Here is a 1047951-nt window from a genome sequence, read left to right as displayed (position 1 = left end):
CAATCTCTTGACCTCATGATCCACCCGCCTGAGCCTCCCAAAGTGCTGGGATTACAGGTGTGAGCCACCGCGCCCGGCCTCTCTTGAGCTTTCTTATTGTCTACATTGGCCCTCTTTGCTTGTAGCAAACTGTAAGCCAAAAAAGAAAACAAAAATGACAGCTCAGAAGTAAAAGGATGCTTTGTCTATAAAACTCAGAAACTTGTAGGAAGTTTCTTCAGTGTGTAGAAGTAGACTTTAGGGGAAGCTTATTAAATTTCTCTATTTCTGTTATTGGACTGGTTACCACTAACATCATTGCTTGTATAATTTAAAAATATACAGTTTTTAAACATGAACTCAGGAATTAATGAGAATTTGGCATCATGAAGTACTTGAAGTACATTTCCTTTGTCCTTCCTCTTCCTTCTCCCAGGGAATAATAATCCTGGACTTTTCTTTCAGCCCTTTTCCTGCCACAGGTCCCAGCTGTCCTTTCCTCAGGGGGATTCTTAAAGTGTCTCTTGGCTTTTTCTTATTATGCAAAGTGAGAATTCATTTCCCTGTGTTTGTGTGGGCAGGGATGGAGTGATTTTGCAGTTTCATCTGTTTCAGGCTGGCTTGGACAGGCGCCCTGGGAAGCCTGTGGGCTGAACAATGAGGAGCTGGAGCCCAGTGACCTGGCAGGCCACCCCAGCTCTTTTTGTCATTTATTCCGCGAAGCCCTCCTTCTCTAGGGAAATCTTGTTTAGACCTCCAACGAAGAACTGGGAAGCCCTCCATAAACACTGGCCAGCAGGGTTTCATGGCCAGTGCTGTCTCCAGGGAGGCCATGGAGCTGCTTCTAGGTGCTGCCCGCTTCCGGAGTGAGGAGGAAAATGCAGCATTTTCCTGAAAAATACAATCACATTGGCTTTATCATGATGACACAATAAAATCGATAGAAAATATAGACATTGATAACGGACAAGGCAGTCAGAACCAGGGGATGGGGGGCGAGTGGGGGCAGGGTGCAAGGCAGAGAAGCCAAACTCAACGGGGAGCAAAGCCATCCTTAGACTCACCGTGCCTTTTTGTTTGGAGGGGTTTGCCACAGACAGTTTATATATAATTACAGTTTTAGGCCAGACGAGGTGGTTTACACCTGTAATCCCAGCACTTTGGGAGGCCAAAGCAGGAGAGTTGCTTAAGGCCAGGAGTTCAGAATTAGCCTGGGCAATATAGCAAGACCCCATCTCTAAAAAAGATTTTTTTTTAAATTGGCTGGACCTGGCGTTCCGCACCTGTACTCCCAGCTACTTGGAGGCTGGGGCAAGAGGACAGCTTGAGCCCGGGAGTTTCACGCTGCAGTGAGGTCTGATCGCACCACTGCACTCCATCCTGGATGGCACAGCAAGACCCTGTCTCTGACTTAATAAAATGACAGTTTTTAGGACTTCTTGAGGGATTAAGTACAGCTTGCTTTGGAGTGTTCATGCTGAGTGGTTCTCTTGTAAACTTGCCACTAGCGAGAGGAGACTGAGTTAGTCTCTTCCTGTTATCCATTAGCGAGGGCTAAACCCCTGGGGACCCGCACTGGCCATTGTGATTTATTCCTCCACTTCTGGGAAGTCCCAAGTAAAATAAATCTAAGGGAAGAGCAGGCGAGTCCACGGGTCTTTGCTGTAAATATGCCCCAAAAGGAAAGCAGTAGCAGGCTTCCCACGCTCTTGCCCCTCACCGAACGCACACTCGCATTCTCCGTGGGTGAAGCCACCTTTCAGATACAGAGCAGACCGTGGCAGCTCTTGCAATTACAGAGCAACTCGTTCGAACGGGAACGTTTTAACGGCCTGCCCTCTAGTGTCGACCGGGTAAAACCACTCCTGACTGGAGTTGGAATAATTAGTTCAAGGATGAAAACACAGTGTTGAGAGGCGCTGGCGCTTTGGAGAAACTTGAAGGTACACATGTTGCCTGCTTAGGGCGGGTAGGTGTTTTATTTCCTTTACGTGCAGCTGAAAATGGCAAGGCTTGTTTTGGAAAGATAGAGAACAGGATGTTTTGCTCCCGTCACCATCTATGCTGCTTGGGATCTTGCTACTGGGAGTTTTCCCAGTAGCAAGTAGCTTTTCAGAGGAGCGTGTGCAGGATGGAGGTGGGCCCTGCCCTCCCACCAGTTTTCAAATGTGATTTCTAGATGATGATGGTGACGGTCTAAAGCTGCTCCTCTTCCAGGTGGAGGCACTGTCCTGAAGGTGTCCTCCACGGGGCCAGGAAGACAAGGCTCTGCACCCTGCCTCCCATTGCAACACCACCCTCCATTGCAACTTGAGAGGTGTTTGTGACAAAAGGCCCCAGGGCCCTGGTTTGCATTTAAATTGCTCTTCAAAATGAGCAACTCTCCAGAAACAAGGAATAGAACATCTTTTTTTCTTTTTTGAGAGGGAGTCTCACTCTGTCCCTCAGGCAGTGGCACCATCTCAGCTCACTGCAACCTCCGCCTCCCAGGTTCAAGCGATTCTCCTGTCTCAGCCTCCCGAGTAGCTGCGATTACAGGCACCCGCCACCACGCCCGGCTAATTGTTGTATTTTTAATAAAGATAGGGTTTGACCATATTGGCCAGGCAGATCTGGAACTCCTGACTTCGCGATCCACCCACCTCGGCCTTCCAAAGTGGTGGGATTACAGGTGTGAGCCACTGCACCAGGCCAGATCATCTTTATATTTCCTCTAAAACCAACAGTGTATATTTAAATACACACATGAGTGCATACACACCACCACTGTGGATCACTTGGATTTTGCTTTGGTCTTGTCAGAAGTGTTTGAACCAGAACAACTCTATGATGAACAGGAGCTGGATAAAATGAGGCTGAAATCTACTGGGCTACATTCTCAGATAGCTGAGGTTGAGATGGAAGGTTGGCACAAGATACAGGTCATAAAGGAAGGCCTCGCTGATAAAACAGGTTGCAGTAAAGAAAGCCAGCCAAAATCCACCAAACCAAGAAGGCGATGAGAGTGACCTCTGGTCATCCTCACTGCTACATTCCCATCAGCGCCATGACAGTTTACAAATGCCGTGGCAACATCAGGAAGTTACCCTACATGACCCTTAAAAGGGCAGACATGAATAGTCCACCCCTCATCTAACACATCATCAAGAAATAACTGTGAAACTGGGCAACTAGCAGCCCTCAGGGCTGCTCTGTGGATAGAATAGCCATTCTTTAATTCCTTTGTTTTCTTAATAAACTTGTTTTCACTTTATTGACTCACCCTGAGGATGGCTTGAGCACAGGAGTTTGAGACCAGCCTGGGCAACATAGTGAGACCCTGTCCCTACAAAAAAAAACAAAAAACAAAAAAAACTTTTCATTTGTGTGCATGGTGACACAAGCCTATAATTCCAGCTGTATGGGAGGCTGAGGTGGGAGGATTGCTTGAGCCTAGGAGCTGGAGGCTGCAGTGAGCCATGACTGCACCACTGCAGTCCAGCCTGAGCAACAGAGCAAGATCTTGACTCAAAAAAAAAAAAAAAAAAAAAAAACCATCCTGGCCAACATAGTGAAACCCCATCTCTACTAAATATACAAAAAATTAGCTGGGCATGGTGGCGCATGCCTGTAATCCCAGCTACTCAGGAGGCTGAGGCAGGAGAATTACCTGAACCCAGGAGGCAGAGGTTGCAATGAGCCGAGATCACGCCATTGCACTCCAGCCTGGGTAACAAGAACGAAACTCCATCTCAAAAAAAAAAAAAAAAAATTACAAAGAAAGAAAAAACAATTGGTATTTGTGGAACATTTTAAACATAAATAGTGCTTTATTATGATTATGTCATGGTCAACATTCTGTATTTATTTGAAGTAAATTAAATTCAACTTGTTAGAGTGATTCAAGTTTTATAAAGAAAATAGCCATATTTCCACACTTGTGCTGTCTTTAGTCTTGTTACTTTGCGACTGAATCAGCTCACTAGTTCACTGACTCTGTGCTGTAGGCTGGGTACTAGGGGTGAATATATCATCTATCCCTTGAAATAACAGGTCACATTTACTGACTAGATGTTTACTGTGTTCCAGGCACTGTGTTATAAGCACGCTGTATAAGTTCCTGAAGAAGTGTAAACTAATGGAGGGGAAAACCCCACACGTGGAAAATTTCCACTTCACCAAAAGGTAAACTGACATCCCTCAAAGTGGCGCTGGCTGAGATACGGGAAGAACACAGGGGTTCATGGAAGATGGTCTCAAGATGGAAGAGAGGTTTGATCTGGGCCTCCAGGGAGTGTGGAGGGAGGCCATAATAAAGCCATGCTGCTTCGGAGGTTGGGGAGGGCCCAGAACCTCCAGACAAAAGAGTGGAGGAAAGCGCAGATAAGCAGTAAGGAGGTCCAGCGCAGAGAGTCTTGGAACTGTGGCCCAGTCCGTGGCATACACTAGGCACTCCAAAGCTTGCTGAATGACAGCAGTTGGTAATTGAGGTGATCAGTAACTACCTCATCTGCAATGAAGGTGTATTCATCTGCTCTCATGCTGCTAATAAAGACATGCCCTAGACTGAGTAATTTATAAAGAGGTTTAATGGATCCACGGTTCCACATGGCTGGGGAGACCTCACAATCATGGCAGAGGTGAATGAGGAGCAAAGTCACATCTCACATAGCAGTAGGCAGGAGAGCTCGTGCAGGGAAACTCCCATTTATAAAACCGTCAGCTGTCGTAAGACTTACTCACTTCCAGGTGAACAGTATGGGAGAAACCACCCCCAGATTCAATTATCTCCATCTGGCCCTGCCCTTGACATATGGGTGTTATTATAATTCAAAGCGAGATTTGGATGGGGACACAGCCAAACCATGTCAGAAGGTGACGTGAAGAGTAGAACGTTTTGTAAAATTGGACAATGTAGGTACAAACCCCGAGCTGTAAGGGTTGAAACCTAATCCCCACCATGATAGTATTAACAGGTGGGCCTTTAGGAGGTGATCAGATCACGACTGCAGGGCCCTCATTAGCAGAGTTGATGCCCTTATAAAAGAGGCCTGTGGGAGCTGGGAGTTCATTTGCTCTCTTCCACCATGTGAGGACGCAGCGAGAAGGAGGCGGTCTGCACCCCGGAAAAGAGCTCTCACTGGACTCCGGTTATGCTGGCACCCTGATCTTAGACTTCCCAGACTCCAGAACTGTGAGCAAATGTTATCGTTTATAAATTTCCCACTTTATGGTATTTTGTTATAGCAGCCTGAACAAACTAAAACAACAGCTGTTTTCTCCATCCAGTTCTGCTGTTCCTGTGAAATTCTAGGAGCTGGGGGCTGGCAGGGAGGTCACTACATGTTGCAGTGGGAGGACATTGTATCAAAGTAGGTAGGGATTAGGGTGACAATCTTGTTCTTTTTTAGATTCAAGCCAGGCCCCTGCATTGGAGCAACAGTTTCGCAGCCCTAGGTACACATTAGAATCACCTGAGAGCATTAACAAAGATAAAAAACAGCCAGGCATAGTGGCTCACACCTGTAATCCCAGCACTTTAGGAAGCTGAGGAGGGTGGATCACTTGAGGTCAAGAGTTCGAGACCAGCCTGCCCAACATGGTGAAACCCCATCTCTATTAAAAATAGAAACAAAAAATTAGCCGGGTGTGGTGGCACAGACCTGTAGTCCCAGCTACTAGGAGGGGTTGAGGTAGAAGAATCACTTGAACCTGGGAGGCAGAGTTTGCAGTGAGCCGAGATGGCACCACTGCACTCCAGCCTGAGTAACAAAACTAGACCCTGTTTCCAAAAAAAAAAAAAAAGAAAAGAAAAAGACAAGACAAAAAACATATGCTTTCTTCCACACTATTTTTAAAAACTCCCAGGTCATTCTAATGTGCCCTCATGGTTTCTCAAATTCTATTGTGCACACAAATCATCTGGGTCTTAATGAAGGTCCTGATTCAGTAGGTCGTGAGTGAGGCTGAAGAATCCATGGTTCTAGCATGCTCCCAGGTGATACGGATGCTGCGATCTGCAGACCTCACTTTAAGAGGCAAGGACAGTCTACAAGTAGGCCTCACTTAGAGCTGTGCAAAGCTAATACCTTGTATTGATATTTTTCAGTGATACCTTTTCTAAAGCTACTAAGCTGAAATTTTCAAGTCTTAGAAGGAAAATACAAGTGACATTAATAGGCATTAAGTATATGTTTGTTTAATGTGTTTTATTCTGATTACAAAACAAAAATCTCTGTCAGGCACTGTGGCTCATACCTGCAATTCCAGTACTTTGGGAGGCTGAGGTGAGAGGATTACTTGAGCCCAGGAGTTGGATACCAGCTGTATTAGGGTTCTCTAAAGGAACAGAACTAATAGGAATAGGATACATATGTGTGTGTGTGTGTGTGTGTGTGTGTGTGTGTGAGAGTGCACGTGCGTGCATGCGTGCACGCGTGTGTGTGAGTTTATTTAGAATTAGCTCACATGATCCCAAGGTCCCACAGTAGGCCATCTGCAAGGTGAGGAGCAAGGAAGCCAGTCCAAGTCCCAAAACTGAAGAACTTGGAGTCTGACGTTCAAGGCAGGTAGCATCCAGCATGGGAGAAAGTTGTAGGCTGGGAGGCTAGACCAGTCTCATCTTTTCACATTCTTCTTCCTGCTTATATTCTAGCCATGCTGGCTGCTAATCAGATAGATGGTGCCCACCCAGACTGAGGGTGGGTCTGCCTTTCCCAGTCCACTGACTCAAATGTTAATCTAATTTTGCAACACCCTCACAGACACACCCAGGATCAATACTTTGTATCCTTCAGTCCAATCAAGTTGACACAAAGTATTAACCATCACAGCAGCCTAATCAACAAAGCAAGACTCTGCCTCAAAAAAATAAAGAAAAATCTCAATGAAGAAAACAAGAAATAACTTGTATTTTCACCATCTAGAGGTATATACTTGTAAAATACTACAGTGTGTCTTTCCATTGCTTTTAAAATTTGTTTTGAATTGTATAATCCTATTCATACTGTGCTGTGGTCTGCTTTTTTTTTTTTTTTTTGAGACGGAGTTTCACTCTTGTTACCCAGGCTGGAGTGCAATGACGCGATCTCGGCTCACCACAACCTCCGCCTCCTGGGTTCAGGCAATTCTCCTGCCTCCGCCTCCTGAGTAGCTGGGATTATAGGCATGCACCACCATGCCCAGCTAATTTTTTGTATTTTTAGTAGAGACGGCATTTCACCATGTTGACCAGGATGGTCTCGACCTCTTGACCTCGTGATCCACCCGCCTCGGCCTCCCAAAGTGCTGGGATTACAGGCTTGAGCCACCGCGCCCGGCTGCTTTTTTAAAGTCAGGATTTTTCAGTGTCAGTGAATGTTTTATACAATATTGTTCTTGGTGGGATCATATTCTATCATAAATATAAAGGGTTTCCTAAGATGCCAAGGGTTCACAAGATCAAAACTTTTCTTTTTTTTAAATTGTACTTAAGTTCCGGGGTACATGAGCAGAACATACAGGTTTGTTACATAGGTATACATATGCCATGGAGGTTGGCTGCATCCATCACCCCGTCATCTACATTGGATATTTCTCCTAATGCTATCCCACCCTTAGTCCCCCTCCCCGCCGACAGTCCACAGTGCGTGATGTTCCCCTCCTTGTGTCCATGTGTTTTCATTGTTCAATTCCCACTTATGAGTGAGAACACATAGTATTTGGTTTTCTGTTTTTGTTAGTTTGCTGAGAATGATGGTTTCCAGCTTCATCCATGTCCCTGCAAAAGACATGAACTCATCCTTTTTTATGGCTGCATAGTATTCCATGGTGTATATGTGCCACATTTTCTTTATCTAGTCTATAATTATTGGGCATTTGGGTTGGTTCCAAGTCTTTGATATTGTGAACAGTGCTGCAATAAACATACGTGTGCATGTTTCTATAATAGAACAATTTATAATTCTTTGGGTATATACCCAGTAATGGGATTGCTGGGTCAAATGATATTTCTAGTTCTAGATTCTTGAGGAATCGCCACGTCTTCCACAATGGTTGAACTAATTTGCACTCCCACCAACAGTGTAAAACCATTCCTGTTTCTCCACATCCTCTCCAGCATGTGTTCTCTCCTGACTTTTTAATGATCACCATTCTAACTGGCGTGAGACGGTATCTCAATGTGGTTTTGATTTGCATCTATCTAATGACCAGTGATGATGAGCTTTTCTTCATATGCTTGTTGGCTGCATAAATGTCTCCTTTTGAGAAATGTCTGTTCTTATCCTTTGCCCACTTTTTTGATGGGGTTGTTTTTTTCCCCGTATGTTTAAGTTCTTTGTAGATTCTGGATAGACTGCAGAATTTTCTCCCATTCTGTAGGTTGCCTGTTCACTCCAATGATAGTTTATTTTGCTGTGCAGAAGCTTTTTAGTTTAATTAGATCCCATTTGTCTACTTTGGCTTTTATTGCCTTTGCTTTTGATGTTTTATTTATGAAGTCTTTGCCCATGCCTATGTCCTGAATGGTACTGCCTAGGATTTCTAGGGTTTTTATGGTTTTAGGTTTTATGTTTAAATCTTTATCCATCTCGAGCTAATTTTTGTATAAGGTGTAGGGAAGGGATTCAGTTTCAGCTTTCTGCATATGGCTAGCCAGTTTCCCCAACACCATTAATTAAATAGGGAATTCTTTCTCCATTGTTTTTGTCAGGTTTGTAAAAGATGAAATGGTTGTAAGTGTGCAGCACTCTGAGGCCTCTCTTCTGTTCCATTGGTCTATACATCTGTTTTGGTACTGGTACCATGCTGTTTTGATTACTGTAGCCTTGTAGTGTTGTTTGAAGTCAGATGACGTGATGCCTCTAGCTTTGTTTGTTTATTTTTTGCTTGGAATTGTCTTGGCTCTGCAGGCTCTCTTTTTTGGTTACATATGAAATTTAAGGTGTTTTTTTTTTTTTCCAATTCTGTGAAGAAAGTCAATGACATCTTGATGCGGATAGCATTGAATCAGTCCATTACTTTGGGCAGTATCTCAATTTTCATGATATTGATTCTTCCTAATCATGAGCATGGAATGTTTTTCCATGTGTTTATGTCCTCTCTTATTTCCTTGAGCAGTGTTTTGTAGTTCTCCTTGAAGAGATCCTTCACATCCCTTGTTAGCTGTATTCCTAGGTATTTTATTCTTTTTGTAGCAATTGTGAATGGGAATTCACTCATGATTTGGCTCCATGTTTGTCTGTTATTTGTGTATAGGAATGCTTGTGATTTTTGCACATTGATTTTGTATCCTGAGATGTTGCTGAAGTTGTTTATTAGCTTAAGGAGATTTTGGGCTGAGACTATAGTGCCTTCTAAATATACAATCATATTGTCCGCAAATAGAGACAATTTGACTTCTTTACCTGTTTGAATAGCCTTTATTTCTTTTTCTTGCCTGATTGCCCTGGCCAGAACTTCCAATACTATGTTGAATAGGAGTGGTGAAAGAGGGCATCCTTGTCTTGTGCTGGTTTTCAAAGGGAATGCTTCCAGTTTTTGCCTATTCAGTATGATATTGGCTGTAGGTTTGTCATAAATATTATTAGCTCTTATGATTTTGAGATATAGTCCATCAATACCTAGTTTATTAAGAGTTTTTAGCATAAATTGCTGTTGAATTTTGTTGAAGGCCTTCTCTGTATCTATTGAGATAATTGTGTGGTTTTTGTTTTTGGTTCTGTTTATGTGATGAATTATGTTTATTGATTTGCATATGTTGAACCAGCCTTGCATCCCAGGGATGAAGCTGACTTGATCATGATGGATAAGCTTCTTGATGTGCTGTTGGATTTGGTGTGCCAGTATTTTATTGAGGATTTTTGCATCAATGTTCATCAGGAATATTGGCCTGAAATTTTCTTTTTCAGTTGTGTCTCTGCCAGATTTTAGTATTAGGATGATGTTGGCCTGATAAGATGAGTTAGGGAGCATTCTCTTTTCTTCTGTTGTTTGGATGGTTTCAGAAGAAATGGTACCAGCTCCTCTTTGTACCTCTGGTATAATTTGGCTATGAAACTGTCTGGTCCTGGAATTTTGTTGTTGTTGTTGTTAGTCTATTAATTGCTGCCTCAATTTCAGAACTTGTTATTGGTCTATTCAGGGATTCAACTTCTTTCTGGATTAATCTTGGTAAGGTGTATGTGTCCAGGAATTTATCCATTTCTTCTAGATTTTAGGTTTCATTTGCATAGAGATGTTTATAGTATTCTCTGATGGTAGTTTGTATTTCTATGGAATCAGTGGTTATATCCCCTTTATCATTTTATATTGCATCCATTTGATCCTTCTCCCTTTTCTTCTTTATTAGTTTGGCTAGCAGTCTATCTATTTTGTTGATGTTTTCAAAAAACCGGCTCCTGGATTTATTAATTTTTTTTTGAAGGATTTTTTGTGTTTCTGTCTCCAGTTCTGCTCTGATCTTAGTTATTTCTTGTCTTCTGCTGGCTTTTGAATTTATTTGTTCTTGATTCTCTAGTTCTTTTAATTGTGATGGTAGGGTGTTGATTTTAGATCTTTCCTGCTTTCTCTGTTGGGCATTTAGTGCTATAAATTTGCCTCTACACACTGTTTTAGATGTGTCCCAGAGATTCTTTGTTTGGGACAAACAAAGATGGCCTCTTTGTTCTCATTGGTTTCAAATAACTTATTTATGACTTAATTTCGTTATTTATTCAGTAGTTCAGGAGCAGGTTGTTCAGTTTCCATGTTGTTGTGCAGATTTCTGCGAGTTTCTTAATCCTGAGTTCTAATTTGATTTCACTGTGGTCTGAGAGACTGTTTGTTATTATTTCCATTCTTTTGCATTTGCTGAGCAGTATTTTACTTCCAATTGTGTGGTCAATTTTAGAATAGGTGCAATTTGGTACTGAGAAGAATATATATTCTTTTGATTTGGGGTAGAGGGTTCTGTAGATGTGTATTAGGTCCACTTGGCCCAGAGCTGAGTTCAAGTACTGGATATTCTTATTAATTTTCTGTTTTGTTGATCTGGCTAATCAACAAAACAGTTGACAGTGGGGTGTTAAAGTCTCCCACTATTACTGTGTGGGAGTCTAAGTCTCTGTGTAGGTCTCTAAGAACTTGCTTTATGAATCTGGGTGCTCCTGAATTGGGTGTGTTTGTTGAAGTCTCCCACTATTATTAAAGTCTCCCACTATTATTGGGTGGGAGTCTGTCTCTTCGTAGGTCTCTAAGAACTTGCTCTGTGAATTTGGGTGCTCCTGCATTGGGTGCATATATATTTAGGATAGTTAGCTCTTATTGTTGCAGTGATCCCTTTACCATTATGTAATGCCCTTCTTTGTCTCTTTGATCTTTGTTGGTTTAAAGTCTGATTTGTCAGAGACTAGGATTGTAATCCCTGCTTTTTTTGCTTTCCATTTGCTTGGCAAATCTTCCTCCATCCCCTTATTTTGAGCCTATGTGTGTCTTTGCATATGAGATGGATCTCCTGAATACAGCACAAATAGGTCTTGATTCTTTACCCAGTTTGGCAGTCTGTGTCTCTTAGTTCAGGCATTTAGCCTATTTACATTTAAGGTTAATATTGCTATGTGTAAATATGATCCTCCTATTATGATGCTAGCTGGTTATTTTGCCCATTAGTTGATGCAGTTCTTCTTAGTGTCAATGGTCTTTACAAGTTGGTATGTTTTTGCAGTGGCTGGTACCAGTTGTTTGTTTCCATTTTTAGTGCTTCCTTCAGGAGCTCTTGTAGGGCAGACCTGGTGGTGACAAAATCTCTCAGCATTTGCTTGTCTGTAAAGGATTTTATTTCTCCTTCACTTAATGAACCTTAGGTTGGCTGGATATAAAATTCTGGGTTGTAAGTTCTATTCTTTAAGAATGTTGAATATTGGCCCTCACTCTCTTCTGGCTTGTAGGGTTTCTGCTGAGAGATCCACTGTTAGTCTGATGGGCTCCTCTTTGTGGGTAACCTGACATTTCTCTCTGGCTGCCCTTAGCATTTTTTCCTTCATTTCAACCTTGGTGAATCTGACAACTATGTGCCTTGGGTTGCTCTTCCTGAGGAGTATCTTTTTGATGTTCTCTGTATTTCCTGAATTTGAATGTTGGCCTGCCTTGCTAGGTTGGGGAAGTTCTCCTGGATAATATCCTGAAGAGTGTTTTCCAACTTGGTTCCATTCTCCCCTTCACTTTCAGGTACACTGATTAAATGTAGATTTGGTCTTTTCACATAATCCCTTATTTCTTGGAGGCTTTGTTCACTTCTTATCACTCTTTTTTCCTCTAATCTTGTCTTCTCACTTTATTTCATTTAGTTGATCTTCAATCTCTGATAATCCTTTCTTTCATTTGATCGAGTTGGCTATTGAAAGTTGTGTGTGTTTCATGCAGTTCTCATGCTGTGTTTTTTAACTCTGTCAGCGTGTTTATGTTGTTCTCTAAACTGGTTATTCTAGTTAGCATTTCATCTAACCTTTTTTCAAGGTTCTTAGCTTCCTTGCATTGGGTTAGAACATGCTCCTTTAGTTAGAACATGTTCCTTTAGCTCCTTTAAGTGGTTTATTACCCACTTTCTCAAGCCTGCTTCTGTCAACTCATCAAACTCATTCTCTGTCCTGTTTTGTTCCCTTGGTGGCAAGGAGCTGTGATCCCTTAAGGAAGAGGCATTCTGATTTTTGGAGTTTCAGCCTTTTTGCACTGGTTTCTTCCCATATTTGTGGATTTATCTACCTTTGGTCTTTGTGGTTGGTGACCTTTGTATGGGGTCTCTGAGTGGATGTCGTTTTTGTTGATATTGAAACTATTTCTTTGTGTTTGTTAGTTTTCCTTCTAACAGTCAGGCCCCTCTGCTGCAGGTTGGCTATAGTTTGCTGGAGGTCCACTCCAGACCCTGCTTGCCAGGGAGTGACCATTGGAGACTGCAGAACAGCAAAGATTGCTGCCTGTTCCTCCTTTTGCTAGCTTTGTCCCAGAGGGGTACCTGCCAGATGCCAGCCAGAGCTCTCCTGCATGAGGTGTCTATTGGCCCCTACTGGGAGGTGTCTCCAGGTCAGGGTACATGGGAGTCAGGGAGCCACTTGAGGAGGCCATCTGTCCCTTACCAGAGCTTGAATGTTGTGTTCAAAAACCTGCTGCTCTCTTCAGAGCTGCCAGGCAGGGATATTTAGGTCTGCTGAAGCTGTACCCACTACTGTCCCTTTTCCCATGTGTTCTGTCCCAGGAAGGTGGGAACTTTATTTATAAGTCCCTGTTGGGCTGCTGCCTGTTTTCAGAGATGCCCTGCCCAGCAAGGGCATGTAGTGAGACAGTGCCTGCAGCTGCTGAGTTTTGTTGGGCTCTGCCCAGTTCAATTTCCCAGCAGCTTTGCTTATACTGCAGGGTTGAAACTGCCTACTAGAGTTTCAGCAATGGCAGATGCCCCTCCCCACACCGAGATCAAATGACCGAGGTTGAGCTCAGACTGCTGTGCTGGCTGCGAGAATTCAAGCCAGTGGATCTTAGCTTGCTAGTCTCCACGGTGGTGGGACCCACTCAGCCAGACCACTTGGCTCCCTGGCTTCTGCCCCCTTTCCAGGGGAATGAACAGTTCTGTCTCACTTGTGTTCCAGGTGCCACTGTGGCATTAAAAAAACAAAACAAAACTACTGTGGCTAGTTCAGTTTCTGCCCAAATGGCCACCCAGTTTTGTGCTGGAAACCCAGGGCCCTTGTGGTTTGTAGGTACCAGAGGGAATCTCCTGGTCTGCAGGTTGTGAAGACCATGGGAAAAGTACATGGGTTGGAGTGTTTTTATCTGAGCCAGAGTGCAGGGGAAAGTCCCTAATGGCTTCACTTGGCTAGGAGAGGGAGTTCCCTGGCTCCTTGTGCTTCCCAGGTGAGGCGATGCTCCACCCTGCTTTGGCTCACCTGCCTTGGGCGGTACCCACCGTCCAACCAGTCCCAATGAGATGAACCAGTTACTTCAGCTGGAAATGTGGAAGTCACTTGCCTTCCACATCGATCTTACTGGGAGCTGTGCACTGCAGCTGTTCCTATGTGGCCATCTTGCCCAGGGACCCCCAAAAACTATTTCTTAATATTTAAGGCATTATTTCCCATTTTGTTATTAATTTTGGTTATACTGATGTGATGTCATCACTCCGATAGCTACATGATGTGATATCATCACTCTGACAGCTAATGGAATGTGGGCTTGTGTATTTCTGTGTCTTAAACATTTCTACCTTTTCATTTCTAATGTGGTAAGTATTCCTAGAGATAACTCACATAAACCAAAGCTCTTCTGGGGGCACAAACATTCTTAAAAATATAACGGGGTCTTGAGACCAAAAAGTTTTGAGAGCTGTTGGTATAGATAAACCATAATTTTGGCCAGTTCGTCACTAAAATGGTTTGACTCTGTGTCCCAATCCAAATCTCCTCTCGAATTGTAATCCCCATGTGTTAGGGGAGGGACGTAACCTAACCCCTCATTGTCTAACCTCTTGAATGGATTATGAGGAGAGTTTCTCCATGCTGTTCTCATGATAGTGAATGAGTTCTCACAAGATCTGATGGTTTAAAAGTGTGGCACTTCCCTCCTCACTTGCTCTCTCTCTTGCTGCCTTATGAAGAAGTTGTTGCTTCTCCTTTGTCTTCTGCCATGATTGTAAGTTTCCTGAGACCTCCCCAGCCATGTGGAACTGTGAGTCAATTAAATCTCTTTCCTTTATAAATTACCGAGTCTCAGGTAGTTCTTTACAGCAACATGAGAATGGTTTAACACAGTCACTGTTAGAAATTTAGGCTGTTTTGAGTGAAATACAGTTGCAGTGACCTTTCTTATGCATTTCCTATACTTTGCACATAGCTCTAGTTGTTTCCTTAAGATAGCTTGTTAATAGTGGAATAACTGGATCAAAGGATTAAAAACATTCAATTTGTGACACCTAGAGTTAAGCCTTATTGAAAGCTGTGCAAAAGTAATACTTTATCATTGATACTTATGTTTTAAATTGAAAATTGTTAATTTTAATTCAAGATTTGCACCTAGATTTAAAAAGGGAAAAAACCTTATTTATATCTTTTATGTGTTCTAGATTACCATTTCTGCTAACTTAATAAAATATTAAAATGCCCATTACATCTGTAGTGATGGAGGTATTTAATGACCACCAAGACATTTAGAGCAAGGAAGTACCCCCACCCCAAACCTCTCCCACAATAACTTGATTAGAGAACATGAGATAAGGAAAATGACCCTCAAGGGTATCTCATGACTTTTTAGGAAAGATTGTCTCAGGACTCTGGCTGCACCTTCTAATTTAATTTCTACTGATGTTTTCATTATTCTGGCTTTCTTGAACGATTGCTAGCACTGACTCAACACCATTCTTTGAGCTTCATGTATATCAAACATTGTACTAAGTTCTAGGGTGGAAAAGGGAAGTATTAAAACAAATGAGAGACAAGGATCACTCATTTATCTGCAGTGCAGAGAATGCCTTTACAAGATGTTGATTCCATTATTGACTCTGTCATCAAAGAAATTAAAGTGTATGGACTGCACATTTGAACATATGTTATTCAGCATCTGTGAAGGCTCTAGGAGGTTGTTCAATCACTAAGCCTGAAGGATATTGTACAGACTTTACAGGGGGAAAAAGCTCTTTTGGTAGCTTTTAGAAAAAAGGAAACCAATTTGTGGTATACCAGGTGAGTATCCCTAATCCAAAACCCAATATGCTCTCAAATCCAAAGCTTTCTGAGTACTGATATTATGCTTAAAGGAAAGGCTCATTAGAGATAGCAGATTTTGGATTTTCAGATTATGAATGCTCAGCAAAATGGTAACCGTAATGAAAATGTTTTTGACCCTAGAAAAATGCAGAAGGTAAAGATGCTGACCTTCATTTTAGTCAAAATGCCTGTATAACTTTAGATTCTCCCAAAACTCAACTACTAGATTTAAATAGTTAACTACTGCTGAACAAAAGCCTTACCTATAAGACAAACAGTTGATTAACCTGCATTTCATATGATATATATACTTATAATACACCATATCTTATAAGAGAGGGCACCAAGATGGGAAAGATAAAGTAACTTGTCTAAGGCCATGAAGTAAATAGTGGCCAAGCTCTAAGTGCCTCTCAGGCCTAACTGGCACAAAGATTAGTCTGAGAGTTTCTTAGGACCAAAACTGTTTTAGATTATTTTGAATTTTGAAATACAGCTGACCCTTGAACAACATGGGTTTGAACTGAGTGAGTCCTTGTGAACATGGATTTTCTTTATTCTCTGCCATCCTTGGAACAGCAGGATCAATTCTTCCTTTATCTCCCCCTCCTCAGCCTCCTCTACATGAAAATGAGGAGGATTGAAGACCTTTATGATGATCCATTTCCACCTAATGAAGAATACATTTTCCCTTTCTTTATGATTTTTGTATAACATTTTCTTATCTCTAGCTTACTTTACTGTAAGTAACACTGTATTCATTAGGTAACAAGCAAAGGCCATTAAGGTCGTAACTGGGGGGGCCTCATGAAAAACCCAACAATGCTGGCTCCCTAATCTTGGACTTCCCAGTCTCCAGAACCATGAAAAATATGTTTCTTGTTGAACCCACCCAGTCTATGGCAATTTGTTTTAGATAGAAAGCATATGCTTATCTAAAAGACAGACTTCTATTTTGTAAAATAGAATTATTTCTACCTGCCTGTAAGATTTTTTTTTTTTTTTTTTTTGAGATGGAGTCTTGACCTGTCACCCAGACTTGAGTGCAATGGTGTGAATTTGGCTCACTGCAACTCTCTGCCTTCCAGGTTCTAGAGATTCTTCTGCCTCAGCCTCCTGAGTAGCTGGGATTACAGGTGCATGCCACCAGATCCAGCTAATTTTTGTATTTTTAGTAGAAAAGGGGTTTCACCATGTTGGCCAGGCTGGTCTCAAACTCCTGACCTCAGGCGATCCACCCACCTTGGCTCCCAAAATGCTGGGATTACAGGCATGAGCCACTGCACCCAGCCGCCAAGATGTATTGTTTTAAAGATGAACTGAGCCTAACAACTGTCAGTCAACACCAGATGAACTCAGGCCTGCATCCTGAGTACAGCAAATGTCTAACCCCCTCTGGTTTGGATTTGTGTCCCTGCCCAAACCTCATGTCAAATTGGAGGAGGGGCCTGGTGGGAGCTGATTGGATCATGGGGCAGATTTTCCCCTTGCTATTCCAGTGATAGTTCTCATGATGGTTTAAAAGGTGTGTGGTACTTCCTCCCAAACTCTTTCTCCCGCCACCATGTGAAGAAGGTGCTCACTTCCCCTTCACCTTCTGTCATGACTGTAAGTTTCCAGAGGCCTCCCAGTCACGCTTCCAGTACAGCCTGCATAACTGTGAGTCAATTACACCTCATTTCTTCATAAATTACCCAATTTCAGGTAGTTCTTTACAGCAGTGTGAAAACAGACTGATACACCCTCCTAGGGCATCTCTGTCTTTCTCCACCTTCCTTCACCTACCTAATTGTGTTTAAGCATCAAATAGGAATTGCAAATGTGGGTAGAGATTTGGCCTTTGATTAAACTGTTTTTCTAATAAATTTTGAGTTTCTCCCAGGTTTGAAGGATTCCTTAACTGACCATATTTTAGCATGGCTATGTTACTAGAAGGTGAAATCAAGGTTAAGCAGAGAAAACTCTTGTGATATTATGAATAGAGATTCTTATGAATCTTTTTAGTTTAGGTTCAAATGGTAATAAGAATATGTGTGCTGAACTACATGGCTACCCATCAGGGGCCCTGCAAAGGAAAGGAAGGATAACCTTTTCTTTTTTAAAAAACTTTTAAGTTCTGGGGTACACATGAAGGTTTGTTATACTGGTACATTTGTGTCACGGGGTTTGTTGTACAGACTATTTCGTCCCCCAGGTATTAAACCTAGTACTTAATAGTTATTTTTTCTGTTCCTTTTCCTCCTCCCTCCCTCCACCCTCAGGTAGACCCCAGTGTCTGTTGTTCCCTTCTGTATTCATGAGTTCTCATCATTTAGCTCCCATTTATAAGTAAGAACATGTGATATTTGGCTCTTTGAGAGAGCAACCGTTTTTCCATTTTTTAAAATTTCAATAGGTTTTTAGGGAACAGGTGGTGTTGAGTTACATGAATAAGTTCTTTAGTGTTGATTTCTGAGATTTTGATGCTCCCATTACCTGAGCAGTGTACACTGCACCCAGTGTATAATCATCTCTCACCCTGTCCCACCCATTCCCTCTGGGTCCCCGAAGACCAAGGTATTATTCTTATGCCTTTGCATCCTCATAGCTCAGCTCCTACTTATGAGTGAGAAAATACGGTGTTTGGTTTTCCATTCCTGAGTTACTTTACTTAAAATAATGGTCTCCATTTTTATCCAGTTTGCTACAAATGCCATCATTTCATTTCTTTTTATGGCTGAGTAGTATTCCATGGTGTGTATGTATACATACATACGTGTGTGTGTGTGTGTGTACACCACATTTTCTTTACTAATTGATGAGCATTTGAGCTGGTTCCATCTTTCTGCAATTGTGAACTGTCCTGCTATAAACATGCATATGCTAGTATCTTTTTCATATGATGATGTCTTTTCCTCTGGGTAGATACCCAGAAGTGGGACTGCTGGATCTACTTTTAGTTCTTTAAGGAATTTCCCCATTGTTTTTAATAGTTTTACTAGTTTATTTACATTCCCACCAACAGTGTAACAGTGTTCCTTTTTTGCCATATCCATGCCAACATCTATTTTTTTTTTTAATTTTTAGCCATTCTTGCAGGAATAATGTGATATTTCATTGTGGCTTTGATTTGCTTTTCCTTGATCACAGGTGATGTTGAACATTTTTTCATATGCTTATTGGCTATTTGCATATCTTCTTTTGAGAATTGTCTATTCATGTCCTTAACCCACTTTTTGATGGGATGATTTGTTTTCTTTTCTTGCTGATTTGTTTGAGTTCCCTGTAGATTCTGGATATTAGTCCTTTGTCAGATGCATAGATTGCAAAGATTTTCTTCCACTCTGTAGGTCATCTGTTTAATCTGCTAATTATTTCTTTTGCTGTGCAGAAGCTTTTTAGTTTATCTAAGTCCCATCTGTTTGTCTCTGTTTTTGTTGCATTTGCTTTTGGGTTCTTGGGCATGAAGTCTTTGATACATAAGGACTCTCATAAACTCAAGGTAAAGTGGTAGAAAAAGATATTCCATGCAAGTGGACACCAAAAGTGAGCAGGAATAGCTATTCTTGTATCATACAAAAAAACTAAAGCAACAGCAGTGGCCTGGCATGGTGGCTCAAGCCTGTAACCTCAGCACTTTGGGAGCCTGAGGTGGGAGGATGACGAGGTCAGGAGATTGAGACTATCCTGGCCAACTTGATGAAACCTTATCTCTACTAAAAATGCAAACATTAACTGGATGTGGCAGCATGTGCCTGTAATCCCAGCTACTCAGGAGGCTAAGGCAGGAGAATCACTTGAACCTGGAAGGTGGAGGTTGCAGTGAGCCAAGGTTGTGCCACTGCTCTCCAGCCTGGTGACAGAGCTAGACTCCGTCTCAAAAAAAAAAAAAAAAAAAAAAGTACCAGGAGTTAAAAAAGACAAAGAGGAGCATTATATAATGATAAAAGGACTAGTCCCACAAGAAAAATCACAATCAGAGATATATATTCACCTAAAACTGGAGCTTCCAGATTTATAAAACAATTTCTACCAGACCTAAGAAGTGAGATAGACAAGCAGCTTAGTAACAGTGGGGGAATTCAATACTCTACTAACAGCACCGGACAGGTCATCAAGATAGAAAGTCAACAAAGAAACAATGGACTTAAGTTCATTTTTCTAGAGTCTAGTTTAACAGATACTTACAGAACATTCCACCCAACAACTGCAGAATATACATTATATTCCTCAGCACATAGAACATTCTGCAAGATAGACCACATGATAGGCCACTGAACAAGTCTCAACAAATTTAAGAAAATCAAAATTATAACAAGTTTTCTCTCAACTACAGTGAAATAAAATTGGAAATCAACTGCAAAAGGAACCCTCAAAACCATGGAAATACATGAAAATTAAATAACCTGTTCCTGAATGACCAGTGGATCAACAGTGAAATCAAGATGGAAGTTAAAATGTTCTTTGAACTCAATGACAATAGTGACACAACCCGTCAAAATCTCTGGGATACAGCAAAGTCATGCTAAGAGGAAAGTTCATAGCATTAAATGTCTGCCAAAAAGTCTGAAAGAGCACAAATAGAAAATCAAAGGTCACACTCAAGGAGCTAGAGAAGCAAGAACAAACCAAACCCCAACTCAGCAGAAGAAAAGAAATAAAGAACAGAACTAAATGAAATTGAAACAAACAAACAATACAAAAATGAAAGAAAATGCTGGTTCTTTGAAAGGATGAGTAAAATTGATAGCCCATTAGTGAGGTTAACCATGAAGAGAAAAGATCCAAAAACTGAATTGGAAATGAAAGAGGAGATATTATAATCCATACCACAGAAATACAAAAGATCATTGAAGGCTACTAAGGACACCTTTACACATATAAACTAGAAAAGCTAGAGCAGATGGGCGAATACCTGGAAATATGCAACCCACCTAGATTAAACCAGGAAGAAATAAAAACTCTGAACAGACCAATAAGAAGCAGCAATATTGAAATGGTAATAGAAAGTTATCAAGAAGAAAAAAAGTCCAGGACCAGGGAAGTTCACAGCTGAATTCTTTTTTTTTTTTTTTTTTTTCTTGAGATGGAGTCTCACTCTGTTGCCCAGGCTGGAGTGCAATGGCATGATCTTGGCTGACTGCAACCTCTGCCTCCTGGGTTCAAGCGATTCTCCTGCCTCAGCCTCCTGAGTAGCTGGGATTACAGGTGCCCACCACCACACCCAGCTAATTTTTGTATTTTTAGTAGAGATGGGGTTTCTCCATGTGGTCAGGCTGGTCTTGATTTTCTGATCTTGCGGTCCACCTTCCTGGGCCTCCTAAAGTGTTAGGATTATAGGCAGGAGCCACCTCGCCCAGCCCACAGCTGAATTCTATCAGACATTCAAAGATTTGGTACCAATACTATTGACACTATTCCAAAAGACAGAGAAAGAGGGAATCTTCCCCATATCATTCTATGAAGCCATTATCACCACAATACCAAAACCAGGAAAGGACACAACAACAGCATAAAAAGGAAACTACAGACCAATATGCCTGATAAATGTAGATGCAAAAATCCACAGGAAAATACTAGCTAACCAAATTCAACAGCATATCAGAAAGACAATCCAGCATGATCAAGTGGGTTTCATACAAGGGTGTATTCTGCATCCCTGAATACTTAACATTTGCTAGTCAATAACTGTGTTAAACCACATAAACAGAATTTAAAACAAAAATCGCATGATCATCTGAATAGATGCTGAAAAAGCATTTGACAAAATCCAGACTTTATTATTAAAACCCTCAGCAAAATTGGCATAGAAGAGAAATACCTAAAAGTAATAAAAACCATCCATGACAAACCCACAGCCAACATTCTGCTGATTGGGAGAAAGTTGAAAGCATTCCCCCTGAGAACCGGGGCAAGACAAGGAAGCCCACTTTCACCATTTCTATTCAACATAGTGCTGGAAATCCTAGTCGGAGCAATCAGACAAAAAATAAATCAATAAAGGGCATCCAAATTGGTATAGAGAAAGCCAAACTGTTGCCGTTTGCTGATGGCATGATCATATATAGAGAAAAACCTTTTCGAGACAGGAAGTCATGCCAGTGCATGGAAGGGCCATGAGGTACACATGGGCACGTGGAAGGTGAAGGAGAAAGGCCGGGAGCTAACCAAGCCTACAACCATCCCCTCTGCCTTCTCTAAGAGCTCAGTCTCAGACTATCAGCAAAAGACTTTGGATGTCTGAGAGAACATGGCTTTTAAAAGGATGGTGGCGGTGGGGGATGGTTGTGTCTGGGGCTGTGCCCCATATGCTGGGCATCAGGGTATCCTGATGATTAATCCAGAGGATGTGTCAAGAAGGACTCCAGAACGTTTAGGGGAGCAAAAAGGTCTCTGAACCATTCTGGGAGATAATGTCTACTTTAGAGCAACATCTGGGAGCTGGGTGGCTCGGGATGTCTCATCACTTGAAGTACAGTCAGTGCTTTACTTGGCAAGTGCTAATAGGTCCCTGAGTCAGAACTCAGTGGCCTCATAAAGGATGGAGGTGGAACAGAAATCCTGGGGTACCAATTCAGGAAATGGCCACCTAATTGACCAAATAAGGTGAGGACTGTTGTTGGCCAGGCCACGCTCTGAGGACTTTAAGGAAAGGAACATTGCCCTTGGTTCTAATAGCCAGTGATTTTCCACTCTGGCTGCAGATCAGAATCACCTTTGGAGCTTCACCAAAATTCAGATGCCCAGGCTGCAGCTCCAGGGTGATTTGATTCCCTAAGTGTTAGCTAAAGCACAACTTTTTTTTTTTTTTTTTTTTTTTTAAAAAGACAGGATGTTCCTCCGTTGCCCAGTCTGGAGTGCAGTAGCATGAGCATAGCTCACTGCAACCTCTGCCTTTCAGGCTCAAGCAATCCTCCCACCTTAGCTTTTAAAGTAACTGTGACTACAGGTGCACACTACCACATCTGACTAATTTAAGCATTTTTTTGTTTTTAGAAAAAAAACTGTTGTTAGTGTTTCCTGAGGACCCTGAGGTGGCACAATGATGTGTGAGTTTAGAACATGGCGAATGGACACTGAGGCCTGGGGGGTTCAGTTTGTTTATGGAGCATCCCCTGTACTCATGGCTCAGCTGGAATAAGAACCTACCCACTGGATATCTCCTCCTCAAGACCTTCTAGGTGCTTCCAACCAAATGTGTGAAAGCCAACTCATTTCACAGCAACCCACTTTTCCTCCTTTTGGTTATTATCACCACCATCTTCTGCCCAGTCACCCAACTCAGATACTTCAGAGTTATCTTCTTTTTCAATCTCTAGCCTCATAAAAGTATGCCAGAGCTTTCCTCTCAAAAAATCCTAGTTCAAGTATGAAAAATTGTGAAGTGTTGGAGATGTTACCCTTCTTGCAAGCTAGTAAGTTAGCCTGCCACAGCTTCACAGATGCTGAGAGAAGGCCTGAGACTCTTGGGTCAGGCTGAAAGGACTTTATTATGCATTCACCTCTGGCAAAATGAATTTCATGTTTGCAATAGTTTCTCTTGCTTCACAAATCCCACAGGGAACAGTGGCCCAGATGGTTACTGCACACACAGCGAGTTTATGCCCCAGCAAAGAAACTGAGTTTAGGAAACCCCCGTCTCATAAAGGGGTCTGCAAGTGATCCTGACCAATCTTTGCCCCTGAGGGAGACCTTATCTTTATTTCTGTACAGTAAAAATAAATCTGCCTGTCCCAGGGAGATACTGTCTCTATCTTACAAGGCTGTTTGGTATAAAAACATCCTTGGAAAGGTAGTTGAAAAGACAAAAACTGAAGCTGTCTTTCACAGAGGTATAGAAACAAAAGATATCCGTGGAGAATTGTCTCCCAACATTAGAAATTCATCACGATTACCTGTGAATTTCCTTTCTGCTAGCCTGCCCCACCCCCATTAGTAATAATTCTGGTTTATTATTGTTAGACCAAAACATAAAACAAACATACCCATTTTTTATGTAGAAACCTTGGTTTTTTCATTATATAATACCAAGTTTAAATGGCTAATGTTCACTTCCTGACCCTGCCATCTGTTCTGCTCTATTTTCCCAGCCTTTACTTTTGCTTCCTCCCTTCCTTCCTACGTATGTACTCTCTGCCCTAAGGTGCCCAGGTAACCCAGAGTCACTTCTACAGAGCCCCATAACTCTGATCACGCCTTGGTTAAAGCCCTCACTTGTTTGCTCAATAGTCAGGTTTACGTTTATCTTCTCCCAGCACCGTGCCTGACATAGTAGGTAAATCTTTGGGTAGTGAAGAAGGCTTTTGGGTTAGGAAGTCAGGCTGTTTGGGGTGTTTTGGATTAAAGCTGGTACCCCAGTTGTTTAAATCTTTTGGACTCTGTTTTCATGAGTTCTGTGGCTATGGCCTTTAAGCAGAACAAATTGTCCTGGGGCGATTTTGATACATTAATGACTGGCTTCATGAATCAAGATTTTATTCCACTTCAAATAATGGAAGACCCTGCATGAGGGCTTTCAACAGGCAGGTGTGTGTGTCTCCTGCAACCAGCGTGAAGGTTTTCAGCATAGAGCAGCTACTCCAGTTCATTGATGCTCCTGTGGACCCAGACTCTGTACCTTTCTGCTCCGCTGTCCTTGAGGTACAGGCCTTTATCCTCAGGTTTGTACCTAATGGTTGCTAAAGGGTTGTTGTACTTCTTGGGTCCATATTTGAGGCAAGAAGGGGGAAAAAAAAAGGAAAAAGTGAAAGGGCAAACAGCCTTTGCCCAGCAGGTCTTTGCCTTTCTATTCACTAAAGGATGCCATATCCAGAGATTTCTATAGAACTGTAGCACTAGCTTGGGAAGCTAGAACATTGGATTATTTTAAGCTTAGCATACTAGTTCTTGAACAAAATCGGGGTTGTTAATAAGGAGAGCTGAATGTTGAAAAAATAATTCATATCTGTTACCAAGACATTTTTAACACATTGATGCTATGTTCTTTTTCAGATATGGCAGGGATATAGGCGTTCTTGCATGTTTTTGGCTTTGGGTTGGCCACCTCTAGCAAACGTAGGCTTTGGCAACTATTCCTCTGCTGTTGCCATGTTCTAGCTCCTGGTCTATGCAACCCTTGTTGGCTTAAGTCATGGAGAATTATCTGGTCTTTCTTGAGTCTATTGGGAATTGCTCACTCTGGGGCATATAGGGAACATGCTGTTCTTTGGTACATGCTGTCGTTCAAACATTTAGGAGCAAAGTGTTTATTTTCATTGGGATCTCGGCTGGGAATGGAGCAGAACTTTTAATTGTATGAGCCCTTCAAAATCAGGAGGCTCATTTCTGTGGGGTTGGCTATAAAGAGGAAATTGTGGTTGGTTAGGTTAGCCTGGGAGGTTGGCAGGTATCGTCTGTGTTAGGAATTCTCCAAATGAAGGCCTCTAAGAGCAGAGTGCAAAAAGCTTGGGTGAGCAGGGTTCCATATTGCGTAAGAGCCCCTGACGCATGGGGATAAAGAGGATGGTGAAGATGCCTTTGGCTTCAGGAGAAGGGCTATATTCCTGACACAGCTAAGGGGCTTTCTAAATCCCTGCAGTTGCCACAGCTGCTGCCAGCCCTGTGAGAGGAGAGGGGATAGGAGGGCCAGCACCAGCTGCCTCCTATCAGCAGGATGTGGTGAGTGCAGGCTTGGGCGTGGCTTGCAGCTGTTCTCATGCTCCTGCCACTTGTCAGACTGCAGCTGTCACTGACCCTCAGGATGGCAAGTCTTTTCTCTGGGGGGTCTAAAAGCAGTGCAAGTTTGCATAGGACATACAGATGATTCTGGGTCTAATATTTGGACCTCCTTTAAACTAAATGACCTTTCCCATAGTGCTGTTCTCTGCCCCTAAAAATCCATTTTCCTTTCTCCTGCTCTGGAAGCAGGACAGCCTCCATCCACAGGGTCACAGATGCATAGGCTTCCAGGGAATATGCAGTTTAGGTGAATGACCAGGTAGGGATCTAATCTAAAGGGGGCCCCAGCCACATGCTCCTCTCCTGAAATATAGAGTCCCTGGTTGTCAGATCTCCTCTTTTCATTTTAAAAGAAAAGCCAGAGAAACAGATTTCTATGCAAAATCACTTACATTTTAAATGTTTAAAACTATTTTTTCTCCTTTTCTTCTTCCTTTTAAAAAAAGTAACATACGGACCAAACGAAACATGTGTGAGGGCCCCTAGTTTTCCATCCCTAGTCTATAGAGGAAGAAATGGGTTGGCCAGGTGACAGAATAGTCAAGAGTGTTTAATGATGACTCTTGCGGAAGAAGAGCCTCTCCTCCCTTACCCTCCCCTCTCCATGTGAGTGGTGCCTGGAGAGTGTTTATCAGCTTGGAAGAAATCAGAGTGGTGGTTTGCAGGTTTGGTTAGAGGTGCAAATATGTGTCTAGCAGTTGATGGCAGTGCTAAGAGGCAATTAGACTCCAATTAGCTAAACATCAGTTCCATGGGTACTTGTAGGTGTGCTCTCTACCTCTTCTGGTACACTCTGGTCCCATTCTGATACATTTGATAATAGGGTGGTGGTAGATGTTGAATACAAGTGATGTAATGCTTGGATGCCCAGGAGGAGGTGCTGTTGTGGGTTCCCTCGGGAGAGTGGAGAGGGCTTGACTGAAGTCGAGTGTCCAAGAGGTGACGAAAAGTACAGGTGTATCAGGAAGGGTTGCACACAGCTGGGGCAGCTCTGCCACACTGAGATACCGATCAGGTTCCCTGAGGAAGAAAGGATTGGGCCTCGATTTGGGATTAGGGGCAGAGCATAAAGGGACAGACAGGTCACATGGTTTTTAGTTGAGGAACTACCCTAGCACCTGAAAACACAACCTTGTATTTAGGGTTTGTTTTTTAAAACTCAGAAAATGTCTTAAGTGTCTAGATGCAGAAAAAGGTTAAGTAAAATTGTGGTGCAGCTATATAATTAAAGAATATGGGAGTATGGTGACTCATACCTATAATTTCAGCACTTTGGGAGGATCACTTGAGTCCAGGAATTCAAGTCTAGCCCGAGCAGCAAAGCAAGACTTCATCTCTGGAACATTAAAACAAAAACAAAACAACAACAACAACAACAAATGCTGGGAGTAGTGGGTGATGCCTGTGGTCCCAGCTTTTTGGAGGCTGAGGTGTATCGCTTGAGCTCAGAAGGTTGCGACTGTGGTGAGCCAAGCTCGCATCACTGCACTCCAGCCTGGGCAAGACCCAGTCTCAAAGAAAACCACAAGGAACACAACAAAGAACAAAAAATATGCAGCTATTAAAAATGAGGTTTATAAAAACTTCATTAGTTCTTAGTAATGTGAGAAATTACTTATTAAGTGGCGGAAAGAAAAGATATAGCCATGCATGGCACAATGCTTCAACCATGTAAAACACACACTGGGCAACTGCTATAGGAAGCATCTGAAGCTTTGCATCAGAAGTTAGACACAGGTGTAACAAAGCATGCTTTCTATGAACTAACTGTCAGATCAGATTATAACATACAAATGCAAGGCTGTTCTCTCATTAACAGGAAATGAATTTTTGTCAGATGTTTTTCTCAGGTCAGTGAACATCTTGTTTTCGCTTGTAGTGGCTTACGGGAAGTAACGGTATTTTAGAATCATGTGATGGGGTAACAAGAGGACAATAAGTAGGCGAGTAGGAAGCAGAAGACTTGATAGTTATTGCTTTGGGATATGATGAAGCTAAATGGACACTCTGCTGTTACTTCCTTTAACTTCTGCTGGGTACTAGTGGATGAGGCTGTGTGGGTGAAAAGAGCAGAATATGATTCATTAACACTTCTACTTTTCTTACCTACGCAAAAAAGGAAGTCATGGCAGAAGCATGGTGGAGAGTGGGTTGTATTCTGGAAACCTAAAACGGGACAGTGGGGCAACAGAACTGACTACTGATAGTTGGCTTTAGTTGGAATTAGGAACTATTTTGGGTTCCTGCAAAGATAGGTCTGAAGTCAAAGCTCCTATGGTTAATATTTCTTCACATTATCTTAGAATTCTATTCAATTACCCCTTCGTTAAGTGTTTTAGGTATTTGTCTGATGTGCCTATGCTAGACACAAAGGAACTAAGCACAGGGATGTTGAGTAGAACTTCCCTGAAAGGAGGTGAAGGTCAGAGGTGCTGTAATAACTACTGTAATAGTAATGACTCTCAAATATAATTTTGAATAGATTATCTATTTTTTAAAAGACCTGTCATTACATTTAAATTGTATGTACTGAAAGCCTGGGTTAAGATTTAACATTTTTTAGTCTGAGCACAGCGACTCACGCCTGTAATCCTAGCACTTTGGGAGGCTGAGGTGGGTGGATCACTTGAAGCCAGGAGTTTGAAACCAGCCTGGCCAATGTGGTGAAACCGTTAACACAAAAACCCTGCTAAAAACAAACAAACAAAAAGCCTGGGCACGTGGTGCATGCCTGTCATCTCAGCTACTTGTTTGGCTGAGACATAAAAATCACTTTAATCTGGGAGGTGAAGGTTGCAGTGAGCGCCACTGTACTATGGCCTGGGCAACAGAGTGAGACTCTGTCTCAAAAAAACAAAACAAAACAAAACAAAACAAAAAACTTAAACAATTTTAAAGATAAAGTCTAATAAAAATCTTTAAAGTGATATAATTTTTAAAAATTCAAAACCTGGAAACTAAGAACCTTCAAAGTGTGACAGGATTATGCTTTAGTTTCTTGATGATTTTAAAAAAAGAAATCTAGCTAATTTTTAAAAAAAATCTTGAAACAGAACATTCTCTATATATGTGCCCTTCATAAGTGATCAGCACTAAACACTATAAAGTCTACACAAGAGTGAATGGGGTTATCACTGTATATAATTAAGCAGATTAAAATAAGATTGCACATGTGCCTACCAGCAAAACCACTGATCTCTGGGCCATGGACTAGTTCCATAATTAATACTCTGCTTTTTCAGGTGGTAGTGGGTACAAAATTCAAGTCACTTGCCACCTGAGTCCTGACTAATGCCTTTGATAGCCTACTTGCTTCATTTTTGCTCCCTGAAAGCTCAATTTCATTATCAATTTGTGTTGATAATGCTGGAGGAGACTAGGGAAACCATTAGAGCCACCTGTGAGAAGTGGGTGCTGTTCATAACATCACCCTGGTTTTTTTTTTTTACAAAGTGGGAGCCTCTATATATCTCTTTGGGCAAGTATGACAATACTAAGGGAACAAAGATCAGAAGAACTGTAGGCAGCAGTACCTACCTGGCTTAAAGTTTGTTTGATAATTTGGTTCCAATATGTAAAAATGAATTGTCATCATATTAAGTAAGTTCCTGTCTAGTGTTATTAATGGGAGGGACATAGATGTGTATTGTCCATTTTCAAAGTGTTGTTAGATAGAATCTCTGTGGCTACAGCTGAAAAACTCAGTTTCATTAAAATTTTATTTTATTTTGAGATGGAGTCTTGCTCTGTTGTCCAGGCTGGAGTGCAGTGGCATGATCTTGGCTTTTTGCCACCTCTGCTTTCCAGGTTCAAGCAATTCTCCTGTCCCAGCCTCCCAAGTAGCTGGATTACCTAGGTATGCACCCTGACGCTTGGCTAATTTTTGTATTCTTAGTAGAGACAGGGTTTCCTGACCATGTTGGCCAGGCTGGTCTTGAACTCCTAACCTTGAGTGATCTGCTCGCCTCAGCCTCCCAAAGTGTTGGGATGATAGGCATGAGCTGTTTTGTTTCCACATTATAAACTATTAATAGGCACACTGTTTTCTGTTTGGGGTTGTTTTTTGAATCCTTTTAGTTGGGAATCCTGCAGCAGTGAGAGGGGAGTATATAGTTTCGTCCCTAAGGTATCACAATTCTGTTTAAAAATTTCAATTGTCATGAAAATCCTAAGGGAAGTAGAGATTATTAAACTTGTCATACTGATGAGAAATTGGGCCCAAAGAATTTAAGTAACTTGGCTGTGGCCACACAGCCAATATGTAACAGACCCAGGATCTGACTACGGATTAGACAGTATCCAAAGACCATACTCTGTGCCCTATATCACCCTTTTAAAGTATACAACACTTTCATTATACACACCTATAAAACATACTCTTAGGAAGCTACGTGGCATATATGTATTTGTATGTATGTATGTAGGCAAAGTTAGAGATCATACCTGTAAAAAAAGACCTCAGTTTTCTTGGCTATAGCTATTAAGATTCATGCCAAATATTATTACGTGCTTTTCAACAGACACTTACATAATACAAATGTTACAGTGGCTTTTAAGTTTACTGATTCCAGTTAACAGCTGGATACAAAGGGTTATGCTCACGTAAGTAAATGTCTTAACATCTACATATCCTCACCTGGTATGTTCAAGAGAATTACTATTAAGCCTCCTAATTACACCAAAGAGCATTTCTGTTTTGAAGTCTTCACATGTAGCATCATTCAGATCACTTCAGACTAAATGCTTGCACATGAGAATTACATTCTATTCAAAAATAATTTTAGATGAAAAAGTCTTCTCTATATCTCCATTCTTATCAGAGAGTATGCTCAAAACATGTTTTTATCAAGAAAAACACCGGGTTATGGGCTAGTGTTTGCTTTGAGCACAATGAGGTTATGGTCTCGGTGAGTGGTTAGCATGACTCAAGTTGCTAATGGGGTTGGAAGGAAAGGGGTATTCTAGTGCATTGCACTCAGGCATCTTCTTTGCTTGAATTCCTGGCCTTTTCATCTATGGCTCAAAATGACAGTTAAAGCTTTGTTGTGCTATTCCTCCTATCGTCTCCCTTAGAATGTACTCTTAGTGGGTAGCAAACAAATTTAACAGTGGCCTCTACAACTAAGATTAGGTGGCAGGAGATATGGGATGCAATGGCACATCACTGTACCATCTAATTTGGTGGCCCCTGTGATAAGGGGACAGCCTTCTGGTCTCTCTGTAGAATGATTAGTAATTTTAAATGCACTTTATTTTGCTGGAGATGGGAGTTCCTAACATATTAGCAAATTGATGGCTGGCAACTGGCCCAGATGGGTAACTTCTCTCACATCTATGAATTTAGGATGCTTTTGTTAAAATGTTTTCCCTAAAGCCAGACAAACTATCAAATCTCAAACTCTCTATCAGTCAGTCTATCTTTCTGGAATTAGTTCAGACAGTCTGGAAACTTCATGGATATAGGATTCATTCATTCATTCAGTCAACAAATATTTGTTGAGCATCAATAGCAAGCCCTATTCTAGGAGTTGGAAATACAGACAAAATATACAAACAAACCAAATGATGTCATTATAGCTTCTTATACTATTTATTAAGTTAATATGAACAGTTATGCAACATTAGTCTTTCAAAGCCTATAATAAAATATAGTCCACTATCCAGCCCAGGAGAAAGACAACAAATAATATCATTCTTATAGTAAGTAAGTGTAGCAGAACATAAGTCAAGATTCTTTACCTCCATAGGATTTTTTCGTTTTTATTTATTTATTCTCCATCAGGATTTTAACTTACTTGAATTATAGGTGTTTTAGAGTCAAAAGTCCAACTTGGATTACCCACGGAGATGTGTAGCATCTCATGTTAAAGAGGAAGGAGCTCCTGCCACCTCTGTGGCGGCCCTTTCTACTGTCCTGCAGTCCTTCTATATTAAAGTCCCTCTTGCCTCTTAGGGCAGTAGTCGTCAAATTTGGGTATGGGGAGAAAGGCAGGTGGGTTACAGGGAGGTTTTGATTAATTTACAAAGATTGTGTTTCAAAGCTCTAAAAACCCATTTGATGGTGGCAGTGGCAGTGAAAAGTACACTATATTTCGCCAAGGTTGGGGGGTCTTCTCATTTCTTGAATCTTGGCTTTCTCATATCCTTTAAAATTGCTGCAGTTCTCAGTGGGAAAGTGGAGGTGGGAAACTAACAGCGATTGGTATGAGGCCATCTGCAGAATCAACTGGACTGGCTACTATGGCTTTTATAACCTGCCTTCCTTTCTTTAGTCCAGACAAACTTATTTCTTCATCTTTCCCTCTGTGTCCTGCAAGTGTTAACATAAGATTTAAAAGGACTATGGAAGATAAAACTTCTCACTTTCTAGCTGAATAATGAAAATCAGCCAAAAAAAAAAAAAAAAAATCCATTCTTCAATGAACCATATACTCAATTTACTCAGATGAAAACAAATGCCAAATAAGTTTTACAGACAAGTGCTGGACAATGTTGATTGATTAACTGGTAGAAGTAGTTCCTGGGTGAAACAGCATATGTATCAGAAACTAAAATACAGGCAAAACACAAATGTTTTATAATAGGGATTGTAATAGCAATTCTTCAACCCCTTAGTTTCACACTGAAAACTACAAATGTTTTTCAGTATTGGGCTGGTCAATTAAATATGGAATCAGAAACCTCAGAAGGTCTTGCCAAGTTTGTGGCGGCAGTTTCAATAGTCTACAAAGGAAAAAGGAAAAACCATAGGTTAAAGAGTAAGAGCACTGGAATTTTATTTAATTCTAGGTACCGTCGGTTTGACATCAGTAGGAAAGACTAATGAATAAGCAGCCATACAGCTTTTTTTGTTCACTGTGCTTCCCAAGCACCAAAAAATGGAGCTATTTTTCCTATTCAGTTTCAACTTTAATAACTAGACAGATCCTGCTGCATTGTTTCTAGTTTACCAGTACATCATTATGTAGTTTACTGCATGTGTGGAGCAAGTCATTATGTAGTACCAAGTTTACGTCATCATAGGACTACAACATGCACATTCTACTTAATGTAGCTCAAGCAACAGGAATACGAGAGAACAGTTATGGGTGGAGACTTGCCTTTGACAAAGTCATGTTCACACTAACTATGGGTTTAGAAATCTTACTAGGCAAGTACCTACAGCAGTTCTTCAACTGGTATTAGAACATTACATGCATGCACAAGTGGTATGGTAGAGAATGAAGTAGAAGAGGCAGCTGGATGGAGGATGGAGGGGAAATCAGAGATGGGATGATGCCGTGTATCGGGCAGTTCTCAGCTTTCCACAGTAAGTCTCTGCTCTGTGAGAGAGGCCTGCTGGGCAACACTTTTGTTCTCATGACTGCGAAGTTTGGATACAACATCTAGAAAGGCCAAATCCTGCACTTCCTTATGTAGAGATTCTGGAAGACAAAAAAATAACAGATATGATTCTGTTAGGTTGTTTTGATATTATTATACAATGTATTCAAAACATACACCCAAAATGTTTATTTTGACAAGACTAAGCTATAAAACTAGGAACAATTCTGGAAAAAGACGTAGCAGTAGCCTAGCAATGTCTTTCTTAGGAACGTATTATAACTAAAAATAAAAACTTAATTTTTTTAAGAAATTAAAAACAAATTTAAAAAACTTTTTTAAAGGTGGGGCCTCGCTCTGTTGCCCAGGTTTGAATACAGTGGTACAGTCACAGCTCACTGCAGCCTCAAACTCCTGGCCTCAAGAGATCCATCCAGCTCAGTCTCCCAAGTAGCTGAGATGACAGTTATAAGCCACTGCCCAGCTACTTGCCCAACTTTTAAAAAGAAAAACGAGATATCAAATGCTACAGTGTAAGACTGCTTACAATGAGTTATAATTGAACATAGTTCATTGTATGATCTCAAGGTTTGGTTACATATAACCCTATCACCATTTCAAATATGAAGTCCAATGACTTATCAAAAACCTTAGGATATGTTTCAGATTAATTTTGTGGCAAAAGAAAAATTTATACTTCATATCCTTCAACAAATTTCTGTGACACTGGACTCCCTTTTAGATTTTTATCCTTTTCTTCCTGACTTGCTTTCTCCATTTAACTTCAATTATAAGAAAATGTAGGATTCCTGCTAAGATTCAGAACTGTTATATGGGAAGAGTGAAGTCTGATAAGCTTAACATAATCAGTACTACTGAAACTGATGTGTTTATTTTGATAAGACTGACATAAACCAATGAACCAGTGTTTTTAGTACTATTAGAAAAATCCGCCGGGCGCGGTGGCTCAAGCCTGTAATCCCAGCACTTTGGGAGGCCGAGGCGGGTGGATCACGAGGTCGAGAGATCGACACCAGCCTGGTCAACATGGTGAAACCCCATCTCTACTAAAAATACAAAAAATTAGCTGGGCATGGTGGTGCGTGCCTGTAATCCCAGCTACTCAGGAGGCTGAGGCAGGAGAATTGCCTGAACCCAGGAGGCGGAGGTTGCGGTGAGCCGAGATCACGCCATTGCACTCCAGCCTGCGTAACATGAGTGAAACTCCGTCTCAAAAAAAAAAAAAAAAAAGAAAAGAAAAGAAAAATCCATCCTAAAATTCATATGTAATCTCAAGGGATCCTAAATCTCCACAGCAATCTTGAAAAAGAAGAACAAAGCTGAAGTTCTCATACTAACTGATTTTAAAACTTAATACAAAGCTACAATAATCAAAATAGTGTGGTACTGGTATAAAGAACTACAATTTGGGCCAGGCGTGGTGGCTCACACCTGTAATCCCAGCACTCCAGAAAGCTGAGGCACGCAGATCACCTGAGGTTGGGAGTTCCAGACCAGCCTGACCAACACGGAAAAACACCGCCTCTACTAAAAAGACAAAATTAGCCAGGTGTGGTGGCGCATGCCTGTAATCCCAGCTTCTTGGGAGGCTGAGGCAGAAGAATTGCTTGAAGCCAGGAGATGGAGGTTATGGTGAGCCAAGATCAGGCCATTGTACTACAGCCTGGGCAACAAGAACAAAACGCCACCTAAAAAATAAAACTTCTTCAATTCTAAAAATGGACAAAGACTTGAATAGACATTTCTCCAAAGAAAATATACAAATGGTCCACAAACACATGAAAAGATTCCCATCATTAATCATTAAGGAAATGCAAATAAAAAACACAGTAAGATGCCACCTCACACTCATTAGTCTGGCCATTATTAAAACACAGCAAACATTGGTGAGGATGTTAAGAAATTATAATTCATGTGTACTGTTGGTGAAAATGCACAGTGGTCCAGCCACTATGGAAAAGTGTATGACAGTATTTAATCAGTACAAACAGTATTTAATTAAAAAAATTAAACACTGAATGACCATATGACCTAGTAATTCCACTTCTGAGTATATACCAAAAATAATTAAAACAGATACTCAGAGATATTTGTATACTAATGTTCACAGCAGCAGCATTATTCACAAAAGCCAAAAGCCAGAAATGACCCAAATGTTCATGAATTGATGAATGGATAAACAAAGTGTGTAAGTACATATGATGGAAAATTATTCAGCTTTAAAAGGAAATGAAATTCTGACATGTACTACAACACAGATGAGCCTTAAAGACCTAAGTGAAATAAGCTAGACACAAAAGGATAAAAGTTTATTGTAACATAAATATGTGGTGCCTAGAGTAGTCAAACTGATGGAGACATAAAACAAACGGTTATTGCCAGAGGCTGTGGGAGGGGTAAAAATTATACAGTTTAATGGCATTAGGGAGATTCACACTGCTGTGCAATCATCAGCATCCATCTCCAGATACAAAGAAGCAAATGGAAATTTTTATATTATAATATATAATTGAAATAAAAATAGGTTCAACACCACAACAGAGAGGACAAAGGAAATAATCTGAGAACTTCCAAGTAAAACAATAGTCTGCATAACAAAGAGAAAATAACCTGAGGGTGAAAAAGAAGAACAAAACCTCAGGGACCTGTAGGACTATAATTAAAGATCTCACATTAATGTCATCAGAGGTCTGGAAAGCCCCTAATGGGGCTGAAAAGTACGTGAAGAACTAACAGTCACAACATCCCAAATTTAGCAAAAGATATAAACCTACCAATTCAAGAAGCTGAGCAAACTGAAACAGGATAAACCCAAAGAAGTTCACACCAAGACACATCATAGTTAAATTTCTGAATACTAAATGCAAAGAAAAATGTTTTGAGAGACAGAAATGACACCTTACCTACAGGGGAAAAAAACAAATAGGAACACAGTGGATTTCTCATCAGAAACCATGGAGGCTAGAAGAAAATGGCATGATAGTTTTCAAGTACAGAAAGAAAAGAACTGTGAATTCAGAATCCTATACCGATTTTCTCTTGAGAATGTCACTTCCCTTTCATTACAAATGAAAAAAACATTTGGTAAAAATTTGTTGCTAGCAGACCTAAGTTAAAAGTATGGCTAGAGGAAGTTCTCTAAACAGAAAGGGAATTATTATAACAAAACAAGAAATCAAAAAATGTGAGTAAATACAGACTTCCCTTTTCAAAGAGTTTTCTGAAATATGTTTGGTGGTTGAAAGAAAAGTTGTAACACTGTCTAATGTGATTCTAAATATATGTAGAAGAAATACTTAAGAATGATATATACATGAGAGTCTGGGTGTGATGGCTCACACCTGTAATTCCAGCACTTTGGGAGGCCAAGGTGAGGGGAATCACCTGAGGTCAGAAGTTTGAGACCAGCCTGGGGAACAGGCGAAACCCCGTTTCTACTAAAAATACAAAAATTAGCCAGGTGTGGTGGCAGGCATCTGTAATCCTAGCTACTCACGAAGCTGAGGCACAAGAATCACTTGCACTCAGGAGGCAGAGGTTGCAGTGAACCAAGACTGTGTGACGGCATTCCAGCCTGGGTGACAGAGCAAGATTCTGTCTCCAAAAAAAGAAAAAAAAAGATATATGTGAGGAAGAGTAAATGACTAAAAAATGTGCAGATAACCCATAGGAAGTCAGAAATAAGAAATGGGACAAACAGAAAACAATAAGATTGTAGACTTACACCACATCAGTCATCCCATTAAATGTAAATGGTCTAAATACACAAATTAAAAGGGACTGGTAGAGTGGATTAGAAAATGTGACACAGCTATGTGCTGTATATAAGAACTTACTACAAATATAATAATACAGCAGACTGAAACTAAAAGACTGGGAAAAGGTCATGTGAATATTATTCAAAATAAAGCAGAATGGCTTCTTGTAGTGGGACATGAAAGAAAATAGTCATTAAAAAAAAGCAGGAGTAGCTGTTAAAGTCAGATACAGTTGATGAGAGCAAAGAAAAATACCAGAGAGAGGGACATTATACGATATAAGAGTCAATCCCTCAAGAAAGCACAGCAATCCTCAAAATGTAGGTACCTAACAAGAGAGCAGAAAATTATGTTAATCAAAAATTGGCAGAACTGAAAGGAGAAATAGGTAAATCTACAATTATAGCAGGAGACTTCAACACTCCTCCTCTTGACAAATGACAGAACAATTAGCTGGAAAACCAGGAAGACAGGAAATTCAACACCAGTACCAACAGAATCAAAATACAGGTGTGTGCCACCACTCTTGGCTAATTTTTATATTTTTGGTAGAAACGGGGTTTCAGCATGTTGGCCAGGCTGGTAATGAACTCCTGGCCTCAAGGGATCTGCCCACCTCAGCCTCCCAAAGTGCTGGGATTACTGCCATGAGCCACCATGCCTGGCCCACTAAACAAATTCCTTAGTTAATATCATGGCATACAAAATCAGAACCTGTACCTACTATAAAATAACATTTTAGAGTTCATGAGATGTATTGATTTTGCAATACTGAATGTCATCTATATTTGCTATGTGATACTTTCTATCGTAGTAAGAATCTTTTGGGAATATCTTCAGTGAAAAGTAATTCTATTATACAGTTGTGTGGCTAGAAAATACCAATGTAGTATATATTTCAAGACAACTAGAAGAGAAGATTTTCAATGTTATCACCATAAAGAAACGGTTAAGTGTTTACAGTAATGGGAAAAAAGTAATCTTATAACCTCCATAAACTAATTTCTACTGGTTTTAAAACCTAAAGCCATCATTTACTATTACTCTATATTTAATATTTAACGTGAACTGTATACTTATAGACATCAAAAAATAGAAGAAATACTTACCAGATCCCATAAGAGCACATATCAGGACCATAGAATTATATTTGATTTCAGGAGCACTTCTCTCATCTGCTAGCAGTCTGTGTAAAATCTGTACAAGTTTAGCACTTTCTAGATCTTTCTCAGCAGTGCCTACAAAATAAAACAATGTATAAGTTATATCTACTGTGTATGAACCCAGTACCCTCAGCATGAACAGTTCTTCCTTTTCCAGAAACTGATCATATGAAACCTTCCAAATGGAAGTGATAAATAATAATGACCTAGATAAATAATATTAAATTCAGACCATGTGGAAAGAGTGAATAGAAGTAGATTTTAGTAGACATTTCAGGTGTTTAAGCTTAATATTTAATATGAAAACATTTCTTTTAATATGAGACAGTTAAGACTTATTATGGAAAATGTTGAACATATACAAAATCAGAACAGATGGTATAACAATATACATTATGTATTTATCATCTTAAAGAATTACCATGGCCAATCTGTCTCATTCACCTACTCTCATCGCAAATTATTTTTGAGTAAATCTGATAAATCACATAATTTCCTCCACAAATGAAAGATAAGGACTCAATGCAATTTCAACCAAAATCCTAACAAGATTTTCTGTAGAAAATAGACAAACTTATACTAAAACTTATAATGAAAGCCACAGGCCCTAAAATAGCTAAAACAATCTTGATAAAGATGAATAAAGTATGAGGAATTCCTCTACCCAGTATTAACGCTTATTCTATAACTCCAGTAATAAAGATAGCATGGTATTACTGGTGGTGACACAGACACTTATATCAAAGGCACTGAATAGAAGGCCACAAAACAGACTCACACATATATGATCAACTGACTTTGATGATGGTACAAAATCAATTCAGTGGGAGAAAGACAGCTTTTAAACAAAAGGTGCCGGTACAAGTAGACATCCATAGGACAAAGGAAATGAATCCTAACCTAAACCTCATACCTTATACCAGTATTAACTCAAAATGGATTACAGACTTAAATGTAAAATATAGAACTATAAAACTTTTAGAATATATAAAGCATTCTCAAAACTCAATAATTAAAAAAAAAGAAAATGGGTAAAAGACAAAAATTGGTAAAAGACAAATATTTCACCAAAAAATATACAGTTGACCCTTGAACAATACAAGTATGAACTGTGTGGGTCCACCTATACTTGGAATTTCTTCTCTTCTGCCATCCCTGAGAGAGCAAGACTAGCCCTTCTGTTCTTCTCCTTCCTTAGCCCACTCAATGGGAAGACAACGATGAAGATCTTCTTGATAATCCACTTCTACTTAATGAATAGTAAATATATTTTCTCTTCCCTATGATTTTCTTAACAACATTTTCTTTTCTCTGGCTTTATTATAAGAACGTAGTATATAATATACAAAATATGTGTTCACTGATTGTTATTGGTAAGGCTTCCAGTCAACACTAGACTATTCAAGGAGACAGATATCCTATACACCTTCACTTGATCATTACACACTCTATGCACATAAAAAAAAAATACTCACATTAGTGTTTCCTCTTTCTGGAATCAAGTTGGAGGGTCTATTTGTCCCAGTGTGAAAATTATGGATATAAGTCATCAGTGGGAATTAAGAGGCTATCAGTTAACAGTATTTACCCAAATGGCTTTGAATTGGATAGAACATCCCTACTAAGTGTAAAGTACTCCTTTGTGTAAAGCAGCCTTAGGCCTTAACCACAGGACATGTGACTCTGTTACATTATCCCTGACTGTCTCGGGTTGGCTCCTAAGCCATCTAGTTTATGAATAGCATGCTATTCATAAACTAGATGCCTATGAATTAGCTTCTCATGAAGAATTCTGCTCATTAGAAATGCTATGTTAGGGTTGGGCATGGCGGATCACATCTGTAATCCCAGCAATTTGGATGGATCACTTGAGGTCAGGAGTTCAAGACCAGCCTGGACAACATGGTGAAACCCTGTCTCCACTAAAAATATAAAAATTAGCCAGGTGTGGTGGTGCATGCCTGTAATCCCAGCTACTCGGGAGGCTGAGGCACAAGAATAGCTTGAATCCAGGAGGCAGAGGATGCAGTGAGCTGAGATTGCGCCATTGCACTCCAGCCTGGGCAACAAGAGCAAGACTCCTTCTCAAAAAAACAAAGAAATGCTATGTTAGACCGAAACTAATTGAATTATTTAGCCTCTGCTTTAGGGGAGTTCTGAATGTAAAACACACAGGAGTAAGGCAATCCTACCAAGCAACAGAAATCACAGTGATCGAGATGCAGAAGGAGAACAGCAAGAATTAGTAGTAGATAGAACCAGCAGAGGTGGAAGAGAAAGTCCCGGTCACTGGGAGAGTAGCAGAATCTTCATGTGCTGTCAAATTCTAAATATTGTTTGGTTTCTCTGTGAAGCCTGCTGAAAATGTTTTCTCTATTCTCTAAGTGGCTGTAACTTGAAACACTATTTAAAAGTTAAACTTACCTTAATACATTGCCCTAAAAACGTTACCAAAAACACAACCAAAGGGGACAGCTGTAACAACCTATATAGAATGATTTTCCATAGATTCAGAGAATGGTACAGACACACTAGCAAAATGCTTTCAGTCAAGTTATGTTTGACTTCAATTCCATTTCTATGCTTCCTTTTATCCAAGATAAAAATAGAAGAAAATAAGTTTGTCACTGGGGTACTTACCCAATTCTAAAGCTGCTATTAATGCCAAAGCAACAAGGGCTTCATTCTGCATTATTACATGTTCACTAGTTGCCATGGTAACTAGATGCTTGATGCCACCACTCTGCACAATGGTTTTAATTACATCCTACAATAAATAAATATCACAGAATTATAAACTTTAATTTTAAACGTAAAGAACATGCATTAAAATCAGTCAACTCATTGTTGAGTGGTTTTGCGAGTGTCCTGCATGAATCATTTGATTTAATCACCGTTTTTCCCCCTCCACAGAAGAAAAGGAAAAAGCTTTTAGCTTTAAATAAATTCATCAAAAGATGACAACTTAAATTGCCTAAGTAGAAAAGACCACTGTAGTTCATATTAAAAAACAGGAGGCTTAGAAGCTACCAAAGCCAAATAAGTAAAAGTGCTATTGCCTCAAATTCTGACCTACCTTAGGACTGACAAACAAGAATAAAACTTGGAATTTAAAAAAGTTCTCGGCTGGGCATGGTGACTCAGGACTTACTCCCAGTGCTTTGGAAGGTTAAAGGAGGATTGCTTGATACCAGCCTGGCAACATAGCAAGACTCCACCTCTACAAAAATAAAAAAAATTAGACAAACATGGTGGCACACATCTACAGTCCCAGCTACTCAGGGTGCTGAGGTGGGAGACTGCTTGAGCCAGGGAGCTCAAGGCTGCAGTGAACTATAATCACGCCACTGCATTCCAGCCTGGGCAACAACAGAGTGAGACCCTGCCTTTTTTTTAAAAAAAAAAAAAAAAAAAAAGGTTATTTTTAAATTTTCACGATAGTGCCAGGTAGTTCTGGAGATGTTCCAGGTAAAGCTTTTATAAAAAAAATTATTAAGGACTTCTTACCCCTTGATTTGATCTTACAAATTTAAAAACTGAATTACATGCAAAAGGACTGAGCAGAAGTTAAAATTCTCCATCTGCTTTCATTTCTCACGGTGCTTAGGGCTCTGTCTTCTCTCCATGGCAGAGGAGGCAGCAAGCTCTGGCTTCAGCAAATCCTACTGACTGAGCAAATAATAATTTGCTCTCTTATCTCAGTAATATCATCACTGTCATTGAAATGATATAAGTATGTATCTCATAGACTTCTGTAATTATTACAAAGCTATTACACAAAAAATACATATTATCTGGCAACAGTAAGATAAAAAAAAAAAAACAATGTTCACCTTTATTTCTAGTACTTATTTTGGTCCTCATTCCACTGAGGGTTCTGTTATCTTAGAACTCTTGAACTAAATCTGATTTAGTGGGAGGTCTCAATTATAGAATATTTTAAAAGTAATTTTCTCGGCTATTTTCACTATTTTTAATAATCTGAATTAAGGTCTGGATATTTTAAAAAGCAGCCTGAGTCAGCTTCAATGATATATGTTGTAGTTAGAAATAATTTTAAAGGGGTTCCTTTATGCTTCCGTTTCATAACAATTTTTTGAGGAAACTGTTTTTCCACAATATCTTTGCTTTGAGCCCAAACTTGTTTAGTGATCAAACATGCTAAATCAATAGAGTCCAAGAACTAAGTTTTTATGGTAACTGTGTTCTGGCATTTAATACATCTTTTCCTATCAACCTGTTTTACAAAGCTTTTTCTAACTTCCCTAATTTACTGTTTACTCAGCAAAAGTTTACTCGAAACAGATACAGAATTCTTAGTAAAAAATTGCATAAAAATCGCAAAAGAGCTTGAGTAAAGAAGACCACAAGAGATGAACAGATATCTATGCAATCATTTAGGGAAGAGCCTTAAACTGTCATTTTGTCCTCTGTTTCTAATCACCCTTAAAAGATAAGTGAAGCCTAAGGAAGAGTAGGGAATGAACTAAGGAAATGTGTACATCAGAAATGAACAGTGCCCTCTCTTTGGCCCAGGCATAGTTTCTTTTCATCTCACTTTTCCAGAACAGACACCTGGGTATTTCCTTTTTAAAATTCCTGCCCTCTTGCCAACTACTTCAGCAAATCTTTATTGAATAGCTATTCTATGCAATCACTTTGCCTTATAGAATATGGGATAAAAATAGATAAAACACTGTATTTGTCACATGACAGAATAATACTGACGGCAACCCTATATGGAGCAATAACTATATGCTGGACATTGTACTGAGTAGCTTATAGATATTAGCAAATTTTTATCCTGCAGAAAATCCCATTAGCTAGTTATCATCTTCAGTTCATATAAATGAAGGAACTGAAGTTCAGATTAAGTCATTAAAGTTGCCCAAGTTCAGATAGTAAGTAAGTGGTAAAGCCATGGCTCAAACCCAGGTAGTTTTGCTGTTAGTTGGGTCTTTATTCTTAAAAATTCTGGAGATGCTTTATAAAGTTTGAAACAATGTTTTATTTTATAGTTATATATAGAAAGCTAAACTTTGGTTTATATAAAACCAAGGCAAATTATCCATGCTAACAATTTCACCTATTTAGCATTTAGTATTTGCCCTTGATTAGTGTAATCAACCCAGCTTAAGACTGTTGAAAACTATCACGCTGATCACAAGGGAATATTTTCAGATACACTTGGATTTGAGATAATTTATAAGATTGCAAGTTGGTATAGCCATTGAGGTGGTGAGCCACTTAAAAAAATTTTTTTCTTTTTCAAATTGTATCATCATAAGCCTTTTCAGTATGGGATTTAAATAAATATTCGTTGGGTAAGTGAGCAAATGACTAAATACATTTGTTTAAACAAGTTTTTAGCGTGGTAACTGATAGAGAATGCACCACTCTTAAAGGGTAAAGAAAAGTGCTGGCTTTGATAGGGAGTTTTTATATTCCTGGTATAAAGGCAACCTATATTTCCTTTACGTTTTTGATGTCTATAATTGGAAGATACAGGTAGTTGGTCAGCAGTCCTAGACTAGGGCACCCTTTCAAAGAAAGGTGTGACTTGACGTAATAGCATCGGCACAGGAATACACTGCAAAGGGCCGAGATGACCAAGCAGCATGAAACCGTATGAGTCAGTGCAAACTATTGGAGGTTTGAACTCTTAAGACAGAATTCAGGGAGGGGTATGATCTTCAAAGTTTAAGAACAACACAAGGAGAGGGCTGTGATTCACACAGCTGGCAAAGGATCCATAGGAATGTAATACATTTGAAACTGGTGTTTTAACTATTTTAAAAACTTATTTCCAGAACAGCATTTTCCAAAGTATGTCCAATGTAATAACAGATGCCACCTCCAAAAAGAATCCATGGTCAAACAGTTTTGGACTCAGTGGATTTAAATAAAGTTAAAGAGGTTTCTTTAGAATATATTAATGTGTGCAGTGAATCTCAAAGGCAAAGAAAAAAGGATTATTTCCATAACTAATCTACCTATGCAACTCTTTCTTTGTGGAAGATTTCTTGGAATTATAATTTGATGAAACAAACTTGAAGAGCTGCTGCTCAAAAGTAATGATACCTACTTTAATATTGGCTAAGTTTGAAAATAAATTAACAGCTCTGACCTGGAACTCATGCAATGAACACATTTTATAATTCTGATCATTAAAGTACAAGAGTCAAGGCTTCTTTGCTGCTTAGCAGCAGTATGTTCTCAATTTTAGGAAAGATATGTCAAAGTATTGAATTACAATCCTAAAGTTGTAATTTAACTATAAAGTTGCAATCCTATATAATTTCAAGTTGTTTTCTGCTACACATACCCCCACCTACCTTTTCCTAAAAAGGTACTATGCCGTAGTTCTCATCTTTCAAAGAACCTGCAGGGTGATGGATATTTGAACTCTTCTTTTGGGGTCTGGGGGAGAAGTGGGAGGTTACATGAGGGAAAGGGGAATATAAAATTCACAGAAGAGCCTCAAAATCTTCAAGTTTGTTTATTATAGCATTTAAATAGTTCTGGCTCCTAAATTCAGATGTTTTAAGAAGCTAGGATGCATCTTCCTATGGACATATTTTGTGTCCATGAATGGTTTGGTTATATAATTCTGTTAGCTGATACTGAGGATACTAGATTAATCAAGGTTTCCACTAGCCTTACTACCACATGTAACAGGAATTTATCTGAGAGTTCCAAATTCAGATGCCAGGATCATGTTTGTAAATTAGTTAATACAATTATGGTCTGCCAAAACTCTAAACCAAGTTTGTCCAACCTGTGGCCCAGGATGGTTTTGAATGTGGCCCAAAACAAATTTATAACTTTCTTACAAGATTATGACATTTTTTTTGTCATTAAAAATTTTTTTTGCATAGGTTATTGGGGAACAGATGGTGTTTGGTTACATAAGTTCTTTAAGTGGTGATTTGTGAGATTTTGGTGGGCCCATCACCCAAGCAGTATACACTGCACCCTATTTGTAGTCTTTTATCCCTCACCCCCTTCTCACTGTTTACCTCCGAGTCCCCAAAGTCTGTTGTGTCATACTTATGTCTTTGCATCTTCATAGCTTAGCTCCCACTTATAAGTGAGAACATAAGATGTTTGGTTTTCTATTCCTGAGTTACTTCACTTAGAATAATAGTCTCCAATCTCATCCAGGTTGCTGTGAATGCCATTAATTAATTCCTTTTTATGGCTCAGTAGCATTCCTTTATGTATGTGTGTGTGTGTGTGTGTGTGTGTGTATATATATATGTGTGTATATATATATATATATATATATATATATAAAATAACAGTTATATATATAAACAGTTTCTTTCTCCACTTGTTGATTGATGAGCATTGGGTTGGTTCCACATTTTTGTAATTGTGAACTGTGCTGCTATAAACATGTGCGCAAGTATCTTTTTTGTATAATGACGACTCTTCCTCTGGGTAGATACCCAGTAGTGGGATTGCCGGATCAAATGGTAAATCTACTTTTAGTTCTTCAAGGACTCTCCACACTGTTTTCCATAGTGACTGTATTAGTTTACATGACCATCAGCAGTGTAGAACTGTTCCCTATTCACTATATCCATGCCAACATCTATTTTTTGATTTTTTGATTATGGACATTCTTTCAGGAGTACGGTGGTATGGCACTATGTTTTTGATTTGTATTTCCCTGATTGTTAGTGATGCTGAGCATTTTTTCATATGTTGGCCATTTGTATATCTTCATTTGAGAATTGTCTATTCAAGTCCTTAGCCCGCTTATTGATGGGATTGTTAGTTTTTGTCTTGCTAATTTGTTTAAGTTTATCGTAGATTCTGGATATTAGTCCTATGTCAGATGTATAGATATGTGAAGATTTTCTCCACTCTGTTGGTTTTCTGTTTACTCTGCTGACTGTTCCTTTTGCCATGAAAAGCTCTTTAGTTCAATTAAATCTCAGCTTTGTATCTGTTTTTATTGCATTTGCTTTGGGTTCTTGGTCATGATATCCTTGTCTAAGCAAATGTCTAGAAGGGTTCCCCCCACCCCCGATGTTATCTTCTAGAATTTTTAGTTTCAGGTCTTAGATTTAAGTTCTTGATCCATCTTGAGTTGATTTTTTTTTTTTTTAATAAGTTGAGAAATGAGGCTAGAGTTTTATTCTTCAATGCCAATTATCATAGCATCCTTTGTTGAACAGGGTGTCGTTTCCTCACTTTATGTTTTTGTTTGCTTTGTCAAAGATCAGTTGGCTGTTAAGTATTTGGGTTTACTACTCAGTTCTTTATTCAGTTTGACTGGTCTATGTGCCTATTTTTTATACCACTACCATGCTCTTTTGGTGACTGTGGCCTTATAGTATAGTTTGAAATCAATTAATGTGATGCCTCCAGATTTGTTCTTTTTGTTTAGTCTTGCCTTGGCTATGTGAGCTCTTTTTTGGTTCCATATGAATTTTAGAACAGTTATTTCTAGTTATATGAAGAATAATAGTATTATTTTAATAGGAATTGCATTGAATTTGTAGATTGCTTTTGGCAGTATGGTCATTTTCACAATATTCATTATACTCATCCATGAGCATGGGATGTGTTTTCATTTGTTTGTGTCATCTATGATTTCTTTCAGCAGTGTTTTGCAGTTTTCCTCGTAAAACTACATCTCCATGGTTAGGAATATTCCTAAGTATTTATTTATTTATTTATCTGCAGCTATAGGGTGAGTTCTTGATTTGATTCTCAGCTTAGTTGCTCTAGGTGTATAGGAGAGCTACTGATTTGTGTACATTAATTTTGTATCTGGAAACTTTGCTGAATTTCATCAGTTCTGGGAGCTTTTTGGAAGAGTCTTTAGGGTTTTCTAGGTATACAATCATATCATCAGCAAATAGCGACAATCTGACTTCCTCTTTACTGACTTGGATGAACTTCATTTCTTTCTCTTGTCTGATTTCTCTGGTTAGCACTTCTAGTACCATGTTGAATAGAAGTGGTGCAAATGGGCATTCTTATCTTGTTCTAGTTCTCAGAGGGAATGCTTTCAACTTTTTCCCATTCAGTATTATGTTGGCTGTGAGTCTGTAATAGATGGCTTTTATTACATTGAGGTATGTCCTTGTATGCTGATTTTGCTGAGTTTTAATTATAAAGAGATGCTGGACTTTGTGGAATGCTTTTTCTGTGTCTATTGAGGTGATTGTGTGCTTTTTGTATTTAATTCCGTTTATGTGATGTATTACATTTATTGACTTGTGTATGTTAAACCATCCCTGCATCCCAGGTATGAAATCCACTTGATGGTGGTGAGTTATCTTTTTGATACGTTGTTGGATTTGGTTAGCTAGTATTTTGTTAAGGAGTTTTGCATTTATGTTCATCAAGGATATTGTTTTCTTTTTTTGTTATGTCCTTCCTGGTTTTGGTATTAGGGTGCTACTGGCTTCACAGAATGATTTGGAGATAATTCCCTCTTTATCTTTTGCAATAGTGTCAATAGGATTGGTACCAATTCTTCTTTGAATGTCTGGTAGAATTCAGCTGCTAATGGTCTGGTCCTGGACTCTTTTTTTTTGTTGTTGGTAATTTTTAAATTATTACTTCAATCTTGCTGCTTGTTACTGGTCTGTTCAGGGTATCTAATTCTTCCTGATTTAAGCTAGCAAGGTTGTATCTCTCCAGGAATTTACCCATCTCCTCTAGGTTTTCTAGTTTTTGCATGTAAAAGTGTTCATAGTAGACTTGAATGATCTTTTGTATTTCTGTGGTGTCAGTTGTGATATCCCCCATTTCTTTTCTAATTGAGCTTATTTGAATTTTCTCTCTTCTTTTCTTGGTTATGGTCTGTCAATCTTATTTATATTTTCAAAGAATCAGCTTTTTGTTTCATTTATCTTTTTATTGTCTTTTTTGTTTCAATTTTATTTAGTTTTGCTCTGATCTTAGTTATTTCCTTTCTTCTGCTGGGTATGGGTTTGATTTGTTCTTATTTCTCTAGTTCCTTGAGGTGTGACCTTAGATTGTCTATTTGTGAGCTTTCTGACTTTTTGATGTAGGCATTTCAGGCTATAAACTTTCCTCTTAGCAATGCCTTTGGTGTATCCCAGAGGTTTTGATAGGTTGTATCATTTACTGTTCAGTTTGAAGAATTTTTAAATCTCCATCTTCATTGTTGACCCAATGATCATTCAGGAGCAGGTTATTTAATGTTTATGTATTTGCATGGTTTTTAAGGTTCCTTTTGGAGTTGACTTCCAGTTCTATTCCACTGTGGTCTGAATATTTGATAAAATTTCAATTTTCATAAATTTATCAAGGCTTGTTTTGTGGCCTATTATATGGTCTATCTTGGAGAAAGTTCATTTGCTAATGAATAGAATGTATATTCTGTGGTGGTTAGGTAGAATGTTCTGTAAATATCTATTAAGTCCATTTGTTCCAGGGTATAGTTTAAATCCATTGTTTCTTTGTTGACTTTCTGTCCTGATAATCTGCTTAATGCTGTCACTGGAGTGTTGAAGTCCCCCACTATTATTGTGTTACTGTCTATCTCATTTCTCAAGTCTAATTTGGGAGCTCCAGTGTTTGGTGCATGTATATTTAGGATTGTGATATTTTCCTGTTGAATGAGGCCTTTTATCATTATATAATGTCCTTATTTGTCTTTTTGAACTGCTGCTACTTTAAATTTCATTTTGTCTGATGCAAGAATAGTACTCCTGCTCACTTTTGGTGTCCATTTGCATGGAATGTCTTTTTCCACCCCTCTACCTTAAATTTATGTGAGTCATCATGTGTTGGGTGAGTCTCTTAAAGGCAGCAGATGGTTGGTGAATTCTTACCTGTCCTGCAATTCTGTTTCTTTCAGTGGAGCATTTAGGCCATTTACATTCAACATTAGTATTGAGATGTGAGGTACCATTCCATTCATCATGGCATCTGTTGCCTGTATACCTTTTTTTTTTTTTTTTTTTTTAATTATATTTTTGTTTTGTAGGTCCTGAGAGATTTATGTTTTAAAGAGGTTCTGTTTTGATGTGTTTCTGGGATTTGTTTCAAGATTTAGGGCTCCTTTTAGCAGTTCTTGTAATGCTGGCTTGGTAGTGGCCAATTCTCTCAGCATTTCTCTGAAAAAGACTGTATCTTTCCTTCAATTATGAAGGTTAGTTTCCCTGGATACGAATTTCTTGGCTGATAAATTGTTTTCTTTAAGGAGATTGAAGATAAGGCCCCAATCCTTTCTAGGTTTTAGAGGTTCTGCTGAGAAATCTGCTGTCAAGTTGATACGTTTTCCTTTATAGTTTACCTTGTGCTTTTGCCTCACAGCTCTTAAGATTCTTTCCTTAGTCTTAACTTTAGATAACCTGATAACAGTATGCCTCAGCGTTGATTTTGTTTGCAATGTATTTCCCAGGTGTTCTTTGAGCTTCTTGTATTTGGATGTCTAGGTCTCTAGCAAGGCCAGGGAAGTTTTCCTTGATTACTCCCCCAAATACGTTTTCCAAAATTTTGTTGTTGTTGTTGTTGTTGTTGGAGATGGAGTCTTGGGAGTCTTGCTCTGTCACCCAGGCTGGAGTGCAGGGGTGCGATCTCGGCTCACTGCAACCTTTGCCTCCTGTTTTCAAGTGAGTCTCCTACCTCAGCCTCCCTAGTAGCTGGGGTTATAAGCACACGCTACCATGGCTGGCTAATTTTTGTATTTTTAGTAGAGATGGGGTTTTACCATGTTGGTCAGGCTGGTCTGGAACTCCTGATTACAAGTGATCCACCTGCCTTGGCCTCCTAAAGTGCTGGGATTACAGGCAAGAGCTACTGTGCCTGGCCTGTTTTCTAAACTTTTAGATTTCTGTTCTTCAAATGCCTCAGGTGTTTGAGTTTGTTTTTTTTTTTTTTTTTTTTTTTTTTGTTTGTTTGTTTTTTTAAGGCCATTGGCTATTGTTAGTGTTAGTGTATTTTGCGTGTGGCCCAAGACAATTCTTTTTCCAGTGTGGCCCAGGAAAATCCAAATGATTGAACATCCCTGAAAACCACTGGTGGAGATTTTCTTGGAGTAGAACAAAAAGATTAAGGATAATGACTCCAAAGAGCATGGGAGAGTGGACAACTTTAGGGAGTGTTAGCTGCACCTCTTCCTATCATGTTTTATTTTGATGAATGGCATGATAACCCAATCTGGTGGTAAGCCCCAAACTTGGAATTATCTCTAAAACCACCTCCTCCTTTAATTCTACTGTTGAATCTATCAATTCTACCACCTTCATCTTTCTCAAGTCTGTCTCTTCTTTTCCATCCTCACACTACTAGTTGAATAAACCATATGAAATTTGTGTCAAAAATGGCTGAATATCAGCAATTTCAAATTGCTCAACTCAAAACCTTAATTCAGTCCTTTATCATCTCTCATGTCTATTTTTGCAATAACTGTTCTTTCTACCCCCATTAAACCCTAGATACATCTTTCTAAATGAAAACCAAATAATGGCACCTTGCTGCTTAAAACACTTTAAGTGCTCCCAAATTCTATAAAGAATCAAATTCATATATCTTAACGTGGCATACAATTCACTCAATTCACAAACTCTCTGGCCACTGTCTCTCTCCAGACTCTATGTTCCAGCAATACTGCTTTATTTGCAGTTTCCTTCTAAAATTGTGCAGTTTTACTTCTCTGTGCTTTTGTACATCCTGTTGTCTTTGCCTGAAAAGGCCCTTTCCTCCATTCTCTTTCCCTCCTCCTCCTGAGAGATTTCTAGTTAACCCCTAAAATAGCACTCCTTCTATGACATCATCCCAGACCACCCAGACAGTGTGTTAGTCTTTCTTTCCTCTGCTACAACCGAATAGCATATGTCGCTTTAATGCTGTACTTTAGGTGTTTTTGTCAGTCCCCTCAATAGACAGTTAATTCCTTTACAGAAACACTACCTTGTAGCCTTTATACTGCAACAACTCCAATATTAACTGTTAAACAAAAAAATGGGCCTGAGAGAGCAGTTATGATGGAGAAGGGGTAGAAGGGGTACCAAGGAGGCCATTTTGTTACTCTCTCTTGATAAAATCCATCTTGCCAACATACTACTTGGTCCTGTATCAGTGAAAATGTATGAGCTTTTAGGGTGGTCTGGGTGAGACAGGTAATAGGAAGGTCCTAGTTAACAGCTGCTTTTCCCCAGGGAAAGTTCTCAAGATTTAGTATCTGATGGGGAAGAACGCTCCTGAGGCTAACCAGCTGGGATAGCTATTATGGCAAAGCCAATTATTTATATGAAAGAGATTTATGCAAGTCAAGAACAGCTTTACTTTTACGCTTTTTCTCTTGGCATCATCTTATCTGTTCTAAAAATAAATGAAAACAGCTGGTGGATTTAAGTTCTAAACTTTCTCTTCATAATCACTACTGAAGTGTAAAAGAGAAATGACTGAAAGGGTCACCTTAGAAAACAGTATTAAAGGCTGGGTGTGGTGGCTCATGCATGTAATCCTGAGGTGGGCAGATCATGAGGTCAGGAGTTTGTGGCCAGCCTGGTCAACATCGTGAAACCCCATCACTACTAAAAATACAAAAATTAGCCAAGTGTGGGTGGAACATGCCTCTAATACCAGCTACTTGGGAAGCTGAGGCAGGAGAATTGCTTGAACCCGGAAGGCGGAGGTTGCAGTGACCTGAGATTGCGTTATTGCACTCCAGCCTGGGTAACAGAGCAAGACTCTGTCTCAAAAAAAAAACCGAAAAAAACCACTATTAAAAAATTTTTAAAAGCTTAATATAATTTAGATACTAAATCAACTGCTGAACTACTGGGTACTCACTATTGTGATCTTTAAAATAGTTCATTTGTTCATTCATTGGTTCTCTACCATGTGCCAGACAGCTGCACAGCCATAAGAATGTATTTTTTTCTAACTTTCTGAGTTCTGGGCATCATATACTATCTAGCTATCATTTAATTTCTAAATATCAGTAGCCTGCATGGTCAATGCCTGGCACAAAAAAATGTTTCATGCTGATGCTGGTAATGGTGGTGGTAAAAGTAATAACAATAGCAGCAGCAACAGCAATCTCCATTTAGTGTTTCCTATGTCCCATGTACCAGCTGAGCACCTTATATACATGATCTCACTGAATTTTCACAAACTTTCAGGTAAATATTATCCCAGTTGTTAGGACCTAAAATGCTGGGTTTCTAAAAAAAAGACACTCTAAAGTTTTCTAGTGCAGAGTTTCCTCTGGAACTTACTTTTGATTTACTGTGTCGTATAAGGGCAGACAGCAGTCTGTTTGACTCCCCCATCACACCAGCATGATCTTTGGCTTCACACCATTCCACCAAACGCTCCACTAACTTAACATTCTTTCCCAGTTGTTCAGCAGCTTCTGCTATAGGAAGAAGGCAAACCAAGGAATGAATCACTAACAATCAGCTGAAATAATTTGTAAATATTTAAGAATGTGAAGGCGAAATGTGTCTAAAGAAACGCAGCAGCACAATAACTGCATTAAAGCTCGAATTGCAAATACTCCTTATGTGATGGGCTATTTGGCTTTTTCTGTAACACTGTGAAATTTGACAGAAAACGCAAAAACAAATGACTTCATACTGTTTTGGTTAAGCCTGCTAATCTGCCAGTGCTCTGGCAGACTACAGTGCGGAGTTCTTAGAAGGAGTCTATGCAATCAATATAGAAAGAGGTTTAGAACTTGGAATAAGTAAATCAACATAATTTATTCCTAGGAGTGGTTTTGACTGTACTGTTTCTGCAAATAGAAAAATGTTCTCCCTGTCTACAAGACAGATTTTTAAAAATTTTGACTGTCACAATAATGAAATTTGATTTCACAACCAAGGTAAAAATGGGTATAGAATGCCAAAGCACACAACCTTCCCACCCCACCAGAAACTGATAATAAAGCAACCTAAAACCAGGATTGTAAGTACTAACAAGTAGAGATATGGTATAATTTCTATTTAAAGTCAATTATAGGCTGGGTGTGGTGGTTCATGCCTGTAATCCCAGCACTTTGGGAGGTTGAAGTGGGTGGATCACTTGAGGCCAAGAGTTCAAGACCAGCCTGGGTAACATGGTAAAAGCCCATCTCTATTGAAATTCCAAAAAAAAATTAGCCAGGAGTTGTGGAGCATGCCTGTAATCCTGGCTACTGAGGTAGAAGTTGCAGTGAGCAAGATTGTGCCACTGCACACCAGCCTAGGCGACAAAGCAAGACTCTGTCTCAAAATAAACAGTCAATTATAACAAGCACACAAATTAATAAATGGAGTTCCAAAACCAATTTTATGATCTTTGATTTGCTGTTTATTTTTATGATTATATAATCCTGAAAGCTAAAAATGAGTCCTTTTTCAACTAGAGGCACATTAAGACTATTGTATCAAAAATACAAGTTGGGGAAAACATTTCTTTTACCTTGAGCATCTATTAACATTCTTAATGTTCCCAGAAGTTTGAACTGAACAGGGGGCATTTCAGATTTAAGAAATTTCAAAACTGTCTCTGTGACCCCAGCTGATAACATCTTTGCTTTATTTATAACTGGAGAAAAAGAAAGACTATGGTTAAAAATGGTATTAGCATTCCTGTTGATAAACATTCAATTCAATATATATTTATTGTGTGTCTTTAAGATCCGTGTTATATTTTTCCATTTAGAAACAATCCTGTTACTTTTCTGTCCATTTTAAGAATGGAATCTAGTGTTTGTGTGTCCCTATCCTATTTGTGTATAAGAGCATAACAGAAAATACATACTTTCTGGCTTTTTAAACCTAATTCGAAACATTTACTTACATAGTTTGTAAAGAAAATCTGAAAATGTTACCCTCTTACAACAAAAAACACAATTCTGTTTTCAATCCAACTGTATTAATATAAATGTTACAGACATTAATAAATGTTACTATCCTATATAAACCAAGTTGAATTCAACTGGATTGGATCATCATATAATTATACTATTTCATCTAACCAGAAATTTACTTTTAGAAAGTAGAATAAAAGAATAGTTTTAACTATCTTTTGTATTATTTTCCATAATAATGTGATTTCATAACTTCCAAAGACACATTAAGGCTATTTTTAAAAAACTGTCTGCTTACAGAAAAATAAAAACAACAACTGAAAGTCATTCTTCACTAAAGATGCTTATGGCCTGGTGAAGTGGCTCTCACCTGTAATCCCAGCACTTTGGGAGGCCAAGGTGAGCAGACTGCTTGAGCCCAGGAGTTCAAGACTAGCAAGGGCAACATAGTGAGATCAGGTTTCTACCAAAAAAAAAAAAAATCAGGCTGGGTGTGGTGGCTCATGCCTGCAATCCTAGCACTTTGGGAGGCCAAGGTGCGTGGATCACGAGGTCAGAAGATTGAGACCAGCCTGGCTAACACAGTGAAACCCTGTCCCTACTAAAAATACAAAAATTAGCTGGGCCTGGTGGCATGCACCTGTAGTCCCAGCTACTCGGGAGGCTGAGGCAGGAGAATCACTTGAACCAGGGAGGCGGAGGTTGCAGTGAGCTGAGATCACACCACTGCACTCCAGCCTGGCAACAGAGCGAGACTCTGTCTCAAAAAAAAAAAAAAAAAGTTAGCTGGACATGGTGGCACATTCCTGTAGTCCCTGCTACTCAGGAGGCTGAGGTGGGAGGACAACTTGAGCCCAGAAGGCAGAGGCTGCGGTGAGCAAAGATTGCATCACTGCATTCTAGCGTGGGTGACAGAGTGAGACCCCATCTCAAAATAATAACAAAAAAACCTAAACTTAAGAAAGCTTAACTATACAACATGATGAAAATCTTAAGAGTCCACAATAGGTAATCGCATGTCTGAATGAAGGCAATGATTATTCTTGTACCGTCTCACAAAACTTATTTAACATATTATCTCCACTTATTAGTATGAAAAAATGTGAACAATGTGAAGACTATTTAAATTTTCTTCATCAGAGCAGGTTCACAAATCACATACACAAAATGGCTTCCCCAAATGAAGGATTTTACTTTTTACACAGCTGCCTTGTATTCTTAAGTCTTACCTGGAATGGCCAGGTTTCTGAGGGCACTTAGTGCTGCATGCTGTACTGTTACATTTCCATCTTCTACATGTCTGTCCAGTAAATCCATAAGTTTTTCTACAATCCCATTGTCTACCATATGAATACAATTTCCATCTGAAAAAGAAAAAACATTTTTTCTTCTTCTTTAAAATTTCTATAAATATTTTACACTACTGATATCTGCCTATTATCTACATCAGGGAAAATCAAGCTATACAATAAAATGAATTCCAAATCTTTCTCCCATCAGATTTATAGGTTTTTCTATTTTCTGAGTGACAAGTATTATAAAAATTCTTAAACTAGATAAAAATTTAAAAATCAGAAAAATTACCAGAAAAATCCTTAGACATAATATATCAGAAGTAGAAACACATGGTTAGAATCTCCAATATTTTTCATTTATTTTGATGAATGCTTGCGTTCTGCCAATGTTACAGTGATAGTACTCTACCTTTTGTTATCATGGCTGATACCTAATTTCGTTTTCAAACACTTACAAAGCACACAGAATATTATAATGACTATATTATAATGAACTATTATAAATGTATCCCATATCTAGTTTCAATGATTATCCATATTATGCCACTCTTACCTTCATTATTAGGGGGTCACTCCCAAAATGAAGGAGTAAAAATGAAGTCAGCCATAATGATATATACCAACAGTGTGTACTGAAAGACGATTAAACTAAAAAGAAAAATAACCAATATTTCCTAGACGTAGTATATTTCCTGGGCAAAAGAGAATGAGTTTCTAGACTGTATTTGAGTTTTTTAGGAGTGCCAGATTTCATAAACATAGAAGTCTGGTACCCTCTGAAATATTATTAAGCTAAATTAAATATTCTACATGAAGTCAGAGGATCATTCATACTTAAATTTTATGAGCTTAAAAGTGTAAGTTGAGGCACAATAATTCTAGAACGAATACTCGGATAATTAGATCCAAAATAAAATCACTAGGCAAAAGAGAGCAGATGTATATTAGAAGGGATTCAAGCTTACTAAGCTCTGAAGCACAAAGTATTCAAAAGAAGTACTACTTCATGACCTTTAAACTCTTAGAATTTAGTTGAATCGCATAAAATACATAATTTGTTAGGAATGTCACTATAAGTATTTCAGATTTCTGAAAAATTAAGTTAGCAGCATACACACATATTACACAAACGTCTAAATTGTTCCAGTTTTAGTATATGTGATGGCAAAGCAAAAATAAACAAATATGGAATATTTGACTAACAAAGGAAGAACTAATATGCTTACCATTTCTGGCAAAATTTGCAATTGCCAATGCTCCAGCAAGCTGTAGCTGGTGGTTATTTGATGGAATCCAAGAAAGCACTCTTTGAAATACACTGCCTTTTCCTCCTTCAAATAACTTCTGCATGGATTCATCTGGAGGTAAATCAAACATTTAGGCAAGAGAAAAATAACTACGAGTAACAAATTCATATTCTTGGGTGAATATCCAATGGGGAAACTACATACCTCAGAAAGTATTAAATTCATAATGGGAAAAGTAATGATTCTTTTTATAATAATCTTTTAATAAATACTAGACAATAGAGTTTAACATCTTTCTAGTCCAAGTCCCAGGGAGCCATCTAGCTTTTCTTCAGTCCCTTGGTGCCAAAGCTACCTCTTCTATGTGACAGCTCTTCAAATATTGGAAGACAGTGAAGACACTTCTTTTTCGGGTTCATTATATCTGGTTCTATCAATGATGTGTTAAAAATGTCAAAATCATCACCTCAACAACATGTGAGATAGAAAAATAAGAAAATGCCTAGGGTAGTATTTACAGAAGAGATAATAAATTTAAAAAAATCTGACAACCACGTTATCTGGCTGGCATAAATTACAACTCACCTCCAAGTAGTAATAAAACCATGAGATCTGAACCAGTTTTGAGCTCAGTAATGTCATCTTCTTTGTCACTATCCACTTTTTGCTGAACAATCTCTAGTAGACACTCTACTAGGCCTGCTTCAACCAGCTGTAGTTTAATAGCATCTAAAGAACAATGTGAATAACCAAACTTTGAGATAAACAGGAGCTCTCGTGTAAGCAATCCATTATAAAGAATAAGAAATTAAGAAAATGCATGATTTAGATAATACATTTTAGATACTCAAACCTTCAAAGTAAACTATCTTGACAGTTCAGTTTACATATACAAAAAACTTTATTTCATTTTTCCATTTGAAATTATGTTGCATTTTTCACAATGTCTTGCAGCATCTAAGCAAACTGATACTCAACTCTGAAGGCAACTAATATCACTCCACTATTAGTCTAGATATTATGCTCACGTTTAAAGGGCAAGCTATAAGGAACTATAAAACAGGGCGGGGCATGATGGCTCCCACTTGCAATCCCAGTGCTTTGGGAGGCCAAGGCAGGAGGACTGCTTGAGGCCAGGAGTTCCAAGGTTACAGTAAGCTATGACTGTACCACTGCACTTCAGCCTGGGTAATAGAGTGGCCCTGTTTATAAAAATAAAAGTCATTTTTGTTTTGTTTTGTTTTGTTTTTCTTTTGAGATGGAGTTTAGCTCTGTCTCTCAGGCTGCAGTGCAGTGGTGCAATCTCAGCTCACTGCAACCTCTGCCTCCTGGGTTCAAGCAATTCTCTGCCTCTGCCTCGGCCTCCCAATTAGCTGGGATTACAGGTGTCTGCCACCATGCCCGGCTAATTTTTGTATTTTTAGTAGAGATGGGGTTTCACCAGCTTGGCCAGGCTGGTCTTGAACTCCTGACCTCGTGATCCACCCACCTCGGCCTCCCAAAGTGCTGGAATTACAGGCGTGAGCCACCACACCTGGCCGATAAAGTCATGTTTTTAAAAAGGGCTCAGGTTTTCATAAATTTAAAGCTTTCCTGAGTGCTGACTGCATGGTGGTTTACTAAATGCTGTTTCTGAATGTTTCAAAATGTTCATAATAAAAGTTAAAGAAAAAAAACACTCTGAAGCTCTCTGATGGCTAACCATAAAAGAAAGTATTTTAGAGACAGAATTTACATCCCAATTATATTTTTAAAACTGATCTTCATAGGAAACTCCATTCCCAGATCAAAACTTTTTATTATACTTCTAATATCTTTAAGTATTCTTTCATTATAACACATTTCATTGAAGACCTTTTATCTGCATCCATATGTGTCTCCATATATCTCCTGAGCCAGATATACCATAGTCATCTTTGTATTTTAACCTAAACTGGCCTATCTAAATGCTTTGAATGTACCTGATACTCCTTAAGATAAATGCTAATCAGCTGACCTTAAAAATACATTTGCAACACAGATTTTTGTTTGTTTGTTTAAGAGACAGGGTCTCGCTCTATTGCCGAGGCTGGAGTACAGTGGTGTGATCATAGCTCACTGGAGCCTTGAACTCCTGGGCTCAAGCAATCCTATCTCAGCCTTCTGAGTAGCTGGGACTAAAAGTGCACACCATCATGCCTGGCTAATTTTTAAATATTTTTGTAGAGAAAGGGTCTTGCTATGTTGCCTAGGCTGGTCTTGAACTCCTAGCCTCAAGCAATCTTACTGCCTTCACCTCCCAAAGTGCTAGGATTACAGGCATGAGCCACTGTACCTGGCCAGACACTTTTAAATTTAAATTTTTTTAGTTGGATTTTATTTTAGTCATTGGTTTCCCTAAACTGTATATGCATCCATATATGGCAACTGCAGCTTCAGCTTACTTAGGAAAAATAAAGGCTTTAAAAATAAATACTTAAGACTTTCAGGCAATTTTAATTTCTTAAAATTTAGCTTTTTTGAATCACTAGAATAACTGATCTTCTTTTAAATATTATCTTAGAATACACAGAGCATTCAACCTGGAATATTTCTTTAGAAGGTACACTTGCACTGTGCCATGCTAAAAGTAGGGCGTTTCCTTGGTTACAGAATGCTAGGGGTAGAAATGTGTGGCAACTAGAATTAAAAACTATGATGAAAAAGCCTGAAAAATACTAAAAACCTTGAACTATACAAATCCCAACTTATGCTGAAATCACTCTCCTTCCTGTACTGAGAAAATCAAGGATGATACATGCTAAGGATTAGTCCAAAAACAAGCCTTCAAAGGTATCATTCTATTAACTGCATAATTATAAAACAGATGTAAAGGCAGAAGGGAAAACAGTAATAAAATATAAACACATTGTTATTTTGAAATACTGCAAGGAAAGCTAGGGGTAATTTTACGGCATAAAATTGACTGAAGGTCACAAAGTTTTTACTTTGCCAAATCACCAATGTGATGAATAACAAATTTCTCCCTAAAAAATAGGACCTAAGACATTTAAAAATTTTTTAATGGGTCAATATTGTAGTTTTAAAATTCTAATTTATTTTTTATTTTTTTGAGACAGGATCTTGCTGTGTTGTCCAGCTGGTCTTCAACACCTGGGCTCTAGCAATCCTCCTGCCTTGGCCTCTCAAAGTGCTGGGATTACTTGCGTGAGCCACCATGCCCAGTCTAAATGTGTCAATATTAAAGTTTATAATCTCTTCTTACAATTTGATTGAAATCAAATATTTGAAAACAAATATATGTGGCTTAAACTACCTTAATTAGGATTAATAAGATATTCTGCCAAAGCAGACAGCGTAGCACATTTATCAACACCATTCTGTCCAAGGACATGTATCTATCACAACTGTTTACACACATATGTATGAATGTACACATATACATATCACATGTGAATTATATGGTATTTTAAAACCTTTTTTAAAGGGTGAAAGAAAATACAAATGCAGAAAAGTGGGTAACATATGCAAGTTAATTTTATTATTAGAAAGCAAATAACCATGTATCTATCACCTAGATCAAGAAATTCATTGCCAACAACACAGGAAGCCTATCTCTGCATTTGTTTCTGATTACAAACCCCTTCCTTCATTCCTCTCAAATCATCCCGATTATTTTGGTAATCACTTCCATATTTGCATTGTTTTATCAAATAAATAATAATTCTTAAAAACTACAGTTTAGTTTTACCTTTAAAACTTTATATAAATGGAATCATATAGCATGTATTTTTCAGTGTTAGCTTTTTCCTTTCAACATTATGAGATCCATCCACAGTAATGGTTATAGCTGTCTTCATTCCTTTTCATAACTCTCTATTTTTCCATTATATTAATATACTATGATTTATTCTACTGTTAAAGGGTATTGGTTGTTTCCAATTTTTCGTTATTGTAAATAATGTTCCTTTGAACATTCCTTTAACAGCTCCTGGTGCACATGTGCACAAGGTTCTGGGTATACTTCTAATTGCTGGACCTATTGCTTCAACTTCAATAGATACTACTTCACAAATTGTACCAATTTACACTCCCACTGTTCCACACCTTCATCAATGGTTGGTTTATGAGACTTTCCAATGGGTGTATAGTGGTATTTTATTGTAGTTTTGTGTTACCTAAGAGTGAACATTGTCATATCTATATTAAGTCTGTTGGATTCTATTTTTGTCAAGTGCTTATTCAAATGTTTTGCACATTTCCCCACTGGGTTTTCTACATTTTTCTTAATGATTTATAGGAATTTTTATACATAGTATACACGAGCCCTCTGTCAGTTATGTTATAATTATATTCTCTCAACCAGTCTTGCTTTTCACTCTTAATGGTGTCTTTAAGAAAGGAGTTTTAACTTTTGTTTGTTTTTGGTAGAGATGAGGCCTCACTATGTTGCTCAGGCTGGTCTCAAACTCCTGGTCTCAAGTGATCCTCCTGTCTTGCCCTCCTAAAGCATTAGGATTACAGTCATGAGCCACCAGGCCGGCCAGAAGTTTTTACTTTTAAACTAACCAATGTATCAATTTTTTTCCTTTGTGATTAGAGCTTTTTGTGACCTAAGAAAAGTATTTCAAGGCCATAGTGATATTCTCCTAGCTTACATTTTAAGACAAAGTTTTTGAAGTTTTAACTTTCACATTTAAGTTTGTAATCTATCTGGAACTAATTTTTTATATTTTTTAATAGTCCATAGTCTTTTATCTTGAAAACACCTATTATGCTATGAATTCATAGGGAAGAGGTTCCAACAGCTCAGGGTCCCTTCCGTTGGTTCTCACAAAATGAACTTCTCTAGGTTGAGCAGGCTGTTCCTTCCTTCTTTTTCTTTTCCTACTTTTCCTTCCTTCACGTGTTTCAGGTAGGTATTTTGGCTCTTGAGTGCTTAATATGCTCATTATCTACATTAATTCTTTTGGCAACAATCTTGCCCTTAACTTGTTTGTTTACAACAATGCCAATACCACGCTGGGTAACAGACTCCTTTGGTTTTCCATGGTAACATTTGTGGGGCATTCTTTTTTTGAACAGGATGCGTTCCCCTGATGTGTACAATATCACCTTTCCTGCAGATGTGATATGTGGCTAAAGGAACAACATCCTGTAGATGTGAATATATGTGGCTAAAGGCCTGTTTTCTAAAAGGCCTACAAAGTACATATCAGATGCTTCTCCTCTTTCCCTTTGTGTTCATCATTTTGGTAAATTACTGGAAGGTGGCAGTTCCAGCCAAAAGGGCTATCCAATACATTTTTCACATTTTATTTTCTGTTATCTTTGTATATAGAAATTCTTGTTTGTTTTTTTGCCAGTAATGTAACAAAATTCTGATTTTGAAAAATAATCTATAAAACGGATCTACATATCTTTTTGAATTAAATATGCATCTCACATCATATATGAATAATGACAGTTTTATTGCTTTCTTTATCTTAATTTTTTTTCTTCTCTTTAATGCACTGGATACTTCTTACAATACAATATTAAATGGAAGTGCGGATGATCCCTCTTGTCCCAATATCAGAGCAAATGCTTTTTTATTTCACCATTGAGTGTGATGTTTTCTGCAGGCTTCTGATAGATATCCCTTTCAGACTGAAGACCCTCCTAGTGCTGTTTTCCTAAGAGTTTTTATACCATTCATACTTAAAAATATATTGGCATCACGCCAGGTGTGGTGGCTCATGCCTGTAATCACAGCACTCTGTGAGCTAAGGAAGGTGGATTACCTGAGGTCAGGAGTTCGAGATCAACCTGGGTAACATGGTGAAACCCTGTCTCTACTAAAAATACAAAGAAAAATTATCTGGGCTTGGTGATGGGCGCCTGTAATCCCAGCTACTTGGGAGGCTGAGCCAGGAGAATTGTTTGATCCTGGGAGGTGGAGGTAGGAGTTAGCCGAGATGGTGTCACTGCACTCTAGCCTGGGTAACAAAGCGAGACTCCATCTCAAAAAAAACAAAAACCAAAAACTGCCCCCCCGCCAACACACATACATATATATATGGGCATCAAATTGTTCATAATATCCTCTTAATAGCTGTAAGAGATGTGGTAAGGTCTCCTCTGGTATTCCTAATTTTGGTTAGTTATGCTTTCTCTCTCTTTTCATTACTAATCTTACTAGGGGTTTACCAATTCCACTGTCTTTTCAGACTCAACTGTAGCAATTATATGTTTGTGTTGCATTGTATGTTTTCCATTTTTTTAATTTTAGCTCTATATTCCTTATGCTTAATTTTTTAAAAAAATTTCAATAGCTTTTAAATTTTAAAAAAATTTCAATTTTAAAAAAAAATTTCAAAAACCACTAAGTGGTACAAGTGGCTTTTGGTTACATGGATGAATTGTATAGTGGCAAAGTCTGATTTTAGTGCACCCGTCATCTTAATAGTGTACACTGTACCCAATAAGTAATATTTTTATCCCTCAACTCTCTCATCTCATTCCCTCCCTCCTGTCTCCAAAGTCCTTTCTACCACTTTGTATGCCTTTGTGTACCCACAGCTTAGCTCCCACTTATAAGTGAGAATATGCGACATTTGGTTTTGATTCCTGAGTCGCTTCACTTAGAATTAATGCCCTCCAGTTCCATTTAAGTTGCTACAAAGAGACATTACTTCCTTCTTTTTTATAGCTGAATAGTATCCCATGAAGTGTGTGTGTATGTGTGTGTATGCAGTCCATTTTCTTGATCTACTCACCGATTGGTGGACACATAGGTTGATTCCCTATCTTGCCTTCCACTTTTTAAAAGAATATATATTGCTTGTGGATTTTGTCAGCATTGTTGTATTTTATTCCAGTTAACTACTTAAATTTTTTTTTTGTAAATTTAGGGAGTACAAGTGCAGATTAACAAAATTAATAGACCACTAGTTAGATTAACCAAAAAAAAAAAAAAAAAAGGGAAGATTCAAATAAGCACAATCAGAAAAACAAGGGTGACATTATAGCTGATACCACAGAAATACAAAAAGATTATGAGACTACTATGAGCATATTCACACAAATCAGAAGGTGAGGGTTAAAAAATTACCTTTTGGATTTTTGGGCTTATATTTTCTTTCCCCTAAATTCCTGAGATGAATACTGAGAGCTCACTGATTTTAGTTATTTTCCTTTTCTAATACAAGCATTTATAGCAAAAACTTTTCCTCTGAATATGGCTTTACTTGTATCACATAAGATTTGAGATATAGTATTTTCATTTTCACTACTAGAAAAATTTCTAATTTCCATTAAAATTCTTTTTTGATCTCTGAGGTATTGGAAGTGTATCTTTTTTTTTAAAAAAAAAAAAACTATATAAACATACAGAGATTTTCTGGTTTTCTTTTTATAACTGGTTACTAGACAACTCAGGTCAAACAAATACCTTGTATGACAGCAATCTTTTGAAATTTCTTTTCTAACAAGTATACATGTTCTTGTATGTACTTGAGAGAGCTCTGCAGTTGAAGTGTCCTAAAATAGGTCCATTAAATCAATTTTCTTAATCATGTTGAAATTTTCTATAACCTATTTTTCTATCTGCTTATTGTTGAGGTATCAAAATTGCTCATGATATTTGTGGATTTGTCTATTTCTCTTCATAGTTCTGAATGTTTTTGCTTTGTATGTTTTTGGATAATGAATAATGGTTATTTTTTTCTAGGTGAATTGGACCCTTTATTACTCAAGTCACCCCCCCTCCCGGCTTTTTTTCTGAGATGGAGTCTCACTCTATCACCCAGGCAGAAGGGCGGTGGCGTGATCTCGGCTCACTGCAACCTATACCTCCCCGGTTCAAGTGATTTTCTTGCCTCAGCCTCCCGAGCAGCTGGGACTACAGGTGCCCACCACCATGCCCAGCTAATTTTTGTATTTTTTGTAGGGACAGGGTTTCACCAAATTGCCCAGGCTGGTCTCGAACTCCCGACCTTGTGATCCACTCACATCTGTCTCCCGAAGTGCTGGGATTACAGGCGTGAGCCACCGCACCTGGCCAACTCACTCTCTTTATCTCTAGCAAGTCTTTTCATCTTAAAATCTATTGTACTTGATATTAACATAACTACCCCAACCTTCTTTAGGTTTCGGTGATAAATTTTTTCCATCCTATTATTCTCAATATTTTAAATCTCATATTTAATAAGTGTTGCTTAAGTAGTATAGTTGTTTAAGACACAAGTGACAAATGGTCTTTTAACTAAAGCATTTAGGCCACATACATTTAACATATTTACTGAAACACTGCATCTTAAAACTGTATTTTTATGCTCTATTTGTCTTCTATGATTCATGTTCCTTTTTCTTTCTCTTTTTCCTCGTTTTACATTCCTAGGGTATTAAAAAAATCTTTCCATAAGTCATTCTATTAATTTGGTAGTTATACATGATTTTTAAAAATTATTTTAGTAGTCACCATAAAAGTTGAAGGGATTAAATAACCAGAGTCTTCCAGATAATACAAGCAGCTTAGGACTCTAACTCCTTTTACCTCTCTCTTTATTTATATGCTCAGTCTGTGGTATATTATTTTCAAAGCACATCAATGTAGATTTTAAACATCACAATAAGTAATTTTTAAAATATATTCAATGTTTGTAAGATTTACCTATATATTTACTAGTTTTTCTGGTTTTTATTCTCCCCTGCATTTATATCATTTTCCTTCTGACAAACCACATTTATAACATCCAACTTTCATTGTTGCTGTTGAGAAGATAGCTGTCAGCCAAACTGTTGCTACTTTGAAGATAATAATTTTGTCATTGGTTTTCTATATTTTCAGTATAACTTACCTAGATGTGGATTTCTTTTTTATCATATTTTGGATTCAAAGGGCTTCTTGGATCTTTGGTATTTTTCATAATTTCTGATAAATTCTTTGCCACAATTTCTTCAAATATTGCTTCTGCATACCCCACTCCCTACCTTCTCTGCTCTCCTTCTGGGACTCCAAAAAATGCGTATGAGAACCTCTTACTTTATCCTCTGACCCCTTATTCTCTTTTATGTAAATGGGTTCTTCTTTCCTTTTAGTTCATATTGCATTGCTTTCCAACCCATTTTCCAATTCACTGGTTCTCTAATTCAACAGTACCTATTTAAACTGCTATCAAAACCCCCACTGGATTCTTAATTTTGGTTATATTTTTCCATTCAGAAATTTCATTTGTTTTCTTCTTAAGTCTATGTCACTTTTTAAAAATAGTTTTTAATTCCTTCTAAATTTTTAAGCTTGCTTTTACCTCTTTGAAAACAATAGACATACCTGTTTTGAATCAGTTGTCTAATAATTCCAGTATCTGAAGATTTGCTGCTGTTGCCTATTCTTACTTAGTTTGTCTCATGTATTAATATCTGGTCCTCTTTGAATACATGTTAGACATTATATGTGAAAAATTACTAACATGGAATGAATGGTTTGTTTCCTCTGATTCATGCTTATTTCTACCATGTATCTCTTAACATTTTCGTGCCCAAAGAAAAGAGTAGTTAATCGGTATCTTCACTGTTGGCAGGCCTGAAACTCCAGCTTTTATCTCCTTTGCCTTACAAGTGTATAAAAGTAGAGTTTAGCCTCTCAGCTGCCTTTTCCAGAATGGCACAAGAATGTGTTAGCTACAGAAGTACCTTAAGATTTTAAAATCAAAGGAACCTGGAAAGTTGCTTTGACCAATGTAAATAACATAGCTATGGAGCAGGTAACATAGCTAAAATTAGAGATAAGCAAAATAAAACATATCACTAATAAAACAAAGAACGGTTTTTAGTCAAATAGCTGGCAATTAAATAATATTAGGAAAAAAATTTAAAGTATACATGACCAAAAATCCAAAGGTGCATTTATTTTTCTCACCGTTTTCTGCCAATGGAGCAAGAACTTCAAAAATCATTTCTCTCTTATCATGTTCTATTTGTTTCTTGAAGAGTTTAACCAACTCTTCAGCAATGTTTGTACTGGCAAACTGTTCTTTACTTGACTCTGTAAAAGAAAAAAGTAAAACTTAAACCAAATTAAACAGAGAAACTGTTTTCTATTACTTTCAATACTTGGTCATTTTGTACCATTACTGATAAATATAAATACTCTTCAAATATAGGAACAATCAAATGCACTCTTAGTGCCCCTGAAAAATGTCTAAGGCTTTAGAGAAAATGTTCTGACCCAGTTATATTTGAGCTATAAAGGAAGGTTCACTAGCATAACATATATGTAACCACAGTAACAATAAAATTACTAAGTCATATATTCATAGTTTTAAGGATTTTGGTCAAAGAATAAAAATTTCTCCTAACATTTTGTGTTCTACATGGATGAATTAAAGGTGACTTATCTTTAGCATCACTAAAGTAGCACCTTTTCTACACTGATCCTGACTTATCTACTACTGAAGACCAATTCTGCATGAGTAATGGGGGTTTCATTCCTTCCTGCCTGTCAGCATCTCCAATCTCTCCTCCTTATCCTAGAGCTTCACCATCAATCAGCATTTATATATACTTGGGTATTTCTCATGAAAAAAATATTAAAGACAAACGTGCTCCCCCAATCCACCTCTTTCAACTAATTTCATTTTCGCTTTTACAAACAAGTTTCTGATAACATCGTTTACATACACTGCCTCTACTCTCTCAACTCACATGCATTACTAAATCTACTATTTTTGGCCCACCTGCCTCTACACTCAGCAATCTCCTATAATTGTTTCTCCTTTTCCACAAGATCTCTATGAATTCTAGTTCTGTAGGATTTATCTTTTGCTTTCTTTACCTTCTCAGTCCTTACTCTCACCTGAGGAAATCTAATTCTCTTTCATAGCATCAAACAGCATCTCTGTGTTGATATTTATACAACATAAATATTCATAACCCTCTTCTGGACATCAGGCTATTTATTTAACTGCCCATTTGACATCTCTACTTGAGTGTCTCTCTAGTATTCTAAACTCAGTACTGAAAAGGGGCTTTTCATATACTCTGAAATCTTCTTCCTCTGGGTTTCCTCAACTCAAGTGTATGAACATTCCATCTATCCATGTACCTAGGCAGAAATCTAGGAGTCGTTGCTCATTTGTTTTCACTCAACTTCCACATTTAATCAATCATGAAAGTCCATCAATCTACCTCCAAAACCCAACCCAAATCCATGCCATTTCTCTCCAATTCTCCTCTCAATTTCTTTGGTTGCATCAGGTATCCTATTAATTTCTCTAGAAGTTTCTTTCAGTGAAATCTGGCTGAATCTTATACTGGTCTGTTTGGTGGTACAGCTGGCATTCTGGGTTCTCTTTATCATTTTCTTGATGGATCACTTCTCTTTTCTGTACGGGACACCCTGTTATCTATGCCCTTTATCCTTCACTTGTTTTGGTGGAGGCATCCTCCAGCAGCTTCATGAGAAAACTACTGTATAATGTGTATATAGGAGGTAGACATTTTGAAAATATTGACTGTCTGAAAATGCTCTTAAGAGTTGATGCTTCTAATTTAAATTAGTCCCTTATCTTACTCCATTACTTTCTCATACTAGCAGTTATCTTAACTTGTAATTATATGGTAGTTTATTTACAAACTATTTAAAAAATAAATGTCCATCTTACACACTAAACTATAAGCTCCTTGAGAGCAGGGACAGTACATACTGCTTCAACCACCAGAAATATAGTGCACAGGACAGTCCCCTATAAGGCAGGTATCCAAAATAAAGTTATTTATGAGTAACTAAACATGAAAATAAATTATCAAGGTTAGACTCTGCTCTCTAGTCTCTGGTAAATCACTTGTGTTACTATCAAGTAAGAAACATTGCAAATTCAATTTTAAAAGAGAAAGGAGAAATAATCATATGGTTAAATACAGTTTTGATCAACCTTTTATTACACTGCTTTGGCATACATGCCAATGGATCTATTCCAAAATGATAAAAATCCACTCCAAGACTTTTAAGTATGATTCTTCAGTGCCATAAAAATCTAGGACTTTAACTCTTCAGATGCCAAGGGAGAAAAAAAAGTAAGCGTAAGGCATCTTTTCCAATAAGCCACCTAATCACTCAGAGATCTTACTCGGCAAATGTCAGCACATTCCACCTCAAAAAAGAGGTTAGTTTCATTTAGAGATGAGGCTGGGCAAGGTGGCTCATTACTGTAATCCCAACACTTTGGGAGTCTGAGGTGGCTGGATTGCTTGAGCCCAGGAGTTTGAGACTAGCCTGGCCAATATGGCAAAACTCCATGTCTACTAAAAATATAAAAATTAGCCAGGTGTGGTGGCATGCACCTAAAGTCCCAGCTACTCAGGAGGCTGAGGCGCAATCACTTAAACCTGAGGCAGAGGTTGCAGTGAGCAGAGATCACACCACTGCACTCCAGCCTGGGTGACACAGTGAGACTCTGTCTCAAAAAGGAAAATAAATAAATAAACAAGCAGCAATGATTTATCACTGGAACTTTGTTGGTTATTCCTCTGCTTCAGAGAATTGTCCAAGTGAGATGAATTTCAGAAACTAATCATAGGTTATAAAGTATAGAGACATCATCATTCATCTAGTTACATGCTCTTACTCTTCTTTAGAATAATAATGTTGGCACTCTTTTCCCTCCAATCCACATTGTATTCCTCCAAACACTAATAAAAGAAAAAAATTATTGTTGCTATGTAACTCAGACTCTGTTTGCCAGCACAAGGAAGTAATGCACATTATTAATATAGGAACAATAGAACAAAATCTGTACTTATCCTGCAGGTGAATAGAGTGAAAAGACAGTATGAAGTATAATTTGGACATTTTATCTATCAATCAACTGCCATGGATCCTCAACAGGTCTTTAGCAAGAAGCCTCATTTACTAAGGTTTTATTTTTATTAAAACTCCATTACTCCATTAATTGAGTTAGCCTAGTATTATCGGCACGCTCGTTTCCTCTCCTCAGAAATACATAAAGCTCTTTTAGCTAATTCATACTGTTTACTTGCATATATCTAAATTACATTTGTACTGCTACTTCTTATTATAGGTATTTTTGATCAAATTCCTATGAAAGATGCATTAGTTTTTTTCTCCCTGTGTTCAGCATACTCTCCATCTTTCTAATTATATGTAATTTTGTTTATGCTAGTTGTGTTTTAGTAATTCATTTTTCCTGGAATAATGTTCTCTCATTTGCTTAGCTTTCTGTGTGTTTATTATTAATGCAACTCCAAACACTCCATCAGTTGTCTAATCTTCTCTTAATACATTCACTTTAGATATTAATTTCATTTCCTGTAAGAACTCTCCCAAGCCCCATCCCACCAGCTTTTTGACCTAACCCAACCCAGACTGGTTGCTCCTTAAAAACGTACCACTTGGAACGATAATATCACCATAATACTTGGGATTCCTGTTTCCTGTTGGATCTCATTTCCAGTTCCTGTGTAGTTTTTCTTCATTTATATCCCTTGTTTTGGTAGAACCCATCTTCCAGTGGCTTCCAGAGGAAAAGTATTTAATCTTGACTGATAATATGACAGAGTATAGGATTCTGTGTTGGAAGTCACTTTCCCTCAAAAATTAAAAATTTAATTATTTGACAAATGATAATTGTCCCTTGTTTTGGTGGAACCCATCTTCCAGTAGCTTCCAGAGGAAAAGTATTTAAACTTGACTGATAATATGAAGATTATAGGATTCTGTGTTGGAAGTCATTTTCCCTCAAAAATTAAAAATTTAATTTTTTGACAAATGATAATTGTTTATGGGGTACATTGTGATGTTACATATAGTGAATAGTGAGCAGATCAGGGTAATTAGCATATTCATCATCTCAAGTACTTTTCTTTCTGTTGGGAACATTCAATATCCTCCTGCTAGCTATTTGAAACTGTAATGTATTACTGTTAACTATAGTTATCCTACAGTGGTATAGAACACTAGAGCTTACTCCTCTTATCTAGCTGTAATTTTGTATCTTTTGTATCTAATCTTCCCCTATTATCCCTCTTTCCTCTACCTTTCCCAACCTCTAGTATCCTGGTTTTTTTTACTTCTAGCAAGTCAACTTTGTTAAGCTTCCATGTGTGAGAACACACGGTGTTTGACTTTCTATTCCTGGTTTCTTTCACTTAACATAATGTCTTTCAGTTCCATCCATGTTGCTGCAAAAAACAAGATTTCTTTTTGGTGGCAGAATAGTATTCCATTCTGTGTGTGTGTATGTGTGTGTGTGTGTGTGTATATATATATATATATATATATGTAGATATACACACACATATATAGTATTCCATTGTGTGTGTGTGTGTATGTGTGTATCTGTATATACAGATACATATTCTTGGTCTGATCCTCTTATATTTTCTTTTATTTTCTATCTCCCCCGACTTTTTTCTTGCTTTACTTCTACAAATGTTTCTCCAAATTTTGTCTTTCATCTTAGTGATTATTCTTAATGCTCAAGCTCTTTTCTGTTCTCCTTAAGAATAGCGTACTGTAGCTTTTTTCTATTTATCTTCCTTGTTAGAAGTTGCCCTTACCTCTTGAGTTGTCTGCCATTGATAAACAGTTAGGAATTAGGAAAATAAAATTTATAAAGAAAAAAACTGATTAGGCGCTATGAGTACCAATAGTCTTGTTGACTGCAAGATTCCCTATAGGGCAATCTGCTGGCCTTTTGTAGAGAACCCTCAATATACATAACTTTAAGTCTATGTTCTGGAAGACAAATAGGACAATAAAACTGTGGTTCTTGGCATTCAGATTTCACTCCATTTGTTTATGGATTGGTACTGTGGTACCTTTTACTTGAATTTAGTCTGATATTGCCCCATCAAGACGCCTCCTCTTTTTCATCTGTCCTGAAAAAAAGCAAAGTATTTTCCTTGGATAGCCAAGGAGTATTCATCGGAAGGTGTAAAAAGGGAAAGAGGGTCTAGAAATCTTTATGCCACCAAATCCCAAGCCCTCTGAAGATTGTGAAATGCAAAATTCCTGGTTTTTAATCCAGGATTTAGATGTCAAAGGTTTGAAAATAAGTTATTGCCCATCTTTCTTCCCAGGTCCCAAAATGTTCTTCTGTAATCCTCTCTTCTGTTTTTCTTTATTCTCTTTCCTCGAGGTTGTTCTTGTTTGCTTTTTGCTTTGAGAGAGTGGGTGGCAGGGAAGTCACACTATGTTATGTAGGCTGGTCTTGAAATTCCTGCTGCAATCAATCTTCCTGCCTAGGCCTCCTAGTCCTTTGGATCTTAAGCCTTTAAAAAGAAATATCTTAACCATAGAGTTTTAGTTAGTTTCCAACTACGTTTATAAAAGAGGTGAAGTCTCATTCTGTTTATTCCATGTTAAATAAAAATGCATAATTTAAAACTGTATTCATGCTATGATTTTTAAATGTGAAAAATTACGTACATACATCAATTGGGACTCAAAGAGGACAAAAAAAATATTCCTTGGTTATATTAAAGAGTGGTGGGTTGAAGACCAATTTCTCTTTAATATTGTGTAGCATAAATAACAATCAGGAGGAAAACAATCTTTTTACATTACTTTGGAAAAAATGAAAATATCCTTAATCCTATAAAATTTATGAGGCTTAATAAAGCAGAGCTATATCTTCCTTTCTGTCCCAATTCTGAAATAGACTGCACTTGTAAAATTATTTCCATTTCATCTTTAAGCTATTACATTTCATCACTAGTCAGCAAAAGCACACAAATTTGTTATTTAACACTTTTATTAAAAATATTTTGACAAAATAACTGTAGCATTTAGTAATATGTTATATTCAGAAATATGTGACATGAATTTAAAACACTTGATATTACATGAGTCAATAAAAATACAGTACGTGTTAACGAACGAGCAAGAAAGCTCACTCTGAAAGGAGAAACATTATTCTGGCTCATACATGTTCCACTCCTGTGTTGATGTATAACTTAGCTATTATATGGGTATAACAGACTCATGATAGAAACCCAAAAAGTCTTATGTAAATGTATTTTTCTTTTATACTTTCTTCCTCCAAATGGGTAGGACAGTAACCACTGACATTAGAGGATGAAACTGGGCTGAACTAAATTAGATGCATATTTATCTTTTAACATAGATGGTAGGAGACTAGGCTGAACAGAGGTGGTCTATGCAGCCTCTCAAATAAATCTGGTATCTTAACACAGCAACTCCTATCAAAGTGTTTGGAGCAGTTTTTCAATGGCATATCTTCCCTATACACCAGCGAAATCAGCAAGGCAGACAAAGTTGTTTTCGCAATTCTCTACTTACCTCTTAATCTCTCCTACCAGGTCAGGGCTCCATCAGTATACAGTGCTCTATGTTTGTCCCCAAATTATTTTTCCATATTTATTTGTCCAACTAAAACTCCCTGATGTGATTTGGCTGTTTTGTCTCCTCCAAATCTCATGTTGAAATGTAACTGCCAATATTGGAGGTGGGGCCAGGTAGGAGGTAATTAGGTCATGGGGGCAGATCCCTCATGAATGGCTAGTACCATCCCCTTGGTGATAAGTAAGTTAGTGCATGTGAGATCTGGTTGCTTAAGAGTCTGGGATCTCCACTTTCTCTCTCTTGCCCCCCCATCTCACCATGTGACATGTCTGCTCCCCTTCACCCTTTTGCCGTAATTGTAAGCTTCCTAAGGCCCTCACTAGAAGCAGATGAAGGTACCACACTTCCTGTACACCCTGACGAACCATTAGCCAATTAAACCTCTTTTCTTTATAAATTAATTACCCAGTCTTGGGTATTCCTTTATGGTAGTGCAAATAGATTAATATGCTCCCATTTCCCTATCGCCACTGATATTACTGTATTGATCTGGTCATTCATATCAAGCAGTATCCATTGAGACACCTAAAAGAAGCATAAGACTGGAAGTGTAAGAAGTAGATGGCTGATAACTTTGTCTATCCTAAAAAGTATTTATGTTTAAAAAGGTTTGGTTAACAAAGTTGACTGACATAATTATAGGGCAAATATTTCTGCTTATTTCTGTGTATTTAGCTTTTGAAAAACCTTTCACTTTTTTTCCCACAAGATAAAATGGCTGGATTAAATATTAAAGCATTCCCCACCTTTGACTCTTCCAGCAACACTTTTGCAGGTATCTCTGGAGTCCATAGGGCTCAATAAAAACACTGCTTAGTGAGAAAGCACAGGCTGGCATGGTATATATTATGGAAACTTTAAAACATCAGTTAGCAAGTATATATTACCTAAGAAAAAACTGTATCAATATTCAGCAAAGCAGACATAATCACTGAGAATTTGTCATATCCATTAACATTTTTAAGTGCCTAATTACTTTAAAAGTTGAATAAATCAAACGTTTTAATTACACTTGTAAGACAAGCTATGCCTATTATGTACACAGTAAAAATATAGATACTAAAATCAGAAATACTATTTGAACTATTAAAGATGCTTTGTGTGAGAATTCAAGTCTTCTATTAAAAAGACTGTACATCCTAGCCAGGCGCGGTGGCTCAAGCCTGTAATCCCAGCACTTTGGGAGGCCGAGGCGGGTGGATCACGAGGTCAAGAGGTCGAGACCATCCTGGTCAACATAGTGAAACCCCGTCTCTACTAAAAATACAAAAAATTAGCTGGGCATGGTGGCATGTGCCTGTAATCCCAGCTACTCAGGAGGCTGAGGCAGGAGAATTGCCTGAGCCCAGGAGGCGGAGGTTGCGGTGAGCCGAGATCGCACCATTGCACTCCAGCCTGGGTAACAAGAGCGAGACTCCGTCTCAAAAAAAAAAAAAAAAAAGACTGTACATCCAGAATTTTTCTCTAATACAAAAAACTGCTTTCCTAGTGATTTATGAATAATAGAAAACCTATAAGGCTATATTTTTCAAATGGCAGATGGAGATCCACTAATAAAATCATGTAATCAGTTCAGGATCAGAGTGCATGAATATGTTAAGGATAGTAAGTATTGTTTAGTTTCAAGTGTGTAATACACTAAGTGGTGATATGAGGATGTATTTATTATAGGCCATAGTCAAATAGTTTGAAAACTATTCCCCTAAGGTGAGCAATTTGCAACCTGGGTTGATGCAAGGCACTTTTGGAGACATGTTAATATTTTATATTTATATTATGTCTTAGACATGGAAAGATGTATAACAATATTTATAAATTGAAGTATTTGAGGGTTCGAGTATTTAAGTTGTCTTACAACTCTAAAAATACTTCAATATTCATTGTTTTTATGACTCAGATAAATGAATTTTCCTCTCAAAGCAGCTCTCTACTGTATGTGTGATCCTAAATTAGTATTCCTAAATAAATCACAGGATTGGGTTAACTGTAAGGATTAGGCCCAATTTACTTCATAGGGATGCTTGTAAAGGTGAGGAAGGTTTAATAAAGATCCAGGATCTTCTTTTACTATAAAATGTAAGACTCCTTATATGGACATGCTACAAAAAAAAAAAAAAAGACTCCTATGACTAAACTCAAATCCACCCTCTTCCATTACCATAGTTATTGTTATGTTTTGTTCACAAGAGGAGGTAATAATGACTAATACTTTTCCTGGACTCTTATTTGAGAAGTGGATAATGACTCTTTATTGGGGGATAATGTACCAACAGCAACTCTCTTCTCACAAGGTCAAGCAGGAGTTCTGCACAGTTCCTGAAGTTGGAGCATTTACAAGACTTAGACACAAAACCATAAAAGGGATGAAACAGTCCTCAGCAAACAACTACAATTATATAAGTTCTTATTTAGTACAGCCTATCCAAGAATTATTGCAATTTCCTTACTTGGTGCTGACTTTTTCTTAAGGTTAGATGAGATAAACTTCATTAATCTTTTTGCTTTCTTCGATGTACTCTTCTAAAATTTCAAAAGGGAGGGGCCCTAACAGGGTGAAGGATGACTCTCTGTTGCAGTTCATTTTCTAGAGCATCACTGTCCAACAGAAATTAATAATGAGCCAAAAATGGAACCATATATATAATGTTTTATTTTTTAGTAGATGTGCTAAAAAAGTTGGGAAAAGGTAAACATTTAATAATTTTATCCCGCTCAATATATTCAAATTATCAACATGCAATCAACATATGAAATATTGGTGAAGATATTTTATATTTTTCATAGTCTTTGAAATCTGTTGTGCATTTAATACTGAGCACATCTCATTTGAGATTTTATATTTCAATGCTCATTAAGCCACATGGCTGGTAGCTACTGTATTGGACAGTGCTGTTCTAGAAACTGCTCACATTAAAATTTAACAGCAAAGGACCTGCATCCTTAAATTTTCATAAGACTGAAGGCAAGTGAAGAAAGATTTGAACCAATCATGTTTCTGTTACACTATCAGTATGGGATTATAAAACAATTTGTTTTATTTCTGCCAACCATACCGAACACAAACTCCTACATTCCATTTTAATCATGGAAAAGAGTAATTTTGTCAAATACTAAATGAATGCTCTTTTATTCTTGGTCTCATTTGAATGACAGAAAAAATGTGTTAATTAGGCTAGTATAAAAAATAAGAAAAAGCAGATGAAGAGAGAAGATGAGAATTTACAAATACTAGGCTATGACCCACTGTGTAAGAATAATTTTTACTAAATATCTTAAATAAGTAATTCCTATCCCTTAGTTTGAAGACAAAACAATAGTAAAATATTAAAATCAAGATTTTAATATATAGTATGTAGGGATATGGGCTTTCAGTTAGAAAAACCAAGATCAGTGACTTCGTGCTTTTATTTATGAAATGTGGTATGTAACAACTGATGTATTTGTTTGTTGTAACTACTGTATTTAGTTATGACAAAATCATTTCATTTCATGATGCCCATAATAAATAATTTATTATTAACATAGTTGTGGGGTAGATTCAGACCCAGAGTTGTAACTTTCTGTCAAGAGTTATGGGAAGAAAGGAGAGAAATAAGATGGGCGGAAAAAAGAGAAGAAAGGATAATCCATAACAAAGAAAAAGGAAAAGAGATGGAGGTACTAGGGTCATCTCCTCCTCTGTGTTATGACTTGGATGTGTTTCCAGCATTAGTCTGGTTTTGTTTGCCTTCTGAATTTCAAGGGTTCCACAGATTTTGTTTTCTAATGCTGTAACATACGTATTCATAGAAAAAAGTCCTCTTTCATGTTTTGAGATTTTGTGAAAACAGGATGAAGAACCTTAGTCTGTTAGACTTCTCTTTAACTGAGAAGCAAGCAATTTATATAAAATGTAATAAATTTCTTTTTCTTTTCTTGAGACAGGGTCTGGCTCTGCTGCCCAGGCTGGAGTGCAGTGGCATGATCTTGGCTCACTGCAACATCTGCCTCCTGGGCTCAAGCAATACTCCTGCCTCAGTCTCCTGAGTAGCTAAAACTACGGGCACAAGCCACCACACTTGGCTAATTTTTTGTATTTTTTGTAGAGATGGGCCCAGGCTGGTCTCGAATTCCTGAGCTCAAGCAATCCCCATCCACCTTGGCCTCCCAAAGTGCTGGAACTACAGGCATGAGCCACTATGCCTGGCCAAAATGTAATACATTTCAATCTTGTTTTTACCCCTGGATATACAATTGCCATCCCTCATGTGAAAATACTAAAGTCAAGTGGAGACAATTTCAAATATTCAACTCCATTACATAATGTACAATGTGAGCTTTAAACATTAATACATAAAATTATTAGGGAAACAAAATAGCTCTAATAGTAAACAAAGCAACCATAAGAGCTAATTGGATTTACTTTTTAAAATATTGAAGCAGATATCTAAAAGGCTTAAAAAAATAAACTAATTCAATCGAAATGGGTTAATAGCTTCTTAATATCTAAAGAAAAATGTATTGTAAGCACATTAATAAGTTAATTACATTTTTGGTTCATGACTAAGACTTACCAAGTTCTGCTAAATTACCAAATGCAACAAGACACATTTCTGTAAGAGCTGCATTTTGGCAGTGGATGCCCAGTAATTTCACTAAGGTAGGAATAACACCCATATTGATAAGCTGAGCTTGAAGCGAATCTGTAAAAACAACAACAACAGAAAAGCAAGTGCTGACGTTATCAAATGAACATTACAGGAAGAAAACACCTCTTATTTTCCCTATTGGAAACTCAGTGTTATTTAAATTACAGTAATGGAAAATGAAGTACATTCATATGATTATATTGAACATTTTAAACATCAGTTCAGAAGAGTTTAGTTTTGAATCCTTTCACTAACCAAAAGGCATTTAGAAATACAAATAGTTTGAAGTCTATATCAAATCATTAGTTATTTAAACAGGGTCTTACACCATTAAAAAGCAGGCTTTTAATAGGTAAAAACAAACATTATCATTAGTTTTTGAGTGAAAAAGTTACAGTAACATTTGCATTGCAGGAAATCACAGAATATGAAAAGCATAAGAAAAATAGCAAGTTTAATAATTAAGACCAAAAAAGGAGAAAAAAATCATCTTAGAATCCTTTAAAAATACTTCCCATAATACAAAATTAGAAATATATAACAAATACACAAAAATGATTGGTTCTGAGTATTTGCAACCAGAGTGTTCTTGATGACTGTTAGAAAGAGAGGTACAAGAAAAAAAAAATGAGTTATCTAAAATATTTTTCTTTTTAAAGTTTTATTTAATTATAGTGACAGATTATCTCAGTAAAAGACAGGAAAGTCTGGCTTAGAGAGGCGAAGGGAATAAGGTTAACATGGCTTTGCCATCATTGTTTGCCTTCATTTTCTAGGCAACGAATTGATTCTGAAGCACTAAACATGCCTTGAATTTCCATAAGGGTTCTTCATGACAATGATAATAGAAAACCTGTAGCAAAGTTGAAGGTAAATAAACTAAAATGAAAACCAAAAGCACTACCTCTTAGAATAAGCTAAGAAAGGCATATAAACATTCATACGTTTATGCAAAACACTATAAATGTTGGTAACTGGTTCATCCAAAGATACAGAATGCTCTTTCAAAATTATTTTTCTCTTTAAAATAATATGCCATAAACAAGCTAATAATTTCCCCCAAATTCTTTTATCTCTATGCAATCTGAAGACATACAAAAACACATGTTCCTCATAACTCCAATCCCTTGGCAGGGTTGGCCTGCTAATTTTTTATTACTCTTTATAGTTCTTAATCTATAGATAAGAAAGTAGGAGGGTGATTTTCAGAAAAGAACATACAGAATTGAGCTATCTCACATGCCAGTTGATTACTGTCAGGTGGTCTTTGTTAATTCTTCCTGCTTTTAGCGTGAAGTATGAGGAGGTAGTCAACAGAGGCTTATTGTCCCTGAAAACTATGACTGGGTAATTACAGATAATTATCTGGTTTAGTTGTGGAAGCCCATCTATACTAGAAAGGGGTCTATTACCAAAATAAGAATAAAAAATAAAGATGGGAAAATGGAAGGTTATATTTAGAGTTCAAATACTTTAATAAAACAATTTCAAATTTAGTAATGAAATTATAAAGCTATACTAAAAGGAGATATGAATTAAAATGTACTCAACTAAATAATCTGTATTCATACTTTTGATGTTAAATTTTTTTTCTGAATATGCTATTTAGCAATTAATGATTCACAACACTTAAAGGTAAAATACACATTACAGTGTTATATCTATATTATATTGGCAGAATAGTTGCATTATGGTTATAGTATTTGTAATAATCATGCACCAAGGAACTTTCCAAGTTAGAAATTACTTAGGTTACTTACCAGTAGATAGGGCTCTTTATTAGTGGGTCACCTCTGCAGATCCTTGTTCTTTAGCAGTATTTTTATTTATATATGTATTCATTTTGACTACTTTGTCAAATACTGCAGAGCTGTTGAATCATTAAATTTCAGGTATGTAAGCGTGAGCACTAGCGCATGCATTGAATGTGAGTCAAACTCCACTATATGTCTGCATATATGTAAGCATCACACACCCCCTCAGTTCTGTTGGTACAAACTACAAAAAATCCAACAGTCCAGGGACATCAGAGGAATAACACATTTTATGAAGAAGATAACAGAATACCACTTAGAAGATAATGCTCTTCATGTTCTGCTAACTTGGCATATCTATCACTTTTTTGGACTGCTTTTACAATGTTACAAATTTTGGTTCCAGGGGAAAAAGAGATGAAAATTCAAGAAATGTTATAATGCTTAATACAATCTTTGGCATACAAATTGAAGCAGTAATATTTGAAATTGTGGCAGATTGGGAGAAAAAGTTAACATAGCCAAATGGCACATTATAGGTAATGCCATAATTCATGAAAATCACGTTGCCTAGTGAAAATGTGTTTTATAACTACCCAGGAGCCAAATTCATTATATACTCACATACAACACACATACTACACAAAAGAGAAAAGTATATAGCCATCCAACTGGATGAACTCACTGTGGACCAATTGGGTGCTCTCTTTTACATCTACTATGATGCTAACTAAACAATAGCCATCTCAAATAACTCTAAAATTTGTTCACATTGACTAAAGGCCTGCCATAAGTCTTATATAATGAAGGCCCCAGAGGAGGAGAGGCCAAAAAAAGAAAGACACTTTTATTTTATTTATTTTTTGAGACTGCATTTCACTCTTGTTGCCCAAGCTGGAGGGCAATGGTGTAATTGTGGCTCACTGCAACCTCCACCTCCCAGGGTAAAGCGATTCTCCTGCCTCAGCCTCCCAAGTAGCTGGGACTACAGGCATGTGCCACCATGCTTGGCTAATTATTTTGTAGTTTTAGTAGAAACAGGGTTTCACCATGTTAGCCAGGTTGGTCTTGAACTCTTGACCTCAGGTGATCCACTCGCCTCAATCTCCTAAAGTGCTGAGATTACAGGATTACTTTCATAGGTTGATACAAATTTTCATCCTAGAATATGGTTTTCAAAGCGACCCTGGAACCCTTTCAGAGGATTACAAAATCAAAGCTATTTTCATAAAAATGCCAAGATCTTATTCATTCTTGCCACTGTGTCGACATTTGTACTGATGGTACAAAAGCAATGGTAGGTAAAACTGCTGGCACTTTAGCATGCTCCAACAATGGCACCAAATTGTATTAGTAGCCATAGTTTTCTTCACCATCACAAATAATAAAACAAACTGCTATTCTTGGCAGCAATTTTTTGGGGAAAATATTTTTCATAAAAATATTACTTCTCTTAACATGTAATGGGTTTGTTACTTTAAAATGAAGTACTAAGTGATTTTAAAATTTTTCTCCACTTAAATTTCTAATTCAGTAAATACAAATATAACCCAAATACATAAATAAAAGTATTCTAGATCTTCCGTAAGTTTTAGACATCTAAAATCAAAAGACCAAAAATTTAAAAACCACTGTCAAAGGACTACCCTTTTTTTTTTTTTTTTTTTTTTTTTTTTGAGACAGAGTCATGCTCTGTTGCTCAGGCTGGAATCATCTGGGCTCACTGCAACATCCGCCTCCCTGGGTTAAGCAATTTTCTTGCCTCAGCCTCCCAAGTAGCTGGGATTACTACAGGTGCCTGCCACCACACCCAGCTAATTTTTGTTTTTTAGTAGAGACCGGTTTTCACCATGTTGGCCAGGCAGGTCTTGAACTCCTGACCTGAGGTGATCTGCCTGCCTTGGCCTCCCAAAGTGCTGGGATTACAGGCGTGAGCCACTGCACCCAGCCAGGACTACTTAATTTTTATAAGAGATTGGAAGGTGGGTGGGAAACATGGTAAATATTCTAAAGTTCAATGATGTGCTTAGCAGAAGTGATAACAGAAAAAAAAAATAAGATAAAAGCACAGTAGGAATCCCAGATTTTGGCACTCTTGATATTTTCGGAATAATTAAACCGATAAAGCATCTAACATCTCATCTTGCTTATTTGAGTAGAAACTCTACTTATTACTAAGAGATTATTCCAGATTGAGTCTGCTACCTATTTCAGTTACTATTTAAATGTTACAATTCAGTAGGTGGCGGCGGTTGTTTTTGAAAAGATTAAGTAGGGGTCCTGTTTGTGTAGGATAAGTTGGTATTCTTATTGACAGAAACAAATGATTAGTTTGATCATCTTTTTTGTTACCCAAAGAAAGCTTGCAAATGTTTTTCAAAAGATAATAGCTGACATCCATGATATCATGAATGTCAGCAGGAGTATGACTTTTAAGTGAAAGACAAACAGGAAAAAATTCTTAGAAGTAGAAATAGTTCTTGTTCTCAGATACATTACGGAGAGTAAGTAAAACAATTGCAAGACTACTACTGCATCCCTCAGTGAATATCAGTAACTCCAGGGGAGTGTTATCAGAGCTCAACAAACACATCAATTCACAAAAATGTAACCCAGGCCCATACATAGCAAACACTTATATGTGAAAGACAGTCTTTAGACAGCACAATGTCATAAACGTCTGAAGGCTCTGTTTTAACTGCTCCTGACACACATCACAGACAAATACTGACCAAATACAGATTTACGAAATTACATAATTTCAAAATGACACAGGCCCTATATGATCTATGGGGAGGAAGAGGAAGAAAGGCACTGAGGGGGTGCAATACAGATGCATATACAAAGAGATATAAGGCAATCAACGCATGCGCTGGTGTGAACACTTACCTACCTACATTTGAATTTCAATGGTTCCAAGTTCTTCAGGTCACACTCATGGAAACTCCAAAGAATGGAGATCTGGAGAGAAGATCTCAAGTTGAGGAACCTTTTCCCCCCTGAGTTTTAAGTTTAATGTTTAAAACATTGGTATAACTAGATTATAGGTCCAGAAAAGTAAGCTGCGAATTCCAGTAACTCAACTGAGGTTACTAAAAATAAGTTTCTTAAGATTGTAACAGGTTTATCTTATTCCTAAGGCTCCTACAGACAATGTTATAAGATTATTGAGCTTTCTGGTAAACTGAACTTAAGAATGAAACTGTCAAAACGAGACAGCACACAATTCAAAATACAGTCTCCACATTAGTATGTATACATATTATTCACAGTATAATGATATGATATTGCCATTTACAAGCTTGCATTAAAAATCTCATCTACAGTCAATATAGTTGAACATAATTGAAACAGTAAAAGCAGCAAATAAAACTCTTAATGAAAAGTTCTAATACAAATTGGCTAAAAAGCATTTTGGTATAACAAAGACTAAAGAAAACTACCTTTGACTTAATGATATATCTATATTTCCAAAAAAGAAAATGAAAATTAAAAATAATAAATGATTTAACAGTGAAGTAGAGCTTTGAGTTCAAGCAAATTTTAACTGAAAAGTAAACTGACTTAAATATGGCTACTAGGAGGATGATTATACAAACTTTATATACTCAAATGTACAGGTAAAAGTAAAGACTTCCTTATAAAGTGGAGAACTTTATTCTAAACCTAGTGTTGAGGATATAAAACTAGATTATTTACATGTGTTTAAAATTCAAATTAATTATTTTAAAGCCTTCTTTATATCAAACATGCATATGTGTTTTGCACGCAGATTGTTGCTTCAAGCCTCACTATGCATTTCAATGATACATAGAAATTTCTTAGAAAAAAGAAAATCAAGATGCATTAATATTGACAATATTGGAGGTTTAAAACAATATATGTATATATTTCTTCCTAGACACTAACAATGAAAAACTAGAAAACATCATTCAAAAGTTCTTTCTGGGTTCTGAAAATAAAAATTGTCTCTACATGGCAAAATTTCCGTTTTGTAAAAGTTCTAAACATAAATGGCAAAATTATATGCATGAGATTGATGTAAAACAAAAGAAGCAACAACAAAAAAAATGCCAAAGCAAAAATCCTAAGAGAAATAGTAAAAATTTTTATTAATCTTAAACAACTTACCCATTTACTGTTCTCAATCCAATGACAACTAGAGTGATTATGCCTTAATCTAACAGATAATTTTTCCCTTATTTGCTCCAGGTTAAAATTTGCTACAGATCAACTTTTGTTACAATGAATACTGCTACCAAAAAAAAAAAAAAAATTCTATAGATATATCTATTCTTATTTTAAAAAACTCTATGCTTTCATCTCAGAAAGAAACTGGTTTTAAGTGTGTGTGTGTGTGTGTGTGTGTGTGTGTGTGTGTGTGTGTGTGTTTAAAGAGGACTACTGCCAGCTGTTGCTTAAGCAGCATTTATTAAGAGAAACCAATCCAATCTCTGTTTTCATATAGCATTGCTCAGATAAAGGCCACATCTACAGTAAGTATGCATTTAAGCCTGAATTTTTGTACAGCAAATTAAGCTAATGCCAAATTAATTTATATCCCAACATGTATATCTTACAAACATATGCTTAAAAACATAGCAATCCCTTATTTTCAAAAGAACATATAGCTTTTTTTAAAAAACAAAAAACAAAAAACAAAAACTTTACTAGTTACCATGGGCATTATTATAATTTAGTTTTTAAACTTTAAAGTTACACAGAAGTTATTTGCAATGCACAAATGTGTTAACAAGATACATCTGCATATCCAAAAGAATTTCACTTTCTAGTTTTCCAAATATGACTTAAATTTTTTTTAGTAAATAAAACAGTATAGGCAGTTCAGTGTTAATTGGATTTTACTTATATTTAAAAACATAATTAATAATCTTTATAAAGGTTAATTTACACATGACACTTTTCTGGTTTCAGTGCCTCTCTGAATGGACTTTGTAAGTGGCCTAAATTAGACATGCAAATAGAGATATTTGGCCAAAAAATATTATTTACTGTTGGTGTGGTAAGGCCAAATAGCTCAATGCTTACTTCAATATCATTTCTGGAACCTAAAACTTTGTGCATGATCAATGATTATGTGCCTCATATCATAATATTTCAACTAGTATAGCAACAGAGTAAGTACCTGGTCTTTCAGATTTGTTACTATCCAAATATTTATTTTAAATATAGATAAGCATTCCATGTAAAGAGAAGATTTCCCTACATCATTTAATGTTGAAATTCTATCAGTTGTAATGTGAATATATATAACATTAAAATGGACCAATAATTAATGGTAATATACATCTTGTAAGGATAAAATCAAAGTCAGAAAACCAACTATTCCACTTCAAATTTTCACAATGAGAAAAATTTTGAAAATTATATTCAATAATGGCCATGATTAATCTTCAATCCAGACATAAAGCAAATAAAGATGAGAAAACCATGTTAGAGACTGAGCAGCCCCACACATATTTTGCCCCTTCACTGCCCTCAGTTAAGTGGGCATCAATGTGGTATTACGATATATTAAATGCACTATTGTAATTGCAGGAGCAATCTGGAAGCTAACAATGCTGAGAAAGTATTACTCCTGCAATAATATAATGCCAAATTTTAAGTATTAAGCTATTAAAATTATTGACAAAAAGCCTATAATAATTTTATTTTCCTGAGATAAAATTTCAGCTTCTTACATTCAGAAGTTCATTCTCTAATGGCCAAAGCTGAATATTAACACCAATACTTGACAATGTGGAATTAGACCAAAATGTGCATTTGATACACCTGTACTAAAAACCAAGCTCTCAGCCTGTTCATTAAGTAAGGGTATTACTGGAGTAATAGTCTAGGAAGATTATCGCTAAAAGCTAAACTGGTCTAATTGGTCAAATTTAATAGGCTGAATTAGCAAGAGGCACCAGAATAACTATAGTGAAATAATTTGTTTAAAATAATGCTTCTGGTAGAACTTTATGAAGGCCACCTGCTTTAGCAAACTGACTAGAAAGCTGTTGGACAAACAGCAAAAAATCAGAAATTTTTTAAACAGAGAACAACAGTTAGTATAATAAAGAATAAAAAAGCCTAAGTACTTTCAGCTGCCCAGTAAAAGTCTTCAACACAGTTCATTCAATTCACTGGAATATAAAGTGACAAACTGGGTTTCAAAAGGATGTGAACTTAAACGTATTATCTCCCATATCTTCATAGAGAAAAAAGTGAACAGAAAATACATGTAAGGTAGTATGACGGAAAATTAGTTTCATTAAGAGAAAAAGACAGTATCAGAACAAGAATCTCTGAGAAAGAAGAAAAACTTTAAAAAAGGACAAAATTGCAAAGACACAGTTTTACCTTTTAAATTTTGTTTTGTTCTTTTTCCTTAGAGTAAGGCAAAAATATTTTAGTATTTAGGAAATATATAAATGATTAAATGATTATCTTGTAACCATAGTAGGTAAACTTAAAGAATAGTTCCTCACCCATGTGAAGCAAGTAATTTTTCTAAACATCTAACATCTAGGAAATGCTCTTTTTCACCTGTAATCAAGTACTGTCATACTGAAACATAAGGATAAACATGCAGCTCAGGCCAACCTGCTTTTTAGTTTTTAATCACAAACTAAGAAATTGTTGCTGTTGACTGAAATGAAAGTAGCAGCTAACATTAATTACACATTAAATAATCTTTAATTAGGGGAGAAGAAATAAAGACCTTTTTTAAATGAGTGAATTTAAATAATGAGGTTAGTATTTAAATTCAGTTGTCATGCTTCAGTAATATACCACAGGTGTTCTATTTCCTTAACTATATACATAGCCTCCCTTCAACCATAGCTTAATTATCATCAGTCCATGCAATAAATAAATGTAAGATTATCATGTAGGTATTCAGAGAGATTTCAGGAACTACAAAAAAAGAAATTATTCAATAATGAGTAATTAAAACATTAGGGAAAAATCAGCTCTATTTGTAGAAATCATATATAGACATATCACACATGTGTATGTAAAATACAGGTCAGATGAAGAAGCTATAGACTATGTTAATAATTATAGAAAAAACTAATTTTTCCTTTCCTGATGGCAAATTTCAATTGGCTCTAGTTTTCTCTTTTATAGCATAGCTTATTTAAAATAAGTAACCTTAATTAATGCTTATCATTTATCACTTTCTTTAGAGTTATAACAGAATTTTCCCTCTTTGTCTCTCTAGCACAACTGTACTAAGAAAAAAATTAGACTTCAGTTACACTTTCCATGAGATATTTATTGATTAATTACGTCTACTTACAACAACGGTGACTACTAACAGATTCCTCAACAAAAGGGGTGTTGTGGTCTTTTGTACTTTGCTTTAGATCACTGGTTTGTTTCGATTCAAAGGTGCAGTTAACTTTCAAGTGTACATATGCAGACTCAACAAGTTTGTGGATCACCTATGGGAAATTTTTAATTACAGATCTGGTACTTGTTACTACCAGCATGTTTTCAATGTCCCTTTCTGCTGCCACCATGTACCATATATAGATAAGGAACATCAACTAATATAGTGGAAAAGAGTTTGTAATGCTTCTAACTTATTTAATGAAGCAAATGTATTCCAATAACATGTTTCTCTTCCAAGTACTGAATTTTTTAATGAAAATTTTAGACAATACTAAGTATCCAGAAAAGTTGATCAATGAATATTGTCCAAACTCCTATGTGCTAAAACAGTGTTATATCTGAAAACAGCTGGATGACTGAACAAAATTTTCAGTCATCACTGCAATGTTTTGGCATTGGGTAACCAAAGTAAGGAAACAGATAACTTAAGAAACTAATGAGATTAAAATACCTACAATTAAAGGTTTGAGTTCCTTGGATTATAAAGTAACTAAATTTGTAACTAAATGAAAAAAATATATAGCAAGTTCAACATAGTCTCTCAAACTCAATGTAAAACTGTCAACATGCTTTTCTACAGCCACAATTGCTAAATATTCAGGCTATTTTCCTGAGCTACAGAATCGAAGAGTGCTTTTATGCCATGTGAAAAACATGTATAATTTTTTCCAAAATGGATGAAGTTTTCTCTTATTTAAATATCGTTTTATTTATATAATATTATTGATAAGCTTATCTGGCTAAACAACTATAACTTTTGCTATTAAGATTATTTTACACTTACCTGAGTATTAAAAGTTTTAACTGCTTCACCAATAGGCAAACGAAAGCATTTATCCAGCTCCTAGCTTAAAAGTATAGTCTTGAGCTAGTTTAAAACTTTTAGAAATGATAAATTATGAATTATATACAGCTTTAGCAAATAGTACAAAAATTACTAAGTATTTTCATAACATATTTTGACTTGCGTGTGTTTAGGAAACTTGTTTTATTCCTTACTTAGTGGGTTTAAAAAGTGGATATGCTCTATTACTATATGAGCAGGAAACATCTGAATCAAGACATTCTAAGTTTCAGTTTTAGGACTGGTATAATTCAATTTTAGGATTAATAAATAATTTGAAAATATTCTCTTCAGGGAAATTATTTTGGTGGATCTTTGTGACCTCTCAGTACTTTTAAAAATCAGCATACTTTAAACATTTTATATACACAACTAAAGAATAACTTCCTAACTACAGATAAGGCTTAAGTTGTTGGGTCCAAGGGCAGTTAATTTTTCTGCTAGAGCAGAAAAAAGCTATTTGTCACTCAAATATTTGACTCAAGTAGCAGAGGCTTGTATACTGACGTTCTACATTATATATATATATATAGAAACTTAGTGCTAATAGAAAGTGCCTCCTGAGTTTCAAAAAGCTGTTATTTATCTAGGGGCACATGATCAACAGCAAACAATGTGAAGTCGGTAAAGATGATGTAATATTTAAGTCTTTAAACATAAATTTTAAGGAAAAGAGAAGTCAAATAATGGACACAATAACACAGATGCTTTAATAATTATGCCAAACAAACACAAAAGGATATAATTTCAGTGAAAGCACATTAGAAGAAAAAGAATCACTTCACAAACTAAGACACTCATGACAGACAAAATGTAAAAAGGATATAGAGGAAAGAGGATATAGTTACAAATTTTGCATTTGTTTCTTAAAAATACTCAAGATTATGTCTATTTTATTTGGTAAGTTTTAAAAGCTGCATTCAAACTGCAGCTTTTGAAATAATGAAAGAAAAAGACAATTTGTCCAATAATATTCAGAGAAAAGTTAATATAGCTTTCTAAAGTCTGTTATTTCTTGGGAATGCCTGAACTCTAGAAAAAGCCTACTCTTCAAAATTACATATATATATATATATATATAAAATACATTTTGACTGTGCACTCCACATGCTGTTAATCATAATCTCCAAACACTTCTCTATACACTGGGATACTCTATAATAGGGACTCAGTCACTGTCTGCTTTGGATTGGAATTCGTGATCCTTTTGAAGACCAGCCATCTGATATATTAATACTTCTATACAGATTTTTAACAGCTTCCTCAAATAACTAATGACTAGTTTAGATGCATAATAAGACTGTTACATCCAAAACTGGAGTAACTTCATAAAATTTATTTCATTTATATTTCTAAAACCTTTTCCCATTTAGTACTCTTACTACTTTCTCAAATGTCCAAGCCCAAATGCAGTTAAAAGCAAAGATAACAATATGAAAATCTGAACAATGATTTCTTAATGCAATTCAGATACCTGTGTATTATGGTTAAATTTTAATTATTTAGGAAATATGTATTTATGTTGTGGATTACTCAGGCTCTGTCCTTTCTATGTCTCATGTTTATATTTAGGGAATTTTTTCTTCAAAATTGATTCCACCAGAAGGGAGGAAAAATAGATGTAACTTATCCTATGAAGACTACCATTTACTATTAGCTCAAGTTTAGTAGATAAGCCATTTGATCAATAAAAACTCTTTTAACCTCTATTATTATAGATAATTTTAATTCAAAGGCTTAAAACTGGTAGCCCGAAGACAGGATGAGACCTGAAGATACTTTCTGTTTAGCTTCTATAGTATTAAAAATATGTAATCCAACATTTAAAACTCAGATGTTATCTAAAAAGCTAGATATTTCAGGCTTTCTCCCCGACCTTCCACCCCTAAAATAAAAAAAGACTGGGCAGTATTTGGCTAAACCGTCATACAGAAACAACTGGCGAGGGAAGAGTAGAGGTTTTCCTCTTTCAACAGGACACAGGCTCTTCAATTTACCACAGTCCCCACCATTCACTGTTGTCACTAACATCAAGGGCCAATGTCTGTATCCATTTATTGTCAAGGTTTATCTTTTTTTAAAAATTACTGATAATATTTACTTGGACCCACACTATCCAATGTGAAAAATAAAATAAAAAATATGCCAAAAGGGCCATGTGTTTCTAGAACACATGAAAGAATAATACTGTATGTCCAATATGCAAATAAAATGTCTCTGCCAAAATATCACAACTTAAAATGCCATTATGAAATGAACCACAGAAAAACCTTATTTGTGTTACATACCAAGAACATACCAAAATTTGAATGTCTGATTCACAGTGATTCATATAAGATGATAAACAAATGGATTTTGTGACACAAAAGTATTATGAAGCCTTAATATCATAGACTTATTTTCATTTAATTAACAACCATATAGGCTATCTGAAAATTATTGACATGTCATTTGTTGCTAGGGTCTAAAAACGTTTTACAGAGAAAAAAACTGCTGTTTACAATAATTTATTAAATTTCTAAAATGAGATCTCTGATCTCTGCAATTCCTCTGAACTCATTTCTAAAGGCAAATTTTACTAGTTTTAAAAAGATTATTCAAAGTAAACCTGGCATCTAGATAAAATAATTTTACTTCTGTAAACAGTGTTCATATTTTAAAGCTACTCCTGGTGTATATATATAATGAACATAAAACTATTTTAATATTGTTTATTTTTAAAATGTTCATAGTAAGAATGCTTAAATCATACCATAGGGCTGTGAAGTTTTTGTTTTTGATACTGATCAACACTGGCAGCCCTTCAAATATTAGTCCCATTTAGTAAATTAACCATTTTGCATTTTTGAAACACTGAAATTTAATGTTGGCTAATTATTAATTTTATATGCCACTTATGAATTCTTTGTTCATTTTTCAAATATTTTGTTTTGCACTATAGTAAAGATTTTAAATTTTTCCCCCAGAGACAAAGCAAGTTTTCAGTTTTGTTTACCATTCTCATTGCTATAGTTCATCAGCATGCCACAAAAGACAGTCAAGAGCTTCTCATTGGCGGGATCTGTTATACTGCACAGTGACCTTAAATGGTCAATTACAATCTGTGCACCACCTGCTTGGTCAACTGCACTTCTGCCCTCATCTGTAAAACAAAGAGTTAAATTAAAAATAAAAGAAAAAAGAAATGTACCTTACAATTTAAAATACAAAACATGACAGTGTTATTCTTTATTTCATGAATAAATAGAAAATAAACCTAAGCAGGACATTAAATACGTCTTTTTGGAAAACAAAACAAAACAAAATAAATAAACATGGAAATGGTGGTGGGATGGGGAAAAGAGACAATCACTTTTTAAGCAAAATAAGATTATTCTCATTGGCATCATACAGGAGCTTACAGAACTTCCCTGTGTCCTAGGAGTCTATGATGTGAAAACTTTCACTCTCTCTTTCACAAATGACAGTTCTATGTAAGAGAAAAAAATAGAAACTAAGTGATATTCTATACATTTTTGTACCTCAGGTTAAAAAATCACTATAACTTTTTACACTGGGTTTCAAGGTCAGCTATTATCAAAGAAAACCATATGGTATAATTCTAGATCACAATATGTAATTCCTGAATATAGTACTAGGGTCTTTGTTAACGGCAGTCCTATAGTCCAGAGGCATATTCCCTTTTTTCATTCTTGATTTGTGTTTCTATTTGCCTCATTCCCCCTATTCTAGAGCACACCAATGTAATTCAACATTACAAAAAGTAGTCGAGTGATGGCCAAACATAACTTCCATTATGCATACATCTACACTGCATAAAACAGATGTCACCTAACTGTTGGAACATATAAATAAATAGCTTTAGAATACTTTCTAACTTTCGAACACAGGAATGAAAAGAAATGAAAAAAAGAATATAAAGAATCTGACTCCTTATATAACCAGCCTCTAGAAGAGGTCCAAGAGAAATGTGTGAGCCATAAATGTGAGCCACATGTGTAATTTAAATTTACAAATAGCCACATTAAAAAAGAACAGGTGAAAAATTAATTTTAGTGATATTTTATTCAATTAAATATATAAAATATTATTGACATGTAAATCAATAAATTATTAACAGAATATTTTATATTATCTTCTTCATAATGTATCTTCAAAATCTAAGTGTTTTCTAGTTTACAGTTACATCTCAATTCAGACTAGCCACATTTCAATTGCTCAGTAGCTAAATTTGGCTAGTAGCTACCAAACTGTACTGTTGAGCTATAAGAAGTATAGCTCAAAGATCAACAAAAGAAGAGACTCACAAAGGAATGAAGTTAGTTATGTTACAAAATCAAAGATTTTCATTTTCCAAATATAAGAACTGAAACTACGGTTATATCTTTATAACTGTTGCTGAATCATATAAGATGATACAACTTTATATTTGTAATTTCTTATGGTTTATATATACACACACAAATTATATAGTAAGACATCAGATATATTATGTTCATAATTTTGAAAAATTTTGAGGAAATCCATACTAAAATGAAACAAAACAGTTTTATCCACTTACTGTATTGTTATAAAGATGGAAAACATGACCCTATGCTAATCAACTCACCAAATCACAGAACATTCTTTTTTAGATAGAGTTTCACTCTGTTGCTAGGCTGGCATGCAGTGGCATAATCTTGACTCACTGCAACCTCCACCTCCTGGGTTCAAGTGATTCCCCTGCCTCAGCCTCCCAAGTAGCTGGGACTACAGGCGTGCACCACCATGCCCAGCTAACTTTTTGTATTTTAGTAGAGATGGGGTTTCACCATGTTGGCCAGGATGGTCTTGATCTCCTGACCTGGCAATCCACCCACCTTGGCCTACCAATGTGCTGGGATTACAGGCGTGAGCCACTGTCCTTAGCCAGAAAACTGTCATACCAACAGAGCAACTAGTTAGATAAACCAGCCAAGAACATTGGTCAAATCTCATTTAGAAATCTAACTCCTGAATTTTTTGTTTTCCATAACATAGATAAGTTATCTATCTAAATTACTGGGAAATTTCAATGTGGATGATGTCTCAGAAAACTGAACATTAGGATTACAAATCTAAATGTTCAGACCTTCAATAATATGAAGGTATAGTACATCCCATCCCTAAATTGCAAAGCTCAAAGAGTATTTGATTCTAATTCCTGAGTAAATATGGGCTTTTGAAATATAAGTCAATCACATATGCTTAAGACTTAGAAGAAGGCATCTTAGAGAACAGCTAAACCAAGCCTTGTATTCATATACTAGGAATATCATATACTAGAAAACTAAGGCTTAGAAACTATGTGGCACCTATTTGCAGTGAACTATGAGTGAAAGCTGGCTTCCTATCCACACTAAGCTAGTAAATGCTCAAACATTCAATAATTCAATAAATTGAAATACAAACATTCAACAAATTTGATGCAATAAATAAGAACACAATTACAACTCAAAGCAAATTACCTACTTGTGTGTCAGAGCCACAGTGCTTTTCTTCTGTTCCCTTCCTTCCATCCCCCCATGCTGTTTGAATTGTCTATAACACAGGTTTTTACTCATATTTTATTGAGAATCGTTGGCAAGGCATAAACACAGCCTCTATACTAGAAATTACATTATCAAATTTGAGAAGAAAAGCAAAGCATATATTACTATAATAGTAATCTCTGTTCAAAAAATATTCACCACCACTATAGAAATGATTACAGACTTTTTTTCTTTCTTTGGACAAATCAGCCTGAGAAGCAAAGTAAAAGCATTTTATTAAAATATTTAATAGAATTTATGGATTCAAAGAAATAAATAATATTGTGTTCCTTTAGCAAAACCAGTGACATAAGTTATCTTCAAAAGTATCTTACAAGTCACTCCTGTTTCCAGTAGTATTTGGAAAACAAATCATTTTAAATACCATAGCTATCACTGCACAAGTCCATATAAATTGTTTTTCTATAGTTAAGGTAACTGTTTATCTGTATGTTACCTTATCATAATAAGTATTACTGTTCACTTAAAAATAATTTTCAAAATGTTTATCCTAGACTTGTGTATCCCTAAGTGTAAGCTCATCTTTCACTTTTCTCCTAAGTAACAGCTAACTTGTGAAGCATTCTGAGCTATCACTTCTAAAAATATAATTTACATCTCTGTTTTCCTAATATAATTATGAAGCATCCAACCACTAAAAAAATGTAGCATACTCTTTAAAGTCCTATTAAATCCTTTAACACAAAGGCCTTTCACACAAAGTAGTTTCCAGTACAATAGAATCATTCTTCACATTAGGTAAGAGCAGGGCTTTAAATCTAAAGAGATACTGCACATCCGCTGTCCTTCTATAAACAAAAGCAAGCAGCAATAAAATTTGTGTCATGGTTATCATGTCTCACAAATGAGAAAAAAAATGTTACCAAGTTAAACACTATTATCAGGTACAAGTTATACACTAAGGGTGAGGAAAAGAAGTAAAATACAACCACTGAATCTAACTACTGTGGCATGTGTTACAGTGTATTCTAACTTTTGATTTTACTATGTTTCCTCCTTGCGGACAGTAAATGCCTACTATATAGTAGGTGCTTAATTTTTTAATGACTGGGGCCTTTTGACAGATATTGATTAATTATTCACTTTGAGGATGAATGATTGCAAGACAGAGACACACACATACATGCAGAGAGAAGACTTTGCTTAAAGAAATGATGATTAAATATCAGCATTCTGAACTGGAACTTTGGAAACCTAATTCAATGTTCCCTCATTATGCACTTTTTAAAAAAGTATATTGCCTATGCCATTAAGTCAACAAAGTAACAGCACTTTCTCAGCATTGATTTGATAATCTACTTTTAAAGACTCACTTGTGGAAATTTGTAGGTATCCTTTCCAACAAATCTTTTCAGAATATTCATGAACTTAACTATTAAGACCAACTTATATCACACAATAGCTGTCTAAAATGCACACTAAGCAGAGAGGATTTGGTAAGATCTATTTCACGTATAACCGATTCAGGGTTTAAAGTGGCACAGTATAACAACAATTTTCATATCCATATCAAGTAACTCATGGACAGTCATAAATCCATGCACTGAGAGTGAAACAAATGTCTAAAACTTGTAAAGAATACACTTTAAATAACTAAATTTAGAAGCACAACAAAGAATGAACAAGATTTTGGGAAGATGGCAAATAGGAAGCAGGACTAGCCTGCAGCTCCTAATCAGACAGAGCAGCATGTGAAGACTCACAACATGAACTTTTGCTCCAACAACTACTGCAGGAACATACCAGGAAATCTGAGAGACCCTCTGAAGGAACTGGATCACCACTGCAGGCTATCTGAAATGCTGAAAAATTGAGTATGCTTGTTTTCTCAACACAGAGGCTCATGTGCTTGGGCAAGTTCTCAGCCCTGGTCACCAGCTGCCTAGAAATAAACTCAGTGCTGTTGCGGGAGTTGGGGGAGATGGTGGGAGTGAGACCAACCTTTAGGACTGTGGCCTATGTGGGAGGTCGCGGAGGCCCATGACTGCCAGCTTTCTCTAACTTCTGTAGCAACCTGTATGGCTCAGCAGAGGCAGCCATAATCCACCTGGAAATATAACTCCATTGGACTGGGAAGCACATCCCCATCCCCAACAGCAGCCACAGCAAGCCCCACCCAAGGAGAAGCTGAGCCAGATATACCTATCCCTAACTCTCTACCCACCCTGGGAAGTGAAGACAAAGGTCATAATCTCTTAGGAGCTCTATGACACTGTCCACCACCTGAGAAACTATACTTAATCAGATATCCCTAAGGCTAGTTTGCATCCTCCATAGCTGATGCACTGCTAAAAGTGCCACCTCCTGGCTGGAGGCCAACCAACAGAAAAGCAGCACACTAAATAAAAACAGAACTGAGGACCCTCACAGAATCCACTTTACCCCCATGCTACCTCCACCAGAACAGGTGCTGGTATCCATGGTTGCAAGACCTGAAGATGAATTACATCACAGGACTCTTTGCAGACACTCCCCAGTACCACCCTGGGGCTCAGTAACTCATAAGAGCAAAAACAATCACGATAGTTCAGCTCTCAGGAAGACCCATTCCTAGGGGAAGGAGGAGAACTCCCACATCAAGGGAGCATACCATGGGATGTACCTCAACAACAGTCCTTGAATCCCAGCTCTTCCCTCTGACATAAGACTACCCAAGTGAGAACTGGAAAAACAGTTCTGGTAATATGACAAAACAAGGTTCTTTAACACATGCAAAAGATCATACCAGCTCATCAGCAATGGATACAAAACAAGATGAAGTCTCTGAATTGCCAGAAGAATTCAGAAGGTCAATTATTAAGCTAATAAAGGAGGCACCAGAGAAAAATGAAGTCCAACTTAAAGGAATCAAAAACATGATACCAGATATGAAAGGGTTAGTAGTGAAATAGATAGCATAATTTAAAAAAAAAAATCACAACTTCTGAAAATCAAGGACTCATTGAGGGAAATGCAAACAGCACTGGAAAGTACCAACAATAGAATCGAACAAGCAGAAAACTTTAGAGCTTGATGACAGGCTTATGGATTAGCCCAATGCATTAAAGACAAAGAGGAATTAAAAATGAATGAGGCCGCCAAGAAGTTTGGTACTATGTTCAATGTCCAAATCTAAGAATAATTGGTATTCCCAAGAAAGAAGAGAAATCTAAAACTTTGGTAAACATATTTGAGGGGATAACTGAGGAAAACTCCCCAGCCTTGCTAGAGATCTAGACAGCCAAATACAAGAAACACAAAGAACACTTCGGCAATTCATCGCAAAAAGATCACCACATAGGTACCTAGTCATCAGGTTATCTAAAGTCAAGATGAAAGAATCTTAAGAGCTATGAGGCAAAGCATGAGTAACCTATAAAGGAAAACCTATCAACTTAACAGCAAATTTCTCAGCAGTAACCCTACAAGCTAGAAGGGATTGGGGCTCTATCTTCAGCCTCCTTAAACAAAACAATTATCAGTCAAGAATTTTGTATCCAGTGAAACTAAGCTTCATAAATGAAGGAAAACATCTTTTTTCAGACAAATGCTGAGAGAATTTGCCACTATCAAGCCAATACATGAACTACTAAAAGGACCCCTAAATCTTGAAACAAATAATCAAAATACACCAATAGAACCTCCTTAAAGCCTCTTACAGGACCCTACATAACAATACCACAGTGCAAAAAACCAAGGTATTCAGGCAACAGACAGCACAGTGACTAGAATGGTATCTCACATCTCAATACTAACATTGAGTGAAAATGACCTAAATGCTTCACTTAAAATACTGGCAGAATGGATAAGAATTCACCAACCAAGTTATTGCTGTCTTCAGGAGATTCACCTCATACATAAGGACTCAAACAAACTTAAGATGGGGGGGTGGGGGTGGGGTGGGGCAGAAAAAGACATTCCACATAAATGGACACCAAAACTGAGCAAGAATGGCTATTCTTACAGCAGACAAAGTAAACTTTAAAGCAACAGCAGTTAAAAAAGACAAAGACGGACATTATATAATGATAAAAGAACTAGTCCAATACGAAAAATCACAATCCTAAATATATATGCACTTGTAACACTGGAACTACCAGATTTATAAATCAATTACTACTAGATCTAAGAAACAAGATAGACTGCACCATAATAATAGCAGGAGACTTTAATATATCACTGACAGCACTAGACAGGTCATCAAGACAAAGTCAACAGAGATACAATGGAATTAAACTACACTGTACATCAAAGGAACTTAAGATATTTATACAACTTCTTACCCAACAACTGCAGAATATACATTCTATTCATCAATACATGGAACATTCTCCAAGATAGACCATACAATAGGCCACAAAACAAGTCTCAGTAAATTGAAGAAAACTGAAATTACATCAAGTACTCTGTCAGACCACAGTGAAATAAAGCTGAAAATCAATTCCAAAATGAACCTTCAAAACCATGCAAATACATGGATATTAAATAACCTGCTCCTGAATGACCATTGGGTCAACAATGAAATCAACGTGGAAATTTAAAAATTCTTTGAACTGAATAATAGTCACACAACTTATTAAGATTTCAGGGAGACATCAAAAGCAGTGCTAAGAAGAAAGTTCACAGCATTAAATACTAACCTCAAAAAGTCAGACACAGTGCAGACAATATAAGGTCACACCTCACAGAACTGGAGAAACAAGAACAATCCAAACCCAAACCCAAACCCAGCAGAGAAAATAAATAACCAGTGTCAGAGCAGAACTAAATGAAACAACAACAAAAAATACAAAAGATAAATGAAACAGTAAGCTGGTTCTTTGAAAAGATAAATAAAATTGATAGACCACTAGTGAGATTAACCAAGAAAACAAGCTAAATTAGAAATGAAACAAGAGGTATTACAATTAATACACAGAAATACAAAAGATAATTCAAGGCTATTACGAACACCCTTATGCACATAAACTAGAAGACCTAGAGGAGATGGGTAAGTTTCTGGAAATCTACAACCCTTCTACATTAAACCAGGAAGATACAGAATCGCTCAACAGACCAAAACCAAGCAGTGAGATTAAAATAATTAAAAAATTGCCAGCAAAAATGTCCAGAACCAGACAATTCACAGATGAATACTATCAGACATCCAAAGGAGAGTGGTAACATCCTATTGATATTACTCAAAGACAGAGAAAGAGGGAATCCTCCCTAAATCATTCTATGAAGTCAGTATCACTCTAGTACCAAAACCAGAGAAGAACATAACAAAAAAAAGAAAACTACGGTCCAGTATCCCTGAACACTGATACAAAAATCCTCAGCAAAACACTAGCAAAGAGAAACTGAATGTCATTACAAAAAGATAATCCACCATAATCAAATGGGTTTCATACCAGGGGTACAGGGATTGTTTAATATACATATGCCAATAATACATACAGAATTCCTTTTATATCACAAAATAGACTCAAAAAATTTTGAAAAAATTCAGTATCCCTTTATGATTAAAATCCTCAGCAAAATTGGCATAGAAAGGACATATCTTAATGTAATAAAAGCCATCTACAACAAACCCAAAGCCAGTATTATACTGAATGAGGAAAAACTGAAAAACTCTCCTTGAAAACTGGAATAAGACAAGGATGTCCACTCTTACCCACTTCTATTCAATATAGTACTGGAAGTCATAGCCAGAGAAACCAGGCAAGAGAGAGAGAGAGAGAGAGAGAGAGAGAGAGAGAGAGAGAGAGAGAACACAAAAATTAATGTACACAAACTAGTAACTCTGCTATGCACCAACAGCAACCAAGCTGATAATCAAATCAAGAACTCAATCCCTTTCATGATACCTGCAAAAAGTAAAATAAAATACTTAGGAATATGCCTAACCAAGGATGTAAAAAACCTCCACAAGAACACTATAAGACAATGCAGAAAGAAATCACAGACGACACAAACAAATTGAAACACATCCCATGTTCATGAATGGGTAGAATCAACATAGTGAAAATGACCTTACTGCAAAAAGCAATCTATAGATTCAATGTAATTCCCATCAAAATACCACCATCATTCTTCACAGAACTAGAAAGAACAATCCTAAAATTCATATGGAACCAAAGGAGAGCCCATATAGCCAAAGGAAGATTAAGCAAACAAAGAACAAACCTAGAGGCATTACCCAACTTCAACCTATACTATGAGGTCACAGTCACCAAAACAGCATAGTACTGGTATTAAAATAGGTATACAGACTAAGGGAACAGAATAGATAACCCAGAAATATACCCTAATACTTAAAACAGCCAACTGATCTTTGACAAAGCAAACAAAAACATAAAGAGGGGAAAAGACACCCTATTCAACATATGGTGCTGGGATAACTGGCAAGCCACATGTAGAAGAATGAACCTGGATCTTCATCTCTCACCTTATACAAAAATCAGCTCAAGACGGATTAAAGATTTAAACCTAAAACCATGGTTTCTAAGACCTGAAATCATAAAGATTCTAGAAGATAACGTTGGAAAAACACTTCTAGACATTGGCTTAGGTAAAAACTTCAGGACTAAGAACCCAAAAACAAAAGTAACAAAAACAAAGATAAACAGATGGAACTTAATTAAATGACAAAACTTCTGCACAGCCAAAGATATAATCAGCAGAGTTAACAGACAACTCACAGGGTGGGAGAAAATCTTCATGATCTATACAACTGGCAAAGGATTAATATCCAGATTCTACAAAGAACTCAAATTAGCAAGAAAAAAACAATCCCATCAAAAAGTGAGCTAAGGACATGAATAGACAATCCTCAAAAGAAGATATACAAATAGCCAAGAAGCATATGAAAAAAAAAAATGCTCAACATTACTAATGATCAGGGAAATGCAAATCAAAACCACAATGTGATACCATCTCACTCCTACAAGAATGGCCATAATCAAAAAATCAAAAAATAAATGTTGGTGTGGATGTGGTGAAATGAAAACACACTGTTGGTGGGAATGTGAACTAGTACAATCACTATGGAAAATAGTGTGGAGATTCCTTTAAAAAGTCAAAGTACATCAACACAATCAAGAATCTGCATCAACTAACCAACAAAACAGCCAGGTAGCATCAAAATGACAGTATCAAATTCACACATAACAATACTATCCCTAAATGTCAATGGACTAAATGCCCCAATCAAAAGACACAGACTGGCCAATTGGATAAAAAGCCAAAACCCATCAGTGTGCTGTATCCAGGAAACCCATCTTACATGCAAGGATACACAAAGGCTCAAAATAAAGGGATGGAGGAAGATCTACCAAGCAAATGGAGAGCAAAAAAAGGCAGGAGTTGCAATTCTCATCTCTGATAAAATAGACTTTAAAGCAACAAAGATCAAAAGAGACAAAGAAGGACATTACATAACGGTAAAAGGATCACTGCAACAAGAAGAGCTAACGATCCTAAATATATACGCACCCAACACAGGAGCATCCAGATACATAAGGCAAGTTCTTAATGACTTACAAAGAGACTTAGACTCCCACACAATAATAGTGGGAGACTTTAACACCCCATTGTCAATATTAGACAGATCAACCAGACAGAAAATCAACAAGGATATCTAGGACCTGAATACAGACCTGGAACAAGCAAACCTAATAGACATTTACAGAACTCTCCACCCCAAATCCACAGAATATACATTCTTCTCAGCACCACATCACACCTACTCTAAAATTGACCACATAATTGGCAATAAATCACTCCTCAGCAAATGCAAAAGAATAGAAATCATAACAAACAGTCTCTCAGACCACAGTGCAATCAAGTTAGAACTCAGAATGCAGAAACTAACTCAGAACCGCACAGCTTCATGGAAACTGAATAACTTGCTCTTGAATGTTGACTGGATAAACAATGAAATGCAGGAAGAAATAAAGATGTTCTTCGAAACCAATGAGAATGAAGACACAACATACCAGAATCTCTGGGACACATTTAAAGCAGTCTCTAGAGGAAAATATATAGCAATGAGTGCCCACATGAGAAGAAAGGAGAGATCGAAAATTGACACCCTATCATCAAAATTGAAAGAGCTAGAGGAGCAAGATCAAAAAAACTCAAAACCTAGCAGAAGACAGGAAATAACTAAGATCAGAGCAGAACTGAAGGAAATAGAGACACAAAACACTCTTCAAAAAATCAATAAATCCAGGAGCTGGTTTTTTGAAAAGATCAACAAAATAGACAGACCACTAGCCAGATTAATAAAAAAGAACAGAGAGAATAACCAAATTGATGCAATAAAAAACGATAAAGGGGATATCACCACAGATTCCACAGAAATCCAAACCATCATCAGAGATTATTACAAACAACTCTATGCACATAAACTAGTAAACCTGGAAGAAATGGATAAATTCCTGGACACCTGCATCCTCCCAAGCCTAAACCTGGAAGAAGCCGAAACCCTGAATAGACCAATAACATGGTCTGAAGTCGAGGCAGCAATAAAGAGCCTACCACCCAAAAAAAGCCCAGGTCCAGATGGGTTCACAGCTGAATTCTACCAGACATAGAAAGAGGAGCTGATACCATTCCTTCTGAAACTATTCCAGACAATCCAAAAAGAGGGAATCCTTCCCAAATCATTTTACGAGACAAACATCATCCTCATACCAAAACCCGGCAGAGACTCAACAAGAAAAGAAAATTTCAGGCCAATATCCATGATGAACATAGATGCAAAAATCTTCAATAAAATACTGGCAAACCGATTGCAACAGCATATCAAAAAGCTCATCCACCATGATCAAGTAGGATTCATCCCGGGGATGCAAGGCTGGTTCAACATACGCAAGTCCATAAATGTAATTCACCACAGAAACAGAACCAAAGACAAAAACCACATGATTATCTCAATTGATGCAGAGAAAGCTTTTGATAAAATTCAACAACCCTTTATGCTAAAAACCCTCAATAAACTAGGTATTGACGGAACGTATCTCAAAACAATAAAAGCTATTTACGACAAACCAACAGCCAATATCATACTGAATGGGCAAAAACTGGAAGCATTCCCTTTGAAATCTGGCACTAGACAAGGATGCCCTCTCTCACCACTCCTATTCAATATAGTACTGGAAGTTCTAGCCAGAGCAATCAGGCAAGAAAAAGAAATAAAGGGTATTCAAATTGGAAAGGAGGAAATCAAATTGTCTCTATTTGCAGATGACATGATTGTATATCTGGAAGACCCCATCATCTCAGCCCAAAATCTCCTGAAACTGATAAACAACTTCAGCAAAGTCTCAGGATACAAAATCAACGTGCAAAAATCACAAGCATTCCTATACACCAGTAATAGACTTCAAGAGAGCCAAATCAAGAACAAACTGCCATTCACAATTGCTACAAAGAGAATAAAGTACCTAGAAATACAACGAACAAGGAACGTAAAGGACCTCTTCAAGGAGAACTACAAGCCATTGCTCAACGAAATAAGAGAGGATACAAACAGATGGAGAAACATTCCATGTTCATGGTTAGGAAGAATCAACATCGTGAAAATGGCCATACTGCCCAAAGTAATTTACAGATTCAACGCTATTCCCATCAAGCTACCAATGACCTTCTTCACAGAACTGGAAAAAAACACCTTAAACTTCATATGGAACCAAAAGAGAGCCCGCATAGCCAAGTCAATTCTAAGCAAAAAGAACAAAGCAGGAGGCATCACACTACTGGACTTCAAACTATACTACAAGGCTACAGTAATCAAAACAGCATGGTACAGGTACCAAAACAGAGATATAGACCAATGGAACAGAACAGAGGTCTCAGAGGAAATACAACATACCCACAACCATCTGATCTTCGACAAACCTGACAAAAACAAGCAATGGGGAAAGGACTCCCTGTTTAATAAATGGTGTTGGGAAAACTGGCTAGCCATGTGCAGAAAGCAGAAACAGGACCCCTTCCTGACACCTTACACCAAAATTAACTCCAGATGGATTAAAGACTTAAACATCAGACCTAATACCATAAAAACCTTAGAAGAAAATCTAGGCAAAACCATTCAGGACATAGGCGTAGGCAAGGACTTCATGACCAAAACGCCAAAAGCAATGGCAACAAAAGCCAAAATAGACAAATGGGACCTAATCAAACTCCACAGCTTCTGCACGGCAAAAGAAACAGTCAGTAGAGTGAATCGGCAACCAACAGAATGGGAAAAAATTTTTGCAGCCTACCCATCTGACAAGGGGCTGATATCCAGAATTTACAAAGAACCAAAGCAGATCTACAAGAAAAAAACGAACAAGCCTATTCAAAAATGGGCGAAGGATATGAACAGATACTTTACAAAAGAAGACATACAGGAGGCCAACAAACATATGAAAAAATGCTCATCATCACTGGTCATCAGAGAAATGCAAATCAAAACCACACTGAGATACCATCTCACACCAGTTAGAATGGCAATCATTAAAAAATCTGGAAACAACAGATGCTGGAGAGGATGTGGAGAAATAGGAACACTTTTACACTGTTGGTGGGAATGTAAATTAATTCAACCATTGTGGAAGACAGTGTGGAGATTCCTCAAGGACCTAAAAATAGAAATCCCATTTGACCCAGCAATCCCATTACTGGGTATATATCCAAAGGATTATAAATCATTCTACTACAAGGACACGTGCACACGAATGTTCATTGCAGCACTGTTTACAACAGCAAAGACCTGGAACCAACCCAAATGCCCAACGATGATAGACTGGATAGGGAAAATGTGGTACATATACACCATGGAATATTACACAGCCATCAAAAACTATGAGTTCACGTCCTTTGTAGGGACATGGATGAACCTGGAAACCATCATTCTCAGCAAACTCACACAAGAGGAGAAAATCAAACACTGTATATTCTCACTCATAGCCGGGTGTTGAACAATGAGAACACATGGACACAGGGAGGGGAGCACTACACATTGGGGTCCGTTGGGGGGAAATGGGGGAGGGGCAGGGGGTGGGGAGGTGGGAAGAGATAGCATGGGGAGAAATGACAGATACAGGTGAGGGGACGGAAGGCTGCAAACCACACTGCCATGTGTGTACCTATGCAACAATCTTGCATGTTCATCACATGTACCCCAAAACCTAAAATGCAATAAAAAAATAAAAAAATTTAAAAAAAAAAGTCAAAGTAGATCCACCATTTGATGGAGCAATCCCACTACTAGGTATCTACCCAAAGGAAAAGAAGTCATTATTCGAAAAAGATACTTGCATGCGTATGTTTATAGCAGCACAATTTGCAACTACAAATATATGGATCCAGCCCAAATGCCTATCAACGAATGAGTAGCCAAAGAAAATATAGTTTATATAAATATACCATGGAATACAACTCAGCCATAAAAAGGAACTAAATAATGCCATTTGTAGCAACCTGGATGGAACTGGAGACTATTATCCTAAGTGAAGTAACTCAGGAATGGAAAACCAAACATCATATGTTTTCACTCATGTGGGAGCTAAGCTATGAAGATGCAAAGGCATAAGAATGATACACTGGACTTTGGGGACTTGAAGGAAAGGGTGGCTGTGGCGAGTGAGAAGAGACACACATTGAGTACAGTGTACACTGTTGGGTGATGCATGCACCCAAATCTCAGAAATCAAAGCTAAAGAACTTATTCATGTAACCAAACACCATCTGTTCCCCAAAAAAGTATTGAAATAATTTAAAAGAATAAAATAAAATGAACAAATTATACAATCTTTTAACTTTGTAAAATTATAGTTTTTCCTTCAGACTCTATTAGTACCCCACTTTTTAGTCTCTGAGAACAAATAGTTTATGATGATAAATTTTGAACATGTATAATGTATTCTGAACAAAAATTTCAAAGCAATGGGTAAGACAATTAGATTCATTTCAAATATAAGGACACAAATACTACTCTGTCTTTTTAGTCAGTATCAGTCGATTTTATAACAGACTACAGTCCTACATTTTAAACTTCAACCAGCCCATTGTTCAACCAGCCCATTGTGTACACTAGCCACACATTAGAAAATCTAGATGCCTTATAAAGCTAAATGAGAAATGTTAATGAAAATCCCAAACTATCATATCACAAAGTTAAGGAAATGACTGAATTATTTTTTACCAGAATTCTGTGTAAAGAATGCTCCAATTTATGAACAAATGGGATGGAGTTTCTAAATAATTTCATATTAAAATGTAATTTTTAAAAACTATTAGTTGCATCTTTAAATTTATATGAATTGAAAAGGAATCAAATATCAAAATTCTTTCTAATATCTTATTGTATTCTTAGCCTGACTTTTCATATTCCGTAGTTTAGTATCTTCTTCTGTAGGAGATAATGTTACTGATATGAGAGGAACAGATATCATTTCTATTTCCTCTGGGTTAAATTGTGTGCTCTCTCTCAATATATGTTTAAGTTCTAACCCCTAGTGTCTCAGAATGTGACCTTCTTTGGACACAGGATCATTGCAGATGTCCTTAGTTAAGGTGAGGTCCTACTGGAGTTGGGTAGATCCTTAATCCAAAATGACTTGTGTCCTTAAAAGAGGAGGCAGATGCGCAGAAGAGAATGCCATGTGAAGACAGAGGCAGGGATTGGAGTTATGCTACCATAAGCCAAAGAATACCAGGGGCCACCAGAAGCTAAGAAGAAGCAAAAATGTCCTCCTCTCCTATAGGTTTCAGAGGGAGGCACGGCCTGGTGAGCACCTTGATTTCAGACTTAACAACCTCTTGAACTGTGAAACAATAAACTTCTCTTATTTTAAGCCACCTAGTTTGTGATACTTTGTTATAGCAGCCCTAGGAAACTAATACCTTACTCCATATAATAGAATATAATAAATATAATACAACATGGTGAAATATTTAAGTTTTTTTTTTAAGTATTATTTAGAAAAAAGATTTTGCTCTACAGGCTAACTGTAATCGTGCTGTTCCTTGTTAACAGCAATTTACCACTGGGAGAAGAGCAAGAGCACAGAAAAAGCCCATAGTTGTGCGGGCATGGGTGCAAGGCTCAAGGCAAAGCAAAAACATTAAGGAAAGTCCTCCAACACCCATATTCTAAGCAGAAAGTAGCAAGAGCCCACTATTACAGGAATCTGAAGAACATACTGCATTGAAGTAAGGTGAACCAAAACAAAATGTGAACTTAGTTCAATTCCTGACTAGATTGACTTGACCTCTACCCTATTTGAACACCCTAAAATGAAAGAAAGTATGCTCAATTCCAGAGATCAAATACTGTTAATCTGTTTTTCTACAAATAATATCCAGCACGCAATAAAAAGTGATACATTTTAAGAAGAAAAACGAAGACCACTATCAAAAGATGAAACCAACAAACTCATAGATAATCCAGATGTTAAAACTATCATACAGGGACTTTAACTATGATGAATATATTACAGGATCTACTGAAAGATGTGAATAATGTCCATGAATAGATGTGAAATTTTGGATAAAAATAGAGATATAAGGAAGAGTTAAATGGAAATGCTAGAAAGGAACAACACAAAGATAAATAATTGTTTCAACAGGCTGAACAGTAGACTCAACAAAACCAAGGAAAGATGCAGTGAACTCTTTGATCAACAGAAATTACACAAACTAAAACATGAAGAGACTAAACAAGTGGGAGTGGAGTAACCCAGAGCACCCAAGAGCTGAAAGAAAACAGCAAATGGTCTAAGGTAAGTGTACAGTAGTCAGTAGTTCTCCATCCATGGATTCACTTTCTGCGGTTTCAGTTATCCATGGTCAATTGTAGCAAGAAAATAATAAATAATAAATTCCAGAAATAAAAAAATCAATAAGCTTTAAATTGTATGCTGTTCTGAGTAACACGAGAAAGTCTTACACCATCACATTCAAAACATGAACTCTCCCTTTGTCAGGTGTATTCAAGCTGGATACACTATCTGCCAATTAGTCACTTATGTAACTGTCAGATCAGCTGTCATGGTATTGCAGTGCTTGTGTTCAAGTAATCATTATTTTACTTAATGGCCTCAAAGCGCAAGAGCAATGATGCTGACATATTGCTATAATTGTTCTATTTTATTAGTTATTGTGCTAATTTTTTACCATGTATAACTCATAGTTTGACTTTATTACAGGTATAATATATTTATACTGTAACTATAGTATATAGTATAACTATATTATATATTTTATATTTGTAAACAGAAAAAAGACATGATGTATACATGTTTGGTACTATTCTTGATTTCAAGTGCCCACTGAGGGTCTCAGAATGCATCCCTTTTGGATAGGGCCATTACGATACCTGGAATCTCAGAAAATGAAGTGCCAGAGCAAAGAGTAGAAAAATATTTAAAAGAGTTAATGACTGAAAATTTTTCCAAAAATGAAAGACATCATGCTACAAATCTATTAAAGCTTAGAGAACCCCAAGCAAAGCAAAACAACTAAACACACCTAGAGCTATCATAGCCAAGCTGCCGAAAATAAACAAAAGGGAGAGAGAAAGAGAGACAAGACAGAGAGAATCTCTTAAAGGCAGCCAGAGGGGGAAAAGAAAATGACAGAAGAGCAAACATAAATAAAGCAGATTCCTCATCAAAAACTATGCAAACTAAAAGACAATGAAATAAAATCCTTAAAATTCAATCTAGAATTCTATACCCAGTGAAAATACCTTCCAATAAGTAAGGTTAAGTAATTTTTTTTTCAAGCAAATAGAAGTAGAGATAATTCACTGCAATAAATCTGTTATGCAAAAAATGTTAGTAAAAGTGTTTCAGTTAGATGTATACCAGAGAAAAATTTCGATCTACCCAAAGAATGTAGTGCACTGAAAAAAGATAAAAGTATGTTGATAGAAGACAGTTTTTCACCTATTTTTAAAAGATAATTGACTAAAGTAAAAACAGGCCAGGTACATTGGCTCATGCCTGTATTCCCAGCACATTGAGAGGCCAAGGCAGGAAGATCTCTTGAGCCCAGGAGGTTGAGATTAACCTGAGCAACATACTGAGACCCTGTCTCTACTCAAAAGGGGGGGAAAAAAAAAAAAGAAAGAAAAAAAAGAAAAGAAAAAGAAATTAGCCAGGCATTGTGGCATGCACTTGTAGGCCTAGCTACTCAGGAGACTGAGGTGAGAGAATCACTTGAGCCCAGAAGTTCAAGGTTACAGTGAGCCATGATTGCACTACTACAAACCAGCCTAGGCAACACAGCAAGACTGTGTCTCAAATTTTTAAATAAAAATAACATCAATGTATTCGGGATTCCTAATATATGTAAAATAAAATGGAAGACAAAAAGCATAAAAGATGGAAGGGAATGGAAGGATACAGTAAGGTTATTAAACTAATGTGACATAATATTTGAAAATAAACTGTGATAACCTAAAAACAAATAGTGCAAACCACAGGGCAACCACTAAAAACTTACAAAGAGGCATAAGAAGTCAATAATGGCCTGGGAATCTGAGATCATATCTGTAATCTTGGCACTTTGGGAGGCCAAGGCAGGCAGATCACTTGAGGTCAGGAGTTCAAGACCAGCCTAGCCAACATGGTGAAACCCTGTCTCTATTTAAAAAATACAAAAATTAGCTGGGTGTGGTGCCATGCATCTGTAGTCCCAGCTATTCAGGAGGCTGAGGCAGGAGAATTGCTTGAACCTAGGAGGTGGAGATTGCAGTGAGCCGAGATCACAGCACAGCACTCTAACCTGGGTGACAGAGCAAGACTGTCTCAAAAACAAACAAACCCACAAGAAGCCAGTAATAGAGGTAAATGTGAAGAATCCAAAAGAAGGCAGACAAAGTGGGAAAGAGGAACAAATAACAGTTCAGACAATCAGAAAACGAGGTTCAGAAATATACCCTCCTTTGTGGGAGAACAAAAGAGACAACTAGGAAGACAGTAGATTTCAAGCCAACCACAGAAAAATCACATTAAATACATATAATGTAAATGTCACGTAAAAGGTAGAGACTGTCAGATTGGGTAAAAAAGCAAGACCCAACCATGCTATCTATAACTAATCCACTTTAAATGTCAGAATATTAAATAATATTAAAAAGAAAAGGTTGGTAAAAGACCTACTATGTAAACACTGATTAAAGAAAAATTGGTGTGACAATGTAGATTGTCAGACATAGCAGACATCAGAACAAACAGTATTGACCAGGCATGGTGGCCCACGCCTATAATCCCAGCACTTTGGGAAGCCAAGGCAAGAGTTTGAAGCCAGCCTGGCCAACATAGGGAAACCCTGTGTCTACTGAAAATACAAAAATTAGCCAGGCATGTTTGCGTGTGCCTATAATCCCAGCTACTTGGGGGACTGAGGCATGAGAGTCACTTGAACCTGGGAGGTAGAGGTTGCAGTGAGCTGAGATTGCACCACTGTACTCCAGCCTGGGCGACAAAGCAAGACTTCATTTAAAAATAATAATAAAATAACAAGCAGTATTATCAGAGATAAAGAGGAACATTACATAACAATAGAAGAGTTAATTCAGCAAAAAAATAAAACAATCCTATGCCAGTAATCCCAGCACTTAGGGATGGTGAGGCAGGCGGATCATTTAAAGTCAGGAGTTCAAGACCAGCCTCACCAACATGGTGAAACCCTGGTCTCTACTAAAAATACAAAAAAAATTAGCTCAGTATGGTGGTGCATCCCTGTAATCCCAGGTACTAAGGAGGCTGAGACTGAGGCAGGAGATCACTTGAACCCAAGAGAGGTAGCTTTCAGTGAGCTGAGATCCTGCCACTGCATTCCAGCCTGTGTGACACAGCGAGACTCCATCTTAAAAAAAAAAAAAAAACAACAAAAAACTTCGATGATGTGTAAATGCCTATAAGCAGAACTTCAGAATACATAAAACAAAAACTGCTAAAATTAGGGATAAATCCACATGTTCACAATCACAGAAGAGATGCTTACTACATTTTAACTTAACCTTTGTGACAGACACAGTAGACACAAATAGCAATATAAGAAGACCTTGCTTTCAAAGAGTTTCTATTCCAATGAGGAAGACAGAGTAGTAAACAAAATATACACTTCAATATGGCTAGGCGTGGGGGCTCACATCTGTAATCCTAGCACTTTGGGAGGCCAAGGTGGGTGGATCACGTAAGGTTAGGAGTTCAAGACCAGCCTGGCCAACATGGCTAAACCCTGTCTCTACTAAAAGTACAAAAATTAGGTAGGTGTGGTGGCATGCACCTGTAGTGCCAGCTACTCAGGAGGCTGAGGCAGGAGAATCACTTGAATCCGGGAGGCAGAGGTTGCAGTGAGCCAAAATGGCACCACTGCACTTCAACCTGGGTGACACAGAGAGACTCCATTTCAAAAAAAAAAAAAAAAAAAAAAAGCTTTAATATAATTTTTTTCTCTAGTTCAATTATATTCTTTTTTTTTGAGACGGAGTTTCACTCTTGTTACCCAGGCTGGAGTGCAATGTCGCAATCTCGGCTCACCGCAACCTCCGCCTCCTGGGTTCAGGCAATTCTCCTGCCTCAGCCTCCTGAGTAGCTGGGATTACAGGCACGCACCACCATGCCCAGCTAATGTTTTGTATTTTTAGTAGAGACGTGGTTTCACCATGTTGACTGGGATGGTCTCAATCTCTTGACCTTGTGATCCACCCGCCTCGGCCTCCCAAAGTGCTGGGATTACAGGCTTGAGTCACCGCGCCCAGCTTAAATTCTATTCAATAGGAGTAAAATTTCCTTATTTTAAATATTGATTAATGACATGTATTACATAGCTTCACCAATGTATCTCAAAATCTGCAACCAAATTAGCATTCTCTCCCTCCTTTATTTATCAAACACTTTTCTGAATGCATAATATGTTTCATACATGGAACTAGATCCTGAGAATACAAAGACAGATAATTCCGTTTTATTTGGGTGAAGCGAAAAAGAGGGAAACGTGAGAGATGACATTTAATTTAAGCAGCAAACACAGTTAAGTGTTCAGAGTACAATGGAAGTACAAATAAGAAAATTACTTTTACCTCAAGGAGTCAGAAAGAGATTCACAGCCATGTTTTCTGGAATGTCTTTCAAGCCCTTACTGCAATTTAATATGTATATAAAAAGAAAAAGGTACTATGTATCGTACCTTTTTGTTTAGATTCTAATTGGATTCTCTTCCTTATTAGCTCTATTGAGGAAAAATGTAGGTAAAATAAACTACATAAAGTGTTTAACTGATGAATGCTGACAGTTCTATATACCTTAGCAACAATCAACACACAACCAATGTACGAGCATTTTCATCACAACCAAAAGAACCCTCAAGTTCTTTCGTTAGCCATCTTTCCTTCCACTTCCGGTCTCAGGTAATCAGTGTTTTCTGTCGGTATAGATTAGTTTGCATTTTATAGAATGGATTCATGCAATACATATTCTTTTATGTGTCTATTTTCACTCAATCTAATGATTTTGAGATGTATCCATGTCATGTATATAAGCATTTTTTCCATTACTAAACAGTATTCCATTGTGGATATACCACTATATCTTTCATCACTAGAATATACTGATTGACATTTGGGTTGTTTCTAGTTTTAGACTACTGTGAATAATGCTGCATTAAACATCCATGTGTAAGTCTTTGGGCAAGTATCTAGAATAAAATAGCTAGATCTTACCTAGGTGTGTATTTGTGAGTATATGGTTATTAAGCATTAAAAGGATGATGTACCACCAAAAAAATTATATTTAAGAAGTTCTCATATACTGTATGATATGGTCTGGCTGTGTCCCCACCCAAATCCTATCTTGAATTTTAGTTCCCATAATCCCCCCCACATCATGGGAGGGACCCAGTGGGAGGTAACTGAATCATGGGGTCTTGTTTTTTCCCCGTGCTGTTCTTGTGATAGTGAATAAGTCTCATGAGATCAGACGGTTTTATAAAGGGCATTTCCCTGCACATGCTCTCTTGCCTGCCACCATAAAAGATGTGCCTTTGTTCCTCCTTCACCTTTCACCATGAAACTGTGAATCCATTAAATTTCTTTTTCTTTATTAATTACCCAGATTTGGGTATGTCTTGATTAGCGTGTAAAAGACTAATAGGCTGTAAAAATGAAAAATTCTTAAAGAATGAGTGTATTTCTGAGCCTGTAAGAGGACTTCAGTACATGCATATGAAACTGGAGTGAAACTTTAGCTGATATCTATAGGTACACACAGGGCTTCTCCTTCTCCAAAATCAACAGAGCTACAGAAAAGAATCAGCCCCATTCTATGAAACAAATTTTAGATCTGTAACTTTTCTAATTAATTTAACAATAACATAATCATATAAATTATAAAATGATGAAAAAGTTAAAGGCTAAAAGAAATAAGGATTGTTAAATATAGATCTTCATGTAAAAATAATACAATTGATCTCACTCATAAAAAATTAAAATATTTTACCTAGAGGCTTGGTTGTTAATCAATTTTAACATAAAGTCACCTTTAGGCCAGGCACGGTGGTTCACGCCTGTAATCCCAGCACTTTGGGAGGCCGAGGTGGGTGGATCGCGAGGTCAAGGGATCAAGACCATCCTGGCCAACATGGTGAAACCCTGTCTCTACTAAAAATACAAAAATTAGCCAGGTGTTTGGCATGCGCCTGTCATCCCAGCTATTCAGGAGGCTGAGGCGGAAGAATCACTTGAACCCGGGAGGTGGAGGTTGCAGTGAGCCGAGACTGTGCCTGCACCACTGTGCTCCAGCCTGAGCAAGACTCCATCTCAAAAAAAAAAAAAAAAAAAAAAAAAAAAGTCACCTTTAAAAAAGCTGCTCATCATTCTCATTTATGACTTCCTGAAACAAATGTGAAACAAATAATTTGGCATATCTCCATTCCTTTCTCTTTTTATTATAAAGCAGTGCATAATATGGATCTCACTCAAGATTAGGTGATACGTATTATATTAGTTTTTTTCATGCTGCTGAAAAAGACATACCCAAGACTGGGCAATTTACAAAAGGAAGAGGTTTAATTGGTCTTATAGTTCCACATAGCTGGAGAAGCCTGTCATGATCATGGCAGAAGGCAAGGAGGAACAAATCATGCCTTACATGGATGGCAGCAGGCAAAAAGAGCTTGTGCAGGAAAACTCCCCCTTATAGAAACCATCAGATCTCATAAGACTTACTATCACAAGAACAGCACAGGAAAGACCTGCCCCTATGATTCAATTGTATCTCACTGGGTCCCACCCACAACACATGGGAATTAAAGATGAGATTTGGGTGGGGACACAGCCAAATCATATCCCCCCCACCCCTCCCAAATCTCATGTCTTCACATTTTAGAAACAATCATGCTTTCCCAACAATCCCTCAAAGCCTCAACTCATTTTAGCATTAACTCAAAAGTCCACAGTCCAAAGTCTCATACGAGACAAGGCAAATAAATCCCTTCTGCCTATAAGCCTGTAAAATCAAAAGCATGTTACTTCCTATACACAATGGGGCTAAAGGCATTGGATTAATACAGCCATTCCAAATGGGAGACATTGGCCAAAACAAAGCAGCTACAGGCCGCATGCAAGTCCGAAATTCAGCAGGGCAGTCAAATCTTAGAGCTCCAAAATGATCTCCTTTGACTCCATGTCTCACATCCAGGTCACACCGATGCAAGAGGTGGGTTCCCATGGTATTCAGCAGCTCAGTCCTGCAGTTTGCAGTATAGTCCCAATCCTGGTTGCTTTCATGGGCTGGCATTGAGTGCCTGTGGCTTTTCCAGGTGCACAGTGCAAGCCATCAATGGATCTGACATTCTGGGGTCTGGAGAATGGTGGCCCTCTTCTCACAGCTCCATTACGCAGTGCTCCGATAGGGACTCTGTGTGGGGGTCCAACTCCACAATTCCCTTTTGCACTGCCTTAGCAGAAGTTCTTCATGAGGGTCTCACATCTGCACATGTTTACTAACTTCTGCCTTGGCATCCAGGTGTTTCCATACATTTCCTGCAATCTAGATGGAGGTTCCTAAACCTCAATTCTTGACTTCTGTGTACTCACAGGATCAACACCACATGGAAGCTGCCAAAGCCTGGGGCTTCCACCCTCTGAAGTCACAGCTTGAGCTGTACCCTGACCCCTGCTTGCCATTGCTGGAGTGGCTGGAACGCAGAATACCAAGTCCCTAGGTTGCACAGAGCAGGTGGGCCTTAGGCCCAGCCCACAAAACCATCTTTTCCAACTGTGATGAGAGTGGCTGCTGTGAAGACCTCTGACATGCCCTGGAGACATTTTCCCTATTGTCTTGGAATTAACATTTTCTGAAGCTGGCTTGAATTTCTCCTCAGAAAATGGGATTTTCTCTTCTATCACATAGTCAGGCTGCATTACTTTCCAAGCTTTTAAGCTCTGTTAGCCTTTTAAAACTGAATGCTTTTAACAGCACCCAAGTCAACTCCTGAATGCTTTGCTGCTTAGAAAGTTCTTCCACCAGATACCCTAAATCATCTCTCTCAAGTTCAAAGTTCCACAAATCTCTAGGGCAGGGGCAAAATGCTGCCAGTCTCTTTGCTAAAACATAACAAGAGTCACCTTTGCTCCAGTTTCCAACAAGTTTTTCATTTCCATCTGAGACCACCTCAGTCTGGACTTTACTGTCCATATCATTATCAGCATTTTGGACAAAGCCATTCAACAAGTCTGTAGGAACTTCCAAACTTTCCCACATTTTCCTGCCTTCTTCTGAGCCTTCTAAACTGTTCCAACCTCTGCCTGTTACCCAGTTCCAAAGTCGCTTCCATATTTTTGGGCATCTTTTCAGCAGCCCCCCACTCCCAATACCAATTTACTGTATTAGTTTGTTTTCATGCTACTGATAAAGACATAACCAAGACTGGGCAATTTACAAAACAGAGGTTTAATTGGATTTCTAGTTCCACGTGGCTGGGGAAGCCTCGTAATTACAATGAAAGGCAAGGAGAAGCAAGTCACGTCGTACATGGATAGCAGGCTGCAAAGAGAGCTTGTGCAGGAAAACTCCCCCTTAAAATAACCATCAGATCTCATGAGACTTACTCACTATAATGAGAACAGGATGGGAAAGAACTGCCTCCATGAGTCAATTACCTCCCACCATGTCCTTCCCACAACATGTGGAATTCAAGATGAGATCTGGGTGAGGACACTGCCAAATCATATCACATACATATTAAATACTTACTAACTGACCTATATTATGTTGAAAAAAGTGAGAGAACCACCACCTAATATTTGCTTCAAATGACATTCTGAGTAAAGAATCTATTAGTTTTTGTCCTATTATTTGCTTCTTACTGTTTATGTTAAGGTTTCTCAGGTCACTAAATACTTTTTGTTGTTGTTGTTGTTTTTGGTTTTTTTGTTTTGTTTTGTTTTGTTTTGCTGCTCATGGACAGGTTAATATGATTTTGCCACTTTCATCCCCATTTTATTTCAAGCACAGAATGAGAAAAAATTTTGTTAGAGAGCTACTAAATTGAAAAGCTTACTTTGCTGTGCCAATAAATTAGAGATTTTAAAAGGGTGTATCAACAATCAGTAAAAATTGAACAAGAATGATATAAAGTAACATTTTAAAAAATGTTACATGTGTATAAATTCCTTTATATCACTATCATAGGAAAGAGTAAATTTATTCAGAACAATTAGAAGGACAGTATAATTTTATTTTTTTTTTTTTAAGACAGAGTGTTGCTCTGTTGCCCAGGCTGGAGTGCAGTGGCACAATCTCCACTCACTGCAGCCTCAACCTCCCAGGCTCAAGCGATGCTCCCAGTATCAGCCTCCCAGGTAGCAGGGTCTATTTGTGCTTGTGCATACCATCACAGCTGGCCAACTATTATAGTTTTTTGTTTTATGTAGAGAGGGAGTAGGAGGTCTCATCATATTGCCCAGGCTGGTTTCAAACTCCTGAGCTCAAAGCATCTGCTCACCTCAGCCTCCCAAAGTGCTGGGATTACAGGTGTGAGCCAATTTTAATTTTTCCTTATACATCTTGTGTGTAAAGAAAACAATACAAGACAATAGATATTTGTCTGCAAACTTGAAGAATATACCTGTATTTGTCTAGCTGGTTTACTGGGAACAGTAAAACTCTCAAACTTTTAATTGGGTTCCTTAGTTATTACTAAGAATCCAATAGAATCTGAACATCCTTTACTTCCCACTGAATTAAAAAGAGAAGTCAGTATTTCATACGCTTCTCTATATTTAGAGAAAATGTCAAGAATAAAGGCTCAAATATAATAAAGCATGTATATATACTATTTTCATTTTCTTTTTTTTTGAGACAGGGTCTTGCTCTGTCACCCAGGTTGCAGTGCAGTGGTCTGATCAGAGTTCACTGTAGCTTTGACTTTCTGGGCTCAAGTCTCAGCCTCTAGAGTAGCTAAGACTACAGGTGTAGGCCACCATGCCAGGCTAATTCTTTTACTTTTTTATAGAGATGGGATTTCCCAGTGTTGCTCTGGTAGGTCTCAAATTCCTAGCCTCAAGTGATCCTCCTCGAGCATTGGCCTCCCCAAAGTGCTGGGATTACAGGCATGAGCCACCAAACCCAGCCCTCACATCATACTTTTTTTTTTTTTAATGAAGCTTTTATACTTGGAAAAATGTAAAAAGTTTTTCCATTTTTCTACCATCACTTGGTTCTATTCAATGTTCTTTCAATTAGGTAAAATTTATTTTTGTGATCTTTAAACATATTGAACAAAACGTTGGCTTAAGAACAGCTTTTAGTAAAATTCTTAAAAACATTCCTAGACCTGCACGCTCAGAACTATTCATACTGAAGCATAAATGTATTTGATGACAGTGCATTTATGTATTTGACAGTGATAACTCCCTCAGATATATTTACCGACACAATGAACCTGAGACCTGGTTTTTAGATCAACACTACCACCAATTTAGCTGTTGATCCTAAAAAAGTCACTTGAATTTTCAGGTCTCTCTCAGTTTTTTTATCTGTAAAATTTGGCAGGGGTGGCTGAGATGACTTCTAAATTCCCTCCTATATAAAAAACTGACTTCAAGGTAGCTTTATTCACTGAAGTTTTCTAATTTCTCTTCATTCTTCTTCAATCTACATATTCCATCTAAGAAACAGTTAACATTTTGCTAAATGCAGTAGATTATTTTAACTTTTGAATGTTTACTCTCCAAATTTAGAAGAACATAAAGATATAGAAATTGCCTATGTGGCATTTCCTCTTATGTCTATAAAGAATCTCAAACTTTATAATGCCCCCAGCAAAACAAAATAAAAACAAGCAGCAATAACCACATAACCCAGAAACAAAAACCAACCTCTGTTCTTTCTTACATCAATAAATTGTCCCATATTCTGTCCAGGTACTCAAGCCCTAGAAATCACTCTTGACTTCTCTCTTTTCCACATTCCCAATCCAATCCATCAATCTAAATACTTTCCAAGTTCTTCCTCCTTCCACACTACCATAACTTAATCCAAGTTACCATTACATTGTGCCTGGACAACTACAAAAGTCTTTCAATTAGTCTCAATGCTTCCCTGCTTAACTCTTAATTTCCATGCTTCTCAACTCCTTTTCCATGCAACTCCATGAGCGATGTTTTTAAAATCCAAATCACATCATGTCACTTCTTTCCTTCAACAACTTCTCACTACTTCAAGATGATTCACAAGGCCTTTTATCATCCACACTTTGTCTGTTTCTTGAACTTTTTCACACAATACTCCCTGTTCACAGTATCTCACATACCCTGGTCTCCTTTCTGAAATTGTGCCAAATCCCTTCCTCTCTCAGGGCATTACAATTACTATACTTTTTTTTTATTTCTTTTTTTGAGACAGGGTCTCACTGTTACCTAGGCTGGAGTGCAGTGGTGTGATAGCTCACAGCAGCCTAGAACTCCTGGGTTCAGGTGATCCTCCCATCTCAGCCTCCAGAGTAGCTGGGACTACAGCCACCACACTGGCTCATTTTTTATTTTGTAGAGACAGAGTCTCGCTGTGTTGCCCAGGTTGGTCTCAAATTCCTGGCCTCAAGCAACCCTTTAGCCTTGGTGTCCAAAGTGCTGCAATTACAGATATGAGCCACCTTACCTGGCTCAATTACTATCCTTCTATAAGGAATATTCTTCTTCTCTTTACACAGCTAGCTCATTCACATTTTTCAGACCTCAGCTTAGATAACATCCAGAGAGAGAACTTTCTTCACCTTCAAATACACTCCATTATTATACATCACCTTCTTTATTCCCTTGATGTCAATCATCACAATTTATAAATAATCTTTTCTGTAATATTTACTTATTTATTACCTACCTCCTCCTGTGAAAGCCTTACAAGGATAGAGACTTCTTGCTCATTTTTCCCCTATAATCCCCATCACAGGCAGTGCCCCCTAAACACGGTTGGTTCAATCAATATTTGTGGATTAAGCTGTATGTATACACCAAAGAATACAAAGACATAGAGTGAGAATTTCCTGGCATTTACTCTTTATTGCCTATCTTCTCAGTATATACATTTTATAAGTGCAATCATTACCATAAAAAATGTGACCTATGTCCTCAAAGGGGGAGAACAATTATTTGTGGTGTTAAAAAGGACATCTTCACATTCAAAGAGATTAGAAGCCAATGATGTAAGTCATTAACAGAAATGTATTTTTCTAAGTCTGAAATACTGCCTATTCTAATCTGCATGATTATGAAGACTTTTTTTTTCCATTCCTATTAAATAAACTGCTTTTAATTTTGCCAAGTACTAAGTTAATTTCCTGAAGTAGGGAAATGGTAAATACATATATCTACATGTGTTTGCTGTTGTTTGTTTTCAGACAAGGTCTTGCTCTGCCACCCAGGTTGGAGTGCGGTAACACAATCATGTATCCCTGCAGCCTTGAACTCCCAGGTTCATGAGATCCTCCTATCTCAGCCTCCCAAGTATCAGGACTACAGAAGTGTTCCACCATGCACAGCTAACTTTTTTAATTTTTTGTAGAGATAGGATCTTGCTGTGTTGACCAATGAGTAATACTGTACTCCTGGGGTCAAGTGATCCTCTCCCCTCAGCTTCCCAAAATGTTAGGATTATAGTAACTGCACCCAGATCCTATATTGTTTTTCAAGAAAAAGTTAAAATGTATTTATGAAGCCTACTAGAAAATTAAATTCTAATGTTTACATGTCTCCCTATAATTCTGCCAACAGTGAATTTCTATTATGTACCTTAGACATAATCAAATATGTTTTAAGCATTCAAACTAAAAAGCTCATCAATATCTTTTCTAAAACTCAAAACAATTTATTCACCTTCCATATTTAGGCAAAATCCCTGAAAGACTAGATATAAAAGCAAAAGCTATAAATATTACATAAGTAAAATGACAAACAGTAGTCATGAAGAAAAATCCACCAAGACTGTTAAGTGCACACATCAAAAGAGAAGCATTCAACTTACAATTCTGTGACATTATATTCAGGTTTAAAATTGTGCATTTACACGGGAAAATTTCAAGGTGTATGTACATTTACACTTGTAATGCCAGATCAGGGAAAGAAAATGAATTAAATCTTTCATTTCCCAAAACACTAGTACCACCGATGCAGCATAAAATGAGGTTATGGCCCAGCATTTGATGGACACAGCTTTTGGTGTGCCTGCTGATACTAGTATTGACTTCTGCAGTCCAATAGATTTCTCACATCAGTTAAAACTGTTCAATAATTCTACTTTTTCAAAAACCCTTTCTCTAATAAAGAATCCAAAATTGGCAATACATTTCCTAAAGGAATTACTAAAGTTTCTTTACTCCTTATATTTTTATATTTCTATATCATTTTATTAGCAAAAGACAGAATATCTTTAGTTTACAAACAAATTATAGTCAATTCACTCAATTATCTCCATAAAAATTACCTAAAGCAACTTTTACATAGCAGTTAGATAACAATATATGTAATTTATTGTTCTAATTTATTACTCCTATTGTTAAAGATCAAAAGTAGGTTTAATAAATATTTTAAATATAAAAGTTGTTTTTGTAAACTATTTCATACTTAAATTATGCCAAGACTCTGTATATATATGTGTGTGAGCAAATATATATATAGTTATGATTTAGAATTTAATCTGAACTGATGGGAGCATAGTTTCTCAAAGGGTAAAAACATTTTACATTTTACTTAGCAAGAAAAATGTAAATCATTCACTTTTTTTTTTTTTTTTTTTTTTGGAGACAGAGTCTCACTCTATCACCCAGGCTGGAGTACAGTGATCTCAGCTCACTGCAGCCTCTGCCTCCCTTGTTCAAGCAATTCTCATGCCCCAGCCTCCTGAAGCTGGAATTAAAGGTGCATGCCACCATGCCTGGTTAGGTTTTTGTTTTTTTTTTTTTTTGAGTAGAGATGGGGTCATGTTGACCAGACTGGTCTTGATCTCCTGACCTCAAGTAATTCACCTGCCTTGGCCTCCCAAGTATTGGGATTACAGGTGTGAGCCACTATGCCTGGCCCTGAATTATCCACTTTTACATAGCATTTCTTTTTTGTATTTCTTCACTGCCAAAAAAAAAATACACCCAAATTGTAGAAAGGAAAAGGTTAATTAAAAGTTGAGGAAGTTCTCAGTACTTCAGCTTGGTTAAAAATAAGAAAATTTAAAAAATTTTAAGCAAAAAACACTATTAAAAAGAGCAGATGACAATATGTGTTGACAGGGTTCAAGAAGCAGGCTAGAAATCTTATGTTTCACATATCTAAACTTTGACTTTAACAGGTGAAATTAGGGTGGTAAAGTTAAGGGGAAAAAACAGACTTAGACCAAAAAATGTTTAAACCCCAAAATAGGCCTCTATAATTAGACTTCTCCCACCCTACCTAAAACGTGTTAATGGGGAAAGGAAAATTCCAAAGCCTTTCAGCCTTCTGACTCAGAGAATGGAGGTAGGGGTAGGGGAGAAGGCAACCATATATGACTTTTTATTGAACCCAAGAAAAATCATCTAATATTTTTGCCACGTGCAATACTCTCACAGGTTGCCTCTATTTTCATATCTATAAAATTAGGGACAATTACTCAGAAATTACTATTCCATGTCTTCCCTAAGACATTAGCTTTTTATAACATAGTACTTGGAAAGTAATCCAGCATGAGAAAAAAAAAAAGCAGTAATATGTGTTCTTTGTCCTACAAGTTTTAAGGTAAACTTTATAGAATCTTGGATTTCTGAATACCATTTAATAAAAGAGGGATTTAAATTTAATACCAAATTTAAAAATTGAAAGAACTTTAGTTTCTCAAAGTGTAAACTATCTGAAGAGAGAGAGTACTTAACATTGCTTAAACCTGGTGCAGTGTATGCAAGAACCAGCCAGACTGGTAATAACCTGAGTACTGTCTCTTACTTCACATTATAATTTCGTTCTCTCTGCTGCAGTCACTATTTACCACACCACACCTGGCCTCCTATAATGGCTTTCTGTTTTCTCTGCCTCACATCTCTGTCCATTCCAATCAGACTATATGATGCTACAAAACTGAAAATATCAATTTCTTCAAGTTACTTTCAGAGGCTCTCTCCTGTCCATATATCAAAGTCAAAATAATTCCTTGGCCTACAGACATTTTAAGTGTACACTACACATTAATGAATATACAATCAAGATCTCTACCATAGTACACCTATATTACTATTTGGCTATTTTTTTTTTAAATCGTATCTTCATGATTTACAACATGATCCACAGCCCCAATTCTGAACTTTCCCTGCAAACCACAAATTTCCTACCATCATTTTGCTGTTGACTTTTATGAACAGATGAACTTGACATCTACCCTACTAGGACGATAGAGCTATACCAAAAACACTCCTTTGACTGCTCTCTTTACTACTTAAAGGTCTTCTTTAACACTTTCATTTATCTTCTGTCTTTTTTCTCTAAGGCAGAAATGTCCATTCTTATTTTAATACTAACCTGTTTACTTGTGTTCATAATTTCACTTTATTTGGTCTATGATATTTCCCTATCAGTTATTCCCTCTCTAGGAAATTTACTCTGCTTTTGTCCCTAGCTGTTAACCCAACAAATACAAATTCTCTCTCCCTAACTCTTATTTTAGGGCTGATAGGTTTTTGTTGATTTTTTTCCCCATAAAAGCCAAATTTGGAGAGAGAAAAAATTAGAAGCAATTTTGTCTTTCACATTAATTGCATAAACTCAATTAAAATTACTGCTGTGAGCCATGCTTTAAAATTTTATGTGTATGTGTATATATACCTGCTGCCCCCACCTCCCACCTCAGATACTGCTGAAACAAACAAGGTCATTTCCCATAGAGAAGAAAATATATATGCTTTCTGGATAGGTGATGTTTTTAAACTATTTATTTAGAATTAGAGGCTCACAAGAAGTTACTTAAAAAAAAAAAAAAAAAAAAAAAAAAAGCACAAAAAGATCTTATGTACCCTTTATCCAGCTTCCTCCAATGGTAACACTGCATAACTCTACTACTCAATAACCCAACCAGGACACTGACATTGGTACAATGTCAGACCTAATTCATAGTTCATCAGTTTTTAGTGTATGCGTATGGGCATGTAGAGTTCTAAACAATTTTAAAGTATGTATAGATTTGTTTACCACAACTAAAGCAGTATTTTAAAATATTCACTTCCATGCTAGTCAGGTTTACATCAAACTGATAATGGGCTCAAAAATCAAAGATAAACATACTTTTTTGGTCTCAAGAAATAGAATTTGTATATATCTCACAACACAGAGAAAAGGAAAAGTACAATAAATGCAAACCAGAATTCTATTCTGATTTTAAACTAACCTAGGAAATACACTCAAGTCAAAACTTTTTCAAATTTATAAACTGAATCCTTGAAGCAAGTTTAACCGCCAAAAAAACAACATACTTGGAATATACTACCCAAATATAACTACCTTCTGTAAAGTCCTCAGTATTATTTCCTGGATTCTGTTGAAGATTCATACAAGAAACAATCACATGGAGAACATCTGGGCAACTTCTGTAGAAGTCTCTAAGGACACTGTAATACCAATAAATATCCTTACATATTTTAACTAGGTATGTGCACAGAATCACCTAGGGAATTAATGATACCCTGATAAGTCCCTTCTAGTATTTTTTCCCAAGAGTTTGTTTGACTAAAGAACTAGAATATTCCTTTTTAACATAAAATAAAAATTACAAGGCATGTCAAGTTGTTTTTTCACATAGGCTGCCAAGAGGTTCAAGTGAAATCAGTGCTCATACACAGTTAAGCATATTATCCTTGCTTCCCACCAGATTTATCTTTGCCTCTCTTTATATGGCTTCTGGCTTTTGTATCTTTATGTAAATATCTTTTGTATGTTACTGTATGTATTACACTGAGTCACACACAGTTTTTATATAAAACATACTTAATCCACACAAGCTTACTCTACCAATGAGAAAACTAAAATCAGAAAGATTAAATGGTAACTTGGTAGAGCTGGAAATCATATTCATTTGCAATATCCACTTTCTAGGGGTTATATTAAAATTTTATAATTTTATAATTGTATTAATTTTTAAACCAATTCTATTTTTTTCTAAGGAATGCAATATTTGGTTAATTTCTAAAAAAAAGTTAGTTAATATTTATTTTCATTCTGATAAAAAAACATATATTTATTGTGCGCTCTGTAATTGTACTCAAGTTGTGTTCCTTTGTTCATTTTATTTTCTCTACCATTTAAAAAGCTGCTTAATGGCATATGCTTGTTTTTAGAGCTTAGGACAGTGTTACAAAACAATATCTATTTCAATCTATATTTAGAATGTCTCTACAGTGGAATGCTTTCATGTGATAAGAGTCATAATTACTATCTCTAAAAGTAGCAGTAGTATATTGTTTATTCTTATATACATGATGTACTTTAATAATAAACTCACCATAAAATACAACAGATTAATTGATGAAAACTAAATAATCTTAATTTTATACTACTTATAGACTGATAATTGTTTTATTCTAAAACTGAATAACAAAGAAAATAGGGTAAGACTTGCGTGAGACTTTAATAACATAACAAATATAACTAATCAATTAACCTAATTGATCACTGAAATAAACATTTATTTTAAATGCTGGATATAAATAGTTCCCTTTTGAATGTAACTGCTGCAAATATACTTTGATTACTTTGGTAATTTCAAAGTAGTTCTGTATTATATTAATATATACTTTCTGATCAACCTATATAATAAAATATTGTAGAATTATTAGTAACTATTTTTCAGCATTTGCAGGAAGAACTATGAATTCCTTCTACACTATTTTTATATGAAGGCTTTTTATATAAAAATAAAGCCTTTGTATTAAAATAGTGTAGAGGCTTTATTTTTATATAAAAAGCCTTCATATAAAAATAGTGTAGTACAAGAATTATCAATATACAAATGGATACATGCATATGTTTCAGCATCCTTGCCATTTATACTTGGTATCAATGAATAAACAATATTTCACTTCACAAACACTGGCTTTGGCAAGCCTGATTACTACCTCATTTTAATATTTATTAACTAATCAGTGAGGAAAAATACAACTTTTTATCTCATGTATGATAGCATATCATAAAAGCTTAAGTGTGCAAATCTTTCCAATAATAGTACCAGTTACATAATAAACATTAATTTTATTTCTGTAAAGATGTATATTTGTTTAATTTTAAAACATCTTTATTTGATTTGTACATTATTCTTCCTCTGTGTATAAAAAGGCACAAATATTTCAAATATTTAATTTCATGCAATCACTTTCTTCTAGACTCTACTAATATCTTTTAACAGTAGATCAAGTAACAATTATTTCCTGGCCTCAAGCAGTAATATCCATAAACTGAACACTAGTCTCAAATCACCAATTTATCCCCAGGAATTATAAATACAGGATGGGAATTTAACATAAAGCTTTTTAAAACTAAAGGCCATTTAAGTATATCAACAATTTAAAATATGCAGTTATATAAACAAATCAATAAAATGAAGAATGCCACAAAGATGGCTATATAAAACATAATCTTTTTTATAACATCTTTGAAATAGAAGTGTAAATAGGCCAAAGGCATGCATTTCTGAAATACAATACTACTGGGCTTTAAAACCACATTTTCTGGTATATCCCATCAAATGCACAATTTTGATTATTTCTTTCCAAATTGAAATACAATTTTCCTTTCTTCTCTGATCTGAAAGATGTCAAACTTCTTATAGAAAGAGTTGTTTTGGCAAAGTTAAAGGGTAGAATTAAAAATATTGCATATGTCGTAAGTCTGGATATTTTGAAAGAGAAATCTACAAATAAAGTGCCTCACAGCCTCTCTGGAAGAAAAAAGACCAAGCATTTTAAATGAAAAACATTCCCAAGGCAATGATTCTTTCATTTCTATATGCAAGAGGGAGACTGGGATTCAAAAAGTTCATCAGCAACAAAGCCTTACTCCATCCCATTTAGCAGAATGTCAGTCTGTTATATCACGTTAGGATTATATAAGACTGTTTTCTTCCATTAGGAAGAGTTCCTAAAATGGGCACTGTCAGGGCTGGTAAAACTGAAATCTGACCTAGTTTTCTCCAAAGATTTACATAAATTTTATGGTAATTCCTTCTACAGTTGGAGCTTGTCTTTCAAATACACTATGCTAACTGAAATGTGCTAGGAAAAAAAAAAAAAGAATAAAAAAACAAAAATAAAAAATAAAGAAAAAAAAAATGTGCTAGGAAATACTTTACTTTTCATGTGTCAAAGTAAAAATCTACAGAACATGTAAGAATTTCTCAAATTTTTATCTCCAATAGTGAATTCTACACTTGATCTTAGCCAAAAGGCTGAGAAGCAATCCAATAGTGAATTCTTATAACACTTTCTATTTACATCAACTTTACTATCTGTTGTAAACCTACATTAAAAAAATTATTCATTTGGAGTACATTAATAAAATAGAAATCAGCTGATTAGCCTTACAGATAAGTTTGATAAAAGACAAATATATGAACTTTAAAACATACTTTATTTGAAAGATAAAGATTCTTTGTATTGATCACAAGGCTATCATGTAGTTTTCTATACTCCTTTTAAAAATGAAGCATTACATTCCTGAGAGTGAAGAAGGTTGGTGAATTAATTAAAATAGAAGCCACTAAAAACTTGTTTAAAAAAGAAACATTTCTAGTCACAAAATAAAATGTGAAATGCATTTCAAGTAAAATCAACCACACATTTACAGACTTTTATATTATTCTTGTAATTCAAGTATAAATACTGCAATTGTCCTACAATCATTCTAGAGAAATCACTGAGAAGTCCACAGAATTTAATTTCAAATAAAAGGGTAAGAAGGCATGCAGTCTATAGAAATTATATGCGTATGAAAGATTGGCACAACAAATACATTTTCATCATATATTTATGGTAAGCAATGAATCACTTCTCATATTTATTCAAGACTTCCAACTTCATTTTCCTGAACTGAAGTTTATAGGTATAAAAATATGACCTGTATTTACTATGCTTAATTAACCATTTAGCTCTGATTTCCACTGAACTAAATGAGGATAAGTTGGTTATAAATACTTACAATGAAATGAAAAAAAAATTAACTTCATAGCTTAAAGGATATCCATAGAACTTTATATTGTATATCTCATAAGATAAAGTAAATAAATGTGACAAATACTATAATAATAGACTTCAGTTTTAGCAAAAGAATGATCTTGTTAACTCGACATTTATTACCTTAACTTCAAGCTTCTTTAGAATACACAGGAAATAAAATTACTCTATGCCCACAAAAACCAAAGCAATATGAGACAAACTATCACTGTTTGTATTTCTCCTATTTTATCAATAGGAGAAACTCCAGGACAAAAGTTCTCAAAACAGGTAATATTCTCTGTGTTCAAACAATGTATATTCAAGAATAACTAACTGAACAAGGTTTAAAGAATACTTTTGGTACCCTTACATTCTAGTTATAAACACAGAAGGATAAGAATAAAAACAGTAATAATCAATACTCTCCAAGTACAGCCATTAATCTTTTACACAGCTGAGGTCTTTTTGATATATATTGCTAAAATTAATCATATAAATATACAATAAACAGATCATTCTTAAAAGTCGATATTATAAACTATGGTGCTTAATAAAAATCCTAAATATGAAAACACAAAGTTATAAACATAAAGTAATAGAATTTTATAAACAAAGCTAACAACCTATGATAAAAAGAACTGGAAGGAAGGAGCAGATAGGCAGATTTACAGGCTATATTGGGGATTAAAAACTATAAGTTAAAATTCATATTAAGACATTTATGTCCTCAGAATAATTACTGATATTTCAATACTTATGGCTATTATAACTCCTATTTCAGAAAAAGTGGAAAAAGGAGAATAAATGAGGCTAGTTTTACCACTCCTGCTATATGAGTTACAACTGTAGTTTCAATGCTTTTTCCTACTTCTTTCTTATATCATAAATGAATGTATTTATGTCCTTTCTTTCTGGCTCATATGCATAAATCACTTTTCTGAGGACTGGCTATTATAAAACGGCCATATCTTTTGTGTTTATGCATAAAATATAACTCATTTGAGTTAAACACTTACTTAAATTCTGTTAAATAAGCAGTGCTAAATGGGGAAAATAAGCATTAAAAGTAATCCTAGCTATAGAAATAAAACTAAATTCCTAGGAGGTTTTATAGGTGAATGATAAAATATGTGTTTTGGCTCAGAAAATAGAAATCTAAGGAAAATCAGGATAAGCCTAATTAGGCTAAATATACTTAAGATTTTTTCTGTATTTTGTTTACATGTAAAAAGGGAAAGCAGAAATGGTAACAGCATTACAATATACCCATACCCCAGTTCTTGCTTTTTGCCTAGTAAGAACAGTATATTATAGAAGGTGGTGAGGATGACAATGATATAATGACAAATAGGAATGAAGTCAATACAAATGCAATGGGCCAATCTAGCTTTTGAGAAGAGAATGGTTTTTATGATTGGTTTTACCGAATTGCAACTAATTAAAAATGTATTTGGACAGACATAGAAACTTTTAAAAACTGTGTCCATAAGCTTTCTCATTCAGAGATATTACCTCAGTGAGACCTAATTGAGAAGATGAACATATGTATTTTTTCTAAACTTAAAGCCCCAATTTCTTAGAAACTGACTTAATTTCCTCTGAAAATATCATTTGTGATAATAGTAAAACAATTCATTTCCTGTGATTTCTTAGGTAAGAATACAATAGCCCAAATCTCCATAAATTCTGTTAAATAAGCAGTGCTAAATCATACTGATCCATGTTAGTGTTTTAGCCTAGAAAAGTCAGTGCTAACACCAAAGTAGATTAGTCTGAATATCATAGTTCTTAAAAATGTACGTGTAGTACTTATATGTCAACACTTACGGCTATCGTAACATATGTTTCCTAGAGCCCTGCCCGTTTGAAGCAGCACTTCCTGGTCTTTGCTATTTAGCAGCTGCACCAGTGGTGAAATCAGTCCAGCATCCACACATGGAATTCGCATAAACTCTGAAAATAAGAGACATATTTAATTAAAAATCTAACAATTCACAATTTTTATAAATCAACTCCTCTAGTAAAATAAATACCTACTTTTAATATATGGTATTTAAAAACCATCTTGAAAAGGTAGCTGAATATTTGAAGAGTACATTTCTGTTCAAAAGTACCCTATTAGAGCCCTATTAAATGCTTCATAGAATAAACAAATACGAGTGGGGTCATATTTTTGTTTGCTGACAGCCTCTGCCATAAACCAAAAGGATTTTTAATTAACTTTCATTACAACTAGTTTATCACTATCTTCCTTTAATAACTGGATGAGCTTTGGAAGCAGTATGTGTGATAATGGAAACAATGGTAATGCATTTCTACGAGCCTGATAATTAAAGTACTACAGTTATAAACTAAGCCATCAAATTGCCTAATTTTTCACTGTTTTCTTAAAAAAAAAAGCATATATATATATATAAATATACAAATATATATATATATATATATATATATATATATATATATATATATTTTAAAAGGGTTCAATGACCATTAAAAAATAATATGTCCTTTTTGGTTGGTAAGATATGGTGGAATCATCCACTTCTTATCTTCATTCCTTGTCCTTTATTAAAAGGATAAAAGGTTTTATGGCTGACTCATATCTGCTGCTGTGCCCATACATTTACAGGTCTCAAGCACTGAATATTAAGATTTCTCAAATTTCAAACTCATTTTTTCCTTATATTTATGGCATACCATTCTCTAGGTATTAACTCTCCATGATACCACCACAGTCATGACTGAACATAAACTTTTTTTTTTTTTACAGTGTCTCATGATGGGCCACTACAAAACATAAGGACATATGTAACTGATCAAAGTTCTCCAATAATCAATAACCAAATTATCTTTTGGACATCACAACTCACCATAAGAATATTCTGGTCAATAAAATTAGTTAATAAAGAAATAATTTCTCTATCTATACCCTGTCCTACTAAAAAATCACTATCTTTTCACTCTCACTAACAAGGTGGTCTACCCCTTAGTTTGTTCCACAGGTACCCTCATAAGCAATCCTCCCTCTCCCTTCATTTTCAATTTCTTAGAGCACACCATATAGGTTATTCTGTCATCTGTCACCTCTGAGACAACTTCTTTTCCTACTAAGACAGCTGTAAGTCACAGAGGTATTTCTCTCTACCTAAATAAAGAATTTAATTCCTATCATCTCTTTCTTACTTATTACTCTATCACTAAAAATTCCTTGTAATATAAACTTCTAAGACTGAGATTATTTCCTATTTCAACAACTAACCTTTGAGTTTGTCATTGATGGCTTAAACTCAGTAATATTAAGTATACCTCTACTCAGAAAATAAATTATGTTATACATGTTCAGAGATTCAATGACCATCTATAGGAGATGACACATCAATCTGCTTATGCATCTCTTTAGTTAACGGTTACTTTAGACCCTTCATATATTTCAAATCTTTTTTTCCTTGAGACAAGGTCTCACCCTCTCACCCTGGCTGGAATACAATGGCATGATAATAGCTCACTGTAGCCTTGAACTCTTGAGCTCAACGGATCCTTTCTGACCTTAGCCTCCTGGGTAGCTGAAACTACACACATGTACCACCAGGCCTATATATTATAAATATATATAAATATATATATATATATTTATACACACACACACGCGCGCGCGCACGCGCGCGCACGCACACACTCTTTTTTTTTGAGATGGAGTATTGCTGCTCTGTTACCAAGGCTGGAGTGCAATGGTGCAGTCTCGGCTCACTGAAACCTTCACTTCTGGATTCAAACAATTCTCCTGCCTCCGCCTCTTGAGTAGCTGGGACTACAGGCGCATGCCACCACACCCGGCTAGTTGTTGTATTTTTAGTAGAGACAAGGTTTCACCAGGTTGGCCAGGCAGATCTCAAACTCCTGACCTTGTGATCTGACCACCTTGGCCAATCAAAGTGCTGGATTTACAGGCGTGAGCCACCATGCCTGCTCAAGTTTTGTTTTTTGTTTTTTTTTTATAGACAGAGTTTCACTATGCTGCCCTGGCTGGTGTCAAACTTCTAGTCTCAAGTGATCCTCCACTGTTGCCTCCCAAAGTACTAGGATTATAGGTGAGAACCACCATGCCAAGCCTAGATTTCAAATCCTAAATTAATATGCCACTAACTCGTATTAAAGACAGATTTCATTATCCTTTTCACTGAACGATGTCTGGTTCCCAACAGTAAGATGATTTCATTGACCACTAAAACAAAAAATTTAGGAATGGTCTGATTTGCACTCATTTCATAAATAAAACTTGTTTATCTTATTATTTTGTTTTGTTATTGTTATTCTTCAGGCAATGGCAACATTAATGAATTACTGTGTTTCTTTACTCTTATGTTTTATCTATATGACACCAATCTTTCAAAATTTTGTCTCTACAATCAACAGCTTCAAGTATTCTTGGAATAATGGAGGATAAATAATTAGAGAAAAATTATGGAATCAAAACTCTTTGGAACCATTTTTACTCAAAAACATATAAAGATAAAACAAAACTAATATATATATATTCCTCAGCTTTCAGTCACTGTCAGTCCCTGGATAAAGCAAAAAAAAAAAATTTCTTCTAAGAATTTTTAAGAGTGGTAGGCCTCACTAGCTAATTTTAAAGACATGAAGTTATCATGCTTCAGACAGATATATTTTTTAAAAATACCAGGGATGTATAAGAATATGTTTGAAATGTTATACATATTACATTAGAGAGGCTTCAGAATGGCTGACAGTCATCTTATACCTCTCTACATTCACACCTGCTACCTTTCACAGCTGGCTGGATTCTGACTCAGTAGCTAAAGAGATGGTCTACTTTGAAAGATTTCCTAAAAAGAGCAATGGTGGTGAACTTAAAAAAAAAAAAAAAAAGTGAAAATCAGATTCTCTCTCTTGGCAATCTGAAATCAAAGAACTGAAAATTTTGGTTAAGGGAGCAGAGCAGTACTGCAAGGGGGAGAGGCTGAAACTGAGATACATGACAGTGACTAGAAATCAGTGTTAGTGGATGACATTATGCTGCAGAAAGCAGGAGCTACTAAGTATTTCTGTATATGTGTATTTGCCTATACAGCATAGAATTCATTTTTTTTTTTTTTTGCAAAACACATATAAGTTAATACAGAAATTTAATACAGAGATTTGAAGGAATAGGCATTGCTCTATTTCAATATCAATAAATATAAAAAGTTGATTTCTGCCTAAGACTAATGTTTTTCCCTTTGACTGTAGTAATATATTCATTAAATAATTGTTGATTATTTCTATTCTTTTCTAAATCTAGAGTGTTAACACTTTACTTTTTTGCTTTTACTTTCTCAAACCTACTTGAATTACATATTCATCCAGCAGCATCATAAAGTACAGGCTGTGATGAAAACCACAAAATAAAATTATTTTCTTTTTATATACACTGAGATTTATATCCCTCTCACATATCCTCAAATAATAAAAAACCTGAAGTCTACTTTCTCCACTTTCAGCTACCTTAAAACTCTTTTAAACCAAAATTTTCAAGCCAAATAAAAACACTAAGTAGTACAGTCTACCTTAGTGTTTATGAAACTAAATCATAATATATATATTCACATTTCAATTTTCTCTAATAACCTCCCTGTATTAATTCTTAGCTTTTCTCTTCAAAAAACAAAGAAATCTATGAGGCATGAATATAAAAGAATGAGTGACATTTATATTTTTCATTCACACTTTGTACTGGCCTAGTTTTTAAAGAAAGTACTGATGATCTTTCTTACAAAATGACTAAGGTTAAGCTTCCAACCCTGAGGTCTCAAGGTATACTTTAAGCTACCTGACAACATAGGGCGTTTTTCTGGAGTCTCAACTTTATTCAATGATTTTTCTAGGGCATGCATGCATTTTATACTAAAGTAAACACGTACTACATGTATCTGTTATGGAGTACAGGGCAAAATTAAAATAAATAAAATTATAGGACAGAACAGGAGACTTCTGCATTTCTGGTTAGTGCTCACCCAAGGTCCTCTTGGGCGTAAATTTTCACTCTTCTGTTAAAAGCACTCAGATGGAAGTTTGATAAAAACTGCAATATGATAAAGTACACAGAAGAACAAAAAAGAGTAATGTTAATAGAAACTACTGATTCTGTACTGCTTTAGACTGAAACTTGGTTCTCAAGCTTTATACTCATCAGAATCACCTAGAAGACTTGTTAAAACAGATGGCTGGGCCCACTCCTGAGTCCCTGATTCAGTAAGTCTGAGTGAGTGGATCCAAGAATTTGCATCTAACAAGTTCCCGGATGAGTCTGCTGCTGCTATGGTCAAAGGCAGGGAACTGCTTTAGAGCAACAGACATAAAGCAGTTTCAACTTTTGCTGGTTTTTATACATTTTCATGTCAGTTACCAGCCCAATCTTTCAGGTTACATGCTACTACCCCTGTATTCAGACCACCTCTACACATTCCACTGCCAACATAAAATCTCATTTACTAAAAAAAAAAATGAAAGGAGAGAAAAGAACTAGTGCACAAAATCCAACTATTATCACATAAGTGTCATGACAGACAAGATATTTAGCTTCCATGTTTTCTCATGTATATAAAATAGCCCTAACTCACACGGGATTGAAATAATGTACATGACACTTTTGGTCACAAAATCATAGCTAGCATTAAGCACTATTATTATTATTAAATACTTTGAGAGTCCAATTCTGAAATATTCACAGATACATCATATCTTGCTTACTTGTCCTTTTACCTCATATCATTATTAAGTCTATTATATAAGGGAATAATACATTTAAAAGGTCTAAAAAAATCTTTTACTATAAGTTATGGTCAAAGCTACCCTCCCACATTGAACTCACCCATGGAACTTCTTACACATCCTCTAAATTTTGAATGTCAGTAAAAGGTGTGTTAATTTTTAAAGATTCTTTTTGTATGCACAAAAACCTATTTGGAGTTTATCTGAATCTAAGAATTATATGCTAATATTTCTCCTTTGTGCACAGCAGAGTAAAGGTGAACAATTTAACTTCCAACTTCATATTCTCCGGTTCATACAATCTTTTTCACTGTCAATTTCTAACAAGAAATACATGCCCAATTAGTATACTATGTTGTGTCAGTTTGCATTTCTGAAGGTAAAAGACTTGTTCTTAAAAACCAAGATGCATTGTATCTAAGCTAATTCAGACAGGGGATGGTCCAGCTTAACAAGCCATGTCTGGAAAGAATTCATTTTCAAACTACATCTGCTTCTTAGATGTGACATAGAAGAGTGATAGCTGGCCAATTTTCTAACCACCACCAAAAGATGATATGCCAGTATAGAATCTAACTAGAACTTGCAATGCATTTTGAGAACCTCTACACAAATGACACAGTTTCACAACAATTTTCTTTTTGATAGCACACCTAAAAATACATTGTTTTACCAGCCCAAACCAACATATTCTGGTACTTTACAAAGCTACTTGCCATGATAGTTACACAAATGAAGCCAGAATTTTTAAATTCTTTTGCTTTAAAGAATAATATATGAAACATATTAAAGGCTAAAAAATAATGTAAAACTGACAAACTGAGGCACATTAAAGGTATTATATATAGTATGACCTTCTCTTATGCTTAAAAATTGCTTTAGAAATTCAGTGTTTTCCTCAAAACTGACTGAATTTGCATGACCATATGCAAATATTTATGCTATAATTCATCCAAAGAATCTCAGTGTATACACAATACACAACATGATGGATTAAGTATTCTAAACTTTGTCATTATTTTTTCTCCAGAGTATTCTTACATGAAAACTTAAGAAAAATGGAACTTACATGGAAACTTAAGAAATATATGTTTTCCACAAAGGTGAGTGCAGTAAATAGAACATACATTCCCACTATACTAAAGTCAAGTGCCAATGTCGGAACAATAGGCAAAACTAAAAAAGAACAGTACGTTTATGTGGATATAACACAAATAAACATAAATATTTTAAAATACATTATCTCTTATGACAAAAAAGATAAATGACTCAGTGGCAAATTTAAGAATCTTATACCCAAAGTAATAAATAACCAAGTATAATCGAGAGTAGCAGAGCTTTCCCATAATTCTACTGAGAAAGAATGGGTTATCAAATGGGGCATGTGTGAATGACTGTAACTATAGTCATTTAAAACAATTACATGTAGAGTTGAACAAAAGATAAATAAAATTTAAAAATGTCTAATCTACAAAATTAAAACATAAATGAATAAAGCATACTGACAAGTAAGATGTAAAACTGAAGATGTTCCCAGCAGAAAAGTTCTTGAGGTAAACCTCACCATTTTTGGCTACTTCTGCTATGATGTTAGCTACTTTGGCTTTGAAGGAAGACTGTGGAGTCAACAGACTTGCAAACAGCTGAAGTATTCCACTTGCTTGGATTTTTTCACTTGTTTCCATATCTACAAGAGATACATACAAAGAGCTTCAATGAAAATCTTTAATGCTAACTGTTATCTACAATAAATTCTTCAAGAATGTTTCCCACCCATAATAGAAATTAGTTTCAGTATACATTCAAATATATATGTTTATATAAAATTACCTTCTGCTCCATGAGCTGCTTTTATCTTGAGTTTTAATCTGCACAAAACACTTGATAATATTTTGTTTATTAAAAGACTATACAGAAGTTCCTTCTGAATATATCATTTGTGTACCAAATTTACTTTCAATGTTAGTTCTAACCCTTTCTATTCAGAATAGAAATGCTTTTTTCTATATCGCTTCTGAATTCTAAGAGCGATTTTATCAACTCTATGGTTCCCTATAATGCTATAGCAACTTTAAAAAATAGCAATCATATAGACAAAAAACTCACCTCCTATCATTTTATATGGAATGAATAAGTGAGAGTCGAGGTGATTATATGGTTCCATGACTCCCATGTTTTTCATACAACTCATTCATACCACCATTAATGAAGACGGGAAATAGTACATTACAAAAATCCATGGTATTGTGAACTCTATTTGGTGATACAGAAATTCAAGAGGCCTCTTTTTTGTTAAAATACAAATAAAGGGCCTATTGAAGCAAACTACTTCATGTCTGTTATTGAAAGAATTACCTATTAAATATAAGATAAAAGTAAAGAAAAGCTCAAGAAAATAAATTATTTGTAAACAATGAAGAGAAATGGCATGTGTTGAAAGCTAGAGGGTTATAAGGCTCATTAAAACATTCAATTGTAATCTGTTTCTATATGTAGCTCCTCCATATCCTTTAGATCCTTAGATGTACATACAAATAACAGAAAACCCTAAAAGTTTCTTGTTAACTAAATGGCAGCTGCTATGATCAGTAAAGAGCAGGAAAATCATTTTTAACAATTTGAGAAAGTCCACAAAAAAGTAAGTAACATATTTCTTTATAATAAGTACTGATTGTTTAATACAGTTTTTCAAACTGTGGGTCCCAATCCATTAGTGAGCACTAAAATCTACTTAAGGAATGAAGACCAAAATCTGGTTAAAAAGAGAGAAAGAATTAACAACATCTACAACAACAAAAATGAAGAGAAAAAAATTGCACATGGTAAGGTCAAACACAATTATTGAAATTTTGGTTTGAATTACGTGTATGCAGATGTATGTGTGCCTGTAAGTATATATGTACTGTATGTAAAATGTATTTCTAATCATGGGTTTGAGGAAAGTGAAAAACCACTGTTCCATGTACCCCTTGATTACCAGGATTTGGAGTTAAAGAATTGTAACACTCCAGTTTGTGCTTTTATTTTATTGGACTAAAAAAAAAAAGTTTTTAAGGTATCACTTGAAAATGGGACATCTAAGATCCTTTTCTTTTCTTTCTTTTTTTTTTTTTAAAGCAAAAAGCCATAAAGAGCTAAACTTAATTTGCCATGTTAAAATCTTTCCTTCTCTGACCATTGCTACCAGAAAATACATAACCTTAGAACACTGGGTCATACTGCCCCAGGGGTCTAGCCCCACCATCTGCTGGTTCTGGGATGACAGCAAGAGTCTGGCATAAGGCATGAATCATGATTAGATACGAAGCTGAGGCATTTGTATGTGTGGAGGCGAGCAGTTAACTGCAAATCACCCACACATGTCTCATTTAACTATAAAAGAATGGCTTAATATCAGAGTAGAATGTCAGGGGCAAGACAAAAACAAAATAAAACAATGCTAACTCTTGCACTCAAATAATACTTTGCACGGATTAAATCCAGTGAACTGGGAGAATAGCTGTACTAAACATGAATCATAAATCTGACTTACAATTTAGAAAAATCTAACAAGAATTATTTTTACCTGCTAACATATAGATTTCTATATAGGTTTAGAATGTAAATGTCTGGGAACTACCATTTTTCTTTGACATAAAAAAGCAAAGGACAAATTTGTACTTTATCACTAAAATAACACTGTCCAATAAATTCTATTTTTTTATTTCTTAAACTTTTATTTTAGGTTTAGGGTACCTGTGTAGGTTTGTTACATAGGTAAATGGCATGTCATGGGGATTCAGGGTAAAGATTGTTTAGTAACTCAGGTAATAAGCATAGTACCTGATACGTAGTTTCCAATACTCAGCTTCCTTCCACCCTTTATTCTCAAGTAGGTCCCAGTGTCTGTTGTTCTCTTCATTGGGTCCATATGTACTCAATGTTTGGCTCCCACATTTATACATATATTTACCTATATATACATATATATATATATATATGTTTTTTATTTATATTTTTATTTTTTGAGACAGAGTGTCACTCTTTCAACCAGGCTGGAGTGAAGTGGTGCGATCCTAGCTCACTGCAACCTCTGCCTCCTGGGTTCAAGCAATTCTCATGCCACAGCCTCACAAGCAGCTGGGATTACATGTATGCGCTCCAACGTCCAGCTAATTTTTTTATTTTTTAGTAGACAAGGGGTTTTGCTATGCTGGCCAGACTGGTCTTGAACTCCTGGCCTCAAGTGATCTACCTACCTCAGCTTCCCCAAGTGCTGGGATTACAGGCGTGAGCCACCATACCTGGCAGCTCCCATTTAAGTGAGAATGTGTGGTCTTCGGTTTGTTGTTCCTGAGTTAGTTTGCTTAGGATAATGACCTACAGCTCCATCTATGTAGCTGCAAAGGACATAATCTCATCCATTTTCATGACTGTGTAGTATTCCGTGGTGTATATGTACTGAGAGTGTGTGTGTGTTTCTCTTTGTGTCTTTATGGTAGAATAATTTCTATTTTTTGGGTACATACCCAATAATATGATTGCTGGGTAGAATGGCAGTCCTGTTTTAAGTTCTTCGTAAAATAACCAAACTAATTTCCACAATGGCTGAACTATTTACATTCCCACCAGCAATGTATAAGCATTCCCTTTTCTCTGCAACCTCGCTACCATCTGTTATATTTTTACTTTTTAATAATAGCTATTCTAACTTACATAAACTACAAAATTTTTACTACATGTATTTTTTGCACTGGCATTACACTGTATCTCAAAATGTATACTGACTTGTGAACTGAGGATGTTTTCAGATATCTGTAAACACTCTTGAAAAAATTTTAAAACAGCATTAAGAAGTAGTCACAGGTTGATGTTTGCATATCCAAATGAATGGCTACTTGTTAAAAACAAACAAACAAAAAACAAGGCTAAAAACCATGCACTGTGATCAGGAGTCTTCTTTTTTAAAACAGGTAGACTCTTCACTATCTGCCGCCAGACTACTATTGACATTTTAACCACACTCCTTTTAAATGTTCAAAATCAATTTAACATCTTTCTCCTCCTTCACATCTAGGTGCAGTCATAAAAATGTTTAAGAATGCCGACAAATTAAAGGCAGCTGGCAGTCCTTGAATTTTGAAGGACCCATATATGATGGGCAATTACTACTTTAAAGTTTATCTGTGGGACCTGAGGCAGGAGTCATATCACATCCATCACAATAGCCCTTAGAGTTTTTCCAGCATTCATTCTGTCCCTGAAGCCCCGTGTTCTCACTCCATTTGACCTCTCGGTGGTAAGCAGGCAGCTTAGTTAAGACACTGCCAGATATAGAAAAGAAAAGGAAAACTGGGCAATCAGGCCAGAGAAACTTGAAAGAAGAGTAAATCAAGAAACCAGGCTAAAACTGACACAAGAGCAGAAAATCAAACACCGTATATTCTCACTCATAGGCGGGTGTTGAACAATGAGAACACATGGACACAGGGAGGGGAGCACTACACACTGGGGTCCGTTGGGGGGAAAGGGGGAGGGACGGGGGGGTGGGGAGGTGGGAAGAGATAACATGGGGAGAAATGACAGATACAGGTGAGGGGACGGAAGATAGTAAACCACACTGCCATGTGTGTACCTATGCAACAATCTTGCATGTTCTTCACATGTACCCCAAAACCTAAAATGCAATAAAAAAGAAAAAAAAAAAAGAAACCAGGCTATAAAGTCGTATGAGCAGAAGCTAAAGCACAACTCACAAAATTTCTCAAGGCCAATCAAAGTATTACAAAGGAAGGAGTAAGAATGGAAGGGAACTCACAATGTAAGGTTATACTTTGAGAAAGCCTCAAGTTCTAAAGCTGCCAAGTTAATATATTTAAATAATTGGCTTTGCAGTTAAATACCAAGAGGGAATTTCCAGGTATGCTACTACAATAAACTGAATTTATAATGTTAGAATAGAATATAGGTTTCATGAGGTTAAACTAATGAAAAGCATTTTATAACCAATTTATAGTAAGCTCCAGGTTAGAAAAATAAAAATAATGACTGCTATTATTAAGACCCTATTAGGTTAAAAGTGTATTTGGATTAAATTGGTAATATAGCTTTAGAGTAATAAAAAACATTTAAAGTTTTACTTAGCGTTATGAGAACAATAAAGAAGTGGTAAAATAGTGGCCTAGGGATCCTTATGGCAGACTGTGAGAAGACAGGTTTTCACTGAAGACTCAGACTTGGGATTAAGTACAAGGACCAGAAATATGACTCAAAGTAGGGCCATGGGTATCAAGGTTTCTGAGGAATTGTGTATTTCTCAAGGGGTAGATTTTTAAAGTAGGGTGTAACAAAGAGAGTTAGCCATATGCTGCTTTGGGTGATCTGATCTAAGCCCAAGGCTTCATTTACCACAGAGACAAGTCCCCAAACCTCTCCTTTTATGCAACAGAAAACAAAACATTTGCACTTGGATATAAGCTAAATATCTCAAATTTAACAAAATCAAAATCAAATTTACCCTTTCCTTTAAATTCACTTTGGTCTCTATTTCAGCGAATGGCAGGAAACCCATTTAAACCAGAAGCCCTAGAATAATTATAAAATTTTCTCTTTTAGTAAATAGCTCTCTGCCACCCACATTTAATCAAAACACAGGTCCATAGATTCCATTTCACTCTTATCTTTTGCATATATTTTTCCCCATATACATTCATGTTACTACAAGTTCTTGGTTCTGACCTTTGTTAAATGCAACAGCTTCCTCAAGTATCCCCAACTCCAGTTTGCCTCCCCTGCCCTGTCCCCATCTTTCATCTACAATAGTATAAGAATAAGCTTCTGGAAATGCAAAGTTTATGTCATTCCTTTAAGTTTTTAAGTAATCCTCCATATCTTTTCATTAAACATTCAAGCACATCCATATTTCCTAACCCTATCTCCTGATATTCCTCCATGGACATCCTACACTCTAGCCATACTAAATTACTTATAGTAATCCATATTAATCATCTATTTCATAACTCCTTTCTGCATATGATGTTCCCTCTCTGAAATGCCACCCCCCCACACCCTACCATTTTAGCTATTTCCTACTCATGAGACTCACACTGTTCTCTTTAAAAGGTATCTGATTAAAAGCTATTCAATCTTTTTAATGTTATCTGACTTCCATAAACACTGTCTTAATTTTTTATTAAGAGAATTTTTTTAAAATTTCAAAGCATTTTCAAACTTCTTTTTTTTTTTTTTTTTTTTTTTTTTTGAGATGGAGTTTCGCTCTTGTTACCCAGGCTGGAGTGCAATGGCGCGATCTCGGCTCACCACAACCTCCGCCTCCTGGGTTCAGGCAATTCTTCTGCCTCAGCCTTCGGAGTAGCTGGGACTACAGGCACGCGCCACCATGCCCAGCTAATTTTTTGTATTTTTAGTAGAGACAGGGTTTCACTGTGTTGACCAGGATGATCTCGATCTCTTGACCCCGTGATCCACCTGCCTCGGCCTCCCAAAGTGCTGGGATTACAGGCTTGAGCCACCGCGCCCGGCCAATCTCTTCGTTTTAAAAGCCATCTGAGATAGGGATGATAGTTCATGTTCTTCATTTAACAGATTAGGCCATATAAGATTATAGAAAAGGAATAAGAAGCCAGTTTTTGTGATTCCTTCTCCAATGCTCTTCTTCTTACAATTATCATTTAGAAGTTTATGTTGATTACTATACTTTGATCTGATTTGCCAAATTACTATGTGAAAAATATTTTTATGTAACACATTTTAGAAGAGTAAGAACCAAGGTAAGACAATTGCATGAGAAAGAGATGTATAGTATTTGGGGATAGCTAAACTGAGGCAGAGCTTAAATGAGAGAAAGGCAACTAAGTACACAAAGAATAAAGGAGGCTTAAACAGACTGAAGAATGGGCACAGTGGCTGACACCTGTAATCCCAGCACTTTGGGAGGCCAAAGCAGGCTGATCAGCTGAGGTCAGGAGTTCAAGACCAGCCTGGCCAACATGGTGAAACTCCATCTCTATTAAAAATACAAAAATTAGTTGGGCATGGTGGTAGATGCCTGTAATCCCAGCTACTTAGAGGCTGAGGCAGGAGAATCACTTGAACCTGGGAGGCAGAGGAGTGAACTGAGATCATGTCACTGCACTCTAGCCTGAGCAACAAAGCGAGACTCCAACTGGAAGAAAAAAAAACAAACAAACAGAATGAGAACACAGAAAAGAAATATGCTGAATATAAACAGATTAAAGTAAGGACCAGACAAATGAGAAATTAATGTTTCTAAAAGAAAATGGAAGTATATAAAGTAGGAGTAGCAGGGATGAGAATTTTAAAAATAACCATCTTTCACTGATGACAACTTTTTTCCCCAATGAAGAAAATTGATTGAAGGGCTTAAACAAAGGGAACAAGAAATGCAAGAGTTCTTAAAAAAGGACATATACAGTTAGGAAAAGAAAGATATCAGAACAAAGACCCATTTATACAATGATTCACCATCAGAAACAGATCTCACTAAAAAACTAAGTTCTGAGATTCATTTTATAAAATTACAGTAAATGATTTTGATAGTCTTGTACTCATTTCAAATCCAGGGATAATGTAGGATGTGGGAGTGGGAAAAATTATGTGTATGGAAATCATCACTAGAATAAGCAGGGAGATCTGCTAGTTTGACTATTTCCTTTAAAGTTACCACTGAGTAGGTCACAAAGCAGTTGCTAAAAAATTTAAGTTACATGGTTAAAATATAATACATATTTATTGAGAATGTAAACACCATGAGGAAATGTGTTAATGACTGTGGTATAAGCAGATTATATAACCAGATTGTTCACCAAGAAGTTGAATTACTGAAGATATGAATATTTGCCTATAAGAAATATGGATTTCTTACTGCAGACCAAGAGAATGAGGGTGCCGTAAAACATAGTGTAGGAATATTTTCATCAAAAGATCGATCATTCTACTGTCAAATCCCCCGGGGAAAAATATTAAGTGAATAAAGAGATTTGGCATCTGCAAGATTCTAAGTCCTCAATTTGCTAATGTTTACTCTGAGCCAATAGGATTATACACTATTTATCGACTAAGTCATTTCTTAATAGGGCATCTAAGAAAATGAGTAATCCAAGAAATCTATTTAAGGAAATACTACTTTATACAAATGTGATATAACATTACTCCACTTTTCCAGGAAAACAAAACAACAAAAAGGTACACAGAAAAGCTAAAAAAATAAAATAAAATAAAGGAGGGGGGGTGGGGGAATTAGTCACTTATAATCAAGGTTAACCTTCACCTAAAGAAAGAGTCAAGTGGCTCACAGTATCATCTTAAAAGATAACTATCACTACAGTCTAGCAATCTAAAAGAACTTACATAAACATGAAGAATATCATTTTAAAAGAATATTTAACATCATGATAAATACTCCAAGATAAGGTTTTTCAAAAAAGAAGCAACACTTATGTGAAATAATTCAAATTTTGTAAAATAAAAAATAAAAACTCTGTTTTTTAATATTTTCCAAATTCTATACAACTTGAAAGTTGTCCAAATAAAAATGAAGTCACCTGTGTTTAAAAACCAACAAAAAACCCTAATAGAGCCAGAAAAGGTCATGAAGAGAGTGGTCTCATGCATAAATCCCTGATAACAAAAGCTATCACAGAAGACTACAAAAACCACAAAGACCAATCACAACCTTACTGTCAGGCCTCCACGTGCAAGCCTGGACCCAGAAAGTCTGAAGTCCTGCCTGCCTTGGCTGATCTGCCCCCACCCCACCTTAGCCATTATCTCTGATCGCCCAGCAGAGCTTCCTCCAGACATTCAGCTTCTCTCTCCACCCTGCCATCTTAACTGTTATTATGATAATGTGAATATTCTTCACCCCACCCTGCCATCTTAACTGTTCTTGCTCTGTGAATACCTCTCTGCCATACCCTAACATCTTAACTACTCTTACCCCACCTGCCACTGTAACTGAACTTACAGTAATGTATACTCCTTGCCCTTATTCCTACCACTGTAACTAATCTTACTCTATAACACCCCTGCCCACCCCCAAATTGCCCCAACCTATAAAACCAATTCCCCCGCCAATCCCTTCTCCCGTCCTTTCTTGGATTCGGCCTGCTTATACCCAAACATGAAATAAAACAGCCTTGTTGCCCACACAAAGCCTGGGTGGAAGATTTCTTTATTAAATGCATTTGATATTCAGTACTACTGGATGCGAATAACACTTACAATCTCAGTGAGGACATATGCCCAGGAACTGCATGACCAACTTCAGACTGGGATCACTTTTATTATTGATCTTTGTAGCCTGATGGATACAGAATGATTAATTAAAAGCCAGTAGGGCAGTCACCATCACCTAAAACACCAGTCCTGACATTCCCTGAACAGAATCGATGAGATTTTTCCTTTCTTTTGAGAGATTAATAAGAAAAGGAATAGAATTCTCAAACATTAAGGCATGTCAGGTTCCAGGGGACTTCTGCAGGCTACATTGTATGGCCTATTCTCATTTTTTAACTGATAGCCCAAGTATGTACAGGAAAATCCAAAACTCAAATGGTCATTATTCAAACTCTCTTAAAAAACAAACAAACAAACAAACACAAACACAAACCCTGCAAATATTAAGCTGACAAGTAAAGTCTTACACCTTCTCCATCTATCTCTATTTTTTTTTCTTACTTTCATTTTGCTGATTTTCCTACTGATGATATTGTGACATGGTAATCGTCCCACAAACTGCATACCTCGTCCATACCTTGGCTTTCCCTTGAAACTGCTCTCTGTAACACTAATGTGACAGGCAAGGAGTCCAAACTCATGCCATCTTGGCCCCTGCAACTTGTAATAAGTAACTAAGGTATGTAAATGCCACCCTACCCAGACAGTGTATAACCTATTGCTTATCTTGACTTCTGCAAACCACTTAAGTAACAATCGGAATGTCCCAAGACCCTCACCCTCACCCCCACCCAGGATGTGGTTTGCAGGCATAAAAGGTCTTGACACCCTCCTTTTCGGGCCATGGGTCAGAGAGACACAAGTCCTCTGTGGCCGCCAGCAATAAAGACCCTGTAATTTGGCCTAGTCTTTGTCTCAGTGGTGATTTTGCACTCGCTCAGTTACAACATTTGGAGGCCCCAGTGAGATTTTTTTTCCATCATCACTCAGACAAAAATCCCTGGAGTCTCACCCAAGTGGCCACCCGCACCTCGGGGACCTCTAGGGAAGGCGACCCCTGAGACATTCCAGGGCCCCGAGTTCCGGCTCTGTGGTGGACGGGTGACTACCCAGCTGACATTCACCCAAAATTCCTCAGGGTCCAGGGAACCTCTGGAGGAAGTCAGGTCTGGAAATCTGGGGGGTGGGGGGTGGGGGGACAGTCCATCAGGAGCCTAGGTCAGAAGACTGGACGCAGTGGTTAATCTCTAACTAGGCAAGCCTACAGTGAGATGTCACTGGAGGCTTGGGTAATTCAGTTTTCAGTTGTCTTCCATAACCTGGGTGTGAGTGAGAGCATATATGTGTGGTCCCACGGCCAACGGGCTACGGAACCTGTGTGGACCTTCACCAGCAGTTCCACAAAGACGTCATAGGGCATAATGGTGATTCACCTCTGTGGTGATCAGGCCTGGGGTTTATACAGGTACACCTTAGCCAAGATGCTCTGAAATATCTCTTCGGGGTCGAGGCATCAGATTGGTCTCCCACGGGGGACACCTACCCTGTGTCTGTCTACCTTTCATGTGGTCCTGTCTTTATTGTAGATACTCTAGTTTTCTGAGGTGCTTATTAACTAATTTGCAGTGGTTTAGGCCTGCCTCACTAAGGCCAGAGGATGTTCTCAATTGCTTAAGTAATCATTGGCTGCAAGGGACTTTCACTGATTTTATGCCCCTAGAAATAATTTTATTCTCCTTCCTCTTCCTCTTTCACCATTAAGCCCCTCCTTTTAATGTCCGGGAGGCAATTCTGCCCCTGGTGACTCAGTTGTAGCTTTTTCTAGAACCTTAAAAGTCTACTAGGGAATGTCAGAACTTACTCATTTTAAAACCCTGCCGCTGCCTCAAGTTCCCCAGCTTCCCAGCAAGACCCCCTCCCGGGAAACTTTCCATCTCAGCAGGTCCCTAACCCTCCCCTTCTCACCATCTCAGCAGTTCCCTAGCACAACCCCCTCCCAGGAGCTATCAAACTCAGCAGTTACCCAGCCCCTCCCCTCCTGCACAGCCCCTCTTCTAATGTCTGAAAGAAATTCTGCCCTTGGTGGCTTGAATGTAGTTTTTCTCCATCGTTGGGAGCCAGGCGCTAGGATAGAATTACCGAGCCTTTCTGCCCGCCTAGAATGGAAAAGGAGTAATTGCCTCTTTTGCCAAAAGGAGATTCGGTGTTGCTACTAAACTTGTTCCAGGACACACCCCAATTCGGCATTCTGGCACCATCCTGACTGTTGGGAAGTGGGTTGCCATTGTACAATACAAACTGATTGGTAAAAGTTCTGTAATCTCTTTAAGCCGCGGTAAATTAAAAATTCATACCCGGTTAATTTGCTGGCCCTTTTGTTCATTTGTTTTGTCACTTTCCAACCTTCCCTAAGCTCTTGGACTTCAGGGCACATCGAAGGGAAAATCCTACCAAAGCGGTTTTTATCTCCTCATTCACCACTGTGATCCCATGAGGGTAACATCGACTTGCACCCCTGGCTGCTTCCGCCCATCTCCTTGCCTTGCAGGAGGGATAAGTCTATCGAGCTTGCTGCCCCTTCCTTACAGATCTTGCTGCAGAGGCATACTTAAACTGGTGCTGGAAACGGCAAGGCATGAGTACAACGCTTTCCAGAACTGGAAGTATTTTAGTAAACAGCAGGACGGCCTACTCAGTCCTTACTCAGCCTCTGGGTCCATTATCCAATAAAAAAACAGTCATCCAGGGAGCCACAAAAAAGCTCACAAGTTCATGGACCACAAATCGAGTCGTTAACTTACGAAACGGCACTGTTACCCATTACTTCTTAGTTCTTCCAGAATGCCCTTATCCGCTATTAGGGTGGGACCTACTTCACAAACTTCAAGCAACCATCTCCTTCTGCGAAAATCAGGCCTGCCTCTCTATCCCCCCTTTGCCCTCCATATCAAAAGCACCTCAGCAAATCCTCATCACTTGTGCTCTGTCAAACAAGTATCTCTTGCAGAAAGCTTTATCACCAGAAACAAATCAGGCATCAACATCAGACCTCCTCTGCCAATTCCAGGAGCGTGTACCTAGAGTGTGGGCTAAGACCAATCCCCCAGGTCTGGCAAAACACCATACCCTGGTTGTGGTCCAATTGTTGGCAATGGCAGCTCCGGTTCAGGTATGGCAATACCCAATAAATCAGGAAGGCAGGCAAGGAATCGCTCCACACGTAACAAAACTCCTAGAAGGAGGAATTCTCACCACCTGTAAGTCACCCTGGAGCACCCCTCTGCTCCCTGTTCTAAAACCTAGCACAAAGGATTACTGGCCAGTACAGGACTTAAGGAAAGTAAATAAAAGAGTAAAAACCGTCCACCTCGTGGTCTCAAATCCATATACCCTCCTAAGCCTCCTGAACCCAAACCACCATTTACTATACCGTCCCTATCAGAAAACCTTTTCCCCCTTTAAAATCATGTTTAGCAGGCCCCCTCCCTTACTCCCCAGACCCGAGGATACCATGCATGCTAAAGTCCATAACTATACACTCCTTAAGATCTTACAGGCGCTCCAGTCTGTTCAATCCCGAATATGCTAGCCCATTAAAAACACCCGTCCTACCCCATTGGACCTCGCAGACCAGCTGACACACCCCTTCTAGCCTGGAAACTCTGTCCTTGTTAAATAATTCACCACTTCCAACCTCACCCCCACCATCCTGTTAGAAGGCACCCTACACGGTTATCCTGACCACACCCACTGCACTCAGGGTGGTCAGACAGCCTAAATTCATCACACCACGTCAAAACTGCCCCACCGGAAGGACAATGGGGCATCAAACACTCATCCCCAATGCACTAAAACTAAAACTTGGGCGCTCTTCGCAGCTGCCACCCTCACCACCCTAATCTGTGCTGTAAATCCCTACAGCAAACCCCCCTTAGAACCCACCTACTATCAACAGGTCCTCACCAAGGGCTCCACTGAAGAAAATGTTAGTTCCTTAACTGGGAAGGGATCCACCCTAGTCAACTTAACCCTGGAGTACATTCCAAAGAATCCCATGACCTTCTCCTTAAACCTCTGTGCCCTCCTGGGCCCAAAACTAAATTTCAGAACAAGTGGAGGTGTAGCCGGGTACGGCAGTTCAGGGGCAGACCAACAACTCCAGACCATGGGATTATATCTGTGCCCAGAATCCACCCCACAAAAAAAAATGGAACTGTGAAAACTTAAATGAATTCTTCTGCCCCTGTTGGGGCTGTAAAACTATCTCCACTGTATCAGGGTACACTAAAAACATAGACTCCTTCATCTCTTTTAACCAAGACTCTCCCCCATCCCCTTGCTACACCAGGTCTTGTAAACCACTCAGGATAACCATAACTAACTCAGATGGTAGATGGACAACAAGGCAAACCTGGGGTCTCAGGGCATATAGGCATGGATGGGACAGGCAAACATCTTTACCATCCAGCATATAACCCCGCCCAGACCCAACCGCCCTATAGGACCCATTGCCAGGTCATACAACAATAAGAAGCACCACCTAAAAATACAAAGCCGCCTCATCCAAACAATCAATACACCCCATCAACAACCTTCCCCTACAACCCCAACTCGGCTCAAAAAGGACACAACTGCTAACCTCGTTGTCCTGAGCTCACCACCTCCTCAACAAATCTAACCGAGATTTAGGAAAGAACTGTTGGCTCTGTCTAAACCCTCAACCACCGTTTTATACCGGGTTGGCTTCCCAATTTCCTGCCAACCTGTCTGATTCTTCATGCTCCCAATCCACACTCCGTTTAACCCTGGGAGACAGAGAAGGGTCTGGGCACTGTTGCCACTCCCCAAATTACACCCTTGCAAGTTCTCCCTATGGACCTTACTGTACTATCTCCCACAATGTAACCTTTAATGGTAAAAACCTTTACTATCGGGCCCCAGATACCACTTGGTTAGCCTGCACTTTTGGCCTCACCAACTGCATTTCCACATACCAATTAAGCAGCTCTGCTCCCATACTCTGCACCCCAGTACACATCCTCCCCAGAGTCAACATTTATAATGGCCAACAGGAACTTAACCTCCTGGCCCCATCAAATATTATTACTGCCTGATGAAAGCAAGTCCCTATTGTCATCCCTCTACTGGTTAAATTAGGTATTACTGGCTCCACCACAGCTGAAATATTAGCTCATAACTGGGACCAAAATTTTAAAACTCTCTCTCAGCACGTAAATGCTAATTTAAGCCACTTTGAAAACTCCACTTCCCAACTCACTAATCAGGTTAAGTCTTTAGCTAAAATGGTACTCCAAAACCGATGAAGACTAAATTTGTTATCCTTAAAACAAGGGGTGTTATGTGCCACCCTTAATGAGCAATGTTGCTTCTATGCTAACAGGTCAGGCCTCATCCAAGAAAGCCTCTCCCTGGTCAGACAAAATCTGAAAACCAGAAAACAACTTCAAGAGGCTTCAAAAAGTTAGTATCGAAAAATGTTTTCCTAGTCCTCTTAGTTCACTTCCCTCCTTACAGGCCTGGTAAGACCTCTGGCCCTACTCCTACTGGGACTCATGTTCGGCCCCTGCCTCCTAAATCAACTGCTCAGATTCATTAAATCTAAGGTAAACTCCATAAAATTAATAATACTAAGGTCTCAATATAGGCCCTTAAAACAAACAAACAATACTAACCTGTTAAAGGAATCAATAATTTAATTCCTGTAAATAAAACAAAGGGGGAAACGCGACATGGTATTTGCCCCATAAACTGCATCCCTCAACCATACCTCTCGGCTTTCCACTGAAATTGCTCTCTGTAACCCTAATGTGACAGGCAAGCAGTCCAAACCCATGCCATCTTGGCCCCCTCAACTTGTAATAAGTAACTAAGGTCTGTAAGTTACACCCTCCTTTCAGGGCCACGGGTTAAAAAGACACGAGTCCTCTGTGGCCCCAAGCAATAAAAACCCTGTAATTTAGCCAAGTCTTTGCCTCAGTAATATTTTTCACTTGCTCAGTTACAACAATATGAAACTCATTGCTTAAGGAATTCAAGTCAAGTTAAGAAAAGTCTTAAGGGACTTTCTTTTTTTTTTTAAAAGATGGGGTTTCACCGTGATGGCTAGGCTGGTCTTGAACTCCTAACCTCAGGTGATCCACCCACCTCGGCCTCCCAAAATGCTAGGATTACAGGCGTGAGCCACCGCCCCTAGGCTGGACTTTCAAATTAATAGCTTTACAAAGTGTAACAGCTCCATGACAACTAAGAGTTAGGTATCTTTTGGAAATGTAAATTTAGGTTTGCCTAACAACTGTTTAGGGTAAAAACAACAGTCAACTGAAGGATTCATAGTCTAAAAAAAAAGAACTATATAGTGTTCATAAAAGTTAGGATCTCAGATCAAACACTTGAAAGTCTTGAGCTCAAAGTAGCAATATAAAGTATCTCCGTCCAGCATAAAAATTGCTTTCTCTGCCATGCAGGGGCTGAAAACAAAAAACCAAAAACCTATTAGACTTCCCGGCAATGCTGACTAGTCAAACAAATCAGACTGGCAAAAAAGAGACAGACTTGTTACTGAAAATTCAACACCACTGGGGTCTGTTGGAGGGGGACTAGGAGAGGGACAGTGGGAGTTAGGGGGTTGGGAAGGGATACCATGGGGAGAAATGGCAGATATAGGTGATGAGGATGGAGCCAGCAAACCACATTGCCATGTATGTACCTATGCAACAATCCTGCATATTCTGCACATGTACCCCAGAACCTAAAGTGCAGAAAAAAAAAAAAAATAGCTGTGTCTTCTGAGTTATTGGCAAAATACCAGTATATTTAACCATAAGTTTCTTACTTAGGTGAATGCCTTGCAGTAGCCTACAGAAATGGTTAAAAGGAAAATAACTTCAAATGATGACTAGTTTTACCCAGCATCTCAACTTTCGTAAGTAATCTAGGTATAACTGTTAAAGATAAACCAGGAAAATGTAGAGAGGATAAATATTTATCAATGAACTTTTCAGGCAATCTAAATTCTCAGTATTATGTTAAATTAAGTAATAGACATTCATTAAATGTATGAGTCCTTTCCAAATAAGATTTTTATAAAAATTAAAACATAAATTGCTGAACATAATTGTAAGTTTGCTCTTAGCTTCTTAAATTTTATAAAAAGACTAAATATATTTGGTCTATTTATAAAATAAAAATTATGGGGAAATTTTCTGAAATTACAAAATGGTTCTCATCTATAAAGATACTGATATGTGACAGACACTTCAAAATTTCTTGCTTCCTATGTTTTCTCTAAAAATTAAGGTTACTAAGAATTAAAAATCTAATTAATGGACACAGTGTACACAAAAAATGTGTTTATTTAGAAAAGCATAAAAATATACTCTGTATTGAGAAATTAATTTTTGTCTAATTCAGAGATTATTTAAAGGTTTCAAAATATAATTCAAGAAGGAAACAAATCAGACAGAAAGGAACCAATAAGTACAATAAGTAGGAAAGAGTTATGAAAAAAAATTATAAGTACACCAAGTTTTATTTTTGGTAAGAAAAGTTAAAAAGAAAAGAAAATAATTTTGTATGAGAAAAAAATCTGGTAAATTTTTTTCCTCAAGTAAGATGGTGTGTTATTTAAGAAAGAGGAAGTAAATATAGGATGAAACAAAAAGTCTAAGCATGTTGTCAAAGGTCTACGTAGCTCATCAAAGGGTTGAGAAGGATGAATTTAGGAAAGAAATTGCATGTGATCAAGTTGGCTATAATTAGAAGGGAATTATTTACAAGTCTTTCTAAAGATTGAGCTTTGATACTAAAAATACACTGATACAAAAGTAAAAGTTTGGTCCCCTATGTTAGAACAAGTTTTTCTTCAAGTACTAAGATTTTAATTTTTAATTATAAAATCTGTTTAACAGCCCTTTTCTAACAGATTCCATTTAATTTCCCTAGTTTCAAGTTGGAAATGCTGTCTTTTTCATTTAGAATGGTAATTTCATTTCTTGAGGTAGAGTTTTCCTCTTAAAGCTTCTCATATTCTTAGCTCATCAATTTTAATTCTGCTGTATCTCACACTGCACATGATTTGCAGGTCATGCATCAATGCCTTCTGCTCTCCCCTTTTCTCCTCTTGAAAAACACATCTTTTTACTTAGCTGGGACAATAACTGAGACACTCTTTTTAACTTTTTCATCATCTCCTTTTTTCTCTGGTTCTAACTCTGCTGTTGTGACCTAAAACTGAAATGTGCTGTCTTAAAGGCCTACAAAAGCAATGTATCCTAGTATAAGTTGATTTTGCACTCTTGTGTTTTCTTGATGTATCTGAATTATTCCATGTTACCAGGAAATTTCTCATGCTGTTGCTAAGATAAATGTGTTCTCCTGCTCAAGGTACTAATTTTATTGTTTACATTCCTCCATAATATGGTGTAGAATCATAATCTTAGATACACTTCTCCTTTGTCTGATTAAACTGAAGTACCTTCAGTTCAATTTCCAGGCTATCTAAATGGGTTTACCATAGAAGCAATTATACTGCAGAAAAATTTTCTTTACCTTTTTGGTAACTAGCCAAAGAAACAAAGACTTTGCATTTTATCAAGATAACTTCATGTGGTCTTTATCAGATTTTTGATTGGTTGGGGAAACTGAGCTTCAAAAGTGTTAAGATTTTTTAACTCCAGGTAACTTTCTGTACTGCTTTTGAAGTCTTCTGATTATTACTCTGGTTTAAAAAAAAAAAAAAAAAGACTGATTTCACAGTGATCTGTGCTACTGTTCTGTTTAAGTGTTTTGAACCTTTTGACATCTTTGGCAGGCTTTCCCAAGCTCAAAATTCTAAATTAACATTTTTTTGACCTAGAATTAATTTTAGGATTTTCCCGTTGGGTTCCTAGAGAGCATCAAAGAATGTATCTCTCATCTTATAGAGACATTAAGTGATTAGGCTTATTGGATAAATTGAATAAGAAACATTTTCAAATGGTAAGTGATACTAGATCTTCCAGTTACATGTATGTTAGTGATAATGAATGTTCCAAAATTATATAAAATGCAGAAATCTAATGTTATCAGTCTTAATTCTAGATAATACGTCATATGCCACAAATATAACTAAATTTTCTTGTCAATTGTTAATTATAATAAACTTCCATTGGATTTTTGACCACAGCTATTTAAGTCTGTGACATCCATAGTTATTGTTTTGAATTTTTCTCTAAAAGTATTTACAATCAGATTAATAGAAAAGACTCTAATATGTGCTTTTTTTTTTTTTTTTTTTTTTTTTTTTTTTTTTTGAGATGGAGTCTTGCACTATCACCCTGGCTGGAGTGCAATGGCACAATCTTGGCTCACTGCAACCTCCACCTCCTGGGTTCAAGTGATTCTCTTGCCTTGGCCTCCCAAGTAGCTGGGATTACAGGCACCCACCACCAAGCCCAGCTACTTATTTGTATTTTTAGTAGAGACAGGGTTTCACTCTGTTGGCCAGGCTGATCTTGAACTCCTGACCTCATGATCTGCCCACCTCAGCCTCCCAAAGTGCTGGGATTACAGGTCTGAGTCACCATGCCCAGCCCTAATGGGTACTTTTAAATGCAGGTTTCTAATAACTTTAAGATCAACGGACTAAATCTTTTTTTCTAGAACACTAATAAACTGATGAGTTCAAAAGACTGTTAAGATGAAGCAAATATAAAATACATGGGATTAAATAAGTGATAAAGATAATGTTCTCATGACTTTTATTTGAAACATTGCTAGTTCTTTACTTAAATGTTTTGTTTTCCAGATTTAAGGAAACTTTCTCTTTAGCTCTCTATAGTTTATGGCAATTTAATAAAGTGTACTTTTATAAACAAAGGTAGAGATATTTGCATTTTCTCCTTATTTGATTGCCCTCCCCATTCAAAAATTATTTGTGAGTATTCTTATGGCAATATTATTGGCAATAGTATTCTTATCTGCAAAGGTTCAATAAAAATCTATTATCTTTCTATCAAGATAAACTAAAATACACTGGTTGTGTTCCCAAGGCTTTCACTGAAATATCATATTTGAGAATGTGTATACAATGCATGGTTTCAAGGGCTCCCAGCCTCACAGTGAGTGAGTAAAAACTGTCACTTCCCACAAGCCCAGGAACCTTAAAAGTGTAGGTAAAATCTAAAGTCTGCCTTGGTTTAGCTTGTAGCCTTAAGGGGTTTGTAAATCTGAGAACACTGTGCGATCAAATCACTTCTTACAGGCAATTTTTGATAAAACCAAACTTATTTTACAAACAAGTTTGTCTTACTCTGATTATCTTTGATAAAAACCAGGATGACTATACAGAGAAAATTACGTTTATTTTTTTTTAAAAAACCCTATAAAACACATGTTTGTTATTATAATGTAGTTCTGTGCACTGTTTTAAAGTAGTTCTTATCTGCCTGTAGTCTAAAACGGATCCTAAATTTTCCTAAAGCTTTGTAAACTGAAACCACATGGATCAGAAGGAACAAGTCCTGGGCCTGATGAACGAGTCATAGGGAAAGTTCAACAAACCACCCAATCCCCTAACTAGAGACATTCAAACTGCAAACCAAAACAAGAAGTTGACATTTTTGCACTGTAGACAGCTTTTTCCAAGGCGTTGGAATAAGACTTTGTATCATAATAAGACTCTTACCCACCTCAATGCTACTTTTTTACTTGACAGGAGAATGGCATAACTGAAATTTCACAATCGGTAGCTTCTGCTGGTAGTTTGAAAGAACTCAGCCCTAAGAGATCTTTTCATATCAACCGGTTAAATAAGAAAATGCCTGTGCTGCTGTTAATACCACATGCTATAATTGGATAAATCCCTGTGGGAAAGTTGAGACCCCATATACATAAAACAAGAAAACAGGCCGCATGGTTACAATAGGTCTCCCTGAATTCTCTATGCACACCGGAATTATTTAATTAGTTGTCTTTACACTAGGTTTCATGGCTCAAAACCATTATGCAAACTGGGATTGCCATACTACTATAAATTTTACTTTGTATTTTCCTTTCTTAAACTTTATATCTATTACTTGTTAAATTTTTGCAGAAGTACAACTCCTAACAGAATATTACTTGATCAGCACTTTAAGATGACAGCAAACACCTACAAAACAGACAAAATTAAACTTAATGATGGTCTCCAGATAGGCTTAGACCAAGAGCCACTAACTTTCAACCTCCCTTATTGCTCAAACGTGGCTAGAAGAATTTTAACACTGACTCCTAGTCAACAATCACCCTCTCCAATGTGGGACCAAACCAGTCCATCCCAGCACCAAAACCTAATTACAGGAAGACTGATCATCAATGCTTTCAAAGAAAGATCTTGATCAAATGGAGAAAAGTGAAAGGTGTCAGAATCAAAGGAGTCACTTGTGTTATAAACAAAAACAAAAAACCCCCTAACAAATAGAGTCAGCAAAGACCACGAATATAGGGTTCTCAAGCATAAATGCCTGATAAAAACTATCACAAAACATTCTTCAAAAACTACAACCTAACACAAAGGCCACCACAATCTCACACAAAAAATACTCTGGGAAGACATCTGCCCAGCAACTGCCTGTCCAACCTCAAACCAGTGTAACCATTGTTACTGATCCCTGTGGCCAAAAATAATTATCTTTAAACAATGATGTAATACTCCTCATTTTTTCTACTAAAAACCTTTCTTTTCCTTTACTTCTATGAAAATACACGGTTTATCACGGCACATGTATTCCCATAGCAATGCCCTATTCCTAAATAGCATTTCTGTTAGAGAGCCTCTCTCTGTTATTTAGCCTGACAACAATATGCTTACTGTACTTCAGATTTTTTTTTAAATGTTAAAATTTGTATATACCAGTTAGGATATACTGGAAGTAACAGAAAGTACTGTACTGTACTCCAGTAGAGGAATTTATTAGATCAGAGATCATATCACTGTAAAGTCTATAAGTAGAATGAGCTTCATAAACAGGTTCATCAAGGCTCCTGCTCCATTTCTGAGATCTCCTCAACTTTCTTGTCTTCTGTGTGTGGCACTGTCATCAGACTAGTTCATATCAGAGTAGAAAAATGATTATACTCATTATAGCTCTTAAAGGAACACACCACACAATTCAGAGCAAAACAGAAGTATTTTCTTCCACCTTCCCTCCAAAAAAAGAAAAAGAAACCAAAATCACCATAGCTCACATGACTAATCTGTATAAATGCATCCTGTAACCCAGTGAGTGGAGGTGAAGGTCATCTCACTCTAATCTTACGACCTCCCCAAAGCAGAAGGGTTGTGAAAAGAAAGAAAATGGATTTCAGAGCTGAGGAGGGGAAGAATTTAAGTATTGATAAAGAAAAAAATAAATGTAGAAACACAGGGTATAAAAGAAACCGAAGTGATTAAGATCTGTAGTGAAAAAGAAAGCAAATCTAAATAGAATCGTATTGGCTTAAGTAAAGCTGAAAAGCTTTTAAAGTTTTATGGGAATACATGAAAATTTCCTGTCAAGTATAATCCTAGAAAGAAAAATTCAAAAGTTATAAAATGAGGTTCAAGAAAGGGGTTGAGAATGGGGAACTAAAAAAGGAGATATTATTGACCAAGAAGAAATGTGATACTAATTTCCCAAAGGTTAAAAGATGGTCTAATGCTGAAATGACAACAAATAATTTTATGTAACTTTTGAAAGAGGTTTTTGATTTATTGGGAAGGATGGTTAAGACACTGGCTGCATTGACTATGAAATATTTTGAGGAAATTCAATATTTAAAAAGTGTATCTTTGGAAGAGGAAAGAATTAAGTTCTATTTTGAGAAATGAATGAAAGAAATATCAAACCAAAGCACTTTAAAAAAAAGTAATACACAGGACTGTCAGACAAAATTGTAATTGTTACTTAATAGAACAATGAACAACTCTGAGAAAAGATAAATAATTATTCATTTTTGTTTAAGACATCAGGAGTACTATTAACCCACCTGGTAAACTGCTGATAATTCCATATAATATATCTAGCACTACAACTGCACTGAATCATTCTGATAAAAGAGAATCATGTAAACATTTTCAAACAGCTCTTCTCAAGATACTTTGGCTACAACAACCACAAAACCCATCAACACTAATCAGAAAAGAGAAACATACTTTAGGCCACCAAATCAACCAATAAAAAAGATAAGTACATGTGTTGGACTTAATTATTGCTGATAAAATAATAAATTAAAAACAGTTGGCCTTTGAACAATACAGGAGTTCCCCTCCCATAAGCTGAAAACCTGCATGTATCCTTTGACTCCCCAAAACTTAATAGCCTATTGTTAACCAGAAGCCTTACCTATAACAATTAAAATATATTTAATATGTTATATGCATTACATACTATATTCTTAAAGTAAGCTACAATGTTATTAAGACAATCATATAGAAGACAAAATATTTTACTATTCATTAAGTAGAAGTGGATCATCATAAAGGTCTTCATCCTATGGTTGTCACATTGAGTAGGCTGAGGAAAAGAAAGGAAGAGGAGGGTTTGGTTTTGCTGCCTGAGGCAGCACAGGCTTTAAGAGGTGAAGGTGGAAGGGGAGGCAGGAAAGGCAGGCACATCTGGTATTATTTCATTGAAAATAATCTGCTTATAAGTGGGCCTATGTAGTTCAAACCCCAATTTTCCTTTTTTTTTTTTTTTGTTTTCTGAGACATTCTCCCTCTGTTGCCCAGGCTGGAGTGCAGTGGCATGATCTTGGCTAACTGCAACCTCTGCCTCCCGGGTGCAACCAATTCTTGTGCCTCAGCCTCCCAAGTAGCCCAGACTGCAGGCGTGCACCACCACGTTCGGCTGATTTTTGTACTTTCAGTACAGACGGTTTCATCAAGTTGGCCAGACTGGTCTTGAACCCCTGACCTTAAGGAATCCACCCATCTCGACCTCCCAAAGTGCTGAGATTACAGGTGTGAGCCACCGTACCCAGCCACAAACCCCAATATTCCAACAGTCAACTATAATGGCTCTTAAAATACACAAGATTAAAAAAGTATCAGCAAACCAACACATATTACATCATAAAAAGTATTACAAAACCTATACCATATTTCTTGAGAAAACTTCTTGTATTTTTAAAGACATATATGCTGAGTATGATATTATCACCATTATACATAAATTTAAATTACACTATTAATTTTGAGAGGTTTCTTAGCCACTCAAAATAAAGTTACTAGATTCATATAATTACTCACCATTAAATACTTAGTTAAGTGCCTAGCATGTGCTAAGCAAATGGCTAACAAGACACAGACTCTGCTATGAAGGAATTTATAGTTTAGTAAGAGAGTCAGATATAGGAAGGGCGCAAAGGTGGCTGAGAGAAGCCAGCACCAGACTGCAGCTCCCAGCGAACAAGAAGAGGGCTAGAGGCCTTCAGGATTCCAGACGAGGTGCTGGGTTCTTTTCTGTAGGTCTGATAGGGCAATGGAACTAGGCCCAGGGAAGGAGATGCAAGGCAGAGTCGCCCAGGGGGTGCAAATCAAGCCGGGGGGATGGGAGGGCATCCTCACCTGAAACGTGCAGCCGGGGAGAGTCGGGAAACTTAACCCCCTCGGTGCTCCATTTCCGATCCTGTGCTTACCTCATCCCTCCTGCAACCCTAGGTCCATGAGAGCCCTGCCAGAAGGTGGCGCACTGTGGGTAGTCCATGCAAATCTGAACAGCGGCTATTGCCGAGCTTGGCAGGTTGTCACAGGGACCTGGGTAGGAGTTTGGACTAACGCCAGCGGGACGGACACAGAGGAAGGCTGAGTTGAAAGCAGGGAAACAGACCACAAGGCCTGGCAGGCCCCACTTCCACAGAAGTCAAACTGAAGCACTGGCTAGAGAGCTTGGCAGCAAATACACCAGCTTGACCCCAACCAGGAAGTCCAAGCTCTGCGAGACATGCCATTGGGAAGGCGGGGCCAATCTCACAGGCAAACAAACTCCAGCAAGGACCACACCCAGCAACCTGACTGAACCCGAGAGAGCCCAGTAACGCCCTCCATAGGCCAAAAAGAAGCAGCTCTGACCTCAATAGAAAAAAAGTCCACTCAGAGACGCCTCGTAAAATCACCAACTTCAAAAATTAAAGGAAGATAAATCCACGAAGATGGGGGGAAAAAAACAGCGCAAAAAGGATGAAACCTCCAAAAAACAGAACACCTCTTCTCCTCCCTGGGATCAAAACTCCTCACTATCAAGGGAACAAAAAAAGAGAATGAATCTGACAAATTGACTGAAGCAGGCTTCAGTAGGTGAGTAATAACAAATTCCTCTGAGTTAAAAGACCATGTTCTAACCTAATGCAAAGAAACTAAGAATGTTGAAAAAAGGTTACACGAAATGCTAACTAGAATAAACAGCTTAGAGAACATAAACGACTTGATGGAGCTGAAAAACACAGCACAAGAACTTCGTGAGGCATATACAAGTTTCAACAGCCGAATCGATCAAGCAGAAGAAAGGATATCAGAGACAGAAGTTCAAATCAATGAAATAAAATGAGAAGGCAAGATTACAGAAAAGAGTGGAAAGAAACGAACAAAACCTCCAAGAACTATGGGATTATGTGAAAAAACCTAATGTGTGCTTGATTGGCGTACCTAAATGTGACAGGGAGAATGAATCCAAGTTGGAAAACACTCTTCAAGATATTATCCAAGAAAACTTTCCCAACCTAACAAGGCAGGCCAACATTTAAATCCAGGAAATACAGAGGACACCACAAAGATATTCTGCAAGAAGAGCAACCCCAAGGTACATAGTTGTCAGATTCACCACAGTTGAAATGAAGGAAAAAGTCCTAAGGGCAGCCAGAGAGAAAGGTCGAGTCACCCACAAAGGAAAGACCATCAGACTCACAGCTCTCGGCAGAAACCCTGCAAGCTAGAAGAGGGTGGGGGCCGATATTCAACATCCTTAAAGAAAAGAACTTTCAACCTAGAATTTCATATCCGGCCAAACTAAGCTTCGTAGGTGAAGGAGAAATAAAATCCTTTGCGGACAAGCAGTTGCTGAGAGATTTCATTACTACAAGACCTACCTTACAGGAGCTACTGAAGGAAGTACCAAACGGGGAAAGGAACAACCAGTATCAGCTACTGCAAAAACATACCAAATGGTAAAGAATGACAATGCAATAAAGGAGCCACATCAATTCACGGGCAAAACAACCAGCCAGTAAAAAATGGCAGGATCAAATTAAAACATAACAATATTAACATTGAATGTAAATGGCCTGAACGCCCCAATCAAAAGACACAGACTGGCAAACTGGATAAAAAGTCAAGACCCATCGGTGTGCTGTATTCAGCAGACCCATCTCACATGAAAAGACTCACATAGACTCAAAAGGGATGGAAGATTTACCAAGCAAATAGAGAGGGAAAAAAAAGCATGGGTAGCAATCCTAGTCTCTGATAAAATGGATTTTAAACCAACAAAGATCAAAAGAGACAAAAAAGGGTATTATATAATGGTAAAAGGATCAATGCAACAAGAAGAGCTAACTATTCTAAATATTGATGCACCTAATGCAGGAGCACCCAGATACATAAAGCAAGTTCTTAAAGACCTAAAACGACACTTAGACTCCTTCACATTAGTGGGAGACTTTAACGCTCCACTGACAATACTGGACAGATCAATAAGACAGAAAGTCAACAAAGGATATCCAGGACCTGAATGCAGATTTGGACCAAGCAGACCTAAAGTCATTTACAGGACGCTCCACCCGAAATGCATGGAAAACACATTCTTCTCAGCAATACATTGCACTTACTCCAAAACTGACCACATAATTGGAAGTAAATCACTCCTCAGCAAATGCAAAAGAATCGAAATCATAACAAACAGTCTCTCAGACAACAGCGCAATCAAATTAGAACACAGGATTAAGAAAAAGCACTCAAAACCGCACAATCACATGGAAACTGAACAACTTGCTCCTGAATGATGAATGGATAAACAATGAAATGAAGGCAGAAATAAAAATGTTCTTTGAAACCAACGAGAATGAAGACACAACGTATCAGATCCTATGGAACACATTTCAAGCAGTGTCTAGAGGGAAATTTATAGCAATAAATGCCCAAATGAGAAACAAGAAAATATCTAAAATCGATACCCTAATGTCCAAATTGAAAGAGCTAGAGGAGCAAGACCAAAAAAACTCAAAAGCAAACAGAAGACAAGAAATAACTAAGATTGGGGCAGAACTGAAGGAGATAGAGATATAAAAAACCCTTCAAAAAATGAGTAAATCCAGAGCTGGTTTTTTGAAAAGATTAAAAAAACAGACAGGCCACTAGCTAGACTAATAAAAGAGAAAGAGAGAAGAATCAAATAGATGCAGTAAAAAACGATACAGGGAAGATCACCACCAATTCCTCAGAAATAAAAACTACCGTCAGAGATTACTGGAAACAATTCTATGCACATAAACCAGTAAACTTGGAAGAAATGGATAAATTCCTGGAAACTTGCACACTACAAAGACAAGCCAAGAAGAAGCTGAAACCCTGAATAGACCAATAACAAGGTCTGAAGTTGAGGCAGCAATTGATAGCCTACTGACTAAAAAAAGCCCAGGTCCAGACGGGTTCACAGGTGAATTCTACCAGACATACAAAGAGGAGCTGGTACCATTCCCGTTGAAACTATTCCAAACAATACAAAAAGAGGGAATTCTCCATAACTACTTCTATGAGAACAACATCATCCTGATACCAAAATCTGGCAGAGACACAACTAAAAATGAAAACTACAGGCCAATATCCATGATGAACATAGATGCAAAAATCTTCAATAAAATACTGGCAAACTGAATCCAACAGCACATCAAAAATCTTATTCACCATGATCAAGTAGGCTTCATCTGGGGATGCAAGGCTGGTTCAATATATGCAAATATATAAACATAATCTGCCACATAAACAGAACCAAAGACAAAAACCACATGATTATCTCAACTGATGCAAAGAAGGCCTGTGGCAAAATTCAACAGCCCTTTATGCTAAAAACTCTCAATAAACTAGGTATTGATAGAATGTATCTCAAAACAATAAAAGCTATTTACAACAAACCCACAGCCAGTACCATACTGAATGGGCAAAAACTAGAAGCACTCCCTTTAAAAACTGGCACTAGACAAGGATGCCCTCTCTTACCACTCCTATTCAATATAGTACTGGAAGTTCTAGCCAGAGCAATTAGGCAAGGAAAAGGAATAAAGGGCATTCAATTAGGAAAAGAAGAAGTCAAACTCTCCCTATTTGCAAAGGACATGATCATATATTTAGAAGACCCCACTGTCTCAGCCCAAAACCTCCTTAAGCTGATAAGCAACTCTGGCAAAGTCTCAGGATACAAAATCAATGTGAAGAAATCACAACCATTCCTATACACCAATAACAGACAAACAGCCAAATCTTGAGAGAACTCCCATTTACAATTGCTACAAAGAGAATAAAAATACCTAGGAATACAACTAACAAAGGAGGTAAAAGATCTCTTCAAGGAGAACAAAAAACCACTGATCAAGGAAATAAGAGAGGACACAAACAGATGGAGAAACATTCCATGCTCATGGTTAGGAAGAATCAGTATCATGAAAATGGCCATACTGCCCAAAGTAATTTACAGATTCAATGCTATCCCCATCAAGCTACCACTGACCTTCTTCACAGAACTAGAAAAAAACCACCTTAAACCTCATATGGAACCAAAAAAGAGCCCTCATAGCCAAGACAATCCTAAGCAAAAAGGACAAAGCTGGAGGCATCATGCTACCTGACTTCAAACTATACTACAAGGCTACAGTAATCAAAACAGCATAGCACTGGTACCAAAACAAATATAGACCAATGGAACAGAAAAGAGGCCTCAGAGGCAACACCACACATATACAACCATCTGGTCTTTGATAAACCGTACAAAAATAAGCAATGGGGAAAGGGTTTCCTGTTTAATAAACGGTGTTGGGAAAACTGGCTAGCCATATGCAGAAAACTAAAACTGGACCCCTTCCTTACACCTTATACAAAAATTAACTCCAGATGGATTAAAGATTTAAACATAAGAACACCATAAAAACCCTGGAAGAAAACCTAGGCAAAACCATTCAGAACATAGGCACAGGCAAGGACTTCATGACCGAAACACCAAAAGCATTGGCAACAAAAGCCAAAACAGACAAATGGGACCTAATTAAACTTAAGAGCTTCTGCAGAGCAAAAGAAACAATTATTGGAGTAAACCAGCAACCAACAGAATGGAAAAAAATTTTTCACAATCCACCCATCAGACAAAGAGCTAATATCCAGAATCTACAAACAACTAAAGCAGATTTACAAGAAAAAAACAAACCCATTCAAAAGTGGGCAAAGGATATGAACAGACACTTTACAAAAGAAGACAAATATGTAGCCAACAAACATATGAAAAAAATGCTCATCTTCCTTGGTCATTAGAGAAATTCAAATCAAAACCACATCAAGATAACATCTCATGCCAGTTAGAATGGTGATTATTAAAAAATCTGGAGACAACAGATGCCAGAGAGGATGTGGAGAAAAAGGAACACTTTTACATTGTTGGTGGGAGTGTAAATTAGTTCAACCATTATGGAAGACAGTGTCGCGATTCCTCAAGGATCTAGAAATAGAAATTCCATTTGACCCAGCAATCCCATTACTGGGTATATATCCAAAGGATTATAAATGGTTCTACTATAAGGACACATGCACACAAATGTTCACTGGAGCACAGTTTACAATAGCAAAGACCTGGAACCAACCCAAATGCCCATCGATGATAGACTGGATAAAAAAAATGTGGCATATCTACACCATGGAATACTATGCGGCCATAAAAAACGAAGAGTTTGTGTTCTTTGTAGAGACAAGGATGAACCTAGAATCCATCATTTTCAGCAAACTGACACAAGAACAGAAAACCAAACATTGCATGTTTTCACTCACAGGCAGGTGATGAACAATGAGAACACTTGGGCACAGGGTAGGGAACAATACTCATATGGATAGGTTGGGGGGTGGGGGGTGGAGGGGAGGGTGGACAGTGAGGGTGGGTGCAGGGAGAAGGGGGAGGGATGTAGGCAATGGGTGGGTAGGATGGAGACAGCAAACCACCATGGCATGTATGTACCTATGCAACAATCCTACAGGATGCAGGATGTGCACATGTACCCCAGAGCCCAAATACAAATAAAAAAAAAAGAGAGAGAGAGCTATGTTTAGAAGCAGTTTTAATATTTTGATAAAAATTTCACAAAATACTTCATGTGCAGAGGCACATAATCCAGTCTAGGTTTCTATCTGCCTAGCCTTCATGATGCTCAGCCATGGTTCCAGAATCTCATTTCCTCCAGAGAATTATCGAAGTTGCCCCTTATTTGCAGTTTTACTTTCCATGGTTCCATTTCCATGGTTTTGGAAATTTTCATGGTCAACTGTGGTCTGAGAATATTAAATGGAAAGTTCTGGAAATTCTAAGTTTTAAATTGCATTCTGTTCTGAGTAGCATGATGAATTCTCACAGTTCCATCTGACTCAGAACCTGACTCATCCCTTTGTCCAGTTATCCACACTATTTATGCTACCTGCCCATTAGTTGTTGACATAGACATCAACATTACCTGCTCCTGAAATCTAGCCATCAACATTATCAAGGCTCATCAGTCGCAGATCACCTGAGGCAAATGATCCTTGTTCTGACATAGGATTTTGTTAGACTGGGGATATGGTAATACACAGCAGCCTAACATGAGTAATGAAAGGTTTTCAGATTGATCTTGGATCTACAAATATCATGGAACTAGAATAATTGCTTAGGTCTCCCTAATACCTAAGAGAAATACTGAAACTGTAAAAATCCTACAATTTGGCATGGGGAAAGGCCAGGGAAGATGTTGTAAGAGAGAATGCATGCTATCAGAGGGTGACCTTATTTAAATGGTAAGGGTAAAAAAGTGTGATGAAGGTCCCTCAACAGTACCTAATTCAGGGGCACAAAGAGGGAAATAGTATTGGTCAAACCAGAATTCACTCTCCTAAGCAGAGAGGAAAAGAAAAGATCATAACGACAAAATGAATCACAATGAATCCAAGCCATACAGGCAGATCAAAGCAACTGGGAAAAGATTAATTGTACAACAGTCAATGAAAGACTTTCTCATCCCACAGCCGCATCCTTAGACTGGAATTTTCCTCTCAGACTTAGTTTTGAATACTTTTTACTGTACCCTTTGAATCTCTTAAATCCAGACACTCACAAAACTCTTAGCTCCTACTTTTCACTTTTAGCTAGGTTAATTCCTCTCAGAAGACTTCCCTTGAAGTACTCTCAAGCAGAACTTCTCAACTCTGTTTTTTTCACTTTCTACCCCAAGACCCAGTCTTGGAGCTGAAGTTGTATTTTCTTAGCTCAAAAATATCTGAGACATTTTGTCTGCTGGCTTCATTCAAAAACAGCTTCTCTCTTTTCAACCTCCACCATCTGGTTACATTATATTTTCCCCATTCTCATCATTAGTACCGTAACAACTCTCCAGTACACTGGACCTTACTCCCAGTTTTTCTCTCCCCTTCAACCCCTGCCATCATCCTGAACAACTCTGAATCTACATAAAGGGGTTAATAATTTGGCCCCACACTCCCTGACTTTAGTAATTTCCACTGCTCTTTAACAATCCACCATAAAATCACACCCAGGGCCTATCATTAGAGGTAGAACTACCCTATGGTTGAAAGCTTAAATTTAGAAATCACTTTCTGATCGGTCTTCTCTTCTACTATGTCTTTTATACCTATTAAACATTTTTTAAAACTCACTGAAACCTCTATTCTTTCAAATTCTTCTTTCTCTATCAGCGCACTTTGCATAATTCATGTCATGCTTACCTACACTGGAAAAAAAAAAGCCCAATGATTTCAACAACTCTAGTATACCACAGTACCCTAAACCCTATCTATTTATTTCACCTTGCTATTAAATCCCAGCACTGGATGAATCTAGTCATATACTTGGCCTGCTGTTATCACTACAAATTCATAATTTATAATCTTAACTGGACCCTTCAACATTGGTCAGTTATCCTTTCACCCTTAGTCATTTCCCTTTCACATTTCCTGGGCTCGGGAACTCTAAACATTTATTATTCTCTAGATATGCCATATTCCTACACTCCAAACATTTATTATTCTCTGTATATGCCATGTTCTCCATCACTGTCAACAGATCACCACTCCTGGTCATTAGATATGGCAACATTTTGTTCCTTTCCACCAAAACTTATCTATGATATTAACTATCCTTAACTTGTGTCTCAGAAAAAGATAGCCTCTTCTTCTCAGTTTTCCTTCAACCCATCTTTCACACTGTCTCTACAGTGATCTTTTTAAAACACAAATCTGATTTTTACTCACTTTTCAAGTAAAAGTTACTTGCTTTTTACTTGCCCTTTCCAATTTTCAGCTTTTGACCCTTCCTTGCATGTACCCTTTTTGCTAGCCATTCCAAGCTTTTCAGTTTCTTACTGGACTATATCCTTTTCTTACCGCTATGACTTTGTACATACTCTTCCTTTGCTTAGGAGTCCTCAGGCCCCCACATTCCGCTCGTTAAAATACAGTGTATTTTCAAAATTTAGCATCCCTTGGTTCTGCTTATCAAACTTACCCCACTTCAATACTTACACACAGCATTATAATTGTTTCCAAGTTGTCTGAGCATATTTAGTAGTCAGAGACATGGGAGTGGATGAGATCATCCAAGGAAAGTGTATTTTTACACTGAGTCCCAACTATGTTGAAAATATAAAATAAAGAGGATACAAATCATATCCTCAGAGAACTAACTCTCCGTAAGTGAAAGAGAGAAGTTAATAAATTATCACAATTCAATGTGATTGATACCACTATGGAGGTTATGTACAAGGTATAATGAGAAACAATCAAAGATGTATAAATATCATGAAAATGTCTGCAAATAAGGTAACGTTTGAGCTGAGTTATCAAAGAAAATAAAGCATATTCTAAGTCAAAAAGAAAAATACATTTTACAAGGAAGGAATATGTAAAAGCACTACCAGCTGAAACTACAGACACTAAATTTCTAAAAGCAACATTCTCTACTACTGGATAATTTTTTGGCCAGCAGCTGACGGCTACCAGTAATGAGAAGCTGTAAAAAATAGATGACTGGTATTATCCAAGATTTGAAGAAAAGCTAGGTAGAAGGAAAAGGACAACAGTATGCCTATAAAAATGCCTACTTACCCATTAGGACGCAGATAAAATGTCATGCCCTCTGTGACACTTGGAAAGACTCTTAAAAATGTGAGTTGAATCCATCTCTGTTTCTATAACACTTTGCAATCAGCTCCATTATACAATGTATTATACTGTATTAAAACTTATATATTACTTATCTATGTAGACCACTAAAGTCTCCAGGGTAAGATTACCAACTAATGCATAGTGGTACACAATTAATGCTAGTTGAATAGAACTGCATACCTGCTCTTACAGAGTTATAACAGAAGAAATGAATAAAGCATATACAAAAAATGAATACACACTGACATAAGTTCAACTGGAGGGATGTATAAACTGCTGTGGGAATACTAAAGATGAGGCAAGTTACATGTATTGATGTTGTAGTAGTTATAATTACTCCTAAGAGAAAAGAGGATTGAGTTTATAAAGAGACTGTCTTATATTTTAAGATTCTTTCATCAAGTAATCTTGACTTCTTTTGAAGTTAAGAATACAAGTTTTTCATAGAATTACCAATCACTAGCTCATGCAGAGACTAAACTTTTCAATTTGCATGAAGCTAATGAGCTCCTGGATTATAGTTTTTTCATAAGAAAAGGTATGCAGAAATGTTCTTTTAAGCCTTCAGACATCATTGCAGAAAATGGCCTTGCCTTTGTATTATCCCTCCCACATGCACACATCAGAATGAAAAGATGATCAATCCACAACTAAGTTATTATGAGCCAAATAAAAACATTCTGCTTGCTCCTTTAGTACAATGAAAAGATGTGTAACACTTAACCATGGAAAAGAAAATTATAAGCATCTAAAATGGACTCACTTCACAAAATATTGTGTGATAAAACCTAGACTATGAATCTGTATGTCTCTTAAGAAACAAAACAACAACCCGATTTCTCTGCCTTTTGGAGCCTCCTTGTAAGGTTTAATATTAAAAAGTAGGTCATGATCATAAAAAAGACTCAGTAAAATCAATTATAGATTCTTATTTATCTTTTCTTGAGACAAGGTCTTGCTCTGTTGCTCAGGCTGGAATGCAGTGGCATGATCATGGTTCACCACAGCCTCAACCTCCTGGACCCAAGTGATCCTCTCACATTGGTCTCCCAGGTAGACGGAACCACAGGCACCCGCCACCATGCCTGGCCAATGTTTTAATTCTTTTGGTAGAGATGAGGTCTCACTACGTTGCCCAAGCTGGTTTTGAACTCCTGGGCTCAAGTGATACTCCAGCCTCAGCCTCCCAAAGTGCTGGCATTACAGGTACCAGGCCCAATTGTAGCCTACTGTGTGTAAAGTTCATATATACACACACATATATATATACATATGATGGGTTATATAATTAACAGTCTTTATTTGAGTTAACTTTTCAAAGAAGTCCACTCAGAATATCTGGTGAGTACAGGTATTGATCGACTTATATGCAACTTACGACCATTCGACTTCACGACCACAATCGCTAGCCACGACTGCTCCGCCTCTGGCAGCGCAAACGTTGCCCAGCTGGGCGTACGACAGTGCGGACCAGCTTCTGGCAGCACTACCAACTCCGCGTGCACCATTATAACTGTACATATAGCCTACTCAACTTAGGATCAAATCGTGTTACGACTGTTCCGCGGTCCCGACCGTGGTCGTAAGTCGAGCACTACCTGTATTCAAATAGAACTGAGCTCATACTGCTGTGCTATGTCATACTGCTGTTAAATACTTAGTCTAACATTGAACGTAAATGTTAAATACTTAGTTTAATGTTAGATTAGGAGCATTTTATACAGTTATATCATGCTTTGATGGGGTGAAATTTAGACTACACACCCCTCCATCTTCAGGTCTCATTCATTCATGTATTCAACACTTAGCATTTATTTAGGATGTATCAAACATTGTGCTATCTCCTGGTAATGACAGAAGCTTATTTCTTTTGTGTGGTGGAGACTGATAGATAAATGTTAAATTATAATTTGTCATAATAAGTGCCATCATAGAGGAATATTGAGTGTCTACACTTGGCCTTAGCCAGACGGCTGACAAGCAATCAAGTACGTTCAGTGTCTAATGGGACCACATGTCTACTGATCTTAAAGTAAAAATTGCAATGTCAATTCAAAAGGGAATAATCATAACATAATGAAGGGCAAAAGGAAATGATCTGACTCCAGTACTTAATTCAGCTTATTAAAAGTTCAAAGTTTTGATTTTTGATTGAATTGTTTTTTTAAAAAATTGTTTTAGAAGACACAGAAGTACTGTATGTAAAGCAATTACCCTGACAGTACGCATGCTAATGTTCTTGGATCATATACTAGTCTTTGAATAACAAGTTCTAGATGTATGCCATCAAGTCCAGTAGCCACCAAGCCACATGCAGTTGTTGAGCACGTGAAAGGCAGCAAGTTGAAACTGAGATAAACTATAATCTCAAAGACTTATTGCTAAAAAAAAAATATTTGATTTTTATATTGATCACATTGTTATTAAACATTATTAAACTTAATTTTGTCTATTTCTTTTTACCTTTTTAAATATTGCTGCTAGAAAATATAAAGTTATATATGTGGCTCATATTATATTTCCCTCGGATAGCAATGGCTCAGACAAATGCTTCTCAAATTTTAGGCTGCATAAAATTATTTGGAAAGCTTATTAAATTATAGATACTTAAACTCTAACCCCAGAGATTATGATTCAATAGTTTTGGGGTGGGGCCCAGGAATTTGCATTTAATTTTCTAGAGGATGCCAATATGCTAATTTATGGATGGCGCTTTAAACCATAAGGTTTTAATGTAGACAGTATCTTCTCAGTGGGTTGAAAAGAATACTGCCTAGGATGAATCAAAGGCAATACCAGTGTTCACACAATCTGTTATCTGGTCTAATCTGTAAGTAAGATATGTCATACTGTCTAGAGGAATATAAATGTAAGCATTTTGCTAGGCCTCTGAAGAAAAAAAATGTGGAATTCTGTCAAAGACCATAAGTATTTTTAAAAATAAGTATGTATTTGTTATTATATATGATATACACACACACACACACACACACACTCGAGTTATATAATTAAGAGTCTTAATAGAATATTATACATATAAATATATATAATGGATTATATAATTAAGAGTCTATTATATATATATTTGAGTTATATAAATAACTCTTAATTATATAACCCATTTTATATATATATATATCCCTAGAAAATTATACCTGAACCCTACCTTATTAAAAACAAAATATTCGTATTTCTTCAATTATTAGATTTAAGAGAGAATAAAATGACCATGAACCATACAAAATTAAGAATATGGCATTTTCTAGCCAGGCGCGGTGGCTCAAGCCTGTAATCCCAGCACTTTGGGAGGCTGAGGCGGGTGGATCACGAGGTCAAGAGATCGAGACCATCCTGGCCACCATGGTGAAACCCCGTCTCTACTAAAAAAATACAAAACATTAGCTGGGCATGGTGGCGCATGCCTGTAATCCCAGCTACTCAGGAGGCTGAGGCAGGAGAATTGCCGGAACCCAGGAGGCGGAGGTTGCGGTGAGCTGAGATTGCGCCATTGCACTCCAGCCTGGGTAACAAGAACGAAACTCTGTCTCAAAAAAAAAAAAAAAGAATATGGCATTTTCAAGATATTCTTGTATAGTAAATAGAAAACAATGTAGTATCTTATATTCAGTTAAGAATATATATTTCTGGGCCAGGCACGGTGGCTCAAGTCTGTAATCCCAGCACTTTGGGAGGCCGAGGCGGGTGGATCACGAAGTCAAGAGATCGAGACCATCCTGGTCAACATGGTGAAACCCCGTCTCTACTAAAAATACAAAAAATTAGCTGGGCATGGTGGCATGTGCCTGTAATCCCAGCTACTCAGGAGGCTGAGGCAGGAGAATTGCCTGAACCCAGGAGGCGGAGGTTGCGGTGAGCCGAGATGGCGCCATTGCACTCCAGCCTGGGTAACAAGAGTGAAACTCCGCCTCAAAAAAAAAAAAAAATATATATATATATATATATTTTTTTTTTTTCTGATAACTATATTTCTTCAACTAGAATCTATCTAATTTTAATGTGCTTCTACAAATTCTTTTTCAATTTAGGATCATTTCCATTTCTTGGCTATCCTTCCCTTACCTTGACTACTTCAAGCCAAGAGCTAATCTTTTATTCTCTATTTCGTATCTAATATTTGCATTATTCATCCTATTTCAACAATTTTGCATTTGGTTGTGCATAATCACACATATTCATGAGTCAAAAAAAAGTGAAAATTATAGTACATAAATGAGTGACAATAAAAAATGAAATAAGTTTTTATTTGTAAATTCCCATGGTGTAATATCTCTTCCAATTTAATATAATGGATAAATAACAGATTTGTGTGAATTAAGATTCATATAAAATTCTTCCCAAAGTAGAAGAAATTACTTGAATTACCTATTTTTCTGGTTACATGTGTTTCTCTTTTCCTCTAGAATCATAAAAACAGTCTTTAAGGCCAAGTATTTTAAAAATTTTGTTCTAATTTATTAAAAATTTATCCAAAGAATAAAAGTTTAAAAAATAAAATAAATAAAAATAAAAATTTCTATTCATATATTTTTAAATATTGAAATACCAAAATTCTTTTGGCATCATTAACTTATGTGAATCTGTGTAAAACTACATTTTTTTTAAAGTAACTGAAATCTTAAGCAATTAAGTTCAGTTTCAGAGTTGAATAACATAAATAGAAACTAACAAATAAATGCTTATTAATTTATAGGCATACAGATAGACTTAAAAGGCTGATATAATATGACCTTGAAGTATAACCAATTTTCTAGTGGCAAAATCAATACTTTATTGAATGTAGCTTTAAAAACTTTTGAAGCTATATATTACTAGATTAAGAAATGTCCTGTTTGTCAGATGTTTGAATAATCATTTTTCTAATACATACACATATTAATAATTGCAATCATTCTTTACATACTAATTCTCATTAGATAAATATTTGTCCCTAAATATACAAAAGAGGATATAAATTATATTGAACTTCATTAGTATACTAAATGACTTTGATTCAAATATTATAAAGCTTTATTGTATTTTCCTTCTTATAAAAATGTTACCTTATTTTTAATGCTCCCAACAAGTAATTTATTATAAACATGCTTTATAGCAATAAAACGGTAGAGATTTACTACTTTCAACACTTAGTAATCTGGCAAAAAAAATGTGGTTTAAAATCTTTTTTTTTTTTTTTAAAGAAATTATTCTTTAATTATTTTCCCTTCTTTTCTTTCTGAGACAGGGTCTTGCTCTGTCACCTAGGCTAGGTGCAGCAGCACAATCATGGCTCACTGCAGCCTCAAACTTCTATGCTTGAGCATCAGCCTGCCACATGGCACCACCATGCCTGACATGTATACACACACACACACACATATACACATTCTCTCTCTCTCTCTCTCTCTCTCTCTCTCTCTCTCACACTCTCTTTGGTAGAGATGGGGTCTCCAGGCTAGTCTCAAATTCCCCACTTCAAGCAATCCTCCTGCTTCATGCTCCCAAAATGCAGGGATTACAGGCATGAGCCACTGTGTGCAGCCTTATTATTTTCTTAAGATGAAAAAGAACTTTTACATAAAATCAAGAGATGTTCTATTTAATGGTGAAACATCAAAAGGGGCATACCATTAGTATTTGAAACTAAAATATGGCACTAACCGTATCACTGTTATTTACTATTTCACTGGAAGCTTAACCCAATACAGTAAGTCAGCTTTTTTTTTTCTTTTTTTTGCCCTTTTGTTACAAGGGCAAGAGGAAACAAAAGTATCATTTGTAGATGTTCTGATTGCAAAACCTAAGAGAACTAGATAAAATTTTAACTAAGAACAGAAGGTGGCTGAATACATACAAAAATATAAAAATCAAGACACCTTTCACATTTATCTCTAACAAAAATCACTTAGAAGTTATAACAGGAAAAAAATCCACACCCAACAACAAAAATGCAAAATATGAAATATTATTTTTTAAAAGTAATGTATGGAAAGCATATGAACCAAACTACCTAATCTTACTGAGACATAAAAAGACTAGATTAGCAGAAGATACAATCCATGCCCCTAGACTGGCGGACAAAATAGAGACATTTTCAATTCTCCCCAAATTAATTTATGACTTATTACAATTCCAATAGGATTTTTCAGAAATATGACAAAATATTTATAAAATTTCTGATATAACAAACCCATGAAAACAATAATACTTTTTAAAAAATAGATTTATATTAGGAAATTTCCTCCATAAAGCTACCATAATTAAAATAGCATGGTAAGGTAACAGCACAATATTAGACAAACAGATAACAAGAATACATATACTTTACAAAGAAGCTTCCATAAGAAAAAAAATTGACTAAATTTTATTATTTCCAAGAAATGTCTTATTATAGATTCCAAGGCACCCAATGATGAAACCTTCTTTGTTTTACAATGCCAAACGGGTACTCAGAAAATCTGAAGAGTAAGAGGTAAACATTAAAGCATTTAGACAATGTAAGAAAACTTTCTAGAGGGAATACAACCTACTTGGACTGTCAAGTACCATTGAAGTAAAAAGTAGCATGATACTACTCTTGCCTTTAATTTCAAATTCAAACATCTACAAACACAGTGAAGATAATGAAAACACATTTATCTAACCTATTTATTACTTTAAGCTATTTTCTTTTACATCAAACTAGCATTCTGTTGAGAATACATAATTCTTATGCAGATACTGATATTAATTCATTTCCAACTCATTATACCAAATAAAATGCCAATTTACATGCCTTATAATCTTGAACACATTCAGGACATACTGGGTGCTGTGGTTTGAATGTTGTGTCCCACCCAAAAGTCATGTACTAAAACTTCATCCCCAGTATGACTGTAGTAAAAGGTGAAGCTTTGGATTAATGGATTAACGCCATTATACAAGAGGCTTCAGAGAGCTGCCTCGCTCTCTCGATCTCCTTCCCTTCCCGCCATCTGTCGTGAAAATGCAGTAATAAGGTGCCAGCAATGAGGTATGGCATGTCACCAGACTCTGAACCTACTAGTACCTTGATCCTGGACTTCTGAGACTCCAGAACAGGGAGAAATATAAATCTCTACTATTTGTAATTTACCTGGTGTGTGCTATCCTGTTATAACAGCACAAATGGACTGACACACTGGGTTACTGCTTATACGATTAGAGAAGCCAATTAACTTCAATCAGGTGTATGTCCACAGACTAGGCTGGCTATAGGTACGGTGACAGACATGGAACCCTGATGAAAAATAATGTCAGAAAGACACAGAAGACTGGGCACAGTGGCTCACACCTGTAATCCCAGCACTTTGGGAGGCCGAGGTAGGTGGATCACCTGAGGTTGGGAGTTCAAGACCAGCCTGACCAATATGGAGAAACCCTGTCTCTACTAAAAATACAAAATTAGGCAGGCATGGTGGTGAATGCCTGTAATCCCAGCTATCCGGGAAGCTAAGGCAGGAGAATCACTTGAACCCAGAAGGCAGAGGTTGCAGTGAGCCGAGACCATGCCATGCACTTCAGCCTTGTTTTGCAACAAGGGCAAAACTCCATCAAAAAAAGAAAAAAAAAAAAAAAAGAAAGAAAGACACAGCAGGAACAAACTCATCTCTTCTTCCTCAAGTATAATTTAAAATGTAGTCTTTAGTGATAGTAAGTCAGGACTGGTACTATAAATACTGAGAGTGGCAAACCTTCAGTATGTATTTGGCATACAGCATCATTTCAAATCACATTTCTCTCTTACACATTTACTCTGTGTTAGGAACATAGAAAGTTTTTCAAATGTAGCAAACTTAAGAAGCAAAAATGGTAACATTCATTAGCTAATGTTAGCAAACCCAGATCTTCTGCCAAGGCTTCAATCACTAACTGCAAATACCAATGGAGATTTGTATCCTTCTGGCAACTGCACATCATGAGAGTCCTTTTTTTGCCCTTTATAAAGTACAGTGCTTCAAAGCATATCAGGGGGCAGACAGCACCCAGTATCACTGTTAAATATCTGGCTTCTGTTACTAACCTCATGGATTGTGGAGAGATTTGATTTTAAGATGGTCTTTCTCACTCTCCCAGTCATATTCAAGCCTTTCCATGCTCCCACTCCTATAAATTCCTAGGTAAGAATATATTTGAATATACACTGTTTTCTCTAGATTAAGCACATAGAACATATCTTAGCTCCTTTATATCACCATCTCCTTAGAATGTAACCTTGGAAAAATGAACCTAAAATTCCTTTAAAAATGTTATCTACCAACTACAAATGACCACTCAAGAAAATCAGAGAGGACATAAACAAATGGAAAAACCCTCCATGCTCATGAATAGGAAGAATCAATTATCATGAAAATGACCATACTGCCCAAAGTAATTTATAGATTCAATGCTATTCCCATTAAACTACCATTGACCTTCTTCACAAATTTAGAAAAAATTACTTTAAAATTCATATGGAACCAAAAAAGAGCCTGTATAGCCAAGACAATTGTAAGCAAAAAGAACAAAGCTAGTAGCATCACGCTACCCAACTTCAAACTATACTACGAGGCTACAGTAACCAAAACCATGGTACTGGTACAAAAACAGACACACATACCAATAGAACGGAATAGAGATCTCAGAAATAAGAGCACATCTACAATCATCTGCTCTTCAACAAACCTGACCAAAAAAAAAATAGCAATGGGGGAAGGATTCCCTATTTAATATATGGTGCTGGGAAAACTGGCTAGCTATCATCAGAGTTAACAGACAACCTATAGAATGGGAGAAAATTTTTGCTATCTATCCAATGACAAAGGTCTAATATCCAGAATCTACAAGGAAAATCAAACAAATTTACAAGAAAAAAACAACCCCATTAAAAAGTGCGCAAAGGACGTGAACAAATACTTCTCAAAAGAAGACATTTATAGGGCCAACAAACATGAAAAAAAGCTCAGTATCGCTGATCATTAGATAAAAGCAAATCAAAACCACAAGATACCAACTCATACCAGTCAGAATGGTGATTACTAAAAAGTCAAGAAACAACAGATGCTGGTGAGGCTGTGGAGAAATAGGAACACTTTTACATGGCTGATGGGAATGTAAATTAGTTCAACCATTGCGGAAGACAGTGTGGCGATTCCTCAAAGATCTAGAACCAGAAATGCCATTTGATCCAGCAATCCCATTACTAGGTATATACCCAAAGGAATATAAGTCATTTTATTATAAAGATACATTCATGTGTATGTTCACTGCAGCACTATTCACAACAGCAAAGACATGGAACCAACAAAATGCCCATCAGTGATAGACTGGAAATGTAGTACATATACACCATGGAATACTATGCAGCCATAAAAAGGAATGAGATTATGTCCTCTGCAGGGACATGGATGTAGCAGGAAGCCATTACCCTCAGCAAACTATCATGGGAACAGCAGCCCAAACACTGCATGTTCTCCTAAGTGGGAGTTGAAAAAAGAAAACACATAGACACGGGGAGGGGAACAACACACACTGGGGTTTGTTAGGGGGTATGGGGAGGGAGAGCATCAGGATAAACAGCTAATACATGTGGGGCTTTAACCTAGGTGATGTGTTGACAGGTGCAGCAAACCACCATGGTACAAATTTACCTATGTAACAAACCTGCACTCCCTGCACACGTATCCCAGAACTTAATTTTTTTTTTAAAGTTCTCTTCCTCTACTGAATAACCCTATTATATTTATTATATTACATATTATAATGTTTATTGTATATTATATTTATTTACTATTTTCTTCTAACCTGCATTTTCCATCATATCACACCGACTGGCCCAAGTCTTAAAAGCACTTTGGGCCAGGTGCAGTGGCCCACACCTATAATCCCAGAACTTTGGGAGGTCAAGGTGGACAGATCACCTGAGGTCGAGAATTCAAGGCTGGCCTGACCAACATGGAGAAATCTGTCTCTACTAAAAATACAAAAAATTTGCTGGGTGTGATGACACATGCCTATAATCCCAGTTACTTGGGATGCTGAGGCAGGAGAATCGTTTGAACCCGGGAGGTGGAGGATGCGGTGAGATTGCGCCACTGTGTTCCAGCCTGGGAAACAAGAGTAAAACTCTGTCGTAAAACAAACAAACAAACAAAAAAACACTTTGATCAGTTACTACCACAATACAAGAAATGCTGGCCTATAAAACTTCAGTAGAAACGAAGCACTTGTAAATATTTCACGAATTTTTAAATAAGATTTAATATGTACAGACACTTTTCAAAAGAAGACAAATATGTGGCCAATAAACATATGAAAAAATGCTCATCACCATTGGTCATTAGAGAAATTCAAATCAAAACCACATTGAGATACCATCTCATGCCAGTTAGAATGGCAATCATTAAAAAATTTGGAGACAACAGATGCTGGAGAGGATGTGGAGAAAAGAAACACTTTTACACTGTTGGTGGGAGTGTAAATTAGTTCAACCATTATGGAAGACAGTGTGGTGATTCCTCAAGCATCTAGAAATAGAAATTCCATTTGACCCAGCAATCCCATTATTGGGTATATACCCAAAGGATTATAAATCATTCTATCATAAAGACACATGCATATATATGTTCATTGTGGTGCTGTTTACGAGAGCAAAAACCTGGAACCAACCCAAATGCCCATCAATGATAGACTGGACAAAGAAAATGTGGCACATCTACACCACAGAATACTATGCAGCCATAAAATACAGTAAGTTCACGTCCTTTGGAGAGACTTGGATGAACCTAGAAACCATCATTCTCAGCAAACTGACACAGGAACAGAAAACCAAACAACACATGTTTTCACTCAGAGGCAGGTGATGAATAATGAGAACACTTGGGCACAAGAAAGGGAACAACACTCGCAGGGCTAGGTTGGGGAGTGGAGGGACAGCAGTGAGGGGGCAGGGGCAGGCAGGGAGGATGGGGAAAGATAACACCGGGAGAAATGGAGAAACGCCTGATGTAGGCGATGGGTCCAGGGGGAGGGGAGTGGGCAGGATGGAGACCACAAACCACCATAGCATGTATGTACCCATACAGGATACAGGAAGTGCACATGTATCCCAGAGCCCATACTACAATAAAAAGATTTAATATGTAATAAATATTTTTAAACTATTAATGTCTATTTTACATGTTTTAATTTGTACTAAGTCTTTGAAACTGATATGCTTTTTAGACTTACAGCACATCTGAATTTAGACTAGCTTCATTTCAAATGCTCAACAGCCATGTTGAAGAGTGACTACTGTATTAAACAGTGCAAATTTTAGAAGCTTCTTCTGGAAGGCTAAGAATACAGTATTCCCTGGGTTTTTCTATGTTTAACAGGATTTTTCTATAGCCTTGATTTTTGCTGGACAGCTTGGTTCAATATAAAGTTCTTACTCCTTCAGTTACTTCCCCACTATTAAATTCTGTATTGCTCTGTGGAAGTCTGATGCCAATCTGACTTTCTTTCCTTTTTCTTTTTAATTTGAGATGGTGTCTCACTCTACTGCCCAGGCTGAAGTGCAGTTGTGCAATCTCTGCTCACTGCAACCTCCACCTCCCAGGCTCAAGCGATTATCGTGCCTCAGCCTCCCAAGTAGCTAGGATTACAGCAGTGCACAGCCACATTCAGCTAAGTTTTCTATTTTTAGTAGAGATGAGATTTTACCATAGTGGTCAGGCTGGTCTCCTGACCTCAAGTGATCCGCCCAAGTTGGCCTCCCAAAGACGCTGAGATTACAGGAGTGGATCACCATGCCTGGCCTTTCTTTCCATTTTAAATATTATTTTTGCATGGAGACCTTAAGGATTTTTATTTGTATTTGTTTTTCTCTTTAAAGTATAAAAGTTTTCCTATACTATGTCTTTGAGTTGACTGTTACAGGTCAATTTTCACAAGCATATAGTAGGTCCTTTCAATAAACAGATTCTGGTTTTCCTTTATTTACAAAAAGCTTATATTTTTAAATACTATCTCTGTTTCACCATTTGTTTTCCTTTTTAAAAATTCCAGTTGAATGTATGCTGGATCTTTTTGAATATCTTCTGTATTACAATCTTTTCTCTGATCCTTTACCTTCTCATTTGCCTGTTTTCATCTCTTTCCTCAATGCCCCTTATTAAATTTTCAATCACCTCTAGTCTTCCTTGGGCACCTTGAAATTTAGTCTTAATTTTTACAACAATTTTGTCATTTTCTTCAATTTCTTCTGGTCAACTCTAATTATACTTCTTCCTGGTGTTTACTTCGGTTCTACGTTTCCGAATGTATAACTTGAAGGTTTCTTCTCTTCTTATCTGCAAAGGCTTATTTAAGAATATTTAATATAGGTCATGGTGTTCTGTTAATGATAACTGCCTCATGAATGGCTTAGCTGAAATTTTTTTTTTTTTTTTTTTTTTTTTAATATGGAACACTTCACAAATTTGCGTGTCATTCTTGTACAGGGGCCATGCTAATCTTCTCTGTATCATTCCAATTTTAGTATACATGCTGCCAACGCGAGCACAGAAAATTTTTAATAGCTAAAATGTTTTGATTCTTATTTTCTGCTTTCTTCTTTGTAGCACCTTTGTATGTATCTTATATGAAATTTCCTGTTCAGTGTATAATTTTTTCCTTCACCAGCAATAAAAATTATATGCAGTAAGGGTAACAATCTGGAATAAGTATCTAGGATTTTTAGTTCAAATGCTCCCTCTTCTGAACTGAGGCCAAAGTGGGGTGGTTAGTTTGTCTTCTGATTTTGTGGTTTTCTTATTTCTACAGAACACTTCATTTCTCCTTCTTGCTTCTTTCTTTTCAGCACCAGGTATTAAAGGGGAACAACTACAACCCCAAAGTGGTACTTTCCTGACCTGTCACCTGGAATCCCATGTACTTTTGAGTAGCCAATGTTAGAATCTAATCTAAGACCAGATAGTACTATTTTCCAACTAGTGTAGGAATTTTTCTTTCTAAAGGTTATTTTCATTGTGTGCTATTACCGTTCGGCTCCTGGCTCCCCATTTCCCTCTCCTCTTCTCCATGTAGTTTCTGCAGTTTTAACTCTCCCTGCAGTGCTCTCTGAGGTTGTGTAGGCTATATTTGGTTATTTATTTATCTCTGTAATAATTTGAAGCGTGTCTACTGGTTATGCTGAAGACACAGATTGTGGTTAATTGGTTTTATTTTATCTCTTTGTTGGTCTGTGTGGACTTTTAGAGAATGCATGTAAAGATACAGATTTAGGAAGCCACAACCATCCTATGACAATCCAGGAGTCTCAACTCATCAGGAATTGTCGATGTCTTTTTAAATGATGCTTTAGTTGAGAATCTCCTATATTCTTCAAATGCTATCTTTGGTAAAAACTGAATCTTCGATAGTTCATAATGAGCACCAGTGCTAAGCCCTCACGAACAATTCACTAAAGGAGGCAAACACTATGAAAAAAAGCAAAGGAGGTAAAAAATAATAATAATGAATTCAGCTTGTAAAAGAAACATATTACTTCTGTGGAACATTTGATAACTCTAGATAAAAAGGTAAAAATCTATTCAAGATACTACTATGAAAGAATAAAGTAAAATAATGTTTTTCATCTCTACTAAAAGAGCAGGAGTATGTTCAGAGATTGCAAATACTGAAAACAATTGATAATAAGAAGTCTCTTACTTAGGAAGTAACTTTGCTACCTGATAGTGAGTCTGTTCAAAAATAGTAAATGCGTAAAGGAAATGACAACAAAAGTTTTTACTGTTAGAGAAGACTCATGGAGTAATCTAGATTAGCACCTTGTATACATAAAGGCATACCTCAGAGATATTGCGAGTTGGTTCTAAATCACTCCAATACAGTGAATATAATTATAAAACAAATCACACCTTTTTTTTTTGTTTCCCAATAGACATAAAAGTTATGTTTACAGGCTGGGTGTGGTGGCTCACACCTGTAATGCCAGCACTTTGGGAGGCCAAGGCAGGTGGATCACCTGAGGTCAGGAGTTCAAGACCAGCCTGGCCAACATTGGGAAACCCTGTCTCTACTAAAACTACATAAAATTAGCCAGGCATAGTGGCAGGTGTCTGTAATACCAGCTACTTCGGTGGCTGAGGCAGAATAATCGTTTGAATATGGAAGGTGGAAGCTGCAGTGCGCCGAGATCGTGCCACTGCACTCCAGCCTCGGTGACAGAACAAGACTCTGTCAGAAAAAAAAAAAAGGTTATGTTTATACTATACTGTAGTCTATTAAGTTTGCAATAGCATTATGTCTAAAGAAACAAGTAGCTTGCTTTAAAATATTTTATTCCTAAAAAATGCTAGAGATTATCTGACCCTTCAGTAAGTCATAATCTTTTTGCTGCTGGAGGGTCTTTCTTCAATGCTGAAGGTTGCTGGCTAACCACCACCTAATCAGGGTGCTGACTGCTGAAGGTTAGGGTGTGTATGTCAACTTCTTAAAATAAGATAAAGTTTATCATACTGATTGACTCTTCTTTTCACAACAGATATCTGCAGCATGCAATGCTGTTTGATAACACTTCACCTATAGAACTTCTTTAAAACCTGAAATCAGCTGTGGCTCACGCCTATAATCCCAGCTCTTAGGGAGGCAGAGGCGGGAGGATAGCTTGAGCCCAGGAGTTCAAGACCTGCCTGGGCAATATAGCAAGACCCCATTCTCCACAAAAAGGGGGGGAAAAAAAAGACAAAAACAAAAAAAAACCCTGTAGTCAATTCTTTCAAACCCTGTCAATGCTTTATTAACTAAGTTTATATAATATTCTGAATTCTTTGTTGTCATTTCAATGTTCATAGCATCTTCACCAGGAGTAGATTCGACCTCAAAAAAAAAAAACTGTCTTTTCTCATCCATAATAAGTGACTCCTCATCCGGTCAAGTTTTATCATGAAATTACAGCAATTCAGTCACATCTTGAGGTGCAACTTCTAATTTTAGTTCTCTTGCTATTTCTACCACATCTACAGTTACTTCCTCCACTGGTTTTGAACTCCTCAGTCATCCATAAGAGAGGGAATTAACTTCTTCCAAATTCCTGTTAATGTTGGTATTTTGACCTCCTCCCTTGTATCACGAATATTCTTAAGGGCATCTAGAATGGTGAATCCTTTCCAGAAGGTTTTCAATTTAGTTTGCCCAAATCCACTGGAGAGAAATCACTATCTATGGCAGCTATAGCCTTATGAAATGTATAATACTAAGACTCTGAAATTATTCCTTTATTCATTGATGTTGTATTAACAGGCACAAAAATAACATTTACCCCTGTGTATATCTCTGTCAGAGGTCTTGAGTGACCAGGTGTACTGTCAGTGAGCAGTAATATTTTGAAATGAATCTTTTTTTTTTTTTGAGACAGAGTTTCGCTCTTGTTACCCAGGTTGGAGTGCAATGGCGCGATCTCGGCTCACTGCAACCTCCGCCTCCTGGGTTCAAGCAATTCTCCTGCCTCAGCCTCCTGAGTACCTGGGATTACAGGCACGTGCCACCATGCCCAGCTAATTGTTTGTATTTTTAGTAGAGACGGGGTTTCACCATGTTGACCAGGATGGTCTCGATCTCTCAACCTCGTGATCCACCCGCCTCGGCCTCCCAAAGTGCTGGGATTACAGGCTTGAGCCACGGCGCCCAGCACAAATCTTTTTTTTCTGAGCAGTATGTCTCAACAGTAGGCTTAAAACATTCAGTAAACCATGCTGTAAATAGATGTGCTGTCATCCGGGCTTTGTTGTTCCTTTTTCAAAGAACAGGTAGAGAAATTTAGCATCACTCTAAGGGCCCTAGGATTTGCAGAATGGTAAATTAATGCTGGCTTCAACTTAAAGTCACCAGCTGCATTAGTGCCTAACGAGTCAGCCTGTCCTTTCAAACCAGGCATTGACCTCTCCACCACAGTTATAAAAGTCTTAGCTGGCATCTCTTCCAATATCAAGCTGTTTTGTCTATATTGAAAATCTGTTATTTAGTATACCCTCCTTCATCAATGATCTTAGCTAGATCTTGTGGGTAACCTGCTTCAGCTTCTCCATCAGCAGCTGCTGCTTCATCTTTCACTTTTGGTGTTGTGAAGATAACTTCTTTCCTTAAACCTCATGAACCAACCTCTGCTAGCATCCAACTTTTCTCCTGCAGTTTCCTCACCTCTCAGCTTTCTCAGAGCTGAAGACCATCAGGGCACTGCTCTGGATTAGGACATGGCTTAATGGAATGTTGTGGCTAGTTTGATCTTCTATCCAGACCACTCAAACTTTCCTCCTAACAGCAATAAGGCTATTTTGTTTTCTTTTCATGTGTTAACTGGAGAAGCACTTTTAATTTCCTTCAAGAACTTTTCCTCTGCATTCACAACTTGGCTAACTAGCTCAAGAGCCTAGCTTTTGGCCTGTCTTTGCTTTCAACCTGCCTCTGCTTTCATCATGTCTTCCTCAGAAAGCTTCATCATTTCTAGCTTGTGATATAAAGTGAGAGAGATATGACTCTTCCTTTCACTAGGATTATTAGTTGACCTAAATTAAACATTGTGCCTTAGGGAACAGGGAGGCCTGAGGAGAGGAATAGAGACAGGGTGTAAGGGGTGCAGCATAGCCAGTTGGTGGGGCAGTCAGACACAACATTTATCAATTAAGTTCACCATCATATATGGGCATGGTTCATGGCACCCCAAAACAATCACAATAGAAACATCAAAGATCACTGGTCACAGATTACCACAGTAGATATAATAACAATATCGGAAACATTACAAGAATTACCAAAATGTGACACAAAGACACAAAGCACATGCTGTTGGAAAAATGGCACCAAAAGACTTGTTCAACTCAAGGTTGCCATAAACATTCAATATGTAAAAAATACAGTATTTGTGATGTGCAAAAACTAAAGTGCAATAAAATGAAGTGTGCCTATAATTACGTATGCTTAGGATTGCTGAAGGGAGACAAAAATCAATACAACAAATGAAATAAAGAACAAGGACTAGCAAATTCCTTATGGGTAGAAAATAAAGAATTCAACATGTGACTGAATATTATGATAGAAGGTTAAAGATGTGGAACTAGAAATGAAATGCTTTTTCTCTTTAAAGACAAGTAAACCCACATTATCTCACAGAGTTGTTCTATAAAAAATAAACAATAACGTGACTGTCCAAAATGTATGCTCACTATAGTGTTTGCTTGTCTTGTTGGGGAAGAAATACTTACTATGAGAGTATACAGATTTTCCCTGAAGAATTAGTAATCAGGTAACAGGTTTATACCTGATGAGTTAGATACTTGCGTTTAATGCCCTTAAATTTTAACAGCCTTGCCTCTGTATGCCCTGCTCAACTGTGTCTTACCAACTTTGATACTGTTTTAAAAATAAATATTTGAAGGAAGAAAAAAAAATTACATGACTGTCATATGAAATGGGAATTGCCATCAAGCAAGAAACTAAGCTAAATAAAAAAAAAAGAGAGAGAGAAAGGGAGAGAGAAAGAGAGTAAGACAAAGGAAGATAACTCTTCAGGAAGAGAGTTTAAAGCTGTATGGCATCACTTTATGGTATACCCGGAGACACAAAATGGTCCTCATCCTCAGAATGAAATAAAGTAAATAGCATTTTTATTACAAATAGAATGTTAATTTTTCTTGTCATTGGGCCTTTAATTTAAACTAATAGTTTCTCTTGCAAGGTGATTTAGATGCCATATTCTCCAAAGACAATTCCTGTCTTAAATGTTTAGGGATGAAAATAGGTGGTCCATTGTTTTACATTTCCAAATAAGCATAAAAGAGTAACCATACTACAATTAAATAAGCATTTACTGAGGATATTCTAACTATAATCTGAATCAAAAGAGACCAAAATAAACAGAAGCTGATTTCTTGGCTGGTATCCTTCACACATTTACTAAAAACATTTTAAAACTGAAATCTGATGTATTTATATGAGTGAATGAATGACTTTATATTAATTTAGATCAAAGATTTACACAAAATGCTTGCTTTAACAAAATGTTTTCATAAAATCTAGTAAGTATTCAAATCTTCTTGTCTCTTAAGACAGACACATATACTATAAACGTTACAGAGAGAAATATTGCCAATGGTAAAAAAAAGAAAACCACTCTAAAGCAATACATCAAAGTAAAAATTCTAATTTCAGATTACAGTCATTTATAATATGCAATTCAAATGCACTAAATTCACACAGCGTAAAAGTTTCAAAAGCATTATTATTTTGTTCCTTTCAGAAATAACCTTTCCAGTAACAGGGTACTGGAATGCAAAATAAAATTTTGTTTATATTTCCATTATATACATTACCATCTTATATTTGTATAAAATGGAGAAATCTTTCTTTCCTGCTCAGGTGCAAACAGTGATTATTTTTAGTTAAAACATCTGACTCTAAGGAAAAATTATGAAACTTGAAGCTCTGTTTTGTTTTTTGTTTTTTTAAAAGCAAGTACAGATTCTTCTAAGTTAAATGTTTTATAATTTTACATTTAGGAGGACAGAAGTAGCAATGGCTCAATCACCTTATTCAAGGAAGAATTGTAGAAAATGAACATCTTACTAATATATTTTACTTTTTCTTGTTAAAAAGCCATATTCTCACTTTATAAAGTAGATCAATAAATGTCTATGAAATTACATCTATCACTTTATAGTTCAAGAAAAACAGGCTTATCCACTTTAATAAAAATTTGGAACTTTTTTTTTAAAAAAGCAAACATTTAAGAAAATATTAAAATCTAGCTGCTTGGAATGGTTTCACATTATATAAACTCAACAAAAAGCTTCACTTTACTCAAATTATAATTTTTTATTTTGTAAACCAAGAGTTCAAATCCAAACGTTGGCTTCTTCCAGAGCAAGGCAAGTAAGCTTATTAATCTGTTACCTCATCCTTTAAATGGTGATAATAACACCTATCTCATAGGGCTAGAGGAAAAACTAGACAGTGGCTATAATCCCCAGCCCAGTGCTAAACATCCAGTAAGTAATCCAATGACAGATATAACTCCTAAATCAAAGACTGGACATCTGCATGGACTCATTCTTCCAAAGTCAAATTCTTTTTTGTTAGCAGTCTTAGTCATGAGGACATTTATAAATTTTGTTTCAGATTGTTAACAAGACATTCCTTTTGTTCCCTTCTGGGTTGTCATTGGTTAAATTTGTGAGAGTTTATTGTTTTAACAACTTGTGGTTACATGGCCTCAACATTTCGTGATATACAATTTCAAGACCATTTTCAACAAAAGGTATACTGAATAAGCTCACAATGGTCTGAAATGTAATCTACTAATTATGAACTTGTCAATATTTTTGAATCTGTTCTTTAAAAAGGTATAAACTTTTGCTCCCTTTCCTCTTCATTTCCCTTCAACTTCATCTCTGTGTCTTCCAGTCTTTCCAGGAGACAATGGGCAACCTTCCACAGATGACCAGGAATATGACCCTTCACATGTTCTTCAGTTTCTAAAACAAATGGTCTATTTAAAAGTTTACTGTTTTCTAACAGAGAAAAAAAAGGGTCACTGAAAATAGACAAAGGTTATCATAAAACAACTGTTTAAAAAAACATACCTGAGATACTTAATTTACTTAGGCTAATTATGTTACTGTGAAAAGCTGCCCATTCTGGCACATGTAAAAAAAAAAAAAAAAAAAAAAAATCAGGTCATTGTGTGGTTCTTTCTAGTTTCTAGACCAGTGCTATCCATAAGAATTTTCTATGATCATGGGAATATTTTATATCTGTGATCCCCAAGAGGGTGGTCATCTGCCAAATATAGCTACTGAGAAGTGAGACTAAGGAACTTACTTTTAAATTTTATTTACTTGTATCAAATCTAAATAGTCACATTTGTCTACTAAAACAGATAGCAGTCTTTGACGCTCTCCTTTCCTGTCCTTTTTCTTTACCATTTTGAGCCTTATCCAGATGCTCTGGTTAAACTCCTTGTTTCAAATCCCTTCTCTGTTATCTCCAAGATTAAACAGCTTGACAGAGTTATAATGTCAAAATAATTACTGAAAAGAATTTTAAAAGCTAGCTCTAAAATGCGCTTTTTTGATGAAGAGCATGGCAATCATTTTATATTTTTCTAGTCCAGATTTACTAAAAATTAAAAAACACATACATCAACAAGTGTTGAAACCCGACAATTAAAACTGTAATATACACTTGCCCCTCAATTATTTGTTAGCTACATAATTAGTCTCAGGATAGGACAAGAGCATAATTAAAAACAAGTACAGAACAAACCATAGCACAACCAAGCACAAGTAAGATAACAAATGAAAATCACTCTATACCGACCTGTTAATAGTGATAATACAGAAATTAGCGAATAAAAATAAGACAAATAAAATGCAATACAATGTGTCAAAGAAGAATTGTGCAGTTTCTATCTCTAGCGTTATTTACCACATCAAAGATAAAATCTTACCTCAACTTCAAAAGACTTTTGATGACTACTAACGGTTCTTTTCAAATCTATGCATACATATTATTTTAAAGTACAATTATTTAAAAATATGATAATATCTCAAAAAATGTTAAATGTTTTAAGCTTCCCTCTGTTTCTCTTCTCTCTCCTTCCCCACTCTCCCTACATATAAAACAGTCTATTTTTAAAGCACAAATGTAGGTGTTAAGAAAAACAACTATGATGCTTTGCTGGTAGGAACAAACAATGCCCTCTCTCTGGGACTGGTATTAATGTCACCACCGCCCATCAATTCCTCCTTTCTTTGCCTATCAATTTGGCTTTGAGGATCCTGGGGGGGCGTGGAGGGTAGGAGGATGGAACATGTAAAACAATCTCAGTATTCAGGGATATGATTCAAAAGAATTCAAGTTATATGAATACAAAGTTATGTGCTTAACTACACGCCAGTTTCTGAATGACTACTGAATTTGATTTTCTCGTTTGGAATTTGAGTAAACATAATGAAACTTACTGTTTTGAGCCAGGGCTTGAAGCAGACAATCCAAGCATCCTTCTAAACTATCCTCAGTCCTGTCAACAGCTGTTATCTTCAGCTTCTTTAAGGTATCACTGAGATTATCTGCTTAAAGAAAAAAAAAAAGAAAAATCAGAAACTCACCAACATTTTGACCACCATATGTTACATGATAAAAGGATACAGTTATCATTAAACTGAAGAGCTTTATATAATAGCAAATTAACCTCTACATACATTCCAAAATGACATTAGACAGTACTATTAAAAAAATTTTTAATATACTTTGTTCACTTAACTCAGATATGAAATATTGTTACATGTAAGATACCAGGAATATTCCAAAGATTATCAAAGAACATCTTTTTTCTATATTCTTATAATGTATCGAGCTTGTTCAGGAAAGCAACTATGGTTTAGAAAAATTAAGTGTTCACAAAAAATATATAGTTTTGCAAATATTTTATTTCATTGTTGATTTCCTCTGTTGTATATTAAAGACAGAAAATAAAAAATGACGGTTTAGAAAAATTCCAAAATAATAAGATTCCAAATAATACAAAGCATGATAACTACAAAACTTATCTTCATACTGTCATTTGAAAAATACTTCATATTGAAGTACTGCTTTCAGCCCTAATATGCATATTTTGGACTATACAAAGCCTTGCTTTCTTTCTAAATTATATGTGAATTCCTCTAGACCACAGATTCTCAAAACCTCTCTACACTATTAAAAGTTATTAAGCCTTAAAGAAAAGAGCTTTCAACCTAGAATCTCCTATCCAGCCAAACTAAGCTTCATAAGTGAAGGAAAAATAAAATCCTTTGCGAACAAGCAAGTACTCAGAGATTTCATTACCACCAAACCTGCTCTACAAGAACTCCTGAAAGAGGCTCTACACATATAAAGGAACAACCAGTACCAGCCTCTCCAAAAACATATCAAATGGTAAAAGAGCATCAACACAATCAAGAATCTCTATCAACTAACCAACAAAACAGCCACACAATAATAGTGGGAGACTTTAACACCCCATTGTCAATATTAGACAGATCAACCAGACAGAAAATCAACAAGGATATCCAGGACCTGAACTCAGACCTGGAACAAGCAAACCTAATAGACATTTACAGAACTCTCCATCCCAAATCCACAGAATATACATTCTTCTCAGCACCACATCATACCTACTCTAAAATTGACCACGTAATTGGCAATAAATCACTCCTCAGCAAATGCAAAAGAACGGAAATCGTAACAAACAGTCTCTCAGACCACAGTGCAATCGAGTTAGAACTCAGAATGCAGAAACTAACTCAGAACCACATAGCTTCATGGAAACTGAACAACTTGCTCTTGAATGTTGACTAGATAAACAATGACATGAAGGCAGAAATAAAGATGTTCTTTGAAACCAACGAGAACGAAGACACAACATACCAGAATCTCTGGGACACATTAAAAGCAGTCTGTACAGGAAAATATATAGCAATGAGTGCCCACATGAGAAGAAAGGAGAGATCTAAAATTTACACCCTATCATTAAAATTGAAAGAGCTAGAGGAGCAAGATAAAAAAAACTCAAAACCTAGCAGAAGACAGGAAATAACTAAGATCAGAGCAGAAGTGAAGGAGATAGAGACACAAAAAACTCTCCTAAAAAAGCAATAAATCCAGGAGCTGGTTTTTCGAAAAGATCAACAAAATAAACAGATCACTAGCCAGATTAATAAAAAAGAACAGAGAGAATAACCAAATTGATGCAATAAAAAATGATAAAGGGGATATCACCACAGATTCCACAGAAAGCCAAACCATCATCAGAGATTATTACAAACAACTCTATGCACATAAACTAGTAAACCTGGAAGAAATGGATAAATTCCTGGACACCTGCATCCTCCCAAGCCTAAACCCGGAAGAAGTCGAAACCCTGAATAGACCAATAACAAGGTCTGAAGTCGAGGCAGCAATTAAGAGCCTACCACCCAAAAAAAGCCCAGGTCCAGATGGGTTCACAGACGAATTCTACCAGACATACAAACAGGAGTTGGTACCATTCCTTCTGAAACTATTCCAGACAATCCAAAAAGAGGGAATCCTTCCCAAATCATTTTATGAGACAAACATCATCCTGATACCAAAACCCGGCAGAGACTCAACAAGAAAAGAAAATTTCAGGCCAATATCCATGATGAACATAGATGCAAAAATCTTCAATAAAATACTGGCAAGCCAATTGCAACAGTGTATCAAAAAGCTCATCCACCTTTGATCAAGTAGGATTCATCCAGGGGATGCAAGGCTGGTTCAACATACGCAAGTCCATAAATGTAATTCACCACACAAACAGAACCAAAGACAAAAACCACATGATTATCTCAACTGATGCAAAGAAGGCCTCTGACAAAATTCAACAGCCCTTTATGCTAAAAACCCTCAATAAACGAAGTATTGACGGAACATATCTCAAAATAATAAAAGCTATTTACGACAAACCAACAGCCAATATCATACTGAATGGGCAAAAACTGGAAGCATTCCCTTTGAAATCTGGCACTAGACAAGGATGCCCTCTCTCACCACTCCTATTCAATATAGTACTGGAAGTTCTAGCCAGAGCAATCAGGCAAGAAAAAGAAATAAAGGGTATTCAAATTGGAAAGGAGGAAATCAAATTATCTCTATTTGCAGATGACATGATTGTATATCTAGAAGACCCCATCGTCTCAGCCTAAAATCTCCTGAAACTGATAAACAACTTCAGCAAAGTCTCAGGATACAAAATCAACGTGCAAAAATCACAAGCATTCCTATACACCAGTAACAGACTTAAAGAGAGCCAAACCAAGAACGAATTACCATTCGCAATTGCTACAAAGAGAATAAAATACCTAGGAATACAACTAACAAGGAACGTAAAGGACCTCTTCAAGGAGAACTACAAGCCACTGCTCAATGAAAAAAGAGAGGATACAAACAGATGGAGAAACATTCCATGTTCATGGTTAGGAAGAATCAACATCGTGAAAATGGCCATACTGCCCAAAGTAATCTACAAATTCAATGCTATTCCCATCAAGCTACCAATGACCTTCTTCACAGAACTGGAAAAAAACACCTTAAACTTCATATGGAACCAAAAGAGAGCCCGCATAGCCAAGTCAATTCTAAGCAAAAAGAACAAAGCAGGAGGCATCACACTACCAGACTTCAAACTATACTACAAGGCTACAGTAATCAAAACAGCATGGTACTGGTACCAAAACAGAGATATAGACCAATGGAACAGAACAGAGGCCTCAGAGGAAATACAACATATTTACAACCGTCTGATCTTCGACAAACCTGACAAAAACAAGCAATGGGGAAAGGATACCCTGTTTAATAAATGGTGTTGGGAAAACTGGCTAGCCATGTGCAGAAAGCAGAAACAGGACCCCTTCCTGACACCTTACACCAAAATTAACTCCAGATGGATTAAAGACTTAAACATCAGACCTAACACCATAAAAACCCTAGAAGAAAATCTAGGCAAAACCATTCAGGACATAGGCGTAGGCAAGGACTTCATGACCAAAACACCAAAAGTAATGGCAACAAAAGCCAAAATAGACAAATGGGACCTAATCAAACTCCACAGCTTCTGCACGGCAAAAGAAACAGTCAGTAGAGTGAATCGGCAACCAACAGAATGGGAAAAAATTTTTACAGTCTACCCATCTGACAAGGGGCTGATATCCAGAATTTACAAAGAACTAAAACAGATCTACAAGAAAAAAACAAACAAGCCCATTCAAAAGTGGGAGAAGGATATGAACAGACACTTTACAAAAGAAGACATACAGGAGGCCAACAAACATATGAAAAAATGCTCATCATCACTGGTCATTAGAGAAATGCAAATCAAAACCACATTGAGATACCATCTCACACCAGTTAGAATGGCGATCATTAAAAAATCTGGAGGTGCCGGGCGCGGTGGCTCAAGCCTGTAATCCCAGCACTTTGGGAGGCTGAGGCGGGTGGATCACAAGGTCAAGAGATCGAGACCATCCCGGTCAACATAGTGAAACCCCGTCTCTACTAAAAATACAAAAAATTAGCTGGGCATGGTGGCACGTGCCTGTAATCCCAGCTACTCAGGAGGCTGAGGCAGGAGAATTGCCTGAACCCAGGAGGCGGAGGTTGCGATGAGCCGAGATCGCGCCATTGCACTCCAGCCTGGGTAACAAGAGCAAAACTCTGTCTCAAAAAAAAAAAAAAAAAAATCTGGAGGCAACAGATGCTGGAGAGGATGTGGAGAAATAGGAACACTTTTACACTGTTGGTGGGAGTGTAAATTAATTCAACCATTGTGGAAGACAGTGTGGCGATTCCTCAAGGACCTAAAAATAGAAATCCCATTTGACCCAGCGATCCCATTACTGGGTATATATCCAAAGGATTATAAATCATTCTACTATAAGGACACATGCACACAAATGTTCATTGCAGCACTGTTTACAATAGCAAAGACTTGGAACCAACCCAAATGCCCATCGATGATAGACTGGATAGGGAAGATGTGGTACATATACACCAGGGAATATTATGAACCCTCAAAAACGATGAGTTCGCATCCTTTGTAGGGACATGGATGAACCTGGAAACCATCATTCTCAGCAAACTGACACAAGAGCAGAAAATCAAACACTGCATGTTCTCACTCATAGGCGGGTGCTGAACAATGGGAACACATGGACACAGGGAGGGGAGCACTACACACTGGGGTCCGTTGGAGGGAAATGGGGAAGGGGGATTCGGGAGGTGGGAAGAGATAGCATGGGGAGAAATGACAGATACAGGCGAGGGGAAGGAAGGCAGCAAACCACACTGCCATGTGTGTACCTATGCAACAATCTTGCATGTTCTTCACATATACCCCCAAACCTAAAATGCAATTAAAAAAAAAAAGAGAAAAAAAAAGTTATTAAGAATCCCAAAGAGCTTTCATTTATATTATTCCTATAGGCATTTGACATATTAAAAAATCAAAACTGAGACTTTTTTCAATTTATTTAGTAATTTATTTAAATGTAACAGTTATAAACCTATTGCATATTAACATACTTAGCATTTTAATGAAATAAGCTATTATTTCCAAACACAAACAATTTAGTAAGAAGAATGGCATTGTTTTAAATTTTTAGAAATCTCATCCAGGCCTGGCTGCTTGTGCCTGTAATCTTATCACTTTGGGAGGCAAAGATGGAAGGATCACTTGAGGCCAGAAGCTTGATACCAGCCTGGGGAACAAAGGGAGTCCTCGACTCCATGAAAAATAAAAATAAATTAACTGCATATGGTGGCATGTGCCTGTATTCCCAGCTACTTGGGAGGCTACAGTGGGAGAATCACTTAAGTCTAAAAAGTTTCAGGCCACAGTGAGCTAGTATTGTTCCACTGCACTCCAGCCTGGGCATCAGAGCAAGACCTTGTCTCTTTTTAAAAAAAAAGAAAAAAAAGCAATCTTTTTAACGTGGTTCAACAGAAGATAACTGGACTCTTGTATCTACTTCTGTATTCAATCTTGGTTAATGTTCTGCTTTGATTTGAACAGCTGAAAAAAATTTAGTCTCAATATATACAATATATATAGCCGGAAAAAATATATACAATATATATAGCCTTTTCAGATATTGTGGATATTCATCGATACACTAAAACTGGACACCTGGTAGTTCCTTAAAGGTTAGTTTCCCTGCAGAAGCTGAAACAATATCATAGAATGTTTCCATTCTCTAGAAGAGGAAAGATTTATCTGATTAAGGCTGAGGACTACTGGACATATATGGCTCAGCCCTTCTGCATTCCTGTTCTTAAGGAAGGGACAAGAATCTTCTGTTCTTCCACACCTGTGGCTGTCCAGGTGTACCAGTAACAAAATGAGTAAATATATATAATTCAGTAATAAAGTATTCGTAATGCCATTGTGGCTATATAAATAGAGGCCTTAACTCTATACTTTATCGATTTTAAGCAGATATTTTAAATTCTAGCAGACAACTCATCTGCTTTTACCTCCAGTGGTTCTAAATTTCGGCAAGAAACAGAGGATATTATTTTTGCACTCCTTCAAACCATGACAGTAAATTTCAGTAGTAAATCCTTAGCATGCAGATTACTTTCTGTGTAAATCCAGAGATCTGTATATTTCCTTAAAAACATTGAAATTGGTCTAATGAAAATGTGTCAGCTTCTGTCTTGTAATGAGGCAGTAAGTAGAGACAGAAATGGAGGAATATTAACAAATAAAATTTTTTCTTAAAACCACTTCTTTCCTGTACATCAACATATGGTCTAGCTTGTCTAGTGAAAGAATATGTGACATCTTCGAAGGGTTAAAGCAAAGTTTACTTGGTCATTAATTATGAGTCTCCCACTTCCTACACACTTAATCACTCCTTAAAACCTGATCTAACCAAGTTCACTAAAAGCTTATCAAAATTACTCTGTCAAAGGTCTTAAATGATATCTTGATGAAGCCAATGAATTTTTCTCAAACCTCCTTTGTATCTCTGCAGCAATAGACTGTTGTTACATTTCTAAAACACCGCTTAACTTAGAAACATCCGTCTGAACACTGTTTTTGGTCTTCTTCAATAGATCTTCCTTCTCTATCTGCCCCTTTAATATTAGTGTGACCCTAGTCGTACACAGAGCTCTTCTCTTCCTAATATATGCATGCCCTTCAGAATATTAGGATAGTACGCTCTTTCCTTTTGTCCTTCCTCCTTTTATCCAGCTGGACAGACCCTTGCTTTATCTCCCTATCAATATAAAGAATTGCCACATTTTAGGACTTGTTACATTTGGATAAAACCTGATGCAACTTCTGGTAACCCTGAACAGCTGTCATTCTTAGCATTTCTCAAAAGCCCCTGTTAAAAACACACAAACATCTATACTTTCCCATTAAAACTTTCAAATTTTGCCATGCCTTTTTTTTTTTTTTTCTTTTCATTTAGGCACCAGAGGCTCTTTATGCTCCAACCTCTCTTCTATAAACCAGAAACAAATTATTTACTGGTCTATAAGTACTTAATGTAATGGAAAAGTTGTTTTTTTTTTTTTTTTTTTTTTGAGACGGAGTTTCGCTCTTGTTACCCAGGCTGGAGTGCAATGGCGCGATCTCGGCTCACCGCAACCTCCGCCTCCTGGGCTCAGGCAATTCTCCTGCCTCAGCCTCCTGAGTAGCTGGGATTACAGGCATGCACCACCACACCCAGCTAATTTTTTGTATTTTTAGTAGAGACGGGGTTTCACCATATTGACCAGGATGGTCTCGATCTCTCGACCTTGTGATCCACCCACCTCGGCCTCCCAAAGTGCTGGGATTACAGGCTTGAGCCACCGCGCCCGGCGGAAAAGTTTTAATAAGACCTAAATTTTTAGCTATCAATCTAAGAAAAACTAATGAGGAGAGTGATGACGTTTTAATGTTCAAATAATTTGACTTAAAACTACTTAAGATCACCATCATCATCAAAGAATATACTTGACTGTGAACAAAGGATCGTCCCAAAGAACCAATCTCAAGACAGTATCATGTTAAACTAGGAAGTTATGAAATTCTTCGTTATTTGTGGTGGCATTTTTTCAGTTTATCTTCCTCACAATATTATTCAGAAATGCTAGCTTTATTTTCAAGGTTATTGGATCTAAAACATCATATTTTTAAATGTTAATCAATTCCACCACTTTACTATATGCTAGTAAGTAATATGTGAGTATATAGATAGATATGTGTTTGTTATCTTTGGACAATTATACCACTGTTGATGATAAAACCGACAGGAGACAAGCACATGGTAAGAACTACTAAATGTGCTTGTAAAAGTTCAAGACATTTTACCTCCCTTCAAATGTCATTCAATTTTTTTCTAAATCTATAATTTTCACCTATCTAGTAACAAAGCTTTACTAGCATCATTATCCACATCAAATCAAAAAAAAAAAAATTATTTCTATGCTAATGTGGTTTTCAAGTACCTAGAATACAGCCAATGCATGAAGGGAAGAATTTCAAGTTTATCTCAAAATGAATGGCATTAAGTAAATTTTGGGACACCTGGCTTAGCAGCTGGAAATAATAGCAAACTCTCATGAATATTATGTTTTACTTATCTAAACAGCTTAGTATCTGACTGAATGAAGCTATTTTTAAAAGCTTATCTAACGAAGTAGGAATAATAGTTTCTGTTAGCCTGTCAAGTCGAAAGGTCTGTGTTTAAAAATTATAATATTTTCTGTTTTACTTTGTTGTATTTCAGTTTCTTACTTTTCTTTTGTTTACAGAGCTGGTCCTAAACCAGTCAGAAACTTTTACAACTCATTATACCCTCATCTCCCATTACTTTCTCATACAACTTCATATGTGTCAGTCCCACTATGTTAATGGGTTTTTCCCAAGCACACTTTCATTTTTACAATTCTGAGAATTAAATTCTTATCTAAAATTCCTTTCTGTGCATTTTCCACATATAGCATGGCTATTTACTTGGCAAAGTCAACTAATATACCAAGTCCTACAGGAAGTCTTCTGTATTTCTGCAGTCAGAGGAAACTTCCATTTCTAGGCTCCCATATTTTGTTTATACCTGACAAACATGAAATTTTCTATTTTTATATAATTTCTTTATTGTTAAATTTATTTCAACATATTTTAGAATTCTGTCATTCCTGAGATTTAAATAAGTTGTCCTATTTTTTTTTTTTTTTTTTTTTTTTTTTTTTTTGAGACGGAGTTCCGCTCTTGTTACCCAGGCTGGAGTGCAATGGCGCGATCTCGGCTCACCGCAACCTCCGCCTCCTGGTCTCAGGCAATTCTCCTGCCTCAGCCTCCTAAGTAGCTGGGATTACAGGCACGCGCCACCACGCCCAGCTAGTTTTTTTGTATTTTTAGTAGAGACGGGGTTTCACATGTTGACCAGGATGGTCTCGATCTCTCGACCTCGTGATCCACCCGCCTCGGCCTCCCAAAGTGCTGGGATTACAGGCTTGAGCCACCGCGCCCGGCCAAGTTGTCCTATTTTCATGTGTAGGTGACATATCTACAGTAAAAGAGCTACCTTGTATAATTATCACATAATCAATCACCATTGAAATTATTTTTTAGCAAGCTAAAAAAGTTTAAGTATAAAAATCATGTCTCTTCATCCCTGTAAAGGAGGACTACTGTATTGTAATCTAATTCTCCAGTAATTCCCCATTTCACTGACTTCTAACAATATGAAAAAAAAATCATGCCTCTCTTCATTGCTACTGCTGCTATAGATGCTTGCTGTTAAGATATAAACAAGAAAGAAAAACATAAGAAAACTGGGAGCTTAGAAAAAGTATTTAAAGTTAAATCATTTATCACTACCTTCATAATTACTACTTGGTCCCAATAAAAAATTGAAAATTAAAAAGAATATGAAGCTAATGTGAATGAGCAACTTTGTTAAATTAGTTTCCACGATTAAGTTCCATAGAGGCAAGATCTAACAGGAATGTACGTAAATACTAAGTATGTTTTGTGAATATACATTATATATGCATGATCTGAAAAAGAAATATCTGAGCAAAAATGCAACTGTTCAGGGTGCAATATTTCAAAAGCAATTCAGGCAGTACTTGGATAATTAGAAATATTTCTAATATTTAAAAAGAAACAAGAGTTAAAAACTATTCTATTTAATGAAAATTCCAAACTAAATTTCAAAAATGTTACACACCCAACTTCTACCTTAATTAATTTATTACTTTTACATGTAATCACACCTATTCATATACATGGCCTTTGCTTCCAGTATGGCTCTCCAGGTTGCAATGACATTGAAATTCTGTGCCTATTCACCAGTTACTCACACATCTATCCACTAGATACACCTCTTTCATTCCAGGTTAATTATAATTCATTACAAATTAACTATAATCGCATGTCACTCGCCTACTTTACTTTAGAAGAATTAAGATTTCATAAAACGTAAGGGCTTATATGAATGCAATCAACCTGTCCTAGGTGGGTCAAGCAGTTTGAACTCTATACCTAGTGGTTAAATCCCAGAACTTAACTTCATCATAAGCTTGCAATCTATTTATGAGATTATTTTTGTAGAATTTTATATAGTTGTATTTTTTTCTGCATTTTTCATTTTGCTAGTTTTATAGTTCTAGGTAAATAAAATCCTGTTTGTAGTTCTACTATTAGACTGAAAATTCCTCTAGGAAAGGAAATTCTTCTAGGATACTCACTATAGTGAAAATTTAGTAAATTCTGAAAACCTACATTACTTTTGAGTTACTTGCACTTGCATGTTTTATTAGAAATTATGGCATAAACTGCCCTGATTAAGAAATATTTCTTATTAAAATGTGCTATATAAAAACAATGACTTCATTTCACTCTAAGTTATCTTAATTATTTTAGAAATGTGATAGAAATTTTCTGACCACTTTCATTCATTCTTAAATGGAGTTAAAAGTCTATTTTAGTCTGAACTAGAAACACTCCAGTCTTACTTGTCATGTTTGATTAGAAGGTCAAGACTCTGACAGATGATCTTCACAACTACAATATTAAACCATAATAAATAAGAGCAAAATACAACTTGTAAAATTTTATTTCACACAATGTCTAAAGACGTTTTCCCATACAGTTCAAGAATTATGTCTGTATATGATTAGGCTCTACACACAGACATCACATACACTGTGTCTGTATGTGATAGGTCCATAATGCTTTGGCTCCTGGCACTCACAGCAATATTTTTTCTTTCTTTTTTTTTTTTTTTTTTTGATACAGGGTCTCACTCGGCCACCCAGGCTAGAGTGCACAGGCACAATAATAGCTCACTGTAGCCTCAACCTCCGACGTTTAAGCAATCCCCCCCACTTCAGCAAACTGGATAGCTGGGGCATAGTGCTGACTACCCTGCCCAGCTGATAATATGTTTTTGGAGACACAGAGTCTTTCTATGGTACCCAAGCCGGTCTTGACCTCCTTAGCTCAAGCCATCCTCCCACCTCAGCCTCCCAACATGCTAGAATTACAGGCATGAGCCCACCATGCCCAGCTATAGCAATAATCTTAATAAAAAATTCCCATTATTATAATTATTATATTATTTTAGGAAATCATAATATGTACTATGTAACAGAAATCCCTTAGTAATTTTATGACAGAGTTATAATTTTATTCAATAGTGATCAGCCTAGAAAGTCCACTGTCTTCTAAGAAGTGACAGGAAAGGTATGACTCAAAACAACTGCCAAATATATTAGCAATAATGCTATTATTATACATTAACATTAAAATTAGTATCAGGGATAACAATTTTCAATTGGAGATATCAGTACAGATATTCCTTTGTTCCTATAAAGTTTTGTTAGGCTCCTATGTTAATACAAATACTAAATGTTTTGCGGAAATTATCCTTATTAATTCAAAAGTACTAACTGACATTTTTCATTCAACGAACTGGTAAAATTTATCATGAAGCTATGTTAAAACCCACAACATTAATTAAACATACATATTTCTTTCCTGGCTGCTAGAACAGTCAATTAATATTTCTTCAAGACAATGTCAGAATAAAGAACATGTAAAGAAACCAAATTTCTCTAGGCAAACTTCTTTTTAGGCTATCTTTATTTGAAATGAAAGAAAAATTCAGTAAACATTTATTTAGCAGGTAATTCCTACTTTGATGAATTTCAGTAACAACCTATCTCTCACTGAGAAAATGTATCGTTTAAGTTTTATAAGTTATTTCAATTACTGTTTTTATATAACAAATCACCCCAAATTTACTGGCATACAACAAAAGCCATTTTATTATGCTCATAAAGTCTGAACCAGGAATTCACAAAGGGCACATTGAAGATGGCTTGTCTCTACTTCACAAAATCTACAGCCTTGATGCAGAGTCTCAAAGGCTAGGGGTAATAGGGAGTAACTCTATGGCTGAAATTGGCATCATCTGAATCATCTAACAGTTCATCTGATATGGCTGGTGACTGACATGAAAGGAAAGACTAGGATTTTTGACCTGAAATCTGATATCTGAGACTTGGGACCTTTCTACAAGACTTAACTTCCTAACAACATAGCAGCCTCCAGGTACTTGGACTTCTCAGAGCTCCAAGCAGGCTGGTATTCCAACAATCAGAGTGGAAGCAGCACTGCCTTTGATGACCTAAGCCAGGAACGTCCCCAGCATCCCTTCTGCTACATTCTACTGGTTACATAAGTGTGCTCGGATTCAGTAGGAGAATTAGACCCCAACTCGTAATGGGTGGTAGCAGGTTCTAAAAAAATACGTGAGGTAAGAGATACTGTTGTGATCATCTTCAGAAAATATAACTGGCTACCATAACTTAATATTCACAACATGGTTTGGTTAAAAGAATACAATAAACAGCATTATATTATTTGGTTTTAGCTCTAAATACAAGATAAAGTTTTCTAAAAATAAACATATTTTTAGCTTTGGAAATGGAAATTTAAAATTACATGGGGTTGAAAAACTATTGTGTACTATTTAATATGTTCAGTACCTGGGTAATGGGACCATTTGTACCCCAAACCTCAGCATCATGCAATTTACCCAGGTAACAAACATGCATATGTGCCCCCTGGATCTAAAATAAAAGTTAAGGGGAAAAAACCTACAGATAACATTATTTTTAAAAATTATATGGATACTGACCAGGCATGATGGCTCATGTCTGTTGTAATCCTAGCACTTTGGGAGGCCGAGCTGGGAAGATCACCTGAGGTCAGGAGTTCAAGACAATCCTGGCCAACATGGTGAAACCCCATCTCCACTGAAGTAACAAAATTAGTGGGGCATGATGGCAGGTGCCTGTAATTCCAGCTATGTGGGAGGCTGAGGTGGGTCAATCACTTGAACTTGGGAGGCAGAGGCTGCAGTGAGCCAAGATCATGTCATTGTAATCCAGCCTGAATGACAGAGTGAGACTCCATCTCAAAACAAAAGAATTATATGGATATCACTTTACACAATATTTCCAACTCCCTTGCGAAATAGATATTATTATTATTAGATTGCAACAGATGAGAAAGCTGAATTCAGAAGCTGAATAACTTGCCCAGAATAAGTGCCAAAGTTGGGATAAATCCAGATATGTGTGTGTCTGCAAGACCAGGCTCTTCTTTCTGTATAGGTAGTTGAACTTTGCTCAGTTAAATGAAAGTTACACAGACATTGTACTAATCAGAACTGTGCAAAAGACAGTCTGTACCTTCCTTTATATATATGTAAGCTCTTGAAAAATGAATTTATAATCCAAATACGTTAGCTAGTTGTACTAGGTAACAACTGTCTATGTATCTGAATATGTGACTAAAAAAAAAAAAAAAAAAAAAAACAAAAAACCCACAATGAAATGTACCAGGAAGCAGTCTGTCATAGTATCTCAAGTGAAGTATAATGGTGGATAATACACGCTTCAGCTTTCGATAAGTGTTTAACTGAATAAATAAATTCTAGAAAAAAGTTCCAGATCATTTTAAGTAATGTGCACTTATATATATCCAAGAAGCTGTACTAGGTGCTGAAAAAGTAAATATAATGTCCTCTTATTTAAATTCTTAGTGACGTGTGTTTTTTCTTGGGAATCTAAATTATGTCCTTTTTTAAATCACTCATTTTCTATCATTCTTTATCTACTAGTTGGAGTTTAAGCATTTCAAAAGCAGAAAATGTGACTACTTGCACTACTACTTTGTCACCGTTTATAATGCCTAATATGGTATCCTCGTGTTGCTGATGTGACTGATGGTGATTTGTACACACCACATAAAAGCCAGAAATATGACACAACGGACAGTTTTTTTTTGGAGCTTAATACCACACCACCCTCCCCAGAAATGCATTTCTGCAACTAAAAGGAAAATAAACTAATCAGCTCACACAATTTTTTCTTTGCCCTAACTATATTTTTAAGACTAAATATAGCTTACATTAAAAACAAATCAACATTTTTATTTCTCTGAAGCATAACTACATCAATGTAAGTTCTGCATTTTGTAATGATCAGTTTCATCTTTTATGCTGAAGTCACTTGAAGAATTTTCAAATGGTAAATTTCAGAAGAGTTCAAAAATTGTTTTTAAAATCTGACAAATTTCTTGTTAAAAAAATCTTTGATGGTATGTTTCTCACAGCTCTGAAGTCAATTTTTTTAAGTACAATTTCTGATTTATTTTCCTATGAAAAAAAATTCCCACCCATAATTTAGAAGAATTTACTAGTTATCTGAAATTATTTTATATAATTTTTATATCATTAAAAAAATTAAATGTAATCTAAAATTTTTTAAATTATCACTTACGTAATTCTTTTGCATATAATTATTTTAAATAATTTTATAGAATTCTTATATATTAGAAAATGCTAAGATACAAGAAAATAATATTCATTAGAAACAATATAGTGGTCCTATTGTATTATGAGGACCTTTTTTTTTTAAGATGTAGTTTTTGCTCGTTACCCAGGCTGGAGTACAATGGTGCCATCTCAGCTCACTGCAACCTCCACTTCTAGGGTTCAAGTGTTTATCCTGCCTCAGCCTCCTGAGTAGCTAGGATTACATGTGTCACCATGCCTGGCTAATTTTGTATTTTTAGTAGAGACAGGGTTTCTCCATGTTAGTCAGGCTGGTCTCAAACTCCTGACCTCAGACTATTGATGACTTTTTAAAATGTAACACCATCATTTTCCCTAGAAGATTTATTTAATGCTACAAGGCCAAAAATAAGGAAAGAAAAAATCCAACAGATCTTGGTTTGGGTTAATGAAATCCTTATGAGGTAACTGAGCTTGAAAGTTTCCAAATTAAAATCTGCATTAGTTCCTTATAAAATAGGCCCCGCATTTCCTTCATTTAGAATCTATTCTGTGGTTCTTAATCAATGACAACGCTGGTATCTTAAGGATATATATGAAATGAGGATATAAGAGAGCTTAAGCAACTTGCCAAAGGCTATACATAGTTTATGGGCAAGCAGAGAATCTATCTCATATCTCTATGATTTCTTATATCATTCTGATTGATTAAAAATTCAGTTTAAGCATAATTACTGACTGTAAAGATCATAAGTAATTAACTGTGCTCTTGACTACTTGTACAATTAAATTTTCCCAATTAATCTCTTAATTTTAAAATAAATTTATTAATTTTCAAAAAGTAATAATAAATTCAACTTAATTTTGAACATAATTAAATATCTAGCAAAATTCAGATACCTGCAGGAACCAAATAAACAGCAGCTTTGTTGAGTGAAATTTTATTGAGTGTCCTATATAATAGGACAACTACAGATGATGGTCTATTGGGAATGCAGCCTTAGGGACCGTAAATTTTTTTACTTTTTTTGAGACAGAGCCTTGCTCTGTTGCCCAGGCGGGAATGCAGTGGCTCTATCTTAGCTCACTGCGACCTCCACCTCCTGGGTTCTCATGCCTCAGTCTCCTGAGTAGCTTGGACTACAGGCTCATTTTTGTACTTTTAGTAGCCACGTTGGCCACTCTGGTCTTGAACTCCTGGCCTCAAGTGACACTCCTGCCTTGGACTCCCAAAGTGCTGGGATTACAGGTGTGAGCCACCACTGGGCCAAAAAGCATATTTTCATCAGAAATTTTTTGATATTTAAGTGTTGACAGCAAATTCCAATTTCTAAAATTTCCTTAACAAAATCCATCTACATGGTATACGTGGACTACAGGTTGCTGTTTGACAAACTCTATTACAAACATTCCTATTATCAATGTAGGATACTATTGTTAAGAGTAGGAGCATGCCTAAATCTGTAGTGACTTTGTAACATCTACAAACAAGTATTTACTGAATGTCAAAAAGAAATATAAAACACTGAATGAACAGAACTATATCACTAAATGAGATTTGAAATCTAAGAAGTAGCAGGTGCCACAGAAATGAGGTCAGTAGAAGAACCCAGGAGCCATCTTAATGAGTTAGAGTATGAAAAATAATTAAGAAGAGGGAAGAAAACAGGATATTCTAGAAAAAGTAGTAACAGCATCAAAGATGTATTGGTGTTATGATGAAGAATAGAGGGGACAGTAAAATTTAAAGGAAGATATATTTCAGGGAGTAATAAGAAATAAGAGGTAGAAAATTTCTGTGGGTCTTAAAAGCTCAGCAGAGTTTAGACTTCATATGATATGCAACTGAATCAATATTAGATTCTTGTATAAAAAGTAATACAATTGGCATAGTGTCTTTTAAAAATATTTATCTGGTCATAGTATATAGAAAGGACTGGGGAGCAGAAAGTCTGGTATCTCAGTACTACAGAAATGAGGCGGTAAGTGTCTGGATTCTGTTAGTGGAAACGTTAGAAAGGGTCAAGAGTTTTCCATTAACTCACTTACTTGAATGAATCCTTATATTAGCTTATTCACGTTTATGTGTGTGTGTGTGTGTGTATGTATGTATGTGTGCACTTGCTTTTTTTCAGTAACATATTGGAGCTAGCCTGTTATAATAAAAAGAACACTAGCACAGGAGTTGAGAGATCAACATTCTAGGCCTGACACCACCCATAACTAAAGGCAGGAACTCAGAACTGTCTCTTGACCTTATTGATTATCAGTTCCCTAATCTAGCCAAATAGAAAATCATAGTATTATTTAATGTTCTGGTTATCACAATATGTTTCCACTTCCAAAACCAGCCATCTGAAGATTTCAGATTTAAAAATCTGGTTTCTGACTTTTGAAAAGTCAAAAAATCTGGCTTCCTAGGGCCCACGTTCCTAGAGCAAAACTTGTTGAGGTTCAGCAGGGAATCCTCTTTTAGTTTGGGCAAATGCTCTAGTTGCATAGTCCCAGCATTTCCTTCTGTATCCCTAGAATGATGTACACTGTTAGCTGCCATTCATCATGTTTTCATTCCTGTCTTTGTTACAGTAGCTAAATATATTTCTAAGCTGTTCTTTTTTATTCAAAGTAAGAAAATGAAAGACAAAAAGACATACTTCAAAAAAAAAAATAAGAGAAAGCCAGTATCTTCATAGAAATAAAAAAATTCTCTTCTACTCAATATGAAAAAAAAAAAGTATGTCAAAAAAAATCATCATTTAACTACCTTTAATTAGTTTCATTTGAGTCTGGGAAGCCTGCTCTAGGTAATGGAAAACCATTACAAAATTGTCTAACGAGTAAAACAATCAGATTTATATTTTAGAAAGAGTACTTGTCATAGATAGAATGCCTCCTCAAAATTTATATGCTGAAATCCAAACCCCACTGTGATGGTATTAGGTGGGTCCTTTGACAGATGATTAGGTCGTGAGAGTGGAGCCCCTGTGAATGGAATTAGTGCCCTTATTAAAGCAACCTCCAGAGAGTTTCCTCACTCCTGAGGTTAGAGAGAGAAGATGACCTATAAATCAGGAGGCGAGCCTTGACCAGACACTGAATCTGCCAGCACCTTGATCTTGAACCTCCTAGTCTCCAGAACTGTGAGGGGAAAAAAAAAAAAATCTGCTGTTTATATGCCACCCAATATATAGTATTCTGTTACAGCAGCCCAAATGAACTCAGATAGTACGTTAGCAGCATGTAAAAACTGATCAAGTATAAGAGGGATGTCAGAGGAAAGAACATCTGTTTAAAGAGTAGTGTAGTCTCAAGAAGAGATAATAAGGGCCTAAACTTACATGTTTACTGTAAAGAGGCAGGGAGGATTAATTCAAAGAAGTAGAATTGTTAAAACTTAGGGAACCCAATGATATTCAAAGAACAACTCCAGATTTTAGGAACGGTTGCATGGATTAATGGTGATATATTCACTTAGGGAATTCATAGTCTTGTGGAATTCACAGTCTTGTGGAAAGGTTAAACAGCCCAGCATTACTCTATAGCACGAATTGGCAAACTACAGCCCATGGCCATGTAAAATTTTTGTAGGGCCCACAGCTCATACATAATTTTATGTAATGGTTAATGCAAAAGTAATGTGAAAATAATGGCTTTTACTTTTATAAACAGTTGAATAAAATTAAAGAATATATTTCATGAAATGCAAATTATGTAAAATTTAAATTTCAGTGTCCATAAATAAAGTTTTATTGGAACACAACCCATTCCTTTGTGCACTGCCTATAGCTGTGTTTGCAACACAACAGCAGAGTTGAGGGGCTGTGACAGAATGATTCACTTTACACTGCTGCTGGATGCACTACAAATTGCAGTGACAGTTATGACTTGTCAAGTGCTTCAAGAACCATGGTATACTGTCATACCACATTTGATCATCATGTCAAAATAAGAGAACCATGTCATGCTTTTAAGGCATTTAAAGTAGTATGTGAATTGTTTTATTATTGAGTTAGATAGCAAACCATTGTACTATACAATATACATCAGCACTCATCACATTCCCAAGACATAGGAAAGAAATCATCAGAGATATCAGAAAAATATAGAACAAAATATCTCATCACAGAAGGATTTCCACACACACACAGACACAGACAAGCACACATACACACACTCACTCACAACTGCAAACAAATGAAATTTCCAGATGTCTCATTTGTTATCCAAGCAAGGAAATCCAGTTACCCATGGGGAGCTAATTAAATTGCATTTGGTTATAGCAACCAATATTTTGAGAGAAAATAAACTTACTTAAGAATAACCTTTCAGTGAGAATAACTACTGGAGATGAGGACACTGGGAACAATATTAACATTCAACTAAAACCAAGGTAAAAGATTTGTAGACATTGTCTTTGGCTCTTGATGAGCTGGCAGATATTAATGACACTGCTTAGTTGTTTCTCAAGAAGTCAATTACAAGCTTGAAATCACTAAGAGTGAGCCTCTATGAAGATTCTCCATAAAATAATAATAAGCAAGAATATTCCCCAAGTTGAGAAAGCACCAATTCAGTATAACCTGAAGTGGAATCTGCTAAGATGTGTTACAAATGATGGTGACAAAAATAAATGAAGATCAGAAAAAGGTTTAGTTGAACAAATTCACAAAGTTTGTGAAAGCATAGGTATTTAAGCTTATGGTACTTCATTCTATTATTCATCAATAGGGAAAACAATTTATAATGTATTATTGCACCATTAGGGAAAACATTAATTTATCATGTATCACTGAACCAGTAATGTCACCAATGAACTTCATTTGTTCTCACAGATTTAACCTTCATAAGTTCTGTGAATTTTAATCAGAAATGGAAAAAAAATCCTGGCTTGCCTTACTATACAGAAGACCAATGGTTTAGTGGTTACAGAGTTTTACTGTGATATTTTGAGCTCAAAGGCACAAATAAAATTTTCTGAACAACAACAAAAAAAATGTCTTCAATCACTGCTATGGCTTTGGAAATTTAAATTTTCTGCAAATTTGACAGTTTCCTAACAAATCTAACTTAAAAGTCAAGACAAAGAAGTACTTGTGTGAGAAAATATTGCAATAAAGTCATTTTGACAACATTGTTCCAATTATAAGCAATAATGGCTTTATACACTTCCTGTGCTGTCAAAAGTTAAAACAAAAAGATCTACCTCCATACACAAATTTGCAAGAGATATATTTTGCAAGCTAAAACTAGAGTTCCTGCAGTGCCTTTCAGACCTCACTGTGAGTGCAAAGGAAATTTCTATATTTCGAAATCCAGTTAAAGATACAATTGAGGAGCTCCCACCTAACCTTAAATTGGAAATGGTTAATCTGCAATGTAATTTCATGCTAAATGGCAAATACCAAGAAAAGTCTCTAAGAAAAATTTTTTTTTTGTCAAGAATTACAGCTGTATTGAGAGAATTCTCTTAGTACCTTCCACACAATGAATATGCTCATTGAGATCATATACAATTGGCAGTACTTATTTGTATGGGAAAATAATGCCTCAAAGATGCAATTTGTAAAATTGCATTATAGGTCTGAATTAACAAATGAACATCTACAATAAATTCTGGTAATAGGATAACTTTGAATCCTAATAAGTAAAATATTATCCCAAAAAAAGAACTCCAAAACAAACAACCAAAAAAATTTTTAAAAAGAGCTCCAGTCTTTTCATTTTGTATCACAGTAAGTTGTGTTCAATTAATGTTATCATATTTCAAATGTAGCAAAAAAAAAAAAAACTGGACATTTAAGTTCTTTATTTTTTTTCCCTTTTCCATTAGGCTGGTGCAAACATAACTATGGTTTTTGCATTTTTGAAATTTGCTGTTTCATACTGGAATATGCACATTCTTAAATAAATGTGATTATGTTATAGATCATTTTAATGCATATTTCTCTCTTTACGAGTGATTTTCTTATTTTAGTTCGGAATGGGTCATAAAGCAGTGGCAACAACTTGCAACACCAACAACACATTTGGTTCACAACTGCTAACGAATGTACAGTGTAGTGGTGGTTCAAGAAGTTTTGCAAAGGAGATGAGAGCCGTGAAGACAAGGAGTGTAGTGGCCGGTCATCGGAAGTCGACAATGACCAAATGAAAGCAATCATTGAAGCTGATCCTCTTACAACTACATGAGAAGTTGCTGAAGAACTCAATGTCAACCATTCTATGGTAGTTCAGCATTTGTAGCAAATTGGAAAGTTGAAAATACTTGATAAGTGGGTGCCTTATGAGCTGAGCGAAAATCAGGAAAAAAAAGCCTTGTTTTGAAGTGCTGTCTTCTCTTATTCTATGCAAAGACAATGAACTATTTATTGATCAGATTGGGACATGTGACAAAAAGTGATTTTATATGACAACCGAAAAGTGGATTTTATTCAACAACTGGACAGAGAAGCTCCATAGCACTTCCCAAAGCCAAACTTGCCCTCCAAAAAAAGGTCATGGTCACTGTTTGGTGGTCTGCTGCCTGTCTGATCCACTACAGCTTTCTGAATCCTGGTGAAACCATTACATCTGAGAAGTATGCTCAGCTAATTGGTAAGATGCACTTACTGGCCCACACTGGTCAACGGAAAGGGCCCAATTCTTCTGCATGATAATGCCCGACCACATTACACAACCAATGCTTCAAAAGCTGAATGAACTGGGCTATGTAGTTTTGCCTCATCTGCTATATTCACCTGACCTCTCACCAACCCACTACCACTTCTTCAAGCATCTCAACAGCTTTTAGCAGGAAAAATGCTTCCACAACCAGCAGGATACACAAAATACCAACAGGTTGTTGAATACCGAAGCATGGATTTCTATGCTACAGGAATAAAATTCTCGTTGGCAAAAATATGTTGATTTTAATGTTCCTATTTTGAGTAATAAAAATGTGTTTGAGCCTAGTTATAATGATTTAAAATTCACAGTCTGAAACCACAATTACTTATGCACCAACCTAATATGTAATATCCTTGATTCCTCTTCATGGCCTACAAAGTCTAAAATACTTATCATCTGATCCTTTATGGAAAAAGCTTGTCAGGGTCTGCTTGATGGTAGTGCTGTCCCCAGTGTGGCATAACCTGGGAAGGTCTTGACAACGCCAATTTTACAGCCCACTCCACATCTATTGAATCTGAACTTCTGAAGGTGGGCCCAGTATTTTTTAAAAACAAGCTCTTCAAGTGATTCTATGCAAGCTAAAGTCTGAGAAGCACTACTCTAAATCAGGATGCAGTGTTAGTTGTCCCCTTGGATACATTATTTAATTCTCTGATTTGGTAAAATGGAGACAGTATCACCTACTTCATAGAATTGCTGAAAGGAGGCCAGGCGCGGTGGCTCACACCTGTAATCCCAGCACTTTGGGAGGCCAAGGCAGGTGGATCATGAGGTCAAGAGGTCGAGACCATCCTGGTCAACATGGTGAAACCTCGTCTCTATTAAAAACACAAAAAATTAGCTGGGCATGGTGGCGCGTGCCTGTAATCCCAGCTACTCAGGAGGCTGAGGCAGGAGAATTGCCTGAACCCAGAAGGCGGAAGTTGCGGTGAGCCAAGATCGCGCCATTGCACTCCAGCCTGGGTAACAAGAGCGAAACTCCGTCTCAAAAAAAAAAAAAAAAAAAAAAAAGAATTGCTGAAAGGATTAAAATTCACTTTAAAAATATGTGTAAAGTGTAGCATAACTGACATCAATAATTCTTAATAAATCGTAATTATGAATTGAATGGTGTACTAGAGCTCCCTGTACTAGCCCATGAGATACAATTTTTAAATTTTCAGGATATTAATGAGGCAGTTATTAAAATAGCCATTATTGAAATTAAATTATATAAACATGAGTTATACTAAAAAAGAACACTCAAAACCATCACTACTTAATTACTATATTTTACTATTATCTGTGCTAATGAGGTTATGTCTAACTGATGGACATGGTATATAATGATGTGCTACCTCTTTTTTCTCAACTCGGCATTCAGTGACACTATTTTAGTAGCTTGAAAGGAGCCACAGTGGGAGTATCTACACCTCAGGAAACTGACAACCATCACAAATCAGGGCTATTTCAGAGATAGGCTTTTAGTTAAACATTTACCAGCACCCCTCTAATTATCATTATTAAAAATTATAAAATGAGGCCAGGTACAGTGGCTTACGCCTGTAAACCCAGCACTTTGAGAGGCCAAGGTGGGTGGATCACGAAGGCAGGAGATTGAGACCATCCTGGCCAAGACGGTGAAACTCCATCTCTATTAAAAACACAAAAATTAGCTGGGCATGGTGGCACGTGCCTGTAGTCCCAGATACTCAGGAGGCTGAGACAGAAGAATGGCTTGAATCTAGGAGGCAGAGGCTGCAGTGAGGTGAGATCACGCCACTGCACTCCAGTCTGAGCGACAGAGAGAGACTGTTTCAAAAAAAAAAATTATGAGTTATATTTTGAACTCAATGAGTTTTCATTAACCATGCATGTAGAGATGTCTACTAATCTGCTAAATACAAAGATGTAGCCCAGATATTAATACATTTAGGTACCAATAAGTACCTAAAATCATTTTGTGAATAAAAAGGACTTTGGAATTTACAAGTATCATTGACCCTTGAAAAATGCAGGAACTAGGGGTACCAATCGCCCTCTCACTCAAAAGTCCACACATAATTTTTAACTCCCTAAAACCTTAACTAATAGCCTAATGCTAACCAGAAGTCTTACCAATAATATAAAGTCAATTAACACATATGTTGTATATTTATATGCATTAAATACCACATGCATCCAATACCATATGGTTACAATAAGGTAAGCTAAAGAAAACAGAAGGAAGACAAAAACGTATTTACTATTCATTACATGGAAGTGGATCATCATAAAGGTCTTCATTCTCATTATAGTCACACTGAGTAGGCTGAGAAGAGGAGGGGTTCATCTAGTTGTCTCAGGTGTGGCAGAGGTGGAGGAGATGAAAGGGGAGGCGAGAGAGGCAGATTCACTTGGTGTCGCTTTTTTTTGAAAAAAATCCACACAGAAATGGAACTGTGCTGTTCACACCCATGTTATTCAAGCATCAACTGTACAACCAATCATGGTCACCAGCTCAATTTAACCACTTCCATTTATCACTATCCTAGTCCTTGGTTTTAACTCCTGAAATGCTTCCAGTAACAAAAGCTGTATAAATAGAAGCACTGAGAGAATTATTTCACCTGCAATTGGAACCCAGCATCCATATCTCAGCCAGCATGGGAAATGGTTTTATAGGTCATTTATTTAGACAAATCTAATAAGCTGGTTGGAACCCTTAAGTTGCTACCTCAAGTATATATCACCATTTGAACACTAAAGAAAAACAAGGTGTATAGATATTCATATATTTAAGATATCAATGATATGGAGTATATTTCAAACTTTATTTTCAAGAAATCACAGGCTTTTATAACTAAAATAGTATTTATAACTAGTATGGTTTGAATGTTTTTGTCCCTTCCAAAACTCAGGTTGAAACTAAATCCCCAATACAACACTACTGGGAGGTGGGGCCTAATGGGAGGTGTTTAGGTCATGACAGCTCTGCCCTCCCAAATAGATTAATGGCATTATAAAAAGAGCTTACCAAAGTCCAAGCAGGGTGGCTCACACCTGTAATCCCAGTACTTTGGGAGGCTGAGGTTGGCAGATCACCTGAGGTAAGGAGTTTGAGACCAGCCTGACCAACATGGAGAAACCCTCTGTCTACTAAAACTACAAAATTAGTCGAGTGTCGTGGTGCATGCCTGTAACCCCAGCTACTCGGTTGGCTGAGACAGGAGAATCACTTAAACCCAGGAGGCAGAGGTTGTAGTGATCTGAGATCGTGCTATTACACTCCAGCCTGGGCAACAAGAGCAAAATCCTGTCTCCAAAAAAAAAAAAAAAAAAAAAAAAAAAACAAAAAAAAAAAACAGAGCTTACCAGAGTGGATTCTCTCTTTTGTTCTTCTGTTGTGTGAAGACACAGGATTTCTCCTCTTTGGAGGACACAGCAGCTAGGTGTCATCATTAAACCAAAGACCAAACCTGCTGGCACTTTGATCTTGTAGTTCCCAGACTCCAGAACTCTTGAGAGAATAAATTTCTGTTCTTTATAAATTACCCGGTCTCAGGTATTCTGTTATATAGCAGCACAAAATGGACTGAAATAATAACCTATTCTAATATCTTCATTTATTATTTACATCTAGGTAAATACAGGTTGAGTAACCCTTATACAAAATGCTTCGGACCAGAAATGTTTCAGATTTTGAAATTTTTCAGATTTTGGAATATTTGCATGATTTAACTGGTTTAACATCCCTAATCCAAAAATCTGAAACCAAAAATCCAAATACTGAAGGTGCATTTCCTTTTGAGTGTCATGTTAGCACTCAAAAAGTTTCAGATTTTGGAGCATTTTGGATTTTGAATTAGGGATGCTCAACATGTACTTCAATTTTATTTTACCTATTGAGTTGTATGAGTTACTGATATTTTTGCATATTAACCCCTAATTTGATATATAGCTTGCAATTAATTCCCCTCATTATGTAAGCTGCCTTTTCATTTTGTTTATTGTTTCCTTTGCTATAGAGAAACAATAATTTGATAAAGTCCCATTTGTTTGTTTTTGCTTTTGTTGCCTGTGCTTTGGGGACCATAAACAAAAAAATCATTCCCAACACCAATGTTACGGAGCTTTTCTCCAGTATTTTCTTGTGGGCATTTTATGCTTTCAAATTCAAATCTTACATTTAATTCTCTGATCCGTTTTGAGCTGATTTTTGTATACGGGGTGAATAAGGATCCAATGCCATTTTTCAACATGTGGATATCTAGTTTTGACAACAGTGTTCATGAAGAGATTGTCCTGTCCCCATTGTATTTCCTTGGCTTTTTTTTGAAGATCAACTGACTGTAAATTCTTGGGTTTATTTCTAGCCTCTCTATCCTATTCCATTTATCTATGTGTCTGCTTTTATGCAAGTACCACACTGTTTTGATCACTACAGCTTTGTAACATGACTTGAAGCACGCAGCAATGATGCCTCTGGCCTTGTTCTTCTTACTCAAGATTGTTTTGGCTATCCAGATCTTTTGTGGTTCCATAAAAATTTTAGAATTGTTTTGCTATTTCTGTGAAAAATTTCATTGGAATTTTGGTAGGAATTACATTAAATCTGTAGATCACTTTCAGTAATATGAACATTTTAACAATGTTAATTCTTCCAATTTATGAACATGGGTTATCTATTTATTTAATTCTTCTAATTCTTTCATCAATGTCTTACGGTTTTCAGTGTTGAGATCTTTCACCTTCTTGGCTAAACTTATTCCTAGATGTTTTATATTTTTGCAACCATTGTTAATAGGATGATTATCTTGATTACATCCTCAAATAGTTTGCTGTTAGTGTATAGAAATGATTCTGATTTTTCTATGTTGATTTTGTGTCCTGAAACTTTACTGAATTCATTTATTAGGTTTAACAGGGCTTTTTTTTTTTTTTTCTTTCATGGAGTCTTTAAGCCTTTCTATATATAAGACCATGCTATCTTCAAGCAGGTCATTTTACTTTCCAATTTGGATGCTTTTTTTTTTTCTTTTTCTTGTCTATTTGCTCTGCTAGGACTTCTAGTATTATCTTAAACAGCAGTGGCAAGAGTGGGCATCCTTGTTTTTTTTTCCTCAATCTGACATAAAGCTTTCAGATTTTCACCATTAAGTATGATGTTAGCTATGGGCTTGTCATATGTGACCTTTGCTACGTTTAGGCATATTCATTCTACACCACATTTGTTCAGTTTCAAAAATGAAAGTATGGCCGGGCGCGGTGGCTCAAGCCTGTAATCCCAGCACTTTGGGAGGCCGAGGTGGGTGGATCACGAGGTCGAAAGATCGATACCATCCTGGTCAACATGGTGAAACCCCGTCTCTACTAAAAATACAATAAAACTAGCTGGGCATGGTGGCGCGTGCCTGTAATCCCAGCTACTTAGGAGGCTGAGGCAGGAGAATTGCCTGAGACCAGGAGGCGGAGGTTGTGGTGAGCCGAGATCGCGCCATTGCACTCCAGCCTGGGTAACAAGAGCGAAACTCCATCTCAAAAAAAAAAAAAAAAAAAAAAAAAGAAAGTATGTTGAATTTTGTCAAATGCTTTTTCTGTATCAACTGAGATGATCAAATGATTTTTATTCTTCATATTGTGATATATCACATTTACTGATTTGTGTATGTTCAACCATTCTTGTATCCCAGGGATAAATCCCACTTGATCATGATGTATGATTATCTTAATGTGATGAGAATGCAAATCATAACCGCAGTGAGATACCATTTCACACCAGTCAGAATGGCTATTAAAAAGCAAAAAAAAAAAAAAAAAACCAAAAAACAAAAAACAAAAAACAGATGCTGGTAAGGCTATAGAGAAAAGGAAATGTTTTTACACTCTGGTGAAAATGTAAATTAGTTCAGACACTGTGGAACGCAATTTGGAGATTTCTTGATGAACTTAAAACACCACTACCATTTGACCCCATCCCATTACTGGGTATATTTCCAGAGAAAAATAAATCATACTGCCAAAAAGACACATACACTTCTATCTTCACTGCAGCACTATTCACAATAACAAAAACATGAAATCAACACAGGTGCCTATCAACAGCGGATTGGATAAAGAAAATGTGGCACATATATACCATACAATACTATGCAGCCATTAAAAAAAAGAATGAAATCACGTCCTTTGCAGCAACATGGATGGAGCTGGAGGCCACTATCCTAAGCAAATCAACATAGAGACAAAAATCCCAAATACCGTATGTTCTCATTTATAAGTGGGAGCACTGGGTGTACATATGGACATAAAGATGGGAACAACAGACACTGGGGACTACTAGAGGGGGACAAATAGAGGGAGGCAAGGACTGAAAAACTAGTTACTGGATACTATGCACACTACCTGGGTGATGAGATTAGTCATACTCCAAACCCCAGTGTCATGTAATAAGCCCATGTAACAAACCTGCACATGTATCCTCTGAACCTAAACTAAAAGTTGAAACTATTAAAAACAACAACAACAACAACAAAAACTAATACCAATTCTCCTCAAACACTTTCCAAACAATGAAGAAAGGGAAATGCTTCCAAACTCATTTAATGAGGCCAGCATTACCCCGACACCAAAGCCAGACAATGACTACAGGAAAAGAAACTACAAGCCAATATCCTTAATAAACATAAACAGAAAAATCCCCAACAAAATACTGGCAAACTGAACTCAACATCAATATGTATTTTAAATTAAACTTTTCCCCTATCAGTTATCCAGACATTTAGCTATCTAAAATTACATCGGGTTCCCAAAGGAGATCTTCTTCCTTCATTCCTCCTGATGCTCATGACTGTATATTAAAATGTAGGTAATTCTGATGGCTGTTGTTAGTGCCACCAATATCTCCAGAATTGCCACGTTCAATTTCAGGTGATCAGGAATAGCGCATCCACACTATTTCCCCGAAGTCACCCAGAAAGTTCAAGATTCCACTACAAAAGCAAAATTGCTTTGGTTCTTAAAAAGAATTAAGGCTATTAAACCTTTTCAAATTGCAGCAGTATGGACTTCAGAATATGACTACCAAGGACAGTGAATTCAGCCCTTTTCCCATATTAAAAAAAAAAAAAATGGACAAAACAGGTATAATGTCAACATAAGAAAAAATTTTAAATTTATCAATCTATCATCTATGCTTTTTTGAAATCATAAATTTTAGTAATTATGAACCTTCAAAAATATTTTATCACTCTGCTAGACTTGCAAGATCAGGCAAAATTCGTATTTATTACTTAGCCATGAAAACCATTTCTGGACTTAGAAACACAGGCAAAATAAAATGACTATAAGTTTGATACATATCTACAGAGAAAAATACAACTCCAAGAAATAAAAATATAATTAGAAGCATAATCAAAATCTAAAGAAGTCTCAAATTCACAAAGTCTAAACGTGATAAAACTATGCATCAGTAAAGAGTATTATTTAGGCAAAATGCCGTGCAAAATTACAAAATCATTCTAGACTCATTCTGCATAACATTATAAAAATAAAAGTTGTACTATACTAAGTCACAAAGACATTAAAAATGAAATGTCAAAGAAATGTGAAGCACTATGGTGAAATTAAAAATTATTCTCAGACAAGAAAACAGCACGTCATTCTATGTAAAATGGAACACTTAAAAAATTTTATTTAGTATTTATAAATTAAAACATTTAAAATTTTTAAATATTTTCTAAAATATAGTATCTGTCATGTAGAGTGAGTTAAAAATAATTTTAAAACTCTATGTTTTCTCACAGTTCTTAAACAAGGTGAGAAATACAGCATGACTATACCTAGTGAACTGTTTCCACTTACTCATTATTCATTTAGTCTTTACAGCTGACCTCCATATCTACTAGCCCTCTTAAGGTTGCTTTTTAGAAAAATATACTGGGTAATATCCTAACCAAAGCACTCAGCCTTTTCTCAGTCCTTATTACCCTCCTATTATAAAAACAGACACTATTGACTATTCACTCTTTCTTAAAAACAACCATATACCAATTCTAGTCTTTCACTCGTTTTTCAGTGTCAAATCATACCATTCCTTTTTCCCTAACTATGGAAAACTTAAGGAATTCCATCCCTCAAGATTCTTACCATGGACAATTTTCCTCTTTTTCTTTGTTGACTCTCATCCTCTGACCTAACTTCAAATATCACCTCAGGATATCTGTGGATAACTTCCAGATCTCTAATTCAAATTGTACTCTCAAAAGTTAGTTGTTAACTAACAAAAATAGTTGTTAACTATTTTTCACCTCGTTTCAGTCAGTCAACAAATTTTTCTACATAGCTACTATGTGCCAGACACTAATGTTAGAAATGTATTCAAATCCTAATACAACAACATCCTTGTCATTAAGAAGTAGAGACTAATGGACAGAAAAGTTCAACGTAATAGGTCCAAAATTGAGTATCTACGTTTCCTCTTTCTGTTAACTGAATATATATTAGGAGATTTTAATATCTTCATTATCATCCAGGCTAAAACCTGTGACTCTCAATTCCATATTCAATGCGTTGCCAAGTAAATCCTATTCTTTGTTTGCAATATTCTATTCCCATTGCCACAGCCTAGTTCAGGACATTAAACATTTTCATCCAGACTGCAACAACCATCTTTGGAAGTGTTCTCTAGTTTCTCATCTAATCCATCCTGCACTCAACTGACAAATTTTCCTACACCACACATGCGATCTACCACTTAACTGCATAAAAATGTTAAGTGGTTGGCCGGGCGCGGTGGCTCAAGCCTGTAATCCCAGCACTTTGGGAGGCCGAGGCGGGTGGATCACGAGGTCGAGAGATCGAGACCATCCTGGTCAACATGGTGAAACCCCGTCTCTACTAAAAATATAAAAAATTAGCTGGGCATGGTGGCGTGTGCCTATAATCCCAGCTACTCAGGAGGCTGAGGCAGGAGAATTGCCTGAGCCCAGGAGGCGGAGGTTGCGGTGAGCCGAGATCGTGCCATTGCACTCCAGCCTGGGTAACAAGAGCGAAACTCCGTCTCAAAAAAAAAAAAAAAAAAAAATGTTAAGTGGTCTCTCAATAGGTAAGCCAGGTTCAAATTATTCTTCAGCTTGGCATTTAAGATCCTCCATTATCTGGTCATTAGCAATTACTGTACTACTTTTTTATGTCTGTTACCCACGATTTCCTTACCTTTTGCTCTGGCCAAGCAATGCTATTTAATCATATCCTGGAAACTCCTAAAATGTTTCCTATCTCTCTATCTTCATTTATGTCATTTCTCCTCCAACCCCAGACCAACTCCATTGTGATTAACAATCTCATTAGGAAGTTGAACCTACCTTTGGTTCTTATAACACCATTTCTCTAAAATCTTCTCTCCATTCCTTGAATCTATAATATATGTAAAGGTCTTTTATATACTTACATATTTATTTCTATTATAATTTGTGTATGTGTCATATTGTTCCTAAGATTCTAAACAACTTGAAGCGTGAACATCATTTTATCTCTGTCCTCCCAGTACACTGCAGTACAGGACATTGCATACTGTTGATATCCAACAAATACTAAATGTGTGTTGAATTTGAAATACAACATATACATAAAATAGTAGATATAGCCATAAAGTTATAAAGGAATTTTCTTTCACTCTCTTGTATAAGAAATTATTGCCATGAGAATATCTTTTTTTTTTTTTTTTTTTTTTTAAGACAGTTTTGCTCTGGTTGCCAGGCTGGAGTGCAATAGTACAACCTTGGCTCACTGCAACCTCCGCCTCCTGGGTTCAAGTGATTCTCCTTCCTCAGCCTCCCTCACAGCTGGGATTACAGGTGCCCACCACCACACCCACCTAATTTTGTATTTTTAGTAGAGATGGGGTTTCACCATGTTGGTCAGGCTGGTCTCAAACTTCTGACCTCAAGTGATCTGCCTGCCTAGGCCTCCTGCTGGGATTACAGGCATGAGTTACCACATCCAGCCGAGAGTATCTTTAAAAATCATCTTATTTATTTATTGAGACAAATTAAAAGGTACTTCTCCCTCCCCCATCTTTAATCAGTATATCTTCTTATGTGTGCATGAATTGTTACACTATCTTCCTTGACTCAGATATAAAGCTGTTTTCCAAGGTTTCAATTTTAAATTATCGTATGTACCTACTGATCATACATGAAACTGCCTTACCCTTGAAAACAGTTTAGAAGGAAATAGCTGGGCTGATATCCAGAATCTACAAAGAACTAAAACAGATTTACAAGAAAAAAAAACAAGCCCATTCAAAAGTGGGCAAAGACTATGAACAGACACTTTACAAAAGAAGACATATATGAGGACAACAAGCATATGAAAAAATGCTCATCATCACTAGAAGGAAACAGCTTGCCTGAGGTTGACTCAAAACCTACCTACAGCATGCTGGGAGGCCATGGTACAATTATACCTTTCTGTTTCTGCTTATCCCCCAACTCCATAATATGTACCAATCCAAATGTTTGTTCAGAGACTATACCTTCAGGTTCAAAAGTTGCAAATAATAGGTGGTTTTAAGTTCAACAATTTGCCAAAGATTTACTGAATTCCTTTTTGAAAAGCACTATGGGGACATGAAAATTAGTAAGACATTTTTCATCTTCTGGGACTCATGATTAAATGCATAGCACACACACATAAACAATTCCATTATATGGCAAATTATGTAAGTGATAAAAAGCTTCGAGCCGGGCGTGGTGGCTCAAGCCTGTAATCCCAGCACTTTGGGAGGCCGAGGCGGGTGGATCACGAGGTCGAGAGATCGAGACCATCCTGGTCAACATGGTGAAACCCCGTCTCTACTAAAAATACAAAAAGTTAGCTGGGCATGGTGGCGCGTGCCTGTAATCCCAGCTACTCAGGAGGCTGAGGCAGGAGAATTGCCTGAACCCAGGAGGCGGAGGTTGCAGTGAGCCGAGATCGCGCCATTGCACTCCAGCCTGGGTAACAAGAGCGAAACTCCGTCTCAAAAAAATAAAAAAATAAAAAATAAATAAATAAATTTTAAAAAAAAGCTTCTAGGCCGGGCACGGTGGCTCAAGCCTGTAATCCCAGCACTTTGGGAGGCCGAGACGGGCGGATCACAAGGTCAAGAGATCGAGACCATCCTGGTCAACATGGTGAAACCTCGTCTCTACTAAAAAAATTACAAAAAATTAGCTGGGCATGGTGGGGCGTGCCTGTAATCCCAGCTACTCGGGAGGCTGAGGTTGCAGTGAGCCGAGATCGCGCCATTGCTCTCCAGCGTGGGTAACAAGAGTGAAACTCCGTCTCAGAAGAAAAAAAAAAAAAAGCTTCTAACAAGGTATAAATAAATAGTGCTATGAAGAGAGATTAATAGTATCTGAAATGGCTTCAAAATGAGAAATAGGTCTCTGTTTGGCCCTTTTTAAAAAGTCAAGCAATAGCATTAAAGATTTTGAAAATTATTTTTAAGTAATTTCATTTATTTTAGGTATTTTTATTCACTAGCGTCATAACAATTGGATTTTTTCCACTGAAAATGTACGGAATTTAACATTTATGTTAAAACGTTAAATGGATTGTTTGAGGCTCACCTGGAAACGTGGGAAAATGTATTTTACAAGCCAAACTTGAACTTATAGTCCAGTTTCAGATAGGGTTACTGGATATACTGTGTAGTTCCTTTGAACATACACAGACAAACGTGCCTATGTTCAAAGGAAACATACCTTAACATGTGTATGTTCTAAGGAAATACACAGCTTGTCCAATAATCTAATACGTTATTTAAAATTCTACTTTAAGAGAAAAAGTAGACACATATAAATGGGCCACTCAATTTTTACAGAAATTTGTTAATCATATCAAGAGTCCTCACATAAAAGAAAAACAACTTAACAACTGAAAATAAAATTCAGAGCCCTAGACCTTTCTTGATTCATACCACCTCCTCTGTCAACCCTGGCCTCTTGATATATGGCGAAAGGTTGGGATCAAAGCATTTGCTGTCCCAGGAAACTCTATGGATACCATTCTTAGGTTTAGATACTTCTTGAAGATTCTGATTTGCACGATCTAACTCTGAACGTGTTGAGCACTGTATTAACAAATGAAAGGACCACATTCATCTCGCTTTAAATAACTCGCACAGGGGGGTGGGAAAAGTCCCAGTTGACAGATGCCAAGGGAGCAAATTTTAAAAAGAGGAAATTATGACAGATAGAAGTGGAAGCAAACTGGGGAACTTAGTTCAAGTCGCTACTATTAAAAGAAACTTTGAGCTCTTAATTACATGACAGCATTCATCAGACGTTTCTGTGATTACTGAATGTAACAGGTAAGCAATATATGATGTAAAAAAAATTAGGTTAAATTTATATATCGTTTAATAAAATATATTTGCTCCTAAATATCTCATCCAAAGCAATCTCTTCAGATTAACTATAAATACAAAGGAACTAAAATCAGATTATGCAGATTAGACAGGGGGACGCTGGGAACGAATAACTAGCATGTAAGTTCGGTAACAACGTTACAGGGAGCAGTTTCTTGCTACAGAAGACAGACGAAGGAATCCTGAAAACAGGCTGAGCACAGGAATATTGCATACTGTAGTCACCCAGCACTAATTCAACAGCTAGCGGCTCTATCCTGCCTCACGTTCCTCGTGGCCTCTGACAAGTCATTCCTTTAACCTGTGAGGCTGTCCGCTCTTTCCCTTGGAAAATAATGTCCGTGCAGGTGGTAAGATCTCCCTCACAAACTACTTACTTCCACTTCCCCGCCCCGGGAAGATGAGTCTCCACGACGGGGAAAGGTCGCACTGACAGAGAAGGAAGTTACACGAAGTGGTCTCTCCCGTGGTCGGACCCGAGCCTAGAGCTCAGCAGACGCGGGGTAAAGGAAGCGGGTGGCCTCTCAAGAAACCGGGATGGAGCCGCGGATGCGAGCCCGCGAGGCAGGCTCCGTGTGCCCGGGCACCGGCAGGAAGAATGGAGGAGGGGAGGCGAGGCGGCGAGGTGCCGGGGAGCCGGGCGGCGGTCCGGCCCGCGGCCGACCCCACCCCAGCCCGCGCTCGGGACCCTCCCAGCCCTGGCGCCCCGCGTGCGTTCCGCGTGCGCCGACTCTCCCCGGAGGAACGGCCTCCGTCTCACACCCAGGGACTGGAGAAATCCGGCAACTTTGCGCTTAAAATGCTTCCCACCCTGCAGCACGCCGAGAAAGGAAAAAATGTCAGGCGATGACGGGGGAGGAAGGATGACTTACCCATGTTGCTCCCCGAGGGTGAGGAACTGGCGGGGCGAGGCGAAGGTCTCCGGTGCGGGCAGCGCGGGTCCGTGTCCTCTCTCTACCTCCGTCTCTCCCGCAGCCAGGGAGGGACCCGCGGGGGGCGGCCGCCGGGGAGGAGCAGCTGGTGCTGCTGCAGGCGGCTCGGCCGCGGCGGGGACGAGCGGCGGGGGGCGGGGCGGGGCGGGGTGGGGCGGGGCTGGCGAGCGCAGCCTGCGGCGGGCGCGGCTCCGAGGGGGAGGGCGGCGGAGGCGCCGGAGCCGGCCTGAAGTGCGCCGGCCCGGACTCGCGGCCCGAGAGCGCCCCGCCCTCCCCAGCGAGCATGCTCAGTGCCTTTTCCACCCCTCCCTCGGTGGCGAGTGAGGCTGAGCGTGCAGGTGGGCGTGTGTTTGCGGAGCGGCTGCAGCCGCCGCTGAGGAGCCTGGTGGTGGCCGTCTTAGCGGCGGAGGGTGGGCCCGGAGAAAGCAGGGAATGGGGATATTGAGTCCGATCTGCTAGCAGACGATTCACCGCTGCCTTGCTTTCCGCACCCTGATCCACCCGGAACCTGGGCCCGCTTTCGTTACGGGACAACCCGGCCGCACAGGCCGGAATTAATCCGAGGAGACGCTGGGCCACCGCAGAGCCGGGAGGGGTGGTGGGAAGCCAAAGCGGACGCCCCGACACCGAGCTGGAAAGGATGTGTAGGCGACGAGGCCTGCTCCTCTTGGGGACACTGAGGACGCCCGCTGGGCAGCGGGCCGAGGGGCGGCCGCCGGGAGGGCGCTCGATGGCAGGCGTGTCGTTGGGACAGTTACAGCTGCTCTAGTTGTGGCCAGCTTAGAAACAGAGGTCCCGGCAGCGAGGAGAGCGCCCGCCCCAGCATGTTCCCGGAGAGCGTGTCGTTCTCTCTCTTGGAGGGCGCTGGAAAGGCCCTTTAACCAGGGTGCCGTCGTGCTCCACCCGCTGTCTATGAAAGCGGGAGGAGCAACGTTCCCCAGGCTTGAAAATAAGCGTCCTGCGGGGTTGGCTGCGGCACCGCCAAGCTAACCCAGCGGAGGTCCTGCGATCCCGGGGCTGCCGCCCGCTCCCACCACCCCCACCTCGGCGGCGGGGAGCACCTAAGCAGGGCGCTCCCACTGAGCGTGCCCTCCCCACCGGGCATGCGCGCGAGGCCGGGGCTGGCTTCGGTCCTCTGCCCTGGGGGGAGGAGGCTGGAGGAAACCGATTTCTCTGCACACGAATCTTGCCCCGGCCCCTCTACGAGTGGGCTGAGGAATCTGGTCGCTCTCCGACGCTGCAGCGACCGCAGTCCTTCAGAAGAGAGGGCACAGACAGCAGTACAACCTGTGGGAGAAAGATAGCTGAAGTGAGGTTCCCCTGTCAACTTTCGCTAGGTCAGTCCCATGTGGAGAAAGGACTTTTTTTTTTTTTAATTAGTCGCTCATTCTCACAGTCATCAGTTTCTGCTTGATGACTAGTATTTCGGGCACACAAATCAGAAGGAGCCCTGTAATTTAGTAGGCAAAGAGCAGGTTTTATGGGATTTTTCTAAAGCAAAAACGGTACTTAAAAAAAGGTTTGATAAAACAGAAAAATACAATCTAACTACTGAAGTCGAAGATATGGGACTTTTCTGATGCACAAGACCAGCAGGCACCTCACTCTCTAAGGGTGATCTTCCTGTTTGCCTCTCAAAATAATCACACTAAATTAGTTCCCTGGGGCATGCTGTAAGATACCAGAAATCAGGTGGCTTAGAACAACAAATTATTATCTCACAATTCCGAAAGCCAGAAGTCTAAAGTTAAAGTATAGGCAAGGCTGGGCTGTGCTCCCTCTGAGGGCATTGGGGAAGGATCTCTTCCAGGACTCTCTCCTAACTTCTGGTAGTTTGTTAGCTTGTGGCAGCATAACTCCAATCAGAACATGGCTGTTCTCCCTGTGCGCTTTGTGTTCGAATATCCCTTTTTAATAAGAACAGCAGTCATAACAGATTAGAGGCGAACCGTTCTTCACTATGAACTCATGAACATTAATTATATATGCAATGACCCGATTTCCAAATCCGGTCACATTCTGAGGTACTAGGTATTAGGGTTTCAACTTAAGAATCGTGCCAGCCTGGCCAACATGACAAAACCCTATCTCTAACTAAAAATACAAAAAATTAGTTGGGACCAGGCACAGTGGTTCATGCCTATAATCCTAACACTTTGGGAAGCCGAGGCCGGCAGATCACTTGAGGTCAGGAGTTGGAGACAAGCCTGGCCAACATGGCAAAACACTATCTCTACTAAAAAATTTTTTAAAAATTTAAACAAATTAGCTGGGCATGCTGTAATCCCAGCTACTCGGGAAGCTGAGGTAGAAGAATCGCTTGAACTCAGGAGGTGGAGGTTCCAATGAGCTGAGATGACACCACTGCACTCCAGCCTGGGCCACAGAGCCAGACCCTGTCTCGAAAGAAAAAAAAAATGAACTGGGGAGGGGTTCACAATTCAACTCTTTTTTTTTTTTTTTTTTTTTTTTTTTTTTTTTTTTGAGACGGAGTTTCGCTCTTGTTACCCAGGCTGGAGTGCAATGACGCGATCTCGGCTCACCGCAACCTCCGCCTCCTGGGTTCAGGCAATTCTCCTGTCTCAGCCTCCTGAGTAGCTGGGATTACAGGCACACACCACCATGCCCAGCTAACTTTTTGTATTTTTAGTAGAGACGAGGTTTCACCTTGCTGCCCAGGATGGTCTTGATCTCTCGACCTCGTGATCCCCCGCCTCGGCCTCCCAAAGTGCTGGGATTACAGGCTTGAGCCACCGCGCCCGGCCACAATTCAACTCTTAACACACCAGTGCAAACCCCACCCTCAGCCCTACTCACTGCCTCCACATCTGCCATGTTACACGTTCATTTTATTATACCCCAGAAGACCAGCCTGGGCCTTTGCATTGCTGCTCATCATTTTTTTGTCCATCTCTCCTTAACCTTCATTATCTCTTCCAGATTCTCAAGTTAACTTGCTTTATTTTTCCTACTTCCTTATCTAATTACATACTACAATAATTTCATAGTGTTTCCTATCATTTGGATGTAAGCATTGAAATTAGCAAAAGCAGCTTAAGTGGTTTTGTTACGTCCCACCTGACACTAATTTAAGTGCCTTTTTGTTCTGCCTCAATCTACAAGCCATCCCCTTAGCCCTCCTGCCAATTGAAACCAAAGGGTTGTTCAGGCTTCATGCATATACTGAATCCTAATGCTGAGAACCAATATGGATTGTTACACGTAGAAGTGAATCACTTCTGGACTGGTGTATTGCCTACCCCTTGCACACACAATGGCACCTCCTTCCCCTCTCTTTTCTTGTTCTATTATAAGAATATAATGTTTCTTTCTCATGTCTTTACTGTGCGACCCGCAGAGACCCTTCCCAAAGCAAATGAGAGCGAGGAGTTGTTAAGCCGAGTCCAGGTTTATTGGGATCTGCAGGCAACCCAGGCGGGAGGGGAGCTGAGCTGCACCCAGCAGCTGCCGGAGAGGGTTTTTATAGGGGCGGAGGCCTGTTTAGGCGAGGTGTCGTGCAGTGATTGGTGGAGGTTAAACAAAGGAGAGGGAAGAGCCTTGTGGCAAAAGGGGATTGGCTAGGTTTTGGCGGGCTGATGCCGGGGCGTGTACGGGTTTTGGCGGGCTGATGCAGGAAGGCGATTGGCTAGTCCTGTTGCTGGGCAGACCAACCTCCAGAGGCCTGCTGGATGTGGGCCCCAGATGTGGGGGATGGGCTATTTCTACCTAACATTTACTTTCTTCTTTTATCTCTTTTTTCAAAAGTTACCTACATGAGTTCTTCTCTAGTTATCTAAAATTGCAACACTTCTTCCCACTTCATATCCCCACTTCGTATCCCCACCAAGTTAAATTAGGTATTTAATAAATATTTATAATGATAATGATGACAACTGCTCTCTGTTGTTTCTATCTTAAACTCTGAGTCCTCTACTGGGTGGAGTATTTGTACTGACTTATTCACAAATTTAGTTCATAGAGATTTACTGAGTGCCTACTATGTACCAGGCATTATGATATGCACTAGGGATTATAAAAAATAAAATGGCCTCTGCCCACAAAAACCTTATATATTACAAAAATTATTCTGATGATCCTTCCAGTCATTGATTACAGAAATAGCTAGGAAATATTCTCCTGATGTCAAGAGACTCTTCCAAAATTAATCTACTAATACCCATACTGTAGGTTAGGCAATGGTCAGGATTTTATCAGGCCTGCTACAAAACAAAGGAAGTTCTGGCCCAATGCAAAGGCTTTCCATTTCAATCTAGGAAATGTTATATTTATAAAGTATCACAGATTTATTTGACTAACAATTTCTATTGAAAATTGGTTCATGATTAGCTAAGTGGAGGAGTATGAAGGAAAATGTCTTGTAGAAAAGATCAGAAGCAGTACATTTTGGCAAGACTTATAACTTACCTCATTGATGCATGTAAGCTTAAAGAGGTTAGAAGGTGATTTAAATTCTTTAGAGGAAATGTATTGGGAGGGGCAACAAGAATTAGAAAGAGAGGAGAGAATGTTCTTTAAAAGTATAATAGGGAACTGATTGCCTCCTCTTCACCAACATGTTCTGAATATCACTTAAGGGAATTTCACTGGAGTAGTTTACTGAACTCTGCAGTGATAGAAAATGATTTGGCAGTGAACAGCCTTCTGCCTAAACTGTTTACTTTTCAAAGACTTCATTGGTGAGGTCAAGTTAGTCCAGGCTGAACAACTGAAATGTCTTAACCTCAATGTAATCTCTCTCTCCCACTCCCCATTTATTTAATATTTTAACCATTTTCTAAAGGTTGTAAAATCTAAATTGTTTTCATAGACTGTCACCTCAAACTAATGTCTACATATTTCAAGCAACTACAGACCTAGATTATATACAGTTTTAAGATGGGACATACCACTTTAAAATCAGTCATATAGTTCTTGAACATTTCTTCTGAGCTCAGCACTGTGCTAGATGCTATAAAAAATAGCTATAAGTACATATCATGCAAAGCAAGAGAGTAAGACCAGTCTCTCTTAAAAGTCTCCTTTTTCTAGAAAATCTTCTAAGTTTGAGTGCTAACGTATTAAAAAAATAAAAATTAGTCAAAGATAGCTTTATAAGGAGAACATGCCTGAAAAATATATAAAAATTTTTTGAGAGAGGATGGGAAGAAAATAATTTACTCCAAGACAGGGAAACAGCAAGAGGTAAGGCACCAATATGTCATATTCAGAAGACCATTAAAAAGGGTACATATTGGGCAGGTGTGGTAGCTCACGCTTGTAATTCCAGCACTTAGGGAGGCTGAGGCAGCCGGATCACTTGAAGTCAGGAGTTCAAGACCAGCCTGGACAACATGGTGAAACCCAGTCTCTACTAAAAATACAATAATTAGCTGGGCCTGGTAGCACACAGCTATTTGGGAGACTGAGGCAGGAGAATCACTTTAACCCAGGAGGCAGAGGTTGTAGTGAGCCAAGATCACGCCACTGCACTCCAGCCTGGGTAAAGGAGTGAGACTCTGTCTCAAAAAAAAAAAAAAAAAAAAAAAAAAAGTTTGGTGAGGGGTACATATTGTGTCATCTTGAGAAATAAGATTAAAAATTTAGTATGAAGAACAGATTGTGAGGGGCTGAAAAAGCCAGGCAGAGGGATTTAAACCTGATAAGTTAGGAAATAAGAAAGCATTGAAATCTTCTTGAGAAAAGGAATAGGGTGGTGAAAACAGTATTGAAGGAGGAGAAGTAGTGCATCAAAGAAAGTCATATTGTTATTTTATGATACTATAATTTTAGTAATTATTGTAATTTAAGTAATATTGAGAGATGCATCATTCTGTCTAGGAATTAGGCATACAGGGTGAATTTTTGGCCCTGAAAGAGTATAGTGATAGACACAGAGAAGTAAACAGTTAAAATATAGTGCTACAACTACCACAGTGGGGCAATGTGGAAGAATATGGGTATAACATTTAATTCTATTATAGAAAGCTTCCTGGAGAAGATGCTATCTGAGCAGAGACCTGAGGGATTAATAGAGAGTCAACTAGTCAAGTAGGCAGAGAGCTAAATGTACATAGGCCTGGAGGCAGAAGTTTGAATCTTTGAGAAACCTGTAAGCAGTATATTCTGGCTAGCATGAATCATGCAAAGATGTAAGAAAAGAGAGCAGGTCACCGGACAAGAGTGGAGAAGTTAGAGGGATCAAATCTTGCAGGGCCTTGACATCTGAGCTGAGGTATTGGACATAATCCGAAGGGAATAAGGGAGCCATCAGAGGGTCTTAAGGTTAAAAGTGACATTGTTAAATTTACATTTTAGTAGTTGCAAAGTAGAAAATGGCTAAGAATGGAATGTGGACCGGAGATTGAGAGACTATTAAGAGACTCTTGTAATATTCCAGATGTGAGCTGAACAGTGGCACATAAAAGCAGTGGGGTTAGAGAGTAATGGACAGTCTTAAGAAATATTAAGAAAGTGATATTGGTGGCCTGTAATCCAAGCACTTTGGAGGCCAAGGCGGGCGGATCACCTGAGGTCGGAAGTTCAAGACCAGCCTGACCAACATGGTAAAACCCCTTCTTTAAAAGCAAAGAAAGTGATATTGGCTTGATGATTGATTAGAGGTTGTGTGGAATTATTTATGTGTCAGGTATTCTCATATATTACTATTAAATAATATAACAGTGCTATGTATGAGGTATTATTATGTCAGCTTTACAAATAATGAAAAATGCTCAGAGATTAAATAATTTAACTCAGGGTCTATAACTAGTAAGTTAAAAAAGCAGAAGTAAAATCTAAGCCTCTCTGGCTCAGATCCTCACAGCCAAAATAATATGCAGATAAATGTGTTCAGGGAAAATGCCTTATATTTTGTGTGACCTCCACCCATCAAAAAACAATACAATGTTATAAAATATCTTTATCTGAATCAAGAGTTTCATGCCTTTAAAATATGATTTATTAATATTTGTTCCTACTCTGAAATTTACAGATGTAAAAAGAATCTCTGCATTACTGTCATATCATTTTATTAATATATGTTTAACAAAGATACTTTTGATTAAGACATAGGTTTTGTTATTCTTGAAATAATATTTAGCCTATTTTATAATCATTTCAATTGGCTTTGCCATTCTGCCCACCTCAGTTCTTAAAGGGTTCTTAGGAGTGATATCAGCTCAGAGAATAATGATCTGTCATTTCAGAGCTCATTCCAGGTTCAAGTGATTCTCCTGCCTCAGTCTCCCGAGTAGCTGGGACTACAGGCATGTGCCACCATGTCTGGCTAATTTTTGTATTTTTAATAGAGATGGGGTTTCATTGTGTTAGTCAGGATGGTCTCAATCTCCTGACCTCATGATCTGCCCGCCTCAGCCTCCCAAAGTGCTGGAATTACAGGAATGAGCCACTGTGCCCATCCAAGCAATTCTTAGAGTTTACAAAAATTCTTTAATAAAAGCTGGCTTATTCAGCCTTCTGAATAGGAAAGCCTCATTAACCAGCATGTCTACTTACCTTCAGTTCACTAATAATTGATTCTCACATGATCATCCTGAGGGGCTACAAGATTCTAAAAGACTAAAGGCTGAATAAAGTTTGCTTAATGTAGTTGTATTAGTTTCTCATGGCTGCTATAACAATTACCCAAGATTTAGTGGCTTCAAACCACACAAATTTATTATATTACCGTTCTGAAGGTCAGGATTCTAAAATGGATCTCACTGGGCTAAAATCAAGGTGTGGACAGGGCCATATTCCTTTCTGGAAATTTTAGGGGAGAATCTGTCTCCTTGCCCTTTTCAGCTTCTGGAGGCTGCTCGAATTCCTTGGTTTGTGGCCCCTGCCAGCAAGCAATTGCATCACTTGACCTCTGCTGCTGTCATCACATCTTTCACTCTCCTGCCTCTTTCTTTCCCTTATAAAAACCCTCGTGATTATATCCAGTCCACCCAAATAATCCAAGATAATCCCATCCTTCTTAATCATATCTGCAAAACCCCTTTTTCCACATAAGGTGCCATATCACTGGGTCTAGGGATTAGGACATGCATACGGACATCTTAGGGCAGTGAAGCAGGGCATTCTTTTGCTTACCTCAGTAGTTAATATCAAATTTATTGTGTTCCAATTTTTGTAAATTAAGAAAATATGTGTATAGATGATACATATGTACTATGTACATATGAATTTACTTAATAAATTTATTAACTTTCTCTAATTGTACTGGAAAATAGACTTTTCTTACTTTTTAATGTGTCATTGACACACATTTCTGTCTTTTCAGGTATACCATAAATTTTTTTTATGTCTTTTTTTCTTTCTACAACATAATAAAAGTTCCATGATGTAATTTTTCAATAAACATCATTAACTTGACCCCTGTATTCTTGAAGTAAACATCTCTCTAAGGCATCTGCACTTTTAGAACTTGATTTTTATGGTAAAAATAAAAACAATTTCTATTTTTCTGAGAACAAAACACTGACATATGAAAAAAATCACATAGAAATGAATTGAAATACTTTGTAATTGTCAGGTCAGAAAACCAGGTATTAATTCTAAATTGCTGGTTCCATGTAATCATTCATATATTCAACAACTACTTATTACTAGCCTACTGTGATTTAAGTCCTGAAGATACAATAGTGAACAAGAAAGACCTATTTCCTCATTGACTACATTTGAGTGAGGAGGACAATCAACAAGCAAATTAACAAAGAAACCACACATAAAGATATGGTAAGTACTGTGAGAAAAGCAGATAAGGAGCTGTGATTGACAAAAATGGCAGTGGAGAAGCACCTTTCTGTAACATTGTACATAAGAAGGCCGCTTTTGCAGCATGATAATTAATTTAAGACCCAAACATAAGAAAGAGCCAATCACAAATAAGCCAGAGGAGAAACATTTCAGGCAGAGGGAGCTGCAAGTGCGAAGTGCAGCAAGAAAATCGTCGCTATGTTTTAGGAAATTGAAGAAGGCTAGAGTAACTGAACCCTAGTAAACAGAGGAGAATGGAAAAAAATGAAGTTACAGAGGCAGCAAAAAGTCAAATAATGTGAAAGTTGGCACTTCAGTGGGTGCCAGTAAATAAAAGCCCTCTGCTACTCCAGAATTTGGAATCAAGGTGGGAGATGAGACTCAAGAGTCACTAGAAAAAGATCAAAACAGCAGCTTTATTACTGTGTCTGCTGATTGGAGAATTGCAGCCAAATGGGATTCCAAATACTCCTCCCACTGTCATCACCCTGAATAAATTTACCTCTCTATTGTCCCAGGAAGAGCAGAACTGCAGGCTTTCCTTCCAGGGGCAGGCTAATAAGTAACTGGGAGAGAATTAAGCCATTCTAAAAGAAAGAACGCAATAAATAAGGCACACATGCTCAATTTCTCTTCCCTCTCACCAATGAGAGAATTCTCTCCCCCTCAGGGGAAGAAAGGAGTACTAAGGAATGAGAATAGATGAGGCAGTTAACGAGCCCGACCAGGAATGTTTATATGATTTTTTTCCTGTTGATAGAAAGTTCTCTACTCTCTATGAAATGTGTGGAGTGGGAATAAATATTATCCTTACACTCCTATCAGATGGGTCTTATAGGCCATGATTTGGAATCAGAAATTCATTCTAAATACTAAAAGAAAGCACCAAAAGCATTTCAGCAGTGAAGCTGCATAGACTGACCGACAATTTGGAAAGATCACTCTGGCAGCTATGGAGATAAGTGGAAATAGGTGAGCTTTCCAGGAGGCTGTTGCAGAGATCAGGGTGAGACATGCAGAGGCTGCACCAGGGCAGTTGTGGTGGAGAAGGAGAAAAACAAGAGGTTTCGATGTAATACAGGTAGAAATGCTAACGAATTGGATTTAGAAGAGAATGTAGAGGAGGAGTTCAGGCTAATTATGAAATTCCTGGTTTAAGTGATTGGATGAATGAAGATGTCATGTACTGAAATAAGGAAAACTGGGAGAGAAATAAGATGACAACAGAATCATACTCTGGATTTGGCAATGTGAAAATTGTTGGTGAGTCAGCAAGAGTAATTTCTGTGAATAGCAGGAAGGGAAGCTAGACTTAGAGTTTGAAGAGCTAGTAAATGATTATCTGTGTACATACACTTTTTTAAAAGAAGTTCTGCTGTGAAGGTGAGAGAGAAATGGCATATTAGGGGAAATATGAGATTTTAAAAGATTTTTTTTTTTTTGAGACAGAGTCTTGCTCTGTCACCAGGCTGGAGTGCAGTGATGCAATTTTGGCTCACTGCAACCTCCGGCTCCCGGGTTCAAGGGATTCTCCTGCCTCAGCCTCCCAAGTAGCTGCAACTACAGGCACTTGCCACCATGCCCAGCTAATTTTTGTATTTTTTTAATAAAGACAAGGTTTCACCATGTTGGCCAGGATGGTCTCCATCTCTTGACCTTGTGACCGGCCTGCCTCAGCCTCCCCAAGTGTTGGGATTACAGGTGTGAGCCACTGCGCCTGGCTTAAAAGTTCTTTGTTGTTGTTGTTTTACACTGAAGCAAACGATCTGTTGGTGACACAGGGTAGACAGAATAACTGGAGGTACAAAACTTTTGGAGAAGCAAGAGTGGGTGAGGGTCCTGAGAGGACACTCAACATGAACCTCTGTAACAGAAATGAAGACCATGCATATACAGGGGGGTTGGTAGATTGGATGGCAAGAAGATGGAAAGTCTCCAATGAATAACTTCGATTATATTTATGAAGCAAGAGAAGAGGTCATTAGTGAAAGGTAAGAGAAGGGGCACGGGAGATAGAAGATTTGAGGAGAGAAGAGAGCATGAAGCCATTGTGTCCAAATTTATGATTGCAAACCTAAGGCAGAAATAAAGTAGTATTTGCTGGGCAGTGTTGAATGTCCATTTGAGGTTTGGAATTATTGATGAAGAGTTTAATAAGTCAGCCTGGTGTGTTATTTTCCTCAATAATATTTCATTGTTTATTTGAGGTCCTGATGTGGCCAAGGAATGGCTGCAATGCAAGTAATAGCACATGTGAACTGAAAGGATAAAATGTTTAAAATTTATTTAGCTATGTGTCTCCCAGAAGACAAAAATAAAATAAAATTTGTATTTCAGAGGTGTTTGAGTTTATAAGTTTTAGAGTGTGACCATGGGAACAGGTGGTTAAGGAGGAGTAGGGAATAAATTAAGAAGTTTAGAAACTGAGAGAAAGGTTATTAGTTGAGTCATCACATGGGTATGAAGTACCGGGCCTGTAGTTGGTGGGGTGTGAGGGAAAAAGCAGATGTTGCTTGACAGAACTACCGGGTAAAAATTTGTCCTCAAGTGGAAAGTTACTTAACAGTCAAAAGTTTGAACGGGAAGTTCCCAGAAGATTGAGTACATAAGACAGGGTTTTGTTATGTATTGCTACCTAATAACTATGTGAAAACTCGATGTTTTAAAATAGTAATTTTATTATCCCTCGAGATACTGTAGGTTGACTGGGCCCAGCTGGGTGACTCTTCTGATTCACATGATGTTAGATGGAGCTGAAATCATTGGAGGCTTTGATAGGGCTGAAACAGCCAAAATGTCTCATTCACATAACTGGTACCAGCTTTAGTGGAGATGGTGGGAAAACCGGGCTCAGGTAGGATGGCTAATTCTCTCTCATGTCACGGTCTCTCTTTCTTCACATGAAGCTTCCAGCAGCATAGCTGGACATTTTACATGGCAGCTCAGGGCTCACAAAAGTGTGAAGGTGGAAGCTGCTAGGCCTCCTTGAGTCTTAGACCCAGAATTGGCATGGCATCTCTTCTGCCTTTTTCTCTTGATTAAATTGAAGCATGGGACCAATCCAGATTCAAGAGAAGGGATTCACAATGATATCAATACCAGGAGATGTGATCCAGTGGGAAACATCTATGGACGTTAGCTACAACAGGAAGTTTATTGATCCTAGATCCAGAATTTTTGAGGGTAGATTGGAAAGGCTGAGGTAGAATTGGGGGATTCAGTTTAGAAGATTACAAAGCAGTATAGGAATGAAAGTGCAAGTTGTAGTAGTCGACAGAGGGACTTGCACCTCCCAACATAACAGAAGTAAATAGAAATTTGAGACATGTTGGGACTAGTTCTACTAAAATAGTGATTTCCAAATGTCTTTATGATCATGCACCCCTTACTAAAATTTTTGAACATTACTCAAATATTATAATTACATAATTATTAATTATATATATTCAATAATATTTTGGCCGGGCTTGGTGGCTCATGCCTGTAATCTTAGCGCTTTGAGATGCCAAGGTGGGTGGATCACTTGAGGCCAGGAGTTCAAGGCTAGCCTGGCCAATGTGGTGAAAACTCACCTCTACTAAAAACACAAAAATTAGCCAGACTATGGTGGTGCATTCCTGTAATCCCAGCTACTTGGGAGATTGAGGTATGAGAAACACTTGAACCCAGGAGGCAGAGGTTGCAGTGAGCTGTGATAGCACCACTGCACTGCAGCTTGGGCAACAGAGCAAGACTGTTTCAAAGAAATAAGCAAACAAATATTCTACTGTAATATGTAATTGTAAAACAAGCAAAAACAAAAATTAAGAATGGTGAGATAAAGATCTAATAATAGTTTTCAAATTATTTCATATTGTTTATCAATGGTTTAATAACCTTTTTGCCTTTTCTGGTGAGAATAATTTGATTAAAAATACCTCATCAATTAAAAAAAAATCTTGATTTTATACCTTGTGATATTGTGGCTCAGAAATCTGGTTTTAAGTTCAGTGTATTCCCAGGTTGGTTTTAATGGCTATTTTAGCTGAAAGAGCTATCTCAGAAAAATAGGTACAGCCAGATGGAAGAAGTGCACCATTAGTTGTGCTTGCTAAATCATGATATTCAGTTTTTCAATCCCATCCCAAATTATGCCAAGAGTTTATTGAAATTCAGGTAGAAAATATATACCATCCCCAATATCAGTCAGTTTTTCTAATCAGAAATTATTGCATGTTTTATCTTTAGGAAATGGGTTCAAAACATATTGAAACTACTCATTTGGAAGATCTTTTACAAACAGTTTCTAAAACTCTATTATTTCCAAGTTTCTAAATGTACAGATATTAACAGTTTCTACATTTAAATTGTTTTCAGCAGTAAAATTAGATAATGATGAAACATTTCCAAGTTTCTATTTTAAAAATTCACTCTTCCTGCAGAAATAGTTCTTTTTTTTTTTTTTTTTTTTTTTTTTTTTTGAGATGGAGTTTCGCTCTTGTTACCCAGGCTGGAGTGCAATGGCGTGATCTCGGCTCACCGCAACCTCCGCCTCCTGGGCTCAGGCAATTCTCCTGCCTCAGCCTCCTTAGTAGCTGGGATTACAGGCACGCGCCACCATGCCCAGCTAATTTTCTGTATTTTTATTAGAGACGGGGTTTCACCATATTGACCAGGATAGTCTCGATTTCTTGACCTCCTGATCCACCCCCCCTCAGCCTCCCAAAGTGCTGGGATTACAGGCTTGAGCCACTGCGCTCAGCAGAAATAGTTCTAAACAAACAAACAAACAAAAAATTCTCTCTCCCTAGCACAAGTGTCTTTTGAATAGCAGCCATTTTCTCCTTCATTATTAAAAATGTTGAGGGCAGGCCAAGATGGGGGGGCACGCCAAGATTCGGGGGCACACCAAGACGGGGGGCACAAGATGGGGGGTCGCGCCAAGATGGGGGGCGCTAAGATGGGGGGGCACGCCAAGATTGGGGGGCGCGCCAAGATAGGGGGTTGCAACAAGATGTCTGAGAGGAGGCAACACCAGAATGTACTTCCCAGCGAAAGAGATGCAGAGGGCTAGAGGACTTCATGATTCCAAGTGAGGTGCTGGGTTCGCTTTGGTGGGACTAGTAGGGCACTGAAAATAGCCCTGGGAAGGAGCCACAGGGCAGAGCTGCCCAGGGAGGGGGAACAGAGACAGGGCCGGGGTATCGCCACCTGGAACGTGCAGCCGACTCGGAGGGTCAGAGACTTCACCCCCTTAGTACTCTGATTTGGATCCTGTGCTTACCTCATCCCTCCAGCAACCGAGGGTCCACCAGAGCCCCATCAGACTGAGGGGCGCCATGGGTTGTCCATGCAAATCTGAGCGATGGCAGAGCCCAAGTTGTTGGCAGGGACCTGCGGCCAAGGCACCAGACCTGAGCTTCAGCGCCTGCTGGGTGCGGCAAGTTGTCAGCGGAAGTTTGGACAAACGCCAGGGGGACGGACAGTGCCACAGAGAGGCAGAGTTGAAAGCAGGGAAACAGGACATGGGCTTAGCAGGCCCCGCCATGAGGAAACTGAAACCGAAGCGTGCCAGAGAACTAGGCAGCAAATACACCAGTTTAACCCCAACCGGGGAAGAGACGCCATTGGGAAGGCGGGGCTAATCTCACCGGGAAACAAACTCCAGGGAAGGACCACCTACCCAGCAACCTGACTGACTCTGAGACAGCCCAGCAGTGCCTCCACAGGCCAAAAAAGATATAGCTCCAACCTCAACAGACATCCACTGAGATTTCTCGGGAAATCACCAACTTCAAAGATTAAAGGGAGATACATCCACAAACATGGGAAGAAACAAGGGCAAAAAGGGATGGAAGATTTACTAAGCAAATGGAGAGAAAAAAAAAAAAAAAAAAAAAAAAAAAAAAAAAAAAAAAAGCAGGGGTAGCAACCCTAGTCTCTGATAAAACGGGCTTTAAAACAACAAAGATCAAAAGAGACAAGGGCATTACATAATGGTAAAAGGATCAATGCAACGAGAAGAGCTAACTATCCTAAATATATAATCACCCAATGCAGGAGCACCCAGATACATAGAGCAAGTTCTTAACAACCTACAAAGAGACTTAGACTCCTGCACAATAATAGTGGAAGACTTTAACCCTCCTCTGGTAATACTGGACAGATCAATGAGACAGAAAGTAAACAAGGATATTCGGGACTTGAACACAGATCTGGACCAAGAAGACCTAATAGACATCTACAGAACACTCCATCCAAAATCCGCAGAATACACATTCTTCTCAGCACCACATTGCACTTACTCTAAAATTGACAACATAACTGGAAAGAAATCACTCCTCAGCAAATGCCAAAAAAGGAAATCATAACAGTCTCTCAGACCACAGTGCAATCAAATTAGAACTCAGGACTCAAAACAACACAATCACATGGAAACTGAATAACTTGCTCCTGAATGATGAATGAATAAACAATGAAATGAAGGCAGAAATAAAAATGTTCTTTGAAACCAACGAGAATGAAGACACAACATACCAGATCCTATGGGACACATTTAAAGCAGTGTCTAGAGGAAAATATATAGCACACATGAGTGCCCACATGAGAAACAAGGAAAGATCTAAAATTGACATCCTATCATCAAAATTGAAAGAGCTACAGGAGCAAGATCAAAAATACTCAAAAGCAAGCAGAAGACAAGAAATAACTAAGATCAGAGCAGAACTGAAGGAGATAGAGACACAAAAAACCCTTTAAAAAAATCAATAAATCCAGGAGCTGGTTTTTTGAAAAGATCAACAAAATAGACCACTAACTAGAATAATAAAAAAGAGAAGAGAGAAGAATCGAATAGACGCAATAAAAAACGACAAAGGGGAGATCACCACTGATTCCTTGGAAATACAAACTATCATCAGAGATTACTCCAACAACACTATACACAGAAACCAGCAAATCTGGAAGAAATGGATAAATTCCTGGGCACTTGCACACTCCCACGTCTAAGCCAGGAAGACATTGAAACCCTGTATAGACCAATAACAAGATCTGAAGTCGAGGCAGCAATTAATAGTCTACCAACCAAAAAAAGTCCAGGTCCAGACAGGTTCACAGCCAAAACCAGACATACAAAGAGGAGCTGGTACCATTCCTGTTGAAACTATTCCAAACAACACAAAAAGAGGGAATTCTCCGTAACTCTTTCTATGACACCAACCTGTTACCAAAATCATCCCGATACAAAAATCTGGCAGAGACATAACTAAAAAAGAAAACTACAGGCCAATATCCATGATGAACATAGATGCAAAAATCTTCAATAAAATACTGGCAAACCGAATCCAACAGCATATCGAAAAGCTTATTCACCATGATCAAGTAGGCTTCATCTGGGGATGCAAGGCTGGTTCAACATACACAAATCTATAAACATAATCCACCACATAAACAGAACCAAAGACAAAACCCACATAATTATTTCAATAGATGCAGAGAAGGCCTTCAGCAAAATTCAACAGCACTTTGTGCTAAAAACTCTCAATAAACTAGGTATTGATGGAATGCATCTCAAAATAATAAAAGCTCTTTACGACAAACCAACAGCCAATATCATACTGAATGGGCAAAAACTAGAAGCATTCCCTTTAAAAACTGGCACTAGACAAGGATGCCCTCTCTCAGCACTCCTATTCAATATAGTATTGGAAGTTCTAGCCAGAGCAATTAGGCAAGAAAAAGAAATAAAGTCATTCAATTAGGAAAACAAGAAGTCAAATTGTCCCTATTTGCAGATGACATGGTTGTATATTTAGAAGACCCCATAGTCTTAGCCCAAAACCTCCTTAAACTGATAAACAACTTCAGCAAAGTCTCAGGATAAAAACTCAATGTGCAGAAATCACAAGCATTCCAATACACCAAGACAAACAGAGAGCCAAATCATAAATTAACTCCCATTTACAATTGCTACAAAGAGAATAAAATACCTAGGAATACAACTAACAAAGGAGACAAAAGATCTCTTCAAGGAAAACTACAAACCACTGATCAAGGAAATAAGAGAGGACACAAACAGGTGGAAAAACATTTTATGCTCATGGCTAGGAAGAATCAATATTGTGAAAATGACCATACTGCCCAATAATCCAATTTATAGATTCAATACTATCCCGATCAAGCTACCATTGATCTTCCTCACAGAACTGGAAAAAAACACTTTAAACTTCATATGGAACAAAAGAGAGCCTGCCTAATCAAGACAATCCTAAGGAAAATGAACAAAGGTGGAGGCATCACACTACCTGACTTCAAACTATGCTACAAGGCTACAGTAATCAAAACAGCATGGTGCTGTCACCAAAACAGAGATACAGATGAATGGAACAGAACAGAGGCCTCAGAGGCAACACTACACATCTACAACCATCTGATCTTTGATAAACCATACAAAAACAAGCAATGGGGAGAGAATTCCCTGTGTAATACATCATGTTGGGAAAACTGGCTAGCCATATGCGGGAAGCTGAAGCTGGACCTCTTCCTTACACCTTATACAAAAATTAATTCCAAATGGATTAAATATTTAAACATAAGAACTAACACCATAAAAACCCTAGAAGAAAGCCTAGGCAAAACCATTTAGGACATAGGCACAGGCAAGGACTTCATGACTAAAACGCCAAAAGCAATGGCAACAAAAGCCAAAATACACAAATGGGGTCTAATTAAACTCCAGAGCTTCTGTACAGCCAAAGGAACAATCATTAGAGTGAACTGGCAACCAACAGAATGGGAAAAAATTTTTGCAATCTACCCATCTGACAAAGGGCTAATATCCAGAATCTACAAAGAACTAAAGCAGATTTACAAGAAAAAAACAAACAAATCCATTTCAAAGTGGGGGAAGGACATGAACAGACACTTTTCAAAAGTACACAAATATGCAGCCAACAAACATTAAAAAATACTCATCATGATTGGTCATTAGAGAAATGCACATCAAAACCACATTGAGTTACTTGGTCCTAGGCAGAACAATTTAAAAAAAAAAAAAAACTAGAATGAGATACCATCTCATGCCAGTTAGAATGGTGATCATTTAAAAATCTGGAGACAAAGATGCTGGAGAGGATGTGGAGAAAAAGGAACACTTTTACACTGTTGGTGGGAGTGTAAATTAGTTCAACCATTGTGGAAGACAGTGTGGTGATTCCTCAAGTGTCTAGAAATAGAAATTCCATTTGACTCAGTGATCCCATTACTGGATATTTACCCAAAGGATTATAAATCATTCTATTATAAAGACACATGCACACATATGTTCACTGTGGCACTGTCTACAATAGCAAAGACCTGGAACCAACTCAAATGCCCATCAATGATAGATGGGACAAAGAAAATGTGGCACATCTACACCATGGAATAATATGCAGCCATAAAAAAGGATGAGTTCATGTCCTTTGTAGAGACATGGATGAATCTAGAAACCATCATTCTCAGAAAACTGACAAAAGAATAGCAAACACTGCATGTTTTCACTCATAGGCGGGTGATGAACAATGAGAACACTTGGGCACCAAGAAGGGAACAACACTCACAGGGCTAGGTGGGAGGGTGGAGGGGAGAGGAGGGACAGCGGGAGTGCGGAGAGGATGCGGAGGGATAAAACTGGGAAAAATGCCTGATGTAGGTGAGCGGGTGGTGGTGGCGGAGAGGGGATGGAGACAGCAAACCACCATGGCATGTATGTACCTGTGCAACAATCTTGCAGGATGTAGGGTGTGCACATGTACCCCAGAGCCCAAGTATTAAAAAAAAAAAAGTCACCTTTACCTTGGAAGAATTTATTAAGAATATTATTTTTAAAAATCTAACAGTCACTTGTAGTCATATAAAGGTCAGCACACTAGGAACACTTGTTAAAATTTTTAAAAGGTAGGCATTGCTACTCAGTTTTTAGTTGGACAGTCCTTTCTGCAATATAACCAGTGAACTGGTTACTATGTGGTAAAAAAATGTTCATGATCAGCCCTTGTCTTATTAGAAAATATCACAATGACTCTATTATTATTTCAAAAATCTTACTTTATAAAAAATAACCACATTGACAACCTTCTATGTAGCACATAAACTGTAGTACAGTATAAACTTAAACTATGGTACAGTGTAATACATAGAAGAGGAATGAATGTATGAGAGTCTTGCTGCCAAGCCCTTCTGGAACTACCTTCCATACTATATTTGACTTCTGGAACATGTGAGAACAATGGTGTTAGTTATTACATTATTTATTGGAAAAACATAACACCTTCCATATTTTCTAGATACAAAATAAAATACAGTCTATACTTTGTATGAAATTTATACAAATATAGTATAAAGTTCATACTTACACGATATACATTTTCTTCTTGCTTCCCATTGTTTTGTTTTGCACAGCCCATATTAGAAACTACATTCTTTGAGGAGGCGGAGAGTGGATACTTTGCTCTATCAACATGGTCCTACGTAAAACAGTAAAACAGTGACTTTAGGGTGACTAAAGTTTCCAGGTTCTCGAGACACCTGGTATGACAGATAGTTCATGCCAAAAAGTCTCACTGCAATACAGTTATTAAGTACTAACTACATAGAGACAATTGTTTAAACAATGACTTTTACATTGAAGGAATATAGACAGGAGAGAGAAGGATGAAGAAATTCACACTAGTGGTTTATTTTTCTCACACAAAATTTTTAACCACCATACCAGGGAGAATTAAAACTCTTAGTATTGGACAAGACCTCTGGATGATAAAGAGATCGGATATAACTCCTAGTCTTCCGGTATATATTACATATACTTATTTATTCACTCATTCACTTAATGTTTGTCCCAGAACTTTTGGCATGCATTTTATTTTTTATCTTTCTTTTGTTTCTTATAGTATAGAATGACATTTTAAGCATACATTTTAGAAGTGTAGCAAATGTGTTCCAAAGATTCACCAAATTTTACACTAGTAGTGCACAATAAGCTAAGCACCCAGGTTTTCTATCTAAAAATGCTTCTCTTAAGAAGCTCTTCAGTTACTGAGATGAAATTTAATCAGGCATAAAATGCTCAAAATAAAATCAAAACACAGACATCCCCCCAAAACAAAACAAAACAAAACAAAACAAAAACACAACAGGACTTGTGCCATGGAGGGAAAAGCATGACATCCAGCTTCTGAAGTCAGATAACAGGATGCCAAGTTCAGAAATGAATGGTGGGTGGCTGGCAGCACTGGAAGTATCACTCAAAAGAAGAAAGTTCTTGGAAACATTTGTCTTCTTAAAACAAATAAGCACATTGGATCAGTGTCTTACAGGCAAATCCTAGCCACATACAGTAACATAGGAAAAGAAGATCTTACTGGGTATGGTGGTTCATGCCTGCAATCCTAGCATTTTGGGAGGCCAAGGTGGGTGGATCACCTGATATTGGGAGTTTAAGACCAGCCTAACTAACATAGAGAAACCCCATCTCTATTAAAAATACAAAATTAGCTGGGCATGGTGGCACATGCCTGTAAACCCAGCTACTTGGGAGGCTGAGGCAAGAGAATTGCTTGAACCCAGGAGGCAGAGGTTGCAGTGAGCTGAGATCATGCCATTGCACTACAGCCTGGGCAACAAGAGCAAAACTCTATCTAAAAAAAAAAAAAAAAATCTTGTTGTGGTTGTTTGGGAGGAATTATAAAATTTATAAAATGGGCATTGGATGCAGGAGTCTGCAGTTTAGTGGAGGAGTTCATGCTCTGCTTTTTCTTGTAACTCAGAGGCTCCTTCTCCTCTGCTGTCCTCTGAATACTGGCGGCACCCTTCTCTTCCCGTTTTTTCTCTTTTCTTCTCTCCTCTACTCACTTTCCCTAATGTCTCCATTTACTCCGAAGACTGTATGTCATCTCTGATCTTGACACTGAGCTCTGGATGTGTATATCCAGTTATTTATAATGACACTTCCTCTTGCATGTCATAAACTATTCCATTTTTATGCGGTCAAAATAGAGATTTTGATTATCCTCTCTCCCTCAGTCTTTGCCTTTCCCTTACCTTCTTATTTTATTTAAACCAAAAACCTTGAAGTCATTGTTAGTTTTTTTGTTTTGTTTTGCTTTTTCTTTTGAGATGGAGTTTTGCTCTTGTTGCCTAGGCTGGAGTGTAGTGTCACCACCTCGGCTCATTGCAACTTCCACCTTCCTTTTTCAATTGATTCTCTTGCCTCAGCCTCCTGAGTAGCTGGGATTACAGGTGCACAGCACCACACCCGGCTAATTTTTGTATTTTTAGTAGAGACAAAGTTACATCATCATTTTGGCCAGGCTGGTCTTGAACCTCTGACCTCAAAGTGTTGGGATTACAGGCATGAACCACTGTGCTTGGCCTCAGAAGTAACTGCTGATTGATCTTTTTCTTTCTCTGTTGCCCTCACATTTGATCCATTCAATTCCTCCTTCTTTCACAACATTTTGTACCTGTCCACTGTTATACCACCTTGATCCAAGTCACCATTTTCTCATGTCTATACTTCTACAAGAGCCTCCCAGCTAGTCTTCCTTCCTTTTCTCTTGCCCACTTACAATCTATTCTCCATAGAGCGGTCAGAACCATCATTATAAAATATAAATTAGGTCCATCACTCCCAAGCTTAAAATCTTCCAAAAACCTCCTGTCTCACTGATGTGGTTTGGATCTGTGTCCTTGCCAAATCTCATGTTAAAATATAATCTAGTGTTGGAGGTGGGAGATGTTTGGATCATTGGGGAATATCCTTCATGAATGACTTAGCACCATCCTCTTGGTGATGAGTGAGTTCACACTTGATCTGGTTGTTAAAAAGTGTGCGGCACCTCCCACTCTTTCTTTCTCTCATTCCAGCTCTGGCTATGTAATGCACCTACTCCCACTTCACCTTCAGCCATGAGTGAAAGCTTTCTGTGGCTTCCCTAGAAAATGAGCAGATGCAGGAGCCGTGCTTGTACAGCCTGCAGAATTGTGAGCCAGATAAACCCTTTTATTTCTAAATTATCCAGTCTCAGGTATTCCTTTACAGCAACACAAGAACAGACGAATACATTCACTTAAAAGAAAACCCAAATTTGTTACCTTGCTAGTAAGACCTCAAGTGATCTATACTATGCTTGCATTTTTGTCATCATTTTCAGCATTTTCCCCCTATGCTTTGTTTCCTGAACATGCCAAGCACATTTCTACCTTAGATATTCTCTCAGTAAGAAATACTCTTTCCTTGCATATTTCTATAACTGCCTCCTCCTTGTCATTCCTGTCACAGATCAGGTATCTTGGAAGAACTCAGCTGCCTCGTTTTTATAATGTATGCAAACAAATCTAAAATAGTCATTTTATCACATCATCCTATTTTGTCGTTTTACAGCCTTATTCTTTTCTGATATTTTGTTATTTTATTAACCTGTTTGTTTTTTCTCTGTACTAGAGTGTGACAACAATGAAAACAAGGATTTTGCCTTTCTTGTTAACTGGCACTGTTAGGACAGTGCCTGGCATGATTTTCTTTTAAACATCAATTGCATGCTCTAATTGATTGCAGTGGAAGAGATAGCTTTAAAGATAGAATATTATAAACCTCATTAAAAGTATCATACCTAATGTTATTTAATGGGGGAATGGACCATATTCAACATTTGTTTGGCAGTGGGAGAGATGTCTAATGATATAACTGTTTTCTAAAATGTCTTCATACCTTTAGACTTCTGACTCAGAAAATGAATGAATAGGCTCAAGGAGCTCTTCTGAGCATGTGCCATGTTGGTGACAGTGATAGGTTTACACAGGAGGTAACATCGGGGAAGGGAGCTGCCTCACTTTCCCAGCAGCTTATAATATAACAGATTAGGAGAAAAAGATCACAGAAATCTTACTAAAATAGCAGTTGCAGTAGCCCCCCCCATTATCTACAGAGGATACATTCTGAGCCCTCCCAGTGGATGCCTGAGACTTCAAATAGTACTGAAGTCTATATATACTGTACTATTTTTTCCTGTATATACATACCTATGATAAAGTTTAATTTATAAATTAAGCATGGTAGGAGCTTAACAACTTCTCTTTGGCATATGTTTGGCTTCTCTTTGGCATATCTGAAATTCCAGCAGCATTACTCTTGTACTTTGGGGCCATTATTAAGTAAAATAAGGCTTACTTCAACACAAGCATTTCCATACCAATACCAAAACAGTTGATCTGAGAACTGAGACAAACTGATTAAGGGTCAGGTGGGCAGCATCTACACTGGACAAAGGCATGATTCACATCCCAGGTGGGATGGAGCAGGAAATGAGAGAGTTCATCCTGCTACTCAAAATGATAGTAATTTAAAAGTAATGAATTGTTTATTTCTGGATTTGTCTATTTCATATTTTCAGACTACAGTTGGCCACAGATAACTGAAGCCACAGAAAGTGAAACAGTGGATAAGGGGAAACTGTACAAGAGAAAAAACAGTATAGAGCTGAACAGAATTTGAATCAATTGCATAAAAGGGATCAGTTATTGTAAAATATGATTCATGCCTTTAAAGACGTTTTCAGCATAAATGTTGAGGCAAACATAGTTAAAAGGAATCACTTCACACACACCTTCAGGCCAGGCCACTAGGTTTTAGTTCTTAAATAAACTCAACTGTGAGAATACTGCTTAGAAATACAGAGTCACTACAGATTTAATGGGAAAACAGAGGAGGGGATGATACAGCAAACAGCATAAAACTGCTGTTTCTGTGAAGTTTTTCTCATATAATTGCCTTATTTTTTCTGGTTCTTGCTCAGAACCTCCTCAGCAGTCTTTCTCAAAATCTAGACAGTTTGCATATATGTCTTAGCAAGCAAAATCTAATTGCCAGCCAAACTATGACCATCTATTTTTCCTCAAGGGCATTGTAGGATGGTCAGCATAGGGGTGTGGGTGGGGAATATGGTGCAACTCTTCTGAACATAATATAATAGAAATATCTGAACATATTACAGATATGTTCAGAAAATAAAAAATAATCCGGTGCTATTGTAGTTCAAACTTTATGATGGCGGTTAGTTGGTAATAAATCTGAAAAGGTAGCTAGCTTAGAGCATTATCAGCCTTGAATGCCATTCCAAGTATTTTGACTTGGTAGGTCAAGGGGGATCTTGAAGACTTTTGAACAGAGATGTTTCACAATCTGATTTGTATTTTAAGAAGATAATTCTGGGAACAATATGAAAGATGAATTAGAGAAATAGCCCAACCAAAACAGGAATACGGGTTGCAGCTACTTCGAAGGTACTCAATGTTGAGTGTATAAAATAGTGTATTGGAAATGAGTTGGAGGAGAAAATTTCCAGATACATTTTAAACTCAAGAATTTTTAGAATTTTACATGTGGTTATCTGTAGATGGGGAGAGGTTCTCTTGTTTCTAGTTTTGGCAACTGGTAGGAGAGCAATGTAATTAACTAAGTGAGGGAACATAGACAATGAATAGCTGCACTATTTTTGTGTGTATTTTAGGATTTGTTTTTGTGGGCAGAGAGAATTTCTTAGATGTCAAAGCAGACAAATGTGAGTAGGAACACAATACACTCACATGAAGATTTACAGCATTTGGAAATGCAGGTGCGGGGTTTCAAGTAAAGGTTAAAGTGAATGAGAATTAGCTGTACAGAATGATGGTGAAAGCTGTGGAAAAAGATAAATGATGCATGAGCAAGTATGGAGCTGGAAGAAAATAGTCCTTAGAATATGTATTTAAGAAATCTGGCAGCTGGGCGGAGCCCACAGCAGCTCAGCAAAGCCCCTGCGGGCAGGCAAAGGCTAGGCTGCTGCTAGCTAGGCGGGTCCGACCTGAAAGAAAAATCAAAAAAGGCAGTAGTGCAACGGAAACTCATAAAGCTCCAACTCCCTGGGACAGAGACAGACAACAGGTGGATAAACCCACAAAAATGGGAAGAAACCAGCGCAAAAAGGATGAAAACTCCCGAAACCAGAACACCTCTCCTCCTAAAAGGGATCACAACTCCTCACCAGCAAGGGAACCAGACCGGATGGAGAAGGAGGGTGATGAAATGACAGAATCAGACTTCAGAAGGTGGGTAGTAAGAAACTACAATGAGCTAAAAGAACATGTTCTAACCCAACGCAAAGAAAATAGGAACCTTGAAAAAAGATTGGACGAACTGCTGACAAGAATGGACAGCATAGAGAGGAGTATAAGTGAATTGATGGAGCTGAAAAACGCAACACGAGAACTTCGTGAAGCATGCACAAGCTTCAACAGCCGAATTGACCAAGCAGAAGAAAGGATATCAGAGGTGGAAGATCAACTCAATGAAATAAAAAGAGAAGGCAAGAACAGAGAAAAAAGCGCAAAAAGGAATGAACAAAATCTTCAAGAAATGTGGGACTATGTGAAAAGACCTAATCTACGTTTGATAGGTGTACCTGAATGTGATGAAGAGAATGAATCCAAGCTGGAAAATACTCTTCAGGATATTATCCAGGAAAACTTCCCCAACCTAGCAAGGCAGACCAATATTCAAATCCAGGAAATACAGAGAACACCACAAAGATATTCCTCAAGAAGAGCAACCCCAAGGCACATAATCGTCAGATTCACCAGGGTTGAAATGAAAGAGAAAATGCTAAGGGCAGCCAGAGAGAAAGGTCGGGTTACCCACAAAGGGAAGCCCATTAGACTCACAGCAGATCTCTCAGCAGAAACCCTACAAGCCAGAAGAGATTGGGGGCCAATATTCAACATCCTTAAAGAAAAGAACTTTCAACCCAGAATCTCCTATCCAGCCAAACTCAGCTTCATAAGTGAAGGAAAAATAAAATCCTTTGTGAACAAGCAAGCACTCAGAGATTTCATCACCACCAAACCTGCTCTACAAGAACTCCTGAAAGAGGCTCGACACATATAAAGGAACAACCAGTACCAGCCACTCCAAAAACACACCAAATTGTAAAAAAGCATCAACACAATCAAGAATCTGCATCAACTAACCAACAAAACAGCCAGGTAGCATCAAAATGACAGCATCAAATTCACACATAACAATACTATCCCTAAATGTAAATGGACTAAATGCCCCAATCAAAAGACACAGACTGGCAAATTGGATAAAAAGTCAAAACCCATCAGTGTGCTGTATCCAGGAAACCCATCTTACATGCAAGGATACACAAAGGCTCAAAATAAAGGGATGGAGGAAGATCTACCAAGCAAATGGAGAGCAAAAAAAGGCAGGAGTTGCAATTCTCATCTCTGATAAAATAGACTTTAAAGCAACAAAGATCAAAAGAGACAAAGAAGGACATTACATAATGGTAAAAGGATCACTGCAACAAGAAGAGCTAACGATCCTAAATATATACGCACCCAATACAGAGCACCCAGATACATAAGGCAAGTTCTTAATGACTTACAAAGAGACTTAGACTCCCACACAATAATAGTGGGAGACTTTAACACCCCATTGTCAATATTAGACAGATCAACAAGACAGAAAATCAACAAGGATATCCAGGACCTGAACACAGACCTGGAACGAGCAAACCTAATAGACATTTACAGAACTCTCCACCCCAAATCCACAGAATATACATTCTTCTCAGCACCACATCACACCTACTCTAAAATTGACCACATAATTGGCAATAAATCACTCCTCAGCAAATGCAAAAGAACAGAAATCATAACAAACAGTCTCTCAGACCACAGTGCAATCAAGTTAGAACTCAGAATGCAGAAACTAACTCAGAACCGCACAGCTTCATGGAAACTGAACAACTTGCTCTTGAATGTTGACTGGATAAACAATGAAATGCAGGCAGAAATAAAGATGTTCTTCGAAACCAGTGAGAATGAAGACACAACATACCAGAATCTCTGGGACACATTTAAAGCAGTCTCTAGAGGAAAATATATAGCAATGAGTGCCCACATGAGAAGAAAAGATAGATCTAAAATTGACACCCTATCATCAAAATTGAAAGAGCTAGAGGAGCAAGATCAAAAAAACTCAAAACCTAGCAGAAGACAGGAAATAACTAAGATCAGAGCAGAACTGAAGGAAATAGAGACACAAAAAACTCTTCAAAAAAATCAATAAATCCAGGAGCTGGTTTTTTGAAAAGATCAACAAAATAGACAGACCACTAGCCAGATTAATAAAAAAGAAAAGAGAGAATAACCAAATTGATGCAATAAAAAACGATAAAGGGGATATCACCACAGATTCCACAGAAATCCAAACCATCATCAGAGATTATTACAAATAACTCTATGCACATAAACTAGTAAACCTGGAAGAAATGGATAAATTCCTGGACACCTGCATCCTCCCAAGCCTAAACCTGGAAGAAGCCGAAACCCTGAATAGACCAATAACATGGTCTGAAGTCGAGGCAGCAATAAAGAGCCTACTACCCAAAAAAAGCCCAGGTCCAGATGGGTTCACAGCTGAATTCTACCAGACATATAAGAAGGAGCTGATACCATTCCTTCTGAAACTATTCCAGACAATCCAAAAAGAGGGAATCCTTCCCAAATCATTTTACGAGACAAACATCATCCTGATACCAAAACCCGGCAGAGACTCAACAAGAAAAGAAAATTTCAGGCCAATATCCATGATGAACATAGATGCAAAAATCTTCAATAAAATACTGGCAAACCGATTGCAACAGCATATCAAAAAGCTCATCCACCATGATCAAGTAGGATTCATCCCGGGGATGCAAGGCTGGTTCAACATACGCAAGTCCATAAATGTAATTCACCACATAAACAGAACCAAAGACAAAAACCACATGATTATCTCGATTGATGCAGAGAAGGCTTTTGACAAAATTCAACAACCCTTTATGCTAAAAACCCTCAATAAAGTAGGTATTGATGGAACGTATCTCAAAACAATAAAAGCTATTTACGACAAACCAACAGCCAATATCATACTGAATGGGCAAAAACTGGAAGCATTCCCTTTGAAATCTGGCACTAGACAAGGATGCCCTCTCTCACCACTCCTATTCAATATAGTACTGGAAGTTCTAGCCAGAGCAATCAGGCAAGAAAAAGGAATAAAGGGTATCCAAATTGGAAAGGAGGAAATCAAATTGTCTCTATTTGCAGATGACATGATTGTATATCTGGAAGACCCCATCATCTCAGCCCAAAATCTCCTGAAACTGATAAACAACTTCAGCAAAGTCTCAGGATACAAAATCAACGTGCAAAAATCACAAGCATTCCTATACACCAGTAACAGACTTCAAGATAGCCAAATCAAGAACAAACTGCCATTCACAATTGCTACAAAGAGAATAAAGTACCTAGGAATACAACTAACAAGGAACGTAAAGGACCTCTTCAAGGAGAACTACAAGCCATTCCTCAACGAAATAAGAGAGGATACAAACAGATGGAGAAACATTCCATGTTCATGGTTAGGAAGAATCAACATCGTGAAAATGGCCATACTGCCCAAAGTAATTTACAGATTCAACGCTATTCCCATCAAGCTACCAATGACCTTCTTCACAGAACTGGAAAAAAACACCTTAAACTTCATATGGAACCAAAAGAGAGCCCGCATAGCCAAGTCAATTCTAAGCAAAAAGAACAAAGCAGGAGGCATCACACTACCGGACTTCAAACTTTACTACAAGGCTACAGTAATCAAAACAGCATGGTACTGGTACCAAAACAGAGATACAGACCAATGGAACAGAACAGAGGCCTCACAGGAAATACAACATACCCACAACCATCTGATCTTCGACAAACCTGACAAAAACAAGCAATGGGGAAAGGATTCCCTGTTTAATAAATGGTGTTGGGAAAACTGGCTAGCCATGTGCAGAAAGCAGAAACAGGACCCCTTCCTGACACCTTACACCAAAATTAACTCCAGATGGATTAAAGACTTAAACATCAGACCTAATACTATAAAAACCTTAGAAGAAAATCTAGGCAAAACAATTCAGGACATAGGTGTAGGCAAGGAATTCATGACCAAAACGCCCAAAGCAATGGCAACAAAAGCCAAAATAGACAAATGGGACCTAATCAAACTCCACAGCTTCTGCACGGCAAAAGAAACAGTCGGTAGAGTGAATCGGCAACCAACAGAATGGAAAAAAATTTTTGCAGTCTACCCATCTGACAAGGGGCTGATATCCAGAATTTACAAAGAACTAAAGCAGATCTACAAGAAAGAAACAAACAAGCCCATTCAAAAATGGGCGAAGGATATGAACAGATACTTTACAAAAGAAGACATAGAGGAGGCCAACAAACATATGAAAAAATGCTCATCATCACTGGTCATCAGAGAAATGCAAATCAAAACCACATTGAGATACCATCTCACACCAGTTAGAATGGCGATCATTAAAAAATTGGGAAACAACAGATGCTGGAGAGGATGTGGAGAAATAGGAACACTTTTACACTGTTGGTGGGAATGTAAATTAATTCAACCATTGTGGAAGACAGTGTGGCGATTCCTCAAGGACCTAAAAATAGAAATCCCATTTGACCCAGCAATCCCATTACTGGGTATATATCCAAAGGATTATAAATCATTCTACTACAAGGACACGTGCACACGAATGTTCATTGCAGCACTGTTTACAATAGCAAAGACCTGGAACCAACCCAAATGCCCAACGATGATAGACTGGATAGGGAAAATGTGGTACATATACACCATGGAATATTACGCAGCCATCAAAAACGATGAGTTCACGTCCTTTGTAGGGACATGGATGAACCTGGAAACCATCATTCTCAGCAAACTGACACAAGAGCAGAAAATCAAACACCGTATATTCTTGCTCATAGGCGGGTGTTGAACAATGAGAACACATGGACACAGGGAGGGGAGCACTACACACTGGGGTCCGTTGGGGGGAAATGGGGGAGGGGCGGGGGGGTGGGGAGGTGGGAAGAGACAGCATGGGGAGAAATGACAGATACAGGTGAGGGGACGGAAGGCAGCAAAGCACACTGCCATGTGTGTACCTATGCAACAATCTTGCATGTTCATCACATGTACCCCAAAACCTAAAATGCAATAAAAAATAAATAAAAAAAAAAAAAAAGAAAGAAATCTGTGGGAAAATTAGAGCAGAGAAACAGGTTGATCAGGAGTGGCCAGGAGAAGGATTGTTAATGAAAACAGAAAAAAGAGAGAACAATGTGAGAACTCAAGGAAAAGAATCGGAATAATTTACAAGTGGTTATGGAATCCTGATATGCCATAGATTTTTAATCACAAATTTTAATTACCATAAACTGTTTGCTTTTGATATAAATGTTCCAAAGTATAGAAAAAAATAAATGAACTGTTCACAGTTGTAAACCTTGATTATAGTGAAGTGAGGGAGAGGGAGAGTAGAGGAAACATTTCAGCTCTGAGAGTGAGATGGATGGAGCAAGAGAATTCTCATTTTCAGGGAAATTTTGTGTAGTCCAGACATCTAAATTAGACTTCTTTTTCTATACCTTTTTTATTAAGGGATCAGCAAACTTTTTCTATAATAGAGCAGACAGGACAATTTTAGGCTCTTTTTGGGCTGCACTGTCTCTGTCCCCCAACTACTCAATTGTGCCATTGCAGAACCAGTGCAGCCATAGACAATATAGAAACAAATGGGTATGGCTGTGTTCCAATCACCTTCTGTTTACAAAACTTTTGTTTACAAAAGTTGATTGGAACACAGCCATACCCACTTGTTTCTATATTGTTATTACAAAAACAGATAATGAACTAGTTTGTCCCACTGATTAAAACTTTGTGATCCCAGTGCTTGATCAGTAATAGCAGTGAGGTTGATACCTGGTTAGGTGGGGACATACTGATCTTGGTGTTTCCTATTTAAGTATCCGTCTTCTGCAGAGGCGGTTCAGTTTTGCCCAGGTAAAAATCACTTTTATCTTCAGAATTTGATCTAAGTATGGTTAACATCAATCTTGTGATCTCTGAAGATCCAGAAAGTGTGATGATCTTGTTACAGGGGCAAGAGGACTTTTGACTTTGTTGAGGTAGAAACCTGTTTGATTAACTAAATATCCACAGGCCTTTAATGTTTCTTGGGATCCTGACAACTACATGCAATTTTTGTGACTCATTCATTATCTTTTTAGTCTTCAATTTAATTGACAAATCAATATATGTTAACAAATAAATAATCCCATTGATAAATATTAGTTATAAGACAATTACGTCTTATTTGTTTGCATTAATAATCAATACAATGCTTATACAGTGTTGCTGATCTGCATTAAAATGGGCTCAAAATGCTCAAAACGGATAATTGTTACTTTTTCACTCTTTGCCAATATTTCCTGTGTGCTTTATTCAATTAGGTTTTCTCTTTTAGTCATAGTTAAACATACAATATGTATTCATTCATTTATTCATTGAAATCTTGAGTGCCATGTGTCAGGCAAAATGCAATGTGCTGGGAGTACAAAGATAGCCCTACTCAATTTTTACCCTCAAGATGTTCCCTGTCAAGAGATAATAAAGCTTTCAGGAGGAAGGAATGGTCAACAGTGTCAAATATGGCAGAAAATTTACGTGTGGGAAAGTAACAGAGACCATTAGATTTAGCAATAAGAAAGTCATAGGTGACCTCAGAGAGAGTTCGTTTGAGTAGAGTATCAGTGTAAGTGAACATAACTCTTAGATTCTTCATACCCTCACCTATACAACTATGCTCAGGTTTCCAACACAGCATGAGAGCAGAGTCTGTTTCTCAATAGAGCTTGTTTGTTGAACTATTTCTTTACTTTTCTAGTGGACTGGACCTCAGAGCTGCAGCACTAAGAATTCTTTGTTGTAAGCAATAGAAACTAGCTCTGCTAAGCATAAGTAGAAAAGAATTTTAGTAAAGTATATTGGCTACCTCACGGAATCTCTAGAATGGAAGTCGAACCAAGCTTGGAGGTTACACAGATAGAAACCAAGTCTGAAGTCTGAAGCCAGGCTAGTCTCATACAGGCACTACTGCCCAGATGCTGCATCTCAAATAGCTGCCAACATATAAGAAACACTATAGACCTGCTACCACTGCAGCTTCTGGACTGGATTCCGCACAGTCCCTGCTTCCTTGTGCCACTAACTCCTGGGTCAACGTGGAGCCTGGGTACCTGTTACTCTACCTGCAAGGGAAAGTAGGAAAGATAATATCTAGCTTCTACATGAGACAGAGAGTTTTTGTCTCCCATCAAGATTTATAAGGTATAGAATTCCACGAATCCAGAAAAGGACTCCAAAGCTGGTCAGTCAAAAGAAATGACAAGTATCTGCTACAAGAATTCAGAAAGACATATACAGAGACTTTCACTTCTCTAACTTCAGCCTTAGGCTTAGAGTCAATCCTTAACAATTCGTTCTGTACTTTCTCCATCCCTGTGTCTGTAAAACAGTAGCATTCCTGTCCAAGAGAGACAACGTCACCTCAGAATTCCAAAGGTCCAAAAGACCCACGAAGTTCCTCAGCCCCAAAAGGCAAAATTCTGAAAGCTCACAGGCTAAAAGATTTAAAGCCACAAAAACCGACAGAGCAAAACTCCATGACTCCCTCAGCTTCCTTTAATGCTCCTGAAAAAGTTTTAATTTAGTTTTTTACCCAAAGAGATAAAGGGAGAATAAAGAAAAATATCTGCTCCTTGTTCTTCTGGGCAAGGAGTTCTCCCCCATCTTTTCAGGATGTTTTCCTATTCCTAAGATTCACCTTTGCCGTTGTTCCAGGTTTGGGATATTTTATAATGACTCCATACTCCTCTCTCCAGACCTTCCTCTACTGAGTGATTTTAATGCCTTCTTCCTTCACCCTTTTCTGCAGTTAATGAAAGGATAGAATGTGGAATGAATAGTGACCACAATATTTAATTCAATGTAATATTCAATAAATACCAAATTTTAGAAAGGTAGGTAGCATTTGTTTCTCCAGATCCTCATCCCCTTATGGTGCAAAGTGAATTAAGTTGGATTGACAGGATTTTTTTTGTTTTATATTATATACAACTTACCCATAGATGGGAGTTTGTCTTTGCTTTGTGTACAAAGTTTCAAACGGGCATCCCTCAAGTCAAATTCTGCCTGCAGATTTGTTTTGTGCAGCACACAGGGTTTTTAAAATATTTAAAATACGAACACCTTTTGACTGGTGTAATGTCTTCAGTTCTCTACAGGCTGCACCATTCTCTGCTGCTTCACATATTTATGTTTTCCACTTTGATCTTTGAAAGCATTTGCATAGAGGCCCCGGCTAATGCTAATCTACATCAATCAGATCTCACTTCCACATTGCTGCAGTTAGATTCAATTGCTATGAGATGTTAGTCCATAGCCAATTTGCTTTTTAAATTACCCTTTTCATTCTTGGAATACTTTGCTAATGAGTATATAAAACTGTTTCTTTCTTTGGCTTTTTAAAATTGCCTTTTCATAGGATTCCAACTGTGACAACTTTGGATTTTCTAAAAATTATTTTTATTTAGCCACATTGTTTATCTTCTTCTTCAAGATAGATATCTTTATCGCTAGATAATTGTAGGTAATGTAGCTGATTGAATGTTATCAACTCCTCCTATGGAGCCAGTAAGAGGTCCAGGTTCAGTTTGAACACAGGTCCACCTGCCTTCAGAGCCTATGCTCCTTCAACACCTTCTTGCTTCTTGTCATCATTTTGTAAGCACTTGTGATCACTTCTTCCAGCACTGACACCTGTCTTTAGATTTCCAGTAATTCTTTCCCATTAGCAAGAACCAGATACATTGTTCACAGAGCCTTTGAAAAAGATGGATAAACTATGGTTATCTCAATTCCAGAGGAGATATTTTAGAAGTAAATATATTTTGTTTTTATGAGACATTAAAAAATAATTTTCTCTGGCTCACGCCTGTAATCCCAGCACTCTGGGAGGCCAAGAGTGGATCACCTGAGGTCGGGAGTTCAAGACCATCCTGATCAACATGGTGAAACTCCGTCTTGTTTAAAATAATAATAATAATAATAATAATAATAATAATTTTCTCCTCTCTCCATCGGCCGTAAAAGAGGAGGATCTTACACAGAGGTCTAGGATATAACATGCCAGGAGTCAAGTTATTCTAAATGCCGTTGGACTGTGACACATTTTCCTGTAGAACTCTTCACAGTGTCTTCTCTCTTGGCCCTTCCTTTGTGCTTTGCTTTCTTCATGTCATGTCATTGGAATAATAAAATGGAGACTGGATGAGTTTTCAGACCTCCCTTACCTTGAAAGGCAATATGGAACAGAGTGTTGGCCCACCTTTGATGTGGGCCTTAAGATAAAGTTGTAAAAGGAGTTCTTGAGGCTTTCACATGAGTCCAGCGTACTCCATCGGAGTGAGAGATGAGATAGTACATAATGAAGAGTGCCTTTGCCTGAAATGCACCTTAGGATTTGAGCATGGCAGCTGGCTAGGAATCAGCGTTCAGGATTCTGGCCATATGTCTTTCTTCAGAGATGGATCTAAAAACACATTCCATTTCTTACACTCTAAACCATGGTTGATTTGCTTGCTATAAAAAACTCATTTTGTCTTATTGTTTTAGACTTTCTACTCCGCATTTTTAATTTCTATTACCAAATAATAAGGTTACTCCACCATAATTCCAATGTGTCCTAATTGTGTTATTGAGCATAATTTTCCAATTCGCTATGCTGGCATTGCTATAAATTTTCAGAGAGCCATCGAATGTTTCTTTTATTTCCCTTTAATTGCCTATTACTTACATATTTTTTGTTTCTTTTTTTAAATGACAAAGGTGAGGCATACTGACTACTTAACATCATTTATTTTCATGGTAAATTCCTATCTCAAAATTTGACTTCTTCCAATGCAAGTTTTATTTTTATGTTAATCTGTATCTAATAAATTTAGGATAAAATTTCCGTCACTATCTTAATTGACCAGCTATAGTGTATAAACCAGTTTGGCTTTGAAAATAATTGTTGGATATAAATAACTAGATTTTTCTGATTTTTCTTATTGTAGAAGACTCCTGATTTTAATTTTTGTTATCTTTCTACTTTAAAGTCATAAAAGATAAGTTTCTCTCTGAAAAAAACATAACAGCACTGTCCAGTAGAATTTTCTACAGTGATGGAAATGTTCCATAGCTAAATGTTCAATATGGTAACCACCAGCCATGTGTGGCTACTAAGTGGTTGGATTGTGGCCCATGCAACTAAAAAACCAAAATTTTAACTTAAAGTTTTAACTAATTTAAATTTAAAAGCCATATGTAGCATGATCAAACAGTACTGACTAGAACATCCCTTCTAAAGTTAGTTTTGATAGAAGAAATAAGACCTTGTGTTTGATAGGTCAGTAGGGTGACTATACAATAATCTATTTATAATAATCTATTGTATATGCCAGGATAGCTAGAAGAGAATAATTTGAATATTTCTGGCATAATATTTAATGTTTAAAATAATAGGTATTCCAATCAAACTGATTTGATCATTGCAAATTATACAAATGTATTCAATTATCACATGTACCTCTAATAACTTTATTATTTGGAAATATGTATATCTATTGCACAGCAATGAAAAAAGTTAGTTTTTAAAAATGTATGCCTCCTATTTCACTCCTTCACATTTCAAAGTTAATATATCAACACAATATTTACACTTTGTTATCCTTGAGCTTGTGTGTACAATGGAAGTAAAATTCTAAGATTCCTTGACATTAAAGGCTGTAGTCTAAAAAAAAAGATCAAGTTCAGATCTGAATAGGTTCTTTTGTTTCTCTATATCCCCAAGAACAATTAAATTTAAAAGCATGAATAACTTTGCTTTAAAGTTGAATGATACAAGCATGGTTTCAATTTTTCTATCAAACTAGCATTATTTTACCATTATACATGATGTACCAGAAAGAATATTGGCTTAGTGTTGTAAGATTCATGTGCCATTTATGGCTTTCTCATCTAGTAACTAGGTGATCTTTGCCAGTTACTTACCTCAGTTTCAGTTTCCTTATCTATGACATGGAGAGAATGATCTCTATCCTACTAGACTTAGATGCTTGGTGAACTATTTTTTTTTTTTTTTTTTTTTTTTTTTTTGAGACGGAGTTTCGCTCTTGTTACCCAGGCTGGAGTGCAGTGGCGCGATCTCGGCTCACCGCAACCTCCGCCTCCTGGGTTCAGGCAATTCTCCTGCCTCAGCCTCCTGAGTGGCTGGGATTACAGGCACACGCCACCATGCCCAGCTAATTTTTTAGTATTTTTAGTAGAGACGGGGTTTCACCATGTTGACCAGGATGGTCTCGATCTCTTGACCTTGTGATCCACCCGCCTCGGCCTCCCAAAGTGCTGGGATTACAGGCTTGAGCCACCGCGCCCGGCCGCTTGGTGAACTATTAAGTGTTAAATAAATATAAGGTATCATTAACATTGTTTACAATTACTTATCTCAGTACTACATTAAATAAATCTCTCTGGGAGCCTTAAAGCTCTTAGGTAAAATCTACTAGACTTTTTTTTTTTTTTTTTTTTGTCTAGTATTTCTTAAACTATCTGTGGGGACAACCAAGTTTTTGAATTTCCAATTAGTTGTGGACCAATACCAACATATTAGAAATGAATTACTTGAAAAATTAAGTAAAAATAATATTTTTAGATTTTATAGACATAAAATTATTGTCAAATTGCTATAAAAGTTACCATAGCTATATTCTGAGTTTCTGAGCTACTATACCACAATGATTAAGTTTGTAGATTAGCACCAGTACATAAAACTCACTCTCAGGAGCATTGTTTTAAGCAATCCAGGGCTACATAGTTAATAAAGTATTTAATATAATATTTGCATTAACTTATCCATTACATTTAAGACATCACATCAATTGCTTGGTACAAAAAGTAAGAATTACAGGCAAATTAAGAACTCCTATCCTTAAAAAACAGTCTAGGCCGGGTAAGGTGGCTCACGCCTGTAATCCCAGCAGTTTGGGCGGCCGAGGCGGGTGGATCATGAGGTCAAGAGATGGAGACCATCCTGGCCAACATGGTGAAACCCCATCTCTATTTAAAACAAAAAACAAAAAAGTCTATTCAGCTCAGAGTCTTAATGATTTATATGTGTGGAATTTGTCATTGAGATAGAGATATATATTCCCATGTAAAATCCATAAGAATTGTGGAAGCATGTAGGACTAGATATATAGTCTACTTATTTATCATTTAATTAAGAACACATAATCATACCATATCAAGTAATGTGTTTGTTTATACAAAAATGTATATGCTTTATCATGTACAATTCAAAAGATGAGGCAATTGTTTGTGTAATAGGGCTTAACACAGTTTCTGTTAGTTTATTAAACAGACTTACCTCCCCTGCATTTTGTAATCCTTCCAAATTTAAATAAGTACTTTTGTGATTAAAATTTGTAGCTGGTTTAAAAGCTTACATTTTCACTGATTACAATATAGTAAATTAAACATATGCATTTGCCAGCTTCTTGATTTATTATGAAAAAACTCAGTTCTGATGACAGGACTATACAAATCTTTCCTTTTAATTAAAATTTATGAATTAGACCTGTTTAGAGAAAATGATGCATGTGTTTGATTTCAGTAATTGATTTGTCCCCTGTAATTAAGTTATATGGACTGGATATATTTCTTTTCTTAGATCCTCTTAGTTGTCTACCTCTAACCCTCCTTGCATATGGCCCCTTAAAATAGCTGTCTCTCACCAAAAAGAGATGCTTGCCAAGGTACAGATTGGGTGGGTGTGCTTATGGCAGTTCAGCCTTCTCAGATTCACCAAGAAGGCTAGGCTGTAGTTGCACTTTAAGGACCTCAGCTGAACTTTAGCATTTTAAAAATACTTAAGATGGGGAGCTGGGTGTGGTGGCCCATCCCTGTAATCCCACCACTCTCAGATTGCAGAGGCGGGCAGATAACTTGAACCCAAGAGTTTCAGACTAGCCTGGGCAACCTGGTGAAACCAAACCCTGTCTCTACAAAATATACAAAAAATTAGCAGAGTGTGATGGTGTGTGTCTGCAGCCCAAGCTACTTGGGAGGTTGAGGTGAAAGAATTAACTGAGTCCAGGAGGCTGAGGCTGCAATGAACCAGGATTGTACCACTGCACTCCAGTTTGGGCGACGGAGTGAAATACTGCATCAAAAAAAATGAAACTATTTAAAATGTTTTTAGTATGCCCAGGTCATTATTCAGAAAGACTGTAATGCTGGTTTTGTTGATTTAATTATTACAATATATTTGGTAAACACTCTAGATGAGAACTGTATTATATGGCAAGTGTAACTACTATCTACTTATTTGTTCTTTTGCATATTATTGTTCACTTACTAAAGGTACTTAAAGGCTATTTGTTTATTTATAAAAGGTTTCAAACCCACAAAACAGTATGAAAAATAGTATAATGAATACCTTTATCTCCATCACTCAGATTTAAGAAATTCTAACATTTTTTGTCAGATTTGTATTCATTATTTTAAAGTTATTTATTCTCTTTTCCTTCTCTTCTTTCCTAGAGACAACTCTCATTCCCATGCCTGCTTTTATATTTTTACTATTGTGACCAAGACATCTGGTGGGCTTGGCGCCTTAGTTACTCCTTCTGTACATTATTTACTCCTTGGGCATGTGGCCACATGAATAAACTGCATTTCCCAGCCTCCTCTGCAGCAAGAAGTGACTTGGGGACAATGGCATGTAAGTGGAAGTGATGATGCAAATTTAGATAACCTCTTTAAAGATGCTCCCTTTTTCTCACTAGTTGGAACGTGGTAACTGAAACAGCCTTGGAAGCCACATGTTAAAGCAGAGCCACCCTGCCAGTTAACATCCTTTGGTAACCTCATGGTGCAAGGTGCATCTATCTGTCTTAAAGGGAGAAATAACCTTTGGTTTTCTAATTAAAGAAACTTAGTTTATGTAAAATTTATATATCCATAGTTACAGAATTATATGAATCATTATTTTTTATATGTATGTCCATAAACAATTCTATGTATTTTGCATATTTAAAATTTTTTTATATAAATGGTCTCTGTACTGTCATTCTGCAACGTTTTTCACTCAACATTAGATTTTTTAAAGTTACCTATGTTAGTTTATGTAGCTCTAGTTCAATTTAATTGATGCGGTATTCTGTTATTTGAATATACACTTGATTTTTACATTCGTCAGATGAATTACATTGATACTTTCTTCACATTTTTTACTATTGTGAAGAATGCTGCAATGGACATCCTTGTACATGTCTCCCTGTGCACATACGTGATTTTCTCTAGAGGATATAAGTAAAAGTGTAATTGATAGGTTTATGCATCTTCAACTTTAGATTTAATCTGTTCTTCTATCATTCAAGTTTCTGTGATATGAATTAGATTTATAAATTGGCATATAAAGAAAGATGTCAGTAAAATCGAGTCACATTTCTCCAGTCTTTTAATGTTTTGTATCATCAAGTAATAGTACCTGAATGCAAGCCGGGCGCGGTGGCTCAAACCTGTAATCCCAGCACTTTGGGAGGCCGAGGCGGGTGGATCACAAGGTCGAGAGATCGAGACCAACCTGGTCAACATGGTGAAACCCCGTCTCTACTAAAAACACAAAAAATTAGCTGGGCATGGTGGCACATGCCTGTAATCCCAGCTACTCAGGAGGCTGAGGCAGGAGAATTGCCTGAACCCAGGAGGTGGAGGTTGTGGTGAGCCAAGATGGCGCCATTGCACTCCAGCCTGGGTAACAACAGCGAAACTCCGTCTCAAAAAAAAAAATAAATAAATAAAATAAATAAATAATAGTACCTGAATGCAAATTACACTGATGCTACTGCATTTGCAAACTGTGGGTGAATACAGTGTTGTACACTGTGCTCATCCACTCATATTCTTCTTCCCCTTGGCTTACATACTGGCTGTTAATGGTTTTTAGCTTTCTTATTTTATTAGTTTTAGTGGTCTTATCCTTATTGTGTTTTTATTCTTATGTCCTATTTCTTCTATGACTTTTTCATTTGAATTGCCTATAACTTTTTTCTGCTCAGTTGTTTATTAAAATATGTATATTTCCAAATACAAATATACGTTTTACACATATGTATATTCTTATACAGTTTACATACATATGTAAAACAAGGTTTTTTTATTTTAATAAAGTCAAATTTATCAGTCATTTCCTTCATGGTCTGTAGTGTGGCTTTTGATAATATCTTTCCCTATCCCCTTTCTCTGTTTTATTCTAAGTTTTGCTTTTCATATTATTCCTTCTTTAACTTAGAACAGATTCTTCTGTATGTTGTGTGATAATTTTAATTTTCCATATGGATAGCAATTGTACCAACAAATTCACTGACAGGCTCATAACTCCCTCACTAGTTTGTAATGCCATTTCTGTCATAATTAAGTTTCTATATAGGCATGGATCTGCTTCTGTGATCTTTATGCTATTTCATAATCTATCACTGTGTTTATGGCATGCTGTTTAACATTCATATTCTTATAAGAAGTTATGCTGGTACCTGCCCTGCAGCTCTGAATGGAACAATGGAGCTCCCAGCTTAGCACTTGAGCTCCTATAAGGGACAGACTGTCTCCTCAAGCAGCTCCCTGACCCCTGTATATCCAAAGAGACACCTCATAAAGGAGAGCTCAGGTTGACATCTGGCAAGTACCCTTCTGGGACGAAGATAACAGAAAAAGAGCTGGCAGTAACCCCTACTTTTCTGCAGCCACTACATGTGATCCCCAGGCAAGCAGGATCTGGAGTGAAACTCCAGCAGTACTATAGCAGAGGGGCCTGACTGTTAGAAGAAAAACTAAAAAACAGAAAGAAATAACTTCAACATCAACAAAAAGGACATCCACTCAGAGATCCCATCCAAAAGTCACCAACTACAAAGACCACAGGTAGATAAATCTACAAAGATGGGAAGAAACCAGTGCAAAAAGGATGAAATCACCAAAAACCAGAATACCTCTCCTCCTCCAAGGGATCACAACTCCTCACCAGCAAGGAAACAAAGCTGGATGGAGAATGAGTTGAATGAATTGAAAGAAATAGGCTTCAGAAGGTGGGTAGTAACAAACTTCTCCAAGCTAAAAGAACAAGTTCCAACCCAATGCAAAGAAACTAAGAACACTGAAAAAGGTTAGACGAAATGCTAATGAGAATAAATAGTTTAGAGAAGAATCTAAACGACTTGATGGAGCTGAAAAACATAACACAAGAACTTCATGAAGCATACACAAGTTTCAAGAGCCCAATTGACCAAGCAGAAGAAAGGATATTAGAGATTAAAGATCAACTCAATGAAATAAAATGAGAAGGCAAGATTAGAGAAAAGAGAGTGAAAAGAAATGAACAAAGCCTCCAAGAAATAAGGGATTATGTGAAATGACCTAATCTATGTTTGATAGGTATACCTGAATGTGATGGAGAGAATGAATCCAAGCTGGAAAACATTCTCCAGGATATTATCCAGGAGAACTTCCCCAACCTAACAAGGCAGGCCAATATTCAAGTCCAGGAAATACGGAGAACACCACAGAAATATTCCTCAAGAAGAGCAACCCCAAGTCATGTAATTGTCAGATTCACCAGGGTTGAAATGAAGGAAAAAATGCTAAGGGCAGCCAGAGAGAAAATTCAGGTTGCCCACGAAGCGAAGCTCATCAGACTCACAGTGGATCTCTCAGCAGAAACCCTACAAGCCAGAAGAGAGTGGGGACCAATAATCAACATCCTTAAAGAAAAGAACTTTCAACCTAGAATTTCACATCCATCCAAACTAAGCTTCAAAAGGGAAGGAGAAATAAAATCCTTTACAAAAAAGCAATCGCTGAGAGAGTTCATCAACACCAGGCCTGCCTTATAAGAGCTCCTGAAAGAAGCACTAAACATAGACAGGAACAACCAGTACTAGCCACTCCAAAAATGTACCAAATGGTAAAGACCATTGACACAACAGAAAACTGCATCAACTACCTGGCAAACAACCAGCTAGCATCAAAATGGCAGTTTCAAATACACACATAACAATGTTAACCTTAAATGTAAATGAGTTAAATGCCCCAATCAAAAGACACACACTGGCAAACTGGATAAAAATTCAAAACCCATCTGTGTGCTGTATTCAGGAAACCCATCTCATGTGCAAGGACACACATAGGATAAAAATAAAGGGATGGAGGAATATTTACCAAGAAAATGGAGAGAGAGAGAAAAAAAAAGCAGGAGTTGCAATCCTAATCTCTGATGATAAAATAGACTTTAAACCAACAAAGATCAAAAGAGACAAAGAAGGGCATGACATAATTGTAAAAGGATCAATGCAACAAGAAGAGCTAATGATCCTAAACATATATGTACCCAATACAGGAGCATCCAGATACATAAAGCAAGTTCTTAACCACCCACAAAGAGACTTAGACTCCCACACAATGATAATGGGATACTAACACTCCACTGTCAGCTTTAGACAGATCAACAAGGCAGAAAATTAACAAGGATATCCAGGACTTGAACTCAGATCTGGACCAAGCAAACCTAATAGACATCTACAGAAATCTCCACCCTAAATGCACAAAATATACATTCTTCTCAGCACCACATCACACCTACTCTAAAACTGAAGACATAATTGGAAGTAAATCACTCCTCAGCAAATGCAAAAGAATGGAAATCATTACAAACAGTCTCTCAGACCACAGTGCAATCAAATTTGAACTCAGGATTAAGAATCTAACTCAGAACTGCACAACTTCATGGAACTGAACAACTAGCTCTTGAATGTTGACTAGATAAACAATGAAATGAAGAAAAAATAAAGAGGTTCTTCAAAACCAATAAGAAAGAAGACTCAACATACCAGAATCTCTGGGACACATTCAAAACAGTGTCTAGAGGAAAATTTATAGCAATAAATGCCCACATGAGAAGCAAGGAAAAATCTAAAATTGACACTGTCTCATCAAAATTGAAAGAGTTAGAGGAGGAGAATCAAAAACTCAAAAGCTAGCAGAAGACAAGAAATAACTAAGATCAAAGTATAACTGATGGAGATAGAGACACAAAAACCCTTCAAAAAAACCAATAAATCCAGGAGATGGTTTTTTGAAATGGTCAACAAGATGGACAGACTGCTAGTCAGATTAGTAAAAAAGAAGAAGAAGAAAATTGTGCAATAAAAAACAATAAAGATGATATCACCACAGACTCCACAGAAATGCAAACCACCATCAGAGATTACTACAAACAACTCTATGCACATAAACCAATAAACCTGGAAGAAATGGATAAATTCCTGGACACTTGCACCCTCCCAAGCCTAAACCAGGAAGAAATTAAAACCCTGAATAGACCAATAACAAGAGCTGAAGTAGAGGCAGCAATTAATTGCCTAACAACCAAAATAAGCCCAGATCCAGATGAGTTCACAGCTGAATTCTACCAGACATGCAAAGAGGTCCTCATACTACTCCTTCTGAAACTATTCCAAACAATACAAAAAGAGGGAATCCTTCCCAAATCATTTTATGAGACCAACATCATTGTGATACTAAAACCTGGCAGAGACTGAACAGGAAAAGAAAACTTCAGGCCAATATGCATGATGAACATAGATGCAAAAATCTTCAATAAAATACTGTCAAACTGATTGGAACAGCACATCAAAAAGCTTATCCATCACGATCAAGTAGGCTTCATCCCAGGGATGCAAGGCTGGTTCAACATACACAAGTCTATAAACATAATCCACCACAAAAACCACATGATTATCTCTAGATGCAGAGAAGGTCTTCAACAAAATTCAGCAGCCCTTTATGCTAAAAACTCTCAATAAACTAGGTATTGATGGAACATATCTCAAAATAATAAAAGCTCTTTACGACATACCCATAGCCCATATCATACTGAATGTGCAAAAAACTGGAAGCATTCCCTTTGAAATCTGGCACTAGACAAGGATGCCGTCTCTCACCACTCCTATTCAATATAGTATTGGAAATTCTAGCCAGAGCAATTAGGCAAGAAAGAGAAATAAAAGGTATTCAATTAGGAAAGGAGGAAGTCAAAATGTCTCTATTTGTAGATGATATGATTGTATATTTAGAAGACCTTGTCATCTCATCTCAAAGTCTCCTTAAACTGATAAGCAACTTTAGCAAAGTCTCAGGATACAAAATCAGTGTGCAGAAATCACAAGCATTCCCATATACCAATAACAGACTTAAAGAGAGCAAATTCAAGAATGAACTGCCATTCACAATTGCAACAAAGAGAATAAAATATCTAGGAATACAATTAACACAGAATGTAAAGGATCTCTTTGAAGATAACTACAAACCACTGCTCAAGGAAGTAAGAGAGGACACAAACAGATGAAACATTTCATGCTCATAGTTAGGAAGAATCAATATTTTGAAAATGGCCATATTGCCCAAAGTAATTTATAGATTCAAAGCTACCCCCATCAAGCTATCTATGACCCTCTTCACAGAAATAGAAAAAACCACCTTAAACTTCATATGGAACCAAAAGAGAGCCTGCATAGCCAAGACAATCCTAAGCAAAAAGAACAAAGATGGAGGCATCATGCTACCTGACTTCAAACTATACTACAAGGCTACAGTAATCAAAACAGCATGGTACTGGTACCAAAACAGAGTTATAGACCAATGGAACAGAACTGAGGCCTCACAGGCAACACAACATATCTACAACCATCCCATCTTTGACAAACCTGAAAAAAACAAGCAATGGGGAAAGGATTCCCTGTTTAATAAATCGTGTTGAAAAAACTGGCTAGCCATATGCAGGAAGCTGAAATTAGACCTCTTCCTTACACCTTACACTAAAATTAACTCCGGATGGATTAAGAACTTAAACATAAGAACTAACACCATAAAAACCCTAGAAGAAATCCTAGGCAAAACCATTCAGAACATAGGCATAGGCAAGGACTTCATGACTAAAACATCAAAAGCATTGGCAATAAAAGTTAAAATAGACAAATGGGATCTAATTAAACTCCTGAGCCAAAGGAACAATCATTAGAGTGAACCAGCAACCAACAGAATGGGAAAAAATTTTTGCAATCTACCCATCTGACAAAGGGCTAATAATCAGAATCTACAAAGAACTAAAGCAGGTTTACAAGAAAAAAACGAACCCATTCAAAAGTGGGTGAAGGACATGAACAGCAACTTTTCAAAAGAAGACATATAAGGCCAACAAACATATGAAAAAGATGCTCATCATAACTGGTCATTAGAAAATGCTAATCAAAACCACATTGAGATACCATCTCATGCCAGTTAGAATAGCAACCATTAAAAAATCTGGAGACAACATATGATGGAGAGGATGTGGAGAAACAGGAACACTTTTACACTGTTGGTGGGAGTGCAAATTAGTTCAACCATTGTGGAAGACAGTGTGGTGATTCCTCAATGACCTAGAAATAGACATTCCATCTGACCCAGCAATCTCATTACTGGGTATATAGCCAAAGGATTATAAATCCTTCTATTACAAAGACACACATGTTCATTGTGGCACTGTTTACAATAGCAAAGACCTGGAACCCACCGAAATGCCCATAGATGATAGACTGGACAAGGAAAATGTCACACATATACACCATGGAATACTATACAGCCATAAAAAAACAATGAGTTTGTGTCCTTTGTAGGGACATGGATGAATCTGGAAACTATCAATCTCAGCAAACAGACACAAGAACAGAAAATCAAACACTGCATGTTCTTACTCATAGGCGGGTGTTGAACAATGAGAACACATGGATAGAGAGAGGGAAGCATCACACACTGGGGTCTGTTGGGGGGACTAGGGGAGGGACTGTGGGGGTGTAGGGAGGTTGGAGAAGAATAACATGGGGATAAATGCCAGATATAGGTGATGAGGGATGGAGACAGCAAACCACATTGCCATATATATACCTAAGCAACAGTTCTGCATGATCTACACATGTACCCCAGAACCTAAAGTACAATAAAAAAAATATATAGAAAAAAAACAAAATTCAGTGCAGCTGATACTAACCGGTGTTCAGTTTGAAATCTCATGTAAAAGCAGTCCAGGAGTAAGCTTGCCAGAGTGGACTTCACACTCAAAAGAATCTTCCATTGCCCAGGGTTTTCTCTGTATCTCCTCTTTAAAAAAACAAAAAAACAAAAAGAAGTTATGCTATCTGGGAATGTAAGTTTTCCTAGTTTGTCCTTCCTGAAAATTATCTTGCTAAATTATGATCCTTTGTTCTCTGTGGGAAATTTTAGATCAGCTCTCAGGGTCCATGAAAAATCCATTTGGATACTTTCATTAGAATCACAATGAATTTATAGATTAATTGGGTGAGGTTGACATGTTAACAACATTGAGTGTTCTCTAGTATGTGCATGCCGTATTTCTCCATTGAATCAGGTTTTCTTTGTCATCTTTCATGGTTGTTTTGTGTTGTTGTTGTTGTCTGAACAATAAGTGAAATTCTTTAATAGTTTTTTAATAATCTTCTGTAATTTCCTCCAAAATTATTCTCTTATATATTGATGGATTTATTCTGATATGTTCTTAGGCTAATATGTATTTTTAGGTTCAATATAAGTCTTTAGGCTTTTGTGACTACTACATTTTCTAATTTTTCACAGGTATATGGCAATGGTATTGATTTTTATATGTTGCTTTAATTTTTTTCCTTATTTTATTAATGTCTGCTTTTATCATCTTATTACTTTTCCTTTTTAAAAACCTTGTAACACTGTTCTTTCCCTAGGTTCCTGAGTCAACTTAAGACCTTTAAAATCAGTTTTACTTATTTTTAAATAAATGCATTTAAAACTGTACATTTACTCTGCAGTTATGGTTTTGGTTGTATGTCACAGGTCTTTTATTTTTTAATATAGTACATTTATTATCATTTAATTATAAATATTTCATCATTTCCATTTCTGTTTAACTTATGGAGTGCATCTTTTAGTTTACAAATGTTTATCTATTTTTACTATTATTATTGATTCAAAATTTAATACACATTGTGATTATTTTGCCACCTAATAAATGCTCAATTTTTGTAAATGTTCCAAGCATGCAAGAAAAGAACATATAAACCCATAGGGAGCAGGATTCTATGTATTACATCATGTTGTTAATTTTATTGTTCAGATTTTCTATGTTCTAATTTTTTTCCCTGTCTGTTGTAGTAGTTTCTGATAAAGAGGCATTACAATCTTCCATAAAGACTGTAGACTTTGTTAATTTTTGCAATTCTATTTTATATGTTTCATGGCTCTTTTGCTATTGTAACATGATTATTATAACATCCAGGTGGCTGTTTTCTGTTACTATTTTCTTATAACATTTTAATTTCTATTACTGTTCTATTTTTTAATAGCCTTTAATTTATTTTTTATTTATTATATTGCTAAAGCAAACTTCCTCTGGTTAGTGTTTGCATAGGATAGCTTTATCTTTTCTTGTCAACTGTGTGTATGTTCTTTATTTTAGTTTATTGTATTATTAGCAGCAAAAAGCAAGGTTTTCTGGTTTAATCCAATTTAATAATCTTACTTATTACAATTTCTGGTATATTAGTACTGATTTTTACTATCTTATGTTTTCTCCCTACTTTTTGTTGTTGCTTTTAAATTTTTTTTGTCTTCGCGTGAACCAAAAGTTTTCTATTTGCCTACTTTTCCTCTGCTGAGTCATGTAATACTGATTTTATACATATTACATACACAGTATACTATTTACATATATGTATTACATACACATCATACAGTTTTTATATATATGTATTACATACACATATATATGTTAGTGGTAATCCTTCGTTTTTCACGTAATATTTAACTATAATTTTTAATACATTTTTAAGTTATTTGCCATTTCTTCTTTTTTTTTTTTTAAAAAGTACCAGAGCCCAAGTTATTTGCCATTTCTTCTTTTTTTAAAAAAAAAAAAAACAAAAAACAAGTACCAGAGCCCAAGTTATTTGCCATTTCTATGCTTCTCCAAACATGAAAGCATTCTTAGCATGCTTGAGTTATTTACTGATTACACTTTCCCATCCTGTTATGATTGTCATTTATTATTATTATTATTATTTTTGAGACTGAGTTTCACTCTTGTTGCCCAAGCTGGAGTGCAACGGTGCAATCTCGGCTCACTGCAACCTCCGCCTCCTGTATTGAAGTGATTCTCCTGCCTCAGTAGCTGGGATTACATGTGCCAATTACCATGCTCAGTTAATTTTTTGTATTTTTGGTAGACATGGGGTTTCAAAAGTAGTGTGTGTGTGTGTGTGTGTGTGTGTGTGTGTGTTTACAGTCAATACTAACTTTATTTTCATTAATTTTTGAGCATATAATTTTTAAAAATCTCTTGCATCCCTGATGGTGATGGTTTTGGTTTTATTTTATTTGTTGCTGAAGGACATTCTTTATTAGCTCTTTTAGTGACACTCTTTTTTAGCTCTCTTGTATCTATGGATACAAACCTTAGTCTCTGTATATTTGAAAATATATTTTAACTGAAATAACACTTTAACTGGTTACTAAATTTTAGGTTCATAATTATACTTCCTCCTTGCTTTGCAGCTATTACTTCATTGCTTTTTGGTGCCTATTATCACAGAGGAGAGGCCTGTTGGAGGTTAATATGTGTTCCTTTCCTCTCTGGTAGCTTTTAATATTTTCTCTTTATTCTTGCTTTTAAAATTTAAGCTTATTGAGGTATAGTTTACATAAGATTTAATATAGTTTACATAAACTAAAATTTACTTATGTTTACAGCTTGATAATGTGATAATATGGAACATTTCCATTAAGCCAAAAAATTATTTTATGCCTTTTGTTATTTAATCCTTCCTCTACCTCCAATCTCTGATAATGATCTGATTACTATCTCCATGGATTTACCTTTTTCAGAATATTATGTAAGTGGAATCACACAGAACTCAGTGTTTGTCTTCTTAGTATGATGCTTTGGAGGTTTATTCATATTCTTACACGTACTGGTACTTTGTGCCATCCTACTGCTGAGTTGTGTTGCATTATACAAATGTACCACAATTTGTTTACCCATTCACTATTCACCAGTTGATGGACATCTGAGTTTTATCCAGTTTTGGGGCTATTATAAATACACTTGCTACAAACATTCTCCTACAGAAGTTTGTGTAGATAAATGCTTTTATTTCTCTGGAGCGAGCATTTTGGAATGTGATTGCTGGGTCATATGATGAAATGATGTTTTCCAAAGAGGTTGTCCAATTTTACATTGCTATCAATGACGGAGGAGGGTTCTAGTTAGCTATGCTAGTAGTGTGCAGTTGTATTTTATTATATTTATTTATTTAATTTTGAGGCAGAGTCTCATTCTGAAGCCCAGGCTGGAGTGCAGTGGGGTGATCCCGGCTCACTGCAACCTCTGCCTCCTGGGCTCAGGTGATTCTTCTACCTCAGCCTCCCAAGTAGCTGGTATTACAGGCATGCACCACTATGCCTGGATAATATTTGTATTTTTTGTAGAGACTAGATTTCTCTATGTTGGCCAGGCTGGTCTGGAACTCCGGCCTTAAGTGATCCACCTGCCTTGGCCTACTAAAGTGCTAGGATTACAGGCATGAGCCACCATGCCCAGCCTCTATTTTTATTTTATAAGTTCTACAGTAATCACATTTTTCTTTTTCTTCTTTTATTGCAGCCAGGGATCAAGCCTGCAATAAGCCATGACCGTACCACTGCACTCCAGCCTGGGTGACAGAGTGAGACCTTGTACCAAAAAATAAAGTAAATTATACTCTAAAGTTAAAAAATAAAGTTATCCTTTATTTTTTCTCCTTTTGTTTTAAATTTTTCATTTTGAAACTTAACCTTTATATCAATGAACTTACTAAGAATGTATTTTAATATCTTTTTTATACAGTTCTCTAATTTCTTTTGAGATGTATTCACCCGATTACTGATTTTATTGGGTGTTTCTGTTGGTTATATGCCTGCCCCCAAACACACACATATGTATTTTGAAGTTTCACTTTGCATTTCTCTCTTACTCTCTCAACCTCTGTGTTCACATCCACTTGTCTGATGATTGTATGGTTGCCTCTGCTCAGATCCCCTGGCTCCAAGGCCAAAATCAGGTTTCATCATATGAGTTTGGAGTCTTTGCTACACAAATATTGACTTAGTAATGCTGCAGATTTGTTTATCAAGCCAGCTGGTGGCTTCCCTTTGCTTCATATTCAAGGAACTATGCCTATTGTTCTCCCTGCCTGAGCCTAAAGCTTCAAATGGACTATGAACAAATTAGCAGATACAGCAATGCTTTTTTACTCCCATTTAGGAGGTGAGTTCCACCTCAGGGTTTAGCTTTGGGCAATGGATATGGTTTCAGTCCTTTATCTTGCATCATGTATTTTCTGGCCCTGTCAGCCTTCAGAAACCAACTTCCAGCCACCAGTGCTTATTCTTGGGTTTAGAATCTAGGGTTGTGGTATTCTGCCTCTTATCCATGGATATTTATCTTGTGTTTGGGTCTGAATAGGTCTTTTTGGGTTTCTTTCTTAATGTTTTTATCTATTACATATATATTTGTGGTGCTGTATGGTACATGAACACCTATATTTAGTGTCATCTTAACTATAAATCTCTCAACACTCTTTTAAAGCCTAAAACGTCACGCTTTTTCTGCAACGGGATGAGATGAGAAAGGCAGCACACTTAGAAAGATTCTCTGCTTAGACTACATTTTTCACTTGTATAAGAAGTTGTTCTGTCCAACTTTTGCAAGGAGAGGAAATCATACATTGGGTAGAAAGGTAAGGTTCCATAATCTAGAAAATTTCATTCTTTTTTTTTTTTTTTTTTTTTTTTTTAAGAGACAGGGTTTCTCCATGTTGGTCAGGCTGGTCTCGAACTCCCAACCTCAGGTGATCCCCACCCCCCACCCCGTCTCGGCTTCCGAAAGTGCTGGGATTATAGGCATGAGCCACTGTGCCTGTCCTCGTTATTTCTTATAAGCAAAAGTTCATTTTATGGCATCCTCATTGTGGCCATTGTGGTGTGGCTCTGGAAATTCTAAAAGTGTCAAGTACATCTATACAAATTATACTCTAAGTCCGGATGCAGTGGCTTACACCTGTAATCCCAGCAGTTTGGGAGGCTGGGGCGGGAGGATTGCTTGAGCTCAGAAGTTTGATATCAGCCTGGGCAACATAACAAGACCTTGTCTCTACTAAAAATTAAAAAGTTAGCTGGGTGTGGTGATGTGTGCCTGTCGTTCAAGCTACTTAAGAGGCTGAGGCAGTAGAATCACTCCAGTCCCGAAGGTTAAGTTTGCAATAAGCCATGACCATACCACTGCACTCTAGCCTGGGTAACAGACTGAGACCTTGTCCCAAAAAATAAAAAAGTAAATTATATTATAAAATTAAAAAACAATATGGATGCCCAGTCCTTAGAGTTATCTTCCATAACTTTCCATAGTACTGTTGAACTGCTTAGTAGTTGCCTCCTATCTTTTAATAGTTTTATTTGTAGTTCACTTCAAATATTTGTGCTGTTTTTTAAAGTTTTGGCTTTCTCCTTATTCCTTTATTATTTATAAATATAAGTGCTTTAATTGTAAGTAAATAGATAAAAGTAAGCAGCACCCTATATTAACCAAGTTTACTATTAATTAGAAAATTAATGTCACTTTATCTATGTCCTTGTTTGTAAAAGAAGGCATCTTAGTTTTCTATTACTTTCTCTTGTGCCAGATGCCTATTGCCTCCAGTAGGGATGGCACCATGTTCGAGGGGTGAAAGAAGAGACCTGGAGCCAGCCAATGAGACATAGGGCTTGTTGAGAGGACTTACATACAGGGTGGTGCAGTGGTGGTGAGCTGGACAGGAGAATTGCAACCAATTGTAAAAAGCATGCAGTTTATATTGCACTTCCACTTAGCACCCTCCCCCTAGCAACCTCCACCAAGCAACCTTCCTTTAACCCAAAACAAAGGGCCTTGATCCTCAGTATGGCCTGTGCTCCATGGGATGTATGGGGTTTCCCATGTCCTTCACAGAACAAGAAATAAATCTTCAGGTTGGCCACTCCTGGATTCCTTAGCTCGAAACTTGGAACACATTTTCTTAGATCATAGGGTCATTCTAAGGGTAGGCTTAAGTTAAGCAATTGTTATCAGGTGCATCTGTCATACATTACTCTATCAAACTACCGCAGACTTACTAGCTTAAAACAATACAAATGTATTATCTTACAGTTCTGGAAATTAGAAGTCCAAAGTGGATCTCTCTCGATTGAAATGAAGGTGTTGGCAGTACTGCATGACTTCAGGAGGCTCTGGGCAGAATCTGTTTTCTTACTTTTTCCAGCTTCTAGAGGCTGCCTTCTTTGTTTGGCTCACGGCCCTTGCCCTCATATTCAAGCCCAGCAGCATAGTATCCTCAACTCTTTCTCTGACTCTTACCTTTTTCCCTCCCTCTTCCACTTACAAGCACCATTGTGATTACATTGGGCCCACCTGGATAATCCAGAGTACTGACCACATCACAGATTCATCTGATTAGCAACTTGAATTTTCCTTTGTCATGTGACCTAACACATTTACAGAGTTTTGGGGATTAGGATGTGGGCATCTGTGATATATAATTTCTGTCTACTGCAGAAGATATTATCATTTCAAGGAAGAGGGAAAAAGTGACTATCAATGCTATTGAAATAAGTGACTAGACACTTGGTAAATTAGAAATAGGGCTATCTACCTTATTCCTAAAAACATAATCAACATAGCTGGATCAAAAGCTTAAGTTTTATTAAGCAAAATTATGAATGTATAAGATGAAAATGTGACTGAATAAGGTAGATTTTAAAAGAATATCATGAAAATTAGAAGCTACTAAATGAATCATCTTAAAGTCAATGTATAAAGATTTGTAGGAAAAATCATCTCAAATATAGTAAACAATAATCGATAAACCACAAACTAGAAAAAAGTTGACAAACATCTGTTAAACAAAGGACCAGTATCCATAATAAACAAAAAGCTCTTAAAATCAGTAGTAAAAAGGCACCCAACCCAATAGAAGAAGTGGATGAAGACAGTCACAGAAGTATAAATGAATATCAAACATATACTGTTTAAAACTTTTGCTTTGAGCGTGTTTGATTTTATAATTCAGAAACAAATGTTTAGTGTAGATTTCAGAGTAGGTAACTTATAATTGTCCTTCCTGGTCTATTAAGGATTCTAAATTTTGTAAGTCTTCTATGAGATTATTATTTGTACCAATGTAAGGAGATGGTATACGTACTGACTAATGTATAAGAAATTTTTTTTTTTTTTTTTTTTTTTTTTTTTTGAGACGGAGTTTCGCTCTTGTTACCCAGGCTGGAGTGCAATGGCGCGATCTCGGCTCACCGCAACCTCCGCCTCCTGGGTTCAGGCAATTCTCCTGCCTCAGCCTTCTGAGTAGCTGGGATTACAGGCACACGCCACCATGCCCAGCTAATTTTTAGTATTTTTAGTAGAGACGGGGTTTCACCATGTTGACCAGGATGGTCTCGATCTCTTGACCTCGTGATCCACCCGTCTCGGCCTCCCAAAGTGCTGGGATTACAGGCTTGAGCCACGGCGCCCGGCCAGAAATTTTAACTACTGTTAAAATTCACAAGTTTTTACATCTTGTAAAATCATCAGAAGCTTTTATATCTTGCTAAATTTGTAGAATAAGTTTTTATTGAATATATTACAATATGAAAACAAATATCACCGTGATTACTTTCTAATTGTAATTTATATGGTAGCCTAATTATCATATATTAACATTTAACTGTAAACCAAGATTAACAGGAGGATTCTTTATACTTTTAGAAAACCACTTAAAATTAAAAAGCTTTTTTCTGTGTTAACTAGATAGTGAGAGTATTTTCACAACAGTTTGGTAGGCATTCAAGAATTACAATTTAGAAAAGCATTTTTAATTAAATTCTCTCCATCTTATTTACAATTTCTTTTATTTTATTGCAGTGGCAAAATGCAAATGTTTCTCATAGCAACTTTCATATCAAACTAAAAAATATTCTCAAATCCAGTGGGATTTATTATAAATATTAATCTTGCCCTATTTTTTAGGTGGGTGTGGCCAAAGTAGGAGCTATTTAAATACTACTATGCATGGAGGAAAGTCTTTTGTTTTATTACTCTTATTAAGCTAAATGCTATCATGAAAATGATACTATGTTTTTGACCTAAGGCAGACAAAATAACTATAGCTTTCAGATTTCAGATAAGGAATATATTCTTGAAAGGAATTACTACAGTTCCCAAACAGAGAGAATGATTTAAAATGATAATGCAAAATAATTTTGTTTTCATGATCCAGTATTGCTTTTTTAGCTTTAACATTTTGGTTTAAATTCTTGAACACAATTTATTTGATACGCTTGTTAGGTAGATGTTCTTTTCCCCAGAGGATTTTTCAGAATATTGCATCAGCTTGTGTTTTCCAAATTCCCATATCTGAGAATTTGAATAGAGGCTCCCGAAAAGATTATAGCTAAGTAAGACCTCATTATCGAAATACATAATTTGAATTCAAATACATGATTTGAATTTATGCCCTGGGATTTGAATCTATTTATCATTGTTTCTTTTCTGACCCCAATTATCAAGGTAGCTCAATTTTTTCCACAGTTATCATTTTTAGTTAACAGAAACATTTTTTTAAAAGCACACCTTTGGCCGGTCGCGGTGGCTCAAGCCTGTAATCCCAGCACTTTGGGAGGCCGAGGTGGGTGGATCACGAGGTTGAGAGATCGAGACCATCCTGGTCAACATGGTGAAACCCCGTCTCTACTAAAAATACAAAAAAAAAAAAAAAAAAAAAAAAAAAAAAAAAAAAAAACTAGCTGGGCATGGTGGCGCATGCCTGTAATCCCAGCTACTTAGGAGGCTGAGGCAGGAGAATTGCCTGAGCTCAGGAGGCGGAGGTTGCGGTGAGCCGATATTGCGCCATTGCACTCCAGCCTGGGTAACAAGAACGAAACTCCGTCTAAAAAAAAAAAAAAAAGAAAAGAAAAAAAGCACACCTTTAAGAGATTCTACTCAAAAAAAAAATAAAAAAAATAAAAAATAAAAGCACACCTATCATCAGAAATGCAACGAATTCTATCTACATTAGAACTGTCATGAAAAGAGAATAATTGGTGACTTATACCTATCTGTTTACTTAATCATGTATATATTATACAGCTTCTTAAAAATACTTGGAATAAGCCGGGCGCGGTGGCTCACGCCTGTAATCCCAGCACTTTGGGAGGTTGAGGCGGGTGGATCACGAGGTCAAGAGATCGAGACCATCCTGGTCAACATGGTGAAACCCCGTCTCTACTAAAAATACAAAAAATTAGCTGGGCATGGTGGCGCGTGCCTGTAATCCCAGCTACTCAGGAGGCTGAGGCAGGAGAATTGCCTGAACCCAGGAGGCGGAGGTTGCGGTGAGCCGAGATCGCGCCATTGCACTCCAGCCTGGGTGACAAGAGCGAAACTCCGTCTCAAAAAAAAAAAAAAAAAAAATACTTGGAATAGTTTAGTACATAATTTTCCACAATTTCTGGATTAGACATTCACATGAATTAATTACTCTTCTGTAGATGTTCTATAGACCCTGTCTGTCTACTCTACAAAGAGATGCATGTGTCTATGGTCTTCAAACTATCAAGGATGATAGGAAAATAGCATGTCACGGATGCAAAATTGTCTTCATCTTTAAAAGTACCCCTCTTTAATTAAGTTTCTAAAAACTTCTAATCACCTAGGTTTTCTTAACAGAACTACCATGTGTTTGCAGTGGTATTTTAGTCTTGATATATTTTTTAAATGAAGATAGATGTTAAATTTTAAATTTTTATTTCCACTTGAGCCTGGATTGTAATTTTTTTTTGAGATGGAGTCTCTCTGTCACCCAGGCTGGAGTGCAGTGGCACAATCTTGGCTCACCGCAACCTCTGCCTCCCAGGTTCAAGTGATTCAAGCGATTCTCCTGTCTCAGCCTCCTTAGTAGCTGAGATTACAGGCACATACACCACGCCTAGCTAATCTTTGTATTTTTAGTAGAAACAAAAGTTCACCATATTGATCAGGCTGGTCTCCAGCTCCTGACCTCATGATCTGCCTGCTCGGCCTCCTAAAGTGCTGGGATTCAAGTGTGAGCCACTGCGCCCAGCTGGATTATAATATTTAAGATTTTTCTATTAAATAAAAGTAGAGTGTAAGAGTGTGTGTGTTAACTAGGATTTGGGTCTAGGGGCAAAATGCAGAAGTTCACACAAATTTTGGTTTTTCAAACTGTGAGTTAGAAAACAGTAGTGATTTATTTATTAAAATTGGATTTGAAATTTGATTTTCCAGTGAAAATTGCAAAAGATGAAAAATATTTCCTGTTTGTCCTGAGTTGATGGTATGACTCCTGGCTAGTTTTTTTTTTTTTTTTTTTTTTCCTATTTTTTTAAAATTTATCTTGACCAGTTCAATATCGAGTGATTTGAAGACAGATGTTGTGAACATCATTTGGCCACATTATAAGGATGAAGATACTTAATTTGTCCACAAAGTTTTCTAACTCATCAAAGTTCACTTTATGTAATGCCCTCTCTTTTGTTCTGATAATTTTTGAGACTTTATCTTGTGCAAAAAATTGCTCCACCGGCTTTTCTTCACAAGATATAGCTGAGGAGGGAAGGATTCCCTTGGGATACAATCTCCTTCGGGGTATGAGAAGCACTGGGTAATCTCAACCTTCCTGTGTACTGGCGTGGGCACTCAGGATTTGGATTGAGGACCTGCTAATTTTGCTGGAACTGGTCTGCAATTTTGTTATATTTGAGCCTCAGAAACATTGTTGGTGTCATACAATTTTTGAAAGAACCAACTTTCTTGTGGGCTGCCCATATAAACCAGGAAAATTGAAGTGGAGTTTTCTGAGGATGGTGGGAGGGGTGACAGTGAGAGGCAAGTAGACATTTCCAGATGTATTTGACGATTCTGTGGCGTAGGGATGCAGATATGAGGAGCCAGCTCCATGGTTATACATAAGACTTTTTTTTTTTTAAAAAAACAAGGTTTTGCTCTGTCACCCAGGCTGGAGTGCAGTGGTGCAATCACAGCACTCTGCAGCGTCCATTTCCTGGCTCAAGTGATCCTCCCGCCTCAGCCTCCCAAGTAGCTGGGACCACAGTCACGCAGCACCACATCCAGCTAATTTTTTCTGTTTTTTATAGAGACAAGGTCTCACTATGTTGCCCAGGCTGGTCTCAAACTCCTTGGCTCAAGTGATCCCTCTGCTTTGGCCTCCCTAAGTGCTGGAATTATAGGCATGAGCTACCATGCCTGGCAGTACATGAGACTTTTAAAAGACCAGTCACACTTATGGCCCCACCAAGAGTTAGGAATGTTTTGTAATAGGGTCTGAATTTACATAGGGAAAAAGATTTGTTTTATTTTTTTTCCCAATGAGTTCGATTGTGGCATTTTTTGTCTATGCAAGATGTAACAGCTCTGTTCTTTTTTTTTTTTTTTTTTTTTTGATACGGAGTTTCGCTCTTGTTACCCAGGCTGGAGTGCAATGGCGCGATCTCGGCTCACCACAACCTCCGCCTCCTGGGTTCAGGCAATTCTCCTGCCTCAGCCTCCTGAGTAGCTGGGATTACAGGCACGCGCCACCATGCCCAGTTAATTTTTTGTATTTTTAGTAGAGACGGGGTTTCACCATGTTGACCAGGATGGTCTCGATCTCTTGACCTCGTGATCCGCCCGCCTCGGCCTCCCAAAGTGCTGGGATTACAGGCTTGAGCCACCGCGCCCGGCCACAGCTCTGTTCTTATATGAAAGCCATGATGGATCATAAAGTTTGCAAGCCTGGCTTGAAGATCACAAGAAAATGGATGAGGAAATTGAACAAGAGGTCATTTCAATAATGTTTTCAACCAGTGTCATACTCTCCCAATGCAGAGGGACATACAAAAACATGGTTGAGAAACCGGGGAGCATAAGATTTGCTGGTGCCTTCCACTCAACAACCATCTCTTTACTGCCCAAACATAGGTCAGCCTTTCTCTGGATGCCAAACTCTTTATTGCACTTATCACAACTTCACTAACTACAATTATAACTAGAGAAATATGTACATAATTATTGGTAAGTCTTTCTCATTAGATGATATGTTTCTTGAGTACAGAGAACATGATTGTCTTACTGCTACAGACTCAGTACCAGGCAAATAGTCGATAATGCATAACTGTTGAATGAATTGATGATAGTAAATTGGGTGGAAGCAAAATCGCCCTGCAGTTCCTTCAAGCTATTATGTGCATGAAATTGAATTTAACTTGTCTTCTACCCCCATGTCCTTCAGATGTACTTTTTTCCTGTATTTATTAATATAATTAATAACATCATAATTTTTTGGTCTTTTAAATTAGAAACCTCAGAGCCATACAATGTTTAATCTCTTCCCCAATCTGTGTCTAATTAACATTCAAATATTTTTCATTATGCTTTAGACTGTCTAGATCTGTATTCTTCTCTCCCTTTGTAGTACATTGATCTTAATCTAGCTTTCATTATCTATTTTCTGAAGCACTGCAACAGCCACTGAATGGAACTGTTAGCCATTAATTTCCACCCATTTCAAACTCTATGATACCATTGGTAATATCTTCCAAAACATTTGTGTGTGGACACATTTCTGCTTATCATATTTTCATTGCTTCTGTACTAACTAAAAAATAGTCTTACATCACTTAAAGAGTAGTCCTCAGTAGGAGATGATCTAGTTCCCTAGGGACATTTGCTAATTTGTAGTTACATTCTTGGTGGTCTCAAAGATTAGAAGTACTACTGGCTTTTATTGGGCAGGGGCTGGGGAGGTTAGAACTTGCAGTGTGTGAACAGTCTTTCTCAACAAAATATTGTTCCACATCCTGCATAACTTTCAAATGTCTCCCTTGCAATTAATATAGGTGAAAATCTGTTTCAGCATATAAACAAGAATTTTCCAGGAAAGGAACTATTGTATAAATTGAGGAATGCATTTGTGCCATTTTGGAAAATCATGCCACTGGCAGTAGATGCTGCTTGGGATACTTGAGTTGCCAAAAAATGTACCTGCATTGTGGCTGTCACATTCATGGTGTGTATCTATAAATAGATGCAAGCATCTGACTGCTTCATGTTTTATAGTATAGCTGTGCCTAAGCATTGGCATACTGAAATACATATTATTTTATTACAAATTATTTTCCTCTAATTTCTCTTATATAGATATGACATTAAATATTATATTGATTTGTTTGAAACTATGCATAGGTCAGTTTTATTATGCATGAATTTCATTTCAGGAGATTAATAGGAGCAGATATTTGTTAATAGTAAGGATTGTTGCATTTAAAATTATATGTGATACAAGATCTTAGATTTATTCACATTATATTCATGTGAGCAAAGAAAATTGAATTTCTTTATTTTCTCTAGGGCTGATCCTGTATTTCCCATAAGCTCTCACTTACTGTGGGGTGGGTAAAAAATTTTATTCTAAATCTGTGGACATAATCTGGTAAAACAATTTTAAATATCCCTTTGGTTTAATGTATAGTTACTTAAAATAGCATGCTTAGTCTCTCAGGTTTCTTCTCTCTCCACTGTTCCTCTGCAGGAGTCTCTAAGGTGGGAGGAGAAGGTTGTGCATTTCACACAGCTTTGGGTAGGGAGGAAAGAAGTTGCTCACTCCCCGTGTAGTTGACCTCATCCTAAGTAAAACTTGGCTTTAAATGCCATTTATATGCTGCAGATGACCTGTAGACTGATCTCCCATCTCCAATTCTAAATTCCTCTTCTCTAGACTTGTATATGTGTCTCCTAACTTGTTATCTCCACTTGGATTAATTAGCATCTCAAACTTAACATAGACAAAGCAAAACCCTTCACTCCTCTTCTCAAATTCATTCATTTTCTACCAAGCCTTCCATGTCAGTAAAGGTCATCGTACTCCATTGCCCAACAACACAAACGCACAATATCCAGTCTCCAGTCCCTTCTTTTTTTTTTTTTTTTTTTTTGAGACTGAGTCTTGCTCTGTCACCCAGGCTGGAGTGCAGTGTCACTATCTCGGCTCACTGCAACCTTTGCCTCCCAGGCTCAAGCGATTCTCCTGCCTCAACCTTCAGAGAAGCTGAGATTAGAGTCATGGGCCACCACACTCAGCTAATTTTTGTATTTTTAGTAGAGAAGGGATTTCACCATGTTGGCCAGGCTGGTCTTGAACTAACCTTAGGTGATCTGCCCGCCTTGGCTTCTCAAAGGGCTGGAATTAGAGGTGTGAGTCACCATGCCCAGCCTCCATTTACTCTTTGTCTCACATACCAAGTGGATCAGTCAACAAGATCTATTGGCTCTACTTCCAAAATGTATGCCAAATCCAGCAACATCCACTATCTTTATTGCTACAACTTCATCTAAGTCTCTACCGTCTCTCACTTGGGTCACTATAATTGCTTCTTAACTGGCGTCCCTATTTTTACTTTTGTCCCTTACAGAACGTTCTTCACATGGCACCCAGAATTATCTTCCCAGTGGGTAAATAGGATCATGCCACCCCCTGCCTTGATCCAACCCTTTAATGACTCTCCACTGTAATCAGAATAAAATCTAAACTCTACCATGGCCGACATGGCCTTATATCTTCTGGCCTTCGCCTACCTTTCTGACTTCATCTTCTGCTACTGTCCTCATTCACAGTACTCTACTCCACTTCAGATCCATCCCCAGATCCTCCTGTGCTGACTTCACCATCTGGGACTCAATAAAAAATTCATCAGAAAGCTCTGTTTGTCTTGTTCATCTCTGTCTCTGTAGGTCAAAACGTCTATCATCAGCTGACTGGCTAACCTTTGCTGTGGAAAAGCTGCATGTATATTCTCCCTGACCTGAGGACCACTGAGGTACAATTTTGGGGGTGATGTCCTGGCATCTATTGCTGAAGTGTGGCTATTTGCCCTGGGTCTTCAAGTTCTCTCACAAAGTGTCCTTTCTTGTAATCCCAGGGGATGCTGGCCTCATGGCATTCTCAGCACCTTCAGGTTCCCTCCCTAAAGTCAAAATTCCTCAGGAATTTCTGGGATGTCTGACAGGACATGCTTCAGCCATGAGGGGCTAGAAGATATGCCTCAGGTGTATTTATGTGACTGTCATCTACCCCCACCCCCCATGCCCTCACTGTTGCTTAGGCTGGAGTTCAGTGGCATGATCTTGGCTCACTGGAACCTCTGCCTCTCGGGATCAAGTGATTCTCCTGCCTCAACCTCCCAAGTAGGTAGGATTACAGGCACCTATCACCACGCCCCTCTAAGTTTTTGTATTTTTAGTAGAGACGGAGTTTCACTGTGTTGGCCAGGTTGGTCTCAACTGCTGACCTTGTGATCTGCCCACCTCAACCTCCCAAAGTGCTGGGATTACAGGCGTCAGCCACCATGCCTGGTCTTGTTTTGCTTTTTTGAAGTGCTCTTCCCTCTCATGCCCCACCCTCTACCTCCAATCCCTCTGCTTCCTGGAAGCAGGAACTGGGAGGAGAGAGATGCCTGCCTTCCTCGCTTTCTTTTTCTCTTTACTTTCTGCTATAATCCACGAAGACTGAAAAGCTCTTCCAGTTTAACCTGTCTGTCTGTCTGGATCAGATCTCCCTCATACAAACTATGTAGACTGGATTTTGAAATATTAAGGGGAGAGTCCAAGAAATTTAGTAAATCCGTTTATCTCTCTTACAAAACCTTGCTCTCACAATTACTATCCTCTTGTGAAGGTAAAAAAGATCTGCTGTGAGACTCAAAGCTAATCAAAGCCCACTTTACAGTATTTCCTCTTCCTTGGTATGATAAATGTCATGAGTTGACTTTGAAATGAGAAGAATACAAAGGAGCATGCTTTAACAGAGACATTATAATGCATTAATTTAGTATTTGTAAAATACTACCTCTACTACATAGATAAAGTACATCATAGCCTCATCCCAATCTGCTTTACTATCTTATTCTCATTTCCTACTATGTTTCATCTGCTCACAAACTCTCTTCTTTCTTTTTGTTACTGAGTCTTGCTGTATTGCCCAGGCTGGAGTGCAATGGCGCTATCTCAGCTCAATGCAACCTCTGCCTCCTGGGTTCAAGCAATTCTTGTATCTCAGCCTCTGGAGTAGCTGGAATTATAGGCACATACCACCAAACCAGTCTAATTTTTTAATTTTTAGTAGAGATGCGTTTTCTCCATGTTGGCCAGGCTGGTCTTGAACTTCAGCCTCAAGTGATCCACCCACCCTAGCCTCCCAAAGTGCTAGAATTACAAGCATGAACCACGATGCCCGGCCCAAACCTTATTCTTTAGACACATAAATTTCTTACCATTTTCTGAACACTACTACTTCATGACTTAGCACAGCCATTTATTTTACCTAGAATATCCTTTTCCAACTTACTCTTTACTTGGAAAAGTCTCATCCTTTCAAATTTAGCTCAAATGTCACCTTCCAGTGAAGACTTCTCCAACCAACTTGTCTTCCATAATATCATAGCAATATATAAATATCACCACTGTATCACATTACTGATATATTGTAATTTTGTTTTTTTTTGTTTTTGTTTTTCTTAGAGACAGGGTTTCACTCTTTGGCCAGGCTAGAATGCAGTTGCACAATCGTAACTCACTGCAACCTCAAACTCCTGAGCTCAAGGGATCTTTTACCTCAGCCTCCCAAGTAGCCAGGACTACAGGCATGTACAGTTGCACTTGGCTAAATTTTTTTCTTTTCTTTTTAGATGGAGTTTCATTTTTATCTCCCAGGCTAGAGTGCAGCTGTGTGATCTCGGCTCACTGTAACCTCCACCCCCCAGATTCAAGCGATTCTCCTGCCTCAGCCTCCCAAGTAGCTGGGATTACAGGTGCCTGCCACACCTGGCTAATTTTTGTATTTTTAGTAGAGACCGGGTTTTGCCATGTTGGCCAGGCTTGTCTTGAACTCCTGACCTCAGGTGATCCACCCACCTCAGCCTTCCAAAGTGCTGGAATTACAGGTTTGAGCCACAGTGTCCAGCTCTGGCCAATTTTCCTAAATTATTTTTGTAGAGACAGGTCTTGCTATGTTGCCCAGGCTGGTCTCAAACACCTGATCTCAAGCAGTCCTCTCTCCTTGACCTCCCAAAGTGCTTATAGGTGTGAGTCACTGTACCCAGCCTATAATTATATCTTTACCACTAGTTTGTTCAGTCCTTCAATAGCAGGGGCACAGTTTTGCCCATCTCTTTGCCATCAGGCCCTTGTATTCTGGTGAAACATATCTCCTCTGTTATTATTTAATATAGGTAGCAGAACAAATTTAATCTTATTTAGGAAAAGATTACTGAATTCTTGCAATGATGTAATTTTTCCTTTAATTTGCTATGTGAAAATGTGAAATAAACAATAAGAAGAAAGATAGTTTTATAAATATAAAATTACCTCCTTGTTATGCAAAGGATAAATAATTCATGTAAGGAAAAAACATTGTGATGAATTTTTTAAAATTCACCATTCTATACAAACTTCAAAACGAATGATAAACTAATATTGTAAAAATCTCACATATTCTATTCTATATTAATAAACAATCATAACATTTTAGATAAAATATTCCAATTATGCTTCAGTGAATGAATACGCAAAATTAGATTAAGAAAGGAAAAATCAAGACAACTAATTGTGCAATTTAAACATCAATGAACAACAAATAAAAGGTTTTCTTTTTATGAAAAGAGTCAGATAACATGCCCATGGTATTATAGACTACCTTTTTTCCTTCATTTCCTTCTTTCGTAATGAAATAAAAGCAGGACTTTATCACAGTTAGGAAAAAGTGCGTCAAAAGAATGAATGTGAAAGTCATTACTCAAGGGAAGACTATGTTCTCAAGAAGTTAAAGCAGGAGTTTGGAGACACTGACTTTTCTTTGATGCCCTGTGCTGCTTTGTTCAACCAAAACATTTTTGCTGTAACCCAGCAAAAAGTCTTGAGGCTGTTATTTTTTATTTGCACTTTAGAATCTGAACATATTGCATCTTTACCTCTGTAAAACTCAGCAACTGTAAGAGGTAGCATTTTCTTTAAAAGACTTCAGAGCATGCCTGCAAAATATTTAGGTTTTTCACATAGATATATGTAGTGCATTTAATAATGTTCCCCCCAAATTTGTGTTCACCCAGAAACTCAGAATGTAATCTTATTTGGAAGGGTCTTTGCAGATGTAATTAGTTAAGTGTCTCAAGATCAGATCATACTGGATTAAGATGGGTCCTGAATCCAATGATAAGTGATTTTATAAGAAGAGGTGAAGATGCACAGAGACACAGAGAAGGCTATGTAAAGGTGAAGGCAGAGATTAGCATGATACAGCTACAAGCCAAGAAATGCCATGGATTGCTGAAAGTCACCAGAAGCTGGATGAGGCAAGCAAGGGTTGTTCTGTAGAATCTCCAGAAAAGACACGGACCTGCTGACACCTTGATTTCAGAATTGGAGTCTCCAAAGCTGTAAGGAAAGAAATTTGTGTTGTTTTAAGCCATGAAGTTTGTGGTAATGTTAAAGCAACCCTAGGAAACTAATATAGTAGAGTAGATAATTCTTAACCCCTACTTTATCTTAGAAAGCAGAGAGATTCAGGGATTTTGTGGGGAGAGGAATTTGCCCATCACTGTTCACAGCAATAAAGTCTTCTTGTTTTTCCTCCTCTTATTGTTATCCAATATATAGATGACTGTTCCCTGGTGAATTAGAGAGTCTACAAAACATCTTGAACTAGATAATATCTGAGGACTGAATAAATGGGGCTTCCTCAAGTTTTGCTTAACTGTTTTCAGAGTTATATAGATGCTACAGTCATGACCACTGTGTACAGTGGTCAATACTATAATTGACATTTATATCAATGTCTATATGCAGAAGAATCAAATAGTGTACAGCGTGAACACATATAGTGGATGTTATTTAAAAATACATTTTCACTTAAAAGCATTATTGAGTTAATAGCAATTATTTGTTAAATATTTTTCTCTATCATTGGATTTTTAAATTACAACTATGATCTTGTAGGTGGCTATGAGTTTCTTAAAAAGATGTCTTGCCGGGTGCGGTGGCTCAAGCCTGTAATCCCAGCACTTTGGGAGGCCGAGGCGGGTGGATCACGAGGTCAACAGATCGAGACCATCCTGGTCAACATGGTGAAACCCTGTCTCTAAGAAAAATACAAAAAATTAGCTGGGCATGGTGGCGTGTGCCTGTAATCCCAGCTACTCAGGAGGCTGAGACAGGAGAATTGCCTGAACCCAGGAGGTGGAGGTTGTGGTGAGCCGAGATCGCGCCATTGCACTCTAGCCTGGGTAACAAGAGTGAAACTCCGTCTCAAAAAAAAAAAAAAAAAAAAAAAGATGTCTTTACACAAAAAATATTTGTGGATTTTGCTACCCTAGTAAGCCCAGAGAGTCCCTTTCATCTGTCCTTATCATTTGTTACCCATATCAATCAGTCCCAAATCTTTGCCCATTCCTTCTTTATGAAATTCCTTAAATAATATCTGCCTTCTGCATAACAACCACTTTACTCCAGTCATTCAGGACCTCTGGCTATAACGACTGTAATCAAATCCCTATACCTATTTTGTTGTCCATCTCTTGACTCCTGTTTATTCAAGACAGTTTCAGATTAACCTTTGCAAAAATAATTTTTTTTATTGTGTCAATTCTCTGGTCAGGAACTCTCAACTGACTTCCTTTTACTTATAGAATTGAAGCCAAATTTCTCAGTCTTTCATTCAAACCTCTGTTTACTAATTCTGTCTGATCTCTCTCTTTTTTTTTTTTTTACCAATTCCTATCACTGTTCTTTTGAAGTTGGTGACTTGACTTCATAATAATGTTAAATAGCAGCAGTGAAATTTTGATTTCCCTCTACTGCTTCCCATTTCCATCTTTTGGCCTGTCATCCCTTCAAAGGAAGTTCTAAAAAGAATATACCTGAGATAGAGAAAGAAGATCTGGCTCAAAATTATTTATTCATTTATAGCTTTAGAGAACCTGTTTTATAATGACATTTGAAAAGAAAAAAAATGTAATGAAAGTAATTGTTCTTTGTGAGAGCTGATAATATGATATAGTTATTAAAGAACCAAGAAACTGACAGTTACATATCTATTAGTAGTTATCAATTATTAATAGTATTATTATTTTTAGAGACAAAGTCTGGCTCTGTTGCCCAGGCTGAAGTGCAGTAGTGGTACAATCATAGCTCACTCAGCCTCACTGTAGCTGGGATTACAGGTGTGTGTAACTGTGGCCCGCCACATCAGTTATTACATTTGATCACAAAATATAGCAATGACAAAACAATTCATTAAAATCAGATTGCAAGAAACTTCCCATTCAAATTGCATATTGTAGCTTAACTTTCAGAACTTATTTTTAGTCTGGGTGTGATGGCTCACACCTGTAATCCTAGGATTTTGGGAGGCCAAGGTTGGAGGATTGCTTAGGACTTTAGGAGGCCAAGGTGGGAGGATTGCTTCAATCTAGAAGTTTGAGATCAGGCTAGCCAACATGATGAAACCCCATCTCTAAAAAAAAATACAAAAATTAGCTGGGTGTGGTGGCACATACTTGTAGTCCCAGCTACTAGGGAGGCTGAGGTGAGAGGATCACCTGAGCCCGGAAGCTTGAGGTTGGAGTGAGACATGAACATGCCACTGCACTTTAGCTTGGGCAAACAGAGTTAGACTGTCTAAAAAATAAAAACCCTTATTTTAAAAACATTACAAACATTCTGATTTCTCATATAATCATAATTTTGAAAGCATTATTGTCACTTTCAAATATTATGCTAACGAGTAAAATTTTAGTCTTTTCCTTTTATGTCTCAGATGAAAATAGATCTTCACATTAAAAAATAGTTGCAGCAGTCCTTCTAAGGCTAGCTGATATTTTTTTTTTTAATCAGGCAGCACAGTGATCCAGAATAGAGACTTCAGGCTAATTGAATACTAATTAAAATTCTGTTGTTAATAATCCATACTTTCCATATTAATAGTGAGGTTTATTATATATGAAATGTTATTCTTAGTAGATGTCATTCATTACCTAATATATGAAACTTCAAACTTACAAAATTGACAAAATAGGGAGCTAACACATTATCAGAAGTTAAGATATTTGCTGGAGGACTACAACATGCATTAGTCACCTATCTGTTCAGGTCCATTAACATATTTTATTTTATTTATTATTTTTAACATTTTTAATTCTTAACATTTAAAAAGTATAAAAGGTAGGAGAATTCTATGAAGAACCTGGACGTATTCAGGCAAAACAGAAATTCCTAGGATCCTGCAGTAGAAAGAAATAATGAAAGAGCAGATCATGAAGTAGAGAAGGCATTGCTAAGATCTGCCCAAATGTTTAAAAACTGAAGGCAAAAATTGCTGATCACTAGGTGCCTTGCTCATCTGGAATGCTATTATCTGATGATAGCCAGCAAACCACAATAATGATCACCATAGCAATCTTTTCCTTCTTGAAAGCTCTGAACTCAGCCAAATGGAGAATTTGTTTTCCATGGTAATATCTCTCCAGTTTTGTAATTAGAATAACAAATAGCATTTTGCCAAATTAGCTTTTCAGACAGTTATATAGAATCCCATCTGCCCTTAAAGAGTCAGGTACTTGAATAATCATTTTAATATTGTTTTAGTACAATTACTGGAAAAATAATAACTGTGTTTTGGCTGCAACAACCCACATTTATTAATTGAAGCTGCAATACTACTACTGATATTGGCAGAGTAGGAAAAAAAAGCAATATGTTATTTAGGCTGGTTCTGAATATCTGTTTTTTTTTTTCTTTCTTTTCCTTTTTAGTGTTTATCCACTTGGAGCTGAATGAAGTATAAAGGCCAAATGAGAATCTGACAGTTATTCAACCAGAAAATGTCAACAAATCAGTAAGGTTTTATCTAGAAAACTTTGCCTAGAAATAGATGTTAGAAATAATGGCAAAAAATAAAGGTTAGAAAAAGCATGAAATGAGTTTGAACATCAAAAATTGACATGTACACCTATACACATTGTTATATTCCTTGTGAAAATGTCGGGAATGTCACCATTTATTATTGGCTACATGTTAACAACTCAGGGTAACCTATCACAGTAGCAAACATGAAAAATACTCACCCTAGACTTGGGAAGTGAAAGTAATGGTCAGGAAAGTAGTATACAAAAATGGTGAGAGAAAACCAACCACGGGAATGAGGGATGAGTAAGAGAGATAAGAAATTCTCCCTTGCAAACTACATATGACCCCAAGTCAATGTGAAACAATATTCCCATATATTCTCTGACCAGGTTTATACCAAAAATGGCTCCATGGAAGACCAGTAAGAAAAAAATTACCAACTTCAGCTACTATTTTGCAATTATGTGTGTTACATGGTAATACATCTGAACTAAGCATGCATCAGCTCACACAGCCCTAAAGCATATAAAATCCATAATAATATTACCATTCCATACAAAAACATGGCCTGGTGCAGTGACTAACATTTGTAATCCTAGCACATTGGCGCCAAGGCTGGAGAATCACTTGAGCTCAGGAGTTCAAGACTGGTCTGAGCAACAAAGTTGAGACCTTGTCTCTACAAAAAAATTTTTTAAAAATTAGCCAGACATGATGGCATGCACCTGTGATCTCAGCTACACAGGAGGCTGATGCAGGAGGATCACTTGAGTCCAGGAGGTCAAGGCTACATTTTGCACTGCTATATGTTAGCTATATTTGCACTGCTGTACTCCAGCCTGGGTGACAGAATGAGACCCTGTTTCAAAAACAAAAACAAACACAAAAACAAAAACATAACAACTACCACCAATTCTAAATTGGATGTAATGCAGTTACCGAGCATCTTAATGAAATCTATTTCCATAAAATATTACAGTAGCATTTCCAGCATGATAGTATTGCTTGTATTGGGCAATTTTATGAATTTTATGAAAGTTTTATCTTACTCCCTTTTGTGGAAGGCCAGGTTTGGGTGCCAGTTAAGCAGACAGATGGACTACTTGTTAGATCGCAAGATGGTTACCTGAAGTACCAAAAGGAACAGGAGGCAGAGTGAAAGCAAGTGGAGTCTCAGAGAATTGAAAATAACTAGGAAAACCAAATTTGTTATTCTTTTCAAGAGATAATCCTTTTCAAGAGATAAATGTGAAGTCTCCCACCCCAGTCTCACTTCTACTTCCATGCTCCAAACCATTGTTCCCAATTTATTATGTATCCTTCCAGGAATTTTCTATCCACATGGAAATATAGAATTTTTACTTTAACATTATGATGTTTATTATGAAGTTATATTAAAGTATAAATGTAAGTCAGGTAATACCTTAAAAAACAAAGCAAAACAAAACACACACACACACACACACACCCCCCCATGAAAAAACAGTTTCCCAGTGAAAATCTACAAAATAAGCATAGTCCTGAAAATCAAAATCCAAGCGAAATGGAGCATTCATTACTAATCATTTTTTATTATGTCGAATGAAAATTATAGGGAATAAAGCAGTTAATTGATATCAGAAAATATAGGGAATAAAGCAGTTAATTGATATCAGATCCTTAAAGCAAACACACATATGCCTTTTAAATTCTTTTAAATAACAATGGAATCGTACTATAAGCTCCTTTTGTACCTAGCTTTATTTTCTTTAATAATATTTTTTGGAGAATTCCATACCAGCCTATATAGATTAATCTTAAGCTTCTTGATTACTGAACTATTTCAATTACATAGATTTTCTGTAATTTCTACAACCAGTTCAATATTAGTGAACAATAAGCTAACAGCAATTGTGCTTTCAAACAATGTTACAATAAATAATCTTACATGTTTTTTGCATATTTGTGTGAGTGTATATCTGTGTAAATTCCTTTTAAATGTAATTACTATGTCAATTGTTTTTGTTTTCATTTCTGTTTTTGTTTTTGTTTTGAGATAGGATCCTTCTTTGTTGCCTGGGCTGGAATGCAGTGGTTGGATCTCGGCTCACTGTAACCTCCGCCTCCTGGGCTCAAGTGATCCTCCCACCTCAGCCTCCCAAAGTGCTGGGATTACTAGCACGAGCCACTGCACCCTGCTGGCCTACTGTCTTCATTTTAACACTTAAAACTCAAAATTCTAACAGGCCAGTTGTGATGGCTCATGCCGGTAATCTTAACACTTGGGAGGCCCACGTGGAAGGATCTCTTGAAACCAGTCTAGGCAACATAGTGAGACCCTGTCTCTTCAAAAAATAAAAAATTAGCCAGGCATGGTGTTCAGGCCTGTGATCCCAACTACTCAGGAGGCTAAGGTGGAAGGATTGCTTGAGCCTAGGAGGTTGTGTCTGCAGTGAGCCATGATCATACCACTGCACTCCAGTTTGAGCTGGAATGAGACCTTGTCCTAAAGAAAAAAAAATTGTCCAGGCGTGGGGTGGCTCCCAACACTTCAGGTGGCTGAGGTAAGGCGAATGGTTTGAGGCCAGGAATTTGAGCCTAGCCTGGGCAAGATGGTGAAACCCCCTCTCTACAAAAAATACAAAAATTAGCCAGGCATGGTGGCACATGACTATAGTCCAAGCTACTCAGGAGGCTGAGGTAGGAGAATCACCTGAACCTGGAGAGGTCGAGGCTGCAGTGAGCCGTGATTGTGCCGCTGCACTCCAGCCTGGGTGACAGAGTGAGACCTTGTCAACAACAACAAAAAAACTAGATGTATAGATAAATAGATAGTGACAACTTGTTCTTCAAAGACAGTGTACCAATTTACATCCATTAAAGCAGAGGAATGTGCCTGTTTCACTAAAGTTTCAACATGACTGGGTATTTCAACTTCTAATTCTTTGCTAATGTCCTAAGTGAGAGAGGTGGTATATCAATTTTTAAAAGTCTTTTGAAGTAATTTGCAACTGGAGTTGATTATTTTTTAATAAGATCCTCAGCTATTTTTATTTCTTTTTTGAAATAGAGGAATAAGATAGACCACATCCATCTTCTCTCAAAACCCTCCTATGGCTTTCAGAACCCATCTTCTCTCAAAACCCTCCTATGAATATTATCCAAAGTAATATTCATAGTTCTTACTGTGTTCTACAAGACCCTAAAAGACTGGGTCCTGGCGTCTTCTCTGACGCAATCTTTCAATCCCACTCGATCTCCCTTTGCTCCAATTATACTGGTTTTCTCACTATTCATCAAGCATGTCAGACATGTTCATGTTTCAGGTTCTTTGCTCTTGATGTTTCCTCCATCTGAAATTATTTTCCCTCTGTAGCAGCATGGCTCACTCACTTCAGCTTAGTGCTTGGGTGCCATCTTTTCAGAGAGCTCTTACCTTACCATCCCACTGAAAGTTGCCTTGCCTCCCTCATTCTATCTCTTCTCACCCACTTTTATTCTTCTTCATAACACTCTATCTGAAATGTTATCCATGTATCAGTGATTGTCAACAGGGGAGAGAGGTATTTGGCAATATCTAAAAATATGTTTAATTTTCACAAGTGGAGAGGTGAATGCTATTACGGGCATCTAGAGGGTAGAGGCCAGGGATGCTGTTAAACATCCTACAATGCACAGGACAGCCTGTCATGCAAAGAATTATCCATTCTCAAATGTCAATACTGCAGAGGTTAAGAAACTCTGCTATACCTTCTTTTTTACTTTTTATTTATTTTTTGAGATGGAGTATCCTTTGTTGCCCAGGCTAGAGTGCAATGGTGCGATTTTGGCTCACCGCAACCTCCACCTCCCAGATTCAAGTGATTCTCCTGCCTCAGCCTCCTGAATAGCTGGGATTACAGGCATGCACCACAATGCCCAACTAATTTTGCATTTTTAGTAGAGATGGGGCTTCTGTATGTTGGTCAGACTGGTCTTGAACTCCCGACCTCAGGTGATCCGCCCTCTTCAGCCTCCCAAAATGCTGGGATTACAGACGTGAGCCACCGTGCCTGGATGAGAAACTCGGCTATACATTCTTATTGGTTTATTGTCTGCCTATACTCTGCCAGCAGTGATGATACCTAAAATATTTAACAACTGAAAGAGGCATGGGCATTGACCAATAAGAGTAAGCACAAGTCACAGGCAACTATTATGGCCATACAAGTATTCACCAACTAACTGTCAGCCTTCCTACTAGAATTAAGACTCATGAAGGAGACTTTTTCTGTGTCCGTATTATTTCTTAGTTATGTATTTTCAGTTGATCTACAGGTCTATAGACCATGCCATTTATTTTGTCCATTTGATTGCTTTTTTTCTTATTGATTACAAGTCTTATTTGTATGTTAAAGAAATTAAGATTTTATTGTCATATGTTGCAAATAATGTTTTCTTCAGGTAGTTTGTTGTATATTATCTTTGTAGTAAGACTCTCTTATTCTTACAGGCTCTCTTAGTCTTAATTTTAGATCTTAATTTTCAGGCAGTCAAATGCAATCTATTTCTTAATGACTTCTGGATTTTCAGTCTCCCTATAAAAAGCCTCCTAGTCTAAGATTGTTAAAAGAAAAAAAAAAAAAGAAAAATTCTTTTTTTTGTTTTAGTTCTCTTATGATTTCATTTTTACAATCAAATATTTACATATCTGGAATTCGTTTTGAGAGCTTTCTAAATTGCTAGCCCTGTTTTTCACTACTGGTTTATTGTACAACTGATTTTTCTCTCAGTAATTTAAGGAGATATTTTATTAATGCACTGAATTCCTATTTGTTTTGGGGCTTACTTCTGAATTCTTTTGCTTCACAAATCTTCCTGTTTTTTGGCTGTTAAGAACATTCATTAATATTAAAATTCTATGCATATTAATATCTTATAGAAATATTTTCCCATATTAATTTTCTTAAGAAATTTTCTGGCTCTATTCATATATTTATTTTTATAGGTGAACTCTGGTATTATTGTTGTAATTTAAAAAACAAAAGAAGATAACTCTGTAATTTTGTTAGGGATTACATTGAATTAACTTATTAAACTTTGGGAGAATTTTCATGTTTCTAATATTGGTTTTTCTGTACCAGATCAAAGCATATCTCCATTTATTTTAAGTTTTTAAAATTCCCTAATTTTTCTCCAAGTAGATTCTCAATTTTTACTCCTATTTTAATTATGAAATCTGATTTTGTAAATGGGATGCTTTCATTTTACTTTCCAACACATTTTTGACCAGAGGGTTTTTTTTCTTGTTTTTAATTGAGTACCAGGCACATAAGCAATAGAAGTGTGAATCTGATTTGAAAGCACAGATTTAAGAAGTAAGTTTAAGTTTCTGGGCTATATTTGGTCTTTTGTGTTTTGTTTCTTTTTGTCTAGATCTTATCCTACTTGTCAGTTCCCCATTTCAGATCTAAGAATGCCTTCTCTTATCATTCAGCCAGTCTTGTATCTCAGCATCTTTCCTAGTTAGCCAGCTTCCTACTGGCCACCTAAATACTTTAAGATTTGTAAAACAGGCTATATTGTGAACATTTATACTGACTTCTATGTTTTAGTTTATTATCTTTTCTAATATTTTGAGTTATGTGGATTTTTAAAAAATACATTTATTAACTCTATTTTTCTGCTCCCATGGAATCAACAGAACTCTTATCTAAGTTTTGCAATATATGCAGCTTATACTCAGAGACACAGGAATACAGGGAGTCTGCCAAAACTCTAAAACTGAGCAGAGCTGGAAACCACAAATTATTGTATCCGTTTGGTATATGTCTATTAGCAATCTCCTTCTTGTATTTGCAGAAATGTCAATGTTTGCCTTCTATGGCTTCCCCACAAAAACCTATTCAGTGAAGAGCGAGAACTGAAAATTCTCTGAAGGCCTTTAGCATCAGAGGTGGTGTGTTACTGCACTTGGTTTTTCTACCAAGCATTTGTTCTGCAGTCTAAGGAACACATATTTATTACTGCTGCAATGATATCCTTTCTTTATTCAGATTTCTTCAGCACTATACAGTTATACCATAGTTAGGCTCCAAGTTTATACAGACATACATCTAGATTTGCATCTTCAAAACGGACCACGTTCTAGGTTCTTAGAAATTGAAGTAGCGTAGGAACTTTCCGCTTCTTACATGTGCTTTAATTAAAACTGCTTATCCTGGATGGCTAGGTTCATGAGTTGGCTGGGTCTTAAACCCAAAGCACTGAGAGAGACTTCTATTTCAAAACCTTTGATGACATTTTCCAATTAAAAACCTTGGGCAAAACCACCTCAATCTGTCAGAAATTTTCTAACAACGTTAAACCTCAAAAGGGAAGTTGTTCAGATCTTGACTCATTTTTTTTTCCCCCAAGTGGCTCCTTCAGTGGTATGCAAATTTTCCACACCCTGCCCTAGAGGCAAGCTCTGCATACCAAGAAGTCTTCGTGAACATCAAGTTATAAGACTTCCCCCCCAAGAGAACAGGTGCCTGAATGTCTTACACAACTAAGAGCAAAACAGAAAATCTCTAAGAGGACTGGCTACAGGTATGTGAAGCAGGAAGTGCTGCCAGCTTGTCACTCAGTGTTCTAAATTCAGCCACACTTGGAACTCTATTACACATGCAGGCCATCAAAAATCAGAGCAGGCCAGACGGAGATGAAAGAGTTTTGGGAGAGAGAAATGGAAGTGTGTGGAGGTAATTGCCTAAAACTTCTCTTGGTGCTTTCACTTTGTCTTTATGGTGTGTGGGTGGATCAGCCAGGTGTTAATGATGACAGACAGAAGGGACACTATGAAACTCTAATGGGCCTAGTGAGCAAGTTTTTGAAACAGTTCACAGAAGCTCTGTTACGATTAGAATACAAATGCTACTCTTTTTTTTTAGCATTAACAAAATTATATTCTAACCCCACATGTTGTTTTAGGCATCTCATTTACCAACATACTTGGACATCAGATAGGCATAAATTAAAGTATATAATTCATAGTGCATACAATCACAGAAATACTTATTGATTCCTAAATTAGGATAACATATTTTCACTGGTACAGTCTTTTATCAATAAATCTTAATTGAATTTCTAAGTTAGAGCCTGCAGGGCAAATGTGCTCTAGTTTTTTTAGGTTTCCAGAAACACTGAGCCTAAACATGAATATTCCCTGACTAAATGTAACTGGATCACTTGCAAGAAAGATGGTTCAATTCTCTTAATTTATTCAAATGGAAATCATTCACATATTCTAAGTCCAAGGTTTTCAACTACTCTGTAAATGTAATTAGCTTTTCTTATAAACTATATTCCAACCAGTGGAATATTATTGAATATTACTCTTTCTCCTTTAAATGCATTCTCAAATTTCAGTCCCATTTTCAGTATAATCACACCAAGAAACCTTTACCTGTGGGATAAACAAAAGGATGACTTGAGATATTAAAAAGACTATTCCTTTTAGGGAATTTTGCCAACAGTTTTGTGGAAAAAAAAAGTATGCCAAATACATTAATGTCATAGAAAGCCATTGGAATAACCCCAACATTTAAAAGTAATATTTAGTATTTTTTAGCAGTCTGACTAGAAGAAAACAATGGTTGATGCATTCACTTTGAAATTTTAGTTTTAAATGCCTCTTTCTATAGAAAATATTCAAGGTCAATGTACATAATTTTCTTAAAATTGTGTTTCCACTAATATGGTCTGTCTTCATTAGGTTTCCTCAAAAACAGACCCTGAAACAAGAGCTTAGGTGCTGCTGGCATATTTGGGAGATAATTCCTCAAGGCAGGCAAATTGGGGAAACCAAACTGAGATAGAGAAGAGGAAAGCCAATAAAAAGTACATGAATGAGCAAAGTTCAGCAGTGGGCAACTGGGGCTTAATTTTTTTGGAATTCCCAGAGAAACTGTGTACGGCATATATGAAAACAAATGAAGACCAAATGAGAACAGACAAAGCATATACCCAGACCTTGATAATGCAAGAGAGTCGGGCATCATCACATGTGTTTTGGTAGAGACACATCACTTGTGGTAGAGGCAGGCATAGGAATGGAAAGCTTTACAGTGGAAGAAAGGGAGGGCATCAGGTATGCCCTGATTTGAAGCTGTTGGCTTAAGAAAGCAGTAGGTGAGCTAACCAGATCTGGGGCTTCCTATGTGATTGATTAGGGGTACATATTTGGCTTTCTCTCACTGGTCCTAAGTTGGAAGCAGGGACAAATTTTAGGGACACTGTCAGTTATTAATCCAGTCCTGGCCATTTGGGACCAATTGTTATAGGGATTATTGTTTGAATTCCTGGACTCATTACTGGAGATAGTGGTCTGACTTCCTACAAATCTAACTTGTAGATTGTAGGTATGATTTCCTAGGGTGGTGGCTGCAGATTTTTAGGTCAGAGTTCTATTTTCATATATGTCTGGCCACTGATGTGTGTATATATATATATATATATATATATATATATAGAGAGAGAGAGAGAGAGAGAGAGAGAGAGAGAGAGAGAGTCTCTCAAATGCTTTAAAATTATCTTTTGGGAGGCTGGAAAGGCTGGGGCATTTAACCATAAACGTTAAGCTCCCACTGATTGTTGTTGCTTTGAGTGACTTGGGTAGAGCAAACTCCCACAGTCAGTTCTAGAAAAAACCCCATGGTAGAAAAGAGACAAAACATTTGAGGTGTTAAGCTGTCAGCATATTGGAACTGTCTCCTACAGGTGACCTATTTATAAGTTGATTACATCTGCATAGACCCTATTTTCAAATAAGGACACATTCTGAAGTTCCAGGTAGACAGGAATTTCGGGGGAACACTATTCAATCCAGTCCAGGAGGTATTAACTTGTCCAAATATAATTCCCTGCAGGGTGGCCTCTGAAAAAAAAGGAATTGGCCTTTTACAAAGCTCTATGAAAACTGGCCACAGCTAAACATCAAGGCAGTAAATCCTGGTCAACCATAAGACCTGCACTTAGGCTCCTAATTATGCCAGGGGAAGGGCTCATGTTTGTTGCGAACACAAAAGCTGAGTTCACAGACTAGCGCTGGAGCCAAGGTTTTGCAGTATCGTCTTGTTATAGTATCCTGGTCCCTGATCACCTGGAGTAGGAGCCAATGCTTCCAATCAGGCATCTTAAAAGTCTGCGCACCAGGGATTAGGAGCCCTATCCTAGAATGTGACATTAGACCGTGCTAGCACTCTGTGTTCCACTTTACATTGCAATAGAGGACTGCAAGCTTGTTACTGCTCCTGTCTCCATGAACTTTTCCCCAATAAAATTAGTTCTAGCAGACCTGGTATGTGTACTGACTGGCCATTGGTCCTTTTTTGCATAACAATATATTATTTTATTTAATTGCAACAGCACTCTCTGAGGTAAATATATAGTCATCACTCTTAATTTCATTTAACTGAACCTAATTCTTTTTAGCCCATTAAGCAGAAAAGGGAGTTTTTTTTTTTTTTTTTGAGACAGAGTGTCGCTCTTGTTACCCAGGCTGGAGTGCAATGGCACCATCTCGGCTCACTGCAACCACCGCCTCCTGGGTTCAAGCAATTCTGCTGCCTCAGCCTCCTGAGTAGCTGGGATTACAGGCACACGCCACCATGCCCAGCTAATTTTTTTGTATTTTTAGTAGAGACGGGGTTTCACCACATTGACCAGGATGGTCTCGATCTCTCGACCTCGTGATCCACCCGCCTCGGCCTCCCAAAGTGCTGGGATTACAGGCTTGAGCCACCGCGCCCGGCTTTTTTTTTTTTTTTTTAAAGACTATTGATTAGCTCAAGGAGCATATGGAGGCCTGGAGAGCTAGACTTGAAGTTAAGCTCCTAGGAACAATTCTGAAAATCACATGGCAAAGTTGGCCCAAAGAGGAAACTGCTGCTTCTGTTGCTGTCTCACAGAGCACTGGGGAAGGTGCTGCCAACTCTCAACTCCCTGCCTGGGCCACATCTGTGCCTGGAACTTGACCTTGAAGTCACTGAGAAACTAAACTGTGTTTGCTGTTGCTACCACCAAAAGCAGGCAGCATTGTTGCCCACCGCACCAGAAAGATGGATTCTGACTGGAGCCTTCTTCTTCCTGTATGCAAGATTTTAAAACAGTCCACATAAACTCTGTCACTTACCTGTCAAATTCTTACCTGTGTGAGTCTCATAGGAGAAGCCAAGGTCACTGTCATATCCCTAGGCCCAGCAGTAAGAGAGGCTGAGAATTCAGTTTTCTGCATTCTACCGTGTGGAAACAGGACTCTAAAGACGGAGGCTTTTCCAGTATGGTAAAATTGTTTTCAAAATATGCTGGGTAGTCAGAAAACATGACAAATATCCATGTCCAATATAGTAAGCAACTTTGCTTTACCTGTGAGGAATCTGAAAATCAGGAAATTTCAATAACATGTCTAAAATGTCATACAGCCAGAAAGGGTAGAGTCGGGCTAAAAATCCAGGCCGATCTGACTTTAAACCTCACACCCTTATTCACTGCTTTTTTGGTCCAAACCAAAAATATATAGACAAGTATACATTCTCCTACATGGAATTTTAAAATAAGAACAGTTCTGTTATTATTACCAAAGAGTATTGACAGTGTTCAAATGGGAATATGTAGTGTGCCTCTGTTTTTTGTGTTTTTTTGGGGGGGGGATAGGGGAAGTCTGCTCACAATCCCTTCCGTATTCTTCTGGTCGTAGCAACTCTTCCTTTGGAAAGCCATCACTCCCTAAATTCGTATAGACTCAGTGGGACTGTTGTCATAGCATTCTCATTACATTCTTCAGGAGTGGTTGCAAATTAGGCTTTCTGACTGTTGACCTCATCCCCTTGACCACAGTTATTGTCTTAGGGATGGGCATATTACCCAAGCTGGGCCAGTAAGAGTTCCTCCTGGTACTTTTGCTAAAGTTAGTGTTCTAAAAAAGCCTCTGTGGTTGGCTGAATAATCACCTCTTCAAACATCTTGATATCTGAATCCCTAGAACCTGTGAATATGTTGCCTTATGCCATAAAACAGATTTTTAAGATATGATTAAATTGAGAATCTTTTTTTTTTTTTGAGACGGAGTTTCGCTCTTGTTACCCAGGCTGGAGTGCAATGGCGCGATCTCGGCTCACCGCAACCTCCGCCTCCTGGGTTCAAGCAATTCTCCTGCCTCAGCCTCCTGAGTAGCTGGGATCACAGGCATGTGCCACCATGCCCCGCTAATTTTTTGTATTTTTAGTAGAGACGGGGTTTCACCATGTTGACCAGGATGGTCTCGATCTCTCGACCTCGTGATCCACCCGCCTCGGCCTCCCAAAGTGCTGGGATTACAGGCTTGAGCCACTGCGCCCGGCCAAATTGAGAATCTTGAGATGAACAGATTGTCTTGAATAATCTGGTTATTTCATTTTGGGTGTGCTTGATATAAGAGGCTTATAAAAGAGAAATAGGAGATGAGAGTTAGTTGAAGGTAACATGACCATGGAAGCAGAGACAGGAATGATGCTGCCACAATCCAAGGAATGCTGGCAGCCCCTAGACCATGGAGAAGTCAATAAACAGATTCTCCCCTGCAACCTCTAGAAGAAACTAGCCCTGCCCACATCTCAAGTTTTAGCCCTGTAAAGCTCATTTTGAACCTCTGAGTTCTGGAACTTTAAGAGAATAAAGTTTTGTTGTTTTTAGTCACTAAGGTTGTGGTCATTTATTAAAGCAGCAACAAGAAAATCAATACATCTTCTCAGAACCATAAGAGAAAGAGGCACAGAGAGAACAATGAAGGTGATAATTATGATGGTGATGATACTGTAGTTTGAAACCTTTGATTTAGTTGTGTCTGAGCCAGCACCATCTCCATATAGTGCAGTTAGTGGGCCTATACATTTCTTTTAAGGGTCAAATAATTTGTATTATATTTCCACTACCGAGAACAAAAAGAGACAAGATGTAACAAGGTAGCTATTTCATTTTCAAAGTTGCCAGTTTGTAAAATATAAAGATCAGTACCATAAGACAGGGTGAAATATATATATATTCTCTCTCTCTCTCTCTCTCTATATATATATATATATATATATATATATATATATATATATATATATATATGAGGAAAACGAGAGCATAAAGCAAATAATTTTCTTTCCCTTGCACACAGGTAAAATGAATTAATTGAAAAAGAATGTTTTCTGAATGCGGTAGTACATTCAAACTAAAAACATTCAGATGGAGACAGTATTAGAAATGAAAAATGCTAAAAAGATTTCTAAAGGCAAGAGGAAGTAGAGTCAACGTTTCAGTTAGTACTAACTTGAACTTGCTATTGTCTTTGGATAAAACAGCAAGCACTTACCTTGTGAATCATTAAGGATCACTAATTTCAAGAGTGAAGTTGGTATTGTGGCCAAATACAAATTTTCTTCTTGGTTTAGGAGAATTCATTCCCCAGAAATATTTGACAAATGTGGAATTTAAAAAGGAGTAGTACCTAGATCTTTAGGCAGCATGATTGATTGCAATCCAACACATGGTAAATACAGTAGACAGTTTTACATGAATAAGTCACTTCAGATAATATAACTTTTATCCAGTTTGGAAGGCATTTATTACTTTAGTTATATGTGCAAAAGCAATTTAAGCAAAGGAACACAGGTACATATTTACTTTGACAAAAAGATGATTTATTTCTATGTGGAAAGTTTATCTTTATTTTCATGTTGGGAGGCAACATATAGAGAAAGAAAACATACCAGGTTGAATCAGTTTTGCTAATCAGAAGAATGAAAGTGTTACAACTAGATTTACTCTGTCATTTAAACATAGGTAAAAGGTATTTTAAACTTGAATTCAATAGTGATTTGAAGGGCTGGGCGTGGTGGCTCATGTCTGTAATCTCAGCACTTTGGGAGGCTGAGGTGGGCGGTTCACAAGGTCAGAATTCAAGACCACCCTGACCAACATGGTGAAACCCTGTCTCTGCTAAAATACAAAAATGAGCCAGGTGTCGTGGCGTGCACCTGTAATCCCACTACTCAGAAGGCTGAGACAGAAGAATCGCTTGAACTGGGGAGGTGGAGGTTGCAGTGAGCCGAGATTGTACCACTGCACTCCAGCCTGGGAGATAGAGCAAGACTCTGTCTCAGAAATAAATAAATAAATAAATAAATAGTGATTTTAATGTTCATACTAATTTTACTTTCATGTAATTTAACTGATCAGAAGTTATATAACATTTCTTATTTATTGATAGTTTATTATATGTTAGACACTGTGCCAAGAACTTACTGGTTTCAAATAAATATATATATAAAAAGAAACAGGTAAACGAACACATAGGGATCCACATAATGTGTTTATTGCACATGAGATTTTTTTTTTTTTTTTTTTTTTTTGAGACAAGGTCTTGATTTGTCACACAGGCTGGAGTGCAGTGGTGCGATCATGGCTCACTGCAACCTTGATCCCCCAGGCTCAGGCAATCCTCCTGTCTCAGCTCCTGGAGTAGCTGAGATTACAGACACTCACCACCACTTCCAGCTAATTTTTAAGTTTTTAAAATAGAGACAGGGTCCCACTGTTTGTTACCCAGGGTGGTCTCGAACTCCTGGCCTCAAGAGATCCTCTCACCTTGGCCTCTCAAAGTCTTGGGATTACATATGTGAGCAAACACACGTTGTCCTATGAACTTTAAAGTAACTATCAATTAATATGTTCAAGAAAAAAGTATGAAAAGATAAGGAATTTCAATAGAAAACTGGAATCTATTAAAATTTTGTGGAAATTCCAGAAGTAAAAATTATAGTAACTCAAGAATTTAGTAAATGGGCTTAATAGCAGATTAAACATGGTTTAAGAGACAGTAAATAAACTGGAAGAAAGTCCAGAAAACAATATCCAGATTGAATTATGGTGAAAAAAAAGGTCAGAAATGTAGAAAACAGCATAGGAGAATTGTGGGACATGGTGATACGTTCTGATGTACCTGTAATTTGAGTTCCAGAAGAAAAGAAAAGAGAATAAGCAGAAGCAATATTTGGAGAGATGTTGACCCAAATTTTCTAAAAGTTATCAATGATATCAGATCACAGAATCTAGAAGGGTTATAAACTCCATTCAGGATAAATTCAAAGAAAACCACATCCAGGCACATTGCAGTCAAACTCCTGAAAATCAAACACACAGAAAAATCTTGGGAGCACCCAGAAGAAAGAAAAATTATCTTTAAAAAAAGCAACAACACAATTTCTCAACAGAAATAATGTTAACGATAAACACTAGAATAGCTTCTGTAAACAAATGAAAGCAAATGCCTTAGAGTTCCCAACTAGCAAAAATATCCTTCACAATTAAAATGAGATGAATCATAGACCTAAATGTAAAAGTTAAGAATTCCAGATTAAGTTATAAGGAACTGTCTTCATGGTTTTGGGATAAGCCATTATTAATTAAACAAAACATAATAACCAGAACAAATAGTCTTTGAAAACTTAGAAAGTCTGTTTTTTTTTAATTACACTTAGAAATTTTTAAATTAGACTTTTAAAAAAATTAAGTACTTATGTTCATACAAAGACATCATTAAGGAGTGAGTGAGAAAAAAAAAGCCAAAGACTGGAATAATTTATTCATAATACATATCCTCCAAAAGATAGTTATACACCAGAAAAGCTAAGAATAAAAAGCCTTACAATACCAAACTGTTAAGTGACAATGTGGAAAAACTGAAACTCTCATCCATTGCTGATGGGAATGTATATTGGTACAACTTTGGAAATTGTTCAGCAGTGTCTATTAAGGAGTTTACCATGTCACCCGGCAATTTTATTCCTAGTATAATGAGTGTTTGTGTTCACCAAATACATGCATAAGAAAGTTCATAGCGCTGGGCACGGTGGCTCAAGCCTGTAATCCCAGCACTTTGGGAGGCCGAGGCGGGTGGATCACAAGGTCAAGAGATCGAGACCATCCTGGTCAACATGGTGAAACCCTCTCTCTACTAAAAATACAAAAAATTAGCTGGGCATGGTGGCACGTGCCTGTAATCCCAGCTACTCAGGAGGCTGAGGCAGGAGAATTGCCTGAACCCAGGAGGTGGAGGTTGCGGTGAGCCGAGATCGCGCCATTGCACTCCAGCCTGGGTAACAAGAGCGAAACTCCGTCTCAAAAAAAAAAAAGAAAGTTCATAGCAACTTTATTTATAATCATATACATATGGAAACAATGATATAGCAGTATAATCATGGGAAAACCAACTGTGGTATATTGATACAATGTAATATTATTCAGAAAACTATGCTACATGATAGAAAATGGACAAATTTCATAGAGATAGTGTTGTACAAAAGAAACTAGGCATAAAAGGGTACATGTTGTATAAGTCTGTTTAAATGAATGCCAAAAGAAGGCAAAACTAAGTAAAAGTAGTATTATTTTGGGGAAGTATTCATTAGAAGAGTTATGAGGGAGCCTTTGATAGTGCTGAGAATATTCCATGATCTGGGTTGTGGTTATGTGAGCATGTTCATATGTAAAAATTTACTAAGCTGTAATGAAAGACTTTAAAAAAAACAAAAATTGAGAGAATTAATCAATAGTAGGTATGCACTAAAAAATAATAAAGGGAATTCATCAATCAGAAAGAAAATGATTCCAAATGGAAGCAAGGAAATTAAGGAAGCAGTAAAGAGAGCAACATGAAAGGTCAAATGTAGGTCAGTATTAGCTGTATAAAAATATTATTAAAGTCAAATGGCATTTCTAATTATACAATTAGAATACTTGAGGTCAGGTATGGTGGCTCATGCCTGTAATCCTAGCTCCTTGGGAAACCTAGGTGAAAGAATCTCTAGTGGTCAGGAGTTGGAGACCAGCCTGGGCAACAAAGCAAGGCACCACCTCTACAAAAAAAAAAAAAAAAAAAAAAAAAAAAAATTAGTCAGGTATGGGAGCATGTCTGTATTCTTAGCTACTCAGCAGGCTGAAGCGATCGCTTGAGCCCAGGAGTTTGAGGTTGCAGTGAGCTATGATCACAACACTGTCCTCCAGCCTGCACAATAGGGTGAGACTTTGTCTCTAAAAGCAAAACCAAACCAAAAAACCCCTTGACAACAATAGCACAGAAGGAGGAAAGGAATCGTTAACAGAGTTGAAGTCAGGTGTTCTAAAGTCCTGGATTTTTTTTTTTTCCAATCTTACTAAGTTTTCAAAATCTAGAGCATTTTACCTTTTATAACATATCTCAATATGTACTAACCAAATGGCAAGGACTCACATATAACTTCTAACATATTGAACATCCCAGGTCTAGAGCAATGGTTTTTAACAGGGGACATTTTGCCCCCCAGGGGACATTCAGTCATGTCTAATGACTTTTTTGATTATTATAATTAGTGGAGGGAGAGAGGTGCAAGTGGTATCTCATGTGTAGAATCCATAAATGCTGGTAAAAATCTTACAATATACACAGATTGGGAGCCCTCTCCAAACGCAATAAAAAATTATTCAGTCCAAAATGTCACTTGTAACATGATTGATAAACCCTGCTTTGGCATAACTCATGAAATAATAAAAAATATATAACCAATAAGCAAATAATGGGAAGGGGAAAATAGCAACAATTATTTCACTAATTCCAAAGAGTAAACGAATGGAAAGAAAAAATAAATATAGAACAGGAGGGATACATAGAAAATAAATTATAGGCCGGGCGCGGTGGCTCACGCCTGTAATCCCAGTACTTTGGGAGGCTGAGGAGGGCGGATCACGAGGTCAAGAGATGGAGACCATCCTGGTCAACATGGTGAAACCCCATCTCTACTAAAAATACAAAAAATTAGCTGGGCATGGTGGTGCATGCCTGTAATTCCAGCTACTCGGGAGGCTGAGGCAGGAGAATTGCCTGAACCCGGGAGGTGAAGTTTGCAGTGAGCCGAGATCGTGCCATTGCACTCCAGCCTGGGTAACAAGAGCGAAACTCCGTCTCAAAAAAAAAAAAAAAAGAAAGAAAATAAATTATAATAATACTGATAAAATTACCTTAAATATTAATGGATAAATATTCTAATTAAAGACTAAAATTTTTAGATGCAGGTCAAGCTCAGTGGCTCATGCCTGTAATCTCAGCATTTTGGAAGGTCAAGGCAGGCAGATCACCTGAGGTCAGGAGTTCAAGACCAGCCTGGCCAATACTGTGAAACCCTCTCTCTACTAAAAATATAAAAATTAGCCAGGCATGGTGGCGTGCACCTCTAATCCCAGCTACTCAGGAGGCTGAAGCAGGAGAACCATTTGAACCTGGGAGGTAGGGAGGTTGCAGTGAGCTGAGATCATGCCACTGCACTCCAGCCCTTGTGACAGAGCAGGACTCCATCTGAAAAAAAAAAAAAATTTTTTTTAGATTGAGGAAAAAGTTTCTATTTGCCACAAAGATGAAGGTAAAATGGTTTAAAAATCTAGAACATGCAAATTTTAACCAAAATAAAACTGATAAATCTATACTACATCAAAAATATTTTAATGCAAAATGTACTACTAGAAGCAAAACAAAAATTCATAATGATGCAAGAGTCTTCCATCAGTATAATAGAAGTAATTATTTAAAATGCCATATGACCTTATGACTTCACTGATATATATTTTTTCAGTGTCTCTCCATTGACCTTGGATAAGGCTCAAGCTACAATATGACAAAAAGATCCTCTGTGAATCGCTTGCTTCATCTCTAACAGCTCATGTCATTTTTTTCCCTCAAAATTTATGTTTAGGAATGTTGAAGAACATGGAATTACTCAAAATCACAGTATTTTTTTATATTCTCTATGCTTTTGCTCATATTGGTCCCTCTGCCTGGATTGCTTTTCTTTGTGGAAGTTATCTGAAAAAAGTTCTATTTATTTTTCAGAAATGTATTCTGCTGTGTCCTATTTGAAGCTTTTCTGATTGACTCCTGCATATAATCTTTCACTTATCTGTATACAAATGTACCTCATAAACATTTTTTAAAATCTTTTTTTTTGTAATATATTTGTTCATGTGTTCTGCCTTTTCTTGTAGTCAGCAGTAAGTATTAGACATTCATTAACTTTTACAGAACTCAATTTATTTGTGTTGGTAAACTGCAGTAGCCTTAGAGAGATTCTTGCTATAAAATTGTCTAAATTTTTAAACATTGGATTTTGCTGAGAAATATATTTCTTTTAGATTCGGCTAAGATAACATAATTATTTGTTTAGTAATTTCAATTAGTATTTTAAAAACTGAAATCTCATTATTCTCTTATTCTTCTCTTATTTTATTAATTTTATATTTATTAATGAAGTCACGTGAGCAGTCAATACAACTAGTTATGCCAGTACAGTAACTGAGAAAGAGTATCTATTTATACTGCTTTTTCGTTACAGAGTACTTGACTCTTTTTCATAGCATTGTTAGTTTTCTAGACTGATTTAGCCAAATTGTAATTAGTGCATGAATTAACCTGAAAATTTTGCATTTGTATATATTTCTATAAAAGATATGAATCCATAATATTTGGGAATTTACAAAATTTGTTTAAAGCAGAACTGTTAACCAGGGTGCAATCATTAATAAAAGCTGCAATGACAAGGTTTGAATTTTTGGATGTATTTCAGCTGATTCTACAGTTCTTTTTGCTAGACTTGCAAATTAAAATAGCCAAAGTAAGACCATCCTGGTCAACATGGTGAAACCCTGTCTCTACTAAAAATACAAAAAATTAGCTGGGCATGGTAGCGTGTGCCTGTAATCCCAGCTACTTAGGAGGCTGAGGCAGGAGAATTGCCTGAACCCAGCAGGCGGAGGTTGCGGTGAGCCGAGATCGTGCCATTGCACTCCAGCCTGGGTTAACAAGAGCGAAACTCCGTCTCAAAAACAAAACAAAACAAAAAATAGCCAAAGTAATTTCTTAGATGAATTGATTTATAAGCAGGCTGCTAATGATGTTTTCATAAGTTTAAAATAGAGGACTTTCAAATTCACATTGCAGGAGATCGGTTAAGGATGAAAATTTTGTGTCAAACTGGCTGGATCTGAATTCAAGCTTTGCCACATTTTGCCCTATGTAATCTTGAACAATTTGCTTAACCTCCCTAGGCCATAGTTTTTTCCATCTGTGTAATACAGATAATAATTTTTCTATTTTATAGATTATTTTGAGGTTTAAATGACAATATAAATAAGATATTTAACACAGTCCCTGTTACATACTAAATACTTGATGAAAATGAGCTAATATAACAGATATATCTAAGTAAAGTCAATAAATCATATAATCAATTTAAAGGCTACTTTACAACTACTATGTACCTAAGTACTTTTTTTTTTTTTTTTTTTTGAGAAAGGATCTTGCTGTGTCATCCAGGCTGGAGTGCAGTGGTGTGTTCACAGGTCACTGCTTCCTTGACCTCCTAGGCTCAAATGATTCTCCCACCTCAGCCTCCTGAGTAGCTAAGACTACAGGCATGTGCCACTAAACCTGGCTAATTTTCAGTGGAGATGAAGTCCAGTATGTTGCCTCATCTGGTCTCAAACTCTGGAGCTCAAGTGATCCTCTCATCTCAGCTTCCTGAAGTACAGGTAGTACAGGTGTGAACCGCTGCACTAGATCTTAAGCACTATTAATAAAAGCTACCATATAGTGAGCACTTGTGCTAAATATTTTATATGCATTATCTCATTTAAACTTTACAATAACTTTGGGAGTTAGTTATAATGTCCTCATTTTATGGATAAGTTAACTGAGGCTCTGAGAGTATATGTACAAAGTTATATATTTAGTAAGAATATTTTGACATGACCATTTGAAGCAGCATTTTAAGGTCAGGAATATTTTGGTGTGGTCTATAGGAATAAATTTCTAAACTTTCTATTTTCTCCTGCCAAATGAAAATAGCTTCATTATGCTCTTTTCCAATATTTTTTTAAAAAAGAACATGCATGTTGAAAACAATTCAGGCAATACAAGAAGATACAATCATCACTTATAATTTCACCACTCAGTGGTAGTCACAGTTATATTTGGTAAACATAAATTGTAAACACTACTACTTGCCTATCAAACATCCATTGTCTTCTTATTTCATAATAACAGACCCAAATTTTTGTTTGGATCTAGCTAAAATACTTGCCTCCTCAGACAAGCAGTGTCCCTGCAAACCAGTTTTGGCCAAGGTGATGCAAGCAGAAATCACTGAGTAGGCACTATTGGGAAGGCAGCTGACTTGCCTAGCAACCACCTTTTGTCTGCACAGAGTGCAGACATGCTGGGAGTGCAGTCATTTTTTTGGGGCCCAAAAGATGAAAACTGCATACAGTCTGGCATAATGAAGCCTGAGTCTCTGGTGGCATAATGAAACCCTTTGATCAGTCCTGAACTGCCTACTTTGGAAATTCCTGCTATAAAGAAAAAAACCTTTCTGATTAAGCATTTAAATTTTAATCTCATTTCTGTAACATGCAACCAAAAGCAATCTTAACTGATACACTATCATTCTGGAGTGCTTTTTCCTATTTAATTACATTAAATATTAAAAGATAACCTTATAACTTTTTACAATACTTATTATAAAAGGTAACCTTATTATATAATTATAATTTTGCAATAAATAATATTCATTTAACTATAGGTCATTCAGGCAGACTGTTAGCTGCCAACCCAACAATCATTTTCTCCTACATATATGTTAACAGAATTCTAATTTTATTTAGATGACATTTTGTTCAGACCCTGGGATAAATCTTGATTGGTATATATAATAATTACAGCTATCCATTCTCTTTTGCTAATAATTTGTCTAGAAATGATAGTGTAATGCCATTCTGTTCAATGAGACCTAAGAGGAAGTGTACTGAAGACATCTGGGAAAGATTTACCATTCTGAACAAAGACATATAACAGGAGCATTTTTCCCCCCTCCTTCAATTTCTTCTGCTTGAGGTTGTATTGCTTGAAGATATACTGTTGGGAGCTATAGCAGCCCTCTTTCAAAAATAAGGGGAATACTGGCAGTGTAGTGATGATATAATGTAGACGATCTGTGACACTAACTAGGTTTTCTTGTAACATAAACAATAAGTGTATTTACATGCCTTAAGCTTCTGTTAATTTTGTTTTATTTGTAGACAAAAACATTCCTAACAACATGTTTATTCAAACATTTATTATTCCTCATCCACATGTCAGGAACTATTTCATATGCTAGGAATATATCAGTAAAAATAATAAATTCTTTTGCCTTCATACAGCTTATTTTTGAAGGGAAAGTCATATTAAATAAATAAATTATGGCTGGGTGTGATGGCTCAAGTCTGTAATTCCCGCAGTTTGGGAGGCTGAGGCTGGCGGATCACGAGGTCAGGAGTTTGAGACCTGCCTGACCAACATGATGAAACGCTGTCTCTACTAAAAATACAAAAAATTAGCTGGGCATGGTGGCGCATGCCTGTAATCCCAGCTACTCGAGAGGCTGAGGCAGGAGAATTGCTTAAACCTGGGAGGTGGAGGTTGTGGTGAGCCAAGATTGCACAATTGCACTCCACAGCAAGAGCACTTCAGCCTGGGCAACAGAGCGAGACTTTGTCAAAAAAAAAAAAAAAAAGTGCTTTTTAGTCCTGTTTTCATCTACTTCTATTTATTTAAGACCTAAATATAAAGATGCAAGAGAAGGGGAAGTTAAGAATCTTCTGATTCTTCACTTCGTGTTGAGGAAGGATGTCATAGCAAAAGTCCATCTTAAAAAAAAGGTAATGTTTTTAATCCCATCATTTAGCTTCATATTTTTCTTCAAGGATATTTAGGGCTCAGGAAGAAAGTTAGAAGCCATCAAGTTCTTTGAAAAGTGCTTTTTAGGCTGGATGTGGTGGCTCATGCCTGTAATCCCAGCACTTTTGGAGGCCGAGGTGGGCAGATTATCTGAAGTCAGAAGTTTGAGACCAGCCTGACCAACATGGTGAAACCCAGTCTCTATTAAAAACACTCAAATAAATAGCAGGGCGTGGTGGCGCGTGCCTGTAATCCCAGCTACTAGGGAGGCTGAGGCAGCAGAATTGTTTGAACCTGGGAGGTGGAGTTTGCATTCAGCCAATATCTCGCCACTGCACCCCATCCCGGGCAACAGAGCAAGACTCCGCCTCAAAAAAAAAGGTGCTTTTTATTCCTTTTTTCATCTACTTTTATTTATTCAAGACCTAAATATAGAGATGCAAGAAGATCTTAACTTCGTGTTGAGGAAGAATGTCATAGTTAATTTTGTGCTGCTATAACATAGTACCTGAAACTGGGTAATTTACAATGAACAGGTATTTATTTTCTCACAGCTCTGGAGACTGGGAAGTCTAAGGTCAAGGATCTGGCATATGGCAAGGGCCTTTGCTGCATCATCAAATGAAGGAAGACAAAAGGACAAAGAAGCAAAAGAGGTTCAAATTCGCCTTATTACAATGGCATGAAGCCCACTCATGTGGGCAGAGCCCTCATGGCCGAATCACATCTCAAAAGTCCCACTTCTTAATGCTGTTTCAATGGCAATTAAATTTCAACATGAATTTTGAACAGAAGAAACATTCGAAGGAAAGGAAAAACTATCCATTGGTATTAGGATGTAGTGATTTTCTGTGCTTCTGGATAGCTGAGAAGGTAACAGGTGTGCTCTTTAAAAATTCCAGGTGAAAGGAGCTAATGAAGGTGCTTAGTCATGGAGCAGTTCTCCCAAAACTCTGTTGCTCCATCAGTTGTGAAGTGGCAGGTAATACACAAAAGTTTGAATTATTGGTCCCAGCTTTTACACTCTCTGCCTATGATGAGAGTGTTAACCTTTTCATCTGATCTGCTAAGTCTCCTCAAGTTTTCAACATGTTGACCCATTCTCAATTCTCCAAAACAATGGATAAGACTAGGCTCTAAGTTTTTAATGTTTGACTTTGATAAAACACAGATAATTTAACACAAGATAACTGGCAGGTCTCAAAGTAAGTAAGCTCAAGCCCTTTCCTAGGCATATCCTATTGAGCTCCTTTTTCTGAATATCCTGGTTAAATATACTATGGCAGATGTTTGTTTTCTGTCCAGCATTTCCTGCTCTAATTCTGCAGACAGTTCACTTCTCAGCAGAAACCTGCTGCCCCTTTCCAAAGCTAAGTCCCCTAACTTCTGTCTGCCGTAAAAGAGAAACCTTTTCCTTTCACGTCTTCTAAGAACTACCTTTTAAGTCTTTTCCTTTGTCACGATGGCCTGTTTTCAGGAAAATTAACAATGGGAACATGGTGCAATAAACTACTCTTTGATACGTGGTCTTATTTTTTGGCTTCCCCAAAATGAGTGCTCTGCGGTGGAGCAGGCAGTACAATTTCCAAATGTGGGTTATTTAGTCTTGAAAAATGCCTTGTGTGAGACCACATTACTACATTACATCAGTGTGGGTCAAACCCAATCTAGCTGCTTTACAGTCTTGGTGAAGTGGAAACCAATCTGCACAAATTTCAAATTTTTGTTTTGTCTTCCTGACTTCTTTTCATTTGAGCAACATAAGCTCTCTCTCTCTCTTTCTCTTTCTCTCTCTCTCCCCCCCTTCCCCCCTCTCTCTCTCTCACACACACACACACACACACACACACCCCTAGCAATAGTGTATTGTGTACATGTTTATCGCATTGGAAACAATCTGCTGCAGGCATACATTTGGCAAAAGATATACTCCATTTACATTATAAACCGAACTCCAAATTTCTCAGCCTGAGGGGTTTTACTCTCCATGTTTTAGTAGGTAGAAACTTACTGCAAACGTTAATGCAGTAATTCTCAAAGGGGACTCTCCTAGAAAGTATTTTAGAACTTGAGAGAGATGCTTTTTTTGGTCACAATGATCGGATGGCACTACTGGCATTTAGTGATTGGGAACTATGCATCTTAAATATCCTGTACTGTGAGAAACAGTCTCATTAAACACAAACTGCTCTGTGTCTTGTACCACTTTTAGATGTCTCACTGCATATTTATGACTTGGAAAGCCTGTTTATAATTTTCTGAGCCTAGAATCCAATACCTTTCTACCTACAAACAAAAGTATGTTCAGAAGAGTTTTGAATGCTTGAAAATTTTTAGAAATGCATCTATGGGGCAAATCTAGGGAAAATTATAGCTTTTTTCTTGTAAACCTTGACAAGAGTTGTTCACCATTTTGGAAAATCCTGTCACTGACATCCAACTCTACCTCTGGTATTTGAATTGCTGGTATAATTTACTCTGATCAGTTATCATTTATTGCCCCTTTCATGGTGATTTCAAATGTAAACAAATATAAAGAAAAGTGTCAATAATATTTAGCTGAATGTTTTCTTATGTCTTTTAATTGCAAACTATTCATCATAATAGGTGGAAGAATCTACCTAGTTTATAGGTCTTCTCGTTTAGCTGTGCTTATAAATTTATAACAATAAAATGTATTACTTTACTTTAAACTAAATTCCTTTTTGTTTTTTGTATTATAGACAAGGTACTCGATTGTCTTTTATGGTGAAATTATATGCTTATTGGTCATGCCAACAGTGAGTTGCATTTCAAGATAATAAAATGGTTACTTCAAAGCAATTGTTCTAAACAGAGGGTGTTAGTTCTGACAGGCTTAAGAAGCACTGGTTTGAAGAATGTTTTTTCTTATCACTATCAAGAATTCTTAATAGTCTTGGTTTCCATTCTCAACCTAGAATTATTTTATCACAAATGTAAAACATCTTAAGAAGTTTGCAATCTAGTTGGGAAAGTAAAACAAATACATGTAACATTAGACAATAATGAGGTACTCATGAGATACTAACATATGCTTTCTCCAGTTTTGGGTTTTGTTTCGTTTTTTCAACTGAGGGCAGATGCAAATCTTGGCAAGATTTCAGAACTAAGCATCACAACCACATAGAATTTGCAAAAGTAAATTTGACACATACTTAATCATAATGCATAATTTGTATTGTCCTGAATGATAATTAGGAATCTGTGGTAAGGCATTTTTAATGATTGCAATTATATTACTGTTAGAAAATCAAACTGTTTTCTCTCTTTCAAAAAATTAGTTTTCCTGATATCTTTGAATATAAATGATAAATATTAAGTTTATCGGACTTATGGGCAGTTTAAATTTGATCACACTTATACCAACTAACACATTTAAAAATCACAAAACTTGGATTCCTAATTTACAGACTTATAAGGATTAAATGGTTCAAGTTCATATTGTTGAACACGAATTATGTGTCTCAAACCTTTTCTCCTGTTTTTGAGCCATTACTCAGGACAGGCTAGATCATACTGCTCCTAACTGTCTGCTCTGCCATAGGTGACGTCATCACATGAAGAAAAAGAGTAGAGGCAACAAAGTAGCTGAAGGGGAAGGTCCAGGGTTAGGGAACAATGCATTCGGTACTTTTGTTCATGTCTTCATTCACAAATATTTGTGTGCCCTTCATTGTGCTAGGGGACAACATGCCTGTTCTTTCTTTCCTTAAGGGCTTGTCTGAGAGTACAAGGCAGCACAGGTAGGGCTCTGAAGCTGTGGATATATGCCCAGACTTGGGATGAAATCTTTCTCAGCTTTTCATATAATGCAAATGCCAGCTATTGTTTTTAGTTGCCAAGTACACTAGTCAGATTGCTGGCCAACTCCCATCCCTTCTTCTAGTGGCAAAGGTTATCTCCTTGGGTGTGAGGCTCAGACCAGGTCAATGAGAATACCTCTTTCTCTGGGGAAGTAGGTCATGTGACCCAAGTCATACTATTTTACTTTGTAAATGGAGCTAGTAACAAAAGTCCTTGCTTTTGAATACCAGAGTTAGACATTTATGAAAATAGATGCCAATGGTCTTATTTCTTGTTCTTCTGGAGAATGCCTGTTTGCAGTAGGAGATAATAAAACACCAGAGAGAGCACAGATCAAAGGAGAGAGAGTGGAGTCAATGGGAGAGAGAGAGACAATGAGAGAGAGAGAAAGAGAGACAATGGGAGGGAGGGGGAGAGAGAGAGAGAGAATGCGCTAAATGCTGTTTCCAGGTCTGAGGCTCTAAAACCTGACACTCCTTATTGTTAGTCTATTAAAGATTCTAGACAGAGGAGGCTGCCTCTTCAAATCTGTATCACACTTCACCATCTGGAGCTCAAAGCAGCACTGCTCATGCCCAGGGCACAGAATGTGCCTTACATAAGCAGTTCCTTCAACCTCTGGTCCCCAGGTCCTTATCTGCTACCAGCAATGTCCTCAACTCACATCTCCCAAGAAAGGAAACCATTTTCAGGTTTAGAGGAGTCTTAATTTCAGGAGAGACATTCCCTCAAGGGAACTAAATCTGTGGAAACGCAACTCCTGTCTACCAAATAAAAAAGCTTTTACATAATTGAACAAAATCCCGTCTTTTTCTAGTTCTGCCTTTGCTGTACATTTACATAACAAAACGTCCAAGAGGTTTAATCAGAACAAGGGAGCTAGTTGTCTCCGATCTATTTCCATGTTTTTGTGAAACAAAAAACTGTTGGCAGTTTTGAAATGGCAGTTTTTTTCAGCTCCTTACTCTTCTAAAGCAAAGTACGAAGATTCAGTTCAAACTTGAGCTCAAGATATCATCATGCACCTTTTGTCCCCTTAGGAGTTTGTGCAAGTTCTTCATAGTTTATGCCCTACAAATGGAAACTGAGCCCATAAGGATGGTAGTGCAGGTGACTTTCTTTTCCATTTTGATCCAGTTATCACTATAATGTTCCCAAAAAGATGATACACATCTGAGTGGGGTTATTCTGTGAGTAGTTAGAAATGTAATACTGAAATATAGTGAAATGCCAAGGTAAGAAATAGAAATTTAAGAGCAACTCCAGGGGAGGTAAGAGTTGAATTAATCGGTCATGTGGTGGATTGAGAGTACTGTGCCTTTAAGAATAACTGTGGCACACTTTTAGGAGCAGATCCAGAAGGCTTTAAATGAGACCAGGTTAGGGTATAACGCAGTTCATTAGTTCTACTTGGTTGGACTTCAAAGCCTCCTAATTCCTTGCCTCATCTCTCCATATCATTGCCAAACAGTAGCTGCAATCTTGATCAGCCCCTTTCAACTTGAGTTCTCACAATAACCCTCTCCCTAGTTGTTAAAACAAGTGCTTTGACTGAAGGGACCCTCCAAAGAGTCTTTGTGTAAGCAACATGGCTGCTTATTCACCTGGGTGCAGGTGGGCTGAGGCCGAAAAGGGTGGCAGCGAAGGATGATGGGATAGGAGTTGGTTTTATTGGTTGGGGCAAATCTTTTGGGGAGAGGGCAGGGGTGTTATGGAATAAGATCAGTTATAGTGGTGGGGGTAGGGGCAAGGAGTATACATTACCATAATTTCAGTAACAATGGCAGGTGGGGAAAGGTGTAAGAGTAGTTAAGATGTCAGGGTGGGGTGAGGAGTACTTATGTTCTCATAAGAACAGCTAAGATGGCAGAGTGGGAAGAGACATACCAGGATCAATACTTTGCATCCTTCAATCCAATCAAGTTGACACTCAGTATTAACCATTACAGCTCCCATAATGCACATACCACTCCCTCCATTTCCCACCTGCCTTTTTCTTTACTTTATTAGGGTGTCTGTAAAACCTAAAAACTCAACTGCTCAGCCTTTCTTGAAACTACAGCGGCCATGTGATATGCTTCTAGTCAATGAATTGTAAGCAAATGTGATTTGGTGCCATTACTTTCCCTCTCATCTTTTTGCCTGGTTTGTGGTTTTGAGGCCTAGAGGCACTGATGTCATTTGGTACCACGAGGCAAAGAGTAGAAGAAAAATGACAGTATGGTAAGGATGGCAGACCAAAAAGGTAGAGAGTGCATAGGGGCCCAATGGCATTGTAAGTATCAGCCTAGAACTGTCTACCCTGGGACATGTGTCACTTTGTGACAGGCCAAGTCTCACTAAGGCAGGCCTCTATATCAACTGTTTCGGTACTGACTGAGTGGTTAAGTTAAATATTAAAAGCTGATAGAGCAATGCCCTTATTCAAAGACTGGAATGTAACAAAAGCCCACTAAGAGTTTTGCCTAGGCCTTTCCTAGGCCTTAAAGCACGACACGATAACGAAGGAATTTCTTAATGCGACCCATTTAGGATTAAACAAGTTTTATCGCGGGTCTAAAGAAACTCCCAGACTTCCATAAACAAGTTTACTGGGGACTAAAGGCACTCTCAAACCTCCATGACTCAGCAGGAAACAAAATATGGGTAATCGCCCCAGCACCTAGACCCATTTAGATTAAGTAAAATTACTGAGGCTTCAGGGGGAGGTCTTCAGGACTCAGATCTTAATTATAGATTTAAAGAAGTCAATCACTTATGTCTTTAGATTAATGCAGACTTAAATGTAGACATATAGCTTACAAGTATATAAGCTCTGGAAAGCTTTGTAATTTTGAGTTGCTCTGGTGACAATTTCCAGGCCTTCTCCCTGTCACCAGTTACAGAAATAAACTCTCTTCTCTCCCAGTTCATCTGCGTCTTGTTATTGGGCCGTGAGAAGCAGCAGCCTGATCCTCGGTTTGATACGGGAACAAAATGAGCCAGTAAACTCCTATTTTTTTTAGGCCAGCGCTTCCAATCCTTTTCCATGTCTCACCACACATACTCATACGTTACATGTGGGTAGCTGGACAAAGCTGCTTAGCACTGGAGACAATATGTGCCTCAAGTGACTACCCAAGATTAAATGATCAGTGTCTCAGCTTACTTTTAACCATTTCCTATTCTCAGAGAATTTTAATTTGAGCCACTTTATTTTTTCAGTTTTTACTTATTTATTTTTTCTTCTTAAAATCCAGTCCAAATTAGCAGTGGGGGGATTATATACCAACTTTAGTGACACCAGTGTTAATAAATTCTGGTAATCCACTACCATGAGGCTAGCCTGATTTAAGCCACTTTTAGTTATGGTTTCTCTTCTCTGAAGCTGAACACATCACAAACACACTGGAGTTTGAAGAAGGTGTTGGGAAGCAAGGAGGTAACTGTTAACCTGAGTAAGAGGGAATGGTTCAGTAACTTAAAGTCATGATGAAGGCAACTACCTACTGAATCTTTGTGAGGTAAATGCAGGTAATGTGGCATGTGCAAGAGATTATCTTAAAGGAGAAGGATTTCTGATTTAAATAATCCAGGGGTCAGTTATTGTGAAGAGAAAATAAAAGTAAAGGCTTTGTAGGTGTTTGGCTAATGGAATGGAGATGGAGGTCTACAGAGTCAAGAAAGGAAAGAAATACGAACTAAAGGAACTGGAGCTGTGAAATTCCCTCAATATGTAGAGGATATTAGTGTACAGAAAGAATATGTTGTTGAAGGATGAAGGTATCAAAGAAAAAAGAAGACGTATTTGCTAGATGAAAACTATAATGCTTTGAAGTGGGAGAAGAGATTGGACCAAAGATGTACATTTCAAATGATGAGACTGGAAGGGAGGGGGCTGGCTCTATTGCCCAAATGCAGCATTGGGAATATAGGAGAAAACCATGTATTTTTTCCTTTTCCTACCCTTGTTCTCCCAGTTACCTGCTTGACCTTTTCTTGCTCCTCCTTTTTTAGTCAATTTAGTTCAGACTGCAACACTGCAAATAAAATATATATATGAGTAGATTCTCTGCACTGTTTTTCCTGATTAGGAGCTAATAACAATTAAAAATAATAATTATTATAAGTATACATATATAACTAATATATGTATAATATATACCTATATACCTATAGATAATATAGTTATTATGTATAATACATTGTTGAACATATAATAGGTGTCTGACACCATTCAAAGTGCTATACACTCATGTATTAACTCACTTAACCCAATCAACTTTATGTTAAAGTGGCACTGAGCATTATGATTTGGTTTGTGACAGACAAAGAACACTGGACAATCAAGGGGATTTTATCTGGGCAACTACAATAGGGAAAACATTTATTAATGAAAAACATTAAAACATCTCAAAGAACAGGGAGAGGCTTGAGCTTTTATAGATGCAGAATAACAAGAAAGCCATATGGGAGTTATGAGGAAGGATGGAGACACCTTGGAGCATGTGAGGCCAGGGTTGTATTTTGTAGTTAGCCATTTCCCAGAACACAAAAGGGTACCAGGATTTCTTAACAATTGCTGCTCCAATCACAGGGCTCAGAACACTCTCAGGCAGTGAAAGAATGCGATGAATGTACAAATGTAGCATACAATTTAATGACAACATTCTTCTTTTTTTAAGATGGGGTTTCGCCATGATGGCCAGGCTGGTCTTGAACTCCTAACCTCAGGTGATCTACCCACCTCGGCCTCCCAAAGTGCTGGGATTACAGGCGTGAGCCACCATGCCTGGCCAATGAGAACTTTCAAACTCTATACCCCTAACTCAAACCTTTTGAGATAAACTAAGGGTTTTCATTCTACAAGTTAACTAAAATTATCTACCTAGGGTCATCCTCACTGCTACATTTTTTAAAAAGCCAAATAAGATTGGGAAGTGATTATTTATAATACAAAATGATTTCCTAAAATTTTTATCTAGCCTCCTAAATGGTCTGTTTTCGGTAATAGTGCCATCAGTGGGAGGCACATCAAGAACTTATCAATAAGAAAAATAAGATTGCCTTCAGAGAAAGCTATTCTTAGTGGCTTAAAAACAAACAGCAAACCAGGAACAGTGTCTAAGTCATATGTTATCCCTGGACCTAAGGAATAGTTGAGTACCTACTCTATTCAAAGCAATATTTGGATAAATTTGTGACTTTGTAGGAATCAACTTGGAGACTTTGTAAATTGCAGAACTAAAGAATTTGAGAATACTCTAAACTCCAATCAAAATAACTTGGCAACAGTCTCAAGAGGCAGGTTTAGAATGTGATTAACATTTAAAAAGTAAAAACCTAAGCAATGGTATTATACCTTATTTGGAGAGACTGTATAAACAAAAAGGTAAATTCTATTTGGAGTAGAGAAAATTGAAACCCAAAATGAAAAGTTGCTAATACACACTCAAGCATTGTCAGGGCAGAGAATGATCAGGCTGACGAAAGTGTCCTGGGGAGGTGAGAGCCACAAGCTTCTTTAACCCTATTCCATTAACCATTTGAATTCTGTATCTAACGTTCCTGTTCTAATTCCATGCTTATTAAGCAATATTGTAATTCTAATTTGGCTTCCTGTGGCTGTCAGAGCAACAAATCTTGGACTTAGTGAGATTTGTACTGCCTGTACTAACCATGACAAAATTGAACTGCAACCATGCATTTAGCTATTTCTTTACAGATACATTATTAACTATTCCACCCTGGAAACTGAGAGGCTGACAAACAAAAGCAGTAGAATAGCGAGAATTATATTTTAGGTACATTGTATATCTCAGGCTGCAATGTGAAGACGGGATTTAAGAAATACAAGACTGCAATCAGGCAGACAAGTTAGAAGTGTGTTACTGAGATTGTCCAGGCTGGAAACAATCAGGATCTGAACTAGGAGTGTGTAGGGCTATAGGAATGTGGAGCCAAAACAGGAAATACTTCTCTGCATCTGACCAGTCCTGGATATTATTTTCTAAATCTACTCATTTGATAGGTGAGCAATGTTTTCTCATTATTTAGATTTTAATCACTCATTACTCATGAAGATGTAGATTTATTATTTGATTATTTTGTTTAACTACTATTTAACTTTTTAAAATTTAATTCTTCTTTCATAAAATTCTTTAGACCTTAAATGACAAGAGATTCAAACTATTGAGAATAACCAACAATGGCAATAGGGGCATTTAAACATTGGAAACCAAATAGAACAAATTGAAATGCAAAGCAATTCTATTTTACTTTAATGTAATGCATTAACTTTGGTCTGACCTTCAGCTTTGATTTACACAAAGCTGCCTGGGAGACAGAATTTACTGACTCAGCATAGACCAAAAGGACTTGTAAGAATCTGAAGATTTAACTCTAAGGAATAGAATAAATTCCTCTAGAATTCCATCAGTTCAGAAGCTCAGGAAAATAATTTTAAAAATAAGACTAGAAGAGCAATCTATAAGCAAACTTTATGGTAATATTTTTCTTCCTGGTGTTTATTTATTGTATAATAAGCAAAGATAATAGCAACAAAGGACTTTTTTTTTTCAAGAAAGTTAAGTTATCCACAATCTCATGTCAATAACACATCTTATTTTAATTTTTTGAGACTTCTTTAGTTTCTGTGTTTACGTAGTTGATATGGGTTTGATGCCTTTAATAGTGTTTAATAAAATGGATTTCATCTCTCTTAAATGCTGTGCTCTAGAAAAGCTGCTGGATTTTCTGAAGCAATAATAATTAGATACCACAGGCCCTACTCTAATACTGCTGCAGTGATATGCTGAACAATTTTTTCCATGGACCAAAGATTTTTATAACCCAAACTCAAATTTCAATTATGTACAAATAGCATCTTTTAATCACTTTACAAATCATTTTTTTCTGTCATTTTCTTTTCTTTTGTTACTTTCAAGTACTTCTTAGTATGAAAGTAATGTGTAAGCACTATAGCACTGTGAAAGGATTCTGAAATCAGATCTGGGCCTTTACAGTAGCCCTGTAACTTACACATCACATGTTCATAGCATTTTTTTGAACTTTAGTTTTCTCTTCCACAAATAAAAAATTACATGATTCCTCTAAGGATTAGATAGGGCCTAATTATTGATTAGACAGTGAATGTAATTCTCTCTTATTCCACAAGTTGTTTTTAAATATGATGATCATTTAAAACTGAATTATGAATTGATTTTATAGGTGTGGTTAAAAATATCAATGCGAAAAAAAAAAAAAAAATCCATGCTTGGGCCAGACACAGTGGCTCGTGCCTATAATCCGAGCACTTTTTTTTTTTTTTTTGAGATGGAGTCTCACTCTGTTGTCCAGGCTGGAGTGCAGTTGCAGTGGTACATTCTTCATTCACTGCAACCTCCAACACCCTGGTTCAAATGATTCTTCTGCCTCAGCCTCCTGAGTAGCTGGGATTACAAGCATGCGCCACTACACCCAGCTAATTTTTGTATTATTAGTAGAGACAGCGTTTCACCATGTTGGCCAGGATGGTCTCGATCTCCTGACCTCGTGATCCACCCACCTTGACCTCCCGAAGTGCAGGGATTACAGGCATGAGCCATTGTGCCTGGCCTAATCCCAACACTTTAAGAGGCTAAGGTGGATGTAAGAGATGGGAAAGTTCTTCAAAGTTTATATCTTATACTACATTACAAGGAATTACACTTTCTTGGTTTATGGCTATTATCCGCTATTAGCATAAATATATACCCATGTAATTATATTCTCTAAATCAGCTACATCTTAAATGAGCTACCTTGACTGGCTCTGACATGTCTGAACAGAGCTGGGCAAGCTCCAAATCCTGGGGCATGCCATTCCTTATTTGGAAACCCACCTGACGTTCTCCTGACTAGTTTCTTCTTCCTTGTCTTCTTTCCCCCTTATCTATTCAGGAAATTTCCAAGTTTTTAGACAATAGCCTCAAGCATAGAATATGAGGTCCCGTTCTGGCCAATGGAAACCAGACACAACAGTAGGGCAATTGTGTCAGGTTATGAAAGTTATAAATGTCCCTGTCTCCTTTGTCCAGGTGTGCTCTCGTGGCAAGACTGCTGGTGAGTTGCACCCTTCCTGCATGAAGTAAACAAGCCTTGCTGAGTAATCCATTGTCTCAGTGTGGATTTTTCCTAATGTTATAAACCCATTTCCAACAATGGATTGCTTGAGGAGTTCAAGACCAGCTTGGGCAACATAGTGAGACACCATCTCTACAAAAAATAAAAAATTAGCTGGACCTGGTGGCACACATACCTGTAGTCCCAACTATTTGGGTAGTGAGGTGGGAGGATCACTTGATCCCAGGAAGTTGAGGCTGCAGTGAGCCATGATCACACCACTGCACTACAGCCTGGGCCACAGAACAAGACACTGTTTAAAAATAAAAAAAGAGGGCCGGGCGCGGTGGCTCATGCCTGTAATCCCAGCACGTTGGGAGGCCGAAGCGGGTGGATCACGAGGTCAGGAGATCGAGACCATCGAGGTCAACATGGTGAAACCCCGTCTCTCCTAAAAATACAAAAAAATTAGCTGGGCATGGTGGCGCATGCCTGTAGTCCCAGCTACTCTGGAGGCTGAGGCAGGAGAATTGCCTGAACCCAGGAGGCGGAGGTTGCAGTGAGCTGAGATCGCGCCATTGCACTCCAGCCTGGGTAACAAGAGTGAAACTCTGTCTCAAAAAAACAAAAACAAAAAAAATAAAAAATAAAAAAAGAAAGAAAAAAAATCCATGCTTACTTCAGCTTTCCTGAGCACATGTGAGGCTGCCCTTTTGTTAAAGACTATAATCAATATCTGAAATACCTTTATCTTTTTGTTCAGTACTGCCTCCAACTCAAAGGAATGCTTAATTAACTGCAAACCTAAACCAAAACAATTTAAACCTTATAATAAGCAAAGGGGAATTTAAGAAAATTATAAAAATTAATGAAAATGACAAGTACTAATTACCCCTACAATTTCTTACATTCTTCTTATTTGTGCTATCTCTCTTTTGTTTTCCAGCACCATGCTGTGCTAACACAGTGGTTATGACTTCAAGGATCCCTGCAGGTATGCACTTTACTGCCCATCTCATGGAGGGAAAGGGTGAAGAACATCCAACACTATTTGCAAATCTAGATTCTCGCAACCTGAGATGAATTCTGGGTCCCACTGCTGCTAGAGCCAATGGAATACCTGGTCCCTTGCAGACATCCCCTTTTTCTCTCTGAGCACAAACTACAGATAGGCCTCTTCTCAATCTAGGTCAGGATCATACTGGCCCTAGTCCTGTGGTCACCTTGTTTTTCTTTTTTGATAGATGTTAAGGCTCAGAGTATCTTAAGCTAACACTTGGTCTTAGTATATCTTCTGTTCTCTTTTATTAGCCTCAGGAATATTTCTTAGCCAGAGGTTTATGTGAGTTTTTTTTTCTTTCAAGTAGAGTTTAGCTATTTGAACAATTGATTTAAACTGGAATGTGAACCTCTTCTCACTAATAGCTGATAGTAGTAGTAGGTTCTTCCAAATTTGAAATGTTTGCTTCCTGTAAAATCTCGAGCAGAATTCTCATTTTTGATCTGCTGGGAATGGTTCCTAGAGTTCTCAGCTCAGCTCTGTCAGAGACAGATGACATACTATGAGTTCAAGGAGTCTCTGATATGGCTTATTTGAGTTTCTCTTCAATGAAAAGTAAAAAATCTATTATTAGGTGACAACTGATTCAGGTAATCAACTGGATGCTAAACTATCCCATATACAACAGGAAACTTACATGGTCTCAACTTATCAATTAATTACAAAAGGAAAACTAGTTACTTTATAGTGGAGAAACCTGGCAGACAGCCCTTGCTCCCTGAATAACCAGCAGTCGTAACTACAGAGTAAGCTATGTGTCTTGGGCTCTGAGACATGCTGGCTTCAGTGGTGACCCAGCACATTCGCAGCTGTGGTGGCTACAGTGAAAGACTCATTCTGTTTGAGTTAAGCAGAAAGAAAAGTAAAGGGGACTTTGTCTTGCACCCTATTTATCATCAGGAGGCACTTGGTGTCTATTTATCATCAGGAGGCACTTGATGTCTATTTGTCATGCTTTCTTTGATCTTCAACCCACACAATTGCTAAGATGTATACAAGCAGGCTTTTGGGGTCCCCCTGAATCTAGGCCTAGGCTCCTGGACAGCATTTCTGGAAATACTGCTCTGACAAATAAGACATCAAGTGCCTCCTGATGAGAAATACTGCTAAGAACAATATGACACTTACATAGTATTCCTGCCAAAAATACATAACCTTAATCAAACCATGAGGAAAGCTCAAATAAATCTAGAGGAAGGGTGGATTAAAATGGTTGAATAGAATCTTCTACTGATCATTTTCCCAACAGGAACACCAAATTTGACAGCTATTGACACAAAAAAGCAAAAAACAAAAATCAGGTGAGCAATCAATACTTAGTTTTAACTTATATTGCTGAAAGAGGTACTGCAGCGGGCAGGAAAAGCAGTCTTGAATCACTGATGTCACCCCTCCCCATTCCCCTGGCAGTGGCTTTGTGGCTGGGAGAGACTCTGTGCTCTTGTGGGAGGGAGAGCATATTGAACTCAGTGTTGCCCTGTCACAGTGGAAAGCAAAACTGAGCTGAACTCATCTGAGGCCCACCTATGGAGGGGACATTTAAACCAGCCCTTCCCAGAGGGGAATTGCCCATTCCAGCAGTTGGATCCTGAGTTCCAGCAAGCCTTGCTACTGTGGGCAAAAGTGCTCTGGGACTCTAAACGAACGTGAAGGGCAGTCTGGGTCATGGGGACCGCAGTTCCTAGGCAGGTCATAGTGCTGAGCTGGGCTTGGATCTAGCGAACTTCAGGACATACAACCTACTGGGACACCAGCCAGGGTGGCTAAGGGAGTGCTTGCATCTCTTCTTCCCCCAAAACCCCGGGTAGCATAGCTCTAAGCAAAGAAAGTAACTCATTTCTTCTGCTTGAGAAGAGAAGAAAGAGTAAAGAAGACTTTGTCTTGCATCTTGGACACCAGCTCAGTCATAATGAAATAGGGCACTGAGCAGAGTTGTGAGACCCTCATCCTAAGCTCTATGTCTTTGGCGACATTGTTAGATGACACCCTGGTCCAGAAGGGAACCTGAGGCCTCAAAAAGAAAGACCCAGTCCTGGTGGGATTCATCACCTTCTGACTAAAAAGCCCTTGCTCCCTGAATAATCAGCAGTGATAACTAGGGAGTAATCTATGTGACTTGGGCTCTGAGACATGATGGCTTCAGTGTTGACCCAGAATATTCCCAGCTATGGTGGCTAAAGTGAAAGACTCATTTTGTTTGAGAAAAGCGGAAAGAAAAGTAAAGGGGACTTTGTCTTTCACCCTAGATACTAGCTCAATCACAAATGAGTACAGCAACAAGCAGGCTTTTGGGGTCCCCCCAGATCTAGGCCTATACTCCTGGACAGCATTTCTGGACCTTCCCCAGGCCAGAGGGCAGCCCACTGCCCTAAAGGGTGAGTCCCAGGCCAGGAAGCATTCCTCATAAGCTAACTGAAGAGCCCTTGGGCCTTAAGGGGACATCAGTGGTAGTCTCCTCCAATCAGTTGCAGGCTTTAAAGAAAAAGATAGAGGTACCTCAAAGAAGAGAGAATCCTGGCAGCTGACTGCCTTTAGACTCCAATGCTTCCTTCCAACTCTTCCCTGAGTCTCTAGCCTGCTTGCCTACCATGCAGATTTTGGAGGTTATAACCCCCACAAGTGTGTTGGCCAATACCTTACAATAAATCTTTCTCTCTACATAGACACAAATACACACACACACACACACACACACACACACACACACAAACACCCCTATTGCTTTTGTTTCTAGAGAAATCTGACTTACATAGTTCTCTCAACAGGAATAGCCTTGCCAGCAAGACAAATGTACTCACCCAGTGCTTAGATGGGCTTACCTGGGTGATTCTGCTTTTAGTCTACTTCCATGGCCAATTAACATCTTCCTCTCTTTTTTCTGGATACATTTGTTCATCAGCTATGTTAATATAGTCAATAAGGAATAGTAAACTCTTGCTTACTTGTCTTAACAAGAACTCTGTCTTTTGAGCAACTTTGCCTATAAACTGATTGTATGTAAGCACATAGTTTAACTCTTCAAGGACAATCTTATTTACAATATTCAAATTCTTCGAGACCCATCACTGCAGCATTCTGTACTAATGATAGCAGAAAGTAAATTAATGTTTTACTTGTAGCTGCATTTGAGGTTGGTATACCAGACAGTTCCCAGACATCAATGGCTAGTCCAATTGTGTAAGATGATGTTTGGGAACTCGCTTAAGCATTGTTCTCCCTTGTAATTATTTCACTTGAACTTAGGTATCCTGCTGTTGTATTATTTCCATGTACCTGCATTTGCATATTTCCATTGTGATAAAACACCTGCATTCATCTTTACTTTCTTTCCTCCTGTCTTAGAAAACGAAATGTCCCTCCTACTGCTCAGCCCACTGCCATTTGCCTTTTGCCTTTTCCCTACCTCAAGACTAAAATTATCTTTACTGAAATAAAATAATTCATTAAAATTGCCAAATTCATTGGAGTCTTGTCAATCTTTATCTTACCGAATCTCTCTTTATTTCTGATTGTTGAACAAGCACTTCTCAAAACTCTATCCTTTCTGCTCTTGGCTTCTCTGGCATTATTTATTCTAATTGTAATCACATATGCCTATATGTCCTAGACAATTTTATTATTTTCCTTGATAGGCTCCTCTTTTTTTGCCTACAAATCATTAATCATGACTTGCTTCTGTCTTCAATTACTGCTTTCTCTCTTTGTTTCCTCATGTTGGATGACTACTAACATGGATTTTATTTATTTTTTTTATGGTAGGGGGAGAGCATATTATTATGGATTTGAATTTATTACTCAAATCCATCTCCCTGAGCATCTGAGGATCAGAGTTTTTAAGGAAAACTTGGTGTGTGATGGGAAGCCAGTAAACTGGGAGTGATAACTGGTCAGGTCAGAAATGAAATTATAAGAGGCTGAAATTGCCTTCTCACACTGAGTCAGTTCCTGGTTGGGGGACCACAAGATCAGATGAGCCAGTTTATCAGTCTGGTTGGTGCTAGCTGATCCATCAAGTGCAGGGTCTGTAAAATGCCTCACACACTGATTTTAGGTGCAGTTTATGGAGGGTCAGAGTCTTGCAGCCTACAGCTGTGTGACTCCTAAATGATAATTCCTAATCTTGTGGCTAAATTTGTTAGTCCTATAAAGGAGTCTAGTCCCCAGGCAAGAAGGGGGTTTGTCTTGGGAAAGGGCTGTTACCATCTTTGTTTTAAACTATAAACTAAGTTCCTCCCAAGGTTAGTTCAGCCTATGCCCAGGAATAAACAAGAACAGCTTGGAGATTAGAAGCAAGATGGAGTTGGTTAGGTTGCATCTCTTTCAGTGTCTGTTATAATTTTGCCATGGCAGTTTCAATCCCTCCCTGTGGGTTTTATAACACTTTCATCTCAAAGTGTTGGCTAAAGAAGATTTTAAAAAGGGCGAAGACCTGCTAACTTCTTCCTGCTGATCAGGGGCATAGTGGTGGTAGGTGTTAACCCCAAGATAAGAGTAGTGAAACTTTTTTGCAACTGTCTGAGCGTACTCATGCAGGCCTGGCTGGGGTTTCAAGGCTTGCGTGGCAAAGACGTTCGTATTGCCATCTATAGTTTTAGTACCACATTTAAGGGAAGAGCATACTATAAGATAAATAATGAGTATGAGGGTAAGGAGTACAATTCCCAGTTCTAAAAGTAAAGATTTCAAAGCATTAGTTTGGGGACTTGTAGCCCACAAAGAATTTAAGATGTATTTCAACTGCAGGAAAAACAAAACATGACAAAACAAACTAAGAACAGCTAACAAGGTGGACTATAGTATTTTTTTTTTTGGAAGCAAAATTTTTCTCTCTCCAGTTTCTATTTGTATTAAAAACAAGTCAAGATAGGATTGATTCATTTGCAAACTAAACTTTAGTTTTATACATGGCCTGATTATTTGCATAAAGTGCAGCAAGAATAATTATTTTTCACATAGGCTCTTTTTAACATTGGCTTTGCTGAAACTTTGTTCTCTAAGGAATTTCAGATTAAACTTTTTGTTTGTTTGCTTGTTGGTTTTGAGAGGGAGTCTTGCTCTGTCACCCAGGCTGGAGTTCATGGAGTGCAGTGGTGTGATCTTAGCTCACTGCAAACTCTGCCTACTGGTTTCAAGCTATTCTCTGGTCTCAGCCTCCCGACAGCTGGGATTACAGGTGCGTACCACCAAGCCTGGCTAAATTTTTTTTTTTTGAGATAGAGCCTCACTCTGTCACCCAGGCTGCTGGCATGTAGTGGCGAGATCTCAGCTTACTGCAACCTCTGCCTCCCAGGTTCAAGCGATTCTCCTGCCTCACCCTCCTGAGTAGTTGGGATTACAGGCATCCACCACCATGTCTGGCTAATTACTGTATTTTTAGTAGAGACAGGGTTTTGCCATATTGGTCAGGCTGGTCTTGAAGTCCTTACCTTGTGATCTGCCTACCTCGGCCTCCCAAAGTGCTGGGATTACAGGCGTGAGTCACCTCGCCTGGCTTGTATTGTTTTTAGTAGAGGCAGGGTTTCACCATATTGGTCAGTCTGGTCTCAAACTCCTGACCTCAGGTGATTCACCCACCTCGGCCTCCAAAAGTGCTGGGATTACAGGCGTAAGACACCCTGCCCAGCCAAAAAAAAAAAAAAGTACTTTATAAAAGCCTTGAAGCCCAGCTACGGATTTATCTATGCCTGCAAATACCTGTGAATACCTCACTTTAAGGTCCCAAACTAACCTGGGACATCTAGGCCTATGAGAAAGTGATATTCTCCACTTACCACAGGTCAGGAACCCTGTACAGGGACTGTGTAGAAAGGGTATGAGGCCAATTTTTCTGAGAGGCTTTTATTGGCTATATAAATCAACTTTGACTCCTGAAAGAATGCAGGACATTTTAGCCTTGGTAAAGTGTCCTGTTAGTAAAGACGACAGATTCTTATTGCACTTATGCAAATAATTACACCAAGCGTCCCCAAACTTTTTACACAGGGGGCCAGTTCACTGTCTCTCAGACCATTGGAGGGCCGCCACATACTGTGCTCCTCTCACTGACCACCAATGAAAGAGGTACCCCTTACTGATGTGTGGCGGGGAGGGGGGGGGGGTGATAAATGGCCTCAGGGGGCCACATGCCGCCTGCAGGCCGTAGTTTGGGGATGCCTGAATTATACTATCATAAACTGAGAAAACTCACAGATAGTTTCTAAATCCTGGAGAAATCAGATAGAAAGCAATATCCTCCAAATTTTGCTCCCAGGGAGTACACTTTACTCACTTGTTAAAGCTGCAATAACTCAAAAGAAATAAGTTCTCTTGACTCTGAAAACAAAAGGATTAGCAATGTTTAACACATCAGCTCTCCATGAGAGTCCTAGAAGTTCCATTTATTTCCCCTATTCCAATAGCATAATTTTTAAAGTTATCAGAGACCTGCTCTTACCAGAGTCCCATATCTGATTATAAACTACCTTTTGAAAAGAACCAAAGCAAGACAAAATGTCTGTGGATGACAAAAGTTTTATGATAGCCACTATTAAACGTTACAATTGACTAGGAATTTTGGTTACTTCTGTGACATACAACAAATTTGCATAACTATAACTGTTAATAACATCACTAAATTATATCAATATTATAGAAGTCTCCCATAATTTTGGAACACATACTAATAACATATTTATAAAAATACAGCTCAAAGAAAGCCAAAAACCATTCCATATTTGACAATACTTCCTGTATTATTTTTATAGCAAATAAGCCAAACACATAACTTTTTAACTTCTGGGGACCTAATGTCTAAAAGATTAATTCGGTTAGAAAAATGACACAGTTTATAATTTGATTTTAGAAAATCTGTCAAAGGTTTAAAACACTGAATATCACAAAATAGAATCACAGGTTATTCATTTATCCAAGTGGTAACTCAAAAAAAGTTTTTTTAAAGGCAAAAATCTTTACTCTGATAGAAGAGACTTAGCTTTCCAAACAAGACCGATTGAAGATAGCATGAGGCCAAATGAATGTGTCTCTTCTCTTTCCTCTCTGTTTTTCCTCTGCCATTTACCCAAAGGGACTAACACAAACCTTTCATTATCTTTTAATATTACACACAAATCTTTTGCAAAAGAAAAAATCAAATTTTATGTTCGCCTTAGTGCATTGTTAAAGCTAAAACTAGTTTCTAAATAAAATTTTGTAACTCTATCCAGTTTTAATTAGTTTGATCACCAGGCACAGTGGCTCTGGCCTATAATCCCAGTACTTTGGGAGACCAAGGTGGGCAGCTCCATCTGAGGTCGGGAGTTTGAGACTAGCCTGACCAACATAGAGAAATCCCATCTCTACTAAAAATACAAAATTAGCCAGGTATGGTTGTGCATGCCTATAATCCCAGCTACTCAGGAGGCTCAGGCAGGAGAATTATTTGAACTCAGGAGGCAGAAGTTGAAGTGAGCTGAGATCACGCCATTGTACTTGAGTCTGGGCAATAAGAGTGAAACTCCATCTTAAAAAAAATTAGTTTGTCCTTAGGGTAAGATTTTCATAAAGTTTTTAGAAACCTTTACAATTTTCTTTAAAGTAGTAGATCAATTTTCTAAGAAAAACCTGTTATGCAGACACATGGTCTCATATTCTGGCCCTGCATTAATGTGTTTTTACTTTAATGTTCAACCTATGGGAAAAAAATTAAATAATCCCTTTTAAATGTCAGCCAACTTGCCACTAAACTTTCTTTACAAGACCCACCCTTCACAAACCCTTTTCAAGTTGTTTAAACCTTCAGTTTTGTCCCATTACTCTTTTAGGTTAAGACAATCTTTAAAACCCTCTGAACTATACAAAATTACATTTTAACAAAAGCCATATTCCCTTTTTATAATCTTTTACCAAAAGCAATGCCTCTTTTTTTTTTCTTTAAAATATAAAGACAGGGTTTTACCATATTGGTCAGGCTGGTCTTGAACTCCCGACCTTAGGTGATTCACCTGCCTTGGCCTCCAAAGTGCTTGGATTACAGGCCTGAGCCACCATGCCCGGCCTTAAGCCATGCCTTCTTATAATCTTTTACCAAAAACACATACTACGTTTCTTATGCATCTTGTATGTAAAACTGTCTATCCAGTAGTCTCAAATACATGTTACAACATTAACTTTTATCAATTTTTATTTTTGGGGAAAACCTGATAAGTAAGCTAGTTTAATTATGTACTAGGTGGGGAGCCTAGGATGTCAGACAGAAATGAAGATAAGGTTTGTCTCTCTCCAGCATAGCCAGGGGGCTTGTCTAACTCCACATGTCCTCAGGCCTCATCTAGAATCTAATGCTCCAAAGTAGGTAAATGGAACAGTTTTCAAAAAGTCAAAGAAGCAGTTTATAACCTTAAAGCATTTAGCAAATCTGATATCTGACCTTAATTTAGACCAAATGTCTACGTTTGGAAGACAATTTAGTTTTGCCAATAATCTTTAAAACTGTCTTTATTTCCAAAAGATTATTAAAATCACATGACCAAAAAGGCATTAAAGTTTCTATTTGTCTGACAAAATATTTGACTTAAATGCTTACTTTTCTAAGCCAATTAATAAGAGCTTTTTTAATATAAGCATTATAAACATAACACATATAAACACATATAAATATACGGACAGAAAGAGAAGATTCAGCACTTGTAAGATTTTTCATTTATTAGTTTCTTTTCTTTTTTTTTTTGAGACAAAGTTTCACTCTTGTTGCCCAGGCTGGAGGGCAATGGCATGATCTCAGCTAACCGCAACCTCTGCCTTCTGGGTTCAAGTGATTCTCCTGACTCAGCCTCCTGAGTAGCTGGGATTACAGGCATGTGCCACCATGCCCAGCTACTTTTGTATTTTTCATAGAGACGGGTTTTTCCATGTTGGTCAGGCTGGTCTCAAACTCCTGACCTCAGATGATCTTTCCATCTTGGCCTCCCAAAGGGCTGGGATTACAGGTGTGAACCACCACACCTGGCCCATTTACTAGTTTCTTAATTGGATTACTTAATTGGATTCAAGATGGAGCCCTTGGAGGAACAGGCTCAGGAAAGCATGTAGTTTCTAGGGCCCAATAAGCAGGTAAAGCTGGAAGGCAAAGATAGACCACCAAAATTAAGTGTGCCATTTTATACTGGATTCTGGATCCCCCCCAAAAGGAGAGAAATACTATGGGAGAAGATAGTACAGTACTTCTACCATGCATTTCATTGCAAGGCAACCCAAAGCCAATCAGCCCATTTTGTGATCAGCTCATCCTCTATTGGAGTCTCTTTCAGTGGGAATTAGGGATGTTTCCATATCTTTTAGGTGGCCAAGAGCATGCTTCTCTAATTGAAACAGCAAAAAGCTGGGTATCTCCCCACAAATGCCATTAGCCATCCCCAAAAGTATGTTTCCTACCTTATCATTACATACCAACTTTCCCTTAAAATGCACAGTAATTTCTGAAACCCACAAAAGTCCAAACCATCAGCAAACACAATGCAAAAGAGAACAGAGCTTTGGATTTTTAGAGGGATCTATTCTCTTTCAATTTCTGGGCTTCTGTGAGAAAAACAGAGATTTTTCCCACAAATGGGGTCTGTGGGGCTTCCTCTAGGCTGTTAGAATTTATCTTAGGCTTTCTCATGTGGGCATCAAGAGTGGCAAGAAGACAAAATGGAGAACAATTTAATCTACTGAGAATAAAAAATATCTTTTTTTCCGAAAAACGTGATTCAAGAAGAGAAAAAGGATAAAATCATTTTAAATACATATAGCTTATTCGTTTTAAATTAAGCTGATTTTAATCATAAAACTTTTTTTTTCCCCTAAAAAAATGTTCTCTTAAATCTCTTATTACCAGACTCTAACCAGGACAGCCAATATTTCTGGCTTTTGAATTCTACCACAGGTAGCTTTTCACATGATATTAATAAGTTTTAACAAAGGTTATAAATTAACCATACATGCATAAGGTGTCTCAAAGAGATGGTAAGCAGTTTCTTTTCTTTTTTACATGATTTAGAATCTCCCCAAGCATGTTTAGAGAAACAAAAATTGAAGACAGGAAATCAGAAGCTATCCATGGGGGGAAAACTCTTAACAAATGGCAAAGTTACACAAATAACAAACCAGAAAGAATTCATTCCAGAAGCCAAGAATTAAACCCAGGTCAAAAGACAAGGGCTTAGCTACTGAGCTACGCAACATTGAGCCGTTTCTGTTGCTCTTCCCAAAAGAAGTCTTTGCAGCCAATTTCAATCTTGCAAAGGCTCTTAACTGCTCAAGATAATTTTTAGGGCTATGACCTGAACCCCCAAATTCTTGTCCTCTGGATGGCAGAAACCAAGAGGAAGTACTCCCACATCGTCACAATATTAAGTTCTTAAGAACACAAAACAAGACAGAGAAATTTCATCTGGTATTAGTTTCAGGGACCTGGAGCAAAATTTTTAACTGACCATCATTCTGGGATGGATGAAAAGCAGACTTATAGAGGTCCTAATCCCATGTTCTATCCTATGATACACCTGTCTCCATTACAGAAAGACACATTCTTAGCACAAAGTAAACCAGATTTGCAGCAGCCTAAGACTAGTCTCACAAATTCTTTTTTTTTCTATTAATCCAACTCTTGCAGAGGAGACAAATAGTGATGTTTACCATTACACACACATACACGAGAGAGAGAGAGAGAGAGAGAGAGAGAGGAGAGAGAGGAAGAGAGAGAGAGAGACTAGAAACCTGGCTGGCAAGAATTTCTTACCCTTTTTGTTGGCATACCAGGTTTTTGGGTTCCCTTATTCTGCAGTTTCCAGAATGGAGCAGCTTTTGATGGCCCTGCTTGCTGTGCTCAAGCTATTTTACAAAATAAAATCACCCTTTTCTGTTTCATAAAACCATAGGCAAAAGATTTTAAATTTTGCAAGATACTGCCCAACATGCTGCATGGGAAACTGATTTAGCATTTTCCATCCCAGTTAAAGCAAAGTACACATAACAAAACAGACACTAGTCACCTTGTTCACCATCCAATATGGACCTGGCAAGGCTCACATTTTCTCCTGTTGGTCCCTGTTGTCTCTGATCCACTCCAGGTGGGGAGGGCTGATCTCTGATGGATAATTCAATAAATGGCCTCTGGGCAAGACAAAGAGCAGATAGTTGCTCCAATTCAGGCTTGTTGAACTTTCTTCAGGGCGTACCAAATGTGACTAGACAAGTAAGGAGTGTTCTTTGAGTTAGACCTGATGGAGTCCTGTCAGCAATTTCTTCTGAAATCCCCTCCACATATACAACACACACAAAGAGAAAATGGATAGAAGGACTTCCAAATCAAGATCCTTAACCAAGAATTCCAAGAGTGTCCCTTCCAAACTATCCTTCCCTTCTCCATCTGGGAAATCTCCCTGATTGAGAAGTTTCCCAAGATTCTTAAGACTAATTAAAGCCAGCCAAGATTCCTGAAGGAGCCAAATCAAGACAAACACTCCATCATGTGGCTGCAGAAAAACTGAGACATCTGAAGGGGCCAAAGTGAGACAGACATCCCTCAGTGGGGCCATAGACAAGACATCTCATCATGGGGCTACAGAAAAACCAAGGCCCTGAGGGAGCCAAACCAATTGGGAGAAGGAAGGAAGCATTTGTAGCACCTGGAATACTCACCAAATCAGATACCCTGTAATGGGGTTATACCTACAGATACTCTATGACAGGGCTACAGTTCCACATACCCCATGGTGGAGCTATAGACACATACCCCACTATGGGGCTACAGTTATGGGATGTCTCCCAGGACTATTTATCTATTTCAATTAAGTCCACGTACACTGGGTCAGCAGCACCCTATCAGTAGAGACAGTACCAGAATCAGCCTCAGTCTAAGAGAACTAGGTCACTTAAGGTAGTTAGTAGTTTCTGAGATTAAAAAAGATATCTCATCTTAAAATAGCCAGTTAAGAAGCACCTGTATCCTTCAAGAACTGAGTCTCCAGGTAGCTGCATTAGTTTGCTAGGATTGCTGTAACAAAGTAAGCACAAGCTGGGCAGTGGAAGCAACAGAATTTACTGTTTCACAGTTCTGAAGTGAAGAATGGAAGTCAAAAATCAAGGTGTCAGCAGGGTTGGTTCCTTCTGAGGGCTGTAAGGGAGTAAGTTCCAGGCCTCTCTCCTCGACTTATCCTCTTTTCCCTATGGCTCTTCACATCATCTTGCCTCTATGCACACCCATGTCTAAATTTTCTCTTTTTGTATATATCCCAGTCATATTAGATTAGGGACCACTCTGAATGTCTTATTTTAACTTCAATACCTCTATAATACCCCTCTCTAAGTAAGGTCACATTGTGAGGTACTGGGGGTTAGCACTTCAACATGTAAATTTGGGACAACACAATTCAACACATAACACTATCTGAAACACATTCTCTGCTCCCTCAAAGAGCTTTCGGCCTAATATGTGATATATACATTTGTTCTCTGTCTTCTGTTTATTAAACTTTGAATTTAAAGAGAAAAGACTAAGTTGCTTTTGTAATAATGATAATATTAAGTATTCACATTGCACTAATTGTAGTTTCAGGTGTGTTTGGTATAATACCAAGTTGATACTTTCTAAAAATAATTATTTTAAATACACGTCTCAATAACTTGGGCTGGCCACTGGATCCATCACTGGAGGGAGGCTACTGAACCATGGGCAGATAGCCTCAAGAGCAATCCTAGACAAACTCCTAAATTTGTAACTGCTCAGGTGATTTACCTTGCATGCTGCCTAGACAGCCAATTTATCAAGACAGGGGAATTGCAATAAAGAAAGAGTAATTTAGCCAGGCGTGGTGGCTCAAGCCTGTAATCCCAGCACTTTGGGAGGCCGAGGTGGGTGGATCATGAGGTCAAGAGATCGAGACCATCCTGGTCAACATGGTGAAACCCCGTCTCTACTAAAAATACAAAAAATTAGCTGGGCATTGTGGCGCGTGCCTGTAATCCCAGCTACTCAGGAGGCTGAGGCAGGAGAATTGCCTGAACCCAGGAGGCGGAGGTTGTGGTGAGCCGATATTGCACCATTGCACTCCAGCCTGGGTAACAAGAGCGAAACTCCGTCTCAAAAAAAAAAAAAAAAAATAAAGAGTAATTTATATAGAGCTGATTTTGTAGGAGATCGGAGTTTTATTATTACTCAAATCAGTCTCCGAACATGGTTTTTATTTTTATTATTTTGAGACAGGGTCTCGCTCTGTTCCCTAGGCTGGAGTGCAAGAGGGCAATCATAGCTCACTGCAGTATCAAACTTCTGGACTCAAGTGATCCCCCAACTTCAGCATCCTGAGTAGTAGTGACTGCAGCCATGTGCCACCATGTCTGGTTATCTTTTTTTATTTTTTGTAGAAAGAGGATCTTGCTATATTGCTCAGGCTAGTCTTGAACTCCTGGGCTCAAATGATCCTCCAGTCTCAGCCTCCCAAAGTGCTGGGATTACAGCCATGAGTCATTGCACTCAGCTCCTACTAACATTGTTTTAATATATCTTATGTGCTGACTTCCAAGTCTATATCACAATCCTAACCTTTTCTGCATTTATACTTATGTAATTAATTAGATACAAATTCCTGAGTATTGGCAATGTTTTGGCATTTCATACTATGAAAATTAAAATTCACTTTTATTGACTAAACATTAATTTTTTAAACCATATAAATTGGAATTAGGTAGAAATTTTTCATGTCATTACAGAGATATCTTCCTTAAAATCTTTTTTGAAATTGTTCAATTTAATTAGATATGAAGATTTAAAAGGGAAGAAAATTAGATACTTACATGTGTGAGAAATTAAATAAATATATAACTACAGCTGGATATATTAGATTTAAATTATTTTTCCAAGATAAAGGAAACAATAATTTAATTCAAACAAATATTGAGACATGTATTTAAGACAATTATCTTTAGAAAGTACCAACTTGGTATTATATCCCCCTAAAACTACAATTCATTCAATGTATTTTATATTATCATTATTACAAAAGCGACTTAGTCTTTTCTCTTTAAATTCAAAGTTTAATAAATAGAAGACAGAAAATAAATGTATATATCACACATTAGGCTGAAAGCTCCTTAAGGACAGAGAATGTGTTTCAGATACTGTTATATGTTGAACTGTGTTGTCCCAAATTTACATGTTGAAGTCCTAATTCCCAGTACCTCACAATGTGACCTTACTTAGATAGGGGTTTTACAGAGGTACTGAAGTTACAATAAGGCATTCAGAGTGGCCTCTAATCCAAAATGATTGGAGTACTTATATGAACAGGAAATTTAGACATCAGCTTGCATAGAGGTAATGATGTAAAGAGCCATAGGGAAAACAGGATCATCTGCAAGTCAAGGAGAGAAGCCTGGAACTTATCATTCCTTCACAGCCCTCAGAAGAAACCAACCCTGCTAACACTTTAATTTTGGACTTCTATCCTCTAGAACTGTGAAACAATAAATTCTGTTGCTTCAGCTACCCAGATTGTGGTTACTTTATTACAGCAACCCTAGCAAACTAATACAGTTAGCTGAAGACAGCACTTGAAGGATACAGGTGCTTCATAACTGTTCATTTTTAAGGTGAGGTATCGCTTTTAATCTCAGAACAACTAGTGAATCCTTTAAAATTTTAATCAATCAGATGACACGATGGAACAAAATAGTCAATATAAATTGATTACATTAATTGCTTTGGTTGCAAACTGTATTTATGACTTTAAAACAATATTTTATCTTTCTTTTAACATTAAAATTTGCAACATAACAAGTAATATTTTAAAATTGTGTCTTTCTGAAAGTTTTGTATACTTTAATGATAAACCATATCAGACAATAAAACAATAAAATTAGATTACTTGGCTCTAATACTTAACATTCTTTACATTTATCCTTTACCATACCTTTAAAGAAAAAAAAACCTTTTAAAAAATCTTTGCATTTTCTTGGTTAACTTTCTTCTTCCTGAACACATTTTTCTTTTGTGCTTCATATATTATTTGGGACAAAGACCCCTTATTGAATAATTATTGTATTTCAGATACTATGCTATGTAACTTCATATTTTGTATCATATATAATTCTCACAATAACCCAGTGCATTGGGTATTAGTACTTCCGCTTGTTGCCTAAGGAAATACAGGATCGGTGAGACTGGATAACCTGCCTACAATTATACAGGTAAAAGGCAACCAGACCACCAGACCATAGTGTTTCGTGTCTCTTTTCTATGTCCAGTGTTCTATCACCTAACACTGTGTTTCTAGATATAATTTTACTAGTTTTATGTCAACAGCTTATCAGCTAAAATGTTTTGTCTGTAAGTAATAGAAATCCTGATTCAAACTCATGTAAACAATAAGGAAATTTATTATCTTACAAATTAGTAGCTCTAGGGTTAATCTCCACAGCATGAGGATCTAGAGTTGCCCAGTTTCTATTCTGCCTACATCTTACACATTATCACCACATAAGGTTTATTCTGTGATTGTAGGGTGATCTAGTTTTCAGGAATTCCATTGACATAATCCTCTACATCAACAATCAGCTCTAGTCATTAGGTCTAGACAATGCAATATGTAGAGAAAGAAGAGGCACCATTTTGTCCTGAGGCTCTTTCTTAGAAATAAGTAAAATAAGTACTTAGAATTTCTTACTTAGGGTCGGGCATGGTGGCTCATACCTATGATCTCAGCACTTTGGGAGGCTGAGGCAGGCAGATCACCTGAGGTCGGAAGTTTGAGACCAGCCTGGCCAACATGGTGAAACCCCGTCTCTACAAAAATACAAAAATTAGCTGAGCATAATGGTGGGTGCCTGCAATCCCAGCTACTTGGGAGGCTGAGGCAGGAGAATCGCTTGAACCTGGGAGGCAGAGGTTGCAGTGAGCCCAGATTGTGTCACTGCACTTCAATCTGGGCAACTGAGCAAGACTCTGTCTAAAAAAAAAAAAAAAAAAAAAAAGAAAAAAAAAAAAAGAAAAAGAAAATAAATACTTACTTAGAATTAAGTAAAATTTCCCTAGAATTCCTAGAAGACTGCATTTTACAACTTTTTGGCCACTGTGTTAGCTTTCTACTCCTGTCACAGCAAATTACCACGTTTAGTAGCATAAAACCACACTCATTTATTATCTCACAGTTCTGTAGGTCAGAGTCCTGGTGGGCTCAGTTGGCTATAATTTGGGGTTTCTTACAAGTCTTTCTGTAAAACATTTAATAGAATTATGGCAGATAGAGACAGAATATTAGTCCAGCTGTTACAGACAAGTTGTCTTAGATACATGGGAACAACTTCCTCTAAGAAACCACTGCCCACTTATTATCACCATTTAGAAACCATTTGTAGACTCAACTTTCAGCAGTCTCCAGTACTTCTTTTTCTTTTTTTTTTTTTTTTTGAGACGGAGTTTCGCTCTTGTTACCCAGGCTGGAGTGCAATGGCGCGATCTCGGCTCACCGCAACCTCTGCCTCCTGGGTTCAGGAAATTCTCCTGCCTCAGCCTCCTGAGTAGCTGGGATTACAGGCACGCGCCACTATGCCCAGCTAATTTTTTGTATTTTTAGTAGAGACGGGGTTTCACCGTGTTGACCAGGATGGTCTCGATCTCCTGACCTCGTGATCCACCCGCCTCAGCCTCCCAAAGTGCTGGGATTACAGGCTTGAGCCACCGCACCCGGCTCCAGTACTTCTTTAAGAGTTTCTCTCTAGGAATTGTAACTTCTTTCGTTCCACACCCCACCCTCCTGCACATCCACCACCCTGCTCCATCTAGTTCGTTGCAATGTAAAAGAAATCTAACTATATACCATCCCTCCATTAATATGTAGAATAGCTTGCTAGTGTAGCTAGCAAGGTAGATATCATTTTCTCTACTCCTTTTTATGTGACCTTCCAGAAGCTGTTACATTTGCCCTAGATGACTTTACTCTTAAGAGAAGAGTTTTTCATCAAGCAAGAATATGTAGGTAGGGGCATTTCTCTCTTAGAACCTCTTTCTACTGCTGTTGATTGCGCCACCTAGCAGGGGTGTTTGCCAACTAATGGCAAGGCAGGACTGCTCCAAGAGCCTAAGCCACAGTTGGAAGATGGTCCAAGTGCAGTGTACATTCTGTTTGTTTGGCTGATGCGCTATGTCTTATATGTCAAAATGTAGCTCAAGAACTGATAAACTTTCTGAACTATAAATAATCCCAGGAAATGAAGTGATAGTAAAAACACTGGACAGATCTGGGACTTCTGTGGTAAATACGGTACTTTAAAGGACTAAGAAGTCAACTGAATACTAATTCGAGTAGACCTTAATTATTTCCTACTGTTTCTAGATCAACTTTTTCATTTTTAGGCTTGAGGAAACTAGCTACCTAAGGTCTAAGGCAAGCAGTAAAAATAGATCAGATTTGTGAATGTTTAGTCTTTCTAGTACCTTATTTCAAGCATTTGTAGTCAATGGAATCATCAGTCCACTTTCTTGTATCAGAGAGTTTTATTACATTATCAGCAATACCATAAAGATGTATATTTGATACAAATTGTGTATTTTATTATAGAGAGACACCTGTTTACTTTGGGTAACTTAAATTTTCATGCAGGGTTGGGATTTTGGTTACTATGTTCATGAAATAAGGACATAAAATGTGGTATATTAGAAATATTATATTTTGAAGAATTTTTATCTTTGTTATATAGGTTTCCTACTAAATTATTTAGGTGAAACTATAAAGCAAAATTATTTTATATGTGAATTAATAAAAGGATGAGTGATTTTATTAGCATAAATTGGTGGAATTGTGCCATCTAGTGCCATTTACTAAAAATAAAAAAACCTGTATTTTTTTTAATATTTATTTTGCAGTTCCTAGAATCTCAAAGTTTTCAGATTAAAATAAGTCTAGAAATCTATATGTCTGTCTCCTAATAAAACAGATAAGAAATACGATTACAAAAATAGAAATAAAATTAGGACACGTTACTGGAAGAGTGTATTTCAGTCACAGGAAAATATTCTAGCCAATCCCTAGGAACTAGGTGTGGTCATTCCAAGCATTTCCTAAGATTTGTTTACTTCATCTAGTATAACATTCTCTGTGGAGTGTACTAGTGAGGAGGAGAGTAAGAAGAGTTGTAATGAGATTGAAGACTACTAATTTATGAGATTCTCATTGGAAGGGAGGGAAGATCCCTTGACAGTTGACGCCTTTTCTTCCCTTCCTTGCCTTTCCCCTGTCCACTGTATTGTTACCCCAGACCCTGTCATGAAAACTGGAGAATCAGAGTTGCGGGTGTGTTTTGATAAGAGGAGGAAAAGAGGAGTTACAGGTTGCATTATGATAAATAGAGGGAACATGAGAGAGAAGGTAGAGAAAAAACATTTTATTTTAGTATGTTGCTAGCTGACATTAATTGGTAGAATGCTTTATAGTTATGTTTTTCAGGTTTGAGTTTGCATGAATTTGGAATTACCTGAATACTTTTGAGACCTATGTTAAAAAAAAGGGTAGGGGTGGGAGCAAATACGGGTAAATTTGAGTATCATATATGGAAGAGTTATGCAGAAACCTAATGATGTGTAATGAATGTCAATTCTTTTCAACTACAAATATGTTAGGAAACATTTCTGCAGCTACCTACCTGTATACGTAGAACTATATATATATATACATCTACATGACTATAAAAATGTTCTGCATAACTCTCAACATCTTGTTCAGAGTAGGCCATTAATAAATACTTGTTATTTACTGGGCTTTAATGGAATTTTCATTTACCCTGGAAAAGACTGTTGTCAACAAATCTTTCTTTTTTTTTTTTTTTTTTTTTTTTTGAGGCGGAGTTTCGCTCTTGTTACCCAGGCTGGAGTGCAATGGCACGATCTTGGCTCACCGCAACCTCCGCCTCCCGGGTTCAGGAAATTCTCCTGCCTCAGCCTCCTGAGTAGCTGGGATTACAGGCACGCGCCACCATGTCCAGCTAATTTTTTGTATTTTTAGTAGAGACGGGGTTTCACCATGTTGACCAGGATGGTCTCGATCTCTTGACCTCGTGATCCACCCGCCTTGGCCTCCCAAAGTGCTGGGATTACAGGCTTGAGCCACCGCGCCCGGCCAACAAATCTTTCATACTATAGCTGTGAAAATAAAGTATACTTTGAAGGTCAAAAAAAAAAAAAAAAAAAAAAAGAAAGAAAATAAAGTACACTTCATCATACATCTGAGATTTTACAAGCACTCATGTAACTTAAGGTAATTATTTTATTTTTAATTGTGGCAAAAAAAAAACCACACTGCATAAAATTTACCATTTTAAAATGTGCAGGTGACTGAGGTTATGTACATTTATGCTGTTGTGCAATGGATGTGCAGAATTTTTTCATCTCGTAAAACTGAAACTCTATACTCCTTAAGCCACAGCTCCTCATTTCCTGTCCCCCACCCTGTCCCTGGGCAACCACAATTCTACTTGATGTTTCTGTTAATTTGACTACTTTAGATACTTCATAGACAGTATTTGTCTTTTTGTTACTGGCTTATTTCACTTAGTGTAGTAGCCTCAAGTTTATGCATGCTGTAGCATATGACAAGATTTCCTTCCTTTTTAAGACTGAATATCATTCAAGGGAATTATTTTTAAAGTACTTAGCCTGTTTCAGGCTAGGCTTAACCTCTAAATCAATGAGAACTACAAATCAATTTAATATGGTTTGTTTCTATAATAGAAAAGTATAGCTACCTATATTTAGTAAAACGCTGTACTATGCTGAGACAGAATACCAACAACTGAGAATCTCCTGAAACTATAAACACCTTTTGGACCATCATTCAAGACAGTAGCTTTTTACCAATGTCATGTGAATATATTCTTCAATTTTGTTGTCAACAATTTATAAGTTGAACTACATGATATTTGAACCTCAATATAGACAGTTTCCATTTTTAACAGACTGAATTAAAAGAATGAGAAGTGCCAAATGCATCAATTTTTAGTTTCTAAAGGCACACATCATACTTTAAAAAGACTTTATTTATTATTCATTTGATGTTCTTAGAAGGAAAAGTAAAATGCCTTACCATTCCATTTATACTTTGAAAAAGAAAGTACTGCATTTGTTATTGGTTTCCTTATTCTCATACCATTACAAAAATGTTTTCCACATTCTTAGGTGGTTGAAAAAATTTTTTTAAAGAATAATATTTCATGACATGTGAAATTCATATGACATTCGAATTTCAGTGTCCATAAAGTTTTCATGGAACATACAAACACACCACACAGACACATACACACACACGTATACACACAGACACACACACACACACACACACACACACACACACATGAGCAAATTAAAATACATACACTAGGAAACATTTCTGGATTCTTTCTTTAGTTCTCCTGATCCATTTGTCTTTTCTATACCAATGCCACATTGATATGGTTATAATGACTTTATAGCCACTGTATCTTCTAATTTATGGAAATCAGAGTTATTCTTCACCATTTTTCTTTTTCTTTCTTTCTTTTTTTTTTTTGAGATGGAGTTTCGCTCTTGTTACCCAGGCTGGAGTGCAATGGCGCGATCTCGGCTCACCGCAACCTCCGCCTCCTGGGTTCAGGCAATTCTCCTGCCTTAGTCTCCCGAGTAGCTGGGACTACAGGCATGCGCCAACATGCCCAGCTAATTTTTGTATTTTTAGCGGAGACGGGGTTTCACCATTTGACCAGGATGGTCTTGATCTCTTGACCTCACGATCCACCCTCCTCGGCCTCCCAAAGTGCTGGGATTACAGGCGTGAGCCACTGCGCCCAGCTCATTTTTCTTTTTCATACTCTCTATTCTCCCACATTATTATATCAAAAAAATCAGATGGATTCTAATTGGAATTATAAAAGATAATATATTAATTTGTGGAGAATTAATACTTTAATATTGTTTTTCTATTGAACTTTGATGTCTTTCCATTTGTTCATATATTCTTTGTTTAGATTCTATGCCTTTCCTTTGCATAATTCTGTCATTATTTTTGCCTTTATTGAAAATAATTTTTTTCCAATTTCCTTTTTAGGTAATTGTTAGAATAGATAAAAACTACTGATTTTGATGTATTTAACTTGAATATGGTCACTGCACTTAATTCTCTTGTAATTCTAGGGTAATTTATTACATTTTCCTGTACTATTTTGGTATCCAATTACATCATAGGCAAAAAGAGATATTTTTATATCTTGCTTTCCAATTAATATCATTTTTTCACTTAATTTTGTTGTATTCAATAGACACACCATTATTTTAGTGTATGTACTCCCGAAGCAAGCCTGACACACCATTATTAGATAATAATAATTATGATAGAGGCATTTCTATTTGTTTTTAATTTTATAAGTATTTGCTGTTTGGGATAATATTTACTGATTTTAATTTTCAAGGTACTTTTTATTATATTATAATAGCATTCCTCGATTTCCATAAAATGTAGAACTATCATTAGAAATAGCCCTTTAATTTTATCAAATGCCTTTTCTTTTTTTTATACTTTGGGATGCCTAGGTAGGAGGATCACTCAACTGTCTTTTCTTCATCTATTGATATGAACATACATTGTTTTCTCTGATAATTAATGTAGAAGGTTACGTAGTGGTTTTCTAAAACCGAATTATCCAAGCAATTACAGAATTTACCAATTTGGTGTCAATATATTATCCTATAAAAGCATTGCTAGATTCTGTTTGCTACAGTTTCATTTTATTTGTTAGATACATATTTATGGTAGAGATTGATTGTACTGTTCTTTTTTGGTAGATTTTTGAACATGTTTTAGCATTAAAGTTATATACATTCACGAATAAAATGGAAGGAATTCTTTCTTTATCTATGATATGGAATATCTCAAATACCACTGAAATTAATTTTCTTCTAGTATTCATGCCTGTTTTTAAAGTAAAATTTTATTTCAGAAAAGTTTTAGATTTTCAGAAAAATTATAAAGTACAGGGAGATACCCAATCTATAACCCATAGATAATTTCTGCTATTTGCTCCTATAGCAGGCAGGAGTTTGAGATTACAGTGAACTATGACGGTGCAATGGTATTTCAGCCTGGAAGACAAAGCAAGATCCTGTATTCAAAAACAATTTGTGTGTGTGTGTATGTGCAGATGGAATTAGCAAATAGGAAGAAATAACGAAGCAATATTAATACATTGTTATTAACTGAATTCCATACTTTATTTGGATTTCTTTAGTTTTTAACCTAATGTCCTTTTTCTGTTCTTCATTGCAGGCAACATATTCAATAATGAATTAGTTTGATTTCTTGAACCTTGTTCTTGTTCAAGCTTCATTTTGAAGTTTATTCTGGTATAATCCAGCAGAGAGAAATGGAAAGAACACAAATTTTGAACTTAAATTGATCTTAGCTCAAACTTAGTTTCCATTATGGAATTACTAATACAGTAAAGTGGTGATATAGTGTGCTTAATTAGCATTAAAACTGTTTTGCAGGAATTGAGAAATGCTGAACCAAATTATTTCATATTTATATGTAATTATAATTCTGTGTTAACATGTTAATTTTTTAGCAGCATTCTAATTCCAGACTGTCGAATAAATATTTACCATGAGAAATAATGAAAATGATTTATTTTTCTCATTAAAAAATATCTTCCAATCTTGAAATGCTGTGCACCATTCTCATTACTAAACCATAAGGAGGAAATAATAGCTGGGAAATATAGAGAAAGTGGCCACATTGACTAAAGAAATAGAAATTGTTATACTAAAATAATTTTCTTTTAAGATAGGTCTTGCTTTGTCTTCTAGGCTGGAGTACAGTGGCACCATCATAGCTCACTGTAATCTCAAACTCCTGCTTGGCTAATTTTTAATTGTGTGTGTGTGTGTGTGTGTGTGCGTGCAAGGGAAATCTTTCTATGTTGCCCAGGCTGGTCTTGAACTTCTGGCCTCAAGCAATCCTCCTGCCTCAGCCTCCCAAAGTGCTAGGATTAAGGATTACAGGTGTAAACCACTGCGCCTGGCCTCATAGTAGAAACTTTTAAAAGAAAGATTTTTTTTTTTTTTTGTTAGGAATGAAAAATTTTGAGAGCCCAAGTATTACCAAATTATGAATATGTAGGTTGCACTTCAATGATGTGATATTTAGATAGGATCTGACAAGAAGACCCAGAAACACTGGACTCCTGCCATTGATCAACTACCCTTCTCTGCTAAGTCTTTGAGGAAAAAGCATTCATCCAGGAGGCAGGCAAGGTAAAGAACCAGTGTATTCCCAGCTGGTACTCAGTCAGAAACTCTCCCTTAGAGGTCTGCAAATGAGCTAGGAGGGATGCTACAAAAAACTCCCTTTGTCTAAATTAAGTGAGGTTCAATGGCTGAAAATAAAATCAGACAGAAAGTATATAAAGCCTGCTTTACCACTTCCATCTCCAGTCTCCAATAAATATGTATATCCAAGCAAAGAGTAATGTAGGCTGCTGCAGACAGAATGGCCAGACAGGGCATGGAAGTCTGCATCAGTGCCTACAGCAACCATGGCCTACACCTGAGTTTGCGGTTTGGGTTGACATCCTTGTTTGGATCATCAAGGGCAAATGATATCCTTAAGGAATGTGCAATAGAGGGCTAATTTAGAAGCACCACTAGATTATTATGCAGAGAATATGAATTTTCTCATTAATCTCTGTGACTCTTTCTAATATATCATGGTAAAAATCTAGATCTTCTGAATGGGTATAGGTGACAGGTTCGAAAATAAGGTTAAAATAACATTGAGAGAATTGTGAGGGTTTCTCCCAGATCCAGGGAGAATTGAAGTTGGTGAGAGGTTTCCAAAATACTGCAATATTCGTTTTCCTACCATTAAAAAAAAAAAATCTTTGTCAACTCTCATTTTGGATTATACATCTCTTTCCCATTAGAGAGAGAACACCTGAGGACAGGGACTTTCTTATGCCTTTGTATCCTCATAACTTAGCAGGATATGGAACTTATAGTATAAACAAATCCGAGTTTTTTAAGTGAACAAATAATTTAGCTAGCTATTGAACAGAAAAAAAGGTATTACAGATACATCCTTGAGAAGTATATAGCCTTGCAAGGAGAGTGTCCCAACATATATGGGCACAATTAAGCCACAGTAAATGTTGCGCAGAATTGAGTGGCAAATCGTGTATGTACTACAGAGTATGAAAACTATAAAATCTTTGAATAGGGAAAAATTAAAGTACTGTAGATCATTTGGAGGCAAGGTATGGTCAAGGTAGGATTTGTCTAAGCCTTTGAGGATATTTAGAATCTGGACAGAATTCTTGCTGGAAAAATCAGCCGGAGAGAAGCAGAGGTGGATTCTGACATAGATTCCTTAAGCCCCAAGGACAAGCTAGGTTTCTTTTGCCCAAAGGTTGAGACCCACTGGTTTACTGGGGGTGGACTGGGCTTTTTCAGTACCCTCGCTTTGCTTTATAAACAGAGATGAATCAATATTGTGGTTGTGTGGCATCCGACAAAAGCGGCTGCTTTGAGTCACGTGCACGACTTCAGTTGTGAGCTTTTCGTCTCCCTCCCCGGGTGCCCCATTTCTTTTTTTCCCTTTTTTACCCATATCTTGTGATTTTTTTCTCTGGGTTCCCATTTCTCGTCACCGCCCTGACCCTTGGGTTTGTCTCAGCAGTTTGGACTACCTACGGGACAAGATCAGAGGTGCTTTTTCTCTGTGAGTACGAGCGGAGCTGCGGGAGCCGCGGAGCGCTTGTGGAACTCAAGCTCTCCGCTTCATGCTACTGCTTTTTTCTTTCCTAGGTTTTGTTGAGTCGGGAAACAAATCAAGGTCAAGTTAGTCCTCACCTTCCTAACGCGTTTTCTAGGGTTCTTCAGTTCTTAAAAAAGTTCGGGACCTAAGTACTTACCCGAGTCAAAAGGGCTCCAAGGCTTGGTCCCGCCTCGTTTGAGGCGCTCAAGGCTCCGACTGGAGCCAGCTGGGAAAAGCTCGCGGCTCGGTGCGCATGCTCTGAGGGCTCGGCCACTGCGCTCCCCAGAGACGGGGCCCGCCTCCTCCCCGGGCTTCCGGGCGGACAGAAGTGGGCGGAGTGGCGGCCGGAAGCACCGGGCGGGAATCTTCATCCCGAATCCTCGGTTTTCGTGGAGTGCAAACTGATGATTTTGTGAGATGCTTACTCTCTAGTCGCTCACCCCTCTACTTTACCACAGGGCTAGAAATCCATTTGAGGAAATCTGCTACCAATGAGCGGGCGGGGAGACAACCCCAACGCTATTTTCTCTCTTTACGGAAGCTGTGTCCCGGCCTCCTCAGTGTGGTGTTCGCTTCCTTTTTCTCCACACCTCCTCTAGCCGCCTTGTTTTTTATCGTTTTCCTCACCTGCCCTTCCCCAGCGCCCCCACGACCCCGAGCGCCATGTATGACCGGGCTCCCCGCCTGCTCAAATTGGCTGAAGGTGGCAGCACTGAGGCCCATGTGGGTCCTGGATCCTACCAGGTACCTTTCCTGAAGCAGCAGGCGACAGGTAAGTTGCAGGGAGAGGCCCACCTCCTGTGACAGGCGTCCCATCTTCAGCCCACTCCGCTTCTGTGTGCTTGTGAGTTAAACATAGAGCGGAGTACCACCATTTTGCAAGTGTAACAAAACATGAAGTGGTCGGGGAAAACATATCGTTTTATGTTACAGGTGAGACTAATGGCATCACTTGTCTCATTTCACGAGCCTGGTGAGCATATGGCTAGGACTTTTGATGATACAATAGTTGTCTGCATCCTACTTTTGATTGTAAGTTTAGGTCTAGGGTTTTGATTTCCTGGCTCTGTTGACTCTGAGTCTCCAAATCCTGTGCCCGGACCTCTTGCTGTCTCTTTGCTTTTTAATCCTGTCTGCCTCACACCTTTCCTCCCATTAACTGGAGACATTTATTTACTAAGATTTAATTTTTATTTTTATTTTGCAGTATTATTTGAAGATAGTTCCGTTTTTTTTTCTCTCAGATGTTTCTGACCATCCTCATCTTCTTTTTTAAGACACTTCAGGGGAGCCCCTTTTCTCCACATTTTGTAAAGGAAAGCTATATTTTTGACCAGTGGAGTGGGAAGGATAATTTAAATAATGATTTACAGCCGGGCATGGTGGCGGCTGTAAATAATTACTTATTTACAGCCGGTTGAGGCAGGAGAATCCCTTTGGGAGGCCGAGGCGGAGGATCATTTGAGGTCAGGATTTCAGGATCAGCCTGGTCAACCAACATGGTGAAACCCCTTCTCTACTAAAAATAGAAAAAAAATTAGCCTGGTATTGTGGTGTGCGCCTGTAATCCCAGCTACTCAGGAGGTTGAGGCAGGAGAATTGCTTGAAACTGGGAGGTGGAGTTGCAGTGAGCGGAGATCCTGCCACTGCACTCCAGCCTGGGCAACAGAGCAAGACTCCCATTTCAAAATAAGAATGATAATTTGCCCTCCTCATTTGGTTTGCAGTTAGTGACTTAGACAAAACTTTAAATAAATACATCAAATTTGCTTTCTACTTTTTCTATTCTGATTTCTGGAGCTTGATACCATCCAAATGCTGGTTTTTCTTAACCTGAATTTCCCCCATACCTACACTATGTATTTTGAAGCAAATGCCAGGATCCTATTATTCTGTTATGTAACGCATCAGATAAGGGTTGGTTTAGGTTTCTTGGGGTGGAGTACAAATTTGTCTTCTGTCAGTGTTTGAAATTTTGAATTATACTGCTTCACAGCATCTGATATCACTATTCTTGCAGCTTATTCTATGTCTTTATTTTAATGGATTTGAGCTACTATAAGCACTAATTCCCCCAGTAATAGTCATAGATAGCTAACAATGACCACTTATGACACTTTGCAATTCTTAATTTTGACAAAACTGACCCCCTTCTTCTTGGAAACACCTCTTTCCAAAATGTAACATCATTTTCTCCTGGTTCTTTTTCCAACTACTGTCTTGGAAGAGTGGCTGGCATGTGGTTGGGACCTAATAAACATTTGTTTTTTGTTTTTTTTTTTTTGAGACGGAGTTTCGCTCTTGTTACCCAGGCTGGAGTGCAATGGCGCAATATCGGCTCACCGCAACCTCCGCCTCCTGGGTCCAGGCAATTCTCCTGCCTCAGCCTCCTGAGTAGCTGGGATTACAGGCACGCGCCACCATGCCCAGCTAACTTTTTGTATTTTTAGTAGAGACGGGGTTTCACCATGTTGACCAAGATGGTCTCGATCTCTTGACCTCGTGATCCACCCACCTTGGCCTCCCAAAGTGCTGGGATTACAGGCGTGAGCCACCGCGCCCAGCCAACATTTGTTAAATGCTGAATCAGAGCATCATTTTCTCCCCCTCTCCAAGGAGTCCTTCATGGTCTTCTTTAAATGTTTTTATGCTTCTTGTTGACGAAAAGAGTCAAACTCTGTAAAATATTTTAAGAGATTTATTCTGAGCCAAATATGAGTGACCATGGCCCGTGACACAGCCCTCAGGAGGTCCTGAGAACAGGTGCCCAAGGTGGTTGGGGTACAGCTTGGTTTTATGTATTTCAGGGAGTCATGAGACATTAATCAAATACACATAAGAAATACATTGGTTTCTTTCAAAGCGGCACAACTCAAAGTGGGAGCTTCCAGGCTATAGGTAAATTTAAACATTTTCTGGTTGACAATTTGTTGAGTTTACATGAAGACCAGGCATCAAAGGAAATGTTTAGGTTAGGTTAAGGGATTGTGGAGACCAAGTTTTATTGTGCAGAGGAAACTCTCAGATAGCAGACTTCAGAGAGACAGCAGGTTGTAAAATGCTTCTTACCAGACCTAAAAAGGTGTGTGGCTCTTACTTGATTATATCCTGGATCTGGAAAGAAAGGAAAACAAAGGGAAAAGGGTATTCTCTATAGAATGTGGATTTTTCCCACAAGAGACTTTGCAGGGCAATTTCAAGGTATGGCAAGGAAATATATTTTTGGGTAAAACATTTTGATTTTCTTCCTTGTCTCATAATGTTATGCCAGAGTCCGACTGGAAAGTAAACCATGATATATAGGGTTAAATAAAACTCTTCTGATGAGAATTTATTGGTTTGTAGGACATGACTCCCTAGACCTCTTAGATAGGAATTTGCGCAAGGTAAAACAAATCAGAGCTGAGTCCTCATTCTAAACATCTTTAAATGTTTATATACTGTACTTTCCATCCTTTGCTTGTTGCTTTTCTCATATGTACTTTCTTATTTGTGTCCATAGACCACTATCCATATTCTGATTCTGATGACTACCAGAAGGAAATCTTTAGAGATATGGGTGATTTATCTCTCTAAGATGAGCTTTCTCCCAATCTTTTGGCTTTCAACACTGCCGGTCACTTTTGTTTGTTTATTTTTCTTTTCTTTTTAATTCTTTGTTTTTTGTTGTTGATGTCCTTGAGTCATAACCCAGTACTTTTTTGAACATTTCTACCTAGACAGTCTCTGGTATCTGAAGTTTTTAGTGTCTGAGCTCATAATTTTTTCCAGTAGTCCTGGTCTGTTTTTAAAAATTCCTTATTAGTCTCTGATAAACTTTAAGTTTTGGAATTATTCTAGATTCTTTCTTTCTTTTTTTTTCTATTTTTTTTTCAAATTTTAATGTTAATTTTTCTAGGTTCTTTCTTTTCTCCCCGATTACTCCTGTTGATCATTAACAGCTAATGATTCTATCTTCTCAGTGCCTCTTTGGTTGGTTCCTCTTTTCCATTTAGCAGGCCTTGACTTAGTTCAAGCTCTCATTATTTCTATTTTGAATTAAAACTATAAAATATTACTGGTTTCTCCTTATTTCAGTCTTCAATCCATCTTCTATCTTGTGGCTAGAGTGGTTCTTCTAAGACTTACTACGTTATTTGTTGGGGTGTGGGGAGCCCTGGTAACATCAAGGTTAAAATCTAAACTCCTTAACATGGTTCATAATGTTCTTCATGTTATGGGCCTTGCCTCGTCACCCACACCTCCACCTCCACTTTATCTACATTTCAGCAATTTCAACTTTACAGTTTTCCTAAGTTCATGCTCACTCAACTCTGTGCCTCTGTATCTGCTGACACTTTTGCCAGTATACTGTTTTATTTTTTAACTTGGCTAATTCATACTTATTTTTTGAGATTCAGCTAAAGTTAAGTTGTTCACTGACTCTACGCTTTCTCAGGTTTTTCTTCTCTGACTCCTTAATGACTTTTATAGTGATTCTGTATTGTAGTTAGTGTTAACTTATCTGGCAGCCCCACTAAAATGTGAACTGCTCGAGGGTAATAACCATGATCTTTACTCCATTATTCTTAGTTTTTAGCTGAATACCATAAGACATAAGTTAAAAAACAAACAGTAATTTTGAAACAAAATTAAAATATACTGAGCCACATGTAGCATAATTTAAAACTCTTGTCACTTGTAACTTTGCTTAGAGAGCAGTAAGTAGCATGTGGTAAACCCTTCTTTTACTGTTTTATAGGATGGTGTCTTGTTGATCTATGAGATAAAGTAGGAAATTCCATGCTTGGGAAATTTGAGCAGCTGCATCCTATAAATCTTGTTTTAACAATACTAAGAGATAATATACTGATAATCAATAGAAGGAGCAGGTGTCTCTTTAGTGATTTCTCTGCTGGATTCTCTGTAAGATAATTGAAAAGTAGCTGCCATCTCTTTCCTAGGTACATACATACGACCTCACCTACCTTAGGACTAGTAATTGGACTATGCAGAAGTGTACAATTATTTCAGCTAAGGGTCAGGTACATTTTGTCAAGTATGGTCTAAGAACAGATGTAGGGGATTTATACAGCTTACTTGTTACTTTGAATTTCGCAAGAGGAAAAGACCTTAGAGCCTTAGATACATATACTGTATTCCCAACCTTCTCCCCTAACAACCGCTCTCCCTCTGTCCCCTCACTGTAGCCTGCTTGGCCAGGCCAGTTTTTCAGGGCATTATCTCTCTACATTTTCCTCAGGAAATTCTTTTCACCTTAATTGAAATTCTGTTTCCTTGGCTGTAGGCCATTTTATCAGGGAGAATTTCTTTTACCCAGGAACTGCAACCTGAAAGGACAGGACTAAGCTGCTTTTCTTTCTGCTTTCATAAGGTGGGAGAGAGTAGATACTCAAATTCCAGATTAGTGAGAGCTATGCCCAATTTTCTCACAATTACCTGAGAAGCAAACATCTTTTATTAAAGTAAGTATTCCCCAAGACAACCAGCCTAGTATAATGTGATAAAATCATACTCCTTTTACTAATGTGACTACTCCTGGCATTATTGTGCTAAGGAGTATTTCATTGTTTTTTGGCTTATTTATATAAGAAATATCAGCTGTATAGTAGTTATCTCTATTGGTTCTCTATTAGTTATCTAAGCTGGGTGACATGACCCCCTAAAATATTCTTTCCCAGGTTTCCTTTTTGATGGGGATGTGGTTAGCTTTATCTGCCACAGAAGGATTGTCTATGGTCTTGTACCTGTGTCTATGTGTTTATGCCAACAATGATAATTTTATCTTGTTAGCCTATCAGAATATAGCTGCATCAGGGAATGCAATCTATCTTTTTTAAAGTTTAGATAATATGTATGTGATTGTTGTATATGTTGTTGTCCTGAAGATGAGTACATGTTTCAAAGATCTAGTTACTGCTTTTATGTGAAAAATGACTTTTTCTTTGTTTTGTGGCTGTAGTTATAGCTATAGAATTTATCCTTTAATCACATACTGTCCACCTTCTTTCTCAGTCATAGACTGACTTTTATTGCTTCATACCAGTTTGATTTATCGTCCTCTGTTGGTGCCTCAAACTCTATATATCCCAAACTGAACTAATTTCTTTCTTCTCAAATCTTCTCTTCTATACACTTAATTTCTTCTTTCTGCCAGTTTGATTTATCATTTGTAGTTGGCACTTCACATGTCACTGTATCCATATGTACCATATCAAACTCTACCATCTCTAATTTTCCAGAACACTATTCTATATTTTATACTTTAATTATTGGCAGTGCTTTTTGTAGTGTAATTGTCTAGTTGTCAGGCTTAGCTACTATGTGAGCTCAGGGTTTTATCTTATTCATTATTGTACCCTCACTGCCTGTCATACATGCATGTCTCCCATACATAATAAAACATTCACTGTTACAGAATGGATGACTAGTTTAGAATATCATTTGTTAATTGGTCAACTTCACTATAAACATTAGGCACACAGCTATAAATAAATCAACAAGTAAGTGCCTTCTCTCATGGAGTATATCATAAACATTTAATTTTTTTTGTAGTTTAACTTGTGCTAAATATTTCATATACACTTTTCTTGACAAAAGATTCTATAGAATTAATTTTGGAAAAGTTAAATGAAGATTTTATGAGTACCAGCTTTCTTTCTTTTTTTTTTTTTTTTTTTTTTTGAGACAGGGTTTCGCTCGTGTTACCCAGGCTGGAGTGCAATGGCACGATCTCGGCTCACCTCCACCTCCACCTCCTGAGTTCAGGCAATTCTCCTGCCTCAGCCTCCTGAGTAGCTGGGATTACAGGCACGCACCACCATGCCCAGCTAATTTTTTGTATTTTTAGTGGAGACGGGGTTTCACCATGTTGACCAGGATGGTCTCGATCTCTTGCCCTCATGATCCACCCGCCTCGGCCTCCCAAAGTGCTAGGATTACAGGCGTGAGCCACCGCGCCTGGCCGGGTACCAGCTTTCTTGATTCTCTTTGTTGCCCAATTATTTCATAAGTATATATTCTACCATTAATAATGTCAATACTACGTTGAGTAGATGGCTAGTATTTTTTTTTTTTATTATTTAATTTTTGTATGAGTTTCAGCACTCTGCAACTAATTTTACATTTGTTTAGGCAGATTCACTTAGGGGTCCTGCTGTATTCTGATGCCAGCTACTTCAGAAGTAACCTGAGTTTCACTTTCTTAATTTTCATATTTATCACACATTACCTTAACGTTCATGTGAACCTAAACTTAAAAAAAAAAACCCTTTTATTGTGAGTTAGAATACTTACATAGAAAATCACATAAAAGATAAATATAGACCTTAAAAAGCAGATATTCAAGTTAAAAAATAGATCTGCTATCAGTGGGTACAGGAAAACAAAAACAAAAAGCAAAAGAAAACAGAAATAGAACATTGCCAAAATTTTCTTTTTGGTGCTTTTTATTTCACTGTTTCCTTCTTGCCTACAGTTAAGCACTATCCTGATTGTTACGGTAATAACTGCCTTGCTTTTCTTTATGGATTGTTAAATCCTGTTGATGAAATGACCCCTTTATCCTTATAAAGTAATATCTTTTATCCCTGTTATTCCTTGTTCTAAAATTAGCTTTGTCTTATTTTAATATCGGCACTCTAGCTTTTTGGATTCATGGATGCATGTTATAACTTTCTATCTTTTTAATTTCTGTTTTTATGTCTTAAGACAGTTTCTAATAGACAGCATAAAGTTTGGTCTTTTTAATTCAGTCTGACAGTGTCTGCCTTTTAACTGAGGTGTTTAGAACTTTATAGTTAATTTCACTACCAGTGTCTTTGGATTTAAATGTACTCTTTTGCTATTTGCTTTCCATTTATCTCATCTGTTTTTTCCTTTTTCCCTACTTTGGTTGCAGGAATAAAGATTTTTAAAAAATAGTTCTTTCTTATATCCACTATTGGTTTATTTGCTATACCTCTCTGTTTTATTTTTAAGTGATTATGTAGGGTTTACAATATGTATTTCTAATTTATGATAGTCTGTCTTCAAATAATGTACCACTTCATATATGGTAGGTAAATAAGCCTCACAAAGTCTGCTTCTATTTGTACCTGTTACTTCTACATCAGCTATAATGCCTCAATAAATTGAGACTATCTTTGCTGTAAGCAATTGCAGACAGTTCTTGTCTTATGATGATTCAACTTATTTTTTTTTAAATTTTGCACAATGGTATGAAAGCAATATGCATTCAGTAGACACCGAACTTCTAGTACCCATACAACCATTCTATTTTTCATTTTCAGTACAGTATTCAATAAATGACATGAGATATTCAACATTTTATTATAAAATAGTTTTTATGTTAGGTAATTTTGCCTAACTTTAGGCTAGTGTAAGTGTTCTGAGCACGTTAAGATAGACTAATCTATGCTATTATAGGTTAGGTATATTACATACAGTTTCAATTTTTAATATATTTATTTATTTATATTTTTTATTTTTTATTTGAGGCAGACTTTTGCTCTTGTTGCCCAGGCTGGAGTGTAATGGAATGATCTTGGCTCACTGCAACCTCCGCCTCCCCGATTCAAGCAATTCTCCTGCCTCAGCTTCTCAAGTAGCAGGGATTACAGGCATGCACCACCACACCTGGCTATTTTTTTTTTTTTTTTTTTTTGAGACGGAGTTTCGCTCTTGTTACCCAGGCTGGAGTGCAATGGCGCGATCTCGGCTCACCACAACCTCCGCCTCCTGGGTTCAGGCAATTCTCCTGCCTTAGCCTCCTGAGTAGCTGGGATTACAGGCACGTGCCACCATGCCCAGCTAATTTTTTTGTATTTTTAGTAGAGACGGGGTTTCACCATGTTGACCATGATGGTCTCGATCTCTTGACCTCGTGATCCACCTGCCTTGGCCTCCCAAAGTGCTGGGATTACAGGCTTGAGCAGCACTCCCGGCCTAATTTTTGTATTTTTAATAGAGACAGGGTTTCTCCATGTTGGTCAGGCTGGTCTTGAACTTCTGACCTTGTGATGCACCCACCTTGACCTCCCAAAGTGCTGGGATTACAGGCTTGAGCCACTGCGTCCAGCCAGTTTACAATATTTTCTGATTAAGATGATTTTATCGGGAAGTAACTATCACAAGTCAATGAGCATCTGTATTTTTTAAAGGGATTAAGAATTGAGAAAAAATACATTTTATTCACAAAAATTTGCTGTTAATTCCATCCAGTGTATTTTTTATGTTGTAAATTTGATTTGAATCTTTTTTATATCTTCTCATGTTCACCTTCTCTACCTTGTTGAATATAGAAAGCATATTTACAATAGACAGTGTTCTTGTCTGCAGATTCCTCCTTTTCATTTCTTGATCTGTTTCTTTACATTGACTTTTCTCCTCTTTATAGGTCATATTTTCCTGTGTCTTGAAAATATACTCTCTGGTAATTTGTATGACTCATTTTATATGTAGTTTAAGTGTGTATGTGTGTGTTTTTATATGTGTGTTTGGAATGAAATCTGGTTCTTGTTGTCTGGCTGTTTACCCTGAGTAAGTAGAATGTTTCACTGGTGTCCTAGGTTTCTCAGTCTACCTGACAACTGTTGCCTTTTCAAAATGAACCTTGGCTTATTTTTAAGGATTTCTGGTCTTGTGGTCTTTGCAAATTATTTGAAGGTCAGTCTGCCTTCTTTCCAACCTTTCTCTTTCTTTTACCCTTCCCTTTCCAATTCCCTTCTTCTCTGCTTTGGGATAGCCAGCTAAACCATCAGTCACTAAATTAACATCTGGAGTTTTAACATCATCCATGAAGTTTTTCCTGATCACCTCAATGTGAATGAGAACTTCTCTTCTTTTTGAATTTTTGAGCATTTGTCTTCCATTATGGCATTAGAGATGCTTTTCCTTGTTTAAAATTATTTCAATACTTTTTTTAATGCTTCAAGATACTACTTTTTTAGAGGTAAGATCTATATTTTGTTCACCTCTTTTATGTTGCCATACTTAACACAAAGAAATAATTCTTGACATTGGTTATGGTTTAATGCATGTGGGCCTCAAAAGTAACATATTATTTTATTTTAAAGAGAGTATCTTTTATTATTAGTCCAGATTAGCAAGATTTTTATTATATTAATTATCACAATACATTCTGCCAGTAATAGCACACATTTTCCTTTAGTATACAAGATTTAGTGTAAAAGTTTTGTGTCTTCACTTGCATTCTTTAAGTACCTATTTATTACCTATTAGAATATAGCAGCTGCTCTATTCTCTCCTATCTCTTCTTTAATATCCACATTGCTTAAACACTAGTAGTTTTTCCTATAGATATTGAATCTTTTGATCACTTGTTCCAAAGAAACTTGTGTCTTAGATTTATAAACCTTTGTTTAGGGTCAGCCGGTCAAGAAATACTGTGTGCCTAGGCAACGAGACATGACCAATTATCTACTGTAAACCCACTTTAAATTCTTTCCTCCTCTGTTGGAGGACCAGATAAAGTCTTTGTGAAGTGATTGATATAGATGCAGATTGCTGTTTGATTTGTATGATCATGGAGCCTATGGTAAAGTTCTTTTTTCATAGGATTTTGCTTTTTGTTTAACTTTTTAATTTTTTTGTAAAATAAATCATTAAAGTTATTTTTATATGTCTACTCTTTAAACATAGAAATTCTGATCTTTTTAATCTAGAAAAGATTAAAAAGATTAAAAAGTCTTTACAAGTTTATATATGCTGTTTTCTACAAGTAATATATGCTATTTCAAAATATAAAACAATGGTCTTCTGAGGATGAAAATATTTTTATCAGCTAAATATGACTGACATATTCATCCCCACCAAAAATGATTAGAAGTCAAGAAGGTTTTAGTTTGTTTTTTTTTTCTTTTTTCTGAGATGGAGTTTCACTCTTGTTGCCCAGGCTAGAGTGCAATGGCGCGATCTCAGCTCACCGCAATCTCCACCTCCTGGGTTCAAGCAATTCTTCTGCCTCAGATTCCCAAGTAGCTGGGATTACAGGCATGCACCACCATGACCTGCTAATTTTGTAGTTTTAGTAGAGACGGGGTTTCTCCATCTTGGTCAGGCTGGTCTTGAACTCCTGACCTCAGGTGATCCACCTGCCTTGGCCTCACAAAGTGCTGGGATTACAGGCATGAGCCACCATGCCTGAACCATTTTTTATTTTCTTTAGATATTTTGTTGTTGTTCAATAAGTCTGGATCTTTAAGTTCTTGTATTTAATATATTAATAAATTTCTGATCTTATATAAGATATTTAATAATTTAATAACTGCCTAGTCATTAGTTCTGAAAGTAAAGTCTTAACAATTGAGGATACTCATGATTATTTATATTTTGAGTTTTTTTTCTCTGAAATTCTTTGACTCCTATCTTATCTGCTGGTCATATGATTTTATTTTTATAGGTAGTTATGCACCATTTCTTTCTTTGACTGCCAGAGAAAGTACTTTTACCATTGCCTCTAGCATTGAGAAAGCTGTTCCAGGTCCAGGACACTATAATGTTTCAGAAGCGCAGGTAACTTTATAAAAGTTACTGTAATTGACTTAATAAAATCATGTTTTCTTCCCTGACTAGACCAAATGTCATTTGTTATATTTTATTTTCTTCTCATATTGTCTTTTACTTTCAATTTATGTTTTGTAATTTGAATAATATAAAATAAATGTATTCGATGTTGGTCGCATGATTCAGTTGGATGTTTTTCAACATTCTATTTGTTCTATAAGACACAAAACATTGTTACATGCTGTATGGTCCTTGAGAATGAGAGAATAGAACTCTTAAATGTTTTATGGCCCATGGAAGTTGTACAGATAGTCAAAATGTGTAGAAGAGGAATGGCAGTAGAGTGAAAGAATTTGTTTTTGTGCCATACTTTAAAGCTATAGCCATTGCCTTTGTCTCATATGTCTCTTGTTTCTGCACAGTCTCAAGAGTCTGTGACTGGAATATCTTCAATGATTCATTCATGTTTAGAAATAGTGGATATAACTCGATAGCTTCATAACCATGAATATAATTTTTTTTCCATTTTCACATAAATTTTGCATTTATATGTACTGGCTCCTAGCTGATTCCAGCACACCTTTAACTCCCCTGTTGGAGGCCCAGACAAAGTCTTTGTTGAAGGATTGATATAGATTCAGATTGTGGTTTGATTTGTATAATCATGGAGCCTATAGTAATGGATTTTAAATTATCAAAATTTGAAAAGTTTTTCCCACAGGTTTTGCTTTTTGTTCAACTTTTAAATTTTTTTGTAAAATAAATTATTAAAGTAATTTTTATATGTCTACTCTTTAAACATAGAAATTCTGATCTTTTTAAAATAGTACTCAAGCAGTAAATTGCCTATTTAAAAATAAAAGTTGACTCAGTTTTTAAAAGAAGACCTCTTTTGTATATTTCTTAAAAGCTGGATAAAATTCAGTAAGGTCCCCAGTAGAGATAGGCTCTGTGAATATTGACTGTGAATAACTGGACATCTGAAAAGGGCTATTTGTAAATCAGTGACTTAAAATCTTAGATGACCAACCAAATGCTGTTATCATAACTCATCTTTTTGAAATGATTGCACTGTAATTGTTTACAGAAATCTTTAGATGTAATTTTACCCACATTAATTGGGTAGTAGTCAGTTGATACTTTTCAGATTCTTGAGAATCCAGATATGTAGCATGGCCAGCCCTGGAAGAGTCCACCCAAATGTTTGCTCTGCAATAAACAATGTTTAAAATTAATTTGAACATAAAACCAAGCTGTTGCTAATAAGTCTTTATAAACTTTTCTGGAAATGACCAAAATGTTTTTCATGAAAAGAATTAACACTAAATAACCTTTTGAAAGGTTTGCTATTTTTTTTTTTTTTGCAACATGGATGCCAACCTTTTTTTTTTTTTTTAGTTCATTTCAGGGGTACAGATTTTTCCAAGGGCCTTTATTCTTGCTCTACAGCTTTGGGAATTCCCACCTCTGATTTCTGTTTTAAAATGGAGTTTTTTTTACACTCTCTCAAAGTGCTCCCAGTACAGCAAATTTTAGTTTTGAGTTTCAAGTTAAAACTGACAACTGTAATTATCTTCTCTTACTATCCCTTTTTACTAGAACTGTGTCTTCAGTCAAGAGTGCACTTTCTTAGCTTGAGTTTTAAAACTATTTTCTGATAATGATTAATACTTATAAAGTAGAAATTAATTGTAAAGTGCTTCTTTTATATGTCAGAAATTTTTTTCTCTCTCCGTTTTAGTGTAATGTAAAAGGAGGCCATAGTCTACAAAACCGGGAGAAACGTTTTAAGAAGTTTATTTCAGATAATCCAGGACCAGCAAGCTATGATCAGTCTTATCCTAGAACACAAGATATCATGAACAGAAAAGTATTAGAGGCCAAAGAGCATCTTCAGTCAGTACGTTGCTATTTTAAATTATACTTGTAATGACAATTTTTTAGTTAAAATAGTAAAGGTTTAATATTTTATGTGATGTTAGGTACATTTAAAAAGCCTTCCTGTAAAAATTAGATTTATTAGTATTTATATTTTAGTTATTTTATAGGTACATAAACTTTAGTTTTTAACTGTATTCATATCTGACTTCATTTTTTGCTCCTGGTAAATCTGTAATCACTTTTAATATCTCTGGTGAATTAAAAGTAAGGGAGATTTTACAAACTACCTGAGTGATTTACCTGTATATAGAGGAAGGCCTGCGTTAAGTACTGTTAATAAAATATGACTTCCTTCTGACAAGGAAGGAAAAGAAATAGAAATAATACAAATAATACAAGTTAAATATGTGATCCCTGAGGTAAAAAATATTAAAATTTAGATGGGAGATGGACAAATAGATAGCTGTTAATTCAAGACAAAGATGTGACAGTTGCTAAATGAATGATCATGTAGCGAAATGCCATAGGAATTTAAAGGAGGACTACTGTATTATGTGAAGGCATAATTTATGGAAGATTTATAGAAGAGGTGGGTCTTTACATGGGCATTGAAGAATAGAGTTGGAATATGCATTCTAAACTAGAGGGTTATATATAAGTGAAGATACAGAAGTGAGATTTTTTTTTTTTTTTTTTTTTTTTGTGATGAATTCTCATTCTTATCCCCCAGGCTGGAATGCAATGGCACGATCTCGGCTCACTGCAACCTCCGTCTCCTAGGTTTAAGTGATTCTCCTGTGTGAGCCTCCCAAGTAGCTGGGATTACAGGTGCCTGCCACCATGCCTAGCTAATTTTTGTGGTTTTAGTAGAGATGGAGTTTCACCATGTTGGCCAGGCTGTTCTTGAATGCCTGACCTCAGGTGATCTGCCTGCCTCAACCTCCCAAAGTGCTAGGATTACAGGCGTGAGCCACTGCGTCTGGCAGAAGTGAGATTTTCATGGAAGGTAGTCAGAAGGTAATTTTAACTGGAGTGAAGAATTTGTACAGAAGATTAGTGTGTGGTATGTTTGGAAAGGTATTGGGTGATAGATAATTAATAATTTTTATATCAAAGGCTACCTCTTTGAAATAAATAATATGATCAAGCAGATTTATACACTGTTTAGAGTGGTTCCCTTCTCTTGCCACAACTTCTTCATGTAGCTCATATTAAATTTTAATCAGTTTTTTGTTTAGGAGGACCTATTTTAAGGCCAAGTGCTTAGTTGAATAATACCAGTGCAATGACAATGAGGTTAAATTTTGTAAGCATATTTAAATATCAGATATTTTGTGTGTGGGGACAAAGCAAATGCTCATTTACTTTGAGGTGACTGTGTGGCCATACATAATGCTAGATGTTGGTAATACATAGAAAACATTATTGCTTCCTGAGATAATTTTAATGGGGAAATAATGAATGAAATTTGGTATAATACTGTTAATGAAATGCTATCTTAGAGCTATAATCCAGTGTTACTAGTGCTCAAGGTAGAGAGTCTTTGGAGGGAATAGGGGAAGCAAATTGAACCTGATCTTGAAGAAGGATTTACCAAGTAGTTAAAAAGAATGGGAAAAATATTTTTCCCCCCCTTTATTCATGTGCAGTAAAAACCACATGCATAAAGACACTGAAGTGTTTGCTAGCAAGGTATATTCCAGGAAAGAACAAAGTTCTTTGGAATGTTTGGAGTACAGAAGCTAAGGGAGATTTATAGTAGAGACTGAAGGTAGGGGTTATATTTTGGAAAGTCTTGACATCACACAAATATTTTTGAATGTACTGAAAGGAGGGAAAGCCATTAAATGATTTCTTAATTTGGTAATTAATATCATAGGTATTACTGAAACACTTAATGATTTTCTTTAATTGATAAAAAATAAAATTCTGGCTGGGTGTGGTGGCTTACACCTGTAATCTCCACACTTTGGGAGGCTGGGGCAGGCAGATCACTTGAGGCCAGGAGTGTGAGACCAGCCTGGCCAACATGAGGAAACCCTGTCTCTACTTAAAAAAATACAAAGATTAGCCAGGCCAGGTGGCATACACCTGTAATCTCAGCTACTTGGGAGGCTGGGGCATGAGAATCACTTGAACACAGGAGGCAGAAGTTGCAGTAAGCCAAGATCATGCTACTGTATTCCAGCCTGGGGAACACAGTCAGACTTTGCCTCCTGCCCCCCAAAAAATTTTAATAAAGAAAAATGGCCAGGCACAGTGTCTCATGCCTGTAATCTCAGCACTTTGGGAGGCCTCAGGGATCACCTGAGGTCAGGAGTTTGAGACTAGCTTGGCCAACATGGTGAAACCCCATCTCTACAAAAAATACAAAAAAAAATTAGCCAGGTGTGGTGGCGTGTGCCAGTAATCACAGTTACTTGAGAGACTGAGGTAGGAGAATTGCTTGAACCTCTGAGGCAGAGGTTACAGTGAGCTGAGATCATGCCACTGCATTCCAGCCTGGGCAACAAGAGCAAAAACCCTGTCTCAAAAAGAAAAAAAAAAAAAAAAAAGGAAAATTCTGCCAGTGATAGTATGTTTCTAACATAATTGTATATGGGCATGTAAACATGGAACTATTGCATTAATTTATTCATACAGAAACTACAGGAGTCATTATATTCTTAATAATTTCAGTTGCCTAATAACTAAATCCTTTAAATGCCAATATATCAACTTTATAAATTTTATATTAATATTTGTAATATATGTTACACCTTCCTGTTTTTCTTGAAGTTTTAAAATATTTTACATTAAAGCAAATTTTGATAAAAGGATAATCACCCTAAAACTTCTGATTCTAACATTAATTTAGAGATGGGGTTTCACCATGTTGGTGAATTTTTACATAGATTTTTTTGGTATATACATGTAGGTGACTTTATGCATTTATATATAATTTCACATAACTTAGCTATATTCATAATTCACTTTTATATTTTTCTATTTCCATTTAGCATTACATCATAGACACTTTCCTGCTATATAGCTTGCATAGTTAGGATATTTATACAAGACTCAGGAAACATGGAAACAAAAGTCAGGAACTGGGAAGAAATGAAGCCAGAAAGTGTTACTGAAAAATATAAAGTTTGTTTTTGCATAGCAGATAGTATAATAGCATGATTGTTGATGTGAATAGGATTGCCTGTTTTTAGAATCAGTAATGATGGCTTTACTAAGCAAGATAAATAAGATCCAAATGAGAGAGAATCCTTGCTTCTTTTGATGACTTTAATAGTTATCTATTCTATTCTATTCTATTCTATTCTCTTCTCTTCTATTCTTAATTTAATAGTAGTGTATTCTCTTGGTTTATAGGATGCAGCAAGACAGACTTGAATTCACTTCTTTAAATTAATTTTACAAAATAAAACTTTTTTGGCTGGGCACAGTGGCTCATGTCTATAATCCCAGCACTTTGGGAAGCTGAGGCTGGCAGATCATTTGAGACCAACAGTTTGAGACCAGCGGCCAACATGGTGAAACCCTGTCTCTACTAAAAATACAAAAATTAGCCAGGCGTAGTGGCAAATGCCTTGTAGTCCCACATACTTGAGAGGCAGAGGTCAAGGGCAGAATCACTTGAACCCTGGAGACAGAGGTTGCAGTGAGTGGAGATTGTGCTGCTGTACTCTAGCCTGGGCGACAGAGTGAGAACCTATCTCAAAAAACTAGTAACAAAACAAACATTTTTGTTTGATATTATGAAACTCATTAAATCAATATTTAATAGTTGCCTTTTAGTAAAGTTTAATATTTGGTTCTTGATTCCCCTTCCTTGTCTTTAAATAAATAATATAAAATGTTTCCTTGTAGAAAATTTCAAGCGCACCTACACTTACCAGAAATGTTGATGTTCCTTCAATTCCTTCTTGTGGAAAATCATATGGTTATCATATTAATGATGATGGCACTATTATAAAATGTCTTCCACCTGCTAGTGACAGTACACTTGGTCCAGCGTATTACAAACCTCAATTTGTAAGTATAATGCATTTCATATTGACAATTGGAAAATTGTTTGTGATTTATATATGGGTTTTTTTTTTTTTCTGGCTTATTTCTCCAAAAGAAAGTGATTACATGTTTTAGTTAATGTAACAAGATTTGTGGTAACAAATAGGCTCCCCAATTTTAGTGGCTTAATACAGTAGAATTCTTTTTCCTCGTTCATGTGACATTTCTTGTTAAGTGACTTTCCTTCATATAGGGATTCAGGGACACAGGATTATTCCATTTGTGTTTCTGTCATTCTCTAGGGATTTGTTGTCATCCCTATCCAGCTGGCAGAAGAGGATGGGGGATTATATGTTGGAAGTTTTTGTAGGCCAGGCTTGGAGTTATAGCCAGTCACATGGCCATACTTAACTGCCAAGGAGGCTGGAAAATATAGTCTATGTATCTCAGAAGAAGAAGAAATGGGTGTAAATTGCTAGGAGTCTCTGCCACAATGTATAATCATAAGTAATACATAGATATCCTTTTTCTGAATTTGAAAAGAAAAAAGAACATTTTGTTTTTAAAAGAATTTGAATCTGTAATTGTAAACATCATTTATTCCAGAAATAATTATTTTAAAAAAATGATAAGGTGCTTTTCTCTGATTGAAATATCAATTATAATATAGCTAATTCATCTCATCCAGAGTTTAAATTTCAAGCCTGACTGGAGTTGTCAAGATTCCATTCAGACAATTGAAATGTATGTGTTATCTATGAATACAGACAATGAATATAGATGGTATGTCTGGTTTTACTCAATTATAAGACAGAAATCATAGTACTTGGAACCAATAGTGTTTTTATACTTCAATGAGATATAGAAGAACTAATTCTAGTGAGGAAATTCTAAAAGTAAGCATAGATTTAAGGAAAGGCTGAAGGAGACATCTTGGGCAAAGAAAAGGCATTCTCAGTATTTATCTTGACCTTTATTCCCAATATACTATAGTTATTTGTTGGTATATGACTCCATCTTTGGGCTTAGCCTTAAGCACCTTCAAAAACTATTTGGTTTGTGGCAGTAGGGACACCGGGAAGTTTTGGGGATTTTAGATTCTTTGAACCATTAACATGTTTTTTCTTAAAATCTTTTAATTATAACATATATAAAACACATAGATAGTATGAAAATAATAGTAGATACTTATGTAACCATCACACAGATAAAACACATGTTAAAATTTCATCACATTGGAATTAGCTTTATTTTAAAAGAAATGTGTTATTTCAATGTTTGCCCTATTCTCCTGTCTTTATTCCTCTCCTTTTGCCGTAATATACATTAAACCTTCGTGGCCGGGTGCGGTGGCTGAAGCCTGTAATCCCAGCACTTTGGGAGGCCGAGGCGGGTGGATCACGAGGGCAAGCGATCAAGACCATCCTGGTCAACAAGGTGAAACCCCGTCTCTACTAAAAATACAAAAAAATTAGCTGGGTATGGTGGTGCGTGCCTGTAATCCCAGCTACTCAGGAGGCTGAGACAGGAGAATTGCCTGAACCCAGGAGGTGGAGGCTGCGGTGAGCCGAGATCGCGCCATTGCACTCCAGCCTGGGTAACAAGAGCGAAACTCCGTCTCAAAAAAAAAAAAACCTTCATTACATATTCATATATGATTTTTTTTTATGATTTTAACATTTAAATAAATATTATCTGGTGTATGTTTCTTGGGTTTTTGCTGTTATATTTTTCAGATTTAATCATATGACCATATTAGATCTAATTCAGTCATTGTTTGCAGTTAGATAACTTTCTTTTTAAAAAACAATTTAATATTTCAAAATAGTTTCAGACTTAAATAAAAACTTAGAATAATAATAATAATAATAATAATTCTTCCTAAAGTACAGAGATCACTGGTATGAAAGAAAAAAAAAAAGAAAAAATAATAATTCTAGCCTTCACTCACCTGCAGGTGTTAACATTTTATCACATTTGTTGTATCATTTTTTCTCCCCATATATTTATATTATTACTTTTATTGAATCATTTAAGAGTACATTTTGGACATGATACTTCTTTACCCCTAAGTAGTTCATTGAATGTGTTCTAATAACAAGACATTCTCAGAACACTTGCCGAAGATGGCTGAATAGAAGCAGCTGTGTTTTGTGGCTCTCACAGTGAAGAATGAAAATGGCAAGTGAATTCACGTTCAAATAAGGTATCCAGGTTCTCTCACTGGGACTGACTGGGCAGTTGGTACAACCTACAGAAGGTGAGGAAAAGCAGAGGGGTGATGATGGCCCACCTGGGAGTGGCATAGGGCAGGAAGAGCTCTCTCCCCCAGCCAAAGGAGGCAATGAATGAGCATGTGTTGCCCTGACCAGGAAACTACACTTTTCCCATGGATCCTTGCAACTCATGGATCAGGAGATTTCCTCTTGAGCCCATACCACCTTGCAACTCATGGATCAGGAGATTTCCTCTTGAGCCCATACCACCAGGGTTTCGGATCCCAAGCACAGAGCTATGCAGGCTCTCAGAGGTCACTGAGGTTGGCAGCCACTAAGACATGCAGCCACTTGGGAAGGCACTGAGACACAGGAGTTGTTTTGCATACCCCAGACCTGGGAATTCTGGTGAGGCAGATTGTCCCTTCCTGTAGGAATGGGGCTGAAGCCAGGGAGCCAAGCAGCATTATTTAGTGAGCCTCACTGCCATGGGACCTCACTAACTAAGACCCACTGGCTTAGAATCCCTGCTGGCCGGCAGCAGCAGGCTGGAGACTACCTAACATGACTGAGTTTATGGGGGAAGGGGTAGGTGCCATCTCTGCAGCTCCAGTTGGCTGTTTTCTTCTACTAGTGCCAAAGAAACTGAGTGTTTTGTACTGGGAGGAATTCCCCACACTGCTGCACAGTGGGTGTGGCAGATTGTGGCCAGACTGCTTCTTTTAGTGGGACCCTGATCCATCCCTTGTCACTGGGCAGGGCCTCCCATGGGAATTTCAGAAACTCCAGCCAAAGGTTTATGGACAGAACTTGTTCTTCCTGGGACAGAGCCCCTTGTGGGGAGGAGCAGCTGCAGTCTCTGTAGTATACCCTATTTAGTCTTTCCTGGCAGCTGGCTCTGGAGAGTCTGGACATTCTGGACAAGGGGGATTCATCCCAGTTCAGCGCACTTGCTCTGTCAAGGGGCAGCCAGACTGTTTCTTTAAGCAGGGCCCTGATCTTGTTCCTCCTGTCTGGGTAAGACCTCCCAACAAGGGTCACCAGACACCTCATATAGGAGCGTTCTGGCTGGCATCAGGTCGGTGCCCCTCTGGGACAGAGCTCCTAGAGGAAGGAGCAGGCTGCTATCTTTGCTGTTTTGCAGCCTCTACTTGCGATAGAGGGTTGGGGAAGAATCTAGACAAAAATAGTGCAGAACCCCAGAAAACTGCAGCAGCCCTACAGAAGAGGGTCCTGATGTTAAGAAAAAAGCAAACACCACCACCACCAACATCAATAAAAAAGACTCTACAAAAAACCCCATCCAAAGGTCAGCAGCCTCAAAGATCAAAGGAAGATAAGCCCACAATGATGAGAAAGAATCAATGGAAAAATGCTGAAAACTCAAAAAGCCAGAGTGTTTCTTCTCCTCCAAATGATTGCAGCACCTCTTTAGCAAGGGTACAGAACTGGGTTGAAGCTGAGATGGATGAATTGATAGAAGTTGGCCTCAGAAGGTAGGCAATAATGAACTTCACTGAGTTAAAGGAGCATGTTCTAACCCAATGCAAAGAAGCTAAGAACCATAATAAAACATTACAGGAGCTGCTAATCAGAATAACAAGTTTAAAGAGAAACATAAATGACCTGATGGAGCTGAAAAACACAACATGAGAACTTCATGGTGCAATCACATGTGTCAATAGCCAAATAAACCGAGCACAGGAAGGAATCTGAGTTGAAGAATATCTTGCTGAAATAAGGCAGGAAGACATGATTAGAGAAAAAAAATGGAAAGGAATGAACAAAACCTCTGAAAAATGTGGGATTATGTAAAAAGACTAAACCTATGACTGACTGGAATACCTGAAAGAGATGGGGAGAATGGAACCAAGTTGGAAAACATACTGCAGGATATCATCCAGGAGAACTTCCCCAACCTAACAAGACAGACTGACATTCAAATTCAGGAAATCCAGAAAACTCCAGTAGGATACTCCATGAAGTCAACCCAAAGACACATAATCATCAGATTATCCAAGGTCAAAATGAAAGAAAAACATGTTAAGCACTGTCAAAGAGAAAGGCCAGGTCACCTACAAAGGGAAGCCCATCAGACAAACAGTGGACCTCTCAGTAGAAACCCTACAAGCTAGAAGAGATTGGGGGCCAATATTCCACATTCTGAAATAAAAGAATTTCCAACCCAGAATTCATATTTGGCCAAATTAAGTTTCATATGTGAAGGAGAACTAAAATCCTTTACAGACAAGCAAATGCTGAGGGAATTCTTCACCACCAGGCCTGCCTTACCAGAGCTCCTGAAGGAAATACTAAGTGTGGAAAGGAAAAACTGTTACCAGCCACTACAAAAAACACTGTGAAGTTCACAGGCCAATGACATTATGAAGCAACTACATAAACGAGTCTGCAAAATAGCCAGCTAGCATCGTGATGACAGGATCAAATTCATACATAACAATATTAACCTTAAATATAAATGGACTAAATGCCCTAATAAAAGACATAAAATGGCAGGATACATAGAGTCAAGTTCCATTGGTGTGCTGTCTTTGATTGAGACCCATCTCATGTGTAAGGACACACACAGGCTCAAAATAAAGGTATGGAGGAAAATTTACCAAGCAGATGGAAAACAGAAAAAAGCAGGGGCTGTAATCCTAGCTTCTGACAAAAGACTTTAAACCAACAAACAACAAAAAACAAACAAATAAAAAAACCCGAAGGTGTTACATAATGGTAAAGGGTTCAATTCAGCAAGAAGATCTAACTGTTCTAAACATAAAAACCCAGTACAGGAGAACTCAGATTGATAAACCAAGTTCTTAAGAGATCTGTGAGAGACTTAGACTCCCCACAGTAATAGTGGGAGACCTCATTTGCAATATAAGATCATCAAGACAGAACATTAACAAAGATATTCAGGCCCTGAACTCAGCTGTGGATAAAGTGGACTGATAGATATCTACAGAACTCTCCATCCCAAAACAACAGAATATACATTTGTCTCAGCACTACATGACACTTAATCTAAAATTGATCACATAATTGGAAGCAATACACTCCTCAGCAAATGAAAACTGAAATTATAACAAACAATCTCTCAGACAATGGTGTAATCAAATTAGAACTAAAGGTTAAAAAACTCACCCCAAACCACACAACTATGTGAAAAATTGAACAAACTGCCTTTCAATGACTCCTGGGTAAATAATGAAACTAAGGCAGAAATCAGGAAGTTCTTTAAAACTAGGGAACAAAGAGTCAATCTACCAGAATCTCTGAGATGTAGCTAAAGCAGTGGTTAAGAGGGAAATTTATAGAACTAAATGCCCACATTAAAAAGCTAAAATTGACTCTCTAAAACTAAGAGAACTAGAGAATCAAGAGCAAACAAATCCCAAAGCTAGCAGAAGACAAGAAATAACATCAGAATGGTACTGAAGGAGATAGAGACATGAAAAACTCTTTAAAAAGTCAATAAACCCATAAGCTATTTTTTGAAATTAATAAATAGACTGATAACTAGATAAAGAAGAAAAGAGAGAAGAATCAAATAGATAGAATCAGAAATGATAAAGGAGATATCACCATTGACCCCACAGAAATACAAACAACCATCAAAGGATACTATAAACACCTCTATGGAAATGAACTGCAAAATCTAGAAGAAATGGATAAATTCCTGGATGCATACACCCTTCCAAGACTGAACCAGAAAGAAGTCGAATTACTGAATAGACCAATAATGAGTTCTGAAATCGAGTTAGTAATAAATAGCCTACCACCCAAAAAAAGCCTAGGACAAGACAGATTTATAGCTAAATTCTTCTAGAGGTACAAAGAGGAGCTGATACCACTTCTTCTGAAACTATTCTAAAAAATGAAAAGGAGGAACTCCTTCATACTCATTTTATGAGGCCAGCATCATCCTGATACCAAAACCTGGGAGAGATACAACAAAAAATGAAAACTGTAGACCAATATCCCTGATGAACACTGATGTGAAAACCCTCAGAAAATACTGTCAAGCCAGATCCAGCAGCACATCAAAAAGTTTATCCACCATATTCAAGTTGCAAGGTTGGTTCAACATCTGCAAATTAATAAATGTAATTAATCATACAAACAGAACTAAAGACAAAAGTCACATGATTATCCTGATAGATGCAGAAAAGGCCTTTGATAAAATTCAATGTCCCTTCATGTTAAAAACTCTCAATAAACTACATATTGAAAGAACATACCTCAAAATAATAAGAGCCATATATGACAGACCCACAGACAATATCATATTGAATGGGCAAAACCTGGAAACATTCCTTTTGAAAACAGGCACAAGACAATGATGCCCTCTCTTACCACTCCTATTCAACACAGTATTAGAAGTTCTGGTCAGGGAAATCAGTCAACAGAAAGACATAAAGCATATTCAAAGAAGAAGAGAGGAAGTCAAATTATCTTTGTTTGCAGATGGCATGATTCTACATCTAGAAAGCCTCATTGTCTCAGCCCAGAAGCTTCTGAAGCTGATAAGCAACTTCAGCAAAGTCTCAGGATACAAAATCAATGTGCAAAAATCACAGGCATTCCTGTATACCAACAAGAGACAAGCAGAAGCTAAATCATGAATGAACTTCCATTCATAATTGCTACCAAAATAATAAAATACCTAGGAATATAGCTAACAAGGGAAGTGAAGGACCTCTTCAAGTAGAACTACAAATCACTGCTCAAGGAAACCAGAGAGGCCACAAACAAATGGAAAAACATTATATGCTCATGGATGGGAAGAATCCACATTATGAAAAAGGACATACTGCCTAAAGTAATTTATAGATTCAATGCTATTTTCTTTAAACTACCATTGACATTCTTCACAGAATTAGAAAAAGCTATTTTAAAATTCATAAGGAAGCAAAAAAGTCAGTATAGGCAAGACAATCCTAAGCAAAAAGAACAAAGCTAGAGGCATCATACTATCCAACTTCAAACTATATTACAAGACTACATTAACCAGAACGGCTTCGTACTGGTACAAAAACAGACATGTAGACCAAAGGAACAGAATATAGAACTCAGAAATAAAACTGCACATCTAATCTTCAATGAACCTGACAAAAACAAGCAATGGGAAAAGGAGTCCCTATTTAATAAGTGTTGCTGGGAGAACTGTCTAGCCATATGCAAAAAATTGAAATTGGACCCCTTCTTTATACCTTATGCAAAAATTAACTCAAGATACAGATTATAGACTTAAATGTAAACTCCAAGACTGTAAAATCCTAGGAGAAAATCTGAGCAATACTATTGAGGACATAGGCACAGGCAAAGATTTCAAGACAAAAATGTCAAAAGCAATTGCTACAGAAGCAAAAATTGACAAATGGGATCTAATTAAACTGAAGAGCTTCTGCACAGCAAAAGAAACTATCATCTGCACAAATAGACCACCTACAGAATGGGAGAAAATATTTGCAATCTATCCATGTGACAAAGGTCTAATATCCAAAGTCTACAAGGAACTTAACCAAATTTACAATAAAAAACAGTCCCAGTAAAAAGTGGGCAAAGGACATGAACAGACACTTTTCAGAAGAAGACATTTATGTAGCCAACAAACATATGCAAAACACTCATCACTGATCATTAGAGGAATGCAAATCAAAACCGCAATGAGATACCATCTCACGCCAGTTGGAATGGCAATTATTAAAAAGTCAAGAAACCACAGATGCTGGTGAGGTTACAGAGAAACAGGAATGCTTTTATACTCTTGGTGAAAATGTAAATTAGGTCAACCATTGTGGGAGACAGTGTAGAGATTCCTCAAAGATCTAGAAGCAGAAATACCATTTGACCCAGCAATCCCATCACTGGGTATATACCCAAAGGAATATAAATCACTCTATTATAAAGATACATGTATGAGTGTGTTCATTGCAGCACTATTCTCAATAGTAAAGGCATGGAGTCAACCCAACTGCCCATCAGTGACAGACTGGATAAAGAAAATGTGGCATGACTGGGTGCAGTGGCTCATGTCTGTAATCCCAGCACGTTGGGAGTCTGAGGCAGGCAGATCACCTGATGTCAGGAGTTTGAGACCAGCCTGGTCAACATGGTGAAACCCTGTCTCTACTAAAAATACAAAAAAATTAGTTAGGCATGGTGGCGTGCGCCTAGAATCCCAGCTAGGCTGAGGCAGGAGAATCTCTTGAATCTGAAAGGTGGAGATGGCAGTGAGCCAAGGATGCACCATTGCACTCCAGCCTAGGCACCTGAGTGAGACTCCATCTCAAAAAAGAAAACATACAATAGGCCGGGTGTGATGGCTCATGCCTGTAATCCCAGCACTTTGGGAGACCAAGGCGGGTGAATCACAAGGTCAAGAGATCGAGACCATCCTGGCCAACATGGTGAAAGTGAAACCCCGTCTCTACTAAAGATACAAAAAATTTAGATAATTTTTTTTGTATCTCTACTAAAGATACAAAAAATTTGGTTGTGCGTGTCTGTAGTCCCAGCTACTTGGGAACCTGAGGCAGCAGAATTGCTTGAACCTGGGAGGTGGAGGTTGTAGTGAGCCGAGGTCATGCCACTGCAGCCTGGCACCTGGTGATGGAGTGAGACTCTGTCTCAAAAAAAAAAAAATAAAAATAAAACAAACAAACAATAAATAAAAAATGTGGTGTTTATACACCATGGAATACTATACAGCCATAAAAAGGAAGAACTATAAAAAGGAAGGAGATTATGATCTTTGCAGGAACATGGATGGAGCTGGAAGCCCTTAACCTCAGCAAATAACACAGGAACAGAAGTACAAACACCTCATGTTCATATAAGTGGGAGCTGAATCATGAGAACACATGGGCACAAGGAAGAGAACAACACACACTGGGGCCTGTTGTGGGTGAGTTTGGGGGATGGAGAGCATTAGAAAAAAAATAGCCAATGTGTGTGGGGCTTAATACCTAGATGATGTGTTGATAGGTGCAGAAAACCACCATGGCACATGTTTACCTATGTAACAAACCTGCAGATTCTGCCAATGTACCCTGGAACTTGAAAAAAAAAAAAAAAAGACATGCTCTTTATAATCACAATGCAGTTATCAAAATCAGGGCATTCATTATTATGAGAAATATTGCTAATTGTCTCAATTATATCTTTTATAGAAACAAAATTTTTGGTTCTGAGTTCAGTCTGATATTACATGTTGCATTTGGTTGCATGTCTCTTTAGAATCCTTTAATTTGGAACAGTTCTTCAGTATTAGTCTTTAATCTTTACCTTTTTTGAAGAGTACAGGTCATTTATTTTGTAGCATATGCTTCAGTTATGGGTTTCTGTATGTTATGAATATCTGAAGGTTTGTTTTATATTTTGGCAGGAGTACTATAGGAGTGATAGATTCTTAATATATCATGTAATGAGTAACAAGGTATTTATTTATTTCATATATGATTATGTTAACTTAAGGTGGTGTCTTCTAGTTTTATCTCAGTAAAGTAAATATTTTTTGAGGATTACTTTAAGGCTTTAAGAATAAATAGATATTTAAGATACTTAAGGGATAAATAGATATTTCATTTCTCATCAAAGTCTTAGCTGTTTTTCATCAAACTCTCACTTAATAGTTTTAACATCTGTTGATGATTGCTGAACCAGTTTTACCATGATACTTATCAAAAGGTGATTTTCTAACTCTATTTTTTTAACCTTTATTTGTTGGCATTTTACTACAAAGAAGAGCTTTATTTTTTCCCCATTTATATGTTTATATCAGTATAGATTCATGAATTTCTATTTTACTCAAAGGGTTATAATTTATTTCTTTATTGTTTATTTTGAGACATTGGTGATTCCAGATTTGACCCTTGGGAACCTCTTAAGCCACTTCTTGTGTCTTTATGACATGTTCATATCATTCTTTGAACATTTCCTTACTTTCTGTGATAAGATATTCCAGGTTCATTTTATGCTTTTGTCTGCTTCAGCCTTGCAATCAACCACTTCTTTAAGAAGTTCCACTTCCATAGCAGCGGAATGTATTTCAAAGTAAGATCTGTATACTAGGTACACGCATTGCTACTGGGTGTTATGGCTTCTAGGTCATCTCAATGGACAGAGTAAGAAATCTATACTTACTTTTTATTTGTCTATTAAAAACTTTGAGTTTATACATAATACCTCCAATTTCAGTCTAACACTACAGGTTTATTTTCATCTTTTCTTTTCCATGTTTGACTTGTTGCTTCTACAGTGAGAAACCTAGCTCCCATTATCCTCAATTATGTACTTATTTACTTAATCCCATGGTATGTTGAAAGTGCAATATACCTATCACTGCAAAAAACAGACATGAGAATGTATTAGCTCCTACCTTCAGGTGACCTTGAGGCTCTACACAAGCAGAAAGTGATGGCCAAGACAGATTTGTAAATCGACTGCTTGAGCATTAAAATTATGCACTAACACATGTGCAGAGGGCCTTGGCAAAGGTTGGAGACTTATTGGTTTGAGGCACTTAGGAAAATTTTTGTCCATCATTATTTGATTGGTAATACTCAGATATTTAAGATACTTGCCACTGTATGTAATGAAGACTGATTGTTATATTATTGTTAATAGGATGATGGGAGAGTCAAGGCCTGGAAAACCAAGTATGTCATAGAGAAGGAGAATGAAATATTCTTGAGACAAAAACTCAGCTAATCAGGGTGAGATTTCATATACACACACGACAAAGAATACAGAGTTTAGAGAATTAGTCTAGGAAAATCACTAAACAAACCCTTAGGGTAGGAATTCTGATATTCAGAGTTGTCACATTGTATCATACACAATATCTGGTTTCAGCAAAGAATTATGAAACATGCAAAGAATAAAAAAATACGGCCCATACCCAGAAAAAGAAACTATTCTTGAGGAAGCCAAGGCATTAGACTTATTAGATAACATTTTTTAATTAGCTATTTTAAATATGTTCAAAGAAATAAACTATGTCTAAACAACTAAAGGAAAGTATAATAGTGTCTCACCCATAGAGTGCATCAATAAAGAGATAGAAATTATAAAAACAAACCAAGTAGAAATTCTGGAATTGAAAATTATAAAAATGGAAATGAAAAACTTGCTAGAGGAACCCAAAATAAAATTTGAATTGGCTGAAGGAAGAATTGGTTAACTTGAAGACATGTCAATTGATATTATGCAGTCTGATGAACAGAAAGAAAATAGGAGGAAGAAAAGTAATCAGATCCTCACAGACCTAGGGGATACCATCAACTCTACCAACATACACATAATGGGAATCTCAGAAGGAGAAAAGAGAATATTTGAAGAAATCCTGGCTGAAAACATCCTGAATTTGATGAAAAAAATTACACAAAGAAGAAGCTCAACAAACTCCAAGTAAGATTAATGCAAAGAGATGCACACCTAGACACATCACAGTCAAGCTGTTGAAAGCCAAAGACAGAGAGAAAATCTTGAGGCCAGCAAGAAAAAAGTGACATACCATGTAGAAGGAATCCCCTAAAAGGTTAATAGAAGTCATGAGGTCAGAAGGCAGGGGGATGACATATTCAAAGTGTTGAAGAAAAAGACTGCCAATCAAGGATTCTAGAATCAGCAAAGCTATTCCTTGAAAATAAAGGAAAAAATCAGATATTTTCAGATAAATGGAAGCTGACAGAATTTGTTGCTGGCTCACCCTCTATAAGAAATAGCAAATGCTGGGTGTGGTGGCTCACACCTGTAATCCCAGAACTTTGGGAGACCAAGTCGGGCAGATCATGAGGTCAGGATATTGAGACCATCCTGGCCACCATGGTAAAACCCCGTCTCTACTAAAAATACAAAAATTAGCTGGCCTGGTGGTGTGTGCCTGTAGTCCCAGCTACTCAGGGGATTAAGGCAGGAGAATTGCTTGGACCTAGGAGGCAGAGGCTGCAGTGAGCTGAGACTGTGCCACTGCTCTCCAGCCTGGGTGACAGAGTGAGACTCTTTCTTAGAAAAATAATAGTAGTAATAATAATAAAAATAAAAGAAATAGCAAATGGGTGGAGTCTTCAGGTTGAAATGAAAGGTTATCAGACAATAACTCAAATTCACACAAAGAATTAAAGAAAAGGGTAAAGGTAAATATATAAGCCAGTATTATTTAATTTTTGATTTGTAGCTCTTTCAAGAAAAATTCCTATTCATCATGGAACAAGCTAGAAATAATACATTTTGTGTTTAAATACAGTAGTAGGAAGATATTTTAAGACTAATGGATTGTTTTATGCTATAAAACTTATGAAGAACCCAGTTAATTCTGGTAACATGGAGAGTAAGGATATTGTAAGTTGTATGTTTCCTGTTCCAGCCACGAGAATTCCCATTTCTTGCTGTCCGTGGGAATTTTTGTCTCAAGAATATTTCATTCTCCTTCTCTATGACATACTTGGTTTTCCAGGCCTTGACTGTCCCATCATCCTATTAATAACAATGTGACAATTAGTCTTCATTACACACAGTGGCAAGTATCTTAAATATTTGAGTAAAATATGTTTACCTGAACAATATGTTCAATTCTGTAAAAATTCCAGTGAAATGGTCTTATGGTCTGATATTAGGATATTTTCTCTAAGGTGAAGGACAAGTTATGCAAAGAAGTGTGTTGGAGCCAGACTTCCTGGTTATATGTCCTGACTCTACCACTTAATAGTTATTTGTCCTTGGCCAAGTTACTTAATCTATCTGAAATATCCTGGGGGGGAAAAAAAAACAACTATGGTCTAATATATTGGAATTAGTATTTCTTCTTCACAACTAGTCATAGATCCTTGGCATTAGCTTAATAATTCGCTAATCCCTCTTAATCTCAAAATGTAATTCTTGCTTTAATTTTGTTTTGTTTCAGAAATAAAGGTTACAATAATGCCTCCAAGCTTCCCTGCATGTATAAAATTTTTTCCCACATGAATAAGTATTACTTTGACATATAAAACTTGATTTCTTCCTGGCGAAGTTATTTATAGAAATAAGGAAGAAAAAGAAATTTATTTGATGACCTAATTTATTTGATGAGCTAATTTAATAATTATTAAATCAATACAACTTGTATTTACTGGAATAAAAATTTAAATGTAATTTAAAAACATGTTATATAGCATGTACATATATAGTTTTCTATATCAGTTAAAGACATAGTTCATAATATTCAAGAAGATTGAGCAAAGTTTAATACAAACTGAATTGTGATATTTTATGAAATCCCCATCTTGGATTTGAGAGAACTACAGATAGGGTGGCAAAGCTCAGTAGTTGATGGCTTTATTTTCTTCTGTTTCTCCTGCAGAAAAACACAGATTCTTCACAAACTACTGCCAAATTGATACTGTAATAATGTTAATTCAAATCTTAAATTTTTGATAATTCTATGTTATTCTTTGCTTGCTTTTTGAAATAATATTTAATACTATATGGGGGTTTAGTTTCCCGAGGTACATATTGATAGAAAATTAAGAAAATAATCCAATAGATGGGTAATTATTGTGATTCTTTTCTAACTGGTGAATCCCATTTGCTGAAGCTATCTAGTAAAGCTTAAATATAGAATTAAGAGTTGTATGAGACTCTAAGTGACAAATGATAAACTTTAGCTAAATTTAATTTGTAAAGAGAAATTTTACAAAAAAGATATTTTATATAATATTTTGAATGGTAAAATTTAGCTTCTTTATTCTTTTAGAAGAGCCTAGGTAACTATTAGAAATCTATTTTTCAGAGGATTTCACAAGCAAAGTTTGTGGTTGGAATGATGATACTGACATATTTGCTAATGATAACATGCTGGGAACACCTGTGTGCTGCCACACTGGAAAACAGACCATTAGTGTTTGAATTGATACACTTTGGGACTTTCAGTTCTTCACAAATTCTATTTCCATATTTAATTATGGAAAGATGTGGGGGAAAGTTGCATAGCCCCATCTTCATTTATTTAATTGTCAGTGAGAGTGGCAGTTAGTAATTCTTCAAATTATATTATAGCATTCACTTAAAATAATGCAGTTCCATGCTGTTTGCTTCAATTAAGTCATATTTTATTTGCTAATTATTTTTGAAGTTGACAATGACCTTGAAGTTCGTATTGTCAACACTTCTTGACATCGAAGAAACTGTGATTTAGAGACAAGTGCCTTAATTTATCCTTTGTATTCTGTTTGTATGTTTAAAAGGCTTTTAAATTTCTGATTGAACATTTACCTGAGTACCACAGAGGTTAGAGTTAAGTAGTTGTCAATTCACATGGTTTAAATGAAATGGATTTTACTGTAGACATACGAAAAGGATTTGCTATTGTCTTGAATTTTGTGTGTGTATGTGTGTGTGTGTGGGGGCACGTACATAATCTTTCCTCCTATTGGATTACCATTAGAATTGTGAAACAATTGAATTATAAAATCTCAATAATGTAAATTTACTTTAAGAAGTCTCCTTGGATAGGGTCCTGCTCAAGTTCTTGAATTGCTGTGTTGAAAGCGTTAATACAAAACCTTAATATAATTTTAAATCAAAATGCTCTATTTGAAAAATATTGATTTTTTGACAAATGTATAGGCTATAGTAAATCAATATACTAAATATGTTCTTGTACGAAATATATACAATGTCTAAAATATCCAGCATGACTATATTATATTAGAATGTAGTTTCACATGTTATACTTTACTGCCCGTTATGGTCATAGTATAGTAGAAAAAATATGCACAGTTACGATGTCCTGCTTTATTTCTGAGTAAAAATAAACTGTAACATAAATGGGAAATTTCATTCTTTCTCTCATCAAAACTGCCTATGTACTTTAAAATCCATGGTTGTATTAGGTAATTGCATTTGAAAGGTGGTCTGGAGCACTTACTTTAGCAAAAGAAAGTATTGTGTGGCTAGGTACTCTCTTTCTGAAGTTCTGTTGGGTAACAGCTGTCTTTGGAATTGCCACTGACCCTGTAAGAAGAGGCTGCTTTTCAGTTACTCTAGTGGATGCTGTGGTTTCTCCCAGTGCTCTTTTACTGGCATGTGCTGCTCTGCTGGACATGTCAGGCTCTGCCACTTTTGTATGCTATTCTGCTAGGTTTTATAGCATTTGTCTGCCCCACTACTCCCACCAGACCCAATACCTTTGGATGGTCTGGAAATGGATACCTTATTTCTTCTTGTGTTATACTTAGGAATTCCAAAGCAGTGTATATATACCCTATGTATTACAGAGATTGGTGGGTTAGCTCTTTCAGTTTTTATTCATAGCTTTGTTTCTTCAAGGACATAACAAAGGGCTGGGCTTTGGAATTATGTGTCAAATTAGAATCCCTACTTGTAATAATAATAATAATTCTATTAGGGATAATAATATATTACTTTGAGATAGTGCTTTATAAGACTGTCACTCATTACTCAGTGTTAAAGCTGAATGTCCGTAGTAAAGAGGGGCAAATATCTTTCTGCTCTTTGTGTTACAATTCAATAGAAGGGATTTGTAGATCAATAATTCAGGCACACTGAGACCAGTTACAGTGCTGGAAATATTCCTAGAGGAAATAAGGATTAATCCTTTTTATGTATATAACACGTTTTCCCAGATATCATTGGATTGCAGCTACTAAAGAAAATCACAATAATGTTAATAACTTAAATGCCATTTTTTTCTTTTAACTATCAATGTAGAGAACATAATGCCTTTTGCAAAGTTCCTTTACTCACACACTTCTAGAAGTCCCTGGGGGCTGTTTCAGCTATGCTCCAGAATAAGTGTGTTTCCACTGAGTACAGCTGCTGCTCCATGAGGCACTCAGTCTCTTGCCATATGGTGCTCTCTGCTGGGCATTTTTGCCAGTGTTCTCTTTCACAGCCAAAGCTGCCAGATGAGCTGGGATGAAGTAGGGAGAAGTGGATCATGTCTTTTTTTTGTTTGTTTTATATTCTGTTAGAAGAGTTCAAAAGTAGTGCAGGTTTTTCTTTTTTTTTTTTTTTAACCAATATTTTAATGAAACCTTTTTTTTTGTTTTCTATTTTTAATGAAACAGTTGTTTTAGGTTTTTTTTCATAATTTTTTCGCACTCAAAAGGATACAAGGCATAAAGTCATTGGAGAGTGTCCGTGTTAGGAGGCAAACCCAGTCGACAGAAAATCCCCAGTATTTAGCATTGCCATTCTTTTGACACTAAGATTTTCTTACTGGGTGTGGGCCATCATGATTAGCTTCTTCTGATAGGGTTAGTTTTTACTTTTGCCTTGGTAGTTTTGCTCTGTTCACCAGGCATTTGGAAAACATGTCTGAATTCTCCTTGGACATAAATGACTTCTGGTTTCTCTCTTGTCAGCTCCAATGTTCTCTACCGCCAAGGAAAGAAACAAATCAAGGGGATTTACTAAAATCAAAGCAGGATAAGTCTTTTTTTAAATTTTATTTTTATTTTTATTTTTTTTCAAAGATGATCTTGGAGAAGTAGGTTAACTCTTTAGAAAAACTGTAGTTTTCTCTACAAGTTTGCATCTGTGAAAAGAATCAAAGGTCTCATTTTACTTCATACAAACATTAAAGTTCTGTCAGAGGTTGTATTGGTCTTTGCATTAGGATTGTGCAGAGAAACAGAACCAATACTTACACAGTCATGTGTCACTTGATGGGGATACATTCTAACAAATGCATTGTTAGGTGATTTTGTCATTGTGCAAATATCATAGAGTATATTTTCAAAAATCTAGATTGTATAGTCTATGACACACCTAAGCTATATGGTATAGCCTGTTGTTTCTGTGGTTCAAGCCTGTATGGCATGTTATTGTACTGTCTGGTACAGATTACAAAGATACAGATACACAGTCATATTTGTGTATCTAAATACATCTAAACATTGAAAAGAAACAGTAAATTTATGGTGTTAATAATCTTTTGGGCTCACCGTTGTACATATCGTTCATTATTGTATATGCAGCCCTTTAGTGCACATGCATGAGCCCACTTGCCAACTCCTGAGATCTTACCTGGAAGCTGCTAATCACCAGCTTCAGGAATTTTCTATTTGTAGACTACCTTTCCCTGGTGCTGGCTGCAACCAGAGAGACAGTTAACAATTGCCTGACCATCAGCTGATGGTCGCCTGATGTTTTTGGTTGAGGGGGTCCTCTCCTACCCTGCCCATGTCTGACTAGCTACCTGCTGTAACAACCTGACACATTGTTTTATAAAATTAAACTATATATTTATGTTATGGGAATTGTAGTAAATGTATTTTAATTATCTTAATAATCCAAGCTTGTTTAAAAACATATTTTCATAATTTTGAATTGAAAATAAGTAAACTAGAGTTTACCTTCTACCATTAGTTTAAAAATACGTTAATTTTTTTTTATTGCATTTTAGGTTTTGGGGTACATGTGAAGAACATGCAAGATTGTTGCATAGGTACACACATGGCAGTGTGATTTGCTGCCTTCCTCCCCCTCATCTATATCTGTCATTTCTCTCCATGCTATCTCTCCCCACCTTCCTACCCCACCGTCCCTCCGTGATTTCTCAACTAAGAATGTGTTAGGCCAAGATAAGAGAATTCCTGTAAAATAAACTACTGTTGTGTTATGCTTTATTGTTTTACTTTCTGGTGAAACAGTGTGCTTAAACTTTTTATGGTTCATGCTTAAAATATTGTTTATCATAGCAGATGTAAAGGAAAGATGATTATTTCTCATGTCACAAATAATTTCTCTGTTATTAAAAGACTGATCCTGTCTTTTTTTTTTTTTTCAAGTGGCGATCTCTCCTCTTTGCAGTTTATAATCATGATTTTTTTTTTTAATTGTTCTTTAGGTTCTGGGATACATGTTCAGTTCATGCAGGACTGTTGCATAGGTATACTCATGGCAATGTGGTTTGCTGCCTCCATCCCCCTGTCATTTGGCATTTCTCCCCATGTTATCCCTCCCCAACCTCCCCTTCTCCTTGCTGTCTCTCCCTTGGCCCCCCCCAACAGACGCCAGTGTATGATACTCCTCTTCCTGTGTCCCTTTGTTCTCATTGTTCAACACCTGCCTGTGAGCGAAAACATGTGGTGTTTGATTTTCTGTTCTTATGTCAGTTTGCTGAGAATAATGGTTTCCTTATTCATGCATGCCCCTACAAAGGACACGAGCTCATTGTTTTTTACGGTTGCATAGTATTCCATGGTGTATATGTGCCACATTTTCCCGGTCCAGTCTATCATCGATGGGCATTTGTGTTGGTTGCAGGTCTTTGCTATTGTAAGCAGTGCTGCTATGAACATACATGTGCATGTGTCTTTATAGTAGAACAATTTATAATCCTTTGGGTGTTTACCCAGTAATGGGATTGCTGGGCCAAATGGAATTTCTATTTCTAGATCCTTGAGGAATCACCACACTGTCTTCCACAGTGGTTGAACTAAGTTACACTCCCACCAACAGTGTAAAAGTATTCCTATTTCTCTGCATCCTCTGCAGCATCTGTTGTCTCCAGATTTTTTCATGATCGCCATTTTAACTGGTGTGAAGTTGTATCTCAGTATGGTTTTGATTTGCATTTCTCTAATAATCAGTGATGATAAGCATTTTTTAATATGTTTGTTGGCCTCCTATATGTCTTCTTTTGAAAAGTGTCTGTTCATATCCTTTGTCCACTTTTGGATGGATTTGTTTGTTTTTTTCTTGTAAATTTGTTTTAGTTCTTTGTAGATTCTGGATGTTAGCTCTTTGTCACATGGTTAGATTGCAAAATTTTTTTCTCATTCTGTTGGTTGTCGGTTCACTCTTATGATTGTTTCTTTTGCTGTACAGAGCTCTGGAATTGAAATAGGTCCCATTTGTCTATTTTGGCTTTTGTTGCCAATGCTTTTGGTGTTTTAGTCATGAAGTCTTTGCCTATGTCAATGTCCTGAATGGTTTTGCCTAGGTTTTTTTCTAGGCTTTTTATGGTGTTAGGTCTTATATTTAAGTCTTTAATCCATCTGAAGTTAATTTTAGTGTAAGGTGTCAGGAAGGGGTCCAGTTTCTGCTTTCTGCACATGACTAGCCAGTTTTCCCAACAGGATATCCTTTCCTCATTGCTTGTTTTTATGAGGTTTGTCAAAGATCAGATGGTTGTAGATGTGTGGCATTGCCTCTGAGGCCTCTGTTGTGCTCCGTTGGTCTATATCTCTATTTTGGTACTGGTGCCATGCTGTTTTGATTACTGTAGCTTTGTAGTATAGTTTGAACCCACGTATTTTGATGCCTCCAGCTTTGTTCTTTTTGCTTAGGATTGTCTTGGCTTTGTGGTCTCTCTTTTGGTTCCATATGGAGTGTAAGGTGGTTTTTTCCATTTCTGTAAAGAGGGTCAATGGTAGCTTGATGGAGATAGTGTTGAATCTGTAAATTACTTTGGGCAGTATGGCCATTTTCACCACATTGATTCTTCCTAACCATGAGCATGGAATGTTTCTCTGTCTGTTTGTGTCCTCTCTTATTTTGTTGAGCAGTGGTTTGTAGTTCTTCTTGAAGAGGTCCTTTACATCCTAAGAGGTTAGTTGTATTCCTAGGTATTTTATTCTCTTTGTAGCAATTGTCAATGGGAGTTCGCTCATGATTTGGCTTTCTGTTAGTCTGTTATTGATGTAAAGAAATGCTTGTGCTTTCTGCACATTGATTTAGTATCCTGAGACTTTGCTGAAGTTGCTGATCAGTTTAAGGAGATTTTGGGCTGAGATGATAGGGTCTTCTAAATATACAATCATGTCATCTGCAAATAGAGACAATTTGACTTCCTCCTTTTCTAATTGAATATTCTTTGTTTTTTTTGTTGTTGCCTAATTGCTCTGGCTAGAACTTCCAATACTATATTGAATAGGAGTGTTGAGAGAGGGCATCCTTGTCTAGTGCCGGATTTCAAAGGGAATGCTTCCAGTTTTTGCCCATTCAGTATGATATTGACTGTAGGTTTGTCATAAATAGCTTTATTAGTTTGAGATATGTTCCTTTGATACCTGGTTTATTGAGAGTTTTTGGCATAAAGGACTGTTGAATTTTGTCGAAGGACTTCTCTGCATCTCTTGAGATAATTTTGTTTTTGTCTTTGGCTCTGTTTATGTGGTGGATTACGTTTATAGACTTATGTATGTTGAACCAGTCTTGCATCCCCAGGATGAAGCCTACTTGAAGCTTTTTGATGTGCTGTTGCAATCTGTTTGCTAGTATTTTATTGAGGATTTTTTGCATTGATGTTCATCATGGATATTGGCCTGAAGTTTTCTTTTTTTGTTGCGTCTTTGCTGGGTTTTGGTATCAGGATGATGTTGGCCTCATAAAATGATTTGGGAAGGATTCTCTCTTTCTTGGATTGCTTGGAATAGTTTCAGAGTAGCAACTTCTCTTTGTACATCTGTTAAAATTCAGCTGTGAACCCATCTGGATCTGGGCTTTTTTTTGGTTGGTAGGCTATTGATTGCTGCCTCAACTTCAGCCCTTTTTATTGGTCTGTTCAGAGTTTCAACTTCTTCCTGGTTTAGGCTTGGGAGGGTGCAAGTGTCCAGGAATGTATCTATTTCTTCCAGGTTTACTTGTTTATGTGTATAGAGTTGTTTGTAGTAATCTGATGGTAGTTTGTATTTCTGTGGAATTGGTGGTGATATCCCCCCCCCTTTTTTTTTTTTTAAATTGCATCTATTTGATTCTTCTCCCTTTTCTTTTTTATTAATTTGGCTAGCAGTCTGTCTATTTTGTTGATCTTTTCAAAAAACCAGCTCCTGGATTTATTGATTTTTTTGAAGGGTTTTTTTGTCTCTATATCCTTCAGTTCTGCTCTGATCTTAGTTATTTCCTGTCTTCCTGTAGCTTTTGAGTTTTGTTTTTTTTTTTTTTTTTTTTTTTTTTTTTTTTTTTTTTTTTTTTTTGATCTAGCTCCTCTAGCTCTTTCAATTTTGATTATAGGGTGTCGATTTTAGATCTCTCCTCTCTTCTCTGGTGGGCACTCATTGCTATATATTTTCCTCTAGAGACTGCTTTAAATGTGTCCCAGAGATTCTGGTATGTTGTGTCTTCGTTCTCATTGGTTTCAATGAACATCTTTATTTCTGCCCTCATTTCATTGTTTATCCAGTCAACATTCAGGAGCAGGTTGTTCAGTTTCCATGAAGTTGTGCAGTTCTGAGTTAGTTTCTTAATTCTGAGTTCTAATTTATTGCCTTGTAGTCTGAGAGACTGTTGGTTATGATTTCTGCTCCTTTATATTTGCTGAGAAGTGATTTACTTCCAATTATATGATCAATTTTAGAGTAGGTGCAATGTGATGCTGAGAAGAATGTATATTCTGTGGATTTAGGGTGGAGATTTTTGTAGATGTCTATTAGGTCCACTTGGTCCCGTTCTGAGATCAAGTCCTGGATATCCATGTTACATTTCTGCCTTGTTGATCTGTCTAATGCTGACAGTGGAGTGTTAAAGTATCTCACTATTATTGTGTGGGAGTCTAAGTCTCTTTGTAGGTCATTAAGAACTTGCTTTATGTACCTCAGTGCTCCTGTATTGGGTGCATATATATTTAGGATCATTAGCTCTTCTTGATGCATTGATCCTTCTACCAGTATATAATGCTCTTCTTTGTCTCTTGGTCTTTGTTGGTTTAAAGTCCATTTTATCAGAGACTAGGATTGTAACTCCTGTTTTTTTTGCTCTCCATTTGCTTGATAAATCTTCCTCCATCCCTTTATTTTGAGCCTATGTGTGTTCTTGCACATGAGATGGGTTTCCTGAATACAGCACACCCATGGTTCTTGACTTTTTATCCAATTTGCCAGTCTATGTCTTTTGATTGGGGCATTTAGCCCTTTACAATTAAGATTAATATTGTTATGTGTGGATCTGAAACTGCCATTTTGATACTAGCTGGATGTTTTATCTGTTAGTTGACACATTTTCTTCATTATGTCAATGGTCTTTACCATTTGGTACATTTTTGGACTGGCTGTTTTCTTGTTCAGTGCTTCTTTCAGGAGCTCTTGTAAAGCAGGCCTGGTAGTGATAAAATCTCTCAGCAGTTGCTTGTCTGTAAAGGATTTTATTTTACCTTCACTTAAGAAGCTTAGTTTGGCTGGATATGAAATTCTTGGTTGAAAGTTATTTTCGTTAAGGATGTTGAATATTGACACCCACTCTCTTCTGGCTTGTAGAGTTTCTGCGGAGAGATCTACTGTGAGTCTGGTAGACTTCCCTTTGTGGGTAACCCGATCTTTCTCTCTGGCTACCCTTAGCATTTTTCCCTTCATTTCAACCTTGGTGAATCTGACAATTATGTGCCTTGGGGTTGATCTTCTTGAGAAATATCTTTGTGGTGTTCTCTGTGTTTCCAGGATGTGTATGGTGGCCTGCCTTGCTAGGTTGGGGAGTTCTCCTGGATAATATCCTGAAGAGTGTTTCCCAGCTTGGATTCACTCTCTCTGTCACATTCAGGTACACCTATTAAACGTAGATCAGGCCTTTTCACAGAATCCCATATTTCATGGAGCCTTTGTTAATTTCTTTTCACTCTTTTTTTCTCTATTCTTACCTTCTCATTTTATTTCATTGAGTTGTTCTTCAGTCTCTGATATCCTTTTTTTTTTCTTGGTCAGTTTGGCCTTTAAAGTTTGTGTATGCTTTGTGAAGTTCTTGTGTTGTGTTTTTCAGCTCCATCATATTGTTTGTATTCTTCTCTAAGCTGTTTATTCTAGTTAGCATCTTATTTAACCTTTTTGTAGGGTCTTAGTTTCTTTGCATTGGCTTAGCACATGTTCTTTGAGCTCTGAGAAGTTCATTATTACTCACCTTCTGAAGCCTCTGTCAGTTCATCAGATTCATTCTCCATCCATCTTTGATCCCTTGCTGTTGAGAAATTTTGTGATTCCTTGGAGGAGGAGAGGCATTCTGGTTTTTGGTGTTTTCATCCTTTTTGTGCCATTTTTTCCCCCATTTTAGTGGCTTTATCTACCTGTGGTCTTTGTAGTTGGTGACCGTTGGATGGGGTCTGTGAGTGGACATCCTTTTTGTTGATGTTGAAGCTATTTCTTTCTGTTTCTTAGTTTTTCTTCTAACAGGCTTCTCTGTTGCAGGACTGCTTGAGGTCCACTCCAGACCCGCTTGCCTGGTGATCGCCCGCGGGGACTGCAGAACAATAAGGGTTGCTGCTGGTTTCTTCTTCTGTTACCTTTGTCCCAGAAGGATACCCCCCAGATGTCAGCCTGAGTTCTCCTTTATGAGGTGTCTCCTTTGGTATATGGGGGTTGGGGAGCTGCTTGAGGAGACAGTCTGTCCCTTCTCGAAGTTCAAGTGCTGTGCTGGGAACTCCATTGTTCCATGCAGAGCTGCTTGGCAGGTAACTTTAAGTCTGCTGCAGCGGAACTCATATCCACCTCTTTTCCTAGGTGCTGTGACCTGGGAAGGTTGGCTTTATTTATAAGTTTCTGATGTGCTGCTGCCTTTTTTGAGAGATGCCCTACCCCACATGGAGTAGTCTAGTCACTGTCTGCTAGCAGAGGTGTTGCTGAGCTGCTGCAGGCTCTGCCCAGCTGCTGTGTGAACTGCCTTGGTTTTGGCAGACTGCGTCAGTAGCAGTGGATGCCCTTCCCCCCACTGAGCTGGACTGTCCTGGGTTGAGCTGCGCTTGCTGTGAAACTCTCAATCCAGATCATTTCAGATTGCTTGTTTTGTGGAGGTGGTACCTGCTGAGCCAGATCTGTCTCATAGGCGTTCCAGGGTGGCTGTGTCTCACAGGCGTTCCAGGTGCCAGTTGAAATGGCTGCCCAGATTTGTGTGAGTTTCTGTGCGCCAACCCATGTCATTAGCCATGCTGAAAACTTATCGTGCTTTTGGCCCTGGAATCTCCTGGTCTGTGGACAGTGAAAACTTGTTTGGAAATGCATTGAGCACACACCCTCTGTGTTGTTCTTGCTGGGAACTGCACTCTGCAGCTGTTCCTATTGAGCCATCTTTGCAATTTTTTTCCTGATCCTGTCTTTAACCATTAACAATAAAATGAACTTAGGCTAGTGTTTAATTTATTGTTAAGTATTTCTAACTGTGTGTAAAGGTTACATTAATATGAAGTTATCTAACGACTGTTGGTGCTGTTTGCATTTTTTCAATCTATTTAGTTGAGGTAATTTTTAATAGGTATTTCTATTTCCCAAGTAGTGTTATCCCCTCTCTCTTTTTTAAATGATGAGGAGCTAATTTTAATTTTTCTTAAGGTTTCAGATTACTAGGTGTCAAGAGGAAAGCTGTTCATATTAGTTGAGAATATGCTAATGTTTGAGGTACTTCTCCAGGAAAACTAGCTGACTCAGGAGTGGGATGGGATATTTCAAGGAGCACTGTATTATTGACCTGTGGAACCCCCTTAATGAGGCTATCCTTGCTTTAGATTTAGACTTAGGTAAAGCCAAACATTGTTTCATGGCTTATTTAAACTATGTTTCATCCTCACTTTTGAAAACTTTTTATTTTTTAGGGTGTTTCCAATGCAACTTTGAAATACAAAGGCATACATTTTGGCAACTCTTCAGGAAGACAAGAGTTATCTAAAAAGTCAAGTCCTGGTCCTGGACAGTATGATATAGTCCAGTAAGTAAAAAAATATAGTATACCTTTAATATAACTCTTCACTAGAAAAGTATTCTAATAATTCAGACTAGGCTATGGTATAAAGAAAAGACAAATTAGCATGAAAAACTCCAAGAAGTGTTATATTTTGGTGTAACCTATTTGAAGGTTGTTGGTTTTTTTAATAAGCTAAATCTTTTACTACCTACTATGTATGCACTAACTTATTTAATCTTCACAGCAAGCTTTGCATAGTTAATATTGTTATATCTATTTTATCAGTGAAAAACCCAAGGGTTAAAGGGGATAAATAAAATATTCCATGTCATGTAACTTTAAATGGCAGAACTAAAGTTAAATTGAAGCCTGTTTGATTACATAGCCCATGTATCCATGTACTGAAATATACTGTCCTTAATTAAAAAGTAGACAGATGATCAGAGAAACTGTAAAAGAAAGTGACCCAAAATTCTGCATTTTATTTCTGGCTCTCATCTTCAATTCTCTGACTACATGATGGATTTAGAAGGTATTCTCAGTCAGTGTAAGTCAAAGAATATTTGTGAAGAAATACATTTCTGGCAAAATAACTCTATTTTCTCCTACTCCTACAGTGAGGCATTAGACATGAGTTCATGAAAGGCAAAATTGAGTAGCAAATACCATGTTGTCCTCAGAATCTACTACCTTTTCTCATAATTAGATTTTTAGGAGTCCAACTTATCTGCCTGATTCTTTCTCTTGTACAGCATAAATGTTCTCCCAAGAAGCCACAGAGTTATTATATACTCAATTAATTTGCTAGACAGATCAGACATATCTGTATACTAGCAGTGGATGTATTTTAGGATCTTGCTTAGACTCCCCTGCTACCGTTCATTCATTGAGTAAACATTGTTTGAATTCTTTTTTTTTTTTTTTTGAGACGGAGTTTCGCTCTTGTTACCCAGGCTGGAGTGCAATGGTGTGATCTCAGCTCACTGCAACCTCCGCCTCCTGGGTTCAAACAATTCTTCTGCCTCAGCCTCCCGAGTAGCTGGGACTACAAGCGTGTGCCACCATGCCCAGTTAATTTTTGCATTTTTTTAGGAGAGACGGGATTTCACCATGTTGACCAGGATGGTCTTGATCTCTTGACCTCGTGATCCGCCCGCGTCGGCCTCCCAAAGTGTTGGGATTACAGGCGTGAGCCACAGTGCCCAGCTGTTTGAATTCTTCTCTTGTGCCAGTTCTGAACTTAATAACTGAGATTAACAAGAATAAAACGTGGCCCTTGTTTTTGGGAATTTACACTCTAACCCATTATCCTGTTCATTTTATTACCCTCTTAATATGGAATATATACCTTGGTATTTTTATTCTTTTAGTAGTTATGCTAGAACGTTAACATACCTATTTAGCTTAATTAGGTCTTTGCTTAATAATACTATTGTTATTCCAAACAAGACAAGATCTGTAGAATACTCTAACATATATTATAGTCTTCTTGACATATGCTTTTGTTCTTCAATATTTTAATCCTATCCTCTTCTTCTGCCAGATTGGCTGGTTTGTGTGTATGCTCTCTCTCTCTCTCTTTCCCCCCTCTCCCCCCATCTGACCGTGTCTCTCTCTTGCCTTCTCTCCTTCCTCTCTTCTCAATTTTATTGAGGTTTAAGTAATGTAAGTCAAAATTCATCTTTTAAAATGTGTATAATTCTGTGATGATTGTCTTCCACCCATTTCACTGTACTTCTGACTGACTACCCCAGGTATAATTGGGACTCTAAGCAGTGTTGACAGATTCTGCTTGGTGGTTTTTCCTACCAGTCTGTTTTACTTCCCCAACCTTGTCCCACTCTCATTCTCCCCCCATTTATTGTGCTGTTGCTTTATTTGATATTTGTTATTTCTCCTGTATTTCCCTTTCTTCCATTTGTATTTTAACTTTTTGAAGAAATGTATTAATATAGATTGAGTTCCTGACTGCTTCAGTCATTTCATCATTTTAGTAATTTGTTTGCTCTTTAACTGCTTTCACTGTATCTTTTACTTGGAGTTGTCTTAGTTCATTCTGGCAGTTGACATTTTCTACTTGTTTTTTTCTTTTTTGGACTTTTTGTTTTATATAGTGAGTCAGGATTATTCTGGTAGTCTTGATTCAGTACGAAAGTGGAGATATTTGGTCACTTCAATGAAAGATAAGCATATAGATCTCTTTTTGGGAAAGATAAAGATCTAAATGATACGTGATATTTCTGATATTTCATATATAAATTTCTTATCCATAAACCTTTTTGAGGATTGAAAGCAAGTTTGTTGAGTTTTTTTTTTTTTCTTTTTATTTGTTGAGTTTTTAGCAAATAATAATCAGTAAGGAAGTGAGCATTTAGTAGTGAGTGAGATGGTAGGTGCATATTAAATCACAGCACTACTGAACAAAGAAAGTAATTACATAACTTTGGGTTTATATATATATATAATTATATATATATATAATTTTATATATATATATATATATATATATATATATATATATATATATAATTGCATTTTAGGTTTTGAGGTACATGTGAAGAGCATGTAAGATTGTTGCATAGGTACACATACGGCAGTATGGTTTGCTGCCTTCCTCCCAATCACTTATATCTGGCATTTCTCCCCATGTTATCCCTCCCCAACTCCCCACCCTCCGCCGTCCCTCCCCTAGTTTCCCCCCCACAGACCCCAGTGTGTGATGCTCTCCTCCCTGTGTCCATGTGTTCTCATTGGTCAAAATGGCCCATGAGTGAGAACATGTGGTGTTTGATTTTCTGTTCTTGTGTCAGTTTGCTGAGAATGATGGTTTCCAGATTCATCCATGTCCCTAGAAAGGACACAAACTCATCATTTTTTATGACTGCATAGTATTCCGTGGTGTATATATGCCACATTTTCCCTGTCCAGTCTGTCATCGATGGGCATTTGGGTTGGTTCCAAGTCTTTGCTATTGTAAACAGTGCTGCCATGAACACTCATGTGCATGTGTCCTTAAAATAGAATGCTTTATAATCCTTTGGATATATACCCAGTAATGGGATTGCTGGGTCAAATGGATTTAGGTCCTTGAGGAATCACCACATTGTCTTCCACAATGGTTGAACTAATTTACACTCCCACCAACAGTGTAAAAGTGTTCCTGTTTCTCCACATCCTCTTCAACATCTGTTGTCCCCAGATTTTTTAATGATCACCATTCTAATTGGTGTGAGATGGTATCTCAATGTAGTTTTGATTTGCATTTCTCTAATGACCAGTGATGATGAGCATTTTTTCATATGTTTGTTGGCCTCCTATATGTCTTCTTTTGTAAAGTGTCTGTTCGTATCCTTTGCCCATGTTTGAATGGGCTTGTTTGTTTTTTTCTTGTAAATCTGTTTTAGTTCTTTGTAGGTTCTGGATATTAGCCCTTTGTCAGATGGGTGGATTGCAAAAATTTTCTCATTCTGTTGATTGCCGATTCACTCTAATGACTGTTTCTTTTGCTGTGCAGAAGCTCTGGAATTTAATTAGATCCCATTTGTTTATTTTGGCTTTAGTTGCCAATGCTTTTGGTGTTTTAGTCATGAAGTCCTTGCCTATGCCTATGTCCTGAATGGTTTTGCCTAGATTTTCTTCTAGGGTTTTTATGATGTTAGGTCTTATATTTAAGTCTTTAATCCATCTGGAGTTAATTTTAGTGTAAGGTGTCAGGAAGGGGTCCAGTTTCTGCTTTCTGCACATGGCTAGCCAGTTTTCCCAACACCATTTATTAAATAGGGACTCCTTTCCCCATTGCTTGTTTTTGTGAGGTTTGTCAAAGATCGGTTGGTTGTAGATGTGTGGTGTTGCCTCTGAGGCCTCTGTTCTGTTCCCTTGGTCTATATCTCTGTTTTGTTACCTACTGTTTTGATTACTGCAGCCTTGTACTATAGTTTGAAGTCAGGTAGTGTGATGCCTACAGCTTTGGTCTTTTTGCTTAGAAGTGACTTGGCTATGCAGGCTCTCTTTTGGTTCCATATGAAGTTTAAGGTGGTTTTTTCCAGTGAAGAAGGTCATTAGTAACATGATGGGGACAGCATTTAATCTGTAAATTACTTTGGGCAGTATGGTTATTTTCATGATATTGATTCTTCCTAGCCATGAACATGGAATGTTTCTCCATCTGTTTGTGTCCTCTCTTATTTTGCTGAGCAGTGGTTTGTAGTTCTCCTTGAAGAGGTCCTTTACATCCTAAGACGTTAGTTGTATTCCCAAGTATTTTATTCTCTTTGTAGCAGTTGTGAATGGTAGTTCATTCTTGATTTGGCTCTCTTTAAGTCTGTTATTGGTGTATAGGAATGCTTGTGATTTTTGCATATTGATTTAGTATCCTGAGACTTTGCTGAAGTTGCTTATCAGTTTCAGGAGATTTTGGGCTGAGATGATGGGGTCTTCTAAATATACAATCATGTCATCTGCAAATAGAGAAAATTCAAATTGTCTCTATTTGCAGATGACATGATTGTATATTTAGAAGACCCCATCATCCTCCTTTCCTAATTGAATACCCTTTATTTCTTTTTCTTGCCTTATTGCTCTGGGTAGAACTTCCAATACTATATTGAATAGGAGTGGTGAGAGAGGGCATCCTTGGCTAGTGCCAGATTTCAAAGGGAATGCTTCCAGTTTTTTCCCATTCAGTATGATATTGACTGTGGGTGATATATATCTATATCTATATCTATATCTATAGATATATATATATAATTGCATTTTAGGTTTTGGGGTACATGTGAAGTACATGCAAGATTGTTGCATAGGTACACACATGGCAGTGTGATGTGCTGTCTTCCTCCCCTTCACCTATATCTGGCATTTCTCCCCATGTGATCTCTCCCAAACTCCCCACCCTCTGCTGTCTCTCCCCTGTTTCCCCTGTACAGACCCCAGTGTGTGATGCTCTCCTCCCTGTGTCCATGTGTTCTCATTGTTCAAAATGGCCCATGAATGAGAACATGCGGTGTTTGATTTTCTGTTCTTGTGTCAGTTTGCTGAGAATAATGGTTTCCAGGTTCATCCATGTCCCTACAAAGGACATGAACTCATCGTTTTTGATGGCTGCATAGTATTCCATGGTGTACATGTGCCACATTTTCCCTGTCCGGTCTATCATCGATGGGCATTTGGGTTGGTTCCCGGTCTTTGCTATTGTAAACAGTGCTGCAATGAACATTTGTGTGCATGTGTCCTTATAGTAGAATGATTTATAATCCTTTGGTTATATACTCAGTAATGGGATTGCTGGGTCAAATGAAATTCTATGTCTAGGTCCTTGAGGAATTGCCGCACTGTCTTCCACAATGGTTGAACTAATTTACACTCCCACTAACAGTGTAAAAGTGTTCCTATTTCTCCACATCCTTTCCAGCATCTGTTGTCTCCAGATATTTTAATGATTACCATTCTAACGGGCGTCAGGTGGTATCTCAATGTCATTTTGATTTGCATTTCCCTAATAATCTGTGATGATGAGCGTTTTTTCATATATTTGTTGGCCTTATGTATGTCTTCTTTTGTAAAGTGTGTGTTCATTTCCTTTGCCCACTTTTAAATGGGCTTGTTTGTTATTTTCTTGTAAATCTGTTTTAGTTCTTTGTAGATTCTAGATATCAACCATTTGTCAGATGGGTAGACTCCAAAAATTTTTCCCCATTCTGTTGGTTGCTGATTCACTCTAATGACTGTTTCTTTTGCTGTGCAGAAGCTGTGGAGTTTGATTTGGTCCTATTTGTCTGTTTTGGCTTTTGTTGCCAATGCTTTTGGTGTTTTAGTCATTAAGTTCCTGCCTATGCCTAGGTCCTGAATGGTTTTACCTAGATTTTCTTACAGGGTTTTTATGATGTTTGGTCTTATATTTAAGTCTTTAATCCATCTGGAGTTAATTTTAGTGTAAGGTGTCAGGAAGGGGTCTAGTTTCTGCATTCTGCACATGGCTAGCCAGTTTTCCCAACACCATTTATTAAATAGGGACTCCTTTCCCCATTGCTTGTTTTTGTGAGGTTTGTCAAAGATTGGAAGGTTGTAGATGTGTGGTGTTGCCTCTGAGGCCTCTGTTCTGTTCCATTGGTCTATATCTCTGTTTTGTTAGCAAGTACCATGCTGTTTTGATTACTGTAGCCTTGTAGTATAGTTTGAAGTCTGATAGTGTGATGCCTCCCACTTTTTTTTTTTTGGTTAGAATTGACTTGGCTCTGAGGGCACTCTTTTGGTTCCATATGAAGTTTAAGGTGGTTTTTTCCAGTTCTGTGAAGTAGGTCATTGGTATCTTGATGGGGATAGTGTTGAATCTGTAAATTACTTTGGGCAGTATGGCCATTTTCATGATATTGATTCTTCCTAACCATGAACATGGAATGTTTCTCCATCTGTTTGTGTCCTGTTATTTTGTTGAGCAGTGGTTTGTAGTTCTTCTTGAAGAGGTCCTTTACATCCTTTGTTAGTTGTATTCCGGGTATTTTATTCTCTTTGTAGCAATTGTGAATGGTAGTTCATTCTTGATTTGGCTCTCTTTTAGTGTGTATTGGTGTATAGGAATGCTTGTGATTTTTGCACATTGATTTAGTATCCTGAGACTTTGCTGAAGTTGCTTATCAGTTTCAGGAGATTTTGGACTGAGATAATGGGGTCTTCTTAAATATACAGTCATGTCATCTGCAGACAGAGACAATTTGCTTTCCTCCTTTCCTAATTGAATACCCTTTATTTCTTTTTTTTTTTCTTGCCTGATTGCTCTGGCTAGAACTTCCAATACTATATTGAATAGGAGTGGTGAGAGAGGGCATCCTTGGCTAGTGCCAGATTTCAAAGGGAATGCTTCCAGTTTTTGCCCATTTAGTATGATATTGACTGTGGGTGTGTTATTTTTTTTAATATGCATATGTTCTGTATAGTTTGTTGGAAATGTTAGGTGTCAGATTTTTTTTTTTTTTTTGAAATTCTCTTTGTGAAATAGAAAAAATGGTAGTGTAGTCTGTATATCTGGTTTAAATGTGATTCTTGTAATAATACTAGCTAACAGTTATTGTGTGCTTATTATGAGCCCTGTTGGTATTAACCACCTTATTTTATGTATATTATCTACTTTAATCATTGCAACCTTGAGAATTGGTTATCACTATTTCCAGTGACCAGATTCCAATCACCAGTTTCATCAGGGATGAATCTGAAGCTTAGAGAAGTTAGGTGATTTGCATAAGATTATATAAGCAGTAGGTAGCAATGCTGGAATCTTATTGGGTTGTCTAACTCCCAAGATTGGGCTCTTATTCACTGCTTACTTAGTTTTTGATTCTTTCTTGAGGTTACCTGAATTTCAATGAAAAGAAGTTTCCCTTTTGTTTTCAAAGATCTTTATGCCGTTTTCTGATTGTTTTTTGATATAGATAGCACAGGGCTGTTTTCCTTTTATTTTGGTAATAGTTGAAATACCAAGGGATTTGGAATTTAATGGTACATAGAATACACAGGAAACTTTTAAAAATTGATTTTAATTCCTTTGGATGTGTATAACAGAAAGGAAACTTTTTTTAGAGTTAGCTTTTTATTCAATTCATGATGTAAATACCAGATCTCCTTTTCTTTTTGTAATAATTATTCAAATAGGTTTATAATAATGTTCTGAATTGGAAAAAAGCATAACTAACCAAGAAAACAAATACATTTTACAAAATTTTGAACTTATTGGACTAATACACCTAGATGATCTTATTATCCCATACTTTAAAAGTGGGACATCTTGCTGTAGAAATAATTTCTTTGCTTACATAAACGTTTAGATTTCAAATTGAGAACTCTTAATTTCTGTTTGAATTTTCTAAAGGAAAAAGACATCATACTATGAAAATGTTAACATAAAGAGAGATCAACAACAAAATTATTGCTCATTTATCCCACGATTATATGAAGTAATAGTATTGCAGGCGAAAAAAAAGGTAAGTTGAAAAGTGGCTGTTGCATTTATTTTCCCCAGTTTTAAGATCATTGAATCCTGTTATCACAAGGTTACTATGCTCTTTGATCTAATATGCCTGATAGTTAATTGTCATTCAATGAATATTGTAGAAGGAACTGTATTTATTATCTCTGTCAAGTGGTTGTTGTCTCTGCTTAAAAACCTTCTTGTAAAGAACTCATGATTCCTAAGTTGATTTTTAAAATAATTTTTTTCTACCTAAGCATGCAAGGAAAATGAAACAAAGGGGTCGAACTCAAAAATCCCTGTGGATTTTCAAAAGCCAAATTTTACAACCCCTACAATATTACCATTTACTACCAGCTTTTTTCTGAGCCAGTCGGATGTAAGAGGCCTCTAACTTGATTAAATTCTGTGAAAACAAGGCTGTTAATTACAGGATAAAATCTCATCCTGGACCCAGTCCCATTTCTGTCTGAGGGACCAAAGGACACAAGTGAGTCCTTGCAGGTACCTTGCCTGTTCATTCAGCGCTCCTGGGGCTTGTTCAGAGGTCTACTTTGGACCCCTGCTTCTGACACCTTCTGTTAAAAGAAAAACTTCAGCCGAATTTAAAGGACTGTGATTGAGCAATGAATGATTTGCGAATTCGGCAGCCCATAAAATCACAGTAAATTCAGAGAGACTCCAGGGATGCCTTTTGGTCAGAATAAATTTGTAGACAAAAAAGGGAAATGATGTACAGAAATTTGAAGTGAGGTACAGAAACAACTGGATTGGTTACAGTTTGGTATTTGCCTTATTTGAACACAGTTTGAACACTCAGCAGAGTATGAGTGGTGGAAGTATGGCTGCTGGGATTGGCCAAGACTCAGCTATTGTTACAGGTGCATACTACCTTAGGTTTTCAGTCTTGTTTACCTATTAAGTTAGGTTGCAGTTGGTTCACAAGGACACATAGGGATGGGAGTACAGAGTCCTTCTCAGGCCATATTTAGTTTGCTTTAACAATAGTAATGCTAGATATCTTGAGGTGTTAGGGGAGTAGGTGGGAAAAGGTGTGACTGTTCTGAAGAGCTGAAGATTTGATAGCTTCTTGGTGTGTTCCCTTCTAGTGAGATCTAACACACAGTTTAAATTTGACTATACGTAAAGCTAATTTATCTCTAATTGCATATGTGCTTTGAAATACCTCATAAACAACTGTGAGTTTACCGAGAGCTTGTTCATCTGTTATTAAATGTGATGTGACTCTTTTCTTTTGAAAATCAGCTCTGTGAAAACAAGTCTGATAAAATAGGAATTTTTAAGTATCATAGAGAATTTATAATTAAAGCAGAAATGTGAAGGTATTATTAGTTTTGCATATTTAATATAATATCAAACTAATAAATGCTTGGCTTAAAATTGAAGATTTGTGCAATGACTTTTTCTATCACAGTATCTTAAAACTAGAGAAATAAAAATAAAAAGAATCACTTTTTATTTCTTTACCTTATTATAAGTAGTAAAAAGAATAAGAAATTAAATTGAATGAACTGGTTGAAATATAGGGGTTTTATTATATGTAGCATTTTCTTAGTGCTTTATTATCATAGCAAATATTTGTTCCTAAGGTGTAAAACATTTTCATTTAAGTTTTCAGCTGATGAAGGAAGATGGACCCTTCTTCATTCCCTAAATTCCAAATTTTTTGGCTTGTATAATGCTAAATCATAGTTTCCCATAATTATTTTGAAATGAAAACACAAAATTTTCCATTATTTTGTTATGTACACAACTAAATGCTGACACTGAGTGTGCATGTGTGCATATATGTGTGTATAGGCAAGCAAGTAAGAAAAGGCAGGGATGACTTAAAAGTGAATTTGGAATGCTGGAGAGGATGTGGAGAAATAGAAATGCTTTTACATTGTTGGTGGGAGTGTAAGTTAGTTCATCCATGTGGAAGACAGTTTGGTGATTCCTCAAAGATCTAGAAATAGAAATACCATTTGACCCAGCAATTCCATTACTGGGTATATACCCAAAGTATTATAAATCATTCTATTATAAAGACACATGCACATATATGTTTATTGTGGCACTGTTTACAATAGCAAAGACTTGGAACCAACCCAGATGCCCATCAATGATAGATGAATAAAGAAAATGTGGCACATATACACCATGGAATACTATGCAGCCATAAAAATAGATCAGTTCTTGTCCTTTGCAGGGACATGGATGAAGCTAGAAACTATCATTCTCAGCAAACTGACACAGGAACAGAAAACCAAACACCACATGTTCTCACATATAAGTAGGTGTTGAACAGTGAGAACACATGGACACAGGGAGGGAAACGTCACACATCAGGACTTTTCGGGGAGTGGGGCGGGGGTTAGGGGAGGGATAACATGGGTTGGGAGATTAGGGAGGGAAAACATTAGGAGAAATACCTAATGTAGATGGTAGGGGATGGATCCAGCAAGCCACCATGGCACGTGTATGCTTATATAACAAACCTGCATGTTCTGCACATGTACCCCAGAACTTAAAGTATAATAAAAATTTTAAAAATGTGAATTTAGATGACTGTGTCTCTGGCAGAGGTGGTAATCACAGAAAATACTCATTATGATGAGCAGACAATAAGTTCAGCTTTAGACAATTGAATTTGGAGAAAAATTACCAACAGATAGTAGAAATTTGAAAATAGAATTTGTAATACAAATTATGGGTAGAGATACTGATTTGGCAGTTATGAAGGTGATAATTGAAGCAATGAGATGGCTATAGAAGAGAATACAAATATGAGAAGAAATTTAAGAACAGATCCTGAAAGAACACAGATTTTGGGAGTGAGCCATGACAGAAAAGCTAAAGGAGAGATAATTAGTGAAGTAGGAAGTGAGTCAGGGAATTTAGATACAAGGACAGAGATTCAAAAAGGAAAAGTTATAGAAATATTTTTATAGAAAGATGGTCATGATAAATTAGTAAATAAAAAAGAAAATGCGTAATATGATGTTTATTACTATTAATAAATGTACATTTAATCATAGTAAAATATTTTTTATTATACTTTTAAGTTCTGGGGTACATGTACAAAACGTGCAGGTTTGTTGCATAGGTATACATGTGCATGGTGGTTTGCTGCATCCATCCCCCCATCATCAACGTTAGGTATTTCTCCTAATGCCATCCAAATATTTATATTGTTTAACTCAAAGTAGTGAAATTATGGGTGACTTTATCTTTTCTGCTAAGTTGAATTTTCTAATGTTTTATAACAAACATGTTATTTAAAAAGATAATAAAATTGCAATAACTTGTTAAAAGAAGAGATAATGGGTAAGAATGCAGACAAAGCAAGGCTTTATATTTAATTAATAAAAGATATTGAGAGAGTAAATATTTTAATTATTGTGAGTATTGAAAGAACAGTTTTGGTAGCAGATAAAAGTTAGATTCCATGGAATAAGAGAAATGGGGCCAGGCAATAGAAACATTGAATATGTAATATATATAATTATAATTATATGTGTTGTATATCATATTACATGTTAATATATTACATGATATATTCCATATTAATATACAATGTTATATTGTTACATATTATATTAATATATATTATATAATAATAATGTATATATTATAATATTCAAAGCTTCTGCCACCTTCTACCACCAGAACTTTGATGGCAAAGGGAAGAAGAAAAATCAGATGGTTGATTAAGAGGAGACTGAAGGATCCATTGGGAATACAGGAGCTACAGAAATGTATAGATGAGATAATTAATGTTGTATTGTTCAGGAGCAGATGATCAAAGGGATCGAAGGCATAAACAGCTAGTTTATATTAAAGAAGAACAGACATACCTCTTTTTTTGTTAAAAGGAAGAAAGAATGGATGATGAAATAGATCATGAATTAGAAAGCTTTTTCTGTAAAGGGGCAGATATTAAATGTTTAGAATTTGTGGGTTATATAATGTCTTTCACAACTACTCAACTGTTGTTGTAGCACAAAAGGAGCCATAGACAATATATAGATGAATAGTATTCCAGTAAAACTTTCATTTACAAAAGCAGACAGTAGCTGGATGTGGGTTATTGGCTATAGTTTGCAGATCCCTGAAAGACAGATATAGGATATGCAATAATTTTATTTAGATAACCTATGTTGTTTTGGTGATGTAATCAATGAGGTCCTTTTCAGAGGGTGAGGGAGGTACATGTTCAATAATTGAGAATAATGGAATATGCATCATAACATAAGGAATGTGACAAATAGTTAAATTGCGATAAATAAAATAGTTGCAGGTGAAGAAAAAGGTCCCATTTTATAGTGGTTAGCACAAGTTCATTATTGACAATATGAGGGCAAGAGTAGTTATGGATAAGCATCGCCAGAGGTTGGAGCTATAAATATGGCTAAGTGTCAAGGGTTTGAGAGAATCAGAATTTCCAAGGACAGTATGGCTAATCTTGGAATTAATGCTAAGTTGGGGGATAAAGAAATCATAAGGGGATTCATAGCTTCTAAGAACAGGGAGGAGTTGAGATTGAGAGATAAAAATGAGAGTCAACAGAAAGTAGGAAGGAGAGAGGGAATACAAGAGGTGAAAGGATAGGAGATTTTGGTCACTGAGGGTAATTGTTAGAGTTCAGTGTCATGGAGGAGAAATTGTTCCTAGTGACGACAAAATCTTGAGTGTTTTCTGTCTATAGGCAGCTGAATTGGAGATTAAATTTGTGATCAGGTGATAGGGAATTTTGTCAAAGGCTTTCTTTGTATCTATTGAGATAATCGTGGTTTTTGTCTTTGGTTCTATTTATGTGATGGATTACATTTATAGATTTGCATATATTGAACCAGCCTTGCATCCCTGGGATGAAGCCGACTTGATTGTGATGGATAAGCTTTTTAATGTGCTGTTGCATTTGGTTTGTCAGTATTTTATTGAAGATTTTTGCATTGATGTTCAATGGATATTGGCCTGAAGTTTTCTTTTTTAGTTGCTTCTCTGCCAGGTTTTAGTGTCAGGATGATGTTGGTCTTATAAAATGATTTGGGAAGGATTCCCTCTTCTTGGATTGTTTGGAATAGTTTCAGAAGGAATGGTATCAGCTTCTCTTTGTATGTGTGGTAGAATTTGGCTGTGAACCCATCTACACCTGGATTTTTTTTGGTTGGTAGGCTGTTAATTGCTGCCTCAACGTCAGACCTTGTTATTGGTCTATTCAGGTTTTAAACTTTAGGAGGGTATGAGTGTCTTTTACTAATTTTCGGTTTGGTTTGCTCTTGCCTTTCTAGTTCTTGAAGATGCATCATTAGATTCATTATCTGAAAATTTTCTACTTTTTGGCATAGGTGCTTATTGCTATAAACTTTCCTCTTATTAATGATTTTGCTGTGTCTCATAGGTTTTGGTATATTGTATTTCCACTATCATTTGTTTCAAGATTTTGTTTTTCTTTTTTTTTCTTTTTTTTGAGATAGGGTCTCCCTTCTGTTACCCAGGCTGGAATGCAGTGGCTCATTGCAGCCTCAACTTTCTGGGCTCAAGTGATCCTCCCACTTCAGCTTCCTGAGTAGCTGGGACTACAGGTATGTGCCGCTATACCTAACTGTTTTTGTATTTTTGTAGAGACGAGGTCTCCCATGTTGCCCAGGTTGGTTTTAAACTTCTGGGCTCAAGCAATTCTCCCACGTTGTCCTCCCAAAGTGCTTGGCCTCCCAAAGTGATGGCCTCCCAAAGTGCTGAGCCACCATACCTGGCCCATTTTAAGACATTTTTACACTTTCTTCTTAATTTCTTCATTTATCTACTGGTCATTCAGGAGCATACTGTTTAATTTCCATGTATTTGTATAGTTTCCAAAATTTCTCTTGTTATTTCTAGTTTTATTCCATTGTGGTCAGAGAAGATATTTGAAATGATTTCATTTTTTGAATTTTTAAAGACTTTGTGCATATAGTCTATTCTTGAGAATGATCTATGTGCTGAGGGGAAGAATGTATATTCTGCAGCCACTGAGTGAAATGTTCTATAAATATCTCTGGGTCCATTTATTCTATAGTGCAGATTAAGTTTGATGTTTCTTTGTTGAATTTCTTTTTAGGAGATCTGTCCAATGCTGAAAGTGGGGTGTTGAAGATTCCAACTATTATTGTATTAGGGTCTATCTTTTCTTTAACTCTTATAATATTCTCTTTATATATCTGTGTTCTCCTTTGTTGGGTGCATATCTATTTATAGTCTTTTTATCTTCTTGCTAAATTGACCCCTTTTTCATTATATAATGACCTTCTTTGTCTCTTCTCACAGTTTTTGTTTTGGGATTCATGTTGACCAAGAGAAGCATAGCTACTCTTGCTCTTTTTGGTTTTTATTTTTTTTATTACATTCAATGTTATTATTGATAAGTAAGGACTGACTTCTGCCATTTTGTTATTTGTTTTCTTGCTGTTTGTGGTCTTCTCTTCCTTTTTTCATTCCTTCCTGTCTTCCTTTTAGTGGAAGTAATTTTCTCTGGTGGAGTGCTTTAATATTTTTTGCTTATATGTTGTATTTTTTTTGACTTTAGGCTACTATGAACCTTGCAAATACTATCTTATAATCCATTATTTTAAACTGATGTAGCACTGATTACATAAGCAAAGAACAGAAAGAAACTAAGAAAAACTCTACACTTTAACTTCATCCTCTGTTTTTTTTTTTTAACTTTTGTTGTTTTTCCTTATGTCCTATTGTACTATCTATGTCTTGAAAAGTTGTTGTAATTGTTATTTTTGATTGGTTCATCATTTGTTCTTTATGCTAAGTCAAGTATAAGCTTAATATAATAAGCATAAACAACTATATACTTAGTTAAGTATAACACTGTAATTTAGTGTTTAGGAACTTATGTTCTATTCTACTGTGGCTAAGCTATAGTATAATAGCTATATACTCAAACTATAATATAAAGTCCTTCTTGATCTTCACTCCCCTTTCCACAGTAGAGGAGACTCTCCCTGTGTCCACTACCGTGGGGTGGGGGCTTCTGCTAGGTCACAGCCAATGTTCACTTAAAGCCTTCTGTCAGCTTGTGATGAATGCAGCCTGGCCTGGAACTTACCCTTCAGGTCAGTGGGCTCCCCTCTGGCCCAAGGCAGGTCCAGAAAATGCTGTCCAAGAGCCTAGACCTGGACTTGGTGACCCCAAAAGCCTGCTTGTTACTCCTCTCCCCTGTGCTCAAGTTGGTATCTATGGTGCAAGACAAAGTTTTCTTTGCTTTTCCCTCTCCTTTTTTTTTTTTTTTTTTTAAATACAAAAACAAAAACAACAACAACAGAATGAGTCTTTCACTGTAGCCACCACAGCTGGGAATGTGCTGGGTTATCACTGAAGCCAGCACATTTCAGAACCCAAGGCACATGGCAAACTCCTTAGTTATCACTGCTGGTTATTCAGGGCCCAAGGGCTCTTTAGTCAGCAGGTGATGAATCATGCCAAGAATGGGTCCTTTGTTTCAAGGCAGCAGGTTCCCATTTGGCCCAGGGTGTGCCTAGAAATGTCATTCAGGAGCTAGGGCCTGGAATGGGTGCTTAACAACTTTGTTGAGTATCCTATCCAGACAAAGTCCTCTTTACTCTCCTTAAGCAGAAGGAAGGAGTCACTTCCTTTTTTTTGCTCACTACAACCTCCATCTCCCAGGTTCAAGCAATTCTCCTGCCTCAGCCTCTCGAGTAGCTTGGACTACAGGTGCATGCCACCATGCCCGGCTAATTTTTTGTAATTTTAGTAGAGGTGGGGTTTCACCATGTTAGCCAGGATGGTCTTGAACTCTTAACCTCGTGATCTGCCTGCCTTAGCCTCCCAACGTGCTGGGATTACAGGTGTGAGCCACCGTACCCGGCCAGCCAGGAGTCACTTTCACTTTCATTGCCGCAAGCAGCACTGCCTGGAATTGTGTGGGACATGGCACAAGCACTCCTTTAGCTGCACCAGTTGGTGTCTCCCTAGGTCCTGTGCTACTTTAGTTCCTGGCTCTAAACCCAGTCTACTACTATGAGTTGCCTGAAAATTGTAGTCCTTATGTTCTAGACTCTCTTTCAAGTTTATCTAGGACCCCAGAGCACTTCACTCCATGGGTCAAGGCTTCCTGAGAAACTCTAGTTCCAACCACTGGGATGGGTGATTCCCTTCTGGCTAGTGCTAGTCCAAATGCTCCTTCTATGCAGGGGGGCTGGCTGAGCTCAGCATGGCTTTATTCTCCGCTCTAATAGGGTTGCACCAAGTTCAATGTAAAGTCCCGCAGTTTCTGTGCTTTGCCTCCCCAAAATGTACCGATTCTCTCTCTGTACTTCACGGCCACAGCGAGGGGATGGGGAAGGGGTGACATCCATGATTCAAGACTATATCCCCTGCCTTCCTTAACGCCTCTTTCAGCGTTGTGAAGTCAAAAATCAGGTACTGTGATTGACGTTTGCGATGGTGCTTTTCTTTGTGTAGATAGTTGTTAAAATTTTGTGTTCCAGTAGGAGGGATGAATGTTATAGGCGTCTATTCTGTCATCTTGCTCCCTAGCCTATAGTATCTTTGGATTTAAGCATTTTCTGATATTGCAACAGGATATGTAATAATATGAATATAATATTTTAATGGACGTGAATTTTTCATTTATCATAATTGTCCTTGAATTTACTTAATTCGTACATGTAGTGTTGTTTTAATATGTCTTTTGAATACTGATAGCACTATAATTTACTGAGAATTTCTGTTAAAAAACACAAATGTTAACTTTTATGCAGTCTGAATGGTCCACTCTGGAATATGTCTTGACTTTGGCAATGAAATTTTTATTTTAGTATCTTTTTTAATATTAATAAAGTCTTTAAGAGAAATCTTTACTATGCAAAAACATTTAGTAATTGTTTCTATTGAAGTTCTTTAATTTGGTAATACAAAATATATAAAGTTGCTGTATTAGCTTCATATTAGTTCAAATAACTGAGTACAATTTCACTAGGTGGCGCCAATACTTTGGATCTTTATTGACATAACACCTTACTTATTCATTTAGTCATTCATTTCTCATATTCATTAAAACAAATGACTAAAAGTTATGTGGCAAGATATGAAAATTTGCCTTGAAGTTCATTTGAGCAAATCCTAAATTGGAAATTTTAGTTCTTCTGGCGGTTTTCCCAAATGAAAATACCTTGGAACTATTTAAAAATGTCATTTAAATTCTGGTTGTGAACTGTTATTTCTATTCAGCTGTATAAATTTATCAAAATTATTAAACTTTTAAAAGTTAAATTAAAAGTTGTTATTTAAAAACTAGGTTATTCTCTGGATTAGTATAAGGTTACATAAAAATAATTTACTAATATTATAGATCTTAAATAGAAAGTTTTAGTTTCAAATAAGTAAAATTATGCTAAACAGGTTAATAATAAGGACAAGAAAGGCATAAATAATTTAAAACTATTTGTGTTTTTTTTGTTTTCTTCAGTGGGTGGATTCTTCCATCATTTGTGATGTAAACATTTTTACCTTCTTCCTTATCATTGCTAGTCTTTAATATTTATTAAATTATATGATTGCTTGGCTTTATAACAGGCACTCAATTTATTATGCTTAGTAATATGTGGTAGTGGCCTTGGTTTTGAGGGTAAATAGAGACTTAAGAAGACTCGTACACAATTAAACATGCTTTTCCCTCCAAACCTTAATTAGTTGTCGTGTTACAGTTACTGTATTCTAAATTCTGATTGTCGCTTTTCCTGTTTTCTAAGAAATGTTTTTCATTTTTAAGTTACGGTTTTAAAGAAGTGAAAAATGTATGAATAAAGATGGAAGGAAAGGATTGAATTACTAAAAGATAAATGGGCAAAATTGTATGTGAGAGAAGGAGTGAGGAAGAGTATTTAGTTATTGCTTAAACAATGATTCAGTATCTTTTGGGAGAGCACCTGATGTATTTAAGTCTTATTGTAAAATAGTGTGTACTACAATGAGTAAGTTTTACATACCAAAGTCATATTTATGGTAAAATGTTAAGATCTGTATAAAATAAATGAAATATTTTGTATTATATAGGCATAAGTGTCTTGAAGGCAGTCAGAAAATTGAAAAGGATCTCAACTGGAGATTTAGGAACTAGATTTTGCATTAAATTACATAATATACAGGGATTAAGGACTTAATCTGGAATATGTAATGGTAAGTGGAAGAAGGGGGACCTAAGAAAGAAAGAAAGAAGAGGATTAAAAGTGGCAGGATTAATAGATGACACAAACAAATGGAGACACATCCCATGCTCATGGATGAGAAGAATCAACATTTTGAAAATGACCATGCTGCCCAAAGCAATCTACTGATTCAATGCAATTCCCATCAAAATGCCATCATCATTCCTCAGAGAACTAGGGTAAACAATTCTGAAATTCATATGGAACAAAAAAAGAGCCTGCATAGCCAAAGGAATACTAAGCAAAAAGAACAAATCTGGAAGCATTGCATTATGAGACTTCAAATTATACTATATGACTATAGGTACCAAAAACACAAGGTACCAGTAAAAAAAAATAGGCACACAGACCAATGAAACAGAATAGAGAACCCAGAAATAAAGCCAGATATTTACAGCCAACTAAGTAATCTTTGACAAAGCATACAAAAACATAAATTGGGAAAAGGACAGTCCATTCAATAAATGGTGCTGGGAAAACTGGCAAGCCACATGTAGAAGAATGAAATTGGATCTCCATTTCTCACCTTATACAAAAGTCAACTCAAGATGTATCAGACTTAAATCTAAGACCCGAAACCATAAAAGTTCTAGGAGATAACATCAGAAAAACTGTTCTGGACAATGGCTTAGGCAAATAATTCATGACTAAGACCCCAAAATCAAATGCAACAAAAACAAAGATAAAATGGGGACCTAATTAAAAAGTTTCTACACAGCAAAAGAAATAATCAGCAGAGTAAACAGAAAACCCACAGAGTGTGAGAAAATATTCAGAAACTATGCATCTGACAAAGGATGAGTATCCAGAATTATAAGGAAGTCAAAAAATCAGCAAGAAAAAAGTAAATGCTACCATGAAAATGGGGGCAAAGGACATAAATAGACATTTATCAAAACAAGATAGACAACCACCAAACATATGAAAAAAGGCACATCACTAATTATAGGGGAAATACAAATTAAAACCACAATGAGATACCACCTGACTCTAGCAAGAATGACCATAATTAGAAAGTCAAAAAACAATAGATGTTGGTGTGGATGTAGTGAAAAACGAACACTTTTTTTACCGCTGGTGGGAATGTAAATTAGTACAACCATTGTGGGAAACAGTATGGAGATTCTTTAAAGAGCTAAAAGCAGAACTGCCATTCAATGCAGCTATCCACTACTGTGGATAAGAAGGAAAAGAAGTCATTATATTAAAAAAAATACACATGCATGTTTTTAGCAGCATAGTTCACAATTGCAAAGATGTGGGACCAACCTAAGTGCCCAACAGCCAATGATAGGACAAAGAAAATGTGATATATATACACCATGGAATACTACACAGCCACAAAAAGAAACAAAATAATGTATTTTGCAGCAACCTACGTGGGGCTGGAGACCGTTATTCATGTGAAGTAACTCAGGAATGGAAAATCAAATATTGTATGTTTCCCACTTATAAGTGAGAGCTGAGCCATGAGCATGTAAAGGCATAAGAATAATATAATGGACTCTGGGGACTCAGAGGGTAAGGTTTGGAGAGGAGTCATGGATAAAGACTACCTGCTGGGTACATACACTGCCTGGGTAATGGGTGCACCAAAATCTTAGAAATCATCACTAAAGAACTTATTAATGTGCTATTTGTACAAATAAACCTGAGGCAGGAAAAAAAAAGAACTTATTAATGTAAACAAAATAATCTGTACTTCAAAAACTATTACATGGCAGGATTAGAATGAAGAAGGAGTAATCTAACATGAGCCAAAGGAGAATTGAATAACAAGAGAGTTGTTACTCCTGTTTTATGTTATCAATACCTTGGGTTAGTTAATAAAAGTGGGAACCAGAAGAATCCAATGAACTTTGCAGAATTTTGAGATCATTGGTTACTTAGGCACAGCACTGGACTAGGTTGAATACAACAGATAGCAAAGAATGGACGGATGGAAGAGGAGAAATGGATGGAAGAATAGATGGATGGTGGACAAGAGAATCCTATGGATACAGATGGCTCTCTCTTTCAGAGAGCTTGCCTCAAATGGAAGGCAGAGAATAAGCTCTTGAGTGGCTAGAGGTTTTTTTTTTTTTTTTTTTTTTTTTTTTTTTTTTTTTTTTTTTAAACCCCGCCAAAGGAGAGATTTTATAGTTCTTACCAGTATAATTTTCTACATGTATTATTTACCTTTTGCTAATTTGGGAATACTGCCACAAGAAAATCCAGGTTTATGATTTTAAATAACTTGATAATAATTAAATTATTACTTCAATTCAAGAAGCGTTTATTGAAATGAGTGTTTTGTTCAGCATTATAGTTGTATTAGGGTTTTTTAGAAGTTAAAAAGAAACTTGGTTTTTGTTTGTCCCCTAATTGGAGACATGCATTGCATACAGGCAACAATTAGAGAAAATACATCGTATCTCCCCTGAACATTTGGTGAATGAATGAATGAATGACATGAATCTCTTAAGGATTAAATAAAGCATATATATATAAAATACAGAGCTGTATTGAATGAGATAGGCTTTAGTCAGAGAATACTTCTTATAATGAAATACTAAGCTATTGTAATCTGACCCTTAATTGCCTCCCCAATCTTGTTTCACAGTTTTTCTGTATGCATCCTAGACTGTAGTCATAGTGAATTACCTTCAGTTTCCTGAACTTAGCATTATTTCCCTCATACCATCACTTTCCTTCTGCATAAGCCAGTCTTTGCCCTCAAATGCCCCCTTTCTTGTCAGGTGGCTGATTCCTGTTCATTCTCTGAGATTCAACTGCTGGTATTCTACATATATTCTAGTCATGGCATTTATGATGTTATATTATCACAGTCTATTTCTATATCTGTTTCTGCCACTAGATGATTCCATTCTTGGCGTCAGGGGTTAGGGCTTATTAATTTTAAATCCCAAACATGAGATGGATTAAAATAATTATTGAATTAAGGAATAAAATTACATTGATCTGACTTTTAAAGGAATTATTGGATTGATAGAGATAGTGGATGAGGGCATTTTGAGTACAAGTAGAAAACATAACGTGTAGCTGGCAGACTAATATGATCGGCTAATGAGACTGTCTCGGTGAGTACTGAGAACCCTGATTAAAGAAATAATGGACGACTTTTAATAGAAGCTGGAAATGTATAGATTCTATATAAATTATATTAGTCATTCTTAAGAAGGAAAACGTGGAGTTTTTCAGGTTATTTATTCTCATAGTTGTTCATTTTACAGAACTCTCATTGTTCCAATCTAATGAATTCTTGAAAAAATGTTGGAGAGCATATATTTGGGTAGCAGGAACCTATATTCTGTTCTATTAAATGAGAGGATAAAATATCCAGCCCATGCAAAATTCTAGGTTGATTCCTTAAGTAAAACATTCTTATGTATCTGTATAACAATCACCCAAGGATTTCTGAAAGCTATTTAAGACATGTTATTTAATTTTCTTGAAAATATTTATTGAGCTCATTAGCATGTTTGTGTGCTGTTGACAGTCTACTGTTCTTTATCAGATATTGTTTTGTAATTTGCAAAAATCATTCTGTAATGTAAGCAAACAACACAATAGTACTATAGAGTGTAAAAGCATCTAAATTGTTTAGGTTGGTTGTATCCTTAGCCATGTAGCAGACTAATAAAGTGCTAAACGTGGGGAGCAGGGAAGGAATGGGAGAAGGAAGAAATATGATGAGATGATTGCAATAATATGCTGTACTTTAAACAAAACTAGGGGCAATATCATCAGGACAACCGTTGAGATAAGATTGCAGACTACTTGATATCCCCTCCTTAGATTTGTGTAGAGCATTTTTTTTTTTTTTTTTTTTTTTGCTGGTATGCATCTGTAGATTCATTATAGCAGGTTTCTATTTGTATATTAAATTTTGGATAAGATGTTTGGAAAATCATTATTTAAATATTTGGATTCAGGTAGTGAGAATGTAGATAGTGATGGAGACCTATATTTAATTATTTTCTTTTAAACATCAAATGATTTTTTTTTTTGTGGAGTCACAGGTTTTAAAAATTTGCTAAATCCTTTTATATGTACATTTATATGTATAAAGCAGAGAGTGCTTTCTTGTTATTGTGTATTTAAAAAATATTTTTCTTTCTTTTTTGATTTAAAGTCATCAGCACTGAAAAACTATAGCATGGAATTTATGGAAGTCAGATTTTGGTTTGAGTTCTGCTCTAATGTTACCTAGCTGTGGGCCATTAGGCAAATTACTTTTTATAATACTCTTCTGTAAAATAAGCATTATCTTATAGCTTGTGAGAATTAATTTCAACCAATGCAGATATATATAGTGATAAATGCTTACTACTTTATTCAATAATTTTTATTTTCTGTAATTTTGAAAATATAGCAAGTTTAAATTCATGGTATGTATAATACTTTTGGATTGTACTCCACTGATATGCATTCATTTAACTTAACTTAGTCAAGGGGATACATTTAAACTCTTTCAGTTTTAAATTTTTTTTGGTGTTTATCTGAGCCATTGCCTACCTTGACACAAAACTATTTCCTCTTTATACTGGAACAAAATATTTATAAAAGGAACATGAGGACTGTGATAGCTATTGTTTAGGCTTGATCAATATGAATGGATGTGATAATTTTAATACTCTTGAAGAACCCATATTATAGACTCATTTCTTTGGATTTCGTTTTTTTTTTTTTTTTTTTTTTTTTTGAGACGGAGTTCCGCTCTTGTTACCCAGGCTGGAGTGCAATGGCGCGATCTCGGCTCACCGCAACCTCCGCCTCCTGGGTTCAGGCAATTCTCCTGCCTCAGCCTCCTGAGTAGCTGGGATTACAGGCACGCGCCACCATGCCCAGCTAATTTTTTGTATTTTTAGTAGAGACGGGGTTTCACCATGTTGACCAGGATGGTCTCGATCTCTCGACCTCGTGATCCACCCGCCTCGGCCTCCCAAAGTGCTGGGATTACAGGCTTGAGCCACCGCGCCCGGCCTGGATTTCGTTTTTTTAAAATTTTTATTTTATTGCACTTTAGGTTCTGGGGTACATGAGCAGAACATGCAGGATTGTTGCATAGTTACATACATGGCAATGTGGTTTGCTGCCTCCATCCCTGTCACCTATATCTGTCATTTCTCCCTATGTTATCCCTCCCCAATTCCCTATTCCCTGCTCTCCCTCCCCTAGTCACCCCACAGACCCCAGTATGTGATGCTCCCCTCCCTGTCACCATGTGTTCTCATTGTTCAGCACCCACCTATGAGTGAAAACATATGGTGTTTGATTTTCTGTTCTTGTGTCAGTTTGCTGAGAATGATGGTTTCCAGATTCATCCATGTCCCTACAAAGGACACGAACTCATCATTTTTTATGGCTGCATAATATTCCATGGTGTATATATGCCACATTTTCCTTGTCCAGTCTATCATTGATGGGCATTTGGGCTGGTTCCAGGTCTTTGCTATGGTAAACAGTGTTGCAGTGAACGTACGTGTGCATGTGTCCTAATAATAGAACAATTTATAATCCTTTGGATATATACCCAGTAATGAGGATTCCTTTTTTAATGTAATGAAATAACATATTATGATTGCTTAGAAAAAAGCTACCAGAACTAATAAGTGAGTATAGGAAGATCATACAATACACGGTTAAAATAGAAAAATAAATTGATTTCGGTATTCCAGTAACTAAAAAATAAAAACACCATTTAAAGTAGCACTTCAAAACATAAAATACTTAGAAATAAATTTTTCAAAATGTGAACAATACCTATACAGTAAAAGTATAAAACGTTGCTGAGAGGATTCTGAAAAGGCCTAAAAAAGTTGAGATATATGCAACATGTTTATGGATTGAAAGATGCAATGTTTTAAGATGTCAATTATTTCCACATTGATCTATGGATTTAATGTAAGAGTATCAACCCAATCAAATTCCTAGCAGAAGTTTTTGTAGAAATAAACTGATGATAATATTTATATGAAAAGGTGGCACGTTTACTACTTGATTTCAAGATTTATAATGAATCAGATAATCCAGACAGTGTGTTATTAGTATTAGAATAAATATATAGACAGTAAAGGTTAGTGAGTCAAGAAATAGATGCACACATACAGGTTAATTGATTTTTGACAGAAGTACCAAAATAATTCAAAGGGGATGGAAAGTCTTTTCAATAAATGGTGCCAGAACAACTGAATATTCAAACAAAACAAAACAAAACCTTAAAACGCACTTCATGCCATACAAAAAATTAATTCAAAATGTGTCATAGATATATGCAACTTTTGAAAGAAAAAATATTGGAGAAAATCTGTACAATTTTGGAGTAAGAAGATGTTATTTAGATAGGGCTCAAAAAGCATGAACCATAAAAGGACAAAATAGATAAAATGGACTTTATCAAAATTGAATACTTATGCTCATTGAATCATTGTTAAGATAATGAAAAGTCTAGCTAAGACTGGGAGAGAATATTGTAACATATCTATCTGACAAAATAATCATATCTAGAATAATAAATCTTACAACTCAATATGAAGACTAAGAACTCATTAAAAATGGGCAAAATATTTGAACTGTTACTTTATAAAAGAAGACATAAGAATGGCAAATAAGCACAATAAAAGTTGCTCTAAACCATTTGTCATTAGGACCATATAAACAAAAATGACAATGACATACTAAGACACCCCATTTAAATAGCTAAAGTAAAAGAGACTGGAAGCATCAAATGCTCATAGCAATATGTAGCAACTAGAACTCTTCGTACATCCCTTATAGGAATGTAAAACAATAAACTAACTCTGGAAATATTTGGACAATTTTTTATAAAGTTAAAATATACATACTGTGTGGTACCACAATTTCGCTCCTCAATATTTATGTAACAGAAATGAAAATATATGTTCACTACTTATACAGATATTTTCATGGAAGCTTTATTTGTTATTATATTTGACTATATTTGTTATTATATTTGATTATTTCCCCAAACTGAAAACAACCCAAATGCTAATCAGTAGAGGAATGGACAAACAAGTTGTGGGATATTCATACAATGTAATACTATTTAGCACTATAAAGAACTGCATATAGAATGGCTCATTCATAAAATCATATGGCAAATCTCAAAAATATATTCTTGAGCAAAATAAATCAGACATTAAAAATACCATATGATTTCGTTCATATAAAACTCTTAAAAAAAAGACAAATCATAACAGAAAACAGGGCAGGCACAATAGTTCATGTCTGTAATCCAGTGCTTTGGGAGGCTGAGGCAGGAGGATTGCTTGAGCCCAGGAGTTCAAGACCTGTCCTCTGCAAAAAAAAAAAAAAAAAGAAAATGCTAGGTGAGGTGGCTTATGCTTGTAATTTCAGCTGCTTGGGAGGCTGAGATGGGAGGATTTCTTGAGCCACCCAAATGTTGGAGGCTGCAGTGAGCTGTGCTCATGCCACTGTATGCCAGTCTGGGCAATAAAGTAAGATTGTCTTAAAAACAAAAAAGAAAAAAGATTAGCTGTGGAAGAATTGTCTGAGAATTGGTACAAGGAAACTTTTGAGGTGATATTATTATTCTATATCTTCATTATGGTGATGGTAATAGAAGTTACGGATCTGTCAAAGCTCAGTATATTGTTTGCAAATTACATTTGTGCTGTATGTGTATTGTATGATATAAATAGCTTACTAGAATGTAAATGGTGAGAAGGCATAAATTTTTGTTTTTCATATTTTGTTCCCTGTGGTATTCCCTCTTCCTAGAATAGTCCAATATTAACGGAATTGTATATTTGAAGAATGAATTAATAAATCTGATAGAAATTTGAGTTGGATAACATAAACACTTGCTTTTTTGCACTGTTTTTATACAGTCTTTTTCGCTTGTCAATCTTGGGTATTTTCCCTATTAAAATTATGTTTTCATATTTTCCAATAATTTCTATGTATAAGAGGGTTAAGCTCTACCAAAGATTTGCTTGGGCTATTTACACTAAAGGGAAATTTATGTAAATGGGACATTCCAATTATTTGGAAATGATTAATTTTGATATACCTAAATTTTTATTTAATAATGCATTTCAAAGTTATCTTTTCATCAGAATTTAAATTCACAGAAGATTTACTATTTATTTTTTAAGATTTTAGAGTTTAAGAACCATTTTTACATATGTTCAGTTTCTGAGATGGCATTTACTAAGGTCTTGAGAGAAGGCCAGTGGAAGTGGGATGAAGGAGAAGAAGTGGTGAAGGAGAAGAATGATACAGGATGATATTGGGATGTATGTAGAGGCCAAAATACGGCTTTATAGGTCTTGATAAGAAGTTTTGATCTTATTCTTAGGACAATAAAGGGTTTTATATAGAAGAGAAACATGATATTTATGCTAAACGGACACTAGAGTGGAGAGATTGAGAGTAGAATATGATGGCAATAGGGGCAATACAGATGGAGTAGATTTATTTAGAATACAATTTGGATTGTGGTAGAAGGGCTTTGTGGGCTAGTGTAAGAGCTTTGTGAAAGAAATGTAAGGGCTTTGTGCTGTATTGGCAAAAGTAGTCAGTAAAGAGCTTATCAAGAGAGTGGCATGATTAGGTTTGTTATTTAGGAGATGTTTGATATATTAAGAGTGGACCTGCACATGGACAGATGGGAAGAAAAGCGACCAGGTACAAATTTCTTTAATAGTCCAGATAAGAAATGCTGCAGCTCTGGGTCTCCTGTCTGTGGCAGTAGCTTTCTCATACTTTCTTTAAAATAAATAAGGTCTTGAGGTACTCCATCTGTGTAGAGGTTACAAAGTGTGGTTGAACTAAACAGATGTATCCTGGTTTGAGTGCTGTGATAAGGTGGGTGTCTCTTAATATAGGAAGTGGGTTCAAAATAAAGGGCTGGAGAAATTCCCTGAGGCAATAGAGTAGAACATGGTTGCAGGGGGTTTGCATTGGGTTCAAGTGACCTTATTGGTGGGTTGGAAGTATATTGGTAAGGATGTTTGACTGTCTTCATAACTTTCTTATAAACTTGTTTCTTCCTATGAGACATGCTTCCCAGTTCTTAATACTTGATTATTGTATTTCTTGGTAATGGCTTTTAGTATTTACTGCACTTAAACTTTTTATCATAGCTTCTGTTGAACTAAACTATTTGTCATGACCCTGCTTATCAGTCTTGGACTGAACTAATCAATAACTTCTTTTTGCTTCCTTTGCTAGGTTTATAAAGCTCAAGCTTTAATCCCTACTCAGTCTGCTTTATCTTAGTGTTACGCGTTAGAGGAGTTTGCAGCATTCTAGCCATCCTCAAGATTGAAATGTTTTCAAGGATTGATAATACTGACTTTTAAGACAGAGAGCTTGTTCCTGCTGGCAAATATACAGGGAACCATGACCCATGAACACAAGTCATGTCTCCAGGCAAAATTAAGTGTTGAGCCACATCTTTAACTTTCAATAAAATCTAATGCCTTGTCAGAATAATAGTTCTTGTAAATCTGAATCAAAGCCATCCAGAAATTCTCATGTTATTTCCAGTGCTTATTCTGGGATTCTCCAAATAATGGTCTTCCATCATTCTTTTTTTAAAATTTGTTTTGAAGAAAGATTGATCATTTTTTCATAAGAGAACCCCATTAATTTTATCTCTGATTTTCTCTTGCTTCATGCATCTAGAAATGGAAACTCAATGGACAATGACTACCTTGTATTAGGAAAAAAATCCACCATATCTTCTGACTTTGAAGGAGTTGTCAGCCTGGGATTACTATCAAGAGGAGAGTTCAGCACACACTGTTATTCCAAACTGACCTCACAGATAAATCAATATGGTAGTTCCTTAAAATATACTGGAATATTTGCTTTTAATCTAGAACACTTAATTCTGTGTCAACACCCTTGGTTAGCCTCCAGATGACTTGACCCTCACAGAACACCTTTCATTTCAATTGATTCTGTTATCTGGAAGTTTTGCAATCATTTTTTTTTATTCTGTTCTCAGAGCTGAGGGGACATGGTAGAGGCAACAGCTTTGAAAGGCAGGAAAAAGATATAAACGTGGCCAAGGCAGCATCTAAAACTTAGATAGGGATGGAGGGGAAAGTTCAAAGGTAGAAGCTGATTATTGAGTCTGAGGAGTAAGTTTATATTATTGGTAGGAAAGTGAGGAAATAGTTTACTATCTAGGAAAATCAGTAATTGTTTGGTAAACATAGTAAGTGGCTTAGGCAAGGAGTCAGAACAGAGATCATGAACAGTGTAAACACTTTGAGTCCCATTTTAATGTACTGCTGGCTGCATGTTTTGAAGATGGGCATTATGTCTTAAAGGCTAGACTGTATCACTTCACTGAACTTGGCACTTCACCTTGTTTCGTGTGTGTGTGTGTGAAAAGTACAAACACATCAACTTATTTTTTCAATGCTTCCAACTCCATTTATCATTTGGGATGTGTCTCCTTTGTGGATAGCCTGCTACACACACATGTAGTATATATGTGTATACATGTGTATATTTGGTGCATGTGTTCACATGAATTATGACTGTTAATTATTGGCAGGTGATGAACTTTAGTCATGGGTACCTACTTCAGTATACTGATTTGCTATAAGAATAAGTAGTCCATTTGTGAATGAAGCTACAACAGGTTATCTTAAGTCTTTATATAGAAAGTGAAACTGGCCAGATGTGGTGGGGCATGCCTGTAGTCCTAGCTACTTGGGCAGCTGAGGCAGGTATATTACTTGAGCCTCGGGAGTTTGAGTACAGCATGGCTATGTAGTGAGACCCTATCTCTAAAAAATAAGAGTAAATAAATAAAGTAAAATTTATAACAATGTAGTTTACAAACTATAAGAACTTAAAACTTAATTGAAAATTATTTTAAATCAAACAATTTTTATGTAGTTTTCTTTATATGTGAAATGTGCTTTTTTATGTTTTTACTTTTAGAGTTTACATACTTACTTTTTAAATATGCTAGTTTTTCTAAGGACCTATTTTAACATTAGATTTTCTTTAAGAGCTTATCTATAATGTAATACATATTTTATTCTGAAAAAACAATGGCATAAGTTATGATTCTTGAGTATTACAGCATCTTTCAGAAAGTAAAATGGCCATCTCTATAAATTTTTAATAGATATATAAAATTTTTATAGATTGGTATCTGTAAGTGAATTTTTTTTGAAATCTTGAGTAAAATAACTTTATATTGATATTTAAAAATATTTTAAAAGCAACATTTTAGATATATTGATATTGATTATAAAATTACATGTAAATGTTCCTAAAGAGTTTTATGACATAGGAAAATATTACCTTTTGTGTTTCTCTTGTGGAGTATTGCCGTATCACATTATGAAGTTGATATTTTGTGGGTCAGTCAGTGGAGAAATTTTGGAGGAATTAATTTCTCAAAAGTGCTAGCAAAGTTATTTTTAAAGATGGAATCTAATAAACAGTAGTAATATTGTTTAAGAATTAATGAAGACAAGTAGTAAAGAGTGACTGTGTGAGAAAAGTGAAAAGAATGTCTTGATAAGACTAATGAGTACCTGAAATACTCATCTTTGCTTTTCAAATTAAACCATTTTGGTTATCAGTCAGTCAAGAGTTGCAGGTAGTGACCATTAGGAGGATTCATTAACACCCTGAAGCCAGCTTATACAGGGTGACCCACATCTGTCTTCATTAGAAGTTTCCTCATTGCCAGTAGTGAACAGATGGATCATTATTGCCAACACTGCCCTCTGGGCCTACCTGGAGGACATGCAAAATCATTTTATACAGGATGCATATCCACATTTGCCTGTTATGGTGTGAGAAAATATTTTTAGTAATGGTGATATATTGTTTATTTTAATGAGTAGGCTACCTATGTAGATTAATATTTGTAAACTGTTAATGCAAAATTATTATTTTGGCAGAGACAGAAATTAAAAAAATATATGTATATATAAAATATAACTATTACAAGCATACAAAAAAACTAGGAATTATAAATTAGGCATAGGCCAGTCATAAATTTTCATTCAGATTATTTGAATTTAGTAGTATATTGAAAGGCTTTAGTAGAAACATAGTATTTAATACATATGGTTATTATTGGTCCTTCTACATCATAAATACAGTATATTTAAAGATTTCCTTCCATTTATCTAATAGACTTACAATACCTTTTAACAAATGATATCAAATTCCAAATTTAAAATATTTAGAAGCTTAAAGACTTAAGTATGTATAATCAGTCTATTTGGTTAATATGAAAGGGAAATCATTCTCTTAGTCTTAAAATATGCAATTTTAGCATTGAGTTATATCTTTTGAAAGATTGTATTTCTTTCAGTGGTAGAAAGCACTTTTGTAAGAGCAGATTAATTACAATTTGTTATAACATCCTGGGTGTAAATGATGGGAAGATATCTACTGTGCACATTTATCTTGGCACACCTGCTTTTCCTTTCTTTTTCTTTTTTTTTTTTTAAATCTATTACAAGGCTTTGTTCATTAACGTTCAGGGTCACCACAAGTGCCAGCCACTTGTATATAGTTAAAACACTGAAATCAGGAAAACTATTCTGTGAGATAGTTACTCTTTACATAATACTGTAGAATAGTGTTTTAAATATCTATTTTTTATTTAGAAATCTGAGGACTGAGATCCTGGGGAATTGGAATATTTAACAATTCAAGGAATTAATTTTTTTCCTTAAATCTCATCTGCTAATGAGTGGTGGAATTTTTATGTTTTTTTCATGTAAGTTTCCAAGAGAAATATACTATGAGTATTTTTATAATTATAATAATAAAAAATTATAATAATAAAAAATTATCTTCACCATAGGTGAAGATATTTTCCTTAGGAGTCTAATGAGTGTTTAATATAAACACAGTTCTCTACTTTTTGTTCAAAAGTGTATGTTTTCCCATGAGTGCTTTCTTTCTTTCTCTCATTTTGTAGTAACCAACTTGCTTTATAGTTGGAGAGAAACAAATATATTTAAGGATCGTATTTGAAATGACATTCAATTCTGTGTCTCAGATAAATATCATATTTTGGGGAAACTTTCCTTGTATTGACATTCCAGTTATCTAGGAACAAAGAGAATAAAAGAATTAAGAATGTGTTGGAGGGCACTTGCACAATATATTTTTTCTACCTTAGTGATTATCTATGAAATAGCTAAATGTAATAGGAGATCACAGCAATAATATGAAAATCTTTAGTGCTGTGAGGGTAGGAATTTTAGCATTGGTGAACTTTGCTTTTTAACTTTTATTGTATTTGATTGGTATAATTGGACACTTAGGATTTATCAACAACATGTAACATAAATTTTTACTATTTTTATCTTGTGTAATATTTTAAAAAGTAATTCTATATATGTAGTAACTTTTTAAATTTATCACTTTATGTCTACATTTTTCTTTTAGGTTGTAAGGCACTAATTCTCAAACTTTTTGGCTTCAGGATCTTTGTATACTCAAAACTATTGAAAACTCAAAAGAACTTTATGTAGATTACATCTAGTGTTTCTTATTGTATTAGAAATGAAAAATGAGAAGTATTTAAAATATAATAATACACAAGTGTTTATGAGAGAACAAAAGTCAACTAGGCAAACAAAATCTTAATATTAATATGAAAATAATTTTGATCTTGAGGATTATCTGAAAGAACATTAGGAATCTTGAGGGGTCACTGGAGGTACTTTGAGAACCATTATTGTAGGGTCTTTAAAGTTAGAAATAACATCATATTGTTGATTAAATGTCTAGACCAGAAAGTGGTTAATATACATTAGTAATAGTAGCAACAATTATATTACTATATTTGTAATGAAGTTGTATGTTTTAATGTATATGTAGGTTTTAATTGAACTGTTTTTTAGTTAAAAAAGAAAGACTGTATCCTTTCTTCTTTTTTCCATTTCTTTAATACAGAATTTTATTTCTGGTTATCCATTCTTTAAATATATAGTGAGATTGTGATTTGGAACAAGGATAGCTTTTCTAACTATACCTGTTAAAATTATAGTGACCTTTAGATATATTGCTGGCATTTGCGACTTTTACATCAAATGTCTTTCAGCACTGTACTGTCAGCAGGGAACATGAGGATTGACTAGTTTGAAATGGCAATCTTAGGGAAAGACATAAACTTTGAAATATCCATAACTGCTTTTAATGTCAAAAATCACACATGACCAATCTCAACATTTATTTTAATGCTTTTAAAATCTCCACAGATTTTAAAGATTATCACTTTAAGGATTATCTTCTTACTTAATTTCCATTGAATGTTTATATGGAAACAAACATGTTGGTATTTTCAATTGTGATTAAACATGAGTCAGAAAATAGCAAGCTATTTATGAGATTAAGGTAAATCAATTTTAATAAAAATTTGGAATACTTCTCTCATGAATTAAACTAATCTGAATTTTTGGTTTGTTCAGCTTTTCATGTTGGATTATTTGGATGCTTAACTCTTTATTTGCTTCTTGAATGCTTTTAAAACTTATATGATCTTTTCTTCTTGAAGATTTAAAAAGTTCCCTCAAGGGTTTCAGACTTCATAGTTAAAGTCTCCAAAAAATATAACTTATGTGACATTCTGCAGGATAGAATAGTTACTTTTCATAATCTACAGAGTATATTCCTATTATTGAAGGTGTATCTTATTATGATGTAACTAATTTTTTCCTTCTCATTTAATACTATTTAGTCACATACTTAAGTATCTTAAAAAGAATGGTGAAGGTTTCTGTTTCTGGTGATGCTGGAGTAGCTCATATCAGACCAAATATCTCATTAAAAACAACTATGGAAGCTGGATAAATTATATGACTACCAAATAGCTGAATGCAGCAAAAGCAAACAAAGGAGATAAGATTTAAAGGATCAAGATTCCAGAGAGGAGGGGACATGCATTAATGTTAACCTGACATTCTCTGGGACTTTTTCTATCAAGGCATCTTTTTATTTGTAAGTGGCATAAGACAAAAGGCTGTGATACGAAGCAGAAAAGGCTAGTAAAATCTTTCAGCAGTTTTACAGGGCTAGGAAAACAAAAATTAAAATTTAGTCAGTGATTCAGGAACCAAGATTATTGAGTAAAGGGAAGCACAGAAAAGCAGTCCTCAAATTCTGTGATGCTTTTCCCCTTGGGGCATTTGTTTATTTCTAAGCTACGCAGGCAGGAAGTCACAAATCGAAGTAGAAACAAAGTGGAAGCTAGAAATGTAGACTGGATTTGGTGTTCTCTTGGTGCTCCTGGGAAGACAGAAAACGGGAGGAGGCACTGTCCTGAAAGAGGGACCTTGGTAAACAGATTTTCAGAAATAAGAACAAATGGGAAGTACATTAGCAATGACAAATATTTAAACTTAGTGTCAAAATTTCTCAATCCCTGATTGACCTAAATGTTCTGCCCCTATTTAACCTCAAGACAGACATTAAATCCTCTCTGGAGAAAGATAACATATTTCAGAGTTTGTATGTTTTTTTCTATATATAATATGCAGCACTTAATTATAATCCAGGAAGATACCAGAACCCCTAGTTGATCAAGATATTTAACTTCTCAAACTTTAAGATAATTGATGCTGAAGAATGAGGAATGAGATGAAGAATTTAACAGTTTATAAAAAAAAAACAGATTTTAGTAATTATAATACAAAAAATGAAGAATACCATTGATGGTTTTAACAGAAGATTAGAACTGGAGACCTCTGTCATTTCATTAATTCTAGTATAAAAGAGAGAATTAGTAAGTTTGGAGTCAAGTTCAGTAGAAAATATTTAGACTGAAAAACAGAGTAAAAGAATATAAGGTGTAGAAATGACTGCAAGATACATTGGAACATAGGTGTAATTAGAGTCTCAGAAGGAGAGAAGGGAGAAAATGGGACAGAAGAATGATGTGAAAAGATACGGAATGGTCATACCTCTAAAGGGATGAAAGACATCAACCTATAGATTCAAGAAGTTTTACAAACTTTAAGCAGGATAAATACAAAATAAACCACATGAAGGCACAACATGTTAAGATTGCTAAAAACCAAATACAAAAAGGAATTCTTAAAAATGTTCAGAGAAAAGAGACAGCTTCAAAGGAGCAAATATAACCTCTAAATGACTATTCAACAGAAATGATGGGAAGCCAGAAGACAATGGAATATTACTAAAGTGATGAAAGAAAGTAACTACCAGCTTATTTTATACTCAGAAATAACATCATTCAGAAATGAAGGTGAAGTAAAGATGTTTTTTAAATCATTAATTACATTTTAATAAAGTAATCTAAAGAACTATAACACGCAAAATAATTTCAGTAGGAAAATTATTTTTGTGTCAGGTTTTTTCAGTGGGAAATGAAAGAAGAACATATCAAATACATATACACAGATTCTCAGCACCTCTAAATAAAAACCAAAATTATCTAGGGGAGCACAGATCTGAGGGGAGAGGATTTCTATAGTTTGAAAGAGATTTGCCAGTGATTCTGATATTTTTCTCTTTTTTTAAAAAATTATACTTTAAGTTCTGGGGTACAGATTGTGCAGGATTGTTACATAGGTATACACATGCTATGGTGGTTTACTACATTCATTCTCCTGTCATCTACATTAGGTATTTCTACTAATGTTATCCCTCCCCAGTCCTTCACACCCTACTATGTCTCCTTTAGCTCTTCCACCCTCCCCAACAGGCCCCGGTGTGTGATCTTCCCCTCACTGTGTCCATGTGTTCTCACCGTTCAACACCCACTTATGAGTGAGAACGTGTGGTTGTTGGTTTTCTGTTCTTATGTTAGTTTGCTGAGAATGATGGTTTCTAGTTTCATCAGTGTACCTGCAAAGACAAGAACTCATCCTTTTTTATGGCTGCATAGTATTCCATGGTGTATATGTGCCACATTTTCTTTATCCGGTCTATCCTTGATGGGCATTTGGGTTGGTTCCAAGTCTTTGTGTATGTGTCTTTATAATAGAATGATTTATAATCCTTTGGGTATTTACCAGTAATGGGATTTCTGGGTCAAATGGTATTTCTTTATCTAAGTCATTGAGGAATCACCACACTGTCTTCCACAATGGTTGAATTAATTTACACTCCCACCAACAGTGTAAAAGTATTCCTCTTTCTCCACATCCTCTCCAGCATCTGTGGTCTCCAGATTTTTTAATGATTGTCATTCTTTTATTTTTATTTTTTTATTTTTTTTGAGACGGAGTTTCGCTCTTGTTACCCAGGCTGAAGTGCAATGGCGCGATCTCGGCTCACCGCAACCTCCGCCTCCTGGGTTCAGGGAATTCTCCTGCCTCAGCCTCCTGAGTAGCTGGGATTACAGGCATGCGCCACCATGCCCAGCTAATTTTTTGTATCTTTAGTAGAGACGGGGTTTCACCATGTTGACCAGGATGGTCTCGATCTCTTGACCTCGTGATCCACCCGCCTCGGCCTCCCAAAGTGCTGGGATTACAGGCTTGAGCCACCGCGCCCGGCCTAATGATTGTCATTCTAACTGGCATGAGGTGGTATCTCAACGTGGTTTTGATTTGCATTTCTCTAATAACTAGTGATGATGAGCTTTTTTTCTTATGTTTGTTGGCTGCATAAATGTCTTCTTTTGAAAAGTGTCTATTCATATCCTTTACCCACTTTTTCATGGGGTTGTTTTCTTCTTGTAAATTTGTTTAAGTTCTTTGCAGATTCTGGATATTAGCCCTTTGTCAGATGGGTAGATTGCAAACATATTTTCCCATTCTTTTGGTTGTCAGTTCAGTCTAATGATAGTTTCTTATGCTGTGCAGAAGCTCTGAAGTTCAATTAGATCACATTTGTCTATTTTGGCTTTTGTTGCCATTGCTTTTGGTGTTTTAAGTCATGAAGGCCTTGCCTATGCCTATGTCCTGAATGCTATAGCCTAGGTTTCTTCTAGGGTTTTTATGGTGTTAGCTCTTATGTTTAAATATTTAATTAATCTCGAGTTAATTTTTGTGTAAGGTGTAAGGAAGGGGTCCAGTTTCAATTTTCTGCACATGGCTAGCCAGTTTTCCCAACATCATTTATTAAACAGAGAATCTGTTCCCTATTGCTTGTTGTGGTCAGGTTTGTCAATGATCAGATGATTGTAGATGTGTGGGGGTATTTCCAAGGCCTCTGTTCTGTTCCATTGGTCTATATCTTTGTTTTGGTACCAGTACCATGCTGTTTTATTACTTTAGCCTTGTAGTATAGTTTGAAGTCAGGTAACATGATGCCTCCAGCTTTGTTTTTTTTCACTTAGGATTGTCTTGGCTATGCTTGCTCTCTTTTGGTTCCATATAAAGTTTAAGGTGTTTTTTTCCAGTTCTGTGAAGAAGGTCACTGGTAGCTTGATGGGGATAGCATTGAATCTGTAAACTACTTTGGGCATTATGGCAGCTTTCATGATATTGATTCTTCCTGACCATGAGCATAGAATGTTTTTCCATGTGTTTGTGTCCTGTCTTATTTCCTTGAGCAGTGGTTTATAGTTCTCCTTGAAGAGGTCCTTCACATCCCTTGTTAGTTGTATTCCTAGGTATTTTATTTGTTTTTGTAGCATTGTGAATGGGAATTCATTCATGATTTGGCTCTCTGTCTGTTATTGGTATATAGGAATGCTTGTGATTTTTGCACATTGATTTTGTATCCTGAGATTTTACTGAAGTTGCTAATCATCTTGAGATTTTTGGCTGAGATGATAGGGTCTTCTTTTTTTTCTTTTATTTTACTGTAAGCTCTGGGGTACATGTGCAAATCCTGCAGGATTGTTGCATGAGTACACACATACCATGGTGGTTTGCTCTCTCCATCCCCCTGTCACCTACATCAGACATTTCTCCGGGTGTTATTCCTTTCCCACCTCTCTGCCCCTTGCTGTTCCTCCCCTCCCCTGTCCCCTGGCCCCCCACCTACACTCATGTATGATGTTCCCCGCTATGCCCATGTGTTCTCATTGCTCATCACCCACCTATAAGTGAAAATATGAGATGTTTGGTTTTCTGTCCTTGTGTCAATTTGCTGAGAATGATAGTTTACAGGTTCATCAATTTCCCTAAAAAGGATGTGAACTCATCCTTTTTTATGGCTGCATAGTATTCCATGGTATATATGTGCCACATTTTCTGTTTTTTTTTTTTTTTTTTTTTTTTTGAGACGGAGTTTTGCTCTTGTTACCCAGGCTGGAGTGCAATGGCGCGATCTCGGCTCACCGCAACCTCTGCTTCCTGGGTTCAGGCAATTCTCCTGCCTCAGCCTCCTGAGTAGCTGGGATTACAGGCACACACCACCATGCCCAGCCAATTTTTTGTATTTTGAGTAGAGACGGGGTTTCACCATGATGACCAGGTTGGTCTCAATCTCTTGACCTCGTGATCCACCCGCCTCGGCCTCCCAAAGTGCTGGGATTACAGGCTTGAGCCACCGCGCCCGGCATATGTGCCACATTTTCTTTGTGCAGTCTATCATTGATGGGAATTTGGATCGGTTCCAAGTCTTTGCTATTGTAAACAGTGCTGCAATGAGCATACCTGTGCATGTGTCTTTATAATAGAATGATTTATAATCCTTTGGGTCTATACCCAATAATGAAAATTGCTGGGTCAAATGTTATTTCTATTTCTAGATCCTTCAGGAATTGCCACATTGTCTTTCACAATGGTTGAATTAGTTTACACTTCCACCAACAGTGTAAAAGTGTTCTTATTTCTCCACAGCCTCTCCAGCATATGTTGTCTTCAGATTTTTAAATGATTGCCATTCTAACTGTCATGAGATGGTATCTCAATGTGGTTTTGATTTGCATTTCTCTAATGACTAGTGATGATGAGCATTTTTTTCATATGATTGTTGGCCTCATAAATGTCTTCTTTTAAAAATGTCTGTTTATATCCTTTGCCCACTTTTGAATGGGTTTGTTTGTTTTTTTCTTGTAAATCTATTTTAGTTCTTTGTAGATTCTGGATATTAGCCCTTTGTCAGAAGGGTAAATTTGCAAAATTTTTTTCCCATTCTATTGGTTGCCATTTCAATCTAGTGATTGTTTCTTTTGCTGTGCAGAAACTCTTGAGTTTGATTAGGTCCCATTTGTCTATTTTGGCTTTTGTTGCCATTGCTTTTGATGTTTTAGTTATGAAGTCCTTGCCTATACCTATGTCCTGAATGATATAGCTAAGGTTTTTTTCTAGGGTTTTTATTGTGTTAGGCCTTATGTTTAAATCTTTGATCCATCTGGAATTGATTGAAGTGTAAGATGTAAGGAAGGGATCCAGTTTCAGCTTTCTGCACATGACTAGCCAGTTTTCTGAACACCATATGTTAAACAGGGAATCCTTTTCCCATTGCTTGTTTTTGTCAGTTATGTAAATATACAATCACGTTGTCTGCAAATAGAGACAGTTTTACTTCCTCTTCTCCTAACAGAATACCCTTTATTTCTTTTCTTGCCTGATTGCTCTGGCCAGAACTTCCAATACTATGTTGAATAGGAGTGGTGAGAGATGCCACCCTTTTCTTCTGCCAGTTTTCAATGGGAATGCTTCCAGTTTGGCCCATTCGGAATGATATTGATTGTATGTTTGTCATACATAGCTCTTATTGTTTTGAGATATGTTCCATCAATACCTAGTTTATTGAGAATTTATAGCATAAAGGGCTGTTGAATTTTGTTGAAGGCCTTCTCTGCATCTATTGAGATAATCAGGTGGTTTTTGTCTTTCGTTCTGTTCATGTGATAGATTACATTTATAGATTTGCAGATGTTGAACTAGCCTTGCATTCCTGGGATGAAGCCTACTTGACGGTGATGAAGAAGCTTTTTGATGTGCTGTTGCATTCGGTTTGCCAATGTTTTATTGAAGATTTTTGCATCAATGTTCATATGGATATTGGCCTGAAATTTTCTTTTTTAGTTGTGCCTCTGCCAGGTTTTGGTTATCAGGATGATATTGGTCTCATAAAATGAGTTAGGGAGGATTTTCTGTTTTTGTATTGTTTGTAATAGTTTCAGAAGGAATGGTACCAGCTCCTCTTTGTATGTTTCGTAGAATTTGGCTGTGATCCAATCTGGACTTGGACTTTTTCTGGTTGCTAGGGTATTAATTGCTGTCTCAACTTCAGACCTTGTTATTGGTCTATTCAGGTATTCAATGTCTTCCTGATTTAGTCTTGAGAGGGTGTAAGTGTCCAGGAATTTATTTTACAAGTTGATTTTTTTCTTTTTTAAGCAGTGATTTATTTGCCTCCTTCCAAATTTTGCCTAAAATGTGTTTCCTATATGCCTATAACAAAGTGATAATGCTTTAAAATATGCAGTGCCAAATTTGTGTTGTATTTTATCCTTAATTTTATTATTATTGTTATTATTATTATTATTGAGACAGAGTTTTGCTCTTGTTGCCCAGCCTGGAGTGGAATGGTGCAATCTTGGCTCACTGCAATGTCTGCCTCCTAGGTTCAAATGATTCTCCTGCCTCAGCCTCCCAAGTAGCTGGGACTACAGATACCTGCACCATGCCCAACTAATTTTTTTGTATTATTAGAGACAGGGTTTCACCCTGTTAGCCAGGCTGGTCTTGATCTCCTGCTGTCAGGTGATCCACCTGCCTTGGCCTCACAAAGTGCTGGGATTACAGGCATGAGCTACTGTGCCTAGTCAATTTCATTTTTTTAATCATTAAAATTATTTATTGAATTATCAATGTTATGAATTCTGTGATATTTTGTGTATTAGACTTACATTGATAGTATACAATATGAAAATTCTAGTATAGTGCCTGTCATGTATATAAACTATATTCTAACTCAGCTGAATTAGAATCTGTATATTAGACTCTATAACTGAATTACAAAGGTATAGGAGAAATACTTTTTAAATATGTGTTTTGTATTAATGCACAAGACAGGACAAGTGGAAAAAATTCTAATACCTCTTTAGTGGTATTAACTATGTGAAACATAGCAAGACATCTGGAAGTAAGTACAAAAAAACTCCCTAAGCAGCATGAATGAGTAAAATAAATAATACTTATAATAACCACCACATATTTTTCAGGCATTTTAACTACCTGCTTTTCATACAGCTTTCATTCTTCATAGCAGTCTTTTGAGGTATTATTGTATACATGTTACAAATGAGGTCACCTGAGCTAAAGAGATTAAATAGCTTACCCAACATCACATGACTAGTAAGTGTGGAACTAAGGTGAAGCAATGAAGCCAGTTTAAAGTAGTAGTGTGGTTAGAGCTGCTAGGTTGGCTTGCTACTCTTTCATCGATTTGGCTGATAAGGAGAAAATAAGCCCAGATGGATTTGACAGATTAATACAGCAATAGTAACATCTTGGCTCTGGTTTTCTGATCTCCTAGCCTAATGGGACAATGTGAATACAGTCAAATGTTGCCTGCACATACAGTTAGGGGTGCATTACAGGAAGAATTATGAAATTAGTATACTCTAGTTTTATTTTATTTTATTTTCCCTTCAATTTTTATTTTAAGTTCTGGAGTGCATGTGCAGGATGTGCAGGTTTGTTACATAGGTAAAAAAGTGCCACAGTGGTTTGCTGCACAGACCAACCCATTGCCTTGGTATTAAGCCCAACATCCATTAGCTGTTATTCCTGATGCTCTCCCTCTTCCTGCCACACAGGCCCAGTGTGTGTTGTTCCCCACCATATGTCCATGTGTTCTCATTGTTCAGCTCCCACTTGTAATTGAGAACATGGGTTGTTTGGTATTCTGTTCCTGCATTAGTTTGCTGAGAATAACAGCTTCCAGTTCCATTTATGTCCTGCAAAGGACATAAAGTTGTTCCTTTTTAGGACTGCATAGTATTCTGTGGTATATATACCACATTTTCTTTATCCAATCTATTATTGATGGGCATTTGGATTGATTCCATGTCTTTGCTATTGTGAATAGTGCTGTAGTGAATATACATGTGCATGTATCTTTGTATTAGAATGATTTACATTGTTTTGGGTATACACCCAGTAATGGGATTGCTAGGTCAAATGGTATTTCTGCCCCTGGATCTTTGAGGAATTGCCACACTGTCTTCCACAATGGTTGAACTAGTTTACACTCCCACCAGCAGTGTATTAGTACTCTTTTCTTTCCACAACCTTGCCAGCATCTGTTGCTTTTTGACTTTTTAATGATTGTTGTTCTGACTGGCATGAGATGGTATCTCATTGTGGTTTTGGTTTGCATATTCTCTAATGATTAGTGATATTGAGCTTTATTTAAATGTTTGTTGACCACATGAAAGTCTTTCTTTGAGAAGTGTCGGTTCAGGTCCTTTGCCCACTTTTTAATGGGGTTGTTTTCTTCTTGTAAATTTAAGTGTCTTGTAGGCTATGAATATTAGACCTTTGTCAGATGGATAGATTGCGAAAATTTTATCCCAGTCTGTAGGTTGACTGTTCATTCTGGTGACAGTTTCCTTTGCTGTACAGAAGCTCTGTAGTTGAATTAGATCCCATTTGTCAATTTTTGCTTTTGTTGCAATTGCTTCTGGCATTTTCATCATGACATCTTTGCCTGTGCCTATGTCCTAAATGGTATTGCCTAGGTTTTCTTCTGGAATTTTTATAGTTTTGGTTTTTCATTTAAGTCTTTAATCCATCTTAAGTTAATTTTTGTATAAGGTATAAGGAAGGGGCCCAGTTTCAATTTTCTGCATATGACTATCCAGTTCTTCTAGCACCATTTTTAAATAGGGAGTATTTTCCCCCATTGCTTGTTTTTTCAGTTTTGTTGAAGATCAGATGGTTGTAGGTGTGCAGTCTTATTTCTGACTTCTCTCTTCTGTTCCACTTGTCTATGAGTCTGTTTTTGTATCAGTACCATGCTGTTTTGGTTATTGTAGTAGTATAATTTGAAGTCAGGTAGCATGATGCCTCCAGCTTTGTTCTTTTTACTTAAGATTTCTTTGGATATTTGGGCTCTTTTTTGGTTCCATATGAATTTTGAAATAGTTTCTTCTAATTCTGAAGAATTAGAAGAACTTCTGGAACTCATTGTTTGAGTCTGGACCCAGAGAGCCCCTAAACGTGTCAATGTAATTTAATGGGAATAGTGTTGAATCTAAATTACTTTGGGCAGTATAGATATTTTCATGATATTTTTCCTATCCATGAGCACGGAATTTTTTCCATCTGTTAATGTCATCTCTGACTTCCTTGAGCGGTAGTTTGTAGTTCTTTTTGAAGAGGTTCTTTACTTCCCTTCTTAGTTGTATTCCTAGATATTTTATTCTTTTTGCAGCAACTGTGATTGGAAGTTCATTCATGATTTGGCTTTCTACTTGCCTATTGTTGGTGTCTAGGAATGCTCGTGAATATTGCACATTGATTTTGTATCCTGAGAATTTGCTGAAGTTGCTTATCAGCTTAAAAAGCTTTGGGGCTGAGACGATGGGGTTTTCTAGATATAGGATCATGTCATCTGCAAAGATAATTTGGCATCCTCTCTCTGTTTGAATATCCTTAATTTCTTTATCTTGCCTGATTTCCCTGGCCAGAACTTCCAATACTACGTTGAATAGGAATGGTGAGAGAGGACATCATTGTCTTATGTCAGTTTTCAAGAGGAATGCTTCCAGTTTTTGCCCATTCAGTATGATATTGGCTGTGGGTTTGTCATATATTACTGTTATTATTTTGAGGTATGTTCCTTCAATATGTAGTTTATTGAGAGGTTTTTAATGTGAATGATGTTGCATTTTATTGATGGTCCTTTCTGCATCTATTGAGATAATCATGTGGTTTTTGCCTTTAATTTTGTTTGTGTGATAAATCACATTTATTGAGTTGTGTATGTTGAACTACCTTTCATCCTGGGAATGAAGCCAACTTGATTGTGGTGGATAAGCTTTTTGATGTGCTGTTTGGTTCGCTAATATTTTTCGAGGATTTTTTGCATGTATGTTGCTTAAGGATACTGGCCTGAAGTTTTCTGTGCGTGTTGTGTCTTTGCCAGGTTTTGGTATAAGGATGATGCTGGCCTCATAAAATGAGTTAGGTAGGAGTCCTTCGTTTTCAATTTTTGGAGTAGTTTTCGTAGAAATGGTACTAGCTCATCTTTGTACCTCTGACTCTAGTTTTATATGAGAGCTGCTGGCAAACCTACCCATCCTTACTTCCAGAGAATGACGTACTACCTTTTTAAACTTGGAATGTAGCACTTCTAACCTTGGAAGTGGAGGTAGATATTTCTACTTTCATTATTCTTAAATGTTTCTGGGGGAGGTGGTGTCTCTATGTTTACTATCTGAGAACATAAATAATTATGTGCCATAAGTTACTATCTTCATCTTTTTAGGACCATTTGCTTATACAAATCTTGAAAAGAACATCCTGGGACATATTGACTGTTAATGTCTAGATGTGTATGGAAATGTGAGACATTATTGGAGAATTATCTCTCAATAGTTAGAACTCAAACTCTGTTCTATAAGCAGCAAATATTTTTAGTGACTAATTTTCATGCTTTTTTAGCTTAAGAGGGACCAATAAGTCTTACTGCTCTTTAGGCATCTGTCAACAAACTTTCTGCTATAATATCCCAGCACACAATTAAAATAATTGATTAAGGGCACACTAATTGCAACAAATCATGATGACAGATGGGGAAAAGGCAAAACTTTATAACTAACATATACAAAAATTTAAATATAATTTCCCAGAGTTATTTGTTGTTGCAGAGGAGTTTGCATATCAGTCACTTCTAAGATAATTACTATTCAATGTGTTAAAAAAACTTAAAGAAAAAAAAATTTTTTAAAGGATTCTTTTCAATTATGTATAGAATATATGTATGTGGAACCCCAAATTCTCCTATACAGTGCAAGTGTTTTAAAACTTATGATCAATGTATTTATATAGATCAGTTATACTAAATTGAACAAACATATTCATATCTTTATACATTGTAATGCATTTTTTCAAAATGTAAAAGTGTTTGGTTATTCATATGCTGAAATTCAGTGGCCTATAGTGGTTGTCACCCTACAGTCTTATGCTGCATAATTATATTTGGACAACAATGGACTGCACATACGATGTAGTCCCATAAGATCATAATACTGTATTTTTACTGTACTTTTTCTATGTTTAGATATATTCAGATACACAAATACTATTGTGTTACAATTGTCCACAGTATTAAGTACAGTAACCTGCTGTTCAAGATTATAGCCTAGGAACAATAATAGGCTATTGTATAGCCTAGGTGTGTAGTAGGCTATACCATCTTGGTTTGTGTAAGTATACTCTGTGATGTTTGCACAATGATGAAATCATCTAATGACACATTTCTCAGTAATATTCCCATCATTAAGTGATTAATGACTGTACTTACACTCCTGCACACAACTTCTGAAACTCATCGAGTCTGGACCCAGAGAGCCCCTAAACATGTCTAAGGGAAGAAATGGATAATTTTCTTGATTTTGGTTAATTTTAATATTATCATGAAACTCAGGAGCTATTCAGATTAGTGACCATTTTCAAATACTTGTGCTTGATTCAATAATTTATTCAACAGATATTTAATAAGCTTCTAACAAATCCTAGGTACTCTGCTAACCTCTGGAGATACAATGGTGAACAAATGTACATGTAGTCTCTGTCCATAGAGGTTCATAGTCAATCTAGAAAAAAAAAAAAGCAACACAGAAACAAATGCTGAGAAGGGATACTCTAGGGTTTTTAGAGCTTAAATAAGGGAATTTGACTTAGTCATTGGAGATCAGGAAAAGAAGGATCTCCTTTAAAAGTGAGGTTTGAACTGAGATCTCAAGGAGAACTTAAAATAGAGGAAGAGGTAAGGAAAGTGTATTCCAGGTAGAGGGAACATCAAAGGCCCCGTGGTGGCAGGGAGGGTAGGATAGCCAAGGGAGCACAGCCTGGATGTTACTTGATGTTCATATACATAAGGAAGTATATAAAAGAGTATGAATTACATTGAAAAATCAACACTTTTTTTGTGAAATAAAGATTAAGTTTGGATGGCTGGGTCACCTGGGATACACAACCAGAATATTTACCAGAGAAGTAAAAAAAAAAAAAAAAAAAAAAACCCTGCTTTTGTTTTCTTCTGACTGAATAATAAATTGATAAATGACAGATGAGATTTTGGATAATGATAGGAAAAATATTCTACTACATAGACTTAAGAACGAGAGGTTTTTTTTTTTTTTTTTAAATAATAACCAATAAAACATAGTATGATCAAGACTTCAACCACCAAAACCAAGTTTAAAGATACATGTTTATCAGGAAACTGCTTTTGTTTCAGTGCTTATTGTAGAAACCTTTAAAAAAATGTATTAGCCCTATTCTTCATCTCTTTTAACTTTATGCCCAATAATTTAGTACAAATAATACATTATTTGGGTGAGAGTTCCTTCAAGATATAAAGTAAGACATGAAACTTATTTTTCATGTTGATATTGTATTCCTTTTCTGCTCTAAAAACTTTATGAGGCAAATAAATCTTGATGTTGTTGACTGAAAGACTGTTAAGACATTAACTTATTTTAATATCAGAAGCACAGGCTCTCTGGCTCTGGCTGTATAATAATCAGCAATAGTATTCAAAGGATTAATCATTTAAATACTTATTTTTAATAGCTAAATAACCCTGGTTGGCTCATTGAATTGCCATTTTCTTTAAAACTGAGTATATAGGAGCTATATTCTTAATTTGGCTGTAAGTTTACTTCAAACTCAAATAAATTTTTTAGTGTTTACTTTGAGGAATTTCAGAGTTTTATCAATCACTCTTTTAAGGTATATTTCCAGCTTTGCTTTCTGTAATAAGCCTACCTCTCTCTAATAACCACATATATTTAAATTTCCAGTTGTGTGTTTTGATATATAGAGAATGATTGACTCAGAGAACTACACTAATTCTTTAGATTTCTAAAAAGGAAAGGGGTGAGAAGGAAACATTTTCTTTTTTTTTTATTTGCATTTTAGGTTTTGGGGTACATGTGGAGAACATGCAAGATTGTTGCATAGGTACACACACAGCAGCATGATTTGCTGCCTTCCTCCCCTTCACCTGTATCTGGCATTTCTCCCTATGCCATTTTCTGAATGTGCTGTTTTAGTTGGTGAGGCCATGTTTGAATGTTGGAAGCATTTTCTGACTATTGTTTTAATTGATGAGGCCATGTTTGAATGCTGAGTCTTTTGACATCCATAAATACTAACCTCTTAAAAAGAGAATTGGATTTCTTCACATTTCTGAATACATATTGCACATTTAATAAAAAGAAACATAATTGATATTGATTGTCAGAAATAGTAAGCTTGTAAATAAATAAAGCAGTCACTCAAACAGTTACAGGTAGAGAAAATGAATTAGGCAATATGAGTACATGCAATACACTTAACAGTGAAAGTGATTTACGGATATTACATCTTTTTGACTTATGAATGATAACAGCAGTTGCTCTAGTAGAAAGAAGTATATATTTACTGTCATTTCAGCTATCTTTTATCAGTGTTCCAACAAAGATATATTTTCTTGTTAGATATGGGTAAGGAAATGTGACATAAGCTCTTCTCTTTCTCTCTCTCTCTCTCTCTCTCTCTCTCTCTCTCTTTTGAGATGGAGTCTCCCTTTGTCACCCAGGCTGGAGTGCAGTGGTACGATCTCAGCTTACTGCAACCTCTGCGTCCTAGGTTCAAGCAATTCTCCTGCCTCAGCCTCCTGAATAGCTGGGATTATAGGCATATACCACCATGCCCAGCTAATTTTTGTGTTTTTACTAGAGACGGGGTGTCACCATCTTGGCTAGGCTGGTATCAAACTACTGACCTCAGGTGATCCACCTGCCTAGGCCTCCCAAAGTACTGGGTTTACAGCTGTGAGCCATTATGCCTGGCCAAGCTCTTTTCCAAATAGAATAAATATTAAAAGTGTGACTTTCTCTTTATATTTTGAGAAATAACTTCTGCATTAATGCATACTATATCGCATACTGAATTTCCCTTTGTGAGAGTCAGGTTGGATTACATTAGCCAAATGTGTAATTTTGTAAAATTTTTAGCCACTAAAGTACTATACATACTTAGGTAGTTTATATATTTAGTATATTAAAAACAATATATTTTGATATACAAAACAAACTTCTCTCAGCCTTGATAGGTGTGTATATAATACACCTAATGGTATACCAAAGATATACCAAGTAGGTATATCAAGGCTGAGATATACTTGGTAGGTATATCAAATATGTATTATTTCCCTTCTGAAGAGCTGAGACATCATATTGTTGCATTAAGTTGAAGTAATGATGTAATCCAGTAGAAAACATTAAATCAAGTTATGTTAACTTCTACTCCTTTATGACAAAACATGCTAAAATATAATACTTTACTAAACTGCAGATAGATATCTAAATGGAAACTTGGATATATACATTAACAAATTTTCTCATACTGAGAAAGTTGCTAATAAAAACATATTTTCTCATACTGAGAAAGTTGCTAATAAAAACATATAGGTTAAGCACTGAATAGTATAAATCAATGTCGTAAATCATAAATAGTATAAATCAACATTATGTCTTCTGAGTACATCTTTGTTTTAACTCCGTATTGTCTTATTGTGACTAAATAGCAGAAATAAGCTAGAGATTGGAGCAGTTATTTAGGTGAAGTGGCTCTGTGTTGTTGAAATAAAAGATTAGTGGTGAGGGAGATTCTGTTTGATATGTTTCATTGAATGGAATTATTCAGATATGTATTTATTTACTTTGATACATACTGTTTTCAGTAGGTGTATAAAGATATATACTTGGTAGGTGTATCAGGTGACAGTAAAATGAGCTCAGTCAGTCTTAAATAGAAAGGAAATTTATTGGTAAATTTTTGGATAAATTTAGCTCAGGCCCTGTTTCAGGCCCCGAAGATATCATCAGGATCTGGGTTTTTCTTTTTCACTTCTGGGAACCTCTTCTGTACTTGTTTTATTCATAGATCGGATTTTTTCTTATGATGACAAGGTGATTGCAGTGATAACCTCACAGTCTCTATTGTTCAAGTGTAGTTGAAAAGAGTGACTCTGGCTCCTGGATATTTCAAACAAAGGCCATTTTGAATGAGTTAATATCCCATTTGCTTGTGATGTTCATTTATCATGTATTAAACTCTAACATACATTAAGAACAGTTTCTGAGCTATTGAATTGTTCATGCAGTGAATATAGGGCATGGCTAGTGTGGAAGAAATCTATTTTTTATTGTCATTGTAACTTCTAAGTGGCAATAAGTTATATAGAAAAAAGATTTTATTTTATGTAATTATCCAGTTACTGGACCCCTTACAAACTATTTTTTTTTAAGTTTAAGAAATATTTAAATGCTTATCTTAGCTTTTCTAGACAATCTTGTCATTGAAATGATAATTTGCTTTCCACTCTTGTCAGCATTATGTTTGGTTTTCTATTTTATTGCTTTGAATAGAAATTATAGCATAGATAATATTAATTAATAATGATGTTATCTGGTATTCTCTTTTTTATGGGAATGTGTTTATTTTTTCTTATTAAACATAAGGTTGGCTTCTAGTTTAAGATGAATACCCTTTCTTTAAAAAATATCTTTTCAAATTAGCTGGTCATAGTGGCATGCGCCTGTAGTTGCAGTTACCTGGGAGGCTGAGGTGGAAGGAAGGCTTGAGCCCAGGAGTTTGAGACTGCAGTGAACTATGTTTGCACCACTGCTCTCTGATCTGGATGACAGAGTAAGATCCTGTATCTAATAAATAAATAAATCAGTCAATCAATAAGTCAATCTTTTATTACTGATTTTATAATCTTTTTCAATTTGGAATATATATTTTGTGCTTTTTTGTTACCTAATAATGTCAGCATGCGGTGAATTGTGAATCTCACCAAACCTACTGATAAGACAGATACACTGAGAAATTTTCTGGTATTAAGCCATTCTCGAATTCCTGAATGATGGTAGACAACATACTGCTGAATCAGTTTTGCAAGTATGCAACTATCTTGAAGAAGGTCTCCCAAGTTATTGTTTTTCCAGTAGAGAATGCCTCATGTTTATGAATATATGAAATCCACATAATATGTAGCCTCTAAACCCAATATGAAGTTTTAAACAAGGTGATGTGCAGAAAAAGGAAATTGTTTGAATACTGTTTTTCTACCATTTTACATCTTTAACATAGTTTGTTATATATAGGCAATATATAGGGTTTTAGTTACTACACAAAAAACTGTACGTTTCAGGTTGATGTATAATGAATTTTAACTGTTTTTTGGGACAGAACATCTAATTTTTAGGAAAGAATTAATTTTGTTATGCAGTTGATCTCTGTGTTTTATTTGGAGTTTTTGAACCTGTGATATTAGTCTGTAGTAGTGACAACAAGTGTGTCAGATTATGGTATCAATGTTGTTTATGTCATAAAATAAATGAGGTAACTTCATGAACATTTCAGAGAACTTCATGGCAAAATGTTCTTACTGAAATCATTTTTGAATTATTTGTTGACTTTTAAAATTTAATTTTTACATCTTTTTTGTTTAATCAGATTTTCCTACTTAATTTTCAAGCAATTTTGGAAATTTGTTCCTAGAGTATCCAATTTATTAATTTTTATTAGCATAGCTTTTTATAGAGTTAGATGTTTAAAAATTTCCATATCTTTTATTATATCACCTTTCTCATTTCTAGTTGTGTTTATTCATGGTTTCCATTTTCTTCTACTTGTCCTATTTTTTTTTTTTTTGAGATGGGGTCTTGCTCTGTTGTCCATGTGCACACCACCACACCCAGATAATTTAAAAAAATGTATTTTTGTAGAAATGCAGTCTCACTATGTTGCCCAGGCTGGTCTCAGACTCCTGGATTCAAGTGATCCACCCAGCTCAGCCTCCGAAGGTACTGGGATTACAGATGTGAACCACTGTTCCTGTCTTGTCGTTTGTTAGTTTTATTATTATTTTATTTTGATATAGTCTTATCTATATTTTTTTCCCTCAGAGAACCAAGTGGTGGATTTATTTACCAATTGCTTATTTTTTCTTAGAGATTTATTTTTTCCTTTTTTTCTTTTGCTGTTTTCAGGATTATATAGAGATTTATTCTTATTATTTTCTTTTTCCTGCTTTAAACATCTTAAATTGAATGCTTCTTTATTATTTCCATAAAAGTATAATTCTATGATTTAATATCTTGGAATAGTTTTGGTGACGTTGTGTAAAATTTGATAGGTTGTGATTTTATTTTCAGTGTTATTTTAATGTTCTACTTTAGTTTTTTTATTATCATTTTTTATTGAGACAGTCTCTGGCTCTGTCGCTAGGCTGGAGTGCAGGGATATGTTCTCGGCTCGCTGAAACCTCCACCTCCTGGGTTCAAGCGATTCTCCTGCCTTAGCCTCTCGAGTAGCTGGGACTACAGGTGTACACTACCATGCCCAGCTAATTTTTTTATTTTTAGTACAGAAGGGGTTTCACCATATTGGCCAGGTTGGTCTTGATCTTTTGACTTCATGATCTCCCCTCCTTGGCCTCCCAAAGTGCTGGAATTACAGGTATGAGCTACTGTACCTTGCCTAGGTTGATATTTTTAAACAATAGGAATATAAAAGACTTTTTCATTTTCAAAGAGGTTTTATTTTTTGTTTTTAAAAAGAAACTTTGTTATTCCTGGTTTTACTGTGTTATAATCAGAATATGAGACCTGGTGTGCTGGCTCATGCCTGTAATCGTAGGGCTTTGGGATGCTGAGGTGGGAAGATCACTTGAGCTCAGGAGTTTGAGACCAGCCTAGGCAACATAGTGAGACCTAGTCTTTAAAATTTTTTTTATAAAAAGAGATGATAACTATATAATTACTACTTTAGGGAGTTTAATGAATTCTTCCTTGTGGCTTTAAATATACTTAGTTTAATAGCCAATGGATGCTTGAAGTGGCATATTATTAGGTTAGTGCAAAAGTAATTGTGGTTTTTGCTATTACTTTTAATTATCTAGCTGTCATCTTCTTCTTTTAATTAAAAGTAATGTAAAAAGCTGGAATTGCTTTTGTACCAACATAATTTAATCATTTTTTATATTATGAAATTTCTAAATTTTATCTGTGAAAGGTTGAAAAAGTTGTGGATGTCTTCCAGATAATCCTGTATATGTGAATTTTCTTTTGTATTTCCATAGTTTTTGTGTTATCTACTTTGAAGTTATGTTTTCCCCTTTGAAGGATTCTTGACTATTATATCTTTATTCCAAATACAGGTTAATTTTTTTTTTTTAGGTTTTTTTTTTTTTTAAATAAAACTTTTAGGTTCTGGGGTACATGTGAAAGTTTGTTACATAGGTAAACTCATGTTAAGGGGGTTTGTTGCACAGATTATTTCATCATCTAGGAATTAAGCTCAGTACCCAAGAGTTGCCTTTTCTGCTCCTTTCTTTCCTCCCACCCTTCACCTACATCTAGATCCAAGTGTCTATTGTTTCCTTCTTTGTGTTCATAAATTCTTATCATTTAGCTCCTCCTTATAAGTGAGAACACATGGTATTTCTTTTTCTGTTCCTGCATTAGTTTGCTGAGGATAATAACCTCCACCTCCATCCATGTTCCCACAAAAGACATGATCTTGTTTCTTTATGGCTGCATAGTATCCATGGTGTATATGTACCACATTTTCTTTATCCAATCTGTTGTTGATGGGCATTCACAATAGCAAAGACATTCTGTGTCTTTGCTATTGTGAATAGTGCTGCAGTGAACATTCACACACGTCTTTATGGTCAAATCATTTATATTTCTCTGGGTATATACTTAGCAATGAGATTGCTGGGTCAAAGGTTGTTTTGCTTTGAGCTCTTTGAGGAATGACCATGCTGCTTTCCACAATGGTTGAACTAATTTATACTCCCACCAACAGTGTGTAAAGTGTTCTCTTTCCTCCACCTCACCAACTTGTTTGACTTTTTAATAATAGCTGTTCTGGTAGATGTGAGATTGGTATCTCATTGTGGTTTTGATTTTCACTTCTCTAATGATCAGTGATACTGAGCTTTTTATCATTTGTTTGTTGGATGCATGTATGTCTTCTTTTGAGAAGTGTCTGTTCATGTACTTTGCTCACTTCTTAATTTTTTTTTCTTGTAAATTTAAGTTCTGATATGGTTTGGTTTTATGTACCCACCCAAATATCATGTTAAACTCTAATTGCCAAAGTTGGGGGAGAGACCTGGTGGGAGGTGATTGGATGATGGGGGCAGATTTCCACTTCGCTGTTTTCATGTTAGTTCTCACAAGACCTGATGGTTTAAAAGTTTGTGACACTTCCCCTTCACTCTCTTCCTCCTATTCTGCAATGTGAAGAAGGTACATGCTTCCTTTTTGCCTTTGATCATGATTGCAAGTATAATTTTAGGTATGTTTCTTCAATATCTAGTTTATTGAGAGAGTTTTTAACACAAGGAGGTGTTGAATTTTATCAGAAGCTGGACCCCTGTATCTATTGAGATAATCACATGATTTTTGTCTTTTGTTCTGTTTATGTGATGAATTACATTTATTGATTTGTGTATGTTGAATCAACCTTAATCTCCAATCCTGGAGACTAAGCCTACTTGATTGTGATAGATTAGCTGTTTTATGTGCTGCTGGATCCCATTTGCCCATATTTTGTTGAGGATTTTTTTTTTTTTTGAGATGGAGTCTTGCTCTGTTGCTAGGCTAGGCATGATCTCAGCTCACTGCAACCTCTGCCTCTTGGGTTTAAGCGATTCCCCTGCCTCAGCCTCCCAAGCAGCTGGCACTACAGTTGCATGCCACCATGCCCAGCCAGTTTTTATACTTTTAATAGAGACAGGGTTTCACCATGTTGGCCAGGATGGTCTTGATCTCTTGACCTTGTGATCCAGCCACCTCAGCCTCCCAAAGTGTTGGGATTACAGGTGTGAGCCACTGCACTTGCCCAAGGAATTTTTTTTTGCATTGAAATGCATCAAAGATATTGGCCTAAAGTATTCTTTTATTGTTATGTCTCTTCCAAGTTTTGATATAAGGATGATGTTGGCCTCATATTATGATTTGGGGGAAGAGTCTCTTCTCCTCAATATTTTGGGATAGTTTCTGTAGGAATGGTAGCAACTTTTCTTTGTACATTTGGTAGAATTTGGCTGTGCATCCATCAGGTACTAAGCTTTTTTTTTATTGGTAGGCTGTTTATTACTGATTCAATTTTGGAGCTCATTTTCGCTGTGTACAGGAAGTCAATTTCTTCTTGGAGGAATTTTCTTCTTGGAGAAGAAAACTCCAATTTCTCTTCCTTTAGTCTTGGGAGAGTGTGTATGTCCAGAAATTTATCCATCTCTTCTGGATTTTCTAGTTAATGTGCATAAAGGTATTCATAGTAGTTTCTGATGGTTATTATTATTTTTTCAAATTATTCTTTTTATTTTTTATTATACTTTAAGTTCTGGGGTACACGTGCAGATCGTGCAGGATTGTTACATAGGTATACATATGCCATGGTGGTTTGCTACATCGATCCCCCCCATGACCTATATTAGGAAGTTCTAATGTTTTCCCTCCCCAGTCTCCCCAACTCTGCTATCCCTGCTTAATCCTGCCACCCTCCCAATAGAGCCCAGTGTGTGATGTTTCCCTCCCTGTGTCCATATTTTCTCATTGTTCACCACCCACTTATGAGTGAGAACATGTGGTGTTTGTTTTTCTCTTGTGTCAGTTTGCTGAGAATGATGGTTTCCAGCTTCATCCATGTCCCTGCAAAGGACAGGAACTCATCCTTTTTTATGGCTGCATAGTATTCCATGGTGTATATGTGCCACATTTTCTTTATCCAGTCTATCCTTGATGGGCATTTGGGTTGGTTCCAAGTCTTTGCTATTGTAAACAGTGCTGCAATGATCATACCTGTGCATGTGTCTTTACAATAGAACAATTTATAATCTGTTGGGTATATACCCAGTAATGAGATTGCTGGGTCAAATGGTATTTCTATGTCTAGGTCCTTTGAGGAATTGCCACACTGTCTTCCGCAATGGTTGAACTAATTTACACTCCCACCAACAGCGTAAAAGCATTTCTATTTCTCCACATCCTTTCCAGCATCTGTTGTCTCCAGATTTTTTAATGATTGCCATTCTAACCGGCATAAGATGGTATCTCAATGTGGTTTTGATTTGCATTTCTCTAATGACCACTGATGATGAGCTTTTTTTCATATGTTTGTTGGCTGTATAAATGCCTTCGTTGGAAAACTGTCTGTTCATTTCCTTTGCCCACTTTTGGACTTTATTTTTTTTTCTTGTAAATTTGTTTTAGTTCTTTGTAGATTCTGAATAATAGTTCTTTGTCAGATGGGTAGCTTGCAATTTTTTTTTTCCCCCATTCTGTTGGTTGCTCTTTCACTCTAGTGATTGTTTCTTTTGCTTTGCAGAAACTCTTGAGTTTTCTTAGGTTCCATTTGTCTATTTTGGCTTTTGTTGCCAATGCTTTTGGTGTTTTAGTCATGAAGTCCTTGCCTATGCCTATGTCTTGAATGGTATAGCCTAGGTTTTCTTCTAAGGTTTTTGTGGAGTTTGGTCTTATGTTTAAGTCTTTGATCCATCTGGAGTTAATTTTAGTGTAAGGTGTCAGGAAGGGGTCCAGCTTCTGCTTTCTGCACATGGCTAGCCAGTTTTCCCAACATCATATATTAAACAGGGAATCCTTTCCCCATTGTTTGTTTTTGTCAGGTTTGTCAAAGATCAGATTGTTGTAGATGTGTGGTGTTGCCTCCAAGGCCTCTGTTCTGTTCCATTGGTCTATATGTCTATTTTGGTGCCAGTACCATGCTGTTTTGAGTATGGTAGCCTATAGTATAGTACGAAGTCAGGTAGCTTGATAGTTCCAGCTTTGTTCTTTTTGCTTAGGATGGTCTTGGCTATGTGGGTTCTTTTTGGGTTCCATATGAAATTTAAGGTAGTTTTTTCCCGTTCTATGAAGAAGGTCACTGGTAGCTTGATGGGGATAGCATTGAATCTATAAATTATTTTAGGAAGTATGGCAATTTTCAAGGTATTTATTCTTTCTAACCATGAGCATGGAATGTTTATTCATCTGTTTGTCTCCACTCTTATTTCATTGAGCAGTGGTTTATAGCTCTCCTTGAAAAGGTCCTTTACATTCTTTGTTAGTTGTATTGCTAGGTATTTTATTTTCTTTGTTATCAGTTGTGAATGAGAGTTCACTCATGATTTGGCTCTCTATTTTTCTGTTATTGGTGTACAGGAATGCTTGTGATTTTTGTACATTGATTTTGTATCCTGAGACTTTGCTGAAGTTGCTTATCATCTTAAGGTGATTTTGAGTTGAGACAATGGGGTCTTCTAAATACACAATCATGTCATCTGCAAACAGAGACAATTTGACTTCCCATTTTTCTAATTGAATACGCTTTATTTCTTTTTCTTGCCTGATTGCTGTGGCTAGAACTTCCAATACTATATTGAATAGGAGCAGTAAGAGAGGGCATCCTTGTCTAGTGCCAGATTTCAAAGGGAATGCTTCCAGTTTTGAAATTGATATTGGCTGTGGGTTTGTTATAAATAGCTTTTATTATTTTGTGATACATTCCATCAATACCTAGTTTATTGAGAGTTTTTAGCATAAAGGGCTGCTGAATTTTATTGAAGGCCTTCTCTGCATATATTGAGATAATCATGTGGTTTTTTTCTTTGGTTCTGTTTATGTGATGGATTATGTTTATAGATTTGCAGATGTTGAACCAGCCTTGCATCCCTGGGATGAAGCCTACTTGATCATGATGGATAAGCTTTTTAATGTGCTGTTGCATTTGGTTTGCCAGTATTTTATTGAAGGTTTTTGGGTCTATGTTCATCATGGATATTGGCCAGAAATTTTCTTTTTTAGTTATTTCTCTGCCAGTTTTTGTTATCAGGCTGATGTTGGTCTCATAAAATGAATTAGGGAGGAATGCGTCTTTTTGTATTGTTTGGAATAGTTTCAGAAAGAATGGTACTAGCTCCTCTTTGTAAATGTGGTAGTATTTGTCTGTGAACCTGTCTGGACCTGGACTTTTTTTGGTCGGTAGGCTATTAATTGCTGCCTGAATGTCAGACCTTGTTATTGATTTATTGAGGGTTTAAACTTCTTCCTGGTTTAATCCTGGGAGGGTGTAAGTGTCCAGGAATTCATCCATTTCTTCTAGATGGACTGATTTATTTGCATAGAGCGGTTTGTAGTAATCTCTGATGGTAGTTTGTGTTTCTGTGGAATGGGTGGTGATATCCCCTTTATTATTTTTTATTGCATCTATTTGATTCTTCTCTCTTTTCTTTTTATTAATATGGCTAGCTGTCTATTTTGTTGATCTTTTCAAAACACCAGCTCTTGGATTTATTGATTTTTTTGAAGGGTTTTTTGTGTCTCCCTCTCCATCAGTTCTGCTCTGATCTTAGTTATTTCTTGTTTTCTGCTGGTTTTTGAATTTGTTTGATCTTGCTCCTTAGTTCTTTTAATTGTGACGATAGGGTGTTGATTTTAGATCTTTCCTCGCATGTCTGGTGGGCAGTTAGTGCTATAAATTTCTCTCCAGACACTGCTTTGAATGTGACCTAGAGATTCTTGTGTGTTTTGTCTTTGTTCTTATTGGTCAAAGCACACCTTTATTTCTGCCTTCATTTCATTATTTATTGAGTAGTCATTCAGGAGCAGGTTGTTCAGTTACCATGAAGTTGTGCGGTTTTGAGTTAGTTTCTTAATCCTGAGTTCTAATTTGATTGCACTGTGTTCTAATAGAGTGTTTGTTATGATTTTCATTCTTTCGCATTTGCTGAGGGCTGATTTACTTCAAATTATGTGGTCAATTTTAGAGTAAGTGTGATGTGGTGCTGAGAAAAATGTATATTCTGTGGATTTTGGCTGGAGAGTTCTGTAGATGTCTATTTGGCTCACTTGGTCCAGATCTGAGGTCAAGTCCTGGCTGTCTTTGTTAACTTTATGTGTCATTGATCTAATATTGACAGTGGAGTGTTAAATTCCCCCAATATTATTGTGTGGGAGTCTAAGTCTCTTTGTAGGTCATTTAGAACTTGCTTTATGTATCTGGGTGCTCCTGTTTAGGGTGCATATATATTTAGGATAGTTAGCTTTTCTTGTTGCATTGATCTCTTTACCATTATGTAATGACCTTCTTTGTCTCTTTTGATCTTTGTTGGTTTAAAGTCTGTTTTATTAGAGACTAGGATTGTAACCCCAGCTTTTCTTTTGCTCTCCATTTGCTTGGTAAGTCTTCCTCCATCCCTTTATTTTGAGTCTATGTGAGTCTTTGCATGTGAAATGGGTCTTCTGAATACAGCACACCGATGGGTCTTGACTCGTTATCCAGTTTTCCTGTGTGTGTCTTTTGATTGGGGCATTTAACCCATTTATGTTTAAGGTTAATATTGTTATGTGTGAATTTGATCCTGCCATTTTGATGTTAGGTGGTTATTTTGCCTGTTAGTTGGTGCAGTTTCTTCATTTTGTTGATGGTCTTTACCATTTGGTATATTTTTTTTAGTAGCTGGTACTGGTTGTTTTTTTTTTTCATGTTTAGTGCTTCGTTCAGGAGCTCTTGTAAGGCAGGCCTGGTGGTGATGAAATCTGTCAATAATTGCTTGTCTGTAAGGGATTTTATTTCTTCCTCACTTATCAAGCTTAGTTTGACTGTATATGAAATTCTGGGTTGAAAGTCCTTTTCTTTAAGAGTGTTGAATATTGGCCCCCACTCTCTTCTGGCTTGTAGGGTTTCTGCAGAGAGATCTGCTGTGAGTCTGATGAGCTTTCCCTTGTGAGTATCCTGACCTTTTTCTCTGGCTGCCCTTAGCATTTTTTTCCTTCATTTCAACCCTGGTGAATCTGACAATCAAGTGCTTTGGGGTTGTTCTTCTTGAGGAATATCTTTGTGGTGTTCTCTGTATTTCCTGGATTTAAATGTTGGCCTGCCTTGCTTGGTTGGGGATGTTCTACTGGATAATATCCTGAAGAGTGTTTTCCAGCTTGGTTTCATTCTCCCCATCACATTCAGGTACACTGATCAAATGTAGATTAGGTCTTTTCACATAATCCCTTATTTTTTGGTGGCTTTGTTTATTTCTTTTCAGTCAGTCGTCTCTAATCTTGCCTTCTTGTTTTCTTTTTTGTGTTGATCTTCCATCTCTGATATGCTTTCTTCTGCTTGATTGATTTGGCTATTGAAACTTGTGTATACTTAGCAAAATTCTCATTCTGTGTTTTTCAGCTCCATCAAATTGTTTATGTTCTTCTCCAATCTGTCCACTCTAGTTAGCATTTCATCTACCCTTTTTTCAAGGTTCTCAGCTTCTTTGCATTGGGTTGGAACATGCTCATTTAGGTCTGAGAAGTTTGTTATTACCCACCTTCTGAAGCCTCCTTCTGTCAATTCATCAAATGCATTCTCCATCCAGTTTTGTTCTCTTGATGGTGAGGAGTTGTGATCCCTTGAAGGAGGAGAGGCTTTCTGGTTTTTGGTGATTTCAGCCTTTTTGTGCTGGTTTCTTCTCATCGTTTATTTATGTACCTTTGGTCTGTGAAGTTGGTGACTTTCAGATGGGATCTCTGAGTGGATGTCCTTTTGAAGCTATTTTTTTCTGATTTTTAGTTTTCCTTTTAGCAGTCAGGCCCGTCTGCTATGGGACTTCTGGAGGTCCACTACAGATTCTGCTTGCCTGGGAATTACCTGTGGGGGCTGCAGAACAGTAACGTTTGCTGCCTGTTCCTTCATCTGGTACCTTCATCATAGAAGGGTACCCACCAGATGTAAACCAGGTCTCTCCTGTGTGATGTGTCTCTTTGGATTAATGCAGGTCAGGGGGCTGCTTGAGGAGGCAGTCTGTCCCTTATCAGAGCTGAAGTTCTGTGCTGGGAGCCCTGATGCTCACTTCAGAGCTGCTGGGCAGGAACGTTTAAGTCTGCTGCAGCAAAACTCCAATCACCCCTTTTCCCAAGTGCTCTGTCTGGGAAGGTGGTGCTTTATTCATAACTCTCTAATGGGCTGCTGCCTTTTTTCAGAGATGCCCTGCCCAGCAAGGAGGGAGTGTAGTCACAGTCTGCCTGCAGAGGCATTGCTGAGTTTCTGTGGGCTCCGCCCAGCTGCTGTGTAAACTTCCTTGTGATTTTTTTTTTTTTTAATTACATTTTAGGTTTTGGGGTACATGTGATGAACATGCAAGATTGTTGCATAGGTACACACTTGGCAGTGTGGTTTGCTGCCTTCCGTCCCCTCACCTGTATCTGTCATTTCTCCCCATGCTATCTCTTCCCACCTCCCCACCCCCCCGCCCCTCCCCCATTTCCCCCCAATGGACCCCAGTGTGTAGTGCTCCCCTCCCTGTGTCCATGTGTTCTCATTGTTCAACACCCACCTATGAGTGAGAATATACGGTGTTTGATTTTCTGCTCTTGTGTCAGTTTGCTGAGAATGATGGTTTCCAGGTTCATCCATGTCCCTACAAAGGACGTGAACTCCTCGTTTTTGATGGCTGCGTAATATTCCATGGTGTATATGTACCACATTTTCCCTATCCAGTCTATCATCGTTGGGCATTTGGGTTGGTTCCAGGTCTTTGCTATTGTAAACAGTGCTGCAGTGAACATTCGTGTGCACGTGTCCTTGTAGTAGAATGATTTATAATCCTTTGGATATATACCCAGTAATGGGATTGCTGGGTCAAATGGGATTTCTATTTTTAGGTCCTTGAGGAATCGCCACACTGTCTTCCACAATGGTTGAATTAATTTACATTCCCACCAACAGTGTAAAAGTGTTCCTATTTCTCCACATCCTCTCCAGCATGTTGTTTCCTGATTTTTTAATGATCACCATTCTAATTGGTGTGAGATGGTATCTCAATGTGGTTTTGATTTGCATTTCTCTGATGACCAGTGATGATGAGCATTTTTTCATATGTTTGTTGGCCTCCTGTATGTCTTCTTTTGTAAAGTATCTGTTCATATCCTTTGCCCATTTTTGAATAGGCTTGTTTGTTTTTTTCTTGTAGATCTGCTTTAGTTCTTTGTAAATTCTGGGTATCAGCCCCTTGTGAGATGGGTAGGCTGCAAAAATTTTTTCCCATTCTGTTGGTTGCCGATTCACTCTACCGACTGTTTCTTTTGCCGTGCAGAAGCCGTGGAGTTTGATTAGGTCCCATTTGTCTATTTTGGCTTTTGTTGCCATTGCTTTTGGCGTTTTGGTCATGAAGTCCTTGCCTACACCTATGTCCTGAATGGTTTTGCCTAGATTTTCTTCTAAGGTTTTTATGGTATTAGGTCTGATGTTTAAGTCTTTAATCCATCTGGAGTTAATTTTGGTGTAAGGTGTCAGGAAGGGGTCCTGTTTCTGCTTTCTGCACATGGCTAGCCAGTTTTCCCAACACCATTTATTAAACAGGGAGTCCTTTCCCCATTGCTTGTTTTTGTCAGGTTTGTCGAAGATCAGATGGTTGTGGGTATGTTGTATTTCCTCTGAGACGTCTGTTCTGTTCCATTGGTCTGTATCTCTGTTTTGGTACCAGTACCATGCTGTTTTGATTACTGTAGCCTTGTAGTATAGTTTGAAGTCCGGTAGTGTGATGCCTCCCGCTTTGTTCTTTTTGCTTAGAATTGACTTGGCTATGCGGGCTCTCTTTTGGTTCCATATAAAGTTTAAGGTGTTTTTTTCCAGTTCTGTGAAGAAGGTCATTGGTAGCTTGATGGGAATAGCGTTGAATCTGTAAATTACTTTGGGCAGTATGGCCATTTTCACGATGTTGATTCTTCCTAACCATGAACATGGAATGTTTCTCCATCTGTTTGTATCCTCTCTTATTTCGTTGAGCAATGGCTTGTAGTTCTCCTTGAAGAGGTCCTTTACGTTCCTTGTTAGTTGTATTCCTAGGTACTTTATTCTCTTTGTAGCAATTGTGAATGGCAGTTCGTTCTTGATTTGGCTCTCTTGAAGTCTATTACTGGTGTATAGGAATGCTTGTGATTTTTGCACGTTGATTTTGTATCCTGAGACTTTGCTGAAGTTGTTTATCAGTTTCAGGAGATTTTGGGCTGAGATGATGGGGTCTTCCAGATATACATGTGATTTTGTTTATATAGGCAAGTTTGGAACTGCCTTGGTATTGACAGACTGCCTCGGTAATGGCAGAGTGCTTCAGTAATGATAGACTGCCTCAGTAATGGTGGATGCCCCTTGCCCCACCAAGCTCGATTGTCCCAGGTTGAGCTCAAACTGCTTTGCTGGCTGTGAAAATCTCAAGCCCTTGGGTTTTAGTTTGCTGGTCTTTGTGGGAGTAGGACTCACCAAGCCAGATTATTTGGATCCCAGCCTTCAGCCCCCTTTTCTTAGTGGAATGGATGGCTCTGTGTCACAGGTGTTCCAGGTGCCAGCTAAAAGGGCTGCCCAGTTTCATGCTGAAAACCTGAAGCGCCGGCTGAAATGGTGGCACAGTTTTGTGCTTAAAACCTGCAGTGCTTGTTGGCCCTGGTGGGAATCTCCTGGTCTGTGAGCTGTAAAGACCATGCGAGAAGCACAGTATCTGAGCTAGAGTGCCGGAGTGTCTGGAAAAAGTCCCTGATGGCCTCTGTTGGGTAGGGGTGGTGTCTTCCACTCCGTTGCACTTCCTAGGTGAGGCAGTGCCCCACTCTGCCTTGGTTTGCCCTCCTTAGGCTACACCCACTGTCCAACCAGTCCTACTGAGTTGAACCTGGTACCTCGGTTGGAAATGTGGAGATCACCCACCTTCTGTGTCGCTCTCGCTGGGAACTGAACTGTGGAGCTGTTCCTATTTGGCCATCTTGGTGGAAGTCTGATGGTTATTTTTAATTTTGCAGCATCAGTGGTAACATTTCCTTCATGATTTTTAATTATGGTTATTTGGATTTTCTCTCTCTCTTTTTTTTTAAATTAGTCTAGCTAGCAGCCTATCTTATTAATTTTTTCAAAAATCAAGTCCTGGATTTATTGGTCTTTTGAATGGTTTTTGTGTCTTGATTTCCTGCAGTTCAGCTCTGATTTTTTTTTTTGTGTTTGTGTCTTCTGCTAGCTTTGTGGTTGATTTGATCTTATTTCTCTAATTCTTTCAGATATGATTCTTTAGGTTGTTAATTTGAGATCTTTCTAATTTTCTGATGTGGGCATTTAGTGTTATTGGTATGATTTTGTTTTTTCTGAACTTGCTGAAGACTGTTTTATGTCCAATGATTTGGTCAATTTTAGACCATGTGTCATGGAGTGATGAGAAGAATGTATATTGTGTTGTTTTTGGGTGGAGAGTTCTATAGACCTCTATTGGATCCATTTGGTCCAATGTTGAGTTCAGGTCCTGAATATATTTGTTAATTTTCTGCCTCAATCATCTGTCTAATACTTTCAGTGGAGTGTAGGAAGTCTCCCACTATTTTTATTTTAGAGTGTCTCTCTCTCTTTGTCGTTATCTAAGAACTTGCTTTATGAATCTGGGTGCTCCTGCATTGGGTGCCTGTATATATAGGATAGTTAGGTCTTCTTGCTGAATAGAACCCTTTGCCATTATATAATGCCCTTCTTTCTCTTTTTTGATCGTTGTTGGTTTGAAGTTTGTTTTGTCTGAAATTAGGATTGCAACGCCTGCTTTTTTCTGTTTTCCATTTGCTTGGTAGATTTTCCTCCATCCCTGTATTTTGAGCCTCTGTGTGTCATGTGAGATGAGGCTCTTGAAGATAGCCTACCAATGGATCTTGCTTTTTTTTTATTCAGCTTGCCACTCTATGCCTTTAAATTGGGCCATTTGGCCTGTTTATATTTAAGGTTAGTTTATGTCTGTGGATTTGAGACTGCCATCATGATGTCAGCTGGTTATTCTGAAGATTTGTTTATGTGATTACTTCAGAGTGTGTCTTGTCTGTGTACTTCAGTGTGTTTTTGTACTGATTGGTAATGGTCTTTCCTTTCCATCTTTAATATCAGAGGAGCTCCTTCAAGTACTCTTATAAGGCAGGTCTGGTGGTAACAAATTCCCTCAGCATTTGCTTTTCTGAAAAGGATGTTATTTCTCTTCATTTTGAAGCTTAGTTTGGCTAGATATGAAAATCTGGGTTGCAATTACTTTTCTTTAACAATGTTGAATACTGGCCCCTGATCTCATGGATTTTAGAGTTTCAGATGAGAAGTCTGCTGTTAGTCTGATGGACTTCCCTTTGTAGGTGACCCAACTTTTCTCTCTAGCTGTCTTTAACATTCTTTGTTTTATTTCAAAAATTGGATGATTATGTCTCTTGAGGATGATCTTATAAAGTATCTTACTGGAGTTCTCTGCATTTCCTGAATTTGAATACTGACCTCTTTAGCTAGGTTGGGGAAGCTTTCATGCATGGTATTCTATGTTTTTGAAGTTGGTTCCATTCTTATTGTCTCTTTTGGGGACACCAATCTGTCATATATTTAATTTCTTTACAATATCCCATATTTCACAGAGGTTTTGTTCATTCCTTTTTATTTTTTTTTCTCTATTCTTATCCACCTGGCTCATTTTAGAAAGCAGGTCTTCAAGCTTTGAGATTCTTTCCTCTACTTGGTTTATTTTTGCTATTAATACTCATTATTGCATTATGATATTTTTGTAGTGTGTTTTTCATCTCTCTCACGTTGGTTATATTCTTCTCTATACTGGCCATTTTGTCTATCAACTCATGCATTTTTTAAAAAATTATTTTTAGCTTCCTTGCATTTGGTTTCAACATATTCCTGTTGCTCAGTAAACTTCATTCCTATCCATTCTCTGAATTCTATTTCTGTCATTTCAGCCATCTTACCCTCAGCCTGGTTCTGAATCCCTGCTGGAGAGGTGATGTGGTTATTTGGAGAAAAGAGGGCATTCTAGCTTTTTGAGTTTTCAGAATCTGGAGCTGATTCTTTCTCATCTTTGTGGGCTTACCTACCTTCAATATTTGAGGTTGCCTGCTATATTAGTCCATTCTGCACACTGCTATAAAGAACTACTTGAGACTGGGTAACTTATGAAGAAAAGAGGTTTAATTGATTCAAAATTACATAGGCTCTACAGGAAGCATGATTGGGAGGAAAACTTAAAATCATGGTAGAAGGGTGAAGGGGAAGCAAACACCTTCTTCACGTGATAGAGCGGGAGAGAGAGAGAGTGAAGAGGAAGTCCTGCACACTTTTAAACAACCGAATATTATGAGAACCTACACACTATCATGAGAATCGCAAGGGGTAAGTCTGCCCCCATGATGCAACCACCTCTAACCAGGTCCCTCCTCCAACACTGAAGATCATAATTCAACATGAAATTTGGGTGGGGACACAGAGCCAAACTATGTCAGTTGCTGATCTTTGGATGTGTTTTTTTTTTTTTTTTTTCCTGTTTGATAAATGAAGCCAGTAAGCCATATCTACCTTATACCACCAAACCCTCCAAGGGTTTGGAGTGTGTCTGGTCTATGTACAAGGGTTTGGTGGTACAAGTTAGATATGGCTTACTGGCTTCATTTACAGGAGATTTTAGGGGACCAGTGCTCAGCTCCCAACCTCTGGACTGTGTGCTCTAACTCTGGGGGACTTTTATTGGTCTCTGACTTTGTTCTCTGGCTCCTTGAGGCTTGGAATTCACTGCACTGGGGGCACTGAAGTGCAGCAGCTGCAGGAGAGTGCTAGCTGATGCAGGGGTTCCTGCTTTCTTGTGGGCAAGAAGAAAGTGGAGGAGGCCTGGCAGCTGGGGGGGAAAGTAGGGTCCTTAGCTGGAGACTGTATGCTGTTGCACTGGAGGTGATGTTGGCTTGGGGCTGGGTGGTGGCTGGAGAGCTCTGGGTGCCTTCTCTGTGCCCTGCAAGCAGGAGTGATCACCCAGGGTGTAGGAGTTCTCTGCACAGTATTAGCATGAAGGTGTGGTGCTGGTGGTGGTGGGGCTTGTTAGCTCTGTGCCTGCCAAGGCTTCCTCTGCAATACTGTTTATTTGGGGGAGGGGAAGCAGACTGCACTCCCATGTGCTGATGTGGCAAGTAAAACAAAACCTGTCTATGCAGACACATGCCAGTGAAGTATGTGGGGTGTTGCCATGGGCTCTGGGGGAAAGCTGCTGTATGGGGAGGGAATGTGTGGGCACATACATGGCTGTAAGCGCTACCTCTCTGGAGTGCTCCACTGGTCAGGCACAGTCCACCAGTGCAGAAGCTATGGTGTCGTCTCCCAGAGCATTCAAAACTGTCCTGTAAGTAGGCATGGCCAAGCTGGCACCCTGAGAGAGGCTAACAGAGCAAGGGTTCCTCAGATCAGAGCAGGCCTATCTGATTTCCAAGAATGCCCTGAAGAGAGCAGGTCCAGTAGTTCTCCTAGGGATAAAGGCTTTCATGGGAGCAAGTCAAGCCTAGAGAGATGGCTGTTCCTGGTTGTGTTCTACTACAGATGCTCTGGCACCAAACTCTCTGGGCCACTTCAGCTGGCTTGCTACCCCACCGCTTCTCCAGGCAGCTTTCTCTGCCACCTCAAGTGTCCATAGTGGTTGGAAGGTCTCCTCTTGCCACAGTTACAAAGGCCCATGTTGAGAGTGGGTTGCTCCTTGCCAGTTCAACTCACCCATTTCCTCAGTGCTGTTGTGGTTCAAAACTGAATCCCGGTACACAGTAGCCCATGTGGCATTCCTGGCTTTCTCCCACTTCAGCCCAGCTTCTGTGTCTTTCCTCCATCCACTTTCAGCACCTTCCTCCGAAGATCTGTTAAAAGCACTCCAGTCATCTCAGTTTCTCCATGGGCACTGTTCCACTTGTCTGCATATAATCGGCCATCTTGCCCTCCCCATGCAAACATTTAATTTAAATCCTCTCTACTACCGTCTTGAAATTCTTAGTGATTTTTGAACAAGGAATTCCATGTTTTCTTGTTGCATTATGCCCCAAAATTATACTGGAAGTTCTCTCTCTCTTTTCTTTTTTTTTTTTTTTTTCCCTTTTTTTTTTTATTGCATTTTAGGTTTTGGGGTACATGTGATGAACATGCAAGATTGTTGCATAGGTACACACATGGCAGTGTGCTTTGCTGCCTTCCGTCCCCTCACCTGTATCTGTCATTTCTCCCCATGCTATCTCTTCCCACCTCCCCACCCCCCGCCCCTCCCCCATTTCCCCCCAACAGACCCCAGTGTGTAGTGCTCCCCTCCCTGTGTCCATGTGTTCTCATTGTTCAACACCCGCCTATGAGCGAGAATATACGGTGTTTGATTTTCTGCTCTTGTGTCAGTTTGCTGAGAATGATGGTTTCCAGGTTCATCCATGTCCCTATAAAGGACGTGAACTCATCGTTTTTGATGGCTGCATAATATTCCATGGTGTATATGTACCACATTTTCCCTATCCAGTCTATCATCGTTGGGCATTTGGGTTGGTTCCAGGTCTTTGCTATTGTAAACAGTGCTGCAGTGAACATTCGTGTGCACGTGTCCTTGTAGTAGAATGATTTATAATCCTTTGGATATATACCCAGTAATGGGATTGCTGGGTCAAATGGGATTTCTATTTTTAGGTCCTTGAGGAATCGCCACACTGTCTTCCACAATGGTTGAATTAATTTACATTCCCACCAACAGTGTAAAAGTGTTCCTATTTCTCCACATCCTCTCCTGCATCTGTTGTTTCCCGATTTTTTAATGATCGCCATTCTAACTGGTGTGAGATGGTATCTCAATGTGGTTTTGATTTGCATTTCTCTGATGACCAGTGATGATGAGCATTTTTTCATATGTTTGTTTGCCTCCTGTATGTCTTCTTTTGTAAAGTATCTGTTCATATCCTTTGCCCATTTTTGAATGGGCTTGTTTGTTTTTTTCTTGTAGATCTGCTTTAGTTCTTTGTAAATTCTGGATATCAGCCCCTTGTCAGATGGGTAGACTGCAAAAATTTTTTCCCATTCTGTTGGTTGCCGATTCACTCTACCGACTGTTTCTTTTGCCGTGCAGAAGCTGTGGAGTTTGATTAGGTCCCATTTGTCTATTTTGGCTTTTGTTGCCATTGCTTTTGGCGTTTTGGTCATGAAGTCCTTGCCTACACCTATGTCCTGAATGGTTTTGCCTAGATTTTCTTCTAAGGTTTTTATGGTATTAGGTCTGATGTTTAAGTCTTTAATCCATCTGGAGTTAATTTTGGTGTAAGGTGTCAGGAAGGGGTCCTGTTTCTGCTTTCTGCACATGGCTAGCCAGTTTTCCCAACACCATTTATTAAACAGGGAGTCCTTTCCCCATTGCTTGTTTTTGTCAGGTTTGTCGAAGATCAGATGGTTGTGGGTATGTTGTATTTCCTGTGAGGCCTCTGTTCTGTTCCATTGGTCTATATCTCTGTTTTGGTACCAGTACCATGCTGTTTTGATTACTGTAGCCTTGTAGTATAGTTTGAAGTCCGGTAGTGTGATGCCTCCCGCTTTGTTCTTTTTGCTTAGAATTGACTTGGCTATGCGGGCTCTCTTTTGGTTCCATATGAAGTTTAAGGTGTTTTTTTCCAGTTCTGTGAAGAAGGTCATTGGTAGCTTGATGGGAATAGCATTGAATCTGTAAATTACTTTGGGCAGTATGGCCATTTTCACGATGTTGATTCTTCCTAACCATGAACATGGAATGTTTCTCCATCTGTTTGTATCCTCTCTTATTTCGTTGAGCAATGGCTTGTAGTTCTCCTTGAAGAGGTCCTTTACGTTCCTTGTTAGTTGTATTCCTAGGTACTTTATTCTCTTTGTAGCAATTGTGAATGGCAGTTCGTTCTTGATTTGGCTCTCTTGAAGTCTATTACTGGTGTATAGGAATGCTTGTGATTTTTGCACGTTGATTTTGTATCCTGAGACTTTGCTGAAGTTGTTTATCAGTTTCAGGAGATTTTGGGCTGAGATGATGGGGTCTTCCAGATATACAATCATGTCATCTGCAAATAGAGACAATTTGATTTCCTCCTTTCCAAATTGGATACCCTTTATTTCTTTTTCTTGCCTGATTGCTCTGGCTAGAACTTCCAGTACTATATTGAATAGGAGTGGTGAGAGAGGGCATCCTTGTCTAGTGCCAGATTTCAAAGGGAATGCTTCCAGTTTTTGCCCATTCAGTATGATATTGGCTGTTGGTTTGTCGTAAATAGCTTTTATTGTTTTGAGATACGTTCCGTCAATACCTAGTTTATTGAGGGTTTTTAGCATAAAGGGTTGTTGAATTTTGTCAAAAGCCTTCTCTGCATCAATCGAGATAATCATGTGGTTTTTGTCTTTGGTTCTGTTTATGTGGTGAATTACGTTTATGGACTTGCGTATGTTGAACCAGCCTTGCATCCCCGGGATGAATCCTACTTGATCACGGTGGATGAGCTTTTTGATATGCTGTTGCAATCGGTTTGCCAGTATTTTATTGAAGATTTTTGCATCTATGTTCATCATGGATATTGGCCTGAAATTTTCTTTTCTTGTTGAGTCTCTGCCGGGTTTTGGTATCAGGATGATGTTTGTCTCGTAAAATGATTTGGGAAGGATTCCCTCTTTTTGGATTGTCTGGAATAGTTTCAGAAGGAATGGTATCAGCTCCTCCTTGTATGTCTGGTAGAATTCAGCTGTGAACCCATCTGGACCTGGGCTTTTTTTGGGTGGTAGGCTCTTTATTGCTGCCTCGACTTCAGACCATGTTATTGGTCTATTCAGGGTTTCGGCTTCTTCCAGGTTTAGGCTTGGGAGGTTGCAGGTGTCCAGGAATTTATCCATTTCTTCCAGGTTTACTAGTTTATGTGCATAGAGTTGTTTGTAATAATCTCTGATGATGGTTTGGATTTCTGTGGAATCTGTGGTGATATCCCCTTTATCGTTTTTTATTGCATCAATTTGGTTATTCTCTCTTTTCTTTTTTATTAATCTGGCTAGTGGTCTGTCTATTTTGTTGATCTTTTCAAAAAACCAGCTCCTGGATTTATTGATTTTTTGAAGAGTTTTTTGTGTCTCTATTTCCTTCAGTTCTGCTCTGATCTTAGTTATTTCCTGTCTTCTGCTAGGTTTTGAGTTTTTTTGATCTTGCTCCTCTAGCTCTTTCAATTTTGATGATAGGGTGTCAATTTTAGATCTCTCCTTTCTTCTCATGTGGGCACTCATTGCTATATATTTTCCTCTAGAGACTGCTTTAAATGTGTCCAAGAGATTCTGGTATGTTGTGTCTTCGTTCTCATTGGTTTCGAAGAACATCTTTATTTCTGCCTTCATTTCATTGTTTATCCAGTCAACATTCAAGAGCAAGTTGTTCAGTTTCCATGAAGCTGTGCGGTTCTGAGTTAGTTTCTGCATTCTGAGTTCTAACTCGATTGCACTGTGGTCTGAGAGACTGTTTGTTATGATTTCTGTTCTTTTGCATTTGCTGAGGAGTGATTTATTGCCAATTATGTGGTCAATTTTAGAGTAGGTGTGATGTGGTGCTGAGAAGAATGTATATTCTGTGGATTTGGGGTGGAGAGTTCTGTAAATGTCTATTAGGTTTGCTCGTTCCAGGTCTGTGTTCAGGTCCTGAATATCCTTGTTGATTTTCTGTCTGGTTGATCTGTCTAATATTGACAATGGGGTGTTAAAGTCTCCCACTATTATCGTGTGGGAGTCTAAGTCTCTTTGTAAGTCATTAAGAACTTGCCTTATGTATCTGGGTGCTCCTGTATTGGGTGCATATATATTTAGGATCGTTAGCTCTTCTTGTTGCAGTGATCCTTTTACCATTATGTAATGTCCTTCTTTGTCTCTTTTGATCTTTGTTGCTTTAAAGTCTATTTTATCAGAGATGAGAATTGCAACTCCTGCCTTTTCTTGCTCTCCATTTGCTTGGTAGATCTTCCTCCATCCCTTTATTTTGAGCCTTTGTGTATCCTTGCATGTAAGATGGGTTTCCTGGATACAGCACACTGATGGGTTTTGGCTTTTTATCCAATTTGCCAGTCTGTGTCTTTTGATTGGGGCATTTAGTCCATTGACATTTAGGGATAGTATTGTTATGTGTGAATTTGATGCTGTCATTTTGATGCTACCTGGCTGTTTTGTAGGTTAGTTGATGCAGATTCTTGATTGTGTTGCTGCCTTTTTACCATTTGGTGTGTTTTTGGAGTGGCTGGTACTGGTTGTTCCTTTATATGTGTAGAGCCTCTTTCAGGAGTTCTTGTAGAGCAGATTTGGTGGTGATGAAATCTCTGAGTGCTTGCTTGTTCACAAAGGATTTTATTTTTCCTTCACTTATGAAGCTGAGTTTGGCTGGATAGGAGATTCTGGGTTGAAAGTTCTTTTCTTTAAGGATGTTGAATATTGGCCCCCAGTCTCTTCTGGCTTGTAGGGTTTCTGCTGAGAGATCTGCTGTGAGTCTAATGGGCTTCCCTTTGTGGGTAACCCGACCTTTCTCTCTGGCTGCCCTTAGCATTTTCTCTTTCATTTCAACCCTGGTGAATCTGACGATTATGTGCCTTGGGGTTGCTCTTCTTGAGGAATATCTCTGTGGTGTTCTCTGTATTTCCTGGATTTGAATATTGGTCTGCCTTGCTAGGTTGTGGAAGTTTTCCTGGATAATATCCTGAAGAGTATTTTCCAGCTTGGATTCATTCTCTTCATCACATTCAGGTACACCTATCAGACGTAGATTAGGTCTTTTCACATAGTCCCACATTTCTTGAAGATTTTGTTCATTCCTTTTTGCGCTTTTTTCTCTGTTCTTGCCTTCTCTTTTTATTTCATTGAGTTGGTCTTCGACCTCTGATATCCTTTCTTCTGCTTGGTCAATTCGGCTGTTGAAGCTTGTGCATGCTTCACGAAGTTCTCGTGTTGCGTTTTTCAGCTCCATCAATTCACTTATTCTCCTCTCTATGCTGTCCATTCTTGTCAGCAGTTCGTCCAATCTTTTTTCAAGGTTCCTATTTTCTTTGCGGTGGGTTAGAACATGTTATTTTAGCTCATTGTAGTTTCTTACTACCCATCTTCTGAAGTCTGATTCTGTCATTTCATCACCCTCCTTCTCCATCCTGTCTGGTTCCCTTGCTGGTGAGGAGTTGTGATCACTTTTAGGAGGAGAGGTGTTCTGGTTTCGGGAGTTTTCATCCTTTTTACGCTGGTTTCTACCCATTTTTGTGGGTTTATCCACCTGTTGTCTGTCTCTGTCCCAGGGAGTTGGAGCTTTATGAGTTTCCGTTGCACTACTGCCTTTTTTGATTTTTTTTTTTCAGGTCGGACCCGCCCAGCTAGCAGCACGCCTAGCCTCTGCCTGCCCGCAGGGGCTTTGCTGAGCTGCTGTGGGCTCCGCCCAGCTGCCCTGAGCTCTTCCCTGTAGTCCTTCTTATATGGGCGTAGTTAGAACTGTCTGGGCAATGGTGGCCCCGCCTCTGTTATGGCGGACTCTCTCTGTTGTGGCAGGTTGCCTCGGCAACGGCGGGTTGCCTCGGCAACGGCAGCCTTCCTCCGTAGTGGTGGAGAGTCTCAGTAATGGCGGAAGCCCTCCCCTATGGAGCCGGACCGTCCCGGTTCAGCTGTGCTTGGTTTGAAGGGCTCAACCCAGAGGGTTTCCAATTACTGTTTTTGTTTTCGTTGTTGTTGGGGGTGGAGGGGTGGGACCAACCGAGCCTGATCACCTGGCTCCCTGACTCAGAGTCTTTTCTTTTAAGTTGAACGACCCCGTGTTCCGGTCACTTGTTGAAAAGGCGCCGGGATCTCCCGTGCTGCGACTCACGGAGTCGGCTCGAACCGCGGCGCCGGCTCCTGGAGGAATTTTTGCCTAGGAATCTCCTGGCCTGACTCGCTATTTCAGATGAATGGGCTATTCTGCCGTCTCAAGGCTCTGCTCGCCAGCTAAGAGGGCTCCCAGACCAGTGGCTTTTGTACGGAGAACCGCAGCAACAGGGAGTGGTCACAGCAGCCGCGCGGGCGGAATCAGCCCCGCGGGGGCCAAAACAGCCACACCGGCTGGGACTGCTACGCTGGCGACCCCTCTGCCTGGGTATCTCCTGGTCTGTGGGCAATAAGAGTTTGTCTGGAAATGCGGCGTCCACTCACCCTCTGCACTTTCACTGGGAGCTGAAGTCCTGAGCTGTTCTTAGGCGGCCATCTTGAAAGTCGGATCGTCCTCTCTTTTCTTTTTTTAATTTAACACTGGTTTTCCTGCTATAATCAAGGATTCTCCCATTGGCTGTTTCAGGTCTCCATGATCTAGTCCTCTTCCAGACATTTTATGACAGCCTGGTCTCAGCTTTCCCTACCCCAGCATAGCTTCTAGAAACATTCCAGTACTAGTATTCTAGCTGTAGACTCCATTTCTAGAGAGTGAAGGGCTAACAGCTATACATTTTTTCTGGAGAGTAAAGGGGTATGTGCTACATACTTAATGTAGGACATTGGCTTTGTCCTAGTTGTAAACTTGAGAAATTTTTGACTATAAGATATTTTGTTCATAATTAAAATAAAAAATTTATTAAAACATTTAGCATGTTTGAGTCACTGCAATTGTTAATTCCTAATTTTATGGCTGAACTTAAAACTTACTGAAATATTGTGAAAGAAACTCTACCAAAGAAAAATTGTAATTGAATCACTGAATAGAGTACACATAAGCCTCATTATTTTAATCATTTTCAGAGCTTGTGATTTGTTAATATTTTCAGTAACAAATGGTTTCTGGATGGATGCAAGATGGATCTCAGTTATAAGAATTTCATTTTATAGTAAATGTAGAATTTGTTAAGATTAATTAAAAATTTTAATAATAATTTTTGAGTTAGAACAGTAGCAGATAAAATAAAGATGATTTACCAAAGAATTTTGAGCTCTAAGTATCTAGAGTGGTCAAATTTAATAGTTTTTAACAAAACAAACCTGATAACATTAGTTCTTTTTGCTCATAATTATAATTCACATTAGAAAAATGTAAAGGTTATTTTTTTCACATTCATTGTTATTTAAGGGTGTTCCTTTTGAAGAACAACTGTCCTCATTTGTATTTAGATTCTTTGGAATAAATTGTAAAAAATGCAAAATGCAAAATTAAGCATTATGTGGAGGAACACTTGTGCTTTTTGTACCCTGTTGCATGGGGTTATGCATTTTTATTTGATTATAGCTAAATATCAGCTGTTTTACATGAAAGTTACAAAAACAGTGATCATAAAAGGATGATGAAAAGTAAAAATTGGAGCATAATCTAAGCTGTTTTTATCTTTAAAAATTTATGTTCTGGAACTAGGGTATTTTCCCCTTGTATTAGAAACATTTATTTTATTTATAAAGAATATGTCTTAAAGAGACCAGAGAAAGATTTAGCCAGAAGTTAGAGGCTTCAGGATAAACCAGATTATTGCTTGGCATCTTCCAGTGGTGATAATTTTTTATTTATGAATTCATAGAATTAAACATCTATGTGTTTCAATCAGTGTTCTTATTGCTGCTCAATATGTTCTATTTTTGATAGTTTGGGGGAGCCATTTGACTTAGCTCCTGGATTCTTTTTACATAAACCAAGCAATCTTTGATTCCTTCCTTGCTTTCCGGTATAATAGAGTATTTAGTGTTACCCTGAGAGTTAACTTTTATTCTAAAGCTAAGGAAGCTCAAGCTCACATAGGTTAAGTAATCCGACCAAAGTTTTATAGGTAGTAAACAATGGACTTGATATTCTGACCCAGATACATTTTATTCTAAAACTTCAATTTAAGTGTCCATTAGAGACCCTTCTGCCCCACAAATTTAATTCTTATTTAGCATTATTTAATTAATTATAGTTTTCATGAATTCTTCTTTAAAGGAAAAAGGAACTGTTTTTTCCTTTTAACATAAAACTCTTTACTTTTAAGAAAAAGGCATAATTTTTTCATTTACTATTCTTGTCATAAATTTTAATTTTTTCCAGTGGAACCAAAATCACCCAAACCCCAAGTGTCATCCAAAGTAAATGAGCTGTGCAATTCAATCATTTTTTTGACTTCAGACTTTTCTTTGCCAAATTTAAACAGTATATCACCAAAATTTTCTCTGTAATCTTTAATATGATATGAGCTCCTACATTTATAAAATGTTTTGCAGCCAAGCCAGACCACAGAGCTACTCTTCCATGACACCAGATGCAAGACATAATCTGAATGTCTATTTTCACAAGAACTTTGTCCATATGTAGTACTGTACAATAATAGGCATTATTTAGCACATAGCCCGTGGCTCCTGAGGATCCCTGAGTTGAGACTGCGGTGTGCTCAGGGAGCCAGGCAAAGTGGATCTGCATGCCACCCTCTTTCACGGGCTGGCTGGCTTCTTGAGGGAAGTGGCAGGTGTCTCTTCAGAGCAGCGCATGGCAGAGCCAGAAGGCAAGCAGAGAAGACAGCCCAGGGAACAAGAGAGTACAGGATGAGCAACGTGGCAGGGAACTCACCAAGTTCTCTAAAAAATTTTTATGTATATTTTGTTTTGTTTCTGCATCAAAAAGCCTACATATAACATTAACTGCTCTTTCTAATTTAAGATAAACTTTGTTCTTCAATTAGGATTAGTTGCTTTGCTACTTTCTCTATATGAACTCTAATTCAGGATAGTGTCTTATTATTCTTGAAAATCTGGAGTTCCTCTGTAAATTCCTGTGCCTATTTCATCTTATTTTATGTTGTGGATTAAAGAGAATCTGGGGCAGATGACAATATATTGCTCCACTGTCTCCAACCTGGAGAATTATGCCTTCTGCTTCCTTGATCTGTACATTCTCCAGGATACTTATGTACATTAGAAATACACTTAAAAAAACAATACTTTTTTCCCTAGCATCTGAGTCAGTAGGATTGGTAGTCACTTGTGTATTTTTAGAGTTCTTATGCTGACCTTAATACTACGTTTAGTTAAGAAATACTGTTTCTAGGCTCTATAATTTCTGTGAAAGTTTTTTTTTTTTTTAATTAGGAAAAATGTTGTCATCTACATTTATGTATCACATATTCATTTGTTTGTGAGCTCATGTTTAATACATACTTTATTAATATTTAAAAATCTCAGAATAAATTCTTGAAAAGTTTGCAATGCAGAAAAAGATGAAGAATAATATAAAATTTGTTAAATTTAAATGCAGAAGTTTTCTGTGGTTATTTCTAAAAATACAAGACCTAGGATTTTCTTGTGGCTGGCTCTAGCAATAAAACCAGGTCTTCAGCTTCTTTCAAAGGAGTTTGTTCACCTGTCGAGTGCTACAACTTTTATAGCTCCTCCATGAGGGAATGGCTTCTAAATAATCTAGCTGTGGGAACTGATGGTTCTCTATACTTGATTCTTCTAGGACCACAGTGAATAAAGATACGGAGTTAAGCAGGTGCATGAGCATTTTCAGAAACTATCACATGAATTTAGTGCAGAGTGAATAGTCAGAAACTCCTAGATCTCAATTTCTCCCTGGAAGGGATTTGCCTGCACATTTCTCAAGCTGCTGCCTGCATCTGGGAGCTGATGAGACAGGTAGTTAGTAGACCTCTAGGGAAGTATGAATGAGTGTTTGGGCACTCCTCATGCTTTTTATACCTGTCCTGCTTCAGTGAAAGAATCAGGTCTCCAGTTTCTCCCTGTCAATTAGTCCACACATAAGCATGCAGCTTTTAAAGCTCCTTCTTGAGGGACTGGCTACCTGAATCGCCTAGCTCTGGGACGGAATGATTCTTGGCATTTGGGAGTTCCTTGAGACCACATAGAATGAAGAGGTGGGTTTAAATGGATACGTGAACATTTTTAGTGGCTACTACTTCTGGCTCAGTGCAGAGTAAGGCCATAACAGCTAGCTCTGTTTCTCTCTGGAAGGGGTTTGACTCCACACCTAATGTTGTTTCGATATATACCCAGTAATGGAGTTGCAGGTCAAATGGAATTTCCATTTCTACGTCCTTGAGGAATAGCCACGCTGTCTTCCACAATGGTTGAACTAATTTACACTCCCACCAACAGTGTAAAAGTGTTCCTATTTCTCCACATCCTCTCCAGCATCTGTTGTCTCCAGATGTTTTAATGATTGCCATTCTAACTGGTGTGAGATGGTATCTCAATGTGGTTTTGATTTGCATTTCTCTAATGACCAGTGATGATGAGCCTTTTTTCATATGTTTGTTGGCTTCATATATGTCTTCTTTTAAAAAGTGTCTGTTCAAGTCCTTTGCCCACTTTTGAATGGGCTTGTTTGTTTTTTTCTTGTAAATCTGTTTTAGTTCTTTGTAGATTCTGGATATTAGCCCTTTGTCAGATGAGTAGATTGCAGAAAGTTTTTCCCATTCTATTGGTTGCTGGTTCACTCTAATGATTGTTTCTTTTGCTGTGCAGAAGCTCTGTAGTTTAATTAGTTCTATCTGATTTGTCTATTTTGGCTTTTGTTGCCAATGCTTTTGGTGTTTTAGTCACGAAGTCCTTGTCTATGCTATGTTCTGAATGGTTTTGCCTAGGTTTTCTTCTAAGGTTTTTATGGCGTTAGGTCTTATGTTTAAGTCTTTAATCCATCTGGAGTTAATTTTAGTGTAAGGTGTCAGGAAGGGCCCCAATTTCTTCTTTCGGCACATTGCTAGCCAGTTTTCCCAACACTGTTTATTAAACAGGGACTCCTTTGCCCATTGCTTGTTTTTGTCAGGTTTGTCAAAGATCAGTTGGTTGTAGATGTGTGAAGTTGCCTCCAAGGTCACTGTTCTGTTCCATTGGTCTATATCTCTGTTTTGGTACCAGTACCATGCTGTTTTGATTACTGTAGCCTTGTAGTATAGTTTGAAGTCAGGTAGTGTGATGCCTCTAGCTGTGTTCTTTTTGCTTAGAATTGACTTGGCTATGCAGGCTCTCTTTTGGTTCCATATGGAGTTTAAGGTGTTTTTTTCCTCTTCTGTGAAGAGGGTCATAGGTAGCTTGATGGGGATAGCATTGAATGTGTAAATTACTTTGGGCAGTGTGACCATTTTCACAATATTGATTCTTCCTAACCATGAGCATGGAATGTTTTTCCATCTGTTTGTATCCTCTCTTATTTTGTTGAGCAGTGGTTTATAGTTCTCCTTGAAGAGGGTACTAAGTACCTGAGTGACAAAAAATATCTGTCCAACATACTCCCCATGAGATGAGTTTACGTATAATACACACTTTCACTTGTACCCCCAAACCTAAAAGTAAAAAATACAAAGTAAATTTATAAAAGAATTTAGAAAAACAATCCTAATTGTTTTAATTTTTATTAAAGAAAAAAATGAAAGTATTAAAGATAATAACTAAAATATGTTAATGCATACATAATATAAATACATGTAAACTTTACATTAATAGCATATAATATGGTGGAGGAGAGTTAAATTGGAGAGTACTTGAATGCAAGGTAGTTTAAGTTGTTATAAGCCTAAAATAGACTATTATAAGATATTTTAAGTAAGCCCCTTGATAATCACAAGGGAGATCCCTATAAAAGTTACACACCAGATAAAGAGAAAGTAATAAAAACTGTGAATACAAAAAAAAACACAAAAGACAGCAGGAGAAAAAGAAGGACAAAAGAACTACAAGCTAAGTAGTTAATAAATTGATAACAAAATAGCAATAGTAAATCCTTTATTAATAATTATGATAACTGTAGATGAAATAAGCTCTATAATTAAAAAGCTACAGGCCGGGCGCGGTGGCTCAAGCGGCCGGGCGCGGTGGCTCAAGCCTGTAATCCCAGCACTTTGGGAGGCCGAGGCGGGTGGATCACGAGGTCGAGAGATCGAGACCATCCTGGTCAACATGGTGAAACCCCGTCTCTACTAAAAATACAAAAAAATTAGCTGGGCATGGTGGCACGTGCCTGTAATCCCAGCTACTCAGGAGGCTGAGGCAGGAGAATTGCCTGAACCTGGGAGGCGGAGGTTGCGGTGAGCCGAGATCGCGCCATTGCACTCCAGCCTGGGTAACAAGAGCGAAACTCCGTCAAAAAAAAAAAAAAAAAAAAAAAAAGCTACAGAGTACTGACTAGATTAAAAACAACATCCAACTGCATACTGTCAGAAGAAACTCACTATAGATTCAAGGATACACATAGTCTTAAAGTGAAAAGATTGAAAAGGATATTGCATGCAAATTTTAAATGAAATAAAGGAAAAATGTCTGTCGTTACGTTAGAAAAGTAGGCTTTAGTAAAAAAAAAGATCTTTAGAGACAAAAGTTTGCTTCATAATAATGAAAGGGTCAGTTTAGTAGGAAGATATAGCCATTGTACTATATGCACTCAGCATTTGGGTCCTTAAGTATATAAGGCAAATATTGACAGATCTGAAATGACAAATTGCTAGCAATACAATAATAGTAGGACACTCCAGCACCCCACTTACAATTCGGTAATAGTGGAGGACTTCAACACCTCACTGTCAACGGTAGACAGATCATTGACACAATAATTCAACAAAGAAACACTGGACAGAAATTGGACTTTAGACAAAATGGACCTAATAGAATATTCTACTCAACAGTTGCAGAATATATATATATATATATTTTTTTTTTCCTCATCATCATGGAACATACTCCAAGGTAGATTTTATGTCAGGCCATAGAAGAAGTTTGAATACATTTTTGAACATCAGAATTATATCACATAACTTCTTAACCCATATTCGATTAAAAGAGAAGTCAATAGCAAAAGATGCTATTGAAACTTTACAAATACATGGAGATTAAACAACAGGCTCCTGAAGAATCTTTGGATCAGTTGCAAAATTAAGATAACAATTAAAACTTTTTAAAATGACTAAAAATGGGGACGCAGCATACCAGAACCTCTGGGACACAGCAAAAGCAGTGTTAAGAGGGAAATTTATAGTGTTAAATGCAAATATATATATATAAGAAACACTACAAATTAGCAACTACTGTTACACCTTATGAGTCTAGAGAAGCAAGAGCAAACCAAACCCAAAGCTAGCAAAATGAAAGAAAGAACAATTATTGGAGTAGAACTATATAAAATGAAGTTTAAAAAAGTACATGGAATCAATGAAATGAAAATTCATTGTTTTGAAAAGATAAATAAAATCGATAAACCACTCACTAGACTTACCAAGAAAAACAGAAAATCCAACTAAAGAATCAGAAATGAAAAAAAGCACTTACACTTATGACTGATGTCATAAAGATACAAAAGATTATTAGAGACTACTATGAATGATGATCTGCCCACACACTAGAAAACCTAGAGAAAATGGATAAATACCTGGAAATATATTATTTGAAGATTGAACTATGAAGAAATAGTAATCCTAAACAGACCGATAATGAGTGGTGAGATTGAAATAGTAATAAAGAAATCTCCCAAGAAAAAAAAGCCTAGGATCAAATGGATTCATAGCCGAATTCTACCAAACATACAAAGAAGAAATGGTACCAATTCTCCTGAAATTATCCCCAAAAAGTTGAAGAGGAGAAAGTCCTCTTTAACTCATTTTACAAAGTCAGTGTCACTCTGATAGCAAAGACAGACAAGGTTGTGACACAAAAAGAAAACTACAGATCAACATCTCTGATGAACATAGATGCAAAAATCTCCCACAGAATACCAGCAAATGGAATCCATGAGCATCTCAAAAATGTAATACACCACAGTCAAGTGTTTTATTCCAGAAATGCAACATACACAAATCAGTAAATGTGATTCATTACATAAACAAAATTAAAAACAAAAACCATATGATCATCTAAATAGATGTAGAAGAAACAGTTGATAAAATTCAGCATCCTTTCATGATGAAAAACTCTCAACAATCTAGACACAGAAGGAACACATACCTCAAAATAATAAAAGCCATATGCAACAAACCCACAGCCACCATCATACAGAATGGACAAAAGTTAATATTTCTGCCCTGTCAAGAGTGTAACAAGACAAGGATGTTCAATTTTACCACTGCTATTCAACATAGTATGGAAGGTTCTAGCCAGAGCAATCAAGCGAGAGACAGAAAGAATACATTAGAATTGGAAAAGAGGATTTCACATTATCTCTGGTTGCTGATATGCAGTTGTACCTAGAAAACCCTAAAGACTTCTACAAAAGAATCTTACATTTGATAAATGAATTCAGTAAAGTTTCAAGATATAAAATAAATGTACAAAAATCAGTAGCATTTCTCTATACCAGTAATAAGCTGAGAACCAAATCAAGAAATCAGTCTTATTTAAAATAGTTACAAAATAATAAAATACCTAGGAATCTATTTAAGGAAGGAAAATAGTTAAACACTGATGAAAGAAATTGTAGATGACACAAATGAATGAGTAAGCATCCCATGCTCATGAATTTTTGATTCCATCTTGATTCTTAAAGTGGTCTACAGATTTAATGCAATTCCTGTCAAAACACCAATGCCATTTTTCACAGAAGTAAAAAATAATAATAATAATCCTAAAAGTGTTATGGAATCAAAAAAGAGCTTGAATATCTAAAGCAATCCTAAGCAAAAGGAACAAAGCCAGAGACATCACATTACGTGACTTCAAATTATACTCTTAATACAAGGCTAAGTAACCAAAATAGCATGGCACTGGTATAAAAATAGACACATAGATCAATGAAAAAGAATAGAGAACCCAGAAATAAACCCACACGCCTACTGCCACCTTATCTTTAATAAAATCTATACAAACATATGTAGGGGAAAGGATACCTTAGTCAATAAATGGTGCTGGGAAAATTGGCTAGCCATACTAGAAGAGTGAAATTGGATCCGTATTTCTCACCATATAAAAATCAATCCAAGATGAATTAAGGACTTAAATATAAGACCTGAAGCTATAAAAATTCTAGAAGAACACCTAGGAAAAACTTTTCTGGACATTGGCCCAGGGAAGGAATTTATGACTAAGACCTTAAAAGCACAAGCAACGAAACAAAGTAGGCAAATGAGACTTAATTAAACTAAAAAGCTTCTGCATAGCAAAAGAAATAACAGAATGAACAGACAACTTGCAGAATGAGGGAAAATATTTTTGAACTATGCATCTGACAAGGGACTAATATTCAGAATCTACAAGAAATTCAAACAAAAACAACAAACCCTAAAAGCCCCACTAAAGAGTGGGCAAAGGACATAAACAGATATTTTTCAAAAGAAGATATACACATGGCCAACAAAGATGTGAAAAAATGCTCAATATCACTAATCATCAGAGAAATGCAAAGAAAAACCGCAATGAGATATTATTTTACATCAATCAGGACGGCTATTATTAAAAAGTCAAAAAATAACAGATGTTGGCAAGGATTCAGAAAAAAAGGGAACAGTTATACACCATTGGTAGAAATGTAAATTAGTACAGACTTTATGGAAAATAATATGGAATCTTCTTAAAGAAATAGAATTACCGTTTTATCCAGCAATCCCACTACTGGATATCTACCCAAAGGAAAATAAGTTATTATATAAAAAAGATCTTGATTCTTAAAGCAGTCTACAGGTTTAATGCAATTCCTGTCAAAACACCAAAGTACTATATAGTTATCACAGCACTCTTCACAATAGTGAAGTCATGGAATCAACCTAAGATTTCCTCAATGGATGAATGGATAAAGAAAATGTGCGATCTATGTGTGTGTATGTGTATATATATTTTTTTATTTGTATAATTTTAAGGGGTACAATGGCAGTTTTGTTACATGAACATACATGAACAATGGTAAAGATCGGGTTTTTAGTGTAACCATCACCCAAATACAGACAAAAGTGTATATACATATCTACACAAATACGTGTATATACACAATTATATATATACATATATACACTTTTGTCTATATTTGGGCTCTGGTTACACTATAAGTGTATATACATATATTTGTATATATACAAAAGAATATGGTATATACATATGTATATGTATTTCCTATGTACATATACACACAAAAGAAATATGTATATGTACGCAAACGTTGGATACTCCAAAAAGTGGTAGAGTGAGAGAGGGGTGAAGGATGAGAAATTACTAATAGGTACAAGGTACATTTGGGAGGTGGTTACCCTAAAAACCCAGTCTTCACTACTGTGTAATATATCCATGTAACAAAACTGCCCTTGTACCCCTTAAAATTATACAAATAAAAAAATAATTTTCTATGTATCTTCCAGTACACCTTGTACATTTTTACTGGATATTTATTCACATATGATCTATTTAGAAAGTTAAATAATTGATCATATTTTAAATATTTTTTAAACCTTTTTTCTGCCACATCTTAGGAAACTTATTCAAATTCACACAAGTAGGATTGTTTTAATTATTTTTCCTCCAGTGTAGAATTCTGTTGTATAACAAGTACAGTTCATAATGTACATTTTGTTTGATTCTGATTTTTTGCTATTACAAATAATGTTGCATTAAACATCTTTGCCTATGTTTCTGATACACAAGGGTATATAACCAGACAGCAGTTGCTGGTTTGTAAAGTATGTGCATTTTCTACTTTATTAGACATTACCAGTTTGTTTCCTAATGTGGTTATACTTATTATTTTAACATTGGGTATTGGAGTTCTTGTCTCAAAGTGATGGGTATATGTATCTTTTAGGTTCTATTTCTCTTTTTACTATGTAAATTGACATCATTTTCCTACATTTATTTGCAGTTTTTGTTTCCTCTTCTTCAAATTCCTGTTCATATTCTCTGCCTGTTGATTTGTAGGCAGTTGTTATGCATTCTGGATACCAGTCCTAATGTTTTCTAGATGTGTTTAGTATTTTCTAACTGGTCGTTTTACTTTGTTCATGGGCTTTCGCTATAGAAACATTTTTATATGATCGAATTAATTTTTTCATTCACAGGTTTTGTTGTTTGATGTCTTTTTTGAGAAATATTTTTCCTACCTTGTTGAAATAAGGCTATTTTATATTTTCTTTTGATCTTCATGCTGAGATTTTACATTTTTCTGGAACACATTTTTTTTTTTGTATGCATGGGGGTGTGAAATTTTCTTATTTGTGTTTAAAAGCAGTCACCAAAAATATGCCTAGGTTACATACGCTTGTCTCCACTGGTTCATAATGATGCTTCTGTCATATACATCATGATAGTAAATGAAATAAAATTAAAAAAATGTGTCTACTTCTGAGATTTTTATTTGGTTCTACTGATTCATTTTTAATTTCAAACTAATACAACATTGTTTTTGACTTTACAGTTTAACAAATCTTGTATCAGATGTACTAAGATCCCCTATACTGCCCTCACCTTTATTCTTCCATGTGAGATATTTCTTGGCTTTTCACAGACATTTGGATTTTCATTATTAATTTTGGAATATGTCTCAGTTTAAAAAACACATGTTCTCACTCATAGGCTGGTACTGAACAATGAGAATACATGGATACAGGGAGGGGAGCAGCACACATTGGGGTCTGTTGGGGAGGTCAAAGGAGAGACGGTGTGGGGGTGGGGAGGTCAGGGAGGGATAACATGGGGAGAAATGCAAGATGTAGGTGATGGGGGGATGGAGGCAGCAAACCACATTGCCATGTGTGTACCTATGCAACAATCTTGCATGATCTGCACATGTACCCCAAAACCTAAAGTACAATAAAACAAACAAAAAGAAAGTAAAAGCTTCATTGGAATATTTATCATACAATCTTCACGTCTGTATCCCTCTATTTAGATCTACTTTTTTCTTCTTTCATGATATTTACTACTTTTTCCACAAAGGACTTGTACATCGTTGTTAAAGTTATTTAAAGGCACCATGTAGGCTTTTATTTGCTGTTGCAAATTATGTCTTTTTAAATCTGTCTTTTCTTACTAATTATTGTTAGTACGTAGGAGCAATGTTGATTTATATATTTTGTTCTTTGATCCAGCAGCTGTTTAACTTGCTTGTGGTTTTTCTATAGGAAGAATTTCTTAAAATAATAACTTTGAATATTCTTTTCTAATTCTTTTGTGTTTTTCTTGAATTGTCTTCCTCTTCTCTTTCTCACCTGCTTTCTCCTTTCCTCTTTCCCTTTCTTTTTTTCCTTTCATTACATTCACTAAGGCATGCTATGTTGCATATCAGTGATAGACATCTTTGTCTTCCTGATAAATAGAAATGCTTATTAAATTTTGCTTATAGATATGATGCTGTAGGTTTTTAGGAGATATATTTTATTATCTTCTAGCCTTATTTTGCTAGCTTAAAAAATACTCATTAAGGCTGGGTGCAGTGACTCATGCCTGTAATCCAGCACTTTGGGAGACCAAGTAGGGCAGATCACGAGGTCAAGATGTCGAGACCATCCAGATCAATATGGTGAAACCCTGTCTCTACTAAAAATACAAAAATTATATGGGTGTGGTGGTATGTGCCTGTAGTCCCAGCTACTTGGGAGGCTGTGGCAGGAGAATCACTTGAACCCGGGAGGCAGAGGTTGCAGTTTGCTGAGATTGTGCCATGGCACTCCAGCCTGGTGACAGAGTGAGACTGTCTCAAAACAAAACAAAACAACCCAAAACTTATTAATGGATGATGAATTTTATTTATTATTTTGTAATTATATTTTAAGTTCTGGGGTACATGTACAGATAGTACAGGTTTGTTACATAGGTATACATGTGCCATGGTGGTGGTTTGCTGCATCCATCACTCCGTCATCTACATTAGGTATTTATCCTAATGCTATCCCTCCCCAATAACCCCACCCCCTGCTTTTTTTCCCCCAGTCTCCTTCCCCCCAGACCCCAGTGTGTGATGTTTCCCTCCCTGTGTCTGTGTGTTCTCATTGTTGAACACCTACTTATGAGTGAGAACATGCTTTGTTTGGTTTTCTGTTCTTGTGTCAATTTGCTGAGAAGGATGGCTTCGTTTCATCCATGACCCTGCAAAGGACATGAACTCATCCTTTATTATGGCTGCATAGTATTCCATGGTGTCTATGTGCCATATTTATTATTCAGTCTATCAGTGACGGGTATTTGGGTTGGTACAAAGTTTTTGCTGTTGTAAACAGTGCCGCAGTAAATATACATGTGTATATATCTTTATAATAGAATGATTTCATAATCCTTTCGGTATATATCCAGTATTGGGATTGCTGGGTCAAATGGTATTTCTGTTTCTAGATCCTTGAGCAATCACCACACTGTCTTCCACAACGATTGAACTAAGTTACATTCCCACCAATAGTGTAAAAGTGTTCCTATTTCTCCACATCCTCTCCAGAATCTTTTGTCTCCTGATTTTTTAATGATTGCCATTCTAACTGGCATGAGGTGATATCTCAATGTGGTTTTGATTTGCATTTCTCTAATGACCAGTGATGATGAGCATTTTGTCATGTTTGTTGGCTGCATAGATGTCTTCTTTTGAAAAATGTCTGTTCATATCCTTTGCCCACTTTTTGATGGGGTTGTTTGTTCTTTTCTTGTAAATTTGTTTACATTTGCCTTAGATTCTGGATATTAGCCCTTTGTCAGAAGGGTAGATTGCAAGAATTTTTTTCCCATTCTGTTGGTTGCCAGTTCACTCTATTGATAGTTTCTTTTGCTGTGCAGAAACTCTGAAGTTTAATTAGATCAAACTTGTCTATTTTGGCTTTTGTTTCCAATGCTTTTGGTGTTTTAGTCATGAAGTCCTTGCCCATGCTTGTGTCCTGGATGGTATTGTCTAGATTTTCTTCTAGAGTTTTTATAGTGTTATGCCTGATGTTTAAATCTTTAATCCATCGGGAGTTAATTTTTGTACAAGATGTAAGGAAGGGATCCAGTTTCAGCTCTCTGCATATGGCTAGCCAGTTTTCCCAACACCATTTATTAAACAAGGAATCCTTTCTTCATTGCTTTTGTCAGGTTTGTCAAAGATTAGATGGCTGTAGATGTGTGGCATTCCCTTCTGAGGCATCTGTTCTGTTTCGTTGGTCTATATCTCTGTTTTGGTACCAGTATCATGCTGTTTTGATTATAGTAGCCTTGTAATATAGTTTGACGTCAGTTAGCATGATGCCTCCAGCTTTGTTTTTTGTTTTTTGGTTAGGATTGTCTTGGCTCTGCAGGCCCTTTTTTGGTTTCATATGAAGTTTAAGGTGGTTTTTTACAATTTTGGGGATAGCATTGAATCTGTAAATTACTTTGGGCAGTATGGCCATTTCACAATATTGGTTCTTCCTAACCATTAGCATGGATTGTTTTTCCATCTTTGTGTGTCCTCCGTCATTTCCTTGAGTGGTGGTTTGCAGTTATCCATGAAGAGGTCCTTCCCATCCCTTGTTAGTTATATTCCTAGGTATTTTATTCTCTTTGTAGCATTTATGAATGGGATTTCACTCATGACTTGGCTCTCTTTTAGTCTGTTATTGGTGTATAGGAATACTTGCCCTATTTGCGGATTGATTTTGTATCCTGAGACTTTGCTGAAGTTGCTTATCAGCTTAAGGAGATTTTGAGCTGTGATGATAATACTAGCTGATTATTTTGCCTGTTGGTTGATGTAGTTTCTTCATTGTGTCAATGCTTTTTACCATTTGGTACATTTTTGGAGTGGCTGGTACTGGTTGTCCCTTTCTATGTTTAGTGCTTCTTTCAGGAGCTCTTGTAAGGTAGGCCTGGTGGTGATGAAATCTCTTAGCAATTGCTTGTCGATAAAGGATTTTATTTCTCCTTCACTTATGAAGCTTAGTTTAGCTAGATATGAAATTCCGGATTGAAAGTTTCTTTAAGGGTGTTGATTATTGGCCCCCACTCTCTTCTGGCTTGCAGGGTTTCTCTCGAGAGATCTGCTGTGAGTGTGATGGGCTTCTGTTTGTGAATAACCCAACCTTTCTCTCTGGCTGCCCTTAGCATTTTTTCCTTCATTTCAACCCTGGTGAATCTGAGGATTATGTGCCTTGGGGTTGCTCTTCTTGAGGAATATCTTTGTGGTGTTCTCTGTATTTTCTGGATTTGAATGTTGGCCTGCCTTGCTAGGTTGGGAAAATTCTCCTGGATAATATCCTGAAGAGTATTTTCCAGTGTGGTTTCATTCTCCCCATCACATTCAGGTACCCCAATCAAACATAGATTAGGTGTTTTTACATAATCCCATATTTCCTGGAGGCTGTGTTCATTTCTTTTCAGTCTTTTTTCTCTAATCTTGCCTTCTTGTTTCATTTCATTGAGTTGATCTTCATTCTCTGATATCCTTTCTTCTGCTTGATTGATTTGGCTCTTGAAACTAGTATATGCTTCCTTCATCTTGAGTGTGAATTGCCTTGTTGTTTGTCTTAATGTCATTAGGTAATTAGAAGTAGTCTCAATTTAGGGTATGAGAATTTTTTTATCATCTTTTTGGCCCTACATTCATATGAAATTCATTCCACTATACAGAGTCAGAGAAAGTTCTTATTCTGGTACTTTCATTACTTGATGAGCTCATCTACCACCTTATTCATCTGCTTGACGGGTCTATACATCTGGCCAGCTGAGCTACTTTCCTACTTCTTTTTCTGATTGCCGTTGCCCATCTTCCATATACTTCAGAGGAAAAGATACTAGAAATTCTAGTTTATTATTTTCACTAACTTGTGAATATAATAGGAATTTAGATTTTATGGTTTTGTAACAATGAGAATTAAGAAGACAAAATCAGTCATTTTATACTATCAAATATTGTTTGATATCATTCAGTAGTCTTATCACCATTTAATAATTTATTTAAATAAATATGAGTAATTGGGCCCTTTTAATATGCAACACTTCAGAGATTTCTTCAGACAAATGCAATCTTAGTTTCAGAACTATGTGTGTGTAAAGGTATTGAAACCCTGCTGACTACTTATAAATATGAATATTATAATTTCATCATAATACTATAACTAGGCTTAGAAAACTCATGGACCAAATCTCTTTTAGACTTTGATTTCACTAGATCTGGAGTTATGTGCAGGAATTTATATATGAAGTAATATGTATTTTTTGTCAGCCCTTATGTCATCCAGGTAGAATAATATTGTTAAATATATTTGTACTCTGACTAAGATATTAAAGATCTAAGTGAGGAATCTAGTGGCTTATGGGCTGAGTTTAATCCACAGGTGCATTGTTATCATTACTTTATAATGGTTAAAAATTGATTTAGTTGCCAGCATTTGTAACTTGTGAAATTTCATGTACAAATCCAGGTTTTCAGTTTGACTTAAAAGTGAGCTGAAGAATCTAACAATAGCCAGTTGGGGCTGATTAAATGCTGCTTCTGGGTAAAAGGATGAGTGATTTCCTGTATACCATTTTCCATTTAGCAGTTATTTGCCTGCCTTTCCCTAGCAGGCATTTGAATCCTCTGTCTCTGCAAGTGTAATAATAATTAATCTTATATGGGTCCTTTAGCCTCATTTGAGATTTATAACCCTTAACATTATTTCATTTGGATGTGTTTAATTGTCTGTGTATTATTCATTAAGTGATAATGTTTCTTTTCCTTTTAAAAAGAGGAATTTGGATTTGTAAAGAGCAGGAAGACTATTCTGACGTTAAGTAACTGTGGAAGTTCATGTTACATTGCATAGTAATAAATGTTAATGAACTCTGAACATTTACATAGCACCAATTTAGCAAAATAGACATTATAAGTCTTGACTGCTACTAAATAATGCACCACATAGGATATAGTAATTACAGGAAAACTATATAAACTATTTGTATAGATTTCCTCTTAGTGAAAAAATTTTGAGCACAAAACCCTTACATAATTCTTGATAACTGTGGTGAGATTTTTCAGGATAGCCTTATCTACTCATATTTACTTTACTTCAGAACTTTAGCAGTGTAGCTTTAGACTTGCAATATTAAATTTTTGACTCAGCTGAATTACTAACACCAGTTGACATGAATTATTACTCAGCAGATGTAATATGGAATCCAAGTAGTTTTCATCAGTTTTACTCAATTTCATTTTGGTTAAAACTGCATAAGATAACCCTTAACTCCAAAGCAATGCTAATATATAGTCAAACCTAGCAGCTTGCATTTAAATTTTGCCTCTCTTGATTTACTTACCTAAATTTATATGGAAAAACTACTTTTGGTTTCTATTTCTGTTATTGAACATATGGTTGGCTAACTAGTATATTATTTATCCTGCAAAACACATCCTGTCACTAATTAAATTTTTCTCATTTCAATGGCATATAACCTAAGTGCTGCATCTGAGACCCAGTGACACTTGCAATGCTATTATTGATTAATACAAAATTAATTTTCAAATTATTTCTTTTTACTTAGCGTTTTCCTTACCATGTTTATTTGATTTTGTTGTTTAAATTTAATTAGTTTAAAAGAAACCACATGGTGCATGTTTGTTTACTGAGAACAGAAACAAAGAATGCATTATACATTCTAAATTAGCCAAAATTTACGTTGCAATTATGTAAACAATTGTAATAGACACATTTTTTCTACAGTTTCAAGTCAAATTTATGTATTTCTGTGTTTAGTCAATCATGAGGGTTAGATCACTTAAGAGTTAACTGTATCTAGGACATACTTTTAAAATATAGTTCATTTAAAATAAAAGAACTGTTTTCTTTTGTTAAAGAGATAGCGTCAAATATAATTATATAGCAAAAATTAGGTTGACAGAAGTAGCCTGAAAATATTGTAAGTTGCAAACTTGCATTTTAAGTTTCTTATAAGTTTGTTTTTCCTTGTTATAAGATGACATAACAGAAAGAGGATGCCGAATGCTATCTTGCTTTTAGCAGTTAGAATTGATACATTTTTGTTAGCTCTTGAAAATGGAATCATTATCACTCTGACAAAAATATTCAATCTAGATGTTTGCTGTAAAATATAGTAAATGATCTCAAAATTATGTTAGAATAGAGTCTGAAGATTGGAATGATTTACAGGTTCACAAGGGCCATTAAAAAGAAATTAAAATGAATATAATACTGTATATAGTATTAAATGTAGTATTGAATATAATACTGAGAACCACATAAATATTACATAATATTATTAGCCTTTTTCTCTTTTTTCTCCACACAGAGTCTCTTGACACTACATTTAATTTCATGGCCTCAGGTGCCATGTATATACATTAATCACTTCCAAATATACAGATCACTTCCAATGTGTATTTACAGCACTGACCTCTCCACTGAGCTCCAGCCCTCCATAAATTATTGTCTATGTGACATATGTGCCTTGGTTTGCAGGAACTACAAAACTAACATTTCAAAATTGAGTAAGTTTTACTCCCAACTTTGCCCTGTTTCTTTTTTGTTTTTTGAGACTGAGTCTCACTCTTCACTTCAGCTGGAGAGTAGCATGCTCTCAGCTCACTGCCCACCTCCGCCTCTTGGATTCAAGCGATTCTCATGCCTCAGCCTTCAGAGTAACTGGAATTACAGGCACATGCCACCACAGCTAACTTTTGTATTTTTAGTAGAGATGGGGTTTTGCCATTTTAGCCAGGCTGGTCTCAAATTCTTGACCTCAAATGATCTGCCCACCTTGGCCTCCCAAAGTGCTGGGATTACAGGCATGAGCCACCACACCTGCCCTTGCCCTGGTTTTTATTTTCTTTATCTTACAATTGCTTACATTCATTAGCCAGGACTGTGTCATAGTCACCTCTCTCTGAAAGATAGCTAGGAAAAGGGAAGTTGGTAACCAGGATTGTGCTAGAAACCAATGATATCTGTTCCAGTCACTTGCAAACTATGTTGTTTTTGAAGTAATTTAATTTCTTTGTGGCACAGTTTTAAAAAAATCTGTGAATTGAAATAGTACCTGGCAAATAGTATGTTCTTTGTAAATGTTGTTTCAGTTATTTGTTTCTGCATAGCAGTCACCCCAAAATGTAGTGCCTTAAATTGTTATTTTTCCACGATTGCACTAATAGTGTCAGACATGGTTTGATTACTAAAGCAAAATGACAATGCTTAAATCTATATTTTATTGCAGAAGACAACACAAATAGAAACAGCATTAAGGTTAAGGATATTCTTCATAGTCAAAGACTGTAGGGTTTCAGAGAAGCCAGAGTGAACTTTATCTCTCCTCTCTAAGGCTGTAACAGGACATGCCTTCTTTACTGGATCAGGAACCACTGACATGTGAATCAGGGAGCACAAAATGGAGTCTTGCCAGGGTTTCTTACACTCTGCTGGACATGTAGGCTTGTTATTATTATATAACTAGCACCAACAGTAGAGCCTTTCATGGGTCTCACTGAGACCGGGTACAAATAATCACTTTGACTCTTATTGATTAGCAATGCTCACAAGCTGATGGAAACTACTCCAAAACTCATAGAACCCATAATTACAAAACAATAATGTTAATTAGCAGTTTCATATTTTGACTAGGGATCAGCAACTTTTAGGTCCATTAACAAAATGGCTCATGCTGATTTGAAACCTACTGGAATTAACCTTCTCAGTACAATGCTTCTTTGGGTTCACTGGGCTTAAGTAGTTTTTTCCTGATGCATGTAGTGTTTCTGATGCATGTAGGGGTTTTTGTGTATCAGCTGGGGTGACTCATTTGGCTGCATTCATTTGTTGCTGGGGCTGGAATATCCAAGATATGTATATGTATGACACTTCAGAGGGATTGGCTTTAATAACTGGGAGCTGGCTGGGCCTCATTTTTTGTCTGGTTATTTAGACTTCTTTTTAGGAGGCTTTGGGCTCTGAGAGTGCAAATGTGGAACCTATGCATCTTAAGGCCTAGGCTCAGAAGTGGTACTACATAATTTTCTTTTTTCTTTTCTTTTCTTTTTTTTTTTTTTTGAGACGGAGTTTCACTCTTGTTACCCAGGGTGGAGTGCAATGGCACCATCTCGGCTCATCGCAACCTCTGCCTCCTGGGTTAAGGCAATTCTCCTGCCTCAGCCTCCCGAATAGCTGGGATTACAGGCATGCACCACCATGCCCAACTAATTTTTTGTATTTTTAGTAGAGACGGGGTTTCATCATGTTGACCAGCCTGGTCTCGATCTCTTGACCACGTGATCCACCTGCCTCGGCCTCCCAAAGTGTTGAGATTACAGGCGTGAGCCACCGCGCCCAGCCTCATAATTTTCACTGTATTCTTTTTATCAAAGCCAAGTTATAATGCCAGTTGGATTCAAGGTGAGGGAAATGGATTCCATCTTCTAATGGAAGCACAGGATTACAGGGATAGAGGAATTTTTGGTGACCATCTTTGTAGACCATCTATCATGACTCATTATTGTTTTAATTATTGTACTATAACCACCCAACTATTTTCTAGTCAAAGAAGGTATTGTCTCTTGCCTGCATTTTTGAAATAGGCTTTTTACTGATATCTCTACTTATGTTTATACTCCTTTCTTTAATATCTTCTTCATAGGCAGTCTGATATATCTTTTAAAAAATTTCATTTTAGGCTCAGGAGTACATGTCCAGGTTTGTTATACAGGTAAATTGTTTTCATAGGGATTTGATGCAAGTAGGCCCCAGTGTCTGTTGTTCCCTTTTTTTGTGTCCATGTCTGTTGTTCCTTTTTTTTTGTATTCATGTGTTCCCTTTTTTTGTGTGTACTCAATATTTATCTCTCACTTATAGGTGAGAACATGAGTGTTTGGTTTTCTGTTCTCGTGTTCATTCACTTAGGATAATGACCTGCAGCTCCATCTATGTTGCTTCAGAGAACATGATCTCATTCTTGTATTATGTGGCTACATAATATTCCATGGTGTATATGTACCACATTTTCTTTGTCCAGTGATATAGATGTGCGTCCTCACCCAAATCTCATACTGAAACGTAATCTCCAATGTTAGAAAGTGAACCTTGGTGGGAGGTGATTGGGTCATGAGGGAGGATTTCTTGTGAATAGTTTAGCACCATCCTCTTGGTACTGTCCCGATACTGAGTGAGTTCTTATGAGGGTCATTTGATAGTGTGTAACATCTTCCCTATTGCTCTCTTGCTCCTGCTTTCACCATGTGAAATGCCTACTCACCCTTTGCCTTCTGCCGTAATTGTAGGCTTCCAGAGGCCTCCTTAAAGGCAGATGTCAGTGCTATGCTTCCTGTATAGCCTGTAGAACTGTGAGTCAATTAAACCTCTTTTCTTATAAATTACTCAGTCTCAAGGATTTCTTTATAGCAATGTGTGAATAGATTAATATATCCCATCTACTGTTGATTGATTCCATGTCTTTGCTATTGTGTATAGTGCTGCAATGAGAATACACATGCATGCGTCTTCATGGTGGAATGATTTATATTCCTATGAATATATACCCAATAATGGTATTGTTGGGTCAAATGATAATTCTGCTTTAAGTTCTTTGAGAAATTGATTAACTGCTTTCCACAGTGACTGAACTAATTTACATTCCCACCAACAGTGTATAAGCAGTCCTTTTTCTCTGCCACCTTGCCTGCATCTGTTATTTTTTGACTTTTAGTAATAGCCATTCTGACTGGTACGAAATGGTACCTGATTGTGGTTTTGATTTGCATTTCTCTAATGATTAGTGATGCTGAGCATTTTTTTCATATGCTTGTTGGCTGTGTTATATGTCTTCATTTGAAAAATGTCTGTTTATGTCTTTTGCCTACTTTTTAGTGGGGTTGTTTGTTCTTTTGCTTGTTAATTTGTTTAAGTTCCATATAGTTCTGGATGTTAGATGTTTGTCACATACATACATAGTTTCCAAACATTTTCTCCCATTCTGTATATTATCTGTTTACTCTGTTAATAGTTTCTTTTTGCTGCACAGAGCTCTTTAGTTCAGTTAGGTCCCATTTGTTAATCTTGTTTTTATTGCAATTGCTTTTGACATCCTTGTCATGAAATCTTTGCCAAGTTCTATGTCCAAAAGGGTATTTTCTAAGTTATCTTTCAGGATTTTTATAGTTTTAGGTTTACAGTTAATTCTTTAATCTATCTTGAGTTGATTTGGTGTCAAAAAAGGGATCCAGTGTAAGGAAGGGATCCTGTTTCAGTCCTCTGCATGTGGCCACGTAGTTATCCTAGCACCATCTATTAAATAGGAAGTCCTTTCACCATTGTTTGTTTTTGTTGACTTTGTTGAATATCAGATGGTTCAGATGGTAGTAAGTGTGTGGCATTCTTTCTTGACTCTCTATTCTGCACTATTGGTCCATGTGTCTGCTTCTGTACCAGTATCATGCTGTTTTGGTCACTGTAGCCTTGTAGTATAGTTTGAAGTCTGGTATTGTGATGCTTCCAACTTTCTTTGTTCTTTTTGCTTAGAGTTACTCTGACAATTCAGGCTCTTTATTTTGGTTCAATATGAATGTTAAAATAGCTTTTTGTTCTAATTCTGTGAAGAATGTCATTGGTAGTTTAATAGGACTAGTATTGAATCTATAAATTCTTTTGGGCAGTGTGGCTATTTTAACAGTATTGATTCTTACTGTCTCAGAGCATGGAATGTTTTTCCATTTGTTTGTATCATCTCTTATTTTTTTCTCCATGATTTTGTAGTTCTCATTGTAGAGATCTTTTACCTCCCTGGTTGGATGTATTGCAAGGTATTTTATTCTTTTTGTGGCAATTGTGAATGGGATTGTCTTCTTGATTTGGCTTTTAGCTTGGATGTTGTTGGTGTGTAGAAATGCTACTGAATTTTGTACGTTGATTTTGTGTACTGAAACTTTGCTGAAATTGTTTATCAGATCAAGAAGCTTTTGGATGGAGACTATTGGGTTTTTTAGAACAGAATCGTATCACCTGAAAACTGGTGATATGACTTCCTCTATTTCTATTTGGATGCCTTTTATTTCTTTCTCTTCCCTGAATGCTCTGGCAAGAGAATTCAGTACTACGTTGAATAGGAGGGGTTAGAGAAGGCATTCTTGTCTTGTTCCAGTTTTCAAGGGGAATACTTACAGCTTTTGCCCATTTAGGATGATGTTGGCTGTGGATTTCTCACAGATAGCTGTTATTTTGAAGTATGTTTCTTTAATGCCTTGTTTGTTGAGGGTTTTTAACATGAATGGATGCTGCATTTTATCAAAAGCCTTTTCTGGTCTTGTTGAAATAATCATGTGGTTTTTCTTTTCAGTTCTGTTTTTATGATGAATCACATTTATTGATTTTGTTTATTTTGAACAGACCTTGCATTCCAGGAATAAAACTTACCTAATTGTGTTGAGTTAACTTTTTTATGTGCTTCTGAATTTGGTTTGTTAGTATTTTGTTGAGGATTTTTTTTTTTTTTTTGCATCTATGTTCATCAGGAATATTGGCCTGTTGGTTCTTTTTTTGTTGCGTCTTTGCTAGGCTTTGGTATCAGAATGATGCTGGCCCTATAGAATGAGTTAAGGAGTCCCTCCTCCTCAATTTTTGCAAATAGGTTTAGCAGGAATGGTACCAGATCTTTTTACATTTGGTGTAATTCAGCTGTGAATCTGTGTGGTCCTCAGCTTTTTCTGGTCAGTAGGCTTTGCATTACCTATTAAAATTTGAAACGCATTATTTGTCTGTTCAGGGATTCAGTTTCTTCAGTATTCAATCTTGGGAGATTGTATGTTTTTAGGAATTTATACATTTCTTCCAGATTTCCTGCTGTGTGCATAAAGGTGTTCATAGTAGTCTCTAAGGTTTTTTGTGTTCTGTAGGATTAGTGGTAGCTTCCCCTTTGTCATTTCTGATTGTCTTTTTGAGATCTTCTCTCATTCTTTTCTTGTAGTCTAATAGCTAGTGGTCTGTCTTAAATATTCTTTCAAAAAAAAATTCTTGGATTTATTGACCTTTTGTTTGGCTTTTTGTATCTCAATTTTTTTCAGTTCAATTGATTTTTGTTATTTCTTTTTTTGTGCTATCTTTGGGGTTGGTTTGCTCTTATTTCTCTAGTTCCTATAGGTATAATGTTAGGTTGTTGATTGAGATCTTTCTTACTTTTTGATGTGGGCATTTAGCAGTGTAAAATTCTCTCTTAACACATTTTTTTTGTGTGTGTGTCACAGTGATTCTGGTATGTTGTTATCATTATTCTCATTAGTTTGAAAGAATTTTTTTTTTATTTCTGTCTTAATTTCATTGTGTACCCAAATGTCATTCAGGAATAGGTTGTTTAATTTGCGTGTAATTGTGTATTTTTGATTGATTTTCTTAGTATTGATTTCTGTTTTTATTGTACTGTAGTCTGAGAGTTGGTATGATTTTTGTTTTTCTTGGTTCTAAGATTATATGGTTGATTTTAGAGTATGTGCCATGTACAGATGAGAAGAATGTACATTTTGTTGTTTTTGAGTTGAAAATTCTGCAAGTGTTTATTAAGTCTATTTGTTCAAATGTCAGGATATCTTTGTTACTTCTCTGCCTTGGTGATCTAATACTGTCAGTAGGGAGTTGAAATCTCCCACTACTATTGTATGGTTACCTAAGTCTCTTCCTAGGTCTCTAAGGATTTGCCTTATGGAAACTGGGTGCTTCTGTGTTGGGTGCATATATATATATATATATATATATATATATATATATATATATATATAATTTTGAACAGTTAGTTTTTTTTTGTTGAATTGAACACTTTACTATTATGTAACACCCTTCTTTGTCTTTTTTTGTCTTCGTTGGTTTAAAATTAGTTGTTTTTTTTTCCCTGAAATCAGAATAGCAACTCCTACTTTTTTCTGTTTTCCATTTGTTTAGTAGATTTTTCTTCATCCCTTTACTTTGAGCCTATGATGTCATTGCTTTTGAGATGTCCTCTTGAAGACAACATACTGTTGGGTCTTGCTTCTTCATCCACTTTGCCATTCTGTGACTTTTAGTTAGGGTATTTAGTTCATTTACTGTATAAGTTAATATTAATGTGTGTAGATTTGATCTTGTCATCATGTTGTTAGCAGTTATTATGCAGACTTGTTTGTGTGGTTTCTCTATAATGTCAATGGTCTATGTACATAAGTGTGTTTTTGTGTTGGCTGGTAATGGTCTTTCCTATCCATATTTTGTACTCTCTTTAGTATTTTCTGTAAGACATGTCTGGTGGGAAGGAATTCCTTAGCATTTGCTTGTCTGAAAAATATCTGATTTCTGCTTCGCTTATAAAGCTTAGGTTGGGTGGGCATGAAATTCTTTATTAGAAATTCTTTCCTTTAAGAATGCTGAATATAGGTCTCCAGTCTTCTGACTTGTAGGGTATCTGATAAGTTTGCTGTTAGCCTGATCGTTTCCCTTTGTATTTGATTTGCCCCTTTTCTTTAGCTGCGTTTGACATTTTTTCTTTCATTTCAACCTTGGAGAATTTGATGACTCTGTGTGTTGGCCATGGTCATCTTGTATAGTATTTTGCAGGGGTTTTTGCATTTCCTGAGTTTGAATATTTGTTTCTTCAGCAAGTTTGAGGAAATTTTCATGGATAGTCTCCTGAAAAATGCTTTGCAAGTTGTTTACTTTCTCTCCTTCTCTTTCAGGAATGGCACTGTGTTCTAGATTTTGCCTCTTCACATAATTCCATGTTTCTTAGAGGTTTTGTTGATTCTTCTTTAATCTTTTTTATTTTTTTTTCTAACTGAGTTATTTTGGAGAATTTGTCTTTGACCACTGAGGATTTTCCTCATTTTGGTCAATTCTGCTGTTAATACTTATGATTGTGTTCTGAAATTCTTCAAGTTAGTTTTCCAGTTCCAGCAAATCAGTTTGGTTCTTTCTTAAAATGGCCATTTTGTCTGTCATCTCCTGTATTGTTTTATTGTATTCCTTTGAATCCTTAAGTTGGATTTCTACGTTTTCCTGAATGTCAGTGATCTTCATTTCTACTCATATTTTCAATTCTGTTTCTTTTTTTCAGCAATTTTTGCCTGTTAATAACTACTGTTGGGGAATGAATGTACTCAGTTGTAGCTAAGAAGACACTCTGGGTTTTTAAGGTGCTAGAGTTTTTTCACTGGTTCTTTCACATCTGTATGTGCTGTCATTCCTTTAGTCTTTGAAGTTGCTATCCTTTGGGTTATTACTATTTTTTTGCTTTTATCTTCTTTGATGCACTTGGGGGTTTTATTGTGATATAAGGTGATGTATTAGTTCTTTATCATACTACCAGAAATAACTGCCTGAGATTGGGTAATTTATGAAGAAAAGAGTTAATTGACTCACAGTTCCACAGGCTTAATAGGAAGCATGAGTGGGAGGTCTCAGGAAACTTACAATTATGGTAGAAGGTGAAGGGGAAGCAAGCATCGTCTTCACATGGAGGCAGAAGAGAGATCATGAAAGGTGAAGTGCAACCCACTTTTAAACCATCAGATCCCATGACAACTCACTCAATATCATTGTAACAGCAAGAGAGAAATCTGTCCTCACGATACAGTTACCTCCCACCATGTCCTCCTTTAACACCTGGTGATTACAATTCAACATGAGATTTGGGTGGGGACACAGTCAAACCATATCAGGTGGGCTCAGTCGACTGGACTCATTTCTGTGTTCTAGGAGTCACTGGGGACGAGAAATAAGTCCTGGTGTGTGGTAACCTCTTACGGGGTTCCCAGCTTCCTTCCGCTTTAGTTCCAACATTGATATTCTTTATCTGTCCATTTTTAGTGCCTTCCCTTTCAAGATCTACTTAGGATGTGCTAGTCTTCCTGATGTCCTGATTTCTCATTGGCAGATGTTCCATCTAGTTGTGCCTAGTCAGCCATCTTAGCTTTCTATCAGTTTATCTTCTTAAAATGTAATCTGACTTAAAAAAAGACAATCCAGAAGGAAGATTGTCGATAGAAGGTAGGACTAACTTGTAAACTTGTAGCTCCCAGTTGGACAGACAGAGCAGTGTGGGGAGACCCACATTGTGTAATTTTCTTCCAAGAACTACTGCAGAAACATACCAGGAAAGCCAAGAGAATTCTCAGGCACAATGAAGGATGTAGATTACCACTATAGGCCTTGTGGGACAGCCAAGGAACTGTGAGTCAGCTTGCTTTCTCAGCTTGGAGGCCTGTAGACCTGGATGTGTTCTCAGTCCTGTTCACTGGCTGCCTGGAAATAAACTCAGTGCTTTTGTGGGGTGGTGGTGGCACTGGTGGGAGTGAGACTGGCCTTTTGGGCTGTGGCCTGCATGGGAGTGGGATGAGGTCTGTGGCTGCTGGCTTTCTGCCACTTTCCTGGTGACCTGTGTGACACAGCAAAGACAACCATAATACCACTGGGAATATAACTTCATGTGCCTGAGAAATACATTCCTATCTCTCACAGAAGCCACCGCAAGCCCCACCCAAGAAGAGGCTGATCTCAGACATGCCTAACCCTGCCCAAACCTGATGATCTTTCTCTATTTGCCCTGGTAGCTGAAGACAAAGGATATAATCTCTTGGGAGCTCTATGGCTACACCACTACCTATTCCTCCCTATACAATGGCAGCTGATCTGCTCTTGAAAGCACCACCTTCTAGCTCAGGGCCAACCAACACAGAACCAGCACACTTAACAAAAATACAACCAAGGATCTTCACAGAGTCCACTTTAGTCCCATGCTACTTCTGCCAGAGTAGGTGCTGGTATTCAAGGCTGGGAACATCACAGGACTCTTTGAATTCACTCCCCAGTACCAGCCTGAAGCCCAGTAGCTCTGCTGGATATATAGATCTGGAAGAGAAACAATAATCACTGCAGCTCCGGTCTCAGGAAGCCACATTCCTAGGGGAAAGGGGAAGCAATAGACTTAAACTATACCCTACAACAAATGGAATTAACAGATATTTTCCAACAACTGCAGAATATACATTCTATTCATCCGCGAATGAAAAATTCTCCAAGGTAGACCATGTGATAGGCCACAAAACAAGTTTGAACAAATATACTAATATTGAAAATATTGCAGGTACTCTCTCAGACCACAGTGGAATAAAATTAGAAAACAGTTACAAAGGAATCCCTCAATCCATGCAAATACATAAAAATCAAATAACCTGCTCATGAATGATCATTGAGTTAAGAAGGAAATAAAGTTGGAAATTAAAACATTCTCTGAACTTAATGCTAAGAATGACATAACCTCCAGGGTTACAAGGCTGGTTCAACATATGCAAGTCTCTAAACATGATACACCACATAAACAGAACCAAAGACCAAAACAGCATGATTATCTCACTAGATGCAGAGAAGGCCTTCCACAAAATTCAACAGCACTTTAAGCTAAAAACTCTCAATAAGCTAGGTATCAAAGAAACATATCTCAAAACAATAAAAGCTATTTACAACAAACCCACAGCCAGTATCATACTGAATGGGCAAAAACTGGAAGCATTCCCTTTGAAATCTGGTACTAGACAAGGATGCCCTCTCTCACCACTCCTATTCAATGTAGTGTTGGAAGTTTTAGCCACAGCAATTAGGCAAGAAAAAAAAAAAATAAAGGGTATTCAGTTAGGAAAGAGGAAGTCAAATTGTCTCTATTTGCAGACAACATGATTGTATATTTTGAAGAACCTACCATCTCAGCCTAAAATCTCCTGAAACTGATAAGCAACTTCAGCAAAGTCTCAGGATACAAAATCAATGTGCAAAAATCACAAGCATTTCTATACACTAATAACAGACTAAGAGAGAGCCAAATAATGTGCAAACTCCACAGTTGCTACAAAGAGAATAAAATATCTAGGGATACAACTAACAAAGGATGTAAAGGACCTCTCCAAGGAGAACTGCAAACCACTGCTCAAGGAAATAAGAGAAGACACAAACAGATGGAAAAACATTCTATGCTCTTGGTTAGGAAGAATCAATATCTTGAAAATGGCCATACTTCCCAAGTAATTTATAGTTTCAATGCTGTCCCCATCAAGCTACCAATGACCTTCTTCACAGAACTGGAAAAAACACCTTAAACTTTATATGGAACCAAATGAGAGCCCTCATAGCCAAGACAATCCTAAGCATAAAGAACAAAGATGGAGGCATCATGCTACCTGATTTGAAACTATATTACAAGGATACAGTAATCAAAACAGCATGTTGCCAGTACCAAAACAGAGATACAGACTAATAGAACAGAACAGAGGCCCTGGAGGCAACACCACACATCTACAGCCATCTGATCCTCGACAAATCTGACAAAAACAAGTAATGGGGAAAGGAGTCCCCGTTTAATAAACAGTGTTGGGAAAACTGCTAGCCATGTGCAGAAAGCAGAAACTGGACGCCTTCCTGACACCTTACCCTAAAATTAACTCCAGATAGATTATAGACTTAAACGTAAGACCTAACACCATAAAACCCCTAGAAGAAAACCTAGGCAAAACCATTCAAGACATAGGCATAGGCAAGGACTTCATGACTAAAACACCAAAAGCATTGTCATCAAAAGCCAAAATAGACAAATGGAACCTAATTAAACTCCAGAGCTTCTGTACAGCAAAAGAAACAGTCATTAGAGTAAACCAGCAACCAACAGAATGTGAAAAAATTTTTGCAATCTACCCATCTGACAATGGGCTAATATCTTGTATCTGTAAAGACCTAAAACAGATTTACAAGAAGAAAACAAACCCATCCGAAAGAGGGCAAAGGATATGGACACTTTTCAAAAGAAGACGTATATGAGGCCAACAAACCATATGAAAAAATACTCATCGTCACTGATTATTAGAGAAATGCAAATCAAAACCACATTGAGATACCACCTCATGCTAGTTAGAATGGTGATTATTAAAAAATCTGGAGACCACAGATGCTGGAGAGGATGTGGAGAAATAGGAACACTTTTACAGTGTTGGTGGGAGTGTAAACTAGTTCAACCATTATGGAAGAGAGTGTGGCGATTCCTCAAGGACCTAGAAATAGAAATTCCATTTGACCCAGCAATCCCATTACTGGGTATATACCCAAAGGATTATAAATCATTGTATTATAAAGACACATGCACATGTATGTTCATAGTGGCACTGTTTACAATAGCAAAGACCTGGAACCAACACAAATGTCCATCAGTGGTAGACTGGACAAGGAAAATGTGGCACATATACACCATAGAATAGTAGGCAGCTATAAAATGTGATGAGTTCATGTCCTTTGTAGGGACATGGATGAATCTGGAAACCGTAATTCTCAGCAAACTGACACAAGAACAGAAAATCAAACACCACATGTTCTCACTCATAGGCAGGTGATGAACAATGAGAACACATGGACATGGGGGGTTGGAGCATCACACACTGGGGTCTGTTGGGGGGTGCCGAGAGAGGGACAGTGGCAGTGTGGGGATGTTGAGGAGGGATAACATGGGGAGAAATGCCAGATGTAGGTGATGGGGGGATGGAGGCAGCAAACCACATTGCTATGTGTGCACCTATGCATGATCTGCACATGTACCCCAGAACCTAAAGTAGAATTAAAAAAAATGATTTAACCTCTGAAAACTTGTATAATATAGAAGCAGAAGAAAAGCAATATCAAAATAGGGCAGAACTAAATGAAATTGCAGCAACAACAACAATAAAACAATACAAAAGATAAACATAAAGCTGGTTATTTGAAAAGATAGATAAAATTAATATGCAATTAGTGAGATTAATGAAAAAATGAAGATAGAAGATCCAAATAAGCTCAGTTAGAAATGAAACAGGAACTATTACAAATGATGACACAGAAATACAAAAGATCATTCAAGGCTACTGTGAACACCTTTACTCACATAAACCAGAAGATCTAGAGGAGATAGAGAAATTCCTGGAAATAAACAACACTTCTAGATTAAATCAGAAATGAAGAGAAACTCTGAACTGACAAATAACAAGGAGCAAAATTGAAATGCTAATCAAAAAGCTACCAACAATTAAAAGTTTAAGACCAAATGGATTCACAGCTGAATTCTATCAGACACTCAAAGATGAATTGGTACCAATCCTATTGATACTATCCCACAAGATAGAGAGAGAACGACTCCTCCCTTGATCATTTTGTGAAGCTGGTATCACCCTAATGTTAAAACCAGGAAGGGAAATAATAAAAAAATAAAACTAAAGATGAAAATTCCTGATTAATCCAGATGCAAAAATCCTTAACAAAATATTAGCTAACAGAGTCCAACAGCATATAATATATCTTTTATACAAAAGATAATCCGCTATGATCAAATGGGTTTCATACCAGGGAAGCAGAGAATGTGTGACACCTACAAGTCAATAAGTGTGATGTACTACATAAATAGAATTTAAATCTCAATAGACACAGAAAAAGCATTTGACAATATCAAGCATTCCTTTATGATTAAAACTCTCAGCAAAATTGACATAGAAGGGACACACCTTAAGGTAATAAAAGCCATCTATGATAAACCCACAGGAAACATTGTACTAAACAGGGAAGAGATGAAAGCATTCCCCTTGAGAACTGGAACAAGACCAAGATGCCCACTTTCATCACCTCTACTCAATATAGTACTGGAAGTCCTAGCCAGAGCAATCAGACCAGAGAAAGAAATAAAGTGTATCCAAATTGGTAAAGAGGAAGCCAAACTATCACTATTTGCTGATAACATTATCATACACCTATAAAACCCTAAGGATTCATCCAAAAAGCTCATAGAACTGGTAAATGAATTCAGCCAAGTTTCAGGATACAAAATTAATGTACACAGATCAGTAGCTCTGCTATACACCAACAGTGATTAAGCTGAGCATCAAATCAATAACTCAACCTTTTTACAATAGCTTCCAAAGAAAAAAAAACCCTTAGGTATATACTTAACCAAGGAAGTGAAAACATCTGCAAGGAAAACTACAGAACACTGCTGAAAGAAATCATAGATGACACAACCAAATGGAAACACATCCCATGCTCATGGCTGGGTAGAATATTGTAAAAATGACCATATTGCCAAAGCAATCTACAGATTTAATGCAATTCTCATTAAATAAAATACCACCAACATTTTTCACAGAACTAGGAAAAACAATTCTAAAATTCAACACATGGAACCAAAAATAGCCCACATAGCCAAAGCAAGACTAAGCAAAAAGAACAAACATGGAGGCATTACATTACTTGACTTCAAACTATACTACAAGGCTATGGTCACCAAACAGCATGGCACTGATATAGAAATAGGCATATAGACTAGTGGAGCAGAATAGAAAACTCAAAAATAAACCCAAATACTTATAGTCAACTGATCTTTGATAAAGCAAACAAAACATAATGTGGGGAAAGGACACCCTATTCAACAAATAATGCTGGGATAATTGGCAAGCCACATGTGAATGAATGAAACTAGATCACTGTATGAAAAAGTTACTTGCACATGCATGTTTATAGCAGCACAATTTGCAATTGCAAAAATATGAATGAGCCCAAATGTCCATCAGTCAATGAGTAGATAAAATGTTATATATATTTTTATATATATATATATACACACACACACACATATGTGTGTGTGTGTGTGTGTGTGTGTGTGTGTGTATCTCCATCCATCCCATGGAATGCTGTTCAGCCATAAAAAGGAATGAAATAATGGCATTCACAGCCACCTGGATGAAATTGGAGACCATTATTCTAAGCGTAGTAACCCAGGAATAGAAACCCAATCTCACTCATAAGTGGGAGCTAAGCTATGAGGACTCAAAAGGTATAAGAATGATAAAATGGACTTTGGGGACTCAGGGAAAAGAGTGGGATGGAGGGGAGGGATACAAGAATACACACTAGGTACAGTGTACACTGCTTGGGTGATGGGTGCTCCAAAATCTCAGAAATCACCACTAAAGAACTTATTCATGTAACCAAATTACACCTGTTTTCCAAAAACCTATTGAAAGAAAAAGATATTAATAATAATCATTACTGATGATGGTATAGGAATAAAGTTTAAACTGTTATGTTGTTTCTCAGTTTTCCAATCCCTGCACTTAATGTGATCAAATGGAAGTTTATACCTCAGTTTTTAAAGAAAGAAAACCATTTTTAAATTAGGTTACAGATGAAAAGATGCCATAAACAAATAATTTTTAAACTTTGTTTCCATGGCACAGTACTTTCAAGATCTGGGTCTTCTTCCTTAGAATAGATGTGATTAGTAAAAGATGCTATGATAGTGAGTGCATTTTGTGCTGGGCTGTGGTTCTTTATTGTGCTTGAGAATCATCTGTGGGGCTCATTAAAAATAGATTCCCATACTCAACAAGATTCTGATTCACTAGGTCTAAGATAAGAACTGGGTGGGGGACTTTGTAATTAATTATATAATTGATGTTAAGGCGGTTTGTGTGTTGGTCACAATTTGGATAAACAGGATGAACATCACAGCATTTTCAATCTTTGCCTAGGTTTGGTCTCCTCAAAGTGTTTTTGCCTTATTTATAATGTCGTTAAGTGGAGACCTGCTTTTAAGTGGTTAATTCTCACAGACTTATTTTGGAGCTTATTTCTAAGTGGCTAAACCTAGCTTTTTAGAAGCAAGGACCTCATTTGATTGCTCTGTGTTATTTTAGTGAAGGAAAGTTCAGTAACATTAGGATTTTTACAAAAAAGCAGAAGAAAAAAGGTATTTTTTGAAGGATTCAAGATTTCATTTTTCCTTTTATACAAAATAGTCTTCTTAAGTTGAAGTATATTCATTTGTAATTCACATGTAATCTTTTCCCTATGATCCCTAGTAGTGACACTTATTCAACTTTTGAAAATAGTAGAAAAATAATTCTGGTTTGTTAGTCACTGATCATTTTGACCATGTTGGCCTATATAGCATTCTCACTTTATGTGCTCCTTCACTTCCTATGGTTTTAGTTACTTTTGGTCAACCACAGGCTGAAAATATGAAATGGAAAAATTCAGAATTTTTACATTTTAAACAATTTAAACAATTTCATTTAAAATTGCATGCCATTCTGCATAGTGTGATGAAATCTCTCACCATCTTGCTTTGTCCTGCCTGGTAGGTGAAGCCACTTAGTAGCTGTTTTGGTTATCGGATTGACTGTAGGGGTATTCCAGGGCTTGTGTTGAAAGCCATTATTTTAACTAATAATAGCTCCAAAGCGCAAGAATAGTGATAGTGGCAAATTGGATATGCCAAGGAGAAGTTATAAAGGAAAGTTGTTGACAACAAGGAGAGAAAAAAATTATATGCTGAGGTTGCTAAGATCTGCAGTATAACTCTTCTATCTGTGAAATTATGAACAGTATTTGTTAGAAGTGTTCTATTTTATTATTAATTATTGTTATCAATCTTTCTGTGCCTAAAACATAAGTTAAACTTTATCATAGATATGTATATATATTAAAAAAACATAGCGTATATAGGCTTTCGTATTATCCTCAGTTTCAGGCATTCGTTGGGAGACTTGAAACGTATCCCTTGTGGATAAGGAAGGACTACCTTATAGGGAGAAGAGGGATACGGCACATCTGTATAGTTGCAGAAAATAGGGTAACATTATGTATTTGAAGTTATACTCTCCATATTTCTATATTTACTGCATATTTTGTAGGTTTATGTAGCCACAGAATTGTGTAGAAGTTTCTTTTCTTCTGAACTTAGCTTACTACAAGTTGATAGATAAAAATAATCTTACCTATCATTGCTGAAGTGCATCTTTTCTGCCAGCCAGCAAATGATGGTGTAAATCTGCTCATTTGAGCCAAGGTGACATGCACTTTTGCATAATATTTTATAATTTAATCTATTTAAAATAAAAGATACTTCTGTATTAGTTTCTTGTAAATATTTAGTTTCTACTATTTTTTTTTCAAACTATTACCAGGTTTAAAAAAATACATAGGATTTACATATTTTATTATAATTAGAAATGGCTGGCCAGGCACAGTGGCTCATGCCTGTAATCCCAGAACTTTGGGAGACCAAGGCAGGTGAATTGCTTGAGCTCAGTTCAAGTGATCTGAGGGGAACCGAAGACCAACATGGCAAAACCAATCTCTACCAAAAATACAAAAATTAGCCAGGCCTGGTGGTGCATGCCTATGGTTCCAGCTACTCAGGAGGCTGGGGTGGGAGGATTGCTTGAGCACGGGAGGCAGAGGTTGCAGTGAGGTGGGATCACGCCACTGCACTCTAGCCTGGGTAACAGAGTGAGACCTCATCTCAAAAAGCAAAAAACAATAACAAAAAATAATACTTAGAATTGACTAATACACTTATTTGGAGCCACATTATTTTCAGTAGGAACCCATCATCAAATTCATAATGTAGTCAGTGAAAATGTAGGATTCAATTCATTCATCCATCCATTCTTCTTGCAAATATTAACCGAAACCTACTGTATTCCAGATGCTCTTCTATACTCTAGAGCAGGCGTCCCCAAACTTTTTACACAGGGGGCCAGTTCACTGTCCCTTAGACTGTTGGAGGGCCGCCACATACTGTGCTCCTGTCACTGACCACCAATGAAAGAGGTGCCCCTTCCCAAAGTGCGGCAGGGGGCTGGATAAATGGCCTCGGGGGGGCCGCATGCGGCCGTGGGCCGTAGTTTGGGGATGCCTGCTCTAGAGATATGGCAGTGAGTAAAACAGATAAATAAAATGATTCTGTCTTTCTGGAGCTTACAGTATAGCAGAAAATCATATTTTGGATAGTAATAAATGATAAGATTGAAAAAGGCAGAGAAGGGGACATAAATTGTTTAGAGGTGGTGATGAAATTTTAGATTAGGTGGTCTGGAAATGACTCATTGAGAAGGTGACATTGGGTAGTGACCAGATTATAATGAAGGAATAAGCTGCAGAGAACATTTGAAGCAGAGAGACTGCCAAAGGCCCTGAAGCAGATATATACCTGATCTGTTTGAGGAAGAGATGTAGCAAAGTGAATGAGGGAGAGAGTAGTAGGAGATAAGGTAAGAGAGGTTGTGTGTGGGTGTGTGTGTGTGTGTGTGTGTGTGAGAGAGAGTGTGTGTGTGTGTGTGTGTGTACACGTGTACTTCAGACCATATTAAGGATTTGGTTTGTGTTCTGAGATTGGCAACCACTGGGTAGGTTTGAGAAGGGGAGTGATATAATCTGACTCAGATTGTGGAACAGCTCCTTTACTGGCTCCTATGTCAGCAGATTGAAGATGGATAAGGTTGGAAGCAGGGGACAGTTAGGGGACTTTTACAATAGTTCAGGTAAGAGATGGTGGTGCCTTTGATCAGAGTGGTAGTTGTGGAGGTGGAGAGAAATGATTGGATTCAAAAGTAATATAAAGGTAGCAATAACAGGATATAATGATATAACTTCATTATACGTCTAATTTGTAAGCCAGTTAATCAATTAGTAAATCAAGGAGTAATTCTTTCAGACAAAGAAAAATAGTTTAAGTATGTATGAAGCAGAAGATTTGAATCTACCAACTTTTTAAATATAAAAGGTGCTTTATCAATGTAATTAAATAATTTGATGTATACTTTTAAATAGAAGAACTAGAGAAGTCATTTTTCTTTCTTCATTTTAGTATTTAATCATGTGAAGAGCTGGATAATTTTTTCTGAGCTTTAACAGTAGAGGGCAGCAAAGTTTCAGGTAGTGTGTTTTCAGGTTCAAGGGCTGTTTGCTAAGGCAATTTTTTCTTTTCTTTCTTTCTTTCTTTTTTCCTTTTCTTTTTTTTCTTTTTTTCTTTTTTTTTTTTGCTGTTCTTAAGTTTGTTCCAGCTTGCCTTTTAATTAAGTGCTTTGGTAATATTATATAGGAATTCACTTAAGAACTCTGTGGCTGTGGTTCAGATATTTAGCCAACTCTTCCCTTAAGTGCTATAGAACCTATCTTAATAAGAACATGTATTTCTTTTTGTGATTTAGGGAGTACCAGGGCCTGGAAAATATGACATTAAAAGTCAATTTCAGAAGACAGAAAGTATGACACAAAATGCAAATGATGCATCCCCTGCTTTTCTTTCTCAATCCCAGGTAATGGTCTTTAGCCATTTTCATATATAAAGTCTAATAGGCATAGTGTGAAGCCAGCAACACATGCAATGATGTTTAAAGATTATAAGAATAAGAGTGATATTTAAGCAAATTGGAAGTAGACATGGTCTGGGAAAAATATATTGCCAAAACATGTGGGTAAAATGAAGTGAAATAAAATTAGAAATACACAGATGAATATTTTAATAGAAAAGTCTTTTAAACATTTTCTTTTAAGCAAATTTGCATATATTAATGTTCAATTCAGTTTATAATAAATATCTTCTTTAGTCTGTTTTAAAATATACTCTGCCAATGAATGTGTGGAGTGTTAACACGGAAACTATATAGGCTTGACTGTGACCTTCATTAGTGATACAACAGTCATAGAATATATTTTGCAGTAACCATTTCACATACTCCCAGGAATATACTAAGAGGACTCGAAGGTATCTAACATATTTGTAAGGTAAGACAATTATAATACTAGCAACCTTTATTATGTGGCAGTGTCCAGACCAAAGTGGTTGTGATATTTATCCGCCTATGGTATGCACAGCTCTGATTATCTTGGGAAGATTATTAACCTTCAGGTGGCTATAGATGATGACTTTGATTTTATTGTACTTAAAAAGATACCTCCTTGGAGACAAGTAGATAGATTGCAGGTATATTTGTAGATAAAATTAATATGACTTTTTAATGGGATGATGTTGTAATGAGGGTCTGGGAGGAATCAAGAATGAATACTAGATTTTTTACATTGAGCAACTTAATGATACTTAAGGTACTATACGAGATGGATGTGGGGAGAAGAGTATATTTTCTCTGTGTGTATGTGTATGTGTGCATGCACCTGGGCATTCATGTCCATGTATGTTTGCCCTTGATTTTTTAAAAATACTATTTTTACAAATAAAATCTCAGATTTTATAATATTTCTTTTACTCTGATTTATAGCCCTAACTTTACATCACTTGAAACCAATCATATTTTAAAATATATTTTTATTACTAGAAAAGAATATGATATCAATTTGACTTAAGGGGATAATGGAGAAAAGAATAATGGCTCTGCAGTAAAAGATAAGGAGGAGTTAAAATTAAACAGGATGACCTGCTAGGGGTAGTGTTAATGTTTATTTGAATATGAATAGGTACATATTAGTGATTATGATAGAAAAAGAAATAATGCAATTAACAAAGTATATTTAGAACACAAAATTTCTGGTTTGTAGGAATAAAGACAGATACATTTCTGAGATGCTTATTTTAGTCATTGATTTAGGAGTTGCCTGGCATTTTATCTAAATGCATTGAATTGCCTTATATCTTTAATTATTAATTTTAAATACATAATATTTCCTTTATGACAATGACTTTTAACCCTGGATACACATTTAAAACACCAGAGGAATTTAAATATATTCTGATACCCATATGACAACATGCCCTTTGCTCTTACTTTCAGATATTGATTCAGTTGGTTCAGAATGGGGCCTAAATAGCAATATATATATTTTAATTCCTCAAGTAATTCTAATATGCAGCCATGGTTGAAAATTGTCATTACATAATCATTATACTTAGCATCTAAAATAATAAGATAGTATTTAGAAAAATAAATTTGAAAGTCCTTTTTGGTACTTCCGGTAATAAATTTTTATTTTGGTAGTGTTAATATTTACCTGCTTTACAAAACTCAGAAGAATGTGTTGTACTATTTTTTTGCATAAGAAAGATGGAAAAATAAGAAAACATACACATAACTATTTGGCTATATAAACACAATGAAGGTAAGCCAGAAAACAATGATGTTAACTCTCTATAAGTGATGGTGAGGAGGTAAAGTGCAAGCACTGGCATGTTGCAGTTTATTTGTACTGGCTTGCAAAAGCCAATTGTTAAGTTTCCAGTAGTTTTGCAGGCTGGTTGACATTATGTTGGTAGTGTGAAATTAGCCATCGCTGTGGGTATATTTACACCATGTAAATCAGCAAATGTTGCAAATTGAGACCTTTCTGTCCCAAGTGGCACAGCATCCCTTGGGGTAGAAGGCAAACAGAGAGAATAACACTTCTTTGACTACACTTCAAAAAATAAAATAAATCAGTAAGAATGGGAAAAGTTAAAAAGAATAAACTGAAAGCAAATGTAAATAAAGAAGCAGTTTTATTTTAAATGAATGTCATTAACTACACTGAAGGGAAAAAGAGAAGGAATAATCCAGGTAACCATACTATCTGACTGTATCAGTCTTGAATGGGGGCTGGGATTGGAGGGTGAATGGGCCATGAATGTAAGAATTGGAAACACGGCAGGTGCAGTGGCTCACGCCTGTAATCCCAGAACTTTGGGAGGTTGAGGTGGGTGAATTACTTGAGGTCAGCAGTTAGAGACAAGCATGGCCAACATGACAAAAGCCAGTCTCTACTAAAAATACAAAAATTAGCTGTGCATAGTGGCAAGCACTTGTAATTCCAGCTACTCAGGAAGCTGAAGCACCAGAATCTTCTGAACCTAGGAGGCAGAGGTTCTAGCGAGTCGAGATTGTGCCACTGCAGTCCAGTCTGTGGGATGGAATGAGACTCTGTCTCAGAAAAAAAAAGAATTGGAAACAAATTCTGAATGATTTTTAGTAGGTTGGTTTATTGGGATGGTATATGTAAAGCAATTATAAAATTATCTTAGATATATCACAAGTTTGAGCAAAAAATTTGATATTCTGAGGTATGGTTTTCATTGTTAAGGAAGGTACATACAAATACAGATTGGAGGAGGTGAAAGAGGACCTTGTGGGATAGATTTGAATCAAAAGTTTTTATATGAACTCATGATTTTTATTATTATTTTAGTTTAGTTTTTTGAGATGGAGTTTTGCTCTTGTTGCCCAGGCTGGAGTGCAAAGGCACGATCTCAGCTCACCACAACCTCTGCCTCCCGGGTTCAAATGATTCTCCTACCTCAGCCTCCCGAGTAGTTGAGATTATAGGCATGTGCCACCATGTCCCACTAATTTTGCATAAGAAAGATTGGAAAATAGGAAAACATACATATAACTACTTGGCTGTATAAACACAATGAAGGTAAACCAGAAGACAGTGATGTTAATTATCTACAAGTGATCACCAATCTCAGGTGATCCACCTGCCTCAGCCTCCGAAAGTGCTGGCATTACAGGCATGAGCCACCATGCCTGGCTGTCAACTCACAATTTTTAATATATATTTATATGTATGAGTATATGTATATATATGTGTACATGTAAATGTGTATATGTTCCTGTGGTTATGTATGTGGGTATATATGTGTTTCTCTGTCTCTCTCTCTCTCTCTCTCTCTCTCTCTCATTCTCTGTGTATGTGTGTATGTCCTAGCTCTGTTTGCTAAATGAACCAAGAAGCAAAGATATCCCAGTAGCAAGGGACACATCTAGTGCCGAGAACTTGTCTCCAATTCTATACTACTGAAAGAAAAAGCATTCCTTAGAGAAATAACTGATTGTAGGGTAGGTGGAAGAGGAAAGTGTAATACCTTATGTCAGAAAGTAAGTTCTGAACGAAATGAGAGCATATCATAGTGAGAGAATGCGTTCTCTTTCTGGGTCCACAAGGGGTCTTCGTAGTTTTAAGGGCAAGAACTTCCCAGCGAGATGCCCCCCTCCCATCTCTCTCCATCCGGGAGATTTAATGATTTATGTGTAAATTTTGCCAGTGTGGAAAGAAACTAAGGGTCAGTCACCCCAGTGGAAGTTTAAAGGAACTCCTTTCATTGGCCAGAGGAACTTGGGGAGGGGGGAATTTCTCCCAGGATAAATTCCCCTGCTCCTTTACCCACACCGGATTTCCAGCTCTCTGGAATTCCCTCCCACATAATGGGAGCTCTCTTTCTCCTCCTGGTTTTTCCCTGTGGGGTCTCCTTCCGCTCACTGTGGAAACTGTCTTTCCTCTTCTGGATTCTATCTTTCTGGATTCTTTCACACAGTGTGAGGGGAGTTTTCCTTCTCTGGTTTTCTCCCTCTGGGAACCCTTCTCACTCAGTGTGAGAGCAGCTTTTCTTTCTCTCATTCAGTGTGAGAGCTAGCTGTTTTTCTTTCTCTCCTTCTTTTCTCTCTGCCTAAATAGATCACTTTTATGCAACACTTTTGGGGTCTGGTATTTATTTCATGAGTGTACTGCATTGTGGTCTCCTCTCTCATTCTTGAGAGAGTGATAGACCAAGAACCTGGAGAAACATCCTCTCAGGGAAGCTGAGGACTCCCCTGAACCCCTGGACCCCAGCAATAGGGACATAGGAAACAACAGGAAAGGCCCCCCACTGGTTCAATAATGAATTATAAATCATTAATGTTGGTATTCTTGAGTCGATATGGATAATAAATAAATAACTAAGTACAGTTGACCCATGAACAATGCAGAGATTAGGGATGCCAACTCTCCATGCATTCAAAAATCTTCATATGATTTTTGACTCCTCCCAAACTTATATTCATATAAGCTATTGTGGACCAGAAGCCTTACAATAACATAGTCAACTAACACATATTTTGTATATGTGTTATGTACTGTATACTTAAAATAAAGTAAGCTCAAAAAAAGAAAATGTTATTAAAAATCATGAGGAAGAGAAAATATATTTACTATTTATTAAATGGAAGTAAATTACTATAAAGGTCCTGTCATTACATTCAATAGACTAGGAGGAAGAAGAGGAAGGGTTGGTTTTGCTATCTCAGGTGTGGCAGAGACTGAAGAAAATTATAAGAGATCTCACATTGTTCAAACCCGTTTGTTCAAGGATCAATTATAGATAGGTAAGTAGATAGCTTGAAAATGGAATAAATAATTGAAGGGAGATCACTTGCTTACAGTAGAAAGCTAAGTACTTACTTTAAATATTGAGGCAGTGTTGAATTTGATCAAAATTAAAATTACCAGTGAAGGCCAGCAGACAGACATCATATTTCCAGATATGATATCCTGGGAAAGCCACGCTCCACCTACCTAGTAGTCTGTCCAGAAGTACATAATCTGGATATAATTATGAGGAAATATCAGATAAACCTCTAGTAAGTAAGGTTCTATTATACAAAAAGATGATTCTCCCCAGATGTTAAAATCATGAAACACAGACCAGGTGTGGTGGCTTACGCATGTAATTGCAGCACTTTGGGAGGCTGGAGAGGATGGATCACCTGAGGTCTGGAGTTTGAAACCAGCCTAGCTAATGTGGCAAAACCCCATCTCTACTAAAGATACAAAATTAGCTGTGCGTGGTGGTGCATGCCTGTAATCCCAGCTACTTGGGAGGCTGAGGCAGGAGAATCACTTGAACCTGGGAAGTGGAGGTTGCAGTGAGCGAAGATCATGCTACTGTGCTCCAGCCTGGGCAACAAGAGCAAAACTCTGTCTCATAAAAAAAAAAAAAAAAAAAAAAGAAAGAAAAAAAACATCACGAAACACAAAGGAAGTCTGTGGAAAGGAGATGAAAGAGACGTGATGACTAAAGCAATATCTTACTCTAAAGTAGATTATGTACTGAAGGGGAAAATGCAATAGAGACCTTGTTAGATTAGCTGACAAATTTGGAATATGAATCCTAGATTACATGAAAGCATTAGATCATTGATACATTTACTGAAGTTGATAACTGTACTGTGGATATGTAAGAAAATATCTGCATTGTTTTGTAAATACATACTGAAGTATTTATGGGTAAAGAGCCATGACATATGTAACTTTCAAAATATATGTGAGTGTGTGTGTGTGTGTGTGTGTGTGTTTGTGTTTGTGTGTATGTGTATGTGTATAGAGTAAGAGAGAGATAGGAAGAGAAGGACAAACAGAACAGAGATAGAGTTGGCAAAGAAAAAAAGGCAAATGAGGTAACATGATAATAGATGAATCTGGGTAAAGCTTATACACATATTTTCTGTATCATTTTTATTCATGCATTTTCTCTGTAAATTTGAAATTATTTTCAAATATAAAGTTAAAAAGATTATATAATACTGTATCTTGTAAGAGTTCAGAGTTATAGATATGTAACATTTTATATATATACATGTTGATAAGTTTATAAGTTAAACTGAATTGATAAACCACTGAATCTAAGATTTTTTTTGAGATATCTAATGATATTGTTGAGTTAATCGAATATACATGTTGAGAAATTTTTCAATGAATAAAATTTGATTACATAAAATAAATTGTTAGATCATATAGTTTTAAAATTTATATTAACTGGCAAAATATTTTAAGTATGATAATTATCTCTACAGTATCAGAATCTCATGTTTAGATTATTTCCTTCTAAAAGTCTGTCTGCCTTAGTAAGGCACATAAAACATCACTATGTTAGTATATAGGTGATTTTGTTAAAAGCTATATATTTTATGTTTTGATGGGTACAATATCTTAATTCATCTACATTTTCTTCACTCCATTAAGAAATAAATTAACTCCAGATGTTATATTACTCAAAAGGCAGGTTTTAACTCATGAAGTATCAAAATGTATTGTAGTTGCTTATTAGCATATTTTCCTGTTCTTCACTAGAGATTTTTACCTATGAAATCAATAACCCCGGCTCCTGGCACATATAACGAACCTCGAACTGCTATCAAGTCCTTGAAGAAAACAGGACTGAAAAATATTCCATTTGGTCAAAGTGCTGTTCGATTCACACAGGACATCAGGACAGAGGAGATGCCAGGTTAGCAATTAATCTATAAATGTCTTCTCTTTGGCTTTATAAAGTAACTTAATGTTCTTAACAAGATGGATATACCAGATAGTATGTTTTCTTTTTTGTCCTATGGTTGGTGGTACTATTTTAAGTCAACATTTTTTTAAAGCATTCACTATACATTAAACACAGATAAATCAAAATAATGTGCAGTTTCAGTAAGATTTCAGTTTAACATTTTACACATCCTAATTGTAATTTTCTATTGTTTTTCTTTATTTGTTAAATTTTCTGATTTTCTCTTGGCAGATAAACCACGTAATATATCAACTATGTGGTCACTATTAGTAATATAATTTATGATGTTCAGTTTTATTAAATTTTTTTAAATTTCAGAGATGTTAAATCACATATTCTGGTATTGTCAGTGGATATTCTAATGTTCAGAGCCAAGAATATAGAACAAAGTAAAATTTAAAATTGCTGACATACAGTTCTGGATCTCTATTGCTGTGTAACAATCTTAGTGGCTTAAAACAACAGGTTTTTCTATTATATTTCTTTATTTTGTGGGATGGCTAGAAGGCAGTGCTCAGATGGGTCTGTTATTCAAAGTATGTACATAGCTCCAGCATGGCTGCCTCGGGGCAGCCTGACTTTTAACATGGTGGCCTAGGGTTCCATGAGACTGACCAGATGTTGTAAGATTTTTTATGACCCAGACACAGGACTCCCAGGACATCATTTCTTCTGCATTCTGTTAGTTAATTAAGTCACTCAGAGTAGCACATATTGATGGGAAGGGCATGAAACTTTATACCTCAGTGAGAAGAGTAGCAAAGAATTGATGGCCAGTTTTAATCTACTTTAATGATCAATTTCCTGGCCACAAAATATTTACAATACATGCACCTACTCCTTTCCAAGGTCCCAAAAGTTTCATGTAATTATGTCATAATTTCAAAGCACAGGACCTCTTTAAAAAAAATTTTTTTTTGAGACATTCATTTCTGTCATTCAGGCTGGAGTGCAGTGGTGTTCACTGCAGCCTCCAACTCCTGGCTCAAGGTATCTCCTGCCTCAGCCTTCTGAGTAGCTGGGACTACATGTGCATGCTACAATGCCTGGCTATTTAAAAAAATTTTGGCCGGGAGCGGTCGCTCACACCTGTAATGCCAACACTGGGAGGTTTAGGCGGGCAGATCACAAGGTAAGGAGATCAAGACCAACCTGGCCAACATGGTGAAACCCTGTCTCTACTAAAATACAAAAAGCTGGGCATGGTGGTGTACATCTGTAATCCCAGCTACTCAGCAGCCTGAGGAAGGGGAATCGCTTTAACCTGGGAGGCAGAGCTTGCAATGAGCCAAGATTGCAACACTGCATTCCAGCCTGGTAACAGAGCAAGATTCCATCTCAAAATAATAATAATAATAAATTAAATTAAAAAATTGTGGTGATGAGTCCTCATTTCGTGGCCCAGACTGGTCTTTAACTTCTAACCTCAAATGATCTTTCCACCTCGGCTCTCAAAATATTGGGATTACAAGTGTAAACCACAATTCCCAGCCCCGGATCTTGTCATCTAAGTTAGGTATAGGTGCAGATGAGGATTCTTGTGCTTGGTTCTTAAGATGCAACTCATTCTCTGTAAGCAGAGCTGTGAACCAAAGAGAGGGTTGGTTCAACCACCATACAGTGTGAGAGAGAGAGAGGATGATCAGATTAGACACTCCTATTCAAGAAGAGGGAAAACTGGAGGCCCACAGCAGTCACAGTGCCATAGCAATTCTGAAATTCAGGTGGGCACATGTTAGCATTTCCTTGATGAGGATCCAGTAAAGCTTTCCAGGGGGAATGATTTTCTGTGTTTCTTTGTTCTGGCTTTGGGCTCTTAGTTCTGTTTTGAGTCATCCTTTTTCTCCGTGAAATAGACTGTGTTTGCAGCTGGAACTTCTCAGCCAGCTTCTATCAGCTTCTTTTCATTTTTATTCTCCTTGTCCCTTTTATCCTAAGATGGTATGATTCTTATAAAAACTTTGAGTTACTTATCGTGTTAATTTATAATGAAATACACTAGACAAAAGCCACACTTATATTTACTTAGAAAAAAATTTTTTTTATAACCGTTGAGGCTGTTATGTATTTTGTATCACCCTTGTCTATTTTGTATTACCTTTGAGGCTATTATGTTTTTAACACCGTTAAGTTCTTAGGGCACCATTGTCTAAGTGAAAAGGGCCTGGGATACAAGACTTTAAGATTTTTTTTCTATTTTTAAAAATTATTATACTTTAAGTTCCAGGGTTCATGTGCAGATCATGCAGGTTTGTTATGTGCTGTGGTGGTTTGGTTTGCATCCATCAACCCATCATCTACATTAGGTATTTCTCCTAACACTCTCCTTCCCCTTGCCCCTCAGGCCCCAACAGGCCCAGGTGTGTGATGTTCCCCTCCCTGTGTCCATGTGTTCTTGCTGTTCAACTCCCACTTATTAGTGAGAACATGCAGTGTTTGGTTTTCTGTTCTTGTGTTAGTTTCCTGAGAATTATGTTTTCCAGCTTCATCCATGTCCTTGCAAAGGACATGAACTCATCCTTTTTTATGGCTACATAGTATTCCATGGTATATATGTGCCACATTTTCTTTATTCAGTCGAGCACTGATGGGTATTTGGGTTGATTCCAGTTCTCTGCTATTGTCAACAGTGTTGCAGTAAACATACATGTGCATGTGACAAGACCTTAAGATTCTTAAGGCCCCTTTTTGAGAGGTTTTATGAAGGGTTACCATAAATATTTTAAAAAATTAAACAAAACGTCTTACAGCCAAATGCTGCTTTTCATCTTTGCCTTGAGGCCATTTCTTTGAGAGATGTTTATTTTCTGTATAGATTGGGGATGAAAAACAGTTTTATTTTCAAATCTGGCAAATTCTAGTTCCTTTTTATTTCCTAAATATTCTCCTTGAAAAGTTAACACTGTATTACTTTTCACTTATTTATTTATTTTATAAACTTTTAAATTCAAGGGTACATATATAGGATTGTCATATAGGTAAATTTGTGTCATGGGGGTTTCTTTTAGATTATTTCATCACCAGATATTAATCCTACTACGCGTTAGTTTTTTTCCTGATTCTATCTCTCCTCCCACCCTCCACCATTGGTAGGCCCCATTGTCTGTGGTTTCTTTCTATGTATCCATATGTTCTCATTTTTTTGTTTTCGCTTATAAGTGCAAACGTGGTCTTTGGCTCTATGTTTCTGTTTTAGTTTGCTGAGGATAATGGCCTGTAGCTCCATCCATGTTTCTATATAAGACATGATCTCATTCTTTTTTTATGGCTGTATAGTATTTCATGGTATATATGTACCACCTTTATCTAGTCTACCACTGATTGGCATTTAAATTGATTCCATGTCTTTACTATTGTGAATAGTGTTGCAATGAACATACATGTGCCTGTGTTGTTATAATAGAATAGTTTATATTCCTTTGGGTATATACCCAGTAATGGAATTGCTGGGTCAAATGGTAATTCTAGAAAACTGAACAGTTTAAACTCTTTTCCTTCTATCTATACCTTCTCACACATGGATAAAAGGAACTGTTGGCACTTTGACATTCCACCTGGAAATTTCCTTAGTTAGAATCTAGCTGTTCTTTATATATTTTCTTCATTACCTCAAGCATTAGTGTTGCTAAAATTTCTGCCATTGCATAATATCAGTTATCATTTTTCCATCCTCTAATGACATTTTCCTCACTGTCTTTCAAGTCATCACCAACAGTCTCCTCAAGGCCTTTATTCTAACTCTTCAAGTTGCTCTAGTTTCTGACCTATTGCCTGATTCCAAAACCACTGCCACAAATTTGAGTTTGGTTATAGTAATATACTTGGTACTACTAATTCCATGGAGAGATTAAGTTTTGCTCTTCTTCCCTTCAGTCATGACTAGTCCTGGTGCTTTCTTGATGAATGCATAGAGTGGAAATGATATTCTAGCACTTCCTAGACAAAGTCATATGCTTTACAGATAGACTTGGTCATCTTGAAACAATTGGTCTTGGAGCCCTGAGCCTCTATGTTGAAGTATGACTAAACTCAGTAGTGTTTATCGTTGTAAACTTGAAATAATCAGAAGGATCAGAATTCAGTTTAAGAAAGTTTTTTCAAGTACAAAGATGAGAATAGCTATTCAAGTCACCTCTTGAATGCTTTGCTGCTTAGAAATTTCTTCTGCCAGATACCATAAATCATGTTTTTTAAGTTCAAAGTTTCACAAATCTCTAAGGCAGGGGAAAAATGCCACCAGTCTGTTTGCAAAAATATAACAAAAGTCACTTTTGCTTCTGTTCCCAACAAGTTTCTTCTCTCCATCTGAGGCCACCCCAGCCTGGACTTTATTGTGCATATCACTGTCAACATTTTGGTCAAAGCCATTCAACAAGTCTCTAGGAAGTTCCAAACTTTCTCACGTTTTTCTGTCTTTTCTGAGCCCTGTAAACTGTTTCAACCCCTGCATGTTACCCAGTTCCAAAGTTGCTTCCCCATTTTTGGGTATGTAGATCAGTGCCCCGCTCTACTGGTACCAGTTTACTATATTAGTCTGTTTTCATGCTACTAATAAAGGCATACCTAAGATTGGGCAATTTACAACAGAAAGAGGTTTAATGGTCTTATAGTTCCACATGATTGGGAAGGCCTCACAATCATGGCAGAAGGTGAAAGTTATGTCTGACGTGGCAGCAGACAACTCCTTGTTTTAAGACCATCAGCCTTCATGACATTTATTCACTATCACAAGAACAGCACAGCAAGATTCCTTCCTCTTGATTCAATTACCTCCCGATAGGTTCCTCCCACGACACAGAAGAATTGTGGGAATTACAATTCAAGATGAAATTTGTGTGGGGACACAGCCAAATTATATCAGCAAGTATATGTTCACTTTGTAAGAATTCAACAAAATTTAAAAATGTGACTATGCTATTTTGCATTTATGCCAGCAATATGTAATTTTTTTCCCAAAACAAAACCCCTTAATTAAAAATTACTCAGTTCAAAAGGTGCAAATAAAAGCATGCTTTTTCTTACTTATGGTATTTTTAAATAATTTTAGGTCCTGGGTTTTATAATATCCTGAACAATACTATAATTGCCAATATTAGAAATATCTGCTCAAAGAAACAGGAGAAATGTGCATTTGGTTCTTCTGTTCCTCGGACTTTCTTCTTGGTTCAGAAAGAAGCTTGTGTTACCCCTGGGCCTGCTGATTATCAGGTAATACATTCATACCAAACTATATTCTTTATGTTAAATATCAAGCTCTTAGGTTTCTCTTGAATTTACATGTTATAATTAATAGAAAAAGATGTCAAACAATCATTATAACAATATTCCATATGTTAAGTAAAATAGGAGAAGTATTGAACATATTGAATATAAAGAAATGGCAGAAATATAAAGACACATTGAATTTCTAGAGATGAAAAATATAGTGTTTGAAAAAATATGCTCTGAGGATGTGTTCACGGGAAGGTGATCAGAATGGTGAACATGCACAAGTTTCAACCATGTCACCCAAAGAACATTTGAAAAAAGTGAAGATGTTTAATACAGAGCAGAAAAGACTTACAGAGAATAAACTAGACATTGGTTTTAAAATGGAAAGCTTTCTAATATGGAAAAAGTTCTGTGTGACATATGGAATTCTATCAGGACCAATAGGTGAAAACTGTAGGGTTTCATGTTTCAGTTCAGTGAAAGTAATAACTGAATTTTGTGTATTACAGTTTTAAGATGTATGGTATGATTTTAAGAGAACAACAGCAGGAACAATGAAAAACAAACCAGAAAATATATGTATAACAATTTAAAGGTGGAAATTGTTACATAACTACATTGAAATCTGTTGCCCTTAGTTGCAGATACATGAATTCTTATGTGTTTTATTATACATACAATTTATATTTGTGGGATTAATTCTTATAATTTAGACATTATTTTTTCTCAGGTTTTTAATATTTATTTAAACTTATTTTTCTGAGGGTTGTTTTCTATGTATATGTGCTCAAAGAAGTTTATTTTCTGTGTAAACATCTATTTTAATTCTTTGTTTTTAATCATTAAGAGACAATTCTCTGTGTGTTTTGTGTTTCTACACACCTTTGCTTGGACCTTTTTACAGATGATTGTTCAGGAAACAGCCTTCCAAGATAGAATGTCTCCCTCCTAAGCAGAGGGAGTGCTTAGTGCTCTTTATAAAAGATTCAGGTTCCCGGAGCTCACAGTTTTTCTCCCATAACAAAGCCGACTTTGTATGCAGGTATTTACTTTGCCCCGTCAGCCTTGTCCACAGTAGAACTTTAGGGCGAGGAGGACTGATGCAAATGTGCTGTTGTCATGCTGTTTGTTATGCCATGAGTAATAAAGTTCTTTGTCTCTGACTCAGAAGTTTTGCATTTTTCTGTAAAACTGTGGCAGGTTAACTTACTAAGTTGAAGTAGGGCAAAATTTCAGACCCATCATAGTCCTTCCTCTTCACATATTATTAACTTATAGATATCTTTATTTTGTTATATTTTACTCCCACAGGTCCCAGTAGTGCATCTGACAGCCTCCTCAAAACGGCTCTCTAGTTTCTGTCAATTTAATTTATAAATTTACAAGTTCATTATTAAATTGCAATTGTGAGAACAAGTTTAACATACATGTACTCTAAAGTCATTTTTTTAGCTTACTAGATTTCTAGATTTCTAGACTTACAGTTTTTGAGTTTCTGTCATTAACCTTTGATATTTGTCTTTAATTTCTTTTGTTCATTTAGTCTGATACATCCATCCATCTCTCTCTCTCTCTCTCTCTCTCTCTGTCTGCCTATCTATGTATCTATATATCTATCTATCTATCTCCGTGTGTGTGTGTTTCAAATATATATATATATTTAAAGAGGATCTCACTCTGTTGCCCAGGCTGGAGTGCAATGGTGTGGTTATGGCTCACTGCACTCTTGCCCTTCTGGGTTCAAGTGATCCTCCTGCCTCAGCCTTCTGTGTGGCCAGGATCACAGGCACAGGCCATCACACCTGGCTATTTAAAAAAATTTTTTGGTAGAGATAAGGTCTCACTTTATTGCCCAGGCTGATCTTGAACTCCTGGAATCAAGTGATCCCCTGCCTCAACCTTCTGACACATTGGTGTTACAGAGTGAGTCACCGCACCCAGTATATATTTTTAACTGTGGTAAAAAAAAAATATTAAATTTATTATCTTAATTACTTTAAGTGCTGATATAAGTATATTTTAAATGCATCATGAACGTTAGTAATTTTTAGAATATTTCTGCTCTATTTCGTTTAAACTGTACTAACAGTTCATTATTCTTAGTAACCTAACATTTAGATAAAAAGAATTATGGTATTTATTCTTCACTGTAGATATTGAGAAGTCTAGCACAGTGATTACTAGCATGATCTCTGGACTCAGAGTGCTTGAATATACTTTTTTGCTCTGCAACTGATCTTTTGCAAGTTATTTTAACTCTTTATGCTTAGTAAAATGAAGATAATAATAGTACATACCTAAAAGTGTTACTGCAAATACTAAGTGAATCAAAAATTTCTTTGAATATCTTATGGCACATAGTATGGACTCAGTAAATTTCTTATTCTTGTTGACAATCTGAAACTACCTATAGGTATAACTCAGACTTAATTTATAGAATATTTGACAAACTAAAATCAAGAGTGTAATATAGATCCTAAACATGTCTGATTTAAAAAAAATCAGTCTGGTAAACCTTTTGTTTAATTGTAGCATCAGTTGATTTATGTTTAATTTGGTTATCAACATGGTTGTGTTTGCCTGCGTTACACTATTTTATATACTGTATTGGCTCATTTGTTTTGCCACTTAATTTTTTTTTAATTTCCATGGGTTACTGGGGAACAGGTCATGTTGGGTTACATGAATAAATTCTTTATTGGGGATTTGTGAGATTTTGGTGCACCCATTATCTGAGCAGTATACACTGCACCGTATTTGTAGTCTTTTATCTCTCACCCACTTCTACACATTCCCCCTGAGTTCTCAAAGTCCATTGTGTCACTCTTATGCCTTTGCTTCCTCATAGCTTAGTCCCACATATGAGTGTGAACATAAGATGTTTGGTTTTCCATTCCTGAGTTACTTCACTAAGAATAATTGTCTTCAGTCTCATCCAGGTTTCTGTGAATGCCATTAATTCATTTCTTTTTATGGCTGAGTAGTATTCCATTGTGTGTGTGTGTGTGTGTGTGTGTGTATGTTTGTGTGTGTGTATATATATATATATATACACACACACACAATATTCCATTGGGTGTGTGTGTGTGTATATGCACATATATATGCATATATATATGTGTGTGTATATGTATACATATATATGTATACACACACACAAACACACACACATATATACACATACACACACACACACAACATTCCATTGTTGAGTACACACACACTTCCCACAGTTTCTTTATGCACTCATTGGCTGATGGGTATTTGGGTTGGTTCCACATTTTTGCAATTGTGAATTGTGCTGTTATAAACATGTGTGTCTTAGTATCTTTTTTGTATAATGACTTCTTTTCCTCTGGGTAGATAACCAGTAGTGGGATTGCTAGATCAAATGGTAATTCTACTTTAAGTTTTTAAAGGACTCTCCACACTGGTTTTCATAGTGGTTATACTAGTTTACATTCTAACCAGCAGTGTAGAAGTGTTCCCTGTTCACTGCCTACATGCCAAGATCTATTATTTTTGGATTTTTTTTATTATGGCCATTCTTGCAAGAGTAAAGTGGTATTGCGTTGTGTAGTTCAGCATTTTTTCATATGTTCATTGGTCATTTGTGTATCTTCATTTGAGAATTATATATTCATGTCCTTAGCCCACTTTTTGATGGGATTGTTTGTTTTTTTGCTAATTTGTTTGAGTTTGTTGTAGATTCTAGATATTAGTCTTTTGTTAGATGTGTAGATTATGAAGATTTTCTCCTACTCTGTGGGTTGTTTGTTTACTCTGCTGACTGTTCCCTTTGCCTTGCAAAAGCTCTTGAGTTTAATTAAGTCCCAGTTATGCATTTATGTTGGGTTTTTGGTCATGAAATAGTTGCCTAAGCCAATGTCTAGAAGGGTTTTTTTTACAGATGTTATCTTCTAGAATTTTTATAGTTTCATATTGTAGATTTAAGTCATTGACCCATCTTGAATTGATTTTTGTATAAAGTGAGAGATGAGGATCCAGTTTTATTCTCCTACATGTAGCTTCCCAATTATCCCGGCACTGTTTGTTGAATGGGTTTTTTTTTTTTTTTTTTTTTTTTTTTCTGCTTTATGTTTTTGTTTGCTTTGTTGAAGATCAATTGACTGTAATTATTTGGGTTTATTTCTGGGTTCTCTATTTTGTTCCATTGGTCTATGTGCCTATGTTTATACCAGTACCATGCTGTTTTGGTGACTGTGGCCTTAAAATGTAGTTTGAATTCAGGTAATGTGCTGCCTCCAGATTTGTTCTTTTTGCTTGAGGGCTCTTCTTTGATTCTATATAAATTTTAGGACTTTTCTTTTTAGTTCTTTGAGAGTGATGATGTTACTTTATTGGAATTGCATTGAATTTGTAGATTGCTTTTGGCAGTATGGTAATTTTCACAGTATTGATTGTACCCATCCATGATTATGGGATGTGTTTCCATTTGTTTTTTGTTGTCTGTGATTTCTTTCAGCAGTGTTTTGCAGTTTTCCTTGTAGAGGTCTTTCACCTCCTTAGTTAGGTATATTCTTAAGTATTTAATTTTTCTTGCAGCTATTGTAAAGGGGTTAAGTTCTTGATTTGATTATCAGCTCATTGTTGGTGTATAGGAGAGCTACTGATTTGTGTACATTAATTTTGTATCTGGAAACTTTGCTGAAGTCTTTTATCAGTCCTAGGAGATTTTTTGGAGGAGTGTTTATGGTTTTCTAGGTATAAAGTTATATAATAAGCAAACAGTGACAGTTTTACTTTCTCTTTACCAATTTGCATGCCCTTTATTTCTTTCTCTTATCTGATTGCTCTGGCTAGTACTTCCAGTACTATGTTGAATAAAAGTGGTAAGAGTAGGCATCTTTGTCTTGTTCCAGTTCTCAGAGCTAATGCTTTCAACTTTTCCCCATTCTGTATTATGTCGGTTGTGGTTTGTCGTAGATGGCTTTTATTACATTGAGGTATGTCCCTTGTATGCCGATTTTGCTGAGAGTTTTAATGATAAAGTGATGCTGGATTTTGTCAAATGCTTTTTCTGCCCTATTGAGATAATCATGTGATTTTTGTTTTTAATTCATTTTATGTGATGTATCACATTTATTGACTTGTGTATGTTAAACCATCCCTGCATCCCTGGTGTGAAACCCACTTGATCATGGTAGATTATCTTAGATTATCTTTTTGATGTGTTATTGGATTCAATTTTCTAGTATTTTGATAAGGATTTTTGCCTCTATGTTCATCAGGGATATCAATCTGTAGTTTTCTTTTTTTGTTATATCCTTTCCTTGTTTTGGTATTAGGGTGATACTGGCTTTATAGAATGATTTAGAGATGTTTCCCTCTTTATCTTTTGGAATCGTGTCAAAAGGATTGGTTCATTTCTTCTCAAATGTCTGGTAGAATTCAGCTGTGAATCCTTCTGGTCCTGGACTTTTTTTTGTTGATAATTTTTTATTACCATTTCAATATTGCTGCTTGTTATTGGTTTGTTCAGGGTATCTGATTCTTTCTGATTTAAGCTAGGTTGGTTATATCTTTCCAGGAATTTATCTGTCTTCTCTAGGTATTCTAGTTTTTGTGTGTAAAGGTGTTCATAGTAGCCTTGAATGATTTTTTGTATTTCTGTAGTGTCGTAATATCTCTTGTTTTGTTTCTAATTGAGCTTATTTGGATTTTCTCTCTTCTTTTCTTGGTTAATCCTGCTAATGGTTTGTCAATTTTATTTATCTTTTTGCTTTTTGTTTTATTTATCCTTTGTATTGTTTTGTTTCAGTTTCATTTAGTTCTGCTCTGATCTTGGTTATTTCCTTTGTTTTGCTGGGTTTGGGTTTGGTTTGTTCTTGTTTCTCTAGTTCTTTGAGGTGTGACCTTAGATTGTCTCTTTGTGTTATTTAAGACTTTTTGATGTAGGCATTTAGGAGTATGAATTTTCCTCTTAGCACTGCCTTTGCTGTATCCCAAAGTTTTGACAGGTTCTTTGTTGACTCTGTCTTGATTCCCTGTCTATTGCTATCAGTGAAGTATCAAAGTCGCCCACTATTATTGTGTTGCTGTCTGTCTCATTTCTTAGGTCTAGTAGTGTTAAGTGCATGTATGTTTAGAAATGTTATGATTTTCTGTTGAACAAGGCCTTTTATTATTATATAATTTTTTTTTGTCTTTTTAAACTGCTGTTGCTTTATGGTTTGTTTTGTCTGATATAAGAAGAGCTACTTCTACTGGCTTTGGGTGTCCATTTGCATGTAATGTCTTTTTTCCAACCCCTCTTTATGTTAAGTTTATATGAGTTTTTATATGTTAGGTGTCTTTTGAAGAAAGCAGATAGTTGGCTGGTAAATTCTTATTCCTCCTGCAATTCTGTATCTTTTTAAGTAGAGCATTTAGGCAATGTACATTCAATGTTAGTATTGAGACGTGACGTACTATTCCATTCATCATGCTATTTGTTGCCTATATACCTTGGTTCATTCATTCCTTTCTCCTCTCCTCTCCTCTTTCTTTTCTTTTCTTTTTTCCTTCTTTTTTCAGACACAGCCTCTCTCTATTGCCCAGGCCTGAGTGCAGTGGCACAGTCTTAGCTCACTACAACCTTTGCCTTCCAGGTTCAAGCAATTCTCATGCCTCAGCCTTTCAAGTCACTGGGATTATGGGCACACACCACCACACCCTGCTAATTTTTGTATTTTTAGTAGAGACAGGGTTTTGCCACATTGGCTATACTGGTGTCGAACTCCTGACCTCAAGTGATCTGTTTCCCTCAGCCTCCCAAAGTGTTGGGATTACAGGTGTGAGCTACTGTACTTGGTGATTGTTTTTTTTTTTTTTTTTTTTAGTTGTGTTTTTGTTTTTCAGATCTTGTGAGATTTATGGTTTAAAGAGGTTCTGCTTTCATATGTTTCTGGGATTTGTTTTAAGATTTAGGGCTCCTTTTAGCAGTTCTTATAGTACTGGCCTGGTAGTGGCAAATTCTCTCAGCATATGTTTGTCTGAAAAAGGTTGTATGTTTTCTTCAATTCTGAAGCTCAGTTTCACTGGATACAAAATTCTTGGCTGATAATTGCTTTGTTTAATGAGGTTGAAGATGGGGCCCCAATCTCTTCTAGCTTGTAGGATTTCTGCTGAGTAATCTGCTGTTAATCTGATAGGTTTTTCCTTACAGGTTATCTGGTGCTTCTGCCTCACAGCTCTTAAGATTGTTTCCTTGTGTTAACTTTAGTTAACTTGATGGCAGTGCCCCTAGGCAATGATCTTTTGAGATGAATTTCCCAGTAGTTTTTTGAGCTTTTTGTATTTGGATGTCTAGGTTTCTAGCAAGGCTGGTGAAGTTTTCCTCAGTTATTTCCCCAAGTATGTTTTCCAAACTTCTAAATTTCTTTTTCCTCAGGAATGCCTATTATTCTTAGGTTTGGTCGTTTAACATAATTCCAGACTTCTTGTAGGCTTTGATCATATTTACTTATTATTTTTTCTTTCTTTGAATGGGTTAATTCAAAAACTTTGTCTTCAAGCACTGAAGTTCCTTCTACTTGTTCCATTCTATTACTGAGACTTTCCAGAGCATTTTACATTTCTATTAGTGTGTCCATTGTTTCCTGAAGTTTTGATTGTTTTTTATTTATGCTATTTATTTCATTGAGTATTTCTCCCCTTGTTTCTTCTTCTTCTTCTTCTTCTTCTTTTTTTTTTAGATGGAGTCTCGCTCTGTTACCCAGGCTGGAGTGCAGTGACACAATCGTGGCTCACTGTAGCCTTCCTCTCCTGGGATCAAGCAATTCTCTTGCCTCAACCTCCTGAGAAGCTGGGACTACAGGTGCACGCTGCCATGCCTGTCTTTTTTTTTGTATTTTTTTTAGTAGAGATAGGTTTCACCATGTTGTGCAGGCTGATCGTGAACTCCTGACCTCAGGAAATCTGCCCACCTCAGCCTCCCAAAGTGCTAGGATTACAGGCATGAGCCCACTGTGCCTGACCTTGTTTCTTATATATTTATTTTTTGATTTTCTTAAATTGTGCTTTGCCTTTCTCTCCTGCCTTTTTGATTAGCTTAATAACTTCCTTCTGAATTATTTTTCAGGTAAATCAGGGATTTCTTCCTGATTTGGATCCATTGCTGGTGAGCTAATGTGATTTTTTTTGAGGATGTTAGTCAATCTTGTTTTGTCATATTACCAGAGTTGGTTTTTGGTTCTTTCTCATTAGAGTAGGCACTGTCAGAGGAAAGGTGTAGGACTCAGGCTGTTTCAAAAGAAACAAGATTCTTTTGTCCCATGGAGTGTTCCCTTGATGTATTATTCTCCCCACTTTCCTAGGGATGTGGCTTTCTGCCAGCCAAGCTGTAGTGATTGTTATGTCTCTTCTGGATCAAGCCACCCAGCAGGTCTATTAGGCTTCTGGCTAGTGGGTTGTCTGCACAATTCTGTGATGTGAACCATCTATGTGTCTCTTAGCCATGGATACCAGCACAATATTTGAGGTTTCTCCCAGTTCCTGTAGGAGCAGTCTGCTTTCTTCAGTGGGTCTGTGTGTTCTCTCAGCTTTCCTGATTTATTTCCACAGTAGATCTGGAGCAAAATTTCATGACCTGAAACTCCATACACTGCTCTGTCCGTCCAAGTGGGATGGAATCTAGTTCTACCTCCCATCTGCCATGATTTCCATTATCCATTTTTCCTTATTTTGTTCTTTCTTGGATTAATCAAAAATTATAATCAAATAAAATATTAAAGAAGTATTTTAGTTTATTCCATTTCGTCAACATCTATTACATTTTCTAGTTTTGTTTTACTATTTTTTTAGTTACCTATTGCAATCCAATAAAAAGGATGACCTTTACCACTTTCTCAATAAGACTAACTTAGAACATTTTAACTCCATTTTGTTATCTTGTATTTTATTTAATTATTGTCACACATTTTAAATCCATATATTTTAAGTTTTTTGAGTATTATTATTTTGTTGTGTGGATTCCGTTTATTTTTCTGTTGGGCTTCATTTTTTTTTTTGCACTTGTATTTTTATAAAAAATGGAATCATTTTTCTTCTGTCTGAAAAACTCTCTTTAGCATTTCTTCTGGTCCAAGTCTGATGCTGAATATTACAGTTTTTGTTTGTCTGAAATGTATTTTGTTATTTTTGAATGATTTATTTTTTAGTATAGATTTTTAGGTTGGTGATTATTTTCAGCACCTTAATAATATTTTTTTATTTTAGACTTTCCATTTTTTTCTATTAAGAAGTAAGCAACCCAGCTTATTGTTTCTTTGAGAGAGAAATTATCTTTGGTTTTTAACCTTTGATGTGTCTGAAGTGTTTTTTTTCTTCTTAATACATTTGCCTGAGGTTTACAGAACCTTTGAATTTCTGGGTTTATGTCTTTTATCAGTTTTAAATAATTCTTGGATATTATCTTTTTCTGTATTTTGTCATGTCATTTCTTACTGTTCTTTCCAAGACTCTAATAAATGTATATGTTGGAACTATTCACCATGCCTCAAACACTCTTAGCGTTCTTCTGTATTATAATTTTTTGTTTTCATGCTATACAGTTTAAATATTTTCTACTGAGTTATAATTTAATTCACTACTGTTATTTCAACTACAACTAAATCAATGTACTGACTTCTTAATTTTAGATATTGTATTTTTTATTTCTAGAATGCCTGTTTAATTATTTCTTAAAGAATTTATTTCTCAGGACAAATTCTTTATGATTTTAACTATTTCTTTTCTATTTATTGAACACATTAATCATAGTTTTATTTTATTTTATTTTATTGAGATGGAGTTTTGCTTTTGTTATCCAGGCTGGAGTGCAGTGGCACTGTCTCAGTCCACCGTAACCTCCATCTCCCAGGTTCAAGTGATTTTCCTGCCTCAGCCTCCTGAGTAGCTGGGATTATAGGCATGTGCCACCATGCCCAACTAATTTTATATTTTTAGTAGAGATGGGGTTTCTCCATGTTGGTCAGGCTGGTCTTGAATTCCTGACCATAGGTGATCTGCCTGCCTTGCCTTCCCAAAGTGCTGGGATTACAGGCATGATGCACTGCACCTGGACTAATAATAGTTTCCAAAAAATTTTTGTCTGCAAACTCTAATATCTGGTTCACCCATTAGTCTGTTATTTTATGTTTTTTTTTTTTCCTCTTGATTTTTGATCATGCATTCTGTTTTTGGCATGTTCCATAATTTTTAATAGCATACTAGATTCTGTGTATAAAACATTGTAAAGATTTTAAGTGATGTTATTTTTCTACTAGGGAGGTTTCATACTTTCTTCTGCAAGGCAGATATAGGTGAGATAAAATCACCTTAATCCAATTATGAACTGTGCTAATTACATTTTGCTATTACTTAATTTACCTCTTGGTTGTTTTATTTTCTGAAGTGTAGTATTCTGGGGATATCAAATATGAGCCTGATGTTTTTGAGGGCCCTTCTTTCTATCAGGTTCTTAACTTTACTCTTTGATATCGCTGTATTTCAATTTGTTGACTTAGATTTTTAGCCTCATACTGCCTTTATTTATTACAAATATCTTGGTCAAGAAATAGGCCATGTGTTTTGAGGCTCCTAAAATTTGCAGTTTTGTCATTCTGGCCCAATAAGACACAGTTCCTTAGTGGCCTTTCTCCACCAAGCCAAATCTCAAATGTTTACTCTGTTGCCTTTATCAGAAAATGCCCTGAGGGAGAATATACCTGCAGACCAGTAGCTCACCTCTCAGAGGTTCTACTTTTGTCAGAATTGTAGCCTTTTGGTCTATGCTACTTCTACAACTCAATGATGTCTTTAAAAACAGGATTTTGTTACATTTTGCCTGAATTTATTTTTAATTAATTGTGTTGAAATGTGATCTTTTGTAAACTACCCATTTCCTCTAGAGTGAAAGCCATCCAATGAGAAATTAATTTCTTGGTAATGTCATTCAAAGTTGCTAACTTTCACCCCCTAAGCACTAAAAACTGCAAAATGTTTTGGAGCTTTCTTATGTAATAATTTCTAGTACCATATATATGACAGTAATCAAATTATTGTAATATCTTTTTTTCCAAGGTGGCAGATTGGAGACAAGCACTAATTAGCATGTCTATTCTATTTGGAAAGACAAAATAGTTTATAGCAATTCTTACTGTGAACTTTTTTTCTGAAAAGCAAGGCAGGAACTTAACAGGAAAACTGAAAGAAATCACAGACCCTTTGAAAGAAGTGGCAAGCTGCAGCCCACACAGCCATGTGAAAAACTAAGTCCTCGGAGTGTGAAAGGCAGAGAGAATGCCTTCAGGATATGCACCCACACTGGAGAACCTGGCAATCCACGCATGGGGGAATGCTGTGACTCTACCCGGTACTAGAACTGATTTAAGGAGCAGTGGGGAATATAAAAGTATTAGCAGTGTGGGAAGAGCCTTGCAGGCATTTTCAGTCTCCAGTGCAAACCAAGGGAAGCCATTCCTGATTCTGTGTCATTGGGGATCTCTCAAAAGTCTGCTAGCTAACTCAGGCAGTGGTTGCAGGTTGAGAGAAGCTCCCAGTTGAAATTTATGATATACTCTCCAGTGAGGATGAGTTCCCTTGGCCAGAACCAGGGAACAGGTGGGAAGTATGCTGCAGCCACAAGTGCAGGAGCTGCACACTGTGGCTTTACAGGCAGACTGGAAGGAGCATGGCCTGAAAGCTGGTTGCAGTATCTTTGGGGAAGGCTTATGGGCTGGCATTTTGAATTCTGAGTATTAAGTACTTAGAAGATAGATAGCTGCTGCCAGCAGGTGTGAGACTTGCTTTTCCAAGTGCGTGGGAGCTGGATGGGGTTTACTGCCCCCTACTACTTCTGACTCCCTGTACAAACTCATTTGTACATCAGAGATAGATATGGTCCTCCATGGAACATTATCCCAGTGGCCAGTGAATTTCTCTGACCCTCACTAGGGCCACTGTTGGAATAGCAGAGGACTAATATCCAGAATCTACAAGAAACTCAAACAAATCAGCAAGAAAAAAATACTTTCATGAAAAAGTGGGCAACTGACATGAATAGATATTTATTACAAGAAGATATACAAATGGCCAGCAAACGTATGAGAAAATACTCAACATCGCTAGTCATCAGGGAAATGCAAATTAAAACCACAATGAGATACCACCTTACTCCTGCAAGAATGGATATTGTTAGTATTATTATTTTTAAGACAGGGTCTCACTCTCTCACTCTGGCTGGAGTGCATTAATGTGACTGTGGCTCACTGCAGCCTTGATCTCCCAGGCTCAAGTGATCCTCCTACCTCAGTCTCTCCAGTAGAAGGGAACACAGGCCTATGCCACCACGCTCAGCTAATTTTTGTATTTTTTGTAGAGATGGGGTTTCACCATGCTGCTCAGGCTGATCTTGAACTCAGCTCAAGTGAACTGCCTAAGTTGGCTTCCCAAAGTGGTGGGATTACAGGTGTCAGCTACTGTATCCATCCAAGAATGGACATTGTTAAAAAGTAAAAAACAAAAAACAAAAAGCAATATATGTTGGGGTCATAAAAAGGGGATGCTTATATGTTGGTGGTGGGAATGTAAGTTAGTACAATCTCTATGGAAAACAGTTAGTACAATATCTATGGAGATTTCTTAGATAACTAAAAATAGATATATGATTTGATCCAGCAATCCCACTACTGGGTATCTACCCAATGGAAAAGAAGTCAGTATATTACAAAGACACCTGCATGTGTATGTTTATTGCAGCCAAATTTGCAGTTGCAAAGATATGGAACCAATCTTAGTGCCCATTGACAAATGAGTGGATAAAGAAAATGTGGTCTACACCATGTAATATACTATGCAGTAATATTACTACTGGGTAACACTACTCAGCCATAAAAAACAATAAAATAATGTCGTTTGCAGCAACTTGGATGGAATGGGAGGCCATTATTTTAAGTGAAGTAACTCAGGAATGGAAAACCAAATACTGTATGTTTTCACTGGTACGTGAGAGCTAAGCCGTGGGTATACAAAGGCAAACAGAGTGACATAATGGACTTTGGAGACTCAGAAAGGGGAGGATGTGAGTAGGAACAAAAACCTACTTATTTGGGTACAGTGTACACTACTCAGGTGATGGGTGCACTAAAATCTTAGAATTCACCTCAATACTATTCATCCATGTAAGGAGAAACCACTTGTACTCCAAAAGCTATTGAAATAAAAAAATTATGCAAATAAGTTGCTTTTTAGCTTCAAACAATCTAAAAACTAAACAAAATAATAATGCTGGCTTAGATATTCTATATTCAAAGGCTTTCACATTTTTAAAAGACATGACTGTGATTGTTCTATTTTTGAAAGTGATAGAAGCTACCTATATTATTTTGAGTCGTTAGGTTGGAATAATATCGTGTTGAAAATAGTGGAGAAGTGCCATCTTCAGCATTTTGGGTAGAGAGGCAGATTGTGTCATAAATACATTAGGTGGGTAATGGATGTTTTAGTAAATTAATGTTACCAAAAAATGGACAAAGAAAGAGAGATGTCTATTCTCTACTGTGTGTCAAATTCTGAAATATTAACTGTGAATCTCAAATTCTGAAATAAAAACAATAAAATATGTAAAAAAAGGAAAAATAGATTCTTGTCCTTTTTGCATAGTTGGAGGATTTGCTGCCATTTTTTCCATTTATTAACTGAATACAAATAAATTGTATGACAAATTAGAGTATCACAAGGATTAATTGCTCATTAAAATATTAGATTACTAGATTTTTCTAGCTATTAATTTAAATCTTCAATGCATACAAAGAATTATGATATTTAAGACAGTAAGTGGGTCATTTTACTTAGAAAATCTATTAACCCATAATTACAACATAATAAAATTGTTAATTGTGAATATATTTTTATTAATAATAAATTGTTAACAAATAATACTATGTAATTGGCTAAATATATTTTACTAATATGTTATTGAGATAGCAACTTGCTAGTTATGAAATACAACAAGAATTGATGTTTGAATTTGACATTAGAGTATGGCTAATCTATTTAAGTAATGTGTACAGATCCATTATACTTACCTAGAGTTTCATATAATCAACTTTTTCCATTTTAATATCTCATTGACATTTATTTCTGTATCGTATTTTTAAAATTTTATTTTAAAAATAAATGTGTCTTTAATGCTAGACAATATTGATGACCTTCATTGCAAACTTATTATTTATAGTGCCTCTTGCATTGATGAAAATAAATGGTGTATTCTTTTTAACCCCTTCTTTCAACATGCTTTTTGATATTCACAGTATGGTGGAATTTCTGATGAATTACCTAACTTGACTAACAAATATGCTGCTTTCTTGTCAAGAGCTGAAAGAACTATGAAGATATCAGATATGGTAAGAAGACTCTTACTATCAAATATTTTCATTATATAGAAATCATGGAGGAGGCTGCATAACATAAAAATTATGTTAGGACCTGAGTGAGGTAACTGGTAGCCTGCTGTAATATCCTAGGTTAGATTGATACTTCTATATTTTTAAAGTTCAACAAAATTATTGAAGCTAAGCCAAAGTATAGAATTACTATATGAGAGATTATCACATGGAACGTCCTTTGTAGGGTCAGAGAACATTCATTCTTAGGACATATATGAAAGTTGAACTTGTTGTGTTGTGTATGGAGTAAAAGATTTACTGTAGGTTCAACTCATTTTACTCATAATGCAAATTTTTTCTCTTTTGAATGTGAATTCATCTTGTCATCTATGACTCCTCAGTGATTTAGTTTTACTCCTGTTGACTGTATGTTAAATGATGTGGCTATAAATTTTTCTGAATTTCTATTTTTAATAAATATCTAACATTGATTAAATTGAAAACAGTAAAGCAAATTAAATTTAAAAATGAGTAGTTAATTGTTTCAGATTGAATTTACAAATATATCAAAGTAAAATTTAGAGTTAAAACGTTGGACCCAGTGGTAATGTTACTATGGTCTAAATGTTTGTATCCTCTTAAAATTCATATGTTGAAATCCTAACTCCCAAGGTGATGGTATTAGGAGGTGGCAATTTCTGGGAGGTTATTATGTCACGAGGGTGGAGACCTCATAAATGGGGTTAACACTCTTATAAAATACGCCCAGGGGAGCTTTATCATGAGGATTCAGAGGAGGTACTGTCTATGAGGAAGCAAGGCCTCTGCAGATGCTGAGTCGGCTAGTGCTTTGATGTTGGGCTTCCCAGCCTACAGAACTGTGAGAAATAAATTTTGGTTTATAAGCTACCCAATTTATGGTATTTTGTTATAGCACCCCAAACAAAGACAAATGTTATGGTATAGACTTGTGCGAACAAGGTGTTATTAAAATACATTTTTACGGGGAGGGGAGCACCACACACTGGGGTCCCTTGCAGGGAAATGAGGGAGGGATGGGGGGGTGGGGAGAGATAGCATGGGGAGAAATGACAGATATAGGCGAGGGGGAGGAAGGCAGCAAATCACACTGCCATATGTGTACCTATGCAACAATCTTGCATGTTCTTCACATGTACTCCAAAACCTAAAATGCAATAAAAAAATAAAAAAAAATACATTTTTATAGAAATTGGACCATCTTTGCAAGGTATTGTTACTAAAAAATTACAAAACAGGATTATTAAACAAGATTTAAAATGTGGCTAATCAATGAGACCATAGTATAGCTTGCTGAAATAAAATTCTGCTAGGTAAGATAATGGCAACAGTTGATTTATAATATTTCTGATTGTGACATAACTGGAACAAGATCAGGATGAACTACTTAAAGGGAATGACAAATGCAGTGCTAGTTAATATAACTGTGAACATCTTGGAAATCGTAGGAATTAGATTAATTTGGTGAAAGCTGTTCAGGAATGGACTTTTTTTTTTTCCCCCCTGAGGCATTATTGCAATTTGAGATATAGTTAAAATTAGCATCAGGTTCTATTCTATGAGATTTTTTTGTAATTATAAATTCAAAAGACCATTTAAAATCATCTAAAAATTTTCTTTACTTATAGTAGATTCTGAGTAATTGTTAACTAAATGTGCTTTTAAAAATGGATTATTTCTTCATCTTGAGGAATTTTAGAGTTCAATTGTATTTCTCAAGTGAATCATTTTTATGCACACCTCAGGATCCATTTCGAAGTATGCCCTGACTAATTATTATGAATATAAATATTGTATGCTTAGGAATTATTGAATGGATTCAAAGGTATTTCTATTATAACACAGGTAGTAGGAAAAAACAATGAAAATTTTGGAGAACATCAATAGGAAGGCATATATATATGTTAAACTTTATGTCTGTAATGAAGAAGATGGTGCACATCTGCTCTGAAGGAAGACAAGTTGCTTCCCAATTTTTTTGACTTAACATTTTTTTCTTTTAATTTTGTCCCTCTTTAGATCTGAAAACTTCTTTTTAGTGTTGTCTCCTCTGGCACAATACATTTGCAATTAAAATTATTCAGTGGGACTCTGGTTATCCAAGAAGCAGAATAGTTTAGTCACATAGAAAGTTAGATTTTTGAATCTCTTTTGTAAATGACAATACACCTCAAACAGGTGCATATATAATATGTTTGTAATGAAAAATACAAATTATTGCTCTCAAAACAAAATTGAAATAATATCTCAAATATATGGTATAATGGAATTAACTTTATTATTTACTTTAAATAAAAATAAAGAAAATTTACCTCCCAGGTATTTTGTTATGGATATGCTGCAGTCTTTAAGGCGGATTTGATAGTTTAATTTTCCAAGTTGTATTTTTACATAAAAAATATAGTTCCCTTCCATACTTCTGATTTCAGATGAAAGACTTATTTCTTTTACAAGATCCCAAATAGTTTTTTCTTTTAAAAAAACTATGACATAAGCATTAGTTGATTATAAAAAGAAAGAAAAATGGAGGATGAACACAAGCCAAACATGTGTTTGCCAAGCATTCTAGAAGGAGAAATTGGAGAAAATAATTAAATGTTTGATATAGAAAACATAAAATTATTTCAAGCTGAATAAAACCATAAGGTATTAATCTGGGTAACTCAACAAAATGCCAGAGGATAAATATAAAAATATGTATGACCTTTTTACTTTTTAAAAAAAAAATTTCAGAAGATCCTTACTAAAGAAAACATCCTTGAAGCTTCCACAGAGTAAAGTAACTGGGTAACTTACAAAGGGAAGAGAAATATGACTTATGTCAGATATTTGCTTAGCAGCATTAGTAACATTTCAAGGCTAGAACATGATGAAGTAATATTTTCTTAAATTTCTCAGGGGAAAATGTTGGATATAGAGTTCTCCCTCTACCTAAAATTTTAATTAAATGAATTAAGAAAATAACTTTCTGATATGCCATGGTTCAGAAAGTTCAGTATCTCTATATCTTCATATGTGGAGTTGCTCCATCAAAATAAAAAATGGGAAAAAAAAGTGGGGTGACATAAAGACAAAGAAGAATATAAACTGAGCATTTCCTAGACAAAGTAAAGTGAAAACAAATTAATAAAGAAGTCATTTTAGCTCATGCATGACATATTCTTCAAGAGGAAGGAGTTTGATGACATAAAATTCATCACTTGTGTTGGCCACACTACTTGGCTCTATAGGGAATAATAATGTTAATGTAAATCCTGCTTTAAAATTGGTTTATTTTAAAATCACAATAAAGTGATATAGGAGCTGAAGGATGACATAGCTGTTATAAAAAAGAACCAACCAAGTGTGACAGAGCTGAATAACACAATAAAAAGTTGCATAATGCAATTGCAAGTATTAATAAACCAAGCTGAGGAGAGAATCTCAGAATTTGAAGACTAGTTTTCTGAAATAAGACAGTCAAAATGAGGAAAAAAAGAATAAAAAGGAATTAACAAAACCTCCAAGAAGCATGGGTTTATGTAAGGAGGCTAAATCTGTGAATCATTGGCATCCCTGAAAGAGAGGCAGAAAAACCAAACAACTTAGAAAACATATTTAAGAATATTACCCATGACTACTTTCACATTTTTGTTAGAGAGGCTAACAGTCAAGTTCAGGAAATACAGATAACTCCTGCAAGTTTCTACGCCAGAAGATCATCCCCAAGAAAGACACAGAATCCTCAGATTTTCCAAGGTTGAAATGAAAGAAAGAATTTAAAGGCAGCTAGAGAGAAAGGGCAGGTTACCTACAAAGGGATCTCTGTGAGGCTAACAGATTTTCCAAGGTTGAAATGAAAGAAAGAATTTGATGGCAGCTAGCGAGAAAGGGCAGGTTACCTACAAAGAGATCTCCATGAGGCTAACAGCTGACCTCTCAGCTGAAATCCTATAAGCCAATTGATTGGGAGCTTATATTCAACTTTCTTAAAGAAAAAAATCTTCAACCAAGAATTTTATGTCCAGCTAAATTGAGATTCCTAAGTGAAGGAGAAATAAGATTATTTTCAGATAAGCAAATGTTGAGGGAGTTTATTACCACCAGCCCTGCCTTACAAGAGATCTTGAAAGAAGCACTATATATAGAAGGGAAGCACCACTGCCAGCTAATGCAAAACACAATTAAACACACATGACCAGTGTTACTGTAAAGTAACCATTTGAACAGGCCAACATAATACCAGCTAAAAGCACAATGCCAGTATCAAATCCACAGATATCAATACTAACATGAAATGTAAATGGGCTAAATGTCTCAGTTAAAATCCACAGAAAGGCAAGCTAGATAAAAAAGCAAGATCCAATAATATGCTGTTTTCAAGTGACTCATCTCACATGTAATGACTCTCATAGGCTCAAATTAAAGGGGTGGAGGAAAATCTACCAAGCAAATGGAAAACAGGAAAAAAGCAGGGTTTGCAATTTTAATTTTAGACAAAACAGATTTGAAACCACAAAGATCAGAAATGATAAAGAAGGGCGTTATGTAATGGTAAAGGGTTCAATGCAACAAGACCAAACTATTCTAAATACATGGGCACCCAACAAGGGGAACCCAGATTTATAAAGCACATTCTTAGAGACTTAAAAAGAGACATAGATTCCCACACAAGACTTCAGCACTCCACTGACAATATTAGACAGATTATTGAGTCAGAAAATTAACAAAAATATTCAGGACCTAAACTCAACATTGCACCAAATGGATCTGATAGACCTTTTCAGAACTCTCCATCTCCAAACAACAGAATACATATTCTTCTCATTGCCACATGGCATATACTCTAAAATTGACCACATCATTGGACATAAAACAGTCCTCAAAAAGTGTGAGAGAACTGAAATCATACCAAACACACTCTTGGACCACAGAGCAATAAAAATAGATGTTTAGACTATAAAAATTACTCAAAATCATGCAATTATATGGCAGTTTAACAACATGCTTCTGATTGACTTTTAGGTAAATAGAAATTAAGGTGGAAATCAAGAAGTTCTTTGAAAAGTATTAAGAACAAAGGTATCACATACCAGAACTCTGGAATACAGTTAAGGCAGTGTTAAGAGGAAAATTCATAGTACTAAATTTCCACATTAAAAAGTTGAAAAGGAGGGGCAGAGCCAAGGTGGCCTACTAGAAGCAGTGGTGGTCAGAGGTTCCTACTGAGAAGAACCAAAGCAGCATGCACATCCTACACTGGCTACTGAGGTATCCAAGTTCCATCATCAGGACTGACTAGGTGGTTTGCATGACCAATGGAGAGCTAGAAAAAGCAGGGTGGTGTGTCAGCCCACCTGAGAGCCACATGGCGCAAGGGGCACCTCCAGCACCAGCCAAGGGAGGCAGTGAGTGAGTGTGCTACCTAGCCTGGGAAGCTGTACTTTTTCCATGGATCTGTGCAACCCACAGATCAAAAGATTCCACTGCGGTCCCAACCACAGAGCTGTGCAGATTCTCAATAGTAAATTGACTGGAATCTGGCTAAGACTACCGAGTTCCTGGGGGAAAATGTGGCCATTATCACTGTGGCTGTCTGCTGTCTAGGACATCTGAGCTCCATGGGAGAAAGGCAGCAGCCATCACTGAGGCTGTTGGCTGCCTAAGACAACTGAGCTCCCCAAGGGAGGGATGGTCATCATCACTACAGCTGCCAGCTGCCTAAGAAAACTGAGCTTCCCAGGAAGGGATGGCAGCTATCACTGTAGCTGCTAGCTGCTTAAGACACTGAACTCTCATGGGTGAAGGGAAGTAGCCATCACTGTAGCTCCAGGTCACTGTTTTTTTCCTGCTGGTGCTGGGGAGAGTGGATAGATTGGTTCCAAGAGGTATTCCTCACAGTGCAACACACCAGCCATGGCAGATGATGGACAGACTGACCCATACCTGCTCACTGGGCTGGGTCTACCTGCAGGAACACCAGCAACTCCAGCTAGGGGCTTAGGGACAGAACTCTGATTTCCTTGGTTCTGAGCCCCTAGGTGAAGGGGTGCCCATGGTCTCTATGGACTAGCAGAATAAGTCTTTTTTCCTGCTAGCTCTGAGGAATCTGGCAGCCTAGATGAATGGGTTAGCCCCAACTGCAGCACATCCCCTCAACCAAGGGACAACCAAATGTCCGTAAATAGGTCTTGGTTCCTGTGCACACCCAAGTTGGGTGAGAGCCCCCAACAGGGGTCAGCAGACACCCTATACAGGAGTGGTTCTACTGGCATTAGGTTGGTATCCCTCAAGGTCAGAGATCCCAGAGGAAAAAGCAGGCACCCATCTTTGCTATTCTCCAGCCCTTTTGGGTGACATCTCTAGGTGCAGGAGGGACCCAAATGAATAGGACCTTAAGTAAACCCTCAGTAAACCACAGCAGCCATACAGAAGAGGGACCTGACTATTGAAAGGAAACCAAATAAAGCAACAACAGCATCAACAAAAAAAGTTTCTACAGAAACTTCATCCAATGGTCAGCAGCCTCAAAGATTGAAAGTAGACAAACTCATGAAGATGAGAAAGAATCAATAGCAACAACAACAACAACAACAACAAAACCCACTGAAAACTCAAAGGGCAGAGTGCCTCTTCTCCTGGAAATAATAACAACACTTCTTCAGCAAGGCTACAGAACTAGATGGAGGATGAGATAGATTAATTACAGAAGTAGCCTTTAGAAGGTGGTTAACAGACTTTGCTGATGTAAAGGGGCATGTTATAGCCCAATGCAAAGAAGCTAAGAGCCATAAGCAAAGGTAAGAGGAGCTTCTGGCTAGAATACTCAGGTCAGAGAGGAAAATAAATGACCTGATGAAGCTGAAAAACACAACATGAGAACTTTATAATGCAGACACAACTATCGATAGCCGAATCAATCAAGAATAAGCAATATCAGAACTTGAAAACTGTCTCGCTGAAATAAGACAGGCAAACAAGATTATAGAAAAAAGAATGAAAAGGAACAAACAAAACCCTCAAGAACCTTGGGACTTTGGGAAAAAAGACAACCTATGACTAATTGGAATACCTGAAAGAGATGGAGAATGGAACCAAGTTCCACACACTTCAGGATATCATCCAGGAGAAATTACCCAACTTAGCAAGACAGGCCAACAGTCAAATTTAGGAAATCCAGAGAATCCCAGTAAGATATGTTAGGAGAAGAACCACCCCAAAACATATAATCCTCAGATGGTCTCCAAGGTTGAAATGAAAAACAAAATATTAAGAGCAGCGGAGATAAAGGCCAGGACACTTACAAAGGGAAGCCCATTAGACTAACAGTGAAACTCTCAGCAGAAAGAATGCAAGCAAGAAGAGAGTGGGTGCCAATATTCAACATTCTTAAAGAAAAGAGTTTTCAACCCAGAATTTCATATCCATCCAAACAAAAGTTAAGTGAAGGAGAAATAAAATCATTTTCAGACATGCAAATGCTGAAGGAATTCATCACCACCAGTCCTGCCTTGTAAGAGCTCCTGAAGGAAGCACTAAATATGGAAAGGAAAAACCGGTAGCAGCCACTGCAAAAACACATTGAAGTACAAAGATCAATGAAACTGAAGAAACTGCATTAACTTTTGGACAAAATAACCAGCTAGCATCATGATGATAGGATCAAATTTAATGACATAATAATATTACCTTAAATGTAAATGGGCTAAATGCCCTAATTTAAAAGCACAGACTGGCAAATTGGATGGAGTCAAGAACCATCGGAGTGCTGTATTTAAGAGACACATCTCATGCAAAAAGACACATTGAGGCTAAAAATAACGGGATGAAAGAAGATTTACCAAGCAAATGGAAAACAGAAAAAAGCAGAGGTTGCAATCCTAGTCTCTGACAAAGCAGACTTTAAAACCAATAAAGATTAGGAAAAAACAAAAACAAAAACAAAAACAAAAAAACAAAAGGACATTACATAATGGTAAAGGGATCAATTTAATAAGAAGATCTAACCATTCTAAATATATATGCACTGAATAAAGGAGCACCAAGATTCATAAAACAAGTTCTTAGAGCCCTACAAAGAGACTTAGACTACCACACAATAATAGTGGAAGACTTTATCACCTCACTGTAAACATTGGATCATCAAGACAAGGGTAGTCAAAGCTTGTACTCAGTTCTGGATCAAGTTGAACTGATAGATATCTACAGAACTCTCCACCCCAAAACAACCGAATATACATTCTTTATAGTGCTATATGGCACTTACTCTAAAATTGATCACACAATTGGCAGCAAAACACTTCTCAGCAAATGCAAAAGAATGGGAATCTTAAAAAACAGTCTCAGATCACAGAGCAATCAAATTAGAACTCAAGATTAAGAATCTCACTCAAAACCATACACCTATGTGGAAATTGAACAACCTGCTCCTGAATAACTCCTAGGTAAATACTGAAATTAAGGCAGAAAGAAATAACTTCTTTGAAATCAATGAGAATAATGAGACAACCTACCAGAATGTCTGGAATGCAGCCAGAGCAGTGTTAAGAGGGAAACTTACAGCACTAAATGCCCACATCAGAAAGGAAGAAAGATCTCAAATGGACACCCTAATATTACAAATAAAAGAACTAGAGAAGCAAGAGCAAAGAAATCCAAAAGCTAGCAGAAGACAAGAAATAACTAAGATCAGAGTGGAACTGAAGGACATGGAGATGCAAAAATTATTTCAAAATTGATGAATCCAGGAGCTGGGTTTTGAAAAAATTAGTGAAACTATGAAGAGATTACATTAACTTGTGGGCAAAGTTAATGTAGCTAGCATAATGAAGAAAAAAGAGAATAATCAAGTAGACATAAAAAAATGATAAAAGGGATATCACCATTGACCCCACAGAAATATAACAACCATCAGAGAATACTATAAATAGCTCTTTGCAAACAAACTAGAAAATCTAGAAGAAATAGATAAATTCCTGGATACATGCACCACCCCAATACTAAAGCAAAAAGAATCCAAACCTTTTAATAGACCAATAACAACTTTGGAAATTAAGGCAGTAGTAAATAGCCTACCAACCAAAAAAAAGCCCAGGATCCGATGGATTCACAGTAAAATTCTACGAGAGATACAAAGAAGAACTGATAGCATTTCTTCTGAAATGATTCCAAGCAACTGAAAATGGGAGATTTCTCCCTAACTCATTTTATGAGGCCAGCATCATCCTCATACAAAAACCTGGCAGAGACAAAGCATAAAAAGAAAACTTCAGGCCAATATCCCCAATGAACTTTGATGCAAAAATCTTCAATAAAATACTGGCAAACCAAATCCAGGGAGGGGAACAAAACACACTGGGGCCTGTTTGGGTCCCAAAGGGAAGGAGAGCATCAGGAAAAACAGCCAATGCATGTATGGCTTAATACCTAGGTAATGGGTAGCTAGCAAATCACTGTGGCACACGTTTATCTATGTTGCAAACCTGCATGTTGAGCAAATGTATCCCAGAACTTAAAATAAAATAAAATTCAAAAAAAAGTTGGAAGGATCTCAAATTAACAACCTAACTTCACAACTGAGAAAATTAGAGAAGCAAGAATAAATCAACCCCAAATCTAGTACAAGATGAGAAATAACAAAAATCAGAACTGAACTGCAGGATATCAAGGCACAAAAAAAATTTAGAAGATCAACAAATCCAGAAGTTGGTTTTCAAAAAAATTAGTAAAACACATAGCCCGCTAGCTAGACTTATGAAGCAAAGAGAGAAGACTCATGTTGACACAATTAGAAATGACAAAAGGAATGTTAATATAGACCCCACAGAAATAAAGACAGGCATAAGAAACTGCTACAAACACCTGTACACACAAACTACAAAACCTAGAAGAAATGGATAAATTCCTGGACACATACACCCTCCAAAGGCTGAGCCAGGAAGAAATTGATTCCCTGAACTGACCAATAACAAGTTTTCAAGTTGAATCAGTAATAAATAGCCTACCAACCAAAAAAAAAAAAAAAGCCCAAGATCTGATAGAGTCATAGCTAAATTTTACCAGATGTGCAAAGAAGAGCTGGTATCATTCCTACATTAACTATTCAAAAAATTGAGGAGGAGGCACTACTTCCCAAGTCATTCTATGAGACAAGCATTATCTTGATGTCAAAACCTGACAGAAACACATAAAAAAAAAAGAAAACAAAAAACCCACCAAACCCCAAAATTAAAAAAATTGAAGCCAACATCTTTAGTGAGCACTGATGTAAAAATCCTCATTAAAATATTTGAAAACTGAATTCAGCAACATATCTAAAAACTAATCCACCATGATGAAGTAGGCTCTATTTTCAAGATTGATGGTTGTTTCAACATATGCAAATAGATAATGTGACTTATCACATAAGCAGAACTAAGGACAAAAATGGCATGATTATCTCAATAGATTCAGAAAGGTTTCTGATAAAATTTAACATGCTTCCGTGTTGCAAACTCTCAGTAAACTAGGTGTTGAAGGAACATACCTCAAATTATAAAAACCGTTTAGGACAAATCCATAGCCAACCTTATACTGAATATAAAAAAACTGTATGCATTCCTTTTGAAAACTGTCACAAGTCAAGTATGCCTTCTCTCACCACTTTTATTCAACATAGTATTGGAATTCCTAGCGAGAGCCATCAGGCAGGAGAGAAAAATAAAATGCATCCAAATAGGAAGAGAAGTCAAACTATATCTGCAGACTAAGTGATCCTATATTGAGAAAATCCCACAGTATTGGCCCAAAAACTCCTTCAGCTGATAAAAAATTCATAAAAATTTCAGAATACAACATCAATCTACAAATGTCATTAATATACTCATAGAACAACAGTAATAAAACTGAGAGCCAAATCATGAATGAACCCCATTCACAAAGGTCACAAAACAAATTACCTAGAAATACACATAACCAGGCAGGTGAAAGGTCTTTACAATGAGAATTACAAAACACTGCTCAAAGAAATGAGAGAAGAGAGAAGACACAAACAAATGGAAAAACATACGATGCTCATGGATGGGAAGAATTAATATTGTTAAAATGGCTGTACTGCCCAAAGCAAGTTGTTGATTCAGTGCTATTTCAATGAAAATGCCAATGATGTTCTTCAATGAACTAGAAAAACACTTTAAAAATTCATATGGAATGAACATTCCCGTGCACATGTCATTATAATAGAATGATTTATAATCCTTTGGGTATATACCCAATTATGGGATTGCTGGGTTAAATGGAATTTCTCTTTCTAGGTCCTTGAGGAATCGCCACACTGTCTTCCACAATGGTTGAACTAATTTACACTCCCACCAACAGTGTCAAAGTATTCCTGTTTCTCAATATCCTCTCCAGCATCTGTTGTCTCCAGATTTTTTAATGATCGCCATTCTAACTGGCATGAGATGGTATCTCAGTGTAGTTTTGATTTGCATTTCTCTGATGACCAGTGATGATGAGCATTTTTCCGTATGTTTTTTGGCCTCATATATGTCTTCATTTGTAAAGTGTCCCTTAATATCCTTCACCCACTTTTGAATGGGTTTGCTTTTTTCTTGTAAATCTGTTTTAGTTCTCTGTAGATTTTGGATATTAGCCCATTGTCAGATGGGTAGATTGCAAAAATTTTTTCCAATTCTGTTGGTTGCCAATTCACTCTAGTGACTGTTTTCTTTTGTTGTGAAGAAGCTCTGGAGTTTGATTAGGTACCATTTGTCTATTTTGGCTTTTGTTGCCAATGCTTTTGGTGTTTTAGTCATGAAGTCCTTGCATATGCCTATGTTCTGACTGGTTTTTCCTAGATTTTCTTTTAGGGTTTTATGGTGTTAGGTCTTATGTTTAAGTATTTAATGTGTCTGGAGTTAATTTTAGTGTAAGGTATCAGGAAGGGGTCCAGTACCTGCTTTCTGCTCAGAGCTAGCCAGTTTTCCCAACACCATTTATTAAACAGGGAATCCTTTCCCCATTGCTTGTTTTTTTCAGGTTTGTCAAAGATAAGTTGGTTGTAGATGTGTGGCATTGCCTCTGAGGCCTCTGTTCTATTCCACTGGTCTATATCTCTGTTTTGGTTCCAGTACCATGCTGCTTTGATTACTGTAGCCTTGTAGTGTAGTTTGAAGTCAGGTAGTGTGATGCCTCCTGCTTTGTTATTTTGCTTAGAATTGACTTGGCTATGTGGGCTCTCTTTTGGTTCCACATGAAGTTTAAGGTGTTTTTTTTTTCTGGTTCTGTGAAGAAAGTCACTGGTAGCTTGATGGGGATAGCATTGAACCTGTAAATTACTTTGGGCAGTATGGCCGTTTTCACGATATTGATTATTCCTAACCATGAGCATGGAATGTTTCTCCATCTGTTGTGTCCTCTCTTATTTCATTGAGCAGTGATTTGTAGTTCTCCTTGAAGAGGTCCTTTACATTCTTTGTTAGTTGTATTCCTAGATATTTTATTTTCTTTGTAGCAGTTGTGAATGGCAGTTTGTTCTTGATTTGGTTCTGTTTAAGTCTGCTATTGGTGTTAGGAATGCTTGTGATTTTTGCGCATTGATTTTGTATACTGAGACACTTCTGAAGTTGCTTATCAGTTTCAGGAGATTTTTCGCTGAAGCGATTGGTCTTCTAAATATACAATCATGTTGTCTGCAAATAGAGACAATTTGACTTCCTCCTTTCCTAATTGAATACCCTTTATTTCTTTTTTTTTTTTGCCTGACTGTTCTGGCTAGAAATTTCAATACTGTGTTGAATAGGAGTGATGAGAGAGGGCATCCTTGTCTAGTGCCAGATTTCAAAGGGAATGCTTCCAGTTTTTGTCCATTCTGTATGATATTGTCTGTGGGTTTGTCATAAATAGCTTTTATCATTTTGAGATAAGTTCCATCAATAGCTAGTTTATTGAGGGTTTTTAGCATAAAGCGCTGTTGACTTTTTTTCAAAGGCCTTCTCTGCATCTATTGAGATAATCATGTATTTTGTCTTTGGTTCCGTTTATGTGGTAAATTAAGTTTATAGACTTGCATATGTTGAACCAATCTTGCATCCCCAGGATGAAGCCTACTTGATCATGGTGGAGAAGCTTTTTGATGTGCTGTTGCAATCGGTTTGCCAGGATTTTATTGAAGATTTTTGCATCTATGTTTATCATGGATATTGACCTGAATTTGTCTTTTCTTGTTGAGTCTCTGCCAGGTGTTGGTATCAGGATGATGTTGGTCTCATGAAATGATTTAGTAAGGATTTTCTTTTTTTGTATTCTTTGGAATAGTTTCAGAGGGAATGGTACCAGCTCGTCTTTGTATGTATGGTAGAATTCAGCTGTCAACCCATCTGCACCTGGATTTTTTTGTTGGTCAGCTATTAATTGCTGCCTTAACTTCAGATCCTGTTATTGGTCTATTCAGGGTTTCAACTTTGGGAAGGTGCAAGTGTCCAGGAATTTATCCATTTCTTCCAGATTTACTGATACATGTGCATAGAGTTGTTTGTAGTAATCTTTGATGGTAGTATGTATTTCTGTGGAATTGGTGGTGATGTTCCCCTTTTTGTTTTTTATTGTATCTATTCAGTTCTTCTCTCTTTTCTTTTTTATTTGTCTGGCTAGCGGTTGGTCTATTTTGTTGGTCTTTTCAAAAAACCAGCTCCTGGATATACTGATTTTTTTTTGAAAGGTTTTTTTTTATGTTTCTATCTCCTTCAGTTGTGCTGTGATCTTAGTTATTTCTTGTCCTCTGCTAGCTTTTGAGTTTTTTTAATCTTGCTCCTCTAGCTCTTTGAATTTTGATGATAGGGTGTTGATTTTAGATCTTTCCTTGCTTCTCATGTTGACATTCGTTGCTATATATTTTCCTCTAGACACTGCTTTACTTGTGTCTCAGAGATTCTGGTATGTTGTGTCTTCATTCTCTTTGGTTTTTAAGAACATCTTTATTTCTGCCTTCATTTCATTGTTTATCCAGTCAACATTCAAGAGCCAGTTGTTCAGTTTCCTTGAAGCTGTGCGATTCTGAGTTAGTTTCTGAATTCGGAGTTCTAACTTGATTTCACTGTGGTCTGAGAAATTGTTTGTTATGATTTTCATTCTTTTGCATTTGCTGAGGAGTGATTTCCTTCCAATTATGTAGTCAATTTTAGAGTAGGTGTGATGTGTTGCTGAGAAGAATGTATATTCTGTGGATTTGGGGTGGAGAGTTCTGTAGATGCCTGTTAGGTTTGCTTGGTCCGGGTCTGAGTTCAAGTCCTAGATATCCTTGTTAATTTTCTGTGTTATTTATCTTTCTAATATTGACAGTGGAGTGTTACAGTCTCCCACTATTATTGTGTGGGAGTCTAAGTCTCTTTGTAAGTCATTAAGAACTTGCTTTATCTGGGTGCTCCTGTATTGGGTGCGTATATATTTAGGATCCTTAGGTCTTCTTGTTGCATTGATCCTTTTACTGTTATGTAATGTCCTTCTTTGTCTCTTTTGATTTTTGTTGGTTTAAAGTCTATTTTATCAGAGACTAGGATTACAACTCCTGTTTTTTTTTTTTTACTCTCCATTTGCTTGGTAAATCTTCCTCCATCCCTTTATTTTGAGCTTATGTGTATCCTTGCATGTGAGATGGATTTCCTGGATACAGCACACCAATGGGTTTTGGCTTTTTATCTATATCTTTTGATTGGGGCATTTAGCACATTTTCATTTAGAATTAATATTGTTATGTGTGAATTTGATCCTGCAATTTTGATGCTAGCTGGCTGTTTTGAGGGAGGAGGATCCAAGATGGCCTAATAGGAACAGCTCTGGATTGCAGTTTCCAGCGAAAACACAGAGTGTGAGTGATCACCACATTTTCAGATGAATTTTTACTGCCTACAGACCAGGAGATTCCTGGGCAGAAAAGCACCATGAGTCTCCAGCAGGGCCATTTTAACCAGCACAGCAGGTCTCCGCACAAAAACTGAGACAAATCTGGGTGCCATTTCAATTGGCAACTCCCTGCGAGACACAGTCACCTATTCAACTGAAAAAAAAGGGGGCTGAAACAGGGAGCCAGGTGATCTGGCTTGTCTGGTCCCACCCCTACAAAGACCAGCATTCTGAAATGCTCTGAACTTAGAATTTCACAGCAAGCACAGCTGGACCTGGGATGGTCCAGCTCTGTCGGGGTAAGGGCGTCTGCCATTATTGAGGCAGTCCGCCATTTCTGAGGCAATCCGCCATTACTGAGGCAGTCTGCCATTACAGAGATAGTCCACCATTACTGAGGCAGACCGCCATTACCAAGGCAGTTCTAACTCTACCCCTATAAACAAAACTGCAAGGAAGTTCACACAGTAGCTAGTCAGAGCTCACAGCAGCTCAGCAACACCTTGCTGGCAGACTGTGACTAGGCAACCTCCTTGCTGGGCAGGACATCTCTGAAAAAAGGCAGCAGAATGTCAGGAACTTATAAATAAAGCCCCACCTTCCCAGGTAGAGCAACTGAGAAAAAACGGTGGTTATGAGTTCCACTGCAGCAGACTTCAGTGCACCTGCACAGCAGCTCTGAACTGAACAATGGAGCTTACAACTCAGCATTTTAGCTCCTATAAGGGACAGACCTTAAAAGAGATTACTAAGAATATATGATGAGCAATCAGTTTAACTTGAGGTAAAAATTTACTTTCAGACAAAAATTACTCTGAAAACAACTCTATAGAGGGAGATTTTCTTGCTTGTTGGTGTCAAGCATTGTGTGTATCCAGTTCAGATAAATCATTTCAAAGGTTTGATTATATTGGATATGTTGGTCTGCATTTCATAGCTGTTACATATCTTAGAAATTTTACTTTCAATACCTTATTCTGAATGTACAGCTTTGATTTGAGCTTGAAAATACTTAGGATTTGCAATTATAATTTTATGTTATTTCTGATTGAAATAAACGTTAGAAATCAGGATTTAAAAATTATTGTAAATGTTAAAATTTTTTTTCAACTTGCTCATTTAAATTTGCTTATTAAATTTAATATGTTCACACTTAAATTTCAAATTTAGCATCAGATTATGTAAAACATTTTGGCATTTATGTATGCACTAGTAAGTTTTAGAATTTGAAACCTATTGATTCTGATATTTGTTATATTTAGTAACATGATGAAGGCCCTATATGGAATGAGTATTTTTACTATTATTCCATGATGTGGAGGTGTGTGTTCCACTACTAATAACCCTTGGGAATATTGCCAAACTTGGAATTACCTATCATCGTGCACTGTAATCTTAATCGATAATTTAAAGCTATACTATCATTATTATATGCCCGAGGAGTAGAACTGTTCTATAGGTCAAGAACCCAATAAGTTATTTATGTCTGTAGCCTATCCTCTTCTTTGACTTAGGACATATGCATACTTGTCTATCTGATGTCTCAACTTGGATTTCTAACTGGTATTTCTAATTTTAATGCATCCAAAACCAATCAGTTCTTATAACTTCTTCATTTGCTTTAATTCCAGACAAACAGCATTTAAGTATTTAAAAATACAGCTCAAGTGATGGATTAGGCAGATACAGGTTTGGAAGGAAGTAAACTGAGCTTATTCTTAAAGTTAATAAAGTGATTGATAGTGATGAAAAAAAAAAATGGAATCATTTGTTAACTTTCTAGGACAGCGTATTTATTCTCTTTCATTGCCTGTTTCTGTCTCTGTCACAGCTCTCTGAATTATCCTTGAAGCTTAAATTATACAAACTATTTTCAGGATAAAGCTGAATTTTAGCTCAATTATAAAATATCTATTGTGTTTTTAGCATTCTTGGAAGATAGACATCGATGTAAATTTGTTGTGCTAAAACAACTTTTTGCTAGAGGCTATCAAGCAAAGCTTAGAGGCTATCTAAGCTTTATCATAAAGGCATCCGTTTCCTCTTTAGCATTGTATTATTGGGTCATTATTACAACTAGATTCTCCCATTTGAGGGTAGAACCAAAATTACATGTCACTTGTTTAGGCCAGTGTTTCATAACTCTTAACTTCTTAGAATCATCTAGAGAGCTTTACAAAATGCCAGTGCATGTCATCTCCTAGATGATATCCTGGAGTATGTTTTCCAACTTGATTCCATTCCTTCTATCTCTTTCAGGTACCCCAATCATTCATAGGTTTGGTTTTTTTTTTTTTTTTTTTAACATTATCCCAAATTTCTTGGAGGTTTTTTTTTTCTTTTTTGTGATGGAGTCTTGCACTGTCATGCAGGCTGGAGTGCAGTGGCGCGATCTCGGCCCACTTCAGTCTCCGCCTCCTGGGTTCAAGCAATTCTTCTGTCTCGGCCTCCTCAGTAGGTGGGACTACAGGTGTGCACCACCATGCCCAGCTAATTTTTTTGTATTTTTAGTAGAGACGTGGTTTTATCATGTTGCCCAGGATGGTCTAGATCTTCTGACCTTGTGATCTGCCTGACTAGGCTTCCCAAAGTGCTGGGATTACAGGCGTGAGCCACCGCTCCCACCCCTTTCTTGGAGGTTTTGTTGATTCCTTTTTAGTATTTTCTCTCTATTCTTGTTTGCCTGTCTTATTTCAGAAAGGTAGTCTTAAAGCTCTGAGATTCTTTCCTCTACTTGGGCTATTCTAGTATTGATACTTCTGAGTGCATTGTGAAGTTTTTGTGTTGCATTTCAGCTCCATCAGGTTGGTTATGTTTCTCTGTAAACTGGCTATTGTGGCTATCAGCTCCTGTACTGTTTTATCTGGATGCTTAGCTTCTTTGCATTGGGTTACAACATGCTCCTTTGACTCAGCCAAGTTCATTATTACCCACCTTCGGAAGCCTACTTCTTTCAATTCAGCCGTCTCGCCTCTGCCTAGTTTTATGCCCTTGCTGGAGAGGCATTTTGATCATTTTAAGGTGAAGAGGCACTATAGCTTTTTGAGTTTTCAGTGTTTTTGTGTTGTTTCTCATCTTTGTGGGCTTATCTACTTTCTATTTTTGAGATTGGTGATCTTTGAATGAGTTTTTTGTGAGGTGGTTTTCATTGTTGTTTTTTTCTTTATGTTTGTTTTTCTTCTAACAGACTCCTCTTCTGTAGGGCTGCTGCAGGTTTTAGGGGGGTCCACTCTAGACCTTAATACCTGGGTCCGTCCCACACCTAGAGGTCTGACCAGAGGAGGCTGCAACAGAGTAAAGATGGCAGCCTGCTCATTCCTCAGAGCGCTTTGTCCCAGAAGGGTACCAACCTGATGCTGGCTCCAACATTCCTGTAGGAGGCGACTGGAGACTCTTGTTAGAGGTCACCCAGTCAGAAAGAATGAGATTAGGGACCTGCCTAAAGAAGCAGCCTGGCTGCCTCTTGGTGGTGCCAGTGTGCTGTGTTGGCGAACCCTTCTCGTGCAGACCGTCCAGACTTTACAGAATTAGCAGGTAGGAAAAGCTACGTCTGCTGAACCCACAAAGACCTTTGCTGCTTCTCCCCACCAGGGCTCCTTCTCAGGGAGATCAGAGTTCTGTCCAATAAAAGTCTTGCTAGAGTTTCTTTAATTCCCCCAGGAGGACCTTACCTGGTGAGGAGGGATGGATTGGGGTCCCACTTAAAGAAGCAGCCTGGCCACAATTTGCCACAGCAGCTGTGCTGTACTTTTGGGTATTCCAATCTGGACCACTTCCAGGAGCTGCAGTCCAGGATGGCTGACTCCAGCTGCAGAGATGGCTGTTGTCCCGACCCCCCAGGAACTTACTGTTTCAGGCAGTCTCCAACCTGTTGACACTGGGCCTCCGCATTTCCAAGCCAGTGGGTCTTAACTTGTGAGGTGTTTTACGAGTGGGCCTGCTGAATTACCCTGCTTGGCTCCCTGGCTTCAGCCTCCTTTCTATGGAAATGATGGATCATCTGCCTTAATGGAATTCCCAGGCCTGGAGTATGCAAAAACTCCCGTATCTCTGTGTGTGCCCAAGCAGCCGCTCAGAGTCTGCGCAGCTCTGTGTTTTGACCCAAGGCCCTGGTGGGCTGGGCTTGAGGGGATCTTATTCGTCGGTTGCAAAGATCTGTGGGAAAAGCCTGGTTTCCGAGGGAGAGTTGCACACTCGCTCACCCCCTTTCTTGTCTGGGGCTGGGAGCTCACCTTGCTCCATGCGACTTCCACTTCCAGGTGGGCTATCGCCTAACTCTGCTTTTCCTCACTCTTCGTGGGTCACACGGATTGCCTAGTCAGTACCAAGGAAGAACCTGGATACCTCAGTTGAAGGTGTAGAATTCACTTTCTATTTTTGTTCTTCTCTGTGAGAGCGCAATTCGCAGCTGCTTTTAATTGGTCATCATTGCCTACCCCCTAATTTTTATTTTTTCCAGTAATTTGTAATTGCACCACCAAGAGGCAGCTAGACTGCTTCTTTAAGAAGGTCTCTAATCCCGTTTTTCCTGACTGGGTGATCTCCAACAAGGGTCTCCAGAGGCCTCCTACAGGAATATTTGAGCCAGCATCAGTTTGGTACCCTTCTGGGACAAAACTCCCTGAGGAAGGAAATCATACTTTCTTATATCTGCTTTAAATTTCTTGTCAGATAATTCCAGCATTTGTTTCATCTTGGTGTTGTCATCTACTGATTTTCTTTTCTCATTGTAGTTGAGATTTTTTTCTTGTTATGATGAGTAATTTTGAAATGAGTTCTGTACATTCTCAGTATTGTGTTATGAAATTACAGTTTCTATTTACATCTTCTGTTTTAGTAGAAAGTCAGAATATTTGGGCTTAAAGCATGTATCTTGGACCACTTTTGTGGGCTGTGGTTCAAATGTCAATTTAGTACTTAAAAACTTCACAGTCATTTTCTATTCTGTTTATCTGGTACCTACTGGCGTTTTTGAAACCTGGGCAATATTCCACATGATAATTTAATTTTCAGAGCTTTTGCTTTATTGATTTTAGTTTCACCTATGAGTTATTTGAGCATATACACAGGATTTCATACACAGATTTGAACATTTCTTTTCTTCACCCCACCTCCTTTCCATAATTATCTAATGGCAAAAGGCAGCACCTTACCTATTCCTATTATCTAGCTGGGAAGAGGTAAGGTGCTGCCTTTTGCCATTATTTTCTTAGTACAGGGTGAGTTAGATGACATGGCTCTGCCCAAGAGTTTCTGCAGCACCTGGTGGTGAGTGGGAGGGATGTTACCTTGTTAGTACAGTATATAGAGAGTCAAAAGACTCTGCACTACAATCTCTACAAAACTTATTGGGGAAGTGGCAGGGTGAAGTTCCTTTTGTAGTATTTTTGTGGAGCAGAAAGGGTAGAATCACAAGTTTTTTTGCAGGGACTTTTTTTCTGGCTCTTTGGCTAGACTGGACAGGCTATTCTTGAAGTTTCCTTCATCCTCCATTAGTTGGCATTTCTAGGGTATGGGCTCTTGTGTCCAGGCTGGGATGCTTAGAAAAAACAATGACCCACAGAACTACTGTGAGGTCTTCTTTTGAGTTGAGATATTCCTACCAGTCTATTTTCTCCACATTTCAGAGTCTACTGATGGCTGTGTTTTATCCAGGGTTATAGTTGTAATTAGCAAAAGAATTAGGGTGGAATGCACTTACTCCATTTTGTCTGAAACTGAAAGCCAAACAGAACTAAAGTTTCTACATTTCTCAGATAGCTTCTCTATTCATTCTGGTCAAGGTTTTAGATGGACTTAGTGGAAGATAGATTTTGCGTACTGTCTTAACCAGAACTAAAACTCCTGTTTGTTTGTTTGTTTGTTTTTTTAAAATGCTAAACCACAAGTATTTTTTAAAAAAATGTTTATTTTCCAACTGGTTGTTATATTGTTTAGAAATGCATTACTACATATTCACTTTATATCCAGTGATCTTGACAAATCTACTTAATAACTTTAACATTTTATATGTAGCTTACTTCAGAACGTTTACATAAAAAGTCATATTATCTGTGAAAAGTGACTTTACAAATCCTGTGATGATGATGATGATGATTATTGTCATGTTTTAGGGTACTGGCATTGGCATCAGTAGGCTACTGTGCAAGTGAGTAGCCTTAGTTTGTTTCTGGGGGAAAGTTTTAATAATTCACTATATTATAAAATATGCTCAGTAATTTAAAAACATTTACCATTTAAAGAAGTCTGCTTCCATTTCTAGTTTATCAAAGGTTATATTAGGAATATATATTAAATTAAGTATTTGTTCACATCTATTGGGTTACTCATATTTTTATTTATTCTCTTATCTAGTAAATTATATTGATTACTTTTTGAATGCAAATTAATTTTTGCATGTATTGAATAAAACGTAGCTATTTTTGATGTAGTACCCTTTAATATGTCACAGCACTATTTACTAATATTTTATTTAGGACTTTTGTTTCTGTGTTTGTGGGATACATTGTTCTGTAATTTTCTTTTTAGTAATTTTATTGTTAGGCATTGATGCCATGATTATGGTCATCACATAGAGTTGGTAAGTGTTGCCTGTTTTTCTGTTTTCTGCAGGAATTGTGTGAGATTGTTGTTGAATTTACTCATGTAACTATCCAGGGCTAGATTTTTTTATGTAAGATAGTTTTTAATAACAAATTAAATTGCTTATGTAGATTTAGAAATTATTTTTCAATTTTTTCTTCTGCCAATTTTTTCATTTTATCTAAATTTTCAAATATATTTGCATAAAGTTGTTTGTAATATGCTTTTATTATTTTTCATGTTTCTAGGATATATAATTATCAATTTGTTTTTAAAATTCCTTATGTTGGTAGCGTATGCTTTTTCACTCTTTTTGTTGATCAGTCTTGCTACATTACTTTATTGTTCTTTTAAAATGACCATCTTGTGGTTTTATTTTTGATTCTATATTTATTTTACTCACTGTCTATTGTTTTTCTACTTCGTTTATCTACTTTATTTAATTCGGTGTTCTTTTTCTAGATTCCTAATTGTATGCTTAGATATTTGATTTTTGGCCATTTTTTAATTTTAATTTTTTCCAGCTATATTGAAGTATAATTGACAAAATTGTATATATTCAAGATGTATAATGTGATGTTTTGAGATATACACATATATGCACATATATTATGGAATATTTGCCACAGTTAATCAAATTAACGTATCTATTATCTCATATAGTTTTCTTTTTGTGTATATGTAGTTAGAATAATTGAGATCTATTCTCTTGGCAAATTTCGAGTATACAGTACACTATTGTCACTACAGTCACTATGCTGTGCATTAGGTATCCAGAATGTATTCATTTTGTAACTTTGAGTTTTTAACCTTTGACCAATATCTTATTTTTTCTGGTATCCTGACTCCTGATAACTATCCTTCTACTCTGTTTCTATGAGTTTGACTTTTTTTTTAGAATATGTATAAGTGAGATCATGCAGAGTTTTTCTTTTTTAAGGCTAAATAATATTCATTTGTGTAAGTATATATATCACATTTTCTTTATTCATCCATTGATAGCCACTTAGGTTGATTTCATGTCTTGGCTATTGTGAATAATGCTGCAATAAACATGGAAGTACAGATATCTTTTCAACATACTGATTTTATTTCCTTTGGATGTATAGCCAAAAGTGCAATTGTGGGATCATACAGCAGTTCTATTTTTAATATTTTGAAGAGCCTCCATACTGTTTTTTGTAATGGCTGTACCAATTTGCGTACCCACCAAAACATGTAAGAGCTTTCTTTTCTATGCATCCTTAGCTACACTGGTTACCTTTGAGTTTTTTTATAATAATCCTTCTTACAGATGTAAAGTGATATCTCCTTGTGGTTTTGATTTTCATTTTCCTGATGATTAGCGATGCTGAGCATTAGTTCATATAGCTTTTGGCCATACAAGTGTCTGCTTTAGAAAAATGTCTTATTCAAGTACTTTGCCAACTCTTAGTTTTTGTTTCTTTTCATTGAGTTTTTAAGTTATTTGTCTGTTTTGAAGATTAACCCTTATCAGATATGTAGTTTGAAAATATCTTCTTTTATTCCGTAGGTTGCCTTTTTGTCTTGTTGGTTGTCTCCTTTGCAGTGCAGTTTTTAAGCTTTAAATAGTACCACTTGTTTATTTTTGCTTTCATCGCCTGTGCTTATGGTCTCAGATCCACAAAATTATTTCCAAGACCAGTGTTATAGAGCTCTCCCCCTATGTTTTCTTCTAGAAATTTTATGGTTTCAGGTCTTAGGTTTAAGTCTTCGGTTGATTTTGAGTTGATTTTCGTGTATGGTGTTAAGGATCTAATCTTATTTTGCTTATGGATATTCACGTTTCCCAAGACCATTTATTGAAGAGAATATAGTTTTTCTATCATGTATTTTTGGTGATTTTGTCAAAGATGTATTGATAGTATGTGTGTGGGTTTATTTCTAGGCTTTCTATTTTGTTCCATTTCTCAATCTGCTATGTCAGTACCATACTATTTGATTATTATAGCTTTTTAATATATTTGAAGTAAGGATTCATATGCCTGCAACTTTGTCCTTCTTGCTGAAGCATGCTTTAGCTATTTGGAGTCTTTTGTGCTTCCATATGAATTTTAATACATTTTTTATTTCTGTGAAAAATGTCATTGAAATTTTGATAGGGATTGCACTGAATCTGTATATTGCTTATGGTAGTGTTTTGACAGTATTAATTCTTTAAATCCATGAATATAGGATATCTTTTAATTTCTTTGTATCTTCTTCAATTTCTTTTATCAATATTTTATAGTTTTAAGTGTATAGATCTTTCACTTTCTTGGTTGAATTTATTTCTAAATAAAATTTTGATACTATAAGAAATGAGATTATTTTCATAATGTCTTTAACAAATAATTTGTTGTTAGTGGATGCAAATGATTTTTGTATGTAAATTTTGTATTCTGCAACATTACTAAATTCATTTATTAGTTCTAAATTTTTGGGGGGGCAGTAGTCTTTAGAGCTTTCTATATATAAAAACATGTCATCCTCAAACAGAAACAATTTTGCTGTTTCTTTTCTGAGTTGGATGTTTTTTATTTTTATTTTTCTTGCCCAATTGTTTTAGCTAGAACTTCTAGTACTAGATTGAAGTGGCAAAGTGGGCATCTTTGTCTTGTTTCTGATCTTAAAGGAAAAGCTTTGAGCTTTTCACCATTGAGTAATGCTAGTCAGGGGCTTGTCATACACGGCCTTTATTTTTATTTTGAGGTACATTCTATAGTTATGGGGTACATTAATATAAATATGTCAGTCATCCTAAATCTGTTAGTTTGGTTATTCAAGCCTTCCGTATACTTATGTAGGTTTTGTTTGTTTACTCTATATGTTACCAGAACAATTGCATTAAAATCTTGAACTTGCAATGTGGATTTTTTTTTTCCTTTGAATGATGCCTGATTTGCAAAATCAAAACAAAATAAGAAAGTTGAAAGAAGGTTATTTTTACCTCTTATTATAAAAAAAAATCTTTTATTTTCAGTTTGAGGATACATATGAATGTTTGTTACATAGGTAAACTTGTACCATGGGGGTTCATTGTAAAGATTATTTCATTACTCATCCATTAAGCCCAGTACCCAACAGTTATCTTTTCTGCTCTTTTTCCTCCTTCCATCCTCCACCCACAAGTAGACCCCAGTGTCTGCTGTTATCTTCTTTGTGTTCATAAGTTCTCATTATTTAGCTCCCACTTATAAGTGAGAATGTGTGTGTAGTATTTGATTTTCTGTTTCTGCATTAGTTTGCTAAGGATAATGTTTACATGTTAGTTTGTTAAGATCTATCCATTTTTCTAGATCTATCCATGTTCTTTCTTATGGCAGCATGGTATTCCATAGTGCATGCACACCACATTTTCTTTATCCAATCTTCTTTAATGGTCATTGAGGCTGATTTCTTATCTTTGGTATTGTGGATAGTGCTGCAGTGAACATTTGTGTGCATGTGTCTTTATGGTAGAATGATTTCTATTCCTCTGGGAATATACCCAGTAATGGGTTTGCTGGCTTGAATGGTAGTACTGCTTTTAGCTCTTTGAGGAATTGCCATACCCCTTTTCACATGGTTGACCTAATCTGCTTTTTCACCGACAGTGTATTAGCATTTCTTTCTTTGCAACCTTATCAGCATGTTATTTTTTGACTTTTTAACAATAGCCATTCTGATACATGAAACACTATTTCATTGTGGTTTTGATTTGCATTTCTATAATAATTAGTGATATTCAGCTTCCCCCCCCACCCCAAATGTTTGTTGGTTGCATGCATGTTTTCTTTTGAAAAGTATCTGTTCATGTCCTTTGCTGACTTTCAAATGGGGTTGTTTGTTTTCCTCTTGTAAATTGGTTTAAGTTTCTTATAGATGCTGGATATTAGACTTTGTCAGTTGCATAGTTTACAAAAATCTCCTCCCATTCTGTAGGTTGTCTGTTCACTCTGTTGAGTTTCCTTTGCTTTTGTTGAGACTGCTTTCAGTATCTTTGTCATGAAATATTTGCCCATTAGTTTGTCCAGAATGATATAGCCTAGGTTGTCTTCAAGGATTTTTATAATTTGGGTTTCACATTTAAATCTTTAATCCATCTTGAGTTGATTTTTGTATATGGTATAAGAAAGGGGTCCAGCTTCAATTTTCTGGATATTAGCCAGTTATTCTAGCACCATTTATTGAATAGGGATTATTTTCCCCAATTGCATCTTTTTGTCACATTTGCTAAAAATCAGGTGGTTGTAGATAAGCAGACTTATTTCCAGGTGCTCTATCCTGTTCCATTGGTTTATGTGCCTGTTTTTGTACTAATACCGTGTTGTTTTGATTACTGTAGCCTTCTGGTATAGTTTGGAGTCAGATAACGTGATGCCTTTATATCCATATGCTACACAATTCAGAAAAAGATAAAGCTTTTTCTCCAAACATGGAATATAATTTTGGGTTATTCTCTGGGCCAACATAGCTCCTATTCCCACTTGAATCAATCGCTGTGGCAAGAAAGAGAATTGCAGTAATCATCATAATTAAGCCAAATTAAGAAACATAGAAGCTCTTAAATATAACTAGACCCCACCTGTCAATTTCTGCTTTTGTTGTGATTGCTTTCAGTAGCTTTGTTATGAAATTTTTGCCTGTTCCTATGTCTAGAATAGTATTGTCTAGGTTGTCTTCAAGGGTGATTCCAGCAGACAGGATTGAGAACCATTGCTCTAGCATTTTCAGTAATATGAGGTCATAACTTACTTTATTATTTAAGTCCATTTGTTTCTTTGTCTGTTTTATGCAACCAAAAGAAATCTCACTGGTAGACAAGGAAAGGAGATTATGGCAAGTGTATACCTATGTAACCATCCTGCACAATCTGCATATGTACCCCAGAACTTAAAGTATAATAATAATTTTTAAAGATTTAGAAAAGAATGTAATATTGAACCAAAAAAAAGCCAAGTACAAAGGATTACATAAGCATGGTTTATTTATATAAAATTTGAAATCAAGCAAAAAAAATCATTATAGAATTCTTATACCAGCACCTAAAATCTAGGTTTAGGATTTGTTAATAATTCTAGTAGCTATTAAGTTCAATTTGTTAGCAAAATTGGGAAAAAAAGGGAATTGTGCAAACCATTGCTATAAGTATATCTCAAGCCGTATTTCAGAAGGAATAATTATGACTGTATAAAATGACCCATTTTATATTGGCTAATTAGTGGAGTGTAGACAGAATTGACATACATGATTCATGCTCTTTTCAATTGCATAGTAGATACTTTGTCATAAATTTGACTATATCTCTTGAAAGATTATATAATTTGTCTTGATTTATAATTTTTTACTCTTTATAGACAGAGATTGCATTTTTCCTTTGTCATGTTTTAGGTGTAGATTAGGCAGTTTAAAGGTAGTATCGTAGCAACAAACCCGTCTTTTACATTTTACTGGCACAATGGTACATTTCTTTTATTACTATTATTACTATGTCATTATTATCATACTTTATTGCATTTGCTTGACTCAGTATCGGGACTTAATTTTCTTTGTGTTATACCTTGAGTTCGCAATTATTGTGGTTCTTGAAATAAACACTATATTCTTATGTTCTGTTTGAGCTGTGTGATTTTTATTTAACTTTTGGTCATATTTATTTAAAAACTTTAGAGAGTGGTTGAAAATCATAAATGGAGACTGCAAGTGACAGATCAAATATTCTTGCTACTTTCTGAATATTTTTTCTTGGCATTGTTGCTTCAATAATTTTTAAAACAAATTTAGAAATCCATTTCTTACTCTTTCTCTGAGCGCTTTTGCTCACTAGCTTCAGGCTGAAAGTTATTATTGAGACCCCAGCCACTGAACCAGGATACCAGTATTGGGAAATTTGTGCAAGTTTCCTGAACTGACATAAATTTAGATCAAGGAAGATTTCAATTCAGACATGTAAACTAGTAGGCACGATGACAACTGAAGATCATATTGAGCATTTGAATATGCTCAATATTAAAATAAGTGGACAGCTGAAGAGCCTGGTTAAGACTTTGAGTAGAGCAGTTAATTGGGAATCCTGAGATAAATGAACTGAGGAGGGAAAAGTTGAACTCATCATAAATGATCATAAGAAATGGGAGTCACTGAAAGGCAAAGTTACAGCCAAAGTAGACAGGAGGAATTTCTCGTCTTAGAAAGGAAATTTTCTTCTATTATTGAAACTAGGAGACAGAAGCAGTTGCCTTTGTTTGAATGGCCTATATTCAGAGTAGTTTTGATGGGAAATTGTACTACATTGTATTTTTTCATAGATAAATGTTGTGAGGAAAATTGTAATATTTTAGTGTAAGAATTTGCCACCTTTCACTTGATACAAGGTGATGTATAAATAAATATTAAACGAAGTTATTTGTGAGTCATATATATTACAGAAAAGGCATATGAAAAGTGAATTTAAAAAATGAATTAATATTTAGAACTGGATTTATTCTTGCCACAAATCTAGAATATGGTTCATCTTTTATAGTTACATAGGTAAAACTTTTACAAATCTAGATTTCTGCAAAGTACCTTATACTCTGTTTCCAAACACATAGACCTTTATATTCTGTATAATTGAACGGCTACTTTGTTGTTATTGGCACAGAAAAAAACATATTTTGTTTTGTTTAATTTTCCTCTCTTGCATTCTGTTTTGTACACCAATGACTTTTACCCTTTCAGATCCTGCTACTAGGGCCCTTTATCTTTGGTTTCCAAATTTATAAATAATAGATTTTAGGGGACTCAGGCAAGTGACCAACATAGGTGTGCTAGAGATTGCCAGCTCAACATCCATTCTTTCCCTTCTTCTTCTTGACAGAATCTCTGAATCCTCTGGTATATTAATGTACCATTTGTAGCTACTTGTAGTTGTAAACTAAGTTTTTGCCAATACAAGATAATTTTCATTTACTTAGTAACTCTGAGCCTGGTTTTCTCTTTAGTAAAATAGTCTCCTTCTTTACACTTTGCTGACAGCATTGAGTTTTTTGGCTCTGAGAAAATTCTTGAAAATTGAGGAGGTGATTTTTCTTTCCAATTGTTTAGACAACAAGAATAAGGGCCTTACCTAGAGACTGTTGGAAGAGCTTAGATCCATTGCAACTTCTAGGAGTGTTATATCAGACCTGAATTGCCTAATCCTGGAATTTTAAATGAAAGAGAAATAAACTTATATTTTACTTAAGCCACTATATCTTGTATTTCTATATTTAATGACATCTATATTTTGATTACCAAATGTTTCAATGTGAGTCATGTTTTAGTCAAAGTGCTTCAGTTCAAAAATATCATTTTGATCCTTTCTTAGGTCTTTTTTTGTGGTTCCATAATAGTCCATTATAGTTCTTTATATAATCCCACTCATCCTCCTACTCCTCGAAGAATTCTCTAACTCTTTCACCAACACTTTCCTTATAGTACTTAGGATACAGGCCATGCAGTACCCCTGCTACGTGCAACCTAGTGAGGAACATAGTTAGGTTTCCTCCCTAACTGGAAGAAGCTAAGCAGCTGGTATCTGAATGTTATGGTCTAAGGAGAAGGGTAAGGCTATGAATTTTCAGACATGAATAATTTGATCTTTCTGCAGTTATCTTTTTAATTTAATTCTCTGTTGAATACTCATCTCTTTCTGTTATTGGTGGACCAGTTCTGGTTTTTGATTTTGCTGTACAAAAGAATTTGAGAGCGAGTCCAAAGTGGATGTAGGCAAAGAAGTTTATTGCAAAGTGAAAGTACACTCTGAGAGGCAGAGCGGATTGCTCAAAGCAGGTGACAACCTGTAGTGCTTTAGAGAGATTCCCTTTATGGGAGCTCTACATACATATTCATAAAATACTGGTGAGGTCAAATATGCAATGGCAGACCTATGGTTGGTTCATGTGCTCAGCATCTACATGCTCTTAACTCACATCATAGTTATCATTAGCATATGAAATCTCCACCTAGGGTTTTGTTTGTTTGTTTTTTAACTATTAAAGGAGGAAAAGGTCACTATAAGCTAAACCTTGAGCTTAGCTGTGCATGTGGGACCTTGGAGATGTCTCTAGCTCCCACAACACAGGACATTGTAGCTAATAGCTTATTTGGTCTTTGGTGCTGATTGACTGGAGATTAGGGAAGCTATAACATAAATAAGGGGTTTTGTTCTCTTTCCTGGGCTGTATAGGGTATTAGGAACTTTTGACCATCTGCCAAGAGACTGGTATTCTGCAGGACTGCTTATCTTGCAAAAGAATTAGGTGCTGACACATGAGATTGCAAGTGATGCAGAAGGAACTAACAGGGCTTCACATAAGGGGACAAGTCAGTATGGCTCCTGACTGTACTTACACGACCTCGTTTTTTCATTTTCTCAAAAATAGTCATGTAAGTTATAAGGTAACTTGCCCATATTCTACACTGAGTAAATGAGCAAGTTGGAGCTTGAACTTGCATTTATCTGATTCTAAAACCCATGATGATACCTCTGTATTTTATTGCACAAAGATTATAATAGGGTGTGATAAGTACATTGCTAGAGAAAATTTTATAGAAAAGTGGATACTTGAGTGGTAGTTATGTAAATGACTTCTGGAAGTGAGGAGCACTGGAATGGGCTATAATGGGAATAGGAAGGTCAGGATGAGGAAACCTCTATCTGGAAACGTACCAGATAGCCAGCAATGGGGAATTGACTGACCTAGTGAAAAAGATAGATATAATGCTTACTGACTTTGTGGAGTTTAAGCATTTTTCTGGTTTTGTAATTAAATTTATTGTTCTTTTCATTCAAACTAAATACTGCTGTATTATAATTAAATTTATTCTTCCTTTAGACATGTGGGTAATTCCAATCCAGAAAATTCATCCTCTTCTAAAAACAAGACTAGAAATGGAATGAATGTAAATTTTTACATTATTTTTCTATATTTTCCTTAAGATTTTTTTTTTTCTACTTATAGTAAGAAAATGAATAAGGGCGCCGGGCGCGGTGGCTCAAACCTGTAATCCCAGCATTTTGGGAGGCCGAGGCGGGTGGATCACGAGGTCAAGAGATTGAGACCATCCCGATCAACATGGTGAAACCCCGTCTCTACTAAAATACAAAAAATTAGCTGGGCATGGTGGCACGTGCCTGTAATCCCAGCTACTCAGGAGGCTGAGGCAGGAGAATTGCCTGAGCCCAGGAGGCGGAGGTTGCGGTGAGCCGAGATCGTGCCATTGCACTCCAGCCTGGGTAACAAGAGCGAAACTCCATCTCAAAAAAAAAAAGAAAATGAATAAGGGCAAGCTGTATTTTTAGCTTTCAGACAGGCCTGAAAGGAATACCTAAGGAAATATGAAAAGACCCCAAAAAGCAATGTTAATAATTTTCATAAAATAGCAACATACTATTTATTAATTGTTCTTGCTATTTAGATATGTCTTTCTTTCTTTTTTTTTTTTTTTTTTTACTTTGGTAAATAAACCTTTATTTCATAAACATGCGCTCAGGAGAATATATGAAAAACGAGAGAGATATTACTGTTCTCAAAGTTCTCTCATAACCTTTATAGCAGTGAGAATTTGGCATGTGTTTTTAGCTTCTAGCAGCTGATTTTCTCACATTTTAAAAATAAAAGTCATTTTATTTATTTACTTGTTTTTAAGAACTTACATTCTTATGCAGATAAACTTTTAATTATCACAAAGTGAGATTAAGTAATAAATTGTCTTTTGACATTTAAGTAGGGTTTGCTTATTAAAAGGTACTCTAGTAAAATAATGCGAGTATATAATTTAATATGTTGAATAGTCTTACAAGGCTTTTTAAACAATCAACAAACCCTTGTTCTGTCTTCCCTAGAGTTTCACATTTTGGAGACAATAATTTCTAGCACTTTTGGGTTTCAGTTCTCATACTGATATATTTCTAAATAATATACCTATAATATTAATTCTTAATTTTTTTCAAGAGTCAATATTGTATATTGACTTGTTTCTATGACAAAAGTGAATTTTCATTATTTTGTTTTTATACATTAATATGTTTATATATTTTGTCCATGTGCCAATGTATGTTTTATATCTCATCATAAGTTTTTTCACTCTCAAAAATTGATGTATAGTAGTTGTACATATTTTGGGGGCATATATGCCTTTTTGATACCTGTATGCAATGTACAGTGATAAAATTAAGGTGATTGGGATATCTGTTATCTCAGACATTTACCTTTCTTTGTTTTTGGAACATTATAAGTCTTCTTTTTTAGCTGTTTTGAAATATATAATCAATTACTAATGATAATTCCTTATTGTAGTATTATTAGACTTTATTCCTTCTGTCTAGTTACATTTTTGTACCCCTTTACCAACTTCTCTTTACCCCCTTGCTCTTTTCCTTATCAGCTTCTGATAACCACCATTCTACTCTGTATGCCTATGAGATCCATGTTTTTAGCTTCTGCAGGTAATGGAGAACATGTGATGTTTGTCTTTCTTTGCCTGGGCTTATTTTGCTTAACACAGTTACCTCCAATTCCATCCATGTTGCTGCTGTATTCTTTTCATGGCTGAATAATATTCTTTCTTCCTTTATTCAGTCATTGATGGGCACTTAGGTTGATTTCCTATCTTGGCTATTGTGAATAGCACTGCAATAATAAACATAAGAGTGTGGATGTCTCTTCAATATACTACTGTTCCTTCTTTTGTATGTATACCCAGCAATGGAATTCCTGGATCATATGATAGTTCTGTTACTAATCTTTTGTGAAATCTTCATACTGTTTTCCATAATGACTGTACTACTTCATATTCCCACCAACAGTGAATGAGTATTCATTTTTCTCTGTATGCCTGCTAACATTTGTCATTGTTTTTGTCTTTTTGATAATAACCATTCTAACTGGAGTGAATAATATTTCATTGTGGGTTTGAGTTGCACTTCCTTGGTGATTAGTGATGTTGAGCATTTGTTTATGTACTTGTTGGCCATTTTTATGTTCTGAGAAATGTCTGTTCAGACCTTTTGCCTACTTTTTAATATAATTATTTGTTTTTTGGCTGGGCATGTATGATGGCTCATACTTGTAATCCCAGAATTTCGAGAGGCAGAGTCAGGTTTATTACTTGAGCTCAGGAGTTTGGGACCAGCCTGAGCAACATGGTTAAACCCTGTCTCTATGAAAATACAACAAAAAGTAGTTAGGCATGGTAGCACATACCTGTAGTCCCAGCTATTTGGGAAGCTGAGATGGGAGAATTGCTTGCACTCTGGAAGCGGAGGTTGCATGAGGCAGGATCCCACTACTGCACTCTAGCCTGGGTGACAGAATGAGACTCTGTCTCAAAAAAAAAAAAAAAAAATCTTATTTTGTTTTCTATTGAGTTGTTAAAATTTCTTACCTATTTTGGCTGTTCATCCATTATTGGATGAATAGTTTCCAAGTATTTTCTCCAATTAGGTAGGTTGTCACTTAACTTTGTTGATTGTTTCCTTTGCTGTGTATAATATTCTTTTAGTTTTCCGTAATTCCATTTTTCTATTTCTGCTTTTATTGCCTATACTTTTGAGGTCTTAACCAAAAATCTGTCCTGACTAATATTCCGTAATGTTTCCTCAATGTTTTCTTTTAGTAGTTTTATATTTTCAGATCTCGTATTTAAATATTTAATTCATTTTAAGTTGATGTTTTATATGGTAAAAGATTGGAATCTAGTTTTATTTTTCTGCATATACAGTTTTCCCAGCATCATTTAAATAAAGAGACCATCCTTTCCTCAGTTTATGTTCCTGAATAGCCAAGAATAAGTTAGCTATAAGTACATGGATTGATTTATGGGTTTTCCATTCTTTTTTTTTTAATTGCGTTTTAGGTTTTGAGGTACATGTGTGACGAACATGCAAGATTGTTGTATAGGCACACATATGGCAGTGAGATTTGCTGCCTTCCTCCCCATCACCTGTATCTGGCATTTTTCCCAATGCTATCTCTCCACAACTCACCACCTGCTGCTGTCCCTCCCCTTTTTCCCTCTGACAGACCCCAGTGTGTGATGCTCCCCTCCCCGTGTCCATCAGTTCTCATTGTTCAACACCCACCTATGAGTGAGAACATGTGGTGTTTGATTTTCTGTTCTTGTGTCAGTTTGCTGAGAATGATGGTTTCCAGGTTCATCCATGTCCCTACAAAGGACACGAACTCATCGTTTTTGATGGCTGCATAATATTCCCTGGTGTATATGTGCAACATTTTCTCTGTCCAGTCTATCATCGATGGGCATTTGGATTGGTTCCAGGTCTTTGCTGTTGTAAACAGTGCTGCAATGAACATTTGTGTGGATGTGTCCTTGTAGTAGAACGATTTATAATCCTTTGGATATATACCCAATTATGGGATTGCTGGGTCACATGGAATTTCTATTTCTAGGTCCTTGAGAAATCGCTACACCGTCGTCCACAATGGTTGAACTGATTTACACTCCCACCAACAGTGTAAAAGTGTTCCTATTTCTCCACATCGTCTCCAGCATCTGTTGTCTCCAGATTTTTTAATGATCGCCATTCTAACTGGCGTGAGACGGTATCTCAATGTAGTTTTTATTTGCATTTCTCTAATGACCACTGATGATGAGCATTTTTTCATATGTTTGTTGGCCATACATATGTCTTCTTTTGTAAAGTGTCTGTTCATATCCTTTGCCGACTTTTGAATGAGCTTGTTTGTTTTTTTTCTTGTAAATCTGTTTTAGTTTTTTTGTAGATTCTGGATATCAGCCCTTTGTCAGATGCGTAGACTGCCAAATTTTTTCCCATTCTGTTGGTTGCTCATTCACTCTACTGACTGTTTCTTTTGCCGTGCAGAAGCTGTGGAGTTTGATTAGGTCCCATTTGTCTATTTTGGCTTTGATTGCCAATGCTTTTGGTGTTTTGGTCATGAAGTCCTTGCCTATGCCTATATTCTGAGTGGTTTTGCCTAGATTTTCTTCTAGGGTTTTTATGGTTTTAGGTCTTATGTTTAAGTCTTTAATCAATCTGGAGTTAATTTTAGTGTAAGGTATCAGGAAGGGGTCCAGTTTCTGCTTCCTGCACATGGCTAGCCAGTTTTCCCAACACCATTTATTAAACAGGGAATCCTTTCCCCATTGCTTGTTTTTGTCAGGTTTGTCAAAGATGGGATGGTTGTAGATTTGTTGTGTTGCCTCCGAGGCCTCTGTTCTGTTCCATTGGTCTGTATCTCTGTTTTGGTACCAGTACCATGCTGTTTTGATTACTGTAGCCTTGTAGTATAGTTTGAAGTCTGGTAGTGTGATGCCTCCCATTTTGTTCTTTTTGCTTAGAATTGACTTGGCTATGCGGGCTCTCTTTTGGTTCCATATGAAGTTTAAGGGTTTTTTTCCAGTTCTGTGAAGAAGGTCATTGGTAGCTTGATGGGAATAGCGTTGAATCTGTAAATTACTTTGGGCAGATGGCCATTTTCATGATATTGATTCTTTCTGCGCATGAACATGGAATGTTTCTCCATCTGTTTGTGTCCTCTCTTACTTTGTTGAGCAGAGATTTGTAGTTCTCCTTGAAGAGGTGTCTTATGTTCCTTGTTAGTTGTATTCCTAGGTATTTTATTCTCTTTGTAGCAACTGTGAATGGCAGTTCATTCTTGATTTGGCTCTCTTTAAGTCTGTTATTGTTGTATAGGAATGCTTGTGATTTTTGCACATTGATTTTGTATTCTGAGACTTTGCTGAAGTTGTTTATCAGTTTCAGGAGATTTTGGGCTGAGACGATGGGGTCTTCTAGATATACAATCATGTCATCTGCAAACAGAGACAATTTGATTTCCTCCTTTCCTAATTAAATACACTTTATTTCTTTTTCTTGCCTGATTGCTCTGGCTAGAACTTCCAGTACTATATTGAATAGGAGTGATGAGAGAGGGCATCCTTGTCTAGTGCCAGATTTCAAAGGGAATGCTTCCAGTTTTTGCCCATTCAGTGTAATATTGGCCCTGGGTTTGTTGTAAATAGTTGTTCTTATTTTGAGATATGTTTCATCAATATCTAGTTTATTGAGGGTTTTTATCATAAAGCGCTGCTGAATTTTGTCAAAGGCCTTCTCTGCATCATGTGGTTTTTGTCTTTAGTTCTGTTTATGTAGTGAATTACGTTTATAGACTTGTGTATGTTGAACCAGCCTTGCATCCCTGGGATGAAGCCTAGTTGATCATAGTGGATAAGCTTTCTGTTGTGCTGTTGCAATCCGTTTGCTAGTATTTTATTGAAGATTTTTGCATCTATGTTCATCATGGATATTGGCCTGAAGTTTTCTTGCTGAGTCTCTGTGAGGTTTTTGTATCAGGATGATGTTGGTCTCATAAAATGATTTCGGAAGGATTCTTTCTTTTTGGATTGTTTGGAATAGTTTCAGAAGGAATGGTACCAGCTCCTCTTTGTATGTCTGGTAGAATTCAGCTGTGAACCCATCCGGACCTGGGCTTTTTTTGGGGTGGTAGGCTCTTAATTGCTGCCTCCACTTCAGATCTTGTTGTTGGTCTATTCAGGGTTTCACCTTCTTCCTAGTTTAGACTTGGGAGGATGCAAGTGTCCAGGAGTTTATCCATTTCTTCCAGGTTTACTAGTTTATGTGCATAGAGTTGTTTGTAATAATCTCTGATGATGGTTTGTATTTCTGTGGAATCTGTGGTGATATCCCCTTTATCATTTTTAATTGCATGTATTTGATTATTTTCTCTTTCCTTTTTTTATTAATCTGGCAAGTGGTCTATTTTATTGATCATTTTGAAAAACCAGCTCCTGGATTTACTCATTTTGTGAAGGGTTTTTTGTGTCTCTATCTCTTTCAGTTCTGCTTTGATCTTAGTTATTTCTTGTCTTCTGCTAGGTTTTAGTTTTTTTGATTTTGTTCCTCTAGTTCGTTCAGTTTTGATGATAGGGTGTTGATTATAGATCTCTCCTTGCTTCTCATGTGGGCATTTATTGCTATATATTTTCCCCTTGAAACTGCTTTAAATGTGTCCCAGAGATTCTGGTATGTTGTGTCTTCATTCTCTTTGGTTTCAAGGAACATCCTTATTTCTGCATTCATTTCATTGTTTATCCAGTCAACATTCAAGAGCCAGTTGTTCAGTTTCCATGAAGCTGTGCAGTTCTGAGTTAGTTTCTGATTTCTGAGTTCTAACTTGATTGCACTGTGGTCTTAGAGACTGTTTGTTATGATTTCTGTTCTTTTTCATTTGCTGAGGAGTGATTTCCTTCTAATTATGTGGTCAATTTTAGAGTAGGTGTGATGTGTTGCTGAGAAGAATGTATATTCTGTGGATTTGGGGTGGAGAGTTCTTTAAATATCTATTAGGTTTCCTTGGTCCAGGTCTGAGTTCAAGTCCTGGGTATCCTTGTTAATTTTCTGTCTTGTTGATCTTTCTACTATTGACAGTCAGGTGTTAAAGTCTCTCACTATTATTGTGTGGGAGTCTAAGTTTCTTTGTAAGTCATTAAGAAATTGCCTTATGTATCTGTGTTCTCCTGTATTGGGTGCATATATATTTAGGATCATTAGCTCTTCTTGTTGCATTGATTTTTTTTTTTACCATTATGTAATATCCTTCTTTGTCTCTTTTGATCTTTGTTGGTTTAAAGTCTATTTTTTCAGAAACTAGGATTGCAACTCCTGCTTTTTTTCACTCTTCATTTGCTTGGTAAATCTTCCTTCATCCCTTTATTTTGAGCCTTTGTGTATCCTTGCATGTGAGATGGGTTTCCTGGATGCAGCACACCAATGGGTTTTGGCTTTTTATCCAGTTTGCCAGTCTGTGTCTTTTGCTTGAGCATTTAGCACATTTACATTTAGGGTTAATATTGTTTCGTGTGAATTTGATCCTGCAATTTTGATGCTAGCTGGCTGTTTTGCTGATTTGTTGATGCAGTTTCTTTATTGTGTTGATGCTCTTTACCATTTGGTATGATTTTGGTTGTTCCTTTCTATGTTTAGTGCCTCTTTCAGGAGCTCTTGTAAAGCAGGTCTGGTGGTGATGAAATCTCTGAGTACTTGCTTGTTCATAAAGAATTTCGTTTTTCCTTCACTTATGAAGCTTAGTTTGGCTGGATAGGAAATTCTGGGTTGAAAATTCTTTTCTTTAAGGATGTTGAATATTGGCCCTCACTCTCTTCTGGCTTGTAAGGTTTCTGCTGAGGGATCTGTTGTGAGTCTGATGGGTTTCCCTTTGTGGGTAACTGACCTTTCTCTCTTGCTGCCCTTAGCATTTTCTCCTTCATTTCAAACCTGGTGAATCTGATGATTATGTGCCTTGGGGTTGCTCTTCTTAAGGAATATCTTTGTGGTGTTCTCTGTATTTCCTGGACTTGAATATTGGCCTGCCTTGCTAGGTTGGGGAAGTCCTCCTGGATAATATCCTGGAGAATGTTTTCCAGCTTGGATTCATTCTCTCCATCACATTCAGGTATACCTATCAAACGTAGATTCTGTCATTTCACATAATCCCTTATTTCTTGGAGTCTTTGTTCATTTCTTTTCCCTCTCTTTTCTCTTATCTTGCCTTCTCATTTTATTTCATTGCGTTGATCTTCAATCTCTAATATCCTTTCTTCTGCTTGGTCAATTTGTTTATTGAAAGTTGTGTGTGCTTTGCCAAGTTCTCGTGTTGTGTTTTTCAGCTCCATCAATTCACTTATATTCCTCTCCAGGTTGTTTCCCGTCATTAGCATTTAGTCAAATATTTTTTCAAGGTTCTTATCTTCTTTGCATTTGGTTAGAAAATGTTCTTTTAGCTCACAGAAGTTTCTTATTACCCACCTCTGAAGCCTGATTCTGTCAGTTCGTCACACTCATTCTCCATCCCGCCTTGTTCCCTTGCTGGTGAGGAGTTGTGATCCCTTGTATGAGGAGAGGCATTCTGGTTTTGGGTGTTTTCTTACTTTTTGCACTAGCTTCTTCCCATCTTTGTGGATTTATTCACCTGTCGTCTTTGTAGTTGTTGACTTTCATATTGGGGAGTGAATGTCCAGTTTGTTGATGCTGAAGTTATTTCTTTCTGTTTCTTAGTTTTCCTTCTAACAGTCTGGCCCCTCTGCTGTAGGACTACTGAGGTCCACTCAAGGCCCTGCTTGCCTGGGAATCACCTGCAGCAGCTGCAGAACTGTAAGGGTTGCTTCCAGTTTCTTCTTCTGCTATCTTTGTCCCAGAAGGATACCCACTAGATGTCAGTCTGAGCTGTTCTTTATGAGGTGACTCTTTGGATATACGGGGCTCAGAGAGCTGCTTTAGGAGACCGTCTGTCCATTACAGTAGCTCAAGTGCTGAGCTGTGAGCTCCGTTGTTTATTCACAGCTGCTGGGCAGGTATGTTTATGTCTGCTGCAGCAGAACTCATAAACTCCTACCCCGTTTTTTTCCTCAGGTGCTCTGTCCTGGGGAGTTAGGGCTTTATTTATGAGTTTCTGTTGTGCTGCTGCCTTTTTTCAGAGCTGCGCTGCCCATTGAGGAGGCAGCCTAGTCACTGTCTGCCTGCAGAGGCTTTGCTGAGCTGCTGCGGGTTCTGCCCAGCTGCTGTGTGAACTTTCCTGCAGTCCTGTTTATATGGGAGTAGTTAGAACTGCCTATAACTACATTATACAGGTGGGCAATGGCGGTCCACCTGTATAATGACAGACTCTTTCTGTAAAGGTGGGCTGCCTCGGCAATGGCAGGCTGCCTCAGCAATGGCAAACTACCTCCATAGTGGTGGACTTCCTTGGTAATGGCGGACATTCCTCCTCCACAGAACTAGACAGTCCTGTGTTCAGCTGTGCTTGCTGTGAAACTCTCAATTCAGAGCATTTCTGATTGCTGTTTGTTTTGTGGGGGTGAAACCAGCTGAGCCTGATCACCTGGCTTTCTGCCTCAGAGCCATCTTTTTTTTTTTTTTTTTTTTTTTAGTTGAACAGTTGACTGTCTCCCATGTGTTCCAGTCACGTGTTGAAAAGGCACCAGGATCTGTGTGATTTCCCATGTGGCGACCCACTGCGCCAGCTGAAACAGTTGTGTTGAGATTCATGGAGCTTTTTTTTGCCCTGGAATCTCGTGGCTTGGCTCCCTGTTTCAGTCCCCTTTTTAATAAGTTGAATCGTCAACTCTGTCAGGAGCTCCAATCGCCAGCTAAAATAGCGCCTGGACCTGTGTATTTTTTATGGAGATCCGCTGAGCTGGGGCACCGGCAAAACAGCTGTGCTGGCGAAAACAGCCGGCCGGCCAAACAGCCATGTCAGCCAAAGCAGCTGTGCCAGCCAAACCAGCCGTGCTGGTGACCTGTAGGGCTCTTCTGCCTGGGAATATCCTGGTTTGTGGGCAATGAAAATCCTTCTGGAACTGTGGCGTCCACTCACCCTTCACGCTTTCACGGGGAGCTGCCATCCTGAGCTGCTCCTAATTGGCCATCTATGGGTTTTCCATTCTCTTTCATGGGTCTGTGGGTCTGCTCTTTTATGCCAGTACCATGCTGTTTGGGCTACTATAGCTTTGTAGTATAATTTGAAATCAGGTAGTGTAATGCCTCTAGCTTTTGTTCTTTTTGCTCACTATTGCTGTCTTCAGGGTCTTTTGTGGTTCTATATAAATTTTAGCGTTTGTTAAAGCATATTTTTATGCAGAATGTCATTGAGACTCTGATAAAGATGGCATTAAATCTACAGGTCCTTTTGGATAGTATAGACATTTTAACAATATTAATCCCTCTTACCATGGGATATCTTTCCCTTTAATATCTGTCTTCTTTAATTTATTTTATTAGTGTTTTATTATTTTCCTTGTAGAGATCTTTCACTTCTTTGCTTAAATTTATTTGTAGGTATTTTATTTTTTTTAGCTATTGTAAATGGGACTGCTTTCTTGATTTCTTTTTCAAATTTATCATTTTTAGCCTATAGAAATGCTACTTGTTTTTACATTTTGATTTTGTTTCTTGCAGCTTTCTAAGCTCATTTATCTCTTTGAATAGTTTTTTTTGTTAGTGTCTAGACTTCTCTAGACTCATATTGCATCCTTAGGATGGTTCCCACTTGATAACAGAAAATAGTATTTTTAATATGTTGCTGAATTCAGTTTGCTAGTATTTTTGCATCTATGTTCTTCAGAGATCTTGACCTCTAGTTATCTTTTCCTTGTTGTGTCTTTATCTGGTTTTAAAATCACAGTAATGTTGGCTTTGTAGAATGAGTTTGGAAATATTTACTGTTTTTGAAATAGTTTGAGAAGAATTCATATTAGTCCTTTCTTTGTTTTATTCAGAATTTATTTATTTAGAGAGGGTAAAGGAAATTGAGTAATAATGGAAGGATATAGTTTTGGAATGTGATGATAGTATATATTCTAAACAAAATATAAGCAAATAAAATCCAGTGCCATATACATGTGATCATAATCACATGATTTTTTTTTCTTTTTTAAAAAATTTTATTTCAACAGTTTTGGGGAAACAGGGGTCAGTTACATGGACAAGTCCCTTAGTGGTAATTTCTGAGATTCTGGGGCACTTGTCACTTGAGCAATGCACACTTTACCCAATGTGTAGTCTTTTCTTCTTCACCTTTCTCTACTACTTCCCCCCATGTCCCCAAAATTTATTATATTTTTCTCATGCCTTTATGTCCTCATAGCTTAGTTCTCACTTATAAGTGATAACATACAGTATCTGGTTTTCCATTTCTGAGTTACTTCACCTATAATAGTGGTCTGCACCTCCATCCAGGTTGCTGTGAATGCCATTATTTTGTTCCTTTTTATGGCTGAGTAGTATTCCCTGTTGTATATATGCCACATTTTCTTTATTCACTCATTGGTCAATGGGCATTTAGGCTGTTTCCATATTTTTGAAATTGTGAGTTGTGCTGCTATAAGCACGTGTGTTCAATGTCTTTTTCATAAAAAGTCTTCTTTTTCTCTTTGTAGACACTCAGTATTGGGATTGCTGGATCATATGGTAGTTTTACTTTCAGTTCTTTAAGGATTCTCTGTACTGTTTTTTATAGTAGTTGCACTAGTTTGAATTCCCACTAGCAGTGTAAAAGTGTTCCATTTTCAACAAATCCATGCCAACATCTGTTTTTTTTTGCCTTTTAAATTGTGGCCATTCTTACAGGAATATACTATTCCATTGTGGTTTTCATTTGCATTTCTCTGATAGTGATGCTGGGCATTTTTCATGTTTGTTACCCATTTGTATATCTTTTTTTGACAATATCTATTCATGTCCTTTGCTCACTGTTGATGGGATTATTATTTTTTATTGCTAATTAGAGTTCCTTGTAGTTTCTGGATATGAGTTCTTTATCATAAGCATAGTTTGTGAATATTTTCTCCAACTCTATAGGTTGTCTATTTACTCTGTTGATTGTTTTGTTTTCTGTGCAGAAGCTTTTTAGTTTAATTAAGTCCCATCTAATGTTTTATTGTATTTGCTTTGGGTCCTTGGTCATGAACTCTTTTTCTAAGCCATTGTCTAGAATAATTTTTTCAATGTTATCTTTTGCAATTTTTATAGTTTCAGGACTTAAATTTAAGACTTTGATCCATCATGAGTTGATTTTTGTGTAAGGTGAGAGATGAAGATCCTATCATTCTTCTACATGTGGCTTGCCAGTTATCCTGCAACTATTTGTTGAGAAAGGTTTCCTTTCTCACAATATGTTTTTGTTTGCTTTGTTAAAGATCAATTGGCTGTAAGCAGTTGGCTTTATTTATAGGATCTCTATACTGTTCCCTTAATCTGCATGTCAATTTGTATATTAGTACCATGCTATTTTGGTAACTGTAGCCTTGTACGATAATTTGAAGTTGGACAATGTAATTACTGCAGATTTTTTCTTTTTGTTTAGTCTTACTTTGGCTATGCTGGCTCTTTTTTCATTCCATATGAATTTTAGGATTGTTTTTGCTGGTCCTGTGAAGAATGATGATGATATTTTGATGGAAACTGTATTGAATCTGTAGATTGCTTATGACTGTATGGTCCTCTTCACAATATTGATTTTATCATAGTTTTCATTATAGAGATCTTTTATCTCCTTATTTTAAGGTATATTCCTAAATATTTTATTTTTTTGCAGCTGCTTTAAAAGAGATTGAGTTCTTGATTTTATTCTCAGCTTGGTTGTTGTTGGTGTATAGCACTGTTACTGATTTGTGTCCGTTTATTTTGTATTCTGAGACTTTACTCAATTTATTTTTAAGATCTATGAGCTTTCTTGGATGAGTTTTTAGGGTTTTCTAGGTATAAGATCGTATCACTGAACAGTGACAGTTTGATATCCTCTTTTTGGATTTGGATACCCTTATTTTTTTCTTTGTCTGATGGTTCTGGCTGGAGTTCCAGCAGTATGTTGAATAGAATTAGTCAGAATGGGTCTTGTTCCAGTTCTCAGAGAGAATGCTGCCAACTTTTCCCTGTTAAGTATAATTTTGGTTGTGGGTTTGTCATAGATAGCTTTTATATATGTTTGTTCTATGTTGATTTTTCTGTAAGTTTTAATCTTAAAGGGATTCTGTATTCTTTCAAATGCTTTTTTCTGCATCTATTGAGATGATCATATGATTTTTGTTTTTAATTCTGTGTATGTGATATGTCACATTTATTAACTTGTGTATGTTAAACCAACTCTGAATCCTTGGTAGGAAACCCACTTGATCATGATATATTATCTTTTTAATATGCTGTTGGATTTAGTTAGCTAGCATTTGTTAAGGATTTTTGCACTTACATTCATGAGTGATATTGTTCTGTAGTTTTCTTCTTTTGTTATGTCCTTTCCTGGTTTTGGTATTTGGGTGATACTGGTTTCACAGAATGATTTAGGAAGTATTTTCTTTTTCTCTGTTTTAAGGAATAGTTTCAGCAGGCTTCATAACAATTCTTCTTTAATGTCTGATAGAATTCAGCTGGGAATCCATCTAGTCCTGGACTTTTTATTTGTCATTTAAAAAAATTATTGTTTGAATCTCACTACTTGTTATTGTTCTCTTCAGTGTTTCTATTTCTCGTGGTTTAATCTAGGAGGCTTATAAATTTCCAGGAATTTATACATCTCCTCTAGTTTTTCTGGTTTGTGCATGTGAAGGTGCTCAGAGTAGCCTTGAATTATTGTTTGTATTTTTGTGGTATCGGTTGTAATATCTCCTATTTTGTTTCTAATTGAGCTTATTTGGATGTTTTCTCTTCTTTTCTTGATTAATCTTATTAATGGTCTATCAGTTTTGTTTATCTTTTCAAAAACCACATTTGGTTTAATGTATCTTTTCTATTTTTTGTTACAATTTCATTTAGTTCTGCTCTAATCTTGATTATTTCTTTTCTTCTGCTAGGTTTCAGTTTTATTTGTTCTTGTTTCTCTAGTTCTTTGAGATGTGATGTAGGCATTTAGTAATATGAATTTTCCTCTTAGCACCACTTTTGCTGTATTCCAGAGGTTTAGACACGTTGTGTTACTATTACTATATAGGTCAAATAATTTTTTTGTTGTTGTTTTTTGTTTTTTTTGAGACAGAGTTTCGCTCTTGTTACCCAGGATGGAGTGCAATGGTGCGATCTTGGCTCAGCGCAACCTCCGCCTCCTGGGTTCAGGCAATTCTCCTGCCTCAGCCTCCTGTGTAGCTGGGATTACAGGCAAGCACCACCATGTCCAGCAATTTTTTTGTATTTTTGGTAGAGACGGAGTTTCACCATGTTGACCAGGATGGTCTCGATCTCTTGACCCCGTGATCCACCTGCCTTGGCCTCCCAAAGAGCTGGGATTACAGTCCTGAGCCACCGCACCCGGCCAGGTCAAATAATTTTTAAATTTTCATCTTGATTTCACTGTTTACTCACAGATCATTTAAGAGGTGATTATTTAATTTCTATGTATTTGTATAGTTTTGTGTGTTTCTTTGGAGTTAATTTCCAGTTTTACTGCACTGTGGTCTGAGAGGATAGTTGGTATAATTTCAACTTTCTTTAATTTATTGAGACTTGTTTTGTGACCTCTCATATGGTCTATCTTGGAGGATCTTTCATGCGTTGTATTTCTCAAGTGTTAGATAGGATTTTCTATAAATATCTGTTACTTCTGTTCATCGTAGGGTGTAGTTTAAATCCAATGTTTCTTTGTTGACTTTCTGTCTGGATGACCTGTATAGACTGGCTGTCAGTGGAGTATTGAAGTCCCGCACTATTACTATATTGCTATTTATATAATTTCTTAGGACTAGTAGTAATCATTTTATGAATTTGGGAGCTCCAGTGTTTGGTGCATATATATTCAGGATTGTCATTAATCCTGTTGGACTAATCCTATTATCATTTTACAGTATCCCTCCTTGCCTTTTTACTGTTGTTGCTTTAAAGTCTGTTTTTTTTTTTTTTTTTTTAATGATTTAAGGATAGCTACTCCTGTTTCTTTTGGTTTCTATTTGCATGGAATATCTTTTTCAATCCTTTTACCTTAAGTTTATGTGAGTCTTTATGTATTAGGTGTCTCTTGGAGACAGAAGATAACGTAGAAAGTTACTGATTGACCTGGAGACCTCTCACATGGAAATCACAAACATTTTTTCTAGCATATTTAGAAAGAATACAGTCCAAGAATATCAAGATACACTCATCATTGACTTAGACCCACAGTCACTGTTGGTGCCTGGGCATAAGAACTAACCTAAGTCAGGGATTACATAAAATAATATAGATTTGGGCTCTATATTATTAAGTTATGAAACCACACCCCCTTAGGCTAGATCAGGTAAGATGCTAGTATTATGTACTTAATGTGAATTAAAATGTTGTCCAGGTCAAATGTGATGATTATATTTTTAAATTGATCAAGATTTTATTGAGATGACTGTCTCCTATTTATTATCCCTCTCATAGAGGCTGAGATTGCGTGTAATTTTTAAAGTGTCAGCTAGATAATTTAGATTATAAAGTACACTTTTTTTTCCTCTTGAGCTTGTGTTTCCATATTAAGTGTCAATTTTTTTTTTTATCAGATTCAGTGTGGATATCAGATTGTTTTCAGGTAAATCATATATTAAGTTAAAAAACTATTAAGACTATTTATAACCAGATTGAAGTATCTTGCAATTTGAAAAATGGATGATCTTTTTAACAGACATAACATTTATCTGAATTAAGTTTAGCAGCATTAATAGAGACTTCGTTTAAGTAGTTTTTATGTTTTGCTGCCTTTGTCTCTTGAATCCTCTCAACCAATCAATATCCATAAATCTAGTAAAGGCAAAACAGTGTTCTATATAAATCAGAAAATGATGGGTCTTTGGGGTAGATTTCAGGATCCACTGTATAATACAGCTTAATAAATTTGACTTTTGTAGCATGTTATTATCTTGAGTTATCACATAATGCATTCTCTTTTGTTTTACCTAGTTAACATACTAAATGGTTTTATATAAAACTATTAATTTTCTATTTTACGTAACATAGTATCAACAATTATTTTTATTAAAGGATCTTTTTATTATATATTTTAGGAATGAACATTCTAAAAGAAATACTTTGTAGTACAATCATTGGCTGACTTTAGTTATGTAGACTTTAATGAGTGCTACTATTATAAAGTTGAGGTTAAACAAAATGACTATAGTTAGAAGGAACTCTTTTAGTCATATGGCTTGAAAGTAGATTAACATTTTTATGTTGAATATCATTTTTTTCTAAATTTAATGAAAATCAACATTATGTCAAAGCAGTATGTGCTAATAGCTTAGTTCCGAAATGAGAGAGATTAAAAAAGCAACTAATAAACTAGAATTATCTGTACTGTATTCCTCACCCAAATCAGAACTTGGTATGACTCTTTAGTAAATGTTCTCCCTTCTTTCAGAGTACCCTTGTTTTCTTTATGGGAGTGCATTGACTAAAAACCTTATTTTTGCTTCAATATTAATGTTAGTTATAGTTGCCCGGAGACATTCAAACAGAAGTCACATATTTGACTTGTAGCTTTCTGTGATGAGTATGTGAATAGGATATGTGAATGTAGTATGTGAATAGGATATGCTTATGTCAATGCTTTATTTATTGATCTTCATGAGTACAATTATAGAATAATGTTAATTTCAGTTTTCTTTGTGTAAAATGTGGCCTGCCTTTTAAGCTAATTTTGTCATTCTTATTTGGATTTTAAAATAATAATTAAATCAAACAATTTTTACTAATGCAACATTTGAGAAGTTCTCACCTTCAAAAGAATCATAAGGACTTGTTAGTTTGCTAGTTAAATTAAAAAAAATTGGTGTTGGTAAGTCTTACAAGTGGTAATGCTCTATTTTGTTTACTAGTTTGTAGATATGATCGCATTTTTACAGATACCTTTTAAGATACCTTCACCCATCAATCTGTCTCCTAGTGGTCTTGTCGTGGTAATCATGCTAGACCTGATTTTTGCTGCATTTCTTCATATTGATAGAAACATTCAGGATTATCATGGTAACTCACAGGAACTCTGTGAGTAGTTCTTGGTTTGAGATGCTTAGAAAAAAGTTATCTAGTAACAGATTACTCTTTTCAGAATTATTCCACCAATCTAGAAAAATTGATTGCTTTTAATAGCTCCTTATTTTTTTAATTTTCCTTTTATCTTCTAATGTATTTCAAATTAATTAGATTTCTTAAAATTTTATCCTCCAACTCTTTTTGAGGGAGGGCAAGCATTGCTGGAACTACTTTGAAGAATAAAACACCAAATATTCTATCCTGTAGCTAACTAACATTTATTACTTCACATTATTATTGTTTTTGTACTGAGAAAATGTTATACGTCATTTCCTTAAAATTATTCTTTAGTTTGAGTTCTTCTAGAAACATATATTTACAGGTTTCCATTTGTTTATATGTGGATACATCTCCTTTTATTTCGGCTTTTTGAAGCCTGTTCTTCAGTAGAAGTGCTCACAAGGATTTTATTTCCTTAGTTTGTGCATGTTGACAACACATTTGATTACCTTTTTAATTTAAAATAATTTTGGCTGCATTTAAAATCTTTGGTTCGTGTTTCCTTTTCTTGACTATCTTAAATGTTAGTGTGTTTTCTACTGGCATAAAGCATTACTGTTGAAAAGTCAAATAAATGTTTTTTCTTTTTTTTTTTTAATTCTCTTTTAATTGATTTAGTCTTTTTTGCCTCAGTTCCTAACTTATTATTTTTTTCTATCAAGTTCAGTAATTCTACTAGAATACACTTTGATTTTGCCACTCTGGAATAATTTTCCCAGGTGATTACTGTGCTCTTTACATATGTAGTTTTATTTTCCTGAAGATTTTCTTGAATTATAAGTATTAGTATGCATTCCATTCCCCTGCTTTGATTATTTATTTTATATATGCACATTGACCTTTGCCTATTGCATATTTTTATCATTTTACCTTGAATACTTTATTCGTTTCTTTTTAATTGTGAAAAATTGACTTCATTTTAATCTTAGAACCTTTTGTGTCATGTTTATCTTTTTGTTTCTTTAAGCTTATTCTTCTCTGCTTAAATAGTCTTTATCTTTGTACTTTTCTTGAGTTTTCTCAAGTTATTTATGAGTTTTGCTAATTTTGATTTACAGTTGTCCCTCAATATGCATGGGGGATAGATTCCAGGGCCTCCTGAATATACCGACATCCATGGGTACTCAATTTCCACAATTGGTCTTACAGAAACTGTTTACAAATGATAGTCGTTTGTATTTGTGGAATTCGTATCCATGTATAGTATTTTCAATTTGTGTTTGATTGAAAAAATCTGTGTATATGTGAACCTGTGCAATTCAAACCCATGTTGTTCAATGGCAAATGGTATGTTGTTCTTTTATATATTATACCATTTTCTTTAGCTTGCTTTGAATACTAGGTATTCTGCATTTTATGTGGTCAACTAAATATCACCAGTATTTTCTACTAGGCTGGAAAATAACATTTTTCACAATTCTATTTTCTCTTTGTCTCTAGGTAAGAGTTTGACTATGGTATCACATGACATTTAGAAAGTGGAAGTAAAATTGAATTTGTTATTCCTGGGATGTCATGATGCCCAGTTGTGGTGACATTAGAGATCTTTTTACGTATTTTTATTTTATAGTTGTGGTAGGTGGACTCAGCATTCTCTCACTTTTTAATTCTGTGTTCTCACTGTTATTGACTTCTGATATCTTCACTAACTCCAGGGTTTCAGGCTGAAGTTGTTAGCTACTATTTCTCCAGTTCACTGACTGGAGTCTTCTAGATATACACTGTCGATACTTTACAATATTGATGTAAGCTCTAATTTCTATATTAAACCTTACATTTTTGTAGTACCTTTAGAAACTCTGTTTTTTTTTTTGACCAAACCCAGACATGTACTGGGGTAGAGTTTTAAGTTGTTTTTATTATTCTATCTTTCCTAGAAGCCTATCTTTGTCTGTAGGGATGGTTTTCTGCATCTTGTTTTGTTTCTTAATATCTTTGTGTAGCTTTCTATAACAATCTGGTTTCTTTGTACAAAATTTGAACTTTTAGAAGAAAGAGGTGGGTCAGAAAAACTTTTCTAATTTATAACACTAAGGTTCCTTCTCTGGTTGTTTTATAGAAGTATTTTAAACTATTCCCTTGTCTTTTTTATAATTTCTTAGCTTTATAACCCTTCTTTTTTCTAGACTCTTCTTTTGTTGTACCTTATATTTTCTTTGTTTCTTTTGTTCTTTACTCAATGTAGGGCTGTGTCCCAAAATGAAGCTTTGGCTTTGTGTTAGTTAGCTAGTGCTGCCAGAACAAATACCACAGAGTAGATGGTTTAAGCAAAAGAAATTTATTTTCTCACAATTCTGGAGGCTAGAAGTGTAAGAGCAGAGTGTAGTCATGATTGATTTCTTCTAAGACCTCTCTTCTTGGCTTTCAATGATCATCTTTTTCTGATGTCTTCACATAGTTCTTCTGTATATTGTTTTCTGTGTCCTGTTTCTCTTTTTATGAAAAGAACCTTATTTTGAACCTATCATATTGGATTAAGGCCTTCCCTTACAACACCATTTTAACTTAATTACCATTTTAAATGCCTGATATGCAAATACAGTCACATTTTGAGGTACTGAGGCTTAGGGTTAAGTTCAACATGAAAATTTTGGGGAGACACATTTCAGCTCATAAGAGTTCATTGGGCCCACACTGGTTGAGTCTCTTTAGAAATTATTGTATACTCCTTGCAATTAATTACCCATGAATGTGCAAAGCGCTTCTCTCTCCCTTCCCCCTGCCCATCTTCCTATGTTGCCCATGCTTGTCTCAAACTCCTGGACTCAAGTGATCCTCCCACCTTAGCCTCCCAAAGTGTGGGGATTACAGGTGTGAGCCACCATGCCTGGCTTGCTTTCTTTCTTGATAGCTTTGTGTGTATGTGTGTGGTCTGTATGTTTAGATAGTATAAAAGAATTTATTTGTGTTTCATAAATTTTGGTTGAAAACTACACATAGTGTGTAGCAGAGTAGAAAATAAAGTACAAAATAATTATCTTTAGATTTAGATACCTTTTCTTCTGATAGGGTTCATTGTGGAGAGTTGTGTCAGTCTTGTTCAGTATTTGAGTTGGTACCTTATGTTTTGGGTGACTTTTTTTTTTCTTTCACTCAGAAGATGATTTGGTTCCAATGCAGTTTTGGGTGACTTTTTGTTGCCAGAAGGTTTTTCTTCAATATTTCTTTCCACTCTCAGTTTTAGTCTATGCCTCATATTACTTCTTACTTAGGTCTTGCTAGTGGCATGAGGAGCATGAGATGGGTATCCTACATTGTCCTGGCTTAGCCTTAGTTTTTAGTCAGATCAATGTCCGTGGGTACCTGGCTGCATCTTTCACAGTCATTTTGAAGTTTCACAAAAATGGTATCATTTCTCAATCCTCTCTCAGAGGAGAGTGTTCCCCCCCCCCCGCCAAAGTTATCTTCCTTTAGCCATAAGGGATCTGTACCTGTGCCCTGGAGGCAACATGGTTAACATGGTTTACTGCCCTTCTTCCTGTAGGTTGAGTCTTTTGTGTCATGTGGGAGAATGACCTGGCTGGTGGAGTTTTTGCTTGTTTTACAGTGGCAGCTACTTCCCTCCTCAAGGTCTACACCATGAGAAATGCTTTTCCACCCTGTCCCTAATATTCCTTGTGAGCATACAGTCCATAGTGTGGTGCTAATTCTCCTTGTATCTTCAGGTCCCTGACATTCCATATTCTTACACTAACTAGCCTACACTTAGTCTTAAGGAACCCACTGAAAATTTCTCATATAAGCTTATGTGGTGTTTCTCATCACTCTTCCAGATAAATTAGTGCTTGGGACTTGTCTCTTTTTTTTGAAGGGGTTGGCACCTGCCTTTCATTAAATTTCAGGCTAATTTATTGCTCTTTGAAATCAGCTCTTCCTAGGTTTGAGACAAAATTAAAGTCATATAGATTATTGGCTTGTTCTTGTTGTTAGGATGGTAGTAACACTGATTCCAGCTTTCTATGCTGTAACTAGATGCTGAAAGTTGGTTTTGACATTAAAACATTAAATCTGACTAACCTAGGGTGAACAGATTTGGAGATTATGATGGAGTATTATTAGGATATTATTTTAGTAATCTTTATGTTGGATAATGATGGCTGAAACCAGAGTGATGTGAAAAGTATATAAGTCTGAGGAGTTTTTATGATGTAGCATTTTAAAGTGCACTTAAGTAGGAAATATTTCAGTCTAAACCTTCTCTGATAAAGCTAGTCTTTATAACCATGTAATTTGTTACTGAATGTTATTTTCTCATAGTAAATGTGCCAGAAAATTATTTGTCATTTCCCAAAGAAGCTTCTGTCATTTTATTTATGACTATAGTAATATTTTAAACTCTGAGATATTTCCTTACCTGCCCACTTATGAGTTTGGTTACTTCCTGAAAGAATATTGGGCAAAAGTATAGAAAATACATTTGCAAGGTCATATTAATGAGTGTTTAAGGGAAGAATAACTATGAAGATAATAGCATTTTAGAGATAGAATAGACCTTAGGGAACTTTTAAAGTAACGTTTTTACCTTTTATGAATGAGAAAATTAAGGGGTAAAAACATTAAGTGACTTATAGAAAGTACTGGAAAAGGATTTCTTATAAAAAGGAGAGGGCTGTCTTAGATAGCTTCTGTCAGAGAAGATTTTTATTTTGTCTTTTAATTTTTAAGACTTAATTGGCTCTTCTCAGACCTTTATTCCATTCACTTGTGCTCTTTACTAGTTTTTAACAGATCCAGGGGACTAGATCCCATTTTTTCCCCCTTACATGTACACCCACTTCCTTTATTTTCTGGAACTTCTTTGTGACTGAGATCACTGGTTATCTTTTCGGTTTTGCTTTTCTTTTATTTTCTTCAAAAGTGGTAAATAAATCCTTTCACTATTAAGAATAATCTTTATAGTAAAACAGTTTGAGAATAGCAGCAATAGTAAAGAATATTTTAAGCTCTCAAATATTAAAATTATATTAATAAAAATGCAAACATCCTTCTGAACTGGAATTGGAAGTCTTGGTGGATGTATGCCATAGTTACTCCTAAGTGTGTGACATATTCAATCCTGCTCTTCAGTTTGGATACATTCCCTTTCTCCTTGAAGGCTGCTCTTGCCAGCATGCAAAAATGCTTAGGAAAAAAAATGTTTTTTAGCCTAAGTGGGTAATTTGAATTTCTTAGAAATGATTTCTAGTGATATCAAGTCTTTATTTACCTCATATATGATCATTTCTTAAAGGACATATTTTCTTAACCACCAAGATCATTTTTAACATAGGAGTATCTAATTTGGGGACTTCCCTAGTGTTCCAATTGTATTGTAATGGATCCTGAACTAGAAATCAGGAATTCTGATTCCCTTCTCAAGGGTTTATTTTCTATACTGTGCTGCTTCCAAATGAGATAGATTTGGCATTTTTCATGATGTGTAAAGACAATCTTCTTTCATTCTGTGCTACTTCCTATTTGGGCATTTTTCCTCTGTCCTTGCCAATTGCTGTTTTGCCTGCTCTGCTTTTTTATTTAAAAAATCTACGCATGCAAAATGAGAAGCTCCTAATGAACTTGATGCCATTGATACAAAACATAAAGGATCTTTTAGATTTCACATATAAGTGAGAGCATACATTATTTGTCTGTTTTTGGCTTATCTCACTTAGCATAATGTCTTCCAGTTCCATCCATGTTGTAATGAATGACAGAATTTCCTTCTTTTAGAAGACTGTATGCTATTGCATTCTACATAGGTACCTCATTTTCTTTATCCTTTTGTTCATTGATGGACACATAAGTTGAATCCATATTTTAGCTATTGTGAATAATGCTGCAAAAAAGATAGGCATGCAGATATTTCCTCAGCATAACAATTTCAGTTCCTTTAGACATATACTCAGAAATGGGATTGCTGGATAATATGGTAACTCTATTTGTAGTATTTTGAGAAACCTCAACATTATTTTTTCATAATGGTTGTACTGATTCCCTTTTCTCCACCTTGGCATCATTTGTCTTTTGTTTGATTACCATTCTAACAGGTATAAAATGATCCCTCATTGTGTTTTAGCATGCATTTTCCTGGTGATTAGAGATATTGAGAATGTTTATATATACCTATTGGCCATCTGATATGTTTGGCTGTGTCCCTACCCAAATCTTATCTTGAATTGTAACTCCCATAATTCTAATGTGTTTTATGGGAGACCCAGTGGGAGACAATTGACTTATGGGGACAGTTTTCCTTATACTGTTCTCATGCTATAGAGAATAAGTCTCATGAGATCTGATGGTTTTATAGGGGTAAACCACGTTTGCATCATTCTCATTCTCTTTTTTTCTGCCATATTAGATGTGCCTTTCACCTTCCATCATGATTGTGAGGCCTTCCCAGCCACGTGGAACTGTGCATCCATCAAACCTCTTTTCCTTTATGGATTACTCAGTCTCAGTTATGTCTTTATCAGCAACATGAAAATGGACTAATACAGTAAATTGGTACCAGTAGAGTGGGGCACTACTATCGAGATACCTGAAAATGTGAAAGCAACTTTGGAACCAGGTAACAGGTAGAGGTTAGAACAGTTTGAAAGCCTCAGAGGAAGACAGGAAAATTTCGGAAAGTTTGGAACTTCGTAAAGACTTGTTGCATAGCTTTGACCAAAATGCTGCTAATGATATGGGTAATGAAATCCAGGCTGAAGTGGTCTCAGATGGAGATGAGGAACTTGTTGGGAACTGGAGTAAAGGTGACTCTTGATATGTTTTAGCAAAGAGACTGGCAGCATTTTTCTCCTGCCATAGATATTTGTGGAACTTTGAAATTGAAGGAAATGATTTAGGGTATCTGGCAGAAGAAATTTCTTTTTTTTCTTTTGTACTTTAGGTTCTGGGGTACATGTGCAGATCATGCAGGATTGTTGCTTAGGTATATATGTGGCAAGGTGGTTTGTTGCCTCCAACCCCCATCACCTATGTCTGGCACTTCTCCCCATGTTATCTCTCCCTAACCTCCCCACTTCTCGCTGTCCCTCCCCTAGCCACTCCCCAGCAGACCCCAGTGTGTGATGCTTCCTTCCCAGTGTACATGTGTTCTCATTGTTCAACACCTGCCTATGAGTGAGAACATGCAGTGTTTGATTTTCTGTTCTTGTGTCAGTTTGCTGAGAATGGTGGTTTCCAGATTCATCCATGTTCCTACAAAGGACATACACTCATCATTTTTTATGGCTGCATAGTATTCCACAGTGTATATGTGCTACATTTTCCTTGTCTAATCTATCATCGATGGGCATTTGGGTTGGTTCCAGGTCTTTGCTATTATAAACAATGCTGCAATGAACATACGTGTGCATGTGTCTTTATAACAGAATGATTTATAATCCTTTGGGTATATACTCAATAATGGGATTGCTGGGTCAAATGATATTTCTACTTCCAGATCCTTGAGGAATCACTGCACTATTTTCCACAATGGCTGAACTAATTTACACTCCTACCAACAGTGTAAAAGTGTTCCTATTTCTCCACATCCTCTCCAGCATTTGTTGTCTCCAGATTTTTAAATGATTGCCATTCTAACTGATGTGAGGTGGTATCTCAATGTAATTTTGATTTGTATTTCTCTAATTACCAGTGATGATTACCATTTTTTCATGTTTGTTGGCCTCATATATGTCTTCTTTTGAAAAGTGTCTGTTCATGTCATTTGCCCACTTTTGGATGGGTTTGTTTGTTTTTGGATGGGTTTGCTTGTTGTTGTTTTTTTGTTTTAAATCTGTTTTAGTTTTTCATAAATTTTGATTATTAGCCCTTTGTCAGATGGGTAAATTGTAAAAATTTTCTCCCATTCTGTTGGTGCCAGTTCACTCTAATGATTGTTTCTTTTGCTGTACAGAAGCTCCAGAGTTTAATTAGGTCCCATTTGTCTATTTTGGCTTTTGTTGCCAATGCTTTTGATGTTTTAGTCATGAAGTTCTTGCCTGTGCCTATGTCCTGAATGGTTTTGCCTAGGTTTTCTTCTAGGGTTGTTATGGTGTTAGGTCTTATGTTTAAATCTTTAATCCATCTGGAGTTAATTTTATGTAAGGTGTCAGGAAGTGGTTCAGTTTCTGTTTTCTGCACGTGGCTAGCCAGTTTTCCCAACACTATTTATTAAACAGGGAATCCTTTCCCCATTGCTTTTTTTTTTCAGGTTTGTCAAAGATCAGTTGGTTGTAGATATGTGGCACTGCCTCTGAGGCCTCCATTCTATTCCATTGGTCTATATCTCTGTTTTGGTACCAGTACCATGCTGTTTTGATTACTGTAGCCTTGTAGTATGCCTCCAGCTTTGTTCTTTTTACTTAGGATTGTCTTGGCTATGCAGGATCTCTTTTGGTTACATATGAAGTTTTTGGTGGTTTTTTTCTAGTTCTGTGAAGAAGGTCATTGGTAGCTTGATGGTTATAGCATTGAATCTATGTATTACTTTGGGCAGTATGGCCATTTTCACAATACTGATTCTTTTTAACCATGAGCATGGAATGTTTTCCCATTTGTTTGTGTCCTCTCTTATTTTGTTGAGCAGCGGTTTGCAGTTCTTCTTGAAAAGGTCCTTTAAATTTCTAAGCAGCAAAGCATTCAAGTGGTGACTTGGGTGTTTTTAAAAGTGTTCAGTTTTAGAAGGGAAACAGCACACAAGTTTGGAAAATTTGTAGCATGAGGATACAATAGTAAAGAAAAACCCATTTTCTAAGGAGAAATTCAAGTTGGCTATAGAAATTTGTGTAAGTAATGAGGAGCCAAATGTTATTACCCAAGGCAATGCAAGACAGTGAAGAAAATGTCTTCAGGGCATGTCAGAGATTTTCACAGTAGCCCCTCCCACTGCAGGACCAGAGGCCTAGGAGGAAAAAACTGTTACAATGAGTGGGGCCCTGGACCCCCTGCTTTGTGCAGCCTAGGGACTTGGTAGACTGTGTCCTAGCTGCTGTAGCCATGGCTAAAAGGGGTCTAGGTACAGCTCGGGCTGTGGCTTCAGAAGGTGCAAGCCCTAAGACTTAACAGCTTACATGCTATGTTGAACCTGTGGGTGCACAGAAGTCAAGAATTGAGGTTTGGGAATCTCTGCTTAGTTTTAAGAGGATATATAGAAATTCCTCAATGTCCAGTCAAAAGTTTGCTGCAGGGGTGGGGCCCTCATGGAGGACCTCCACTAAACTAGCATAGTGCAGAAGGGAAATGTGGGGTGTGAGTCCCCACACAGAGTCCCTACTGGGACACTGCCTAGTGGAGCTGTGAAAAGAGATCCACCATATTCCACACCCTAGAATGGTGGATCCTTCTATAGCTTGCACTGTTGACCTGGAAAAGCTGCAGACATTCAATGCTAGCAGTGAAAACGGCTGGGAAGATGTACCCTGCAAAGCCACAGGGGTGGAGCTGCCCAAGACCATGGGGACCCACCTCTTGCATCAGTGTTACCTGAGACATGGAGTCAAAGGAGATCATTTTGGAGCTTAGAGTTTTGACTGCCCTGCTGTATTTCAGACTTGCATGGGGCTTGAAAACCCTTTGTTTTGGCCAATTTTTCCCAAATGGCTAAATTTACCCAATTCCTGTACCTCTATTGTATCTAGGAAGTAACTAACTTGTTTTTGATTTTACAGGCTCACAGGTGGAAGGGACTTGCCTTGTCTCAGATGAGACTTTGAGCTATGGACTTTTGAGTTAATGCTAAAATGAGTTAAGACTTTTGAGGATTGTTAGGAAAGCATGATTGTTTTTGAAATGTGAGGCCATAAGATTTGGGAGGGGACAGGGGTAGAATGATATGGTTTGGCTGAGTCTCCACCCAAATCTTATTGTGAATTGTAGCTCCCATAATTTCCACATGTTGTGGGATAGACCCAGTAGAAGATAGTTGAATCATGGGGGTGGTTTTCCAACATTGTTCTCATGAAAGTGAATAAGTCTTATGAGATCTGATGGCTTTATAATGGGAAATCCCTTTCACATCATTCTCATTTTCTCTTGTCTGCCACCATGTAAGACGTGCCTTTGCCCTTCACCATGATTGTGAGGCATCCCTGGCCACATGGAACTGTGAGTTCATTAAACCTAATAGAGCATCTGTGTGACTTCTTTGAGAAATGTCTGTTCATGTCCTTCACCCATTTTTTACCACATTATTTGTTGTTTGCTATTGAGTTGTTTGAGTTTCATGTAGTGAATTTCATAGAAATGAGTAGAGAGGTGGTTACCAGAAGCTGGGGGATATAGGAGAGGGCTGAAAAAGGGAAGATGTTGATTAACGGGTACAAAGTTTCAGTTATACTGGAGGAATAACTTTTAGTAATCTCTTACATTGTATGGTGATGACAGTTGTAACTGTATTTTTCAAATTTGCTAAAATAATAGATTTTTAATGTTCTTGCCACAAAAACATGATAAGTAGGTAAGGTGATGGATTTGTTAATTAGATTTATTGAATGTTTCTACAATGTATACAGAGATCAAAACATCACATTGTACCCTATAAATATACATAATTATTATTTGTTAATTAAAATAAATAAAAATAAATTGAAAATGTAAAATATGTTTTATGGAAGATCTTACCTATATTTTAAAATTCTGCTATGACCTAATCCAATTTTTTTGTGTTATCTCTTATTTATTTCTAGGCTAAGAAAACATAGGAGTCTCTTTGCAGAAAATATATTCAAAATTCTTATTTACGTAAAATGCAACCTTAATGAAATATTGTTTATATAGTAATACTAAGAAAAAAGGAGATTTATAGATTCTAATAATTGTTTCAGCCTTCTTTTAAACAATTTTTAAAAACTTTTTAACATATTTCAAAATTTACATAGAGTAGAATATCCTTAGCTTTTTATGTATGTGGTTATTAGTATGGAAAATATGTTCAAAGAAAAGTAAAGCAGTTCCCTAAACACTAGAAAACAAAGGAAACGACATGTAATTTAATGGTAAATATCTCTGAGGATTTTATAATTACCTTCTAATATGGCATTTATTTTTAGAAAATTAATTTACTCCTTTTGATGGTCCCACATCCAATTCTAGAAATATGCTTTTAAGACATCATTGCTAAATTATAAAAGAAGCATTAACAAAGTAGACTTTAAAAATCTGAATTTGCACATTTAAGCATTTCCACTAGGGTTTAAGACCTTTTCTAGACCTTTGATTTGCTATATAAAAAATTATATATTAAACACTTGCCAACCATTTTTTAATGTGCTTTATAAATACATGATCACATCTGTTTCTTCATATGAGTCTCATAGTGCATACTTAGGGGGCTTCTACTGATATTCAATTGATTTAATTAAGCAAGTTCCACTAATGTGCTAATTGGAAGACAGACTTTTTAGCATTCACTTGAGATTAGATTGCATTCACGGAATCATAATTATTTTAATGGCTTGCTATATTTCATACAGTAGACGAACTATGTACTGGCTGAATTTGTAATGAAGTCTTTTTACTTTCATTTTTCTGAAAATTTTCTCTTTATTTTGCATATAAGATTGTTTCTCAAAGTGTCCATTGTTGGTTTTATATTTTTTTCAGTTGTAACTCTCTTTCTAATATGTCCTATCATAAACACTTTAATAATTTTTTGTTGTATGACTGTTGAATGAAAAAAAGACAAATCAGTCTTGATCTGAAGATAATCCTGGAAAATCGCAATAAGAAAAACTATGTATTAGAGCTCAACTGTGGTATGAAACATTTTGTTTTATAAGTTCTCAATATTTTGCATACTAATTATAATTTTTGTTTATTTGTGTCTTATGCTAGCTCCTCTAAATTTGCAATTCTAAAAAAGCACTGTTATGACCTTGCTATGTTCTAAGTGATGTGTCAGAATTGGGGATAGCAAGATAACTATAATTTTTCCTCTGGAAAAATTTCATTTAAAGGTGGAATTAATGTCTAAAAAATTCTGTGGAAAATAACTTGATTTTTAAAAAATACCTGAAATGATTTCCTTTTTCATTTATATGTACATTCTGTCTACAATTTAATGTCATGATGAATTCCCAATGTATTCTTCTTTTCCTTAGAAGTCATTAGGCTCTGATCTTTTCGTTTTTTTCTTAGCCAAGCTTTTCAGAGGTCTTTGGCCTTAAAAAATATGTAAAATGATGTTTGTAGTTGCAATATAAATAAGTATATAAAGAAATAATTATATGCAGCCACTTTGGAAAACAGTTTGGCAGTTTTATTCAAAAGTCCAATAGTTAAAATTTCACTTACCAAAGATTCAGATAGTCTACTCTTAAATCTTTATTCTAGAGAAATGAAAGCAAATATCCACAAAACATGTAGGTGAATGTTTATGGCAGTCTTATTAGCCAAAGCCATTGTTGTTAACCCAAAACTGGAAACAATCTAAATGTTCATTAACTAGTAAATGATCAACAGACTAGCATATCCCTATGATGGGAATACTAATTAGCAATTAAAGTGAATGAAATATAATGTCTTATGTTAGGCTGCTGTAACAAATTACCTTCAATTGGATGGCTTAAATGACAGGCATTTCTTTCTTACATTGCTGGAGGCTGGGAAGTTCAAGGTCAAGGAGTCTTCTTGCTGTACCCTCAAATGGCAGAGAAAGACATTATTTTTCTCATGTCTCTTCTTTTAAGTGATCTCTAGTCACAACATGAGGGTTCCACCCTAATGACATAATTACCTTCTAAAGGCCCCATTTTCAAATACTATGACATTTGGGATTAGGGCTTTAATGTATGAATTTTTTTGGGGGGGACATATTCAGTCCATAGCATATAGATATATACAAGAATATAAGTGAATTTCAGCATCATTATGCTGAGTGAAGGAAACCAGAAACAAAGCATTATGAAGTATTTGATTCCACTTTTATAAAACTCTAGAAAATGCAAACTTAGACACATCCCTAGAAAGCAGATGACCATTTCCACGTGGAAGTCTGTGGAAGGTGGGATGGATTACCAAGGAACATAAGAAAACTTTTATTAAAAGGGGTGGAAAATGTTTTTTATTTTGATTGTTGTGATTGTTTTATGCCCATGACATACGTCAAAACTTAACCAAATTATATACTGTAACCATATGAGGTTTATCATATGTCAATTAAACATAAGCAAAGTTCCAAAAAAAAATTACCTGAGAGGTAAGAGAAGTTGATGTATGTCACAAAAACACAGAAAAAGCCACAGCAATGACAAGAAGAAATAAGTTATTAAAATGATAATGAACATGAATAGTCAACCCAAGGAAATAATGAGTTCCCTAAAGTGTTTCCAGTGGAGTTTTAAATAACTAATTTTCATTTCAGATGATCAAAGCTTTAAATTATCCCTTTATTTTGACTGACATAATTGAGTTTTGATATCTGCCTTTACTCTTGTTCCTGATGGAAAATTCTTCACTGCAAAAAAGGCTATTTTAATGTTTTAAGCTTCTCTTTCATCATCCCTATTCTACTTATCCATTGTTTTATTTTAATACGTAATTAGAGAAAAATAATATAGAGAAAATACTTTGACTGTTTTCAAAAATATAATTTTCTTGATCAACTTCAGTAGCAGAAACTTTCAAAAGAAAAAAAAAAGGCGCTGTGAACTTATTAGAGCCCAAGACTATTTATTGACTCAAAAATTCCATTTATGTAATATAATTAATGTGTTCAGTTAGTAAGTGGAATTTTAATTTTGCAAGAGATGAAAATATCTTCAATTTAACTATGATAAGGGTGCTAGAGTGGGATGATTCTGTTTTTGTTTCTCTTTCTGTCCCTGGGAAAATCAATTGGATATAAGAATATGAGGATCTTGGTATTAGGATACTTTTGAGCAGTTTGAAATGAAAGAAAAGGCATGACATATTGACATAGTGTTTCTTCTATATGATATGACATTTTTTGTAGGATTGTATAACATTACTTATTAAAAGAGAACATATATGAGAGAAAGCTTTCATGTTCAATAGAGATTTTTGTTACTATAGTGTAATTTTTCTGCAATTAAAAATATTAGTGTGGTAATCTAAAATTTTGAACACTGTATTTTCAGACTAAAATGGAAAAGAACTATAAACAAATGTTGAACTGTATTTAGGAGGTCTGGTTTTCACAGTGGTTTAGATTAGCAATTTTGAGCAATTTTCTCTGTGATCTAGGAATAAATGAAAGAGTAAATATCTCGAAAATAATGGAAACTGTTTCTTGTCCGAGAAAGGAGTTATAAATATGGAAAGGAGAAAGAAAGGAAGGAAGGAAAGAAGGAAGGAAGGAAGAGAGAAAAAAGGAAAGCAAGCAAGCAAGCTAGAATTAAATTGGAATTGGAGATATAATTCCAGTGTATGTGTGGGTATGTGGGGATATAGATACAGGTATATAGATGTGTACATATGTATATGTGTATTATTTTTCCCAGTTCTGTATGCTGAAAGAGTCCCAGTAGCAATGAACATACCTAGCTCTTAGACTTTGAGTTCTGAAATTTATTCGTAACTTAAAAGGTTCCAGAGATCCTTAGATAAATTACTGCTTTCAGTGTAGGGGCAGGAATATCTTGCTGTGTTAAAAGTTAGTGCACATTAGAAAATAATTGGAATATGAAAAAAGAGCACAAGAAATAGCTTGAGGGTGCCCCCAGTATCTGGGATAATTTGAGCATCAAAATTAAGTAATAATGATAATGAGTTATAACATAGGAAAAAAATAGGAATCTATGCATCAACATGTATAGATTAATAAAAATGATTGTTCTTTTTTATTAAATTTATTACTTAACCTAAGATCTATAATCTTTTGGATGTCTATTCATTTTATACAGATTAGATATATCTTTCCATATTTTGAAATCTAATTTTGAATATTTCAGAAATATTTTAACTATTGTGTGTGTTTCAGATTTTTTTGAATACTTATTGTTATGTGTTTTTTCATCTTTGTTGTTATTATAGGGTTATAAGTAGGGTTTTTCTTCTTAGTGGTAACTGTTTGTGTATGTGAAGGATATTTGTTTCTGTGTGTTAATTTTGTATACTTCTACTTTACTAAATTATTACTATTATTATTGTTATGTATATTTTTTGAGACGGAGTTATGCTTTTGTTGCCCAGGCTGGAGTGCAATGGCATGATCTCGGCTCTCCACAACCTCCTCCTACCAGGTTCAAGTGATTCTCCTGCCTCAGCCTCCCTAGTAGTTAGGATTACAGGCACACACCACCACACCTGGATAATTTTCATTTTTAGTAGAGATGGGGTTTCACTGTTTTGGTCAGGCTGGTTTCGAACTCCTGACCTCAGATGATCTGCCTGCTTCAGCCTCCCAAAGTCCTGGGATTACAGGAGTGAGCCACTGTGCCTAGCCTTAAATTATTTATTATCATTGAGGCTTTAGGATTTTCCAGATGTGCTATTATATCATTTGCAAATAGATACAGTGTTACTTTAAAAATGTTTAAGCCTCTAGTGATGTCTGTTGTTTTCCTGCTTAGGCTAATACTTTCAGTACAATATTAAATATTATTGGAGGTAGCACTTACCTTTTCTCTTCCTGGTATTAGTGGAAATACCTCTAGCATTTCCTGATTGATTAAAATGGGTTACTTCATAACTAAGCATATATATTTTTATCAAGAAAGTATCCTTTTATTCTTATTTTATTGGATACTTTTGTTAAAATTGTGAGTAGGCATTTATTAACATCTGTCAAAGGTTTTTCTAACATTCCTGAGGTAATCATATGATTGTTCATTTCTAAATTTCTAATTTACTTAAATAGAGGCCCGAAAAGTAGTCTAATATAACCAGTATGACTTTTTTCATTTCTTCTGATTCAATAATTATTTTCCTGTTGTTAACTGTCAATCCTTATTTTGAAAAAAATATGATTCCCTTTTTTTGAAATTAGGTTAGCTACTGATTATTTTGTTAATTCTTTCAAAGAACCAGGATTTTGATTTTTAAAAATTTGGTTTGCTATTTTAAAAAAATTCTCTGCTTTCAAAACTTCTGCATTTTTTCTTTATCATTTCCTTTCTTTGCTTTCTTTTGCTTTATTTGGTTGTTTGGTTGTTCCTACATCTTTTCTATGAGAACTTAACTTATTTTTATTATTGTCTTTAATTGAGTGTTTAAGACTTTAATCACAACTTTGTATATTCCATGTACTATGATAAGGTAGTGTTTTCATTGTCATTATTGGTTTTAAAAATTCTATAATTTGAGTTTGTATTTTCTTTTTCACTCAAGAACTATTTAGTGTTAAGTTCTTTAAATTTTAGATGGAAAGGTCGTTATGATTATTTTTTTCTATTTTGAAATTTCTTCTTTTATATCATTGTAATCAGGGAATGTCAGTAATATTTCTATTTTATGTAGGCACATTCTTTGTGACATAAAACGTATGATTTTTTTTGGGAGTGAACTTTTTATGAGTGTTTTGAGAAGTTGTATTTTCTATTATCAGGCTGTAAATTCAAAATACATCCTTAAGATTTATATTATTGGTATATTGTTTATTTCTACATTTCTTTTTATTTTGGGACCATTTTAACTGTCTTAAACTTACCATGACAGTTTAATGGCTCCTATTATTAGTGTGGTTCTACCCATTATTCTCAAGTCTCCTGCAATTTTTGTTTTATGATTATCAATGATACATTATTTGATGCATGCAGTCATAGCTTTTATATCTTCATAGTAGATAGCCTTTTAGTCCAGAAAATGTTCTTCATTACAATTAATACTTTTTGGATTGAATTCTAATTTTTATAATATTATGATCACAGACTTTTTATTATAATGTTGATTACATTTGCCTGGTATACCTTCATCTTTGCTCATCCTTTTATTTTTCCAGATTTTAAAAATCCCTTTATTTCATCAGTGTAGTTTCGTTCATATAATTGTTTGTATTTTTTTATTTTGTTACCTATATAAAAATTATTTCATTTTTTAATAAATGAGTTAAGTTTCACATTTATTTCTATGAGTAATATATGTAGTTTCTATTCTGTCATAATATTTTATTATATTACATTTTGTGTAGGGAGGAGTTTTCTTTGTCCTGTCTATACCTTTTGGCTTACATATCCCTTTAGCTATGAACATATTATGAAGAACATACATATTATGTTTCTGAGAGAAATAATTTTAATCCCATAGGATATGACGTGATTTTAAGAGATGATGGGAGAAGTTATCATATTTAAATGATAAGACACATCACATTATTATGATGATATTAGATATAAGATAGCACATAAGGAGAAATAATTGTATGCTGGTTGAAAGAAATACCTGAGTAGAATTTTAAATGATGAAAGAAGATGTAATTTACAGAGCACTTATTTGCAAATGGAAGATCTGTATTCTTGTCCTGATTCTGCCAATGAGTGATGTAAGCAAGTCATATTATTGGTGGGAAGATGACCTACAACTTGTAGACAGATATTTGAGGCCTCAAACCACTACTAGATATGAAAATTAATTAAAAATTATATTATCTGAAATACTCTCAGGAAATTACCAAATACTACTTGATTAGCTTCTTATTGGAGGGCAGGACAATACTTCTAAAGGTTAAGTTTGAGTAATAGTAGATGACAGAATTGTTTTCTAAAGTGGCAGGGCCTGGCTAACTATAGGAACTTGGCTGCTGAGTAGACTTATATAAGTGTAAGGTTACAGATGAATCATTCTAGATGAAAAAGAAAGGCTGAACCCTGTTAATCAAGGTTTGTCTTTTCCACTTATTTCCTATAACTTCATTCAACCCCTAATCTAAATAAATATGTATTTTTAAATTTAAATGTATCAAAATACCTAAATCCTGAAAATGTCAAAAGCTTATCTCTTTAAATATGCATGAGAATATTTATCTTCTTGGGTTGCTAAATAATTAGTCTACCTGGGCTCTGTACAACTCTAATTCTGACCTGGAGCAAGCAACAGAGTCTTTAACTTTTAGTTTTTTTCATTAATAAATAAAGATGAAATTTTAGAGGGCATTTTAGAGCTAATTTTAGTTTTAAAATTCTAAACTAGTTGAATATAATTTATTCTATTCTAACTTATTAAATTTTAAAAAATAATATTAAGATGTTTGTGTATAAACTGAGAGTATTGGGGACCTAGTAACACTTTTAACAATTAAACTCATCAACAAACAATTTAGCAAAATATGAACTCTTCAAACTTTCTTTGTTTATGATCCTAAGATTTGTTGACCATAGGCATATTTTTCAGTCACATGTTCAAAATACAAAACTCTGATAACAGAGTTGTCTGAGAAGTTGTCTTGGAGTTGTCTGAGAAGGGGACTTGTAAATCAAATTGCAAAATTTCTGTAACTACAAAAGCTTTGAAATGCTTGAAAAAGTATAAGACAAATTGTAAGGATTATCTTTTGAAAGAAGTGAGGATATTCGGCCAGGTGTGGTGGCTCACACCTGTAATCCCAGCACTTTGGGAGGCTGAGGAATGAGGATGACAAAGCCAGGCATTCAAGACCGGCCTCACCAACATAGTGAAATCTGTCTCTACTAAAAATACAAAAAATTAGCCAGGCGTGGTGGTGGATGCCTGTAATCCCAGCTACTCGGGATGCTGAGTCAGGAGAGTCGCTTGAACCCGGAAGGCGGAGGTTGCAATGAGTTGAGATCGAGCCATTGCACTCCAGCCCAGGTGACAGTGCAAGTCTCTATCTCCAAAGGAAAAAAAAGAAGAAAAAGTGAGAATAATTTATCAGACAACAAAAAAAGGCAATTAAAAATTGGCTTAGTAAACACGTGGTTTGGCACTATGTTTATCTTTGTGTTTGGAGGGTGTAAGAGAGTTACAGGTCTCAGATATACATTACAATAGCTATGTAGGAAAAAAAGATGTAGACTTGGAGTTGTCTGAGAAGGGGAGTTGTAAATTAGACAACACAAACCCAGAAAATGTAAAGGAATACACTCTGTATGAAAAAGTAGACCACCAAAATTTACTAGCCAAAATAGAAATTTGACAAGAGAGCCTTTGTTGGGAATCTGAGCTCCAAGAATTAAGAAATAACTATCCTGAGAATTTCAGCCATGGGCCTATGCCTCTCACAGGCTTATGATTTTAACTTAGGTTACCTCTAATGTCTGGGAATCCTTAGGGTAAGGAATTGATATAAAAATTGTTCCTGCAAGGAAGTTCCTGTGAGAAAAATGTGAAACTATCCTGAAAAGACATGACCACAGGTTTGGATGCCTGAGATTTCAACAGATGAACCTCTGCCAAAGATAAACTCAACCATCCAAAATTACAGTGTCGATGAGGAAATAATCCACCATAAATTTGATTCATGTGGTAAACAGCAGAGATAGAAGAGTCAGATAAAATCTATAAAAATATTTATAAATGGCTAAAGACATAAATGAAAGAACTGAAATATAAGCTGAGACACTGTGAAAAACGAACAGGGAAATTGAAGATAAATCAAGTAGACCTTGAGGATTAAATTATACAGAAATTATAGTAATAATTTTTTTAAAAAAGCTTAATGAGTATGTGTGGCAGATACTTCAAATTGCTTTTCCAATACCCGTTTTCTCTTTCTTTTAAAAAATATAATAACCCCTAATTTTGTTTGGGTTGGCAATATAATTATTAAACAAACAGACACTGTATTGCTTGGCATCCTTATACCAGTATACCCATGTGATGATGTTTTAGTCAAATTGCTATAGATGATTCTTTCCTCTTTGTTACTTTATTCATATTTCCTGAAAGACAACAGAAGGAATAAAATGAAGTATCCATTTTGCTATCATAAGGCAATCATGAGACTCAATCACATGTTAAGGCTGGCAGAGTAGAAAACAGAAGAGCTTGGGAACTAATGCTACTATGGGACTGCTGCATCAGTCCTGGACTGCCAACATTCAGATGTACTGTTGTGTGATAAAAACAAATTCCTATTTGGTCAATACTGTAATAAAGATTCTATTATATGTAGCTTTATAACATCTAAAATGGGTAAAACAAAAAGCTAAGGAAAAAGTAAATATACTAGAACATAGATTTGAAGAAAGTTCCCAAAATATACTAGAGACAATCAGTTGGAAAATTTAATGGAGACATTAGGAGAAAAGAATGAGAATTTACACATGCATCTGATAGGAATCTCACAAGGAGTTAATTGAGAATTTGGAAGAGATTATATCTGAAGAGGTCAGGGCTGACATTTTTTCAATATAAATGAAAATGTGAATTCTCAGATTCAGTGGTGCTGAAGCTAGTTCCAACAAGGATAAGTAAAAAATGCACATCTAGATGCAGCACAATGAGACAGCAAAATGCCAAAGAAAAAGGGGATTATCTAAAAAAAAAAAAAGCAGCCAAAGATAAAAGATTATGAACAGTTGAGGAGCAAATGATACACTTTGGCAGGCTTACACAGGAAGTTTATTACAACATATTACAGGCTTGTGTCAATATTAAATGGATCAATAAACAGATACTAGGCTGCACTTTCATGAATGTACCCAAAGCTACTCCTCAGATCTGGGCTCATACGAGAACTGCTTGCTGCTCCTGCACAGTTAATTATTTACTTGTCTAAATGAGAGGTTGCCAGTATAGCTGCTGGCCCCCAGACATAGCTGCTGCTACTTGATCAGGAAGACAAATGCTCAAGTTATTTTACCTTGTTGCAACTGTCAGTTTGAGTCACACTGCCTTTAATCTATTCTCCCCAGCAAGGAAATTCTGATGCCCTGTGTCATCTTTTACATAACTCAGTTCCAAATTCAAGCTTACACAAATGCGTTTGAGTAGCAAAAAATCTTACTTGGATCACTAGTTGTGAAAGTTTCCAGGAAATACAGTTTTCAGCTTTATAGTCTCCAAATGCAGCAGGACAGAGTAGAAGGAAATTGAAAAAAAGTTGATGATCCGACCTATATTCTATATCACACATACCAAAAAAGGATAATTAGCTCAACATCATAATTTTCAGTACCAAAAACAAGCCAGAAGACAGTAAGATAATGTCCACAGAGTGCCGAGAAAACAGATTTTTAAAAAAAATAATACTCTAATAGACCCTTTCTGAAAGAACTACTAAATAATATACTTAATTAAGAAGGATATTAAATCTAGAGAGAAATATGTAAGGGTAAATGATTTTCTTTTAAAAAATATTTTAGTTTTTGTGAGTATATAGTGTGTTTGTATTTATGGGGTATATGAGATATTTTGATATGGGCATACAGTGTATTATAATCAAATCCTGGTAAGTGGGATATTAATCACATCGAGCATTTGTCCTTTCTTTTTGTTATAGACAATCCAGTAATACTCTTTTAGTTATACTAAAATATAAAATATTGTTGACTGTAGTTACCCTGTTGTACTATCAAATACTACCATAGATCTTATTTATTCTATCTAACCATGTTTTTACCCACAAATCATTCCCTCTTCCCTCCACTCAGAGCTACCCTTCCAGACCTCTGGTAACCATTCTTTTACTTTATATATTTATGAGTTCAATTGTTTTAACTTTCAGCTCCCAGAAATAAGGGTGAACATGCAGCATTTGTCTTTCTGTCCCTGGCTCCTATTAGTTAACATAATGACCTCCAGTTCCATCCATGTTGTTTCAAATAACAGAATCTCATTTTTTATGGTGATATAGTATTCCATTGTGTATATGTACCACATTTTCTTTATCCATTTGTTTCCTGATGGACACTTAGGTTGGCTCAAAATCTTGGCTGTTGTGAATAATGCTTCAATAAACATGGGAGTGCAGATATCTCTTTGATATACTGACTTCCTTTCTTTTGGGTATGCACCTAGCAGTGTGATTGCAGGATCATATGGTAGCTCTATTTTTAGTTTTTTAGGAACATCCAAATTGATCTCCATAGTGGTTCTACTAATGTATATTCTCACCAACAGTGTCTAAGTGCTCCTTTTCCTCTAAATCATTGCCAACATTTGTTATTGGCTATTTTTAGGATAAAAGCCATTTTTAACTGGGTTGAGATTATATCTCATTATAGTTTTTATTTGAATTTCTTTAATGATCAGTGATGTTGAGCATTTTTCATATGCCTATTTGTCATTTGTATGTCTTCTTTTGAGAAATGTCCTATTCAAATCTTTTGCCCATTTTGAAATCAGATTTATTATATTTTTCCTTTGGAGTTGTTTGAGCTCCTCTACCTGGTTATTAATCCCCTAACAGATTAATAGTTTGTAAATATTTTCTGCCATTCTGTGGGTTGTCTCTTCACTTTGTTGATTGTATCGTTTGCTGTGCAGGAGCTTTTTAAACTTGATATGATCCTATTTGTCCATGTTTGCTTTAGTTGTCTGTGCTTGTAGGGTACTACTTAAGAAATCTTTGCCTATTCCAGCATCCTATACAGTTTCCCGAAGGAAGCATCTTATTAAATGAGGAAAAGCTGAAAGCATGAGAACTGGAACAAGACAAGGTTGCATACTTTTACCACTTCCATTCTACATAGCACTTGAAGTTTTAGCCAAGAAATCAAACAAGAGAAAGAAATAAAATGCATCCAAATTGATAAAGAGGAGGTCAAACCATCTGTTTGCTAATGATATGGTTGTATATCTAGAAAACCCCAAAGATTCATTCAAAAAGCTTCTTGATCTGATAAATGAATTCAGTAACATTTAAGTATACAAAATCAATGTACACAGATTAGTAGCACTGCTCTACACCAACAATTACCAAGCTGAGAAGCAAATCAAGAACTCAATCCCTTTATAACAGTTGCAATAGATTAAAATACTTAGGAATATACCTGATCAAGGAGGTGAAAGACCTCTACAAGGAAAACTACAAAATACTGCTGAATAAAATCATAGATGACACAAAGAAATGAAAACACATTGCATGCTCATGGATGAGTTAAATCAATATTCTTAAAATGGCCATACTGCCCAAAACAGTCTACACATTTAATGCAATTCTCACCAAAGGACCATCATGATTTTTCACAGAACTAGAAGATACAATCCTAAAATTCATAGGCAACAAAAAAAGAGCCTGCATAGCCAAAACAAGGCTGAGGAAAAGGAACAAATTTGGAGGCATCACATTACCCAACTTCAAACTATACAACAAGGCTATAGTTACCAAGACAGAATGGTACTGGTATGCAAATTGGCATGTAGACCAATGGAACAGAATAGAGAACCCAGAAGTAAAGCCAAATTGTTACAGCCAACTTATCTTTGACAATGCAAACAAGAACATAGAGTGGAGAAAGGACACCCTACTCAACAAATGGTGTCAGAATAGTTGACAAGCCACATTTTGAAGAATGAAACTGGATTTTTATCTCTTACCTTATACAAAAATAAAGTCAGGATGAATCAAATACTTAAATCTAAGATCTGAAACCATGAAAATTCTAGAAGATAACATCAGAAAATCACTTCTCAGCATTGGCTTATGCCAAGAGTTGATGACCAAGGACTAAAAAGCAGATACAGGCCAGGTGAGGTGGCTCACGCATATAATCCTAGCACTTTTGGAGTCCGAGGCAGGCAGATCATGAGGTCAGGAGTTTGAGACCAGCCTGGCCAACATGATGAAACCCCATCTCTACATGATAAAACCCCATCTCTACCAAAAATAAAAACATTAGCCAGGCATGATGGTACATGCCTGTAGTCCCAGCTGCTTGGGAGGCTGAGGCAGAAGAATCACTTGAACCTGGGAGGCAGAGGTTGCAGTAAGGGATGTTCATGCCACTGCACTCCATGCCTGGGTGACAGAGTGAGACTCAAAACAAAACAAAACAAAACAAAAGTAAATGCAACAAAATAAAATTAAATAGATGGGATCTAATAAACTAAAAACTTCTGCACAGCAAAGGAAATAATTAGCAGAGTAAATGTACACCCCACAGAGTGGGAGAAAATATTTTCAAACTGTGCATTCAACAAAGGACCAATATCAAGAATCTATGAGTAATTCAAACAAATCAGTAGGAAAAAAAACCCATTTAATCCCATCAAAAAGTGACCAAAGAATATGAACAGACAATTCTCAAAAGAAGATCTACAAATAGCCAACAAACATATAAAAATAGATGATCAACATTGCTAATTGTTAAGGAAATGTAAATTAAAATGTAAATCAAAATTACAATGAGATACCACTTTACACCTTCAAGGATGGCCATAATTGAAAAATTAAAAATAATAGATGTTAGCATGGACGTGGTGAAAAGGAAACACTTTTACACTGCTGTTGGGAATATAAACTAGTGCAACCACCATGGAAAGTAGTATGGAGATTTCTTAAAGAACTAAAAGTAGAATTACCATTTGATCCAGTAATCCCACTACTGGTTATCTACCCAGAGGAAAAAAGTTATTATAAGAAAAAAATACTTGTACACACGTTTATAGCAGCACAATTCACAATTGCAAAAATATTGAATAAGGTTAAATGCCCATTGACCAATGAGTGGATAATCAAAATGTGGTGTATATACACCATAGAATACTACTCAGCCATAAAAAGGAAAGAAATAATGGCATTTGCAGAGAGAGGGTAGGAGGGGAAAGAGATGAAAGATTACACATTGGGTACAGTGTATATTGCTTGCGTGACAGGTATACCGAACTCTCAGAAATTGCCACTAAATAACTTCATCATGAAAAAGAAAACCGCCTCTTTCCCCAAAACTAGTGAAATAAAAAAATGAATAATATGTCATGCTACCCTTTCCTGGCCTTAAGGTTTGCATCCTGTCAGACATCATGAAACTCCATTCTGTTATTTGTTTCTCTTCTCTTGCTGCTTTTAGGGTTCTTTCTTGATCCTTGACCTTTAGGAAATTGATTATTAAATGATCTAATGTAGTCTTGTTTGTAAATCTCCTTGGCTTTCTGCATCTTTCTTGTAATTGAATGTTGTTTTCTCCTCTAAGTTTGGAAAGTGCTCTGATATTATCACTTTATTAAACTGTCTACTCTTGTCTCTTACTCCACCTCCTCTTTATACCCAATAACTTTTAGATTTGCCTTTTTGAGACTATTTTGTAGATCTTGCAGATATGCTTTATTTTTTATTATTATTATCATCAAACTGCATATATTCACATGGCTTTTCTTCAAGCTCATTAATTCTTTCTTCTGCTTATCATTTCTACTCTTAGGAGAATGTGATGAATTCCTCAGCATTTCAATTTCAAGTTTCAACTCTAGAAAGTCTACCTGATTTTTTAAAGTACTTTAATCTCTTTGTTAAATTTATCTGATAGATCTGATTTCCTTTCCTGTGTTATCTTGAATTTCTTTGAGTTTCCTCAACACAGCTATTTTGAATTTTCTGTCTGAAAGGTCATATATCTCTGTTTTCCCAGGACTGGTCTCTTGTGCCTTATTTTATTTGGTACTTTTCTTTTATCAGAGCATAACTGAAGGAGATACATGAAAAACCCTTGAAAAAAAAATGAATGAATCCAGGAACTGTTTTTTTTTTCTTGAAAAAAATTAATAAAAGATCTAGACTGCTAGTTAGACTAATAAAGAAAAAAAATAGAGAAGAATCAAATACACACAATCAGAATGATAAGGTGATATCACCACTGACCCCACAAAAATACAAATTCTCATAAACACTTCTACAAGTATAAACTATAAAATCTTGAAGAAATGGATAGATTCCTGGAAACATACACCCTCCTAAGACTGAAACAGGAAGAAATGGAATCCTTGAATAGACCAATAGTGAGTTCTGAAATTGAGGCAGTGATAAATAGCCTATCAACCCCCCCCCCCCAAAAAAAATGCCCAAGACCAGCTGGATTCACAGCTGAATTCTTCCAGAACTACAAAGAAGAACTGGTACCATTTCTATGGAAACTATTACCAAAAAATTGAAAAGAAGGGACTCCTCTGTAACTCATTATTTGAGGCCAGAACCATCCTGATAGCAAAAAATGCAGAGAAAAAAGAGAAAAAGAAAACTTCAAGTAAATACCTTTGGCCAACATCAATGCAAAAATCCTTAATAAAGTATTGGCAAACAATCCAGCGGCACATCAGAAAGCTCATCCACTACAATCAAGTTGGCTTCATTTCTGAGATGCAAGGTTTGTTTAACATACACAAATCTGTAATTGTGAGTCGTCGCATAAACAGAATAAATACAAAAGGCACGTGATTATCTTAATAGATGCAGAAAAGGTTTTTGATAAAACCCAACATTTCCGCATGTTAAAAACTCTCCACAAACTAGGTATTGAAAGAACATACTTCAAAATAATGAGGGTCGTATGTGGCAAACCCACAGCCAATATCATATTGAGTGAACAAAACCTGGAAGCATTCCCATTGAAACCCAGCCAAGACAAGGATGCCCTCTCTCATCACTTGTATTCAACATAGTATTGGAAATTCTGGCCAGGGAATCAAGCAAGAAAAAGAAATAAATTATATTCATATAGTAAGACAAAAAATCAAATTATCTTTGATTGCAGATGACATGATCCTGTATCTAGAAAATCTCGTTGTCTCAGCCAAAAAGCTTCTTAAACTCATGAACAACTTCAGCAAACTCTCAGGATACAAAATCATGTGCAGAAATCGCCAGCATTCCTATACGCCAACAACAGGTAAGCTGAGAGCCAAATCATATGTAAACTCCCATTCACAGTTGTTATAAAGAGAATAAAATACCTAGGAATACAGCCAACAAGGCAAGTGAAGGACATCTTTAAGGAGAACTACAAATCACTGCTCAAAGAAATCAGAGAGGACACAAACAAATGGAAAAGCATTCCATGCTCATGGATAAGAATCAATATCATGAAAATAGCCATTCTGCCCAAGGTAATTTATAGATTCAATGCGACTCATTAAACCACCATTGACATCCTCCACAGAATGAAAAAACCTATTTTAGAATTTATATTTAACTAGAAAAGAGCTCAAATAGCTAAGAAAATCCTAAGCAAAAAGAACAAAGCTGGAGGCATCATGCTACCTGACTTCAAACTATAGTCTAAGGCTATGGTAACCAAAACATCATGTTACTGGTACAAAAACAGACACATAGATGAATAGAACAGAAAGAAAACTCAGAAGTAAGACCACACCTCTATAGCCATCTGATCTTTGACAAACCTGAAAAAAAACAAAACGAAACAAAAAAACAGGCAACAGAGAAACAATTTCCTATTTAATAAATGATGCTAAAAGAACTGGCTAATCATATGCAGCAAATTGAAACTGGACCTTTTTCTTACACCATATACAAAACTCAACAGAAGATGGATTAAAAACTTAAATATAAAACCCAAAACTATAAAATCCCTAGAAGAAAATCTAGACAATACCATTTAGGACATAGGCATGGACAAAGATTTCATGATGAAAACAACAAAAGCAATAGCAACAAAGGCAGAAATTGACAAATGGGGTCTAATTGAACTAAAGAGCTTCTGGAGAGCAAAAGAAACTATCATCAGAGTGAACAGGCAACCTATAGAATGGGATAACATTTTGCAATCTATCCATCTGACAATGGTCTAATATCCAGAACCTACAGGAACTTAAATTTATGAGAAAAAAACAACCTCATTAAAAAGTAGGCAAAGGACATGAACAGACACTTCTCAAAAAAGGACATCCATGCAGAAGACAAACGTAAAATAAAGCTCAACCTCACTGATCATTAGAGAAATGAAAATCAAAACTGCAGTGAGTTACCATCTGCTGGTGGTGGTATAAATTAACTCAACTATTGCGGAAGACTATGGCTATTCCTCAAAGACTTAAAGGCAGAAATACCGTTTGACTCACTAATCTTATTACTGGGAATATACCTAAATGAATATAAATCATTCTGTGATAAAGCAGGAAATTACATTCATGCATATGTTTGCTGCAGCATTATTCACAATAGCAAAGACATGGAATCAACACAAATGCCCCTCAATGATAGACTGGATGAAGAAAATGTGGTGCATATACACCATGGGGTACAATGCAGCCATAAAAAGGAATTAAATTATGTCCTTTGCAGGGACGTGAATGGAGTTGGAAGCCATTGTATTTAACAATCTAACTCAGAAACAGAAAACTAAACACTGCGTGTTCTCACTTATAAGTGGGAGCTGAATGATGAGAACACATGGAGACATGGTGGGGAACAACACATACTGGGGTCGGTTGGAGGTGGGAGGTAGGAGGTGAGGGGAAAGAGAGCATCAGGAAGAATTGCTAATGGATACCAGGCTTAATACTTAGGTGATGGGATGATCTGTTCAGCAAACCAAAGTGGCACTTGTTTACCTTTGTAACAAACCTGCACATCCTGCACATGTACCACTTAACTTAACATAAACGTTGATGAAAAGAAAAAAATCTAATAAAATTGGTACCTGTCTTTTGTTTGGATTGTGTAATACATTCACCTGTAATGTCATTACTGATAGAGTAGAATTGATACCTTGATACCTGCTATTTTGTACTTTGCTGTGTTATTTCCTGATCCCCATGTTTTTAAAACATTTTTTAATAAAATGAATATTTGCTAGTGTAAAAAAGGAACTAACTAAATAAGGTATAATAATATATAATATATATTATATATAATACATTATGTTGCACAGTTATTATAATAACTAAAGTTTAAGTAGTTCTTATCTATGTGCCTGGTGCTCTTGTGTTATACATATATTAACTCATTTAATCTTTACAACTCAAGAAGGTAGGGACTTTTACAGATGAGAAAATTGAGACATTTATTTGACCATGGTTATATGGCCAGCAAAAAAGCTGACTCTGGGCTTGACCCTGGCAACACAGCTTCAGAGGTCATAACGTTTACTACTGGTAGACATTAACTCTAGCGCATAGGAAAGACTATAAATGTTTATGGTTAGGCTGATAGATGAATACTAAAATAGAAGGACATTTAAGAATAGTGGCTCCTTCCTATAATCCCAGAACTTTGGCAAACCAAGGCAGGAGGATCACTTTAGCCTAAGAGTTCAAGACCAACTTGGGAAAGATGATGAGACCTTATCTTTACAAAGAAACAAAAACAAAACAAAAAGAAAAAACAAAAACCAAACCACGTAAAACCCCAAAATTAGACATGGTGGCCTGTGCTTGTAGTCCCTGCTACTCAGGAGGCTGAGGTAGGAGGAGCTCTTGAGCCCAGAGTTTGAGGATGCAATGAACTGTGATCATGTTACTGCACTCCACCTGGCGTGAGAGAATGAGATCCAGTCTAAATAAAAAAAAAAATAACAGGCTGGTGCGGTTGCTCACACCTGTAATCCTAGCACTTTGTGTGGCCGAGGTGGGTGGATCACAAGGTCGGAAGATCAAGACCATGCTGGCTAACATGGTGAAACCACATTTCTACTAAAAATTTAAAAAATTAGCTGGACACATGCCTGTAATCCTAGCTACTCAGGAGGCTGAGGCAGGAGAATCACTTGAACCCGGGAGTTGGAGGTTGCAATGAGCCAAGATTGTGCCACTGCACTCCAGCCTGGGCAACAGAGCGAGACTCTGTCTCAAAAATAAATAAATAAATAAAATAAAATCAGTTATTACTTCCATAGCATTTTGTTTATACAACAGGGAAAACAGCATACCAAATTTTTCAAGAGAGGGAAGGAAGAAGTAAGGATATTCAGAATTTTTTTAGATGATCTCTGTTTGATTTTTATTAAGCTGAAAGTATTTTGGATATTTTTAGATGACTATAGCTTTTAAATGTGTGATGCTGGAAAATAGTAATAGCACCCTTCGGGACTTTTTATTGAATGTTTTTTTCTTTTTTGTTTATTTAACCAAGAAAAAAATTAGTGTCCCTAAAATATGTGCTTTTAAATTTGACATGAAATATAAGCTAACTTGCACAATACTTAAAAATTTTTTTTATTATACTTTAAGTTTTGGGGTACATGTGCAGAATGTGCAGATTTGTTACATAGGTATACACGTGACATGGTGGTTTGCTGCATCCATTGCCCTCTCAACTACATTAGGTATTTCCCCTAATGCTATCTCTTCCCCTAGCCCCACCGTCCCCCAACAGGTCCTGGTGTGTGATGTTCTTCTCCCTGTGTCCATGTATTCTCATTGTTCAGCAACCTCTTATGAGTGAGAACATGCAGTTTTTGGTTTTCTGTTCTTGTGTTAGTTTGCTGAGAATGATGGTTTCCAGTTTCATCCATATCCTTGGGAAGGACATGAACTCATCCTTTGTTATGGCTGCATAGTACTCCATGGTGTATATGCGCCACATTTTCTTTATCTAGTCTATCAATTACGGGCATTTGGGTTGGTTCCAAGTCTTTGCTATTGTGAACTATGTCACAATAAACATATGTATGCAAGTGTCTTTAAATAGAATGATTTATAATCCTTTGGGTATATACCCAATTATGGGATTGCTGGGTCAAATAGTATTTCTAGTTCTAGATCCTTGAGAAATCACCACACTGTCTTCCACAATGGTTGAATTAATTTACACTTCCATCAACAGTGTAAAAGCGTTCCTATTTCTCAACATCCTCTCCAGCATCTATTGTCTCCTGATTTTTTAATCACCATTCTAACTGGTGTGAGATGGTATCTCAATGTGGTTTTGATTTGCATTTGTCTAATGACCAGTAAGGATGAGCTGTTTTTCATATGTTTGTTGGCTGCATGAATGTCTTCTTTTGAGAAGTGTCTGTTCATATCCTTTGCCCACTTTTTGATGGGGTTGTTTTTTTCTTGTAAATTTGTTTAAGTTCTTTGTAGATTCTGATATGAGCCCTTTGTCAGATGGGTAGATTGCAAAATTTTTTTTCCATTTTTTTAGTTGCTGGTTCACTCTAATGATAATTTCTTTTGCTGCGCAGAAGCTCTTTAGTTTAATTAGATCTCATTTGTTTATTTTACCTTTTGTTGCCATTGCTTTTGGTATTTTAGTCATAAAGTTCTTGCCCATGCCTATGTCCTGAATGTATTGCCTAGGTTTTCTTCTAGGGTTTTTATGGTGTTAGGTCTTCTGTTTTAAGTCTTTAATTCATCTGGATTTAATTTTTGTGTAAGGTGTAAGGAAGGGACCCAGTTCCAGCTTATTGCATATGGTTAGCCAGTTCTCCCAGCACCATTTATTAAATAGGGAATCCTTTCTCCATTGTATTTTTGGCAGGTTTGTCAAAGATCAGACAGACGTAGCTGTGTAGCATTACTTCTGAGGCCTCTGTTCTGTTCCGTTGGTCTGTATCTCTGTTTTGGTACCAGTACCATGCTGTTTTGATTACTGTAGCCTTGTAGTATGGTTTGCAGTCAGACAGAATGTTGCCTCCAGCTTTGTTTTTTGTTTTTGTTTTTATTTTGTTTTGTTTTTGCTTAGGATTGTCTTGGCTATGTGGGCTTTTTTAAGATTTTTTTCAATTCTGTGAAGAAAGTCAATAGTGGCTTGATGGGGATAGCATTGAATCTATAAATTACTTTGGTCAGTATGGTCATTTTCATGTTATTGATTCTTTCTAACCATGAGCATGGAATAGTTTTCCATCTGTTTGTGTCCTCTCTTATTTCCTTGAGCAGTAGTTTGTAGTTTTCCTTGAAGAAGTTCTTCACATCCCTTGTTAGTTGTATTCCTAGGTGTTCTATTCTCTTTTTAGCAGTTGTGAATGGGAGTAGACTTATGATTTGGCTCTCTGTTAGCCTGTTATTGGTGTATAGGAATGCTTGTGATTTTTGCACATTTATTTTGTATCCTGAGGCTTTGTTGAAGTTGATTATCAGCTTAAGGAGGTTTTAAGCTGAAATAATGGGGTCTTCTAAATATATAATCATGTTTTTTAATGCTTTTGTTTTACTTTAAGTTCTGTGATACATGTGCAGAACATGCAGGTTTGTTACATAGGTATACATAAACTTGCACAATTCTTTAGTGTCACATAAGCATTACAAATCTGGCAGCAGATGAAAGTATTGAAAATATATTTTATTAAGTAGTAAATATATTTATTTATAGGAACACTACGGTAGAATAATTAGATTTCCTACAATTCAAATATGCAATTTGCCTTTTTCTATTGAAATCTACAATTTATGTGTCATAACATGGAAAACATAGGTACCTTGGGAGTATGGTTAATATTATCAGGGATCCATACCTCTCTGTCTAAACAATGTTCCTTTCTTGTTGTTCCATACCTTCTTTGTCTTACTGTCTTACTCATCTTTTTTCTCCTTTCTCTTTACCTTTTGCATTGATTTTTTCTCCCTATTATTACCATTAGTATTCTCTAAATATAACCATAATTATTTTTGAAGTAGATAATGGGATGCTGAGATATTTATAACTTACAAAAAGCAAGGCTGATCATCCTGCCCACTGTTAGCCTTACTATGGTGGAGGCAGGTTCCAAATATGAATAGTTCCATAATTCATCTCACTGACAATCTCATAGGATAATGAATACAAAGAAGGATAATGAATACAAAGAAATGTCTTGCGCCCAGTGACCTTCAATATTCTTCATGGTGAGGGGTGTAAATGAGTGGGTAAGGTTCTTGAGGACCTTTGAAAAGTTAATAATAAGGCTATAAATATAACCAAGTAGTTCTGACTTCAAGTTCTGTGGTATTTTAGTAGCACTACCTTAAAATGATTCCCATTTATACATAAGGGATAGTTCTTTCCATCCTGAACCAAAGTAGATGATATTAAGATTCGTTTGATTTTAAAAAGCATGAACATAAATTGATTGGAATTTTACTCATAGACATTTCTCTAGGGTTAATTAATAATTTTCCTAATTCTGCTATTTAAATTCATATAATCTCACAACTCATGTCCAAAATTTACTTCAAGTTTATCAAGATGATTTTTAATGCTATATCCAAATCTGTTCAACTGACACTAGGAGCAATTATGTCCTTTTTAAAGAATTTCTCTGTCTTTTATATTCAACATTACAAAAGAATTAACTTTTAAATGAAAAGTAGAACTCTGAAGAATGTATATTATTCAATTAGAACTATTATAATTAGCAATAATCTGCTTATTCTCTGCCTCAGTAGCATTAGCATTTGCTGGAAGAGAAAGGTTATATAGGCAATTTTTGTTCTTGTATTTTACTTTAATCTGCTGAGATACACATTTTTTTCTATAAAACTAATGTCAAAGGTGGTCATGAAAACTTAAACATTAAAAGTCAAAGTCTATTTTTTGATAGCAAAGAGAAGAAAATGCATCTCACATTAAATATTAATCAAATTTAACTACCTGGAGACACTCTGTTATGATTTTATGAAAGTTAGTCCTTGATCAAAGTTTGAATGGGCATATTTCTACTTCTATATAATCTCAGAGATTATAAATTATATCTAACTTTATTAGAAACAGGAACATCTTTAGCGAAAGCAATATTTGAGAAATGTTTGTACAACACTGAAAGGTGAACAACAGTAAAAGCCAGCTTTGTATCTTCAGGCCTGGCTAAATACAGAATATAGAACTGATTATATGTGAGGCAGATTTAAGCATTGTATGGGTTGAAAATACTTTCAAGTCATAGTGTCAGCCCTACTGTTTTGAAAGAACTCAATAACAAGGCTAAACATAAAAAGAAAGCCTCAAGGTATACAGATACTGTTAGACTCATTCATGTACTCATTAACTCACATATCCATTCATTGATTAAAAAGTATGTGTCAATCACTTACTGTTTGCAAACATTTTCCATTCTGGGAGATACAATGATGTGCAAAATAGAGGCTTTCTGAACACTCAGGGAGCTCTTATTTCTATGGCGATGGGTGATATTAAATAAGTAATTAGAGACTTGTTTAATTGCAAGTATAATAGCTGCTGCAAAGTTAAGAGCTGTGTATTCTGAGAACATATCAGAACTGAAAGATTAATGAATTCAGGGAAGATCTGAGACCCAAAGTATGTACAAGAATTGGAGAGTAAAGTGAATGAATAAGCCATGGTCAGAAAGCTTTATATCAAAGGTAGTTCACTATTATACATAGTTTCTGAAGTGAGTTAATTTTTTAAAGTTGTAATGATGTCAAAAACAGAGAGCTATTATGACTGAGATTCTTAGTTTATTACCCAGTATTCATGTATTCTTTCTTTCTTGCTAACAGTGCCAGATAAAGCAACTATTTTTTGCGGTTCCCTTGCATCCTGAGGGTGGTTATTTAGCACTGTTTTAGCTAATGCAAAGGAAGCAGAAGTTACTAGATTGAGCTTTCAAAAAAGCCTTCAGATAAGGCTGTTATAGCTGTTAAACAATTTTTGCCTTTTTCCTTTCTCTGCTTTATTTTTGAAATAAAAATGTTATGACAGGAGCTACAGTCAGTATCTTGAGAGAATATAAAGTTGAGAGTCACAACCGAAATACAATGCAGGAAAAAACATGAAAGGACCTAAATACTTGATGATATTATGGAGCTCATATACCCCTAGATTCCTATTGTCATTTTTCACTAATTTGAGAGAGTAATAGAAAAATTACTATATAAATTTGAAGGGTAAATTGAATCTTACCTGAGGAAGTCTTGTCTTCCTTCTCATCAGACAGCTTTATCTTCTTCTTGCCCTTATGATAATGAAGTCGTAAATGTTCAAATATATATGGTATATTTATTCACTGTGCTCTTTATGTTTATTTATGCAAATAATAAATAATGAAATAATTCAGAAGTGTAAGATATCACTTCTAGCCAGGGTTCTCAAGAATGCTTAATGAAAGAGATTCTACTTGAACTGGTTTTCACAGTTGTAAACTTGCCTTCAAATTGAAAAGAGGCTTTGCATGCCAAGGAGTGTTTCCTGAATTTTTTTCCCATAGGCACTGGGAAGGCAATGAAAGTTTTTAGTAGGTTTATGTCATTTTTAATACAATAATTTATTGCCTACTAGAATGCAAATAGTTTGGGACTAGAAGACCTAAAGCTGAAATAAACAGTTAGTAAAACTGCTAAATGATAAGTATTTTGGAGTCCATGCCAAGACCTTTTTGGTAGTAAAGAACAGAAAAGTCTCAAGTGAGAGAGGTTACAATAGGTATAACCTTGGTCATTTTTAGATATGCGAGAGAAAAGTGAACAAAAGTGAAAGTCAGTTTTTTATTTTTAGACTTGGCTGATAAGGAAGTTTGTAAGTAGGTTGGAAAGAATACATGGTTTGGTTGTTGGAGGTAAGGGAAGATAATAAGTTTTATTTTAAGGCTATCTGAGGATAATGAAGTGTAAATGTCCAGAACACAACTGAGAAACTTTGTGATTCATATATTGCTGGCATAATGTTATGTAGGAGGAATTAGGTTAAGTCCATTGTATTATTGCCTATGTGATTTTGACCATCAGCACTTTTGCTATTTTTTTTTTAACTGAGATTTAAAGTATCATGTTTTCCAGGTAATTGTAATTCCTTTCATAAAACAGCATTAACACCGGGTGCGGTGGCTCACCCCTGTAATCTCATCACCTTAGGAGGCCAAGGTGGGTGTATCACCTGAGATGGGGAGTTCACTGGCCTGACCAACATGGGGAAACCCCGTCTATACTAAAAATAGAAAAATTAGCCATGCATGGTGGCTCGTGCTTACTTGGGAGGCTGAGGCAGCAAAATCGCTTGAACTCCGGAGGTGGAGGTTGCAGTGAGCCAAGATCGTACCCTTGCATTCCAGCCTGGGCAACAAGGGCAAAATTCCATCTAAACAAAAACAAACAAAAAGCATTGGCCTAAATGGTCTTTTCCTGTGTGCCAGAAAAGGATGGCAATAAAATCAATATTTTCTATTTTTACCTATCACCTACAATTAATACTATAATTTCATATCTATATTAGAATATTTTTTCTATTAAAATAACACATTTCTTTCTAAGTAATGTATTTTAGGAGGCATATGTTTATAATGATTAATATTAGGGATGCTTAAAATGGCAAGGATGACATAAGTAATTATAATTTGCAACATGTAAAACAAAGATAATTTGATTATTATCTGAAATGCCTTTCTTCTTTATAGAACAAAATTTAAGCAGTTTGGATAAGCAGATTGGCAAATTGCTTAATTAAAGTTTTCTGAGTATTTAGGCAAACATAACTATATAGCCTATAAATTTTTTTACTGTATATATTTGATTAAAGATTTTGGTTGGAAGCTTTGAAAGTTCGAAGTCTTCTTAAGTCGCTTCAATGATAATGACAAACTTCATTATAAAAGAAGTTCTAAGTGACTAAATATTATGTATTTAGGAATTGGAAATAAAATTTTAGACTAGAATATATACTTAGCTATGAAATAACAGCTAGAACAAGTCACAAGACATATATAATGCTCAGAAATGGAAGAACATTTATTTCATAACTTGAAAGAGGAAATAGTTCTAGTTTAATTGCTCAGAATTTTTACTCTGGTGTATTGTATGAATATCTTAAATACACCTCTTGCTATTAGACCTGCTGTGTATTGTTGCAGGCTCTTCTTTCCAGTGAGAGTTCTCTTCTAAGCAAAGACTAAGATTTCACTTTCCCTTTGTGATCCTTCACCCTCCATGTTGCTGTCCCAGTTTTTTGATTGAGAGTCTGAAAGTCCCTTTCTCTTCTTTCCTGCATGTTAAACCCTTCAATATTTTCAACTTTAGCTTTGTATCCCATTTAGATTTAAAATATGGTAACTATCTTGAGGAAGAAACTTGTATTTGTTGTCAGTCATTGCTCTAGTGTGACTTTTTCAGGAGATTTTACTCTGTCTTTCCAGTCCAGACCTCTATTCTTTTGCCTGCTTCACTATTCAGTAAATACTTCATAGCAAAGAATCAGTGATGATGAGTTTAGACTCCTATGAGTTTAGGCTGAGGTTCAGCGTCAGAAGTTGAGGCTCCCTTCTCTCAGCTTTTATTCTCTCATAGTCATGCTATACTATGTGACTTTCAAAAGCCCCACGAATTCCTCTTTCTCTTAGAATAATCTGTGACAATACCAGTCTTTAGCCCTTGCCCAGACTTAGTAAATTCCCACAAGAAGGGAACATAGCTTGTAATCTCAATTTACATAGGAAGGGCTCTTCTACTTTTTGGAATTTAGTACAAAAATCCTTTTATTTTTACCAATCTCTGATATCTTTCAAACAATAATTTAAAAATTTTACTGTCTCTGAAATTTAATGCAGAGGTAACAATGGTTTATGAAAGCTTACTCATTGGTAGAAATCCAGGAGTAGCTATTTCGATTTGAGATAAAATATGTTAAAGCAAAAAGCTATTTAGAATAAACAGTCATGGCCTGTCAATATTTTTAAAAGGTTGAATTAACTAGAATAATATGATAATTTAAACTTGTATGCACAGCTTCACATATATGCAAAGCAAATATTGACATAACTTTAAGGAGAAAGAGACAAATTCAAACATAAAGGTAAACCTATGCTATATATTTAGATAAATCTGTTTATCTTAAGAGATAGAATAGAATAAACCACCTTATAATGTTACTTACTAAGAAAAAATGAGAAATAGCTTAAATGACAAATTTCAGAAATGAAAATATGGACATCTTTATAGATTCTGAAAGCAGTAAGTAAACAGTTTGCATTCTTAACATATTTGAAATTTGAAAACTTAGGTGAAATGGACAGCAAATCTCATTAAAGAAAAACATCCAGAGTTGCTATCTTATCTTAAAATATCCACTTTTCCACCGAAACTTATTAGATATGTAAATATCAGCTATTAACATTTTTTTCAAAGAATTAATGGACCTTAGGTTTAAATAATTAAAGTATGCTAGCAGTGAGCCAATAGAGAATCTCAATAGATCATAGAAGCAAGCAAAGAAACAAACAAAAGAATTAAAATAATTCTAGAGTTGTAAAGTACAAAAACATAAATAAAAAATTTACTAACTGGACTTAGAAGATTTGAGAGGGCAGAAGACATAATTAATGAACTGAAAGACAGATCAATAGAAGTCATTAATTATGAGAAACAGAGAAAAAGATTTAACAATATGAGTAGTTTGAGACCTGTTGGTCAATATCTAGTATTCCAATATATGAATAATAAAAATCCCAGAAGGAGAGGTGAGAAAGAAAGGAGGAGAAAAAGTATTTGAAGACATAGTTGTTGAAAACTCTCCAAATGCAATAAAAACCACTAATCTATAAATCCAGGAAGTTCAGTGAACTCCAGGTAGAATAAATTTAAGTAGAATCCACACTTAGACACATTATAGTTAAACTAGTGAAAGAGAACAAAGATAACATCTTGAAAACAACAAGGAAAAAGAACTTACATAGCAGAAAAAATATCACTACTTGTAGACTTCTCATCAGGATCAGTGGAGGCCACAAATTAGTGAAATGACATGAAAAGTCCTGAGGGTAAAAAATGTCAAGCAAAAATTCTATAGTTAGTAAAACTATTATTCAAAAATGAATATGAAATGAAAATATTTCCAGATTTTTTACCATAGCATGGTAAAGGAAAATTTTATTCTGAGACTGAAACTTGAGGTCAATTTTTATTTGCATTATGCTACAATCTGAGAGACAATGTAGGAATTGAATGCTCCATTACTTTCTGTGGCTCAGGGGTTTACTTCTTGATGTTTGGTAACCAAAGTTTTGAAGATCAGAGCCTACATGCAGTTTCGCATGTCTGAAATCAGAGAGTATATGAAATTTCATATGTCAAAATAGCAGGGAACATTGAATGAAATTGGAAAAATTCAGAGTATTTCAGATTTCACTCAGTTGGAAATTCTGAATTTTGTTCATACAAATTCTGAATGTGTATGAAATCAGACAATGGAATGTTAATCTCTTTGTCTCTGGGGCTACAGGTCAGTTAGGTTTGAGTTTTAAGTGAGTTATTGCATGGGTATTGAGCATGTAGAATTTTGCAGGGACTTTTTGACTTGACAGGAATGAATGAAATCACAAAGTATGTGAAATGGTTTTGCCAAAATACAAACATGCTGACCCACCTTCTTTTGAAATAGGTTAAAACCAGTGAATTTTTTTTTATCTTCCTGGAGCAGTCTTTATGTGATTCTCAACAACTTAACCTACTTTTGATTTGTTTGTTTGTAGCTTAAAATACTAGAGACTTCCCTTTCAATATCCCATTAGCCTCTCTCTTCAGGCAAGAGAGATATCACTAAGGGATTCCTGTAGTCCTATACCTAATAAAGATAATAATGTCGATGGTAATGATGATAACAATGAAAGACAACAGCGGTACTCCTTATGTGTTAGAAAACATTCTAAAATTTTTGTGTACATTAATTATGCCAACTCTATGCTTCTTTATGTTATTTTAGGGTAGAGTTTTGGTATTCCAGATGAGGAAGTCAGGACACTTTAGACTTACCTTTAGATTTTATTCATCATATCTTTTATTTCATTAGACATTTTCTGACATTTTTCCTGAGTCTGTAATTTCCTCTTTCAATTTGTCTTCCCACTGTTGCCTCTGGAAACTGGACGTGGCTGCCAGGATTGCTAGTCCTCTTACTAGAATGAAATTTTTAGTACTCTGTATTTCTTTAAACAACTGGCAGACAATTCATAGGCTAGCATTTATACCTATGATCAAGATTCATGTGCTAGCTAAAAAGGAGACCAGGAAGATGAGAACCAGACATTTTTAGCTTTGTGTTAGGACTCAGATTCTCTGCTGCATAATGTGGAATTTCCCAAATGTAGGAACAGGATTTAAATATTGGAATGAGAAAAAAGTCATGCAATAAGCAAAAAAGAAAAAAACCTAAAAAAACCATGAGAAATGTCTATTATATCTATTCTTCATGTCCCTTCTTTATTTTCTGTGATGTATAAAGAATCACCAACAAATTTGATGATTTTATCTACACATACGATTTTTTCCCTGATACGGTATTCAACTTACGTAGGTATATAAGTTGGGTATTCAACTTATGTAGGGTATATATGCTTATATACAGTATATAGGTATTGTTTAAATTATTGTTGTTAGACAGAGTTTCAGATTTGTCCTATTAATCATTTGCTTAGGATATTTACTTGAAATGTTAATCTCTTGGTTAGATAAAATGAGAATTGAAGATGACTAGGAAAAGCCAGGAACATCAGTAAAGTAGACAAGCAGGGAATAAGTTTCAGAGAATAATAAATATGCATAGGAAAAGGTGGTCATGAACAAGCGTTATATACATTGGATTTTTAGGAGAGGCAGTGAATTTACTGGAATTTACGAAACTAGTTTGACAAACTTTTCCAGGTATGAACAAACTATTGTTAAAGAACACTGATCACTGACGCAGTTTCTTGTCTTTGCTTCAAGTTATCAGAAAAAAAATAGTTTCTGTGTGGCAGTAGCCAAATTTACCAATTATATTCAGTCTAGACACTGGAAGAAGAAATAAAAGATGACACTAGACAGGGTGTTAAGGGGAGTGGAAACAATAATGGCTTCTAATAAGAAAATTAAAATGTATAGTAGGTACAGTCAAGGTCTTTGCAGACTTTCCTAAATACACTGGGCATATTGTGTGCACAGGATCTCTTTGTGCTTTTATAATCTCTTCCAGTTTTTTTTTTTTCACATACTATAGAGGCAGCCCCAAAAGATACACAAGTCATCTATGGAAATATTGCCACTATTGCTTATTTTTCTTACTATATATACTCTTGATGTGGGCAAAAAGAAAATGGCTTCTAGCATTTGTTAGATGACTTACCTATCATGACATTTCATGTTTAACATGGGACTCAAACCAGAAGTGGGGTTTCATGTAAGAATCTCCTACGCTAGTCATGATCTTGCCATATTTTGTGATTCTTTGGAAGTGGAAGATAATGTTGTTAGCATATGCTTGGGGGTGATAATATGGATGTAAGGAACAAGAAAAAATATTTCTAAAATTTGGCTCCTAGAGGAACTTCAAAAGTATGCTTTACAGTCGCCAAATTTGTTTGACTTATTTGAAACTTTAAAATACTTCCCTGTTACCTCAAACCCTGATTGTTCAGCCTTTTTCTTTTTTGCATTTAAATTAGATTTTCTAGAATAGTAAGATTAGCTTAATCCTTTTATAGAAACAGGTACCAGGCTAGTTAAGTACTTTATTCATTTTAACTAATTTAATCCTCAGAATAATATTATGAAATAAGTACTATAGTTTTTCTTACTTTACATATGTGAAAACTGAGGATCACAGAGGTTAAGGTCATGCAGCTGTAAGCAGCAGATATTTAGAACCCAGGAAGTCTAGTGACAGAGTCCATATGCTTGGCCATAACACTTTCCTGCCTACTAGGAAATTATTCACACTTAAAAAGTTTTGGTCTTTATACATAATCTAAGTGAACAGATTTCAAAGGAATATGTTATTTTAAAATAATTTTAGGAAATGAGTTTAAAAAAGTTTTCACTGGGAAAATTAGCTAATTGTTGAAGGCATTACTTGTCTAACAAATATATGGCACTTATATTTCATTTACTTTAGAATTATTATTGTATTTATTAATACCATGTTGGTTCATGCTGATTAAAAATGTTACTTTGACTGCAGATCATGTAAAGAACCATAAATGATGAAAGAGGAAACCTTCTAACTTAATTGTAATCTATTAAAAATGAAATAAGCAGTCTCAGTTGGTTGAATAAGTGAAGTATGTTCACTTAGAACAGTAAAACAGGAATGGTTCTGCTGCTTAGGGAAACAGGTAATCATTGCTCTCATTCCTGTATGCAATTTGATCTTTATAATTAAATTAGAATATATTTTATCATCTATATCATGAAAGCTAGTTTTTAAATAATATTGTCCTAAAGTTAATAATTCCATTTATTTTACTTTAACTTTGGCAAGTAAGTTTATATTTTATTAGGAAGACATAGATTTAAGAATCCTTTTTTAACTTTCTATTTTTAATGTTTAATTAATAAAAGTTTTAGGATTTTTCTACTCATTGCTTACTGTAACCATCTACCTGATAACTTCTTGAATGTTTTTTATGTAATATATATTTATGCTAACCTATTAAAATTTTTTTCAGGGTATTCCAGCACCAGGCAGCTATGATGTTCACAAATCATATGAGATGTCCCAAGTTAAGCATAAATATATGCCACCTCGTAGTTTAGTGGCTAAAAGAAAACATGCCTCTTTTCTTAGTGCAACTCCTCGGTGCCTAGAAAAAATGACTGATGGGCCAGGTAAGTCTAGATAGTCCTTATAAAGCTATAAGGAAAAAAAATTCTAAGGTTTCCATATTAAAATAGCCAGAGTCATTGATAGGTTCTTGAAGACTGAAAAGTTAAGTAAAATAATGTGGAACAAAACCATTTTTCTCATGAGTGCTATAACAAAATAACATTGAACTAAACAACATTATCTGAGGACCTGCTGTGTTGTACACCGTTTTGTTTAAAGTTGCAGTTTCCAAGAACCTATCCGTGATGTGATGTGAGGACTTACTGTAATTGTAAACACACATTTGTATTTACCTCTTTTAAGTGTGTAGGACAAAACCAAAAAGGCAAATACTTCTTCAGTGAAATATTTAAGTTGTTTTTTCAAATGTGAGAAGATTTTGGGTAGTGGAGTGGACAGGTTATGTCTCTTTATTTTACCAAAGACAATTTTACCACTTTTACTAATGCTAATAAAGTAATCTAGCATTCTTTTAGGGAAAAAAACAAAATTCATAATATGCTAAAGTTGTCAGAGGAGAAAGGCACTTTATTCTGATTTGTAAAATCAGTCATATAGAAGATACACATCAAGCCAGTTGTACGGAATTATTTTTACTTTTTTTTTTCTAATATAAGGAAAGCAGCCACATAAAGATAAGCATTTAATTGAGCATTTACAATTCCAGAAATAATTTTAGTTTCTACATTTTGGATTGTCTTAGCTATCAGTAACAGCATTCTTGTTCTAAAAATGAATGCAGTAACTTTTGCTGGAAATGAAGATAAGTCAGTTACCATGCTATTTTACACAGGAAAACTAGATAAAGAACAGGAACCAATCATTTTTATCAGTAATTTACAAATGTATTTCCACTAAACATCCAAACTGTTGTAATGATTTTTTATGAGAATATGGAGAAAAAAATGAAACAGAATGAAGAAACTCATTTATTTTCAAAGTTTTTAATGAAAAACCAAAAGCAGGAGAGTATAACTTGTCCACCAAGTTAGCCTGAGATCCAGAGGCTTGCTTTGTTTATCATTGCCTTTTAGGAATCAGGCATATTGGCAGCTTTTAGGTTCATTTTAAGTCGAAATTTAGCTTTTTATTTTTTTTTCTTCTCTTGAGTTACTGCACCATTGTTGATTTTGCCAAGTTTTAGCTTTGTTGTGAAGTAGGATTCAAACTCCTGTAGTGTGTCCCTGACTACACTCAATATGTGGTCACCCAGGGAAATAAGTCTTTGAAGTTACGGTACCATCACCATCATCAAGCACAATCAAGTAAATAAAAAATAATATTAATCTCTGGGTCTCATGAAGTAGATAATGTTGAATATCATATTTTATGATATTTTTTGTCTGTCTTCCTTTACCCTCCCCTGCAGAAATGTTACAATGTAATGCAAAATTAGAGTTTCAGTTAAGTGCCAGGATTGACACTTTGACTATTCTTTGCTTCAGTATTTAGCACAGGGCAAGTAAATTAGATAATTGTTTCATTAGTTTCTATTTTTCACAATTGAGATATTTGTCACCTCCTTGCCTCATGAAAATACAAAAGATTAATGAGACTATATTTCAAAGTCATTTTTAGAACCCTTGAAGCTCCTTTGAAGTATAAGATCTTATCATAATATGAAACATGTTTCTTCTTAATGTTAAGCAAACACTAGCTTCTAAAGGAATTTGAGAGGTAAGGGAAATGTCTTCATTTTAAAGACGGTTATTATTTGGAAGTCAAAGACATAGTGACTGTCAAAGTTACTATACAACTGCAGAGTAGACAGCTTGTGAAATGAAGAGTTTATTACATTAATACCAGTAATCCATGAAGTTTGCCATCCTGCATATTAAAGTGGCCCATATTTCAAAGGGATGATAACAGAAACCCCACATGCCTCTATAATCAACACATTAGAAAAAGCCATATGGACTTTTGAGGCTGTTATCTGATACCATGATATATGGAATTTTGTATCCTCTAACATGTAGATATTGTAGTAATTACGGAATTATTCTTTTAAATTTAATCTGCTACCTTAAGGTATACCATCCAAAATATTTCTCTAACATAGATTTAGTAGGTGCCCAGGGCCAATTCAATTAATATCATGCTGTATTCCGGTAATTAAAGATTAACTTTCCTTTGTCTAGACTCTGTTACATTGATCTAATCAAGGAAAAGATTCAAGGGTAATATTGTCAAGTCCCTAAATAGGTTCTTAATTTTTAATTGAGTTTTACTTAGGTCAGGTTTTTTTTGATCAGTATAACAAAGAATTCTCTATTATTTTTAATAGTAACATATACATACTAATATTGTTTTTGATCTAAAATGATAATAGTCCCTTTCTGTTTGTAATTTAGTGTCTAACTTTTGCTAGGGACAACTAATACATGATATTATTTGATTTTTTAAAAATTATTATATAATCAAAAGATACAGTGATAATTCTATTTGTTATGTGCTGTGTGTGTTTGTTTTGTGAATGATAGTCTTTCATATCATAATATTCTTAGTAATAAAATAAGAAAAAAATGTTTCTTTACCCTATTATTTCTCATTTAAGCACTGGTAATTTTGTTTTGGTTTAATATCAATGGAAAGACCTTTTTGGTTAGATTCCAAATTTCTTATATATCAGATAAAATTATTTAGTATTGTTATATGTAAATATACATGTACACATAAATACAGCTATAAGATTGTCTGACTTAATTTGGAGAGCATGATATGTATATTTTTTACTTGGGTCATGACATTACTAGAAAGAATGCTGTGCCTCATAGAACTTACAAAAAACATACATTGTTATCTTTCTATCTATACATAGAATTATTGGAAGATTAAAATTGATTCCTGATATCTTACATTTGTAGGTAAAAGTATTAAGAACTGAGGTTGATACATACATGAATAATTGTCATCTCATGGAATTTATGGAACTTATAAGACATTCAATAACTCATAGCCATGTATTTATTTCAAATTACTTTAGAACTTTATTAAGAAATATAGAAATGGTTTTATTTATGAGTAAAGTGTTTTTTTGGCATTTCCTTAAGAAGGAAAAAACTCATTTCCATTAAACTAAATTAAATAAGGAAATAATAAATCCACAATCAGTATATTGTATACCCTTTAGTGTTATGTGACTAATAAAACACATTAGAATTATTTAACGAAGAAATTAGTAAATGAGGTGTATCACATTATAAGGAGTATTTTCTTAATTACACCAAGTTTTAATTCATGGATATGTAAATGATTTTGTGATTCATCCAACTTAGGTAAAGTGAAATTGTTTAGTGGAAAAGTACTTAAGCACCACTTTATCTCTCACCATTGACCTGTTTTTAGTCATGGGTTGGGGACAGAAGTAAATTTAAAAAGAAAACTGGATATAAACATTGTTGAGACTGTGGAACATTAAGGACCCTCATACATTGTGTTGAAAGTGTAAATTTGTGTGAGTGTTTCTTTTCAAATATTCATGCCATTTGACCCTAGAATTTTGCTTCTAAGATCATCCTAAGGCAACTGTTATTATTTTTTGAAATGGATCATCAAATTTTCTGTTTGGTTTTTTTTAAACATGGAGATTCCTTGACTTTGAATAATCTGAAAAGCCATGACCTGAAAAATTGTGCTCTCTAATAATATAATAGATTATTAGTCTGGAATAAAGGAAGAAAAATTCATGGACTTCAAGAGATTTCCTGAAAGAGAATGATAAAATTATTTACTTTATCTCATGTATCTAGGAAAATTTCCAAGTCAACAGTCGTAGTCATGGTCTCAGCTAGTCTAACACAGCCAATTTCCTAGTCTCCTTCTAACTTTTTTTTTAAATATATATTTTTTAATGTTAGGTTCTGGGGTACATGTGCAGATCATGCAGGATTGTTGCATAGGTACATACATGGCAATGTGGTTTGCTGCCTCCATCCCCTCCCCGTCACCTATATCTGGCATTTCTCCCCATGTTATGCCTCCCCAACCTCCCTACCCACCGCTGTCCCTCCCCAACCCCCTCAACAGATCCCAGTGTGTGATGCTTCCCTCCATGTGTCCATGTGTTCTCATTGTTCAGCACCACCTATGAGTGAGAACATGCAGTGCTTGATTTTCAGTTCTTGTATCAGTTTACCGAGAATGATGGTTTCCAGTTTCATCCATGCCCCTACAAAGGAGACGAAATCATTGTATTTTATGGCTGCATAGTATTTCATGGTGTGTATGTGGCACATTTTCCTTGTACAGTCTATCATTGATGGGCATTTGGGTTGGTTCCAGGTCTTTGCTATTGTAAACAGTGTTTCAGTGAACATACGTGTGCATGTGTGTTTGTAACAGAATGATTTATAATCCTTTGGGTATACACCCAGTAATGGGATTGCTGGGTCAAATAGAATTTCTGTTTGTAGGTCCTTGAGGAATTGCCACACTGTCTTCCTCAATGGTTGAAGGCAATTATTGATACCAAAACTTAAACATCAAGGACTTTGTTAAAAAAGTAATAAAAAGTTCAAAACGTCCTAAATGGAAAGAAAAATAGAGTTTAGTTAATTTTAATACTAAATTAAATCAACTGAATAGAGTCCTATGAAAATTTTAGAAATGATTTATGATTTTAACTTGGAAAGATCTTCGTAAGAGTATTAATCTATTCAATCAATTAACAAATATGTATTGAGACTATCTTATGTATCAAGCACTCTTCCAGGGACTTGTGATACAGTAAACATTCTTGTTTCATAGAGCTTAATTTTAATTAATAACGTTTATTAATTAAATATTAATTTGTTATTTGTCAATTATTTAATAATGAAGTATTTTAAGATGAATTAATTATGGACTTTTAATAATGATTAACATTTGCCATAATACAGTAAATATTCTTGTTTCATAGAACTTAATTGCAGGTATAAGGGACATTTAATAAATGAATGAAGAGGTAGATTGATAGATTAATAGAAAGAAAGAGGAAGAAGGAAAATCAGGCATTTTAAAATTTTGTGGGGACAAGCAAGGGATAAAACGATTGGGAGTTTAGTGTGAGTGGTACCTCAATTCCAAATAATGTTAACAGGGAAGGCCCCACCTGAGAAATTAATACAGGCATGCATCAGCAATATGGCTCAGCTTAGTTACATACCACTGCAATAAAACTAAGATTGCAATAAAGAATTATATGAGTTTTTTGTTTTCCCAGTACATATAAAAGTTATGTTTATACTATACTATAGCCTATTAAGTGTATGTTTATACTGTACTATAGCATTATATCTAAATAAAACAATGTAAATGACTTAGTTAAAAATACTGTATTACTAAAAAAACTGCTAAGAATCATTTGAGCTTTCAGTGAGTCTTACTTTGTTTTCTCCTGGAGGGTCTTGCTTTGATGTTGATGGCTGCTGAATACTCAGAATTTTGGTTACTAAAGGTTGGGGTGGCTGTGAAAATTTTTTAAAATAAGACAACAATGAAATTGGCCACATTGGTTGACTCTTCCTTTAATGAGATTTCTCTGTAGCATATGTTGTGGCTTGATAGCACTTGACCCACAGTAGAACTTCTTTAAAAATGGAGTTAATCTGCCGGGCGCGGTGGCTCAAGCCTGTAATCCTAGCACTTTGGGAGACTGAGACGGGTGGATCACGAGGTCAAGAGATCGAGACCATCCTGTTCAATGTGGTGAAACGCTGTCTCTACTAAAAATACAAAAAATTAGCTGGGCGTGGTGGCGCGTGCCTGCAATCCCAGCTACTCAGGAGGCTGAGGCAGGAGAATTGCCTGAACCCAGGAGGCGGAGGTTGCAGTGAGCCGAGATTGCGCCATTGCACTCCAGCCTGGGTAACAAGAGCGAAACTCCGTCTCAAAAAAATAAAAAAATGGAGTTAATCCTCTTTATCCCTACCACTGTATTTTATCAACTAAATGTATCTAATATTCTAAATTCCTTATTTCAACAATGTTCATAGCATCTTTGCCGGGAGTAAATCCCATCTCCAGAAACCACTTTCTTTATTCATCCACAAGGTGCAACTCCTCATCCTTTCATGTTTAATCATGATATTGCAGAAATTCAGTCATCTGCAGGATCCACTTCTAATTCTAGTTATCTTGGTATTTCCACCATATGTGTAATTACTTTCTCTACTGAAATCTTGAACCACTCAAAGTCATTCATGAGGGATGAAGTCAACCTTTTTTAAACTTCTGTTTATGTTGATATTTTGATCTCTTCCCATGAATCATGAATGTTTTCAATGGTATCTATAATGGTAAAGGCTGTATGGTTGCCATAGCCTTACAAAATGTATTTCTAAACTAAGACTTGAAAGTTGAAATTACTCTTTGATCCATGGGCTTCAGAATGTATGTCATATTAGCAGACATGAAAATAACATTAATTTCCTTTTGTATCTCCATCAGAGCTCTTGGGTGACAAGGTGCATTGTTAATGAGTAGTAATACTTTTATTTTTTAAGTGAAAGAAAGTTTATTAAGAAAATAAAGAAATAAAGAATGGCTACCTTATAGGCAGAGCAGCCCCAGGGGCTGTTGGTTGCCCATTTTTACAGTTATTTCTTGATTATATAGTAAACACAGGGTGGATTATTCATGAGTTTTCTGGCATTTCTTAAAACTGAGGGTTCCTTCCATTTTTAGATCATACAGGATAACTTCCAGATATTACCATGGCTTTTGTACGCTGTCATTACACTGGTGGGAGTGTAGCAGTGAGGATGACCCAGAGGTCACTCTCGTCACCATATTGGTTTTGGTGGGATTTAGCTGGCTTCTTTACTCATGCTGTTTTATCAGCAATGTCTTTATGATCTGTATCTTGTGCCAACCTCCAATCTAGTCCTGTGAATTAGAATCCCTGACTTACTGGGAATGCAGCCCAGCAAGTTTATGCCTTATTTTCTGCAGCCCCTACTCAAGATGGAGGCACTCTGATTCAAAGGCCTCTGACATTTTTCCCCTCCCTTTTGTAAGAGAACCGTTAATCCTAAGGGTTTTAGAGAGATGAATATCCATCTTCTGTAACTTTTTCAGGTGAATAGGGGTAATGATATTCCCCTAACTAACTATTGGGTCTCTTGCATTCATGGTAGAGAGGAGCTTAGTCAGAAAGGGTAGGTATGGTCAGAGCCATTCATATCTGTTCAGTTCCCAAAAAAAATTGAGATCCATCCCTCTTGTTTCTTCTGAGCAGCAGTCAGAGATCACTGATTGGGTCACAGGAATAAGCAAGGTTAGTCTAAATTGTAGAAAAAAACAAAAAGAGCTGGTGAGACTAGAATCTAATAATAGCTGTGCAATAGTTCTTGAAAAATTTTTTTATCTCTCCAGACCTCCTGTTTTACTAGAGACAAATCATAGTATGACTGATTTGCTTTGTTATATTTGGATTATCTATATAAAGTGCAGGAAGAATAATTGCTTTTTTAGAGGCTCTTTAAATTGGCTTTGATGGAACTTTGTTCCAAAAAGGAACCTCAGATAAAACTTTTTTTTAAAGCCAAGTCTGGTCATGGGTTTGTACCCTCAAATATCTATAAGTTGGGTAAATTCCTCTCTTATTGAGATCCCAGGATAACTTTGGGCTCCTGGACCTGTCAGAAAGTGACATTCTTCACTTAACACAGATCAGGAACCCTGTATAGGGGCTGTATGGACAAGGTATGAGGCCATTTTTCCATGGGACTTTTATTGGCTTTTTAAGTAGTTTGATTCCTTGAAGGAAAATGTGCCATTCTAGTCAAAGTCTTGGTAAAATAACCAGTTTCTTCAATTGTGTCCTGTTACAAAAGAAAAGAAATTCATATTGCACTTATGCAAATAACTGTATTGCCGTAAGTTAAGACTACTCACAACTTGTCTCCCAATTTTGGAGAAATCAGATAGAGAGAAATATGACCCAATTTTTGTTCACAGGAGTATACTTTACTTGATTGTTAAAAGCTGTCAATAGCTCAAAAGTTTCCTTAACTCTGAAAAACAAAACAAAGGATCAGCAAAATTTTAAGCAAAAAGTCAAAAAGATTACATTTCTATTTTTGTTTAGTCCATGCAGTTAACCCCTGTTTGATATTCATGAAAATTTTAGCCCTTCATGAGAATCCTGAAAGTTTTTCCCTCTATTCTATTGTTACAATCTCCAAAGTTATCAGGAACCTGCATTCAGGAGCACTTGACAAATTCTTATAGCTGATTATAAAACCACCATTTGAAGAGGACCGAAACAAGACAACAAATGTCTGTGAATGACAAAATGTCTTAGGGCAGTCATAATCAAAAACATGATTGGAAAAGAAATTTGGTTACCTCTGTGGCATAAAATGATTTTATGTAACAATTACAGTTATTACTGATAATATACACTACATCATACCAGAATTACAGGAGTTTCCCATTATTTTGGAATACATATCAATAACATATTTATACAAATACAGCCTAAAGCCAAATGCCATTTAATATTTTACAGTATTTCCTGTATGATTTTTATTCCAAATAATATGAATTTCACCATTGTGTTAGTGCATTATTGATGTCAAACTCAATTCTTAATAAAAGCTTATAGTCAAATGTGTTCATTCTTAATCAGTTTGACCATAAGGTAATATTTTTATAAACCATTTATAGCGATTTACAATTTTTGTTAAAGAGATCAGTGCTGTAAGTAACACCTATTGTGCTTTTATTTCTATGTTCAATTTATGAGAAAACTGAATATTACCCCTTTAACTTTACCCAGTATATTTACACACAGAATCTATTTTACAATTCGTTTTTTATAAACCTTCTACAACTTGTTCAAACCTTTATATATATATTTTTCTATCTCACATAGAACAATCATTTAACCCTCTAAACTTAGGCAAGAAATTCACATTCCCATGTCTTCTTATAATCTTTTACCAAAAGTATATTCTTCTTTCCCAATAGGCCTTACAAATAGATCTGTAGTTCTACGTGTAGTAGTGGTAGTCTTAAATACATATGATACTGTTAACTCTTTAGTAGTCTTAAATACATGTTAGTAATCTTTAGTAGTCTTAAATACATGTTACGCTGTTAACTCTTAGCAACTTTTACTTTTGGTGAAAAACCTTGTTAGTAAGTGATTGTAATTATGTACCAGGTGTGGTGCCTAGGACATCAGTCAGAAGTGTAATAAAAGCTGACTTTTCCCAGGGTGCATGGCTTTCCACATGAACCCAGGCCTTATCTATTATAGAATCGAATGCTCCAAAGTAGGTTAATTGAATAATTTTGAAAAGTCAAAGAATCAGTTTATGACCCTAAAGTGTTTAGCAAACTAATATATGACCTGCATAATTTAGACCAAATGTTTAAATTTTGAACTTATTTTACCAATAATCTTGAAAATGTTCTTTATTTACCAAAGATTACTTAAGTTATGTGAGGTAAAACATATTACACTTTTTATTTTTCTGATAATATATTTGATTTAAGCTCTTACTGGTTTTAAACCAAGGAATCAAAACTCTTTTATATCTCACATACACAACATATATAAATACACAGAAAAAAGATTTAGTGGTTGTAAAATTTTTCATTTACCAGTTTCTTAAGTAGATTACTGGCTTTAGAGTTGGTTCCTTAGAGCAGGCGTCCTCAAAACTTTTTACACAGCGGGCCAGTTCACTGTCCCTCAGACCGTTGGAGGGCCGCCACATACTGTGCTCCTCTCACTGACCACCAATGAAAGAGGTGCCCCTTCCTGAAGTGCGGCGGGAGGTGGGGGGCGGATAAATGGCCTCAGGGGGTCGCATGTCGCCCGTGAGCCGTAGTTTGGGGATGCCTCACTTAGAGGAACAAGGCCAGGAAAGCATGCAGTTTCTAGGGTCTACTAAGCAGGCATACCTGGGAGGTAAAACAGATTTCTGGAATTTGAGGTCCCATTTTTATACCAGTTCTTGGATCCCCACAAAGAGGGAATCGGCTCATCTTCCACAGGAGTCATATCCCTCAGTGGGGCATGGGAATATTTCCATAATTTCTAGGTGGCCAAGAACATGCTTCTCTGATCCAAATGTGCAGAGCTGAGTATGTCCCCATAACTGCCATTAGCCATCCCCAAAGGCATGTTTTCTACCTAGTTATTACACACCAAAGCTCTCTCATAATGTGAAGTAATTTCTGACACCCCCAAAAGTTAAAGTTTTTAGATAATGGAATACAAAACAACAGAGCCTTAGATTTTGAGGGGGCTCTGTCCACTTCTAATTCCTTCGATTTCTTGAGGAAAACAGAAGTTTTTCCTAAAATGGGGTTTGTGGTGCCTCTTCCATTTTTTCCAAGGAGTCTCAGGCTTTTAGAGCTTGAATATCTACTTTCAACTAAGCTGACTTTTAACCATAGCACTCTTTAAAAAAAAAAAAAAAAAACAAAAACAAAAAAAAACCTTTTAAATGTTCTATTACCTGATTGTAGCCAGGCCAAACAGCCAATATTTCTGGCTTTTGAACTTTATTAAAGAAATGTAACCTCTCATGTGCTTAGGGAAATTCAATTCAACATGTTTCATGGAGGGGAAGAGAATTAACAAATGGTAAATGTCATGCAGTTATCAACCCAAAAAGGACCCATTCCCTGAGCCAGAAATTGAACTCAGGCTGCCATTGTAAAATGGCAAAACTTGAGCTGCTGAGCTACAGCATTGGGTGGTTTCCAGTGCTCTTCCCAGGAGTCTAGAGCAGCCAATTTTGAGCTTGGGAAGTCTTTTAACTACTCAAGATAATTTTTAGTGCTATGACATGAACCCCCAAATTTCTGTCCTCCAGATGGTGGAGACCAAGAGAAAGTACTGCCACATGGTTGCAAGATCAAAATCGCAAGGACATAACTGACCAGTTTGCTGGGCTGTCTTGAACAAAGGACTTATGGGACACTAAGCCTGTAGTCTATCCTAAGGTACCCCTCTTTCTGACAGAAAGATACAGAAAGACAAATTCATAGCACAAAATACAACAGATTTGCTACAGTTTAAGACTAGCCTCACAAATCCTTTTTCCAATTAATCAAAACTTTACAGAGGAGATAAACTGATTTTTACCATTCATTCAATTTTGAATGATTTTCACAGTTCATTCATTCAACTTTGAATGAATGGTAAAGAACACTGTTTATGAGAGAGCGATTGAAAGGAAGAGAAAGGGAGAAAAACATTGCCTGCAGTGGATTGGTGAAGTCTAGGAGTTCAGGGAGGTCAGGAAAGACCCACCCACTGCAGCTACTCTGAAAAGTTTAAGCAGCTGCTTGTCAGTTACACAGGGATTTTTTTCCAACAGTCCAATCAGCTCTCAAGTTTCTTCTTTTAGGGAGAAAAACTCCCCATGTCCCATGATCCTGTACATGCTTAATGCTGTCACCCATAGCCATCAGCAAAGAGTGACAGACAGATTAATTCAATGAGAATAGCAACTAACATCCCATAGTGTCAAACTTGTTATTAGCCAAGAAGGACTTTACTGAATGGGGCCTCTAATCCCATAAATCTTAGAAAGGAGTCTCACCTTCCTAAGTTGGGTCTCAAACCCTGGTTCAGTCAAGCGTCCTTGCCTTTTAGTAAGAGAGGCTTTTAACCCTCTCTGTCTTCAGAGAAACTCTAACTTTCCTAGATTGGGCCTCAAATCGAGTCCCATATTTTACCTGGGAAAATCCATCCCACATACCCAAGGTTATCCAATTGGTGTTGCACACAGAGGATTTTCCTTTGGGTCAGGGGTGTCTTTAGCATCATTTCTTCTGTGGTTCTCCAGAAAGATGTTACCAGAAAGGGGTCCAAATCCAGACCCAAAAAGAGGGTTCTTAGATTTCACACAAGAAAGAATTCAAGACAGATCCACAGAGTAATGTGAAAGTAAGTTTATTAAGAAACTAAAGGAATAAAGAATGGCTACTCCATAGGCAGAACAGCTGTCAATGAGAAGTAATACTTTGAAAAGGAATCTTTTTCTAAGTACTAGGTCTCAACAGTAGGCTTAAAATATTTAGGAAACCATGCTGTAATGAGATGTGGTGTCACCCAGGCTTTGTTTTTCCATTTCTACAGCATAAGCACAATAGATTTAACATAATTTTTATGGGCCCTAGGATTTCAGAAATGTAAATGAGCATTGGTTCAACCTGAAGTCACCAGCTGCATGAGCTCCAGAGTCAGCCTATCCTTTGATGCTTTGAAGCCAGGCATTGCCTTTCTAGCTCTGAAAGTGCTAGATAGCATGGTTTCCTAATATGAGACTGTTTGTCTACATTAAAAATTTGTTTAGTGTAGTCACTTTCATAAATGCTATTAGCTAGATCTTCTGAATAACTTGTTGCAGTTTCTTCATCAGAACTTGTTTCACCTTGTATTTTTATGTTATGAATACAGCTTCTTTCCTTAATTTTTGTGAACTAACTTCTACTAGTATTCAACTTTTCTTCTGCAGCTTCTCCACCTCTCTTGGCCTTCAAAGAATTAAAGAGAATTAGGGTCTTTCTCTGGGTTATGCTTTGGTTTAAGGAAATGTTGTGGTTGGTTTGTTATTTTATTTAGACCACGCAAATTTTCTCCAGAGATGTAATACCCAGTTTTGGAGGTGGTGCTTTGTGGGAGGAGTTTGGGTCATTGGGATAGACCCCTCTTGGCTTGGTGCCTTCTTTTTAATAGTGAATTATGAATTCTGGTCATTTAAAAGTGTGTGGCAGCCTTAACCCCTACTTGCTCCTGTGCCCACTACATAATGTGCTTGCTCCTGCTTTATCTTCTCTCATAAGTAAAAACTCCTTCAGAACTCCTCAGAAGCCAAGCAGATATTAGCCCTATGCTTGTACAGCCTTCAGATCAATGAGCCAATTAAGTCTTTTTTATTTATTACCCAGTCTCAAGTATTTCTTTATAGCAAGAATAGCCTAACACAGAAAATTGGTACTGAGAAGTTGGGCATTACTATAAAGATACCTGAAAATGAGGAAGAACTTTGGAACTGAGTGACAGAGGTTGCAAGAGTTTTAAGGGCTCAGAAGAAGATAGGAAGATGAGGAAACATTTGGAACTTCTTAGAGACTACTTAAATGGATGTAACCAAATGATAATAGTGATATGAACAGTGAATTCTGGGCTGATAAGATCTCAGATGAAATTGAGAAACTTAGTAGGAACTGGAGCAAATGTAACCCTTGTTCTGCCTTAGCAAAAAACTTGTCTGTATTGGTTACATGCCCTAGGGATCTGTGAAGGTTTTAACTCAAGAGTGATGACTTTAGGGTGTCTGGCAGAAAAAAAATTTCTAAGCAGCAAAGCATTTAAGAAGTAGCCTGGCTGCTTCTAACAGCCTATGCTTAGATGCAGAAGCAAAGAAATGACATAAAAATTCGAATTTTAAGGGGAAGCAAAGCATAAAAGTTTGGAAAATTTGCAGCCTGGCCATGTAGCAGAGAAAGAAAAAAGCATTATTAGGAGATGAAGTCAGAGGGGCTATGGAAAAATCACTTGCTAGAGATATTAGCATGATGGAAAAGAGTCATCAAGTGCTAATAGCCAAGACAATGGGAAAAAGACATCCAAGGCATTTCAGAGCTCTTTATGGCAGCTTCTCTCATCACAGGCCCAGAGGCCTGGGAGGACAGAATGAATTGGAGGACTAGCCCTGGTACTTGGCTGCCTTCTGCAGCCTTGGGATACTGCTTCTGGCATTCAGGCCACTCAGGCCCAGCCTCAGCTCGTAGGACTCTAGGTATAGCTCAGGCTGCAGTTCCAGAGGGTGCAAGCTGTAAGTCTGGAAGCTTCCACATTGTGTTAAGTCTGTAGGCACACAGAGTGAAGAGTGAGGGAGGCTTGGCAACATATGCCTAGATTTTAAAGGATATATAAAAAGGCCTGCCATATATCTTTTGAAATCTTTATGGCAGGGTGGCCAGGCAGAAGCCTGCTACAAGGGTGGAGCCCTCACAGAGAAACTCTGCTAGGGCAATGTGAAGGGGAAATGTGGGGTTGGAGGCTCCACACTGACTCCTCACTGGGGCACTGCTTACTGGAAATATGGGAAGGGTGCTGCTGTCCTCCAGATACTGGAATGATAGATCCACTGGCAGCTTGTTCTTGGCACCTGGAAAAGCTGCAGGTAACAAACTCCAGCATGTGAGAGTAGCAGCAGGGGCTGTATCCTGCAGAGATATAGGGCTGAGTTGCCCAAGGTTTAGAGAGCCCACTTTTTACTGCAGTTAGCCCTGGATTTATGACATGGGGTAATAAGGGATTATTTTGGAGCTTTAAGATTTAATGACTGTCTTGCTGGGTGTCCGATTTGTATGGGGCCTGGAGTCCTTTTTTCTGGCCAGTTTCTTCCTTTTGTAACAGGAATGTTTTCTCAATTCCTGAATTTACATTGTATCTTAGAAGTAACTACCTGTTTATGATTTTACAGGCTCATACTTGTCCAGATGAGACTTTGTACTTGGGGCTTGGGATTTTTGAGTGATGTTAAAATGAGTTATGAGTTTGGGAACCTACTGAAAGGCATGATTGTATTTTGCAATGGGAGAAGGACATGAGATTTGGGGAGCAGAGTGTGGAATGATATAGTTAAGATGTACTCTCTAAATCTCATTTTGGAGGTCGGGCTTGGTGGGAAGTGTTTGGATCATGAAGGAGGACCCATTCTGGCTTGGTGCTGTCCTCAGAATAGAGGATTAATTCTCATGAGATTTGGTTGTTTAAAAGTGTGTGGCAATGTCCCTGTGCTACCTTGTGCTGTTCCCACTATGTGACATGCCTGCTCCTGCCTTACCTTTTGCCATGAGTAAAACTCCCTGGGACCTTCCCGAAGTGAAGCAGATGCCAGTGCCATGCTGTACAGCTTGCAGAACTCTGACCCAATTAAACTTCTTTTCTTTATAAATTACCCAGTCACAGGTATATTTTTATAGCAATGCAACAATGGCCTAACAACTTTCTTTTGATTTGTGCATTTACTGTAGTTGCACTTTTAATTTTCTTCAAGATCTTTCTTTTCTTTTTCATTTACACTTGGGTAATGTTTGGTGCAAGAGGTCTAGCTAATGGCTTGTTTTTGCTTTCAGTGTACTTTCCTCACTAAGCTTAATCATTTATAGCTTTTGATTCAAAGTGAGAGACCCAGGACTCTTCCTTTCACTTGAACACTTAAAGGTCATTGTTGGGTTATTAATTAGACTAATTTCAGCACTGTTAAGTTTTATGGAATAGAGATGTCTGAGGAGAAGGAGAGAGACGGGAGGATGTCTGGTCAGTGGAACCACAGGAACACACATATTTATAGATTAAGTTTGCCATTTTATATGTACATGGTTTGTGTTGCCCTTAAAGAATTACAATAGTAACATCAAAGCTTGCTGATCACAGTTCATTGTAACAGATATAGTAATAACGGAAAAGTTTGAACTATTGATAGAATTACTAAAATGTGACACTGAGACATGAGGGGAGCACATGCTGTTAGAAAAATGGCACAAATAGCTGATAGACTTGCTGATGCAAGGTTGCCATAAATCTTCAATTTGTAAAAAACAAACAAACAAAAAAACCAACAGTATCTGTAAAGCATAATAAAATGAAGTAAGCCTGTATTTGAGTAATGGCCTTAGGCTTATTAAAGATTTTATTTATGTTTTGGTTTTAAATTTTTTAAAATTATGTTTTCTATGTGAAAATATACTGCTTTATAGTAAGTAAAAAATATATTTAAAAATTTAAACAATAAAATTAAATAATTTAAATGGTTTAAAAGGTTTAAATATTAAAATTAAATAATTTAAATAGTTTAAATGGTTTAAATAGTTTAAATGATTTAAATAGTTTAAATGGCAAAATATTGAAGTGCTAAAATATTTTCATATTTTAAATAAATGAAGAAAATCAGTTGATGTGTGCAGGACAATTTTCATTAGAAACCAAATATTTAAATGAATGATACACTCAGCAATGCATAGCATATAAGACAACATTTGTAGGCTTAACCTATCAGGTACTGAGACTTAACTTTACTCAGAAGGCATAGATTATTACTCGTGAAAATAACACTGTGATTTCTGTATCACATTTCCACAGGAAATTATTTTAGGAAACATGTATAATTTATCTTAGAAGTTAATTGAACATATCTCTGAAGGTAATTTTATTCACTTTTTCAATAAACATAAATAATACCTTTGATGTAAAAATCACTGTTGTGTAAAAATTAATTGTTTATTCTGCTTTCTCAGTGACTTATAATATTCTAGCTTCAGAAGTACTGGAAAGTTTTTCAAAATGCAGTTCATCACTCTTGCTGAGTGCTGTTAACCCTCTGCAATAAATGTGTAATTTTTTTGATCATTTTTCTATAGCTGCCAGAAATGCTTCTGAGGTGATAAAATGCAGCATAACTCTGAGTGTGGGCAAAAGCTGGTCAGATCAGTTTTGGGGATTTGTTGATTCTATATCTTTCATCAAAATGATAGAAATTTTATTTTTAAAAATGAATTAACTTTATTAGTTTTCAATCTCAAATTATTTTGTTTCTTTGGACACTTTATATATAATATATATGTATATTACATATACATATATATTTATATAAGTGATATATAAATATATGTATAGAGTAAATCATGCATAATTTGAGGATAATATTTGGTAGGAAGGGTGTATTATAGATAAAAATAATTCCATGTATACATGTATAGATTATTAGCTTTCTGAGTTAGAATAAAATAATTCACTTTTTGAGTACTAAAGAATTGAAGACTAGGAAAAGCTTCATTAGAAAAGGAGAGAATGGAGATGACACAGGAGCCGCTGCCCACAGCGAACTTGTTCTCGTTGCGGGCCCAGGAGAATGACTGATGGGTTTGCAAGCACTTCAAGAAGCCCATCCCCTCCACCGTCCTCAGCCTGGACTGGCACCCCAACAATGTGCTGCTGGCTGCCGGCTCCTGCGACTTCAAGTGCCGGATCTTTTCAGCCTACATCAAGGAGGTGGAGGAGCGGCGGACACCCACCTCATGGGGCTCCAAGATGCCCTTTGGGGAGTTGATGTTTGAGTCCAGCAGTAGCTGCGGCTGGGTACGTGGCGTCTGCTTCTCAGCCAGCGAGAGCCGCGTGGCCTGAGTGAGCCACGACAGCACCGTGTGCCTGGCTGATGCCGAGAAGAAGACGGCCTTCGCCTCTTAAACACTGCCGCTGCTGGCGCTGACCTTCATCACAAAAAACAGCCTGGTGGCAGCGGGCCATGACTGCTTCCCGGTGCTGTTCACCTACGACGCTGCTGTGGGGATGCTGAGCTTCGGTGGGCCTCTGGATGTGCCCATTCAGAGCTCGCAGCGCGGCTTGACGCCCTGCGAGCGCTTCCAGAACCTTGACAAGAAGGCGAGCTCCGAGGGCGTCAAGGCCGCGGGTTCGGGCCTGGACTCGCTGCACAAGAATAGTGTCAGCCAGATCTCAGTGCTCAGCAGGGGCAAGGCCAAGTGCTCACAGTTCTGCACCACTGTCATGGACGGTGGCATGAGTATCTGGGATGTGAAGAGCTTGGAGTCAGCCTTAAAGGACCTCAAGATCAAATGACCTGTGCGGAATGTCTTCATCCCAGCTGCTAGGGAAGCGGGGCGAGGGGTCAGGGAGGCTAATGGCTGCCTTGCTGAATGTTTCTGGGGTACTGGTATGAATTTCCACAGGGGCTGCTCCCTCAAAAAGGGAGGGGACAGATGGGGAGCTTTTCTTACCTATTCAAGGAATATTTGCCTTTTTCTTAAATGCTTTCATTTATTGAAAAAAAAAAAATGCCCCCAAAGCACTATGCTGGTAGTGAACTGCTTCAAAATGTAGAGGTAGTAAAATGCAACTGTGTCCAAAAACAAAACAAAACAAACAAACAAAAAAAAAAACGCAACACACACACACACACACACACACACACACACACACACGAAGAGAATGAATACGCAAGATGGAGTGGGAAGGAGAAATCTGATGAAGCGGTATTTTAGAACATAAATTAGGGTAATAGAATTAAAGTCTAAAATAGAGTGGTAAGCCTCAAAGCAGAAAGTGGACTTTATTGAGATGAGAAGTTAGTGCCAAGAATAATTGAAAATACAGTAGTCTCCTTTCTTTTTGTAGTTCCACTTTTCATGATCTCAGTTACCAGCATCAAGTGCAGCCTGAAAATAGGCAAGTACAGTAAAATATTTTGAGAGAGAGACCATATTCACACAACTTTTATAACAATATATTGTTGTAATTGTTCTATTTTATGATTAGATACTATTGCCAATGTTACTATGCCTAATTTAAAAACTAAACTTTATTATGGATATGTATATATAGGAAAAAACATAGTCTATGTAGGATTTGATACTATCCTTGATTTCAGGCATACACTGGAGTTCTTGGAATGTATCCCTGTGAATAAGAGGAGACTACTGTAAATAGATTTTATATCTCTCTATATAGATAATATATGTAAGAGAGCTTATCCCAAACATCTCATGATGTGGTTTTGCATAATGGAGTGATTTATAAATCGATGAAAGCTCACATAACTTAAAAAATAATTGTATCAGCTTGGCCTAAATGGCACAAACAGTATTTAAAAATGAAAAGAGGCCTTTGGACTCTCAGATTTCTACAGGAGGGAAAAGACCAGTAAAACTCTTTAGCTGTAAGCATGGGCTACCTTTTATGGAAAAGGAAGGATGACTCTGAGAACAGAACCAAGATCCCACAGGGTAAAGTCACGAAACCTACTGATCAGCTCCAAAAAAGTGGGACTGAACCCTTATCTATGAACTTGCGACATTTGCCCATCTAAATTTGAATTGCTACAAACCTTTGAATGCTGTCTCTCCTGTTTTTCTTTTTTGAACAGTAGTGTTTAAAGCATTTATGCTATTTCTGTCTACAATTAGTTTGTTGCATATATGTGGGCAGATAATTTGCCTCTTTAGTTCAAGGTCTTTAGATGGAGATAATCACATGCAAAGAGCTGTAATAGAAGAATCACCAAAATGCAGTTTCATTCTCATCTGAATCAGAATTAGATATCAGAGTCCTAGACTTTCAATTAACAATTTAATGAGTTGAAGTCGAGTGTCTTCATGGGGTTGCTTGTATTTTGTATGTGGGAGAAATGTGAAATATTGCCAGAGAGTGGTGGCATATTGTGTTCTTCACACAATGCAATGTTGATACTGCTTTCATCAAGTAGTGATGTCTGTTTCCAGTCCTGTGGGTGGACCGTAGTACTACTCCGACTAATGGTGTATGGAAAAAGAGGTGCTATGTGACTTCTTAGACTAGACCACAGTAAGTTCTGGTACGTATGAAATATTCTCTCAGAATGTCTACTCTTGAACCTTGCCAACATACTGTACAGAAGCCCAGCAGCCATGGAGAGGCCCATGCAGAAATAATTGAGGCCCCAACTCCTCAATCCTAGCTGAGCTCCCAGACGACAGCTAGTATGGGCTTGCCAGCCTTGATGAGTATTTTGAAGTGGATCCTCCACCTTCCAGTTAAGGTGCCCCAGCTGATGCCATATAGAGCTGAGATGAGCCTTTCCCACTTAGTAATGCTCAAATGCAAATTTTTGAACAAAGTAAATTATTATAGTTGTTTCAGGACATTAGTTTTCTGAAGGTGGTTGTTTATGCAGCAATAGATAATCAGAACCAGTTCTCAAAAGAGAAAGGAGACAAGTAAAGGCATGTGAAGTTTGTTCAAAGTAAAAATATGGAATGATTGGTGGGCAAAACAAGGCTGAAATATATAGTCATGCCTACAGTTGTAATAGAGAGGTTAAAGTCAAGCCCAGGTTTAGAAGGGCCATTGGCAGTAATACTGAATTATCCAAGAATGGTATTTGATAGAGTGGTATAATAAAATGATTCATGTACTAAAATTATCCAAGAAAATGGGATGGTAGATTAGAGTTGGATAGATAACACCGGTAAAGAGAAAAAGAGCTTAATTTAAATAATTACTGATTAAATATAAATATTTTGCTTTGGAATATAAATTTTAAGTTTTCAAAACATTTCACATACAGTACTAGATTCTTAAAACTAGCTTTTCAGTTAACCGTTACTATCCTTATTGATAAGGGACAAAACTGAAGCTAAGGCAATTAAAAAAAGAAAAACACAGTTAGAAAATAGCATAAACAGGAATACAAGTCAGATGTTTAATTTGTTCATTTATTCATTATTTTGCTTTTTGACCACATGCTATGTGGCAGGCATTGTGCTTTGAATATGTGAATAAATGAGTAAGACTCAATCCTTCTTCTCAAATATCTTCTATCTAGCAAGAGAGAAGAATAATCATAGATAATTGTAATGAAGTTTAGTAGTTTCCCCTATATCACAATTACTTAAAAAATGCTACATAAATTTAATTGCCAATGGAGGTACAGATGTTAATATAAACTTCTTCAATATAGACAAAACTTTACAAAGCATTAAACATGTATTGTTTATAGTATATTGGCAAGGCAGGAAGGTACACAATGGCAGTCTTTGTGAAATCCAAATACAATTATAACAAATCATATTAATTTCCAATTATTTTATTTGTGTGTAATATAAAATTTTGAGATTTCATAGGTACCATTAAAAATAATAACTATATGTTTTAAAAACTATATTTTGCCTATTATGGTAACATAGTGTTATTTATGATAACTTCAAAGGAAAAATAACTTTTACATATATATTATGTATATATCAGCATTATATGTGTATATATAATTACATGTATGTGTATATATGTGAAGTTTGTTCAAAGTAAAAATATGGAATGACTGGTATTATATATATGTATATATAGATCTAAAATTATACATATGTGTATATATATTTCTAAGTAGATACAATTATTTTTATGTTTATGTGTGTATATATATATAATTTTTATAATTTTAAGTAAATCTAATGCAATGAAAAGGAGCTTTTTGTAGTATATGTACTATATATAGTATATATATTATATAGTAGTATATATACTTTTTGTAGTATATATACTATATATAGTATATATATATTATGTACTATATATGCTACATATATAGTGTATATAGAACTATATATAGTATATAGTATATATTCGGTATATAGAACTATATATAGTATATAGTATATATACGGTATATAGAACTATATACTATATATATAGTATATATATCCATTTACCCATCATCTATATATATATATATACTATATATATGCTATATATACTATACAGTGTATATAGTATATATACTATATACGGTATATAGTTCTATATACCGTGTGTATATACTATATAGTGTATATATATATATAGTATATAGTGTATATAGTATATATAATATATATACTGTATATAATATATACAGTATATATATTACATATACTATGTACATTACATATTACATATACTATATATATTACATATAATATATACACTATATATTACGTATACTATATACAATATATATTACATATACTATATACACTATATACTATATATACACTATATACTATATATACTATGTATTACTATATACACTATATACTATATATAGTATATAGTATATATATTGCCTTGTTTTGCCCACCAATCCTTCCATATTTTTATATAGTATATAGTGTATATAGTATATGGTATATATAATATACATACTAGTATATATATAGCATATATATAGAACATATATATGCTATATATTGTGTATATATTCTATGTATATATATCTAGAATATATATTCTATATATATTGAATTATATATAGAGTATATATATTCTCTATATATTTTCTATATATATTCTATACATATATAAAATATATATTCTCTCTATATATTTTCTCTCCATATATAGAATATAAAATATATTCTATATATATATATATATATATATATATATGTAGTTTATTGCACTTTAGGTTCTGGGGTACATGTACAGAGCATGTAGGACTGGTACATACATGGAAATGTAGTTTGCTGCCTCCATTTCCCCATCATCTATATCTGGCATTTCTCCCCATGTTACTCCTCTCCTATTCGCCCCCAACAGACCCCAGTGTGTGATGCACATTTCCCTGTGTCAGTGTGTTCTCATTGTCCAACACCCACCTATGAGTGAAAACATGTGGTGTCTGGTTTTGTGTTCCTGTGTCAGTTTGCTGAGAAGTCCCTACAAAGGACACAAACTCATTGTTTTTTATGGCTGCATAGGTTTCCATGGTGTATATGTGCCACATTTTTCCTGTCCAGTCCATCATTGATGGGCATTTGGGTTGGTTCGCGGTTTTTGCTATTGTAAACAGTGCCGCAGTGAATGTACATGTGCTTGTGTCTTTATAATTGAATGATTTATAATCCTTTGGATATATACCAAGAAATGGGATTGCTGGGTCAAATGGAATTTCTATTTGTAGATCCTTGAGGAATTGCCACACTGTTTCCACAAGGGTTGAACTAATTTACACTTCCAACAGTGTAAAAGTGTTCCTATTTTTCCACATCCTCTCCAGCATCTGTTGTTTCCAGATTTTTTAATGATCACCATTCTATCTGGTGTGAGATGGTATCTCAATGTGGTTTTGATTTGCATTTCTCTAGTGACCAGTGATGATGATGATGATGAGAGTATGTTCATATGTTTGTTGGCATCATATATGTCTTCTTTTGAAAAGTGTCTGTTCATGTCTTTCACTCAATTTTGTATGGGTTTATTTTTTTCTCTTGTAAATTTGTTTTACAAATTTATATTCAGATTCTGTATATTAGCCCTTTGTCAGATTGGTAGATTGCAAAATATTTTCCTGTTTTGTTGGTTGCCAGTTCACTCTAATAGTTTCTTTTGCTGTGCAGAAGCTCTGGAGTTTAATTAGATCCCATTTGTCTATTTTGGCTTTTGTTGCCTATGCTTTTGGTGTTTTGGTCATGAAGTCCTTGCCTATGCCTAGGTTTTCTTCTAGGGTTTTTATGGCATTCGGTCTTATGTTTAAGTCTTTAATTCATCTGGAGTTAATTTTACTGTAAGGTATCAGGAAGGGTTCCAGTTTCTGCTTTCTGCACATGGCTGGCCGGTTTTCCCAACACCATTTATTAAACAGGGAATTCTTTCCCTATTGCTTGTCTTTGTTAGGTTTGCCAAAGATCAGATGGTTGTAGATGTGTGGCATTGCCTCTGAGGCCTCTGTTCTGTTCCATTGGTCTTTATTTCTGTTTTGGTACCGGTATCATACTCCTAATTACTGTGGTCTTGTAGTGTAGTTTGAAGTCAGGTAGCATGATGCCTCCAGCTTTGTTCTTTTTGCTTAGGATTGTCTTGGCTATGCGGGCCCTCTTTTGGTTCCATATGAAGTTTAAGGTGGTTTTTTCCAGTTCTGTCAAGAGGATCATATGTAGCTCGATGGATAGCATTGAATCTATAAATTACTTTGGGCAGTGTGGGCATTTTCACAATATTGATTCTTCCTAACCATGAGCATGGAAGGTTTTTCCATGTGTTTGTACTCTCTCTTATTTCCTTGAGCAGTGGTTTGTAGTTCTCCTTGAAGAGTTGCTTTACATCCTTTGTTAGTTTATTTCTAGGTATTTTATTCTCTTTGTAGCAGTTGTGAATGGCAGTTCATTCTTGATTTGGCTCTCTTTAAGTCTGTTATTGGTGTATAGGAATGCTTGTGATTTCTGCACATTGATTTTGTATCCTGAGAGTTTGCTGAAGTTACTTATCAGTTTCAGGGGATTTTGGGCTGAGATGATGGGGTCTTCTAATTATATAATCATATCGTCTGCAAATCAAGACAATTTTACTTCCTCATTTCCTATTGAATACCCTTTATTTCTTTTTCTTACCTGATTGCTCTGGCTAGAACTTCCAAGACTATGCTGAATCTGAGTGGTGAGAGAGGGCATCCTTGTCTAGTGCCAGATTTTAAAGGGAGTGCTTCCAGTTTTTGCTCATTCAGTATGATATTTGCTGTGGGTTTGTCATAAATAGCTTGTATTATTTTGAGATACATTCCATTGATACCTAGTTTATTCAGAGTTTTTTTTAGCATAATGGGCTGTTGAAATTTGTTGAAGGCCTTCTCTGCATCTATTGAGATAATCATGTGGTTTTGGTCTTTGGTTCTATTTACGTCAAGGATTACCTTTATGGACTTGTGTATGTTGAACCAGCCTTGCATCCCCAGGATGAAGCCTACTTGATCCTGATGGATAAGCTTTATGATGTGCTGTTGCAATAAGTTTGCCAGTATTTTTATTGAAGATTTTTGCATCTATGTTCATCATGGATATTGGCCTGAAATTTTCTTTTCTTGTTGAGTCTCGGCCAGGTTTTGATATCAGGATGATATTGGTCTTATAAAATGATTTGGGAAGGATTCCCTCTTTTTGGATTGTTTGGAATAGTTTCAGAAGTAGTGGTACCAGCTCCTCTTCATATGTCTGGTAGCATTAGGCTGTGAACTCATCTGGACCTGGGCCTTGGTTGGTTGGTAGGCTATTAATTGCTGCCTCAACTTCAGCCTTTGTTATTGGTCTATTCAGGGTTTTGATTTCTTCCTGGTTTAGGCTTGGGAGGGTACAAGTGTCCAGGAATTTATCCATTTCTTCCATGTTTACTGGTTTGTGTGCATAGAGTTGTTTGTAGTAATCTCTGATTATAATTTGTATTTCTGTGGAATAGGTGGTGATATCCCTTTTATCATTTTTCATTGCATCTGTTTGATTCTTCTATCTTTTCTTTTTTTTAATCTGGCTAGTGGTCTGTGTAGTTTGTTGATGTTTTCAAAATACCAGCTCCTGGATTTATTGATTTTTTTAAGGGGTTTTTGTGTCTCTATCGCCTTCATTTCTGCTCTGATCTTAGTTATTGTCTTCTGCTAGCTTTATCCAGTCTATCATTGATGGGCATTTGTGTTGGTTCCAATCTTTGCTATTGCAACCAGTGCTGCAGTAAACATATGTGTGCATATGTCTCTATAATAGAACAATATATAATTCTTTCGGTATATACCTAGCAATGGGATTGCTGGGTCCAATGATATTTCTATTTCTAGTTCCTTGAGGAATCACCACACTGTCTTCCACAATGGTTGAACTAAGTTACATTCCCACCAACAATGTAAAAGCATTCCTATTTCTCCACATTCTCTCCAACATCTGTTGTCTCCAGATTTTTTAATGATAATCATTCTAACTGGCATTAAGATGGTATGTCATTGTGGTTTTGGTTTCATTTTTCTAATGACCAGTGATGATTAGCATTTTTTCATATGTTTGTTTGCTGCATAAATGTCTTCTTTTGAAAAATGTCTGTTCATGTCCTTCACTCAGTTTTAGATGGGGTTGTTTTTTTCTTGTAAATTTAAGTTCTTCATAGATTCTGGATATTAGCCCTTTGTCAGATGGGTAGATTTCAAATATTTTTTCCCATTCTGTTTTTTCCCAATTCACTCTAATGATTGTTTCTTTTGTTGTGTAGAAGCTGTTAAGTTCAATTAGAGCCCATTTATATATTTTGGCTTTTGTTGCTATTGCTTTTGGTGTTTTAATCATGACGTCCCTGCTTATGCCTATGTCCTGAATGGTATTGCCTAGGTTTTCTTCTAGAGTTTTTATGGTGTTAGGTCTATGTTTAGATCTTTAATACATCTGGAGTTAATTTTTGTATAAGAGGTAGGGAAAGGGTCCACGTTCAGCTTTTTAGACATGGCTAGCCAGTTTTCCTAACACCACTTATTCAACAGGGAATCCTTTCTCCATTGCTTGTTTTTGTCAGGTTTGTCAAGGATCAGATGGTTGTAAATGTGTGGTGTTACTTCTGAGGCCTCTGTTCTCTTCCATTGATCTATATCTCTGTTTTGGTTCCAGTACCATGCTGTTTAGATTACTGTAGCCTTGTAGTATAGTTTGAAGTCAGATATTGTGATACCTCTGGCTTTGTTTGCTTTTTGCTTAGGATTGTCTTGACTCTGCAGGCTCTTTTTTGGTTCCACATGAAGTTGAAGGTGGTTTTTTTCAGTTCTGTGAAGAAGGTCAGTGGTAGCTTGATGGGGATTGCATTGAATCTATAAATTACTTTGGGCAGTATGGCCATTTTCATGATATTGATTCTTCCTAATCATGAACATGGAATAATTTTTCATCTGTTTTTGTTCTCTCTTATTTCCTTGAGTAGCGGTTTGTAGTTCTCTTTGAAGAGTTCCTTCCCAAGGGTGCCCTCTCTCACCACTGCTATTCAACATAGTGTTGGCAGTTCTGGCCAGCACAATCAAACAGGAAAAGGAAATAAAGTTATTCATTTAGAAACAGAGGAAGTAAAAGTGTCTCTATTTGCAGATGACATAATTCTATATTTAGAAGACCCCATTGCCACAGCCCAAAATCTCCTTAAGATGATAAGCAACTTCTACAAAGTCTCAGGATACAAAATGAGTGTGTAGAAATCACAAGCATTCCTATACACCAATAACAGACAAATAGCCAAATCACGAGGGAACTTTCATTCACAATTGCAACCAAGAGAATAAAATACCAGGGAGAATGTTTTAAGATGAGATGTAAAAAGGGAAAGATATTCTGTTTTGGATCTGTTACATATGGAATTGTATTTGAATTTGAAGTAGATATTTGTATATATAAATACAAAGCTCTGGGAAAATGCCTGGCCTGAAAATAAAAAGTAGGGAATCATTAAATACAGATGCCATTATATCCATGAGATTGTAGGTGATATTCTGTGGGCAAAATATTTATTAGGAGGAAAGGGGGCCCTAGAACTAAGCTATTGGGCATTCCAACTTTCAGATGTTCAGATAGGGAGGAGGAACTAATATAGAATAGACATATTTTGTTCTATAGTTTTCCTTTTAAAGGTCTTGTTTAACTTTCAAAATCAAATCAATTAATGTTTTAGTGAGCTGGAAAACACATGTAACTAAACATGTTCAAATTATTTATTTCAATTCATTATACAAAATAAGTATGAAAAGCCTGTTAGATATGTGCAAGTAAAATTACTTTATGATATCCAATATTAGAAGTAGTAAATGTGGAACAGGTTATAAATGTGACTTACTTTTCAAAAACATTTCTGTTATGTTTGAAGGAAATACTTAGAGAATAGTTCTAAATCTGTCTGAACACTAGTACAAAATATTCAAGTAGGGATAGACTTGAAAATTATGTCTCAGAATCTAACAACTCATCAGTAATTTTTTGAATATTAGGCCATTGTAAGTAAGATCTGGTAATATATAAGAAAATAAGAAAATATAAGATAATTTGATTCAAATTTGTGTTCTTAATAACTGTCACTGTCTTATGGTTAGAAAGATACCTTAGTGTTTATTTTTGTCTTTTCACATTGCATTTAACTATTTAACACTGTCACATATATTGGTATTGTATTTCTCCAATCTTTGATTAGTTTTCCATTTTACTAACTTATATTTACATTTGTTTGTCTCTATAAAGGCCTGTACTTTTAAGAAGAGAACAAAATAATATATAAACTGATACTTGTCATCATAATTCTTGATGAAAAAATCTTAGAAAAAAATGTGTTTCATGCCAGCATTTACTAATGTTTGTAAAATTTGTTAGTGATTTGTAATATTTTATAATGGATTTAAGTGCCTAGTTTTTTAAAGCAATAAAATTGCTTGCTTATCCTGTGATAATTTTTGTAAAGAATAGCTTTCTGAAACATTTTATATAAATGTGGAAATAGCACAACATTCAAATTATGGCCTTTACCATAGTGTATTGTCATTATGAGATGCGTGTTTGCTTTCCAATTACATTTTATTTAGAATTTATTAATTTATCATAGGTTTATTGAGTAACCTGTGCTGTGCCAGGCACTGTGAACTCCTTGAAGGCAGGATCTCTATGTCTGTTCATCCTTTGTCCCAGAGCCTGGCTCATGGGAAGGCTTTAGCAAATATTTGATGAGTGGTAAGTGCATGTTCAGAGAATTCTTTCCCAATTTTTTAAATGTGAGCATTGCTTTCATTCTTTTATGTATTAGGATATAGTCCTTACCTAGGGGAAGCAGCAAGAACATTTGTTTCAGTTCACCAACTATGATCTTTAATTCATATGTTATTTCTGTTTTTGAGTTTTGAAAATTAGTTTTGTTAGATCTTTAATTATGCTATATGTACAAATAGTCATGTTAAGGTGTATTGTTATTCATGATGTCTGTGGGTCAAAATATAGCATCATATATTACTAGAGTATTTGTTTTTCATTGTTTTTAATACTAGTGCAGTTTTATCACTGTGTAACAAATTGCCACAAATACAGTGGCCTAAAGCAACACCCATTTATCAGCTTGCAGGTGGGATAGATCAGAGATCCGGGCAGCTTGGTAAGGTTTCTTGCTTTGTCTCTTAAAAGGTTGAAATCAAGGTGTTGATTAGACTGGTTTCTTATCTGGAGGTTCTAGGAAAAAGCCTGCTTCCAAGTTCAACTAGACTGTTGGCTGAATTAAGTTCCTTAGGATTGAAGTCCATGTTTTCTTTCTGATTGTCAGCTAGTGGACCTTTATTAATGCTGTTTACAGTCATTGAAATATGGCTACCTTCATCCTCAAGCTGGCCAAGGCACATCAAATCCTTCTCATACTTCAAATTCTGACTTCTTTGTCAAAGGAAAATTCTCTGCTTTCAAAGGGTTCACCTAATTGGGTCCAGTTCATTCAGCTAATCTGCATATTTTAAAGTCAATGGACTGAAAGTTTAATTATGTCTATGAAAATCATTTCAAAGTAGTAGGTAGATAAGTGATGATAAAAAAGCAGTCATGGGAATCTTGGGGGCCTTCCTTTAGAATTCTGCCTGTTACAACTAGTTTACTCAGTTTTAGTTATCATGTGCTGCTGTCTGTTACCATTATCCATTCCTATAGTCCTTCCTTTTTTCAATATCTTTTCAATTTCTAGTCTTTATGTTTATAGGACTTGACATATTTCTGTCTTAGTGCTAGTTAGAACATTTTCATTATTTTTTTATGTTCATTTCCTTCTTCCATATGTCATTCAACAAGTTTTAAACAAATTATCAGTTGTAGATATTTCTTATTTTCCAATTATGTTGTCAAATCTATATTTTAAAAACGTTCATTGTCTTGTCTTTTCTGTTACCAAGTAAAATATTTTGAAACCTTCTACTAAGACTTTTTTGCCCACTTGGCTATTTCCTAGTAATTCAGTCCATTTCTCTTTATATATTTTGAAACTGTTATTAATTATTTTAACTTCCTGGCAAAGGAAGTTTGAAATATCACTTTTTAGTTTTAGCTTTTTTTCATTGAGAGTATGTTTATGCATGTGCATTTACTTATGTATTCAGTATCCATGAAGCTATATACGCTTTCTTTGGTTTAGTGTTTTTTGACTTTTTTTTCATCCTTTTACTTTCAACCTTTCTGTATCCTTATGCCTTTGTTGTTTCTGTGGGTTTTTCTGTGTTTCATTTTTTGTTTTTTATCTTTTTCTATCTAATTTAAAAATCTTTGTCTCTCAATTAGAACTTTTTAGTAAATTTATATTTAATAATTTAAGTATTATATTTGGGTTTAAATCTTCCACTGCTGAAGCGTTTTCTATTTCATGTTGCCTGCTTATCTTCTATTTCTGCATAAAGGCAACAGCCTTTATGATTTGAGTATTTTTAGGATTTTGAAAAATTATTTTAAAGTACTTTTATATTAGCTTGGAAATTATACTGTTTTATTTTACTCTTAGTGGATAGCTAGCGATTACCTTCTTCACTTATTAAAGTCAGGTATTAATTGATTACCTTCTTCTTCAATAATGCCAGAATACTATGACAGTTAAATTTCATTTATCCTTTTTCTCACTTTCTGCCATTATTTTCATGTATTTTGATTTCTTAATACTTAAAACCAAGAACATTATTATTGCTTTGTTCTGGCAGTCAATTGTCATATAGATTTGCCTATTTATACACTTATTATTTCATTGCTCTGTTTTCTTTTCATCTAAGATTCTACCTATGTTCATTTGCCCTCTGTCTGAAGTACACCCTTTAGTCTTAGTTTTAGTATGGGTATACTGGTGAAGAATTCTCTTTGTTCTTTTCATTGTGTCTAAAATATTCAAAAATACATTTTTGGTTTTAGAATTATATGTTGGCAGCCATTATTCAGCACTTTAAAATATTTACTTATATTTTGGCTTCCATTGTTTCCGTGAAGAATTCAAAAACATCTAAATATTGTCTATTTAAATATTGCTTATTTGATAATAGTATATATTTGTTTTTATGATGCTTCTAAAATTTTCTCATTGTTTTTGGTTTTCAAAAATTTTACTATGATGTACCTAGCTATCTTTTTTTGGTATCCTTATCCTGCTTGATTTACATACTGCTTCTTGAGTCTATGTTTTGATGTTTCTTCCCCTCCCCCTCCCCACCCCACTCCCAGTTTTAGAAAGTTCTTAGTCAGTTTATCTCTTCTTTTGCCTCATACTCCTGGCCGCTTTTGAATTCCAAATGAACATTTCCTTTTTTTTTTTTCCTCTTAAAACATTTTCATTTTCTATCCTTTTGCTTCCCAATGCTTCATTTAGGTATTTTATTGAACTGCTCTTCCAGTTCAGCAATTCTCTCTTCTGTGTATAATCTGCTGTTTGAACAATCCTTTCAGTTCTTCATTTTAGTTATTTTATTTTTGTTTCTACAGTAGGCTGTATATCACAAAATGATCAACATTTTGAGGCAGTGTGTTCAACTGGGAGTCTATTGTCTATTCATAACATTTAGAATATCCACAAGGATTTAAGGATTGTTTTTAGATAGGGTTGTTTTAGGTAAAGGAAGTAAAATAAGCATATTCTTTGTTCTCTAGCTTAAAGGCAAAAATAGAAAATAGGCAGAAGAAAATATTAAAAATGTATAAACAAATTTACATTTTTAAAAATGAGCAAATAAATGTATTAAAGGAATTAAGGTGTTTTGAAAATGAAAGTAAGATTGACAAAAATCTGAATTACATTATTAATATAATATACTTAATATTGACAATACTATTCCTAATGTTACATCAATGGAAGAAAATAAAGCTAAGTATAATATCATTTATATTATAGAAAAACATTGGAAACAATTTAATAACAATTGAATATGTAACAACATGGGAAATCAAGCAACTGAAATATTATTTGATGAAAAAAGTTGAACAGTTTATTCTACTACCATACTTGGTTCTTTAACATGAATTAGCTCACGTGTTATTTGAGAATAGGAGAAAGATGACAGTAAGGCTCAGAAGTTGTCTTGGTTCATATGCAGTTATGTTTTGAGGCAGAATTCTTTATAATAAACGAGATTTCTTATGATTAAAGATAAAGGCTTAGCAGTATCTGAAGTTCTTAAGAAAAGCATGAGGAGGTGCAAAGATATTTCTCTCTGTATTAAAACAAAACAAAACAAAGCAAAATAATACCTCTCCTCCACAACTACCCACTGATTGGTAAAATCTACCACAAATCATATTTTTATCATTGATGAACCTAGTTTACATTTAGGAGCAAATGCTCTCAGGACCTAGTTCCTGTGAAAGGAGACATAATTTCCCAGTAGATGATGGCATGATTGTGATGTCAGTGGTGATGGACTTTTTAAGAGACCTCTTTTATTTATTATTCATTTCTTTTCAACTTTCATTTTAGATTTCGGGGGGTACATGTGCACATTTGTTTCATGGGTATATTATGTGATGCTGAGGTTTGGGGTATGAATGATCTTGTCACCCAGGTAGTGAGCATGGTACCCAAGAGATTGTTTTTCAATCTTTGTCCCCTTCCCTCCCTCTTCTTTCTAGTAGTCCCCAGTGTCTATTGTTCCCATCTTAATATCCATGTATACCCAGTGTTTGCTTCCACTTACTCGTAAGAACATGTGATATTTGATTTTCTGCCTCTGAATTAATTCACTTGGGATAATGGCCTCCAGCTACATTCATGTTGCTGCGAAGGACATGATTTCATTCTTTTTTATGGCTATGTAGTATTCTGTGGTGTTTATGTACCACATTTCCTTATCCAATCCACTGTTTATGGGCATCTAGGTTAATTTCATGTTTTTTTGTTTGTTTTGTTTTTTAATTGTGAATAGCACTGCATTGAACATATTAGTGCATGTATCTTTTCGGTAGAACAATTTATTTTCCTTTGGGTACATACCCAGTAACGGTATTGCTGTGTCAAATAGTAGTGCTAATTTTAGTGATCTGAGAAATCTCCAAACTGCTTTCCATAGTGGCTCAACTAATTTACATTCCTACCAACAATGTATGAAAGTTCCAGATTCTCTGCAGCTTCACCAGCATCTGTTATCATTATTATTTTTTTACTTTTTAATAATAGGAGTTCTAACTGGTGTGTGATGGTATCTCATTATGGTTTTGATTTGCATTTCTCTGATGATTAGTAAGCTGCTACAAAGTGAAAAAAAATATTAGCAGAGTAAACAGTCTATAGAATGGGAGAAAAGATTCATAAACTATTAATTCAACAAAGTCTTAATATCCAGAATCCGTAAGGCATTTAGCAAATCAATAAACAAGAAATAAATAATGCCATTCTTAAGTGGCAAAGGACATGAACAGACACTTCTCTAGAGAAGACATACAATTGGCTGACAAACACATGAGACATCTTTTAAACAGATTAGAAGAGACTGGGTGCAGTGGCTCACACCTGTAATCCTGGCACTTTGGGAGGCTGATGCGGGCAGATCACTTGGAGTCAGAAGTTTGAGACCAGCCTGAACGACATGGTGAAACCCCATCTCTACTAAAAGAAATACAAAAATTAGCAGGGTGTGGTGGCTTGTGCCTGTAATCCCAGCTACTTGGAAGCTGAGGCACGAGAATTGCTTAAACCTGGAAGGTGGAGGTTGCAGTGAGAGGAGATGTGCCACTGCACTCCAGCCTGGGCAACACAGTAAGACTCTGTCTCAAAAAATGTAGATAGATAGATAGATACATAGATAAATAGTGTTGGTTTGCTGTTCGTGATGTTCTTTTGGTTTTGAGGAGTTCTGTTTCAACCAAAAATTTCCCACAAACAGTTATATTTACTGGAAGAATTTTTACAATACAGAGATTTTCAGGAACACATACAGTCATGTGTTGCTTTGGTAGGTGGGAATATGCTCTGGGAAATGTGTCATTAGGTGATATTGTTCTTGTATGGACATCAGAGAGTGTACTTACACAGACCTAGATAGTATATAGCTTACTACACAGCTAAGCCATATGGTATAGCCTATAGCTCCTATGTTACAAACCTTCACAGCGTATCACTTCACTGAATGGTATAGGCAACTCTAACACGATGGCAAGTATTAGTATATCTAAACACAGAAAAGATACTGTAAAAATACAGTATAAAAGATAAAAAATGGCACATCTCTATAGGGCACTTACTATGAATGGAGCTTTTAGGACTGGAATTAACTCTGGATGAGTGAGTGAGAAAATATTAAGTGAATGTGAAGGCCTAGCACATTATTGTACACTACTGTAGACTTTATCAACGCTGTACCCTTAGGCTATACTTCATTTATTAAAATTATTTTTCTCAATAATAAATTAACTTTATCCTACTCTAACTTTTCTACTTCATACATTTTTAAATTTTTAAAAACTTACTGATTATTTTGTAATAACACTTAGCTTAAAGCATAAACACATTGTACAGTTTACAAAAGTAGCTTCTTTATATCCTTATTCTGTAAGTCTGTTTTTCTTTTCTTTTCCTTTTTTTTTTTTTTGAGATGGAGTCTCAATCTGTTGCCCAGGCTGGAGTGCAGTGGCATGATCTTGGCTCACTGCAACTCCTGCTTCCCGGGTTCAAGTAATTTTCCTGCCTCAGCCTCCTGAGTAGCTGGGATTACAGGCATGTGCCACCATGCCTGGCTAATTTTTGTATTTTTAGTAGAGTTGAGATTTCACCATGTGATCAGGCTGGTTTCAAACTCCTGACCTCATGATCTGCCCGCCTTGGCCCCCCAAAGTGCTGGGATTACAGACGTGAGCCATTTCTCAGGGCCAAGCTTTTTATCTATTTTTAAACTTTAAAAAAAGTTTCAACTTTTTTTGTTGTTGTTAAAAACTAAGACACAAACACACACGTTAGCCAGGGCCTATATAAGGTCAGGATCATCAAGATGTCACCAGATAACAGGAATATTTCAGCTCCATTATCATCTTATGGGACCCCTGTTGGATATGTGGTCCATCATTGATCAAAACATTGTTTTGCAGCTCACAATTATGTATGTTACTCTAGCAGAAACACCTTAAAAAAAAAAGCATGTAGACTATGTTAGATTAAAATAAGGTATAATATTGTATTATGGAAACTATGTTTATGCATATGACAAAGACTGGAAAAAAAAGGCAAAAATAAAAAAATTTGGGTTTTCACGTTTAACAGTATCGTTATTGTTATCATGTTAGAGATATCTGATACAGATAGGAGCCTCTCCGTCTGTGGCAATAGTTGTCTCTGGAAAGCAGTCTCCAGACCAGTGACTACATTTTTAACTGTCTTGTTTAGGTGGGATACTGTGATTTGCTCTTGCCCACAGAATTGAAGTAATGTAACATTAGAGCCGTAGTGATTAAGGAATCAGTATTCTGGCTGGGCATGGTGGCTCACACCTGTAATCCCAGAACTTTGTAAGGACAAGGTGGGTGGATCATTTGAGGTCAGGAGTTCAAGGCTGAGGCAGGGGAATGGCTTAAACCCAGGATACAGAGGTTGCAATAATCTGAGATAGTACCACTGCATTCCAGTCTAGGTGACAGAGTGAGACTCCATCTCAAAAAAAAAAAAAAAAAAAAAAGGAAGACCTCAGTATTCCTGCTTCTTTCTCTCTTTCTGTCAACTGGATATCTACCCCCAGGAGAACTTGGAAGCCTCCTGCACAAGATGGCAGAGCCATTGACAGACTGGGTCCTAAATACCTGCTTGGATAGAGCCTGCCCCCCCACCACCCCTACCCTCATTGACCTGAGTTATATGAGTAAAAAATTAATATTTTATTGGGATTTTAAAAATTTTTGGTCGAGAATCTAGTGTTTTCCCTTATAGACAAAAATCACATTGTTTCTAAAAATATTTAACTTCTATTTATCATTTACAAATACACAGAGTAACCTGTATCAATGGAATATCTTTGGTGAACATATTTTAAAGAGAATTTTAAATAAACTTTTTATCAAGTGACTGAAATAACCCTTCCTCCCCCTCCACATATAGTTTGGAGGATGATGGCCAGGGTTAAATTAATAGAGCTTTCCATAATAATGAATTTCAAATATTGTGTCTAAGTATTGAGTAGCCCTGGTGTGCATACATATATATGTAGATGATAGAAAACTATAAAGAAAACAAGGAATGTTTATCACTCCTTGTCAGTGTGGAGAAAACACTAAAGGAGACCAGAATGGAATACTTCTGATATCCTTAGTGTGTGCTTTGAGACTGAGGGGAGAATGCGATAAACAGTTGTCAAATGTTCTCTAGAATTTATTTTGAAAGTAATTTAGATATGTGGAAATTAATCTGAAGTGAAACCACACCATTCAAAATGTCTCCTAAAGGATAGTGTTTTTGAAGAAGAATGTGCTCTTATGGAGAGCTGTAGGCCTGAGGATAGGGCACAAAATTAGACTGAAACGGTTTTTCTCGAAGTGTGGTTCCTGGAATAACAGCATCAACATCACCGGGAACTTACTAAAGATTCAAATTCTTAGATATTGACCTGACCTAAAGATTCAGACACTCCAGAGGTGGAGTCCAACCAACCTGCATTTTCACAAGTCCTTCAGGTGATTCTAGTGCATGCTAAAGTTTGAGAACTACTGAACTAAAGCTTAGTCTTGTTTGATATCAAGGGAAAATGTTTCATTTTTACATTGTAATTCCTGTTAGTTATGCCAATCCTTTATTAAAGTTTGAAACATCTGTTCAGTTCTAATTGATGGCATTGCAGAGCATTAAGGGATAGGATAGTAAAGGTGAAGAAAGTGAGTAAGGGATTAGTGCAAAGCTGAGAGCAGGTCAGGGGCTGCTATGCTGTGAAGAAAGTAAAAACAAAGGAATGTGAGACCATTCCCATACTGCCTTCCCCAGTGTATATTATGGGGAAGAAGAAAGAAAAATGAAACATTTTAAAAAGTGTTTTAATATGAGCTACTTTCTGCTGTAATTTAATTTCTAAACAGCACCCAGCTGTGTCACTGGCCAAAATACTGCCCTAGATTTGTTTCTGGTTTGCATAATCACCATAGCTTCTATATTGCTGGCAAAAAAAATCATTGTGCAAGTTCTTGAAATACCACTTCAAGTGGAAGTTTTTGTTTTTGAGAATAATGTGATATGAGTATTAGAGTTGATGAAGGAATGTAGAAAGGAAGAAAGAGAAAGTAGGAAGGGGAAGAGATTTTCTTGAGCTGGGTGAATGATAAAAAGGTGTAGAAATGTGTGTTTGGGAGCAAGGAAGTGCTCTTTTTAAGCCTAGGATATATACTCATAGAAATTAAGAGAATCAAGGAAAGAAATGTCATTAACTAAATGACTAAAAGTTAAAGAAATAGGGGGAGATGTAAAAACTGAAGATTGTCATATTATAGTGGCTTTATTTTTTTTCTGTGTAATTATTACAACCTTTATGGCCAGAAATTATCATTTTTGCAATAATTCATTTAACCAAGGAATTAAAAAACCTGGTTTCTAATTTATGTTTAATCATTTTAATGTAGTGCACTGTTGTAGTTGAATACAACGAAAATATGTTCCTTTTAGATATAATATTCTTTTCAAGCAAGCCATGTCTAATTTTGTAGAGCCAATCTTTGGAAATACTGCACTATTGTTCTAAAATGAAATTAAAAATCAAACACTTGGAACACAAAAAGAATTGCTTTTATATTAGAAGCTATAATAAAGGTTTAAAAATAGTTAAATATAGGATAATTGTTATATAAAGTGAAGCTAGACAATGCTGCACATTTATTAAAACTCAACACTGTATGGTATGGTAGTTTTATATGGTAGCTTTACAGATGGCTCATATTATCCAATTTGTTATACTTATTGGAGCTGCATTTCAATTAAAACACTTTGCAATTTTCTTATCCTTTTTGAAATATTTTAAAACCCATTAGTGTGTCAGTGACTTGGCATTGCACTCTAATTGCAGTAGATTTCAAGTGATAAAAATTGATTTTAGTAGCGTACTTTGTAGAGTCAGCATTGGTTACCTGAATACATTACAGTTTTCTATAACTTAAAACATCATTCTATGTTGTTAGAAGGTTTCATTGTCTGAACTTGAGATTATGTGGGCAGTTTATTCTTCACTAAGAGAGGGATTTGCATTTAGAAGAAATGTAATAAAATGTGAAATTCTAAGAAATGCAAAGATATTTAAAATCATTTCAAAAGTCTTTTTTGCACATAAAGACAAATTATATTAGCATAGATTCAATATATTCATCCCTTAAAGTATTGCATTTGGGGAATCTTGTTTTATATGTAACTTTTAATGATAAATATATTGCAAAGCAGTAACGGAGAAGATCTCAAATCTTATATTGCTATAAAGCTTTGTGGCTTTACCTAATAATTAATCAGCAACCTCCAAGCCATGCATTTTTTAAAATAAAAAAAATTACATTAAAATAAAGTATATGAATTATTAGTGTATATCTCAATGTATTTATTTAAGTGAGCCACCCTTGTAACCATTATTAATAGCAAGAAATAGAACATCAGAAGCACCCCTGACCTGACCCTAGCCCCTCCTGTTATTCTTTCCTACTCACTACTGGTGTAGCAAAGTAACCACAATTCTGGCTTCTGTCACCACTGGTTTATTTTGGCTGTTTTTCAATTTATATGTAAATTAAATAAGATGGTATGTATTATCTTGTGTCTGGCTTCTCTCATTCAGCCTTATAATTTGTGGGCTATAATCCATATTGCTGCAGAAATCAATAGTTTATTCTCAATATAATAATGTCTCACAATTTCTTTGTCCAATTTACTACTTATTGAAATTTGGGTTGTTTACACTTTGGTGCTTTTATGAATATGGCTACAGTGAATATTCTTGCATATATTTCTTGATACACACGAATATATATTTCACTTGATTTTATTTCTTGGAATGTAATTTTTTTGTGTCTTAGGGGTTGTGGATGTTCCATTGTAATGAATTATTTCCCAACACTTTTTCCAAGAAAGTAGTAATTCATATTTCAACCAGTAGTATATGAGGCTTCCAATTGCTCCATGATCTCACCAACATATGATATTGTTAGTCTATTTCATTTTGACCATTCTGGTTTAGGAGTATTTCACTGAGGCTTTAATATGCATTTTCCTGATAACTAATAAAGTTTAATTTTTTTATTTGTGTTTGGGACACTTAGATACCCTTTTGTAAAGTGTCTCGATAACTAATAAAGTTTATTTTTTTTCTTTGTTTTTGGGACACTTAGATACCCTTTTGTAAAGTGTCCCTTCATGTCTCTTGCCTATTAGGTTATTTTTATTAGTGATTTGTAATAGTTCTTTATATATTGTGATTATATTTGACAGTTATACATATGAAATATTGTCTTTTTGTGGTTTGTCTTTTATTTCTTAATAATTGCTGTTGGTGAGCATAACTCCTTAATTTTAATATGATCCAATTTCTCATCCTTTTCCTATAGTTACTGCTCTTAGCATCTTATTTAAGGATTCTTTTCTTTATAAAGTTCTTAAAGATTTTTTTCATAGAAGCTTTAGTATTTTGCTTTTTTTGTAATTAGATCTACAACATTGTCTTAGGGAATGTTGCACCTATATTTGTAAATGATATTAGTTTGGAATATTTTCTTCCTGATTTTCTTTTGTCAGTCTTTGTTATCAGATTTTGTTCATTCCTTGCTTGTTTCAAAAAAATAAAGTAGGAAGTTTTTAATCAACTGTGTAAACAATTTTAAGTCCTCAGTGGCTTGAAACAGTGACATTATTTTATTTAGTTAGTTTCACTATATTTCTGTTTTGCTTATAGTGTTTTTAGTGTCACTGAGCTCTAACTATATCTTAATTTATATTATCTTATTTTCTTCAGTCTGTAAATTACCTAAAATTCTACTTAAAATTTCCAAATATTTGCCGTCTTATTAAAAAACATACCATCTTTTGTTAACTGATTATTAATTTAATTGCTCTGTATTCAAGAAAGATGACCTATCTACTGCAATTTTTAAAATATGTTAACTTAATTTATAGCCTAATACTTGGTATTTTTGTATATGTTCCATTTGCATTTGGAAAAATGTGTATTTTCCAGTAGTTGCATACAATATTTCATAGATGTCACCTATATCAAGTTTGTTAACTGAAATTTTCTTATCTTCTGTATCCTACTTAACATATTAATTACTTCAAGTAATCTGTTAAAAATTCCCACTCTCCTGATGTATTAGGCCATTCATGGATTACTTTAAAGATGTAACTGGCTCAAAGTTCTGCAGCATTATAAGAAGCACAGCACTAGCATCTGCTTCTGGGGAGGCCTCAGGAAGCTTACAGTCATGGCAGAAAGAGGGAGCAGACACATCACATGTCAAAATCAGGAGTGAGAGAGAGAGAGAGAGAGAGAGAGAGAGAGACACTTTTAAATAACCAACTGAGATAAGGGGATGGCTCAAGCCATTCATGAGGGATTTGCCTCATGATCCAAACATCTTCCACCAGGCCCCACCTTCAACTCTCTCATGCCTATATATGATAGCTTTCTGGTAAACTGAACCTTTTTTTTAAATGTTATAATGACTCTCTTTTATCTCTACTTGTGCTTTTTTGCCATATTATTTTTTTAAGCCAGAATTTGTCTGGCATATCATTCTTCATCTTTTTACTTTCAACTAGTCTCTGACCATGTTTTGAGTGGGTCTCTTTTGTTACTAATATGTTTTCCTGAATACATTCAGGAAATCGGCAGACATTTTATCTTGATAAACAGGTTACAAAATCTCTATTTTCTACTTTTCTTTGTCTTCTTTCTTTCTTTTAATTGAAATAATGAAGGTCTTTGCCACCATTCTACATCTCCACCTTTATTTCACCTGTTAGCTTTACTGATTTGGTACATATATACACTACTTTTGCTTTTTTAGTAAATACTATTGGTGTTGCTACATGCACACATAATAAAGTTTGTATTTCATCAGTATCTATGTTCTTTGACTGAACAGTGCTTTACTTTTATTTGATTTTATAAGTTATTTTATATAATGCTGTTTAGATTCATTTGTATTTATTACTTATTTATCATTCCTTTTTGCATTTGGACCTTCTTTCTAGGGTCATTTTCATTCTTGAAGTATATCTTTTAGAAATCCCTTTAGTAAAATATTTGAATAATAAGAACTCTTATTCACTAATTCATTCAAAGCAGTACATATTGGGTACCAAGCATAAAGTTTTATATATATGTATGTGTATAAAAGTATAAATGTATAAAAGCTTATATATATATATGTGTGTATGTGTGTGTATAAAAGTATAAATGTATAAAAGTTTTATATATACTTTTACACATTTATATATATCTATAGATACACACGTATATAAATATGTAACTTTATGTAACTTTAATAATTTGTATGTATGCTATTTCTCTCTCTCTCTCTCTCTCTCTCTCTCTATATATATATATATATATATATATATAAAACTTCAATTATATATATATAAATCCCTGCTTTCATGGAGCTACAATTCTGAGGGATAGGCAATAAAAACAATAAAATGTGAAATATATAGCATGTAATATGTTACATAGTTGTTAGCAGAAAAAATAAAGCAGAAAAATGTGAAAATAAAACATAAAATGAAGAGTTTAGATGAAGTAGGCAAGGAAGGTCTTACTGGGAAAGTGACCTTTTTGTTTTTTTTTTTGAGATGGAGTTGCCTAGGCTAGAGTGCAGTGGTATGATCTCAGTTTACTGCAACCTCAGTGTCCTGGGTTCAAGTGATTCTCCTGCCTCACTCAGCCTCCTGAGTAGCTGGGATTACAGCCACCCACCATCACGCCTGGCTATTTTTTGTATTTTTAGTAGAGACAGGGTTTTATCATGTTTGCCAGGCAAATCTCAAACTCCTGACCTCAGGGGATCCACCCACCTCGGCCTCCCAAAGTGTTGGGATAACAGGTAAGAGCCATGGCACCTGACTAGGAAAGTGACTTTTGAATGAAGACCAAAAGATTTGAGGGAATATGCAGGTATCAAATGGAAAAGCATTGCAGACAAAGAGAACAGGTATTGCAAGAAGGTCTGGCAAGTTCCAGATAATATAGCAAAGAGGCTGGTAAAGTTACAACAGAAAAGAGATTTGGAGATAAGTAGATGTGCGTAGCTATGTAATATATACCCATAAAATGTGGGACTCAGTAAGCCATGCTTCACAGTGGGATGGAAGGCTTTTAGAATATTTTGAGTAGACCATTGATAAGATCTGACTTATGTTTTGGCCAAGTCACTCTGGTTACTGTAGATTAAAGACAGAAGTGATCAAGAATAGAAGCAATTAATATAGACTATTGTCATAACAGTGAGAGATGATGGTGGCTTGAAGTAGAGCATTGGCAGTGAGGATGGTGAGAAGTGTTACAGTCTAAGTATGTTTTGAAGAGTATATGCCAATGGTTCTGATGTAGACTGTGACAAAAGGGAGAAGTCAAGGTTGAATTAAGATTTAGACCTGAACAAGTAGCAGGGGAGATTTGCCATTATCTGAGATAGAGAAAAATGTAAGAGGTGCTGATTTTTGAGGTATTATCAGGAGCTTATTTTTAGACAATTTAAATTTGAGATAGCTAGAACTATATAGTATATACTGCAGCTTTTTAAACATAAAAATATCTTAATTTCATCCTTATACTCATAATATAGTTTTGCTGGCTTTATCACTCTATTTAACATTTAAGTTTTCTTTTCATTTTTTTTTTTTTTTTTTGGTACAGATGTTCTTTATTAGGTTGAAGAGTAATAGCTCTTTACAAACAGAAGAAAAAGATACATTTAAGTTTTCTTAACACTTTAGTCATTCCACTGATTTCAGACTTCCATTTTCTCCATTGTTACACTTTAATTGTTATCTCTTTACAGGTGATTTATCTTTTCTCTACCTGTTTTCAATATCTCTTTGTCTTTCATATTGCTTGTCATCTTGCAGCTTAGGCTGGTATTGAGCATTCTTCTGCCAATGTAATTTTTTTCCTGTTGTTATAATCATTAGGGAATTTTTCTTTGTTTTCAATTTTCATTAACTTGAATAGATATAGTGAGTGGTTTCATCAGTGTGCTTTTTTGTTTGTTTATTTGTTCTGCTTGGATCTAGATACCTCATATGTATACTTGCAGAAAAAATAGGCTGTTGTATATGAGGTCATCTTAAGATCATTCTTTTATATGATTACTGTGTCATTAACTTCAAAATAGTTCTATATATGTAATCACAATCCTGATAATAGTAGAGGTATTGAAGTTTGCCTAATTGTTGTTAATCAAAATTGAATACAATATGAAAAAATAAGATTACTGTCTTTGTAAAAAATTTGGAAGGAAAACTATCAGCTTGAGACTTCAGTGTGACTTTAAAATATAAACTATATTTCACGTGGATTATTTGTATTCTAAAGTATTTTTGACTTTGTCAACTTTAAAATTTCATTAGTGCTAGGCAGAAAAGTGATATTACAAAAAATCATAACCTCATTGTCATATATAAAGTAGAGATTATAGTCATAGTGATTTTATTTCACTATAAATGAAATTCATTGTTCAGTATGGCCTTCTGAACTGTGTTTTCCAGTCAAGTTATTTTGTAAAGATTAAATTAAATTCATTGCAGGATACATGCTTTCAGAGATTGTAACAACTCCTATATGTTTGAACTATACAATATTTTTTTTTTTAGTGTGGGAAAAAGTTCAAAAAGACAGTTTTCCATCTCATTGCACCTTTTCCAAAAAGCTCTCGTACCTCAGCCACAAGGTTTTTAAAATACAAATTGAAGTGAACATATGTCAGTAAGAAATAATGAAAACACACCTTCAGAGGTCTGCTTTGCTTTTTTGGAGTAGAGGTCTAAACCGTATTCCCAGGACTATTTAGAGAGTATGCAAAAGTTTGGTAGAATTTGAGTAACTGATCTATTTAGAATGTTATGAACACTGAAAAATTGAATGCTGTTAAGTTTTTGGTTTTGTAGAAAAAATAGTCCTCCTCAATCTCTAGGTTCATGCCTTAATCTCTGGAACCTGTGAATATGTTAATATTACGTGGCAAAGGGTTTTACACATGTAATTAAAGGTTGCTCACCAGCTGTGCTTAAATAGGGCTATTAACCTGGACTATTCAGGTGGGCTCAATCTAATTATATAGACACCGAAAATTAGAAGAGGAAGATAGATTAGTGAGAGAGATGCAACAGAAGAGGGAAGTAGAAGAAAGATTCAAAACACTAGAGAGGCTTCACCTTCCCTTGATGACCTTGAGGAGAGAGAAGGGGAATCAAGACCAAACCACTGATGGCCACCTCTAGAAGCTGAGAATGACTGCTGGCCAACAGCTGCCAGGGAAATTAGGGCTCCTATGTCTTCAAAGAACCGAAGCCTGGCAAAAATTTGAATGCCACTTGAAACATTCTCTTCTAGAATCCAGAAAGGAACACAGACCAGCAGACGCTTACATTTTGGCTTTGTGAGACACAGGTAGAGAAACAAGCTTAGATCACCAGATTCTGATGTAAACAACTTTGAGATAATAAATTTGTGTTCTTTTAAGCCAGAAAATTTGTGGTAATTTCTTACAGCATCAATAGAAAACTCACAAATTGGTAATATTTTATTTTTCAAAGATAAGGAATCTCTGGAAAAGATAAAAATCTCATCATGCAAAATTACTAAAAATGATAGAGAAATAATGCATTGAGCACTTTGTTCCAGTTGTACTCCGTTGTTCCAGATGTAATTGTGAGCAAAAGCAGAAAAGATTCCTGCCTACACAGGTTTACAACTGGTGGGAGTTAGAGACACTATGCAAATAGAGAAATGCAAAGTCACAAGTTACTGTAAAGGTTGATAATGATTTTAATTTTTTTTTTCTGTTTAAATTTTTCATGTAAGTCCCCCTGTCATGGAATAAGGTGCTGTCCTTTAAGTGGTATATCAGTTATTTCTTTAATGACCTGAGATATTTACATTTTTAGAGACAAAAGAAGAGAAGACCAAAAAGAAAGAAAATTTGCAAGGAGATAAGAAAAGATTGCCTGATGTCTTTGTAAAGTTCAGTATCTTAGTATAATGAATATAGGCCTAGCCTGTTTTGTCCAGTAAATTGGCTGATGTTTTTCACGATGGTCTTTATTAGTAGTTTTGAAGAGAAACACATTAAGAATTATGACATCTAACAATCCTTATATTTGTAAAAGTTTTTATTCATTCAGTCTCATAACTGTGAGACTTAATTTTTGTTTTTATATAAATAGTTCTTATCTTTATTTTCACAATTTGAGAATTAATAAAATTTGGATATAGGAAGTATATGGTACTTACATTTTTATCACTGATAGATGTGACGATGTGAAATGTATATTGAAGAAAAGACTATACTATACAAGACTAATTTAAAATGATTTTTTCTAGTTAATGAAAACCAAGTAGTCTTGAAGTAGACTGAAATAACTCTTAACATTTTTATGTTCGACTTTAGAAAATATTATGCTCCAGGTGATGAAACACCTGCATATTGTGAATGCTGTGTGAGTTGTGATTTCTCTTTCATTATATTTTAATTAGTATAAAAATTAATATATGTGCATTTTAGTTTTTGATATGGCATATTTTATTTTAATACCATAATCAAAATAATTAAGAAGCTGAGTGTACCTATTTTATTTCTTTTATTTTCTGCAATTATTCTATGAGAAAGGTAACATTTTCTCCATGTTGTTGATGCAGAAAGTAAGAAATAGTAACATAGCTATAAACTAGCAAAATCAAGCTTGGAACCCAGGTCAATCTTAACTTCAAAATCAGTAATTTTCTCATGCACCATTCTCCTAATCAGCAGTTTTAAACATTTGTATTAGAGAAGAAAATAAACATTTGAAACCCAGTGGAACAAAAAGTGATATTGAAAAATAAAATACAAGACTAGTTATTTTAAAGAGTTAGTAAAATTGATAAATCTTCAGATAGATTCATCAAGATAAAAAGAAGACACACTGAAAAGATACAAATGATATATACAACAAAACCCAATTGTATTTATGTATAACAATTAATATTTTAAAATTGAAGTAACAAAAGCTATATAATATAGGGAATTAAAAAGTAGACACCTTATATATTTTGCACACATTATAAAGGCAAGAATGCTGGCAAGGATATAGAGAAAGGGAACACTTGTACCCTCTTGGTGGGAATGCAAATTAGTATAGCTACTATAGAGAACAGTTTAGAAGTTCCTCAGAAAACTAAAAATAGAACTAGTGTATGATCTAGCAATCTCACTGCTGGATGTATACCCAAAAGAAAGGAAATCATTATTTCAAGAGATGTCTCTACTCCCATGTTTATGGCAGCACTATTCACAATAGCCAAGGTTTAGAAGGAGCCTATGTGTCCATCAACAGATGAATGGATAAAGAAAATGTGGTACATGTACCCAATGGAATACTACTCAGCCATAAAAAAGAATGAGGTCTTGTCATTTGCAAAATGAATGGAACTAGAGATCATGTTAGGTGAAATAAGCCAGACAAAGAAAGACAGGCTGCATACTCTCACTTAGTTGTGAGAGCTAAATATTAAAACAATTGAATTCACAGAAATAGAGAGTAGAATGATGGTTACCAGAGGCTGAGAAGAGTAGTGGGTGGTAGGGGAAGTGGGGATAGTTAATGGGTACAGAAATATACTTACATAGAATAAGATCTATTATTTGATAGCACAACAGGGTGATCACAGTCAACAATTATGTATTGTATATTTAAAAATAACTAAAAGTATAATTTGATTGTTTGTAACAAAAAGAAAAGATAAATGCTTGAGGTGACAGATACCCCACTTACTTTGATGTGGTTATTACACATTGTGTGTTTGCATCAAACCATCTTATGTACCCCGTAAACCGATACACCTACTATGTGCCGAGAAAAATTAAAAATGTAATTTAAAAAAAGACTGAATATTATGAATGACTGTATTTCAATATCTAGTTGCCAAACGATTTGGCATCTTAAGTAAAATCAATTCCTCAAAATACATAAGTTACTGAGCTGTCTCAAAAAAATTAGAAAATCTGAGTTCAGTTTTATATTTACCAAATAAATTGAATTCTTTATTAAAAACTATTTGACAAGAACATATCAGGCATAAACATTCAAGAAGCAAAAATAGTGATTCTACTTTTTTTATAAATGGAAAAGAAGACAATATTACTTAACCTTTTTATGAGGCCAACATTTCCTGAATAATAAAGCCATACAGATAGGTTACCATGTAAGAAAACTACAAATCAGTATCTCTCATGAACAGACACAAAATCCTTAAAAAAAATCAAATTGAATTTAGCTAAATATGTAAAGGTTAAACACCTTCACATCAAGTCATGGATCCCTGAAATGTAAAGTTTTTTAACATTTGAAAATAAATCAATGCAATTTAGCATACTAATGGAGTGAAAATAAAAACCCATGAGCATAGGGACGAAAAAGGCATTTGACAGAATTCAACTCTGATTAATGTTAAAAATTCTCAGGAAATTAAGAATAGAGGTAGTCTTCCTCAATATGATAAATTGGGAATATGGCAGGAATGCCCAGTCTCACCATTTTAATCCATCATTTTATGTGAGGGTCTAGCCTAGGCACAAAAGGAAAAAACATGAAATGTTCACAGATGATTAAACTGTCTTTATTTGCACATGATATGATTTTGTATGTAGTAAATCTCAAGTGATCTAAAAGAATCTGCTAGAACTAATTAGTAAATTCAACAGGTTCACAGGATGAAAGATCAAATAAAGCATCAGAATACAGTAGTCTCCTCTTATCCAGGAAGATACATTCTAAAACCCTCAGTGGATGCCTGAAACCACGGACAGTACTGGAACCTCCCTATGCTATGTTTTTTTTCCCTATACATACATACCTATATATAGTTTAATTTATAAATTTGCACTGTAAAAGATTAACAACAATAGATAATAATAAAGTAGAACAATGCTGCCATAGTGGATTTGATAACTGAGATGGTTACTAAGTGACCAACAGGTGGGTAGCATATTAGCATATATAGCATGAATGCATTGGACAAGGAGATGATTCACCTACCCTGTGGAATGTAGTAGGATGGAATGAGATTTCATGCAGCGTTCTTTAAACTCTTCCACACTACTCAAAACAGTGTACAATTTAAAATGGATGCATTGTTTATTTCTGAACATTTCCATTTAACATTTTCAGACTACACTTGACTGCAGGTAACTGCAACCACAGAAAGTGAAACTGCACTTAAGGGAGGGCTAATGCATTTGAACTTGCTAGCAATGCAAAAAATGAAAACTGAAATTTGAAATATGCCCTATGATAACATCAAAAACGTCAACTATTTAGAGGAGAACTTAATGAAATATATACAAAATCCAAACAATACAAACTAAAAAAGATCACTGAAAAAAAACAAGGAAGCAAATAAATTGAGAGATATACCATGTCTATACATCGGAAAGCATAATGTTGTTAAAATGAAAATTCTCTGCTATATTCAAAACAATTTGAATCAAAATCCTAAGTTTTTTTTTTTTTTTAATTGATAAACTCATGTCAATGGCAAGGAAAGGGTGATTGGCTAGAAAGTGACATAAGGAAACTTTTTTGGGGTGGTAGAAATATTCTGTATCTTGACTGTGATATATAAGCTTGTCAGAACTTATTGAAGTGGCAAATATTTTATTGTATGTAAATCATAGCTCAGAGTTGATTTTTAAAAATTGAATATTAGACACCTATGTTATTAAATGTTCTTTGATTCTTTAGTCACAGCTATGGTAGCAACTCTCACCAACACCAAGTTGAGTAGCTCCTTTCTTGGATCTTCTCTCTTTGCTCTTTTTGCTGATTATCATACTCCACAAATACCTCTTAAACTCATAGTTTTTTTTTTTTTTTCCATGCCTTTGTTTTATGGTCTTCATAAAGATTATGCCCATTGAGTTTTCTCTTTCCAAGCCTAAGCAGTTAATCAAATATTTCTGTAACCTAAAGCAGTTATTGGAGAAGGTCTGGTGCCATGTGGGAAAGAATATTTCTGTTGTTGTTTGTGTTTTATTCTTGTGTTTTATTTTTAATTTATCTTTTATTTATACTGATATATGTTTTAGTCTCATGCTCATTACCAGCATAAGAACAGACTAAAGCAGCTAACAAGAGTTTATGCATAGATTAGCTCATTATATAGTTTTCTTTAATCATTGCCAAATGATTATAAGACCAAACTTATAAAAATATAATCTTCTATGTTAATTTTTAGTGTTTTTTTCCTTGTAATATTGTAGTAATATTAAACAACATGTATCATTGAATAATACAACAAAATATTCCAGAGTCAAGTTTCTGCTATATTCCTACTGAATCAATGTAGAACTATACTTTTCTACTATATTTTTCTTTTTTACTACAACCATTCATACTTGTTTCACTTAGGACAAAAAGTATTCAGAAATGATGAAGGAAAACTTTTTTGGCAATGTATCTTGGTGTCTTAATTCCCTTTGTGATTTTTTTCCTATATTCACTATCACAGCATTACTATAGCAAGATAAACACCATACTCGGATCTCTAATAGTGAAATGTTATTATCATAAATAATTGGCAGAGGCAATTTAAAAGTGAATCAAGAATGTTTGGTTTAGAAAAAGTAACAGACATTTCTTTAGTAAAAAACAGAATTTTTTACACTTAGAAAATATTCCAAATTATTGATCTATTCTATTTTAAACCTAATTTAATGCAATTAAATTTTAACTTTACAAATAAGGAATAGGCCATAGATACAGCAAATAATTTTCATCTTTGGTGGATTGATAGATTCTAATAGCAGAAAACTGATAGATAGTAATTTGATACCTTAGTTTGATACTCTATTAGAGTTAGGAGAAATAAAGTAGAATGGTTAATCCACTAAGAATTAAACAACTGAGGAGCAATGATTTTTATCCTAGTTAAAGCAAGTATTAGGGCCCAAAGTATCTAATCTAAAATAATGAAATGCAGAATAGAGAAGTTAACTGAATATATCTCTTTATTCAACAAAACGATGGGGATTTATAATACTTTATGCATTTGACTGTAAAACCAAGGAATACTTTTTATATGAAAGAAGAAGTTAAACTGAAAGTTTTTCATTCATTTTGCGATCTTTTCTCCTATTCCCTAGAGCTAATAGAAGCGGGTATAGCAACGTGGCTGGGAAGATCTTGTGCTGGACCAGAAAACAGCATTACTTTACTTTTAGCATAGAGTCTGTATGAGAGATTACTGATAGGAATTGGAATTTTTGGCCCAATTTTATTCTTCCTGAGTGGCATGATTAAATTGCCATTTGTATCAGTTTTTAAAGTCAGATCAGAGTAGGACCTTTCAGTCTGATCTAAAGAAAGAGACTATTTTATGGTATAATGTTGGCTAAAAATGGACAGGGAAATAACTGACAAACCTAAACAAGCTGTTGTTGTTACAATTTAACTATAAGCTATAAACTGAAGACCCAACAGTATTCTCTCCTTTAACTAAATAGGAACATCTGTTACTGCATTTTAGTGGAGTTTTTCTTAGATGGAATTTTCCTGTGAAATGCATTGGAACCATCCTCTAACTATTATTTACTGAGCTCTTGTATAATAGTGATTAATCAACATGACCTAATCTTCTATTTGTATATAGTACTTAATGGTATTCAAAGTACTTAAAAAATCTCTTTTAATTCTTAAAAGAAACTTGTGAGGTAGGGAGCATAGACTGACATTATTATTCTCCCATTACTCTTAAAATTGGTAAATGGAGAGACCAGCAGAAAATTGTAGACTTTTGGCATGCACTGCAGTGCTCTTTTAGTTTCACAGAGTTGCTTCTTCAAATGCTACTATACTGAAAAACAGACAACAATAGTAATAAGGAACATTTTTCTAGTTCTGGAGATTTTTTGGAGATTCTTTTTCCATGACTGATCTATTTAATTTTATTAAAGTATATAGCAGATATTAATGGCTTTAGTGCTTTTTAAAAATATTCTTTCCTATAGGCAATGTCCTTCTGTCCACATTTCCTATTAAAATTTCACCTATCATTTTAACAACATATTAAATGTCACTTCTTCCAAACAGTTGACAAATCTCACCAAATGGAACTTTGTTCTCTTTACTCTTCTCCCTAATCCATTCATCTCACTGTAATATTTTGTTTAGAGAATAACCTCTTTATAGTTTCTGGGGTTAACAAATATTTAATGGTAACAAAATTAAAGTAATAGGAATGGAAAAAAGTTAAATGAGAGAATGAATAGACAATGGAAGGAAAGCATACTCAGTTGGTTACAAGTACAGACTTTGGAACCAGACTTCCAGAATCGAATCTCAGCTTTGTTACTTATTGGTTATGTGACCATGGACAAATTATTACCCAATAAATTGTTATGCAATATTCTCATCAGTAAAATTTGATGATAATATTAGTACCTACCTTTAATAATGTTCCTAGTGCATTTAAATACACATGTGTAAATGTACATATTATATATGTGTGTGTATATATATATATATGTAAAGTGAACATCCTTAATTCCTTTTTTAAATTTTTACTAAAATAAAAACATCATTCAAAAATGGAAAACATCAATAATATGTTGCATATTTAAAAACATTAACAATCAGCTGGATATGGTAACTCATGCCTGTAATCCCAACACTGTGGGAGGCCAAGGCCAGTGGATCATGTGAGGTCAGGAGTTTGAGACCAGGCTTGCCAATGTGGTGAAACCCTGTCTCTATTAAAAATACAAAAATTAGCCAGGCATGGTGGTGCACTCCTGTAATCCCAGCTACCCAGAAGGCCGAGGCAGGGGGATCACTTGAACCCTAGGGGCAGAGGCTGCAATAAGCCTTGGCGTCCAGGTAAGACTCCATCTTAAAACAATAAAATAGTAATAATCAATATTGATTTCTTTACCATACTGCTCTCACTAGCAATTTTAAAGACTCTTCCTCTGCTAAAGTTTCCGTGAGAGTTTGAGGATTTGTTTTGCTTTGTTGTAGATATTTTAAAATATTGAGGCCAGTTTATTCCGTGGCTGGTCTGCCAACCAACAATTTAGAGACCTTGTGTTTTTAATGCTTTCAAAGTACTAGAATATGAATTTCATCAAGGCAGAGATTGTATCACTTTTGTTTGCCATTAACCAAGTATAGCATTTGGTAAATAGTAGATGAATAAATAATTGCCTCTGTTTTTATCCTATTCTCTTCACTTTCATCCCTCAGTTAATTTCTCTTTACGTTGAGATGCTACTCTAAAAGGGCCATATTTACTTTACTTCATCTGTTTTTATTATTCCCAGTAATCTACTCTTTCTCTGTCATATGCTTTATATCCCTTTCTATTTATGAGCTTTTTTTTAAAATCATAATAGGAAGGTAAATAGGATAGACTGACTACATTTCAATTTCCCTTAATCAGAATTTAATTCTATTCAGAACAGTATGTATCCAGCTAAAAGACTACTAATCTAGTGGTCAGTCATAGCCATGTATAACCATTGCCTGTGTTTGACATCCTTGAGCAGGTCATAAGGGAACACGCCTCAAAGTGGAGACAGACAGCTGGCAGAGGATGTGCTTTGCACCTTCCACTTGTTCTTTTTTTCTCCCTGGAACCTCAGTAGCCATTTTGACAATCTTACATGGTTTTGAAATTAGAAGATTAGTTCTGTGTGTGGTGGGAAAGGAGGATGGAAAGGAGATGGATTCTTCACTAGTGTGGAGCCAACACTATGATCCTATAGTGCTGATTGTGTGTGTGTGTGTGTGAATAAGCTAAAGTTCATTTTTCTTCTGGCTTTTCAGTTATATTCACCCAAACCTAATTGTTTTAGAGTAAACAAAGTAACACCAAGAGAAAGCAAAAGGCAGCAGTGAGGTTGTGGAGAGCAGACGCCCTGATTTGCATCCTACCCCTTACTGTAAACCTAACCTTTAGCAAGAATATAATCATGATATGCTTGGTGTGAGTGAATTTCTTAGGCAAGCCACAAAATGGGAGAACTGAGTTGTTGTCAAACTGTTTATTTGCTGGTTTTGACTTGAGGAGGAGGAGTGGTAAGGGTTAGGAAAATAAAATGATTCACTGAGCTATAAAAACAGAATTATAAGGAAATAAGTCCTAAAATTTTTAGAGATGGTAGAAAGGTCCTGTACCCCAGAGGATGTAAAATATGGTTTTACACCAAATTTACTCAAAACTTAAAAGGGTCGGTAATCCACGAAGTAATATGAAGAGAACTGAAGTTACTCCAAGAGTAAGTTACAATTATTTATTTATTTATTTATTTATTATCGCATTTTAGGTTTGGGGGTACATGTGAAGAACATGCAAGATTGTTGCATAGGTACACACATGGCAGTGTGGTTTGCTGCCTTCCTTCCCCTCACCTGTATATCATATGCAATTCAATACAAATCTTGAGGACTGCTGAAAAGTGCTTCATAAGCAAAAGCTTATCTTTAAAGAAATTTTTGTAAACAAAAGACCCACTTGCTTAAAATGAAGGTCTACTGTGGCATTTACTGTAGTCTTTCTCATACACACACACACACACACACACACACACACATATGCACATGCATACATATACACACATACACTTCTATTGCAGTCTTACACACACACACATATACACACACACATACACATACACACATACACATACTCCTATATTTTAGAGGCAGGGTCTTGTCATGTTGCCCAGACTGGGCTTGAAGCCCTGGGCTCCATAAATCTTTTCTCCTCAGCCTCTCAAGTAGCTGGGAGTACAGGCATATATCATCATGCCAAGCTTTCTGATATTTTTAATAATTTATTTGTGCCTATCTTTCCTCAATGGGTTGTGAGAAATTTAGGGGTGGGGCATTGTGCTATATTACTCTTCCTTGCATTTCCTACATTACCTTGCAATGCTTAATATTATATAAATGCTTATAAAATTAATTGATTTTTTGGCTCTTTAATTGAACTTTTCAAATTATAAATACAGTATAGTAATTTTAGGATAAAATGTGACTATTTTTGCCAACATACTTTCTATTTATTTAAAAGCAGGCTTTGTATGGTGGCTCATGTCTGTCATCTCAGCACTTTGGGAGGCTGAAGCAGGAAGATTACTGGAGCTCAGGATTTTCTGACCTGTCTAGACAACATAGTGAGTTTCCATCTCTTAAAAAGAAAGAAAGAAAAAAAACAATTAGCCAGGCATGGTGGCATGCACCTAACTACTTGAGAGGCTGAGGTGGAAGAATTGCTTGAGCTCAGGAATTTCAATCTGCAGTGACCTATGACTGCACCAGCCCAGGCAACAGAGTAAGACCCTGTCTGTAAAAAAATAAATAATTAATTATACAGTTATTTCAGAGTCAACATTAGAAACAACGCCAATAATGTAATTTGATACTGAATCAAATAAATTCATGATTGAAGGTACAGTCCACTTCTCTCAATCACGGAGTTCACTACTGTGTTTTATAAAAAAGAAAATAGGAAAGAATTACTTCTGAAAGGAAATTAAAAATGCGCTTGAAACTAAGATAGCATAAAATAGAAAAGGCGTATGAAAGAAATATTTGTTGACAATATGAAAGGAGTGATTATACTATTTCATTAATGTACAATACATAGCTCTTTTTGAATATTTTTCTAAGCCAGCTTAAAATTGTTGCCTATACCTGCTATTTCACATTATCAGTTGAGAAAAAATTATCTTTAACCTTTCCACCCTTGGTTCTAAAAAATGCAGTAATGGTACAGGCTTCCAAAACGACAAGTTATCTCTGAATTTCCACCTGTCTCTCTAACATTTTCTTTGTATTTATATCCTGTGTTATGTTTTGTAGAAGACAATTCAAAATAGATTCATTTACTTTTGGATGTTTTCTTTTTGGTTCAATTTTGAGGTAGCAAAGTTGATAATTCTGTTTTTATTTTATTGTTATAATTTTGAGAAGAATTCCCAGATAGAACTTTTTCTTGTAGGACTTATGGCCTAAATAAAATTAAATGACTACAAAATAAATATACACTGAGAGGTTATTTCATTAATGATTTGAAGCTAAGACAAGAATTACAGTGTAAACTAATACACAAATACTATTTTTTTGATTTATTGTTTAAATTTTGACAAGCCTTTATTGTTAAAAAAGGATTTATTCTTCCTAAAGTTATCTACCTAACAAACTCTGTGGTAAAAGAGGTATTGATTATCAGTATATTCACTATTTACTTTAAAAACTGACAGTTCTTAATAATGCTTTGTATAAAACATTACAAATTGCTCAATAATTTCTTACTCTTGCAATAATAAACATCCAATTACATTTTGATTGAATGATATGATTTCAACATATGTTACACATAGTGAATTTTACTAAAAGTTATTTCTAGAATGCTTACCTAAAATTGAGACTAGCTATTCTGACAGTAATTGTAAATCTTAGTGGCATATGTTCTAGTTAATAATTTATTGCCTCTCAGCTCCAGAATTTACCTTTTATACATGCTCTTCAAATGGACCAAATTCCTTTAAGAATTTCTCCTTGACAATGGGCACAATGTTGTGTTTTCTCAGCAGAGGGTGCTGAAGGGACATTTCAGGAGGAAGGGGCTCTCCAGTTTCTGGCCGCTGTATGGTGGGTCAGTCGTATGGGTCAGGTGCATCTGCAGCCATCCACTCAGAATGTACAGACTCTCATCTGCAGCCATCCACTCAGAATGTACAGACTCTCAGCAACCTCACAGCCCTTCATGGGGTGATCAGTTTCTTGCTGTCCTTTCAAAATAGACCACCACAAGATCAAGCCTACTTTTCCACATTGACATTCCTATTCCTCCCTTTGCGCATCCAGATCCCAGGTTTATTTCCTGTGGTCCTTCTGACATAAACACTCTGTGCTCCAGGGCCTTCTGCCATGCCAGGGCTTCTTTTCCTCTGAATGCCCATTTGTCCAGCCCCCCAGCTGTCATTAGTCTGTGCCTCAGCCACTGCATTGCCTCTGCATGTCTGCATACTTTGTTTCTGGCAGTGGCTCACCTTATGGACAATGTGGGCTCCAAGCCCTCTTCTGTATCAGGAGCCCCATTCGTTCTACATGCTCACATGCCTGATTATGCCCACCTGTGTCTCCTGTGTCCTTCCTGGACTCCAAAAGGATGCTTCCTGCTTGCACACCAACTGCAGACCAGCTCTGGTCTGTGCAAACTGACAAACTTCTTTGTCATCAGTAGACTGAACTTCACTTTCTCCAAAAAGTTCTGAACCCCAAACCTTAGGAAGCAGACTCCCCCTTCCATGTCCTTTGTTGGGCACTCTATCTTAGTCCTAGGGCAGGGTACACAGTTTTCTTATATCCTAGAGTTACTCTTTTACCATAGTTTAATAATTCTTCTTATCAACTTTTTCTGTTTAAATCCCTATGTATTTCCTATCCCTCCAGATTAACCTGATGTTGACACAGTGTGCCTTGTTTTATTACCTTGTTGTTATGCCAGTAGGATTTGATGGCAACTTTCTTATTCACAAGTACAAGAAATAATACCAACATGCAGTATATTCACTTTTCCAAAGTTGAATAATAAAAGTTTTCTCAAAACCAAAGCTTAAGCTGAACTTTAGGGCACTAGTACTATTAGCTTTCCACTTCCAAATTTATATATACAGCATGCGTTTCTTTCCTGAACTCCAAACTTGCATATCTAAATGCCTATTAAACATTTTTGTTTGGGTGATTAACAGACCTCTCAAAACATAAATCAAAACACAGACAAAGAGAAAAAAAAACTTGTTAAAAAACAATTGCCTGACTCATCCCATCCCTGGTTTTTACATCCTGATCTCTGTCTTCCCTGTCTCAATAATGGCAATTCCATTCTTCATGTTTCTTAGAACCTTCAGTTTTAGTTCCTCTGGTGTTCTTAATCACAAATCCCAGCTCATCAGCAAGTGCTGTGGAATCTATCTTCAAAATACATCCAGATTCTATGAAATTTTCAGCACTTCTATTAACATTTGGTCTACAGATCTTAGCTGGATTTCTACAATCTAACCAGTCTACTTCCTTCTTGCCTTGCTTCTACAGTTCATTCTCATGTTAATTTTTTCTCAAAACCTCTAATAGCATGAAATCTTGTTTATCCCAGCCTGCCTGCCTCACTGAACTCATTTCCTTCTTCTCTCTCTGCTGCTCGTTGTACTCTAGGCACATGGCAGTTCCTTGTGCTTGCCAAATGAGCTTCACCCTGTAATATTCTTCCTCCAAACATCTACCTGACTCAGTTCTTGATTTCCTTCAGGTCTCTGTTCAGATCTTAGCTTATAGTGAAGTCTCCCGATGACTCCACACTTAGAACTCACAGCCCCCTTTACCTTACTTTATTTTATCTGTGGTACTTTTATCATGTCTTTTATTTCATTTTCTTTTATTTTTGAGATAGAGTCTCTCACTCTGTCGCCTAGGCTGGAGTCCAGTAGCATGATCTCAGCTCACTGCAACCTCTGCCTCCCAGGTTTAAGTGATTCTCCTGCCTTAGCCTCCTGAGTAGCTGGGATTACAGGTACCCACAAACAGGCCTGCCTAATTTTTGTATTTTTAGTAGAAATGGGGTTTTGCCATGTTGGCCAGGCTGGACTCAAACTCCTGACCTAAAGTGATCTGCCTGCCTCAGCCTCTCAAAGTGCTGGGATTATAGGCCTGAGCCACCATACCTGGACTCTTATTTCATGTTTTATGTTAATTTATTTATTCTTAGTCTGCCACTACCAGAATTTTAACTTTATAAAGGCAAGATGTTGTCTGGTTAGTTTATTTCCATATCCTAAAATGGTACACGAGATGTGGTAGATGCTGTCTATATGTACAAATATATATATATTCATAAATTTGATGTATCTGTTCACATATATATACACAATATAAATATTACATACATATATGTTTTCCTAAATTTGCATATTCATATATGCATTAGGAGCTCTTTTGTATTTATCTATATGTAATAATTGAAATGAAGATTTTTTTTTTAATAACTTTTTTGGTGAGGGTAGACTCTGTTAGTGCTTAAGAATTAGGTTTCTTTTATTGTAGTTAGGGTCCCAGTTGTACTTCAGAATATCCAAAAATTGTATCTGATAATCACAAATTATCTGCCTTTTTTTTTTTTTTTTTTTTACTTTTACCACATAACAAACTACCCTAGAATTTAGGGGCATGTATTTATTGCCCATTAGTCTGGGAAAAGCAGGGGGTTGACAAAGAAGCTCAACTGATCTTGGCTGGGCTTGCTCACATGTCTGGGAATCAGCTGGCTGTTGGCTGATAGAGGCTGCCCATTGCTGTGGCACTGGAACAACCTAAATGAACTCCATGTGGCTCTCATTATGGACTAGGTTAAAGTGAGTGTGTTCTGTTAGCAAAAGTGGAAATGTGCCAGCTACATTGTGCATCCTGTAAACTAAATGTAAAACTCTAAGGCTCCCAGCTGACTGAACAGACTATCTCTTAGCTATAGAGACCCCAGAGTAACCTTGGAAACTGAGTTCTCAGCCATGTCAGGATAGGAGGTTGAACACACCTCATTATTTCCCATCATCTACCTTCCCTAACTTCCATTCAGCTTTCGTCCCTAAAGGCTAAACAGAAACTAGCCCTTTCAAAAAAAATTGCACCACTGATATCTACCAACTGCCTAACAGTGTCCCTACTTTTTTGCCTGATCAGAGATGACCATCAAGACCAGCCTAGCCAACATGGTGAGAACCGGTCTCTACTTAAAATACAAAAATTAGCTGGGCATGGCAGTGCATGCCTGTAGTCTCAGCTACTGGGGAGGCTGAGGCAGGAAAATTGCTTGAACCTGGGAGTTGGAGGTTGTAGTGAGCCGAGATCGTGCCATTGCACTCCAGCCTGGGTGACAGAGTGAGACTCCTTTTGGAAAAAGAAAAAAAAAAAAAGGAGACACCACCAGACTATGGAGTAGTTACAGCCAGTCTATGAGAATGCGCAGTAAGGGTTTCGTGTCCTTTACTTCACCTTTTGACATTAGAGGGCCAAAAACTCCACTTTCCTGTTACTCCCAGTTTTGAACATGAAAAATCATGAAGCACAGTTGCATTTGTGCACATTTTTCCTTTCATAAACATTAAGACTCCTTGTATAGCTTATTAAATAAGTATATGTGGTCACTCCACTCTGCATGAATTCCTGTTCCCTTTGCCCAGCATTCTCCCTCAACAAAGTATTTATTTCTGGCTTCTGGTCAGAGGCTATGCTTCCCAGCCTGTCAGAATAGCCACCTTGCTGGCTGTAATACTTTATAAGAAATAAAGTCTTCTCTTCTCTTTTTTTCTAGATTTATATATTGGATTTTATTTAAGTTAACAATATCCACCCACTTTAAGTGTCTGCCTTGTGTCTTTAAATTCTTATTGGCCTGGCAAGTCATTTGCATAAACCTAGAACCAACAGGTAAGCTCTGTGTTTTATCTTTATTATTTCTGATTTTCTCATCTCATCTTTTGACTCTTAACTTCTATTGATTTTCAATCAATATTTGTTTTCTCAAAAATGCCAGATTGTTAGGAAAAAGCCAAATCAAACACTAATTTTCTTGTGGGCTTCTTGTATATACAATATGGATAGACTGATTAAAATAACACATTATTCAGATGCTTATTATGTAGTACAATCTCCTAATTTAGAAGACAAAACAAATCATTATTTTTATTAAAAATTGCTTTCAAAAGGGCAATTTTATAAATGCCAAATATGAATAACTCCACAGTAACATAAATTTATGTAATATTTATTTCCTTCCTTTCCTTTGCAATTAAGTGTAACAAATTGTATTTATATTGTAAAATTTAAACTCTAATAGAAGCCAGTTTATTATTAAAACATGCCTCCATGTTTAATTGTCAGAGATATTCACGTTCTCTATATTATTGTTTCCTATCAAGTGAAATCTATTTTGTTGAGGATAAATGGTAAAAACCTTTAAAAGATTAGCTAGGATGACGCAAAATAAAATCAAATATTTCCCATTTCAGTTATTGCACTTCTTCATGGGGTTGTTATAAATATGAAATGAAAGAGCTGATTAAACACACACATTTTATTTGGCATATAATCAATATTTTGATAGAAGAGAAAAATAAATATAACTGATAATGGAATAAACACTATAAAGTTACTTTCTAAAATTATCAAGAACTGAGTATCACTTGCCTTTTAAGTCATCAAATCACTGTGGTTTCTAAATTTGATGCCAAAAAGTTTTTTTATGAGTCACCAAAAATGTATTACAGTTACTTATGTTGAATATTTTGAAGTTTCAGATGTGTAAATCTTGTTCATATTTTAAAAATACTGAATCTTTTAGTTATTTTAACTTCATCATTAGGATTTAATAAATGTTTATTTAGTGGTTGTACACTGCCTGCTTGAAAAAAATAAATTACAGTGAGTGATAAAATTCAGCATATGTTGTAATACTAAAAATTAAATATAATAAAATTGATTAGAAGAGATAGAAGAAACAGATGCTGGCAGCCACAGTTTATATGTTAATTTTTAAGGTGACATTGAATTTGTTTGACAAAAACAAAAGCAAAATAAAACTTATTAATTTTTCTGATAAAAGCAAGAATGAAAATTCTTCTGAAGATGTGATTAATTTTTAATTAAAAGTTGGTTTATCTTGCTATTAAAAACTCTTTAATTTTACAAATCCTATATTGGATGAAAAAATTGACATTACTCAAATCTCCCATTAGTTGTTATGATAAGGTCTACAAATACACATATACTCTAGATAGGTAAGTAGAAATTATATTCTGCTTACATACAATAGATGATAATTTCATACATTTTTGTGTACTCATTAGTATTTTTATTTTTGAATAATATTTGGGATCAAAGGAATTTTATATTTGTTGTTCCTTATTTTGTTTTATTTTAAATGTTTAATTTAAATCTTTGGGAATAATATGTTTCTCAATATTTGATTGCTACACCCAGTCTGAGACTTAATTTTGGAAGCATATGACTTAAAAAGGAAGGCTTTTCTCTGTTTGCCAATTACTATTCATAATGATTGAACGAGAACAGAATTAAGGAAGAAAACCAAGACATAAAAGACAGTTGGTCTATTGAATGTGGGGAAAGTCTTTGGTACTTCATTATAAATTTTTCATTTTGTTTTAAATAGAGGTCATATAAGTTTATTGACCCAACCAATACGTGAATCATTTTAAACCATCCCTGACTAAATATATTGAGCTATCAGTATCTCCCAATATCAGTAAACCCTTAAAGCATCCTAAAACTGCCAATTTCATATTTGACCACCTCTGCAAGTTAGAAAGTTCCCTCTAATAGTAAGCTGACATAGGTTCCCCTAAAGCTTTCAGTATTTGGGTCCAATTTGACCTGATAAGAATACTCAGAACAGTTCTACTATTCTTACATTTGCCCACTCATTAAATATTTGAAAAGTACTACAGTGTCTCCACATCTGTTATTTGACAAATAGAACATTCCAGTTCCTTCAGCTATTCCTAATATGAAGTGGATTCAAAGTCTTTAATTGTTCCAGTTGTCTGACTTTGAAATAGTCTGTCTGCATTAGTCAGTTTTCTCTAAGCATTGTTGTAGTAGTAAAAACTCCATAATCTTAGTGGTTACAACAATATTTATTCTCATTCAAATAACACGTCAGCTATTGGTTTATTGAAGTTCTTGTCTATATATCTTCATTTTAGGACTCAGGTAGAAGCAGTACTCCCCAAGTTATGCCAGTCTAATTGAAGGAAAAAGTACAAAATTTACTCAGGAAGGGCATAAATCACTTTTACATATTTTTTTAAGCTAAAGTAAATGACATGTCCAAATCTATCCTTGATAGGGTGGGAAAAAATAAACCTTCCATTGGGATGCACTGTCACATAGCAAGGTCAGACATCGACAAGCCTCTTATATGAAGGACAGCACATAATTAGGAATAATAATGCAACTTTGAGCAGCCTCAAAACATATCCTGTCTTTCTCAGTGTTATCACTTAAAGTGGAGTTCCTGGATTGAACGGTACAACAAGAGTGTTCTGAGCAGTTCTGAATAGAATGTGCTTATTATTGTTTTTGTTCTACATTTTTCATTTTTCAGTCTAAGATTTTAACATCTCTTCAGCAATTGTGTTGAATACATCTCTGTTACTGCTCATGGCTAATCCTCATGATCATTCCAAAAAATATTTCTGCATTATGCACCAGGTAATTATATGTTAGCTACATCCTCTACTCTAAGTTAATTGAAAACAAACATAGTTCCCACTAAGAATTGTAATAGAGTATCAGCACTTATAATACTGATATTAAAACTAAGTTCAAAACTATGACAGAGCCCAGCATAGTCATTCTGTACGGAGGAGGTTCTAGCGCCCTTTATTCTGGAGTCAGCTAAATCTAGGATGCAAATAAAAAGAAAGTAATACTTTTCCAATGTCATGTCCTTGGTCACTGGTTGAGACTCCATGGAATTTAGATTCTGTCCATTATATGAATTAAAGAACATATTTTTTCTCTTGTATGGAGTAATAGGGAAAGGGTAGTAGGAAAAAAACAGAAACATTTTGTATTACTTTGGTAAAAAAAAATTCTCTCATCAACTTTTCAACATACATACTTTGAATTATTCCACTCTCTTCTTATATAGTTGTTTCTTTGGTTTAAACTGGGGGACCTAGAATGTATCTCTATTGTATCTCATTTGTGATAGCTTACCTCTCTAATCTGTGAAGGTGATTTTGGGTACAATTCTCTCATCTAATATATTCTCCTTTTTTCAGGCTTGTATTCTTTAACCTTCAGAAAAATAATTTTTTATGCTGCATTTCCTTTGTAATAGACACTATGCTGAGTATATAAAATAAAATAGCTCACAAAATACATATAGCCCCAACTTAATATATCTTATAGCTTAAAGGGGAAAACATCAGCTATTATATAAATATTTTCTAATTGCAAACTGAAGTGCTATAAGTAAAAAACAGAGTGTGCTATGAGAGTGTATAAGATGGAATTTGTTCTAGTCTTGAGGTTAAGGTGGTCCACCCTAGGCAAGTTCCATTTGAGCTGAGGACTCTAAAAGCAAGTTCACGCTGTGTGTGTGTACATGTGTGTGTGTCTGTGCCTGTGTGTGTGTGTGTGTGTGTGTGTGTGTGTGTGTGGTGTTGTGGAGGTTGGATTTGAAGAGTGATCCAAGCAGAAGCTCTACCATGTTCTATGATTCTGAGCATGGAATTCAAATAACTAAAAAAAGGCATATGTGGCTAAAATAGGGAGGGGATAGGAAGGTGGTGCAAGATGAGGATAGAGAAATGAGCTTGGGCAGAATTTTGTAGGCCTTGAAGACCATATTAAGGATGTTTGATGTTCATCATTGTGCAATAAAAAATATAGCTGATATTATCATCTTAGAGTTAAAAAATGTTGAACCCTACGATGTCAGGAAAAATCAGTAGAAATGTCCATACTGATTGTTATTGATAAATAATCAGTAATTTGCATAACATCACATAGAATGAATTCCCTTTGCTGGTAAGGCTGGTCATAGGTTCCCTCCGTGGGGCTCGAGTCTCAGGACGGAATGCCTCTCTTTAGAATGCCAGAAATGTCTGTATTAGGGGAATAAGACCCCTAAATAAATTGTGAAGCTGTGGTCACTAAGCCAAAAAGGGAGAGATTAAATTGGTCTAAGAAAATATTAATTCCTATGGGTATTAAAACCAACACCACCAACAACAAAAACCTGAGGACACAAGAATGAGGACTAAAGGCTGAGTGTAACCTGGCTTTGTCTGAGTAATTGCCTGGTGTACATCTGTGTTTTAGTCTGGCTGATTTCTGTATGAGAGGTGCAAGATGATATAGGGGGAAGCCAGATGTCAAGTAAGTATGTTCAGATAAAAGTATTTCCACCTTTTGTGCATTGATACAATGAAAATATTATTAAATGCTTTGCTTAAGTCTAGAGAGACTATTGATGGCATATAGTTACACAGAGTAGTAAACTGAGGACCACGGATCTATTGTTCATAAAATCTACCCTGTTCCAACAAAAAATTAGAAATGACTTTAAAGTATTTTATTTTACTCATACCTCTCACATTTATATTTCCTCATATGTCACAGTAATGTTTTCATAATAATTTCATAACATAATTTTAAGTTGCTTCCCTTTCCTGAACCATACTCCACCCAAACTGGTACACTCGAATTTGTTAAATTTGAATTTTTGAGAATATAGATGAATCCCACTTGGATTTTTATTTTCCTTGTTATCAACCTTTTCCTGACCTTTCATTTATCCAAATATATCAAGCAGGGATAAAAAAGTCAGAATAGACTCGGCATGGTGGCTCACACCTTGTAATCCCAGCAGTTTGGGAAGCCAAGTTGGGAGGATTGCTTGAGCCCAGGAGTTTGAAATCAACTTGGGCAATATAGGGAGACCTAATCTCTACAAAAAATAGAAAAAAAAAATAAAAAAAAAAGCAATCCAGCATAGGGTTGGAACCAATTTAAAGTGGTGAGCTCTGCTACATCTAACTGGTTTATACACTATCAATAAATCACTGGATGCAAATAATACATATATCTTTTTTTTTCTTTTTTTGGAAAGAGAAAAAGAATAATAAGAAAAAGAATAAAGAAGAGGAAGAAAAAGAAAGGAAGAGGGAGAGAGAATGGGGGTATTGCTTTGTTGCCTGGGCTAGAATGCAGTCTAAATATGGGTATGCCTGTAATTGTCCTTAATAATGGATACATGAAAGAAAATGAGGGAAGAGAGTAACAAACAAGGAGCCAACCAACATTTCGTTTAAACTTCTAAGTTGATATGATGTGGTACTGATAAGAGTGTACATTTTGTGTAAAGTGGAGAGCTCTATAAATGTTAATTACGTCCACTTGTTCCAGATCTGAGTTCAAGTCCTGGACATCGTTGTTAATTTTCTGTCTCATTGATCTGTCTAATATTAATGTTGAAGTCTCCCACTATTATTGTGTGGGAGTCTAAGTCTCTTTATAAGTCTTGTATGTCTGGGTATTCCTGTATTGGGTGCGTATATATTTAGGACCTTTAACTCTTCTTATTGTTGCATTGATTCTTTTATCATTTTATAATGTCCTTCTTTGCTTCTTTTGATCTTTGTTGCTTTAAATACTATTTTATCAGGGGCAAAAATTGTAACTTCTGCTTTTTATTTATTTTTGCTCTCTGGTTGGTTGGTAAGTCTCTCTCCATCCCTTGTTTTGAGTCTTTGTGTATCCTTGAATGTGAGATGGGTCTGGATGCAGCATACAGTTTTAGTTTTTTGTCGAAATTGCCTGTCTGTCTTTGAATTGGGAAATTTAGTCAATTTAAATTTAGAATTAATAATGATATATTACTTTTTGGTATTTTTTAGAAAGGCTGATACTGTTTGTTCCTTTCTATGTGTAGTGGTTCTTTCAGAAGCTCTTGTAAAGCAGGCCTGGTGGTGATGAATTCTCTGAGTGCTTGCTTGTTCACAAAAAACTTTATTTTTCCTTCACTTATGAAGCTTAGTTTGGCTGGATGTGAAATTCTTGGTTGAAAGTTCTTTTCTTTAAGGATGTTAAATATTGGTCCCCACTCTCTTCTGGCTTGTAGGGTTTCTGCTGAGAGATCTGCTGTAAGTCTGATAGGCTTCCCTTTGTGGGTAACCTGACCTTTCTCTCTGGCTGCCCTTAGTATTTTCTCCTTCATTTCAACCCTGATGAATCTGACGATTATGTGCCTTGGAGTTGCTCTTCTTGAGGAATATCTTTGTGGTGTTCTCTGTATTACCTGGAGTTGAATATTATCCTGCCTTACTAAGTTGGGAAAATTTTCCTGAATAATATCCTGAAGCATATTTTCCAGCTTGGATTCATTCTCTTCGTCACATTCAGGTACACCTATCAAGCGTAGATTAGGTCTTTTCACATAGTCCCATATTTCTTGGAGACCTTGCTCGTTCCTTTTTATCCTTTTTTCTCTAATCTTGTCTTCTAGTTTTATTTCATTGAGTTGGTCTTCGACCTCTGATATCCTTTCTTCTGCTTGATCAATTCGGCTGTTATAACTTGTGCCTACTTCACGTAGTTCTCGTATTGTGTTTTTCAGTTCCATCAATTCACTTATTTTCCTCTCTAAATTTTGTATTCTTGTTGACATTTCTTCAAACCTTTTTTCAAAGTTCTTAGTTTCTTTAGATTGTGTTAGAACAAGTTCTTTTAATTCACAGAAGTTTCTTATTATCCACGTTTTGAAGCCTGCTTCTGTAATTGGAACACACTCGTTCTCCATCAAGCCTTGTTCCGTTGCTGATGAGGAACTGGGATCCCCTGCTGAGGAAGAGGCGTTCTGATCTTGGGTATTCTCAGCCTTTTTTGGCTGTTTTCTTCCCTTCGTTGTAGATTTATCCATCTGTGGTCTTTATAATTACCGTCTTTGTAATTGGGTTTCTGAGTGGACGTCCAACTTATTGATTCTCAGCGCCGAAATCTGAGCAACCCACTGCGCCGACTAAGTCAGCGGCGTTAAGATTGATGGTGCTTTTCTGACTCTGCACCAAAAACCGACGCTCCGAGGCGCCGGCACAACCGCCTCGCCAGTCACAAGAGTCGCGCTGGCTACCCGTGGGGCTCCTCCGCTGGGAATCTCCTGGTAAGTGAGCAACAAGAATTCATGTGAAGGTGTGGCGTCCTCTCGTTCTTTGCGTTTTCACTGGGAGCTACAATCCCGAGCTGCTAGTGATCAGCCATCTTGGATCTCTCTCCTACATATATCTTTCCTAGGTATTTTAAATTGTTTTAATTTTAAATACAACTTAAATTTCTTTTTGGAGCTACAATTCATTTGAGGCTTAAGCGTCCTGATTTCATTCTTTTGTGTCAGAGACCATATGACATTGTTCATCCAAAAGGCCTTGAAGAATTAAAGGAGTTCTATTAATGATGCCCAGAATATAGGCATAAGATAAGATTATCCTGCCCAAGCTGGGACGTTTGGTCACCCTACTTGTAGATTCTCTATTTGCCTTAGTTACATGTCATATATCATAGAAATTTGTGCTGAAATCCGGTAAACTAAATACTAGAAACATGTTGGATGAATTGATATTTAAATATGCCCACAAACTTTAAAATCCTTCCTGTTGGATTAAATTGTTTCTTATTTTGTTTCTTGTTTTGACTTATAGCTTGTTTTTGTATGTAAAACAATTAGTGTCTTATTTTTTTGACTCCCAAGTACAAGGTTAGGGCAGCAAGCTTAAATTGACTACTTATCACCTGCACACTTCACAAGCAACTAATACGGCACAGGTAACTGTATGCCAGGCTTTATTTCATACTTGGGGTAGATGGAGGTATGTTAAGATTTGTGTCTAAAATAGAACATAGATTATTTTATATTCTGAAGGTCAAATCGAAAGAACATTAGGCAAGATTTAATCAGGAAGCTTTATATATCAGAGAAAGGAGATACCGTACCGTTTATGCAAAAACTTCATTGTTCCTCTTTTTCAGCCATCAAATTTTAGGAATAATATATTTTCATAATCTGATAATAATAGTTCAGGAAATGAAACTATTTCACGAGAAATCAAATAGTTCTTGAATGTCTTATTTCATTGTTTTGAAGCTTTTTTTTTTTTTCTTCCAATTTGGAATACTTGAATTTAATGTGGAATACTTTTCAAATAGTAGAGAGGCATTAGCTTTGATTTTTTTTTCCCCATTGCTATTGTAGAATAAAATTTTTCTCTATATATGTTTTTCCCTGAGGCATTTTTAGCTACATGTATCCCATAATTGAAGTAAGTGTGCATATTCGTTAATGGTGTGCACATCTATAAGGGAAATGAGATTATTTTCATAGGGAGAAAGCTTCCTGTTAGGCCAAAAGCTCTCATTCTTTTAACTGCCCCCATGCACATTCTTCTGTTCCTGCTGTTATCAGCGACTAGTTGTGTGGGCAGAACAGGTCTGAGTCTAATGTTCTGTAAAGATTGGTCACTAGGGAACAGCACAGAATGTGCCTTATCTCAAAAGACAAATGTGTTAATCCTGCTCTATTAAGAAAGGAAAAGATAAATCTGACAGAACAAAAAAATAGAAAATGAGTCATTTTGCTTCTGTGAGGTTAAAAGATCATTGGAAATATATATTTCTTTCAAAACAAGGAAAAGGAAAGAACTGCCACTTTGAAAAGGATTGTTAGCCATTAGCTTCACTGAATACGAATTTAGAGATGACTTTAAAACCTCCAAAAATAGAAAGCAGAACCTTTCTTCTTTTCCTTTCTGAAAGCTCAAGGACACTGAGCTGGCATAGATTTTTTTTTTCTTTCTTAGTCCACTTACTCACTGGCATAGTGACTAGTCTATGCTTCAGCTATGCATTTTCCATTTAAATCCCCTGTTTGCCTAAACTGAACTTAAAATGTTCACACATATGAGGTAAGCACTTAATTAACATAATAGTAAATCAGCAAAAAAGCAGTGGTTGAAAATTGTTGTTAAGTGATCTGGAATATTTAATAGAAGTTCCAGGAAGATAAAAGCCTCAGGACAGTATGTAAATTAAAAGGAAAAAAGACCATCATGTCCATTGCTTCAGAAAGAGATTTATCTTGTTCTTTCTTAATTAGAGGGCAAAAGTCTTCTATTTTTATCACTTCCTCCACTGACTATGGCAGTCAGAATAATGGCTCCCCAAAGATACCCATGTCCTAATACTCAGAACTTGTGAATATGTCCTTTTGTATGGTGTATTGGTTTGCCAGGGCTGCCATAACAAAGTACCATAAACTGGGTGATTTAAGTCAACAGAAATTTGTTGTCTCACAATTCTGGAGGGAAGAACTTCTCTGTCAAGGTATTGGCAAAGACTTGCTCACTCTGAAACCTGTAGAAGAGAATCTTTCCTTACCTCTTCTAGCCTCTGGTGTTTGTTGGTTATCCTTGGTGTTTCTGGATGCATCAATCTAATCTCTGCCTCCATCATCACATGGCCATCTTCCCTCCGTATGTTTGTGTCTTCATTTCTCTGTGTCTTGTTTTATTATAAGAGCCCCAGTCATGTTGGATTAAGGGCCTGTTTTACTCCAGTGTAAGCTCATCTTAACTAATAACAACTGCAGTAAATCTATTTCCAAATAAGGTCACATTCTGAAATACTGTGAGTTGGAATTTTGAGGCATCTTTTTGAGGGGCACAATTCAACTGTAATATAAGGCAACGGATAATTAAGGTTGCAGGTTGCTAATTGGCTGACTATGAGATAGGTAGATTATCTTAAACTGTTGAAGTGGTTGATGTAGTCACATGGGTTTTTATAAGTGAAAGAAGAAAGAAGGAGAGTCAGAGCCAGAGTGATGCATTGTGAGAAAGACTCAACCTGCTACTGCTGGCCTTGAAGACTGATGGGGGCCAGGAGCTCAGAATGTGGGTGATTTCTAGAAGGTGGAAAAGGCAAGAAAATGGATTCTCTCCTAGAGCTTCCAGAAAGAAATGCAGCTCTGCAGCCACTTCGATTTTAGTCGTTTAAGACCCATTTCTATTTCTGATCTCCAAAGCTGTAAGATAACAAATTTGTCTTGTTTTAAGCCACTATCTTTGTGATAGTTTGTTACAGCAGCAATGGGAAAATAGCATGCTGACCCTTGCTAAGAGGTATGCACATAGACAGTAAGGATTTGAGTTAGAGTATCTTCCCTTCCAAGGTGACCTTCTTTAGATGCTTAGTATATTTCCTTTCTGATTCTCATCTGTTTCCATATCTAACTTATTAACCATAGAATTGTTGACTTGTAGGTTTGGATGGAATTTTAAAGACTATATATTTCAGCCTACTGTTTTAAGCTTGTGTCCTCTCTATATAATCCTTGAGAGATTATGATATTTTCACATGTATATTGTATAAACGGAGATTTACCTTTTCATGAGGATTATATGTATTCAGAAATGATCTTGCCATGGCTCATTTATTTACCAGGACAGAGATACTTATATCACTGTGGTTCACTTATTTAAAAACATTTGCTGAATATATACCTAGAGCTACATTCTGGGAAGGGTATAGAAGGTAGAGTGGATATGTAAAATCTAAGCCACAGTTCTTGTCCTTGAGCTCTTAGTCCAGTAGGGAAATTTGAACTTCAGCGGCTGGGGTTATTGTGATGAATTTGCTAATGAAATAAATTGTGAAAGAAGATTTAGGAGTAATACATTCTATTTAGATGTGTGAAAATCAATAGATTAACATGAAATAATTGTGGTGTTTAAGTGACAGGCCATAATATAATATGGCCAGTGGTGGTGAGAGTGGAAGAAGATTATACTTTAACTATGTAGGCTTAAATCATGAATGATCTTGGTGTGCCATCAGAGGCTGTAAATCAGGAAGTGACATGATCAGATTCATACTTGAGGAAACATGTTACTGTTGAGACTAGATTGGAAAGAGGAACAGTGGAAGCAGATTGACAGTTAGGAAGCTCCTGCAATAGTTTGGTTGCCTATAATTCGTAGTCTCCTAAACTGGCATATGTAAAACTCCTTGACTTATTATGGGTAGATAAAGGAATGTAGCTTCCTTCTTTAGGGTGCACTTTTAGACTGCATCTGAAACTCTAGCAAACAAGTATTTTGCTGGTCCCCATAAATATTTTTATGTTTCCTTATGAGTACCTGATTTTTTTTAGTTTTATGTGAATTCCCCAAATATTACTACCTGGGAATTGCTAAATCCTCCAACCTTCTTTTCTGCATACGTTGAAACACCCAACACCTTACTTCCTGACCTTGCAATATTGCTGAAGTTTCTTGATGGCTTACGTTCCTTCTGACTACCTCTTGTTTTAATTTCGTTTTTCTGTTTAATTCTTTATATCTTACCACCTGGATTATTTTTTTTTCCCTCCATTACATTGGTCTAACACATAGAATTTAACTCTCATTTCCTTTGGTTCTCTCAAAGTGCATTACACAGCAGAATTTACTAAAGGTAGATGGTAAAAAAAAGAAGGGATTATTTCAGAGACTAGTGACAATGTTTATTTTTTTTCTGAGCTCTGTGTTGTTGGAAAGCAGTGAAAGTTAAGAAGTCCCCAAACTTTTTGTGTTTAGAATAAAGGCTAATGGCAAAGTGCCACCACACTGCCCTTGCATGCCCTAACACCAGTCTTCATTCTTTCTCATGACTGCTGTAAGACTTGTGGATGAGTGTGTTTGCTTACCTTGTAAAACTTCCAACACCCTTCCTTTTCTTTGAGACTTTTCTCACTAATGACACAATCTTTGTAATAACTTGAATAAAACATCTCATTATTTGTTCAGTGTATTTTGTCTTTCTCATAAGAATTTAATGTAAATATTATATATTCATTTTTTCTGTCTTTTGCAGGGCTTCCCTGGCATCTGTGTTATCCCTAGCTTCCTGCTATCTTGGTAAATTATTGTTTTCTGTTTTTCCATCTAAAATTTCCATGTCTCTTTAATTATTGGGTTCTTTATCCTTTTCATATCTGAAATGCCAGAGCAAAATAAAACTCAACGTCTGTCATTTTCTTTTTTTTAATTTTTAATTATACTTTTAAGTTCTGGGATACGTGTGCCAAACATGCAGGTTTGTTACATAGGTATACATGTGCCATGGTGGTTTGCTGCACCCATCAACCCATCATCTAGGTTTTAAGCGCCAATGCATGAGGTATTTGTCCTAATGCTCTCCCTTCCCTTTCCCCACCCACTGACAAGCCCGGTGTATGATGCTCCCCCTCCCTGGGTCCATTGATTCTCATTGTTCAGCTCCTGCTTATAAGTGAGAACATGTGGTGTTTGGTTTTCTGTTCCTGTGTTAGTTTGTTGAGGATGATGGTTTCTAGCTTCATCCATGTCCCTGCAAAGAACATGAATTGATTCCTTTTTATGGCTGCATAGTATTCCATGGTGTATATGTGCCACATTTTCTTTTTCCAGCCTATCACTGATGGGCATTTGGGTTGGTTCCAAGTCTTTGTTATTGTGAACAGTGCTGCAATAAACATATGTTTGCATGTGTCTTTATAATAGAATGATTTATAATCCTTTGGGTATATACCCAGTAATGAGATTGCTGGATCAAATGGTATTTCTAGTTCTAGATCCTTGAGGAATCCTTGTAAATAGTGCTGCAGTAAACATATGTTTGCATATGTCTTTGTAGCAGAATGATTTTCAAAAATGTCTGTCATTTTATCAGAGTCATTTTGCTCCTCCCACTTCTGCCTTCCCTCTTCTTTTATACTTTCCTTGCAGAACACCCTCTAGATCCTCTCTATTCTTACGGAAAGGGCCCCTTAAGGTGCTTTAATAAAAATTATTTTTTCCTGAAATACCTGTCATACCTCTTAATATACTGTTTTGATTGTCATTAAAAGACTGTAGGCCAGTACTTCAGAACCCCTAGAGCCTAGACTAACACCTTCAAATTAGTAAGAAAATAACAACCATAATAATTTTAATTAAAATTGTTTAGTATTTTACAATTTGTCTCATTTAGCAGCATTTACCAACAACTTTGTAAGGCAGAAATTTTAGTGATTGTAGGTGATTGTCAGACAGTTTAAATCTTTAAATTTTCTCTAATTTTGTATGGTAAACTGGGGTTAGTATAGGATCAATGATATAGTCACACATTTTAACCTCACAACTTATTTAAGCTATTGTCTTCTATCTACAACTCTATTAAATATGTACAAGGAAATGACAAAGAAAACATACATCATACAGAAACAGGATGAACTTACTGACCATTAATAATGCATAGATACATTTGTTTGGAAACTTGATATTTTTGACCTAGTGGAGGTTTTAGTGTATTTATATATCAGATGTTGTTAATATTAATCAGAAGATCTATTGTTTTGTGTTACGGAATATATGTTCAGTTTAGGAGTAAAAACAGGAAGTGTTAATTCATTCAATTCTGGAATGCATTGAGTGACCTAAAGAAGATTTCAATGACTTTGCAAAGTGTTTATTCTTTCTTGTGACCACAAACCTGAGTTTAGACCATATTGCACTTGAGACTCAATCTCAGGGAACAGAGCATTCACCTAATTGTTAATCACAGTACCTCATCTTAGTAATAGTGATAATAAAATGAGAAAATGCATTTGTGGTTGAAGTAAGCTTAATTAGAAGAGCTGCTCATGATCTAATTAACTTTATATGGGTGGAAGGTCTGGGAGGCGTTTGCAAACCGTTTTGGTTATAAAGAAGATGAAAAGGTTGAGATAATGAGGAGGTAGACTTGAATTGTAAATAACAGGGACCGTACCAAGTTTTCAACTGCATGGGGAATACATGTTATATGGCTGTCGTCATTGTAAATACAGAAAATATCTATGAATTTATGTTTTCTTATGTCTTTCACCTGGTGTTTTTACTGCTTGGAGGAAAGTCCATGGGGCTTTGAATGATAGGGTGCCTTCTTACAGTGACTCTTAAAAATGATTGGTTTAGGGTATGATCTATAATTGTACCTTGCTACCTTGATAATTTTTCTGCCACTTGCTAATAGCAAGGAGGGTGCATCTACTGAAAGAGAATAAGATAACAAAAGAGAGAGTCAATGTGATGAGCACATAGAAACTTAATCAGATATATGTGAAATGTTCTTAAATATGTTTTACCTTTTTCCTGGTGGTCTGCAATCAGTTTTTTTTTTTTCTATTGAAATCAGAAGGAGGAAAATAGAAATAGTGGAAATACTCCTATGCTTCATGGAATGATAGGAGGGGACAAGGAATTGAGGGCTTTCTTGCTAACATACACTGATTTTCCCTTGAAGTAGCAGGCAAAATCATTTGCTGAAGCTACAGGGAGGCCAGGCGTGGTGGCTCACACCTGTAAACCTAGCACTTTGGGAGGCAAAGGCAGGTGGATCACCTGAGGTCAGGAGTTCAAGACCAGCCTGGCCAACATGGTGAAACCACATCTCTACTGAAAAAAATACAAAAAAATTAGCCAGGCACGTGGTGGGCACCTGTAATCTCAGCTACTTGGGAGGCTGAGGCAGGAGAATCATTTGAGCCCAAGAGGTGGAGGTTTCAGTGAGCTGAGATTGTGTCATTTGCACTTCAGCCTGGGTGACAGGAGCAAGACTCCATCTCAAAAGAAAAACAACAAACAAACAAGCAAAAGCTACAGGGAATTGGGATAATCTACTAAGAAAGACAGTCTTTTTCACTTTCAATAACTTTGTTTATCTAATGATTTCTCAATAATAAAACATTATAATGCACCAAGGTAGAGCATGTCATTGAGTGACTCATTCATGTCCTTCAACAAGTGGAAAGATTTGGAGTAATTCTAGTTGGGGAGAGAAATGAGAGAGACAGAGAGAGAAAGAGAGAGAGAGAGAGAGAGAGAGAGAGAGAGAGAGAGAGAGAGAGAAAGAAACAACAAACAGAGAAGAGAAGGGAGAGGAGAGAGACAGAAAAAAAAAAAATTCCAATTAGAAACAACCAGAGCCGGGAGCGGTGGCTCACGCTTGTAATCCCAGCACTTTGGGAGGCCGAGGCGGGTGGATCACGAGGTCAAGAGATCGAGACTATCCTGGTCAACATGGTGAAACACCGTCTCTACTAAAAATACAAAAAATTAGCTGGGCATGGTGGCGTGTGCCTGTAATCCCAGCTACTCAGGAGGCTGAGGCAGGAGAATTGCCTGAACCCAGGAGGCGGAGGTTGCGGTGAGCTGAGATCATGCCATCGCACTCCAGCCTGGGTAACAAGAGCGAAACTCCGTCTCAAAAAAAAAAAAAAGAAAAAGAAACAACCAGAAAGATAGGCAATTTTGATTGGTCTGATAGGAACCATAAAACCTGAATTTGAAGCGCTTATCTATGTCACAGTGCCAGCGTTTTTGTCACTCATGTGACCTGTGCTAATGCCATGAATATTTAACTCTTTAGAGCATTTTGCATCAGGCTGTCTTTCTTAAGACTTCTATTCAAGTACTTTTTAAAATTCTAAACCAATGAGTGTGGAATAGATATAGGAACCGATAAAAATAACATGAATTTTCCACATCTTTCTTAGAGGATCATTCTGAGAAAATAAACTTAGAGCTTTTGATCAGCCTATTCAGGGAGCCTAATAAATACAACTTAATATAAAGCTTTAGCTGATTTCTTTAAGAAAATATTGGTCAAATTTAGGTATGCACACAATTCTATTCTTGGGATCCAGATACTTTAATAAACATATCAAAGTTGAGGAGAAACGAAGGCAGTATGAAGTACATCTTTGTTTTTCTTCTTAAGGAAATGGGCAATTTATAGTCATAGAGATAAGAAAATGCAAGATGGCTATGGAAGATAGGCATATGTCAGTGTAACGAAATAAACTCAGTTCCAGAACATAGATTAATTCTTACAATAGAATATAATACTAGAGCTTGCAAAAGAGCAGTTTTCCCTCTTTGAACTAGGGTTGCTTTCTATGAGTGGGTAATTCAGGTTGAATGTTTTTCAGAGTTGTGTATATTAGACTCTGCTTGAAGTTAGTGGGGATGCTTGAATTACTGATAGACATGGCTAACCATTCTTTGCTGGATTTTGAAATATTTTGTATCTGAGAAAATATATTTAAAGGTGCCTGTTTATTAGTTATTTATTAGAGAAACAATGTTGATAAATGTGAGAAAGTATGATCATTTCTCCTCCAAAATTACCACAAAAGGATATTTTTTGAAGTTTGAAGATAAGCAGAAAACTTCATTGAAGCTTATTTTCTGTTTTTGTTTTTTGCTTTATTTGACCTCACTAACCTTAGTCATCCATTCACCAGAGTGGTGTTTTGAAAACTGTGGTCGGCAAAATTAGCCAGAGTTTATTACTGTGGTAGAGAACTACCATGGTTGTGATTCATAGGCTTCCAGGATGGCCTTAATGATTTTCACCTCTTGATATTTAAGGCTTTGTATAATCCCTTATTCTTAACTGTGAATATGGGATATGAGCAGATGCTGGTAGTTGGGCAGATGGTAGTGGAAGTTAGCAGAAATCTTCTCTGATTGCCTTAATTTTCTTGGCAAGGTAGGAAGTACTGTAATTGGCTGAATGTGATGATTTATGGGGTAACGAGAAGCAAGAAGTTATGAAATAGTCATTTAGGAGAGTGGCCATCTACATAGACCAGACAGATATTGTATAATTGACTAACAACATTTGGAGTTCATAGAAGTGGGAGTTAGCTATTTGAGTATGGGGATTCAGACTCCAGTGAAAAATATAACTCAAATTAAAGACTGCTAAAACACATAATTATAATAATTTAGTTCAAACACCTGAATAGACTTTTATCTCCAAAGTAGATATACAAATGGTGAACAAGCACATGAAAAGATCCTGACCATAATTAGTCATTAGTGAAACTCACAATGAGATAACCACTTCACACCTACTAGGATAGCTATAATACAAAAAATGGAAAATAAGTGCTGGCTAGGAGGTAAAGAAATTGAAACCCTCATTCATTGCTGGTGGGAATGTAAAATGGTTAAACAAAGAACTACCATATGTCTCAGCAATTCCACTCCTAGGCTTATATCCAATAAAACTGAAAGCAGGAACTCAAATAGATATTTGTATACCAATGTTCATAGCCAAAAAATGGAAATGATTCAAGTGTCCATCCATAGATGAGTGAATAAGCAAAATATGTTATATGCTTTCAGTGAAATGCAATTCAGCTATAAAAGGGAGTGAATTTTTGATATATGCTACAACATGGATGGAGCTTGAAAATATGATGCTTAATGAAATAAACCAGACACAGAAGGACAAATACTGTACAGTTCCACTTGCATGAGGTACCTAGAATAGGCAAATACATAGAGTCAGAAAGTAGAAAACAGGTTACCAGGGACTGGGGAGGGGAGAAAAGGGAGGTTATTATTTAATAGGTGCATAATTTTTATTGGGGATACTGAAAAAGTTTTGGGTAGTGATAGTGGTGGTTATAACATAACATTGTGAATGAGTTTAATGCCCCTGAATTGTGCATTTACAAATGGTTAAAATTATTAATATTATGCTATGTATATTTTACCAGAATGAAAAATAATAACCTATCCAAGGTTTTTATTTATGAATTTGAAGTGAGTCTAGTCAGTATTGTTGAATATTTTCTTTGCATCACATTTGCAGAAGAGATTGACATGGCAATGAATAATTGAGATAGTTTACATCTGATGGGAAGATACTCTACTATTCATATGGAAAAAGGCTATAAGAATTTAGAGAACTAAGAGTTTAGAATGAGTTATAGTGGTTGAAAAGGGCTTTAGGAAGGATCTAGGATCAATAGAGCCCTGAAGGACTTTAGTATTTGGACATATGAGAGAAGAGGAAATTAAATCTTGGAGAGGAAAACAAGATACATATGTCTTGGATGGTGTAATTAGCATACTATATTCCAGGGTAATGATATGAGCAAGTGATTAATGTAAAGTGGTATGGGATTAGGACATTGTGTAAAGCTGATTTTTAAAAGACCTTGAATACTAGGGTGAAAAGTTTGGACATTTTCCCCTTTGCAGTTGGGTGCCTGTGCTCCAAAGCAGAGAGGTGATATGGTACGTTTAATATTTTAGGACAGTTATATGAGTGGCACTATACAGGGTAGTTTAAAATGAAGTAATAAAATATTAAACAAGAACTTTAGAGAAATTATTTCTCTTCCTAAATCTTACAAAACTAGCTCTGTGACTTTGGGGAAGTCATTTAACATCTTTAAGCTTCAGATTTCTCATCTGTAAAATTAAGGGATCGAATTCTTCGTTATAACAGAATATTATAAAATCTCTTAAAGATTATATTTTTAAAGCATATTTAGCATCCACTGATAATATGCTTATAGTAAATATTAATTGAAGAAAAACTGTACACTAAAATTTCTGTAATTTCATTAAAAATTAAAACAAAACTGCCTGTAAGTGTATGTGTAATTATGACTATTTTTACTTTAAAAGGGATGTAATTAAATGCAGCAAAATCATAAGGGTTTTGTATAAGAAGTGATTTCTTCATTATATTTAATGTTTTTATTTTTTCTAAATATAATGTGTATGAACTATTTTTTAAATTAGAAAATATAATGTATTTATTGTAGATTAGAATTTGGGATTCTAGAATGTTACTGTATTATTGTCAAGGTGTGGTAGGGACTCAATGTGGGACAATAGTTATATGGATGCATAGAAAGAGACCTGAAGAAACATCTGAGGTCAATCGGCAATAATTAGAAGCCCTAATTAGTAATTAGGTAAGAATTAAAAGTCCTCTCACAATCTGCTTTCCTTTCCTTCAGTTCCTTTACTGAAGAGGACCTCTGGGGAAATTTCCATTTATTGAGCATATCTGACTTATTCCAAATTGATTCTCATGAATAAAATTGGGCTCTGACTGCTATTTGGCAATTCACTTTTGTTCGTCTATTTGACACAGTGAATACTCTTCACACTGTCTATTCCAAAGTTTTGACTCTCTCCTTAAGATGCATAATTATCTATTAATTCTTTTGTCTTCATTTTCACTTATGATAACAATTTCTTAGTAAAAATATGTTCAGTTTGAACCTTAATCTCCCCCTTGTATTGTATGTAACTATTAATAGCACCTCATTTTACCCTGAAGAGTACGTACCATTTGGAAAATGAGTTGCAAGTCACCATAAATTTAGGAAACATATAAAACTATTTTATAGTTGTATTGGTGATTCCCAAGAGCAATTTCAATATTGGTGATTCACTAGAAGGTCTACTATGACTCAGAAAAACTGTTACACTGAGTTACACAATTATTCATTTATTACAACAATAAGATATTGACTAAAATCAGCAAAAAGGAAAAGGTAAATGGGGCAAAGTCCAGGAGGAACTAGGCACAAGGTCCCAGGTGCGCTCTCCTACTGGAGTTTCCTAGAGGTACTAATTTTCCAGTATATCATGTGTGACAAGTAAGAAATGTTGTTAACCAAGGAAACTCACTTGAACCTTGATGTTGAGAGTTTTTATTTGGGATCAGTCACATTAGACAGATCTTTCTTGGGAATAGTCAGAGTTTGAGAAACTCAGGCCTGTTGTGTGAACACTTTCCTGCATGATATTTCTTGGGAGTATTCAATTTTCTAAAGTTCTCACCTTGTAGCATATTAAAAGTATTTGTATTATTTTCTCATGGAGGAAGGAAAGGCATGGTGAAAGTAACTGTGATTATTAAGTGTCCACAAAGCACCATGCTTAGGGTTTGCATGAGTTATTTTATTTAATTTTTACAATAATTCCACTGATGCAGTGTTCCCTACTTTAAGCTGTTATCCCATGTCTCCCTTCTTTTCTTTTCCCTCTTCTTCTTTTCTAATTTCTTCAAATTAACACATTTTCTATTTTTCAGGGATCAGCATCTCAAATATTGTTCTGAAATTACTTTCCTAAGTTCCTAGCCATCATTCATATAACGCTAATGTTGTTTTTGTCTCTTTTTATGTTGTTCCTGCTGCAACACATGGTTGATCAGGTCCTTCTTGAAAAACTCTCCTCACTTAACATCAATTACATTAACTCTTTAGGCTTTCTTCTTACCTCTCCAATTTATCAATTGCCAGTTTGATGCTTTTCTTTTCCATTTCTTATTCCATTTGATTCCTGAAAATACAGAAGATTAGATAATTCGAAACTCGTCACATATAATGCTAGATAATATATGGCAAGCATCCTTTGAAATGAAGAATGAGTTTTCAAGACAGCAAGAATTTTCTGGAAGTATCCGCTCTTCTTAGAAGGACTAAATAGTTGTGCTTTGTCTTTTGGAATGTAGGCTTTTTGGGTCTTGATAACCATGTGGGCTAGAAGCTGGTAAGCAGAAACTGATGCCTATATATAAAGCAAAAATTTTCTAAGGGCTCTCTATTGGTGAAAGAATAGGTGGGTGGAAAATGTAACATGCACCGGCAAAAACAAAAAAACAAAACAAAACAAAACAGAAACAAAACAGTTAGAAAGCATTCTATTTTGGCCTGGATTTAAAATATAATTCTTTTCTGATAACTCAAATACATAATAATTTATTATCTGCCCTTACTCAAATAGCATTTTATTATATTTATGGTTTTGGAAGACTTTAACCGGAGAAAATAACGTATAAAGTAGTTTTATGGTGGTACTGTCTCTAGGATACTTGGCAGAAGCAAAACCTGTCCAAAGGTTTTGCTCACAAGATACTCAGAAATAAATCCTACTGAACATGAATTCACACTCCATAATTCAAAAATTCACAAGTAAATAGCATTTCTGCAAAAAAATAAACATCAGAATTGGCTCTTCTAAGAACTTCAGAAAATAGAATGATCAGATAGACACTACAAAATAGTCTCTTATGTTTCCTAAAATTACAACAACCATGCAATTTATTCTCCATGTGGATGGGCTTTTCAGAATGAAATGTGGCACTTATTAATAGCTATACACAGGACAGGTGTTCTAATTTGGCACTGTTCAAGGCCAGCTGAGATCTATGGTTACTCTAAAATAAATCACTCAAAGATTATTTTGGTTTACTTATACATTGATAAAATAATAAAGTATTTTCACTTAAATTATTCTATTTCATTTATAATTTTCATTAATTCAGATTGAGATGTTTCTTAAGTTGGTAAGTTCTCACTATCTTACTGTTACTTCTTTGGCATACATATTTTTCTTAAGATGACTAGTTAGCCAAGGATACAGAATAAAATAGTTAATAATGGGTGAGTGAAGCTAATCATATGGTGATATCAAATAATAAAAAGTAGTGGCAACTTACACTCTATAATTAGTTTAACAAATAAAGATATAAAGGGTGAAGGTGCTTGCCTCTTTTACTTTTTTTTGGCTAAATGTTTCCAAATTTTTAGGTTTGAGTTAAGCAAGATACCATTAGTAGAGGTAAGGAGAATTCTTGAATTTTTTCCATGTAATCATGAATGATTTTATTTATTTTATTTGTGCATAGACATTGTTTAATGTCCAAGTTAATTTGTAGTCCCTTGTAATGAATCCTCTAGCAACTGATTGAGAACATCTGCTTTATATAAGAGCTTTCCCTAGAGAACAGACACCCTGAACAGATTTCTCCAAGGCTAGGGTGTATATGAAATTAGATTTATTTTCATGGTAGTGGGGAAGTGGGTCAAAACAAATTAGACTACAGGAATTATTTCTCTTACTCCAGGAGTTGGCAGACTCTAAAGCCTGCAGAACAAATCCAGTCATTTTTGTACAACTCAGGAACTTAAAATGATTTTGCAGTTTTAGATGTTTGAAAAAGAACAAATCAAAATAAGAATACTATTTTGTGTCAAATTGTATGGAATTCAAATCTTAGTGTCCATAATTAAAAGTTTTATTGGAATACAGTGATGCTCAATCATTTATAATTGTCTGTGGTTGCTTCTGTCATACAATATCAGAGTTGAATAGTTGCAACAGAGGCCATATAGTCTGCAAAACCTAAAATACTTTCTATCTGACCCTGTATGGCAAAAGCTTGTTGTTTACTGATATATTTAGTCAGGAAAATGATATGTTCCTTTCCTCCTTTTGTTCTGACTTTTATAATCAGAAATTTTCATAAATCTGAAGTGAAGTTAGTCTTGTGAGAAAGCTTTGGGTTAATATTATAAGTTACAGAGCAATTCAGTTTTCTTTCAATGCACTAACATTTCTGTTTTCTAACTTATAGTTCTAATATCTGGCATCCAAAGTACATTTTAATAAGCTTTCCTTTTCACTAAATTGTTTAATGACAAAATAGTAACATTCACATTAAAACCATGAGACACATCTTAACATTTTGTATTTATGAAGAGTTTATCTTTTCCTCATAGCAGTAATATTCTAAATTTTGTGCTTCCAGTTTCACATGATTCTGCTGTAAGAATCAAGAAGCAAGTGCTTTCCCTTTTTCTGATCTGTCAACCTTTGAGGATTGAATTAGGCCCTGAGGCCTTTTACTTCGTGGTATCAAGGAACAGAAGCAGCTCTAAACCTCATGTTCTCACGTGGCAGTGAACAACTGTAGAAATGGGGAGGACTTAATTTGTATAACTCTTTTATGAAGGATAAGACTTGCTCAAATCATCCTAGAAGATTTCCCCTTACTTATTAGCCATGGTTTTAAAACATGACTAGATCTAAATGATCCATTGGGAAATATTAAACGGATTAACTTAAGATACTGAATATTCAAACATTTGAATAAAACCAAGAATTTCTAAGCAAAGATGAGAAACTAGCAATGACTGTTGAACAAGCAATCAAGAGTATCTGCCCTAACTTCTAAATTTATGTTTCTGTTTCTGCAAATTTCCAAGTAAAAATGCACTCTTTGTCTTGAAGTAAAAATTAGAAAGCATATATATTAATAAAATACAAGCTTTATGAAATCCTAAAATAGATAAAATCTCATGGATAAAAAGATACTCCCAAAATATACAAATATGACATTGATTCCAATAAAAAAGAAAAGGAAAAGTAATGTTAACATATTTGTATAGCCAGAGAATTGACAAAGAAAGATCCTTAAATTTGTTAAAAGTTCAAGTAAAAGGTTGTAAAGGAAGGCACACAACTAAAAAAACTGGGAGAAAAATTAAATTGTATGACTTGTGCTGATCTCTTTGATTCTCTTAAAAATTGAGTACAGTCATTGAGCGTAGACTGGAGTTTGACAACCTGGATTAAGCTCCAATATTGACACTATTCATAGTTGTAGGACCTGAGAGAAGTTGCTTAATAATCTTATAAATGGGTGTAATAAAAGTAACCAATATGAAGTTTTGAAACATAACTGAAATAATAGATTGCAGTGCATGGACGTTTCTGTAGGTTGGCTAACATGATACTTATTTCCATGTCTCTTATCCCTTGTTCTCGCCACCATAGAGATTAGAAAAGCTAAATACTCTCTTTTCCATCCTTTCTTACCGCCAAGGTTGGTTCTGTAACTCTATTTTGGCTATGAAACCTAAGGTGTAGACTTTTGGAGTATTACTGTAAAAGATTTCATTTTTTTTTGTATAAAAACAGATTGCACATGCTAGCCTTCCCTCATTTTTCCTGACTTCAAAATAGATTCATTTATGCTTTTAGCATATATTTACTGAGTGCCTACTATTAGAAAGGCCATGTTCTATGTACCTGAAACACAGGTATGTAGCAATAGACATTGTAGTCAGAAGATGCAGTGGGACATTTTAGCTTACGAGTTTCTCATTGCTGTGATTATTTCTGGGATACCTTAAAGGTGCACAGAGAGTTGAATCTGCTGTTCCATTTTCCATAATTAAAGTTAAATAAGATGGCAACAGTGCTGTCAGTATAATTAGTTTAAGCCTTTTAAACCCCTCTCTTTTTTTTTTTTTTTTTAATCCCACTGCTGGTCATTCATACCTTTGTGATTTAGCTGACTAGATTTTGGATATGCTCTTATCTCACAGTTACATGCATGCAGTCTCTACTAAGTTCTGACACAAATGTGATCCAGGACTTTGGTATTTTGTATGTACTCTATGGCTGAATTAAAGCTGCTTCTCAGTATTATTCTTTAATAAAAAAGTTTTGTCCCAACTGTTTCTACCAATAGGAGAAATTATTAGAGACGTTCAATTGCTAAGTCAGATAATTCCATTGTATGTTGCAGAGGCAGCCTTGGTGGATAAAACTGGGGAACAAATCATTTTTCAGTACTTTTAGCTTTAAAATCTGTGGACTTAAATTTGAATATCATTTCAGCAAAGTTATATATAGCTGTGTTTCAACTTTTTTTAAATGGTGTATTTTAATTAAGTGAGTTAAAGGTACAAATTTAAATGTTTTATGTGTGTACATGGAATGGAATATATAGAAGGCTTAGGAAGAAAGTAATTGTACTGTCTGTAATTCTTATGAATCTGTATGTTTCATAAATTTTTATTCAGACATGCTTCATCTATCATTATCAAATGACCATCTGTGGAGAGAATAATAAACCTGATGTAAAGGTTATAATGTTACACAGAAGTCAGCTATTGGAACATCTAAAAACTTTTGAGAAAAAAAAATAAGATACATGAGCACAAAAGATAAATTAGCTCAAGTAGCTCTCATCTGCTATTGCTATATCTTATGTAGAAAATTAGAAATCCAGATGTTAAGATTAACTTTTTATTCTCCCTACAAGTATTGAAATACAGTGACATTTGAGAACTTTGTTAGTCTTCTAGCTGCTTTTTAATTGACTCAGAAAAATGTTTTGTAAAGATTAAATCATATACACATATGGTATGAGCCTCCCTCAAGTTTTCTCAATTGAATTTTAATCTAGGTTCATTGGAAAATGTAGTCCTACGTAAATCACCATAGCAGTGTTTTATTCAGCCAAGGCTGTACTAAACTCTAATAGAACACAGCATGTTTTCTTACATATTAAGAGCACAGTTTTTCATACACTTTATTTATGACAGTATTAATTAAGCTCTTTCATGAAAAAAATGTTTATCTTAATGGAACATATGAAGCCGTAATATTTCATAATCATAGCATAAAGTCCTTGTGAATAAATATATAAAATGATTTTCTAAAGTCGATAGACTAAGTGGGAAGTGAAGAGGAAAAAGTATCTTTAGTTTTTAAGGCTATCTTCTGTACAGAGATTACCATAGAATTTTATAGATTGATTTAAAATGGAGTAAAATTAAATATGTCATAATTGCTTTTTACTGATTTCAATTTTATTTATTGTACCAATTAAGGGCATTTTTCTGCAAGTTTTTTTTTTTTTAGTTTTGTGCCATGGTTTTTGAAAGAAAGGTAATAATGACTTAAATTTGACTGAAAGAAGTTCTGGCTCAGGCCTGTGGTTTGAAGTATTAGTATAAATTCATAATTTATGCCATATTATAGGCAAATTTTTCATCTTTTCTTACAACATTGATGGCCTGTTTCTAGATTGACTAAATAGGTAGTTTTATAAGAAACTACTTTTGGAAATACCAATCAGCATAGCAAAGAAAAATGAACATCTCATTAGTAATTTGAGTAACATTTTTTAAAGCATTCAAATGCCTTTTAGGTGAAGAGTAGATAATAAAGAAGAGAAAGGAATTTACTGGAGCCTTCCATTTGAGCCTTATAATTTGATTTAATTTTCTGAATACAGTAGTTCTTCCTTCTGAAACTTTCTACAGTTTCAGTTACCTGTGGTCAATGGCCTTCTGAAAATATTACAGTATATTTAGAGGGAGAGACAGACAGCATTCACATAGATTTTATGCAGCATAATATTGTTGTTGTATTTTATTATTAGTTATTGTTAATTTCCTACTGTACCAATTTATAAATTAAACATTATCATAGCTATGCATGTATAGGAAAAATCATGGTATATACAGGGTTCTGTAGCACCCACAGTTTCAGGCATCCACTGGGGGTCTTAGAAAGTATCCTCTGAAGATAATGGGGGTACTAATGTATAGTAATGGGAATCTAATAATAATAAGTATGATCAATTAAAACTATTATTAAAATATAAAAAACATATTGGTAAATGTCAATTAAACACCTTTATTTAAATATTTATCAGAATTGAATACACATGAGTAAGAGGACACTTCCATTCCTCAGCTTCTCCGTACTTCCTCTCAACAAAAAGCCATTTGACATCAAGATAAGACCACACGGTAATTACCTAGGGACCTATTTTCATCACAGCTTATTCTACATTACTCAAAATACTACATGTTATGTATCATGAGTAATATGAATGAAATTGTTGTTTATAGGAAATAATGTTACAGAAAAAGAATATTGTCATCTGAGAAGCCATTTTTAATTATTTTCATATATATGTGGAAAGATGAGTGATTTAAGAGTCTTCTAAAACACAGCCCTGATCATGCAATTCCGTAGCTCACCAACATTTCAAGGCTCACTACTGACTATTATGTAAATGCAAAAGCTTCAACCTATATATTATGGCGTCTAACTTTCCTTTTCAGCCCTATTTTTTTATTCTTCATTCCTTCCATATTCTGGTCCTCTACTGTATCAACCAATAAAATTTCACTATTCAATTCCCAAAATATACTTTATACTTTGCTATGTAAGAACTTCATTTATGCTCTTTCTTTCGACTCTGAATACTTGCACCTATTTAGCAAAATCCTACTAACTTTTCTACTCCTATCTAAAACATCCTCTTTTGGGAAGACTTTTCTCATTCTTCTAAGAAGATACATTTTCTCACTATTTAGAGCCCCACAGAATTAATGGTACTAATCTTCTATCTTGCATTACAGGCATATATGTGCCTTTGTCTCCTTTCCACTCTCCATTCCATTGAAATTTCCTTGAGGTAGAACTTGAATATTTTTCCTCTTTGTATCCCCTCTAGCACAGACATGCTAAATAAATTAATGCTTTATTGAAGAAAAGTTATAAGATATGGAATCTTCTTTAACTTGTTTTTACAGATTAATCCTCCAGAACATAAAGTGAAAGATCAACTATTGACAGGTGATTCAATTTTGAACAAAACGATTACATCTTTGGCTTATCATAGTCTTCCAGAAGAATAATGTCTTAAAATTCAGATTTCTTTGCTTTGTAAATAAGCAGAAATCTATGTAAGTGAGAGAATGTTCAAAATGTAAACATTTCCCTAAAACCTGGAACTGAGTGTATTTAATGTAATATTGAAAAGCAACTACTCTGAACAAGGGCACAGCCCTAGGTGTGGAGAATAATAAACTAACCTGTTGGCGACATCACTCTCAAAAACATATATATACATATACATATATGTTTTTATGTATATACATATACATATATGTTTTTGAAAATGATGTTGCCAAATAGGTTTATTTTATATATATATATATATATATATACACACACACACACACACACACATATATATACACATATATATACACACACACATCTATATGTGTATGTGTATGTGTGTATAAATATTTTTACTCAATCCGTATTCTGCCTTTTTGTTACATGGATAAATTAGTTGTCAATTCTGAGACTTTAGTGCATTTGTTGCCTGAGTAGTGTATATTATACCTAATATGTAGTTTTTCATCCCTATTCCCCTCCCAACCTCTTTCTTCTGAGTCTCTAAAGCACATTATATCACTCTATTTGATTTTGTGTACTCATAGCTTAGCTCCTTACTTATAAGTGAGAACATATGGTTCTTGGTTTTACACTTTTGTGTTACTGCACTTTGTGTATGTATATATGCACATACACATATATACAATTGTATATATACACATCTATATATCTCTCTCTATATAAAACTCTGTATGTATATAGAAGTATGTATATGAACTATATATAAATATATAGTTCACAAATATTTTTACCCAATCCATATTATGCCTTTTTTTGTTAATTGTTTCTTTTGTTGTCCAGAAACTTTTTAGTTTGATGTTCTACTTGTTTATGTTTGCTTTGTTGCCTGTTCTTTTGGTGTCCTATCTGAAAAAATAATTGCCAAGGCCGTTTTCTTAATTTTTTTTTTTTGTCCTGCACAGCATTTGGTCCTTTGAGATTTATCCCTGGGATGCACGGATGGTTCAATAAACACAAATTAATGTAATATACGACATTAACAGAATAGAGGATAAGAAACAAGATCATCTCAATAAAATCATATGGTCATCTTAGTAGAAAAAATATGTTCTCACTTGATAAGTAGGAGCTAAATGATGACAACGTATGGACACTTAGAGGGAAACAACACATGCTGGAGCCTATTGGAGAGTGGAGGTTGGGAGGAGGGAGAGAATCAGGAAAATTACTAATGGGTACTATGCTTAATCCCTGAGGGACAAAATAATATGTGTAACAAACACTCGTAGCACAAGTTTACCTATGTAACAAACCTGCAACTGTACCTCTGAATTTAAAATAAAAATTAAAGAAGATATTAGCTAAGTGATTAAAAAATAAAAAGCCTATGAGAAAATTCAATATCCTTTCATAATTAAAAATTCTAAACAAATTAGGTGTAGGAGGAACATATCTGTATTAAGGAATATATCTTGATACAGTAAAGTCCATATAAGTCAAGTACATAGCTAACATTATACTCAATGATGAAAAACTGAAAACTTTTTGTTTAAGATCAGGAACAGGACAAGGATGCCCACTTTTGCCACTTTTAATCAGTATAGTTCTGGAAATTTTGTCCAGAGCAATTATGCAAGAAAAATAAATAAAATGCACCCAAATAAGAAAGGAAGAAATGAAAATATCTGCTTTCAGATGGCATGCTTTTGTTTATAGAAAACTCTAGAAGATGACCAACTAGACATAGCCAGGAGGTGCCTCTCCCACTTAAAAATCAAATTATTGAGTAAACCATTACACTTCAAACAGATCCTTTCAGAATAAACACTGAAAGTGAATAGAGAAGTGATGCAAACCCTGAGATGGAGGAGGGAGGGAGCTTGGAACCCTGCATGGAGTTGCTGAGTGCCAAGACCAGCACCTGAACTGGAATAAGTTCTAGGGAAGGGGTGAGTATAGGAACTGCAGGACACATACTCCCACCATGGACCTCTGGGATCCTAGCTACAAGAGATTCCATGACCTCCACTGACATTTTTTAAAATTAATTTTTCTTTCAGTAGCTTTTGGGGTACAGATTTTTTGTTACATGAATTAATTATATAGTAGTGAATTTGAGACTTAGTGCATCCATCACCTGAGTAGTGTACTTTGTACCTAATGTAAAGTTTTTGGTCCCTATTTCCTTCCCACCCTCCCCCTTCTGCAATCTAAAGTGCATTGTACCACTGTATATGACTTTGCATACTCATAGCTTAGCTCCTACTTATAAGTTACAACATGCAATTTTTGGTTTCTTACTCCTGTGTTACTTCACTTGGAATAACTGCCTCCAGCTCCATCCAAGTTTCTGAAAGACATTATTTCATTCCTTTTAATGGCTGAGTAGTTTTCCATGGTGTATATATACCACATTTTCTTTAGCTGCGCACTTACACTTGTTCCACATCTTTGCAAATGTGAATTATGTGGCTATAAATATACGTGTGCAAATGTCTTTTTACTGTAATGACTTCTTTTCCTTTTGATAGATAGTAGTGGGATTGCTAGATTGAATGATAGATCTACTTTTAACTCTTTAAGGAATCTCCATACTGTTTTCCATAGAGGTTTTGCTAATTTAAATTCCCAACCAGCAGTGTATAAGCATTCCCTTTTCCTCACATCCACATCAACATTATGGCTTTTGTAACTTTTTAATAATGACCATTCTTGTAGGAGTGAGGTAGTATCTCACTGTGGTTTTAAATTGTATTTCCCTGATGATTAGTGATTTGAGCATTTTTTCTTATGTTTGTTGTCCATTTTTATATAATCTTTTGTAAAATGTCTATTCATGCCCTTCACTCACTTTTTAATGGGATTGTTTTTTTCTTGCTGATTTGTTTGAGTTACTTGTAGATTCTGGATATTAGTCCTTTGTCAGATGCATAGTTTGCAAATGTTTTCTCCCATCCATAGTTTCCAAATATTTTCTTATGGTTGGGTTGTTTGTTTACCATGCTGATTATTTCTTTTTCTATACAGAAGCTTTTAATGAGGTCCCACTTAGTTATTTTTGTTGCATTTGTTTTTGGGGTCTTAGTCTTTAATTCTTGTCTAAGCCAAATATATACAGCCAACTGATCTTCGATAAAGCACCCAAAAACATAAATTGGGGGATGGACACCCTATTTAATAAATGGTGCTGGGAAAACTGGCAAGCCATATGAAGAAGAATGAAACTGGATCACTGTCTTTCACCTTGCAGAAATATCAATAGAAGATGGATTAATGACTTAAATATAAGACCTGAAATTATAAAAATTCTGAAAGATGACACTGGAAAAAACCCACAGAAATTCAGAAATTTCAATTGGCAGGGGGATCCGCCCAGAGAAGTGGCAGAGGGAGAGCTCCAGCCTGTGGCAAGCCCAGAAGATTTTGTGAATGGAGCAGCTGCAGCAAAATGTGACCATAGGTGCTCTTCCCTCAAGGCTCTCTATCCTACTCTGAGCAGCTCTTGCCCCTGCTAACTGCAGGGATAGGAGAGAGCAGGGCTGTCTTTCCCATGGGACTGGGGCCCATCTAATCTGCATGCTTACATGTCCATGGGCTCCTCCCAAGAACCCTGCCTGCTACCCTTGTAAGAGCATGCACAACCTCCACTGCTTTGCCTTAGTTCTTTGCCAAGGCCTGGGTGCATTTTGGCCCCCAAGCACAGCCAGTGCTTTACCCTGAGGGGCCAGAGGACAAAGGGGGGCAAAGGACAAAGCCACAGGCCTGGTCCCAAATCCCCAGGTTTGTGCACACAGGTCAGGAGTATCCAGCTGAGATCTATAAATGCTGTTAAGTTGGGAAGGAGCTTCCATCCTCAAAATACTGAGAAGAGTGAAACCCAGGTTTTATGGACTGGTGTTGGAGCTGGACGCGCTTCTCTTCTCAAGAGCAGTCTAGGAAAGGTAAATCCTGTTTGTCAGCTACAGCCTCTACCTGAGAGAGCCCAGAAGCCCAGAACACTTAACAGTGCAGGCCTCTGGGCACAGAAGGCTTGGAGCAAAACTAGCTGGTAGGGCCAGCCTCTGGGACAGACCCCTGAAGGAGACCTGGTTGGGGAAGCATAAGGTTCCCAGGCTTCATCTCTAGGCTTCCCAACCCTCACCCAGCAGCATGCTGCAAATGCACTGAAATACAAAAGAGGCACGTGGCTAAAAAATCTGTCTGTTGGCCCTTACCCTTAAGTGTCACATACTAAATGGCAGCCTAAATGACACTACTGAACAAAAATTCTTCGAGGACACATTGCCTGTAAAATCCAGTACAGGAATCTAGCCACAAATGAGGATCTCATACAGAGTCTTGGCCCTCTGAAGCACCCAGAAATGAAGGCAATTGACTATACTCAGTGTATACCCCAGTCAAACCAGCAAAGGAATTAAAGAATATAAAAACAAAAAGCCCCATCTCAACAACAGCAACTTGAAAATGATAGACAAACAATAGCTCTCTCAGATGAGAAAGAATCAGTGCAAGAACTCTGGCAGTTCAAAAAGTCAGAGTGCCTCCTTGCCTCCAAACAATCACACTAACTCCCCAACAATGGTTCCTACCAGATTGAAGTGGCTAAAATTACAAATATAGAATTCAGAATCTGGATGCCAAGAAAGTCAATCACAGGAGAAAGTTTTTAAAAAAATCCAAGGCAACTAATAAAAAGATCCAAGAGTTGAAGGATGACATAACCATTTTAAGAAAGAAACAAACTGAACTTCTGGAGTTGAAAAATTCACTACAGGGATTTTATAATGCAATTGGAAGTATTAACAACAGAATGGAACAAGTTGAGGAAAGAGTCTCAGAGTTTGCAGGCTTATCCTTTGAATCAATCCAGTGAGAAAATAAAGATTAAAAAAATGAACAAAACCTTTGAGAACTATGTGATTTTGTAAAGAGACCAAAACAATGACTCATTGGCATTTCTGAGAGAGAAGGAGACAGAGCAAGCAATTTGGAAAACATATGGGAGGTTATACTGAGAAGGCAGAACCCCTGTCTTCCTTCAATTTCATCTCTTCCCTCCCCCTTTCCAGATGGGAAGGAGGGTGAAGAAGGGGGAAAAAATGAAATAAAATACCAAAAAGCTGGGAAAATAACTCCCTCTTTAGTTCCCAGCATCCATGCTATCTGTTAATCCTGAAAAAGCTGCAAATGAATGTTATCTTCTGCTGTCTGGAGCCTGGCACTGGTTCATGCCCCCATGTCTCCACGGACCAGGCTCCCTCCTGGAAATACCTCTGCCAACAAATAGTTTGTTGCTTTTGTCTTGTCTCTGTAAGCTCCCCCTCCCCTGTTGGTCCCTACTTGCACTGCATACAAATCAGCAGATCATTAAAGCCAAAAAGTTGTAAGGTCGGATGTCCAGCAAATGGACAATGACATAGTTCTGCCTCAGTTTTCCCTTTATCATTTTAAGCATATTAAAGGGGAGAGAAGCTGCAGATCGGGGAGCTTAGTGGATGAGGCTGTAGCCACCCCCACAGCTTCCAGCCAAATAAAAAGCCATGACCTTCCTCAGTTCGGTGTTTGAGAGGTTTGTTCCCTGCTGTTCCTGCTACAATATGGCCACTGTGGAGAGCAGTTTGGAGATTTCTCAAGTAACTAATAGTTGAACTACCATTTCACCCAGCAGTCCCATTACTGGGTATTTACGCAAAGGAAAACAAATCATTTCACCAAAAAAACACATGGATCCATATGTTCATCACAGCACTATTGACAACAGCAAAAACATGAAATCAATCCAGTCATTTATCAATGGTGGATTGACTAAAGAAAATGTGGTACATATATACCATGGCATACTAAACAACCATAAAAAGAATGAAATCATGTCCTTTGCAGCAACATGGATGCAGCTGGAGGCCATTGTCCTAACCTAAGTAACATAGAAACAGAAAACCAAATTCCTCATGTTCTCCCTTGTAAGTGGGATCTAAACATTGGGTACACATGGACATAAAGGTGGGTCAGTAGACACTGGGGAATACAAGCGGGGGCAGCAAGGGAGGGGGCAGGAGTTAAAAAAACTGCCTAGTGCTTACTATGCACTCTACCTGAGTTCAGTCATACTATCAGCATCACTCTACATATCCATGTAACAAATCTGCACAGGTACCCCTGAATCTAGAATAAAACTTGAAAAAAAAAACTCTAAAGACTTCACCAAGGAACTCTGAGAGCTAACAAATTAATTCAGTACATTTGCAAGAAACAAAATGTACATATAAAAACCAGTAGGTTTTCTACGCAAAAACAGCAAACAATCTGAAAAAGAAATCAAGCAAAAAATCCCATTTACAACAGCAGAAAAGTAAGGCACTTTAAAATGAATTGGCTTTATGATGTCTATGTTTCTAAACACTTGTGACAATTGCATTACTCTTGTTTGGGTCCTTTAATACTTTATTCCTATAGTCTTTTACCTTAATTCCTTCTTTATTACCCTTGTTATACTGAGAAGGCAGAACCCCTGTCTTCCTTCAATTTCATCTCTTCCCTCCCCCTTTCCAGATGGGAAGGAGGGTTTATGATGTTGGATGCAGACTGGCTTTGAATCTTTTATCTGTGTGCTGGTTCTAGTCCCTTTCATTCACCTTGTACAGTTTCAAATTCCTGATTGTATAAAAGAAGAAAGAACTTCTCCCTCAAAATTCGGAGTCTGCAGAGACAGCATTATCAAAAATACATACCAAGCCCAGTTTCTCATATATTTCTATTTTGATAACTGTTGACAAAATTAATCTGATTCCAAAGTTCTGACTAAATCACTCATATAGTTAGCTTCACCAAAATGAAAGAAGCTGTGACACAAGTTATTAGGCTGGTGCAAAAGTAATCATGGGGTTTGCTGTTGTTTTTATTCATGAAAATTAAAGAAAGGCAAAAATCGTGATTACTTTTCCACCAACAAAATACATTCTATTCTCCAAATTTGAAAGATAACAAAAGTCATATATTCTTCCCTAAAGTCTACTAGTGTCCCTCAAATCTCCTCCAAAACTAATAGGTGCATTTTTTTTTTTTTTTTTTTTTACAGATATTAGCTGAGGGCATGAGTCTTAGAAATTGGATGAGGATTTTAAGATCTAGAATTATGACTCTTTTTCTTTTTCCTCAGTTAGACCTGAGAGAGAGAGAGACAGAGAGAGAGAAAAATTATTTTTGGGGTCTTGTCATCAATGGAATGAATTTTTCTGTCTTTGCCTCTTTCTCCCACTCTGTTTCTTTCTCCCTTCCTGTCTCTCTTTCTCTCTGTATCCTCCTTCCTCTCTCTCTCTCTCAACACACACACACACACACACACACACACACACACACACAGAGGTTTCTTTGATAAAAAGATTTCCAAAGATAATTGTAGGGATAAGTTAGCTTTTCTTTGCTTGCTTGTATTTTAGATAGTATTTTCTCTAGCAAAAACTGGATGCAACATTTCCATAGGATCTGCTGAGGGATTTGTTCAGGTTAGTCAGGTGGGTTCTATGACTCCCACTGAGCATTCTCCTTATGAAACTTTTTTTTTTTTCTCGGCTCTGAGTCAGACGCTTCAACAGGTATGCTCAGATTTGAAAGTGATTCTCTTTCTGGTCCAAATAAGGTTTTCACCAAGGTTGGATCCTAAGTTTTCTTCTATTTATTATGATCAGGAATAAATTACTCTGGTCATATAGGAGAGGAAGTAAATACATTGTCAATAAAACAACAACTTGAAAATAATTCTACATATAGATTTCTTCAACCTAAAGGAAATGATGTCCATCTAGTTACATAATATTTATTGCCTTATATGAAACTTTGAAAATATTAATAAAAGTAAAAAATGTCATCAGAAAAATGGAATGTCTTTTTACTAATACTTAGAAACAAATGAACTTGTTGACATCAAAAGTATCTCATTTCTCTGGTTATCAATATTTGCTTTTATTGTGTAATTCTATCATACTTGTTTCATACTTATCAAAACCACTATGCTGCTGAGATTTTTTTTTAATTAGAGGAGAAAGAAGTTAAAGAGAATATAAATGAGTAAGTTTCTTGCAGGTGTGACCAATTATAGACAATACCATTCTCTACTGACATAATTCTTCAGTTCACACTTCATGGTCATCTGAAGTTATTACATGTTAAACTGATGAAGCTATTGTCTGATTAGATAATATGCATTTGTTAAAGATGACAGATTATGCAAACTATGAGAACATGGTTCCATAATACACAAAACCAAAGATGACATAAATGGTTTGTTGATGTGAAATATTTAACTATAATTTACTTTGAATTTTTTTAACAGTAGAAAAAAGTCTTTAGAATGATTCTGCCTCTGCTTTCATTTGTAATTCTTAACTAATTTTTTTTTTTTTTTTTTTGAGATGGAGTTTCGCCCTTGTTACCCAGGCTGGAGTGCAATGGCGCGATCTCGGCTCACCGCAACCTCAGCCTCCTGAGTAGCTGGGATTACAGGCATGTGCCACCATGCCCAGCTAATTTTTTGCACTTTTAGTGGAGACGAGGTTTCACCATGTTGACCAGGATGGTCTCGATCTCTCGACCTCGTGATCCACCCGCCTCGGCCTCCCAAAGTGCTGGGATTACAGGCTTGAGCCACCGCGCCCGGCGCAGTTCTTAACTAATACTATAACTAAGACTTAAATTATAATTTTAGAATTAGTATGTTGAAAACAGTAATGTGGCTATCCTGAAAACCAAAAAAAATTTTAAGTAATTTACAGAAACACTAGTTCTATAAGAAAATTATGAAAAAAAAGGAATCCCTGATCATACATGTTGGAAATGCACATGCTATATTTGTTCTTTATGTGTGAATTAGCCTATCACAGGCTCTCATATAACCTGTGATAAGGAATCCTGCTTGAACCTTGTTTAATCTGAACTGCCCCAATTTTGTTTGACCACATAATACTTTATAGCATGTGATATCAACTAACACTCTGTGAAACTTTCATTCTTCAGAAAAAACTTGGGGGAATACTGCTTCAATGCTTAGAAAAGCTAGTTTCTGATTTTGGTGTGTGGCTGATAAAATAAACATTATTATCTTTACCTGTTTTATCCTATTTATACAGTAAAGATATCAGCTCTTCACTGATGTACAACAAGACCCAGGATGGAAAATTAGGTGTAATCACACTCATAAAAAGATGGTTTATTTTAATTTCTAGATGGTTTTATTAAGGGAAATAAATATTAGAAAAGGTAAATATAAAACTGAGATAGAATAATGAGATAGACACATTATTAATTTGTAAATATATCTACATATGCATATTATATGCCTAATATATTTATTTACATAATTCTGCCTTTCAGTGATATTTTACTATAGAAGCCAAACTATAAGTAATTATGTATGTAATTTTCACATATTTCTTCTGATGACTTTGTGAATTTCAAAATACACTAAAAAACTCAGCTATTTCAGAATGAAGTATAACTCTCTTCTTTTCCAAACTGTTTCTATCTCTACAGAACATATAGTTTTAGAAACAGAAGCTATATAGATGAAAACAATGCTTAACAATAATTTTATTTTCAATGTACATGATTGTTCACATTTCTTACCAAGCTAATGGAATATCAAAGCAGATGGAATGAAAAGAATCAGTTGGAAGAGGCCTTTTCTTAACTTAGGTATATTGTATATGTGTGTACACATACAAGCATATATGTATACATATATGCATGTTTGCATTGTGTGTGTATATGATGCATATATGTATGTTTGCATTGTGTGTGTATATGATGCATGCACATAGTACCAAATAAACTTGTATAGAAGAGGTTAGAGAAAAGCAGTAAACTTTTGCCTTATTCCTTCAAATTCCCACAGATAAAATTTAAAAATTACTCAATGGTGAGTCAAGTAGAATGCAAGGATTAATTTTCTCTCCATGGTACCAAAGCCATAATCTTTAGTTTTCTCAAAGTGGAATAGTTTGGCATAAGAATCACTTGGATTTCCTCTTCTGCATGTCATTAGTTGCTTAAACTTTGTCACTTTTTAAATTTAGCTTCAGCTTCAGTTCATTACTTTCTTACACAGTTATTTGGAATTTTATCCTTTTAAAAACTAGCAAAATACACATAAGATAAAATTTATCATCTTAACCGTTTTAAAGTGTTCACAGTAACGTTAAGTACATTCATATTGTGTGCTGTCATCACCACTCTCTATCCACAGAACTTTTCATTTTGTAAAACGTGAAACTCTACTCATTAAACGATAACTTCCTCTTTAGCCCCTGACCACTACCATTCTACTTTCTGTCTCTATGCATTTGACTACTTTAGACACCTCATATGAGTACAATATTGTACACATTGTCTGCTTTTTTCTTGAGTTGATTTTCATTTTATTCAAAGTTTCAACCCCTCTGGAGACTGCCTCTTTTCTGGAGCCCATTGATCTGTTTTTGTTTGAATTGATTTTTCTCTAGGCCTGATTTATATTAAACCTGGGCTTTCATTTTACAGAGGTGGTGGCGGGACTTTATATTTCAAGATACCTTCATTTTGCTCTTATATTTTCTTATTTTGCTTAGTTGCCTTCTAGAATCTGGTTTTGCTGATGCAGATAAGATCAAGAAGGCATTTTCCTTCATGGGGGATTTACCTTCCTTTTGGTGGAAACATTTAGAATTTTAAAAAATTCTCGAGGTTTTACAATTTCACAGTAATATATCTATGGCTGAATATCTTTCAATGCCTGAACTCAGGTCTTTCATGTTTTTAGTGGCCTTTTACATTTGAAGACTTCTATCCTTTTTAAGCAATCTGAATTTTGTAATTTATTTTCAGCATTTTAATTTTGTCTTTCTGGAAACATGGATTTGGGCTCCAGTGGAATTTATTTTTAAAAAATACCTTTTTATCTTTCATGTTTTTTTCTCTCCCTCTCTGCCTTTTTACTCTAAATTCTTTAAGGGTTTTTGTAAGCTATTTATCTTATCTAATTTAATTTTCTATACCAATAATTTATATGCTCTTGGAGTACCTTGTTCTTGGAATGCTCTTTATTTTATAGATGCAATATTATTGTGAACATATTTTATAATACTACTCAATTTTGAAAGTTATATATTTTCCTAAATCATCTTTTTTCCCTTTGGAGTAAGTCTTCTATTGTTTTTTGTCTTTGTCTTTCATATGGCTATTTCTTATCATTTACCAAGTAAATTTTGGTGTGTTCATACTTAAGGAAACAAAGACTAAATATTTATCTGATTTGGGTGCACTATTAAAAAAAAAAAGTGGTACTATTCTTTTCTTGGTCTCCCTTTCAACAACAGTTCTGACTTGCAACTCTGTGTAGGTTAGCAGAGCACAGATGTATTTATTATTGGACTTCAGGATGAATTTATTAATGGATTTTAGGATGAGTAAGTAGAACACCTGAGTGCCTTCCCACTATCATACCTCATCCTCATTTGCAAATGCTCTTTTCTCTTAATAACAAGTATTAAGCACAGTACAAGGTGACAGGAAAAAGAATATTGCATTCCAAACTAGTTAGTCAACTAAAACCAAAGATAAATCAACAGGTTTTGTGTCAAGAAGAGTTCTGGTAGCAACATTTTCTAGGATATTCTCATGTTTCTGTTCTGTACTCTTTAAAGAAGTACTTGAATAAAGACCTGCATAAGTATCTTTTAATTAAGTATACCTATTGTGATTTTAAAATCCCTTAAAGCTATGAATATAAGCAACTTTCTTATATTGATATAGGTGATAAACCTGACATCATTTTTAAAGAAAGGAAGACAAGGATACCTACTATTACCACACCTTCTTAACAAAGTAGGTGGTTAATATCAATACTTAAGGATAGAATACCTAAGAACATGAAAAAGAAGGAATTATTGGAAGAAAATATATAAAATAAACCTACTTTAAATTTTAGATTATATCATCATATAGCAAATTTTAAAAATATCCAGAAACAACTAGAACTGATAAGAAAATTCACCACACTTGCTGGATAGAGAATGACTTCCACAACCAGTAACATTTCTCAATACCAGCAGTGATGATTTTCAAAAGAGTGTTGAAATAAAGTACAACTCCCAATAAAAATAAAATTTTTAGGATTTAATAAGAAAAGATATCTTCATAGAGTTTTAAAACTAATAATAGTTATAGATAGTGGTCTGAATAAATGAAGAGCTATTCTAGGCACTTGAGTGTGATGACTTTATATAATAAAGATATCAGTTTTACTTTTCTTAATCTCTAAATATAACCCTACTTAATATTCCAGTTGAACTTTTTGAACAAGTTAATGATCACATATAAATGTATGTAAAAATAAAGGCATATGAGAACTTAAAAACAGGAATAAAGAAGGGGAGAAATTCCAATACCATTTTTTAAATTATTTATTTATTTTTATTTTATTTTATTTTTTATTGCATTTTAGGTTTTGGGGTACAATTGAAGAACATGCAAGATAGTTGCATAGGTACACACATGGCAGTGTATGCTGCCTTCCTCCCCTTCACCTATATCTGGCATTTCTCCCCATGCTATCTCTCCTGAACTCCCCACCAATATCATTTATTAAGGCACATTGCAAATCTAAATTAATAAAAATTTTGCAGTTTTGGCACAAAAGCATGACAAATGGATAAGGAAACAGAAAATTCAGAAACAGATTAATACATATGTGAAGACAATTTATTGTAAAGATATCACTACAACTCAATAGTAAACAAAAATTATTTAGTGTACCTACTGGGAAAACTGACAAACTTAGTGATATGGTTTGGCTCTGTGTCCACACCCAAATCTTGTCTCAAATTGTAATCCCCTTGTGCTGAGGGAGGGATCTGGTTGGAGCTGATTGGATTATGGGAGCAGTTTCCTTCATGCTGTTCTCATGATAGTGTTATCCCAAGCTCTAATGGTTTAAAAGTAGCATTTCCCCCTTTATGCTCTCTCATCTACTGCCTACTGCCTTGTGAAAAAGGTGCCTGCTTCCCCTTCACCTTCCACCATGATTGTAAATTTCCTGAGAACTTCCTAGCCATGTGGAAACGTGAGTCAATTAAACCTTTTTGTTTATAAATTTCCCAGTCTTGGGCAGTTCTTTATAGCAGTGTGAAAACAGATCAATATACTTATCAGAGAAAATAAGATTAAATCCTTACAAAATACCATGTACAAAAATGGCTTCCATATAGATTAAAGACCTAAATGGAAAAAGTAAAACTACAAAGTTATTGGAAGAAAATATGAGTGAATACTGATTTTTAAATTAAAAAAATTCAGATTCAGTGGTTACATTTACATGTTTGTCACATGAATATGTTGCATAATGGTGGGGTTTGGGCTTCTATTGAATCCATCAACCCAATAGTTAACACAGTATCCTCCAATAGGTAGATTTTCAACCCTCGACCCCTCCCTCCCTCCCCACTTTTGGAGTCCTCAGTGTCTGAGAGAATACTGCTACAATCTAGAAAGTGGGAAAATACTTCTTACTAAAAACTCCAAAAGTAACAACTATAAAAAAAATCTGAGCTTAACTATTTTAAAACGAAGGATTTCTGTTCAACATTGGGCATCCTAGGAAAAGCTCAATAGGTGACAGAACAAAGAAATATCTGTAATGCTTAAAATTGGCAGAGACTCAAATATGGACTAAACAAGGAATTTGTGATATAAAGGAGAACAAAACAAGATTCCCCAAAAGAAAATGAAAAAAAAAAGTATATGAAAGTATTTTATAGGTCTATTAATTATTGCTTATTGTATTATTTTCAATAGAAATTGAACTTATTCCATAAAGACTCATGTTCCTTCTTAAAATTCATTTATCTGTTCGTTTTTATATGTAGAATATAAAAATAAATGTTAACATTTTAAACCCTGAAGAATAAAAATTATTCTAACAGACTCAAAAATAAAACTCCTCAAAAAGTGTGGCAATTATGTGACAAACACATAAGGCTCTGATTTTAATGATGAAGTTCTCTAAAAAGACTCACTGGAATTAAAATTATCAAGTCATTTTTAAGGAAAGGATAAATTCATTTTATAAAACAAATTGGCATGGGAAATAATGTAATATCAGATTTCATCGAAGTGCATAACTCACTATTTCCCCTGGAGGCTTAAACAAATATTACATGAGTGAGGGCTCTTGTAAAATGTTATGTTTTGAAATAGATTTCATTAATGGATTCTAGTGATAATTTATGTCTCCTTTATACACAAGTCTCTTCTCATACTAATCATGGATAGCTTATTTGCATATAAATAGATTTCAGTATTTGCTGAAGCAGAGACCAAATAAGCTGTTTTCCCCACTCTGGACATTGTTAAAAAGGAAAAAAAAAGGAGGGGAGGAGGACATTGTAATAATTAGCAATCAGGGTATGTAATAATTTTCTTGATAAAAAATTTTTGCTTTGGTGTTTTTATTGATATATTTCATGTCAAAGGTTGTGACCTCTATTAAAATTATAAAGAAAAACAACCTGCAGAGTTTTCTCAGTGATATATGGTTTAAAAAGAATATTTTGATACTGGTTGTTTAAATATTTACTCTGACCCTCTGGATCTCTTCTCCTAATAAGGTTTTACAGTTTCTGATGTGTAACATGTTCGTTTTAGAGAAGGTAAATGTCATTTTTGTAACTACATTGCTTAACTAAATTCTTTATTTCTGAGATATAACAAGTCATATGCTTGTCATAGAACTGTCTTGTTTATTTCAGCTAATAGTGTACAGTTGCTAAGCTTTTAGTCATCATATAGTTAAAAATACCAAAATCTTATTTTTTTTATTATAGATTATACTTCCTTTTAAAATAAACCTTATAATAAGAAGATCTTTTGAGCCTACTTTTATTTCAACTAACAATGGATATTAGTGGAAAAGAAAAATTAACTCAATGTTTTTAAAAAATATCCATTTGATATTTGCTTCTTGACATTCAATATTTGAAATAGGATATGTTTCTGTATTGTTGCACTCTAAGTGGATAGCCAGCTTCCTCTTATGACACACAATATATCTGAGTAATTACTTGAGGAAATTAAGATAACAGCTGCTTTCTGGTAGATATGATGTCTATTAATATGTGTCCTTCTGACCAGCAGAGGTCACTCAGTGTAAAGTGAATAATGACTTCAGCTTTCAAAAGAGACAGCAAACATGACCATCCTATTTGAGAAATTCTGTTTTATTTGATTTCTTTTACTACCACAAAAATAATGTTTTCATCTCTTGCTATACATGCTTGCCTAAATAAGTGAGGCTATTCCTTGAGGTTCAAAGACCTTTCTAAACATGAAGGCAAACATATAATCCTGAAAGAAATGGTTAAGTCACCGCATTTAAATTTGTATGTTGCTGAGTATTATACAGATCCTTTCTAGTTAAAAATATGAGGGAGAAAATTGTCTCCCAGGGAACACATCACATTGCATTCTACCACAGAGAGGCAGCCTTCACCAAAAGATGGGATGTAGGGCTATTGAATTCTAGAAAGATAGCATTTATCTTTAGAATTTGTTTTATTCCTGTTTATAACAGGCTTTGAAAGTAGCAGTGTGTGGCAGCCTTGATAACTAGCAGTGTGGCAATATGAAGATTTGAAAACAACTTGATTTTTAGAATTGTGATGTTTGTGCTTACCTTAAATGTGTTTATACTTACAACTTTTAAAATATAGGGGTAAAACAATAATTACCTCTATTTTTGGTATGCTAGTGAATTAGTAATTAATTCAAGAACAGATTCCCTAAATTTATCAACTATGCTTATTTATTCCATCTCCTAGACACAATCCACCTTTTAGGGAATTGTCAGGCTGAGGTAAAAGCATAACGTTGTCATTTGATTAATATATTTACTTGACAAATTTGATGTATTTGGAGGTGCTGAGACATCTAATGGAGATTAAGAAGGCAGCATGAAGTAGTAAAAGGAGCTGTTAAAACCATAAAGTGAAGCCACAGCTCTGCTATTTAACTCTGTTTCCTGTGAAGTTTCAATAATACTGTTCCCCCTTCTACGCTCTCAGGGATATTCCAAGGATGAAAAGCAGATAAATACTTTGGTCCTTACTCATTTTATAACTTTATGAAAGTTGTTTAACTTCTCTGAGCTGGCTTTTTCCTTCTATGACAAAGGAGAAAACTAAAGCTGAGCATGATTTAGAGAATTAATCAAGGTCACATGGCTAGTATATAGAAAGCTTGAATTTCAATTTAAGTTTAAGATTTATTCTAGAAATAATGGGCTAAAATAACATAGAGATGAAAATATACTTATACTTGCAAGCATTGCCTCTTCAATGATTATGAAATAAGTTTGCAAATTTGGCCCAAGTTTAAAATAGTGTGACATCCACATAACAGAATTTATACTGTGCTGAAATTTATACACTGAAAAGAAAGTCTTTTTCCTATCCTAATACTGCCAGTCTCATGTTAATCTCTTTCATCCCAGGCAACAATTGCTCTAATGTATTTACAAATATTTATGTGATATATCATCTAAATGCTATTTGCATATTATAAATAGAAATGTGACTTCATCTATTTCTTTTCATGGACAATTGCTAAAGTAAAATAACAAGAAAATGGTTAAAATGCTTACAAGTCACAGAAGTAGATTCTAGGTAGCTCATAAATTGATTCTTCCTTTTTTGATTCATTTCAGTTCAGCTCAATAAGCATTTACTGAGGCTCTACCATAGGCAGGCACAGAAACATAAGATTCAGTTATATTTTAGAGAAAATTATAGTCTTATCCAGAATTTCAGAAGTTTATTCCCTGTCTGGATCACTGGTTACCAGGATTATTTCAGAGGAAAATGACTTAATGTTTAAATATTTTTTAAGAACAGCAACACACTAAATTATAGTTTAGAGGTCAAAAGCAATAGGTTTTGTTGAAATTGTTTTCTTGGTCCCACTTTCAGAGAATACAATTTATTATTTTGGGATGAATCTGAGGAATCTTCATTTTAACACTAATTGGGATGGTCCATGAACAACATAACATATATGATGTTGCATCTGATCCTTTTTGTTCTTTAGTCTGTTATGTCATGCCCTACAATAAGTTCAGCCAGAGGCCGGTGGAATAGCATGTCTAAAGCTATAGAAAGGTAGTGAATAAACCCTGTAAGCTGTAGGTACTAAAGCGAGATGAAGAATTCCTTAATTATTTAGAATTAAACATCATTAATGTAAAAAATTTTCACTATTATTAGTCTTGGTTAAAATTAACCAGTAGTATGAGTATTTCTTATCCAAAATGATTGGGACCAGAAATGTTTCAGGTTTGAGTTTTTGGATCTTAGAATATTTACATTATTTATACTTAACAGTGCAGCATCCCTAATCTGAAAATCCAAAATCTGAAATGCATCAATGAATATTTTCTTTGAGCATCACATTAATGCTCAAAAAGTTTAAGATTTTGGAGTACTTTAGATTTCAGATTTTTGGATTAGGAATATTCAACCTTAGTTGATGAGAAACTTTGAAAGGGAAGAATCCTGCTGAATTTTCACTGTAGTCTGCTGTCTCTTATTCCACTAGGGCATAGGAACAAGATTAGAGAATATTTGTATTACATGATCACAGGATTATAGTGACCAAAGAATACTGTTAGGTTGAAGAAAAACATTCTTATTTAGATTTAAATCTACATATAATTTGGTTGGCTAAAAAGGAGGACCAAGCTTCCTGAAATATTCAATGGTTACTATAATAGTTCTTGTTTAATCTCCAATAAATGTAAAAAGTTTTGATGACATCAAAGCATAAAAAGTATTGTATCATTGATTTCATTAAAGTTATAAATGAAATATTAATCTTTGCTTAATTGGCTCCTCACTAAATAAATTGTGTAGCCTCCTCTTTCAGGAAACTAAAACTCTGTGAGTCTAGCTTTATCCTAGCAGACCTATACAGGTAAAGATATTTGCAGCAGATTCAAACCCAAACATATTTAGAAGCCTTAAAATTTTTAACAAGTTGAGAAAATGACAAATAGTCACAACTTAAATGGTACAAATTAGTGATTTTCTGTAATGTTTGTGAATAATTTAGTTTAATCAAGTGTTTTAATTATTTTTAAAATAAAGTTGGTATTTTATTTAAAGGACTTTACATAACTCCATCTATAATGTGATGTGTTTTATTGTTATCCTGATTTTTACAAGCAATATTCCCAGAGATAAGTAGCAGTCTTGACAGAGGGAATGCCTTGCTAATTTAGCCCTGATAGAGTGTTTAATTCATAACGGTGATCTAAGGACACTTCAAATATATGTTGAGACTTATTCTACATTTTTTGCCTTGATAATTTTCTTGGCAATATGGCTCCAAACCTTTACATAAGAACTGTGGAGTATAAAACCAAAATTTAATTATGAGAATTTGCCACTAATATTTCAGGACAGATGTGAAGTATTCTATTTACCTTGAAAACAATTTCATATTTTATTATTTGCTAATTCTGTTCATTCTTAAAAATAATTTATGTGTTACAAATCTGTGTACTACCTACTCAAAGTGATTTTAGGTGAAGGGCGATTATCCTTCCTTCCAGTTGGTTCTTATAATTCACACAGAAACTGTGTTACACCTACATTTATGACTGGTGAAAGTCATTCAGATTTACCTACAATGTACTTACGTTATCACAGAGTGGAAGTATCTTTTTTATAGCTGCAGTTGAAAGACTTCACTTGACAGGGCTTATGGATGCACATTTTGATAAGTATGTACTTAGAGGTACACAGATAAACAGACATTGCTGTCTGAAGAGATATTTCAGTCAAGCCAAATCCATATGATTTTATATTTATATGTCATAACAGTGACAGCCCTATAGCTTAATCAGTACTAGGAACACATGTTTTAACAGGTGCATGGTTTAGGTAGACTCCAGGAGATGAATTTTGCAGTCTATTTAGTTTGGAATGCATTGTAACAGTCCATTTCTTAGGGACTGTGTTCTCAGTAACTTCCATATACACTGTAATAGCTTTAAGATAACCTTGAATATGTAAAATCTTATTTCTTTCTTTTTTTTTTTTTTTTTTTTTTTGAGACGGAGTTTCGCTCTTGTTACCCAGGCTGGAGTGCAATGGCGTGATCTCGGCTCACCGCAACCTCCGCCTCCTGGGTTCAGGCAATTCTTCTGCCTCAGCCTCCAGAGTAGCTGGGATTACAGGCACGTGCCACCATGCCCAGCTAATTTTTTGTATTTTTAGTAGAGACGGGGTTTCACCATGTTGGCCAGGATGGACTCGATCTCTTGACCTCGTGATCCACCCGCCTCGGCCTCCCAAAGTACTGGGATTACAGGCTTGAGCCACTGCACCCGGCCGTAAAATCTTACTTCTTAAAGTATGTAATACCATTTTTGTTTTTTAACAGACAATTTAAGGAAATGGCAAAAATATACACGGACGCTTTGGTTAAAATTCATGTAGTATGGGACTCTTTTTTTCTTTCATTACCTATAGCTCAATTTAATAGACTGTGCAATTCTATGGTCATAATCTGAAGTGCCATTTAATAAAATCTAATCTTAGAAGTAGTGGAACAGCATTAAACCTAAATGTGTCTCTAGCATTGATGATGATACTTCTTTGTGTACTAGTCTTTTCTTTTTGCTATTACTTCATTTGCAAAGCTGAAGAATAAAATCAGTGTGAGAAAATGTGTTCCATAAATGTATGAACTTTCTAAATGACATTTTAAAGCCATGAAGTTTCAATGAACAATTTTCTAAATGATTTTTAATCTCTAAAGTTATGCTTATACCTGGGATATTTACTTTTTAGTAGGTTTCTGTCACCTTCACAAGAAAAAAAGTATTCATAGCAAGAATGATTGCATTATTTATAATTTTAGCTTATTATAAAAAAAAGTATGAAATCAGAGATTTTGTAGCTTTATTTATAGAAGCTGTTTTTATTGAGGCCACTCTAATATACCAAGATGGTCATATTGAAGGGACAGAAACATAGATTTTTATGTTAAATTACTCACCGTTCCTGTTATGTTCCATTTTTTGCCCTCTAGCATTGGTTGACATTTCAGAGACTGAGTTGGCACAGGGCTGGAAAATATGCAATTATAAGAATCATCTACTCTTGGATTTCCCATTATATACTAGTCGTGATTCAGACAGACTTTTCATAGGTGTTTGATTTGGAATGAGAAGTTTTCTTCTTCATGACCTGTGATTAAAATGTGACATTTTGATATCTGAATAGAAGACAGTTTCTGCTAATCTAGCTATGAATCAGAGCTGGTGGAGCAATGTAAGTCTTTCGCCTGTATCATATAAGCAATAGCATATGTAATTGGAAATATATTTTAAGAATAAGTGTAATAAACCTTTTCATTAAAAAAAAAATATTCCGTAGCTTAAAGCAGGTTGAGTTCTAAAATGCGGCAAGATGCATGCTGAGAAGTTTTGCTTCACTTAATGTTCCTCAAAGGAATTCCAATAAAAAGTAATCTGCTACAACTCTATTTGAATAATTTGCTTTCTTTTAATGAGTTATAACTGTAATTGTAAATATTTATCAGTTTCTGTACCCTGATGGTAAGGGCAGAGGATAGACAATATTTCTTCATGACTGAAAATGAAACTTACAGTTACAATAGTGTTTGGATAATAGCCTTACCTGTTGCATTAACCTTTGTAAGTCTTTATGGTTAAAGTTATAATTTTCAATTAACTGACTGTAGAATTATGATGTACCCAGCTTCTAATTATAGTTTGTTTGTTTTCTTATTCTAAATACTTTCGTTGATGATACATTTTCCCATGCATAGTGTGTGTATGAATGTCTGTCAGTATGTATATGTGCATTATTCCTCTGCACTGTAAATGTAAATTATATTATTCCAAAGTTGTGCATGCTATTACATTATAGTAAGATGCATTTGCAAAAACATTTTACTTTACTCATCACTTGGTATATCAAAAGGCATTAGCTTCCCACAAGAAATTTTAGATACCTGTATCTTTATATATATATATATAAAATTACACTTTAGGTTCTGGGGAATATGCACAGAACATGCAGGATTGTTACATAGGTACCTACATGGCAATGTGGTTTGCTGCCTTCATCCCCCTGTCACTTTTATCTGGCATTTCTTCCCATGTTATCCCTCCTCAACCTCCCTACCCGCCTCTGTCTCTCCTCTATTCCCCCCTGCATCAGACCCCAGTGTGTGATGCTTTCCTACCTGTGTCCATGTGTTCTTATTTTTCAACACGCATCTATGAGTGAGAACATGTGGTGTCTGGTTTTCTGTTCTTGTGTCAGTTTGCTGAGAATGATGGTTTCCAGATTCATCCATGTCCCTACAAAGAACACCAACTCATTGTTTTCTATGGCTTCATAGTTTTCCATGATGTATATGTGCCACATTTTCCTTGTCCAGTCTATCATCGCTAGGCATTTGGGTTGGTTCCAGGTCTTTGCTATTGTAAACAGTGCCACAATGAACATATGTGTGCATGTTTCTTTATGATAGAATGATTTAATCCTTTGGATATATACCCAGTAATGGAATTGCTGGGTCAAATGGAATTTCTATTTCTAGGTCCTTAAGGAATCACCAAACGGTCTTCCACAATGGTTGAACTAATTTACACTTCCACCAAGAGTGTAAAAGCATTCCTGTTTCTCCACATCCTCTCGAGCATCTGTTGTCTCAGATTTTTTTTTTTTTTTTTTTTTTTTTTTTTTTTTTTTTTGAGACGGAGTTTCGCTCTTGTTACCCAAGCTGGAGTGCAATGGTGCGATCTCGGCTCACCGCAACCTCCGCCTCCTGGGTTCAGGCAATTCTCCTGCCTCAGCCTCCCGAGTAGCTGGGATTACAGGCACGCACCACCGTGCCCAGCTAATTTTTTGTATTTTTAGTAGAGACGGGGTTTCACCATGTTGACCAGGATGGTCTCAATCTCTCGACCTTGTGATCCACCCACTTTGGCCTCCCAAAGTGCTGGGATTACAGGCTTGAGCCACCGCGCCCGGCCCTGTCTCAGATTTTTAATGATTGCCATTCTAACTAGCATGAGATGGTATCTCAATGTGGTTTTGATTTGCATTTCTCTTATGACCAGCGATGACAAGAATTTTTTAATGTTTGTTGGAATCATATATGTCTTCTTTTTAAAAGTGTCTGTTCATGTCCTTTGCCCACTTTTGAATGTTTTTTTTTTTTTTTTTTTTTTTTTTTTTTTTTTCTTGTAAATCTGTTTTAGTTCTTTGTAGATTCTGGAAATTAGCCTTTTGTCAGATGGGAGATTGCAAAATTTTTTTCCCATTGTGTTGGTTGCTGGTTCACTCTAATGACTATTTCTTTTGCTGTATAAAAGCTCTGGTTTATTTTGCTGTACAGAGTTTAATTAGACCCAATTTGTCTATTTTGGCTTTCGGAGCCATTGCTTTTAGTGTTTTGGTCATGAAGTCCTTGCCTTTGCCTATATTCTGAATGGTTTTGCCTAGGTTTTTTTCTTGGGTTTTTATGGTGTTAGGGCTTATGTTTAAGTCTTTAACCCATCTGGAGTTAATTTTAGTGTAAGGTGTAAGGAAAGGGTCCAGTTTCTGCTTTCTGCACATGGCTAGCCAGTTTTCCCAAGACCATTTATAAACAGGGAATTCTTTCCTCATTGCTTGTTTTTGTCAGGTTTGTCAAAGATCAGATGGTTACAGATGTGTGGCATTGCCTCTGAGCTTCTGTTCTGTTCCATTGGTCTGTATCACTGTTTGGTACCAGTACCATATGTTTTGATTACTGTAGCCTTGTAGTATAGTTTGAAGTCAGGCAGCATAATGCCTCCAGCTTTGTTCTTTTTGATTAGGATTGTCTTGGCTATGTGGGTTCTCTTTTGGTTCCATATGAAGTTTAAGGTGGTTTTTTCCAATTCTGTGAAGAGGACATAAACATACTGGTTTATGTCCATATGTACCTTGATGGGGATAGTGCTGAATCTATAAATTACTTTGGGCAGTATGGCCATTTTTACAATATTGATTCTTCCTAACCATGAGCATGGAATATTTTTCTGTCTGTTTTTATCCTTTCTTATTTCCTTGAGCAGTGGTTTGTAGTTCTCCTTGAAGAGTTCCTTTACATCCCTTGCTAGTTGTATTTCTAGGTATTTTATTCTTTCTGTAGCAATTGTGAATGGAGTTTGCTCTTGATATGACTCTCTTTTAGTCTGTTATTGGTGTATAGGAATGCTTGTGATTTTTGCATATTGATTTTGCATACTGAGACTTTGCTGAAGTTGCTTATCAGTTTCAGGAGATTTTGGTATGAGACGATGGGGTCTTCCAAATATACAATCACGTTGTCTGCAAAGAGAGACAATTTGACTTCCTCTTTTCCTAATTAAGTACTCTTTATTTATTTTTCTTGCCTGATTGCTCTGGCTAGAATTTCCAATACTGTGTTGAATCAGAGTTGTGAGAGAGGGCATCCTTGTCTAGTGCCAGATTTCAAAGGAAATGCTTCCAGTTTTTGCCCATTCAGTATGATATTGGCTGTGAATTTGTGATAAACAGCTTTTATTATTTTGAGATATGTTCCATTAATACCTAGTTTATTGAGAGTTTTTAGCATGAAGGGCTATTGAATTTTGTTGAAGGCCTTCTCTGAATCTATCGAGATAATTATGTGTTTTTGTCTTCGGTTCTGTTTATGTGGTGGATTACGTTTATAGACTTGCATATGTGGAACCAGCCTTGCATCCCCAGGATGAAGGCTACATGATCATGATGGATTATCTTTTTGATGTGCTGTTGCAATAGGTTTGCCAATATTTTATTGAAGATTTTTTCATCTGTGTTCATCATGGATATTGGGCTGAAGTTTTCTTTTTTTTGTTGAGTCTCTGCTGGGTTTTGGTATCAGGATGATGTTGGTCTCATAAAATGATTTGGGGAGGATTCCCTCTTTTTGGATTGTTTGGAATAGTTTCAGATGGGATGGTACCAGCTCCTCTTTGTATATTTGGTATAGTTTGGCTGTGAACCTCTCTGGACCTTGGCTTTTTTTGATTGGTAGGCTATTAATTACTGTCTCAACTTCAGGCCTTGTTATTGGTCTATTCAGGGTTTTGACTTCTTCCTGGTTTAGGCTTGGGAGGTTGCAAGTGTCCAGGAATTTATCCATTTTTTCTGTGTTTGCTGGTTTATGTGCATAGAGTCATCTATAGTAATCTTTGATGATGGTTTGTATTTCTGTGAAATCGGTGGTGATACCCCTTTTATCATTTTTCATTACATCTATTTTATTTTTTTCTCTTTTTTATTAATCTGGCTAGTGGTCTGTGTATTTTGTTGATCTTTTCAAAAAATCAGCTCCTGGATTTATTGACTTTTTGAAGGGTTTTTTGTGTCTCTATGTCCATCAGTTCTGCTCTTAGTTATTTCTTGTCTTCTGCTAGCTTTTGAGTGTTTTTGATCTTGCTCCTCTGGCTGTTTCAACTTTGGTGATAGGGTGTCAATTTTAGATTTTCCCTTTCTTCTCATGTATGTATTTATTGCTGTAAATTTCCCTCTTGACACTGCTTTAAATGGGTCCCAGAGATTCTAGTTCATTGTGTCTTCATTCTCTTTGGTTTCAAAGAACATCTTTATTTCTGCCTTCATTTCATTGTTTATCCAGTCAACTTTCAAGGGCCAGTTATTCAGTTTCCATGATATTGTGCTGTTTTGAGTTAGTTTCTTAATCCTGAATTCTAATTTGATTGCACTGTGGTCTGAGAGACTATTGATTATGATTTCAGTTCTTTTGCATTTGCTGAGGAGTGATTTACTTCCAATTATGTGGTCACTTTTAGAGTAGGTCCAATGTGGTGCTGAGAAGAATGTATATTTTGTGAATGTGCGGTGGAGAGTTTTGTATATGTCTATTAGGTTTGCTTGGTCCAGATCTGAGTTCAATCCTGGATATCCCTGTTAATTTTCTGTCTCGTTGATCTGTGTATTATTGACAGTGCAGTGTTAAAGTCTTCCACTATTATTGTGTGCAAGTCTAAGTCGCTTTGTAGGTCATTAAGACCTTATTTTATGTATCTGGGTGTTCCTGTATTGGGTGCGTACATATTTAGGATCATTAGCTCTTCTTGTTGTGTTGATCCTTTTACCATTATGTAATGCCCTTCTTTGTCTCTTTTGATCTGTGATAGTTTAAAATCTGTTTTATCAGAGACTAGTATCATAACTCCTGCTTTTTTTTCTCTCCATTTGTTTGGTAAATCTTCCTCTATACCCTTATTTTGAGAGTATGTATGAGATACTTTCCTTGCACGTGAGATGGGTTTCCTGGATACAGCACACTGATGGGTTTTAACATTTTATCCAATTTGCCAGTCTGTGTCTTTGATTGGGGTACTTAGCCAATTTACATTTAAGGTTAATATTGTTATATGTGAATTTGATCCTACCATTTTGATGCTAGCTGGTTGTTTTGCCCATTAGTTGACACAATTTATTCTTTGTGTCTTTTCCATTTGGTATGTTTTTGGAGTGGCTGATACTGGTTGTTACTTTCTATGTTTAGTGCTTCTTTCAGGAGCTCTTGTAAGGCAGGCCTGGTGGTGATGAAATCTCTCAGAAATTGCTTGTTCATAAAAGATTTTATTTCTCCTTCGCTTATGAAGCTTACTTTGCCTGGATATGAAATTCCAGGTTGAAAGTTCTTTTATTTATGCATGTTGAATATTGGCCCCTACTCTCTTCTGGCTTGCAGGTTTCTGCTGAGAGAGCTGCTGTGAGTCTGATTGGCTTCCCTTTGTGGGTAACCTGATCTTCCTCTCTGGCTGCACTTAGCATTTTTTTTCCTTCATTTCAACCCTGGTAAATCTGATAATTTTGTGCCTTGGGGTTGCTCTTCTTAAGGAATATCTTTGTGGTGATCTCTGTATTTCCTGCATTTGAATATTGTCCTGCCTTGCTAGGTTGGGGAAGTTCTCCTGGATAATATCTTGAAGAGCATTTTCCATCTTGGATTTATTTTCTCTGTCACATTCCGGTACAACTATCAAACATAGATTAGGTCTTTTAACATAATCCTATATTTCTTGGAGGCTTTGTTCATTTCTTCTCCCTCCTTTTTCTCGCATCTTGTCTTCTCGTTTCATTTCATTGAGTTGATCTTCAGTCTCTGATATCCTTTCTTCTGCTTGGTTGATTTGGCTATAGAAGCTTCTGTATGCTTTGCAAAGTTCTCGTGTTGTGCTTTTTAGCTCATTAAGTCATTTATATTCTTCTTTAAGCTATTTATTCTCGTTAGCATTTCATCAAACCTTTTTCAACGTTCTTAATTTCCTTGAATTGGGTTAGAACATGTTCTTTTAGCACAGAGAATTTTGTTATTACCCACCTTCTGAAGCCTGTTTCTGTCAGTTCATCAGACTCATTTCCATCCAGCTTTTTCCTCTTGCTTGTGAGGAGCTGTGATCCTTGGAGGAGGGTATGTATTCTGGTTTTTGCTGCTTTCATCCTTTTTGTGATGGTTTCTTCTCATCCTTGTTGATTTATCTACCTGTGGTCTTTGTAGTTGGTGACTTTCAGATGGGGTTTTGAGTGGACTTTTTTTGTTGTTGTTGATGTTGAAGTGACTTCTTTCTGTTTTTTAGTTTTCCTTCTAACAGTCAGGTCCCTCTGCTGTAGGACTGCTGGAGGTCTACTCCAGATCCTGTTTGCCTGGGGATCACCTGCAGTGGCTGCAGAACAGTAAGATTACTGCCAGTTTCTTTTTCTCTTATCTTCATCCCAGACGGATACCCACCAGATGTCAGCCTGAGCTCTCCTTTATGAGGTGTCTCTTTGGATATATGGGAGTTGGGGAGCTGCTTGAGGAGACAGTCTTTCTCTTATAGGAGCTCAAGTGCTGAGCTGTGAGCTCCATTGTTCCATTCAGCACTCCTTGGCATGCACGTTTAAGTCTGCTGCAGTGGAACTCATAACTGCCTTTTCCCCAGGCGCTCTGTTCTGGGAAGGTGGGGCTTTATTTATAAGTTCCCGACATGCTGCTGGCTTTTTTCAGAGATATCCTGCTCTGCAAGGAGGTAGCCTAGTCACAGTCTTCCAGCAGAGGCCTTGCTGAGCTGCTGTGCACTCTGCCCAGCTGCTGTGTGAACTTCCTTGTGGCTTTGTTTACAGAGGTATAGTTAGAACTGACTCGGTAATGGTGGACTGCCTCAGTAATGGTGGATTGCCGTGGTAATGACGGACTACCTTGGTAGTGCTGGACTGCCTTGGTAATGGTGGATGCCTTTCCCCTCCAGTCAGAGCTGGACTGTCCCGAGTCCAGCTCTGCTTGCTGTGAAACTCTTAATCCAGGGCATTTCAGATTGCTGGTCTTTATGTGAGTGGGACCCGCCAAGCCAGATCACCTGGCTCCCTGTTTCAGTCCCCTTTTTTCCAGTTGATTGGGGGGCTCTGTCTTCCAGGCATTCTAGGTGCCAGTTGAAACGGCTGCCCATATTTTTGTGAGTTTCTGTGTGGAAACTCGCTGTGCCAGTGGAAACAGCCATGTTGGAAACTTGTGATGCTTTTCAGCCCAGGAATCTCCTGGTCTGTGAGTAGTAATAACTCATTTGGAAATGCAGTGATTACTCACCCTCTGCATTGTTCTCGCTGGGAACTGCACTCCAGAGGTGTTTCTATGCAGCCATCTTCGACTTAGTCTAGATACCTGTATCTTAATTGAAATTATATTAAAATGACTGGGATAGAGCCTGGATGTCCTCCTTTATTTTAAATTTTGAATTGTCCTATATTAATGAAGCTAAAAACATTAAAAATGTTTCATGTGAACCTGTGAGTTTAAAAATATTTTAGATTTTAAATCAACAACAAGAATGTACTTGTCAAAGTAGGTAGATTGAATTGCATACTTGTTAGGGAAATGTAGAGAAATTAATTTTGTATTTTATTAATATCATTATATCTACTCTCCTATTTCACTATTTGTATTTATTGCCAATATTCTATGGCTGAAGTTTTTCTTTTCTCTCTCCATACATTCCTCCTTTATGCCCCCCAATTTAATTTAATTCACTACCATTCTTCTAAAATTATATTCCACATGTTCTGCAGTGTCCTTCCTCAGTCTTCTCTCCTCTTGAAACATTTGTTATAGTAGACCTCTAACATTCTCTGATACACAACATTTGGCATGTGATAGACACTCAATAATATTGTTTAAAATATGAATGAAGAAAAAAATTACCTCTCCCTATCTTCTCTCTGTGAATTTGTACCAGCTAGGTTCCATTCACTAGACCATGGGTCCCCTATCCATGAGCTAAGAATGCATACCTGGCAATGGCCTGTTGGGAACCAGGCTGCCCAGCAGGAGGTGAGCAGAGGGCAAGTGAGATTACCACCTGAGCTCCACCTCCTGTTAGATCAGCCTGACATTATATCATCATAGGAGCTCAAACCCTATCCTGAACTGCACATGTGAAGAGTCTAGGTTGCACACTTTTCATGAGAATCAAGAATCTAACTTGATTCTTAATGTCTGATGATCTCAGGTGGAACGATTCCAACCTGAAACCATCCTCTCACCTCCCTCACTCCCCAACCATCCATGGAAAAATTGTCTTTCACGAAATTGGTCCCTGGTGCCAAAAAGATTAGGGGCCACTGCACTAGACTGTCTCCTTTTTTGACTCTTCTCTTCCCTCCCTGTATATAGCCCCTAAATATTCAGTCCTCTTTCCATACTCTTTGACTTAGAAAAACCTCAACCATTGCCTGTAAGTGAATACTTTCATGCTTATTCTCCAGACCAGCTTTCTCACTGAGCTTCAATCTCTGATTGTCTTCTGGACATTTCTGTTTTGGGTAGCCTGTCATCTTTTCAAGCATAACTAGTTCACAAACAAACTCATAATGTTCCCCTCTAATAGTATCTTCCTTTCATGTCTCCTTATTTCTGTCACAATATTACCTTTTTTATAGCCACTGTTAATGTTTATCATGTTCTAGTCTCTATACATGATGTAGTGTTTGTTGTGCCTCTTAGAAAATGTTGTGAGTTGTTCTTTTCCCCTAGTAATGTGCATAAACTCATTGTTACTATTCCTTCAAGTCATCTCATCCTGTAAAGTACTGCCAGAATTCACTTTCATGACTATTCAATCTAAAACTTTTAAGAGCTACACATTGTCAATTAAAGTGGTTCTCAAATGTTTTTAGAGATGTTGTGAATGAAAATAATTCATACATTTTCTACCTGGGCTTTACCTACAAATTATCCTCTGGTCACTTCCATAAGAATATAGAAGCATTAAAGAATACGATTTGAAACCCATTGACTTAAGTACAAAAATCCTTATTTAGGATTAGGCCCTGTTCCATGCAAACAACGTGTTTACTACATCCAATTGCTTCATATACATTCCATCTTCATGTCTTGATTTCCATAATGTTTAGTGCCCAGAATGCTACTAAAACACCTTTCTGCTTCTTTAAATCCTATTTATATTTACAAATGTAGCTCAAGCACTAATTCCTCACTGAACATGTGAATGAATATTTAGTATATAAGAGTGAACCATCTTCATTCATGATGTATAAATATCTTGAGGGAGTACTGTTTTCTCTTATTTGGAAATTATTGCTGTACTGTAATTATTTGGTAAACAGATGTCACTATTTTACACCTATCATATTTCAAAGATGTAAACCAAATGATTTTAAGCATTCAAAAAAATGGGTCCAAAATTGTTTGTTGCTAATTTTATACATTAAGAACCTGAACTTACTATATCCATATGACCAAAATCAATAATTTTACAACACATTTAATTATAATTTTTACATTTGTTTTCTTTCAGGTCCTGCATCATACAATCCCGTTTTAAGGAAATCTTGCCCCATACCCTTATTTACGAAAGCATCAAAGCGCTTTGTAGAGTCCAGAGAGATTACTCCAGGCCCAGCAACGTATGAGGTTTGTCAGTATTTCTTTCTTATCAATGACACAAGAACAGAATATTTTCCAGAAAGTACTACAAATTTATATATTAAAGTCTGTTCGATATATTTTATTCATATTGCTGATTAACGAAAATATTTTGACTAAAGAAGAGAGTTTTAAAGATGTAGTCTGACATTTAAAAAGAATTAAGAATTTAAGAATTATTTAAACAACTTTTCTATTTCTAAATATGCTCTACAGTATTTATATATATATAATTTATTTATATTCCTATACATTTTAAAATTTACTTGTTTACATACTTGTTTGAATACATACATTGAAATCTCTTAGTATATATTGAAATAATTATCAGAGAGCTCAAAAGAAAGCCCTGCGGATCCACTAAAATCGTGTGTTCATCTTTTATTTTCTTTTAATGAACATGGGTGCTGTATTTAAGTTCATATTAAATAAAGGTATCTTTTAATTTCTGGACCTTCTGATCATAACCTGTTGAATTTTAGAAACTGTTCACAATAGCCTATTATTACCCTTTTGAGAATTAGAATGAAATAGGCTCCCCATTCCCACCTTACTAACTATTGAAAATGAAATTTTTTATAGTAATTTGTAAAAATTAATGTAAGAGTTAATTCCGAGTGCAAACCAAAATGAATATTGCTTTTCGGGGTTAATGACAAGTCCATTTATATTGAACGTATGTTCTTCTCCTTATTTAAAATGTCACAATCTAAGGTCAGGCACAGTGGCTCATGCCTGTAATCCCAGCACCTTGGGAAGCTGAGGTAAGTGGATACTTGAGGTCAGGAGTTCGAGATCAGCCTGGCCAACATGATGAAACCCTGTATCTACTGAAAATATAAAAATTAGCCAGGTATGGTGGCATGTACCTGTAATCTCAGCTACTTGGGAGGCTAGGGCAGAAGAATCTTTGAATCTGGAGGTAGAGGTTGCAGTAAGCTGAGATCATGCCACTCCACTGCAGCCTGGATGACAGAGCAAGACTCCTTCTCAGAAAATAATAATAACGATAATAATAATAATAATAAAATAAGTAAATAAATAAAAACAAATGTCACAGGCTAAATACTTATCAGCATTCCATCGAAGGCATGTTCATAATATAATATCAGAAAATAAAAGAAATTAAAATGAGTAATCGAAGAGTTGTTACTTTGTTAACTGTTGATTCCTCCAAAAAGACAACCCCTGCTGATTAAGCAAAGCTAATTTCATTAAACTTACTTCAGAAAGGGAGAATCTCTAGAGAGTCTTCCTACTGTTTCAGAAGGTGTAAGTCAAGGAGGGTATTAATAAGGTCTTAGGATCTATGCTAGGTGATTTAAGGCAACTCTTGTAAATGGGGAACTGATGAGGACTGTGCAAAGTTTATCAAGTTTTTTTACCTTAGATTGATGGGCACAGTAAGAGAAGATCTTAAAGTAAATATTGATTAATAAGCTATCGGTCTTGACAAGTTAGGTATTTTAGTTGTTCATAGTTTGACAACATTAAATTATATTACAACTTCAGTTAAACAATTTCTCTCCTTTAATAAAACTCAATTTAATGGTATCCACAAATAATAAATGTCAGCCAATCTAATAGTATCATTTTTCATTTTGTGATAGATTCTTCATAAAGGGTGTTCCCACTAGTCTTTCTAGTATTTAAGACATTCTTGCATTTTCTTTCTTAAGATTTTATATGTTTAATATGTTATATTTATACTTTATGATAGGCATTTATTATGCAAAATTATTTCCTATGTCCGAGTAAACATTTATGGGTTTTATAGTGTTGTTTATTAAGGTATTCTTGAAATTTCAGACTAATATTACTGAACTTCAATATAATTTTTCTGTTGAGAACTGAGTCTGTAATTTTTTTTGTCTTCTCAACACCAATTTATTTTCATTGATAATTGAAACCTTTTTAAATAAATACTTTATTCACAATTTTCCATCTTTAAAGATGTTACTTTTAAGTTAATAGGTTGGTAAATTACTAGGTCTCTTTATTATTAACACTAGTAAGTTTAAGTTGGTGACTCTTAAAAACATGTTTGTCTTAAACATTTTACTTTTTTTTTTTACAGAAAAAGATAATTCTAGTAATGCCTGATATAGATTTAGAATTGCAATTCAGTTGTACGTGAAAAATACTTAAATATATGACTTCTGCCATTGAGATAGTTATACATTTTTTATGTCTTATGTCCACAAAGGATCCCAAACTATCCAGTGTTGGTGGTTCATACAATTATATTTTGAAAAACTGGAGCTTTCTTAAATTGTACACCCACAATTATAATGTCGGCTTGTTATTTTCATTCTTTTGTGAATTCTCTCTTGAGTTCCCCAGGTAGAATTAGTTCACTTCTCAGTTTTGGTGGGTGGAGGAAGATCAGAGTTGCTTTTGGAATATATCTTACTTTGCCTATTTTTTTTTCAATTACTAGCTAACCTGTTTGTCATTTTTCCTCCTTCTCGTTATTGATATTTATTGGATTACTGTCATTGACCTTTTTGAAGATCTAATAAAAGCTAAGGAGAAAATGTGTATACAATTTTAGATTTATTAATCTGTAAATGTTTACTTATGATTTCAACAGAGAAATCTCACTATTAAAATCTGAGATTCATGAAGGCAATGATTTATTTAATTGTATATTATTCAAGTTTCACCCACAGAATCTGGCACCTAACAGTATATTAATAAATGTTTATTGAATAAATTAACAAAATGGAAAAATCAGGATTTTCTTTTCATAAATCACTAATATTTATCTAGACATAAACATTTCCTCATTGGGATATATATTTCCTCAGTGAAAATAATATGTATATATTCATTTAAGATAACAATAAATTTTATTGTTTCATTCATATTCTTTTGTTCATATTGAATTAGTCTTCTGACCAAAAAATATATGTATATTTAAGATTTAGGCAAGGCTTCAAATACAATGATTGAGTCAAATATACTGACTTTTTGTTTACTTCAAATATATTGATTTTCTGATATTTAGACAGTGACTATGTGAGAATATTTTTAAAAGCTAGGTAGAAGAAACTTAAATGAATTTAACATTATAAAATCCTTCATCTAAATGTTAGAAAAATATTTAAAGATATAACTCTTAAAAAAGCAAAAATTCCACTGAAATTAATTGAAGTTCAATAACACAATTCACTTTATGGGTGTTATTTTTATTTTTTGCAGGTTATATAATCGCTTGAAAAATGTCAATTAGGAATTAGTTTCAGAGAGAATTTTTAACAGCAGAATTGGGTAGGATAATATAAGTGAGAAAAAATATTAACATGTATAAATCCAGAGCATGTCGAGAATTGGAATCACACTGTATGTGTGATTCCAAAATAGTTTATTACTTATTTTCAGTTCTAAATTTAAAAATTGAGATTCTTATTTTTTATTACTATGGATTAATGCCTTCTTAATTAAAGTCAACAATATTTTAATAAAACATTTATTTGGCTGTGATTTTGTAAACTAGAAATTGATGCATGCGTGTGATTAGTACTAATTAATTAAATTGAATTATTGACTTTATATTACTTTGAAATGTTTTTGATGAAAATTTACACTTAGAAGTTTGAATTCAGACTTCAAATCACATTTTAGGCTGGTAAATATCCCATGAATATTGGGATTTAGAAAATTTCAAAAAAAATTTAGAAAAGGCACAGGAGAACAGATCGTATTGTAATTTCATTTAAACTTCTATTCAAGTAGTACCAAAATTAACAGATATATTTTTATGTAAAGAATTTTAGTCAAACTAAATAAAAAATTATAAAGGAATTCATTTAAAAAATTCTTTTGTTAGCAGATTACCCACTTGTCTAAAACCCTCATTCTGGGTAATTTTAAAGAAGAAATTAGTAGGTATCTTTTTTTTGTTACAGAATAGAATAATTTTGTACTATAGAAATAACAAAATCATTAACATATATGTAATTTAATTATACTTTCACCAAAAGTAGAAAAAACATTTTCTTTCTTTATTCTCAGAAAAATAATGTTAAATGGCAGGAAGATATTTCATAGTGAGTATAGCAGATCTTTAAAAAGTTTTTAATTTCTATGTTATTTTAAATTGCCCTATAAAGATGGTTTTATACCTGATCTTTGTTCCTACCTTTGATTATTCATTAGGGAAAATATTTAGAATTACTGGCAAACAAAGCTTGTCTCTTATTTAAACCTGATACCTCTCAAATTACATGCTAGATCTCATTTGTTTCATCTGCTTAAAGATGTGGTGCCAGCAATTTTTCCCTTTATTTCATCGGTTTGGATATTATAAGATATTTAATACATATCTGTAATTTTTTAGAAATTACTTTTAGTGAGGTAATACTTTAAAATCTTTTCATATTTCTTGAATAATTATTGGCCTATTTATGCTGTTTCCTTTGCGAAGTGAATTTTTGTACATTTTATTTTTCAAGAGAACCATTTGCTTATGAAGATATTAAAACGTACACTGCAGAGTTACATTTGAATTTATTTATTTTTTACTTTTTGTATCTATAATGATATTTTTAAAAACCATTCCTACATTATTTTAGTTGTGTTGCTGTCCCTTTTGCATCATTAGATTTAGATGAGTTGCACTTTGATATTTGTTTTGCCATGCATCAAAGGTATCAATCTTGGAATACCCTTTATTCCATTAGCTTAGCGTATAGATTCAAGAGAGTAGAAAGTCTGACCAAAGTACTTGTATTTGAGTTTCAACGTAACCCCTCATTTGTTATATAATAATGGTTACCAACTTACCTAAGAAATTTTACCATGTTTTGATTATTTGGTAAAATCTATCAAATATTTTCTTTACTTTTAAAAATCATTTTGTTAGGCTTAGAAAGTGTTTCTTCATACCCAAGTTAATTTATTTAATGCATCTTTATTTTCTTTTGGTTTGGATATGGTTTTTATTTTTATTTATTTTATTTTTTAAAGAACTTTTTTTTAAAAGGAAAAAAAGTAAAAGAAAAAGAAAGAAAAAGAGAAAGGAAGAAAAGAAAATAATGAAGGAGAGGAAGAAAGAGGAAGAAGAAGAGGGAGAGAGAACGGGAGTGTTGCTTTATTGCCCAGGCTAGAATGCAGTCTAAAAATGGGTATTGAAAACCTCTTTTATGTCAATAATTGTGCTTAATAATGGAGATAGGGGGAAAAAATGAGGGAAGAAAATAACAAGCAGCCAACCAATATTTCATTTAAACCTATGAGTAGGTGTGATGTGGTACTGATAAGAATGTATATTTTGTGTATTTATTTATTTATTTATTGAGACGGAGTTTTGCTCTTGTTACCCAGGCTGGAGTGCAATGGCACGATCTAGGCTCACTGCAACCTCCGCCCCCTGGGTTCAGGCAATTCTCCTGCCTCAGCCTCCTGAGTAGCTGGGATTACAGGCACGTGCCACCATGGCCAGCTAATTTTTTGTATTTTTAGTAGAGACGGGGTTTCACCATGTTGACCAGGATGGTCTCGATCTCTTGACTTGTGATCCACCCGCCTAGGCCTCCCAAAATGCTGGGATTACAGGCTTGAGCCACTGCGCCCAGCTATTTTGTGTATTTAAAGTGGAGAGTTCTATAAATATTTATTAAGTTTACTTGTTCCAGATCTGAGTTCAAGTCTTGGATATCCTTGTTAATTTTCTGTCTCGTTGATCTGTCTAATATTGATGTTGAAGTCTCCCACTGTTATTGTGTGGGAGTCTAAGTCTCTTTTTAAGTCTTATGTATCTGAGTGTTCCTGTATTGGGTGCGTATGTATTTAGGATCATTAGCTCTTCTTGTTGCATTGATCGTTTTATCATTATGTAATGTCCTTCTTTGCTTCTTTTGATCTTTGTTGCTTTAAAGTCTATTTTATCAGAGGTGAGAATTGCAACTCCTGCTTTTTATTTATTTAGTTTTGCTCTCCATTTGGTTGGTAAATCTTTCCCCATTTCTTGTTTTGAGTCTTTGTGTATCTTTGTATGTGAGATGAGTCTGGATGCAGCGTACCAATGGGTTTTGGCTGTGTCTTTTGATTGGGAGATTTAATCGATTTAAATTTAGGATTGATGATAATATACGTGAGTTTAATAGTGCCATTTGATGTTAGCTGGCTGTTTTGCCCATTAATTGATGTAAATTCTTCATTATGTTGATGCTCTTTACTTTTTGGTATGTTTTTGGAAAAGCTGATACTGGTTGTTCCCTTTCTATGTGTAGTGCTTCTTTCAGAAGCTCTTGTAAAGCAGGCCTGGTGGTGATGAAATCTCTGAGTACTTGCTTGTTCACAAAAAAGATTTTATTTTTTCTTCGCTTGTGAAGCTTAGTTTGGCTGGATAGGAAATTCTGGGTTGAAAGTTCTTTTCTTTAAGAATGTTGAATATTGGTCCCCACTCTCTTCTGGCTTGTAGGGTTTCTGCTGAGAGATCTGCTTTGAGTCTGATAGGCTTCCCTTTGTGGGTAACCTGACCTTTCTCTCTGGCTTCCCGTTAGTATTTTCTCCTTCATTTCAAACCTGGTTAATCTGAAGATTATGTGCCTTGAGGTTGGTCTTCTTGAGGAATATCTTTGTGGTGTTCTCTGTATTACCTGGAGTTGAGTATTGTCCTGATTTGCTAGGTTGGGAAAGTTTTCCTGAATAATATCCTGAAGAGTATTTTCCAGCTTGGATTCATTCTTTTCATCACATTCAGGTACACCTATCAAACGTAGATTAGGTCTTTTCACATAGTCCCATATTTCTTGGAGACTTTTCTCATTCCTTTTTATCCTTTTTTCTTTAATCTTGTCTTCTCATTTTATTTCATTAAATTGATCTTCGACCTCTGATATCCTTTCTTCTGCTTGATCAATTCGGCTATTAAAACTTGTGCATACTTCACGAAGTTCTCGTGTTGTATTTTTCAGCTCCATTAATTCACTTATATTTCTCTCTAAATTGTCTATTCTCGTTAGCATTTTGTCAAACCTTTTTTCAAAGTTCTTAGTTTCTTTGCATTGGTTTAGAACAAGTTCTTTTAACTCACAGAAGTTTCTTATCAACCACCTTTTGAAGCCTACTTCTGATAATGGAACACACTCGTTCTCCATCAGGCCTTGTTCCATTGCTGATGAGGAACTGTGATCCCCTGTAGAGGGAGAGGCATTCTGATTTTGGATATTCTCAGCCTTTTAGGCTGGTTTCTTTCCTTCGTTATAAATTTATCTATCTGTAGTCTTTATAATTACCGATTTTCTAATTAGGTTTCTGAGTAGGTGTCCAACTTGTTGATTCCCAGTGACAGAATCTGAGCAACACACTGTGCTGGCCAAAACAGCAGCGATAAGATTCGTGGTGCTTTTCTGCCCAGGAATCTCCAGTCTGGCTTCCTTCTTGAGTCCATCCTTCAATCAGCTAAATAGGTGACTCTGCCTTCCTGGAGCTCCAAACATCGGCCAAAAGGACCCAATCTTGTTTACTCTGCAGCAAGAACTGTCGTGGCAGCCACAAAAGTCACGCTGGCGACCCGGGGGGCTCCTCTGCTGGGAATCTCCTGGTCCATCAGCAACAAAAATTCGTCTGAAAATGTGGCATCCTCTCATTCTCTGTGCTTTCACTGGGAGCTACAATCCCGAGCTGCTAGCGATCAGCCATCTTGGATCTCTCATGGTTTTTATTTTTGTCTTCGATTCTATACTACCTTATGTATTTACTTTGGTATTAGGTTTGACAGATCAATCTTTCCTACCTTCTTTCCACTTATAATTTGGACTGTCATCTTTATTATTCATCCAATTACTATTCAGAAGGCACACCCATCATAATATTTCTTTCTATTGCAGTTATTCTAACACTCTCATAGGTAACTCTTTCATACCTTCTCTGTTCTAAAATCTCTAATGCTTCCCTTCACCTTCCATCCTCTTTTATTTTTTGAAACTATTTTCATGTTTTTGAACCAGGGTCTCAACTCTGTTGCCCAGGTTGGAGTGCAGTGGTACAATCACAGTTCACTGCAGCCTCAACCTCCTAAGCTCAAGTAATTCTCTCACCTCAGCCTCCCAGGTAGCTGGAACTACCAGCACTCACCACTATGCCTGGCTAATTTCTTGTATTTTTTGTAAAGATGGAGTTTTTTCCTGTTGCCCAGGCTGATTTTGGATTTCTGGAAGCTATCCAACTGCCTCTGCCTCCCAAAGTGCTGAGATTGCAGGCATTAAACCACTGTGCCTTTGCCTCTCATCCTCTTTTAGTTAATGCCTTCAGACGTTTTACTGAAAATTTCTGCAAGGTCCTATCAGCACATCACTTTACCCAGAAGCACTTCTACATATTTGTTCCGCTTATCCTCCTGATGCTGAACTGTCTTGCCTCCTACTTAAGCCTAGTACCTTTAATTACCAGCTAGATTTCATTTGCTTTATCTGCTCAAAGATGTTGTACCAGCAATTTCTCCCTTTACTTCATTTTTTTTTCTCTCTGGTAAATCATTTATGTAAACATACAACCATTTTGCATTTCTTCCAATATAAAAATATCTCTCAGGTTCATTTTTCCTTCAACTAAATCCCTCTTTCTGTATTTTCTTCTTTAAAAAGCTACTTCAAGTACTAGTATACATTCATTGTTTCCATTTTCTCTTTTCTTATTCTCTTTTAATTTGACACTTATAAGGCTTTCTCCCCAACTACTCAACAGAAACTGCTTATCAGTGACTTTGATAACTCTTTTGCCCAATCCTTCGGTAGATGCCATGATGAATCTCCTTATTTTACTTAACCTAGCAGCAGTATTTAATATAATGGGTCATTCTTCTTGGAAATGTTCACTATGCCCTAATTTGGGTTTCTAGACTACCATTCCCTCTGTGTCTGAGTTGGTTTTGGCTACTTTAACAAACTACCAGAGACTCGGTGGTTTATAAACAACAAAAATTTTTTTTCTCATAGCTCTGGACACTGGAAAGTCCTAGGTAAAATTTAGTATTTTGTTAGGGCCTTCTTCCAGACTCACAGACAGCTGTCTTCTTGCTGTGTCCTCACATGGCAGAAGGGCAAAGGAGCTCTCTTTTATAAGGGTCTAATTCCATTCACCAGGGCTCTACCTCAGGACCTAATCACCTGCAAATGCCAACTTCGTAATACTATCACACTGGGGGTTAGGATTTCAACATATGGATAGACAGTAAGTAGAGATGGAAGCAAATTCTAGGGCATTAGTCTATTTTGCTTCTGACAAGCTACTCGCAGGAGATAAGCAGGTGTTGATTATATGTGTCTAGTCCTCTGTTATCTGCTTTTATCAGAAGGGCTACATTTCCTATGCTTCATATATTATATACTTGCATGAAATTATGTTAGAAAAGGAATTCCATTACTTACAAATAAAAAGAAAAATTCAAAGCTACAGTTATAGGGAAAAGGGAAAATGTAGATTCATGGGATCAGGAGAAAATAGTATCAATCGCATTATGATCACTTGATAGCTCAGATACATGGATAAAACTACTATAAATGTACAAAAATATATTGGAAAAAAGCATTTATTACAGTACTTGATATACAGTGGGGCCATTTGTTATAGTTATTGTTACTGTTACCTTTGTTTCATGGCTATATTCAATTATTTCTAGTTTGTAAATATGATCTTAGTCTGATAAAGGTTCTGAATCTAAAAATGAAAAATTTGTATTCTGAAATATACAGCAATCTGGTAAGGAGAAACTATATATAAATGTTTTAGTTATAATAAAATAATTATTGTTTGGGAATAGGTGAAAGATACCAAGATGATAGAGTAAAGAATTTCTTTTCTGGGTGCAATGGCTCATGCCTATAATCCCAACCCTTTGGGAGGCCAAGGTGGGCAGATCACCTGAGGTCAGGAATTCAAGACCAGGCTGGCCAACATGGTGAAACCCTGTGTAAACTAAAAATACAAAAATTAGCTAGGTGTGGTGGCATGAACCTGTTGTCTCAGCTACTCAGGAGGCAGAGGAATGAGAATCACTTGAACCTGGGAGGTGGAGGTTGCAGTGAGCTGTGATCACATTACTACACTCCAGGCTTAGTGACAGAGTGACAAAAAAGAAAAAAAAGAAAAAAAAGGAATTTTGAAGTTAGACAAAGGAAGTAAGTAAGCCTTCAGAAAGTATTTTATATGAAATATAAGAGCAATGGGAGTTTTTTACTTAGGTAAGCCAATGAGGCTTATTCAGGCAAAGGAAACAGTATATGTAAAGTCAAAGAGGCACTGGAGAATAGAATATCCTTGGCAAGATTTTATTGTTAGTATTACTAAAATATAAAATGGATAGAATATTAGATATGTAGGTAGCGTTAGATCACAAAGCATATCAAAATAGTGTGATTTAAATTTTCTCCTCTGAGCTATAGACTCTGAAGATTTCTGAGTAGTATTATAATGTTGCATGTTAATATAAATCAAGCAAAACCCAGTGTTTTATTTTTAATATTTTCAGATTTTTTCCATATTTTTTCTTGATAAATTACTGATAAGGAATGATAAAGCATGATTTAAATTATATATGCTTTTAAATATTGAATGACAATTTCTAAGTTTATTTCTAATGTTCATATTATCCTAGAAAATTTTCAAGTGTAGCTGTGAAATATATTTTAGAATGTGACCTAAACTTCTGCCTTTAAAAACTCAATTTTATACCTTAGTTTTAAATTTTGTGGGACAGTATTGTATATTATTTGAAAATGTAATTTAAACTTTTGGTTTTAGAAATTGCATTTGCACTTCAATTGTAAAGGTCATGGCACATTTCTTAAAACCCCAAAGTGAATGCTTAAAAGCTTCCTTTCATTTGCCATTCCTAAAAGGTCCTTGACTCTTCATGGACTACAACCTTGCTTTAATTCTCTTACTTCATTTCTTCTGACAGAGGTCTTGATATTATTTTGAACTCCCTAAGTTATTAAATTTTAGGGGACAGATTATGTTCTGTCCTGTAAAATCTATTTTCAGCCTATAGTATTAGGCCTTGGGATATCTGTCCGAGGTATGATCTTCTCTGAGTTACATTGAGAGGAATCCAGACATATTATGTAAGTAGTTCTTATATTGGAATAGAGAAAGATCTTTGGATCTTATGGATAGCTTTCAGCCCAGAAAGATCATTTGGATGATTATATATTATGCATCGTTTTCATGGAGTTCATAAACTCTTTTAAGGTGTGATGGTTAATACTAAGTGTCAATTTGATTGGACTGAAGGATACAAAATATTGTTTCTAGGTGTGTCTGTGAGGGTATTGCCAAAGGAAATTAACATTAGAGTCAGTGGGCTGGGAAAGGCAGTTCCCCCCATCTCCTTAATCTGGATGGGCACCATCTAATCAGCTGTCAGCATGGCTAGAACATAAAGCAGGCAGAAAAATGTGAAAGGATAAGAATAGACTAGCCTCACAGACTACATCTTTCTCCCATGCTGGATGTTTCCCGCCCTTAAACATCAGACCCCAAGTTCTTCAGTTTTGGGACTCATACTGGCTTTCCTTGCTCCTCAGCTTGCAGATAGCCTATTGTAGGACCTTATGATCATGTGAGTTAATAATAAATTTCCATATATATATACACACACACAAACATATATATATATATATACACATATATACACATATATGTGTATATATATCTCCTATTAGTTCTGTCCCTCTAGAGAACCCTGACTAATACAGATTTTGGTAACATGAGTGGTTCTAGAACAACAGAATATTAATGATGGAGTTCTTTTGTTGGTTTTAGGGTTTCTGAAGTTGGCTGCTTAATATGATTAGACTCCAAAATACTAAGACTCTACTTCTAGTAGTATAGAGAACACTGATAGTCCTTGGCATGAACTGTTTAGAGAGTTATGCAAAATAAATGCATTTGACACTCCTGATTCACTGCTCGTGAGAAGCAAGGAGTCTGGTGACTTTATACCTAATACTTTTGACCATATGTGGAGAACTAAGGAACATAAGGAAGCTGGTTGGTTGCTTCAAACTTCAGTGGACAAAGTAATGAAAGGAAATGATGAACCCAGGGATTCTAACTCCTGGTTTCAGAAGCAGATACTGAACCTCAAATCTGCTAAGATTGCCCTCAGTGAGAGTCTTATCTCCTGTAGAGAAAGACATGAAATTCTGGAAAAATAGACATAACTCTTATCATGCAGGTGGCTGACATGCAACAAAAGGTGCATACACAGCCTTGCCAGGTGTTTACTGTTAAGCTGAGGGCATTGATTATAAAAGAATAGAACCCTACAACTTGGAATGGGGATGTGTGGGAGGACTCTAATGAAGCTGGGGACACTGAGCTTGTAAACTCTGATAAAGCTTTTTTTTTTTTTTTTTTGCCAGAAAAGATAGTTTCCCCCTCCCCAGTAATGGCAGTATTTCCTCCATGACCCATGCTGCCATCAGCCATACCATCTTTGTCTGAGGAGATAAACTCTGCATTGCCTGAGGAAAAAGTGATGGCCTCCCCTGAATTAGTTGCCAGGCAAGATAATGTTGATTCTCTTCAGAAGCCACCCCATTAGCTTCTAGACCTATAAATAGACTAAAGTCCCAGTGGGCCCCTAAAGGTGAGGTTGAGAGTGTGACCCATGAGGAGGTGTGTTACACTTGAAAAAATTGCTTGAGTTTTCTAATTTATAAAAACAGGAATCTGGAGAACAGGCATGGGAATGGATATTAAAGATGTGGGATAATGTTGGAAGGAACATAGAGTTGGATTAGGCTGAATTTATTGATTTTTTTGGGGGGCCCACTAAGTAGGAATTCTGCATTTAATGTTGCAACTCAGAGAGTTAAAAAAAGGTTCTAATAGCTTATTTGTTTGGTTACCTGAAATAGGGATTAAAAGATGGCCCACTGTAAGTGAGCTGGAATTGCCTGATCTCCCTTGGTTAGATGCAGAGGAAGGGATCCAAAGGCTTAGGGAGATTGGGAAGGTGGAATGGATTAGTCACTTTAGACCTTTGTTGACAGCATTACCTCATGTGGGCAGGGCTTGCTGGGTGTGCTGTAAGAAGTGGAGTTGTGGTTCCTGGTCCAATAGAGTTATGTTCCCAGAGGGATTATGGCTGCCTCTGCTACACCACATAGGTCACCAAGGAAGTAAGGGAAAGCTGACAATCACAGTCCTCACCCAGCTCCCAAACAGCCTATACCTGAAAAGGTTGGTGTTAATTTCACAATGCCTGCCCACCCACCCAACAGCATAGTTTATTTTCAGGCAGCTGCTGAACAGGACTTAGAACTTGCCCCAGGCTATAAGACTCAGCAGAGAAAGCAAACTGGCTTACAGTTCCTCAGCTGTCGCATAAGAGCCTGCAGTAGCAACCCACCTCCTTCAAAGGGTCTGTGGATTCTCTCAGCTTTCCTGATATGTTTCTATGATAGTTCTTGGAGAAAAAGTTCATGATGTGGGTTTCCACATGCTGCCCTGTCCTTCCAAGTGGGAGCTGCAAGTTTGTCCTGCCTTCTAACTGCCGTCTTCCGATTTCAAAAGTCACACTCATTGTTAAAAGTGCTCTGAATGAAAAAGACTACCTAAACAGGCTTTATGTAAGCAACAAGGCTGTTTATTCACTCGAGTTTGAGTAGGCTGAGTCCAAAAAGAGTCAGCAGAGGATGGTGGGATAGGAGCTGGTTTTATAGGTTGGGGGTAGGCAATGGAAAGGTACAGTTTAGGGCTTTTTTTTTTTTTTTTTGCAAGTCGGTTGGTGGGCAGGGTGTCATAGGGTCCAGTGTCACAAGGTTGACTATCAGTTTAGGCAGGAACCGTGGTAGAATGTCACAAGGTTGGTTAATCAGGCCACAGGATCCAGTGTCATAAGGTTGACTTATTAGTTGAGGTAGGAACAGTGATGTAATGTAGCAAGGTCAGTTAATCAGGCACTGTAGGAGCTAGCTGTTCTCCTTTTGTGGTTTTCTTGTTATCTCAGACTTTCTGGCTCTGGGAGGCCAACTGGAGGTGTATGTATGGGTCACAGGGGTTACCATATCTTGACTGTAGTGTATTCCATGGTACAGTCAGTTCAAAGACCATTGCACTAATTACATTCTTACAGGATATTGGCACTCAGGTGCAATAATGTTTCATCTTCTTGGATTCTGTCATTGATATTAACCTAGTCATCGCGGAGAGGATTGATTCAGCTTGTTTAATTGCGTGATTAACAATTCTACTCTTGAAGAACAGCGTGTATGGCAACAAAATATGTTCTTCTACTCATAGGTTTTCAGAGTCCCAAGTTTTGTTATTTGCTTTTATCTTGTTTTTTTTTTTTTTTTTTTTTTTTTTTTTTTTCTTCTTATCACTTTTCTTTCTCAGCTTTAGAGGAAGTTGAAAAAAAGAAATATTAATTGAATCATGTAAATTAACAGCCAGAGATCTAAACAAAAACCACCTATATTCAACCAGGGTTGCTTAAACAAGCTTGAGCACCTAAACTCTCTCTTTCTGCAGTGTGAGCTATTTGCCAGATATGTTATGGAGAGAGATGTTAGGTGATTGCTTTTCTCAGTACTGGTTAAGAATGTTGGACCTTGGAGGGAGGATGGATGCAGCAAACTACCATGGCATGTGCATACCTATGTAACAATTCTGCATGATTTGCACATGTACCCCAGAACTTAACATATTATAAAACAAAACAAAACAAAACAAAAAAACGGAATGTTGGATCTTGGAGCAAACTGTCCCTATCATTTTGTATAATCATTATACATCAGGAATGGTCCTCAGTTTCTATACATAGGACCTATTGCCTATTCTTGGTGGTACTTTATTAGTCCTGACTTGCTCATAGAGATTTCCGGTTTTGCCTGAAGACTAAAAATGGCTACCTTCTGGCTACCTCCTGTTGTCAGTGGCCTACAGTTTTGTAAGATAGTCCATTTTGTGTCCATTTTGTATCAAGAAAACATTAATTTCTTGATAATTAACTCTGATATGATAGCTTGAACTTAATTATTATGAGTGTGAAATATATGAGTCATTTGAGTAGCTATTGTCAGTAAAATATATAAAAAATCAATTACTCTAATTTACTGAGAAAAATGGTAAGGATAGATTTCACCTTGTAAAAAAAGTGCTACTTTTTAATCTTTAATTATTGGAAGCTATATTTAAAAAGCGCTGGTCTAGATAAAGTGATATTGCTTCAATAACTGCTTTATTGATTTAAATATTCCTAAAGTGTAAAATTAGTTTTAAGTCCCCTAAACTCTGAAGTATTAGTGAGGATTTTAGAGGAATTATTTCCAATTTTAATACAAAAGAAAAATGGAAAATTCCTTTTGAGTATGATTTTATGCAGCATAAAATTATGGAGAGAGAAGATATATATTGTTTTGGATATTTCTATCCTTGTAAAATTTTCAGGTAAAAATATTGACAGTCCTAATTATCTTTCTGACTTGTTTTCATAAAAACTGAAGATTTTTTCAAGGAAGACTTCCTTTTGACAGACTTGTATCTTAAATAGTATTAAATGTTTAAAAACTAAATAATGTTCTTAAAGGTTGTTTCTTATGAACAGTAGTGTTCTAAACATTTCTATAATTAGAGTTATGATATCATTCAATCTCTTTATTGTGCCTCATGTTATTATTAAATTTTCATTAAAATTTGTTTTCTTCCAAAGAGGAGAAAAACTTTTCTAGCAAATACATTATTTAATATTCATATAAAATATCAATCTACTTTCCTATTTGAAAGTTATTTGTAATTGTTTTTGTATACAAAATTGCAAATATCACAACCATGATCAATTATTGCAACATTTTCCCCTTGTAATAATAAACAGTTCGGAGGGAATAGAAGTAAATCTCCTAAATGTACTTCCTGTATATATGACAGTCTTAAATATCACTTTTTCTACATGTGATACATGCTGCTCTATATTTAATCAAAATACATATTGTGTTTATTATAAATAAATAAACAGCAAAATATTTACTATGTTTGTTAGTTTCTTGATGATAGGAAGGAAGACAAGGATAAATAGCTTTTTATAAATATAAAAAGTTTTACATCATTTCTTTTAAAACCTTAAGTGCTTTGCTCTCAGTCTTGTATTATTTTCCTTTTTGTGACCAAAAAAGTTGACCAGGCAAGTAAAACCACCTCAGACAGCACATTCAGTTGTATGTAAAGGTTATTTAGTCTCTTTTGTGAGACAGTATAATGCTCAGTATTGAAGTAACAAATATACTTTAAAATTATTTTTTATTTCTATAGCAGAAAATATATTAGTTACAAAGATTGATGTTTTATTCTATTTGTAAATTAATTTATAAAAATGCTATATATATATATATATATATATATGTATATACACACACACATACATACATACATATATCTTTCTGACCTCTTTCCGGAGTGAAGAAAAGATCTTAGATTAGATTTTCTGGTATAATAAATACTTAATAATTATTTGGTGAATGAATAAATTTGGTGTCAGTTTATCCTATAATAGTAAATCATTATTTTCTTCATTATTCTATAAGATTCTTTCTATATTCATTTCTATACATCCAGCAATTTCATTTTACTGTTGGAAGATCAGATAAATGTGTGACCTGAAGTTTTGACATAATCTGATACCTATTAGACATAACTAAGACCTAAGATTGTCTTTTTAAAAACCTTGTCATCATTGTCATTTTCAAGAAACTCTGAACTTTTTTCTTAGGAATGTCATGTTTTTGTATTTATACATTTATTTTCTTTAACGTGAACTTGCCCTAATTGAACTTTATTACATTTAAGATATTCGATGAATATTTATAATTCCACCTACATACAACCTACTCAATAACTTGATAGAAGTGGTACATAAAAAAAGCAGATTTTCAGATTTCCTATTTTTCTAGCTAAACTAACTTTTAGAAATTTACTAAAGATTTTCATCATTTGCATTTTAAATAAATATTTGTTCAAATTATATCCTAGTGTTTGAATAAATGTTAAAAGTTAAACTCAGAAGTACTAAATTTCAAGATTGAACAACTTCTTGGTTATAGACATTTATGAAGATTGCTTTTAGATCATAAAATTTGGGAGTTTAAGGATACTTAATTTTATTCTTTAATATATTCTTTTATTTTATTCTTTTATTGAACATCTATGGAATGCAGAAGACTAAACTAACACTGTAAAGGAAGTGCTTCCACAAAATTAATTTTGAAAAGACACAAGTTCTTCTTTTATTTTATTTATAAATTATATTCAAAAATTCCCTTTTTAGTTCTAATTTTGTCCTGCTAATTTTTTAAGAAGTAAATTCATCCTCAAATCTGTCTGTCATTCCACATAGGTGGGAAACAAAGGCTGAGAATCTTAAGTTTCAGTGCATAGGGCCAGGCATGGTAACTCAAGCCTGTAATCCCAGCACTTTGGGAGACTGAGGCAGGTGGGTCACCTGGGGTCAGGAGTTTGAGATCAGCCTGGCCAACATAGTGAACCTACATCTCTACTAAAAATGCAAAAATTAGCTGGGTGTGGTGAGGTGAGTGGAGATTGTAACACTGCACTCCAGCCTGGGTGACAGAGTGAGAGTCTGTCTGAAAAAAAAAAAAAAAAGATTCAGTGCGTATACTTTTACTTATTCTATTGATTCTGAACTTAAATCAGAGAGCTTATTAAAATGGTAAGTATGTCATTTGAGAGAAAATGAAAATGTACATTTGAGAAACTGTCATAAAAATAATAATTTTAGAGAAAAAGTAAATACTAATTCATAACACTAAGTGCAATGCATTTAGTACCGTGATATATTTTATCAAATGGGGTTTCAGGATTTTTAGCTAGTGAAAAAATAATTTTAAAATCACCTCATAAATAAGAGGTATTATTTGTGAACAAATAAATATTAACATTGTCAAAATTGAAACATGTTTTAAAAATTGGAGAGTAAGTGAATGAATACTCATTAAAAGTTGAGAATACTAGCCTTCTCTCAATTTACCTGTGGAAGGCTGACATTCCAGAATTTTAACATCCAACAAGAGTTATTGTCTGAGGAAGTGAAGAGCTGTAATTTAAAAAAGAAGCAAAAATGAATTGAAAGGTGTGAATAGTGAGGTTTTTGCTAATGAAATGGCTGAGTTACATTATCCAAGATTAGATTGAGAAGCCTTAGCCATGACTAGAGAGTTTGCAATCAAGCTTTAGTATCCTAAGCATGTGTGGCAAGAACGCAAATGAGTCCGGCAGGATCAACAGAAAATTGAGTCCAATATGAAAGAGAGAGAGAGAGAGAGAGAGAGAGAGAGAGAGAGAGAGAGAGAGAGAACATTTAATGGATTTCCATTTTATAAGGAGTATGTTTGAAGACTGAGTGCTGTTACCTGAAATAAATAATATGCTTTTTCTTCCATTCTTACCCCCAAACAATACACATTCTCTGACCTCATCTACAATTCAATTATACAAATCATATAACATTATGAATTTCGAGGGTCAACAATGTTAAATATTGACAATTTAATATAGTCTGACCTAATACTATTCTCTATTCTTTGTGTCACACATTGTATCAGTCAGACTGTTCTCCCTGCCTTTTTACAAAAATGGACATTATTTTTAGATCAGTTTTAGATTTATAAAAAATTTTGCTGAAAGTACAGTCTTCTTATTATATCCCCTAGTTTTTGATGTTATTAAATTCTTACATTATTCTTGCTGTTATTAAATTCTTGATAGTTTTGTTACAACTGATGAAATGATGTTGAAACATTGTTATTAAATAAATTCCATAATTTACATTAGTGTTTACTCTGTGTTGTAGAGTTCTATGGATTTCTACAAATGCACAATGTCCTGTATCTCCTGTGTAGTATCATACATAGTAGTTTCATTGCCTTAAAAAGGCTCTATGCTTTACCTATTCATGCCTTCATCCCTTCCTCTGACCCCCTGGCAATCATGATCTTTTTACTATCTGCAGTTTTACTTTTTCAAGAATATCATACAGTCATACAGTATATAGCTTTTTCAGACTGGCTTTTTTCACTTAATATGCATGTTCCTCTATGTCTTCCCACAGCTTGATAACTCATTTATTTTTCTCACCGAATAACACTACATTGTATGGATATTCCATAGTTTATCCATTCACCCATTGAAGGAAGTCTTGGTTGTTTCTAATTTTGACAATTATGAATAAAGTTCTTATAAACATTCATGTGCAGGGTTTTGTCGATATAAATTTTGCATTTTCACCAGCAATGAAAGAATTCCTATTGCTTCACATCCTCATCAAAATTCTTTATTGTCAGTGTTTTGGATTTTAGCCATTCTAGTAGGTATGAAGTGGTATTTTATTATTGTTTTAATTTGTAATTCCCCAATGGCATATTATTTTGAGCATCTTTTCATATGCTTATTTGCCATCTGTATGTCTTCTTTAGTGAGATCTGTTCATATCTTTTTCCCATTTTATAATTTTTTAAAAATTGTGTATTTTGGATAAAAGTCCTTTATTTAAAATACATATGTTTTGAAAATGTATTCTTGAAAATGTCTATTTGTTCCAGCACCATTTTCTTTGTTGAAAAGATTATTCTTTCTCCATTGAACTCTTTGGTCTTTTACCAAAGATCAGTTTACTGTATTTGTGTTGATCTATTTCTGGGCTCTCTATTCTGTTCCACTTATCTATTTGCTTGTTCTTTGGCAGATACCTCACTGGCTTGATCACTGTAGCTTTATACTTTACAATTAGTCTTGAAGTAGGGTACTGTTAGTCCTCTGACTACTCTTAATATTTTCTTGACTATTCTGGATCTTTTGCCTTTCTATATAAATTTTAGAATGTTTATTGATATCACAAAGTAACTTTCTGAAGTTGACATAATAAAGTGTTTTTACTTATGAACTTAAAATACTACTTTATTTGTTTATATCTTGGATTTATTTCATAAAAGTTCCATAGTTTCCCTCATATATATCTTGTATCTATTTTGTCAAGTTTAAGTATTTTGGGGAGAGCTAATGTAAATGGTATTGTGTTTTAATTTCTAAATTCAATTGTTTGTTGCTGTTTTATAGGAAAGCAACTGACTTTTGTATATGTTTTGTATCCTGCAACTCTGCTATAGATTAGTTCCAGAAGGATTTCATTTCTTTGAAGTTTTCTATATAGACAACATATCATTTTCAACAAAGAAAATTGTATTTCTTTCTTCCCAATTTGTATACCTTTATTTAGTTTTCTTTTTTATTGTATTAACTAGGACTTACACAATTATATAGACTAGTAGTGGTGAGAAAAGACGTAATACATTTCTTGTTCCTGATCTTATGAGAAAAGCATCTGGTGTTTCAACATCAAATATGATGTTAGCTATAGATTTTTTGGTAAATGTTATTTATCAAGTTGAAGAGCTTCCCATTTATTCCTAGTTTGCAGAAAACTTTTGTTATGAATGGATATGGATTTTGTCAATTTTTTTTGCATATATTGACATGATCACATGATTTTTTCCTGACCAAAACTCTTTATAAATATGTTAATGATAGACGTAGTTGCAGTCACACTAGTGGTATTTACTAGGGACATAGTCCTTGTCTATGTAATGCTTTTAAAGCAGAATGTACCTCTCTGTCAGTGTTGCTAATTGTAAATAAATCTGAAATTATTGATTTATGAAGCATGACTCTCTGGAAATGTCACTTAATTGATGCAATTAGAGGAGTATAAAATGGAAAGCTTTAATGACTGAATAGCTTCCTTTTGTGTAAGTAATTCTGTGTATGCATCATTTAGAAACCACTTATGTTAAATCTGAGCAAGGGCTCATTGTAATGTGACAAGAAAAGAGAGCTGATACAAATATGCTTATGACCATACTGCTTGCTGTGCTTTGAGTAACAAAGTTAATTTGTATCTGACCCAGGAATCTCTTTTTCTTTTTGCCAGTATCATGAAATAGTAACAAGGTAACTTATTAGATTATAGATAGGTAAAATGAAATCCTGACCCAACATATTTCTACATGACAACAATTGGTTTCAACTGCATAGCATCTGCTTCTTTCAATGAATCATGTAATCTCCAGTTTCCCATGGCTCTGCTACTATGGACCACTGTCAGTTATTTTTTCTTCTAGTTGAGTTTTAATTTTCATATTATAAAATTAAGAGGCATGATAGAGTAATGGTTAGCGCCAAGGACTTAAACTATGATGCCCATGTTCAAATCTGAATTTCACTCCGTAAATTTATATGACTTTAGACAAGCTACGTAAGGTTCATATGGCTCTGTTTCCCCATCTGACAATGGTGATGGATGTAATAATAGTGCTTTCTTTATAATTACTGTTAAAATTTATCAAGTCAATATGCATAAGTACTAAGGATAGTGCTGGACATATATTACAGTAAATGTTAGCTATTACTATTATAAATTTGTCCCTATTAAAAATGTGAAACTAAGAGAAATATTTGGGTCAAAAGCTGAAAATGGGACATTATCCACTGCATAGTTCTGTGTGCTTATGCAAAGTGTATCTGTATTGGAGAATTAGTTCAGTAATATTTCAGAGGGTTACAGGAAGCTAGAAACATAAAATTACATGGTTGTCTTTGTGATATAATTTTTGTAATTATTTTTAGGTTTTATGGACGTTTGCAATAGAAACCTTAATTTTGAAAGAAACTTAAAGTAACAGAAACTTAGGTGTAATCTCAGCAATGAGAAAGGAGCATCTTATAGAATATTTTAAGCTTTCACAGAATGTTATCTTGAGTCTCTTGATTATGTTCTTTTTAAATGACATACTGTTTGAGGTTAATATATCTTTTGTATGCCTAGTAGAAAGCTTACTGTGACCTATATAATTCATTAGATCTGTTAACATAAACTTTTTGCTTTAACATTAGCCTGTAAGAAAAAATACATGGAGTAGGCAAATATCCAGCAGAAGTATGTCTGTATTACAGAGATACTGAGGATTTGATCCTAAGCATTTCCAATAATATTGCTTATTGTTAGTAATCTTTTAGAACAATAGTACTTGATATAAATGTTTCTTACTCAATGGTTGCCTTGACTCAGATTGGAAATTTGATTATATATCAGCAGAACTAACACTGTCTGCAAATGCTAAACTGGTAACAGTGCTGCACGCACATCATTATGTGATTGTATTATTACATCACAGAAGAAAGAGACAGGCATCAACAGGACATAAAAATACATTAAATAAATAATAATGAATAATACTAGAGCAACTCTGCCACACCTAGAAATATATTTTAAATAATCTTTATGTAATGCTATTTTAACACATAGGTTGGGTTACTAAAATGAACATAATAACTGCTAATTTGATTAAAAACAAAAGTCATGGCTTTTGTAAAATGCTGAATTGCTTATATAATCAGTTCCAATTGACTAGAAACAGGGGAAAGGGATGTGTGCTATCATTTACCATAAAATGGAGAGTTAAAAAATTAAATTCTGAAAGTAGAGTACTGATTAATAAATACATAGATAATCTAGTGACACCAGTCACAGCTTAATTAATTTTTTTTTCTGTATTCTGGGCAGTGAAAGTGGCTATAAAATCAGGCTTCACTGATACTCACCATAGCATGTAATTTTTCCCATAAATGCTATTTTTTTGTACTAACTAGAACACATCCTGAAATATTTTAATACATTTCTTTTTCTTGTTTTATATTGAACATCAAATGAACCTCTTCACCTCTGAGGTGAGAGTTTCTGCTCATTTCAGTACTCAACATCATTCAAAATTTGTATTTTTTAGTTAAGATTATTCATTTTCTTAGACCTTTCACTTTTTAAGAATTTTTTCTCATCACTAATGGGTTTCTTTTTACATCTGTATTTCACCAGAAAATATAGTTTTAATAATTACTGCATTACTACATATGCAGTTTGAATTGAAATGCAGATGCCAATGGATTAAAAATGAGTAATGCAAATATATGCTTGAAGAAAAATCACTAATAACATAAATCAAAATTCATAGATTTTTACAAATTCTCCAAGTGATTAGAACTTAATATGATAAATTAATTAAAACCAAATTCCTATTTTAGTTGTTTCTTCCTTTCTATCATTAGCTGAGTAGGATATGATGTTGGAGGTGAAGAAGGCATAAATAAATGAAATACATTTTATGTATTGTTATTATTGAGGTCTTCGTGGGTAGCATAGTGTAATGGTTAAGAATTTACCTTTTCTGATAAGACAGACAGAGGAGCTTTACCTGGCTCTTGGATTTCTTCTTACTCCACTCATATCCAGAGAATTTGAAAACTGAGCTCCAGATTCCTCACCTTTACAATGGGCATGATAATAGTGTTGTATCTTGTGACACTATGGCTTATTAAAAAAGTATCTAGGGTGCATGGTGCATGAGTGCCAATTACATTGTTTAATACTTCTTTTTTATAATTGGTAGGTACCATTTTTTAAAAAGGAAACATTTTAATGTTTATCCTAATATATTAATAAATAATTTGAATTAGATTGTACTTACATACAAATTGTTTTAAAATGTTTTGTTTGTGTGCTAATTTTGGTCTAAGTGGATCCTTCTTTAGTTTATCTTCTATGTTATTAGAGAAATCTGTAATTTTAATGTGTATCTCTTATTTAGCTGTATATGCTAATTACTGGCCTGATTTAGTGGTGACCCCAAGTAGAAAATGAAAAAAAAAAAAAAAGAAAAAGAAAAAAAGCAGGAATTGCAATTCTCGCCTCTGATCGAATAGACTTTAAAGCAAAAAAGATCAAAAGAGGCAAAGAAGGGCATTACATAACGGTAAAAGGATCAATGCAACAAGAAGAGCTAACGATCCTAAATATATACGCACCCAATACAGGAACACCCAGATACGTAAGACTTATAAAGAGACTTAGACTCCTACACAATAATAGTGGGAGACTTCAACATCAATATTAGACAGATCAACAAGACAGAAAATTAACAAGGATATCCAGGACTTGAACTCAGATACGGAACAAGTAAACTTAATAAGCATTTATAGAACTCTCCACTTTAAATACACAAAATATACACTCTTATCAGCACCACATCACACCTACTCATAGGTTCAAATGAAATATTGGTTGGCTGCTTGTTTGTTATTTTCATCCCTCATTTTTTTCTGTCTCCATTATTAAGCACAATTATTAGTATAAAAGAGGTTTTCAATACCAGTTTTTAGACTGCATTCTAGCCTGGGCAATAAAGCAACACTTCCATTCTCTCTCCCTCTTCCTCTTCCTCTTCCTCTTCCTCTTTCTTTCTCTCCTTCATTCTTTTCTTTTTCTTATTTATTTATTTATCTTTCTTTCTCTCATTCTTCTTTTTTTTCTTTCAAAAAAAAAAAAAAACCTCTAAGTGTAAATTCTAACTCATGTGTTAAACGTGGATATTTTTGTTGAAGTATGTATTCCCTTTTAGCATTTTCATTTATTTTTTTCTGCCAGTTTATTCACACATATAATTTCTAACATCTATAAAACATTTAAAGAAACAATATATATAGCTTTTTTTTCTGAAGCACAGTATTTATTAATGTATGTATAGGTTTTTCATAATTTATACATACAATTTGAATGAGAACTATAACAATCTCCTAATCTTAAAAATACCTGTGCTGACAAAGAGTAGGCTCAGTTGCATATAAAATCAAACTAAAAATAACTACTGAAATATCTTCTCTTATAAAAAGAAATGGGGAGCTTAAGGCTCATATGAGGGCTCCAAGAAGTCACCAGCATCATTGACATCAGCCAGCTCACCATTTAGGAAGCCTGGCCATGTAGTCTTCACCCTTTTGGTTCGAGATGGCTATTTTAGACATAACATCTAAGTTCTATAAGCTAGGAGGGAGAGAAAAGAAAGGGTAGCTCTTGTCCTTTTGAAGGAAATAATCCCAAAGTTGCCATAAAAAATACTTTTGTAATTGGATAGTGATTTTCCTTACTTGTTAATGGCTAGTACTTAGAGATCCATAGCCACCATCAGCTATAAAAGGCTCAGGTAAAAGTCAGAATATTAAAATCAATTTGCAGTCTTTGCCATATATGTTTTGGAGAATGCAAGTAAACACTCAAAAGTGTTGCAGACATCTATTAAATCTGGCTTTATAAACTATCGGAAATTGGTCAGGCTATTACAATCTAGTCATCATTTGTTTTTCATGATTAAGTTGTTATAAGAGCTATAATTGGTTCTGCATCATCTGCTAAGAAAATAGTAGAGCTATTAAAAAACAGTAAATGCCATGTCATACTACTCAACTGTTCAATACATCAAACCATATTCGAGTTCTTCTTTTAAGGTTTTTTTACTGAATAGGAACAATTTTCAGTTTCAAAGAACATTTTATGGTTTATGAGCAGATAATGCTTGACTGTCCATTAGGAGTATTGTTTTAGGACAATATATTGAGTAAAATGCTTCAGTAATTGACTTTAAAGTAATTTTGTCTACCTCATACTTTTAATTTTGAAAAAAACAAAACATATAAACTATTAATATAAGTTTGTAAAGCTTTAAATTGAAATAGCTATCTAATTCAGTAAGTTGTTCATATGAGTAATTGTCTACCTGTTCTTGCTCTCTAATAAAAGTACTAAGATATGGGAGAAGTCATCAGATAATTTAAAAATGCAGGTTTTTGTCTGTTCTGGTTATAAGTGAAACAAGTCATTTGCCTTGGGATTCAAGAACCTTGTGACAGTGCAGCTAATGATATACATTTAATTAATTTATCAAGGCATAGAATTTTAGAATTCATAGAAACCTTTGAGAATACATCTTCCAATGCTGTCACTTTATAGTTGAGGCACTGAGGTCTGGAAAGTTTAAGTGACTTGGCAAGGTCATATTAATGAGTTAGTGGTAGTACTGACACCAGGACAAGGGTTTTACTGCCTTTTAATCTGATGCATTCTTGCCCTCCCTCCCTCCGTCCCTCCCTTCCTCCCGCCTTTCCTTTCTTCCTCCTTCCTTCCTTCCTTTTCTGCTTTCTGCATTTTGATAGTATTTGCATAAAAATAGATGTGTATCACACAGGTTTCAGATGTGGAGAAAAAATCAATTTGTTTGGGCAAAAATTAATACAGGGAATGAGGTGCTTATTATCTTTTAGGAGAAATTGATGTGGGAAACTCCAGGATGGGTTTCCAGAAATAACTTGCAAAATGCTGTGATATAGTCCAGCAGAGGAGCTGAGGCTGTTGTCATACATTTTCACATTTTTAAAACTAGTGACTGGAATCTGAAATGCTAGTAGCTAAGGTACTGTCAACTGACTTCATACTGTCATTTGACATGCATAAAGCTACTGAATAGTCTTGAATTGTACAGCAGAAAACTCCATATATCAACTATGTGTGCCAGTAGTACTAAGCTATATATATATATTTATATTATATAGTACTAAGCTATATATATTATATATATATAATATTATATATATATATATATATTTATATGCATATAAAATAATGGCCTATATTTCAATGTTACTATTCTCCCACATGTGTACTTTTAATTGTTGGGACCCTATTATATCCAGAACTCCAACTATAAGAAAGTCTGATAAATGCTGTCTTTAAGTTTGTGATCACTATAGTGCACTATAGTACAAAGTCCCCCAAGAAGGGTGTTATAAGGAAGGTAGCTTCATGTATAAGGCACACACACACACACACACACACACACACACTCACACATGGAGACCAAACAGAACAAAGAAGAAAACAGAGCTGTAATTTCAGCTGGAGAGCCTTCTCTTATTCTTGGCACACTCAAGGAATATCATTTTAAATGCAGTGCAGGGCACCACATTCAAATTTGGAATATGTTGCTTCAGAGTCCAAAGAGGGCTGTCAAGCTATGTATGATAGGGAGTACAGAGTTATTTTATTTTATTTTATTTTATTTTATTTATTTTTTGGACTTTGCACCAGGTCAGTGGAATTCCAGGGCTTTCATAAAGGTAGCAGTTCTTGAATTTTCATTATGTTTCTTCTATGCTTGCAAATATAATAAATTCATGGAATCATAGAAACTTATACTTCGTAGAAACCTTGGAGAATGTATACTTCAATATTATCAATACTTGTCAAAATTGAGGTCAAAACAGATTGCATGGCTTTACCTTAGATAATAATGGTTAGTAAGAAGCACTATGGAGGGTAAAACTAAAGATTTCTTCCCTCAAATGCTTTTTTGTTGTACCTGGTTTTCCCTCCATGTATTATAATTATTAATATTGTCAGAATTTTATGTAATTTTTAATTTCAGTACTTAGATCAAAATTATTGGGGAAATACACATTTTGAATATGAAGAATGGATACTTGTTTTGTTTAATCTCTCTAAAACTTGCAATAATGTCATCAATAACAATGCAGTGCTTTGTGGTTTTAGGCAACTTGTGTTGAAAGGACAGAATTGATGGTTTGAATCTGGGGAAATTTGAGTGTTCATGCATTTTAGAACTCTGGAAATATGTAAGTATTTGATTGCAGAGGTTTTAGCACCATCTTTTTTTTTTTTTTTTTTTTTTAAATCATGCTACACGTTTAATAGTGAGGAAAAACTCAGTTTGGGCTCTGGACAACTATACATGGAACAAACATACTCACATGACCATTGCTTTAGCACTTTGGATTATTTTGACCATTTTACTGCTCTTTTGTATCAGGTTTCTAAATACTACCTAGAGTTTTACTTCCTCTTATTCTGAATATTATGAATCACATTTAAAATTTAAAATATCTCTGAAATAATACATTTCTCAAATTTCTGCTTTGTCTCTTCTCTTTTCCTTCTCTTTTTTCAATATCATCAATGACTCAAAAAAAAAAAATGTATGTGAAAGACCTGTTACTGTCACTCTTGCCCTTAAAAGAGTTTTTGATCTGATTAGAGGGATAGCAAATATTCTTGCACAGAGTAGTTAAGAAGAAAAAAGGACACGTCAATAGTAAGCAGTAGAGAAGATCAGAGAAGGGAGAGATCACTAGTGAGTTCTTAAGGCAGGTAACAAATTTCAGAGAATATTTCAGTCTGGACTTGAAGGACACATTATAATATGTGTAATTTGTGTTAAATCCTTTAGGTCAATGTTAAGTCCCAATGCCATTTTAAGTAAATTTGTGATAAACTGCTTGACATTTTAAATTTATGATGATATAAATAATCTTTTAAAGAAAAATTAAATTTAAAACATAAAATGAGAAATTTCCTTGCAATGATACAAACCACTCACAAAAGGATACACTTAAAATACATACATATATATATATATAGCAAAATGCCAGAAATATTTTATACAACAGAGTAAAGATATAAGAAGTGGTAGAAAAATCACATATGTTTCTGCATTTTTATTCTTTTCATACTTAGTTATGGGACATTGCCAATGCAGAAAAAAACAATATAAAGCCTCATATTCTTTAATTTAATCCTAGCAGAAAATATAACTGAAGCCAGAGGCCACAAGCCTCAGTTGACAATTTAATGAAGACTTTTGAAAGAATAGGAGACTCTGGGTGCTTTGGGAAGACAAGCCCCGAGTGAATAATTACATCTGTTTAGACAAAGAAAAGGTGTATTTATTTATCAGTTACTAAAATATTTGTAAAATATATGTTTTTTTAAATCTAATTATTAATTTGAATTTTTCTTTAAGTCCATTTGCTATGAAGGCAAAAGATCTTTTTGGCAATAATTGAAACATTTATTTTTAAAGTTCTAATTGCTATTGGCTTGTTACCATAAACCCATAAATATTCTCTATAGACAACTACTTCCTTTTTTTCTTTAAAATTCTAAGTGCTGTTATTCATTGGATGCAGATTTTACCCACCACACTTGTAACATCAACTGTGAAATCATTGACATTGTTTCCCATAATTTTGTTAGTATGTATATGGTTTTAGTTTGCTTTTTAGCAGATTGCATCAGGGTTTTCTCTCTCCAGGCTTATTTATAAAAACCTAGTGCTTCCAATGCATTCATTTCTGGAAAGCAACACAAGTGTACCTTTTTCTCAGACATTAGAATGTGTTGTATACAATGTAGTTCGTTACTCAGGTTCAGGCCCAGAGTCTGCTGCTAAGCTAAAGGGAGCTGGGGAAGTTCAATAAGCAAGTGACTTCCTGATTTTAAAAACAGCACTTAGAAAGGAGTAAGGAGACACCTGCAACTGCCTTTTCTTAGTCCCACAGGTGGATTTTAACATGAATTTTACATACTATTGTCATCTTAAAACCACCATTATCAGGAGCCTTTGGGTGACAAGAGAAGATAATGCTCTCCATCCCTTTGGCAGATGCATGCTGGTCTCCTTAGGATAAACTCAGTCATGTTCTCCTGCGATCCACCCCTAAAATTCCTCTCCTTCGACCCTATATATCTTAATATGCATATATATTAAGTTGTCTAAACTGATGTAATTATTCACTCAGGGCTTGTCTTTCCAGAGCACCCAGAGTCTTCCATTCTTTCAAAACTCTTGAAAGTTTCATTGTATTCCTTTATTATGTCATAGCTATTTCTGAACATATACCCACATGATTCCCCTTACTGTATTGGAAGATTTTTAATTGGTAGAAAATAGTTGGCATTAATTTTTACATTCCTTAGAGTTCTTGATACTGATGTAAAGAAAATACTTTAGAATTACTAGTTTGTGGCCGGGCATGGTGGCTTACGCTTGTAATCCCAGCACTTTGGGAAGCCTAGCCAGGCGGACCACCTGAGGTTGAAGTTTGGGACCAGCCTGACCAACATGGAGAAACTCCATCTGTACCAAAAAAAAAATACAAAAATTAGCTGGGCATAGTGGCATATGCCTGTAATCCCAGCCAATCAGGAGACTGAGGCAGAGAATCACTTGAACCCACGGAGGCAGAGGTTGCAGTGAGCCAAGATTGCACCATTGCTCTCCAGTCTGGACAACAAGAGTGAAACTCTGTATCAAATAAATAAATAAATAAAAGAATTGCTAGTTTGTGTGAATAATTTAACATTTTCAAGACAGTGTTTTACAATGTAAAATGGAAATGAAAACCTATTGTTTAATTTTTGTGTGTGTGGCAATCACAATAATTGAAAATAGCTTAGCGTCCCTGGCATGTAGTGTAGCAAGAGAAGCAGTAGCAACAGAAATAATAGTAATGATAATAATAATAGTAGTAGTAGCAGCAGCAGCAGCAGCAATAGCTACTAGTTTTAATTTTTTTAATGTTTTAAAGAATATATTTTACCAATAACATTTTTAAATTTTTACGTTGTGTGGTAACAGTGCTTCCCAGCACTAAAGCAATAATGTTTTAAAGAATATATTTTCACACCTTAGTTTTTAGGAATATAGCAATAATAAAAAAAAAATTGTCCAGGGATTTCTTTGTGTGAGGCCACTGGTCAAGGTTCTCCTCATAACAATTCTAAGAGGTGGGTGCTATTACCATGGCCACTTACAGATGTTGAACCTGAAGCACAGAGAGTTTAAGTAATTTTTTCAAGTCCATATAGGTGACAAAGTAACAAAGCAAGGATTCAGCCCCCTTTTAGCCCAACTCTTTCGGAGGCCATCTGACACTAAGTGGATAATTAAGTATTCATTGAATGATTGAGCTCTGCATGTTTTCAAATTATGTGTTTGACTTTATTCTCTAATTTCTTTCTGTATAGGTGCATTTACAGTCTTTTACTATCCATTCAGTTGTTTTGTGGAGAATAATTAGTGCAACACAAAAACAAGACGCATAGTTTGTTGCTAAGAAGCATTAGTGCTTTATTGCTGGGAAGCACTGTTACCACGCAATGCAATATTTTAAAAATGTTATTGGTAAATATGAGGCCAGCATATCTAAGTTTATAAGTAGGTAGCCATATAGTGCTATTGCTTATATAATCCACCCAAGAATATCAGGCTCATTGCTTTTCAGTCACATTTTCTGTCTGAATATTGGTAGATATGTATGACATGAACTAGGAGAGCAAAATATGTGAGATGTTACAAAAATATTATTTGCCTTTCTAGTGGAATCCTTTGATCCTTTTTTAAAATCTCAATTGAGTCAATTTTCAGAAAAGCTGAATATAAGAGGTTGGTGTATGGTATCTATTGTTTGGCCTTATTACAGTCATTAACTATATTCAAGGTGCCTTTCAGGAAGAAAGGATGATAGATAGGCCACATTCTCACGATCACATTCGCTGTCATGGAGAACAAAAGTCAGGGAGGCGGGAGGCAGCAGAAGACAGAGTGCAGTGGGATACAGGTGCACCTTTTCCAGAGAAGAACAAGATGAATGTTTTCATTGTCACTGCTCCCTGCCTTTCCTTAGTCATTAGTGTGACATGTCTGTTATTGATGACATGACATGGACCTGTTGTGAAGCTTCATTCCCCTTCTTTGAAGCTACTCCTGTGTCCTTTAAACAGTATATGGTTATCTAATGTGTCAGTACATCTGCCTTCATATTCCAATCTAAGCTATCTTGGTAATGACAGAAAATCACACCACTCATAAGAAGGGAAGATGATATTAAAGTTTCATAGCTGTGTTAACTGCAATTCTTAGCAGTGGTTTCTTATGTAATAATAGGCAAGGTCAAGAATAAATTTATCTGAGTAAGAGAAAATAGCATAATTTGAGCTCTCAATCTGCTGCAAAAGAATGGTTTGTAGTCTAAAGCTCATCATTTTACTTATTTGCTTTCTTCAGTTGCACTATTGAGATTAAGAGTTTCAAAGTTCTATTTCAAGAAATACTGCATTATATAGATTATTTGACTGGATTATTTAAATTAACTACTTGAGTAAAATAAATGAACGTACATATCATGATCAACCACTATTGATTCAATTTTAATAATTGTTTGAAAATTATGGAATCTTTTGGGAACTGCTAGGAAATATATTTGATTTTAATTATATATTTAGGCTTATTTTATAATCAATTATTAGTTAATCAATATTGTCCTACTGAAAATGTATGGGGAAAATCACTCTGAGAAACCATAGACGTGCAGCATATATACCATTACAGGAAATATATGTTAATAATTTCTAATTTGAATCCATAAGATTGAAACTTTATTGCTCATCAAAAAATGTTATCAACAATTTAATGAAGCTTATTTTTCTTGGATAGGGTTTAGAAAATATTATAAAGGATATCTTTTTACCTTTAAGTTGTTAGGAATGATAAAAAATGTGTTTTTCAGAGCAGCTATCTATAATGAGAAGCCCTTTACATTGGGAATAAATCCAATTTGTTATATATTAAATTTGGCTACTGCACATGTAGAGTTGCTTTACTATAACCGTTTTAATATGCATAACCTTATTAACATTAAATGACTTCATGCTGAAACGATGCAATAAGCTTTCAAAGAAAAATTTAAAATACAAATAAAAATAGAATTGAACATCAATGGTGATACAATCAGAGCTACATTTTGTCAGAGCATTACTGGTTTCCTTATTATTCTCCAAAGAGAAGCATTATTAGTCACTTCCTTCATACCTATGCCTAACTTTTAATATACTGAGTATGAAACTATAGCATATAACATCCACGTGACATCTAGGTGACCTTTAGGAGTCACAAAAATACATATGAGAATATATATTTTTGCAAACTAGGTGAGAGTTTGTGAAGCATTATCTAAATAAAAATAAACTCATCCATCAGAATGTTTGGAAAGACCCTTAAAGTACACTTGGCTAGTCTTCTCTATTTGCTAAGTATACATTTTCTTCCCTTTGCTTCTGAAACAAGACTTCCTTCTGATTTTTTTTAATCTTTCTGGATCATTCTTCATGTCCTCTGTAATATATCTTTCTCCTTTACCTGCTGTGTAAATGCCTGCCTATAGCTGTTCCTCAGAATTCTGCCCTGTCCTATTTCTTCTCAAGTGCTATACCTTTCTTGCAGTTTTATATCACTTAATCCAAACAAATATTTATATGATTCCTTTTTTCTTATGAGGATTGGTTGTTCATAGTCTACTAAGATTGGCTTGAGAATGACCTGCTAATAATATAAACTCTGCCTCTCCCATTAAATTGACTCTATCTTCCCATATGTTATTTTAAATTAGAAATCTTGATATCAACTTTAGTTTCTCTTTTCTTTTTCTCTCCCCTCCCTCCCTTTTTTCCTTCCCCATGTTCTCATTTCTGTTGACTGCTAAGCCCTGTGAATACAATCTTTACAGCTATTCCTGAATTCATGGTATTCTTTCTATTATCAGACAGTCATTTTTAATCTTTTACCTGGGTTACTACAGCAAGCTTCTAATTCTGTTACAGGTTTCTCCATCTGACAGTCACAGTTAACTTATGAAGTCATAGATCTGATCATTTTACTCCTCATTTAAATGACATTTGTATTTCTTCAGTTCCAATGTGGTTAATCCCAAATTCTTTATATAGCCATCAGGATGTTTCACAGTCTGGCCACTTGTCTATCTTTCCAGTCTCATTTCCTAACAATTTCCTATGGAGGACTGCTGGCTAATTTCAGAATATGGTATATGACTCTGTGTCTGTCTTCCTTTACTTTGACATTGACTGTTGCCTGGAATACCTCACCTGCTTTTCACCTGATACTCTTCTTATCCTTAAGTGTAGTCCCCAAATATTAATTATATATATTTTTAAATATATTTAGTTATGTGAATTGACTCATACTATAAATAAACTTTTGCAGCTGATTCTTTTGATGTGTTATTTTTGAGATATAGTCATGTCATGACATGTAGATTTTATTAAATTACCAATATCCTGTTAGATAAATAAATTACTGTTTTCTGTCCTACTGAGGGACAAATAGATTACTTAACTTTTTTTCTTTTGTGTAAAAAATGCTGCAATGAACTATCTTGCCATTGTATCTTTGAGCATATGTTCACAATTCATTAAGTAATTAATGAATTAGTTTCAAAGGACTAATCTGGGAACCTGTGGAGAGTAATGAGAGAATGGCAAAAGGTAGACACCTGCCATAATTTTCTAAATTTTCTTACTTGAAATGTCCTTGTATGAAGTATGATAGTGTCAAAATACCCAGGTTATGCTTGGTTTGGCATGTAGTTATATGATGCAAATAAATGTAAGGAAGGATGGGTTTGAAAAAAATCTATTAATGTAAGTTTTTTTCTTTGCCATATTAAAGTGTGAGATATCATCTTACTCAACTCTCATTAACATGCCTTACCTGCAGGTAAAAATACAAAATTTGGAAAGTAAATCTATTGCTTTCTTTGTTCTAAACTATGGATATAAATTAGTACTTTGGGAATCATTCATTCTTTACAAATCAAGTTGTTTTAACATCAAATATTACTGTATGCTTGCTTGAAAACTGCACTAGGTCCTAATGTTCCAACTACCATAAAATACAAAAAAAATAAGCAATTGTATCTGTACTTAAAATAGTTTATTTTTCTTTATTTATGTTTTTGTAGCCTGAAAAAATGTTTGTTGAAGTATTTTAGTTATTGAAATACACTAAATTAAACTGAAGCACTATTGCATATTGTAGTGGTCCTTTCACTTTACATTGTATAAAAACTGCCTGAGAAATGTGTTAAAGTTCATATTTCTAGTTTCCACTGTGGATGATTCTGATTCAGTAGTTTGGGGGTATTTATTTTTAATTTTTAACTTCCTGTATTTACCATAACTACCACCACTCAAAGTGTGCACTTGAAACTGACTGCTTTAGAAACATAGGTTGGGGTCATAAATGGAATGGTGGTGGTGATGGTGATAGTGGAGGTGGTCACGATGATGTCAGTGATGGTGATAATGGTAGTCATAGTGGTAACAATAAAGGTAGTTGGAGTAATGGTGATTTAGGAGGTAGCAGTTCTGGTGGTGGATGAAATGAGCTGGCACAGTTCAGGTCTTTGGAATCAAATAGTCTCGAGTTAGAATCCCAGCTCTAATATTATCTTTATGATCTTGGTCATATTAATCTCTTTAAACTTTAGCCATCTTACTCTTACTCTTATAACAGATACAATATATACTCTTACTCTTATAATTATACTCTTACTCTTACTCTTACATCTTACTAACCCTAACCCTAACCCTAACCTTTATAACAGACATAATAATTTACAACAGATATAATAATTTATAACAGATATAGTAAGTTACAAAGTTCACAAGGCTCAGCACAATTCCTGCCCTCTGGTAAGTACACAATAAATATGCATTGTTATATATCCTAAGTAGCTTTGTTCTTTTCTCTGATTTTGTAAACAACAGTTTGAGGATGTATTATCTACAGAAGAATGGAAATATGTTTGAAATTCAAAGTCTCTGAATCTCATAAACAAAAGCCAATAAATATTTGGCCATCTCGTTATGCTAGTTTCTGTATATATTACTTATTGATCCTTTAACATCAGAAAAACTAAAAGGTATTTCTTAAGGAAGTATTATTTATTAAGTGTCTTCTTTTTGTCCTGAATGTGAATCAATGAGAGAGTTGCATGGTAACATTGCATGTTCTGGGAACTGAATTTCATCTTTCCCTGCCAGTCTATAACTGATGGCAGTGGTGGCCCATCTGGAGAGGCCACTTCCATGATGCTCAGTGCAGTGGGGGAGGAGCAGCAGGGGCTGCGTGTTCCACAGAGCCAAGTGGGAGCCAGGAACAGATGGAAGCTCTGCCTTCTTTCTGAGTTTGCAGGTTTGGAATCTCATGCTCCCTGGGCACAGATGCAGCCACCTAAGCTGCAGCTGTGGGTCTGCGCATGCTTGTGCTCTTGGGAGCTGAGAGCAGGCAGCGATCCTGTCCTCTGAGTGCAACTGCAGTCACCCAAGCTGTGGCTCTAAACCAGGGCATGTCTGTACTCTTGTGGGCCCAGGAAGGCCTCCCCTGCTCCCACAGGCTTGGAAGTGCCTACTTCTACTGCTTGGCCTCTCCGCACTTCTGGTACGTACCTGCTCCAATCTTGGAGCAAAGTTTAGGCCGAGCCTGGGCACTGTCTTAATCTAGCTGGGTATGTGCATGCTTGGGGAAGTGCTAACATGCTAACTCCCTGCTACCTCAGCCCCCTCCAGACTTTGCACCAATGAGCATGGGAAGGAAGCTGAGTGGGTGTTGAGGGCAGCTCAGTGCTGGCCTGCAGGTGCCCCTCAGTGTAAAAAGCCTGGGTACCATGAACAGTGGCAGGAGGCAGATAGGCCCTGGCCTGAAAAGGGTGGGTCTCTGGTGGTGAAGCCTGAAGCCTAGGGGCCAGGCTGCCAGCCCTGTGGACTGGATTGGGAACTTATAGTACTTTTTCTCGGCCTGAGCATGGTTGACAATGGACCAATCAGCATGTACTTCCTCTTTTCTGATGTCCATAAAAACTTTGCAATCAACCAGACTCAAAAAGATGACAGGAAAACCAGCTGCAGAGGGGAGGTACCCACCCCAGAGTCTCCTCTCTGCTGAGAACTGAACACTTGTTGGAACATCCTGGCTGCAGAGAGGAGCTACCCACTGTGGGTCTCCTCTGAGCTGTTCTATTGCTCACCCTCCACTTGTCCCTGTACCTTATTCTCCCTGGGTGTAGGGCAAGAACTCAGGAACCACTGAATGGTCAGGCTGAAAGAGCTGTAACACAAACAAAGCTGAAATACTCCCTTTGCTTGCCATGTTGCAGACAACAAGAAGGAGAGAAGAGCTGCAGCCCTTTGGAGAGCCCAGACCTAGAAGCTCCTTAAGCCAGGGCTGTGACATCCTCTTTGGGGCTCTGCAGTTCCTGGCGTCTCCAAGATTCTCAGCACTATTGCATTCCCTGATGCCAGCTGTGGAAGCTGCGTACAGTATGCCTGGTCCAACCATAGCCTTTCAGGGAGCCAGCACCCATGCAGGCACCTGGTACTTTCCACCCCAAAGCAGACAGCCTGGCTGGCTGTGTGCAATGGCTGGACCCCATGCTTGCTACTCACACACCCCTCTCCACTCTGCTCCTTTTTGAAAGGCATGGAATCCAGGCCAGTAGCACAAGCCAAGTACAGCCTACCAAGCCAAGTGGGCCCAGCAGGCCTGAGCAAAACTTGGACCCAGGTGCCACTAGCCACAGAGGTTTCTGCCTATCGAAACAACACCTCAAGGATCCCATGCCATAGCTATCTTGTTTTTTCATAGGAGATACTGAGGTGAAAAAAATAGAAAGCTTCTTATTAGAAACACACACATACGCAATTGAGAACTGTGGAGTACCTCACAGGGAAACTTCTTTAAAATGTCTGCCTGAGAGGTATCAAATCTATAATCTGGAACTAAAGCTGAAAATCTTACTCTTAAATGGTGCCTGGTGAATTTGAGATGGGTAGTCCATTGGCTATACTTTAATAAACACTGAGGAAGTAGAGAAAGAACTCTGGAGCTTTAGCACTTACAAGTAATTTAACCTATGTGAATTTCTTCATCTTTGAAAATGAGAAAGTATGTGAAGTGCCTGGCTCATATTAGACTGTCATTAATTTTATTCTTCTTGTGAAAGACAAAAGCTTAATGGTTAAAAGCATGAGCTTTGGAATCAGACAGAATCAAGCTTAAATTATATTGCTGCCACTGCTAAAGTCAGTGACGTTAAGCAATACTCAAGCTCTATAAGTGTAGGCTTCTTATTTGCAAAATGTGAATAATAATTGTAGCTACATTTTTGGGCTTTTGTGAAGATAAGATACAAAACACTTGGAAAAAGGATTGCTATATAGTAGTGCTTAATAAGTTATAAATATCTAGAACAATAAAAATTACTATCATTTTCTATTTTATCATTTGAATGTCTGTGCCATATGTATATATACTACTGTCACATCAAGCATACTCATGCATGTAGATAACTTTAATTCATGGTATACTATTTTAATAACAACATCAGGAAATTTTGCATGTAGGGTGCATTATATCATCAGTAATTTAAACTAAATATTAACATAATGCTTTTGATTATTAACCATAGAATTTGTGTCAAAATTTAAGATTACAAATTCATCATGTGACAAAGAATTTTTTACTGTTTTAATTTCATCTTCTTTGCTGTTCATTTGAAATAGCACAGCCAGACTAGAGATTAAAGACTAGCTATAGATGAAACAGCTCTCAGACATAGTGAAAAGCTTCCAGAAAAAGGCCAAAGACACAGAACTGCCTTTAGCATTGGCAATGATTTGTATGTGTATTTGATGATTATTAATTTCAATATTAGAGTTAAATATGTCTTAAGCTTTTCAATATATATTATTTTCAGAAGTTTTTACTTCAGCTATAAAAGATTGGTTTGATAATGGTTAGAGAAGAAATAAATTTCAGAAGCCCTTATAAGCAAGAAAAATGTACATTTTTTGTTATAAAAATGCAAAATTTAAAATTATAACAATTGTTGGCTATTCTGTCTTATAAACAAATTTTAGGATATTTGTTGAACTAATGATTGCAATGTTTTAAATTAGTTTTGTTATCTGTAATTATTTGTTTTTTAAATTTTATTTTACTTTCGAAAGATTCCTTTTCTTCCTCTGGTGTAACAACTCAGATTTTGAAAAATGGGTTTATATTTCCAGCCAAACCTCATATTAATAATAACAATTATGATAATAGTGAACTACATGTAGTGAGTATTAGATATGCTTGGGCAGTAAGCTAGGACTTCACCAACTTTCTCAGTGTATCATCTCAATAATACTGTGAGATAGACACAATTATGATCTCATTTGGTATGATTTACAGTGACAGAACATTTATATGGTTGCATTTTTTAAAACGACAACATGAAAAGCTAGTAGTTAGTAAACCAAAAATTTTTCCTGAAGATTTGTGTATTCATTATTCTAGTATTTTATTTATTTTTAAAATAATTCCAACTTTTATATTCAGGGGTACATGTGCAGATTTGTTACATGGATATGTTGTGTGATGTTGAGGTTTAGGGTACAGATCCTGTCACCCAGGTAGTGAGCATAGTACCCAATAGGTAGTTTTTCAACACAGTCTCTATTTCCTCCCTTGGTAGTCCACAGTGTCTCTTGTTTCCATCTTTATGTCGGTATGTAGTCAGTGTTTTACTCAAACTGGTAAATGACAACGTGCAATATTCAGTTTGCTATTCCTGCATTAATTTGTAGTATTCCATGGTATATATGTACCACATTTAAAAAATACATTCCACTGTTAATGGGGACTTAGGTTGATTCTGTCTTTGCTAGTGTGAATAGCACTGCAGTGAACATACGAGTATATGTGTCTTTTTGGTAGAATGATTTTCCTTTGGGTATATACCAGTAATCAGATTGCTGGGTTGAATGATAATTCTCTTTCAATTTCTTTGAGAAACCTCCAAACTGCCTTCCACAGTGGCTGAACTAACCCACATTGTATAAGCATTCCTTTTTGCAACCTCATCAGCATTTGTTATATTTGACTTTTTAATGATAGCCATTGTGACTGGTGTGAAATGGTATCTTATTGTGGTTTTTATTTGCACTTCTCTGATGGTTAGTGATGTAAATCGTTTTTTCATATTTGTTGGCTGCTTGTGTATCTGCTTTTGAGAGTGTTTATTCATGTTTTGGCCCACTTTATAATGGTGTTATTTGCCCTTTGTTTATTGATTTAAGTTCCTTATAGATTCTGGATATTAGACCTTTGACAGATGCATAGTTTGAAAATATTTTCTTTTATTCTGTAGGTTTTCTGTTTACTCAATTGATAATTTATTTTACCATGGAAAAACTTTTTAGTTTAATTAAGTCCTACATGTCAAGGTTCATAGAACTGATAAATGACTTCAGTAAAGTTTCAGGATACAAAGACAATATACGAAAATCAGTAGCACTTCGGTACATCAATAATGTTCAAGCTGAGTGAACCTTCCTTATTCAGGTTTAATTCAAGGTCTTATAATCCACCATTCTTGGCAATGCTTGCTAAAGCTCTGTGGAGACAACTCTTATTTGTTCTTGATAGATCAGGCCTAGGAAAAGTAGCATTGGATTGGGAAAAGTAAAGTATGGAGCATAAGTCTAGAGTGGAGAAGTTTTTATTTTTCTTTTCTGTATCTATGGTCTTTTCTTCCCTATTAATATGACTTTTCTTTTCACTTAAAGTACTTATTATAGAAAGCATTCTCCTTTTAGGAATTAAGATTATAAGAAGTGTAGAGAATTTCAGCTACACCCTTATCTCCATTTGTAGAGATAACATTGATGGCCAGTATTCTGCGTCCTCTAATTTGGTGTTTACCTAGCTCGTTCTTCTCTTTGCATGCAAATTCTCAGCCTCAGACAGAATAGCATTGTTTTGATATAATTTATTTTAGGAAATGATATGATGGATATGGATTGTGGAGGAGTGACCATGTCACAAAGGCCTTAGGACACAACTGTTAATCCTAAAACAATCATGTAGTTCAAATTCTGGGATCCTCATTTTATTGATAATATAATGGGCTCAGAAAGGTCAAGTAACTTGCCCAAATGTCTGCATCTCAAAAACAGCAAAGCCAGGTATCTCTCGTTCAAAGCCCATTTTGTGTTTGTTTTGTTTGGCTTTTTATTATATTGAACTTTTTCTATTGTTATATATCATTTTCCTAAACCATCAAGGATGATTCTGTATTGCCCATGCAATCATTACAGTATTTGTACTAGCTATAAGTGCATTTTATCTGAGATTTCTTTCATCATTTAATAAGTTTGTCATTTAAGTCATTTGTGTCTTGACGGAAACTTTTTTGTATATCAGTTTTAGAGAATAATCTTTGTATTCCAAAGCATGTTTTTGTTTATTAGCAGCAACTTAGCCAAGTGTGCTCATTCATACTAAGATTGTGAACTGCAAATCTGAACAAACCTTCCTAGCCAGAATATAGCTAATAAAATAATGTATATATTGATTAATCTAGGAAATTATTTTAATTGAAAATTCCACCAATCTTCTCTCTCTAAGCTCTCTAATTTACTAATGTCACAACTCATGGCAATTTATTTAACCTTTTGGAGCCTGCATTTTCTCCTCTATAAAACTGGGAAAATGACAGTAACCCATTTTCTGGGGATCATATGAGATAAAACAAATAAACTACTTTGTATCGTCCATTACCCAGACTAAATGCTTAGTAAATCTTATAACCAGATTTTACTTGTCTTGTATGTGAACTGAACAATTATAACAACAATGCTAGATCTGGAAATATTGCCATTATTTAGTAGATGTATTTCATGAAAGAGTTATCAAGAAAGAATTCATCCTTTCCTATTCATTCTAGAAAATGTTTAAGTTAAAGTTTTTAATACAATGTGTCACATTTATTCTTTAATTCTTATAGGATTGTTGCACTATTCTGGTTCTGGTAATTGTATATGATGAAGCATACAATAGTTCTTATCAAAGCATGAGGGGTATCTTAATAGTTCGGTTGCTCAATAGCTTCAATGTAAAACCTAATTTAACATATTTATAAGTATAATATAAAGATCATCTACAAATGTCTCTTTCTTTTAGCAGGATCACCTCCAAATTACTGACCAAAGGCCAGAAGGAACCGTATTGTGATGAATTGTTGAAGTGTTAGGTATTCTGTCCCAAGTTCACAGAACATACACTAGTGTGCTATAGCTTATTTTTCCAGCTATTTTAAAGTATGTGTCCATTAGGTCAGCTAAGCTTTAGCAGCTCAACTTTTTCCTGGCCACTGACTATTTATTATGTAACAAAAAGGGAGTTATGTCCAATATCGTGGGCAAACTGTTCAGAAGCCCAAAATAGTCATTATTATATCACTGAATTGGTACTGAAACCTGCAAAGATTATGCGGTGTGCCAAAGCACTTTGTTTTTTTCTCTCCTTATTGCACAGATAAAGCTTTATATGAAATAACTACTTCAAAAACAAAAAGGCCATTTGTTCCCAAGCTTTCCAGCAAGGTTCACGAGCTTACATAAAGTGCAAGAGTGTATAAGAACACACTACCATGTGCGAGTTATTCTATAAAAGACTACTTTGCTTCTTTTTATGAAATAGATCCCTCCCCAGTTCCTGTAGGGATCTAAAGTCTATTTTTGTAAATGAAATGATAAAACTCTTGAGTTAAGCTGTAATTCTATCTTCAGTGCTTTGTAAAAGTTAGTCTAGGGCCTGAATATCCTCAATCCAAGCCAAATAACAATTAAAATGTCACATACACTGAAGTTATTTTGCTTTTTTACATATATAAATGGCTAATGGATTTATATTTCTGAGGTACAGTCTCTACAAATCCTCTTTAGTTTTACCCAAATCAAGGTATGGCCATCCTGGTTTCTGGAGAAGTGATTTCAACAAAAACATTTTGTTTTCATGGCCACTTTATACTCTTAAAAGCTATTGAGTACTTCAAATAACTTTTCTTTATATGGATTATATCTATTAATATTTACTGTAAGAATCAAAACAGGTTTTTTGTTTTGTTTTGTTTTTTGTTTTTTGTTTTTTGTTTTAGTATTAAGTAATTGTTTTTTCCCCAAGGGAACATGAGATGCCTAACCAAATAAGTAGGAGAGAGGCACATGGGGTAGAAGAGGATTGTAGGGACAGAGAATTCTGGGATTTACATTCTTAACTTATATTTCTACAGCATATACGTTTATTTTTTAGTGTTTGTCTATATATCTTTATTACTCTCACTGGCCACAATAGGCCCTGCTATGTTAGATTCTAAATATAGTATGTCTCTCCCCATATATATATTTGTGTATGTAATTCTTCAGAGAAATTTAATTTCTTAGAAAAAGCAGTTTTCTATACAGATCAGTACTCCTTGCAACACAAAGTGTCCCACTCATGTCTATATCCTGTTAGTTAGGCCTGGTCCCTAGTCTCTGTTGGCATCTCTCTTTATGCAGGAAATGTGACTGCTGCTGAGATATACTTTGCTACTTCCAGCTTTTTGAAGAGTATAGACTCTTTAAACAAAACAGCTGGGATAGTCACTCTACAGCTTGCTCTGCCCTGAGAGTTGAGGAATCTATTTCTAGGCATTGATCCTTCCATCTATGTCACAAGTTCCTGAAGCCTACTAGGCCATGCCTGTCTCTTTACCAAAATATGACATATTTTCTGTGTATTATCAAAAGTGTAAATTATCCTACTTTATCTTTAAATTTTTCCCGATTGAACTTAATTAATATATTTGGAGCTAGTGTTGTAAAGTCACTAACAATTCATCTACTAGAGGAAATGGCTGAAATTTATTGTACGTTTTTCTTTAAGAACAAAATTTCAAATTTAAAGATTACAGGCATATATCATATTTCATCCTTACACAAGAAGCACATTATAGCATATGTCTTCAGTTTCTTTATCACTTGAAATGTTGACACTCTAATTGTTAGAAAGCATACCTGTGAAATGGGAGGAAGGAAGTCATAAAATCTGGACATTTTAGAAAAATCCATCATCGTAGAATTCCCCATATTGGAATGGAAAAAGTTTAAAAAATCACATATGTTCTTCTTGTAATACCTTATCATTTTGTGCAAGTCACGTTTTCTGAAGAAGAAGCAATTTTGACCATGTTTCTCACATAATTTTCAGCAGTTTACATGGTACCTCTTTGCTCAGTTACACAAAGTGGAAACTAATAGATGTTCATAGATGTGTTCATAGATGAGGTTTTAATTATTTTAGTTCATTTTTAAATCATGTCTTCGCGTAATTTCTCATTATAAATAATCTAGTTGACAAGTTTTAAATGTAAATTAGACTCATGGAATACCATAAAAATAAATGACTTGAACTGGATTGGCTGGAGTAATACTTTGAGTTCACATCAGACAATGTTGTAAACCTAAAATCTGCAGGTAAACCACTGCAGTAACCTATTTGTTGAGGAGTCAATACCGGTGGATTCTTGAGCAAGGCAGAATGAGAAGTACCCTACGGAATTTTATCACCTGAGACTAGGATCTTCAGGCCCACCCCTGTGTGCAGATTACAAGTGGAGGCCTCTGTTCCTTATATCTAAATATTTTAAAGTTATACATCAAGCTAGTAAACTTCTAAATAAAATATTTTATATCATCCTGTCTTAGTAGATATTCCTTTATAATCACCAAAGTAAAGAATAAAGAAGAAGTAAAGCTATAGTTTTATATTTTAGAGTTGGCATTATAGCAAAGATGATGGAATTTAATTACTCTGCCTATCAGAGTGATGACTGGTGAGTAGAATTTGCCTGAGTAATAAAATAAAGAGATATATAATTCAAAGCTATTAGACCTTTTATTCCATTAAATTTATTTTTCTTCTTATTATTTTGGCAAATCACTAATTATATTGTTGTAATCAACATCTTTCAGATAATTTTGTTCTTTTGACAGTAACAATTTAAACTATGATTAAAAACTAGACTGCAATTGCATTAAAATATACCAAATATGGTTATATGTTTCCAAAATTTTAAATTATGTGTAACAACTCATTAAAATTATTTTTCAGATATATTTTCAAAAAAGTTTCCTTCTAAACTAATTTAAATTATTTATTAAAATTATAAGACAAATACAACTTGTAGCTGATGAATATTTACAAATTTAATGAAATCTATGGAGCTGAATTTTCATTTAGTAATCTTAAAATTTAATTAAATCTCATTAAATAGTTTTATAAAAATAAAACTATACACAATACCAGTATTTAATGTCCACCTAGTTGCCAATCTAAAGAAATAATTTCATGCCACATACATGTTATGTCATATATATTTATATTTAGGAGTAATATGATCTGTTAATACTCTAAAATGTTCCTAAACCACTATGTGATGTGCAACTCTTGTAAAGACCATGCTAATCTGTGGTACACAAAGAGAAGCAAGACAGGGAATGTCTAGTGATACTGAGCAACAATGCTTTGTTGTGTAAGACTCTACTGCATTTGTCCTAAAGGAGAGAAAATATTTGAGAGGTAATTAATATGTCTTTTCTATTACTTAAGTAATTACACTACTCAAATCCTTCCCACACTCTGAAGCACATCTTTATTCAATGTTGTCAGCAGTACATGCCACAAACCTTCCTGTAATTTGAGTAGAATCACCTTTTATTTTGAAGAAACAGGGAAAGAAATGTGAATGGTTTACCTTGGGCAAATGACGTTAGTCACAAGCCGATTTGTGCAGTGTTATGAGTCAGGATGTGACAATACCGAACACTGGATCCTAAGTTACTGAGATACCCATGTGTTCTTTAACACATTTATCTTTGTAGATTTGAGAATGTCAAGGCCTCTAATCATAGGGCTTCAGGCAGAGACCCTTCTTGTTTGTTTTTCTATGGATAGTCCTAAAGATTTGTGTTAACATTACGTGGTTGCTGTGACCACTATTACAGATCCCTGATCTCATAATATGTTTTAAGATATACATTTATGTAGCTCTTGTGATTACTATCAAATGTGGCATCTTAAAAATATGAAATAAGTATTACTTAATAATTTAAAACAAAAGGTGTGTCCTAAATTATGTTCTAGCTTTGTGTTACTACCTGTCTTAATACTATCTATCTTTGTATATATTTACTTATTTTGTTAAACTATAAGACATTAGAAAGCTACATTAATTTGAAGAATTGTATAATTACTGAATTTAAGAAAAACTAGCTTGTAATAGTGCAGCAAGATTATTCATGGATATGCTATTAAAACTGAAATAAGAAATAAATAATTCTACAAGCTCTTTTTTAATTTTTGAGATTAAAAAAAATGATACTTTAAGTTCTGGGGTACATGTGTAGAACATGCAGGTTGGTTATGTAGGTATATACATGCCATATGGTTTGCTGAATCCATCAAATTGTCATCTACATTAGGTATTTTTCCTAATGCTACCTCTCCCTTATCCCCTGACAGGACAGGCCCTGGTGTTTTTTTTTTTTTTTTTTAAATATTATACTTGAAGTTCTGGGGTACATGTGCAGACCTTGTGGGATTGTTACATAGGTATACGTATACCATGGTGGTTTGCTGCCTCCATCTATCCATGACCTACATTAGGTATTTCTCCTAATGTTATCCCTCCCCAATCTCCCCACCCCCTGCCATCCCTCCCCTAATCCCCCACCCCTCAATAGACCCCAGTGTGTGATGTTCACCTCCCTGTGTCCATGTGTTCTCATTGTTCAGCACCCACTTATGAGTGAGAACATGTAGTGTTTGGTTTTCTGTTCTGCATCAGGTTGCTGAGAATGATGGTTTCCAGATTCATCTATGTCCCTGTAAAGGACATGAACTCATCCTTTTTTATGGCTGCATAGTATTCCATAGTTTATATGTGCCACATTTTCTTTATCCAGTCTATTATTGATGGGCATTTGGGTTGGTTCCAAGTCTTTGCTATTGTAAACAGTGCTGCAATGAACATACATGTGCATATGTCTCTATAATAGAATGTTTTATATTTCTTTTGTTATATACCCAGTAATGGGATTGCTGGGTCAAATCGTATTTCTGTTTCTAGATCCTTGAGGAATCACCACACTGTCTTCCACAATGGTTGAACTAATTTACACTTCCACCAACAGTGTAAAAGTGTTCCTATTTCTCCACATCCTCTCCAGCATCTGTTGTCTCCAGATTTTTTAATGATCGCCATTCTAACTGGCATGAGATGGTATCTCAATGTGGTTTTGATTGGCATTTCTCTAATGACCAGTGATGATGCGTATTTTTTCATGTTTGCTGGCTGCACAAATGTCTTCTTTGAAAAGTGTCTGTTCATCTCTTTTGCCCACTTTTTGATAGGGTTTTTTTTTTTCTTGTATATTTGTTTAAGTTCTTTGTAGATTCTGAATTTTAGCCCTTTATCAGATTGGTAGCTTGCAAAATTTTTTTTTCCCATTCTGTTGGTTGCGAGTTCACTCTAATGATTGTTTCTTTTCCTTTGCAGAAGCTCTTAAGTTTAATCAGATCCCATTTGTTAATTTTGGTTTTTGTTGCCATTGCTTTTGGTATTTTAGTCATGAAGTCCTTGCCTATGTCTATGTCCTGAATGGTATTGCCTAGGTTTTCTTCTAGAGTTTTTATGGTGTTAGGTCTTATGTTCAAATCTTTAATTCATCTGAAGTTAATTTTTGTATAAGGTGTAAGGAAGGGGTCCAGTTTCGGCTTTCTGCACATGGCTAGCCAGTTTTCCCACTACTGTTTATTAAATAGGGAATTCTTTCTCTGTTGCTTGTTTTTTGTCAGGTTTGTCAAATATCAGATGGTCATAGATGTGTGGCATTACTTCTGAGGCCTCTGTTCTGCCAATATTTTATTGAAGATTTTTGCACCTATGTTCATAATGGATATTGGCCTGAAGTTTTCTTTTCTTGCTTAGTCTCTGCTGGCTTCTGGTATCATGATGATGTTGGTCTTATAAAATGATTTGGGAAGGATTCTCTCTTTTTGGATTGTTTGGAATAGTTTCAGAAGGAATGGTACCAGCTCCTCTTTGTCTGTCTGGTAGAATTCAGCTGTGAAGCCATCTGGACCTAGACTTTTTTTGGGTAGTAGGCTCTTAATTGCTTCCTCAACTTCTGCCCTTGTTATTGGTCTATTCAGAGTTTCAACTTCTTCCTGGTTTAAGCTTGGGAGGATGCAAATGTCCAGGAATTTATCCATTTCTTCCAGGTTTCCTAGTTTATGTGCATAGAGTTGTTTGTAATAATCTCTGATGATGGTTTGAATTTCTGTGGAATCTGTGGTGATATCCCCTTTATCATTTTTTATTGCATCTGTTTGATTATTCTCTCTTTTCTTTTTTATTAATGTGGCTAGTGGTCTGTGTGTTTTGTTGATCTTTTCAAAAAACCAGCTCCTGGATTTATTGATTTTTTGAAGGGCTTTTTGTGTCTCTATCTCCTTCATTCTGCTCTGATCTTAGTTATTTCTTCTGCTAGATTTTGAGTTTTTTTGGTCTTGCTCCTCTAGCTCTTTCAATTTTTCCGATGGGGTGTCAATTTTAGATTTTTCCTTGATTCTCATGTGGGCATTTAATATTAGACAAATTGATTTTTACAATAGCAGTTTAACCTGTTGATACTCTGATGCTGAGCATTTGTCATAATGTTTTTCAATTATATGTTTTCTTCATATTTTTAGATTTAGTTTTTTTTTTTTTTTTCAAATAAAGAGATACAAACAATAATGTCTGCTTTGTATTGGGAAATTATACTGGTCTAACAAGAATACTGGTCTAATACAAATAGTCCAGAAAGTGAAAGTTGCTGATATGCAGGGTATAAAAATTGAAATGATTTTAAGGGCTCTGCAGCTCTACTTGCATTTTTAGGAAAAAGTAATGGGAATGTCTTGTGCCTGTTGTACAGTCTTTTGCATATATTTAACAAGAATGGTTTACTTTACTCACTGAGGACTAAGCTCTGATTTTTTTTTTAAATCTTGACCAAATTCCTATCTAAGGGACCCTGGGAGTCATGACCTACAAACTGTAATTTCTCATCAGATGGGTTTTATTTAACCCTATATATCGTGACTTACTTTCTAGTTTGACTCTGGCGTGATATTATGTGACAAAGAAGAAAATAAAAATATTTTACCTTAAAACATGTTTCTTTGCCATATTTTGAAATGGTCCTGCAAAGTCATCTTTTGTGGGAGAAAATATGCATCTGTAAAGAATCTCTTTTAATATAGGTAGATCTTATTCTTCTGGGCCCTCCCAATCCTGAAGAGATTAACTGAGATTCTAGCACCTTTTGAGGACCGAATAGGAAACATTTATCATTTGTTGCCTCTGAGAGCAGCCACTGTGAGACTTCAAAAATCCTTGGTCTCCATAATCTTTTATCTCAACCTGGACATTTCCTTTGTATTGATCCCAGGTCTTTAGGCAAACTCAACAAACTGTTAACCAGAGAATGTTTAAATTTACCTATATCCTGAAAGCTCCTGCTTCAAGTTGTCCTGCCTTTCTGGACCAAACCAATGTATTTCTTAAATGTAGTTGATTGATGTCTCATGCCTCCCTAAAATGTATAAAACCAAACTGCACCCTGACCACCTTGGGCACAGGTCCATGGTCACTCATATTTGGCTCAGAATAAATCTCTTCAAATATTTTACAAAGTTTGACTCTTTTTGTTGACATCTCTTTGGTCCTCTAGGATATAGATTCCCAACCCCTGGCCATGGACTGGTATCAGTCTCCCTCTTAGAAGCCAGGATTCATGGCAGGGGGTATGCGGTAGGCAAGTGAGCAAAACTTCATCTGTATTTACAGCCACTACTCATTGCTTGCATTACTGAGTTCTGCCTCCTGTCAGATCAGTGGTTGCCTTAGATTCTTGTAGGAGCATGAACCCTATTGTGGACTACACATATGAGATATCTGGGTTGTGTGCTCGTTATGAAAACCTAATGCCTCATGTTATGTCTCCTATCAGTCTAGCATGGGATGGTCCAGTTGTGGGAAAGTAAGCTCAGGGCTCCCACTGATTCTACATTATGGTACAAAATAATAGTCTACAATATTATCATATATTACAATGTAATAATAATAGAAAAAAAGTGGACAATAAATGTAATGTGGTTGAATCATCCTGAAGCCATCTCATGCCCCCTGGTCTATGGAAAAATTGTCTTCCATGAAACCAGTCCTTGGTGCCAAGAAGATTGGCGATCACCGCTCTAGGAGTAACACACAAATTGAGATACAATTGAACTGGTCTGTTACTATCATTTTCTATTTCAAATGGTTACCTTGGTTAAGTTCTTGTCTTAAGACAGTGGTCTGAATGTCTGCTCCAAACTATGTACTGAAACATCTTTTAAGGTTTTTCACTGTCTATTGGTGGACCATCCTCATCTTCAGGCAAAGCCCAGTGAATCCCTCTGCAACTTGCAGCTTCTACTGCCTAGAGACCACTTTTCCAACTTTGATAACACACTTCTTTTACATATCTCTAAGACCCTCAATAAAATAAGTTAAAATAAAAAAACCTTTAAAACTATTTTTTGGCCCTAAAAATAGCCTGTGACAGTTAAGATCATTTTAAATTAAAGCCAGTAGCAGAGCTAAAGAGTAAGAAATGTTTCAGAAAGCAGAGTGTTAAAGAATACCTGGTTTTCCCATTAAATGTTAATATAATTATAGAAACAAAATAACTTTTTCCTGAAGCTTTTAACCTGGCCTCTGGGTCCACAGGTCTATAGGTTGAAATAATTATCTGACTTCTAGAAAAATACTACATATAAGTAAGAGAATAAATGTCACTGCTCTGTAGTGAGAAGAATGGTTGGAATGCCTGGCAGATCATCAGGATATACATCAGAAACCATGTTTTTCCTGCTCCTATTCTTTTCTCAAAGCATTTTCTGAAAATTAGTGAGGAGCTTTTTAATTACATTTAGCTTTTAGTGAAAAAAGATGTCAAGTAACATGTTCTGAATTATCATCAGACAATTAGGTTTTGATTCTATGTATGCAGCAAGTTTATAACCTGGATGTGTAGGATGGAAAGGAAAACCAGAATTTAGCTAATTAAAGTAATGGGAGCTTGACCTGAGTATTAAGACTTGTCTTTCCCAGATAATGTGATGTGGACAATATAATGCATTGTGTTAATAATATCACCTGTAATAATTCAACAACAATAACAAGGACTACTTATGTTTTATTTCTAGTTATGAGTTTCAAAGTTTGTATACATTTCTTTGATCTCTCAATAGCCTTATAAGGAAGACATTATTACCCTTAATTATGAGAAAATGAGTTCCATTGTCTCATAACCTCAGAAAACAGAAATTATGTATCCATGATCACTAAAAATGGTAAGAACAAAACTGGAATTTGATTTCTGATGTATCTGACTTCAAAGCCTATGTTCATTTTAGTAGTAATAAATTTCGTTGTTGCTAAGAGAGTGTACCTCAAGCATAAGACTGATTCATGTTAACACAAACCCTGATTGTAAGTTAGTGGTCCAGACCTTTCAGAAGTTAAGACAGGAAAAGATTTCTTTATAGAGGTACATTTATTCATTCACTTCTTCAGCAAATACCTATTGAGCACCTTCTATTTACAAGCTATTGCAAAGACAGGTAAATACCAGCATTACAATTCTTTAAGGTTTGCATATTGCAGCAGATTACTAGCCCATGACTGAGGGATGGGAGAGTAGTGGAAAGCGCATGCTTCTTCTAAATGGGGCTGATGTTTAGTCACCACACATTGGTATGCCTTTACCTGTTGTTGAAATATGTCTATATCTGTTGAAAAGTGCCGTTGTCTCAAGCTCAGTTTACTCAAGGGTCTTTGCCATCCAGCTGCCCCAGCCTTCCCCTAGAACTACTTCAGACCTCCCCAGTAACTAAAGGGTATGTGCCTATCTTAAGTGGGAAGACCTTAGGACCCTGCTTTTTTTTCTACGTTATTGTAAGTGGTCAATGCCATTGCTGACCAAACTCTCAAATTAGTTTGTAGGTAACAAGATGGGATCTTCTTCCTAGTAATGACCAAAGGTCTTGCCTATTCCATATCCAACCTATGTCCCATGCTCCAGGGACCTCAGAGTGAACAAACACCATTTATAGCCACACTGGCCCCTGCCAGCCTGCTGGACTACCAAATGGCCCACTATAGCTCTTCCACTGGCTGATTCACACCTGTTTCTTAGACTTAAATACCGAAAGGAAAGGTGGTATTCCTACAGACAATGCTAGTATCTTAGGAGATAAATGCTCAGTGTCATTTTGCCCCCATAAGGTTGTGGCCACCCATCACTGCTTCATCCTTCTCTGACCACCCTCAAATTGTGCTTGAGTAGACTGTAGACTCTTTAGGACCTTGGCTCGGGGAAAGCAGGTAGAGAATGGAGCAAACTGGCAGATAGAGGATAACAGGACAGCCTCAGGCAAAGACCAGGGACTGCTGAATCTTCCAGCAGGGTGGGGATTCCAGCAAAGGAGAGGAAGCAGAGGATGGAGTGAGCCTGCAGTAGTAATGTCAAGCCAGGAGGTGCTAGGAGTACAAATCCTTGCTTTCAGCCTTCTCAGTTAAATATTATCTCTATTTAATTCACTACATAAAAGCTAGTCACAGGTATTAATAGCATTAATATTAACAGTAAATCCAGGATCAGACACAATTCTAAGACATTTGAGTCTTGCTCATTGAACAGGAAAGGAAACTGAAGCATTGGGTGTTTATTTATAACTTAAATGGCAGAGCCAGAACTTTAACTCAAGCAGCCTGGCAACATGCCCATGCTTCCAACAAGCGTTTATGCCATTTCTCATCTGACCAGAATGATTCATTTAATCCAATTAAATGTGAGATTCAAATTTATTATTGTTATGTTTTGGTGGGTGATAGAATAATTGAATATATAAGGAACTCAGACTTGGACTAGAAAGTATTTAAATGCCATTGCTATTTATTTAGTTGAAGTTGAAGGAAGAGTCAGCACTATAATATTATTTTTTTTTTTTTTTTTTTTTTTTTTTTTTTTTTTTTTTCCTTTTTTTTTTTATTGCATTTTAGGTTTTGGGGTACATGTGATGAACTTGCAAGATTGTTGCATAGGTACACACATGGCAGTGTGCTTTGCTGCCTTCCGTCCCCTCACCTGTATCTGTCATTTCTCCCCATGCTATCTCTTCCCACCTCCCCACCCCCCGCCCCTCCCCCATTTCCCCCCAACAGACCCCAGTGTGTAGTGCTCCCCTCCCTGTGTCCATGTGTTCTCATTGTTCAACACCCGCCTATGAGCGAGAATATACGGTGTTTGATTTTCTGCTCTTGGTCAGCACTATAATATTATTGATCTGAAGAGAAATTCTCTACTTATTGAGACACCTAATGACTATCCTAATGGCACCTAATAGCTATCAATTTAATGGCAGAAATTTAATGTTAGAAAATTTTGGTGCAGTTCTCTATGCCAGATCATAGGCTAGACAAAGGCATTACTTAGTGACAGCTACATCAAACAAAAGATCACACCAAATGTTTCTAAAAATCAACAAATGATTTTGAAATTATTATAACTTGCACCATAACTAATATCACTTAAGCAGTTGAATAACATTTTCTGTTAATTTACAGAATGTAAATCAGTATACTTTATTAATAAATAGTATATGTGTATATTGGTTCAAATAAAGCATCAAAGCTTTTGGAATCTGAGTGCTTAGAGTGGAGAGTTAGGAAATGCTGATATAAATTATATGTATCGATTCATATGGGAATTTCCCATAGGTCCTTATGTTCCTGGTTTTCATTATAGATCTATGTTCAGTTAACAACAATGTATAATTCACATTTCATATAAAAGACTAATTTTTCAAAGTAATAGGATATATTATGTTATTGATTTCCTTCATGAAAGAAGATACACTAAAAAAGAAAAAAATTAAGTGGCCCCTTTGCAAGCTTAATAAGACTGACAACAAGAAGGTAACATGAAACTGCATTGAGATACAAATGGTGGATACAGGGCTAGATTTTCTTATAATAAATCCCACATTCCTGCATATAGCCTTGCACTGTGTACAGATAAGATTTGATCCTAAGCAAAACTAAAAATTGCTATTTGTCATAGAACTTCAGGGACTCTCACAAATCTTCAAAACCACATATTTTAATTTTTGAAAGCCAAATTAGGGTCTAGTTCAACCAGTATAGAGCTTGTGATAGATCATACATGGGAAGACTCACAGCCCATGGGCTACTCTAGTTCGAAACAATCAGATCATTGAGCCCAATATTTCTTTATGAAGATGAAGCAACTGACAGTGACCCCTGGGCTCAAGGAGTGTTTGTGTCAGAGTTTGGACTGGAATTTATGCATAAAGGAGATAACATTTTGTAGTATACTGTGTTGTCTTTTCACTAAGTTAAATATAGGTGAGAAAACTAAACTATTTACAGTACTAATTTTTATCTCAGTGAAGTTTTTAGAGGGAATCTAGAAACAATCTATGTAGTTAGAACAAATTAAGTAAAACTGTAACTAATTTAACTACTACAGAAGCCATGAAGTTGACCAAAAAGGATTTGAAAGCGTCCTGAAAAGGATGTCTTCCACATTGCAGCTTGGTGGTAGGACATACCATCTGGCTAATTTCTCAGAGTCTGGAATGAAAGCAACAAAGGGTTGCCAACTCCCTATGATCATAAATGAGAATCTCTGACAATGCCTATTAATTGTGTCATAAGATTCAATAAACAAGCCACATTCATATGCCTCATGGCAAAGGGGTTAAAATGCAGCTAGTAAAGTCTAAAATTCTAGAGTATTTGAAACTCTGATAACTGCAGCTTCTTAGAATATCAAATGGCAAAATAAGAAGCCTTCTTGATATTATTTTATGAACTCTAGCTTTAAAACTCCAGCTTCAAGTCCTTTATCTGAGGAAGACCACAGAGCTTAGCTAAGTCACATTGCTGTACTGCTGATTTGTCTTTTTTTTCAGCAAGATACTTTCTGCTCACCCTAGTCAGCAGCTGCCGTGGAGCAGAGGCTTTTGCCTTATGAGTGGGAATTTTTTTAAAACCATAGCTATAAAAAACAATCAGCATGCTCAGTTCTCCATCTGTGTTTTACATCCCTCTGAATTACTTAAAAAGGCAACCGTTTATTTATAACATCCAAGTTACACTCTAAATAATATTTGATTTAGGCTAGTTTTTAAAGTTATCAGAGAAATTTCATAATTGTAACTTAAGAATATGAGAGAAAGCCCATCACAGCTTCCTTTAGCTTTCCGAGTACTGCTGAGCCAGGCAATTTGCTTATGCACTTTATCCAATTCTGAACATGACATTGTGAGGGAAAAAATGACAGCATCCAAAATCTAGTTGTCTCTGACAAAAAGCTTTAATATCTCTCAAATCTGTGTCTGAGAAGAGGGAAGCAAGGTAACTTTACCTATCTTGACCAAAAGTTTAAAGAGGCTTTAGAACACCAGAATGCTGAAGGATGTTACTGGTCTGTTAATTATGCTCTGGTAAATTACTTTGGTTATTCTTAAAATGAAAGAATATTGAACATCATTGCACCCTTCCCAAGTAAGATCTGCCTAATTGAAAAATAAATCATGTTATGTTTCGGGTTTCCAAACTCTTGAATGTCAAATTTCCCCCAGAAGTTCCCATGAGTGGTCAGAGCCATGCGATGTTTGCTTGTCTTCTGATTCTGTCCGTTTGGTATTAAAAGGTAGGACACGTCAAGTCATTGATCAAATAATAAAACATTTCTCCAGCACAACATCCAGACAGTTTGTCACAAAAAATGATCCATTTGTGGAGTGTTCATCTGTTCCTTTTTAGGTGCTTATTTGTTTGGCTTGGGCCTGACAAAAGGTAATTCATTTGTCCAAAGCAGTGACATGTGAGAGACAGAAGGCTTATTTTCTCCAAGAGTTCTTGTAACAATTTGTATTTTGTTTTCTTTGAAAGGGAAAGAAACTAATATAACCTGATGATGTATGTGTTTGAGATGCTTTACATTTTTTTCATTTTATTGTCCAAACAAATATGTCATTTGGGTACTTCTCTTAAATAATGTATAAGCATGCCCATTTTAAAAGGAAATATTTTACTAAAGCTATATTTGTATTTCATAGGTTTGCCAAAAGATCAAATGTTACAACAAATAAGCATCACATCCTCTTTAAATTTTATTCTCTTAAGTTACTGGATAGGTGGCAGGTGAACGTTGCCATATCAATTCAAGTCTAGACTTTCAGAATTTAAAATCTTTGAGATTACAAAGATTGAAAATCACATTTAAAAGACATTCATCTACTTTGTTTGAGCTAAATTCAGTATATCTTATTTCCTGGTGATTCCCAGTTTGTAAGACGCAGTTTGTAGGTCATAAGTATTGTTGGAAAAGTAAATATGCCCGAAAATAAGGTGAATTTTACCAAAATTATCTTTATAATAAAGTTATCTCAAATTATCTTATAATATCAGACACTCTTAATATAAATTCCCATTTTGAAAAGGCACATTAATACAACTTCGATCACTGCTAGATATGTATGCTTATAAAAAAAAAACTGAAAGAGTTCTTTAAACAAAGAAGAAAATTAGTTTAGAGTTAATTTAATATTAACAATAAATTTGTCTGGATATATAACCTCACAATTGTGTATTTAATGTTGCTGCAAATAAGCCCTTTAACTTAGAGAACTAAAGAATTAAATGGTTGTATTTTTGAAGATTACTTATATATGCAGAATAAATTAAAGAGAACTATTGTGCTATGATACACAAATAAGGACATGTGGTTCAGGATAAACTTGCCATAACAATACCAAAATCTCTTTCAAAAATTGTTATACTTAAACTACTCAGGTGGAAATTACAATAATATGCTTCAGGAAACTGCTATACGACTAAACATGTGGCTGTTCAATGAGAAAGTTATTAATGCCTAAAATGAATGTATAGAGTTTATTTCATCAAATGTGAGGGTAGCATCAAATAAATTCTCCATAATAATTTAAATAACCTGATAGAAAATGGAAATAATTTTGTCTATATCTTTTAAAATCTTTAATTTTCTTTTGGGAGCTTGTTTATAGCAAGCAATATTCTAAATTCTTAATTTGTATATTTAATTAAGTCAACAAAAAGAAAAAATAAAACATTAAAGTTTTGTATTCAACACTTAGAAGCATCAAAGACAGTCATCTAATAGTATGTCCTTTTATAAGTTTTAGATCAATTAGATTATTATATAATTATAAGAATGTAAATGAGCCAGGCACGGTGGCTCAGGCTTGTAATCCCAGCACTTTGGGAGGCTGAGGTGGGTGGATCACCTGAGGCTGGGAGTTTGAGGTCAGCCTGACCAACATGGAGAAACTCCAATTCTACTAAAAGTACAAACATAGCTGGGCTTGGTAGTATACGCCTGTAATCCCAGCTACTTGGGAGACTGAGGCAGGAGAATTGCTTGAACCTGGGAGGTGGAGGTTGCGGTGAGCTGAGATCCTGCCATCACGATCCTGCCATCACACTCCAGCCTGGGCAAAAAGAGTGACACTCAAAAAAAAAAAAAAAAAAAAAAAAAAAGTGAATGAAAATGGCAGAGAAACTGAAAAAAACGGATATATGCTCATATACATATATATTGTAACTTGTTGATAATATTGTCTTAATTATATAGGAGAAATATCCATCTCTATTTATTGATCTACCTGCCTACCTACCTTTCTGTCTGTCTATCTACCATCTTTCCATCCCCCTTCTAAATATAATTAGAACAATGCCTGGCATATAATAAACACACAATTGAGTTGTTGAATGAATAATTAATAATTTCTGAGGTCATATTTAATAATTTTCTAATATAGGATATAAACTTCCTTACCTTCTTCTGATCACTAACATTTTAGCACCATATTATTAATGTAGAAAATAGTCCTTTTTCCACATTCCTTCCTAATCTCGGGCACATTGAAAACACATTCTGTACCCCTCACTGCATTCTTATATTGTCGTTCTTTAGCATGGTGACTGGCTCAGTATTTTTTGTTGGCTCCTATTAATTATTAATGTATAAAACATATTGGTATCTGTGAGTCAATAAATGTGTTACATTCTTTTTGAAAACTAAATTTTGTGTGTATGTACCTTCCATTTCAGAGCAAGAACTCATGCTTATAAAAAAAATTTTTATTGAAACATGTAAGGTAGAAAATCATTATTAGGTAATTAGAATTTCCTCTTACATTATGAGTAAATATTGATACTAATTGAGGATTTTGTTAGATATTTTTACTATTATGAACATTAACTAATATTTAGTTTTTATTGTAGCTTGATAATTTTTCCTTCCAAAACACAGCTTCGATGTAACTATTTTACTTTTTGCATGTCAGTGGGATGCTCAGAAATAAAAAGATTAATAAGCATGTTAAAATTTCTGTGAAACTTTAGTAAATCTAAAAACAAATGCTATTATTACTTGTATATTTTGATAGTGATGTTAAGAATGAAATGGTGTTTATTGTCATAAAAAAGAATACACTTACTTTTAACTTTAACCTTTTTGAAGGTATGAATAAAGATCTTATTCTTCATAAATGCCTAAAGAGTATTTTAATCTTTATCTCTTTTGAATATTGACTAAATCTATGTCATATACTTTATTAATGTTTTCTGATTTGGGAATGTGTTTTTGCATGTGATGGAAAAGCATGTATATTATTCAAGATAGGCTTTTTCTGATTATTTCTGTCTTTCATTAAAACATTTCACCTATCTTCTTATTTCTGTTATAAATTGAGAGATAAAAAAGGAAATAGTAGTTTTCTTTTTGCACAGCACATAGCCTTGCACTGTCAAAAATGTCACAGGTTAATGGTACTGCTCAGCTCCATTTATCTTATTCTGACAACTCAACCAAGCTAGCACAATCTAACAAAAACATTCTTCGTAGACCAGGTGACATTCTCGGCCTTTGTTCCTTTAATATGGTGTCTGTGAGAGCATTTAGTGTGTAATAACTTTGTACAGAAACTTTTTACTCTAGGTTTCTTCAGTATTTTTCATGAAGGGAAAGGGCTTTTAGAATTTCAAATCACTCATCAAATACAAATTAACAGAGTACTCTTTTACTTCCAACTAACCTGATGATTATCTAAAAACAGAGATCTTGAAAATTTTTATCACTTGAGATGAGAGCTATAAAAATTGCAGAATATATTCTTAATTCTCAAACTTTTGATTGCATGAACCTGATATATTTTAATGTTGAAAAAGCTAATTTTATTCAGGATTGCTATGAGGTTTTGTAAACATTGTCCAAGTCATTTGGTAAATGAGTCTAAGTACCTGAGGAATATTTGTGCACTGTGTTGATGGAAACTTAAACAAGTTATGACACTTGGATATTTCTAAACTTATTTCTTTCTTCTGAATTTAATATTGAATAATATCTTGCCTTCTTTGTCAAGGAAATAATAACATTAAAATAGCTGTTCTGTAATACCTTTCTTCTCTATTTGTAATTGCTTAGACTTGATAGCATCTTTTCCCCAATGTAATAGAAATCAATTTTTGAAAAAGGCAACAATGTCTGGTTTCAGAAACAATATATACCTAAATGTGTGTTTGTGTCTTGCTATCATTTTCAGAGTAGTTTTTACATTTGTAAAATACCTTAAGACTATAGTTCAAAAGGTCTTTGCTTCTTAGCTAATCACAGAACCACAAACATTCTATCACTTTCTCATTGCTTTTACATAGTTAATTTTATAAATATTTTCATGTTTTATTTTTCATATGGATCATGTAGTCTATTAACTCTGGAGAAATTGCATCTTTGAATCAGTTATTACATAATGTTATTCTTTCTTGTATCTTACATGTTTTTTTAGATTAATAAAATAAACATGACAAGCCACCTCGAGTTTGACTACCTCCTTTAATAGAGCACTTTGTCATATCTATAATATTTTTACAATACACTTAATTATTTTGGTATTTCTGCTTTCAATCCACTTGTTTTGTGGAGAAAGCTAATATATATTTTTGCTAAAGGACAAATGTGTGTTTTTTAAATCTGAATTTCAGATTAATCTTCTGTAAGATGTATGGGATACAATTGTGTTTTAAATGTGTACATAAATAACAGATGCTAAAGTTATTTTCTACAATTAACAATAAAAAATCAGAAGAATATAACATTAAACCAAGAAGAAGAGTCAGTTTTCAGAATACTTTATAGTATTTTATGTTGTTTAAAAAAATTGATCTGATTTCATCTTTACTAAATTGTATTTCATAGTGCCTTTTAATATAATGGAAGTCGTTAAGATAGTAGCTAAAATTGCTTCAAGTATAGTTTTGAAACAAAAAGTATCATATTAAAAATAACCACAGTTGTTTTTATTTCAAGATTAATAGTAACTCTAGAAAATCAGTAAAGCAAATAGAGCCCTTGGACTTTTCTCTTTGGTAAATCTAAGCATTATTTTGTAGTTCCACAGCAATATTTGCATATCCTACTGCATCATTATTTTTTGTTTTTAAAATTAGGAAATGAGTCCCATTATTATTTTGCATTGATAAACTGAATTAGTTTTGTCTGAAAACTGTTCACCTGTTTATATGGATTATAAACCTAACAGCTGGTGCTTAATATGTGGATAATTATTAATTTATTTCATAACAACTCAATGTCAAGAAAGATTGATTTCTTGTCTGATTAACAGTTTGATATTGTCTATGGAATAATGGGCACACTAGTTTCACATAGAGCTTTCCAAGGTTTCTGTGCCTTTGTAAATTCTATTTTACTTACAAAATTTCTGTTATCTTGGCCATATTAATGATTATTCCCACCTTGTCTATTTTGCAATCCTAATTTCTAATCCTACTTTCTTTTGTTTTATTACCCTGACATATTTCAAGATGCTGCTGCTACTCCCAGATTTTATATATGAAATTAGATTGTTGTCAAATACTTTCCTTCTTTTCAAGGTTAGTGTTATAACTCTTCTACTGTTTCAGACATTTATGAAAACAATAATTATTGAATACTTACTTTGTGAAAGTTGATGTGTTCATGAATTCACTGTATTGGCTGAAATCAGTCTTATAATTTTTTTGTTATTTAATATGAATACTGGCATTCTTAGAATGGATGTTCAAGATTCACAACTGAGTAAATGTTGGAACAAAGCCATTCCTTCCTGTTATCTTCATATTGTTTTGTTTCTAAAGGAATCTACACCTGTCTATCAAAAGTCCTATAGTACATGCACACATGTGTGTGCATAGTGTCTGTTTAATCCAGTTTTTTATCTTAAGTGGCAAAAGTGATAATTTTTTTGCATTATTAATAAAAGTCAATGATCATAAATGCCTTTTTTCTCAGCATTGTTTACTGACACTACCTTCATAGAGTAGTTTGCTTCCTTATTTAAAATTTGCATGTTAAAATAATTATCTGGCTCTTTCCGCAACATATGATATTGATGTCTTTTCAAGGTTTATTACTATTACACTTATTCTTATTATTGGAAACTTCTGTCTCCAATTTATTTTATTATCTTTTTGCAACCTATGCTACACAAAACTTACTTAAGGTAGTTTACTGAATTAAAGTTTAAACATATAGAAGTAAATACGAGAAATCAAAGTCAGATAGCAGTGTGATAGTTAAAGATTTAAATATCAAGGCAGAAACAAAATAAAGCATTTGCTTTGGAAAACTTAAGACATTTTCTTTAAAAAATGATTAGCAATTGGGGTTGCTATCCCTCAGGTTGTGTACAGATTCCACTTATTAGCGCAAAGTTAATCTAGAGTCAAATTGACCATGAGTGAGAATATTGTAAAATTCAATATTATTTTATGTATCAGTAATAGCAAAATATATGCTACCAGTTTAATTCTGGTACTTAGATGATTTGTTGACTGGGAGGGGGTGGTATTTTTATACAGTCATGCCATTAAAAATAGCCAATTTTGTGTGTACACAGGCTGTAATAACTGAATTCTGATATCTGTAATTGTAAGGTAAAGACAGATTTTGAATCATTAAAATATAAAAGTAAGCTTCTTGCAATTGATGAAATATAGTAACACATTAATTGCTAAGCACAGTGATAAACATTTAATAAATATTAGATATTATGATTTTAAAATACAAATCACATATTGGAAGTGTATTTAGTTTCCATTTCTTCAGACTTCCCAACTTTCAGTTTAGTTTTGGTTATGTTTATTGAGAATGTTTGCAAAAATACAGACTTATCAATGAGAACTATGTAGTTTAAATTATTCGCTCTGGCACATAGTTGGTGAAAAATAGACTCTTGCAATCAATTTATTATGCACTTTTGAAAGAAGATGTTATAATGTCTTACTACGTCTCCCAGAATTCTTACTGATAATCCTGCTAAGATTAGGAGCGATGCCTCTTAACACACAGTTCTCCAAGAATACTGTTTGCTCGACTCTACTACACATTGAGTAGAATGCAAAATATTGATGCCTAATTTTGTGTCAACTTGACTGGGACATAGGGTACCCAGATTACGTATTATTTCTGGTGTGTCTGTAATGGTGTTTCTGGCTAGGATTAGCATTTGAATCTGTGGTCTAATTAAAGCAGATTGCCCTTCCCAATGTGGGCAGGCCACACTCAATCCTTTGAAGGCCCGAATAGGACAAAAAGACATAGGAATAGGGAATTCACTCTCTGCCTGAATGCTTGAGCTCAGACATCAGTCTTCTCATGCTCTCTACTAAAACTTGCACCGTTAGCCCCCTGGTTCTCAGAATTACATCAGCCACTGTCCTGGGTCTCCAGCTTGCAGACAATAGATCATGGTACTTGTCAGCCTCCAGTGTTTTGTGAGCCAATTTCTTATAACAAATCATATTCTATTGGTTTTGTTTCTCTGTAGAACCTAATACCAAAATTCTCTATATACCTGTAGATAATTCTGTTATTTAAACATTTTACTATAGAACATGAAAATAAAAAGGAAACCCATTTTTGGAAATATTTAGCTAATCACAGAATGTTCCTCAATGTTTGTATAAGAAAACTATTCAATATACTCTATATTACATTTTATACTCTATCTTACATGAGAGTTTCAGAAATGCAAAACGCTCCTCAGATCAATACTTTCTTTCAAATATAGCTGAAGTATTCTAGTTTAAATTAATGTGTTAGCATAGAAAAATTACTTTACAATTTCATTTTTTAAAAACAGTTTTAGAATACCAGATGCCTTACTAAAATATATATTTTTTGTATTTTTAAAATTCTATATTGAGCAGGACTATGTAATGAATTTCAAGGTGATGCAAACATTGACTCTTAGAAGATTAGTGATCTTTTTATATGTTTTGACTGAGTAGGGAATGCATTCAAATGTTCTTAAATTCTCCAAATATGGACTCTTCAGTTTACCAGATGTCTGTTTTTTAAAACTTTCTACCATTGTAAAGATTGGAACAGAAGGACAGATGGAATTTTAAAGAACAAAAACTGTGACTAGCAAGATTATCAGATGCATTTTAGAAATTGAAAAATAATATCGGTAGATGTTGGATTTGGTAGAGTATGTGAAAAACATTAGTGATAGAACATAGAAAATTAATAAAATGAAAGAATAAGTGAACAACTGGTATTATTTGAAGAAGATGTTCATGATATAGAAAAAAAGGAATCTACAGACAATAAAATGTGTAAGAGATTTTGCCAACCTGTAGTCATAAGATTTCATACAAAAAGCACTTGCATTTCTATATCCCAGTAGTTATTAGGAAATGTAAAATTACTTAAGATCTACTATGTAAACAGTAAAAATTATGAGTTACATAGAAGTAAATTAACAAAAGAATTATAAGTAAAAGTATATGGAAAGACATTAAAATTATCTAAATGAAAATGGAAGAGGAGAATAAGAAGAAAAGGAGGAAGAGAAGGAGGAGGAGGAAAAATCCAATATCTTTGATTAAAGTATCTATATACATTTGAAAATATTAAGTCTCCCAATAAATACTAGAATATTTTGGAATATTTCAAATTCCAAAATGAGTGAGACAGACTTTGCCCTGGGGAGAAGTGTACTTAAAAAAAAGACTAATTACCAACTGATGACATGGCAGACGTGTGTACAGAGGGATGAAGTATACGAAGAGCTTGAAGGCACTAACTATGTTTAGGTGGAAACAGGAGTTAGTTAAGGAAGACTCAACAAAGGAGATGATAATTTGAGCCTTGAAGAATAAGTAGGTGTTTACCAATAAAGAAGAATAATATGTTTCAGATAAGAAAACAAAGTGTAAAATCTGAAAAAGCATTACATATATTGGGGACTGCAAGTAAATTGACATTACAGATGCATAAGACCAGGATCCTTATGGTATATCTGGGTCAATTTACTCAAAGATTTCTGGAAAAAGAGAGTTTATGATAAATTTTTTGATAATAAATAAATATATTATTTATATTAACACACATGTAAGTATATTATAGACTGAAAGACATTTATGGGATTTCATATAAATTGTGTACTTAGAAATGACTACTTTGCCTATATGATAACTTCAGACCCTGTAAATAAACATTAACTTTTCACAGCAATTATGGATAATTTGCCATGTAACTTTAAGTAGCTCAACTGTAAGTGATAAGTAACTTTCCAAGTATCATAAAATCATCATTTCACTCAGGATCAGTAATATCTGTGGACCAGAATTTGAATAATAGTATCTAATGGGTGTCCACAAATGGCTTAAAAGCCAGTGTTTCAGGCTGGTGGGAGGCTTGCTTCATGGACTCACAGTGGTCATCACTCTGGCCATCTCCACTCCAGCTAGAGGAAAGAAGAGAAAAAGTCCTTAGCGAGAGATTCCTTCTTGCACATTCCTTTTTTTGTTAGATTTAATTCTATGTAAGTCATAATTTTTACTGTTTACATAGTAGGTTTTAAGTAATTTTACATTTCCTAATAACTACTGGGATATAGAAATGCAATTGTTTTTTTGTATGACATCTTATGACTACAGGTTGACAAAATCTCTTACACATTTTATTGTCTGTAGATTCCTTTTTTTTCTGTATATCTGTATCGTTCATATTTCACTGGAGAGAGCATAGACACATGGACCATATTTATCTACCAGATAGACTCAGAAATGCAGCCACAGCCTTGTGCTCAATAAGAAAGGAAGAGGCAACCAGGTGTAGTGGCTGACACCTGTAATCCCAGCGCTTTGGGAGGCCAAGGTGGGCAGATCTTGAGGTCAGGAGTTGGAGACTAGCGTGGCCAAAATGGTGAAACCCCATTTCTAATTAAAAAAAAAATACAAAAATCAACCCGACATGGTGGCACATGCCTGTAGTCCCAGCTACTTGGGAGGCTCAGACAAAAGAATCACTTGAACCCGGGAGGTGGAGGTTGCAGTGAGCCGAGATCGCATCACTGCACTCCAGCCTGGGTGACAGAGTGAGATTCCATCAAAAAAATAATAATAATAAAAAGGAAGAAGCTAGTTTGCATCTAGATAGCTCTTAAATGATGCAATGACAGAAATTCTTTGTTGAATCAATTTCTTTAATTATTAAAAAGCCCTGCTTATTCCAGCCAAATTCATCAACTATATCTGCCAGAATTATAAATGTTTTTCCATATTGAAAGATAGAAAGCTGCATTTTCTTAGTTGTCTTTTATATTTGTCTGTTTGGGCTGCCATTATAAAATATCTCGGACTACATGGCTTAAACAATAAAATTTTATTTTATTGTATTTTTTATGATATTTTTAAATTATAGCTTTTTTTTTAAATAGTAAAAGATTCCTATGTTTATTTTAACACTTGCATTCTAAACAAAATTGGAAGACTCAAATAATTTATGATACATTCCATTGTTGTTAAATATTGATTTAAAATGAAATTTAAATTTAAAATGAATTTTTTTTTTTTTTGCATTTTAGGTTTTGGGGTACATGTGAAGAACATGCAAGATTGTTGCATAGGTACACACATGGCAGTGTGGTTTGCTGCCTTCCTTCCCCTCACCTATATCTGTCATTTCTCCCCATGCTATCTCTTCCCACCTCCCCACCCCCTGTCCCTCCCCCATTTCCCCCCAATAGACCCCAGTGTGTAGTGCTCCCCTCCCTGTGTCCATGTGTTCTCATTGTTCAACACCCGCCTATGAGTGAGAACATGCAGTGTTTGATTTTCTGCTCTTGTGTCAGTTTCCTGAGAATGATGGTTTCCAGGTTCATCCATGTCCCTACAAAGGACACGAACTCATCTTTTTTGATGGCTGCGTAATAGTCCATGGTGTATATGTACCACATCTTCCCTATCCAGTCTATCATCGATGGGCATTTGGGTTGGTTCCAGGTCTTTGCTATTGTAAAACAGTGCTGCAGGGAACATTTGTGTGCATGTGTCCTTATAGTAGAATGATTTATAATCCTTTGGATATATACGCAATAATGGGATTGCTGGGTTAAATGGGATTTCTATTTTTAGGTCATTGAGGAATTGCCACACTGTCTTCCACAATGGTTGAATTAATTTACACTCCCACCAACAGTGTAAAAGTGTTCCTATTTCTCCACATCCTCTCCAGCATCTGTTGTCTCCAGATTTTTTAATGATCGCCATTCTAACTGGTGTGAGATGGTATCTCAATGTAGTTTTGATTTGCATTTCTCTAATGACCAGTGATGATGAGCATTTTTTTATATGTTTGTTGGCCTCCTGTATCTCTTCTTTTGTAAAGTGTCTATTCATATCCTTCACCCACTTTTGAATGGGCTTGTTTGTTGTTTTCTTGTAAATCTGTTTTAGTTCTTTGTAAATTCTGGATATCAGCCCTTTGTCAGATGGGTAGGCTGCAAAAATTTTTTCCCATTCTGTTGGTTGCCGATTCACTCTACTGACTCTTTCTTTTGCTGTGCAGAAGCTGTGGAGTTTGATTAGGTACCATTTGTCTATTTTGGCTTTTGTTGCCATTGCTTTTGGCGTTTTGGTCATGAAGTCCTTGCCTACGCCTATGTCCTGAATGGTTTTGCGTAGATTTTCTTCTAGGGTTTTTATGATTTTAGGTCTGATGTTTAAGTCTTTAATCCATCTGAAGTTAATTTTGGTGTAAGGTGTCAGGAAGGGGTCCAGTTTCTGCTTTCTGCACGTGGCTAGCCAGTTTTCCCAACACCATTTATTAAACAGGGAATCCTTTCCCCATTGCTTGTTTTTTTCAGGTTTGTTGAAGATCGGATGGTTTTAGGCATGTTGTATTTCCTCTGAGGCCTCTGTTTTGTTTCATTGGTCTATATCTCTGTTTTGGTACCAGTACCATGCTGTTTTAATTACTGTAGCCTTGTATAGTTTGAAGTCCGGTAGTGTGATGCCTCCTGCTTTGTTCTTTTGCCTTAGAATTGACTTGGCTATGTGGGGTCTCTTTTGGTTCCATATGAAGTTTAAGGTGTTTTTTTTCCAGTTCTGTAAAGAAGGTAATTGGTAGCTTGATGGGAATACCTTTGAATTTGTAAGTTACTTTGGGCAGTATGGCCATTTTCATGATGTTAAGTCTTCCTAACCACGAACATGGAATGTTTTACCATCTGTTTGTGTCCTCTCTTATTTCATTGAGCAGTGGCTTGTAGTTCTCCTTGAAGAGGTCCTTTGCATTCCTTGTTAGTTGTATTCCTAGGTATTTTATTCTCTTTGTAGCAATTGTGAATGGCAGTTCCTTCTTGATTTGGCTCTCTTTAAGTCTTTTACTGGTGTATAGGAATGCTTGTGATTTTTGCACATTGATTTTGTATTCTGAGACTTTGCTGAAGTTGTTTATCAGTTTCAGGAGATTTTGGGCTGAGACAATGGGATCTTCTAGATATACAATCATGTCATCTGCAAATAGAGACAATTTGATTTCCTCCTTTCCTAATTGAATACCCTTTATTTCTTTTTCTTGCCTGATTGCTCTGGCTAGAACTTCCAATACTATATTGAATAGGAGTGGTGAGAGAGGGCATCCTTGTCTAGTACCAGATTTCAAAGGGAATTCTTCCAGTGTTTGCCCATTCAGTATGATATTGGCTGTTGGTTTGTCATAAATAGCTTTTATTATTTTGAGATACGTTCCATCAATACCTAGTTTATTGAGGGTTTTTAGCATAAAGCACTATTGAATTTTGTCAAAGGCCTTCTCTGCATCTATTGAGATAATCATGTGGTTTTTGTCTTTGGTTCTGTTTATGTGGTGAATTACGTTTATGCACTTGTGTATGTTGAACCAGTCTTGCATCCCCAGGATGAATCCTACTTGATCATGGTGGATAAGCTCTTTGATATGCTGTTGCAATCGGCTTGCCAGTATTTTATTGAAGATTTTTGCATCTGTGTTCATCATGGATATTGGCCTGAAGTTTTTTTTTTCTTGTTGAGTCTCTGGCAGGTTTTGGTATCGGGATGATGCTTGTCTCATAAAATGATTTTGGAAGCATTCCCTATTTTTGGATTGTCTGGAATAGTTTCAGAAGGAGTGGTACCAGCTCCTCTTTGTATGTCTGGTAGAATTCGGCTGTGAATCCATCTGGACCTGGGCTTTTTTGGGGTGGTAGGCTCTTAATAGCTGCCTCAACTTCAGACCTTTTTATTGGTCTATTCAGGGTTTTGACTTCTTCCTGGTTTAGGCTTGGGAATGAGAATGAAGACACAACATACCGGAATCTCTGGGACTCATTTAAAGCAGTCTCTAGAGGAAAATATATAGCAATGAGTGCCCATGTGAGAAAAAAGGAGAGATCTAAAATTGACACCCTATCATCAAAATTGAAAGAGCTAGAGGAGCAAGATCAAGAAAACTCAAAACCTAGCAGAAGATAGGAAATAACTAAGATCAGAGCAGAACTGAAGGAAATAGAAACACAAAAAACTCTTCAAAAAGTCAATAAATCCAGGAGCTGGTTTTTTGAAAAGATCAACAAAATAGACAGACCACTAGCCAGATTAATAAAAAAGAAAATAGAGAATAACCAAATTGATGCAATAAAAAACGATAAAGGGGATATCACCACAGATTCCACAGAAATCCAAACCATCATCAGAGATTATTACAAACAACTCTATGCACATAAACTAGTAAACCTGGAAGAAATGGATAAATTCCTGAACAATAAAATTTTATTTTTTCAAGGTACTGAAGGCTAGAAGTTCAAGATCCAGGTTCTTTCCAATTCGGCTTCTGGTGGAGGCTCTCTATCTGGTTTGCATATGGCCACCTTCTATTACATTCAAACATGGCCTTTTGTTTCCTCTTCTTATAAAGGCACCAGTCCTATTGGAGTAGGATCATGACCTCATTCAACCTTAATTATCTGATCTTTGACAAACCTGACAAAAACAGTGAGGAAAGGATTCCCTATTTAATAAATGATGCTAGGAGAACTGGCTAACCATATGCAGAAAATTGAAACTGGATACCTTCCTTACACTTTTCACAAAAAGTAACTCAAGGTGAATTAGACGTAAAACCCAAAACTATAAAAACCCTAGAAGAAAATCTATGCAATACCATTCAGGATATAGGTATAGGCAAAGATTTCATGACAAAAATGGCAAAAGCAATTGCAACAAAAGCGAAAATTGTCAAATGGGATCTAATTAAACTGAAGAGCTTCTGCATAGCAAACAAAACTATCATCAGAGTGAACAGGCAACCTACAGATGGGAGAAATTTTTTGCAATCTATCCATCTGACAAAGGTCTAATATCCAGAATTTACAAGGAACTTAAAAAAATTTACAAGAATAAAACAACCCCATTAACAAGTGAGTAAAAGACATGAACAGACACTTCTCAAAAGAAGACATTTATGCAGCCAACACACATATGAAAAAAATCTCAATATCACTGATCATTAGACAAATGCAAATTAAAACCACAATGAGATACCATCTCACATCAGTCAGAATGGCAATAATTAACAAGTCAGGAAACAGCATATGCTGGCAAGGCTATGGAGAAATAGGAATGCTTTCACCCTGTTGGTGTGAATGTAAATTAATTCAACCATTGTGGAAGACTGTGGTGACTCCTCAAAGAACCTGAACCAGAAATACCATTTGGCCCAGCAATCCTATTACTGAGTATATACCCAAAGGAATATAAATCATTCTATTACAAAGATATATCCATGTATATGTTCATTGCACCAGTATTCACAATATCAAAGACATGGAATCAACCCATATGCCCATCAATGATATACTGGATAAATAAAATGTGGTACATATATACCATGGAATACTATGCAGCCATGAAAAGGAATGAGATTATGTCCTTTGCAGGGACAAGGGTGGAGCTGGAAGTCATTATCCTCAGAAAACTAATGCAGAAACAGAAAACCAAGCACTTCAAGTCCTCACTTATAAAGGGGAGCTTAACAATGATAACGAATGGATACAGAGAGAATAATACACACTGTTATTGATGGTGCATGGGACTGTTGCTGATGGTGCATGGGAAGGAAGAGCATCAAGAAAAATAGCGAATGCATGCTGGGCTTAATACCTAGGCAATGAGTAGATAGGTACAGCAAACCACCATGGCAAATGTTTACCTATGTAACTGACCTGCACATCCTGAACGTGTATCCTGGAACTTAAAGTAAAAATTTTTTTAAACACAAGGTAACTTTTTTTCCACTACCTCCCCAGTACTGGTTATTTTTTGACTTTTTAATAATAGCCACGCTGACTGGTATGAGATGTGTTTATAATTTGAATTTCTTTAATGATTAGTGATGTTAAGCATTTTTTTCATATGCTTGTTGGCCACATGTATGTCTTCCTTTGAAAAGTGTATGTTCATGACCTTTGCCCACTTTTTAATGTGTTTTTTTTTTGTAAATTTGTTTCTTATAGAGCCTGAATATTAGTATTAGACTTCGATAGATGTGTAGTTTACAGATATTTTCTTCCATTCTGTAGGTTGTCTCTTCTCCTTGTCTATAGATTCTTTTGCTGTTCAGAAACCCTTTAATTTAATTAGGTTCCATTTGTCTGTTTTTACTTCTGTAACAATTGTTTTTGGTGTCTTCATCATGAAATCTTTGCCAGGTCCTATGTCCAAAAGGGTATTTCCTAGGTTATTTTCCAGGGTTTTATAGTTTTAGGCTTTAGTTTTAAGTTTTTAATCTACCTTGATACCATGGTGTATGAAAGGTGTCCAGTTTTAATCATTTGCATATGGCTAGCTAGTTATTCCACACCATTTGTTGAATAGGGAGTCCATTTTCTATTGCATATTTTTGTCATCTTTGTTGAAGAGTAGATGGTTGTAGGTGTGTGGCTTTATTTCTGGACTTTCTAATCTGTTCCATTGGTCTATGTATCTGGTTTTGTACCAGTACTGTGCTGTTTTGATTACTATAGGCTTGTAGTATAGTTTTAAATCAGGTAATATGATACTACCAGGTTTATTCTTTTGGTTTAGGATTTCTTTGGCTTTTGGGGCTCTTTTTGTCCCAAGCAAACTTAATTTTTTACAAAATTCTGTAAAGAATGTCATTAGTAGTTTGGTAGGCATAGAATTAAATCTCCAAATTCTTTTGGGTAGTATGGCTGTTTTAACAATATTCATGCTTCCTATCCATAAGCATAGAATGTTTTTCCATTTATTTGTGTCATCTCTGATTTCTTTGCGCAGTGTTTTGTAATTCTTGTTGTACTGATCTTTCACCTCCCTTGTTAGCTGTATTCCTAGGTATTTTATTCTTTTTGTGACTATTGTGAATGGGATTACATTCTTTATTTGGCTGTCAACCTATATGTTGTATATAGAAATGCTGTTTTTGTACACTGATTTTGTATCCTGAAACCCTGCTGAATTTGTTTATTTAATCAAGGAAATTTTGGGCAGAGAATATGGGGTTTTCTAGGTGTAGAGTCATGTCATCTGTCAACAAGGGAGGTCTGACTTCCTCTCCTCCTATTTGGATCTCTTTTATTTTTTCCTTACCAGACTGCTCTGGCTAGGACTTAGAGTACTATATTGAATAGGAGTGGTGATAAAGAACATCAACATCCTTGTTTTCTTCCAGTATTCAAGGAAATGCTTCTAGGTTTTGACCACTTAGAATAATGTTGGCTGTGAGTTTGTCATAAATGGCTCTCACTATTTTGCAGCATGTCCAGAACCTAATTTGTTAATATGAAGGGATGTTGAATACTACTGAAAGTGTTTTATGCCTCCATTGAGATAACCATGTGGTCTTTTAAAGTTCTGTTTATGTAATGAATCACATTTCTTGATTTGCATGTGTTGAACTAAATTTGCCTACTTGATATGATAGATTCGTTTTTTGATGCACCTGTGGATTTTGTTTGCTACTATTTTGTTAAAGGTTTTTGCATGTATGTTCATCAAAGATATTGGCCTAAAGTTTGCTTTTTTTGTTGTGTGGCACCAGGCCTGGGTGAGGATAATGCTGGCCTCATAGAACAAGTTAGAGAGGAGTTCCTCCTTCTCAATTTTTTGGAATTGTTTGAGGAGGAAAGATACCAGCTCTTTTTTATACATCTGGTAGAATTTGGCTGGGAATCTGTTTGGCCCTGAGCTTTTTTTTCACTGGTAGGCTTTTTATTATTGATTCAAATTTGGAACTCATTATTGGTCTGTTCAAGGATTCAATTTTTTTTTTGTTTAGTCTTGGGTGGTTGTATGTGTCCAAGAATTTATCCATTCCCTCTAATTTTCTGGTTTGTGTGCATAGAGGTATTCATAGTAATGTCTGTGGATTTTTGTATGTCTGTGGGGTCAGTGATAACATCTCCTTTTTCATTTCCAATTGCATTTATTTGGGTCTTCTCTTTATTTATTAGTCTAGCTAGTGATCTATCAATCTTAGCAATGTATTCAGAGTACCAACTCTGGATTCATTAATCTTTTGTATGTTTTATTACATCTCAATTTCTTTCAGTTCAGTTCTGATTTTAGTTATTTCTTGTCTTCTGTTAGTTTTATAGTTTGTTTGCCCTTGTGTCTCTAGTTCCTCTAGTTGGGATGTTAGATTGTTAATTTTAGATCTTTGTATTTTGTTGATGTGGGAATTCAGTGCTATAATAAACTGCCCTCTTAACATTGTCTTAGCTGTGTCCCAGAGATTCTGGTATGTTATATCTTTGTTTTCATTAGTTTCAAATAATTTCTTAATGTCTTTCTTGATTTCATTATTTTCTTGCCCCCAGGGTCATCCAGGAACATATTGTGTAATGTCCATGTAATTATATAGTTTTTAGCAATTTTCTTATTATTGATTTCTATTACGCTGTGGTCTATGAGTGTGCTCAGTATAATTTCATTGTTTGAATTTGTTGAGGATTTTTTTTATGCCCAATTGTGTGGCCAATTTTTGATTATGTTCCATGTGGTGTTGAGAAGAATGTATATTCTGTTATATTTGGTGAAGAGTTCTATATGTCAATTATGTCTGTTGTTGAGTTCAAGTCTTGAATATCCTTGTTAACTTTCTGCCATGATGATCCATCTGATATTGTCAGTGGGGTGTTGAAATGTCTCACTGTTAATGTTTGAAAATCTAAGTCTCTTCATAGGTGCCTAAGACCTTGCTTTATGAATCTGGGTCCTCCTAATGTTGGGTGCAGATATATTTAGGATACTTAGGTCTTCTTGTGAATTGAACTCCTTACCAATGTGAATTGCTCTTCTTTCCATTCCAGTCTTTGTTTGTTTAAAGTCTCTTTTATCTGAAATTAGACCAGCAATCTTTGATTTAAAAAGAACATTCTTCAAGTCTCAAACTGAGCCAACTAAATAGGGAGAATCTTTCTGGAAATATAATGTGAAATCTAAATATTGAGGTCTTGTCTTTCCTCACTCATTAAATTTTTAAAGCACTATATATTTATAGATTAGTGCTCAAAAATAATTTCTTTCAAAAGCCAACTGAAATATCACAGAGTTTTCCTGCAACTCCTATAACTCTTTCAAAAATATTATGACTTTGTTATATGACAGTTATTATCCTAAGTATTGATAATATTTCAGGATCTACCTTTATGAAGCTTAAAGTCTAGTGGGTGAAATAGTATGTGAATAAGAAATTATAATAATGGGATGAAGACTCTGATGTGAAAAGCACAACATACTTTAATAATACTTAGGAAGGGTGAGAGAGAATTTGAAGGGGTATTGGAAGCTTCTTTGAATGACTAACAGACAGCTTTTGAATGAGAAATATTTAGCCTGGAAATTATGTGTGTGTGTGGATAGCATGGGGTGCATTTTGTGTATTAGGAAAAAGAGAACCGGGCACCATTATTTTTATTAGAGGAACAGCATATGAGAAGGCCCCAGAGGTTCCCAGAGGTGATTATAAAGAACATTGGAATCATGTCAAAATATTATCTTCCTACCAGTCCTCAAATCAAAACATACAATAGTTCTCTAGTGAAAAATTCTTCAAAAATTTAGAACCCATATTTAGGGTTGTGTAACTTTATGAAGTTGGGCAGGTTACCATAGTGTTAAAGCTTCCAGACAGAGTATGAAAGTAGTGTCCAGGTATTGCTTTTTTATATTTTCTCTTGGACAATATGAGGTTTTCATTTAAATTTTGAGATAATCAGATAGTAGGCATTAAATACACATATAAATACACACACACACACACACACACACACACACACACACACACACACACCCCTTTTCCATTTTTTCTTTTATTCCATCCACTGGCCACTAATTGAATAGAGATACTTCGACATTTATGCAAAAATAGCTTTTCAGATAGTCTTCAGCACTTATTCTTTCATCCCTAATAGAAGAGGTATATGTAGTTTTAGGGTAGATGAGAAGGAACATCTGTAATCAGCCTGGGAAATAAGAAAACAAGAACAAATGACTCCCTAGCTAGGTCCTGTGCCAAACTGTATGTCACTTTTTAACTGATGTTTGTAAGTTACTTAGTAATAAATCATTGAGCGATGTTATGTACTTCTCATATCTGTGAAGATAGAAATTTATACCCTACGTATGTCTAACACCATTCTCTTGATGAATGTCAAGTAACAACACATAACAATAAAAGGCTTACTAGTAATTGGTGCCATTGCTGCTATTCTACTTACTAACAACAAATGAGAATATAAAATACAAAGCAAAACAGCCACCACAGCATGAGTCCTCAAATTGATTCTACCAAGTTTGCTCCTTGTAGTGAATGAGAACTCTTGATTAACAAGAAAACAACATTATATTGAGAAACACAGTGTATCATGTATTTATACATAGGTCTCTCTTCAGATGATATTAAAATGTTATGGATGAGCTATTTTCTGAACGAGATGAAACCATAAAAGAACTCATTTATTCAAGGTTTGTCATTCCCTAATCTACTTTATATTGATGATGTGTTAAAAGTGCTGTGTTTCCGTATCTATTACCTACTGCTATGTATTTAACCATTTCAATGTTTTGTGGCTTAAAACATTTTTAAAAAAATTTCCCATGATTCTGGGAGTTGACGGGGTTCAGTTGGGCAGTTGAAATCTCCTATTGTGTTGCAGTAAGATGTGAACTGCAGCTGATATAGTCTAGAGAAGACAAAGTCAGGAAGGATTACTCTCATGACTGGAAGTTGATGCTGGCTTCTCAAAGCAAAGCAACTGAGTTCCCAGAGGAAGCTTCCCAAAAAGAAACATTCAGAGAGATTCAGGCAGAAGCTATAGGCTTTTTACAACTTAGCTCTGGAAGTCCCAAAATACCTTGACTACAACATTCTATTGGTAAGACAGGCCATGAAAGCTAACCTAGATTCAATGGCTGGGGAATTAAACTCCAACCTAATGGAAGAATGACGAGGTCACATTGCAGAAGAGCATGTTGGACACTCTTTGGAAAATATATTCTGCTGCAGTTCCTTAGGGTTAGTTTGGTTGGTAAATACTAGGCTTTTACAGTAAAGATTAATTGCGATCAATGCTGATTTAACAAACTGAAAGAAAGGTATTCTAATAGAATAAAGTTACTCTAGTAGAAACCTATATAACCACTATTCTTATAAACTATGACGTATATCATCATAATGTAGCATACATAGGTTTTCCCAATTTCTAGCTTATATATCTCCATCTATTATTCTGGCATTATTTCTTAACACTATCTGCACTATATCCACTGCTGGTATCTAACTCATATTTCTTTCCTGGGCCAACTTGCTAGTGTATCTCTTTCTTTTTCACTTAAAGAAAGTTTCATTGCTCAGAAAAGGGAAAGGAACAGTCTGTGTATCTTATTAGCATATCCTTATTTTGTCTGGTTCTTCTGTTAGTGAGAAAAAATGAGAGTGAGTGCAAAAGATATTTTGGTTGGAGGAGTTCTCTCTGCTTAACCCTTAAATCTCTGTCAAACCTACTAAACCTACTAAAGCCACCAAAGCATAAATCTTAAAAAAGAAAAAGAGTTTGCAATACAAGTGCATCTTCCAGAAAAGTGGGAACATTCCTTTGCATTTCCTAGCAAATATAGTTCATTTTATATATTAGGGAGATGTAATTGAGTATAATTCTGAACCTTAAACTTGGCCACAGAATAAATAATTTCCAATCTGAGGTCTAGTATTTTTATTATGAGAAGTCAAAAAATTGAATCACAACAATAAAACAGTTAATAAATATGTACTTGATTTTTCTCATGCTTGTAGTGTGGGCTTGATGACACACTTTTCTGCATGTTATTTATTCATTTGTGCACCTAATTGATGCCAGGTATTGGGCATACAGCTTTAAACAAAAAAGACAGAAATCCTTGCCTTCATGAACAACAGTTTAAATTTACACACACACACACGCACACACACACACACACACACACACTTAAATTATATGCTTAAGTGTGTACATTTTATCCAATTCTATCCTTCATTTTCTGCTATAAGAGAAACAAATATAGACAAATTTGATTAGTAAGCTTTATAAACTAACATATTAAAACAATATACAGTAGCATGCATATTTAGAGTTTGAGAAAATTTAATAGGATAGATGAATTATATTCATGTTTTCAAACTTCATGAATTTAAAATAATATGCTCTTTTTTTCCTGAAGACAAAATCATTTTTATCTCGGGCTTATTTTATAATCTGGTAAGGGTCTTCAAAGGACACATATGAATTGGCATACATTGGTTAAATTTTGCTAAGAAATAATTTGCTAAAATGTAACCTCTGTTACTGTACAAATTTCAAGTCAGTTTTGGGGAGTGGAAATTTAGATGTAACATATAGTTGGGTCTAAGTTAACTAATGGTATTCTGAAGCCATACTGATGTCATTACTAGTGATGTTTTTGAAACAACAAATTAAATAATCAGTTCTCATGCAATTCTGTGTTTAGTAATAAATGGAATAGAAACAAACTGATACTGCCAAATAGAAAAAGATAAAAGCAATAATAAGATAAAAATGATTTCCTAGTGTCCAAGAGAATGTTACAAATGAAAATGAAATGCTAAAGCCTTCTGTGTCTAGGTAGGTGAAAAATCATGTTATTTTTCAAAATCTGTTATGAATAGTTACTGTATTACTGCCACTTTGCCTATGAAAATTGAAGTATAAAAATTGAAACCTTGCTAAGAAAGAAATGAAAAGTTAGGAAATATTGCTCCCATTCTTTCCTTGCTAATTAAGGTTACATTGCTTAATATTTTTTCTTCCTGAACTCACTAAAAGCATATTGCAAATAATATGGAATATTTCCAAAAACAAAACATTGGATATTTTAATCATCATGGCTTCTTTAGTAACCTTTATGCATTTCTTTATGGTTTTCCAAGTGATCTCATGGTTATACCATCTTCCATTAAAACTGCACTTGACATGACTGTATTGTGTCTTACTACTGAGGATACATACACACACACACACACACACACACACACACACATATTTTGTCTTACTATACGTATGTGTGCATATATATGTATTTTTGTCTTACTATTGAGGATGCATATATATATCCTCATATATATAATGAATATATATGTATACATCCTCAATAGTAAGACAAAATACTGCCGTGTCTTAAGATATATATATATATATATATATAAATTTATATATATAAATTACATATACATAAATTTATATGTTATATATATATTTAAAAATATATATTTGTTTTTTGAGATAGAGTCTCACTCTGTCACCCAGGCTGGAGTACAGTGGTGCAATCTTGGCTCACTGCAACCTCCATCTCCCAGGTTCAAGTGATTCTACTGCTTCAGCCTCCCAAGTAACTGGGAATACAGGTGTGTGCCACCACGCCCAGCTAAATTTTTTGTATTTTTAGTAGAGATATGGTATTGCCATGTTGGGCAGGCTGCTCTCGAACTCCTGACCTTAAGTGATCCACCTGCCTTGACCTCCCAAAGTATTGGGATTACTAGCATGAGCCACTATCTTTTATTTTTGGTCTGCTCATTGGTACAAAGCATTTCATTCTATAATAAAATTCATTAACTATTCCAACATTTCTTCAATGTCTGGCCACTAACAATTGACATATCAATAAAAATATACATTATATATTTTACCTATCATATTATATACCAGGGTAAGTTTTGGAATTTTAAAAATACTGTGATTAAGCCAAATGGAGTAGTCATCCAGCTACCTAGGAGGCTAACATGGGAGGGTCTCATGAGGCTAGGAGTTCAAGGCCAGCCTGAGCAATATAGCAAGATTTTGTCTCTTAAAATTAAAAAAAAAAAATACTATCATGAAAACAGTGAATGGGAGAGATTTATAAATGAAAAAAATTATTATATCAAAAAATGCCAATATATTGTCAAATCCAAGATTAATTCTTTACATATGAGGGGGTTTTCAAAACGTTCATGAAAAATATGTATTTTGAAAAAACTTTTTTTTTTTTTTTTTTTGAGACGGAGTTTTGCTCTTGTTACCCAGGCTGGAGTGCAATGGCGCGATCTCGGCTCACTGCAACCTCCGCCTCCTGGGTTCAGGCAATTCTCCTGCCTCAGCCTCCTGAGTAGCTGGGATTACAAACAACCCGCCACCATGCCCAGCTAATTTTTTTTTTTTTTTTTTTTTTTGTATTTTTAGTAGAGACGGGGTTTCACCTTGTTGACCAGGATGGTCTCGATCTCTTGACGTCATGATCCACCTGCCTCAACCTCCTAAAGTGCTGGGATTACAGGCTTGAGCCACCGCGCCTAGCCAAAAAAACATATTTTTAAGAAAATTAAAATTTTTTAAGAAAAATTTTTCTTAAAAAATTACACTCAAATAAATTCATGCTAACTTGTTCTAGTATGTCTGAACAAGATCTAGTTTAAGGCATTAAAAAGGATAAGACATCAGTTTAAAAAGAGACCCTTTGAAGGCAGCACACATTTTGCTAAATTTGAAGCAAGAACAAACATGATGCTTGAGTGGAAGAATGGTGAAATCATTGATGCTTTATAAAAAGTTAATGGGGACAATGCCCCAAAGGAATCCGCAGTTTACAAATTTTAAGACAGAACAAGATTATGTTGAAGATGAAGCCTGTAGTGGCAGATTATTCACATTAATTTGCAAGGAAAAATATTCACTTTATTTGTGCCCTAGTTGAAAAGGACTGACAACAGCAGAAACAACAGACAACACCATAGACATTTCAATTGGTTTAGCTTACACAATTCTGACTGAAAAATTTGAAAGCTGAGCAAAACCTTTCCATGCTATAGGTACCGAAACCATTGCATCCTAATCAGCTGCAGACAAAAGCAGAGCTTTCAGTGAAAATTTTCAACAAGTAGGATCCTGAAGCATTTATTTGAAGAACTGTAGCAGGCGATGAAACATGGCTTTACCAGTATGATCTTGGAGATAAAGCCCCAAGTGATGGCTGTGGAGAGGTAGAAGCAGTGCAGTCAAAGCAAAAGTGGATGACTGATCAACAGTGAAGATCAAGACAGCAGTTTTTGGGGATGCTCAAGGCATTTTGCTTGTTGACTTTCTGCAGGGCCAAAGAATGATAACATCTGTATAATATGAGAGTGTTTTCAGAAAGTTACCCAAAGCTCTAGCAGAAAAATGATTGGGAAAGCTTCACCAGAGAGTCTTCTCTACCATGACAATGCTTCTGCTCATTCCTTCTGCAAGAATTTCTGTGGAAAATCCTTAGTCATTGACCTCATAATTCTGATTTGGCTCCTTTGACTTCTTTTTGTTTTCTAATCTTAAAAAAAAATCTCTTTAGAGGGCACGTTTTTCTTCGGCTAATAATGTAGAGAATACTGCATTGACATGGCTAAATTTACAGGACCCTCCATTCTTTAGGGACAGACAAAATGGCTGGTGTTATCACTTAAAAAAGTGGGTTGAACTTATGTTAATAAATGCATTATATATTTTTTATTTTTTGATTCCCTTTTTCCATGAACTTTTTGAAATCCCCTGGTATACAAATATGTGCACACAATACACATTCATTTGAAGTAATTATCATTGATGTTGCATTTTATTTCATCATAATAAGCAACAAGTCATTATTAGTTGTAGCTGTAGATGAAGCTAGATTTGACCCAGATCTTGGTTTCTAAATGTCATTTTTTTAATAAAATAAGCCAGAGCTCATTGGGGAAATTACTGATTCTAGGACTGGGGCAATAATACAACATGAATCTAGAGCATCTTACATAGTGCCAGAAAATAAGAAAGTGGTAGAAATAAAACCTCAAAACGATAGAAGCATCTAAATGGCCAAAACTGGAGAAACTTGAGCAATAAATAATAATATAGATTATATTTTTGTATTATGCTGGAGTATAATCCATAATAGGAAATAAATATACATAAGTCCAGACTGACATAAATTAATGATTCAACAAGTGAAGCAGAAGAGATAAATTGTTCTTAGAGAAAAATTTAAATATTCTATGTAGACACTTTAACCTCCAGGAAGTCTAATGTGAACCATTCCCCTCATCCCCTAACACACACACACACACACACACACACACACACACACACACGTACGTGCAGACTAGACTTAGTGGCTCACTTTCAAAGAATAAAGTTTTCATGTACTTTCTTATATAGTGTGATGAAAAGCGCATTTCACCTTTTTATTATTCTTTCTCAAAACTCATAACCCCAGTTGAATTATAGTAACATCACATAATCACACACTGAATGACATTTTACAAAATACCTGACTAATACCCTTCAATACTGCCAAGGTCATGATAAGGAAAGACTGAGAAACTATGACAGACCAGATGAAACTAAAAAGAATTACTAACTGCAATATTATATTCTGGATTAGATCCTAAAAAAGAAAAAGAACATTAGTCGAAAGGCTGTTGAAAAAGAAAATTCTGGAGTTTAATCCACAGTCATGTACCAATGTTATCTTTTTAGTTTTGGTAAATGGTATTTAAGACATTAGCATTAGGAGAAGTAATAAATCATACATAGGAATACTACTATTTCAATTTTTATGTGTATCTAAAATTATTAAAAAATAAACTTTTATTAAAAATTAGCTTGGTAAACATTTCTCAGTGTAGATTATTATGTTAAAATATATATATTTGAGATGGCGTCTTGCTCTGTCACCCAGGCTGGAGTGCAGTGGTGCAATCTCAAGTCACTGCAACCTCCACCTCCCGGAATCAAGGGATTCTCCTGCCTCAGCTTCCCCAGTAGCTGGGACTACAGGCATGTGACAGCACCCCTGCCTAATTTCTTGTATTTTTAGTAGAGACAGGGTTTCACCATGTTAGCCAGGATTGTCTCAATCTCCTGACATCATGATCCACCCTCCTTGGCCTCCCAAAATGCTGGGATTACAGGTGTGAGCCACTGCACCTGGTCTATAAAATATATTTTTAATCATCATTATATAAATAGCTGACATAACTTATTGTCCTAAGGGTCACCTTGGACAATAAGTTATGTCAGCTATTTATATATTACCTAAGGGTCACCTTGGACAATAAGTTATGTCAGCTATTTATATATTACCTAAGGGTCACCTTGGACAATAAGTTATGTCAGCTATTATTACCTTGGAGTACTGCTCCCTTATTATTTTGCATTTTATTTATAGTGTAGTGTACGCTCGTGTATTTGCATTTACACTATCTACACTTGACTACTTACAGTTGAGATCCATGGTCTGGCATATTTTCCTTTGTGTTAACTAAACTCTGTTTCATCCCTTTTTCTGGAGACACACCTGGGCTATATTCCCCAGCTTCCTTTGTAGATGAGACTACATAACTGCCTTCTGGCCACAGTATGGTCAGAGGTAATAAAATGCCAGTTTTACAACAAGAGCATTGAAACTTACCATATATATATGTTCATCCTTCTGTCCACATCTACAGGCTGAAGAGAGAGGATACCGATTTAAAAGTATTTAGTACACCTATTTACAAGAGGATTATAGGGCCAATCATCTGAGTATTTACAGTGTAATTTACATATGTTGCCAAATTGTTTCCCTTTTTTTTTTTTCGAATTATTTTCTAGAATGGTTATACTGATTCCTTCTTGCCAGCAGTAAATGAATCCTTCTGTTTCACAAAATCCACATGTTGACAATTCTGTTTTCCTTTGTGTGCATGTTGTATGTGATTTTTTTTGGTCATATTATGTATTTTACAACAAGAAAATGTATCTTTTGTAAGCCTGTGGTATTATGGGATAAATGATGATATTCTTAAATATTTATTAACCAGTTTTTTTTTTTGTATGTGAAATGTTTAGTCATGCATTGGCGCCATTTTTCAATTGTTATATTCTTGATTTTTAAAGATCTTTAGATATATTAAGCAGGTTAAATCATTTTAGTCTTATGTTTTGCCAATATTTTATCATAACTTACTTGTATTTTATATTGGTTTGTAGTATATGATTTACATAATTTCAGAGATTCGCTTTTTCTCTCTGTGAGTGCTTCTTCTACTTTTGTTCTTACAAAGACCTTTCATAACCTGAAATTCAATACATATTTATTTACATTTTCTCCTCTTTTTAATATTATACTTTTTTGCATTTAACTATAATTTATATAAAATTTATTTTATTTTATATTGTGAGGTAATTAATTTTCTTTTTGGTAATAAATAATTGATAGTCTCATAACTAATTGTTGAGTCATATTTTCCCCACTGATTCATGTCCCCTTTATTGTATGCTATATTAGATCTATTTATTCTATTTTTTTAATGATCAGTTCTGACATTATTATTTTTTGACACCTTATTTTCTGCAAATTCTAGCTAATTCTAGTCATTGCTTTTGTGTATTTAGCTTTCCTAAATCTATTTTACTTCTTAGCTAAACACATGGTTTGGCCTAATACATAATATATTTTCTAATATTATGCCACAACTTTAACATTGGAATAAACCAAACTGGCTTATGGTATAGTCTTTTATTATAAAAGTCTAGGTATTGTTTACTGGCATTTTTATTTTCTAAATAAGCACCTCTGTTCATAGATGAGTTTTATATGTTTTTTTGTGTGTGTGTTTACCATTATCAGGTTTCCTTTTTTTTTTTTTTTTCTGTAACCAAAATCTGTGATCTCTCCATATACTACATTTGGAATTTCCATGAGGATAGGGATCATTGTTTTCTTGACCACCACTTTATTATTAGTGCCTAGCAGCCTAGGAGAACCTAACAGGTAACACAGAATAAATGAATTTATTAAGTTTGTACTTTATCTGTTATTTGAAATACTTAAAACATACTTGGTTGAAATTCTTATGCAATAAAAGCCTTGTGAAGGCAGAAATTCTATTAACATGAAAAATGTTCTTTATACATGTTTAAATTTTATCTAACAATTTGATTTTTCCCAGAAAATATTTTAATTCAAATTTTAAAATATCTTAGTGTATGTTTATTAATAGTATTATATTATAAATGTAAAAATTTTCACCTATGTGTTTTCTAAAATTTACCTTTATTTTACTGTACTCAAAAGTCTTACTATTCAATAAGAATATTTTTATTCTCACAACTCAGTTGCATTGTTTTTCTTCATTTATATTATAACTGGCATGTTATTGCTTTTGTTCCCACCATTTATTGAATATAGTCATATTTGCTAATCATCAAGTATATTGATCTTACTTGCTCTGCCTCACTAATATTTCGTTGTCATTATAATCTTTCTGCCTGATCTAAAACTAAAAGGCTCTGCTACTTAGTCATTACTTTTAGTGAGCTGTGCTAGACTGGTGCCGATCTCCTGCTTTCACAGCCTGGTCAGCTATGACTCCGTAGATTGGAATTAATTTTGGATAATTTGAAGTCATCATGAAAACTAGAGCCTAGAAAGTGTGCACTCTTCCCATGGCGATTCTTGCCTTCATTTCCCTCTGCAACTGGCTTCTTTGTGGTAGTTTGTTATGTCCAGTACAATTCTGTTTTCAGCCCTGTTAATTATTGGATTTGTAGTCCCAGTTATAGTAATGGTGAGTAACAGAGAACGGCTTTGAGTTGTGTAGGGCACTGTTCTTACTCATTGAAACAATGAATTGTTTACTTTACTTAGTGATAGTTCCATGTCTCCGAGGTAAGAATATGCAATAAGATTTGATCGACATAATTTTATTTCCTTCTTTCTAAATGATTCCACTTAGTGGCTACATGTAGCCTTTAATTATCAGACATTCCCTTTGAAGTCAGACAGATGCCTGGCCACTCATTCCTAATTTTCACTGCTTTGGTGGTTTTGTTTTCTTTCTTAATTTTTAGTATCTTTCTATGGGAAAATTGAGGAAGTAATTAGGACTTCCTACCTTGCCAACATTTAAACCTGAACTCTCTCAGGAAAATTATCTTTTCAATGGAAGATTTGCTTAGTAAACTGTAAGTAGTTTTATTATATTATATATTAGTATACACATGTATAATATCAAAAATACATTAACAATATATATACATATACATTTTTGCTTATTTTTTACTGATGATAAATCAAGATGAAAAAACTTATGTATGATCTTTAATATAGACTCATTTAGGGACAGGCATTTGGATTTGAAATGAATTCAACATGTATGTAACATTAATTCAAATACAAATTCTAACATGATTTAATCTGAATTATATTTGTGATCCTCTAAATTTTTAGAGATCCCTTGATTGTAGGGAAAATTTTAATTATAATGTAGAAATATATGGAAATTATAAGTAATTTTATTAAAGGTACTTTTTTATAGGGCACTACAAACATCTGCCTAGACAGAGCCATGGACAGGAGAGACCATAAAGTGATGAGCAATAAAGTTCTTCCTTTCATCTGGGAACTGTGAGACTTTTGAGCCTCTAGTTACTCACTGATATGCTCAGGATGTTATGATGATACTTATCTTAGTGGACATTTCCTACTTCTGTCTTTTAGCTCTTCTTCCTTTCTTATAATGGTAGAGTCTCCTCTCCTGAATTATGGGAAATGATAAATGCTTTCTAAGAGCACTACAATCCCTTGGCCAGAATGATTAACACAGGGATGACCAAATGACTTGAGAAGGTTCTGTCAGACACCACACTGGGAATTTTCTATTTAAGGTAGTGGAAATACTATCTACTTACTACCGCAGTAGGTAAACTAAAGCTATACATGTAGCTAACATGCTAAGAAAGCACAATGTGTGGATTTTGTCTTTTACCATCCCTTTAATCAGCAACAATATTCCCTTGCCTCTAGATTAAAAATTCAAAAGGTCTATAATTTTTTAGGTGTTAAAACTTTGTTTTGAAATTTAGTTAAAATATATTTGTAAAAATATATGATTAAGGATAAAATGCTCATTTAAAAATATGTAATTATTTCATATTTGTAAACATAAACAGATGGTATAAAGTTCGTACAATTAAAAATGTTAATGATGCAGTACTGTGCTTATGGAATATGTCTTGCTGTAATTCTAGAGCTTGTTGTCTCCACATTTCAGGGAGCTGAGAGTCTGGTACACTGAAAGACATGAGAGCCACATGGCCAAAACAGTAATGCAGATTTAAAAACCTTTTAGAGCACATATTTTAAAAACACATTTCTTCAGGAGTTGCCCAGATAAAAGGGCAATACGATTTTGTATTTTTCCCGGTTTTAAATGAATGAGATTGCATTTTAGCATTTTAAATGAAGGTTTCAAATACAAACTGAGAATGAAACATCGTATGCATATCTCCTGCTTAATTTTCTGAAAACAGACTCTTTAAGGTCCCAGCCAACTCTGATCAATGTTCTCAAGCACGGCTTTTGCAAAGCCCAGGGAAAGTTGCTTTACTCTGTTTATATCTCAACATCTGAGACACTTTAAAATACGAGGCACTATTGATTCCAGAAAATGCTTTGAATGCAACCAAAGAAAACTAAAGGTAGGCAAGAAAGAAACGTGCCCAGCAGCAAATGTACAGCAAGGATGCAGTGATTCCTCCCTTTTCCTCACATTGATACAAGCTCAGCCCACTTATACATGTGCCACCATTCATTCCTCTCAGTCCCATCCCTAAGTCCAAACCACCGCTACAAGGTCAGGGAAAGGGAGGCAAGGAGAAGCTCAACTTAAAGGAAACGAGATGGCAACTGCACAATATCCTCTTCATACTGCTGGAGAAAGGAAGGACAAACAAGTGCAGTTGAGTCAGTTTCACAGTTTTGGAATTATAAATTGGACTGGAATGTTTTAATTGTATCAGGATAAACAAGATGATTTGCCCACTCTAGATGACTCTATTAATTAACACTCAACACAATTCTATTATGACTTTCCATCTCTTCTGACACATATTTGATTTATGAGAAAAACTTGTACATTTCTGGTCTTCAAGGTCTGGCATTACATGCCAGTTCCAAAACAATTACTATTACAGTGTGATTGCCATTTTTTTAAAGCAATTAGGCACCTTCAATTTTATGCTACATTATTAGTAATATAATGGCAGGTAACAGCCCATGAATTTTCTGCCTACCTTTAGAAAATAGACCATGCCACAATGTAGTCAGTTTATCCTGAAACAAGCCTCCAAAGAGAAATTAAAATGTTGCAGTCCAATTTACAATTCCAAAACTGTGAAATTGACTCGGCTGCACTTGTTTTTCCTTCCTTTCTCCAGCAGTGTGAAGAGGATATTGTGCAGTTGCCATCTCTTTTCCTTTGAGTTGAGCTTCTCCTTGCCTCCTTTCCCCTCACCTTCTAGCTGTGGCTTGGACTTAGGGATGGGAAATATTGACAGGGAAAAGAAAACAGTTGCCACATGTATTGAATAATCAGTTGGCTTTAAACCCTCTGGGCTGACAGATGTATAAAACTGAACCTCATGTGCACTTCCGTGGGGTTTAGGGGCTCTTTCTTAAACCTCTGTTTTCATGACCCAGGCAGATACCTATCTATTCTCCTCTGCAGCAACTGAGTAACCTCTAGCCTCTTTCTGCGGATGTCCACTTGCCACTCAAGATGACTCTATTAGACAACACTCAACACAATTCTGTTATGGCTTTCCATCTCTTCTGACACATATTTGATTTATGAGAAAAACTTGTACATTTCTAGTCTTCAAGGTCTGGCAGTACATGCCAATTTCAATATCCTATCTAGGCTTCTAGTTAGTTCAGGGAATGCGTTTCCAAAAGCTCTAAATCATTTTCCTAAGGCTTCTTGCTAGACTTGTTAGAAGGATGCATCCTAACCTTTCTCTAAATGAACAGAGTGAGGGATTTACAGAACAGTGATAGCTCTTTTCACAAATATTTTCTCCACTCTCTGTGATGTCTTTTGCTACCTTTGATTTGGGTGGTGAATCCAAGAGTTATGGAACAAGTTTTTCAACAATGTTCTTGCAAATTCCTCACATCTACAAGATGGTCCCAGGAAGATCAGCTCTTTATATAAGTCTGGGCTGCTAAGGAGAGAGAGAGAAACTGGGAGAGAAAGATACAGAGCAGAAGAGAGGGAGAGAGAGGAAAAACACAGCTGAGATAAAATATTTTGAGATGTTGGATTCTGTAGCAGCTGCAGCTGATTTTACCACTGCTGTTGCTACTGCTGCTACTACTCTTGCAGCAATACAAAATTTCAAAATAATGTACATCTAATTGTAGGCAGAATCAATATATTTTTAAAAGGAAAATCTTAATAAAGATATTTAGAGAAGGTTTCTTTTTGCTGAAAGGAAAAAAAGCATTTCCAAAACTTTTAAATTATAAGTATATCTTAGTTTTATTCTTATTATCTTGTAGAATGGAGATAACCGTAGTTCCATCTCAGTACATCTGATATCAATTTTAGCCTGTAAGTGCCAGTACAGTTGAAATTTAATTTAAAATATGTCCAACAGTTTTTCATTTCTCTTAGCACTATCTTTGTAAATTGTACTTATAGAATTATAGGCATTTTTTACCTAACAAGAAAGATGGTAAAATGTAAGTACTTAAAAACACATATGTTTAGAGGTAAAGGACAAAATAGTATAAAGAGTCTTAAAGCTAAATGAATAGTCACCATCATTACATAATCATTCATTTGGACTCAATATAAATAATTACAATATATAAAAAAATAGTACATTGTGATTTAAAGAATATCTTGCACAAAATTGCTATGCTAGAAATAAAAACAGCCAGTGAACGACTCAAACTTGTATTACATTTAATTAGTTTTCTTGTTGAAGCATATCTCTGAGAGAAAATATACAAAGTTTATATGTATCTCTGAACTTGATATCTCTCTCTATATATATTTGTCTTTTTCCAATAAAGTATTTTTATACTTTCTGTATTTTTGGTATAATGCAGCTCACTGATAGAGTGTACCACTTATAGGATTTGCAAAACATATGCATCTGCTGGAGAGCAGGGCTCCTAAAGTCTCATTAGTTATATTCATATTCAGTAAAGAGACCAGTTAAAGAATTAAATTAAATAAACAAAATTTACTTAAAAATGGGACTACTTAATGGAGTCTTGATTTAGAAACTAGTGTCTATTAAAAAATTATTACTATGCTTAAGAACACATACTAAGATAAAGTCAAAGATCATGCAGTAAAATCACAAAATGCCCACATGATGGGAAAAGCAAACATTTTAAAATAGATATAATCAACATGCTGTATTTTGAAAGGTCCTAAATCATTTCAAATCATTCTAAAGAAGGTAAATGGAGCTGAGCTGCTGCTTTAAAGTAGTTTGTCTTTCAGTTCTTATGTAGGAATAAAAATTATATCTAAAAATTCCAAAGCAGTGGGCTTTATGACACTTATGGAACTCACAGCAATTACATTGCCATGGCTTTGAACTAGTTTTTTAAATAATTTCTTTTGTGGAATGTTTTGAGATGAGATTGAGAATCTTGTACAGTGTTTGTTGTTTCTAAACACAGATTTTTTTTTCATTATATTAATGCAAATATAATTGAAATCCCGATTTGCCTTTGAAAAATGTCTGAATTGTCTGATAGGTATTGAAACTTTCTAAGTTTATAAATACAACCTGATTACAGTCTGCGAATCATGATGATTCTGGTATATTTACACATACTATCATTAATTCTCATATTAACATCAAGAATTTACTGTTAAAAAACAATATCTCTATGCAAAACTTCCAAATCACAGTTATTTCCAAAATATTAATTTAATTGTTAAAATGATTTTCATAATAAGTGGCAAAATTTTTTTTTAGTATTCAAAGTGCAGGTCTTGAAACCATGAACTGGATTTTAGTCCCAAATTTATCTATTAGTATTTTTGCAATTTTAGACAACCAGCACAAACTTTTTAGACTTCTGATATTTCCTTCTTAAATGTTTCATAGAGATAGTGTGTGTTTCAAATTCATGAAGGCATATTTTCAACTCTAAATGCTTTCAGTACTACTAAGTGTATTGTATATTAAAGTACTTTAAAATTTTCACTAGGTTAGAAATTTTCCTATGCTTTCAGAAATTCTTTACTTTAGAAAAGTATAATTGATATAGAAGTTCACATCCCTGTGCCTGTAAAAGCTAAAAAGGTAATGAAATGTACTGTAGAACTGAATGTTGTTTCTGCTTATTAAGAAAGAAGAGAAGCAAATGGGTATAATTGGCAAACTAAGTAAATGCATACATCAGAGAATTGAACATAGTTCTTTAATGGGTTAATTTCAGTTACTGAAGGCAGTTTAAGGGTTAATACAGGGTCTTAGGCCAACAGGAGCAGCTCTGCTTTATTTTTTGAAGAGTATAGTAATATATTCTAAAGTTCTGTTTTATTTATTTTTCTTTAAGAAGATGAGGGAAAAGGAGATATTTGCTGTCTGTAGTATTTCTTAAAGAATATTAGAGAGATTATCTTGCCTTTGAAATGGAAAAGGGAAAGGCATATTAAATATGATTATGCTCAGATATTTAGTATGTTAGGTTTAGAATGTAAGATAAATCAGAAGCCGCCTTTTTGGCAGCCAAGCCTGGTCATTAAAAATATTTCCTTTCTCAAGTATTAACAAATTTATCTTCTTCTTTTTTTTTTTTTCACATTCTAAATTCTTATTTCTTTTAATGGGTCTTAGAAAAAAATGAGTCAATGATCAAAGAGTTTTTACTCTGGAGAGAACCAGTGAAGATTTGGCTCTTTTCTTATGGATAGCAGAAGGGTAGAGGAGAACTCTAAGAGGATTAAGTTCATCCAGATGATATTTTGACTGTCGGTCAAATAATTGCTCAAGAGGGGCATCCTGGCATTCAGCATCACATCCGTTTTGAGAGAGAATGCTCAGACTGTGCCTTGGAACTAGGTATTGCAAACTAGAAACCTAACTTGTTGGTGCCACATCTTTTTTCTCCTTTTCATTTCAAGGAGCACTATTCAAACATCTATTTAGACATATATTTCTTTTTTAAATGCCCATTGTTAATGAGTTCCCAGTTCAATTCAATGTGGATATACTGTAAAGATTCTTTTATAGGTCATCTTCCCTTTGCCAAATTTCTCCCCAAAATTCACATGACCTGAGAGATATGAGGCCATCTTTCTAGAATATGGGTTACTAGATTACTATTTCAAATACAGGGATACCCTAGAGTAAAACTGAGTCCAAAAATTAATATAAAAACATACCAAGATTCCCAGATTCATGACTAAGTCTTTTCTATTATGGAAAGGATTTTCCCGTGTAATGTTTTCAGAAATGGAGATTATCTTTTAAGATTAGTTTTCACTTTTATTTTCAATTGCAGTGAAATATATATAACATAAAATGTACACTTTTAACCATGTGGCTTAGTAATTTTAAGTACATTCACATTTTTGTGCAACCAATTTCCAGAACTCTTTACATCTTGCAAAACTGAAACTTTACATCCATTAAGCAACTCACCATTTCTCCCTCCAGCCAGCCTGTGGCAATCACCATTCTATTTTCTGTCTCTATTAATTTTACTATTCTAAGTACTTAACATAGGTGAAATCATACAGTATTTATCTTTTGGTGACTGACTTATTTGACTTAGCATGAGGCCCTTAAGTTTCATCCATTATTTAGCATGTGTCAGAATTCCTTCCTGAATATTTTACTATATATATATATATATATATATATATGTATATATATATATAAACACATTTTGTTTACCCATTTATGTGTTGATGAGCAGAAGAATTACTAGGCTATATGATGATTCTATTTTTAATTTCTTTAGAATCTTCATACTGTTTTATAAAATAGTTACACCAAGCTACATTCCCACCAACCGTGTATTAGGATTTCCTTTCAACTACATCTCCACTAACATTTTCTATCTCTTGTATTTTTGATAACAGCCTTCCAGATGGGTGTGAGGTGATATTTCACAGTGATTTTATTTTAATTTGCATTTTTGGTGATTCAAATTGCTCCTATATTTTTGTTAACATTAGCATTTTTCTTTGTATAAACAACTTACATGCTGAAATTTTATTTTAATGAGTTAGTTTCTTTAAAGTGGGACTATTTTCTACTATCTTTTCTATAGAAAAGACTTAGTACATGTTACAAACAAGTACTGTTTATATACATCTTCTGAGAATGTGTGAAAGTGCCTGTTTCCCCAGAATAATACCCGTATTAGATTTTATCAATTTAAAAATATTGTTTAGTCAAGTATAAAGTGGAAACTCCTCACTTTAATTTACAATTTTTCTAAAGTTGTTTATCTTTTGTTTATGCGACCTGTTTGCATTTTCTCTTTCATAAAGTTACATGAATATCTTTTACCATTTTAATTTTTTTGTTTTCAACTTACATAAGTGATGAGGAGCCCATTATATATAAAGATATTATTTTGACTCAACTTTGACTTATTCTTTTTTTTTTTTGGTGTGTTTTTACATTCAGCATTAATAATAGATTTGTTATATCTTTATAGGGAGTAAAGTTTTAGGTGTGGTTTGTGTTAAAACTATTTTGAGATATGTAGACAATTATATCAAGAACATTTTTAAGTAGCCATTTTCCACAATTTTTCATGTTAATTGATTATTATATTTAGTTAATCTATTTCTGGAATCTGTGAACTGAGTTATTGATATTTTCTGTGTCAAAGTATACTAAAATCTACTCTTCTTCCTCAAATAAGTTTCTTTGAGTAGGAACGTGCCCTCTGTTACTCTAAATGTGAAAATGAGAGCGGGAGAAGGAGAGGGCAGGGTTAATACTTTCAGCTCATCTTCCTTGTATTCTTCCTTGGTTTTTCAGATTTTGTAATATATTTACTAACAAGAGGAATGGACACAAGTCATTCAACCTTTCATATGCTTCCATGAATATGAGACATGCATTTTTTTGAAATTCAATGAAAAAAAAAAACCATGAAATGACTATTTTGAAACCCTGTATCTTTTTTTCCCCATTTGTTCTTTGCTATTCGTTTACATCCAATTTTGTTCCTTTGTCCTTCATGTGTAGTAATGCCTGTTACAAAGCAAAAGCACTCAGTCTTGGTACTCAATTTTTTTGTTGCATAAGAACTTTTTACATAGTGCCTATAACTAGAATTCCCATAAAGAGATTTATGAATATTATGGTCATACTTTAATAACATGACTATTGATATTAGGTATCAGTAGTAGAGGGTAGACAATTTCTTTTGGTATTCAAGTTTTGATATTCAAGTCACCCAAATTTTCTTAGGTTAGAATTGGTGCTTGTCTGGTCTAATAGTCAGAAAGTATCCCTTATCTTTAGGCCTATTTAAAGATGTGATTAGAAAAGTAATATGTATTTTATATAGGTATTTTTCAATAAAAGACTAATAATATAAGAAAAAAGAACAAATCTTCCATTCATTCAGAGGCAAGGAATATTTACTTATATTTCAGTATATATTCTTCTCTTCTTTTACCCCTAAACTTTTTTTATAAAGTGAGAAGCATATTCTTTTATAAAAATTTTAGCTGATTTATTAGTAAAAATTATAGCACAAATCTTTTTGAATTCTTAAGACTTTATGATATGAGAAAACATCTTTCTTTCAGTAGAATAGATAATTATGTCCAGATATTATTAAGTCAGCCATGTTGGTCAATATTTTTTGAAGTCTTTGATTTACTGACATTTTACAATCTGCTAATGTTGAATATTAAATTTGGTACCAATAATTGGTATTAGTAATAACACTGCATGGAGTATTTTGGGGCACAAATCTTTTTCTGTCATTCAGATTGATTCTATTGCTTTTTAGAATTGTAATGATGCTAGACATACATTGACAAGTTGACTTTCAAAAAGATTATGTTAATTTATATTCTCATAGTATATGAGGCAAGACAGTATCAATAAGCCTTCTAATGCTTAAAAAAGAATATTTTCTAATTTTAATAATATTCATATTTATATTCATGTTAAAAATAGTCATGATGTTAAACTTTTCCCTGGATATTTACTAGTCTCCTAAAAATGATCTGTACCTGTAAATTATACACTTGGTTATTAGGATCTTAGTCTTTTCTTATTGCCTTCTCTGAGTCTTTACCATTTTATAAATATTATCCCTGCATTTCTGATTGAAAATGGCCAATTGATTATGTGCACTTAAACTTCTCTCAATTCCAAAATTTTACTATACAATAAAGGCATAAAAGAATGAATCCTTGTACGGACTAAGATAATGGAAGATTAGAAAATACATTGGTGCATTAATGTGTTAGAAGAAATAAGAGAAAATCATGCAGTAATCTCAGTAGATGCCAAAAAACAATGCCAAAATGTGTCCCATAAAACTCAACATACATTTTCAAGTTAAAACTCCTAGGTAATCAGTATTAGAAGAAATTTTTGTTAATGTAATTAAGAGCATCTATCCAAAAACATAGGGTAAACATTGTATTCAATGTTACAGTGTTAGAAGCATTTTATTTAAATTCAGGAAAGAGAAAAAGATGCTTGATATTTTTACTTCTACATAACAAAGTAATAGAAACACTGTCTTGAGCAGTAAAAAAAAAGGGGGGGGAAATAAGTATATGTAGAGATTGGTATGGAATAGTTCTATACAGATTGGAGAAGGAAAATGGATGGAGTTTTATTTATTTATTTATTTATTTATTTATTTATTTATTTATTTATTATGGATGGAGTTTTAAAGAACAAAACTGTCCTGTGACAAGGTCATCAGATGCATTTTAGATTTTGAAAAATAAAATTGATAGCCATTAGATTTGGTGAAATCTGGGAAACATTAGTGATAGATACCTAGTAAATTAATAAAATGAAAAAGTAAGTTCAACAAGTGACATTATTAGAAGATGATGCTGACAACACAGAAAAAAGTAAAATAATCTATGGGCAAATAAAGTTTATAAGAAATTTTGGCAACGTTCAATCACAAAATCATTATGTTAAAAGCAATTGCATGGTCTATATCTTGGTAGTAATTAGAATATGTAAAATTATTTAAAAGCTACTAGATAAATAGCAATACAATATGGGGTACAAAGAAATCTAACAAAAGAAGTATAAACATACATTTAAATGATCAAAATAAATGGAGAAATGTGCCATATTCATGAGTAGGAAGATTCTCAAGTTTCAGTTCTCCCCAACTTGATCTATAAATCTAGTATCTAAAGGTTTTGTCAAGGAACTTGACAAGTTTATTTAAAATGTATTTCAAATTATAAAGAATATATAACACACTCCTAAGGAATAACGTTGTGCAGAAATTCCTCTACTACATAACAAGATTTTATAGTACAATCATAATCAAATCAGCGAGATATCAGTGTAGTGACAAACACACAGACCTATGGGATAGAATTCTTCAAAACAGATGTATGTATATATGGATCCCTGACATGATATTTAAAAACTTTTAGAAGAATACATAGAACCTATATTTATATAGGGTTTTTTTGCTTATTAAACAACTCATAAAAAGTACATATTACAAGAAATCTGGGATACGAAATATATAATATAAGCTCCCAAACGAGCAAATAAAATAAGAAATTTAACAAAGAGACTATATGCAAAAATCTCCCTAGATTTTAAGATAGTAATCTCTAGAATGAAAGAGCCTACTAATGTCCTGGTACACTTGTAGAAAAGCAAGTAAAAACAAAAGCACAAATAAATACGAAGGCAAATTATTTTGAAGTTCCTGTGACAATTGGAATCATAACAAAAATTACAAAAATAAAACTTAAGGTTAATTTTGTCTTCATCTCATCCATCCCACTCCTATCTCAATCACTTATATCACATTTTTTCATATTATGTTTTCCCTTCTATTTCTATTTCTGACATGTGATCATTATCCTCACTTTTCTAGGTTATTTCAGTAACCTCCAAATTAACCACTTTGCCTAAAATTTCTCTGCATTCCAATTTATCAGTCCTATGTGTAGACAAATCCTAGAATTTGTCAGTCCTAGGAATTCAGATTAACTGTGTCCCAAACTCCTGACTAACTTTCTATTACTCTTAAGTCAGATTTACTCATCTTAGGCTTTAACAGTGTGTATAACAATAATCTACTATTTTCGAATTTTTACCACTTTGCATATGCATAGCCTGTGCTATAGCTATTTTGTGTGTGTGTGAGACTGTATCTTCTAGACACTGCCTCATTACTTTGCTCATGCTGTGTCATCCATAGAGAAATATTATCTGCATAAATCTTCTGTAAAAATCCCATCCAATCTTCAAAGCCCAATTTAAATGCTGTTTCTTTTATGAAATCCATTATGAGCCCTCACCAATGTAAAATAGGCATTAACTTCATTAAGAATAGTGTTTATTTGAAAACTTTCAAAACATTTTACTTTTTCTGATATTTGCTTTCTAACTACACGCATGCTTATTTTATACATAGTTTTTTGTTTGTTTGTTTGTTTGTTTGTTTGTTTTTGAGACAGTATTACTCTTTCAGCCAGGCTGGAGTGCAATGGCTTGGTCTTGGCTCACTGCAACCTCAGGTTCAAACAATTCTCCTGCCTCAGCCTCTTGAGTAGCTTGGGACTATAGGTGCATGCCACCACACCCAACTAATTTTTTCTTTTTTTATATATATTTTTAGTAGAGACAGGATTTTGCCATGTTGACCAAGCTGGTCTATAACTCCTGACCTCATGATCCGTCTGCCTCAGCCTCCTAAAGTGCTGGGCTTATGGGTATGAACCACCGGGCCAGGCCCATAGTATTTAATTTTAGGCTCTTTGAAGAAAGGACTTCATTTTAAACATGTTTCTATTCCAGCACCTCGCATGTTCTGGTACAAGGGAAAAATTGATTTGATAAATACTTGTTGCATTGAATTAAATTATTTGTATGTGTGCTATTATTATTTTTTAATTTTTATTTTAGGGTTGGGACACATGTACAGGTTTTTGTATAGATAATTTGCATGTCTTGAGGGTTTGGTGCACAGATTCTTTCATCACCCAGGTAATAAAGCATATTATCTGATAAATAGTTTTTTGATCCTCAAGCTCCACCTACCCTCCACCCTCAAGTAGGTCCTAGTATTTGTTGTTTTTTAATTCGTGTCCATATGTACTCAATGTTTAGTTCCCATTTATAAGTGAGGACATGCACTATTTGTTTTTTGTTGTTGTTGTTTCTGTGTTAGTTAACTTAGGATAATGGTCTTCAGTCCCATCCATGTTTCAGCAAAAAACATGATCTCATTCTTCGGACTGTAGTATTTCATGATGGATATGTACCACATTTCTTTATCCAATCTAACATTGATAGGCATTTAGGTTGATTCCTTTCTTGCTATTGTGAATAGTGCTGTGATGACCATATGTTTGCATATGTCTTTATGGTAGAATGATTTATATATTCATTTGGGAACATATCCAGTAATGGGATTGCTGAATCAAATGGTAGTTCTGTTTTAAGTTCTTTGAGAAATCACCAGACACTGCTTTCCACAAGGGCTTAACTAATTTACATTCCCATCAGAGGTGTATAAGCATTGTCTTATCTCTGCAAACTTGCCAGCATCTCTTATTTTTTGACTTTTTAATAATAGTTGTTCTGACTGGTGTGAGATGGTGGTTTTGACTTGCATTTCTCTAATGATCAGTGCTGTTGTGTGTTTTTTTCATATGCTTGCTGGCCACATATATGTCTTCTTTTGAAAAGTATCCTCTGCTCACTTTTGATGGGATTACTTGGTTTCTGCTTGTAGAATTGTTTAAGTTACTTATAAACTCTGGATATTAGACCTTTATAGAATGCATAGATTGTAAATATTTTCTCCCATTCTGTAGGTTGTCTGTTTACTCTAGAATCTTTTGCTGGCATAAACTCTTGAGTTTAATCAGGTCGTATTTGTCAATTTTTGTTTTTGTTGCAGTTACTTTTAGTGTCTTTGTCATGAAATCTTTACTAGGTTCTGTATCGAGAATGGTAATTATTATGTTATCTCTCAGAGTTTTTATAGATTTAGGTTTTATAATTAAGTCTTTAATCCATCTTTAGTTGATTTTTCTACATGGTGTAAGGAAAGGCTCAATTACAATATTCCGTGTATGGCTAGTCACTTATCACAGCACCATTTATTGAATAGGGAATTATTACCCCATTGCTTGTTTTTGTCAACTTCTTCAAAGATCAGAGGGTTGTAGGTGTGCAGCTTGATATTGGGCTCTCTATTCTGTACCATTGGTTTTATATATATATATATTATATATATAAAATATATAAAAAATTATATAAAGTTGTATATATTATATAATATATAAAAATTTCTATATATTATATAATATAGATTATATATTATATATATATTTATACATATTATATATAATTATATATAATATAATCATGAGGTCAAGAGATCGAGACCATCCTCGCCAACATGGTGAAACCCCATCTCTACTAAAAATAAAAAAATTTGCTGGATGTGCTTGTGCACGCCTATAGTCCAAGCTATAGCAATGGCAACCAAAGCCAAAATAGACAAATGGGACCTAATCAAACTTCACAGCTTCTGCACAGCAAAAGAAACAGTCGTTAGAGTGAATCGGCAACCAACAGAATGGAAAAAAATTTTTGCAGTCTACCCATCTGACCAAGGGCTGATATCCAGAATTTACGAAGAACTAAAACAGATCTACAAGAAAAAAACAAACAAGCCCATTCAAAAGTGGGCAAAGGATATGAACAGACACTTTACAAAAGAAGACATACAGGAGGCCAACAAACACATGAAAAAATGCTCATCATCACTGGTCATTAGAGAAATGCAAATAAAAACTACATTGAGATACCATCTCATGCCAGTTAGAATGGCAATCATGAAAAAATCTGGAGACAACAGATGCTGGAGAGGATGTGGAGAAATAGGAACACTTTTACACTGTTGGTGGGAGTGTAAATTAGTTCAACCATTGTGGAAGACAGTGTGGCGATTCCTTAAGGACCTAGAAATAGAAATTCCATGTGACCCAGCAATTCCATTACTGGGTATATATCCAAAGGATTATAAATCGTTCTACTATATGGGCACATGCACACGAATGTTTATTGCAGCACTGTTTACAATAGCAAAGACCTGGAACCAACTCACATGCCCATTGATGATAGACTGGACAGGGAAAATATGGTACATATACACCATGGAATATTATGCAGCCATCAAAAACGATGAGTTCGTGTCCTTTGTAGGGACATGGATGAACCTGGAAACCATCATTCTCAGGAAACTGACACAAGAGCAGAAAATCAAACACTGCATGTTCTCACTCATAGGCGGGTGTTGAACAATGAGAACACATGGACACAGGGAGGGGAGCATCACACACTGGGGTCTGTTGGGGGGAAATGGGGGAGGGATGTGGGGGTGGGGAGTTGGGGAGAGACAGCATGGGGAGAAATGCCAGATATAGGTGAAGGGGAAGAAGGCAACAAATCACACTGCCATGTACCTATGCAACAATCTTTCATGTTCTTCACATGTACCCCAAAACCTAAAATGCAATAAAAAAAATTCTTGGTTGGAATATCTTTTGTTAAAGAATGCTGAATATATGCCCCCAATCTCTTCTGGCTTGTAGGATTTCTGCTGAAAGGTCCTCGGTTAACCTTATGCGGTTCCTTTGATGGTGATCTGCCCCTTCTCTTTAGCTGCCTTTAATGTTCTTTTCATTCATTTCATTATTGGAGAATCTGTGTCTTGGGGATGTTCATTTTGTATAGCATCTCAGAGATCTTATCTAGATTTCCTGAATGTGAATGTTGGCTTTGTTGGTGAGGTTGGAGAAATTTTTATGAACAACATCTTGAATATGTTTTTTTAACTTGCTTGCTTTCTCTCCCTCTCTTGCAGGGGATGTCAGTGAGGCATAGGTTTAGTCTGTTTACCTAGTCCTATATTTGCCAGAGGTTTCATTCCTTCTTTAATATTTTTACTTTATTTTTGTTTGACTATTTTGGAGACCCAGTATTTGAGCTCTGAGATTCTTTTCTCAGCTTGCCTGATTCTGCTGTTAATACTTATAATTATATTCTAAAATTCTTGATGTGAGCTTTTCAGCCCTATAAGATCAGTTTAGTTCTTTCTTAACATGGTTATTTTGTGTTTCATCTCCTGCATCATTTTATTGTATTCCTCAGAATCATTGTATTGTGTTTTGACTTTCTCCTGAATCTTGATGATGTTCATTCCTATCCTTATTCTGAATTCTATTTCTTTCGTTTCAGCCACTTCATCCTGGTTAAAAACCATTGCTTGGGAACAAGTACAGTTTTGGAAGTTAGAAGACACTGGTGTTTTGAATTACTAGAGTTATTGTCCTGGTTCTTTCTCATCTGTATGGGCTGACATTTCTTCAATCTTTGAAGTTTCTATCCTTTGTATGGGTTTTTATGATTCTCATGTACTAAGATGTTTTTCTAATTTTTTCAAGGATATACTATAATCAGGGAATTAGCAATGCTCTTAATTAGAATATATATATATATATTATATATATATATACTCTTAACTAGAATATATATATATATAGAATATATATATGCTCTTAACTAGAATATATATGTAGAATATATATAATATGTAATATATATTCTGGTTAAGAGCATATATATCTATATTGTATATATTATATATTCAAATATATATAGTATAATTAAGAACAAATATTTCAACATTATGAATTGCAACAAATTCTACTCTGGAAATCTTAATACACATCCTGTGAGAAGGCATTTTGGGTTAGCTACCAACATCCTGACTGATGACATTCACAGGATTAATGAGAAGGTTAGTGTATGCCTTCTGAGAAAATCATGATTTGGATATTGATACAAGAAGAGAAAACCAATTTGGTTGCAGTGAACCATGGCAGACAGGGGTACAACATTGCTTGAAAGAAATGAAAAAAGTACACTGGTCAGAATTTTATCCCTCTATCTCTTATTTCACATCATTTTTCATCTTCAAGTGTGGTGATCTGTGGAAGAATCGGGTTATCCCAAAAGCGTACCATTTATTTATAACTACAAAAGTTCTCCACTGCTAAAACTTCCTTTCCTTTTGCTTCAAAAATCAAGCAAGTCTTCTAATGGGATTACTCACATGGAAATAATATTATATAACTTGGCATTTATTATTATGTAAACTGATTAATGTTAAAGAAAATGGAGCTACAAATATTCATCCATTGCTACCAGAGTAAACCCTATGTTATATATTCTGCTATTTTTTTTTTCTGGCCTAATTTCAAATCTAGGATTTACTAATGGAAATTGATTCACAAAATAAAAGAGTTAAATTTTTATTAAAATTTATCTTAAGTAATCTGATAAATGGATCTTTTATCTCTTTAGTTTTAAATTTCTTTATCATAATACAATTACTCCTTAATTTCATGCTTATCATTTCATCAATTAAGATTAGTGTCTTCTGTCTTTGAACTATTTTTACTGTTCTATGAAGAGCTTGCAGGGTTACTCTATATGCTTTTGATATTGAAATATGCAACTAAAAATAATATTCCAGAAGCAATTTCAATATAATTGTTTAGTAAGGAATTTAATACCTCTTGGTTTTGATATGGGATGTCTTATACTTATCTGAAAATAGCAATGCCTATTTTTCTAATGCATTTTAATGTAAATCCAGAAAGCAATTAATTTGCTTTACAGTTCCATTCCCTCTTTATGCAAAATCTGAGAGTAAAGCTGCATCATCCCTTTACCTTAAGTTTATGTGAGTTCTTATGCAATAGGTGAGTCTCTGGAAGACAGCAGATATTTGGTTGGTATTCATTCTGTCGTTCTGTAACTTAAGTGGAACATTTAGGCTATCTATATTCAATGTTAGTATTGAGATGTGAGGTACTGTTTTATTCATCATGCTAGTTGTTACCAGAATACCTCGTTGTTATTTTTTTTCATTGTATTGTTGTTTTATAAGCCCTGTGAGATTTATGCTTTAAGGGTGTTCTATTTTGGTGTTTTTCAAGGTTTTGTTTCAAGATTTAAAACTTCTAGAATTTCTTTTATTACTGGCTTGGCAGTGGTGAATTCTCTTAAACATTGTTTGTCTGAAAAAGACTTCCTTCCCTCTTCATTTATGAAGCTTAATTTTGCCGGATTCAAAATTCTTCCATGGCATTTATTTTGCTTGAAGAGGCTTAAGATAGGACTCCATTCCTTTCTGGTTTGTAGGGTTTCTGCAGAGAAATCTGCTGTTAATCTGATGGTTTTTCCTTATTTAGATAGTTTACCTAAAGCTTTTACCTCACAGTTCTTAAGATTGTTTCCTTTGTCTTGATTTTAGATAACCTGATGATTATGTTCCTGTGTGATAATGTTTTCGTGATGGATTTCCCAGATGTTCTTTGAGCTTCTTGTATTTCAATGTCTAGATCTCTAGTGAGGCCAGATAAATTTTCCTCAATTATTTCCTCAAATTTCTTTTCCAAACTCTTCTATTTCTCTTCTTCATCAGGAACACCAGTTATTCTTAGGTTTCACATTTAACATGATCTCAAATTTCTTGAAGACTTTGTTCATTTTCTTTTCACTTTTTTCCTTTGTCTTTGTCTGATTAGGTTAATTCAAGAGTCTTGTTTTCAAGCTCTAAATTTCTTTTTTTTTTTTTTAACTCGTTCAGTCTATTGTTGAAAATTTCCTGTCCATTTTGGATTTCTCTGTGCCTTTCATTTCCAGAAGTTGTGGTTGTTTATATTTATGTTATCTATTTCAAGAGCATTTTTCATCCATATCCTGTATTGTTTCTTAATTTATTTAATTTAGTTTTCATGTTTCTTTGGTATCTCCTTGAGTAGCTTAATGATAAACCTTTTCAATTCTTTATCTAGCAATTGAGAGATTTCTTATTGGTTTGGATCCATTGCTGGGGAGCTAATTTTGTCTTTGGGGGATATAATAGAACTTTGTTTTGCCCATTACCAGGATTACTATTCTGATTCCTTCTCATTTGGATAGACTATTTCAGTGGAAAAAATCTGGAATTTAAGGGCTGGTGTTCAGATTCTTTTGTCCTACAAGGTGATCCCTTGATGTGGTGCACTCACCCTTCCCCTAGGAATGGGGCTTCCTGTGAGCCAAACTGCAGTGATTATTGCTCTTCTGAGTCTAGCCTCCTAGCAGGGCTACCAGGCTCTGGGCTGATGCTAGGGAATGTCTGCAGAGTCCTGTGATGTGATTCATCTTTTGGTCTCCCAGCCGTGGATACCAGCACCTGCTCTGGTGGAGGTGGCAGGATAGTGAAGTAGGGTCTATAAGAGTCCTTGGTTGTAGATATGTATAGTGTGCTGGCTTTCTCAAATGCTGGTTATACTAGCAATGATGTTGTTGTTACATGGAGAGACTCAAAGCTTCTGGTTAGACATTAAGTGACTGGCAGTGGAATGAGCCATGGTTTTCTCCTTCTTTGGGGCGGGGTTGCTGTAATGTACTGAGTTGCTGTTATCTTGAGTTGCTGTAATATCCTGAGTTGTTTGGCTTCCCACCAGGAGGTGTCACTTTCAAAAGAGCACCAGGGTTTTTCACCTGTCTTGACAAATTTGCAGCTGCCTTCTGCTTCTTTCAAAGGATCTGTGATTGTTTTTCAGTTTTCATGGTACTCTCCTGCAGTGGTTCCTGGAGCAAAAATTCATGATGTGGGTCTCCACTCGCTGTTCTGTTTTCAAAGTGGAAGCTACACATCAGCCCTGTGTCCCATCTTCCATCTTCCCCTCAGTTTCGCTCATTCTTTTTTTAAATGGCTAAATGTACTCCATTGTGTATATGTGCCACAGTTTCTTTATCTGTTCATATGCTGATGGATGCATAGGGTGCTTCCAAATCTTGGCTATTGCGAATATCGCTGCCGTAAGTGTGGGAGTGCAGGTATTTCCAATATACAGTTTGTTTTTTCTTTCAGGTGTATTCCTAGCAGTAGGAATCCTAGATTATATGGTAGCTCTATTTTTAGTTTCTTAGAAACATCCAAACTGTTCTCTTTAGCGATTGTACATTTCCCCTCAACAGTGCATGAGGGTTCTTTTATCCACATCCTTGCCAGCATTTGTTATTCCTTGACTTTTGGATAAGTCATTTTAACTGTAGTGAGATGATATCTCATTGTAGTAGTTTTGATTTGCTTCTCTCTGATGATCATTGATGTTGAGCATTTCATATACCCATTCGCCATTTGTACATCTTCTTTTGAGAAATGTAAATTCAGATCTTTTGCCTGTTTTTAATTGAATTATAAGATGTGATGCTTTCCTATGAAGTTGTTTGAGCTACTTATATATTCTTATTATTAATGTTTTGTCAGATGGGTAGTTTGCAAATATTTTCTCCCAATCATAGATTGTCTCTTTACTTTGTTATTTGTTTCCTTTGCTGTGCAGAAGCTTTTTAATTTGATGTGACATGATTTGTCCATTTTTGCTTTGGTTTTCTGTGCTTGTGGGATGTTATTCAAGAAATCATTGCCTACTCCAATGTCCTGGAAAATTTCCTCAAGGTTTTCTTTTTACCAGTTTCATAGTTTGAGGTCTCAGATTTAAGTCTTTAATCCATTTTGATTTGATTTTTGTATATGGTGAGAAATAGGGGCCTAGTTTTAGTCTTCTGCTCATGGATATTTAGTTTTCTAAGCATCACTTATTGAAGAGACTATCCATTCCCCAATGCATATTCTTGGCACCTTTGTTGAAAATGTGTTCACTGTAGGTGTATGGATTTGTTTGTGGGTTTTCTTTCTGTTCCATTAGTCTATGTGTCTGTTTTTATGCTAGTATAATGCTGCTATGGTTACTACAGCTCTGTAGTATAATTTGAAGCCAGGTAATGTGATAACTCCATTTGTTCTTTTTGCTTGGGATAACTTTGGCTCTTCTGAGTCTTTTGTTCTTTCATATAAATGTTAGGATTGTGTTTTTCTATTTCTGTGAAAAATATTATTGGTATTTTGCTAAGGATTGCATTAACTCTGTAGATTGCTTTGGGTAATATGAACATTTTAATATTATTTTTCTAATATGTGAATATGGAATATCTTTTCATTTTTTGTGTGTGTCTTCTTCAATCTTGGTAGCTTGTGTTTCTAGAAATTTATTCATTTCTTCTAGATTTTCCAATTTACTGGCATGTAGTTGCTCATCATGGCCTCTAATGATACTTTGAATTTCTGTGGTATTTGTTGTAATGTCTCTTTCTTCATCTCTAATTTCAATTATTGTGTCCTCTCTCTCTCACTCTCCTTGGTTAGTCTGGCCACAGGTATGTAAATTTTGTTTATTTTTTCAAAAAGCCGACTCCACTCTTACTGATCTTATGTATTTTTTTCTTTGTTTCAATTTCAATTATTTCTGCTATGATTTTTATTATTTCTTTTCTTTTTCTGATTTTAGATTCAGTTTACTCTTGCTTTGTAGTTCTTTGAGATGTATCATTGGGTTCTTTATTTGAAGTTGTCTTACTTTTTTGATACAGATGATTATTGCTGTAATTTTTTTTCTTAGTAATACTTTCACTATATCCCATAGGCTTCAGTATGTTGGGTTTTTATTATTATTTATTTAAAGAAAATTTTCAATTTCCTTCTTGACAAATTTTTTGACCCACCGATCACTCAGGAACATGTCATATAATTTCTGTGTGTTTGTATAATTAGCAAAATTTCTCCTATTTATTCTATTGTGTTCAGAGAAGATACTTGATATGATTTCAGTTTATTTAAGATTTTTAAGACTTGTTTTGTTGCCTAACATATGATCTATCCTTGAGAATGAACTAAGTTTTGAGGAGAAGAATGTTTATTCTGCAGACATCAGGTGAAATGTTCTGTAAATATCTATTAGGTAAATATCTATTGGGTCCATTTGGTCTATACTGCAGATTATCCTATGTTTCTTTGCTGACTTTCTGTCTGGATGATCAATGCAATGCTGAAAATAGGGTGTTGAAGTCTCCAGCTATTATTGTTTAGAGTATATCTCTCTCTTTAGTGCCAGAAGTATTTGCTTTATATATCTGGGTGCTCCAGCATTAGATGCACATATATTTACAATTGTTATATTCTCTTGTTGAATCAAGCTCTTTATCATTATATAATAACTTTGTCTCTTTTCATAGTTTTTGTTTTAAAAGTTATTTTGTCTAATGTAAGTATAGATACTCTTGCTCTTTATTGTTTCCATTTGCATGGAATATCTTTATCCATCCCTTATTTTCAATCTGTATGTCGTCTTTATAGGTGAAGTGTGTTTCTTATAGGCAGTATTTCCTTGCATCTTATTTTCTTAATCTGTTCAGCCACTCCGTCTTTCTATTGGAGAGTTTAGTCCATTTGAATTTAATAATATTATTTATAAGTAAGAATTTCCTTTTTTAATTTTATTACTTGTTTCCTGGTTGTTTTGTGGTCTACTCTTTCTTCTTGTCTTTCTTTTAGCAAAGGTCATTTTCTCTGGAGTTATGTTTTACATAACAAAGGTTTTTATTTTTTGTGGATCTATTGTATGTTTTTTGATTTGAGGTTACCATGAGGCTTGCAAATAACATATTATAATTTATTATGTTAAACAGATGACAACTTTACACTAATTGCGTAAGTGAGCAAACTAACAAATATACAAGAAAGAATTAACAATAATTCTACACTTTAACTTTATCCTCACACTTTTGTTAATATTCTTTTGTTTTTATTAACATCTTATTGTATTACCTGCCTTCAAAAGTTGTTGTAGTTATTATTTTTGATCAGTTCATCTTTCAGTCTTTATTCAAGATATGAATAGTTTACACACCACAATTACAATGTTATAATCTGTGTTATTCTGCACACTATTACCAGTGAGTTTTGTACCTTCTGATGATTTCATATTGCTTATTATAATCCTTTTCTTTCAGGTTGAAGAACTCCCTTTAGCATTTCTTATTAGAATTGTCTGGTATTGATGATATCCTTCAGCTTTTGTTTGTCTGGGAAAGTCTTTATATCTCTTTCATATATGAAGGACATTTTCACAGATATACTGCTCCAGGATAAAGGTTTTTTTCCTCCATCACTTTAAATATGTCATGCCACTGTAGCCTGACATGTAAGATTTCCAATGCAAAGTCTGCTGCCAGGTATTTTGGAGCTCCATTGCATGCTATTTGTTTTGTTTCTATTGTTAATTTTATGTGGTTTTTTTTTTTTTTTGATCCTTGATCTTTGGGAGTTTGATTATTAAATGTCTTGAGGTAGTCTTCCTTGGGTTGTATCTGCTTCATGTTCTGTAACCTTCTTGTGTGTGGACATTGATAGCTTTTTCTAGGTTTAGGAAGTTCTCTCTTATTATCCTTTGAATAATCTTTGTACCTCTATGTCTTTCTCTATCTCCTTTTTAAGGACAATGACTCAGTTTTGCCCTTTTGAGGTTGTCTTCTAGATCCTACAAGTGTACTTCATTGTTTTTACTTTTATTTATTTATTTATTTATTTATTTATTTTGGTCTCTTCTGATATGCGTTTTCAAATAGGTTGTCTTCAAGCTCACCAATTCTTTCCTCTGCTTGATCAATTCTGTGAAGGGACGCTGATGAATTCTTCAATATATCAATTGAATTTTTTTAACTCCAGAATTTCTGCTTGATTCTTTTAAATTATTTCAATCTCATTGTCAGATTTTCTAATATAATTCTGAGGTTTTTTTCTGTGTTATCTTGAATTTTATTGCATTTTCTCTAGACAGCATTTTATTGCAGTTTTTTGTTTGAAGGATTACTTAACTCTGTCTCTCCAGTATTGGCCTCTGCCACCTTAGTTAGTTCATTTGATAAGTTTTTGTTTTTCTGGATGGTCTTGATGCTTATAGATGGTCACTGGTGTCTGGGCATTGAAGAGTTTGAGATATATCTTAGTCTTTACAGTCTGGGTTTGTTTGTACCCATCCTTCCTGGGAAGACTTTCTGTGTATTCAAAAGGCTTTGGATACTATGATGTAAAAGTTTGGTTACTGCAGTCATATCCATATTAGGAGCACACTCAAGTCTGGTAATACTGTGGTTCTTGTAGACTTGAAGAGGTACCCCGATGGTGGTCTTAGAGAAGATCAAGAAGAATTCCTGGGAGTACCAAGTGTAGACTTTTGTTCTCTTCCCTTACTTTCTTTCAAACAGAGTCTCTCTCTGTGTGTGCTCGGCTGCTTGGAGCTGGGAAAGTGGTGACTTAAGCATCCCTGTGGCCATCATCACTGGTACTGCACTAGGTCAACTCTGAAGCAAACACAGCACTGCATCCCACCCAAGGCCCACGGTAACCATTGCCTGGCAACTGCCTATGTTTGCTCAAGGACCTAGGGCTCTGCAGTCAGCATGTGGTGAAGCCAGCCAGGCTGTGTCCTTCTTGTAAGGGTGGCAAGTTTTCTCTAGCCCCAGTTAGGTCCAGAGATACTTTCTGGTATTTGTGGCCTAAAGTTGGAGACTTTAAGAATCTACCTGGTGCTTTATTCTGTTGTGACCCTGCTGGTATCCAAGCCACAGATCTAATCCTTCCCGGTCTTTTTTCCTTTTTTCACAAGCAATGAGTCTATCCCCAGGCCACTACTGCCCCACACCCATGGCCACCACTGCCTTATGTCCATGGAAAGTACTACCTGGCTACCACTGATGTTCACTCAATGCCCAAGCATTCTTCAGTCTCCTGTGGTAAATGCTGCCAGGCCTGAGACTCTTGTTTTTATGGTAATGGTCTTCTCTCTGACACAGGACAGGGCCAAGCATGCCATCTAAGAGCCAGGGCCTGGAATTGGCTACCCCAGCAGCTCACTTGTTGCTCTAACCTACTGTGGCTGAACTGTTACCTAAGCTAATTTTTGGCTCTTATGAAGGTGCTTTTATGTGTGGATAGTTTTTCAATTTGGAGTTGCTGTGGGGAGGGCGATTGGTGGAGATTCTATTTATCTGCCTTCTTCTACCACCTTTTTGCCTTAATTTCTTAACAGTGCCATTCCAGTAGAAGAATTTCCTAATATTGTTGAAGTATAATTTATCAATATTTATTTTACATATTATACTTTTGGCATTATGGCTAAGAAATCTTTCCTTAACCCAAGGAAACAAAGATGTTCTGTTTTCCTCTACAAGTTTTATAGTTTTAATTTTCAAATATATGTCTATAATGAATTTTGAGCTTTTTTTTTTGTAAAATTTGAGTTTTGGATTGAAATTCATTGTATTGCATATGCATATCCCATTGTTCCAGCATCATGTGGCAAAATATTGTCCTTTCTCCACGAATTCCCATTTCACATTTAACAAATCAGGTCTGGGCTTTAGTCTCTGTGTGCCTATTATTTCTATTCTGTTTCTTGGATCTATTTGACTAGGTATAGCCATTACCACACTGTTTTGATTAAGGTAGCTTTAGAGTAAGATATGAAATCATATGGTTCTCTCAATATTTTCTTTTTTAAGGTTAATTGGCTATTTTATAGTCTTTGAATTTTATCTAAATTTTAAAATAAGATTCTCAATTTCTATTTTAAAATTCTATTTAAAAACTCTTTAGTTTAGTTAGATTCCATTGGTCAATTTTTGCTTTTGTTGCAATTGCTTTTGGTGAGTTCATAATAAAATCTTTGCCCATGCCTATGCCCTGAATGGTATTGCTTAGATTTTCTTGTAGAGTTTTTATAGTTTTGAATCTTACATTTAGGTCTTTAGTCTATCTTGAGTTAATTTTTGAATAAGGTGTAAGGAAGGGGTTCTATTTCAATTTTCTGCCTGTGGCTAGCCATTTCTCACAACACTAGTTGTTAAATAGGGAGTCCTTTCCCCATTGCTTGTTTTGTCAGGTTTGTCAAAGATCAGATGGTTGTATATGTGTGTTTTTATTTCTTAGTTCTCAATTATGTTCCATTGGTCTATGTTTCTGTTTTTGTATCAGTACCATGCTGTTTAGGTTACTGTAGCTTTGTGGTATAGTTTGATGCCAGGTAGCATGATGCCTCCAGCTTTGTTCTTTTTGCTTAGGATTGTCTTGGCTATGTGGTCTCTTTTTTTGGTTTCATATGTATTTTAAAGTAGTGTTTTCTAATTCTGTGAAGAATGTCAAAGGTAGTTTAATGAGGATAGCACTGAATCTATAAATCACTTTGAGTAGTAAAGAGCTTCTGCACAGCAAAAGAACAATCACCATGGTAAACAGACAGCCTACAGAATGGGAGAAAAATTTTGCAATCTATCCATCTGACAAAGGTCTAATATTCAGAATCTAGAAGAACCCTAAACAAATTTACAAGAACAGAACAAACAACCCCATTTAAAAATGGGCAAAAGACATGAACAGACACTTATCAAAACAAGACACTTATGTGCCCTAAAAACATATGGAGAAAAGCTCAACGTCATTGATTATTAAAGAAATGGAAATAAAAACCACAATGAAATACCATCTCATGACAGTCAGAATGGTGGTTATTAAAAAGTCAAGAAACAACAGATGCTGGTGAGGTTGTGGAGAAATAGGAACACTTTTACATTGTTGCTGGGAATATAAATTAATTCAACATTGTGGAACACACTGTGGGGATTCGCAAAGACTTAGAACCCAAAATACTGTTTAACTCAGCAACTCCATTATTGAGTATGTACCCAAAGGAATATAAATCATTGTATTATGAACGTAAATGCACAGGCATGTTCGTTGCAGCAGTATTCACAATAGCAAGAACATGGAATCAACCCAAATGCCCATCAATGATAGAATAAACAAAATGTGGTACATATACACCATGGAATACTATGCAGTCATAAAAAGGAAAAAGTTCATGTCCTTTGCAGGGACATGGATAAGCTGGAAACCATTATCCTTATCAAATTAATGCAGAAACAGAAAACTAAACACTGCATTTTCACTTTTAAGTGGGAGCTGAACAATGAGAACAAATGGACCCTGGTAGGGGAACAACACATACTGGGACCTGTTGATGGGTAAGGATGGAGAGCATCAAGGAAACTAGCTAATGCATAATGGGCTTAATACCTAGGCGATAGAATGAAAGATACAGCAAATACCTTTCAAACATGGTACGTGTTTAAATATATAACAAACCTGCACATCCTGCACATGTATCATAGAACTTAAAAACTACAATAAAATTTTAAAAAAAAACAACTCATCTGGGTTTTTGATTGAAATTATGTTGAATTTATAACTGTACTTGTGAAAGATTGACAACTTAACAATTTTAATCTTTCAGTTGATGAACATAATCTCTCTATTATTTAGATCTTCTCTAACTTCTCTATGTTTTACAAAACCTATAATCCTCAAATAATGAACATCTTTTGTCACTTTTCTGCCTTAGAATTTTATGTTTTTGATGCTGTCATAAACTGTATTTTTAAAACTAATTAATAATTGTTTATTTCTTTTATATAAAAATGCAGTTGATTTTTGTATATTGATATTGTATACTGCAGTTCTACTAAATTCACATTAATTCTAGCAGCTTTTTCTACAGGCTTCACAAGGTTTTCTACATATATAATATACCTTCTGTGAATTAAAATTTTTGTCTCTTTTTTTAAATTATGGATACTGTTTATTTCTCTGGATTTATTACATTAGCTGAACTTCCAATAAAACTTTAAATAGAAGAAGTGAGAGCAAATTGCCTTTTGTTTGTTTGTTTTATTTTGTTTTTTCCTGATTTTAGGGGAAAGTGTTTGGGGTTTTGCTTCTCCATTTCCTCTGGCTAGAAAACATCAGTGTTTTCTGTCTTTTTCCCCAACCAAATAGTCCTAAATGGCCCATGGCACTGGGAATAATTTTTCTTACACTCTAAGTTGACTATGAGAACCACTAATTCCCCTAGGATAGTTTTCTGTTTGTTCTTGTAAAAGTAGCAGGAATTCTTGGTTAAGCAAAAATATTTTCTAAATTTGTGAAGTGAAAGCTCAATGATGCTAATTTTTAAAGGTTCTGTTAACTCAATTTCTGTTAATGCCTGCATCATGATGAGTCTAGTTCTCTACTTTACTGTAGCATTGTAAAGGGCCTGCTAGTTAACTGATAGTGTACAGTGGCTATTCTTTTATCTTTTTCTGAGTGATCCTAAAAACACTCTTCTATTGCTACTTTAGAAGTTTTTATAATTGATAATGGGGTGGAGGTGGTAGCTGGCTATTGTGAAAACTGGTGCTCTGGATATTTATCTCTTCTTCTAGTGGTTAGAAATTTCCTGTAAGTCTGTTTGCAGTCTTGGCAAGAAACCATGACAGCTAAAATAATCAAATCCACATTTGCTTAGAACTTGACAAATAAGTCTTAACAAATAGAATCACAATAATAATGTAAAGGGATTTTTATCAGTAATGTCAAGAATTGTATGTTTCTGCAAAAAGTACATTTCCCAGAATGTTTTACCAATAAGCATACTACAGTGTCTCAAAAACATCAGGAAATTATCACATTCTTGATAATATTTGGCAGTTCGTAGACCTTTTTCCTCCAAGCTTATGATAACATTTCACATAACTCTCATCTCATTTATCTCCATGCAGCAGTGTAAATAATGGAGAGCTTGCTAGTGAGTTAGTTAATGTAAAATTTATATTTCAATAGCTTTTAGGATTACTACTGGCATTTGGGTGCATTCAATAAATACAGCAGTAGAACTTATAATTATGCTACCATTTTTTTGTTATTCTAGGTTACATTTTTTGCTCAGTTATGTGGAGTATGTTCTGATTTAGATTTTTTCTTTCCTGTATCTCAAAAATACTTTTTCTGAGAAATTGTATTTCATATTTATCAGAGGAATAGATTTATTGATGTTTGACAAAACCTAATCACAGAAAAGTAAAGTTATGAGTATAATTAGCAGATACAAGAGAAACAGAATATATAGGCAAATGAATTTTTATTATAATAATAAAAATGATACCCTCTACTTGTTACTGAATTGACTCACTTTTGTCTTCATTATGGCCTTTATGAAATTTTTACCAAAAACTTTTTATGTATATTACATCATGATGTTTACTATTTTTTCAAGCTTATCACTAAATTAATTTTCTAATCCAGTAATTGATTCAACCAACAATGTGTACTTGACAAATACACTGACTAGGTATAAGGACATTTTATAGGTATTGGCAATTTGTGGTTTAGAAAAATTTGCATAAAATATTGGTTCTAAAGTCAATGTTTGACTTCTGGCATAATGAGGGGGAACCATAGAGCAGAAGTAGGAGATGGAGTTGGGGCAGAGGGGGTTGTTCCAGGAGCCACTGTTGAATGTAGCTGCAGGTTCTTGGCAAAAAGGAAGTTATTTTAAGTTTAAAGTTCTATTTAAAATAGTTACCAAATAATAAGGCCAAATAAGAATTTTTTTTTTTTTCATTGTGGACACTGGAAAGATTCCTAGAGCTACTAGATGTAGAAAACAGGAATTCATGGCCAGGCTGGAAAATCAATGTGAAGATTTCATTTCAGATCAGCCACAATACAATTACAATTCTTTGGAACTTTACCTCCTTTGACAGGTGTTTTATAAAATAATCCCATTTTCTGAATTTTTTCTTTTTTTTAATGAAAAAATTAAGAGACTAGGAGATACTTTTATTTTTTACAGTTTCTACAAGTGATTGTGCTGCCGATAGTCTCAAAAAAATTAAAGCCTGAATGAGATTTCCGTTTTTGATTTTAGTGTCTCATGACATAGAATAATTAAGTATGGTTAAAAATAATTAACAATCAGAAAAATAACATTAAGGAAATAACTGCTTTTGCTATTTTGTTATATCACAGATCCCCCTGCCCCTCAGGACCTATAGAATGTAAACACTATATTTTATTTGACTTTATACTTTACTTTATTTATAGTATTTATACTTTATTTTGAACAAATGTTGATCCACTTCTGCACAGCTACCTTTCAGAATTGTGAAATAAGGCAAGACTTTCATACCTGTGGCATCGCATGTTAATAACACGGATAATAGTCGTTTGGAGAATTTGTGATTCTTTGTCCTCCAATATTTGTTCTACAGCAGACTTTGGTCTATGACTTAGACCAAAGTATCACTCTCTTCCTTTCCCCTCTGGGGAAGATTTGAATTACTTTAATGTCTTTCCAGCCACATGTAAAAATCATCGTTTCCATCCCAAGTTTTGAGGTTGTTCACTTGCAGTAAGAGTAAACCTTGAGTCAATACATCACCTCGTCCTTTTCTTTCTCTTTGCATAGATTAACATGCGTCAATTTTGTTTCCAAGTGCTTAGAACTGTGACTATGTGACGTCCTAGCAAAATATGTTTAATGTTTTATTTTTAAATGAACTACAAACTTGGAGGATGAAAAAGACTGACGTATCCTAACAAGACTTCCTGCCAGAAATTTTTTTTATGAAATCCAACAATGCCAAAGCCATGTTTCAGCAACAGTAGCAGAAATAAGGTTTAAGTCGCTTTTGCTATGGAGCATTGGCTTTAATAGTTTGTAGTCATTTCTCTTAATATTAATTAACACTTAGATAAGATAGAAGAGGGATACTGCCTGCATAGTCTTAACACCATGAACACACAACAAAACAAACCTCAGAACATATTTAAAATGGCAAGCTAACAGATTAATAGAATTTCTTATTAGCTGTTTGCAGGTCTAAGACACAGACATTCAACATTAGGCTGTTCATGATTTGATGGAGTTACTACTGGGTGTGGCTGAACAGGGGTCCTTAGTACAGATTTGGTGACCACAGGGCAGAGTTGCTGGGGCCTTCAAAGGAAGAGGGAGGGGCTATCGTAGGTTCAGCTGATGCATTCTTGAGAATTGTTTCAGTTCAGTTTTACCGTGGAGGAATTCTGTAAGCTCAAATCCCCCACTGTATAAGCCTAATTAATAAGATTAGTTCCTAAATTTCTTCATAGTGGAGATCAGTTTAAATATACAAGAATTGTTCTGTCCATTTGTATTCTGACCGTGTTGGTATCCATCTGTGAGTTCAATCCACTCCATTACAATGTCTCATATATGGAATCCTCTGGGGATGTGAAGCCTTTGATTCACAGTTTGCAATACAAATACCCTGATACATCATTTATTTGCTATTAAGTATTTGATTATTATGCCTTTTTAAATTCAACATCTTTAAACCAAGTTTTTAATTAGCATTGCTTGGAGCAGTTCAGAGTACTTTTTGTCTTCCTGTCCTTCTTTCCCCTCCCCACTCCCTCCAATCTCTTTTTTTCTTTTGAAAGCAGAGCTCCTAGGGGTTGTAACTTGTGCTCTTCTTGCATGCAACATTTCAATGAAAAGGTTATTATAGGGCACATCCCCATTCAGGTGTTTGTAGTAGAGGTATTCTTCGGCCTGCATGCTGATGGCCCGGATTTCGGGTAGTCGGAGAAGTAGCTGTCCAAATTTCTCTGTCTGCTGCGGGTAGTTGCACACTGTGTAGTCCAGAAGGGCGGCATTGACTTGTTCCTGGACACCTTCTACCAGCTGGAAGTTTTCAAGGTTTTTGACATCTAAACTAAAGAGCACCAAGAATTTCAGACATACAAACTCTCGTTGATCAAACTGGAGAGAACGCAGTTTTGCCACTAACTCCTGTGCGTGACTCATGAGGTTGTTTAGGGTGGCCCTGGCTTGTGATGCTATCATGGAATAGTCCACTTGTTGCCCAGTAACCAGGAAGATGGAGCCTTCCTTTCCATGTACCACTTGTCGGTAAATGTGGTCGAGGATTAAGAGCTCACTCCAGCAGTTCTGAAGCAGCTTCATTTGGTCATCAACCTTAAGTTCTCTGAAGAAGATACTACTCCTGGCCCACTCCACAATGGAGAAGAGAGTTTGATCTGCCATTTTGCGCATAAGCCCAAAGGTGCTCAGCTTTTCGTGTTTGCTTCGGTTAGCCTGCTCTTGCTGCAGATAGGCCATGATTTTAGCCTGGACTTGAGGCTCATCTGGCTCACACTTCAAGAGTTCCAGTATTAGATGTGGGATGCTTGCTGGAGAGCTTGTCTGGTAACTATCCATATACGAATAGCCCATTATGGACTCAGGTGAGCTGGTATAGGGGTCTGGGTACTCAGACTTGATGGCCCGGCTAGGAAAGTGGCCATATGTTTGGTAACCTTGCAGGCTGCCCTGAGGGGGCGTTGTCATGCTAATGGGGGATGTGACAAAGGGACTTCTGTCATAGTCTGTAGGAGGCAAGGCAGCATGGTTCAGAGGTAGGCCTTTGGCGGCAGAATGGATGTTCTGAATTGCAGAGGAAATGGTCAGGTCAGAGGGCATAGCTTGGATCACCTCAGACATGGCTTCTAGCTTAAGTCCATTGGCTCGGATGAGGGCTTTTTTCTGTTGCTTCAAGGCCCTGTCTCTCTTGTACATTGGCCCGAACTTATACCTTCCTCCACGCATTCGGTCGGCCCTTACAGCTTCTAGCTTCATTCCAACACTTAGACATTTTTGAAAACGACAGTAAGGACAACGCTTTCTCTGTGTTTTGTCAATTTGGCAGTTCTGGTTTTCTATATATGTGTACCTTTTATTATTTTGGACTGTTTGCTTAAAAAATCCCTTGCAGCTTTCACAGGTGAGGAGCCCATAATGGTACCCAGACACTTTATCTCCACATACGGGACAAAGCTCTTCCAGATCTTCATCATAGGAGTAATTCACCATTTTAAGTTGAGACACTTGCATGTTTTCCGGCATCTGCCCCTGTTCCCCATGTGATCGAGCCAGTCCCAGGGCTCCGTCTCCACTTTGGGCAGCATGACAAGGAGGCTGCGGGCGGGGATGGGGGGTCTGGTCCGGAAGCCCAGCACTATCACAAGTGTGGAGTTGTCAAGTTCCAACCTCCCTCTCCTGCCCCGTGCACTCCCCGCACGGGTCTGAGAGCGGCCCTTCCAAGCCCCGAAGGTGACGGTGCTGGGAAGCCCATTTTCTGAATATTTTCTAAGCATGTTAGAGCTATTTGGAAAAGAATTTCAAGGATCTGGTTTCAGGGTATACAGTTCTCCTGTCCCATTTGTCTTTGACCATAATACTACAATAATCATTTTTCTCCTGGCTAAACAGCAAGGTGAAATTTAAACAATAATTCATGAGTTAAATGATAAATGTTCTAATAAGATGCTAGATATTTAGACTTCATAGTGTAATTAAGAGTTCCAAATTATTTTTGAAAGTAGGCTGAATCCAGACTTACATGTAACTCTCATCATTAGTTAAATATAAATTAACCTAAACTTACATTACACTGCCTAATCTGCTTTTAAAAATTTTCTGCATTGTTCTCTATAGCTACAGAGTGGTGTCAAATATAATTTTTAGTAAGTTTTAGAAATTTTCCTAAAACTAGTTGGCTAATGGGTAAAATCAGAGCTCTAGAGATAGGCCTGGGTGTGAAACTTGGTTATGTTACACAAAGTGCTAATTGCCCAACCTTGTAATTTTTTTACTCTTTGTGATGCTTCTGGAGTGGCATTACTCAAAAAAACTTTCTGAGAGAATGGAAATATTTGTAATTATCTGTCAATTGAGCAACTAAAGTGTGTTTAGTGTGACCAAGGAAATGAATTTGTAATTATTATTAATTCATTTAAATGGAATAGCCATGAACGGCTAGTGGCTACTATTGGACACCACAGCTCTAGAGTGTAAAAGTGAAAAATTAACCATCATTACAATCACATCCAAATAAATAAATGAAAAACCTTAATTTTTAATCAAAATTTATAATTTTATCTTTTCTGATTTTAAAAAGTCCTGTATTTACTCATGAGAAAATGCAAAGGAAAGCATATTTTTTAACAAAGTAGGCTTTCAAATGATCCTTGATGTTTACTTGAAATAACTGTACCTCCGTGAAAACCTAGTTATATTTCACATAATAATCAGACTCCTCATCAACATACCTGAAGAATTAGTGAGAATAAAATATTTTGTTAACTGACCCAACCCATCAAATTTTGGTTGTCTTGCACTTAAATATTTAGCTAGTATAGAGTAGGATTATATTGATAAACTTGCCTTTTCCTTTAAGCAGTTTGTAGTTATTTGGAGGCTGGAAGTATTCTTGATTAGTAATTAAAATAGTATTTCTTTTAGGAATTTAAATACCTCTGTGTGTGTGTGTGTGTGTGTGTGTGTGAGAGAGAGAGAGAGAGAGAGAGAGAGAGAGAGAGAGAGAGAGAGAGACAGACAGAGACAGACGGACAGAAAGAAAGACAGACAGAGGGAAAAATGTTTACCATGGCTTCTAATAATCTATGTAGAAAACCATTCATGATTAGTCCTTCTTAAACAATCAAGGAAATAGGTAGAAGAACCTTTAAATTTTTTTTAGAGATATGTTTACAAAATTTATTCTAAGTAATAACCTATCAGATAACCTTTATGTCTTATTCTATATCAATGATAATGTTATTTTATTATATAATCATTATAATTTATATAAATTACATTGTATGTCACCTAGTAATTCTGATAAGGTGCTTTTTAAAGTGAGTGCGTTAATGCCGTCTTATGATTATATTGCAGAATAAATACAGACAATGAGTGTCTTTATTTTGACTGCCACTGAAAAGTTACCTAATTCTTATAGTGTAATAACTGGCTTTATGGAATGGCATTATTTTGACTTCAGTTAATTAGTGTAGTTTATTACATACAGCACATTAAATACCCATTGAAAAAGTTAATATACTTACCAGCGTGATGAAGAGATCATGAGTAAGCTGTCAATCCAAGCTTTCTTTCATTATTTCTATTTTATATCCATTACATTGGGCATAAAGTGTTGATATGTAACACTTAATTTTGATAGCTATATGTATAAGTCTACATCTTATGGGGTTTGGTGGTTTCAGTAAAAGATTTGGTAAATTGTAAAATATCATTGGTTTTTTAATTGCACAGTTTAATTCAATTAGCCTGCAACATTCTATAAATCTGATTAAATTAGAGAAAATCAAACTCCATTATTGGAGACCAGAGCATGAACTTAATGAATATAGATCACCTTAGTGTGGTACACTTTAAAACACAGCCAAAGAGTGATCTATGCAAGTAAATAGATGAATTAAAAGTAAATGAAAAGTTTGGTTTCTTTTGTAGGGGTGGCAACAGTTAAGTCTCAACTTCCAATTTAGATGATGTAGGGCCATAATTTTGAAATTTCACCACCAATATTTAATTTTAATCCATTCTTAACTTTGTGATTATTTTAAACTGTAATTTAAATGTAGGTGGACCCTGTAAAATGAAGTAATAAATTTAGCAGCAGAATAGTTTTCAAACAAGATATGTATTTTATTAACTCCCCAAATCCTATTTGGATATATATTAAATTTTGAGATTAAATTATTTCTAAGATGCTTAGAAAATTTTTTTCTCAGATGTTTTCCTGAATAGGATAATTAGTCAAAATAGTTAACATTTTAACTCACATAGACAATATTTTGTATTTTCAGGGTGTATATGTATGTGTGTATATTCATGTATATGCTATAAAACTCCTATGTATCTCAATATGTACTGTTCTATCAATAGGAAAGCAACATTGATTACACTTAATAAAATGGCATTTAATAGCCAAACTAATGATTATTACTATCAACTTACTAAAAATGCATGCAAGTTCTTTGCAGAAGTAGGTAAGTGTTTTGTCTAGAAGTCAGTTGCAGTTTTAAGATTAATCATTATAGATTTTTTTTTCTTTTCTCACTTAATCTTGAGTTCTTAGCTGAAGGCAGATGGGCGATTTATTTTTTAGATGGCACTGATATTGTTCATTTGATGCTAAATGAGGAGGAAACTTCAAAATTCTTAAATCTTAATTAATTATGTTCCTAGATGTTTTTAACTTTTCAGTTCTTAGGCCAGTGGAGGCCATGACTTTGCCATAGCTTTGAACTGAATACCTAAGTAACGAGGTGCTTAATATAGGTAAAATCAATTATTGATTGCTATATGAACTACTCTCCTTATTAGAATTTCTGTTGCAGTAAATATTTACTGGAACCCTTTCTTTTTTGTTTTATCCTTTGTTGAAAATTACAGGGAAATTGGCTATTATGAGTATAAAGGGGGAAAAAAAATTCCAGCACACCAAACCTCTTGGATTTTTCTCTAATATAGTCCTGCCAATAATTCTGGCAAAAAAAAAAAAAAATGTGTGGGTGGGTTTGTTTTTCACACCAAGTAAGTCTCCAATTCTGTGCAGACATCAACTGGGTGTCCTGCAACTCAGTTCAATTCTGGCGTTGTCTACCCGGAGTTAGCTTTAGATTCCATGGATTAAGGGCTCAGTTCCATAGACTGCTCCCTACTTCAGATGCAATTGAAGTGTTGGGTCCTCAGGCTACCTACTACTTCTGTCTGAGTTGGCTACATATCAAAACTTTCTATGATATCCTCTTCAGGCCAAATAATTTGGTCATATATAACAGAAAAAACAGTTTACCCACAAGAAACCCTATATTTACAAAAAATACAAAAAATTAGGTGAGAGCGGTGGCACAGATCTCTGGTCCCAGCTACTCGGAAGGCTGAGGTGGGACAATGGCTTAAGAGCCTGGGAGGTGGATGCTGCAGTGAGCCCAGATCACAGCACTGCACTCCAGTCTGGGTTACAGCATAGGAGACTCCATCTCAAAAAAAAAAAAAAAAAAAAAAAAAAAGAGAGTTGGAAAGGATAAATTATCTTCCTTTAGTAAACTAAATTGGGTTGTTAATCTAATCTCACCGGAGGTGTGGTGTATTTGTAGTGTCTTCCTTCCAATTTGTAATTCTATAAATTTTTGAAAATGGATATATGTTGCAAAGATAATAATACCTTTTCTTCTGAGGAACTTTAACATATTTTGGATTATAATTTTTGAACATCCATTATCATTATTAACTGTATTGTATACTTTACTGACTGTTATTGTTGAAATTAACAATTACTGTAGTCCAATTAAGTACTTTATATTTAGTGTTAAGAAAAATCTGTCCAGGTTAATAGTTGTAAAAAGAAAGAAAAAAATTAACTATTCATTTTTATATGTTTGTTTCATTTGTTTTTCAGGAATGCATATGCAGGTTTGTTATATGGTGTGATGCTGAGGTTTGGGGTGTGTTCTATCCTGTCACCTATATACTGAACATAGTATCCAATAGGTAGTTTTTCTGTCCTTACCTCCTCCCTCCCTCCCCTCATTAGTAGTCCCAGTATCTGTTCTTCCCATGTTTAAGTCCATATGTACCCAATGTTCAGCTCCCCCAAGTGAGAACATGCGGTATTTGGTTTTCTGTTTCTAGGTTAATTCAGTTAGGATAATGGCCTCCAGTGACATCCGTACTGCTGCAAAGGATATTAGTTTTTTTTTTTTATGTAACACATTTTATTTGTTCAGTCCACCACTTATGGATACCTAGAATGATTCCATGACATTGCTGTTGTGAATAGTGCTGCCATGAACTTAAAAGTGCATGTGGTCCTTTTCATAGAATTTTTCTTTTCCTTTGGCTACATGCCCAGTAATGGGATTGCTGGGTTGAATGGCAGTTCTAATATTCGTTCTCTGAGAAATCTTCAAATCACTCTCCACAGTGGTTGAGCTAATTTACATTACCATCAACAGTGTATGAGTGTTCCTTTTTCTCTACAGTGTTACCAACATCTGTTATTTTTTTTTACTTTTTAGTAATAGCCATTCTGACTGGTGTAAGGTGGTATGTCATTGTGGTTTTGATCTGCATTTCTCTGATGAGTAGTAATAATTAGCATTTTTCATATGTTTGTTAGTGCTTGTAGATCTTCTTTTGAGAAGTATCTCTTCATGTTCTTTGCTTGGTTTTTAATGGGGCTATTTGCTTTTTGCTTGTTGAGTTTTGTTTTTTTTTTTTAAATAGATTTTGGATACTAGATCTCTGTGAGATGCTTCATTTGTGAATGTTTTCTCTTGTTCTATAGATTGTATGTTTTCTATGCCAACAGTCTCTTTTACTGTGCAGAATATCTAATTTAATGAGATACTACTTGCCAATTTTCATTTTTGTTGCAGTTTCTTTGGAGGAGTTAGTGATGAATTCTTTGTCAAGACCAATGTCCAGAAGGGCATTTTCTAGGTTTTCTTCTAGGATTTATATAGTTTTAGGTCTTAGTCTTTACTCTATCTTGAGTTAATTTCTTTAGATTATGATAGACAGGGGTTAATTTCATTCTTCTGCATATGGCTAGAAAGTTATCCCAGCACCGTGTATTGAATAGGGAGTCCTTTCCCCATTGCTTATTTTTGTCAACTTTGTCAAAGGTCAGTTGGTTGTTAGTGTGGGGCTTTATTTCTGGGTTCTCTATTCTGTTCCATTGGTCTGTGTGCCTGTTTTTGTGCCAGTTGCATGCTGCTTTGGTTACTGTGGCCTCGTAGTATAATTTGTAGTCAGGTAATGTGATACCTCCAACTTTTTTTTTTTGTTTTTCTTTCTTTTTTTTTTCATATATATTAGAATAGTTTGTTTTTTTTCTAATTCCATGAAAAATAACCTTCGTAGTTTGATAGGAATAGCACTGAATCTGTAGATTGCTTTGGGTAGCATGGCCATTTTACCAATATTGATTCTTCCTATTCATGAGCATGGAATATTTTTCCCTTTGTTTAGTGTCATGTATGATTACTTTCAGCAGTATTTTGTAGTTCTCCTTATAAGGATTTTTGACCTCCTTAGTTAGATATATTTCTAGGTATTGTTTGTGTGTGTGTGTGTGTGTGGCTATGGTAAACGTGATTACATTCTCAATTTGAATCTCAGCTTAAACATTATTGCTCTATAGAAATGCTAGATTTTCATATATTGATTTTGTGTGCTAGTACTTTACTGAAAGTATTCACCAGTTCTAGGAGCCCTTTGGCAGATCCTTTAGGGATTTTGAGGTATAGAATCATATTGTCAGTGACGAGAGATAATTTGACATCTTCTTTTTTTATTTAAATGCCCTTTATTTACTTTGCTTGCCTGATTGTTCTGGCCAGGACTTCTAGTACTGTGCCAAATAAGAGTGATGAGAGTGAGCATCCTTGTCTTCTTCCAGTTCTTAAGGGCAAGGCTTTCAGCTTTTCATGTTTACTATGATGTTGGCTGTGGGTTTGTCATAGATGGCTCTTATTATTTTGAGGTATGTTCCCTTGATGACCTATTTGTTGTGGATTTTTGTCAGGAATGTTAGATTTTATCAAAAGCTTTTTATGCATCTATTGAGATGATCATGTGGTTTTTGTTTCAAATTTTGTTTTTGTGGTGGAGCACATTTATTGACTTGTATATGAACCAATCTTAAATCTTAAATCCCAGGAATAAAGCCTACTTGATTTTGGTGAATTAACTTTTTGATACACTGCTGGATTTAGTTTGGTAGTATTTTGTTGAGGATTTAGATATTGGCCTGTTTTGTTGTTGTTGTTGTTGTTTGTTTGGTCTTTTTCATTGTGTCTTTCTAGGTTTTGGTATCAGAATGATGCTGGCTTTGTAGAATGACTTAGGGAGGAATCACTTCTCCTTGATTTTTTTGGAATAGTTTCAGTAGAATTGGTACCAGCCCTTCTTTGTATGTCTGAGATAATTGGGCTCTGAGTCTATCTGGTCCAGGGCTTTTGTTCATTGATAGGTTTTTTAAAATCACTGACTCAATTTTGGACCTCATTAGCAGTGTGTTCAGAATTTTGATTTCTTCCTGATTCAATCTGAGGAGTTTGTGTGTTTCCAAAAAATTAATGTTTTATTTTTCTAAATTTTCTAGTTTGTATTCATAGAAACATTCATAGTTGTCTCTGAGGATCTTTTGTATTTCCAAGTGATTGTTTGTAATTTCACCTTAGTTCCTTCTGATTGTCCTTATTTGGATCTTCTCTCTTTTTTCCCTGAAGATTAACGATTAAATAAAACTTTTGACATACACATTGGAAACTTTTTAGAGTCCTTAAAATAGTGATGAAGTAGGATGCAAGAAAAACTATCCCAAAATATGATTATCTTAGCACACTTAATATTTAACCCAAAAGAAATTTAAAAATCCATAGAAGCAGAAAGGTCTTTCTGACCTCCTCCCACCACCTTTTTCCTGAAGAGGATCATATAAACTAGAATTGTCCCAGCCACTTTCACCCTGAAGCAAACCATAAAAACTAGGAAGGTTACTCTCTGATGTAATCTTAATCCTTCTCTTCTCCTAAAAGCTTTAATGTGTCAAGTATCCTGTCCTATACCCAGTGAGATGGAGTTCCACACAGCGATGCCAAAAAGAATCTTAACAAACAAGGCTTCCTGAGTTCCCTTCAGTTTATTGTCATTAAGTTATATCATTTTCTATGCCAATTATATATTTTTTTACAACTGTCTATAAAGATACATTTTTTTTCTGGGTCTTTTCTATCTTCATTTCTGAAGGTTCCTGTGTCACATAAAACTTATGTTACATAAATTTGTATATTTCCCTCTTGTCAATCTGTCTTTTATTTTAGGGATGTCATCCATGAAACTTGCAATGGGTGAAGAAAGAATTATTTTCTCTTCTACAATAGATGTATACTTTGACTCTCTAGAAATGCCATTTTTTAACAGAGTGTTTCATAAGTTTATTTAACCACATAATTATTATTTCTTAGAGATTAATAATTGTTCCTCAACTGCAGTCACATGAAATACCCTGTGATAGATAGAATAAAGACCCCTCAAAACTATCCATGTCCTAATCCCTGGAATTAGTAAATGTGTTACCTTCCATGGCAAATGAATTAAGTTTAAAGACTTTGAGATGGAGAGATTACTCTGGGATGGGCCCAGTGTAAGCACATGACTTCTTAAAAACAGAGAACCTCATACAGAGTTGTGTGAATGGAAAAAGAGAAATTTAAAATTGCTGGCTTTGGAGATGGAGGCAGTAGACTGAGAACCAAAGGATATAGGCAACCTTTAGAAGCTGGAAATGGCAGTGAAATAGATTATCTTCTATAGCTTCTGGAAATGACTGTATCTTTGCTGACACCTTGATTATTGTCCAAATAGACATATATTGGACTTCAGATCTGCAGAACTTTAAGATAATGCATTTGTGTGACTTCTAGCCACTAAGTTTCTGATAATTTAAGAAATACTGGTTAATCTATAACTCCTTTTATTGCTAAGACAAATTATTATGTTTAATATTAGCTTGTTAAACCTAATGATGTTTGACAAACTAAAAAAATATGTACTTGTCAGGGCTAAAATAAAGACAGTTGACTTAGCGTTCCCAGACCAAACCAAGTACTGGGCTGATTATTCTTGTGGCCCAATAAAGAGATCTTGGATGAAATGGGAAAGAAGAGAGTTTATTTCTGTAACCGGGTACAGGGAGAAGGCTAGGGAAATATTGCCAGACCAACTCAAAACTACAAAGTTCTCCAGAGCTTGTATACCTTCTAAGCTGTATGTCTACAGGTAATGTGACTCCAAAGGTGTAAGTGATGAACTTCTTCTAATCTATCGCTAGGTTCTGAGTCCTGAGGATATTCCTCTGGAGCCTCAGTAGATTTACTTAATCTAGATGAGTCCAGGTGCCAGGGGTGATTATCCTTATCTTGTCTCCTGCTAAATCATGGAGGTTTGGAGAATTCCTTCAGACCTCCAATAGCTTTGTTTGTGGAGATCCTGTGAGATTATTCAGATCCATAATAAAACTTGTTTAATCCTAAAGGGGTCCTGTTAAGAATTCCTGCTTTATCCTGTCATACTTCAAGGCCCAGGAAAAACCTAGGAAAAACCCTTGGTGGGCTTTTGTTACATTCCAGCCTTTGTGTAAGGGGACTGGCTCCATCAACTTTTAATATTTAACTTAACCACTCAGTCAGTATTGAAACAGTTGTTGTGGAGGCCTGCCTATTCAGCTGTTAGTGAGACTTGGCCTGTCACATTAGCTCATAATGCTATATAATTTCCACTAAGCCATGCTTCCTGTAGATGAAGAAAATGATAGTTAATATATGTGGATAGATAGATATTGAGGACATTTTAAAATTTATTTATTTATTTAAGTTTCAGATATCATTAAGTTTTAAATTACCTATTTTTCCTAATAGAAGAGTGCAGAAAATTTCAATTAATTGAAAGTTTAAAACTTTTAAATTTTTTATATTTCCATATTTTCTTTATATTATAACTTAAATGATTACTGTTTTGATAATAAATATATAATAAAGCCTCGTTTCTGCCACGCAGCCTTTGTAGCTAACACTCTGAATTTCTCCTTCTTTTCTCTTCAGATTTTTCACATGGTGACTTAAAGCTATCTCTTGTTTTATTTGACTTTAGGCATCTTACAGAATTTCTAGAATTGGTCTGTTACTTGTGTGGGTTGGGTGAATAAATATGCTATTGAGTTGTAGAGCTTATTTAAAACCTTATATTAGCTATAGTTTTTATTTCACAATACATATTACAATTTTCATTTTATCAAAGTCAGTTTTGTATAATGCATATAGTACTTTTCTAATTATAAAAACAATTTACTGTAGAAATTAGAAAAAAATTACTGAAAAGAAATTCAGAAACTCTAAGAAGGAAATTAAAAATTACCCACATAGAAGAATGAAAATTTGTATTTTATTAGGCTTAGACAATGTCTGAGCATTTTTATTAAACCACTGCAAAGGGATGATAACAAACTAGGCTTCTGTCTTAACAACTACAAATTACCCTGAGGATTTTTGTAGTGTTAAAGATCAAATACCTAACTCTAAATGGGATAAAACTTGTTAAAAGCCTATTAAATTCACTTTGCATTCATTTATATATGAATTTAACAATAGATAAAATTTATTAAAAAATTATCATCTCTAACACCATGTTTTCTTATTTCTCCTATTTAAAGTATATTTCACAAAACCTTGGCATCCATATAAACCAGAAATGAATGGAAATTGGAATTCTGTTTTAGTGGCCAGTAAAATGTGCTATTCATCTTCAACTTCAGGTCTCATAATTTGGATGATAGAATGGGCAAATGCTGATTCCAAGTTATTTCTGACATCCTTGAACTTACCTGTGACTTGTAGTCATGGGATCATACAGGTTTACAAAAGCACACTATCATTTGCATAAACAAGACATGATATTTCCCTTATGTCAATAATCAAAGATTCATTTTCAAATATAAATAAACATATAAGATGTCATTTAGAATGTGCTTTATATTTTGAAATTTTGTCATGACTTTAGAGATTTTGGAAAATGTTCTTTTATGAGATATTCAACTTATACAAGATCTGCAACCAAGATATAATAATAACATCTACATGTAAAAAGAGTACTTGAAAGAAAGAGACAATCTTAACAAATTATTATGACAGGAATGATAAGCAGTAGCTACTAACAGAGACAATAATTTACTGGAAACTGCTGAAGTAACCAAATTGCTGTATCTTGAGAGTAAATGTATTTCTTAAATTATACTCCATAGATCCTCCTGCCATTTCACTCCACAGTCATACTAAAAAAAAAAAAAAAAGAGTCAAATGAAAACAAAAGGTAAACAAGTGATTGTGTAGAAAAGTAAGTTCATGCAAAAGAAATGAAATATATAGTAGAGATAAACGGTCTGATGAGAACCTTGAAAATGTTCAGAATGCATTTTATTAAAGCAGTGCACAAAACTTCATTTTGAGGGATTATTTCACTTAATTTACCTCATCATTGTGGAGCAAATGGTAATGTCTAGGAGTTAAAACATATATGTATACACACATATATATGCATATATATACACACACGTATATATGTACACACACACATATATATACATACACATATACATACATGTATGTGTATATCTATACATATATATAGATATATACACACATATATACACATACATATATACATATATATGTATACACACACACACACACATATATATATACACACACACACACACATACAGACATATATATACATACCTTGGACAGTTGTTAATCAGGTAATAAGCTGGTAAAAATGTCATACACATACTTGCAGAAAAAGTCAAAAGATATGTCAACGAAGAGTCAAACTGTAAAATATTTGAAGCGATTTATTCTGAGCCAAATAAAAACGACCATGATTCATGACACAACCCTCAGGAGGTCCTGAGAACATGTGCCCAAGGTGGTTGGAGTGCAGCTTGGTTTGATACATTTTAGGGAGGCATGATACATCTATCAAATACAATTAAGAAATATATTGGTTTGGTCCAGAAAGGTAGGACAACTCAAAACAGGGACTTACTGACTACAGGTAAATTTAAAGATTTTCTGGTTGACAATTGGCTGAGTTTGTCCAAAGACCTGGGATCAATAGAAAGGAATGTCTGGGTTGCTATAAGGGTGGTGGAGACCAAAGTTTTACTAGGTAGATAAAGCTTTTAGCTGGCATGCTTTAGAGAGAATAGGTTTTAAAATGTTTCTTATCAGACTTAAAGTCTGTATTGATGTTAGAGATGTAGAGGTATAATGAGGCATGTTTGACCTCCACTTCCTTTCATAGCCTGCGACAGTTTCTTGGGTTAAATTTTAAGAGCCCTGGCTGCATTCAGATGGTTGGGGAGCCTTAGAATTTTATTTTGGTTTCCAGGTACTAGTCGTTTCACCAGTTTCAGTCAAAAGCTATCATCTATTGAATTTCACATATGTACAGTAACAGAACTAACTCACAGCTGATATTAGTAAGAAATTATTTTACCTGTTCTATAGTGTCAAACTTTTAATAATTTGTTGCAGAATTTCAGACTGGAAAGACTGTTGAGGTTGCAGAAGGAAATTATTTTAGGTGTACACTGGCCCGGCTCGGATACAAATGGCTGAGCCCCTAACAAAGACAGGGCTTGACTTTTTATATGTGAAGTACACGGTGCCACTAAAACAAGTTTGCAGGTGTAGAACAAAGGTAATTCATTAAGCAATGACAGACACCTAATTTAGGCTTACATATGATTGCTGCTGTGCGACCCAGATTGCTGAGACCAGCTCAGTCCTACAGATCCCAACCCCGGTGGTGGTGAAGGAATTCTTAATTTGTTAAAAAGAAACAAAGATAGAGAGCAAAAGTGGGATCAGAGTGGGACCATCAGGGGTTTGACAGCATTTCCCTGCTGACAGCCCAGGGCAGACTCTGACCCACATATTTATTCTTTGTGAACAAGTGATTATTTTTAATAAGTAGGTGCTCAGTGTTTCTTCATAGAATAAAGATAGACCAAACAGGCAGATAGTGCCTGTTCACTACTAAAATACAAATAAGCTAGAAAGCACTCTTTGTGAGTCAGCAATGCGAAGGTCATATACCCTGTGTTTGGGGAACTGGTTTAACTAGTACATGACCGGTACATATTGCTTACTTATTCTAGCAGTTTTCTGCCTGGGGATGGCTCGGTGTTCCTTGCCATCACCTCTCAACAACAACACGTACTCCATCACACATACATCAAGACCTTCTCCCAACACAGATGTTTGCCATCTGTAGGGCTTAAGGATTCTAGCACGGGCCTTATCTATTGCCCTCTGCTACAGCACCCAGAAGGCTGGAGTCCTGCCTGCTTGGGCATTTCTTATGACCTTCACTGCGTTACAGAAACTTATAGTTATCAGCTATAGAGAACAAGAATACAAGAATGTATAAACTTATAAAACTTGCAAAGCAGAATACAATTCCATGGGAGGGGGATGGACTCAGGGAAGTTTGCTTATAAAGGAAATTTAATTTCCGCTTATCTTTTCCTGTGTTAATTTTATTTTTATTAATCTTTTACTCTTCAAATTAATATTTTGGGAAATAAAATTTTAAAAATAATTAAAATTATTTTAACTATATTTAAATACTATATTCTTTCATCCAAGAAGTTCAACTTTAGCATTATGTTAAATGTTTTAACCATTTATTTTGAAATAGTTTTATAATTACAGAAAAATTGCAACAAAAGTAGAAAGTTTTTGGAAGCAGTTGAGATTAAGTTTTGTAGGAGAAAAATGAACCCTAGAAGATTGAAATGAAACCCTCTAACAAAAGACAGATTAATACAAAATTCTTTGGTAATGTTAAAATAATGAATATTTTAATTTCTAGATTTTTCTTTTTTTAAGTAGATGTTTTACTTTTTTCCCCCCTCATTCTTATTAAATAGATATCGCAGGAGAAAAAGAAAGAAAATCTCATTGGTGAAATGGCTGCTGATATAATGTGGCATAAATTTATAGCAAAAACTTTAGAAACAGCTTCATGGAAGTCAGTTTATTTCTTAGTCATTTTTATTCCAAATGTAGAAGTAATAAAAGTATAATTCTCACTTGTTCAGGCCTTTGCTTAGGCTTTAGCGACCATGTGAGAAGTAAACCATGGAGAAATAAACCTTGTTAAGACAAAATTCTTTAAAGAGTCATATTGTATTATTTATCTATCATTGCCTAACAGTTTACTCCAACATTTATTGGCTTAAAGTTACGTTTATTATCTCATAGTTTCTTTGGTCTAGGAAGTTAGATGCAGCTTAACTGTGTCGTCTGGCTCAGTCTTTTGCAAGGCTGCAATCTAAGTGTCTCCTGGGCTCAGTCACATGGAGGTTTGGTTAGGGAAGGATGACACTTCCAGTGGGCAAGATTCACCTTCACAGGGGCTGTTGGACTGAAGCTTTAGTTTCTCCTTGGCTGTTGGGTGGAGGTTGTCCTCCATTCCTTGCCATGTGGATCTCTCTATAGAGTAGCATACAACAAGGCAGCTGGCTTCCGTCAGGGGAGTGAGCAAGAGGAGCCAAAAGAATGCAAGTGAAGTTGGATTTTTTGCAATGTATTCTCAGAAGTGAGCTCTTACTCACTTTTTTCCTTAAGAGCCAGTCACCAGGTCCAGCCCACACTCAAGGATAGGATTACACAAGGTTGTAAATACAAATGGGAGGAAACTGTCTTAGAAGGCTGCTTACCACCTATGTTTTACTTTTTCCTCCCCACCCCATTCTGAGATTTTTACTAATTATCAAGTAAGATTTACATAGCCCACAAATCAGTAAGTAACATTTCCCTGACTGGCATGTTCATTTTCAACTTTATTAATTAATATGCTATGAATATTTGTTGAAAAAACCTGAATGCATGCAATGTCACTGTATATCTTACTGTATGTATTTTATCATAGGCACAGATATAAGCAGCCACTCTGAAAGATATACCAGAGGGTTCTCATGTAAAACGACAACTATTCCTTGTTAAGAAAATGCAGGAAAGGCTCATTTGGCTTAGGAAGTAGTCTGTGTTCTGCTTTAATCTGGATTTCTCATTTGTGTATGTCACTTTGCTGTTGTTTCTATGCCTTTCTTCCTTGGTGTTAATATCTCTTATTTCAGGATCCTTATTCTATTTGCAAGAAACTCTCCGTATCTGCTAATGCAATTGATCAAAGGTCATTTTAAGTATAGTCTTTATAAATTGATTTCTGCAGTCTTTGCTTCCCTTGCTCCAATATGTCCTGCAAAATCCTTGCTGCCTGCATTAGTTGTTAACCTCAAGAATAAGTTTTGTCTGTTTGCTTGGCCCTGTAGCTCCTTCTCTTGCCTGGTAAATCTGTGCCTGCCCTTATGTCTTTTCTGCCACCGTATTTCTTTTTCTGGTGCTAAGGTTAAGGGTATGTTTTACATTCTATTCATTTTGGCCAGATGAGTCAGTTTTCGGGGGTCTGAGCTGAAATGTAACCCTGCCATGTTTGCAGTACAATGATATCAAAAAAAATCTCAGGAATAATTTTCTTTACAGTATTTTATTTTCACTGTTTTGTATGCCACATAATGATGATAAATTAGAAATGATAGACATTTTGCATCTTATTTGAAAAAAATTCGGAAAAACTTTTACTCTTTATCAACATGGCAATATCAAGCACTATTTTGACGCTCTTTCTTTCTCTCTCTTTCTCTCCAATAGCTAACTAGGGAATAACAAATGAAGAGGCCTCCTTTATAACTTTAATTTTCTAAATGAGTAATTGTATTTTATTTATTTATACAATTTACTTTTATACTGGCACAAACTTCCTAAGAAGGTCTGATGGGATTTTTTTTTTTTGAAGAAAATTAATGTACTCTATTGATATGAAGGTCTTTTCTCTTTGGTCCCCCTATTTAGTAACCTTAATCCTTTTATTCTTTCAGTCTTATAAAACATAACTATCAAGACAAAGAGAGACTTGTAATTTTATTTCAAATGTAGGAGAGAAATGATTATATATTTTTATAGTTATTGTTTCTTTCTCAAGTAGAGCTAGATGTTTTATCTTTTAGTTTAATGCAGTAAAATCTTCAAGTTAGTGTTCTGGCTTATTAAATACTTGGGTTTTTGTTGAGAGAGCTGAATAAAAATATGCAGATTGTGTGAATTCAGGTGTGTGATGTTTTCAACAGCCTACAAATAATAAAATGCAATTTTCTCCTTTTAGTGCCTGGTTCATGATACTAAATGGCTTAGAACATTGTATTAGGTAATTTTCTCTAGTGCATTTGATGCACATTGCACTAATATTGTGAAGTGCCTTTGTTTAACACATTTTCTTATAAGTTAAATAAATTAAAATTTCTGAAGGATGGAATTGGATCAAGATGATTATGATTAGTAAGATGGCTTATTCCTCTCCAATAATATTAAATATGATTAATTCCATGCATTACTGATGTAAACCTAAGTAACTTCACCATTTACTCTAATGACCACTTTCTTGCTTATATATTAGTAGATGAAGAGTGCTTTGTCTAATATTTATGCAACAAAGGCTCTTTATTCTTGCAGATGTATGTAGGAGATATTACCAATATCTTCCATTAAAATGATTTTATCACTCAAAGTAGCTATTTTCAGAGATACCTAATAATGATTACATTCATTTCTAGGGTTTTAAAAATTGTACTCAAATCTAAAGCAAGATAAGACTCTTTTATACCTGCTAATGCTCAGGTAAAGGATATGTGTTATGGTAAAACATTTGTGAAGTGATAAAGACCTTTGTGGGATGACAAATATATGTAGCAGATGAAGTGATACAGGCAGATAAGAATGACTTACTCAGAGCAAGAGCTTATCTTTGTGTCTTCTATTTATAAAGATGAGGTTTCTATTGTATTTAGTTATTTCTAGGAGATTTTTTTTTTTCATGCTACTCCCTATCTGTTCTGTACTATCTATTTGGGGTTCTGTTGAGCTGGAACCTGGCATATGTTGAGTGCTTAGCATATAGCGAACACTGTATGTTGATTTTACAAATTAGTCTATGGAATTAGCATGGCCCCTTGCTCTTATGGTAGCATAACCATAAATAATTGTTCTGAGCTACCTTTTAGCTAATTAGCATTAAGGTATTAATGACAAATAATGTGATATTTCACCGTCATTCTTTCTACAGTAATCTTATTTTACAGGGAAGAAATCTAACATGGTAATTAATTTTATAGAAATTTTATCCCCTTAGGCAGATTGAAGTTAAGGATATCCTACTGGTATGTTCAGTAGGATCACATTACCAAGTATAGGAGAGGAAAAACAATTTTCTCCTCTACCTTTCATGAGTTATTGGCTTGGATTCCCTATAATATAATACAGACTAACAGGATAGAAACAATTGGTTTAACAACGTGTGTACCTCCTGTATATATGGAAAATAAACCAAATAAATGAGTTCCAAAGAGTTTACTTACACTTCAGGCTTAACTACCATAGTTATCCGAAACAAAGAAAGAAGGGTATGGGGAAAGATCTGGTTAAGACAAGATTACCAGAAAAGCGCCATAGAACAAGGGAGAAGTATGTTTTAAAATTTTAAATTGATGCTTTCTCATTTGATTAAGAGGCTCTAGTGATTTATTGATTTAAAAAGACACCATTACAAATGAATATTTACTTTATAGATGTAAATTTTAATAGTAAAAGGGTGACTTTTCAAAACTTCTTCTATTTCTGCAGTTTCTCAAAATAACCAGCTCAAAGTAATTCTTATACCACAAAGGCCTATTTCAAGTGACATATTCTGGCCTCATTCAGTCATACTTTAGGGTGGCGTATTCTGAGCCCTCCTGAGTCAGTGTCTTCTGTTGAGATGAAGTGAAGTTCAAGACAGTTTGCAACCACATCTATTTAAAGCAAAAGTGATACAATCCTTAAAAAAAGATGTTAGGCCGGGCGCGGTGGCTCAAGCCTGTAATCCCAGCACTTTGGGAGGCCGAGGCGGGTGGATCACGACGTCAAGAGATCGAGACCATCCTGGTCAACATGGTGAAACCCCGTTTCTACTAAAAATACAAAAAATTAGCTGGGCATGGTGACGTGTGCCTGTAATCCCAGCTACTCAGGAGGCTGAGGCAGGAGAATTGCCTGAACCCAGGAGGCGGAGGTTGCGGTGAGCCGAGATCGCGCCATTGCACTCCAGCCTGGGTAACAAGAGCGAAACTCCGTCTCAAAAAAAAAAAAAAGATGTTAGGTAGCATACCTAGTTATAGTATTCATAGTATTGTCATTAGAGTTTTATACTCTTCCTTTTCCATTCCTGAAGTTCTAGAACACATAGGCTTAGATCTGAATATTGTTTATAGCTCAAAATATTATGTACCTGTATCACTTCATTGAAAGACAATTAGAAAATAAGACAGAGAAGAAGCTGAGATTTAATAGTAGAGAAATGAGAGAATAACATCAATAAGATGGTGAACTGAGAAGCCTTACTCCCCTGCCCCCACACTGCCACACTAATAATTCACAGATAAATTCCCTCTTGTGAGAAATCCAGAACCTAATGAAAAGGCTCCTGCAACTGCAGTGATGGCAAACTAACCTCACAAAAGCCAGAAAGAAGGTTTAGGACACACTTCTGTCAGAATGCCTACCCTGGCACAACATTGTACAATCAGAAAAAGATATCCTACTTTCCAGCCTCTCCCAGAGAAGAAAAGAATTTGGTTTGGGACTCTCCTGAAGACTGGATTCTTTCTTGTCAAGCTTGGGCCTCTGACATGATTGGCACAATCTAGCTGCCAAGAGGAGAACACAGATGATGATTTATACTGGTAGATGCTATAAGTCATACTCACTGTTCAGCATAAAGTGAGTGGATGAGAAATCCCAGCTCTCTGCTTTCCTTTGGGGAGGAAGAAGTTGCTCTATTGTCAAACACTCCAACTTCTCTGGGACTGCTCAAAGGATAGAAAAATGAAACTGAAGCAATAGGAAACATTGGTTTGGAAATGGAACATAGGTCAGAGATTATTTATATTGACATTTTAAAAGAGTTAAAGATAATGGTAAGAAATTGAATAGAGACCTTAAAACTGTTATAAAATAAGGAGTTGAAGTTTGAACTTGAATATGTGAAGTGTCTGTGCCATAGGACTCAATAAATTAAGTCTTAAAATTGAGATAATGAGATTGAGCCAGTACTTAGAAAAATGGCTTATCATTATCACTCTTATGAGATTTGGTTTGCACAAGCTGTTGAATAGACTAAACCAAAGAGAGAACTATGCCCATAGTTAATCAGAACTGCATACTATTGTTAGAAAGACTTGGGCCAAGACAAAATGGTCTTACCAATATGGTAACATGTCAAGAGAGGTAGAAGGATTTTCCTAAGTTATTGCAGATCTTGAGAAGCAGAGTAAATTTGACCCCAGTTAGCTGACACCCAATCCACTGTTCTTTTCAATATGTCTAGAATTTTTTGTTTTTTTATTAACTGAAACATAAGCGAATACTGAGGATCCGGAATTGAAAAGGAGACTCATAAATGATGTGTTTAAGTAGAAGTAGTCCCAGGAGGTACTGACACTTGTCACAGTTTAGAGCCTATATTCATAAAACTACTTGCATAACATATATCTGAGTTTCACATGAAGAAATTTAGTAATATTTAGTAGTGATGTGAAAGGGATGACTTGCCCTCACAGCATCTGCAAGTCTGGTGACTGTTTTCCTGAGCTTTGCAGCAACATATTATTATGTAACAAAAATAAAATGGCCATGATATACCAATGGGAAAGCAAGTAGAAAAAAACAAAACAATTTTATTTTCTGCCATAATAGAAATATGTTCTACAAAACCACTCATTGTAGTTTAGCCACTTATCTCCCAGATCCTTGCTATTAACATTCATATCATAAAGAGTAAGAATGTAAGCCATTAACTGCTTCCATAATAGAGAAAATCAGAGATGTACTTGAGAACAATAAAGAGGAATATTGCCGTCTACTTCTATAATGGATGTAGATTATTCAGAAAAAAGGCTCCATGGAAAATAGTCTTGTGATTGCAAGTTATTACTCTAATAGGAAATGATTAAGTGTTAAGGCTACCAGTCTGGTTTGATTTGCTTTAAAACAAATAACATGGTTTGATCTTTCTCAGAACTCAAGACCTAGTATTAGTAGTGTCAAATAAAATGATTTCACTGCACTGTTAATATCATGGAAAACAACTGCTTATATGCTTTGAGAACTTGAAAAAAGTTCTTGTAATTCCTCCATAGTTAGTATTCAAATTTGGAATCTCAATATCTTTCTTTTTTTCCCCCCCTTTACATTAGAGATTCTCTCCAAAAGTATTATACTTCAATGTATGGTTTTCTTGGATTTCAAAACTTAAAATTCTAAAAATATTTCAGATTTCAACATACATGTTTTGTGTGTCCTCTAGCCTATGTGTTAATTTCATTTTTTTTAAATTGCATTTTAGGTTTTGGGGTACGTGTGAAAAACGTGCAAGAGTGTTGCATAGGTACACACATGATTTGCTGCCTTCCTTCCCTTCACCTATATGTGGCATTTCTCCCCATGCTATCTCTCCCCAACTCTCCACCCCCCACTGTCCCTCTCCTATTTTCCCCCAAAAGACCCCAGTGTGTGATGTTCCCCTCCCTATGTCCATGTGTTCTCATTGTTCAACACATGCCTATGAGTGAGAACATGTGGTGTTTAATTTTCTGCTCTTGTGTCAGTTTGCTGAGAATGATGGTTTCCAGGTTCATCCATGTTCCTACAAAGGACACAAACTCATTGTCTTTGATGGCTGAATAATATTCCATGGTGTATATGTGCCACATTTTCCCTGTCCAGTCTATCATCGATGGGCATTTGGGTTGGTTCCAGGTCTTAGCTATTGTAAACAGTGCTGCAATGAACATTCGTGTGCATGTGTCCTTATAGTACAACGATTTATAATCCTTTGGATATATCCCCAGTAATGGAATTGCTGGGTCAGTTTCTATTTCTAGGTCCTTGAGGGATTGCCACACTGTCTTCCACAATGGTTGAACTAATTTACACTCCCACCAACAGTGTAAAAGTGTTCCTATTTCTCCACATCCTCTCCAGCATCTGTTGTCTCCAGATTTTTTAATGATCGCCATTCTAACTGGCGTGAGGTGGTATCTCAATGTAGTTTTTATTTGCATTTCTCTAATGACCAGTGATGATGAGCATTTTTTCATATGTTTGTTGGCTTCATGTATGTTTTCTTTTGTAAAGTGTCTGTTCATATCCTTTGCCTACTTTTGAATGGGCTTGTTTATTTTTTTCTTGTAAATCTGTTTTAGTTGTTTGTAAATTCTGGATATCAGCCCTTGGTCAGATGGGTAGACTGCAAAAATTTTTTCCCATTCTGTTGGTTGCCAATTCACTCTAATGACTATTTCTTTTGCCACGCAGAAGCCATGGAGTTTGATTAGGTCCGATTTGTCTATTTTGGCTTTTGTTGCCAATGCTTTTGGTGTTTTGGTCATGAAGTCCTTGCCTACACCTATGTCCTGAATGGTTTTGCCTAGATTTTCTTCTAGGGTTTTTATGGTGTTAGGTCTTATGTTTAAGGCTTATGTCTTCTGAAAAGAATTCAGCAGCAGAAGAATCACATTTTGATCATTTAAAATCATCAAATATGCTATGATATCTAGTCCCAGAAAGTATTACTTAGAAATTCGAATTAAATCTGACCAAAATGTGGCAAGGAAGGGATGGAAGTGAGTACCAATTAGCTAGAATAATTACTTACTGTCCCACAAATTTCTAGACCTATCATGATTCTAATTGCTAATATAATTATTTTATAAACGCTTTTTCCCTGCTTATCCTATGTAAGAACTATTGTAGTTTTCATATGTTTACTTACTTCTCAAAACTACTTTATGTTGTAAGTTCCTTTATGATACATATTTTACAAATAAAAAACTGAGACAAAGAAAGGTGAAATAATTTGCCCATGTTCTCCCTGATATGTCAGAGATATACAGAATAGATGAATTAAAAATCTGTTTTGATTTGAATATCAGCTATACAATTTTTTTTTCTATTTATGTAGAATAAGTTTATATTATCTTCTTGGTTGATTCCAGTATTTTCTTGGCTCTAATAGGTCTTGTAGACAACCCAATCCCCAATCCTTTTTAAAGTGAACTGAACAAATTTTGATTTACATTATGTTTTATTTGTATTTTTTTAAAAAAGCATGTGTTTTTACATTTATCCTGATTGAATTTCACATTATGTGATTATCTCATTATCTAAGGACCCATAAGCATATAACTAGTATATGAGAGAACTCCCCAAGCCTAGGTACCAGCTAGAGTGCCTTTCTGAATCTATGTCTGTATACTTAACAATTGTTAATGATATCTAGAAAAATATTTTTTGTAGCAATAATAGAGTGTTATTTTTTCCAGTTACACAAGTAGGAACTTCTCGTCTTGAAATTATAATTTGCAAAATAATAACTACAGTCATATATATAACTACAGTCATCAATTAGCAAGCAGAGACTAGAATTTAGGTCTCCTTTGATATTCAATAAAGATGAAAATGTCTTTTGTTCTTATGTAAAATGATAAACAGAAGATGATGTTGATGGGAAGTAATTATGAAGCCACATTCTCAGAAGAAATTTTTGGGAAAAAACTATCAGAAATGACATAATGTTGTATTTAGTTGTTTGAATGATTTGAGTAAACTGAAAGCCTTCTTTCATATAGATAGAGCTTAGAACACATGACTTAGTTTCAAAATATCTCTATTTACTACTTTTATTTGACAGTTACAGAAGTATTTGGATGCTTATTAATTTTCTTTTTTTCTTGGTTGTGTATTAATTTTTGGTTATCCTATTCCTTTAGAAATCATGAAATATAAGGACCTAGAAATAGAAATTCCGTTTGACCCAGGAATCCCATTACTGGGCATATACCCGAAGGATTATAAATCATTCTATTATAAAGACACATGCACACGTATGTTCATTGCAACACTGTTTACAATAGAAAAGACCTGGAACCAACCCAAATGACCACTGATGATAGACTGGAAAATGTGGGACATATACACCATGGAATTCTAGGTAGCCATAAAAAACGATGAGTTCATGTCCTTTGTAGGGATATGGATGAATCTGGAAACCAACATTCTCAGCAAACTGACACGAGAACAGAAAATCAAACACCACATGTACTTATAGGTGAGTGTTCACTAATGAGGACACATGGACACAGGGAGGGGAGCATCACACACTGGGGTCTGTTGGGGGGTGCTCAGAGAGGAACAGCAGGGAGTGGGGAGGTTGGGGAGGGATAACATGGGGAGAAAAGCCAGATATAGTGACAGGGGGATGGAGGCAGCAAACCACATTACCATGTGTGTACCTATGTAGCAGTCTGGCATGATGATCTGCACATGTACCCCAGACCTAAAGTACAGTAAAAAAATGTGCATATATATATATATATATATATATGAAAAATGAGGCCAAAAATAAGAAATCATGAAATATACTATTTTTCTCTCTAGTCATTATAGTAAGTAGTCTTAATAACATAGGTAATTAAAACTAATAGTGTTATAATATTCCATATAAGATAGTATATATATAGAGAAAACTAACATAAGGTTTTTCTAGACTAGTGTATTCCATATTATAAGCCCAAACCACTCTTCTCAGTGTGCTTTTTTACTCTACACATGCCACTGAATTTGCTTACAAGCTTATACTGTATTATTTTAAATACTTTTTTGTGTTTCTTTATTCTTTACTTATTTCTTAGGCACATTGTATCTACGCCCTAATAAATTACAGACATTAAGAGACTATTTTTTCTTCATATATACATATCTTTATATGCAAAATTCTTTCAAGACTTTATACCACAGGTCAGACAACATAATAAATCTTTAGTACTAAGTAGCACTTCATAGTTAAAAATAATTTTATCACATCTCTTCATTGAAAAGGGAGATAAACCAAGATAAAATTATTTTTTTATACATCTTTTTACTTTTAACTATGAAGTACTACTTCATAGTTAAAAATATTTTTATGTACATCTTTACATTTAATCAATATTAAACATGATGGTATAATTTTATTATTTTGTTCAGAATAAAATTGAAGCCCATATAGGTTAGATGACTTGTTCAAAGTCATAAACATAATGTATTTATTTCCTATGTTTCCTAGGGATTCTTTAATAAATTATGCCTGAAACTTGATAGCTTAAAACAACAGAAATATTTTCTTTAACAGTTCTATAGGCCAAAACTACAAGATCAAGGTGTCAGCAGGGTCACACTTTCTCTCAGTGCTCTAAAAGAGCTCTTTCTTTTTCCAATTTCTGGTGGCTCCCTGAATTCCTTGATTTATGGAAGCATAACTCCAGTCTCTACTTCCATCATTATGTGACCTTCTTCTATTAACAAGGAACTTATTATTAGATTCATAGTATTATTTCTTCTTGAAATGTTAATCTTAATTATACCTGCAAAGACCTTTTTCCATGTAAGGCCAATTTCACAGGTTCTGGGGGAACATATCTTTTGGGGAGCCATAGTTCAACTCATCCCTCCTACAATAAGAGACATCTTAGGACTTGAATGCAGGCATTTGCACTCCTCATGCTATTTGTTTTTTTACAGGCTCCAAAAGCTAATTATGACAAGGGAAATCATAATATTTTAGAGTGACTGTGAAAAGTGAAAGACTTAAGAGATAGTAAAACTAATTTTGAACAAGTCAGAGAAATTTTACATTGTCTTTCTCATACTCATTTAGTTTTAACTAGGTCTAGGCAATAGGCTGGAGAATTAAATATATATGTGAGCAATATTATTTTATTTAATTTCACAACAATGGTGTAATGTACACCTTATCTTAACTTTATTAAGATTCAGTTGGGCTAAATAACACTTGAAGGCCACAAGTTGGTAAATAGCAGTTATGAAACTGGTACTCTGGTCTGCTCACCACAGCAGTCATTCATACCATGTCTGAGCTCATTTAATTCAGTTTCATATCCTGAGTGCAGTGACATGTTAGATGTCTCGTAAGTTCTCAAAGTCAATTTGTCCACAGTGGCAACTGACTGTGGACAAACATGATGTCTTCTAGTGGTTCCTAACTTGCACTCCCTTCATTTATCCTCCTGTTTTCTGTACTCTAAACTCTCTTTCATTTCCTTTGAACACATCATGTACCTCTTGCCACAGGTCCATTTCACATTCTTATTCATCTACCAGACTCTCTTTATTGAATTCTGTTTTTAATGGAGACAGAGGTTTCTCAGAATCTGTTAATAGAAGTTGTGTACCATACCACTATCTCGTTCAACATTATTGTGGTGGACATAGTAAGCTATGATAAAATACCATGATAAAAATGAGTTTTCAGGTATTAAATTGAAATACTTTTTATAATCTGGTATAGTAGGGAAATTTTAATACATGCATATTTTAAAATAAAATTGTCAATACTTTAAGTATAGCTCAATGTCAGAAATTGTAAATAAAAGTATGAAATCTTCTCTAACATATCTTGTGTATCTTTTAGTAGTATCACAGTTTGCAAAGTGTTTTTTCTGTTTAGAAACAAAAACTATTTTCAAATTCTAAACAACCGCGTAAATCAGTTTCCTTTGCAAAATAGTACTACTATTATAGTAAGAATTCAAGAACTAAATCAATAATGTAAAATAAAATATGGACTTCAAATGAATGAATATTTAAATAATGATGATAAGTTTATTCTTTCACAATAAGTAAATGCTTACTCTCTTTGGCTTGTTTCCAAGCATTGGGAATGTAGTTGTGAACAAAGCAGACTAAATAACTGCCTGATGGAGCTAGCATTCTGGTGGGTAGACATCCACTTACTTCACCACCTGACTCCATAATTAGCAATGCTGATGCTCCATTTTTTGTTTTTTTGTTTTCTGTTTCAGCTTTCATAACATCAATAGTACACTCTGCTGATTTTTCTTCTATCTATCTGGCTGTTTTTTGTTAGTCTTCTTTTCTGCTTCATACTGAAAATGTTGATATTTCCCAGACCTCTTTTCTAGGCTCCCTCTCTTTTCGTTTCCATGAGGAGTCTATGCCAACTACTCATGTTTTTTATACAGCTTAGTCTTCGTGTTCAGTGGTGCTCCCTTCCTTGACTTGAGTACTGCAAATTTAACTGCCCTGACATATCATTTGGAATGCTTTATCCTCACTTCCAACTCTCCTGTTCAATCAATTGTTGATGTACCTAGTAAACATTTCTCTAGCTTGTCGGCTTCTGTCCTTAACGCCAGCACCTTACCTATCCATAATTATCTACCTCATGTGTGTAAACTCCCAGCCTTCAGTCTTTCTCTCCATTACCCACCTTCAGTCTACATTTCACATTGTAGGCAGAGTACTTTCTAAAATTAAAATTTTTAAATGTGCATCTACTGATTTAAAGCCATTCAAAAGTTTCTCATCTTTCTCAGGATAACCTCCAGCTCCTTACTGTCACGTGATGACTGGGCCTTGGTTTATCTCTGTAGCCCCTTTATCCTTTTCATTTTTAGTTTGGACATATTGAACATCTTTCATTTGTAAGAATTTACCATGCAACTGCGTCTAGTTCTTCTTGCTCTTGCCCGTCACTTGAAAACTATTAAAAAAAATACTGGGAACCAGGTACGTATTCCAGAAAGCTGTATATAATGCCCTAAATTTGGATGGTATGTGTCTTCTGTACAGCAACATATACTCATATGCTTCTTCTGTTGTTTCATGTCTCACACTGTAGTATGACTGCCAGTGAAGTTGGCTTGAAGTCAAGAACAATGTCTTTTCTGTTCATCAGTGTAGTTTCAGTTTCTAGCACAATTATTGGCATATAGTATTACTTAATGAATTAGTGATTATCATATCTTGATTTAGGCTTTTCGATGGTATCTGTTTACTTTTATATCTATTTCCTATATAAGAATTTGTTTATGAATTTTTAAAAGTGTTTTTTTAGCAGTATTAGATACAAATAATTCAATCCATTCTGCTTGTCAGGTTTAATACAGCAACATTTTTCTCCCTCCTTTTTCCTTGTCTACTTTATTATGCAAGTATAGTAACAAAGAAAATTTATCTTTCTCCTTCTAACTTATCAGATTACTGAATATACTGCATAACATCTTCAGCTATAGCTATAGACCATTATTTTAAAACAAAGTCTGCTAATCTTATTCTGTCATTTTATTTACCTTGATAGTATAATACCCTTTACAATGGATTTTTCATAGAGAAACATTGTTAAGAACCAATATACTCTTTATCTATAGTATTTATCAACTTTCTAATATAATTGGATTATATATTTTTTTCTATTACCAGAAAATGGCCTTTTGTCATTAGTATTCATTATTTTATATATGATTGTATTTCCTTTTAATTTTCCCTTTTTCAACTAAATGTGTCCTTCAATTTTTTTTTTTTATCATAAAGCATGCCTCATTTTCCTTAAGAGTGTAATAGTTCTTATTGCTTTTCTGGTTCTCTATTTTTTCCATATAGCCTCCTAAAAATGAGATGACTAAGTTGACTATCATAGTACTATATTTAGGATAAGAAGATATTACTGATTCAAAATTGAGGTATTATACTATGTGTGTCCTAATTTTGGCCTCTTTTAATATGGCTTAATACCTCATTCCATTTTTATTGCCTCTAGGTAGTTAACAAATGTCTTCACTGAATTGCACAAAGAGATACATAAATCTTATTCCGAGAAAATTACATTTAATGCAGAGCTCATCAATGTGTATGAGTAATTTAAATTTATTTTTCAAATGTGCTTTGCCTTTACATATTTTAAATGGATTTTATCAACCTTTGTGTTTCTTAATTACATCATATTGTTAGGTCCTTTTGGAATTCAACCAATTTCCCTAATCTCAAGAAAATTAAAATAATTATTTTTTTTGTAAATTTTAAAACTTCACCTTCTTTCCAGATCATTAACGAAATTACTGAATAGGAGACACACAATTCTGGGTCCTAGACTAACCCTGATAATTAACCTCTTTGCTTTCTGAGGATTTGAAACTTATTTCCACTCCATTTCTACCACTTAACTTATTTTTAATGGCTTAGGGCCATCACCGTGGGGGTTTAGGGACCTGAGCAAATCATTTTGCAGTCTCATTGCTTAACATTTTTGTTCATATGAAATCCTTTGAAAATTAACCTCAAGGGTATTCCTTAAAATGTAAAGCTCTTGGGACTATGTGTGAAGAAGCTTGCTGTTTATAGGTAGCAAACCCATTTCCAAACCCTTATTCCAGCCCTTTTTTATGAGCTAGTGCTTCTCTAGTTTTAGAATTCTTTGATAATCACTTTATGTTTAAAATGTATGTTTTTATGCCTCTCCTTGGATGCACTAAATCAGAATGTAGCATGGTTTGGTTGACTTACTTTATCTTTTTCAGAAAAAAGCCTAGCTGAATCCTAGTTGCCAAGTATCTGAAATCAGGGTGTAGTCCAAGGAGCAGAAGAATCAGCATCATTTGGGTGTTTGTTAGATATGCAGACTTCCAAGCCTTTGAATCAGAATTTGAATTATTGACAGTAATCTTTTTGATTGCTTCCTGTTAAAATTGGAGAAGCACTCTCTAGTTCACACAGTGGGAAACTACAGTATAAGAAACCAATCACTTATGCCATTTGTCGTACCAGGTTTAAATTCTCTCTCAACTCTTTTCTCTCCCTAGCATTTACCAGTTTACCTAGATCTAGACCTTGTAAGATCTATGATATGTTTACCTTCTGCTGGTTAATAAGCTATATGCTAGACATAAATAATTATTGACTGAGAACGTAATATCTAGGGCAGCTTGTTTAACTTTCTGTTATAATTTGTAAAAGATTTAAGTAGAGATTAGGCACTATGTCACCTTTATCCTGGTGTTGTATATGTATTTTACAGACTTTAATATGTTGGGAAATTCTTAAAGCCATGTTAATTTCCTGCTTTCATAATGTTCTGGCTACTTAGAAATCACCTTGTCATCATTTTTTATAAATATTTTTATATTATTTTGCCTTATTGGATTGCTCCAATTGCTGAAGGCTGATTTATATTACATAATTCCATTCCTTAAAACTTTCTTTATTTTTTCTAGTCCTCTGGAACATTTTATATGGTTTCTGTATTTCCCTCAAGAATGTTCTTTGAGTATTTGAAGACAACTCTACTATTCCTATTGTCCATTTTTAAATCACTTGATCCATTTATCTCAACTTTCTTTTAACACATAACTCCCACAGTAAACACTATAGCATACACAACATAAATATAATCTGCAAAACCCAAATACTCAGTGACAGACACTGCTATCTGAACCTGGTCTGCATACTTTTATGAATATCTTTGTGGATTGCATTAACTTTGAGATTATGTATTCTGAGATACTGACTTGTAATGTTATTAACTGGAATTGTATATTTATAATTTTGTATGCATAGAGGTTTTTTTCTTTATTTTCTTATGAAGTGTATTTGCTTAATTAAATTTGTTAGGAAGCTATTTTACAAATATATTTAATTTTAAATTAAACTTCCCATGACCTCTTTTTACAGTTTTCTTTTTGGTGAACCATATTATATTATGATTAGGGAAACATAAAAGGTTATTTGTACCTTTTGGAGGTGTTTCTCATTGAAGTATACTAATGTGTGGGAAGTAGATTACATGTATCAAGAGTCTGCTAATTATGCAAATAATGGAGCTCTACCAGGATCTACTGAAGCTAACCATCTATGAGCTTAGTAAGTTCCCCAGGTGATTCTCACCAAAATTTGATAACCTTAAAAGCATTTACTTATGTTCTTTTGATCTCAAAAAGACTGGATCAAAATTAAGGGTCATATAAATAATTTACTGTGCTACAAATAAAATTATATAAATATTAATGTATCTGAAAATATGAAAAGAATGGTAGTTTTAGTAAATCATACATAATTTTGATTATCACATAAATCGAGGCAGGATATTTTTTCTCATCAGAATTTTGCTATCCACTATAGTGATCTAAATAGAAAAGATAAGATTTTTTTCTCTTTTCTATTTAGATATATAGAAAGATATATATATATATATCTTTCTATTTAGATATATATATATAAAGAATATATATAGAGAGAATTTATATATATATAAATTCTCTCTATATATATTCTTTATATAGAGAGATTATATATATATATTTCTATTTAGATATATAGAAAGATATATATCTTTATATATATATAAAAGATAAGATATTTTTTATCTTTTCTATTTAGGTAAAATAGAGGCTTGCATAATTGTTTGGCATGTTTCTTCACTTACTAATATTTAGGAATATTTAATTTTTAGTTTCTTTAAACTTTGTATTTCATTTTTTTACTCATAAGAAAATACTTCGTATATTATTATTACATTAAAATGATTCTCAGAGCTAAAGCAGAAGCTACTTAGGTAGGAAAATAGACTCTATAGACTTATGTGCCTTTCTCTTTTCCTAAGGGTATTTCTAAGTTACAAGCAATCAGTTATTCTCTTTAATAGTAAGTCAGAAAAATTTAGTGTTTTCCACGTTTCTGCCATAGGGAGCTTTTTCTTTATACATTAAATTTCTTTTACAGACAACTATGCCTCAAGTGGGTATAATAAAGCCCCAGACATTGATATATAGGAATTATTGGTCTTTATTAATAGAGAATTCTAAACCTGAAAACTGTTTTCCAAAGTGAACTTCCAGTAAATATATTTACATAAACTCTTAATGTGCCTTCTAGGAAAACAGAGGCTAGATACCAATGATTATGTATGAAACAGTGGAACTCATGCCCTCAGAAAAGAAGTTGAAAAAGGATACCCTTCATTCTTTACAGCAGTGTTAGGGGTGGGCAGATAATTCATTCTCAGTTGTGAGATACTTAAGATATATGGGTGCCATGCTTGAACACCCCTTAGATTATCTGCAGAGAGACCGGCTATGAAGGGCGAAGCCAGTGTTCTTTGATTCAGCCACAGAGCACTACCAGCCTATGTTCTTTGTGTTCTTCCTAAGAGGAAGCTACAGATTAGAATAAAATGCAACCTTTTAAAGATGTCTTTCAAGCCTTTACGTCATCTGACTCCTACCTAGTTTGGGACCATTCTCTCCCTTGCTCACTATGCTTCAGCCAGTGACTTTTGAATGTCTTTGTTTTATAATTCACAAAGGAAGGAGATTTAATTGACTCAGTTCTGCATAGCCGGGGAGGCCTCAGAAAACTTACAATTATGCAGAAGGTGAAGGAGAAGCAAGTACCTTCTTCACTAGGCAGCAGGAGACAGAGCTCAGGGGAAATTGTCACTTACAATCCATCAGATCTTGTGAGAACTCCCTCACTATAATGAGAACAGCATAGGGAAAACTGCCCCCATCATCGAGTCACCGCCTACCAGATCCCTGCCTTGACATGGGATTACAAATTCTGATGAAATTTGGGTAGGGACTCGGAGCCAAACTATATCACCCATAGATCAATGAACTCAAGAAATCATGTTAAATACAAAGACACTGCAGAAGGAAAGATCAGTGACCTTGAAAATGAAGCAATAAAAATTATTTAATTTTCTAGGCATAGTGGTGTGCACCTATAATCTCAGATGCTGGTAAGTCTGAGGCAGGAAGACCATTTGAAATTAGGAGTTCAAAGCTGCAGGGTGTTATGATTGTACTGATGAAAACCACTGCACTCCAACCTGAGAAACATAGCCAGGCCCTATCTCTAAAACCAAAAAATAAAAAATTCAAATTAAATTATTCAACTTAAATCTAGAGAGAAAAACATCGATGGTAAAAAAAATAGCAGTGTTCCAGTGACCTGCTGAGCAATATCTAGCAGTCTAACATATATGAACTATAACCTCAGATGGAAAAGCAGCGGTGGGACATAAAAATATTAGAATTAATAAACTGAAAATTTCAAATTTTCATGAAATATAAGTTCATAGACCCAAAAAGATCAACAAATCTGAAGCAGCATAGGCATAAAACACCACCAAAGTTTATGATAATAGTTGTAATCAATATAAAAGAGAATATCTGAAATAGGTCAGAGAAAAAGGGTCATACTTTATTTATCAGAACAAGAGAGAGGTAAGTATCAACTTCTGAACAGAAACAATACAAAACAGAGACAATGGAACTGTGTTTTTGCCATGCTAAAAAGAAAAAAGTCCCTCCAATATTCCTTGTAGGGAGAAAATATTCTTCAAAAATGGAAATGAAATAAAAGACATTTCAGACAAACAAAAGTTCAGAGAATTCACTGCCAGCAGACTCTAAATGATAGGCTTAATGAAGTTCTTTAAACTGAAGTTCTTTAAAATGATTGTGGATGGAAATTTAGATTTACACAAGCGAGGAAGAGAGCACTGCATATCACATGGACTTGCTCTAATAAACAAACAAACATGGTGGTGGTACTGGTGAGAGCTGCAGAGCAACTGGAATATTCATAAATTTTTGATGGGAATTTACTATAATATAGCCACCTAACAAAAACAGTTGGCAGTATTTTATAAAATTGGATTTTTACTTACAATACAAATTACAAAATTAGATTTCTACTTACCAAATTAGCAATCTACTGCTAGGTATTTACCTAAATAAAATGAAAAGCTATGTTCACAAGAAAACCTTTAATTTACCTAAATGTTTATAACCCTTATATAAATATTATTCATAATTTCTCAAATATGTAAACATTTCAGATGTTCTTCATTCAGTAAATAGGTACACAAACTGTGTTATATTCATCAAATAGAAAGTATTCAATAACAAAAGTGCATCAATGTTTGAAACATGCAACAGCATGGATGGATTTCCAGTAAATTGTGGTAAATGAAATAAGCCAACTTAAAAGGCTACATACCTAATGTTTCTATTTATAAAACATTCTGGCAAAGGCAAAATTATGAGCACAGGAAGCAGAGTGGTGGTTATCAGGGCTGCAGGTGTACAGAAACCTTGTTTATAAAGGGATACAAAGTGTGTTTTTTCACTAATAAAACCACTCAATAACTTGACTTTGGTAGTGGTTACATGACTGCATGCATTTGTCAAAATTCACAGAATTATATATAAAGGGTAAAGTTTAATGTATACAAATTATACTTCAATAAAATTAAAATTTTAAAAAGAGAACAGGATACAGTAATAGTCCTATAGTTGATTTGTGCAAAAAGTACAAAGGAAATTCTAAAAAAAAAAAGTCTTCAAAAAATGTTCCTGGAGATACTTAATATATATCCATATTTAAGGATATGAACTCTGATCCTTAAGTCACACTATATACTAAATTTAACTTGAAGTAGATTATAAACCTAAATGTAAAAGTTAGTAGTATATAACTTCTAGGAGACATAGGAGAAGATTTATAAGCTTGCAAAGGTTATGATTTCTCCAGACATGAAAAACCACATATAATGGAAATATATAGAGAATAGCTACAATTCAATCACATAGAATTTAGTAAAAATTAAATGTAGTATTTGAACAGATACCTCATGACCATGTATGACCAATAAACAGTGTGAAATATGAAATGATTCTCAATACATTTAATTAGCAGAAACATGCAAATAAAAACCAAAATAATATACCATTATACACCCACTTATATGCCTAAAATTAAAAGAAGTAACAAATCAAGTGTTGGTTACAATGTGGAAGAATTGAAACTCTCATACATGCTTGTAGGATTGTAAAATAGTTCAACCTCTTTGAAAAATGATTTTTATAGATTCTACATTATAAAAATACTTATTATATAGTCTAACAATTACATTTCAAGTCATTTATCAAAATTACACTTTAATAAAATGAATTAAGAAACAATAATGACAACACACAGAAAAAAACCATTCCATGAGGAATTTGGTATTTCAGGATAATACAAATACTAAGTCAAAAATATAAATTTATTCTCTCACCATTATTTTTATTTTTTCTCTGAATAGTTTTTTGAGTTGCTAACATGTACATTTCACTTTATGTAATTATATTTCTAAATTCTATAAGAAAATATGCTAAGTAAAATGGGATTTCTAAACAATTGTTGTACTGTGTCAAGCGTACATTATTTTGATGTTATAATGAGTTTAAATATGTATCTTCTCTATAAAAATTGAATTTGCTTTCTTATTCATTGTTTTAGTAGCATAAGCACTTCTATGCATATCTGTATCAATCAAATATAACCTAGTACAAGCACATTTTAGTGAAACAAAATCATTTTTGTCACCCCTTTAAGGCACATCTCATTTTCCTCCTGAACTGCCATGAGTACAGTCAATTTATATTATAACTCAGTATGTCTTTCAAGAAACTCTCTTTCTACTTGGTTTTCTTAATTTGAAGGAAGTAAATTCTTATTTGGTTTTACAAGAAAAAAACAAACAGCCCCAACAAAAAGTGGGCAAAGGATATGAACAGACATTTCTCAAAAACAAAAAGAAACCAAAATTAAGTTGCTTCATTTTTCTACTTTATAGTAGGCCTGACAGAAACATACTGAAGCAATCTGGGAGACAACCTGTGGTAGATTTTATGCTAATTGTTAATGTTACCTCTGTTGATTTTTTTAAAATGTGTTTACATGTGAGTTGAAATAAAAATTTTAACACATGCTGGAATAAGGAATTTTACAAATTCTCTTTGAATAAACTGACTCCAAAATTTTAGAATTGAATTGTGCTGTATTTCAACTCTCTTACCGCTCTAGTTTTCAGTTTATCTAAGTTTTAATAACTTTATAGTGCCCTGCAAATTAATAATCTACATGAAGTATATTATTACAGGGAAACTAATCTTACTGCTAAGCAGTGTGTTGTACTACATAGTGAATGTTTGTGTTTTGAAATTTAAAAATTATTTAAGGTAAGGTGTTACAAATGGTTTGAAAATGGTGACTTGCTTATTTTAAGTGATCACCATTAAGTCAGAAAAATGTAATTTTAAATGTTTCTTAAAGTGCTTTTTGTACATTTTTAAAGAGCCGATTTAAATAATGCATAAAATAAATGGCAATGTTAAAAAAAAAAAAAGACATTTAGGTGGCCAAAAAACTTGAAGAAAAGTTCATCTTCACTAATCATTAGAGAAATGCAAATCAGAACCACAATGAGATATATTTACTTTTCTTTCCGTTTTTGAATATACTTATCCTTGTTCCTTAAATGTCCTTGTGGGCCAAATTTATCAGCTGAGACATTCTGGGTTCATTTCTACGGACTGATTTTCCTGAGTTATGGATCACAATTTCCTACCAATTCACATGTACAATAGTTTTTGTTTGGCTCCTAAGCAGTATGACTATTATATTCTTTAATATCTTGATATTGTTTTTTTTCTTCAAAAATGTAGATGTTTGAAGTAGTTGGCTACCTACTATTTAATGTGTCCAACTTATAATTTATTCTGATATAATCTCTCTATAGTAAAATTATTTCAATAAATCCCTAAACTTACCACTACAGTTGTGCCAGACTTGTTTCTTTTTGGCTGAACTTTGTAATGCAGAGTAAATGAAAAAAAAAAAGGTACAATTTTTTATACTGCTAATTTTCTTGAAAGCAAAAAATTTTTTTCTTTTTTATTCTTTATTTTTGTATAGAATCATATATATAGAATTTTATATACAATCATATATATATAATTAAAATATTTTTTATTTTTTATTTTTTTATTCTGGCAAGCAGCTAATTTACTTGTAAGTCCATTTCTTTGGGTTTTTTTTTGTTTGTTTGTTGAGAAGTTTTGAAGCCCTTTTTAGATTACAATAGCCTTGGATTTACCATTACTGTTCCACTGCTGAGTCACAACCCTTCTGCATTCTACCAAATGTCTAGTTTTTCAACAAAGTCTGTATGCACTAGCTTGTCTAAACATAAACTTCTCTAGTCCTGTGTAAACTCTGGCTACAATTCAGGTTATATTTGCCCCATAAATTTTCTTTTGGGATGATTCTTTGCAATTGTAATTTTTTAAAAATCAGTGAAAATTGGATATTTAAAAGTGAGATTATAGTAAATTAAAACTATTTAGACACAAATGAATTTAATATTTATGGTTGTGCTTTTGAAAGCATATCACAGTACAATTAGAGCAAGATGCTAGGGCAGTCCAAATGTTCATTCTTTTATAAATAATATCTTCAAGTAGTCACTCTGATAAATTAGAGAAAAATTGATCATTTCAATAATGCGAAATATAGAAAGTTTTCTATAAATATGTAGTTTGTTTTGACTGTTAAATGTTGGATTTTTAAATAATGTGCAAGTTCTGTATTAAAACAGTTTCATAATTTAAAAGTCAACTTGATGTTTCAATCAGTTTGAGGCACTGAAGTTGAATTCTTGAAAAGACAAGACATAAACAGAGGCCACTATTTAAGAACAAAAATTCTCAGTGTGAAGATTCATTTTCAGAATGTTAACTTGCGTCGGTTCAGAAGACCAGTTACTGGTTATACAGAACTTTCCAAAGAGAAACTCAGTGTTGGAGACAAGATGACCCTCAGTAGAAAGAAACTCAGAAAAATTACTCTCCAAAAACATAGGATTGCTGTAGGCTGAGAGATATGTTATTCCTTCCATTAAAAAAAAAATGAACTGGCTTGTTCAAATGCCATAGAAATAAGATGGCTGGGTTAAGAGCCTTTATGATTCTTTGCGTTTCAGTAAAAGTACAAGAAGCAAGGTGTCATTAATGTGAATAGAAGACAGTAAGAAATTAAGGAAGATGAAACAAGCAGCTGTCTGTATGTTGAGAAAAATAATCACAATAATATATCACCAAATGAATCTTACTCATCAAAGATATTTTAAATTTGCTTTCAAGAAAATTAGCAGTATAAAAAATTGTACCTTTTTTTTTTTTTTTTTTTTTTTTTTTCATTTACTCTGCATTACAAGTTCAGCCTAAAAGAAACAAGTCTGACACAACTGTAGTGGTAAGTTTAGGGATTTATTGAAATAATTTTACTATAGAGAGATTATATCAGAATAAATTCTAAGTTGGACACATTAAATAGTAGGTAGCCAAGTTTATATTAATTTCCTTTGCTCTATATTTTGCTAGCTTTTATATTGTGATAGAGATAGACCGCTTACGTATTTTGCTATAGTTCAGCTTTTCCAGTATTTCAGGGTGTTTATCTGGAGTTCCTATTGTCCACTCCTGTCACCAAACTTTGTTGGATGCCTGATTAGCAAAAGTCTTTTCATTCAGAAAGCTTCCATGTCCTCTGAACCCAGGTCTGATTCCTCCTTCAGAGATTCCGATGTCTTATCTGAGGTTTTAATTCTGTACTCATTCTGTAATTATTTTAATCTTTTTTGTGTGTCTTTACTGTAAATCCTATGCCATCAGGATCTGTATTGATGTTTGGCATTGTTTTTTCAACATTAGTACTGCAGTGACTACCACATAATAGGTTCTAAATAAATAAATGGTGAATTACCATAATTTGTTGTTGGATGAAATAAGATAGCTATTTTAGCTTACAGAGGACCCACTCACTGCCCAATGTTTTTTTTTACTTCTGATGCTAAACAGTATTTTTCTAACCTCTTCAGTTTTATAGTGGAATCTGGTGGAAACTTAAGTATGCTGCATAGAAAACCATATCATTATAAACATTTTTTCTAATAAACACTCATTTCTTGAAGACTGTAAAGTCTAATAAGCAATTTTTAACTGTTTAATTACTCTTCACTGCTACTAATTTGCTGATAATCACAAATTACATTTTATATAGCCTTGTCTTGAAAGGATTAGGAAAAAAATAATAAAATAAGACTCATATGTATTGAGCATCTATTAGGTACATGCTAGGCCTTTATGTAATAATTATTTTACTTAATCATTATAATGACCCTAGGATGTACAGATACAATCTCTATTTTTATAGATGATAAAAATGAGACTATTTAAAATATTTATCCAGCTGGTAGGTAGAAGAGACTCTATTACAATCTAAATCTGATACCAAAGCTCCTAAATGCTCTGTCCACTCTTACAGCACAGTGAACTAAATTTTTGTTAAGATTATGTGTCTATGCTATAAAATAGTAGAAAAATGTCAAATACCATGTGCTATTTATACAGTGGATGAAAATGCTTTGCAATACATTAAAGGTGTAACTTTAAAACATCATGACATTTTAAATTGTTTGACTAGCTGGCTTCTTTCAGGAACTACTTCAGTATAGTGGAATAAACTTTCCCATTCACATGTGACAAACATCTTAGGTGGTACAAAAGTACATGACATTTCAAAAAATTAAAATTGTAATATCATAGCTGAGAAGATTTATGAATGATTGTTCTCTCCAAGGCACTGTCTTGAAAAATGAATTTGCTTAAGTTATTCAGTAAGTCTGGGGTCATATTTTTTTAAAAATCAAAGGAGTCTGAAATTTAAGTTCAGACTTTTGATATTTATGTTGTTAAAAATTATTTCTTAACAACCATTGTACTTAAGCGTAAAACCCTTCCAGGACATGCCAGTATTTTATTTATTCTTCATTTGCCCAACCAAAACATTTGCCAGTATAATTTAAGCCTTTTCCCTGTCCATATATAAGACAACTTCCCAACATCTGAGTGTCTGCTTAAAACAGCAAGAATATTACTTAAGATTAGACAAAGATGCACATGCTGTGCAGGTTGATTTGTCAGATTTACCTAGTAAAATTTGTATTGTTATAAATGATTCAAGTCCCACTAATGATCCCAAAAGTAAGTATATATTAACACATTGAGTTCAAATAGAGAAGTGAATGTTACTTGCATAGTGAAAAAATAATTCTGAGGAAGTTTACTGAAATTATTTTATTTCTACCATATTCCATTGTGAAACACTGAGAAAAGTGTTTAGCTAATTGAAATTATGAGTTTAAAAACCTACAAACTAAATCTTCTAAATTCTACACTTATAAGAAAAGTACTAATGATTATAACAAAATAGCAACATTTTCTTCTTATTCTTCAATAGAAGAAAAACACACATAAACTATATTGACAGTGCCAGCAATACTGTTAAGATGCGTTTTAATGCCAATGTTCTTTTCCTATTTTAGTAATAGCATCAAATTATTAAACGAAACTCAGATGTATTGAACTAGTTACTTATATAAAGATTATTCAATTAATTTATTATTTGTAATGATGAACTTTTACTATCTCCTTTCCTCCCATGAATATAGGTAGAGTCATGTTTGAGAAAAAATTGTATATTTGTATTATAGGAAATAGCAAACTTCAGGATTTATTTTTAAAGTGTATTTACTCTGGGATGTGCGCGCGCGTGTGTGTGTGTGTGTGTGTGTGTGTGTGTGTGTGTGTTTAGTAATGGTAGCTATCTCATTATCTCTAATATTTTTATAAGATATACTTGGATTTGTTTTTTGTTTTGTTTTGTTTTGTTTTGTTTTAAGAGATATCATCTTGCTATGTTGCCCAGGCTGGATATGAACTCCTGGGCTTGGGTGATTCTCCTGCCTCAGCCTTCTCAGTAGTTGATACTGCAGGCATGCACCACAGGGTGCACCTATTCAATCATAGGTGTATTACTGTTGAGGATGAGGTTCTTAATAATTTTTCAAAAGTTCTTCCAAAGAGAGAAAATAATGTAAAATAAGGGGTCTTTATTACCATTGTTGTTAATACCAGTTTCAGTGTCATATTCACCTCATCATGTCTAAAGTACATTTCTGAGTATCAGTTTACTCATTTGTCAGTTCTGGATAAAGATCCTGAATGATCAACAAAGGTGTACTGCTCTGGGCATTGGGAACCTTCTAATACTTGCTCCTTATCCTATCTAGCTCTGTCTCTAAATCAAACTGGAAAGCTGACAACAGAATATGAGTAGTTTCTAATCAATTAAATTAGTAGATTGACTTGGCAAATTTCTTAAGTTTCCTTCATTCTTAAAATTCTTTGATCTCCCACTTTTGTTGACCCTGTGCTTGTCATTTATTATTTGTTTAGGCAAACATTAAAGATAAGATCAAGGTTAAAAAGACTATTTCTTTTATATTTTCACATACTCTGTAACCCAAAATCCCCAAACTCTATTAATTTGAAAATAAAGTTTACCCTTTACATTTAAGTGCAGCTGAGTTATTATTAGTGTTGTATTCTCTATGTAAGATAATTTTTAAAGAGAAACAATATTCGTGTTTCTTGTTAATGCCCATAAAGATTAATTAAATTTTATAGTAGATGAAATATTATAATCACTTTTTCTGAAATATCATCTTCTCTAGAGCACAAAACTGTCTTGGCAGGTTGAGTAGCATTCTTTAATATTCTAGACCAGGAACTTAAAAAGATTCTATAACCAGTATATACACAGAGGAAATTTACAAGAGTGTGACTTAATTACTTGTGACTAAATGTTATGGTAAAATCTTAATCTTTTTAAAAATTCTTGTAAGAGGATTCAAAGGTGGTTATTATTTGAATATTTCTGACTTGTTCACTTAATCATACAGAATTCACAAGTAAAGGCTGGTACAAGCTATTATACTGTTGACTTGGTGATTGGTGAAGGCTAGTTTATGGTGAACAGTTAATAGCCATCATTGACATCTGTTTGTTCATGTATTGAATGCATATCTACTTGTACTAGATTTTCTACATGTAGACTACTCAGGATATAATGCCATATCCTTGTCCTGCCCTTTTAAACTCAGATTCTGAATACCCCATACTCAGCTCATTTTCTCCTTTATACAATTATTTCATTTCCACCAACTGTCTTTTACTTGTGGCTGGAAATACCATAACCATTCCATTGTCATTGGTCAGAATGTCCTCTCCACTTACACAAAAGCTTTATCCTTATGGTTTTAACCCTCTTCATATATATTGATTCATTTAATTTTCTAGCATCTTAATGGAGTAGGTGCTATTTTTATTCCTATTTTACAGATAAGGACACTGAGGTATAGAAAGGCTAGGTAACTTTCTGAAGGTTACACAACAAATAAGATAACACTGGGAATTGAAATTGACATTTTGACTCAAGAGCCTGATCCTTCAAATAGTTTATTTCAGGATTTACCTATCCCTTGTTTTTTCTCCTTTTTCTTCATCTCTCTACCTCTTGTTCCCTATTCCTTCTCTCCACCTCTTCCCTTTTAATTTTTCCTTATATTTTGTTTTTTTCAGGAATAATCTAAGTTCCCACCAGTGTCGTGTCCTGGCTAAAGATGCAACATGATATTTGCTTAAATACCATCCTCTATTCAGAACTATCATTACTGGGTTAGTACATTCTTGACCGGGATTATTCCTCTATGATGGAATTTGCAGAGGTGTCTGCATCTGTATTTGATCCCACTTTCCTCTACAGTGTCCTTCATTATGATAACAAGGGTTCTTCAATGTCTGTTGGATCTATGTTTCATTTTTTAAAACTGTTTCTCACAATAGGGGAAATTTGGCAGCCCTTCCACACCTTGATGGAGTTCTGGGTATCTCAGTGGGCTTGCCTGTACTGATCTCTCCACATAGCTCTCTCAATTGTGTTTCCCTGTAACATGAAATTCTGGGAAACTTTCTAGACCTTGATGCCTTCCAGGGTGAGCAGATGGGAAGAGAGCACTGATGTCCTCCACTCTAGATCCTCACACTTATCATAGATGATGACAACCACCCTTCCCACCGTCTTTGAAGGTTTCCTTATGGTGGAGAGTGAAAAGCAGGGTACAGGATCTTTACTGATTTCTGTTTCACTTGTCTGTCTCTTCTATGTACAACTTTTTAATTACTTCTCTCTTCTGTATTGGCAGCCTGCATTTATTATTATTATTAATTATTCTGTCTTAAATCTAAACCACTGTTTTTATTAATTTATTGGCTTTACATTTTTTAAAGTTGAGAAAATGTCTAGATTTTTGTTTCTACTGTCCCTTAGAATATTAAGTTTCTACAAATATCTGGGACATTCAAAGGATAAGAAGAAAGTGAAGGTGGAAAGCAGGTCTGTGAAAAGTTTTGATGAGGGAACATCAACACTTGCTAATGTTCCCTTCCATTAGCATCAGATTGGAAGTAAAAAAGAATGGTACTGAACCTGCACTGGTAGGGAGCCAGGATGGTGAAAATGTTGTTTTATGTGACAAAATAGGTAACAGAAAGGAATTTATTATTTTTGAAAGGAGTAACATAACAGGCAGTTCATTTGAAGGACTTTGGTTCATTTAGCCTGGTATGAAATGGCTAAGGGAGAATAAATAAAGCAAGTAGTTTATTGTCAACAACCAATTTTTGTCCTCCTGAATGGATCATATTTACTACTTTACATCAATACAGTACTTTTAGTTTTCACAAAAGAATAATGTCTATCTTCCCACTAAAAGTGAAATAATTTTTGAAGGCAATTTCATTTTTGCCATATTATATACTTCTTAAATGTACACTTATTACATTTAAAACTGCCAGCAAGTCATAGGGTTTTAATGTGTGATTTGTGTTATCATGTCATAACTTTTAACCTTGTTTTATTAAAAAAATGAATACTTGAATGTATCTGCCCTCATTTCTAAGTGACTGGGTCTTTTATTCACGGTTTGTTTCTCTGATGAGGTTCTCAGCAGATAGTTTTTATGTTAGTGTTTTTATAGTTTCTTAATTATTCACTGTCATTTTTAAATGAATGCTTCAGAAATGCTTGAGTATTTACATACTCTTTGTCACCTTGCTTAACTTTGCATGTCTCATAGAAAGGTCTGATAATTATTGTAATAGAACTAGAGAGGTTATGTCAGCCTGCACATACCATTAGTGCATTAATGTGTCAAAATATCAGTGAATGACACAGCTCTAGGCAGTCTTAAAAGCTGCTAATGGCAGACCAACTCTAAGGAATTGATTTGTAAGCAATACTAAAGCTATAAAACTTTCTCCTTGATATATAGTTTCAGAAAGCCTTGTTCTATTATTCACCGTATTTTTAGTAGATGAGTAATAGCTATTTGAATAAGTGAGCAATCCATAAAGACAACATGGTTGATATTCTTTCTGTTAAAGTAGCAATACAAAATTTCAAATAGGAAAATGAACAAGGTAGCAGCATATTAAAATTAATTCAGTTGTTAACATTTAAACTGCAATTTAATCATGGGTTGAATCTTTTGTAAGTTACTGTTTTGTGGTTAATAGGACTAGATATAGTAATGTAGTTTGTCAGATTAATAGCTCTTTGAAACCTGGAATAATTGAAGAGAAAAACATTTGAAAAGTAAAATAAAGTTTATAAATAGAAATTTATGTTAAATAATGTGATATAAAATGTAATAAATAAATTAAATGTACTGGTTTTAATAACTGAAAAAAGGAAACTAAGAACATACAAAGTTAAAAAGCGAAATGACCTGATACTTTTTATGTGGAGTTATAGATAAAAACTTACAATATTATTCTCCACATAGCAGTCAGAGATTCTTATGACACTTTATTGTTGTTATTTGAGCCAAATTGCCTCATTCCCAAGCAGCTCTGTTAGATCAGGATCCATTTCCTTCATATTTGTCACTGTAGCTTCCTGGATTAAGATCAAGGTCCAGAACAAATTAGAAGCCCCCAATTTTGTTTTGATGTGGAGTCTTGCTTTATTGCCCAGGCTGGTTTTGAACTGCTGGCTCAAGCGATTTTCCTGCCTCAGACTCTCTAATAGATGGGATAGGCAGGAGCCACTGCAAACAGCCCAATAAGTCTTTTTAAATGGGTTGAGCACAGTGGCTCACGCCTGTAATCCCAGCAATTTGGGAGGCCACAGCGGGTGGATCACTTGAGGTCAAGTGTTCAAGACCAGCCCGGCCAACATGGTGAAACTTTGTCTCTACTAAAAATACAAAAATTAGCCAGGTGTGGTGAGGCACACCTATAATCCCAGCTACTTGGAAGGCTGAGGCAGGAGAATCTCTTGTGCCCGGAGGTTGCAGTGAGTAAAGACAGCCCCACTGCATTCCAGCCTGGGAGACAGAGTGAGACTGTCTAAAAAAAATTAAGTGAATGTGTGCTCTCTCAAAGTCCAGACCATATACTTTTTTTTTTGTTTCTGTTTTTTGAGATAGAGTCTTGCTCTGTGTCCCATGCTGGAGTGCAGTGGCACCAGTGGTGCAATCTTGGCTCCCTGAGGCTTTCCTCTCCTGTGTTTAGAAAGTTCTCGTACCTCAGCCTCCAGAGGAGTCAGGATTACAGGTGTGTGCCACTATGCCCAGCTAATTTTTGTTTGTTTGTTTGTATTTTTACTAGAGATGGAATTTTCCCCATGTTGGCCAGGCTGGTCTCAAACTCCTGACCTCAGGGGATCTGCCCGTTTTGGCCTCCTGAATTCTGGGATTACAGGCGTGAGCCACTGTGCCCGGCCTATAATTTTAACAAAAGCAATTTTTTTGTAAGTGTCCCAAGAATGGCACAAAGGATAATGCAAGTAAGAACATGTTTTGTGTCTCATATTTCCTAAAGCTTGCTCCAAGTGGACAGCTGTTGAAAGAACAGGCGACAAAGCAGTATGGTACACTGTGCATTACAATTGACATTCAAATTTGCCCTTAAAACAAATGAGTTAGATTAGACTGTTTCCTAGGTTACTTTTAACCTTAAAATTTGTGACTGTGATTTAGTTCATAGCCAAAGTTACTGCAAATATATAAAATGAGAATTACTACAAAAATTGATATTTTGAATCAATGTGGAAATAGTTATTTCAGTGAAAAATGAGCTGACCTCAGAATCAGGTAGCTCCATAGCTCAAGGATTTTATTCCACTAGGAATGACAAGTGAGGGAAAATGTAAGGAAGACCCTAAGGAACTTTGAAATTTCCATGCATGCACTTAGGGACAATGCTGCACAAAAAATTATGGGTTGCTTCGTTAATGTAATTCCTTCACTACTACTTGCATCTTCTGCTTTCATTAAGTGTTAAAAATATGGTGATTTCTGAAACAATTTCTCTTTAATCGGGATGAAAATATAGTATTACAAAGTAAAAATAAAATGTGGAAATATTCAACACAACATTTGGGTGTCAACAACAAATTACCTCTGTGGGGGGTGTGTGTGTGTGTGTGTGTGTACATATATACGTACATCTCTCTCTCTCTCTCTCTCTCTCTCTCTCTCTCTCTATATATATATATATATATATATATATATATACACACACACACATGCACACTCATACATATATGTATATAAAAGTTTGTCTTTATAAAGGAAACATTTTTTCTAATATGTTCTAGCTGATTGAATTAATAAGGAACCTTATACTCAGTAGTATAGTTCATTTTTTAAAAGTTAAAAAAACAATATGGCATAGTTCTAAATTTTTTCATACTTTAAGATTACTTTAAATTTCTTATTCTAACTTTACAATATTTTAACTTTACAAACTGCATTATATCCTAACTTCCTGTTTTAAATTGCTCCCTCAACTTATAATTTACTACTCTGGAGACAGTGGTTGACTTTTTATGGGGTGATTGTTTTCTAGTTGTTTCGTCATTCAATTCCCTTTTCTGCTTTCCCCCTCTAAGCACCCACAAACACATGTATGTGTCTTTTCTCATTTACTTGCTATGTGGTCTTTACAATGAGGCTGTCTTTCTGTGAAAATGAAATTTTATATCTTGTTAAAAATCTCAGAATATTGTGTCCCAAATGGGTATACGTTTCTGAATACAAGACCCTAAATCTGAAAAGCCAGAGGAAAAATGACTTACTTGTAATATCCATAACTACTTATTATAATGCAACCTTATAGATTTACTGAGGCCATGATTTACAAGTGCGCAAATTGTTATAAGTAAGGTTTTCATCTCTGAAAGTGTTTTTCACCACAACAAAATAGATTTGTAGTTCACTTAATTATAACTGTATATCTTTATAGCACTTACTAGTCATGTCTTACATTCACCTTAGAGATCATATTCCAGATAAATTTTTGATTTTGTCAAAAGTTCTGATTATTTTACATTTAGCTTCATTTCACTAACATTTTGGGCTTAAAGACCCATGCAGGTCTCAAACATTTCATCCTCAGTGTTGTATTTATATGTTTATATTCATAATATTTTAGGAACTTTTAGATCAGATATACCAATTAGTGCCCCCAGGACTTCACAAGGTAAGGTAATGTTAAATTCAGGAGAAGCAAACTGCAACTAAAGAAATTCAGACATAACTACGTATATGAATTCTGGTGGTAATAAAAAAGATAAAAGTACAAAGTAATTGAAGGCTGAAAAATAATTTGAGCCAACTGGAACAAAGAACAATGATTTTTAGCTTTTATTTAAATATCTACAACTAGTATTTTCAAGTATGTAAAAGCCTATAACTCTTGAAACTAATAAATTATAAGGATATATGTTTGTGATTCAGTTGTGTTCACTCTTCATTTAAGTTACACTAAATCATAGCCTTTTAAAAATACCTTTATTACTAATAAAATGCAATTTACTTTTTTTCTTCATGAGAAATTAGAAGTCTCAGAAAGAACTTCAACTCCTCTCTTTATAAACATTCTTTGGGCATCTACTTCTTTAGGGAGATGAAAATATTTCCTTGGGTTTAAGAACAATACTCGTCCCAGTCCTTTAGACATGATCCCCCACTAGGCTCTCACACTTTATCAATCTCCTCTAAATCCCATTCTTCCGACTTCTTCCTCATTCGTCTCTTTTCTCCTATTTCTGTAAGCTCTCCAGTTGCTTACTCTCTTTCTTCATTAATGCAATACATTCATGATTCTGGGACATTTAGAACAAAAACAAAACCTCCTTTCATAACATGTTAGGAACTCTCAATCTCTCTTTCTTCATGGCTAGGCCCTAGAGAATATGCCAAATTTACTATTTTTATCTGTTTACCTTCCAAGCATGCTTAATGTGGTCTGTCTTCTACCACTCAGAGGCAACTGATTTTGTTAAAGCCAGCGATGATTCCTAAATGCATTTAGCTAGGTAGGCCACTCTATTTCATAGAGTATGATATCGTGAAACCTGTCAGAAATATCTGGATTTAGTGCCCTTATTTTGCTGCTTTAGTCTAGATTACATTGGTTGCTTAATTTAATTTCTCTAAATGCAGTTTCATTTTCTTTGAAGTGATGATGATAATCATACACACTTCATAGGGTTGTTAGAATTAAATTTTTGAAATAGTAAAAGGCTTTGAGGTATGATTTATAAGATATAATACATTTATAACAATATTATATAAATATTTTATTTGTTTATATAAATATATATTTGATGAGATTTATGTATTTTTATATAAGATTTATACATTTACACAATATATAAATATATAAATATTCATATATCTTATAAATATTTATAAGATTTTTATGTATGTGTGCATTATAAATATTTATAAGATATATATGTATATATGTATGTGTGTATATATATCTTATAAATATTTATAAGATATATATACACATATACATATATATCTTATAAATATTTATAAGACGTATATACATATACATCTTATAAATATATTTATAATATAGAAATATTATATATAATATATAAACACATATTTATAATATACGTAAATATTTATAATATATAATAAATATATATTTATAATAAGAGAGCGAGAGAGATATATATATCTTATATATATATCTGGTCTTCATCTGGTTCCCTGGCAGAACCCTTGGGATCTCTGGAGTGATAGGAGAGTCTTCTGTATTCTAGTGAGATGACTGGTGGCTGGGGACCCTAGGTAGCTTCAGAACAGGGGCTGGTCACATGATTAGAGGGTTGGAACTTTCAGTTCCATTTTCCAACTTCTGGGGAGCAGAGGGAGGATGAAGGTTGAGTTGATCATCAATGACCAATGAAATCAATCAATCATGCCTATGTAATGACATCTCCATAAAAACCCAAAAAGACAAGATTTGGAGGAGATTCTGGATAAGTTAAGAGTGGCAGTTCCTGAAGGGTAGCATGCCTAAGGAAGGAATCTTTAGGTATGCCTCCACTTTACCTTGCCCTGTGCAGCTCTTCCCTATGGCAATGTATTCTTTGTAATATTCTTTATAATAAATGGATAAATGTAAGTAAATTGTTTCCCTTAGTTCTGTGAGCTGTTCTTACAAATTAATCAAATCTAAGAAAGGAGTCATGTTAACCCTGATTGATACCTAGTCAATAAGAAGCACAGGCCACAATCCGTTCTTGCAACTGGCACCTGAAGTGGGGGTAGTCTTGTGGGCCTGAGCCCTCAACCTGTGGAGTCTGACACAATCTTCAGGTAGATAGTGTCAGACTTGAATTGAACTAGAAGACGTCCAGCTGGTGTTTGCTGCAAAATCATCTGCAGAATTGTGTGAGGTGTGTGTGTTGTGGGAAAGCTCCACCCGTCTGTAGTCACAGGATTATTCTGTGTTGTGAAAGTATAGTGGGAGAAAAAGATTTTGGATTTTTCTATATCACAGGATTATGTTGATGTCTGGTGCATGCTGAACCCTCAATAAGTGATAGCTATTACTAATATTTTTTATCATGAAGATACTTTTTCATCTTCCTTCCTTCTTCCTCTCACTCCTATCTTTCCTTTCTTTTCTATTTCGCTTCTCTTTCATTCATTTTTCTATTTTCCCTTTCTTCTTCTCTCCTCTGTTATCCTCTCTTCTCAATTTATTTTCATTAAAACTTATATGCTTTTAAACACAATCCTGGCTTTAGATACTATCATATCCCAAATCTGTTGGTCCAGACCACATCTTTCCCAAGTGCTTCCAAGCTACATATGCATTCATGCTAAACATTTCCAGCTAGGGATTTCATAAGCACCTTAAAGACAGCATGCTCCAAACTGAAGTTAACCCTTCTCACCATCACCCTCACATTTGCTCATTGCCTGCCTTTTCTATTTTAGCTATTGATGTCAATCATGTAGTTCTGGTAGTTCTTTAATTTTACTATGTGTCATCTTTTATATGACCATTCTTATATCTTCTAGTTCATAATCTTATTTTTACCTAGATTTTTATAATGTATAATGGCCTACTGTAAGGGCTCACTACTTGTGGTTTTACACATTTCTAATCCAACATTTAAACAGTTGCCATTTGAAGCTTTCAAAGTATGAGTCCAATTTTCTTATATGACTTATTAGCTTCTTACTTTTTCCCTGTACGATTTCAAGATTATAAGAAAAAAATGTTTAAAAAAAAACTGCAAGGCATACAAGTACTTTCCTAGTAAAGTCACTACCTATCCCTCTAGCCTCATTTCTTGCCACCTTCCACATGTAACAGCTGCTCTTAAGCAACTTTCAGCTCTCCAAATATGGCATGCTTGTCTCTGTATGCTTGGAAAGGTATTTTCTTCCCTTTTTTTTCCCTGCAAAATTGTGCCACCTTTTTTTATGTTGAAAATTAATTACATTAGTTATATAGTTGTTCTGTTTTTTATATGTTTTTATTTTGTTTGTTATTATTTATTTATGGTAAGTGATCTCCAAGTGATACATTTTGATAAATGTTTGACATGTGGTTGAAAATAATTTTTATTCTGCAGGTATTGTGCATAATGGCATGTTATATATGCTAATTTAATCAAGTTGGTTAATTATGTTTAAATCTTCAACAGTGTTACATTTTTATTGTTGTTGTTGTTGATTTCTGTTTATTCTACCAATTACTGAGATAAGTATACTAAAATCTCGGACTATGATTGCAAATATAATGCATTTCTTCTTACTTCTCTGTTAGCATTTTATTTTTATATTTAGGAGCTTGTTATAAGTTACATAGAAATTCAGGATCATTTTATTTCTTTTTATGATTATTTTATTCTTATGAATTATCTTGCTTTTTATCTCTAGTATTGTTTTCACCATAAAGTCTTAATCAGATATTAATGTAAACATCTCTCTATTTTAATTATTTTGTAGAACAACATTTTCTATTCTTTTACTTTTACTTTTCTACATCCTCATAATTTAAGCATGTTTCTTGTAAATAGCATGTACTTTGGTCTTACTTTTTAAACGTTTTCTGATTGTCTCTCTGTTTTAATCATAGTTTTTGGTACTTTTAGATTTTAAATGATTGCTAACATAGTTGTGTTTAAATCTACCATCTTACTATATATTTTCTGTTTCTTCCATGTACTTTGGTATTTTTACTCTTCCTTTTTCTTTGTCTTTTAGATTAATTGAATATTTTCATTCCATGTTTTTCTCCTTTGTTAGCTATTATTATTATTAGAGATGAGATTTTGCTCTGTTGCCTGAGCTGGAGTGCAGTGGCATTATCAAAGTGATGTATAGCCTCAAACTCCTGGGCTCAAGTCATCCTCCTGCCTCAGTCTCCTGAGTCACTGTGATTACTGGTGTGAGCCACTGTGCCCAGCAGCTTTATATTGCTATATATTATTGTTTCTTTGTATTCCTTTAGTGTTTATACTTAAGATTTCAACATACAGGGAACAACACACCCTATTGTGAACTGCACATGTGAGGGATCTAGGTTATGAGAATCTAACTAATACCTGATGATCTGAGGTAGAAGAGTTTCATCCTGAAACTGTCTCTCCCACCCCCAGTCTCTGGAAAAGTTGTCTTCCACAAAATTGGTCCTTGGTCCCAAAAAAGATTGGGGGCTGCTGCTCTAGACTATAGAGTTTCTAGGGTCAGTATTCCCAGCATTATATCTGTGATTTAGAGAAGGCAAAGTGTACATGCGAATGAATCAATGGTTTGCAATTATCTACACATTAGCACACAAATTATTAGAGAATTTAGAATCTTACGTTCCACACTTTTACTTCTTTTTCCTGCCATTGTCTTAATGCAATCCCTTCTCAGTTGTTGCCAGAAAAATTTAAAATGGTTTGTTGTAAAGATTTAATATAAACACTTTCTCCTTATCAATGTATAATTTAGAGTCAAAGATGCAATTTTGAGCCTGACAAGAATGTATCAACTTACCCTTACATCAACTTAATGTATCAAGTTAACCCTTCTTCATATCATATCAAGGAATAAAAGTGTGCAACACAGATTCTAAATTGTCAAATAATCTGTGTGCTAGTGTGCAGATAATTTCAACTCATTGATTCATTCACACGTACACTTCACCTTTTACACATCACAGACATAATCCTGGGGATACCAGCTCTAGAAACTCTGTAGTCTACACCAGTGGTCCCCAGCCTTTTGGCACCAGGGGCCAGTTTCGTGGAAGACAATTTTTCCATGGATTGGGAGTGAGAGGGATGGTGGGAGTGCTTAGCAGAGTGTTATTTTCTTACTGGATACTTAATAGTATATGTAAAGTGATTGCTAATGTTTCAGTGTTCTCAAATCTTTGAAAATTAATTTTGATAACCAATTGAACAACATTTGTTACAGTTATTATGAGATGTTATCTGTAATTCTGAAGCACAAACCACTTTTTTCTCCCTTCGAAGTGGCTGCCTCCTTTCATCTCTTTAAAGTGTGACAGAAGTGGGGGAAACCATTGTTAGTATTTCTTATTTTGTTTTCTCTTACATAATGTTGTAAGTGCATATTTGTCTTTATTTGAAATCAAATTCTATGAGTAACTTTCTAGTGTAACATCTAAAAAAAAAGGCTTTGTTTTTAGATTTTTGTATATCTTATGCCACAAATCCTCATTAAGCTATTCTTTATCACACTTTTCTTTCTCCTTTGTAACTTCTCTATGATTCTCTGAACAATGTGCTAATGAAACTTCACTGTTCCTTATGGTTTATGTTAAGGCAAGACATTATTACAGTTTCTTGTGAGATTTTTGTGAACCTAATTGAAATTTAGAACATCAATTGTCATTTTTATGGATTAGGTGTCTAAAGCTCATAACAATGAATAAAGTTTTATCTTGAAACTGTAAATGGAAACTTGCTATATTGTATAAATTTCCATCTGAAGTTTTCGCACTGACCTCTTAAGAATTCTGGGGGGAAAAAAAAGTCAAATTCTTTTCTACCTTTGGGAAGGAGCTACAGACTGTCAGGAGTGCAAAGACAGAAACAGACAAGGTTTAAAATTAAAACCCAGGAGAGAAATAAGCCCTCTGAAATATGTAGGAGCCAGACTGGGCCTAACAGTGAAGACTATGCTGTAGAGCAAGCATATAGTTCTAAGTACATCAGTAACCCATTAAAGAGCTTAAATACACAAAAATAGGAACATGGTTAATTAATTGCAGTTAACTCACTGAGAGCAACATTATGCAGCCTTTAAAAAGACAATGAAAACAGTATAGCAATGAGAAGAATTTTTATGATGCAAGATATAGGTAGTTATAGAGTATTTACTTCTCTTCAGATAATCAGAATACTTTGGCCTTCTGGTATAAAGCACTATTCAAATATATTTTCTGTGTTGATTATTTTTAATAAAGTAAATTTTAGTTCATGATAGTAGATTTATATTTTGTATTTTCATGCTATAATTAATAATTATTTTTTGTTCAACAAACAAATTCTGCTTATTTTGATAAAATCATTATATCATTATAATTTTAAACATATTTTTTTATTAAGTTAATGAAATGGGGAATAATAAACTATTTTGAATAACACAATAATACTGAATTAATAATTATTTGTTAATATGGCATGTTGCATTTTAATTCTCTTTTAATGCAAAATGTTATCTAATTTGCATTCTGATTTTTTTAACCTGTACTTATACTGAAATGTATTCTTTAATTTCCAAACATTTGAGGAAACAATTCTAGTCATCTTTTAATTATTGATTTCTATATTCATTCTAAGATAGGGAGTAACCATATTTTGAATTTTTTTTATTATGAAATCTGTCATAAATGTGTCATGTGTTCTTTATCTGTCACAAACAGATAAAACTCTGGTGAATGTTCTATGTACGCTTGAAAATCCTGTGTATCTTTTTTAAAACAGACTGATTCAGCCTTCTCAATATTTCAATTATGTCTATTTCATAAATCATTTTGTTTGGATTTCCTGTACCCTTAGGGATGTATCTGATATAGTTACTGTGGCATAATAAAGAATTTCCCTGGTCTTTGTTTCAGGTTTCTTCACAAATCTCTGTAATTTCCTGAATGAGAGAAATGAAATCACTCGTAGTGGGCCCTTAGGTAGTTTCAAGATAAGGAATGGTCATGACAAAGACTAACCACATGGTTAGAAGGTAGGGTCTTTGGGTGGGGAGTAGCAGGTGGCTAAAAATTGAGCTTAATCATGTGACTGATGATTTAATCGATCGTGCCTATGTAATACAACCCCAATAAAATCTTTGGATGTTGAAACCCAGTGAAACTTCCTGGTTGGCAAACACATTGATATTTGGGAAGGGTAACCTGCCCTGACTCTGCGGGAAAAACATGGAAGTTCTGTATTTGGGACTTTCCCAGACCTTACCCTGTGTGTCTCTTTCATAATATTAAAACTGTCATCATATGTTTAGCACTTTTCTGAGTACTATGAGGCTTTCTAGCCCCTTATCAACCCTGAATGAATCATGGAAACCCCTGAATTTGTAGCCAGTTGGTCGGAGTACAAGCGGCATGGTGACCACTGGGACTTGTAACTGGTGTCAGAAATGAGGGCAGTCTTATGGAGGATTTTGCCCTTAAACCTGTAGGATTTGCACCAACTTTGGCTAGTTAGTGCTGAAATTGTATTGCAGTTGAAATTGTAAAACAGTTGAAGTGTAGTTACTGAGAAAGATGTGTTAAGAGCTGTAACTAGTTTTGAATTCATTATTTTCATTTTGTCAATTTGTTCTTTGTGTATTTTGAAGCTTTGTTAGATGTATACCAATTTAGAATTGTATCTTCCTGGGAGGAGTGATTCTTTTATAACTGTAAAATATTCCTATTTGTCTTTTGTAATGATTCTAGTGTTAAAGTTGCTTTGATATTTTGGTTGTGTTCTCATGGTTTACCTTTTTCTAACATTTTTCTTTCAATTTTTGATGTCCTGTTTTTTTGTTTGTTTGTTTTTTGTTTTGTTTTGTTTTTTTGAGAAAGGATCTCACTATGTTTCCCAGACTACTTCAAACTCTTGGGCTCAAGTCATCCTCCTGCTTCAGCCTCCCAAGTAGCTGGGATGATGGACACATGCTACCACGTCCAGCCCTATGTTCTTATCTTTAAAATTTATTTGTCTCTTATTAGCAGGATATAGTTGGATTGTAAAAAAATTCAAGTCTTATGATTTTCAAGTTTGGATTACATATTATATAAAGACAATGTATTTTTGATATATTTACATTTACATTCTCCTTTGGATTATTTTTAATCTATTGCTCCATCTGTTTTATCTTGGCTTCCCTTTTTCTTGCCTTCATTTGAAATGATCACATTTTTTTTTTTAATTCATTCTGTTGGTTAGCTTGTTAGTTATATATTTTATACTACTTTGTTAGTGACCTTTTACAGATCATAACATCCATCTTATTTTACTGGAGCCTAATATAACTTAGTCCATTTGCCATTTTCTAGGCAATACTAAGAGCTTAGAATACTATTGACCCTTTTATGACTGGTATTACTTTTGTCATGCAATTTAATTCTCATGTACATCATCATTTATTATAGTCATTATTTATTTGGATTTAACTATATAAAACACTTTCCATTTGTGTTTTTATCTTGGATGGTTGTTTTTCTATTTCTGCCTAAATAATGCCTTTTGGTTTTCCACTTAGTTTATTGACATCAAATTTTTCAGTTTTTCTTTGGCTGGAATTGCCTTTATTCTGTCTTCATTTTTGAAGGCTATTTTATTTGCATGTATAACATTTTTGGTTGGAGCCTCCAATCTAAACCTCTATGTCCCAAGTGTAAGTCTTGTTTCTAATATATATTTTTACTCTTCATCCTATTTCTTGATCAACCTATTAACTTTTTGTTAATCCAGAGACTGCACACAAAAAGAGTATCTAGATAACAATTACTTTTCTCTAGAGAAAATTTACTCTATTCTATTGTAGGCAGCTAAAGCAGGACAGATTACCTCAATCCAGTCAGTGTCTAAGCTGTCTTGAAGAGAGTTTGCAGTTTTTATAAACATAAAACTATGTTTGGTTCACACTCACTCCTACATTTCCACAGATCTAACACAGAGCCTGAAGCCTTTGTTTTGTTTTGTTTTGTTTTGTTTTGTTTTGTTTTGTTTTGTTTTGTTTTGTTTTTGTTTTTGTTTTTGTTTTTGTTTTTTGGTCTTCTCCTTTCTGGTCCTGAATTCTTGCTGGTCCTCAGACCTTGAGACTGCTGAAACTATGTAAAAATAGTAGCCAGTGAATTTTATATAAAAATCTCTTCAAAATGAACATACAATACATAGCCATTGTACAACTAAATATTCACAATAAATAACAATTAATTGGTCAATAAGCCACTAATACATCCACTAATAAATTAATATACATTGTACAACATCAGGAACACCACTCAGGATACAGCATTCCTCCTGGAGTTGCACAGTATAGTAGTACTAACCTGTAGTTAGGTTAATTTTACATTTTGAGAAGAGGAATAAGAAATATAGATAATTCAAAATGCATGCAACTGTTACGTACTACTTGTCAAAATTACATATTCAGAATAGATAACTCATTATTAGAACAACATCAGTGGACAATTTCAGTGCATAGCAGTCAAAACAATGCCATTAAGAACTTAGGACCTTTGTATTCTCCAGCATGCATCCAATTAATTCTGCCTTTCTTGTCCTATGCTCCTGTTTGTATTCGAGTCCCTCTTTGCTGTTTTTTAATCTTTTATCTCTATTAACTTTTTAATAATCAATATCCCCAGAAATCTTCAGTCAAGGACTATCGCCTTCTATTTTCATATTCTGGTTTAGATAAACTAAGTTTCTTTAAAAAATATGTATTTGCTGAAGTTGTTCATTATGGGGACAATAGTAAGCAAACAACATCTGAGGGTAATCATAATAAAAATGGTAAGAATGCCATTTGGGGTAATTTGAGTCATTTTAATTACAAGTTTTTTCCAAATTATGAAAAGACAAAAGAAGAAAAATAAAAGCATTAAATTCTTTATATATTTTAGAGGTCATCTTGAGTAAATGCTTTGACCTCTGGTTGGATTGGTATTTGAGTTGTCTTGTTTTATTAGCTATTTCTAGGCTAAAAATCCTACTTATATTATCTAAATGAGAAAAATACTACTATAACAGACAAACATTTGTGACTGTCCTTTTTTGCCTGGTCTTCAGATTTCCACTTTTTATCTCTATCAATTTAGGCAAACCTAATTCCTACAAATGTTGAGCTTGCCTTGGCTATACCATGATGACAACAATAACTTTTTTTCAGAATTGTAAAAAACAAAACGTTACATCACGGTTGCCATTGAATAGTCCCTGGGACATAGTAGGCTTTTCTTTTGACATTCTGATGAAACAAAAGGATTTCTAAGTAAAATGTCAAGCCCATTTCTTTTTGCTTTGTTTACATTTTAACGATCCCATAGGAAATACCTTATAAGCACTTTCTTTACTAATCTGTTGCATTGTGTGTGATTTGGGTTGTTATTTTCCTATGTTTCCGATGTTATAGCCAGAGAAAATAGAATATTCAGACGTCAAGATTTTAAAGAGAAAGTTTTGCAAGAAAATATATTTTCAACTGAACATAATAATTGGTTATATAAAACATAGCTTAGAATTTTAAATCTATGAGAGATGTTATTTTTCTCACATTACTTCCCATGGGTACTATTTAAATTTATCTCATTTTCCACTGCTGTTCTTTCTCCCCGCATTCTCTCCCTACTACAGTTCTATAAAGTTAATTTAAATGCAGAAATGTAATTTTGATGTCAAAACTAGAATCAGTTGAGTAGACTATAAACTGTAGGCCAGGTTTTAGTTATATGTAACAAAAACCTTAAATGAATTACTATTCTTTTTCCATAAAATCTAAATTCTAGATACATTTTAAGGAAATAACCAGAAAATAGGAGTAAACAGGTAATAATTGTTGAAAACATTTAAATATATTTAAAAATATATTTATATGAATATGTTATATTTTGAAAATATTTAAATAGTCTATAAACTCAGAAACATTTGCACACACTATTATTTCCATGTAGTGGATTAGCATATTAAAATGCTACTTAATGTATATTTAAACATAAGGAGATATTTGCATTATAATTTATAGTGTAAAAATAGGAATTATAAGTTGCATTTTAACTTTTAAAAACATACATACTAGTGAGGTGCAGTGGCTCATACCTTTAATTCCAGCACTTTGGAAGGCTGAGGCAGATGGATCGCTTGAGGTCAGGAGTTTGAGACCAGCTTGGCCAACATGATGAAACGCCGTCTCAACAAAAAATATGAAAAAATTAGCCAGGCATGGTGGTGCATGCCTATAATCCCAGCTACTAGGAAGGCCAAGGCAAGAGAATCACTTGAAACCAGAAGTCAGAGGTTGCAACAAGCCAAGATGGTGCCACTACACTCCAGTCTGGGCAACATTGTGAGACTTGGTCTCAAAAAAAAGAAAAAATACTAAATACATATAAGGAAAAACACTAGAATATTGGCAGCAATAAGAATTAGATGGTACATTTTGAAATATTAAATATATTTTCTTTTTTCTGATATTTTGTTTTCAAATGAGTACTTTTTAAAAAGTAAACATTATTTTAAAATATTTGGTTTTCTGACTGGAAACAAATTTACTATTAAATATATTATCCATGAATTCTGTTCATAGCATTTGACTATTTCTGGGGTGTAAATACTTCCACAATGGCTGATTTTAAGCTACTAAAGTTTAAATAACAAGCTGGTGGAGATTCTGAAAATTTAATAATTGGCCTGTGAGCTGATATGAGCCATTCTTACACACTATTTCAGGGATCCCATTAGTCACTCTGAAAACTGGGTAAATAAAAGGAAATAATCAAATATTTATAATCCCATTATCATTGAACTATCCCTTGGGTAACCAAATAGTATATAGGACATATCTCTTTGTAAATAATTAACTATAAATAAAAACAAGATAATAAAATTAAATATCACTAGTTTATATCCTCAATGTATTAATGGATCTAGGCTTTGAGCATCAGTGGGAGGGAGTAAGAGAGTGAATGAGAAAGATTGCTATTCACAGCATAAGGGGCAAGAAAACAGTGATTATATAAATGTTTTAAACTATGTGTTTCAATTTAATCTGCATGCAATTACACCCTGCTCTATAAATTGTATGTTTTACTATTCCTCTCACTTTCTAGTCTGTTCCTATTATTTTTTGTCAGGGTTTATATTAAAGACTACCTTGCAATTCTATTTTTTTTTCTAGGTGGATTGTTCTGATTCCCTAAATGAATTCCATACTTACCACCATTTTTAAATTTTTTTACTAAGCATGGCTATTTCATTTTAAATTTTTTGAATTATTGATACTTGAATCATCTTTTGTTTGTCTGGATTTCAATACTAGTTTGCTTTTTAGCCATCCAAGAACTCATGCATACTCATTTAAGTTGTCTCCTGTGAATGGTTGCGATTTGCCTTTATATTTGAAAGACAACTTTCTGTATAATAATAATTTTCACTCACACATTGTTTCCCCATCAGAAAATCGAAGGCAACATTTCACTGTACTCTGGTATTCAATGTTGCTGTGATGAAATTTAAGGCCATCTTTTTTTTTTTTTTTTTTGTCATTAAGAACTTGCTTTATGTATCTGGGTGCTCCTGTGTTGGGTGTGTATGAATACTTTTGTCTTGATGTTAACTTGCTTTTTCTGCCTGTTTGCCTAAAATATTCTTTACCAGGGACACATGGTAATTTAATTAGGATTTGTGTCATTTCTGAATATTCTGTTAAAGATTTTTCTGATATATAATATAACCTCTTCAGATTCAGTTCCTCATGTCTTAGAAAGATTACTGTATTATATTCCTTAAATTTTTTTATTTCACTCATCGTTTCTAATAAGTAGTTTTTCATATATTCTATCATCTTTGTTTCTATTTACCTTATCATCTTTCATTGAGAATCTTTTTCCCTTTTCTCTGAATTTCCTATATTTGCTCCAAATCTTTTCTTTGTGTCACTTATTTGACTTTTTATTGTGTTTATTTTATTTCTTGCTGTTTATAATCTATTCAATCAATTTGACTACTTTGGTTCTCAATTTTCTTAGTTGTGAAATCTTATATTTCAACACATTTTGTTCTTTCACCTCATCTCTATGATCCATTTTTATTGACTCCTACTTATTTTTAATCAAATTATTCTGTATTTCACAATGATCTTGAGAGTATGCTTTTATCTTTGGATTATGTTTCATGCAGGTAGTTCTTTGTCCTTAATTTGTATATAATATTATTGTTTTGTTTACTCTTTTTTTATTTTTAGAGACAGGATCTCACTTTGTCACCCAGGCTGGAATGCAGTGGAATGATCTTGAAGTCACTGCAGTCTTGACTTCCTGGGCTCAAGCAATCCTCGTGCCTCAATCCTCCATGTAGCTGGGACTACTGGCATACACCACGATGCCCAGCTAATTTCTTTTTCTTCCTTTTTTTTTTTCCATCGAGATGGAGTTTCACCAGGTTAAGCTCAGACAATTTGCCCACCTGGACCTCCAAAAGTGCTAGAATTATAGGGATGTTCCACCATGCCTTGCCATATATAATGCTTTTTTTTCTTATCTTCTGCCTCTATCCATATCCTTATTTTTTTTTTCTTCCTGTTGCGATATGTTTACATAGTTCACATAGGCTATTTCTTTGAATTTTTAAAATGAGCAACTTGGTTCAGATCTTGTATTTGCACTGACTTCAGGTGACTGAATTTTCCTAGACACATTTTCCACCTTTTAAGACTATTTTCTCTACACTACTATATTTAAAGTCTAGATATTTTGACGTACATATTTTCTCTAGCTTGTCCATTTAGTAATATTCATGAACCTTTCCTGTACCCATCCAAGGCCTCTCTAGTTGTGAACTGGATCAGATCCTAAAGACATCTCTTCAGGATTTCCACTCTCCCTCCACCATCAACATTTTCTATCTTTTCTAGATGATCCCAGCAGCAGAAAAGTTTCTTACATGCCTTAGTTTTAAAAGTGCTTGATTGATCCCCTTTCTCTCCAGTCATTGCTGCATACCACTGTCTCCATTTACTGCAAATTTCCTTAAAATATTTTCTGTACTTACTTTCCCCAACTCTTTCCCTCTTATTCTCCCTTCAACTCAGTAGGCCTTCACTCTTTACATTGCATAGAAACCACTCTTGTCATGCCCAACAATAATCACCATGTGGTTAAATTCAGTAGTCAATTCTCAGTCCTCATCTTAACTATTAGCAATATTTAACACAGCACTTGACACTCATTCTTACTTGAATTATCTGCTCTTGACATCCAAGACACCATCCTGCCTCACTGACCAGCCATTTTCTGTGTCCTTTTCTGGTTCCTTCTGATCTTCTTAACTTATTAAAGCTGGAATGCTCTAAGGTGCTGCCTTTTAACTTCCTCTTTTCTATTTCTCACACCCTAGTTGAGATCTTTAAATGCTATAAATATGTGACAAGACCTTATGTTTTATCACCAGTCAGGATCTTTTCCCTAAACTCCACACATCAAATCTCCATTTGGATGTCTAATGGGCATTTCAAAATTTACATATCCAGAGCCAACTCCTGATCTTTTTCACAATTCCTGCTTCTTTACCATTCCTCCCATCTCAATTAATGGCGACATTTTGATTTTCAGGGTGTAATTTTGCAAACATGCTTGACTCATTTTTTTATACCCTTGTCTAATCAGTCAGAAAATCCTATTAGCTCTACTTTCCAAATATATCCACATTTCAGCCTCTTTTTATAACCTCCTTTGCTACCACTGTCATCATCTTTTCTCTGGATTATTGATATATCTTCCTAATTGGTCCCCTTGCTTCTGTTCTTGCTCCCTTTATTGTCTATCTTTGAGACCATAATCAGAATGGCCCAATTAAAATGTGTTAGATCAAGATTATCCTGTGTTTGAAACTCTCCATGGCTTCACTTCTCACTCCACGTAAAACTTAAAATACTCAACAATGATATGAGACCTATGCAATAGATCTGTCTCCAGGCCCAGCGAATTACTCTTTTATCCCATCTTCTGTTTAATAATAACCTCTACCTAGCTCACCTCATCTAAGTGGCCCTGTCTAGCTGGCCGTTTCTCGCACCTGATCTTGCACTAGCTGTTTGGACTGCCTGGAATCTTCACCTCCACCTATCTACATGGTTCATTCTCTCACTTCCTTCCAGCCTTTGCTCATTTGTCACCTTCTCCCAGAGGCCTTCCCTGATCATCCTATTAAACATTGGAACCCCTTTCCCCTCAGGACTTTTTTCTTTTTTATCCTTTAATTTTCTTCAGACCATTTAAAATATTCTGATAAGAATATGATATCCTCTAAGAACATTGAATATAAAATTTATATTAGAATATGATAAATGGCATGAAGAAAATTAAAGGAAATTTACTTGGTTTGTTTTTAACATCTGTCTGTAGTATAGTGTAAATTCTGTAAAACTAGAGATTTTTATCTGTAAAACTAGAGATTTTTATCTGATTTGTTCACTCATATTTCCTCAGTGGTTAGAACAGTGTCAGATACATAATGGTTTTTCAATAAAGAATGGTTGAATCAATCAGTCAATCAATGAACAAATGAGTTGTGGAAGGGCGAGGCCTTAGCTGCAGCTGAATGTAATTCATGCTATGAAATGTGGGCTTTTTCATGCTATTTCATTAATAAACATGTCAGGGCACGCTCATCCCATCTAAAGTTCTGACACTTCCTTGGTTTTTTGTTCTTTTATTTAACTCAGTACAGTGTGCCTGAAGGTAGAAACTCCTGATAATACTTTTTCACTGATACTTCCCTGTATCATGTAAGTTGTTTGTAGTTAAATTTATACAGATTTTCCTAGTGCTCATGAGTCACTCCCTCAGTTAGCCTCACTCAAATTACAAAGTACTAATGAAAAGTTACAGGATTTTTATGACTCATCATTCCTTAAATACTGGCTTTTTGAGAGATGAGATGAGGCTTAATGGTACTGAGATCATTTGATTTCTTGCTGAGGCTTTCTACTTTTTCTGGTTGCATATTCTGTTGTATTCCTTTCATAATTTGAGTTACACTTGTGAGTTTTGTTGTTACTTTTACTGTTTTTCTTTTTTTTTTTTAACATATTGAGGAAGAGAGAATTTTTTTAGTTCTGCTTTTATCCTGTCTTTGCAGGAAATCCAAATATTATTTTTTAATGAAATAATAGTTAAAAATAAATCAACAATCTATGCTATTGGTATATTTTGTTTCTTGTTTTTTTTTTTAATTTATTTATGTTTTTTTAATTTTTTAAAATTTTTAAATTTTATTTTATTTATTTATTTATTTATTTATTTTATTGTATTTTAGGTTTTGGGGTACATGTGAAGAACATGCGAGAGTTTTTTATTTAGTTAAAATGTGCAGCTGTTTGTTGCACATCATTGCTTTTTTTTTTTTTCAGGTTGCTTTTTACCTTCCCAGCTATAGATTTTACTATGGACATTTCTAAGTAACATTTGTCTAAACTTTATAATTATGCACTTTTCTTTGGTTTCAACATGAACATCCTTGTTTTGTGACATATAAAAGCTTTTGTAATTAAATAGCAGTAAAATTCAGCAGTATTACATATATAATCAAGAAAAAAGTATTCTCAAATGCTAAAGCAGATCTTTATGAGGACATTTTTTTCTAAATCTTAAACTTAATATGAAATTTGAGAAACATGGACTTTTTATTAAGATTCTTTTAACATCTTACATGAAAATGAAACATACCTTTATATATTTCAGCCACTCTAGCAACATGATGCCTCATTAATAAGATCTCTGTCAGCCTGGTTTGCACCAGAAATAGACTGAGTCATTATATGACAGCCTACCTGACCCACAGTGAGACTCACGGGGACTAGATTAAGTTTTTCTTTCCTGAAATTCTTCATTTTACTAAACAAATGTCCTAACCACACACCCTCATTTTTGGGAAAAAGAAAAGGTCTTACTGAATTTTCATCTTTCACTATGGTTCTCTTAGTAACGGCTGTCTACAGTTGCTTGTTCCTGTTCCACTTCCTGCACACAGTCAGGGGAACTGGTTCTCATGCTGTCATCATTAAAATTTGTCAAACCTCAGCATCAATAAGTTACATTGAGGCAATAACATAAGAATGGAATAAATAATAGAAAACCTAGGGATAATGAAAAATGTAAGCATCAGAAGAATGTGTGTATAAATATGGAAAGGATGAAAAATGTTAGTGGTAACTTTGAAATCGTATGCATTTCTCCAACAGATTTTCTAAAAGTGTTGTAAACAGCAGGTAAATAATGGAATGGACATTTACAGTATTACTTCCCTTTCTAAAAATTCTAACTCAACAATTTTTAAATTATAATTTCCAAGTAATTATCTTATATAGACCATAGGATAATTCAAATTAATTTTAGCTGACAAAAAGAAATTGGCAGAAATGTATGCTTATTTTAACTGAAGATTTTAAATAACAGAAGTGTAACTTTCTCTACTAATTAAGAGATTTCTATTGGTAGATGATTTCTCGAAATGTGAAAAATAACTTAGAAAACATGATGGGGAGAAAAGTATTGCCTTTTTCTGTCATACTAGAACTTAACTGAGCATTTGTATTGAGGTCACATTTTTTTTATGTAACATAATGAATAATGTTAAATAATTGACATTAACTTACTATAATTCCCTTACACGTTATAGTGAAATGATTAGGCATGTAGTAAAGGATGTGTTTACTCAAGAGTTTTCCTAATTATTTTCTTGCTTTTCTTAGACTGAGATGGCAAGTAGTCAGAAGTGTATATGCTGCCTGCTTTTGTTATTTTCTGTTTTGTTTCTCTTTAATGCTTGAGAAATAAAGGGAATAAGCAAAACTGTTTCCTCATTTGTATTTTAAAGAATGCTTATTTTTTTATACAACTCATCTTGAATAATGCTTCTTTTGTCCTGTGTAAAATACTCGCAGAAACTTATGCTTTCCAAAAAAATAAAAGATGGAACTAGCCATGAAAAATTGGTTAATTATTTTTCATAGCACTTTAACATGGATATTGTTTTCTATTTTCTAATGGACTCATGAACTTCTATCTAAAGTATAACAGCAGAAAAAAAAAAAAAACTGCTGAAGAAATACTTGGCAGACAAAATGAATGCCCCATGGTGAATCTCACCTTTCAGCAAAGTCAAAGAATAACCAAAGGTATATTTGTAGGAGATTATTAGATAAGAGAAATGATTCACACACTGCTGGGATACACATATTGCTCTGTGGGAACTTCCTTCAGAGTTAGGATGCTTCTGAGAGAATGGGCTAAACTGTATAGATGCCAACACAAATATAGGGGGCATGTGTATGATTTTCCAACAGAAAGATCATTTTATTTTCCAAACCTAATGTTTTCTTGCTACCTTCTAGATTATGCAATCTATTTTGCTGTGTAACCATGGCAGTGCAGTAACTCTCAGGTTAAAGCTTTTCATGAGACAAAGCTTACATTTTTTTCTAGCAGCAGGAAACATTTGACTGAAAAGCAAATCACAATCTTTTGAGACTAGATGCATGCTGTGTAATTTTGAGTTCAGCATGGGTCTTGGGGAGTGGGTTTAATAAATTTTTTTCCCTGAGACAGCTCTATTTTTTCTGCCTAGAGATACAAAAGACATTCTGTTCAACTATTAAAACTCCATATTGACCTAGGCAAGTACTTATAATTGTTAAAAAGCAAATGTAAAATTGCAGATTATTTTTTCTGTTCTGTTTATAATATATTCTTACTGAAAATCCTTTTTTTGAGGGGTATAGAAATAGGCTATTTTAAGATGTGTTTAGGTTGAATAATATTGTAGAAAATGATATTACTAAAATTTTTGCCTTTAATAAAGTGTTAGTCATCTAATTTATAAGACACATTTGTTGTCATTGATTTTCAACATTTCTATGCATGTTTTTGTGTTTAAATCATTTTGGGGTATTTGTTTAATGTACTCATTAAATTTAGGAGCACAAAAAACAGTTCTGTCTTCTCATAATAAATAGTAAAATTTGAGAAAAAAACAGCAAATATTTAGATTCATGTGGATGATAGCTACTTACTGATATATACAGATGTTAATAAACTCAATAAGCTTTTTCGGCTATTTATTTATTTTTACCAAATTCCTTATGTAGAATTCAATGGAAAGTTAAAATTTTAGAATCTGGTTTACTTTATACTTCTGTCTATTTTTTAATTTCTTGTCTTGACCTTCCATTTCTCAAACATTTAAAATTACAATATTTGGCAAAATAAGTTGTTTTGCCACCAAGAAACTGAGTTTCCTTTGAACGCTGAAAATGCAGATAATTAATATAGTGTTTAACTGTATTTATTTAGTTTTTTAGATCTGTTTTTTTTTCAAACTGAACTGCATAAATATGTTACTCCCAAAGAAGAAGATCAAACATTGCCTTATAGAATCTGAACACTAAATGTAATGTTAGAAAGAAAATTCAGAAAGAGTAGCTTGTTACATAAAAATGAATACTATACAAAAGTTTCTGTGGGTGGTGTTAAGGCTAATATTTTATTTCTAATATTTAATATGATATTTTAGCATTATAAACTGATATGTTTTATCAGATTTTATGCTATAATTTAGCTTAGGTAGAAATAGAAATGCATAAATTAAATTTGTTGACTTAAAAAAGAAAATAGAAATAAACTACTAGGAATAATAGGATAAGGAAAAGGAAAAATAAAAGCAGCGTAAGAAATATTCTATGTACAAAACAAAAAAGACTCAACCAGAAGAAGTATATGGTAGGTCACAATTTGCCTTTTAAAATGTTTATTTTAATATATATATTCAATTGTTCTCTGAAAGAAACACTAAATATGAGTTCTGAAGATTTATGTTGTAGAGATTAACTGAAACACTGTCATTTGTTAGTTACATCAGAAACATTAATTAATTATTTTACATTATCATTTTTTCCTCTTCATTTTATCAGCAATGGTTGTGGTTTAATTTAGGATTTAGGAAAACAGTATATGTGGCATATACATTTTCTTAATTTTGTATCATCCTATACATTTAATTATTATGATGGCAAAATGCTAATGTCATAATGTATAAAAGCTTGTGGAATAAAAGATATTATTGTAGCTATGTTTGACCACTGTTTCCTTCCCATAGCACATATCTCCCACGGAAAAAAAAAAAAAAAAAAAAAAATCCTTACTCAAAATTCTCATCCCATTATAGCATTTTCTTGAGGTCTTATATCATCATCTAAGTCATATCAATGATGTTTCCCAGGGCTGGTACCTCAGGCACAGCTCCTTGGACATAGCTTCTCTTAGTCCAAAGGCAAACTAGAAAGTTAATTTTTTTGCCCTCCCTTTGTCAAACACGTAATGTGGAGACAAACACAAGAAGACTTCGAGATACATCCAGACATCACTGGTCCACAGCAATTCTAAAATTCAGCCAGGCAAATAAATTTGTGAATGTTTTGATTAAGGCGATTCTGCTCCCCTGGATTGCTTCTTTATTATTCTTCACTATGCCCACTAAGTAAGTGTTCATTTTCTGTGAGGAAAGTATTTATGTGCAACTGAAAAACTTTCTCAGCATCCTACCTACCTGAAGGAATTTGGAGGCAAAAAGGCAACCTTTTTATTTTAAAATGTCTGTTTATCTCTCAGCTCATGGACGTGTAAGTTCTTTTAAAACTTTGTGGGTTTTCGGCCGGGCGCGGTGACTCAAGCCTGTAATCCCAGCACTTTGGGAGGCCGAGGCGGGTGGATCACAAGGTCAAGAGATCGAGACCATACTGGTCAACATGGTGAAACCCCATCTCTACTAAAAAATCCAAAAAAATCCGCTGGGCATGGTGGTGCGTGCCTGTAATCCCAGCTACTCAGGAGGTTGAGGCAGGAGAATTGCCTGAACCCGGGAGGCGGAGGTTGCGGTGAGCCGAGATCGCATCATTGCACTCCAGCCTGGGTAACAAGCGAAACTCCGTCTAAAAAAAAAAAAAAAAAAACTTTGTGGATTTTCTACATATCAAATTGTAAATTTACTCCATTTGACATAATTTATACCCCCAAATATCCTTGAGCTTAAGCCTTTCTCTGCTATACTTTGGGGTTCTGTGGGACAATTTTCTTAAAAGTTTTTTTTGTGTAGAATCAAAGGTGAGAAATTCCTTAGGACTGATAGAAGCCTATTTGTCTAGCTAAAATGTTCTATAGGGCCCTTGTTATATCTGTTTAATGGCTGGGCATGGTGGCTTATGCCTGTAATCCCAGCACTTTGGGAGGCTGAGGTGGGTGGATCACAACATCGAGATCAAAATCATCCTGTCCAACATAGTGAAACCGTGTCTCTACTAAAAATACAAAAATTAGCTGGGCATGGTGGTGTGTGCCTGTAGTACCAGCTACTCGGGAGGCTGAGGCAGGAAAATCGCTTGATACCGCGAGGCAGAGGTTGCAGTGAGCCGAGATTGTGCCAGTGCACTCCAGCCTAGCAACAGAACAAGACTCTGTCTCAAAAAAAAAAAAAAAAAAAAAAAAAAAAAATCTGTTTAACAACTTATCAAAGGATTGCACAGCAGACCTTTGATTGGATCTTTACCCGTGAAACATTATGGATCCCATCTTGCAAAGAAGCCTTTTTATCTATGGTAGTTGGTTGTTGCGGGGGCGGGGTGGGGGTTGGTGACCAAGGAGAATAAACAATTTCATCTTTGATCTCAGCAAATACTGGCTTTTTAATATTTTCACTACATTCTGCTTGAAAATGGAGCAGTATATTATCCTTTAGTACATCTCATTTCTTATGTAATTTGTCATGGGCATCCAAAATAAGATAATTGACACAGCATTTTGTATGGAAATTTTAGCCAGAATTAAGTGCATTGGGTACACTTTTAATATTCCATGTTATTACTGGACACACTTTTGCTAATTTTGCTGTGCTAGCAGCACATAATAACTTGTGTATCCCTTTTCTCTATAATTTTCTCTCTTGCATGCAATAGTAGTTTTCTCACTTCCCTAATATTCTCCCTAACTTTAGACCTATTCCCACTAACTTTAGACCTATTCCCACTAACAAGTCCCAAAATTAGTGCTACATGTTTTAGGTTTTTATTACAGCAACATCCCACTTGCAGATACTAATTATGTTTTATTATCCATTACTGCACTACAAACAATGTCAAAAGTTAGTAACTTCAAACAATGACCAACTTATTTGTGTACACTTCCTCAGTAAGGGCGGAGCTTTTTGCTTTTTGCTTTTTGCTTTTTCCTCAGAGTCTTGCCAGTGTTATTCTTGTGGCTAGTTCCACTGTTCAGTTTGGAGGCTGTAATAACTGATGCTTTGCTATTTCTTTACGGACTAAATGTCTCGTGGTCTCTAGGTGGCCTATCCTGCAAAGTAGCTAGACATATTATAGGATGTCTCAGTACTACTGAGAACTGAAAAATGTATGTTATCAGGCCTTCTTAAGGCCCAAGATCAGAAATCTCAAGACATTACTTCTGCCATGTTCTTTGTCAAAATGGTCCCTGGTGGCATTTTAGATTCATAGACTGTACCTTTTGACTGGAGGGTGGTAAGGTCACATTTCAGAAGAAGATTAGGAATGGGAGATTTTGGTGTAGCTATCTTAGAAATACAGTCTTCCAAAATATATCATACATTAGTATAGATATTTGAACTTCTAAACTCACTGGGCATTATAATGAGAGAGTCTCATAAATTATCCAATTTAGTATCCTATACATTACAAGAATCTTCTTGTGGAAATATAATAAAATATAAAATCTATCAACCCCCAAATTTATTCTCACACAATATAGAAAAAAAACAATTTTTTCATTGAATGAGCGTTAAACTGACTGCAATTCACATTCTAGGCAATCCCTAAAGAGATTGCAAAGAACAAAGGAATCTAATCTTTTTCTATAGCCAAGCTGATGCAATCCATTACATACATGTTGGAATGTATGTTTAAATGTTTTTATTCAAAGGAAAAATTAAACTTGCATGTTTTCAACAAACAGGAAGTTACAGCTTGGAGTCAAATATCTAGGCTTAAACTTCTGAGGAGTCAAGGAAAAAGAGTGTCTTCCTCCTTGGTGTTTGTATTTCAAAAAATGTTTTCAGAGTCCCCGTGAAAGACATTCCTGGGATCAAAACTTGCAAGAGGCTCATTGAATTTTTAGAAGATTTGCGTATATCTCAAAGAGACAGAGGGAAACATTTACAATTTCAGTGTTTTAATAGAAGAAAAGTAGTCCTTTGATGGATGAGAAAGAAGTTTCCTTTCCCTTTGGCACCAGGGAAAATTTTGAATATAAATATTTTTAGATTTGTATCTAGCCTTATATTCAACAACATTCTTACCAGATGACTACCTAGGTGTACACTGAGTGCTTTTAAAGAGAAAAGACTATAGCATTTTAAATCGTACCTTATTGGCTACTAATCATCATGGAAGTATTCTTTACACATAAAGGTAAAGTTGGTGCAACTTTTACCCATTTATCCTAGGGCACCATTTATTTTCTTCACTGTCCCTTGCCATTTAATTGCTTGCTTTCATTATCATTGCCCCATTGAGTTTATCTTCATCACTGCCACTCAAGAATTCTTTGCAAATCTGATCATGTTACTTTTCTTCTCAAATTGTCCATTAGATTTTTTGTGGTTTCAGAATACATTTCACACTTGTTTGCACATTATACAGAGATCACTTTAAGCTTTCTTTTGCTTACCTATCTGAGTTGCTTCCTTACACTTGCACCACTCTTTAGCTGAAAATTAAAATAGTTCTTAAGGGCATCATCCCTTCTTAAGTCTCTGTGCTTTTGCATGTACTCTTGCTTTCACGCTAAGTATCCTCCTATGTCTTCTTCATTTGGCTAATGCCTGTTTGTTATTTAAATATTCAGCTGATGCTTTGTCTCCTCTGAGAGTCCATTCATTTCTATCGATGGCTGTGTCCAGTGACTCTTTTTGATACTCTTTTCCATGTCTTCTGCATTTCGATAACTCTGGCACCAAACGCAAAGCATTTGGTGCAAAAATTTTACCAAAAAAGTGTTTGATAACTATAAAAAAGAGTAAATTCATCTTTAATCCATCTTGAGTTAATTTTTGTATAAGGTGTAAGGAAGGGATCCAGTTTTGGCTTTTTCTATATGGCTAGCCAGTTTTCCCAGGACCATTTAATGAATAGGGAATCATTTTCCCATTGCTTTTTTTGTCAGGTTTGTCAAGGATCAGATGGTTGTAGATGTGTGGTGTTATTTCTGAGGCCTCTCTTCTGTTCCATTGATCTATATATCTGTTTTGGTATGCGTACCATGCTGTTTTGGTTACTGTAGTCTTGTAGTATAGTTTGAAGTCAGGTAGTGTGATGCCTCTAGCTTTGTTCTTTTTACTTAGGATTGTCTTGGCTATGCAGGCTCTTTTTTGGCTCCAAATTGTTTTTTTCTAATTCTGTGAAGAAAGTCAATGGTAGCTTGATGGGGATAGCATTAAATCTATAAATTCCTTTTGGCAATGTGGCCATTTTCATGATATTAATTCTTCCTACCCATGAGCATGGAATGTTTTTCCATTTATTCGTGTCCTCTTTTACTTCCTTGAGCAGTGGTTTGTAGCTGTGCTTGGAGAGGTCTTCATATTCCTTGTAAGTGGTATTCCTAGTTCTACTTTTAGTTCTTTAAGGAATCTCCACATTGTTTTCCATAGTGGCTATACTAGTTTACATTCCCACCAGCAGTGTAGAAGTGTTCTCTCTTCACTGCGTCCATGCCAAGATCTACTGTTTTTTGATTTTTTGATTATGGTCATTCTTGCAGGAGTAGGTGGTTTTGATATGCATTTCCATGATCATTTGTGATGTTTTACATTTTTTCATGTTTGTTAGACATTTGTATATCTTCTTTTGGGAATTGTCTATTCATATCCTTGGCCCATTTTTTGATGGGATTGTTTATTTCTTGCTGTTTTATCTTCATTTTTTTGTAGACTTTGGACACTAGTCCTTTGTCAGATTTATGAATTGTGAAGATTATCTCTCACTTTGTGGTTTGTCTGTTTGCTGACTTTTCCTTCTGTCATGCAAAAGCTCTTTAGTTCATTTAAGCCCCAGTTATTTACTTTTTCTTTATGTTGGATTTGCTTTTGGGTTCTTGGTCAGAAAATCCTTGCCTAATCCAATGTCTAGAGGGTTTTTCCAATGTTGTCTTCTAGAATTTTGTGTCAGTTCTTAAATTTAAGTCCTTAATCAATCTTGAGTTGATTTTTATATAAGGTTAGAGATAGGGATCCAGTTTTATTCTCCTACATATGGCTAGGCAATTATTCCAGCACCATTTCTTGAAAAGGATGTCCTTTCCTCACTTTATGGTTTTTTTTTGCTTTGTTGAAGATCAATTGACTCTAAGTATTTGAGTTTATTTCTTGGTTCTCAATTCTGTTCCATTGATATGTGTACCTACTTTTTATACCATGCTGTTTTGGTGACTACGGCTTTAAAGTATAGTTTGAAATCAGGTAGTGCGATGCCTCCAAGTTTTTTCTTTTTGTTTAGTCTTGCTTTGGCTATGCAGGCTTTTGGTTCCATATGAATTTTAAAATTGTGGCTTTTTTGGTTCCATATAAATTTTAAAATTGTTTTTTTTAATTCTGTGAAGAATGATGGTATTTCGACGGGGATTGCATTGTATTTGTAGATTGCTTTTGTCAGTATGCTCATTTTCACAATATTGATTCTACCCATTCATGAGCATGGGATGTGTTTCCATTTCTTTGTGTTGTCTATTGTTTCTTTCGCAATGTTTTGCAGTTTTCCTTGCAGAGGTCTTTTGCCTTCTTGGTTAAGTGTATTCCTAAGTATTTTATTTTGTTTTATTTTTTTTGCAGCTATTGTAAAACGGGTTGATTTCTTGATTTGATCCTCCACTTGGTCACTGTTGGTGTGTAGAAGAGCTACTGATTTGTTTACATTAATCTTGTATCCAGAAATATTGCTCAATTCTTTTAATCAATTCTAGGAGCTTTCTGGAAGAGTCTTTAGCAGGCGTCCCCAAACTTTTTACACAGGGGGCCACTTCACTGTCCCTCAGACCGTTGGAGGGCCACCACATACTGTGCTCCTCTCACTGACCACCAATGAAAGAGGTGCCCCTTCCTGAAGTGCGGTGGGGGCCCGGATAAATGGCCTCAGGGGGCCGCATGCGGCCCGCGGACCATAGTTTGGGGACACCTGGTCTTTAGAGTTTTCAAGGTAAATGATCATATTGTCAGCAAACAGTGACAGTTTGACTCCCTCTTGACTGATTCGGATGCTCTTTATTTCTTTCCCTTCTCTGATTACTCTGGCTAGGACTTCAGGTACTATGTTGAAGAGGAATAGTGAGAGTGAGCATCTTTCTCTTGTTCCAGTTTTCAGAGGGAATACTTTCAACTTTTCCCCATTCAATATTATGCTGGCTGTGGCCTTGTCATAGATGGCTTTTATTACATTGAAGTATGTCCTTTGTATGCTGATTTTGCTGAGAGTTTTAATTATCAAGGGATGCTGGATTTTAACAAATACTTTTCCTGCATCTAGTGAAATGATCATGTGGTGTATTATGTTTATTGACTTGTGTATATTAAACCATCCCTGCATCCCTGGTGTGAAACTCACTTGGTCATGGTGGATTGTATTTCTGATATGTTGTTGGATTCTGTTAGCTAGCATTTTGTTAAGGCTTTTAGCATCTATGTTCATCAGTGATATTGGTCGGTAGTTTTCTTTTGTTCTTTCCTTGGTTTTGGTATTAGGATGACACTGGCCTCATAGAATGAATTAGGGATGGATCCCTCTTTATCTTGTAGAATAGTGTCAAAACAATTAATATCAATACTTTGAATGTCTGGTAGAATTCTGCTGTGAATTTGTATGATCCTGGACTTTTTTCATTGTTAATTTAAAAATTACCATTTCCATCCCACTGCTTGTTTTTGGTCTAGTCAGGGTATCTAATTCTTTTTGATTTAAGCTAGGAGGGTTGTATTGTTCTAGTAATTTATTTATCTTTACCAGGTTTTCTATTTGATGTGCATAAAGGTATTCATAGTAGCTTTGAATTCTCTTTTGTATTTTGGTGGTGTCAGTTGTAATATCTCCTGTTTCATTTCTTAATGAGGTTATTTGAATTTTCTCTCCTCTTTTTTAAACCTTGCTAATGCTTTATCAATTTTATTTATCTTTTCAAAGAACCAGTTTTTTGTTTTATTTAATTTTGTTTGTTTGTTTGTTTCAGTTTCATTTAGTTCTGGTTTGAGTTTTGTATTTTCATTCTCTGCTGGGTTTGGGTTTGATTTGTTCTTTTTTCTCTAGTTCCTTGCAGTGTGACCTTAGAGTGTCTGTTTGTGCTCTTTTTCAGTCTTTTTGAAGGAGGCATGTAGGGCAATAAACATTCTTCTTAGCATCACCTTTACTGTATACCAGAGATTTTGATAGGTTGTGTCATTATTGTCGTTCAGTTCGAGTAATTTTTTAATTTCCAACTTGATTTAGTTTTTGACCCAATGCTCATTCAGGAGCAGGTTATTTAATTTCCATGTATTTGCACGGTTTTGAAAGTTTCTTTTGGAGCTTATTTCCAGTTTTATCCCACTGTGGTCTGAAAGAGTGGTTGATATTAATTTCAATTTTCTTAAATTTAATGATGCTCGTTATATGTCCTATCATATGGTCTATCTCGGAGAAAGTTCCATGTGCTGTTGAATCGAATATGTATTCTTTGGTTATTGGATGGAATATTCTGTATATATCTGTTAAGTTCATTTGTTCCACCATGTAGTTCAAATCCATTGTTTCTTTGCCAACTTTCTGTCTTGATGACCTGTCTAGTGTTGTCAGTGGAATATTCAAGTCCCCCACTATTATTGTGTTGCTGTTTATCTCATTTCTTAGGTCTAGTAGTATGCATTTTATAAATTTGGGAGCTCCAGGATTAGGTGCATATATGTTTAGGATTGTGATATTTTCTGATTGGATAGGCCTTTTATCATTACATAATGTCCCTCTTTGTCTCTTTTAACTGCTATTGCTTTAAAGTTTGTTTTTGTCTTATATAAGAATAGCTATACCTACTTGCTTATGGTGTCCATTTGCATGAAATGCCTTTTTCCAGCCCTTTACTTTAAGTTTATGTGACTTCTTATGTGTTAGGTGAATCTCCTGAAGGCAGCAGATGTTTGGTGAGTTCTTATCCATTCTGAAGTTCTGTATCTTTTAAGTGGAGCATTTATGCCATGTATATTCAGTGTTAGTAATGAGATGTGATGTACCATTGCATTCATCATGGTATTTGTTGCCTGTGTACCTTGGATTTTTGGTTTCTGTTTTTGCTTTTTAAATTGTATTTTAGTTTTATAGGTCTGTTTGATTTATGCTTTAAAGAGGTTCTGTTTTCATGTGTTTCCAAAATTTTTTCAAGATTTAGAACTCCTTTTAGCAGTTCTTGTACTGGTGGCTTGGTAATGGAGAACTCTCTCAGCATTTGTTTGCCTGAAAAAGACTGTGTCTTTTCTTCATATATGATGCTTAGTTTCACTGGATACAAAATTTTGGCTAATAATTGTTTTGTTTGAGGAGGCTGAAGATAGGACCCCAATCACTTCTAGCTGGTAGGGTTTCTGCTGATAAATCTGCTTTAAATTTGATAGGTTTTTCTTCATAGGTTACTTCGTGCTTTTGTCTCACAGCTCTTAAGATTCTTTCCTTTATCTTAAATTTAGATGACCTGATGACAGTGTACCTAGGTGATGATCTTTTTGTGATGAATTTCCCCGATGTTCTTTGTGCTTCTTGTATTTGGATATCTAATTCTCTAACAAGGTAAGGGAAGTTTTCTGTGACTATTCCCCCAAATATGTTTTCCAAACTTTTAGATTTGTCTTCTTCCTCAGAAACACTAAGTATTCTTAGGTTTGGTCATTTAACGTAATACCAGACTTCCTGGAGGTTTTGTTCATATTTTCTTATTTTTTTTCTTTGTTGAATGGGTTAATTAGAAGACTGTCTTTGAACTCTGAATTTCTTTCTTCTACTTGTTCAATTCTATTTATTAGACATCTAGAGCATTTTTCATTTCTATAAGTTTGTCCAATGTTTCCTGAGGTTTTGATTGTTTTTTCTTTATACTATGTTTCTTTCAATATTTATCTCTTAACTTTTTGTATCATTTTTTGGGTTAGCTGGCATTGGGCTTCACCATTCTCTGGTACCTCCCTGATTGGCTTAACAACTAACCTCCCGAATTCTTTTTTAGGTAAATTAGGAACTTCTTCTTGGTTTGGATCCATTGCTGGTGATCTAGTGTAATTTCGGGAGAGTGTTCAAGAACCTTATTTTGTCATATTACCAGAACTGGTTTTCTGGTTCCTTCTCATTTGGGTAGGCTCTGTTAGAGGGAAGATCTAGGGCTGAAGGCTGTTGTTCAGATTCTTTTGTCTTATGGGTAGTAGCAGTGGGATGTTGTACTCTCCCCTCTTTCCTATGGATGTAGCTTCCTGTGAGCTGAACTGCAGTGATTGTTATCTCTCTTCTGGGTCTAGCCACCCAGCAAGCCTACCTGGCTCCAGGCTGATGAACTGTGTGGGTCTTTCAGCTGTGGATACCAGCACAGTGTTTGGGGTGTCTTCCAGATCCTGCTGTGGATCCTCTCGGGGATGCTGGTTTATTCTTGTGGTTGTTCTAGAGCAAAAATTTATGATGTGAGCCTCCACACACTGCTCTGTTAGTCTGAATTGGAGCTGCAATCTAGTCCTGCCTACCGTTCACCCTGGTGATCTTGCTTTTTTGTTTGTTTACTGTAATGGTTTTCAAATTCATCTATGTCATTATATGAATAGGTTTGCTTTTTTAATTGCCCAGTAGGATGCTATTATATAACTATATAATATGTTAGTTAATTCAACAATTGTTGAGGCATTAGATTGCTTTCAGTTTTAGATCATTATGACTGAAGCAGTTATGGATATTTAAGTACAAGTCCTTATTTGAACATATATCTCCATTTCTTTGGGGTAAATATGTAAGAGTGAGCTTAGTGAGTGTTATTTAACTTCATAAAAGATTGCCAAAGAATTTTTCATAGTGTTTGAAAAATTGAAAAATTCCCACCAGAAATGTTTAAGAGTATTAGTTGCTACATTTCATCATTAACATTATATATTTTCTTTTTAATTTTAGCTCTTGCAGTAGGTGTGTAATGTGGTTTTAATTTTGTATTTCCCTGTGACTAATAATGTTAAGCACCTTTCTATATGCCTATTTGTTGTTTATAGTTTTCTGTGAAATACCTATTCAAATATTTTGTCTACTTTAATTGGTTTTTGCCTTCTTATTATTGAGCTATAGGCATTTTTAATATACCCTGGTTACAATCCTAAATAAGCTATATGTTTTTAAAACATTTTTTCCCAGGATAAGGCTTGTTTTATTATTTTCTTTAAAATTTCTGTAGAAGAGAATTTTTAAAAATTCAATGTAGTCAAAATTATCAATCTTTTATTGTGTGGTTCATAATTTTGGCTTTGCCTAAGGACACAGAGATTTCCTACTAGAATTTTATTTTCAGTAAGTTTATAGCTTCAGTATTACATTTCAATCTAAGAGCTATTTCAAGTTTAATTGTTTTAAATGGCACGACATAGAGAAAAAGGACATTTTGGGGGGATACCAATATAAAGTTATTACACTAATATTTGTTGAAAATATTTTTCATTTTCTATTGAATAACTTTAGCATCTATGTAAAAAATTAACAGACCATCTACAATATTCAATTTTTGAACTCTGAATTCTATATCCCTTATCTACATATCTATCTTCTATAATATACTATTTTGATATCTGTAATTATAGTGTATAATCTTGAAATTAAGTAAGTCTTAAATTTTTGTAATTTTATTCACAATTGTTTTGGCTATTTTGAGTAATTTGTATTTCCATACACATTTTAGAATCAACTTGGCAATTTTTGAAAAAGAAGCTTGCTGGCATTTCTATTGTGTTTCATCTGTAGATCAATTTGGAGATAATTCACACTGCATCTTCTAATTTATCAATAAAGTATAAAAATGTATTAGGAATGTTAAGATTTACTCACCAGTGTTCTGTGCTTTGCAACATGCAGTTCTAACATACTTTTGTTAAATGTATCCATAAGGTTTTTATAAATTTTGATGCTGTTATCAGTAGCATCATTTCAACTTCAATTTTCAACATTTCTTGGTGACTATTTAGAAACACAATTAATTTTTGAATATTAACCTTATACCATGTGACATTGAAAAATTTACTTATTAGTTCTAATGCCTTTTTTATAAGCTTTTATTATTTTTCCATGCAGACTTTTATTTTTGTCTGTGAAAAAAAGACAGTTTTACTACTTCTTTTCCAATCAGTATGCTTATATTTTTATTGCCTTATTAAAGTGGCTAAGAACTCCAGTGCCGTGTTTAATAGGAGATGTGAACACAGATATCCTTGTCTTGCTTTTCATTTTAGGACAAAAGTGCTCAGTCTTTTATCAATAAATATATTAGTTATAGGCCTTTCACATGTGTCATTTATCATCTTGAAAATAAGTCCTGTTTGTAATTGCCTGCTAATTTTTATCATAAATGTATTGAAATTTGTCAATTTTGGGCTATCTAAGATAATCATGTTTTTTTCTTTTTTAATATATGACTATGGTAAATTACACTGAGGGATTTTCAAATGTTAAAGAATTCTTGCATTCTTGGATAAACTCCATTTAGTCATAATGTATTATTATTTTTGTATGTTATTGAATTGGATTTAAACAATTTTTGAAAAAGTTTTAGATCTATGTTAATAAAAGATATTGGTCTCTAGTTTTCTTTAATTGTAATTTTTTTTCTGATTTTGATATTCCTGATCAGTTTGAAGTTTGTCAATTTTACTGATCTTTTCAAATAACCAGTTTTATTTAATTTGCTAAATATATTTCATTACAAGTGTGCAAAATGTTTTTTTATCAGCTCTATGTTTATTTGTGCAGCTTCCTGAATCTACAGAATTATAGTTTCACCAAATATGGAAACAAATTATCCATGACTGCTAGAACAGAATAAGCTGGTTCAATTGTAGGAATCACTTTGTTTCTTTTTTCTTGAGGATCATAGTCCTGTGCTTTCTGTTGTTCAAAAGCTGAAGACAGTTTTTAAATGTATTTTGCCCAGTTTTCTAGTAGTTGAACAAAATGAAGGTAAATTTTGTCCTTGTTATTCTGTCTTGATCTATAATGGAAACCTTATTCTATTTACATTAGTCACAGATATTCGATTCTAAAATCTTCTTAAAAACTCTAAAATCTGGTAGTGTAAAATCTGTGGAATGTCTTAAGGAGTCCATTTGAGAAATCTAGGTGCTAACCAATTTTACAGCTATTTCTATTGTGCAATATTTAGTAGATCTAGTATTTAATATAGAATGCCAGATTCAAAAGGACATTCTATAAAGACTATTACTAATCATGTATTTTGGATAGATTTGGAAAGCTTCTTATGTTTTCTTTTATACAGAAGGGTTTGTACTTTATACCATTTATGGTCTAGTGCATTTTGGTGAGTTTAAGGTTGTCATGCTAAGTGTGCTCTGAAGGATATTCGGGATAATCTTTCTCCCTTAGCCTTAGAGTTAATAAAAATCAGCTATGTGTATACATATATACACATAATGCCATCTGTGATTTGGCAAATTAGCAATCTTCTTATTTATTTTAAGTATTTCACTTCCTGTTTGAGTAATCCTTATCTATGCCTAAGTGTGTATATGTGTATACAAGCACATATTCTGCTATATATATCCTTCTAATCATTTCAAAATTTTTGTTTTTATATTTAGATATTTAGTCAATCTAGTATTTGTTTGTATGCTGTTTTTGTAGAGACCCAATTATTCTTAGTGTGGATGAACAATTGTCTTTGTGTCTGTCATCCAATTACTTATAATTCCTGGTATTTAATATATAAAGTTCACACACACACACACACACACACACACACACACACACACACGTGCACACAAAAACATGATCTTTTCAAATGATGAGTTTTATTTTATATATATATATATATATATATATATATATATATGTATGTATTTGACTTGGTTTCTATGCTTCATTTTGTGTCTATCATTGGGATACTTGTAAATCAATTTAACAAATTATTAATGTATAGTAAGTCTAGAATTATGGTCGACAAGCCCTTCCTTATTCTTTTTTTAGTCATTTTGAATTATTAGGCAATAATGATAGCATAATGAAATTAGAAATTTAGCAGAAGAGAAAACCTAGCAAACTTATCATAGTTATTTAATTTTATTTAAACTAAAACCAAATGAGTACAAAATAATAAAAAGTAGCATTTAATAAAAAAAATCTACATAATATAGAGACTGTTGAAATAATTTAAGATTCAGGACAAAATGATATCCAAGATAAAAACAAATACTGCCATGCTAATTGGTGGTCATGAAGGGTATCATGGAAAAATTCCAGTAATCCTCTATTATTAATTTTTCCAGTTCATATTTCAAGTTGCTGCCCTTTTAATCTATCAGAAGTAAAACTGATCAGGTCACTGTAAAAAGGAAAAAGTCTTAATTTACTCCAAAGCCCTCCATTTTTCTGATCCAATGTGCTTTTTAAACATGACTTTCTATTAGTTTATTTTATATTTATAATTTTAGCTTAATAAAAGTACTTGTGATTCTCCATACTACTTGAATCAATATTTCCACTTTATTTACTTTGAGTTTTCTGTTTACTCTGCTTTGTATATCACTTAACGATAATTTCCAAAATCAATCCATGCTACAAAATCCAGTTTAAATATTAGCTTGCCTGTCACTCCATGCAGAAATACCAGAATCCTCCTTTGAAAGCTTTTTTTGTCTTTTATATCATGAATGTATTCGTTTCTGCCTTATATTATTACTTATGTGATTGTTTAGTTTCTTTAATTAGACTTTCTGTTCTTCACAAGCCTTACCTGTGTATTACACATTTTTATTTACTTAATCTGCTGGTTTTTATTATATAGTAGGTGACTTACAAATATGTGTTGAATTAGTGTAAACTAGGGATAAGATTTGTCGAAGGATATAGAGAAGCAATAGTAAATAATGACAAAAATGAATAAAGGGGGAGGTTTTAATCATTTAAAAAGTGAAGACAAACATAATCATAAAGAGCACTGGATGATGGAAGATAGATTAAAATAATATAAATTTTTTTACATATTTTTCTAGGCAGATAAGGATAAATAAACCCATAGAACTAATGGCATTTACTCAGGTGTTTAGGAATTCAGAGCTGAGAATGGGAAACTGTTATACAAAATGATAAATTGTCATTTTAAATGACCCCTTTGTCAGAGAACAAATGTGACTGGCATAAATGAATAGAAATAATGACAGTTACTATAAAAGCTGCTGTAAAATAAAATAATAACACCAAAAAAACAATAATAGTTAATATTTATTGAGGGCTTACATAGCAATATATGTGTGCATGCGCACACACATATACACACACACTCAGAGGACTCTAATATATTAACTGTTCACAACCCAGTGACAGGACCTTCAAATTGTTACAGGTTGATCTACTCCATGATGGTGATTCTCAAATAATGTCTCCAATCTGGCTGTAGTTTTGTTCCCAAACTCCAAAATTATTCTAGTTATTCAACTGTGTATTTGATATCTCCATTTGAAGATGCCATTTGGAAGAGTATCAGGTGTCTACTTATGATCAGTTTACTGAATCAACAAATTAAAGGAATTAAATTATATGTGAGGGTCTATTTTCAAAGATGTTTATTCAGGATTTTTATAAACAACACGCTCTTATCCATAGGCAAGATTTGAATAATTTACAGTAGCTTATTTTTAACAAAAATATGCTAATAGAGTGAATGAATAAATTAAGAGAATGAATTAATGCTATATGAATTAACTTGTAGAGATCATATATATCAGTAAGTAAATAAGCATGTTAAAGAATTGTATATGCCACATGCCATATATTTATATAAGTTAAATCTGTATATTTGGTATAGTAAGAGAAAACTATGGGTGAACCAACACAAAAAGTTATTTGCTAACTGCTAGGTATGAATTTTGTATTTTAGGAGAGTTAGTGATTTATTAACTTTTAAAAATACAGCTCTGTTTTTTTTCTACTTGTTCCAATGAGCATTCCTTTTTGTAGTTTTATTAAAATTCATTAAAAGAAATTAAAGAGAAAATAATAACATTAATTTAGGCTTTCTCTCTAAAAGTCATAAAGGCTTCTGGCTAAACTCCCTCCTTCTCTGTAACCATCTTTCTGGTCCTAGATATATACTAAGGGGTAGTATGGAAAATTTGCCTTACATACTAGCAATGTGTGAGTATATTGTGGAAAAATTTTAAATCATATTCAAAGCCACTAAAAGTCAGTTGGATTGTTATCACCATGAGCTGGCAATTCTAAGCAATAGCGATAAAACCACCATCCCACAGAATGCTTACTATCCGCCCCCCAACCTCTACCATTATCATGTTTTCATGTTCTCATTTCAGCCTTGACCATTGCTTTTAAGAATAGAATGGAGTATTCAAGAAAGCCAACATTCTTAATGTCTCCTTGTCTTTGTTTTCTTAGTTAATAAACTATTTTCTAGAGCAATTTTATGTTCACAGTGAAATTGAGCAAAAAGTATGGACAGTTCCCATATACTCCAGCTCCCACAAACAGACAACCCTCCTATCAACATCCTAGACCATGTTAGTCCATTTGTTTTAAACAATAAGCCTACTTTGAGACAACATTATTATCTAAAGTCCATAGTTTACATTAGGGTTCACTCAGGTATATATTCCATAGATTTTGACAAATGTGTAAGAACATGTATCCACCATTGCTGTATTGTATAGCATAGTTTCACTGATCAAAAAAATCCTCTGTGCTCCACCTCCTTCCGATGTAACCTCTGAGATCAATGATTCTTTTATCATCTCCATTGTTTCATCTTTTCCAGAATGTCATGTAGGTTGAATCACATGTAGCCTTTCCATTTGACTTCTTTAACTTAGTAATTCACATGTAGGGCTCCTCCATGTCTTGTCATGGCTTGATAGCTCATTTCATTTTATTACTGAATAGTATTCCATTATCTAGATGTACCACAGTTTAATTATTAATTTATCTACTGAAAGACATCTTGGTTGCTTTCAAGTTTTGGCAATTATGAACAAAAATGCTATAAACATCTGTGTGCAGGTTTTGTATGGACATATTTTCTTCCTGAGAGAAGGCCTTGCTAAGAACAGAATACTCTCATGTGTTTCAAAATAGTTCCTTTTCCCCTTTCCCTGCTGGAAGTACTAGATGTTTCTCCAATATTCACCATGAGAACCAAGGCAAGCTCCTGGAGGTGAAACTCACAAAAGTTTGCAGATGCCCACTGACTGGCTTTCCCTGGAGTTTTTATCTCTTAGACTTGTCCACACTGAGCCTCCAGCAATTCATCAATTACAATTCAGATTTTCCTACCCTAGCACTGGTTCCCACAGAAATTTCAGAATGAATTTCTGTTTCACTAAATTGTGATTTTCTGTTTCTGTTTATCTCTTCAGTTTTCTGGGCAGTGATTTGTCCTGTGACTTCAGATCTCTGATGAAACTAAGAAGACTTGCTGTCTAGTTTTCTAATTGTTAGGTTGGAGGAGTGATTTATAAGCTTCTTGTAAAGTACCATGCGCACTCAATATACACATAAATGTTCTCAAATAAATCAGCCATCATACAATTTTGTGTGATGTATATTTTACAACTAACTTGTAAATTTGAAAGAAAGAAAAAATTTTATTTACCCAATGGTACTTGATGTATAAAAATATGTTTTTGAATCATGTGAAACTGAAGAAATAGCATTACTCAGATAAATCTATAAACACTCAGAAAATGTTTTCTTCAAATTTTATTGATATTGTATTTATAATGTTGATGCTTAACTGATATAAACCTCTTCTTGGAATATGAGTTTTTATCTTTTCCAACATTAAAACATTGTCTTAAAATGAATTTTAAAATAAGAAGCCAATAGGATGAGCACCCAATTGCAGCTGTGCTGGGAGAAAGTTGGGTGCTCATCTTTTTTGCCACTTCTATTAGTTCTTCCTCTAAGATGGTCCCTGAGGTACCTTCTCAGAATATCTGTGGATCTCCAGAGCAGTATTTAGGTATTTTGCTGCAGATAAAATGTATGCATATAAAAGAATCACTTCAGTTACTTTAGTTATTCTAAGACTATTTGCAAAACATTGAAATATCAGAAATATCATTATTACTTTAATAATATGAACATGACTATTTTTATTGTTGCAAGTAGAAATTGTGGTCAGGAGACATTTACTCAGCTAAATTACTCAGTTTAAACTCTGTGATAATCAATATATTATACATGACATAACAATATGTAACAATTCTATAAAGATGTATGTTTCACCATAAATCAAGTACAGTAGCTCCCCTCCTTGTCTGTGGTTTCGATTTCTGCAGTTTTAGTTACTTACCCACAGTAAACTGTGATCTAAATATATTCAATGGGAAATTCCAAAAATAAATAATTAGTAAGTTTTAAATTGACATTCTGAGTAGCGTGATGAAATCCCAGGCTGCCCTGCTCAATTCTGCCCAGGATGTCAATCATCCCTTTGTCCAGTGTATCCAGCTGTATACACTACCTACTCATTAGTCATTGACATTGACATTGACATTGACATCCACTGTTTGCTCCTAATACCCAACCATCGATATTGTCATGGCTTGATGATCCAGGATCACCTAAAGCAGATGATCCTCGATCTGACATATCATCAGGTCAATATAGCCTAATGCTATAGCACAGTGACTATGTCATTCACCTCACTTCACCTCATCACAGTGCCTATGTCATTCACCTCACTTCATCTTATCACAATGCCTGTGTCAGCCATTCCCCTCATTTCATCTCATCTCATCGCATCTTATCATCTCACATTATCACAAGAATTGTAAGTACAGTAGAGTAAGATATTGAGAGAGAATGACTACATTCATATCACTTTTATTACCATATATTGCTATCATTGTTTTATTATTGTTGTTGTTAATCTCTTATTGTGCCTGATTTATAAGTTAAACTTTATCATAAGAATGTGTGTAACAAAACAACAACATAGTATATACAGTGTTTGGTATCATCCATGATTTCAGACATCCGCTAGGGGTCTTGGAACATATTCCCCGCAGATGAAGGCAGACTACTATAAAGATTACATGTTATATAATACATGTTGAAAGATATTATAATATATTTTAGGAAAAATATATAAGTTTCCAAATTCTTCCTTGCAAAATAATTTATTTTCCCTCACATTATAAAACACAGAAAATGTTTAGTGAAAATCTTTGATAATGTAGTACAAACCAGAAAGACAATTGTGCCTCCAGTCTCAGTCTGTCAGCTGTGTTTTAAAATGACTTGACTCTCATTAAGAGGATTCATCTATCATATTTCTCTAATCTCAATACCTCCTTACTTAATTTTATTGTTAATTCTCTCTTCTGAGGGAAAAGACTGGAATCAAAAATCACAAAATAATTGTCCTGAATCTTTTTATAAGATGGAAATAAGCATAAAGCATCCACAATCATAGCTCATCATATGCAGTGGTTTCGATAGGATTCACTGTTACAGAAGGATATTTTTTACTCATGTAAATATCTATTTCTTTATATACACATAGCTCCTAGAAATAAGACATGCTCCAAGTAAAATCTCCTTGTCTGTTCTTTTGGTTACTGGTCCTTTATACTCTCTCCAATCAGTCTCTCATCACGTTCTAACCTTCACACAAAACAAAACCTGTCTTAGGAACACATGCTCCCACTTGCCTTTTCAACTTCTTGACATGGAGATTTATGCCTCTATGTTTTAGTTTCTGTGTCTGTGTCTTTCTGTGGCATTTCTTCAGACTCTCTATTTGGCTCTATAAGCTTGGTCTTTCTACTTGATTTTGGTTGGGTCTCTGGTTTTTTGTCTTCCATGAGGTGATGGTTCAGAAACAACTAATTTTGTATCTCATGAATCCTGGATTCAAATGCACAACTTCTGCTCTCTTCCTTGTCCTAGCCCTCCCTCAGACATCCTAAACTCAAAATGTCCATAACTGATTGGACATTTTGAGTATGTGCCTCTCTGATTCTTCTCTCTCACTGTAATTTCTCTGTTGTAATGGCTGTAATGTAGAAGAGGGAACCAAATATAATTGGATAACCCAATGTTTCTGTCAAGCCTATCCTCAACATTTTCCTCCAGCTGTTACAGATTAGCTTGATCAATATTCCTTCATTTCTGGTTTTGGTTCACTTTTTTCAAAAAAAAAGTAGAGAATGACTACAGTTATTTCAATCCAAATTATTTAGCATGAACTCAGTTCTTTAATATATGAACATGAATTTTTTAAAAAAATTTATAAATGTTATTGTGTCGTTATTTTAGAAAACTCAGCACTCTAGCCAATAAACAGGTGGATTTTAATAGCACTACCTGAATATCATGATGGTACATGTTTGCCTGAGTATTAAACAAAAAGCTTCCAGATATGTAAGAGTTTTACCAACCTTTGTTTTTCTCAACCATATTTCATAGAAAAGTTGCAAATAATTCAATTGTTTGACCAATGTACTATACTATTTTGAAGGCACTAAATGTTGATTGTATGTGGTTTTTATTTTGGTTCTGTTGTAGTTTTTATGTCTGTGTGGAAATAGAAGCCAGATGGTCAAGGGAGGAGAGTTTGTGTTTTTTAGTTATTTGTGAGAAACCTTAAACTAGCCTGTCTAAATAAAACTGCTTTTCTCAGATATCTTTTTCTTAATTCCCCAGTCCACGGCATAGGCCAAATCACTACAGGCTATTTGACACATGGAAGAATTTACTCTGCCTAAGGGGAGGGAAACAGAATTCATCTGAACTGGGAAAGAGTTGATTTGCTGTTCCGTAGTGTTTATAAGGGCACAGGAAAATATTTGATAGTCTATGGATTCTATTTACAACGACTACCTCCAGAAAAGTTACTTGGACTAGTTATTACCACTTTTAAGTACCTTTTCTTCCAAAAAGCGAAGATGCCAGATACAGAGCTTTAGATACTAGTGCATGTAGTACATTTAGGAATGTGAGAAAGAGAATGGTATAAAGCACAAAGGAGATGACTGATGCTTGTAGGTAGCTCCCGTATAGGTGACATCAATTATAGCAACCTATGCAGTTAAGCTCATTTACAGATAGCACAGAAAGTACTAGAGTTTTCCTTTCTTCTTGATAGTCAGGAAAAAAGATGTACTTATTTTTGATTAATTAAAAAATAAACAGGCTGGGCGCGGTGGCTCAAGCCTGTAATCCCAGCACTTTGGGAGGCCGAGGCGGGTGGATCACGAGGTCAAGAGATCGAGACCATCCTGGTCAACATGGTGAAACCCCGTCTCTACTAAAAATACTAAAAATTAGCTGGGCATGGTGGTGCGTGCCTGTAATCCCAGCTACTCAGGAGGCTGAGGCAGGAGAATTGCCTGAACCCAGGAGGCGGAGGTTGCGGTGAGCCGAGATCGCGCCATTGCACTCCAGCTTGGGTAACAAGAGCGAAACTCCATCTCAAAAAAATAAAAATAAAAATAAAAAAATAAAATAAAAAAATAAACAAACTTGGTTGGGCGTAGATATGGATTTTTTAAAACCCAAAGAAATAACTTTTCATCATTGCTTTCAAAGATGAATAAAATGTAATGCACGAGTTTGTCACTGTCACAAATTTTTGAAGAAACCGTTACATTGGAAAGAAAAAGGTTGACAAATATTTTGTGTACTAACTAATCTCTTAGAGTCTTATAAACTTGAATCTAGCTGTAAAAGCTTTCCTTTTATTTTTTGTTGTTTAAGCAAGAAATTAATGATGGACTGTTAAAGTATAATTTAATCACTGGATTAATCTTTATGAGGATATGTGGCAAAATCTTTAAACATGCTAATGCCGCTCTTTTTCCTATCAACTTACTCTCTTAGAGATAATATGATGTTTATTCTCTACAGTCTATGTAGTATGCCACCTAAGTACCTTACCTAAAAGCAAATCCATTCTTATTGTAGTAGGTGGAGTCCTATCTCATCTTAAATAACAATGAAAAAGGCAAAAGCAGCTGCAATAACTCTATCAGCCATATTTTTACTCAAATGATGAGATGACTTATAGAGTTCCCTGCAGTGTTTCTTGTTCTGTATTTAATTATTTTGCATTAATCTACTCCGCATTTGCATTTATCTCCTGATCCAGTCAACAAAACAATCTAAACTTTTTAACCTATTTGCCTACTTTCTCATTATGATTTTTTCTCCATTTCCATTTTGAGTATAATCAGTTAACAGACTGGTATCTTTTTAATAGGTTTTAAAAATCACTTTATTATTAATATGCCTTGTGGTTCATATAACATGAATACTGTATGAATGTAAAATGAATTCTTGAACTCATTATATATGTAATTTATTTTAAAGTTGAAAACTTCTTTTGGTGAATCATCATCTGGTTATTCTATTTTACTCTTACCATTAGCATTGAATGATGATGCTTGGGATTTTTTTTTCCATAAGAATAAAGGAAGAAGAGTATTTGATTATGGTAATATATGATTAAGAATTTATATGCTTTTTATCCAATTTAAAATATTAAAATCATCAAAAGTAAAATCATATACTTTTAACATTTTAATTTATGAAATGATAAACCTCTTTTATAATTGCCATTAAAATGAAAAATGGTCATTTTGTAAGGTTTTAAATATAATCAGATTTTGACTGTAATAATGTCAAAGTAATGTCTGGTTAAGGCGTCCTCAGAAGATAGGGTTAAATTCAGCGGCTTTGCAATTTTTGTGACCTTTTTCAGATGTTGGAGATAACTTACTCATTTTCCATTTCTCAGCTATAGTATTTCTTTTGAATGTTGTGAACTTTTTAAAAATGTCACTAAAATGTTAACTATTTTTTTTCTTCACACATTTGTCGGTTTTGACTATAGTAGCTTAGGTACTAAAAAGTCTATTGCAAATATCTTTAACAAACTATAACTGTTTCTCAACTTATAGGTAATCCTATTTCACACTTGAATGCATGATATATGGCATCAAATAATCTACGATCTAGTTTTCTGAAATAACATGGAGAAAGAGCAAACGTTTCTTTTTAATATTCATTAATTTAACAACCTATTCAAGTAATTCATTTTTTTTGTCCTAACATTTCTGCTATGTTTATGTACATTTTGAATGATTTTGTTAAACTCTAGGAGGTGTGAATAATGCAACCATAAAGGCCATAGAAGAAACTCACAGAAGAAAAATATAATAGACTTATTCATCTAAAAAGTTAAAACTTTTATATGAAAAATAAACACTTAAAATCCTCAGAAAAAAGTAGAAACATATTATTAGTAATTACCAAAGATAAGCAACAAATGTTGATCAGTTTCTATGTCCCAAGCCTTTTAAGAATTGCTCATTCCTATTAATGGAAAAGATAGCTGAGCACCTAGCCCTATTCACAGAATTATTAAGAGAGAGTGCTTGAATCTAAATGTAGACACTATCGTTCAAGACAGTATATACTCATCTTAACCACATCACTAAAAGTTAAGTGTTTAGGGGATATCTAGATATTTGGGAAAAAAGTGATGCATGTGTATCCCAACTTCTATTAATTACATACTCAGAAAGGCTGTATAAACACAAAAATTTTAATCTCAGACAAACAAGCTCTCTGGCCTTGGTGCTACAAGTTGAATATGGCTAAATATTTTGAACAGGAGATTCAAATGATGGGCTTGCATGAGTCATAGGTATGGATATGGTTTTTAAATTACCTTTAGGTATTGTAATACATAGATATAAAGGATTTATTAAAAACCCTGAAGTCTTATAGAAGCAAACACAAAACTTCTCTATAGGGCTATTTTTGGTTTTGAACAAAGATTTATTTTCTAAGATCTGAAAATGAGTTAACAATAATAATAACCAAAAAGTTGCGAACCACTGTAAGGGAGAATAAGTGCATGTAAACAACAGGAGAATTAACATATTCAAGAACATTACACTTAACCTTCTGTCTCTGTGGGTTTCTTATCTACAGATTTAACCAACCATGGAGCAAAAATATTGGAGAAAAACCCCAAAAAGTACAATTCAACAGAAAAAAGAGATACAAATAAAAATATACAGTATAATGACTCTATAGCATTTACATTGTATTGGGTACTATAGGTAATCTAGAAATGATTTAAAATATATGAGAGGATGTGCATAGGATATATGCTAATATGATATAATTTTATATCAGGAACCTGAGCATCTGAAGTTTTTGGTATCCACTGGGGTTCCTGAAACCAATCCCCCATGAATACAAGAGAAGACTGGACATGATAAAATAATCTGATAAGAGATTATAAAATACATGATTAATATGATTAAACAAATAATATAATAGAGCACAGAATGAAAAATCTGGAAAGCATATATACACAAAGAACAGATACATTTTTCAAATATCCAAATAGACTTCTGGATTTAGCTCTAATATATAAAGAGCTTTATACCTGTCTTTACACTAAGAAAAGTCTGGACAAAATGAAAAATAATGATTTTACCTGGACCCATCTAAAAACTGAAGTTGCAGTAACAGCCATGACTTTGAAATCTGGACAGTGACAAATACAGAGTGATACAGCAAATGAGGTTGGGAGTTGAAGTCATTGGAGCCTTCGGCTGGGAGGAATAAGTACAATGGAAATTTTGACAAATTACCAGAGGCTAATTGAAAACTAGCCTGGGAATTAGAAAGCTCCAGGCCTGGAGCTTTAATTGTAAACCCACATATTCATGTGCTTTCTCTCTAGTAGCTCACCAACAGGTTCTCCTAGTGAGACTCTGAAAAGGTTCCTTCAAAGAACCATCAGGGAGAGAAGAGTAACCATTATGAAGTAAGACTGTAACCTTTTCCAAAATAAAGTTCCACTCTCCAGGGGAAAGAACTTAACCTAACACAGTTCTGAAACTATCCTGGCTGAAGAAGACGGAGGCACAGAAAAAATACATGACTTTTTTAAGTGTGCATGTGTTGAGTACTATAATTGAGTGGTCATATGTATGATCTTTTGACATATACTTAGGCAAGAATACATTTAGATTTCTTGCAAATATTCTGTTAAATAATTCAATTCACCCACTATTTATCCCCACTATATATGGTGACATGTACCAGGCATGTATCAGTGACAGGGTAAATAAGCATGTAAAAACATAAGGAACATTTGGGTGGCCAAGGTGGGAGGATCACCTGAGTCAGGAGTTTGAGACCAGCCTGAGAAACCCCATCTCTACTGAAAATACAAAAATTAGCCAGGCATGGTGTTGCATGCCCATAATCCCTGGTACTCAGGAGACTGACACAGGAGAATTACTTAAACTCAGAAGGAAGAGGTTTCAGTGAGCCAAGATCATACCACTGAACTCCAGACTGGGTGACAGAGCTGGATGAATTGCTGGTAAGGATGAAGAACAGCAGGGACTGGAATAGAATTAATTCTAGAATGAACACTGGCACCACTACTTTGGAAGATAGTTTGGCATCTTCCAAAGTATTACTTCATCTCTAGATCACTTAGAATACCTAATGCAATGTAAATGCTGTAAAATAGTTGTTATACTGTATACTTTTATTTGTATCATTTTTTACTGTTGTGTTGCCTTTTTATGTTTTCCCCAAAATATCTCACAAACTTTGTACAAAGTTTCTTACAGAGCTAAATGTAGCTTTACCATACAATCCAGTGATTGTGTTCTTAGGTATTTACCCAACTGACTAGAAAACTCATGTCCATATAAAAACTTTCATTCAAATATTTACAACAGCTGTATGCAAAATTGCCAAAGACTTGAAGAAACCAAGTTGTTGTTCAGTAGGTAAATGGAAAATCAAATTTGGTACATCTATGTAATGGAATATTATTCAGCAATAGAAAGGAGTGCAGTATAAAGCCACACAAAGACCTGATCTACTAAATGTAATATGGTATCAAAATGAGATCTCACAATAGAAAAAGAACATTAGATGAATACTAAGGAAATTTGAAAAAAACATATGCAGTAAGTAAGCAGTAATGTAACAATATTGATTCATTTATGGTAACAAATATATCATACTAATGTAAGATATTAACAATAGGAGAGGCCAAGTGTGGTAAGTCATGCCTGTAATTCTAGCACTTCGGGAGGCCAAGTCAGGCTGATCACCTGAGGTCAGGAGTTCAAGACCAGCATGACCAGCATGACCAGCATGGTAAAACTCCATCTTTACTGAAAATACAAAAATTAACAAAGCATGATGGCACACACCTGTAATCCCACCTACTTGGGAGGCTGAGGCAGGAGAATCGCTTGAACCAGAGAGACGGATGTTGCGGTGAGTCGAGATCACGCCACTGCACTCCAGCCTGGATGGCAAGAGTGAAACTCCTTCTCAAAAACAAAAACCAAAAAAAAATAAAATAAAAAATAAAAACATAAAAAGAGAAAGTATGGTATATAAGGAAACTCTCTAATAACCTTGTTACTTTTGTATAAACCTAAAGCTATACCTAAATAAAAATGTTCATACATTTACACATACATAAGTTCATTTAAATAAAAAAAATTGTAGTGGCTATGCACAATTGAGAAAAGAAGTAAAGGGAAATGTGAGGTATCAGCTAAAATATAATTCAAAAAGACAAAGAGATGAAAAATGTAAAAGACTGCTTGCAAGCTGGATAATATTTCAGAACAGCAAGGATAACAAAAATAATACATGAAAAAATTATGTTACCACAGTTGCATATAGGATAATGGTAAAAAATTATGTGATCATCTCAATAGATTCAGAAATTAAAGGATAAAATTTATGCTGATTCATTGTAAACAACTATCAACAAATGAATAAAAGGAAATATGTAATCAGTAAAGAAATTTTTAAAAATCATAATGGTGAATTATTGAAAGCTTTTTATGCCTGTGACTGGGAATTCATCAGCAATGCTAGTTATAACCACTGCTATTCAATTCTATACTGGAAGTCTTAATCAATATAACAAGGAAGAAATAAAATTGCAATCATCTGCAGATAACACATTATGAAATTTAAGAATCCAAAATAATCTACAGGTAAGTTACATGAAAATAAATGAGTTTAGCAGTCAGTGAACAAAAATAAAATTTATAGATAGGAGCAACAAATTATGGGGAAAAAAAATTTTAAAATGTCAATATAATTTCAAAAATATGATGCCAAAAAAATCTAACAAAAGATGAACAAGACCTCTAACCTGGTAACCACAAAAAATTATTGACAAAAACTAGGAGTTATGTAAATAAATAGAATGATGTATTATGATTATACATTCAATAATTTATGGATGCTACTTTTCTGAAAATTGACCTTTAAATAAATTCAATGTAATCCCAATTAAAAATCTCAGCAGATTATATGTGTGTACAAATTGATATGCTGATTTAAATATTTATAAGAAAATTTATATAGAATTTGATAATTAAAGCAATTATGAATAAAAAACATGTAGAAGATTTGCATACCAAATATTATACAAGAGCACAAGGTACTAATAGAACCATAGATATGCAGGACAATGTAAAGTTGATCTTATCAATAAATAATGCTCATTCTACTGGGTTTCCACATGGGATAAAAACAATCTTGAGTGCTATCTTACACCATATACAAAATTGATTCCAGATGTATTGTTGATCAAAGAATGAAAAATAAAAACCATCAAGATTCTAGAAAAGAAGTAGGAGACTATCTTCATGAAATTGAGTTAATCAAATACTTCTTTAACAGGACATAAAAAATGTTAACTAATAATAAAAAGATGATAAATTAGATGATATTAAATAAAGAACATCTATTGATTAAAACACACCACTAAAATGAGTGGAAGGGAATGACACAGAGAAGAGTGAAGATATCTACAATACATGTACCTAGAAATGAACTTCTAAAAATAAATTTAAGAGAAACAGCCAGTAAAAATGGACTAAGACTTGAACAGGCACATTCAAAAGAAAAGAGGATATGGAAATTGGCAAATTAACATATGAAAAAGTTCTCCACTTCCTTATAAGTGATAAATAGATTTAAACTACAGTGTTTGTGTTAGTCAGTTTGGGCTGCTGTAACAGAATACCATAGACTGACTGGGTGGCTTATAAACATCAGTATTCTTTTTCTCCCACAGTTTTGGAGGCTGGAAATCTGAAATCACCATGCCAGCATGGTTGGGGACTGCTGACTTCCTGTTTCCTTACATGATGAAAAGAAAGTTAGCTAGCTCTCTGGCCTCTTCATATAAGGGCACATATCTCATTGTTGAGGGCTCTACCTTTGTGATCTAATTACCTCCCAAAGTCACCACCTCCTAATATCACATTGCAAGGGATAGGATTTCAACATATGAATTTTGGGTGAAGCACAATCATTCTGCCCATAGCAGTGTTACACTTCTTTATACCTGTTAGCATGGCTAAAATGCAAAGAGAGAGACAACCAAATGTTGGAAAAGATGTGGAGGAAAATGAAACTCTCATTTGCTTTACTTGGTAGAGTCTGTAAAACTAAATGTATAAATAGTTTATGATCCAACAGTTACTCTTTTGGGCACATAACCAAATGGAATGTGTATATATGCACACCAAAAGGCATGTTCAATGGTAGATAGAAGCACTGTTTTTAATAGCTAGAATTGGAAACAACCCAGAAATGGTCATCAGAAATAGAGTGGGTAAAATACATTGTGGTGTATTTATAAAATGGAATGCAGAGGAGAACTGAGCAGGAATGTTATATATATCCACATGGATCCATATGACAAGCATAATTTTGAATGAATGAAACCAGACTTAAAAGGAAATTCTCTATGTGATTCCATTTATCTGAAGTTCAATATTAGGCAAGGGTCATCTAGTAATAGTGTTAGAAGTCAAGATTCTTGTGCAGGCTCAGGAATAGATAAGGGGAGTTGTGACTGGGTGGGGGAACATAAGAACATTTTGGAGGACTGGTGATACTTTGTTTTTGATTGGGTATTGGTTATACAGCAGTGTTCACTCTTTAAAAATTTATTAAATTATATTTACTTGTGCAATTTTCTATATGTATGTTATGCTTTTAATAAATATTTACTTGAAGAAATACGTGAAGAATAGTTTAAGAAGGTAAAACATGCCCAACAGCAGTTCCAAGAAAAAAAGAAAAGGAGAAGAGTTACACAAAATAATCTTAGCTGAGATTGTCCAGAAATAAGTGAAGATCTAAAGTCTTCAGAATTACAAAAAATAAAAAGAAAAATAATTCAAGTGTCTGTGTCAAGAATAGATCTAAGTATTGTAGAACCAATAGACAAAACCAGCTTCCAGGAAGTTAGATAAGAAACAAAGCAAAATACAAAATAAAATATATAATATACATATTAATAATAGAAAAAAAATAAAGCAGAGAAGGAAGCAATCAGGTTGAGGAACAATGTTGAAATTTTAAATGGGGTTTTTGGGGAAAGCCCTACTGAGTATAAGGGGACATAATTTAGGGGAGCAGATGCAGGAAATTGGGTGGATATAGTGGCAGGGCTTGATGGCAGAGAATAAAGTGGAACTTCCTTCTATAAGCACTGTAGCTAATTCTCTATAGTTAAGCTGTAATTCAGTTACAAGTTACCTGATTGTGAGGTGAATGCTCTGGTGTCAAATAAAGACTCTGCAGAGGTTTAGTAAGTAGTATAGCATAATGTTTCTTCTACCAGCATTCTCTAATTATTGGAAAGAGTGAAATACCAAAGAAATATAACAAGACTGACAGAGCAAGTAGAACATGCTTCTCTCTAGTACTTGTAGATAGACTTTATGCAAATAAACTCAGTGATTAGAAGGACCCAATCAACACAGTAACACAGATTTTTACTAAACTCTAAGTGAAAAATAAATCTAAAACCATCTAAAGTAGAAACTGACATTGTTAAAAAGAGGCATTCTTTGAATTTTATGATACTAGATTAAGTAGAGGACTTGTGCTTCTAGGGAAGACGAATTGTAACCAAAATCTTAGCTAAAGAGAAGTTGAACACTTTAATTCCTAGAAAAGGGACTTTCATGTTTTGAGTTTAAATTGTGTTTCAACATTTATTTTGAAAAATTCAAATGTTGAAACACTAATTGTTAATATATTGTGTTATTTTCACTCTTCCTCTCTGCCTCTTTATGTGAGTGTCTCTCCCTCTCACAAACTCACTCTCACACACTGATACACACATATTTATACATTTTTAATGTTTTCTTAGGAATTATATATTATATAACCGTTTGAATCTACTAGATATAATAATCTTTTACCTTCAAATACTTTAGCATATATCTCCTAACAATGACGACAATCTTCCTATGTAACCACAAAACAACGGTCAAATTCAGGAAATTTTTTATTGTTACAATATTATCTATAATATAGTCTTTATTTTAATTTTGTTAATTGCGCTGATAATATTCTACACCTAGAATCATCCATCGAATTTAGTTATCATGTTCCTTTAATATCCTTTAATCTAGAACAATTCCTCAATCTGTCTTTGTCCTTTAGGAGCATCAACCTTTTTGAAGCTATTTGGTATGATTAGTTTCAGTATTTGTTGATTCTCTCTCCTAATGTGTGTGTCTAATCAGAACTGCAAAAGTTAGCTGTTCATTATCCTCTTCCCTTCTTTCACAGGGAACAATGTAATGATTTTTTAAAGTTTCCATTGTGCTTTGAAAAGGCATTAATCACTCCAGAGGAAAAATATATTTAGTTACTATTCTATCAAACATATGAATTTAAAAACTCTAGTAACTTCTTTTGACTGAAACGTTTTAAGCAACGTGTTTTACTGCACAAAATGAATATATACTATATATTTACAATTTCAGTGAGAATTATAAAAAAAGGAAAATTAGAATATATTTGTTTTGCCTTTTGTTTCATTGTGAATTTGAGAAAGAAAACATATAGCTTTTAACATTGTCTTGATTTTACTTCAATTATAATTCATATTTCAAACTCATTCATCATAATTTCAATGAAATGACATATGAATTGTTCTTTAGTTTATATTAATTTTAAACCAGTTTTGCAAACCAAAGAACACAGAATATAAAAATTCTAAGTGGACATTAGGCTACTCTTTGTTGCAGGCAAGTACTTTCAGACACTTTTGTATTCTGAAAGCTGCAGTCTGAACCTGGTTTCAATGCAGGTCAAATACACTTAGGACCCATCTTGTATTCATTCCTGTTTTCAGGTGAAAAATGCTTTGAATACAAATAACTGTTTTCATCTCTCTAGTAAGAATGTCAGTCTTTTTACTTCTCCCACTTGCACATGCTTTAAGAGAAAGTAAGTTGTTAATTAGAGAATGTTTTTGCATAGTTATGAACTTCTGATTATGTGCTGTCATCCATATCATTTTATTTTTCTCACCTAATAGTACAATGAGTGTTAAAGTTTAGTTCTTTCATCACTGGCAGCTCTTCATCATGGTTATTTAAACCATTAAATTTTACTCTAGGCTCTTGTTAACATCACCCCATTCCTCAAATGCTCTGCAGTTGAAAATTTCATGTTTAAGTTCCAGATTTTTAGCTTTTTCCAAACCCAAGCTATCTCTTCATATAGTTATCATTCTATTTCCACATATTATTTGCAGCAATGGTGCTTTTAACCCTTTATTTTGTGTTGCAAACTGTTAAAAGACAAGCTTAGGCACATTAAAATGTTAAAAGAGTTTTTTTGTTTTTCTGTTTGTTTTGAGCAAACAGTGATTCAGGAATTGGGCAGCACTAGACCAAAAGTGGTTCAGAACTCCATCTAGGGAGTGTGAGGTGAAAACTTACATAAAGTGTTCATGGAAGCAAGACAATGAAAATATTTGATTGGCTAAAGGGGAAAGTTCCTAGTTAAATGTTAGTTGGTGGCCTGTGACTAGTTAAGTTTCAGTCTGGTTTGACTGTTTACACTGAGTTGTGTTTGGTTTGATTACATAGTAACAGAAGGCACTGGAGCTGTCTCAGCCTAATGGTCTCCTAATTATTTTTAAGTTTTGGCAATTGTGAACAATATGCCTGTAAGCATTCATGTGCAGGTGTTTGAGTAGACATAGTGTTCATTTCATCTGGTTAAAATAACAAAAAGTGTAATCACAAGATCATATGGGAATATTATGTTTAGTTTTGTTAAAATACTGCCAAAATACTTTCCAAAGTGGCTGTGCCATTTTGTATTCCCACCAGCAATGGACAAGAGTACTTTTGCTTCACATCCTCACCAGTATTTGGTATGGTTAATATTTTGCATTTTGATCATTCTAATAGGTAGGTAGTGGTATCCCATTGTTGTTTTCATTTGCAATTCCCTAGTGACATATGATGTGGATCATCTTTTCACAGCTTATTTGCCATTATATAATCTTCCTTGGCAAGTATCTATTCAGGTATTTTACCTATCTTTTATTTTCTTATTGTTGAGTTTTAAGAGTTCTTCATATATTTTGTATAACACTTCATATATTTCTTTCTCAGTGACATGGTTTGGCTCTGTGTTCCTACCCAAATCTCATGATGAATTATGATCTTCTACATTGGAGGAGGGACTTAGTGCTTGGTGCTAGGTGGGAGGTAATTGGATCATGGGGGCAGATTTCCCCCTTGCTGTTCTCATGATAGTGAGTGAATTCTCCCAAGATCTGGTTTTTCAAAAGTGTGTGGCACTTCCCCCTTCGCTTTCTTGCTCTTGCTCTCTCCCCACCGTGTGCTGGCCATGTGAAAATATGCTTGCTTCCCCTTTGCTTTCTGCCATGACTGTAAGTTTCCTGAGGCCTCCCAGCCATGCTTCCTGTACAGCCTGTGGAACACTGAGCCAATTAAACCTCTTTCCTTTGTAAGTTACCCAGTCTCGGGTAGTTCTTTATAGCAATGTGAGAACAGACTAATATAATCAAATATCTTTTACAAATATTGTCTTGGAGTCTGTAGCTAGTGTTCTCATTTTCTTGACAGTATCTTGTGAAGAACAAAAGTTTTTAATTTTAGTGAAATACAGTTTGTTTTTTTATGGGCCATGCCTTCGATATCGTTGTATGTAAAATGTTGGCACAGGAAACATTCCCTTGTCCCCCTCTCAGGGCATGCACCAGGGGAATGGCTCACTTCTTCAGTGCCCCACTGCTCTAACCTGTAGGGGGAGAATGTAGATGGGCGGGCTGTGGGGCTCCAACAGTATGGCAGTGTCTAAGGGTGGATGCGTAAAACTCCTGAAGCCTCAGTGGGCATGTGTTGCAATGGGCTCTTTCAGTTTAGCCATCTATAGGTGACTTCTGTTTATAAGCTCAGTTAGACCTTCTGCCTAACCATGAAGATAGAGGGCTTTCTATATCCTAGGCTTCTTGCCTTGATGTACTGGAAGAATTGGATTACACATGAGCTTGGAGATTGAATGTAAGGTTTTATTGAGTGAAAGTTGCTCTTAGCAGATGAGGGAGCCAGAAGGGGATAGAGTGGGAGGGTGGTTACCTCCTGGAGTAGGACTGCTCAGAAGCTGGGCTCTCCTTTGACCACAACAGCAAAACTCCACATTGCTCCACTGGTCGATGGCCTGCCAGCATCTGCTGGTATCTGCTGGTGTGTCCTTCTGCCGACGTGTTCCTCTTGATGTCCAACCACTTGTGTGTCCTCCAGTTAGGTTGTTGGGGTTTTTATAGGCGCAGGATAGGGATGGGTGGGACAAGGTAGTCTTGGGAAATGCAATATTTGGGCACAAAAATAAATGCCTGTTCTCACCCAGGTCTGTAGGCACAGGCCCCTCAGTGGAGCCCTCATTATGGGCCCTGCCTTTTTCTCCCAGAACTTCCCTGCCCCTTCCCTGCCCCTACTCCTGCATCAGTGTCATTGCCAAACACAAGGTCATCTGGAATTTCTTTTGTGTTATCTCCTAGGAGTTTCCTGGTTTTGCATTTTACATTGAGATCTTTATTCTGTTTTGAGCTAATTTTTGTGAAGGTTGTAAGACCTGTATCTAGACTTTTTTTTTTCTATCCATCTGTTTCTTTTTTTCACCAATAACATATTGTCTTGATAAATGTAGCTTTTTCATGAGACTTGAAGTGCTGTAGTAAGCATATTTTTGATAGTAAACAGTAGACATGTTTAGAATCAAACATACCAGCTTTATATAATGTTTGTTCCAGCATTCTATTTTTTCTATATTAGGAATAATTTCTAAACATTGTCAGAAATTCTTTCTAGAAATTTTGAAAGACTTTACTGGCTTTCTTATTATATAAAACAACAACATAAATATCATCTCTGATACTTCTTTGTATATAATCAGGACCTATTCCTAAAACAAATCCTAGGCATGATATTCATTTTTATTTTCTTTTAGTTATTCTAATATTCCAGATTGTTTTAACATTTAAACATTTAACTTTGCATAGGTCCACAATGTGAAAATATACTATATATTCATTTTTACAAATACAAAACTGATTATTACAGTACTGGCAACTTTTGAATGCTTTTTCTGTTGACTGAAATGCCAGCTTATACATTAAATGCCTATACTAAGCCAGGAAAGCTTCTTTTTCATTAAATAAATATATTTACATATTTCATTCATAAATATTATATATTGATACTGCTTTATAATGTGTGGTACTACCTCAGTTTTCTAACCCTTTGTAAGAATAATATTCAGTCCCAGTTTCCTTCAGATCTAGGGGCCTTTGGGGAAGAGTGTAGAGAGAATAGCTACAGAGAATAATATAGGAAGAATTTAATTTCTTTCCTCTGCTCTACATAAAGCCTGATACCTCTACCTCTCTTCTGCTTCTCTGGTTCCCAAATTCAGACATCCTAGTGTCTCCTCTTTGTCTGATTCCTCTGTCTGAAACAAAGTTGACTATACTTACTTCTAAGTTTGTGCTGAGCATGGTGCCAGGACTGAAACCTGGGACCTCTCAATACTAGTCAGACTCCAGTATATTATTTTCAATGATACCACACTAATTCCTCATTTCTAGAGAATGGCAAACTTTTATCTTCCTGAAGTCAACATTTTTTCTTAGAAGTTGTTTGGGGATAGGAAACAGAAGGCCTGAATTCACATTCTTACCCTGCCTTTAGTCCATTGCTGTCCCTATTATGTCAAGCAGTAATTCTTTGAAAATTTCAGCAGATCAGTATCCTGTTGTCACAGGATCTTTGGGGTCTTGCTTTTCTGGCCTGAAACCTCTGGCCAGTGGTGCCTTTGCCTGAGTTTTATTCAGACCCACTGGGCTGGTTCTGCTTACTCAGCCTGGCAAGCTGTTCTCAGCTCACACTACTGGCCTATATCCCATGCCTGCCAAGGAAGAGTCAGGTGTGGAGCAGTGAAGGGTGTGTGAGTGTGGGGTCCAGATATTGTGCAGTCAGACATGCTGGCTGGTGTAGTAGGGTGGGCAGCTCCACCATTATTTTAGTAGTTAGATAAGTGCATATAGGATAATTAATATTTATACAATAAAACATTAATATAAAATAACCATAATAAGTGATTTTCCAAAAAAGCAATAATCTCTTACCAATTTTGTAGTAAACTTTAATGGCCTTTCATTAATTTGTCATCACTGAAATCCTTAACATGGCCTACTAGGTCTTTGGCACCATCCCTCATGATGCCTACCTTGCTCTGTGCCACTCCATGCTTATTAGCTTTCTTTGAGTTAATAAAACATGCTACAGGATTTTTGCCTGTATTGATCTCTGAGTCTGGAGTGCCTCGCCTGACCCTCTTTCCCACTGTTGCCTGATGAAGTCCTATCTTTTCTTCAGATTTCTGTTCAATTGTCACTTTCTTAATAAAGACTCTGATCTTTACTTGGTCCGTTTTTCTTATTTTATCTCCATGTACCTCTTCTTAGGAGTTCTTATCAATTTTTTATTTTATATTTATTTTATGATTATCTCATTATTGGTAATAGATTTTGTGAGACCTGGAATTATGTATTTTTGGCTGACAATTTTATTGTTAGATCTTAGTATGGTGCCTGATATATAATATCTACTTGATGTTAACTCATGGAATAAATAAAAAGGGGAGAGAATAATGGAAGTTGCCCAGTTTTCCTCTATAAATCATGAAATATTTTGGATTATGACTGAAGCTTGGGGGTAGTTCTGTGAATGTTGATTTTCCCTTTCATAATATTTTTCTAAGTGATTGGATTTATATGCATATTTCTCTTTAGTTCAATAGTTACTCAAAAGGCTCTTTTTAGATTTTTTAATGATTTAGGGATTACCCCACAAACTTTATTTAGTTCCAATTTTATGTATTTTTCTAAAACATATTTTTGTTAATATTATAAATAAATATTGATGGCTTTTTACAGTGTTTCTTCAAATTAATGTTATTTTCCTTTTAGCTACATTGTTTGCATTGGAATTGTGTAGATATGTTTCTGTTTATTCATGCTTTTAAAAGAAGGAATCTGCAAAATTGAAACTTCCCAACAGTAGGACATGTGGATGGCCCTGGTTCTGCTCTCTTAGTTTGATCATGGAAATAATAATATTCTAAATTTCATCCTAATGATATGCTAAAATATTTTACATCAATTAACTTTTAATGTCTCTACAGAGTGCTGGACTGAGGGCAAATTCTAACTGTCCTGTTTGCCACTTCTCTCATAATAAGAATGAAAGTTTATTTTTAACTAAGTTAATGCAAATATTTCCCTATTGGGAGACATTACACAGAAGATGATGTTGATGAGGATGATAATAGTAATAGACACATATGATTTTGATATGCCAGGCTTGATATGTTTTATACATTATTAACTCATTTAATCCTCATAAAAATGTCATAAGATGGGTATTATTTTAGCATCTTCACTTTCCAAATGTAAAAACCAATGCATCTAGTAGGGTATGGTGGAGCACATCTGTAGTCCCAGCTACTTGGGAGGAAGAGGTGGGAGGATCACTTGAGCCTGGGAGGCTGAGGCTGCAGTGAGCTGAGATTGGGCCAGTGCTCTCCAGCCAGGGCAATAAAGTGAGACCCTGTCTTAAGAAAAATAACAACTAGAAAGCCACAGAACAGAGATGTTGAGTAAGTTGCTAAAGAACACACACAAAGCAGGTAGCAAGAGCGGGGTTTCAACCAATGAAAGGTCCAGGCTTTTAACCACTAAGCTATATTGCCTTTCAAGATAAAAGACTACTTTCCATACTTTAACTCAATTATTATAACCCCCAAATTATATAGAGTAGATTGCTTTGACTCCATTTGAAAAGTGAGGAAACCTAAGCTTATAAAGGGGAGGTAACATTTTCCAAGGCCATGACATTGAAAATGTCTGAGTCCAGATTTCTACTGAGATATATGAGTTATCTTTCTACATGAAGCTGACTTTAAACCTGTATCTCTCTATTACATAAAGATAGGCGATGAAAAACTATAAATCTAAGAATGCAGTACTCTCAACTTGTACTTACTAACTATGCATCTCAATTTCCAACTTTCTAATATATCCTATTACATGACATTCTTGTGGAGGGTAGAATGAAAAAAAGATCATTTATATAGCTGTGTTAGGACTAATACCTATCATGGAGGAAGCACTAAAAAAATATTGATTGAATGATTATTCCATTAATTTCATTCTTCAGTCAGCTTCTTTTTGCAAGAAATTTCATGGACATTCCTCACAAGCAATTGAAATTAGAGTTTGTTGTTTGTTATAGTTTTTTTTTTTTTAATTGCATTTTAGGTTTTGGGGTACATGTGATGAACATGCAAGATTGTTGCATAGGTACACACATGGCAGTGTGCTTTGCTTCCTTCCGTCCCCTCACCTGTATCTGTCATTTCTCCCCATGCTATCTTTTCCCACCTCCCCACCCCCCTGCCCCTCCCCCATTTCCCCCCAACGGATCCCAGTGTGTAGTGCTCCCCTCCCTGTGTCCATGTGTTCTCATTGTTCAACACCCGCCTATGAGCGAGAATATACGGTGTTTGATTTTCTGCTCTTGTGTCAGTTTGCTGAGAATAATGGTTTCCAGGTTCATCCATGTCCCTACAAAGGATGTGAACTCATCGTTTTTGATGGCTGCATAATATTCCATGGTGTATATGTACCACATTTTCCCTATCCAGTCTATCATCGTTGGGCATTTGGGTTGGTTCCAGGTCTTTGCTATTGTAAACAGTGCTGCAATGAACATTCGTGTGCATGTGTCCTTGTAGTAGAATGATTTATAATCCTTTGGATATATACCCAGTAATGGGATTGCTGGGTCAAATGGGATTTCTATTTTTAGGTCCTTGAGGAATCGCCACACTGTCTTCCACAATAGTTGAATTAATTTACATTCCCACCAACAGTGTAAAAGTGTTATAGTTTTAAAAGTTCTTTTGAATTTTGTTCTTTCTTGACGTTTTCATTGGCATGTTGAATGATGAATGTAAACTGACTTTATCTTGTTACTGCATGTTCATAGGAAAATAGGCAGATAATATGCATTTAACAAATATTGTTGAAAGGATCAACGTTGAGAGAAGACACATCTGGAAAGTCAATATCTCCTTTCATTGGAAGCAAAATTTATTTTGGGAATAAAAATTATTTAATATTAATACACGTAAAAATATACATATTTCTTTTTTAAAAAGAAATTTTAGGTTTCACCAAAGGTTTTTACGTCTACCAAATATATATATGACTCTTAGAAGAATATTAAACATGCATTAAATTCATGACTTGTAACTTTTATATATTTTATTTTTTACTTTTGCATATTTTAAATTATGTTTATATATGTTAGCCCTAGGAATCCAGACATTTAAAATATCAATAAATGGTGCTGGTTAGATAGTTTATGTTAATGAATTCATTATTAATTAATATAAAATAATGTTTCAAAGTTTATGAATGATACAATTAAAATGTACTATTCTTTTTTTTTAATATCCACAGCTCAGTCCATTTTTAAGGCATACTGTTCTGAAGAGAACATTTAATGTAACTCTGCCAAATTCTTTCTTGATTGATGGAGAAACCACTCCTACTCTAGAACAAAAAGCCAAACAAAAACTCCGAGGAGGCAAAATGGTGAGTGTATCAGTTTGTTCTCACAGTGATATAAAGAAATTCACAAGACTGGGTAATTCATAAAGAAAGAGGTTTAACTGACTCTGACGCTGTTTCACATGGCTGGGGGGGTCTCAGGAAACTTAAAATCATGGTAGAAGGCAAACGAGAAGCAAGTACCTTCTTCACAGGGTGGCATGAAAGAGCGAGGGAAGAGGAACTGCCAAACACTTATGAAACCATCACATTTCATGAGAACAAGGTCACTATCATGAGAACAGCATGGGGTAAACTGCACCTGTCATCCAGTCACCTCCCACCAGGTCCTTCCCTGGACACATGGGGATTACAATTCGAGATGAGATTTGGGTGGGAACACAGAGTCACACCGTATTAGTGAGTGTACCTGTCCTCCGAGAGTTATATGGTTACTACATTTTTACAATCCAGAAATTAATTGTCATATACAATCTTTTGGTCAGAAAGTATTTTTCTTTCCTGTAAATAATATATTTGTATCCCTTTTCTAGAAATTGGTTGTGTTTCTGGCCCCAAGGTGTAATTAATAGATTATAGTAGAAGGCAATCTTCGTTCTTCTAGAAATAAGTGCTAATCTGGTCAAGAATGGTACATGATCTTTCCATTTTTATAAAGTTTGTTTTTCATTTGCCTTTAATACCAAGATAAAATAGTTACCTTAATCAGGTGAGTTGCTTTTTAATTAACCTATCTTTTTAATACAAATAAATTTTTGTAATGTTATGCTTTAGCCAGTTGTTGTAGGATTATATCTTATTTTAGCATGTAAACTTTTTGGTCAAATTGCATTATCAAGCAGGTTTGAATTAAAAGTCAATTCGCTTATATAAAGAGTTAATATATATTCAACTATGAGTTATACAGTGAATGAGTGATAAGGACTGTAACAGTGGTTTAGGCTTTGAGGTTTTTGTAAGATGAGACTAGATTTGAAAAATTGGATGTCTATTTCCCAGAAAAAAATTCCCTTTCTTTTCAGTACCAATGCCATTAAATGGCTTTGTACTTCAGGAGGAAACTACTAAGATTATTTTAATTACTGGAGAACTAAATTCTAAATAGGAAATTATTTGTTAAAGTAATAAACTATAAAGTTTAATATCTGATATATCATTAACCTGCTTACTAGAGTAGTAGATCAAATTCATATAGATGCCATCTATGTGAATAAACTATTGCTGTTCATGATGGTAGCCACTAGCCACACGGGAGTATTTGGGACTTGAAATGTGGCTATTGCAATCTGCAGTGTGCTGTAAGTCTAAAATGAATACCAGATTTTGAAGACAGTTTTACAAAAAAAGGTATAAAATATCTCATTAATAATATTTTGTATTTATTATATGTTGAAATGATAATATTTAAGGTATACTGGGTTAAATAAAATATGCCATTAAGATTATTTTCATTTTTACTTTTTATGTGGTCATTAGAAAAATAAAATTACTTTTATGGCTCAAATTATATTTCTATTAGAGAGTGCTCGTATAGAACATTCATCATTTAGAAATATTAATTCATCAGTTGATTGTATAGAAAAGCAATGTGTACAATAATGTCTTAGTTTTAATTTCATCTCACAAATTATACTTTTGCTTCTATTATATATCTTGTTATGGCAGAGAGAAATGGTCCATTGGTTTTACTTATAATCTTTATTAGTTATCAATATGTAGTGCATTCTTTACAATGCAATGATTTTTAAACGATTTCATATCATTTAAAACTTACCATTTTCAATTCTATATCTATTGACCCTATAGGAGATTATTGTCATCATTACTTAAGATATTTTTATTTTGATTTACCCACATATTTAACTCTTTCATTGTTCTTTTCTTTTCTTCTTTCATTTCTGTGCTTCTCTTTGAATCATTCGTCTTCTGTCTAATGAACTCCTTTTAATATGTATGTTTGCACAGGTTTGCTGTTGTTGAGTTTTCTCAGTTGTGTGTCTGAAAACATCTTTATATCATTTTCCTTTTTGAAGAATGTTTTTGCTGAATAAAGAAGTCCAGATTGGCATATTTGCTTTGGGTATTTAAAAAATGTCATTCTATTGTCTTCTGCCCTCCATAGTTTCTAATAAAGTATCTTTCCTTTGAAAATAATGTCTTTTATTTATCTGACTGCTTTTACAACTTTTCTTTTAGCATTTAAAAATGGTCAGTTTGACTCTAATGTTCTTAGATTTTCCTTTCTCCTGCCCCAATCCTCCTTGGTGTTTGTTAATGCTCTGGATTGTGTGGGTTGATGTCTTTCTATTGGCTGTGAAAGTTTCTCACTTATTATCTTTTCAAATATTGCTTCTTTAACATTTCTCTTCTCTTATTATATAAATGCAATTACAGATATTAAATTGTGTCTCATGTGTCTTGTATGCTCTTTTGTATATTATAGATTCTCTTTTATTTTTGAACTTCAATCTGTGTATTTTACAATAATATCTCCTTAGTTCAAAAATCCTCTCTTTAGCAGTTTGTAGTTAAACACATCTATTGAATTTCTAATTTAAATATTAAAATTTTCAATTCTACAATTTACATTTGGTTATTATTTATAAATTCCTGTTACATACTGAGATTCTTGATCTTGCCAACAGTTTTATTAAGCATTTTATTCTTTATTATTTTAAAATCTGTCATAGATAACCCCAACTCAGATTCACCTTTGGATATGCTTATATTATTCTTTAGTTTTCTGGTTTTTGATTCTATCTCCTGACATGCCTAATAAGTTTGATCAAATGGAGACTATTGCTCATGAAAATTATAGAGATAATTTGATGTTTTGTCTCATATTTTCTTTTTTCACGGAGGATTTCCTTTAGTTTTTTCTCAGGTAACTTAAATATGGTGCAGACCTCTTTTTCCAATCTGGGCTTGTGTTTGACCAGAACTGGTTTCACATTTTTGTTAAGAATTTATATAATTCTTATTACCCATATTTTTAGAGTATAACCTTCTGTGCTTCTATTAATAATAGGAAGTCAGTGATATTTGCTAGAGTCCCTTCTCAAATTTTTTTCTTCTTCCATCCTGGGAAACTGCCAACTACCCTGTTTTGCTGCCCATATCTTTAGCTGCCACTCTTGACTCCGTATGATAGGCTGATAGCGCTATACCAGATAAAATGTAGCAAATGTCTTAAGGAGAAACATAATACAATGCCAGACTTCTCTCATTCTTCTTCATTTTTCTTTGTAATTTAGTTTCTTGACATCCTGCTTTCTTAAACTACAAGTTTTATCTTTAGAGATCCTGAGAGTTCCTGATAAGGCCAAAGTTTTAGCTTAAGTTTCTGTATGCTTTATAGCTGTCTTCTTGGTCATTTGGCCTTATGCTATTTAGAAACTGAAAGATTCCTCCAAGGGAAATGTAAGGCTCGCCTCAGTGTTACACCTGCCTCACTTTTCTCACCAAATTCCTGGCCCTTTAAAACCTGGTTGTCTGTATAGTTTTCCATTCAGGTAAATAAATTTAAACAGAAATAAATTCTATAGATTTTCTTTGTTGCATGGTCTGCAATAAGTTATTCTTTGCCATATCTGAAATTCTTTACCAATTTGTCAAGCTCCTTTCCTTTTATCTCTCAATTTATGAAATCTTGTATCTTCAATGAATAGTTACAATTAAAAAAGAATATCTCCTAGATGAGATATCTTGCCATGTAACTATTTACTCGTAATTACATAAAAAGCACACACTCTTTTTAAGGAAATATATTTATTTATTAAACTTACTTGCAGATTTATTTTTTGAGGATTACCATTGTCACATTAGAAACCAATAATATGTTATGGTTATATGTTTAATTATTTAACTATTTTTATATGGTGTCACATAAAAATAAGCCCTTAGAAATACTTTAGTATTCCAGGCATGCTCACTCATATTCCAAGCCCTCTGTTAAACAAGCCTGCAGCAGACAAAGCTAGATTAGCCCACTGTCTAACTTTACCATTACAGATGGACAAAAAGACCAATTCTATCTTGTCGGCTTCTGCACTCTCCTATTATTACCACTGAAGACCCTCAAAAAGCTACCAGAGTTGCATTCAGAATTATTCTGCATTTCAGGAAATATAATGTCATTTGGAGTCCCCCTACTTTAATTAACTTTAATTAAAAACAATTTTATTTTACAATTAGAGAGAAGTTTAATGCTTGGCTGAGCTACTGCACCAACTCTAAAGAAAAAGAGTGAGTTAACATGTTCAAATAGCTGTTATCAGCTCTAATTATGTTTGCATGGAGGAAGAACAAGCTAGATAATAGAAAAGTGTTGGATAATTGAAAATGGGGAAAGAGTAACCATCTGAATAAAAAGAAAGCATGTCATGTAGTAAAAGTGATATAGCCAGAAAAATTCTCTGCAATTCACAGGTTTGCCTTGGGTCAAGTCATATTTTCTTCAACTATTCTTGGTCATAATAGAAATCAACATAAAATATTTCATCATAGGTAGTTTCACATACATGAAGCTTAGTGAAAAAAGGTATTTCTGCTAAGATAATATCTAGTAGAGCCTCTAATGTGTTACAAGTTTATTTTATAACTAAATTTATTATAAGAGATTTTAATTTCCAAAATACTTGTCAGTGGAGAAAATAGTGTATTGAATTATACTGTGAAAGTTTTAACAGCTCATTTGATTTCTTTCTTTCTTTCTTTCTTTTGGCTCTATCAGTAACATTTTATCTTATTAGACTCACTATATCATGATGTAATGTCTAAACAATTGGAGAGTATATACCTCTGTATACGCTTTTATCTAGTCAGATCTCCAGCAGAGTCAGAAGGACAATACAAAAAGCCAAAATTTTGACATAATATGAACTACTTTATACCAATGAGATTTAATTTGGTTTGAAAAAAGAGCATTTTGTGAAATTTTATATCTTTTTTATTACAAGTAATATAACTAAAGAAGCCATCTGAAAGGGTATTTTGACTTAGGTGAAGTACAATAGATATACCACTTACTGAAATAGCTTTTCTTTTCTCACAGATATATCCCAAAGGTAATATCTATTAATATAAAGGTAAGCTGACTGTTCTCTCACAAAGAGGTACTTCCATTTTGATGATGTCCTCCATCAGCTGCTCAAAGGAATGTAATTGCTCTTCTAACATCTAGAAATAGAAAAATCTATTCTTATGAAAAATATTTGTTTTCTTCTGAAATTTTTTCCTATTACAAAAGCAGTATATATATTCCTTGCATTCTTTTTAAGCATGTAATACTGATGCTTCTATATAAAATATAATGCTGAATAAAGACATCTGATGAAAAGCTTTTCTTTCTTACTTTAGAATCTCATTCTCTGACAAGAGAATGCAATTACTTTCCAAATACTAGGCATGCTGAAACAAAGTGAATGATGTTATTATGCAGATGTGTTATTTCCTTGACTTGTTTTCTTACTCTTCATTTTTCTGAAACGCTAAAAGTAGAGAATAAAAATCATAAAAGGAATATTCAGTATGTTTTGCTTTGTGTAACTTTTATGTGCAAATAGGAGAGCAAACAAAGAAATGATTAAATTGTGACAATAAACTGAATTATCTTCAATAGCCTACATCTTTGAGGAAGATGGGTAAATTTAAATATCATATTCCCAAACTTTTGGCATTTATGCTTTACTTCTAACATGGTCTTGTAAAACAAATCAGCTGGAGATAAGAATTTATTAATAGAATTTAATGCTTCTGGGGGAGCATATCCTCTTTGAAATTTTAACAAAAGCTATGGAAACTTCATCAATGGAAGTGGATTTATGCAAACAATCAAAAATTAACATAATTCTAAAAGATTCAAGTACTCCTGAAATTTTCAATGTATCCTGATTTAAGAAAACTGTATCTAAAATATCTCCATTAATATACCTAAAATTAATCATTCAAGATTGGAACAATACAACCCCCAAACTGGCCAATAATTGCTCTTCCATTGAATTGGATGAATTGAATTGAATAGGGAAAACAGCACAGAAGTGGTGGTTGATAAAGAGGAGACTCTAAACTCATCTAGTTACATAATTCAAAATTAACTAGTTAATCTCTTAGTTCTTTGTTCTATGGTTGCAAATTGAAGCAGTTGATTTACCAGATCAGTAGATGTCAAACATAGAGAATGCTTCCCAATCACCAGATCAGATGGTAGAATAACACAATTTTCCAACATCTAACAACTCTCTACCTAGTATTATCTGCACTCTGAAATGGGGTCCTGAAGCCTGTATTTTTCTATTGGTATTTATGTAATGTGCTTAAGCTATAGCTACATGATCCCCAAGGTTTCTGTCATCCCTGTAGCATTTCTTTTGTAAATTACCTTTCCATTTGTCATATAAACCATGCACAATATAGTTCTGGTTGCTGAAAACTGAGACAACCCAGAGTATTTGAAGTGCATTACATATGTTGCAACGCCCTTGCATGTATTCTTAAAAAATAAAAAAACCTTATAGGGTGATTTTTACTTTCTTCTTTTTTATTCCTCTATATTATATTACATAATATGCAAAATTTGGTTCACGAATAAAGAATAGAGAAATGAAAATTCAGAATGTGGGAGAGAATTTCCAGTCAACTTTTAAGACAATGCTTTAATTATTCAGTAGAATAATTCTTATGTCCATAATCTTGTTATGTATTAGCACTTTCTAGATCAGATCTAGTTAAAAATGTATGTATCAAGTTTCATGCCCTAGTATAACAAAATAATATAATCTTCTTGTCACCTACAAGCAAAGTTGGGAATACAATATGTGAACATTGCATGTGAAGCATAATTATTTTGACATATTTGAGAGAGTAAGTATTCTTGTTTTAAAAATTATAGCCTTTCTGTAATATTAAATTAATCACTTTGAAAGAATTACAGAAAAGATAAGCATAAAGAAATAGAATAGTAAAATAAAAAAGACATTATATATATGTGTGTGTGTGTGTGTGTGTGTGTGTGTGTATGTCTTTGGAAAGATGAGTAAAAATACAAATCAAACAACATGTAAGACTATGAAAAATATATACTTTATTAAAAATATGAATAAGATAGAAGGCCTTAGAATATTCGTCTTTCTCTGAAAAATACTTACCACAACAGGCAAGAAATTGTTGGAAGAAATCTTTTTAGAGTCATTGAAACTTTCAAAAGACATTTCCTCTGTGAAAAAAGAGCAAACAATTCTGAAGATGGAACATATTGAGGCAAAGAAAACCTAGCTAACTGAACTAAAAGGAACATTATTGATAATCGGGAAATTTAATAATTCATAAAATAAAATCAATGATGTGGCAGTTCAGCTTTAGTAACACGGAAGTCACAGGGGCAGTTAAGTAATAAAAATAATGATTAAGTTGGAATGATCAGGAGATCCCAGGTATGCCGATTTTGCATTTCTAACCATGTTAGTGTAGACCAGTTACTGGCAATTAACTTGTGTAAAGCTGGAAGATTTCTCCTTTTTCAAAGACTTGGGACCAGACATCCCAGGGAGATAATGATTTAACCATTCTCTGAGAATGTATTCTGTAGAACATAGCAATTGCTTCAAATTAGAAAGGTTGAAAGGGATGGCTGATTACCATAACTTTGACAAAACGTTTGTAAAAATACTGAACAGCTGCCTTCTTCAACTCAAAAATCAATGCAACTAAAACAGTATTATACTGATCCATTAATATTTTTTATGCCCAATGTGTTAGTCTGTTTGCATTTTTATAAAGGACTATATTGACTGGATAATTTATGTAGAAAAGAGGTTTATTTGGATCATGACTGTGCAGGCTTCATAAGAGTGTAGTGCTAGCATCTGCTTCCGGTGAGTCCTCAGCAAGCTTACAATCATGGCAGAAGGCCAAGGGGGAGCCAACAAGAGAGGCAGCAAGAGAGGGAGGGAGGAGGTGCCACACCCTCGGATTTCCTGTGAACTCTTTTTTTTTTTTTTTTTTTTTTTTTGAGAGAGTGTTTTGCTCTTGTTACCCAGGCTGGAGTGCAATGGCACAATCTCAGCTCACCACAACCTCCGCCTCCTGTGTTCAAGCAATTCTCCTGCCTCAGCCTCCCGAGTAGCTGGGACTACAGGTGTGTGCCACCATGCCCAGCTAATTTTTATATTTTTAGTAGAGACAGAGTTTCACCATGTTGACCAGGATGGTCTCGATCTCTTGACCTCGTGGTCCACCTGCCTTGGCCTCCCAATATGCTGGGATTACAGGTGTGAGCCACCGTGCCCTGCCATGTGAACTCTTTACTGCAGGTAAGGCATTAAGCCTTCCATGAGGCATCCACCCTCATGACCCAACACCTCTGCAAGCCCTACCTCCAACATTGGGGGTCACATTTTAACATGAGATTTGGTAGAAACAGATATCCAAATGGTATCACCCAGCTTTTTCAATTATGTCCAGGTAGTCCCTTTCTCTTTTATAGCCATAATAAAATGACCAGTTGGGTTACTTAATGTGCAAGTAGTTACATGAATAAAGTTTGTGTGTCCTTTGTTTTCAAAAGGAAGGTTATAGCAGTTTGGTTATAGAGTGAAGTTGTATGACTATGTATTGCAAAGTTTTGGTATCTCCTCATTGAGCAGACTTGCTTTTGTTAACCAGACCAGTTTGCCTTTCCACCTGGCAGTTATTTGCAAAATATGATTGAGTTATGGCCAATAAAATATGGGCAGAAATGACATATGCCACTTTCAACTTTATCCCATAAGCAACCTCCCAGTGAACAGTCCCTTCTCTTTTTATCCTGTCTTCCAACTGAATGCAGTGGAATTCAGGGGAGTGCACTAATGAAACACTAAGAAAATAAAACATGAAAGGAGGATGGGTCATGGAGGACCATTTACATAACATCCTGGACTTTACAAGAATAAGAAATAAATTTAAACCATTAAGGTTTGAGAAAAATATTCCTTGTAGCATGACCTTAACTAATGTGCTCTAGATACTTCCTTACATGCCTAACAAAATGGGTCTCTCCACAGGTAGGATATAAAAGCTCAGATGGTACCTGTACCTTAAGGAATCAGACATGATAAGCCAAGGGACTGTATCTGGGAGAAAAGAAACAAGTTAGTCATCCCTTAGAGCCCTCTCCCTCAGAGCCAGGTGCTGGATTGGAAAATATCTGTTTCAAAGTGCATTACATATGTTGCAATGCCCTTGCATCTATTCCTTAGAAAAATGATTTGCTATCCAATTCCTAGAAGTAGCATTAGTAGTTCAAAATGTATGCACATTTTAAAAATACAATTACTTTTTATTATAAAAATAACGCAGGTGGCTTTTGGAGGTGATGAATATGTTTATCACCTTGATTGTGGTAATGACATCATGGATGTATGTATGTGTCCAAACTCATCAAATTGTATACCTTAAACACTTGCAGTTTTTAAAATTAAGAACACTTGCAGTTTTTAAAATCTCTTGCTCAACGAGGAGATACCAAAACTTTGCATAGTCATACAACTTCACTCTATAACCAAACTGCTATAACCTTCCTTTTGAAAACAAAGAACATACAAATTTTATTCATGTAACTACTTGCACATTAAGTAACAAAACTAGTCATTTTACAGGCCATAAATCTTCTTTAATTTTCATGATTGAAGTTAGCTGTCTGAATTAATCTCCTCTCAGCTCCAAGAGGCAGTTAACCAAAAACAAGTTAGTGCATAATTGTAAAGGAAAATATTCAGAAAATGAAATTTAATTTGGTGACCAAATTGATTATTTTGTGGAGTTTTGCTAATTTCTCATTATATCAAGTGTGCTTTATTTAAAACAGCTGAGTAGGTAGATTACTCTCACATATGTGAATGCTGTCAGCCCTCCCAAAATGAAGCCATTGATTAGAAAATTTCATGAGTGTAGGCCTGTGCATTAGTCCATTTTGGTGCTGCTGATATAGATATACCAAAGACTGGGCAATTTACAAAAGAAAGAGGTTTAACAGGACTCACAGTCCCACATGGCTAGGGTGACCTCACAATCATGGTGGAAGGCAAGGTGGAGCAATTCACATCTTACATGGATAGCAGCAGAGAGAGCCTGTGCAGAGCAATTCCCATTTTTAAAACCATCAGATCTCATGAGACTCACTCACAGTCACAAGAACAGCACAGGAAACACCTGCCCCAATAATTCAGTCACCTCCCACTGGGTTCCTCCCACTATACGTAGGAATTGTGGGAATTACAATTCAAAATGATACATGGGTGGAGACACAGCAAACCATATCATATCAGCCTTTAAATTATGTTCCAACATTTACTTGTTGTTTGGAGTGGACACTTACTTTCTACTGTATTTTAAAATACATTTATATTGGCCAGATGTGGTGACTCACAACTGCATTCCCAGCACTTTGGGAGGCCAAGAGAAGCAGATCACCTGAGGTTAGAAGTTTGAGACCAGCCTGGCCAACATGGTAAAACCTCATCTTTATTAAAAATACAAAAATTAGCTGGGCATGGTGGTGCACATCTGTCGTTCCAGATACTAGAGAGGCTGAGAGGCAGGAGAATCACTTGAACTTGGGAGGTGGAGGTTGAAGTGAGCCAAGATCATGCCATTGCACTCCAGTTTGGATGACAGAGTGAGACAAAATCTCAAAAAAAAAAAAAAAAAAAAAAAAAAAGAGAGAGAGAGAGAAAACAACAACAAAATCCCAAAAAACCCTACATTTATATTAATTTTAAGTTATTTATATGCATTTAGATATTTCAAATATATTTACAGTGTATATTTGATTTCTATTATATTTTCTGTTATATTTTGGCTCCATAAGTAAAAGGTTGTTATGGCTATTGCTTTGGCTTTTCAACACATCCTCTCTTTCTCTATCAGTCTTCCTCTTTCTTATCTTCCTGCCTTCCTGCCTGCCTGCTGGTGCCTCTCTCTTTCTCTCTCTCTTTCAATCTCTCAAACACACACACACACACACACACACACACACACACACACACACACACAGAGAGAGAGAGAGAGAGAGAGAGAGAGAGAGAGAAATAGAAATATATGACGGGAGCCTTTCTCTACCACCAATTGATCTTTTCCAATAATGTCTTCCAATAAGTCTCCTATTTGCTTCAGCTAGTTTGTTTTCATCTCTGTCTATTGAATTATCACTACCATTTGGCATTCAGTTTTTTTCTTGAGAAAACTCATCTCTTATTATTTGTTAATTACAGAGCTCATTTTGGTGAGGCAGTTTTATTCCCTAGGATTATTATATATGTTTATATTTTTCTCTTCTATATTTCAAACTTTATTGAGGAATAATTGTCAAATAAAATTGTGTATGTTTTTGGAATGCAATGTGATATTTTGATGTGTGTATACATTATGAAATGTTTATTACAATTAAGCCAGTTAATATATTCATCACCTCACATATTAATGTGTGTGTGTGTGTGTGTGTGTGTGTGTGTCTGTGGTGAGAACATTTCAGATCTTCTCTTAGCAGTTTTCAAATATACTTTATCATTAACTGTAGTCACCATGCTGTACAATAGATCTCCAGGAATTATTCATCCTTTCTAACCAAAACTTTGACCAACATCTTCCCCTTCCCCATATCCTTAGGATCCCCTGAATGCCATTTTCTTTTTAAATTACATTCATTTGTGTTTTCAATTGACAAAAATTGCACATATGCATTACCGTACATATTTTTTTTGTGGTAAAAACACTTAATTGTACCCACCTTTGGTTTTTAAGACTATAATAAACTGTTATTAACTATAGTTATTGTGTACAAATAGATCACTTGAAATTATCCCTTCTATCTATCTGAAATTTTATATCCATTGACAAATATTGTCCAATCTCTCTCCTTCAGCCCATAGTAACCACCATTCTACCTTGTTTCTATGAGTATGGCTTTTAAATATTCTACATAAAGTGAGGTCATGTGGTATTTGTCTTTCTGTACCTGGTTTATTTCACTTAATTTAATATCTTTCAGATTCATCCATGTTGTTGCAAATGATAGGATTTCATTCTTTTTTAAGGCTGAATAGTATTCCATTGTGTATATATAACTCATTTCCTTTACTCATATGTTAATGGATACTTAGGCTAATTTAATGTCTTAGCTATTGTGAATAATGCTGGAATAAACATGGGGTGCAGGTATCTCTGCCACATACTGATTTCATTATCTTAGGATGTATATCCACGAGTGTGATTGCTGGGTCATATGGTAGTTCTATTTTTAATTTTTGGAGTAATCTCCACACTGTTTTCCATAATAGTTATACTAATTAACATTCCCACAAACAGTGTGCAAGTGTCCCCTTTTCACCATCCTCACCAACAGTTGTCTTTTATCTTTTTTGATACTAGCCATTCTAATAGGTGTGAGATGATAGCTCATTATGGTTTAAAATTGGATTTCCCTAAGGATTAATGATAGCGAGCATTTTTTCATATGCTTGTTGGCCATTTGCATATCTTATTTTGAGAAATATCTATGCAGGTCTTTGCCTGTTTTTTAATTGGATTTGTTTTTTTGCTACTGAATTGAGTAAGAATATTTTAAGTCATCTGTTGTCTGCTAGTGTTACTGACCAATTTAGCCTTTGCTGAATGTGTTAATGTTAAGAATACTAAATGTTATTACAAAAGCAATTTCATGAGCAGGATGACTCATTATGTGGGCACTAGCAAGATTTATGCCATTACTGTTACAGTGTCAGACTTCCTATATTACCTTCCTTTATAATTAACTACAGTAACATAAATAAATCCCTGCTCTTACTCACACTAGGGCATGTTACCTATAGTTCCCCATGTGAGAAGCAGCTAAATTCAAATTGGAACTAAAATTTGCATGGTCTTCCCTTGTGACTTCTAATTCTGTCTGATTTTAAAGACACTTGTTTTGTTTTGTTTTGTTTTGTTTTGTTTTGCTTTATGGCATATTGCCATAGCATATTTCTCCAAATCAACAGCTGTTAACATTTCTGAAAAATGATGACTTTTTGAGATATCTCCAAGATTGCTGAAAGTATATTTTATGTGTAATATTTTCCATTATTTAAAATCAGATATTTCCAATGAGTAGCCCTAAATTTGGCACGGGATTTACTAATAAACCTCCAGAAATTGAACATGTTACTATACTAAGAAACTATAATGGCATCTAATATAGATCATTTATATAAAAATCGTGTATATAGATTGATCATGTTTATTTATGTAGGTCAAGTATACTCCCTAAAGTTACTTATAACTAGAATCTCATAAATGTCGAACATTAAGAAAATTTTGGAGTCTTTTCCCCCCCAATTTTTTTTTTTTTTTTTTGAGACGGAGTTTCGCTCTTGTTACCCAGGCTGGAGTGCAATGGCGCGATCTCGGCTCACCGCAACCTCCGCCTCCTGGGTTCAAGCAATTCTCCTGCCTCAGCCTCCTGAGTAGCTGGAATTACAGGCACGCGCCACCATGCCCAGCTAATTTTTTGTAGTTTTTTAGTAGAGACGGGGTTTCACCATGTTGACCAGGAGGGTCTCGATCTCTCGACCTCGTGATCCACCCGCCTCGGCCTCCCAAAGTGCTGGGATTACAGGCTTGAGCCACCGCGCCCGGCCCCCCCCCCCCAATTTTAATATAAATTACATACAACATAAAATTTGCCATCTTAACCATTTTAAGTGTGCAATTCAGTGGGATTAAAGAAATTTATAATGCAGTACAAACATAACTGCCATCCATCTCTATAACTTATTTTGTAACCTGAAACTCTATATCCATTAAACAGTAATTCTTCATTTCCCCTCCAACCTTTAACCCCTGGAAACCACCATTCTACTTTCTGTCTCTATGAATTTGACTACTCTGGGTACTTCATATAAGTGGAATCATACATTTATTTATCCTTTTGTGACTGGCTTATATCACACAGAATAATGTCCTCAAAGTTGACCGATTCTGACCTGAAATATTTCACAATTTCCTTCCCTTATAAGGTAGAATAATAATCCATTGTATGTATAGATCACATTTTGCTTATCAATAAATTCATAATCAACACTTGGGCTGCTTCCCCATTTTAGCTATTGTGAATAATGCAGCTATGTATGTGGTTGTACAAATGTCTCTTTGAGACCCTATTTTCTTTTGGATATATACCCAGAGTAGATTTGCTGGATCACAAAGTAATTTTATTTTTAACTTTTTGAGTAACTGACATACAGTTATCTACAGTGGCTGGACTGTTTTACATTTCCACCAACAGTGCACAAGGGTTGCAATTTCTCCACATTCTTGCCAACACTTGTTATTTTCTGGTTATTTTGATAGTAGCCCTGCTATTGAGTATGAGCTGCTATTTCATTTAGTTTTAATTTGCATTTTCTAATGATTAGTGATGTTGTGAGCATCTTTTCAGGTGCTTATTGGTCATTCATATATCTTCTTTGGAGAATTCTATTCAAGTCCTCTGCCCATTTTTGAATTGGGTGTGTTTTTTTGTTTGTTTGTTTGTTTTATGTTGATTTTTTTTTTTACTTCTCTATATATTCTGGATATTAATTCCTTATTGGATATATGAATTAGGTTGTTTGTTATTGTTGTTAAGTTTTAGGAGTTATTTGTATACTCTGGTTATTAATCCCTTATCAGCTATATGATTTAGAAATATTTTCTCCCATCTTATGAGTTGCCTTTTTACTGTAATGATATTGTCTTTAGATGCATGCATTTAAAAATTTTATGAAATCTAATTTGTCTGTTTTTTTTTTATTTTGTTGTCTATGCCTTTCATGTCATATCAAATAAATCATTGCCAAATCCAATGTCATGAAGCTTTTGCTCTATGAAAAATCTTATAGTCTTGTCTACAGAATTACTCATATATATACACACACTCCCACACATGCATATACATATGTGTATATGTATATATGTAGAATTTATAGTAGGCTGTCTCCAATTTTGTTTGTTTACCTAATTATTGAGAAGATGGAGATTATGTTTTCTTATGCTCTGTTGAAAGCAACGTAATTGATAGAGAACAAAGGATGCAAGTTGGGGAATTACCTTTGAGCCAATGCTGTTCAGTTGTAGAGGTTCAAAATTTTGAATGACTGTGTTGAACACAGTGAAGAATACGTTATTCTGGACAGTATGGAAAGAAATGCTACATAGAAAATAATATCCATGAACCCATGCTAGACCAGTTAGAACCCATGCTTTTTCACAAGGCAGCTTCTGTAATGAGGCAACAAATTAATATCAAACTGACATCAAGAAAGCAAAGTTCAGAACCCATATCTTGGTCAGGGCTCCCTTTAAAATGAAATCTCCCTATTATATATCTGTGTCTAAAATCATATTTTTCTATTTATAAACAACTATTATATACCAATGACTAAAGTTTTAGGTAAATTTTATGGGACATCTTTTACTTAACAGTGAAATGTATAAAAGAGTTAAGAAATGTATTCACTGAAAACAATTAAATGTTTTAATCCATAATATTTACAGCTCAGCTGTCTAGATAATGTAAATGTCCAGAATTAAGTATACTCTGAAGTTTATAATTTTGTCATCATGTGAGATAGATCTAATTGATCAACTGTATTCACTTTACCTTGGTACTTAAACATATAATTTTTTCTACAGTCAAATAATAAAAGATCTGGAGTTCTATTTAACGTAATTCTTAGTGGATGATATCACAGGGGACATAAAAGTTCAATGCCAAATTTATCTTCTCCGAGTTTAAATATATGTCTTAACTCTGATAGCAAAATGATTTATAAAAAAGACACTATTCCAAAAATAAAAATTATCTCATTTTAAAGTTAATTTTGTAAATTGCTTTAGAAGTAAGTAGGATCTATGTAATCTATAGGATTGTGTGGAACATGACACAAGCCCACTTTTTTAGCGAGTGGTTCCTCTTTGCCTACATTATTATTCTTTTTTAAACAATCACGACACAACAAATTGAGTATAGAATTTATCATGCCTTTTTTAAAAAAAATGTAAGAATAGTGATGTATTGAGTGTTTTTTGGTAAGGGGGCCACAGAGCAAACTTTTAGCAGAAAGTTACCCAGATTCTATGCCTGAAACTTCACTCTCTAAAGCCATGAAGTTGATACCTCGGAATAATTTTTCTTGAGTGTCAAACAAATGTAACTGCTGATCTGAGAGCAACAAAGAAGTTTTACAATTAAAAACTTTTTGCAAATAGAACATTATTTTTTTTTATTTAAACTGACAAAAAAAGTTTTTTATTTAGCAGAAAGTTAATTACCCAGAGTAGAGTCTATGCCTAAAACTTCACTCTCAAGCCATGAAGTTGATACCTCAGGATAATTTTTCTTGAGTGTCAAATAAATATAACTGTTAATCTTGGAGCAGCAAAGAAGTTGACCATTATTTAAAACTTTGTGCGAATAGATCATTATTTTATTTTATTTAAACCACAATAAAAAAGGTTTTAAATTTGACAGTTGATAAGTGATTGTTCTACTACAGTCATTCTCAATGTAATTAACGTTATAAATCCATAGAATTTCAGGATTCAAGGAATTTTTACAACTTTAAGCCCTCAGAGTACAAACAAATTTTGCAATGATGAGATGTGGGCAAAACTGAAGAACTATGTAACTGTATTGAGGCATTTTGTATATTTTTCTTAAACTGCAGACAATAAATACTTTTGTATCCTTGGTGTTTTTTTTTTTAAATATTTTTCTTTAGGTTTGGGGTACATTTGCAGGTTTGCTATATAGGTAAACTTGTATTATGGGAGATTGTTGTACAGATTATTTCATCATTCAGGTACTAAGCCTAGTACTACTAGGTTTTTTTTTTCTGATCCTTTCTCCTCCCACCCTCCATCCTCAAGTAGGCCTCAGTGTCTGTTGTTTCCCTTTCTATGTTCATGAGTTCTCATTATTTAGCTCCCGCTTATAATTGAGAACATGTGGTATTTGGTTTTCTTTTTCTGCATTGGTTTGCTAAGTATAATGATCTCCAGCTCCATCTATCTTCCAGCAAAGGACATGATTTCATTCTTTTTTATGACTGCATAGTATTTCATGGTATATATGTGCTATATTTTCTGTATCAAAACTGTCATTGATGGGCATTTAGGTTGGTTCCATGTCTTTGCTATTGTGAATAATGCTTCAATGAACATTCACATGCATGTGTCTTTATGGTGGAATGATTTATCTTCCATTGGTTATATACTCAGTAATGGGATTGCTGGGTTGAGTGGTTGTTCTGTTTTTGATCTTTGAAGAATCACTACACTGCTTTCCACAATAGCCAAACCAATCTACTCTCCTCCAAACAGTATATAAGCATTTCTCTTTCTCTGCTGCTTTGCCAGCATCTGTCATCTTTTTTACTTTTAATAATAGCCATTCTGATAGTGTGGGATGGTATTTCACTGTGGTTTGGTTTGCACTTCTCTATTGATCAGTGATGTTGAACTTTTCTTCGTATGCTTATTGGCCACATGTTTGTCTTCTTTAGAAAAGTCTGTTAATTTCCTATGTCTATTTTTCAATGATGTTATTTTTTCCTGTAATTTTATTTAAGTTCCTTGTAGGTGCTACATATTAGACATTTTTAAGATGCATATTTTGCTAATATTTTCATCTATATGTTGTCTGTTTACTTTGTTCATAGTTTCTTTCGCTGTGTAGAAGCTCCTAAGTTTCATTAGATCCCATTTGCCAATATTTTCTTTTGTTGCAATTGCTTTTGGTATGTTTTATTGTAAAGTCTTTGCCCATTCCTATGTCCAGAATGATATTGCCAAGGTTATCTTCCAGAATTTTTATAGTTTTGGGTTTTACAGTTAAGTGTTTAATTTATCTTCAGTTGATTTTTGTATATGGTGGTAAAAGAAAGGAATCCAGTTTCAGTCTTCCACATATGGCTAGCCAGTTGTCTCAGCACAATTTATTGAGTAGGAAGTTCTGTCTCCATCTCTTGTTTTTTTCAACTTTGTTGAAGATCAGATGGTTCTAGATGTGTGGCATTATTTCTGGGCTCTCTATTCCATTCCATTGGTCTGTGTGTCTGTTTAATTTATTTTTGGTGTTTATATAAACAAAATATTATAAAGTCTTCAAAAGGAAGGTCCTCTATTTATATATCTTCATATTAGCCAAAATGCATAGCAGAATATTTTGCATGTAATATTCAGTCAATGTATGCTGATTTACTGAGTTAAATTTGGCTTATGCCAGATTGATGGTAACATAAGAAATGCAGCACAACAAAGTAAGATGTTTTCCTTTTTTTTTTCTCAGATTAAATATTATAGCAATTTGGATGACTCCCACCAGAATATATATATATATATATATATATATATATATATATATATATATATATATGTGTGTGTGTGTGTGTGTGTGTGTGTGTATATATATATACACATTTTTTTTTCAAATTCATATGGATTTTAGATGAGATTATACTAAGTAACAGAAAATTTGTACTTTGAATTTTTTCTAAGCAACTTCTGGCCTCCTAATTCCCCTCCACCAGTGCTTTTAACTGGATTAACTTGTGAAAATGTGGCAAATTGTAAAGAATATTTGTCCTTAGTCTTCCTTATATAGTTTTGGAGAGTCAATGTTAAGTTACAATGTATTTTATTTTACTTTTGCGGACATCTCTAACCCTGAATAGCTAAAATTCTAACACACTGTATACAATTTGTACTTAACTTTCTTTTTGCCTTTAGTGTTTTGACAGATGGCTGCTGCCAAGAATCAGCTTGGGTGGGAAGCTAAAGTTACAAGGGATATAAGAATTTGCATGCATAGCTGATATCCCTTAGGTTTCTTTTCTGTACTCCAAGTGATAAACAGAGACCTGAGCCAGAGCTCCTGCCTTCTGGGATGGCCCTTGCCAATGATGGTCTCTTGACTGAGTCCCAGGTCCCCAGTCTGTAAATTAGACATAATTTTGTTTGTCATCCCCTTTATTTCACCAGGGGATTCTAAGGACTGCAAAACCACATAGCACTTCACAATACAAAATGCTATGGTAATGGTTAAAATGAAGAATTATCGTGTCCTGCCAATGAGTTATCTACTCTCAGGGAGCAAGTTAAGCATCTGGGATGTGAGTTAACTCTCTCCCACCATCAGGGCCCCATTTTGAGCTGAAGGCTAGAGGGTATATAACCTTATATTATTTCTAAATGAGGCCAAAATACTTCTGCCCTTCCCACTATGCTAACATTTTATAACTAAAAATTTACAAGGAGCTATTAGACAGTCTTGGCAAATTCTAAAAATTAAGCCTAGAAGATTATTATAACTTAATATGTAATTATTGATGCAATTGCCAATATTTATTCCTTTAAAATAAAATAAAATAAAATATTTTTATTCTTTCAGGTTTTCCTCCCCGAAATCTTCTTCAAAGACTAAAAGCATGAGCAGTAGTATTGAAGTTGTCCTTTGCAGTTCATTATAGCTTTATGATTTATTAATTTATACAAACATTTTCATTCTATTAAGTTATTCACTACAAAGTGATATGTGTTCTTCACATTTACAACATATTTTCTAAGTTAATAATCCATTTATATTTGTTAGCTAGGTGTGCCATAACAAAATACTACAAATTAGTTTTCTTAAACAGCAGAAAGTGTGGTCTCATCATCTGGAGATTAGAAAACCTAGATCAAGTTGCTGGCAGAGCTGGTTCCTTCAGAGGCCTGTGAAGGAGGCTGCCTCCAGGCCTCTGTCCTAGGTGCTAGTGGTTTCTCTGGAATCTTTGATGTTCCCTGGTTTCTTCTGCATCACCCCATCTCTGTCTTCATCTTCACATGCTGTTCTCCCTGTCTGCATGTCTGTGTCCAGATTTCTCCTACATATAAAAACACTCAACTTAATGGATTAGGGACCCACCTTACTCCAATATGACTTCATCTTTAATTAATTAATTACATCTGCAGCAACCCTATTTCCAAATAAGATCACATTCTGAGGTAGTAGAAATTAGGACTTCAACTATGAATTTGGGGAGGACAGACGTAATTATAACAAAATTTTATTAAGTCTAAATTAAACGTATTGATGTGACAGGAGACCATAACTGATTACAGTTAAATTTATATTAGAGACTGTTTATTTTTTCACAGTCCACATGGCTTTTTAGATTTTAATCATATATCCTTTCAGATTTCACTTGTCATGTCTATCGTGTTCTCACTGATTTCATTCAGGTGTCTTAGGAAAGATGCTCTTTCCTATTCCTTTTAGAGTAATTTCTGCATTTTTAGGGTCCATAGTTTCATTACCATTTTGGGAGTTACCACTGAATACATATGTTGTGTATTATCTATTCCCCCCAAAATTAATAAATTCTTGAAAGCCAGGTGCTTGAAGCTAAGATTTTTCCTATCTGGCAGTAGAGACATAACTTTGGGCAAGTGAGTCTCTGTATCTGTAAACAAATTAATAATGTTTTAATGGAATGTTGGAGAGGATTAAGTGAGATATTGAAAATAAAGTAAGAAACACTCTTAGCATAATGCTTGAGACTTGGCAAATGCTCCGAAAATTTTCTTGTTTTTGTTTCATTATTCAAAATGGCCTACTGTTATCTGCACATTGAATGGAAAACTATGCAGCCCTTTTTCCAAATCATTCAACAAAATTTACATAAGGTTGCATCATTTTTTTTCTTCATTAGGTTGCTACATCAAATGATCCCTTCTCGAAATTTCAAATAGCTTTAAAGAACAAAGGTTTTTTTTTTTTTTTTTAATTTTGCTTTTTCCATTTTTCCTTTCCTTTTGTATTTGAGCAGTACTTCTGCTTCTTTCAGCAGTAAAGACAGTACTTCTACTGTCTTTCAGCAGTATTTCTGTTCCTGCCACACATTTTTTTTTTCCTTATTCCAGAATTCAAGCTTAAAATGGAGCCTAAAGGCCTTATTTAGAACATGCTATCTTTGTGACAAAGGAAAGGAGACCAACCAAAACTTAGAGTGTACCTTGCAGCTTCTGCACACAAGTGACATACTATTTCTTCTACTCACAGTTTCATGGTTAGAGCAAATCATTTGAACAAATATGGTGTAAAGAGATTGGGAAGTATATTCCTTACATAGAAAGACACTGAAAGTCACATGTTGAAATGTAGAAATGTGTAATCTTCCAACAGGAGAGGAGGCTGAAAATAATTTGGAACATAACACAATCTACCACAAAGATCAATCACAATTCTGATACCTGAAAAACATCAATATTAGTAATTTTCTCTTCATAGGTCTTTTTATTTCTACTTATGCTTTTTTTGTTTTTAATCTAGAAAAACAAAATAATTGTAGTCTTGAAATGACTACATTTCATTGCCTTCATAGAAGGCTCTTCAAAAAACATCTAATAGGCATACTTTCATCCACGTACGTGACTATTTTATTCAAACTCCTAAACTAACGTCATGTTTCCTTATATGGAGATTCATATTGACTTTCCTGTAATTTATATTCCAAGTAATTAATGGTCTGTTAAACATCATTTGCTTTTGCCTACATAGGAAAACTTCCTGACTTTTGGTAATAGTACCCCATTTAAAAACTACCCAATAAGAAATATAAAAAAAATAAATGAAATTCTTAGGATCCCCCAACCATCTGAATGGATTTCTTCCTCAGCCAGGGCACTCTAAAATTTAACCTGAAAGACTGGTTCAGGCCATCATGAGAAGTGGAGGTCAGACAAGCCTCATTTACCCTCCAGCATTAACATCAACGCAGACCTTAAATCTGATTTAAAAAACCACCAAAAACATTTACAATTTATTTTCTTTTAAGTGTGCTACCTGGAGGCTTCATCTGCATGATAAAACTTTTGTCTCCACAACCTGTTATCACAACCCAGACATTCCTTTCTATCGACAATAACTCTTTCAACCAATTACCAATAAGGAAAATTTTAAATTTACATATGACCTGGAACTCTCCTCCACCCCCATCCTCCCACTTCAAGTTGTCCCCCCTTCCTGGACTTGACGAATGTACTCAGGATCTCCTGGGGGCTGTGTCATGGGCCATGGTCACTCATATTTTGCTCCAAATAAATGTCTTCAATATTTTGCAAAGTTTAACTCTTACCATCAACACCACTTTCAGTCTTCATGTCTCATTTGGGTATTATGTACTCTAAAGTGTCACAATAATTGGTTCGTAGGCAGATATATGACTCAAATTGAGCTTACAAGAGCAAATAGATGTGAACCTGACAACTATTACAAGAACTGTAAGGAAAGACTGTCTCTATCAGGGTGTTCATTAACTGTTAAGATTCATTCCTGAAGCTACTGGTGACTCTCTGGCTACCATGAGAATATAGCTTCTATGAGAATACTTCATATCAGAGAAAATAATTCCTAACAGTGGAAGAGAAAATGAAAAGATTAAGAGTATTGTTTAAGCACCTGGATATAACCTTAAAGTAAGCTCAACCTCCTTGACTTCCATTTTTTTCTTAAACTGATAAGATTTCTGTCACATGCAACCAAAATAGTCTTGACTTATATATTCAACTTTCCAGTTTTCTTCTGGATTATCAGGGAGATGTGAATATATGCTTCCTGTTTCATTCCACTCTCCCTTTTCTGTAAGATTTATGATTTGATCAAAGTTGCATATAACTTTTTTATTCTTCACTCATTTGATATCAAATTAGTATAACCAAAAATCATTAAATAAATCTACTTTATGATGGGTAAGTCTTATTTCTCAGTTCCATGATGGAAATAAAGAAAATTAATTTTAATGATAAATTATTTGCTATATATTATTTTCAAGCTTTAAGAAAGTGAAGTGGCAGTATGGTATCAAGGAAAAGAACAGAATTTGGAATTGTAAATCAAAGAAAGTGATGGAGGTGAGTCTCATTTGTTTTAGAGGTTTATTTTGTCAAGATTGAGGATGTGCCCAAGAAAAAGGAACACAAAACCACAGGAAACATCTCTGATTCATACTTTTTCCAAAGAGTGTTTTAGGATATATATATTAAAAGAGAAGGGGCAAGCAGTAGGGCAAAGAGGAAGGGGAAAAGGGAGTATATAAAGTAGATAAAAGGCACAAGCAGTGTCATTTCTTTCAGTCTTTGATCATTTACTGAATCCACATTTTACATGTGTAAGGAGGAAGTGGTGAAATAGTTATGCATCTCCCTTGTGCTCACTGAATTTTTACATAAGTTAACATAGAGCAGAGGAAGACATCACATATGCATTTGTCTCAGGTGAGTTGTGAGCAAGGGAGGGGTGACTCGTAAGTCCTGTCATTTGTCCAGTCCTCGTGAAAATAACTTACATTTTCAGGGTAAAATTCAACAGAACTGTTTTAGGGAAAAGATCTTGGGCCCCACAAGGAATTGTTAGCAAATTGTGAGATAGGTATGTAGCCTTTTTATCTTTATAGCTATCTATTTAGGACAAAAATTAGAGACCATTTTCATGATGTAGTTCCTAGATTGACTTTTCCCTTTCACTTAGTGAGTATGGGGTCCCAATATTTTATTTTCTTCTCACAGAATTAATGAACATGCATTAAAACTATGACTCTCCTAATTATTAGCAGTATGACCCAAGAGAATGATTTATACTTCATATATATCTTAATTATTTTAATTGGGGGTAATATTAGAAATTTAACAGATATTGTAGTGAGCAAATGAAATAATGTTTGTGGCAAAAATTAAAAATTTTGTAAAAATTATCACGGTTCTTAAAACTGGACAAAAGTATAGTCCTAGTATTAGGAGCATTTACTTCACCAGGAGCTCATTAAAAATGCTGATTCTCGGCCGGGTGCAGTGGCTCAAGCCTGTAATCCCAGCACTTTGGGAGGCCGAGGCAGGTGGATCACGAGGTCGAGAGAGCGCATCCTGGTCAACATGGTGAAACCCCGTCTCTACTAAAAATACAAAAAAAAATTAGCTGGGCGTGGTGGCGCGTGCCTGTAATCCCAGCTACTCAGGAGGCTGAGGCAGGAGAATTGCCTGAGCCCAGGAGGTGGAGGTTGCGGTGAGCCGAGATCGCGCCATTGCACTCCAGCCTGGGTAACAAGAGTGAAACTCCGTCTCAAAAAAAAAAAAAAAAAATGCCGATTCTTTAAATGGGAGAGTGGTTGGTAAGATGGCCAAATAGGAACAGCTCCAGACTACAGCTCCCAGGGAGATAAATGCAGAAGGTGGGAGATTTTTGCATTTCCAACTGAGGTACCCAGCTCATCTCACTGGGCCTGGCTAGACACTGGGTGCAGCCCATGGAGGGTGAGCCAAAGCAGGGTGGAGCATTGCCTCACCTGGGAAGTGCAGGGGTTGGGAAACTCCCTCCCCTAGGCAAGCGAAGCTGTGTGAGACTGTGCCATGAGGAACCATGCATTCCAGACCAGAAACTATGCTCTTCCCATGGTCTTCACAGCCCACAGACCAGGAGATTCCCTCAGATATCTACACCACCAGGGCCCTGGGTTTTAAGCACAAAATTGGGCGGTCATTTCAGCAGACATTGAGATAGCTGCAGGAGTTTTTTTTTCATTCCTCAGTGGTGCCTGGAATGCCAGTGAAACAGAATTTTTCACTCTCCTGGAAAGCAGTCTTAAGCCAGGGAGCCAAGTGGTCTAGCTCAGGTGATACCACCCCTCTGGAGCCCATCAAGCTAAAATCCACTGGCTTAAATTATCACTGCCAGCACAGCAGTCTGAAGTCAACCTGAGACACTAGAGCTTGGTTGAGTGAGGAGTGTCCCCCATGACAGAGGCTTGAGTAGGCAGTTTTCCCCTCACAGTGTAAACAAAGCAACTGGAAAGCTCAAACTGGGTGGAACCCAACACAGCTCAGCAAAGCTGCTGTAGCCAGACTGCCTCTCTAGATTCCTCGTTTCTAGGCAGGGAATCTCTGAAAGAAAGGCAACAGCCCCAGTCAGGGGCTTATAGATATAACTCCAATCTCCCTGGGACAGAGCACCTAAAATAATGGGCAGCTGTGGGCAGTTTCAACAGACTTAAACATTCCTGCATGCTGGCTTTGAAGGGAGCAGTAGATCTTCCAGTACAGCGCTGGAGGTCTGCTAAGGGACAGACTGCCTCTTCAACTGGGTCCCTGACCCCTGTGCCTCCTGACTGGAAGACACCTCCCAGCAGGGGTCTACGGACACTTCATACAGGAAAGCTATGGCTGGCATCTGGTGGGTGCCCCTCTGGGACAAAGCTTCCAGAGGAAGGAAGAGGCAGCAATCTTTGCTGTTCGGCAGCAATCTTTGCTCTTCTGCAGCCTTTACTGGTGATACCCAGGTTAACAGGGTCTGGAGTGGACCTCCAGCAAACTCCAGCAGACCTGCAGCAGAGGGTCTTGACTGTTAGAAGGAAAACTAACAAACAGAAAGGAATAGCATCAACATCAACAAAAAAGATGTCCAAACAGAAACCCCATCCAAAGGTGATCAACATTAAAGACCAAAGGTAGATAAATCCACTGAGGAAAATTCAGTGCAAAAAGGCTGAAAATTCCAAAATCTAGAATGCTGCTTTTCCTCCAAATGTTCACAACTCCTCACCAGCAAGGGAACAAAACTGGTGAGAATGAGTTTGATGAATTGATAGAGATAGGCTTCAGAAGGTGGGTACTAACAAACTCCCCTGAGCTAAAGGAGCATGTTCTAACTCAGTGCGAGGAAGCTAAGAACTTTAAAAAAAGGATAGAGGAATGGCTAACTAGAATAACTAGTTTAGAGAAGAACACAAATGACCTGATGGAGCTGAAAAACACAGCATGAGAACTTTGTGAAGCATGCACAAATATCAATAGCTGAATCAATCAAGCAGAAGAAAGGGTATCAGAGTTTGAACATCAACTTCATGAAATAAAGTGTGAAGACAAGATTAGAGAAAAAAGAATGAAAAGGAATGATAAAAACCTCCAAGAAACTTGAGACTGTGTGAAGAGACCAAACCTATGTTTGATTGGTATACTTGAAAATGACTGGGATAATGGAATCAAGTTGGAAAACACTCTTCAAGATGTTATCCAGGAGAACTTTCTCAACCTAGCAAGACAGGCCAACATTCAAATTCAGGAAATACAGAGAACACCACAAAGATATGCCTTGAGAAGAGCAACCCCAAAACAAATAATCATCAGATTCACCAAGGGTGAAATGAAGGAAAAAATGTTAAGGGCAGCCAGATAGAAAAGTCAAGTTACTTAACAAGGGAAGCCCATCAAACTAACATCAGGTCACTCTGCTGAAACCCTACCAACTAGCCACAAAGATAAAATGGACACAGATTTAAAGAATTCAATATGTAAGATAATGGTAAATGAAATATGATAAGATACAATATGTATAATTATCAAAGAAATGATATACTATGAGATAGGAAATTAAGAAGAAAAGATAATTGCACACTCCAATTTTCTCAGAGGAACATATCATTTGAGGATAAATTCCTCAAGCTATATAGAGATTCTTGTGGGGTTAAGTGTATGGGAAGGATTCCAGATGAAAGAATTATGGTAAAAACAATATAGATGTGCAAGGCCAGGAATACGTTCAGTATGACTGGAGTGTAGCGTGCTTTGAAGGATAAATAAATAAATAAAAACAAAACCATAATAACTCTTTCCCATCTTGCAAGATGGCAGGTGAAAATTGAGAAGCCAGATACTAAAGAGAAGAAACCAGAAGCCAAGAAGGCTGATGCTTGTGGCAAGGTGAAAAAGGGTAACTTCAGGCCTAAAAAGCCCAAGAAGAGGAGGCCCCTTTGTGGCTGCAATCCTTTTCAGAGGAATTAGCATGTATTACCGATCTGCTGTGTATTCCAGAAGGCCATGTACAAGAGGAAGTACACAGCTGCTAAATCCAAGGGTGAAAAGAAAGGAGAAAGTTCTTGCAACTGTTACAAAACCAGTTGGTGGTGACAAGAATGGCGGTACCTGGGTGGTTAAACTTTGCAAAATGCCTAGATATATCCTACTGAAGATATGCCTCAAAAGCTGTTGAGCCATGGCAAAAGATCCTTCAATCAGCACATGAGAAAATGGCGAGCCAGCATTCCCCCGGGGACCCTTCTGATCATCCTCACTGGATGCCACAAGGTTAAGAGGGTGCTTTTCCTGAAGCAGCTGCCTAGTAGTTTGTTACTTTTGACTGGACCTGTGGTCCTCAATCAAGTTTGTCTATGAAGAACATGTCAGAAATTTGTCATTTCCTCCTCAACCAACATTGATATCAGCAATGTAAAAATCCCAGAACATCTTACTGATGCTTACTGTGAGAAGAAGTAGCTGCAGAAACCCAGACACCAGGAAGGTGAGATATTCTACACAGAAAAGAGAAATATGAGATTACAGAGCAGTGATGAGAAAGCTGTGGGTGCACAGATTTTACAAAAAATCAAAGCTATTCTTCAACTCCAGGGCTACCTGCAATCTGTGTTTGCCCTGGCAAATGGAATTTGTCCTCACAAATTGAAGTTCTAAATATCTTAAGAAGAACTTAATTAAATAGCTGACAAAAAGAAAAAAACACAAAAAAGTAGCTTGAGAATAAATTTAAAATGGCTTTGGATGAGAAGCAAAATTCAGATGACTTTTTTAGCAGTAAGGGATTTATAGCTGGAGAATGGAATTTTGAAAGTGTACAGACTTTAGAACATCATGCTTAAAAGCATGGTTTAGATACTTCTGCCTCAATTCAAATACTAAATTACAACTAACCCCCTGTTAAATTTAACAGAAATGTAATTGTTCTGTGTCAAATGTACAATGGGAATATATATTTACATATACATTATTGCTTAGTTGCAGTTATCATAAGCCACTCTGGATAGTTTAGGCATGAAGAGAGTTATGCAGAATGTTAGGTGACCTTTGGAAGCACTGGCTGGACTGAAGAAAACAGTCTTCATAATAAATGTTTTAAAATGTTGCCCAAGGCCACATTGCAGAACTGGACTACCATGGATAGAAACCTTTGCTCCTGCCATGATTAGGAAGCTACTGCCATATTGAGAAGTTACCACTGCATCTCTCAGGTCCAGCATCACAAAATCTCTGCCATATCCTACAACAGAAAAATGGGGACTTCCAGTTCTGTATCTCTCTTGACATCATTCAGTTCTGATTCAAGTTTTGCATGAACACGTAGGAATGAGGCACAAAGTGATGTGTACACCCTGGGCTGGAATTGTCTGGGCAATGTGGCATTTAGCTTGCCTACCTCATCTGAGCAAGGTACGTTGGGGAAAAGTTAGAATAAAGTTTGAAGGAACCGATCTACATTATCTTCTAATTCTCAAAATTACCGTGAGGATTAGATTCAATTCTCTGTATCAAGCTTTTGGGACAACACAGAATATGCAGCATATAGTTGATGCTCAGGAGGTGGCAGCTTATGAAAGATTTTATGATCACAGTTTTGAATAAAGAGAAAAAAGAAGCAGTGGAGCCATTTAGAAGACAATTTCTGCCGTTTAGAGTAGAAGAAATAATGAGACAGAATGAAAATGAAGGTTGTACATATGAACAAATGAATAGATAGTCCTGTTATTTCAAAGACATCATGGACTGGACTCCATGACGAATGTAACTGATAGTTGTAAAGTTGATTTTCAGATTGCTAGTGATTTTCAGTATGAAGCTACTTGTTTTATTTCAAGATGCATGCTGAAAAGGAACCAAATCAGTTTCAAATGCCACAATTGATTGTCCATAGCCGTTTTGTTTTTCTCAGAGCTAAAAATTTTTAGGACAGACACCAGAAGAGTTTGTAGCAATTTGGCATTCTCTCTGAAACAGCGAATCTCAATAAATGCATTCTAGATGGATCTTTTGTAATGTTTGAACACCTAAATATTATTTACTTGTAATGAGAAATAAAATCAATACACTTTTTAAATTTTATAAGCTAAAATGCCTCCATTTTAAGGTAGAAATTATTATTGAAGTTCTTTAGACCTATTTTCTGCAAGGAATTAATTTCCCCAAAACATGATTACTAGCAAGACCAAAAAATGTGTTGAATCCAAATGCTCAGTAGGACATCCAACTTAACCATGTCATAAAATATTTCAGGAAGCCAGTAATAGAGTTCTCAGTGTTTCCTTACAGTTTACAAGGAAGAAGCAATCATTCATTTAGCAACTTGTTGCTAATGGTCCTTTTCTCTGATCTCTAGTTAGTCATTAGCTGTCAATCTTCTGCTGACTTATATTTATAGGTTTTTTGTTTTTGTTTTTGTTTTGCTTTCTTTCATAAACAAACAACGCAGGCAGGCTAGTTAGCTTAACTAATGTCTTTACTAATCACTGATTTCTGTCTGCCTCAAGGATTGTTTAGTTAGTGCAAAGTGACACTTAGTGCATCTGGTTACCCTGACTTATCTCTGCAGAATGCTGATTCCTCAGGCAGTAAGTGTCTTTAAGACTTTTATTTGAGATGGTTCTAACTTCTGAACCTCCAAGTATGTGGGCCAGGTTAGAGGAGCATTACATCTTTTCTCTTAAGAGAGTTCACTTTAAAAGCAATACGTGAATTTTCCATTTCTATAAAGGTTTTCCTCTTCTACATAGAAAAAATACAGTCAGAATTAGTTTAATGATGAAAATCTTACCTGTTATGTGAAAGATAAGAAAATGTTTGTATTGCATCCATAAGTTATTTATTAGAGTTACAAAAAACATAAACTATAATACAAATAAGAAAATTAACACTTATTGAGCACTTCCGATATACCAGGTATCTTGGGGACCACTTTACATATATTCTCCCAATTATTCCTTTTAACAATCATGTATGTGACAGACTACTATCTTCATTTTATAGACAAGCCAACTGAGGATTAGCGAGTAAGAAACTAGTCCAGTGTTTCACACATGCAGCTAGGAAGAGCAGTTCAGGTATTCAAATCAGGCAGCTTGATTCCTGTTTCAGGGGAAATGTGTGTGTGTGTGTGTGTGTGTGTGTGTGTGTGTGTGTGTGTAATATGAACTAAGCTCTTAATTTCTTAATGCCAATAAGAAATTGATTCACTAAGCAGTTTCTCAGGAAAAGCAAATACTAAATGTCACAACAGATGGAGTGCTAGTTTGTTGTCTTATTCTGCCCTTTGGATGTTTCAAACTGCTGTTTCCTGCTTCAAAATATCAGTTAGGAAAGTCAAAGTTACACAAAGTGGAAGCGAAAGAGTGGAACCAATAAGGGGAAAATCTATCAGAAGAACACATTTGGGATACTCTTAAATAAGGGAATGAAAAAGGAATATTGTTTTTCTCTAAACTACTTTTTAAAGAACAAGAGTTTCTTTAATATGTATATTTTACTGCAGTTTAGGTTTTGGGGTACATGCGAAGAGCATGCAAGATTGTTGTATAGGTACACACGTGGCAATGTGGTTTGCTGCCTTCTCCCTATCACCTATATCTGGCATTTCTCCTCATGTTATCCCACCCTCCCCAACTCCCCACCCCCCGCTGTCCCTCCCCTAGTTCGCCCCCCAACAGACCACAATGTGTGATGCTCCCCTCCCTGTGTCCAGGTATACTCATTGTTCAACACCCGCCTATGAGTGAGAACACGGTGTTTGATTTTCTGAAGAACAAGAGTTTTAAGGGTAAAACAATGTTTATCTCATCTTTATGCAGAATTTTGTAATACGTGTTTTAATATAATATAGCATATTAGCAGCTCCTGCATTTGAAGAATTCAGTTACTGAGTTATTTGTTTTTCTTTCCTTCTTTCATATTTAATCACATGTAGTGAGAAATAATTTAAGGCCAATGAAATGCCTTCTCCAAAACCTCTGGCCAAGCAGAGCAATTTCCAGCATGCTCAGCACCCCTAGAAGTCATATGGACACTTTAAAACAAAGAGACAAATAGAGACACATGAGCTACCAGCAAGCATCTTAGGCTTCATTCCACTAAACTATTCTTGTTACTTCTAGTGGGTCACTTCCAGAAAAGGCATCTGTGCAACTTCCCTTTGATTTCTTGCCATTTCCAGGTTTTGAAATAGTTCATGGCAGCTTAGCAAGCTAAATGCTTTGTCTGGATAAATACTAGGCTTCTTTTCATTTCTCTTTGGTCCAACTTATGACAGTGAAGCTAGCTTAAAGGGCCCAGCCTGGCAGGGTACATCCCCAGTGATTTATGGGATGTCACTTTCTTGATGATTAACCTGAATAAATCATGCTGGTCTTTTCAGCAGTGATATAACTGCCCTTTATATACTTATCAATTTTCAGGGCAAGGAGAAATTAGCCCAGTCCTCCCATTGATCTTGTGAAGAAAATTGTACCTCACAGCAGGGATTCTACTGATAAACAATGAACACTACAAATAACTTACTGGTTTACTTTTTAATCAATAAAGTTTCTCACAATGCATTATTCTAGCAATCGGCCTAAATCACTGTGCCTGTAACTGTTGTTTTCAAACCCTTTTAATCTAATTGGAAAATCTTCCTTTGTACTAGTAATAAACACCCACTAAACTGTCTGTACCTAATTGAGCTATGGTAATTTATAGGTGCTCCCTATTGTTTTTCCCCTCTTTAATCAGAGAGACCACTTTACGTCTTTAACTAATGAATTCGAAGAATCCACCCAGTAGATCTGATCAGATGTCACTAGTGAATAAATCTTCATTAACACTGGTAGGTACTGAACCTGGTCTCCATCTTGATTTAATTATTGTCTCACAACTGTACTCTTGTCAGATTTTCTCCATTTCTTCAATTAATGCCTTCATCACCAGATCTACTTATAAAGCACAACCCTCTTCCATCAAGAGTCTATGCCTGTCCTAGGAATGGAAGCAGAGCCCACTCACTAGTATAATCAAGACTACGTCATCTGGGTGTGGACATTGTAATTGTTATTTCAGGTTCCTCTGCATCCTTTCACTTTTGCCTGTATAAAAACATGCATGCTTCTATCAGTTAATCTGGTAAATTAATTTATGCTACCTTCAATCAGAAAAGTACATACATCAAGATACTGTGAAGAGGAAAACATATATCCACAATAGGTCTTTATCTCAGTAGGAAAGTGTTCTTGAGAAATCAGGTTGATGTCATAAATTTGTTTAAGATCAGAGCAAATGGAGTTAGATGATACTAAGTTTAGTGGTGTGTCACAAAGCTGGAAACTACCAATGACCAGCCAGATCCACTGAAGGACTCCATCAACTATGTTCACATTAAACTGATAGATCACTTATTTTCCTGAACTGTTTTCAGGCATGCTGACTGATGAGGTTTATTTTGAATGTTCCTTGTTATTCAACCTGTTTCATTTTGAAATCATTTCCTCATGCTATCATTCATACAGTCCTTGTGCTATCATTTATATAGTTCTTAAAAAGTATGCCATCCACAAGTGACTCAGGTACATTAAGTTGATAAAACAAAAATAGATGCTGACCTGCAGGAGAAAGCAATAATCCTAGCCACAATAATTTAATTGCTAGTTAACAAATATTTATGTAGTATTTACTATTGGCCAGATACTCTTCTAAACACTTTGCAGTTTTTAATTATCAGCACAACCCCAAAAGTCTGCTCTTATTTAAAAATCTTATTTCCCAGATAAGAGAACTGAGGCACAGAGAGTTTGAGTATCTTGCTGTAGTCACACAATTAACAAATGACCGAACTGGGATTTGAGTCCAGGTAGACATGTTTTGGAAGTAATTCTTTTTTCTCTAAACTGTACTGTTTGTACAACAGAACATTTGACTTGATTCTGAGTTCTAGACTATAGGACAAAAAAGGAGCATACCTCAGAAAATGATAGCTCAGAAAATCCTGATATTTAGTCATAAAAATATGTTCTAGTACTTATTCCAGAGAACCCTAGTCTTTCACAGTGATCCTCCAAAAAGAGATTCCATAGCTGAAAAAATTTAGGAAACTTTATCCATGTTATGACTCCCCTGGAAATTCACAAAGAACTAAGTATGCTAAAGACTCTGAGAGGACGTTCAATGGAGACACAAGCATAACTAGGTGCAGTCTAGTATTTACAGACCTGCTGGACAGCAAAACAATGTTTTCTGGAAGATTCACTAAAATCGTGCAGACATAATGACTCACCATGAATCATATTTATGGAAAAGTAATATTAAAGTCTTGTTTAATGTGGTTCCTTAGAGGAATGTTGAATAATCTTTTCAACATTGTCTTGACACAAATCCAGAAAGCAAATGCCAAAGTGATTTTTACATAGTATGACCATCATTCACTCTTTTTTTTTTTAACTAAATGTTCAGCACAGAAATAAAGTGTGTTAAAGACGGTCCTAAGGGAAGCTAAACTACATATAACCTTCCTGTGGTCATTAGATAGAATGAAGACAGAATGCCCTAGCTAGTGGCCACAATTTCCAAGATTATAGCAGATAAAGTATGTTTTAGATTAGTTACTTCTTAACTGAGATTTTGGAAAACACTTACTACATTATATTTTTAAATGATACAGCTATTTTATTTCATAGTATAGAAGCTTTTATTTCTTTAGGAGTGGTCATTTTTTTAAGCATTGGGTCAATTTCTGACTCCCAGAAAAATTTTATGTAGCCTTCTGTATATTGGGCTTTTAGCTGACATTTCTATACTCTCTATCGTATATCTTCACACAAAACTAGGGAAGTTCTTTTCTTGTCCTTTTCTGCTTGCGTACTCTTCAGAAGCTAAGAGTATGAGAATTAGACTATTCAGAAGGTTGTTAGAAACTTAGTTTCCACATGTTAGCTCTAAGACTGTAACCAAATTCCATTTCATTTATAGGCCTCTGATTCTTACCTCTGCAATGGGGGTAATGAAAGAATATATTTTGCATGGTTATCATAATGTTTAACTGACATAATGCTTATAAGGAACATAGTATGGTCCTTGTCATTATCTAGAAACCAGTGTCTATTCCTCATGTCATAATTTAAATCATTAATTTGCATCAGATATACTGGAAGGCTTAGGCCGGGTGTGGTGGCTCACACCTGTAATCCCAGTACTTTGGGAGGCCAAGGTGGGTGGATCACTTAAGGTCAAGAGTTCAACACCAGCCTGGCAAACATGGTGAAACCCCATTTCTATGGAAAATACAAAATTAGCCAGGTTTGGTGGCAAGGGCCTGTAATCCCAACTACTCAGGAGGCTGAGGCAGGAGAATCACTTGAGCCCAGGAACTGGAGGTTGCAGTGAGCCAAGATTGAGCCACTGTACTCCAGCCTAGGCAACAGAGTAAAACTCTGTTCCAAAAACAAAACAAAAAAGAAATACTGGAGGGCATGTTAAAACACGGATTTCTGAGACCCACCCTGAATGCTTCTGATTCACTGGATCTGTGGTGAGGCTGGAGCATCTGAATTTTTAATAACTTCCCAGGTGATGCTGGTGCTGCTTGTTTGAGAATCACATTTTGAGAATCACTGCCATAGAGTAAGTGGCAAATGCTCTATATAAAGAGAAGCTGTCAAAGTCATTAAGTTCTGTGAGGTTATTTTTTTTCCAGACACATTTATCAGATGCCTATATCAGATATATTTAATTGCTTTTTGCAGAGCAATTGTCTTACCTAGATCCTCCCGAGTATGTGAGTTGTGAAGAGATATACAAAAGTCTTCAACTGTTCTACACTGCTGTTGCATTTGCCTGGGATTTCTTCTTCCAAGTAGTACTGCATTCATGTACAGTAAGTAGCAATGTTTTGTGTCGTCATTTTGTATCAAATTCCCTTGTTGTGACATAATGGTCATCTGACATTTTCGAGCCCATTGCCATTCTCCCAGGTCTGTTTTAATGGTATAGTTAGGATAGTTCTCCCTTAAAAGTTATCCAGTGAGAAGTAATACTTATGAGTCACTGAGGGCCTCCGAGTATGCAGCCTGGAATAGAAGCACTGAAAAGTTTATCTTTTCACCTTAGAACAGATGGAAATAGTGAGAGTAAATGATAGGCAGAAGGAAAACAGATTTCATTAAACTTTCCAAGTTAATATTGACCTGGGAACATACAATAATTTCAAAGTTTGTCTTGATAGCTGAGAAAGACTTCTTAATTGGAGCTAATGTCAAAAAGGTAGTGATTCCCCAAAATTCCTACTTACCTACCATCTGCTACGAATAAAGGTTTGGCAATTAAGGCAAGTTAAGAATAAGTTCTAATTATCTTCCTCTTCCTGTATGTTGTTCCCTTAATGCTCTTTGGTGGCCCTAACTGAAGCCCACATGTGAATCACAGCTTTTGCTGCATGCCCACTCCTTTTGCCTAAATATGCAGTAATCATCATATGTCCAGAATTGCCCTCTAGTAAGTGTCTGATATTTAAAAACATAATCATATTCTTCTCTCCATTTTGGTGGCCTCTCATCTTATTTTATCTTAATAACTCTGAGTGTGGCATTGATAGCAGTTTTAAATTTAATTCCCCAGTAATGGCTGGGGAATGATTGGCTTAGTCCACTCTGATAAACGTGATAATGTAGTCGAAGTGGCAGCCTTTCTCACCAAACCCTGTGTATTGAGATTTGTGAGGTCATATCCTATTGATAGCCACTCTCCTTTCAAAACTCACAGAAACAAATTTTAGAATTTCTATTTTCAGTAGGGAAATTTTGCTTCCTGTGCTTTGGGTGCTGCCAGTAGAGAAAAGAAAGGAAGAGCAGTATTATTTTAGAAGTAATTTATGACTGGAGTCTGTGCTTGTATGGGAATAAGAATTTGTTTGCCCTCCTACGGCCAGATAAAAACCGATGACATTCAGACTGTATGTTGCTATGGTGTTTTCGAGGTGAGAGATTCACCTCACTGCAGTGACCTGGAAAAGTGCAAACTAATTGTTTCACTGAGGTCATCATAAATATATCTCCATAAGTGGTGCCCAGAATCCACAGAAAATCTCAAAATATCTGAGTTCATAAAATTTATTTATACCCAGCATCTGTTCAATTTCTTCAGCAATTATTTTAGTCAGAACTGGAGAGCCAGATCCTGATAATTTTCCACTTTATTACACAATCCAAAAATGCAGCAGAATACAAGCAGTTATTCTTTGTGAAGCACTTATAGGAGCAAAACCATATGTTGTTCTTGTTTGAGATAATTATAAATCTTTAAACATCTAAATGTAGTTGTCTTTAAAACTGATATTAACTCCAAAACAAACAACTTAAATGTGAATAGCTCAACACCTAGAATGTCAATGTACAAAGCAGTTCATTAGGTTTATGCATGTATCTGTGCAAATAATTACAAATGGCTTTCGTGCACTTGCATGAATAATCAAGGTAGGCCTACAAATTAACACACTCAAAAATATTTTACTGGGACTTGAAGCCATTGACTTTTAGATTTAGGACTACAAAATCTATTTCAGAAGTTCTCAAGCTCGACTATGTATTATAAGCTTTGGAGTTAAAATGAATATACCTGAGCCCCGCATTTGAGATTGTTATTCACTGTGTCTTCAAGAGAAACTTGGCATGTATTTTTTTAGATGCTTTACAGGTCATTCTGACTGGCATCTGTATTCATTTCCTGCAGCTTGCATGACAAATTACCACAAACTGAATTGGTTAATACAACAGAAATTTATTCTCTGAGTTTTGGAGTAGTCCAAAATCAAGATGTTGACAGAGCCATGCTTCCTTTCAAGGCTCTAGGGAAGAATGTTTCCTTTCCTCTTCCTACCTTCTGGTGATTGCCGGCCATCCTTTGTATTCTTTGGCTTGCAGCTGCAACACCTTATTCTCAGCCTTCATTGTCACATGGGCTTCTTTCCTGTATGTCTGTGTCTCTGTGTCTCCTTCTAAGGACAGTAGTCATTGAATAATTTATGGCCCACCAATCATCTTAACTTGATTACATCTCCAGAAACCCTATTTATAAATAAAAGAACATTCACAGGTACTAAGGGCCAAAAATTAAACATATGGTGTGGAGGGGAATAACACAGTTCAACTCCCTTAGCATTCAAATGAAAAGTAATGATCTAGTTGATCTGAACCCTACCGACATTATTGAGTTTAAAATAGAGACGAAATTTGCACTAGTTGTTACCTGTTTCTTTCTAAGAAACTATCCCATCAAGTTAAAACAATAACCCTTTATTATTGGTTATTATTATTATGAGTTTCTGAGGATCAAGACTCTAGAATTTCAATAGCTTAGATTCTAGAATTCTGATGGTTTGAATAGGGTTGGAAGATCCACTTCTGATCTCATTTAGTTTCTCACTGTCTGTTGGTTTTGGGCTTTAGTTTCTCGTCATGTAAGCCTTTCCACAGGAATATTCCCAATGCGGCAGTTAGTGCCACCAGTCTCAGTGATAGAGTGAAAAAGAGAGATCAACTAAGACAGAAGCCAAAATATCTTAGGTAACCTGATCTTAGAATTGACATACTATCACTTCTGCCATATTTAGTTGATCACACGAGCTAATCCAGATACGGTATTGGTCTGTGTACAATACCATCAGGTATGAATCAAAGGGGCCATCTTGGAAGCTAGCTATTATAGTAGGGAGTCAAGAATTATGACTTTAGGGCCAGGAAACTAAATCATTGCACCTCAATGTGTAATCCAAGGGTTGGCATCACTTGTGAGCTTAGTAGAAATGCTAAATTTCAAGCCTCACCTCAGATATAATGAATTAGAAACTATAGTTTAATAAAATTCCCTGGCGATTTGTGTGCACATTAACTTTTGATAAGCACTAGATGAGAACAAATTACTAATGCAGACATGTTGCCCTTTTCAAAGTAATTGCCTTGGGTAGTAACCTAGTCCAAAGAGATTGCCATTGCTCAAAATGAACTTTGCTTTGGGCCAAAGCATAAAACATGCTAAGAAATCAATATCTTCCCACTGTGGCCATACCACCTTACTGTAGTCATAACATTTTATCCTTTAGTCATACCAGTTTTATTTAACAGAGTTGTCTGAAAGGGTTTCTACTTATTTTTAAAACACCAAAAGTACATTTGAAGAGGAAAAATGTATTCTACACTACAGATATTAAAAGTGTATTGCATCTTCCAAAAATCATCCCCAAATCATATTGCTGTTTTCAGAAATGGTGTCATGCATTTCTAGCCTCTTCTGAGGGAAAGTCAATCATCTTGCCCTGAAATTGAAGCCAGTAGTGAACTAAATCTAATTACAAGTATAACAAATCTCAGATAAAATAAAATACAGATTACATTAACTTTGGCCCCCATGCTGGCAGTCTGACAGAACAGAGATGTGTTATGGTTTGGCTGTGTCCCCACCCAAATCTCAGGTTGAATTGTAATCCCCATGTGTTGAAGAAGGGGCCTAATGGGAGGTTATTGAATCATGGAGTCAGACTTCCCCCTTCCTGTTCTCATGATAGGATTCTCATGGGATCTGGTTGTTTGAAAGTATATAGCTCTTCCCCTTTGCTCTCTCCTGACACAATGTGAAGAGGGTGCTTGCTTCCCCTTTGACTTCTGCCATGATGGTGTGTTTTTGAGGCCTCCAAGACATGTTTCCCATACAGCCTGTAGAACTGTGAATCAGTAAATTTCTTTTCTTCATAGTTTACCCAATCTTAGGAAGTTCTTTATAGCAATGTAAGAATGAAATAGTATAAGATGTAAACTTTCCTGGGTGCTACATAATATTTATTTAGCATTATATTATTTTGTATTTTTTAACACACAATAACTGTCATGTGATTTTCTAAGACAAATAAAACATCAAAAATTTAATTCATCCTCAGAAGGGAAACAGTTATAAAGTCAGATGCACAGATGACCTAAATGTTGAAATTTTTAGAGAAGAGATTTAAAATAATTATGAGAATTACATTAAATGCTTTAGAGAAGAGAGTTAGAAATATTAGGAAACAACTGGAGAGAGATTAAAACTATAGGAAAGAAACAAATGGAATTATTGGGAATAAAAATATATGATTAAAAACCTGAAGCATTTATTTGATGAGTTAATGCATTCTGGTAACACACAAGGGAAGAGTTAGTGGCCGGGTGCAGTGGCTCAAGCCTGTAATCCCAGCACTTTGGGAGGCCGATGCAGGTGGATCACGAGGTCAAGAGATTGAGACCATCCTGGTCAACATGGTGAAACCCCATCTCTACTAAAAATACAAAAAATTAGCTGGGCATGGTGGCACGTGCCTGTAATCCCAGCTACTCAGAAGGCTGAGGCAGGAGAATTGCCTGAACCCAGGAGGCGGAGGTTACGGTGAGCCGAGATCGCGCCATTGCACTCCAGCCTGGGTAACAAGAGCGAAACTCCGTCTCAAAAAAAAAAAAAAAAAAAAAAAAAGTTAGTGAACATGAAATGATGTCAATAGAACTTATAAAATCTGAAACCTATGAACATACACACAAAATTCTTAACAAAACATAGCAAATCAAATCACATAACAAAGGAAAAGAATAAGGAATCATGATCAGAGTTTGTCTCAGAAATGCTCTTTGTTGAACACTAAAATTTTGACCATTTTAATTCACCATATTAAGAAGAAAATATCATAAAATAACCTCAATAGAACCAGAATATGCATTTGGTAATATTCAGCATTCATTTTAATAAGAACTTTCAGAAAATGAGAAACAGAAGGAAACGTTCTCAATCTAATTTAGTGCATCTACGAAAAACCTATAGCCAGCATCACACATGATGAAACATTCATCACTCTTCCTTTGAGATCAGAAATCATGCAAGGGTGTCAACTCTGATCACTATGTTTTAACATATAGCTGATTTACATTTATATTAGAACCAAGGTTCTAAGTAAGCGGAGACATTCTTATCCAGCAGTGGCTTGTTCTCTGCTTGCTCCTGCAGCCCTGGGATTTGAGGATAACACTAAACTGTAGTGATAGTCTCAATCTTTGATGTTATTCAACATCTCAATAATTCATTTATATTATTAATTCAGACTCCACTATGTGTTAGGAACTGTGCTAGGTGAAGTCCTTACAGTTGTCCTTAAAGAACATACAGACAGGTGGAGGAGAAACATAATACCAAGAATTTAGAATAGAGGTTGACACATGCTGTTACATAAATAATCATAGACTCCAATACATAACCTGGTCTGGGAAAGAGGGGACAGGAGGAAGTAAGGAAGTCTTCCAGGATCCTGTGAGTATTAATCCTCAAATTTGCTTACTAGCCATAGTTTCTTGCTATTAGTTCCCAAACCACAAACACCAAATCCAGTGTAATCAGAGGAACTTTCCAGAGACCACATGTGTCTCTGGCCTTCTATATTAGCAATAAGGCAGATACAGCATTACAGGAAGTATATTCATTTATTCCAACTTGAGAGAAAGGGAGTGTGTCTCCACCCTTAGCCTAGTAGTAAGGCAAGGCTCAGTGGTTCAGTAAACATGCTGTTGAAACTTTCTTTCAATCTGGCTGTTGTGTGACCATTCATCCTGCTCAGTCCTTCCAGGGCTTGCTACTACTGCTACTTTTTCTGCAACTCTCTGACTTATTCATAATTTTCTGTATCCACTATTCCTAATAAATGCATGTAGAGAAGTTAGATAATGAGCAGATACTGCACCACACTTACATTTCCCTCAAGCCAATCTGAAGGTGTTTAGGAAGGAAAATGTGTCGCCGTATGATTCACTTTTATTTTAAGGAATATTACTCCAGTGACAATGTGAAAAGTGAACTTAAGGGGGCCAGGCAGGAGTCTTGGAAACCATTTAGGAAATTGTTACCATAGTGGACTGCGAAATGATGATGGCATAATTCAAGGCGCTGGTGATAAGGCAGAGAGAAAAGGACAGGTTCAAGAAAATGAATAAATTGCACTTAGTGGTTAATTGGACTTGGGAGTGACATAGAGTAATTATGCTTTAGCCCTTCCTCCTTCATCGTTCATCAAAGGACATTTTTGTAACACTATACATTACCCTCCGGTATTTTATACTTCTTCATGAAAGCATGCATTTCTCAATTACCTTGTTAAAAGCCTGAAAATGTTCATCCATTTATAATTCTTTGTCAGTTCCTACCATAGCAAAAATAAAATGTGTCTTTGGACAAACTATCATATCACTTTACAGCACAAAACTTTGAACACAATATTCAAGTATACATAAGATAAATACGAGGTGCAATTTCCATCTATCATAAAATAGCTTTACATGTTTATTTCAGGGGAAATTTGAACTAAAAGAAATCTAAGTGGTATTTCAAATTATTTTCTGGTTGACCCTAAGTTAACTAAAATTCTCTGTTTATATCAGTATCTTTTATTGAAAATCTTGTTAGAAATAAACTGTTTGTCTCCCACCTCACTAACTACACCATACCAAACATAATTTAATTTCTTTCATGAGTCAAAAATGTTTTCATACCTGTAAGTCATTATAAATATCAATGTGTCATCATCACTCTTGAACTCACTTTATATTCGGTGATGACTTGATCCATTAAGCATAAAAAAGAAATAATAAGATCAAGTTTCTTTATAAAACTAATAACCTAGTACAGCAAATAGCATAGTTTCAAGGGGGATTTTAAATTTAGCTTTCAGGAACACTGTTGAATGCAGACAATGTGCATGTTGAGGGAGGGAGCATTTTCATGTATGGGCCTGGAGGGAACAGTAGTGTTCTGAACAAAGAAGCAACTCTGGTCTTTTCAAGGAATAACTAGGAGTTCAATATGGCTGGAAACGAGTGAGCAAGAAGTGGGAAATGAGGTCTGAGAAGTGATCAGCTTTAATGGTTTTTAAATATGACTCTCAAGTTTTTTGGTACTCCTCCTATTGAGGAAGAAGGCTTAGACCTCATCCCTTGAATCTAGGCCTGGTGACAGCTTCACCAGTATTGTATGATTGAAGTGAGGCTGTGCCAGTTTCCCTGCCAGACTTTAAGAAAATGGCATCTTCTACGTTCTGTTCCTTGGAATATTTACTCTTGGAACACAGCTACCAAGCCATGAAAAGTGCAATCCACATGGAGAGGCTACCTATAGGGATATGGCCAACAGCCCACTGACAGCAAGCATCAATTGCCAGACTTGTAATTGAAAAGGCCTGTCAGATGATTCCTGCCCCAGCCACCATCAGACTCCTGAATGCATGAGACGACCTCAGAGAGAACTGCCAAGCTGAGCCAAATCAACCCCAGACACATAAGATATAATAAAAAAATGATCTCTGTTGTTTCCATTCATTAAACATTGGGGGTGATTTGTTAAACAGCCATAGATAAATAATCAAAACAGAAGTTTCCACATACAGCAAGGATGTTTAGGCCATCACAAGACTTTCATACTGAGTGAGAGATTGCCATATTTGAGCTGAATTTCCTATGGTTTGATTTATGTTTTAAAAGGTTCACTCTAAGTGCTGATTTGATAAAAACACTGTGAGGGTAATGAATGAAAGGAAAGGAAATGAGGTCATTGATGTAACCTAGGTGTGAATTCATGGGTTTGAACCAAAGTGGTGAGCAATGATCCTAATCAGGATACATTTAAAGGTAGGCTTAACAGAATTTCCTGGAAACATTGATGGGAGAGTAGTCCATTTGTATATGCACATTCTCTCAACAATGATTCTTATTTATAAGCATTTCCTATGAGCACAGAGAGAGTAGGTACACATGTCTCTGGCTTCTGTCAGTCATTTATTAATTCATTTAAAGGGAACATTGTTCAGGGACTTGCTGTTTGTTGTACATTCAATTTTATCCTATGGAAAATATTTCACTAGTCACTGTGGCCACTTTTATAGCTTTCTTTACATTTCTACCAGAACTACTCCTTCTTCCCTCTTTAAAGTAAAATAAATGAAAAATAAAACAAACAAACAAGCAAAAACCCACACCAGACTGGATACTACCTGGGGCCCAACTAGATGTTTTTAAGGTGATTTCTCTTACTTAAAAGGGAGAGATTTAATTGGATAAGTACTGTATTAGGGTACTTGAGAAGGACAGAACTAGTGAAATATACATATGTATGTATATTTGTGTGTATATATGTATACATATAAAAGGAATATATATATATATATGGAAGTTTATTAAGTATTATTAACTCACATGATTACAAGGTCCCACAATAGACTGTCTGCAGGCTGAGGAGCCAGGAGAGCCAGTCCAAGTTCCAAAACTGAAGAACTTGGAGTCTGATGTTTGAGGGCAGGAAGCATTCAGCACGGGAGAAAGATGTAAGCTGGGAGGTTAGGCCAGCCTCTCATTTCACATTTTTCTGCCTACTTATATTCTAGCCTTCCTGGCAGCTGATTAGATTGTGCCCACCCAGATTAAGTGTGGGTCTGCATATCCCAGTCCACTGACTGAAATGTTAATTTCCTTTGGCAACACCCTGGCAGATACACCCATGATCAATACTTTGTATTCTTCAATTCAGCCAAGTTGACAATGAGTATTAACCATTACAAGTCCACCCCTTGTCAACTTGAACTCATACACATCTCCTGAGATCATAGATAATCTTCAAATAAGGATAATAATAAGGTCATAATTACAAACAAACCTAACATAATACAACTATCCTTCATACAACTGGAAATGCACCAATCTCCAAACCAAATACTATTACATAAAGTTAACAATACTCAAATGCTGAGGTGAAGTCAATAAATACTATATCCCATGATAAAGGAGAAAGGAAATAAAATGAAGATATTTTCTTAGTACAGATGTATACATGCACAAAGATGTTTTTTAAAAAAAGGAGGAGGAAACACTCATGGCAATTACAGTCCTTGTTTCTGCAGCCGGTCATTTGGTCATAGCTGATATTGATGACTACCTTCTTCTGCTACCCATTCTGTATTCCCTTTCCCTTCAGCAAGCACTTCATTAGGTCATGGCTCTTTTTCCTGGTGGAATTACCCAAACCTTCATTTCTGAAGGGTCTGGGTGATTTGTAGTTCTGCCTGAATTGGGCTGTTGTAGTCTCTCATTGACCTTAATCACAAAGCATGGTAATACTGAGAGACGCCCTAATGGATGTCCTGTATTCCATGTGTACTCCTCCTTACCACTGTTGTGGAGTAGTAGATTGATTTCATCTTGATAGTCCAGGACAGTCATCCCAGCCAACATTGTAATTCCCTTTTTAGCCTGTTGACTTAAAGGTAGAAGGACCCCAAAGTGTGTAGGTAGCAATTTTAACTTTCAGTGTAATGAACTAGTTGTTGTGTCTCCTAGTGGCAGCATACCTCCCTCTGGAACTAAGACCTCTAGGCCATCAGACTGTAATGCTGGAGGAACAGGAAGCAAAAATTTTGCTAGTGGATCACAGGAGGTGATGGTGAGTGGTACTTTTACTTCCACCCCTTGATTCCTGGACCTGTGAATCCTGGCTATGGGAGAAACAGTACCACATATTGGACACTGATTCGGAGCGTACACGGCCTTCTGGAGAACTTGCCCAAGACCTGTAAAGTATTGTCACATAGTTGGCATTATAATTTTGACTTCAAAAGGCCATTCTACTTTCTATCAATCCAGTTGCTTCAGGATGATGGGAAACATGGTAAGACTAGAGAATTCTATGAGCATGAGCTCATTGCTGCACTTTTTTCACTGTAAAGTGAGGCCCTTGGTCAGAGTAGTGCTGTGTGGAATACCATGACAATGGATAAGGCATTTTGTGAGTCCACAGATGGTAGTCTTGGTTCAAGCATTGTGTGCAAGATAGGCAAACCCATATCCAGAGTAAGTGTCTATTCCAGTGAGGACAAATCTCTGCCCTTTCTATTATGGAAGAGGTCCAATATAATCAACCTGCCACCAAGTAGCCAGCTGATCACCCTGAGGAATGGTGTCACATAGAGGACTCAGCGTTAGTCTCTGCTGCTGGCAAATTTGGCACTCAGCAGTGTCTGGAACCAGGTCAGCCTTGGTGAGTGGAAGTTCAAGCTGCTGAGCCCATGTGTAACCTCCATCTCTGCCACCATGGCCACTTTTTTCATGGGCTCATTGGGCAATGACAGGGGTTTCTGGGGGAAGAGGCTGAGTGGTGCCCACAGAACAGGTCATCCTATCCAATTGATTCAATTCCTCTTCTGCTGAGGTCACCCGCTGGTGAGCACTTACGTAGGATACAAATATCTTCACAGATTTTAACCCTTCAGAGAGGTCCATCCACATACCTTTCCCCAAATTTCTTTATCACCAATTTTCCAATCATGCTTCTTCCAAGTTTCTGACCATCCAGCCAAATCATTCTCTACAGCTCATGAATCAGTATATAATTGTACATCTGACCATTTCTCCTTTTATGCGAAGTACACAGTCAAGTGCAGTGCTCAAAGTTCTTCCCAATGAGATTTCTTTTTACCACTGTTCTTCAGGGATGTCCTAGAAAGGGGCTATAGTGCTGTAGCTGTCCACTTTCGAATGGTGCCTGCTTATCTTGCAGAACCATGTATTAACCAGGCCCTAGTCTTCTCTTCCTCTGTCAATTGATCATAGGGAACTCCCCATGAGGCCATCAGTGCAGGCTGGGGGAGAGAAGACAGGGTGGCAGGAGTGGAGACCATTGTGTTTGAACCACTTCCTCATGTCACTTACTTGTGCCTTCAGGACCTGCTCAAGCCTGATCACGCATATACCACTTCCATTTGATGATGAAATACTTTTGTGCATAACCCACTTTATGGCTAGATGGTTCAGAAAGCACCCAGTTCATCATAGGCAGTTCAGGTCACATGGCGACTTGATGACCCATGGTCAAATGTTCAGTTTCCACCAAAGCCCAGTAACAGACTAAGAGATGTCTCTCAAAAGGGCAGTAATTATCTGCAGAGGTGCCAGGGTCTTGCTCCAAAATCCTAGAGGCCTCCATTGTGATTCACCTATGGGACCTGCCACAGGCTCCAAACAGCATCGTTATCTGCCACTGACATAAGCACCATTGAATCTGCTGGGTCATATGGCCCAAGTGGCAGAGCAACTTGCACAGCAGCCTGGACCTGTTGCAGAGCCTTCTCCTGTTCTGTACCCTACTGAAAACTGACAGCTTTTCAGGCCACTCAATAATGGGCCAAATAAGAAATGTGGTGCCTCCAAAATCCAAATAGACTCACTAAGCGTTGGACCTTTATCTTGGTTGTAGGAAGGGCCAAATGCAGCAAAATATTCTTTACCTTAGAAGGAATATCTCAACAGGCCCCACACCACGGAATCCCTAGAAATTTTACTGAGGTAGAGGTCCCTGAATTTTAGTGGGATTTATTGCCCATCCACTGGCACACAAATGTCTCACCAGTAAGTCCAGTGTGTTTGCTACTTCTTGCTCACTGGATCCAATCAGTATAATGTCTTCAATGTAATGGACCATTGTGATATCTTGTGGAAGTGAAAAGTGATCAAGATCTCTCTGAATAAGATCATGACACAAAGCAGGAATGTTGATATACCCCTGAAATTGGACAATAACGGTATATTGCTGGCCTTGCTAGCTGAAGTCATTATGTGTATTATTTTTATTATTAATCTTTATAGCATCCTGACAAGATAGGTAGAGAATATACTATTGATTCCATTTTATAGATTAGGAAGCTAACTCAGAGATTAAAAGATTTTTCAGGGACAGCACAATCAGTGAATGGTAGAACCATGTCGTAAACCTAGTGTTTTGACTACTCTTCCAGTGCACTATCAGCATATAATTTCAAACCACTTGGAAGCAGCATTTCTTTATCTATGTATCCATCTCTCCATTCACATCCATCCATACATTTATTCATCCATCCATCTATCTACTTACCCATTTACCTGTGTTAGGATTCTCCAGAGAAAAAGTCCAGTAGAATCTTCAACACTCTCTCAGAGAGAGATTTATTTTTAAGAATTGGCTCTCACAATTGTGGAAGCTAAAAAGTCTGAAATTTATAAGGCAGGATGACTGGTGGAAATTTCAGAAAGAATTGATACTGTAGTCTTAAGTCCAAAGGTAGTCTGGAGACAAAATGCCCTTTTGTTAGAGAACCTCAGTCTTTTCTCTTAAGGCCTGCTGTGGTCTGAAAGCTTGTGCCTCTCCAGATTTATACATTGAAATCTAACTCCCAATTTGATAGTATTAGAAGGTGAAGCCTTTGGGGAGAGAGGTCATGAGAGCTCTGCCTCATTAGTCACCTTATAAAAGAGACCCCAGAGAGCTAACTAGTCTTTCTCTCATGTGAGGACATAGCTAGAAGGTACCATCTAAGAAAAAAATGGACCTCACAAGACACACAGTCTGCCAATATTTTGATTTTAATTTTGAACTTCCAAGACTCTAGAGCTATTAGAAATAAACTTTGTTGTTTATAAGCTACCTAGTCTAAGGTGTTTTGTTACAGCAGCTCAAAAATACTCAAACAAGGTCTTCCACTATTGGCTAAAGCCCCACCACATTATATGTGCTTTACTTAGTCTATTGATTTAAATGTTAATCACATCTAAAAAAATACCTTCACGGCAACATCTAGACATATTTAACCAAACAATTGGGCACCTTAACCTACTTAAGTTGGTACATAAAATTATCATGCTTTCTTTTCCTTCCCTCCTTCCCTCCCTCCCTCCCTCCCTTTCTTTCTTTCTTCCTTCCTTTCTTTTTTTCTCTCTCTCTCTTTCTCTCTTTCTTTCTTGTTCTCCCTCTCTCTGTTTTTTTATTTCTTTCTTCCTCTTTCTAGGAGTGAACAATACCATTTGTCATGAAATTTACATTAAGCTATTGAATAAATGAAAGTTTCCTATTAATTTAGACTTTGAGCTTGGGAGGCACAGGCAGGACTCAGGTTCCAAGCAAGCATTCTTCCACATACACTCTTTGATAGAATGTGCTTCTGTACTAAATGCAATTATAAATCATATTTCATTTAGTTGCCATGCATCACAGTGGATGTGCACTACTGTTTCAGATACTTGCTGTAACTATTTTACTTCTGTTCCTCAGCTCAACTGAAGAAGCCAAGTGCTTTCACAAAATGTTTTCCCACAAATTTCATGTAGTATTACAACATCAAAGAGCCCCTCAGAGGAAAAGATAGACTTCAAAAAGAAGTTTGAAGCATATATGCAAATGATGATTCATTCGTCATTCATTAAATAATATAAAACAAATATTTTGCAAATTTTGTAAAGAAGTTGCTGGTCAAGATATCTTAGTTCTGTTCAGTGATTTCATAATATAATACCTGTAAATTTATTGTAAGGTAACGATATTCAATGCAGACAATAATTTATGCACATAAATATTATTTGGAACTATGGAAACGAACACAACTGACTTGTTAATAATAGGCAAATGGCTAAATATAATAGAGTATGTTTTACAGTTCTTCAAAAGGTTTTATGATACTTTTAAAAACATATGAAAAACTGGTTATAAGTGTATGCAATTAAAGTAAAATTATCTATCTGTAGCATCCCAATTATGTAAAAAGTGCAGTCTAGAAGGATTTTTACCAGAAAAAAATATGGTTATTATCTATAGTAGCTACTATCTTTGGATGGAAGTAGTATGAGTTATTTTTTTCCTATATGTTATCTTTGTTTAAAACAACTTATAAGGCCAGGAGTGATGGCACAAGCCTGTAGGCCCAGCTACTCAAGAGGCTGAGGCAGAAATATCACTTGAGCCCGGGAGTTCTAGATAGAAGCGGGCAAAGCAAAACTCTATAAAAAAATTTAAAATGTAGAAGAAAAAATTTAAAAAATTATATTTTGTGAGTATACTTTTATGATAAATAAACATGATTACCCTACAACTTAAAAATGAAAGGAAATAAATGCAAGTATTCTAGTTCCATGTGATGAGTTTAAGTGCTATATTTTGTGGCATATAATCTTTATTTATACAATAATAAAATAAGGATACAATAATAAATTAAGGAAAACATGGAAATACCTTTCAGTCCATTCCATTAGCTACAAAATTCTTGTAGTTTAATTTAGGAGATAAATTCTGGGGAAAAAAAATTCTCAAGTTTCAGTTTGTACTTTTAGATCCTCACACCATGAAGCTTCTCTGAAATTGATGGATGATTTGTGTGACCATCCTTTCATTGCTTGCCTGGAATCCTCTTGCACCTTCTTTACCATTAACTTTGGTCTGCATTCAAGCTCTTGCACAAGGCTTGAGACCATCAGGAATTTCTCTCAGATTCCTCCAGCCCAGAGTAATCTTTCTTTCACATATTCAGCAGATCACGTGTTCACATTAACTGTGAGGCTTCACTCTCCCCTTGTACTCTTGAATCTGTCTCAACTCTTCCATTAATGGTTTTCTATATTTATTACTCTGTCCTTCAAATATACAAGGGTGTCTTTTTCTGTAATATGCACACAGGTTCAAGCCTCTCACTGCATGCTTCTCAGCAACTTCTGGTCTTTTCAGCCAAGCTGGACTGTGCTGTCTCCACTTACTTTTTTTTCAAATCATAGTGGTCAAGCTTTAACCCTCGGCACGTGACTGTATGACACAAGGTTACCCATAACCTTTAATTCTTAAATCCAATGTACAATTTTGCATTTTTTAAATGTGACTTTCATGTGGTAATTGACATTGTCAACTGCCACTTTGGGAAAAGCTTTTCCTTCGGCTGCCACCCCGCTTTCTTCTTATTTTCCTTCTACTTTTTAGCTTGTTCTTTATCAGTCTTCTTTGCTGGATTGTCTGTCTTTTCCTTCTCATTTGGATTTACTGTTTTTCAGAATTATGGATTTGATTTTCTTCTTCATCTTCCATTTATCTAATCTATTTTCTCAGGGTGATTTCATCCACTCCTAGGCTTCAACTAGAATCAACATAATACCAACCCTCAACTATTAATGAATAAGTCACAATGCAGTTTTTCTTGCTTCTGAGTTTTGTTCTTATCTCTCTATTTTATGAAGATGTACACTGGAATTTTCCATATACCTAAAATACCACATGATAAAACTGAACTAATTATAAAACCACTTTTACCATAATCTTGTCCATTTGGACTGCTGTAGCAAAATATAAGCTGTGTCACTTTTAAACAACAGACCTTTAATTCTCACACTTTTGGAGGCTGGGATGTCCAAGAACAAGGCACTGTCAGATCTAGTGTCTGGTGAGGGCCCATTTCCTGATTCTTAGATGGAACCTTCTTACTGTGCCCTTGCAGAAGTAAGGGAGCTTTCTCAGGACCTTTTTATAATGACACTTATGCCATTCATGAGGACTCCACTCTCACGACCCAAAAGTCTCACCACCTAATACTGTCACCTTGAGGGCCAGGATTTCAACACATAAATTTTTAGGGAAGAAAAACTTTCAATCTGTAGCCACCACCTCCCAAAACAACAACTTAGTCACCTTTTAGTGTGTGGGGGGTTGTAAAAGTTTTATGGTTGTTACCATCACTATCACCTAATCACTGAGAGATAAAATTCTTTTTTTTTTTTTTTTGTAACTTTTCTTTTTTTTTTTTTTTATTGTATTTTAGGTTTTGGGGTACATGTGATGAACATGCAAGATTGTTGCATAGGTACACACATGGCAGTGTGCTTTGCTGCCTTCCGTCCCCTCACCTGTATCTGTCATTTCTCCCCATGATATCTCTTCCCACCTCCCCACCCCCCCGCCCCTCCCCCATTTCCCCCCAACGGACCCCAGTGTGTAGTGCTCCCCTCCCTGTGTCCATGTGTTGAGAGATAAAATTCTTGTATTATTATCGGTATGTCTCCTTTTCTTCACTGCTATTGACCTACTTCCATATAATCAATTATGTACTCATCATCATTCAGCAAGATTATTGCAATAAATTTCTAACTTGCTTGCCTCTATTCCACTCCATTAATTATCTTCTCTACTAAAGCCAGTCTTTTTCTGTTTTTAACAGTTATTACTGTTCCTGTTAACTCTTTACTTGGCTTCCTTTATTGAATTTTTCTATAGCTTTATAAAGGTCAATGAGTTTAACTCTTGACTTATGGCTAGATACTGCCTGATGTGGTTTGGCTGTGTCCCCACCCAAATCTCACCTTAAATTGTAATAATCCCCATGTATAAAGAGCGAGGGTGGGGGGAGATAATTGAATCATAGGGGCAGTTTCCCCCATACTGTTCTCCTGGTAGTGAATTAAGTCTTATGAGATCTGATGGTGTTATAAATGAGAGTTCCCCTGCCACCATATATGACATCCCATTGCTCTTTCTTTGTCTTCCGCCATGATTATGAGGCCTCCCCAGCCACATAACTGTGAGTCCATTAAGCCTCTTTTCTTCACAAATTACCCTGTCTCAGGTACATCTTTATTAGCAGCATGAGAAAAGACTAATACACTGCCCTGCTATTTTCTACAGTTGTCCTACTTTCTTTTTTAATCTGTGCTTCTACTACTTCTGTTCTTCAAACATACCATACTTTATTTTGTCTCTCCAAAATATGCTTACTGTCTTGATACTCCTGTAACATTGCTACATGTTTCTTTCTCAGAAACAACTTTATACATAAAGCTTTCCTGAAATACCTATCCAGAAAGAACTGGTGATTTTAAGGTGTTTCTGTACTTGTTCATCTTTTATCACCATCTTTATTAGAATTAACTCTAAATTATAAATATAATTATATATAATTCTAACATAATTATAAGATTCCTGAAAATATTGTGATCCTAATTTTTCTTTTGAATACCCTATAAAATTTAGTACAAGGGTGAAATATGGGGACTGCTTAATGAATATTTATTTACGATTTTTTTATTTGTTCTCTTTCCTCTGCAATCAATGAGTATTTAAATGATGAGTTACACAACTCAGAAGTCCCTTTAGTGGACCACATGAATCTGCTTCACAATTTTTCAGTTCGTTTGTCTATAATTCAGCAAGTACCTATAGCAATAAATAAAAGGTATTGTATTTTGCTGTTGCTTTATGGCTTGAGACTGCCATGCTATTTTCATGTTATCTGTTTTAAGGGGAATAGACACAAGAAGGCTTTTTTACAAACACACACACACACACACACATACACACACACAAAACAAAAAACAAATGTGCATTTCATCTTATGGGAATTTTGAGACTCGAGATTTTTATTTCAAAATAAAATATAGTTAGCCTGAGGCAAAATGGTAAAGCTGGTGATTTGCTTTGGGGACACTCCTACTCTACTATTACAGCATTTTCCCCCTTCTGTTTACATTCTCATTCTTCCACCTGCATTTCCACAATGCCCTCCAGGGCTCCTTATAAAACCCTAACTTGGAAAATGGTCTCAGGTTATCATCCTTTCTTTTTTTTTTTTTGAGATGGAGTCTCATACTGTTCCCCGGGCTGGTGTGCAGTGGCGCGATCTCGGCTCACTGCAACCTCTGTCTCCTGGGTTCAACAAATTCTCATGCCTTAGGAATTCCAAATAACTAGGATTACAGGTACCTGCCAATATGCCCAGCTAACTTTTGTATTTTTAGTAGAGATGGGGTTTCAGTATGTTGGCCAGGCTGCTCTAGAACTCCTGACCTAGTGATCCGCCCACCTCTCCCTCTGAAAGTGCTGGGATTATAGGTGTGAACCACCATGCCCTGCCTAGGTTGCTTTTACTTATCTTACAGAATAGCCTTAGGTATGGGTGACTGAAAACATTTGCTATGTTAGCAATCACAGGTGCATTTGAATTTTAAAAGACTTCTCCTGAGATATATGATTTTTAATTGTATTATTCTAATGCTAGAATTTAAGTTGCTTGTGGTGGAAGAGTGAAGCACTAGGGCAATTCTAGCATATAGATAACTAGTTATCTCCTTTATTGCACAGTATTTGAATAGGTACTGGAATTTGTCAAACTGGAGGTTAAAAGCAATGTATTAGTCTGTTCTTACAATGCCGATGAAGACATACTCAACATTGGGCACTTTATAAAAGAAAGAGGTTTAATGGACTTTACAGTACCATGTGGGTGGGGAGGACTCAGACTCATGATCATACTGGAAGGCAAGGAGGAGCATGTCATATCTTACATGCATAGCAGCAGGTAAAGAGAGAGAGAGCTTGTGCAGGGAAACTTCCATTTTTAAGACCATCAGATCTTGTGAGACATATTCACTATCACCAGAACAGTATGGGAAAGACCTCCCACTGGGTTCCTCCAATGACACATGGGCATTGTGGGAATTATAATTCAAGATGAGACTTGGTGGGGGACACAGCCAAACCATATCAGGCACAATTCTCTACAAGACTGCCCTAACTTCAATTATCAACTACAGGTTTGGGGTTTCTAGAGCCACTCTCAGGTCTGATCAGCTACCTCAGGGTTTGCCATGGCCACCCTTAGGTCCAAAAATTTATAGAAAAGACTTATAGAACTTACTGAAAATGCTACTCATATCATTACAATTTTATTATAGCAACAGACTACAAATGAGAACCAGAAAAAAGAAGAGATGTATAGAACAGTGTTTATAAGAGTTCCATTTACAAAGTTGTCATTGTCCTAAGTATCAAAGTAAAACAATGCTCAAAGAATATTGACAACCAAGGTAGTTCATGCAAGCCTCAGTGTCCAGAGGTTTTGTTGACATTTCACTGGATACATATGATTGTTGAAACATTGGCCATGTGGATAAACTCAATCTCAAAACCTTCCCCAGAGGAAGGGGGTTGATATCAATTAGAGGATTTGGCTCAAAGCCCAAATCCTCTAATTACATGGGTGGTTTTTCTGACATGACCAGTCTCCATCCTGAGTAATCAATCTCATTACCATAAGCAATCTGGGGGCTCACCGTGAGTCACCTCATTAGCATACACATAAAATGTGATCGGGGTCCATCATGGATAACAAAGATACATCTATCACTCAAGAAATTCCAAGAGTTAAATTGTTACCTCCTGGTAAATGGGGATGCCAGACTAATTCTTCATTACACAATGGTAAATATACAAATTTAACAACTTTCTTACAGAGCAGAAAAAACATTTAGCTCTTTGGATTTCTGTGTGTGCATTTTGAAACACATGAGAAGAAACTGGATGGCCATAGTTTATAAAACATTTACAACCTTCTTTCTCTACTACCTGTATTAAAATAGATAAAACGTAATACCAAGTAATCACATCCTATTTATTTCTTAGACTTCCATTTTTTAAAAAAAGAGGAGGAATTTCTTTCTACTGTCAAATCATTAAAATAATAATAATATGAACAATACATTTTCTGTTCAAATCCAAACTTGAAAAATGGCAGCATAAACTATAAGCTTCAGAATCAACGAAAACTCAAAATTTATCAAAGACCTGAATTTAATAGCTAAAATCATGAACTTCTTAGACAAAAACATAGAGGGATAATCTTCATGACCCTGGATTTGGTAATGAGTTTTCAGTTATGATACCAAAAGCACAAGCAACAACAAAAACAAAAATAGATTGATTAATTTCTTCAAAATTTAAAACTTTGGTGCATCCTAGATTATTGTCAAGAGAGTCAAAAGACAATGCATAGAATGATAGAAAAAATTTTCAAATCGTATATCTAATATTGGTTTAATATTGAGACTAAATAACTCATACAATTCCAAAACAAAACAAAACAAACCAATTAAAAATGGGGAAAGGATGTGAATAGACATTTCTTTAAAAAAGACATACAAATGACCAACAAACAATTAAAAAGGTATTCAAAATCATTAATTGTCTCAGTCCATTCAGACTGCTATAACAAAATACCTTTGAGTGGGTAATTTATAAACAACTGAAATTTATTGCGGCTATTCTGGAGGCTAAAAAGTCAAAGATCAACACACCACCATATTCAGCATCTAATGATGGCTCTCTGCTTCATAGATGATGTCTTCTATGTGTCTTCATATGACAGAAGGGGTGAACAAGCTTCCCCAGTCCTCTGTTATAAGAGCACTAATCCCATTCAGGAGAGTAGATCCCTCATGACCTAATCACCTCCCAAAGGCCCACCTCTCAATAATGCTACATTGATGATTAAGTTTCAACATATGAATTTGGGGGCTGGGAGGACTCAGACATTCAGACCACAGCACTAAGGATCCTAATCATTAGGGAAATGCAAATCAAAACTACAATGAGATGAAATAGCACTTCACACCCAGTAGGATACCTACTATCAAAAAAGAAAAAGAAAAAAAAAAAACTCAGCAGAAAATAAGTATTTAAGTATTGGGAAGAATGTGGAGAAATGGGAAGCCTTGTCTATTTTTGGTAAAAATGTTGAATAATGTAACCACCATGGAAAACAATTCCTCAAAATTCTAAAAATATAATTCGCTACATGACTCAGCAATTCCACTCTTGAGTATATACCTGAAAGATTGGAAAGCAGAGTCTCAAAGGGTTATTTGTGTACCCATGTTTATAACAGCATTATTCACAATAGCCAAAGGTGGAAGCAATCCCAGTGTCCATCTACAGATGAATGAATAAACAAAATGTGATATACACATAACGAAATGTTATTCAACAATAAAAAAGAATGAGGTTTTGATACATTCTACAGCATGGATGGACGTTGAAATGCTATGCTAACTGAAATATTTCAAACATAAAGGAAAACAATTACATATTTCTACTAATATGAGGTATCTAGAATAGGAAAATTTTTAGGGACAAAAACTAGAAGTTATGAAGGACAGGGTGGGGGAGGGGAAATGGAAATTTTTGCTCAATGAGTATAGTTTCTATTTGGGATCACAAAAAATAGACAGTGGTGATGGCACACAACATTGTGCATGTATTTTATACCTCTGGATGGTACGCTTAAAATGTTTAAATTTTAAATTTTGTATTAAGTATTTTATTATGATTTTTCAAATGTCAGTGAACCAAATATTCAGGGTAAAGAGAGAAAAATAGAAGAATGTGTCATTGTTCAACAACTAGTTGTTAAAAGCATAAACTTAAAGCTTTATGAATTTCTGTAACTACAGAGGAACTTTCAGATGGATCTTTGTACAGGAAAGAGAGAAAGTGCTATGATAAATTATATGCTTTTCTGCTTTGTACATTTAACATAGTGTAAACAAGATTGTGGGTCCTATTCCAGGCCAATCCAATTAATTCTAAACCAAAATTACACACATTATACAACCAAATTTATTTGAGATACTATTGCCCCAAAGTAAAAATGTTTTTGACTCTATACAACTGTTTGTTGTTAAATTATAACTTTACTTAAAGAGTAATGTGGTAGACAGAATGCTGACTTCCTAAAATACCTACTTCTTGATTCCTAGAACCTGTGAATGTATTATGGTTATATGGCAAAAGGGATTTTGCAGATATAATTAAGGTGATAGTACTTGAGAATGGGAGGTTATCCTGGATTATCTAGGTATACTCAGTCTAACATGAACCCTTAAAAACAGAGAAATTTCTCTTCCTACAGTCAGAGATACAGCAAAAGAGAAAGGGCGGGGGATAGGTGAGGCAGAGAAATTTGAAATGTGAGAAGAGTTTGAGCCACTGTTTCTTGCTTTGAAGATGGAGGAAGACAGCAATGAGCCAAGGAATGTAGTCAGCCTTTAGAAAGAGAATGACCTTCATCCAAAGTAACCAGCAAAGTAATGGGAGTAAGAGCAAAGTAACAGGAGGGAGCCTCAGTAGCAGAATTCCATGGAACTGAACTCTGTCAACAGATTGGCTTTTAAGTAAGTGGGGAAATGTGTTCTTCCCAAGAACCTCCAGAACAAACAAAGCCCTGATAACACTTTGATTTTGGCCTTGTGGGACCTACAGCAAAGAAACCAGCCAAGCCTACCGATTTTTAATCTACAGAACTGGGGAATAATTTTGTGTTGTTATAAGGTACTAAGTTTGTGGTATTTGTTATGGTGGTGATAGAAACTATACAAACAATATCTGGAAACACTGTAGTGCTTTTCAATGCATCTGGCTAAATTTCTCTCAAACATTATTCAAAATGTAGCAGCAACCAAAAGAATACCGTTACCAAACATGCTCATCTTCCTTTCCGATAGCTCTCTGACATTTAATAGTTACTGAAATTAAGCAACATGACACCAAAGCCTCTGAAATTCGGTACCTTTTCCCTGAGTATATCTTGACTTTTTATAAAGGGCACCCAGGAAAATCAAGGGAAAACAAGAAAAATAAAAGAATATTGTTATGTTTTTTCCTGGCAAGTTAGCAAAATCTCAATTCAAATATTGCATATTTGATGTTGAATAATAATGACTCAGGAGATGATTTCTCACTTGCGGAATAAAAATACTTTAACTTGAAAAAAGAAAAACTTCTATCTGCACACTTTACAAGATGACACTCTGAACACTATTCATTTTGGTATTTGCTCCAAGTCTCAAGGTCAAGAAAGTTAAGGTAATATCAGAGGTCTAGAGTATACATTTCAAGAGAGAATTCACACAGATATGATTCAGATTCAGGTGAAGTGAAATAAAGATGTCCTTTTTACTTTCTGAAATATTGCTGCCAATCCAGTTTCACATCCAGAATATTAGTTTTATTCTAGTCCATAAAAAGTTTCTATAAACTTAGTGGTTAAAACAACACACATTTCTTACTTCCTAGTGTCCATAAGCCAGTAGTCTCCAGTCACAACTTGGCTGGGTTCTCAACTCATTTTCATATGGGTATGGCCAGGGTTTCAATGGAGCTGCATTTTCATCTGGAGGCTTAGCTGGGATAGCATCTGATTTCAAGCTCAATCTGGTTGTTGCAGAATTCATTTCATTGTAGCTGTGAGACTGAAGATCCTGACTTTTTTCTGCCTGTCAGTTTTCACCTAGAGGCTGCCCTCAGGTGTTATGGGCCATGTGGACTTTTTCAACATAGTTGCTAACTTCATTGAACTAGCGAGGACAAGCTCTAAAGCAGTTGATTAGCAAGATTTATATAATATGATATTATCATAGGAGTGGCATCCTATCATCTTTGTATACTATTAGACACAAATCACACAGGTGTCACCTACAGTCAAGGAGAGGGATTATGCAAGGGTGTGAATATCAGCAGGTGGGAATTCTACTGTGAGGCCAGAGTCACCTTAGTTTGTCTGCTAGTCAAATTTCATGATTGTCTATGCTTAGAAAGTAAAAAACCAGACTTCTATTTCTTTTTTAAAGTTTCCTGTACCCATTGAGAGACAAACAGAAAACATTGGTTCAGAGCACTGATATTGGAATATTCACATAGACCTGGGATCAAATACCAATTCTAACGTGGTTTTCGGCTAGTTGTTCAGCTGCTGTAACTTACTCTTATGGAAAATGCAGACAAAAATGCCTATCTACTAGTTTTTCTGTGACAGGTAAATGATAGAATACATGTTAACATATTTAGTAAAGTGAGACAAAAATTGAGAAAATAAAAAAATTATTTAATTATTTATACTTTTTTGTTTTTATAAAAACCATCTTCCTGATTCTCAGGCAAGAGTCAAAATTAGTATACTGGGGAAAAAAATTCTGTTTTAATTAGTATCTGTAGCATAACCCAGTCTGCCTAACAAATGAAATATATGCTCCAAGAAGAGATTTCACTGACTATATGTTTCATTTTAAGTCATCCCTAATCCATTAACACTAGTTTTGAACATTTGAATTTTACAAATTTTTATTTTAAGAAATACCAAATTTAAACTCAAATTTAAAATAATTCTCTCAATTTGGGTTGAACTGGCTTGACTGTTTAGTAGACATACAAAATAACTGAACATCTCAACAATTTTGGGGGGGTTTATTTATTGACCCCCCTTTAAGTAATGAGTTTGTCTGCATGAAGCATGAAACCTTTCAAGTATTAAGTATACAAATAAACTGGCAAATGGGGAGTGCAATTTTTTGTAACAACCACTGTTTTGTTATGCCATGTGGGCTGCATTCAGTTTCACATAAATTGTTGAAACACAAAGCATGGTTCATGGGATGAGTTCATGTACCAGCTGAATTTATTTTTGTCAATTAACAGCTGCATATGCTGCTGAGATACTTTGGCTAATGTACTGCATTATTTTCATATTGCAGCATCCAATACAGATCACACCAGGCCACTGCTGTCTTGCAGAGAATAATTCTATTGTAGTTATTATTGTGATCACAGAATATTTTCTTTAGCTTTTGATTCTTGTACTTCACTCATGGTAGCCCCATAGATAACTAAATAGGTAGGTAGATAGATAGAGAGAGCGAGAGATAGTACCTGTGAGTAATTCATGCCACATACTTTTGGCATGTGAGCCATATTAGAAGTGCCCTAGTGATAAAATTTATTAAAATGAATGTATATAAATCAGAAAATATATGTATTAGAATTGAGGAAGAACATTAATTCCTGATTTGGTGATTTAAGTCTATTCTTGTCTGTGCCTTAACTACTTTTTCCTTCATGATTTTTTGTCCTTCACAACTATTATTAAAACAAACATGAAATTAGAAAGGAGATTTAGACTTGCTAAAAGATGTGGGACTAGGTCTGGCACTTAATAATTGATTATTTTATGGTAATAATTTAATTCTTTTAACCTCAGCTGCCTCCCCTGTAAAAATGAGGTTGATAAATTTCTGCCCTGACTACCATACACAGTTTTTAGACCATTTAGAAGAATAAAAATAACATAATCTATCCAGTGTGTCTCAATTTCTACCTAAGGATATCTTGAGGTTCTATGGATGTAGAAATAGAATACCAAGAGTCTGTGGCTAAATCTGAGTCAGCCACACAAACACAAAACTTATTTAGTTTATTAATTTTTATATGAAAATGCATATAGCTTTTAAAATTCTATTCCTTAATACATTGCACTTCCTTCAATAAGATTTTGTTCTATATTCACTTTTGCGTAAAACTGGTGTCGTGAAAAGATTTGGTTTGGCTTTATTTTCCGTCCTATGACTGCCATGTACATGCAACTGCTTTATAAATTATAAATATTTGATTTATCTGTTTTCTTACAATAGATAGGAAGAAAGGACAGCATTGAATGTTTCTGTGAAATAAGCTAATAATAATGTTTATTTCTCTAATAAAATAATATGCATGGATGAGATTCAGGAAGGCTAAAAATATGTGCTACAGGGGTAAATATGAACATTCTGTGATGGTACTCCAAGAAGACAAGGTAGTTATTAGCACCAAACAGAGGAATATCTTAAAAAGTATAAATAAGAACCTTATGAAATAAATGTCTTTTTAACAAGGTAATGTAAAATGCTTCATGTGTCACATTGTGCAATAGCTTAGACATCACCTTATGAAATGCAGTCAGCTTTTCCCCTGATCATGACAAAGCAATTGTCAGGGGCAATTCAGTGGCAATTTAAATAATCTAGTTTTATCAACAGTAATCATGGCTCTTTCTAAGATCCATGGATATATCAGCCACCATAATTTGACACTCAGGATGAGGGGTTGGTTCAAGGTACAATGTGAATTATTTTGTTTGGTAACTCATCAGATTAGCCATGACTCCTACCAGCAGCCCTGTGAAATAGCTAGGACTCCATTGCTTCCCAAATGTGCATATTTGTCCAGACTTCTGCACCCAAGAAAATCTTAGGTTAGTGAATATTTAAATGTCACCATTTCAGTGATCTCCATAGGGCTTCTTTGCATTTTAGAAAGATTAAAGAAATCATAAAGGCCATCTGTAACATATATGAGGTCATGCATCCTTAACTTCCTACTCCACATTTACCATAGCTGTAACATGGTGCTAGTTTTATAAAAATGGATTTCTAAGGAGGTAGAATCATTTGATATATGACACAATAAATAGAGGAGAGAGCATAAATATGAAAAGGAGAAAATTTACAAGGTGACTATACTCTTTCAATTTTTATGATTCTACATTATATCATTACAATTCAATTCAGCTGTTCATTCTCTTAAAGTTGGTTAAACTGCTCCATTTAAGGATTTATGTACTAGATTCCTTACAAATATGGAACACAATTATCTGTGAATTATATTCTGAATATGGCACTTCTGAATCATTGTCACTTGGGCCTCAGAGATAGAAGTGGAAGGTTATATTTACGTTTGCTTGAGCTTACTGCATCTAACAAATTACTTTTATAAAACATGGTCAAAAAATTCTATCCGGTGATCTTGTTGAAATAAAAACTAAATGTAACACTTACTGTCTCATTTTCTAAATATTTGTCCCCATCCTTAGCCAATTACTGAAACAGGTAGATACATCAACACTAAATATACAATCTCTTTTCCAAACATATTTCCAGTTCAGTTAAAGTAACTACAGTGTAAATGGTCCCAATGATTGTATTTATTCTCTTCAGGAATTTAAATATCTATTACATAAATCTGGACATTGAAAAATGTAGCCTGCATGTTCAGATACTGTTAAATTCTAATTTGTGTATTAGCTAGGAGCAAGGGTCTGTGAAAGCAGTTTGCTTGTGACAAGATTTCCAGAAACTCACCAATACAAAACAAGGAGGTCTCTGAAGAGACTGGTAGGTAGAGAAAGTGAAACAACAAGAATTGGCCAAAATGGTTTATTTTCACTATCCATTAATCCATTTGATGGGCAAATTGTAGTTATACTCTCCAGATGTTCTTAAACAAGTGTTTTTTTTTTTCTTTATTTCCTTTTTGACTCAAATATCTTTCCATGTTACTACTATAATTCCATGGGTCATATATTCATTAATTTAATAAATATTTGTTGTGTATCAGTTATGTGCAGGCTACCTATATTAGGTAGGCACTATGTGCATGCCATCTCTATTAGAACAAAAGAGGCAAAAATACCTGCCTTCATGAAGCATATATGGGTGGGAGTTGGGTGCTGAATACTACAATAACTAAATAAGTGCTAGAGAGGAAATTAAAACAGAGATGGGGATTAGAAAATTTCAGTATGAAGTAGGGATTGCAGTTTTAGCTAGGGTGGCCAGGGAAGGTCTCGTTGAGAAGGGGACATTTAAGGGTAGACCAAAAGGAAGAGTAGCAGGAACCAGGTGGCCATGAGGAGAAAGAACCCCAGGCACAGTATAAATGCCCTCAAGTTAGAGCATGCAGCTTCAGTAACTGCAGTGACAGCGAGGTATTAGAGCAGAGTGCGCTAGCTTGAGGTGAATAGGAGATGAAGTCCTAGAGGTAAGGGGAGAGAGAAATCACAAAGAACCTTGGGGGCCTTGCGAGGGCTTTGGCTTTTACTCTAAGTGAAAAAAGGCGGTACACCAGTAGGAAATAGGTGCAGAGTTTTTAACAGTGGTGAGGTATTTGATTTAGGTTTGAACAAGATCACTCTGGTGTCTTTGGGAAAGAGAATAAGGAAAGGGTAAGGACAGAAGGACAGAAACTGGGAGACCATGACAATGGAGGTAGGGACAAGAGGTCAGATTCTGGACGTATTTTGAGAGTAAAGCCAACAGGATTTAGTAAGAGATGAGATATGAATATGAAAGAAACAAAAAAGAAAAAAAAAGATGAATTCCAGGATTTTGGCTGAGACTCTGGGAAAAATAGAACGAATGAACTGTGAGAGGAACAGATCTATGGGAAACCCTGTCAGGAGTCTAGTTTGGGGCATGAAAGCTGTGCGATGTCTACTAAATATTGGAGTGAAGAGAGTAAAGAGCTGGTTAGATATGTCTGCAATTCAAGGGAATGATCTAGACTAGATACGGAAGGCTGAAAGACATGAACTTATAGATGGTGGTTAATCCACTGACCTGAATTGGATCACCTAAAGAGTGAGTGTAGCTAGTGACAAGAAGTCCATGGATGGATTATACTACCTATTTGACTTTGGTGCACTGTCTTTGTGCTTCTTGAATTCTTTGTGTCTTTAGTTTGATTATTTTGGGGATGGGATGGAATAGTAATATGAGCATGCTTTTTATTACTTACTTTTAGGCTGACAGAGATAAAATATCATTTGGAACCTAATTGTGACATATATTGATATTTAATTTGGAGTTTTACATAGATATATATGTGTGTGTATGCATACACACACGTGCATATCCATTTCTCTTTACTCTCTGACATATACAAAAAGACAGTACAAATTTTTTAATAACCTAGTAAAAATGTCCTTAACACATATTACTATCGTAGTTCACAATACAGGTGATTGTCGTATGTATTCAAGAGCTTTTATCTTTTCCTGGGAAAAAAGAGGGGAGGAAGGTTGGCAAAGAGGCAGAAACGTTTATGTGATAATAAATCTAGTCTCTATCACATATCTTCCTAATCATTATCTGAAAATGTATGCAGGGAGGCTGATATGGTTTGGCTCTGTGTTCCCACCCAAATCTCATCTTGAATTGTACTCCTATAATTTCCACATGTTGTGGGAGGAACGTGGTGGGAGATAATTTGAATCATGTGGTGATTTTCCCATGCTGTTCTCGTGCTAGTGAATAAGTCCCACTTGGTCTGATGGGTTTCTCAGGTGTTTCTGCTTTTGTTTCTTTCTCATTTGCTGCCAGAATGTAAGACGTGCCTTTCACCTCCTGCCGTGGTTCTGAGGTTCCTCCCGTCCTATGAAACTGTAAGTCCAATTAAAACTCTTTTTTTCCCCAAGTCTCGAGCATGTCTTTATCAGCAGTGTGAAAACAGACTAATACAGTAAATCGGTACTAGTAGAGTAGGACATTGCTGAAAAGATACCTGAAAATGTGGTAGCAACTATGGAACTGGGTAACAGGCAGAGGTTGGAACAATTTGGAGGGCTCAAAACAAGACAGGAAAATGTTTATGTGATAATAACTGTAGGTTTGGAACTTTCTAGAGACTTGTTGAATGGCTTTGACAAAAATGCTGATTGTGATATGAACAATAAGGTCCAGGCTGAGGTGGTTTCAAGTGGAGATGAGCTCGTTGGGAACTAGAGCGAAGGTGACTCTTGTTTTGCTTTAGCAAAGAGACTGGTGGTGTTTTGCCCCTTCCCTAGAGATTTGTGGAACTTTGAACTTGAGAGAGATGATTTGGGGTAACTGGCAGGAGAAATTTCTAAGCAGCGAAGAATTCATGATGTGACTTAGGGTGTTGTGAAACATTCAGTTTTAACAGGGAAACAGAACATAAAAGCTTGGAAAATTTGCAGCCTAACAATACGATAGGAAAGAAAGCCAATTTTCTGAGGAGAAATTCAAGTCAACTGCAGAAATTTGCCTAAGTAATAGGAAGCCGAATGTTAGTCCCCAAGAGAATGGGGAAAATGTCTCCAGGGCATGTCAGTGGTCTTCACAGCAGCCCCTCCCATCACAGGCACAGAGGCCCAGGAAAAAATGGTTTGGTGGGTGGAGCCCAGGGTCCCTGTAATTCAGTTAAACCCCTTTTTCTTCCTAGTCTCAGGTGTGTCTTTATTAGCAGTGTGAAAATGGACTAATACAGAGGCCGAAATTATGAATTGTGACCCGAAAAAACACAAACCCTTTCTTCTGGAGTAAATGTAATTTTTTCACGTGGTCACTCCTGGAAGTGCAGTCAAGCTCAGCCTCTGTTGTGATAGTCAAATTCCTTTCTCTGGGACTTTAGAAGTGAGTGTTCCGTAGGAAGAAAGAGGGATTTTGAGTTTCCGGGGTTTGGTTTGCGTACTGGAGGACAATGTATCATAAGAAGTTCCTCATGGCCAAACACACAGACGCAAACAACTTTTGGTGGTGTGCATTTGTATCAGCTGCATGCCCATCCCTGAGAGTAGACCTGTTTTCTAAGCCACATTGCCATGCAGAAAGCAAATGAGCAAGCAGAACTATTCAGGGCCGACTCTGAACAAACTCCCTATTGAGGTTCCTTTTCTAGTTTTTTACCACCCATGGGTACCTCACTTAACAGAAGTGCAATTTCTTGTCCCAAGTCTGAACCATCTAGCATCCCATGGAAGTAATTCTCTTCACCAATGACTAGAGTTCAGATAAACCATTGGTGGCAAGAAAAACTGGATATAAAATACAAATCTTGAATTTTTGTTTTTTGTGCTTTATCTACTATAAGAATCTATCCACTAAGATTATACTCTAGTTAAATTATAGACTTTTAGATTTGTACACATTAAAATAACAAGAGAATTTTAACAGTAGATTTAAGAGAATACTAGAAAGAGGTCTAATGTTGTGAAGTATTTTAGAATAGTCTGGGAAGTTAAAAGAAAAATCGGTATTAAAAAAATGAAAATTGTCAGCTAAATGGTAACCTCAATAAGTTTTGTCTATATAAAGTGATATTAAGTGGATTTCCATGGAATTTAATAAATACTACTTTTGTGAACAAATTAATCTCCTGTCACAATTTTTAAAATTTCTTTTAGAGATTTACATGACTAAAATAGCCATATTTGGTCAGGCATGGTGGTTCATCCCTGTACTTTAGGAGGCAGAGGCAGGAGGATTGTTTGAGCAGAGGAGTTCAGGACCAGCCTAGGCAACATGGTGAGACCTTGTCTCTGTTTGAAAAAAAAAATAGCCATTTTTTGGGGTAAAGAATTTGATACTTTCTTTTCCTGAGAAGCCAAAAAAAAGACAGTCGTCCTGAAATCTCATTTAGCCTTATGATTTTATGTATAACTTCATTTTTCTTTATTTTTTTTTTTGGCACGTCTGAGTAACTTTGTGGGAACAGATGTTGATTTGTCAGGATTTTTGTAAAGTCTCAAAATAATTTGCAGACTTGATTTCTATTTTCATTTATTATCAGCTATGAATTTTTCATTTGTTTTTAATGCACATTTTTCTAACCAATAGGTTATTACAGAAGAAGTGATAGTCATGAGTACAGAGAAATAATATTTATTTAACTTTCTGTATCATTCCTCTAAGAATTAATAGCATTTAATATGTCAAGTATCTCAGAACTCTGCCCAATCACACATACAGCAATGAAAGTATTGCAAGTACTGTTAATTGATAACCATGCAGGCCATCATGAATCAATTACTCCAATGCCAAGATGTGACACTCAGTGGGTGTTCAATAAACATTTGTCGAAATTAAGTGAATTAATTCAATGAACTTGAATTGAGGCTCTTATGGGTTATTTATTTCTCTTCATAATCTGCATTTTATAAAGAAAGCAACAAATTAACTAAGAAAATTCACGGTGTTCCTGAATTCACACATTGTAGCTCAGATATTCATTATTAAATAGGATGGTATTCTCTTGTATTACATGTTGAGTGTACCTTATCTGAAATGCTTAGGACTGGAGTTTTTCAGATTTTGAATTTTTTCAGAGTTTGGAATATTTGCATTACCAGTTGAGCATCTCTGTTCTGAAAACCCCAAATCAGAAATGCTCCAATGAGCATTTTATTTGAGCTTCTTGTTAGAGCTCATAAAATTTTGGATTTGAGGGCATTTTAGATTTCACATTTTTGGATTAGGGATACTCAACCTATATTAAAGTTACACATAACATCTTTTGAAATAAATTCTGATATATGTAAAGTATTTTATCTAGGATTCAACAAGTAAGTGCAGTCATGTATTGCTTAATGACTGGAATATGCTCTGAGAAATCTGTTGTTGAGTGATTTGATGTTTGTGTGAGTGTACTAATACAAACCTAGATGATATAGCCTACTACACTCCTCAACTATGTGGTATAGCCTATTGTTCCTGGACTACAAACCTGGATAGCATGTTACTGTACTAAATACTGTACAATTGCCTACAGCAAGTATTTGTGTTCTGAAACATATTTAAACATAGAAAAGGCACAGTAATAATACAGCATAAAAGGTCAAAAAGGCTACACCTTTATCGGGTACTTACCATGAATGGATCTTGCAGGAGTAAAACTTGTTTAGGGTGAGTCAGTGAGTGAGTAGTTAGTGAAAGTGAAAGGCTAGGACATTGTATAAAAACTGTACACTTAGGACACTTTAGATTTATTTTAAAATAAGTAATTGAGCTACAATATTATGACAGCTATGATGGCTCCATGTGATAAGAATTTTTTAGGTGCATTATAATTTTATGGGACTACCCTCATATTTATGGTTTGTCATTAACCAAAACATCTTTGTGAGGCACATGACTGTATTAGGATAGTTCCATCTTACTTTCCCTATTTCTCTCTACTGTATATGAATAATGAAAATGCTATCATTGTAACCTTTTAAAATAATATTCAAATAAAACCTAGAAGCCCAAATTTTATCAGTTGAAAATAAAGGACAAAATAAAAGAAAAAAATACCCTTACATGAGTTCACAGCTATACAGTCCTTTGATTAGAATTGTATTGTTATCACTTTTCAGTTTTTTATTGCATGTTATTCTCCTATAATGATTGAGGAGACAAGTAATGCAATTAGCATTTCTTTCATTATCAGTTTTTTTTCAGTCATTAATAACACTTTTACATAGCAGTTGACATATTTAGTCATACTTACATTTAGGCTTCAATTCCAGGTGTATGCTTAGAACACAGTTGATATTACATAAACATTTCTTGGATCAATAGATAGAAGAGTGATCTAGCATTTATTGCTGTGCTTCTTGAGAAAAAAAAAGAGATAGGAAAACTTAGCAAAATAAGCAAGATAAATGTTACTTTTTGCAGCAGGATGATGTGGTTTTGCAACAATTTTCAAAAAACAAGGAATATTCAGAATAATTTTTCTAAAATGGAAAGGTAGACCCAGGAGAGGACCTCAGATTTGAAAACATTTTTCTCCATCTTTGCAGTAACTCACCTTGCCAACAATAAGAAGAATAGAATATAAGATTAAGAAATAAGTAATTAAGAGATAATTTACCTGTTAATTTACCTGTTATTGTCAAGAGAGTGTATGATCCATGTAAAAAGGCATTAATATGTACCACTTTAAATGGTAAAGTGTGTCATTATTATTATTATTATTAGGAAGTATATACTTCTCTTCAATTTGGAGTACTTACATAGTGTTCAAAAGTAAATAAAATATATTTATTATTGCATAATTAAAGGAAGTAATGAAATGATAAACCAACTAAAATTTCACTGTCTAGAAATACAAACTGATAAAATTCTTTATATACATTCTCCATACTTTAAATAAGGTATATGTTTTAAAACTTCTTATAAAATTGTGTCATTTTATAAGGATCACTTTAAATCTTTTTAAAAATGTAACAACATAGTATGAAGTCTTTTCATGTAATTAAATCAATATACCAAATTATTGGCAATGATTGTGTTATAGTTTATTATATACATGTACAATGAATTATATCACTGAATTTTTTATGCTTAGTATTAGTCTTTGCTAATATTAGAAAATTTTTATTTTTGCTAATAGAAAATTTTTAGCTAATAATAGAAGAAAACCTTGTGTATATGCTTTTCATTTTTTAAAATGTGTTTATTATAGAGACTACATATGTAACTACTTTCATTGTTGGTTCATATTTTCAAGTGTGAGAGCTAATTTTATGTGCCAACTTGACTATGTTAAAGGATGCCCAGATAGCTAGTAAAACACGATTTCTGGATGAGTCTGTAAGTGTTTTCAGAAGAAGTTAGGTTTTAAATAAGTAGACAAAATGAAGATCACCATTAATAACATGGTAGGCGTCATTCAATCTATTGAGGGCTTGAATACAACAAAAAGATGGAGAAAGGGCAAATTTACTTTATCTTCTAGAGATGGAACATCTGTTTTCTACCACCTTCTGACATCAGAGCTCTTGGTTCTCAAGCCTTTGGACTTCGTCTAGGAGTTACACTATTGACTTCCTTGGTTCTCAGGCCTCCAGACTTGTACTGAATTACACCATTGGCTTTCCTGTTTCTCTAGCTAGCAGATGGCATATAGTGGAACTTCCTGTCTTCCATATCTGCATTCATCAATTCTCATAATAAATCTCATGTATATATAATATTGTTTCTGTTTCTCTGGCAAACCCTAACACACCAAGTTTCCTCCTAGCTTGCAATATGATTCAGGTTGGACTTCTACATGTTTATTTCTCAAAATCATGCAAACAGTAAATCATATCATTTGAACCTTTAGTAAACAAAGAAATCTATCTCATTGTTATTTTAATGTTCATTTTTATACTAGCTAGCGTTTTTTGAATTTTTACCGTATGCCAGCCACCAATGCATTCATTATAATTTTCACGGAACACTATAAGAACTGATACTGTTTTTCTTTTATGAAAACAGACAATGAGATTTAGAATGCCTTAAGTATCTTGCTGTAGGTCTTTTCCTGTCCTAAGCTGGTGCTTTCAACCCTATGCCATTTGACCTGTCCCACAGAAAATAAACATTTAAAAATTTTATGTCCTGCCTGCAGATATTTTACAAAACCTTGTCTATATTTTTTATTTTTGCCCACTATTTTTTACTTTGATTATCATTTTTTTTTCTTTCTGATTTGCAAGAAGTCTTGAAATGTAAGAAAATGACTCTGTCATACTACACTTTGCTTTGCATTTGGATCTTACTCAACTTTGTGCAATGAGTCAGTATATCTACCTAATTCTACAAGATTCCCTTAGGTTGGAAATTGCTGCTTTAGATTATTCAAAATTTGTGACTTCCAAATGAGTAAAATGCTGCTTGAGTTGACGTGGTATAATGCATGAAGTACTTCTGAAGGATCTCTTTCAACTAGGTCCTGGTTTTTAGGATATTCCAAATTACAAACCATACATTAAACAACTCTATTAATTTCTCTTTCACAATTTTTCTTCTATGAATAGTAAAAATTTCTTAGTGACCTCTTAAATCTTTCCAGATAAAAATGTATGCTATTCTTTTTCTGAAGTGCTTAAAAAAGCACTGGTTAAGAGTCAACACTTCATTTTGAAAAAGTTATTTTACGGCATTCATTTTTAGATCAAGGAATAATCATCATCTTTAAATTTTTTCCATGAGACTAAAAGCATGGATTAGTGATATATATTTTAAGCTAGTAAAGAGATCTGCATCATTACCAGATCAGAAGCTGCATTGATGAAATGGCCCAAATGAAGGGAAAATGAGTAACAGTAAGGATCATAAAACTGCTTAGCCTTTGCATGAGCTCTTGAAAGCAATTTTTAGATAGAATTAAGTTTTTTCTTTATTGAGTGCCACCTTAAATTTATTGGAAAACTTCCTGAAGTTTTTCAGCAGGAGTTTTATAAAATGTATCTTTAACCCCATTTCTTCTTCTTTTCCCTAATTTAAAAACAGCTTGAGGATACTTGCCCAGTTGGTTGTCATTTTGAGAGGGCCTTTAGTGAACATGTTCTGAGCAGGAACACCCTGGCTCTGTAAGAGACAGCTGGCTCTTATTAACAAACTTTGCATTACAAAACAGGCAGCCGCATCACTTGTGGGGGCTTATGAGTCTATTTTCCTCTCATTCCAGGCAGGTGTTCCTCCCACAAAGGCCAACTCCCAGGCATTTTTATTTTAACTAAAGATGAATTATAGGGAACATGTGCTCTCCTTTTGAGAGTACTAAGTAGCCTAGAAGCCTAGTTAACCAACTTTAACCACAATGTGGAATGATAGTCCCCTGGAGCAGAGATAAAATTAGAATCAAATACTCTTGTGAAAGTAAAAACAAATAATAAATACACTGTATGAAAAAATGCATAATACCAGTACAAATACAAGAAACAGTTTGTGTGTGTGTGTGTTGTTTTTGCAAAGATTGTTGTTTAAGGGTATGCATAGAGAAATTGCCTTCATTTGTACTGCAGAATTTTAATTTAAGGAGGTGGCTGAGTGTCAAAAAAAGAGAGGCTAATATAATTTTAAAAAATAATTTATTACTCATATTTCCTGAGAAAAGGGGGCACACCAGGCATTATTACATAGAGCCGCCTGGTGGACATCAGGATGTGAAGCAGGCAGATGATGAGTGAGGAGAAGGCATATTCCCGAGCCTTTATTGGAATTTCTGTGGAAAGATAAGGCAAGTTTGAATAAGATTAGCTAGTTTGAATGATTCTGTCAGGCTCTGAGTGATAGTCCTGCTCTCCAGTTGCCTGATACCTGGCACTAAAATGATATAGTGCAGGGGAAATATGGGCTTGGTGTGTGAGAGTTAAATAAGGAAATGATTGAGGCTATAGACTCCCTATTGGTTAGTTTGCATATGAAAGACATGCTCCCCAATAAGTTGTTTATTACTATTAAAAATTAGCTAGGCCTGAGAGGAGCAGTCTTTTCCAGGTCTATAAGGCTCCCAAGTGCCAGAGAATCAAGAATGTTTATTGCAACATTAATTATAATAGAAGTAGTTTAAATGTTCATCCATGTGGGATTAATGAAATCAGCCAAGGCACATCTATACTAGGCTACGAAGTGCCTAATAAAGAGGAGGAAGTCCTTTGTTATTCTATTTAGTGAGGTAACCTTCCTTGGGGGTTCAGAAAACAGTACCCCAAAGTAAAGGCCTCAGAAGCAGCCTTAGAAGCAAAGTTTCTCTATGACCTTCTCCTGTCCTCCTGTCTTTCACTCCTTAGTCTCCTCCAAGAATAGGCATAGAAACTAGAATCCCTCTTCCTAAGGAGCGTCATGGAAACTGGAAGCTCTGTTCTCCCAAAGCCTAAATATATTACTCTAACCTTCCCCCACCTTTCTGTGTAAGTGGCTATAAAGAATTTAAGACTCTTATTCCAGAGGGATCCTATTCTATATCCAGAAAGGAGGAATGTTGAACAGAGAGGAATCCGAACAGGCCTTGCTGAGTTTCCACATCCAGTCTATCAGCATTAGATCATGCCCTTTTAGTCCAATTTCTACATGGCTGTCCACGCATTATCAAACCTAAGCATCAAAATGGATTGTTCACTCTGTATATTTAGGTCGTCATTCTGCCATATCACATAAAAGTGTGATCAAATAAATTTGTTTTTCTCTTGTTAATCTGTCTTTTGTTAGATAAGGATATCACCTATGACCCTAACAATAGGGAGAAAAAGGAGCATCCCCTTCTGCCTCTAAATCTGGGGCAATTTATCTCTTTACACTTGATTTTTCTCACGTGTGTATGAGGATAACAATTTTATCTAACACCCTAGTTATTGTAAAGATAAAATGAGTTAATTAATGCGAATTGTTGAAAAAGATAGCCAGCATACAGCTATTATCAGCATCAGTTTATTATCTATAATATATTATAAAATATAGCTTCACTGTATTGTTAATGATGTGAATAATCAGAATTACAAACAATATGTACATTTCTCTCTATATATGGTCTTTAACATTATATGCACATATAAATGTTTTATACACAAACATCAACATGTACAATATATCTCCAATTTTTTGTGTGTATATAAACAAGTCTGAATGGATATTACTGACTGTTAAACACCAATGGTCTCTAAAGTGACTTAAGGAGCAACTTCATTTTCTCTTCCATACATTTCTTTGGTTTAGACATTTTTTTCTTTTCTTTTTATTTATTTATCTGAGACTGAGTTTCGCTCTTGCTGACCAGGTATGAGTGCAATGGTGTGGTCTCAGCTCACTGCAACCTCTACCTCCCGAGTACAAGCAATTCTGCTGCATCAGCTGAGATTACAGGTGCCTGCCACCACACCCAGCTAATTTTTTAAAAAAAAAATTTTAGTAGAGACATGGTTTCACCATGTTGTCCAGGCTTGTCTTGAACTCCTGACCTCAGGTGATCTGCCCACCTTGGCCTCCCAAAGTGCTGAGATTACAGGCATGAGCCACCATGCCTGGCCTGGTTTAGACATTTCCATATATGATATTTTGAGTAATTTCCATGAATTATTTTAAAAAATAGAACAACAAGGTTATTTTGATTATAGAAATAATCTGAAAAACAAAGACATCTTGTAAATAAGGAAGAAAATTAAATCACGTATACAAAAGTAAGCCCAATACTTACTAATAATTGAAGAGAAAATACTGTGATCAGATATTACTCTGTAGATAGAAAGTATTATAATCAGATGTCAAACCTTTTGATTTTTGTATACTTTACCAACTTTCATCAAATATTCTTAAGGAGGTCAAATAAAATAGTTTTATGCACATGAGTTTCATGCAGCTGCACTTATTTATTGAATAATGCATCATGGCTTTATGCTCTATTATTTGCATAACATCCCAGTCTTTGCATTTGTTTGTATTACTTGATGATAAGATGTTTGGTTAATACTAGAGAACTTCTTTTTTTTAACTATGCCAACAATCCATTATCTAAATTATGACTGTGAGCATGATTTGACCACATTAACAACATTAATTCCCAGAGTCTAGCATTCCCTGTGATTTTTCTGTAATTAAAATAACATTTGCGTTGATTCCTGGGGAAACTAAATATATTTACCTCCTCTGACTCCCACACTATTGTAGTACACTGTTTCACTAAGGATGAAGAATAAGATGTGGCATTTCAGAGAAATTATAAAGAATTCTCCAGATATAACACAGAAATCAACAGCAGAGTTGATCAAGGTTCCAAGAAGTAGTCAATGAACTATCAGTGATCATGAAACATAAAAGAACATTTTTACATCACCTTAAAAAGACCAAACATTTCCTTGTGCTCTTAAATGAAAGGCCATCAAATATAAAACAATAGACCCACAATTTGTTTCCTAACAGCATCTGAAAGTTTGCCAGATTGATCCGGTTCTGCACTTTGACCATGGGTTATTTAAAACTGTGTTTTTATTTTCATATATTTTGTGAAGTTCTTGATATTTTATTGTTTTTAATTTCTTAATATATTGTGGTCAGAAACCCTATTTTGTATTATTTTGGTCATTTGAAATTTATTGAGACATTTAATATCCTCAGCATATTGTCCTTCTTGGTGAATATTCTATGTATGCTTGTAAAAAAAAAAAGGTGTCTATCTATAGCTGTTGGGCAAAATGTTCTACGAATATCAATCAGGCTAACTTAGTTGGTAATGTTGTTCAAGTCTTCTATAATGAATCTGATCACTTTATCTACTTTTCATTTTAAAGAAAAGGTTCTTAAAATGTCCACTAACTGTGGATATTTCTTCCTTTAGCATTTGCTTTGCTTCATGTACTTGAAAGCTTTGTTTTTATACATTGTTAAGTCTTTTTGATGAATTTATGTTTCTCATTTTGAAATGAATTTAGTTCTAGCGATAATCATTCTCTAGAAATATATTCTGATATTAATGAAGCCATAACCTCTTCCCTGTGCTTAGTGTTTGCATGGTATATTTTCCATGCTTTAATTTTTACCTTTTTGTTAATATTTAAACTGTCTGTTGTAAACAACATATAGTTGATTTTTTTTCTTTTTTATCCAGTTTATCTCTGCCTTTTATGTGGAGTGATTATGAATTTTAATGTAATGTATTTATCAATATGAGTTTGTCTGTCATTGTCATCCGTATTCTCTATTTGTCCTATTTGTTTTTTTCTCCTTTTTCTCTATCTTCTTTTGTGTAAACCAAGTATTTTTAGTGTTCCATTTTATCACATTCACTGGTATTATACCCATGATTCCATGTATTGTGATATGCATCTTTAATTTACTGCAGCATGTCTTCAAATATCATACTACTTCATTAACAAGGTAAAAAAGTACAACAGTATAATTCTGTGCTCTTATTGTCATGTATTTTACTTCTGTATACTAGATGCATATTGCTTTAAAAAGTCAACATTCTTTTTAAAACATTTAAAGATAAATCTGTATATCTATTTGTAAAAGAAAAAAACAACCAGGAATTGGTAACATTTGGCAGAAACCAATACGAGGACCAGATAAAGTAAAAAAATGTGTAAATATTAAATGCATTTTTACCCATATTTCCTAGCATTACATATAATGAATAAATATTCTAAAGAATATTTTATAGCATTACATATAATGCAGGCTTGCTAAGGATGAATTTGCTCAGCATCTAATGGTCTGGAAATATCTTTCTTTTGCCTTGATTTTTGAAGAATATTTTCACTTGATACAGAATTTCAGTTTGAAAGTTCATATTTGTTTCCTTTCTTTCAGCACTTTAAAAATGTCAATCCTACTTGTTTCTCATTGTTTCTGTTGAGAAGTCAACTACAATTTTAATTTTATGTAATCATGATTTTTTTTTTAGTTTCTTCTAAGATTGTTTTCTTCTATATTTGATTTTCAGCAGTTTGATGATTATGAAACTAGTTATACTTTACCTTGCATTTACGTTGCTTGGCATTTGTTGAGTTTTCTCAGACTATGAGTTGATATGGTTTATCAGTTTGAAGAAAAACGTCAGTCATAATCTTGCCAAATATTTCTTCTGGTCCATTTTCTACTTTCTCACCTTCTGGGACAGCAATTATACATGTATTATACCATTTGATGTTATTCAACTGATTTCAGGTATTCTGTTCTTTTTCTTCTCCTCCTCTCTTTGGTTTACACTTTGGATAATTTCTATTGACAATGATCTTCAATTTTACTTATTCTTCTGTTGCATCTGTGTGCTGTTAATTTCATAGAAAAAAATCCTGATATTGTATTTTTTATTTCTAGATTTTTCATTTTTATGGTGTCCACCTCTTTGCTAAGATTTCTTATTTGTGCATGTAAGTTGTTTACCTTTTCTTCTGGGCATACTCCTCCTAGTTATTTCTAAGTTTCTGTCTGATAATTCCAGCATCAGAACAAATCTCATTCTGTTTCCGTTGATTATTTCTGCTCTTCACCAAAGGTAACACTGTTTGTTTCCTTATGCCTTTTTTTTTCATGACACTGTATGTAATAGATTAATGTAAATAATATTTATCTCCAGAAAAAGGTGACCGTTCTTCTGTCAGTAATGTAGGTTAAATCAGCCTAATCTGTATTTGACCTCCATGTAGGCATTTGTGCAGTTTTAATTAAATTCAGTTCATCACTGACTTAAAACACTTTGAAGAACTGACTTAATATGCCTCCTTTTACCAAGGCTTAGCATCCAATTACTGGCAAGAGTCTGCTGATGTCATTCTTATTTAGATCCAGCTTCCAACTTTCTAAGTCATTTGGAAGTTCTCTTTACTTTATAGTCCTGTACTTAGGGAGATCTCTTTCTCTCCTGCTGCCCACCCTTAGACTTTGGAGGCCTGGTGCTATGTACTTGGTTAAGGGTCAGAATTACTCAGAGGGATTTCTCTCTGTTCTCCAGCCTGGTTCCCAGTCTTTGGTATTCTACAGCACAGTTGACCAAAGTCAAGTATTGTCTTTATGAATATCTAATTGCTCTCTCTCCAGACCCACCTTGCAGGGAATAGCTGCTTTGTGCTTGGAAAAAGCCCCAGGCACCTCAAAGAGTATCTCTCTCAGATATCTTTTCCAGGCCTCAAGCTTAAGGGTACTCGATCACGGGGAGTAACTAGGGAAAGACTTGGCAAGTGGCTATGAACTGACTGTAGCTAAAGCTTCCAGTGATTCTCATTAATTATAACAGTCTACATACTGCTGAGAACATTCATTAAAGATTAGTCAATGTTCTATATGCCTTGATCTTATCTCTGGAAAATTTCTCCTCTAATTCCTCTTTCAGGGTTGAAAGCGGCTGTCCAAGCACAGATAACTTTCTGGATTATTGGTTCATTTTGGTTTATTTGTGTACTCCATTCTCTAATTTAAAAAAATAAATTATTTAATTTTTTTTACTTTAAGTTCCAGGATACATGTGCAGATCATGCAGGTTTGTTACATAAGCCTATGTGTGCTATGGAGGTTTGCTTCACCTGTCAACCTGTCACCTAGGCTTTAAGCCCTGCATACATTAGCTATTTGCCTTGATACTCTCCCTTTCCACCCTACTCTGCCACCAACAGGCCCCGGCGTGTTGTCTCCCTCCCTGTGTCCATGTATTCTCATTGTTCAACTCCCACTTATGAAAGAGAACATGCAATGTTTGGTTTTCTATTTGTTCCTGTGTTCATTTGCTAAGGATAATGGCTTCCAGCTTCATTCATATCCTTGCAAAGAACATGATCTCATTCCTTTTTATCACTGCATAGTATTCCATGGTGTATATCTACCAGATTTTCTTTATCCAGTCTATTATTGATGAGCGTTTGGGTTGGTTCCATGTCTTTGCTATTGTAAATAGTGCTGCAATAAACATATATGTGTATGTATCTTTATAATAGAATGACTTGTATTCCTTTGGGCACATATCGAGTAATGGAATTGATGAGTCAAATGGTATTTCTGGTTCTAGATCCTTGAGAAATTGCCACACTGCCTTCTACAGTGGTTGAACTAATTTATATTTCCACAAACAATGTAAAACCATTCCTGTTTTTTCACAGCCTCACCAGTATCTCGTGTTTCTTGACTTTTTAATAATCGCAATTCTGACTGGCAACAGATGGTATCTCATTATGGTTTTGATTTACATTTCTCTAATATTCAGTGATGTTGAGCTTTTATTCATATGTTTGTTGGCTGCATAAATGTCTTATTCTGAGAAGTCTCTGTTCATATCCTTTGCCAGGTTTTTGATTTTTTTTCTTGTAAATTTGTTTATGTTCCTTGTAAGCTCTGGATACTAGACCTTTGTCAGATGGGTAGATTGCAAAAATTTTCTTCCATTCTGTAGGTTGCCTGTTCACTCTTAAGGTAGTTTCTTTTGCTGTGCAGAAGCTCTTTAGTTAGATTCCATTTGTCAATTTTAGCTTTTGTTGCAATTGCTTTTGGTGAATTCATCATAAAATCTTTGCTTATGCCTATGTCCTAAATGGTATTCCCTATTTTCTTCTAGGGTTCTATGATTTTAGGTTTTACATTTAAATTTAATCCATCCTGAGTTAATATTTGTGTATGGTGTAAGGAAGTGGCCCAGTTTCAGTTTTCTGCTTATGGCTAGGCAGTTTTCCCAACACCATTTATTAAATAGGGAATTATTTCCCCAATGCTTGTTTTTGTCAGGTTTGTTGAAGATCAGATGACTGTAGAGGTTTTATCTTATTTCTGAGGTCTCTATCCAATTCCATTGGTCTATTTTGGTACCAGTCTGTCTGTTCTTGTACCAGTATCATGCTGTTTTGGTTACTGTAGGCTTATAGTATAGTTTACGGCCAGATAGCGTGATACCTTTAGCTTTGTGTTTTGTTTTTTTTTTTTCCTTAGGATTGTCTTGACTATGTAGGTTCTTTTTTGGTTTGATATAAATTTTAAAGTGTGTGTTTTTTTCTAATTCTATGAAGAATGTCAATGGTAGATTGATGGGAATAGCATTGAATCTATACGTTATTTTGGGTAGTATGGTCATTTCCATGATGTTGATTCTTTCTGTCCATGAGGATAGAATGTTTTTCCATTTGTTTTTGTCACCTTTTATTTCCTTGAGAAGTGGTTTGTAGTCCTCCTTGAAGAGGTCCTTTATTTCCCTTGCTACTTCTATTTTAAGATATTATTTTATTCTCTTTGCAGTAATTGTGAATGGGAGTTCATTCATGATTTGGCTCTCTGCTTGCCTATTGTTGATGTAAAGAAATGCTTGTGAATTTTGCACATTTTGGTTTTGTATCCTCAGACTTTGCTGAAGTTGCTTATCAGCTTAAGGAGTTTTGGGGTTGAGATTATGAGGTTCTCTAAATATATCATGTCATCTGCACACAGAGACAATTTGACTTATGGTCTTCCCATTTGAATATTCTTGGTTTCTTTCTCTTGCCTGAATGCCTTGGCCAGAAATTACAATACTATGTTGAATAGGTGTGGTGAGATAGGGCATCCTTGTCTTGTGCCAGTTTTCAAAGGGAAAGCTTCCAGCATTTGCCCATTCAATGTGATATTTGCTGTGGGTTTGTCATAAATAGCTCTTATTATTTTTAGATATGTTCCATCAATACTTAGTTTATTGAGAGTCTTTAGCATTAAAGGATGTTGAATTTTATTAAAGGCCTTTTCTGCATCTGTTGAGATAATCATGTGGTTTTTGTCTTTGGTTCTGTTAATGTGATGGATTGCATGTATTGATTTACATATATTGAACTAACCTTGTATCCCAGGGATGAAGCTGACTTGATCATGGTGGTTACAAATGTGCTGTTAGATTCGGTGTGCCAGTATTTTATTGAGGATTTTCACATTGATTTTCTTCAGGGAGATTGGCCTGAAGTTTTCTTTCTTTGTTGTATCTCTTCCCGGTTTTGGTATTAGGATGATGCTTATTCTTTTTATCCTGATAGTCTTTATCTTCATCCATAAATTAGCCACCCAGATTCTAAAACAAGCAGATGATAAGAAACAAGTAAATTAGACAGCACAAGTTTCTATTCTTTCCCTTATGCATTCAAACTAATGAAAAGTGTAAAGGGAAAGAAAGCAACAAATTAAAAATTCTTTGACAATATGAACATGAATTTAAAGTATCTCTGTGATTCATAGTAATATAATCTTCTTTTGAATCACTGGGTTCTTTAGTTTGAAAAAATTTGGAGAAAATCTTTCTTAATACCAGAGACCTCTGTTTTTAACAAACACGTTTTTCACAATTATCCTTTTGCTTCAAGGGTGTCTTAGAAATAGTTTTATATGAACAAATGCATATAAAAATTATAAGAAATGAATATATACATACATATGCCTGTACATGTCATAACTTTATCTATGCATATTTATATATTAGACATATATACACATAAAATTATATAATACATTGACCACTGGAAGCCAACTAAAAAATTGAGAGAGAAAAATTTGCTTAAATTGTTAAAAATAAAATTCTGTCAGGAGCAAAATCTTTTCCTCTGCCAAAGTAAGTTATTTAATGAGTTTGTCATAAATAGCTCTTATTATTTTGATGGATATGTTCCATTAATACCTAGTTTATTGAGAATTTTTAACATGAAGGAGTGTTAAATTTTATCAAATGCCTTTTCTGCATCTATTGAAATAATCATGTTTTTTTTCCATTGGTTCTATGATGGATTATATTTATTGATTTGCATATGTTGAACCATCCTTGCATCCCAGGGATGTAGCCAACTTGATCACGGTGGATAAGTGTTTTATGTGCTGCTGGATTCAGTTTTCTGGTATTTTACTGAGCATTTTTGCATCAATGTTCATCAGGGACATTGGCCTGAAATTTTCTTTCTTTGTTGCATCTCTGTCAGGTTTTAGTATCAGGATGACTCTGGCCTCATAAAATGAGTTAGGGAGGAGTCCCTTATTTTCAATTGATGGAAATAGTTTCTGAAGGAATGGTTCTAGCTTCTCTTTGTACATCTGGTAGAATTGGGCTGTAAATCTCTCTGGTCCTGGGCTTTTTTTGGTTGGTAGGCTATTTATCACTGGCTCAATTTTAGAATTTTGTTATTGGTCTATTCAGGGATTCATCCTCTTCCTGGTTTAGTCTTGGGTGGGTGTATGTGTCCAGGAATTTATCCATTTCTTCTAGGTTTTCTGGCTTATTTGCATAGTTGTATTTATAGTGTTCTCTGATGGTAGTTTGTATTTCTGTGGGGTCAGTGGTGATATCCCCTTTATCATTTTTTATTGTGTCTATTTGAGTATTTTCTCTTTTCTTCTTTATTAGTCTGCTTAGTAATCTATTAATTTTATTTTCAAAAAACTACCTCCTAGATTTATTGATTTTTTGAAGGGTTTTTTGGTCTGTATCTCAAAGTTCTGCTCTGCTCTTAGTTATTTCTTATATTCTGCTAGCTTTTGGATTTGTTTGCTCCTGCTTCTCTAGTTCTTTTAATTGTGATATTAGGGTGTCAATTTGAGATATTTCTAGCTTTCTGATATGGGCATTTTGTGCTATAAATTTCCCTCCTAATACTGCTTTAGTTGTGTTCCAGAGAGTCTGATAGGTTGTCTCTTGGTTTTCATTGGCTTCAAAGAACATCCTGATTTCTGCCTTAATTTTATTATTTACCAAGGAGCAGTTCATTCAATTTCCATGAAGTTGTGTGATTTTGAGTGAATTTCTTAATCCTGAGTTCTAATTTGATGGCACTATGGTCTGAGAGACTGTTTGTTTTGATTTCAATTCTTTTGCATTTGCTGAGGAGTGTTTTACTTCCAATTATATGATCAATTTTAGAGTAAGTGCCATGTGGCACTGAGAAGAATGTTTATTCCATCATTTTGGGGTATCTCTTTGTAAGTCTCTAAGAACTTGTTTTATAAATCTGGGTGCTCCTGTATTCAGTGCATATATATTAGGATAATTAGCTTTTCTTGTTGATCTCTTTACCATTATTTAAGGCCCTTCTTTGTCTGTTTTGATTTTTGTTGGTTTAAAGTCTGTTTTGTCAGAAACTAGGATTGTAACCCCTGCTTTTTTTTTTTTTCTCACCATTTGCTTGGTGGATCTTCCTCCATCCCTTTATTTTGAGCCTATGTGTCCCTTTGGATGTGAGATGGGTCTCTTGAATACAGCACAACAGTGGGTCTTGACTCTATCCAGTTTACCAGTTTGTGTCTTTTATTTGGGGCATTTAGCCCATTTAAATTTAAGATAAATAATTTTATGTGTGAATTTTATCCTATCATCCTGATGCTATCTGGTTATTTTGCACAGTAGTTGACATCTCTTCTTCATAGTGTCATTGGTCTTTATATTTTTGTTTGTTTTGCAGTGGCTGGTACCGGTTTTTCCTTTCCATATTTAGTGGTTCTTTCAGGAGCTCTTGCAAGGCAGGCCTGGTGGTGATGAATTCCCTCAGCATTTGCTTGTCTGGAGAGGATTTTATTTCTCCTTCACTTGTGAAGCTTAGTTTGTGTGGATATGAAATAATGCATTGAAAATGCTTTTCTTTAAGAATGCTGAATATTGCCCCCCACCACTCTCTTCTGGCTTCTAGGGTTTCTCCTAGGAGATCTGCTGTTAGTCTTTGAAGGTGAACTGGCCTTTCTCTTTGGCTGCCCTTAGCATTTTTTTCTTCATTTCAATCTTGGATAATCTGATGATTATGTGTCTTGGGCTTGATCTTCTCATGGAGTATCTGAGTGGGGTTCTCTGTATTTTCTGAAGTTGAATGTTGGCCTGTCTTGCTAGGTTGAAGAACTTCTCCTGGATAATATCCTGAGGTGTGTTTTCCAACTTGATTCCATTCTCTCTGTCTCAGGTACTCCAATCAGTTGTAAGTTCGGTCTTGTCACATAGTCTCATAATTTTCAGAGGTTTTATTTGTCCCTTTTTATTCTTTATTCTCTAATCTTTTCTGTCTGCTTTCTTTCAGCAAGACAGTCTTCCATCTCTGATACTTTTTCTTTGACTTGATTGATTTGGCTATTGAATACTAGTATATGCCTCATGAAGTTCTTATGCTGTTTTTCACCTCCATCAGGTCATTTATGTTTTTCTCTTAACTGATTATTCTCCTTAGCAGCTCCTCTAACCTTTTATCAAAGTTCTTAGCTTCTTTTTATTGGGGTAGAAAGTGCTCCTTTACCTCAGTGAAATTTGTTTATTACCCACCTTCCGAAACCTACATGTGTCAATTCATCCATCTCATTCTCCATCCAGTTCTGCATTCTTGCTGGAGAGGTGCTGTGATCATTTGGAGGAGAAGAGGCACTCTGGCCATATGAATTTTCAACATTTTTTTTTCATTCATTCTTATTAATCTTCATGAGTTTGTCTAGTTTTGAACTTTTAGGCTGCTAACACTTGGATGAAGTTTTTGTGGGGACTTTTGTTGATGCCATTGTTGCTCCCTGTTTGTTTTTCTTTCAGTAGTCAGGTCCCTCTTCTGTAGGACTGCTGAGGTTTGCTGGGGTTTCACTTCAGGCCCTGTTCATCTTTCTTGCTCCTGCACCTGGAGATGTCACTCAAGGAGGCTGAAGAATAGCAAAGACGTGTGCCTACTCCTTCTTCTGGGATCTCTGGGCTCAAGGGGCACCAACCTGATGACAGTAAAAATGCTCCTGTATAAGATGTCTGACAACCCCTGTTAAGAGGGTCTCACCCAATTGGGTGGCACAGGAAGCAGAATCCGTTTAATGAGGCACTTTGGCTGTCCCTTGGTAGAAGTAATGTGCTGCACTGGGGGAAAACCCACTCATCTGGGCTGCCTGGATTCCTTAGAGCAAGCAAGAGGAAAGACTAAGTCTACTGGTCTGTGGAGACTACAGCCACCACTCCCCCTAGGGACTCAGTCCCAGGGAGATTAGAGTTCTGTCCCTGAGCCCCTGGCTGGGGTTGGAGTTCCTACAGGGAGGCCCTGCAGCCACAGTGATGACTGCCATCCCTCCCCCATGAAGCTCAGATGGCTTAGACTGCAGGCAGCCATGGACTTGGTGATGGCCACACCTACCCCTAGGAACTCTGCAGGCTTAGGCTGAATCTAGCCAAGTAGTGGTTGAGAATCGGCATGGCTCCATGGTTGGGACCCAAGTTGTGTGGGCTCCCAAGTGGGATCTTCCGATCCATGGATAGCACACTGCTGTGGAAAAAGCATAATTTCTCAGGCTGGGTAGCAAACTCACTCACTGCCTCCCTTGAATGGAGGTGTGGGCTCCCCTGCCCTGTGTGGCTCTCAGGTGGACTGCTGCACCATACTGCTCTTTCTTCCTCTTCATTGATCATGCCAGCCACCTAGTCAGTTCTAAGGACAGAACCTGGATACCTCATTTGCTGGTGCAGGATTCGCATGCTGTTTTGGATCTTTTCAATGGGAGCCTCTGATTGATGCTGCTTCTAGTTGGCCATCTTGGCTCTGCCCCCCTTCTTTCATTTAGGCTGTAATTTTATAGCTTGCCCAGGTTGTTTTAAGTTTTTTTATGAAACGGTACTGACTTCTGAGTTTCTCTATACTAACTCTAGTTAGTGAACTTTTGTAGACAACCTTTAAAAATTAGTATTACTAATTTGAACTCTGTTGCTCTAAAACAATGAAATTCACAATTAACCTCAGGAAATTGTAATATAAAGCAAGCAATTTATCTATTCAAAGTCTCTCTCTTTGTTTCATACCATGTTTCTTTTTCATATTCAGTGTTTTCCTTTAAAAATTCCAATTTGTTCTTTTAATATTTTTCATTGTGCTTATTTCTCCAATTAATTTGAATTTATAGTTTCTTTCTTTGGGCTAGGTTTTCTTTATACAAAGACATGACTTTTCCTGATCTTAAATCTGGGTCTTACAGTAATTCTCTTCTGTTTTAAACCCTTTCTTTGGCAATTCCATGCAATTGGATTCTCAGTGCAGTTTCTACTAAGAATGTTTAATAACATATATTTCATATAATGCATGGATCTCTCTTCCCTATGAATCTCTCATATAAGTATGTTGCTATGATTCGTCAACCCGTATTTTCTCAAATGTTTTTAGTTGATTGAATTCCATCAAATCTATTCATCAAAAATAACATAAAAATTTAATCTGCTCTAGGGAGTTTCTATATATCTTATTTTCATATTTTTCTGAATTTTATAACTATATAATGTGATTGAACACTGATTATTTGACTTATATATTTATAATTTTTTATTTTCAGTATTATTGAGGTGATTATATATCTGATTCAACACTACAAGTATAGATGTGATTTTAATCATTATATATACTTTAAGTGTGGAATTGTTCAAATGAATGTGAGAAAATAAAAACTTCTTTTCCTTCAAGTTAAAACATTGTTACACTGGAGAGTTCACCCTACCATATGGATAGACCAGATTCTAAAATATTAGAATTTAAGAGGATTTAGAGATTCCAGGGAACATCACCTACATATGTGATGTACTTAACACAATTTGAAATGAAAAAATGGGTTTGAAAAATGCCATATAACATTATTCAATAAAATATCACTTAGCTAATTCTTAATCTAATTAAAGGTCAAATTTCAAGTATAATTTCTCCTGTTTATCCCATTATTACCCATTTTTGGGAAGCAAATAATCCAAAAATACTTAAGATTTAAATAGCACTTAATAAAAATTGGCAATTGTTTTAGCCTTACTGGTTACTATTAAAATAGGTGTTTGAAAGAGCGTGAATGTGTGAGTGTGTGTGTGTTTGTGTGTGTATTTTCCTCACTTTAGAGTCCTGACATATCAAAGAATAAGATGTCTAGTTGTGATAGAATTTTTTAATTCCTTGGTTTTCAGAAGAGAGGAGAGACAAATCCTAATTCTCTATATCAAATAAAATATTTTAATATCAGTGCTACTTTAGTGAAGAATGAAATGAGAGTTCCCATATATTATTATCCAGGGAAATGTCCTAGCAAGGAAAATAGAAGTTGTTGAAACATCTGGGTTTCATTTTTGGCATAAGCAATCAAACATTGTACTCATGAGAACCAAACCTTCTCCCCAGAAAACACAACTGAAGCTGTCTGCTTTTATTAATGTGCCTTGCTGGTGAATCTCCAGTGGTGATGTATCACCCTCATTTAAGGAATGATATGCTGGAAAAATGCATTATTTTCAAGAGTAAGAGAGTGGATTAATGCAAGGGTGTGCTGGAAAAAAATTCAAAACTCTCATGATACATGCTGATTTTGGGGTGTTCCCTATTTGCATGGCTATTTAAGCAAACACTCTAAATGGAAATGTACTTAACATTTTTGCTACTGGATGTGATCAAATAACATTAGAATTTAGCTGATTTCTCAGAAAATGATTAAACCAATTTCTCATTTTCAATACTTGCATGAGGAAAAGGATGAATAAAAACACATATTTATAAAAGAGACCTTCTAAATGAAAAACTGCAAGGAGGTTAAAATATATATGTATAATTTTCTTTTCTTTCTTTCCCTTCTGACATAATAGTACTGGGATGCATACATCATCAGAGGGAATGTTGATCACTAACCAGTTTCCAAGTCTTGGTAAAGCGATTCAGGGTAAATGTTCCATAGGGTACCTTGAGACTGAATTATGCTTTCCATTAGTGTTTATGTCACAAGGACTTGTTAATACAGAAATATTCTTAAATGCTCTACAATAAATGATTCTGGCCTTGCAGTGCCTGTCTGTAGACAACTGAGCATTGAATTCTGCCAGGGAAATAAGGGAGAACACTGTAAAAAGACAGTGTCTGCTGTACAAATCACAAGTGCTTATTATATGTTCCAGTACAAGTTAAGGCAGCATATGAAATAGTACGACGAGAGTGAATATAATTGTTAGGCGTGCTGGTAGCTTTTACCTATAAGAGAATTCCTGTTGTTTTATTGAAAAGAAAATAGATCAATTACTGTTTTAGTTATCTATTACTACACAATAAATTGTCACAAACTTAGTGGCTTAAGAAAACCACACATTTATTAATTGACTGTTTCTGTGGTCAGGAATCAGGGCATAGGCTACCTTAGTGTCTACCTTGATGGGAATGGAGTTACAGCCAAGGTTTGGCTGAGGCAGGATTCTCTTCTAGGCTTACATCGTTGTTGGCAGCAATCAGTTCTTCACTGGCTGTTAGCTGGGGGTTTCCTTTAGTCTCTTAACATGTCCCATTTTATATGGCAATTTGTTTCATCAAAGCCAACGAGAGAGCCAATTATACAAGTCTACTGCAATATGGAAACCTCAATTTCATGTAATGTAATAATGGAAGTAACATCCATCACCTTTGCTGAATTTTCTTGGCTAGAAGGAAGTCATAGCTCCTGCCAAAACTCAAAGGAAGGGGCTTACGAAAGAGTGCGAATACCAGGTGGCAGGGAGCATTCGAAGCCATCTTAGGAGTCTACCTATCATGATTATTAAGCCCTACAGTATTGCTATGTTTTGAATTCAGTTATATCTAAATAATGCCATATGCAAAATTCTTTATAAATATTTCTATAAAGGGGAATTTGTAGGCTTAAGGAACTTTAAATGATTCTAGACTTAAACAGTCTAGAAATTAGGGAATATATATCTTTTTAATCCTTCCCCACTTTTTTTTCCAGCTGTATAACATGGGCATAATTCTTAGCCTTCTATGCCTCAGTTTTCTACATGTAAAATAGAGAAATTATGATTATCCTGTTTACTTCACAGATATGGTCTTATAATTAAATGGTATAAACCCCTCCTAAATGCTTTGCACAAATAAGTTGTTTGTAAGTGTAATATCTACGCACAGGTAACCTAAACTTCTCAGGTTTCACTAGGCTGAGACCTTCTATAAAATAACTTGAAGTATTTTGATCCACAGCTTGCAAGTTCACCTCTGAGTTTTTCCTGAAATATTCCCTCTGAGTTTTTCTGTGTGTTTCCAAAGACTATCTCTCATATTCTCATAAGTATTCTCAGTAAACTGCCAAATGCCATTCACAATTTCTGACTTTTTCTTCTGCTTTGCCCTCCCTCTGTGGCATTCTGAGAACCTGCCAGTTCCAGTAACTTCTCTGGGAACAATGCTCTGGAGTTTTAAAGGTGATGGACCTGTGAATTGAGAGTTGAAATGGGGCCAAGAGAGTACATAATCCTCCTTTTCCCTCAAGCTTAGAGCTCATTAAAAATAGACACAGAAGCTCAATAAATATACCCTAAAATATCATCTTTATTGTCAATGGAGGTGGATTGGCAAATACAGCTTGAGTTTTGACTGTGCATAGAATTTCTAGTAGCCATCGCCTGACTTCTGATTTTGGAAAAGGTTTTTTATGAATAGAGTATGCAGGTTTATACAGATAGACTGCAAGGGAATAATAAGCCTCATACCCACAGAGCCCTAATAGTAGGGGCAAAGAATGAGGTCCCAGGGCATGAGCCTCACTGATCAGTTGAGCAACATCCATAACAGGGTGACAGATCCTTCTCAGCTCACTCATCCAACCAATCAATCAATCAATCCCTTTTCTGTGGAAAGGAGAAACCAAAGGACGGACAGACAAGCTGGAGGAAGAAACTCATAAACATGCAATAGCATATTTCCTAATACTTTGTAGTTCTCTGAGGCAAATTTGAGGGCTAATTAGTGTCTCCCCTTAAACAGCTGGTCTAAACTTGAAGGGACCAATCAGTGCTACTTTTGTCCTAGTGAAGCGTTTGAGAAAACAGTGTGTCAGTTAGGGCCTGGCTCTGCCAGCCATCTGTAGTAGAAATGAAACATGACTGATATCAATGATGATGTTTACTCCCTGTGAAATGGACTGGGCCCTAGGCTAAAATGAAACCAATAGAACCATGATAGAACAACAGCAACAACAACTCCTTGATAATGCAGATCTATTTCTGTAGATTTTGCAAGGTCACGCACCTTAGTTGAAAGCTAGCGGTCACAGTTAACCAAAAACCTGAAAGCAATAATACATGATATGGTGCTATATGCTAAGAATAATTTCATTTTTTATTGTGTACATTGTAAGTGGTTTAACATGGCTCTCAAGAAGTTTTGGAAAATTGCAACAGTGCTAAAAAAACAAGTACTATCGAGAAAGGAGATGGTTTGCAAACTATTTTCAAAAGACTAGGTCTGACTCAGACAATAAAAAGAAATAAGTGAACCTGTTTATTAAACAACATAAAGAAGAAAGTCTACTTCTCCTTGTTCCCATTAAATAGCACTTAATGGAAAAATATTGTAAATGTATTTGAAGAGGCAACAAATAAAACTAATCCAGGGAACTCTTATGTCCCACTCTTGTCTGCCTGTGTCTTGTCAAGATCTTAGTGAAGCAGACTATTTGGTTTTTATTTATTAAACATTCCACTTAGCTACTGATCAGTGGGACAGTTTTAGCAAGTGGCTCTCTTTGCTCTGGCCCTCCAAAGAATAAGAGTTGGTTAGTGTCTCTACATCTGAATTATTTCGGGGGAAATTTTTAGTTTCTCATAAAACTAGGCTTCTCTGCTCTTTAAGTTTCCAAATTTTGACCAAGAATGTAAATACCAGCTTACATTCAAGCCAGGACTTATTTTTACCCCCATTATTTTTCTCCACCTCTCTTCAAAAATAACTTGAAATGTAGTAGTAGAAATGAAACTGAAATAAGCAGTTAGAAATGAAAGCTTTTCATTCAACAGTTTTTCTGTGGATGGGATTGAGGAAGAACTGAGGTTCTGTCTGTTGTTTTGATTATATCATTTGCCAAACTTTCTCCCGATACGTAAACAAATTGGGATTATCAGATGCTAAGAATTTATCATAATTTGGCTTATTTTCTTCCTATGATGTCTAGCCCCATGTATTTCATTAGATGGTTACACAGTCACAACGGCTCCAAAAAGCTGAAGGTGGAATCTGATACAGCATTTTTCTCTTGTGTAGAGTGATCTTGCATTTGAAATATAAAATGCATTATATTGCCGGTGTTGACCCACTCCTTGATGCAGAGCAAACTACACCCCAAGACAGGAAAGGGAGCTAAAAATGTTCCCTGCTGTGCTTATAGCTCTGTCATCACTATCCATTAGTTGTTGTAGGTGGTTTTATTGGCGGCTGTGCTCCATAACTCTTCCACTAAGCAGTGCTTATCTCAGAAACAACTCAATCATCCACCTGTCCATCACCCATCGTGAGTCCCATAATGTCAGGACTAAAAGAAAAATTGCTGAGTAAAATGCTTCACTTTTAATATAGAACCAAAGCAAGACAACAAAGACTGTTTTTTGATCTTTTCCCAAAACGAATAGTGCTGATTGCTGATTCTAACCAGTGTCTACAACAGATGCTGTAGCAGCTGAGAATATTTATACTAATATGGAATTGTAGTCCTATTTTGCACGTCTTCCCCAAATGTTGGCAAGGCAATTATGAAAAAAGGAAGGTAATCCATGGAGTGAATAGAATTTTTTGTCTTGAAGTTTCAGAGTTTTCACTTATTTCTTGTCACCCCAAATCATGCATTCAAATCACTGACATGGGCTAGGATGACATAAGGGACTGGGTCAAAGATTATTTCTTATAAAGTCACTCATGCTATGGTTATTTGATGGATAAATGTAAATTGGACATTTAGATGAGATTGATGAAAAAGAAAGAAATGTGCAAAAATACCCAAAAGCTTTACTTATAAAAAACAAAAAAAAATTCTTATTTTTAATATAGATCAGAAATCAAATAATTATATTTACTTTTTATACACCCTCATTTTGCAAAGCCTTGTTTCTAAAAAGGACTCAGATGAAGACAGCAGTCATCAGTTATATAACTTGTAACAGCTAGGATGTGACATCCCTACCCTAGATTAATTCTGTTAACTTTTAGTCACTGCTGTTCAATTTCATTGATAATGCACATAAACTTGTTTGATATGTTGGATAATGCATTTGTGGCATAATTTTAAATAGTTACAGGTTCTGTGAGGTAACTTATTCAAAATAGACATAATACTTAAAACAGGTTTATAAATCCTGGACCACTGTAAATCTCACAACAGATTATATTTATTTTGTTGCCACTGTGTACCTGACACCCCACATTTAGCACCTGAAAAAGTATATGCATTTTTTAGACTCATCTTAATGTGATTTTATTGTGTGTGTATGTTTATGTGTATGTGTGTGTGTGTGTGTGTGTGTGTGCACATGCACGTGCTTGTATTTGCCCCAACCACACACATATACCTGTATACATGTACATACACTATATACAAACACACATATTTTATATGTGTATTTACTAATTTTACAATTAGTAAAAACTAATTAATTAAAGACTATGAGGCATATGAAAAGTTTGGTTCAAGTTGCCTTCATATTTCGATTAAGTCTTTGCTAATACCACAGTTTAGAATCTCCTGAGAGTTGGTACTGATGCTTAATTTAGCATGCTAAAAATAGGTAAACTATTTCTTTGTTTTTTCTTTGTTCCCTCCCTAAATCCCATGGGTTTGGTTTTGTTTAATAGATTATTTCACAAAGGTGGGATTTTGCTTTTGGTTTTTGATGAAGCTTTTTGTTAAAATCAAGCCCAGTAATCACAAACAATGTGAAAGTAATGGTATGTGATAGGCATAGTTTACTCTATTAAGGATTTCAATGAGACTTCAGTTTTTATATTCAGCAAATGAGAATGCTTTTAAAATCTCTCATCTGTTTATCAAAGAGAGTAAAAAACAGAAAAGAATATAAACTATACTACAAGGCAACAGTAACCAAAATAGCATGGTACTGGTACAAAAACAGATATATATATATATATATATATATATATATATATATATATATATATATGCCAATGTAACAGAACACAGGCCTCAGAAATAATGCCACACATCTGCAACCATCTGATCTTTAACAAACCTGACTGACAAAAACAAATAGGGGGGAAAGAATTCCCTATTTAATAAGTGGTATTGGGAAAACTAGCTAGCCATATGCAGAAAACTGAAACTTGAACCCTTCCTTACACCTTACACAAAAATGGACTGAAGATGGATTAAAGACTTAAATATAAGACCTAAAATCATAAAAACCCTAGAAAATAATCCTAGGCAATACCATTCAGGACATAGGCCGGGGCAAAGACTTCATGACATAAACACCAAAAGCAATGACGTCAAAAGCCAAAATTGACAAATGGGATCTAATTAAATTAAAGAGCTTCTATACAGCAAAAGAAACTATTATCAGAGGAAACAGGCAACCTACCGAATGGGAGAAAAGTTTTGCAATCTGTCCATCTGACAAAGGGCTAACATCCAGAATCTATGAAGAACTTAAACAAATTTAAAAGAAAAAATATCCCATTAAAAAGGAAGCAAAGGATATAAACAGCCACTTTATGAAAGAAGACATTTATGCAGCCAACAAATATATGAAAAAAAAAAAAGGTCATTATCACTGGTCATTAGAGAAATGCAAATCAAAACCACAGTGAGATACCATCTCAGGCTAGTTAGAATGGCAATCATTAAAAAGTCAGGAAACAAAAGATACTGGAGAGGATGTGGAGAAATAGGAATGCTTTTACGTTGTTGGTGGGAATGTAAATAATTAGTTCAACCATTGTGGTAGAACAGTGTGATAATTCCTCAAGGATCTAGAACCAGAAATACCATTTGACCCAGAAATCCTATTATTGGGTATATACCCAAAGGATTACAATTCACCTAATATAAAGTTGCATACATACATATGTTTATTGTGGCACTGTTCATAATAACAAAGACTTGGAACCGACCCAAATGCCCATCAATGATAGACTGGATAAAGAAAATGTGGCATAGATACATCATGGAATACTATGTAGCCATAAAAAAGTATAAGTTTATATTCTTTGCAGGGACATGGATGAATCTGGAAACCATCATTCTCAGCAAATTAACACAGGAACGGAAACCAAACACCGCATGTTCTCACTCATAAGTGAGTGTTGAACAGTTAGAACGTATGGACACAGGGAGGGGAACATCACACACTGGGGCATTTGGGGAGGGAAAGGCTAAAGGAGGGAGAGCATTAGGAGAAATAATGTGGATGATAGATTGATGGCTGCAACAAACCACCATGGCACTTGTATACCTATGTAACAAACCTCCTGTTCTGCACATGTACCCCAGAATTTAAAGTATACTAAAAAAAATTGAAAAGAATAGAGCTACAACCACAGAATTTGTAATAGAAATATAGAGAACAAAAAAGGAATGATGCATTAAAGAAAGAGAGAAATGTGTATTTAGTATTTTTATAGAAAAAAAATCTTCAGTTTACAATTTGCATCATGTGTGTTTAGTTTAGATAATTTCAAAGTATGTTTGATGATAGTGTTACCAAAATTAGCCTGTGAGGAAGGGAAGGTAATGATCTGATTGTGCAGACATGCTTTACTTCCTCTTCCTCTCCACTTCCCCACAGCAGCCTTGCCAGGCACTCTGTCTGAAGGTTCCTTCATCCACAGTGTCCAGAAAGACAGGCAGCTCTCTTCAGGTGAGCACCTGGCATTCAATCACTCTTCCTGACCTAATATTCCTGGCCTCACTGGTGACACCCTGAAAGCTCCCTGGGTCACACAGAGGGATATATTGTTGTGCTTAGATTTCAAAGTCCTAATTGAAGTTCCTTAACTTTTTTTTTTTTTTTTTTTTTGGATCAGTTGCAGATTTTCTTTCTAAGCCACAAAGTTCATTAGAAAAGAAGTCACACAAAGAGGATTTTTACTAACTTAGCCTCTTTTTATTCATTCTCTGAAAAGTAAAGAGAGATAAGGGAGGAGAGGGACAGTACAGATAGCCTATTGACTGGGAAGTTAAAACTTGGAGGTGTAAACTATCTATCGTTAAACATTCCAGCAGAGGTGGTAGTCACCCAGTTACAAAGTGAGATCACAAAACAATTAGATTATTCTCTTGATGAATTCGCGTCCTTTGTAGGGACATGGATGAACCTGGAAACCATCATTCTCAGCAAACTGACACAAGAGTAGAAAATCAAACACCACATGTTCTCACTCATAGGTGGGTGTTGAACAATGAGAACACATGGACACAGGGAGGGGAGCACTACACACTGGGGTCCGTTGGGGGGAAATGGGGCAGGGACGGGGCAGTGGGGAGGTGGGAAGAGATAGCATGGGGAGAAATGACAGATACAGGTGAGGGGAAGGAAGGCAGCAAACCACACTGCCATGTGTGTACCTATGCAACAATCTTGCATGTTCTTCACATGTGCCCCAAAACCTAAAATGCAATAAAAAAAAATAAAAGAAGCAGGGTGCTCAGCACCTGATGAGGGTCCGGTTGTCTTTATTTTTCTGTTAAACTTTATGCTCACCTTTCTGTTCTCTGGATTAAAGAAATCCAGAATATTTTACTATGGCATAAAAATTATTTTGAATTGAAGGCATTAGTTTCTCAAAATCCTTAATCTGTCTAAAAGCAGAACCTCCCCAAAGAACTCAAAGATTCAATTGTCATAAATCCCCTTTGAAAGAGCACCCAGGGAAGATTGATTCTTATCACCAAAGACAAAAAGAAATTGGCACCACACCTAAACAGAAATTACCACAGAACTGTCATATTTCCTCTTTGTTCCCCTAAGGGCCCATTTATCTTTCTGGTCATTTGTTTTCCTTTAAGTGTACCCTTTCTTTCTCTTCCTCACCTCTATGAAGTCATTTCCCCCCATCAGTGACCTTCTCTCTGTCCCTTTCACCTAATTAAGTTTATAAGCCCTGAATTCTAACCAGTCTTTTTTAGTCAAAAACTTCCTTAGGCACATATACAGTTAAAACCTGCCTTTTATCTTGCTAATCTATTTTTTGTACATTCACAGACCCTCAATTAAAGAACTTATTTTGGCAGAGGGAAAGATTTTCTTCCTGACATAATTTTATGTTTAACAATTTTAGCAAATTTTTCTCTCTCAATTTTTTAGTTGGTGTCCAGTGGTCAATATATTATATAATTTTATGTGTATATGTGTCTAATACATAAATATGCATAGATAAAGACATGTACAGGCATATGTATGTATATATTCATTCCTTATAATTTTTATATGTATTTGTTCATATAAAACTATTTCTAAGACACTCTTGATGCAAAAGGATAATCATGAAAAAAATGTTTATTAAAAACAGAAGTATCTGTTATGAAGGAAGATTTTCTCCAAATTTTTTTCAAACTACAGAACTCAGTGATTCAAAAGAAGATTATATTATTAGAAATCACAGAAATACTTTAAATTCATGTTCATATTGTCAAATAATTTTTGGTTTGTTGCTTTCTTTCCATTTCTATTTTTCATTAGTGTGATGCCTAAGGGAAAGGATAGAAACTAATTTACTTGTTACCTATCATCTGTTTATTTTAAAACCTGGGTAGCTAATTTATGGATGAAGATAAAGACTATCAGGATAAAAAGAATAAGCATCATCCAAATACCAAAACCGGGAAGAGACACAACAAAAAAAGAAAATTTCAGGCCAATCTCCCTGATGAAAATTGATGTGAAAATCCTCAGTAAAATACTGGAACACCGAATCCAACAGCACATCAAGAAACATATTCACCATGATCAAGTCAGCTTCATTCCTCAGATACAATGCTGGTTCAACATACGTAAATCAGTACATGCAATCCATCACATTGACAGAACCAAAGACAAAAACCACATGATTACCTCAACAGATGCAGAAAAAGGCCTTCAATAAAATTCAACATCCCTTCATGCTAAAGACTCTCAATAAACTAGGTATTGATGGAACATATCTCATAATAATAAGAGCTATTTATGACAAACCCACAGCCAATATCATATTAAATGGGCAAAAGTTGGAAGCA

At 35.7% G+C, this 1047951-nt stretch overlaps 2 protein-coding genes, 1 long non-coding RNA gene, 1 other non-coding gene and 3 pseudogenes across 18 annotated transcripts; 2 read left to right on the top strand and 5 right to left on the bottom strand.

Annotated features, from left to right (window-relative positions):
* Window positions 1-30927: 30927 nt before the first annotated feature.
* Window positions 30928-222070, bottom strand: RAP1GDS1 (Rap1 GTPase-GDP dissociation stimulator 1). 6 transcript variants are annotated; one of them, XM_003929532.4, is made up of 15 exons: window positions 221876-222070; window positions 187559-187669; window positions 134520-134642; window positions 128012-128137; window positions 89929-90075; window positions 76863-76991; window positions 65845-65970; window positions 56550-56693; window positions 55944-56075; window positions 54652-54786; window positions 53032-53157; window positions 51846-51985; window positions 40267-40393; window positions 37573-37701; window positions 30928-32785 (listed from the first exon to the last, which is right to left on the bottom strand). In XM_003929532.4, exons 1-15 carry the CDS (start codon window positions 221877-221879, stop codon window positions 32658-32660), a joined length of 1827 nt encoding a protein of 608 aa, XP_003929581.1. In that variant the 5' UTR covers window positions 221880-222070; the 3' UTR covers window positions 30928-32657. The 6 variants fall into 6 exon arrangements, with proteins under 6 accessions (XP_003929581.1, XP_010338434.1, XP_010338433.1 ...); XM_010340132.3 differs by having other exon boundaries at window positions 51846-51982; XM_010340131.3 differs by having other exon boundaries at window positions 187559-187666.
* Window positions 125302-125430, bottom strand: LOC120363677 (U2 spliceosomal RNA; annotated as a pseudogene).
* On the bottom strand, window positions 178997-179103 carry LOC120363733 (U6 spliceosomal RNA). Its single transcript, XR_005579186.1, has one exon. It is a non-coding gene; the product is annotated as a U6 spliceosomal RNA (small nuclear RNA).
* Window positions 222071-222213: 143 nt separating the features above from the next.
* On the bottom strand, window positions 222214-319617 carry LOC141584020 (uncharacterized). The gene is made up of 4 exons (XR_012516883.1): window positions 299996-319617; window positions 267817-267926; window positions 241069-241179; window positions 222214-223222 (listed from the first exon to the last, which is right to left on the bottom strand). It is a non-coding gene; the product is annotated as an uncharacterized LOC141584020 (long non-coding RNA).
* Window positions 319618-349688: 30071 nt separating this feature from the next.
* Window positions 349689-1020881, top strand: STPG2 (sperm tail PG-rich repeat containing 2). Of its 10 annotated transcripts, XM_074396472.1 has the most exons (16): window positions 349689-350131; window positions 360782-360894; window positions 362627-362785; window positions 366628-366792; window positions 391513-391625; window positions 399463-399574; window positions 500538-500645; window positions 507202-507358; window positions 512457-512617; window positions 526915-527007; window positions 616063-616222; window positions 732316-732431; window positions 952769-952903; window positions 957933-957966; window positions 987511-987641; window positions 1016377-1020881. In XM_074396472.1, exons 1-14 carry the CDS (start codon window positions 350023-350025, stop codon window positions 957957-957959), a joined length of 1728 nt encoding a protein of 575 aa, XP_074252573.1. In that variant the 5' UTR covers window positions 349689-350022; the 3' UTR covers window positions 957960-957966; window positions 987511-987641; window positions 1016377-1020881. The 10 variants fall into 10 exon arrangements, with proteins under 10 accessions (XP_074252573.1, XP_074252575.1, XP_074252574.1 ...); XM_074396474.1 differs by lacking the exon at window positions 957933-957966; XM_074396473.1 differs by lacking the exons at window positions 987511-987641; window positions 1016377-1020881 and having other exon boundaries at window positions 957933-961394.
* On the top strand, window positions 633031-636890 carry LOC101045478 (actin-related protein 2/3 complex subunit 1B pseudogene; annotated as a pseudogene).
* Window positions 847123-848757, bottom strand: LOC141583950 (nuclear receptor subfamily 5 group A member 2 pseudogene; annotated as a pseudogene).
* Window positions 1020882-1047951: the final 27070 nt, after the last annotated feature.

The sequence above is a fragment of the Saimiri boliviensis genome, chromosome 3 (genome assembly GCF_048565385.1).
Source record: "Saimiri boliviensis isolate mSaiBol1 chromosome 3, mSaiBol1.pri, whole genome shotgun sequence".
In the NCBI taxonomy this organism is placed as follows: domain Eukaryota; kingdom Metazoa; phylum Chordata; class Mammalia; order Primates; family Cebidae; genus Saimiri; species Saimiri boliviensis.
The sequence above is the reverse complement of the archived record's forward strand: the minus strand, read 5'-3'. Positions and strand labels throughout refer to the sequence as shown.

Excerpts from the sequence above, each read along its gene's own strand:
- STPG2 (XM_074396471.1), top strand. The coding sequence starts at position 350,023 with ATGTATGACCGGGCTCCCCGCCTGCTCAAATTGGCTGAAGGTGGCAGC. Across the intron at positions 350,132-360,781 it reads CCTGAAGCAGCAGGCGACAG|GTAGTTATGCACCATTTCTT; the intron begins GTAAGTTGCAGG and ends TTATTTTTATAG. Across the intron at positions 360,895-362,626 it reads ATAATGTTTCAGAAGCGCAG|TGTAATGTAAAAGGAGGCCA; the intron begins GTAACTTTATAA and ends TCTCCGTTTTAG.
- RAP1GDS1 (XM_003929532.4), bottom strand. Across the intron at positions 76,992-89,928 it reads GAACTATAGCAATGAGAATG|ATTCGCTTCAAGCTCAGCTT; the intron begins GTAAACAAAACT and ends TTGTTTTTACAG. Across the intron at positions 32,786-37,572 it reads ATGTGCTCTTATGGGATCTG|AATCTCTACATAAGGAAGTG; the intron begins GTAAGTATTTCT and ends TTTGTCTTCCAG.